This window comes from Diabrotica virgifera, chromosome 2 (genome assembly GCF_917563875.1).
Source record: "Diabrotica virgifera virgifera chromosome 2, PGI_DIABVI_V3a".
Lineage (NCBI taxonomy): Eukaryota > Metazoa > Arthropoda > Insecta > Coleoptera > Chrysomelidae > Diabrotica > Diabrotica virgifera.
This window is the reverse complement of record NC_065444.1, coordinates 101563764-102650740: the sequence shown is the minus strand read 5'-3', so window position 1 is coordinate 102650740 and position 1086977 is coordinate 101563764. Positions and strand designations below refer to the sequence as shown.

The 1086977-nt window shown below is 33.0% G+C and overlaps 7 protein-coding genes and 1 long non-coding RNA gene across 8 annotated transcripts; 7 read left to right on the top strand and 1 right to left on the bottom strand.

Annotated features, from left to right (window-relative positions):
• Positions 1 to 94959: 94959 nt before the first annotated feature.
• LOC126880153 (uncharacterized) lies at positions 94960 to 96410 on the top strand. Its single transcript, XM_050643907.1, has 2 exons — positions 94960 to 95425; positions 95753 to 96410. The coding sequence occupies exons 1-2, from the start codon at positions 95268 to 95270 to the stop codon at positions 96240 to 96242; spliced, it is 648 nt and encodes a 215-aa protein (XP_050499864.1). The 5' UTR covers positions 94960 to 95267; the 3' UTR covers positions 96243 to 96410.
• A 247490-nt stretch (positions 96411 to 343900) lies between these two features.
• LOC114333740 (uncharacterized) lies at positions 343901 to 344503 on the top strand. The gene has a single exon (XM_050644811.1). It carries the CDS (start codon positions 343901 to 343903, stop codon positions 344501 to 344503), a length of 603 nt encoding a protein of 200 aa, XP_050500768.1.
• A 186646-nt stretch (positions 344504 to 531149) lies between these two features.
• LOC114337127 (pseudouridylate synthase RPUSD2-like) lies at positions 531150 to 929173 on the top strand. The gene is made up of 10 exons (XM_050643903.1): positions 531150 to 531168; positions 540019 to 540296; positions 719690 to 719777; positions 741374 to 741596; positions 775253 to 775340; positions 872605 to 872825; positions 872907 to 873097; positions 877747 to 877974; positions 915274 to 915593; positions 928830 to 929173. Exons 2-10 carry the CDS (start codon positions 540027 to 540029, stop codon positions 928905 to 928907), a joined length of 1707 nt encoding a protein of 568 aa, XP_050499860.1. The 5' UTR covers positions 531150 to 531168; positions 540019 to 540026; the 3' UTR covers positions 928908 to 929173.
• Positions 929174 to 963609: 34436 nt separating this feature from the next.
• On the top strand, positions 963610 to 975849 carry LOC126880759 (uncharacterized). Its single transcript, XM_050644810.1, has 3 exons — positions 963610 to 963872; positions 964619 to 966218; positions 975676 to 975849. Exons 1-3 carry the CDS (start codon positions 963610 to 963612, stop codon positions 975847 to 975849), a joined length of 2037 nt encoding a protein of 678 aa, XP_050500767.1.
• A 3247-nt stretch (positions 975850 to 979096) lies between these two features.
• LOC126880758 (uncharacterized) lies at positions 979097 to 980023 on the bottom strand. The gene has a single exon (XM_050644809.1). It carries the CDS (start codon positions 980021 to 980023, stop codon positions 979097 to 979099), a length of 927 nt encoding a protein of 308 aa, XP_050500766.1.
• Positions 980024 to 996158: 16135 nt separating this feature from the next.
• On the top strand, positions 996159 to 1031830 carry LOC126880151 (zinc finger protein 235-like). The gene is made up of 2 exons (XM_050643906.1): positions 996159 to 998793; positions 1031643 to 1031830. Exon 1 carries the CDS (start codon positions 996443 to 996445, stop codon positions 997277 to 997279), a length of 837 nt encoding a protein of 278 aa, XP_050499863.1. The 5' UTR covers positions 996159 to 996442; the 3' UTR covers positions 997280 to 998793; positions 1031643 to 1031830.
• On the top strand, positions 1008278 to 1031786 carry LOC126880149 (zinc finger protein 227-like). Its single transcript, XM_050643904.1, has 2 exons — positions 1008278 to 1009457; positions 1023569 to 1031786. The coding sequence occupies exons 1-2, from the start codon at positions 1009241 to 1009243 to the stop codon at positions 1024999 to 1025001; spliced, it is 1650 nt and encodes a 549-aa protein (XP_050499861.1). The 5' UTR covers positions 1008278 to 1009240; the 3' UTR covers positions 1025002 to 1031786.
• Positions 1031831 to 1070464: 38634 nt separating the features above from the next.
• On the top strand, positions 1070465 to 1072454 carry LOC126880152 (uncharacterized). The gene is made up of 2 exons (XR_007696455.1): positions 1070465 to 1071811; positions 1072103 to 1072454. It is a non-coding gene; the product is annotated as an uncharacterized LOC126880152 (long non-coding RNA).
• Positions 1072455 to 1086977: the final 14523 nt, after the last annotated feature.

The following is a 1086977-nucleotide window of genomic DNA, read 5'->3' as shown; positions in this document are numbered from 1 at the left end:
AGGAAATACGTATTTAGTTAAAATTTTTGGCAACAATTATTGTTCAGAAATCATTTCTTTGTGGCATTTTTCAATGTGTTTGTGTGTGTTTAATTCTTTCATTTTTTTATTCTTGGTATTGTTTTAATAAAAAATTTTGGAAAGAAGTAAGTATTAAAATTAGTTTTTTATTTAAATTTAATATAAATATACTGTTGAAAGTATATTTATTTCGTTGAAATCATATTATAGAAGTATAACTTCTTACGTGCGTACAAAGTACACATATTCTTTTTTTTTATTTCAAGCCATCTCGCAACAAAAAATCATACTGCCGCAGAACGTTGTTTCACTCCTCTTTTTAAGTAGTCGAGACCCAATTATTAGATCGATTTTATGGAAATTATTGTTCAAACGTACCAAATGAAAATTTTTAAACGGCCTTTTCCAAACAGTGGTGTGTGTAAATGTGAGATAGTAGAACTTTAGTTGTCTTTTCTACTATCTTTCCTTTTATGTTAATTGCTTTTAACTGTTGCCTGTATTGTTGATTTAAAAAAAGTCGCTATGAAGGACACTTTGTGTTCAAATCGTCCATATCCACAGGGCCTATTTTACAACTAGGTCCGTGAGGCACCTGCCTCGGGTCCGCATTTTATTGGGGCCCGAAAAGATCACAATAATTTTTTTTTTTGCAATAATAAAATAAAATTTCAAAATTTACATCAAAATTTACAGAAAAAGACAATGTCTCAATGTCAATAACTCTTTTCCCTAGCGAGATAGGGGATTGGCCAAAACATTTAAAGCTGGAATTTCAACAATATCTTATAAATAATCGACCGAATCAATATATTAATAAAATTAGTGAATGTGATACACAACTGGATAATAATAAAACCAGACATTTGCAAAACGCAAGTTTTTATAAAATAAAAACTAATGGCGAAACAATTTTTCGCGAGTGGTTGGTGTACAGTCTTAAATGTAGCCATGTTTATTGTTACGTTTGTAAACTTATTTCCACGAAAATGATTGTTCTTCTAACTTTAGACGGGTATATTGATTGTAAAAATATTAATAGGACAGTTATTCAACATGAGCGATTTCCTGAACATATTTCATTAATTGGTACGTTAGTCAAGAGAAGTAGTACAGTAAGACAAATTGTAACATTAATGAGAAAAAGTTGTTTAGAAGAAAAGGAACATTGGAGAAACGTTCTTCAACGAATAATAGCAACCATTAAATTTTTGTCCAAGAACGGTCTATCCTTTTATGGTTCAACAACCAAATTATTTACAAAAGAAAATAACATAAATACAGTGTGTCGCATTTAAAGGTACGATTCCGAACAAGACCGCAAACCGCAAACTGCAAACCGCAGACCGCAGACCGCAGCGACAGACCTACTGGTTCATATGGTTTCTTATGAGGTTGATGTCGAGTAGAGCGGCACTGTCGCCACCGCACGCAGAACGTCGCCACCGCAGACCGCAGGACTGCACCAGAACCAGTAGTGTCGCCGACCGCAGATCGACGACACGTATTTTTGCTGTTTCCAAATTGACTTAAATTGAAAAGAATTGAATTTCTTTTGAAAATGAGTATTTTAAATGAATAAGAAGGGCAATTAATTAATTGTTTAGCAAAATATTAAGTTATTTACGAGGCAAGCTTCCTTCAAATTGTTTACTTTTAAATAGGGACCTAGTTGATTTCCTTTTTTTTATAATGCAAAAGTAAAAGATAGTCGTCATCTTCTTCTTCCATCAAAAGATATAACATTAATTAATCGTTGTTCATTGCGTCTGACATCCTACTTATACGACTTTTAATATTATACTATTATAAATTCCCATCGTGCAATGCTGTTGTCGATATTATGTAGATGCAGTGCAGTTCTGCTCGGAATTGGTCTGACCGCAGACGACACTGTCGCTGCAGTCTGCGGTTTGCGGTCTGCAGTCTGCAGCCTCTTTCGGAATCGTACCTTAAGATGAAGACAGCCCTATATTTTGGCTATAAAATAAATACGGATTTGAAGTTTTGCGCAGTCATACAGGTTGAATGTTCACATTTTTTAAGATACTCAGCTAAAATTTAAATTTTAAAGGCAGCCTACTGAGACTCCACAAACAGAGTACATTTTCGATATTTTGCTTCCCGTTAGAGATATCTGAAAAAGTTATTTGAAAAAGATGTTCCAAATATTATTCTAACACCATATATCAAATTTCATAACAAAATTCGCACTTTTAGTTTTTTTCATTATTTGTAGTCAGATGCATCTCGGGACAGACCAATTTTAGGGTCCTGGATACAAATAGTGAAAAAACTAAAAGTGCGAATTTCGTCATGCAATTTGGAATGTGGGGTTAGAATAAGATTTGGAAGTAGTTTTTCAAATAACTTTTTCCGATATCTCTAACGCGAAGCAAAATATATAAAATTTACCCTATTTGTGGATTCGCAGTAGGTCGCGATAAAAATTTAAATTTTAGTTGAGTATAAAATGTGAACTTCAACCTTTATGACTGTGCCAAACTTCAAATCTGTCTATTTTGATAGCCGAAATATAGAGCTGTCTTCATCTTAAATGCGACACACTGTATTTAAACAATATTTTATTGTTTAAATATAAATGTTATTTATTGCTAACAAAAATTTAAATTTCTGGTGCAACTATATTTCTATTAAATAATTAATTCCTTTAAAAAACTTATTATTATTATTATTAAATCATATTTAGGGGCCCGAAAATTGTGTAGTGCCTCGGGCCTGATTTGAAGTAAAATGGTCTCTGCATATCCAATCATCTTTATACAGTCATCAACAGAGTTTTCAATGGGAAGATTCGGAAAATGTGTCTATGAACGAAATAGAAAATTGTCAAATATAAATTTAAAGGAAATATAAAAGTTAACTGTTTGTAAAACTTTGGTTACCACAGTTACTTTACGACTATTGCTAGTAAATGTACTTATTTGAAAATTAATGAATTCAAAATTCATTTAAATTTTTTGCATATAAAAAATCATTTTGTCGGACAATAAATGTTGAAGGCACCACGGGTATTATAGATAATAACGGTTTCGGTCAATGTATATTCCTCGGGCCAAAGGCCCTCGGTATATACACCATTGACCTCAAGCGTTATTATCCTTATAATATCCTTGGTACTTTAATAACTATAATATTATAGTGTTATATTGTATTGTACCATTATTACACTGTGCGTCAGAGAAAACGGACCACACACAAAATGGATCATTTTTGACGTATCGAATTTCCTAAACCTTTTGTCCTATTTTAGTGAATTTTTGAGTATGTTTTAGTTTTGTTCCTTAACAATATCGCTGTAATACTATTGTTGCTAGGCAAGTACATTGTCATTGTATACCGGGTGTACCAATCAAAGAGTGTTTTTTTCTCAAAGTTCACCACACCCTGTGGAATATTCCAGCATTTTTATAAAATACTGAAATTAAAACCCAACTATTGTATAGCCTTACGTTTTCTTAACATTCCGTTTTTTTATTCATTCGCTTATAGTCCTGTCGCCAGGGGGGGGTACAACGGCCTCCTGTATTCAGATGGACTTACCCAAGTTTTTTCTATGTATTTTGACCCGTAGAATACGAATTTTTTGGGTAACAGTTGATCCGAATGTCGATAAGATTGTTATAAACAAAGAAGTTGAGGAATTACATAACAGCGATTTTTCGCAAAACAAAACATGTTTTTGTATTTTTTGGGCCATTCTAACCAAAAAGTGTTCCTACAAATTTTTTCGTACGATGCATAGTTTTCGAGATAAACGCGGTGGAACTTTCAAAAAATCGAAAAATTGCAATTTTTGTACCCGAATAACTTTTGATTAAAAAATAAAATAGCAATTCTGCTTACCGCATTTGAAAGTTCAAGTCAAAGTATATCGGTTTTAGTTATTTGCATTGCTAAAAATTTATTATTTTATTGTTAAACAAAAGTATAAACACCTAGTGCTGGAGTGATGTTTTCAATGATTTCTCATTTAAAATCGAACGAGTAGGTAGAGTAGGTACAAGTGCAAGCGAGGCTATTTCTACGTAGCATGCATGTATTAGGCACGGGAAACACTATGTGTTTATAGCTTTTTTTAGCCATAAACACATAAATTTTTAGCAATGTATATATTCGAAACCGATAGAATTTGACTTGAACTTTCAAATTCGGTAAGCCGAATTGCTATTTTATTTTTTAATCAAAAGTTATTCGGGTTCAAAAATTGCAATTTTTCGATTTTTTGAAAGTTCAACCGCGTTTATCTCGAAAACTATGCATCCTACGAAAAAACTTGTAGGAACATTTTTTGGTTAGAATGGCCCAAAAAATACAAAAACAGGTTTTGTTTTGCGACAAATCACTGTTATGTAATTCCTCAACTTCTTTGTTTATAACAATCTTATCGACATCCCGATCAACTGTTACCCAAAAAATTCGTGTTCTACGGGCCAAAATACATAATAAAAACTTCGGTAAGTCCATCTGAATACAGGAGGCCGTTGTACCCCCCCTGGCGACAGGACTATTATGCTGGATAATAAAAAAATTAGGTACTTTAACAACTAGCCATGTTTCTAAATAAGTGCGACAAGCTTTAAGGGGTAATTCTGCATGAAAAAATAATGACCGTTTGTTTATAACCCCATGTCCGCATGTTTTCGAGATACGGGATGTTGAATTTTTTCTTACAAACTGACTAGTGCAGTCACTGAAGGTTTTCACCTCCGATTTTGACCCTCCATCGATTTTCGTGAAAATTGGTGAGTAATTAGAGGATACCTCAAGAAGCAAAGGTGACATGATATCAACTTGCGCTTTTACCCTGGGGGTGGATGCCACCCCTTTTCTGGGGTGAAAATAATTTTATTAAAAATAATACTATAAAACGATAGAGGGACAAATTCTAAGCAAAATTTGTTATATTAAGTTATTAACATAAATCAATACTTTTTGAGTTATTAAAGATCAAAAATTTTATTTTTTCGTAAAAAAATGCATGTTTTAAAGCTGTTTTTCACGTATAACTAAAAAACTATTAGCTTCTACAAAAATGTTATTATTACCAAAATTAAGGACAATAAAAAATTGAATACACTGTTCACTCAAAGTACTAAACTAATGTTAATTCAAAGTAAGTTATGGGTAATTTAATGTATATTTTTTTCGATGAGTACTCAAATCCAAGTATTCAAGCTTAAATAACGGGAAAACGATGCATTTTATAAAATATACCTAATAAACACTTATTAAATTACTTCAGAATACCTAACAAATGAGCTCCAGAAGAAGTTAATAGCACAAAAATTAAGCAAGTTATGATGAAACTAAGAGGAGCTTTTCGAATCTTTTAGGAAAAAGTGAAAAATTAAACACACGCCACTTCCACAAAAATTAAAATTTATAGTAGTCCTTACAAACATTTCTTTTTATTATCATAAGTAATAATTTTGACAATTTTCACCGGTTTAGAATGCATATTTTTGAAAAAAAGATTTAATTTAAATAAATCAGAATTTTTAAAATTATCGTCATTTTCATTTTCTTTTGATAATAACTATAAAAATACTCAATATACGTATAAAATGGTGTATAACCAAATTTTAGCTTTTTCTATATCAAATATTATACCTTTTTACCATTTCTGTAGGGTGAAAAATAACCGAGATAGAAACTTTTAAAGCTTAAATTTTGCTGCGAGAACCATGTAACCGTGGCCATTTAATCTTTGATTTAAAAAAAATAAGGAGTCTAAAAGATTAAATTCAACGCGTTTTAATAAACTTTGGAAATACCTTTCAAACCGTTTTTAAGTGAACCTGATACCTTAAAAATTAACGAAGTTATTAAAAAAAAACAATAACATTTTTTGGAAAAATTTTTAAAGGAGATAGTTTGAGAAATTTTTGGAGCATAAATTTTAATGCTATTAATTTGTTCGCTATCTCATTTGATAGATATTTCTAAGTACTTTCACAAATATTTAATAAGTTTATGTTATAAAATGCATCATTTTCCCGTAATTTAAGCTTGAATACATAGATTTGGGTACTCGCCGAAAAAAATATGTATTCAAGTATCTATAACTCACTTTTAGTTAATATTAAAAGGTTTTTTAGTAAAGAAATTATTTAATTTTTTATTAGCTTTAATTTTGGTTAAAATAACTTATAGTTTTTGAGTTATCTATGAAAAATCGGTTAAAAACATGCATTTTTCTTACGAAAAATTAAAATTTTTGATCTTTAATAACTCAAAAAGTTTTGATTTATTTTAATAACTGGATATAACAAATTTTGCTTAGAATTTGTCCTTCTATCTAATAGGGAACTTGCATAAATTTTTAAACATAAGGTAACATGATCTTAAAACCGTTGCATGCGAAAAAAACAAATATTTTTAACCCGTACGCCAATTACGACGCTTTGAAAATGCTATAAAATTCAAATATCTTAGGAGGCTCTTGAACGTCCTTCTATTGGTCCGACGTCACGGGCCACGGTCAAGCAGTCGGAAACAACGCGATTAGGGTAGGTATCACGGGTATATTACATTTTAATTGTCTTTAATAGAAAATTCCTAGGTATTAGTTATGTTCATCTTATATATTGTAATAAGTAGTTCCCCAATCAGCTTAGTTTTAAACTGAAATTGATAAAGACGAGGGTAAGTCTGACAACTTACCTACCGTTGATGTCTTCATGGTGGCAACTTTTATAAAAACTAGTGAAAGCTATTCTGTTGGAGAAATGCGAGGTGTCAAGGCAAATAAGTAAGAGTTATTAATAAGCATGTTTAAACCGTTTATAACAATAGTTTGGTACCATTATATTATAGTATAAGGTTTACCCCGTGGGTTTGATCTACCTACCAATAATCGAAGGATTTCGTATATCCTGGAAAAGATTACTGTGTAATTTGCATTATAATAAAGATGATATTTTATTGTAATGTTTATTAGTACCTACTGGAGCCTTTCATTATTGTGTTTAAAGCCTTCTGAGAAAAGATTATGGTGATTAGCAGACGTACCGATAGAACGTGTACGTGTACATAGCCAACAAAATCCTTCTTTACAAAGTTAATAATACGCATAAATAAGAAGAATCATTATTGTAATTTTACAAGTTAATATCTTTATCATATCTCGGTAGACCGCAAGCTATAGTAGAAACCCGACTGTAGACCGCATACTATAGTAGCACCAATACTTTTTAGTTACTCTTACTTTTATTACTAGAAGTTTTGTCTATTTTTAAGTTACTTGTTTCTTCTTTGTTCTTCAACACAAGAAACAACAAAAGTAATTTCATAAAAAAGAACTTTTTGATACATGTCAACAGAGATAAAATTTTAATATTTTGCCTGTCACAGAAAAAATCATTTTTGCCACAGATTAAAACAAGATATTTCAACTATATTATTTATCTATGGGCAAACTGCATTAAATGCAATAGCCCACCGAACGGGCAAACGATACGAGTGGCCTATGACGTCAGACCCCTGCTCTCGCTTTTAAAGTTGTTTAAAACGGAAATTCTAGGCGCGGAACTTTGATCAGATGTTGTACGTACACTATTCATTGTTAAGACGTAATATTTTGAATATAACATTTTAAAACATAAATTAACAATTTTATGCAAAAATATTTTTTAGTGCAAGTTCCCTATTATGGGGTTATTTTTAATAAAATAATTTTCACCCGAGAAGGGGTGGCATCCACCCCCAGGGTAAAAGCGCAAGTTGGTACCATGTCACCTTTGTTTCTTGAGATATTCTCTAACCACTCACCAATTTTCATGCAAATCGATGGAGGTTGAACGAAATCGGAGGTATGGTATGTTAAACAGTAAATGGTTAAATTCAATTAGTTACCACTATAAACAGCCCGGAATAACCGATAATAGTATAAAAGTCCCGGTTTCAGGTAAAATTTATTTTAGGATTTATTATGGGAGTACCGTCTAGTCAGTGTTAATTGCAAAAGACCAACTCTGTCTACCTCGGTGGCTTATCGCTCCGGGTTGGACTTAACAATGGGCCAGGTAAGATAAATTTAATAATATTTACGACCGCACTAATTGAACTCAAACCATTTACTGTCGAACAAACCATAATAGCTCATATCCACCTTCAGTGACTCCACTAGACGATTTATTTATTTCTCTAAATTTGGTAGGTTTTAAGAGGCAGTTATTGCGCATTTTTTGACATACAATTAAGAATTTATTTTTGGATACCCATGCTCCCGTCTCCGTTAGTTGTTGACGATAGTGATGCTGAAATGAACCGACTTAAAAAGCTTTAACATCACTAACACAAGAGAAGATCAAAAAAATTGGTAAATTAATCCACAAAAATCGTCGTCTGCAGAGCTAAGATACTTAGAAGAGGTTTCAGAAATCCCAGGTGTTAACTGAGAAAAAGTTTAAGCAGATATTGCATAAATCATTCAACCTTCAGAAAGGTTGCTCAAGAATGGTGCAAAAATTTCAGACTTCAGAGTAAAAGGAATTGATATAGATCGCACCACCCTCCCTTTCACCGAAAGTTGCTCCATGTTACTTTGTTTTTCCCTAACGTAAAAACTGCGAATAGGGGAACAAAATTTCACAGTAGGTATCTAACTAGTGAAAACATATATGGGGGGTTCTTTTACGCCAGTCAATAAGAGCAAAAACAGGATATTACCCTCAGAATTCTATCCTATTGCCTGGATTTTAATGAAAATTTGGGAACACCCTCTAATTATCTCCTAATTCAAAGTCTACTTTACGCCAACGTGCGCTTTTACCTTGGGGGTGGTTCCCACCCATTCCCGACGGTGGAAAATTTGTTGGTCAAAATTACCACGGAAGTGACTAGAGAACCTAATTCTAAGCAAAAAATGTTCTATAATTTTATTCTTGAAAACTAGTACATTCTTTCACGGTTTTTGCTGTAAATTTTAAACAACCGCTTGGATTGATATGAAATTTGTTATACGCATAGCTAACATGTCAAAGAGAAAAGTGATATGATGCCGATATGTGCTTTTACCCTGGGGGTGAGTTTCACCCCATCTCGGGGTAAAAAAATATATGTCCAAGATAAGTCCCGAAATGGATAAACTGACTAATTTTAAGCAACTTTTGTTCTATAGAGTCTTTTCACCAAATCAATACTTTTCGAGTTATTTTCAAGTGAATATGTTAATTTTTCTACAAAATAACCACGTTTTTTGACCGTTTTTCGCAAATAACTCAAAACGTACGCATTTTGTCGAAAAAAAAATTCTTAGCAAAACACTATACCCTATAAAAAAGTGAAAAAACGGTGTATATATTTAGGTCTCTATGCATAGCAAAAGCAGAGTTATAGCTAATGAAAAATAGGTTCATATTCGAAAAATTCCAAATAGAATAATTCAAAATGAAGTATACAAATAATGAAGCATTCTTGGGGAAAACACATTACAACCTTTTTAACGTGTTTAAAAAAGCTTTATTTATGTTTTTATAAAAAAAATTCTAGCATCAAATGTAAGCAAGTTACGCTCAAAATAAAGTTGGTCCCTTTTGTTTTGGCAAAAAAAAAAATCAGGAAGATCACCCCCCAATTAGCAACTTAAATGAAATTAATCATTACCGCTTCACAAGGTACTTTACTTATGTTCTGTTTATATAATCTGTAAGTTTTATCGATTCAAAGTGCTTATTTTTGAAAAAATTTGGTTCTAAAGTAAAATTTTTAAAAATTTAAATTTTGAAAAAAATGTTTTTTTCAAAATAACTTAAAAATTGTTAGAGATACAAAAAATCTTAAACAATAAAAAAAGTCGGCTTTACTTTTCTGAATATTTGGTATTTTTTGTTTTTCTCTAAGACAAAAATTGGTTAAGATTCAGTGTTTCTAAATTTGCATACACTCGTGATAAGTGATTCGTTCAAGCCCTTTTAACTACAGCTCTTTCAATAATAAGTACTTTAAACCGATGAAACTTACAGATCATATGACCAATACATACGCAAGTAAAAAACTTGTGAAGTAGTAACAATTAAGTTCATTTGAAATGCTAATTAGGGGTAATTTTCCCGATTTCTTACCAAAAAAAAAGGGACCAACTTTATTTTGAGCGTAACTTGTTTACATTTGATGCTAAAAATTAAAAAAAGCAAAAATAAGCATTTTTTTAAACACTTTAAAAAAGTTAAAATGAGTTTTCCCCAAAAAAGTGCTTCGTTTTTTGGTTATGGCACGTTAAAATATTTGATTTGGAATTTGACGAATATGACCCTATTTTTCATTAGCTATTACTCTGCTTCTACTAGGTATAGTGACCCAATATATACACCATGTTTTTCACTTTTTTACGTGTTAATTTTTGATAAGAATTTTTTTCGACCAAATATTTACTTTTTGAGTTATTTGCGAAAGACCTTCTGAAAACCTGGTTATTTTGTAGAAAAATTAACATATTCACTCGCAAATAACTCGAAAAGTATTAACTTGGTGAAAAAACTATATAGAACAAAAGTTGCTTAGAATTAGTCCTTTTATCCATGTCCGGACTTATTTTGAACATATATTTTTCACCCCTAGGGCAAAAGCACACATTGGTACAATATCACTTTTTTTCTTTGACTTATTAGCTATGTGTATGCCAAATTTCATGTCAATCCAAGCGGTTCTTTAAAATTTAGAGGTTTTGCAATATTTTACCTTTAAAGAACGGACTAAACCATACTTTTTGAGTTATTCGTGGTTGAAAATTTGCCATTTTCACTGAAAAATATCACCTTTTCAGACGGTTTTTTGCAAATACCTTTAATCTAACTAAAAATACTGTACAGAGTGAGTCTGTAATTTGGAACAAATTCAATAGCTCAAATACCAATTGTTTTTTTTTTGAAAAATGCTTAGATCTGTCGATTAGTATTTCAAATGGAAATTTTTTCATACAATAATAATGTATACATGGTGTGACAATTTAGAGATATGACGTCATCGATGATTTTCTTAAATAGCAACACTGTCATTTTGATAGCTATTTTGATAGGGTGTGTAAAGTTGCACATAATATTATAAATATACATAAATATACATTGCAAAATATCAAATTTTTATTCCTTGTCATTTACAAGATAATATAAAATACCAAAGTTGTGTGTGTGTGTGTGTGTAGAGGAAAGGGATGGCCTTAGACGCAGTCTATTAGCCACAGAATTTATTTTTATTCATACGCATATTTATATTAGATGTATATAAGATTAAATATCGATATTAGATTCTTTAACGAAATTTATTATAGCATCGAAGACGAGTTTATTATTGCTAGATAACAGGGAACCGATGTTGAGAGGGAGAGGTGTGTTGTGTTCTATTAAGGAAATACCAAAGTTAGGTCTGTAATTTGGAATAAATTCATAATAATGCAATAATGGAATAATGCAATAGGATGGAATCGGAGACAAATACCTTCACTGACTGCACTATTGATAAGCTGCCAGAAGTAGACTTTCAGCATTGCTTTCAACAATGAACAATTACAAAAAAAAAAAAAAAAAAAAAAACATTCCAACACTTGACGTGCGTCAAGTGTTGGCCAAGAAAAATATAATACACATACACATATATTCTCCTTTTCATGAACATTTTTCAGTGCGTCACAAATTATAGAAAAAAAAAAGGTAAGTCCGTGATAATACACATTTATGACATTTATTCTAACGTGACATTTTAGTTAAATCTGACAGTTGTCAAATTTTATTTTCAATTTGGAATAAAACCAAATCAATTGTGTCTATTGCATTTATAAAATGGTATTTTCTTTTATTTGTATAGTCTTATAAATTGTACAGATTATATTGATAATAGTATTATTTTATTTAATAAATAATTCTTTTTTGATTATGGCGCCATCTATCGACAACTAGAATAATCACCAAACTAGAATAATTACCAAAGTATTCACAGACGTGCCTTTTTTTCTGTCACATACAATTTAATGCGTTAGAGAGAAATCGAAAAACTGTGACGCACTGAAAGATGATCATGAGAAAAAGAATACAATGTAAGCGTAATATTAATATAATATATAAATATAAATCATAATACCTACTATATACACATTTGTTAAATTTTTAGTTAAGTTTGTGTCTTTCTCCCGTGCCTCCGTCAGTGTTGACGATAATGACGCACCGGTCGCATCGTTATGCCCACAACATTAGGAGTGATTGATTATGAGAAACAACCAGAGCGTTTCATGTCTTGTTTTAGAAGAGCAATATCCCCAAATGGATATTTCGGGGATTTTCCAACTGGGCATAATGATCATTAAAATGTAGAAAATTGAAAATTTGATTTATTGCTCGGTTAATTTAAATCTAATTTGCATTTATTAAGAAGTTTTTCGGTTTCGCAGATGGGGGTTTAATTTACTAATATAAATTTAATGATATCTTTACCAAATTGTTACGTTGTATTTTCCATTTATAAAATTTTTAATTGAGATTCGACGAAAAATTGCCTGATAACTTTGGAAGTTTATTTTAGTTTTAGCTTTAGCTTGGACCCAAATCATGACTCCCAAATCATGATTTGGGAGTGCTCCTCGTGCTTGTTTATTTCTAATGCATCTTCATTTGATTTTAGTGTAGACTTTTGTGTCTCAGATTAGCGAATCGACATAATAGTACTTTTAAATTTCTCCTGATGTATTCTATTATAGCACTTCTTTCTATTGGTTGATTCCTTTTACGATTTTGGTTATTACTTCCATGGAATTTGTAAGTAGAGCAAGTGTGTTTGTTTTCTTGTCTATTTCTTCGGACAACTGATTTTCGTTTTCACTCCACTTTTAGTACCGCAAGAAAGTTTGCTGGAGTGTTTATAGTTGGTCGGTGATTTTAGTAACTATATTGTGTTCCGAAAAAAAAAGTAACGATTATAGTCGGTTCCCTAAACTCAGACACAACTGGCTAGTGATTTTCGTTGATATTTTTTTTGTTTTTGGCCAATTTTGCCAAAATTGGTAAATTTACTAACTATTTAGTAATTATTATTTTTTTTGCCAATTTCACCAAATTGGCAAAATTACTTACTAAAATCACTAGCCAGTTGTGTCTGAGTTTAGCGAACCGACTATATCAATAATTCTTCCTGGTGTGTTTTATTAGGGAGTTTTTTTTTCTATTGGTTGATCCATTTTGTCAATTTTTGTTATTACTCCCATGAAAGTTGTAAGTATAGCAGGTGTGTTTGTTTTTCTATCTCCTTCTTTGGAAGAAATAATTTTCGTTGTCTTTCCACTTTTACAGCAACCTTACATCAGAAACCATATTTTCTAAAACTAAAGATAGGGCATCAATGATGTATAATAGCAATGTTATATATCAGTTGTAGTATTTAGGTAGCCAGGGATGTTATTGGTCAGTGGATAAAACAGCATATCAGTCAACACAAAAGTGATTGCAAAAGAAGGAACAACACATGCGCTGTTGTTGAACACTTTATACAAACAGGCCACCAGTTTGATTATGATGTACTGCATAATACCTTCATATCAACGTCAAAATAAAATAAGTCAAACATCATAAAAGGTTACCTCCATGCGAACATTTCTTAAAATCTAAAGAAAGAAAATAATGGTTTTCGAAATTTATTATATAATGTGTTGGTTAACCATTTAACTCTGTAATTTCTTATTTGTTTGTATATAAGTATTTATTACCTATAGTATAGCACTAACGACCACTTATTTGTAATAAAGGACCTAATAGAGAAGTCTGCGGAATACAATAAGCCATTGGCACTGAGATTCGTGGACTACAAGAAAGCATTCGATACAATAAGCCAGCAGAAAATGTTAAAAGTATTGACAAATTGCCGAACAGACCATCACTACACTAACATGATTAAATATATCTACCAAAACGCAACGGCTCATATAAGACTATCTGAACAACAAACAAATAAATTCTGTATACAGCCAGGAGTACGGTAAGGAGACACCATTTCACCGAAGCTATTCACAACCCTTTTAGAACACACTTTTGAGAAGGCAGATCTAAACGAATATGATGTCAACATAAATGGAGAGAAGCTCAGTTATTTGAGATTCGCAGATGACATCGTCCCTATAGCCAATCGTATGGATGATGCAATAATAATGTTAAACAAATTATGCTTCAAGCTTCATTAGAGGTCAAACTAAAGACTAACATCAACCAGACGCAAATATTGACTAATCTGCTGCCAAATCGTAATATTGATGTCGTTGATGGAATGGATATTGAGCAGACTGCATCTTATAAGAACTTGGGACATGAAATTCGGTTGGGAAGAGGTAACCAGACGTTCGAGCTCCCACGTCGCGTGGGATTAGCCTGGACAGCGTTTGGTAAACTATGCTATGTATTTAAATCTAACTTACCCATATGCCTCAAAAGGAAAATCTTTGACCAGTGGGTGTTGCCTGTACTCACTTATGGAGCCGAAATATTAAACTCACAAAAAAGGTAATGAACAAGATTCGCGTAACTCAGAGGGCTATGGAGCGCCAGATGTTGGGTGTTTCCTTGAGAAAACGAATCCCAAATGAAGAAATACGCCGTAGAACAAAAACAACAGACGCTGTCGAAAAAATTGCGTCGCTAAAGTGGAATTGGGCAGGACATGTCGCCAAATTCTCAGACAACCGATGCGATGGACAAAACGTATTATCGAGTGGAGGCCACGAGAAGAAGCACTACGGAGCAGAGGGCGCCTACCAACCAAATGAACCGACGATCTGAAGCATTTTATCGGTCACTGGATGCAAGCCGCACAAAACAGAGACATATGGAAAGAGTTGAGGGAGACCTATATCCAGCAGTGGAGGCATACGGTTTGATGATAATTGAAGTATTTTTTTATTTATTGATTTCGCCAAATCTCGAAAAATGAATATATTCCATAATTTTGGTCCTCACTATATGTTATCCTAAAATTATATTTATAAAAAGCTTCCAAAAATAAATGTACTCCATAATTTTGCTCCTCTCTATTCGCTCCGTGCATGACTGACGCGACACCTAGCATAGTCGCCGAAAACTTTTGGCGAACACAATTTGACGTTAACATAATAAGTGCGTTCGCGGGTGCCTGTCGGCGACTAGTCGGCGACAAATTAGCTGCAAAACGCAGGCGCACTTTAAAATGATATAAATAATATCGTTAATAGATAAATATACAAGGTATATTTAACTATTATAATTTAATAATTAGTTATTAATATTAATTAAAAGTAAATATACCTTGTTTATTTATCCATTAACGATATTATTTATATTAAATGAGGTTAGAAATTGTCGGCGACAATTTGTCAACTGTACCCGCGAACGCACCTAATATATGATACACATATGACATATTTGACGATGATGTAATATTTTATTTACCATTTTTGATAAAATGCACTGCATTAAGTTCGAGTGTCAAATAAACGTCAAATTAAAAAGCGGACATTTGAAAGTTCTCTGTAAAAAATATGAGTTTTAAGGGTTTTTCTTCAAGTTTTAGTTATAGTTCAGATGACGGTGTTAACATTAATTAAGTGTACATTAAAAACCAATTAGGCAGAGTGAATTATTATTACCACATTTTAACATTAGCTGGGTCTATTGAACTAATAATTGTGTGAGTAATGGTGTAGGAAACAGAGGTTGAACCTTGCAAAATGGACACAAGTCTGGTTTTATTTTTTTTCTGTTATATCAAGGGGTACTTATTACAAGACTAACTTTTTCTGAAAAAACTTCGCCCCGGAACCCCTCTTTTCACTCCTTTAAAGGGGGCAATTTGTGGTTTTTGCGGAAGGTAGCCCTTCCTGTACCTTTTACAAAAATTTTTTTATCGAAATATGAAGAGGACTATATTTTCTATGATTTATTTCCAACAGCATGTCTATCATCCACCATCTATCATCCACATATTTCCATGTCTATCATCCACCGTTTAGCGGGGGTGGCGCCCCAAAATTGACAAGTTTTTAAAAAAGATGTTTTTAAAAAATATATATTTTTTCCTAACTGTAACGGAAATTAAGAAAAAATTGTACGGCAATTATTCACAAATAAGTGACTGATTTTTTGGTATAGGTTTTACTTAAGGGTAATTGCCCTATTTTTAATTACAGGGTGTTACATTTTAAAAAACCCCTTTTTATACCATCTGAACCGTTTATGCTAGAGTAAAAAGACTTTCAGCGATTACCCATGTACTGGTGTTATTTACAAATTTGTATAATGCACCCCCATTTTTCCCCGGAACCACCCCAACAAAAAAAGAAGAATTAATAAAGTGATTTTCTTGGAATATTTCACACACAATGTCCTTTATTAATATGCTTCATATATCATTTTGTGAACGTTATTATTACCCATGCATGGACACTAAAAACAATTTCCTAGTGCAACCCCTGTAGCCAAAAAAAAAATTAATAAAATGGGGGGTCAAATTTTTTTTTGTTTTTTGCTTTTTGATTCATATGGGCATATGCTTCATCAACAGTGCTTTTCAAAAATATATATGGTGATTGCAACATCCCTGCGGAAACCACCCCTATCCTTGAAAATATACTGCAGAAACTACCCCTATCGCTTGGCGAGAATGTTTTTACGATTTTCTCATTACCTATGGATTCTATTTAAACAAAACTTACATAAGGTTAAAGACCACTATTTACTCTGAAAATTAGGTCCTATTAATTTTTTTCGTATAAGCAACCGTTACGGCACAGTGGCGCCGTAAACCTTATATATGCTTTGGCGTGCTCCAGTTTTTGTTTTTTTTTTCGTCATCTGTTCGTTTTATTAATAAAGTACTTATGTAAAATAAAACAACACAGTGTAACCTACAAATTATGAGCTATGCACATTTTACATTCTTTGCTCCCCAAAGCCACAGTGGTGGCCCAAAATAAATTTCTACATATTTTCGCCACATACACGCATTTTATTGCATTAAAGCTACCTTAATAGCACAATATTCACCCCTAAGTGGTCGCTAAGCAGTGGCGGATCCAGGGAGGGGTGATGGGGGCGATCACCCCCACCCCTCTCAAACCAAGTGATATTATATTTAAAGATTATAAAAATATTCATTTATTTTTATAGAAATACCTATATTATATTAATATAAATTTTATAAGAATGACTTTTTATGCTTTAGCGACAGTGGCGGATCCAGCATCGTTAAGAGGGGGTGCCAATTGGCTAAATTTCTATAAAAATAAATGAATATTTTTATAATCTTTGAATATAATATCACTTGGTTTGAGAGGGGGGGGGAGGTGATCAGCCCCATCACCCCTCCCTGAATCCGCCACTGCATAGTGACCACCTAAGGGTAAATATTGTACTATTAAGGTAGCAGCAATGCAATGAAATGCGTGTAGGTGGCGAAAATATGCAAAAATTGATTTTGGGCCACCACTGTGGCTTTGGGGCGCAAAGATTGTAAAATGTGCAAAGTCATAATTTGTAGATTACAGTGTGTTGTTTTATTTTACATAAGTACTTTATCAATAAAACGAACAGATGATGAAAAAAAAAAACAAAAACTGGAGCCCTCCAAAGCATATATGGGGTTTACAGCGCCACTGTGCCGTAACGGTTGCTTATACGAAAAAAATGAATAGGAAATAATTTTTAGAGTAAATAGTGGTCTTTAACCTTGTATACGTTTTGTTTAAAAATAATTCATAGGTAATGAGAAAATCGTAAAAACATGCTCGCCAAGGGATATGGATAGTTTCTGCAGTATATTTTCAAGGATAGGGGTGGTTTCCGCAGGGATGTTACAATAACCATATATATTTTTGAAAAGCAATATTGATGAAGCATATGCCCATATGGATCAAAAAGCAAAAAACAAAAAAAAACTTTTCAACCCCCCATTTTATTTATTATTATTTTTTGGCTACAAGGGTTGCACTAGGAAATCGCTTTTGGTGTCCATGCATGGGTAATAATAACGTGTACAAAATTATATATGAAGCATATTAATAAAGGGCATTGTGTGTGAAGGATTACAAGAAAATCACTTTATTTATTAATTCTTCTTGTTTTATGGGTGGTTCCGGGGAAAAAATGGGGGTGCATTATACAAATTTGTAAATAGCACCAGCACATGGGTAATCGCTGAAAGTCTTTTTACTCTAGCATAAACGGTTCAGATGGTATAGAAAGGGGTTTTTTAAATGTAACACGCTGTAATTAAAAAAAGGGCAATTACCCTTAAGTGAAACCTATACCAAAAAATGAATCAATTATTTGTGAATAATTGCCGCAGAATTTCTTCTTAATTTCCGTTACAGTTAGGGAAAAATATATGTTTTTTAAAAACATCTTTTTTAAAAACTTGTGTCAACTTTGGGGCGCCACCCCCGCTAAACGGTGGATGATAGACAGATGCTATCGGGAAATAAATCGTAGAAAATACAGTCCTCTTCATATTTTTATAAAAGAAATTTTTTGTAAAAAGTACAGGAAAGGCTACGTTCCGCAAAAACCACAAATTACCCCATTTAAAGGGGTGAAAAGGGGGGTTCCGGGGCGAAATTTTTTCAGAAAAAGTTAGTCTTATAATAAGCACCCCTTGATATACCAGAAAAAAGTAAAACCGGACTTGTGTCAATTTTGCAAGGTTTAACCTTTGTTTCCTACACTAGTAACACAAAATGGAAATATATATTATGGCGATAGGAATATACCACCAGTTCGGGAAAGGAAAGAAAGTCAGTATGATAATATAAATAATATATGTTTATTTACTTTCAAAATAACACAATGGAAATACATTTATTAGTTCAATACATATAAAAAAATATAAATATAGATATAAGTATAAATAATATCAGTAAAATATAAATATATATGAATTTATCATGAGCATACTGTACAAGTTATAAGCAAATAAATAAAAAAAAGAAATTCCCTGAAGAACCAAAGGTTGTGCACAGAGATTATTCACATTTATTTAGCTCAAATTATGTGTTGACAATACTTTATAATATAGACCAATCAACAAAATAAAAATAAAAACCCAGAAAAAGTTTTGCTTGATTTGAATAATCATAACAATTTTTAAAAATATTGCATTCAGATTTTCAGTTTCCTCATACTTAAGAAATCTGCTAAAAATTGTTTTGACCAAACTAAATGAATTTATTTTTCTGATATAGGTTTTATACCTGTCTGGATAAAATAATAAAAATCAAAACGGCAATAATAACGTAAGCGAAATATCTAATGAAAAAAATTATTATTCAATAATTATTCGCCAAAGCTGTCATATTTCGCCGATACGAGCGCTGGCATAGTTTCGTGTATCCCCACCATGGCCACGCACGGAGCGAATATGTTGTCGTGAAAATATAGTTCTTAAAAAAAGCTTCTAGTTCCTTCATATTTGCTCATATTTAATTTATGTTGCGCCGTAATATTCAGTATATAATTTAGAGTGAGCCCTAAACAATTTTAATCTTAGCCTTTACTTTAACAAAGCTATTTTGTGTAAACAGGGTTTAAAAGATAATTACCTAATGGATTAAAACTGTAAAATTCTAGGAGTTTTAATTTTCATATGGATCTTAAGTTAATTGCTCATCTGAGCTGTTTTTAATTTTTTGTAAGAACGTTTTCATCATAAAATGGTGCTCTACTCAATTTTGATTTTACAGTTTATCCTAAGTGTAATATTGATATTATGTAAATTGAAATTTAGCTTATAAAATAAAACAGGAAAAGAAGTTAGGAAAAGTGGCAATAATTTCATGGTACAGTCCGTTTCTCCCTTTTTGGCCGAGTTGATATTGAAAACCACTGAAGATAAAAATTAATGAGAATGTACATTAAAATTAATGAATCTCAATTTATGACCAACAGTGCAAAGGATGGGAGGGGTACATTAGTGACTTTGTTGACGATGTTTATCGAGAAAATGCTCCACATACTACGTACAACAAAGAGTTAGACAGAGGTCTCAGTATACTAAAATCGGAAGCCAGAAAAGTAAAACAACAAATCAAAACAATAAAGAACCTGGAGTAGATAATCCCTGCTGACCTACTTAATCATATGGACGAGGAACTTAATCATATGGACGAGGAAAGCATTACCTACTTAACCATTTTATATTTAACCAAAAGTACAACAAAGGAATGATGAACCAGGTGATTGGTTGAAGTCATTGTTTTTAACATTACCAAAGAAAAGCAGGCCTTCCAGATGCAGCGATTTTTTATTAATCAGTTTGATAAGTCACTCAATTACAAACAGTCAAGTAACCTCTATCCAAATTGGAGATAGTCGTATTGACAAACTACACATCAAAATTGACGTACTACAGGGTTTTGTTTTGTCACCCAGTCTTTTTCATTTGTACTGTCATTGATTATAAATATTCCTCTAGATAGCTCACCTCTTGGTAACCGAAAGACGTAACAACTAGATGGCGCTACTCGAAAACCGTATCGAGATTTCTCATTCCCTCTCCGACTTGCGAGGAGGTAGGAGTAGTGTCAGGGCCGAACTTACCCTATAGGTGTATTATCTGTGACAAGTGTTGTGACAAGTTATAGCAAAATTAAAAAAAAGGACTCACATTTTAGATAAAATGGCCTCTGTAACGCATAAGTGTGTTTACGCGGGATGTTTTGAAAGAAACGATGGAACAAATAATAATATATCTTTCTTTAAATTTCCCCTGAAAACGTATAGTCCATTCTTTCACGGTTTTTGGTCTAAATTTTAAAGAACCGCTTGGATTGACATCAAATTTGGCATACGTATAGCTTACATGTCAAAGAGAAAAAGTGATATTGTGCCGATGTGTGCTTTTTCCCTGGGGGTGACTGTCACCCCCTCTTTTGGGTGAAAAAATATATGTCCAAAATAAGTCCGGAAATGGGTAAACTGACTAATTTTAAGTAACTTTTGTTCTATAGAGCTTTATTATTCTATTAGTTCTATTAGAGAATTATGACAGGTGATAAATAGCAGTCTGATTTTTGCATGAGAGTTTAATCTCTGTTCGGAGAGTTTAAGTCTGTTCTGTCGGACAAAATAAATGTGCCGTTTTCGTGGTCTGACCGTTCCAAATTTTTAAGCTGTTCCACAATTAAAACTGCCCCTGTTCCAGTGTTCCCATATATCAAAGTTTGTCCGACTCGACACCCTTAAGCTATTAACAAATTTTCAGCTTGCTATTAATCAACTTTTTTTCATACGCGGGATCCAGACCTATAAGTATTTTGTCGAAAAAAACGTTCTTAGCAAAAATATAGCCTATAAAAAAGTAAAAAAAATGTTGTACGCGTTAGGTCTCTGGATCTCGTAGAACCAGAGTTATAGCCAATGAAAAATAGATTCATATTCACCAAATTTCAAATAGAATATTTCGACGAGAAATATCCAAAAAATTAAGCACTTTTTGGGGAAAACCCATTATAACTTTTTTAAAGTATTTAAAAAAGCTTTATTTTTGTTTTTACAAAAAGTTTCTAACATTAAATTTAAGCAAGTTACGATCAAAATAAAGTTGGTCCCTTGGGTTTTTGCAAAAAAAAATCGGGAGGACCACCCCCTAATTAGCAACTTAAATGAAATTAATCGTCACCGCTCCAAAAATTATTTTACTTATGTTGTGTTTATATGATCTGTAAAGTAAAATTTTTAAAAATTTAAATTTTGAAAAATATGCTTTTTTTCAAAATAACTTACAAAATTGTTAGAGATACCAAAAATCTCGAAAAACAAAAATAGTCTTGATTAAGATTTGGTGTTTCTAAATTTGCATACATTCGTGATCAGTGACTCGTTCAACCCCTTTTAACTACAGCCCTTTCAATAATAAAGACTTTGAACCGATGAAACTTACAGATCATATAAACAATATATACACAAGTCAAGAAACTTGTGAAGTCGTAACGATTAAGTTCATTTAAGATGCTAATTAGGGGGTGATTTTCTCGATTTTTTTACCAAAACCAAAAGGGACTAACTTTATTTTGAGCGGAACTTGTTTAATTTTAATGCTAGAATTTTTTTTATAAAACAAAAATGAAGATTTTTAAACACTTTAAATAAGTTGTAGAGAAATGTGCTTCATTTTTGGTTATTTCACGTTAAAATATTCCATTTGGAATTTGACGAATATGAACCTATTTTTCATTAGCTATAACTCTGCTTCTACTAGGTGTAGAGACGTGATATATACACCACTTTTTTAAATTTTTTACAGGCTATATTTTTGCTAAGAATGTTTTTTCGACAAAATACTTACTATTTGAGTTATTTGCGAAAAACCGTCTAAAAGCGTGGTTATTTTGTTGAAAAAATGAACATAGTCACTGCTAAATAACTCGAAAAGTATTGACTTAGTGAAAAAACTCTATAGAACAAAAGTTACTTAAAATTAGCCAGTTTATCCATTTCCTGACTTTCTTTGGACGAATATTTTTTCACCCATAAGAGGGGGTGAAAACCACCCCCAGGGCAAAAGCACATATCGGCACAATATCATTTTTTTTCTTTGACTTGTTAGCTATGTGTATGCCAAATTTCACGTCAATCCAAGCGGTTCTTTAAAATTTAGAGGTTTTGCAATATTTTACCGTTAAAGAACGGACTAGTAGAGCGCACAAAAATTTGGCAAAAAAACTGCGGAAATATTGATATTATATTGATGGATATCAGTGACCTGAAACAGAGGGTAATTTGCCAGCATCATTATGCAGTGGAACATATTTACCAAAGTGGCCAAACAAAGTTATTAAGGAAAAATGCTGTTCCTCTAAAATTTGCACAGTTAGCAACTGATTTAGGTGAGTACTCAACTTTGGAAATATTTTTATGTTTGCCTAATGCGCTTTGTCAATGAGAATAATACTATTAAAATATATTTTATATAAAATCAGTTGATATTGAGTGATTTATATATTTTTTATACAATTAAATCAAACGATATATTTTTTAATATGAATGCGTTGTTAGTATCGCTCCAAAAATAACGGAGATGCTTGTTTTGCTTTAATTAAAATTATTACACATACATTTCAATGATTACCTATTTTAGGTGATACCCCACCAGTATTATGCTCTACATACGTTTATTGCGGTACGAAACGTAAAAAATCTACAAGTGGCGATTGTATGGTTAGGTCAACTCCATCGTCTAAGAGATCAAGTAGTAGTCTCAGTGATATTTCCAGTTTTGATATTAATTTGCCCACAAAACTTGAAACTGAATTGACGGAGAAGGTAAAAAAATTGAAGTATCAAGTAAATGCTTTAAAGAAGAAGTGCCGTCAGAAGAACAGTCAGCGTTGTAGAAGAACAACAAAAAACAGAAAATCGGCAACCAAATTCATGATAGAGGTACTGTTAGAAAATAAAATCATATACGTGCACACTTTTGTTAATATGCAGTTTTCACACAAAACTCGTTCACAATGGAGTCACAATGAAAAGGATTTAGCTCTGGCCATTTATTATAAGTCTCCTAGTTGTTAAAAATTTTTAATTAGATCTCTTAACTTTATCTTACCTTCACTAAAAACAATTCAAACTTGGTTGCGTGTCATAAAATTAATAACTGGTTTAAACATTTCCTTAATTGACAAGTTGAAGAAAAAAGTAGAGACAATGGATGAGTGGAAAAAAATTTGTGTGTTAATGTTTGATGAAATTTCTTTGAAAAAACAATTGGAGTACAATAAATTAGATGACATTGTAGAAGGGTTTCAAGATTTAGGTGCTTTAGGAAGAACAGAACAAACAAACTTGCCAACACAGGTCTGGTTTTCATGATGCGCAGCTTGCTACATAAGGCTACGCGGCTTGCTACAGGTGGTCCAATACATAGCGACAACTTAAAAAACATTGTAGTTCAAGTTGTTTCAAAATTACAAAATATTGGGTAGATACCAAAAGTGTTGTGTGATCAAGCATCTAATAATAGAGCTTTATTTAAGCTGTTAGGCGCATGTAAGGATCAGCCTGCAATAGAAATAGGAAATCAGAGGATTTTCACTGTGTTCGATACACCCCACTTATTAAAAAGTCTAAGAAATAATTTTCGTAACAAAAAGTTGACGTTTTTTGCCGATTCTAAACAAATATCGTAGCAAGATATTGAATACACTGTGACGAATTTCTAACTGAGGCCGGCCCTGCCCCTAGTAGTCAACAAACAACAGCGACACGTCATCGACGAGTAATGTCTCCGCTAATCCAGAAGTTTCCCCGATGATAGGCGTGGACCCGCCTCAGGCCTTCCAAATGTTCTCGAAGCAGAGCCGTATCTATATAAGCGGATGATTTTTAAGCAGCAGGCAGTCAGTTAATATATTCGACGCGATATATTGTTTTATTGTTTGATCGGGTTGCTGAAATGTATGTATTTTTAAAGTAGATAAGTCGTATTTGTAAATAAATTAAATGTTAGAAAGTGTAAAATAAATTAGATATTGTTGTTAAATAAGTGTTAATTGTAAGTGTTATAAATAAACAATTTCAAGTAAGTCTTTTATTTATTTAATAATAATTAAAAGTCAATTCGCGTAATATTTCCTAAAAAAACGTAACAAAATGGTGCAGAAGTGAGGATACTTGAAATAAATATCAACGTAAATTTTCGGTTTAAATACAGTGTGGAACCTTTAAAAATAAATTAATATAAATCGTAATAAATAAAGTGTGTGATCATGTCTACCTTGTGTAAGCTAAAAATTGCAGACCTGAGACTTGAATTGGAAGAAAGGGATCTGAGTTCTACTGGTAAAAAGGCTGATCTGGTCGAACGTCTAAAGAACGCTCTTCAGGAAGAGGGTCAAGATCCAGAAACCTATTTGTTTGAAGACAAGCATGCTGCTGTGATCTCGTCGATTTCGAAAGTTTCCTCCGATGTTTCTAAAGTTTCGACAGACATTACATCGTTAGAGAACAAAGTTTCTAGTGAAATCTCCCAAGTATCAACAGACATTACATCGTTAGAGAACAAAGTATCGACAGACATTACATCGTTAGAGAACAAAGTTTCTAGTGAAATCTCCCAAGTTTCCTCGGATGTTTTGAAAGTTTCGACAGACATTGCATCGTTAGAGAAGAAAGTTTCGGGTGATATTTCATCCCTTGAAAGCAAAATGACTAACGAGATCTCTGCTAACATCTCTAAGGTCACTTCGGATTTCGACGACAAGATATCGTCCATAAAATCTACTTTTGAAGAAAAGATCAAGGAAATAGAAAAGAAACTGGAGGAAACTGAAAAAGTGGACAAAGTGGTGGAACCCATCTTAACAGATATTAAAGATGATGAAACCAAATACAAATTGGAGCCACGGTCGATAGTTGAAGGGAGTGTAGGTCATGCCCGTGTTAAGGTGCCAAATTTCGACGGAAAGTCATCATGGAACAACTACATGAAACAGTTCGAATCGGCGGCCAGAGCGAACGGATGGTCCGAAAAAGAAAAAGCTGTAAACCTCACTATTGCTCTTCGAGGCGACGCTTTGGATGTCCTCCAGACCATAGCCGTAGAGGAGACAGATGACTTCGAGCAGCTTAAAAAGAGACTGAATATGCGATATGGGCACGAACATTTAGAGCATGTCTATCAGTCGCAGTTTAAAAATCGAAGACAAAAGAAAGATGAAGCTCTTCAAGAATACGAGGTCGATATTGCCAGGTTGGTACGATATGCATATCCAACAGCTCCCGAAGACATGATGGAAAAGTTGGCTGTTCAAACATTTATTGATGGCCTTCGTGATCATGAAATGCAAAGAACACTGCGATTAGCTCGTCACAAGACGCTGGTCGATGTCTTGTCTGCCGCCCTCGAATACGAATCAGCTACCCAGGCCTCTGGTGGGTACAGTAAAGTGAGGACTGTGAAAGAGGAACAGGATGAGGACAAACTTGACCAGCTTGTTAATATGATGAAAGACATTGCATCCAAGAAAACGAAGACCATAAGGTGCTGGAACTGTGGGGAAATGGGACACGTACGGAGTTCATGTAAGTACCCTAGGTACAATAACAATCAAGAGACTCACCAGCAGGAAAACTAGAACGGGTCGGCCTTAGGGGGGCAGCTTCGACCCGCAACTTTTCCAAAGACCCTCTCATACTAATAGCTTCTTTGAAATGTCGTGAAGATAGTGTATATGTGGATGGAGAAATAAATGGTAAAAAGTATACATTGTTGGTGGATACCGGAGCGACCAGGACCATTATACGACCGTCAGTTTTAAACAGCCGTAAGAAACTCTTACCAACGAGGTTGCGACTGCGGACTGCCACAGGTGAAAACGCCATCACCCATGGAGAAATCCAGATACAATTAGGGATTGGAGCAGAACAGTTCGTCCATACTGTCATAGTTGCAGACATCGAAGAAGATGTTATATTAGGAATGGACGTAATGAATTTGCATGGATTTCAATTGGATTTTAAGAATAGGGTAATTAAAGTTGGCAACGAGGAGGTATTTCTTCATCCACATGATGACAGCACTGTGCTAGCAGCCATTAAAGAAGAGACAGTTGTGCCTGCGAGGAGTGAAACGATCATCGTAGCGCAGCTACAGGGAATTGTAGAAGAAGGAACACCTGTTATGATGGAGCCATGAAACCACGACGAGGAGGTTGGCCGAGGAATCATAATTGGAAAGGAATTGGTTACTTCTGCTAAAGAAATTCCCGTGAGATTGATTAATGTCAATGACTACCCGGTGACCATCAAGAAGGAGACAAAAGTAGGAACTTGTGTACCCGTGACGTCCATAATCCGTCAGACAACAACATCAGATAATTCCAACGACAAGTTCGACCAAATGGTTGCAGTTGCAGGCCAATCTCTAAATCAAGTGGAGAAAAGGAAATTAAGGGAATTTCTTCGGCAATATCGTGATATATTCGTACCGAAAGGAGGAAAGACAGGAAGAACGACAGTTGTCAAACATAAAATTGACACTGGTACCGCTAGGCCAATTCGTCAATCAGCTCGACGATTACCACAGGCGAAGAGAGAGGAAGCTGAAAGGATTGTTCAAGAAATGAAGAAAGACGGGGTGATAGAAAGTTCTACGAGCCCATGGGTCTCTCCGGTGGTCCTGGTCAAGAAGAAAGATGGAACTACGAGGTTCTGTGTGGACTACCGTTTGTTGAACAATGTTACCAAGAAAGATAGTTATCCTCTGCCTCGGATCGACGACACGTTGGACACATTGGCTGGAAGTAAATTGTTTTCTACGTTGGACTTGAAGTCTGGATATTGGCAGGTAGAAATGGATCCAGTGGACAAAGAGAAGACGGCCTTTACGACAGGATCTGGATTATGGAAATTCAACGTTATGCCATTTGGACTCTGTAACGCTCCTGCGACATTTGAGAGGCTGATGGAAAATGTGTTGAGAGGGTTATCTTGGAAGACGTGCCTGGTGTATTTAGACGACATAATCGTTTTGGGGGAGACGTTTGAAGACCACCTGAAGAATTTAGAAGACGTTTTTAATCGACTTAAAGCTGCCCAGTTAATGTTAAACCCCAAGAAATGCCAGCTATTTCAAAGTAAAGTCAATTATCTAGGCCATATAGTCAGCAAAGAAGGAGTGGCCGTGGACAAAGGAAAAATCGATTCCATTAAGGAATGGCCGGAACCAACTGATAAACATCAAGTGAGAAGTTTTCTGGGACTATGTACTTACTACCGGAGATTCATTAAGATGTTTGCAGATATCGCTAAGCCATTAACGCGACTTACAGAGGAAGCAAGGGATTATTGCTGGGATGGAGACTGCCAAACGGCCTTTGAAACTTTGAAGAGGCATTTAATTACAGCGCCAATATTAGGGTATCCACTGCCAGAAGGAGAGTTCATCTTAGATACGGATGCAAGTAATGTGGGAATTGGAGGAGTGCTGTCGCAGATCCAAGGAGGACAGGAACGAGTCCTTGGATATTTTAGTAAAGTGCTTTCAAAACCTGAACGAGATTATTGCGTCACGAGAAGAGAACTTCTAGCAGTAGTAAAATCAGTGGAACACTTCTATCAATACCTCTACGGAAGGAAGTTTCTAATCCGAACCGACCATGCCGCCCTTAAATGGTTAATGCAGTTTAAGAATCCAGAGGGTCAGATAGCCAGATGGATTGAACGACTTCAAGAATATGATTTTAAGATCGAGCATCGAGCCGGAGTTAGCCACAGGAACGCTGATTCTCTATCTAGAAGACCGTGTCCAGCAGAATGTTCCCATTGCAACAAAACAGAGTCAAAGGAAGCAGCAGTACTAAGAACAACAGTGGTCAACGACGAGTGGACGCCTACCAAGATCAAGGAAGAACAAGAAAAAGATCCAGTTTTACAGAAGATTCAAAAATGGAAAGAAGAAAATCGTCGACCATCTTGGCAAGAAATATCAAGCCTAGGCTCAGTAGTTAAGACGTATTGGGCCCAGTGGGACTCATTTATCTTGGAAGACAGTTTGCTTAAACGAGTAATAGAAAATGATGATGGTTCAGTGAGGAGAACACAGTTGGTGATTCCAAAGAGCAGAGTAGCCGAAGTACTTCGTCAGTTACACGAGAGTCCATCAGGAGGGCATTTTGGTGTAAAGAAGACCCTTCAGAGAATTCGGGAATGATTTTATTGGATGAATAGTTCCGACGATGTGAAGGACTGGTGTAAGAAATGTACTACCTGTGCTACAAGTAACGGACCCTACCGGAAAAGAAAGGCTCCTATGAGACAATACAATGTTGGAAGTCCGTTTGAAAGAATAGCTTTGGATATTGCCGGGCCATTTCCAGAAAGTGACAATGGATGCAAATACATGTTGGTGGTAATGGATTACTTCACGAAGTGGGTGGAGATCTACGCAATTCAAGACCAGAAGGCCGCCACTATTGCAGATGTGTTAATCAAAGACTGCATCAGCCGATTTGGAGTACCTCTGGAGATCCATAGTGACCAAGGAAGGAACTTTGAGAGCGATCTATTTCAAGGAATCTGTGATAAACTAGGCATGAAGAAGACGAGAACCACGGCCTATCACCCGCAATCGGATGGAATGGTGGAGCGTATGAATAGGACAGTCGGCAAGTATTTGACAAAGATGGTGTCCAATCATCAACGAGACTGGGACCAGTACCTTCCGTTCTTCGCAATGGCCTATAGATCTGTTGTTAATGAATCAACTGAGCAAACACCAACAAAAGTTCTATTTGGACGTGAGATGCGTCTACCCTGTGATCTAGAGTTTGGATGTCGACCTGGAGAAGATGTTGCTGGTGAGGATTACGTGAATGAATTACGAAGAAGAATGGACGATATACATGAGTTGGTCCGTTCTAATCTTCAGATCGCTAGCGACCGAATGAAGAAACGATACGATACCCAAGCCGAGAGGGGATGTTTCAAGGAGAACGATAAAGTCTGGCTTTATAATCCAAAGAAGCGAACAGGTTGTTCTCCCAAGTTGCAGCAGTTCTGGGAAGGTCCGTACCTCATTTTCAAGAAAATCAATGACGTTATCTACCGAATAAGCAAGATTCCTAGGGGAAAGCCGATGATAGTCCACCATAACCGGTTGGCGCCGTACGAGGGAGACCACGACGTAGATGAAGAAGTGGAAGTCAACCAAATTCGAGGAATACCTGACCTTACCTTTGAAGAGTTCATGGGTGCCTACGGAGGTACCGGTAAAGCAAGACATGGTGTTACCACTGAAGAAAAGCGAGATCTTCTCGCACTTCCCGATGACTATTCGCTGGCCCATACCATCCCGGCCAGTATCAAAAACGCACGAGGGTTGGCATCCGCCTTCCGAAGGAAGTTTGGTCGAGTTTCAGAACTTCAATGCCAACTGCCAGCTCCTGGCAAAGCATTGAAACTCCAAGATGCATCACGTTACCTATTCTATCTGGTAACAAAAGACACTGTCCGTGACCAACCTACCTACCAAGATGTATGGGATGCATTAATTCAATTGAGAGAGCACGTGTTGGAGTCCGACGTGCAAAAGTTAGCCATACCAAAGTTAGAATGCAGCCAATTAGACTGGAGAGTTATCCGAAATATGGTAGAAGAAATTTTCCAAGACACCGAGGTCCAGGTGTTAGTCTGTTGCAATCCGCATAGTTACTGGTGCGTAAAGAAGACCGTCCCCTGTCACTTTTATACAACTGGGAGTTGTAAAAGAGGGTCCAGTTGCCGATACCAGCATCCAGTTCCAGTCCTGACAAGGTTCCAGGAGGAACCATCTTTTAAGGAGGGGGCAATGTGACGAATTTCTAACTGAGGCCGGCCCTGCCCCTAGTAGTCAACAAACAACAGCGACACGTCATCGACGAGTAATGTCTCCGCTAATCCAGAAGTTTCCCCGATGATAGGCGTGGACCCGCCTCAGGCCTTCCAAATGTTCTCGAAGCAGAGCCGTATCTATATAAGCGGATGATTTTTAAGCAGCAGGCAGTCAGTTAATATATTCGACGCGATATATTGTTTTATTGTTTGATCGGGTTGCTGAAATGTATGTATTTTTAAAGTAGATAAGTCGTATTTGTAAATAAATTAAATGTTAGAAAGTGTAAAATAAATTAGATATTGTTGTTAAATAAGTGTTAATTGTAAGTGTTATAAATAAACAATTGCAAGTAAGTCTTTTATTTATTTAATAATAATTAAAAGTCAATTCGCGTAATATTTCCTAAAAAAACGTAACAACACATACAACATCGATAGAACCAGTGTGAGAGCACGATGCATGGTGAAAATGACAAACGTTCATATAAACCCTAATAATTTTCAAAAAATGCGTGTAAAATTAGCAGCACAAATTTTTTCCAACTCAATTGCCTCAGCAATATCAACAGCAATGTCTGTATGGCAGTTACACACCAAAACGGCTTCTCTTACTGCCGAATTTTTGAAAATTATAAATAATATTTTTGATGGTCTTAACAGCAAATATTGTAGTGATAGTAATCCAAACAGAAAGCCAATGTCAACTTTAAGCAAGTCAACTGAAAACTTAAAAGCAGGTTTAGAATATTTTAAAAAAATTAAAGTTTTTGAAAATCAAAAAGAGAGAAATAATATTCACTGTCTACACGGCTTTCAGTGGACCATTTTCTCAGTTTTATGTTTGTGGGAGGAACTTCAAAAATAATATAATGTGTCATATCTTTTAACATCTTTTCTGAACCAAAATCCTCTAGAAAATTTTTTCTCTATTGTGCGCAATAGAGTTAGTCTAGTGCGTTCATAAAAAACATGTGTTTTTACTTAATAACAGGCGGTAGCTGGTTTGTCTTTAGTTTCATGCGTGGAAGAGAATGATGCTAGATCAAAAGTATGTGTTTTATCTCGTCAGGTATTAATGACGCACGGGTAAATAATCGTGGACTCAACTGAATGTTAAACTACACTATTAGCTTTAGTTTATATATATAGTAGATATTAACAAGTATTTTATAATATCAGGAAAACAATATCAGTATGTCTTAAAACATTGGAATCATATGGAAACTTTTTTATTCAGTTTAGGGAAAAATGTATTATTGATAAAAACTTGCACGTCCTAAAACTCAAAATGAAAGAATCAGATGTCAAATATTATGAGTCGTATACCAAGTTTGTTAAAAAATATTAATTCTTCTCAAGAGTAATATACCTTCATTTTTAAAGTACCTTCATATAAACATGAACGTGGTTTTTAATTGTTCTCGACTTTTAATAATAAAATGTTTCGATATTGTCAATAATGAAAGTACTTCTTGAGAACAAGAAATAATAAATATCTTTTTTTCCTAAAATTTTAATTTTACTATCTTAGTTTGAAAAGAATTAACATTCAAATATACTTATTTACTTTGTTTTGAAATATGATCTAATTAGTGATGTTTTAAACTTTCTAATCCTGTCCGTTTATCAGCTTTTACCTATTGTTCCTAGGCAGATGGCCCTCAACTATTTATATGTTGGAAATTCCCTGTCATTTTATCAGTATATATGTATACCAAATTTCATGCCAATCCAATGGATTCTTTAAAATTCGGAGGTTTTGCAATATTTTACCTGGGGTGAATGGGTTAGATCTGGAAAGAAATTCTGTATATCAACTTCAAATAGTTTATTTCGCATTAGTTCTGAAAATATCATTCTTTTACAAATTGCAAAAAATAATTTACATGTGAATTATCACTGCTAATTTTATTATGTATTTTCTATTTTGTTGTTTTTTTGTAGTGTATTAATAATTAAATAATTTTTAAGAAACGTCTTCACTATTTTTATTAATCAATTTTTAGCGTTTTATCTGAAGTAAAATCGGAATTCCAAAATAGAGATTACAATCGCGTTAAAATTATTTGTTAAAATGCTGAATACTACCCTTATATCGTTGTCTATTACGCCAGCCAAGCGACTCAAATTTATTTTTCAATCTTGGCAAAAATTTCAATAAATGTCGCCACCGTCCAGCCAGTTAGTACTTAGACTTGAGGGGCAAAGAGGTGTAAGTGGGCGGAGTTTAACACTGAATTCGGTTTTACCTAAAGATGAGCTATCTATGTACTTATTAATCAATGTACTTATTAATCAATGGTACTGTAAATAAATCTTTAGGGAGGCTTTGGACGACCGGCAAGAGAGAGTGAGATTAAGCATTCTTGCATAAAATTTACAAGATCTCCAGACATTAGCAAATCTAGTCAGTGAAGCAAATTATCGGAGAGGCCTTAGTACCAACATTTTAAAGAACGAAGTGGGTGGCAGTTAGAAAGATTAATACAGATCAAAGTCCGCTTTCTCTTAATCGAGGGGAGAGAGAACGGTCAAGCCATTTCAAATACCTAGGCAGCTGGTTAAATATAAATTGTGACTCTGATGTAAAGATAATAACCAGGATCGAAATATTATGTAAGGCTTTTATGTACTGGAATCCAGTTATATGTAACAGGAACCTGTCGATAAATAATGGCAAGAAGGTTCTGAAAGGTTATGGGTGGTCCATCCAGTTGTATGGTCGTGAGACATGGACGTTAAATATCACAATACTTAATAAATTAAAAACATTCGAACTGTGGTGCTATCGACGAATCCTAAAGATATCGTTGGTTTCGCACACTTCCAATGAAAATGTTGTTCAAACGAAGAATTCAGAACGTCTGCTCATAAACATTGTAAAGAGGAGAAAAACAGAATACTTCCACCAAAATATTAATAATAAGAGCACAATACAAGAAAAAGTGGAGAGAAAGAGATGGACTGATCGAAAGAAACTGGTTGCATAATATTAGACAATAATGTCCTTACATAGTAGAAGAACTGTAAACATGATGACGGCCAACTTCTGAATATGGACACGACCTAAAAAAGAAAAATTGAATTATAAATACCTACGTACACATATAGATCTTTATACGCCAAAAATGAAAGACAAAAAAATAGTTGAAAGTCAAAGTTTTCAACCTAATAGAAATATTAAAAATATTCCTAAAAGATATTTAATTGAAAACTTATTGGACCATTTTCCTGGTAACACCTCCATGGCTTCCAAAAATTGCAAGCCAGATGGTGCTGAAGCGAAGAATACAAGAGGGAATTCAAAAACTTACAATTCAAAACTTCATCTGTTCAGCTGGTAAATTCTAACAGAAAATGAACCTAGTTACTCAAAGAAGTAAAACTAATATAAAATAAATTAAAAAATATATACCATTTTTATTCAGTTGCAATGCGAAGGCAAAACTGTCTTATTTTTCACTTAGAACAGAGAGCGCAAGCCAGCACTCTAAATCGACGATTTTCGACTCTAGTTGAAGTCATCAGCAGAGAGGCGTAGAGAGGTGTCACTTGGGGCAGAGAGCAGCAAGCCTACGCCTCTCTGATGATGACTCCAACTCGAGTCGAAAATCGTCGATTTATAGTGCTGACTTGCGCTCTCTGTTCTCGGTGAAAAATAAGACAGTTTTGCCTTCGCATTGAAACTGAATAAAAATGGTATATATTTTTATTAAAAAAAAAGTCCTGGTCCTGATAGATTTTTACAAAATGTTGGTCAAAATTGTGGAGAGCCTTTTTAGTTAATATTTGTTTAAACACTTAATTATGTTTGTTTGTTAAACTTTAGGAAAATATATTTTGATGCTGAAGGATAAAACAAATAAGTATCCTCATTTGCTAACGATAAACATTTCTAAACTGGTGTACTGTACTAAAATATTTACTAAAAAATTTAATCATATTTTTTAAATATTGATCAATGCCCTGACAGTGTCATACATATAACTCGGCATTTATGAATTGTGTATAATCGGATTTAAACAAAAATCAGGCATCGGAAAAATTGTCCAGCATTACCAATATAATTTGTGGGCGCTACAAAACTCTCCGCTGAAAGGCCGATATTTTAAAATTCGACACAAATTTTAAATAGTCCGGGAGGCAGTCACCAAACATTCACAATGGATTTGATTATTATTTTTATGTTCTTACAAAAACAAAATTTTTAGTTTTTTGCTAACATTTTCAAAAGTTTTGAATTTAAAACAGCTTTTTTAAAATATTTGGATAAGTGTACTATTATTTTTGTATGCATGAAAAATATTCTTAGGGGGAAAGAAGTTTATGACTTAGGTCAGTAAGTTTATGACAATATTTTGTCTGTTTGTTAACTCGTTAAAGGAAAATATTCGTTTGCACGATATATTATATAAAGTGTGGTCCAAAGGAAACAGTCCACCTCGATATTTGGCAGTGGTTATTAAAATTTAAAGAAATAAAGAAACGGTCGATTTTGATCTAAGTGGGACACATTTTTAGGGTACCTACTGTTATGCTCTGTTATGAAATTGATCAGAAAATTCTTATTTTGATAAATTACTTAATTATTTTAATTATTACTTATGTAAAACAAAACCAAAATTAAATTCAATTCTCTAATAAATTTTATTCTCAGGGCTATTTTAATTTTAATGCATCACCTTAGGTTTGTGGCTTCTAGTATCTCTAGTTGCTTACTTCATCCAGGGACAAAACAGGGAAATTAAACACACTCGATGCCATATAAATGTTATAAATATTTTTTATTTTTCCAATATACCATAAATTAAAGATTTAAAAATTATACTAAAATTCAATTCTGTTGCAACTATTTTTCATCTAATAAATTAAGCGTTAATTCTGATATCTCCTTTGTTTTTAACAAAAATTTTATTTAAATAATTTGCTAGACTATTCTTACAAAAAATTATAAAATTTACTTTTCTCCTTTTTAATTGATTACTTATTTCTTCTTTAAATTTTGGAATGACTAAATTATGCTATAGAACTGTTCAATACAAAAATTAAGCAAATATGGTGTGGATATGAAACAACTCTCTCCGTTTCACAAATAATTTGACTAACCTTTTTGTTTCTTCTTTATTTCTTCTCCCGGATTGCGTAGTCCTCGATTCTCCCACACGTGCTCCTAGGATGTTAAAAAAGGTGCTTCTCGTCCAAACTGCTTCCCAAACAAACAAACAAACACGACTCGCTCGAATTCTCTACTCAGTTTTCTCTTGTGCAAGTTGATACCAATCGGCTACTCGTTCTAGACAGAAACAGGAATCTCCTCGTACACAAGGAAAATTAACTTCTCAACTCGGTCAACGATTTCGTTTCAACACGATTCTGCTCGCAAAGGCCAACTTCACCACTTTACACCGCCTTCTCACTTTCCAAAAACTGGACTGTTCTCTCCAGATATTAATTACACAGTGATCAATTTTTCTCTCCTTAAACTCAGACTCAACACTCCCATCTCTTCCATCCATCTTTCTCCGCCAATCACAATCATCCTCTCTACCTACTACATCCATATTTTCATTTCTTAAGAACCAATTTATTTTGTATACAACTTTTCCGTTTTGTTAAATTCTAGGAGATACCAAGTTACTTTCGTTGTTTCAAAATGCTAAACAAAAAGCCTTATATTCTAAACTTGATAAATTTGTTTACTGTCGCTCCTTCTCCGAATCATTTACAAATGTCCTATTGTCGATTCCAAAGCGAAATAAAATGTAATTTCTAATCTTATCGCACCATTGTATAAGTCCGTTCAGAGAACCATTAACAAACCACCTTAACGATTTCACTTTCCGCGAAAACAGCGTTTACTAACTAAATTATAATATTTACAATTTTTGGTCATATACAGGGCGATGAAAATCTATGATCTCGTGGTCTCTGATATAAATTTATTTTCTAAATTTTTTCCATAAAAATTATACAACAATACATCTGTCATTTGTCAACCTCCTCCCTTCCACTTTCCCCGCCTCTTATTTTTAATAGGGAATATGGGTCGTGCCCTAGCTCATTTGAAAAGCTATTCAATTCTCATTCAAGAATCATTCTCATTCTATTCGGTAATATTAACATATTGACTATTGACATAATTATTTATACAGGGTGTCCAAGAAAAATTATTTTGAATTAAATTAATTGACAAAAAAAGAAGAATGTATGTAATTTATTTAACTCAAAATACATTCTAGTACTGACAGAAAACAGAAAAAAATGTTTATTTCATAAATAAACATTGTTTGTTGCTTAAATTCAATATTCAACCTAACAAGAGACAGATGGGTGGCGGCTTGAGCACTGAAATCAAGCGAAAAGCAATGTTTATTTATCAAAAAACATTTGTTTCTATTTTGTGACAGCAGTAGATTATATTTTGAATTAAATAAATTACATAAAATTTTCTTATTGTGTCAATTAATTTAATTAAAAATTTTTATTTTTGGACACCCTGTATAAACAATTAGGTTAATATTTACAATACTGAATATAGAATTGAATAACCTTTCAAATGAGCTAGCACACTACCCCTATTTCCTATTTAAAAATAAGGGTGGGGAAGTGGAAGGGAGGGGGTTGACACATGACAGATGTATGTACCGTAACAATGTGTCCCCCACAAACCATACATACTCATAGACGTTTCACGTAAATTGTCAAGGTCAAGACAGCAAATTAGTTACCATTTCAATCCAGAGATGTCGCTGTCAGTCAATTCTCTTGTCATATTTAACAACTGACAGTTGACAATTAAATTAATTTGTTATTTACTTTTTATTTTACAGTTTGTGGCTTAATTATTTTATTATAGTGGTGTTACGTTTTTAATTAGATTTAATCACAATTTTAATAAGTGTATTAACCTCCTCTCCATTTTTATGAGTAGAATTTTTAGTTTACATTGATCATCCCGTGTTGTGTTTCTCCACATTAAAAAAAAACTGAAACAGTTTATTCCAATAGACAAGTGTGTGTGTCATCAACATTTCGGACCTATATATTTTTGGAAGTTTGTAAAAGATTATAAGGTAATATTTATCTAAACAATCATCCTATGTACAAGATTCTTTCAAAAATTTTCATTCAACTCTATACACATCAGTGCTTTCACGTGACACATAATAGTGTTTTTAGCATTTTGAAAACAAATTGGAATATTTGAAGTTTTCACTAAAATATGGAATAAAATATTAAATTGTCTTTCTGTTGTTTTAATTTCCTGCGAAATTTCATCAAAAATCCCGCAAAATTTATAATTTTAAATTCTCACGTAACTAAAATTTGTCAATTTAGTTCCCATTCCAATCAAGAGATGGCGTTAATTCGATCCGAAAGATTAACATGGCCGTGAAACGTCTATAAGTATGTATGGTTTGTGGTGTCCCCCTTAAATCAAAAATCGACCTGTTTCGGCTTTTCCTTAAAATCTAATAACTACTGCCAAATATCGAGGTGGACTGTTTTCTTTGGCCCACACTGTATTTACATGTATACGTATATTGTTAATTAAAATTTATTATTTCTTTTCAGGTAAGCTGGGGTCCTAATTTTTGGGTAAGAAATTGCTACGCTATTCACTTCTGATAATCTGAGCTTCTTAATTTATTAAATTATACTTATAATAAAGTTTTATAAACGTGGTATTTAAAACTAAATTTCGGCGTATCCTACAAGTTTTATAGAAAGGGTTTTTTGTTTATTTACTATTTACTCTCAAATTTCATATATCCTATGGTAATTTTTTAGAAGAAATCTTAGCCAACTTTGTGAAAATATAAATGAAGAATACTGACAAAAATAGAAAAAGATGGAAAGTACAGCTAAGAACATTTTATTATTAAATACAATGAGATAGCATATGAATCTTATCTCATTTTTTGTACCACGTTCTAATGAATTCCAAGAATAAAATTTTAAGCAGCTATTCTAAGTCCATAATTTTTAATTATAAGTATAATATTTTTTAAAAAAGTCAAAATATAAAAGAATCCTTTTCAAAGTCAATCCCACTTTGGACTAAGCTGTTTTTCTATGGATGCTATACAATGTGCAACTTCTCTCATTACTTAAATACATTCAGTCGGCCACTGCAGTGAGAAAAAAATTTTCTCACGGGTTTTCCGCTGGTTTTGAATACATATGATCGCGGTTTCCATGGTAACATGCACAATACAAACACAATTATTTTTGTCAAACAAAATGTGTTGAAGCAAAATTTACCAGGAATTACCGTTCAAAACTTTTCAAATATAACTGTTAATTATTATAATTTTAAATAAATAAAGTATGTAATTATTAAGAATATTAAATACCTATAATAAATTTACAATCAAGATGCAGTAGAAATAAACAAACCCAGACACGTTAAATGCTACTAGGATCACTCCTGAATCATAATTTACAATGTATATATATTGTAAATCCCAAATCATGATTTCCAAAGTTTATACATTGTAAATTATGATTCGGGAGTGCTCCTAGTACTATTTAACGTGTCTTGGTTTGTTTATTTCTACTGCATCTTGATTGTAAATTTAGTGTACATATGTGTATATATGTATTTTATTTCAATTTAGGCATATAATCTAACTAAAAGCACCTAAATTATTTAATTTTGAAATTTGAACTCTTGACAAAAACGCATTCATAGAAAAAGTACAGTGTACAACACGTGATAAAATGACATATTTCTCCCTCGCTTGATTTGCGGCACTCGCACGTCTCGTGCCAACAAACTTCTACGCTCGTGAGAAATATGTCTTTTTCTCTCTTGTTGTACAATATACTATTTTTTAAACGAATAATTGTTTTTTTTTTATTTACTAAACACCAATAAGATGCTTAAGAGCATTACAATCTGATCAAATAATGTGATCAATGAGCAACTTATCTCTAACCTAAATTACTACTAAAAAACTTAATTAATGTGATCAATGAGCAACTTATCTCTAACCTAAATTACTACTAAAAAATTACTAAAGACTAAGGACAAACTCGATAGTAGGTACTCCTTAGGTTCTGTTAATATATTGCACAAATGTTAACTTGTACCATCACTTGCACCGTGCACTATTTTTCACTTAACTAACTCGAAGGGTTTCTTCCTCTTGAGTCTTCTAGCTAGATCCGTGTTGTCAAGGAGCTGGATGGCCTAAACATTGACGTGTTGAAGAATTCGTTGTTCGTGACTCTTGGCAAATTTTTCTATGGTCTTGTTAACAGTATCCATGTCTAAGTCCCTATGGAGGTCACTGTTCCTATAGTACCATGGAGCGTTAACAATGCTCCTTAGCACTTTGTTTTGGAATCGTTGAATGATAATTAAATTTGTATTGCTAGCGCAACCCCGTAGCTGGATGCCATATGTCCATATAGGTTTTAAAATCTGTTTATACAAAAGTATTTTACTGTATATCGAGAGAGTGGATTGTCTTCCCAATAGCCAATACATTTTTTTATAATTCATGTTAAGCTGTTATCGTTTCTTTTTAACATGGGCCCTCCAGCGTAGCCTCCATATGGTATCTGAGTATTATTTACGTTAACAGGAACGTATTGATTTTTCTTGTTTGTAAAATTTATATGCACTGACTTCATTTCATTTAATTTAATTCGCCAGCGTTTAGTCCACTTGTTAAGTCTGTTAACAGATATTTGTAGATTTCTTGCTGCTTCTTCATGGTTTTCACCTACGGCTAAGACGGCAGTGTCATCAGCAAAGGTAGCTATTGTGTTATGATCTACTTCAGGGATATTACTAGTGTATAATAGGTATGGGACCGGTCCTATCACACTACCTTGTGGTACTCCTGCATTGATTTCCTTTAGTTCCGAGTAGGCTTCTTCTTGCTTAACCCTAAAAACTCTCTCTGATATATAAGATTCCAATAATTCTGTGTATTGTCTTGGCAAAATCCTGCTTAATTTGTACTTAAGTCCTTCGTGCCATACCTTATCAAAAAGCTTGCGCCACGTCGAGGAAGACAGCGGAGCAAACTTTCTTTCCTTGAATGAAAAATGAATGTAGGTTTCATTTGTAAAGTGTGTTTCAGAAATGAGACAAATGTCAATTTTTTCAATGTCTAGGACAGTCTGTAGTTCTTGTTGATGCTGCAGTAGTCCATTTACATTCCATTCCATTATCCTCAGACTATCTGACATTAAAATTCTTAGGAATAGCTCCTTTGGTGCTATATTCTAATCTAGTAATGCGCTCATCCATTTCGGTCAATGTTTCCAGTATTTGTTGGAGAGTGCTCTCAATGTTAGAGCTGTGTTTTGGGTTAGCACTTTCAATTTCTATATTACCTCTAGCAGCTTGGCTGTAGGTTTTTTTGTTTTCGTTGGTTTTGTATATCGGATTCTGCTGCTGCACCCTTTGTGGTTGTTTAGGTATTGTAGTCCTCTTATTTCGATTGTCTTTTAACTTTTGCATTTCTTTTGTTACTATGCATCCTCTGTAGTTTGCAGGATGACTTTCTTCACAGTGGACACATTTTGGTTGGGCATTTTTAGGTTTATCACAATCGATATTCAGGTGCTTTCCGGTACATCTAACACATCGTGGTTGCTTTGAGCAATATTTTTGCGTATGACCAAAAGCTTGGCATTTTTTGCATTGAGGCACGAGTCTGGATTTTCTTAACGGCAAAATCTGAACTCTAACTTGTAATATGTCAGAAATTCCGAATATTTTATCGATATTTTCATCGTGTCTAAATGATAACATGAACATATTAAGAGATTGTTTAGTATTATACTTTAGCTTGGGTGTAGCTTCGATTAGCTTGTAGTCACGTCTCCTCATACGAATAATTGTGTATCTCAAAATAATCTCCAGAGATTATATTCTTTTTTCACTTTTGCGTCATATCCCGAGTCAGTCAGTCAACATAGACCAGTAAATATATTTATCTACGACTGATACATAATATATGTATTATACTTGTGGTGTTTGCGATATAGAGCCATATAATAATCCCTTAGGGATTAATAATGCGGAATTAATAGCTATTAATCCCTCTGGCACAACAATCACAAAATTCACCACGTAAACAAAATAATCAACCTCAAAAAGTGTCACTGTCAAACGAATAGTATATTTGACAGTTTTTGTTGAGATCGACGAAAATGAAGAATCTTTTAAGAAATTATGAAGTATTATATTTTAGAATAAAATATGGCAAAAAATATAACTTTCATATAAAATTAAATTCCGGAATATATTTTTTAATTTGTTAAGAATATTACATATTTTATAAATTAAGAAAATACACAGTCTTTTTCTTCGCATATTTTTTTTACATTATACATATAATTATTAATTTTGTTCTTTATATTATTTTTTTAAGTTTACAAAATTTAACAGTTTTAGATAACATTTTGTTCCATTTCTTTCATGACATAAATATTTCATTATTTATCTTACTGTAATAAACACATAATCCCTTTAATGTATTAGTACGTCTTTCTACTTCTTTTCTACTGTTTATTAGTAACGTTCTATTACTTCAACGCATACCGTGTAAATCCAAATTTTTCAATTTAATACTTTAATACTTTCAATTTAATACTGCAGGTTTTCACCTCCGATTTCGTTGATCCTTCATCGATTTTCATGGAAATTGGTGAGTAGTTAGAAGATACTTCAAGGAACAAAGGTGATATGATACCAACTTACGCTTTTACCCTGGGGGTGGATGCCACCCCTTCTCGGGGAAGAAATTTTTTTAATAAAAAAAATACCAGAAATCTATAGAGGGGCAACTTCTAAGCACAATTTGTTATATAAAGTTATTAACATAAATCAATACTTTTTGAGTATTAAATATCAAAAATATTATTTTTTCTTAAAAAAATGCATGTTTTAAAGCTGTTTTTCACGTATTACTCAAAAACTATAAGCTTTTTTAAAAAAACTATTATTTCCAAAATTAAAGATAATAAAAAATTTAATACATTCCCACTTAAAGAACTAAACTAATGTTATTTCAAACTGAGTTATGGGTAATTGAATGTATATTTTTTTCGACGAGTACTCAAATCTAAGTATTCAAGCTTACATAACGGGAAAACGATGCATTTTATACAATACACTTGTTAAACACTTGTCAAAGTACTTTGGAGTACCTATCAAATGAGCTCCAGTAGAAGTTAATAGCACCAAAATTAAGCAAGTTATGATGAAAATAAGAAAACCCTTTCGATTTTTTTAGGAAAAAGTGAAAAATAAAACCTACGCCATTTTCACAAAAATTAAAATTTGTAGTAATCCTCACAAGAATTTCTTTAGGTTAATATAGTTAATGATTTCAACAATTTTCACCGGTTTAGATTGCATATTTTTGAAAAAAAGGTACAATTTAAAAAATCAGAATTTTTAAAATTATCGTACTTTTCATTTTCTTTTGATAATAACTCCAAAAATACTCGATATACGTAAAAAATTATATATAACTAAATTTTAGTTTTTTCTGTTCCAAATAGTTTACCTGTTTTAGTATTTCCGTAGAGTAAAAAATAACCGAGATAGAAACGTTTAAAATTTCAATTTTGCTGCGAGAACCATGTAATCGGGGCCATTTAACCTTTTATTGTTAAAAAAGTGAGAGGTTTAAAAGACTAATTTTGACATTTTTTAATAGCCCCTGAAATCAAATTTAATTAGTTTTTAGGTAAACTTAATATCTTAAAAATTAACGGAGTTATTTACAAAAAAAAAACAATAACATTTTTTGGATAAATTATTAAAAGATACATTTTGAAACATTTTTGGTGCATAAATTTTAATGCGATCAACTTGTTCGAGGGCTTATTTGATAGATATTTCTATGAACTTTGACAAATGTTTAATAAGTTTATGTTATAAAATGTATCATTTTGCCGGTATTTAAGCTTCAATACTTAGATTTGGGTACTCGACGAAAGAAATATACATTCAATTACCTATAACTTACTTTTAGTTAACATAGAAAGGTTTTTCTAGTAAGTAGTTTATTTGATATTTTATTAGCCTCAATTTTGTTAATAATAACTTTTTTGTAAAAACTTATAGTTTTCAAGTTATTTATGAAAAATCGGTTAAAAACATGCATTTTTCTCAAGAAAAATTAAAATCTTTGATCTTTAATAACTCAAAAAGTTTTGATTTATTTTAATAACTTTATATAACAAATTTTGCTTGAAATTTGTCCATCTATCGAATTATGGGGTTATTTTTCATAAAATAATTTTCACCCCCGAAAAGGGGTGGCATCCACCCCCAGAGTAAAAGCGCAAGTTGGCACCATGTCACCTTTGTTCCTTGAGATATCCTCTAACCACTCACCAATTTTCATGCAAATCGATGGAGGTTCAACGAAATCGGAGGTAATAGCTCACATCCACCTTCAGTGACTGCACAAACTCTATTCTCAAGGTCAAGTAATACAGTGCACTGGAATAAGTGATACACCACCTTATTAACTTATTCATTTTTACCACATAATCAAAAAGCTTGAACTGGTCGATTTTTAAAATAATCCTAGTATATTATAGCATCAATGTTTCGAAGTTTACGCGATCCCTCTTCAGGTGACAGGCATAACTTTGATTTTTTTAAATCGGAAAATATATCATATGATACCTCATTTAAAAGCTTTTGAAATAGCTACTGATTACAAAAATGTATATTACTGTAATCCTTTTTGAGAGCGTAGGCGCAAAATTTCGGTCGAATTATTTTTAAATGCATTCATTTTTTTCGAATCCTAAGAATATTTTTGTAAAATTTAAGCGCAGAATGAAATATAACAGTGTTATCGATGGTGGAAATTCCCTGAGAACTTCTATAATGTTTATTTCACATGGGGCTGAAAACGGTTTAAGTCACAGGACTGAAAAAGAAGAGAAAATTTAGTCTGATTGTTAATTTCAAATATATCATTAAAAATAAACTGTTTGTTTATTCTAATGGACTTTCTACTTTCGGTAATAATGTAATCTTTCCTTCTGCCTTTAAATTTTTCAAAAATACTTATTAGTTTTCTCAGAATTCGAAAAAAATAAAAAGAATTCAACCGAAATTCTGTGCTTACGAACTCAAATAAGATTAAAGTATTATACATTTTTGTAATCTGCATTTCAAAAGCTTTTAAATGATGTATCACGTGATGTACTTTCCTATATAAAAAAATCAAAGTTATGCCTGTCACCTGAAGAGGGATCGCGTAAAGTTCGAAACATTTATGCTATAATATACTATGATTATTTTAAAAATCGACTTGTCTGCGCGTTGTGCTTAGGTCCTAAAAATAAATAAGTTAATAAGGGGGGGGGTAACACTTATTCTAACGCACTGTATGTAATTATTGTTTTCAATTCTTTTATTCAATGTTCTTTTATCTATTAGGCTTCCCTGTTCATTTTAAAAATAGGATGGTGCAAAATCTTTCATTCTCTTTCCATTTCCTCCGCTTATTTCAATTGAGATTTTTCCCTCCTCTGAAGACACCTCTATCATTCTGAAGCCCCTACCCTAGCATCTTGATTTTGTGTAACAGCGTTTCGATTTATAAGAGCTACATCATCCTCAATCAGGCACATTTATCTACCGCCCAACAAACTAAATTTGGTAACCTACAAACTAATGAAGTTTTAGTCAACTTTCGATATAGCCGAAAGTGGCAGGAGTCTCTAAATATCGTAAAAAAACAGAAGGTCAATGAATGAACATTGACAATTCGAGAGAATAACAACTCTTACAAACAACTAATAAAAAAGTAATCAAAAACTTAAAAAGTATTGTATCAACACAGTGTTACTTGAATCATGTAAATCGGAAGACTCTTGTTGAGTGACTGATCAATAACTGATACTCCGCACAGTAGTTTGCTATTCGGCCGTCCTAAGAAAGAAGGCAGTATCTCCGCAAATGTAAGTTTCGAGATAATGCAGATTTTAATAAACAAAGCTGAGCCACCATGAAAATATTTATGGATTCTGGAATTGTTTAACTGCGTTCTTTCTTTCTAGTTCTTTTTCATATCTTTCATATCATTGAGTAAGTTTATTTTTTTATAAGATATTTTTATAAATTTTAATGAAAATGGCGGTTACTGCTTTTACGCAAGGTATGTTATTACAACCTTGCTTAAAAGCAGACAAGCAATTGCTAGATTAAAAAGCAGTATCTCCATTTTTTTCTGTAGGAGATACTGCCTTGTAGGCTGGTGTAAGAGACTTACTGCCTTTTAACTAAGTAATGCTTAACGGCAAGTTGAGTTACTGCAATTTTAATAGTCTACCAGACCCAGGAATAAAGGCTTACTGCTTTCTAACTTTGTTAGGTATATTAATTGTATAAGAACCCATATAAAAGAGCAAACTCGAAAATTTTAAAAATTGGAGATACTGCCTTCTTCCTTAGGACGGCAGTATTAATCCAAGGTAGTAAATGTATCATAAATAAAGATATTTGCTACCATTAATATAAGAGGTGATATTTAAATGTAGGTTTACACGATTAAGGTATATTTTATGCTTTTAAGTACTTACACCTACCGCATAAAAATGATGCTCAATATTACAAAACTGATAAATGGTTTGTCAGAAATTTTTGCCTAAAATTTAATGGTTTTTACACATCGGTAGAGGCCGTCTCTCTGACTATAAAGAATAATAAATCAACATTGCGTCATTTCACACTTGATATATTGTCGATTAGCGGTAGACATCAGGTGGTATTTTAATCAGGAGCATATACATGTATTGTGTACGGGACACAAAGCAAAATTTTCAATATACATATATTGGCTCTATGGGATTCCGATATACATTTGCATACAAAACAAAAGATAAATCGATAGTTAATGACATGGATGAACAATTAAGGTAGTTTGTCTGTTACGTGGTTATTTACAATTTTCGGATGAAAAATAGAAATTAGGATGGAGATTGTTTGCCTTGTATGTACCGGGTGTCCCAATAAGAAGGGCTCTCGGTCATATCTCAGGAACCGTTTATAGTACAGCTTTGAGAAAAAAATATTTATAACAAAAGTTACCTCGGGAAAAGCCTGGAAATTATTTTCATAATTGTAGGTCCACGCTAGAGGGCGTAATTGAATATCAAAAATTAAAAAATCAAAATTTTACAAAATTTACCTAATGAAAGGGCACTGGAAATCCAATCATCGTATTCTACATAAAATTCTGCGCATACTTGATTTGACAAGTTTAATTCTACCTTTGCAAATAAGAGGTGGGGTGAGTGGGAACCTTCTTATGAAAAAATGGCTGTAAGTCCGGTTCTGCTAAATCAAATTTTGCATACCTGGCCTTATTGAAAACAGATCTTTTTCGTCAGTGTAAGAGTCTTATTTTCGAAATAGCCTAATAAGTAATATGCCAGCTAGTAGGCGTTATTTAATTATTTTCGGAAATCTAGCTTTCTTTGGAGAATATTAAATACTAGTATGCATTTTTAATCCTACATTACAAAATTAGACCAAATTTGCAACATAATACCGAAAACATCATGTCGATACCTTTTTTCTATCTCGAGATATCTTAAGAAACGTGTAAATTTTAAACAACTGTTAATGTCACCGGTAAACGAAGTTAAGGAAAAGTAGTGTGCTATGGAAAAAACAAAGAAACATTTTCCAGATGTAAACGTGTATAATTAATTAAAACAACAATAAGAAAAACAACACTATAAAATATAACAAATAAATAAAAGCAACTACTTACTTAGTGACGACCTAAATGTTCAAATTGTTGCCCATCATTTTCGATGCAAGAATTTACTCTATCAAGAGTAGATTGAACACTAGTCTCAATTTCGGATTTCGCAATGCTTTGAATGGCGTTTCGTATTCTCTAGATTCTAGATCATGTTTTCTCGAGTAGTGGGCCTAGCGGCAAAAACAAGATGTTTATCCGTCCCCATAAATAAAAGTCTAAAACAGTTAAATCTGTTGCTATTCAATCTAATGCTGGCATCGAAAATGATGGGCAACAATTTGAACGTTTAGGCAGTAACTAATACTAAGTAAAGTAGTTGCTTTTATTTCTTTGTTATATTTTATAGTGTCATATTATTGTTGTTTTAATTATTTATATACGTTTACATCTGGAAAATGTGTATTTGTTTTTTCCATAGCGCACTACTTTTCCTTAACCTCGTTTACTAGATAGAAAAAGATATCTCTAGATAGAAAAAAGGTATCGACATGCGGTTTTCGGTATTAGGCTGCTAATTTGGTCTAATTTTGTAATACAGGACTAAAAAAGCCTACTTATATTTAATATTTTCCAAAGAAAACTAGATTTCTGAAAATAATTAAATAACGCCTACTAGCTTGCATATTACTTGTTGGGCTATTTCTAAAATAAGACACTTACATTGACGAAAAAAAGCTGTTTTCAACAAGACCAAGTATACAAAATTCGATTTAGCAGAACCGCACTTACAGCCATTTTTTCATAAGGAGGATTCCATTCACCCCCACCTCTTATTTGCAAAGGTAGACTTAAACTTGTAAAATCAAATATGCGCAGAATTTTATGAAGAATACGACGATTGGATTTCCAGTGCTCCTTCATTAGGTAAATTTTGTAAAATTTAGATTTTTAAATTTTTGATATTCAATTACGCCCTCTAACGGTGGACCTACAATTATGAAAATAATTTCTAGGATTTTCCCGAGGCAACTTTTGTTATAAATATTTTTTTCTCAAAGCTCTACTATAAACGATTCCTGAGATATAGCCGAGAGCCATTCTTATTGGGACACCCGGTACATTCAATCATATTGGAGCTTTAATTTTATAAACTTAAGTCCTTTGACAGGGTCAGTATCACAAACGTATTAGTTTAAGAATATGAACGTTCACCAACCAGGAAGGTCAAAAATAAACGCAATACACATAGTAGAATAAATAATACAGAAATACCGGAAATATAGTAAGTACCTACATATAGCTTTTATTGACTTCAGAAGCGCCTTTGACTCCATAAAGAGAACCAAAAGGGAAGGGCATTAAAAAAGATAGGAATCTCAAACAAACTGATAAAACTACAGCAAATGTGCGTGCAGAACTCCAAAGCAAAAATCAAATTTCAGGGAACCATATCAGACGAAGTTAATATCATTAGATGCGTGAAGCAAGGAGACCCAATCTCTCCCACACTCTTTAGTCTTGGAGCATGTCTTCATCAAGAAAAACGGAAGAAATTACAATACTGAATGGAACACAAACTATCGCGTATGTGAATGATTTAACAGTGGTAGCAAAGAAAATAGAAGACCTAATAAAAGCTATAAACAAGCTGGATATAAAAGCAAAAAAGGTGGGATTAGTAATTAATGAAAACAAAACCAGTTGGTCGTTAATCTCTCATTTGAGCAATACGTGCAATTTTCGAGCAAGGTGTACATGTACATCCACATGGTATTCAAATAATCTTAATACATAGATTTAACCCGAGAGCAGTCGCGCCGTGAGAAAAAATCTCACATTTTTATCCTTTTCCGTAATAACTTGATGAAAAATTTTTCAACATTGCTTTCCACTCGTAAGTTCCTCGAGAAAAATCGTAGTAATGCGTAGAAATTTTTTTTTATTTTTTTATTTTTTTTTTGTGGAATTTATGGCTTTCGTGAGAACTAATTAGCTTTAAAATTGTTAGAAATAGATATTTTTAACATAACAAGTATATAATATAAAAATATTATAAAATAAAAATTTGATTTAAATTCTTAAAAAAAATTCTTAAAATTAAAAAAAAATTAAGAAGAACAATAATATTTTTTCTTTTATATATATATATATATATATATATATATATATATATATATATATATATATATATATATATATTGATACATGTATCCATGTGACTTCCAAAGTAGATTCTCGTAATACGTTGTTACTTCATATATACCGTTATGACTTCCGATTTCGGAAGTCACAACGTTTTGCCTATATTTTTACGAATTTGGCTACTAGATGGTATCAGAAGGCTTATATTAAAAATTTCGCTGGAAGTCATATCGTATCTAACATACTCATAAGATCAGATTTTAGTTCGACGGTATATCACCAGCGCTAGTGTCGCTCCCGTGCTACTATACAGGCTATGTACACAACGCGTAGCGTCTTCCGTATACCACACCGCTCGGTGTGACTTCCGTTTTTTGGCAACCCTGTGTAACGGTTTCCAGACATTTATCTGTTGTAGATTCGCGGTCCTAATCGTACTTAGTGTTTTGTGTGCCTTTTATTTTTAAACATGAATAATAGCAGATCTGCTTTACTTTTAAAGTTAGCCTTAAATGAAGGTACAATAAGTGATTATATATCTCTATAATTATATATTTTCTGTACTTATTTTAATCTATAATATTTACTTACCTATTTACTTATATAAATTCATTTTTCTCGTGTTTTTGTTTACTTCCTTTTTTACAATGAACTTCTAATTTAATCTACACTCACCGGCACGAAAAACGGGCACCCCAAAAAAATGGGTAATTTTTGATGTCTCGTACCTCCCAAACCTGTTGTCCGATTTAAGTAATTTTTTTTAATATGTTATAGCCTTATTCTTTAACAAAATAGCTATGATAATATTGTTGATAGACAGGTAAATTTTCATTGTATACCGGGTGTACCAATCAAACTGGGTTTTTTTTCTCAATTTTCACAACACCCTGTGGAATATTCTAGCCTTTATAAAATATTTAAATAAAAGCCTAACTATAGCTCCAGGTTTTATTAACATTCTGTTTTTTTATTCATTCGCTTACGTTGGATAATAAAAAGTTAAGGACTTTAACAAATAGCCATGTTCTTTATCGATACAGGTGTTTCTAACTATAAGTGCGACAAACTTTAAGGGGTAATTTCTGCATGAAAAAATAATGATCGTTTGGCAAAAGAATTTTATATTTGCAAGCATTTGCGGACATAGCTTTATCAAGTAAACGATCATTATTTTTTCATGCAGAATTACCCCTTAAAGTTTGTCGCACTTATTTAGAAACACCATGTATTGATAAAGAACATCTTTAGTTGTTAAAGTCCCTAACTTTTTTATTATCCAACATAAGCGAATGAATAACAAACAGAACGTTAAGAAAACCTGGGGCTATAGTTGGGTTTTAATTTCAATATTGTATAAAGGCTAGAATATTCCACAGGGTGTTGTGAAAATTGAAAAAAAAACCAGTTTGATTGGTACGCCCAGTATACAATGATAATTTACCTGTCTAGAAACAATGTTATTACAGCGATATAGTTAAAGAATAAGGCTATAGCACAGGGGTGGGCAAAAGCCGGCCCGCGGGCCGGGTCCGGCCCTTTCGCTTACTTTGTCCGGCCCGTTGAAAAACCCCGCAAGTACCTAATCTTTTTAATCCCTTTTATGTGATTTTGTTGAAATCAACAGTAATAGTTTGCATAGTGTTCACATAAATTATTAAATATATAAATAATAGAGAGTATTATAATTACGAACAGCCTTAGCTAACTATATTTTTAAAAACTGTTTAATTGTAACTATTTACTTTAAATTTCTTTTAAAATATAGGGAAATCCCCGGAGATTCATAATTGTTTATTCGGTATTAATAATCGTATTTAACTCTCAAGGTCTCAAGACAAGCACTCGGTGTTTGGGTATCTATTTCAACCATATCACTGACAGTTTATGATCTAAATACCTCAGCACTTTGGTCCCAATAATATGATTCTTTATTTATTAAATCTGAATTAAGTATGGTTGTTTGGAATACCTACTTCAGCATAAAATTCATTGTTACCGATTTTTGTCGAAGTTTTACAACTACTTCGAAAGACGCGTATAAGTTTATTTTGATTTAGCACTGGTCGTATTTCCTATTACTCCTCATATTTCTTTTGATACAGTGTGTGTTATTTTGCAAATATATAATAAATTGAAAAAGTGGAGGACATTTTGTAAGTAAAATTTGAAAACATTGTTTTTATTTTATTGTATTAAAATATTTATTTGTAAGCATTTGCAAAATGATACAATCTAAAAAAAGAAAAGTTGATTTGGAATGCAGAAATTTTAATGAAGCATGGACAGAAAAATACCTTTTTACGAACATTGGTAAGAAAGCAATTTGTTTAGTTTGCCATTAAACCATTGCTGTTTTCAAGGAATATAATTTAAAGAGGCATTTTACATCAAAACATCCAAAATATGCATCGTTTTCTTTAGAAGAACTTAAAAATGCTGCAGACAACTTAGCAAAAAACTTAAATAAACAACAAAATATTTTTAGCAAACAAAGTAACATCGAGAAATCTACCACACAAGCAAGTTATGTTATTGCACACAAAATTGCTAAGTTATGTAAACCTTTTTCTGAAGCAGAATTTGTTAAACACTACATAATAAAAATGTCGGAGATATGTTATCCTGAAAAAAAACATATTTTTGAAAATTTAAGCCTGTCAAGGAGAACAATAGTACGACGGATCGAAAATATTTCAGGAAATTTACTCGACCAGCTAAAAACAATAATTGCTGATTTTACATATTGTTCTCTGGCGTTGGATGAGTCCTGCGATATTACTGACACAAGTAAATTATTAATATTTATTCGGGGCATTAACAAAAAATGTGAAATTCGCGAGGAACTTCTTAGTGTGCATCCAATGAAAGATACAACTACCGGTGAAGACTTCTTTAACGCTGTTGAAGAGTGTTTAGTTAAAGTAAATTTACCTTGGAACAAAATAGTAAGCATCACTACGGATGGCTGTCCTAGTTTAACAGGGAAAAATGTGGGCTTACTAAAACGAATCAGCGACAAAGTAAAACAGTTGCAGCCAGAACAAGACATATTATTTTTACACTGCATTATTCATCAAGAAGTGTTATGTAGAAAAGTTTTAAAATTGAATCACGTCGTTACTGTTGTGACAAAAGTTGTAAATTTTATCCGGGAACGTGCCTTAAATCATCGACAGTTTGTTGAATTTTTGAAAGAAATTGAAAGTGACTTTTACGAAATTCCTTACTACACTGAGGTGAGATGGCTTAGCATCGGTAAAGTTTTGGACAGATTTCAATATTTGCTTGATGAAATAGTATCCTTCTTGTCGATAAAAGAAAAACTACATGATTTTCCTGAATTGCAAAATGAGGCATGGCTAAACGATTTGTCGTTTTCTGTAGATATTGTAAAATATTTAAATGAACTTAATGTAAATTTACAAGGGAAAAACCAGTTCGCTTTCAATATGCACTCAAATGTCAAAGCATTTATGATAAAACTAAACTTATTTGCTGAGAACTTTAATAAAAAAATATTAAACCACTTCCCATCATTACAAACACGACGAGAATTATTGAAAAATTCTGATTTTCTTAAATATAGTTCAGTAACACAAGACCTGCATACTGAATTCCAAAGAAGATTTCAAGATTTCAAAGCTATTGAAAAACCTTTGTAATTAATTAGTCAACCTTTCAATTTCGATGTGCAAGAAGCTCCTGTTGAAATTCAGCTAGAATTAATTGACTTACAGGCAAATAATTTATTAAAAGAAAATGTTCAATCAAACGAATTGAGTGCTTTCTACGGTGCTTTGAATACAGAACATTTTAAACATTTTTTAAACTATGTTCCAAAATACCTAGTTTTATTTGGTTCGACATATATTTGTGAAAGAACTTTTTCGTTGATGGTTTCCACGAAAAATAAATATCGATCACAAATTACTGACGAAAATCTACACTCGGTATTAAGGATTGCTACAAGTGATTTGGATCCCAATTTTGAAGAAATAATATCACATGAACATTCGCGATTTCACGTTTCGCATTAACTATTATAGAAGTTATACTTATAATGAGTATTCTATTAATTTTAACGTTTAATGTTTGTCTTTTTTTTATAATTTTATTTAATATTAGGTATATTTACAAAATATGTATCAATATAAATTAATTTGTATCGTTAAAATATAAATAAATAAGGAAATAAAATCTTTCAGTAACTGATTTATTTAATTACCATTAATTTATTATTATTCTTCTAACGCCGACTCCACTAATGAAGGTTGGCTAAAACACCATTGCAAATTCGTCTCTATTTTCTGCTTTTCTTGAAAGAGTTTGTGTGTTTAACCCGGTCCAGTCTCAAATGTTTTCAGTCAGAATATTTGTCGTCTACCAGGACCCCTTGTTCCTTCGAACAAATCGTACATATCATTTCTGAGCATGTGCCGTAAATATGCTGTCTGTCTCCTTTTAATGGAGGTCAAAAGTTCTCTGTCTCTTTCCATTTCGTGCAACATCATTTTGTTCGTATATGATCGGTCCATGGTATTTTCTAAATTCTCCCAAAAAGCCACATCTCAAAAGCTTCCGGCTTTCTCATTAAGTCAGCATTAACAATCCAAGCTTCGGCACCATAAAAAAGAATAGAGTGGATATACAACATTTTATCAACTAATATCAGATTTGCAGATTGAGTCTTTGGTGACTCAGAAATGTCCTCATCTTCAAAAAGTCTACCCTCAATTGCTCTATTCTTGATCGAATTTATGATTTCGAATTTAAATCTTCCGTAATCCAGACTCCTAAGTAAGTATTTCATTTTGTCCACTTGCTCAATATCTTCATTTTTTATCTGGTTCTTTTTCTGGATCTTCTTATGATTTAATATAATGACCATTTTTTTTTTTCAATTACGTGACATATTTTACTGGGCACAAGCTTTTCGCATGTATTCCCAAGTAGGACAATTTATTATTACCATTTTCTAATTATTAACAATCAAATTTCTTTGTCCAAATGCTTTAAAATAATACTTATAGTATTTATTTCTTGGGCAGGGACTAAGCTACACCAAAAAAATTCGCGTGGGCATATCCCACGCTACATATCCGGTATAGTCCTCCGGCCCGAGACACATTTTGAAACTTTCATTTTGGCCCGCGCTTAAAAGTAATTGCCCACCCCTGATCTAAGCGGTTTTTTAAAATTTATGGGTTTTGCAATATTTTACCGTCAGCGAACGGACTAATAGTAGAGGATCCGATATAAGGCCGATCTGCATCGATCTATTTAATGGATAACGTGTGCGTGAAGTAACAATGTATTTTAAACGGGATTTGCTTTTTCGCACTGTTTTTGACACACTTTCATATAATCAAATATCCTTAACTTTCGCGTTGTCATGGTGATGACATAATGAGCAATAAATTACAAAAAAAAATTTGACAGTTTTGTGGTTTGAAAGAAATTAGAATGTTTAAATAAGTTCTAAAAATTGTAGAATAGGAATGAATTCCAGTGATGAAGAGTTACAGTTTTTTTATTTGTTTATCGTAGATAAAATATTGTATGAAACTGTGCGTGAAGTACTTTTTGCGAATTTAAGCGATGTATAGCACTCGCTCCGTTGTCGCTTGTGCTCTAAACATCACGTGCATTCGTAAAAAGCATACTTCACGAACTGTTTCATAAATAACTATTTTCATATATTAAAAAAAATGTTTCGACCCTGGTAGATATTATTCCAGATTTTCAGATTTCAGCACAGTGTTAGATGGTTGCGGCATATATGGAGAGCAGGTAGCGTAACAACTATAAACTCAATTTTACAATGGAAACCCGGAGTTAGAAGGAGACGCGGAGGAACTAGAATAAATGGTTACAGGAAGTAAAGGAAAATTTATATAGGGCAGGAATTAGAGACTAGCAGAAAAAGACAGAGGATAGAAAGAACTGGAGAAGCACAGTCAATAGTATCGAGTAGCAGACTGGGACTAATCTGCTCTAAAAAGATGGATCTAATTTAATTTAATTTTCTTATTACACATTATTATTGGTACATCAAAAATTAAAAGGACGGTGCCTGTAATAAAATCTAAAATTCAAAATTTAATCAAGAAAAATAATAAATATTAAAATTTCCTATAAGTTCAAATTTATTTATTAAAATTTTTGATATAATTTTCATAAATAAATTACTTACTAATAACACTTTTTTAATTAATTCCAAAAAATCCATTTTGCAGCAATAATAAAATATTAGTATTTGTAAAATAAATATCAATCATATCATAAATAATACAGGTTTACAAAAAAAAACTAAATTTCGGACTATTTGACGAAACCATGTTACAAGGGGGTTTTTGGGGTGGCTGATCACGAATCCGGGGTCCGCTCACCTCTTTCACGCCAGGTAAAGGTCATTTCAAGGTCAAATCAAGATAAATCGACAGTCGCTCTGAGAATGTATATTAGGGCGTTTTTGGTGTCGCTGATGACGAATCATTAGTCCGCTGACCTCTATCACGTCTAGTTCAAGGTCAAATCAACATAAATCGACACAATCGCTCTGAAAATATAGGGGTTTTGGAGTCACTGATCATGAAAACTGCGGTCCGTTGAGCTCTACCACGTAAGGTAATGGTCATTTCAAGGCCAAATCAGGACAAGTCCACAAAACTGATTTGATCTTGAAATGACCTTTACCTGTCGCGGTTGAGCTCAACGGACCCCAGTTTTGTGATCAGCGACCCCAAAAACCCCCTAATATACTTTTTCAGAGTGATCGTGTCCATTTATCTTGATTTGACCTCGAAATGACCTTGAGCTAGACGTGATAGAGGTCAGCGGACACAAATTCGTCATCAGCGACCACAAAACCCCCTAATATACTTTTTCAGAGCGACTGTCGGTTTATCTTGATTTGACCTTGAGATTACCATTACCTGACGTGATAGAGGTCAGCGGACCCCGGATTCGTGACCAGCGACCCCAAAAACCCCCTAGTCATATGGTTTCGTCAAATATTCCGAAATGTATTTTTTTTGTAAACCTGTTTAATCAAAAGAATATCAATCTTTTAATTTAAATAGACAACTTTAAAACATAGAACTGCATTCACAACTGTATTCACAGTAAAAGTTTCAAAAGATCACACATTACGCTTAAAGTAAGAGGTAAATCAGCAGACGAGTCGTTGTGACTTCCAAAATATGACAACACCGCTGGAAGTGACAACGCACCTTGAACTACCCTATATATGGAAGCCATAACGTATGCTGTACGCTTCGGTATATACGTATATATATACAAAATTTATTTTGGTAAATCCTTTCCCCTCAATAGGTAGACCCATTTTATAAGCCCCCCTTTTACCAAATACACAATTTTTAAAAAATAATTCCTAGTAGAAAAGGTGGAAGTCGGACAGCCTCTTCTGTATACCGGAAGTCACAACTTAACGTGCATCAATATATATATATATATATATATATATATATATATATATATACCTTTTCAGTAATGTTGGTTCACCTATGTACATAATCTATCGTCGAGTGTTCCTGTTCTTCGATTATTAATTTCAATTTATTTAAAAGTACCTAGTTTCTAAAACATGTTCTACTATTTCATTCATAGAGATTCTGACCAATATAAACCTACAAAATAAAAATTTCAGCGATAATTTTTGATAATTTCCAGTCGTCAAGTATTTTAAGTCAGATACCTTTCGTTGCAACGCAAAAATACATTCAGTGAAATTCATGACAATTAATGTGTTACCACTTGTCACAGAGAACAACAAAAAAGAGATTTAGGAAATATTCAGGCGAAGATATCAATAAAATATTAGTACAAATGATTTAAAAAGACAGTTTTATTCATGAAATATTCTTACCGAATTACTCTCGAACTCGAATTATCGATTTGTTTTTCCCTCTTGACACTTTGACATAATTCCAAAGTATCATAAATTATAACTATCAAAGTATCACTCGGGATACAAATCGATAATTTTAGCGCTCTCGTGTAATTACTACTAATAATACCTCTAACGGAAAGACCAGCTTATATGATGATTTGATGATGTTTCGTTTTGAAGGTTTTCCTAGTTTGTGTATTAATATTATTTCTACCATTTCTCCAACACCGAATTTATGATTTTTTAATTACTGATAAAACGCAAAAACATATTTTTCGTTAATGTTTAAACTTTTTGGTAAAAACTATTTAGTGTAGGAAACAGTGGTTGAACCTCGCAAAATGGACACAAGTCCGGTTTTATTTTTTTTTTCTGGTATATCAAGGGGTGCTTATTATGAGAATAACTTTTTCATTAAAAGTTTCGCCTCGGAACCCCCTATTTTCATCCCTTTAAAGGGGCTAATTTGTGGTTTTTGCGAAATGTAGCCCTTCCTGTACGTTTTGCAAAAAATTTATTTAATAGTAAAATGAAGAGGACTGTATTTCCTACTATTTATTTCCCGACAGCATATGTTTATCACTCACCGTTTAGCGGGAGTGGCGCCCCAAAGTTGACAAATTTTTAAAAAAGATGTTTTAAAAAAAATCTATTTTTTCCTAACTCTAACGAAAATTTAGAAGAAACCCTGCGACAATTAATCACAAGTAAGTGGCTGATTTTTTGGTGTAGGTTTCATCTAAGGGCAATTGCAAATTTTTTAATTACAGGGTGTTACATTTTAAAAAAACCACTTTTTATACCATCTGAACCGCCTATGCTCGAGTAAAAAAAACTTTCAGCTATTATCCATGTATTGTCCTTTTCATGAGCATTTTTCAGTGCGTAACAAATGGTAGGAAAAAGGGAAAATCCGTGATAATACACATTTATGACATTTATTCTAACATGACATTTTAGTTAAATCTGACAGTTGTCACATTTTATTTTCAATTTGGAATAAAAACAAATCAAATGTGTTTCTTGCATATATAAAATGGTATTTTCTTTTATTTGTATAGTCTTAAAAATTATACAGATTAAATTTGTAATATTATTATCTAATTAAAAAGAAAATTATTTTTTTATTATGGCGCCATCTATCGACAACTAGAATAACTAGAATAAATGTTGTAAATGTCTGTAATCACGGACGTGCCTTTTTTTCTGTCACATACAATTTAATGCGTTAGAAAGAAATCAAAAAACTGTGACGCACTGAAAGGTGATCATGAGAAAAAGAATACTGGTGTTATTTACAAATTTGTATAATACACCCCCATATGTTCCCTGGAACTACTCCAAAAAGAGGAGAATTAACAAAGAAAATAATCAAAAATTGACTTTGGGCCACCACTGTGGCTTTAGGGTGCAAAGAAAATAAAATATGCATGGGTCTTAATGTGTAGCAGACAGTATGTTCTTTTTTTTTTTGTCATAAGTACGTTATCAATCAAATTAATAGGTGACGAAAAAAAAATAAAAACTGGAACCCGCCAAAGCATTTCTGAGGTTTACGGCGCCACTGTGCCGTAACGGTTGCTTATACGAAAAAAATGCATAGGACCTTATTTGTATAGAAAATAGTGGTCTTTATTTCTGTATAAGTTGTGTTTTAAAAAAATGCATAAGTAATGAGAAAATCGTAAAAACATGCTCTCCAAGGGATAGGAGTAGTTTCTGCAGTTTATTTTCAAGGATAGGGGTAGTTTCCACAGGGATGTTGCGTTAATCATATATATTTATGAAAAATTCAATTGATGGAGCATATGTCCATATGGGTCAAAAAGCAAAAATAAATTTATTTTTCAACCCCCCCTTTATTTATTTATTTTTGGCTACAGGGGTTGCACCAAGAAATCGCTTTTGGTGTCCATGCATGGATAATAAACACGTGCACAAAATGATATATGAGGCATTTTAATAAAGTGCATGGTGTGTGAAGGATTCCAAGAAAATCACTTTCTTTATTAATTCTCCCTTTTTTTGGAGTGGTTCCGAAAAAAAAATGAAGGTGCATTATAGAAATTTGTAAATGACACCAGTACGTGGATAATCGCTGAAAGGTTTTTTACTCTAGCATAGGCGGTTTAGATTGTATATAAAGGGGTTTTTTAAAATGTAACTCCTTGTAATTAAAAAATTTGCAATTGCCCTTAAATGAAACCTATACCAAAAAGTCAGCCACTTATTTAAGATTAATTTCCGCAGGGTTTCTTCTTATTTTTCATTACAGTTAGGGAAAAATATTTTTTTAAAACACCTTTTTTAAAAATTTGTCAAATTTGTGGCGCAATGTGTCAAATTTAAACGGTGGGTGATAGACATATGCTGTCGGGAAATAAATAGTAGGAAATATAGTCCTCTTCATTACATGCACTATTAAATAATTTTTTTGCAAAACGTACAGAGAGGACTACGTTTCGCAAAAACCACAAATTACCCCCTTTAAAGGGATGAAAATGGGAGTTCCGGGGCGAAATTTTTTAAGAAAGAGTTAGTCCCGTAATAAGCACCCCTTTATATAACAGAAAAAAAATAAAACCGGACTTGTGTCCATTTTGCGAGGTTCAACCTGTGTTTCCTACACTAGTTGAGAAAAACAGAAGTTTCTGAATGCCAAGACCATTTCAGTAGGTATGTGGCCAAATAAACAGTATTTAAATAGATATTAAAATATTTGTGATTATTTATATATTTAGTATACACATTATAGCCTTGCAAACATTATTTATGACGACGTTCCCGATAAAATAGATGTTAAAGATGCCCTCTGGCACGAAAAATATCTTTAATGCTATTCCACAATTCCGGAATGTCAGACGGTGGATCGGTCTGCCTCTTTCCATATATCTCATAAGTACGCATCAGGTGGCTTTAAGCCTGGTGAGTGGCAATTTCCCAAAATGCTCTCACAGTATTCGAAGAGACTCCCTGGCCATGTGACAGGTTGCCCCGTCCTGTTAAAACCATTGTTGATTTTAATCTTGGACCGTTTTCGCGACCTTTTTCGTATGAACAAAAATAGTACTCCACGATAAACTTTTTTCTGCAAAACTGAGAACCTGTAACAAAAAAGAATTATTCTGTTGGAGTGAAAGTAAAGAGAATGATAAAGTCCAACAGAAGTAAGAAAAAGAAAGAAGTACTGGGTAGCAAAATGAAGAAGCTTCTACGTTAAGAAGACGATGTAATAAAATATTACTTTTTAGTAGTATTAGTAGAGGAAGATGCAAAGATGAAGAAGAAAGTGGGATGGACCGATTATAGAAGTATGGATAGACAGAGGCAAACTGAATATAGTGGGCTAGCAAGAGATGTAAGAGAACAACGACTTGACACTCAAGGATGAATACGGCCAATTTGAAAGCCTGTCGAAGACGGTAGCTCAAAGTAGATAGTGATGATAACTAAGAAGGGAAATATTAAGATAAGAATAATGTACTGAAAGGAATAAAGATGAATAATTACCAGAATAATAAATTAAATAAAACTAAACAAATCATGGGCGCCAGGAAATGATCTTCGATCTTCTCCCAGGTATCTTACACTGCTGTCAAATATTAAATATATTAAATCAGTGAATATAAGTAAATATAGGAAAATAATAATAAATGATATACAAAATAAGTAAATATTTGTTAAAAATAACTACTAGATATTTGAAAAACTCTGAGTTAAACAATGCATATGTTACAGTTCAAGTTGATTATCCAGTTGGAGTTGACTCCAACTAGTTGGAGTCGACTCTAACGGCTGGTTTCAGTAAAAGTTGATTATAAATATAAAATGAAGATTTATGTTCAACATTTACTAGTAAAAGTAGACTCCAACTAGGAAAAGTATACTCTTCCCAATGCCATTTAGTAAAAGTTCATTCTGATTCACACAAACAGCCTATTCTAGAAATTAAATTAATGTTACTGAATATGTTTAAATTAGTCTAGGCTGTATCGTCGTCCCCGTTAGTGAAATTACTCCGATTCGAATTTTTGGCACAAACTTACTCAAAAAGAGGTCCTTATAACAAATCTACTGGGTGCCAGGCAGTACCTTGATCGATAAATTGTTTAAACAATTTTTTTTAGACAAATTCACAAAAATAATTTTTTCACTTCGAACAATTTTTTTTAGATCATTTGAGTTATTCTGAGCAAAAAAGGTATTTTGTGATTTTTCTCTAAAATTGATTGTTGTCGAGTTATACGCGATTTAAAATTTGAAAAATGCAAAAATAGCCATTTTCAAGGCTTAATAACTCGGTTAGAATCCATTATTATGAAAGTCAGAAAGTGACCAAATCAAAGTTTATAGCCCCCTGTACAAGATCCAGCAGAAATTTTTGTCACTATTTTATTACTAAGCTTTTTCTTTAAATATTAACAATGAGCGCTAAGTGCGTATTAGGCGGCCGTCAATGGTGAGTGCTAAAGAGATGCACCATTTGGGCCATCCAATGGTGAATCTCACTCGCACTCACATTGACGGCCGCCTCAATACGCGCTTAGCGCTCATTGTTGATAATTAGAAATAATATCTTATTAATGAAATAATGACAAAAATTTCTTCAGGATCTTATAGAGGTAGCTTTAATCTTTGATTTTTTTTAGTTTCTGACTTTCATAATATACAGTGAGCACGTAAAGGTTGGAATAAATTCATTTTCTCGAGAGTGGACGATTTTAGAAAGAAATCCCGAAACAGGTCAATTTTTATTTTTAAATTACGACTTTTTGGCATATATTCCATTTTAGTGACGTCACCCATCTGGGCGTGATGACGTCATCGATGATTTTTTTAAATGGGGATAGGGGTCTTGTGATAGCTCATTTGAAAGGTAATTCAATTCTCTATTCAATAATATAACTAATAACATAATTTTTTATACAGGGTGCCCCAATTCTTTTATTTTTTTGATTAAATTTACTGACATAAAAAGAAGAATGCAAGTATGTAATTTATTTAATTCAAAATACATTTTACTGCTGTCATAAAACAGAATAAAATGTTTATTTGAAAAATAATCATTGCTTTTCGCTTAAATTAAATGTTCAAACTGTCAAGAGGAAGGTGGGTGGCTGCTTTAAAACTGAATTTAAGCAAAAAACAATATTTTTATTTGTCAAATACACATTATTTCCGGTTTTCTGATAGGAGTAAAATGTATTATGAGTTAAATAAATTACACACATTCTTCTTTTTGTCAATAAATTTAATATTTTTTGTTAAATGTATATGTCTGTATAAATAATAATGTTAATGTTTATATTACTGAATAGAAAATTGAATTACCTTTCAAATGAGCTATCACATGACCCCTATTCTCATTTAAAAAAAACGTAGATGACGTCATCATTCTAGAAATTAAATGGTACTGGAAATAATTATGTTCAAATTGTGATATTTATATTCTAGGCTGTATCGTCGCCTGCGATAGGTAAATTATTCCAGTTCGATTTTTTTGCAAAAACTTACTCAAAAAGAGGTCCTTATAACGAATCCACAGGGTGTCAGATGGTACTGTGGTCGAAAAATTGTTTAAACAACTTTTTTAAACAAACTCACAAAAAAAATTCATTTAGGACAATTTTCTTTACATCATTTGGGTCATTCGGAGCAAGGTCAAAAGAGGTCTTTTGTGATTTTTCTGTAAAATTTATTGTTCATACTTGTTTATTGTTATATTTATTTCAAAATACGAAAATGACCATTTTCAAGGCTTAATAACTCAGTTAAAAATTATATTAGTCACCGAAAGTGACGAGAAAGTCACCGAAAGTCACAATAAAGTCCGAAAGTCACCAAATAAAATTTTAACGACCCCCCTACAAGATACTGAAGAAATTTTTGTTAATATTTTATTACTAAGCGGTTATTTTTAATTATTAACAATGAGCGCTAGGAGCGTATTGACGCAGCTATCAATGTGAGTGCGAGTGAGATGCACCATTGCAGCATTTAGACATTTAAAGATTCAAACTTCTGTCAAACCACAAAAACACTTTTTTTGTAATTTATTGGTCACATGTCATCACCATGACAAGGCGAAAGTTCTTCTTCTTGTGGTGCTTTCTCCTTTAGTGGAGGTTAGCGACTACACTGGCAAATCTGTCTCTGTCCAATGCGGCTCTAAACAAAGATGTTGAATCAAGGCCGGTCCAGTCTCTGATATTTCTAAGCCATGAAATCTGGTGCCTACCGGGACCCCGTTTTCCTTCACTCTTACCCTGGATGATCAGTTGCGTAAGGCGGTACTTTTCGTTTCTCATTATGTGTCCCAGGTAGCTAACTTTCCTGACTTTAATGATTTTTAGCAGTTCCCTACCTGTACCTATTCTCCTCAGGACATATTCGTTGGTGGTGTGGGTTGTCCAAGGTATTTTCAAGTCACTTCTATAAAGCCAGAGTTCAAAGGCGTCCAACTTGTTCATCAGTATTGTGTTGTGTCCAGGCCTCCGTTCCATACAAAAGTATTGACCACACATAGTAATGCAGAAAACGACATCTAAGGCTGATATTAATGCTACTGTTACAAAATAAGCTTTTCATTTTGATAAACCCCTGTCGGGCTACCTGTATTTTCGCTCTTGACTTCTTGTTTATAATCAAGTTGATTGTTGAACCAGCAACCAAGATATTTGTACTGGCTTACGTATTCAAGCTGTTGGTGTTTCACATATTTATTGGAAGAGGTAAATTTTTGTTCCTTGATATTTTTATAACTTTGGTTTTCGCAGTATTGATCTTCATCCCCATTTTTTCACAACTCTCAGTATCCCTATCCAACAGTATCTGCAGACTATGGTCCGAATCAGTCATTAATACTGTGTCATCTGCATAGCGGATGTTATTTACTCTCTGACCGTTTATCCTGATTCCTTCTGAAGAGTGCGATAAAGAGTTCGCAAATATTACCTAAGAGTAGACGTTAAAAGTATAGGTGATAGCACACAACCCTGTCTAACACCTCGTTGTATTCCAATTGGCCTTGACGTATTACCATTGGTCTTTACGATTGCTGCCTGATTCCAATAAATAGCCTCTATAATTTTAGAATCTCTTTTGTCGACTCCGATGTTGTTCAATCTTTCTATCAAGGTCTTGTGCGTCACCCTATCGAACGCTTTTTCAAAATCTATGAAACAGATAAAAAGGTCTGCTTGCTTATTTTTGTGCCAGAGTTTGAAGACAGAATATTGCTTCTCGTGTCCCCATACCTTTCCTGAAGCCAAATTGTTCTTGACCGGTGACCTCATCACATTTTTTATAATACAGTAGAATCTCGGTTATCCGCCATAAACAGGCCGACGGAAGGGCGAATAAGCAAAAATGGCGGATAATAGGGAGCGTTAAATGAAACACAAGTTGAGCCCTTGATGATTTCCAGTCACCGATAGGAGTGGCATAAGAAGAAGAAGAAGAAGAGAATCAGTTTAATTTTGACTGACATTGGACATTGTAGATAGAATGATTTAGGATGAACGAAAAAAACTAGCGATTTTCATCTGCCTTGCTGATGTATCTCGTTTTGTTGTTGCCAATACTCGCCATCTTGTAGCATCATAATATCTAAAGCTCTTTCTTCTTGTTGCTCGGAATGCTCGGCTTATTTTATCTCATCTTAAAAAATTTTTACTCATTCTTTAATATTTTCAAAGTTATATAAATTTGAAAAAAAAATGAGCGGCGGATAAAACGGAACGGCGGATAAATGAAGGGCGGATAACCGAGACTCTACTGTATATTCTGTTCTGTATGATACGCAAGAAAAGCTTTAGAATGTTATTTAATAGACTTATAAGGCGGAAGTCCTGGCATAATTTGGCATTCTTCTTTTTAGGTAGTGGTATGAAGACTGATTCAAGCCATATTTTAGGGATAGTCCCTGTATTGTAAACATTATTAAATAGTCCAAGAAGAAGGTCTAAGTTTTCTCGTTGATTAATTCAACAGCTCAGCTGGTTTTTCATATTTTCCTACAGATTTGTTGTTTTTTAGTTGACGTAGAACATATTCCAGTTCGGACTTCAGTATTGGAAGACCTTCGTCGTTAGTCTTCCCACATGTTTATTTGTTCTTCAGGGCTTGAAATCAGTTTGCCTTCTACGTTGATTAGATTATTTAGTCTTGTGAATATGTCGTGCTTGTGAATTCCTGAGTTTCTTATACAGATGGAAGTCATCATGTTTTTTTTATATAAGTTTTCGATTTCTTCACATTGTTCTGTTATCCATTTTTCTTTTGCAATTTTTATTTTTTGTTTAATGGTTCTATTTAATGCTTTGTACATTGCTTTGTGCTGTTTGAATTTTCTTCTTTTATCCATTAAATCCAATATTTCCTCTGTCATCCATCTTTGCTTCCGTGGTCGCTGTTTTGTGAGCATTTCAGTTGCCGTTGCAAGGGCGAGTCTGATTTCCTCCCGAAGGCGAAAGTTAAGGATGTTTAATTATATGAAAGTGTGCTAAAAAACAGTACGAAAAATTAAAAGCCATTTAAAATACATTGTTACTTCAGACACACTTTAAGCCCTTCATGTACTGCTATCTATATTTACAATTTTCACACAATAAAACCTTTACTTACATAATTTAAGATAAAGTAGATAAAAATTATTTTTGTGAATTTAACAAAAATTGGTTAAACAATTTTTCGACCGCGGTACCGCGTGACACCCTGTGTATTTGTTATAAGGATGTATTTCTTTGAATAAGTTTGTGCAAAAAATCGAATCAGAATAATTAAACTAACGGGGACGACGTTATAGACTCTACTAATAAGTAGTTAAAACGGTCAAGACAAAGAAACGCACACTCATCAAAAATGCACTTGAGATTCTCGTATAATCAACATTTACTGAATCGATCCAGGAAGAGTCAACTCCAACTAGTACAAGTTGATTTAAATTTTTAAAATCAACTTTTACTGCTCGTTTCAGTTGGAGTTGACTCCAACTAGTTGGAGTCGACTCTAACTGAGAATCAACTTGAACTGTAACACATATACTGTGACTCTAACATGACAAAAGTTATCGTTAAACAAGTTCTATTCAAGATAATAACAATGATGTTACCTGCTACCAAAATTAAACTACTTCTTTCTTACATATAGGGTTACAACTCACATGAGATTTTTACCAAATGGTTATAGTACGGTTGCTACCTACAACTAAATTAAAACCCGACAAACAATAATAATAATATAATATATAAGCAGGCACAAGCCTGCCTAAGGGAAGCGAAGAAATATAATATACAAACGACTTAAATTGACCGAGCAAATGCAATGAAGTAAATTAACGACAAAATATTTGGGAAACAAGGAAATAATATTACAACCTAAATTTACATAATGAAGTGAAATTGACCAAAATTAAAAATAAAATATAAAAACCTAATTTTCTGGGCTTATTCCTTGTGCACAAGTAACGTACCGTAGATCGTAAATAAGTTTGGGAAACTAATACATTAATATACAAATATGTTATATAAAAAAAGTAAGCTAAATCTGAAAAAGTAATTAATAACATAGTACATTAACCAAGATGTCTGTGATATGAACTTCGTAGTTACTTCCAGTCACAAAAGTTAAATGTTCCCAAAATAATACATTCCTTGAACTACTCCCAAAAGGTTAGCTGCTGCGTCCCAGAAAATTAGCACCAGTGGGAGTGCCGAACCATACTCCCTGTAGGTACATGTATAGAAAAAAAATCAGGAGCTGGAAAGCTCAATAGCTCGTTCCCAAATGATATATTCCCATTGTGACTTGACTGTGGCTGTAATAGGGCTTCCCTAGGTGGTCAAAGTGGCTACGACTTCACATTATGGTTTCTTCCAAATGGCTAAAAACAGATCTCTAGTTTTATTTCCCATTATAAACATGTGAGCAAAAAGTAAAATGTAGAAATAAATGAGAAAATTTTTGTGAGGGTGAAGATATGAACAGATTTATAATGACTTTGAAATTTGAATATAGAATATGATTTATCTGAGAGAAAATTATATGAATGTAATAATAGCCATCTACATATTTATATATTATATATCTTAATGAAATGGTATGGAACCAGTCAAAGATAGTTACTTGAAAATTTATAGCTTTTGGATGTTCAATCAGTTTAAAACGTACAGAGAAATAATGATAATTATTTTCAATATTAATTTGAGGACTTCAAAAATATTTGGTTATGTAAAACCAAAAAACACATTAATAGACCTATAATTTCCCTTGAATGAATATTAAATAAATATCTAGATAATCTACATAAACTTACCCAATAGGTTGTCTAAGGAAATTTAACAATGAAACTAATATTTCACATTTTTAATAACAAAAAGGGACATCCCAAGGCTAACTAAAAAATTATTATAAAAATAATTTTCACCGGATGATTTTTATTCGGGTTCCATTAATGGTACTTCAATTCGTAGGTACTCCAGGAAACAAGTGGTGGTAACTTTTCACTTTAATATAAAACTTGATGTTGAATAAAATAATTTGGATGGAAATCATCGGCCATTTTATGGTACCAACCTCACTTACAGCCACGAGCCAAGTGCCGATAATTCCTCTCTCGTTCAAAGAGGAGAACGTCAAACAACCACGGAACACGAATTAAACGTCAAATAACGATTCAACAAGTATGTTCCGTAGACGCCGAAGTGTGACGTCGCGCAAATGATTATTTACGAGAAACGTAGAGAATTTTAAAGAGATTAACAAAAATAAATTATAAAAATAATTTAAGACTTCAAAAATACTCTCGTAACGTATCGAACCGTTACAAACCATCCTGAAGCATCTAACATTAACACGACAATCACATACCTACGTTATAACGACGTTTTGAATTTGACGTATTTGAAAGATTAGTTAATTATTTAAAGTTTTCTATTTTCTGCGACTTGTTGGTTTTTAAAATAGATTAAAGAAACTATTAAGCTGATTATTTGGAAATGTATGTGTCATAAAAACTCCTTTGGTTTTAGCAAAAAAAGTATCAAATATCGTTTATACCGAATATGTTGTTGCGAGATGACAGTTAGCTTCGTACCTATTCATTAAAACTTGCAGTGACCAATTAGTTCGAAATCCCGAACAACAAATCGACTATTACCTCCTACACAATTTGTCCTACAACTAACTATAGATTCGCCAGCTATAATTTTAGCATAAACTAGAAATTAATCATCACGGTTTGTGTATTGTAATACACACACAATACGAAATTTTCAACATAGTGCCTCAGCGGGACTTCGATCCACATTTGAATTCAAAAGAGTGAGTCAGTAATCAATATTGCATGACCGGTGTTGTTCCTATAATCCCAAGACTAAGTTTCTGCAGTGTTTTCACAGATAAATGAAATGGATCAACCAGAAAATAAGCTACGCTTGGGAATTTTATGGATGTGTTAGTCTCTGTTGAGTTAATATTGGTTCAAGTCGTTTTTTCACTCATTGTTATTTATAAACAAGTCATGTTGAATGTTGACTTAAGCTGAGTTTGTTTCATTTAAAAAGGACTCCGTAATAAATAAGTAAGCATAGCGTGACCATTTTATACCAAACACATTCTGACGTAATAGGGCGTTGTGAATTTACGATGGATTAATACAAAACTGTAATATTATGTACCTTAATTATGGCGATACTATAAAGCATACCATGTAAATAAACATTATAGACAAACCATAATATATAACATATATGCCAGTAAATGACCGTTTTTGACTATAACTTTACTCGCCAAGACCGCTTTGCTTGAAAATTTCTATCGACTATAATTTCAGTGATTTTTGAATATAGCCTAATAAAATAAAAAAAAAGTCAAAATGTAAATTATTCGTACAGGTTAAAACAAATTTTATATCAAAGTTTAGGTGGGTACAAAATATATTTTCAAGAAAGTATCCAAATCATACAAGGGGATCATTGTCGAAATAATTAAAAAGAGGCCATTTTTGCAAAAAAATACTGTTTTAACTACTGAGGTAATTCACTTATTAATGGAGATTTATGGGATTTTTTCTGTAAAGCTGAAGGGTAAATCTTTCACATAAGACTTAATAAATTAAATTTGACCCCTATTTATTTACATAATTTTATATAAAACTTTAAAAACAAATTTGTAAAAAATTATTTTTAGCGTTTAAATAGGCAGTATAAAATATCTTATTTTATAGACTAAGTTGCGCTGTTACCAGTATTATCAAAAAAAAAATTAATCGAAAAATATTTAATATTTTTTGAGATATTAAATTTGTTAATTAAATGCTACTATATTTTCAATTGCAAAAACGCGGTTGTTGCCAAATAAATATTCACCTGCTTAAGATCTCATTATTTTTATTTTTATGTTTGTTTTCGATAAATGTATTGATAAATTCAAATTTCAATTAAACTCCCTCCTAAAATGGCATTTGAAAATTATTCAAATTTGTTTATAAATTTTCTTTTTAATAACGTCGCGGTGATTAAGTACTTTGAAATGGCGTTTCGATAATTGATTTCCTGGGAATTTTTTACTAATTAACAAAATTTTTTTGTCGTTTTTTCTTCTCCTTTTTTTTTCTTGGAGTTATATTACTGCGGGCCCTTTTATGGTTAAATTTTATTAAGAATGTCGAATCTCTGAGTTGTAGATCCTAGACCTAAAAATATTAAGATTTAACTGAAATCTCGTTAATAAAATGTGGCTACTTACTGAGTTAAGTAAGGGGTGTTTTATTTAAAAATTTAAATTAAAAATTATTTTTACCAAGTACTTTAAAACTATTTGACGTATCCTTATCGTACTTGGCAGAAAGTGTTGGCTATAATATACCCTACTAAATTTTAATTAATAAACATTTCTAGCTAGTGCCAGAGGCGTACGATAGGGGATAGTGAATTATTGACCCTTCCCAAAGTCTACGCCACTGAGTGAATTACTATTTTAGCGAAATTTTTCGATTCTCCAATACTTGGTATGTAAATAACTTTATTAGTATCGATAAAGTCATCAGTTTGAGAGATATTGGAAGTTTAAAATTAATGAATGAATGAATCAAAATAACTATGCTGTTTCATTTTTAACGTCCAATATCTCGAAAACTAATGACTTAATCGTTACCAGTAAAGAGTATGTTATGGACACAGAAAGTGTTGCAGAATCAAAAATTTTGCTAAAATAGTAATTCCCTCAGTGGCGTAGAATTTGGGAAGGGTCAACTATTAACTATCCCCTGTCGTACGCCTCTGGTAGTAGCTAGAAACTTTTGTTTATCACCAATTTAGTAGACTGTATAGTACCCACACTTTCTGCCAAGTATGATAAGGATACGTCGAATAGTTTAAAAGTACTTGGTAAAAATAATTTTTAAATTTTTAAATAAAACACCCTGTAACTCAGTAAGTAGCCACAGTCTTAATATTTTTGGGTCTAGAATCTACAACTTAGAGATTCGACATTCTTAATGAAACTTAACTTTAAAAGGGCCCGTAGTATTAAAACTCCAAGAAAAAAAAAGAAGAGGAAAAAAGACAAAAAAAAATTGTTAATTAGTGAAAAATTCCCAGGAAACTAATTATCGAAACGGCATTTCAAAATATTTAATCCCCGCGATGTTATTAAAAAACAAATTATAAACAAATTTGAATAATTTTCAAATGCCCCTTTAGGGGGAAGTTTAAATGAAATTTGAATTTATCAATACATTTTTGTTGAAAGTATGTATAAAAATAAAGATAATAAGATTTAATACAGGTGAACATTTCTTTGGCAACAACCGCGTTTTTGCAATTGAAAATAGAGTAACATTTAATAAACAAATTCAATATCTCAAAAAATATTAAATATTTTTGGACCAATTTTTTTTTTATTAATACTAATCACATAGCCCAACTTCTCCTGTAAAATAAGATATTTTATAGTGCTTATTTAAAACGCTAAAAATATTTTTTGCAAATTTGTTTTTAAAGTTTTATGTATAATTATTTAAATAAATAGTGGGTCAAATTTAATTTAGTAAATCTTTTGTGAAATATTTACCCTTCAACTTTGCAGAGAACAATCCTATATACCTTCATTAGTAATTTAATGATCTCAGCAGTTAAAAAAGTAATCTTTTTGCAAAAATGACCCCTTTTTAATTATTTAAACAATGATCCCATTGTATGATTTGGATACTTTCTTGAAAATATCTTTTGTACCCACCTAAACTTTGATATAAAATTTGTTTCAACCTGTACGAATTTACATTTTGATTTACATGTAGTGTAATTTTATTTTACTAGACTAATAAGCTTGTGTGTATTTTCAGTAAAGCATTTCCTTTGATTACAATTAAGCCAAACCATTGCAAACACAGGGCTACCAAAGGTATCCGCATATCAGCCAAGAATATGCGTTCACTACTAACTGTACATCAAGAAATTTACTACTATCGTCTCTGTGACTGAATAAATCACCAAGTACAAGGCAACCTATTTAAAACTTATAAAATCAGCTAAAAAATTGTACTATCAAAATCGCCAAAAAGATTTAAAAATGTTGCAAAAGAAACTTGGTCCATAATAAACGATCTTCGAAATAAACTCACACAGCTCAAACATTTTCCCTTCCAGACCCTGAAAATCTAAATGAATACTTTGTTAATGTGAGAAAAATATAACATCAACTAAACTGCGCGTCATGGAAAACGGGCACCCTAAAAAATGGGTCATTTTTGATGACGCGTATCTCCTAAACCTGTTGTCCGATTTAAATGATTTTTTGAATGTGTTCTATTCTTTTCCAATATCGCTCTAATAATATTTTTGATAAACAGGTAAATTTTCATTGTATACCAGGTGTACGAATCAAACTGTGTTTTTTTCTCAACACCCTGTGGAATATTCTAGCATTTATAAAATACTGAAATTAAAAGCCAACTATAGCCTCAGGTTTTCTTAACATTCTTTTTTTTATTCATTCGCTTATGTTGGATAATACAAAAGTTATGTACTTTAACAACTAGCCATGTTCTTCATCAGTACAGGGTGTTATAAGTCTAGTGGGTTTTAGGGACTAAATAAGTTCGACAAACTTTAAGGGGTAATTCTGCATTAAAAATAATGACAGTTTGCTTTATAATCATATATACGCAAAAGCTTCGTTTCCGAGATACGGGATGTTAAATTTTTTCTTACAAACTGATGATTTATTTATGGCTTTAAAACCGGTTGTGATATGCAAATGAAATTTGGTAGATTTTAAGAGATGGTTATTGCGCATTTTTTGACATTCAACTAAGAATTTTATATTCACTATTGGAGCGCATACGGGTAATATGACCGATCATATTATTCGTATGCACGCCAATGGTGATTAAAAAATTCTTAATTGTATGTCAAAAAATGTTCCAAAATTATGTCTTAAAACCCACCAAATTTCATTTGCATATCTCAACCGGTTTTATGGCAATAAATAAATCGTCAGTTTGTAAGAAAAAATTCAACATCCTGTATGTCGGAAACAAACCATTTGCGGACATATGTTTATAAAGCAACCGGTCATTATATTTTCATGCAGAATTACCCCTTAAAGTTTGTCGTACTTTTTAGAAACACCCTCTACTGATAAAGAGCATGCCTAGTTGTTAAAGTAAATAACTTTTTTATCATCCAACATAAGCTAATGAATAAAAAAAGAGAATGTTAAGAAAACCGGAGGCTATAGTTGGGTTTTAATTTCAGTATTTTATCAATGCTCAGTGGTAAGAGCGCCTAACCTTTGGATCGAAAGTTCCGAATGGTAGTGGGTTCGAATGCACATGTGGGCCAAGCCAAGACAGGATATGAAACAATACATGGGGGATTAGGCTTTGGAACTAGAAATGAAGCTGGAGATGACATGCTAGAATTAGCAACAGCATTGGATATGGCGATTGTTAACACATTCTTTAAAAAGAGAGAAACTCAACTTATTACCTACAAAAGTTGACAACATCAATCCCAAATAGACTACTTCATGATAACGAAAGAAGACATACGTGAATGCAAGGACTGCAAGGTAATAGTTAGTGAGACAGTAAGCCAACAACATAAGCTGATTGTTCTGGACATCGAAGTAAAAAGCGAAACTAAACAAAAATATCGGAGAGGACCACAAAAAATCAAGTGGTGGATGCTAAAAGATGAGAAGGAAGGTTTATTCAGGGAAAGAATAGTAGAAAAAATATGTTGGAACATGAAAGGAAGCCCTAACACAATTTGGAGAAAAATGACCAATATTATTAGAGAGACGGCTATTGAAATACTTGGGAAAACGTCAGGAAAGAAGTTTGAGGATAAAGAGACTTGGTGGTGGTCAAATGAAGTACAAGGAAAAATAAAAGAGAAGAGAAAATTATATAAAAATGGCAAGAAACCAGATCGGACATAGATCTTCAAAACTATATGGTCGCCAAAAAGGAAGCGAAAGTAGCAGTAGCAAAAGCTAAAGCAGAAGCCTATTCAAACCTATACGATCAACTTGATACCAGGGAAGGCGAAATGAAGATATATAAAATAGCCAAACAGAGAGCAAAGAAAGCAAAAGATTTTAATCAGATTAGATGTATCCGAGATGAAAATAATAAAATACTAGTTAACGAAAGGGATGTCAAAAAGAGATGGAGAAACTACTTTGACAGCTTATTAAATGAAGAAATTGACAGACAGCCTGTAGAGTCAACGGAGACAGTAGCAGCAATGGTCACCAAAATAACCAACGAGGAAGTGGCTCAAGCGCTTCAAAAAATAAAGAAAGGAAAAGCGGTAGGACCAGATGATATTCCTGGGGAAGTATGGAGAGCATTGGGAGAGACAGGAACAAGGTGGCTAGCAGGTCTATTTAATAGAATTATGGAAGTTGGACAAATGCCAGACGAATGGAGAAGCAGTATACTGGTACGTGTTTACAAAAACAAGGGAGATATACAACAATGTACAAACTACAGGGCTATAAAACTGCTTAGCCACACCATGAAAATATGGGAAAGAGTAATTGATAGGCGGATACGTGAAGAGACCGAAATATCCGAGAATCAATTTGGCTTTATGCAGGGTAGATCAACAACAGATGCAATTTTCATTATAAGGCAGTTGATAGAAAAATACAGGAGTAAAGAAACAAACGCTCATATGGTATTCATTGATCTTGAGAAAGCATATGATAGAGTTCCTCGAGAGATTCTGTGGTGGGCACTCAATAAGAAAGGAGTCCCTGGTGAATATGTAAAGATTGTGAGGGATATGTATGAGGGAGTAACGACTAGTGTTAGGACAGGTGTGGGAGAGACTGATAAATTTCATGTGAAAGTAGGATTGCATCAAGGTTCTGTGCTTAGTCCGTATTTATTCTCATTAGTTTTGGACCAGATAACAGCGAAAATACAGGGTAACATTCCATGGTGCTTAATATATGTTGATGATGTCGTGTTAGTAGGAAATAGTGAAAGAGACTTAGAACAAAAACTGGAACAGTGGAGACAAGCTCTGGAGGAAAAAGGTTTAAAACTTAGTAGGACAAAAACAGAGTATTTGGAATGTTCATTTAAAGATGGAGCTACTACAAATAAAATGGTATCTTTGGATGGTGAAATGATTGTAAAAAGCAATAGTTTTAAGTACCTAGGATCGGTATTACAGAGTAATGGAGAAGATGGAGATGCATGCAGTAGAATTAGGGCTGGATGGATGAAGTGGAAAGAAGCGAGTGGTGTGTTGTGTGACAGAAAAATTCCAATGAAGCTGAAGGGAAAATTCTATAAAACAGCCATAAGACCAGCTATGACGTACGGAACTGAATGTTGGGCAGTGAAAAAGAAAGAGGAACAGCGAATGCATGTGGCGGAAATGAGAATGCTTTGATGGATGAGTGGAGTGACAAAGAAGGATAAAATTAGAAATGAGTATATTAGGGGAAGTCTAGGTGTGGCATCAATTGATGCCAAAATGAGAGAGCATAGGTTAAAATGGTTTGGTCATGTTCAACGTCGAGACGTTAATCATCCAATACGAAAAGTAGCTGAAGTGCAGATTCCTGGAAGGAGTAGGAGAGGAAGACCAAAGAAGACGTGGGGGAGACGATTAGGCAGGACATGTTGGTAAAGGGGATTAATATTGATATGACCCAGGATAGAATTGTGTGGAGAAATGCAATTAGGGAAGCCGACCCCGCATAGGGATAAGGCAAAGATAATGATGATGATGATCTATCTTATTTCCGAACTCATCTGCTATGACGCTATTTCTTAAGGGTTGATTTTATAACATTTTTTAAAAATAATAACCTTTATTTATTTACACTAAACGTAGATTTTTGCTAAGAGGGTAACAACAAATTTGCCAGAACGAAATTAAAAAATCTATAAAATACACAGATGGTGTGTTGAAGAAATATATATTTTAAGCAAGTATGTAATGTGTTTTCGGAAATTACGGAAATTAAAATCCTGACAACTTTACAGAAAACATCTGTTACAGTTCTGAATAATGCTCCAGTTAATTAATATAGTAATAGCACATTTTATGGGTCATAAAAAGTACACAATATTTAAAACACACTTAAAATATCTCAACTAGAACCGATGGCATCTATAAATTAATTACAACAAATGCATCAACAAATAAATTCCTTTTTCTTCTTCTTCTTCTTCTTTTAATAGGAGTATGTCCTGTTTCTTCTGTCACATATCTGCTGCGATCCGGAGCTCCAGCTCTTGTACCATCGTTTGTTGGGTTTTCCTATGGGTCGCTTGGTATTGGACTCCTGTGTCTTCGCCCATTTCACCATGGGTAAGACCTCGAAAACATAAAAAATTACCAAAATTGATTATTCACCTGAAAGTTTATTTTCGTGGTCGGTGTAACGTAATTTTAGGGGCTGCTGCCGCTCAACTATTATATGGCTGTCTTCATTCAATGCGTGGTGTTGTGTATGGAAACAGGCTTAAATTACTTATTTTAGTTTTTATCAGTGGAAAAGAGACGTAATATAGAAAATAATTCGTGAATAATGTCGTACTTGTGCAAATATACTGTGGAAGTAATATAAGTAACCTTCTTCGCCGATTAGGGTTGTGCAATTTCAAAAAAAAAAATATTTAAGCAAATCTAACCTTTTAGGCATACATATCAAATTTTTGTGCAATGCAGCCATTAGTTTATAGTTCTGGATCCCACGTACCAAAGAAAAGTTTATTAATATCATGCTAGAAATTTGTTCATAGCTTAACGGTGTTAAGTCGGACAAACTTTGATGTATGGGAACACTGGAACAGGGGAAGTTTAAATTGTGGAACATGATAAACCTGTCGTCCTGACAAGTTAATGATGGTGAAAAATAGCATGTTATTTTTAAGTTTATTCAATAGCCAATGTTATATAATACATGAAAAAATATTTGTCCGACACAAATATTGGGCATTTTAACGAGTCCGACACGTAGAACATGCCACGTTACGGGAATTATGTTGGTGATAAATAGCAGTCTGATTTTTGCATGAGAGTTTAACGAAAGTTAAAAATCAATTTAAAGTTCTGTCCTACAAAATTGATGGGAAGTTTTCGTAGTCCGAGGTTCTAAACCTGTAAGATATAGACAAAAATGCTGGTGATAAATAGCAAGCTAACTTTGATTTTTGAAGTGAAAACTTCTTTAGGGACGTTGTGCGATTTTTGGATAGGGGAAAAAGCATTGAATTCGCGACCGTCATCGCGACAGTCATCGCAACCGTCATTGCGACCGTCATCGCTTATGCTATTATGTGGATAAATTGTGTAGAGGTTTTTAAATTTAAAATAAATGTAAAACCTATTTTAGGATGGGGATAAAGGATTGATTTCGCGACCGTCATCGCTTCGGCGAAATAAATTTTGTACATAATATATAGGTATATTATGTGTATGTATATATAAATTGTATAGAAGTATTTACATTTAAAATAAATGTAAAACCTATTTTAGGATGGGGAAAAAATATTTATTTCGCGACCGTCATCGCGACCGTCATCTCTTTGGCGAAATAAATTTTGTACGTATATTTATTATGTGTATGTATATATAAATTGCGTAGAAGTATTTAAATTTAAAATAAATGTACAATATATTTTGTGATGGGGAAAAAGGATTGATTTCGCGACCGTCATGTCATCGCGACCGTCATGGCTTCGACGAAATAAATTGTGTACGTATATTATTATAATCTACGTATAATAATAGTAATATTATTGAAGTGAAAACTTCTTTAGGGACGTTGTGCCCTTTTTAGATGGGGAAAAGTATTGAATTAGCGATCGTCATCCCGACCGTCATTGCTTCGACGAAATAAATTTTTGAAGTGAAAATTTCTTTAGGGACGTTATGCCCTTTTTAGATGGGGAAAAAGTATTAAATTAGCAACGGTCATCGCGACCGTCATTGCTTCGACGAACTAATTTTTGAAGTGAAAACTGCTTTAGGGAGGTTTTGCACTTTTTCGATGGGGAAAAAGTACTAAATTAGCGACCGTCATTGCTTTAACGAAATAAATGTTTGAAGTGAAAACTTCTCTAGAGACGTCGTGCTCTTTTTGGATGGAGAAAAAATATTGAATTAGCGACCGTCATCGCGAACGTCATTGCTTCGACGAAATAAATTTTTGAAGTGAAAACTTTTTTAGGGACTTTGTGCACTTTTTAGATAGGGAAAAGTATTGTGTTTGCGACCGTCATCACTTTGCCGAACGTACGTATATATATTATGTATATGTATACATAAATAGCATAGACCGTACGCAACGTGTACATAAAATAGCTATAGCACATCTTTTTGGATGGGGAAAAAGAATTGAGCTCGTAATTTGGATACTATAATAAGTTTTCACTTCCGTCGGCACTCCCATGAGTGCTTTAAATTTTTTTTATTTACAAATTATATTTTGTAACGCAAAAAGTTATACGTCGGACAAAAGTTTTTAGAAAATCAAAGGAAATTAATAAAAAAATCATTTTTTACATAATAAAAACATTACTTTTCTTCCACCTAGTAAAAGTACAAAAAAAAGTTAGCCTTTGCACAACTGTGTAAATACTAAAGAAAATTATAAAATAATAAAAAAAAATTAGCGGAATCCGTTAATCCGTTCACGAAAAAATCAACTGTGAAAATGAGCATAATTTTCTATATCCCTAACTTTTGACGAGAAGTTTATTTTACACACTTCAAAAGTACGCTTCTCCCCCTGTCATTCAGTAGCTGTAATAATACAGTTATCCAAACTGTTGTTGCAATTAACATCTAGAGTATATTATTTCAATATTTCTGAATAATTACATTGCCAACATTTTGGGTCAGAATTTTTATTTTAGATATTAGACTTAATATTTTAGAATTTAATATTTTAAAACGTTATTTGGAAAGGGTATTTTAGTACCAAAGAAAATATTCGTGTAGAAATTATTTAAGAGACACAAAATACAAACAGCAGTTTTTAGTTTGTAGTAGTTGATCCTTTTATTTGCATATAAATATGTACTGTTATGGTCTGCTTTCTATTACTTTTATATTAATTATTATTTACTTGATCAATTATTTAATTAACGCAAATCATACATAAAAATTAAGAAAGAATCTCAGGGTGCCTTTTTATAATATAAAAAAATGTCTAAATTATCTTATGTTATACTTATCTTCTCTCGTGGTTTCAGTATCTCTTAGTTGATCCTTATCGGGATAAAATAGGAAAAGGAAATAAATAGAAAAATCATAAATAAAAACATACAATTACCTTTATTATCAAAAGCAATGTTCTGTAAATTTATCAATTTAATTCTCTGGGCATAACTGTCCAAAAGAAACTTTTACCATATAAATTAATCTAATTCAAACAAATATTTATCGCTTTGTTCTTGATACCATTAATAAACCCAGCTAAGCAAACAAATTTGGTATTCGCAAAATTACTTAGACTTCCTATTAAATTTTTGAAACGTTGGAATCTTAAATTCATATGCTTTTACGTAAAAAAATTAACTTCTGATTATAAAAAAAATCTATCACATAGTTTATTGACTGACCTTTTTGATTCACACACAATGATGTCTCCTCTTGACCCAAACAGCTCCTCCCTGTTGATTATGTTAGGCTACCAATCAAAGCCCTCTCCGTTCTCAGCAAACAATCCAGCAGGATACCAGCAACTATTTCTCCAAAACACAAGCCAGGCTTCTTTTGACCAGGACTCATTCAAACAAAACTGTCCCCATTCCAAATTACCAAGCCAATCAGAAACATTTCTCTCTCCCCATTCTTTCTTTCATTCGAAACACCCACTCATACTTTCAAAAATATTATTCCTACGGAATATTATAAAGGAATATTATAAATATTCCTACCATCACACTAATTACTTTCGGGAAATTCTACAAAAGGACATCGCACACATCTTATGGAAAATATAATGTCATTCAAATTCAATAAAATGTATACGATTAGATTCGTTTTAATATAACGATCAATTCTTATCATTGCGCCAACTCTTAATTATGATTAATTACGGCGCAAATTGCAATTAAAGTTTATCGAAATCACATTTTTGGAGTCCATAAAATGTTAGTTTACAATCATTATTGCTCTGAGTGCTATTCATAACAGCTTAAATCCCGCTGGGCCTAAGCGGATTAGTGAAACTAATCCGCTGATTTATGGAGTACCGAAAATCTGGGTATTTTAAAATATTTTTCTCTCTCTAACTTATGTACCTACCCATTTGATTTCAGATTTATTTATATCCATTTCTGCTCTTATTTTTGAAAATAGAGAGTTGGCGCAATGATAAGATTTGATCGTTAATTTAAAATGAATCTATTGGTATAAATTTTATTGAATTTGAGTGACATTATATTTTCCATAAGATGTGAGCGATGTCCTTTACTCGGGGTTAAACAAAAAGAGATTAAAATTCTAAACTTTCTTTACCTTAATTTTCTAAGAACTAATTACCTATGGCTTCTGCCTTTCCTGTAGTAATCAATCGGTTTAAAATAATAATCCTAAATAACTTTACCTTCACTTTTATTTACAAAAATGTTTTTAATATTCTTCATGGAAAAATTCATAAAGGAGAAACCACCTTGCGTGAAAGCTAGCTTCTAATAAATATTTACAAATCAGTATACAGGGTGTATCAAATTTATGTGCCCGCGTTATGTTAAAAAAAAAAAATTTCTATCTTTGATTGATAAATTGAAACTCCTCCATTTTATTTTGAATTTTCATTTCTTGTTGTTCTATCTCGTTTTTCATTGTTTGTCAAACATCCTTTTATTTCCTTTTCATACTTTTCTATGCGTTCCTCTATTTTCTTATTGTTCTCTTCTATTGCTTGTTTTGTTTCCTCCTGATTTTCTTTCATTACTCGTTTTGTTTTTTCCTGATTTTCTTGCATTTTATCCATTTTCTTTGATGTTTCATCCATTTTTTGTGACTGGAGTTGCATCAGTTGTAATAATTTATCTATTCCTGATAATTCCGGTTGTTCTGATGCCATGATTGTTGTTTCGAAAATGTCTTCTTGTTCTATATGTTCTTCTTGTTCCAAATCTTCTTCTTGTTTTTTGTTTTCTTTGCTTTTGATTCTGGTTGTTATCGACATGTAGTTAAAATTTATCCCCGCCTGATACGAAATTCGAAAATACCTTGTATGCTGTAGAGACGAAAATTTTTCTCTCCCCAAATATAATCAATTTATCACACAAATTTTCAAATTTATCAAAATTCAAATCAATCAAAAATAAAACAAATATATAAAATTGTACCTAGATAAAAAATTAACTCAAACAAAATATTTCATAAATTGTAAATATATCAACTTTTTCCGACGGGCAAATAAATTTTCCTTCACCTGTTTTTCCGTTTCCTATCCTTTCAAATTCACAACCAGAGATACTTTAATGCCTTACGTTGGTTCGCCATGTTGTTGTGATCTGCTTTCTATTACTTTTATATTAATTATTATTTACTTGATCAATTATTTAATTAACGCAAATCATACATAAAAATTAAGAAAGAATCTCAGGGTGCCTTTTTATAATGTAACAAAATGTCTAAATTATCTTATGTTATACTTATTTTCTCCCGTGGTTTCAATATCTCTTAGTTGATCCTTATCGGGATAAAATAGGAAAAGGAAATAAATAGAAAAATCATAAATAAAAACAAACAATTATCTTTATTATCAAAAGCAATGTTCTGTAAATTTATCAATTAAATTCTCTGGGCATAACTGTCCAAAAGAGACTGTTACCATATAAATTAATCTAATTCAAACAAATATTTATCGCTTTGTTCTTGATACCATTAATAAACCCAGCTAAACAAACAAATTTGGTATTCGCAAAATTACTTATACTTCCTATTAAATTTTTGAAATGTTGGAATCTTAAGTTCATATGCTTTTACGTAAAAAAATTAACTTATGATAATAAAAAAATCTATCACATGATGTCTCCTCTTGAACCAAACAGCTCCTCCTTGTTGATTATGTTAGACTACCAATCAAAGCCCTCTTCGTTCTCAGCAAACAATCCAGCAGGATACCAGCAACTACTTCTCCAAAACACAAGCCAGGCTGCCTTTGACCAGGACTCGTTCAATAAACTCCAAATCTCTCTCCTCTCTTTCTCTCAACAATAATCTCCTGAGACCCAAGTATCTTTTTTACTTGGTGTCACAAATAATTTTAATAACGATAATTCTTGTAACTTACTCTCTTGGACTTTACAGAATCAAAGAGGTATTTCTTCTCGATTTGATTTGTCTCTCGTTCCACTTTTCAGCTACTCTCACTTATCAAACACAACCACTAGTACTTGCTTCTGAACTACTCACGAAAACTTTTGACTGCTCGACACTATTTTCCACCGACAGTATGGTGCAAATGAAAGGAATAAATTCGTTATTTCGTAAACCGGCGACTTTAAGGAAAAATCCCGAAACAGGTCGATTTTTATTTTTAAGTTATGATATTGTGGCATATATGGTATACTAGTGACGTCATCCGTCTGGGCGTGATGACGTAATCATAGGAATCGCGTGGTAGCTCATTTGAAAGGTTCTTCAATTCTCTATTCAGTAATGTAAACATTTACATAATTATTTATACAGGGTGTCCTTCTACTTCTTTTTTTGTCAAATAATTTAATTTAATAAAATTTTTTTGGACACCCTGTATAAATAATTATGTAAATGTTTATATGACTGAATAGAGAATTGAAGAACCTTTCAAATGAGCTAGCACACGACCCCTATTCTTATTTAAAAAAATCATCGATTACGTCATCACGTCCAGATGGATGACGTCACTAGTATATCATATATACCACAATATCATAACTTAAAAATAAAAATCGACCTATTTCGGGATTTTTCCTTAAAGTCGCCGGTTTACGAAATAACGAATTTATTCCTTTCATTTGCACCATACTGTCGGTGGAAAATAGTGTCGCGCACGCTTGATTAGCGTGTTTCACTCAAAGGAGTTTTGAACATTGTATTGCAAAAAACTCTTAGGGATTTCATCAACAGATGTTTAAAGAATATCTACCTACCTTGGGAACATTCAAATTTTCAGTTTTTCACATAGTTTTTGAGGACTAAAAATGGCCGATTTCGCAATTTTTCAATTTTTATTCGCTTATATGTCAAAAACTATCATTTTTAGAGAAAAGTCACTAAAGACCTTTTCTGTTTGGAATGACCCAAAAAACCTAAAAAAACTTTTTTCCATGCAAAAAAAATAATTTTAGGAAAAAAACAAAAAAAAACGTTTAAAAAATTTTTTGACCACCTTTTGGTCCTGGCAACATGCAAATTTGTTAAAAGGAGTCCTTTTTGAGTAACATTTTGCAAAAAATACGAATTAGAATATTTTCCCTAGCGGATGCGCAGTGGCTTTCTGGACTAAAAGCAAAAATTGAAAAAAACACGATTTTCGGGCGCCATTTTGTTTATAAAAAAAGTAGCACACTATCTGCGGACTTTGAATACCTATATTATTAATACATACAATAATAAGATTCGATTCCAGCAATAAAATTGCTGTTAAATAACTTTTCTTTGTATTTTGCTAATTAGCCCAGAGTATATCTTAATCTGACGATTTCGAGTTTTTCTAAGGATAGATTTTTTTCGGCCCCCCTTAACGAACTCCCCTGCATTAAGAGCCAATATTAGTATAGTACATTTTTAGGGTACAAGGTTTCTCCCCACGTAATAATCTGACGCGCTCGAGTAATGCTGGGCCAGAGTAACGTTAACGTCTAACGTCCATTATCGTTTTAATTAACACACCAAAAATGATGGAATGATTTGCGCGTTAAAGTGACTGTCCACACTTATTTTAGCGAGCAGTCAGCAGAAGACGCGTTTTTTAATCCAGTAATTTCAAGATGGAAGTCGAAGCTGCTACTTTGTTATATTTTATGATTGCTAATTCTTATTATATGAATTTATTATTTTCTAAACGGATCAAGCAAAAACCAAGACCCAAAAGAAGATGGTGGATGATAAAAATGCAGCGTCATCATGAACACCACGATTTTTATGTGATTTTTGTCGGGGATCCCATAGACAAGGTTCTGTTTCAAACACTGTTAAAAATTCAGTTATTTTCTCATTACTTCACTCCATTTTCGTAGAATAGTATGTACCTAAATTTCACAAAACAAATTACTCTGCTGCGCTGCAAGCTAGAACTTGTTGAAACAGTGCAAGTGTAGCCACAACAACGCGATAAGTAACGAAGTAACTCCTTTGTAGTGTCGAAAGATGCCGACAACCGATCTATCGCTAACGTTTAACGGCATTAACAAATTAGCGCGCTAAGTCATGGCTACACCTAACGCGTTTGTCAAATAACGCGTTAATTGACGGCATTAGACGTTACTGTGGCCCCAGCATAACTGCAAAATCCCCGCTTGGGCTCCCCTACCATTATTAATTGCATTAAATTTATACAGTCCAACAAAATATTACTCGGTCAGGGTAAGGTAAAGCATGTTTCCTTCTTCTTCTTTCATTTATTTTGTTTTACGAATTTATTTAATATTGTTTTTTAGAATACATGGTTATAAGAGTAAATAATAGAACAAGTCATGGAGTTTAAATATTTAGGTATCACACGATCTAGCTACGGAAAGATCGAAACAGAACTGGAAGATCAAGTAAATAGAGCAAACAGAGCAGGATGGTCTGAATGACAACAACAACATTCACATAAAGATAGGACTGATGAAGCAGTTTGTCAAAGCTTCAAATAAAAAAGGTGACTGCATTAAATACCCGTGCGATTCCCACACTTTGTGAAGCTTAACTTTTAGAGAGTTTTTTAGGTCCTAAAAGGAAGTTTTTTAGAAAACTTAAAATCGGACAGATTGTTTCAGACTACAATGACTTCGATTGTCTTACGTAGATTATACTGCATTGTTTTTTTTTATAAACAACTCAATTTTACACAATTTCTATGAAATATAGTTTCAATAAATATTTTCTTCGGTATTCTTGACAATTTCTATGAAAAATTTTAAACACACTCGAGGATACTCCATTTACTACCTATAGTTTTTCATCGATTGTCATTTGTTTCGAACTTCTGTCATATGTTTTATAATCTGTGTATAATATTAATATACACGGATCATACATCTGTCAGAAGCTCAAAACCAATGACTGTGAATGAAAAGTACTTATATTATAAAATTTCGACGAAATCAATATACTGTAAACAGTTTATTTATATTTTAGTTAAATATTAAACTAATTTTAAAATTAAAATTAAAATATATGCGATAATTACCGGGGAATATCTGTCACAAGCACCATCAGCAGAGTTTACGGAAAAATTATCAAAAATAAAATAGAAGAAGAATACAAGGACTTAGAGGCTGAAGAGCAAGCCGGTTTCCGCGCTGGCAGATCCACCACTGACCACCTATATTGTGTAACACAGTTAATAGACAAACAAATAGCCTACAATCAAGAACTGCATTTAGTGTACATAGACTTAAAAAAAGCATACGATACTGTACCACAAAGTAAACTTTGGGAAGCCCTCGAAAAAACTAACATCAGTCTGAACCTCATTAAAGCTGTAAAAAATCTATACCAACATAATATAGCAAAAGTTAAGCTAGGCAAGGAAATCTCGTCAGGATTTGAAGTGAATAAGGGTCTTAAACAGGGCTGCTGTCTATCGCCGACACTATTTAAAATATATTTAGAGCAAGTTTTGAAATCCTGGAAAAGGAAATGTAAGAATATGGGTATACCGCTAAATGATGATAACATGCTATACACTCTATGTTTTGCGGATGATCAGATTCTTATGGCCCAGGATTATCACGATATTGAATATATGACCCGAAAAATCATAGAAGAGTACCGGAACTGGGGTTTAGAAGTGAATACCAAGAAAACGGAATATATGTGCGTTGGAGGTATACAGCAGGATCTAGCGTTGGAAAATGAAATAACTATTAATCACTGTCAGGAATATAAATACTTGGGTCTTACAATTACACAAGATGGAACGTTGGACAAGAATATCCAAGAAAGGTGCACACAAGGAAGGAAAGCTATCGCATTATTGAACAAAATCCTATGGGACCAAAGTATCTCCAAAGAAAATAAACGTAACATCTATAACAGCATTGTTAAGAGCATTATAACATACAGCAGCGAAGTTTGGCCACTTAAAGAAAAATCCGAAAATATGATCAGAACAACTGAAATGGACTTCTGGAGAAGATCTGCTGGTATATCAAGAATACAAAAAATCAGAAATACAAGAATATTGGAGATAATGGATGTAAAGCATACAATAATGGACGATATAAAAACAAAGCAACTAAGATGGTTTGGCCACGTACAACGTATGGAAGAAGACAGATTACCCAAGCAAGTGCTACGATGGGCACCAAAAGGACGGCGGAAGAGAGGAAGACCTAGGAAAAGCTGGATAGAAGGAATCCATAGGGAAATCGGAGAAAGAGGCTTGAACGAAGACATGTGCTACGATCGAGAGCAATGGCGATTGGGAATCGGAAGACGTCGTAGAACGTTATAAACCGATTATATATATATATATATTAAACTAATTTTAAGACTTACTACTTTCCAATTTCTTTCAAACAATACCAAAAATTATAAGAATAAAGCACACCAAACACATTGAAAAATGTCACGAAAAAAATAATTTCTGAAAAATTGTTGGCAAAAATTTTAACTGAATACCTATTTTCTGGAAAAAAATTGTTTTATTAAATATACTTACAATCATAAAATGTAGATAAAAAAAATAAAAATTTGCATTTGTGATCGAACCCGTGCATATTAGGGTCATTAGGTTGTGAATCAAGCACGTTAAAATCCAGCCTATTAGACACGCCAACTGAACGTTTTAAACTTTTTGACAGTTGGTCATATTTGCTTATTGTCTTAATTATACAAATTAGTTTTGTTTTTTTTTTTAATATTAAAATACATACAACAGTATATGGAGTAAGAAAACAATATATTAGATGAAGATTGGCAAAAATTTTGTTGGAAATCAAATTGTGTAGATCGAAGTATTACCTTCTACATTTTACATTTTCCAAATAGGTATGTAATTTTTTATTACAACACTAAAACATTTACAATTAAATACTTGTTGCTTTTAAAAACTATTTAAAAGGCACTACAATTATAAACTTAATTTTGTCTCTGTCCTCACAACAAATAAAAACTAAAACACAACATTTCTTTACCCATAGCCGCCATATCCAATAATTTTTGACAGGTCATTGTAACGCCCAATCAGAGCAAACGTAGAACGTTTACGTTTAAAGAAGTATAACTTCAAAAAAAGTGTGTGTTTTTGTTATTAATAATGAAAAGAGCAGGGGCAGACAATGTTATATATGTAGCATATTTAAAACGCACAAGGTACTAAAAATTAAAATAAAACCAAAAATGAATAACCATTTTCAATTTCGTTGCAAAACGAAAATACACTTGCACCATATTTTAGTCCAATCAGAGAGTGCAGCAAGTACCTCTACCGGTTTCGAAACTTATTAGTCTCTCATCAGGAGGCACATATTCTGCTCTCTCTGATCCAACCAAAACAAACCCCGGCGTGCAGTCATGGATTGCAACGAACAAAATGGCATAGATGCCCTAGCGGCAACTGCTAGCAAAAGACTAAGTTTTCAATCTAATGGCATATAAAAAAACATAATGTTATTCTACATCCCACCAGACAGAAAACAATAGGAAAAAATGGGAAAGCAATGGATTTCCCATTGTTTTCAGCCTGGTGGGATGTAGAATAACATTATGTTGTTTTATATGCCATTAGAGTGAAAACTTAGTCTTTTGCTAACAGTTGCCGCTAGGGCATCTATACCATTTCGTTCGTTGCAATCTGTGACTGCACGCCGGGGTTTGTTTTGGTTGGATCAGAGAGAGCAGCATATGTGCCTCCTGATGAGAGACTAATAAGTTTCGAACCCGGTAGAGGTGCTTGCTGCACTCTCTAATTGGACTAGAATATAATGCGGCTGTATTTTCGTTTTGCAACGAAATTGAAAATGGTTATTCATTTTAGATAACAGAAAATTCTGGAATCGTATAAAGGATTTAAGAGGGAAGAAATGTAGGGAACAGTATGGAATCAAAGATAAAAAAAACCAATTGAAAATAAAGACTACAGAAATAGTCCAAGTATGGAAACAATACTACGAAGATAAAATCAAACACGAAGAAGTAAAAAGAAATGAAGCAGGAAGAAATAGACCAGAACTGGAAGAACCAGAGAGTATAAGGAAGGAGGAACTAGAAGAAGCTATAAACAATATTAAACTTGGAAAAGCGGCAGGAGAGGATAAAATAGATCCAGAAATGATAAAATGGATGGGTGAAAAAGAAGAGGACTGGCTATTACAGATATGCAAGGAAGCATGGAGTACAGAGAAAATCCCAGATGACTGGAAGGAAATAATAATTCTACCAATATACAAAAAAGGTCAATATAATAAATGCGAGAATTATAGGGCAATATGCTTTTCATCGGTCGGCTTCAAGGTATACACGAGAATTATAGAGAAGCGTCTAAGATCAGTGATAGAGAAAGAATTGGAAGACGAACAGGCTGCATTCTGGTCAAACCGTCAATAAAACGATAACGTCTACATTATAAGGAATATAATAGAGAGACAATGCCGTAAAGGGGATGAACTATTTCTCATGTTCATTGATCTAAAGGCGGCATTTGATAAGATAGACAGAGAAATAATGTGGAAAATATTGGAAAGCTATAATATACCAAAAAGATGATAAAAGTCATAAAATCTATAAATGGAAGTAGAAGGCAAAGTACAAATAAATGGATAAAGATCAGGCACTTTTAAATGGGATAAGGGAATTAAACAAGGAGATGGACTAAGCCCCCTCTTATTTATAATAGTCATAGATACTTTAATCAAAAATACCAAAGATCAAACAAGAAACCTTCAATAGATAGTAGGATATAAAAACTTAAATGCAATAAAGATCAACTCCCTTCTATACGCTGATGATATAGTTTTAATCACAGACACAGTAGAGGAAATGCAGAAACTAATAAATATTTGGCAAAAAGAGATACAGATATTAAAAATGGAAATGAATCTCAACAAAACAAAACTTATGATAATAAATGAAGATGAGAAAAGAGAAAGGAATACTAATAGTAAGGGAACAACTAATAGAACACGTATCTAGTTTTGAATATTTGGGAAATATAATAACAGATGATGGGAAAATGGACTTGGCAATAAGTTATAAACTGAAGAAGGCAAGTAACGTGTATTACTCTTTAAATAATACAATTTTTGGAAAGTCAGAAATAAAAAGAAGGTACATGAAGCCAAAATGGGAAACAAAAGACAAAAGGGAAGGCCGAGGAAGACATGGATGGACCAGATCCACGCACAAGGTACTAAAAATTAAAATAAAACCAAAAATGAATAACCATTTTCAATTTCGTTTCAAAATGAAAATACACCCGCACCATATTCTAGTCCAATCAGAGACTGCTCTCTCTGATCCAACCAAAACAAACCCCGGCGTTATTATATTAATATTTTATTTAAATTATTAAAACTTTAATGATAATATATTTTTTATTATTAACAATATTTTTATCTGGAATTATTAGATTTATTTTAAATCGTAAACATTTATTATTAATGTTGTTAAGTTTAGAATCTATCGTAATTGCTTTATATATTCAAATTTTTTTTATTTAAGAAATTTAAATTATGAATATTTTTTTCTATAATTTTAACAATAAGAGTTTGTGAGGGTTCTTTAGGTTTAGCAATTTTAATTATAATAGTTTGTGTTTATGGTAATGATTATATTTTAACTTTTTCTCCTTTATGATAAGATTTTTATTTAGATTAATTTTTTTAATTCCTTTGTGTTTTAAAAAGAATTTTTGATTAATTCAATGATTAATATTTTTTTACATTTTTTTTTTAATTATGGTAGAGGGTTATATTATTTTTCTATTTCAAATATTTTAGGGATTGATTTTTGATCCTATAGTTTAATTTTATTAAGATTTTGAGTTTGTACTTTAATAATTTTAGCCAGAGGAAAATTATATAAGTATAGAATTTATTCAAATTTATTTTTATTAGTATTAATTTTTTTAATATTAAGTTTATATTTAGTATTTTCTTCATTAAATATTTTTATTTTTTACTTATTTTTTACTTATCTTCGGATTGCAACGAACGAAATGGCATAGATGCTCTAGCGCAGTGGTTCTCAACCTTTTTGTGGCGACGGAACACTTTTAATTACCGAAAAAAATTGCGGAACACCAAAGCAATAACATGCATATATTGATAAACAGATTAGGATTAGCACATAAATTCTGTAATAAACTTCGTTATACGTACTCAAATTTGTAAAATTTTACTTAAAATATGAAAACAAAAAACATTTTTAAAATTAACAAAAGAGTAATTCTCAAAATACATCATATGAGTAAATACTTCAAATTAGTGAGACACTTGTGCCTGGTGTCGTTTGCAAATTTGCTCAATATCAGGCCTGATGTGGGAAAGAGCTACTCTCATTTCTTGTTCTAAGTTTAGCAGCCTTTCCCATTTCTTATTTTTAATGTTTGTTAAAGATGAGAACCCAAATTCACATAAATAGGACGTTGAAAACTGTATTAAAATACTAATCGCTTTTTTGGCAAGAAGTGGATATTCCTCTTGGACCAAGATCCAAAATTCCTGAACATTCACTTCTGAAAACTTAATTTTCAGATTACGATCAGATGACAACGAAATAAATTCTTCTTCTTGGTTCAGAGAAAACTGGAAATTGGCTGTATTACCTGTGCTAAAAGGACTTCTTATCCAGTCATATTTTTCTACGTTCAGAGATGGAAAATACCTGGCAATTGTCTCCTCTAATAGTGATAAGTGTTCTGTAACTATATGCGTGATTTCTTGTTCTTTATCTTCATCACCTTCATTCTGAAGCAATGGAAACATATCCATTGTATTTGGCGCTTCTTCCAAAATGACAATTTTTTCTGGAAAGCTGACAGCTTGTCCGTGGATGTTAAAATATTTTCATTTTTGCCTTGTATACTTGAGTTAACGCCATTTAAATAATTAAAAATATCGGCCAAATATGCCACTTTAGTGCACCATGCATCATTTTCAAAATATGTGGTAAATGCACTACCTTCTTCTTGGAAAAAAGTTAACAGCTCCGTTCTAAGTTCATAAATTCGACATAATACTTTGCCCCTTGACAACCATCTAACTTCGGTGTGCAGCAACAAACATTCATACTTTGATTCCATTGAGATGCAGAGTTGCTTAAAAAGACGGGTTTTTAGTGGTCTTGATTTGATGTAATTCACGACATTAACCACTTGGTCTAATACAGATTTCAAAGGAGCTGGTAGCGTTTTTGAAATTAGAGATTCTCTATGCAAGAAACAGTGCGTAGATATGATATTTTCATTTCGCTTTTTTGCAAGGGTACAAAAACCTTTTATAGAGCCTACCATGGAAGGGACACCATCCGTACAAATTCCTACGCAAAAGTCCCATGATATATTTTTTTTCTCTAAATATGACGTTATGGAATCAAATACATCCTGACCTGTTGTACGTACAGTAAGTTCTCTGCAGCATAAAAACTGATTGACAATTTTACCTTCGTCGACAAATCGAATAAATCCTAATAAATGAGCTTTGCCACTAATATCAGTGGATTCGTCCACCTGCAACGCGAAGTTTTTTTTGTAAAGTTTATTTGTAACTTTGTCCTCAATATCTGCAGATAAATCAACAATCCTCCTTCTTATATTCTTATTGTATCATCCGACATAGGAATTTTCCGTATTTCGTTTTGTGCATCGTTGCCAAACATAATTTTGACCATCTCACAACATGCTGGTAATATAAGAGATTCTGCAACAGTGTGTGGTTTCTGTTTCAAAGCAATTAATTCGGCGACTTTATATGAAGCTATTTGTGCTTTGTCGGAAATTGTTAGCGACCTTTCAAATTGTTTCGCTTGTACACACCAAAAGTCGCTTGAAATAATCTTTATTTTTTGAAGCTACACTAGCGTGTTTGGTAGTAAAATGGCGTTTTAATTTAGCCGGAGCCATTGCGCTATTAGCGAGTGTCTGCCCACAAACAATACACTTGGGAATTGGACAGTCTTCTTCCCCAGTCCAAATGAAGCCATAATCCAAATATTCATCCAAATATGGCCGGTTCAACATTTTTTTGCTGCGCTTCGATTTGTCATCAACCCCACTTTCTAAAGTTCCAGTATCTCCGCTGGTGCTCGCTTCATCATCATTAATTATGAGTTGTTCCACAGTAGTTTTTCTTTTAAGTTTGAGGAACTTATCCATTTTAATTTATTCGTCTCTAAACAAAATAATGCGGATGAATGCTTCACATTTTGTATAAAATATGCAATTACTTACCTTTGATAGATAAGCCGTACGTACACGTTACCATACAAAAACTCACACAGCGATTTTCAACGTATTACGTTTGTGCGATGTAACAAATTCAACATTCAGTTGCAGACTGTTAGGTGATTCCACGATACACAAATACACGGTATGCTTATTGGGTTGCGCGCGTCTTTAGAGCCAAAACCATCGCGCATCGTTGAATGTTCAATAGGCATACGAGGCATACCGTCGTGGGTGATTCAGATTGGCTGTGGCCAGTGCGGAGCTCACTCGGCGCTCGGCGCTTATAAAATCCAACGTGTGCACTGTGCCGACGCGGTGTTGTCACGTTGGGCAAATGAACATTTACGCTGCAGAATTTTATTAAATTAAAATGTACGTAAGTGGCTATTTTAAAATTTGAAAATATTTATTTGAAAAGAGTAATTGAACAAAATGGTATGTAGGATTGCGAGTATTTCGCGGAACACTTGGAAGGAATTCGCGGAACACTAGTGTTCCGCGGAACACCGGTTGAGAACCACTGCTCTAGCGGCAACTGCTAGCAAAAGACAAAGTTTTCACTCTAATGGCATATATAGCAACATAATGTTATTCTACATCCCACCAGACTGAAAACAATGGGAACCTTCTCTGGTTACACCTCCGAGGCTTCTACAATTTGCAAGCCATATTTTTTTTAAATAAATATATAGACTTTTTTTAAAATAAAAATAAAATATAACTTTAAAGTTTCTTTAAACCACATGGTGGATTATACTTTTCATAATGAAAATGCAGCACTATTCCATGTCTAATTAGTCGTATTTAGTCTTTAAATGCAGACGTTAAAGCATTCAAAGAGAATCGTTGTAATGAATGAGAGGTTTTTGCAGCGGCCAGTTATAAAGAAACACATTTACGTTTATGCGAAACAAAATAAACAGAATACGATTAAAATAAATGTAACAGCGAGAACACAGTTGTATTTTCTGACCAAAAACGGAATTCAAACGTTTATTCACACTTCGCTACTTTTAAAGAAGATAAAATAAACGGTTCGCTTTAGCGCATACTTCTGGTTAAAGGGATTAGGTAAATCAACTCCACAAATTTTTTATTCTTCGTATTTAGAATAGTTCTTTATATTCCAATAAAAGGCATCAACTACTAAGGTTATTAAAAAGGTTCTGAAACTTCTTTCTTGTGGCATATCTAATTTAAATATTATATTTAAACGGGATTAAGCCACAATTGATTGCAATAATTATTTCATTCATAGAGATTCTCACTAATAGAAACCTACAAAATAAAAGATTTTTTATCACGTGTTTAATTCTGTCCAATCAGATTATTATTATACTGGAAATAATCTATACTTATATTTTTATATTTACTGTGAATAAATTTTAAGTATTTTGTTTCTGTTTAATTAAAAGGAGTTTTATAGTTTTGACAACAGTCACATTTAAGAAAATGAACCAAAATAAACTTTTAGTTCTACATCTAATGTCAAATTGTCACAAGGGCAATACAAATCGACAATTTTATGCACTCGAATGTAAATCGGTTAGACTATTATTTCATGAATAGGACTGTGTTTTATGTTTTGTTATACATTGAGGACGTTTGAGTTGGAATTAAATTTTCTCGAGAATGGGCGAATCTGGAGATAAATCCCGAAATAGAGCGATTTTTATTTTTAAATAATAATTTTTTGGCGTATTATCATACTAGTGACGTCATCCATTTGGGCGAGATGACGTAATCGATTATTTTTTTAAAATAAAATTATAAGTCGTGTGATAGCTCATTCGACAGGTTATCCAATTCTCTATTCACTAATATAAACATTAACACAATTATTTATACAGGGTGCCCAAAAAAAAATTTGAATTAAATTAATTGAGACAAAAAGAATGTATGTAATATCTCTCTCTCTTGTCGTTTCCCCATTACTGAGGATCGTGATTTCTTCCAATATCCCTAACAATATTTCTCCATTGGTCTCTATTTTCAGCTGCTCTAAGAGCTTCGCAGAATGAGTTTCAAGCTGAATACTTTATTTGGTCAGACCATCTAGTTGGTAATCGTCCTCTTGATCTTCTCACCGGAACATTTCCAGAAACAATTAATTTCTCCAAACTGTCGTGACCTCTGCCAACCTCGTGACCAAAGAATTGCAGAATTCGTTGCAGACATATTGTGGACAGCCTTTTTTTTAATATTGAGTTGGTTTAGAATGGAAAAGTTTGTCCTATGATCTGTCCAAGGTATGCGCAGCATTCTTCTCCAGCACCACATCTCAAAGGCATCAATTTTTGGCGCTCGCATGCGCAAAGAGTCCAAGTCTCTGCTCCGTATAGAAATATTGAGAACAAAATGGCATTCACTAGTCTCATCTTGATGTTTTGAGAGATAGATCTATTCCGATGGGTGAGTTGCGGAATTTAATTAAAAATGGATATAATAAAACAAACGGTAATTTTATTTTTGCAACGAAAATGTGTTCGTTTATGTCTCTCGGAGAGGGTCGCGTCGGTATGTGTGAATGGTTCGCATGCTGCGTAGTGACTAAAGAAAGCAACCACAAACGAAGATAATGTTTGTATTCCTTTTCCCCTGACCAGATGATCACATAAATCACTATCAAGTCTGGCGTCTACTTTTACGGTTTTAAGAAAAATAATTTCGAATGCATAGCTAGCTGTTGACACATTAACTGTCTGATAAAATACTTAATTAATGAGGGTGCAGTTTGTTGCCGCATAGACGAACAACAGATCGTCAGATTAGAATGACAGGGTTCCAACTAACAAAATCGCATATTTGGAGTTATTAGTGTGAAAAGGTTCCAACTGATCTTGTTTATCTTTTGATCTGACAACAGCGCTGTCTAACAACGTAATTCTGACTTATTACAATGCCAAGGTTCCATCTGTGAACATAAATAAAACAAAACTAGAATGAAATGGTTTCAGGTGACACATGAAACCTTGTCACTCAACCAATAATTAAGATTTGCATGTATTCGTTTGACAATGTTCCAACTGCAACAGCTGTTCATGTTCACTGTCTAGTATTGAGGTTATGTTTTCATTGTTGTTTATAACAATGACGGAACTAAATGAGTTGGGACGACTTATTACTGAGTTATTAAGTGAGGATGAAGAATTAGAGGACTCGGGTGATTCTTACTCCCCATCATCAGAAAGTTTAAGCGATGAAAATGAAGAAATTACTGACAGGTAAGCTAACCTCTATTTTTTATTGTTGAAACCTTTACTTCGTGGAATCTAGTCATTTTTATCAAATCAAAGTACAAATAACGTTAAAAATTCCATAATTTATTATTTAAATCCACATGTTTCAAAACATTAAAGTTTTATCGCTTTAGTTTAGTTTTTTTAAATAGCCTACTTTTCAAAAGTTCTATTGCACATAATCAATTTTTAAACTTCCATTTGGAGAGTAAATAGACTTATGGTATTTCAAATGATTCATTTGAGGTTTTTAAACTAGTATATAGTCATAGTCATACTATTTTAGCAGCTAATTCTAGTGGTATTTTGCAGGCGACCCAGAAATAAAGCCAAGAAGCGTGTTCCTGCAGATATTTCAACAACGGCAACCAAATCAAAACCAGCGTTGATGCCCATTGATCTCCCATCAACTTCAACCGCTGGCGCTCACCAAACTACTTCAAATGATGAGGTCCATTTGCCTATAAATCCGGTTGGGGAAGAAGTTATTATTGATCAGGTAACAAACACTAAACCTCCTCCTGTTAAGAGAAGAAAAAGGGATGTTTCTTCTTGGAAAAGCCAGAAACGTTATATCAGCCATCAAAAAGGGGAATCTTATGTGAGTCGTAGAGGAATTGTAGAGCCCGCTAAAGAAGTTAAAAGTTTGAAGGACTGTTTAAATGACTGTAAATTTAAATGTGGGGTATCTATTAGTGAAAATGAAAGACAAGCTTTGTTTAAGGCGTTTTATGGCATGAATCAAAATGGAAAACATCAATATCTTGGGTACAACCACAAAATATCAGTCAGAAAGACCTAAAGATAGGAACAGAGAATCATACGAAAAATTCACTTTTAGGTACTTCTTTGATGTTGGTAACCAAAAGGTACAAGTCTGCAAAAAATTTTGCTTAGGAACGCTAAGCATCTCACAAAAACCTGTCTATACGGTTCATAATAACAAAGATGAGGTCACCAATACACCCAAGCCGGACGGTAGGAGCAAAAGTGCCCAAAGTTCAAGACGCCTCAATGAAGAAATAAAAAAAACTGTGAGAAATCACATAAAATCTTTTCCCAATGTTGAGTCTCATTACTGTAGGACCACAACACAAAGAAAGTATCTGGATTCAAACCTCAATTTAGCTAAAATGTACAAACTTTACACAGATAAGTGTAGGGAGGAAAATGTTGTGCCTGTTAAGCTAAGTATGTATCGACGTATTTCATCCTCTAAAGTATTAAATTTTCAGTTGGTCCCATTCTTCCAAGTTTCAGTTTTAGAATTCACACAATCCCTGCATTTGATCTCATTCAAAACCTCTTTATTGGAAGAGAATGCAGTGACCGTATCTTGAGGTTTGTTGTATCGGCGTCCAAGAAAGGAAGAGTGACACAAAAAAGCACGCAAAGACAAGCCGAAGAAAACGCACCAATCTAGAAATTGATAAAACCCAAACACCTAGTGAACTCCAAGGCAACACTCTCGGCGAAAAAAATAAAGGATATCAAGTCAATGTTAAAGTTTATGCCCTTGCAAGACACAGCGTTCTACACCACATTATTAAAACTGTGAAAATGTTGACATAGGTCAAAAACACTTACTGTACCTTTCCTTAAAATAAAGTCATAGTAATTGAAATTTATACCAGTGTAATTATTTCAGAATCCTACTAACTATACCTATGGATCAGACTAAATAAATCATTTACTTTGGTATGAGAAGGTTCCACCTACCACATAGAACCTTGTCACACATAAAATGTCAAGTTTAAAAAGTGACAAGGTTCCAACTGTAAACAAAAAAAAAAATTGTAAATTTCTTACTAAGGAGCATTTTTTTCTTTTTTACCAGCCAAAACCTTGTTGTGTATATAACTAAGAAGTATGTACACAAAAATCAAACAATATATCAAAAACACTTGTGTGGTGTCAAGGTTAAACTTTGGGGACTGTTTTCTCAAAACTAGGTTGTGGTTAGTTGGAACCCTGTCATTCTAGCCTAACGAGATGTCACAGGGTAAGGCCATAACCTTCGTATTTGAATATGCAGTTTGAATGACTAACGTTGTTTTGTTTTTGAGAAAAAATATTAAAATTACAATTAGCAAAAATAGTAATTAAAGCGTATCGCTATACACCCCCTTCTGAGAGACTAAAACGATAGATAATATATAATATATACAAATTACATATAATGAAAATTGAAAATAGGAAAAAAAAATAATGCAAAGTTTATACAAGGAGAAAAAAAAATCACTTGATTCACTTTGAACTAACATTTTCTTGGTAAGTTCCAGTAAATCTTGCTTTCCTCTTCGGTCTGTTGTTGTTTGTTTTGCTGGTCATTTCTTTTGTTTCGTGATGGGTAGAGTCGTGAAGTTCGTAAGCAGGTTTCAATCTGTCTATGGAAATTTTTGATTCCTTCCCGTTTACCCGGACTACAAAAGTCTTGTCATCTCGCTTAACAACTGGAAAAGGACCGTGATATGGGTTTTCTAAGCTGCTTTTGATTGTATCACGGCGGATGAAAACGTGGGAGGTGGTTTTCATGTCTTTGAAAATGAAGGTACTTTTGGATCCATGATGCGACGGTTGCGTAGGACGGAGGTTTTCGAAATGGTTTCGAAGTGTTTTTAAATAAATGTGAGCATTGTCGTCGGTGTTTCTTTGTGACGAAAACAATAGTTCACCTGGCAAACACAATGGTTCTCCGTACACGAGTTCGGCGGCGGAAGTACCTAAATCTTCTCTCCACGCTGCTCGTATGCCCAGTAACACTGAAGGTAGGCTTTCGGTCCATCGGATGTTTTCATGACATCGAATTGCTGCTTTTAACTGTCGATGAAACCTTTCTACCATGCCATTTGCTTGCGGATGATAGGCGGTTGTCCTTAAATGGGAAGTTCCAGTTAATTTGCATAATGACTTGAAAAGATGCGATTCGAATTGTCGGCCTTGATCTGTTGTGATGCGCTTGGGAGTGCCGAAACGAGCTATCCAACCAGAAAAAAATGTTCTGGCTACTGTGTCTGCTTCTTGATTAGGCATCGGGAAAGATTCTGGCCAACGTGTGAAACGATCGACACATGTTAAACAGTATCTTCCTTCTGAAATCGGCATCACTATAATGTCTATGTGGACATGTTCGAATCGGCTGGAAGGTAGTAAATAACTTCCACTAGGTGAAACAATGTGGCGCGATATTTTCGCTTTTTGGCACTGTAGACACGCTCGAGTCCATTTCCTCACATCTGATTTAATGGATGGCCAAACATATCGCTGTGTGATCATCTTCACAGAACTGCTGATTCCGGGATGTGCTAGGTTATGCATGGTGCGAAAAATTGCCATTGGAAGTGGTTTCGGTATAAATGGTCTGGCTGTAGATGTTGATATGTCGCAGTACAAACTCACGTTTTGCTCGTAAAAACGTATTTTCTTCATTTGTAGTGATGTTTTCTCACTTAAAAAAGTTTGCAGTTCTGGATCAGTTTCTTGTGCGAGAGCTAAGTCAGTGATGTCGATATCTTTCTTGATGCTATCGACTCGAGATAGTGCGTCTGCCACAATATTTGTTAAACCAGAAATGTGCTGAATGTTAGTGCAAAACTGTCCTATATAGTCTAAATATCTAAACTGTCTAGGACTACATTTATCTAGCTTCTGAGTAAAGGCGAAGGTGATTGGTTTCTGGTCTGTGTATATCGTTATGTCCTTGCCTTCGATCATATGTCTGAAGTGTTTTATGGCTAGATATATAGCTAATAGTTCTCTGTCGCATGCACTATATTTCTTTTCGCTAGGTGAGAATTTCTTAGAAAAGAAAGCTAAAGGTTTCATACCTGTATTCGTTTTTTGTTGTAGTACAGCTCCCGCACAAAAATCAGAAGCGTCACAAGTGATGGAGATATCAACATCGTTTACAGGATGGCTCAGTAAAGCAGCGTTAGCTAAACTGTTTTTGCAGTCGTCAAAGGCTTGGATTCGCTGTGGTGTCCATTCGATTGGTGCTTTTCCTTTGACATTACCTTTTAGGGCATCATGTAGTGGTGCTTGTAGTTCAGCTGCATTGGGTATGAACCTTCGGTAGAAGTTTAACATACCTAGAAATCTGCGTAGGTCTTTCACTGTTTTTGGCTGAGTGAAATTCTGTACAGCTGCTACTTTTTCTTGTGGAGGTGTGAGTCCTCCGTCTGATACTGTGTATCCCAAAAAGGTAATCTCATTTTTGCCGAATTGACACTTCGCTGGTTTTATCACAACGCCAAACTGCTTGAGCCTTTTGAAAATCTCTTCTAAATGCGACATATGCTGCTCTTCGGATTCTGATGCAATGAGAATGTCATCGATGTAGGCGTAGGCGAAGTCTAGACCACGTAAAATCTCGTCTATGAAACGCTGGAATGTCTGTCCTGCGTTTCGTAAACCAAAAGGCATATATAAGTATTCGTACAGCCCAAATGGTGTGGTAACGGCGGTTTTTGGTATGTCATCGGTGGCTACTGGTATCTGGTTGTATGCTCTCACTAAATCTATTGTAGAGAAAATTGTCTTACCAGCTAGCGCCTGACCGAAATCTTCGATGTGCGGAATTGGATATCGATCTGGAACTGTTTTTTGGTTGAGACGTCGATAATCTCCGCAGGGTCTCCATTCCTCACCTTTCTTCGGGACCATGTGCAGTGGAGTAGACCAGTTACTCTTCGATGGTCTTATGATGCCTAGCCGTAGAAGATTTTCGAACTCTTTTTTAGCCCATTGCAGTTTGTCAGGTGCTAATCGTCGAGGCTTCGAAAAAACGGGTGGACCTGGTGTTGTATCGATGTGGTGCTTCGTTTGATGTTGAATGTCTTTCACGATACCGGCGGGTCGCGTGATTTCCGGAAATCGTAGCAGCAGTTCGTGGTAACGCGACGCTTCCGCGATAGTCTTTATGCTGCCGTCGAAACACTCTTTAACGAGTCCCTTTGTTCGAAGGGTTGTCGTACTGTCTACTAAGCACTGGTTAGCAATGTCCACTAGGAGCACGAAATGGGAAAGAAAATCGGCTCCGATAATGGGCTTTGAAATGTCCGCCACTACGAATCGCCACGTAAAATCACGCCGTAGTCCGATGTTTAATGTCAAGTTCACATAGCCGTATGTCGCGATTTTAGTGTCATTGGCCGCGTATAGTTCGTATGAAGTCTTTTCGCGTGCACCCCGTACATATTTCCGCGGGAAAACGCACAGGTCGGCACCGGTGTCGACTAAAAACTGTTTTTTGTATCATAGTCTGTTACGTAAAGGCGGCGAGACTTTGGGCTTCGATCGGATGCCGCATCTACCGACTGCCCGCGACGTTTCCCTGGTGCTTGCACGGAGGAGAGCACTTTTGAGCCTGGTCACCAAAACGGTAGTGGTACCAACAAATATCACTATTACGTTCCCTGCTGTAGCTCCTGTCTCTAGGATAAGGTCTGCCTCTTGAGTTGCTGCGGTTTCGACGGTATGTGTTAGCTTGTGCTCGAGCGCGCGACAAGCTAGCTAGCTGGATTTTCATGTCAGCTAATTCGGCTGTCAATTTCCCGATGGCCACTGCAATCCGATCTGAAACACTATTGTTGGCACTGGTCGTCATTTTCGATGTTCACTGTATATTATTAACCGGCAAAAATGTAATATTATTAACATTAACTCTTTTTTAAATTTTCGCGGCGGTTTAAAATACTCGCGAGGGTCACCAATATTCCGATGGGTGAGTTGCGGAATTTAATTAAAAATGGATATAATAAAACAAACAGTAATTTTATTTTTGCAACGAAAATGTGTTCGTTTATGTCTCTCGGAGAGGGTCGCGTCGGTATGTGTGAATGGTTCGCATGCTGCGTAGTGACTAAAGAAAGCAACCACAAACGAAGATAATGTTTGTATTCCTTTTCCCCTGACCAGATGATCACATAAATCACTATCAAGTCTGGCGTCTACTTTTACGGTTTTAAGAAAAATAATTTCGAATGCATAGCCTAGCTGTTGACACATTAACTGTCTGATAAAATACTTAATTAATGAGGGTGCAGTTTGTTGCCGCATAGACGAACAACAGATGTCACAGGGTAAGGCCATAACCTTCGTATTTGAATATGCAGTTTGAATGACTAACGTTGTTTTGTTTCTGAGAAAAAATATTAAAATTACAATTAGCAAAAATAGTAATTAAAGCGTATCGCTATAGATCTGTCTTTCCAAACTTTAGTTAGGCGACTCATCGCATTTTTTGCCATATCAATACGTCTCCGAACTTCTGCTTCACAGTTACCATCGTTAGTTATACTAGACCCGAGATAGACAAAGGTGCTTACTATCTGGTATTCGTGTAACATGTTAGTCAGTTGAATAGTGTCGAATCTGTCGACCACCATTATTTTTGTCTTAGCTTTATTGATTTTCAGACCAACTTTATAGCTTTCGTACTCAACTTTTCGCAGAAGATCAAACATTTCTTGCTCATTTGCTGTTATAAGTGTAGTATCAGCAAATCTTAAATTGGAAATTTTCCTACCAGCTACTGTTACTCCACCGGCCCATCCTTCTAAAGCATTCTCATGAGATGTTCACCATAAATGTTAAATAAGTCAGGTGACAACAAGCATCCTTGTCTAACACCTCTCTCGGTCTTGAATTGGTTTGAGAACTTCTGATCTAGTCGTACTGTCGCTATATTAGACTGGTACAGATTTTTAATAAGTGTCACCAGATGCATTGGTGCGCCCATTTCTATTAAAATTGACCACAGATTTATCCAGCTTACGCAATCAAATGCCTTTTGGTAGTCAGCGAAGCATATAATCATAGGTACTTGAAATTCTCTAGAATTTTCAATAAGTTGTCTCAGGTTCAGGATCTGTTCCCTTGTACCTTTACCCTTTACAAATCCCGCTTGTTCCTGAGGTATTTGGTAATGTATATAGAGATAGGTTTTTGATCTGTTTTTGATGATATGCAACAAGGTTTTACTAGCATGTGTTATTAGTGACAGTGTGCAGTAGTTTTCACATCTAATAGTAATGTATTTAATGCAAAATACATTTTAATGCTCTGAAAAAACCGAAAAAAATATATTTATTTGAAAAATAAACATTGCTTTTTGCTTAAATGTTCAAACGACTAAGAGGCAGATGGGTGGCAGCTTTAATATTGAATTTTAGCGAAAAACAATATTTATTAATAGACCAGGGCGCATCTGTAAAAATATTAGTTCATTTGGACGTTGAGAGGTGACTCAAATTTTTTTGCAGAAATTGCTTGAAAATAAATCAAATAATAATATTTAAGTTATCCCCCCTCTCAAAAAGGTCCGGAACATTTTTTTAAATAATCAAAATATCAAAAAATTAAGGAAAAATTCGATTTTTTTCTTCATTTTTTGATTATAACTTTAAAAGTATTCATTTACGAGAAAAGTTGTTTTGACATAAAAGTTGCGTAATTAAATTTCCTACAATATAGAATTGGTTAAAAATTTTAAAAAATAGTCACCCTTGTTGCAAAATAGCAATGATTGCGAAAAAACCATACAAAAACAAGTATTCGCATTTTACGTTTTTCAACATTTATGCTACACTTAGGACCTTCATATTTCACCCAGAAAAAAACTTTATCGTATAGTAAAACAATACTGTAAATTTCATTAAGATCGGCTTAATAGATTTTGCAAAATAAATTTTACAATCCAGCTTTCGCAAAAAATTCATTTTTTCAAAATGTTACAGGACTAAAATTAAAGCAGATAGTAAGTTGAAATTTTTTTTGCGCATAGAAATGTACTGTACCTTTCCTCTGCAATTTTGCAAAATTAAAATCGATTAACACCACGGCGTCAGGAATTTTTTTAAATAAACATTAATTATTGGTGCTACGCGCAGGACAGCAGATAGTTTGCTCTGATTGGTCATTCCAATGACCTTTGATAATGATTGATACATTTTAATTTTTATTACATTTCGATATGAATAAATAAATTTGTTAATTGCAAAATAAAAACACATACTCTATCCTTTAAAATAACACTTTTATTAGCAAAAACTTTCTTTGTTCATATATTTTAACTTAGAGAATAAAAGTTTATTGTTTTTAAATATACGCAATTGTTTAAACAATATTTCACAAACAATAATAAAATTAATTTGATTTTTGTGGAATTAAAATATTAAAATACAACAAAATATAGAGTAAGAAAATAATATATTAGATAAAGATTGGAAGAAATTTTGGTGGAAATAAACTTGTGTGAATCGAACACCGCTGTCCTGCGCGTAGCACCAAAAATTAATGTTTGTTTAAAAAATTTCCTGACGCCGTGATAATTAATCTATTTTAATCTGCTTTATTTTCAGTCCTGTAACATTTTGAAAAAATGAATTTTTTTTGCGAAAGCTGGATTGCAAAATTTATTCTGCAAAATCTATTGAACCGATGTTAATTAAATTTACAGTATTGTTTTACTGTATCATGAAGTTCTTCTGAGTAAAATATGAATGTCCTAAGTGTAGCATAAATGGTTGAAAAACGTAAAATGCTAATACTTGTTTTTGTATGTTTTGTTTCGCAATTATTGCTATTTTGCAGCTAGGGTGACTATTTTTTAAATTTTTAACCAATTCTATATTGTAAGAAATTTAATTATGCAACTTTTATGTCGGTACAACTTTTCTCGAAAATGAATACTTTTAAAGTTATAATCGAAAAACCAAGAAAAAAATCGAATTTTTCCTTCATTTTTTGACATTTTGATTATTTAAACAATGTTCCGGAACTTCTTGAGAGGGAGGATAACTCAAATATTATTATTTGATTTATTTTTAAGCAATTTCTGCAAAAAAATTTGAGTCACCTCTCAACGTCCATCTCAAAACAGATGCGCCCTGGACTATAATCAAACAAACATTTTTCCTGTTTTCGGACAACAGTAAAATTTGGTAAAATCGATGGTAAGACTCTATGGAACAGAGCTAGAAGTACAGATATACGACGGAGATGCAAGGTGGATAATTGCATTAATAACTGGGTAAGAAACACAAGAATAGAGTAGAATGACCATAAAAGCCGAATGACTTCTTCTTCTTCCTTTTTTTTATGGGTTTCGATTATGCAATACGCTACCATTTACCCAGTACATGTATGTAGGTTATGCGAGTCTTGCTCGAAGCAATGCACAACCTACGTTTTTATCCTTACAAATAATATATATAACTTTTCTTCAAATATCCATTATTCCATTTAACTAAGAACAAACACATTAGCAATCATGCTCGAAAATAATTATTCCTTAATAAAGCTAAATTGCCATAATTTTACTACAATAACTATAACAGACAACACTAAGCTACTTCACTTTCACGAATTATAACTAAAAATTAACTTTTCTTTAGGGATTATTTTGATAATTTCAAATTAATTTTTCATTCTACATAAAACATCCTTCGGCGGCCATTGCCGCCGAATCCCCCTCAAAATGACAATACACAGGGTAGTCAGGACAGCGAGAGACGGTTCCCCAATAGGAAGATGATCAGTGGGAAGACCACGAAAACGATGGAACGACAACTTACTAGAGGCACATTGAACAAACAGACAGTGATGTCTATACAAAAAGAAGAAGAAGAAGGTTTTACCATAATGATCTTGTGACAATACTTTCACAATCGATTACTTTTCTGTCAAATTATTTTTATTCGTATCATTGATTGGTTACCTATTTATAGTATTGTAATCGCCAACCATTTATACATCTTTAAGTATAAGTCGTTTTAATATGCAAATACCCATCAACGAATACATAATGTTCTAAGTACAATGTATAATAATCAAAGAGGTACGTTTTTTTCGGTCTCTTCCAACTATAATACGTTGTAGAGAATTAGATAATCTGTGACGCACTGAAAAAGGGTTTGGTATGCTGTATATGATTAAAATAAAAAAATGTAACAGCGAGAACACAGTTGTATTTTCTGACCAAAAACGGAATTCAAACGTTTACTCACACTTCGCTACTTTTAAGAAATCTAACAATAAAAAACTGAAAACGTTTGTTTTCTATACTTCCACAAAATTTATTATAACTATGTGACTACAGCTGTTTCGGCGGAGTGCCTTTCTCAAGTAATATAGTTTACAATGTGTTTGCCTTTTTAATCTTCAACTGAAGAGGTTGAGGAGTGGGGAGCTGTTTGTCTCGAGTTGGTCATTCAGAATTATATCTGTATTTTTCAGTTTATTAATTTCCATAGATTCTAAAAAAGATAGCTTAAGGCCTTTATTTTGAATATGTAGAATTTTAAACTCTTCATTGAAAGAATTATTATGATCTAGAAGGTGAAGTGCGTATGTAGAAGTGTCTGTTTTTCTATTGTTGAATGCCCTTTTGTGTTCTGCTATCCGTTTGTCAAAAGTTCTGCCAGTTTGACCGATGTACGTTTTCGGACAGTCACCACAAGTTAGTTTGTACACACCACTCTGTAGTTGCTTTCTCTTTCGGCTTTTATTGTTCTTAATATATTTGCTTAAGTTGTTGTTAGTTCTGAAAGCTGGTGTTATTCCTTTCTTTTTTATGTATCTGGCTATTGTTGTTGTTATCTTGCCAGTATATGTGAGAGAGCAGAAGGTACTGGGTTCTTTCTGTGCTGGTGGATACACTAATTTCAGGGCTTTCTTATGGAGTTTTTGGTTTAAAATTTTGTTAACTGTTTGTTCGTTATAGCCGTTGTTTACTGCTATTTGTTTAATGATGTTTAGTTCTATTTCGAAGTTATTTTTTGTCATGGGAATTTCTGTCAGTCTATGTATCATGCTATGGTAGGCTGCTAATTTGTGTTGTGTAGGATGGGATGATGAATTGTGTATAGTTGTGTCAGTATGGGTAGGTTTATGATATATGGAGAACTCATGTTTGTTGTGTAGTCTGGAAATCGTTACATCTAGAAAGTTTATAGAGTTATTCTGTTCTGTTTCTACTGTAAACTCAGTATTATTATGAAGTGAATTAATATATGATAGAAATTGGTCAAGTTGTCTGTTAGTTCCTGTAAAGCATACTAGTATATCATCCACGTATCTCCACCAATATAAGAACTGTTTAAATACGGGATGTTTAGAAATTGTTGTTTCAAGTTGGTTCATAAATATATCTGATAGCAATGGGCTTAGAGGATTACCCATAATAAGTCCTGCACTGTTGTTTGTGTATATTTGATTATTGAATTCAAAATAGTCTTGATTTATGCAAATTTCAAGAAGGTGTAAAATTTCAGATGCAATGATCGGATTTGTACTATTATGGTCTAAAAGATTCTTAACTAAAACAAAAGTTTCTGTAGGAGGAACACTAGGAAAAAGATTTTTTACGTCAAATGAAATTAGTCTGGAGTTTTTGGGCAATTGAAAATGTTGTATTTTATTAACTAGTTCTAGTGTATTTTTTACGGTGAATTTAGGTGAAAATTTAGTGTATTCTGTAATAATATCTGACAGTTTTTTTGAAATTTTATATGACGGAGCTGTATAAAAAGAAACTACAGGTCTTATTGGGTGGTCAGGTTTGTGTAGTTTAATAAAAGAGTATAATTTAGGAGGTTGTGGGTTCATAATATTAAGGTATTTCTGTTCTGTTGGATTTAGTATTGATTTTGAATTTTCAATGGCTAGTTTAATTTGTTTTCGGTATTTTTCTGTGGGGTCTTTGTTTAGTTTTATACTGTTTTGGTTAGTTAAAAATTCTATTGTTTTGTTATTATAGTCTCGTTTGTCGATAGCAATAGTAGTGTTACCTTTGTCTGCTTTTGTAAATATTATGTCATGTTTTATTGATTTATTTTTAATTGAAACGGCTATTTGGTTTTCTTTGAAACAGGAATTATTAGTTTCACTACATACATCAGTAATAGATTTTGCAATGATGCTTTTTTCTATGTTTTTGGCAGTTTTGTTTAACGCTACTTCACACTCTACACCTAAATACTCTAAATTTTTTTGATTATTATGTTGAGGCAAGTTGTGTTTGAATCCTTTCTCTAAAAGTTCTATTTCACTATTATTGAATTTAGTATCTGTTAAGTTTATAAATCTATTGAAAAAACTATGATTTGAAAAATTTGTTGTATGAGTATTGAGTTTTTTACTATTGCAAATTAGATTATTTAGTTTTTTACATTGTGTATTAAATTTTTTGTCTATTAAATTATCTACTTCAGTTCTTACTTTAGAATCTAGGATGTCAAATAGATGTCAAATGTTCAATAGATTTATAAACTTAACAGATACTAAATTCAATAATAGTGAAATAGAACTTTTAGAGAAAGGATTCAAACACAACTTGCCTCAACATAATAATCAAAAAAATTTAGAGTATTTAGGTGTAGAGTGTGAAGTAGCGTTAAACAAAACTGCCAAAAACATAGAAAAAAGCATCATTGCAAAATCTATTACTGATGTATGTAGTGAAACTAATAATTCCTGTTTCAAAGAAAACCAAATAGCCGTTTCAATTAAAAATAAATCAATAAAACATGACATAATATTTACAAAAGCAGACAAAGGTAACACTACTATTGCTATCGACAAACGAGACTATAATAACAAAACAATAGAATTTTTAACTAACCAAAACAGTATAAAACTAAACAAAGACCCCACAGAAAAATACGGAAAACAAATTAAACTAGCCATTGAAAATTCAAAATCAATACTAAATCCAACAGAACAGAAATACCTTAATATTATGAACCCACAACCTCCTAAATTATACTCCTTTATTAAACTACACAAACCTGACCACCCAATAAGACCTGTAGTTTCTTTTTATACAGCTCCGTCATATAAAATTTCAAAAAAACTGTCAGATATTATTACAGAATACACTAAATTTTCACCTAAATTCACCGTAAAAAATACACTAGAACTAGTTAATAAAATACAACATTTTCAATTGCCCAAAAACTCCAGACTAATTTCATTTGACGTAAAAAATCTTTTTCCTAGTGTTCCTCCTACAGAAACTTTTGTTTTAGTTAAGAATCTTTTAGACCATAATAGTACAAATCCGATCATTGCATCTGAAATTTTACACCTTCTTGAAATTTGCATAAATCAAGACTATTTTGAATTCAATAATCAAATATACACAAACAACAGTGCAGGACTTATTATGGGTAATCCTCTAAGCCCATTGCTATCAGATATATTTATGAACCAACTTGAAACAACAATTTCTAAACATCCCGTATTTAAACAGTTCTTATATTGGTGGAGATACGTGGATGATATACTAGTATGCTTTACAGGAACTAACAGACAACTTGACCAATTTCTATCATATATTAATTCACTTCATAATAATATTGAGTTTACAGTAGAAACAGAACAGAATAACTCTATAAACTTTCTAGATGTAACGATTTCCAGACTACACAACAAACATGAGTTCTCCATATATCATAAACCTACCCATACTGACACAACTATACATAATTCATCATCCCATCCTACACAACACAAATTAGCAGCCTACCATAGCATGATACATAGACTGACAGAAATTCCCATGACAAAAAATAACTTCGAAATAGAACTAAACATCATTAAACAAATAGCAGTAAACAACGGCTATAACGAACAAACAGTTAACAAAATTTTAAACCAAAAACTCCATAAGAAAGCCCTGAAATTAGTGTATCCACCACCACAGAAAGAACCCAGTACCTTCTGCTCTCTCACATATACTGGCAAGATAACAACAACAATAGCCAGATACATAAAAAAGAAAGGAATAACACCAGCTTTCAGAACTAACAACAACTTAATCAAATATATTAAGAACAATAAAAGCCGAAAGAGAAAGCAACTACAGAGTGGTGTGTACAAACTAACTTGTGGTGACTGTCCGAAAACGTACATCGGTCAAACTGGCAGAACTTTTGACAAACGGATAGCAGAACACAAAAGGGCATTCAACAATAGAAAAACAGACACTTCTACATACGCACTTCACCTTCTAGATCATAATAATTCTTTCAATGAAGAGTTTAAAATTCTACATATTCAAAATAAAGGCCTTAAGCTATCTTTTTTAGAATCTATGGAAATTAATAAACTGAAAAATACAGATATAATTCTGAATGACCAACTCGAGACAAACAGCTCCCCACTCCTCAACCTCTTCAGTTGAAGATTAAAAAGGCAAACACATTGTAAACTATATTACTTGAGAAAGGCACTCCGCCGAAACAGCTGTAGTCACTTAGATATAATAAATTTTGTGGAAGTATAGAAAACAAACGTTTTCAGTTTTTTATTGTTAGATAAAATGAACTTCCATCAAGTAACGGTCGAATCCATCAACTTTTAAGAAAATAAATAAACAGTTTGCTTTAGCGTGGCATATCTAATAAATATTACGTTTATATTTAAGGGGATGGGTACGTATTCTCAGCTGCAATGGTATTTAAATGGGGATTCATTTTTTTCGAATCCTGAGAAAACTAATAAGTATTTTTGAAAATTTTAAACGGAGAATGAAAGATTTCGTTCTTACCGAGGGCCGAAAGTCCCTGAAAATTTCTATAATGTTTATTTTAATAAGTTAGAGGGGTGAAAAACTAAGAGAAAATGTAGTGTGATGTTTAATTTCAAATATCTCAATCAAAAGAAACTTTTTATTGATTCTAAGGGACTTTCGGCCCTCGGTAATAAACTAATCTTTCATTCTACGTTTAAATTTTTCAAAAATATTTATTAGTTTTCTCAGGATTCGAAAAAAATGATTACATTTAAAATACATTGAAAACTTTGACAGGCGTCAAAATATTCCTTTCCTCTTAAGCCACAATTAATTGTAATGAAAATTACATTTTAACTAAAGTCCTTTTCATGGGCATTTTTCAGTACGTGTCTCAAATGATGATTTAAAAAAGATAAGTTCGTAATAGTAAGATTTATAACATTTATTCTAGCATGACATTTCAGTTAAATCTGACAGTTTTCACATTTTATTTGCAATTTGGCATAAAAACAAATCAATTGTGTTTATTGCATTTTAAAATGGTATTTTCTTTGATTTGTATAGCCTTATAAATTGTACAGATTATATTCGTAGATATATTATATAATTCGTAAATAATTTTTTTTTTCGATTATAGCGCCATATATCAACAACTAGAATAAATGTTATAAATGTCTGTAATCACGGACGTGTCTTTTTTTCTGTCACATACAATTTAATGCGTTAGAAAGAAATCGAAAAACTGTGACGCACTGAAAGATGAGAAAAAGAATAGTAATGTTTCACATTTCAATTTCCACTACAAAAGTCGTTTTCAAAAAAAATATTTTAAAAATTCTGAGAAAATTTATAATCATGTTGTTGTTAGTAGGTTATGTTTTTCAAAATTGATTGTTGACCTTGATCTTGTAGGCCACAGCATAATTATAGTTGACAAAATTTGAGGGTAGTGTTTTTACCCTCCGAATATCAAATTCCGTTTTGTGTGTTTTTTTCTCTGTATTATAGTTTTGTGTAATGCATACCTATCGTAGTTGTAGTTGCGTAACGTAGGATGTGTAACGTAGGTTATATATGTTTGTGTATTGTGTGTTGCATATGTATGGTTTATAAATTGTGAATGATATGTCTCCCACTTCCTATTGGTCCGCTGTTGTTGATATGAGCTTGCTATTGACTTCTTCTTTTAGATTTGGCTAGAAAACTCTACATTGTGCTGATGATTCATACATTCATGATTGTACTGATTTTTCATTTTTCATGTCTGTTTCTTTCAGGATTATTGAAGCATCTTTCTGTTTTACTCAATGCTCGTTGTTCCTCTACATCTTGGTGTATGTTTCATGCCCGATTGTTCTGATACTTAGTGTTCTTGTGATATTTTCCACATATGAATTGTTGCGTTCAAATGGTATTTTATAGACGCAGTTTTTGATCTATCTTGTGTCTTGTTGGTTTTGGTTTTGGACAGGATAGATCTCAGTGTGTTGGTTGTTTTAAATGTTATTGTGGTGCACCTTCTTTTCAATATTTCTGATAATCCCTCTACAAATGATTGTTATCATCTTTGAATAACTTCTTATGGGTGTTTCTGGGTTGATTGTGGTATTTTATTATTTCCATTCTTCTTTGATATTCCAAGGCGATCAGAAAACACCACCGTTAGATTTTTTCAACCATCAGCATGCTGTGACCTATAAAACCGAGGCCAAGTAAGTAAACCATCAATTTTGAAAATATAACCCACTAACAAGAACTTGTTGGTTATACATTTTCCCAGAATTTTTAAAATAATCTTTTTTGAAAACGATTTCGGGAAGCATTAGTAGTTAAAAAGTAATTTTCATTACAGTTATTAATTGTGAGATTTCATTACAGTTAAATAATATTTATATTAAGGTTATTAATACACTAAAAAGGTCATTATTTCTGTGCACTGTGTGTGTAAGTTGAGTAAATACCTTGTTACTAAATAATGTTGACTTCATTGTCCTCACAGTGGTAATTTTTCAGAAAAAATTTCACTGATATTTATATAGGTAAATTGTTGGAGCCAATTTATTATCTTCTTTATGCATTATACTTATTTAGACCACCCTCCACTTCGTCAGCACCGGGATAATCTTTACGTAGGTACCAATTTATATAGGTACTAGGTGAGTCTGGTGAGAAATTAGTCTGACGCGTTTTTAATTAATTCGGCAAAAATTTCCTTTGGGTTCTATGTAGGGTTACCATAATTTATTAAGGCCAAATCCGGGCAGGGGTAGTCCAAGGGGTTGTAGAAAATGTAAAATGTGAATGTTACTGTATTGCTACCTCTACATTGTACATATATGCGAAATGCATATGGCACAATTAAAAGTACAGCTGTTTCGCTACAATATGCAGCTAATATCGAAAATCTCTGCCAGCTAAAAATACATATACACCTATGTTTTAACATACTTTAGACCTATAAAATAATATTACAGAACGATATTAAAAAATATTTTTAAAATAGAAAAGGTAGTTACAATGTATAATGACGTTATGTGTAATACACTTTTATTTAATTAAAAACAAACAACTTATAAATATTCATGAAAAAGGAAAGGATAAACATTCAAATTTTGCTTAGTCTGTACTGGGCCCAGGGATAAAAAAATCCGGACATTTCTCATATTATCCGGATATGTCTTTCAAACCCGGACTGTCCGGATGAAATCCGGACGTATGGTAACTCTAGTTCTATTGCTCGTCCATTTTTAAATTGTTTCACCGCTTTCTTGTTTATATTATAGCTGATGTTCATTGTTTTGCTCTCAATTAATATTTCAATTGTTGTTCAAAACTATCTACCTGCGACAGGTTACTTGTCAGATACAGCAAATATTGCTGGACTAAATTTTGGCTTCAGGTGCATGTTAACCCTCCAGCGGATACACGAAATAAAGTTACACGAACACATGGATGAGGTTTGTAAGGACCATACTGAAAAATTTCTAAAAAAACAAAAATTAAATAATTTTTTTAATTATATAGAGATATCTATTGTATATTTCTATAATAGTAGCGTTTGCTGATTCAATATAATTGCGATATTCAAGATTGGTTACGAATAAACAAGCATATAAAAATTCTCAAAATTTTTCGTATTTTGCCTTTATATTTAGTTTAAAACGAAATAAGAAAAGCTATCCCAAAGTAAATATTCCATTTTAAAGAAAAAATAACATAATAATTACCAAACAAGAATGTTTAAAAGAAACCACTGCAAAAAATATTGGTAATCAAATTGGGTCAGCACACTCCTTGCAGCATGCCGTTATTTATATATAGAATACACAGCTAAAACTTACAGAATTTACAAAAAATTCTGTTTTTTTCTCGCAATGTTTGCAATAACCTATTTTGTTTAGAGCAAAAAAATTCATATACAATTCCAAAAGAATTCTATGTATATTTATGAATGTATAGAAACTATTTTAAATACTGTCTTCTCTTTTTTTCATACGATGCTTCGTTTACATGCAAAAAATAAAACATCCTAACGCTTACAAAGTATGTATTCGAAACAAGTTTCTACACATTCATAAAAAACTTCGTCGAATACTTTGTAAGCGTTACGATGTTTTATTTTTTGCATTTAAACGGAGCGTCGTATAAAAAAGTGAAGATAGATTTTGTGTCGCCCATTGAACGAGAAATTAAAATTTTTTTTTCTTTAAAAAGTTCAGACTATAACCCGTATGCTCGCCAATGTATGTCAAATATAGATATGTACCTATTCTTAATTGTATGTCAGAAAAGGCGCAATAACTACCCACCAAATGTCATTTGCACATCTCAACCAGTTTTAGAGCAATAAATAAATCATCAGTTTGTAAGAAAAATTTTAACACCCCGTATCTAGGAAACGAAGCATTTGCGAAGATTTTCGTTTATAGAGCAAACGTCATTATTTTTTCATGTAGGATTACTCCTTAAAGTTTGTCACACCTTTTAGAAACACCCTGTATATACAGTTGCCGGGAAACATGTCGATTATCAATCGTGGATAATAAAAGCAAAAAATATATAAATTACGATTAAATGTTGCATACTAAAAACAAATTCACCGCGTTATACATGAATGAAAATTATTTTTAGCTTGCGAGTTTTTTGTTCTATAAACATCATAAATCCGAACAAAGCAAATACATAGTATAAAAGTAAACATATCAGTATCAGTATTAATATATAGTTGCATATATACAACATTTTACGATTCACATCACTTTATGCCACTAGCGTATGCAGTTTAAAATTAAAACTTTTTGGGGTGTAATTAAAAAAAGGCAAATTAGATAGAAAAAAGTTTGAAAATTGAAATCATTGGCCCATAGAATTTTATTTGAAATAATAATAATAAAAATGTGCACCATTTGGTCTGGTTATAAAGAAAAGGATTTATAATTAACAAAAAATTAATTTTTGCTTTTAGATAACATTTTTGGTAAACTTTTTTATAAGCTTTATAGATAGGATAAGCAAACAAATAGTTCCGATGTAACTCCTCGTTTTCTTATGAATTTTTGGCTGCTAATTACGAATTTCGAGAGTGTATTTCGATCCGAGTGGTCAATAAATGGTTATAAACAATTTAATTGTTTAGAAAAAAGACTTAAGGTGTGCTCACTACGGAGATCAATGGATTGTATCCTCGCTCCGACCCTTGATCCGATCCGAGTGGTCAAAAAATGGTTATAAACAATTTAATTGTTTAGAAAAAAGACTTAAGGTGTGCTCACCACGGAGATCAATGGATTGTATCCTCGCTCCGACCCTTTATCCCTGGTATAGTCAATGCTTACACTATATTTCAACAGCATATCTAAGACATCTAACGTGGTTAGATGTATATAGATGATAATAAATAAAAGAAAAATTAAACAAAAACAAATGATGATGTAAATTTACTTTGTGGCCCTTTTGTATTGTAGTAGCAATTTTTAAATGTAGGTGATAATAAACTAAACGTTAAGTTTAGCGTTGAGAGGTAGAAGAATCCTGGACTAAGTAAATAAGTAGAATGTAATGGGTCTTAGAACTGTGTTAAATAATATATACAATAGAACAAAGTAACTTTTCAAAGTTAAGTAGAGATCGGTTAACTTAATTTACAACTCCCTTTACTGCTAAACTTCACCGCAACTAAACTTGCTTTGTGAATATATAACCAACACTGATATACTGACACTCCGATATGCATACATAACTTAGCAGCAAATATTCATAATTGATTGTGATAGTTGATAGCTATCCACTCTAATTGACACTAAACTGCCCTATCTCGATTTCCCGTCAAGTTTATGGCGCAGTAAAAAACTGAGTAAAGTCCAATTAATTCAAAATTGCAATTCTCGTGAAAAATGGCATCGTATTTTTACATGAAATGTTGCGGCGGCAATTGAAATACCAGTTGAATATTTATTTAAAATTCTCTTTGTAATTTGATGCTGTTTGTGACTTTACGAGTGAATTAAAATTGACATTGGTCCTATTGATGAAAAGGATATAATGTAGGTAAAATGACAAAATACAAAAAATAACTCAATAATGATTAGTATGTCTTTTAATTGGCGTTATCTAACTGCCCCACGAACTACCTGGGCCCAGTAATCCCAAATACCAGCTGCACCATCGCCGAGAAAGTTGGGGATTAAGTCTTAATGACCAAAAATTCCAAATTTGATTATAGTTGAAAGTAAGAATATAAATATTTTCAGTTATTCACTTCAGTTGCAAGTATTACGGTATAGTGTCCGGTTTTGTCCGTTAGCGTTTAACTTTTAAATGGCGAATCCAACGACTATGTTTAGACAAAGGGGAGAACTTTTATTAATAATTAATGAATATAAATATTCAAAGGCCCATGCCTCCAAAGATGGAAAAGTTAGATGGCGATTCATAAAAAAAGGGTGTCAACAAAAAGTATACACAAAGAAAGGTGAAGGAAATTACGTTATTCTTGAAAAAGCATCGGTGGAGCGTAATCATTAATCATGCTCCAGATATCCACGTTGACCGGCAAATTTTTAGTAATTCTCCAAAGAGGAAAGCTGTAGAAGATATATGTGAAAGACCTTTAAAGATTGTCCACAAGGAATTGAGGAAGGAAAATTTAAGCAATTTACCGCTGACGACGAAAGACATTTCTTGCGTTCGAAGAAATATCTATGCTGCAAGACGAAAATCCACACCATCATTGCCCAAGTCACAGGAAGAAGTTCTACAAGTATTAGTGAACTTAAATTTAAAAAACAAATACAGGTGAAAACTTTTTATTATCTACGAAAAATAATTGCGCAATTTTTAGTGGTTTCACAAATCTTTACTTTTTGCGTAATGTAGATTCTTTGTATGTAGATAGAACTTTTCAATACTGTTCTAAATATTTTTGTCAGATGTTTACTATACATGGCTACAAAAATGGTTTTTATGTTCCTCTAGTATTTTGTTTGTTACCAAATAAATCACAGCAATCGTATGAAAGTGCTTTTGATACATTAATAACAATATGATGGTATGTTAAACAGTAAATGGTTAAGTTCAATTAGTTACCACTATAAACAGCCCGGATTAACCGATAATAGTATAAAAGACCCGGTTTCAGGTAAAATTTATTTTAGGCTTTATTGTGGGAGTACCGTCTAGTCAGTGTTAATTGCAAAAGACCAACTCTGTCTACCTCGGTGGCTTATCGCTCCGGGTGGGTCTTAACAATGGGCCAGGTCAGATAAATTTAATAATATCTACGACCGCACTAATTTAATTCAAACCATTTACTGTTGAACAAACCATACAGAATTGAATTTAAATTTCAAACCGAAGCGAATAATTTCTGATTTTGAAATAGCAATTCAAAATGCAGCCAAGTTAGTGTGGCCCGACATTATTATTTTTTGTTGCACGTATTATTTAACACAAAATTGGTACCGAAAAATTAAAAATTTAGGTTTGTCCTCGGAATATACATAAAAATCAAACTGTAATTGGAAAATATTTAAAATTGTTTTTCGGCATTCCTTATTTAGATCCAAATGATGTTGGTGAATTTTTTTCTGATGAACTTTTTAATATTATGCCAGAAGATGACAAGGTTTTGCAATTTTGTGATTACCTAGTTGATAATTTATTTAACGGAAGATTCAATATTTCCACCTTACATGTGGGCTTTAAATTCATGATCTCTTATATTTACTACAAACGCATGTGAAATTTAACGAATGTTTTTATAAATCACATCCTGACATATTTAAATTTACAGACATTTTGTTAAGTTTTTAAACAGAAGTATATGTGAAAATTAGAACTGCACATATATTCGGAAAAAAACTTGATAAAACGGCAAAAAGAAAAGTTGATTTTATTGAAAATAGGCTAAATAAATATTACGGTAATCAAAACATTACTAAATTAGACTTCATTAAGTCAGTTTGCAATTACATATTATGCAGCTAACTTTTAAAATCTAAAATATAGTGTTCACTCTTTCTTATTTTAATCACTAATCAGACATTAGAATTACCTAAGCATTGTTATTGCTTAACTGTAGTTTTTGTTATTGTATATAAGTTAAAGTAGATTTATATATAAACTTTATTCAATTATATTGTTATAGTTTCATTATTTAATCATTCAAAATTTTCGCTCAATGCTTTGAGAATTGGGTTCCTTTTTGAATACAATAAAGTCAAATAAAAACTATATGTATAATATGTTCACAAAAATATTATCTAAGTACCTAGGTAGAGTGGGGCAGTTCGTAGTCACTTTTAATCCTATTATAAAACTGAACCCATTAAAATCTAGGTAGCGTGGGGGAGTTCGTAGTCACCCCTTTTAATCACGATTGGCCAGAAAATGGTTATTGAAGGACTGATATTGCTATAATATATCAACTGATAGAATGGAAAAAGAAAAGTATTTTTGAAGTCTGTGAAGTTTGCAGTTTCCTAGGTGAGCGCTTTCGACTTACAAAACCATCTTTAGAGCTATGATACAATAAATTATCTCTAATAAGGAACTAATTTTACATTTTACTAAGTTTAACTTACTTCCAAGGTTTAAAGTACCACTAAAAAGAAAGAGGGAGCCCATTTTGAGTTGAAAAATTCCTTATGCAGTTTTTGAAACTTTGTTCGGAGGTTGAAAATATTTTTATATATGTAAAAATTGTGAAATACTAAAAAACGTTCCGTACAGCACATGGGACTTTCACAAAAAACACATTAAAAAGTTTTTTGACCATGGTAAGGTTAAAAACCTAGCCTCTAAAGTGGACGCAACCGGCAGAATTAACTGACAGCAGACTGAAACAGGATGTGCTCTCCTGAATGTTCTTCTTTTTAATCTAAGTCTTTTATTGCACCGTCAATGTCTGCATCACACACCTCTTGCTCAATAGACAAGATAGCCAAATTAGTTAGTCTTACAGTACTCATTATCGATCTTAAATAATTTTTAATCAAACTCCATTTTGAAAAACTTCTCTCACAGCTGGCATTGCTGATAGCAACTCTGAATAATATTCGGAACATTAAAATATTGGACAGAGTATTTTCCAGCTTGGATTTAACAATATAATTCAATTGAGTCTGCATTACTGAATTTATTTTCGTTTCCTGTAGCAGCAACGAAAGTCCGCAGTCGAAGTCTTTCCAACTTGAAATCCTGCTCGTCAATTTCGTCAGATGCGTAGTCTAGATTACATTCAGTATTGTCTGGATCTAATAATATAGCCGGTGTTAGATAAGCTAACTTATCAGTTAAATTCTGTAGCTGTTGAAAATGCTCACGAATTTCTACAATAACTCTATGTAACGAAGAAAACAACTTTCGTCCCAACTCATTTTCACAAGACAAGTTAGCATCTCTAGTTCCTTCATCAAAAATATGCTTTTTTGTTATGCGCCTTCGAGGTTTTATGGAAATTTCAAGTTCTTCACACATATTTTTTGCATAACCTACAGCGTCATTTGCCCATTCATCTCTTTTCTCTGTCAATATCATCTGCAAAGCATTTACTTTCTGAGCGCACAATCTTATGTTAAGTACGTCAAGTCAAATATCGCTGATTATTAGTCATAAACGGGGAATTCCCACAAGTCAGTATAGACGTTGTAGCCAGTTGCTACAAAATATCATTCAAAAAAGAGGAATTCCCCTAATTCGTCACAAAATAAGTATCCATATTCCACGAACATACGCCTGTTTTGGATTACTTCGACAACGAATATTTTACTGTGCAAAATAAGAAGAACGAAAATAAATAACAAATTACATTGTTGTTTATTGGAATAATTATTAGCGCCATTTACTTTCGTACTTCTTATGTTGCACAGTAAAATATTCGTTGTCGAAATAATCCAAAACATGCGTATGTTCGTGGAATGGCCCAATGAAAAATTCCGTGCTCCTTTCAATCGGTCCGAATTTGTTGCGGTTGCGATAAAAATATAAAATGGTTCAAATATTTACAAAATATTTTTATTATTTATTGTTAAATTTGGTTGCCCCCGAAAAAGTGAACTGAGTGGAACATTTACCTATAATTAATTCTATAATATGTTTATAAAACCGTTCTATTCGAACGTGTTGCTAATTTGCTTAAAAGGGATTACTTAGTAGGTGAGGCTATGCTTTTAACATACTGTATTTTTTATCTATGTAATTCATTCTAAGTACACTTTACGTAGCTCGCATGTTCTTTGATCCTTAAATGAACCGATTTCCTGTTGCTCCGATAGCCGACCTTGCTACGAATCGCTACTTGAAACGGTGTCACACCCCAGCGCGGTTTGGTAAAGTTGCCCCGAACGTGGGATATATTAAGGCGGGGGTGTAAAATCTCATGAATTTGCATTTTTGCGTGTACGCTGCGGAGATATGATTCGTTCTATTTCCACGTTCGTTCTGGTATCCGGCAAAATTTTAATTGACTTCAGTTTTATGTGCCGAATCTTTGTCTTAATTTAACGCAACTTTCGTTGTTTGAATCGATTCCTTAAGTTCCTTTAAACAGTGACGTATATAGCCGTAACAGTCGTATGGGGTAGGAGTTTCTTTAAACTTAAATATAACTTTAGTTTAAAGAAACTCCGGTCCCATGTAGCATCATTTGCGATGTTATTTAACCAAAGTAAATTTAGATTGTGCTTTGTGGACTTTAGAAAAGCATTTGACAATGGCAGTCATGAACAATTAATAGATATTTTGCAGAAGACAGGTCGTGATAACAAGGATATTCGGATTGTGGCAAACCTGTACTTAATATTGCCCAAAATCGGTATTGGTCTTGTTCTTGCGTTTTTGCAAGACCAAGACCAAGGCCGCCTAATTTTAGCAAGACCAAGACCAAGACTTACCGTGCAAGACTTAAGCAAGAACAAGACTAAGCCTGCGAGACTCTTGTATCTTGCAGTTAGAACTGAGGGTCGTTTTAGGGAGTATACTAGTTCGGCTATATTCTTAGATGCTCTATGAGAAACAAAAAAATTTGTAACAAAAATATTGAACATTGGACTTATGCGCATTACGAGCAATACCATAAACATACATAGCGAATCAAAATATCCATTAAAAGAACACTTGAGACATTTGTCATCCTTACAATGTAAAAATAAAATATTTTGTACATGCTTGAGAATAGTCGCCTTCTAAACATAACATAACAGTCTTGCGTAGCGACGCCGATAGTAAATAATATCGAATATCGTATCCAAACTTTTTAAAAATATGTTACCTAATCTGATAAAAAATATACCTAATAAGTAATTAATTTTTTTCATTATTAGTTTTCTAGGAATGTAAACACCGCAAAGCTTATCGGTATATAGAATAGTAAGACAGTAAGACTATTATTATGTATTGTTTTTGTTGAATGTGCTATGAAATCACTCACACAAAATTTGCCGAAGCAGCGCGGCTAATATTTAAAAGTATGATAACGAGACAAAAGAAACAATAATTTCGGATACCATTTAATAAACTTCTCCAAAAAATTTACGCACCACCTTTAAAACGGGTCATTGTTAATGTCTCGAATGTCCTAAACCTGTTGTCCAATTTAAGTGATTTTTTTAAATATGTTGTCTTATTCTTTATAAATATTGCTGTAATAATATTGTTGCTAGACAGGTTAATTATTGTCATTGTATACCGGGTGTACCAATCAAACTGTGTTTTTTCTCAGAGCTAGGCATGTTTTTTAACTAGGCATGTTTTTATCATTACAGGCTATTTTTAAATAAGTACGGCAAACTTTAACGGGTAATTCTGCACGAAAAGTAATGACAGTCTAGTTTCAAACAGTGGGTTCAAACCTCACTGAGGGCATAAAAATAAACGGTGAGTTAACGAACAAGATAATATATGCCGATGACACGGTGATCCTTGTCAGTAGCATAGATGAATTACAACAGGCAATGGAAAGGGTTATTTCAGTTAGTGATGATTACGGCCTGAGCGTCAACTTCAAGAAGACAATATGGATGCTGATAAGCAAAACGCAACAACCTACTCAACAGTTACTGATAAACAACATACTAATTGACCATGTAGAATTTTATGTATACCATGGCACCAACGTAAATGCAATACGGGAACAGAGCACAGAAATTAAGGCGAGAATAGAACGATCTAGAGCAGCATTTAACAGTAATAAACAGCTCCCCATAAGCAAGGATTTGTCTCTTCCCCTATAACTACGCCTAGTTAAATGCTACATTTTTCCGATCTTCCTATACCAATGTGGAAGCCTGGACGCTTACAGAGACGCTCAAGAAAAAACTAGAAGCTTTCAAAATGTGGGTGTACCGACGCATTCTTTGTATATCCTGGACCGAACATGTCAAAAACCTAGAGGTAATTCACATCGGAAATGAGAAAGAAATCGTGAGCACAATTAAACAAAAAAACTTGAATATCTGGGCCACATATTAAGACATGATAAGTACCGTCTACTACAATTGATTATCCAGGTGAAAATAGACAGTAAGCGAGGGCCAAAGTGGTTTGGGATCACACCGGTCGAACTATTCAGAAGTGCCGTAAGTAAGGTCATAATTGCCATGTTAATAGCCATTGTTCGCAATGGACAGGGCACTTGAAGAAGAAGAAGAAATCTAGATAGGACAATGAAGCAAGAACACATAAATAAGCTACATAGTCGAGGAAATGAAGCTGGAAAAACGGCAAAACCTCGCAATTTTTTCGTCCAGCATCGATTTATACAAAAATTTAGGATTAGGCTCATTTCATCCTCTAGTTCATTTTCTATATTGATCCGTTGTACGCTTTTGGTTTGTTAAGGGTGAAACCACCCCTAATTGTAAAAAATTATAAAATAACATTTTAAACTTTAATATTGTCAACATTTGCTTCTTATTAGTTACATAATGATTGCTTTGTGCTTTAAGATATAATCTCATAATATTTCAACCCTTAAAACCACCCTTGTTGGAGCTATAATATATGAAAAGTTTACTTATCCTAAAAGAATAATTTCGGCTTGCATCAATTTACATAAAGATTTGGGGTTAGGATCATCTTACCCTGTACTTCATATTCTATATCATGCTCAAGGGCGTTGATTATTTTTAGGGGTGTAAATTACTCTTATTGTCAAAAATTATATAAAAATATTGTAAACTTTAATATAGGTAAAATTTGCTTTTGACTGGTTAAATAATGATTGTTTTATGCTTTAGGATATAATATCATAATTGGGACAGCTTGATAAGAAGAGGGGTTGACGATAAACTAGTTAAAATCATCAAAAGTCTTTATAAGAGAAATAGGAACTACATAATACATAAAAACATGAAATCAACAGAATTCGAAACAACTGAAGGACTAAGGCAAGGAGGTGTCATGAGCCCAACCCTCTTCAACATCTTTATGGACGAAATCATGATAGAGTGTACACCACAACTAAAGAAATTGCATGTAGGGTACAGGAATCTCCATAGCGTAACCATTTCGGAATGTGCATTCGCAGATGATGTAGTAGTTATCTCAGAAAAAGAAGAAGACCTGCAAAATAACCTGCAAGCATGGAATCACGCATTATGTAAACAGGGTATGAAGATAAATACACATAAGACGAAGACCATGGTAATATCGCAAGAACCAGTCGTAATAAATATGCAAATTAATGAGGAGGCAATAGAACAAGTAAACCATTTCCAATACTTGGGCGTTACAATCGAAAATAATGGAAGGCAGGACAAAGATGTTGAAGAGAGAATAAGTAAAACATCAAAACTATTTCATGCAATAAAAAATAGCTTCTTAAACAAAAAGGAAATCACAAAAAAAACCAAACTAACTGTATTCAACACCATATATAGACCAGTGCTCACATACGGCTGTGAATCATGGATACTAACTAGAAAACTAAAAAGTAAGATACAAGCCCTAGAAATGAAGTATTTACGAAGAGTTAGAGGAGTGACAATGAGAGACAGAATAAGAAGCACAGATATACGCACAGATCTTAAGACGAAATCTGTACTTGAGTATATTGAAGAAAAACAACTAAGTTGGTGGGGACACATGAAAAGAATGAAAGACAACATACCGGTGAAGAAAATATGGGAAGCCAGGATACAAAAGAAAAGAAGTAGAGGAAGACCTAGAGAAGATTGGGATACAGTAGTCGCTAAAATCATCCAAAGGAAGGGGAAAACAATAGCAGAAGCAAGCCGATTAGCATACAATAAGAAACAATGGTCAACATTTGTACACACGTGAAAGGATGTGCCAGTCCCGACACTGAAAAGTAAAAGGGACTCAAAAGACTATATATATATATATATATATATATATATTTCAACCCTTAAAACCACCCTTGTTGGAGCTATAATATATGAAAAGTTTACTTATCCTAAAAGAATAATTTCGGCTTGCATCAATTAACATAAAGATTTGGGGTTAGGATCATCTTACCCTGTACTTCATATTCTATATCATGCTCAAGGGCGTTGATTATTTTTAGGGGTGTAAATTACTCTTATTGTCAAAAATTATATAAAAATATTGTAAACTTTAATATAGGTAAAATTTGCTTTTGACTGGTTAAATAATGATTGTTTTATGCTTTAGGATATAATATCATAATATTTCAACCCTTAAAAACCACCCTTAATAACATTGCAATTTTTATAAGTAGACAATTTAATAGGTCTATACAGAAAAAAAAAGTAGAATTAAAGAATTACAAAAACATTTATTTACACAAAAATACGAATTTACAAATATATAAAAATACACATAAAATTTTTTAGTCATCCAGTATACGAAACGGCTCTGTTTTATTATATAGGTACATTGAAAATGCTCTATAAGGAGACAATTCGAATTTTTCGAAAAAAAATTAGTGTTATAAACATAGCTCCTTCATTTTTGGCGATAAAAAGTTTTTTCAATAATAGTTTTGTAGGATTTTTGAAGAGTAATAAGACTGTGTAAATTAAATTCCGTAAGATTCCTTAATTTTTAATTGAGGTGGGTTTAAAAGGCTCGAATAAGGGGATGTTTGCTCGTAAATAGATGTTTTAAAGAGCTACATCTCGTTAACTGTTCACTGTAATGAAAATCTATGCATAAGGAAATTTTAGTTATTAAAAATGCTACAATTTAGTAATCTATCATTTTTTTCGTATCTCCAGTATTTTCGGAGACATTTTGAAGAAAATTATAAAAAATGCCAAATTGCAAAAAATCAATTTTTCTTTAAACTCCAATTTTTCTAAAATTAGGCCTTTTAAATAGGTCAAACTTCTTGGGTGTATTGATAATATAAATATAAAAGGAATCACAGAAAGGCGAATACCAATTTTTAGTTACAAGGGTAGTTAGGGGGTCGTTTTCACTGTTTTTTTCGTAGAGAAAAACAGGTACCGACTTTTTTTTTATCATAAGTTGCTCAATTCTTATGCTAGAAACTTTTATTATTTTTTTTTGAAAGATCTTATTGTATGCTTGAGAAAACATCATGTAAGTTAACCTGGAAAGTGCAAAGTTTTCCCGTTATTTGGCTTTGATTATTTCAAATTATATGCATTTGACGAAAAAAGCTAACTTTAACATGCCGTATCTCGGTTTGTATTGGTCGTAAACATATTATAGAAAAACAGTTTGGTTTATGTTACTAAAAGGTATAATTTTTATATCTACAGTTTTTTTGACTAAATGCATATTTTTCGAGTTATTCTCAAAAAAACCCTCTAAAAAAGTCGATTTTTCCGTCGAAAAACTGTTACTTTCAATCACAAATAACTCGAAAAATATTAGTTTTACGAAGAAAATGTAAAAAACATTTTTTTCTTAAAATTGCTTTTTACATCGATTTACATGGTTAAAATGTAACAAAAAATTCCCACCCCCGAGATGGGGTGGCAACTACACCCAAGGTTTTATCGTACAGCAGCATGATATAGAAAATGATCCTTGGACTATTTCCTACCTTCTGTGAAAATTTCAAGTAAATCCATGCTGGACGAAAAAATTGCGAGCCAAAATGCTTCATTTCCTCGACTAACAGTCATTTGAAACATGATCTTACAGAAGGATGCTTAGAATAGCCTGGATACAGAAGAAAACGAACACGGAAGTATTGCGAGAAATATCCCTGACAATACAGGGAAAGATAAGAGGAGGAAGGTGTATAGGAAGAAGGAGAGCATCATGTTTGAAAAATTTAAGGGACTGGTCTAAATGCAGTTTCATAGAACTTTTCAGATAAAATGTAGGTAGAGTAAAAATAGTGATGACGACATTTAAAGAAGAAAAAGCTTTACTGGAGAGTTGTTTCTTAAAAAGCTTGAAACAGGAAGATAACATCACGCCAAGTCAAGTAACAGAAAAGGCACAACAAGATCTATACCTTACTAACAAAGAAAATTGACACTGCAGATATTTTTAGCACACTGATATAGGGCAATAACTGAAGAACTATAAGCCTCTTTAATCTACAGATCACAAGAATGACCTGAAACTTGTTGCAATGTAGAAAATATGAATAATTGCAAAGTTGAAAACAACTGCAAACTAAGAAAAAAAGAGAAAGCACCAGTAAAGGGAATAAAAGCGGAAGACAGGCAAGAATTCTCTTAAAAAATAGATATAACGAGTTCCACGGACAACTGCAAAGGCAGACATAGTTATTTATTAGAGCAAAAAACAAAAAAATTAAGCTAAAAAGCAATATACAAAATAGACGTGAGTACCTACCTACTTAACATACTTACGTCAGTGAATTTCAAAGATAACTAAGCGTTAAAGATAATGAAAACCTGAATAATCCAGGAGATAAAAAATTCAAATCTACGACTACTTCTGGATCCTAAGTATTGAGGCAGCTATAAAATTGCGATATAGTAATAGTATATTAAGTATGGAGAACGGTAAGGGTTTTATACCGATCGAAGACAATTGTTTGGAGGAGGAGCGGAGAGACGACTCCAATTATTTTCTGAGATCGGTTACCCTTAACGTTCGACATGCTTATAACGTTTTTTGCACGATTGATACCATTATAAATTATAAAATTAAACATTTTCGTCATATTGACTAGTTTCATTCATTTTATCAACATAGATACTTTGGTTGTTAGGTAGTAACTAGGGTGCATAACAACAATGGAGAATTGAGTTTTTATTTAGTTGTCAATAATTTTAAGTACAATTTTGATTATTATAAATTAAAATATGGGCGAAAGTGAATTTGAAAAAATTCAACGGGCTTGGGAAGAAGGGTGTTCCGCAATTATTCCCGAAAAATCCAAAATCCGTTATCAAAATACCTACCAAAGTTTTAAAAAATGGTGCGAAGGCAAGAATTTAAGAATCGAAGAAAATACTCTATTGGCATATTTCGTTCAAAGACATATGCAGTTGAAAGCTCCTGGAAGCCTCTGGGCAGAATATTCAATGATTAAATCCACCGTTTTTCTTTATGATGGCATTGATATTTCCAAGTTTTCAACTTTGATCGCGTATTTGAAGAGAAAAAATGTTGTGCAATACTAGTAATACTACTAATGTATGCGATTCTGCAGGAGTTTCTATTAGAAGTGAAACCACAGCCCAAACAAGTGGGATTTCATTAAATAATTTAACAAATTGTACCATAAGTTTTAATATTAATAAATAATTCGTTAGTTTTCTTTATTCTTTCAAAAAATAAATTAAAATTAAGAGATTTTTTAACTCGACGGTAAGTGAATTACTTACCGTCGAGTTGGAGTACTTACCGTCGAGTTGGGTTACTTACCGTCGAGTTGCTAGTAAATGTCACCTACTGACGTAAAATCTGTCACGGTAGACAGTCAAAAATGATCAATCGTGCAAAACAACTATTAAAGTTAGAAAACTACAGCATATAGGTCATAATATCAGAGCTAAAATCTATGAAATTACTGAGTGTGGTGATGCAAGAACAGATGAAGAGTACAAGAAAAATAAGTCGAAGAAGAATTTAGCGAACCTTTTCAGAATAGCTGCTAATACAGTATGCGGCAAAATAAACAGTACTGAAATTTGAATGCCTTAAATTTGTACTGAGTGGTTTTCAAACGTCGTTATAACGTATATGAAGGTCGTGATAATGTTAGGTGCTTCAGAATGGTTCTCAGTTTTGCAGAAAAAATTTTTGTGTTGGAGTACTATTTTCGGCCATACACGAAAACGGTTTATACTTAAAATCAACAATGGTTTCACCAGCACGGGACAACCTTTCATGCTGCCAGGGAGTTCGAATACTGCGCGATCATTTTGGGAGTTTCCACTCACCAGAAGTATTGCCCCCAGATGCGTACATATGGGGAATGCTGAAGGAGTCGACAGACCCACTGTCTGCCAGGTCGTATGCCGAAAGGTAGGCAGACCAGGGCTTCGGCTGGTCGGTGCACTCCTCGGAGGGAGCCGAACAGTCGCAGGCGCGAATCGATTCACTTCATGTCTGCCATTTTGGAATTGCGGACTAGAATTGAAGATTTTTTCGTGCGAGAGGCAGTGGTGGATCTATAAATTTTCCTTGGGAGGGAAACTTTGTCTTAGGGGGGAATTTCCAATGAAAAACCAACCAAAAGACATAAAAAATATAAACTTGGTTTCACCAGCACGGGACAACCTGCCACTCTGTCAGGGAGTTCGAATACTGCGCGATCATTTTGGGAGTTGCCACTCACCAGAACTACCGCCCCAGATGCGTACATATGGGGAATGCTGAAGGAGTCGACAGACCCACTGTCTGCCATTTTGGAATTTCGGTCTAGAATTGAAGATTTTTTTGTGCGAGAGGCAGTGGTGGATCTAGAAATTTGCCTTGGGTGGGAAAGTTGTCTTAGGGGGGAACTTCCAATGAAAAACCAACCGAAAGACATAAAAAAGATAAACTCAGATTACATAAAAGATATTAAGTTCCCTTAATTTTCCTAACTGGCGTGATTATTGGGTTGAATTTGTCTTTCAGTGTTCATGTAAGCTAATATATTTTTATGTTTAAACAATTTTTTTCTTTAATTTTGGATCGTGTGGGGGGGAATTTCCTCATTTTCCCTCCCCATAGATGCGCCACTGGCCACAGGGCATCTTTAATATCTGTTTGATAGGGAACGTGCGTCGTCGTAAATAATAGAGAGATTTTAGACCCTCTAATTTTTGACGTACGTTAAACGTAAAACGTTATACTTGTCATGCGCACTGAGTGACAAATAAGAGAACGTATTTGCTTAAAATAGTTTTTAAAACCCTTCAGAAAATATGTACACAGATTAACGTTAATTGACATTTGGCAAACGTAACCTACAAAATGGCAGTTGTGTGCTATAACTTATTTTATTGAGGTATTTGCCATAATGGAAGAAAATGTATTAAGACATTCACCAAAGACAATTTACTACTTTAGGAACACAAAACATCCATCCTAAGTTTAACAAGACAATTCAATCAAGTGTCAGATTTCTTAAGATATGGTGTAATTTAGAATTATTCTTCCAGGGTTGCCAAGCAGATTATATTCAATTATATAATATGTTTATTACCTGACAGTTTTTAAGAAAAACAAATTTTGATTACAATTTTATACATCGTTACCATATTTTTTATTCTAGTTGTCTTTGGTTCAGCTCATATGACCTTTTTTCGTTTTTTATGATTTAGATATATGACATTGGGCAATCTTACAAATATGTAATCCCTTAATTACGTGAAGATTAAGAAAGGTGATTCTCATGTTTGCAAAGATCGATAGAAAAATTCTCAAAAATTACATAGGAGTAAACCTGCCTAGCACTTTTCTGAGCCTCACCAGAAAAATCCTAACTATAGAGACCAAATTACAAGCATGAGGGAAGGGTAAAATGTGTACTTAGATACGTAAAAGATATTGAAAATCTGAGTAAAATATCTCAGAAATAAGCAAAGTTCAACAAAACAAAATATCATTGAAAAGAATGTTTCATTATTCCTGAAAATCAGCGTAAAAGCAAATACTTAACAATAATGTTTTTCAAAAATTTTTTGCATTAAGTTGTGTCTTCTGTCTTTATACATATATATTTACATATAGAAAAAGAACTATTGACATATACATACATAAGTTATTGGTACTTATTACATTGTGCTAAAACTACAGATATGGAATAACTAGAATATTATAGAATATAGAAAAATGGAGAAGAACCGAGAGGTACTAACCACCATCAAATCTCGACAGTTGGAATACTTTGGACACATTATACGAAATGAATCCAGGTTTGCCCTTCTACAAGCTATCCAGCAAGGAAAAATATTTGTAAAGCGAGGTCCAGGAAGAAGAGGAACATCCTGGTTAAAGAACCTCATAACCTGGTTCAACACAACATCTTTGCAGCTTTTCCACATTGCTGCAGATAAAAGATAGATTGCCATGATGATCGCCAACATTCGTCACGTATAGGCACATCAAGAAGAAGAAGAATATTATCTATCTAAATCAGGTTCAATACCAGTCACCGTTTGAAAACCTTTCATTTTTCAAAATACTTTATAGTGCGGCAGATTCGTGCAAATATTATAAGAATCGTGCATTTAATGATAGAAGCATATAATTTTGACGGGTATACCCAAAATCCCGACAGCCAAAATCCCGAGAGCCACAATCCCGACAGGCCAGGATCCCGACAGGTTTGATAAGTTTCTTTTTAACATATAATTATATTCATTTCTTGTTTTTTGTTTATGGCCATCTGTTTTTTATTTTTTGTTACCAAACAAAAGTATTTTGTATTAAAAGTATTAAAAAATGTCGGAATTTTTACTTATGCGAGGATTGTTGCATGTCAGGATTTTCGGCTGTTGGGATTCTGGCGTGTCGGTGTTTTGGCCGTCGGGATTTTGGCTGTCGGGATTTTGGCTGCAGGGATTTTGGGCGGCATCGAATTTGGACCACATATACTGCACATATAAAGGTTCAAAATGAGATAGGAGGCCATCTCAGATTTTGCTTTTTACAAAAATGGCGGGGATTCAAAATGGCGACTATACATATGTGACTAATAGCACGATAACTTTTGAACGAGACACCAGATTTCAACCAAATTTGGTATCTAGGTTCTTTTTTTGATGTATAAGATCGAGGTCTTAAACCGGAAGAATTGGTTTACCAGAAGTTGTGTATTTCCTGGTTTTTATGTAAAAATATGTAGTTTTGTTTTTCTTTTATTTCACCCTGTATGTATTAATTTTTCAAATAGCTAATACGGCCATTAAAAAGAGCGTAAACATATTTTTTAGGAGATATTTTTAACTTTTTAGGTATGTTAATTACCATTTATTAAGTGCAAAACGTATCTTCACATGTATCTATGTGCGGCAGATTCGTGCAAATATTATAAGAACTATTGTGCATTTAAGGATAGAAGCATATAATTTGGACCACATATACTACACATATACAGGTTCAAACTTAGATGCGAGGTCATCTCAGTTTTTGTTCCTTTTACAAAAATGGCGGGCATTCAAAATGGCAATTTTACATATGTTACTAATAACACGATAACTTTTGAACGAGATGTCAGATTTCAACCAAATTTGGTATATAGGTTCTTTTTTTGATGAATAATATCGAGGTATTGAACCGAAAGAATCGGTTAACAATAAATTGTGTTTTTACTGTTTTTTATGTAAAAATATTTTGTTTCTTTTTCAATTCTTTCATCCTGTATATATTAATTTTTCTAAAAGGTGATACCGGCATTGAAAAGAGCATAAAAATATTTTTTAGGAAATATTTTGAACTCTTTAGTTATATTAATTACCATTTAATACATGCATAACGTATCTTCTCATGTAGGTACCAATGTGCGGCAGATTCGTGCAACTAATAAAATATAAGAATTATTGTGCATTTAATGGTAGAAACATATAATTTGGACCACACATACTACACATACAAAGATTCAAATTTATATATGAGGCCATCTCAGATTTAGTATTTTACAAAAATGGCGGGCATTCAAAATTAATCTGCCGCCCATAGGTACATGTGAACATACGTTATGCATTTATTAAACGGTAATTAAAACAACTGAAAAGTTCAAAATATTTCCTAAAAAATATATTTACACTCTTTTTAATGGCGTTATTACCTTTTTGAAAAATTTATATATGCAGGGTGAAAGAATTGAAATAGAAACAACATATTATTTCAAACAAAAACAGTAAAAACAAAAATTCTGGTAAACAAATTCTTCCGGTTCAAGACCTCGACATTATTCATCAAAAAAAAGAACCTATATTCCAAATTTGGTTGAAATCTGACGTTTCGTTCAAAAGTTATCGTGCTATTAGTCACATATGTATAGTCGCCATTTTGAATGCCCGCCATTTTTGTAAAAGGAACAAAAACTGAGATGGCCTCGTATCTAAATTTGAACCTTTATATGTGTAGTATATGTGGTTCAAATTGTATGCTTCTACCATTAAATGCACAATAATTCTTATAATATTTGCACGAATCTGCCGCATATAGGTACATGTGAAGGTACGTTTTGCATTTATTAAATGGTAATTAAAATAACTAAAAAGTTAAAAATATTTCCTAAAAAATATGGTTACGCTATTTTCAATCGTGGTATTAACTTTTTGAAAAATTAATACATACAGGGTGAAAGAATTGAAAAAAAAAAAACAGCATATTTTTACATAAAAACCAGGAAAAACAAAACTTCTGGTAAACCGATTATTCCGGTTCAAGACCTCGATCTTATACATCAAAAAAGAACCTATATACCAAACTTGGTTGAAATCTGAAGTCTCGTTCAACAGTTATCGTGCTATTAGTCACAATGTATAGTCGCCATTTTGAACCCCCGCCATTTTTGTAAAAGGCAAAATATGAGATGGCCTCATATCTATGTAAATTTGAATCTTTATATGTGCAGTATATGTGGTCCAAATTATATACTTCTATCATTAAATGCACAATTGTTTCACATATCGGCTGCACTGTTATTTTTTTTCCACAATCTTGTTCTCATGTACATAAAACTCTACAGTCCGTACAATAATGATACCGTTGCACGTCATTATCTATGTCAGAGATGAAAGTTTACATTGTTGCCCAATTACAAATAATTCTTGAATTTATTTTAAATCAAATATATCACATAATTATTGCGAAGTTGATTATACAACAAATTCAATGTAAATAAATAAAAACATTAGAAATAGAAAACAAGGATTAAGTTATAATCTTACGTTATAGTAAATAATAAAAATAAATAATAAAAACAGTAAATATAATTAAACAAATACTTATAGTAAATAACAAAAAACAAATTTGAAGTGTCAATACCGCAACTGTCAAATAAATTTTACCAATTTATGCCAAAATGTCACCTTTGTTCGATCACAGTTAGAGTGTAATCCGAACAAGTGTGCTTTATAAAAACGCTTTATATTCCATTTATACAAATTAAATGAAACAAGTTAGGCTATGAATCTTTAAATTTACATTAATAGAAATCTTCCAATATTATTATTGGGCGTATATATTAAACTATGTCTAGTGGCTGTAATTCCAGTGTACTCAGTTAAACGATTCTAAAAAGGAACACACCTGCGACTTAAATATTTCGTGTTGGTATCATGTGACGTCACCTGCTATGACGCGGATGACTTGCAACGGTATCTATATTGTACGGACTGTAAAGCGCGTGATACACACGCAAACTTTAAGTACGCGGGTTTAAAGATCGCGGACTTACTCGGCTCGCCGTCGGTAATACACGGCAGACTTAAAGTACGCGGTTTTAAAGATCGCGGTTGCCGTCGCTGGTCTGTGCTATTTAGGAATTTTATCGTATTATATACTTGGTATCGTATCCTATCGTATTATATATTTTTAATACTAATAAAAAAGACGAAATCGAAAAGTGTGGGTAACAAACAAAATATCATAGATAAGAGGGTAATATTTTCATCAGGAGGATAAAACAGCCTATAAATAATTAGGTTTACTCAAAAACAACTAATCAAAAATAATTTAGTATAGCTTAAAATAGTGTATTAAGGTTTTCTCAAAACTTATAAAATGTAACTTGTCTTCTTTCAACAATAAACGATTGAATTATTTCTAGACAATTTGCTTAATTAGTGAAAATATAAGTAAAACGTTAAACGCAATAACATGATGGCTCGAGGCTCGAGGCTCGTGGCAGTGATACACGTACGGGTTACGAGTAAGATTTCAAACTTGTTGGATCGACGGCGTACTTACTCGGCGGACTTAAAGTACGCGTACTTGCTGTGATACACGCGCAAAAAAGGTCGTCGAGCCATAAGTTCGCGTACTTACTCGCGTGTGTATCACCCCTTTAGCAAATTTAAAAGTTCCCTTAACATTTCTATTACATTCATAATCCAGTAAAGAATTTTCGTGATTTTCCAGTTTAGTTAACGTTGTTGTAAATTGATAATTAGTGTGCTACCATTATAACTTGTTTGGTAGGTCTTTAAAATGTAACAATTATTTAGGTACTGGTATATAACTCAAGCCCTCATCATCCAGTTCTACTATTAAATCTGTAATTGCAGGAAAATGTTTTAATTAAAAAACAGCCCCTAGCCACGTTCCCATTCAAGTCAAAATGGCTTGACGAGGCAACGGTGTAACACGTAATTTGTTTTGTATGCTAAAAATAATATCACTATACAATTTTTTTTAATTTTTAACCCACTTTAATAACTTAATACTAACCATATGTTACAAAAATTATAAATTTTCTAGCAGGTACAGTTTACTTATAACCCAGAGTTTAATAATTACATATTTAACCAACTAAAATTTATTGAACTAACAAATGAACAACTAGGCTTAATAGGCCTGGATCACACGTACCAAAAAAAATTGATTAATAGCAAGCTGAAAATTTGTTAATAGCTTAACGGTGTCTAGTCGGACAAACTTTGATGTACGAGAACACTGGAACAGGGGAAGTTTTAATTGTGGAACAGGTTAAAAATTTGGAACGTCAGATTACGAAAACGTCCCATGTATTTTGTCGGACAGAACTTCCAATTGATTTGTTAGCATTGCATTAAACTCTCATGCAAAGATCAGACTGCTATTTACAACCAATACAATTCCTGTCATGTGACATATTCTTCGTGTTCCACTCATTAAAATTCCCAGTTGGTGATAAACACCAGTCTAATTTTTGCATTGTCTGTCCGATAAAATACATGGAACGTTTCGTAGTCTGACCTTCCAAATTTTTACCTGTTCTACAATTAAAACTTCCCTGTGCCAGTATTCCCGTACATCAAAGTTTGTCTGACTAGATACCGTTAAGCTATTAACAAATTTTCAGCTTGCTATTAATCAACTTTTTTTGGTACGCGAGATCCAGGTCTATTAGGTACAATGCATTTAATCCTTCCATCCAATCAAATGCAAATCTTCTCGTGTCTTCGGTCTTCTCAAACCCAAATTCAAATTCTCTAAATCTCATGTCAAATAATCCCCTATTAGAGACCCGACACTGGCCCTAACAACGACAAAATAAACTTTTCCCCGTTATTCCCAGTTAGAGTCCCTAGTTCCCTACATGTCGCGGGTTGTCGAAAAGTAAGGGCTAAGGGCTAAAGGCTCTACAGACCGAATTCGAGGCAATAAATCTCGAGACACCTTTAAAAATAGATTGGAGGAAATGCAATTTCTCTAAAATGTCTTCTTAGGAGTATTGGGAATGGAAATAAGTGGATTCTACTTATTTTTGCGCTTACTTTTCAAAGCATAATTTTAACTCAATTTTTGTCGACAAGGAGAAATGTATTGGATGAGTTACTAAAATGGTTTATATAGATACCTCGTATTCGATGAATATATACATTAAAATAAGGACAATATAATATACTTGTTACGCGTTAAATGCATATTTTTGTTTAAAGTAAAGTACGGGAATAATTTTTATCTCTATGCTACATTTGATCTTGCTATCTTGATTGCTATCTCTATGCTACATTTGACGTTTACGGAATAGTCGCAATTTTCATTGATGTTCGTACCAAAGTAGGTTTTTACTCTTTCTATTTGTTGGCTCTTCATACTGATTCGTCCAAATCGCTGTTCTTTCTTATAGAGATCATCATAAATTTTGTTTTCTTAGTGTTTAGCGAAAGTCCGAAAGAGAAAAATTACATTCGTAAATTTTTTTATTGCAACTTTTTATTTAGTACTAGCTGACCCGGCAGACTTCGTACTGCCTGAGAAGATAAAAAAGCTAATCTTTTGTATACAATAAATTTAAAATACACAAAAGAAATTCATAATTAATAAACAAAAAATGTTCGATATGAATGAAGTTTTATTATTATCAATTAATTTACACATGATGTTTGACGTAATATAATTTAGTTAGAAGTATCTAAATAAATTTTGTAGTGTAATCTTAAATTTGTTTTTAATATATTTGAAATTATTAAATATATATATTTTTTTGTTTAATTTAATTAAATAAAATTAATTAAAATGAATTAAAATTAAATAAAATTTTATAATTTGCTGCTTGTTCTTTTTGTGTGCTCAGAAAAGTTCCGTTTAGAGATATTTCTTGCAAATTTCGAAAAATTGAAAAATTCATATTTTGTCCAATTTAAGTATAAAAGTGAAAATGTTACACTTTTCTTTCATGAAATTTACCGCTAGTTTTACCGATGTGCTCATAATTTTTATAAGGCTTATGATTCGTGAGAAAAAATTCTGTTTGTAGATACCAACATTTTGGAAATTTCTCAAAATTAAAAATTCATATTTTGCCCAATTTTGTTCTGAAGCTATTTTCTTGTGGCATTTTTATTTCCCATTAAAAGTAATTGCCTAATTTTAGTCCCAAAGTTAAACTGTTACACTTCTCTACTATGAAATTTGCCGCTCGTTCTTCTCGTGTGCGTTTTTCTACGGATTACGGTTCATTATTTCGGAAACCGATTACCCTAGAGAAAAAAAATTTGTACGGTTCTGTTCAGAATAGCTGGGAGTATACTTGCTTAATTTCGTATTTTTCACGTCATTATTGTGAGAGTTACGGTGTCATGGGCAAACCACCTTATGACCTACGGGTATTTAAAACAGAAAGCAACCTGTTCTCAGTCCTGCCGAATACACATGGAAAATTTCATAAAAATCGGTCAAACCGTTTAGGAGAAATACAACTATCACTGTGAAAAGAGAATTGTATACATATAGACGTAAATATTTTGGTGGCTATTGAAATGACTATATAAGTCGGCTATAATGACTATATAAGGATATGGCGACTGTTAGCACATTCTTTAAAAAGAGAGAAACTCAACTTATTACCTACAAAAGTGGACAACATCAATCCCAAATAGACTACTTCATGATAAGGAAAGGTTTACGTGAATGCAAGGACTGCAAGGTAATAGTTAGTGAGACAGTAAGCCAACAACATGAGCTGCTTGTTCTGGACATCGAAGTAAAAAGCGAAACTAAACAAAAATATCGGAGAGGACCACAAAAAATCAAGTGGTGGCTGCTGAAAAATGAGACAGAAGGTATATTTAGGAGAAGAATAGTAGAAAAAATATGTTGGAACATGAAAAGAAGCATTAATACAATTTGGAGAAAAATGGCCAGTAGTATTAGAGAGACTGCTATTGAAATACTTGGGAAAACGTCAGGAAAAAAGTTTGAGAATAAAGAGACTTGGTGGTGGTCAAACGAAGTACAAGGAAAAATAAAAGAGAAGAGAAAATTATATAAAAGGGGCAAGAAACCAGATCCGACACAGAAAAGGAAGCGAAAGTAGCAGTAGCAAAAGCCAAAGCAGAAGCGTATTCAAACCTATACGATCAACTTGATACCAGGGAAGGCGAAGCGAAGATATATAAATAGCCAAACAGAGAGCAAAGAAAGCAAAAGATTTTAATCAGATTGGATGTATCCGACATGAAAATAATAAAATACTAGTACACGAAAGGGATGTCAAAAAGAGATGGAGAAAGTACTTTGACTGCTTATTAAATTAAGAATTTGACAGACAGCCTATAGAGTCCACGGAGACAGTAGCAGCAATGGTCACCAAAATAACCAACGAGGAAGTGGCTCAAACGCTTAAAAAAATAAAGAAAGGAAAAGCGGTAGGACCAAATGATATTCCTGGGGAAGTATGGAGAGCATTGGGAGAGATAGGAACAAGGTTGCTAGCAGGTCTATTTAATAGAATTATGGAAGTTGGACAAATGCCAGACGAATGGAGAAGCAGTATACTGGTACCTGTTTACAAACACAAGGGAGATATACAACAGTGTACAAACTACAGGGATATAAAACTGCTTAGCCACACCATGAAAATACGGGAAAGAGTAATTGATAGACGGATACGTGAAGAGACTGAAATATCCGAGAATCAATTTGGCTTATGCAGGGTAGATCAACAAGAGATGCAATTTTCATTATAAGGCAGTTAATGGAAAAATACAGGAGTAAAGAAACAAACGCTCATATGGTATTCATTGATCTTGAAAAAGCATATGATAGAGTTCCTCGAGAGATTCTGTGGTGGGCACTTAATAAGAAAGGAGTCCCTGGTGAATATGTAAAGATTGTGAATGATATGTATGAGGGAGTAACGACTAGTGTTAGGACAGGTGTAGGAGAGACTAATAAATTTCATGTGAAAGTAGGAGTGCACCAAGGCTCTGTGCTTAGTCCGTATTTATTCTCATTAATTTTGGACCAGATAACAGCGAAACTACAGGGTAACATTCCATGGTGCTTAATGTATGCTGATGATGTCGTGTTAGTAGGAAATAGTGAAAGAGTCTTGGAACAAAAACTGGAACAGTGGACACAAGCTCTAGAGGAAAAAGGTTTAAAACTTAGTAGGACAAAAACAGAGTATTTGGAATGTTCATTTAAAGACGGAGCTACTACAAATAAAATGGTAACTTTGGATGGTGAAATGATTGTGAAAAGCAATAGTTTTAAGTACCTAGGATCGGTATTACAGAGCAATGGAGAAATAGATGGAGATGCATGCAGTAGAATTAGGACTGGATGGATGAAGTGGAAAGAAGCGAGTGGTGTGTTGTGTGACAGAAAAATTGCAATGAAGCTGAAGGGAAAATTCTATAAAACAGCCATAAGACCGGCTATGATGTACGGAACTGAATGTTGGGCAGTGAAAAAGAAAGAAGAACAACGAATGCATGTGGCGGAACTGAGAATGCTTAGATGGATGAGTGGAGTGACAAAGAAGGATAAAATTAGAAATGAGTATATTAGGGGAAGTCGAAGTGTGGCACCAATTGATGCCAAAATGAGAGAGCAGAGGTTAAGATGGTTTGGTCATGTTCAACGTCGAGACGTTTATCACCCAATACGAAAAATAGCTGAAATGCAGATTCTTGGAAGGAGTAGGAGAGAAAGACCAAAGAAGACCTGGGGGGAGACGATAAGGCAGGACATGTTGGTAAAGGGGATTAACATTGATATGACCCAAGATAGAATTGTGTGGAGAAATGCAATTAGGGAAGCCGACACCGCATAGGGATAAGGCAAAGAGAATGATGATGATGATGATTGAAATGACTATATAAAACCGTATAAACCTTCCCTGAACTTTCGCAAATAATTCAACATCAAAATTAACCAAATCGGTCCAGCCATTTTTGAGTTTTAACGAACAGCAATATATTTTTATATAATATATGGTCGTTAACAACAAGTTTAAAAACATTTTCTTTTTTTAAATGGCAACTAAAGACGATTATTTATTATTTAGCTACAAACAAATCTCATATTTACTGTTCTAGTGCATTGAATACATAATATACTTTGTTTTATATTCCCTTTGAGACTGCACAATCGTTGTTTTTGTCTGCTATTTCTTCTAAAACCGATAAAAAGTACAAAACATTACTAAAATAAAATAAGAATATGTACAACCCCTTGACGAAACTGAAGGTATAAATAATAAAGCAAGTGTACGGAGCGAAGAGTTCCTAAAATAACAAAATACATTTTAAAATGGAAAAACGCCAAGGCCTATCAAAATCGATACCGACCTGATAAATAAAACGGGGCACTATCGTTCCTTATAACGATTCGGTATTTTGGCACTGATTCTTACGTGGAATCCAACTCTAGTCTATTTATTACTTCAACGATTTGGAGCTAATTGTAATCCCTAATAGATTTTAACCTTACGACAATGTTTTGTACAATAAACATACAAAAAATAAAAAAATATTTAATTTATTTAAGATCTTTTAATGCTTGAATTTTATTTTCTTGGAAAATCATTACCTACGTGATTTTTTTGCCGTGGAATCCACACTAACTTTTCAGGGTCGCAAATATTGGGATTGTTCACGTCTAGAAACAACTATAGTCTAAGTAAGATACGATAGAAGGTCGATTTGCACCGATCTGTTTAATGGATAAAAATTATTGTGTATGTAATTTAGCATGTTAACAATTACAAAAAACAAGGTTGCCCGATCTAACCTTGTTCTTACTATAATTAATTAGTAATTAAAAAATGACATTTTTTTATGAAATAAAAAAAAAAAATTTTTCGACCCGGGCAGATAATATTTCAAATTTTTTAGGTCATTCTAAACAAAAAAGGTCTTTTATAATTTTTCTCTAAAGTTGATCGTTTTCTAGCTATAAACAATTTAAAACTAGAAAAAGAACGAAAGATGACGATTTTCAAGGCTCAGTTGAAAGACGCTATAAAAACTTGAACTCTTTATCTGAAACAAGTGCTTGTCATTGCTAATTTTCTTTATATTGAATACAGGGTGAGTCAAAACGCAAGTACATTATTTTCTCAGTAAGTTTAAATGGAAAACCCTGTATTTTATATCACTACCGAAAAGTACTATTGCCGTACTTTAATTTTTATATAACATTCCCTATGTGTAAATTTAACAGTTTTTGATATATTTTCATTTTTTAGAGCAAATTAATAATTACGGGTCTAAATCTTTCCAAATTTTAAGTAAGCTGTGACTGAATTGTCTAAAACTGACAATTTACGATTACTGATTCTATACTGAAATAAAGAAAAAAATATAATTTATTAGTAATAAATTTTACAAAAAAAAACACAACCACAACATACAACATTTTTGAAACAATTAAAAAATACTTTTGTATGTAAGTGTAACAAATAAAGAAAGAAAAATAATTTATTAGTTATAAATTTTACAACAAAAAGACAAACACAAAATACAACATTTGGTGAAAACAATTAAAAACTACTTTTGTATGTAAGTTGTAAGAATATAACAAATAAAGAACGAAAAATAATTTATCAGTAAAAAATTTTACAAAAAAAATTAACACAAAATACATTTCTGAAAAAAATAAAAGCTACTTTTAATAAAATATTTTAAAAATTTAACTACACAAGTTGTTCAAAATGACCTCCTAACACATTTATGAATGCCGAAAACCGGTCATTTAATGATTTGCTTATACTACGAAGCATTTGTAAATTAACACTTCAAAATACACTTTGTATTCTATTTTCATCTCATCTCTTATTGTTGGAGGCATTTTATAACCTTCATTATTAAAGTAACCCCAAAAAATCGTAATAACCCCAATAAATTATTAAATTCTGGTAATCTGGGTGGCCACGTTACTGGTCCATGGAAAAATGAAAATATCTCGAAAACCAATAAATTTACAGATATGGAATGTTGTATACAAATTAAAGTACGGTAATGGTACTTTTCAATAGTAATATAAAATACAGGGTCTTCCATTTAAAATTACTGAGAAAATAATGATATCGCGTTTTAACTCACCCTGTGTTCAATATAAAGAAAATTAGCAATATCAATCATTTATTAAAATTTTGACAATGAATAAAAAAATATGGCATGAATAAACCATTGCCGTTGTAATCATTATTATTTATACAGGGAGTTGAACTTCTTACGATTTTCATATAAAATTGGTTATAACTTTGTAAATACCCTGTATAATATACAAATACAATGTACATTTTTGTAATGGGGAAGTTAAGAAGATTTCGAATATAAAATAAAATATAGGATGTTCCATTTAAACAAACATAAGTTTGTAATGTGAAGCTTAAAGTTGGCTACAATAATATTTACTCGATACCTCTAGAATACTTAATAGAAGGTTTTTTAATTCGGCGAGAACTGCGATTTCAGTAGCAGCTCTACGTCAAAGACTAGTTTGGGCTCTGAAACATAAAAATTGACAGAAAGAATGGTAATCTGTACTCTTTATATTTACTCGATATGGAAGGCAGTCTGATAGTTGCCGCTTACGTGATAGGACCAATCCTTTAGTGTCCAGAATTCGTCGACCTATCCACGAAATTCGTCCATTTCGAGGAGGTACTGTTACAGCGTGGGGTAGACTCAGTGGCGGCGCCTGGTGTAAAATATTGGGGGTGCACACATAATGTTAACATATAAAAAGACCTTGAGACCCCATTTCCGTAGGTAAAATTTTTTGAGTGTCTTCAAATTATAAAAATCAGAGGACCTTATTAAAAAGTACAATAAATAATGTATTTTATTGACTTAAAATTATAATTTAGTGTTTAAATGTTACAAGGAAGTTGTAACGAAAGTCAGTGGCCTGTTATTTTTTAGAAAAATTATTCACAAACAAACTCAGTAAAATTTGGAATTTCTTGAATCATTTTTTTAAATTGAAAACATTGCGAGTGCAGTTAATCGATTCTGGCCCATATCTATTCTAAGAAAAGTTTTGATACGTTTCAATGCAGAGAGACATCGTTCTGTTTCTGCAGTTGTCACTGGCATCGTAACAAGTACATAATTGGAGAATTCAAATTATTTCAGAAAAATCGTCTTGTAAATTATTTTCAATCAAAAATTTAGTTAAGTGGACTGCGCCGGATAGTTAAAATCGTATCTTCTATTTTATTCATTATGCTTCCTCTTCTCCAAATATGTGCTTCACAGCTACACAATTTGTAAGTTTTTACACAAATCTCCATTTTAAATAATCATTTATAATCCCGACGTTTGCACTTTGGTACATTCTTAATTAACAAATTAGACCAGTAAGGATCTGTTTTTAGGTGGATGTGAGAGGTGGCATTCAGATTTTTGCGGATAAAGTTAGGTGATAACTTCGTTAATAATAATTGATTTATGCTCCTTCTCAAATATGCCCGGAACATTAATAAAAAAAAAATAAAATATTTAAAAATTTCGTTTTTTTTCTACTTTTTTTTGCTTATAACTTAAAAATTATTCATTTTAAAACAAAGTCGTATAAGAATAATACAAAGATAATTAAATTTTCTATCAGATGCGATTGGTTAAAAATGTCTTAATTTATCACCCTTACTTCAAAATAGCAACTAATATAGAATAAGGGGGCAAAACAAGCCTGTCCTTATTCAATGATTTTCGATCACTTAGGTTACACTTGGAACTTCCTAATTCGCTTAGAAAATTTTTGTAATGTGCTAAAACCTTACACCAAATTTCATTAAAATTGACTTACTAGATTTTGCATAATAATTTTGCAATCTAAACTTTTTTTGAAATCTTGCACAAGAAAAACTAGAACATAAAAAGATTTGTCAATTTTTTCACATATAAAGAAGTACTCCACCTATCTAATGCACTTTAAAAAATTGAAATCGGATTATTTAAGCAGCCTCGGCAATGTTTTAAAATTATTAACAATTTTTTGGCTTATAAACAAATTAGTGCTATGGCCAGGAGGGGGTGCTACGGGCTCCTTTATTTAGATGGACTTACCCAAGTTTTTTTATGTATTTTGACCCGTAGAACACGAATTTTTTGGATAACAGTTGATCCGGATGTCGATAAGATTGTTATAAACAAAGAACTTGATGAATTACATAACATCGATTTTTCGCAAAATAAAACATTTTTTTTGTATTTCTTGGGTAATTCTAAGCAAACAATGTTCTTACAAGTTTTTTCGTAGGATGCATAGTTTTCGAGATAAACGCGGTGGAACTTTCAAAAAATCGAGAAATTGCAATTTTTGAACGCGAATAACGTTTGATTAAAAAATAAAAATAGCAATTCTGCTGACAGCATTTGAAAGTTTAAGTTAAATTAAACCGGTTTGAATTATTTGCATTGCTAAAAATTAATTTTTTTATTTTTAAACAAAGTTATTTGTTTATAAGCTAAAAAATTGTTTCTAAATTTAAAACATTGCTGAGGCCCCTTAAATAATCCGATTTTAATTCTATAAAGTGTATTAGATAGGTAGAGCACCTCTTTATATGTAAAAAAAGTAGCAGACTTCTAAATGGTCTACTTTTTGTTCAGAAAGATTTTAAAAAATTTGAACTTTTTTAAAAACATTTAGATTGCAAATTTATTATGCAAAATTTATTAGATCGATTTTAATGAAATTTGGTACACGATTTAAGGATGTTACAAAGAATTTCCTAAGCGAATTAACAAGGCTTTAAGTGCCACCAAAGTGGTTAAAAAATATTGAATAACAACAGACTTATTTTGCCCCCTTATTTTGTATTTATTGCTATATTACAGAAAAGGTAATACCTTAAGACATTTTTTACCAGTCGTATGTCATACAAAATTCAATTATCTTTATTTTATTTTTCTACGACTTTGTTCCAAAACGAATCGTTTTAAAGTTATAAGCAAAGAAGCAGAAAAAAATCGATGTTTTTCGAAATTTTTAAATATTTTAATTTTTTTATTAATGTTCCGGGCATATTTGAGAAGGAGCATAAGTCAATTATTATTACTGAAGGTGTCACCTAACTTTATCTGCAAAAATCCGAATGCCACCTCTCACATCCAAAAATATACGTTTTTTCGCAGATCCTTACTGGTCTAAATTTGGTTTCGGCATTTTAAATTTTTCTTCTAAATATAATGAAGAAAATTTAATTGATTTTAAATATTCCACGCTAACATTTACATCCACAAATCCTTATAGTTCCGAAATTCGAACTTCACGAAAGCAAAATTTAAACATACGTGTGCCGTGCACGTTGAAAACACCATAATATAAGATCATGCCATAAGATCACATCCGACTTGTGATCCTATGGCCATCTAAACTTGTGGGCTATAGCGGGTAGCGGGGCGGGTGGTGAGTTGTACTTTGCGGTATGAAAAGTCATTGGTATAGGAACCACCTTGAGAGCGGTGAACGCGGGGTTCTGTCTAAGGCCTCGCATCCGTGAAGTTTCTCCTTTGAAATAGAATAAAAATAATTAAATGTTACCTATTAGATACTTATAAACTCCTTGAATCTGTTATTTCGAATTTAAATTACTGTATAGTTAGATTAAAATGTTATTTATAGAATGATAAATATTACATATATGAATGTTGATGTGAAAATAATTTTGGGGGTTCACGTGCACATGTGCACTTATGGAGAGACCGCCACTGGGTAGACTTCCTTTTGATGGTCGAACAGACCTATTAGTTTTGAACAGAAATATAACCAGTGTGATTTATAGACATAAAGTCATCAACAATATTATTGCACATTTTCAAGCCGCTATTAGTCAAGACTTCCTTTTTCATCATGATAATGCAACTGCGCACCGGTCTGCCACTGTAGTTGAAGGTCGAGAAAATCAAGGTATTCCTTAAGGTATAGATCTCCTGATCTCAACTGCATTAAACATGCCTTGGATCATAGGCGTAACCAGGGAGTGGTTTTGGGGGTTATATCCCCCCTTTTGGATGTACTTTGAGCTGTATACGCTTAACACCATTATTATTCCATACTTCCCAGAGACCTTCAAGTAAATGTAACCCCCCCCCCTTAGGATAATCCTGGTTACACCTCAACCTTGGATCAACTCCAGACAGCATTAGATGAACACGAGCCACGCTCTGAAACTCTTCAGCAATTAAGAAAACTATTTAATAGTAATATTGCTTTTGTAGTAAAAATACTATAGACAGAAAGCAGTTGTTAATAATTCACGGTCGTCTTAGGTCAATAGGAAATTATAACAAACAAATACGCATTAGTTATCCTTACGAAAATGATAATAGTACATTATATACCGCGGGACTGAAGTAGTACATTTAATCCTGAAGGTAAAGTTTATGGCCCGACCGCAGGGAGGGCCATAATTTACCTGAATATACCGCGGGACTGAAGTAGTACATTTAATCCTGAAGGTAAAGTTTATGGCCCGACCGCAGGGAGGGCCATAATTTACCTGAAGGATTAAATGTACTTCAGTCGCAAGGTATATACGATACTTTTCGTACTTCCGGTATGATTTTATTAATTATTTCAATAATTTCAATCAGTTTTTTCTCTCTTCAACTCATTTAATAAACTGTCTTTAAAATAAGTTACCATAGTAACATTGCGTTGTGACAGTTATAATTTAGAAACATTGTCATTACTAGTGTCATTGTAAAGAAACATTGTTATTGATAATTATTGGTATCATGAGTGAAGAAGGTGTATCTGATATTGATAAAAGAGCAGCCGAAGTAGGTGAAGAATTGTTACCACCGAAATCTAGAAAACTATACGAGCAGCAGTACGATGCTTTTAAAAAGTGGTGCCGCTTAAAAAATGTGAGACAACCTACTGAAAATGCGCTGTTAGTCTACTTCGATGATAAATCAAAAGCGGTTTGTGCCTCAACTCTCTGGGCACATTACTCAATGCTGAAATCGGTTATTAACATTAGAGAAGATATTGATATAAGTAAATTTCCAAAATTATTAGCTTTTATTTTAATATAAATAAGTTTGTTTGTGATTTAATCGTTCCGGGAGTTTCGTCAATATTTAATCCCGGAGGGATTAAATGTGACACTTTAGTACCTGTCACAAGGGAGTGAAGTTGTCACTTTAGGCCCGGAAGTACGAAAAAGATATTATTCAGAAGCAGACTTCGGTAATGTTCAGACGAGGTAACTAACACCGGAAACCAACTGAGTACTAATGTTGTTCTGAAGCTATTTTTCGTGGCATTTTTATAATTAAGTAATTTCTATGGGAAATAAGCCACAATTTTACTAAAAAATGAATTTATTAACGTTTCTGAGTATTAGTTACTGTGGTTACTTAGTGAATAAATAAATATATACGAGTACTTAGTGTCTTCCAATAAATCAACCCCCTTGTAGGGGTTGCAACCCCGCTTGCCACCATAAGCTGTCATTTAAATCAGTTCGTCCAGATTTGTCTTAGCATATTTTTCAAATGCTAAAAAAGACGACAGGTCAAATAAAAACAATAATTTTGGCAAGAATTTTGAACCCCTCCTTTTAGGTTATTTCCACTAGTAAGATTTCGAAAAGAGATTTCGGGGATATAATTTCGCTATACCGTTTAAGATATGTTTCTCTTACTTAATATCGTTTAAAGAGAATGCCTACGGGAAATTCTTTCCGATACTGTATACATGTATGTATATCAGGCGTTACGCCCTTCCGGTCGGCATCTCTGGAGGAATACCATCAAGACGCAAGCCCTCATCTTTTACCGTACGAATTATCTAGAGATCTTCCTTACTAAATTTTTGTGTTACTACTGTTATATCATAATACTATGACAAGAAGATAAATCAACGCGCCTGATGGTCTTGCATCCCTATCGCTCATTGTGACGTAAACCAGAGACGACTTTCCTGGCGCCAAGTTGAATTCTTTATTTGTGTTCATGTTCATTCGTGTTAATAATCTCTCACGTGTTGCTTCAAAACGTATTCAATGAGATTTTTGTTTATTCGTTTATGTAGTAAAAACTTTTATATTATCTAGTTATATAAATTTTGTGGTGAAAACGTTCTAGACGGAGAGCTAGAGCCGAAAAATCATCGTCATAAGTAATATGGAGTTTTTCCTGTGAAATATGTCCATTGTATATTGACAATTATGACCCCTTTCAGGCTGACACCTGAAATTTTAAGTAAAATTTGTTATATCATGTTATTAAAATAAATCAATACTTTTTGAGTTATTAAAGATCAAAGATTTGTCTATTTAAGAGCACACAATAGCGAGCAACAGGTAGCAACAAACGCGGTCCAAGATTGCGAAAGTTCTGCTAACTTTCAAAAGTGAGGCAACAGTGCGTCGGTAATTCGACACTGACAGTGACGTTTATACTATCAAAAACAATAATTTTTATACACAATTAGGCGCGAAATGTTGCCAAGTCAGTGACGTTCGATTTCTTGTTATAAAAAAATCGATTTTTAGTAGTTCCAATATGACACAAAATCTAGGCACGGGATAAAAGAGTTTATTTGAAGAAAGTGTATTTTTTTTGTTATAAAGTAATTTCCACATACTAACATATTTCTGAAATTGGGCTCTGTATCGCCATTCTTTATTATATTACGAATATGTGTGCCAAATATCTCGACAAAATATTCACAATTACTGTTGATCGCTACTGTTTGCTCTTAAGAGCATATGCGTGAAGTTACGGATGATAAAAAGAACATATTAATTAATTGAATGTTAGTAAAATATTATTTTTATATTATTTCGATATTTAATTGAATTTTTTCTATCAATATAAACTGAATATGTCCAGAAACTGGGGTGTCTAATAATGGGTACATTTGACATATTCGAATACACTTTTTCTAAATTTATAATGTCGAAATAATATAAAAATAATATTTTAGTAACATACAATTAATTAATATGTTCTTTTTATCATCCGTAACTTCACGCATGTGCTCTTAAACACTCTTAACAGACAAATATTTGCTCTTTAATAACTCAAAAAGTATTGATTTATTTTAATAACATGATATAAAAAATTTTACTTATAATTTGTCCCTCTATCGATTTGTGGGGTTATTTTTAATAAAATAGTTTTCACCCACGAGAAGGGCTGGTATCCACCCCCAGGGTAAAAGTGCAAGTTGGCACCAAATCATTTTTATTTCTTGGGGTATGCTCTAACTAGTCACCAATTTTCATGCAAATCGATGGAGGTTTAACAAAATAGGAAGTGAAAACCTTTAAAGACTACACTAACTTTTCCCTTTCATCCCTTATTGCTACTTCCTGTATCCACTGAGGTGTCAGCCTGAAAGGGGTCATAATTGTCAATATACAATGGACACATTTTACAGGAAAAACTCCATATTACTTATGACGATGATTTTTCGGCTCTAGCTCTTAGATTATTCAGTTTACTGTGTTAATATCACCTAATTTTTTTATCGAACGCAAGTTGCCCTCGGCTATCTGTACCTACTTTATCTTCTTCTTCTTCATGTGCCATCTCCGCGACGGAGGTTGGCAATCATCATGGCTATTCTGATCTTAGATGCTGCTGCTCTGAATAGTTCGGTTGATGTACATCCGTACCATTCCCTCAAGTTACGCAACCACGAGATTCGTCTCCTTCCTACACTTCTCTTGCCCTGGATTTTCCCCTGTATAATCAACTGAAGTATGTTGTATCTCTCATTACGCATAACATGCCCCAGGTACTGCAGCTTTCGTGTCTTGATGGTTTCCAATATTTCCAGTCTTTTGTTGACTCTTCTCATGACTTCGTTGTTTGTTATATGCTCGGTCCATGATATCTTCAGGATTCTTCTACCGGGTGGTGAATTGGAAAGCGGGCCATAGGAAACTCAATGTAAAATTCTAAGCTGTTAAATTCCTGCTTCCCTAATTATTTTACATCAAAAGTCATCAGAAACTATTTGTAGAGAATTGAATTCTCTATTGAAAACAACTGTTAATATTGTTCTATGAACAATAATTATTCAAAATTTTGTAAAAATATAATACAATTTTCAGAGTAATACGCCAAAGCTAGGCCACACACAATACAATAATGTGTATAAGATTGCATTTGTTGACAATGAATTTATTATATTAACAATTAGAACTGTCAATTTTTTTAATTATTTTATCATTTTTTGTTTAAAACACAATAAAGTTGATAATATACCCTTAGTTAAGGAGAAAATATTAATAATAAAGATATTTTCTTCAGTCAATAATGTGCTCACTGTCAGTTAAATAGTAACGTGTGGCCTAACATACCCACACATACCTACTGCGGTAAATACATTATATTTTTCAAAATTTTGGAATGTGTTTAAATCGTAGAACAATTGTAACTTCTGTTTTTAATACAGATTTCAATCCTCTACAAATAACTTCTCATGACTTTTGATGTAACATAATTAGGGAAGCAGGAATTCAACAGTTTAGAATTTTACATTGAGTTTCCTATGGCCCGTTTTCCGATTCACCACCCGGTATACACCCACAGTTCAAATGCTTCCAACTTTTTAGTAGTCGATGCGTTTAGTGTCCATGCTTCTATCCCGTAAAGTAGAGTCGAGAAAATACAACATCTTGCCAGCCTAACTCTCAAGTCTAATTTCAGTTCTCTTGCACAAAGTACCTTTCTCATTTTATTGAAGTTTGTTCTTGCTTTCTCTATTCGAACTTTGATTTCTTTGGAGTAATCGTTTGTGTGATTAATTATTGTGCCAAGATAGTTGTAGTTTTTTACTTGTTCTAAAGTTTTACCTTTAATTGTCAGGCTTTCATCATTATTTTGGGTTTTTGATATCCTCATAAATATAGTTTTCTTGATGTTTATTGATAATCCATATTCTTCTCCATACTCAACTATCTTGTTCATTAGCTGTTGAAGGTCTTTAAGGGTGTCTGCTATTATGATAGTATCGTCCGCCTATCTAATGTTGTTAATTGGCGTTCCATTTACCTTTATTCCTGCTGTTTCTCCCTCAAGAGCTCTTTTCATAATTTCTCCAGAGTATGCACTGAATAGTATTGGTGATAATACACACCTCTGTCGCACTCCTCTTTTAATTTCGAACTCTTCTGATGTGTGTTCGTTAATGCGTATGTGTGCTTGCTGTTTATAATATAGATTTGTTATAATTCGAAGGTCATTGTATTGTAATTGTTTTGCTTTGAGGACGTCCATTAGCTGTTTGTGGCGGACTTTATCGAAAGCCTTGTTGTAATCTATGAAACAGACGTACATATCCTGGTTCACGTCCAAGCATCTCTGGATTAGTACGTTGAATGTAAAGAGAGCTTCACGGGTACCTATGCCTCTACGGAATCCAAATTGGGTTTCTTCAATATCCATATCAAGTGTTTGGTAAATGCGTTTATGAATGATCTTTAAAAACATTTTAAGTGTGTGAGACATCAGACTTATGTTGCGGTGGTCGGTGCATTCTCTAGCATTTTTCTTTTTTGGGAGACAAATAAATGTTGAGGTCAACACCTACTTTATAAAGAAGACTAACTTTTGTTTACCATGTATTGTGCAGTGGTGGGTTATTTAAACAATAACAATAAAAAAAGTAAAACTTTTTCGAAGTGTCGTTTTTTCGTGTTTCCTAGAGACAAACACATAGGTAAAGTGTGGGTTTCCAAGTGTTTTCAGCGAGACAAATTTAATGTAGATACCGCGAGAATATATTCAAAACATTTTACAGAAGCTGACTATTGTTTAAAAGAAAAACTATTGGGATTACCTGACAACAAGCGGAAGTTAAGAAATGATGCAATACCTTCTCTTCATTTTAATAAAGGCCCCAAGTGCTAAAACATCGATTGAAAATACACGCAAAAGAAGAATAGAGAAAGAAATGTATTAAAAAACACGTAAGTATTTTGATTTTATACACAGTTTAACGACAGACAAAATGTTTCTATAGATGATACTAATGGTCATTTTAATAGAACTCTGAATTCGAAATAACATTTTATTTTTGATAGCTCCATAAATAACTCATTTTGGATGTATTTTTACTACGAATATGGCAATGAAATGTGATATTTATATATTTAACTTTTATTACAGAGAAAACACAAATGAACTACAACCTGAAATGTCAAATGTGTTCAGATTGCAAAACAAGCAGTAGAAGAAACTTGCGACACAAAATTTAAAGATATCGCTACTCAAACTGTAATGTAAGAGAAAAAACCTCTTTTTAAAATCTACAAATTTACATAAGACATATTTGTTATAATCTACTTAAAAATTATTTAATTTTAGTGAAAACAACATAGTCAAAAAAGCCATGGAACAAATAAAGAATTTGCAAACTGAAAATAAAAAAATTGAAGGAACTTCTTAGTAGAGAGACGGAGGAAAAAAGTACAGTTGAAAGAATTTTTACTAAAGGGCAGTTAAAAAAATTAAAAACTAAAAAACAAATTAAGTGGTCAATTGAAGATATTGCTTCAGCAATTTCTTTGCACGCTGCAGGGGCAAGGCCCTATCGTTTATTAAGAAAAAGAGGCTACCCCGTTCCAGCTGTAGAAACGTTAAGGCGATGAGATTCCGGATGCTAACGATAAATCGTTTACTTGGGTAAACCACGTTTCTGAGGGTGGTTTACTAAAACCAACCCTGGCATTTGTAACTAAATGTAGTGAACTGGAACATATTTTTCGTACTTATAATCGCAGTACATTAAAAATTAGTAAAGATTATCTGAAAAACCTATTAGAAGCCGCAAAACAAGTAAATCTCAGTGACGACGTAAAATTACTTTTTTTTAGATGTAAAATGTATTTTAAAATAAGGTTGTTAAATAAAAATATTAAAGATAATTATAATATCCGCAAGAGAAAAATCATAAAAATTGTCAAATAATATCATAAATAAATAAATAATAATAAATAATATTCATAAAGTCTGACTGAAGTATGACACGCTTTTCGTTTATTTTTCAAATTATTTACGTTTTACCGGCTTTGATATAATATTTAATTTATGTCTTATAGCGTCTTATAGCTTTATTTATTTTGTTTGTAATCAAATCGTAGGTTCATATATTTCTATAATTAATTTTACAAATTAATTATGCATTTTCAAACCACGTATTCACATAAAGTAACTAGTTATGAATTCTTAGTGCAACATATGGCATCAAGGGCCAGTCACCGTTAACAGTTTAAGTTTCAAGTTATTCATTTAAAGGGGTGATACACACGCGAGTAAGTACGCGAACTTATGGCTCGCGACCTTTTTCGCGCGTGTATCACCGCAAGTACGCGTACTTTAAGTCCGCCGAGTAAGTACGCCGTCGATCCAACAAGTTTGAAATCTTACTCGTAACCCGTACGTGTATCACTGCCACGAGCCACGAGCCTCGAGCCATCATGTTATTGCGTTTAAAGTTACACTTATATTTTCACTAATTAAGCAAATTGCCTAGAAATAATTCAATCGTTTATTGTTGAAAGGAGACAAGTTAAATTTTATAAGTTTTGAGAAAACCGTAAAACACTATTTTAAGCTATACTAAATTATTTTGATTATTTGTTTTTGAGTAAACCTAATTATTTATAGGCTGTTTTATCCTCCTGATGAAAATATTACCATCTTATCTATGATATTTTGTTTGTTTATGCCTACCTTGTATTAAATTAAAATAGATCAAAAACAAGTGCTATACTTCACATCATGATTTTGACAGCTTACCACACTTATAAAAAATCAAATTATTCTTCTTTTTAACAAAACCTGATCAAAAAAATAATCAAACTCTACTAAAAAACATAAGATTTCAGCAAAATTAGGCACACAGAAAATAAAAAATTTAACCACGAGGACAGTTTCTAAATTTTTTGCTACCGACGGGGACCGCGATCTTTAAAACAGCGTACTTTAAGTCTGCCGTGTATCACCGACGGCGAGCCGAGTAAGTCCGCGATCTTTAAACCCGCGTACTTAAAGATTGCGTGTGTATCACGCGCTTTATAGTAATGAAACAGCGTTGTTATCTGATTCATCGTCAAAATAAGATACACACAAGTTCCCTGGTTTAGTCTCGAAGTGACGTCATGTGCCAGTCGATTGAATTTAGAATTGCAAGTGTGCATATCTTCCTGCCATAGTATCATGCTGTTATATTTATGGCAGGTATAAATCTGCCATTGTAGTACGGTATGACCGCCTGTTCTAAATTATCATTTTATTTTGTTTCAGGTAAGCTCCAAAGGTCTCTTGCTATATTTATACATCCCTATCTTCACGTAAGTAGCCATATCAGTAATAATTATAGAGCGGAATATATGCAAAATGCATATAGATGCATATATTGCATATTTTCAGACAACAAACACAACATTGCATATTTAAGCTAAACACGATTTATTTTGCATATTTTAAAAATAAATTATATAAAAGTTTAAAATTTTCCTCTCTTAGTTGGAATTTTATAACTTCGATATGAACGAGCTCGTTATTTATCTGTCTATCGCTCATCTGGACTTTCCCATTACTACCTGAATTTAACAATTATGAGTGTTCCCAGAAAAATATTATTTTATTAGCGTAGCAAGTCGTAGGTACCTACCTGCTTTTAAGGGTCTAATAATTATTTTGTCAGTTTCCGGCCAACATTTGTTTAAAGTAAACGTTGTATCGTATTTAGTGGTTTTGAAGTAATTGGTATAAATTAAATTTAATTATGTCTACCATTCAAAAAAGTGCTTGGATAAAGTGTTTTCCCTAGTTAAAGCTAAGTGGAGACAAAGTATTTTGCAAGGCCTGTTCCAAAATCGTAAGTTAGATTCATTTACACATTTTATTTTTTAAATGAGGAACTGACAAACAAAAGCATCATGTCCCACAAAAGAAATTTTTCTGGAAAGAGTGTTTTTATTTGACAAATTCGCTTTTACTTCTATAAAGACGGACATAGAGAGAAGCATCAAAATACAAAAATCCATCAAATTGTAGACAATTCCGGTTTTGTTCTTCAGCTTAAGTAACGTACTTTGTTCTTTAAGTAACGTACAAATTGCTAAAGAACTTATATTCATAAAAGTTAATTTTAGTTTTTTAACAGATCTAATAAAGTCATTAGAACAAAGGAATTTACAATTAAGTGATTCAGTTAATCTTGTTAACACTTTTTCTGCTCATTGTCAAAAAATTCCCGGAAATACAGGGATTACAATTAGAAATAAATTAAAAAATGTTTTAGAAAAAAATGAGGGCTTCGATTTTTTGAGGAAACTTGTACGTATTTTTGAAGGCAACTTTTCTGAAGATCTTACGACTTAATATATTGTTTTATTTTTCAGTATTTTTAATATGCATTTGCATATTTAGACAAATTTAGAAAAAATACCTGCATATTTGTAGTAAAAGTAAAACATATATATTGTTGTGATCTTATTTATTTATATGTGATGATATTCTTATATGTAATTTAATTTAATTAATGCATTCATGATAATCTAATTAATCAACCAGATCACATATCAATATGTTTTCAATCTCAGGGCGAATTATAAAATTACTTACTTACTTTCGTGACTTCTAAGTATTTCTCAGTGGTTCCTAATCGGGATAGGAAAAAATAAAATAATACACACATATGGATTACAATTATTAATCAAAATTTTGTTTATTTTATATAAATGGCAATTACTGCTTAATATTTGTTAGATCTTATATTTATTTAATACAAACATTTAAAAATGGGAATCTTATTTCCTTTTGGTTTCCAATTTAAAACTTTTATTAATAATGAAACTATTAGGATTTATTAGCAACAAATTGATTTAAGTTTGATGAAAATCTTCTGATATTAGCGATTATGTTCTTCAATTTTTAATGTGGTATTTAATACAAAAACCCATACATTCATGTCTTGACAAATGAGACTGACCTTTATCTGGTGAACTGCGAATGTCCTCACACAAAACCCGTTTCCTGCTACCCTTGGTTGCGATGAAAAACTCGTCCTGGCCTCCAGTAATGTTCTCCTTTGAAAACTACCTCGTACAGCTCTCGTTCCTGCTTTTCTCGTGATGCCGTGTTCTACCTTTTTCGAACCACTTCAATCAGCTACCGGGATACTCTTTGCTCAAGGAGATTCTTTTCTCTCGACTCGGCCTACTTCTCGTTCCCCTTGGGTACTCAACACTCACGGAACTACACCGGCTTTTTCACTCTTCGTACACTACCGTCTCCCACTGGACTTCACTTCTCGACCGCTCAAAACATTCTGATCTCTCATCCTCATTCAATCCCCTACTTTCTCAATATCCCTTCCAGATTCAAAAATCAACATTCCACCACAAATTTTAATTCGCCGTATTCCTCAATACCAACTTTTAATCTTTCTAAATATGTTTAATGGATTTCAAGAAAAAATAATCATTTCCCAATTTAAACTTACTTTCTACTTTTTACAAAACTTAATGACCTATTATCTATTTCACTGAGTCTTATTTAGCGTAGGCTAATGATCGAATCTTCCGCGAAACACTATAATGGTCCGCGTCACTCAACTTGTTTATCTTAGGCGCATTGTTACCGAGTTTCGTACACTTCTTCGAATCACTTTCTTAAAAACTAAATATAATAATTTGTTGTATACAGGTTGTTCTAAATTTACATGCGCGTGGCTGAGAAAATTGAAGATCTTTTATATTAATTTGAATTTTGCTTATAATTATAAATTTTAATTCTCCTATCAAATAGGAATATAACAAATCCCCGCCTTGTATTCGATAAAATTTATCTGCATTTTTAAATAAATTTTCTCGAGGCAAAACCAACTCCCTGTCTATTTCCTTACTTTAATCTACGTCTTATACCCTAACTTACTATCTACTTTATGTAATTCTGTCTTTATTCGTGATATTTGTATACATCGTGAATATTATAAATCCCTCGGATCTTTTCCGAGTTCCTATGCCTCAACTCATAACTATTTATCCCATTTTTATTATTCACGATGTACGGGCCTTCGAAAACAGGCATCAACTTTGCGCAAATGCCCCCAGGAAGATTTGATACTCGTAATGCCCTCACGAGTACTTTTTCACCCTTTTGCAAAGTAACTGGTCTTCTTTTTCTATTGTTTTCCTGTCTTTGAATATACTTTTCGTTGCTTCGCCGTAATCTTCTCTGTACTGTTTCAATCACCTGTTGATATTCCTTTGGCTCTGGGTCTTCCCATGGCCTTATCGGCAGTACACCCTTCATGATGTATTCTGGGGTCTCTTTTGTTACTGTGCTCGGAATTGTATTTAGATACACTTCTATTTCCGCCATTTTCCTGTCCCAGTGGCGATGTTGACCATCTGTTGCAATGCGAAGAAATTTCGTCACTTCCTGTATGAATCGTTCCGAAGGATTACTCTGTGGATGCCTGATGCTGACAAAATTTGTCTCTATTCCGCGTTCTCGAAGTTGTCCCTTGAAACGATCATTTCGGAAATACGTTGCGTTGTCCAGTAGAATCTTTTTTGGTGTTCCTACTGTGGCTATAAAATTGTCGATTTTTCTTAATATTTCTTCCCCCTTTGTGGTGCGGCAACTATATAATTTTACGTATTTTGAAAACACATCCACCATCACTAGAATATGTTTGTTCCTTTTAGTGGTCATAATTAGATCGCTTAACATATCTATTGCTACAATGTCTAGTTTGTTTCGGGCTTCAATATTTTTGGCAATATTTTCGTTTTTGAAATTTCTACTCTTATATTTTTGACATACATCGCACTTCTGGGTAATTTCCTTTGCAATGCGGTAATCCTGTCGGCTGATGTAATTTTTCCTAAAAACGAGCCAAACCTTTCTGCTACCAATATGCCCATTGTCCTCATGTAATTTCTTTATTATCTTTTCTGCCAATGTCTGTGTCACTAAATATAGTTCCTTTCCGTCTATTCTCTTAAAATATATGTTATTTTCTACCTCCGCTCTTCTTTTCTCTCTTTCCTCTAGGTCTTCCTGGTTTGTCCTTATCTCATTTAACGAATATATCCCTTCTTCTTGTATTAATCTGTTTAGTCCCACCTGTAGAGTAATTGTTTCCTTTTTTCCGGTGTCCTCATCCCGTGTTAGAGCGTCGGCTATTATGTTGTCTTTTCCTTTTATATATCGGAACTCAAAATCATACTCCTGTAATAATAGAATGCCTCTATGTATTTTATTATTTACTAATCTATTCTTCATGATATGTACTAAAGCTGCATGGTCTGTTTCGATTGTGAATTTTGCTCCCAATAAGTAAAACCTCAATTTGTTTACGCAATATAGTACACTGGCAAACTCCAATTCTGTAACACTATATTTTCTCTCATGTGTTTTAGTCACTCGAGATATAAAGCATATCGGCACTTCTTGGTCGTTTTGTATTTGAGACAGAACTCCTGCGAATTTTTGTATGGACGCATCAGTTCGGAGTATAAAAGGTAAATTGTAAATGGGGTGGTATATTTTCGTTCCTTTTGCGAATTCTCGTTTTAATGTTTTGAAAGCTTCCTCCTGTTCTTCTTTCCAATTCCATTTTATTCCCTTTTTTAGCAATTTTATCAGAGGAATTTCCTTTTGGCTCAAATCGGGAATCAGCTTCTTAAAATAATTAATCGTGCCAAGAAAACCTCTCAATGTTTTCAAATTCGTTGGTCTTGGGTATTCATCTATGAGCTCTCTGTCTTCGGCTAATCTGACTGTTTTGGTGTCCAATTGAAAACCCAAATAAATTACTTCTTTTTAAAAAAATTGACATTTTTCAATGTTTAATTTCAATCCCGCTGTGTCCAATTCTTCCAGAATTATTTTTATGTGTTCCAGATGACTCTGAGTATCTTGTGAAAAAATTAATAAATCATCGATATAATGAACTATGAAATCTTCATGGCGATTTAAAATGGTATGTAGAGCTCGGACGAGTGCAGCACAAGCACTCTGCAATCCAAATGGCACTACCTTAAACCGGCAGACAATACCATCAATTGAGAAAGCGGTGTAGTTTCTACACTTTTCAGCCAAAGGTATCAACCAAAAACTGTGTTTTAAGTCAATTTTAGAAAATATGTGTGATCCCGTAATTCTTTCAAAAATGGCCTCGATGTTTAGAGGTGATTCATATTGTGATACAGTGTGCTGGTTGATATTCCTGGCATCTAAACATAATCTCAATTCTCCATTGCTTTTCTTTACTATCACAATCGGGTTAACATACGGTGAATCACATCTTTCGATGATTTGATCTTCCAACATTTTATTAATTTCTTCTTTCACCTCTTGTCGATACTTGTATGGAATCGGGTAAGTCTTTGATCTAAAATTTCCCAAGTTTTTCACCTCAAATGAATGTTCGTACTTTTTCGCCACTCTGTTTTCCTCATTGATCAAATTTTCGTAGTTTCTTAACATCAACCGCAATTCTTTTTCTTTTCCTTCTCCACATATCAATTTTCTGTCTTTTTTCTCAGACTCTTCACATATGTTTACCGTGCATTCTGCATCCTCGTTTGCATATACCTCCTCTTCAAATACCACTGTTTCAATCATATTCTTTTCACTTTCATTTGTTAGCTTTATTTCTTCTTCTCCTGAGCTCTTCTCTTCTTTTGAGGAATCCCAGGTTTCTTTTGCTTTTGATACTCTCAATTTTTCTTCTTCTGGGCTCAACTCTTCTTTTGAGGAGCCACAGGTTTCATTTTCTTTATCTTTTTCTGACTTTTTCTCCTTTTTCTTTTTCGTCCTTGCTTCGTTGCCAAATTCATTTCCATTGTTTGTTCTTTCCCTGATTCGTCCGTATTTTGTTTCTCATGTTCCTTGTCCTGTTCTTCTTCTTTTTCTTCTGTTAGTTTCATCGTATTATTTTTAAAATCTATCACTACATGTTTTTCTGCCAATTCGTCAACTCCTACTATCATGTCATGTGACATGTTTGGCATTATTACACATTGTAGTGCATACATCTTCTTACCCAGTCGTACCCTTACTCGTATGCCTTCATTTATAGTTGCCAATGTCCGTTTGTTTGCGCCCACTAAATTTACCCTAGGTATTTTGTAAATTAAATTTGTTAAATTAACTTCTTCTATTAGTTTTCTGTTGACCAATGTTATTTCAGATCCAGTATCTATCATAATTTTAATTGGTTTCTCGTTGATAAATCCATCCACAAATTTTAAATTAACTCCATTCTTCTTTTCGTTTTTACCTGCCAATTTAATAAACTCCTTGGTGTGACAAAAGATTCCTGTTTGATTTTTTGTTTTTAGTGAGCGCCGTCGTGAAAAGACGCCGGTTGCTCCTCGTTGTTTATATTTTCGTCATAATTTCTCTCTCCGTCATATTCTTCTGTCTGGGTATTATTTACCTCTCTTCTATTTTCTCTTGGTCTGTCGGATCTGTTTCGGTTTTCTCGATATCGCTGTTCATTTTGTCTACCATTATTTCTGTTTTCTTGATTTGAGCGTGTGATGTTTCTACTCTGGTCTTCTCGATTTCTGTCCTCATTCCATTGCCTATTTCTTTGTTCATAATTTCCTCTTCCGTTGTCTCTATTTTCGTTTTCCCCTCTGGGATTAAAATCTCGTCTTGTATAGTCTCTCCTATTTTGATTTCTCTCTCTGTAATCCTGTGTCTCTCGGGGCCTGTAATCTTCTCGCGACCTTCTTGATTTTCTTTCTCTTAAACGTGATTCTCTTATTTGTAAGAATTGGCATAGACTATCTCTATGTCTTTGTAGTTTTGCAATGTAATGTGGTCTTCCAGCGTTTCTTCGAAATGTCTTGCAGTCAGTTCGACTAATTGTTCCGATGAGTAATTATATTGTAAATGTTTTGCATTATTGTAAATTTGTAAAGCATATGTCCTTTCTGATACCCCCATCCTATCATTGTATTTCCCATTTTGCAATTCCTTGTTAATTTCCAATTGTTGGACTTTTCCCCAGAAATAATTCAAAAATTTTTGTTCAAATTGTTGCCAATTGCCGAATTCTTCTTCTTTACTATCGAACCATAGGCTTGCTTCATATTTGAGATGGTTTCTGATAGTTTCTTTTGCTGTTTCGAAATTTCCGATGTGTTGTATTTTCTTTTTCAGGCTATTTATGAACGGCACTGGTTGTAATCTTCTTACGTCCCCGCCAAACCTTATCTTCACGTCATCTGTGCTATGTATAACCATTTCTCTTCTTTCTCCGACATTTTGTTGAGTATTGATTTCCGCAATCTTTCTTTCCACTTCTTCTATGTCTGCTTGAATAGCGTTTTGCAACTTGTTTTCCAAACTTTCCATTTTATTTTGAATTTTCATTTCTTGTTCTTTCATGTGGTCCTTCATTCTCATTTCTTGTTCTTGCATGTGATCTTTAATTTTCATTTCATACTTTTCTATGCGTTCCTCCATTTTCTTGTTGTTCTCTTCTATGGCTTGTTTTGTTTCCTGTTGGTTGTCTTGGATTCTATCCATTTTCTGTTGTGTTTCATCCGTTTTTTGATCCAATTTTTGTTGTGTTTCATCCATTTTTTGTTGTGTTTCATCCATTTTTTGATCCAATTTTTGTTGTGTTTCATCCATTTTCTTTGATGTTTCTTCCTGATTTTTATCCATTGTCCTTTTTGCTTCATCCATTTTTTTTCACTGGAGTTGCATAAGTTGTAATATCTTTTCTAATTCTGACAATTCTTTTTTTTTTTCTGTTTCCATGATTGTTGTGTCTAAAATATCTTCTTGGTCTGAATTATCCTCTTGATTTGAATGTTCTTTTTGTTTTTTGTTGTCTTTGCTTTGGCTTCTTGTCACAGACATTTGTTTTCAAGAAATACTATCCCCGCCAAATATGAAATTTTACTAGTATGTTACCAAAACGACTTTTTCTCGGCCAAATATTATAAATTGTTCATAAATATATCAAATGTAAATATCGTAAAAATAAAGTATTAAATCAGTTATGTAAAATTTGCACCTAAAAGATCTAAATTTTTATGTTATCAACTGTAAGTATCTCACTTTTTACCACAGGCATATAAATTTCCAACTACCGGCTTTTCTCTTTCTATCCTTCAAATTTGCCACTAGAAATACTTTTCAATGCTTACCACGTTGGACGACATTTTTGTTGTGATCTTATTTATTTATATGTGATGATATTCTTATATGTAATTTAATTTAATTAATGCATTAATGATAATCTAATTAATCAACCAGATCACATATCAATATGTTTTCAATCTCAGGGCGAATTATAAAATTACTTACTTACTTTCGTGACTTCTAAGTATTTCTCAGTGGTTCCTAATCGGGATAGGAAAAAATAAAATAATACACACATATGGATTACAATTATTAATCAAAATTTTGTTTATTTTATATAAATGGCAATTACTGCTTAATATTTGTTAGATCTTATATTTATTTAATACAAACATTTAAAAATGGGAATCTTATTTCCTTTTGGTTTCCAATTTAAAACTTTTATTAATAATGAAACTTTTAGGATTTATTAGCAACAAATTGATTTAAGTTTGATGAAAATCTTCTGATATTAGCGATTATGTTCTTCAATTTTTAATGTGGTATTTAATACAAAAACCCATACATTCATGTCTTGACAAATGAGACTGACCTTTATCTGGTGAACTGCGAATGTCCTCACACAAAACCCGTTTCCTGCTACCCTTGGTTGCGATGAAAAACTCGTCCTGGCCTCCAGTAATGTTCTCCTTTGAAAACTACCTCGTACAGCTCTCGTTCCTGCTTTTCTCGTGATGCCGTGTTCTACCTTTTTCGAACCACTTCAATCAGCTACCGGGATACTCTTTGCTCAAGGAGATTCTTTTCTCTCGACTCGGCCTACTTCTCGTTCCCCTTGGGTACTCAACACTCACGGAACTACACCGGCTTTTTCACTCTTCGTACACTACCGTCTCCCACTGGACTTCACTTCTCGACCGCTCAAAACATTCTGATCTCTCATCCTCATTCAATCCCCTACTTTCTCAATATCCCTTCCAGATTCAAAAATCAACATTCCACCACAAATTTTAATTCGCCGTATTCCTCAATACCAACTTTTAATCTTTCTAAATATGTTTAATGGATTTCAAGAAAAAATAATCATTTCCCAATTTAAACTTACTTTCTACTTTTTACAAAACTTAATGACCTATTATCTATTTCACTGAGTCTTATTTAGCGTAGGCTAATGATCGAATCTTCCGCGAAACACTATAATGGTCCGCGTCACTCAACTTGTTTATCTTAGGCGCATTGTTACCGAGTTTCGTACACTTCTTCGAATCACTTTCTTAAAAACTAAATATAATAATTTGTTGTATACGGGTTGTTCTAAATTTACATGCGCGTGGCTGAGAAAATTGAAGATCTTTTATATTAATTTGAATTTTGCTTATAATTATAAATTTTAATTCTCCTATCAAATAGGAATATAACAATATATGAGCATATTTTGGTAATATTGTGTTCCATATATTCCGCTCTCTAGTAATAATATTATCCAATTTATAAAACCCATTCGCTGCCTATCGAAGAAGATGGAACTCGGCTAGGGGCCATTCTGTTGAATGACAACTTTTTTTTATTATAGGATATTTACTACATGCAATCAATACATAAAAATTAAAAGCATGTTTGTTATTTGTTCAGAGGGGTGTATGTATAATTTTGGATTTGTTATCCAGTGATAACAAAGACTCCACTAGTCTCTTAAATGATTGAACTGTGCCCTGTAAGGGGAATGACAAGTGACTGAAGTAACCATACCACGCGCTGGCGCGTGATCAGCAGCGAATGAGTTAAGGGGGGATTTTTCCTTTTAATTTTTAAGTTATTAAGTTAATTTCTGAGTAAAGAGTTTATTAAAATATGGAAAAATATCACCTAAAAATGTAGTTTTTTCGAATTTAGAGTATATTTCTGTCTGAAAATGATCTTGCTATTAGTCAAAAAATAGTAAAAAATAGATGAAACATCGTTCTTCATTCACATGCAGTTGAGGTTATGTGCTAAAAACGTGGGTAAAAGTATCAAGCAAGAGGGTTTGTCGAATGTTTAGCATGTTCGGGTCTGAAAGTGACAAAACTAGATCGCGGTGATAAAATCAACAACTAAACATCAAAATTCGTTATTTATTGAAATGCAGTTAAGTTTATTTGCTGAAATCATAGGGAAAAAACAAAAACATGGGGTTTTCTAATGCTTTCCGTAAATAAAATGGCAAATATAACCCTGCCATTCTAAAGAACGGAAAAATATACAAAAAATAATATTATTGTTTGCCAAAAGTTACGTATACAACGTAAGATTTGGCAACGTAACAACGTATATTGTACAACGTAAGTTGGCTTATATGTACCGGGTGTCCCAATAAGAATGGCTCTCGGCTATATCTCAGGAACCGTTTATAGTAGAGCTTTGAAATAAAAAATTTTATAACAAAACCTGCCTCAGGAAAAGCCTGGAAATTATTTTCATAATTGTGGGACCACCGCTAGAGGGCGTAATTGAATATCAAAAATTAAAAAATCTAAATTTTACAAAATTTTCCTAATGAAGGGGCACTGGAAATCCGATCGTCGTATTCTTCATAAAATTCTACGCATACTTGATTTGACAAGTTTAGGTCTACCTTTGGAAATAAGAGGTGGGGGTGAGTGGGAACCTTGTTATGAAAAACTGGCTGTGAGTCCGATTCTGCTTAATCAAATTTTGCAAACTTGGTCTTGTTGAAGATAGATCTTTTTCATCAATGTAAAAGTTATGATTTCGAACCAACTTGCCGAGTAATATGCCAGCTAGAAGGCGTTATTTAATTTTTTTCAGAAATCTAGTGTTCCTTGGAAAATATTAAATACAAACATGCATTTTTAATACCATATTACAAAATTAGACAAAATTTGCAATAGAATAGCGAAAACCGCATGTTAATACCTTTTTTCTATCTCGAGATATCTTACAAAACGTGTAAATTTAAAAACATAACTGTTACTGTCACCGGTAAACGAAATAATTCATTAAAAGTAGTCTGCTATGGAAACAACAAAGAAACATTTTCCAGCTCTCAACGTATATTAGGTCTTTTCAACGCTTCTCATTTGTTTCGAGCCTCGTTCATATCTCGTATATTAATATTATACACGGATTATACGGCACATGACAGAGGCTCGAAACAAATGAGAAGCGTTGAAAAGCCCTATTACAAAGAAATAAAAACAACTATTTAGTGATGACATAAACGTTCAAATTTTTGCCCATCATTTTCGTTGCAAACATTTACTCTTTCAAGAGTAGATTGAACAGCAGTCTCAATTTCTGCTCTCGATATGTTTTGAATGGCGTTTAGTATTCTCTGGATAATGTATTCTAGAGTAGTGTATAATGGGCAACAATTTGAATATTTAGGTCGTTACTAAGGAGTTCTTTTTGTTCTGTGTTATATTTAATTTTAATAGTATTGCTTCTCTTTATATTGTTGTTTTAATTAATTATATTTTTATACGTTGACATCTGGAAAATGTTATTTTGTTTTTTCCACAGCACACTACTTTTCATTAACTTAGTTTACCGGTGATAGTAACAGTTATGTATAAAATTTACACGTTTATCGAGATATCTTGAGATAGAAAAAAGTTATCGACATGCGGTTTTCGCTATTCTATTTCTAATTTAATCTAATTTTATAAAGTATGATTAAAAATGCATACTTGTATTTAATATTTTCCAAAGAAATCTTGATTTCTGAAAAAAATTAAATAACGCCTCCCAGCTGGCTTATTACTTATTAGGATGGTTCAAAATTATCACGCTTACATTGAAGAAAAAGATCTGTCTTCAACAAGACCCAGTTTTCAAAATTTGATTTAGCAGAACCGGACTTACAGCCATTTTTTCATAACAAGGTTCCCACTCACTCCCACCTCTTATTTGCAAAGGTAGAGTTAAACTTGTTAAATCAAATATGCGCAGAATTTGATAAAGAATACAATAATCGGATTTCCAGTTCCCCTTTATTAGGAAAATTTTGTAAAATTTAGATTTTTTTATTTTTGATATTTAATTACGCCCTCTAGCGGTGGACCCACAATTATGAAAATAATTTCCAGGCTTTTCCTGAGGCAACTTTTGTTATAAAAATTTTTATTTCAAAGCCCTACTATAAACGGTTCCTGAGATATGGCCGAGAGCCATTCTTATTGGGACACCCGGTACTTTCCTGAGTTCCCAATCCAAAATAAGGAGATTTGACTACCTTATCCCGCTACCCAGTGGCGTAGCTAGGGTGGGGCAGAGGGGGCGGTCTGCCGCGGGTGTCACTCGTTCGGGGGTGACACGAGAGACCCGTCACAAAAGAATGAATCATTAATTTGTAACTTTGCTCACTTGATCATTTATTTAATTTATGTGGCCAGCACTCTTTTGCACAAAATACATCTTGCGTAATATTTTTCAGAACTCTAGAGGCAATTTTTAATTTTTATTCTGCTTGCACTAGCTGTGGGAAGTGCTTATTAAACACAGCAAAGCATGTGTTAACCGACTATCCACAACGCGTTTGAGTGCTCACTATGCTACTGTTAAATTAGTGGAGAACATTTTGATAGTGTTGTTGCTGCAATTGAAGAATTATGACATCAACAAGAAAATTTAGATACCAGAGGTGTTGCACATAACCTTATGCCCGCTGTGTGTAATTTCACATTTCTTTTTTATCTTTTCTTTTGGAATGATGTACAAAAGAAATCAATTTTTGTCAGATTAAATTGTAAAGTAAAGGCATAACCGTTGATAAATGAGCGACCAAAATAGGAGCACTTCGTCTTTATATTGAAGAAAAACGTTGTCATATTATAGATGAAGCAATATATTTTGCCACGAAAAGATATGAGGACGAAGACATTCCCACCGAAAAGCAAATTTGACGTAAAAAACGAATGGATGGTGAGATAGCTACCGATATAGGACTCACACTTCAAGTCGAACTTCAAAAGGATGTGGTGGAATGTTTTGACCTATCCACTATCCAATGTTGAACTCGAAACCAGATCAAAGTCCGTTCAAGGCGTGGCTTCATTGTTCGAGGTTGTGCAGACACATACTTTGCTTTTTACGAACAGTAAACAGTTGAAATTAGCTGTTTCAACATTTTGTTACTTTTACCATGAAAGAGTATTACAGCCAAGATTACAGTCTCTAAATGGTTAGCTGTAGAGTTTTTAAAATTCATTGTGGAATGGGATTTCATGGAATCCCTCCCATAATTAATGGTCGCATTAAAATTGTTTATGACCATTTGTGTATCAGTTGCTTCATGTGAGAGAAGTTTTATTAAGCTAAAATTAATCAAGAATTACTTGCAAGCAACAATAACGCAAACAAGGCTAAATAACCTCGGTGTAATTTCATTAACTATAATTCTTATTTTTTTTTCATTATTCAGAACCTACGTTTATCGGGATTTTGTTAATTTTCACAATCTTTATTTTTAGGATTTGGGGTGACAACGTCGATTACCGCCCCGGGTGTCACCTATGGCTACGCCACTGCCGCTATAGCCGTTGTTAGATCACCTTTTTCCATTGAATACATCAACAGCAAATCTGATTACAGACGAACCCGTTTATTGGAATAGCTTTCGTGCCAAGCACAAATATTCCTATAACCGGAATATTCTAATAACCGATCATTCATGGCTATTAGAAACTTTTTGGGTCCTCAAATTTCGATTCCTTAAACGGGGATATTCCTATAACCGGTATTCTAATAAGCTGGCTCGACTGTATTTGAAACAAACTATGACATAATAACTTGGTTCATTTTATCTAAAGATATTAACAACATATATATTTGTAATTACATATACATACTACAATATTAATTCCGTGAGTTAATTATTAGTGGTCAGGAATAATCTGATTCTGATATGTAAACTAACAGATTGAATTGAGTCCAGGAGATTGAATCGCCTAGTAAAGTTCCGATAATAAATTAATCGTTGATGTACATATTGATATCGTTATTAGTATAACTTGTACAAGCTATTTACGTATAGCTCGTGTGTATAGATATGCACTGAATACACAGTTCATCTTGTGGGTTTGTTTAATCTATAACTATCTATACTCCAGTTAATGAGAGCAAAACTAAGATATCTCCGATTTCTATCCAAATGAATTCTGGGAATGGCCTCTACTTACCTCCTAATTCAAAGTCTGTCATATACCGATATATGCTTAATATTTTTAAGGGTGAAAACTACCCGAAAAATTAAATTACTAAACTATTTGTTGCCAAAATTGAAGAAAACTACGCTTACTTGCACAAAATTTCGTCACTAAAAATGTTTGATTAAGTTTGACAACTTATAACTTCTTTATTATTTTTATTGTACTCCTATTTTCAAGATTTTTTCATCAGTTTGTAGGTACATATATTGGTATCGTTTGTTAGTATTCCAGTAACAAAAAAATTTTGCTTAGACGGCATTATACGGGGCTGAATGGAAGCGTTGTATTTTTTTCCTAATTTTAAAAATCTCTGTGAAAAAATTTAAGATCTGATTTTGTTTCATAGTCATTTCGTATTCAGGAGGCATCACTAAGATTTTGTTTTTGGAATTTACTCTGGGCTAATTAGCAAGATTCATGGAAAAGTTAAATAACTTTATTTACCAGAAAAGTTTATAAGATCCAGAAAAGTTTATAAGAATTATAAGATCCTATATATTAATAATATAGGTATGCAAAGGCCGCAGATAGTGTGCTACTTTTTTTGTAAACAAAATGGCGCCGACAAATCGTATTTTTTTTAATTATTGCTCTACAACTCCGAAGATTTTAACTTTACAACAAAAACACCCAAATAAAAATTCACCGCAATTAAATTCTGCATAGAGGTATGTTTTTCACGATTTGCTCCGACGAAAATTTTCCTCAGAAAATGCGGGTTTTCCTAACAAAAACTCTCATTTTCAAATAAAGTTTTAGGTAAGTAATTATTAATCAATAATTAAATAACTTAGTGACATCAAACCTTTCTTGGTATAGATTGTAATTCCAGAAGCCGGTGAAAATTAAACGAATATTTTAGCAACAATTCAATTGTTAATTAACAATTTACGATCGCAATAATAACCAAAATGATCATGATACATTGATCAAACTTATAAAGATTATAAAGGTGAGATGCTTATTTAATATTTTATCGACAAAATATAAATTTTTCTTTTTTTGCATAATCTTTAAATTTTGAAAAAAAAATAGTTATAATACGCTGGTCTAATTAGTAAAGTACAAAGAAAGGTTATTTACCAGCAATTTTATTGACGAAATCGAATTATAAGATCCTATATATTATTAATATAGGTATGCAAAGTCCGCAGATAGTGTGCGACTTTTTTATAAACAAAATATTTATTTAAAATTTTCAATTATTGCTCTATAACTGCGAAGATTTTAACTTTACACCAAAAACACTCAAATAAAAATTCACCCCAATTTAATTCTACGTAGAGACATGTTTTTCCCGATTTGCTCCGACGAAAATTTTCCTCGGAAAATGTGGGTTTTCCCAACAAAATCTCGAATTTTCAAATAGATTTTTTGGGCCAGTAATTATTTATCAATAATTATATAGCTTGGTGAAATAAAAGCTTTCTTGGTATAGATTATAAATTCAGAAGCCGGTGAAAATGAAACGAATATTTTAGCAACAATTCAATTATTAATTAACAATTTCCAGTCGCAATAACAACCAAAATAATCATGAGATATTGATCAAACTTAGAAAGATTATAAAGGTGTGATGCCTATTTAATATTTTGTCGACAAAATATAATTTTTTCATTTTTTTGCATAATCTTTAAATATTTAAAAAAAATTGTTATAAACAAATTAACATTTCTCAGAAATTGTTTATTATATTCTAATTTTAAAAAATACTTAAAATGCGTATCTCATAGGTCTTGAAAATGAATGCTTTAAAGAAATTGTCCAACCATTTGCAAAAAAAGTTATGAAACAGCAAAATAAATATACGATTTCTCCGTTGTTTATAATTTGATTTAATTTTTTCAAAGCTTAAAAGTGAGTCTATGGTACAATCTAATTACTCACAAAGAATGTCAAAAATTAGTGCAATGGTTATATTTTAATCAAAGATTAAAAATACTTTTTTTTGTAATTTTTAGCAAAAAAGTAGGCCTGATACAGAGTCGGAGCTAAAATGTTCACTCGAAGCGACTGACACGCAGCATACATTATGTATTAAAAGTGTAGGTCGCGCGGCCGATCGTCGCTCCGAGTGAAAATTTTAGCTACAGTACTGTATTAATTGACTTTCGCGCGTGTAAATTTCAAAAATATATATTTATAATCTTTAATTAAAATATAACCATTAAACTGATAATCGATATTTTTTTGTAAATAATTAGTTTGTACTTTAAACTTACTTCTACGCTTTGAAAGACTTAAAAAAATATATAAACACCGTAGTAATCGTATGTTTACTTTGCTGTTTCATAACTTTTTTGCAAATGGTTGCAAAAAAGTTTTAAAGCATTAATTTTCAAGATATTTGAAATGCGCATTTTAGCTATTTTTTAAAATTATAATATAATAAAACTTTCTGAGAAACGTTAATTTGTTTTTAACTATTTTTTTTTAACATTTAAAGATTATGCAAAAAAATAAAAAATTTATATTTTGTCGACAAAATATTAAATAGGCATCTCATCTTTATAATATTTCAAAGTTTGATCAGTGTATCGTAATTATTTTGGTTATTATTGCGACCGTAAATTATTAATTAACAATTGAATTGTTGCTAAAATATTCGTTTAATTTTCACCAGCTTCTGGAACTATAATCTAAACCAAGAAGGGTTTTAAGTCACCAAATTATTTAAGTATTGGTAGATAACTACTTATCTAAAACTTTATTTGAAAATTAAAGATTTTGTTCGGAAAACCCGCATTTTTCGGGGAAAATTTTCGTCGGAACAGATTGGGAAAAACACGTCTCTATGCATAATTTAATCGCGGTTAATTTTTATTTGGGTGTTTTTCTTGTAAAGTTAAAATGTTCGGAGTTATAGAGCAATAATTGAAAAAAACACTATTTTCGGGCGCCATTTTGTTTTTAAAAACAGTAGCACACTATCTGAGGACTTTGCATACCTATATTATTAATATATAGGATCTTATAATTCGATTCCAGCAATAAAATTGCTGCTAAATAACTTTTCCCAAAAATGGCCTATTCTCCGATGATCAGCCCAGACTAATTATCCAAATACCTATCTCTTTCCTTGTAAGAGCTGCTATTGTATATAATTTTTTGTATATAAAAACACCGATTGACTCATAAACATAAATATCTTTAATGGAGGTTGGATTGATAAGATTAGAATGGCCCACATGCAGCCCAAATCTCAATCATATCGAGCATCCATGGCATGAATTGAAAATAGCTATTCGTCATCATCATACGCCTCCAGAAAATTTGGTAAAATTATGGCCCTGGTAGAGGAATACCGGGCTATTCCCCAGGCAAGGATAATACATCTTATTTATTCGATGCCAAACAGATTGCGAGCGGTCGCTGCTGCGCGAGGTGGACATACCAGCTATTGAATTGTTTTGTTTTGTTGTTAATTCTGTTTTGTGTCGTTAATTTTAATGAAATGATAATGAAATCAACCTTCAAAGCAGTGTTTTTATTTACAACTTTTACAAGAAAAGACGCATTCGGATAATTCAAAAAACAAAATGTTAGGGATGTCTCCTAGATAATACGAAAGGAGTATGAAACAAAAACAGCCCTTCAATTTTTCCACAGAATTTTTTAAAGTTGGGAGAAAATACAACGCTCATATTAACCGCCGCATAATGACATCTACTCAAAAAAATTATGTTACCGGAATAATATCAGACGAAATCAATACATGTACCTACAAACTGATGCAAGAATCTTGAAAATCGAAGTGCAAATAATAAAGTTACAAATTATTAAACTTATTCAAACATTTTTAGTGGCGGAATTTTGTGCCGGTGAGTGTAGTTATGAATGAAAAGTATAGTCGGTTCGCTAAACTCAGACACAATTGACTAGTGATTTTAGCAAGTAATTTTGCCAATTTAGTAAAATTGGCAAAAAAATAATTGCTAAATAATTAATAATTACTAAATAATTAGTACCTAATTTTGCCAATTCAAAAAACAAAAAAATTACCTACTAAAATCACTAGCCAGTTGTGTTTGTGTTTAGCGAAATGACTATTCTTTGTTTACTTGGTTTAGTAGCGTTTTATGAAGATAAATAAAGGTGTTTTATACTTTAATACATTATTGTTGGTTGTCTGAATAATTAAATTCTTATAAACCACCCTCTTTGATAATAAAATGTGTAAAAAAGTGATTTACTAATATTTTTAATTAATTTAAGATCTAAAATTTAAACCTATGTTATGTCAGTGTTTTGGTCAATGCTATTTTTCGTGTTTTCTTTTTTCATTTTAAACCCTTACTTCTATTAAACATTACTTCTATTTATCTCTTAATTTATATGGCATGGATCCATTTTGTCATTATTTGGAATAAACATTATTTTTTTAATAAATAGTCATTAATACAATTTCGTTGTTTTGGTTTTGCAAATACATACCTAATAGAAATAGTCAAAGAGGCAGCGCTGAAAAATTTCTGTGAATTTACTAAAGATAGTTATTTCACAGTTGATTACCGTGATTGTGTAGAGAACATACTGCGGTCGGTCAAGCAAAACGTAGAACAGGTGGGACCGACATGACAGCTTGTCGAAGTTGCTCACCTGCGGAGGTAATTAAATCTATTTAATGAGGCTGAAAATCATTACACACATTCTAAATTGAATATAAATAAAGTTATTATAGTCGGTCAGCTGTGTGATGGGACAGAGCCGGTCGGTCGGCCCAAATTAATGTACAGGGTTATTCACTATATTTTGACCCCCCTCGAAACTGCTTTATTTACAGAATTAAAAAAAATGTAAAATACAAAACTTATTCAATTTTAAATTAAGATTTTTTGACATATACAGTGTGTCTGCGTAACTTGGAACTATATGGGAAACTTTTTTAATGTCAATTTCACGAAAAAAAGTTATTCTTTATAAAATGCTCTGCATAGTCTAAAACCTAAGATGCAATCATCAGATATAACATTTTGTCAATGGTATACGAGGTATGTAAAAAAATATGAATTTCGCTGAAGAGTAAAGTACCTTTATTTTTCACAATATTGAAATTTGTTATTATAAAAAGTTGTTCAGAATTAAAAACTATGTTTAAATATGCAATGGCATCCTTCTATTTGAAATATTGTGAACTATAAAGGTATTTTACTTAGCGAAGGTATAGCGAAATTCTTATTTTTGACATACCTCGTATAAAATTGAAAAACAATTAATATATTATGATTGCATCTTAGTTTTTTGACTATTCAGATATTTTTATAAAGAATAATTTTTTTCCCAAAATTAATAATAACGGAGTTATCTTAAATGAAAATGATGTTGGGTATCCGTAATTTGAGTAAAATTCTCAATTTTTTTTTCAATTAGAAGAGTGTAAATGCATATTATAACATAATTTTTAATTACAAACAACTTTTCTTAATAACAGTTTTCGATATTGTGCAATATAAAGGCGCTTTACTCTTGAGCTAAATTCATATTTTTGGGCATACCTCGTATATTATTGATAAAATTTTATACCTGATGATTGCATATTAGGTTTTTTTTAGACTATGCAGAGCACTTTATGAAGAATAACTTTTTTTCGTAAAATTGATATTAAAAAAGTTTCCCATATGGTTCCAAGTTACGCAGAGACACCCTGTATATATCGTACTAATGACGTCATACATCTAGGCGTGATGACGTAATCGACTATTTTTTTTAATTGAGAATAGGGGTCGTGTGCTAGCTCATTTGAAAGGTTATTCAATTCCCCATTCAGTAATATAAACATTAAGATGATAATTATACAGGGTGACCAAAAAAAATTTTTTAAATTAAATTAATTGTTTAGTTAATAATTCAAAAAAAAATTGAACACCCTGTATAAATAATGATCGTAATGTTTATATTACTGCATAGAGAATTAAATAACCTTTTAAACGAGCTAGCACACGACTCCTATTCTTATTTAAAAAATAGTCGATTACGTCATCACGGCCAGATGGATGACGTCACTAGTACAATATATAATATGTCAAAAAATCATAATTAAAAAATCGAATAACTTTTGTATTTTACATTTTTTTCTAATTCTGTAAATAAAGCAGTTTACAAGGGGGTCAAAATATAGTGAATAACCCTGTACATTTACATTCATTGGAGCCGGCCGACCGGCTCTGTCCCATCATACAGCTGACCGACTATAACTTTTATTTATATTCAATTTAGAATGTGTGTAGTGATTTTCAACCTTAGTAAATGGATTTAATGACCTCCGCAGGTAAGCAACTTTGATACCCTCTCAGTAAACCCTGTTCTACGTTTCGCTTGACCGACCGCAGTATGTTTCTCTACACAATCACGGTAAACAACTGTGAAAAAACTAACTTAAGTAAATTTAGAGAGATTTTGCGGCGTTGCCTCTCCGTCTAAAACCACGAATAGGTGTAACCAGAAACTTGGTACCATTAGGGCATCCGCACACAGAGCTACTACAAAGAAACCAGTTGGTAACTTAAGTTACCAATCAGTTACTTCCTAGTCACTGCCCATGTATTTTAATGAAAATCCGCACAAAGTTCTACCACGTACACAAGGTACACAGGGCGTTTATGCTCCTCTTTGAACAAACTGAAATATAAAATGCCTCTTAATTTCGTTTTACAACGAATTATTTTATTAGTTTTACTTCTAAGTATCGGAACCAAGTATTCGTTTGAATTTAGCCATGATGAATAAACTCAGGAAGTGAAGTGCAATTTTTAGATCTCCCCATGTCTTCTTTTATTCATTATTCCTTTTAGTTTGCAAATAATAGAAACTCCGAAAATAAAACTTCGAAATAATTATCTTTTGTCTATTTTATATCCCTTAAAACTACCCCTATGATTGAAAATATAAAACTCAAGAGAAAAATGATTTTTCAGAAAAAAACATTTTTACAAAAGCTGTATAGAAAAATATGTAACAAAAATTTTAGACATTTAAAGAAAAACGGTCATGTCATGTCACAAACTTATTCAAATCTACGTCACAGTCTTCACTGTCATTTGTTACTTGCTCATCTTTGTCAAAAATTGGAGCAACGTTTCGGCAAATAATACCTGCACATACCCAGGCAGTTGGATTTAGAGCTTTATCGGCTAAAATTTGAATTTGGTAATACATAAACGCTCTTAATATACTCGTCCAAAACATCTAACTTAGGTATCTTCTTTTTCTTTACATGCCATCTCCGCGACGAAGGTGGGCAATCATCATTGCTATTCTAACTTTTGACACTACAGCCCGAAAGAGTTCAGTTGAGCTTTATCCAAACCATTGAGATTTCTCAGCCAGGACATTTTTCTCCTACTTATGCTGCGCCTTCCTTAAATCTTTCCCTGCATAATTTATTTTAGGAGTTCATATCTGTCACCACGTGTAATATGACCTAAGTATTGAAGTTTTCTTATTTTGATGGAATCCAGTATCTCCCTGCTGTTTTGTATTGTTGTTAGGACTTCCTCATTGGTTATTCTGTCTGTACAGAAGATTCTCAGCATTCTTCGATATGTCCACATTTCAAATGCTTCCAATCTATTGAGACATGGAAGAGTCCATGTCTCCTCACCATACAAAAGAACAGAAAATACAAAGCATTTTAGTACTCGCTTTCTAAGATTTAGGTTGGTGTCTCTACTACATAATATTTGTTTCATATTAGTTCCAGCCTTTTCTATTCTAATTCTGATTTCTTACTTAGTGAACTTAAGTATGAGTAACGTCAATTTTAGCTCAAAATTACAGAATGACATGCAGAAAGAAATAATAAGAAAAATACGAACAGCAAAATCAGTTTAACCACTCTTCGTCGTCCCTCCTCAGCGCTGTGGCGAATAAAATGATGATAGCCAACGTTCAATAATGGACCTGGTCTTACTGGACATTACTAGTTACAATTGAACATATTTGGCTTGAATTGAGACAACTGTTAACGAAAACCATTTATTTTAAGGCATCTCGAGACTCAAAATATGTGTAACCTTATTCCGAAAACAACCTTGAGTATAATAAAAAATTTGTGTTGGAATAAAAGGCAGATATAGGTGCAGTTAATCAACCAACCTCATCAACCGACCTCATCAAAAGGTCGATATTATTTGTGTCCCAGACCTAGAGATAGCAAAACAAATGAAATCAACATGTTCCATTTTGTAAAAAATTTACATGCAGCAAACATTCCGATAAGAACGGTATTATGTGTCAAATATGAATAACAGTGAACTACTGCGAATATGTTTGCTTTTAATGTAATTTTTTTACAACTTTACTTTACTTTACAACAAACTTTTTACAACTACTGCTTACAATCCTTTTTAAACTGACTCACAGCAACAAATAATTAGAAAAACAAGGAAAAATAAAATAGTGATATAAAATGCTAAAAAAAATTGTGGTCCACTTGGATATTTTTCTTTAAAAATTCATTTGGTCTCAAGAAGTTCAATAATTATTACTAGGTACATCATCTTGAGCACATCATTACCTGGAATTAAGCTCAATATTATTGTATATGTGTGCCATTTTTAATCTGTTAAGTTTGTAGATAGGATAATAATATTTCTTTGAAGCAAGTATATAGTTTTCCGATAACTGGAAAACTAATTTCCTAATTCAATCCCATGATTCTTTAATTAATTAGGATAACAAATAAAATTTCTTCTAGGCATATTATTCTTAAATTAATTGCTTCATTACCTAAACTCATGTAATGACAGTGCTAATGAAAAAAACGTTTATGAAGCTTTAATCAATGTTTTATTTAGCATCAGTTTAAGCCAACAAACATTTTGATGAGCTGAAAATGAAACATGACAGCGGTAATGTGCTTTGCAATCGAAAATTTATGTTGTTAATATTTTTAATGAGCCATAAAACCACCATATTTTATAACACTCTTCACTGTGGGTGGGCTTAACAGTTCATTTTTTACTGACTACATAGTGTATACATATTTGTATTATGTATACAGTATTATCGAAAAATTGCAAGCAGTAAATAAACAACAGGAAACATATTTAAGATATTTTAGTGCAAAATTACTTTATTTAATTATAAATCAAAACATTTTAAAAATATGCTAGCTAAAACCTGACACTAGAACTTTGTGCAATTTTTATGCTATTTTTGAAGAGTGTTTATTAAATTAATGAAGACAGAGATACCTATAACACTGATTCACCCCAACCCTTACGAGTACACGGCGAATAATATGTAAACGTGGAAGAAGAACAAATACAACAAGCACTTAAATCCATGAAGAACAATAAAGCATACGGGCCGGAGAATATACCAGCAGAACTTCTGAAACATGGAACACCAAAACTAATAAGGTAACTTAAAGTGCTATTCATAAGACACTTAAATGGGAAGAAATCCCGAAGAGTTTAAAAGAAGCATGGATTACTCCAATTCACAAAAAAATTCCAAAAGATATTTGCGGAAACTACAGGTGTATCTCGGTCACTAGTACATTTAGCAGGCTGTTTGGTAAACTCTTTAAAAAAATGATTGAGCAACAATACGAACTTCATGAACAGCAAGTAGGTTTTAGAGATGAAATATCTTGCGTAGACCACGTATTTACCCTAGCGTAGACCACGTATTTACCCTAACACAAGCTAATGAAAAGAAAGTTGCAAGAAGCCAGGAAATACATCTTCTATTTATGGATCTAACAAAAGCGTATGGCACGATCCTGTGAGAAAATTGTGGCAGTCTCTTGAATGATCTTCGTTAAATAGCACGATCATCGCCGCATTCAAACAATTATACAATAAAGCAACAACACAAACAAAGTAAACAACACTTTCAGAAGAATTTCCAGTAACAAAATGATTGCTACAAGGATGCTGCCTCTCTCCAATACTATTTAAGAGCTATTTAAATGAAGCACAGAAACACTGGAGAAGATTTTGTTCAGGGATGGGGATTCAAATTTCAAACTTATGAAGAGTGGAGCCTTGCTGTAAATAGAAACAAAAGATAATACTTATGCATCGGTAATGAAGTAGAAGATCTAATAATTAACGAACATGAAACAATCAAGAACTTTGAAGAATATATTTATATGGGAACAACTATCAACAAGAGTGGGCGCACCGAAAAAGAGATAAAGCAAAGGATCGGGAAAGGAAAAAGGGTGATTGGATGCCTTTACCTGATGCTATGGTAAAAAGAACTATCTAATCAAAGAAAACATCCCATCTTTAACTCCATCTTTATAAGTATAGTGCTGTGTGGATGCGAAACATGGCAACTTATTAAATCCCTGGAAAGACGCCTACTTACATTGTAAATGGACTTCTGGAGAAGATCGACTAGAAAATCAAGGCTTGAAAGAATACAAAATGATCAAATTAGAAATATACTAGGAATCTAGTCCAACCATCATAGACGAAATTCAAAGGAGACAACTGATCTGGTATGGTTATGTGCAAAGAATGGATGACGACAGGCTGCCAAAACAAATTTTAAAATGGTCGCCAAGGGAAAGAAGGGAGGGAAGAAGCCCGAAATAATCATAACTAGGCGACATTCACAAGGCAATGTCGGAAAGGAATCTTCACCCTGGCGATTGGAACGACGCCGAAGCTGGAAACTGGGACCCTAAAGTCGAATAACGCTATAAATAACCGGAATAATAATATTAGTAATTATTAAAACAAGTTGGAGCTCATAAAAGAAATATATTCTAATTCGTCAAATTCTGAATCAAATATTTTAACGTGAAATAACCAAAAAATAAAGCACTTTTCGGGGAAAACACATTAAAACTATTTTAAATGTTTATTAAAACACCTTGGTTAGTTTATGTGTAAATAATTAACAGTATATTAGAAAATAAAAAATATTCATATTTAAACAGGTATAGGATCTTGCAATTTTAAACCAGATCATTCACTTTTATAGCGGGATAAGATGGTAAATTTTCCACTCGTCTGCATTCTTCTTTGGGATTGGGCACACGAAATATTTTTACTTTCGTCTTTAAAACACCTTTAGCCACATTTTTAACACCCTAGATGGTCCGCAGGGTCTCCTATCGCAAAAATATGCTTTTCGAAAAAAGATTTCCTGAGTGACACCTTGCTTTAAAATTCTGAAAGAATTCATAAAACTTACAACTTAATGCCCAAAAACACTCTGTTTTTTCTCATATTTTTTGGGATTAAAATTTTGAGGTAAGGACAAATATTTGAATTTTTCAAAAAAAATTATATTTTTTATTTTATTATATTGTATTGGTATAATTTTTGGCAAACTTCTAAATAATTATTTGTCATTATATTTTTTCCTTTCTTTGAATGGCGGGCTGGCTTAGGTTTCCCATGTTCTCTCCGGAACCTTCCCAAAATTCGAGAAAATTCATTTCTGTAATTCCCCTATATTTTTAGGCCATAAATAAATTTTAGGCCTGCATATCAATGAATAATGCTTTTTGATCATTTTTTTTTGTTTTTAATGTTTGTTCCAACACAACGAGAACCGTCCTGTAACGATCACGTTACTATAAAATAATGCGTTTCTTGCGTTCTGTGTCTGTATATCGTGCGTTCCATGGGTTCCATAGGAACGAAAATACGTTCCATGGTACTGCGCAGGACGGTGATCGTTACGTGGACGGTTTCTCGTTGTGTTGGAACAAACCTAATAGCGGATCAGGTTTGCCATTTTTAGACCAGGACAAGCTCAAAATACTAAAATTCCTTTTCCATATAAACATGGAAAAAACCCACTAGGAAAAATTTTCTGTAGCTTACTGTATACTATTAATTACAAGTAAAATTTAATAAAAAATTTTGGCTTGGTAAAAGGTAAATATATTAGTTTAAAAAGCACCTATATACTCCGGTCAACTTACGCATCCGAGGCTACAAAAATTACCATCAAGCTGAAAATTGGCAGGATTGTTAAAAATACTATCATAAATGAAATCTAAAAAATCCTCATAAATCCGACCCCTGCTAAAAATTTTACGCGGGGTCAAATGTCACCAAATATGGTTTTTAGCGATTTTCAGCGAAACGGTAAGTTTAATGGTAAAATTAGTGCTAACAAAAAATGTAGATTAGATAATTATCTATAAAAAATGTCTTATTACTTTTTTTCCTGGGAGCCACCGTTTTTGAGATATAACGATTCAAAAAGTGGTAATCGTCATAATATGCGCACACGTTTCCACGCCACCTTTGAGGTAGTGTACTTAGCACGTTTTTTTAACGTGGTTTCCCCAATAGGCCTATTCTACGGATCTGTTATGATTCTGTTTAATTTAAAGCTATTTAATAATTGATATTGGCAAGGGTTAAAAATGATTAAACTTTATATAAAGCGGTATAAATTAAAAAAAAGGGAAATTTATCAAACTGGTTCATAATTTTCTAATACTTCTGCTTCCCTTGTTCTTCTTCTCATTGTTCTTCTTCCTCTTCTTCATCTTCTAGTTTTTCTTCTTCTTCTTCTTGTTCTTCTTCTTCTTCTTCTTGTTCATCCTGGGTGCAAGTAAATTGTCCAATAATGACACATCGCATGGCTCCTGGATATAATCAAATGAATCCTCAATTGTTAGTGATTCAACATTGGAGCACGACGGGTTTTGACAATTAGTACATGCTACCGAACAAAACAGTCTAACTTTTTTGCAACCACATTTAGTGCTACATCCCATTTTACAGTTGCAAAAAATTGTGTTCAGGAGTTTTTCCGGCGCAGGGGGGAGTAAAGTTTGAATTGGTTTTAATGAACTGTCGACTAATTTCCATCCCCAGTCTTTTGGATCTAGCTGATAACCAAGTCACACTTGAACTTGGTAATATACCTGAAAAAGGTGTTGATGAGCAGCCGCTGAGGTTGAAGGAAGACAAGATAACTGCACTTGTTTTTTGTTTCGAGTACTTTTAAAAAAACATGCATATCGAAACTTATCTAAGCACGTAGTTTTCTTAGGCGCTCAATACATAGAGAGAAGAAAGCTAATTCCGTTGGAAATAACTTCTTGTGGAGTTGAATTAGTTTTTTTTAAAACTTCAGCACATTCAAGTAAATCTTGTTATTCAAACATTTTAAAAACAGTCGTTTTACCCCTCCTGAAAAATGCAGATGTCGTATCACAGCCAGTTATTGCGTGTAAAAATAGTACATATATGATTTTGACATTTTGCAAAAGTAGATAAACTTTTCGATGAATATATTTCCGATTGGTGTTGAGCTTTTCCAGGTTTTAAAAAAAAGATAGTTTTTTTCGATTGGAGTTCTACCAGTGAGTAATACGAGCAAGTCTACATCTTCACCTACAACAATAGTTGTATTTGTTGAATTGAATTGCTCTATAGCTGTTTCAATTATCATTACGTCAAATAATACGCGCAAATACGCGCAAATAAAACAATATTCTGACTTTTTTGTTATAACAATGAAAATAACACGAAATACACGATAAAAAAATATAGGTTTAACACGTATTTTCACTCCGGAGTAGTACTCAAGACTAATTAATACCTCAAGGGTGTCATCTACCTGAAGGATTTCGCCACCCAGAAAAATTACGGTGTAATTTGCATAAGTATTTATTAGTACTTAGCAATAAACATTTTGCCTAGAAAGTTGTCTTTCATTATTATGTTCAAACCCTTCGGAGAAGAGAATAGATAGGGTGATTAGATTAGCTGACGAACGTGTTTATTCCGACAAAACCCATCTTTGCAAATTGAACTAAGGCGCATAAATAAAAAGAATTATTATAAGTTAATACTTTGTCATTTGTTGTATTTTGTTGTGTATTTTTGTTGGGGCGAAGCAGTAAAATTCAAATAATTCTTATTATTTTCGCGTTACATTCACTTTGTAAAGATTTTTTTGTTGGAACTGTAATATAATACAGCTTATGGATTGCATCCCTCATTAGACCGCAAGCTGTATAGTAGAAACATTATCATATTTATAATCTTATATTATTATGTGTAATATAAGTTAAGTTGACCGTAGAATATTATGTTTACTTGTATTACAGCTTCAGTGATGTATATACCTGGTGTACTAATACATAATATGACGATTAGAAGTCTTTCAACTCTTTGAATCGTTGTATCTCAAAAACAGTGCCTCTTAGGAAAAAAACTATTAAGATATCTTTTATAGATGATTATCTAATCTACATTTTTTGTTAGAACTAATTTTACGATAAAACTTACCGTTTCGCTGAAAATCGCTAAAAACCATATTTGGTGACCTTTGACCCCGCGTAAATTTTTTAGCAGGGGTCGCATTTATGAGGACTTTTTAGATTTCATTTATGATGGTATTTTGAACAATCCTGCCAATTTTCAGCTTGATGGTAATTATTGTAGCCTCACTCCTATTTTTGAGTCTAACTAGACCGGTCTAATAGGGCTACAAACATGGAAACAAAATGTTTTCGCTCTGTAACAAGAGCATCATGGTGTCGGCCGGTATGCGCTCGACCGTTTTGCGCCCTTACCTGAACCTGAAATCGGCCGGTTTGCGCTCTAACATTTTCTTAATGGAGATGTATAGCTAATTATTTTCTTATATCGACCGTTTTGCGCTCTCTTGTAATCGACGTTTAATTTTATTCTACCATAACGATGAGGTAACGGTTAGGCTAGTAAAATTAGTTTTAAAAAATCATAAAACTATAAAAAAAATGGATAGAGTCTAGATGATGTGCACAGCAATTGGAAGGTGGAAACACAAAAAAATCTTATGTATGTCTTTGTACTCACTTTATAATGCTAAAAAAATCACGGCTTTTTGATTTCAATGCCTATTTTTTTTTATAATTCTCATTATAGAAACACATATAGAAACATGGATAATTTTGTTTTAATTACTTGCTTGTAGCCTGTAGATATAGTAAAAATTGCGATAAGCTTTTATTTTAACATTTAAATTTAATTTAATATCTCACTGAGGTATGTGGTTCTTGATAATATTACGAAAATTAATGTCTAAAGACGGAAATACCCGAAAGTTAAGTTAGGGCCGAAGGGTTGGGTCTTCCTCCTTCCCCACAGATTTTGAGTCAGGTAGGTTCACCAGACTATTATTGTAGAATGAAATTAAAATTATATTGCAAGAGAGCGCAAATCAGCCGATTAAGGAAACTATATATAGTAGTTAGATATTTCTATTATGAAAATTGCAAAGCGCAAACCGGTCGATTTCAGGTAAGGGCGTAAAACGGTCGAGCGCAAACCGGCCGTATTCGAGCATCATCAGTGTTACAAGAACATGGTGAGCCAACCAAAAAATACAAAGGTCAAAGCCTTTCAAAAAACAGACTAAAAGTGTTATACTACTTTACTTTTGTTAGTCTACTTAATTTGGAAACATATGGGAAACTTTTTTGTTATTCATTTTACGAAAAAAAGTTATTCTTTATAAAAAGTTCTGCATGCCCTTAAACGTAAGATTCAATCATCAGATATCAAATTTTGTCAATATTATACGAGGTATATCAAAAAATATGAACTTCGTTCATGAGTAAAGTACCTTTATTTCTCTCAATATCGAAAATTTTTATTATGAAAAGTTGTTTGGAAATAAAAACTAAGATCAAATATGCAATTACATGCTTCTAATTGAAAAAAAAATCAAAATTTTTCTCTTTATTGATACTTACTTCGTTTTTATTTATTGCACATACGATAACGCTTTTACTATTACTTTTACGAAAAAAAGGTATTGTTTATAAAAAGCTCTGTATGTTCTAAGACCAAAGATGCAACCATCAGATATCACACTTTATTAGTTTTATACGAGGTATGTCAAAAAATATGAATTTCACTCAAGTGTAAAGTACCTTTATTTTTCACAATATTGAAAATGGTTATTAAAAAAAGTTGTTTAGAATTAAAAACTATGTTTCAATATGCAATTTCATCCTTCTAATTGAAATATTGTGAAATATAATGGTACTATAATTTTTAGCGAATTTCATATTCTTTGACACACCTGGTATAAAATTATTAAAAGTTGATATATCATGGTTTTGTCTCAAATTTTAGACCATGCAGAGCTTTTTATGAAGAATGACGTTTTTTCGTAAAATGAATAATAAAAGAGTTATCATATTTGTAATAATTAAAAACGATGTTAGGTATCCATAAATTTGGGGAATTTTTTTTTTCAATTAGAAGCACGTAATAGCATATTTTATCTTAGTTTTTAATTCCAAACAACTTTTTATCATAAGAATTTTCGATATTGAGCGAAATAAAGGTACTTTACCCTTGACCGAAATTCATATTTTTCGACATACCTCGTATAATATTGAGAAAATTTGATATCTGCTGATTGAATCTTGGGTTTTGGGGCATGCAGAACTTTTTATAAAGAATAACTTTTTCTCGTAAAATTAATAATAAAAAAATTTCCCATATGTTTCCAACTTAAGTAGACACGCTGTATAGTTACCAACATGGCAAAATCCAAAGGATGGATAAAATTCCTATGGCTACGGCCCTAGGGCAACATATGACTCCCACACGTGGTAAGTGGGTCAAAAGGTAACACAATGACCTAATGTTACCTTTTGACCCACTTACCACGTGTGGGAGTCATATGTTGCCCTAGGGCCGTAGCCATAGGAATTTTATCCATCCTTTGGATTTTGCCATGTTGGTAACTATACAAGAATTATAGTCTGTTTTTGAAAGGCTTTGACCTTTGTATTTTTTTGTTGGCTCACCATCTTCTTGTAACACTGATGATGCTTTTGTTGCAGAGCGAAAACGTTTTGTTTCCATGTTTGTAGCCCTATAGGGGCTTTTTAAACTAATATACCTTTTACCAAGCCAAAATTTTTTATTAAATTTTAAATTGGAAAAACCCTTTTTAAAAATGGGGTTTTGTTTATTACAGTTATTAAATAATGCCAGTGATCTTCAATATTGTGAAACTCTTAGTCTTGTTCAAATTTATCCTCTAAACTAGTTGCAAGTCATTCATCAAGGTCACCTATGGAGTTGCATATATGAAAATTAACGGAGAAGTATTAGAGCACATAAAAATACTACGTGGAGTTAGACAGGGATATATCCTATCACCGTTGATATTTCATATGTACTCAGAGAGTTTTTAACGAGGCTCTATACGGAGTAGACGAAGGCATCCTTCTAAATGGAGAAAGAGTAAACAATATTAGATATGCCGACGACACCATGGTGATAGCAGGTAGTTTAGAGAGACTTCAGAGGCTAATGGACAGAATCAACGAGTACAGTCAACAGTACGGACTAAACATTAATACCCAAAAAACGAAACAAATTATTATCAGCAAGGAAATATAAACGGGGCTCATCTATACATTAAAGGAACGCAGATAGAGCGCGCAAAACGGTATGAGTACCTGGGAATTATTATAAATGAGCAGTGGAGCAATGTACAGGAAATTAAATGCGACATAGGAAAGGCAAGAACGATCTTTAACAAAATGAGCGCCATCTTCAAAAGCCACAACATATCCCTAGATACAAAGATGAGACATTTGAGATGTTAGGTTTTCTCTGTATTATTGTACGAAGCGGAGGCATGGACACTTACAGACACCACTATTAAAAAACTTTCAGATGTGGCTTTATAAAAGAATGCTGAGAATATCATGAACTTCAAGGAACACGAACAAGGAAGTTTTAGGAAGAATGAAGAAGGAACCGGATATTGTGTTTACCATAAACCCCTAAAATTGCAGTATCTGCGACACGTTATGAGAAATCAGCACCGTTACTCCCTGCTGCAGTTCATATTGCAAGGTAAAGTCAAAGGTAAGCGAAGACCCGGTAGAAGGAGAATATCATGTCTGCGGAATTTGAGAACATGGTTTAAGAAATCCTCAACGGAACTGTTTCTAGCCGCAGTGAGCAATCCGAAAGGGATAGGAACCAGAAGAAGAAGAAGGGAGTCGAGATCAAACCTTGGGTTTATGCTTCATAAGTTTCTCGAATCATAGTTTCTAATCACCGACTAATGATCAGAGGAGGCATCAGCTGCGGTATATGTTTTGACTATTTTTACCGAGTTTCGAGAACGCTCATTGACAGTGATGTAATTTAGCTGATATCTTGTGATTTTTTCTGAACCATTTGCTGAAGTAAATTTTGCGAAGTGTAACCCTTTTCGGTGTTTTAAAAAATGTATTAGAGCATTCTACAAATTGGTCCCCTCTATCGTTGGGTTTTCAATACCAAACTCTCCTAGAACATTCCTGTACATTAATTGGTGTCTTGCAAGTGTATTCCTCAATAAGTTTATCCAATCTGCCTACATCTTCTTTAGTTTTGTTGGAATAATGTACTATATACGAATTACTTCTTATACTAGGTCTCTTTTTCCTCGCAGAAACTAGTATCTCAAAATTAAGCCGTTTGTCCATAAAAGTCACAATAAGTTAAACAAGGATACACAATAGGTACGGCATGTCTTTGATATCTTGTTTACTTGAATGTTTATGATTTTAAGTGACAGTGACATTAGCGCATTTGTCGTGTTTATTGGTTTCTTTGCATTTATTGTTTATTTGGTTTTATAAATCAATAAAGTTCTATTTATTTAAAAATAAATATTATTTTGTTTTATATTAATAAAAAATAAATATAATATTTCAGTTAAATAAAGGAAGAGCTGCAATTCTGACTTTTGGGCCCCCAGACAAAGACACGTATTAGTAATATCATAGTATTGATAACTCAATTTGTGAAAAATTTGCACTTGTATCACTGTTTCCCCAAAGATGCGGTATATTAAAAGTTATAGTTTTTTTTATGTAATTCATTCGATAGTTTTGTAATCAATTATTTCCCATAGCCACAATTTTACCAAAAAAATGATTTTATTAACGTTTCGACGCCCAAGTCGCGTTTCGTTGTCAAAATACAAAATAATACTAAATTTAAAAAAATGTTGTTGATTAGTAAAAAAAATTCTTCTAATAATTTATTTATTCTGACTCATTTATATTATACGTTATATTTATATTAACATTTTTGTTTAATTTAATATTATTTTGTATTTTAACAACGACATCCGACTTGGGCGTCGAAACATGAATAAAATCATTTTTTTGGTAAAATTATGGCTTATTTTCCATTGAAAATAATTGATTATAAAAATGCCGCAAGGAAATAGCTTCAGAACAACGATAGTTTTGTATTTCTCAACCTTATGTAATATTAAATCTTCAACAAACTTTTTTGTGACTTTTTTGTAATTTATTTATTACGGTTCTATATTTATCTTTATAGGTACTAGTAATAGTCGGTATGATGTTCAAGCTGTTTAATGTTGAGTCGATCAATCTCCTCAATAGTGAAAAAAGATTACACAATTCAATAAAATAACTTTATAAAATACCTCCACCGGGATAATAGCCATTTATTAATTATTACATTGACAGTAGGTACGTGTCAATGATATTACAGATCGACGTACTTCTCGTAGTCCTGTCGCCAGTGGGGGTACAACGGCCTCCTTAATTCAGATGGACTTAACCAAATTTTTTTTATGTATTTTGACCCGTAGAACACGAATTTTTTGGGTAACAGTTGATCCGGGTGTCGACAAGATTGTTATAAACAAAGAACTATTTTTTGGGTGATTCTCAGCAAAAAATGTTCCTACAAGTTTTTTCGTAGGATGCATAATTTTCGAGATAAACGCGGCTGAACTTTCAAAAAATCGAAAAATTGCAATTTTTGAACCCGAATAACTTTTGACTCAAAAATAAAATAGCAATTCTGCTTACTGTATTTGAAAGTTCAAGTCAAATTCTATGGGCTTTGATTATTTCCATTGCTAAAAATTAAGTTTTTATTTGTTAAACAAAGCCATAAACACATAGTGTTTCCCGTGCAAAATGCATGCGTTTTAATGTACGTAGTCTACGTAAAAATTGTCTGTATGCGCGCCTACTCGTTCGATTTCAAATGAGAAATGCATTGAAAACATCATTCAATCACTATGTGTTTATAGCTTTGTTTAACAATAAAAAATTAATTTTTAACACAATTAACACAAAATGTCAGCTTTTCATTGTTACATACATAGACTATTAAACATCCCTTTGTCCAATGACAACTACAATAAAGAAGTTTCGATACTAAAACAGCTAGCAGTTAACAATGGTTATTCCCCTTCTTTAATAGACAACATTATTAAAAATAAATTACTTAAAATAAGAATAAACCAAGCCTTTAACTCAAGTGCAAACAATAATACAAACCACATTTACAGATCTATTTCTTATTTAGGACCAATTTCAGATAAAATATCAAATGTATTATCACACCAAGTTGATAACCTCAAAATGTCATTTAAGACCAAAAATACCATCAAATCATTATTCAGTAAAACCAAAGATAAAATCGATAAATTAAACAAAAGTGGCATTTACAAACTATCCTGTGGTGAATGTAGTACTACCTACGTAGGTAGAACGATGAGGACCCTTTCTCAGAGAATCAAGGAACATGTGAGAACTCCAGAAAAGTCAAATTTTGGCTATCACGTTAAAACTACCAATCATTCCTTCTCTCCTGCCAAAGATAGCCAAATTTTACATAACATTCCATCTAAAAACTATAGACTAATGAATCTGTTGGAAGACCTTGAGATCTCCAAAGAAATGAAATCTAATCCTGATTTTTGTGTTAACACTCAGATTAACTTGAATTGCAATTATAAACCTTTATTTAAATATCTGTGGGAAACAGTGGAGTAGTGGCCTCATACAATTTCTGTCACAAAAAAAAACTTTTTGTAACTTTTAAAAACATAGATAAGTTATTTATTAGACTATTAGACTTAAACTCAGGAAATCATGAGACTGGTGGCTTAGTCTGTATGTACATTGAAGCATTGACAGTTATTACCACATTTCACTTAACAACAAAATGTGTTTATTAAAAGTATATTTTGTGAAAAAACTTAATTTCCATCGAAATCTACCTTCTCATAAACACCAACTTTAGGACTAGTATGTTATAGACTAAATATACTTATTTCATCATTCAAATGATCTTGGTCATTAATTTTACCAAAACCTGCATAATTCTACATAATATGCAAAATATTATACTATTATAATATTCATACAACAGGACAATTTTATCTCGAAAACTTTTATGCTCAACTACAAAAGTTGTTAACAAGAAACAATTAAGATCTAGATCTAAATACTTCATATTAGGGATGAAAGAAAATTTTGAATAAACAATATCATTCAGAATTAACAAATTGAATTTTATTCATATCTTCTTTTTTATTATATACAAAATATCTTCTTCCTTTTGTCATGACACATTGTATATATTATGTATTGAGCCACCAGGCCCTCAGTTTGGTAGATTATTTTTAGACAATTAAATTATTATTATTGTATTGTACAGACATCTAAGGTACAATTTTTGTTCATCAATTTTTTCAATTATCCTTTTAAAACTAATTATTTAAAAATTTCATTCATTTGTAATGTCAGCTGTCAAATGTCAACACCGGACAGATGAAACATTTAAAATCCAACGTACAATCAACCACTGTCAGTCAGTCGCCAGCTCATATCACTTCAAAATGGTTGGGTAAAACCTGTACCATGAAAAAATTTTATATGTATGTATCGTCACAGTGGTTGTTCTTATTGTTTTACCATAGAAAAATTAAAAATTAAAACTAGCTTTCATCAGCCAGAGTTGTACAGTCGACCAGAATTACAAAATTTCTTAATGCGATGCAAGAAAATACAATCCTAAGTAGCCGGTACTTTTTATATATTGACGTAAGTTAAAAAACTTTGTACTTAAAACATCTTTTTACTTATTGTTTTAACTTTTTATTGTAGCATTAGCTCTGAAGATGAAGCGCTTAGCTAAGGAAATTAAAATACATTTACACACTTTAATATACTTCTTTCACTTCTTTCATTAATTAATTTTTAGCAATGAAAATAATCAAAACCGATAGAATTTGACTCGAACTTTCAAATGCGGTAAGCAGAATTGCTATTTTATTTTCCAATCAAAAGTTATTCGGGTTTAAAAATTGCAATTTTTCGATTTTTTGAAAGTTCAACCGCGTTTATGTCGAAAACTATGCAGCCTACGAAAAAACTTGTAAAAACATTTTTTGCTTAGAATGACCCAAAAAAATACAAGAAAATGTTTTTTTTTGCGAAAAATCGCTGTTATGTGAATCCTCAAGTTCTTTGTTTATAACAATCTTATCGACATCCGGATCGACTGTTACCCAAAAAATTCGTGTTCTACGGGTCAATATACATAACAAAAACTTGGGTAAGTCCATCTGAATTAAGGAGGCCGTTGTACCCCCACTGGCGACAGAACTATCGCTTAATGTATTGATTTAACTTGTTTGAAAATTATTCATGACGTCTGGGTAAAATGGAACAACTTCTATATGGTTTCTTCTTAGTATAATACCAATGTTTGACTAATAATAGTCACTTAATAACAAAATGACAGACTGTTTTTTTTGTGGACGTAGTAAACTAACATTACTTTTAATCGATTAAAAACTAACATATTTTAATCAACTTTTTATGGACCTTATTCGTATATTTTTTCCTTACTTACTCAATTTTTTATGTGATGTAAAAATTAATTGTAAAATTGTAAAAAACTTGAAAAAGTTTTTCAACTCGCTAAGAATTTGTAATCTTCGCAGCGTTTATTGTAAGAGTAACTAGGCCATTTTTTATCGGTCTTTTTTTAATAAAATCCACCAAAAGGTAGGATTCTAAATTAAACGTAACAGAATATCGGATTCGTGACGAAACTTAATTAGAGCCTTTTAATTAAAATTAGTAAAAACATTTTCGGAAATGCCATTATGAGCCGAAGTCTCGTAGCAAGAAAAAATGCAATATTTATCAAGGACGTGCCCTGCATCGGCTCGACTTCAACCGCTAACAGTCGAGACCTAGTTTCTAACTTGAAAATAAAAATAATTCTTTAAAAGAAATACGACGGAGTGTGGCGCGGCAGACTGAGTGAAATAGAAAAATGTAACAGAAAAAGATAAAACTTGACGACGGGATTCAACGCAACGTGAAATGGATTCAACCCAACGTGAAATAGCGAAATTTTTCTCAAAATTTGTTATTTATGATCCTCAAGCTAATACCAAACCCTAGTTTAGTACCTCTGTACCCTATTTTTATTGTACTGAAGAGCTTCGCTGTTTTACCATGGATTGTCGGTAAAATGACACGGTTCAAAGAAATTTAACATACAGGTGCTAAAGTTTTCCCCTTTCGACTGAGCTAGGGAGCTGATACCATCAGTGCCGTGGTAATTTTATTATGTAGTGGTCTAACTACGTTGTATTAGGATTGTTATTATTGTATGAACTAACCAACTAACCACCATACTGGCGGTGTAACTTCATATTCTTAAGAACATTATGGCCCGACTGATTTTATCATAAAAGTAAATATTTATTAATTTTACAGTACAGTGGGGTGCAATCTGTGGTCTCTTTCCTTTTTACTATTATTTATTTTCTATCTCTCTTTGCCGACGTTTAAATTGGTAAACTGGTGAAGCGCGGTTCAACATGCGCTTCAACTTCGTCGTTGGAATTGGACTTTATACAGGGTGTTTCATTAATAATTGTCCATATAGTAACTGGAGAAACCTTAGCACAAAATACGAAGATTTAACCTATATATATAACACCGGTTTATAGCGTCCTGCGCCTTCCGGTTCCTATTCTCCAGCCGCGTCGATCTGTCCAATCTCCTGGTCGGAGATCTCTCTCAGACATGGCTTTCTGGATTCCACTTATCCAGGTTGTTTTCGGTCTGCCCCTTTTCCTTCTTTCCGGGGGTTGCCATTCCATTATTAGCTTTGGGAGTCGATGTTCCTCCATTCTTTGTACATGGCCATACCAACCAAGATTTAACCTAAAACACTTAAATAAAATGTGGTTCCTTACTGAGTTACAGGGTGTTTTATCTAAAAATTTAAAAATTATTTTTACTCAGCATTTTAAAACTATTCGACGTATACTTTTCATACTTAGCAGAAAGTGCGACTACTATACACCCTACTAAATTATGATAAACGAACGTTTCTAGCTACTACCAGAGGCGTACGACAGGGTATAGTGAATGGTTGACCCTTCTCAAATTCTACGCCACTGGAGGAATTAATATTTTAGTGACATATTTAGATTCTACAATACTTTCTACGTAAATAATATACTCTTAATTGGTAATGATAAAGTCATTAGTTTTCGAGATATTTGAAGTTAAATATGAAACGGCACAGTTGTTTTGATTAATTTATGACATGATTCATAATATGATTAAAATTTAAAAATTATTTATACCTAGTACTTTAAAACTATTTGGCGTATCCTTATCATACTTGGCAGAAAGTGTAGGTACTGTACACTCTACTAAATTAAGATAAATTAACGTTTCTAGCTACTACCAGAGGCGTATGACAGGGGATAGTGACTGGTTGACCCTTCCCAAATTCTACGCCACTGACGAAATTTCTGTTAGTGTAATTTTTTGATTTTCCCATACTTTTTATGTAAATAATGTACTCTTTATTCGTAACGATAAAATGATTAGTTTTCGAGATATTTGAAATTAAAAATGAAGCGACACAATACAACACGTTTCTAGCTACTACCAGAGGCGTACGACAGGGGATAGTGAATGGTTGACCCTTCTCAAATTCTACGCCACTGGAGGAATTACTATTTTAGTGACATATTTAGATTCTACAATACTTTCTACGTAAATAATATACTCTTCATTGGTAATGATAAAGTCATTAGTTTTCGAGATATAATTCGAGGTATAAGTCATTTCGAGATATAAGTCATTAGTTTTCGAGATTTTATTTCAAGTTAAATATGAAACGGCACAGTTATTTTGATTAATTTATGATATGATTCATAATATGATTAAAATTTAAAAATTATTTGTACCTAGTAATTTAAAACTATTTGGCGTATCCTTATCATACTTGGCAGTCTACTAAATTAAGATAAATTAACGTTTCTAGCTACTACCAGAGGCGTATGACAGGGGATAGTGACTGGTTGACCCTTCCCAAATTCTACGCCACTGGCGAAATTGCTATTTAAGTGTAATTTTTTGATTTTCCCATACTTTTTATGTAAATAATGTACTCTTTATTCGTAACGATAAAATGATTAGTTTTCGAGATATTTGAAATTAAAAATGAAGCGACACAATACGTTAATCAAAATAACCGTGTCGTTTCATTTTTAACTTCAAAAATCTTGAAAACTAATGACTTTATCGTTACGAATGAAGAGTACATTATTTTCATAGAAAATATTGGAGAATTCAAAAATTGGACAAAAATAGCAATTCCACCAGAGGCGTAGAATTTGGAAAGGGCCAACCATCCACTTTTCCCCGTCGTACGCCTCTGGTAACAGCCAGATACATTTATTTAACATAATTTAGTAGTTTGTACAGTACCTATACTTCCTGCCAAGTATGAAAATGATATGTCGAATAGTTTTAAAATGCTGAGCAAAAATAATCTTTAAATTTTTAAATAAAACACCCTGTAACTCAGTAAGGAACCACATTTAATTTAAGTGTTTTAGGTTAAATCTTCGTATTTTGTGCCAAGTTTTCTCCATTTAGTATATGGACAATTATTAATAAAACACCCTGTATACACTAGGACTACAATCTTTAACTGATTAATTTTTTTATTTGGTGGAAAAATAAAATGGGACTGTAGTCTGCTTTTTATAGGAACTCCTTTCCATAGTGCCTATTGTATATCACAGTTGTTCTCGCTTCAAATCATCATCATATTATTATCATCAATCAGCCAATTGCGTCCACTGCTGGACATATGACTCCCTCAGTGCTTTTCGGTGTTCTCTACACTGCTGGGTCGCTTGTAGCCAGTTTCCCTCTGCAGATGTCGTCGGTCCATCCTGGGCATCCACTCCATGATTCGTATTGCTACTCTCAAGTTTAACTTTGACACCCTGTATTTCGGTTATTATCAACTTTCGTACTAAGGTAAATTAGCTTAAATCGACCTATTTTAAGCTCAGGAATCTAAGGTTAAGCTATGGCCCATCTTTACCAAACACCCTGTATAAGGTCTTGAATATACCTATACCTATATACATATAATTAACTAATATACAGGGTGTCCCGAAAAGATTGGTCATAAATTATACCACACATTCTAGGGTCAAAAATGAACATAACTTACTTTAGTACAAATGTGCTCATAAAAAAAGTTACAGCCCTTTGAAGTTACAAAATGAAAATCGATTTTTTTCAATATATCGAAAACTATTAGAGATTTTTTATTGAAAATGGACATGTATCATTTTTAGGAACATCTATAGGCAGGAACATCTTAAAACAAAATTATAGTGAAATTTGACCACCACATAAACATTTTATGGAGGTTTTGTTCCCTTAACCCCCCCCCCCCCCAAACTTTTGTGTACGTTCCAATTAATTCATTATTGTGGTACCATTAGTTAAATACAACGTTTTTAAACCTTTTTTTGCCTCTTAGTATTTTTTCGATAAGCCAGTTTTTATCGAGATGCGGCTTCTTTTTAATATATTTACATAAAAATGTTATGGGGATTTTGTTCTTTTAAACCCCACAAATGTTTGTGTACATTCCAATTAAACTATTATTGTGGTACCATTAATTAAACACAGTGTTTTAAAAACTTTTTGCCTCTTAGTCTTTTTTTGATAAGTCACCTTTTATCGAGATGCGGCTTCTTTTTCAAAATATGCTTAACCATATTCAAATATGTGGTGGATTCGATAAATATGCAAAATATCTCGATAAACACTGGCTTGTCTAAAAAGTACTAAGAGACAAAAAAGTTTTAAAAACATTGTGTTTAACTACGCATTATTATTGTGGCACACGGTGCCACAATAATAATTTAATTGGAACGTACACAGAAGTTTGGGGGGGGGGGGGGGTTGAAGGGTTGAAGAGAACAAAACCCCCACAAAATTTTTATGAGATGCACAAATTTCACTTTAATTTTTTCTAAGTTGTTGCTGCCGTAAGAATTCCACATGTCCATTTTCAATAAGAAACCTCAAGGCCGTCCGCACATGAGTCGATCGAAAACAGGTCTCGAGGTTCGCGCGTCTTGCTCGTCTTGTACGAACCCTACGGCACAAGCGATTGCTCTCCGCACACTAGTCGATTCAGTTTGCTCACATCTTTTTTATTTATCAACCCAAACGACTATTTAGATCTGTAAAAAGTACGGTATTGTTACATTTTTAGTATCATTTGTATACAATGAGCATTATACAATTGAGGGTTCTATTTCCCCAACGAATTTTACAATAAACACCTAGAAAAAAAAGTTCAATGTTTTCAGAATTTTATATTACAAACAATATATTTCCACAAAGTTAGTAGGTAGTACTACAATCAATGAACATAACATGCACCGATCTTTAAATAAAAGTAAAATTTCATTCAGCGCAAAAAACAACAAAAAACGAAGGAAACAAATAAAATAAACTACCTATTATGACTAAAAACGTGAATATCACTCGAACTTTCTCGTGCACTACGGATCGCAAGAGACGAGAGTCGTACAAGACGAGGAGATTTTGCAATCGTAAACGCCTCGTGTACGGAGCCCAATGCCACAACGAAGGAACTTGAGTGGCAGGGAGAAATCTACGCGATTTGAATCGAGCCGAGTGCTTCGAGCGTCGCTTCATGTGCGGACGGGCTTAGCCCGTCCCTGCCACTCAAGCCCTGCCACATTCTCATTTCTCATTTCTCCCTGCCACTCAAGTTCCTTCGCTGTGGCATTGGACTCCGTACACGAGGCGTTTACGATTGCAAAACCTCCTCGTCCTGTACGACTCTCGTCTCTTGCGATCCGTAGTGCACGAGAAAGTTCGAGTGATATTCACGTTTTTAGTCATAATAGGTAGTTTATTTTATTTGTTTCCTTCGTTTTTTGTTGTTTTTTGCGCTGAATGAAATTTTACTTTTATTTAAAGATCGGTGCATGTTATGTTCATTGATTGTAGTACTACCTACTAACTTTGTGGAAATATATTGTTTGTAATATAAAATTCTGAAAACATTGAACTTTGTTTCTAGGTGTTTATTATAAAATTCGTTGGGGAAATAGAACCCTCAATTGTATAATGCTCATTGTATACAAATGATACTAAAAATGTAACAATACCATACTTTTTACAGATCTAAATAGTCGTTTGGGTTGATAAATAAAAAAGATGTGATCAAACTGAATCGACTAGTGTGCGGAGAGCAATCGCTTGTGCCGCAGGGTTCGTACAAGACGAGTAAGACGCGCGAACCTCGAGACCTGTTTTCGATCGACTCATGTGCGGACGGCCTAAGAGTTTTCGATATATATGAAAAAAAATCGATTTTCATTTAGTAACTTCAAAGGGCTGTAACTTTTTTGTTTGCACTATTGTATATAGGTAAGTGAGGTTCAATCAATCTATTTTTGACCCCAGAATCTGTGGTATAATTTATGACCAATCTTTTCGGGACACCCTGTATAACTTATAACAAAAAAAACTTTAGAATTTCTACTCAAAACAAACATTAAAAATAAACACAAATCAGATAGAAATGCCAAACTGCTTTTTCTACTAATAACATTTTTAAAATTTTTAATTAAAACATTTTTACCTCTTTTGATTGCAAAATATGTATACAACACAAAAGCGTAAAAATCCACCTACATAAATTCATAAAACTTAAACGCTTTATGGTTACATATTTTAAAAGCTATTAAAAATACTCAATGTGTAGCATACTATAAATATGTACAGGATATGCGTTTATATATTTTCAAATAAGACTAACATAATAAAATTTTTACCACATTGACGGCATCATATTTTTTTAAATACATATTGACTTTTGATAAAGGGGGTCAGAAATACACATCTAGTTAATCAAGGGTTGAATCACAAGATTGAACAAATATAGAAACTTAAAATCCCTTAGTAACATTCTTTATTTATCTATGATGTGGCAAATAAGTTTTAAAAAATATTTTTAACAAACATCAAAGTATGTATTTTACGCAAATACAAAATACTCTTGAACTCCATGATAGTGCATAGAGTAGATTAGGAGTATGTACGTACAAGAAAGTGTCATCAGCCCATCAATACACAAGTCTTTTCTGATAGAACAACAAAAATACAAGATATCAGTTACAAGGTCTATGATAGCGGAGTATTCCTTGTAACTGATATCTTGTAGTTTTGTTTTTCTATCAAACCAAGGCTTCTGTATAGGTGTTCTGACTATGAGACACATTAATTTAGACAATCATATTTATCCTTATTAGATTACTCAAACAAATTAACATAAAATAACTGACAAACAGTCAGAATTTATTATTTCCAAAGTAATAATATCACCCTCAACCAATGTTTTCAGCCACACTCTTACTGTGGCCTACAAGACCTATGCCAAGTATGTTACTTTTTGAAAAGGCATACATTACCTAATAAAACTAGGTTATAAAATCTTCCCAGAATATTTAAAATAATATTTTTTAATAACGATAACGATTTCCGGAAATAGAAACGTCAAGCATTAGATAGCTAATGAGCAATTTAATTTTCATTACACCAATAATTGTGGCTCAATTCCATATCATAATAATGCTTATAGGCGAGGCAATGAAGCAGTAAAAAGCCCAAAACCTACCAAGTTTTTGCTGTTAGATGAATCTCAATGAAACTTTTGGCATTCAATTCGTAAGAGCCTTAGGAAACTTTGTGAATAAAAATGATGATGACGAAATGAAAATGGCATTATTGAACAAGAAAAATGCATTTACCAAAATGTATTTCAAAGTGATAAAAAATGATAAATTTGTAACTCGGAAATAACTGAAATAAGTTTAAGTTTGCTACCCAGGATTTTGGGGTCACTGAGAGCATCGCTGTTCAGCAACACCAAAAACCCTTCAATTATCGACTTTACAAATTGGATTTTGAATCTAATTTTCACAAAATTCCAGTAGACGATGTCCGTCTTGGTCACCAGGTGCATCGGAAACCATTGATGTCATGATATTTGTGTTCTCCAAACCCCAAAATGTTCGAGTAATAATATTGAACTCGTTAAAAAAAAATTTATAATTGTCAAAATCAAATTTTTTAAAATCGTTTAAAATAATTATATTTTTTCTATTTATATCTTATTTATACATATTTTTATACATTCAAAGGGGGTGTAATGCTAGTTCGCGTCCGCAGGTAATACTGCACGTGCACCCTGGGTAAACTAAAGAGCTAGCACAAGAGGCGCCAGACAATCTTTCCTAAAGATCTCGTGGCAGATATCACAGTTATTTTAGAATAATTATTAAAGATGACACAGTTATTGAATGGAGTTTCCAAAGAAGAATTTACAAAAGAAATTGGACCCAATGTAAGAGTTTGCCAATTAAATATAGAAGGTTTAAGTAGAGCCAAATGTCAAATTCTACACAAACTATTAAAAGATAACGATATCGATCTGGTCGCATTACAAGAAACGCATACAGAAAACGAATTTTAATTGAGTTCAAGAGGAAAAAATTAAAGATTTTTTTCATTTTGACGAAAGCTGATCTTGCCTTCTCGATCCTTATCTTAATTTCCGTCGATTGGTCCCACTCTTCATTTAAGTTTGCACCTAAATAACAAAAGTTGGTGATTTGTGTTATAGGTTGTTGGTTAACTAGTAATTGACCAGGTGGTATCCTATTTTTGCTTATACCATGTATTTGGTTTTTTTGATGTTAAAATCAAGCCCAAACCTGCTACTTACTTCTGCCACCCTGGAGACAAGTGTCTGCAGACCTTCAAGACTGTCTGCAAAAATGACAGTATCATCAGCGTATCTTATGTTGTTCAATCGTTCTCCGTTTATAAGTATTCCCTCGTCTATGTCCGTTAGCGCTAGGTTCATAATGTGCTCTGAATATGTATTGAACAATAATGGGAACAATATACATCCCTGTCACACACCTCTTTTTATCTTTATGTGGTCTGTTAACTGATCCCCTACTCTAACAGCTGCAGTTTGTTCGTAATAGATAATGTTTATTATACGCCGATCTCTGCTGTCTAGACCAATTGAATTTAATATTTTTATCAGTTCTTCATGTTTTATTCTATCGAACGCTTTCTGGTAATCAATAAAACACACATATATATCACAATTCACGTCTCTACATCTTTGGAAGAGAACTTGTATTGCAAAAAGTGCCTCTCGAGTACCCAATGCATCCCTGAAGCCGAATTGTGTGTTTGTCATGTGTTCTTCACACTTTTTATATATTTTTTTATGTATAATTTTTAAAAAAGTTTTCAGGAGATGGCTCATAAGGCTTATTATTCGATAATCTTCACATTTTTTGGCATTGGGTTTTTTAGGAATTGTTATAAAAGTTGATCTTAGCCACTGTTGGGGTATTTTTCCACTTTGGTATATATTGTTGAAGATCAAGGTAAGTCTTTTTACTTCGTCTTTATCCATAATTTTCAAAAATTCTGAGTAGAAATCGTCTGGTCCTGCGGCTTTTCCCTTCTTAATATTGTTTATAGTAGCTTCTACTTCCGCTTCGAGAATAGGTGGTCCGGTATCGTCATTTTTATTTTGTGTGATGGTGACATTCCTATCTTCTTCAGATGTTGTTGTCACATAGTTAATCACATATTGTTGCAAAATTCTCAATTTTAATATGGATCTAACCCTCTCTGTGGCTTAGTCGTAAGAGCGCCTACCTTTGGACCTTATTGGACCTAAAAGTCGTGAGTTCTAATCTCATCTGAGTGCAGAATTTTTTGTTTAATAAAAATTAATAAATGAAAATAGTTTATATCCTTGTGGGATCGGTACTCACGGGAGGGACGGCAGACGTTTGCATATAATTAGCGTCTCTTTGCAAAGACAATGACGTCGACTTTGCTAAGTAACAAGACACTTACTCAACACACACTACATATTACACTAGGTACCTGGTTAGAAAAATCCACTAAACCATGCAAATGGCCATTAGTTTTCAAGGCATTCAGTTAAATAAAAAATATGGATCTAATTTCCGACAAACAGGAAAATTTCATGATTTTTAATATACAGGGTGTTTCATTAATAATTGTCCATATAATAACTGGAGAGACCTTAGCAAAAAATACGAAGATTTAACCTAAAACACTTGAATAAAATGTGGATACTTACTTAGTTACAGGATGTTTTATCTAAAAATTTAAAAAATATTTTTGTTGAGCATTTTAAAAATATTCGACGTATCCTTTTCATACTTGGCAGGTAGTATAGGTACTGTACACACTACTAAATTATGTTAAACAAACGTTTCTGGCTATTACTAGAGGCGTACGACGGGGGAAAGTGAATGGTTGACCCATTCCAAATTCTACGCCACTGGCAAAATTACTATTTTAGTTTAATTTTTGGATTCTTCATCCTATGAAAATAATATACTTTTCACTCGCAACGATAAAGTCATTAGTTTTAGAGATCTTTGAAGTTAAAAATGAAACGACACGGTTATTTTGATTATTGTATTGTGTCGCTTCATTTTTAATTTCAAATATCTCGAAAACTAATCATTTTATCGTTACGAATGAACAGTATAATATTTACATAAAAAGTATTGCAAAATTAAAAAATTACACTAAAATAGCAATTTCGTCAGTGGCGTAGAATTTGGGAAGGGTCAACCAGCCACTATCACCTGTCGTACGACTCTGGTAGTAGCTAGAAACGTTAATTTATCTTAATTTAGTAGGGTGTACAGTACCTACACTTTCTGCCAAGTATGATAAGGATACGCCAAATAGTTTTAAAGTACTGGGTACAAATAATTTTTAAATTTTAATTATATGAATCATATCATAAATTAAGGAAAATAACTGTACCGTTTCATATTTAACTTCAAATATCTCGAAAACTAATGACTTCATCGTTACCAATAAAGAGCATATTATTTACGTAGAAAGTATTGGAGAATGTAAAAATGGCACTAAAATAGTAATTCGTCCAGTGGCGTAGAATTTGAGAAGGGTCGACCATTCACTATCCCCTGTCGTACGCCTCTGGTAGTAGCTAGAAACATTTGTTTATCATAATTTAGTAGGGTATCTATAGTCGCACTTTCTGCCAAGTATGAAAAGAATACGTCGAATAGTTTTAAAATGCTGAGCAAAAATAGTTTTTAAATTTTTATATAAAACACCCTGTAACTCAATAAGGAACCATATTTTGTTTAAGTGTTTTAGGTTAAATCTTCGTATTTTGTGCTAAATATTATCCAGTTACTATATGGACAATTATTAATGAAACACCCTGTATATAAGTTTTATATACATTTATATATTTTCTATTGTTAACATTGTATTTTACACGAATACTAGTTATGTACGTCTCAGAAATTACTTCCGTTGCGAGTTAAAGATGGAGGCAGTAAGTCATGGGCTTGACGTTATAATTATTCCTGATTAAGGTCGTATCCAGGAGCAATTTAATTTAACGATGTTCTGAAGATAACCAATCTGCGTTTATTATTTAGAAAAGCAAAAGCAAGGAAAGCACAGCTGATACGGCGGTTACGGCACGCATTCAAATGTCTGTCTCGCTGACGCCGCTTTGTTTAATACCCCTCTGATCTTGTTGGAGAGAAAAGCTCTCAAAATATGCATAATAATCTATTGTGTACGCATTCGATATCATACACGTCAAAGTAAGGATTGTGAGATTTAATTCCGGATGTGTGCCTAAAAACAAAATGTGTTGAGATACTTCCGCGTAAATAAGTTTGAAAAAAGTTTTAACGCCGAGTAAACACAATATGTCACACAAAACGATTTTAAAACAATTCGAAGGATATTATATCGTTCTTATTGTGAAGCAGCTTCCGTATGAACAAAATTCTGATTTGGTTAATTTACGGATTCCTGTTAAAAATGTTCCTTATAAACAAATAAATTACTAAAAAAAAGACTAACTTTTTAAAGTAATAGCATATAAAATAATACCAAAAATATTACTCTACATCCCACCAAATTGAAAACAATGGGAACCTTCTCTGGTTACACCTCCGAGGCTTCTAAAATTTGCAAGCCATAACGGATGCTGAGACTAAAGAAGATGAGGGAATTTTACAATTTATAATTCACGTCCCATCTGCTCAGCGCGGTCAAGTTCCAACGAGAATGGTTCCCTTTATACTCCAATCAGAGTAAACATGTAAATCAAAAATGAATATCCATTTTCAATTTCGTTGCAACCTCTACCGGTTTCGAAACTTATTAATCTCTCATCAGGAGGCACATATGCTGCTCTCTCTGACCCAACCAGGACAAACCCCGGCGTGCAGTTACGGATTGCAACGAACGAAATGGCAGGGATGCCCTAGAGGCAACTGCTAGCAAAAGACTAACTTTTCAATCTAATAGCACATAAAATAATACCAAAAATATTAGTTTCTATCCCACCAGATTGAAAACAATGCCTCCAACTACGTTATTAAAAAAACTATCCACTACTCCAATACATCCAACTAGGTTATTAAAAAAAACTATGTTAATAATAAAGTATAAAATTTTAATAAAATTCAACAATTTAAAACAACTTCCTAAAACAACTTCCCAAAAAAGGTATAATGAAATTATTCTGTATATTAAATGCAATCTTAAGACTTAATTATTGGCCTATATCACTAAAAATTGCCCAAGTAATTATGATACCGAAACCTGGTAAAGCTTTAACGGATGTTTCATCATACCGCCCAATAAGTCTACTGCCAATAGTGTCAAAACTTCTTGAAAAGCTGTTACTTAAAAGAATTATGAGCGACCTAGAATTCCAAAACTGGATCCCAGAACACCAATTTGGATTCCGGCAAGGTCATTCTACAGTGCAACAATGCCATCGCATTTGAAATGTAATTAATAGAGCTTTGGACAATAAACAGTATTGCACAGCAGCATTTCTGGACATCAGCCAAGCATTTGATAAGGTATGGCACCCAGGATTACTTTATAAAATCAAAAAATCCCTACCCAACAAATACTTTGACTTATTAAAATCATATCTAAATCATAGAGAATTTGAAACTAAAGTGGAGGATGAACTACCAAACCGTAACAAAATTCAATCAGGAGTCCCACAAGGTAGTATATTGGGTCCACTTCTTTATGTACTGTACACATCCGATTTACCAACCTCTCTACAAACCACCATTGGAACTTTCGCTGATGACACAGCAATATCGAAGAGGATCCAAGAGCTGCAGTATTAAAACTTCAGGAACACCTAGACCAAATTGGACAGTGGTTAAAGAAATGGAAGATAAAAGCTAATGAAACTTAGTCAACACATATAACTTTCACACTAAGGAAAGACCAATGCCCAAATATTAGCCTTAATCAAGTCAACATACCACAACAGAACATCGTCAAATACCTGGGGCTTCATTTTGATTCTAAATTAAACTGGAAACAACACATTTTAAAGAAGAAGAAACAAATTGAGTTGAGAGTGAAAGAAATTAATTGGCTTAGAGGTAGAAAATCTCGACTCCCAATTGAGAACAAACTGCTGATTTATAAAACAGTGGTCAAACCTATATGGACGTACGGTATAGAACTATGGAGTTGTGCCAGCAAATCAAATACAAAAATTATCCAAAGAACTCAATCAAAAATTCTACGCACCATCGCAAATGCCCCGTGGTACATTTCCAACCAAACCCTTCATACAAACCTAAACATCCCTTTAGTCAGCACAGTAATTCAAGAAAGAGCCAACAGACACCACGAGAAATTGGAAGGCCACCCCAACCAATTAATAGTACCATTACTGCAGCCACTAAACAACAGAAGATTGCGAAGATTATGGCCCATAGATCTTCGATGAAACTGAGGTGAAACCGCTGGGTGATGTACCTCATAACGCCATTTTAGTGTACAATACTACATTGATATAAGTTATTGTACTTGTTATCAAATTAACTTATAGAATATGTAATTCTGATTGTTAATAAATGCTTACAAAAAAAAAAGTATTTGTTGGAAATTTTTTGCATAAGTACGTATAGTATATAAGAAGTCAACAATAGACCAGATATTTGTTCTGCGACAGATCCTCGAAAAAAACAAGTGAATTAACATCGACACACATCATCTCTTCATAGACTTCGATAGCGCATATGACAATATAAACCGAGAATTCTTAATAAAAGCAATGAAAGAATTTAATATACCAACACAACTAATAGAACTGATAAAACAATCTCTAAAAGTAGAAAGTAAAATCCGGATACAAAACGAACTAACGGAAACAGTAGATGTGAGAAAGAGACTACGCCAGGGAGACGCTCTATCATGCATCTTGTTCAACATCGTACTCGAGAAAATAATGAGGGATACAACAGTCAATACTCGAGGAACAATCATTAATAAAAGCGTGCAAATACTAGCAGTTGAGATGATGTTGACATAATCGCAAGATCAAGAAGAGAAATGATAGAGGCATTCAATCAATCAGAACAAAACAAAACATATGCAGGTAAGTAAAACGCAGGAATAAGGCAGCCACAAAATATAACAATAGGAGAATACAACATTGAGGGGGTAAAAAACTTTACATACTTGGGATCCCTAGTCACGTCTGATAATAACGTTGCGGAGGAAGTGAAGAGGCGAATATTTATTGCCAATAAAAGTTACCGTGGCTTAATTCGGCAACTAAAATCAGATAACGTCGCAAGAAAAACAAAATGCCAAATATACAAAACCTTAATAAGACCTGTACTCACATACGGCTCAGAAACCTGGACACTCACTAACAGAGAGGAAACATTGCTAGCCACCTTTGAAAGAAAAATCTTGCGACACATATACATATAAGGGCACAAAAGAAAACGGAATTTGGCGAAGATGGTACAACCTTGAACTATACAAAATATACCAGGATCCGGATAACATTCATTAAAATAGGACGGCTGAGTTGGATGGGACAAGTAGAAAAAATGGAAGAAGGCGAAATACCAAACAAAATATTCAACCAGATGCCAGTAGGAAAAAGAACAAGAGGAAGACCGAAGCTGAGATATTTAGAACAAATAGAAAATTATATAATAACCTTAACAATAAAAAACTGGAGAAAAAAGCGCGAAACAGATCAGAATGGAGAAGAATTCTGGAACAGGCCAATACCCAGAAAGGGTTGTCGAGCCAGTGATGATGATGATGACGTATAGTATACAGGGTGAGGCAGATAAAGGGCCTATTAGAAATATCTCGAGAACTAAAGGTAAGAGAATCGTGAAAATTGGAATACGGGGGTTTTGAGGTATGAACTATTTAATGAAAATATTTTAGTCTCTTTGCTACTTCCGGTTATACCGGAAGTTGACTGTAACTTCGTTTTTTTAAATAGGACACCCTGTATATTTTTACATTTTTGGATTCTACTCGATGTCTTCTTTCTTAAAATATGAGGTTTTGTAATATTATACAGGGCAGTTTAAAAGATAATTACGGTTTTTTATAAATTTTGTAGCAAACTTTACACCCTGTAGAATTGTACTGATTTGATATCAAAAACTCCATTTATATTTATGTGATTTTTAATATAGTCTATTATTATAAAAAATTAATAATATAGCGAAATGTTTAATTTTAGTATACAGGGTTGGACGAAACTCGGAGTGAGTATTTTTTGAGTTTTCTTAAATGGAACACCCTGTATTTCAGTATTGTAATGAAATGATATTTTTAGTACACTTTTTTATTTCTTTTATTCCCTATACCTGACTGCTTTAATTTGTAAGTTATTCGTAGTTCTTTGAGCCAAACTTTAAGGCTGTTTTATCAGTTGAAGCACATTGCAATGTTAAGTGGGCGTATCACTTACTTTCGTAGACTGCTGACGTCAGACACACGTGACTCCCTATTTAAAATTGATTTGAAGTAGGGAGTGCGACCGACAATTCGATCTTTACTCAGTGGCGCCGGCGGACAAGTATTTTAATGACAACAAAATGCATTATTCTCCATTCAAATTAGTTTTGTCGGGAATACCTTTTTAGATTGATTTTATCGTAGGTAATATTTTAAAAAGAATTATCACATTTTTGTCACATAGTTTGGCCTAGGATAAACTAGTACGGCCTTCTTCTTCTTCTTCTTGTAGTGCCTATCCATTTCGGATGTTGGCGGCCATCATGGCAATCTCTACTTTTCACACTGCTGCTCATAAAAGATTTGTAGTGGTTGTGTTGAACCACGTACGTAGATTTTTCAGCCAGGAAATCCTTCGCCTAGTACGGCCTAGCCTACACTAATTTAGCCGAGTCGAAAGTAATTTGACGAACATGTAAGGACTTTTACATGCGGGGAATTCCCAAATTACGTCCTTTATAATCCAAGGATGGTACTAAAAGTGAGAAATTTGACCTAGGCTGTCTGTCCGTCGGTCCGTCCGACCGCGAATATAACTGCTCCGTCACTATACTAGGTGGAATGACAAATAAGGTGTCAAATGAAAGCTTATAATCCAATGATGGTACCAAAGGTGAGAAATTTGAACTAGGCTGTCTGTCCGTCGGTCCGTCCGACCGCGAAAATAACTGCTCCGTCACTATACCAGGTAGAATGAAAAATGAGGTGTCAAATAAATGCTTATAATCCAAAGATGTTATTAAAGGTGAGAAATCTTAGCGAGGCTGTCTGTCCGTCTTTCCGTCCGATCGCGAATGTAATTCTTCCGTCAATATACCAGATATAATGACAAATGAGGTGTCAAATGAAAGCTTATAATGCAAGCCTGGTACTAAAGGTGAGAAAGGACCCCGCAGAAACCTTATGGGAAATGGCTCTCTGTCAAATGCTCTGATACTTTGGATTCTGGTAGTCCTTGATATGCAGAACAAAAGACTTCATGGGCGCGTAGCTCCAAAAAATTATAGTTGTGAGATATAAGCCTCTGAAGTTATAGGTACAGTGAGGACGTTTGAGTTGAAATAAATTCATTTTCTCGAGAATGGGAGACTCTGGAGATAAATTACGAATCAGCTCGATTTTTATTTTTAAATAATAATTTTTTGGCGTATATATCATACTAGTGACGTCATCCATCTGGGCGTGATGACGCAATCGGTGATTTTTTTTAAATAGGAATAGGGGTCGTGTGATAGCTCATTTGAAAGGTAATTCAATTCTCTATTCACTAATGTAAACATTAACATAATTATTTATACAGGGTGGCCAAAAATTTTTTTTAATTAAATTAATTGAGACAAAAAGAAGAATGTATATAATTTATTTATTTCGAAATACATTTTACTGCTGTCAGAAAACAGAAAAAAAATGTTAATTTGAAAAATAAACATTGCCTTTCACTTAAATTAAATGTTCAAACTGCTAAGAGGTAGGTGGGTGGCAGCTTTAATATTGAATTTAAGCGAAAAACAATATTTATTTATCAAATACACATTTTTTTCTGTTTTCTGACAGCAGTAAAATGTATTTCGAATTAAATAAATTATATACATTCTTCTTTTTGTCTCAATTAATTTAATTTAAAAAATGGGACACCCTGTATAAATGATTATGTTGATGTTTATATTAGTGAATAGAGAATTAAATAGCCTTTCAAATGAGCTATCACACGACCACTATTCCTATTTAAAAATATCATCGATTGCGTCATCACGCCCAGATGGATGACGTCACTAGTATGATATATATGCCAAAGAATTATAATTTAAAAATAAAAATTGACCTGATTCCTAATTTATCTCCAGAGTTGCCCATTCTCGAGAAAATTTATTCCAACTCAAACGTCCTCACTATACCTATATCTTCAGAGGCTTATATCTTAGAACTATGATTTTTTGGAGCTACGCGTCCATGGAGTCTTTTGTTCTACACATCAAGAACTACCACAATCCTAAGTTTCAGAGCATTTGACAGAGAGCCATTTCCCATAAAGTTTCTGTGGGGTCATTTGTTCTAGGACTTCCGGTTCTAGACGCTCACTACAGGCCAAACTAGTTTGGGCTTTAGTAACATTCTTGGATTATAAGCTTTTATTTGACACCTCATTTTTCATTCTACCTGGTATAGTGACAGAGCAGTTATATTCGCGGTCGGACGGACCGACAGACAGACAGCCTAGGTGAATTTTGTCACTTTTAGTACCATCCTTGGATTATAAGCTTTCATTTAACACCTTGCTGAAAAATCTACGTACGTGGTTCAGCACAACCACTACAAGTCTTTTCAGAGCAGCAGTGAGAAAAGTAGAGATTGCCATGATGATCGCCAACATCTGAAACGGATAGGCACTACAAGAAGAATAAGAAGAAGGCCGTACTAGTTTATCCTGAAGTGTGAATCTTTATTATATCAGGATAAACTAGTTTGGCCTGAAGTGCGTCTTTATATCAGGATAAACTAGTTTGGCCTGAAGTGTGTTTATTTATATCAGGATAAACTAGTTTAGCCTACGCGTGATATGATAAACTAGTTTGACCTATGTCATACTAGTTTATCCTAGGCGGTTAGGACAAAGTAGTTTGGCCTAGGCCAAACTAGTTTGTCCTGAAATCGGGTTTGGCCGGTAATATACATTATTTTAATATATTTATAGGTTGCAGTTACATAAGAAAAGTATCCAATTGAATAAAACACAAATCGTGGATAATAGTATAATTTTCTGTCTTATTTTAAAACACCCTGGGACTCATTTCTTATCTTGTCAACTTATATCCCTAAACTAATGTAAATACTTAAAAATACGCGTAAACTAAAGAACTTGTAACTTATACCACTAAACTAATAATATATTAAGTACTTAAAAATACCCGTAAACTAAATAAGTTTAATGTTTTCAAAATAACTAAGAATACTGTAAACTGTAAACACTAAGCAAGTTGATGAAGAAAATACAAGAATGAATAACTGGAAATGGATTCTAATTCAAGCGAACTGACCGACTGACGCGTCATGACGGTACGTTCATGAGATTTGTCGTCACGAAGGCGATAACGATGAAACTAAGCGCCAATGCTGCGTACCACGTTTCATTATTAGATTTCAATATTTTTAGCAAATTTTCTTCAAAGTTGGAACACGCTTTTCTCGATTATTACTGGACACAGAAAGGTGAAAAAAAAATCAACGATTACAGAAAAAAAAACTCTTTCAAGTGATGGGAGTAAAAAGTTTGGTTATAATAGAACGTTAAACATTATAATCTAATTTTTCAACAGAATTTTCAAAAAAATAAAAAAAGTAAAACCATCATTTTAAAGGCAACATAATTTCGAATAACGTGTCCAAATTTCAAGACATTCTGTCGGTAAATAACCGAGAAAACATTGTCCCTAAGTTTTGGTGCACCGATAAAACAGCCTTAGACCCTTAATTTATTAATACTGGTTGATATATCAATATACCTACGTAGTTAAGATTGTTGGCGTGTTTAATATGTATTAATAAAAATAAATATTCTGTCTAGTTGGCTACGACTTTGACACTAAATATCCTTAAACATTAATTTGCTTTGCTTAAACATTCTACTATTTTTGAAATTCAAATTGCTTCGCTACCATTTCTAATATGAATTTTTCTAAGGAGGAACTAATTCAGATGTTTTTTTGTTCTAGGAGAGTATAACAAATAAAAATGTGCTACTAGCAATACGAATTCATCATCAGCAATTCCATGATAGATGACGATCAAAAAGAAGAACTTTTCAAAATTTACTAGATCGGTTTCAACGAACTGTACATTTAGATTACGAGAAATTTGATCGAACATCAACTATTGTAAATGATTAAAATGAATTAAATGTTAGTGTCACTGAGAATCTGCATATTAGTAATGAACGTTCTCGTAATCTAAGTGTCTAGTACGTCGAAACTATTCTAGTAAACTTTGAAAAGTTTCTCTTTTTGGTTGTCGTCTATCAGGGAGTTGCAGATGATAAATTCTTATTGCTAGTAGTACTTTTTTGTTATACTCTCCTAGACCAAAACTTTGCTAATCAGTTCCCCATTACAAAAATGTATATTAGTAATGGTAACAAAGCAACTGCAATTATAAAAATAATATAATTTCTAATGTTTAATAAAGTTTACTGTCAAAGCCATAGCCAACTAGGTAGAATATGGTTTTTTTTTTTTTTATTAGTATTTTATGCAACAACAATCTTAACAACGTAGTCATTTTGGTATCTCATCCAATATTAACAAATTAAGGAACATTCTAGATTAACATTAATTTATTTTCAAAAAATTATTATTTATGATTGAATATTTTCACGGCAAACCTAATAAAATTTCACGTAATTTTTGTTGCAATTAATGTTTGGCTTAAAAAACTACGAATAACTTACAAATTAAGGCAGTTAGGTATAGGGAATGCTTAAGAAATAAAAAAGTACTATAAAATATCATTTCATTACAATACTAAAATACGGGGTGTTCCATTTAAGAAAACTCATTCGCAGTTTTGACCAACCCTGTATACTAAAATTAAACATTTCGCTATATTGTTAATTTCTAATAATAACAGACTATATTAGAAATCACTTGAATATAAATGGAGTTTTTATATCAAATCAGTACAATTCTACAGGGTGTGAAGTTTGCTACAAAATTTATAAAAAACCGTAATTATCTTTTAAACTACCCTGTATAATATTACAAAACCTCATATTTTAAGAAAGAAGACATCGAGCAGAATCCAAAAATGTAAAAATATACAGGGTGTCCCATTAAAAAAAAACGAAGTTACAATCAACTTCCGATATAACCGGAAGTAGTAAAGAGACCAAAATATTTTTATTAAATAGTTCATACCTCAAACCACCTACATTCCAATTTTCATGATTCTCTTACCTTTAGTTCTCGAGATATTTCTAATAGGCCCTTTATCTGCCTCACCCTATATACGTATACACACAACCAAACTTATATGGAATCACCATGTATTTCAAAGCAATATATTTATTTCTTTTGAAAAAACTTGTTATTGTTGCGAAGAATAAAGGTTTTTATTGAAAATAAACAAATCGATAAGGCAATCAGATAGTAGAACTTACAACGGGGAAATATTATTTGTCTTGTGGAGCAAGTAATGGTCTCAGAGGGATATAGCTGAAGAGCTAGGCGTAACACAGGGCGTTCTGTCCAAAACCTATGCTAGGTAACAGGAACTAGGAAAGCTCAAAAATAAAGCAAGGGGAAGTCGCCAAAAAGTAATAACGGCTCGTCACGATTGTTTGATTGTCCAGTCAGCTGGAAGACACCTAACCATTTCTGACCTACAGCTCCAAAGGCAGCTTTTGGAAGCCACAGGTGTCACTGTTTCAGTTGAAACGGTAAGAAGAAGAGTTCGTGCCAAGAAGTATACAGCAGGAGACAGTTATGGGTTCCCGAGTTATCCAGACAGCACAAGATTGATCGCCTAAATTGGTGTCTTCACCACTAAAACTGGAACATTGGGAATTTTCAAAATGTGCTATTTTCAGCAAAAGTCAGGATTTGTGTAATCCACGAAAACAGTATACAGATACAGTTTCAGCTTCCGGTAATTTCATTAGTTATAGTTTTATCTACATTTCATAATTGTATACTCTTCTCTCTTTATATTCATTGGTATAGATTTAACCCCTTTAGGAAGCAATCTCGCTGGTACCTTAGGTATACAGGTAATTAATTACCTCAGCAAACCTGAGATTAAGTATAAAATCTCATACAGAATCTGAGATTAAGTAATAATTTGTTACATGTGTGGTCTTTATACCAGCCTCCCAACAATCACAATAACATGAATGCGGGGATGTTTGTGAATTGGATGAAAGAAACACTGTTTCTAAGTTTGCATAAAACATCTGTATAGTTTTGGATAATGCCCGATGCCATTCGGAAATATTTTAAATAAACAACCAACAAATTCCTGGACAGTACATAGAATAAAGGAATGATTAACGAATGAAAACATTTCAGTTCCTGAGGATTCTTTTAAATCGAATTACCTACTAGAGTTAGCCGAAAACAATAAAAAACCAAAAACATAATATATTATATAGTAGACGACATTATACATAGTTTTGGACATAAATACTATTGTGTATTCAATCCCATTGATAGAACATAATTGGGGAATATGCAAAACTTACTATGATAAATACAGGGTGAGTCATGAGGAACTGTACATACTCCTATCTCGTATAGAGGCTCCTATGGGGAATAACAAATGACCATTAAAAAGTGTCTGCCCCCATTGTTTAATAATATACAGGGCGAGTTTCGCATTTTGACAGAAATTTGTATTCGTCATAATTTTTGAATGGTCAGATCGATGTGTCTCTTATTTTGGTCAATAGTTACACTATTACCACCTAATCAACTGATTTATTCAAACTAAAAAAAATCAGGTCCGGCTTTAAAAAATTAGTTCGTATAAATCTTAGAAAAAATTTCACCCTGTATACGCTTTTTGAAAACTATAATATGAATTTTACAAATTAGACAAATAGGCAATTAAAATGGCATATTTATTTTTTTCCCCACACAATTACTTAATTTTTTATAAAAAAATCGAATTTGCCTATGAATTAAAAGTTTGATAAAGTGAACAATATATTTAAAAAAATTAACTTTTATTACAAAAATTAATTTTTTAAACAAATATTTAATTTATGTTACCATTCAATCAACTGATTTATGCAAACTAGAAAAAAATCAGGTCCCGCTTTAAAAAATTAGTTCGTTTGGGTCTTAGAAAAAATTTCACCCTGTATACGCTTTTTGAAAACTCTAATATCAATTTTACAAATTAGACGAATATGCAATTAAAATGGCATATTTATTTTTTCCCCACATGCTTAGTTAATTTTTTATTAAAAAATCAAATTTGTCAAAATCGGAATTTTAACCTAAAAATGAAAAAAAAAATGAAATCACGGTTTAACTCGCTACAACTCTGTTGCATTTTAATATTTTTTTTCTGAAAATTTTACAGCACATATCTCTTACCATTGTGAATACTATGAAAATTGTTGTAGACTTTCAGTCTTCTTCTCGTGAATTCGCATCACCTTTTATTTTTAAAAATTCATAACTTTTACGAGAAGAAGACTGAAAGTCTACAACAATTTTCATAGCCTTCACAATGGTAAGAGTTGTAGCGAGTTAAACCGTGATCTAATTTTTTTTTTTTTTCATTTTTAGGTTTAAATTCCGATTTTAACAAATTTGATTTTTTAATAAAAAAATAAGTAATCGTGTTGGGAAAAAGTAAATATGCAATTTTAATTGCCTATTTGTCTAATTTGTAAAATTCAAATTAGAGTTTTCAAAAAGCGTATACAGGGTGAAATTTTTTCTAAGACCAAAACGAACTAATTTTTTAAATCCGGTCCTGATTTTTTCTGGTTTAAATAAATCTGTTGATTTTGTGGTAACATAAAGTAAATAATTGTTCAAAAAAATTAATTTTTGTAATAAAAGTTAATTTTTTAAATCTATGGTTCACTTTACCAAACTTTTAATTCATAGTCAAATTTGATTTTTTTATAAAAAAATCAAGTAATCGTGTGGGGAAAAAATAAATATGCCATTTCAATTGCCTATTTGTCTAATTTGTGAAATTCATATTAGAGTTTTCAAAAAGCATATACAGGGTGAAATTTTTCCTAAGACCCAAACGAACTAATTTTTTAAAGCCGGACCTGATTTTTTTTAGTTTGAATAAATCAGTTAATTGGGTGGTAATATAAATTAAATATTTGTTTAAAAAAAATTAATTTTTGTAATAAAAGTTAATTTTTTTAAATCTATGGTTCACTTTACCAAACTTTTAATTCATAGTCAAATTTGATTTTTTTATAAAAAATTAACTAACCGTGTGGGGAAAAACAAAAAAGCTGTTTTAATTGCCTATTTGTCTAATTTGTAAAATTTAAATTAGAGTTTTCAAAAAGCGTATACAGGGTGAAATTTTTTCTAAGACCCAAACGAACTAATTTTTTAAAGCCGGACCTGATTTTTTCTTAGTTTGAATAAATCAGTTGATTAGGTGGTAATAGTGTAACTATTGACCACAATAAGAGACACATCGATATGACCGTTCAAAAATTATGACGAATACAAAGTTCTGTCAAAATGCGAAACTCGCCCTGTATATTATTAAAAAATGGGAGCAGACACTTTTTAATGGTCATTTGCTATTCCCCATAGGGGCCTCCATACGAGGTAGGAGTATGTACAATTCCTCATGACTCATCCTGTATATTGGGCGGAATAGTTATGAAGAATATATATTATTATAGAATGGTTAAAGTGACGCAGCAGTTTTGTAACCATGACAAGAAATATTGAATACTGCTACTCTTGCAATTTGGGAAAAAAAGTGTGGGAAATTTTAAAAAATAAATAAAGCATGTTGGATGCGTTAAAATCGCATAGATGCAATTAACCTAGTCATTATTTACACTCCAAGTAAAGATGCCGATGGCAGTGATTATGATTATGTATCTAGTTCTTGATTACGCTGTAATCATGTTTTAATTTTCTCATTAAGAAAAAATTTTGTTATTGTTATTATTTTATTGGTATATACTTACCACTACAAATTAGAAACAGTAGAATTTGTAATTTTCTTCTATTTTTGCACTAATTGTATATTTTTCTAAATGAGTGTAAATTGTATTATCATTCAATGTCTTATTTTGGCTTGTCTTCGACAATGCTTAAAGTATTAGCATAATTTGCTATTATATTCTCAGCACAGCGGACCGTTTAACCTTCCGTTGACCAACCTTTTTTGTTATACGGATTACCAACGGGGGTCAAAAATGACCCCCAGTCAAAAATGTCAATTGACAAAAAAATTAAGTTGTTTTAAGAAATTAAATAATGTATTCGTAATTTTAATGTTAGTATTGTATCAATAAATGATAAATAAACATTAATAAAACATATTTTAATTACAACTGAACAAAAACAGAAATCATATTCTGAACATAGAACTAATAGTATGGTATAACTAGACCCAAACCCAGACATCCAAAGTGAAAGTTATCCTTCAACACCAAATTGTTCTATATGGTCCACATATTGTTCAGTAACAAGTCACACCATTTTGAGCGTCGGATTTGGGGGAGAAGTGGGGGAGAAGTCGGTAAATTAAGAGCTTTTAAGTTTTTCGTCAATATTTCCAAAACTATGCGGTTTAGCGTGAACAATGTTCTATACAAAAAGGTTTTACATTCAATTTTAAACAAAAAAGGTTCCGTGCATAATTCTTCTAAAACGAACGATTCCAAAGTTACGGAGGTAGTATAGTATAATTGGCCAAAAATAGGCCTAACCCCGTCGTCCAAAATAAAAATGTTCCTCCAACACCAAATTGTTCTATATCGTCCACATATTGTTCAGTAAAAAGTTACACCATTTTGAGCGTCGGGTTTGGGGGGTGATGAAGGGGATAAGTCGGCAAATTATTAGTTTTTTAGGATTTTCCTCAATATTTCTAAACCTAAGCGGTTTATCATGAACAATATTCTATACAAAAATGTTCTACATTAAATTTTAAACGAAAATTTTATTATTGGGAAGATATTCATGCGATATTGTCCATAAAAAGTTCAGATTCGGTTTCTCCGTACCAGAGATTTATATGGCCTAGGGCTGTAGAAGACACTTGATGAGGTTGACATTTCTTCAAGGGCTTATCAGTAACATACCACCGGCCAATGAAATAGAAAATTATATTTAGAAACCAAAATCCTGTTAAAAAAGTTAGTTTCTTCCGTAATAATGTTATAATTTGTCCAAACAGTGTAAAAAATATGGACATCCTGCACTTTACACTCTCCGTAACTCCGGAACCGTTGATTTTAGAACAATTATGCATAAAATCTTTTTCGTTTCAAAAATGTAGAACATTTTTGTAAAGAATATTTTTCACGCTAAATTCACCAATTAGGTTTAGAAATATTGACGAAAAATCTAAAAAACTACTAATTTACCGACTTATCCCCTCCCCTCCACCCCAAACCCGATGCTCAAAATAATGTAACTTTTTACTGGACAATATGTGGACCATATAGGACAATTTGGTGTTAAAGGAAAACTTTAATTTGGAATGACGGGGTTAGGCCTTTTTTGGACCAATTATAATATACTACCTCCGTAACTTTGGAACCGTTCATTTTAGGAGGATTATGCATGGGACCTTTTTTATTCAAAATTAAATGAAATGTAGAACATTTTTGTATAGAACACTATTTACGCTAAACCGTATAGTTTTAGAAATATTGACGGAAAACTTAAAAAACTCCTAATTTACCGACTTCTTCCCCACCTACCCCCCAAACCCGACGCTCAAAATGATGTGACTTTTTACTGAACAGTATGTGGACCATATATAACAATTTGGTGTTAAAGGATAACTTTCACTTTGGATGTCTGGGTTGTGCCGTTTTTGGATCAACTGTACCATACTATAAAGAAATTTTAAAATATACCTACAATTTTAAAATTACGTCGCCATAGGTTTAACAAATATTTTTTTTAGAAAATATTTTTTTTTTTTTTCGTAAAATATGGGGTATTTTTCTTGTTACAAAATATGAAGGTATCTAGAATGATATTAAAGTTAAATAAAAAAATAATGGGTTTAAAAATGAAAGAATTTCTGAATTTATTAAATAAAAACGTACATTGGGGTCAAAATTTCCCCCCCCCCCCTTGGCCATCCGAAGGTTAAGGCAAAGTTTTTGTCCCTAATCCAAAATAGTCGCCAATTCGTGAAATGTACTATACATATAAAAGTCTAAATAATTAAATTATTTAGACTTTTTAGAATAAATACATTTTCTTTAAGAGGAAACAGTAGCGATCAACGGGTAGCAAAAACGCGTTCCAAAATTGCGGCTGTAATTTTGAATATTTTTTCGAGATATTTGGCACAAGTATTCGTAATATAATACAGAATGGCGGTACAGAGACCAATTTAAAAAATATTTTATTATGTGGAAATTACTCTGTAATTAAATACAATATTAAAAAAACGAGCCTGTACCGCCATTAAGAAGAACAAAAGAATACACTTTCTTCAAATTAACTTTTTTATCCGATGCCTAGATTTTGTGTCATTTTGGAACTACTAATGAAATAAAAAATTTTAGTAGTTCCAAAATGACACAAAATCTAGGCATTGGATAAAAAAGTTTATTTGAAGAAAATGTATTTCTTTGTTCTTCTTAATGGCGGTACAGGCTCGTTTTTTTAATATTGTATTTAATTACAGAGTAATTTCCACATAATAAAATATTTTTCAAATTAGGCTCTGTACCGCCATTCTTTATTATATTACGAATACGTGTGCCAAATATCTCGAAAAAATATTCAAAATTACAGCCGCAATCTTGGAGCGCGTTTTCGCTACCTGTTGATCGCTACTGTTTCCTCTTAATAATTATACCGAGTAGGTCAGCAGACTCTTAATATTTTATAAGTATATGTCATGTTACCAAAAATGTAATTAGAATAGAAGTGTACAACATTAGTTTAATTACCTAACTAGAATTATACAAACTTATTATGAGACTATAATGAAAGCTCTCAAAGTACAGTCCGTATAATATAGATACCGTTGCACGTCATCCGCGGCGTAGCACGTGACGTCACATGATATCAACACCAAATATTTTTTTTATTATAGGATATTTACTACATTCAATCAATACATAAAAATTATAAGTATGTTTATTGTTTGTTCAAAGGGGTGTGTGTATAAATTTGGATTTGTTATCCAGTAATAACAAAGGCTCCACTAGTCTCTTAAATTATTGAACTGTGCCCTGTAAGGGTAAGTACTTCACTGCACTGCACTACACTTCACTTCACTGCTGCTTAGAACCTATATGATAGCTCCAATGGTTTGTGCCTCTTCAGTCTCCGAGTCTGCTCACTATTATCTAGCCCAGCAGGTTCAGTGCAAGATTATTTGGGTGGTTTTCTAATTTTACCAAATAGCGGCTGCTGTATTAACTCACTATCTCCTTAACTGTGGCTACTTGGAGATCGTCTCGGATTTCTCTGTTTGGTATAAACCAAGGTGCTTTTGTTATGGTCCGTAGTACCTTCGACTGGAAGCGTACGAAATATTTAAGTCGTAGGTGTGTTCCTTTTTAGAATAGTTTAGCTGAGTACTCTGTAATTACAGCCACTAGGCATATTTTATTATATACGCGTAGAAATAATATTGGAAGATTTCTATTAATGTAAATTTAAAGAAACTTACCCTAACTTGTTTCATTTAATTTGTATAAGTGGAATATAAAGCGTTTTTATAAAGCACACTTGGTTGGATTACACTCTAACTGCGATCGAACAAAGGTGACATTTTGGCGTAAATTGGTAACATTTATTTGACAGTTGCGGTATTGACACTTCAGATTAGTTTTTATTTTTTACTATAAGTATTTGATTTATTATATTTATTGTTTTTATTATTTACTTTAACATTAAAACTTAATTCTTGTTTTCTATTTCTAATGTTTTTATTTATTTACATTGAATATCAATTGGTTTTGTTATATAATTCACTTCGCAATATGTATGTGAAATATTTAATTTAAAATCAATTCAAGAATTTTTTGTAATTGGGCAACAGTGTCAACTTAGATCTCTGACGTAGATAATGACGTGCAACGGTATCTATATTGTACGGACTGTATACAAATCACCATTACAGATATGGGCTTTTATAAAGCGGGCTTTAATTTACAGATTCTTGTGAATGTTTTCCTTTTTCTAATTCCGAGAAATGAACTTAAAATAAAAAAACAAACAATCTAGTGACAATGTGAAATTTTTGCTCATACTAAAAATCTACATTTTTCTTTTAGTCCGTTTTGGCTTTCAGAATCGGCCTTTTGCACATTATATGTAATTAGCATTAGCATGTAACCAAAGTTTATTTAAGGACGTTTGAGAGTTCGCAGTGCACCGCGAATCGCTTTAAAATAATCACATTATTCTTGTTTTAACTAACGGAATCGTATTTTTCTTGTTTTAAACAAAGAACCAGCAACGAATTAAACGTGCCCGGTGAAATTAAGAAAGTCAACCCTCCATCAAACCCAGTTCTCTTTGATAAGGTGGAAGGAGCGGTACAAAGAACCTTTAGAGGACCTTTTTGCGTTTTAGGCGCTTGTTTTGTTCTAGACCCGACTAGCGATACGTACAGAGCCGTATCTGTCGTCGAAATGTGTGGTCTGAATGTGGTTGAGACAGTTCCGATGATAGCCAGATCAAAGAACAATCTGACCAAAAAAAAAATATAGAGGAATGATAAAAATTTAGGAATACGTAATTGAAATTCTACATCCCCTTCATTTTACAAAAATTGGGAAATAACCCTTTCTCGGGTGTGAAAAAGTATACATTCAAAATAAGTCTGGAATTCGATAAAATCATTAATTCTAAGGAACTTTTGTTCTACCGGTTGGTGAATCGTAAAACGGGCCATATTAAACTGAATGTAAAATTCTAAACTGTTGAATTCATGCTTCTCTAATTATTTTACATCAAAAGTCTTGAGAGAATATTTGTAGAGGCTTGAAATCTGTATTAAAATCAAAAGGTAAAATTGTTCTACGATTTACGCATTCCAAAATTTTAAAAAATATAATACATTTGCCACAGTAGGTATGTGTGTAAACGTTAGGCCATACGTTCCTATTTAATTGACATTACTCACACCATTGACTGAATAAAAAATCTTTATTATTAATACTTTCTCCGCAACTGAGGGTATCTTATCAACTGTACTGTTTTTAAACAATAAATGATAAAATAAAAATAATAAATGATGGTTTTGCTTGTTTTCGATTCAAAGGGATGCACACCCGCTGGACAGGCTGTTTCTACCATTGCAGGCGTCATCAGCAGCGTTCGTTGGCGTGCACTCCTCTGAATCGAAAAATAGCTGGACCATCAATTTAAAGGGAATCTGAAAGATAATTCAAAATCCCCATTAGGACGCGATACAGCGACATCTCTTAACAAATTGAAGAGTCTCAGATGCAGAATCCACCAAAAATGGTAGATAGTTATTTAAATCTGAGACAATTCGTTTTGAAAGTTCTTTCTGGTACATCCTTAATCTGCGACTTTTTCAATTAATAAGACCGCAGACGACGAATATAGAAAACGAAAGGGAAACGATCACATTCCGCTTTCATTCGTCTAGGAAAAAAGGACAGAAGAGGAACTTTCAGTACTCAAATTCGAGTAAAGATAGAAAAATAATAAATGATGGTTTTGCTTGTTTTTGATTCAGAGGGATGCACACCCGCTGGACAGGCTGTTTCTACCATTGCAGGCGTCATCAGCAGCGTTCGTTGGCGTGCACTATTCTGAATCGAAAAATAGCTGGACCATCAATTTAAAGGGAATCTGAAAGATAATTCAAAATCCCCATTAGGACGTGATACAGCGACCTCTCTTAACAAATTGAAGAGTCTCAGATGCAGAATCCACAAAAATGGTAGATAGTTATTTAAATCTGGGACAATTCGTTTTGAAAGTTCTTTCTGGTACATCCTTAATCTGCGACTTTTTCAATTAATAAGACCACAGACGACGAATATAGAAAAGGAAAGGGAAACGATCACATTCCGCTTTCATTCGTCTAGGAAAAAAGGACAGAAGAGGAACTTTCAGTACTCAAATTCGAGTAAAGATAGAAAAATAATAAATGATGGTTTTGCTTGTTTTCGATTCAGAGGGATGCACACCCGCTGGACAGGCTGTTTCTACCATTGCAGGCGTCATCAGCAGCGTTCGTTGGCGTGCACTCCTCTGAATCGAAAAATAGCTGGACCATCAATTTAAAGGGAATCTGAAAGATAATTCAAAATCCCCATTAGGATGCGATACAGCCACATCTCTTAACAAATTGAAGAGTCTCAGATGCAGAATCCACCAAAAATGGTAGATAGTAATTTAAATCTGAGACAATTCGTTTTGAAAGTTCTTTCTGGTACATCCTTAATCTGCGACTTTTTCAATTAATAAGACCGCAGACGACGAATATAGAAAACGAAAGGGAAACGATCACATTCCAACGAACGCTGCTGATGACGCCTGCAATGGTAGAAACAGCCTGTCCAGCGGGTGTGCATCCCTTGGAATCGAAAACAAGCAAAACCATCATTTATTATTTTTCTATCTTTACTCGAATTTGAGTACTGAAAGTTCCTCTTCTGTCCTTTTTTCCTAGACGAATGAAAGCGGTAATTTCCGAAAAAGTAAATATTTTATCGAAAAAAATATTCTTGCAATGTAGCTTATAAAAAAAACAAGAAAAAATGGTGTATCCATGAAGTCTTTAGACCTAGTAGAAGCAGAGTTGTAGCTTATAAAAGTAGCTTTTTATTCGTCGAATTACAAATATATCAACGTGAAATAACCAAAAAATGAAGCATTTTCGGGGAAAACTAATCAAAACCTTTTTAAAGGCTTGCTTTATTTTTTTTTTTTCTTTGAAAAGTTTCTAGCATCAAAACTAAGCAAGTTCGCTAAAAATAAAATGAGTCCATTTTTTATTTGGTAAACGAAGTTGAATAAGGAGGTGAAAATCACCCCCTAATTAACATCCCAAATGAAATAAGTCATTACTGCTTTACAATTTACTTTACCTGCGTATTGTTTATATATCTGTAAGTTTCACTGGTACACAGTACTTAGTTTTGAAATTGTTGTAGTTGAAAGGGCTTGAACGAGTCACTAGTCACGAGTGTATGCAACATCTCAATCCAATGGCATATAAAACAAATATCTTGTGTGGTGTACACACAATTGCCGTAATGATGTTGCACGAAAACTTGATCCACTTTGAAATGGATATCACATATATCGCACCTCCGCTCAAATAGTGTCACAACTCAAAAAAATAAAAACGGTTTTATTGCACCAACAGTTTAATAAAACTACAAAATCTTATCTCAAAAAGTGTTACGTTAATAGTTCAAGTATTTGTCGTCAGATGACACTAGAGTCATTATATGATTAACCAAAATAAACGGTGCACCGAACAAAAACAGTGTCACATATCGACTTTTGCAAGGCATTTGTCCATCTAAGATGTTTATAAAGCGTCGTTTGTCGAGTTAAGACAATAATATGTAATTATTTTATTCAAAACAATCTGCGTATGTGCTCAAGAAAAGTGACACATTTATCACTTATTTATCTTTTGCAGTATTTTTTGTTTAATGTTGTTAATTGTTTTTAAAGGAACAGCGTTAACAAGTATAAGCCTGTTAACCAGATAATAATGATTCGGTACTGCAAGAGCCACTTTTGATAAATAATATTTCGCAAATTTTTCGTTATTTTATCTGTATAGTATCACAATTTAAAAAAATATTATTTTTTTAATATTTTTAGCAGAATTGATATCCACACTATTTTGTAGAGCTTCAAAAACCTTTATAACTGTCTAAAATAGTTATGTAGGGGAGGGAGTGCAATTAGAACGAGAAGATTCAATGTTTCGGAAAAAATCAAACAAGGTTATATTTTTCTAAAACTTTTTTTGTTAGTTTATAAATATGTTAAAGTAAAAAGTTCTACTCACAAATTTCGCCGCTAATTGTTTATTAATTGTTTAAACAATAACACTTGTTTTGTATAAATAATGTTAAGAATATGGGTGAATTCAACATTTTATTTTGATAAAAAATGTTTTTATTTTAGATTTGATTATGCTGAACCCGAATCTGACATTACAATTTGCAAATTCAAAATGGCGGATTCAAAATGGCGGATTTTTTCCTAAAATTCCTTAAAAAGCAGTTGTAAAATCCGATTTTTGTTTATAAAACGTGTTTGTTTACATATTTGTGGATATTTTTAAGAGGTTGCTGAACCTGAATCAAATTTTGATAATTTAAATTATAAAATGGCAGATTCAAAATGGCGGATAACTTAAAAAATAGTTATAAAATCATAATTTCTTTACAAAATGTATTTATTTCTACATATATTTATTTTTGAGAGCTTTGATAAACCCAACTTAAATGTTAACATTATAAACTATAAAATGGCGGATCCAAAATGCGGATTTTCTAAAAAGGACATAAAAAAGAACATTTTTCTAAAACATTTATTGTCTTTATTTTTAGCAGGTTGTTGAATCTGAATTAAAGATTAAAAATTTAAATTTCAAAATGGCGGATCCAAAATGGCGGATATTTAAATGAAAAACAAGTAGAATCCAATCAAACAAATATGGAATTTCATTCTTAAAAAAAAAGATAAACAAATAATTTTCACAAAAATATTAAAAATTAAAATGTATTAGAAAGAAAGAACCAATTATTCAAAATCTATCTCTTCAATATTCAAAAAATTGTTGCAATGGAATCATAAATAAAAAGTTATTCTTAGTAAAAAGCTCTGCATATTCTAAAACTTTAAATGCAATCATAAAATATAAATTTTTTTCAATTTTGTACAAGATATGTCAATAAATAAAAATTTCAGTTAGGAGTAAAATACCTATATTTTTCATAATACTGAAAATTGTTATTATGGAAAGTTGTTCAGAATTAAAAACGATGTGTCAATATGCAATTACACTTTTATGCAATTTTTTTTACATAATAGCTCGTATAATATTGATAAAACATAATATTTTATATTTGCATATTAAGTGTTAGACCATGCACAGCTATTTATGACGAATAACTTTCTTCATAAAATTAATAATAAATCAGTTATCATAAATAATAAGTGAAAATTTAATGATATTTGGTATAATTAATTTGAAACAATATTAAAAAAAAACAAATTTTCGATTAGAAGGATATAGTTACATATTGGAACATAGTTTTTAATTCCAAACAACTTTTCTTTATAAAAATTTTCGATATTGTGAAATATAAAGGTACTTTACTCTTGAGTGAAATTCATATTTTTTGACATACCTCGTACAAAATTAACAAAATTTGATATTTGATGGTTGCATCTTATGTTATATACGATGCAAAGTATTTTATAGAGAATAACTTTTTTTCGTAAAACTGATATTAAAAAAGTTATCAATAGGTTCCAAGTTACGCAGACATACTGTATAAGAGCTAAAAAAAATTTTTGTTGAACATTTATTATTTTTGAAGCTTATTATTAAATTAATTTTAGGTAAGTTTTACAGAAAAAAGTTTTGATCACTCTGTATATACATTTTTTCAGCTGGTAATTTTCGGTTTTGTATTACATTTTTGTTATCTTTCTTAGTTTTCTCAAAAAGAAATTGTTTATTTCATTTTTAATCTGACATAATTCAGTGTTTTTTGAAGATTACATCCTAGGTTTTAAAAAAATATTAAACAAATTGTATTAGATTTATTCAAATTTGAGTAATACCGTCTTAAAGTGGTGGGAATTCTGTAGAACTACGAAGTTTTCAAAAATTACATTTTTTGAGACAGCGTATTATTTGAATTAAATTTTTGAGATTTTTTTTGAATGAAACATCATTTAGTAAGATGATTGAGAGGTAAGTTTTGCAAATTTGAGAGCTTTGTAAGTAAAATTGTATTAGTTACACATTTTTAAATCATTTTTAAACAAAATTCATGTAAGTCTCAGTTTCCGCCCACACCGTACTTATGTCCATACATTTTATTTCTTTTTATTACAACCATAAGATAGCTTATTTTATTTTCTTTCATGTCCAATTTGTAAAATTTCTTTTGATCCATTAGTTAAAGAATTACATTAAAAAAACTCAACCGTGCACTTCTTCCAACGCTAGTTTACATTGCGCCAATGTGTGTGAGAAGGGTGACTTTAGCGTTATAAATAAAAAATTACAGAAGCTAGATATTTAATTTTAGAAAAATCTTTGTATAAGGTTTTTTTTGTAGAATTTTCTGAATTTTTCAATGGTCAAGTCAGTTTTTTTCTAAAAATTTTATTTTCGGAGTTATTTAAAAAAATCTAACTTCGCTGTTCATTTGTTTAATAAAAAATGAAGCACCCACTTCTCGAGTAGAACTTTTTGATATGTTGTTTATTAAACATTTCTTAATGAAATTACAAAAAGTTTTATCTTGTTTGATTTTTTCCGAAGTGAAAATCTAAATGCACTCCCCTAATGATACTAATTTTAACAGTTTTTGAATTAAATCCGAAAAAATTCTAGCACAAGTTTTAAACGTCGTTTTCTCGATACTTTGCTTTTTCGACTTATGACACTGTTTGACTGGAGGTGCGATATTATATAATGAGACTCTGAATCTCGAAAAAGTTTTATTTCTAATGACTCCAAGCACAGACTTCATAATACCTGTAAAGATTGGTCTATAAACTTATGTAAATATAACAAAGCTGTGATTTCCTGTGTGGTTCGATGTATGCATGAAATAGATGCATGTCATAGATGCATGAAAGAAAATGTTTGTAAAAATGTACAGAACCCCTTGTATAAATAATTATGTTTATATTACTGAATAGAGAATTGAGTAACCTTTCAAATGAGCTAGCACACGACCCCTATTCTCATTTAAAAACCATTGATAACGTCATCACGCCCAGATGAACCCGACGTCTCCAGTATGATAATTATACAGTATGGTGTAAATGAAAGGAATAAATTCGTTATTTAGTAAGTTAGCGACTTTAAAAAAATCGCAAAACAGTTCGATTTTTATTTTTAAATTATGATATTTTGGCATATACGTTATACTAGTGACATTATCCATCTGAGCGTGATGACGTAAGAGATGATTTTTTAAATGAGAATAGGGGTCGTGTGCAAGCTCATTTGAAAGTTTATTTAATTCTCTATTCAGTAATATGACCATTTACATAATTATTTATAAAGGGTGTCCAAAAAACTGTTTTTAATTAAATTATTTGACAAAAAAAAAGAAGAATGTATGTAATTTATTTAATTCAATATACATTTTATTGCTGTCAGAAATCGGAAAAAATGTTTATTTTACAAATAAACGTTGCTTTTCACGTAAATTAAATGTTTAAACTTCCAATAAGCAGGTGGCTGACTAGAGCTGGCTTGAACAGTGAATTTAGTCGAAAAGCAAAGGAATTTGCGAAATACACAGTTTTTTCTATTTTTGGGCAACAGTAAAATGGATTTTAAATTAAATAAATTACATATTATATTTCTCTTTTTTTTGTTAAATAATTTAATTAAAAAAAAATTTTGGACACCCTGTATAAAAAATTATGCAAATGTTTATATTGTTGAATAGAGAATTAAATAGCCTTTTAAACGAGCTAGCACACGATCCCTATTCCCATTTAAAAAATCATTAATGACGTCATCACGCCCAAATGGATGACGTCACTAGTTTGACATATATGCCAAAATATCATAATTTAAAAGTAAAAATCGACCTGTTTTGGGATTTTTCTTTATCGTCGCCGGTTTACGAAATTACGAATTTAGCCTATCCGTTTCAGATGTTGGCGGCCATCATGGCAATCTGTACTTTGCACACTGCTGCTCTAAAAAGATTTGTGGTTGTTGTGTTGAACCACATATGTAGATTTTTCAGCCAGGAAATCCTTCGCCTTCCTGGTCATCGCTTTCCTTCTACTTTTCCTTGCAAGATTAGTTGCAGCAGTCCATATCTTTCACTATTCGTCATGAGTCATGACGTGCCGAGGTAATCGATTTTGGCTGTTTTTATTGTGATTAACAGCTCTTTTCCTTTTTGCATTCTCAGCAAAACACCCTGTTTAGTAATCTGGTCGGTATAAGACATCTTCTGGATTCGACGATAAAGCCACATTTCAAAAGCCTCAATTTTCTTGCAGGTGGCGTCTGTGAGAGTCCACGACTCAACTCTGTACAACAGTATAGGAAAGATATAACATCATAGTAACCTGATTTTTATGGGTATTGGCAAATCATGACATTTGAAGAACTTAACCATTTTTTTTAATGCAGAACTTGCTCTGTCTATCCTACATTTGATTTCTATGGAATGGTCCCAATTTTCATTGTCGTTCGTACCAAGGTAGGTGTATGTTTTTACTCTTTCTATTTGTTGACCGCTCACACTGATTTGTCCAAATGGCTGTTCCTTCTTAAGGTACGATTCCGACATCGACGGCAGGCGGCAAACGGCAACTGCAGGCGGCAAACGGCAACTGCTGGCGGCAGTTAGAGTTGTCGCATTGACCACGTCATTACTTTGCACTACATATTAGTTTGTATAATTATTAGCAACTGCTGTCCGGCAAAACGTCAGTTACTAATAAATATACAAATTAATAGTGCAAAGTAATGACGTCGTCATGGTGGCAAACTGCCGCCTGCAGTTGCCGTTTGCCGCCTGCCGTCGATGTCGGAATCGTACCTTTACAGATCATCATACATTTTGTTTTCTTAGTGTTTAGTGCAAGTCGGTATCTTTGACTGACTTCTGCGATTCTGCTCATTAACTCCCGGAGGGCTTCAGAACTGTCAGCGAATACCACCATGTCGTCTGCGTATCTTATGTTATTGATACATTCTCAGTTAATTTGAATTCCGGCTTCAACATCGTCCACTGCTTCTTGAAAGATTTCCTCAGAGTAGATGTTAAATCGCAGTGGTGATAGTATACATCCCTGACGGACACGGAGTTCGCAAAATCAAACTGTGTACAAACAAGCTGTGTGTTGGACAAACTATGTTTTCTTAATTTTAAATGATATAAAACTCAAAAATACAAAACCGAAATTATCACCTATCACCAATCCCCAGATTTTGATAGCCATCCACATAAATATTTACCTCTTCTATATAAAGAAAAATCAATGTTTGTGTGTATGTCTTTTATAGAATGGCAAACTATGTATAGATAGGAGGAACGCACTGAAAACAGAAAGCACTAAACAGAAGCGAATGGAGGAAACTGGGGGAAGCCTATGTTCAAAATTGGACGAATTAAAGGGCAAAAGAAGAAGAAGAAGAAACTATGTATTTGAGCATGTTTTATATATCCAAGATCTTTAACAAAGTTGTTGTGCAAAGGTTTCTAATTTGGTACGACCAACGGAAGTAAAAAAGTGGGTTTTTTACCGACATGTTTTAAATGTTTTTGTGGAACAAAAAAATATATACAGGGTGAGTCATGAGGAACTCTACATACTCCTACCTCGTATAGAGGCTCCTATGGGGAATAACAAATGTCTATTAAAAAGTGTCTGCTTCCATTGTTTAATAATATACAGGGCGAGTTTCGCATTTTGACAGAAATTTGTATTCGTCATAGTTTTTGAACGGTAAGATCGATGTGTCTCTTATTTTGGTCAATCGTTACACTACTACCACCAAATCAACTGATATATTCAAACTAGAAAAAAATCAGGTCCGGCTTTAAAAAATTAGTTCGTTTGTTTCTTAGAAAAAATTTCACACTGTATACGCTTTTTGAAAACTCTAGTATGAATTTTACAAATTAGACAAATAGGCAATTAAAATGGCATATTCATTTTTTCCCCACATGATTACTTAATTTTTTATAAAAAAACAAAATTTGACTATGAATTAAAAGTTTGGTGAAGTAAACCATAAATTTAAAAAAATTAACTTTTATTACAAAAATTAATTTTTTCTAAACCAATATTTAATTTATGTTACCACCCAATCAACTGATTTATTCAAAATAGAAAAAAACAGGTCCGGCATTAAAAAATTTGTTGGTTTGGGTCTTAGAAAAAATTTCACCCTGCATACGCTTTCTGAAAACTCTAATGTAAGTATTACAAATTAGACAAATTGACAATTAAAATATTATTTTCCCCACACAATTACTTCATTTTTTATAAAAAGATCAAATTTGACTATGAATAATTATTAAAAGTTTGGTAAAGTGAACCATAGATTTGAAAAAATTAACTTTTATTACAAAAATTAATATTTTTTGAACAAACATTTAATTTATGTTACCACACAATTAACTGATTTATTAAAACTAAAAAAAATCGCCCGGATTTAAAAAATTCCTTCGTTTTGGTCTTAGAAAAAATTTCACCCTGTATACGCTTTTGGAAAACTAATATGAATTTTAAAAATTAGATCAATAGGCAATTAAAATGGTATACTTATTTTTTTCCCACACGATTACTTAATTTTTTATTAAAAAATCAAATTTGTCAAAATCGGAATTTTAACCTAAAAATGAAAAAAAAAATGAAATCACGGTATAACTCGTTACAACTCTGTTCAATTTTAATATTTTTTTCTGAAATTTTTACAGCACGAGATATCTCTTACCATTGTGAAGACTATGAAAATTGTTTTAGACTTTCAGTCTTCTTCTCGTAAAAGTTATGAATTTAAAAAAATAAAAGGTGCAGATTCGTAAATTGCAAAGTTAAATCACAAAAATTAAGTGAAAAAATTTAACATTTATCTATTTGATCACGTCTATGTTAAACTATAGAGTCCAAAGAGAAGTGTTATGGGGAGATTTAGATTTAGACGTGTTATAGAAAAAAAAATGGTGAAACTTTTAATTTTAACAAAAACGTTGTTAATTTTTTTTTTATTTTTATGGTAAAATTGCGATTTTGACAAATTTGATTTTATAATAAAAAATTAAGTAATCGTGTGGGGAAACAAATAAATATGCCATTTTAATTGCCTATTTGTCTAATTTGTAAAATTCATATTATAGTTTCCAAAAAGCATATACAGGGTGAAATTTTTTCTAAGACTCAAACGAACTAATTTTTTAAAGCCGGACCTGATTTTTTTCTAGTTTGAATAAATCAGTTGATTGGGTGGTAACATAAATTAAATATTTGTTTAAAAAAAAATTATTTTTGTAATAAAAGTTATTTTTTTTTTTAATCTTCACTTTACCAAACTTTTAATTCATAGTCAAATTTGATTTTTTTATAAAAAATTAAGTAATCGTGTGTGGAAAAAATAAATATGCCATTTTAATTACCTATTGTCTAATTTGTAAAATTTATATTAGCGTTTTCAAAAAGCGTATACAGGGTGAAATTTTTTCTAAGGCCCAAACGAACTAATTTTTTAAAACCGGGCCTGATTTTTTTCTAGTTTGAATAAATCCGTTGATTACGTGGTAATAGTGTAACGATTGACCAAAATAAGAGACACATCGATCTGACCGTTCAAAAATTATGACGAATACAAATTTCTGTCAAAATTCGAAACTCGCCCTGTATATTATTAAATAATGGGACCAGACACTTTTTAATGGTCATTTGTTATTCCCCGTAGGGGCCTGTATACGAAATAGGAGTATGTACAGTTCCTCATGACTCACCCTGTATATAACCCTAAATTTTCACATTTCCATCACCAACCCCCAGCTTTTGATGCCATCTAAATAGTTATGTCTTCTATGTAAATAAAAATGAATATTTGTGTAATTTTTTTCTTTCTGTCAAAAACCTATTAAATATTCACAATACAAATTTCAATGTGAGCATATTTTTCTATAGTTTATTAACAATATCAGGTGAAACATACATTATTGCAACTACAGACAAAATTAATATAAAAAAGTAAGAATAAAAGAAAACCCATAAGCAATATCTAAATGATTTTTTCTATGGATGCTATACAATGTGCAACCTCTCTCACTACTTACATACATTCAAAACGAACAATTTCTCAGGCTGTGAGAAAAGTCGGCCATTGCAGTGAGAAATATTTTTCTCACGGGTTCCATACGTAGAATCGCGGTTTCCATGGTAACATGCACAATACAAACACACATATTTTTGTCAAATAAAATGTGTCAAATCAAAACTTACCAGGAATTACTTTTCAGAACTGTTCAAATATAACATATAATGTAACTATAATTTTAAATAAATAAAAGTATATAAATATTAAGAGTATTAAATACCTACATATGTGTATAATATGTGTTTTATTTCAAATTTGGCATATAATCTACATAAAAGCACCTAAATGGTTTAATTTTGAAGATTAAACTCTTGACAAAAACGCATCCATAGAAAAAGTACAGTGTACAACACGTGAGAAAACGGCATATTTCTTCATCGCTTGATTTACGGCACTCGCCTAGTACCTCGACCCGTGGCAACAAACTTCCACGCTCGTGAGAAATATGTCTTTTTTCTCTCTTGTTATACAATATACTATTAATAGTTGCTCTACGTGGAAATATCTTTTATAAATTTAGCAGTTTTCATACATTACGCAGAAGAAGAAGAATCCAACACTTTAAATTAGAATTAGGGCAAAACGGGATTATCTTAAAAATTGCAAATACTTCTTTGCATTTTCAATATATTTTTTTAAATTGCTTACTGGATTTTTCCACAAATTTTAATTCGCTGCACGTTTCAGACATTGGTTGGAATCGACTAGACATCGGTTTAATTTAACGATTTTATAAGAAAACTATTTATTTGCTAAATCTTTAGATTTGTAATCTCGGAAATTGTAACCACTTTAATTGAAAAAATGAAATTTGTACTTATCGTTTCGATTTTTAAAGTAATTTTTTTAATTTATTTTATAGTAAGGAAGCCTTGGACGTTAAATTTGCAGTTAGTAAAGCATCATGGGGCCTGTGAAAATTAGGTCCTGTAACAAAAAAATTTTAATTTTTCATTTTAGTGAGGATTTTTTTATTTTTTAATTTAATTTTCCATTTCCAAAAATAGTTTTTCCAATTAAAGCGCAATCTATCCATAACTCAATATTAACTTTAAAGTACCCCCCCCCCCCCCCCGCCCATCCCAAACACTATTCTATTAACAAGTCTCAAAATTTTGTCTTGTTCTATTTTCAACATCGTATATAATCTGTAGACTCTAGACCTTCTACCCTGTTGGGTGTAGAGTAGGTATGATTTGTGCTCTGTTAACAGTGCACAAATCTCTTCCATTGCGTCCTGTCCTGTGTCATAGCCTTAGCTTCGTTCCATGATATTCCTTTTTTCTCATGAGTCCTTGCCATCACTTCGTTCCATGTCTCTCTCGGTCTTCCTCTACTTCTTTTCCCCTGCACCTTCGTTTCTCATATCTTCTTAACTGGTACTTCTTTCTGTAGTCTTTGTAAATGCCCCCACCAACTTAATTGTCTTTTTTCAACATACTCCATCATTATCTCGATTGTTAGTTCTTCTCGTATGTAGTTATTTCTTACCCTATCCCTTCTAGTGACTCCTTGAACTCTGCGAAAATACCTCATTTCTGCAGCCTGTATCTTACTTTTGTGTTGTCTATTTAGTACCCAATATTCACATCCGTATGTAAGTACTGGTCTGTATAAATATAGCCTTAAATACCTTTATTTTCGCATGTTTCGATACTTCCTTCTTGTTAATAATTGTTTTTCCTATTGCGTGGTACAGTCTAATCACTTTATCAATTATTTTATTGATCTCTGCCCCCTGTCTAACTGTTTCTTCAATGGTTTTTCCCAAGTACTCAAATGATTGCACCTGTCTAATCTCTGTATCATCTATCTGAACATGTACATCCTCTCTTTCTTTGGCTATTACCATTACCTTCCATTTTTATTTGTTTATAGTCATACCATATTTTTCTAAAACTGTGTTCCATGTTTTTACGCTTCTTTATTTTCAACATCATGTATGTTAAATGTTGTATTGTGAATGGCCACTCTACCTTTTACCAAAACCCATATTTTTCGATAGGCTTTAACTCCGGATGATAGGGAGGCAAGCGAAGTACTTTATGTCCATGTTGTTCAAGCTCATAACTAATATCGAATACATAAACCGATGGAAAACGTGGTTTATGGGCTTGTATAATTTTATATAATTCCGGTTTGGTTAGTTTTTCTTAGAACGGTATAATTTTTCGTGTAACCATTTTTTTCTATTATAACGTATGTCCTAAAAGTTTTGGCACAAAACATTTATCGAATTTTTTTGTTAATGAAGAAATTTATTTAAACACTAACTAGTTATCATGAATTACAGCTCAATGCAACTATCCTATATGCAACTAAACTATACTATCAAATTAGGTAAAGTGGCCCATTCTTCTCCACTAGACGCAAATTTCTTAGAATGTCTTTCATGAGGTTCTGGGCGGAATTCAGATCAATTTCTCTTAGCTGTTCGCAAAATCGCCGTCTTAATTGTTCTTCATCTTGGACTTCCAGCCTCCATGGTAAATTTTCCAAGACAGTAAAGCCCAAAAATCCTCTATTGGGCGAGTTTGCGGCAAGTTTGGTTCATATCGTCATGATAGTCGCCACTCTTAGATCCTGAAACCATAAATATATCATGAAATTATTGTACAAATTATTTTAGAGGATTTTTTGGCGAATTACAATAATCATTGTATATTATTATTTTTACTAAATGTTGCGTTTCAAAAACTTTTTGCCGAACGACCTTTCCCTCGTTATTAGATTCATAGACAGCATTTTGCGAAATTGTTCTCAACAATAGAAATTGATTTATTATGAAATGACCTGGATCCCACGTAACAAAAAAAAGTTGATTAATAGCAAGCTGAAAATTTGTTAATAACAATCAAAGTTTGTCCGACGAGACACCGCTAATATATTAACAAATTTTCAGCTTGCTTTTAATCAACTTTTTTTAGTACGCGGGATCGAGGCCTATAAAGTGGAAAATGAAATTGGACCAATTTAGAAAAAACATAATTTTGTTAAATTTCTGTTACAACTCTTAATTTTAACTTATTCTTATTATCGAAGTAGGTACATAATTTTAATCATGTAGCCTTGTTGCTTAGAATTCGTCACTCTACCGATTTATGAGGCTATTTTTAATAAAATAATGTTCGCTCCCGAGCACGGATGGTATTATGGTATACAGGGTGAGGCAGATAAAGGGCCTATTAGAAATATCTTAAGAACTAAAGGTAAGAAAATCATGAAAATTGTTATACAGGGGTTTTGAGGTGTGAACTATTTAATTAAAATATTTTGGTCTCTTTGCTACTTCCGGTTATACCGGAAGTTAATTGTAACTTCGTTTTTTTAAATAGGACACCCTGTATATTTTTACATTTTTATATTGTCCTCAATTTCTTCTTTCTTTAATATAAGGTTTTGTAATATTATACAGTGTAGGTTAAAAGATAGTTACGTTTTCTTATTAATTTCGTAGCAACATTCACACCCTGTAGGCTTGTAGTATTATGACATAATAAACTCTATTTATGTTCAAATGATTTTCAATATAGTCTACTATTGTTAGGAGTTATTGGTATGGTTAAATTTTTCGTTTTGGTATACAGGGTTGGTCGAAACTCGGAATGAGTATTCTCTGAGTTTTTTTTAATGGAACACCCTGTATTTTGGTATTATAATAAAATGTTGTTTTATGGTACATTTTAATGACTTAAGTACTCCCTATATCTAACTGCTTTAATTTGTGAGTTATTGGTGATTCAAGCAAAACATTAATTGCAACACAAAATATGAGAAATTGTATTAGGTTGGCCGTGAAAATATTCAATCACAAATAATTTTTTGGAAATAAATACATATTAATCTAGACTGATACTTAAAGTTGTCAATAATGGTTGAACTGTCAAAATACCATCGAAGTTAAGATTGTTGGTGCGATTAACAATTAAGCACAAATTAAAGCAGTTAGGTATAGGGAATGCTTAAGAAATAAAAAAGTACCATGAAATATCATTTCATTACAATACTAAAATATAGGGTGTTCCATTTAAGAAAACTCAGAAAATACTCATTCCGAGTTTAGACCCACCCTGTATACTAAAATTAAAAATTTAGCTATACTAATAATTGTTAACAATAGTAGACTATATTAAAAATCATTTGAACATAAATAGAGTTTATTATGTCAAACTACTACTATCCTACAGGGTGTGAATGTTGCTACGAAATTAATAAGAAAACGTAATTATCTTTTAACCTACCCTGTATAATGTTGCAAAACATTTTATTTTAAGAAAGAAGAAATCGAGGAGAAACCAAAAATGTCAAAATATATAGGGTGTCCCATTTAAAAAAACGAAGTTATAAGCAACTTCCGGTATAACCGGAAGTACCAAGTAGATGAAAATATTTTCATTAAATAGATCAGTCTTCAAAACCCAATTATTCCAATTTTCATAATTCAGCTACCTTTAGTTCTCGAGATATTTCTAATAGGGCCTTTATCTGCCTCACCCTATATAACCTCAATAGGCGAGCGGGAGATACCCCTAAAATGACCAGGTACTGACCACGGAGAGGGGAATGGCTAATTTTATTCATACTTTATATTTTTGAAGGTGCTGAAAACGAAAATGAGGTTTATATTGAATTTTATGTGGGGGAACATTGTCAAAATCGCAATTTTAACCTAAAAATAAAAAAAAGAAATCACGATTTTTTGCGTTTACCCCGCTACAACTCTGTTTAGTTTTAATTTTTTTTCTGAAATTTTTACAGTATATAGCTCTAACATTTCTAAAGACAACGGTACCTGCTTTAAGCTTCAACTCTTATTCTGATTATGGTTATGAATTTTTCAAAGGAAAAGGTGCGGATTTGTACATTACAAAGAAGTTTTAGATCAAAATGTTTTATACAAAAAAAATAGTGCAACTTGTATTATCGACATTAGAAATCCCCAATATAACGGTTATTTTTCAAAATACTGACCATGGGTGGTGAATGGCTAATTTTGGTCTTATATTATGTTTTTGACGGTGCTGAAAACGAAAATGAAAATTATTTTAAATTTTAGGTGGGGGAATATTGTCAAAATCGCAATTTTACCATAAAAATACAAAAAGTGAAATCACGTTTTTTGCGTTTAACTCGCTACAACTCTGGTCGATTTTAATATTTTTGTCTCAGGTTTGTACACTATATTATTATGTTGCTCACTTTTTTGAAGATAACGGTATTTGTTTTATGGTTTTAGTCTTATTCTTTTAAAAGTTATGAATTTTTTAAAGTACAAGGTGCAGATTCGTGAATTGCAAAGTTTAATCGCAAAAGTTAAGAGGCAAAATTTACAATTTATCGTATTAATCACGTTTATGTTAAAACATAGAGTACAAAGAAGTTCTCTGAAAAGTTTTAGTTACACATATTTACAATGGTAAAATTGCGATTTTGAAAATATTCCCCCACCTAAAATTTGAAATAAATTTCATTTTCATTTTCAGCACCGTCAAAAACATAATCTAAGACCAAAATTAGCCATTCACCACCCATGGTCAGTATCTCGAAAAATAACCGTTAAATTGGGGATTTCTAATGTCGATAATAAAAGTTGCACTATTTTTTTATATAAAACATTTTGATCTAAAATTTTCCAGAAAACTTCTTTGTACTCTCTACTTTAACATAAACGTGATTAAGAAGCTAAATTTTAAGCTTCGTCATACAACTTTTGCGGTTAAACTTTGCAATGCTAAATCCGCACCTTTTCCTTTGAAAAATTCATATAACAGTAAAAGCTTGAAGCAGGTAGCGTTGTCTTTAGAAATATTAGAGCTATATACTGTAAAAACTATTAAGTAACTACTGTAAAATTAGCCATTCACCCCTCCGTGGTCAGTATCTCGAAAACTAAGCGCTTCTTTGAGGATGTCCCGCTCGTGTACAAGGGAAAAGCACAAGTTGGCACCACGTCACTTTTATTTCTTGAGGTATCCTCTATCTACTCACCAATTTTTATGAAAATCGATGGAGGTTCAACGAAATCGGAGGTGAAAACCTTTAGTGAGTGCACTATCATGGAATTTAATGTTTCTTGTACTTTATCAAATGATTTTTCCACTAACATCATTTGTCTCAAGGTTAATAATATTTTAAGGCTTTTATTTTATATGATATGCAAACACATGATGCACTTGCACCTCCGGGCCGTAAGTTTAACACAAAGGCTAAGTCGGTATTTGTTTGTATCCTCACGAGCTACCGATGACCCTGTTTATAAGCAGAGTAAACAGCGAGGGTAGATACAACGTAAATTACATTTTTGTTTATTTAAACAAGGTAATCGAAGGTTGATTACTTAAGAGCGATATTTTACCCAAGATTAAATGATATTGTTCTGAACCTATTTTCATGTAAGATCTTATGCAATTTATCTACTATTTTCTTTGGAAATGGTTTGAAAAGTAGAAACAGTTTGAAAAGGAGTAGAAAATTTTAGTTTGAAATGAAGTTTATTTTACCTTTCGATTTCTGCTTCGGAAATCATTAGCAAAATACAAAACATTAATAAATTAAACAAATTTTGTTTTTGTTGCTTGGTAAAAAATTCCTCTAATTTAATTTATCTGACTCATTCATATTGACAATAATTCAGAAATCAGATATATTGTTATGCTCTATTATATCTATTTAATTAGATTGATTAGCAAATTCTTATTTTAGTTAATTATTCAATTATTTTATTTACTGCCTATGTAAAACAAAAACTAAATTCAAATTCAATTTTCCAATCAATTTTATTCTCAGGACTAATTTTGTATTGTAGACAATACCTGTGATCTGTGGCTTCTAATATTTCTCATTGCTTACTTCTTCCGGGGTGGAAACAAATAAGCCGTGTAGATGTGATTAAAAAAATATTAAATTTAAACTTTGTTGCAACAATCTCTTACTTAATCAATTAAACTCTAACTCTGATACCTCCTTGTTTTTTTTAAACAAAAAACTGGACTGCCTTCCACCGATGTTAATTACACAGTGACCTCTCGTCTCTCGCCAAATTCCTTTCATACCCATTTCTTCTGAACCAAATGTTTTTTCACAGAACTTTCCCATTTTGTCATATTTCAAGAGATATCATAATTAGTTCATTCCTACTTTCTACTTTAAAATCTAAACCTCATACAATTTATATAACACAATAAAAACCTTCCCGGAAAGGATCTTAAAGCCGTCTTTGTTTTCGTCAACGATGTCCACTTTCTAATCACCGAAATGTTTGTTCATGTCCCGTGCATTTCGTCGAATCACTTATTAGTCGTTTCACTTTTTCCCGAAACACTTGCTTAATAGCAAAATTAAATTCTAAACAATTTTGGTGATGAAAATACAGGGTGAAGAAAAACTATCATTTCATGGTCGTTGATATAAATTTAATTTTTTCTGAATTTCTTTAAAAAAAAACAATTCTACAACAATATATTCTTCTTCCTCTTCTTCTTCTTCTTCTTCCTTCTTATTTTTAGGCTTTAAAGCCTGTTTCTTCTTCAATATTAGCCTCCTAAATTATTTAAATTATCGCACCTTTTTTTTTTCTTGGTTGCCAATAGTTCTTCCAATACGTCCATTTGGTAACTTATCTCGTGCTATTCGTACTATCCTATCCTCTGCAATTCTACTAATGTGGTCATTCCACTCCTGTTTCCGTTTTATCTTCTTATGTTTTTGCTTTTCGCTCTATCCAACAGACTTTTCCCTGATATTCGTCGAAGTATTTTCATCTCTGTTGTTTCTAGTAGTCGTCTCGTTTTAGATGTGTCAGGTCTTGTCTCCGCTGTGTATGTCAATATAGGTCTAGATACGTCAGATATATATTATACATTTTAAAGTAGATAACTTTAAAATATTATTGTCAATATTTATGAGTTGTGTTCCTGGGACGACTTTATTGGAAGATAGTTCATTTGATTACATGAAATCAACTTTAGCTTAAGAATATCCGTCAGAAAAATTATGTGATTTATCTTTAAAAAGACAATCACATTCAATTTGACAGCAAAATTCTAGTGTTAGTGATTCAATAGTAAATTAGGAGGTGAAAACCAGAAAAAAACCTCGTGATACTATCCCGACATGGTAAGAATTTGGTTTTACATTTGGTTTACTCTCAAAATTAACACCAAACTCTGATTGTATATGTATGATATTTTAAAACAATATATAAATGATCAATTCTTGATATCTTGTTGACTTACTAATCGTGGTATTTTTTTTTCTATTCATTTCCTCTTTTAATATGGTTTACCACATCCTACTGCATTCCACCGAGGAATTTGCGACACAATCGGTTTCATTTAAGATAATTAGCGCAGCTTCTTCGATGTTCCTATTTTTACCATCTGCTTTTTGCAGGACTATACTTGAATTTTGCCACTGAAATCTATGTTCATTGTCCCATGAGTATCTACTATCACGCATGGGACAATGGATGTATATTTGAAACCTATCAAATTCTCCATGATTCATGTAAATAAAAATGTTTACATACATAATGTATTTTATAAATACAATTCTTTGTCCTTTCTTGTTCATTGTTAGGTTTAGTTTTAGATAAAATAGATCTCCATGTGTGTGTTGTTTTGAATGTTGTTACAATGTTTAATTTATTTCCTATTGTTTTAAGTTTTTCGGATGATCCGTTTATGTATGGTAATGATATTTTCCTCGTATATCTTGTAAATGTTATACGGTCCCATTCTAAGCTGTTCCAGATATATTCTTTAAACTAAATAAAATTTGAAGGCAATACAACATTAATTTGTTACGTAGGAATTTATTCATGGCTAATCTGTCCTGCAAGTTTTTGGGAAACGGAGCACAAAACTTCACAGAACGCTCCCATACATTATATTATCTACATTATCAATTGAAATAATACATATTGACAAAAATTATCAAAAGAAAAATTTAATTGAAAATTTCTTTTAAGACTTCTTCTTCTTCAAGTGCCATCTCCACAACGAAGGTCGGCAATCATCATATATATTCGGACTTTGGAGACGGTAGCTCTGGAAAGTTCATTTGATGTACATCCGTACTATTATCCTAGGTTATGCAGCCATGATATTCTACGTCTCCCTGTGCTTCTTTTTCCTAGTGGACATAGTCAACCAGCTGTGAAAAGTAGTTGAAAATCACTGTGTTAATACAACCTATATAAATATGTAACACTAAGTATGCCCTAAACGCGGTGGGTGACATTTTTGTTAACAGTCACACGAATGGACGTTATAATAAAAAAGAAAATATCATATTATATGTTTACTTATAAAAAAAATATAAAACTAAGAATGCCGGTTATTTGAAATATCTGTATTTACAGTCGGCGACTTTCATGCGTGATTACTTTATAAGGATAGAGATTGGTAAAGAAAATCTGGTAATTAAACATAATTCTTACTTTATTGAAACAAATAAAAATTCAGCAAGGTTGTTATCAAGAAAAAAATAAAATTTCATCAATTCGCGAGAAAACGTAAGAGTTCAACAATTAAAAATATCGCAAGTATCTTAATGTGTTCTTTATCCGTGGGTGATCCATAGTCCATCCATACGGCAGTTACGGTGTTAAACATTGTCCTGATGTCACGGCACATAATAACACTCATTTTTACAGACAAAGTACAGCTATTAATTGTGTTAGAGATGAAAATCTATTGTTCGTTTATTGTATGCAAACTTGGATACTATTATTATTATTGTTATTATTTAAACTTATTTAAAAAAACGAAGAACTTTACGACAAAAGAAAACCAATGGATGTGTTTAATCCATCACTAGGAACACAAAATACGGTCGAGAATTTACACTCTCCACGACCACAGCAGCCACTTAAGCCTACTTCGGCTCTGGAACAAAAACTCAAAAAAACTACTAAATACAAACAACTAATTTTTTCCATTGAACTATTTTCAACGGACACGCGCCAACTCGTAACTCTTAATGACAAACTTTTTTAAATCAAAATGTATACCGGCCAATTCGTAACTTTTCTACTACCTGAACAACTCGCAACTTTATACAGGTGAATTCGAAACCATTGTTTAATTCTAATACCCCACGTAGTTGTTAGGTTAAAAGGTAAGAAATAAATTTGAACAGTAACGGATTAAGCCAACACGGGGCATATAGCATATTATTATGTAAGCGAATGGTTCTTGGTTTGCTTAAAAACATGTTGTGTATTATATGTACTTATAAAAACAACATTGATATAACAAAAATTTAAATCTCTTTTGATTGAAACAATATTTATTATATGTATAGACCAGGGCGGATCTGTATAAAACGTCTATTTGTGGATGTGCGAGGTGGCATTCGGATTTTTGCAGATAAAGTTAGATGACAACTTCAATAATAATAATTGACTTATGCTCCTTCTCAAATATGCCCGGAACATTAATAAAAAAATTAAAATATTTAAAAATTTCGAAAAACATTAATTTTTTTCTACATTCTTTGCTTATAACTTTAAAACGATTCATTTTGGAACAAGGTCGTAGGGAATTAAAATAAAGATAATTGAATTTTTTTGGATATACGACTAGTTAAAAATGTCTTAAATTATTACCCTTTCTGCAAAATACCAATAAATACAAAATAAGGGGGCAAAATAAGCCTCTTTTTATTCAGTGTTTTTCAACAACTTTGGATGCACTTAGAACCTTCGTAATTCGCATAGAAAATCCTTATAACATACTTAAATCTTCCACCAAATTTCATTAAAATCGACCTGACAGATTTTGCATAATAATTTTGCAATCTAAATTTTTTTAAAAAAGTTCAAATTTTTTAAGAACTTTCTGAACAGAAAGTAGACCGTTTAGAAGTTTGCTAATTTTTTGACATATAAAGAGGCTCCCTACCGATCTAATACACTTTACAGAATTAAAATCAGATTATCTAAACGGCCTCAGCACTGTTTTTAAAGTTATAATAGTTATTTTCCTAGCAAGTGCAGAAAGTCATTCTTTTCCGCACGCGACTGCAGTTTGCCGAACGACGCGAAGCGGGAGTTCGGCAAGCAGTCGAGTTGAGGAAAAGAGACTTTCTGCAAGAGTTAGGAACAATATTTTTTCTAAGAGTCTTTAAAAAATTACCAAATCTTAATTAATTAATTTATTTAATATGAAAATACATACACAAATTAATTCTTTGACAAGGTTGTCAAAACCAAACTTTCAATATAATTAGTTAGCATGACGACGATCGTGGTTTCCATGAAGATGATTCAAAACTCTTATTGTGACTGCTATTGTCTACCGATTTGACTTTCGAATATTATGTCAAAATAATTTTATTTCATCGAATTGTCGCGGTGATACAGTAGCGATCAACAGGTAGCCAAAACGCGTTCCAAGATTGTGGATGTAATTTTGAATATTTTTTCGAGATATTTGGCACACGTATTCGTAATATAATAAAGAATGGCGGTACAGAGCCCAATTTGAAAAATATATTAATATGTGGAAATTGCTTTGTAATTTAATATAATATTAAAAAAACGAGCCTGTACCGCCATTAAGAAGAACAAAAAAATACACTTTCTTTGAATAAACTTTTTTATCCGATGCCTAGATTTTGTGTCATTTTGGAACTACTAATGAAATAAAAAATTTTAGTAGTTCCAAAATGACACAAAATCTAGGCATCGGATAAAAAAGTTTATTTGAAGAAAGTGTATTTTTTTGTTCTTCTTAATGGCGGTACAGGCTCGTTTTTGTAATATTGTATTTAATTAAAGAGTAATTTCCACACATTAATATATTTTTCAAAATTAGGCTCTGTACCGCCATTCTTTATTATATTACGAATGCGTGTGCCAAATATCTTGAAAAAATATTCAAAATTACAGCCGCAATCTTGGAACGCGTTTTCGCTACCTGTTGATCGCTACTGTTTCCTCTTAAAACAGGAACACAATAAGATATATTTGAAATAAATTAGTAAATAATATCTAAATATTAGTTTATTGCATGTATTATAATTACTTTAAGGCCATATTAACATATCTAAATTAACACGCGTGCGTAAAAGTAAAAACCGCGTGCGGAAAAGTAACACGCGTGCGGAAAAGTGAAACTTTCTAAACTAAAATGCGTGCGCGAAAGTAGACATTTTTGCACGCTCGTAGAAAAACAATTTTTTGGCTTATAAACAAATACAGTGAGGACGTTTGAGTTGGAATAAATTCATTTTCTCGAGAATGGGCGTCTCTGGAGATAAATCCCGAAATAGGTCGATTTTTATTTTTAAATTCTAATTTTTTGGTATACATATCATACTAGTGACGTCATCCATCTGGGCGTGATGACGCAATCGATGATTTTTTTTTAATGAGAATAGGGGCCGTATGATAGCAGGCTGTATGATTCCGTCGTTATAACAGGTTGCCTTGCAACCAGATGCAGAACAGTACCATAAATGTTTTCCACTTTTTAGCACTTTCTTTAATTGAAATTTAAAATTATTTACCACCAATAACTTACATCCACGTGCACTCATTACGAAATCTGTTATCTGTTACAAGAATTTCAGTAACTTTCACAAAATTTATTTGGATTTTCTCTAGTAACTCTTCCAAGAGACAATACATAAATGATGAATACCTTTTACACCACCTTCAAAGAGAGTAATTTTTACAAGTACATACCTGGAATACCGGTATTAAATTATCAACCTTACTTAAAAATGAAAGTTACTAATTCCCCGGTAGTTAGTGGGTTATCGAAGAATTACCTGCGCGCCAGAGTTACGAGTTGGCCTGTAATTAGGATGGGGGATTAAAATAGTTACGAATTCACCGAGACCCATTTTCAACAATTTTCTCCGTTGAACTATTTTCAACAATTTTCTCCGTCAGCAAGGCAAAAAGTCTGCTGACGGAAAGGCACCAGCTTCTTACTCTTGACTACAAGAACTGATCTCTCTTCTCGACTACTTAGAACTTCTTTAGAATCCAAAACTCATTCCATTTTCCCATCCTACTCAACCATGTCCAGTTTTACCAATAAAAAAATTCGCCAATTTCCACTCTTCATTTCAAAACTAATAGAAAAGATTTAAGCAAACTTCTACCACGACTTCAAAGGCAATAACTCTTTCTCTCGCAAATAGGATTTAATCAACGAAATTCTGATGATTTGTCTCAGCTAACTACTTTCTCACTTATTCCGCAACGTTGCAATACTGCACGTGTGGATTGCATAAACAACTGAGAACGACTTAATCTTTATAAGATAAATATAACAGCGACATCCTGGCATATTTCAGTCTCCAAAATCAATTAGCTCTTTGTCGGCGAGCTTCCGTAAAGCATCACTGAGACAATCAAAGACAATCACGTTATATTCTGCATAAAGACAGACCGTTTTTCTCAGTATAGTAAACCACTCGAGGTGCTTATCTACGCCGAATTCCTGAGAACATAAAATCAATCCAACATTGTGAGAAAACGAATCACGTAATACTCTGAAACACAATACATGATTAACGGACTGGGTATACAGGGTGGAGCAAAAATAATAATGACTTTCGGACCGTTACAAATACAGTCGAATTACTCTACGAAGACAATGAATATAGAATCAAAGTCGGAAAAAACTCCTCGGAACGGGTTAAGATCAATAAAGAACATCTACAAGGATGCTGACTAGCATCAACCTTATTTAAACTTTAGATAGATGAAACACTAAATAATGGAATAAGAAATGTTAGCAGACGGGAGTACAAATTGACGACAACTATATCCATAGAGTTTTGTTTGCAGATGATCAAATACTTTTAGCAGAAGACTAAGACGGCATCGTCTACATGATAAAAGAGTTGGAAGAAGAGTTTGAAAGCTGGGGTTTGGAAATAATTTACGATAAAACGCAATGCATGGTCATTGAAAACACCGGAGAAAACCTGGAGATAAATACGAACTCAATAAGACAACCAAACGAATATTGACACTTGGGTGTAACTTTAACAAATGCAGATGAACCGAAGACAATAAACAAAATCAAGAAAGGAAAGACAATAATATTCGATTATATGAAGTGACGACATTATAAGAAAAACTAAATACTGAATCTTGAAGACAATATTGGAAAGCCTCGAGACTGGAGGGACAAATAAAAGAATGGAAAACAGAATAAATGAAATGGAAATGGTGTTGCAAAACAAGCAGCAGATTAGAACTAATGGACAAAGTGACAAATAAACGAATTAGAGAACAAATAAATGTGAAGGAGACGCTAAATGACGAAATAGAAAAACGAATATTACTCTGGTATGGACGAGATAAGAATGCCGCTGAGAACTTGGAAAATAAATAGAATAAAACGAGGAAGATATCCTAGATTCCAGAGTGGAACGGAAAAATGAAAACTGCAATGGATAATAGAGACTTGACTGGAGAAGATATATTATTCTTCTTCTTCTTCCTTTTTGTATGTAGGCTTTAAAGTCTGTTTCTTATTCAATATTAGCCTCCTAAATTGTTTACATTATCGCACCATCTTTTTCTTGGTCTGCCAATACTTCTTCGTCCATTTGGTGACTTATCTCGTGCTATTCGTACTATTCTATCCTCTGTCATTCTACTAATGTGTTCGTTCCACTCCTGTTTCCGTTTTGTTACCCATCCATTTATGTCTTCTCCATTGCATGATCTTCTTATGTTTTCGTTTCTCTCCTTATCCAACAGACTTTTTTCTGATATTCGTCGGAGTATTTTTATCTCTGTTGTTTTTAGTAGTCGTTTCGTTTTAGATGTATCAGGTCTTGTCTCCGCCGTGTATGTCAATATAGGTCTAATTGTTGCTTTATAGATTCTTGCTTTTGTGTCTTGTCTTAGGTATTTGTTCTTCCAGATTGTGTCATTAAGAGATCCCGCCACTTTACTTGAAGCTTTGTGGTCGTACTTCCTCTTCAACATCTCCGTAACTGGTTATATCTATTCCCAGATATATAAACCTTGCTTCCTGCTTTATTATTTTCCCATCAATTTCGATTTTACATCGTGGTGGGTATTTACATGTTGTCATACATTTGGTTTTTTCTGCTGATATTATCATATTGTATTTCTTGGCTGTTGTATTGAAGATGTGTGTTATTCTTTGGAGATCGTCTTCTGTCTCGGTGATTAATGCGGCGTCGCGTCGTCTGCATAACATAATATTTGAATTTCTTTTTTCCTCATTCTGTATCCATAATCTTTACGTACTGCTTCTATTATTTCGTCCATTAATATATTAAAGAGTAGTGGGCTTAGTGAGTCACCTTGTCTGACTCCGCTTTGTACTGGTATAAACTGCGTTAGTTTTCCACTTATCTTTGCCTGTATTTGATTAAAAAAGTAGCTGTTTTCGATGGTTTATGTAATATTGATTGGTATGTTTCTTCTATACAGTAAATGTAAGACGTCTTCGACTTGGATGCGATCAAAAGCCTTTGTCAGGTCTACAAAACATAGGTTTGCTGGTTTATTGTAAACCTTTTCTGTGATTTGTCTCAGTACAAATACGGCGCAGGATCTTCCGGATCTGAATCCTTGTTTTTCATCTGATAAAGTTGTTAGTTTATTGATTTTGTTGGTTAGGACTTTTGTGGTTAGCTTAAGTGCGGTGTTCAGTAGATTTATACCTCTATAATTGTTGGGGTCTTCTTTGTCTCTTTTCTTGAACATTGGTATCATTATGCTGTTTCTATATGCGTCTGGTATCTTGCAGTGCAATATTAGTTTTTGTATAAGTTTTGTCATCTCTAGGGTTATATTTGCGCCTCCGTATTTTAGAAGTGTACGTTGGTTATTTCGTCTGGTGCTGGTGGTTTTCTATTTTTGAGTGAATTTATGGCTATCTCTACTTCCTGAAAACTGATTTCTATTTCGTTTCTTAATTCAGGAAGACATAATATATATGACAAGAAAAAAAGGTGGTAACTAATCATACTGAGACTGAGAACAGGAAAATGCTAACTAAGTAAGAGCATTAAGGAAATATATCAAAACCGAAATATTTGAAAAGAAGAACGTGAGAAATATAATGAATTTGTGAAGACCTATATCCAGTCAAGTAAGTTTACATTGATCAGATCACATTGATTGATGATCAGGTCACATTGATTGATAATGAGATCACATTGAAAATGATAATGAGGAATAAAAAACACACTGATTATCGTTTAAAGTAAATTATTTTTTCTTTTTATTATTAAAAAAAAAAAATAAGAAATACAAAAATGAAATATTAAAACTAAATAGAACGAATGGTTTGAAATATATTACGAATGGCGGCATGTACAATTAAATCGATATCTACTAAAACTAAACGCTAACATATTTTTCAAAGTGAATTTTTATATTAATATGTTCATTTACAATAACTTTCAAATCAAACACAACTTTGACATTGCTATAAAAAACAATATAAATAGAAGCAAATAAATATTTTAAAAAAATATTTATATTTTTATAAATACTTTGGCATCCGATGATTTTATTAAATTAAAATATAATCTACAAATATATTTACAAGAGATAACAATGATTGCAAATAATATGAAAGTTAATTAAAACTGTAAAATTTAAACTACTTTTTTTGACGTGGTAATACATAACTCGAAATTTATTTTGAAAACGATATATTATATAAACTCAAGCCGAAACGTCAAAAAAAATTGCAACATTACATTGATTTTAGTTTCCAGTATACTCAAAATCCATAACGAAAATATTAAAAATATACAAAATTTTAGTTGAAAAAATCAAAAATTATACAATATTAAAAAACGTGTATTTTTTAATACAAGAGTATAATTTCTTAACTTAATTGGAAAAGAAACTCCAATTTTCAGTCTTTTTGGCATGATAAACACTGACACCATTCGATTTGGTTAAACACAAATTAAGAAACTTTGTGTGATCGCCTATTCTATCAGTCGACTTATTTTCTTTCACAAACACAAGTTCATTGATTTTTTGTTTGTAAGCATCCAGCAAAATCCGCACTGTCTGTTGATTTGTATCCACTAGTTGTATCTGAGAAAAATTTCTAGATTCCTTATGATACACGGCTTCGATTTCTTTGTAGAGTTCATCTATGGTAACACGAAAGGAGTCACTTAACTGAGTTTCTATTTCTAATCGATCGTTGACACAATTCTCCACAACACAGAGAAGTTCATCTTCGACAGCTTTAAATACCATTTTTTGGACCATCAAAGTCGTATGATCACCGGTTTGTTCATACTGTTTCTTAAGTTGATGGTTTTTAACAAGAAGAGATTGAAAATAGTGAGGTAGGTTGTTGATGTTAAAATACGGTAGTTCTTTGCCACCCTTATACAATTTCATCAATTTTCTTCTTAGTCGACTAATTTTTGAGGATTCTACACCAGAAAATGATTCCTCCAAATCATTTTCAGCTAACTGACGATTACAATACTTTGGATCAGGCAATTGAAGAATTGATGTATAATCGTTTGCCTCTTTAGGTATAAGTAGTTGTTCAAAATGAATAGCTAAAGTTGTACTTACAGTTTCAGATGAGATACTGGCAAGAAGTTCATCTTTTTTAATCGAGTTACTTGGTAATCTGGCGAAAACACTAGGTTCATCACTTTTCACTAACTCTAATTCGATTAAATTGTTCGATATTTTCTCGTCCATATTTTCACAAAAGTTCACAAAGTTATTAACTGATCTAGGTAAAATATAGACTTGTTTTAGACCGTTGAGATAATCGTCCTCACTACGCTTAGAAGGTCTCACTTTTCAAGGTGTTTGAACTAGTCCAATTTGCATTGGATTTACAAGTTTATGAACAAAAGCACTATTTTAATACCGTTTTTGAAGGCTTTCTAATATTGCGTTTAATTGAAGAATCTCGCACTTGACTGACTGTCCAAGTTCTGTTTTCGCATGTTTCTACGATTTTTAAACCTACTTTGACATTTATGATTAATCTGTTCAGATGTAAGAATCTGAATACCTGATGGGCCGACAATATCGCGCAGGATAGGCTTATCCAGAATACGACCACTATTAGAATTTGCGGACATGTTTAATTGGTAAGTAATTATTTGAATCAAATCTTCAGTTTTTATAACAGGCAACTTACGTCTTTGATGAAATTGTTTGATATCTTTAATACCGGTAGATACAACTTGGATAGGTCGCATGTCCCCAGATGATTTTTGTTCAACTTTTGAAAAAGCAGACAGATGAATTGGTTTCTTCGGAAGCTCTTTCGTCAACTTATTTTTCATTGTCTCGGAATACGGAACTTGGCAATACACTAATTATTGTCTATTAACATAGGTAGGTGCCTTGGTGAAAAACGACGGACCTTTGTAATAATACGCTAGGTTTTTCGTAAAGGCTTTGTTCGGTTGAAACACTACGGGTATGGAACTAGATTTATGGATAAAAGACATACATAATGCACTCTTATCCACATTGCTTTTGTTTACACCAGCCATGTTAACAATCCTCACTAAACACTGTTTGTAAACACGTAAATTTAGCTGTCAACACTAATAAGTACTAATCGTCACACTTAATAATTTTAAACTGAATTTGGGAATTTTGTCAGAGAACTTTCTAATTGTTAATAGTGGGAGGAGCTGAAACCTATTATCACAGAGCACGTTCTATTCATTGGTTGTACTAATATCTAAATAATTACTGCATTTATCAACAGTACCGTTTAACCGCTTTCTAATTTTAATGAAACTTATTATTGTGATTTAATGAAAAGAAAACAATAAATATTTTTGCTAGAAAGGCAATTAAAAAACTAGAAATTTTTGCTAGAAACATAAAGTTTAAATACATATTTATATATTTGCTAGTGACATAAAAATACTTCAAATATCAGAGAGGTCATCTGCAAGCATATTTTTGTAAAACATATTTTTAGGCTATTGATTATGTACTATAGAAAGGAACTACAACGTTAACGGGGTTTTATTATTTCATATGGTCAATGAATCTCTATATATGAAAAAACCGCGGAGTGCTACCATTTAAAGGGGTGCGTTTGTGAGAAAAGTTCTAAGCACTTTTGGTACAAACACGTCTACTTAAAAATTATTCCTGGTTAAATTTCCTATCTAAATATAACTTTTTAATGTCAAAGATACTTTTTTTACAAAAATATATTCAAAAGAAAAAGCACAAAGGAACCCAAAAGAAAGAAATTTTGTTTTTTGTCCCATAACTTTTGTCCACGGGGATATAGGTATAGACATTGCTTCATAGAAAAAAAACTTACATATTTTGTCTTTAAAATAATGTTTGGTAGAGGTCATTAAGATTTAGAGTTTTCGAAATATGATTTTTCAAAATTCGCCACACATAGCAAGTTTGGACAATTTTCCTTGTTATTTCGCAAATATTGTTCTGTAACTTTTTTCTACGTAACTTTAGGCATATGCAATGGTACATGTAAGAGGAATAGAAATCAATTACCTTTACAATGTTCTACTGTATAATGTTGTACGACTTCTTTTAAACAGGTTATATTTTTCATGACTTTATAATTTTAACGAGTTTTTATATTTTTTACGATTATTTGTTAAATTTCCCATTATAACTTTTTTTCTTCTATATTTAGGTACATATTATATAATAAAAAAGAAAGCTTATTCTGTTTATTTTAAAATGGTGTATTATAAATTATTCTAGGATTGTTTTTGAATAAGATATGCTTTTTCAAATTGTAATAAGTACTTGCAATGATTTTTGATTTTTGGATTATTTTTTAAATTCCTCATTATAACATTTTTATGTGATTGTGTGTTATGATTGAATCTTATTTTTTATAGGTCATACTTTGGATCCCCTTGACTCGGCCGGGCAAACTTCAAAATATGGATTAATTCCAATATTTACTATCAAAGCTCCTGCACCACTAGTTTTGCTTGAAAAAATAGCATGCAAATGTACCAAAGGATGTACAAAAAACTGCGGTTGTAGGAAGATAGGAATTAGTCGTTCAATATTCTTCAAAGCGTGCATGTGCATGGGTACTAATTGTGGGACCTCTAAGATAACTGAGGTGTCAGAGGAAGATATTGAAGCTAATGCTAACGAAGAGATGGACTTTGATTTTGAAAAATTTTTAAATGTCAACGTTTAAATAATTTTAACTGAAGTGATGTTTTATAAGACTAATGTTTATGTAATTTTTGTAGAAGAAATAATTTTAAATAATACAGGTAAAAAATATCAAAGAATCACTTGGTTTCAATTACATATATTTAAATATAGATAATACACCATTTTAAAGAACAGAAAGTAAGCCCTCTTTATTAAGCAACATATAGTATATTCATGTACAAGAAAAAAAAGGTTATAATGAGAAATTTCAAAAATACTCGTAAAAATGTAAACAATATTTTTTTTTATTAGGTAAGTAATATTATAATATATAATACATAATATAATATTATATTATATATACTATATATAATGTAATATTCTATAATATATAATATATTATATATTAATATTATTTTACTTTTATATTATATTATAAAAATTGTTAAAAGTATAAAGACTTGAAAAACCATAATCTCTTTTTAAAAAGTCGTACAACGTTATACAGTAGACCATTTTAAAAGTAATTGATTTATATTCCTATTACGTGTACCATTGCATATACTTAAAGTTACGTAGAAAAAAATTACAGAACAATATTTGCGAAATAACAAGGAAAATTGCCCAAAATTGCTCTAAGTGGCGAACTTTGAAAAATCATATCTCGAAAACTATAAATCCTAATTACCTCTACTAAACAACATTTTAAAGAAGAAATATGTAGGCTTTTTTTCTGTAAAGCAATGTCTATACCTATATTCTCGTGGACAAAAGTTATGGGACAGAAAACAAAATTTCTATCTTTTGGGTTTCTTTGTGCTTTTTCTTTTGAATATATTTTTGTAAAAAAAAGTATCATTGTCTTTAAAAAGTGATATTTAGATAGGAAATTTAACCAGGAACAATTTTTATGTAGATATGTTTGTACCAAAAGTGCAAGGAAATCACCCCAATGTAACCTGTGCCCAGGGACTAATTCACCCATTTCTCAAAAACGCACCCCTTTAAATGGTAGCACTTCGCGGTTTTTTCATATATAGATGTTCGTTGACCATACGAAATAATAAAACCCCGTTAACGTTGTAGTTCCTTTTAGCTATCTTATTTTGAATATAATCAATAGCCTATTTTATAACATAATAAAATTAACAAAAATAAATTTATTCATGTAGTCATTTAATTTCAATTGAATTTGTACAGTTGCTTATACTGTACATTTTTGTGAGTAAAACAAAACGTCAAAAATAATAACGAATATTTGTTAACGTTTTTAACAGGAGAGGAAACAACTATATGGTTGTATACTACGGTGAATATTCTGCTAGTTTCAATTTTGTTTCTGCTATAAAATTCTTGTTTAGTTAGTGTATTGAAAATATTGTTTTTTATCATGAACCGACGTCATTAAACTTTGGATAAGATGAACAGGGCTGTAGGACTTCTTCAAGGTGACCTCCAGGAAACTAATGTAGCTGTGCGCAACATTAGTGTCTAGGAGTCTCACAAAGTGTTATAATTCGATTGTGGCGGCGTTTTTGTGACACTGTAGTCGGAGAGATAGAAGCGGATTTTGTGCGTGATAAGCAATATTGAAAAACTATACGGGGATATGTTGAATTAGTTGTGTACATGACTTTCACCAACGGCCGGAAACCAGAGTTGGGGCCGAGGGTAGTTATAAGGGCTCAAAATCGCGGATTTTATTATTTTTTTTATGACGCTCATGATCGAGATAGTGCACGAAAAATTTGGGAATAAGTAGGTCATGACGTAAGTAAGTAAAATATCTAGGGGCGGAACGCTGCGTGGCCGACAAAGGGGTGGGGGTAGGGGTGAATATAAAAAATATAAAGGGTTTTTTGCGACGTTCGTGATAGAGATAGTGGACCAAAATTTGGGAATAAGTAGATCATGACATTACTAAGTAAAATCCCCAGAGCCGTAAACCAGAGTTGGGGATGAGGGTAGTTATAAGGGGTCAAACTCGCCGTTTTTATTATTTTTTTTTGTGACGCTCATGATCGAGAGAGTGCACCAAAATTTGGAAATAAGTAGGTCATGACGTAACTAAGTAAAATCTCCAGTGGTGGCACTCTGCGTAGCCGACAAAGGGGTGGAGAGGGGTGAATACAAAAAATATAAGGGGTTTTTTGAGACGTTCGTGATTGACAGAGTGCACCAAAATTTGGGAATAAGTAGACCATGACATAACTAAGTAAAATCCTCAGAGCCGGAAACCAGAGTTGGGCATGAGGGTAGTTATAAGGGGTCAAAATCGCCGTTTTTATTTTTTTTTGTGACGCTCATGATCGAGATAGTGCACCAAAATTTGGGAATAAGTAGGTCATGAGGTAACTAAGTACAATCTCCAGGGATGGAACGCTGCGTGGCCGATAAAGGGGTGGGGGTAGGTGTGAATATAGAAAATATAAGGGGTTTTTTGCGACGTGCTAGATTGAGATAGTGCACCAAAATTTGGAAATAAGTAGACCATGACTTAGCTAAGTAAAATCCCCAGAGCCGGAAACCAGAGTTGAGAGTTGGGGATGAAGGTAGTTTTAAGGGGTCAAAGTCGCAATGTGTATTATTTTTTGTGACCCGGCACAACATTTGTCGCCCACGCAGCGTTCCGCCCCTGGAGATTTTACTTAGTAATGTCATGATCTACTTATTCCCAAATTTTGGTGCACTATCTCGATCACGAACGGCAAAAAAACCCCCATATATTTTTATACTCACCCCTGCCTACCACCCCTTTGTACCCAAAGCAGCGTTCCGCCCCTGAAGATTTTACTTAGTCACGTTAGAACCTACTTACTCCCAAATTTTGGTGCACTATCTCCATCATGAGCGTCACAAAAAAAATAATAAAAACCACGACTTTTACCCTTTATAACTACCCTCGTCCGCCACTCTGGTTTCCGCCTCTGGGGATATTACTTAGTTATGTCATGGTCTACTTATTTCCAAATTTTGGTGCACTATCTCAATCACGAACGTCGCAAAAACCCCTTATATTTTTTTTATATTCACCCCTGCCCCACCCCTTTGTCGACCACGCAGCGTTCCACTCCTGGAGATTTTACTTAGTTACGTCATGATCTACTTATTCCCAAATTTTGGCGCGCTATCTCGATCATGAGCGTCACAAAAAAAAATAATAAAAAACGTAACTTTGACCCCTTATAACTACCTTCCTTCCCCACTCTGGTTTCCGGCTCTGGGGATTATAATTACTTATGTCATGGTCTACTTATATCCAAAGGGCCTAGCCGGGTAAGATGGTGAAAAGTGCCCCCAGCTCGATTTAAATTCCATATAGGTCACTTTTTAGCACATATAGAGGAACTCACTTTCTGAAATTTTTAGCCCCCTAGGTGGTCACGTGACCCCCCTAGAGCCTAATTAAGCTTTTTATGTTTTTATTTTTTATCTCAGCCGCGTCAAGAGCTAGCCAAAAACTTTATTTAAAAAAGTTGTAAGTTTCTAAAAGATCTATGAAAAAAATTTTTTTTTTATTTTTTGGCGGGAAATTCGAATTTTTAGAACAATTTTAAACTTTAAATAACTCTGAAAAAAAAACTAAGACACTCGTTTTTACTAAAATCAATTATAACATGTAATTTTGCACAATATTTCACCCTGAATTTTTTCAGATTTTTAAAATTGGTGAAACGTACCTTTACAAATAAAAAACCGCATTTTTTCGGTTTTTTTTTCGTGTTTTGATTCAATTTTATACATGTTTTTCAAAAAAGGTAACACTGTCACTAGAATAGGTAAAAGACTGAAAAATAATTGGGGTTTGCTTAATAAAAATTTTTTGTAACGCCATCCATTTTCAAGATACAGGGCGTTGAAGAAAACAAAATTTTACACATTTTTTACGATTTTGCTGAAACTACTGGCAACATTGTAATAAAACTTGGCGGGATTTAAGAGGTGATTATTGTGCATGTTTTGACATATAACTAAGGATTTGATATTCATCATTGGCGCGTATAGGGGTAATGGTCTGAACTTTTTAAAGAATAAAAATAGTACGCCACTGGCATATTTCAAACTAACAATCGTTTTTGAATTCCTCGTTCAATTTGTGACAAAAAATGTATCTTCTTATTTTTTCATACGACGCGCCATTTTTATTCAAAAAATAAAAGATCTTAACTTTTACAAAGTATTCGAACCTCTAGTAGTTTCTACATCTACATAATAAATAAAACTCGTACATCCATTATCAAAATTAACTCGAATAGTTTGGAAGTTACTCCGTTAGAACGGAAGTCACGTTAGAACCTACTTACTCCCAAATTTTGGTGCACTATCTCCATCATGAGCGTCACAAAAAAAATAATAAAAACCGCGACTTTTACCCTTTATAACTACCCTCGTCCGCCACTCTGGTTTCCGCCTCTGGGGATATTACTTAGTTATGTCATGGTCTACTTATTTCCAAATTTTGGTGCACTATCTCAATCACGAACGTCGCAAAAAACCCCTTACATTTTTTTATATTCACCCCTGCCCCACCCCTTTGTCGACCACGCAGCGTTCCACTCCTGGAGATTTTACTTAGTTACGTCATGACCTACTTATTGCTAAATTTTGGCGCGCTATCTCGATCATGAGCGTCACAAAAAAAATAATAAAAAACGGAACTTTGACCCCTTATAACTACTTTCCTTCCCCACTCTGGTTTCCGGTTATAAGGATTTTAATTATTTATGTCATGGTCTACTTATACCCAAATTTTGGTGCACTATCTCAATCACGAACGTCGCAAAAAACCCGTTATATTTTTTATATTCACCCCTACCCCCACCCCTTTGTCGGCCACGCAGCGTTGAGCCCCTAAATATTTTACTTAGGTACGTCATGTCCTACTCATTCCCAAATTTTAGTGCACTATCTCGGTCATGAGCGTCATAAAAAAAATAATAAAATCCGCGACTTTGACCCCTTATAACTACCCTCGGCCCCAACTCTGGTTTCCGGCCGTTGGTGAAAGTCATGTACACAACTAATTCAACATATCCCCGTATAGTTTTTCCATATTACTTATCACGCACAAAATCCGCTCCCAGCTCTTAGACTACTTAGTAAATCTAGCCGAACGCCATCCACGATGTGAGCGCGCTACACCTGCAGTTCCAGATCGATTTTTACCGTTAATCACTAGAAGACAATCCACAACTATTACAGAACCTGAATTGATTAGTGACTTGCAGCAGGCACATCAGGTAATCATAGGCCGTGATACTGTAAGAAATCGTCTTGATGAAGCCAATGTCCACAGTCGAAGGCCATTGAGATGTCCACCTATCTTCAGAGGCAAAAGCGCTGCAATATTAGAGTGGTGTCAGGAATATCAAAACTGTGATGCAAATGATTGAGCGAGTTTTATTTTTAATAAATATACATTTAATTGCACTTAAATGCATTTTCGTTATTTTGGACATTTCAACAATTTTTTTTGTACACACACCGGCAAAATTAGCCGAACACCTTAAAAATGGGACATGTTTGATATCTCAAATTTCCTAAACTTGTCCGATTTGAGTGATCCTTTTAGTATAGTATAGCCTTATTATTTGAGAATATCGGTGTAATAATATTGTTGCTAGATAGGTAAATGTCACTTTATACCGGATGTAACAATCAAACTGTGTTTTTTTCTTAAAGTTCGGAACAACCTGTGGAACATTCTAGCATATATAAAATATTGAAATTAAAACTCAATTATAGCCTTAGGCTTTCTTAACAATTTCTATTTTAATTTATTTGTTTATGTTGGAAAATAAAAAGTTATGTTCTTTAATAACTAGCCATGTTTTCCATCAATAAATCGATAAATCCTCATAGTAGGGGAGAAAAGTATGCTAAATTTGCAGTTACTCGAGCGTAATGGGGACTTATTGGATTGCGAAGAGTGGGTGCTAAAACCAAAAAAAGTTAAGTTAAGTTTTCCATAAAGTGTGGGTCTCTCCATTTTTTAATTTAATTTTCCATTTCCACCAATCGTTTTTTTTTATTATAGTGCAATTGGGGGCTCCTATTTAAGATTTTAAAGTAACGCCCCACCCCACCCCACCTCCGTGGGGTGTCGTGTTTGGTGACATTCGATAGATTTTTGAAAAATATTGAATACGTGTATTTTGCAGATAAAATGCATTAGGGAGGGACCGAAAAAAAAATCGATTCTTAGAAAAACTCAAAACCGTCAGATTAAGATATGGTAAGTTAAGTACATGCAAAATAGTGTATATTTCAAAAATCTGAGGGTTTGAGCGGGGCGGGGTGGGAGAGGGGTGGGGGTAAATTAAAAATTTTAAATACGAACCCTGCGATATTTCGGGAAATAAAAATCAGATCGTAAAACTGCAAAATACACGTATCCAATATTTTTCAGAAATCTATCGAATGGCACCAAACACGACGCCACACGGAGCTGGGGTGGGGGGTTACTTTAAAATGTTAAATATGAGCCCCTAATTTTGATTGCAATTTTGGATTATTGACGTAAAAATAAGCAACTTTTATTCGCAACATTTTTTACAATTATGGATAAATAGCGCTATAATCGGAAAAAAACGATTGTCTCAAATGGAAAACTAAATTAAAAAATTAAAAGTCCCTCACTTTATGGAAAACTTTATTCGGGTTTTAGCACATACTCTTCACAATCCAATACTAAACTCGATATAAATCGAGTAACTGCAAATTTAGCATACTTTCCTCCCCTACTATGAGGATTTATTGATTAAAATCATGGAGTGTTGTTAACGAACATAAGTTTTTTATTGTCACCCATAAGTAAATCAATCAAAAAGGAGAATGTTGAGAACACCTAAGTCTATAATCGAGTTTTAATTTTAATATTTTACATAATGTTAGAATATTCCACACGGTGTTCCAGACTTTAAATAACCAAACTATCATTACATGCATATTCGCTGTGTACGATACGAGATACGATCGTGCATGAGTAGCGGAGAAATTTTGCAACTTTCTTTACATATTTCTTAAATAATTCATATTGTCAAATTGACATATATTTCTGTCATTGTTATGTAAAAATTATCTGTTGCTCCACTATATTGATATGATATGCAATTATTAAAGTTAAAAGCAATTAAATGTATTTTGCTTGTAGTACTGCATTTTACAATGTTTACTTTTTAATAAATAATCTCAATTTTACTTTTCCTTCTTATTCTTTTTTGGGTTATGGCCTTGACAGTTATCCAGTAACAGGACTAATATAATTGGCCAAAATAATTAAAAGTGCTAACAATGTTGCCGAGCTATGAAACCAGGTGTCGCTCTTCCGAACTATCACGGTCCCAAAAAAAAAATGATTGCAATAACTATGTAGATATGTATATTTTATTTACTAGCTTATTTGGGAATAAACCCACAATTTAAGTTTGAAACTAATTTACTTGACGTTTCAACTTCCACTTCGCAAATCGTTATTGGAAATCGTTATCAAAATACAAAACAGGACGGCAGTATCATCAGCAAAGACAGCTATTGTGTTATGATCTAATCCAAGGATATTATTAGTGTATAATAGGTATAGGATAACCGTTCCTATCACACTACCTTGTGGTACAACTGCATTAATTTCTTTTAGTTCCGATTAGGCTTCTTTTTGCTTAACTCTAAAGCTCTCTCTGATATATAAGATTCCAATAATCCTGTTTAATTTGTATTTAAACCCTTCGTGCCATACTTTATCAAAAGCTTGCGCCACGTCGAAGAAGACGAAAACTTTCGAGCCAAAAAGAGGCAAACTTTCTTTTCTTCTAGAAACCTCTCTATTATATCCGTTATTCTATGGACTCCAACACTAGTTGAATGACTTTCTCGAAACCCAAACTGGTGTGATGGAATTAGAGCCTTAGCGTATGTGAGAGGTTTCATCAAAAGCTTCTCTTACAGCTTCGAAATTACATGTAGTGATGAAATCGGCCTGTACGATGATACTGTGTTTGGTTGTTTTCTAGGTTTAAGGATCATTATGACATCAGCCGCTTTCCATATCTTGGGAATATATTTTAATCTGAACGACGCATTTACATAAAAGTTATGTCAGTTCTATGGCTTTTCTAGGAAGTTGTTTTAATATTTCCCCAGTAATTAGATCAAACCCAGGTGCTTTCCTGGGATTGATATTTGATATAATTTCGTCCACCATTTCTTTTGTAGTGACTAGTTTAATTTCACCTTCTTTCCATGTGACGTTTTTCCGTTGAAGTGTGTTATAACCTTTATTTGGCTGTACGGTTTCCTCGAGATATTCAGCAAAATTATTATATATTATACATTAGCCTTGTCTAAATTACTTTTTGTTCAGCTTCCATCTGTATTTCTAAGTGGAGCATTTTGCATTATTGGTCGTTTTAATTTCTTATTGGCTCTTTAATCATAGCACTAAGACGAAATTATTTTGTATAGTGCGAAAGGAAAAGAGTGTTCAAAGAAAAAAATCTGTGTAATGTACATCTCGCTGTTTACAGAGCCTCCACGTAGACACCAAATCCGTACTTATTCTCAAGGAAGTTCTAACCCAAAATATCAAAGAGCCTCCATTTAACAATATCGTCTCTCTTATGTTAGGCTGTGCATACCGTTTACCTGATTGACATAAAGGATAACTGTTTACAATATGTGCCTTTCTATTTTTAAAGTTCTGTTAACTGTTCTTTTTTATTGATAATTTAGTTTTGTGCCAGTTAAAACACATGTTAAAGAGTCAAACCACCGATTTTCTTTGTTTCTAAAGATATCAGGGATATTCAAAAAATAAAATGTTAATAAAACCTAAGACTGCAATACAATTTCGATGTATATCCACATTTGTACCTCGTCCTCTATACAGGGTGCCTCAAACTTAACATAAAAAACATTTTTTTCTTCCACCCGGTATAAGTAAAAAACAAAGTTTGAGTAAACCTTTGCACAACTGTGTAAATACTACAGAAAAATATAAAATAATAAAAAAAATAGTGAAATCCTTTAATCTGTTCAAGAAAAAATCAACTACTAAACTAAACATAATTTTCTACATCCCTAACTTATGTCTCGCAGTTTATACTATACACACATCGGAAAAGTCTAGGAATATTTTTAGAAAGAGACGTATTTTCTTCTTTAGTTGTTTTAAATAAATAATAATCGATTTTTAGTAATTAACAGTATTTAAATACACACACCGGCAAAATTAGCCTTAAAACCTTAAAAATGGGACATGTTTGATGTCTCAAATTTCCTAAACCAGTGGTCCGATTTGAGTGACTCTTTTAGTATGTTATAGCCTTATCATTTAAGAATATTGCTGTAATAATAGTGTTGCTAGACAGGTAGATATCATTTTATACCTGGTGTACCAATCATACTGTGTTTTTTTCTTAATAAAATTGTACAAAATTGGTTACACTACTATATTATTGACATAAAAAGACCTATACTAAATTTACACTCAAGATTCAGTAGAAATAAACCAACCAAGATACGTTAAATGCTACTAAGAACACTCCCGAATCATAATTTACAATATATAAACTTTGTAAATCATGATTTGGGATTTACAATGCACATTGTAAATTATGATTCGGGAGTGCTCCTAGTAGCATTTAACGTGTCTTGGTTTGTTTATTTCTACTGCATCTTGATTGTAAATTTAGTTTAAAGCCGTAATATACGATATGTACATATAGCCATATGTATATATAGCCATATATATAATGAAGCATACGTATGTTGTTCATACATATTACCTATTACTATTTATATTCAGTAAACTTATTTCTACTAGCCACCAATGATCAATTTATTAGAATATCCCGCTTATAGGAATATTTTTGCTTGACACGACGACTATTCCAATAAGCGGGTTTAACTGTATTGTTGTCTAATAAAAAAATTTGATGATTGTTTTTTAAAGATTCGGTGGGCTAACTCAAATTTTAGATGTAGTATGAAATCCTCAAAAATGTTATATTTCTTTTCAAGCAATAGTTTTTATGATACAAAATCCACCCCTGCATTTCTAGTTAATGTCAAACCAATTAATGTCCCTAATTGTCTTTTGCAGATAGGCGGCTGCGGTGGAATCGAAAGAGAGAAAGGTAAATTGGCGGGAAACGACAAACGAAAGGCGGATGACGGTGAACCGAACAAAGATATCAAAAAGGTGAGTTTTTATTGCTTTGTATGTTTTTGGTTTTGAAAGAAAAAGTCGAAAGGAGCGAAAGACTGATTGATTAAGACGTTCGGAACTTTCGGAGAACTCGGGAGTTTTTTGACAAATTAAAAGCAAGCATTCTTTTGTTGCAGTTTAACATAAGTTAATGAAAGTTTAGTAAATAACTCAATCACTTGTTCGGTGATCGTGATTAATATAATGTAAAAGTAGATAAACAAGTAAGTTTTAGTGTTTTATCTCAATAACTTATTTTATGTCTTCGTTTTAAAATGATTTTTATCTATTCTATGTCATATTATGTATAAGTTTTTAGTTTGTGAAAACTTTCATTATAGATAGCAGTGCCTGAAGTGTTTAAAGTGTGCGTGAAGTAACAATGTATTTTAAACGGGACTTACTTTTTCGCACTGTTTTTGACACACTTCCATATAATCAAATATCCTTAACTTTCGCGTTATCATGGTGATGACATAATAAGCAATAAATTACGACAAAAGTTTTGACAGTTTTGTGGTTTGAAAGGAGTTAGAATTTTTAAATGTCGAAGTTCTAAAAATTGTAGAATAGAAATGAATTCCAGTGACGAAGAGTTACAGTTTTTATTTGTTTATCGTAGATAAAATATTGTATGAAACTGTGCGTGAAGTACTTTTGCGAACTTACGCGATGTATAGCACTCGCTCCGTTGTCGCTTGTGCTCTAAACATCGCGTGCCTTCGCAAAAAGCATACTTCACGAACTGTTTCATAAATAATTATTTATATATTTTTTATTATATTAATAAAAATTTACCAAAGAAAACGAAATCTGTATCGTGCAGTGATTTCCGGATCATTAGTGAGCCATGTTTGAAAATTTCTAAAAATTATATATCAAAGGATATAATAGACTGTGCGAATAAAAACAGCTGTCCCCGTTTGGTTTTCGGAATGAAGTGGGTACGCGAGCAGCTTTCTTTAGTATGAAAGTGCGATTTCAACGATGTAGAGAAGTAAATTGTAAATTACGATATTTATTCATGCTTCATTAGTTACCATAAAGCGGTCGATACAGCAAAGTACGACAAGCTTATGGAGATATTACACCTGTGATCTAAGAGTTATTAGCAGTATTTACTGGAGTCAAACATCGTCTATCCGGACAGGAATGTATACAATCACCAGTGGCTGTTTAACATATATTCTGAGTATGATAATCTCTAAAAAAAGAACAGCAATCTTAGGCCAGGGTAATAAGACAAAAATATACCCTGTTCGTGACACTTCAGCAGCCAGGGTACTGAAGTGTTTTTTCGACAGGTAATACCTATACATAGGAACAAATTATAACTATTTCCTGCGTAGGATCTGGCGGCCATTTTTATTTATAAACAATTAACTGTCAAAAAATGGCATTTTCCCTTTTTTTTCAAATCAACGGAAAACAGTGAAATTTATGATTTTTTTAGTACAAATATCTTCGAGAATATGGAAAAAGCTTTAAAATGACGTATTACAAAGTTTAATATACTCATCTATTGTAAATATAATTGTAAAAAAAGTCGGAATTTAAAAAAAAATATATTTTCTCAATAACTGTTGTAAAAATTAGTATGCAACTTTGAAATTTTTGTCAAATGAGGATTCTTTGGTGCTTAATATGTAATAAAAATTTCAAAGCGATTCATTAAATTGTTTAAATTATATTCAAATTGTTTTTCCCAGAGAGCATTTTTTTGCAATAACATAAGTCAGAAAAAATGATCTTAGAACCATTCCACAGATGTCAAATGAAAGAGCATGAGCTACATTTTCAACATGGTTTAAAAAAGTGAATAAAGAATGCATTTGTTAGTAATAAATAATTATGCAACCGTATCGTCAATTTTTCTTTATAAACTTTTTGAATAACTTTTTCCAAAAAAAATAACTTTTTTACTCTGTTATAAGTGCACAACTACGAAGTAATGTTATCTATATCATAATTGATAAAAAATTGTAATAAATATGTATAATTTCTTATATAACAAAATAAAAAGTTTATAAGGAAAGATTTTACAGGAAAGATTTTATAAGAAAGGCGCTTTTACCATGGGGGTGGTTGCTACCCCTTTTCGGGGGTAGAAGTTTTTTATTATATTTTGACCACAAAAGCTGGTAAAACATTCATTCTAAGCAAAAAACGTTTTATACATTTTTTGATAAAATTAATAATTTTCGATTTATTCGCTATCGAAAGTGTTAGTTTTTTATCGAAAAAATCAATGTTTTTAATCAGTTTTCTGCTAATAACTCAAAAAGTTTTCGTTTTATCAAAGCAACTTTACTTAACAAAAATGTTGCTATTGAAAAAATAAACAAAACCATTTTTTTTATTTTCTTTAAGACCAATAGTAATCGAGCTATACTTTATTATATGTTAGTTCTTCTTCGTCAAATGCTAAATATTGTAATTTAAAAGTCAAAAGAACGGAAAACTATGCATTTTTGAGGATAACTTGTTCAAACAAATTAAGTACTTAAAAGTATCTATCTCCAGAAATAAACAAGTCTCTAGCTCAAAAATTAAGTGACGTATAATGAAAAGAATACCAGTCCCTATATTTTTCAGCAAAAAAGTGATCGTAAACAAGCCACCTAATTAAACACCACCCTAATTAAAATTATTCATTGACCTTATTTGGTCTTTTTTTATTTATGTATTATTAATAGGTTCTAGAACCGGCTTAGAATGATTAGTTTTTAAAAGAATGGAGTTAAAATCAAATATCGGATTTTTGTAGTTTTTTTTTCTTCAGAATAGAAAGATTAACATCAGAGATACGAAAAAATGTTTAAATATGGAATTGTAGCTTATTTAATTCCCAAGAAAATACTTTGCACAAAATTTTTCTACGGCAAAAATTAAGTGAGTTATTGACAATTAAAACTTGTAATAACATGCAAAAACTACCTTTACCAACCCTTTCAAAGTCACCTCTTTTTGCGACTGAGGATTTTAAAAGGACTTAATATTGAAGGCCTTACAGGTCGTTGGTTGTAAAACCCTACAAAATTATTTTTTAACAAACGTTCTAGGATAAAGAATAAAAAAGTTAGGGTTAAAAAATAAATATATTTTTTTGAAAAAAAAAAAGGAGAAATCCAATTGGAAGCATAATAATGTAAGTTAGCGATGTTTTTAATTATTGGCCTTATTCATTCTTCTTTATATATATATATATATATATATATATATATATAATCTAAACCTTTCTACCTAACGGTGTAAGGTGTTTAAAAATACATTTCATACATCTACATCATATACATATCGTCTCCAATCTTGCTTATTCTTGGCCCTTCGTTTCGCTTCAGTCCACGTTGTATTTTTCGTCCTCAGAATTTCTACCACTTCATCGTTCCAGGTTTTCTTTGGTCTCCCTCTTCCTCTCTTGTTTCGTACTTTTGCCTCCCATATGCGTTTTACCTGTCTATCATCGTTCATTCTACACAAATGTCCAAACCATTTAAGTTTATTCCTATCTAATATTTGTGTTATTGGTTCGACTTGTAGTTCTTCTCGCACACTGCTGTTTCTTATTCTATCACGTCTTGTAATTCCTTTTACTTTTCTTAGGTACTTCATGTCCATGGAGTTTATTCTGCTTTTCGATGATGGTGTTAGCACCCAGCTCTCACTACCATAGGTAAGGATTGGCCTGAAGATTGTTTTATATACCATCATCTTTGTCCTGCTGCTTACTTCTCTCTTTCCAATGAATGTTCTGTTTAAGCTGTGGTACATTCTGGACGCCATGGTTATCCTTTCGTTGACTTCTTCTTCTGATCTTCCTCCATTCTCTATTTTCACACCCAAGTATTTATATGTTGTTACTTGTTCTAGTTTCTTGTTATTTATCTCTATATTTACTTGTTTATCTTCATTCCCCATGACCATTATCTTTGTTTTCTCCATGTTTATTTTCATATTTCTCTCTTCCAGCTCCTCTTTCCACATTATTAGGTTCCTTTTGAGGTCATCTTCGCTGTGTGCTAGTAACATCAGGTCGTCTGCAAATGCACATACTGAAATTCCTATAGGTTCTAGTCTGTGGTAACCAATGTGTAATTTGCGTGTCTTTGCTTCCATTACTTTTATGATGTCATCCATGAGTACGATGAATAGTGTGGGGCTCAGTACTCCTCCCTGCTTCAGTCCATCATTTATCTCAAAAGTTTCACAATGGGTATTATCTTTCCTGATGTAGCATTTGTTACGTTTATATAAGCTTTGTATAGCCTGCCTCAGTTTGGGTTCAATATTTCTTCGTTCGAGACTTTCCCATACTTTGTATTGTGAAACTTTATCGAATGCTTTTTCTAAATCTATAAATGCTGCATATACTTCATTTTTAGTAGTTCTCGTTTTTTCTGTTACTTGTTTGATCGTAAAGATGTGGTCTTGGGTACTCCGGCCTTTCCTGAACCCACTTTGTGGTTCTGCTAGGTTGTGTTCAACTATTGAACTAAGTTTTTTGTTTAAAATATATTCGTACGATTTTGACACCACACTTAACAACGTAATACCTCTGTAGTTGCCGCAATTTCTTGTGTCCCCTTTCTTAAAAATGGGCAATATAATTCCTGTTTTCCAATCTTCTGGTACAGTACCCAAGTGCCATGCTTTGTTGAGAATTTCTGTTAACATCTCTACCCCTGACACCCCTAGATTTTTCAGCATCTCTGGTGTGATCTTATCATGGCCTGCTGATTTTCCTACTTTTAGATGCGAGATGGCTTCCAGTACTTCATTCTTATCGATATTTTCGTCTTCGTCGTCGTGTTCTACGTTGGGGGTGGTCGTTTGTTCAGGTGACTCATTACTGGTGGTTGTTCCATTTAGTAGATCTTGGAAATGCTCCTTCCATCTTTTCATAATTTCGTCTTCATCTGTCAGTAGTACATTATCTTTTGATTTGATTTGTCTTATGTTTGGTTGTTTGTCCTTTCGTAGGTTCTTCAAAACTCTGTAGAGTAACTTCTGATTTCCTTGGCTATTTTCTTCTAATTTTGTTCCAAATTCTTCCCAGGATCTCTGTTTGGCTCGGGTTACTAGTTCTTTGACATTAGTACGTTGTTCTTTATATAGCGTGTAATTATTGTCTGTTCTGTCTCCGAGGTATTGTTTCCATAAACTTTTCTTTTTTTTCACTTGATCTTTAATTTCTTCGTTCCACCACCTTGTCTGTTTTATATTTTTATTTACTACTATTGTACCACATGTTTGTTTTGCTGCCTTTAGGATGGTATCCTTAAATTCTAGCCAGAGTTCTTCTAGATTCAGACTTCGCCATATTTGTCTTCTGTTTTCGATGTGTGTTTCTGTAGTGTTTTTATATTGTTCAGCAATCTTTTTGTCTTGTAACTTATAGGATCTAATTGATTCGTTCCTATTCTTGTTCTGGCTTGTCATTTTTGTTATTTCTTGATGGTTATTATCCTCAAGTTTCCACTTAGCTACTAATAAGTAGTGGTCACTGTAGATTTCTGCGCCTCTATTAACTTTCACGTCAGTTATTTCTTTTCGGTTTTGTCTGTTGATTAGTACATAATATATTATTGATCTTTCATTTCTGCTTCTAACTTCTCTGGTATATTTGTGTATATCTTTGTGCATGTAAAACGTATTCGTTACTATCAAGTTGTTCTCCATGCAAAAATTGATCAATCTATTTCCATTGTTGTTTCTGGTCTCCTCTCCATGCATTCCAATTACATCTATTGTGTCATTTCCTTTTCCTACTCTACTGTTAAAATCTCCCATGATGATTAGTCTGCCATTTACGTTTTCCACTATATCTGTCAGCTCCTCCCAGAAGTCATCTTTTTTACTTGCAACTTCATCTTCACCTGGTCCATATACAATTATTATTGTTGTGTTACTAGTTTGATCTATATTCATTTCAATTTTTAATATTTTCTCAGATATAAATTCCCATCTTGTCATGTGCTTTATATGTTCTTTTGCTATAATGCAACCAACCCCTGCGGCCGCTCGTATCTCTGGTTTTACTCCACTGTATAACAGTAAATGTCCCCCTTCTTGTTCTATGGTTCCCTGTCCTTTCTTTTTTAATTCTGTTACTGCTAGGATGTCTAGTTTGTAACTTTCAAATTCCTGTATGAGTTCTCGTTCTTTATCGTTGATACTTCTGATGTTCCACGTTGCTATTTTCAGTATTTTCATTTTTGTGTTGCTCGTTGTTGTGTCTGTTAAGATCATATCCTTATTCATTTCCTTTTTCGTTGCCATTTGTCGGTCCATTTCTTCGTCTATTATCATCAGTTTTTTGACCCAAATTTTTGTTTGTCCGTAGATGAGTGTTTTCCTAATCTATTTTCATTTTCAATCCAATCGAATTGTATGTTATCAACCCATAATTTTTTATATCCAATTCTCACTCTTTTTCCTTTATCTCTTTCCTCTGATGCCCTCCTTTTTATTATAGATTGCGTTTCTAGTTCTTTTTTAGTGAGGTCGTGGTCAATATATATTCTCTTATGTGGATGGTTCTTCAGTTTCTTTTTGGCTTCCATTACTCTCAGTTTGTCTCCGAATGATTCTAATTCTATGATGCATTTGTTTTTCCCTATGCTATATACTTCTTTCAGGTCCACTTGCAGTTCTAGCAAATCTGTCATGATACTTTTGGCTTGTTCCTTTAGACGTTTATTACCGACGTTGTCTGTCTCTATACCAGTAATGACAATGTTTTTTCTCTTTTTGTCTCTTTCGTTCTTTTCTACTTTTGTTGCGAGCAGTTCTATGTCTTTTTTCATTCTGAAATTTTCTTCAGTTAAAACTCTGTTCATATCAATTAGTTCTGTTATCTGTTTAGAATTTTCCTGCTTTATTTCCCGAATTTCGGTTATGAGGTTTTCCAACATTTTCATCATTTTATTCAGTTTTTGTTCGCTGTCGTCTCCCATATTTAATTGTACACGATGTTTTATTCAATAATTTACTATTGCTGAATTGTGTGTTGCCTATGCTATCAGCGTTTATGTGTTGCCTACTCTATGGGCGTAATAGATGCAAATATGTAATATGTTCTGTGGTTACGTTTGTTTGTGCTGTGTACGTCAGGCGTAAGACACTTGACACACTTCAACCGTGCGGATGTCAGAATATCTATTCCGGCGTACTTTCAAGGTTATATCTATTTTTACTAATGATTACTGATTTTGACTTACTATCTTGTTTTAGCTTCTGATTTCACTCACATTCACTGCTTATTGTTCCAGTTTACCAATGGTCACAATTTCGCAATTTTCTGCTCGTAAGTTTTCGTTGTTTCGAAATTTTCTTACGGAGCGTATTTATCACGTGTTTACTATCACCAGTGGCGTACCCTTCCTTCATTCTTCTTTAATTATGTATTATTAATAGATTCTAGAAGTTTGAATGACTTAAAATGATTTGTTTTAAAAAAACTGGAGTTAAAAGCGAATAACGAATCTTTGTAGTTTGGTAAAAAATACCATTTTCTTCAGAATAGAAAGATTAGCATCAGAGATACGAAAAATGTTTAAAATTGTAGGTTATTTAAGTCCCATGAACTTGGTTTGAAAAATTTTTGGCTAGGGCAAAAATTGAGTGAATACTAAATGAGTATATCGAAAAACATTGATTTTTCTTAATCACTTCGAACACTTTCGGTAGCAAATAAATTGAAAACTATTAATTTTATAAAAAAAGTGGATAGAACATTTTTTACTTAGAATGAGCGTTTTATCAACTTTTGCGGTCAAAATCTAATAAAAAATTTCCACTCCCGTGATGGGGTAACAACCACTCCCCCTGGTAAAAGCGCCTTTCGGCATCATATAGGTTTTGATCCCTGAACTATCCACTACTTATGTCAAATTTTCAAGCAAATCGATCCATTCTATAAAAATTTCGAGGTGAAAAGCTTCGGTTTTTGGACTAAATGGACTTGAAAGTAAAATAAGTTATATTTTTTGACTGCTCTGTTTGGCAAGTGTCTATGAACATATTTATGTATATGTAAAATTAAAAGTAAAATATTGTAAACAGAAGTAATTATTATTGCAATGACACCAATATTTTATAAAAAAAAAATATAAACTAGTAACTAATAAAGAACATGACTGACTGATTCCTGAGGAATCGCCTGCCACTCTTCATTGACTGAATTTTTTAGCTCCGCTAATATCGCTGGTGCTGGATTATGGACCCAAACCCTGTGTTTGAGCTCATCTCATAGGTGCTCAATGGGATTCATATCCTGACTCAACGGAGGCTGGTCCATTGTTGTTATATTGGTGTTGGCAAGGACAGCGAGCGTTATCATGCATTAGCATGAAGCCGCCGCCAATGTAGCCGGCTTAAGGAACATGATGGTCCTCTGTCAAACCTATTTCGCGATTGCCACCGGACACGGACACAAGCTCTGATTTCTTTCTAAAGGATATTCCATCCCAAAACATACACGAACTACCTCCATAGTAAGCTGTTTCGACACTGCAGCATTGGACAAATCGTTCTCCGGGCCTCCGATAGACGCGTTGTCTTCTGTCATTGCTATACAAGTACATTCGCCTCTCATCATGCTCCATTTTCTGATTACAGTTTTTAACACTAAGTTGGATAATGTGGTTGATAAAGGACCTCCCTGTCTCAACCCTTTTGCAACCGTAAATATACCTGAAATGTGACAGTCGCAAGCAATTTGACAGGTAGAGTTATTTGGTGTCATTTTTACTAGCCTGGTCTTTTTTTTTGGTATACTTAAATCTTCTATTGCTCGATACATTTTGATTTTATCGACTCATATCATATGCTTGTCTAAAATCCACCAGCAAAACATGCAATAGAACTTTACCTTTATAACAAATTGTTTGTATCTCCTTTAAGGAGAATAGTTGGTGTATAGTAGATCTGTCCTTTCTAAAACCGGCCTGATATTCATGTAAGATTCTTTCCGTATTCGCTCCGTGTGTGACCATGTCACCATGGTGGGTATTCATGAAATTATGCCAGCGCCCGTATGAATTTTTTTCAATAGATATTTCGCTTACGGTATACTGCCGTTTTGATTTTTATTATTTCTATTTATATTTTCACACTGACTTTCTTTCCTTCCCCGATCTGGTAGTATATTCCTATCGTCATCTATTTCCATTTTGTGTTACACACAAACACACCACACAATTAATAGTTCAATAGATCCAGCTAATGTTAAAATCTGGTAATAATAATTCACACTGCTTAACTGCTTTCGATGTACACTTAATAGGGCTTTTCATTCACAGTCATTTATTTCGAGCTTCTGTCATATGTCGTCTAATATTAATATATCTACGTCATACGTTATTGGTATTGCCATTGATACAAACCAAAGACGTATGACGTAGATTTATTAATATTATGTGACACATGACAGAAGCTCGAAGCAAATGACAATCGATGAAAAGCCCTATTCATGTTAACACCGACAACCAAACTATAACGAAAAAGTGAAAAAAAAACCCTTAAATTTGATATTTTCTTCAGAGAACGTGCATATATCCGATTTTTAATTTGACGTTTATTTGACACTCAAACTTATTTAAATTTTATCAAAAATAGTAAATAAAATATTACATATTAACGTCAAATATGTCATATGTGTATCATATGTTTAACGTCAAATTGTGTTCGCCAAAAATTTCAGACGACTACGCTAGGTGTCGGGTCAGTCATGCACGGAACGAATAGCTGCTTAGTATATTTCTCAATATTCTTGCCAAATTTTGTATACAGTATCTAGTAAGGCTATACCTCTATAATTGCCACATTTCTGTTTATCTCCTTTTTTATGCAGCGGGCATACGCGTGCCTCATACCAATCCCTTGGCATTATTTTATTTTCCCATACTTGCACTATTACTTATACAGTGCAGTTAATTGCCGCAGAAAAAATATAATATGTAATTTATTTAACTCAAAATACATTTTGCTGCACTCAGAAAAGAGAAAACCAATGTTTATTTGACAAATAAACATTGCTTTTCGCTTAAATTAAATCTTTAAACTACCTTGAGGCAGGTGTGTGGCTGCTTGACATTTAATTTAATCGAAAAGCAATGTTTATTTATAAAATAAACATTTTGTTTATAGGTCTGGATCCCGCGTATGAAAAAAAAGTTGATTAATAGCAAGCTGAAAACTTGTTAATAGCTTAAGTGTGTCTAGTCGGATAAACTTTGATATATGGGAACACTGGAACAGGGGCAGTTTTAGTTGGGGAACAGGTTAAAAATTTGGAACGGTCACATCACGAAAACGGCACATTTATTTTGTCCGACAGAACAGACTTAAACTCTCCGAACAGAGATTAAACTCTCATGGAAAAATCATACTGCTATTTATCACCTGTCATAATTCCTGTCATTTGACATATTCTACATGTTCCACTCATTAAAACGCCCATTTGGTGATAAATAGCAGTCTGATTTTGGCATGAGAGTTTAATCTCTGTTGGAAGAGTTTAAGTCTGTTCTGTCGGACAAAATAAATGTGCTGTTTTCGTGGTTAGTCCTGTCGCCAGGGGGGGTACAACGGCCTTCTTAATTCAGATGGACTTACCCAAGTTTTTTTTATGTATTTTGGCCCGTAGAATACGAATTTTTTGGGTAACAGTTGATCCGGATGTCGATAAGATTGTTATCAACAAAGAAGTTGAGGAATTACATGACAGCGATTTCTCGCAAAACAAAACATTTTTTTGTATTTTTTGGGTCATTCTAACCAAAAAATGTTCCTACAAGTTTTTTCGTAGGATGCATAGTTTTCGAGATAAACGCGGCTGAACTTTCAAAAAATCGAAAAATTACAATTTTTGAACCCGAATAACCTTTGAATAAAAAATAAAATAGCAATTCTGCTTACCAGCTTTAAAAGTTTGAGTCAAATTATATCTGTTTTGAATATTTGCATTGCTACAAATTTATTTTTTGATTGTTAAAAAAAGCTATAAACACATAGTGTTTCCCGTGCCTAATACATGCGTTTTAATGCATGCTACGTAGAAATAGCCCCGCTTGCACTCTTATCTCCTCTACCTACTCGTTTGATTTTAAATGAGAAATCATTGAAAACATCACTCAAGCACTAGGTGTTTATAGCTTTGTTTTAACAATAAAATAATAAATTTTAAGCAATACAAATAATTAAAACCGATATAATTTGACTTGAACTTTCAAATGCGGTAAGCAGAATTGCTATTTTATTTTTTAATCAAAAGTTATTCGGGTTCAAAAATTGCAATTTTTCGATTTTTTGAAAGTTCAACCCCGTTTATCTCGAAAACTATGCATCCTACGAAAAAAAATTGTAGGAACATTTTTTGGTTAGAATGGCCCAAAAAATACAAAAAAATGTTTTGTTTTGCGAGAAATCGCTGTTATGTGATTCCTCAACTTCTTGGTTTATAACAATCTTATCGACATCCGGATCAACTGTTACCCAAAAAATTCGTGTTCTACAAGTCAAAATACATAAAAAGAAACTTGGGTAAGTCCATTTGAATACAGGAGACCGTTGTACCCCCCCTGGCGACAGGACTAGGTGTGACCGTTCCAAATTTTTAACCTGTTCCACAATTAAAGCTGCCCCTGTTCCAACGTTCCCATATATCAAAGTTTATCCGACTAGACACCCTTAAGCTATTAACAAATTTTCAGCTTGCTATTAATCAACTTTTTTTTCATACGCGGGATCCAGACCTATTATATTATGTGGTATCAGTAAAATGTATTTTAGTGCGGCAGATATGTGAAGCAATTGCACATTTAATGATACAAGCCTATAATTTGCACCACATATACTACACATATTCATAAAGGTTCAAATTTAGATATGAGGCCATCTCAGATTTTGTCTTTTACAAAAATGGCGGGCGTTCAAAATGGCGGCTATACTTATGTGTTTAATAGTACCATAACTTTTGAACGAAAAGTCCGATTTCAACCAAATTTGGTATATAGGTTTTCTTTTCGATTTACAAGAGGGATATGGTGAACCGGAAGAATCGGTTTACCAGAAGTTGTGTTTTTACTGGTTGTTTATGTAAAAATATGTTTTTTTTTTCAATTTTTTCCCTCTGTATATATTAATTTTTCAAGAAGGTAATACCGCAATTTAAAAGAGCGTAAAAATATTTTGTAGAAAATATTTTGAACTTTTTAGTTATGTTAATTATCATTTAATAAATGCACGTATCATCACAAGTACCTATGTGTGACAAATTCCTGCAAACATTATAAAAATTATTGTGCATTTAATGGTAGAAGCATATAATTTGGACCACATATACTACACATATCAAGGTTCAAACTTAGATATAAGGCCATCTCAGATTTTACCTTGTACAAAAATGGCGGGCATGCAAAATGGCGACTATATATATGTGACTTATAGCACGATAACTTTTGAACGAAAGGTCCGATTTCAACCAAATTTGTTACATAGATTCTTATTTTGATGTGTTAGATCAAAGTCTTGAACCGGAAGAATCGATTTACCAGAAGTTGTGATTTTCCTGATTTTTATGTAAAAACATGTTGTTTTTTTACCAATTCTTTCACCCTGTATATATTAATTTTTCAAAAAGTTAATACCGACGTTGAAAAGAACGTAAAAATATTTTCTAGGAAATATTTTGAACTCTTTAGTTATATTAATTACCAATTAATAAATGCATAACCTATCTTAACATGTACCTATGAACCTATATGCGGCGCATTCGTGCAAATAATATAAGAATTATTGTACATTTAATGGTAAAAGCATATAATTTGGACCACACACACTACACATACAAAGATTCAAATTTAGATATGAGGCCATTTCAGATTTCGTCTTTTACAAAAATGGCAGGCATTCAAAATGAATCTACCGCACACAGGTACATGTGAAGATACTTTATGCATTTATTAAATGGTAATTAACATAACTAAAAAGTTCAAAATCTTTCCTAAAAAATATTTTTACACTATTTTCAATGGCGGTATTACCTTTTTGAAAAATTAATATATACAGGGTGAAAGAATTGAAAAAAACAACAACATATCTTTACATAAAAAACAGTAAAAACACAACTTCTGGTAAACCGATTCTTCCGGTTCAAGACCTCGATCTTATTCATCAAAAAAAAAACTTGATACCAAATTTGGCTAAAATGGGACTTTTCGTTCAAAAGTTATCGTGCTATTAGTCACATATGTATAGCTGCCCTTTTGAATGCTCGCCATTTTTGTAAAAGGCAAAATCTGAGATGGCCTCATATCTAAATTTGAACTTTTGTATGTGTAGTATATGTTATCCAAATTATATGACTCTACCATTAAATGTACAATAATTCTTATAATATTTGCACGAATCTGCCACATATAGGTACATGTGAAGATACGTTATGCATTTATTAAATGGTAATTATAATTAACATAACTACAAAATTAAATACTAAATACTTAAAACTACAAAGTAAAATAAATTATTTACATAATATAAAATAGTTTTACACAAAAACCAGGAAAAACAAAACTTCTGGTAAAACTATTCTTCCAGTTTATGGCATCGATCTTGGAAATCACAAAACGAACCTACGTACCAAATTTGGTTGAAATCGGACTTTTCATTCAAAAGATATCGTGCTATTAGTCATATATGTATAGTCGCCCATTTTGAATGACTGCCATTTTTGTAAAAGGCAAAATCTGAGATGGCCTCATACCTAATTTTGAACCTTTATTTGTGCAGTATATCTGGACCAAATTATACGCTTGTATCATTAAATGTGCAATTCTTATAATATATTGCACGAATCTGCCGCACTATTTTGAGTTAAATAAATTACATACGTTCTTCTTATTGCGTCAATTATTTTAATTCAAAAATAATTTTTTGGCCAGTATTTGGCCTGTATAAATAATGATGTTAATGTTTATATTACTGAATAGAGAATTGAATCACCTTTCAAATGAGCTACCACAAGACCCCTATTCCTATTTAAAAAAATCATCGATGACGTCATCACGCTCAAATCGATGACGTCACTATTATGTACTATACGTCAAAAAATCATAATTTAAAAATAAAAATCGATTAGTCAGAGCTTTAACTCTAAAAATAATTAAGTCATGAGATAATAGACCGTTTTCACACTTTATGAATGCACTGTATATCCTTCTATGCAGTTGATCTCCACCAAACTTGATCTCTCCTATGCATATGTCATTTTCCCAGGACTTTCATTTCCAATTTATTGTATTGCTGTCGTCACCATCTCCTCCTCGGCTGCCTTTCAACTATATCGTCTTTCTTTAAAAAATATTTAATATTTTTTAAGATATTGAATTTGTTTATTAAATGTTACTCTATTTTCAATTGCAAAAACGCGGTTGTTGCCAAAGAAATATTCACCTGCATTATATCTTATTATTTTTATTTTTATGTATATTTTCGATAAATGTATTGGTAAATTCAAATTTCAATTAAACTTCCCCCTAAAATGGCATTTGAAAACTATTCAAATTTGTTTATAATTTGTTTTTTTAATAACGTCGCGGGGATTAAATATTTTGAAATGCCGATTCGATAATTGGATTTCTGGGAATTTTTCACTAATTAACAAATTTTTTTGTTTTTTTTTCCTCTTCTTTTTTTTTTCTTGGAGTTTTATTACTACGGGCCCTTTTAGGGTTAAGTTTCATTAATAATGTCGAATCTCTAAGTTGCAAATTCTAGACCTAAAAATATTAAGATTGCTCTAAAATCACTTAAATAAAATGTGGCTACTTACTGAGTTACAGGGTGTTTTATTTAAAAATTTAAAAATTATATTTACCAAGTACTTTCAAACTATTTGACGTATCCTTGTTATACTTGACAGAAAGTGTAGGTACTATACAGTCTACTAAATTGTGATAAATAAAAGTTTCTAGTTACTACCAGAGGCGTACGACAGGGGATAGTTAATGGTTGACCCTTCCCAAATTCTACTCCACTGAGGGAATTACTATTTTAGCGAAATTTTTCGAATCTCCAATACTTTCTATGTCAATAATATACTTCTTACTGGTAACGATTAAGTCATTAGTTTTCGAGATATTGGACGTTAAAAATGAAATGAAAATTATTTTGATTCATTCATTCATTCATTCATTTTAAACTTCCAATATCTCGCAAACTGATGACTTTATCGACACCAATAAAGTTATTTACATACAAAGTATTGGAGAATCGAAAAATTTCGCTAAAATAGTAATTCACTCAGTGGCGTAGAATTTGGGAAGGGTCAATCATTCACTATCCCCTGTCGTACGCCTCTGGCACTAGCTAGAAACGTTTCTAAATCACAATTTAGTAGGGTATATAATAGCCACACTTTCTGCCAAAGGATACGTTAAATAGTTTTAAAGTACTTGGTGACAATAATTTTTAAATTTTGAAATAAAACACCCTGTAACTCAGTAAGTAGCCACATTTTATTTAAGAGATTTTAGTTAAATCTTAATATTTTTAGGTCTAGAATCTACAACTCAGAGATTCGACATTCTTAATGAAATTTAATCCTAAAAGGACCCGTAGTAATTACCTCCAAGAAAAAAAAAAGAAGAAAAAACGACAAAAAAATTTTTTTAATTAGTAAAAAATTCCCAGGAACCCAATTTTCGAAACGGCATTTCAAAATATATAATCTCCGCGACGTTATTAAAAAAACAATTTATAAACAAATTTGAATAATTTTCTAATGACATTTTAGGGGGGAGTTTAACTGAAATTTGAATTTATCAATACATTTATCGAAAATATACATAAAAATAAAAATAATCTAATATAGATTTAATAATAAAGGTCTAATGCAGGTGAATATTTCTTTGGCAACAACCGCGTTTTTGCAATTGAAAATATAGTAATATTTAATAAACAAATTCAATATCTCAAAACATATTAAATATTTTTTGACCAATTTTTTTTTGCTTAATACTGGTAATGTAGCGCAACCTTTTCTGTAAAATAAGACACTTTATAGTGCTTATTCAAAACGCTAAAAATAATTTTTTGAAAATTTGTTTTTAAAGTTTTATATACAATTATTTAAATGAATAGTGGTCAAGTTTAATTTAGTAAGTCCTGTGTGAAAAATTTACACTTAAACTTTGCAGAAAAAAATCCCGTAGACCTTCATTAATAAGTGAATTATCTCAGCAGTTAAAAAAGTATTTTTTTGCAAAAATTACCCTTTTTAATTATTTAAACAATGATCCCCTTGTATGATTTGGATACTTTCTCGAAAATATCTTTTGTACCCACCTAAACTTTGATATAAAATTTGTTTCTACCTGTACGAATTTACATTTTGACTTTTATTTATTTTATTAGGCTAATATGGCATTGTGTGCTCCTAAGCTTATTATATCTTCTTTATATGCGTCACGCTTGAATTTAACCAAATTTGATCTTAAATATTTATGAACCTTAACTTTTTCCCTTAATTATATTTTCATCGTTAACAAGATTTACACATATCACGGCCTTGTATACAATTTGCTAATATTAATTATAAACAGATGTTTTGAACAAACAGCCACAGGCAGGTAACTAAGTATCTCTAAACATCCACGACAACAAACAGCAAACTTCAAGCGCGTAATATGAGAGATTACCGATTCTTACCAGCCGAATTTAACTTTCGCATGACAGATTTCCAGTCACAGCAGCGATTGTATTTTCATTGTGGAAAACCGACGGACTTACGGCCGCGGTGCGGGTGTTTTCTTTTTCTTATCATAAGCGCTCTGAAAGGGGAAGCTAGCGCTATTTGGGTTTTATTTACACCAGTAGCGCCGGTCGTGGAAAATAAAAATGATCCTGTGTGTTGTGTATGTAATCGTAATGCTTTATGAAAAATGCGGTGTATGTATTTACAAGAATAAAAAACCGCTAAACGCCGTAAAAATGAGTGGCGCATACAATATTCCAGCTACAAAAGATCTGATATGAATATCACGTGGCGCGAAAATGTATTTTTATTTTGATGCAAAACAAAATTCTGGTTTTATTTTAAAAGATTTTTGAAGTTATACTTCTTTACCGGCGATAGAGGGTGATTTTTTTATATGTTAAAACCTATCAGCCCGGCGCATGCGCATTATAACTTTGTTCTGATTGGATGTTCAAATGACATGTCAAAAATTATCCGATATGGCAGCTGTGGTTTGGAGGTAAAGGTAAAGGTAAACAAATGTATAATATATTAGTTTTATTGTTGTGAGGACAGAAACAAAAAAGTTTATAATATTGTAGTGACTTTTAAATAGTTTTTAAAAGCAACAGGTACGTAATAATTGTTAATGTATCATGGGTATAAACCTACCTATTTGATCTGCCAAAATACATAGTATGTAATACTTTTATTTATATAATTTGATTACCATCAAAATTTCTATCAATATTCACCTAATATATTGTTTTTTTACTCTATGTTTTGTTGTATTTTTTCAATTCTAAATCATTTCAATTCAAAATTAAAATAATTTGATCAATTTTCAAAATATCAAAATATCACAAGTTTAATCCGTTTAGTTAGTCGATCTTCGTAAATAATGACACATAGTGCCCGTGGCTAAGCGGAGAAGGCGAATGAATTCCAATACCAACCGCTCTTATCAGCGCTGGTTCGAGTCCCAATAGAAACTTTCTTTTTTGTTTTTTTTTAATACATTTTATGATTGTAAGTATAATTATTATATAATTGTATTTTCAGGAAATACGTATTCAGTTAAAAAAAATTTCGACAATTAATGTTCAGACATCATTTGTGGCTTGTTTAATGTGTTTGTGTGTGTTTTATTCTTTTATTATTTTAATTTTTGGCACTGTTCTAATAAAAATGTTTGAGAAGTAGTAAGCATAAATTAGTTTAATATTTAAACAAAATATAAATAAAAAGTATATTAATTTCGTTTAAATCATATAATAGAAGTATAACTTCTTACGTGCGTACAAAGTACACACACATTCTTTTTTTCATAATATTTGCCCAATTTGAAGTAAAACGCGCCACACAAGAGTAACTTTGATACAGTTTGAATTTTGAAACCCTTTTGTGGCGCGTTTACTTCAAATTTACCAAATATTATGAAAAAATCTTTTAAAATAAAACTAGAATTTTGTTTTGCATCAAAATGAGAATACATTTTCGCGCCACGTAATATTCATATCAGATCTTTTGTAGCTGGAATATTGTGTGCACGACTCATTTTTACGGCGTTTATCGGTTTTTATTCTTGTATCAGGAGTTTTTCAAAGTTATTTATAAATTAAATGTATAAAGTTGAATGCAATGTTTCTCGATTACACGTTAAGTTTTATAAATGGTCGCCTTTGTCGCATTATCTCCCAAATAATCTAGTGTCCATCGAATGTACACTTGATGTTTTTTTCTATTCGAAATAGATTGAAAAAAATTTTGGAATGGCCGGTAAATGAACTCGGATTTCCCGTTGCCAGATCAAATTAGCGTCGTAACCACTACAACTACATAAACCATTTAGGGAATAATCGTTAATTGGATTATACTTTTGTAGCTTAATAACTTCTAAACGGCTTAACCGATTTTGTTTACTAAACATGAGTCTGAAACCTATTGACAAGTAATATCTTATGCATCTAAGGTCAAATATGATAACTGAAGCTATTACAGGAATTATTGAGCTTGAAAAACCGTTTTCCCATAAGAAATAGATTTGATCATACTTATGAAGCCTATAACTTAAAAATTCGATTTTCCCGGAAATAAGGTATATACCGTTAGATTCGTCTAGGGTCCTTCTACAAACTCTCAGTTATTGGCGTAATTCGTAGGTTACCCCAGGCTGTGGGTGAAAAAACGTGATATAATTCAGGAATTTTTGAAACCTATCAGATGTTGTAAAGGACGATGCCGGAAATAACTTCTACTAAAATGTGACCAAAAATATTGTGAGCTTTTTTTTATTGCGATTTTCATTTGATAAACTTGCAATTTTTAAAGATTTTTAATTTTGCAGCTTAGGATATTGATTCTAGAGAAAAACTTTTTAATACAAAGTTGTAGTAAATTAAAAAACATACAATTTGAGCTATGGTAAGTTTCATTTCGTTTATTGGTTATTTCAAAACAGCCTGCGAAAAGTCCAAAATGGCCGTTTTATACAATTGCGGTATTTATTGTACAAATAATTTATTTTGTATTTTTTAAAGCTTTAAAATGAAGACCTTTCAATTCCAAACATAAAAAAAATTGTAAGGCCGGATTAACGAATTTGTTGCTTAGATATTATAAATTGTTTATGCCAAGAGGTCAAATGTCGAAGGCTATAACTTTTTGAAAAAAAAAATCGTAGAGAGTTTGTGAAACATCCAATCTCCTTCTAAAGAGTTATGTTTTCATATTCTGATGTAACTAAATGCGTAAAATATTTTTAAACCTCTAATTTTTGTGTTTGAAAATAAGGGGGCAAATTTTGTTATAAACATTTAGTGCTGAAGCGGCCCTGTACATCCTATGAGTTTCTAACTTACAGATTATTGTTGCTGAAGACGAAACGAAGATTCATAAAAAAATAAAAGTTTTCTACAACCAACTGAAGCCGAGATAATTGTTTCTTTTTTCTTAAATCGTAGTGCCTTTATTTATAACAATTAAGAAATTATTTTACAGTCATTGACTAAAGAAAGACTTATGTTATCTTAAAATAAAAATTATTTTAAAATATAGTTACATTTAATTATTAAAAATTATTTTTAAAATCGGTGCTTTTGCGAGCGGCCGAATTTTGCAAATCGCCCGGCTCGCTTCAAATCCGCGCGCTCGGAAAATTTTTACGTAACTTGTATTAAAATTTGACCGAAAACAATTTAATAATATTACCATTATAATATACAGTCTATTTACCACTCTATTTGTTTTTCTTGATAAACTTTTATATGTGAAATCTCATGTCTGAAGAAATAATATTACAAAAATGATACATAATATATATGAAATATATAACTATATTTTTAATTTTTTCATTGTTATATAAATATAGCAACTTATTATACAATATCTGATTTTCAAAATTAGACATGCGTTGGAAAGGTAATGATCAGTACTATTAGAAGCCGCAAAGGTCGGACTTAAATATTTGAAGTTATTGGGAGTTTTGGGGAGGAGAACGAAAAACAGACCCTAAATAGGAAGGGCAGTAAAATCCACACCCTTGGACCAAAATTCATGGTTGACATATGAATGGGTGAGTCTTTTCCTGAAATTTAAGATGGGACTTGGCCCATCTTTCAAATTAGTCAGATTTAGAAAATCGAAAATGTCGTGTATATATAGTGTCGCGTGTAGAAGTTGTAGGTGTGCGCCACTGGCGAGAACTGCCGTTCTCTGGTAAGTTCTTTATTTTACAAATTAAGAAAGTATACTTAACATAACTGACTATATCTAAAGTAGTTGTTCCCTGCATTGACACACGTCAAAGTCGAAGTCAAAGTGTCATGTCATAGAACGATCCACAATATACATACGTGACAAAGCAAAATGAAATAAATGCATTATTTCGTGAATGTGCTATTTTGGAAATAAATCCCGATTCGATTTTTTTATAAATTATGATTTTAATGACTAGTCACGTCATCCATCTGGGCGTGATGACGTAATCGACTATTTTTTTAAATGGGAATAGGGGTCGTGTGTTTGCTCATGTGAAAGGTAATTAAATTGTCTATTCAGTAATATAAATTAAACATTTTTTAAACGAAATTTTTTTTATTTAATTAATTGACACAAAAAGAAGAATATGCGTAATTTATTTAATTCAAAATACTTTTACTACTGTCATAAAAGAGAAATAAAATGTTTATAGTACAAATAAACATTACTTTTCTCTTCATCGGGGAGCCAATATATATTTTGACTTCGGAAAAAATCAAACAGTATAGAACTTTTGGTAATTTGATTAAAAAAATGTTTAATAAACAGCATATTAAAAAGTTCTACCCCAGTAGTAAGTGCTTCAGTGGTGTCATGGTGCGGGAACGCCGTTCCGGCACTGGTTAAGATAAAGTTTTGTAAATAAATCATACAATTTTTGAATTAAGCAAATACATACACATTTTAAAATATGCAGACGTAACTTGTATTAAAAAAATATAGAGTAATATTTTACTTGTAAAAAAGTTAAGGAAAGTGCGTTCCTGCACTGCTAATTTTGCCATGACACCACTGAAGTGCTTCATTTTTTATTAAACAAATTAATTGCGAAATTAAATGTTTTTTAAATAACTCTTAAATAGGAAGAAACTGACTCAACCCTTAAAAAATTCAGAAAATTTTACAAAAAAAAAACCTTATATAAAGATTTTTCTAAAATTAAATCTATAGCTTCTATAATTTTTTATTTATAACGCTAAAGTCACCCTTCTCACAAATATTGGCGTACTGTAAACTAGCGTTCGGCGAAGTGCACGGTTGAGTTATTTTAATATAATTCTTCAACTAATGGATCAAATGAAATTTTACAAATTGGACTTGAAAGAAGAACAGCTAGTTATCTTATGGTTATAATAAAAAGAAATAAAATTTATGGGCATAAGTACGGTGTGGGCGGAAAGTGAGACTTACATGAATTTTGTCTAAAACTGATTTAAAAATATGTAACTAAGACAATTTTACCTACAAAACCCTCAAATTTGCACATCTTACCTTTCAAACATCTTAATAAATGATTTTTCATAAAAAAACTCAAAAACTGAATTCAAATGATACGACGACGTCTCAAAAAATGTAATTTTTGAAAATTTCTTAGTTTTATAGAATTACTACCAATTTAAGACGCTATTACTCAAATTTGAACAGATCTATTACAATTTTATAGGTATTTTTTAAAGCTTAAGGTGTAGTCTTTAAAATGCACTGAATTATTTTACTTTAGAAATTAAACGTACACTTTATTTTTGAGAAAATTAAGAGAGATAAAAAAATGTAATACAAAAACCGAAAATTACCAGCTAAAAAAAATGTTTATACAAAGTGATCAAAGCTTTTTTCTGTAAATTTACCTAAAATACATATAATAATAAGCTTCAGCAATAATAAATGTTCAACAAAAAAATTTTTTGAGCTCTTATACAGTATGTCTGCGTAACTTGGAACCTATTGAAAGCTTTTTTATTATCAGTTTTACGAAATAAATTTATCCATTATAAAATACCCTGCATCGTATAGAATCTAAGATGCAATCAACAGATATCAAAGTTTATTAATTTTATATGAGTTATGTCAAAAAATATGAATTTCACTCATAAAATTTTTATTTAGAAAAGTTGTTTTCAATTACATTTGAAATATTATTTACTATTTGAAATACTGTGAATTGTTACTATTTGAAATATTGTGAACTATAAAGGCAGGCACTTAACTGTTAACCGAAAATCATATTTTTACATACCTCGTTTAAAATTGAAAATGTTTGATACCTGATCGTTGTATCTTAGACTATTGACTAAGTAGAGCATTTTATGAAGAATAACTTTTTTTTCGTAAAATTGATAAGATAGTTATCATAATTGTAATAAAATGATGATAGTTAGGTATCCGTAATTTGAGAAAAAATTGAAATTTTTCTTTAATGATAAGGACGTAATTGTACATTAAAACATAGTTTTTAATTCCAAGCAACTTTTCATGATAACAATTTTTGATATTCTGGAATATAAAGGTAATTTACTCTTTAACGAAATTTTTATTTTTGACATACCTCGTATAAAATTGATAAAATTTGATATCTGATGATTGAGTTTTAGATTTTAGACTATGCACAGCATTTTATGAAGAATAACTTTTTTTCGTAAAATTGATAATAAAAAAGTTTCCCATATGGTTCCTAGCTACGCAGTCATACTGTATAAGAGCTTATGTATAAGGATTTTCAAATTGTAATGCCATAGTCGGATTCAGCGTAGTCAAAAACAAAATAGAAACAATATTTCATCAAAAGTAAAATTATGAATTCAACGATATTTTTAATAGTTATTTATGATATAGGTGTTAAAAGTACACGTTTAAGGCACGCATGTGAAAGTTTGAAGAATGAGCGATAGCGAGTTCTGCAATTCACATGAGTGCCTTAAAAATGTACTTTTTAACACGCATATCATACAATATTTTTTCTACAAACGTAATTACAGGAAAATATCTACAAAAACTTTTACTTGAACTTGACTGACATTTCATTTTTATATTTTTGAAGATATTCTTCTTTAGCGGCGAATCGATTGAGGGTAAAATTTGATTGATCCCCGCGCATGCGCACACCGACAGTATGGTATTAGTGGTTATACGGGCTCTGATTGGGTGTTGAAATTTTGAAATGATCTGTCAATAATTGTTCAATATGGAGGTTATCGGTAAACAAAAATATTGTATAATATTAGTTTTTATTGATATGTGGACAGAAATAAAATCAAATTTATAATTATAGTGACTTTTTAAATAGTTTTGAAAAGCCGCAGGTACGTAATTCTAAATGTTTCAGTTGGAAATACCTAATACTTTCAATACATATCTATTTGGAAAATGTAAACAAAATAATGTAGTTACCTATTAGTAGGCAATGCTTTAATTTACATAATCTGATTACGAACAAACTTTCTACAAATCTTCATCTCATATATCGTTTTCTTACTCTATATTTTGTTGTATTTTATTTCGACAAAAATCAAACTAATAATTTTATTAAATTCATATAAAATTATGGTGTAAACGTTTAGTTTGTGTATATTCCCACATGACGTACACGCGAATGTGGTGCAGTTTGAAATGCCGTCAACTTTCGTACGGCGCGGTAGACGTGAAGTGGGTTCGAGCCCCAAGCAAGTTAGTATTTTTTATTTTTTTTATAGATTTTATGATTGTAAGTATATTATTACATAATTTTTGAAAATATTCTTCTTTTTTGAAAGTGGTAGATAAGAAAGTTAGTTTGATTTTTAAATAAAATAAGTACAAATATCCTTTTAAGTATATTTACTTCGTTTAAATTACCTATTATATAATAGAAGAATATCTTCTTACGTGCGTACAAAGTACACACACATTCTTTTTTTTTTGACATTACATCAAAATTGCTATACGGTTAATACGATCTGCAGTGCCTTAAAAATTTTTTAAAGCACTAGTGCCTTAAAGTAGCATTTTTAACGCTCGTATGGAGTGCTAAAAATTGCATTTTTAACACGGTTTTAGAAAAAATTATTTATACAAAAAATTGTTATTATTTAAACAATTAATAAAGAATTAGCCGCAAAATCTTTGAGTAGAACTTTTTACTTTGATATATGTTACGTTCAAACTCCGAATTCGGACAACGTCCGAAATTTTTACTCACTTGGCGATGTGGACAACGTGAATTGCCCACGTCGCGGAGTGAGCATTTTATTCGGACATTGGCCGAAGCAAAATACCCAGAACGCTTTGTTAGTAAACTCAATTGCCGAAATAAACACGTTCACCGGAGATTGAGCAGAACCATAATACCCAAAACCCGACGTGGGTAATCTATTTTACTCACGTCGGGTTGTGGGTATTTCTAGTTTGTGCAAACGCCGAAATCCATTTCTGACGGTTCAGACGTTCAGACGTTCAGACGTTATTAGAGCAAAATACTTTCGTACTTCTTATGTTGCACACTAAAATATTCGTTGTCGCGATAATCCAAAACAAACGTATATTCGTGGAATACACCATAATATATTTTTTGCTATTTTCAATAATTAGATATTCTTGTTGTATTTTACTGTTTAGTTTTTTTAATTAAAAATGGAATTTCAAGGAAAATTTCATTTTATCTTATTTGTTATTATCAAATTAGTGTAGGGTATGGTTGTATTTGGAGGCTTTTCGGGGTTTTGCGCAAATTACAAATACCCACAACCCGACGTGGGTAAAATAGATTACCCACGTCGGGTTATGGGCAATATGGTTTTGCTCAATCTCCGGTGAGCGTGTTTATTTCGGCAATTGAGTACTTTCGTTTACCCACAACGCGTTCTGGGTATTTCACTTCGGCCAATGTCCGAATAAATTGGTCACTCCGCGACGTGGGTAATTCACGTTGCCCACATCGTGAAGTGAGTAAAAATGTCAGACATTGCCCGAATTCGGAGTTTGAGTTAACATACATATCCACTAACAAAAAAAGTTTTAGAAAAATATAAGCTTGTTTGAATTATTCCGAAACAATGCATGTTTGCGTGCTATTTTGACTCCCTTATAAATTCAATGATCAAGCTGCCACCCATCTGCCTCTTAGCACCCCAAATGAAATTAATCATTAGCGCGTTACCATTTACTTTTTATATATGTATTGTTTATATGATGTGTAAGTGTAACCGATTCGAAGTGCTTAATTTAAAAAAAATGATTTTTATATTTTATATATGTGACTATACCTTAGTTGGCCTGTAGTGACTCGTTCAAGCGCTTTTAACTGCAACCCTTTCAAAAATAAGCACTTTGAACCGATGAAACTTACGTATCATATATAAACAATATATCTACACAGTAACCGAAAAGCGATAACGATTAATTTTATTTGGACTGACAAATAGGGGGAAATTTTAACCATTTTTGTTTAGCAAAAAAAGTGGGCCAACTTTTTATTGAGCGTAAATAGCTTAGTTTTAATTCTAGAAGCTTTCATAAAAATAAAAATGAAGCTTTTTTAATCAGTTTAAAAAAAGTTTTAATGAATTTTTCCCGAAAAGTGCTTAATTTTTTGGTTACTTCACGTTGAAATATTCGATTTGGAATTTAACAAATAAGTACATATTTTTCATGAGCTGCAACTTTGCTTTTAATGGATCTATAGACTTCCATGAATACACCATATGTTTCGTTGTGTTTAAAAGCTAAATTTTGGCTAAGAATATTTTTTTCGGTAAAATACTTTATTTAGTTATTTGCAAAAACCGTCTAAAACGTGGTTTTTTTGTTGAAAAATAAACATTATCTCTCAAAACTAACTCGAAAATTATTGACTTAGTTAAAATACTTCTTAGAATAAAAGTTGCTTAGAATTAGTCAATTTATCATTTTACGAACTTATTTCAAGCGTACATTTTTTCGCCCCGTCCCCAAAAACTTTCACCCCCCAAGTAAAAGCAAACGACGGCGCCGTCACAATTCGGTGGTGACACTAAAAATTACACAATATCGCCGTATTTCACTTTCATTTACTGGGCTACTATACAGTGCATTCATAAAGTGTGAAAAAGGTCTATTATCTCATGACTTAATTATTTTCAGAGTTAAAGCTCTGACAGGTCGATTTTTATTTTTAAATTATGATTTTTTGACGTATATCCCATAATAGTGATGTCATTTATTTGGGCGTGATGAGGTCATCGATGATTTTTTTAAATGAGAATAGGGGTCGTGTGGCAGCTCATTTGAAAGTTGATTCAATTCTTTGTTCAGTAATATAAACATTAACATCATTATTTATACAGGGTGGCCAAAAAATAATTTTTGAATTAAAATAATTGCTGCAAAAAAATATATGTAATTGATTTAACTCAAAATACATTTTACTGCTGTCAGAAAAGAAAAATGTTTATTTGACAAATAAACATTGCTTTTGCTTAAATTAAATGTTCGAACTGCCAAGCGGTAGGTTTGTGGCTGTTTGACATTTAATTTAAGCGAAAAGCAATGTTTGTTTATGAAATAAACATTTTTTTTATATTATGTGGCACCAGTAAAATGTATTTTGAGTTAAATAAATTACATATATTTTTTTGCAGCAATTATTTTAATTCAAAAATTATTTGTTGGCCACACTGTATAAATAATGATGTTAATGTTTATATTACTGAATAGATAATTGAATTATCTTTCAAATGAGCTACCACACGACTCCTATTCACATTTAAAAAATCATCGATGACGTCATCACGCCCAAATCTATGACGTCACTATTATTTACTATACGCCAAAAAATCATAATTTAAAAATAAAAATCGACCTCTCAGAACTTGAACTCTGAAAATAATTAAGTTATGAGATAATAGACCATGTCCACACTTTATGAATGCACTGTATATGTTACCGTAAAAACCCGATTTCAGTTAAAACCCGAATTTACTCTGAAAAACTAGTTTTAGTTATGAGCTTTAGACAATTCTAGTTTTAACTAGTGAAAACTATAACTATCAAATAATATCAGATAATTCTATTGAGAGTAAAGATATTTCAGTAAAAACTAGTTTTAGTCAATAGAAAGAAAATACCACAATTAGTAAGTCAATAGTCGAGTTAGTACATATTTTATATTTTAGTAATACTTATATATCCATATCCATGTATTATTGATATTATTTATAATTTAAACAAAATTATAGTAAAGTCAGAATTTGGTATTAATTTTGAGAGTAAATTAAATGTAAGACCAAATACTTACGATGTCGGGATAGTATCACGAGGTTTTTCCTGGTTTTCCCTCGTGATTTACTATGAGATCTCCAACGCGAGAATTTTAATGTCACCGTTGCATGTGGTTGTCTTTTTAAAGACAGATCACATGCTATGATTTTTTTGTGACGGATATTCTTGAGTTGGGGTTGATTTCAAGTAATCGAATGAACTATCTTTCAGTAAAGTCGTCCCAGGAACGCAACTCATAAATATTGGCAACATCATTTTAAAGTCTTCTACTTTAAAATGTATCATATGTATCTGAATTGCCGATATAAATGAGTCAAATTAAATAAATTATTAGAAGAATTTTTTTACTAAGCAACAACATTTTTGTTTGTTAGTAGTATTTTGTATTTTGACAACGGCACCCGATTTGGGCGTTGAAACGTTAATAAAAATCATTTTTTTTTTAAATAATATTGTGGCTTATTTCCCATTAAATAGTTAAAACTAGTTTTTGCTAAAATTTTCAGTAATTTCCAGATTCAACTAAAACTCGGTAAATAATTCCACTTTTTTTGCTTGCGTGTTCAAACTCTTGTATGCTTCCTTTCTAGATAACAAAATTTGATGTTCTACAATAAGACCAGATTCTCTTCGAGACAAGATTCTTTATTTTCCGAACTAAACTCCTGAACAACTATAATAAATTTGTACACATAGTTTCAAAAGTTATGCATCACCCCTCGTATTCACGATGTTTACGCTTTTATAAATCCGTATCTTTATCACATATTTAATGGGCATTTTTTATAAAAAATATACCTTTTTGGTTTTTTATTTTATTTGAATACCCATTTAATTGACCTGGTTTTGCCAAGGTGTAAAAGCATTTGAAAAATTTATTCTGGAGAAATTTTTGAAAACGTGATTAAAAATGAATCGTACTTTAATTTCTGAGTTGGACCGTATAAGAATTATCGATTTAGTTGAAGAAGGTCATTCACAGCGGTTCGTGGTGGAAAGAGTGGATGTTTCTCAGAGTGATGTTTCACGGATATGCAATAGGTTCCTGGAGACAAACTCGATACGAAATAGAGCTCGGTCTGGTAGACCCCGAGTTACCAATGGTCGACAGAATGGATATATTAGAATTTTCATCCGTAGAAATTGTTCTATGTCTGTACCAGCCCTCCAAAGAGAATTCAGGTATGCTACAGGAGTCAGAGTATAGTTGGCTACAATAAGAAGAAGAATTTTAAACTCAGGTTTCTAAGAGTTCCTCAGCTACAACCTAGACATGATTTGGACCGCCTCCAGTGGGCTTAAGAACACATACAGATCCCCCAACAGTTTTGGAATTTTGTGCTTTTTTCAGACGAAACCAAAATCTGTTTAAATAGTGATAACCGGCGAATTCGTGTGTGGCGAGAGTCAACAAAACCTGCACAACTAGCCACACACGAATTCGCCGGTTATCACTATTTAAACAGATTCTGGTCTCGTCTGAAAAAAGCACAAAATTACAAAACTGCTGGGGGAGCTGTATGTGTTTTTAAGCCCACTGGAGGCGGTCCAAACATGTCTAGGTTGTAGCTGAGGAACTCTTATTGGTCGACGACTCCTCAAACCTGACTTTAAAATTCTTCTTATTGTAGCCAACGATACTCTGACTCCTGTAGCATACCTGAATTCTCTTTGGAGGGCTGGTACAGACATAGAACAATTTCTACGGATGGAAATTCTGATATATCCATTCTGTCGATCATTGGTAACTCGGGGTCTACCAGATCGAGCTGTATTCCGTATCGAGTTTGTCTCCAGGAACCTATTGCATATCCGTGAGACATCACTCTGAGAAACACCCATTCTTTCCACCACGAACCGCTGTGAATGGCCTTCTTCAACTAAATCGATAATTGTTATACGATCCAACTCACAAATTAAAGTACGATTCATTTTTAATCACGTTTTCAAAAATTTCACCAGAATATATTTTTCAAATGTTTACACCTTGGCAAACCAGGTCAATTAAATGGGTATTCAAATAAAATAAAAAACCAAAAAAGGTATATTTTTTATAAAAAAGGCCCAATAAATATGTGATAAAGATACGGATTTATAAAAGAGTAAACATCGTGAATACGAGGGGTGATGCATAACTTTTGAAACTATGTGTAGCTGTGATCCTCTTGTGATTGCTCGATTTGCTCGATTTGCTCGATCAGGTAGATTTGATCGATCAAATCTACCTTACAGCGACTATTCATTTCTGAATGCAATATAGGTTTCGCTTTTATATTCGCTTACTCTTCTTATATTATCACTCCTCTTTCGTTGGCAAGTTTCACACATTTGTTCATTTGTATAAAAATATTGATCATATAAATTGTCATATTTACGTATTATCTATCGATTAAAAAAATCGATGCAGCACAATCAACAGTTGCACACATATAGTTTGTTACCGACCTACCACTTTCGTCATTAACACTACCCCGAACAAGCCAAATCATCATACCTATTTGTCTCTTCTCGCAACGATTTTATAGTCGGTTCGCTAAACTCAGACACAACTGGCTAGTGATTTTAGTAAGTAATTTTGCCAATTTGGTAAAACTGGCAAAAAAATAATTACTAAATAGTTAATAATTTCTAAATAGTTAGTAATTTTGCCAATTTTGGCAAAATTGGCCAAAAAACAAATAAATTATCGACTGAAATCGCTAGCTACTTGTGTCTGAGTTTAGCAAACCGACTATAACTGATATTCGCTAGTAATTCCAGTAAAACTAATTTAAACTATTATAAACTACTCTAAATTCAATTCGTTCGGGATTTCTACTTTTAACTGAATTTAGCAGTAAAATGTAGTTTTGACTAGTTAAAACTAGGATTGTCTCAAGCGCTTGGTTAAAACTAGTTCTTCCTAGTAAATTCGGGTTTTAACTGAAATCGGGTTTTAACGGTAACATATACAATATTACGTTATTGTATACATTTTATTTGTGAGAAAATAAGGAAAGTCTGGCGACCCTGAAATCTTGCTCTCTTAGCCCGACCGCACATCAAAGAAACATGAAACGTAAATCACATTTCATGGACATAAAACACTGCTAAAGAAATAGATGTCCGGCCATTTATGAAACTTTCCGAAAATAAAAATGAAAATAAAAAAAACGTAAAACATGAAACATAAAACGTGAAACACGTTTCATGAAAATAAAACAATGCTAAACAAATAGAAGTCCGCATACCAATGAAACGAGTGTGATTCACGCGTGTGAAACATTTTTATCTTCCGAAGGCGCACACCAAAGAAACATGAAACGTGAAACACGTTTCATGGAAATAAAACACTGCTAAACAAGTAGACGTCCGCATATCTATGAAACGAGTGTGATTCATGCCCATGAAACATTTTTATCTTCTTGAAACGTGTTTCATGAAATAGGACGTGTTCTATTTTTCGATATCAGTTTCATTGTTTTAACTAATTAATTACATGCGTAAAATGAAAGCGACCAAGAATTTATTATTGTGTTTAATTCTGTGGTGGAGCAGAACGAAGAGTTGTACAATAATTATAACCTGAAGTGGTACTCGAATATACAATAACAAGAAAATATCGCTTTTTAAACCAGGACCTACAATAAAACAATGTAAATGTTTGAATACTCATTCTACAAAATGATTGAAATTTAGCAAGATGATTATTTAAATCATTTGCAACCAAATATTATGTACTATGGTTATGACTTTGGACGGTAATAAAAGAGTTGCCACAACAGCAACGACCTCGTCATCATCACTTTCCATTATTTACTATACAAACTTTATTTTTGTTTCTTTGATTAGTATATTAGTGTAGGAAACAGAGATTAAACTTCGCAAACTCGACACAAGCCCGGTATTATTTTTTTTTCTGGTATATCAAGGGGTGCTTATTATGAGACTAACTTTTTTTAAAGATTTGCCCCGGAACACATATTTTCATTCCTTTAAAGGGGGTGGTGAAAAGTCCTACTCCATTAGTAGGGTTTTTTGTAAATATATTTATATATACATTTATATATTATGGTTATTGCAAAATCCCTGCGGAAACTATCCCTATCCCTGAAAATAAGTTTGGCGAGCATGTTTTTACGATTTTCTCATTACCTATATATTTTTTTGAAACAACGCTTATACAGAATTAAAGACCACTATTTGTTCTACAAATAAGTTCCTATGCATTTTTTTCGTATAAGCAACAGTTATGGCACAGTGGCGCCGCAAACCTCAGAAATACTTTGGCGGGCTCCAGTTTTTGTTTTTTTTTTTCGTCACCTATTCATTTTATTAATAATATACTTATGACAAATAAAAGAACACACTGTCTGCTACATATTATGACCTATGTATATTTAACTTTCTTTGCGCCTTAAAGCCACAGTGGTGGCCCAGATTCAATTTTTGCATATTTTCTTTATTCGTTTTCCTTTTTTTCGGTGGTTTCGGGGAAAATATGGGGGTGAATTATACAAATTTGTAAATAATACTTGTACATGGGTAATCGCTGAAAGTTTTTTTACGCTAGCATAAGCGTTTCAGATGGTATATATAAAAAGGGGCTTTTTAAAATTTAACACCCTGTAATTAAAAAATGGACAATTGGCGTTAAATGAAACCTATACCAAAAAATCAGACATTTATTTGTGATTAATTGCCGCTGGGTTGCTTCTTAATTCCCATTACGATTAGGGACAAATAATTTTTTTTTAAAAACATCTTTTTTTAAAACTTGCCAACTTTGGGACGCCATTTCCGCTAAACGGTGTGTGACAGATATATGCTGTCGCGGAATAAATTGTAGGAAATATAGTCCTCTTTACATTTCTATTGAGGAATTTTTTGCAATGACGTACAGGAAGGGCCACGTTTCGCAAAAACGACAAACTACCCCTTTTAAAGGGATGAAAATGGGTGTTCCGGGGCGAAATCTTTTAAGAAAAAGTTAGTCTCATTAAAAGCACCCCTTGATATAATGAAAAAAAAATATAACCGGACTTACTTGCGAAGGTGAACCTTTGTTTCCTACTCTATATAACATGAAACGGTTTTATCACAATTTATTTTTGTTTCATGTTTTACGTTTCTTTGATATTAAAAAGCAATTAAAGAGCGGCGCCGACAGCAACGACCACGTCACTATCCATTGCCGACTATACAAATTTTATTTTTGTTTTATCGATTAGCTTATTATATGAAACGGTTACTTTTTTTACAATCTATTTGTTTCATGTTTCACGTTTAATGTTTCACGTTTCATGTTTTTTGATGTGCGGCTCCTTACGAAAATTTTACATCTTTCATATTACCTTGCCCTAAATATTCTACTACATAGTAAGAATATTATTAGGGTGTTATATTTTACAGCTAAAATAAAGAACGTACACCGAAGATTTATCTAAAGTCTTTCTCCATCACACCTACGCCCTTGATAATATGACGGTGAGAACGTATCCTCCATTTTTTATTCTGTAGTCGAAAAATTCCTTATCACAACTTGCTTTGTTCCTTTATGGAAATGAGAGAGTTTTTCCACTGTCTATGAAATAAAAAACAAATGCCTTCGGCTTTTACTCACTCAGACTTGTTTGTTTTCTGTTGTTATACTACGAGGATTAGGACGTTGTTTTCTTTGGAACAAAATCGAAACAACGACGAACGACAAAAATATCATGCCTACGCAAATATCGCTGAGAAGGGATAAATGCCTTTTAGAAAGTTTAAAAATATAAGCGGAAAAAGTTCTGCTAACTAATGCTCGAATATTTAAAAAAGTATTATATAATATTTCTTCTTATTATGAACTTTCAAGGGTTCGAAAATGGGCCAGTACAATATTTTTCATTATAGACAGAGAGGCAGCGCCAAAAAATCTCTCCGAATTTACTAAAGCTAGTTTTTTTATAGTTCATTACCTTGATTGTGTAGAGAAACATACTGCGGTCGGTCAAGCGAAACGTAGAACAGGTGGTACTGAGAGCTTGTCAAAGTTGCTTACCTGCGGAGGTAATTAAATCCATTTACTAAGGCTGAAAATCAGTACACACATTCTAAATTGAATATAAATAAAAGTTATTATAGTCGGTCAGCTGTATGACGGGACAGAGCCAGTCGGTCGGCCCCAATGGATGTACAGGGTTATTCACTATATTTTGACCCCCTTGTAAACTGCTTTATTCACAGAATCAGAAAAAAATGTAAAATACAAAAGATATTCGATTTTTTAATTATGATTTTTTGACATATATACCGTACTAGTGACGTCATCCATCCGGACGTGATGACGTATTCGACTATTTCTTTATTGAGAATAGGAGTCGTGTGCTAGTTCATTTAAAAGGTTATTCAATTCTCTATGCAGTAATATAAACATTAAGATCATTATTTATACAGGGCGTCCTGTTAGCAAGAGATAAATTACCAAGTAATCGAAGCAGTAGCAGAGATAGACAAAACAATATCTGCATTTCAAAAAATGGCTAGGATATTCAAATGTCATGATTCATCAATACCCATCAAATCAGGTTACAACGATGTTGTATCTTTCCTATACTGTTGTACAGAGTTGAGTCGTGGACTCTCACAGACGCCACATGAGGCTTTATCGTCAAATCCTGAAGATATATCTTATACCGACGCCCTTACTAATCAGGGTGTTCTGTTGAGAATTCAAAAAGAAAAAAAATGTTGACCACAATAAAACAGCCAAAATCGAATATCTCGGTTACATCATGAGGAACAGCGAGAAAAATAGACTGCTGCAACTAATCTTTCAGGGAAAAGTAGAAGGAAAACGAGGACCAGGAAGGTAAGGATTTTCTAGCTGAAAAATCTACGAACGTGGTTCAACACAACCACAAATCTTTTCAGGGCAGCAGTGCGCCAAAATACAGATTGCCATGATGGTCGCCAACATTCTAAACGGATAGGCACTACAAGAAGAAGAGCCAGTACAGGTTGACCATGCAAAAGATAGAGTCAAAATCTTCCACAGAGCTGTTAGTCCGACAATGAACAAGCAAAATTCCTTATAGCGAGGAAGAACGGGAAGACGACTTGAGGTACTGTTCTTTTTAGTACTCTTAAGAATATTTTATTTAAAGTGTTTATACTAAAATCACAATAAAGATGCACTAGAAATAAACAAACCAAGATAAGTTGAATGCTACGAGGAGCACTTCCGAACCATGATTTAAAATGTATATAATATACATTGTAAATTATCATTTGGGAGTGCTCTTCGTAACATTCAAGTGTCTTGGTATGTTTATTTCTAGTTTGTTCATCTTTATTGTAATTTTAGTAAAGGCATCTGTAACTATTTCTTGTTAAATCTTAGCGTGGGCATTTCTTTTCTAAATTAAAATCGGTAAATTTTCTTTCTGAATCTATTTTTTATGATATTGTTCAATATAATTTTGGTACATCGTGTGTAAATCGTTTTTTTTTGTCTACAATATTCTGTTTTATTCTTGAGTTATGCATGCTCCAGAGGCTTATACTCTATACTATTAAGTTTTTAGATAATCTAAACCAAGTTTTATTATCCACATCATCAAATTCCATAAAAGGGTTTCTTCTCTACAAGAACAAGCGTTGTTTACCACCTCGCTGCTCATATCCATCTTCATCAGGCGATAATGATGGTGATAATAACACAGGTTTACAAAAAAAAATAAACTGTGGACTATTTGACAAAACCATATGACAAGGGGGTTTTTGGGGTCGCTGATCACGAATCCGGGATCCGCTGACCTCTATCACATCAGGTAAAGGTCATTTCAAGGTCAAATCAAGATAAATCGATAATTGCTCTGAAAAAGTATATTAGGGGTTTTTAGGTTCGCTGATCACGAATCCGGGGTCCGCTACCTTCTCTCACGTCTAGCTTAAGGTCATTTTAAAGTCAAATCAAGATAAATCGACACAATCGCTTTGAAAAAGTATATTAGGGGGTTTTTGGGGTCGCTGATCACAAAACTTGGGTCCTCTGAGCTCTACCGCGTCAGGTAAAGGTCATTTTAAGGTGAAATCAGTTTTGTGATCAGCGACCCCAAAAAACCCCTAATATACATTTTCAGAGCGATTGTGTCCATTCATCTTGATTAGACCGTGAAATGACCTTGAGCTAGACGTGAGAGAGATCAGCGGACCGCGGATTCATGATCAGCGACCCCAAAAACCCCCTAATATACTTTTTCAGAGCGACTGTCGATTTATCTTGATTTGACCTTGAAATGACCTTTACCTGATGTGATACAGATCAAAGGAGCCCGGATTCGTGATCAGCGACCCCAAAGACCCCCTTGTCATATGGTTTCGTCAAATAGTCCACAATTTATTTTTTTTGTATATATACAGCGTTCCTACTTGAGTTGGAAACATATGGGAAACTTTTTTATTATTAATTTTACGAAAAAAAGTTATTCTTTATAAAAAGTTCTGCATGCCCCAAAACCTAAGATTCCATCATCAGATATCAAATTTTCTCAATATTATACGAGGTATGTTAAATAATATGAATTTCGGTCAATGGTAAAGTACCTTTATTTCTTTCAATATCGAAAATTCTTATGATACAAAGTTGTTTGGAATTAAAAACTAAGATCAAATATGCAATTACATGCTTCTAATTGAAAAAAAAAATTTTTTTCTCAAATTTGTGGATATTCAACATCGTTTTTAATTATTACAATTATGATAAATCGTTTATTATTCATTTTACGAAAAAAAGTTATTCTTCATAAAATGCTTTGCATGGTCTAAAATCTAAGACACAACCATGATATATCAACTTTTCTTAATTTTATACGAGGTGTGTCAAAACATGAAATTCGCTCAAGATTATAGTATCTTTATATTTCACAATGTTTCAATTAGAAGGATGTAATTGCATATTGAAACATAGTTTTTAATTCTAAACAACTTTTTTAATAACCGTTTTCAATATTGTGAAAAATAAAGGTACTTTACTCTTGAGTGAAATTCATATTTTTTGACATACCTCGTATAAAATTAATAAAATGTAATATCTGATGGTTGCATCTTCGGTCTTAGGAGATACAGAGCTTTTTATAAAGAATACCTTTTTTTCTAAAAGTAATAATAAAAGAGTTATCGTATGTGTAATAAATAAAAACGAAGTTAGTATCAATAAATTTGAGAAAAATTTGGAAAATATTTTTGTTCAATTAGAAGCATGTAGTTGCATATTTAATCTTAGTTTTTATTTCCAAGCAACTTTTCATAATAAAAATTTTCGATATTGAGAGAAATAAAGGTACTTTACTCTTGAACAAAGTTCATATTTTTTGACATACCTCGTATAATATTGACAAAATTTGTTATCTGATGATTGAATCTTAGGTTTTAGAGCATGCAGAACTTTTTATAAAGAATAACTTTTTTTCGTAAAATGAATAACAAAAAAGTTTCCCATATGTTTCCAACTTAAGTAAACACGCTGTATATAACCGGTTCTATAGCGTTCTACGCCTTCCGGTACCCAATCGCCAAGCCTGTCGATCTAGCCAGTCATTTTCTTGAAGATTTCTTTCTGACATGGCTTTCGTAATTCCTTGTTTCCAGGAGGTCGGTGGCCTTCCTCTTTTCCGTTTTTCTGGCGGTATCCATCTCATTGTATTTCATTGTAAACCTGTGTAATCTAAACCAGCGGTTCTCAATATGTGGTACATGTACCACTGGCTGTACATATCATTATTTGAGGTGGAACACAAAACGCAAAAACAGCCAAAATCAGCACCACTATTATAGTTAATTAGATCACATAGCTAGATAGGTATTTTAGTGGTACCAAATAAATAAAAGTATTTGGTGGTACATGACTCAAAAAGATTGCGAACCGCTAATCTAAACTAAACATATAGTAGAGGTTCCGATATAAGGTCGATTTGCACCGATATGTTTAATGGATAAGAGTATAATTTAGCATGTTAATAATTACAAAAAAAAAAACAAGGTTCCCGATCTAGTGTGGTTCTAACTATAATTAATTAATAATTAGAAAATGACATTTTTTATTAATTAAAAAAAATCGACCCGGACAGATATTATATCAGATTTTTTGGATCATTCTAAACAAAAAAGATCTTTTGTAATTTTTCTCTAAAGTTAATCGTTTTCGAGTTATAAACAATTTTAAACTGAAACAAGAACGAAAGATGACAATAGGGCTTTTCATCGATTGTCATTTGTTTCGAGCTTCTGTCATGTGTCACATAAGATTAATATATCTACGTCATACGTTTTTGGTTTGTATCATTGGTATATACCAATAACGTACGACGTAGATATATTAATATTATGTGACACATGACAGAAGCTCGAAACAAATGACTGTGAATGAAAAGCCCTATTTTCAAGGCTCAAAAACACAAGTAAAAAATATCATTTTTGTAATCATCACGTACATAAAATCAAGCTCAAATCTTTTTTTATCAGGTCTCGATAAGAATTTTAGCCATGTTTTATTCTAAATAGCTATTTGTATAACAAGGGAGGAAAGTGCTACTTTTCCTCCCGAGAATGAAGTTTACTGCCCGACGCGTAGCGGAGGGCAGTAATCATTCAAAGGAGGAAAATGCACTTTACTCCCATGTTATACATATGGTTTTTCCACCTTCCTCAAATAAGCAGTCATTTTTTCATTTTTACTTAATTTATTTATGTAACTAACCAACAAAATTTATTAGAACTAAAACTAACAAGTAGGTACAATATAACTGTCAACTGTCAAATATAAGTCAAATTATTAATGTAAACATTGTTAAATCAGAATAACAATTCACTGTTTTTTTACCATTTTGCAAAATACTGAGTGTTTTTAAATAAACGTTAAAATGTATAGATACTTACGTAATAGAAAATAGGTATTGTACAGGGCGTCAATAAGTTATATTTCATGAATGAAATACCATGACGTCACTTTTACTTTTCCTCCCTAGGGAGGAAAAGTACAACTTTGCTCCCTACAATCAGGTCCGGAAAAGTATACTTTCGGTAGAGGTAGGTGGAAAACATATTTTTTTAATTGTTAATGAGAAAGGTTTCTTATGGGGAGACGGGCATATTAACAACTAAAAAACAATGTTTCAGAATGAAACAAGTCCAAAAGACTTATTAAGACCTGATAGAATAAGGGTTGAACTTGAATTTAGGTACTTCCTAATTTCAAAAATGATATTTTATACTTATTTTTTTGAGCCTTGAAAATCATCATTTTTCGTTCTTTTTTCAGTTTTAAATTGTTTATAACTAGAAAACGATCAACTTTAGAGAAAAATTACAAAAGATCTTTTTTGTTTAGAATGACCTAAAAAATCTGAAATAATATCTTCCCGGGTCGAAATTTTTTTTAGTTTATAAAAAAAATATGTCATTTTTAATTATTCATTAATTATAGTTAGAACAAGATTGCATCGGGCAACCCTTGTTTTTTGTAATTATTAACATGCTAAATTACATAGCCAATAATTTTTATCCATTAAACAGATCGGTGCAAATCGACCTTATATCGTATCCTTAGACTAATACATGTATACGAAATTCACATCGACTAATGTAGTCATGTTTATTTGCAACACAATTTTGAATATTTTAAGGTAAACTGGAAAATTTTCTTTATTGTAGGTATAGTATTTAGAGTGAGGTTAATTTGTCAATTTATTGGAAGAATCAATATTTATTTGACCGATAATGCACGAATAACTTGTTTTGAGTTTATTCATAGAATAAGAAGTCTTATTTGACGTTAGTGAAATGTAGATGTGTAAGTTTTATTGGTCTATTAACGTTCTCCATCGAATGGACTACTATTCGTCGTTGTTGAAACCGGCCATTAATGGTTTAAAGTCGATAAAACTTATATCTGTTATAGTCCAAGCTGTGGGTGAAAAATAGGTCGATTTCAGGATATAATTCAGGAATTTTTGAAACCTATCAGGTGTTGTAAATGACGATGCTAGGAATAACTTATACTAAAATGTAACCAAAAATTTTGTGCGGTTTTTTATTTATGACGATTTTCATTTGTTAAATTTGCAATTTTTAAAGATTTTTAATTTTGCAGCTTAGGATATTCATTTTACAGAAAAACTTTTAAATAGAAAATTGCAGTAAATTAAAAAACCTACAATTTGAGCTATGGTAAGTTTAATTTCGTTAATACGTTATTGCAAAACAGTCTGCGAAAGGTCGAAAATGGCTGTTTTTTGCAATGGCCTTATTTATAGTAAAAATAACTTTTATGTACTTTTTTAAGGCTTTAAAATGAAGATCTTTCAATACTAAAGATAAAAAAATTTGTAGTGCCCGATTGGTGAACTTGTGGCTTAGATATTATAATTTGTTTATCCCAAGCGGTCAAATGTCCAAGGCTATAACTTTTTGAAAAAAAAAATCATACAGAGTTAATCTAAGATTCACTCTCCTTCTAAAGACTTATGTTTTCATATTCTGATGTAAATAAATGCATATAACATTTTTCAACCTCTTATTTCGGGTTTGAAAATAAGGGGGCAAATTTCGTTATAAACATTTAGAATTGAAGTCGCCCCTGTACATCCTATGAGTTTCTAACTTGCAGGTTATCGTTCCTGAAGACAAAATAAACAATCAAAACTAAATAAAAATGTTCTACGACCAACTGAAGCCGAGCAAATTGTTTTTGATTTCTTAAATCGTAGTGACTTTCTTTATAACAATTAAGAAATTATTTCACAATCATTGACTAAAGACTTATAGAAAGACTAAAGAAAGACTTATATTATCTTAAAATAAAAATTATTTTAACCAAAGTTACATTTAATTATTAAAAATGATTTTTAAAATGTAGTGGAGATTTATTTTTCGTTACGACTGTGATTTATTGTGTCGGTTGCCCTTAGCAACGGCGAGCAACTTATAATACATTGAATCGCGGTTTTTGCTTTAAATTTTAAAGCACCGCTTGGATTGAATTTTTGTTAAAACTCTTTTTTTCAATAAAATACTTACTTTTTGAATTATTTGTCAAAAACCGCCTAAAACCGTGTTTTTTTTTGTTGAAAAATAAATGTATTTACTCGAAAATAACTCGAAAGGTATTACCTTGGTGAAAAAATGCTATAGAACAAAAGGTGCTTAGATTTAGACGTTTTATCCATTTGCGAACTTATTTTGAAGATATATTTTTTCACCCGTTATAAGGAGTGAAACTCACACCCAGGACAAAAGCACACAGAGGCCCAATATCATTTTTATTCTTTAACATGTTATCTATGTGTTTGCCAAATTTCATGTCAATCCAAGCGGTGCTTTAAAATTTAAAGCAAAAACCGTGATTCAATGTATTATAATGTGCTAGCCGTTGCTAAGGGCAACCGACACAATAAATCACAGTCATAACGAAAAATAAATCTCAACTGCACTTTAAAAGTCATTTTTAATTTAAAATAATATAATAGTCCAGAAAGCCACTGCGCATCCGCTAGGAAAAATATTCTAATTCGGATTTTTTGCACAATCTTACTCAAAAAGGACTTCTTTTATCAAATTCGCATGTTGCCAGGACCAAAAGGTGGTCAAAAATGTTTTAAACGTTTTTTTTTTGTTTTTTTCCTAAAATTATTTTTTTTGCATGGAAAAAAGTTTTTTTAGGTTTCTTGGATCATTCCAAACAGAAAAGGTCTTTAGTGACTTTTCTCTAAAAATGATAATTTTTGACATATAAGCGATTAAAAAATTGAAAAATTGCGAAATCGGCCATTTTTAACCCTCAAAAACTATGTGAAAAACTGAAAATTTCAATGTTTCCAAGGTAGGTGGATATTATTTAAACATCGATTGATGAAATCCTGAAGAGTTTTTTTCAATACAATATTCAAAACTCCTTTGTTTTTTAATTGCTAATCAAGCGTGCGCGACACGATTTTCTACCGACAGTATGGTGCAAATGAACGGAATAAATTCGTTATTTCATAAACCGGCGACTTTAAGGAAAAATCCCGAAACAAGTCGATTTTTATTTTTAAGTTATGATATTGTGGCATATATGGTATACTAGTGACGTCATCCATCTGGGCGTGATGACGTAATTGATGATTTTTTAAATGAGAATAGGGGTCGTGTGCTAGCTCATTTGAAAGGTTCTTCAATTCTCTATTCAGTAATGTAAACATTTACATAATTATTTGTACAGGGTGTCCAAACAATTTTTATTAAATTAAATTATTTGACAAAAAAAGAAGTAGAAGGACACCCTGTAGAAATAATTATGTAAATGTTTACATTACTGAATAAAGAATTGAAGAACCTTTCAAATGAGCTAGCACACGACCCCTATTCTCATTTAAAAAAATCATCAATTACGTCATCACGCCCAGATGGATGACGTCACTAGTATACCATATATGCCACAATATCATAACTTAAAAATAAAAATCGACCTGTTTCGGGATTTTTCCTTAAAGTCGCCCGTTTACGAAATAACGAATTTATTCCTTTGATTTGCACCATACTGTCGGTGGAAAATAGTGTCGCGCACGCTTGATTAGCAATTAAAAAACAAAGAAGTTTTGGATATTGTATTACAAAAAACTCTTCGGGATTTCATCAACCGATGTTTAAAGAATATCTACCTACCTTGGCAACATTAAAATTTTAAGTTTTTCACATAATGTTTGAGGGTTAAAAATGGCCGATTTCGCAGTTTTTTAATTTTTAATCGCTGATATGTCAAAAACTATCATTTTTAGAGAAAAGTAACTAAAGACCTTTTCTGTTTGGAATGATCCAAAAAAAACTTTTTTTCATGCAAAAAAAATAATTTTAGGAAAAAAACAAAAAAAAACGTTTAAAAAATTTTTGACCACCTTTTGGTCCTGGCAACATGCAAATTTGTTAAAAGGAGTCCTTTTTGAGTAAGATTGTGCAAAAAATCCGAATTAGAATATTTTTCCTAGCGGATGCGCAGTGGCTTTCTGGACTATAAGTCTTTCTTTAGTCAATGACTGTGAAATAATTTCTTAATTGTTATAAATAAAGTCATTACGATTTAAGAAAACAAAAACAATTATCTCGGCTTTAGTTGGTCGTAGAACATTTTTATTTAGTTTATAATATTTATTTTGTCTTTAGTAACAATAACCTGGAATTTAGAAACTCATAGGATGTACAGGAGCGGCTTCAGTTCTAAATTTTTATAACGAAATTTGCCCCCTTATTTTCAAACCTGAAATAAGAGGTTGAAAAATGTTATACAAATTTATTTACATCAGAAGATGAAAATATATGTCTTTAGAAGGAGGGTGGATCTTAGATTAACTCTGTATGATTTTGTTTTCAAAAAGTTATAGCCTTGGACATTTGACCTCTTGGGATAAACAAATTATAATATCTAAGCAACAAGTTCACCATTTGGGCGCTATAAATTTTTTTTATTTTAGTATTGAAAGTTCTTCATTTTAAAGCCTTAAAAAATACATAAAAATTATTTTTGCAATAAATAAGGCAATTGCAAAAAACGGCTATTTTGGACTTTCCGCAGGCTGTTTTTCAATAACGTATTAACGAAATTAAACTCGCTATAGCTCAAATTGTAGGTTTTTTAATTTACTATAATTTATTATTTAAAAGTTTTTTTCTAAAATGAATATCCTAAGCTGCAAAATTTAAAATTATTAAAAATTGTAAATTTAACAAATGAAAATCGTCATAAATAAAAAACCTCACAAAATTTTTGGTAACATTTTAGTATAAGTTATTTTGGGGATCGTTCTTTACAACACCTGATAGGTTTCAAAAATTCCTGAATTATATCACGTTTTTTCACCCACAGCCTGGGGTATTATCAAATGGTTTAACTGTCGACGAAATATCTGCAAAAACCCTATTTTGTCCAAAACAATACAGAAAGTTGACCCCAACTTGATCATATAATCCTATTACCGCAATATATTTCTCTTTAATAACATAAAAATCGTATTGGGTACTTGCAACCCCTCGTAATAGGTGTAGTATATTCAAAACGTAACGATCCATTTTTCTCAGTGTTAGCTTGATATAATGGGCCGTGGAACACTTGATGGGCTATTTTCTGTAGGCACTACTTCGCATAAAATATTCGAAGGGTTTTATACGTATCATTTCCGAAAAATTTGCATTTAAATTGCTTTATCGGGATACGTTTCGGCTAACATATTTTTCCTAAGTGTTCATAGATATTATTTTCAATTTGTATAGTGAAAGAGGCGACCGGCCGTTAAACACCAAAGTTAAAAAATGATAAGTATTCCTACATTTACTTAATAACAACATCCCCTTCACCTTGCTATAAGGAAAAGATATGGTAGGATATTATAATTTTTTTTATATTTCACTATACTTACTCAAAATTGTTCTGAGGTGATTTTCTTGAGGCATCTCAATCTACTATTTTTGGTGAGAATAAGCATCAATATTACTTTAAAAATAAGTTTATTTGACGTTTCTATTTCCACTTTGGAAATCGTTCTCAAAACACGGTGTTTTGAAAACTAGAAATTTTCTCCCATGCCGCATGCTTCTGTTTGGACTAAGCACTGCCTGTTTTTTGTTTTCAATGGTTTCTTTAAATTTCTTAAAAAGGATATCACCTTTTCCTTTTCTTCAATTATTTTTTAATCTTTCCTGTTTTCTATTTATTATTAGTAATCAAAAAAGATCAACCAATTAGATTGTAGGTTATGGATATGATAGGGTGATTGATTATTGGGATAAAGCTCAATAGATCCGCTCTAGTAATAGATAGCAATAAAAGTTAATAACAAAAATTTTAGTCACCTTTGAGCTGCACATTACAAAATTAGTTAGAATGTTACAGGGTGTTCGGTAACACAGTGGCAGACCAAACTTATGTTTAAGGTTAGTTATGTTGTATAGGGTATTTACAAAGTTATAACCAATTTTATATGAAAATCGTAACAAGTTCAACTCCCTGTATAAATAAAAATAAGCAAAACGGCAATGGTTTATTAATGCCATATTTTTTGCGTATTTTCAAATTTTTCAGGAATGATTGATATTGCTAATTTTCTTTATATCAAATACAGGGTGAGTCAAAACGCAAGTACATTATTTTCTCAGTAATTTTAAATGGAACACCCTATATTTTATATCACTATTGAAAAGTACCACTACCGTACTTTAATTTTTGGATAACATTCTCTATGTCTAAATTTATTAGTTTTCGAGATATTTTCATTTTTCAATGGACCAGTAGCGTAGCCACCCAAATCACCAGAATTTAATAAACTGGACTGATTTTTATTTGGGGTTACGTTAATAATGAAGTTTATAAAATACCTTTAACAATAAGGGAAGGGATAAGATGAAAAATAGAATACAAAGTGTATTTTGATGTGTTAATTTACAAATGCTTCGTATAGAGTAAGTAGCTCATTCAATGATCATTTTTAGGCGTGCATAAATGTGTTAGGAGGTAATTTTGAACACCTTATGTAAGTAAATATTAAAAATATTTTATTAAGAGCAAACAGTAGCGATCAACAGGTAGCAACAAACGCGTTTCAAGATTGCGGCTCAAATTTTGAATATTTTGTCGAGGTATTTGGCACACATATTCGTAATATAATAAAAAATGGCGGTACATAGCCCAATTTCAGAAATATGTTAGTATGTGGAAATTACTCTATAACTTAATAAAATATTGAAAAAAGGAGCCTGTACCGTTATTAAGAAAGACAAGAAAATACTCTTTCTTCAAATAAACTTTTTTATCCCGTACCTAGATTTTGTGTCACATTGGAACTACTAAAAATCGATTTTTGTATAACAAGAAATCGAACGTCACTGACTTGGCAACATTTCGCGCTTATGTGTATAAAAATTATTGTTTTTGATAGTTTAAACGTCACTGTCCGTGTCGAATTACCGACGCACTGTTGCCTCACTTTTGAAAGTTCGCAAAACTTTCGCAATCTTGGACCGCATTTGTTGCTACCTGTTGATCGCTACTGTGTGCTCTTAAAAGTAGCTTCCAATTTTTTCAAACATTTTTTTTGCAATATGTATTACTGATAAATTATTTTTCGTTCTTTATTTGTTACATTGTTACATTTACATACAAAAGTAGTGTTTAATTGTCTTCACAAAATGTTGTATTTTGTGTTTGTGTGTTTTTTTGTAAAATTTATTATTAATTTTCTTTCTTTATTTGTTACATTTACATAAAAAAAGTAGTTTTTAATTGTTTCAAAAATGTTGCATGTTGTGGTTGTGTTTCTTTTTGTAAAATGTATTACTAATAAATTATTTTTATTCTTTATTTGCTACATTGTTACATTGATTACCGGATTGATAATCAGTAATCGTCAATTGTCAATTCAGTCATGGCTTACTTAAAATTTAGATAAATTTAGACATCTAAATTAATTTGCTCTGAGAAATGAAAATATCTCGAAAACTAATAAATTTGGACATAAAAAATGTTATATAAAAATTAAAGTGCGGTAATGTTACTTTTCAAAAATGTTCCATTTAAGATTACGGACAAAATAATGTACTTGTATTTTGACTAACCCTGTATTTGATATAAAGAAAATTAGCAATGTTAATAATTCTTGAAAATTTTGTCAATAAATAAAAAATATGGCATTGATAAACCATTGCTCTTGTGCTTATTTTTAGTTATACAGGAGGTTGAACTTGTTACGATTTTCATACAAAATTGGTTATAACTTTGTGAATACCCTGTATAACATAAGAAACCTTTATATTTTTGTGATGGAGAAGTTAACATAACTTTGAATATAAAATAAAATATAGGGTGTTCCATTTATAAAAACATAAGTTTGGTCTGCCACTATGTTATCGAACACCCTGTAACATTCTAGCTAATTTTGTAATATGAAGCTCAAAGGTGGCTACAATTTTTGTTATTAACTTTTATTGCTATCTATTACTATAGCGGATCTATTGAGCTTTACCCCACTAATCAATCACCCTGTAAAGGCAATGCGCTTGCGTCAACGAGTAGAATTGGTGGAAAAATCATTACACTAGAACTTATTCTACGTATTGTGATAAAGAGTTATTGAAACACAATAAAATATAATGATTTAATTACCAATGATACCGTTTGTTAAATTGAAAAACGTCATATTTTAAATCAACTTCTTCTTAAAGTGTCATCTTCTCAATGGAGGCTACATTTATTGCAAACTCTCTTCTGTCTTCAGCTGTTCTTATTAGGTCATCAAAATTTAGTCCTGTCCATTCTGGGATGTTTCTTAGCCACCATAGTCTTTTTCCTCCTAGTCCTTTATTTCCGTCGATCTTTCCTTTCACTATTAGTTGAGCATGTTGGTACTTATTATTTCTCAGTATGTGGCCTAGGTATGATGTTTGTCTAACTTTCACTGTATTGAACAGTTCTCGTTCCTTGCCTATTATGTACAGCTAGCACTTCTTCGTTTGAGTATGCGATATCTATGAAATTTTGAGGATTCTCCTGTAGATCCATATTTCAAAGGCTTCCAATTTATTTAGGGTTACTGCTTTAAGAGGCCACGTCTCAATTATCTAGAGAGGAGTCGAGCAGACGTAGCATTTTGATCATTGTAGTCGAATTTTGAGTTTTATTTGAGAGCCACATAGCAGTTTTGATTCTGTCGAAAGATCTACTAGCCTGTTCTATTATTTTCTGATTTGTATCAATTAATAACCAAAAAGAAAGTATGTATACAATGTTAGATAAATATCTATATACTAACATGTCGGTAGCTGAGTCAAAGGCTTTTGGTTTGTGTTATTTTACTTTACCTTGTAGTGTAGGAAACAGAGGTTGAACCTTGCAAAATGGACACAAGTCCGGTTTTATTTTTTTTTTTGATGTTGTTCTGAAGCTATTTCCTTGTGGCATTTTTATAATAAACTATTTTGTATTTTGACAACGAAACCCGATTTGGGCTTCGAAACGTTAATAAAATCATTTTTTTGATAAAATTGTGGCTTATTTCCCATTAAAAATAGTTTATTTTTTTCTGGTATATCAAGGGGTGCTTATTATAAGACTAACATTTTCTTATAAAATGTCGCCCCAGAACCCCCTTTTCATCCCTTTAAAGGAAGTAATTTGTGGTTTTTGCGAAACGTAGCCCTTCTTGTATGTTTTACAAAAAATTTACTTAATAGCAAAATGAAGAGGACTATATTTCCTACTATTTATTTCCCAACAGCATATGCCTATCACCCACCGCTTAGCGGGGATGACGACCCAAATTTGACAAATTTTAAAAAAAGATATTTAAAAAAAAATTACTTTTCCCTAACTGTAATGAAAATTAAGAAGGAACACTGCGACAATAATCACAAATAAGTGTCTGATTTTTTGATATAGGTTTCATTTAACGGCAATTGCAAATTTTTTAATTACAGGGTGATACATTTTAAAAAACCCCTTTTTATACCATCTGAACCGCCTATGCTAGAGTAAAAAAACTTTTAGCGATTATCCATGTACTGGTGTTATTTACAAATTTGTATAATACATCTCCATATTTTCCTCGGAACCACCCAAAAAAAAGGAGAATTAATAAAGAAAATAAACAAAAATTGATTTTGGGCCACCACTTTGGCTTTAGAGTGCAAAGAAAATAAAATATGCGTAGGTCATAATATGTAGCAGACAGTGTGTTTTTTTATTTTCCATAAGTACGTTATCAATAAAATGAACAGGTGACGAAAAAAAAACAAAAACTGGTGCCCGCCAAAGCATTTCTGAGGTTTACGGCGCCACTGTGCCGTAACGGTTGCTTATACGAAAAAATGCTTCTTCTTCTTCTTTTTGTATAGACATGACTCTGTCTGTTTTTTCAATGTACCTCTAGTAAGTTGTCGTTCCATCGTTTTCGTGGTCTTCCCACTGATCGTCTTCCTACTGGCGAACCGTCTCTCGCTGTCCTGATTACGCTATTTGTCGTCATTCGGCTTATGTGGTCATTCCATTCTACTCTTCTATTTCTTACCCAGTTGTTAATGTTATCCACCTTGCATCTCCGTCGTATATCTGTACTTCTAGCTCTGTCCCATAGAGTCTTACCATCGATTTTTCGAAGGGTTTTCATCTCCGCTATTTGAGAAATCTTTTTGTCCTCACTGTGTCGGGTCGTGTTTCTGCCGCTTATGTCATTATTGGTCTGATGACTGTTTTGTAAATTCTGCCTTTCATTTCTTTTCCGATATTTTTATTTCTCCATATTGTGACATTCAGGCAACCTGCGGCTCTGTTTGCTCTATTCACTTGATCTTCCACTTCTCTTTCGAGTCTTCCGTAGCTATATAGTGTGATGCCTAGGTATTTAAACTCCACCACTTGTTCTATTATCTGACCTTCCAGCTCCAATTTACATCTTATTGGATCTGCTGTTATAACCATGCATTTTGTCTTTTTTGAGGAAATTAACATGTTAAATTTTCTGGCGATTATGTTGAATTGGTGCAGCATACGTTGTAAATCATCTCCACTTTGAGAGATTAGTATTGCATCGTCCGCATAGCAGATTATTTTAAGTTGTTTTTCTCGCATTTGGTATTCTTTTTTAGTTCTTACTTTTTTTATTATTTCATCCATGATCAGGTTGAACAATAAAGGACTAAAGAAATCCCCCTGTCTTATCCCATTGCCGGCTTTAATTGGGTCAGTTAATTCATCTTCCACTTTTACTTTTATTGTGTTGTTCTATTATTAAAGACCACTATTCTCTCTACAAATAAGGTCCTATGCATTTTTTTCGTGTGAACAACACGAAAAAAATGCAAAGGACCTTATTTGTAGAGAAAATAGTAGTCTTTAATTCTGTATAAGTTTTGTTTTAAAAAAATGCATAGGTAATGAGAAAATCGTAAAAACATGCTCTTCAAGGAATAGGGGTAGTTTCTGCAGTTTATTTTCAAGGATAGGGGTACTTTCCGCAGGGATGTTGCAATAATCATATATATTTATGATAAGCCCTATTGATGGAGCATATGTCCATATGGGCCAAAAAGCAAAAAAAAAAATTTTCAACCCCCCCTTATTATATTTTTTTGGTTACAGGGGTTGCATTAAGAAATCGCTTTTGCACAAAATAATATATGAAGAATTTTAATAAAGGGCATGGTGTGTGAAGGATACCAAGAAAATCACTTTCTTTACTAATTCTCCTTCTTTTGGGTGATTCCGAAAAAAAAAAATGGGGGTGAATTATAGAAATTTGTAAATAACACCAGTACATAAATAATCGCTGAAAGATTTTTTACTATAGCATAGGCGGTTCAGATGGTATAAAAAGGGGTTTTTTAAAATGTAACACCCTGTAATAAAAAAATTTGCAATTGCCCTTAAATGAAACCTATACCAAAAAATTAGCCACTTATTTGTGATTAACTGCAGCAGGGTTTATCCTTAATTTTCAGTAAAGTTAGGAAGAAATTTTTTTTAAACATCTTTTTTAAAATTTTGTTAACTTTGGGGCGCCACCCCCGCTAAACGGTGTGTGATTGACATATGCTGTCGGGAAATAAATAGTAGGAAATATAGTCCTCTTCATTTTACTATTAAATAATTTTTTTGTAAAGCGCACAGGAAGGGCTACGTTTCGCAGAAACCAGAAATTACCCCCTTTAAAGGGATGAAAAGGGGGGTTCTGGGGCGAAAGTTTTTAAGGAAATTTTAGTCTCATAATAAGCGTCCCTTGACATACCAGAAAAAAAATAAAACCAAAAATTTATGTCTTTAAGAAGTGGTGCTGGAGAAGAATGCTGCGCATACCTTGGACAGCTCATAGGAAAAAGGTTTCCATTATAAACCAACTCGAGATTAAAAAAAGGCTGTCCAGAATATGTCTGCAACGAATTCTGCAATTCTTCGGTCACGTCACGAGAGAGTCAACAGCCCTTGACGAAGTATATTCTTGGTGTTTTCATTTTAATTTATCTCTTGCTACCTGGTTACATTTTCTTCCCGCTTTACTTTTCACATTATCCAGCCAACTTTTTGGAGGTAGACCCAGACCTCTCTTTGTAATCTAAGTCTCCACTATACTATGCGTTTAGTCAACCTTGTATCATCTTGTGTGGCAACATCTCTGCTCCAAGACCAGTTCAGTAAAGTAGTCCGTTGTATTTCGTCCTCTACTTTTGTTCTGCTACGCATACTCAGTGACATTAGAAGTGTTACACTCAGAAGGAATCATTACTTGAACTTGATTTTTTGGCAGCACAATGACTGTATTTAAAGCATACTATGATAACAATATCAATGTTTTATCTTTTATAGTTTTTGTAAAAATAAAGTTTTATCTTTAAATTTTTTTGTGAAATTTTTTTATGAAAACCGGTTGGTACAGAAATTTTAAGTTAGTATTCCTCAGTCTAATTGTATTCAGTGCAAGAATAGGCCTCGAGTTCGAAGATACCAAAATTACCACCATTTTAGCGATTTTGACAGGGGTAGAATTATTGCCTATAGATATATGGGTTTGTCGTATTGCGAAATTGGCCGTCGTGTTAAATGTACGGCAATGACAGTTATGCGAGTGTATCGTGTGTGTACAAAGGAAGGCAGAGGAACACGAAGAAGACCAACTTGTCAAACGAGGCGTACCACAGAGCGTCAAGATATGCGCTGTAGACTCCTGGCTCTGCGAAGCCGTTTTGCTACTACGCGTCAAATTGCTGACCAATGAATTGGAATAGAAGGTATACTTGTTACTATACGTACCCTACACCGTAACATTCGAGCTTTTGGACTGGTTTCATTCCGCCCACGACGAGTGCTTCCTTTGACTGCGGACCACTGTCATCAACGATTGAATGGTGGAGAGAACGGCAGCATTGGGTGGCAGAATGGCATAATGCAGCATTTAGCGATGAATCGTGATTTTGTTTAGGTATACATGATGGTCGTAAGATGATAAGGCGCTGCCGTAGAGAGCGAAGAGGTATCGGGTTTGCTGTTAAGAGGCATCTACACACAACAGTTGGAGTAATGGTTTGAGGGGTTATTGTCTATGGTAGCCTATCACCACTTTTGTTTATTCGAGGCAGTATGACAAATGCGCGTTATGTTGGTGAAATCTCACAAACCACTTTACTGCCTTATCTAGACGGCCGTCGAAATGCCCTTTTTCAGGAAGTCAACGCGCGTCCCCATATTGCTCGTCGAACTATGGACTTTCTCCAAGAAGTTGGCGTTCATTTTTTGCCATAGCTACCCCGTTCCAGGGCCGCCGCTGAGATGTTGGCCGCCCGTGTGCAACTTAATAGTTGGCGCCCCCCTTCCAACATTTTAGAAATATGTACATACTAGTATTTAAAGAAATGTGCAGAAGATGAATAACAATAATAAGTTGTAAATAGATAAATACTTGAAAAAGAGTAATATTCATTATCCAACGCCCATTATATGTATGTTGTATATCCTAATTTAAACTTCCATTTAATTAAATTAAACCGTGAATAATATAACATAAACACATAAAGAAACTAAAAACAAACTTTTCTGGCTTCCGTTTCGGGAAAAATTTTGACAATGTCTTTGTTTTTAATACCCAATGTTGCACACACTTCATGTTAGATAGACTTGCTCGATAGATAACATTGCTAAAGCAGTAAGTCTATCTTGCTTCATTGAAAATCGCAAATAATTTTTAATAATTTTAAGTTTTAAAACGACTACTCACCCTTAGCTACAGTAAAGGGTAGAGTTAGGAATATACGTACGATTATAGTTAAGTTTGGAAATGTTGATATAATATTATTTCGTAAATGTATTCAAGAATATTACCAGGACGTTTTTCTGCGGTAACATATGGTTGAATAGCTTTAATTTCTTCATATAAATCGGTTGCACTAATGTCAGTCTCCGAGCTTATGTCTGTAAGCGCTTTATATACTTTCTCACAATTGAATATGTTTATCCATTGAATTTCCAAATTCATATCCCTTTTGTTATCATTTTGCAATTCTTCTAAAGCATCATATATTTTACTTATCTGGGTTTTTAATGATGCGATTACATCGATCAGACTCTCCCATCGCATGTCCAACAATGCTTTGAATGTCCACTTTCGAAGGTGCTTTAATAAAATTTTCCTTCAAATATTTGAAGAAGAAAAAAATACATATAGTTTCTGTACCTACAGTATTAAAAAATTCCACCCAAAACTTAATTTTACTGCATCATTCACTACCAGATTTAAACTATGTGCAGAAAAGGGAATAAAAAATGAACGAGGATATTTCTCTCGAGGATTTTCTGCAATCCAATGTGTCTACCACGCATATTGGCTCCATTATCGTAACTCTGTCCACGCGTATTATCCATAATATTTATATTTAATTCTTCAAGTTTATTCTCTATAAATTCAAAGAAACCTTGTCCAGTTACGTCAGTTTCAGGAGAAAAAATATCCGAACTGGCGTTGAAGTTGAAACACATCTTACTACAACAATTTATTGTTATTTATTTGTTCTACCTGCGTTATATCTGGCCTACAATCTAATATAATAGAGAAATATTTAGATTCGCGAAAAAAAGCACTATAAATGTTAAATGAAGCGCATTTTAGTATTATCAGGAAATAATAATAATAATAATTATTGTTTGGAATATTAGACTTTAGAATTAGAATTGTCTGAAACATTACCATTTAATTATTTGAACTTATATTTGAACTTATATTTGAACTTATATTATTTGCGTTTCAAAAAAGTAGTATCATCAGTGGCCTGATTTTGGCCGCCCCTATTGTTGGCCGCCTGTGTGCGATGCACACTTTGCACGCATGGTAGCGGCGGCCCTGCCCCGTTCACTGGGTTTAAATCCTATCGAACATGTGTAGGATATGACGGGGAGAAGACTGTTCACTTTGCACCATCCTCCACAGACTCTGGTACAGTTAACCCATGAAATTTAAGTTGCTTGGAACGAGTTGCCACAAGCAGACATCGATCATCTCATTTTGTCAATGCCTACACGTGTACAGGAGTGTAGTCAGCTAGGGGGTCGCCAAACAGATTATTCTTTTTTTTATTACATGTCAATAAAAAGTCTTGCCAATGTTATCGTTTCATTCTTGATGAAAATGTACCATGTTGCCAAAAAATTAATTTCCAGAAATGATTCCTTCTGGGTGTAACACTTCTAGCGTCAATCTTTCAAAGTTAATCCCAGCATAAGGGCGCGTTCATAGTGCACGTTGGTTTCCGAATCAGACAGCCAGCGCCGAGTCGGTGTGCGAATTATCATTCGTATTTAATTGTCAGCGCGCTTGTGCACTTTGGACAGGTCCATTTAAATACGAAGGATTTAGCTACACCGACTCGGCGTCAGCTTTCTGACTCGAAAACCAGCGTGCGCTTTGAACGCGCCGTAAGTCTTCCTGCACGCACTGTATTACTCTCATTTTGTTGGCTTCTTTAGTGGTACGTAATTGTTTCTAGATTGTATGCCATCACGTTAGAATGCAAGAAGTGTTTTTGCCTTAAGATTTATGGGAATATTATTTTTCTTGAGGACATCTTCAAGTTTCCCAACTTTTCCAGTCTTTCTATTATTGTTCAATCTACAGGAACTGGTAATTCTTCTTCTCTCTCTTTATAAGCAATTCTGCTTTTCCATTGGCGGATTGATGCCTCTATAAAGGTGTCACTCCATCTTTTGTGCGATCCTCCGATACCTCTCCTGTCGATTGGTGATTTATCTCTTGCAATTTTGAGTACACGGGTTATTCCATTTTTTTTTTCTATTTAGTGTCCATTCGTTTATACAATATACGTTATAGTCGATTCGCTAATCTGCCACACAACTGTCTACACTTCAATCACAATAAAAATGCACTCGAAATAAACAAGCACGAGGAGCACTCCCAAATCATGATTTGGGAGTGCTCCTCGAACATTCAACGTGTCTTGGTTTGTTTATTTCTATATAGTGCATTTTTATTGTGATTGTAGTGTAGACAGTTCTGTCTCAGATTAGCGAAACGAGTATACATTCTCTTCTAATGTAGAATTGTAAAAATCCATATTTCGGTCTCTGTACGCACATTTCCGGTAATTTTTATCAGTACTCTCATCTCTTTCGTTTCCAGTAGTCTTTGTGCTGTGGCTGTATGCTGTATCGGGTCTTGTTAAGGTGGAGTGAACACTGCAGACAAGATATGTGCTACCTACTCGGCCTCTAGCATAACAAACAAATAGAAGTGTCTAATATTCTACAGTCTGATAAATATTGGTGACAAATATTATATAAATTGGCCTGTCCAGCTGAGGCTTCTAAATATCGAATAGTTTCCCTGAAAAATAGAGCATTTAGCCTAATGAAATAGTATCTTATCTTCAGATCAACCCCCAGACATTTACCTTAAGATAAAATGCTTTCCTCAAGGTGACTTCTGGTCAAGAGGTTGAACTTACCGTAGAAGAACAAAATAGAAACCCTCTAAAGCGCGGTGTGTGCCGGCATTGTTTAATGGAGGAGAAAAGATCATCAGCTGCAAAGAAATGTTGCCGTTGTTAGTCATTTATATGCAAGAAACATTATGTTCTTGAGGTGGTTTGCAATTATTGTAAGAATGAGAATCTTGATTTTGACCAATAGTCAGATCCGTTTAAAATATTATATTTTTAAAGTTTTGTCTGATTTTTTTGTAGACAAAAATAAAAAATATTATAAAAGTTTAAAATATCGTAAAATATAATGTTTTTATATCATTGTAGGTATATAAAAACTTCCCAACTAGTCCATGTGGTGAGACCGCTCCCGTCTGAAAAACATTTCTAATTCGGTTTCTCTGCTGATTCATATTCAAAAATGTCCCCTTTAAACAAATCTGAAGGGTGCCGGGCGGAATTTTTGGGCAGAAATTGTTTAAACAATTTTTTTAAACAAATACATAAGATCACCTTTTATTGCTCCAAAAAATATATTTTTAGGTTTTTTGGGTCATTCTAAACAAGAAAGGTATCTTGTGATTTTTCTCAAAAATTGACAGTTTTCGAGTTATAGGCGTAAGAGTGATCGGGTCTAACTTTAATTTAGACCGTAGTTTTTTTACTGTTAATTATGCGTATCCATCCGGTTTTTTTGTCGGTGCGGCGCGCACTATTTTCAAAAAGCTCCTATTTTCCTCCAAAAAATATTTTTTCTAGATTCTTCGGGACATTCCAAATAAAATAAGTTTCTTGACATTTTTCTCAAAAGATTATAAGCAATTTAAAATCCGAAAAATGACAAAAAAACACATTTTTGCATTTTAAATCGCTTATAACTTTAAAACTAGTAACTTTTGAGAAAAATGCCAAGATACCTATTTTATTTAGAATGTCCCAAAGAATCTAGAAAAAATATTTTTCGGAGGAAAATAGGAGATTTTTGAAATAGAGCGCGCCGCACCGGCCAAAAAATCGGATGGACATGCATAATTAACAATTAAAAAAACTACGATCTAAATTGAAGTTAGACCCGGTCACTCTTCGAAATCTTGAAAAGGAATGTTTAAACTTTAATTAAAGTTATTGGTACCCTTAAAAGTACTAATTCAAATATGAGTTTTTAAGCCTCGAAAATGCGTATTTTCGCATTTTTTTAAATTTTAAATCGTCTATAACTCGAAAACTGTCAATTTTTGAGAAAAATCACAAGATACCTTTCTTGTTTATAATGACCCAAAAAATCTAAAAATATGTTTTTTGGAGCAATAAAAGGTGGTCTTATATATTTGTTTAAAAAAATTGTTTAAACAATTTCTGCCCAAAAATTCCGCCCGGCACCCTTAGGATTTGTTTAAAGGGAACATTTTTGAATATGAATCCGCAGAGAAACCGAATTAGAAATGTTCTTCAGACGGGAGCAGTCTCACCACATGACTAAACATTTATTTAAAGAAAACATTAGTTACAAGAAGACGTAAAATTTACGACACTCGCCCGCTCATGTTAAATTATTATGCGTGCCTGCTAGAAGGTTAAGTTAGTAGTTATTAGAAAGTAATTCTGTAAAGCTGTAATTCTGTTTAACTCGTAAAAATAAATTAAGTAAATATAAAACGTAGCATTAGAAGCATATTAAATTATTAATTAAATACAAGAAATAATTTACTACTAAATAAAAACCCTTTATTGCGATTTCAACGTTAAAATTCGTACATTTGATTATGAACACGACACCTCTTTTCGCTGCAATTATGCAAAGACCGTCAAAGAAGTAAAAATTCACTGAGGTGTAAGAACATAATACCGGAACAACATTATTAAAAATCGCCACAGAGGGTGCAGTAAGAGCAGCCAAAATTATGGGAACTATTATCGAATCTTCAGCCCAACTGATAGAGTATGCAGACGTTATTGAACTGGTTACTAGAAACTTAAAAACAATGCAAAATTAATACTAGATAAAGAAGGAAAGAAGGGGGTCTAGTAATAAACCAGAGCAAAAAAAATACCTCAAGTATTCAAGAGAGAGTACGAACATTGAGAAAGAAAATACGTAGGCGAATTTGGAATGTTAACCAATGAATAAATTAAAGAAGCCATGCGGGGTGAAGACATAATTAAGTTCGCGAAGGCGCAAAGGCTCAGGTGGCTGGAACACACAGAAAGAGCTAACCCAGATTTTACGCTAAAGCGAATAACCAGCTGAAGACCAACAAAAAAGAGACCAAATGGAAGACACAAAACAAGATGGAGAGATCAACTCTTAGGAGACATAAAGAAGTTAGGAATGTACAATTGGATGGAGCAGTGTAAGGACTGGAAAGAATGGAGGAAAATTGCAGACAGGGCCAACTCACACAATACGCTGCTGTAATAATAAAAGACAACAGCTGACTGATTCTCCGCAACAAATGAATCAGAGAGCCCAAAAGGGCGGCAAACACTCCGCCAGGAATGAATAAACCATGATGATGAATTGTCTCTAGATCGTATGTTATCGCTGGAAGGATACAAAAATTGAAAATGCCTTGTGATTTATGAGAATACTATTGTTCTTGAGAAAAATTCTAAATTGGCCAAGAGCCGCCAATATCATGCGGATTTTTCGGCCTATTTATACTCTCACATCCATCATTTTCTACACCAAAGTAACTGATAATATAGTTTAACCCTTAAAAATGAAGTAGATAAATATATAGCTTACCATTAGCAAAAATATTAAATTTTTACACAAATAAAAAACTCTTTATTACGATTTCAACGTTAAAATTCGTAGATTCGAATATGAACACGACACCTCTTTTCGCTGCAGTTATGCAAAGCCCGGCAAAGCAGTAAAAATTCACTGAGGTGTAAGAACATAATACCGGAAAATGCAAATACCGTTGCTTTTGCATGTGCAGTAGCACAAGAACTGTTTGGAAGTACTGAGCGCAATAACTGCGAATATGAAAAATATATATCGTTATAGTTGGAAAATCGTTTCCAGTGTTGCTGTGTTTTATTTTATTGTTCTCTGAACAGAGAAATATTGGATGGAGACCATAAAACTAAAGAGGCTGTTATTATAACTGTTTTGCTATTGTTAGTCAGTTAACTATACAGGCTGTCAGAAACTCACCTACAGGCTACCCAGAAACGCAGACAAAAGATTCCTCGTATAATTTTAAGACATTTTAACCCAATTCGTCTAGTCCGAAAATGGGAGCTAGAGCTCTTCGAAGATGGCATCTTGTAATTAGTTTTTCTTAAATACCTCCAGAACGCTTCTATATAGATAAATCGATTTCATCCATTGTGAATTTCTAGTACCGGTCATAGACGTCCGTTTTGGCTAGAGCAACGGTTATTTTATCGCATAACTTTTTTGTCTTTAACTTTTAAGCTTTTTTGTTACTGTATTATTATATTGTAAGATATTCTAGTACTAAAAGTTATAGTCGGTAAGATTTTTGGGTAAACTAAAAATTTTCAAATCGATTTTTCTAGAAAACGAAAAATTTTGTACCGACTTAAAGCAAGCGTAACTTTTACTACTAGCATACCTCATAATTTAATAATCCAGTGTCAAAAATGCTTAAAAGTTAAAGACAAAAGATATGCGATAAATTAAGCGTTGCCCTACCCAAAACGGACGCCTTTGACCGGTACTAGAAATTCACAATAAATGTAATCGATTTATCTCTAGAAGATAAATATGCGTACCAATTTTCATTTTTTAAATAAAAGCGTTCTGGAGTTATTTAAAAAAAACTAATTAAAAGACGCCATCTTCAAAGAACACTAGCTATCTTAAGCATTTTCGGACTAGAAGAATTTGGTTAAAATGTCTTAAATTTATTTGAGGAATGTCTTCGTTTGTCGGTAGAGTTTCTGGACACCCTGTATAAAATGAAAAGAAATTAAAATCGAACTATTTATGGTAAGGGAGCAAAAGCGGGGATTTTTTCAGTTACTCGAGCGCGTTAGATTATTACATGGAGAGAAACCTTGTATCCTGAAAATGTACATCTACCATATATTGTAGAAATCTATCCTTAGAAATTATCCTATCCTATTATTGTAATCTACCCTTAGAAAAACTCGAAATCGTCAGATAAAGATAAGGTTAGTTAAGTATGTATATGTATTCAAAACAGTGTATATTTCAAAAATATGACGATTTAAGGAAATGATTCCCAAAATTTCACAAGAAGAAAGCGAATATTTCTCGAAATGAATGACAGATCGAAAAACTAAAAAATACGTGCTTAATATTTTTTAAAAATCTATCGAATGATACCAAACACGACTTCCACGGAGATAGCCGGGGAGAGGGAGGGTAAATTTAAAATTTTTAATACGAATCCCGCGAAATGAACATCACATCGAAAAACTGAAAAATACACTTATTCAATATTTTTGAAAAATCTTTCGAATGGCACCAAACACGACCCTCCACAGAGGTGGTGGGTTACTTTAAAATCTTAAAAGGGATATCCCATTTTTTATTGCAGATTTGGATTCCTTACGTAAAAATAAGTAACTCTTATTCGAGACATTTTTTCGAATTATGGATAGATGGCGCTATAATCTAAAAAAACGATTGTTGGAAATTGAAAATTAAATTAAAAACGGAAAGTCCTCACTAAAATGGAAAACTTTACTTAACTCTGTTTGGTTTTAGGACCTACTCTTCACATCCCAATAGGTCTTCATAACGCTCGAGTGACTGCACATTTAGCATACTTTGCATTAACACATTAAACTGTATTATGAAGAGTCAGAAATAAGGAAAAATTGACACATAAAATGATTTTGATTTTCTAATTTCCTTTTTTAAAAATAGGAAGAATAAGTTTTAAGAAACAGATTACAAACACCTGTTAGCTTTTGCAAAAACACTTTATACTTTTTACTGAAATACCACCTAAATACTAAATTAAATTAAGGGGATGGGTACGAACTTTCGGCTTCAATGCTTTTTAAATAGCATTCATTTTTTTCGAATTTTTGTATTTTTGAAAAATTTAAACGCAGAATGAAAGATTACGTTATTACCGAGGGCAGAAATTCCCCGAAAACTTCTATAATGTTTATTTTAATTCGTTACAGGGGTGAAAATCTAAGAGAAAATTTAGTGTAATTTTTAATTTCAAATATGTCATTCAAAAAAAAAAACTATTTATTCATTCTAAGGGACTTTTGACCCTCGGTAATAATAGTCCTGTCGCCAGGGGGGGTACAACGGCCTCGTTAATTCAGATGGACTTACTCAAGTTTTTTTTATGTATTTTGACCCGTAGAACACGAATTTTTTGGGTAACAGTTGATCCGGATGTCGATAAGATTGTTATAGACCAAGAACTTGAGGAATCAAATAACAGCGATTTTTGGCAAAACAAAACACTATTTTGTATTTTTTGGGCCATTTTAAGTAAAAAATATTTCTACAAGTTTTTTCGTAGGATGCACAGTTTTCGAGATAAACGCGGTTGAACTTTAAAAAAATCGAAAAATTGCAATTTTTGAACCCGAATAACTTTTGATTAAAAAATAAAATAGCAAGTCTGCTTACCGCATTTAAAAGTTTAAGTCAAATTATATCGGTTTTGATTATTTCCATTGGTAAAAATTTATTTTTTTATTGTTTAACAAAGCTATAAACACGTAGGGTTTCCCGTGCTTTTACATGTGTTTTAACGCATGTAACGTAGAAATAGTCTTGATTGCACTAGTACCTATTCTACCTACTCGTTCGATTTTAAATGAGAAATCATAGAAACATCACTCACGCACTAGTTGTTTGTAGCTTTGTTTAACAATAACACAATAAATTTTTAGCAATGCAAATAATCAAAACCGACATAATTTGACTTGAACTTTCAAAGGCGCTAAGCAGAATTGCTATTTTATTTTTTAATCAAAAGTTATTCGGGTTTAAAAATTGCAGTTTTTCGATTTTTTGAAAGTTCAACCGCGTTTATCTCGAAAACTGTGCATCCTACTAAAAAACTTGTAGAAATATTTTTTGCTTAAAATGACCCAAAAAATACAAAATATTGTTTTGTTTTGCCAAAAATCGCTGTTATTTGATTCCTCAAGTTCTTGGTCTATAACAATCTTATCGACATCCGGATCAACTGTTACCCAAAAAATTCGTGTTCTACGGGTCAAAATACATAAAAAAAACTTGGGTAAGTCCATCTGAATTAACGAGGCCGTTGTACCCCCCCTGGCGACAGGACTATAAAGTAATCTTTCATTCTGCGTTTAAATTTTTCAAAAATACTTATTAGTTTTCTCAGGATTCGAAAAAAATTATTACATAGAATACATTGAAAATTTTGACAGGCGTCAAAACGTTCCTTTCCTCTTAAATATCACTGACTATGCAGCAACACATGCATTAATTGTTTGGGCAATATTAAACCGTCTTTTATTAAGGAAATCGAAAAATACCCTAGTATTCAACACAAAAAATCAGCATCAGTTTATGGTCCGAGACTCATTAGGATTTATATTTTTTGGCGAAGGAATAAGTGTCACCACCATGAAAGTTCTGTCTCAGTACGATACATACTTAACCCTTAACCACTGACATGCGGTATGCCGTGCCGCGCCGAAAAAATATTTTGTTGTAAAACGTGTTTTATAAAAGATTCCTAGAATACTATCTGTTTACCTTTAAGTGGTGTGTAATTGTACGTGCTCTTAAATGCTGCAGTTTTAGTATGGTTTAGTTTTTGAGCTACGTTGACGTAAAGTTTTCTTGCGGTATCACGTACTGCATGTCAGTGTTAACGTTATTATAGTTAAAAGCAGTCCATTGTGTTATTTAGCTATTAGTATGGCAGCAAGTTCATGCAAAAATTAAAAAAGCTTTTGTCTTTAACAAACTCTGCGTAATATAAAACATAAGATGCAACAACCAGATACCAAATTGTATCAATCTTATACGAGGTAGGTATGTCAAAAAATATCAATTTCGCTCAAGAGTAAAGTACCGTTATATTCCACAATATCGAAAATTGTTGTTATTGTAAAAAGCTATTTAGAATTAAAAATATGTTTTAATGTGCAGTTACATCCTTTTAATAAAAAAACTTTACTAATTTTTCCAAATTTTCTGATACTCTTTATCATTTTGATTTATTATAAAAAATATGATAACTTTTATGTTCCCATAAAAAAATAATAAGCAAATTTTCACAAAACAAAATGTGATAAATCGCATAAAAAATCTAATAAACATTGAGTTAATAACCTTTTTTCTATCGGAACGAAAGATCTTTCATATTTGTAATAAATAAAAATTATGTTCGGTATCGGTAATTTTCTCGGCAATTTTTTTTTTTTTTCAATTAGAAGGATGTAAGTAAATATACATATTTTGTATTGTTCTGAAGATATTTCTTTGTGGCATTTACGTAATTTATTATTCTAACTGGGAAATAAGCGACAATTCAACTTAAAAAATGATTTTATCTACTCTATGTCATATTATGTATAAGTTTTTGGTTTGTGGAAACTGTCATTATAGAGAGCAGTGCGTGAAGGGTTTAAAGTGTGCGTGAGGTAACAATGTATTTCAACTGGGATTTACTTTTTCGCACCCTTTCAATGGGTTTTTTGGCACACTTTCATATAATCAAATATCCTTAACTTTCGCGTTGTCATGGTGATGACAATATGAGCAATGACTTACAACAAATTTTTTGATAGTTTTGTGGTTTGAAAGTAGTTAAGATTTTTAAATGTCAAAGTTCTAAAAATTGTAGAATAGAAATGAATTCCAGTGACGAAGAGTTACAGTTTTTTTATTTGTTCATGGTAGAGTAGATAAAATATTGTATGAAACTGTGCGTGAAGTACTTTTTGCGACTCGCTCCGTTGTTGCTCGTGCTCTAAAATCGCGTGCGTTCGCAAAAAGCATACTTTATTATTAACGTTTCAACTTCCACCTCAGACGTCGTTATCAAAATACAAGATATGACTAAATTGAACAAAAATGTGGTTGCTTTGTAAAAAAAATTCTTCTAATAATTTAATAATTTAATCTGATTCATTCATATCGGCAATTCAGACAAATATTATATTATAATAAAGTTGAAGACTATAAAATTATATTTTCAATATTTATGAGTTACGTTCCTGGGACGACCATAATGAAAGATCATTCATTATATTAAGTAAAATCAGCTTTTACTCAAGAATATCCATCACAAAAAAATCATAGCATGTGACTTATCTTTAAAAAGACAACCTCCATAGTAAATGACGAGGAAAAACCAGGAAAAAACCTCACTATCCTTGAGTTAAAGTTGATTTCATGTAACCGAATGAACTGTCTTTCAATAAAGTCGTCCCAGGAATGTAACTTATAAATATTGGCAATATCATTTTAAAGTCTTCTACTTTAAAATTTATAATAGTGTAGGAAACAGAGGTTGAACCTTGCAAAATGGACACAAGTTCGGTTTTATTTTTTTTTTCTGGTATATCAAGGGGTTCTTATTATAAGACTAAGTTTTTCTGAAAAAATTTCGCCCCGGAACCCCCCTTTTCACCCCTTTAAATGGTGTAATTTGTGGTTTTTGCGGAACGTAGCCCTTCCTGTACCTTTAACAAAAAAATTTTTTATAGAAATATAAAGAGGACTATATTTTCTACGATTTATTTCCCGACAGCATATGGCTATCATCCATCGTTTGGCGGGGATGGCGCCCCAAACTTGACAAGTTTTTAAAAAAGATGTTTTTTAAAAAAATATATTTTATATTAACTGTAACGAAAATTAAGAAGAAGTCCTGCGGCAATTATTCACAAATAAGTGACTGATTTTTGGTATGGGTTTCACTTAAGGGTAATTGCCCTATTTTTAATTACAGGGTGTTACATTTTAAAAAACCCCTTTTTATACCATCTGAACCGTTTATGTTAGAGTAAAAAAACTTTAAGCGATTACCCACGTACTTGTGCTATTTACAAATTTGTATAATTCACCCCCACTTTTTCCCCGAAACCGCCCCAAAAAAAGAAGAATTAATAAATAAAGTGATTTTCTTGGAATCCTTCTTACTTAATGCCCTTTATGAATATGCTTCATATATCATTTTGTGCATGTTATTATTACTCATGCATGGACACCAAAAGCGATTTCCTAGTGCAACCCCTGTAGCTAAAAAAAATAAATAAAATGGGGGTTTGAAATTTTTTTTTGTTTTTTGCTTTCTGATCCATATGGGCATATGCCTAATTAATAGTGCTTTTCAAAAATATATATGGTTATTGCAACATCCCTGCGGAAACCACCCCTATCCTTGAAAATATACTGCAGAAACTACCACTATCCCTTGGCAAGCATGTTTTTACGATTTTCTCATTACCTATGCATTTTTTTTAAACAAAACTTATACAAGGTTAAAGACCACTATTTACTCTAAAAATTAGGTCTTATTCATTTTTTTCGTATAAGCAACCGTTACGGCACAGTGGCGCCGTAAACCTCATATATGCTTTGGCGGGCTCCAGTTTTTGTGTTTTTTTTTTTTCGTCATCTGTTCGTTTTATTGATAAAGTACTTATGTAAAATAAAACAACACAGTGTAACCTAAAAATCATGACCTATGCACATTTTACAATCTTTGCCCCCCAAAGCCACAGTGGTGGCCCAAAATCAATTTTTGCCTATTTTCGCCACCTTCTTCTTCAGGTGCCATCTCCGCTACGGAGGTTGGCAATCATCATAGCTATTTTAATTTTTGAGGCAGTAGCTCTAAATAGTTGTTTCGAGCTGCATCCAAACCACTCTCTCAGGTTCTTCAACCATGAAATTCGTCTTCTTCCGATGCTTCTTCTGCCATCTATCTTTCCCTGCATTATGAGTCGTAGGATGCCATACTTCTCGCCCCGCACCACATGTCCGAGATACTGTAGCTTCTTTTCTTTAATTGTAAGTTCAACTTCCTTTTCTTTACCTATTCTTCTCAGTACTTCATTGTTTGTAACTCTATCTACCCAGGAAACCCTCATAATTTTTCTATAGGTCCACATTTCAAAGGCGTTAAGTCGTCTCATTGTCTCTACATTTAACGTCCATGATTCCACTCCATAGTATAGAACACTGTAGACGTAACATTTTGTTAGGCGTACTTTAAGAGCTAATGTTAAATCTTTGCTACATAGGACCTTTTTCATTTTTATAAAATTAGAACGTGCTTTTTCGATTCTGACTTTTATTTCTGCAGTGTAGTCATTATTTTCTGTTATAAGTGTTCCTAGGTAAGTGTACTTTTTTACTCTTTCGATCTGCTGGCCCTCTACTATCAAGATTTCGTTAGTATTATGGTTGTTTTTACTAATTTTCATAAACTTCGTCTTTTTGATATTGAGAGAGAGTCCGTACTCCCTACTACACTTTACTATTTTACTCATGAGTCTTTGCAGGTCTTGTAAACTATCGGCTATTATTACTGTATCATCTGCATATCTGATGTTGTTAACTAAGACTCCATTTACTCTTATGCCGACTGTTTCGCCACCTACACGCATTTTATTGCATTAATGCTACCTTAATAGCACAATATTTACCCTTAAGTGGTCGCTAAGCAGTGGCGGATCCAGGGAGGGGTGATGGGGGTGATCAGCCCCCTCTAAAACCAAGTGATATTATATTTAAAGATTATAAAAATATTTATTTATTTTTATAGAAATACTTTTTATGCTTTAGCGACAGTGGCGGATCCAGTATCGTTAAGAGGGGGGTGCCAATTGGCTAAATTTATATAAAAATAAATGAATATTTTTATAATCTTTAAATATAATATCACTTGGTTTGAGAGGGGGGGGCGATGGCCCCTATCACCCCTTCCTGGACCCGCCACTGCTTAGCGACCACTTAAGGGTGGATATTGTGCTATTAAGGTAGCACTAATGCAATAAAATGCGTGTAGGTGGCGAAAATATGCAAAAATTGATTTTGGGCCACCACTGTAACTTTGGGGGCATAGATTGTAAAATGTGCAGAGGTCATAATTTTTAGGTTACACTGTGTTGTTTTATTTTACATAAGTACTTTATCAAAAAACGAACAGATGACGAAAAAAAAAACAAAAACTGGAGCCCCGGCAAAGCATATATGAGGTTAACGGCGCCACTGTGTCGTAACGGTTGCTTATACGAAAAAAATGAATAGGACCTAATTTTTAGAGTAGATAGTGGTCTTTAACCTTGTATAAGTTTTGTTTAAAAAGAATGCATAGGTAATGAGAAAATCGTAAAAACATGCTCGACAAGGGATAGGGTAGTTTCTGCAGTATATTTTCAAGGATAGGGGTGGTTTCCGCAGGGATGTTGCAATAACCATATATATTTTTGAAAAGCATTATTAATAAAGCATATGCCCATATAGATCAAAAAGCAAAAAACAAAAAAAAAATTTCAACCCTCCATTTTATTTATTTTTTTTTTTTGGCTACAGGTGTTGCACTAGGAAATCGCTTTTGGTGTCCATGCATGGGTAATAATAACGTGCACAAAATGATATATGAAGCATATTAATAAAGGGGATTGTGTGTGAAATATTCCAAGAAAATCACTTTATTTATTAATTCTTCTTTTTTTGGGGCGGTTTCGGGGAAAAAATGGGGGTGAATTATACAAATTTGTAAATAGCACAAGTACGTGGGTAATCGCTGAAAGTTTTTTTACTCTATCATAAACGGTTCAGATGGTATAAAAAGGGGTTTTTTAAAATGAAACACCCTGTAATTAAAAAATGGGCAATTACCCTTAAGTGAAACCTATACCAAAAAATCAATCAATTATTTGTAAATAATTGCCTAGGATTTCTTCTTAATTTCCGTTATAGTTAGGGAAAAATATATATTTTTTTAAAACATCTTTTTTAAAATCTTGTCAACTTTGGGGCGCCACCCCCGCTAAACGGTGGATGATAGACAGATGCTGTCGGGAAATAAATCGTAGAAAGTATAGTCCTCTTCATATTTCTATAAAAAAAATTTTTTGTAAAAGGTACAGGAAGGGCTACGTTCCGCAAAAACCACAAATTACCCCATTTAAAGGGGTGAAAAGGGTGGTTCCGGGGCGAAATTTTTTCAGAAAATGTTAGTCTTATAATAAGCAACCCTTGATATACCAGAATAAAAATAAAACCGGACTTGTGTCCATTTTGCAAGGTTCAACCTTTGTTTCCTACACTATAATCTGAATTGCCGATATGAATGAGGCAGATTAAATTAAATTATTAGAAGAAGTCTTTTTAGTAAATAACCATACTCTCGTTTCATTTAGTATCGCTAGTCTCGTTTAATTTTTTTTTTCTATTCTCACACTGTAATATATCAATTATGATGTCACTACCTCTGTCGTAATGAACTTCATTGTGATACAGATTTTCATTAAGATACAGATTTTTAACCAATAGGATCGCGATATGGCATTCGCGATAAAAATGGTACACGCGCAGTGACCAATGCCGAGTCAAATACATACTTCTTCTTCTTCTTCTTTAGTTTATTGGCCTCCACCTACTTGGTTATTTGGCCAGCTCATCGTCGCGGAATAAGGGAAAATCTCTTATTCACTTACAATTTGGAGTTAGTATATTGTAAAATTTTATTCTTCTTCTTCTTCTTCTTTAGTTAACTGACAATTTTGGTTGGTGTGGGAAAAACATGACAAGATAAAAAAAAATCACGCTAGGGGTAACTGTCTATCAATAAATAATCTTCTTTTTCTTCTTTGATTTAGTAGAAATTTTGAGTTGGCATGGGACAAATACAACAACTAAACTTTTTTCAACGACATTAAACTTTTTTCTCTCAGGGGCAACTGCCGACTACTACACAATCTTATTCTTCTACTTCTTCTTTAGTTTACTGGCAATTTTGAGTTGGCATGGGACAAATACAACAAAGACACAAACTTTTTGCTTTTAGGGGCAACTGCCGACCATTACACAATCTTATTCTTCTACTTTTTTTTGAGTTCACTGGCCATTTTGAGTTGGCATGGGACAAATACAACAAGACACAAACTTTTTGCTCTCAGGGGCAACTGCTGACCATTACAAAATCTTATTCTTCTACTTTTTTTGAGTTTACTGGCAATTTTGAGTTGGCATGGGACAAATACAACAAAGACACAAACTTTTTTCTATCAGGGGTAACTGCCGACCATAACACAATCTTATTCTTCTATGTCTTTTTTAGTTTTTTTTTTAGTTTATGTCAAATACATACTCTTTGACAGTTCTCAATATGTAAACAAACCGTCAAACTGACAAACTACTGAAATTATTTGTGTTACAAAATTAATAAATTTGAATATATTTTTTGTTGTGAATGATCATAGAAAAATTAGTGTATACAACTTGCATTTAATTATCATTATGACGCTCGTACTCTATAGGAAACTCGCCGCTTACGGCTCGTTTCGTAACCCTCATACTCGCTTCATAATGACCATCATTAATTGCTCGTTGCATAATATACTAATAACTTTAATTTTGGCTTATTTCCCAGTTAGAATAATAAATTACATAGTAAAGTAAAAGATGGTTTTTTACAAACTATTTATTTACTGATTAACTAGTTAGATTGTTAATATTTATTTACTTTACTATCTTTACTCAGATTAGTGTACTAAGAAGTTTCTTTCTGTCCTTTTCCTAGACGAATGAAAACGGAATGTGACTGCATATAGTAGAGTCCTTTTTGTTTTCTATATTCGTCGTCTGCTGTCTTGTAATTTGTAAAAGTCGCAGATTAAGGATGTACCAGAACTTTTTTTTATTGAAAAATTTACCGCATCCAACATGATGTGATTAGCGGGAATACAGTGTAGGAATACAGTTCCAATAACTTACAGTCTATAATAATATAATCCTATGAGTTTTAAATAATTAGCGATATTATTATAATTACAGTATGTATCTAAGTTTAGGAATACAGTGTAGGTATAAAATAGCAGTAACTTAGATTGTATAATATACATTTAATTATTATATTTATACTTAATATACATTTTAGATAGTTTGCTATATGGTCCTAGTAACAATCTGTGCTTAAAAGTTTGTTAATGTTGTTAGGAATATTGAATCTGATTCGTTCATTTGTAAAAAGTGGGCAGTCAATTAAAAAATGCTTTACATTATTTATTTTTTCACATATTTCACATTTAGAGAGTACGTGTATCTTGTGTGACCTATACGCAGACCCGTGATAACAGTTTGAAGTTTTCGGGTTCGTATTCTCAGTAGCCGCGGGTAAACATTATCTTTGATTGTTCTTAAAGATGTCTGTGAAAATTTCCATTCTTGGTTCCACTTACACATGATTAGATTTCTAAAGTACGATTTTATGTCACCCGCGAGATTTCGACACCCCGTTACCTCTGTTTCTACACTTTCCGACACTTTACGGGCGCACTGATCTGCTGCTTCGTTTCCATCAATACCAATATGAGATGGGATCCATATGAAGCATTACGTCTGGAATTTTTTTGAGCCTGTTCTAGTTCAGATTTTACCATTTTTCCAGGGGGCTTTTAGGATACACATGATTCAATGTTTGTAAAGCACTGAGTGAATCGCTTAGGATCAAGCATTTTGTTATTTTATTTTTGTTGACATGTTTAAGGGCTTTGAATATTGCATAAAGTTCAGCAGAAAAAATACTGAAATATTTGGGAAGTCTAAAATGATATTGATTTTTAGGGGTTACATATGCAGCACCTACTCCTATATTACATTTTGATGCATCTGTGTATATCTTGTAGCAATTATCTCCATGTTTGGCTATAATTGAGTTAAGGTTATTTTTAAAAACAGCTGGATTTGTTGAATGTTTACTAAATGCAGTAAGATTATAATTTATGTGGGGATATCAGTTTTCCAAGGAAGGGGATGGTCCAAATTTATTTGGATTGTACCAGAACTTCCAACAAGAAAAGTTTCATTAGATTTAAACAACTATTTACCATTTTAATTTTTAATTATTATTATAATGGTGAATTCTGCATCTGAGATTTTTCAACTTGTTACATAGTTTGTGTTTTCAAACAACTTTTTATAATAAAAATTTTCACATTGATATTGTGAAGTATAAAGGTACTTTACTCTTGAGTGAAAGTTATACTTTTAAACCTCTTATAAGGTTCATAAAATTTGGTATATCTGATGGTCGCATCTTAGGTCTAAAGTTCAGAGTTTTCCGTATGGTTCTAACTTACGCAGACAAAGTATATCACTATTATATATGACGTATCATTACAATTAATATTTTCAATTGTTCCGTTATGAATTTTGCACCAAAATGGTACAAAAAAATAAATATCCTATTCAAAAAAGTGAATAGCCTTTTGTTCGTTGCCCGATTGTAGTATATTATAATAGAATATTAATCGAGCTTAATGAATGACTAAAAGGCAGAATTGATAAGAAAAGCATGTGAACGGCCACGTGGCAACAAAAGATACGTTCTAACAATAACCGCGAAATAAAAATAGAGGTTTTAAACATTTATGGAGTAAAAACTGTCTAAAATATTTAGTTATAACATCTACAACATAGTTTTTAATGATTGCATGCAAAAATGGCATATCATTTTATCTTTTTAGGCATGTGTTAGTAATAGGTGAAAATTTCCTCAGGTTTAAACAGAAGAATTTAGCGTGATATGAATGGGAAGCAGAAAAAATTTGTTACTGTTAAAATTTTGATTATAAAAAATGGAATATTTTTACGTAACATTATACAACTAAAGAGTTTAAAGTAGCATAAAAGTATTTACAGTAAAAAGCAGAAACAAACCTGTTACGTAAGTTTTCTAGTTCGACAACAAATCATAAACAATTGAACAAACAAACTCTAACTAAAGATGCAAGATGTTGTTCTCCGACTTTATTTTTATAAATAACTTTCGGTCATTAAAAAACATACTGTTCTGTCCCTTATAAAATTAACATTATTGTGTTCTCCCCAAAATTGGGGTGGAGGTACAGCCTTTATTCACTACATTTGTATTCTCACATCCTGTTAGTACTTACTCATTTAACTACTACAGGGAAATAATCTAGAAATAGACCATTTTCGTGGCCCTCAAATATCCAGGTAGCTGACTATTTTTTAGTTATTGTAGACCTTTAGGACATATAGGATATTATTTATGTACAATAACTAAAAAAGTAGTCAGCTAGCTGGATCTTTGAGTGTCCTGAGAAAATCCTTATTTCTCTGGACTATACGAGTGTTTTACAAAAGAAATCTCAATTTAAATTTTTAAAAATGACATATATGGATCTAGTAAGTGTACTGACTTATTGAATCGATAGAGCAAAGACGTTACACTAAAAGGATATACAGTGAGGACGTTTGAGTTGGAATGAATTCATTTGCTCGAGAACGGGCGACTCTGGAGATAAATCCCGAAACAGATCGATTTTTATTTTTAAATTATAAATTTTTGGCATATACATCATACTAGTGACATCATCTACCAGGGCGTGATGACGTAATCGATGATTTTTTAAATGAGAATAGGGATCATGTGATAGCTCATTCGAAAGGTTATTCAATTCTCTATTCACTAATATAAACATTAATATAATTATTTGTACAGGGTCCCCAAAAAAAATCCTTTTATTAAATTAATTGAGACAAAAAGAAGAATATTATATGTAATTTATTAGACGAGATTTCCTCACTTCTTACCCTGTCCTGTAGTGCTTTTCCAGCAATCCTTCTTAAGATCTTCATTTCGTTCTTGAATCTTGATCAAGATCTCATTCAGATCTTGATTTCGTAGGTAAGTCATAACTGGTCTAATAACTGACTTATATATTCGGGCCTTTATTTCCACTCTTAGGTATTTGTTTTCCAAATTGTGTCGTTTGAAAAGTTAAAATAAGAAAACAATTATAATATGAAAAAAATAGACTACGGTTTCGAGGTAACTACACTCCTGGAACACTCAGTCAAGTAGATTTTTAATTAGTTAGGTCAACGTTTATTTTTTTTTTCTATCAGCAGTAAATAGTTATTTTCCTAACTAGTGCGGAAAGTAATACTTTCCCACACGAGACTGTCGTTGACCCGAACGACGCGACAGCGGTGTTCAGGCAGCCAGTCGAGTGCGGGGAAACACTCTCCGCATGAGTTAGGAACAATATTTTTTCTAGGGCCCTACGTTTGGAAAAAGCCACAAAAAATAGAGTCATATCAATTTTTCTTTAGAAGTGAAAATACAAAAATTAATTCTTTGACGAGGTTGTCAAAACCAAACTTTCAATATAATGGGTTACGGTTTCAATATAACGACGATATTGGTTTTCATGACGATGATTCAAAACCATTGTAATTGTCTACTGATTTGACATTTAAATATGTCAAAATAATTTTTTTTTTCATCGAATTATTGCGTTAATTTCATTAAAACATGAACACAATAAGATACATTTGAAATAAATTAGTAAATAATATCTAAATATTAGTTTATTGCATCTATTATAGTAAATGATAAGGCCATATTAGAAGGCATTCTAGTTTCTTGCACGCCGTGCGGGAACTGTTTCCCCGGAACCACCCAAAAAAAAGGAGAATTAATAAATAAAATAATTAAAAATTGATTTAGGGCCATCACTGTGGCTTTAGGAATAAAATAAAGTAAAATATGCATATAGGTAACAATGTATAGCAGACAGTGTGCAGACATTGACTTTTATTTTCCATAAGTACGTTATCAATAAGATACATAGGTGACGAAAAAAAAACAAAAACTGGAGCCCGCCAAAGCATTTCTGAGGTTTAGAGCGCTACTGTGCCGTAACTGATGCATATACGAAAAAATGCATAGGTTGGACCTTATTTGTAGAGAAAATAGTGTTCTTTAATGCCGTATAAGTTTTGTTTCAAAAAAATGCATAGGTAATGAGAAAATCGTAAAAACGTGCTTGCCAAGGGATAGGGGTAGTTTCTGCAGTTTATTTTCAAGGATAGGGGTAATTTTCTCAGGGATGTTGCAATAACCATATATATTTATAAAATACCCTATTGATGGAGCATATGCCCATATGGGTCAGAAAGCAAAAAAAAAGTTTTTTTTTCAACCCCAATTTTATTTTTTTTTTTTTTTTTGGCTACAGAGATTGCATCAAGAAATCGCTTTTGGTGTCTATGAATGGGTAATAAGAACGTGCACAAAATGATATATGAAGCATTTTAATAAAGGGCATGGTGTGTGAAGGATTCCAAGAAAATCACTTTCTTTATTAATTCTCCCTTTTTTGGGGTAGTTCCGGAGAAAAAAATGGAGGTGCATTATACAAATTTGTAAATAACACCAGTACATGGATAATTGTTGAAAGTTTTTTACTCTAGCATAACCGGTTCAGATGGTATAAAAGGGGAAATGTAACACCCTGTAATTAAAAAATGTGCAACTGCCCTTAAATGAAACCTATTCCAAAAAATCATACACTTATTTGTTATTAATTATCGCAGGGTTTCTTCTTGATTTCCATTACAGTTAGGGAAAAATATTTTTTTAAACATCTCTTTTAACAACTAAAAACTAGGAAATATATTTTCATTTTGCTATTTAGTAAATTTTTTGCAAATCGTACAGGAAGGGCTACGTTTCGCAAAAACTGCAAATTACCCCCTTCAAAGGGATGAAAAGGGGGGTTTTGGGGCGAAATTTTTTAAGAAAAAGTCTCATAATAAGCACTCACTGATACACCAGAAGGAAATAAAACCGGGCTTGTGTCCGTTTTGCGAGGTTCAAACTTTGTTTCCTACACTATAACCCCAAACTGTTAATCTATCAAACTGTTTTTGTTTTGTTGTTATTAACACATTACTGCACAAGTGGCCGTAAATTTAAATCTTTCATGAATTTTAGGACACCTTTTATACGCCAAAAGATCATAATTTAAAAATAAAATTGACATATAACTGGATTTGTCTCCAAAATCACCCATTCTGGAAAAAATTAATTTATTCCATCATTTTGCCACTCACTGTCTACAGTTGAAAATGTTGGATAGCACAAAGATATTTTAAATCTAGTGGACTTTAAAAGTCAGTATAATTCTAGAAACAAAGAAAAATACAATGGCATATAACATCAAACTGGATACTTAAATGATGCATCTTTATATCTTTGGTTATACTGTGTGAATTTTCAATTTGCGAATGTATCAGTCATGTGGTAAATGTCGTCCATTTAATTCTAAACTTGCGATTGCTTCTCCTCATACAAGTAGAGACCGTTTTACGATTTCTGAAAATGAAAAGAAACGAGGAAACTTCATACAAAGCAAGAACAATTGTGAGTAACTGCAAAAGTCAAGTGACTTTCATTCCTCTCGAGATGAAGCTCGAGCGGAGTGGCGACTCGAGTACAGTGCAAACAGAATTAGAGAAAAGAGTGCAGTTTGTTTAAGAATTTATTTTACGGTTATAGTGTAAAGACCGAAGCTCCACGGTTTAACGAACGAGTTATAAATACATTAAAGTGGAATAAAAGTTGAGTTTATCTTAAATGAAAGGCAAATGTGTGATTAATAGTCCAGCAGCAAATTCCTTGAAAAGCGTAAGTTTCGTTGAAACAAAAAACTTTTCTTGAAGTTTCGTTGAAGCAAAGAGAGGCTGGACTTACATAGTATGATAAAACTTTGCATCTGTTATTTGTATCTTGAGATAAGTAATAGCAGGAAAATAATATTTTAATAGGAACATTAATCAGAAACCGTTAACAAAAAGTTTAACTTAGAGCTGAGCTTTCATAAAAAAAATTCTACAATATATTTTTATGCTCTACCTAGTAGAGCAAGGGTACTCAGACCTGAAGTATTTGAGTTCTACCACAAAATATTCAAAAAACATTTGACGGATACGTAGATTTATGAGAATGCTTTTATTGTAAATGATTATCAATACAAAATATATTTAAGGCATCAAATCAATCAAGTATCACTAAAAGTTGTACTCTAATATACATATAGATAGTTTATTTTTCAATTTTTTTCCCATTTTTTGCGGTTTCGTATCTACATCTTTTCATCTGGCCATGCCACTTTTCTACTCTTCAAAATCTTTCCGGTTACTTGGTCCCATGTTTTTCTTGGTTTTCCCCCGGTTTTTTCCAATAATTTGGCTACCCAGATATCACTGGTATGGTATCTTTCATCCAGTGTAAATGATCTCATCTACTCAGCTGTCTCCATTCTATAAAGTCCAATGTGGATTGATTTTATTTTCAGTTCGTTCCTTATATCTATGTTTCTTATTACTCTGGGCTAATTAGCAAAATACAAGGAAAAGTTATTTACCAGCAATTTTATTGCTGGAATCGAACCTTATGATTGTATTCGCGGTGTGCAAGTACTTGGAAGGGAAACGAGAAACGACCGTGCGCGAGTCGCGGAGAAATATTGCAACTATCTTAAATAATTCATATTGTCAATTGAAATTGTCAAATTGACGTATATTTCATACCTTCTGTCATTGAAGCAGAAAAAATATATATTGCTCCACAATATCGATATGATATGCAATTATTATATAAAGGTAAAATTAATTAATTGTATTTTGCTTGCAGTACTGCATTTTAATAACTAATTTTATTTACTACATACAATTGTTTACGTTTGCATAACATAACCTGCATCTTATTTTTTCTTCTTATTATTTTTTTGGACTATGGCCTTGACAATTATCCAGTAACCAGGACTAATATAATTGGCCAATATAATTAAAAGTGCAAATAAAAGTACAGAGCGTAGAAATAGAGGTCGCTTTGCCGAACTTGCACGGTCCCAATATATTAATAATATAGGTATGCAAAGTCCGCAGAGAGTGTGCTACCTTCTTTATAAACAAAATGGTGCCTGAAAATCGTGTTATTTTCAATTTTTGCTCTATAACTCCAAAGATTTTAACTTTACACGAAAATACCCAAATAAAAATTCACTGTAATTTAATTCTGCATAGAGACATGTTTTCCCGATTTACTTAAATGAAAATTTTCCCCGGAAAACGCGGGTTTTTTCAACAAAATATTTAATTTTCAACTAAAATTTTAGATAAGTAATTGTTAATCAATAATTAAATAACTTGGTAATATAAAGCACTTTTCATATAGATTATAATTCCAGAAGCCGACGGAAATTGAATGAACAGTTAAGCAATAACTGAATTGTTAATTAAAAATTTTCGGTCACTATATCAACCACAATAATTATGATGCATAATAACTATGATTTTTGTATAAAAAGACACTGTACCTATCTAATGTACTTTACAGAATTGAAATTGGCCTCAAGAATATTTTAAAATTATAAACAATTTTTTGGTTTAAAAATAAATAGAATATCTCGGGAAATATTAAATTAAATTAAATAGAGAAAACGGTATTGGAAAAAAGCGACAGGACGCTTCTTTAAAAAAAAAACATTTAAATGTGATAAGTGGTTCCTGAGATATAAACGGTCAAAGTTGACCGGTATGTACGGCAAATATATAAACAATAGGATCATAATTTTCAAACCATCACCTTTATATTTTTGTCATCTTTTTCCACACCAATTTTCATATCTTTAAAATACTCATAACATATATTATTATAATAAAAACTATCGATATTACGAGTGAAAATTGTCAAAAATAGCAAAATTCCAATCAAAAATTAAGTTGGAGAAAATGTAATATCAAAGTTCAAAATCGGTATACGTTAAAAAAATGCATTTTCTCGGCTTCCCATGGAGCAATTTTCTTCATTCTTTTTTTGTTCCCAAGTAACTCGAGTAGAGCCATCGAACCAACGCATTATTAAATGTAAAAGTTGCTTTTGTTTTGGTATAATAGATTAATTTATTTATAAGAAAAGAAAACTATATATTTTTTCCAGCTGTAGACTTTTTTTACATAAACTTACTACAAGTGTACCTTTTAACATTAAAAACACAAATATTCTCATTTGAAAGCTGTATAATGGTTTAAATAATCCTTATTTAGACAAATTAAAAATTTTTGGTACAATAAAAAATAAATTTATTATAACAAAACAAAAACAATTTTGACATTAAATAATGCGTTAGTTAGATGGCTCTACTCGAGTTACTTGGGAACAAAAAAAGAATGAAGAAAATTCCTCCATGAGAAGCCGAGAAACTGCATTTTTTTAACGTACAACGATTTTGAACTTTGAGATTACATTTTCTCCAACCTAATTTTTGATTGGAATTTTGCTATTTTTGGCAATTTTCACTCGTAATATCGATAGTTTTTATTATAATAATATATGTTATGAGTATTTTAAAGATATGAAAATTGGGGTGGAAAAAGAGGATCGAAATAAAAAGGAGATGGTTCAAAAATTATGATACTATTGTTTATATCTTTGTCGTAAATAACGGTCAATTTTGACCGATTGTATCTCAGGAACCACTTATCACATTTACACTTTTTTCTTATAAAAGAAGCGTCCTGCCGCTTTTTTTCTAATACCGTTTTCTTGATTTAATTTAATTTAATATTTTCCTAGATATTCTATTTGTTTATAAGCCAAAAAATTGTTTATAATTTGAAAATATTCCTGAGGCCTCTAAAATAGTCCAATTTTAATTCCGTAAAGTACATTAGATATGTACAGTGTCTTTTTTTACGAAAATCATAGTTATTTTTATGTATCGTAATTATTGTGGTTATTATAGTGACCGTAAAGTTTTAATTTACAATTCAATTGTTGCTAAACTGTTTATTCAATTTCCGTCGGCTTCTGGAATTGTAATCTACACCAAAAGTGCTTTTATACTACCATGTTATTTAATTATTGATAAACAATTACTTATTTAAAATTTTAGTTGAAAATTAAAGATTTTGTTGGAAAAACCCCCACTTGCGGGGAAAATTTTCGTCGAAGTAAATCGATAAAAACAAGTCTTTATGCAGAATTGAATTACGGTGAATTTTTATTTGGGTGTTTTTGGTGTAAATTTAAAATCTTTGGAATTATAGAGCAGAAATTGAAAAAAAAACACGATTTTCGGGCTCCATTTTGTTTATAAAAAAAGTGGCACACTATCTGCGGATTTTGCATACCCATATTATTAATATATACAATCATAAGATTCGATTTAAGCAATAAAATTGCTGGTAAATAACTTTTCCCAAAAACGGCCTATTCTGCGATAATCCGGCCTGACTATATTCTATCCATTTTGGTAGCACCTTAAACTTTTCTTAAACATTTCATCTCTATAGATCTTGCTCTGTTGCCGTTCCGTTAGTACCCATCATTTGCTGCCAAAAGTAAGAATAGGTATATAAAATGCTTGTTAAACTTTCATTTTTGTATTCCGTGAAATTTCTTTTTGGCGTATCAACTTTGTTTATTGTATGATACAGTTGTAGCATTTTCTCTATTCTAGTATTGATTTCTACTTCTAAAGATCCTATTTTTTCTATGATTATTTATATATTTTGCAGATTTCTATACCCTACATCCATCTTTGAACTTCTTGTTTTGCATTTACTTTGTTATTTTCACTTTATATGTTTTTCATTGTTCTTAGTAACTTGTGCATTCCTTTTTCTCTTAGTATATGTCGTAGTTTTTATCTTGGTACTTTATCCAAGGCTTTTTTAGAAATGCTAAGTATATTTTTATTTTCTTTTGCAGAGCCTTTTGTGTTTTCTGTTTTGTAGTAAATATTTTATACGGTATACTCCTACCACTTCTAAATCTACTTTGTGCTTCGTCTATTGTGTGTTCTGTCATTATTATTAATGTATGTTTATTTATTTTTTCTGACTGTTCGTATAGGTACAAAACAGATTTAATAGTTATTACATTCTCTCCTTTTTATTTTTTTTGTATATGGTACCATTAATACCACTTTCCAATCCCCGAGATGTCTTCATTTTCCATATTTTATTCATTTTTTTTTTTATTAATATTTATTCTGCCTTTTCCATATTTTTTATAGGGTTTGCTGTTATTTTATCCACTGCAGGTGGTTTTCCGTACTTTCCAACGTTAATATTGCTTCTTCTTGTTTTTCATTGGTTGTTAGTTTTATGTGTTATCGTCCAATATATTATTGTGTTCTTCATTGGTCTTTTTGGTTTATATTCGTTAATAGTTCCATCTGTTAACTATTGGTTGTGTTTCTGTTTGCTATCTTCTTTATTTTATCTTCAAATTTTTCTTAATAATTATCCCTTTGCTGTTGTTACTAATATTTTTATCTTTTTTTTTCATTTTTATAATTATTGCCATTCTTTGAAAAGCTTTTAAATATTTAAATTGCTTTAAATATTTAAAAGCAAGAGGAACTTAAAACAATGAGTAAGTAACCTACTTTTAAAAGTAATATCAGTCTGATGAGCTATTATGTACAGAAAGTCTTTATTGATATTTTCCATCGCAGTATTTAAAAAATTAAATTTAATAACATTTTTATATTAATTTTAATAAAAAATTAAATTTACTAATAAAATCCTTTGACTTTCAGATTCTGTTTGATTTTATAGTACCTACATTAGAAATTATTAAATACACCCTCGTAACATATCTACAAGAAACACCAAATACCTTAGAAAACCAAGTAAATAAAAATTTGCTCTTAAAAAGATTTAGCAGGAAAATCAATTTTCAATTATTGTAAACACGTTAAAGAAATAGGAATCCATCTTGCCTTGTCTGTCTGAGAGTCTGAGTTTGTGTTCATTTCATTTTACGTTATTTTATTTCAGCCATTATCATTTTTCTTTAAATATTGACGGGAAAACAGATCATGTAAAAGATGAGGGTAATAAATGACGTTTGATGTTCGCTTATTTTACGTTCTTAAATAAGAGGTTGATGTTTCTGTTCGAAAATACAAAATACATATTTGGTTTTATGTAGCAACGTTTTAATAATAAAGCAACATTTAGGAAAAAAATTTTGATGTCTATGCTTCTATCTACATGTATTATTACTAATGTATTTGTTTTTATGTTTTATGTGTTAGGAATTAGACAGGGTGTAACAAAAATACAGGTCATAACATAAATTTAATCACATATTCTAGAACCAAAAATAGTTCGATTGAACCTAACTTACCTTAGTACAAATGTTCACATAAAAAGTTACAGCCCTTTGAAGTTACAAAATAAAAATCGATTTTTTCCAATATATCGAAAACTGTTTGAGATATTTTATTGAAAATGGACACGTGGCATTGTTCTGGCAGTAGTATCTTAAAAAAAAATTATAGTGAAATTTAGACACCCCATAAAAATTTTATGGGGGTTTTGTTCTTTAAACCCCTCAAACTCTTTTGTACGTCCCAATTTAATTATTATTGTAGTACCCTTAGTTAAACACAATGTTTTAAAAACTTTTTTGCCTCTTAGTACTTTTTCGAAAAGTCGAGTTTTAATCGAGATATTTTGAATATTTGTCAAATCCACCACATATTTGTATATGGTTAAGTACGATTATGGAGACTTAGTAATAATATGAAAATTTATTTATGATTTACATTTTTAGGTATATTTTGAACCATATTAAAAAAGAAGCCACATCTCGATAAAAGGTGCCTCATCGAAAAAATACAAAGAGGCAAAAAAGTTTTAAAAACACTGTGTTTAACTAATGGTATCGCAGTAATAGTTTAATTGGAACGTACACAAACATTTGGGGGATTTAAAGGAACAAAACCCCCATAAAAATGTTAAGTAAACATATTAAAAAAGAAGCCGCAACTCGATAAAAACTGCCATATCGAAAAAATACTAAGAGCCAAAAAAGTTTTAAAAATATTGAGTTTAACTAATGGTACCACAATAATAATTTAATTGGAACGTACATAAAAGTTTGGGGGGGTTTAAGGGAACAAAACCCCCATACAATTTTTATGGGGTGCACCAATTTCACTATAATTTTTCTTTAAGATATTCCTGCCATAAGAATGCTACATGTCCGTTTTCAATAAAAAATCTCGAATAGTTTTCGATATATTCGAAAAAATCGATTTTAATTTTGTAATTTCAAAGGGCTGTAACTTTTTTTATGTGCATATTAGTACAAAGGTAATTTAGGTTAATTAATTTTATTTTTGGTCCCAGAATATGTGATTTAATTTATGACCTGTATTTTTGTTACACCCTGTATATAATGATGGATTTAAATGCTATTACGTTAGATCCAATTTTAAGTAAAAAGAAACTATTCCACTAATAATTACTTCCTCTTCTACTAGCTTACGCTTACAGCATTTAGTCTATTATTTTCGTTGGTGCCTTTTGATGCTTTGAATATGGTCTCCACATGCTCTCTCTACGCCAATTTCGTATGTGTTGAAGCCGGGTCAACTTTTCATCTGGAATGTTTTGTGCCTTCTATTTTCTGCATCCAGATTTAGCCATACGGCTCACACTCCCTCTAAGGGGAAAATTGACTCCCACTATCCCAGATACCTACGGTATCAAAAGGATTGAGCTCTGGTGGGACTCTTTCCGTGTTATCGAGTCCTAGATGATTTGGTTTGCAGGTGTATCTCCGAAAAATTTTCGTACACATCTGGCCGTTGCGAGTAGAACAGCTTTCTGCATGCTCTTGTAAAGGTGTTCATTTAGACCCAACTTTTTTATGCTTTCGAGAAGGTTCCTCGGAATGACTCCAGTAGTAGACATAATAATAAGTATCGTCTGGGTACTTTGCATTCTCCATTGTCTTCGTATTTGAATTTCCAGATCTCTGTATGTTCTTGGCGATCTTTTCAGTAAATTTACTACGTAGATTATTGTTGTTAGGTATCGCCACATGGCCACATCAATTAGTGTTGTTTGTCTTTTTAATTTATTAACTAGTATGAGATCTGGTCTATTATGTGCCACTGTTTGGTCTGTGAGCACAGTGCGGTCCCAGTATAGCTTGTAGTTGCCATCCTTAAGCATAATCTCAGGGACGTATTGATAATATGGGAGATGGTACGTTTGGAGAAGTCCCAGTTTGATAGATATCTCTTGGTAAAGGATGCCCACTGGTTTTCCCACTGCGTCATGCCGTTCCTTGTATTCAGTTGCAGTAGATGCCTGGCAGCCCCCTGTAAGATGTTGGATGGTTTCTTGGGTTTGATATCCATATCGGAATTTGTCGTTTTGGACCTGAGGGTCTTTAATGATATTCAGGTAATTTTTTCTGCATTACTAATAATCTTATTATTAATGAGAATCTGGCCTAGATAGAAAGCTTACCTTATTTCATCGGATGGACAAATTCTCGCAAAATTTTTGCTCGACCTAGTACTTCTTATTTTCTGACATAATCTGTTCCTAGGATTAAAAGACGTATCTACGATGCATTGTGATTGTAGCGTATATACTATAAAGAGTCGTAACTTAAGACAAGTATCTTTAGGAGTCAGTTATTTGGTGAGTTTGAGGAATGAAGTTCTCGCTATTGATCGTGAAAAACAGCATGCTTCTGGCTATTTGTAGATTAGCTATTTCTTCGGATTTTGTATCTATAAAAGAGTTGCTTTCTAACCTTCCCAGTAGGTATTCGTTTGGGTTTTCCAAATTGCAAATTCATAATTTTGCATAAAACCAAACGTCTCAAGCTTTTCTAGTAGTAGTGGTGGTAGATGTATAGCATTACGCTGTAATTACTATTTTCTGCTGATTTTAGTTTTTATTTTTAATAACTTTTCGCAAAACGAAATACCTAATATGTGTCATATAAATTCACATGTAAATACAGAGCAGATGTTAAACGAAACGTTAAAGAGATTGTATAAGATTAATTTTTCTTTCAAAGAAACACTTCTTAATTGATTACGATGTTTTCAGCCTCGTTATGTCAAAATTCTTGAAATCCATAAAGTTTCTCAATTTATGGCTTTCTCTGGTTTATCTAAGAAACCGCAAATCAGTTGACATAACAGTGGGGTTTCGTTCGACCCAGTCAGTCTACTACCAGCGTCTGCACAACACACGCCCTTCGATTGTCGATATAGGTCAACAACACACCGCTTGTTCACACAAAATAAATAAACATATTACCGTTCGTTGTACACGTTATTTCTTTGTCGTTTTAATTAAATTCCGCCATACACCAACCGGAATATTGGTGACCCCCGCGAGTATTTAAACCGCCGCGAAAATTTAAAAAGTTAGTGTTAATAATATTATACTTTTGCCGGTTTTAAATACAGTTAACATCGAAAATGACGGACGCTAGCACCAGTGCCAATACCAGTGCTTTAGTTGATCGGATTTCAGTTAGAATCCCACCGTTCTGGCCCAACGATCCTGAAATATGGTTCCTGCAAGTAGAAAACCAATTTACACTGGCAAATATAACAAGTGACGCAACCAAATTCAACTATATAGTTGCCAATTTAGACACAGCCTACATATTAGAAGTTAGGGACATCATTGTTTCACCACCAGCTACAGAGAGGTATGCAAAATTAAAATCAGAATTAATTAAGAGACTTAGTGCATCACAGCAACAAAAAATTAAAAGACTACTTGAGCATGAAGAACTGGGCAATCGAAGACCTTCGCAGTTCTTACGACATTTACAGTCTTTAGCAGGCACAACGGTACCAGACAATATTTTAAGGCCTCTGTGGTTAGGTAGACTGCCCGCGTCTACACAGGCTATTCTAGCTACTCAAGCTAAAGCTAGTTTGGACGCAGTTGCCGAGCTAGCTTACACAATATCTGAAGCTATAGCTCCTAGGGCCCAAATTTCAGAAGCTTCCAACACTCTTGAAAGTACTATTGATAAATTGACAGCCGAATTAGCTGACATGCAAATCTAGCTAGCTTGACGCAGGCTCAAGCACAAACAAACACATACCGTCGCAACCGCAGCAACTCAAGACGAAGACCATATCCTAGAGACAGTAGCTACAGTAGGGAACATAATAGTGACATATTATGTTGGTATCACTACCGTTTTGGTGACCAGGCTCGAAAGTGCTCTCCTCCGTGCAAGCACCAGGGAAACATCACGGGCAGTCGGTAAATGCGGCATCCGATCGAAGCTCAAAGTCTCGCCGCCTTTTCGTAACAGACTATGATACAACAGTTTTTAATCGATACCGGAGCCGATCTGTGCGTTTTCCCGCGAAAATATATACGGGGTGCACGCGAAAAGACCTCATATGAACTATACGCGGCCAATGATACTAAAATCGCGACGTACGGCTATGTGAACTTGACATTAAACATCGGACTACGGCGTGATTTTACGTGGCGGTTCGTAGTGGCGGACATTTCAAAGCCCATTATCGGGGCCGATTTTCTTTCCCATTTCGCTCTCCTAGTGAACATTGCTAACCAGTGCTTAGTAGACAGTACGACAACCCTTCGAACAAAGGGACTCGTTAAAGAGTGTTTCGACGGCAGCGTAAAGACTATCGCGGAAGCGTCGCGTTACCACGAACTGCTGCTACGATTTCCGGAAATCACGTGACCCGCCGGTATAGTGAAAGACGTTCAACATCAAACCAAGCACCACATCGATACAACACCAGGTCCACCCGTTTTTTCGAAGCCTCGACGATTAGCACCTGACAAACTGCAATGGGCTAAAAATGAGTTCGAAAATCTTCTACGACTAGGCATCATAAGACCATCGAAAAGTAACTGGTCTACTCCACTGCACATGGTCCCGAAGAAAGGTGAGGAATGGAGACCCTGCGGAGATTATCGACGTCTAAACCAAAAAACAATTCCAGATTGATATCCAATTCCGCACATCGAAGATTTCGGTCAGGCGCTAGCTGGTAAGACAATTTTCTCTACAATAGATTTAGTGAGAGCATACAACCAGATACCAGTAGCCATCGAAGACATACCAAAAACCGCCGTTACCAAACCATTTGGGCTGTACAAATACTTATATATGCCTTTTGGTTTACGAAACGCAGACAGACATTCCAGCGTTTCATAGACGAGATTTTACGTGGTCTAGACTTCGCCTACGCCTACATCGATGACATTCTCATTGCATCAGAATCCGAAGAGCAGCATATATCGCATTTGGAAGAGATTTTCAAAAGGCTCAAGCAATTTGGCGTTGTGATAAATCCAGCGAAGTGTCAATTCGGCAAAAACGAGATTACCTTTTTGGGATACACAGTATTAGACGGAGGACTCACACCTCCACAAGAAAAAGTAGCAGCTGTACAAAATTTCACTCAGCCAAAAACAGTGAAAGACCTACGCAGATTTCTAGGTATGTTAAACTTCTACCGAAGGTTCATACCCAATGCAGCTGAGCTACAAGCACCACTACATGATGCCCTAAAAGGTAATGTCAAAGGAAAAGCACCAATCGAATGGACACCACAGCGAATCCAAGCCTTTGACGCCTGCAAAAACAGTTTAGCTAACGCTGCTTTACTGAGCCACCCTATAAACGATGTTGATATCTCCATCACTTGTGACGCTTCCGATTTTTGTGCGAGAGCTGTACTACAACAAAAAACGGATACAGGTATGAAACCTTTAGCTTTCTTTTCTAAGAAATTCTCACCTAGCGAAAAGAAATATAGTGCATACGACAGAGAACTATTAGCTATATATGTAGCCATAAAACACTTCAGACATATGATCGAAGGCAAGGACATAACGATATACACAGACCAGAAACCAATCAGCTTCGCCTGTACTCAGAAGCTAGATAAATGTAGTCCTAGACAGTTTAGATATTTAGACTATATAGGACAGTTTTGCACTAACATTCAGCACATTTCTGGATTAACAAATATTGTGGCAGACGCACTATCTCGAGTCGATAGCATCAAGAAAGAGTATAGCTTCCTTTACAGAAGGTTGCTTGTTTTTATAATATGTAATATAATTCTGTCTTTTAATCGGTAGTAGTTAGTTAGCTTCATTTAGAGGTTGTTCGCTTGTCATAATATAATTGTTTCTATTAATAACTAATCATAGATTAGCAGGAAACTTGTCGATTCTCGCATAATTCTTTCATTTTTAATCAGCAGTTTTCACTTCCCTGTCATATTATTTTTATCTGTTTTGAATTTGCGAATGTGAAACGTTCTAAATTGCTAGAATTGTAAAACGATTCCCGTAGTCATCACAAAGGAAGAAAAAAATGTAAAACGTATGTTTTACGTACGTATGTAAAATGTAAAACGTACGTATGTAAAATGGAGTAAAAGAAAATAGTGTAAGAATCAAGAACAAAATGTAAGACTGACTTCAAATATTATTAGTTGTATGTGATTGCGTATAAGTTACTATATACTGTTTCTAAACCAAGAGGAATAATTCAAATTTTCCACACCGTAAAGCTTGTTTGTAATTGGTCCAACCTCAGGCAAGTTTACTCCACTGTTATCAAATTTTGACACTAATGACATTTATAAAATTTTGACACTATTGCCATTTCATGCGTTAGTTAAGTTATATCAGCAATTTTTGTATTTTCTGCTTTATTCCTTTAATTTTTAGTTTTTTAGTCTGTTTTTATATAAAAAAAACCTTTGTTTTTAGAACTCTTTAGCGACGTATTAGTATAATATAATATTTATGGATTACCGTCAAAGGTCGATATGATCAACCAAAAAAGATATATTTGGTGATATTTCTAGTGACTTTCTTAGGTGTGAATATGTCTTTTTAGTTTACTCCTCTTGGTTTATAAACAAAGCTTAGTATGTATATAACAGGTATTTTTTAGGGGTAAATTAAATGGTTACCTACTTATATGTTATTTTTTATATCTTATTTTATTATTCCGGGCTGATGCAGGTAGTTCTTAGATATATCCCATATAGCTCCTAAGCCGCCAAAAAAGTGTAGAGGAATAGCTTATCACTTAAGTTTCCCTTATACTAGTCGACTGCTTTGATCTTATCTATTATTTATTCTACAACTCTCTCTATCGATTTATTGTTTATTTCAGTAGTTCGAATTTTTTAAATCTTGTTTGCTTACGTTCATCCATTTGCATTTATTTCTTTTAATTTCCGGACCATAATATTTGCTCATGTCGTTTATTTTGGATAATAAGATTGAAGGTTTTTTTATATTATCCGGCAATATCGTTGTATCTTCGGAGAAACTTGTGTCGTCGAGTTTGCTTGTTTAGAGCTTGTTCGAAAATGTTTAATGTAAAATATAGTAGATAGTTTACAGAGTTGGGATAAAGTATGTAACTAACTGAATATCTTTGAGACAAAAAAAAACAACATACATGAAACTTTACATGCAAGTATAATGATACATAACTCATCTTACCCCATATTTTTTGTTACTACTCTACTTCTCATTTCCAGGAAATACCTCAATTTATTAAATTTAAATAAAACACCGTGTATATTTTTTCATGTTTTAAAAGAATTTCTTATTCCTAATTCAGACATAATAAATTTGATAGAAAAAATTTATTAAAACGAGAAATGCATTCATAGAAACAGTTCTTAGTGCGGCAGATTGGTGCAAATATTATAAGAATTGCACATTTAATGATGTATGTATACACCGTTCTTAGGCGTCAACGCCCTTCGGTAGGGATCTATGGAGGAGTATCACCAAGCCGGAAGCCCTTATCGTAAATCCACTAAACTTGTCGATCGACTGAGCCCCAGCTAACTGGACCGTCAAGACCGACACATTTAATGATACATGCATATAATTTGGTCCACATATACCGCACATATAAAAGTTCAAATTTAGATATGAGGCCATCTCAGATTTTGCCTTTTACAAAAATGGCGGTCATTCAAAATGGGCGACTACACATATGTGACTAATAGCACGATATCTTTTGAATGAAAAGTCCGATTTCAACCGAACTTGGTACATAGGCTCTTTTTGTGATTTACAAGATCGATGTCGTGAACTGGAAGAATCAGTTTACCAGAAGGTCTGTTTTTCCTGGTTTTTTATGTAAAACTATTTTATATTATGTAAATAATTTATTTTCAATTTTTTTACCCTGTATATATTAATTTTTCAAAATGGTAATACCACCATTGAAAAGGGCGTAAGAATATGTTTTAGGAAATATTTTGAACTTTTTAGTTATGTTAATTACTATTTAATAAATACATAACCTATCTTCACATGTACCTACCTATGTGTGGCAGATTCTTGTAAATATTATAAGAATTATTGTGCATTTAATGGTAGAAGCATATAATTTGGACCACATATACTACACATACAAAAGTTCAAATTTAGATATGAGGCCGTCTCAGATTTTGCCTTTTACAAAAATAGCGAGCATTCAAAATGGCTACTATACATATGTGACTAATAACACGATAACTTTTGAACGAAAAGTCCGATTTCAGCCAAATTTGCCATTAAGGCTCTTTTTTAATGAATAAAGTCGAGGTCTTGAACCGGAAGGGTCGGTTTACCAGAAGTTGTGGTTTTACTGTTTTTTATGTAAAAATATGTTGTTTTTTTTCAACTCTTTCACCCTGTATATATTAATTTTTCAAAAAAAAAGTAATACCGTCATTGAAAAGAGTGTAAAAATATATTTTAGGAAAGATTTTGAACTTTTCAGTTATATTAATTACCATTTAATAAATGCATAACGTATCTTCACATGTACCTATGTGCGGCAGATTCATTTTGAATGCCCGTTATTTTTGTAAAAGACAAAATCTGAGATGGCCTCATATCTAAGTTTGAACCTTTATATGTGTAGTATATGTGGTCCAAATTATATGCTTGTATCGTTAAATGTGCAATTGTTTCAAATATCGGCCGCACTATCTCCAATCTAAATAGATTAGAAGTGCTAGGAAACAATTAATTTAACAATATTGCCAATTTTACAAATTCACCAATAATCAAATGCGTAGTAAAATTCAACGTGATTGCTAGTAAAATTCTGAAATTATCAGCAAGTGATCTACAAAACAAAGTGGCTTTTCTAGGAATTGCTCCTCTCCCATTCTAAATCCAAAGTTGTTAGACTAAAGACTAAACTTGGTCTTTTGCTAGTAGTTGCCGCTAGGGCATCTATGCCATTTCGTTCGTTGCAATCCGTGACTACACGCCGGGGTTTGTTTTGGTTGGATCAGAGAGAGCAGCATATGTGCCTCCTGATGAGAGACTAATAAGTTTCGAAGAAGAGGTAGAGGTGCTTGCTGCACTCTCTGATTGGACTAGAATATGACGCAGCTGTATTTTCATTTTGCAACGAAATTGAAAACTTCTTTATCTCTTCCTTAAATTTTAGAGCTGATATTTAATTCAAGTTTAACCTAGAAACAACGCATTCATGCAACTAAAAGAGTTTGCCTAAAAAGGTTAAATTAATATAATTCAGACTTTCTATTATCATTGAGGCGCGGAAGAAACTACGTTACTAAAAGTTTACATATCACTAATTCGTTCAAAGCTCCACTATGGATGTTTCATGTATACGTCTGCATCTAAATCAACCCGAAATTCACTAAATGTATTACACAACACCGCTATATGCGTATGTCTTGGAGTATTCCGTTTGATTCCGGCAGAAAGTCTTTTATTGCGTAGCTAATGGACCTTCCCTATGGCTTAGGCGGGAATACCTTCTCCTATCCTATGCTACTGCAATTTCTTTCAACCCCTCCAAACCAGTATATCCATTAATTACATCTTTACACCAATCCCATAAAAACCCTCCATATAACATAATTATACGTGTTTTCCATCCCTTATTAAAATTCTCATCCCCATTATTCTCCATCCCTTATTAAAAGATATAAATTTGTTGTCTGAAACCAGAACTCTATTACTCTCCAATAATCTCTATTGGATCAACATACTCCCACATCATGATATTTCCCTCAGCAAAATTAATAAGAAGATACCATTGTTATCATTGTTGCCATTAAGAATTTTCCTTTCTAAAGCTTTTTTCCTTTCTAGAGTTGACAAACAAAACAATATAAAATTGTTTTTTTACACTGATACGTAAAAGACTGGACACTAAAAAAGTTAAAAATCAAAAACATTGAGGCATTCGAGATGTGGTGCTACAGGAGAATGTAGAAAATACCATGAAGAGAGAGTAACAAATCAAGATGTTTTGATGGAAGGAATGCAAAGTCATAAAAACCATACAAACGAGAAAACTGGAATATCTAGGCCACATAATGAGAGGGAAAAAGTACTTCCTGCTAAGGCTCATAATCCAAGGAAAAATCTCGGGAAAGAGAAATGTGGGACGTAGAAGGATTTTCTGGTTGCGAAATTTAAGGGAGTCCTACGGGTGCAGTTCAATACAAAAATGTTCAGAGCTGCAGCCAACAAAGTTAGTATTGCTGTGATGGTAGCCAACCTCCGATAGGGGACGGAACTGGAAGAAGAAGAAGAAGTCAAAGACTGCAAGTGGAGTTGGATGTTCCGTAGCAATAGATTGTTCTTCACACTGGTCATTTTTACTTTTATTTGTATTTTAGTTAGTTTTTTATTAACTGTGTGTGTGTTCACAAAGAGGGGATGGCATTAGATAAACTTTTTGCCACAGATATTTGAAAGTTGAAGATTGAAGATGTCATATTAATTTTTTATTTTAGAATCTTTAAGAAATTGTATGATAATATCATTAATAGTTTTGGTATTGAAACTTAGTAGATGTGAAATATTCAGCGGTAAACTTACATTCCGCTCCTGAAGTCTAGCAATTAGTGCTTTCGTATGGTTTTTATTAAGTTCACAATTAAAGATTATATTATTTAAATCTGCAGTAGAGTAGTTATCACATGAACAGAGAGAGTTGATACGCATTCCTATTTTAGCTAAATGCGCAGGAAAATTGCCATGGTTTAATCTTAAGCGACTTAGGGATGTGGAATAAAATCGAGTAACGTGATAATCAAATATAGGTGGGATATTTTGCGGAAGTTGTGGGTGTATGTAAGTGTATGGATTCCTCGAAATTTGTACAAACTTAAGCCAAATAGTTTCCCATTTCTTTCTTAATTTTTTATGCAATTCTGGAATGTAATCGCTGAAGATTGTTAAATCTACTATTTCATTTAAAGTTGCTGAATTCTTTGCCATTTTATCCACTATCTCATTTTCTTTGATTCCGGCATGTCCTTTTACCCAGATAAAGACCAAGTCACTGCTATTATTTTTAAATCGAGCGGTTGTCTTTCTAATATGGCATAACAACTCATTGTTGTGTTTTTTGGTTATTGGTTATAATATTGCCTCAAGAGCAGATAAAGAATCTGATAGTATATCCGTGTCTCCAAAGTTCTGTTTAACCGCGTAAGTTAGGGCTCTTTCAATAGCATAAAGTTCAGCAGTGAAGATAGATATACATTTAGGTAGTCTAAAAGAATTACCACTTTTATATTAGAAACATAATGAGCGCTACCTACACTATTACATGTTTTTGAACCATCTGTATAGATGTATTTATAATTAGAAAATTCAGATAAGATTAATTTTATAATTTTATTGTTTTGGCATGGTAAGTTTCTGTATGTAGGTTTTATGATCTTTGGAAAGATTGCGATTTCCTCAATAGAAAGGTTATATATGGGTAATATTTGTTTAGTGTTAATGCTAAAGTTGTTAGTTTCTAGATAAGCATCTGTAAGAGGGGGAGAAGTTTTAATTCTCCAATAAGAATTTGTTAAGTTATATTCAGTGGGACTGTTAATTTTACTTAATAATTTATGTGAGTCTAAAGTCCTGGTCTTTAATAGAAACTTATTAGACAAGAATTCTCTTCTAAGGTTTAGAGGAGGTTCCTGCGCTTCTGCTAGAATTGCAGCACATGGCGTTGACTTAAACGCACTAATACATATACGTATTGCCTTATACTGAATATGATCGATTTTTGATAAATTAGATTTTGACGATGAACCATATAAAAAGCATCCATAATCAATGTTTGACCGAATATACGATTTATAGAACATTAATGCTATCTTTGGGTCGGCACTCCATCTAGCTTTACATATGCAACGAAGCATGTTTAAACCTTTTTCGCATTTGTTGATAATGTTGTGATTCACATGGAGTGTCCAGGTTAGTTTTTTGTCCAAAACCACGCCCAGACACTTATGGTGAGAGGATGCATTAATATCAACATTACTTAAATTTATACTGGTAGGAGAACTTAACCTATGTCTAGTGAAAAAGGTGATGCTAGATTTCTCAGGGGATAACGTGAAATTAAAAGCCATAGACCATCTTTTTACACATTGCATTATCAGTTCCAAATCGCATAAACACTCATTATATGATTTACGGCTGCTGTATATACAGAAATCATCTGCATACTGAATGATTTTAATTGTATTATTTGTTTCATTTAACATGTCATGCAATTCTGCAGTATAGATATTAAAAAGTACTGGACTTAGGACTGAACCTTGCGGAATTCCGACTGATAATAATCGAGGGTCGTAAATGTGATTTTCTGAATCTGTAATGAAAACTTCTCTGTCCTTATACAAATCTGTGATTTTTATTAACTAGTTATATTATTTTTCACTGTTTTGGCTTTATATAACCACTAGTTTAATTAAGTATATGTAATTCTAAAATCTTCATTCTATCTGTAAACTTTATACGTAGTGCGTGATCGGGAACTAATATACTTCACTTGATAAAAGCTTGGTATTTACAGCGTCTTCTCCCGTTTCAGTAATTTCTCGTGTCGTCACAGGGGTTATTTTTACGACTCTTTTCAAAAGTTGGTTGTCATATTAGGTAATGAACGTCTGTCGGACGATCTCCGTCCTAGTCGTTAGTCGCGAACGTGTTCCTCCGATTTCATCGACTCATGAATATTTGATAAGCGCCGATTAAGAATGTTCCAGTTCACTTTGAATGTCTTTTTCTTTTCTTTCCGGCAATTTTCCGTTACGTACGTTTTACTCAAGAGAGAATTATGATAAGCTTTAATTTGTTTCTTTGGAATTATCATATTATGTTAGATACAGGTAGGTATATAATATACAGGGTGAGTCATGAGGAACTGTACATACTCCTACCTCGTATAGAGGCTCCTATGGGAAATAACAACTGACCATTAAAAAGTGTCTGCTCCCCTTGTTTAATAATATACAGGGCGAGTTTCGCATTTTGACAGAAATTTATATTCGTCATATTTTTGAACGGTCAGATCGATGTGTCTCTTATTTTTGTCAATCGTTACACTATTACCACCTAATCAACTGATTTATTCAAACCAGAAAAAAATCAGGTCCGGCTTTAAAAAATTAGTTCGTTTAGGTCTTAGAAACAATTTCACCCTGTATACGCTTTTTAAAAACTCTAATATGAATTTTATAAATTAGACAAATAGGCATTACAAATGGCATATTTATTTATTTTTTTCCCACACGATTACTTAATTTTTTATAAAAAAATCAAATTTGACTATGAATTAAAAGTTTTGTAAAGTAAACCATAGTTTTAAAAAAATTAACTTTTATTACAAAAATTAATTTTTTTATTTGATTTAGGTTACCACCCAATTAACTGATCTATTCAAACTAGAACAAAATCGGGTCCGGCTTTAAAAAATTAGTTCGTTCGGGTCTTAGAAAAAATTTCACCCTGTATACGCTTTTTGAAAACTCTAATATGAATTTTACAAATTAGACAAATAGGCAATTAAAATGGTATATTTATTTTTTCCCCACACTTAATTACTTAATTTTTATTAAAAAATAAAATTTGTCAAAATCGGAATTTTAACCTAAAAATGAAAAAAAAAAGATGAAATCACGGTTTAACTCGCTACAACGTTCCATTTAAAAAATTTTTTTCTATTTTTACAGCACATATCTCTTATCATTGTGAAAACTATGACAATAATTGTTGTAGACTTTCAGTCTTCTTCTCGTAGAAGTTATGAATTTTTAAAAATAAAAGGTGCAGCTTCGTGAATTGCAAAGTTAAATCGCAAAAATTAAGTGAAAAAATTTAAAATTTATCTATTTGAACACGTCTATGTTAAACTATAGAGTCCAGAGAGAAGTGTTACGGGGAGTTTTAGATCTAGACGTGTTATAGAAAAAAAAATGGTGAAACTTTAAGTTAAAAAAAAAACGTTGTTTAATTTTTTTTATTTTTATGGTAAAATTGCGATTTTGACAAATTTGATTTTTTAATAAAAAATTAAGTAATCGTGTGGGGAAAATAAATATGCCATTTTAATTGCCTATTTGTCTAATTTGTAAAATTCATATTAGAGTTTTCAAAAAGCGTATACACGGTGAAATTTTTTCTAAGACCCAAACGAACTGATTTTTTAAAGCCGGACCTGATTTTTTTCTAGTTTGAATAAATCAGTTGATTGGGTGGTAACCTAAATCAAATATTTGTTTAAAATAATTAATTTTTGTAATAAAAGTTAATTTTTTTTAATCTATGGTTCACTTTATTAAATTTTTAATTCATAGTCAAATTTGATTTTTTTATAAAAAAATTAAGTAATCGTGTGGGGAAAAAAATAAATATGTCATTTTAATTGCCTATGTATCTAATTTGTAAAATTAATATTAGAGTTTTCAAAAAGCTTATACAGGGTGAAATTTTTTCTAAGACCCAAACGAACTATTTTTTTTGAAAGCCGGACCTGATTTTTTTTCTAGTTTGAATAAATTATTTGATTAGGTGGTAATAGTGTAACGATTGACCAAAATAAGAGACACATCGATCTGACCGTTCAAAAATTATGATGAATATAAATTTCTGTCAAAATGCGAAACTCGCCCTGTATATTATTAAACAATGGGAGCAGACACTTTTTAATGGTTATTTGTTATTTTCCATAGGGGCCTCTGTACGAGGTAGGAGTATGTACAGTTCCTCGTGACTCACCTATACAAAGTATTAAACACATGTGTTCTGTAAAGCTTTTTATAAAATATCTCAACGTGGTTATAGTTTTTATTATAACTGCAATCTGATCTGTAAAGATCAATAATCAGTTTTGGTTTAACTTAAATTATTAACAATAAAACTTAAACTAAAGACCTAGATACTTACACACTAATCACACAACTTAATTACACACATTTTGACGTGTATAAGTGCCACACTGTACTCTGCTTTACGCTGTCACTTTTGACTAATTCAAAAGGTTTCTTCTTCTTGAGTCTTCTGAGCATATTCACATGGTCGAGGAGCTGGATGACTTCGGGCTTACTGTGAGGGAGAAGTTGTTTTTGGTAACCTCTGGTCTGATTAAAAATGTGTAACTCCAAGTCATTAAGAATTTGATTTTACAGAAAAATTGTATTACAAATTGACATGGAGGAATGTCTTCCCAATAACCGATACATTTTCTTATACCTTATTCCAGCTCCTCTTGTTAAAATGGGCTTTCAGCGTAGCGTTGCGTCTAGAGTGATACTCAAATATTTCAAATAATATTTGATACTCAAATATTATACAGGGTGTCCAGAAACTCTACCGACAAACGAAGACAGAAGATTCTTCAGATAATTTTAAGACAATTTAGCTCAATTCACCTAGTCCGAAAATGCTCCAGAACGCTTCAATTTAGAAAAAAAAACGAAAATCATTGCGTATATTAATCTTCCAGAGATAAATCGATTACATCCATTGCGAATTTCTAGTACCGACCATAGGCGTCCGCTTTGGGTAGGCAACAGTTATTTTATCACATACATTTTTGTCTTTAACTTTTAAGCATTTTTGACACTGGATTATTAAATTGTGAGGTAGTCTAGTACTAAAAGCTACTCTTGCTTTAACCCTTATCCGGGCAACACATTTTACTTACGTAACCGGGCAACTCGGGTCAGTTGGGCCTACCACTGTTCTTGAATATACTATTCATATGTACCCATATACTTCTAACATTCTTTTTTGATTTTTTATTAAACTTAAATTTAAATTGTCTACATTAAAAAAAAAGGTGCTACTGTAGTATGCGGTCTACCTCGAGGGTGCGATGGTGCGCAAAAACTTTTGTAGAAAAAATATTTGTTCACCAGTAATAAACATTTGGAGCCAAATAAAGACTTAATTAATAAATAAATAAAAACTTTTGTAAATCTAACAGGCCATTTTATTTGAAAAGAGGTGTTGATGTTTTCGCATACCCTGGAAAAAGATTACGGTGTTGTTGCCTTTTATTATTGTGTGAAAACCCATCTGAGAAAAGAATATGGTAATTAGCAGCTCATGTATAAAGTACCGACAAAACCAATCTTTACAAAATGAATAAAACGCATAAGTCAGGAGAATATTATTATTTTACTTTTACAAATTAATACTTTGTCATATCAAATAAAAATGTATACCATTGTCATATCAATTTACTATTTTAGTTGGGACTAAGCCACAAGATTAGCTTATTCCCAACTAGAATAGCAAATTAATATGACAAATTAAATTATTATTAAGTATTAGGTTAAAAAATACAATAAAAATAAAAAAACCATAGCTTAGTAATTTATTTTTCTTTTATTTATTTGTCATTTATTAATTTTTAGGAGCTTAGTTGTCGACATTAACATCGATATCGAACGACTGATAGCAGATGCATTATTTATTTCAAAATATTTATAGGTCCTACCTAACAATATTATTGCATTCTAATAATGATTATCAGTTAAAATTCATTTAGAATAGATATAACACCTATTGTAAGCGTCTCTTTGATGTGGACATCAAAGAGATGTTTACATTTTTTCTTACACCTTTAGACTCTATTATTGGATTTCGGAATCATAAAAGTCATTTAGATAATCCACAAAAACATTAACTGGCTGCCAGATTAACTTCTGTAACAAAGATTTAGACTTTAGGTATAAATAGAAATAGGGTCCGACGGGCCCGTGTTGCCCCTTTACGTGACAAAATTCTTTCGACGCAATAATTTCAAAAATCATAATGAATATTTTAAATTGCTCATGTCTATATTGAAGGAAACATATTTCTAAACAAATTCAGTGATGCATAAAATTCAATAAAAATTTTTTGATCAGTTTATGATAAAAGAATTGGCATCTCGGGCCCGTTGGACCCACCTTGCCCGGATAAGGGTTAAAGGGTTAAGTCAGTAGGACACACGGTTTTCTAAAAAAATCGATTTGAAAATTTTTCGTTTTTGAATTTGAAAAAAAATTTAAAAATTTTTTCAAAATAAAAACGGTGTATTTTACCAACTTAAGTCAAAAATGCTTAAAAATTAAAGACACAAATAATGTTATGCGATAAAATAACCGTTGACCTACCCAAATAATATGACCCGTACTAGAAATTCGCAATTAATGAAATCGATTCTTCTCTGAAAGATAAATAAACGTACCTACCAATTTTCGGATTTCTAAATAGTTTTTTTTTTAAATTTTTCTGGAAATTTAAAAAAAGAAAAATTTTCAAATCCTTTTTTCTAGAAAACGGTGTATCCTATCGACTTAAAACAAGAGTACCTTTTAATTGTATAATACGTCACAATTTAATAATCCAGAGTCAGAAATGCTTAAAAATTAAAGATAAAAAAATTATGCGATAAGAAACTGTTGCCCTACCCAAAACGGACGCCTATGACCGGTACTAGAAATTCACAATGCATGAAATCGATTTATCTCTGGAAAATAAATATGCGTACAATTTTCGTTTTTCTCAAGAGAAGCGTTCTGGAGTTATTTAAGAAAATCTAATTACGAGACGCCATATTCAAAGAGCTCTAGCTCCTTTAGGCTACGGCTCCACGGGCGAATAATTTACGCTAGCAGTAGCCGTAAGACGAACTTAAGGTTCCGCGGAACGGAATAGGAATAGCCGAACTGAACCGACTACAGGACTTGTGCGTAGTCGGTTCAGTTCGGCTATTCCTATTCCGTTCCGCGGAACCTTACGTTAGTTTTACAGCTACTGCTAGCGCAAATTTGTCGCCCGTGGAGCCGTAGCCTTAGGAAGCATTTTCAGACTAGATGAAACAGGTTAAATTGTCTTAAAATTATCTGAGGAATCTCCTGTCTTCGTTTGTCGGTAGAGTTTTTGGACATCCTGTATACAGTCCGTCTATACTGTTATGATCTGCTTTCTATTACTTTTATTTTAATTAATATTTATTTAATTAATTACTGAACTGACGCAAATCATACATAAACATTTAATAAAAAATCTCAGGGTGCCTTTTTGTCATAAAAAAATTAACTAAATTGTCTTAGGTTATACTTGTCCTTTCTCGTGGCTTCAGTATCTCTTAGTTGATCCTTATCGGGATAAAATAGGAAAAGGAAATATGTACATAGAAAAATCATAAATAAGCACATACAAATACCTTTATTATCAAAAGCAATGCTCTGAAAATTTATCAAATAAATCCTGTGGGCATAATTGTCCAAATGAAACTTTTACCATATAATTAATCTAATTCAAACAAATATTTATCGCTTTGTTCCTAATACCATTAATAAAATAAGCTAAACAAACCAATTTAGGTATTTGTAAAAACTACTTATACTTCCTATTAAATTATTGAAATGTTGGAAACTTAGTTCATATGCTTTTACGCAAATATTTTAACTTCTGATTATAAAGAACATCTATCACATAAGTTATTGACTGACCTTTTTGATTCACACACAATGATGTCTCCTCTTGACCCAAACAGCTCTTCCTTGTTGATTATGTTAGGCTACCAATTAAAGCCCTCTTCGTTCTCAGCATCAATCCAGCAGCATACCAGCAACTATTTCTCCAAAACACAAGCCAGGCCGCTTTTGATCAGTACTCGTTCAGTAAACTCCAAAACTCTCTCCTCTCTTTCTCTCAATAATAATCTCCTGAGACCCAAGTATCTTTTTAACTTGGTGTCACAAATAATTTTAATAACGATAATTCTTGTAACTTACTCTCTTGGACTTTACAGAATCAAAGAGGTATTTCTTCTCGATTTGATTTGTCTCTCGTTCCACTTTTCAGCTACTCTCCACTAACAAACAACCACTAGTACTTGCTTCTGAACTATCCGCGAAAACTTTCGACTACCATTCTAGGATGCCCGCCACACAATAATTTTTCTTTTCCAAACTGTCTCAACATTCAAACTTCCCTTTCCCCATTCCAAATTGCCAAGCCAATCAGAAACATTTCTCTTTCCACATTCCTCTTTTTCATTCGAAAAACCAGGCATTCTTTCAAACAATACTTCTACTCATCCTAATCACTTCCCGGAAATTATACAAATACTCTTGTGCTTAAAACAAACAGACTTAAAATTCCAAATCTCTCTACCTTTATTTTTCTTAAAACTAATAATTACAACTACCTGTGGATTTTACCTTCCCGTAACAAACAATCTTTTTAAATTATAATCCGAAATAAATTGTCATTTCACTTCACTGTATTTACAAATGTCTTTAAGTCTTCAGGGAAAACTCATTAAGGAGAAACCCACTGCGTAAAAGCTACCTTCTACTAAATAGTTACAAATCAATATACAGGGTGTATCAAATTTATGTGCCCGCGTTATAATTAAAAATTTAAATTTTTACTCTATCTTTGATTGATAAAGTGATACATAATAATACTTACATGTCATTATTTACGCCAGAGATCTAAGTTGACATTGTTGCCCAACTACAAAAAAATCTTGAATTCGTTTGAAACCAAATATATCACATAATTATTGCAAAGTGGATTATACAACAAAACAAATTAATATTCAATGTAAATAAATAAAAACTTTAGAAATAGAAAACAAGAGGTAAATTATAATCTGATGTAAATGTAAAAATAATAACAACAGTAAATATAACAAAACACAAATACTTATAGTAAAGAATAAAAACAAATATGAAATGTCATCAACGCAGCTATCAAATGTTGTCAATGTATGCCAAAATATCACCTTAGTTCGATTACAGTTACAGTATGTTCCGAACAAATGTGCTTCATAAAAACGCTTTAAAATCCATTTATACAAATTAAACGAAACATTTTATTGTGTATTTCTTTAGGTTAACATTAATAGAAATGATAAAAGGCATTATATTTAATTTCGATTCAGAGATCATTACCATCTTTCTATGGACCATTTCGAACTCTTTTGTTCTTGTCAGGAAAGCATATGCAATGATGCATATGGGGATAAAAGGATGGGGAATAGGTATAAGAGAGAATCTGCTTCCGAACCAAGAAATCCAAAGATTTTATTATTTTTAAACATTTATTTGTTTAAAGATGGAGTCTTTTGGGTTTCGACAGTTTATTAATAGAAATCTTCAAATATTATTTCTACGCGTATATAATAAAATATGTCTAGTGGCTGTAATTCCAGTGTACTCGCCAAAATGATTCTAAAGAACACACCTACCGCCTAAATATTTGTGTTGGTATGATGTGACGTCACGGGCTATGATGCGGATGACGTGCAACGGTAAGTATATTAGACGGAGTTATATTTGTCTCTATAAGGTATCTGGGTAATATTTATGCTAACCGGAATGTGTCTTTTATTTTTATTTGTAAAATAATATAAACGGACTTATTTTCATCCAACTTAATTCGCCAGAGTTTAGTCCAGACGCTGATTTTTACCCTTGTATTCTCTTCTGTGTACTATAAGTACTGTCGACTGTGTAATATACTGTTACCATTCAGTGGTATAGTCATAGTCTGTAGTCATAGTTGTATATACCTCGTCCAATTTACTTACCGTTGCACGTCATCCGCGCCATAGCCTGTGACACGATACCAACACGAAATATTTAGGCGGTGGGTGTGTTCTTTTTTAGAATCAAAATGATTCTAAAAAAGAACACACCTACCGCCTAGATATTTCGTGTTGGTATCGTGTCACAGGCTATGGCGCTGATGACGTGCAACGGTAAGTAAATTGGACGAGGTATACTATTATCTGTAGTATACTCTCGACCATCCATCGTTTTTTCTTTTAATTTTTGGTCACCGGTATTGGTTTAATGTTTAATATTTATCTCCCAATACTTCCTGAGTTGTTTCTGACAAAAACACCCGAAGCAAATTGTAGTGAGAGTGAGATGCTTCGAATCCTGTAAGTAGTAACACAAAAGTACTCTTTGATTAGTAAGATAAGATTTTGATTAATATGTGTGCATATAAAATGAAAACTTGTAATAACCCAAAAATAATATGCACTATAAATAAAATTTTGAAAGCGTAAAACATTGTTTATAGAACAGGGCTGATCTGTTTTGAGGTGGATGTGAGAGAGTTTTGAGAGGTGGCATTCGGATTTTTGCAGATAAAGTTGGTGACAACTTCAATAATTATAATTGACTTATGCTCCTTCTCAAATATGCCCGGAACATTAATAAAAAAATTTAAATATTTAAAAATTTCGAAAAATATCATTTCTTTCCTACTTTCATTGCTTACAACTTTAAAACGATTTATTTTGCAACAAAGTCGTAGGGAAAGAAAATAAAAATATTTGAATTTTGTATAATATACCACTGGTGTAAAAATGTCTAAAATGATTACCCTGTCTGCAAAATAGCAATAAATAATAAATAAGGGGGGAAAAGACTGTTTTTATTCAATGTTTTCAACCACTTTGGTTGCACTTAAAACCTTCATAATCTGCTTAGAAAATTCACACAACATACTTAAACCGTCCACCAAATTTCATTAAAATCGACCTAATAGATTTTGCATAATAATTTTGCAATCTAATTTTTTTTAAAGTTCAAATTGTTTAAAAACTTTCTGAACAAAAAGTAGACCATTTAGAAGTTTGGTAATTTTTTACATATAAAGTAATTCTCTACCTATCTAATACGCTTTACAGAATTCAAATTACTTAAGCCGCCTCAGCACTGTTTTACAAGTTATAAAGAATGTTTTGGCTTATAAACAAATGCACTGAGGACGTTTGAGTTGGAATAAATTCATTTTCTTGAGAATGGACAGATAAATCCCGAAACAGATCGATTTTTATTTTTAACTTATTATTTTTTGGCATAAATATCATACTAGTGACGTCATTCATCTGGGTGTGATGACGTAATCTAAATATTGGATTTAATTTAATTCAAAAATTTTTTTTAATTCAAACCCTGTATAAATAATTATGTCAATGTTTATATTAGTGAATACAAAATTGAATAGACTTTCGATTGAGCTGTCACATGGCACCTATTCCCATTTAAAAAAATCATCGATTACGTCATCACGCCCAGATGGATGACGCCACTAGTATGATATATATATATTTACCAAAAAATTAGTATTTAAAAATAAAAATCGACGTGTTTCGAGATTTATCTCCAGAGACGCCTATTCTCGAGAAAATGGATTTATGCCAACTCAAACGTCCTCACTGTATTTGTTTGTAAGCCAAAAAATTGTTTATAAATTTAAAACAGTGCTGAGACCGCTTAAATAATCCGATTTTAATTCTGTAAAGTGTATTAGATAGGTAAATAGAGAACTTCTTTATATGTAAAAAAATTAGCAAATTTCTAAATGGTCCACTTTTCGTCAGAAAGTTTGAATTTTTTTAAAAAAACCTTTGAACTTTTTTAAAAAAAGTTTGATTGCAAAATTATGCTAAAAAATCTATCTGGTCGATTTTAATGAAATTTGGTAAACGATTTAAGTATGTTGTAAGAATTTTCTAAGCGAATTACGAAAGTTCTAAGTATAACGAAAGTGGTTGAAAAACATTTAATAAAAACAAGCTTATTTTGCCCCCTTATTTTGTATTTATTGCTATTTTGCAGAAAGGATAATAATTTAAGACATTTTTAACCAGTCGTTTATCATACAAAATTCAATTATCTTTATTTTATTTTGTTACGACTTTGTTCCAAAATGAATCGTTTTAAAGTTATAAGCAAAGAAATTAAAAAAAAAAATGATGTTTTCGAAATTTTTAAATATTTTAATTTTTTTATCATTGTTCCGGGCATATTTGAGAAGGAGCATAAGTCAATTATTATGGATGAATTTGTCACCTAACTTTATTTGCAAAAATCCGAATGCCACCTCGTACATCCAAAAATAGATACTTTTTCACAGATCCGCCCTGGTCTATTACTATTTATCAACAAAAAGTGTTTAAAAATAAATACATAATATTGTTCTTGGCGTTTAAAATACGTCTAGTAAAAACACTCAATCACCTAAAATAACGTATGTAGCTTTTTGTCAATTTTGTCCTTCGTACGAATAAAACTACGATAAATCACATAGTTGCATGTCTTTTGCTACCGAAGGAAGAAATCTTTGATAATGGACAAAAAGTATGCATAAGGAAATTCTTTCCGTTTTAGAATTCACTTGAGTTCACGTAACACGCTCTTGAAAATGTATTTATCATCGTCATTTCGGAAGTTCCTTATGCAAGAGTTATTTAATGCTTGTGATTTTGTTCGCCTCAAATCGAGTTCCAATATATTTTGTCTTTTAAACATGATTACACAGTTCAACCTTTATAAAAAGCATTTAAATATAATGTGTTATATTTATATAATAAATATATAATATAATAAATATTAATTAAAAAGAAGAGCTTGTACTATTGAGTTTTAACAAGCATGCGGGGAAGTATGGAGCATGTTTTAAGAACCTATGGAGCAGAATCATGGACTTAAATCGAAATGCAATAAATCGACTTAACATGTTTTAAAAGTGAACACTTAGAAGAGTGTTAAGCATTTAATGGGTAGATGGTGCCACAAATATTGGCATTTGCAGATGATGTTGATATCATAGCTAAAAGCAAAATAGAAATGATAGAAGCACTTAATACGATACAAAGAGCGGCACAAAATAGTGGCCTAAATATTAATGAAATAAAAACCAAATACATGAAGGCCAGCCAATCGACAGGCCAAAGAAACCTACAGAATCTGACAATAGGAGACTATAACATCGAAAGCATAACAATTTTTACATATCTGGGTTCACTAGTTACCGCAGATAACAATGTCAGCGAAGAAGTTAAGAGAAGAATACATATTGCTAATACAACATATAATGGTGAATATAATTGTGAAGACCATCTTGAATAATCCATCCAATAGAAGGGACCAAGTAATAATTAACCGACTAAGAATTGGACACGCTGCACTGACCTATAAATTCTTAATCAACAAAGAATTTTCTCCAACCTGCATAAACGGTTCTCTCCCATTGACGGTGAAGCATATTCTGATTGACTGTCAGTACCACGAAGAAACAAGAAGAAAATATGGAATCTCAGCAGAGGCGTAGCTGACAGGCCCGCAGGGCCCGCAAGGCGGGGGGCCCCAACGTTAGGAGGGGCCCCTTAAAGCCTTCAAGCTTAATACTTCTACTTTTTTTTAAAGGAGATCAAAGTATATTTTCTAATTAGCATCAAAATAGGGAATTTGGAAGGAAGTAATGAAGCAGGTAATTGACGTAACTCTTACTCTTATATATATGCACCGTTTTTAGGCGTCAACGCCCTTCCGGTAGGGATCTATGGAGGAGTGTCACCGAGCCGCAAGCCCTTATTCCTTGCCGTACCGCTCCTCCATAGGCCGATCAGACACCAGCTTATTCCAGACCAAATCGTAGATTCTTTTTAGAATTTTAGACTACGACGTCAGGCTTTTTATTTTTCTATTCACCGGGCTGGGGCTCGAACCTCGATCGCCTCGACCTCATATCCACTAGATTTGTCAATCGTGCGCCTCAGTCCACTTGGCTAATCTGATCGACTCTTACTCTTTCTGGGTGCAATTTCTGGTGGGTAGTTTAGATGAAAGTGAATCCCAAAAAGGTAATTTTTTTGTCGGTGGTTCTTTTACTAGCTAAATATCTGTTTTAGCTAAATTAATCGATAAAAACAATAACTTAAAACAAATTTTTTGCTGTGATGTTTATTTCGCGAAATATCGCGTGGTTCTTATTTAAAATTTAAAATTTACCCCCCCCCCCACCCCTTTGCGTCTCGGGTCGAGTTTGGAATCATTCGATAGATTTTTAAAAAATATTGAAAACGAATTTTTTAGTTTTTTGATCTGACGTTCACTTCTCGAGATATTCGCTTTTTTCTTGTGAAACTTTGTGGCTCACCCATTTCCTTACGCCTCGATCAAACCGTCAGATTTTTGAAATGTACACTGTTCTGCATGTACTTAATTTACCTTATCTTAATCTGACGATTTAGAGTTTTTCTAAGGATATAATTTTTTTTCGGGCCCCTCTTAACGAACACCCCTCTATTAAGATCTAATATATGGAAGTGGTACATTTACAGGGAACAAAGTTTCTCCCCATGTCATATTCTGACGCGCTCGAGTAACTGCAAAAATTCCCGCTTGGGCTCCCCTACCATAAGCTGATCATGTTTTGAAATATCTTGAGTGGTATCAAGTTTGAGTGGTATCAGTTTCTTGAGCCAGCAAATTTAGAACTTCGTTTTGTATTTGGGGGCTCAAGTAATTTGTTTTAAGTTATTGTTTTTATCGATTAATTTAGCTAAAACAGGATCATATTTAGCTAGTAAAAGAACCACCGACAAAAAAATTACCTTTTTGGGATTCACTTTCATCTAAACTACCAATATGTCCACTAAACGCTAAATTGCACCCAGAAAGAGTAAGAGTCGATCAGATTAGTCAAGCGGACTGAGGCGCACGATTGACAAATCTAGTGGATATGAGGTCGAGGCGATCGAGGTTCGAGCCCCAGCCCGGTGAATAGAAAAATAAAAAGCCTGACGTCGTAGTCTAAAATTCTAAAAAGAATCTACGATTTGGTCTGGAATAAGCTGGTGTCTGATCGGCCTATGGAGGAGCAGTACGGCAAGGAATAAGGGCTTGCGGCTCGGTGACACTCCTCCATAGGAGGAGATGCGCTCTATAATTTGATTTTATATTGTTCAAAAACCATTCATTTTAAACCCGTCCAACTTTTTGAGCATAGAAATAATACTACAATAAAAAGTATTGTAGAAGGAAAACGATGTATTTAAATTCTGACGGATGAGGGATTAAATATACTCCTCATTTTTTCTTAAGTTGGTCACCAATTTTTTGCAGCATATCTCGCTCAGTTTGAATGTAATTGACATTTAATGTTGCTCATTTTAAAAGTCTTTTCAAGCACTACAAAAGGTATTAGTACCATGATACACGTAAAATCTACCGTTTCTCTGTTATTTCAGGTTAAATACACCGATTTGAGCATGCACCAAAAAAACAAACTCTTCTTACCTACCATATCATTTTTTGTATTATAACTATAAGATTTATGAAGGAACGAGTCTCTTTGCTTTTTTATAAGCTACAAAAATATTATATATAATTTTTTCGTTAGATGTATAGTTTTTAGGGTATTCGCAAAAAACCGTCCGCAAAGGTGTCATTTTTCAATGAAAATGCTCAATTTTCAACCACGCATAACTCAAAAATTATTGAGTTCTCAAAAAAAATATAGAACATTTTTTGCTTAGAATTAGGTTCTCTAGCCATTTCCGTGGCTATTTTAAACAAAAAAATGTCCACCCCTGAGAAGGGGTGGGAGCCACCCTCACGATAAAAGATTTTTTTAGATTGATAAAAGATCACTGATTTTTTCTCGATCTCATTCCTACTTACTGTGAAAATATCAAGTAAATCGATGTAGTAGGATGGAATTCGAAGCCAAATACCCTCATTGCTTGTCCTAAAAGCAAAACAGCAAAAAATATTTTGATATAAAAAAGGTAATTAATAATCACGAATCACTCCCATGAACATGTTTTCAAATCCGTTGAACTTTTTGTGTATTAAGAAACTCTTTGACGTGAAAAGCATGTTTTTTTCAGAAAATTATTTGATTTTATTCGATAGCCTCCTTTTGTCTTAATACAATGATTCACCCGTGTTGAGCTGGCCCCCCCCACTTGCAAAAATTAAAAAACAAATAGCCCTGATTTATGAGCTATTTATGAGCTCTCATATTCCGCAAACTAAAAATTTTGAGCTCGTTCCACTGAGCAGGAATTTAATACCCTAGTGGGGGGGGCTGAGTCAGCCCCCCCCACTACTTAAAAATAGGAATATTGAATCGGTTTTTGCGGCAGAATTACGAGCTATTTATGAGCTCTTGAAATTATATAGTTTCGATTTTTGAGCTCATCCCCTTCACCCCCAAACAACCCTTTAATTGATTTAACTTGAGAGAAAGATGCTGAGAAAACTTAAAATATATTTTATTGCGAATATAATTCCTATAGCTTATATACTCTAAGAATAAACTATTAAATCTAGAGCATTTCGATTATTGAGCTACAACCCCTTCGCCAGAAAACCACCCTATCTTCCCGGCTTAAGAGAAAGTTGTATTAAAAATGCGTTAAACTAATTATTTGGCGACTACATATCATTTAATAATTTATAAGCTTCCAAATTACGCGCATTTAGATCAGTAAATTGCAATTGATTTTGTATAGTACAGTCACTGAAGGTAAAAATCAATGATTACCTTCAATTTCGGTGAACCTTCATCGATTTTCACGAAAATTGGTCAGTAGTTAGAGGATACGTCAAGAAACAAAGGTGACATGGTACCACCTTACGCCTTTACCCTGAGGGTGGATACCGCCCCTTCTCGGGGGTGAAAATTATTTTATAAAAAATAAATGCACAAATCAATAAAAGAACAAATTAACAGCAAAATTTATTATATAAAGTTAATAAAATAAGTCAATACTTTTTAAGTTATTAAAGATCAAAGATTTTAATTATTTGTGAAAAAAATGCATCTTTTGAAAAGGTTTTTTGTAAATCACTGAAAAATTTTCAGTTTTTACAAAAAAGTTAATAGTAGTTTAATTCGTATAGCTTATATTCTAAGAATAAACTCTTAAATCACGCGTCTTTCGATTATAGAGCTACAACCCCTTCGCAAGAAAACGACCCCATATTCCCGGCTTAAGAGAGAGTTGTTCTTAAAATAATTTAAATTAATTATTTGGCGACTACATATCGTTTAATAATTTATGAGCTTGCAAAATATACGCATCTCAATTATTGAATTGCCATTTTCTTTCTATAGTGCAGTCACTGAAGGTAAAAATCAACTAGTACCTTCGATTTCGGTAAATCTCCATTCATTTTCACGAAAATTGGTGAGCGGATTTTGATACTATCAACTTTTTCTGCATCTTATTTTTCATAGTTATTTCTAAGTACTTTGACAAGTATTTAGTACCTAAGTGTTATAAAATGCATCTCTTTCCCGTTATTTAAGCTTGAACCCTTAGATTTTAACAGTCGCGGAAAAAATATACATTTAATTACCAATAACTTACTTTAAATTAACATTAAAGGGTTTTTCAAATAAGCAATTTATTATATTTGTTATTAGCTTCAATTTTAGTGATGAAAACTTTTTTGTAAAAACTTACAGTTTTTGAGTAATTTATGAAAAATCGCTCTAAAGCATGCATTTTCTTTCCAAAAATTAAAATATTTGATCTTTAATAACTCAAAAAGTATTGATTTATTTTAATCACATTATATAACAAATTTTGCTTACAATTTGTCCCACTCTCGATTTGTGGGGTTATTTTTAATAAAGTAATTTTCACTCCCGAGAAGGGGTGACATATACCCCAGGCTAAAACCCCAAGTTGTTATTGTCAATTCGTGAAAATAAATGGAGATTTACCGAAATCGAAGGTACTAGTTGATTTTTACCTTCAGTGACTGCACTATAGAAAGAAAATGGCAATTCAATAATTGAGATGCGTATATTTTGCAAGCTCATAAATTATTAAACGATATGTAGTCGCCAAATAATTAATTTAAATTATTTTAAGAACAACTCGCTCTTAAGCCGGGAATATGGGGTCGTTTTCTTGCGAAGGGGTTGTAGCTCTATAATCGAAAGACGCGTGATTTAAGAGTTTATTCTTAGAATATAAGCTATACGAATTAAACTACTATTAACTTTTTTGTAAAAACTGAAAGTTTTTCAGTGATTTACAAAAAACCTTTTCAAAAGATGCATTTTTTTCACAAATAATTAAAATCTTTGATCTTTAATAACTTAAAAAGTATTGACTTATTTTATTAACTTTATATAATAAATTTTGCTGTTAATTTGTTCTTTTATTGATTTGTGCATTTATTTTTTATAAAATAATTTTCACCCCCGAGAAGGGGCGGTATCCACCCTCGGGGTAAAGGCGCAAGGTGGTACCATGTCACCTTTGTTTCTTGACGTATCCTCTAACTACTGACCAATTTTCGTGAAAATCGATGAAGGTTCACCGAAATTGAAGGTAATCGTTGATTTTTACCTTCAGTGACTGCACTATACAAAATAAATTGCAATTTACTGATCTAAATGCGCTTAATTTGGAAGCTTATAAATTATTAAATGATATGTAGTCGCCAAATAATTAGTTTAATGTATTTTAAGTACAACTTTCTCTTAAGCCGAGAAGATAGGGTGGTTTTCTTGCGAAGGGGTTGTAGCTCAATAATCGAAATGCTCTTGATTTAATAGTTTATTCTTAGAGTATATAAGCTATATGAATTATATCCGCAATACGATATATTTTAAGTTTTCCCAGCATCTTTCTCTTAAGTTAAATCAATTAAAGGGTTGTTTGGGGGTGAAGGGGATGAGCTCAAAAATCGAAACTATATAATTTCAAGAGCTCATAAATAGCTCGTAATTCTGCCGCAAAAACCGATTCAATATTCCTATTTTTAAGTAGTGGGGGGGGCTGACTCAGCCCCCCCCACTAGGGTATTAAATTCCTGCTCAGTGGAACGAGCTCAAAATTTTTAGTTTGCGGAATATGAGAGCTCATAAATAGCTCATAAATCAGGGCTATTTGTTTTTTAATTTTTGCAAGTGGGGGGGGCCAGCTCAACACGGGTCAATGATTCCAGTGTTTTTGCAGCTTCTTTATGCCCGAATAATACTACATTTAGAGCACTTTCGCACAGTATGTTACTGGTTTGTCTTTACAATTTTCTCCTGGACATTGCCTCTGCTCTTCACGTTTCTCTATGAATTGTGTTTTCTGATCTAATTTTATATTTGTAAATACTTTAGATATTGATATTTTCATACATTTGATTGAAATATAGAGTAAGAAATGGAAGATGTCACAAAAACTACCAAATATTATAATACATAATAAGAACATTCCTAAAAATGATACTGTAAAAGGTCTTGGAGTACACTTTGATAAGAGGCTAATATGGAGGACACACATCTGGCTGAAAATGAAGAAATTATGAATGACATTTAAAAAAGACTATTGGTCACTTGGGCGTAAATTCACCTTATCTTTATGTACCAAAATATTAGTGTACAAAGCAATCATCCGGCCCATCTGGACATACGGGTTTAAACTGTGGGGAACTGCAGCAGAAAACAACATAGCAATACTAGAGTGATTTCAATGTAATATGTAAGGTTTTTCGTACCATCACTATAGGCGTAACCAGGGGGTGGTTTTGGGAGTTATAACCCCCCCTTTTGGATGTACTTTGTGCTCTTAACACCATTATTATTCCATACCCTCCAGAGACCTTCAAGTAAATGTAACCTTCCCCCTTAGATCACCCTGGTTACACCTTTGACCATCACTGATGCGCAGTAGTTCATTTCAAATGCAGGCTTTTACACTGACTTGAAGATCGAAACAGTGAAGCCAATGATAGAATCAAACTACTGGAAAAGTACCCCAACGAGTTAGCAGTGAATTTATTATATAACTCCACACAACTAAATAGAACATTAAAACTCCTCTTGACTCAGCATTTATGTAATAAGTATCTGAACTTAGTTTTAGTTTTTAGTAGAGCTTGGGAAATATGCACTTAAAAAACCCTAAAATATGCATGTATATATACATGCACAAAAACAGTTAAAATATGCTTAAAATATGCTTTTATGCATTTAAAGTATATAAATAAAAAGCGCAATTATCCTATCCTTGCGCTTCAACATTGAAGGTATTCCTTTATTTATGCTAAATCACAAAAATTATTTATTGAAATTTCTTTTACCTACATCATTATATTATTTTATTCTTTATATTTATCATCATCATCATTCTTTATTGTATCTTTATTACAGTTAAAACTATATTTTAATAAATTTTTTATAAATTTTCTAGAGAAGAACGGTCTATCTACGTCTATCCGATAATAATTGTTTATACGCGGAAAAATTCTTTCTACTTCACATAAAGTTCACAGGATTCGAAAAAAATGAATACATTTAAAACACATTGAAAACTTTTACAGGCGAAACTTAGCGCCTATGCCCTTAAACAAAACTTTACTTAACCAAATAAGGACAGGACAATTTGTGTTTTGCTAATACAAATTCTGGTAATTTGTTATTTTTTGTTGAGGGGATCGTGGATCGAATTTTGACGCATGTCAAAATTTTCAGTGTGTTTTAAATGTATTAATTTTTTTCGAATTATGAGAAAACTAATAAATATTTTTGAAAAATTTATAAACGCAGAATAAACGATTACACTATTACCGAGGGCCGAAAGTCCTTAAAAACTTCTCTAATGTTCATTTTAATAAGTTACAGGGGTGAAAATAAATGAGAAAATTTAGTGTAATTTTTAATTGCAAATATTTCATTCAAAAGAAACTTTTTATTTATTCTAAGGGGCTTTCGGCAATCGGGAATAAAGTGGTCTTTCATTCTGAGTTTAAATTTTTCAAAAATACTTATTAGTTTTCTCAGGATTCAAAAAAATCAGTACATTTAAAACACATTGAAAATTTTGACAATTTTGTTACGGTCCCCTTAAGCTTTCGGAAAAAACAATAGTGATTTACGATTTTGTTTAATCCTGCCGGCAATCGGCTTAGAGCATTACGGTCGATTAGGGCATATTGTCATTATTATGCTAATACCAACTTTACAAATTGCATTACTAGTGTCCTCAGATGTTTGTCCACATTGTGATATATCTGAAAATATGCACTTTTAATAAATGCATATGCACTTATACAATTTATCCAAAATATGCAAATATGCGCTTAATATGCATTTTACATATTTCCCGAGCTCCAGTTATTACTTAGTAATAAACTCATTCGGAGTTGATAGTTATTCTACTAAAAGTCTTGCTTACATAATAATATGGTCGCTCAACAAAAATGCGTGGTGTTAATTGGTATGTAGCATATTATTATTCAAAACAGATAAAAAATTTTTACAAGAACTTCATTGTATGTATGTAAAACTTTCAAGTTAAATAATACATACAATTTTTTTACATAAATTCAAAATATATTCCCGGTCATCGTTTACAATTGCCGCATCATTTTATTTCCCGCAATATTACTAACGCAACAAATCACGAATTTCCATTAAATTCTCACTTTTGGGATTTCGTAATAGGAATCACATGAATTGTGAATTGTGGTGTCGTTTATACCTATACATACAGACAAGTTTCGAGGCATTTATCATTTTGCGTTTGAACAAAAAGAGAAACGTACAGCTATATTTGGAAAATGTACGAGCTGTTCCATAAATAGCTTCATTAAACCGATACAGAAGGTAGGCACGTGAGCAAATAGATCGTTTATCGAAAATTAGTGATTGCATGAGTTGCTTTAAGTTCAAGATATGTGAGATAAAAGCCATTAATAAAGCCTAAAACAAAAATATAGCAAATTTATCGGAACGGCTGTTATTTAATCGTGACTGATTATTTTTTAATGATTTTAATTTCCAATCATATAGTAATTTTTTCATCACGTGTTCAATTCTGTCCAATCAGATTATTATTGTACTGAGAATAATCTACTTACATTATTATACTGACCATTTCATTATTAGGACATTCTGACCAGGGACGCGCCGTCCATATGGGCAATGTCGTGCGGCGCACGACGGCGCCAAGGCGTTAAAGGCGCCCTTTGACTAGGCCAAGTTAAATAAACATCCAATTCAAAACTAAATATTTTATGAAGCAAAATTATCCTAAAAAGCCACATCTCAAAAGCTTCCAGCTTGCTCATTATGTCAACAATAACACTCCAGTTTCAACATAAAGAATAATTAAGTGGATATAACATTTTATCATTTTACCATATCGGATTTGCAGATTGAATCTTTGGTTACTCAGAAATTTTCTAATCTTCAAAAAGGCTGCTATTGATTGCTTTTTTCTTGATCGTATTTCTGATTTCGAATTTAGACCTTCCGTAATCCAAACTCCTAAGTATTTCATTTTGTCCACTTCAGTTTTTGTCTTCATTTTTTATGCGGATGCTTGCAATCGCTTTGCCCCTCTTACTGATAACCATGGTTTTGTTTTCTTTATGTTTATTGTTAATCCAAACTGTTCCCCAGTAGACACTGGAGTGTCACTAGGAGTCAAAACCAAACCATCAAAAAATAGGTAGACGACATAAAAGGACAGACATAGTGTGGAAGAGAAAGTATGAGTTTGTTGTTATATGCATAATTCGTCCTTTTTAGGTCTGGATCCCGCGTACAAAAAAAAGTTGATTAACAGCAAGCTGAAAATTTGTTAATAGCTTAAGGGTGTCTAGTTGGACAAACTTTGATATATGGGAACACTGGAACAGGGGAAGTTTTCATTGTGAAACAGGTTAAAAATTTGGAACGTCAGACTACGAAATCGTCAGATGTATTTTGTAGGACAGAACTTCCAATTGATTTGTTACCCTTTCATTAAACTCTCATGCAACAATCAGATTGCTATGACTAGCCAACATGATTCCTGTCATTTGACATGTTCTTCATGTTCCACTTATTAAAATGCCCAGTTGGTGATAAACACCAGTCTGATTTTTGCATGGGAGTTTATTGAAAGGTAACAAATCAATTGGATGTTCTGTCCGACAAAATACATCTGACGTTTTCGTAGTCAGACGTTTCAAATTTTTAACCTGTTCCACCGTTAAAACTTCCCCTGTTCCAGTGTTCCCATATATCGAAGTTTTTCCGACTAGACACCGTTAAGCTATTAACAAATTTTCAACTTGCTATTAATCAACTTTTTTTCTTATGCGGGATCCAGACCTATTTGTGACGATATATTTGGAGATCGAGAAGGAATGCGAAGTCATAAAAACCATACAAACGAGAAAACTGGAATATCTAGGCCACATAATGAGAGGGGAAAACTACTTCCTGCTAGGGCTCATAATCCAAGGGAAAAATCTCGGGAAAGAGAAATGTGGGACGTAGGAGGATTTTATGGTTGCGAATTCTAAGAGAGTGTACGGGTGCAGTTCAATACAGTTGATCAGAGCTGCAGTCAACAAATTAAGATGGCTGTAATGGTAGCCAACCTCTGATAGGAGACGGTACTGCATGAAACAGAAGAAGTGTGGAGAGAATTTACATTTTGTCTTCTTGTCTTTGCTGTAAACATAATATAGTCTTTTTTTCGTTACCCTCAGTCCAACATTATTTTTTCGGTATTTCTTCAAGATAATGTTAATGAGATATTAGTTAAGAATAGTGTATTAAGCCTTCTACAATATTTTATTTTCAATGTGTTTTAGAATTTAAATTGATTGTAGGTCTTTTTCCCATTTTATCTTTTAAACACTTATTTAATACTCAGAAGGTCTGGATCATTAGTATTTTAATACGATTTTATCATACAATCTTTATTTTATTTTTAAATGGATCCCTGTTTCCATTGTTATACACTTGCTTACGTGATTGGTGCCAATAAGCCTTTCTTTTCCTTTTTAACTTTCTTTACGATTGCTTTACCTACCAATTCTAATTTGTTCTTGAAACGCATCTAGGGAAAAGTTAAGTGTTTTATCATTATTACGACTATGGCCAATAAAACGAGTTAACGAACGTTTTCTATTATTTTGTATATAAAAAAAGTAATACCGTACATAGTCACTAACACTTAACGTCATGTTTCTCTTAAAACATTTGCGTGTGAATGGGGCTCTTAAGAGATCTCTCCGGCTGATTTGTATTCCAGAAAATGTTATGTTGGTTTGACACAATTCAACTTTTCAACAAGAACCAAACAAAAGTACCTATAATAAGAAAGAATAACTATAATCGTGTTACACAGACGACGCAATATTGATAGCCCAAGATGAAGATAGTCTGCGAAGACTAGTCCACAGATTTATCATAAGAGCAAAAGAATTTACTATGACAATTTTATCTCAGAAAACTAAAATAGCAGTTAATAGTACCAATCAGATGTAAAATAGAATCAATGTTGAATTAGTGATGGAAATAAAATACCTTGAAATGGCACTGTCCAGCTATGAAGACCTGGAAAATTAAGTGAGAGATCAAGTATAAAATTCAAATGGAGTGCATAATGCCTTAATTACGGTATATGGCGAAACCAACATATTAACACTGAGATGAAGTCAAGAGTTTATAAAGCCACTGTAAACACAATAATGACATATTCGTCAAAAACAAGACTCGACACAGCCACACCATAAAGACTACTATATCAGGATTATCAGCATCCAAAAATAAGAGCAACACATAGTCATTTAATTTTTAAATGTCCTAGTCAAACAAACAACACGTTTGTTTTTAATTAAGTAGGTGACACAGATTTCTCAACACAAGTACACTAATCGGCAATAACGCTTGGTCAGCTAGTCAATATTATTGTAATTCACAGCCACGCTGTATCAGCATTCAAAACAACAACACCTTACACTTTACTTATACATCCAGCAGAAGAAGCGTGATTCATTCTAATTCGATCTGTTATCAATTATCATTCGTTCAGATGGTTACACCGTAAGCACACCAACTCTTTACTGTTATACTTAGAGTTGGTAAATAAATACGTATACAGCGAGTAGTGTTTACTTCATCAACCCCTACCTAGGGGGTAATTACCCCCAACCAACATGGGACGTTCCTGAGGGTGGAGTACCACCATATGGCGATCTAAAAACCAGGGAGAGAACACAGGAACTGGCAAACGGGATGAGTATGGAAAGAAAAACATCTATGGATGAGGTTTCTTGCACCTCGACTACCCTAGAAAACAGTGTGGTATATAGAAAAAGGATGGAGACATCAGGCCTGACACGGAGCTGAAGATGGAATGTTATGGAAATGGAACATCGTAGGAAAATGGTATGGAAAAGGGACATGAATCATGGCCTTTTTGGTGACATCGATATAGACGTTTAAAGGGTCCATATTATTTATTCTTATGGTATTTCCACGATATATTCCTAATTCTTATAACCATATAATATAATTATAATAATAATATAACCGTAATGTAAGATACACATAATCTAATTTTTACCTATTTTTATCTACTTAATCTGTTTTTAATTACTTATCTATTATCTAGAATCTATTATCGAGAATTTTTTTTCATGTATTATGGCTATCTATAGGACGTATTGATATACATTTTTACATGATTTTTATATATTTACTAGCATATATTTTTACCTTTACCGAGTTTTTATCCAATTATTATTTTTACCGATTTCTACCAAACCAATTTTTATGGTGATTTATAATGCAATTTAATTTTTTATTGCAATTTAATATTTTTGACATACTATTTTATTTGACAATTTTAATACATCTCGTAAGACTATCGAATTTATGCGTTCGTTACGAAGTAAAGGAATAAAGGAGAGATAAGTATTATGAATAAATTAAGTAGCAACAAGGTTTATTAGGAAGGCTTCGTCAAAATAATTGAGGAGATTACACAAGAAGTTACAACGCAAAGCAAAAAAGTTTTGAAGAAGAAATTACCTAAATCTAAGGAAGTACAAGAAGAGGTAACGACACAATTAAATCATATAACAAATTCACACACTTGACAAAGAAAAATTGAAAAGCATTAACAGACAAACAAAGAGAGACGTGCAGCAAATATTTTGGGAAAATCAGAGATAAAGTTATACGCCCACTTCAAGCAGTAAATTTAAGAACAGTAGTCCCAAGTTCAATACATCAGCCAATTGACAAGAAAATAGAAGAAAAACAAAGCGACGAGGAAATAGAAGAGGGGAAAAGTGACGAGGAAATAGAAGAGGAACAAAGCGATATAAAGCGAGATAAAAACATGGCTCTGACGATCAACAAATTTTTTAATATCGCAAGCAAAGTACTGCCCAACGAGTTCGATGGAAGCGCAGGTAAACTACAACCATTTTTAGACGCATTAGAACTACTTGGAAAAATAGCAGAAGGACATGAAGAAACAGCGATAACATTAATAAAGATAAGATTGACCAATAAGGCTAGAAACCTGATAACTACAGAAGATACGATCCCACCTATAGCCGCGGCACTGGAGAAGGAATTAAGAGGCGACGCAACAATCCGAAAACTGTGATAGCCAAGTTAGCAAAGAAAAGGCAAGGGCATAAAGATGCTGCAGTGTACGCATCTGAAATAGAAGAACTAGCAGAACAGTTAAAGGTGACATACATCGCGGAAGGAATACCATTGCAATTAGCGAAAAAATACACAAATGAAACAGTTGTAGCAACAACGAAATAAAACGTTAATACGGATAAGGCTAAGTTAATATTGGAGGCAGGTAATTTCACAACACCGCAGAAAGTAGTATACAAACTTTTATCGATTGATACGATAGAAGAGAACACACAGGGAAGAGTGTTAAATTATAGTACGAATTACGAGAATAGGAGAGGACAGCAGCAATACAGAAGAGGATACCATAACGAATACGATAGAGGGAGAAGAAATACCTTCGGACAACGGAACGAAGCAGAGGCAACGGAAAACCAACGGAACTATTCGAAAAAACAGCAGAGATGACAGTACTGAGAAGAATTACGGGAAATACGCTGAGAGATCGAAAGAGGAGTTAAGACATTAGAAGAAAATGTAACGTACAGTGTATAAACGAACGAATGTACACTAAATAGAAAAAGGAATGGAATAACCACCTAAGCAAAATGAGATTACCCGTATGATCAAAACGGCAAGAGAGAAATCGCCAATCGGTAGAACTATCGGAAGACTGCAAAAATGGTGGAGGGACAAACTTCTGTAGAGATACCAATCTGCTAGTGAACAAGTGAACAAGTGAACAATTGCTTATAAAGAGGACGAAAAAGAAGAAAACATCGAGCCTTCTGCAACAGTTTATTTTTAATTTTTTTTTAGAATTTTAAATTGATTGTAGATCGTTTTCCTATTTTATCTTTTAAACATTTGTTTAGCGCAAATATACAAGAGTTTAAGCGCAAAATTTCGGGCCAATACTTTTTAAATGTATTCATTTTTGCCGAATACTGAAAAAATTGATATATATTCTTGAAAAATTTAAACGCAGAATAAAAGACTACATTATTACCGAGGGCAGAAAGTCCCTTAGAATAAGAATAAACACAAAATGTTATTTTGAATGAGATATTTGAAATTAAAAATCGCACTAAATTTCCTCTTCTTTTTCACCCCTGTAACTTTTAAAATAAACATAGAAGTTTCCAAGGACTTTCAGCCCTTGGTGATAATGTAGTCTTTCATTCTGGGTTTAAATTTTTCAAAAATAGGTACTTATTAGTTTTCTCAGGATTCGAAAAAAAATGCATTTAAAAATCATTGGCCTGAAATTTTGCGTATACGCAAGTCATTTTCGTAGGTTTTAAATATTTTAATACGATTTTTATCATACAATCTTAATTTTATTTTTAAATGGATCTCTTTTCCCCTGTTATACACTTGCTTACGTGCTTGGTGCCAATCAGCTTTTCTTTTCTTTTTAACTTTCTTAATACGATTGCTTTACCTACAAATTCTAATTTGTTCTTGAAACGCATCTATGGAAAAGTTAAGTGTATATTATTATTACGACTATGGCCAATAAAACGAGTTAACGAACGTTTTCTATTATTTTGTATATAAAAAAAGTAATACCGTACATCGTCACTAACACTTAACGTCATGTTTCTCTTGAAACATTTGCGTGTGAATGGGGCTCTTAAGAGATCTCTCCGGCTGATTTATATTCCAGAAAATGTTAAATTAGTTTGACACAATTCCACTTTTCAACAAGAACCAAACAAAAGTACTTATAATAAGAAAGAATGACTATGGAAAAGTTTTTTCATTCCGAGGTGCTATTGTAAATATGCACGAAAACGTCGTGTAGGCAGGGTTGTCTCTCCATTAGTAATTTGACAGGTTAATATCCGCCAGGGAAATGATTTTTACTTGAAGGGTAAACTAGTAGCTTTTTACGGGGCTGGTACGAGGTGGTGGCGAATTGAGTTTATGTAAGTCTATACTTCTTTTAAAATTTACCCTTGTAGTGCGGCAGATTCGTGCAAATATTATAAAAATTGTGCATTTAATGATAGAAGCATATAATTTGGACCACATATACTACACATATTAAACTAATTTATACTTACTACTTCTCAAACATTTTTATTAAAACAGTGCCAAAAATTAAAATAATAAAAGAATAAAACACACACAAACACATTAAAAATGCCACAAATGATTTTTGAACATTAATTGTCGGAAAATTTTTTAACTAAATACGTATTTTCTGAAAATAAAATGATATAATAAATATACTTACAATCATAAAATGTATAAAAAAAATAAGAAAATAAAAGTTTCTATTGGGATTTGAACCAACTTACCAGCGCGGCTGGTATTGGCGTTGTATTGGGGTTCACTCGCATTAAACGCTTCGCCACGGAGACAGTGTGTCATTATGTGCGAAGATCGACTAACTAAACGGATTAAACTTTTGACATTTTTGAATTATGTAAATCAAATTATTTTGATTTTGAATTGAAATGATTTAGAATTGAAAAAATGCAACAAAACATAGAGTAAGAAAACAATATATTAGGTGAATATTGATAGAAATTTTGATGGTAATCAAATTATGTAAATAAAATATTACATACTATGTATTTTGGTAGGTTCAAATAGGCTATGATACATTTACAATTATTACGTACCTGTTGCTTTAAAAACTATTTAAAACGCTGGACGGAAGGGCCGCCCGAGAACTTTATCGTACCGATCTATTATCGTTATGGTACTAGATACTGGAATTCTATAAAAATAACAAAGTTACTCGTTATTTTGATATTTTAGAAACACCTACTGTACTTAAAAGTATTTTATGGTTTTACGCATCATTAATTCCTGCATCTGAGAAAATGTTCGATGCCATATTTCGGGGACACACTATAGATGTGTAGATTATTGCATAAATCAATAGAATATTATAGTCATACTTTCATTTTAAATTAGTTCATTTTTCTGAGAAATTAATAGTTTACAATATTTGCATTTCATTCTATTTCGATTACGCCAGTCAATGCGCGAGATTAAGAACAAGATATTATCTCCAAATTCTATCCTACTGCATGGATTTTAATGAAATTTTGGGAGTAGCCCAATCTCCTAATTCAAAGTCTATCCTATATACTATGGCGCTTTTATCATGGGGGAAGTTCCCACCACTTCTCAGGGGTGAAATATTTTTATTTTCGAATTACATGGAGAAAAAGGAAGATTTTTAAGAAAATTTAAAAATTCATTCTATAATTTGATCACATTTTTTACAAAAACCATTCATTTTAAACCCGTTCAGCTTTTTGAAAGTAGAAATAACACTATATATATTAAAAGGTATTGTAGAAGGAAAACAATGCATTTAAATTATGGTGGATGGGGAGTTAAATGTATATACTTTTCATTTTTCCTTAAAGTACATTAGTCATATATTTTTTTGCACCATATCTCGCTTAGTTTGTAAGTAACCGACATTTAACGGTGCTCGTTTTAAAGGCCTTTTCAAACACTACAAAAGGTGTTGGTAGCATTATACACCTAAAACCTACCGTTCCTCTGTTATTTCAAGTTCAATACACCAATTTGAGCATGCACCAAAAACAAACTATTTTCACCTACCATATCTCTTTTTGTATTATAAATAGAACATTTACGAAGGAACGAATCTCTTTATTATTTATAATCTAAAAAATGTTTTATATAGTGTTTTTAGTTCGATGCATAGTTTTTAAGGTATTCACAAAAAATCCGTCCGAAAAGGTGTCATTTTTCAATGAAAATGGCCAATTTTCAACTACGCATAACTCAAAAAGTAATGAGTTCTCAAAAAAAAGTATAGACCAGTTTTTGCTTAGAAATAGGTTCTTTAGCCACTTCCGTGCTTATTTTGACCAACAAATTTTCCACCCACTTGAAGAAGTGGGAACCGCCCCAAGATAAAAGCGCCATAGTATATAGAGTAGATTTTGTTTCTTGAGCTATTCCCTACTTACTGTGAAAATATCAAGTACATCAATTTAGTAGGATGGAATTCGGAGCCAAATACCCTCATTGACTGCCCTACAATAATGCTCTGCTATGAACGCGTGAGAGAGGACACACATAAGATTATAGCAAAATTTCTATTTACCGTAACTTTTCGACTTTTTGAGTTACAGCAATGAGTTTTATGTCATTGGAAAGGTAATTTTGCATTCTTTCAAAATATGTTAAAATATATAGGGTATATCTAAAAAAATTAAGATTTTTTATTCATTTCCGGTTCAACCGGAAGCCATATTTTTGGTAAAATTTATTGTGATACTAGATAATAAAGTACCATATACGTCTGCAAAATTTCAAATTTTAGTTTCTATTAAGAAGGAAGTTACGGGCACTCGAATATTTTTTTATAAAAAATTCATAACTCCCCACCTATGGGGAGTTAAGATATATGACTAATGTCATTCAATTTATTGATAGGATATCAAAAATATATCAAAAAATAAAAAATTCCTTGTAGCCATTTTTGAGCAAATCTAGTTCAAATTTATGTCAAAATTTGACCTCTTAAATATAGGCAACAAGTAACTTTTTCTGAAAAACGATAACATCCTTCTTATAGCCCCATATTTAGGCTATATAACGACTTTTTCAAATTAAACTTATCTTAAACAAGTTTTTAGATAGATAGGGAAATGTGTCGGGTGGGCGGTCGGCCATGTTGGCCGCCATTTTAAATTTGGAAATGTCAAATTCCGTATTTTTATTTACCTATCGATGAGCTTACTTTGAGTTGAATTTCATTCATTTCGGTCAAAATTTGCAAAAATGGGCCCTAAATAACCCCCCTATTTCGGCCCCCCTTTGAGAGGTTTTTTTTAAAAGCTTAGTTTCTCGACAAAATTCTCTTAAACTTACTCATACCGAATTTCATCAAAGTCGGTCCAGTAGTTTTTGCTGGGCGGTGGCGACATACGTACGTACGTACATACTTCCGACATGTTTTTTTATTTGCTTTTTAGACTCAGGGGGACTCAAAACGTCGAAAAAAAGTGAAATCTGAAAAAATTTTTTTGGCACGATCCTATAACTTTATCTATTATACTATACGACGTATATAGTACGATAAAGTAAAAATCACTACAATTATAAACTTTTTTGTTTCTGTCCTCACAACAATAAAACTAATATATTATACATTTGTTTACCTTCATATTGAACAATTATTTATTATTGACAGATCATTTCAACACCCAATCAGAGCCCGTATAACGATTAATAAATTTCTCAATCACTTGCATCGTGCAAAGTGGCTATGTTCAAATATCATAACATTTGATCAACTATTTTTAAAACACTTACCAGTGTAAGATTCTTTAGCTTTGAATAAGCGAGATCGTAGATCCTCCCGGTTGATTGCTGTTATCCACAGTTCTCTACGGCTTTGAGCTAATAGGTTTTTTATCAGTAATTTTGAGGCACTCATACTAGTCACAGTTTGATGGGCTTTCACATTGGCATGCAACAATCATCTCTTCTATGTTAATAAGTCCAAAAATATAATATGAAAACTATTTAAAAAGGCAGTATAACCATTAACTAACTTTTTGTTTGTTGTTTCTCTTCCTACAAATTTTAAAACGCAACAACCATACAACCAATCAGAACAAGGTTGTAATGCGACTGCGCCGGGATCAAAGGTTTTAATCCTATTAAAATTCACCCTCATATCGCGCGTAAAGAAGTATAACTTCAAAAAAAGGAAATATGTTGAAGAAGGAAGACTTAGATGACATTGTGTATCTACTTTTCGTCAAAAGATTACATTTTTTTATTTGACTATTCGCTTTAAATTATTCAAAATAATTTTCACTATAGCGTTATGATCTCTTTATAATAATCAATACATAATTTTATTTAACAGCCGTTTTGCCCCACATGAAAAGAATTCGAAATTAAGCGAACTTTTGATAGCTTACTAATTTTAGCTCAAGAATAGGCCATTACTAGTTTAAAATGGCCCATTCGCTGGATTTAACATGTACAAAAAGCGAATCAAACACAAAAGTTTACTCATTAAGTTATAAAGTGGTAGTGATTCGGCAGTTTATATTTCATCGAAGTTTTTGTGGCTATTAATGGCTGCAGATGTTGGAATAAAACGCGAGTGTTGGGCGGAAGATAGTATGGAACGGAATATCAAGTTCGTGCGTATGAAATGCAATTTTTTAGGGTAATATTTTAGATTCTACTGTTATCTTTACGTAATAAATAGCGTATTGTTTTAACTTTTTTAAAATCCACAACAGTTTAGAGAAATAAGGAAAAAAATATACTGTTGGTGACACAATCCCCTCCAGGCCGAAACCAAATTTTTTGAGTAGTATGGACATCTATAATAATAACCTATATGTTTCCTGCAGCCGATTTTGATGATATACATAGTTATAAACAAATCAAGATCAAAAAACGGTAAATTTTCGATTTTTTCGTCTATTACCAAAAAGTTAAGCATTATAAACAAATTTGAGAGTAAGAAACTCATAAATCGTAGGTATAAAAAAACTTCAATATGGCGTTCGCTCAATATGTCTATCCTTATTGGTTGCTTAGAAAATTGCAAAATAAATCATAAATTTTGAGTTTTTATAAATATTCATAACGTGTGTAAAAATTAACTTAGAACCTTCTTGTTACACGGAATGCTGAGACTTCTTATGCTTAAATAATGCCCTAAATTTTAAAGCAATGGTCAAATAGTTTAAAAGTTATTTAATATGTTTATCCCAAATTAATTTTTTTGCAACACTATAAGTCAGAAAATGATGAAGTTACAGTAACACTTTGGATAGTTTGTGAAAGAAGAATATTTACACTATTAATTTAATTAAAAAAAATGACAAAAAATAATTCTAAATATTGCAAAATTATTTTGCAAGGACATGTGAATTAAAAAAAAGGGGGGGAGCTAACTTCGTGCCTAATTGTTCTAGGACAATTGTTTTCTTTTTTCTAAATGTATATAAAAATACAGTCTTTCTAAATATGAAATAGCTATTTGTATAACAAGGGAGGAAAGTGCTACTTTTCCTCCCGAGAATGAAGTTTATTGCCCGACGCGTAGCGGAGGGCAGTAATCATTCAAGGGAGGAAAAGGCACTTTACTACCATGTTATACATATGGTTTTTCCACCTTCCTCAAATAACAAGTCATTTTTTCATTTTTACTTAATTTATTTATGTAACTAACCAACAAAATTTATTAGAACTAAAACTAACAAGTAGGTACAATATAACTGTCAACTGTCAAATATAAGTCAAATTATTAATGTAAACATTGTTAAATCAGAATAACAATTTACTGTTTTTTACCATTCTGCAAAATAGAGAGTGTTTTTAAATAAACGTTAAGTGTATAGATACTTACGTAATAGAAAATAGATATTGTACAGGGTGTCAATAAGTTATATTTCATGAATGAAATACTATGACGTCACTTTTACTTTTCCTCCCTAGGGAGGAAAAATATTTTCCTCCCTAGGGAGGAAAAGTACAACTTTGCTCCCTACAATCAAGTCCGGAAAAGTATACTTTCGGTAGAGGTAGGTGGAAAAATAATTTTTCTACGAGTAACGGTTAAAAAGTTATTCTAATTGTAAGCAAAAAATCGACATGTTATTGCAAGATAATTTGACACTGTTTAAAATTACTTTTTGTCATTTTTTTTAATTAAGTTAATAGTATAAATGTTCTTCTTTCATAAACTGTCCGAAGTATTACTATAACCTCATTAATTTTTTGACTTATAGTGTTGCAAAAAAAATGAATTTGGGATAAACAAATGAAATAACTTTTAAACTATTTGACCAATTGCTTTGAAATTTAATTTAATTTAATTTAATAATATAATTTAAGCACAAGAAGTTTCAGCATTCCGTGTAATAACAAGGCTCTAACTTAATTTTTACATAAGTTATGAATAATATATAAATTCTCACAATTTATGATTTATTTTACAATTTTCTATGATTTATGAGTTTCCTATTCTCAAAGTTTAGAATGCATCACTGTTTAGTAATAGACGAAAAAAGCGAAAATTTATCGTTTTTTGATCTTCATTTGTTTATAACTATATATATCATCAAAATCGGCTGCAGGAAACATATAGGTTATTATTATAGATGTCCATACTACTCAAAAAATTTGGTTTCGGCCTAAAGGGGGATGTGTCACGAGAAACATTTTACTTCTCTGGACTACAAGGAAATTAAATTTCTGTAGCTGGTTGTTCTGGAGAAAAGGGCACCTCAAAAAATGGATCATTTTATGTCTCGTATTTCCTAAACCTGTTGCCCGATTTAAGTGATTTCTTAATATGTTATAGCCTTATTCTTAACAATATTGCTGTGATCATATTGTTTCTAAACACGTAAAATTTCATGGTATACCGGGTGTACGAAGAAAACTTTGTTTTTTTTTTTTCTCAAAGTTCGCAACACCCTGTGGAATATTCGAGCATTTATAAAATACTGAATTTAAAACCCAACTATAGCCTCAGGTTTCCTTAACATTCTGTTATTTGATCCATTCGCTTATCTTGGATAATACAAAAGTTAGGTACTTTAACAACTTGCCATGTTCTTCATCAGTACAAGGTGTTTCTAAATAAGTGCGACAAACTTTAAGGGCTAAATTTGCATGAAAAAATAATAACCATTTGCTTTATAAACATACGTCCGCAAATGCTTCGTTTCCGAGATACGGGATGTTGAATTTTTTCTTACAAACTGTCGATTTATTTATTGCTTTAAAACCGGTTAAGATATGCAAATGAAATTTGGTATGCGCCTTTTTTGACATGCAATTAAGAATTATGTATTCACCATTGGCGCGCATACGGGTAATATGACCGATCATATTACCCGTATGCACGCCAATGGTGAATATAAAATTATTAACTGTATGTCAAAAAATGTGCAATAACTACGTCTTAAAACCCACCAAATTTCATTTGCAGATCTCAACAGGTTTTAAAGCAATAAATAAATCGTCAGTGTGTAAGAAAAAATTCAACATCCCGTATCTCGAAAACGAAGCATCTACGGGCATACGATTATAAAGCAAGCTGTCATTATTTTTTAATGCAGAATTACCCCTTAAAGATTGTCGCACTTATTTAGAAACACCCTGTACTGATGAAGAACATGGCTAGTTGTTAAAGTACCTAACTTTTATATTATCCAACATAAGAGAATGAATCAAAAAACAGAATGTTAAACCTGAGGCTATATTTGGGTTTTAATTTTAGTACTTTATAACTTTATAACTTTGAGAAAAAACACAGTTTGATTAGTCCATCCGATGTACAATGAAAATTTACATGTTTCGAAACAATATCATTACAGCGATATTGTTAAAAAATAACTCTATAACATATTAAAAAAATTACTTAAATCGGACAACAGGTTAGGAGATACGAGACATCAAAAATGACCCATTTTTTGGGATACCCGTTTTCTCTGACGCGCAGTGTATTAATAACAAAATTACTAAAATCAGTGATAAAAGGTATATTTTATTTGAAATCCCTCAAAGGGCTACATCACAAAACGTTTTCGATCTAAAAAGAACGTTTTCATCATTATTGCTTTTTACCTAAAATAGGTATAACCGTTTTAATGAAAGCAAACGTGAGGTTAAATTTTGACTAGGGTTGAAAAATTACAAGGTGGTTATCATCATTATCCAGCCTTCTACATCCAAAGTTGAACATGAGCCTTCCATAATTTCTTCCAGTTCTGTCAGCCTTGGGCTTCCTGCAACCAGCAACCCTTTTGACGTGACGTCGTCTGTCCATCGTGTAGGTGGTCTACCTCTACTTCTTCTGACTACTCGTGGTCTTCACACCATTTTTTGGGTCCACCTCCCGTCCTTCATTCTGGCTACATGACCCGTTCAATGCCACTTCAGCCGTGCTACTCGCTCTATCACATCTGTGACGACTGTCCTTCTTATGATTTCCTCGTTTCTACCTCGTCTCTGGCCAAGTATGTCAGTCTAAGTAGTGACCGTTCCATTCTTCTGGGAGCCACTCACAAGTTTGGTTGCTGTGGCCTGGGTTATCTATAGTTTTTCGGCGTCGTGAGTCATGACTGGAAGCACACATTGGTCGAACGTCTCCTTTTTCAGATAATTTGGTATATTGCGCTTGAAGATGTCTAATAGAGCTCCATATGCGGCCCATGCTAAGGTAATTTTTCTTTGTAGTTCGGCAGTTTGATTGTCCCTGGCAATATGTATTTCATACCCTAAGTATTTATATTTATGGACCAATGCTATTTTTCTGAAGTGACTTTTGGATGAAGGTGAATGTTAAAGGTGGTTATACTTACATGTTAATGACATGCTTGAGAAACCAAGATATATGGGTGAAAACCATTTAAAACCAATACAGTTATGGAATGTTTACATTATTAAGTCAAAATGAAAGTGATGTTTAAAATATTTCTGGATATAATATCAGGCACCACAGGACTCCCCACGACACGTGGGTTGCTTTTGTCCGGGGGATGGATCCTCACATTCACAAACAGTAACTAGCAACTGAATTGAATGGCATTTTGAAGGATGTCAGAACTAAACCGGCAATGCACCAGGAAGTATGTACATGTATGTACTGTTACTCTTCTTCTTCCTTCTTGTATGTAGGCTTTAAGCCTGTTTGTTCTTGGTCTGCCAATACTTCTTCGTCCATTTGGTGACTTATCTCGTGCTATTCGTACTATCCTATCCTCTGCCATTCTACTAATGTGTTCGTTCCGCTCCTGTTTCCGTTTTGTCACCCATCCATTTATGACTTCTATATTGCATGATTTTCTTATGTTTTCGCTTCTCTCCCTATCCAACAGACTTCGCCCTGACATTCGTCGGAATATTTTCATCTCTGTTGTTTCTAGTAGTCGTCTCGTTGTAGATGTGTCAGGTCTTGTCGCCGCCGTGTATGTTAATATAGGTCTAATTGCTGCTGTATAGATTCTTGCTTTTGTGTCTTGTCTTAGGTGTTTGTTCTTCCAGATTGTGTCATTAAGAGATCCCGCCGCTTTACTTGCTTTTAAGCTTTGTTGTCGTACTTCCTCCTCAACATCTCCGTAACTGGTTATATCTATTTCCAGATATCTAAACCTTGCTTCCTGCTTTATTATTTTCCCATAAATTTCGATTTGACATCGTAGTAGGTATTTAGATGTTGTCATACATTTGGTTTTTTTTTGCTGATATTATCATATTGTATTTCTTGGCTGTTGTATTGAAGATGTGTGTTAATCTTTGGAGATAGTCTTCTGTCTCGGCGATTAATGCGGCGTCGTCTGCATAACATAATACTTGGATTTCTTTGTTCCCCATTCTGTAACCATGACCTTTACGTACGACTTCTGTTATTTCGTCCATTATTATATTAAAGAGCAGTGGGCTTAATGAGTTACCTTGTCTGTCTCCGCTTTGTACTGGTATAAACTGCGTTAGTTTTCCATTTATCTTTGCCTGTATTCGATTATGAAAGTAAATGTTTTCGATGGTTTGTATAATATTATAATATTGATTGGTATGTTTCTTCTATACAGTAAATGTAAGACGTCTTCGACTTGGATGCGATCGAAAGCCTTTGTCAGGTCTACAAAACATAGATATGCTGTTTTCTTGTACTCAATGGCGTTTTCTGTGATGTCTCAGTACAAATACGGCATCTACGCAGGATCTTTCAGATCTGAATCCTTGTTGTTCATCTGATAAAGTTGTTAGTTTATTGATTTTGTTGGTTAGGACTTTTGTGGTTAGCTTAATGCGGTGTTCAGTAGATTTATACCTTTATAATTGTTGGGGTCTTCTGTATTCTCTATGTAATGTTACTCGAGCCAACAAATTGAAAAAAAACTAACCTGTTAATAATTTCTTTCAAAAATTTTCTACGTTGGTCTCTAACTTCAGCTGCTCTAATGGTTTCTGAGAATGGGTGGCCCGCTGAATTTTTAATTTGGTTGGACCATTTAGTTGGCGACCGTCCTCTTGTTCTTCTCCCCAGAACATTTCCAGAGACAATTAATCTCTCTACCTACATGATTGTCACCTCTGCAAACCACGTGACCAAAGAACTATAGAATCCGCTGCAGACATGCTGTATACAGTCTTTGTTTATTGTAAAGTTGGTTAAGAATAGAAACGTTTGTCCGATGAGTGGTCCAAAATATGCGCAGCATTCTTCTCTAACGCTACATCTCAAAGTCATCAATTTTTGGCATTCTTGTGAGCTAAGAAAACCAGTTTCTACTCTGTATAGAAATATTGAGAACAAAAAGTGCATTCACCAATACTTTGACGTGATCTTGCATACAGATATATTTATCTTCTTCATCTACAGATGAATTTCTCAAACATTATTTAAACGACTCATTGCATTTTTTGGGTCCCCGAAATTCTACTTCGCAGTTGGCATCATTAATTATATTAGATCTGAGATACTCGAAGCTATCTATTATTTGGTATTTCTGCAAGTGGTTACTCAGCTGAATAGTATTAAATCTGTTGATCACCATTATTTTTGTCTTGTCTTTATTCACTTTAAGACGATCTTTAATATTTTCTAATTCAAATGTTCGAAGGAGATCTAGCATTTCTTGTTTATTTGCTAAGTGTAGTGTCATCAGCAAACCTTAAATTATAAAAATTTTCACCAGGCACCAGGCAAACAAACAATTGCACTTCGTAAGTCTTAGGTTTCAACCAAGAAGGCCGTAAGTAGAACAGGAAGTCAATGTTTGATTCGTTCTTGTCTTGCTAAGAGGCTAAGATGCGTCGAATAATATATCGCTTTTCTATTTCAGCGACTTTAATAGTTCATGTGGTGAGACCGCCCCCTTCTGAAAAACATTTATAATTCGGTTTCTCTGCGGATTCAGATTCAAAAACGTCCCCTTTAAACAAATCTGAAGGGTGCCGGACGGAATTTTTGGGCAGAAATTGTTTAAACAATTTTTTTAAACAAATACATAAGATAACCTTTTATTGCTCTAAAAAATATATTTTTAGGTTTTTTGGGTCATTCTAAACAAGAACATTCTTGTGATTTTTCTCAAAAATTGACAGTTTTCGAGTTATAGGCGATTTGAAATCTAAAAAAAATGCGAAAATACGCATTTCGAGGCTTAAAAACTCATATTCAAATTAGTATTTTTAAGGATGCCAATAACTTGAATTAAAGTTTAAACATTCCTTTTTAAGATTCCGAAGAGTGATCGGGTCTAACTTCAACTTGTAGTATGGTATAGTTAGACCCAAACCCAGACATCCAAAGTGAAAGTTATCCTCCAACACCAAATTGTTCTATATGGTCCACATAATGTTCAGAAAAAAGTCACACTATTTTGAGCGCCGGGTTTGGGGGGCAGAGGGGGGAGAAATTTGCAAATTCGTAGTTTTTTAGGTTTTTCGTCAATATTTCTAAAACTAAGCGGCTTAGCATGAACAACGTTCCACACAAAATTGTTCTAAATTAAATTTGAAATAAAAAAGGCCCTATGCATAACCCTTCTAAAATGAACGGTTCCAAAGTTACGGAGGTAGTATAGTATAATTGGTCCAAAAAAAGGCCTAACCCAGACATCCAAAATAAAAGTTTTCCTTCAACACCAAATTGTTCTATATTGTCCACATATTGTTCAGTAAAAAGTTACACCATTTTGAGCGACCGGTTTGGGGGGGAGATGGGGGAGAAATCGGTAAATTAGTAGTTTTTTTACGTTTTTCGTCAAAATTTCTAAAACTATGCTTTAGCGTAAGGAATGTTCTATAGAAAAATGTTCTACATAAAATTTAAAATAAAAAAGGTCCTATACATAATTGTTATAAAATCAACGGTTTCAGAGTTACGGAGGGTGAAAAGTGGAGGTTTTCGATACTTTTTATATTCACCGATTTCTCCCCCCTCTCCCCCCCAAACCCGAACACAAAATGGTGTGACTTTTTTCTGAACATTATGTGGACTATATAGAACAATTTGGTGTTAGAGAATAACTTTCACTTTGGATTTCTGGGTTTTTGGTATAGTTATAACATAAATATTGGCCAAAAAATATAAAAAGTATCGAAAGCCTCGACTTTTCACCCTCCGTAATTCTGGAACCGTTAATTTTATAACAATTATGTATAGAACATTTTTTGTTTTAAATTTCATGTAGAACATTTTTGTATATAACATTGTTATTGTTTACGTTAAAGCATAGTTTTAGAAATATTGACGAAAAACTTAAAAAAACTACTAATTTACCGGCTTCTCTCCCATCTCCCTCCCAAACCGGACGCTCAAAATGGTGTAACTTTTTACTGAACAATATGTGGACCATATAGAACATTTTGGTGTTGAAGGAAAACTTTTACTTTGGATGTTTGGGTTAGGCTTTTTTTTTGGACCAGTTATACTATACTACCTCCGTAACTTTGGAACCATTCCTTTTAGAAAGATTATGCATAGGGCCTTTTTTATTTCAAATTTAATGTAGAACAATTTTGTATACAGGTTTGTTCATGCTAAACCGCATAGTTTTAGAAATATTGGCGAAAAACTTAAAAAACTACGAATTTACCGATTTCTCCCCCCTCTCCCCCCCCCCCCAAACCCGACGCTCAAAATGGTGTGACTTTTTTCTGGGCATTGTGTGGACCATATAGAACAATTTGGTGTTGAAGGATAACTTTCACTTTGGATGTCTGGGTTATGCCAACTTTTGCATCAACTATACTATACTATTGACCGTAGTTTTTTAATTGTTAATTATGCGTGTCCATCCGGTTTTTTTGCCGGTTCGGAGCGCACTATGTATTTTCAAAAATCTCCTATTTTTCTCCAAAAAATATGTTTTCTAGATTCTTTGGGACATTTCAAATAAAATAAGTTTCTTGATATTTTTCTCAAAGTTCTCACCTTTAATAACATGTTTGACATATTATAAGCTCTCATTCTTCATCTCATTTTATATTCTATCTGTTTTAATAATAACTGAGGAGTTGTGTTTACGAGCGGACAGGCAGACATGGATAATTCGAGATTTTTTCATTTTAGTATTGTAAAATGGGTAAAAACAAAACAATAAAACTGAAGCTATTTACTGTTCAATTCAACAAAAAAATTTATAATTCTGTTTCTTTGTGAATTCCTATTCAAAAATGTCCCCTTTAAACAAATCTGAAGGGTGCCGTGCGGAATTTTTGGGCAGAAATTGTTTAAACAATTTTTTTAAACAAATACAGAAGATCACGTTTTTTGCTATGAAATATATATTTTTAGGTTTTTGGGCATTTTAAACAAGAAAGGTATTTTGTAAGTTTTCTCAAAAATTGATAGTTTTTGAGTTATTGGCGATTTAAAGTCTGAAAAAGGCGAAAATACGCATTTTCGAGGCTTAAAAACTCATATTTAAATTAGGATTTTTGAGATTGCCAGATACTTAATTTGAAGGTTAAATATTCAGCTTCAAGATTCTGAAGAGTGATCGTATCTAACTTTAATTTATACCGTTGTTTTTTAATTGTTAAATATGCATGTTTATCCGATTTTTTTGTCGGTGAGACGCGCTTTATTTAAAAAATCTCCTATTTTCCCCCGAAAAATATGTTTTCTAGATTACTTGGGATATTCTAAATAAAATAAGTTTCTTGACATTTTTCTCAAAAGTTAATAGTTTTAGGCGATTTAAACTCCGAAAAATGACAAAAAACGCATTTTCTGATTTTAAATCGCTTATAACTTTAAAACTGTCAACTTTTCAGAAAAATCTCGAGAAACTTATTTTATTTAGAATGTCCCAAAGAATCTACAAAAAATATTTATCGGGTGCAAATAGGAGATTTTTTAAATAGAGCGCGCCGCGCCGGCAAAAAAATCGGATGGACATACATATTTAACAATTAAAAAACAACGATTTAAATTAAGGTTAGACGCGATCACTCTTCAGAATCTTGAAGCTGAATGTTTAGACTTCAATTTAACTATCTGGCAACCACAAAAATACTAATTTAAATATGAGTTTTAAGCCTCGAAAATGCGTATTTTCGCATTTTTCATATTTTAAATCACCTACCTATACCTCGAAAACTATCAATTTTTGAGAAAATTTACAAGATGCCTTTCTTGTTTAGAATGACCTACGAAACTTAAAAATATATGTTCCAGAACAAAAAAACGTGATCATTTGCATTTAAAAAAAAATGTTTAATCAATTTCTGCCCAAAAATTTCGCCCGGCACCCTTCAGATTTGTTTAAAGGGGACATATTTGAATAGGAATCCAAAAATAAACCGAATCAGAAATTTTTCCAGACGGGAGCGGTCTCACCACATGGACTATTTAAACAAGCTTCCTAACATAGATAATTACCTGCAGTTTGTTATATGCTTGACATATTTTATTGACCGAATATTAACCTTTCTGTTTTTTGTTACAGGTAAGAAGAAAAAATCTGGGTTATCAATTTTTTTTAAGGTAAGTTTACTTAAATGAAAGAGAAATTTTAATGAAAGTTATTTTGAAAACGGTTAAGGAAATGCATAGAATTTTCTACAAGCTATTTAAACTAACGTAATCTGCTTTTGACACGTTTCTTTAAAGAATGTAGCTTCAAATTTGTGCAAAGGTTTAATTTCACCGTATTTACTACGTGTACTTTTACAAAATAGGTACGTAAATCTACTAAACAATTTAAAGTTCTTGTAGTTACGACTATGCCGAACTCCTAAATCATATCAAGCCCCTTCTTCTATTTGCTTAAAATTTTCATAAATTGCTCCTAGACACGCGAACTATCATAATGCAGTATAATTGATAACATGACGACGTCGGTCGGCTAGAAAATGCTCCAAATTTAGGGACTTAAACACCGAAAACGGTAATTTGGGGAATTTTATTATGAGGCAATGGGCAATGTAGATGATTATCTGCAAAGTAGAAATTAAGATATTTTTAATGTTGTTCTGAAGCTATTTCCTTATGGCATTTTTATAATCAACTATTTAGATGGAAATTAAATAAAAAAATAATTTTATTAACGTTTCGATGCCCAAATCGGGTGTCGTTGTCAAAATACAAAATACTACTAAATTAAACAAAAATGTTGCTGCTTAGTAAAAAATTCTTCTAATAATTTATTTAATCTGACTCATTTATATCGGCAATTATCATTATTATTATTGTTATACATTCTAAAGTAGAAGACTTTAAAATGTTATTGCCAATATTTATGAGTTACGTTCCTGGGATGACTTTACTGAAAGATAGTTCATTCGATTACATGAAATCAAGCCCAACTCAAGAATATCCGCCACAAAAAAATCATAGCATGTGATCTGCCTTTAAGAAGACAACCAAATGCAACGGTGACAGTAAAATTCTCGAGTTAGAGATTCCATAGTAAATCAGGAGAGAAAACCAGGACATGACCTCGTGATATTATCCCGACATCGTAAGTATTTGGTCTTACATTTAGTTTACTCTCAAAACTAATACCAAATTCTGACTGTAATATATATAATATATATATATATATATATATAATATATATATATATATATATATATATATATATATATATATATATATATTTATTTATTTTTAGCATCTTATGACGTCCCCCCATGTTAAACCGTAGTCTCTCGTGGCTTCCAGGTCTTCGTGAACTCCGATATACGGTTGCCACGAGGACTTTCCCTAAAATGTATCGCAAATGAAAGGTACCACTTCCTACAATGCTTACACAAAATGTTGGCCGGACGTCCTCAGTCACGTTATCTGTATAATAATATACACATTACTTGGAGCAATTGCCGTCAGGCGCGCCATGTTCGCTTGCTGTATATCTAAAATCACTTTAACGGTTTTGATGGCATCTAAATATATATTTATTCAGTTTGCGGTTGTGGTGGTCTGCGTATATTTGAGTTTATGTCCTCATGGCTTCCACTGCACTGTTGTCACCTCAAATGTTGGAATTTAGACTTCGGATATTTTTATAATTGATTATTGTAGTATGTTGAAAAAAATATTGTTGTGATATATTAATGATATTTTTTTGTATAATTAACAATGTATTTTTTTTCACTGCAAAAATAAAAAATTAAAAAGTATGTTCATTAAAATTGATGAATTTATCATAACCAGTTGCCGAATCTGCTGGTCTAATTGCTCTAATTCCGGTTTCGTCAGTTATAAATTCTACTGGGAGAAAATTTGTAAGTGTCCATAAGATGTTTTAAAAGATCAAAAAACTTTTTGACATTTTCTTTATTAAATGCAGATGCTCGGGCTGCAGATGTTGCCTCCGGTGTTCGAAGAGATAAGTTATGGTGTCTTTGCATAAATTTGGAAACCCAGTCTCTTCCTGCTAGTTGTTTTTCTTGAGAAAAAGTGTGCGGAATATTATTTATTTCGGCATATTTATAGGCAAGGTGCCTAAAATTCTGAATCGTTAAACCAAACAAATGTCGTTCCATGTCAAGTTCATGCTCATTTAATTCATTTTCCTGTTCTGGCGTAAATACTGTTCTAAATCTACCCAGCCCTTTCTTTGCTGCCAAGTCAGATGTTCTATTTAATTTCAGTCTTCGGAATAACGTTGCTGGTGGCACATTAAACTGTGTAGCAGCTGCTTTATATTTTAATGTTCCCTCCCGAACAGCATCAACAGCATTTTTCATCGATTCCTCTGACCAAGACTGTTGATTGCTTTTACGAACATACGTTCTATCCATTTTACCTTAAAGAGAAAATTATCAACATTAAAAGTGTACTCACTCCAGCAAACAACTAATTTATAATATATCTATAGTAGTCTTTTTATCCGGTTTAATTTTAGGCGATACAAGGATTAGTAAATTAATCTCGGACAATTATTAAACCGAGATTTACAAATCCCGACTAAATATAGTTTCTAACCTCCAACCTTCAATAAATACATTCTACAAATCTACCTACTACAAAACAATAGTGGGGGCAAAGTGAACCTAGGATCACTTTGCCCCTTGTGAAAAACTTCACTTTACCCCACACTGGTACTTTTTTGACATTTGACATGTAATGTGAAACTGTCATTACATATCATCTTCGTTTTCTTGCAAAAGTATCTCTAATTAGATGCCTAACATAATAGATTAACAACGTTTGAATGTAATAATAACTAGTTGAGTTATACATTAGATTACACACTTACCAGATTTACCACGATAAAATAAAAATTTCATCCACAACTTAGCAGCTTTCGTCAAACGTGTTCTCGTCGTAAGCATACTGTTACCAACTTAAATATATTCAATTTACGTTTGAAACTGTATAACTGGCGCGAATAATTTACAATTTAAAAAGATAGTTCACTTTGCCCCAACGGTTCACTTTGCCCCGACTTCCCCTACTAATTCGATATGTTATTGACTTGTTATTGATCTTATAAATACGCAGGCTATACAAAAAGTACGTTACGTTTTGGAATAGAAAATCAAAACAAGAACAAGAAAACGATTTTATTATTTAGTACATAATCTCTTAACAAATTCAGGCAGGTTCATAGCGGTGAACTAGCTTTGAAATACCATTTTCATAAAATTCTACCGCCTGTGACTTCAACCAGGTGTTCAACACCGTGCCGTATCTCCGCATCGTCATCAAAGAGCTGCGTTGCAAGCCATGTCTTTATTGCTCGAAATATTATGTGGTAGTCGCTAGGCGCAAGATTCGGACTATACAGCGGATGAGGAAACACCTCCCACTTGAATAGGAGAGACAAATTCATCAGTCACAATGCTTTGTAGTCCGTCAACTTCGTTCTTCATCGTTCACATTGGTTCGGCCATTTTTGAAGGTATAGCACCATTGACGCACTCCGCCTTCAGTGATCACGTTGTTCCCATAAACAGGACAAATTTCGTGATAAATTTCAATTGGTTTGTTTTTGTTTAGCCAACAGAAACTGTATTATTGCACCTCACAACTAGCGGTGATTTTCGATCGCGGCGCGCAATTTAAACAGCTGTTGTAAAATAACGAGAAGAGACAGTGATTCGCGCTAGCACGGCTGGACAGTTACTGAACACTGAACGGACGACGGAAGAACACCACGATGCTAAGATGGCCGCGCTCAGTGTTGCCACAGGTCTTGGACAAAATTTCGGGAGACTGCTCCTATTTTTCGGTAGAAATCGTCAAAGTAGATTTCATTTTTGCTTCTTTTGCTATCACATTGCAAAAAAAATAATACTTTAGGTACGAGTATTCAAAAATAAACTACATTCATCATCATATAATGATCAATAGTCACCATTCATCATAAAAATCATTCAAAGTTCAAAATCGGTACCTATATCTTAAAAAATGTATTTTTTCTACAAACGTGTTAAAAATGCAATTTTTAGCAGTCCATAGGAGCGTTAAAAATGTTACTTTAAAGCACTAGTGCTTTAAAAATTTTAAGGCACTGCAGTTAAAATTGAAATGTCCAATTTTGAAAACAAACGTCAAAATATTTTTTATATTTCATTTATTAACATTAATATTAACAGTACAACTTGCGCAATTTGAAAACGGTTTTTAGAAGGTTTTTTAAAATTTAATTTAAACTGTATTATTGCCTTTTTAGCACGTTTGCAGAAAAAAAACTATTAAAATTTGTTAGAATATACAACAATAAAAATAGATGTTATTCTATAGTTGTTATGATTTACGTATTGACAGTATAGGCAGTTTTGATGTAATGTCAAGAAAAAATATAAAAATGGAATGTCAGTCAAGTTCAAGTAATAAAAGTTTTTGTAGGTATATTGCCCTGTAATTGAGAATGAATAAATTATAATTGTTGATATATAAGACGTTTGTAGAAAAAATATTGTATGATATACGTTTTAAAATTACATTTTTAAGGTACTCATGTGAATTGCAGAATTCGCTTCGGTAATTCTGCAAACCTTCCCATGCGTGCCTTAAAATTGTAGTTTTAACACGTATATCACAAATAACTATTTTCGGCTGTCTAGGTACCTATTATAGAGGAATTTTCTTTATTTTTTTTTAATCCAAAGTAACTCAAGTAGAGCCGTCTAACTAATGCAATACTAAATATAAAGGATGCTTTAGTTTTGTTATAAGGAATTAATTTATTTATAATAAAATAGAACTGCATATTTTTTCCTGTTGTAGACTTTTTAAAAAAACTTACCACACGTGTACCTACTAACGTTCAAAATACAAATATTCTTATTTGAGAACTGTATAATTTTTAAATAAGTTAAAAAATATTTGTTATAATAAAATAATAGTTAGGTTATAGAAATTACTGCAAAAATAAGGGTTTTTTGCAATTATCTCCAATTGTTTATGTGTTTCACATTAGAAACTATTAAGATCTAGAATATTTATTTGAAACATTTTTCTCTAAAATCTACAAGGAATGTTTTATAGGCAAAAACATGATTTTTTACACTTTATAATCGTTTAAAAACAAAACAATGTCGGATATTGAAGCAATTGACAACGAGAAAAATTTTTAATGTTCTTTAGTTATGTCCAAATACATACTGTAAGTTAAAAAGATGCAAAATAAATTTCTCCTGTTTTAAGATTTTAATATAAATACTATTTTTAGTTTGGAATTATTTTCTATATCAAAATAAGCCACAATCCTTCAGTATTCACTATTTAGATTCGGGTAGATACATTTTACTCCCAAAATCATAATAAAAAAGGACAAAGGACTGGTCATAAAATTGATATCGGTAAATCCGTATCTGCTGGTTCGCACATTGTGCCACAAGCTAGTAAAAGCAATTCAAAATTCTTGAAAATTGACAAACTCTGTTGCCAAATCTATCCGCTAAAAAAAATTTTCTAATAATTTTGATTTTTCTGTAGAAAAGAAATCGGCAGATTAATTTGAAAATTCAGAATTTTGATTTTTCGGCAGAAAAAAAGGAGAATTAGGGATATCGGTAGATTTGACAGGTATTCGGTAGATGTACCGAAAAATCGGTAGGTATGGCATTACTGGTCGTGCTACCCCCGCCTCTAGCGACTACAGATCAAAACGTAACGAAATTTCTGGAGAGCCCTCGTACATAGTTACCATTTTTTTCGAATTGACAAATTTCTAACTTTTTGTCAACTGGCGTCAACCTTGTACTGGTTTCATCACCGCCGACCACGGTGATTGGGCAGTTCAATTAAGCAACAAAAACCTCATCAACGCTAAAAAAGGCCTGAATAATAAACTAAAAGGGAGGACGATGCTGAATAAGTGAGATGCCGTTTACTTTGTTGTAAGTGGGTAAGTGAGCAGAAAATAGTAGGTAATTGTTTGCAAGTTCCAAAAAAACAACAACGGCGAGACAAAAGTGAAATTACTTTTCCCGAGAAGAAAAAAGGACAAAGAAATAAAAATCATTCGGCGAATTGAGTAGGTAGAATGAGATAATAAGAAAACTGTCTGGTATTTTAACAAGAACATAATAATACGGGACCGCAATTTTCTAAAAGAAATCATGTAATTTGAGTTAACCCTCGGAGATCGTTTGATGTATTTTTTTAAATTGAAGTTAATTTTGTGCTTTACGGAAATTCGAATTTCCAAAAAGAATTATAAAATTGTCGGTTGATATCTCACGGTACACAGTATTATAATCAGAGCCGTATAAAATCTTTATTAGCAAAAATATTTAGTCAAGTTCTGAGTTTCTAATAAAAAAATGTTGTTCTTCTAAATGGGAAATATCTCATAAATATTGGCAATATCATTTTAAAGTCTTCTACTTTAAAATGTATAATATGATATGTCTGAATTGCCGATATAAATGAGTTAGATTAAATTAAATTATTAGAAGAATTTTTTACTGAGCAACAAAATAATTGTTTAATTTATTAATATTTTGTATTTTGACAATTACATCCGATGTGGACGTCGAAACGTTAATAAAATTATTTTATCGCCAACCGTCACTAAAGTCACTCAATATTGTACTCATTTGACGCCATTTGCGGCAGTAAAGTAACACTTTATTGTACTGAAAGAAGAATTTTACTTTACCTGCCGCGATTAATCAAATTAACTGAGATTTAATGTAAGCGGTCGATGGCAGTAATCGATTATTTATTTGAGTGAACTTAAAATTTATTTACTTTAATTATTAAAAATATTGTGCAAAATTTACGTTATTATTAATTAAATTTATGTCAGAAAGTGAAATTCCGTAGTATTTCCCAATTATTTTCATAAAATATAAATCGAAACTTTACAGATTTAGTAATTAGGTACTTATTCAATATTGATTACCTGAACAACTATCGATTAAACATCGAAATCGGCCATCATGCAAAAGCACTGTCCGACCAATCGACCATTCTGTTATCGTCATTACTGTCATACGAAATTTTTATTTCGTCTACAATTAATAAAATTCTTAAATCTTTTAAATTTTGTCTTAAGGCTATGGGTACATAATTCGCAAATATTTTACGTGTATCCCTACTTTTTCTGTCTTTACACGGCAAATGACGTGTAGTAAAATTCACACTGGTATGGATATGTAAACATTACTAGAATGTCATTCTACTTGAAAATGTCATCATTAATTTAAAGAGATGGCTTTTGAATGTTCTTGAATAACTGTTATTTTTATAATTGCAAATTATTAATTCAGTTAATAAATGTGATAATTTTTTCACTAACTATGTATTCAGTGATTGTAATAATTTATTTGTAAAACAAAAACTAATACTCAATCGAGAAAAGAGGAAAAGTGTTAAAGTGATTTTTTAATAATATATTGTTATGGAACGCTTACAATTTTGAACATCTTTAACAACAAAATACTTGGATCACAGAATATATTATCCTGATGTATTCTCTGCTTGGATCTTCCATAAATAATACACAATAAATAACTTTTTATTAAGTTCCCGTCTTAAATCAATTATTTATCAAATACACTATATATCAATAATATTTAATCAATACCTCAAAATATTCCCGATGCAATGTCAAATATTTAAAATTGTCACTGATTGTCAGTGTCTGACTGACAATATATGCTGACAATATTATATTCGGCTGAGTGCGTTGTAAGACAAAGATAGATTTGGAAAATATTACCACGGCATTGTGTTCATTTTTTTTTAATCCTGAAAAAACCAATAAATATTTTTGAAAAATTTAAACGCAGACTGAAAGATTAAATTATTACCGAGGGCCGAAAGTCCCTTAGAATAAATAAAAAGTTTATTTTGAATGAGATATTTGAAATTAAAAATCACACTAAATTTTCTCTTAGTTTTTCACCCCTGTAACTTATTTAAATAAACATTATAGAAGTTCTCAGGGACTTTCGGCCCTCGCTAATAACGTAATCTTTCATTCTGCGTTTAAATTTTTCAAAAATACTTATTAGTTTTCTCAGGATTCGAAAAAAATGAATCCCCATTTGAATAGCATTGCAGCCGAAAATACGTACCGATCCTCTTAATGCAAATATATTGTGAAATTGTGTTTTTGTTAATTCGATTATATAAAATATAGGACGGTGACAGATTTTAATGATTATTTCATTCATAGGAGATTCTGACCAATAGAAAGCTACAGAAATCTGAATTAAATCGATAATTTTTGATAATCTCCCGTCGCCCGTCGTTAAGTATATTACGTCAGATGCCCTTCGTTGCTACGAAAAAATACATTCAGTGACATTAATGACAATTAATGTTTTAAAAATTATAAAAGTGATGACTTTCAATCGCCCAAATATTCATAAATACTGTGTGTTTAATGGTACTTACATAAATAAATTACAATAAAATTTTGGTTTTGAACAGTTTTATTCATGAAATAATCGCAACAAATTGCACTCGACCTCTGAAATTAATATAGAATTTTTGCTCTCGTGACACTTTGACATAATTTCACTCGCCTTCGGCTCGTGAAATTAAAACTGTCAAAGTGTCACTCGGGAAAAATTCAATAATTTCAGAGCTCTTGTGCAATTACTACTGATAATTTGTTAGCAAATATATTTATTTAGATTTTCTACTATTCATCAAGGGAACAGCAACTGCCCTACGGAAGACTACACTTCATAAACCATAACGTAACTATTAACGGTATTTTTATTTTTCGGTATTTTATTTTAAGTGTTAAAATTGGTTTAATATTTAACTAAAAATACGATTAAACTGTTTAAAATATATTTATTTCGTTGAAATTATAATAATAGAAATATAACGTCTTACGTGCGTAATAAGTACACACACTCTTTTTTCATTAGGATGTAATTAAGCAAGTGTTAACGTTTTTTATGATTGGCGATAAAATTTTGTATGCACCACGTCAGTAAAGACTCTTTCAGTTTTTAACACACTTTCATATAATCAAATATTCTTAACTTTCGCGTTGTCATGGTGATGACATAATGAGCAATAAATTACGACAAAAGTTTTGACAGTTTTGTGGTTTGAAAGAAGTTAGAATTTTTTAATGTCCAAGTTCTAAAAATTGTAAAATAGAAATGAATTCCAGTGACGAAGAGTTACAGTTTTTTTATTTGTTTATGGTAGAGTAGATAAAATATTGTGTGAAACTGTGCGTGAAGTACTTTTTGCAAACTTACGCGATGTATAGCACTCGCTCCGCTGTCGCTCGTGCTCTAAATATCGCGTGCGTTCGCAAAAAGCATACTTCACGAACTGTTTCATAAATAACTATTTTAGTTAAATTGTGGCTTATTCCCCATTTAGAATAGTTGAGTGTAACAAAAAAAGTTATCTTATTCTGTCTAAAATAAACTTATTACCACTACTGAATCTTGATCTTTGAATTGACATTAGTCGAGTTTCATTAGTTTGATAGATATCAAATACACGCATGGGACAATGAACATAGAGTTTAGTTTAGTGGAAAGATTCAAGTATAGTCCTGAAATAAACAGATAGAAAAAAGAGAAAAATCAACTCTAATTATGCTAAATGTAACCAAACTAAAATAGGAAATCGATAGAAAGAAAATACTACGATTAATAGGTCAATAATATATCGAGGTTAGTACATAATTTATATTTTAGTATTATTTACACCTATAGGTATATCTATGTATTATGAATATTATTTAAAACTTAAAATAACATACATATAAAATCGGAATTTGGTGTTAGTTTTGGGAGTAAACTGAATGTAAGACCAAATACTTACAATGTCGGGATAGTATCATGAGGTTTTTTCCTGGTTTTTCCTCGTGATTTACTATTAGCACAGTCGGGATAGCATTTGACCTTGCATTAGGAGCTGCCCCAAATTTTATTTTTCTAATTTTTAGGGAGGGTCAATATTAGTATACATTTAAAATCTCGACTGAATTCCGCCGTTTCGTTAGCCGCCATCTTGATTTTAAACGAGAACCGTTTTTGCTCAATATCTCCGCCATTTTCAATTTTTTGACAAAAAGTGTAGAAACTGAAATTGTTGAAAATGCGATTTTCTATAGTTTTATTTATTATAATTTTTTTCGTGTGGTCGATATTTTCCGAGCTATGAGGGGAAAATAGTGACAGTTGTAGCATAATTATTGAGTTATTGAATTATCTCGTTTATTATTAGTTTTACAACAAATATATACCTATACAAAAATGAAGAGAATTAAATTTTGTATAATTTTGATGCCGTACATTTTTTTGATTAAATCAATATTTAAGGTAGTACGTATGTGGTAAAGGTGCGAGCGTAAGACCTGATTGATTTTGTAGCAATTGTTTTTGTTCAATATCTCCGCCATTTTCAACTTTTCGACAAAAAGTGTAAGAACTGAAATTGTTGCAATTACGATTTAATACAATTTTTCGAGAGAACCAGTGGCGGGTCTACAAGGGGGGGAAATGGGAAAATTCCCCCCAACAGGGACCAACATTTTAAAAAAATTGTTGAAACATCACGATATATTAGCTGACATAAAACTTATAATATCGACAGACAAATTCAACCAATCAAACCCGCTAGTTAATAAAATTAAGTGAACTTAATGCATATAATGTCTTTTTATGTCTTTTATATACTTAGTTTGGTTGATGTTTCATTGGAAATTTCAAAAATTGTATAAAATATAATTCTCTTTATTGTTGTTTATGTACAATTATGTCGTAAAATTAATAATAAAAGAGACAATTCAATAATTATGCTTCCCCTCCGCTTCCATTATTTTCCCACTTAACTCGGAGAATATTGATCGTATAAAAAAATTGTGCCAAAGAAATTGTAGGAAATTGCATTTCCAACAATTTTCTTTCCCACCATTTAGGTTGAAAAGTTAAAAATGGCGGAGATATTAAGTAACAACAGTTCTCATTTAAAATCAATATGGCGGCTAGTGCAACCGCGGAATTCAGTCGAGATTTTAAATTTACACTACTATTGATCTCTGCTAAAGGATAGAATTATAAAATTTGGGGCAGCTCGGAAACAAAATTCAATTCAATAATTATGCTTCCCCCACCACTTTTTACTATTTTTCCATATAACTCGGAAAATATCAACCGCATGAAAAAAATTGCTAAAAAGAAATTGTAGGAAATTTTATTTTGAACAATTTTAGTTGAAAATGGCGTAGATATTGAACAAAAACAATTGCTATAAAATCAATCCGGTCTTACGCTCGCGCCATTACCGCATACGTACTACCTTAAATATTAATTTTAGCAAAAAAATGAAAAAAATCAAAATTGTGTAGAATTTAATTCTCTTCATTTTTGTATAGGTACATGTTTGTTGTAAACTAATAATAAACGAGATAATTCAATCATTCAATAATTATGCTCCAACTCTCACTATTTTCCCCTCATAACTCTGAAAATATCGACCACACAAAAAAAATTATAATTAATGAAATTATATAAAATCGCATTTTCAACAATTTCAGTTTCTACACTTTTTGTCAAAAAATTGAAAATGGCGGAGATATTGAGCAAAAACCGTTCTCGTTTAAAATCAAGATTGCGGCTAACGCAACGGTGGAATTCAGTCGAGATTTTAAATTTATACTAATATTGACCCTACCTAAAGATTAGAAAAATAAAATTTGGGGCAGCTCCTAATGCAAGGTTAGGCCCGTTATTCGTCTAACCCGACTGGACTATATAGAATCACTAACACGAGAATTTCACTGTGACCATTGCATGTGGTTGTCTTTTTAAAGACAGATCACATGCTATATTTTTTTGACGGATATTCTTTTTGTTTTTTTAAGCTCCATTTAATTTAAAATCTGTTATCACTCGTAACAATAAGTAAATTTTATGACAATTATTAGAAGAACAAATGACATGTAGGAATTCAATCCAGTGAGAGGCTTCCTTTAACATATAATTAACAAACAAAGTTAATAATGTAGTGGTAAATGTTAATTAATTTTATTTAAATCTGTTTAATAAGTCTGTAAGCTTAAAACGCTTTAGTCGACGCACTTCATCGTTGACATTAAACAGTTCGCGCACTAAGTGATTAGAGTGAGCACTAGTTTTGTTTTTGTATTTTTCACTGTACTTTGTGATTTCATCTTTTATGGATTGAACTTGGAGGTCTTTTTCTATTATATTGTTCGAAACATACCACGGAGCATTGGTTATAATTTGAAGAACTTTGTTCTGGAATCTTTGTAGGATTTCTAGGTTTGAATTGCTAGAAAAACCCCATAATTGAATTCCATACGTCCATATTGGCTTCAGTACGGCTTTATACAGAGTGGCCCAAAAGTCTGGAAACGGCCAATTATCTCGTAAATTGCTAGTCATAATTGTACAAAATTTGAGGTACACCTATTTTCGGATATGGAGATTCCATATTTGATATTTGCAATGTTGCCAGATTTGCCGTTTCTCTTATATTATTAGTAACTTTGGTTTTTCAAATTCATCACCCTGTATATTCAGTCATTATTGGAATCTCCTATTCAATACGAGTTCAACCATATGTAACACTTATGATTTTATGTAGTCTGGACGGTCTTAAATTTTAATAAATTTAAATATTTAAATGTAGAATGCTGTGATTTTGACATTTGTTCACCATTTACATTATTGACTAAAACTGACAGTAGTTATGTTTTGAAAAGTTCTGCAAGATAAATTGCTTCTCTAAAATGGCTCTTAACGAAAAATAACGAATTACTATTCTAATGATGAGAGGGTGTGGTGACAGAAAAAGATCTTATTGTGAAGTAGCCAACTTGTTTAATGATACTTTCCCAAACCGTTCTCCTTTTCATAAGGCGACGGTACAAAAAACTGTAAAGCGATTTGAGGAATCTGGAAAAGTAAAAGATAGATACCGATCAGGTAGACCGAAAAGAGTTATGAATGACAACAAAACTTGAGACATAATGCAAAGTTTTGTTGAAGATCCACATACATCCTCACGCAGGGTTGCACAAGTACATGATGTAGGTCGTTCTTCAGTCTTACGTGTATTACGTAAGAATAAATTTAAACCATACAAAATTAACTTATTGCAAGAATTAAGTGAAGATAACTTCGATCGTAGATTACGGTTTACTGAGGTAATGATGGATAAAATTGAAAATGATGAAAATTTCGTTAACAGAATATGTTTTTCCGATGAAGCAAACTTTACACTGTGTGGAAGTGTAAATCTACACAATTTAAGGTATTAGAACGACGTAAATCCACATTGGATGCGTGAAAACCACTCAAGACCACAAAAATTAACTGTCTGGTCAGGTATAGTAGGTAGTCAGTTAATTGGGCCATTCTTTATCGAAGGAAATTTAACGTCAGATAGTTACGAAATGTTACTTAGAAATGAAATTGTACCTACACTGAGAAACTTGTTTGGGGCCAATTTTAATCATATATGGTTTCAGCAAGATGGAGCTCCAGCTCATTTTGGTTTAAATGTTCGGCGTTATTTAGATGAGATATTTCCCGGACGATGGATTGGTAGACGAGGTAGAATTGAATGGCCTCCACGTTCACCTGATTTTAATCCTAAAGATTATTTTTATTGGGGATACTTGAAAAATTCAGTTTATAAAACTAAACCAGCAAGTCTTGCAGAGCTAAGGCAACGAATTATCGATGAATCTCGAATAATTTCTAGACAATCATGGAGAAATGTGGTAGACGCATTCTACCATCGACTAGGGTGCTGTCAACTCACAAATGGAGCACATTTTGAACACTTGATAAAGTAACCATTATGTTAAAAAATGTTGTAATCTATCAATTGTTACGTTTTAATGTAGTTGAAAATAGTTAGTACTAAAAAATTTATTGAGACAATTAGGCGTTGCCAGACTTCTGTTTTATGTATTTAAGACCTTCCAGACTACATAAAATCATAAGTGTTACATATGGTTGAACTCATATTGAATAGGAGATTCCAATAATGACTGAATATACAGGGTGATGAATTTGAAAAACCAAAGTTACTACTAATATAAGAAAAACGGCAAATCTGGCAACATTGCAAATATCAAATATGGAATCTCCGTATCCCAAAATAGGTGCATCTCAAATTTTGTACAATTATGCCAAGCAATTTACGAGATAATTGGCCGTTTCCAGACTTTTGGGCCACTCTGTATATTAAGAGCTTATTTGTGAGATTTAATTGTGATTTTCTGCCAATAAGCCAGTAAAGTTGTCTTAGTTTGAGACCCAATTGTTTTCGTTTTGTAAATATATGTGTTCTCCATGTTAATCTTCTGTCAAGATGTAAACCTAAATATTGGACTTCATTTCTCTGAGTAATTATTTGATTATTTAATAACACTGCTGGACATATACCTCTTCTTAGTGTAAAGGTAACATGGATTGATTTGGTCTCATTAACTCGAATTTTCTATTTTTTTTTAACCATGCTTGGATATTATTAAGGCTGGCTTGTAAGTTTCTTGAGGCAGTTACTGGATCATGATGTGAGGCGAGTATTGCAGTGTCATCTGCGAAGGTTGCTGTTATTGTAGTTCTTGAAGTTGGTAGATCTGCAGTAAAAAGCTGGTACAGCATTGGTCCTAACACGCTGCCTTGCGGTACTCCTGATTTTATTTGGTATAATTCTGAATATTCTGAATGGTATTTAACTGAAAAGAATCTGTCAGATAAGTAAGACTTTAGAAGTTCATAATACGGATGAGGCAATAGGTTTTTTAGTTTATAGAGTAGACCTTTGTGCCAGACTTTATCGAACGCTTGGCTTATGTCAAGAAACGCTGCTGAGCAATATCGCTTATTTTCAAAGTCGTTGCTGATATGTTTTACTAATCTATGGACTTGCTCTATGGTTCCATGTTCTTGTCTAAACCCAAACTGATGTTCTGGTATGAGATTTTTGCTGTCTAGTATTGGCTTGATGCTTTTCATTATTAATTTTTCCAGCACCTTGGAAAGCACAGGCAGTAAACTTATTGGCCTAAATTATGTTAATTCCTCTAGTTTTTTTCCTGGTTTTGGGATCATAATTACAACTGCCATTTTCAGTTGTTGCGGAAAATAATTTAATCTTATTATTGCATTAAAAATTTGTAATATTGCCGCTATTCCTTTCTTTGTTAATTTTTGTAGTATCCTACCCGTTATCAGATCATAACCAGGAGCTTTTTTAGGATTAATTTCTTTCATTATTACATCCTTAACTTCATTGTACTTAAATTTCGGTATGGGCAGCTCCATTTGGTAAGGTTCATTTAGTACTCTATTTATTTCCTCCAATTCTTCAGGTGTTGATTCCAAGCTGTTTGGTTGAAAGACTTGTGAGAGATAGCCACCAAAGGCATCTGCCTTCTCCATGTTAGTTCTTGCCCATTTGCCATTGTTTTTTCTTATTGGTGGTATTGGTGTCTGAGGACTTTTTAGTTTCCTTGTGGCTTTCCATAGTGAGTAGTCGGTGGCTTCTGTTGGTGTAAGCTCTTCTAAGTATCTTTGTATAGAATCATTTTTTAATTCAAGTAATATGTTTTTAGTTCCCTTGCTGCTTTATTAAATTTATTTTTATTGCTCACTGTTCTGGTTTTGTTGCCAATTTATTCTTAGCCTTCTTTTCTCTGAAATTTTTTCTTTTATAGTTGGAGGGCAGGATTCTTTTCTTGTTGACTGTTTGTAGTTTGAAGTTGCTGCCCATGTAGCTTTCTGTATGTTTTTTATGAGGTTAGTTATCGCCCATTCAATATATGCAGGTGTTTTTAATGGTACTTTTAAATTTATTGCTTCATCTAATACTTCTTGAAAAGTATCCCAATTGGTCGTTTTATTGCACAGAGCGGGTGGATTTGGATTCTGAGTTATATTGGAGTACATGTTCATAAGGTGTGATCCGAAGACATGTCTAAGCTGGATGTTGCTGTGACTAGATGGATATTCTTGAGTTAAAGTTGATTTCTTGTAATCTAATGAACTATCTTTCAATAAAGTCGTCCCAGGAACAAAAATCATAAATATTGGCAATAGCATTTTAAAGTGTTCTACTTTAACATGTATATAATATATGTCTGAATTGACAATTTGCATGAGTCAGATTAAATTAAATTATTAGAAGAATTTTTAACTGAGCAACAACATTTTCGTTTATTTATTAATATTTTGTATTTTGACAACGACGTCCGAAGTGGAAGTCGAAACGTTAACAAAATAATAAGTTAAATTGTGGCTTATTTCCTAATTAGAATAATAAAACCGCATACAACTAATGTAAAATAATCAGAAATGAAACGAGCGAATACTTAAGTCAGACAAATAAAAAGGGAACACTGAGAAAGAAGTCTTCTTAAGACATATATAATACGACTTCCAGGAAAACAAATAGATATACGGATAATAATCAGAGGACAAAGAGAAGAGATGCAGACACATTCAGAATGAAACACGGTCAGACTGCTTTCAATCCATATTTGCAAAATATGACGGTGGGAACCACCAATAGCAGAAGTGACGACAAAGGAAGAAATAAACATTAAGGAGGAAGATGTAAAGGAATAACTAAGGAAATTAAAACAACAAAAAATCATCAACAGAGGACAGAATATTGAACGAACTCCTAAAGTGCCGAGGAGAAGAGCTGACCAAAAAATTATTGAAACTAATTCAAAAAATAATACAACCAAACACAATACAAGAATGGAGATCAAACATCCTAAAACCTCTCTTCAAAAAGGGAGACAAATCGAGCCCGGAGAAAAACAGAGGAATTAATTTATTAAACACAACACCAAAATTAACAAAGTCATAACAAATAAAATGAATGAATCAAAAATGAATAATCATTTTCAATTTCGTTGCAAAACGAAAATACAGCCGCATCATATTCTAGTCCAATCAGAGAATCCAGCAAGCACCTGTACCGGCTTCGAAACTTATTAGTCTCTCATCAGGAGGCACATATGCTGCTCTCTCTGATCCAACCAAAACAAACCCCGGCGTGCAGTCACGGATTGCAACGAACGAAATGGCATAGATGCCCTAGCGGCAACTGCTAGCAAAAGACTAAGTTTTCAATCCAATGGCATATAAAACAACATAATGTTATTCTACATCCCACCCGACTGAAATCAATGGGAACCTTCTCTGGTTACACCTCCGAGGCTTCTATAATTTGCAAATCCTTAACGGATGCTGAAACTAAGGAAGATGAGGGAATTTTACAATTTAAAATTCACGTCACATCTGCTCAGCGCGGTAAAGTTCCAACGAGAATGGTTCCCTTCGTACTCCAATCAGAGTAAACATGTAAATCAAAAATGAATAACCATTTTCAATTTCGTTGCAAAACGAAAATACAGTCGCATCATATTCTAGTCCAATCAGAGAGTGCAGCAAACACCTCTACCGGTTTCGGAACTTATTAGTCTCTCATCAGGAGGCACATAAGAATGAAATTTAACACTAGCAAAATTAAAAACAATCAAAATGAATGAAATTTAACACTAGCAGAAGAACAAGTTTTTAGGTCGGGAAGATCATGCACCGACCCTATATTTATAATGAGATTAGTTCAAGAAAAATCAATTAGAATACCATAAATATATGGTTTAGAATATTTATGTTTCATGGATCTCATGAAGGCATTTGAGAGGGTCCAGTTAATGAATGTTATCCACTTATTGTCCGCAAGAGAGATAACTCTAGGAATAATTAAAACTATGAAAATATCTACCAGATCAACACAATTAAAGTAAAAGTAGAAGAAGAACTAACTGACTCAATTGAAACTGGAAATTGGGTAAGGTAGGGTTTTGTCTAAGCTCTCTATTGTTAAATCTGATCAAGGATGAAATAATTAAAAAAGTAATAACGAAGAAAGGATGCCAAGGGGAGACAAATAACATAAAATAATCTGCTATGACGACATATGATCTGCTATCGACAGAAAATTCGACGTAAAAATTCCTGGCTAAAACAATATGGAGAAATAAAAATATTGAGAAAGAAATCAAAGGCAGTATTTATAAAAACGTAGGTAAAGCGGAGAACAGACCCAATCAAGGACTGGGTAATAAAGAAAAGGGAAGCATGGAACGATAATATAAGCCGAATAACAAGGAATAGTGTAGTAAAAACGGCGAGAGATGATTTTCCAATAGAAAGACGATAAATCAGTGGGAAGACCACGAAAACGATGGAACGACAGTAATACAACGTACTTTTATGTATGTTGTTTCCAGTCGTCTTTGGGTTGATCTCTAGTTTCTATGTATGTAAGCTTTGTGGTGACACTGACATTGGTAATGTGTCATTACAATTATAAATGAATTTGCTTTAATATAATGTAATTTTTAAAAGTTTAAAAGACAGTTCAAGTTCTTATAATAAGAAATGTAAAGCATGAACATTTAATTGTGGATTCTTTGTTTTTAGGTTAGTATTTCATTAGTTAATATTAGTTATGTAAAAATTAAATAAACTTTGTTTTTAGACGAGAATCACATTGTGTTATACTTTGAAAAAAAAAATCCAATCTTAAAAATCGACAATTCATATACCTACATGTGGAAAAATTAAAATTGTATACCAACATAATGGAGAAATTACGATTTGAATTTATTGTAAAAGCTTAACTAGTTGATAAAAAGACAAATATTTATGCCATAACTTCCATTGCCGATACACAAAACCAAACTTTTATTGTGCCTATAGAGTATCAATCAGTTCATTTACATAAAGAAATATTAAAGCATGAAATGTTTGACAAAATAAAAAAATCCCTGCAGAGAAGACACGACGCAGAGAAGAGACAAGTTTGGATGACATTAACCAAGGAAATGAAATCAACATATTTAGATAATGACAATGTACAATTTGATGGGTTTTTACTTGAAAAGTTAGAAGAAAGTCATGAGTTGTTATCGACAAAACCAATATTGACAAAAAATCCAGAAAATAAGATCAGATTAGCAGCAGAATTTTCAAACAATGGTTATAAAATTTTGAAAGTGAATGTACACGTTTAAAAATAGATAAAGATATACAAAAAATAGAAATTCTTAAACTACTATTAGACGATACTTATGTAGATTGGTACACTTCAATGATTATCAAACATACTATAGATTCTGATTGGTCTGTATGGAAAGAAAGTTTAAGTGAAACATTTGCTGATAAAGGCTGGTCACAAATAAGGTACGCTATGAATTTTAAGTATATACAAGGATCAATGTTAGAATATGCTCTAAAAAGAGAGAGACTGTTACTAGAAATAAACAGATCAATAGATATACCGACCTTGATTTATTTGATTGCCACTGGTCTACCAAACTACATAACGGATAGAATAGACATAGAAAGTCTTAAAGATGCAAACGACTTATTTAACTGCATAAGAGGACTCGAAAGTTTGACGAGAAAAAACGGCACAAAGAAAAACTTAAGCACTGGAAATAAATACAATAGCCAATAAATAAAACAAACTGAAAAAAAGTCGTGCAGGATTTGTGAGAAGAAAGGAAAATTAAATAGATTTCATTCAGAGAATGTTTGCTGGTATAACCATGAAAAAAAAATGACAGATGATAAAGACCTAAATTCTAATTCAATATTAAGAGTTGAACTGAGGGACGCGCGCCAACTCGTAACTTTTAATGACAAAAATTTTCAAATCAAAATGTACACCGGCCAATTCGTAACTTTCTTCAGGTTAATTCGAAACCATTGATTAAATCTTATACCTTAAATCTAAACCGAATGTTTCTTGGTTTGATTAAAAACATTATATTTGTATTATATTATGTACCTACCTATAAAAAATAGCAAAAATTGAAATATCTTATAAAATAATTGAAACAATATTATAGTGTTTCATTAACACGTGTTATAAATATTATTTCCATCAAGTATAGCTCTACGCGAGCTTGGTTTTTATCAAGTAATTGTAAATTCAATATTTAGATATTTAGCAATGAATTACTACAAACAGATTAGGAACTTAACTACTTCTATTATTAGACGTGAAAAAAAGATTTATTTAAACAATAAACTTCAAAACTGCAACGTAAAAGAAAAGTGGAATGAGCTTAGGAAGATTAATGTACTTAACAGAAAACAAAATCATATTCCAAATAATCTTAAAGACGTTAATAAACTTAATCAACATTTTACAGCGGCTTGTTCAATTAATCAACAACCCAGTAATGAACTTCTAAGTTTTTACAGAAATCATTCTATGCCAGTTCAAGAACCATTTCGTTTTAATACACTGTCTATGGAGGACGTTGCCGATATTATCTTGAGTGTAAAATCAAAAGCCTTTGGACAGGATGATCTTAATATAACTCTAATTCAACTTTGTTGCCCCTTTATCGTGCCTTTTATTACGCATATTGTTAATAGCTGTATCATTGAGTTTTACTTTCCCGCATCTTGGAAAAGAGCAAAAGTTATTCCTTTACCTAAAGTAAAGAATCCAACTGAATTTAATCACCTGCGATGTATATCTGTCCTACCCGCGTTCTCGAAAATAATCGAAAAAATTATGGAAAAGCAAATGAGCAATTTTTTGGAAAAAATAATATTATTCCTGCTAAGCAATCAGGATTTAGGACAGGTTATAGTTGTGAGACAGCGATTTCCGATATAATTGACAATATAGTATCCGCAGATGATAGAAAGTATGCAACAGTTTTAATTCTCTTGGACTATTCGAAAGCCTTTGATATGATCAATCATGAAATTTTAATATCAATTTTAAAACATATAGGCTTCGATGAAGCTTCATTGAATTTAGTAACATCGTATTTAACTCTTCGTACTCAAACTGTGGTAAATGACGAAAAGCGATCAAATATATGTAATATTCTGTCAGGGGTTCCTCAGGGAAGTATCTTAGGACCTTTGCTCTTTAAAATTTATACTTTTAATATTATAAAGTCCTTAAAACATTGTGACTATCATCAATACTGCGATGATACACAACTAAAATATTCCTTCTCTCCTCATGAGGCGCAGTTAGCCAATGCAAGAATTAATTCTGACCTTCAGGAAATTTTAACTAGCTCTAAAAAACATCTACTTAAAATAAATCCCTCTAAATCGGTAGCCATGTTGTTCTGTTCTGAAAATCAACGTGAGCATCTGTCAACGAATATTGTACCTTGTATAGATAACAACACTATTATTTTTCAAGCATCTGCCAAAAATTTAGGACTTACTATGGATGCTAAATTAAATTTTAACAATCACATTAATTTGTGTTTAAAAAAGGCTTACTCCATGTTAAAGGCTTTATACCCCCACAGGCATTTTCTTAATATTAAAACAAAGGCAATGTTTTGTGAATCGTTGATTCTTTCTCATTTTAATCACTATGATCATATATATGGACCATTTTTAAGTGTTGTTAATACAAAAAGGGTACAAAAAGTACAAAATTCTTGTCTTAGATATATTTTTGGAATACGCAGACGTCAGAGGGTTTCTCACAAACTTCTTGATCTTGGCTGGTTAAACATGTTCAACAGGCGAACTTTGCACTCGCTAAACTTTACATAAAAGATCATTAAAACAAAAACACCCAATAGTCCAGAAAGCCACTGCGCATCCGCTAGGAAAAATATTCTAATTCGGATTTTTTGCACAATCTTACTCAAAAAGGACTCCTATTAACAAATTTGCATGTTGCCAGCACCAAAAGGTGGTCAAAAATTTTTTAAACGTTTTTTTTTTGTTTTTTTCCTAAAATAATTTTTTTGCATGGAAAAAAGCTTTTTTTAGGTTTTTTGGATCATTCCAAACAGAAAAGGTCTTTAGTGACTTTTCTCTAAAAATGATAGTTTTTGACATATAAGCGATTAAAAATAGAAAAATTGCGGAATCGGCCATTTTTAACCCTCAAAAACTATGTGAAAAACTGAAAATGTGAATGTTGCCAAGGTAGGTGGATATTCTTTAAACATCGATTGATGAAATCCCGAAGAGTTTTTTGCAATTAAATTTTCAAAACTCCTTTGATTTTTAATTGCTAATCAAGCGTGCGCGACACTATTTTCCACCAACAGTATGGTGCAAATGAAAGGAATAAATTTGTTATTTCGTAAACCGGCGACTCTAAGGAAAAATCCCGAAACAGGTCGATTTTTATTTTTAAGTTATGATATTGTGGCATATATGGTATACTAGTGACGTCATCCGCCTGGGCGTGATGACGTAATCGATGATTTTTTTAAATGAGAATAGGGGTCGTGTGATAGCTCATTTGAAATATTCTTCAATTCTCTATTCAGTAATGTAAACATTTACATAATTATTTATACAGAGTGTCCTTCTAATAAACGTCTTATTATTATTATTATTATAAATTATTTAAATCCCTGTGATAATTTAAAAGCAAAAAGATTTTCCATATACTCGTATGTTTATTTCAAGTCTAAAAGATTATACCTTTATTTAGTTACGAATTCACCGGTAGTTGATTGGTTACCGAAAAATTACCTGAGGGCCAGAGTTACCAATTGGCCTGTAATTAGGATGGGGGATTAAAATAGTTACGAATTCACCGGGACCGGAACTGAGTAACGAAGATACAAAAAACTAAAATTTCCTCCACTAATTGAGATTTCAGTGATGTTAAATGATAAATTAGAAGCCAAGGCGCTGTATGATCCTGGTTCACGAATAACATTAATAAATTCAAAGTTGGTTCAGGTGACGAGTATTTGTAATTATTGTTATGACACAATAAAAACAATAAGTGGAGGAGGTAAAAGACTTATTACATGTAAAGAAGAAAATAAATGCATTTATCTTTAAAAATGAAAACTTTGAGTAGGATCTAATACTAGGATTAGATTCAATACAAAAATTTGAGTTGAACATGATGAGAATTTAAATATCCAAATACAAATAATTTCAAAATAAGTAGTAAAAATATGTTTGAAGATTGAGATTGAAGATTTAATGAAGGTATAGGTACCAACAAATTTAATATAGATATAGAACACTTAAACACTGATCAAAGAAATCAGATAAACACATTATTGCGGTGGCGGCTCGTATCACTTTAAGTAGGTAGTGTCAGAATTCGGGCAGCTGCCTAAATTTTTAGTGACGGGTTCACGATATTGTCGAAAAAGGTATAAAATAGAAATTTAAAAATATAGGTACGGATACTTTTACATTATGTATGTATATACCACTTCTGGGGTGTCAAGAAATTTAAACATTTAAAATGCATTCAGTGATTGATTTGACATCATGCCCGTCCAGCAAGTAAAATCTCCAAAATCTCTCAACTTATCGCCCTTAACACAAATATCGGAAAACTATAACTAACTGAAATTCACCAGCGACGTCTGTCGTTTCATCGACAATCACTGCAACACAAAGATAATTTTCAATTTATTTCCTTATTTTCTCGCGATAAACATCTAACATGCACTGAAGGAGTTCATTTTGGGTTGTTTTGAGATAGGTACCTACCTTTAAAAGATTTGGAACTTTGAATATGAACCTAACTCGTTGTCTAATTCAGCTAAAATTGAATAGTTCCTTAAAGATGCCTCTATTTTTTGAATTTTCCTTTTCGTCGTGATTTCTCAAAACTGACTTGAAAGCTCCACAAAACCATATGGATACAATTTATAATTTGATTCGAAACATATCTATTCTTATTCACTTGTTCATTGTGTTTAATTATACTATCACGATAAGCTGAATTTACCTTGGCTTTTATTAAAAATTAAAAATTTTTCAATTATTTAAAAATATAATAATTTATAGTGTGCTCGGATTACAGAACGATTGCCTTGATGAGTCATATGCTTAAAGTTTTTCTAAAAATCATTCATAATAGAATTTTCCGCAAACTTGAAGAAGATATAAGTGAAACACAAATGGGCTTCAGGAACGGCCTTAGTACGAGGGAAGCGCTCTTTGGTGTGGGCGTACTATTTCAGCGGTGTTTGGATATCAATCAGGATGTATACGTCTGCTTTATAGATTTTGAGAAGGGCTTCGATAGAGTCCGACACGACCGACTGAGACAACTTCTAATCGAAAAGAACATTGATGAAAAAGATATTAGAATAATAACTAATTTGTATTGGAATCAAACAGCACAAGTCAAGGTCGATGATGAAATGACTGAGGAGATCAAAATATGTACAGGAGTAAGACAAGGGTGTATTCTGTCTTCTCTTTTGTTTAAGTTTTATAGCGTCATAAGCGTATAGCGTATTAAGTCATATTTAAAGAAGCTCTGTCGGAGGTTAGTTGTGGTGTAATGATCAACGGAAATACAATAAATAATGTGAGATACGCTGACGACACAGTGATATTAGCAGACAATCTTGCAGATCTGCAACGAGTGATGGAACGCATTAACCACTACTGCAACAGCTACGGACTTACATTAAACCTCAGAAAAACTAAATGGATGGTAATAACAAAAAATCCACATGCCAGGAATGATTTGGTTGTCAATAACACCGTTATAGAAAGGGTATTCTCCTATAAATACCTTGGAGCTTGCCTGGATCATACAGGCGATCAAACAAAAGAAGTAAGAGCAAGAATAGAAATAGCTAGATCAGCATTTAACAAGATGAAAATATTTCTCTGTAGTCGTGACATAAATCTTGATCTGAAAGCTTGAATAGAAGAAAGCTTGAATACTTTGGCCATGTTATGAGAGGCAACAAATACTCGCTGCTGAGACTAATCATCCAGGGTAAAATCAGGGGTAAGGGAAGTATCGGTAGGCGCAGAATATCTTGGTTAAGAAATCTGAGGGAATGGTTCGGCTGCAGTTCCATCGACCTATTTAGGGCGGCCGCCAGTAAAATAAGAATAGCTGTGATGATTTCCAACCTTCGATAAGAGACGGACTTTAAAAAGAAGATAATAATTTATAATAAAAAGTTTAATAATTAAAAATGTAATAATTATAAATACAAAAACGAGCGAGCGAGCGCGTAAAGAAACTCGAAAATATAATGTACTACACTGTACGACAATATTTTTGGATCTACGATCCACTATCCACTATGATCATAGTAAAAAATATTAGTCGAACCAGGCACGAATAGTCTCATTTAAACGTATATTAAAAGTGCAATATAGCTCTATCTCTGTCACTTACATAGAATGCCCGTAAAATCTTTCTTTTTTAAGACGAACCACATAAGCATTTAGCACGATCATTTCGTCTGCTGTGAGTGGCGAGGGTTGTATTACACTACACAGTTGCCAGATTTTATATAATTTATAAAGAAGAAAGAAATACACACAAAAAAATTAACAGGCATTAAAATGGTTTAAAGATAAAAAGAATATGTTTCTGCATATAAATAAGGTAGTGTCATGGCTCCATGGCACTACCTCACCGGCCGCCACTGCATTATTGGATAGTTGGATAGTAGTAGACACTGGGAACAGACACGGGAAAGAAACACCTAACCAAATCTACAAAGAAACATAAGGTGTGGATGACACCAGACATACTAGAACTAATGGATGAAAGACGCAAATTGAAGAATAATTCAGAAAAATACAGAGAGGTTGATAAGAACACAAAGCAAATAATAAAGAAGGCCAAAGAATCATGGATTAAAGAACAATGTGTAGAAATGGAAGACTATGAAAGAAAGTATGACACATTCAATATACATAAAAAAGTAAAAGAACTTACAGGAACCCAAAGAAGACATCAAATAAGTTTGCGCAAGGACAAAGACGGAAATGTTATTATAGACTTAACAGAAAAAATTAATAGATGGAGTGAATACATAAGAGAATTGTTAAGGACAACAGAAATAACATTGACAAGGTAAATGGTGAAACGGGACATGAAATCCTAAAATGTGAAGTAGAAATGGCACTTAAAAAGTCCAAAACTGGAAAGGCAAATGGACCCGATGAGGTTCCTACTGAATTACTAAAGCTCTTGAATGATGAATCAATAGGTATAATATTGCACTTATTTAACACAGTATACAATACTGGTATTATACCTCAAGAGTGGCTGCTGTCTACATTCGTTACACTGCCAAAGAAATCCAATGCAAAAGAATGTTCAGAACATCGAACAATATCTTTAATGAGCCATCTACTAAAGATATTTCTAAAAATCATCCACAACCGAGTTTATCAAAAGTTAGAGTCAGATATTAGTAATACACAGATGGGGTTCAGAAAAGGACTAGGTACTCGAGAAGCTCTCTTCGGTTTGAATGTTCTTACACAAAGATGTCTAGACGTTAATCAAGAAGTTCATGCATGTTTTATCGATTTTGAAAAAGCGTTTGACAGAGTACGCCACGATAGGCTAAGAGACATTCTTGAAAGAAAAGACATAGATAATAAAGATCTGCGAATAATTCTCAACTTATATTGGAATCAGAAAGCTAACATCAAAATAGAAAATGAGATATCAAAAGCAATAGAAATACGTAGAGGAGTAAGACAGGGATGCATCTTGTCACCACTGCTATTGAATGTATATAGTGAAAGCATCTGTCAGGAAGCCCTTTTGCAAGCAAATGAAGGAATCATAATCAATGGAGAGGTTGTAAATAATATTCGATACGCAGACGACACTGTACTAGTTGCAAGAACAGTAGAAGAATTACAACGATTACTTACAAACATAAATATTGCTTGCAACAATTATGGCATAAACATTAATATCAAAAAAACCAAGTATATGGTCTTCAGTAAAATCATGACACAACCAGCACATATTAGTATAAACGGCATTCAAATTGAAAAAGTATCAAGTTACAAATACTTGGGAACTTTAATAAACGAAACTGGAGACCAAAACAATGAAATAAAAAGACGTATCGAAATTGCCAGGGCCACATAAGGCCATTGCTTCATAAAGATGAGAAAATTCTTCTGCAACAGAGATATAAGCATCCCTCTACGATTAAGAATGCTAAAAGGCTACGTATTTAACACGCTATTATACGGTGTAGAGGCCTGGACTCTCAAACAGACCAACATAAAAATATTGAAAGTTTCGAGATGTGGTGTTACCGTCGAATGCTGAAGATAAGATGGGTTGAAAGAATCACAAATCTTGAAGTAATACGAAGGATAGGAATAGACCTAGAAATTTTGTTACCGATAAAACGAAGAAAACTCGAGTATTTGGGTCACCTGATGAGAGGTCATAAATACGCATTATTTCAAAATATAATGCAAGGAAAAATAGAAGGAAAACGGAATCCACGCCGTAGAAGAATGTCATGGATTCGGAATTTGAGAGAGTGGTTTGGCTGCACCACTAATGAACCTTTTAGGTCAGCTGTAAACAAAGTCAGGGTAGCCTTGATGATTTTCAATCTCCGATAGAAGTGGCACAAAAAGAAGAAGTTAGCACTGAAATTTTTGCTAAAAATAAATATGACACTGGCCAAGTGAAGAAATATGAAATGAAATATATTATATTTCCATGAAATGTCTAATAGCTGTCTTAAAGATTCTTGAGAGGTCTTCCTAATGATTTTAGTTTACCATATTGTATCGTTTACATGTCCTGCAATTTATACTGTTATTATTTTTTTCTCATACCTACTTCCTACTCAATCGCGCCAAAAGTTGACATTTCGATGCCTAAATATTTGATTTTAATTTCTTGCTTGATTATTACTCCAATATAAGAGGGAATATTACATGAATAAATAATACATTATAGATATTATGCCCCAAAATAGCTAAAATTAAAAATAAGGATAGATAGATGGTATTGCACAGACTTATATAGGTACTCTCAACATATTTAGCTTTTTAATGTCAGTTAAATCTATTAAATTAGCTAAATCGTTTCAGTTATTCCGAAAATGTTGTTCTGAAGCTATTTTCTTGTGGCATTTTTATAATTAAGTATTTTCTATGGGAAATAAGCCACAATTTTACTAAAAAATGAATTTATTAACGTTTCGAAGGCCAAATCGGGTTTCGTTGTCAAAATACAAAATACTATTAAAATAAACAAAAATGTTGTTGCTAAGTAAAAAAATTCTTTTAATAATTTATTTAATCTGACTCATTTATATTGGCAATTCAGACGTATGTTATATGTACATTTTAAAGTAGAAGACTTTAAAATGATATCGCCAATATTTATGAGTTGCGTTCCTGGGACGACTTTACTAAAAGATAGTTCATTCGATTACATGAAATCAATCCCAACTCAAGAATATCCGTCGCAAAAAAATCATAGCATATGATCTGTCTTTAAAAAGACAACCAAATGCAACGATGACAGTAAAATTCTCGCGTTAGAGATTCCATAGTAAATCACGAGGGAAAACCAGGAAAAAACCTCGTGATACTATCCCGACATCGTAAGTATTTGGTCTTACATTTAATTTACCTTCAAAAAACTAATACCAAATTCTGACTTTAATGTGTTTAAATTATAAATAATTAATAATACATAGATATTAATAATACATAGATATACAATAAGTAATACTAATATATAAAATTTGTACTAACTCGATATGTTATTGACTTACTAATCGTGGTATTTTCTTTCTATTGACTTCCTCTTTCAGTATGGGTAACCACATCCTACTGCATTCTACCGAGGAATTTGCGACACAATTGGTTTCATTTAGCATAATTAGAGCCGCTTCTCTGATTTTTCTCTTTTTACTATCTGATTCTTTCATTTTTTATCTTCGAAACGTTAATAAATTCATTTTTTAGTAAAATTGTGGCTTATTTCCCATAGAAAATACTTAATTATAAAAAAAAAATAAAATGACGTTTATTAAACGTCATTTAATGTTTACATATCGACAAATGTCCCTCACAGACTGCGTGACTTGTCGCATTAGACTTTTATAAGATATTTTTTCTATTATGGTATCAAAACACAATACAACACAACACAAGTATTGGGGCGTAACTAACAATACTTTTCGATTAATCCCATAACGTTCTTTCGCGACCGCCAATAAATAAAAACAGTGGATTCACCTCAGATTTTTAATCCGACATAGTAATTCAAATGGAACAGCAAAGTAAAGCTATTTTTCTTAAAAGACAGCTACAGAAAAGATCGTTCTAGATATTAATTGCGTTGTCAAGTTGGGAAAAGGAACATTTGCTTTCAAAAAAAGAAAATGAATCGTTTCGAATCATTTCGATTCCAATTCTATTACTTGATGAAACAATTTCTTTGCGGATGACTTCCGTCAGGAAAAATAATCTGATCGTGTGGTTTTTGGGCTTCTTTCAAAAGATGATAAATTTTATTTGGCTTTTATTACATTCATCAATTTATTATACTAATTATTATTTTATTAAAACAAAATATCACACATATTGTACTCTTAATTTTTGTTTTATTCAACATAGAAATTACTACATATTTATACAGATTATAAATTACAGTGTTAAATAAATTAATGTGAACACACGTATGAATTTGAAATTAACAAAATGTATTAGTTATATAAAAGGACAAATTAATATAAAAACAGAATACAATTTTAATTGTTTAAATAGAGAATATCTTGGCTTTAGGATATTCGTATGTTGGGCAAGATGTCAAAAATAGCCAAACACCAAAAGAGAGGAAGAACACCATCTTTCCGAACAAATAACAAATTAAGCAGGACAACAAGAGGCAAAAAAAATCACTTAAACACTGGTTTGTACAAAGTTACATGTGGTGACTTCTCAAAAACTTACATCGGTCAAACTGGTAGAACTTTTAGCAAACGTCTAAAACAGACCACAAAAGGACTTTCAATAACAGATAAACAGATTCTACGTAGGCAAAGTTTATAAAACAAAAATATGATCAGTTGTCACTTATGGATCGTTAACATGGGCAATATCGACTGGAGATGAAGAGTTACTACGAATCTTTGAAAGAAAAGTCCATATACAGGGTGAGTCATGAGGAACTATACATAATCCTATCTCGTATAGAGGCCCCTATGGGGAATAACAAATGACCATTAAAAAGTGTCTGCTCCCATTGTTTAATAATATACAGGGCGAGTTTCGCATTTTGACAGAAATTTTTATTCGTCATAATTGTTGAACGGTCAGATCGATGTGTCTCTTATTTTGGTCAATCGTTACACTATTGCCACCCAATCAACTGATTTATTCAAACTAGAAAAAAATCAGGTCCGGCTTTAAAAAAATTAGTTCGTTTGGGTCTTAGAAAAAACTTCACCCTGTATAAGCTTTTTGAAAACTCTAATATGAATTTTACAAATTAGACAAATAGACAATTAAAATAACATATTTATTTTTCTCCGCACACGATTGCTTAATTTTTTATAAACAAATCAAATTTGATTATGAAATAAAAGTTTGGTAAAGTGAACCATAGATTTAACAAAATTAACTTTTATTACCAAAATTAATTTTTTTTTAACAAATATTTAATATTTGTTGCCACCAATCAACTGATTTATTCAAACAAGAAAAAAATCACGCCCGGATTTAAAAAATAAGTTCGTTTTGGTCTTAAAAAAAATTTCACCCTGTATACGCTTTTTGAAAACAATATGATTTTTACAAATTAGATAGATAGGCAATTAAAATGGCATATTTATTTTTTCCCCACATGATTACTTAATTTTTTATAAAAAAAAATCAAATTTGACTATGAATAATTAAAAGTTTGGTAAAGAGAACCATAGATTTAAAAAAATAACTTTTATTACAAAAATGATTTTTTTTAACAAATATTTAATTTTGTTATCACCCAATCAACTGATTTATTCAAACTAGAAAAAAATCAGGCCCGGATTTAAATAATTAGTTTGTTTGGGTCTTAGAAAAAATTTCACCTTGTATACGTTTTTTCAAAACTCTAATATTAATTTTACAAATAAGACAAATAGGCAATTAAAATGGCGTATTTATTTTTTCCCCACACGATTACTTATTTTTTTATTAAAAAATCAAATTTGACTATGCATAAAAAGTTTGGCAAAGTTTTTGCATAGATTTAAAAAAATTAACTTTTTTTACAAAAATTAATTTACAAAACAACGTTTTTCTTAAAATTAAAAGTTTTACCATTTTTTTTTTTTTTTCTATAACACGTCTAGATCTAAATCTTCCCATAACACTTCTTTTGGACTCTATAGTTTAACATAGACGTGATCAAATTGATAAATTTTAAATTTTTCCACCTAATTTTTGCGATTTACAAGTTTGCAACTTTTACAAGAAGAAGACTGAAAGTCTACAACAATTTTCATAGTCTTCACAATGGTAAGAGGTATGTGCTGTAAAAATTCCAGAAAAAAAATATTAAAATGGAACAGAGTTGTAGCGAGTTAAACCGTGAGTTCATTTTTTTTTTCATTTTTAGGTTAAAATTCCGATTTTGACAAATTTGATTTTTTAATAAAAAATTAACTAATCGTGTGGGGAAAAAATAAATATGCCATTTTAATTGACTATTTGTCTTATTTGTAAAATTCATATTAGAGTTTTTAAAAAGTGTATATATATATATATATATATATATATATATATATATATATATATATATATATATATATATATATATATATATATATATATATATAGTGACTGTGCACCCCGATATGGGGCTAAGTCGCGTAAGCTTTCTAGATCCTATTTCTTAGGAGGATCAGTCCCTTTTGCTTATGTTATCTTCGTAACGATTTCTCTCCATTTTTTCCTATCTCTAGTTTTTCCCCGCCATTCTCTGACTCCTGCGTTTTTTAAGTCTTCTTCAACTTCTTGCAACCACTTTGATCTTGGTCTTCCTCTTTTCTTTCTTCCTCCTGGATTCCATTCTATCATAGCATATGTCACTGCTTCATCGCCTGCCCGCCAGATGTGACCTAACCATCTAACTCTGCATTGCTTAATTTTGGTCACGATATCTTCTTTTAGTACTTTCTTAATCTCTGCATTTGTTCGGCTTCGATATTCATTTTGCTCTGTTCTGATTGGTCCCAGTATGGTTCTCATGATCTTTCTCTCCACTATAATAAGTATATTCAAATGGGAAATAAGCCACAATTTTACCTAAAAATGATTTTATTAACGTTTCGACGCCCAAGTCGGGTGTCGTTGTCAAAATACAAAATAATACTAAATAAATAAAATGTTGTTGCTTAGTAAAAAATTCTTCTAATAATTCATTTAATCTGACTCATTTATATCGGCAATTCAGACACGTATTATACATTTTAAAGTAGACGACTTTAAAATGATATTGCCAATATTGATGAGTTGCGTTCCTGGGACGACTTTACTAAAAGATAGTTCATTCGATTACATGAAATCAATCCCAACTCAAGAATATCCGCCACAAAAAATCATAGCATGTGATCTGTCTTTAAAAAGACAACCAAATGCAATGGTGGCACTGAAATTCTCGCTTTAGAGATTCCATAGTAAATCACGAGGGAAAACCAGGAAAAACCTCGTGATACTATCCCGACATCGTAAGTATTTGGGTTTACATTTAGTTTACTCTCAAAACTAATACCAAATTCTGACTTGATATTTTAAATTTTAAATATTACTAAAATACTAAATATGTACTAATTCGATATGTTACTGATTTACTAATTGTGGTATTTTCTTTCTATTGACTTCCTCCTTTAATATGGGTAACCACATCCTACTGCATTCTACCGAGGAATTTGCGACACTGTTATATAATGTATCAGCTATAATGGAGTTATTGACATTATGTACTAATAATACCTATTTTCAACTAAATAATTACTTCTATAAACAAAATTTTGGTCTCGCAATGGGCTCTTCTTTATCTCCATTATTGGCTAATATATTTATGGAGGATTTCGAAACTAATATCATTTCTAAACAAAATTTAAAACCCACAGTATGGTGGAGATATGTAGATGATGTGTTTTCCATATGGCCTCATAGATGGGAATTGTTGGATACGTTCCTGAATATTATAAACGATCAAGAAGAGACAATAAAGTTTACAATGGAAAAGAAATACAATAACACCCTACCTTTCCTAGATGTTTTGGTCTCAAAGAAGGATACTGGATATGAGACTCAAGTGTATAGAAAACCAACACACACCAACAGATATCTCAATTACAAATCAAATCATAACATCAACGTTAAAAAGGGAATCATTAAATCCTTATATGATAGAGCCAAAATTACTTGTTCTAACGAAAATTCATTTTTAGAAGAAAAACAATTGTTAACATCTGTTTTATTAAAAAATGATTATCCCATATCGTTTATAAATAAGGAATTGTCAAGATTGGATCGAATGGAATAGAACAACTTAGAACGGGATCCTACAACATTCACAAGAAATAATACGAGGAAAATATCAATACCATATGTAAAAGGACTATCCGAGAAACTTAAAACAATAGGAAATAAATTCAACATATCAACAACATTCAAAACAACAAACACATTGAGATCTATTCTATCTAAAACTAAACCTAACAGTGAACAAGAAAGAACAAAGAATTGTATTTATAAAATACCTTGTGAATGCGAACAATTTTATATAGGTGAAACGTCAAGACCATTAGACGTTAGAGTAAATGAACATCAGTCTTATATAAAAAATAGAGAATTTGATAGATCTCAAATATGTCAACACGCATGGGATAATGAACATAGAGTTCAGTGGAGAGATTCAAGTATAGTCCTAAAAGAAGCAGATAGCAAAAAGAGAAAAATAAAAGAAGCGGCTCTAATTATGCTAAATGAAACCAATTGTGTCGCAAATTCCTCGGTAGAATGCAGTAGGATGTGGTTACCCATATTAAAGGAGGAAGTCAATAGAAAGAAAATACCACAATTAGTAAATCAGTAACATATCGAATTAGTACATATTTAGTATTTTAGTATTATTTAAAATTTAAAATATCAAGTCAGAATTTGGTATTAGTTTTGAGAGTAAACTAAATGTAAACCCAAATACTTACGATGTCGGGATAGTATCACGAGGTTTTTCCTGGTTTTCCCTCGTGATTTACTATGGAATCTCTAAAGCGAGAATTTCAGTGCCACCGTTGCATTTGGTTGTCTTTTTAAAGACAGATCACATGCTATGATTTTTTGTGGCGGATATTCTTGAGTTGGGATTGATTTCATGTAATCGAATGAACTATCTTTTAGTAAAGTCGTCCCAGGAACGCAACTCATCAATATTGGCAATATCATTTTAAAGTCGTCTACTTTAAAATGTATAATACGTGTCTGAATTGCCGATATAAATGAGTCGGATTAAATGAATTATTAGAAGAATTTTTTACTAAACAACAACATTTTATTTATTTAGTATTATTTTGTATTTTGACAACGACACCCGACTTGGGCGTCGAAACGTTAATAAAATCATTTTTAGGTAAAATTGTGGCTTATTTCCCATTTGAATATACTTATTATAAAAATGCCACAAGAAAATAGCTTCAGAACAACATTCTCTCCACTATTCTTAAATTTTCTTCATCTTTTTTAGTCATCGTCATTGTTTCTGCTGCGTATAATAATATTGGTCTAATTATGGTGTTATACATTCTCATCTTGGTTTTAATAGACAGTATTTTGCTTTTAAGTAGTGTTTTATTTGCAAAATAAGCTTTATTCACTGCCAATATTTTTTCTTTTATTTGTGGTATTCTTTCACCCGTTTTGCTTATTCACTCCTAGGTATTTGAAATGTTCTACATCTTCAAACTCTGAATTTCCTATTTTGGTTTTTCCTTTTATTGCTAGTTTCCCTAGTCTTAATATTTTCGTCTTTTCTTCATTTAATCTGAGTCCCATTGTCTCCCCTTTTTCTTTTATTTCTTTTAGCATTTCTTTCATTATGTTTCTATTTTTTGCAATAATAACAATGTCGTCTGCATATGCGATTATTTGTCCACCTCTTGTTCTTAGGTTTCCTTTGTTTATATTTCGTAGTACATATTCTAAAGCTAGATTAAACAGTGTTGTGGATAAGGCATCCCCTTGTTTCACTCCTTTATTTATAATGAATTCATCTGTCTCGCCTCTTTGCGTCTTTATGCTAATTTTGGTAGTTCTCATTGTCATATTTATTAATTTTCTGAGTTTATGTGGGATTTTTAATTTTTCCAGGGCAATCATTAATTGTTTTCTCTTAATCTAATCAAATGCCTGTTTGAAATCGATGAATAGCATTTCTAATTGCAGTTTGTATTCATTTGCTTTTTCCTTTATTTGTTTTATTGTGTGTATAGCATCTATTGTTGATCTTCCTTCTGTGAATCCACATTGGTACTGTCCCACTCTCTTCTTCGTTAAAAAGCGTATACAGGGTGAAATTTTTTCTAAGAACAAAACGAACTAATTTTTTAAATCCGGACCTGATTTTTCTCTAGTTTGAATAAATCAGTTGATTGGATGGTAACATAAATTACTTATTTGTTAATTTTTGTAATAAAAGTTATTTTTTTTAAATCTATGGTTCACTTTACCAAACTTTTAATTCATAGTGAAATTTGATTTTTTTATAAAATATTAAGTAATCGTGTGCGGAAAAAAATAAATATGCCATTTTAATCGCCTATTTGTCTAATTTGTAAAATTCATATTAGAATTTTCAAAAAGCATATACAGGGTGAAATTTTTTCTAAGACCCAAACGAACCAATTTTTTTAAAGCCGGACCTGATTTTTTTCTAGTTTGAATAAATTAGTTGATTAGGTGGTAATAGTGTAATGATTGGCCAAAATAAGAGACACATCGATCTGACCGTTCAAAAATTATGACGAATACAAATTTCTGTCAAAATGCGAAACTCGCCCTGTATATTATTAAACAATGGGAGCAGACACTTTTTAATGGTCAATTGTTATTCCCCATAGGAGCCTCTATACGAGGTAGGAGTATGTACAGTTCCTCATGACTCACCCTGTATAGCGGAGTTAACGAAATATTTAATGTTAATTTCGAACGTTAGACATTTTGGCAAAGCAGATATCGTGAAAACCATCACAATAGAGTGCCTGAGATGGGTGACCACGTTATGCGGATGGATGAAAGTGATTTTGTTAAAATAACTATGCTAAATAGACCGGTCGGAAGAAGAAGGTGGCCTAAACTTAATAACTGAACGATGTGCAAGAAGATTTAAGGGAGATGGAGTACGGGGATATACCTACTGAAATCGGAAGCCAGAAAAGCAATATATCAAGCCAAAAACAGTAAAGCACCTGGACCAGATCGAATCCCTGCTCAGCTACTTAAACTTTTGGATGAGGAAAATATTACCTACTTAACCACATTCTTTAATAAAATTTACAACGAAGGAAAAATATTAGATGATTGGTTGGAGCCACTGTTTATAACATTACCAAAGAAAAGCAGGTCCACCAAATGCAGCGATTTTAGACCAATCAGTTTGATGAGTCACGCACTTAAGCTACTTCTACAAATTATACAAAACCGAGGATTCCTTCTGTGCGAAAGTAGAATGGATAATAAGCAATTTGTGTTTAGAGATGGTCTAGAAACTAGAGAAGCGCTATATTGTATGCGCGTTCTCTTGAAAGAGAGTTGTGAGTTCCGAAAGAACGTTTATATTTGTTTCATACACTTCGTGGAGGCATTCGACCGAGTACAACACGATACACTTTTCGATTGACTGCCTGCAGTAGAGATTGACCAATACTGCTAAAATGCTTATGTTACAATCAAGTAGCATCTATCCATATTGGAGATAGTCGTACTGAAAACTAACCGTCAAACGTGTACGATAGCGTTGCGTTTTGTTACCCAGTCATTTTTAATTTGTACCCTGAAGTCATCTTTAGAGAGGCATCGGACAACAGACAAAAGGGAGTAAGACTGAGTGAAGAAGTAGTCAACAATATCAGAAATGCTGACGATACAGCCATTCTTGCAGAAAATGTACATCTTCAGACATTAGCAAATCCAGTCAGTGAATGAAGTTATCGGAGAGGCATAAAAATCAATATTTCAAATTCAAATTGGATGGCGCTTGGAAAGATTAATGTAAATTAAGGTGTGCTTTCTCTTCATAGAGAGGAAATAGAACGGGTAAACCATTTGAAATCTCTTGGCAGTTGGTTAAATGTACATTGCAACTGTGATAAAGAGATAATATCCATAGGGGAGTGCAGTTAGAACGAAAACATGCATTGTTTCGGAAAAATTCAAACAAGCTTATATTTTTCTAAAACTTGTTTGTTAGATTATATACATGTTAAAGTAAAAAGTTCTACTCGCAGATTGGGCCGCTAATTGTTTATACAATAACAATTGTTTTGTATAAGTAATTTTTAAAAATATCGTTGAATCCATCATTTGACTTTGACCAAATATGTTTCTGTTTTGTATAATGGATTTCTACGGCTGTCGCCACCTCTCCATACCCAGCTTCCAATTTTTTCTATCGTAGCACATATTATCTTCATCTAATTGCCTCGAATCCAATGCCTCCTGAATATTGTCCCTCCAGCTTCTCCGTGGTCGTCCTCTTTTTCTTCTCTCCGGTGGGACCAACTTTAATATTTTTCTCGGCCAGCGTGTCTCATTCGTTCTTTTAACGTGACAGAACCATGTCAGCTGTCTCTTTTCAATATCGTCTATTATAGTTTTTTCCACCTCCGTATGTTCTCTAAGGCAGGCCGCACATCAAAGAAACATGAAACGTAAATTACGTTTCATGGAAATAAACCACTGCTAAACAAATATATATCCGGCCATTTATGAAACTCTCCGAAAACAAAAATGTGTCATGAGCATGAATCACACTCGTTTCATTGGTAGGCGGACTTTGAGATTTGTTTAGCAGTGTTTTCTTTTCATGAAACATGTTTTTCGTTTCATGTTTCATGTTTTTCGTTTCATGTTTCTTTGGTGTGCGGCTTGGCTAATTGTTTCATTTCTTACATGTTCTAATCTCGAAACCTGACAACTTCTCCTCAAAAAGTCCATTTCTGTACTAAGTAACTTCTTTTTATTTCTTGCACTTATATCCCAAACTTCTGCACCGTAGATTGTAGCGCTCTTCATTATACTTTCATAATATATTCTTCTCTTTGTTTCCTTCCTGATATCTTTGTCCCATAAAATTAAATTGAGGGATCTAGTGATGCTTCTACCTTTACTGATCCTATGTTGTATTTCATCTTCACTATTTCCTCGTTTGTTAAATATAGCTCCCAAATATTTGCATTGTTTCACACCAACAATATGTCCTTGTTCCAATGGTAGGTTTTCAATGTCTTCGTTTCCCACTATGATATTTATATCGATAACTTTATTGTTGCTTTTTAGAAATCTTAATAAATAGACCACTTTCTTCCTTCAATCTCCGAGAGAGTCACTTGTTTTGTTATTATAGATTTAACGAAAGAATTTCTGTTAAATACTGTTTTTGTTTAACACATCTGTGTTTATTCGATTTTTTTATATTGACCTTATTTTTTATCAAACGACGCCGCTGTTTAACACGTGGTTAGCGAATTGATGTCACACATGTTTTAGCCTCAATAGTTATTTAATACGTTTATATCGGCAATGATAAATGTTTCCACGGATAGTGGCCAAAGCTATTAATCATAATTTCTTCATTTATTAAAAGACCCATTCGTTAACCGTCAATTTTTACAAAAAATATTTTTTTATGTTTCGAATATCGGACATTATTTCGTCTAAAAAGCCCGATTATTTATTTTATGTGGTATTAATTTGACTAGAACATAAAAATTTCGCTTTTATTTTGCTTTCAGTTCGTTACTTTCAACCAGAATAGATTGTTTATGTTTTTGGGAATACTTGATAATTGTTATTATACAGTATACAGGATCATAAGTAGCGGGACAGTCGAATATTTCCCGAAATGAACATCGGATCGAAAAACTGAAACATACGTGTTCAATAGTTTTCAAAAATCTATCGAATGACACCAAACACGGCTCCACACTCCGTCCACTGGGGGTGGGGTGTGGGGTAACTTAAAAATCTAAAATAGGAACCTCTATTTTTTATTGCAGATTTGTATAATTTCGATTTACCCTACATAAATTACAAAAACGGTCTAATATCTCGAGAAATACTCTTCTAAATGAAAAATCAAAAAACGTGTGTTTAATATTTTTTAAAAATCTATGGAATGGCACCAAACACAACCCCGCACTCCCACCCTTTGCGAGTCGGGCGGGGGGCAACTTTAAATCTTAAAAAATGGAGAATCACATGTTTCAATAGAGATTAGGACTCTACTAGAAAAAGTAAAGAAGTTTTATCTGAATTGTTTTAAGAATATTTTGTAGAATAAAAATCTGCAATTAAAGATGGTCGATCCTATTAAATATTTCAAAGTTATAACAACATCGCCCAATAATTCTAAAAAAATGTCTCGAATAAAAGTAAGCCATATTTTTGCAAATCTGCAGTAAAAAATTACCCCCACCCCACGTCCTGTGGGAGTGTGGAGTCGTGTTTAGGGTCATTCGATAGATTTTTGAAAAATAATTATCTATATTAAAAATCATTTGAACATAAACAAAGTTTATTATGTCAAATTACTACAATTCTACAGGGTGTGAATTTTGCTACGAAATTAATAAAAAAACGTAATTATCTTTTAACCTACCCTGTATAATATTACAAGAACTTATATTTTAAGAAAGAAGAAATCAAGGAGAATCCAAAAATGTAAAAATACACAGGGTATCCCATTTAAAAAAACGAAGTTACAACCAACTTCCGGTATAAGCGGAAGTAGCAAAGAGCCCAAAATATTTTCATTAAATAGTTCACATCTCAAAACCCCTGTATTCCGATTTTCGTAATTTTCTTACTTTGAGTTCTCGAGATATTTCTAATAGGCCCTTTATCTGCCTCACCCTGTATATATTGGTCTTATTCCATAACTTCCCTTTTTTGTGGATCTAATTTTACTTTTCAATGATATCTAAAAACTCATTTTAAATTGCCAAATGTTGTTGATGCATGTTCTTCTTTTGATTTTTTCTACTTGTGTTGGTTCATCTCGGTTGATTTCATGACCTAATATACGCATTTTGGTACTATATTTAACAAAATGCGTACAATATATTTATGTTGCCCTCTCCAAGTTACTAACCATTTCCTCCAGTATTAGTCCAGAGAAATAAGATTTTTCTCGTGACACATCCCCCTCCAGGCCGAAGCCAAATTTTTTGAGTAGTATGGACATCTATATTAATAACCTTTACGTTTCCTGCCGCCGATTTTGATGATATACATAGTTATAAACAAATGAAGATCAAAAAACGGTAAATTTTCGATTTTTTCGTCTATAACCAAAAAGTTAAGCATTTTAAACAAATTTGAGAGTAAGAAACTCATAAATCGTCTAAAAGATTTCAATATGGCGTTCGCTGAATATGTCTATCATTATTGGTTGCTTAGAAAATTGCAAAATAAATCATAAATTTTGAGTTTTTATAAATATTCATAACTTCTGTAAAGATTACCTTAGAACGTTCTTATTACACGGACTGCTGAGACTTCTGGTACTTAAATTATATTTTAAATTTCAAAGCAATTGGTCAAATAGTTTAAAAGGTATTTAATTTGTTTATCCCAAATTCATTTTTTTGCAATACTAAGTCAGAAGATTATAAGGTTACAGTAAGATTTCTGACAGTTTATGGAAGAAAAACAATTATACTATTGACTTAATTAAAAAAAATGACAAAAAGTAATTTTGAACAGTGTAAAACTATATTGCAAAACACGTTGAATTTTTTATTTACTTATAAACAATTAGAATAACTTTTTAACCGTTACTCGTAGAAAATTTTTAGAAAGGAAAACAATTGTCCTAACACAATTAGTGACGAATTTAGCCCCCCCTTTTTTAATTTACATGTTTTTGCAAAATAATTTTACAGTATTTAGAATTATTTTTTATCATTTTTTTTAAATTAAATTAATGGTATAAATCTTCTTCTTTCATAAACTATCCAAAGTATTAGTGTAACTTCATCATTTTCTGACTTTATAGCGTTGCAAAAAAAATAATTTGGGATAAACAAATTTAATACCTTTTAAACTATTTGACCAATTGCTTTGAAATTTAAAATATAATTTAAGCACCAGAAGTCTCAGCAGTCCGTGTAATAAGAACGTTCTAAAGTAATTTTTACAGAAGTTATGAATATTTATAAAAACTCATAATTTATGATTTATTTTGCAATTTCCTAAGCAACCAATAAGGATAGACATATTCAGCAAACGCCATGTTGAAGTTTTTTATACGATTTATGAGTTTCTTACTCTTAAATTTGTTTAAAATACTTAACTTTTTGGTTATGGACGAAAAAAGCGAAAATTTACCGTTTTTTGGTTTTCATTTGTTTATAACTATGTATATCATCAAAATCGGCTGCAGGAAACATATAGGTTATTAATATATGTAGATGTCCATACTACTCAAAAAATTTGGTTTCGGCCTGGAGGGGGTTGTGTCACCAATATGATATTTTTTTTCCTTATTTCTCTGAACTATATATTTATATTGTTTGATAGCAACGTTATCTACAAACATTAGCTTTAATACATAGCTCCTATTTGTATGTATTCCTTTATTTTTTCAGTTTAAAGCTTTGAACTCGTTTTAAAAGTTGTGGATATTTATCATTATGTATATCGTTTTTGATTTGGTGTTCGTTAAGTCTAGAGGATATATTCTATTTGAAAATACTCTGGTAAAAATTGTACTTAATCTTTTTTTGCAGCAATTCTCGATATTTTCGATATAGGCCTCTCTCATTGCCCTCCTCCAGTTTTCTCTATTCTGGGCTAGCTGATACCAATTTAGTCCCTTTCTTCTTTTTAAGTTGTGGTACCCTCTTTGTTCAGGTGTTCCTACGCTTCTACTTTCTCCACATGGTCTCCATCTAGCCACATTTCCACTCCAGTTTTATTTACTTCTACCCACATGTCCATCCCAGTTCCATTTTGAGGATCATACTATTTGCATTATGTCTTATGTCTTCGACTATGGCAGTTGCATAATCCATGTGTTATTTTTTCTGTCTCTTAAAGTTATTCCTGGCAGCTTTTTTTTCTGTGGTTCTCTGTACGTGTTGTTTAGTTGCATTATTTTTCAATGCCCATGGTTTAGAGCCATATTATGTGTTAGCTGGAAGGATACATTCTTTATAGACCTTTGTTTTTAACTGTAAAGGAATTCCCCTTGTTAAATATGTATTTTAATTAAAGTACCATATACCTATGCTACCCAGCTCAACTTCATTCTTCTACTAATTTCATGCTCTTAGTTTGTTTTTTTTTGTAAGCATTTATTAACAATCAGAATTACATATTCTATAAGCTAATTTGATAACAAGTACAATAACATATATCAATGTATTATTGTACACTAAAATGGCGCTATGAGGTACATCACCCAGCGGTTTCACCTCAGTTTCAGCGAAGATCTATGGGCCATAATCTTCGCAATCTTCTGTTGTTTAGTGGCTGCAGTAATGGTAATATTAATTGGTTGGGGTGGTCTTCCAATTTCTCGTGATGTCTGTTGGCTCTTTCTTGAATTACTGTGCTGACTAAAGGGATGTTTAGGTCTGTATGAAGGGTTTGGTTGGAAATGTACCACGGGGCATTTGCGATGGTGCGTAGAATTTTTGATTGAGTTCTTTGGATAATTTTTGTGTTTGATTTGCTGGCACAACTCCATAGTTCTATACCGTACGTCCATATAGGTTTGATGACTGTTTTATAAATCAGCAGTTTGTTCTCAATTGAGAGTCGAGATTTTCTACCTATAAGCCAATTAATTTCTTTCACCCTCAACTCAATTTGTTTCTTCTTCTTTAAAATATGTTGTTTCCAGTTTAATTTAGAATCAAGATGAAGCCCCAGGTATTTGACGATGTTCTGTTGTGGTATGTTGACTTGATTAAGGCTAATATTTTGGCATTGGTCTTTCCTTAGTGTGAAAGTTATATGTGTTGACTTAGTTTCATTAGCTTTTATCTTCCATTTCTTTAACCACTGTCCAATTTGGTCTAGGTGTTCTTGAAGTTTTAATACTGCAGCTCTTGGATCCTCTTCAGTTGCAAATATTGCTGTGTCATCAGCGAAAGTTCCAATGGTGGTTTGTGGAGAGGTTGGTAAATCGGATGTGTACAGTACATAAAGAAGTGGACCCAATATACTACCTTGTGGGACTCCTGATTGAATTTTGTTACGGTTTGATAGTTCATCCTCCACTTTAGTTTCAAATTCTCTGTGATTGAGATATGATTTTAATAAATCAAAGTATTTGTTTGGTAGGGATTTTTTGATTTTATAAAGTAATCCTGGGTGCCATACCTTATCAAATGCTTGGCTGATGTCCAGAAAGGCTGCTGTGCAATACTGTTTATTGTCCAAAGCTCTATTAATTACATTTGATATGCGATGGCATTGTTGCACTGTAGAATGACCTTGCCGGAATCCAAATTGGTGTTCTGGGATCCAGTTTTGGAATTCTAGGTCGCTCATAATTCTTTTAAGTAACAGCTTTTCAAGAAGTTTTGACATTATTGGCAGTAGACTTATTGGGCGGTATGATGAAACATCCGTTAAAGCTTTACCAGGTTTCGGTATCATAATTACTTAGGCAATTTTTAGTGATATAGGCTAATAATTAAGTCTTAAGATTGCATTTAATATGTACAATAACTTCATTATACCTTTTTTAGGAAGTTGTTTTAGCATTGTTGCTGTTATGAGACCAGTGCCTGGTGCCTTCTTTTCATTCAAATGATTAATTTCATCTTTGATCTCCTTCGGTGTAATTAAAGTTAGTCGCTCTCGTTGATTAATTGGTAAGGCTAGTTCCTGCTCTACTTCTTGTACTTGGTCATTGTCGTGTGGCTTGAAGACTTCAGTTAGATGTTCAGCAAATAAATCAGCTTTTTCTTTGTTGCTTCTTGCCCATGGTCCTAGCGGTAATGAGTTTTTCCGAATTGGAGGTGAAGTATTTATTGGTTTATTTGTTTTTGATTGGTTTCCAGATAGAGTTATCTTGACGCGAAAGGTTTGATACATAGTTTTCAAATGAGTTGTTTCTCATCTGTTCTAGAGCTGTTTTTAAGTTTCTTGTTTTGTTATTATAAATTGTCCTGTCGTCTGGTCTGTGAGTTATTTGCCAAATTGATCTGGCTTTTCGTTTTTCTGCTACTAGTCTTTTTATTTCAAGAGGAATGTTGGTTGAAATTTTTTTTTGTCCAGGTTGAGGGGTAGACTGTTTGGCAGCATTTTGAAGTAAGTTGATTAGATTATTAGTTTCTGTTTCTATTTGTTCGGGAGTTTGCAATCTCACTAGTAGATTTATTTCCTGTTCTATGATTAGCCGGTATGTGTCCCAGTTTGTTTTGAAGTTATGCAGTCGAGGTGTTGTTTTTTTGATTATCACCGTTGTGCTAATTGTGGCAATTATGGGACTATGATCTGATGATAAATCAAAACTTGGTACTACATCTGTATAAGATTGAGATATTCCGTTTGTAATAAAGAAATCCAATAGGTCTGGTGTTTTATTTGGATCGGTTGGCCAATATGTCGGTGATCCCGTCGATAGGAATGAGTAGCTTTTATCCTGGATAACTTTTGCTAGCTCTCTGCCTTTGGTGGTTGTTAGGCGTGAACCCCATAGCGTATGTTTACAGTTGTAATCTCCACCTGCTATAAATTTTGGCCCTAGAGTTTCGAAAAAGGGTAGAAGATCTTCTTTTGTAAGTCTATGCCTGGGCGGACAATAAATTGCTGTAACAGTTATATCATATGGAAGAGTTTGTATTTTTATCGATGTTGCTTGAATGTGATTTGTTTCGTATTTTAGCATTTCATAATGTTTTATAGTTTCTCTTATCAATATGGCTAAACGTCCGTGGGCTGTACCGTCTGGGTGATTTGTGTAATATAATTTATACTTAGGTATCTTGAAGTAGGTTCTGTCTGTAAAATGGGTTTCACTTACTAGTAGTATGTCAATGAAATTTTGTTCCAGAAATAGTTTTATATCTTCTTTATGATTAGGAAGACCTTTGGCATTCCATTGGGCAATTCTTATGAACTTAGACATTGTTAGTTTACTTTATTTACTAGCATGGAAATCATGTTGAGCACCATACTGTTTTGTTGCATTAGCTGGTTAAATAAATTTTTAAACTCTTCTAGAAATCTGGTAAGTATACTCGCTGTATCTTCTTTATTGTTCTGATTATTTGCTGCAGCCTGAGCGTAACTTTCATACTGATTCTGAATCCTGGGTTGTGTATATATTCTGGGTTGTGTATGTATTTGATTTATTGCTGGATTTAATACGTTTCCTCTGTTATGATACCTGTTATTAATATTAGAAATTTTTTGGTAATGTTCACATCCTTTATAATTTTCGGGGTGATCCCCACCACATAATGCACATTTTGCTGGAGTTTCTCTAGTCTTCTTACAAGTTGTGGTATTGTGGGCTCCTCCGCATTTGACGCATACAAATGGTTTATTGCAATATGACTTAGAGTGACCGTACGATTGACATCTCATGCATTGTGTTATGTGATTTTTGGTTGTTCGGGGAGGTTCAATTTTACTAACTCTATTCTGTAGCCCCCTTAAGTTATAAATATCCTTGTTATTTGCTGCCGGTTCGAGATCCACGAAGAACAAATTAAGTGGCTCTTTAGTAATTCTGTGTTGTGCATTTATTTTATTTCGAACTTTATGACCCAGTTTTAGGAGTTCGTTTTTTATGTCCTCGGTGTTAGTAGAGTGGTGAAGGTATTTTATTACAACTCTATAGGCTCGATCCTGTTTTAACTGATATGTATGGTGATAAATGTTATGTTCATTAAAATATCTAACCATTTTTCTATATGTATCTGGCGTGCCACAACTTAATTTTACGACATTGTTAGTTAAACTTTTTGTATGATATTCTTCCCTTTCTGCTACATCCTTAATTTTTTGTACCATTTTTTGATAGTCTTGTACACCGTGTATGAAAATTGGTGGAGGGTTTGCTGTGTTGTTCTCCTTGGGAGGGATTACTTCATTTTCTAGCGCTTCAAATCTATTTTCAGTTACAATAATATTTGTACTTTTTGAATTGTCTGTTGTTTTTCTGATTTTTCTTTTTTTTGAGCTTCTAATTTCTTGCCAATCGTTGCTGCTAGCTGGTTCCTTGTTTTCTTCCTCTTCTTCACTGGTGGATGGCAATCGTTTTAATTGATAATTTGAAGCAGAACTATGATATGTGATCGGCACTAATGGAATTTGTGTCTGTGGTAGTGGAGGGTACAAGTTAGGTGGCATTGGTTTAGTTGGTGCTGGTTGCGACATCGATATTAGATATGGCGTGGTTTGTACATTCATGGCTTGTTGCCCTTGTGTGTTGACTTGTTGATACATTTGTGGGTTGGTTATTGAATTAGTACTAAACTCTGTATTTATCCCGGATGGAAACATATTTTTTTAAAAATATATTTATCATCATTTGCGTACCTGTGTATTAGTTTTCCTGAACTGGGCTTGTCACAGTCCCGAACAGGGTGTTTTTTTGCTGTACTAAATTACTTCGATATGTCGATACAAGAATGGACTGAACAAATTTTATCTACATTAAATAATCTGTGGTTAAATCACAAAATTCGAAAAGAAACTTTGAATTATGTATTTAAACTTTGACAGTTATTTTGACAACTGTTTTTTTTTGTATTTGATTCATTGTCTCATGCTGGTCAGCATGGTGAGGGTAGCATTCATTGTCTCATATAGGTATAAAAAAAAATTAAATAATTTTGACACACAGTGACAAGAAAGAAACTCTCTCGAAAGTTTCGATGAAATTTTGATATTAAGATATTTTTAATACAAAAAATGTTACAATACCAGAAACTTCATTAAACATTTTAAAATTTCTAACCTCAAATCATTTATTTCTTCCATATTTTGCAAATACCAAGAATTTGATTAGCACCTCCAGTAAGCTTAGACTCTAGGAAAGAATACTTATTTTCAAAATTAAAACATATTTAAGAACAACTATGTCACAGACAAATAAAAAATTTTGAAAAAAAAAATGTTACAATGGAAACCGATTGGAAGACGAACAAAAAGAAATGCACAGAATTAGATGGTTGAATGACATGGAACACGACCTGAAAACCATAAATATAAAACAATGGACGAGGACACAAAAAAGGTCTGACTAAAAGGCAGACAGGTAAAGGCCCATCCAGGGTTATAAATCCAAAAGAAGAAGAATAAGAATGACACAGGCAATACTTGATAGTTATACATTTCAGTAGAAAATAATGTTATAAATTAGATATTAATAATCTTATTGATTATTTTATTCATAGGAGATTCTCACCAATAGAAACCTACAGAAATAAAAATGAAAGTGATAATTTTTGATAATATCCCGTCGTCAAGCATTACGTCAGATGCCCTTCGTTACTACGCTAAAATGAAGATTCAGTGACATTAATGACAATTAATGTTTTACAACTTGTGAACAACACATTGAAAAAACAGACAGAGTAATGTCTATACAAAAAGAAGAAGAAGAAGAACTTGTCACAGAGAACACCAAGGAATACGTTAAGCAAATATTCAGGTGAAGATATTTATAAAATATTAGTTAAAATTATTTAAAAAGACAGTTTTATTCATGAAGTAATCTCAGCGAATTACGCTCGATGTCTAAAATTATTATTGACTTGTTGCCCTCGTGAAACTTCGGACATAATTTCACTCCCCTTCGGGTCGTGAAATTAAAACCGTCAAAGTGTCACTCGGAAAACAAATCGATAATTTTAGAGCTCTCGTGCAATTACTACTGATCATTTCATTCATAGGAGATTCTGACCAATAGAAAGCTACAGAAATAAAAATTAAACTCATTATTTTTTGATGATTTTAACTTCCAATTGTATAGTAACATATTTGATCACGTGTTTAATTCTGTCAAATCAGATTAAAATTATACTGAGAATTATCTACTGTAGAAAATTACCGATAGAATTTTTTTAAGTAGATTGTTTTTGTTTAATGGCAACCAGTTTCCTAGTTTTGACAACTGTCACATTTAAGAAAATATCCATAATATACGTATTAAAAAATAATCTTACGAATATCACACGGCAGTAAGAATAAATAAGAAAATAATGAGACTAAGTTTTCACTCTAATGGCATATAAAACAACGTAATGCTATTCTACACCCCACCAGAATGAATACAATGGGAACCTTCTCTGGTTACACCTCCGAGGCTTCTACAATATGCAAGCCATACGGATGCTGAGACTAAGGAAGATGAGGGAATTCTACAATTTACAATTCACGTCCCATCTGCTCAGCGCGGTAAAGTTCCAACGAGAATGGTTCCCTTCGTACTCCAATCAGAGTAAATGTAAATCAAAAATGAATAACCATTTTCAATTTCGTTGCAAAACGAAAATACAGCCGAACCATATTCTAGTCCAATCAGAGAGTGCATCAAGCACCTCTACCGGTTTCGAAACTTATTAGTCTCTCATCAGGAGGCACATATGCTGCTCTCCCTGATTCAACCAAAACAAAACCCCAGCGTGCAGTCCCGGATTGCAACGAACGAAATGGCATAGATGCCCTAGCGGCAACTGCTACAACAAGACTAAGTTTTCACTCTAATGGCATATAAAACAACATAATGCTATTCTACACCCCACCAGAATGAAAACAATGGGAACCTTCTCTGGTTACACCTCCGAGGCTTCTACAATATGCAAACCATACGGATGCTGAGACTAAGGAATATGAGGGAATTCTACAATTTACAATTCACGTCCCATCTGCTTAGCGCGGTAAAGTTCCAACGAGAATGGTTCCCTTCGTACTCCAATCAGAGTAAATGTAAATCAAAAATGAATAACCATTTTCAATTTCGTTGCAAAACGAAAATACAGCCTAACCATATTCTAGTCCAATCAGAATGCATATTGTAGAAGCCTCGGAGGTGTAACCAGAGAAGGTTCCCATTGTATTCATTCTGGTGGGGTGTAGAATAGCATTATGTTGTTTTATATGCCATTAGAGTGAAAACTTAGTCTTGTTGTAGCAGTTGCCGCTAGGGCATCTATGCCATTTCGTTCGTTGCAATCCGGGACTGCACGCTGGGGTTTTGTTTTGGTTGAATCAGGGAGAGCAGCATATGTGGCTCCTGATGAGAGACTAATAAGTTTCGAAACCGGTAGAGGTGCTTGATGCACTCTCTGATTGGACTAGAATATGGTTCGGCTATATTTTCGTTTTGCAACGAAATTGAAAATGGTTATTCATTTTTGATTTACATTTACTCTGATTGGAGTACGAAGGGAACCATTCTCGTTGGAACTTTACCGCGCTGAGCAGATGGGACGTGAATTGTAAATTGTAGAATTTCCTTATCTTCCTTAGTCTCAGCATCCGTATGGTTTGCATATTGTAGAAGCCTCGGAGGTGTAACCAGAGAAGGTTCCCATTGTTTTCATTCTGGTGGGGTGTAGAATAAGAAAATAATGCTTTATTTTTACTCAAATTTGTTGTCATTGGGCAATAGCCACTCGAGCCCTGCGGGCTCTCGTGTCTATTGCCAAACAACGAATTTTCGAAAAACTGTTGCATTATTTTCAATTTATTCTCACTCTCTTGTGATATTATACTCGATTATTTCATTCATAGGAGATTCTGACCAATAGAAAGCTACAGAAATCTGAATTAAATCGATAATTTTTGATAATCTCCCGTCGTTAAGTATATTACATCAGATGCCCTTCGTTGCTACGAAAAAATACATTCAGTGACATTAATGACAATTAATGTTTTAAAAATTATAAAAGTGATAACTTTCAATCGTCAAATATTTATAAAAACTGTGTGTTTAATGGTACTTACATAAATAAATTACAATAAAATTTTGGTTTTGAACAGTTTTATTCATGAAATAATCGCAACAAATTGCACTCGACCTCTGAAATTAATATAGAATTTTATGCTCTCGTGACACTTTGACATAATTTCACTCGCCTTCGGCTCGTGAAATTAAAACTGTCAAAGTCTCACTCGGGAAAAATTCAATAATTTCAGAGCTCTTGTGCAATTACTACTGATAATTTTTGGTAATATCCCGTCGTCAAGTATATTACGTCAGATGCCCTTCGTTGCTACGAAAAAATACATTCAGTGACATTAATGACAATTAATGATTTAAAAATTATAAAAGTGATGACTTTCAACCGTCACATATATTTATAACAACTGTGTATTTAATTGTACGAATTTGTACTAACATAAATAAATTAGAATAAAATTTTGGTTTTGAACAGTTTTATTCATGAAATGATCGCAACAAATTGTACTCGATCTCTAAAATTATTATCGAATTTTTGCCCTCGTGACACTTTAACATAATTTCACTCCCCTTCGGGTCGTGAAATTAAAACTGTCAAAGTGTCACTCGGGAAAAATTCGATAATTTTAGAGCTCTTGTGCAATTACTACTGATAATTTTGTAAAAATAAAACAAGAAGAATAAAATGCATTAGATCTATTTACATAGTGTTTTACTAAATTTTGTACAATTGGCAAAAGATAAAATAATTAAATGAATTTTAATGGCGCCTATACAGGGTGTCCCGGAAAATAGTGCGTTCCTTTAAGGTATGGATAGAATACACAATTTAGAACAAAAAAGTCCAATACCATTTTTTTCTAAAGTTAACCGTCTCCAAAAAAAAGATTACATTGGTTTTCATATACCTGAATTTTAGTCTTCAGAAAATTAAATAATCTGGCAACATGTTACGCACTGGTGAATAAGAACTCGTTTGTGTCTTACAATAATATTTAAAATAATCCAACCTAATAGGTACTTACTATTTTTGTTTACTATATTTTTTTTAATGTATTTGAAATATGGCATAATTTTAAACGAATTATACTTACATATTTTAAGATGAAAACACATAGGTATTTTAACTGAACCACCACATTTGCGAACACATGAATTCATAGAGTAACATACACTTCACTCATACAACGAGAAATTCCAGCAAAACATTTTGAAAGAATTTTAGTAGGTATTATGCCTCTCCATTTTTTGATCTGCCATAAATAAACAACATAATATAATATTACTCATGAACACACGATTCAAAAACATTTTCGGCGTTGACACTAAACAGTATTCTTCCAAATTATCTGTTTACTAAACATGGGACTATTTACGTTTAGATTTTTGTACTTCACAGAGTTGCCAGATTTGAATTTTCATTCCAAAATGTTTTATAGTTTTTTGGTCAAACGGTTGAATTTAGAAAAAAATGTTATAAGAGTTTTTTGTTCTACATGGTGCCTTCTACCTATACATTTAAGGAACGCACTATTTTCCGGGACACCCTGTATATCAGTTTTGCAAGCAGTCACCTTATAATCTAGCACCGGGGGTATTGAGATGGATGAGTAAAGAGATGAAATTAATAACAACTGTTATATTACGGATGAAAGAGTCATATCTTTGATATGTGTATGTGTAGTGTAGTGATAAGTATAGTCTGGACACAAGGCAAGATTGAAGGTAGAAAAGGTTTGGGCAGAAAGAAAACATCCTGACTGAGAAACTCAAGAGGATGGTTCCAAATACCAGTAGCTGCAACTGTAATACATTCGTATTTTTGATCGTAATATAACAAAACTCGTTCTCAATATGATATGAATACTAACTTCAATTAAAAAAGCTTCAGAATGAGTTTCTTGGTTTATTTTTCAATTACAATAATTAAATTAACCGAAGATTGTTTTTACTTTCACTTTGCAGACGACTTACGACACAAACAGACAAAGTGACAAAACCTTCTTTGTGAAATACACTCTGACTGGTTAATTGTTTTCGGCTTACTTTACGGTATTGTTGAGAGAACGTCGCCCGTAATTCTCTTCTCGGGCATCAGATGTCTCTAATACAGCGTTAAAATATATATCCAATTTCTTCCGCTGTCTCTTAAGAAAATTCCATTTGCAACGCACTTCACCTATTCTCGAATTACGTTAAGAACAGGAGGTATCTTACAGGATAAAAGGACACTTCAGTATTACTGCGTTTATCTACAGCGACTTTATTAATATCGTTTTCGTAGCTTGGATAACGTTCGTTATATTATTGAATTGACGTATAAAAAAGGGTGCGCGTTAAAGTTTGCTAGCTTTTGTTCAGTTCCATTTATGTTTTGGTATAATCAGACTAGCACGGCACGTCAAGCGAAAACACAGCTTGTCCAGGACGATAACTCGATATGTAAACATTAAAAAATGACGTTTAATAGACATAGTTTTATTTTTTTTATATTATCTTTATAACATCTCCAGAATGACTGAACTCCAGATTTGGCTAATAGTCCAGAGAAATAAGATTTTTCTCGTGACACATCCCCCTCCAGGCCGAAACCATATTTTTTGAGTAGTATGGACATCTATATTATTAACCTATATGTTTCCTGCAGCCGATTTTAATGATATACATAGTTATAAACAAATGAAGATCAAAAAACGGTAAATTATCGCTTTTTTCGTCTATTACCAAAAAGTTAAGCACTTTAAACAAATTTGAGAGTAAGAAACTCATAAATCGTATAAAAAACTTCAATATGGCGTTCGCTGAATATATCCATCCTTATTGGTTACTTAGAAAATTGCAAAATAAATCATAAATTTTGAGTTTTTATAAATATTCATAACGTAGGTAAAAATTAACTGGGAATCTTCTTATTACACGGAATGCCGAGACTCCTTGTACTTAAATTATATTTTAAATTTCAAAGGAATTGGTCAAATAGTTTAAAATTTATTTAATTTGTTTATCCCAAATTCATTTTTTTTGCAACACCATAAGTCAGAAAATTATGAGGTTACAATAATACTTCGAACAGATGAAAGAAGAACATTTATACTATTACCTTAATTAAAAATAAATGACAAAAAATAATTTTAAACAGTGTAAAATTATTTTGCAAAAACATGTCGATTTTTTGCTTACTTATAAACAGTTAGAATAACTTTTTAACCGTCACCCGTAGAAAAATTATCTTTTCATATTTAGAAAGACTGAATTTTTATACAGATTTAGAAAGAAAAACAACTGTCCTAGGACAATTAGGGGCAAAGTTAGCCCCCCCCCCCAATTTTTTATTTCACATGTTTTTACAAAATTATTTTGCAATATTTATAATTACTTTTTGTCATTTTTTTAATTAAGTCAATAGTATAAATGTTCTTCGTCCATAAACTGTCAGAAGTCTTACTGTAACCTCATAATTTCCTGACTTATAGGGTTGCAAAAAAATGAATTTGGGAAAAACAAATTAAATAACTTTTAAACTATTTGACCAATTGCTTTAAAATTTAGGGTATGATTTAAGCACCACAAGTCTCAGCATTCCGTGTAATAAGAAGGTTCTAAGTTAATTTTTACATAAGTTATGAATATTTATAGAAACTCAAAATTTATGATTTATTTTGCAATTTTCTAAGCAACCAATAAGGATAGACATATTCAGCGGATGCCATATTCAAGTTTTTTATACGGTTTATGAGTTTATTTCTCTCAAATTTGTTTAAAATGCCCCATTTTTTAGTAATAGACGAAAAAAGCGAAAATTTACCGTTTTTTGATCTTTATTTGTTTATAACTATGTATATCATCAAAATCGGCTGCAGGAAACATATAGGTTATTATTATAGATGACAATACTACTCGAAAAATTTGGTTTCGGCCTGGAGGGGGTTGTGTCACCAACAGGATATTTTTTTTCCTTATTTCTCTGAACTATAACTTTTAAACATTTATAGGTGTCCAAGAAAACATGTAAAAACGACAATGTTATTTTCAGATACAGATATATTATATTGCTTTAGATTAACGTTTACGATTACTAAAACTGTGTCTATCTTCACGTCTATCTGCTTTTTTCGTGCTTCCCGCAAATTACCAGATTTCGAGTCGCTGCCAGTGAGTATTTTTTTGTTTTTGTTTTAATCCTAAATAATTCTATCTAACTATCTATAAGCGAGGTTCCTACAGCCTCTGCCGCTTCTCGCATTTCGACCGCCATCGTTTTCTGTCCATCCATTCGTCTTCTTTGATGGCTCTATCTTTCATGATGTGCCGTAAATCTTCTCCCCAGAAGGTCTTCCCCTTCTTCTTCTTTGGTGTGGTACGTAATTCAAAGTTTTCTTTGGCCATCTATCTTCATTAATTCGTTTCACGTGACCATACCACACTAGTTGTCTAGTCTAGTTTCAATTCTATCTACACTGGAATATACAGTATGTGTCCTCCTTCTAATATCTTCATTCCTGGTGCGATCTTTTTCAGATACTTATACTACACGCTCTTCTTAGATAAGCCATTTCTACTACTTTTATTCTTATATATTAACAACCTAGGTCTGTTGGTCTGTGTCCATTGAACTGGCAAGAACCACGAGTTCTTAACGAGCAGGGAACCATGTTGCCCTTTGAGCACTCCTAATACAATTCATCTTGTAACATCGACTTGGAGTCGCTACAAATACCACTTAATTATTATGTAAACCATAAATATCGATGTAACCTTTTTCAAAAAGTTGCTAGTTTCTTTTACGAAGCAGAACGCACTGAGGATGATCTGATTCAGATTGAAAACGTTTTGCAAATCCTTTTGGAGGACTTTTATGTGTTTTAATAAAACTTTTTATACCAATATACAAAAGAAGTTTTTACTTCTGTATGGTTTTTTAACTATGGTATACAGCCAGCTACGGGGACTTTCCCATTGATTTTAGAAAAAATAACATTTTTAAGGACTTAATTAGAGTGATTCGGGAAAAATAGGGAGAGTCAGGAAAAACTAGAGGGAATAAGAAAAATTAGACGAAGTCAGAAAAATTTGAGCGAGTCAGAAAGAAATTAAGGAAGTCAGAGAAAATTGAAGAGAGATACGATAAAATAGGAGAGAAAGTCAGAAAAAATTGAGTGAACTGATTGTCGAGGGCAATTGATTGTATCCTCCGTCGCATGGCGGATGTGGTTTTATGGTCGCATGGCGACGGATAAAATCACTAGTAATTTAATAATAAACATGTTGTGTTGTTAAGCACACACAAAAACAGATAACTCATTGGATACAAATTTATTCCAGGAACTGAAGTTTTTCATGTCGAAATTTTAACGGAATGGATCGATTTGCTTGAAAATTTGAGAATAAGTAGTAGATAGTCCAAGGATGAAAATCTATATAATGCCAAAAGGCGCTTTTACCATGGGGGTGATTGCCACCCCATCTCGGGGATGGAAATTTTTTATTATATTTTGACCACAAAAGTTGATAAAAACGTTCATTCTAAACAAAAAACGTTCTACACATTTTTTTTATAAAATTAATAGTTTTCGATTTATCAGCTCTCGAAAGTGTTAGTGTTATATCTAAAAAATCAATGTTTTTCGATAGTATACTGATTTAAGATTCACTCAATTTTTGCCGTAGAAAAAATTTTTTCAAACTAAGTTCTTCGGAATTAAATAACCTACAATTTCATATTTAAACATTTTTTCATATCTCTGATGCTAATCTTTCTATTCTGAAGAGAATGGCATTTTTTACCAAATTAAAAAAATTCGTTATTCGCTTTAAACTCCAGTTTTTTAAAAATTAATCATTCTAAGCCAGTCAAACTTCTAGAATCTATTAATAATACATAAATAAAGAAGAATGAGTAAGACCAATGACTGAAAACACCGCTAACTTGCATTATTATGCTACCAATTGGATTTCTCCTTTTTTTTTCAAAAAAATATATTGATTTTATAACCATAAATTTTTTATTTTTTATCTTAGAAAATTTGGTAAAAAGGAATTTTGTAGGTTTTTACAAGATCTATAAGGCTGATATTATCAAATCCTTTGAAAATCCAGAGTCACAAAAAGAGGTGACTTTGAAAGGGTTAGTAAAGGGGGTTTTTGCATGTTATTACAAGTTTTATTTGTCAATATCTCACTAAATTTTTGCCGTAGAAAAATTTTTTTCAAACCAAATTCTTGGGAAATAAATAAGTTACAATTTCATATTTAAATATTATTTTGTATCTCTGATGCTAATCTTTCTATTCTGAAGAAGTCATTTTTTACCAAACTACAAAAACTCGTTATTTGCTTTTAACTTCATTTTTTTTTAAACTAATCATTCTAAGCCGACAAAAATTTCTACAACCTATTAATAATACATAAATAAAGAAGACCAAATCAGGCCCATAACTAATTTTAATTAGGGTGGTGATTAGGGGGTTGTTTCCGATCACTTTTTGCCGAAAAAAATAGGGACTGATATTCTTTTCATTATAAGTCACTTAATTTTTGAGCTAGAGACTTTTGGTTTATTTCTAGAGATAGATATTTTTAAATACTTTAAATTAGTTCGAACAAGTTGTCCTCGAAAAATGCACAGTTTTCCCGTCTTTTGACTTTGAAACTACAATATTTAGCATTTGACGAAGAAGAGCTAACATAATAAAGTATAGCTTGATTACTATTGGTCTTAAAAAAAATTAAAAAACAGTTTTGTTTATTTTTCAAACGTACATTTTTGTTAAGTAAAGTTATTTTGATAAAACGAAAACTTTTTGAGTTATTAGCAGAAAACTGATTAAAAACATTGATTTTTTTCGTTATACAACTTTCGATATATAACTTTAACACTTTCGATAGCGAATAAATCGAAAACCATTAATTTTATCAAAAAAACGTATGGAACGTTTTTTGCTTATAATGAACAGTTTTATTAACTTTTGTGGTCAAAATGTAATAGAAAATTTCCACCCCCGAGATGGGGTGGCAACCATCCCCATGGTCTAATCGCCATCATATAGATTTTGATCCTTGGACTATATACTAGGTACTTATTCTCAAATTTTCAAGCAAATCAATCCATTCTGTAAAAATTGCGAAGTTTTGTCCTGTTTTAAGCTTCATTACTTGGACTAATTACAATTTTTTAAATAGGAACCTAAAAACAATTAAAGCTCCCCAATACCAAACCATGAAACGGTCAGTAATTGAGAGAAACATGTAATAGTCGTTTATTTTCCAACAGTATTAAATAGATGCTTATGCTTTGAATGTGAGGGTATAAACGCTGAAAGCTATGACCCGAAGTTTGTGTAAGTCGCCCGTGAATGGAGATAAATTGCTGCGATGCATAATTTTGCTTCCTCAATCCTCAATCACTTTATAAATAGACATCTTCGTTATCGATGACCACAAAACGTGGACGTTTATATAGGTATTTTGTCGCTTTATCTGTTAAAATTTTAAAAGCTCGTGTCGTCAAAAGCTATCGCCTGCAATTATAATGTATAAACGTTTCAATTTACACGCAATTATAAACAGTCTCTTTTCTCAGAAAACCGACATACTGTAATTAGTACAACTATGTTCCATTTATTGAAAACCACATTTTCTACAATTAATAATGCTTCTTCTTCTTCTTTTTGTGTAGACATGACTCTGTTTGTTTTTTCAATGTGCCTACAGTAAGTTGTCGTTCCATCGTTTTCGTAATTTTCCCACTGATCATTTTTCTATTTATATAGAGACGGGAACCGTCTCTCGCCGTCCTTACTACTCTATTTGTTGTCATTTAATGTGCAGGGCCGTAACTACCATTGGGGCAACCTGGGCAGTGCCCCGGGGCCCCCGGCTAAGGTGGGCCCCGCTGGGGCCCTCGTTTGGTTGGCCGTGCATAGATTTTAACGAGGAAAATAAAAATATGTATGTTAAAAGCCGACTCCAACGAAATATTTTCAAATGACAAAATTTTAAAAAGACCTTAAACCGGGTCCAGACTATGTAACAAAACATGTTAATAACAAAGTTGTACAACAAATTTGTTGTACAAAGTTCTTCTGTAACTTGTTATAATATAGCATGAGCATTCAGACTATATAACAAAAAATAAAACAACAAAGTGTGCATTACTTTTGCAGCATCTTAATTGGATAGTCTTAATTAAATAAAAAAATTAAATTATTACTTAGGAAATTAGTTATTTCGGCGTAATAAAACCTAAAATGTCATTGGAAGAGGAGGTTTGGGCTAAACTGAGACCCCCGAGACCTTTCGTAAAAATATAAATTGTTACTGAGAAAATTAGTCCTTTTGGTGAAATAAAAACTAAAATGCAACCGGAATAGGGGCCCCCGGTCCCAGCTACTTTCTCTTAACCAATTTACCCCAGACTACATCTTGGTACGTGAAAGGAGCCACATTGTAGTCGAACAATGTAATTAAAATTATAGTATATTTTTTATGAAAACAGAAAAGATGTTATATTGGTGGTACTTGCAAAATTATTTAGCTTAAAATAAAATGTTTTCAAAATTTTTTGTGTAGGTCAACTAAAATAGCAATATGTAGGTACAAGAAACTTCAGTCATGGAATGCATTAAAATGAGTTTGCAAGGGGTTAAATATCAAACATTTTTCCGGACCCCCCATTTCGCTGTGGGGTAAATCCCAAACTCCCCGGTAGAGCTCCTGGTAGATCACGTTTGCCCCGGGGCCCTCAACATCGTAGTTACGGCCCTGCTAATGTGGTCATTCCATTCCACTCTTTTGTTTCTTACCTCGTTATTAATGTTCTCCACCTTGCATATCCGTCCTATATCTGTACTCCTAGTTCTCTCCTATAGTGTCTTACCATTGATTGTTCTGGTAACAGGGCACTGTAGGCTGATTAGGTAGTTGAAGCTGATGGGATTGGCAAACGATGACTTAAGGTGATGTACTAACCTAAGAGGAAGAAACAGCAGAGCACGTTTTATGTCAGTGTGATATCCTGGCAAATGTGCGGGGCTATTCCTTTTCTCGGAAGAAAATCCACCGGCAAAGGGCTACATGGGAGGTTCTGTCTTGAAGTTATTAGCCCTTTTAAGAAAGTTCATGCTGGAGAATGTAATCTAGGACTAGAGAGGCGCAATAGATCTCAAAACTGAAATGAGCTAGAAGCTACATCAAGGGATCTATGTATCATGATTAGAATCACTCTGCCTTGTAACCTGGATTTTATGATTTTCTTCTAGTCTATGTAGATAGCATTCTTTTATTTTATTAACACTTTTTCCATGACTTTACATATTACATTAGTGAGTGAGATAGTGTAACGGTCCACCCGTTATAATATCATTTTAGCACTTTAATTATTTTTATAATTATTTTCTTTTGATCACTTAACTAATTTCTTTAATTTTCTCGTAAAGGACTCCTTACGTGACGTTACACTTCGGCGTGCGGAACATAGTTGTTGAACCGTTCCTTGTCGTTTAATTCGTGTTCCGTGAGAGTTTGACGATTTCCTCGCTGAATGAGAGAGGAATGTTCGTTACTTGGCTGTTGGCTGTCTCGACGAAATGGCGGGTTGATAATTTCAACTAAATTATTTATATTTAACATCTCCAGTTTGAGTGAAAAGTAGTTATTACCAATTGTTGTTTTGGAGAAAGGTGAGAAGTGTAAAACACAAATGGAATCTGGATAAGAATCACTCGGTAAAATATTTATTTTTCATAATAATTTTTATATATAGCCTGGTTTTTTTGTGATGGAACATTTGATATATTAGGTTCATTGTTAAATTTCTTAGTCAACTCATTATTTGGATATTATGTAGATTATTTCGATTATTGAATATTCATTCAAGGAAAATTATATATTAATATATTTTTGGTTAGACATAACCAAACATATGCAATTCTCAATTAATATTGGAAATACTTATCATTTCTCTGTAGGTTTTAAATTTATTGAACATCCAATATTTTTATAAATTCAATATATTTTTACAAATATATTCCCTCAGATAAATCATATTCAAATTTCAAGTTCAATGTCATTATTTGTTCATATCTTCACACCCAAAATAGTTCAAGGTTACCTGAGTTTAGTTTTTGCTCCATTTAATGTTTGCTTTTTCTGTATTACATATTTTTTCTAAAAAGGTTTTTCTCATCTACTTATTTCTTCTTCTCTTTACTTTTTGCTCACCGGTTTATATGAGAAATAAAACGAAGGATATGTTTTTAGCCATTTGGAAGAAATATACCAAGTCATAGCCCTTAAAACATCTTGAGAAGCCCTGAGACAGCCACAGCCAAGTCACCATTGGGAGTATGTCTATTTGGGAGCAAGCTATGGTAGCGTTCCAGCTCAATTTTTTATCTTTCTACCTGCGCCTACAGGAAACATGGTTTAGCACCTCCTCTGGTGCTAATTTTATGGATTGTAGCATCAGATTTTACCTTGAAGTCTTTCGATGAAGGGATTGGTTTGGGAACATTTAGTGTTGTGCTTTGAGTAACTATTGGTTTTATATTTCAGACATTACTTTTTCAGATTTAGATTACCTTTGTTTTTTATATAACATATTTGTATACTATTGTATTAGGTTCCCAAACTTATTTACGATCTACGGTAAGTTACTTGTGTGCACAAGGTAATCAGGCCTAGAAAATTATGTTTTTATACTTTATTATTGGTTTGATATTTATTTTGTAATATTACTTGCTTGTTTCCCAAATATTTTATTGTTCATTCGCTTTATTCCATTTGTTCGGTTAATTTAGGTCATCGTTTCAGTATTTATCTTGGCTTCATTTTTATAACTTTTATTAATTCATTTTGCTTAATTCATCATTGTATTTTCTCTTCGTCAGGCTTGTGCCTATTTATTTATATTACTTTTAATATTTTTCGGTTTTAATTTAGTTGTACGTAGCAAGCGTACTATAACCATTAGGTAAAGAGGACTCATGTGAGTTGTACCCTATATGTAAGTAAGAGGTACTTACACCTATAATTTTGTAACAGGTAACATGATTGTTGTTATCTTAGATAGATATAACTTTTGCATAACTTTTGTCATGTTAGAGTCACATTATATGCATTGTTTAACTCAGAGATTGTCAAAGATCTAGTAGTTATCTTTGATAAATGTTTATTTATTTTGCATATCATTTCTTATTATTCCTTTATATTTACATTTATTCATATATTTAATATATTTAATATTTGACAGCAGTGTAAGATACCTGGGAGAGTGATCCAAGATCATTTTCTTGGCGCCCATGATTTGTTAGTTATTTTTTTTGGTCGTCTTTAGCAATTATTCTCCTTCATTCATTTTCAGTGCATTATTCTTATCTTAGTATATACCTCTTCTAGTCATCATTATCTACTTTGAGCTACTGTTTTTCGATAGGCATGCAAACGAGCTGTACCCATCCTTGAGTGTCAATTTGTTCTCTTGCGTCTCTTGCTAGCCAATTCTATCAGTTTGCCTCCTTCTCTTCACTTCTACATCCTTCCACTTTCCTCCACTAATACTACTGGAAAGTAGTATTTTTTCCTACTGCGGCTTCTCAACGTAGAAGCCACTTCACTCTCTTCCTTACACCCCATCTATTTTCATTTTTGTCCCACTAGTTACTTCCTTTTTCCTTACTTCTGTTGGGGTACATCACTCTCTTTACATTCACTCCAACAGAAGTTTTCTTTTTTTTGTTTCATTGGCGCCCAACGTGGGGCCAACCGTTTATGGTTCTAAGACAGTAGTTCTTTTAGTTCATTTTTCTTTTTATCTGAATTTTCTGTATTATTACCTTTTTGATATCTTTGTATACATGTTATTTCTAATTTCTTTTTGTCTTTAAGTTTTATTAATACTAAACAGGTAGACTTATACTGCTTTTATTTTTGGTTCTTTTATTCTCGATACCTCATTTTTAGTTTTAGTGGTACAGCTCATATTTTAGTTTAAATTTTGTATTTTTATTGGAAACTTATTTATGTATTTAAACTGAGTATAAATAACTGACATATGTTCTATTATTATAAATTTTTAATCCTTCTACCAATGGTAGTATGTTTGATCGTACAATTAATCGTTGATTATATGCATACATTTTTTTTCTAGTTTCGTTATATTTTACACCTAACTAGAAATTATTTTCAGTATTTAGGTACTTTATTTACTTTATTGATTTGATTATTTATATATTTTGCTGGCATTTTTAATTTGTTGGTGTGTCGCTAATATTGTCTCCATAATATATTTGTCGTACAAACTTTAGATTATATTTTATATTTTTATTTTTGATATTTGGGTTGTTTGGTAAGACAGGCACACACTACAAAGCAATATTAGTCCAGAAATTAGCTTTGACACATGATACGTTGAATTCGCATGGTTCGGATGATTAAAGATGGCCATCCAAATTATTTTTTTTTTAATTGGTGGTGTTAACATAATCATCATTGTATAGTAAAGTAGTTCCATTATCCATCTCAGCTTTTAGTTTTGTTAATGTTGATAATAATATTATATGTATGTTTGAGCAAATTTAGATTCTGCAATATTAGGTTTGACCATAAGTATAGCAATTGAGTTGTCCCATGAAGACAAAACAACATTATTTGACCATACTAGATTAACAGTTTTTTAAAGAGTACATTTGGTATTATCTTGCATTATTTTTTAAGAATACTAAAGTAATATAATATTCAGGAGCAGATTTTAAATAAGTTGGTTGAGTGTGCATCAAACTGACGTATTCGGCGATATACCCTACACATATCGACAATTCTTCCATGCTCTTCAAACCACTGATTTACGATGGCTCGACTCTATTTAATTTGTTAGAACCTCTTTTAGAACCAGAATGTCTTAGAACCAGAATGTCTTAGAACCAGAAGTCTTGATCGGCGATCTTGTCGCTCTTATGTCCCTTTATGGCATCCAGAACTGCTCGCTAGGTGTCCTCGGCCTTCCTGAGTCAACTGTAACTCAGTATAATGCTGTTGTATACTGCAAAAGGATCTGTTGGTCATCTTAGAAACTTCTCTGGTCAATAAACCGGCTTCACGTACCCAGGGCAGGATTTACCACTAGGCCGACTAAGCACTGGCCTAGAGCCTAGCACTGGCCTAGAGCGCCAAATTTGTTAGTGCGCGGTGCATCACAAAACCGGCAACCAACTTACACATCATCAAAGCAGCACTATCCATCAGATAAAAAAGACAGTTATTTAACTGATAAGCTAATTTCTCGTAAACTTGAAAATGGAGAAATAATAAATAGAAATTGGATATCATTTTCTTAGAGAAAATGGTCTGTATTTTGTGTACCATGCGTATTGTTCAGTTGCTCTGCTAACGCAAATACATTTACAACCGGTTTTATTGATTGGAAAAATGTTTCACAAAGAGTGGTAGACCACGAAAAAATTTTTCTTGCCATAAGTCACACCAGAAAACATTAAAATTGAGAGATCAAATAAAAGGATATGTTAGTTCAAGTCTTGCTGATAAGTTAAATAAGCAAACTAAAAACTGGAGGAATGTTCTTAAGCGTGTTGTTGCCGCTGTAAAATTTCTGTCCACAAAAGGATTAGCTTTTCGCTGATAAGTTAAATAAGCAAACTAAAAACTGGAGGAATGTTCTTAAGCGTGTTGTTGCCGCTGTAAAATTTCTGTCCACACAAGGATTAGCTTTTCGTGATAGCCATGAATATTTAGGACTGTTTGATCAAGGCATTTTTTTAGGTTTAATATAATTTTTATTCGAATTTGACTCCTTTCTTGCAAAGCAATTGAAAGTATATGGCGATGGAGGTTCAGGTACAACTTCATACATTTCCTAGTCAACATGTGAAGAAGTTATACTTCTTATGGTTGAAAATGTTCGAAGACAAATATTAAATGAAGCTAAGGAAGCAAAATATTTTGGGATTATGATAGACTCCACTCCAAACATATCTCATATTGACCAATTAACGTTGGTACTAAGGATAGAGATGGCATACCCGTAGAACGCTTTTTGTATTTTTGGCCTAACGTCGGACAAAAAGGCTGAAGAGATTGTAAATGCTATTATCGATGTTTGTGATAAATTCGATTTAGATATCACAAAATGCCGTGGTTAGTCATATAACAATGCCAGTAATATGGCAGGGACTCAGGTGTTCAAACCAGAATAAAAAAATTTTGTCTTCAGGCTGAGTACGTCCCACGTACCGCTCATTCCTTAAATCTGGTAGGATCTGTGGCCGTTAGTTCATGTGTGGTTGCTGCTCCTTTTTTTGGTCTACTTCAAGAACTGTACAATTTTTTCACAAGTTCAACACATCGATGGGAGCTTTATTTGAACCAAAATGCTATGTTGTACTTTAAAGCCTATCTAAAACACCTTGGTTAGCGAGAAACGATGCTCGTCGAACTCTGAAAGAAAATTGGCCGGCAATTACAGAATCTTTGAAACTAACAGAGAATGCCAGGAACGAAAAACCTTCATGCCGCAGTGATGCATCTGCTCTAAGATTAAACCTTGAATCACTAGAGACAGTATTTTTGTCCATATTTTGGAGTACCGTTTTAGATCGATTACAAAAGTCAGTACTAAGCTTCAGTATGAAACTACAACTCTAAGTAAAGTAAAAGGATATTACCAGTCGTTGGCTGGTTTTTTGGTAGAGCTTGGTAAAGCCAAAAGCCGTAGGGCGCCAGAAATATTAACGCTTATTAGGGTTCAACATATAAATCCTGCCCTGCACGTACCCCATCCCATAATACAAGCCCTCTCAAAGTCACTTGGCTGGGACACCCAGCAAATTCTACGTACTCTAGGGATTTTGAGCAATCAAAATGGGATTCTTAACCAGCTACTTGAAATTTAAAATTCAACTGATACCTACTAACTGAATTGTTCTTTATTATCAAACAAATCACGCGGTCACCACAAAAACTTAACAGATAAACCTGAAAATGGTATCACTTGTTGTTGTTCGTGATGTCGATATGTAGCAAATCAAGTAAACATATACGTTTATTTGAATATATTAGTAGGTGTTTGTTTTGCCACTCAGTGTAGTAAACCGCAGAAAAAAAATGATTCTAAAAAGATTTATTTTTTAAAAGACGAAGTTTTCAATCTAATAGCACATTAAACAACATCAACAAATGTTACTCTACATCCTACCAGATTGAAAACAATAGGAACCTTCTCTGGTAACACCTCCGAGGCTTCTACAATTTACAAGTCGTAACGGATACCGAGACTAAGGAAGATGAGGGAATTTTACAATTTATAATTCACGTCCCATCTGCTCAGCGCGGTAAAGTTCCAACGAAAATGGTTCCCTTCGTACTTGAAAATGGTTATTCTTTTTTGATTTATTTTTTAATTATCCTGTACAGGCAGCGGTAAAAAGTATCTAGAATTAGTATTGAACCATCGTTTGCGAAAACCGTGAATAGTCGGATTATTTCTAACAGTTAAAACGCTCGAAATCCGCAAATGTCTCCTATAAATGGGATTGATTTGCGATAAAACAGCCTCGTAGTAATTGTTTGTTGCGGCTTTTGAAGAATCCAGAATAGCGAAAGCATTCGTTAAAATGTTACACATCTATTTTAAGCGGCCTTAAAATATATTGCAACGATTTATTCCAATAGAAAATGTCGAAGGTTCGAAGCACTACCTAGACAGCCGGCTTGCTCTACTAAAAGCCGTGAAATGGTCTCGTAGAAAATTTTACATTTGAAAAATTGGAGTTTTACATCCTGGAGTTAAATCTTAAATTGTGCCTTCTCCGAAAAACATAAATCCTTAAGAATAACGTAAAGTAGGGCGAAATATATATATAAAAAATGTCCTTTGAATAATACATTAGGGGTAGCTAAAGTTTTTATTAACTTTTGTAAGTTGTACGAGTTTCCTATTGGGCAATAAGTATTTGGTGTTGTGAAATAAATCCTGTACACTTACCAGTTTGCTTTCAGTTCGTATTTCTACTGTTTTTGGTGATATATCCGTATTTTGAAAAAATAGTATCTAATTAATTCCAAATCGCAATAGTTCACAACCAATATGTCAAATTTACATTTATATTGATATTTTGTCATACAAATTAAGCTTTTTAAAAAAGCAATAACGATAGTTTTTGTAGGTGTCAGTGACGTGCCTTGTAACCCAGTAAATGAACGGGAAATACGGCGATACCGTGTAATTTTAAGGGGCAACTCCGAATTGCATGAAAATTTTGATTTAGGTTCTACTTACCCTCCACTTCAAAGTTGAAATTGTGCCGTTGGTTGCTTTTTCTTGGGGGTGACAGTCACCCCTTCTCGGGGGTGAAAAACATATGTTCTAGATAAGACCGGAAATGGATAAATTGGATGGTTTTAAGCAACTTTTAATCGATATATTTTTTTATGTAAGTCAATAATTTTCGAGTTATATGAAAATGTTTATTTTTCCACAAAAAAACTACGTTTTCAGACAGTTTTTCGCAAATAACTCAAAAAGTAAATATTTGATCGAAAAAATATTTCTAGCAAAAATGTAGCTTATAATAAACCAAAACAAATGGTATATCAGTAAAGTATATCAATCGAGTAAAAACAAAGTTGTAGCTCATGGAAAACACCTTCTTATTCGTCTAATTTCAAATCGAATATTTCAAGGTGAAATCACCGAAAAAATAAGCACTTTTCGAGAAAAACCCATTCAAACTTTAAGTGTTTATAAAAAGCTTTATTTTAATTGTTTATACAAGTTTCCAGCATTAGAAATAAGCGAGTTACGCTCAAAATAAAGTTGGCTCTCTTTTTTTTGGTGAAAAAATTATGAAAATCTTCCTGTGTTTAGCTCCCCAAATGAAATTAATCGCTACCGCTTTACAAACAATATACTTATCTATTTTTTATATGATCTGTCGATCTCACCGGTTTAAAGTGCTTATTTTGAAAAGGGTTGTAGTTGAAAAAACTTGAATGGGTCACTAATCACGAGTGTATGCAAATTTTGAACAGCCATATCTTAACCAACTTTTGTCTTACGGAAGAACAAAATGAAACAAATTTTTTTACTCGCTAAGGTTTTTCATATCACTAATATTTTTTAAGTTATTTTGAAAAAAGGAAATTTGTCAAAAATTTTTAGAAATTTTTTTTTACTATAAAACCATTTTTTTTCAAAAATAAGCACTTCAAACCAATAAAACTTACAGATCATATAAACAATCCACATAGATTTAAAATAAATGGTAAAGCGGTAACGATTAATTTTATTTAGGGTAAAGGTTAAGGTTTTTCATATCACTAATACTTTTTAAGTTATTTTGAAAAAAGGAAATTTTTCAAAAATTTTTAGAAATTTTTTTTACTATAAAACTAATTTTTTTCAAAAATAAGCACTTCAAACCAATAAAACTTACAGATCATATAAACAATCCACATAGAGTTAAAATAAATGGTAAAGCGGTAACGATTAATTTTATTTAGGGTGCTAAATAGAAGCAGGTTTTCACGATTTTTTTTACCAAAAAATGGGCCAACTTTTTTTCAGTGTAACTCGTTTATTTTGGAAGCTAGAAACTTTTGTAAAAAACAAATATAAAGCTTTTTTAGATACTTTAAAAATGTTAATAAGCTTTTCCCGAAAAGTCCTTGATTTTTCGGTGATTTCGCGTTGAATTATTCGATTTGGAATTAGACGAATAAGAACGAATTTTTCATGAGCTACAACTTTGCTTATACTCAATGTATAGACTTTACTGATGCACCATTTTTTTCGATTTTTTATAAGCTACACTTTTGTTGGGAATATTTTTTTCGATAAAATATTTACTTTTTGAGTTATTTGCGAAAAATAGTCTGAAAACGTAGTTTTTTTGTCGAAAAATCAACATTTTCAATCGCGAATAACTCAAAAAGTATTGGCTTACGTAAAAACTTTATAAAACGAAAGTTGCTTATAATCTGTCAATTTATTCATTTCCGGGCTTATTTTAAACAAGCATTTTTCACCCCCCGAGTAGGGGTGACTATCACCCCCAAAATAAAAGCAATTTCAACTTTGAAGTGGAGGGTAAATAGAACCTAAATCCAAATTTTCATGCAATTCGGAGTTGCCCCTGAAAATTACACTCCAAAACGGTCATTTATTGGGCTATTGTTATAATTGGTATCACTAATTTAATCATAAGCATCCTTAGCGGTCTAGTTTAAGGTAATAGTTTGATAAGTGGAACAAGAATAGTTGTTGTGCTTTACTTATCCTTGGAAAATTATATTGCCTAGTGGCTACAGTACACATTGGACCAACTAGTTTGTCATTGAGTTGTGCCAATAAGTTGGGCCAAGTAAAACAGTGATTACAAGTCGCGTCGGCCGAGTTGCTCGTTCTGCCTTAGCCTATCATAGTGAGTGTACTCTGATTATGGATGTAGAAACTGTAGCGTCTATATAAAATATTTAAAGAGTACGTGAGAAAACACGTAATTCAAGGACCAACGTCTGAATCACCAAACGTGACCAACTGCTGTTTGGCAGATCGCGCAAAAATCCTTTGATATGTGCACGAAAAACCGATAACATTCGGTTTGTAGAGCAACACTGACCGCCAATCTCAAATTTGCGCTAAGTGGTCCTGTAATACACGTTGGCCCAACTAGTTGGCCCAACGTGTACTGGGGTGCAGAAAAATTTAAAATATGAACATAAATTTATTGATTCGTGGTGAAACAACGAGAGATTAAAATTATATCTGAAGTAGAGTGCAAACGGTAATATCTATTTTTTTTTATTCTACTTATAATTGTCATAGAAAATGTGGAATTCTTGAGCTGCTGCGTCATAAAAGTTTCGTAAAACATTTCAACAACGGTAAAAATGTAACTTTAACATAGATGCTGCATCCGACTTCGAAATCACTAGATCCAAAACATGCAGCGAAAAAAGGCCAAGTAAATATGGATTGTTTTAGTGCTGAGCACAACCTCTCTTTAATATCGCTTCATTTAACAAAATTAGTAGCGCAATATGTCCATATTTAAAAATTGCAGAGAAGCTTAATGTTATAAGGCTGATAAATAGACCCCACTTATATGAAATTATTCCAATCTCAGGTTGTATAGTTGGCACAACTATCTATAGTGCTGGTTCGCTGAGAAAGGTAATTAGAGGTCTGGATCCCGCGTATGAAAAAAAGTTGATTAATAGCAAGCTTAAAATTTGTTAATAGCTTAAGGGTGTCTAGTCGGACAAACTCTGATATATGGGAACATTGGAACAGGGGAAGTTTTAATTGTGGAACAGGTTAAAAATTTGCAACGGTCAGACCACGAAAACGGCACATTTATTTTGTCCGACAGAATAGACTTAAACTCTCCTAACAGAGATTAAACTCTCATGCAAAAATCAGACTGCTATTTATCATGAAATGGGCGTTTCAATGAGTGATACATGTAGAATATGTCAAATGCCAGGAATTATAACAGGTGATAAATAGCAGTCTGATTTTTGCATGAGAGTTTAATCTCTGTTCGGAGAGTTTAAGTCTGTTCTGTCGGACAAAATAAATGTGCCGTTTTCGTGGTCTGACCGTTCCAAATTTTTAACCTGTTCCACAATTAAAACTGTCCCTGTTCCAGTGTTCCTATATATAAAAGTTTATCCGACTAGACACCCTTAAGCTATTAACAAATTTTCGGCTTGCTATTAATAATCTTTTTTTTTTCATACGCGGGATCCAGACCTATTAGCTGATACTACTTAATGTACCAGCGGGACTGCTCTGCTCCTAAAGAGATAAATTTAAACCAATGAATATGATGAGATAAGAATTTAACACATTTATTCTAAATTAACCTAATAAAATGATAAACAAAAATATATACGTATATAAATAATTCTTCCTCTATATGAAAAGAAAAAGAAGATATATATGTAGGATTCGTTAAAGACAATTGGAATAAAAGTCCGTGTGATGTTTAACAGTTTTAATTAATAAAATAGATAACTAAATTATAGATAATATTAAATTGACGAAATGTAAAAGTATTTGTGTAATTGCGACTAAAATTTTACGAGTTCTCACAAAAGAAAATGTCTTTGAAATAATCGCGTTTATCTACTTAATATATGACCGGCTTTTCAATAATATAAGTACCTACGTCTTAAACTGCGCGTCCTTTCGATTATTGCCAAATACAACGTCTTTCCTCAGAATCTCAAAATCGACTGACTCTCGCACTCCTACGCTAAAACAAATTCTCTTACATCTAATCTCGCTTTTCCGTTTTCCCCTGAGAACTATTAAAATTGGATCAAAGTATGTACCAACTTTTTACAATAAACGAAAAATATTAAAATTAGTCAAGGCGGCTACTTATGTTTATCTTGCGTCTCAGATAACCCCGATTCCAAATCCCCAAGCCGATCGGCACATGTGTTCTTATGCGTGAGACTCTTATTTCGTTTTCGTAATAATAATTAAGAAAAATTATATACAGGAGTCTTAAAAATTAATGTAAAATATTTACAATTCTACATTCGGCCATCCTGCTCGGAATCCGACTCGGATTCCATGTAGTTATCTATCCACGGCTTCATGTACTCTGCACACTTTGAAGTGCTCTGAGGTCCATCATGGTATCCAGATTTGTTTATCTCGTATCTGTCATTTGGATTCACTTGTACTACCAAGTACGGTCCTAAATATTTCTTCTGCAGTTTGAGTCCTCCACCAAACTGTGTTCTCTTGATTGCCACTAAGTCTTCTTTTTTATACATCCTCAGCCTTTTTCTTCGTAGATCATATCTGCGTCTATTTTCCTCTTGAATTTTGACTAACTAATGTCGACTCTCGTTTCTCAGCATCTCTCTATCTTCATCAAATTGTTTAATTATCTCCTGTTCTATGATCTCCTTCGTCCTCAGATCTTCTTTATTCTTCATCTTCGTTCTGAAAACTACATCGAACGGCGTCGGATTTATGCTTCTTTGATAAGTTGCATTAAAGAACTGTTGCGACTTATGAATGTGTTTATACCACTTCGTCGCTTCCTCTAGACTGAGTTTAGTTAATACTGGGATGACAGATCTCGTGTAATTAAAATCCTCTATGGGTATATGAAAAAATCTGTTTTTGAGGTCGATTGTACTAAAGTACCTTTCACCCTTTAATCGATTTGATAGGTCTGCTATTACAGGTCTGCTATTACAGGTATTGCAGGTCTTCCATTACATTACAAATAAGTTTTTGATAATTACCGCAAATTCTCATCTGTCCGTCTTTCTCTTTGACAAGCACGATTGGACTTGCAAAAGCAGATGTACTATGTCTAATTATTTCTTTCTCCGTCGATTCCTCAATTTGCTTGCCTACTTCCTGCTTTTCCGGTATTGATAACCCTTTTGGGCGCAGATGTATCTGTTCTTCACTACTTGAAATAATTTTCATCTTCATATCCGTCGTCTTTGCCTTGTCAGGTTCGTAACTTTCGACTACTTCCTCTTTATCCGTCTTTATTTTTTTATCTTCTGTATGGTTCAGCTGAAAATCATTATTGACTGTCGTCTCGCTAATTATTGTAATTCTCCTAAAAGTATCTACTCTTTTGCATAAAATTATTCCGTCTTCGGTTATTGTAACCTCCGCTTGTCTCAGTATATTGTTTTTGATAATAAGTTCAACGTCTAGTGCTGCTCTTGGAATAACATGAAACAAGATATTAAAATCCTCTCCTTGAATTTCTACCATTTTATTAAATGAACCTAAAGTTTTAACTCTCGTACCTCCTAATCCGCTTAAATCTAATACGTTTTGTAAAATAATCACGTCATCAAAATATTTTTCGAAAATATCCTCTCTTACTGAACTGATGTCACTTCCTGTATCCAATAATGCACGTAGTGATAATTTTCCAATCTTCAATGTTACCGAGTTTTTATACCCCAATTTAATAACATTTACATGTCCAGAAGTTGATGGTTCCTCTTCTCTGTCGTTGCATCTAGAAGAGATACGTCCAAACTGATGGCATTGAAAACATTTCACTCCCTTATGTTTGTCAGGACAATCTTTCGATCTGTGTCCCTGACTTCCACAATTGAAACATTTTCCTTCCTTTTTATTCCTATTTTGAGGCGCTTTTCTTTCATCTCGTCTTACTTCCTCGTTCGTCCACGTCTTTTTATGCGTCTCTATTTTAACTGATTTTTGCGTCGTCTGTTTTTTAATTAACTCGTACAGTTTAATCTTCTCTTTAAAATCACCGAAATTTTTGGCACCATAAAGTATTACTTTATTAGCAGGGTCGTCCATAATTCCCTCAATTATATACTGCATTATGACTTCGATGATTTGATTTTCGATGTTTCCTCTGCTACCGATTTCTCTCATTTTTAGTACATACTCCTGTTAACTTTCACCTTGTTTCTTCTTTCTATTCATCAGCATTTTGTGTATTTCGGCACTACTTATTATGTTCTCAAACTCGGCTGTCAGTTTTTTCTTCAGGAGCTTCCAGCTATTAACTCCTTTCTCTGACTGTATATACAGTTTAGATATTTCTTTTAGAGATCGTTTAGCAAAAATTAGCATTTGCAAATCATTCCATCCCATCAGATTGGAAATTTCTTCAAAACCAGCGATCCATTTTCCTATGGGATCGTCTTTTCCGTCGAAAATTCTTATACTGTCTTCTACGTCTCTAAAAGTTACTCGTATATAAATCCGTCGTCCTTTCATCTTCCATATCGTCATCATTATTATCGTCGTCAGTAACGTCTTTACCTTCTTCCACGTGATAAGCGTATTTATCATTATTTGCGTCGTTATCCTCATTATAGCCATCGTCTTCGGTAACGTCTTTACCGTTTTCCTTGTGATAAACGTCTTTATCACCGTCATCGTCGCTAGCGTCTTCATCTTCATCGTCATTCTCCTCTTCAAAATTGAAGTCGTTCAAAAATGAACAAATACGTTCAATCACTTCGTCCTCTGAACCAGCGTAGTTCAGATCCAAAACATTGCAAACTGCTACTAAGTCCGTCATACTTAGCTTATTTTTCACGTCGTCTATTTTTGTAGAATATTCCTCGGATTCTTTATCCCACGAAAAATTTTTAAAATTCCGCAAGTTCTTCCTTGTTTGTCGCTGCAACCCTTAATCACCGTATGCAACAACATGCAAGTCCTTAACAGCACTTAATGCCGAATTTCTAAGATTTAAACTAATTTTTGGAAAATCGTTAAGAGTTTGTTTAGACTGCATTTTTAAAAAGGTATAAAGTTAGGTTAAAGGTAAAAAGTTAGATTATTTTTCCTGTATGCAAATTGTATTAATGTGAACTGTAGAATTGTAGGGGCTTTTACTTCAAAATTATTAATATTTACTACAAATAGCAACAAAGTTATGATTTATTAAAATAAATAAACAAAAAAACAATGAAAAAGCAAAAAAAGTTAATCGGTGAATGATGCATGATAGTTCTTTCTCAACATTCACTGTTTATTGTCAAAGTTCCCAGTTCACAGTTCCTCGAAAAAATAATCTTTGGTCAGATTTCTACTTTGCAGACACCAGAACAAAGTGTCTTGACTACTTTTAAAATATTGGAACAAACACACCTGATTTCTCCTTGGTAATACTGCTTGCTATGATTGCGTCTCGTCGTCGTCGTCGTCACTGCCCAATCAGCCGTCGTATTTGCCTTAACAGCGTCGTCTACACTGTGCTAGCCGGCTACTCCACCAACACAACAATTCACTAACAGTTTCCAAAGTACTAGGTCTGGATCCCGCGTATGAAAAAAAAGTTGATTAATAGCAAACTGAAAATTTGTTAATAGCTTAAGGGTGACTAGTCGGATAAACTTTGATATATGGGAACACTGTAACAGGGGCAATTTTAATTGTGGAACAGGTTAAAAATTTGGAACGGTCAGACCACGAAAACGGCACATTTATTTTGTCCGACAGAACAGACTTAAACTCTCCGAACAGAGATTAAACTCTCTTGCAAGAATCAGACTGCTATTTATCACCTGTCACAATTCCTGTCATTTGACATATTCTACATGTTCCACTCATTAAAACGCCCATTTAGTGATAAATAGTAGTCTGATTTTTGCATGAGAGTTTAATCTCTGTTCGGAGAGTTTAAGTCTGTTCTGTCGGACAAAATACATGTGCCGTTTTCGTGGTCTAACCATTCCAAATTTTTAACCTGTTCCACAATTAAAACTTCCCCTGTTCCAGTGTTCCCATATATCAAAGTTTGTCCGACTAGACACCCTTAAGCTATTAACAAATTTTCAGCTTGCTATTAATCAACTTTTTTTTCATACGCGGGATCCAGACCTATACGAAAGTCACCTATAAAGAATGTCAAATGTGACAACAGTCATAAGCAGTTTCCAAAAATTACGTCACGTCACTTCAGCTGATTTTTTAAATTACACGTCACTTTACGGTATTTCGCGAACTTTATAACGAAATTGTCTTTCTTAGATCCGCGATTGCCAAATTATGTAGGATTCGTTAAAGACAATCGTAATAAAAGTCCGTGTGATGTTTAACAGCTTTAATTAATAAAATAGATAACTAAATTACAGATACTATTAAATTGACGAAATGTAAAAGTGTTTGTGTAATTGCGACTAAAATTTTACGAGTTCTCACAAAAGAAAATGTCTTTGAAATAATAGCGTTTATCTACTTAATATATGACCGGCTTGTCAATAATATAAGTACGTCTTAAACTGCGCGTCATTTCGATTATTGCCAAATACAACGTCTTTCCTCAGAATCTCAAAATCGACTGACTCTCGCACTCCTACGCTAAAACAAATTCTCTTGCATGTAATCTCGCTTTTCCGTTTTCCCCTGAGAACCAACCTATTAAAATTGGATCAAAGTATGTACCGACTTTTTCCAATAAACGAAAACTATTTAACTTAGTCAAGGCGGCTACTTACGTTTATGTTGCGTCTCAGATAACTCTGATTCCAAATCCCCAAGCCGATCCGCACATGTTTTCTTATGCGTGAGACCCTTATTTAGTTTTCGTAATGATAATTAAGAAAAATTATATACAGGAGTCTTAAAATTAAGGTCAAATATTTACAATTCTACATATACATATATATAAAATAATATTTAAATATAACTAATAAAGAACAGTAAAAAATGACAGATTTTAAAAGCCTTAAACTAATGAAAATGATCGAATGAAAACTATGATTAGGGCAGTCAATGAGGGCAAGAACAGGTTATTACCTCCGAATTCTATCCTACTACATGGATTTTAATGAAATTTTAGGAATAGCCTGAAAATATCTCCTTATTCAAAGTCTACCCTATGCCGATGTGTGCTTTTGTCTTGGGGGCGGTTCCCACCCCTTCTCGGGGCTGGAAAAATTTTTGGTTAAACAACTACGGAAGTTGCTAGAGAACCCAATTCTAAGCAAAAACTGTTCTATAATTTTTTTTCGAAAACTCAATACTTTTTGAGTTATTCGTGGTTGAAAATTGGCCATTTTCATTGAAATATAACACCTTTTCAAACGATTCTTTGCGAATACCTTAAAAACAATGCATCTAACTAAAAAAAATTATAAAAAACATTTTTGTAGCTCATAAAAAAACAAAGAGATTCGTTCCTTCTTCAATCTTCTAGTTATAACACAAAAAGAGATATGGTAGGTAAAAAGAGTTTGTTTTTTTTTGTGCATGCTCATAGCATTGTATTCAACTTGAAATAACAGAGAAACGGTCAATTTTATGTATATAATGCTACCAATACCTTTTATTGTGCTTTAAAAGTCCTTTCAAATAAGCAATATTAAATGTCGATTACATTCAAACTAAGCGAGATATGCTGCAAAAAATTGATGACTAACGAATTTTAAGAAAAAAATTGAGAAGTATATTTAACCCCTCACCCACAAAAATTTAAATGCATCGTTTTCCTTTTACAATACATTTTACTACAGTGTCATTTCTATGTTCAAAAAGTTGAGCGGGTTTAAAATGAATGGTTTTTGAAAAAAATAAGATCAAATTATAGAGCGCATATTTAAATTTTCTTAAAAATCTTCTTTTTCCCCATGTAACTTGAAAATGATAAGAGATACTGTTATAAAAAATAAAATCAAAATGTTTATCTAGAAGAAACCTTCATTTTTGTATGGCATCTTTTTTTTTGGCATCTCTTATCATTTTCGAGTTACATGGAGAAAAAGAAGATTTTTAAGAAAATTTAAAAATGCGCTCAATAATTTGATCTTATTTTTTTCAAAAATCATTCATTTTAAGCCAGCCCAACTTTTTGAAGATAAAAGAACACTATAGTAAAATGTATTGTAGAAGGAAAACGATGCATTTAAATTCTTGTGGATGAGGGGTTACATAAACTTCTCATTTTTTCTTAAAATACGTTAGTCATCAAATTTTTTACAGTTTATCTTGCATAGTTTAAATGTAATCGACCTTTAATATTGCTTATTTTAAAGGTCTTTTCAAGCACAACAAAAGTTATTGGTAGCATTATACACCTAAAATCGACCGTTTCTCTGTTATTTCAATTTAAATACACTGATTTGAGGATGCACCAAGAAAACACGTTTTTTCACTTACCATATCTCTTTTTGTGTTATAACTAGAAGATTCGTAAAGGAAAGAATCTCTTTGTTATTTTATAGGCTATAAAAATGTTTTATATAGTTTTTTTAGTTAGATGCATAGTTTTTAAGGTATTCGCAAAAAACCGTTTGAAAAGGTGTTGTTTCAATGAAAATGGCCAATTTTCAACCAGGAATAACTCAAAAAGTATTGAGATTTCGAAAAAAAAAATTATAGAACAGGTTTTGCTTAGTATTAGGTTCTCTAGCAACTTGCTTAGTTATTTAAGCAAAAAATTTTCCATCCCCCAGAAAGGGGTGGAAACCGCCCCCAAGACAAAAGCACACATCGGCATAGAGTAGACTTTGTTTCTTGGGCGATTCCCTACTTACTGTGAAAATATCACGTAAATCATAGTAGGATAGAATTCGGAGCCACATACCCTCATTTACTGCCCTAGATAAAAAATCTACGATATTGTATCTGAACGTTCCGCTCACTAAAATAGTCCGTTGACCGTTATGATTTTATATTATGAGCTCATAAATATACCTAATGTTCTTACCTCCAACTAAATACCACTTGCCTATATATAACGAGAACTTTCACTCCAATTTTGATACGAATCCAGATGAATAGAATTTACGATAACTAAATAAATACGAGAGACACTCTAGGTATTTGTGTCTTCAGATATAACTATCCACAGATATATTTTACGGGAAGTGAGACACAAATGCTTGTCTTTTTGGGGATATTATTATAAGTCTTTCTTCAACGAGGTAATTTTCTGTCTACTTCTGACGGGAGATGAATTTAATTCTACTATTTTCACTTTGACGTTTTGAGTTTCTACGTGAAAGAATCATATTCGTGACGTCACCAGAGATGGGAATTGCCGCACTTGTACAATAAAATAAATAAAAGAACGTACTTCTCTGAATTTTATGAATATTTTGTGAGAGTTTCGAACACTAAATATAACAGGAGAAACAGCGAAGGAAACCGTAGTAGAGAAGCTACAAAATAAAAAAAGAGTGTAGGTAATTCGTATGCACGTAAGAAGTTATACTTCTATTTTTATTATTTCAACGAAACAAATATATTGTAAACATTTAAATTGTATTTTTATTTAAATATTAAACTAATCTTGATACTTAAAATAATACCAAAAATAGTATCTTAAAATACTAGCTTTCGAATTTCTGCTGTATTTTCATCAAATTTTAAAATCATTAAAAATGGTAAATTCTCGATAAATTATGTTAATCCGTTATTTTTTGATGAACTGGAGCGTCCCAGCAATTGGTTTTTCCTTGAGGAATCCTAGAAACTCCAAAATACATCAGGTTTTCTACACAATTTTAATAGAAGAATAACTTCTAACATGCTTACAAAGTACACACACATCTTTTTTTTTCTATATTAATAAATCCAAAAAATATATAAAAACTCACGGTTATTAGACTTTATTACGGTTGTCTGGACCGACGATGGTGGGAAGACTTATATTTTTGACTTTACGTCACAAGAATACACAATCCCATATTTTTAAATGATTTTCGATCATTGAATGTGTGTTATTGTGTATACATGTGTATTATTAGTGTTATTATTAAATAATAAGACAAATAATACACATTTTATCTTATACCGGGTGGTGAATCGTACAACGGGCCATAGGAAACTCAATGTAAAACTCTAAATTGTTGAATTCCTGCTTCTCTAATTATTTTACATCAAAAGTCTTGAGAGAATATTTGTAGAGGATTGAAATCTGTATTAAAATCAAAAGTTAAAATTGTTCTACGATTTACGCATTCCAAAATTTTGAAAAATATGGTACATTTGCCACAGTAGGTATGCGTGTAAAAGTTAGGCCACATGTTACTATTTAACTGACAGTGGTCACACCATTGACTGAATAAAAAATCTTTATTATTAATACTTTCTCCGCAACTGAGTGTATCTTATCAGCTGTATTGTTTTTAAACAATAAATGATAAAATAAAAATACTATTGACAGTTCAAAAATGTGAAGATTATTGCATTGTGTGTGGCCTAATTTTGGGCTGAAAAACTGAAATGTATTACATTTTTACAAAATTTTGGAATATGTTTAATTCGTAGACCAATTTTAACAGTTGTTTTCAATACAGATTTCAATGCTCTACAAATAGTTTCTAATGTCTTTTGATGTAAAATAATTAGGGAAGCTGGAATTCAACAGTTTAGAATTTTACATTTAATTAATGCAAAATTTTGACTCATGTCAAAATTCTCAATGTGTTTTAATTGTATTAATTTTTTTCGAATCCTGAGAAAACTAATAAATATTTTTGAAAAATTTAAACTCAGAATGAAAGACTACATTATTACCGAGGGTCGAAAGTTCCTGAAAACTTCGATAATGTTTTTTTTAATAAGTTACAGGGCTAAAAATAAAAGAGAAGTGTGATATTTAATTTCAAATATTTCATTCAAAAAAAAATGCTTGTTTATTCTAAGGGGCTTTTCGCCCTCGGTAATAATGTAATCTTTCATTCTGCGTTTAAATGTTTCTAAAATACTTATTAGTTTTCTCAGGATTCGAAAAAAATCATATTACGATTCAAATGACAGTAGACTCGTGACGTAATCGCACCCTTAATGTTCATTGGTTAGTCGATCTGGGCAACCGTAGTAATGTCTAAGAACCGTGCTAAAAACTGTTTAAAAAGTCAGTACAATTATAAACTCACTTTTGTCCCTGTTCTCACAACTTTTAAAACAAAACAACCATAATAATAAAAATGACATCACATTCTTTAAGCACAGCCGCCAGATTGGATAATTTTTGACATGTCGTTGAAATACCCAATCAGAGCTAACGTATGTATCTTCGCCTGGTACCAATAATTTTGATGAATTCGCGCACATTTACAATCACTCCCAATCGCGCATAAAGAATTATAACTTCAATAATTTTTCAATAAGGGTTGACGAAAGTACAGATAAATCTACTATCAAATATTTGGTACTCTTCGTTAAGACTGTAAACTCAGATTTTCCTATTAATTAATACATCATTGAATATTTTGACAAGAAAGACATATAGCCCGAGAGGTAGTGTCAAATTTAACCGGAGCATTTTAGCATGGCTGTTTTCTTTTTATTTAGTTAGGTGTTCCAAAGCTTATTAACAAATGATGTGTCAGCTGGCCCAAAACCAGGGATTTTAGCCAAGAAAAAGTAAAATGTGAAACTTGATGGAAAAACGCTACAACTTATATGTCAAATATTTATCTCCGTGACTTATGTGTATAATAGCCAAGAGTACCTAGCTACTGGCTTTCACCCAGACGACTCGGGTTCAAATCCTGGCCCTGAAAATCTTTTTTGTTTTTAAAATTGACATTTTGATTTGAAAGATTATTTCATTCATAGGAGATTCTGACCAATAGAAAGCTACAGACATGCAAATTAAGGTGAAAATTCCACACCTGTAATTTTGAACCAATCAAAATACGTTATTTTGACAGATCACCATGGCAACGGAGGTATTTTATCGGAAATTTTTTGCTCGTGGGGTACCCAACAGCGAATTATAGTGGAAATTTTTTGACGTTTACAATAACAGAACATTTTTGACAGACTGGTTTTTATTTGTTTACATAATTTAGTTTTGATTCATTTTCTATCACTTGTAGTTACTCAAAACTTATGTAAAATTGAAGAATATCTTCTATCTTGAAATGGTATTCCCATGCAACTACAATGAGTAGAAATTACGAATTTGAAAGCCTAAATAATTGCTGACAAAGCTATGGCGCGCTATTAATCTGTTCATGCAGCTTTGGATTTTCAAATGCAAATTTAGTGTGGAATTTTCTTACCGAATACCACGCGAAGTCAAATTAATATCCGGAAATTTTTTTTGATCATGAATATTTTTAGAAAATTTCCCTCGTCTGCGACTCGGGAAATTTTCAAAATATTCATGATCTCAAAAAAATTTCCGGAAATAATTTGACCTCTAGTGGTATTACTAGTGATAATTTTTGATAATCTCCCGTCGTTAAGCATATTACGTCAGATGCCCTTCGTTGCTACGAAAAAATACATTCAGTGACATTAATGACAAATGTTTTAAAAATTATAAAAGTGATGACTTTCAACCGTCAAATACATATTTATAACAACTGTGTGTTTAATTTCACTAATTGGTACTTACATATATAAATTACAATAAAATTTTGGTTTTGAACAGTTTTATTCATGAAATAATCGCAACAAATTGCACTCGAACTCTAAAATTAATATAGAATTTTTGCCCTCGTGACACTTTGACATAATTTCACTCGCCTTCGGCTCGTGAAATTAAAACTGCCAAAGTGACACTCGGGAAAAATTCAATAATTTTAGAGCTCTTGTGCAATTACTACTGATAATTATTTTTTGATAATACCACGTTTTTATTATTTATACGATACAATATAAAAAAGTCTGTATGTCTTTTATAGAATCGTAAACTATGCATTGATCATAATATGATAATATCATAATATTATTACGATTTACCTCCTTAATAAACAAAGTTGTTGTACATAATCCCCTAAAGTTTTCTTAGTTAGTACAACCAATCGAATACGACCCCAAGTTAAAAAGGGGGTTGCCCCCCACCCCCCTTATTTACGCAGACACCACAAAAACAATATTGTTTATTAGGAAAAAGTATACGCAATATTTTTGAGTATTTTTTGGCTCTCTGGTAATTTTTAGGTATTTAACTTTTAAACATTATTTTTTAGTTCTATACGGTACGAAGTTTGCCGGGTCAGCTAGTTAATAACAAAAAAATATTCTTAAACTATGTAGTTTGGCAAAAATTAAAAAGTATAAATCATTAATTAATGAATTTTAGATTGTATGAAAAAAGCGTCAGCTGAATATATATGATCAAATGCAAAGTTTACGATTCTATAAAAGACATACAGACTGTTTTATATTGTGTCGTATAAATCATAAAAACGTGGTATTATCAAAAAATAATTATTTTTCAAATCAAAATGTCAATTTTAAAAACAAAAAAGATTTTCAGGGCCAGGATTTGAACCCGAGTCGTCTGGGTGAAAGCCAGTAGGTATTCTTGGCTATTAAACACGTAAGTCAGGGAGATAAATATTTGACATATAAGTTGTAGCGTTTTTCCATCAAGTTTCACATTTTACCTTTTCTTGGCTAAAATCCCCGGTTTTGGGCCAGCTGACACATCATTTGTTAATAAGCTTTGGAACACCTTACCTAATACCTTACAAATCTAACAGGATTTGCATCTGATGATGGCCGACGTTATGTTCAGAGGCAAGCTTTTGTTGGTTACACTAACTTGAAAAGTGACATAACACACCTGTTTACAATAAAGTGCATATATGTCATTATTTCAAAATATGCTCATCATATGCTTGCCAAAAATTGCCGTAGAGCTGTAAAAGAGCTGTAGAAGATTTCTGCAGAAAAGTATAAACCCTTAAACGCCCAACGTTTTTTAGGTTCCATGTACGCCCAAGGGTGGGTAAAAAATGTTCACCTCGAAAATAGCTAATATATTTATTGAGAGTTGTTGGAAATGGATTAAACTTAAGAAACTTATCTTATCTAGGGTTGTTTTATAATACAAAATTTACAAAACGTGTTATTGATTACAAGACATTTCAAGTTTGACGCAAAGACGCTATAAAAACTACTTCATGCTTGCTAAACAATATGGCGCCATTGAGGTGGTCGCCAGGGCCATGGAAGGATTACCTCCCTCAAAAATTATTTTGTCAAGCTCACTTTCTGATGTAGCCATCCTCAACAAATCCCTAGAACCAACGACATCATTGCATTTAAAACTTTTTAAGTTTGAGCCTAATATGTTTCGAAACCGGTAGAGGTGGTTGCTGCACTCTCTGATTGAACTAGAATATGGTTTCGTGTTGCAACGAAATTGAAAATGGTTATTCATTTTTGATTTTTAAGTTTGCTTTATCTATCTCTACAGAGCTTAACACACTATATTTACTGTATTAAATTAATTCAGATGAAAGCTTTAACCGTAGGAAGTCATGTACCTACTTATTATATTCCCATAACAGTAAGGCAAAATTTAGATAATTACGAAATTCACAGCACGACAAAAGTACGTATAGATTACGATGGACTTGATGTAATTCTAATTAACGGAATTCTAGTGTAAAATATTTTAATCACAAAAAAGGAAATAACGACGTCGCTGGAATTGTGGAATTTACCAACAGTTGCCAGTTTTAAAAGCGGTTCTTAAATGAATCATCCTCCCCATTTTCTTGTTATAGTATAGCTTAGATACTACAGTATTTGACAAAAATATTTTTATATAAAGTTTTATAAATTGGATGAATGCAATTGATCAAACGTCAATTATATAATTGATCAGTAAAGTTAATATATTTTTTAAATAGACGATCCTAAAGTTTTAGACAAGATCAAACTCTTGTTGAACGTTCTATTTGAGTTTGTAAAGATTTCATCGAACAACTACAAACTTTTTCTGAATTGTAAGCATATATTTTCAGTTGGGGCTCGAGCAGATAAAAACCGTCAAGATAGAGCTGATATTCTTGCAGCACGGGTGCCGAAAAAGGTTAAACAGATATTTAAATTTGTTTAGCACCTTGCGTGATTTATACTTGATGGATCCTTTTTTAAACACGCAATGGAATACTTTTTGGTTTTGAAAAGTGTTATACTGTAATGAGTGCTTTACTTTATGATATTTTTTAACACTTATTTTAATTAAAAGCACTTAATTTATTAGTCTTTATTTTTAACTTATTTACACATACACACACTTATTTAATTTCTTACAGTTACTATTTACAATAATTTATAACAAATATCAATATATATATATATATATATATATATATATATATATATATATATATATATATAAATGGGGTTGAGGTTTATTGGGTATACAGCTGAATAAAACCAAGTGGTACTCTGTTTAACAAATCGTTATATTTCGCTGATTTTCATCAGCATCATCAGACGAAAGCTACAATATTTAAAAAATGGTACAATGTTATAATATGATCTTTTTTTTTTTTTATTAACAATTTTTATCTTACCTAATTGAGGTTACCGGTATTACGATATTAAGATGACATCGAGATACTGCAATTTTGATATAAAATGGATAAAATTTTGTTAATAGTGATGTATTAGGATTGATTTAAATTATTTTTATATTGACAAGAAGGAAAATTTTTTGATTTGAAGTTGATTGAATGTCAATAAGGTGAAGTACTAGATATACTAAATATTGAATGTTATTGAGTGTTTTATGTGAGAAATAAGTTAGGTATAAATCGTTAATATCACAAAAGCTTATTTTGTCATGTGAGCAATTCGGTCATGTGAAATAAAATTCTGTTTGTTATTTCACAATATTTCGTCACACTTTTGTGACTTCTTCAGGAGAAAATCGTAAATTTATTAAGATTAGAAATTAACAAAAGCTAAATATTTAGTTACTTACAACTATAAGAGTATTAATTTAGATTTTTTTGAACATATCGTAAGGGACATTGACTTAATTTTGATTTTGACATTTATTATTTCGGAGTTATGGTAACTGCAATAAATTTTATTTTCATAGAATATTGTCTGATATTTAAAATTCTTTTTTTAATAATGAATAGGTCAAAGTAAACCAAAGAAAATATTAACGGAATTTTAAGGTGGAAAAGTATGATTAATAGTAGAAAAATTTTAGAAAGGGACTAGAGTATATTAAATTGATCTATAAAATGTAAGTGATGGTACATAGTGAGTTAGTATAAGGCTGATATTTTTAGAAATTAAATAAAAATTAAGATAGATTAATGATTAGATGAATAATTGAGTAATTTGTTTGAATTTTTACACTTTTTGAAAATATTTTAAAGGTTATTTATTATTTAGAATGTTACAGTAGATATTACTCAAATGGTTAGTATCAGTCTTATAATTAATAGATTCTGGAGTTTTGATAATATGTACCATCTTAAGGAAGAGTCGTTTTTTATAATTGTCAACTTGTTCCAAGATTTTTACATTGTTAAAGTCAAATTTATGTCCCGTCTTTAAATGGTGTTCTACCAAGGCACAACAGTTTTTTCTGATATTACAGTCACTTTTATGTTGAGTGACACGTTGCTTAAGCCACTGTTTACTTTGACCTATATAACAACCTTGACATTCAATGCAATTAATTTTGTAAATTATGTTGCTCATTAATTAGTTTGGAGTATTAGCTTTAGTTTTCGAGAACAACTTTGAATTTAGAAGTGGATTGTACTTAACTAATTTGATGTTTGGAAATGGTTTAAATAGTGGGACAATTTGGTCTGTTAAATTTTTTACGTAAGGTATTTTTTTGTAAATAACTGGTTGAGGATTATTTATCAAAGCTCTATCACAGGAGTTAGTGTTGTAAATAAGCTTTTTTAAAATGTGTTTTGGGTAGCCATTGTTTAAAAACATCTCAAAAAGTTTATTCAGATTGACATCTAAGAATCTTCGATCACAAATTGTCGTCACTCGATTTTTCATGGATATAATTGTGTTAAATTTTTGATTTCTAGGATGATTTGAATAATAATTTATAAATCTGCCTGATGCAGTATCTTTTTGATACCAATCTAATATAATTTTGTTATCATTTGTTCTTATAACTTTGGTATCTAAAAAAGGTATACTATTTTCATTTTCATTTTCGACAGTGAATTGAATATTTAGATTAAGTGAATTAAATATTGCTTGTACTGTCTGGATGTGGTTAAAAGGTACACTGCATATTATATCATCAACAAATTTATAAATAAATGGTAGTGAAAACGGCAATTTTGAGATTCCAATGTCTATTAAATGGTCTAGAATAATTGTGGCTAGGATTGGGCTTATAGGACTGCCCATTGGAGTTCCAAATATTTGTTTATAAAATTTGTCATAAAAACAAAAATATGTATTATCAAATAGAAATGTTATCAATGAGAGGAAGTCTTTTCTGGATAAAGATGTAAATTGTTCTATTTTAGTCCATTTTTCTTGTATGATTTCAATGATCAACTTAACAGGGATGTTAGTAAACAATGACACTACATCTAATGAGATCAGAACATAATTATCTGGTAGCTGAAGTCCATTTATAGAATTTACAAAAGAAAATGTATCTTTTGTATTAAAACTTGGCTCATGTTCAAATGTTTGTTTAAGTATGTCTCCCAAGAATTTGGACAGGTTGTAAGTTGTGGAGTTTAAAGTACTGACAATTGGACGTAATGGTATATTCGCTTTATGTATCTTTGGTAGGCCATACAGTTTAGGTATATCAGAATTGTAAATTGTTAGTTCTTTGGCTTGTTGTTCTGTAAGTTTGTTTTGATTTTTTAAAGTTTTTATTAATTTATTATGTGCAGTCTGGATAGAGGTGGTTGGATCATTGTTGATTTGAATGTACGTTGTATGATCTTGAAGAAGAGTATCTGTTTTTTGAATATAGTCTAATTTGTCCATTGCGACAGTACATCCTCCTTTATCTGCCGGTAGAATGTATAAATCAGGGTGATTTTTAAGAAATGTTTTTGTTTTATAAAATGTTGTTTTAAGATGAGACAACTCTACTGTATTGGGATTTTGAATAAAATTTGTTGTTATATTGGTTACTTTAGCTCTTAGTAAATCTTTAGATGTGATGGGTATATCTTCGATGATGTTCTCTATGTCTGCTAGAAAATTATGTATATTTATGTCCTGATTATTGCATGTGACACTAAATTTCGGTCCAAGTGATAAGAAGTCTGAGATATCTTTTGGTATGTCAACTGTCGAAACGTTTTTAAACCATTTTGAGTTGTTTAAGAAAAGTACATTTGTTTCTAAATTGTTAGCTAAAGCATTGAATTTGTCAATGTTTGTTTGTTTAATTTTTTTAAAAGTATAATCAAAACTTGATTTTAATCGATGTGAATATTCACTAAAAATTGTAATGGGAATATTATTTTTTAGTTCAATTTTTATGTTAGTTATATTATGATTTACAGATGAAATTTTATTGCATGTTACCTTAATCTCCAAAGATAAAATTTTACGATCTGTTGTTAACATAAAATTTTCAATTTTGTTGTTTAGAAATCGGTTTGTATTAGTAGTTAGAAGATTTTTACTGTTCCTTTTGCTATCTTGGATGTGTTTAGGTGATATGTTCTTTTTTCTGCATCGTAATAGAAATATTCTTATGTTAGTGTATTTGGCAAGCTGTTGGTTTAATGTTGCCCATTTCTTCATAAAATTTACAGTGTGGATTCCATAGGTGTTACGAATATTCTGATAAAAGCCCATCGTTTTATTATTTGTACAAATATTTTCGACCGTACTGTGTTATAGTGGTTTGAAGTTTCAGCAATTCGGTCATGTGAAATAAAATTCTATTTGTTATTTCTCAATATTTCGTCACACTTTTGTGACTTCTTCAGGAGAAAACTGTAAATTTATTAAGATTAGAAATTAACAAAAGCTAAATATTTAGTTACTTACAACTATAAGAGTATTAATTTAGATTTTTTTGAACATATCGTAAGGGACATTGACTTAATTTTGATTTTGACATTTATTATTTCGGAGTTATGGTAACTGCAATAAATTTTATTTTCATAGAATATTGTCTGATATTTAAAATTCTTTTTTTAATAATGAATAGGTCAAAGTAAACCAAAGAAAATATTAACGGAATTTTAAGGTGGAAAAGTATTATTTCACATGACCGAATTGCTGAAACTTCAAACCACTATAATACAGTACGGTCGAAAATATTTGTACAAATATATATATATATATATATATATATATATATATATATATATATATATATATATATATATACATATATATATATATATATATATATATATATATATATATATATATATATATATATATATATATAGTAATCCTTTTACAAGTTAACAAACAACTTTTTTAACTTGCTACACTATACTGACGAAGCCCAAATAGGCCGAAACACCGGTGTATATAGTTGCACAGAAATGTATGGAATGATGACCCTTCATCATTTTATATATTTCCAACTAAATTCACATTCACTTTACGAGTATTAGCCAATGATTTTGCTTATTTATTTTTATATTTGTACTCGATTATCCAACATCATTTTATATATATATATATATATATATATATATATATATATATATATATATATATATATATATATTTATATATATATATATATATATATATACAATTACAATTTACGTTTGATGTCTATAATATGCGACATTCAGATAACGACTGAGAACGGTTCATAAAAGTTATTTTATTTATACGCTACGGTCCTGAATCGAGAACTCCATCGAATGCCATGGAAGGACAGTTGAAGACCTAAGTGGAATAAGGAGGTATGTTACAAAGCCTACCTTTTGAGATACGGGCAGTTAAAGTTTTTATTCGTCTACTTTTATCAAGAAAATGTTGTTTGTGTTATTTGGTTTTATTTATATTGCTATAAGCATTCCTTTACATATAATGTTGATTATTTCATTCATAGGAGATTCTGACCAATAGAAAGCTACAGAAATCTGAATTAAATCGATAATTTTTGATAATTGCCCGTCGTTAAGTATATTACGTCAGATGCCCTTCGTTGCTACGAAAAAATACATTCAGTGACATTAATGACAATTAATGTTTTAAAAATTATAAAAGTGATGACTTTCAATCGTCAAATATTTATAAAAACTTTGTGTTTAATTGTACTAATTTGTACTTACATAAATAAATTACATAAAATTTGGGTTTTGAACAGTTTTATTCATGAAATAATCGCAACAAATTGCACTCGAACTCTAAAATTAATATAGAATTTTAGAGCTCTTGTGCAATTACTACCGATAATTTGTTTTTATTTTTAGTATTTTTCCTACAAATAAATAAAAACTGTACATACCGCCTTCTTCCATTATTTTTGGTATTGGGAAGGGGGTATGTGGCATGAAATAATACTCTATAATCAGTTTTACAGAAATTTATGTAATTGAACACAAAATAATCTTATTCTTCATGTGCCGTGCTCGCTTATTGAACGTTGGCTATCAAATTAACTACATATAGTTATTTTTTTTATGGCAGCTCGGCAATGGGATGCAGAGGATCTGTTAAACCATTCTCACAGGTGTCTAAGTCGTGACGGTCTTCTTCGGCCTGGCCTTTTTTCTTTGACCTGGCCTTTCTTCTTCGACCTGACCTTTCTTCTTCGACCTGGCCTTTCGTCTTCCGTCTAGCTTGCCTTGTATTATTAAATGGAGTATATTATACAGAGTGAGTTTTATGTATGGAAAGTCTCAATTATCTCGGAAACGGCTTGCACGATTTTTTATAAATTTTGGTGACAAAGGGTTTTCTAATGCGGCCGATATAATAGTGGCAATTACATTGTTGTCAGAATTTCCGTTTTTCTGGAAATCTAACGAATTTTCTTATTTCAAATGGAACACCTTGTATATTTTTGCGTTTTGAAGTCCTTAAGAAATGCTGATTATTTTTCGTGTTATATTCCCCATACCTAAATGCCATAATTTCGAAGTTATTTATGTTTCATGAGCGTCTTGTTTTTTAGGGGTGTTGTTTGCCAGATTGCTTCCTGTATAATTACGTTAAAGTTTTGTATGGCTTCATCTATTTCATAGTTTGTTTTTAAAGGTATGTTTAGGTTTAGGTTGTCCTCAATCACCCGCCGAAATCTTTCCCAATCCGTATATTTGTTGTCCAGTTTCGGTGGTAGCTGTACCTCAACAAATTCAGTACTTATCGTGATCAATACAGGCGAGTAATCCGAGGAAAGGTCAAAGCAAAATTCAATTATTTGCGATCTTTTTGGAATTCCTTTTGTTACGCAGAAGTCAAGTAGATCGGGAATTTTGTTCATGTCGCTTGGCCAATAAGTAGGTTCACCACTGGAAATATACGAGTAGTTGCTACTATTCATAGCCGCAAGAAGCTGTCGTCCTTTTGGGGTGATTAATCTTGATCCCCAATGTGTATGTTTAATGTGAGTTGTAATCTCCAGCCAGGAATCTGTTACCCAATGTTTTAAAAAATTCTTCAAATTGTTCTTTTTTTATCTTGTGTGTTGGTGGGCAATATACTGCAGAGATTGTTAGTGAGCCATGCCAATCTTCAAAAACTATGTTAGTAGCCTGCAAGTAGTCTTTTTTAAAGTCACTATAGTTTCATAGTGTTTAATATTGTTTTTGATTATAATAGCAGTTCCACCATGGGCTGTACCATCTGGGTGCCTAGTATTGTAAGTTGTGTAGTTAGGTATTTTAAAGTAGCTTATACACTAAAGTGTATAAAAAAGTTGATTTGAAGAAAGTGTATTTTTTTGTTCTGCTTAATAGCGGTACAGGCTCATTTTTTTAACATTGTATTTAATTATAGAGTAATTTTCACATACTAACATATATCTCAAATTCCTTACTATATTACGAATATGTGTGCCAAATATCTCGACAAAATATTCAAAATAAAGCCGCAATCTTGGAACGCGTTTTCCGTTTTGATGACGTGCTACTGTAGCCTGTTAAAAGTTTTTGAAAATATATATCTCTATTCTGTATATGTATTGTTTCTACGAGAAAGTACAGTGATACAATTGATTTTACGTCCATGAATACAAAATTATTAAAATAGACAACATTCTGTTCAAAATGTGGGTTTTCAAAACCACTTTATTTTCTTTTCCATTTAGTCGCTCTAATCTCAAAATTACTCGTGGCATCTGCAGTAGATTGGCTCTTATTACGGGACACGATTTTCTTCTGGACTTTATCCAAACAAGCATTTCCCTGCTATATTCGGCGTAGGTCGGCCACACACACCGCCGGAGCGCTTTCAATTTTAAAGTTCCCGAACTAGAATTACACGACCTGTTTCCCACATTAGACAGTTTGCTCCATGTAATCTAATGCATTCCGTTACCGAACTCCAGAACCAGATACGGATAGGTAAAACCTTAAAAATAAAATAGACCTCTGGCAATAATTGTCTACGCTATACACGAAATTTCCTCCTCAGCTAGGTACAGGGACGGATTTCACAATTATTTTTCATTGTTATAACATAAAGGATATATGTACAATGTACATGTACTTCTTCTTCCACTTTTCCGTAGCTTGACAGTTTTACTCCCAAGTATTCGGTTTCCATCACTTGTTCTATTATTTTGTTATTTACGACCAATTTACAGCGTCTCGGTTCCGCTGATATTACTATCGATTTAGTTTTTTCTGTTGAGATCACCATGTTGTATATGAGAGCCATGTCTTCGAATTCTTTAATTATTCTTTGTAGGTCATCTTCATTTTTGGCTGTTATGGCGTCGCGTCGTCGGCGTAGCAGATTATCTCTATTTCCTTTTCTCCCACTCTATATCCTTTTCTTTTTTTATCTTTCTTTATGATTTCGTCCATTATCAGATTAAATATTGAATATTAAGAGGAAGTACAAAAACAAGTGAACATGACGAACAGAGCAGCAGGATGTCTCAACAACACAATCTGGAGAAACAAGTACCTCACAATGGAAACGAAAACCAGGATATATAAATCAACAATAAGACCGATTTGACCGATAATGACGTACACAGCGAAAACAAGATCACATACGGCGAAAACACAAAGACTGCTGGAAACAGGAGAAATGAAAGTCTTACGAAAAATAACAAACCAAACTCTAAGAGACAGAGTAAGAAGTGAGGAAATACGAGCGAGATGTGGTATAGAAGAAATAAACATGTGGACCAAAAGAAGAAAGATAGAATGGAATCAACACATAGAAAGAATGACAGAAAATAGAATAGTACGAATAGCAAGAGACAAATCGCCAAATGGAAGAAGGTCATTGGGACGACCGAGGAAAAATGGTCAGACAATGTTAATTGAGGCTAAAAACCGAAGTAAAACAGGCCTTGAGCCAATTTACAAAGTAGTAAGAAGAAGAAGAAAAAAAAGATATACATATAGTATCCCAGAAAACGGTAGTTCTCGCCAGTGGCCCACCCCCTACATGCGACACTATATTATATGCGTGAAGTTTTCGATTCTGTCAACGCGACTGAATTGGAAAATAGGCCTAATCCCGTCTTGAAGTCTAGAAAAAGACTCGCCAATATGTTAACCATCCATTTTGGTCCAAGAGTGTATATTTTACGGCCCTTCCTCTTTGAGATCTGTTTTTCGTTCTCGTCCCCAGAACTCCCAAAAAATTCAAAAATTTAAGTCCTACCTCTGCATCTTCTGATACTACTGATCATTACCTTTCCAAGGCATGTCTAATTTTGAAAATCGGTTGTAACATTCAAGAGTTATCGAGCTCAGAAATTGGAGTTAATTTCTATTTAAAAAGGGGGGGGGTTTGTTTGTGTGTATGTATTGTTATGCTCTACTTTATCTCTTTATTTAGATTGATTAGCAAGTTCTTAATTTAATTAATTAATCAATTACTTTAATCACTGCCTATGTAAAACAACACTGAATTCAAATTAAATATTCCAATAAATCTTATTCTCAGGGCCAATTTTTTATTTGATGCAATACCTATGATTTGTGGCTTCTAGTATTTCTAGTTGCTTACTTCTTCCAGGATGGAACAGGGAAATTAAAAACATTCAATATCTTATAAATGTAATATATTATTCATTTACCAAATAAGCCGTGTACATATAATTTAAAAAAATTCTAAATTTTACTTTGTTGCAACAATTTCTTACTTAATAAATCAAACTTTAATGCTGATATTTCTTTGTTTTAACAAAAAAATTATTTAAATAAATTATTATTTTCTCATACTAAATTTAATAAAATTTACCTTTATTCATTTGAATTGAATTCCTAAATTTGAAATGACTAACTGCGTTATAGTAATGATCAATAAACAAATAAGCAAATATGGTTTTGATATAAACAAATTCTCTCCATTCCGACAAATGATTTGACTAACCTTTTTGTTTCTTCACTTCCTCTTTTTCTGGATTGCGGGGTTCTCGATTCTCCAAACGTACTCTCTGGATGTTGCGAAAAGGTCCCTCTCGTCCAAACAGCTTCCAAAACAACACACAGGAACTTGCTCGAATTCTCTCACTCAATTTTCTCCTTGCTCGATATCTTGTGCAAATAGACATCAATCAGCTACTCGTTCTAGACAAAACAAAGGAATCTCCCTCGGACCAGGAATATTAACTTTTCAACCGGTCCGACGATTTGGTTTCAACTTGATTCTACTCGCAAAGGCCGATCACACCACTTTACACTGATTTCTCACTTTTGAAAACTCGACTGCTCTCTTCAGATATCCATTATACAGTGACCCTCTTTTCTCTCGCAAATTCTGACTCCAACTTCTTATCCCTTCTACCGATCTTTTCCACCCAATCAAAAACTCGCTTCTCTCAAAACTTTTCATACCCATTTCTTAAGAACCAAATAATTTTGTATGAATCATACTTAGTTTTTTCCTATATACTACTTTTACTTCTAAAAACTAAAACAAAGTGTGTACCATCATTAAACCTTCCCGGAAACATTTTAAAAACATTGTTCTCGCCAAAGATATGTCCACTTTCTAATCCCGAATTGTTTGTTAGTGTACCCATTCACTTCGTCGAATCATTATCACTAATCGTTTTCACTTTCCCGAAACACTGTTTAATAGCTAAATTAGATTGGGATGAGAATCTATTATCTAATGGTCTTTGATATAAATTTAATTTTCTTTTTAAATGATGAACTATAATTTTTTTTAATTAAAAAAAAAACAATTCTACAACAGTATGTATGTGGAAAAGTTACACCGATCTAAATTTTTTTTCTGTGTTTCAAGAGGGGGTCGGGATTGATTCAGAACCGGTAAAGTTTGTGACTTTTGACCATCCGTAAGCGTAAGCCAGTTATATACCTGGGTAGGTACAACAGGCATATTTTTTGGGTAAATGTATCTCAGGTTCAAAGAGAGATAGGAAAACCACAAATACACCAAATAAATAGACTTTGAGTTCAGCTTTCATTTGGTGTCTAAGTGGTCAGAATCGGACATACACAGGGCTCAGTAGAGTCGAAAAACTGAAAAATTAAACTTAAATTTTGGTTTTTCGACAATTACTCAAAATTTCCACCTACGAATTGCGCGAATAAGTGAGCGTTTGTATGAGGACTCCAGACGCGTCTAACAGTGTATACTTAATATCTGGGAAAATTCGAATTTTTAAGTTACAGGCCTCATAAATATGATCAAATCAATTTTCTATTGGAAAACGGTTTTTCAAGCTCACTAAATTATATAAAAGCTTCAGATAACATAATTGACCTTAGATACGTCAGACCCTACTTGTCAGACCAATACCTTTTAAACTCACGTTTAGTGATTAAAATCGGTTAAACCGTTTAGAAGTTATCGAGCTCCAAAAGTATAATCCATTCATTTAACCATGATCGTCGAAATCGTCTAGTGGTTACGACGATAAACTTGATCGGGAAATCTGAGTTCATTTGCCAGCCATCCCAATTTTTTCAATCTATTCCGAATAGAAAAAAAATATAGTGTACATTTGATGAACACAAAGAATTATATTAAACAAAATTTTGGGATGGCTGGGATATGAACTCGGACTGCCCTATCCATAGGCGTAACCAGGGGGGTTTTGGGGGTTGTAAACCCCCCGTCCCATTTGGTTGCACCTTGAGCTCTATACGCTTAAAACCAATACTATTCTATATCCCCAGAGACCATCCAGTAGTTGTAACCCCCCCCCCCCCTTAGGATCCTCCTGGTTACACCTCTGGCCGTATCACAAGTTTAGTGTCGTAACCGCTAGACCATTTGGGCGAGAATGCAACAAATACGACCATTTATAACGCTTAACGTGTTATCGAGAAACATTAATTCAAGTTCATACCTGATACAAGAATAAAAAACTTCTAAACACGGCAAAAATTAGTGGCGCACATAATATTCAAGCTACAAACGAACTGATATGAATACTACGTGGCGCAAACATGTATTTTCACTCTGATAGAAAATAAAATGATTGTTTTATTTTGAAATATTTTCCATAGTATTTGCTAAATTTGAAGTAAAACGCGCTACAAAATAGTATATCCTTTGATAAAGTATAAAGTTTGAGGCTGTTTTGTGGGTCGATTTACTTCACATTTAGTAGATACTATGGAAAAATCTTTAAAAATATGCCTATAATTTTATTTTCCATCAAAATGAAAATAAACTTTTGCGCCACGTAATATTCGTATCAGCCTTTTTGTAGGTGGAATATTGTGTGCGCCACTCATTTTTACCGCGTTCAGAGGTTTTTTATATATTATTTATAAATCATAAATTACGAAAATACTAAAATATTTTTTTTGTTACAGGTAAGCCGTAACCTTCAATAACAACATTACCGTAAGTTTCTATACACTTCGTATATATAATATATATACGTATACAGTGCGTCCATAAAGTAACGCATAAATTCGTTATTTCGTAAACAGACGACCTTAAGCAAAATCCCGAAACAGGTCGATTTTTATTTTTAAATTATGATTTTTTGGAATATATATCATACTAGTGACGTCATCCGTCTAGGCGTGATGACGTAATCGATGATTTTTTTAAATGAGAATAGGGGTCATATGATAGCTCATTTGAAAGAGTATTGAATTCTCTATTCACTAATGTAAATATTAACATAATTATTTATACAGGGTGTTCAAAACAATATTTTTTTATTATAATAATTGAGACGAAAAGAAGAATGTATGTAATTTATTTAATTCAAAATGCGTTTTAATACTGTCAGAAAACATAAAAAAATTTATTTGACAAATTAACATCGATTTTCGCTTAAACGAAATGTTCAAACTGGCAAGAGACAGGTGGGTGACAGCTTTAACATTGAATTTAAGCGAAAAACAATATTTATTTGTCAAATAAACATTTTTTTCCTGTTTTCTGACAACATTAAAACGTATTTTGAATTAGATAAATTACATACATTCTTCTTTGTGTCTCAATTATTTTAATTAAAAAAATGTTTTTTGAACACCTTGTATAAATAATTATGTTAATGTTTATATTATGGAATAGAGAATTCAATACCCTTTCAAATGAGCTATCACATGACCCTATTCTCATTAAAAAAATCATCGATTACGTCATCACGCCCAGATGGATGGCGTCACTAGTATGATATATATGCCAAAAAATCGAAAATTAAAAATTAAAATCGACCTGTGTCGGGATTTTTCCTTAAAGTCGCCGGTTTACGAAATAATGAATTTATGCGTTACTTTATGGACGCACTGTATAGTAATCTTACACAGATTAACAAATTCTTGTTTGGTTATAAAATGATGTAGGTATGTTTAAATTATAAAATGAAACAGTAATTATTACAGGAAAAGTCACGGAAACAATTCACAATAATTCCCGAGAATTCATGATTAATACGTGATTCCGGCTACTTTGGAACAGTTACGACGTTAGTTTTTGAATAGGAGTAGAGATGGATGAGACGGGATTGAGACGAGACTTTCATGAGTATCGTATCAGTCTCGAAAAAAAAAAATAGAATTAGCAAAATCGTCTCGGTCTCAGTCTCGTTTCGTCTCGATCTCGTCTCAGTCTCGGTGCGAGACCAAATATTTGTCTCGTTTCGGTGTCGGTGTAATAATAAACTAAAATAAGCGCTATAATATTATAATCAAGATTACTTCAAAAACTATGATACACTTTGAAAACTGCGCCAGCGATCAACGGCGGATCCAGGACCGATTTTCGGGAGGGGATATAAACTTTTTTGGGGATGAGAACCAGAAGTACGGGGGTAATTTTTAAAAATTAGGGTTACAATGGTGAGTTTTAAGTCACTTTTCACACACTTTGAGAAGTAAATGAAAGAAGCACTTTGAGAAGTGCCTTGAAACTAACCATTGCTGCCATAGTACCGATTCCTACACATTTCTTCGGATCCAAGTGCAGTTCTTTTAACAAGTTTAATACTATTTTTTCCAATGCTTCTCCCGCCAGGCCTTGTTCTTTCCCTCTTTCTTGATTTTCACTAATTATTTTTAGGTTCTCATAAGCGTCAATGAATTTGACAAAGTCTTCACGAATGTTGTTATTGTGTATGTATTCCAAATTTAAAAAAAGCTGTTCCACGTGGGATACGTCAGTCGTTTCGTCAAATATTATTTGTTCAATTATTTCTTCACCACAACATGTTATTAATTGATTTTGACTGATGCTACTAATGCATGTTGCTCAGGAAGATGCTGTGGATAGGTGTTATTTAAAAGTCTTATCTCCTGATGCGATTTTAAACCTTAACACTGTGGTGCTAAGGCAAAACCCGATATGTCAAAAAACGTGATTTTACAGCAAATGAGTTTAAAAGTTCGCGGTGTTGTTGTAATAGTGGACATATCGGAAACAATTTTATTATCTACTGGTTACATGGATGCGTTTAGCCATGTAGGGTTTTGTCATCACATTCTTCAACGCTCAATGTACATATTGGCATTAAAAACGAAAAATCGATAATTTTTGACATATCGGGTTTTGCCTTAGTACCACAGCAATTCCCCTCATTCTTAGGTCCAGCATCTTCGTCCAGAAACATAAGGCCATCATCACGATGGTCTCTTAGAGGAATATTTTGTCGACCTAAGAACACTATAGACCCTACTATTGGTCGTAGCCTTTCTTTATTTTTTGTTTCTGTTTAGACCTCTTAAGAGTATATGTGGTTAATGACTGACTTTTGAGGGTTGCTATAACTTTTTAGAAAATCCAGCTCAACCTGAACGCACTCCTTGTGGTATGATGTTTTTTCATGGGTTTATATGACTCCATCTTTGCTCATGAGTTTGGCGAAAGATGTTAAAGGTTTCGTGACAAGGCTTTGGGCTGTCATTCCGTTAATGTGACCATATTTTTCATTAGAAAAATGAAACGCAATATTTGTAAAACAATTCCTTTTGACTGTGCGAAAATACCAACCAACCCCTTTGTTCTAAGTGCTAGTGACCCAAGTAACGCTTCACTTCTTTTTTATTCTTTGTGTGTATAGAATATGTAAATTTATACGATTTTGGTGGCTGTCAAGATCGTTCTAACAATTGGCACTCTGTAAAATTATCAACATTTTGATTTATAAAAAACCCAAAAGTCATTCTTGAAGCTTCTCCGTTACTTGTTTTTTTTTCAATTCTAGTCCAGAAAACGTATTTATCCCCTGTTTTGTACATATATATGTGTTTGAGATAAAAAACATTTGAACGGCAAATATTTAAATTTATATTATTCTAAATTCTCGGATCCGCCCTTGCCAGCGATTTTACTTATTGTTATATTATGTAGTTACTGTAGTTATATTATTTATGAATACTTTTTTAGTCTGTTGTAAAAATTATTGTTATAATGACAATAGTATTAGAAATAAATAATCAGATACTTATTAAAATTAAAACAAGTAAGAATTTATGATATTCACGTAAATTTATAACATACAAATGCCAGATGACGGCACATTGCAATTACTACCAAAAAAAGGAGAAGATGAAAAAAGGAAGATAAAGGTCTGATCGATTTTGATTGTTTGTATGCCAAAAGCACTAATTTTGAAACGTGGTAAGAAGAAATAGACTGGTAGAGTAACTATTTTAAAGCTGGTAGAGTAACGATGAATGATGTTCCTGATATTCTCATTTGGTGGAAAACCATGAAGAAATATATTTATCTACTCTTATCTCATATTCTGTATAAGTATTTAGTTTGTAAAAATTGTCATTATAGATAGCAGTACGTGAAGGGTTCAAAGTGTGCGTGAAGTAGCAATGTATTTTAAATGGGATTTTTTTTCGCACTGTTTTTTGGCATACTTTCATATAATCAAATATCCTTCACTTTGGCGTTGTCATGGTGATGACATGTGAGCAATAAATTACAACAAATTTTTTCACAGTTTTTAGTGGTTTGAAAGAAGTTTGAATTTTTAAATGTCAAAGTTCTAAAATTGTAGAATAGAAATGTATTCCAGTGACGAAGAGTTGCAGTTTTTTTTATTTGTTTATCGTAGATAAAATATTGTATAAAGCCGTGCGTGAAGTACTTTTCGCTGATTTACGCGATGTATAGCACTCACGCCGCTCGTGCTCTAAACATCACGAGCGGCGCGAGTGCTATACATCGCCAGCGTGCGCAAAAAGCATTCTTCACCAACTGTTTCATAAATAACTATTATGTTTAAGTAAAATGGGGTGAGAGCACGCCAAATAGAATTCTATTTTGCTAACGTCACAAAATCGAATTTTACAATGGGAGAATCGACGGTTGCTAGGCAACGTGACGTCACTAAAATATTGCGGGCTCCCGTGCTATTGCGTGCTATTTTGCGTGCTCCCACTAATGGCCCGAGATGTTCTCGCTACTCCTGCTACATCGGTCCCATTGGAGCGTTTATTCTCTGATGCTTCTCTTATTTATTCAAAAAAACGAAACAATTTAAATGATCGCTCTATACTAAATTTAATTAGTAAAATATCTTGAATGAAATCGGGCTTGAAGAATAAAATGTGTAGGTACACTTTTATAATGTTATATTTTTTACTTCATTGAATTTTCTACAAGAAAATACATTTTTTTTTGGATTTATACGAATATTTGCTTTGATCTAATTTATTCATATTTATTTAAATTTTACTGGAAACAAACTTCAAATTTAATAATTAAAATTTCGAGATTTCGAGACTCTCGAATGCAGCGTTTCGATCTCGGTCCTACTTCAAAAGTGCTAGAATTGTCTCGGTGCCGTCTTGAAATCGGAACGAGATCGAGACGATTTAGAGACTTCTCGTTTCTCGTCCATCTCTAGATAGGAGTGTTGATTGTTTTTTGGTTTATTATATTTAAGGATTTGAATTATAGTTGCCTGCAACCATAGATTGGAAATAATAGGGTAGGAAAGTCGTGGAGAATAAAAATAGTGTATATCACTTAATATTACTTTTACATTTCAACGAAGGTTTAGCAAAAAAAGAGGGTAAATGTCATCAGGTCCTGGAGTCGAATTGTATTAAATAGTGTGTTGTTACTGCCTTCTGGTTCTAATTAATTAAAAAGACTAAACACGTCTTACTATACATTATATTTTATTCACTGGTATCCAATATCTAAACAATAACATTAATGATTCATAGCGCCTCGCCTTACTACATACTAACTTCTAATAATTATTTGTATATCTATATCCATACTGATTGCTCAGCGTGTTTTTATACCTATCTGAACCATAACAAATATAGTTCAAGTTCACTCGTAATAAACATGTGATACAAACTATAAGCTATTGTTTTTATGTATGTTCAATACCCTAAAGGTTAATAACATCATATTTAAATTATGATTTATACAGAGGGTTCATAATATACCACAGAATTATTTTTTTTTCATTTAAACAAAATTCTATAAAAACATATTATGTTTTGTTTGATTTGTTTCTGATGCAATATCGCTCAAGTTTTCTCTGTGGAAATTATGTTCTGCTCTTTTTATTATAAGGTTTGTATTTGGTAACAATTTCCCGTTTATTCGCGCTTCTTAAATATAATATATCTTAATAAAAATATTCTATATAAAAAATAATGAAAGGTTTTTTGGGCTAGTCCTACTCGGTTTAGTGCAAGTTGTATTACGAAATCTACCAGTACGTGCCCCAGTTTTATATTAGTTTTCCATTTACTTTTTCAAGTGTTTTTATTCCACTGATATTATACAGGCTAAAACTTTTCGCGGGTGGTAATATATATTTTGCGGTTGTTCGACGTAGATACTGAAGAAACACTGATGGAGTTCAAAAAAATTAATATCCCAAACATTGTACCATCTGGGTAGCAAATTATAATACATTTTATCAAAATATCATTTTTTATTAATACCAGTGATTGTAATACCAGTGTAGGGCCAAGTACTAATTTTGAATATTAAACTTTTTTATGTTAACAAAATCTAGAATTACATCTCAAAGACAGGTTCTTAAGTTGTTTTATTGCGGCATACTTAGGTTAAATACGGTTTTACACGGGATTAAACTTAAACAACAATAATTGATTCTAATGAGATTTTTAATCCACAAATCTAAATTATTTTATCTAACTTGAGAATGTTTATGGTCAAATGTCTTCCGTTCCATGGCTATTGGGATGTTGCTCTCAAAGATGTCTCTTAGTGAACCATACGCGGCCCAAGCAAGTGTTATTCGTCGATGAAATTCGCAGGTCTGATTGTCCTTGCCTATTCTGATTTCATGACCGAGATATATGTACTTTTCTGTCAATTCTACCACTTGATTTTGGATGGTTAGGTGTTCGCTGGGAACTAAATTGATCATAAATTTGATCTTACTGATTTTCATTTTTAGACCTATTGTTGAAGATACGTTTTCTAATTCTTGTGTAGCATTTGTTGTGCTTCACCCAGATCTTCGGTAATCAGTACTGTATCGTCGGCAAAACGCAGATGATTGAGCATTTCTCCATCTATTTTTATTCCTCTATTTTTCCACTTTAGCACTTTAAAGGCGTATTCGAGGACCGTTATAAACGGAAGACATTTGACCAATGAGTTCTTCCTATTACGAGATATGGAGCATAAACTCTCACGCTCACAAAAACAACAGCACTAAAAATGCGAGTGGCACAAAGGCGCATGGAAAGATCGATTCTCGGCGTGACAAAAAAAGACAAAATAAGGAACCAAGACCTAAGGAAAAGAACAGGTACCACTGATGTCGAACGTATAGCCAAGCTGAAATGGAATTGGGCAGGTCAGATAGCGAGACTGAAAAGCTTAAGATGGACCAGAAAACTAATTGACTGGCGCCCAAGTGAAGACAAACCCAGCAGAGGACGACCACCAACACGCTGGATGGACGACATTAAACGGATATCCAAGAAATGGTAACAAGACGCACAGAACCGTGGAGAGTGGCGAAAAATGGGAGAGACATATGTCCAGCAATGGACAGAAGAGGTTGCATGATGATGATGATGATGATGATGATGATGATGATGAGAATGTTTATAAATTAGCGCTAGGTGGTAATACCCATGTGACGGTAGGCTTAGTTGTCCTAGATCTTGTAGACAGATATCTTCCTACTCTTTTGAGTGAAATTCTGGCAGGTGTTGTTTTGTGCGCTCAGATTGATATCACATTCTTATCTTGAATTTATAATTATGTAGTTAATTAGTAATTATGTATCTCTGACTTTTTTTAACTCATTGATGTTAGTATATTCTTATTGCTCACTTCTTTTTCAGTATTGGTAATTAGTCCAGGGTAATAAGGTTTTTTCCATGACACTTCAACAGCCAGGGTACTGAAACGTTTTTTCGACAGGTAATACCCATAAGAACAAATTGTAACTATTTCTTGCGTAGGATCTGGCGGCCATTTTTATTTATAAACAATTTAGTGTCAAAAAACGGCCTTTTCTTTTTTTTTCAAATTAATGGAAAACAGTAAGACATGGTTTTCTTAGTACAAACATCTTCGAGAGAATGGAAAAGCTTTAAAATGGCGTATTATAAAGTTTAATATACTCATTTATTGTTTATATAATTGCAAAAAAAGTCGCAATTTCAAAAAAAATAATTTCGCAATAACTATTTTAAAAATAAGTGTACAGATATGAAATTTGTGTCAAATGAGGGTTCTTTGGTGCTTAATATGTGACAAAAATTTCAAAGCGATTCATTCAACTGTTTAAATTTTATTCAAATTGTTTATCCCCAAGAGCTTTTTTTTGCAATAACATAAGTCAGAAAAAAATAATGTTAGAACCATTCTACAGGTATCAAATGAAATAGCATGAGCCAAATTTTTAAATTGGTTTAAAAAAAGTGGATAAAAAATGCATTTATTATTAATAAATAATTATGCAAAAGTATGGTCAATTTTTCCTTATAAACTTGACGTATATCCCATAATAGTGACATCATCGATTTGAGCGTGACGACGTCATCGATGATTTTTAAATGGGAATAGGAGTCGTGTGGTAGCTCAATTTAAAGGTTATTTAATTCTCTATTCAGTTATATAAACATTAACATCATTATTTATACAGGGTGGCCAAAAAAATATTTATTGAATTAATTAATTGCAGCAAAAAGAAGAATATTATGTAATTTATTTAACTCAAAATACATTTAACTTCTATCATAAAAGTGACAAAAAATATTTATTTCACAAATAAACATTGTTTTTCGCTTAAATTAAATATTTAATCTGCTAAGAGGCAGGTGGATGTTTGACATTTAATTTAAGCGAAAACCAATGTTTATTTATTAAATAAACATTTTTTTTTATATTTTCTGGCACCAGTAAAATGTATTTTGAGGTCAATAAATTACCTACATACATTCTTCTTTGGGCGTCAATTAATTTAATTCAAAAATGATTTTTTGGCCACCCTGTATAAGTAATGATGTTAGTGTTTATATTACTGAATATAAAATTAAATCGCCTTTCAAATGAGCTACCACACGACCCCTATTCCCATTTAAAAAAATCGTCGATGACGTCATCACGCCCAAATCGATGATGTCACTATTATGGGATATACATCAAAAAATCAAAATTAAAAAGAATCGACCCGTCGGAGCTTTAACTCTGAAAATAATTAAGACATGAGATAATAGACCGTTTCCACACTTTATGAATGCATTGTATATTTATTACAATTATTTTTCATCAAATATCATTAATTTACTTGGTAGTTGTGCACCTAAAACACGTTAAAAAATAGATTTTTTTGAAAAAATTTAAACAATTGAATGAATCGCTTTGAAAGTTTTATCACGTATTAAGCACCAAAGAGCCCCCATTTGACAAAAATTTCAAAGCTGTACACTTATTTTTATAATAGTTATTGCGAAATTAATTTTTTTGCTATTTCGACCTTTTTTCAATTATATTATCAATAAATGAGTATATCAAACTTTGTAATACGCCATTTTAAAGCTTTTTCCATTCTCTCGAAGATGTTTAAACTAAGAAAACCATATGTCTTAATGTTTTCCATTGATTTAAAAAAAAAAAGAAAAAATGCCGTTTTTTGACACTAAATTGTTTATAAATAAAAAGGGCATCCAGATACTACGCAGGAAATAGTTACAATTTGTTCTTAAAGGTATTACCTGTCGAAAAAATGCTTCAGTACCCTGGCTGCTGAAGTGTCACGAACAGGGTATATTTTTGTCTTATTACCCTGGCCTAAATTAGAGCCTGCTACATTCTATTGATGAGTTTGATTCACATTTTCCTGTATTTGCTAAGATGCTACTTCTTTGATTTTTCTCTTTTTGCAGTCTTTGATTCTTTCATGATTATTGATACATCATTTCATTATAAATCTCAGTGTATTGGTTATGTTAAATGTTGTTGTGGTGTATTTATTTCCTATCCGTCTTTTTTCACATAAGCCTTTCACATATGTATTGTTATTATCTTCAAAACCCTTCTTATGAGAGTTTTTGAATAAAGATTTTTTTGTGAATTTTAAAATATTGCATTAATAATGCATTTTAAAATGCATTTTCATTGGAGCAGGTATTGTGGGATGCTCATATAGTGACCATTTGATAATTTCCTGTTGATATTTGTATTGTGATTGAGGTATCTACGCAATTCTATACCAAAAGGTAGCCACTATTGTCGATGGCTTTATCATGTCGGCTTCTTTAAAGAGTATATCAGCCGATTTGGGGTTTCCTTGAAGATCCATAGTGACCAGGAAGAAACTTCGAGAGCGATATATTCCAGGTAATCTGGGATAGACTAAGTTACAGCAGTTGTGGGAAGGTTCGTACCTTATTAGGGAAAAGATAAACGATGTCGTCTACCGAGAAAGTAAGATTCCAAGGGAAAATCGATGATAGTACACCATAACCTGCTGGCGCCATTCGAAGAAGACAACGACGTAAACGAACTGGAAGTAAGACTAAGTCGAAAAGGTACCTGACCTCACGTTTAAGGAAATCATATGGAGGTACCACTAAAGCAAGACATGGTTTTACCACTGAAAAAAAAGCAAAATATACTTAAGAAAAAGAGGCTACCCCCTTCCAGCTGTAGGAAGGTTAAGACGATGGGATTCCGGATGCTAACGATAAATCGTTTACTTGGGTAAACCACGTTTCTGAGGGTGGTTTACTAAAACTAACCCTGGAATTTGTAACTAAATATAGTGAACAGTACATTAAAAATTAGTAAACATTATCTTAAAACCTATTAGAAGCCGCAAAACAAGTAAATCTCAGTGCCGACGTACTTGTAGATTTCTTTTTTTTTTAGATCTAAAATGTATTTTAAAATAAGGATGCTAAATAAAAATATTAAAGATAATTATAATATCCCCAAGATAAAAATCATAAAAATTGTCAAATAATATCATAAATAAACATAGGCGTAACCAGGGGGGGTTTTGGGGGTTATAACCCCGCTCCATTGGAATGTACTTTGAGCTCTATACGCTTAACACCATAGCCCTCAGAGACCTTCCAGTAGCTGTAACCCCCCTCCCCTTTCAGGTAGTTGTAACTCCCCCCTTAGGATCATCCTAGTTACGCCTATGTAAATAAATAAATAATAATAAATAATATTCATAAAGTCTGAAGTATGACACGCTTTTCGTTTATTTTTCAAATTATTTACGTCTTACCGGCTTTGTATAATATTTAATTTATGTCTTATAGCTTTATTTATTTTGTTTGTAATGTACACAATCAAATCGTAGATTCATATATTTATATAAATAATTTTACAAATTAATTATGCATTTTCAAACCACGTATTCACATAAAGTAACTAGTTATGAATTCTTAGTGCAACATATGGCATCAAGGTCTACTCACCGTTAACAGTTCAAGTTTCAAGTTATTCATTTATAGTAATGAAACAGCGTTGCCATAGATTCATCGTCAAAATAAGATACACACAAGTTCCCTGGTTTAGTCTCGCAGTGACGTCATGCGCCAGTCGATTGAATTTAGAATTGCAAGTGTGCATATCTTCTTGTAATAGTATCATGATCAAACATTAGGTCAGTGTTTGATGACCTGCGACTGTTTAGAAGAGTGGTGCTCAGACTTAAACTGCGTGGGATCTACCACATAAACTGCAAGCGTTCAGCGATCGACTGCTAGTAAAAAAAAAAAACAATTTAGAAAATAAAAAAATCCCTTTTTTATTTGATAAAAAGTTGTAAAGTTGCGCATGCCGTGAGTCAGCGCAATCCCCGTCCTTTCCATTTGTATATTTTCCGTGAATCGCGATCGACTTCAAAAACTTTGGCGATCGACCGGTCGATCGCGATCGACTCTTTGAGCACCGCTGGTCTAGAAAATACATACTTCATCATTGCAGGTGTGGGTCTATCCGGTTCTATATTTCAAGTATTTACTGGCGTTACGAGGTGTCTAGAACGAGTAAAGGTAAATTCTAGAACAATAGGGCAGATATGTAGGAAAGCTAGTCGATAGTATAAATTTGTATCGTTAAGAAACTTTACGTTATAAATTATTTGTGTTTTTAGTGTTAGTGTTAAAAGACTATAAATAAATAAACGTCACTCCTCCACACCTTAAGGTACAAGAGGTCGGCTTAAATAAGTAAGTAAATAAATAAAATAAACATCACAGTATGTTGAATCAAAATAAAGACATTATTAGTTACTTATTCTTGACTTCCACTAGCTGTATATTATATAGGGTGAGGCAGATAAAGGGCCTATTAGAAATATCTGGAGAACTAAGTGCAACTGAATTATGAAAATTGGAATAAAGGGGTTTTGAAGACTGATCTATTTAATGAAAATATTTTCATCTATTTGGTACTTCCGGTTATACCGGAAGTTGCCTATAACTTCGTTTTTTAAATGGGACACCCTGTATGTTTTTACATTTTTGGATTCTCCTTGCTTTCCTCTTTCTTAAAATGTTAGGTTTTGTAATATTATATAGGGTAGTTTAAAAGATAATTACGTTTCTTTATTCATTTCGTAGCAAATTTCATGCCCTGTAGAATTGTAGTAGTTTTACAACAAAACCTCTGTTTATGTTCAAATTATTTTTGATATAGTCTACTATTGTTAACAATTATTAGTATAGCTAGATTTTTAATTTTAGTATACAGGGTGGGTCGAAACTCGGAATGAGGATTTTCTGAGTTTTCTTAAATGGAACACCCTATATGTTAGTATTGTAGTAAAATGATATTTTATGGTACTTTTTATTCCTTAAGCATTCCCTATACCTAACTGCTTTGTTTTGTGCTTAATTGTTAATCGCGCCAACAATGTTAACTACGTAAGTATTTTGACAGCTCAACCATTATTGACAATTTTAAGTACCAGTCTAGATTAATATGAATTGATTTCCGAAAAATTATTTGTGATTGAATATTTTCACGGCCAACCTAATAAAATTTCACGTATTTTGTGTTTTAATTAATGTTTGGTTGAATCACCAATAACTAGCAAATAAAAGCAGTTAGGTATAGGGAATGCTTAAGAAATTAAAAAGTACCATAAAATAATATTTCATTTTAATACTAAAATACAGGGTGTTCTATTTAAGAAAACTCAGAAAATACTCATTCCGAGTTTCGACCAACCGTGTATACTAAAATGAAAAATTTAATTATACCAATAATTTTTAACAATAGTAGAATATACTTATTAAAAATCAGTTGCACATTAATAAAGTTTATTAAGTCGAACTGCAACAATTCTACAGGGTGTGAATGTTGCTACGAAATTAATAAGAAAACGTAATTCTCTTTTAACCTACCCTGTATAATATAGCAAAACCTTATATTTTAAGAAAGAAGAAATCAAGTTGAATCTAAAATTGCAAAAATATGCAGGGTGTCCCATTTAAAAAACTAAGTTACAATCAACTTCCGGTATAACCGGAAATATCAAAGAGACAAAAATATTTTCATTAAATAGTTCACACCTGAAAACCCCTGTATTCCAATTTTCATGATTTTCTTACCTTTAGTTCTTGAGATATTTCTAATAGGCCCTTTATCTGCCTCACCCTGTATACGCCAGTCAATGGGAGGAAGAATGGGATATTACCTCCGAATTCTATCCTACTGCATGGATTTTAATGAAATTTTGGGCTTAGCCTCTACTTATCTATTAATTCAATGTATACCCTATGCCGATGTGTGTTTTTATCTTGGGGGTGGTTACCACCCCTCCTCAGAGGTGGAAAATTTTTTGGCTAAAATTATCACGGAATTCGCTAGAGAACCTAATAGTCCAGGAACCCAAGCTTTTCACCTCGCAATTTTTACAGAATAGTCCAAGTCCGCTATAAGTAGTGAATAGTCCAAGGATCAAAATCAATGGGGGTGGTTATCACCCCATCTCGGGGGTGAAATTTTTTTATTATATTTTGACCACAAAAGTTGATAGAAACATTCATTCTAAGCAAAAAATGTTCTATACATTTTTTTGATAAAATTAATAGTTATCGACTTATTCGCTATTGAAAGTGATAGTTTTATGTCGAAAAAATCATTGTTTTTCGATATACTCATTATTACGATTCGCTCAATGTTCACCGTAGAAAAAATTTTTTCAAACCAAGTTTTTCTGAATTAAATAACCTACAATTTCATATTTAAACATTTTTTCGTATCTCTGATGCTAATCTTTCTCTTCTGAAGAAAATGCCATTTTTTACCAAACTACAAAAATTCGTTATTTGCTTCTAATTCCAGTTTTTTTTAAACTACTCATTTTAAGCCAGTCAAACTTCTAGAATATATTAAAAATACATACAGTGCAGTGGAATAAGTGTTGCCCCCCCCTGCTAACTTGTTTATTTAAAGAATATAAGCAAAACGCTCGAACAGGTCGATTTTTAAACTAACCATAGTATTATAGCATCAACGTTTCGAACTTTACGCGATCCCTCTTCAGTTGACAGGCATAACTTTGATTTTTTTTTAAATGATAAAGTACATCATGTGACACCACATTTAAAAGCTCTTAAAATACTGATTTCAAAAATGTATAACACTTTCATCCTTTTTGAGATCGTAGGCGCAAAATTTCGGTCGAACTCTTTTTAAACGCATTTATTTTTTTCGAATTCTGAGAAAACTAATAAGTATTTTTGAAAAATTTAAACGCAGAATGAAACATTAGATTATTACCAATGGCTGACAGTCCCTTAGAATACAGAAAAAGTTTCTTTTGAATGATATATTTGAAATTAAAAATCACACTAAATTTTCTCTGTTTTCATCACTGTGACTTACTAAAATAAACATTATAGGAGTTCTCAGGGATTTTGGACCATCGAGAATACTGGAATATTTCATTCTGCGTTTAAGTTTTTCTAAAAAAATATTTATTAGTTTTGTCAGGATTCGAAAAAAATTTTGCGCTTACGCTCTCAAACAGGATTAAAGTATTATACATTTTTGAAATCAGTATTTTAAGAGCTTTTAAATGAGGTGTCACATGATGTACTTTCCCATTTAAAAAAATCAAACTTATGGCTGTCACCTGAAGAGGGATCGCGTAAAGTTCGAAACGTTGATGCTATAATATACTATGGTTAGTTTAAAAATTAACCCGTCCGAGCGTTTTGCTTATATTCTTAAAATAAATAAGTTAACAGAGGGGGGGCAACACTTATTCCACCGCACTGTAAATAAGGAAGAATGGATAAAGCCAATTTCTCCTCTTTTTTTTTTTCAAAAAAATATATTGATTTTTTAACCGTAACTTTTTTATTTTTTAACTTAAGAAAGTTTGTTAAAAAAGAATATTGTAGTTTTGTACAAGACCTATAAGCCTATTAATATTAAATATTTTTAACATCCTCAGTCGCAAAAATAAATGATCTTGAAATGGTTGGTAAAAGTGGTTTTTGCATGTTATTACAAGTTTTAATTGTCAATAGCTCTCTCAATTTTTGACGTAGAAAAAATTTTTGCAAACCAATTCATTGGGAATTAAATAAGCTACAATTTCATATTTGAACATTTTTTCGTATCTCTGATGCTAATCTATCTATTCTGAAGAAAAGGCCATTTTTTCCAAACTACAAAAATTCTTTATTCGATTTTAACTGAATTGTTTTAATAATTAATCATTCTAATCCGGTCAAACTTCTAAAACCTATTAATAATACATAAATAAAGAAGACCAAATTAGGTCAGTGACTAATTTTAATTAGGGTGGTGATTATTAGGTTGCTTCCGATCACTGTTTCGCTGAAAAAAAAATAGGGACTGAGATTATTTCATTATAAGTCACTTAATTTTTGAGCTAGAGACTTTTTTTTATTTCTGGAGATAGATAATTTTAAATACTTTAAATTAGTTTCAACAAGTGATCCTCGAAAAATGCATAGTTTCCCGCCTTTTGACTTTGAAACTACAATATTTAGTATTTGACGAAGAAGAGCTAACATAGAAAGTTTGTTAAAAAAGAATGTTAAAAAAGAATATAATAAATAAATTATAGCTCGATTACTATTGGTCTTAAAGAAAATTAAAAGAAACGGTTTTGTTTATTTTTTCAAAAGGAACATTTTTGTTAAGTAAAGTTGTTTTGATAAAACGAAAACTTTTTGAGTTATTAGTAGAAAACTTATTAAAAACATTGATTTTTTCGATATAAAACTAACAATTTCCATAGCGAATAAATCGAAAAGTATTAATTTTATCAAATAAATTTACAGTACGTTTTTTTCTTAGAATGACTGTTTTTACCAAATTTTGCGGTCAAAATATAATAAAAATTTCCACCTCCGAGATGGGGTGGCAACCACTCCCATGGTAAAAGCGCCTATCGGCATCATATAGATTTTGATCCTTGGACTATCTACTACTTATTCTCAAATTTTCAAGCAAATCGATCCATTCTCTAAAAATTGCGAGGTTTTGTCCTATTTTAAGCTTCATTACTTGGACTATAATTCTGAGAAAAAACTTCTATAATTTTTTTTTGAAAACTCAATACTTTTTAGTTACTCGTGATTGAAAATTGGCCATTTTCATTGAAACATTGAAACCTTTTCGAGAGGTTTTTTGCGAATATCTTAAAAACTATGCATCCGATTTAAAAAACTATACTATCATTTTTGTAAGTTATAAAAAACAAAGAGACACTTGCCCCCATAATTCTTCTAGTTATAATACAAAAAGAAATATGGTAGGTGAAAATAGTTTGTTTTTTGGTACATTCTCAAATTGCTGTATTCAACTTGAAATAACAGAGAAACTATCGATTTTAGGTGTATAACGCTACCAATACTTTTTTTAGTGCTCGTAAAAGATCTTTAAAATGAGCTATATTAAAGGTCCATTACATTAAAACTAAGCGAGATATGCTGCAAACAAAATTGATAACTAATGTGTTTTAAGAAAAAATTAGAAGTAATTTTAACCCCCGTCCACCAAAATGTAAATGCATCGTTTTCCTTCTACAATACCTTTTACTATAGTGTCATTTCTATGTTTAGAAAGCTGGACGGGTTTAAAATGAATGGCTTTTGAAAAAAAATATTAAATTATGGAGAGCATTTTTAAATTTTTTTAAAAATATTCCTTTTTCTCCATGTAACTTGAAAATGATAAGAGATACAGGAATGAAAAATAAAAAGAAAATTTTTATCTGAGAAAACCCTACATTTTTGTGTGGTATCTTTTTTTCGCATATCTTATCATTTTCGAGTTACATGGAGAAAAAGGAAGATTTTTAAAAAAATTTAAAAATGCGCTCTATAATTTTTGATCTTATTTTTGTTAAAACATTCATTTTAAACCAGTCCAACTGTTTGAACATATAACACACTATAACAAAAAGTATTGTAGAAGGAAAACGATGTATTTAAATTCTGATGGATGAGGGGTTAAACACACTTCTGAGTTAAACATCGGGGTTAAACATTCTTCTTAAAATACATTAGTCATCAAATTTTTTGCAGAATATCTCGCTTAGTTTGAACGTAATCAACATTTAGTGGTGCTCATTTTAAAGGTTTGTTTAAGTACTATAAAAGTTGTAAGTATCATTATACACCTAAAATCGACCGTTTCTCTGTTATTTCAAGTTGAATACACCGATTTGAGCATGCAGCAAAAAAACACCTACCATATCCCTCTTTCTATTTTAACTAGAAGATTTATGAAGGAACTACCTAATCTCTTTGTTTTTTTATAACCTACAGAAATATTTTATATAGTTTTTTTTTGTTAGATTCATAATTTTTAAGGTATTCACAAAAATCCGTCCGAAAAGCTGTCATTTTTCAATGAAAATAGCCAATTTTCAACCACGAATAACTCAAAAAGTATAAAGTTATCAAAAAATAATTATAGAACAGTTTTTGCTTAAAATTAGGTTCTCTAGCCTCTTTCGTGGCTATTTTAACCAAAGCATTTTTCACTCCTGGGAAGGAGTGGGAACCACCCCCAAGATAAAAGCGCACATCGGCATAGGGTAGACTTTGTTTCATGAACTATTCCCTACTTACTGTGAAAATATCAGGTACATCGATGTAGTAGGATGGAATTCGGAGCCAAATACCCCTATTGACTGCTCTAATATACTTTATATATTTCTTAAGATTTTTACTTTATTTATATTACCTTAAAATAGTACGTATACATAAAATATTATTCTCACTTGGAAACTCACCTAACTTCTGACAGAACACAGAACACAGAAATTACAAAATATATTACACAAGCAGTAGCTTCTGATCTTTGCTTTTCGTATCAGATCCCAGACACGTACGAACATAACATATAACGGTTTGCGGACTGCAACTTCTCGGATAGAACTGATGGTAGACAAGAATTGACTTTTATACTTAAAAGAAACAGAGAATAATGTTATGTATTAAAGAACATCGTTGTATCTAAGGAAACATAATGGAAACCATAAGCAACCGTTAACTAAAATACAGACTGAATTTGGAGAAACAATTGGTTTGTCTAAATAAAATTTAATGTTTTAGCAACAGCTAAAAACATCATTTTCTTAAGAATCCATATGTTTCCCAACCAATTGCGTAGCTAGACATTTGCCTTGAGGGGAAGGGAGTAACTTGCCTAGAAGGGAACTTTCAATGCAACACCAACAAAAATACATAAGAAAGATAAACTCAAACTACATAAAAGACATCAATAACCGATAATGTCTTATGATCAAATGAGTATTCTGTCTAAAGTTCCTTAACGTTTTCCAAGCCTCCATTGCATCTGGATGAAAACCACTCTGTTGTCTATAATTAATGGAAATTTTTGTTTCCATTTTATGTATAGAGCTGAAGTAGGCCATTTTCCATTCCTTTTCCATCAAATAAGCGTTAGTTAAATATTTGTTTTAATTCCTTTATTAAAGCCGATTTGGAGTGTTTTATCAGTTCTGCAGGTATGTCTCTAGAGATAGTTCTCTGTTATTTTTCATCCTTTTTAGCGAATTTATTTCGTTTTCAGCTATACTTGCAGCTTGCAACTTGTGTTTGTCTCTCTTATATCATATCAGAAATGGGACTACTGATGAGGGGAAAAAGACCTCCGAAACCGGTATAGACTCTTCATGCACTCTCCAATTTAACCAGAGCATTATGCAGCTGCTGTATTTTTGTGTTGCAAAGAAATTGAAAATGTTTATACATTTTTAATTCATTTACTCTTTTGTAGGAGTATTAAGGAATCTTTCTTGTTGGAACTTTTACCACGCTGAGCAGATGAGTTGTGAATTATTTAAAATTCTCGCATCTTAATTTCCTGGGCATCCTGTATGATTTATATACTTTGAAAATCTCAGGAGGTGTAACCAAAGAAAGTATTACACCTGTTGTCAATCTGGTGGTATGGAAACGATATTTATTGTCGTTTTCTGTGCTACTTCGATTGATAACTTACTTTGTTTTTCGGTAGATGGCTCTAGTTCATCCGTGACATTTCTTTCTTTGCTATTCGGAAAGGCCCAAAGTGTGATGCCTGGGGAAATCAGAGAGAAGAGGATATGGGAATACTGATGAGGGGGAAAAGACCTCCGAAACCGGTATAGATTCTTCATGCACTCTCCAGTTTAACCAGAGCATTATGCAGCTGCTGTATTTTCGTGTTGCAAAGAAATTGAAAATGTTTATACATTTTTAGTTCATTTACTCTTTTGTTGGAGTACTAAGGAATCTTTCTTGTTGGAACTTTTACCACGCTGAGCAGATGAGTTGTGAATTATTTAAAATTCTCGCATCTTAATTTCCTGGGCATCCTGTATGATTTATATACTTTGAAAATCTCAGGAGGTGCAACCAAAGAAAGTATTCCACCTGTTGTCAATCTGGTGGTATGGAAACGATATTTATTGTCGTTTTCTGTGCTACTTCGATTGATAACTTACTTTGTTTTTCGGTAGATGGCTCTAGTTCATCCGTGACATTTCTTTCTTTGCTATTCGGAAAAGCCCAAAGTGTGATGCCCAGGGAAATCGGAGAGAACAGGATATGGGATTACTGATGAGGGGGAAAAGACCTCCGAAACCGGTATAGACTCTTCAGAGCATTATGCAGCTGCTGCATTTTCGTGTTGCAAAGAAATTGAAATTGTTTATACATTTTTAATTCATTTATTCTTTTGTAGGAGTATTAAGGAATCTTTCTTGTTGGAACTTTTACCACGCTGAGCAGATGAGTTGTGAATTATTTAAAATTCTGTCATCTTAATTTCCTCGACATCCTGTATAATTTATAAATTTTGAAAATCTCAGGAGGTGTAACCAAAAAAGGATTCCACCTGTTGTCAATCTGGTGGTATGGAGACGATATTTATTGTCGTTTTCTGTGCTATTTCGATTGATAACTTACTTTGTTAAAAGAAATAAAGTCCAGAAGACTAATTCGCAATACCTAAGAAAATATTCTGATCAAAGAGCAGTAAGGCTGGTACCGGAAGAAGTCTCAACTGGAAGAAGATCACATGGACGCCCTCGACTCCGGTGGCGAGATAATATAGCAGGAGAGTTCAAATCTATGGGCGTGGAGAACTGGATGGAGATTCCTCAAGGCAGAAAAGAGTGGAGGCATGTTGTCGAGTCGGCTAACGACACCAAGAGTTGTAATAACACGGAGGAAGTAAGTAAGGGGAGCTAACCCGACAAGCTAACCCTCCTTTCTCAACCGGGACTGGGACCGTCTACTACCCCCAGTTAATAACAAGTTAACAATATAATAATATAAAAATGTATACCATTTTTATCCAGTTGCAATGCGAAGGCAAAACAATCTTACTTTTCAATCAGAATACGGAGTGCAGTCCAGTCCCTTGAATCGCGATTTTCGGCTCTTATTGGAGCCTCATCGGAAAGAACGTAGGCACTGTTCTCCATATTTTAACTGATTCGCATCGAGAGCCTTTTCCACCCATCGCAACCAAAGTGATGATAGTAGGTGGCTAGAGCCATCTGGCATTGAAAGACGAAGTAGTTTTCAATCCTAATAGTAAATTATTAATATTGAAAAGATTTTTAAATTGAAAAATTGAAAACTTATTGGTACACTTTCCTGGTGACACCTCCAAGACTTCTACAATTTGCAAGTCAAATGGATGCTGCAGTGAAGACGAGAGGGAAGGAATTCTACACTATGCAATTCACATCCCCCGTCTGCAGCTGGTAAAGTTCCAACGGAAAAATGCACCTAGTTACTCTAAGGAGTAATACGACTATAAAATAAAAATGTATACCATTTTTATTCAGTTGCAATGCGAAGGCAAAACAATCTTACTTTTCAATCAGAATACGGAGTGCAGTCCAGTCCCTTGAATCGCGATTTTCGGCTCTTATTGGAGCCTCATCGGAAAGAACGTAGGCACTGTTCTCCATATTTTAACTGATTCGCATCGAGAGCCTTTTCCACCCATCGCAACCAAAGTGATGATAGTAGGTGGCTAGAGCCATCTGGCATTGAAAGACGAAGTAGTTTTCAATCCTAATAGTAAATTATTAATATTGAAAAGATTTTTAAATTGAAAAATTGAAAACTTATTGGTACACTTTCCTGGTGACACCTCCAAGACTTCTACAATTTGCAAGTCAAATGGATGCTGCAGTGAAGACGAGAGGGAAGGAATTCTACACTATGCAATTCACATCCCCCGTCTGCAGCTGGTAAAGTTCCAACGGAAAAATGCACCTAGTTACTCTAAGGAGTAATACGACTATAAAATAAAAATGTATACCATTTTTATTCAGTTGCAATGCGAAGGCAAAACAATCTTACTTTTCAATCAGAATACGGAGTGCAGTCCAGTCCCTTGAATCGCGATTTTCGGCTCTTATTGGAGCCTCATCGGAAAGAACGTAGGCACTGTTCTCCATATTTTAACTGATTCGCATCGAGAGCCTTTTCCACCCATCGCAACCAAAGTGATGATAGTAGGTGGCTAGAGCCATCTGGCATTGAAAGACGAAGTAGTTTTCAATCCTAATAGTAAATTATTAATATTGAAAAGATTTTTAAATTGAAAAATTGAAAACTTATTGGTACACTTTCCTGGTGACACCTCCAAGACTTCTACAATTTGCAAGTCAAATGGATGCTGCAGTGAAGACGAGAGGGAAGGAATTCTACACTATGCAATTCACATCCCCCGTCTGCAGCTGGTAAAGTTCCAACGGAAAAATGCACCTAGTTACTCTAAGGAGTAATACGACTATAAAATAAAAATGTATACCATTTTTATTCAGTTGCAATGCGAAGGCAAAACAATCTTACTTTTCAATCAGAATACGGAGTGCAGTCCAGTCCCTTGAATCGCGATTTTCGGCTCTTATTGGAGCCTCATCGGAAAGAACGTAGGCACTGTTCTCCATATTTTAACTGATTCGCATCGAGAGCCTTTTCCACCCATCGCAACCAAAGTGATGATAGTAGGTGGCTAGAGCCATCTGGCATTGAAAGACGAAGTAGTTTTCAATCCTAATAGTAAATTATTAATATTGAAAAGATTTTTAAATTGAAAAATTGAAAACTTATTGGTACACTTTCCTGGTGACACCTCCAAGACTTCTACAATTTGCAAGTCAAATGGATGCTGCAGTGAAGACGAGAGGGAAGGAATTCTACACTATGCAATTCACATCCCCCGTCTGCAGCTGGTAAAGTTCCAACGGAAAAATGCACCTAGTTACTCTACGGAGTAATATGACTATAAAATAAAAATGTATACCATTTTTATTCAGTTGCAATGCGAAGGCAAAACAATCTTACTTTTCAATCAGAATACGGAGTGCAGTCCAGTCCCTTGAATCGCGATTTTCGGCTCTTATTGGAGCCTCATCGGAAAGAACATAGGCACTGTTCTCCATATTTTAACTGATTCGCATCGAGAGCCTTTCCCACCCATTGCAAACGAAGTGATGATAGTAGGTGGCTAGCGCCATCTGGCATTGAAAGACGAAGTAGTTTTCAATCCTAATAGTAAATTAGTAATATTGAAAATATTAAAAATATTACTAAAAGATTTTTAAATTGAAAAATTATTGGTACACTTTCCTGGTGACACCTCCAAGACTTCTACAATTTGCAAGTCAAATGGATGCTGCAGTGAGGACGAGAGGGAAGGAATTCTACACTATGCAATTCACATCCCCCGTCTGCAGCTGGTAAAGTTCCAACGGAAAAATGCACCTAGTTACTCTACGGAGTAATACGACTATAAAATAAAAATGTATACCATTTTTATTCAGTTGCAATGCGAAGGCAAAACAATCTTACTTTTCAATCAGAATACGGAGTGCAGTCCATTGCCTTGAATCGCGATTTTCGGCTCTTATTGAAGCCTCATCGGAAAGAACGTAGGCACTGTTCTCCATATTTTAACTGATTCGCATCGAGAGCCTTTCCCACACATTGCCACCGAAGTGATGATAGTAGGTGGCTAGCGCCATCTGGCATTGAAAGACGAAGTAGTTTTGAATCCTAATAGTAAATTATTAATATTGAAAATATTAAAAATATTACTAAAAGATTTTTAAATTGAAAAATTGAAAACTTATTGGTACACTTTCCTGGTGACACCTCCAAGACTTCTACAATTTGCAAGTCAAATGGATGCTGCAGTGAAGACGAGAGGGAAGGAATTCTACACTATGCAATTCACATCCCCCGTCTGCAGCTGGTAAAGTTCCAACGGAAAAATGCACCTAGTTACTCTAAGGAGTAATACGACTATAAAATAAAAATGTATACCATTTTTATTCAGTTGCAATGCGAAGGCAAAACAATCTTACTTTTCAATCAGAATACGGAGTGCAGTCCAGTCCCTTGAATCGCGATTTTCGGCTCTTATTGGAGCCTCATCGGAAAGAACGTAGGCACTGTTCTCCATATTTTAACTGATTCGCATCGAGAGCCTTTCCCACCCATTGCAACCGAAGTGATGATAGTAGGTGGCTAGCGCCATCTGGCATTGAAAGACTGAAAGGCATATAATAATACTTAATAATATTAGAATATAAAAAGAATAGCGAACATTTTGTTAGCTTACAGTGCAATACTTGTAGAATTGGAAAAACTCAAGAAATACCTACATAATATTTGGATACTACTGCCGTAATAATTTATACTTCTATCTTGAATTTTTTATACATCGTATATCTTTATTACCAACCCTTATAAAGAATAACGCCAGTAGCAGATCCCGTGAACTTTCCACAAGTCTCAATTTCTTTTGGGGTAATTGACCCTTAGACCTCGTCATCGTTACCGCTTTGATGTAGGTACTTTGATGAACAATTTCTCTGGCCTAAAAAAGTATGACTTGCGGATATTGCTTTTCAAGAAAATTGCTTTTTTAGATTTCATCACTGAAAAATTCAACGAGTCGTGAAAAGTATTAAATAAGGAAATTGAGAGTCTGTCTGTGGTTTCGATAGAACTTGGCGGGATTTATTTTTAGACGCTTAAATGTATTTATGAATTGCGCTAATCTCTAAGAGATAAATGACTAGCAGCTTTTTTAAAATGCCTTGAATATATCATTTCTTATTTTAATTAAAATGTGAGCTAAGTGAATTCGTTAAAAATAGCTTTTTAGAAAATTTCATTACTTTAGGAGATTTTCTCAAATTTTAGTATAAATAGAGGTCATGAATATTACACTAATTAACAAAAAACTTATTAGCCCAGTAAATGAACGGGATATACGGCGATACCGTGTAATTTTCAGGGTCAACTCCGAATTGCATGAAAGTTTGGATTTAGGTTCTCCGTACCCTCAACTTTGTTGAGGGTACTTTAATGTTGAACTTGTGCCGTTGGTTGCTTCTACTCGGGGGGCAGTCACCCCTTCTCAGGGGTGAAAAACGCGTGTTTAAAATAAGTCCGGAAATGGATAAACTGACTAATTCTAAGCTACTTTCGTTATATAGTGTTTTTTAAAAAGTCAATACTTTTCGAGTTATTTGTGTTTGAAAATGTTTATATTTCGACAAAAAAATCACATTTTCAGGCCAACAACTCAAAAAGTAGATAAGTATTGTACCGAAAAAAATATTCTTAGTAAAAATATAGCACATCGTACATAGAACAACAAAGGAAATTTTATATGAATGAAGTCTATAAACCCAGCAAAAGTAAAGTTGTAGCTCATAAAAAATACGTTCTTATTCGTCAAATTCCAAATCGAATATTTCAACATGAAATCACCACAAAATGAAGCACTTTTCTGGAAAAACCCATTAAAACTTTTTTAAAGTGTTTAAAAAAATCTTTATTTTTGTTATTTACAAAAATTTCTAACACGAAAACAAAGCGAGTTACGCTTAAAATAACTTGGCTCTTCTTTTTTTAGTAAAAAAAATCGTAGGAATCTCCCCCTATTTAGCACCCCAAATGAAATTAATGGTTACTGCTTTACAAACAATTTACTTTTTGTTTATTTATTTCCGAACTTATCTTGAACGTATGTTTTTTCGCCCCGAGAAGGGCTGACTTTCACCTCCCAAATAAAAGCAACCACCGGCACAAGTTCAACTTTGAACTGTTGGATAAGTAGAACCTAAAACCAAATTTTCATAATTTTCATGCCATTTGGAGTTGACCCTGAAAATTACACTCCAAAATGGTCATTTACTGGGTTGTGTCAATAGATTAACAACAAAAATAAAAAGTAATGGAACTAATGAGTAATATAGGATAAAAAGTTGATTTGTGTTAGTAAAAGTTTATTTATGTAATGTTATGTTAGTATGTTTAATAGTCTAGTTGGGATGTCAAATGTTTTATTTTGTTATTCTAACCTTTGGGGTAACCAAGAGTAGTGTAAATTTAAAATCACGACTGAATCCCACCACCGCTTTAGCCGCCATCTTGAATTTAGAGAAGCACTGTTTTTTCTCAATTTCTCCGCCATTTTCATCACAAAAATGGTTGGAACTGTGAAATTGTTGCACATGCGATTTCCTACAATTTTTTTTCTAATTTTTTGTGCGGTCGATTTGTTCAGAGTTAAGGGGGAAATATTGACAAAGCGTAACTTGACATGAACGTACATAAACAAAAAAATGACAGAAATTTTATTTTATACAATTTTGAACTTTTTTGATTTTTTTTTGTTAAAATCAATATTAAGGTCGTAGATTCGTTTCTGATTATGGTCTGCTGCTGATAATGTTGACGTCATATGCGTAGGACCTTAAATTTTGATTGTAACACAAAAAAATCAAAGAAATCAAAATTGTATAAAATATAATTCTCTCCATTTTTATTTACGTGCATTTATGTCCTAAAGTTAATAATAAAATAAGATAATTCAATAGTTATACTCAGTCACTATGTTCCCGTTCCCCCTAAACCGGGAAAATAAACCGCACAAAACAAATCGCAAAGAAGAATATAGAGACCTGGTAATAATAATTATTAGATATGAAAATAATATTATATATTTCCACCTACCTCTACCGAAAGTATACTTTTCCGGACCTGATTGTAGGGAGCAAAGTTGTACTTTTCCTCCCTAGGGAGGAAAATATTTTTCCTCCCTAGGGAGGAAAAGTAAAAGTGACGTCATGGTATTTCGTTCATGAAATGTAACTTATTGACGCCCTGTACAATATCTATTTTCTATTACGTAAGTTTCTATACATTTTAACGTTTATTTATAAAACACTCTGTATTTTGCAGAATGGTAAAAAACAGTAAATTTTTATTTTGATTTAACAATGTTTACATTATTAATTTGACTTATATTTGACAGTTGACAGTTATATTGTACGTACTTGTTAGTTTTAGTTCTAATAAATTTTGTTGGTTAGTTACATAAATAAATTAAGTAAAAATGAAAAAATGACTTGTTAGTTGAGGAAGGTGGAAAAACCATATGTATAACATGGGAGTAAAGTGCCTTTTCCTCCCTTGTTATACAAATAGCTATTCCTACTTAATTAACCATTCACAAATATGTAGTGGATTTTACAGCTGTTTAAAATATCTCGTTAACAACTGGCTTATCGAAAAAGTACTTAGAGGCAAAATCGTTTTAAAAACATTGTGTTTAACTAATGGTACCACAATAATAATTTAATTAAAACGTACACAAAAATTTGGGGGGTTTTAGGAAGCAAAGTCCCCATAAAATTTTTGATGGGATGCACAAATTTCACTGTTAGTTTTTTTTTTAATGTTCCTCTCCTTTTGTAAACCAGACGAAGATATCAACAAAATATATGGGATAACGGACATCCTAGGAACAAAAGTTGAAATTCAGCCTTTTAAAAATTCCAAACTAATACCGCAATGCAAACGATGTCAAGCATATGGTCACACATGGAAGTTCTATGCTAGAGGACCAAGGTGTGTTAAATGCACAAAAAAACATCTTACTAAAAATTGCGACAAACCTGAAAATATTAAACCAAAATGTGTTCATTGTGGCGAAAACAATCCTGCCAACTACCGAGGATGTATCGTCGCAAAGGAAATGCAGAAAATAAAAAACAGAGGTCTGAAAAAGACGAATTTGCCACACCCTCCAGACAGAAGGTCAACTGAAACCAAGTCAAATGCTGGTGAAAGAAAACAAGCACAGAGAGTTACTAGTAATAAGACATACAGTGCGGTAACAAAAGGTCGCAATGAAAATTATCAGAATGATAAATACCAAAAAACAACAGAGATTGAAAAAGAAACAGAACAAACCCTACAAATGATATTACAGGAGTTGAAAGAATTAAATGAAAGGGTTACTTCCCTGGAATATAGAGCTCAAGGTGCTATTCCAAAGGTAAGAAATGGCTAATGATCTTAGAATTGTCGCATGGAATGCCAACGGGTTGCTTGATCATCAACAAGAACTACAAGCAATCCTTGTTGTCTCTGAAACGCATTTCACAAATCAATCCTACTTACATCAAATTTAAAGCATATAAGGTATATCATACAATACACCCTGACAATGCGGCCAAAGGAGGCAGTGCAATTATCATAAAGGATAATATATGTCATCATGAAGAGTTGGAATATAAAACTGAACATATTCAAGCCACTACAGTACACATAAAAACTAAAACTATTGAAATAAATGCAAGTTCAATATACTGCCCACCTAAACATTCCATTAAAAAAGAGCAGTATAATGAATATTTGAAAAGCTTAGGGGAAATGTTCATTATTAAAGGTGACTTCAATGCAAAGAACACACACTGGGGCTCTAGAATCACTACTACTAAGGGAAAGGAGCTTTTGTTAGCCATTAAAGAACAGAGGTGTGAAGCACTATTAACTGGTAGACCAACCTACTGGCGATAGAAACAAGACCCCTGATTTAATAGACTTATTTTATTATTAAGAATATTTCAACTAATTTCATAGACATTGATGACTGTTGGGACTTAAATTCTGATCATTCCCCTATAGTACTAACCATGAGTGACAGGATTATTAAAAAACAAAGTAACCCCACATTAACAAATAAATGCACGGATTGGGTAAGTTTGAAGCTGAGCCTTGAAGAGAGAATAAATCTAAGTGTACCAATACAAAACGCAGAGCAATTAGATAAAGAAGCAGAATTGTTGGTGAGCAATATCCAACAAGCAGCATGGGAAAACACTCCTACACTGAAACCTAGGCTAAAAGGAAACAATTATCCAAAGGAAATAAGGAACATGATAATTGAAAAAAGAAAACCGAAAAGAATTTGGCAACAAACAAGGTCTCCTCAGGATAAGACTAAACTAAATCGTGCAAGTCAACAACTCAAAAGAACTATCCTACAATTAAAGAATGACTCGATTAATTCTTACTTACAGGAGCTAACAGATGACGGTAGTACAGATTATTCCTTATGGAAAGCTACTAAAAGACTGAAAAGACCTATTATGCACTCTCCTCCTATTAAACTAGAAAATGGTAACTGGACCAGAAGTAGTGCACAAAAAGCAGAGCTATTTGCCATACATCTTGAAAATACATTCAAACCAAATGAACCTTAAGGGGATGAAGAAAGATGGGAGGAACCTGTTCAATTAGAGGAAGAAATTCGGCTAACTACACCAAAAGAAGTGCTTGAAGAAATAAGGGAAAATATTAATCCGAAGAAAGCTCCGGGCTATGATCTAATTACGGGTGAGCTGTTGAAAAATCTTCCCCGAAGAACTATCGTAAAATTTACAAACCTCTTTAACGGTGCATTCAGATTAAAATATGTACCAATGATATGGAAGATGGCGGAAGTCATTATGATTCCTAAACCAGGAAAACCAGCACATAAGGTTTCGTCATACAGACCGATATCTCTGCTTCCTGTAATATCGAAGCTGTTTGAGAAACTGCTCCTCAAGCGAATAAAACCAATTATTGAAGCAAGGAATTTGGTACCGACACATCAATTCGGATTTAGAAATAAGCATTCAACAATTGACCAGGTGCACAGAATCACAAATATTATCGAAAGATCCCTAGAAGAAAAGAAAGTCTGTTCAACTGTATTCCTTGATGCTGCACAGGCTTTTGATAAAGTCTGGCATGAAGGTTTAACATACAAACTAAAATGTTTTTTACCTATACAGTACTCAAAACTTTTACAATCATACATAAAAGAACGACATTTTAGAATTAAGCAAGAATACTGTTTTTCAGACTTAAAAGAAATTAGAGCAGGTGTTCCACAAGGCAGTGTGTTGGGTCCGGTCCTATACCTACTATACGCGTGTGATATACCTGTACTGGAAGACAACACAGTTGCCACCTTTGCTGATGATACAGCTGTTCAAGCAGTAGGGACGACAAGTGAAGAGGCGACCAACAAGATCCAAATAGCAGTTAACCAATTCCATAAATGGACACAAAAATGGAGAATCAGGCTAAATGAAGCTAAATATGTCCATGTTAATTTCATCAACAAAAAAATACAATACATACCAGTTATAATCAACAATATCTAAGTACCATATGCAGATACTGCAAAGTATTTGGGTATAACATTAGATGCAAAACTACGCTGGAAGGTGCACGTTAAGAAAAAAAGGGAAGAACTAAATATAAGATATAAAAAAATGTATTTGCTAATTGGAAGAAACTCCACATTGTCGATGCATAATAATTTACTAATTTACAAACAAATATTGAAACCTGTATGGACTTATGGATTCCCACTATGGGGGTGTACTAGACCAAGTAATATAACAGTAATACAAAGATTCCAGAACAAAATACTAAGAAATATTGTAGATGCTCCTTGGTATGTTACAAACAGTGATCTCCATAAGGACCTAGGAATGGAAACTGTGGATATAACCATCAAGAAGATGGCAGGAAGTCACGAGCAACGACTTCATATGCACGAGAATATTGAGGCAATCCAGCTCCTCGATACCATTGGGCAAGTTAGAAGACTGAAGAGGACAAAGCCTTATGAACTAGTTTAAGTGATAGGTGATAGTGAAAAGCAGAGCATAGTGCTTGTGCGCGTTAGTGTGTATGCTAGAATAGTGCACTATCTTGTTAGGTTAGAAAAAAGACCCTATTCGCAAAATTAAATTCCAACACAGGGCGCTCAAAATTTCAAAGATGGACGACAACTCTAGGAAAACAATTCATTTTGTCATTTAAATTCACAGTTCTAAAACGTTAAATTAAAATCATTTACAGGAGTGTTTTGTCAAAGTAACCACTAAGTTTTGCAACTAAGATATCTTATAAGTCAAAAATGACTCAAAATTATGTTTAATCTGTATGCATTCATTAAAACTTGATGATAACTACTGATTTGTTTTACCTTTTTTTAATAAAAAAATCTGGCCCCCCGATAATCACACAGCGTTCAAAAAATTTTTAATCTATCTTAGGATTTCTAATTTTGCTTTTAATTTAATTGACAGGTGCACTACAATTTATTTTACACCAACAGATAACAATTTTTAATTAAATAAAAACTGGAAACTTGGAAACTAAGTAGGTGAATTTATTTTATAATAATTGTGTTCTGGAAATTACGAAGTGGTCGGGATATTTTGCATAACAATGTACATTCTATGTACAGAATATATACTACATTTTATTTATTTATTTAATTTTGCAGTCGCTTAAACATTAAAAAATACTACGTTTAATACAAACGTTAATTTAACAAAATATGTGATTTGGCATTGGTTAATTTAGGTCATTACGTAGAGTATAATAGGAATAAATACTGAGGAATACTGCAATAGTTTTTTTAAGTCGAAATTATTGTTAATTACAACATAAACTGACCGCAAATATGTACACAAATTAATGGCAAGTCAATGTTTTCCTTGAGTTGATGCTTTTCAAATTCACCACCAGGCGTCGCCCACTTTGCGGTTCCTCGCCAATGGGGTAAGCTCTTAATTTTAAGGAACAGTAATAATCTAGGTTAGATTAAAATTGCTCATTGGTCATGTATGACCAGATTGTAATTGTAATAATCATCATCGTAGTGATGATTATGGGAAAAAAAATTGTGCGGTCGATTTGTTCAGAGTTAAGGGGGAAATATTGACAAAGCGTAACTTGACATGAACGTACATAAACAAAAAAATGACAGAAATTATATTTTATACAATTTTGAACTTTTTTGATTTTTTTTTTTGTTAAAATCAATATTAAGGTCGTAGATTCGTTTCTGATTATGGTCTGCTGCTGATAATGTTGACGTCATATGCGTAGGACCTTAAATTTTGATTGTAACACAAAAAAATCAAAGAAATCAAAATTGTATAAAACATAATTCTCTCCATTTTTATTTACGTACATTTATGTCCTAAAGTTAATAATTAAAAAGATAATTCAATAGTTATACTTAGTCACTATGTTCCCGTTTCCCCTAAACCGGGAAAATAAACCGCACGAAACAAATTGCAAAGAAGGATATAGGGACCTGGTAATAACAATATTAGATATGAAAATAATATTCTATATTCCTACTTAATTAACCATTCACAAATAGGTAGTGGATTTTACAGCTGTTCAAAATATCTCGTTAAGAACTGGCTTATCGAAAAAGTACTTAGAGGCAAAACCGTTTTAAAAACATTTTGTTTAACTAATGGTACCACAATAATAATTTAATTGAAACGTACACAAAAATTTGGGGGGTTTAAGGAAGCAAAGCCCCCATAAAATTTTTGATGGGATGCACAAATTTCACTGTTAGTTTTTTTTAATGTTCCTCTCATAAAAATGCCACAAGTCAACTTCCAATAGAAAATCTCTAATAGTTTTCAACAAATTGGAAAAAATCGATTTTCACTTTATAACCTCAAAGAGCAGTAACTTTTATATGTGCACATTTGTACTAAGGTGTAAGTTGGTTCAGTTGAACTATTTTTGTCCCAGATTGTGTGACTTAATGTATGACCTGCCTTTTTGTTACACACTGTATATGGGTAAGTGGTAAGTCGGCATGAGCAAAAAATTCATTTTCAGGTTCAATGTTATGTAAGTAAATGCTGTTATTGTAGGTTAGGGGTTAGGTGAACGAGACTCAAAAAAATGTTACGATTAACAAGCAATAAAATGTTGATTAATTGTGTTAGAATTAAATCTCAATTTATTTCTATTTCTATTCTCGTTCGCACATTTTTGATGTATCAACATCAATTAACCCAGCTAGCAAGATAACGTTACATTAACGTTAAATTTAGGTTTTTTTGTATTGTTACGTAACATCTATCAAAAAATGACGTTACTGATACGAAATTTTAATACGTATATTATACGTATGAATTTATTCGTTTCTGAAACGTGGCTCTTTGGTAGGTTTTAATGCGTATGAATTTATTCGTCTCTAACACGTGGCTTTTGGTAGGTATAGACACGTATAAGATCTCGTTTGAGATTGCAGCGCCATCGCGTATTTATTTCGAACCTTTCATTAATACCTAACCTTACATTTCCGTGAATAAAGTCGTGTTTGTTTTTATGGAGTATGGAGTTATGTCAAAAAAATCGATTATTGTTGTGTGCCGTGCCTCAATGTGATTCTTGGATAAAGCGTAATACCTAATAGTAATTTATCGTTTCATTCTTTCCCTAAATAGGATAAACAAAATAGAATTCTATTCAATGACAGTTTAGTTAAAAAACGAAATGTATGGAAATATCTTCTAAAAATGGGGAAGCAGCCTAGTCCTTATATGAAAGTGTGCAGTTTACGAATGAAGATTACTTCAAGCACAGAATTTATTTTGTGCTTCAAGGGTATGTTTATGTATTGTAATATAAAAGTAGCTATTAATATTTTTGTCTCTTTCTCTCACATAAAAGTCAAATATATAATAAATGTTTATTTCAAATATTTAATAAATGTGTCAGCATCATGCATGTGGTTTTATTTACACAATAATTTTAAGTCCTATTTATAAATATCATTTATACCGAAAATTCTCCAAAAAGTGAAGTTTTTGTGACGTTAAAAGGTTACGTAGAAATAACGTAAATTTGTTACGTAACATCGCTGTGACTTTTATACGTATATTTTAGGTAAAACTTGATGTAACTTTTGTCGTAACTTCTCCCAAAATGTTGACGTTTGTTTGACGTTATATATACGAACACTGTTAGCTGGGAAAAATCAGCTCGTTAGTGCTTCATTGTTTATCAGTGAAAAAAACGATATAGAAAAAAAACAATATATGTATGCCAATAATAAAACAATATATATTATAAGTATGCCAATAATAAAAATTAAATTAATAAAAATAAATCACTAGTCCAAGAACTGATGGCGAAAATGCGCCAATCAACGAATTCGTAGAAGTCAGCGAAAGTGAAACGATTATACCATAAATAAACAAACATTCAAATCGTCGGTCTAATCATCAAATTGCCTAAGTCCATTTTTTGCGAAAATTGTTTTTTTGGTGTCATCTAGTAGTACACGGTAAAAGCTACCGCCTGAAAATTCCCACAACTCACAAGCGCCATTATTATTTTATTTCGCGCAAATTTCGCTAAACGAATTTTGCTGAAGTCCAATGTTTTTTTCACATTCATACGAATATTGCCTGTGTCCATTGGTTGATCAGGTGTTCGCTTGTACTTAACAGTGTTTCTGAAGTTGTTTTGATTGAAAACGTTTGTAAGTAAAACGTTTGTAAGTAAAATGTAAGTAAAGCAACATATTTTGATTATTATTATTAATATGGATACAGTATAGTAAGTAGAAAGTTTGTGTAAATATTTTGTTTAATTAATTTTGGCCAATTAAGTATGTATTGCATGTAATTAGGCAATTTTCTCTTTTATTACTTTTGTTGTCTTTTGGACATAGGCAAGTTCCAAAGTTTTTTGTGTCTCCTGTAAAATTTTCAATTTGTGACTTATTCAATTTGCTTATTAGACCGACGAAATGGACTGCTGCCCATGATGCAGCCATTTCAAATAATGTTACAAACGACCGAAAATATGGCGCAACCTAGCATGATACAAACAGGACAGTATGTACCTCAACTAATGTAATTTATGTAGGTATAGCCAAAGATTCTTATCTAACAACAACAGATATAAGATAATATATCAAACTTTTCCTCTATACCGACACTATAAAACTATTAATTAAACCAACAACCCTAAAACCTCAATCACAATACATAATATGAGACATGAAGCATGGAAAGCAGTTGCATACAGAAAAAGGAACATAAATAGTCCTGATAACAGAACTGTGAAGCAAACGAAAATAAATGATTATTGATTAAATTCACCAACCACTACTTATAACAAATTGCAAATGATTTAGAGAGCGAAAATGATGAAAAATATAAAATTGGCAAATAACCTCCAATATCTCTTAGTGGAGTTAAGAATGATGTTCTTTAAATATAGTTGCTAGATGAAATCGCCAAAGATAGCTACGAAGTAATGGTTGCCAGCTTAGACTGAGTCAAAGTCCAACCAGAAGCACCGAATTTACAATTTCATACAACATAAATATAAGCTGACAGAAGAACGTAGCTTACCAGTAGTACTGAAATATACAATATGCACCACTTAGTCAACGTAAACAACACAAAAGAAGGTATGGAAGAATATGGGCACTGTTTAGAGAACGTTTGGAATATGAAATACTATAGAACTAAAAATCAACTACCCATCTTTTTATTGATATTAAACCAGCACCAAATAACAAAATTATATGATCTAGAACTTTTACTGCAACCAAAGATAAAACTTCAAACACCGTAACAAAAAAGGTACATACCAAAATGCACTAGGTGCCGAAGATATGGACATGTACCGGAGACCACACGCAACCGAGAAATGCTCAAGAAAAGGAAGATCGACTAATGTGAAATGCATACTATATTAAAGCAATCATCTAGCCAACTATATGGGCTGTTCAATATACAAAGAATTTTAAGGAAGTCCAAAGCATGTTAACTCTAACAATAATAAATCTGAACAATATATGATATAGTCAGGTAACATCAAACAAACTTAGGAATTCAACTCTTATTCATTATCTTATCTGCAGCAGCGCGGAACATCTGCAAAAATGTTGTGTTGAAATAGGTCATGAAGTTCTTTAACAAGGATCTCCTTCTTCCTGGACCTCGATTTCCAAATAGTTTTCCTTGCAGGATGACATATCTGGAATAATTTCGCTTAATATGTCCGAAGAACTGTAGCTTTTGCGATTTGGTGGTTATCACTACCTCTCGATTCTTCTTCATTCTTCTGAGGTCCTCGTCATTTGTGGCTTAGCCAGTCTACGGAATCTTAAGAGTTCTCCCTCCGAGATAACCGCATCTCAAATGCTTCCAATGCTCTGCACATATCTTCGTTCAAGATCCTCGGTTCAACACCATAAAAAAGGACAGAGAAGACGTAACTTCGCAGGGTTCTTACTTTTATACAAAGAGAGTTGCCGTGGTTCTTGAATAATCCGGTTGAATGTGGATCTAGCTTTTCCGATGCGCGCTCTTATCTCCTGGTTGTTGGTTCATTCTTCATTTATTATGGTGCCGAGGTGAGGTAGTTGTAGTAAGTTACTCTTTCTAGTTCTACAGGGGTTTATTTGGCGTAGAATTGGTGGGTCAACTTTACATAACTCCAAGCTGATCTTTCGTATAGTGATAGATTTTCGACTAATTACATCATTATTATCTTAATTACAAATTCATTGGAAGTTAATTTTAGCTTTTAAATGTGTATATAATCATTACCACGTTTTTAAAATCCATAAAAATAACTAATTTCACGCAATCGAATAACTAACTATATTTCAGTAAAGTCGTCCTAGGAACGCAACTCATAAATATTGGCAATATCATTTTAAAGTCTTCTACGTTAAACTGTATAATATGTCTAGATTGCCGATATGAATGAGTCAGATTAAATTAAATTATTAGAAGAATTTTTTTACTAAGCAAAAACATTTTTGTTTAATTAGTAGGTAATATTTTGTATTTTGATAATGAAGTCCGATGTGGACATCGAGTCAATAAAATCATTTTTGAAATTATACTTCTTTACGCGCGATATGAGGGTGAATTTTTATATGTTAAAACCTACGATCCCGGCGCATGCGCATTATAAATTTGTTCTGATTGGATGTTCAAATGACATGTCAAAAATTATTCAATATGTCGGCTGTGGCAAAGCTATGGTTTGATTATTTATGGTTGTTGCGTTTTGAAATTTGTGTGAAAAGAAACAACAAACAAAAGTTAGTTAATAGTTATACTGTCTTTTTAAATAGTTTTCATATATATTTTTGGACTTCTGGACTATTTTGGACAAGGACTCATTCTAATTTGGTAAGTAGTTTTTATGATAATCATATTGTAATTATACATTTGGATTAGGTTGGAATAAATTTATTTTCTCAAGAATGGGGATTTTAGAGAAAAATCCGAAATTGGGTCCGATTTTTATTTTTAAATTATGATTTTTTGGCGTAGATTTATTTATCTAGTAGATATGTAATGCTTTGATTTACTTACATGCTTAATTTGATTACCAACAAAAGTTCTATCAATCTTCATCTAATATATTGTTTTCTTACTGTTTTGTTATATTTTAATATTTTCTTCCACAAAAATCAAACTACATAATTTGATTTAAATTCGGAATAACTGTCAAACAGTAAAACGTTCAGTTGACCTATTTTTCCACATGACAAATAATGAGGAATTGGACGAGTGAGTCTAGGCTTCGATTACGAATCAAAGCGTCCCCAAATTCGCGGGTTGGAATCCCAATGCAAGTTTTTATTTTTTTATTTTTGTATGCATTTTATGATTGTAAGTATATTTATTATATAATTTTTTTTTCAGAAAATGCGTATTTAAAATTTTTGCCAACAATTATTATCGTTCAGAAATCATTTTTTCTTTGTGGCATTTTTCAATGTGTTTGTGTGCGTTTTATTCTTTTATTTTTTTTAAATTTTTGGTATTGTCTTAATAAAAATTTTTGGAAAGTAATAAGTATTAAAATTAGTTTAATATTTAAATAAAATATAAATAAACTGTTTAAAGTACATTATATCAATTTCGTTAAAATCACATAATATGTAATAGAAGTATAACTTCTTACGTGCGTACAAAGTACACACACATTCTTTTTTTTCTATGGTTGCTATACAATGTGCCACTTCTCTCACTACTTACATACATTCAAAACGAATAATTTATCACGCATTGAGAAAAGTCGGCTATTGCAGTGAGAAATATTTTTTCTCACGGGATCTCCTACGGTTTTCCATAAATGATCGTCGTTCCCATCGTAACATCCACAATACAAACAAAATTAATGTTGTCAAACAAAATGTGTTGAATCAAAACATACCATGAATTACTTTTCAAAACTGTTCAAAAATAACTGTTAATTAGAATTTTAAATAAATAACGTATATAAATTTTAAGAATATTAAATACCTACATGTAAGTATATGTATTATTTCAATTTATGCGTATAATATACCTAAAGCACCTAAATTATTTAATTTTGAAGTGTGAACTCTTGACAAAACCGCATCCATAGAAAAAGTACAGTATACAACACATGAGAAAATGACATATTTCTCCCTCGATTGATTGTCAAACAAACTCCTGCGCTCGTGAGAAATATGTCTTTTTTCTCACTTGTACAATATACTATTTTAGTTAAATTGTGGCTTATTTCCCATTTAGAATAATAAATTGCATAAATGCCACAAAGAAATAGCTTCAGAACCAGTGGCGTACTGATAGATCAGCGGGCCCTGGTTCCAGTTGGAACGCAGGCCCGCTCGCCCAATAAACACACACATTGTATATCAAAGTTTTTAATAAACATTAAATATACATCAGCATATATCATAAAATATAATATAATATACATAAAACTCAAGCTAATTTATAGTCCATTTACTCAGAACTTTTGCTGTAATTAAAAAAAACCCTTGGATTGGCATGAAATTTGGCGTACATATGCCTAACATATCAAAGAAAAAAGTGTTGCGGAATAAACTGACTAATAATTCTAAGCAACTTTAGTTCTATAGTGTTTTTTCACTATAAGTCAATACTTTTTGAGTTATTTGCGGGTGAATATGGTTATTTTTCAACAAACAAACACGTTTTTAGGCTGTTTTTTTTTAAATAACTCAAAAAGTAAGTATTTTATCGAAAAAAAATTTCCTAGTAGAAATATAGCTTACAAAAAAGAAAAAATGGTGTATATACGAAGTCTAAAGACCCAGGAAGAACAGAGTTGTAGGTAATTAAAAGTAGGTTCTTATTCGTCAAATTTTAAATCGAATATTTTAACTTGAAATAACCAAAAAATGAAGCACTTTTAGGGAAAAACTCGCAAATTTCTTAAAGTGTTTAAAAAAAGCTTTATTTTTGTTTTTGTTATGAAAGTTTCTAGCAGCAAAAGTATGTAGCGCTCAAAATAAATTTGGTCTCTTGTAAATTATTGGTGATACCAAAAATCTCAAGTAGTAAAAAAATAATATTTTTTAAATAATTATATTATAGGTTTTGCTATTGTATTTTGGACTTTTTATTTTCCTGAAGACAAAAATTGGTTAAGATATGACTGTTCAAAATTTGCATACATTCGTGATTAGTGACTCGTTTAGCCCATATAACTGCAGCCTTTTCAAGAATAAGCACTTTGAACCAATGAATCTTACAGATGTTATAAACAATATAAAGTAAAGTAATTTGTGAAGCGGTAACGATTAATTTAATTTTGGACGCTAATTGGTAGTGATTTTCACGATTTTTTTTACCAATAAAAAAATAGACTAACATTCTTTTAATCGTAACTTACTTACTTTTGATGTTAGAAACTTTTTTAAAAAACAAAAAGCTTTTTTCAAATACTTTAAAGCATTTGAGTTTTCCCTGAAAAGTGCTTGATTTTTTGGTTATTTCACGTTGAAATATTCGATTTGGAATTTGACTACTAAGAACTCGCTTTTTATTAGCTACAACTGTGCTTCTACTGGGTCTACAGACCTTATACCTAAACAATTTTTTTCACTTTTTATAAGCTATATTTTTGCTAATAATATTTTTTTGATAAAATACTTACTTTTTAGTTATTTGCGAAAAACCGCCTGCAACGTGGTTTTTTGTTGAAAAATATACATTTTCACTCGCAAATAACACGAAAAGTATTGACTTCGTGAAAAAACGGTACAGAAAAAAAGTTGTTTAGAATTAGTTATTTCATCCAATTCCGGACTTATCTAGTCCCTGTGTTTCTTAATAAATATTGTTTTTAAATTTTTTGATTTTGATATTGGTAGGTATTCTTCGTTTTTATTTATAAGTACCTACACAAAAATTAAAATTTATTAAGCAGTTAGATTTCCTAGTGTGTACTGTGTAGGGGAACATGGGTAACAATGAGGCACTTTTTTTTGGAGCTTAGTATTTTAAAAACTAAGCTAAATAATATTTATTTTTTGAGTTTTACACGATGGTATAAGTATTTCCAAATAATTTTGAATAGAATATAATGCAAAAAATGATAAATAATGTAAATACAGAAAATATGCTATCAAAATGTCATTTGTCTGATTGTTACCCATAGCGGAGGTACAATGAGACACTATTTGAAAAGTGCAAATTTTTATGCAAATCATTAGAAAAATAATGAAAAAAATATGTCAAATGTTTAATTATTTATTATAAAACACCAGCATGAGCTAAAACTAATAATAATATAAGAAAAACATAGATAAACATTCATTTTACTGAATATTAGAACTGAACAAAACGTGATCCAATAATAATAAAATTAAAAAAAAACAAAAACATTAATTTTTCTGCCTTTCAGAAATAAACAAAATAAACCTTATTGTAATATAAGAAAAACATAAACATTAATTTTACTGAATATTTAAATTGAACTTAATTTCAAATGAATAAAAAGTGTTTTGTCGTTTTGTTATGCCATAGTTAACAGGACATGGCAAAATCATTTTTATGTCTTTTTGGCAGCGTTCTAAGCCAAACTAAATGGCTTAAAGACTTTTAAATCCAGAGGTTGCAACTTGTTCGTTGAATGCGGAGGAAAAGTTATAATAGTAACTCAATTCTCTTGCCAATGTCTAAAACTTCTAAGTTATTTTCCTTAGCTACTCTTTTGATGCTGGATCCAGCATCTACAGATGTACGCAATTGTTCCTTTGTCGAATTTCCTAGGAGGATTTCGCGGCATTTAAAAAAAAAAGACCAAAAAAATTAATTTAAAATTAAGATATAAAATAATCTACATTATGGGGTACAATGCGACATGTCTCATTGTTACCCAACAAGCAATGTCTCATTGTTACCCAAACGACCTTTACAACAACAAAAATTAATTTCAACCTAACCTTTAATCGATTCAATGAAAACTATCTCTAATCATCAAAGAATAAAGCCCTGCATATTATCCATTCGCCAAAAAATGAAAGAAAACAGGTTTTTCGTTAAAAATTCAAAAATACCTATCTTTAACAAAAAAAAGAATTGGTCAAATATTAACACTCACTGCCGGTCGGAACGAAACTAAACCCGTGGGATGCCTACAAACAGAAACCTTGCGGTCCTTACATAAAAGCTAAAGCGCGCATGCCAAAATTTTGACGAAAAAGTCGCATAGGTAGCCAGAAATACAGGTGTCCCATTGTTCCCCGTGTCTCATCGTTACCCATGTTCCCCTACTTTGTGTGGTTCAAAATGACCATATCAAGTTAGAAACAAAAGAAGCAAAAAGAGCGCTAGAGCGGGCCCCTGTGGGGCCCGGGCCCTGGTTCTACGGAACCCGCGGAACCATGCTCAGTACGCCACTGTTCAGAACAATATTAAAAATAACTGATTGAAATTAATATTCTCTCACTATATACATTTCTTTCTACGCCTATGTATATTAACGCATCAATTTTGAAAACAATTTAACAATCCCTACATTGTCACAGTTTTTCGTTTATACCTAAAACGCCTAAATTCAGTGGTGTCATGGCAAAATTAGCAGTGTGGGAACGCAGTGCCGGAACGCACTGCTAATTTTTGTTTACAAAACCTAAATTCTCTATTATTTTTTTTCTTGTCTTAACCAGTGCGGGAACGGCGTTCCCACGCGTTCCCACACCATGACACCACTGCCTAAATTACAACTTGAAAGAGCATACTAGGTTAAATACAAAAAGTTTATTTTGTCAAAAAACAGAATATTACAATATACAACAGAAAATACATAACGTGTTTAGACAAAAAATGATCTTCTCACGATTATAAAACCGTATAAAACGTAAATATTATACAGTTCTTGGTTGTTGCTGTTGCAACGGAGCAGTGTTTTCTATGCTCTAAAATGAGCAATTAAACCAAAAATATTTAAAGTATTGGTAAAGAATACACACACAATGTATAAATCGCCTTTTTCATATACTACCTCTAGTTTTCACCTAAAATTTTCACAATGATCTATTTTTACGTCAACACCATGAACACCATCAACTCAATAAGCAGAGCAAAATTTATAAAACTTCTTAAAACTCATATTAAACAAATTTTACAAAAAATTAATATTTTAATATAATTTTTAAATTATATTTCTAAAGCAATAAAACAAAATAGGCAATAAAATAATCATATATAATCTCTCAACGTTGAAAACTACAGGAAACTATATGGCATGTGGCAACGTCGCGGTATATCCACATGTTTTGATTTTGACGCAACGCAGTCGAGGTTAACGAATGTTTATGTTCCAAAAAGTTTAATAAAGAATATTTTAACGTATTTTAAATAATTATCGTTAAATGCGATTAAAGTTTATAGTACACCGGTTAAATTATTGTGTATCGACGTTGTTGCAGTGGTCTTACAGTGTTTCGCGAGTGAAAACTAATCGTTACCGCGTTTCTCTTATCTGCATTGAAAGGCCTATTCTAAAACGAATATCTGAGTGGTACACAAATGAAATAGGTCAAGGGGATTTATCGGCGTTTCTTCTTTGTTTAGGTGAATTGAAAACAGCTTTTTAAAATCGCTATATTGCAAAAATCCTATGCTGAAAACTGTAGGCATTAATAAGTGAGGTTAGGTTCGCTGCCAGTAGGTTAGGATTTAATTCGAAACAGTGGCGTAACTATTTAGATTTTATTCAAATTTTGAATAAAGTATATAGAAAACATGAATTATTTATTTTAGAGCAGTTTCTGTGCAGTCACACCTTTATATGAACATAATGATTATAACCCAAATTTTGACTTCCTTTAAAGGTCTACTGTTCTACAGGTAAGGGTTGATGCCAAACAAATAAGTACTGTGGACCAAAAAATATTTACCTTTTTCAAAAAAATTTCTAAAAGTAAAACAATTTCTTCTGGTCAATAGCCTTTTGATTTTGCTATTTGGATTTATATCTTTAAGGGGTTAAGTCAATAAGTATTTAGTCTGAGGCTTTTTTTATATATTATGATAAATTTGGTCTAAAGTCTTCCCACACTTGTATTCTTTTAAAGTGGAAATATTTTAATGTTGATTGGAATAGGTAGGTATATTAGTTGTCATCTTAGGTCATATATCTAGATATTCTTCATGAGCTATTATTTCTCTTACAGGTTTTTTTACCAATTTATGGTAAGTTTCTATTACCAATAGTTTCTTCTTCCTCTTGATAAGCAATTATGCTTGTCCATTAGCAGGTTGATACCTCTATGGGGTCACCACCAAAATCACATCTATCAACAATGCGCCTAACTTCATGCGCAACTTTGGTACATCATTCATTCAATTTCTATATTATTCTATCTACACTCAGGTGCAAAAAAATCGACTCACTTAAAAATTTGGTCATTTTTGATGTCTCGAATGTCCTAAACCTGTTGTCCGATTTAAGTGATTTTTCTACCATGCTATAGCCATTCACTAACAATATCGCTGTAATAATATTGTTGCTAGACAGGTAAACTGTCATTGTATACCGGGTATAGCAATCAAACTGTGTTTTTTTCTCAAAGTTCGCATCTCCCTGTGGACTATTCTAGCATTTATAAAATACTGAAACTTAATCCCAACCATAGCCTCAAGTTTTCTTAACATTCTGTTTGTAGACTCATTCGCTTATATTGGATAATAAAAAAGTTACATACTTTAACAACTGACCATGTTTGTCATCAGTACAGGGTGTTTCTAAATAAATGCGACAAACTTTAATGGGTAATTTTACATGAGAAAATAATGACAGTTTCCGAGATACGGGATATTCAATTTTTTTTTACAAACTGACGATTTATTTATTACTTTAAAACCGGTTGAGATATGCAAATCTAATTTGGTGGGTTTTAAGATGTAGTTATTGCACTTTTTTTGACATACAATTAAGAATTTCATATTCACCATTGGCATGCAAACAGGTATTATGACCGTTCATATTACCTGTATCGTATGCATGCCAATGGTGAATATAAAATTCTTAATTGTATGTTAAAAACTGTTCAATAACTACGTCTTAGAACCGACCAAATTTGAGGAATATAGAGTTAAAATTTGTCAGACTATTTCACTCATCTTAAAATTTTCACATAATCTGACCAATCACAAACCAAAGACAGCTTGTGTTATCGCGAAAACACCAACTGTCTTTCAATTCTGATTGGTCTATCAGCTTCGTGTTTTCAACGACGTAACCATGGATACCGATCGCAAAGCAAAGTTTGACGTTTGCCAAAAAAATTATTGTAGCTGTATACGTCAAAATGAGTCGTTTCGGTGGTATAATAATATTTCATGATTATGACTAATTGTGAATTATTCAAAAAATGGGTAGATTTGGGATACCTAGATCAAATGTATTATTATTAAATTCCTTCCTCTCATTCTACTGAATTTTTGACCTATCACTTTGTTCGTGAAATAGTCTAATAAAATACTCCTCGTGATTTAATTTATCTTATAAGTCTGTCTTTTATTTCTAAACTCAACTGAGTTGCTTAAAGAAAACACCACTCGTCCTACGGACTCGTGGAGTTTTCAAGCAACTCAGTTTCGTTTAGAAGTAAATCGACAGACTTATCGCGAAAGTTGAATCACTAGTGGTATTACTATTGATAACTTATTCTATTAAACGTCAAAAAATGGCTATTTGTTTGTGTATTTTATTATTTATCTGTCATAATATATATATAATATAATGTCAGACCAATCATACACTGCTCAAAATGATCAAATCTTACTAAGAGTCGTATCAGTTTTTTTAGGAACCAGCTGTACCTAACTTTAAGGGTATATTTGTGTTTTAATTTCAGTATATTTTATAAATGCTAGAATAGTCCACAGTGTGATGCTAACTTTGAAAAAAAACACAGTGATTCGTACACCCAGTATATAATGCCAGTTTACATGTCTAGCAACAATATTATTACAGCGATATTGTTAGTGGATGGCTATAACATGGTAAAAGTCACTTAAATTGGACACAGGTTTAGGAAATTCGAGACATCAAAAATGACCAAATTTTTAAGTGGATCGATTTTTTTGAACTGAGTGTATTTATGTTTCTTAATAATATGTATGTGAGTTGCTGTGAATATGATAGGGTCATATCCAACTTGGTGCCTATGCATTTTGGATATATCAAAGTTGCGTGTGAAGTTAGGTGTGAAGATGACAGTTGATCTTTTGGACCACACCCACCTCTGTAGAAGGTTGTCACACCATCTTTCACAAGGATGTCTTATACTTCTGCTGATAGGTGATTTATTTCTTGCAGCCACCACCTTTTCACCACACAGGTCTCCCCCATTCTGCCTATGTGGTTATTCCATTCTTTTTTTTATTTAGTATCCATTTGTTTATAAACTGTACGTTACATTGTCTTCTATCTTCAGTCTTCTTTTGATCTCTCAGAATATTTTCTGTAATTTTCACTACTCTTATCTCTGCGGTTTCCAGTTGTGTTTGTGTTGTGGCTGTATTGTGTCTTGTTTCTGTTGCATGTATTATTGGTATTCACAGGCTTGACTATCAAATTCAAATCACTATCAATTCATAAATTCTTGACTTCATCTCAGTATTAATGTCATTTTTTCATATACTGTTATTAAGGGATCCTGCCAGTCTAATTGCTTTTTATACTTGAACTCTCACTTCTTTTTCTCCATTGTAGCTAGATGGTGTAAATCGAAGATACAGTCGGAAAAATGAAAGAATACCCATGAACGATCACATCAATCACTTATTTTGTATTTGCTGTCTTTTTCTATAACAAACATTTGTTATTTGTAGAAAAAGACAGCAAATACAAAATAAGTGATAAAAATTCGCGGGCGCCAGTAGTGACAAGTCTGTAAGCTTTTACTGGAAATTTGACATAAATGTCAAAGTGATTAATTTAAAACATTGAAATTAAAAACATTAATAGGAAATAATATTAGTTGGTCAAAGCTGTGGTGTATATTTATACCTTAAATATACTTACGTTTTAAATACTGAATTTAAGTTTTTTTAATACTTCGTAATATGTGATTATAAATTAATCTAAGCGCCATCTAAGAAATTAATATTTCATTAATAGAACGTTAAAATGATTAGCAAAATCTTTAAAAAATCGATTACAATTTAATTACTTTTTTGCGTTGTAAATATTAAGCAATAACAATTAAATAATAAATTTAAAAATTACTGGTAAAAGTTGTATTAGTAATCCGCTAGGAGCGACACCAGCGAAGCTCAGAGCGTATAGGGCTTTTCATCGATTGTCATTTGTTTCGAGCTTCTGTCATATGTTGTATAATCCGTGTATAATATTAATATACACGGATTATACGAAGTATGACAGAGGCTCGAAACAAATGACTGTGAATGAAAAGCCCTATTCTTTCATATTTCTAACTGTATTTTATTTCCATTACTTGTTGACTACTGATGACATCAATTTCTATTTTATAACTGATTGCTTCTTTTCTATATTACTACTGCTTTAGATTTCTGTTGTCAGTTCTATTGTTTTAGACTTTCTTTGACTAGTCTTTCTTGTCAATATTGGGCTGTCAATATTCAGTTGTGTGTGTAACAGAGTATTTTTACTTTTTTGTTTCCCATTCATCATCCTCTTCCTTTGTTGATTTTGATGATTTCATCCATGATTAAATTAAATAGCATAGGGCTCAAAGAGTCCCCCTGTCTTATTCCACTGCCTATGTCTAGAGATACTGTAAGTTGTCCATCTGCTCTGACTTAATTTTGTTGTTTTGATAGATGTTTCTAATAGTTTTTATGCTATTTTACTCCAGGCTGTGGGTGAAAAATAGGTCGATATCAGGATATAATTCAGGAATTTTTGAAACCTATCAGGTGTTGTAAAGGACGATGCCAGGAATAACTTATACTAAAATGTGACCAAAAATATTGTGAGCTTTTTTTTATTGCGATTTTCATTTGCTAAATTTGCAATTTTTAAAGATTTTTAATTTTGCAGCTTAGAATATTGATTCTAGAGAAAAACTTTTTAATAGAAAGTTGTAGTAAATTAAAAAACCTACAATTTGAGCTATGGTAAGTTTAATTTCGTTTATTGGTTATTGCAAAACAGCCTGCGAAAGGTCCAAAATGGACGTTTTTTATAATTGCGTTATTTATTGTATAAATAATTTTTTTATTTTTTAAAGCTTTAAAATGAAGATCTTTCAATTCCAAACATAAAAAAAAATTGTAAGGCCGGATTAACGAATTTGTTGCTTAGATATTATAAATTGTTTATCCCAAGAGGTCAAATGTCGAAGGCTATAACTTTTGAAAAAAAAAATCGTAGGGAGTTGGTGAAACATCCAATCTCCTTCTAAAGAGTTATATTTTCATACTCTGAGTTAAATAAATGCGTAAAACATTTTTATACCTCTAATCTTTGGGTTTGAAAATAAGGGGGCAAATTTCGTTATAAACATTTAGAGCTGAAGTGGCCTTGTACATCCTATGAGTTTCTAACTTACAGATTATTGTTGCTGAAGACGAAACGAAGATTTATAAAAAAGCAAAAATTTTCTACCACCAACTGAAGCCGAGATAATTGTTTCTTTTTTCTTAAATCGTAGTGCCTTTATTTATAACAATTAAGAAATTATTGTACAGTCATTGACTAAAGAAAGACTTATATTATCTTAAAATAAAAATTATTAGAAAATATAGGTACATTTAATTATTAAAAATTATTTTTAAAATCGGTGCTTTTGCGAGCGGCCGAATTTTGCAAATCGCCCGGCTCGCTTCAAATCCGCGCGCTCGGAAAATTTTTACGTAACGTATTAAATTTTGACCGAAGACAGTTTAATAATATTACCATTATAATATAGTCTATTTACCACTGTATTTTTTTTCTTGATAAACTTTTATATGTGAAATCTCATTTCTGAAGAAATAATATTACAAAAATGATACAATTATATGAAATATATATCTATATTTTTAATCTTTTCATTGTTATGTAAATATAATAATAATAATGTTACTTCTTATTATACAATATAAAACTTTTTCTTCTTGAAGTGACTATCCGTTTTGGATGTTGGCGACCATAATGGCAATCTGTACTTGCACACTAAATCGGTACTGCTGCTCTAAAAAGATTTGTAGTTGTTGTGTTGAATGACGTACGTAAATTTTCTAGCAAGGTAATCCTTCGCCTTTCTGGTTCTCAGTTTCCAAATGGGGTTTGCCAAATTGCCATGATGGTCGCCAACATCCAAAACGGATAGTCACTACAAGAAGAAAAAGTTTTGTATTGTATAATAAGAAGTAACATTATTATTATATTTATATAACAATGAAAAAATTAAAAATATAGTTATATATTTCATATATATGTACTTATAATTTTTGTAATATTATTTCTTCAGAAATGAGATTTCACATATAAAAGTTTATCAAGAAAAACAAATACAGTGGTAAATAGACTGTATATTATAATGGTAATATTATTAAATTGTTTTCGGTCAAAATTTAATACAAGTTACGTAAAAATTTTCCGAGCGCGCGGATTTGAAGCGAGCCGGGCGATTTGCAAAATTCGGCCGCTCGCAAAAGCACCGATTTTAAAAATAATTTTTAATAATTAAATGTAACTATATTTTATAACAATTTTTATTTTAAGATAATATAAGTCTTTCTTTAGTCAATGACTAAAATAATTTCTTAATTATTATAAATAAAGGCACTACGATTTAAGAAAAAAGAAACAATTATCTCGGCTTCAGTTGGTTGTAGAAAATTTTTATTTTTTTATAAATCTTCGTTTCGTCTTCAGCAACAATAATCTGCAAGTTAAAAACTCATAGGATGTACAGAGCCGCTTCAGCTCTAAATGTTTATAACGAAATTTGCCCCCTTATTTTCAAACCCAACATTTAGCTCGGCTTCAGTTGGTCGTAGAAATTTTTTATTTTTTATAAATATTCGTTTCGTCTTCAGCAACAATAATCTGTAAGTTAAAAACTCATAGGATGTACAGGGCCGCTTCAGCTCTAAATGTTTATAACGAAATTTGATCCCTTATTTTCAAACCCAAAAATTAGAGGTTTAAAAATGTTTTACGCATTTATTTACATCAGAGTTTGAAAATATAACTCTTTAGAAGGAGATTGGATGTTTCACCAACTCTCTACGATTTTTTTTTTTCAAAAAGTTATAGCCTTCGACATTTGACCTCTTGGGATAAACAATTTATAATATCTAAGCAACAAATTCGTTAATATGGCCTTACAATTTTTTTTATGTTTGGAATTGAAAGATCTTCATTTTAAAGCTTTAAAAAATAAAAAAAATTATTTGTACAATAAATACCGCAATTGTAAAAAACGGCCATTTTGGACCTTTCGTAGGCTGTTTTGCAATAACCAATAAACGAAATTAAACTTACCATAGCCCAAATTGTAGGTTTTTTAATTTACTACAACTTTCTATTAAAAAGTTTTTCTCTAGAATCAATATCCTAAACTGCAAAATTAAAAATCTTTAACAGTTGCAAATTTAACAAATGAAAATCGCAATAAAAAAAAGGTCACAATATTTTTGGTCACATTTTAGTAGAAGTTATTCCTGGCATCGTCTTTTACAACACCTGATAGGTTTCAAAAATTCCTGAATTATATCACGTTTTTTCACCCACAGCCTGGGGTATTTAGGGAAAATTCTGTATTATACAGAAGATCGATTACATCTTTGAGTCTTATAGCGTCAAATGCTTTCTTTAAGTCAATCAGACACAGAAATGCTAGTCTATTATACACTACTGATTGTTCAGTAATTTGCTTTATACGAATATTGCGTCTGTACATGATCTTCCAGTACAATCACCCTGTTGTTTGTCTGCTACACTTACCATCTGATTCATTAGTTCTTGCAGAATTTTAATTGGAAGTTTCAGGGTAAACTTTGAAAAAGTTTATACTGTTGTAGTTTTGTGGCTGTATTTTATCTCCTTTTTTTAATAGTTCGCTAATTAGTTCACTTGTCCTCCATTCTTCTGGTATTTTATTGTGTTTTATTATAATTTTCTTAATTAATGTTGTTAATTGCTTCTGTCATTGCTGCTCCACAATATTTCAGTAATTCATTTGGTATTCCGTCTTTACCTGCAGCTTCTGTTCTTCAACTTTTTAGAGTATTTTTTAAACTGTCTGCACATTTATATTCAGCCGTGTGATGGATGACCGAAGTTATCGTTAACGTAAAGTTATCCTGTAGTTATGTTATAATCCTCGAATTGGTGTGATGTATCATACTTAACTGAACTACTTGCGTTATTTCTTGACAGTTCTTGAGTTATCTGGTATATCAACTGTCACTTTATAACGCGACGTTATACCTCAAGTTATGAGATAACTCTGTAGTTATGTAAGGATATGTAAGGTTAGTTCATCTTTTGACTTGTTTTTAGATAGAAATCAAGTGAATATTCAACGAAGAACGCTGCTTCATATTGTCCTAGGATTTTGTGCGGCATGTTATCAATTTATTATCAAATATAAAGCAGTGCAAAATTAAAAATATCAAAAAAATAGACTTTAAATAACAATTAAAAGCCCGTAGGTAATAATACGATTAAAATAATAATTAACAATAAAAAGTAAAGCTAATAATTTAAGAATAGAAAGGTAATACAATTTTAAAAATCATACAAAAATCAACTCAAGATATAATTGTTGAATATAAGTTGAAATTTATGAACATATGGGTATCGTCCCATCTTGTCAAGCCTGAGGAATGTTCCGATCAATCTCTCGCGCTCACTCCAACTTGTACTATTTCTACATAAGGTTCTCTTTGTTACTTCACACTTTGTTAGTCAAATGTTATTTCTCTTTTTTAACGTTGAAGAAATGACTATCTCATAGCGGCGACAGATACATCACACCAAATTTACGTAAATAGTTATGGGGCACGTTATCCCTGAAAGTTATCTTAACTTTAACTCAAACGTTAAAGATAACTTCGGTCATCCATCACACGGCTGATTATTTTCTCCGTTTGTGATTATTTCTGGTGTTTTCAGTTCTAGCGTCATTTGTTCTCCTTCTGCATAGAGGCTCATAGAGCTGTTTTAGATAGTCACCCCATGTATCATTTTATATGTATTTTGGTTCTATCATTCTTTGGCCTCTTATAAAGCGCCATATTTCATTTAAAATACGTTGCCAATGATCATTTTTTATTATTCTTTTGTGTTTTGTTTCTTATTGTCTTGATTAGTCTATGCCTTTTATGTTTTGGTTGAAATGTATTTCAGATAAGCTTTTTTTTTTATACATTTTTCCTTCGTTTCTGTAAAAACCTTGGAGTTCTTCGCCTTGGAAATAATTTATTTTTATTTATACTTCTTTCACCAATAACTTCCTTGGTTGAGGCTAACTTGTTTGTTAGATTAGTTTTTGCCAATAGTTTGTATTATATTATTTATTTTTGAACTATTCAGATACCACTATGAGTAAAAGAAAAATAGAGGACACTACCAATCCTCCAGAAACAAATCTAGAAACAAAATCGGTTAAATTATCAGAGGATGTAGTAGACAGTAGTGGTAAAGAAGTACATAATTTGGACAACTCAGAGATTTGTGATTCAAAAATAGTTAGTTTAACTGACTGTATAGAAAGTGATAATACAAAATCTACCAACACTGCTGCTGATGAAGAGTTGCAAAGACACCTTAGGGAAAGATTGGAGAATAGTAGTGAGGAGTCAAAACCTAAGGTTAGTATTAAAATGTCTACAATGTAGAGAAAACTTTGCAACAATACATTTACTTTATGTGTACATAATTTTATATTTACTTTGTTTTACCTTCTATACCATTTTTCTTTATTATTCTTCTAAGTGTCTGTGTTTTTTCAAATAAAATCTGTTTGTTGTCTTTGCTAATACTGATTGTTCTTTTTTACAAAGAGGTTTTTATTATCATAGTAATGATGAACCAAAGTCTAATGTTATGTAAATATTATCAAAAAATTATTAAAATTAAATAATATTATTATTAAATTATTATCAAAACATATTTTTATAACATAAAGAATAAATCATTCTACTTACTCTATGTAGTACGTTATTTCACGGTTTTTGCTGTAAATTTTAAAGAACCGCTTGGATTGACATGAAATTTGGCATATGCATAGCTAATATGTCATAGAAAAAAAGTGATATCGTGCCGATGTGTGCTTTTGCCCCCGAGAGGGGGCGAAAATCACCCCCTTCGGGGGGTGAAAAAATATATGTCGAAAATAAGTCCGGAAATGGATAAACTGACTAATTTTAAGCAACTTTTGTTCTATAGAGATTTTTAGCCAAGTCAATACTTTTCGAGTTATCTGCGAGTAAATATGTTCATTTTTCAATAAAATAACCACGTTTTTAGACGGGTTTTCGCAAATAATTCAAAAAGTAAATATTTTATCGGAAAAAATGTTCTTAGAAAAGATATAGCCTCTAAAATTAAAAAAAAAATGTTGTATGCATAAGGTCTGTAGACCTAGCAGAACGAGAGTTATAGCTAATGAAAAATAGGGCTATATTCGCCAAATTCCGAATAGAATGTTTCATCGTGAAATATCCAAAAAATGAAGCACTTTTTGGGGAAAACTCATTATAACTTTTTTAAAGTATTTAAAAAAAGCTTTTTCTGTTTTTAAAAAAAGTTTCTAGTATAAATTTAACCAAGTTACACTAAAAATAAAGTTGGTACCTTTTGTTTTGGCAAAATAAAATCGGGAAGATCATCCCTTAATTAGCAACTTCAATGAAATTAATCGTTACCGCTTCACAAGTTACTTTACTTATGTTATATTTATATGATCTGTAAGTTTCATGGATTTAAAGTGCTTATTTTTGAAAAAATTCAGTTTTAAAGTAAAATTTTTAATTTTGAAAAAAATATTTTTTTCAAAATAACTTAAAAATTGTTAGAGATGCCAAAAGTCTCAAACAATAAAAAAATTGTGCTTTGCTTTTCTGAATATTTTGTTTTTTTGTTTTTCTGTAAGACAAAAATTGGTTAAGATTTGGTGTTTCTGAATTTGCTTACACTCGTGATTAGTGACTCGTTCAAGCCTTTTTAACTGCAGCCCTTTCAAAAATAAGGAGTTTAAACCGACGCAACTTACGGATCATATAAAAACAATATAAACACGAGTAAAAAACTTGTGAAGTGGTAACGATTAAGTTCATTTGAGATGCCAATTAGGGGCTGGTTTTCCCGATTTTTTTACCGAAGTAAAGGGACCAATTTTATTTTAAGCGTAACTCGTTTACTTTTGATGCTAGAATTTTTTTTTATAAAACCAAAATAAAGATTTTTTTAAACACTTTAGAAAAGTTATGATTAGTTTTCCCCAAAAAGTGCTTAATTTTTTGGTTATTTCAGGTTAAAATATTCGATTTGGAATTTGACGAATATGAACCTATTTTTTATTAGCTATAACTCTGTTTTTACTAGGTATAGAGACCTAATATATATACCTACCACTTTTTTCAATTTTTTACAGGCTATATTTTTGCTAAAAATGTTTTTTTCAACCAAATACCTACTTTTTGAGTTATTTACGAAAAACCATCTAAAAACGTGGTTATTTTGTTGGAAAATGAACATATTCACTCGCAAATAACTCGAAAACTATTATTGACTTGGTGAAAAAACTCTATAGAACGAAAGTTGCTTAGAATTAGTCAGTTTACCAAGTTCTGGACTTATTTTGGAAATATATATTTTCACCCCCGGGAGGGGGCGAAACTCACCCCCAGGGCAAAAACACACATCGGCACAATATCACTTTTTTCCTTTGACTGATTAGCTATGTTTCCTCAGCTATGTTAGTACTGTTTCCTCATCTTACCTTGATCTATCCACTAATTAGGCCATCTAATTTTAATTTCAAATTGCTTTTCAGGTAAGTTTCTAATATTCTCAGGTAGAACATTAAAACATTTTATTGCCCACTAATCTGGTCCATTTTGACACCTTTTCAAACACCAATATGCTGGTATCATATTCTGCTTGGGCCTAGTATCGTAGCTGTTCATGACTTCCATAGAGATTGATATTCCTCTTCATGAATCGAAGATGTTCTGAAATGTACTGTGCTGATACAGTAAGAATTCCCAATCTTTCATAAGCCTGACGACAGGTCTCTCTAAATCTCTAACCAGTAAATCTCTAATTTTGGATCCAAAAGAACTCCTAAAAATCCATTATTGCCAACTTCTTCATTCATGTCATCCACATCTCATATTGTGAAAATCACTTGTCTAGTTTTATTGTTGTTCAGAACCAGCCTATTTGCAGCAAACTCAGTCCTGTGTCTTGCCACCATAAAATCCTCCAGCATATCCTCAATATTATCAGCTGTGTAGGCTACCATAGTGTCATCTGCAAAGAGTGTATATTCAGCGTTATGTTTCATGTTTGGAAGATCGTTAATATAAATAAAAAATAAAATATTAGTATAATAAAAGTGAAAGAAATGTATATTTGTTATAAAAATATTTTATCGCCAACTGTCACTAAAGTCATTCATTATTGTACTCATTTGCCCTCATTTGCGGCAGTAAGGTAACACTTTATTGTACTGAAAGAAGAATTTTACTTTACCTGCCGCGATTAATCGGAATTGAATGTAAGTGGTCGATGGCAGTAATCGATTATTTATTTGAGTTAACTTACAATTTATTTACTTTAATTATTAAAAATATTGTACAAAATTTACGACATTGTTAATTAAATTAATGTCGAAAAGTGAAATTCTGTAGTATTTTGTAGTTATATTCATATAAAATAAATCAACACTTTACCGATTTAGAATTATTCAATATTGATAACTATCGATTAAAAATCGAAAGCGGCCATGATGCAGAAGTCACCTGTCATCACTGTCATAAAATTTTTATTACGTCTAAAATTTTAAAAAAATTCTTAAATTTTAAATAATTGTAAGTAAGTACTAAAACCAATATCAAATTGCTGGCGATAAAATTTTGTATGCACTACGTCAATAAAGACTCTTTATCGAACTCGTATGTTATTCGCCTCGCTCGCTAGGCTCGCTCGGCTCATATTATCAGACTCGTTCCATAAAGAGTAACTTTACTGACTTGGTACATTAAAAATAACTATTACATTCATGTAAAACATGTATTTCTGTCCTTTTGATTTTACTATTATCTCTTTTTTTTGGGCCTCACCTATCCGTTGTTCAATATTCCAGGTACTTCTAGGTACTAGGTACTACTTTTTCATGTCCAGAAAACTGTAGTTTCTGAGCCCAGTATTGGGCTGTGTCCAATGTTAGTTAATTAGCTGGTGTTGGTTTTGATGTTCAGTGCTACGCCAGTTCATAAGTGCTTCAGCATGCACCATGTCAACTTGAAATCTGCTTTGTCGTCTAACAAGGTACCAAGGACCCGCTTTCTTGATTTTAATCTGCCAGGATATGGTTCATGCCCAAAATGGGCGTGGAGGTTGTCAAAGGTTTGTGGGCCGTTTTGCGGAATATGAGGGTTCTGAACTATAGAGTTTATGCAGAGAGGTTGGCCTCATGCTGGCGTTTACTTTCTTGGCGTGCGCATAGGAGGCCTATCATTGTTTGGGTGAGTTGATTGTTCTTAACAGTTAGAAAATGATTTAAGTGAAGGAATACTTTTATTTTTTATCTCATAAACATTAAAATGAGTACTTATTTTTTTTTACTTGTAGCATTAAAATTCGATTTTGGCTTATCTTTTGATTAGTACCATTGTTTTAAAATACCCTATATAAACAATGTTAGTACCATTGATTTTTCCCACTCAGCATTTGAACATAATACTAAACTTTGATCTGCTAGATGTACAAAATTTGCAAATTTTTATCTCAGAAATGGTATAGGTACTTTCCTTCGGATTTCCGATTCTTTTACTTGTACTCTTTGAATTTTCATTCCTTTTAGTCCATACGACAGCTTTGATCAATGTTTACTAGAGTATAGAGGTATCTTTCGATCTTTTATGTTACACATGTACAAAGAAACTTATATGGAATCATCTGATATTTTTTATTATTTTAAGCGAATTAAAGATAAATTTAATTTTCTTTTATTGCACCTCTCCGGAGCCTAACTACAGGATATAGTACCAAATCAACATACCTATGAGCTATTAAAGTTAGTTGGATGAAAATTAAAGGACTTTTTGTACAGATCATAATTCCTGCCCAAAACATGACCCTTCCTCGCCCTCTAAGTAGGTACATCGTTAATCACCTGATTTTATATAACCTACTTTCGTTTGAAAATAGCACACTTTTCCAATTTCCAATGTTACAGTCTTGGTGTTGAAGACACCAATTTACGTGATCAATCTCGTGCTGCCTGATTAACTCGGGATTCCGTAACTTTCTCCTGCTATATATTCCTTGGGCACAGCAACTCTTCTTCTTATCGGTTCAACTAAAATACTTACACATACTGTATATACTTCGTCTAATTTACTAACCGTTGCACGTCATCTGCGTCATAGCCTGTGACGTCACATGGTACCAACACGAAATATTTAGGCGGTAGGTGTGTTCTTTTTAGAATCATTTTGCCTAGTACACTGGAATTAGAGCCACTAGACATATGTTATTATATACGCGTATAAATAATATTTGACGATTTCTATTAATGTTAACCTAAAGAAATACACAATATGTTTCATTGAATTTGTATAAATGGATTTTAACGCGTTTTTATGAAGCAGATTTGTTCGGAACACACTGTAACTGTAATCGAACGAAGGTGACATTTTAGAATAAATTGGTAACATTTATTCGACAGTTGCGGTGATGACACTTCATATTTGTTTATATACTTTACTATAATAGACCAGGGCATTTAGCACTAAAAACACCCGAATAAATAAATTTTTAAATACAGCACCTAGAGACTTGCAGTTTTTTGCATTATGTTCAGGATGACGTCAGGAAAAAAGTCTACTATTAAAAAATGGATGGAAATGCATAATTGCACTGTAAAGTGCATAAAATGCATCCAAAATTGCATAATTATAAAAATAAAGTCAAAATCAGTACATATATTAAGAAACAAAATTTATTATTTGGGGGGTTTTTGGGGTCGCTGAATACGATTACGCCATCAGAACTGATCCCCGGATCACCTGGTGCCCAAGGTCACGACAAGAGAAGTCATCTTCTGGAGTTTCGATGGTTTTCGGCATTAAATCGATGCAAACGGATTACTCACGGGTTTTAGGGGTCGCTAAATACGAATATGATATCACAATTGACCTCCGGAGTACCTGGTGCCCAGGTTCGCTACTAAGGCACGTCATCTTCTGGAGTTTCGAGGGATTTCGGCACTAAATTGATGTAACTGGACTACTCGGGGGGTTTTTGAGGTGGTTAAACACGAATATGCCATCAGGATAGACCTTAGGATCACCTCGTGCCCAAGGCCACTGTAAGGGACGTCATCTTCTGGAGTTTCGAGGGCTTTCAGTAACAAATTGATGCAAACGGATTACTCACGGGTTTTTGAAGTCGCTAAACACGAATATGCCATCAACACCGACTCCCTGTGCACCTGAAGCCCAGCTCACTGCAAGGGACGTCATCTTCTGGAGTTTCGAGGTCTTTCGGTAATAAATTGATGCAAACGGATTACTTACGTGTTTTTGGAGTTGCTGAACACGAATATGATATCAGAATTGAACTCCAAAGAATCTGGTGCGCAGGATAGCTTCTAGGGCACGTCATCTTCTGGAGTTTCGAGGGTTTTCGGCATAAAATGGATGCAAATGGATTACTCGGGGGGTTGTTGAGGTCGCTAAACACGAATTTGCCATTAGAACAGACCCATGGAGCACCTGGTGCACAGGGTCACTGCAAGGGACGTCATCTTCTGGAGTTTCGAGAAATTTCGTCATTAAATTGATGCAAATGGATTACTGAGGGGTTCTTGAGGTCGCTAAATACGAATATGCCATCAGAACCGAATCCCGGAGACCTGGTGCCCAAGGTTATTGCTAGGGGCGTCATCTTCTGGAGCTTCCAGATTCTTCGGTACTAAATTGATGCAAACGGATTACTCATAGATTTTTGGGGTTGCTGAACGCGAATACGCCATCAGATCTTATACTCGGAGCACCTGGTGCCTAAGGCAGGTCATCTTCTGAAGTTCCGAGTGTTTTTGGCATTCAATTGATGCAAACGGATTACTTACTAGTCGGATTTTGGAGCTGTTGAACACGATTGCGTCATCAGAACAGACACCAGTGCACCTGGTACCTAGGGCACGTCATCTTCTGGAGTTTCGAGGGTTTTCGATACTTAATTGATGCAAATGGATTACTCATGGGTTTTTGCGATTTCTGAACATAAATACGCCATCGGAACATACACCGGAGCACTTGGTGCCTAAGGCACGTTATCTTCTGTAGTTTTCGATACTAGATTAGTGCAAACCGATTACTCTTGAGTTTGTGGGGTTGCTGAACATGAATATGCCATCAAACCCAACCCACGCAGCATCTGGTGTCTAAAGCAGGCCATCTTCTGGATTTTCGAGTGTTTTCGGTACTAAATTGATGAAAACGGACTACTCATCGGTTTCTGTGGTACCTGAACAAGAAAACGCCATCAAAAAAGACACCGAAGCACCTGGTGCCTAAAGCACGCTATCTTTTGGAGTTTCGAGAGTTTTCGGTACTAAATTGATGAAAAATGGATTACTTTTTGACAACGTGCAATGAAGTAGACACTTCTGTTGTATGTAGGCATATGAATTTATTAAAATTATTAAAATTTATCCACCAGGTAGTTGAAGTACAAAACGTTTTCGGTCAAACTGACCATCATCAGTGTAGACCTGCAAATAAGTGAACCACTAAGATTAAAAAGCAAAAGGGTTAAATTTTGACAGTTGAAAAAAATTAGAAAATGTGGTTACTTATGTCCAGTGTACAAGTAATTGTAACTAGCCACTTCAATAGGTGCAAAAACCTCTAAATTATATTATTGTTACATTCTACATTAAAAAGTAGTCGACATTAAGTCGATGTCTTAAGATTTTAAAGATCACTAGTCGGTGATCTGTGGTCGGTAGTCGACCACATGTTAGTGTTTACCGACCTCAAAAACCCCCGAGTAATTTATTTTCATCAATTTAGTGCCGAAATTCCTTAAAACTTCAGATGATGACGTCCCTTGTAATGACCTTGGGCACCAGGTGCACAGGGGGCCGGTTGTGATAGCATATTCGTGTTTAGCGTCCTCAAAAACCCTCCAGTAATCCAGTTGCATCAATTAAATGCCGAAAGCCCTCGAAACCCCAGAAGATCATGTGTCCTAATAGCGACCCTGCGCACCAGGTATTCCGAAGTTCAATTATGATGGCATATTCATGTTTAGCGACCCCAAAAACCCGTAAGTGATCCGTTTGCATCAATTTAATGCTGAAAACACTCGAAACTCCAGAAGATTACGTGCCTTAGTAGCGATCCTGGGCACCAGGTACTCCGGAATGAATTCAATTCGTGTTTGACGACCTCAAAAACCCCCGAGTAATCCGTTTGCACCAATTTAATACCGAAAACCCTCGAGAGTCCAGAAGATGACGTCCCTTGCAGTGACCTTGGGCACCAGGTGATCCAGAGATCTCTCTGATGGCATATTCGTGTTTAACCACCTCAAAAATCCCCCGAATAGTCCAGTTGCATCAATTTAGTGCCGAAATCCCTCGATACTCCAGAAGATGACGTGCCTTAGTAGCGACCCTGGGCACCAGGTACTCCGGAGGTCAATTCTGATGGCATATTAGTACTTAGTGATCCCTAAAACACGTGAGTAATCCGTTTGCATCGATTTAACGCCGAAAACCATCGAAACTCCAGAAGATGACGTTTCTTGCACTGCCCTTGGGCACCAGGTGATCCGGGAGTCAGTTCTGATTGCCTAATCGTATTCAGTGACCACAAAAACCCCCCAAATAATAAATTTTGTTCCTTAGTATACTGATTTTGACTTTATTTTTATATTTATGCAATTTTGGATGCATTTTATGCACTTTACAGTGCAATTATGTATTTCCACATATTTTTGAATAGTAGACTTTTTTCCTGACGTCATCCTAAACATAATGCAAAAAACTGCAAGTCTCTAGGTGCTATATTTAAAAATTTATTTATTTTGTGCTAAATGCCCTCGTCTATAAGTATCTGTTTTATTATATGTACTGTTTTTATTATTTACTTTACTATAAAAAGATCCTCTACTATAAAAATATAAATTACACCTAATTTTATCACGACTTGGAATAATCGAGGTATCTGACAACTTTTTTAGTTGTTATTGTAGACATATACAAAGAAACCTACCGGCTTCATGCTAAGAATTCGGGGCCGTTTTTAATTATTAACAATGCAGTGCAAAAACGCTTGCACTGCAAATCTTAAAAGATTGTAACTTAATTTTTGTTCTCTATTTCTTAAGTTTTTACTTACAGTAGAACCCCGCAAATCCGAACCCCGCAAATCCGAACTTTCGGCAAATCCGAACCAACGGAAAGGGAAAAAAATTTTAGAAATTCAAAATAAAAATTTAAAAACATGTTTATTATGTGACTTATGTGAGAAAATAATTACGTAAGATGCTAGCTACAGTGTTAAACACTGGAACACTAATGGGTGAATAAAAGCGTGGAGTTAGACTAAACACAATCAATAAAGGAATGTGCATAATACACATTTTCCATGGTATACTATGAACGAAAACATTGAAAAAGATAAGAAACATGAGAAACATAGTGTAATCAATATCCAGATTACAAATTAAATGAATCATTTACATGGCCGAATTCCCATGTCCCGTGACGAAACAAAACTACTGGCGTTAGCGATTTAATATTTCAGTGATCTAAATATTTTTCAGCTTTAGAATATTGGAGGCATAAACGTGCGGATAGAGTTTCATAAAGGGATCGGTGGCAGTCCAAATCTTTTAAAAATCATCTTCGTTAGCTTCTTAGGCTAACTTTCGGATAATCCGAACTTTTCGGAATCCGAACAGGCTGTCCCCCCAACTAGTTCGGATTTGCGGGGTTCTACTGTATTTACATTGAATATTAATTTTTTTTGTAGTATAATCCACGTTTACAATAATTATGTGATATATTTGATTTAAAATGGATTCAGGATTTTTTTAGACTTTGGCAACTATGTCAACTTAGATCTCTGGCGTAGATAATGACGTGCAACGGTAAGTAATAGTATATTATTCAACGAGCATGTAATGATGGCTATTACTCACGATGATGAAGTTTGCGACACGAGCCGTAGGCGAGTGTCGTAATTCATCAGAGTGAGTAATAGCCATTACATGCGAGTAGAATACTATACTTTTTCTACGACCTTTTTTTAAATTTAATTAGTAAAAAATGTAATTATGAACTACTCGAGATTTAAATTATAATAATTTACAAAAATACCTAAATGCTATTTACCCCTATTACGTGGCTGAATAATTGGTTGCCTACTATTACCAAATTCTTATTTATTGTAAAAATATAACTAGAAATAGTCAATATAAGTTCTATTCGTTTCCGAAAAATTATAAGCTTAAATTTGTACCTACTGTCAGTGAATCTAATAAATAGGAAATGGCTGTTGTCGGTGGACATATTTCATATAAAATATAGTTATATTGTATATTTACATTTAACTATAATATATACCTAATATAATAATATAACTATACTAATATGTTATAACATATTTAACACAATATAACTTGAAAAATAAATATAAATAAACGTAAAAAATATACTGACATTGTTACAGTTAAAATTACTTTAAAAATTTTTCGAAGTTAATTATTGATATAAATTACAATAATTATTGTATTAAATAAACAAGTTTAAGTAATTTTATTTGCAGTTTATATACGATTATTAATATTAAAAGTGGCATGCGCCCTTGTATCTAACTTCAGCCCGTGAGTAATGACCCGTGAGTAACTTCAGCCCGTGAGTAATGAATTATTACTCACGGGTACAGTAATGGGTGCTATTATCTATGAAAAAATAGCGAATAATGAGCATATTATTAAACCGTCGTAGAAAAATTAGATTTACTGTAGCTTCCAAAAGCTGCAGGTTTCAAATACATAGTGTTTCCATATTATAAGTTTGGTTGAGTGTAATTTAAGATACACTTTTAAGTGTTTTGTGGTTTTTGCGCTACGTAGTTTTATAGTTACTGCTAAACAACATATTAAAATATATTCAGGAGGAGAATTAGAAAATAAATGTTTAGATTATGCTTTATTTTATATACACTAGGTACCTGTTAAAGTATTTACTTGTCTTGCAGAGTCAATATAATCAAGCAACTGCAGGACAAGTTCCTTGGGTCTATTTTATTCAGGTTTGTACATATGCATGGAAGTTTTTATCTTATAAAAATACCTTTATTTAAAATACTGTTAATATTAGACGCTCTCTTCTGGAAGCGAATAATTGCTTTAATATTGGTCTAGCTAGAATCATGATAACCCGAAACGTTATTATGTTGAAGACTTTTCTAATAACAGAGTTGAAATGATTATGGTTAACCAAAAAATTATACTCCCCTACTCACTACTTGCTCCTTAATAAAAAATACCTCTAAGAACAAACTTACAAAATTTTCTAACTTCTACTACTTATACATACAGTCGGAAAAATGAAAGATTAGATAGGTATGTCAAAAAGTTTGAATTTCACTTAAGAGTATAAAGTAGCTTTATTTTTAACAATATTGAAAATTGCTATTATGAAAAGTTGTTTGTAATTAAAAACTATGTTCTAGTATGCAATTACATCCTTCTAATTGATTTTTTTTAATTATGGATAACAACATTATTTGCAGTTATTTCAATTCAGATAACTCTTTTATTGTTAATTTTACGAAAAAAAGTGATTCTTAATAAAAAGTTCTGCATGGTCTAAAACCTAAAATACAACCATCGTATGTCAAATTTTATCAATTTTATACGAGGTATGTCAAAAATATGAATTTCGCTCAAGAGTAAAATACGTTTATTTTTCACAATATCGAAAATTGTTATTATGAAAAGTTATTTAGAATTAAAAACTATGTTTCAGTATGTAATTACATCCTTCTAATTGAAATATTCTGAACTATAAATAGACAATAATAATGTAAGGCATAATTACATTCGTGAGACATCCCAGAATAAGGTTCAAGAATTCGCCCACGTGAAAAGTGGGCCAAATTTTTTTAAACAATTTTTTTAATCAAATTGCAAAAATCAATATTTTGTTGCCCGGACAATTTTTTTGTAGGTTTTTTGGACCATTCTGGATAAAAAAAGGTATCTTATAATTTTTTTCTAAAGTTGATCGTTTTCGAGTTATAAGCAATTTATAATTTAAAAAAAAAAACGAAAAATGGCGATTTTCAAGGCTTATTAACTCGGTTAAAAGTTATTATTATGAAAGTCAGAAAGTGACTAAATCAAAGTTTAATGCCCTCCCTACAAGATCCCGAAGAAATTGTTGTCATTATTTTATTACTAAGCTTTTATTTTTAAGTAATAATATTGAGCGCCATGCACGTGGTAGGCGGCCGTAAATGTGAGTGCAAGTAAAATGCACAATTGGGCTGCCGGAGTGGCATCTCTCTCGCACTCAGCATTTACGGCCGGCTACCACTTGCATGGCGCTCAATATTATTACTTAAAAATAACAGCTTAGTAATAAAATAATGACAAAAATTTCTTCGGGATCTTGTAGGGGGGGGGGCATTAAGTCACTTTCTGACTTTCATAATAATAACTTTTAACCGAGTTATTAAGCCTTGAAAATCGCCATTTTTCGTTTTTTTTTTTCAATTTTAACCCGGGAGTAGTCGCGCTCACTTCTGTAACGTAGATAGTCGCGTGTGAGATTCTATCTCAAAATACGAATTTAAAACAAATTTTTATTTTGTACTATTTTTATCTGCTTTTTATATTGAAAATATGTATTTCTAACAATTTTATTAAAAAAACCTGTGTTAACGGCCACCTGCCAACATCGGCCACCTGTCCTAACGGCCAGTTTAAAAATTTCCCAAACCAATTATATGTAGACTACAAAAACTGGCAATACCGTCCACCTTTCTATATCGGCCAATAGTTCTTTCATTTTTAGTGGCCGTTACTGACAAATTTTACTGTACGTATTACGAAAAAGGATGAAATGTGAGATTCTATCTAACGGCGCGACTACTCGCGGGTTAAAGCTAATTGGCTCTCCCCAAAGCCATAAATTCCACAAAAAGAAGAAGAAGAAAAAAAATTCCTACGCATTACTACACCCTTCCTCGAGGCACTTAACGAAATTTTATCAAAATTGCAAAATTTTTCATCAAGACTACTCGCGGGTTAAATTGCTTATAACTCGAAAACGATCAAATATAGAGAAAAATTATAAGACACCTTTTTTATCCAGAATGGTCCAAAAAACCTACAAAAAAATGTCCCGGCCAAAAATATTGATTTTTGCAATTTGATTAAAAAAAATTGGTAAAATAAATTTGGCCCACTTTTCACGTGGGCGACTTCTTGAACCTTATTCTGGGATGTCTCACGAATGTAATAATTATGCAAAAAAATCTCATGGGAATATTTTTTCCAACGAACCCGCCGTTTTCGCCTTGTCTAAAAGGTACTTTACTTTTGATCTAAATTTATCTTTTTTGACATACCTCGTATAAAATTAATAAAATTTGATATAAGATGGTTGTATTTTAGGTTATAGACCATCCAGAACTTTTTATTAAGAATAACTTTTTTTCGTAAAATTAATAATAAACGAGTTATCAGAATTGAAATAACTGAAAATAATGTTAATTAACAATAATTTTTCAAAAAAAAAATGTTTTCAATTGGAAGGATATAATTGCATATTAGAATATAGTTTTTAATTCCAAACAAGTTTTCATAATAGCAATTTTCAATGTGAAAAATAAAGCTACTTTACTCTTGAGTAAAATTCAAACTTTTTGACATACATATGTACCTCGTATAACATCTATAAAATTTGATATCTGATGGTTGAATCTTTGGTTTTGGACCATGCAGAACTTTTTATAAAGAATAACTTTTTTTCGTAAAATTAACAATAAAAAAGTTTTCCATATGGATACAACTTACAGGGATATACTGTATATCCAATGCTCTTATAATTACCGATTCTCTCGGTTCCATCAATACCATTAGCCTACTTTACACAACACATGATGTGCTGGTGTGATAAAAATGAAAAAAAAAATCTAGTCATCAAACAAAACGTTAACCATGCTGTAAATTGATATGGGTTCCTTCACACATCGACATTCAAGGATCGCATAGCCCAACAAACAAGAACCAGTCAAACCTCGCGAAGTAGAAAATGTAGTGCTAAATGATTTAAAATTATTTATTAAAGTAAAGAATGTCAAAAATTTGTGGCAAAACCAGTGGGCCAATTCAACTTCAAAACATCGCGAAATGAAAACATCTGTAAAATTGCAGAAGAAACCTGGAGAAAATTGTAAAGAACATTTGGTAAAATTCATCAAATGCATCAATATTTCAAACGAAATATACATTTAGAAATGAATTTTAGAATTTTAAAATTTAGATCATAAATTGAAACAGCATTTTTACGCAGATGCAGGCGTTTCTTGATTACAGCTTGTATGGAAGTAAAACAAGAAAAAATGAGCTTGCACATCCAGTCTTGGGCAAGATACCCACTAATGTTAAAATTGCCCCGAATTTGTAATCCTCAAGACTTACAAACGATGTAAAAGATCGATGACGAATTGAGGAAACTTGAATAGTACAGTTGAGTCCCTGAATCTTTACCTGTGCGTCATCATTTAAAGCATACGAAATAAGTCGATGATAAGTCGGAAATTGAAATTTACTAAACGCAACAGCAAGTCACTTACTATCACTTGCTATGGTATATACGCTCAACTTGGCAGACGATCAAGTAATAATGTCTCAAGATTATGACGACTTAAACTATATGGCACGAAAATTAATTGAACAGTATGATATATGGGGTCTAGAAGTACTTAACCCTTATCCGGGCAACACATTTTACTTACGTAACCGGGCAACTCGGGTCCGTTGGGCCCACCACTGTTCTTGAATGTACTATTTATATTTACCCATATATTTCTAATATTATTTTTTTGATTTTTTATTAAAGTTAAATTTAAATTGTCTAGATTAAGTATGCTACTATAAATGCAAGAAAACTTTTGTAGAAAAAATATTTATTCACAAGTAATAAACATTTGGAAGGTTATGTTTTTTCCTGATAAATAGTACTTCTAAAAGTTTTGGTTGACTTGATTCCACACATCGCGTATTAAGTATATCTACATTATGGATGTTGGCACTCAGGTGTCCTGCAGTTAGTAGTAGTCCAATAAAGCTCTGTAGAGTCGCAATATTTCCAGTTCTCTATCCCCAGGACTTTTTCGTCTTCTTTATTTGTACACTTTACTATTTCATTCACAATTTTTTCGTCCACAAACAAACAAAAGGAATCAACAGGATCATCTACACTTTGACCAGGGGCTAACCTTACTTTGTGCACATTGATTTTTATTATGTCTCAGTATCGCATACGTCCTGTCGGTTGTGGTTGACTCTTCCAGTTAATTCAATCCTTAGTTTCAAAAAATACATACTCTAAAATCTGGGAACTTGTAGCTACATATTCTTCTTCATTATCACTCAATACTACTTGCTAATCATCCTCTTCACTTGCTTCCGAAAGATGATCTTCAATTTCAGAGTCACTTTCAATGCCACCTGCTTCAGGAGATCCTTCATCATCGGAATCCCATACATTATTAGCAATATCTTGCAGTTCTGCAGCTGATAATGGTTTTTGGGACATTTTATTCGCACTGTCTACTTTCACTGTAATTCAATATAATTTTAGGAGCTTAGTTCTCGACACTAATATCGATATCATGCGACTGATATCAGATTATAGCATTATTTATTTCAAAATATGTATAGGTACCTACCTAACAATATTATTGCATTCTAACAATGATTATCAGTTTTTAAAATTCATTTAGAATAGATATAACACCTATTGTAAGCATCTCTTTGATGTTCACATCAAAGAGATTTTACATTGTTTGTGACACGTTTAGACTTTATTATTGGATTTCCGGAATCATAAATGTCGTTTATATGATCCACAAAAACATTACCTAACTGCCAGATTAACTTCTGTAATATAGATTAAGACTTTAGGTATAAACACAAATAGGGTCCGACAGCCCGTGTGGCCCCTTTACGTAACAAAATTCTTTCAACGTAATAATTTCAAAAATTATAATGAATATTTTGAATAGCTCATGACTATGTTTAGTCCAGAAAGCCACTGCGCATCCGCTAGGAAAAATATTCTAATTCGGATTTTTTGTACAATCTTACTCAAAAAGGACTCCTTTTAACAAATTTGCATGTTGCCAGGACCAAAAGGTGGTCAAAAATTTTTTAAACGTTTTTTTTTTGTTTTTTTCCTAAAATTATTTTTTGTGCATTGAAAAAGGGTTTTTAGGGTTTTTTCGATCATTCCAAACAGAAAAGGTCTTTAGTGACTTTTCTCTAAAAATGATAGTTTTTGACATATAAGCGATTAAAAATTGAAAAATTGCGAAATCGGCCATTTTTAACCTTCAAAAACTATGTGAAAAACTGAAAATTTGAATGTTGCCAATGTAGATAGATATTCTTTAAACATCGATTGATGAAATCCCGAAGAGTTTTTTGCAAAACAATATTCAAAACTTCTTTTTTTTTTCATTGCTATTCAAGCGTGCGCGACACAATTTTCCACCGACAGTATGGTGCAAATGAAAGGAATAAATTAGTTTTATTTCTTAAACCGGCGACTTTAAGGAAAAATCCCGAAACAGGTCGATATTTGTTTTTAAGTTTTGATATTGCGGCATATACGGTATACTAGTGACGTCATCCGTCTGGGCGTGATGACGTAATCGATGATTTTTTTAAATATGAATAGGGGTCGTGTGGTAGCTCATTTGAAAGGTTTTTCAATTCTCTATTCAGTAATGTAAACATTTACATAATTATTTATACAGGGTGTCCTTCTACTGCTTTTTTGTCAAATAATTTAATTTAATAAAAATTTTTTGGACACCCTGTACAAATAATTATGTAAATGTTTATATTACTGAATAGAGAATTGAAGAACCTTTCAAATGAACTAGCACACGACCCCTATTCTCATTTAAAAAAATCATCGATTACGTCATCACGTCCAGATGGATGACGTCACTAGTATTCCATATATGCCACAATATCATAACTTAAAAATAAAAATCGACCTGTTTCGGGATTTTACCTTAAAGTCGCCGGTTTACGAAATAACGAATTTATTACTTTCATTTGCACCATACTGTCCAGGGGTGGGCAAATACTTTTAAGCGCGGGCCAAAATGGAATTTTCAAAATGTCTCCCGGGCCGCAGACCTATACCATACCCAGTATTTACGCTGCGCACACGCTAATGTTTTTGGTGGATGTTTTTCTCTGCCCAAGAAATTTTTTTGACAACAATACTATAAGTATCATTTTAAAGAATTTGGAGAAAGACATTTGACTGTTAATAATAGATAATACTAATAATAAATTGTCATAGTTGGATGTGGGTGTACATGCGAACCATTTGTTCCCAGTAAAATTACGAAATGTTTAATGCAGTCCATTATATTAAGCCATAACAAGGATCCAGATAAAAATGAAATTCGGAAATTCAAGAGCAGCCTTATTATGAAAATAAGGAAATTTCTGAGTAACCAAAGATTCAGTCTGCAAATTTGATATCAAATGGTAAAACGTTATGTCAAGTCAACCATCATCGACGAAATTCAAAGGAGACAACTGATCTGGTATGGTCATGTAAAAGGAATGGACGACGACAGGCTGCCAAAACAACTTTTAAAATTGACGCCAAGGGAAAGAAGAGAGGAGGGCCGAAAGAATCCTATTTCTGTGGCATTCAAAAGGTAATGTCAAAAAGGAACCTTCACCCTGGCGAACGCAACGACGGACGAACGAAGCTGGAAACTGGGAACCGAAAGGCAGAGAACCTTATAAAAAATCGGGATAATAATAAAAATGGTATATCCACTCTTTTCTTGTTTATTGGATTGTTAATGCTGACTTAATGAGAAAGCTGGAAGCTTTTGAGATGTGGCTTTTTAGGAGAATTTTGAAAATACCATGGACCGATCGTACTACGAACGAAATGGTGAGAAATCGTTAAAAGGAGAAAGACAGCAAGGAGAAAAGGCACATACTTAGAAATGATAAGTACGTTGTTGTAAGTTGTTGCAGCAGCTGATTATGAAGGGTAAAATCGAAAGAAAAGGGTCCTGGTAGACGACAAAAACACACTGAACGAGAAATATTCGCGCCTGGACCGGGTTAAACATAGATGCTTTTAAGAAAAACAGAAGATAGAGATTCATTTCATTGAACGCTACGAACACTAATACTGTTGATTTTAACAAAATCGCATAACAGAGATGAAGAGCGTAGGCGCAAAATTTCGGACCAATGCTTTCTAAATGCATTCCTTTTTTTTTCAAATCCTGAGAAAACTAAACATTTTTGAAAAATTTAAACGCAGAATGAAAGATTACATTATTACCGAGGGCCGAAAATCCCTTAGAATAAACAAGCAGTTTCTTTTGAATGAGATATTTGAAATTAAAAAAACACATTGAATTTCCTCTTTTTTTTACCCCTGTGATTTATTAAAATAAACATGGAAGTTTTCAGGGACTTTCGGCCTTCGGCAATAATGTAATATTTCATTCAGCGTTTAAATTTTTCAAAAATACTTATTAATTTTCTCAGGATTCGAAAAAATGAATGCATTTAAAAAGCTTTGCGCCTATGCTCTTAAAAAATTGTTTGCGGGATTTCTCAACGGGCCGGATAAAGTAAGTAAAAGGGCCGGATCCGGCCCGCGGGCCTGCTTTTGCCCACCCCTGATACTGTCGGTGGAAAATAGGGTCGCGCACGCTTGATTAGCAATTAAAAAGCAAAGGAGTTTTGAATATTGTATTGCAAAAAAGTCTTAGGGATTTCATCAATCGATGTTTAAAGAATATCTACCTATCTTGGTAACATTCAAATGTTCAGTTTTTCACATAGTTTTTTAGGGTTAAAAATGGCCGATTTCGCAATTTTTCAATTTTTAATCGCTTATATGTCGAAAACTATCATTTTTAGAGAAAAGTTACTAAAGACCTTTTCTATTTGGAATGATCCAAAAAACCTAAAAAAAACTTTTTTTTTCATGCAAAAAAATTAATTTTACGAAAAAAACAAAAAAAAACGTTTAAAAAATTTTTGACCACCTTTTGGTCCTGGCAACATGCAAATTTGTTAAAAGGAGTCCTTTTTGAGTAAGGTTGTGCAAAAAATCCGAATTAGAATATTTTTCCTAGCGGATGCGCAGTGGCTTTCTGGACTAGTTGAAGGAAGCATACTTCTAAACAAATTCAGTGATGCATAAAATTCAATAAAAATTTTCTTATCAGTTTGTGATAAAAGAATGGCGTCTCGGGCCCGTTGGGCCCACCTTGCCCGGATAAGGGTTAAATAAAAAGAAAACCGAATATTTGTGCATTGGAGGAGAAAAAAAGATCGTCATTTTAGACGATAACACCACAATAAAGCACTGCTGTGATTACAAGTATCTAGGTATCACTATTTCGCACGATGGAACATTAGACAAAGCCATAAGAGAGAGAAATACGTCCGAGAGAAAAGCCATCACAATGCTAAACAGCATTTTATGGGACCAATCTATCAGCAATGAAAATAAAAATAGGATATACATGAGACTGTAGTAAAACGTATCACTCTATACAGCTGTGAGGTATGGCCACTGAAAGAAAGAACAGTGGCAACGATGAGAGTAATGGATATTGATATTTGGAGAAGAGCAGCGGGAAGATCTAGAAGAGAAAGGATTACCAACGAACGCATTAGAGAAATAATGGGAATCAAACGAGCAATCACGAATGACCTAACAACAAAACATCGTATCTGGTTCGGACATATACAAATAATGGATGAACATCGAATACGAAAGGAAATACTAAAATTGCAACCAGAAGGAAGGAGAAAACGAGGTAGACCAAGAAAAAGTTGGAGCGAAGGAATAAATAAAGAGCTGAGAAATTCAAAATTTTACCAGAAAAATCATTATGCCGAAAATTCAAAGTATACCAATAAATTTTGTTTTTCATTCCCTTTTCAAATGCAAAATCCATTTAAAAAAAATTAATGTACTGTGTGTTGTTGTTTGGATCCGAACATTTTTTCAATATTTTTTAATTTGGACCTGGATTTTTTACAATAATTGTAAATAAATTAATTCAGACAAGGCGAAAACGGCGGGTTCGAAGGGAAAAATATTCCCATGAGATTTTTTTGCATAATCACATTCGTGAGATATCCCAGAATAAGGTTCAAGAAGTCGCCCAAGTGAAAAGTCGGCCAATTTTTTTTTAACAATTTTTTTTTTAATCAAATTGCAAGAATCAATATTTTTGGCCCGAACAATTTTTTCTTTAATTTTTTGGACCATTCTGGACAAAAAAGATCTCTTATAATTTTTCTCTAAAGTTGATCGTTTTCTACTTAAAAGCAATTTAAAATTGAAAAGAACGAAAAATGGCGATTTTCAAGGCTTAATAACTTGGTTAAAAGTTATTATTATGAAAGTCGATATATGACTAAATCAAAGTTTGAAGCCCCCCCTACAAGATCCTGAAGAAATTTTTGTCATTATTTTATTACTAAGCTGTTATTTTTAAGTAATAATAATAAGCGCCATGCACGTGTGCGGGGCTGTAAATGCTGAGTGCGAGAGAGAAGCTATTCCAGCAGTCCAATTGTGCATCTTACTCGCACTCACATTTACAGCAGCGTCAATAAGATACAACCACTCATTGTTATTAATTAAAAATAACAGCTTAGTAGTAAATTAATGACACAGATTTCTTCAGGATCATGTAACGGCGACTTTAAACTTTGATTTAGTCACTTTGTGACTTTCAAAATAATAATTTTTGACCGAGTTATTAAGCCTTAAAAATGGCCATTTTCGCGTTTTTCAAATTTTAACTTGCTTATAACTCGAAAAAGATCAACTTTAGAGAAAAATTATAGGAGACCTTTTTTGTCCAGAATGGTCCAAAAAACCTAAAAAAAAATTAGTCCGGGCCAAAATATTGATTTTGGCAATTTGATTAAAAAAAATTGTTAAAAAAAAATTTGCCCACTTTTCTCGTGGGCGACTTCTTGAACCTTATTTTGGGATGTCTCACGAATGTGATTATGCAAAAATATCTCATGGGAATATTTTTCCCAACGAACCCGCCGTTTCCGCCTTGTCTAATTTATTGTACACCTTAAAGGATATTTGCGTGCCAAATATAAAATGAATATATGGTGTGGTTAAAAAGTTATGAACCAAATAAGAAAATGGCAAAATAGATAAAAGACCCAGTATCTTTGTTATTAATGAAGTAAGATCCATTAAGTATGGTATTTTCGAGACGGCCCAAGTGTCATCTTTCTACAGTTAACGTATGTTACTTTCCCAATGAAACACCCTGTGTTAGTACAATAAATATTCACATAAATCCAGGAAGCGAATTTTTTGACTAGTTTCTGCCAGTTTAAGTAATTACATAGCACAAGGAGCAATCTTCCGTGTAATTAAACTATCCATGTACACGAGCGTAGTTAAAATGAATGTTAGAAAATCGTTTGGAAATACGAAGATCTGGAAGAGGTGGAGTTACCTGAAGGATCGATCAGCCATTGTGATTGTAAGGGGCGAATCTGTAACAACATAATTGCAACATTAATTATTGTCCTTTGCCGAGACTTCCCTTTGATATATACCGTTACCTACATTGATTAAGGTAAATAGATATAATTCAAGTAACTGTGGAATATCCGAAGCAAAGGACTAAGTATTAAGATCTCACGAAGAACAAAAGATTCTAATGAATGTACATAATGAGGAAAATTAATAATTGTGTTCTTAATTGGTGAGAAAGATAGCCGATTTGTAATAGGGTCGCAGTTGCGTACGTAACTTTATTAAATTGGGTTAAATCAATTTATATACCTAATATTATTTAACGTTTTGTGATATTTTCAATTGTTGAGTTCAATATTTATTGCTATGGTTAATATTTACTAATTATTTATTTAATTTATAACAATCACACCAGTAGTTACATACGCAGCCGAGACAATGCGCCTCATAGATAAAAATGAAGAAAAATGAAGAATATTTGAAACGAAAATCCTGAAACGAGTAGGGCGATAGACTACCCCATCTAGTTGAAATAATATTCGAAAATATTACTCCAATCAGTCACTCAGGGTGTGCGTTCGTCTCGTCCTAATCTTAGATATGAACTATGAAAATTTAGAATGAAAGCAAACAAAACAGTATTTTTAACTAATAATTAATGCAGGGCAGTTCGTTAAGGGGGGGGGTCGAAAAAAAATTTATCCTTAGAAAAACTCGAAATCGTCAGATTAAGATAAGGTAAGTTAAGTACATGCAAAACAGTGTATATTTCAAAAATCTGACGATTTAAGTAAGGAAATAGGTGAGTCCCAAAGTTTCACAAGAAAAAAGCGAATATTTTGCGAAATTAATGACAGAACGAAAAACTAAAAAATACGTGCTCAATATTTTTTAAAAATCTATCGCATGATACCAAACACGACTTTCCACGGAGAGGGGTGGGGGGTAAATTTAATATTTTAAATACGAATCCCGCGAAATGAACATCATATCGAAAAACTGCAAAATACATTTATTCAATATTTTTAAAAATCTATCGAATGGCCTCAAACACAAAATGGGTTACTTTAAAATCTTAAATGGGAGCCCTCATTTTTTATTGCAGATTTGGATTCCTTACGTAAAAATAAGTAACTTTTATTCGAAACATTTTTTCGAATTATAGATAGATGGCGCTATAATCTAAAAAAACGATTGTTGGAAATGGAAAATTAAATTAAAAATAGAAAGTCCCCACTAAAATGGAAAACTTCACTTAACTTTTTTTGGTTTTAGGACCTAATAATTACAACCCAATATGTCCCCATAACGCTCGAGTGACTGCACATTTAGCATACTTTGCTCCCCTACCATTATTGATGTGTATTTTCATGCTCTAACATATTCAACTTTATCCCTTCTAAGTCCAAACTCTAAAAATGGCCTCTACATACTCTTTTATCGTGATGTATGGAAATTAGGATAAAATATTTGCATATTAACTCTGTTTATTTAATCCGCTTACATCCTATACACATTATCAGGATGTACACCCTTCCTTCCTTTGTTACCGCGTCATTAACCATTACATCGCGCATTTTTTTTCCGAATGAAAATTCAACTCGTGTGTAGGCGATTTTTCTAAAGCCGCTTTAAACGTTTAAAAGAAAAAGGAAAATCCGGGAAGGGCTTATATCGTCAAAATCCGGTGATACTAGTTGCTTTATACTTGTCAAATGTAGAATGCTAAGGTAATCTGGCAGTGACTGCAAGTCGACGGGCCATAAAATGGGGAAGATAAATTACAATTTGATCCTTAAAAGTTTATCTTTTTTCAGAGGGAAATAAGACTGCGCTCGCTGCTGTTGCAAACTTTGAAACGGTTCAGATTTGTCATAAATATCAAGAGAAAGTGGGTCGACAAGTTACACAGCCTAATCCCTGGGGACGCAGACAAGGGGGAGGAGTAGAATGTTGCGGAAAAATCTACGTGCCGTAGGGCTAATACGGGAGAATTTAGGTATAATTACTTCTAATACATCAAGTCGAAAATAAGGATAAAATAAGAAGCTAAAAAATCTGTTTATATTTCGGGGTCTTTAGGGAAAAATGCGTAAAGTGTATTAATAAAAAACAAACCTCATGAAGTAATATAACCAAAACAATTATTGAAAACTTAAGGGGATTGATTAAAAGTGAAAAAATAAAAATTTCTAAATAAATACAATATGTATATCTAAAAATCTGCACTTTGATTTAAAAGTTTCATATAAGTAATATACTATGTAGGGGAGTGCATATAGATTTTCACTTCGGAAAAAATCAAACAAGATAGAACTTTTTGTAAATTGATTAAGAAATGTATGAAAACAACATATCAAAAAGTTCTACTCGAGAAGTGGGTGCTTCATTTTTTATTAAACAAATGAACTGCGAAATTAGATATTTTTTTTAAATAACTCCGAAAATATAAATTTTAGAAAAAAACTGACTTGACCGTTGAAAAATTCAGAACATTTTACAAAAAAAACCTTCTATAAAGATTTTTCTAAAATTAAATCTATAGCTTCTATAATTTTTTATTTATGACGCTAAAGTCACCCTTCTCACAAACATTGGCGCACTGTAAACTAGCGTACGGCGAAGTGCACGGTTGAGTTATTTTAATGTAATTCTTTAACTGATCGATCAAATAAAATTTTGTAAATTGGTCATGATAGAAGAATAATTTAGCTATCTTATGGTTGTAATAAAAAGAAATAAAATGTATGGGCTTAAGTATGGTGTGGGCGGAAATTGAGACTTACATGAATTTGGTTTAAAAATGATTTAAAAATGTGTAACTAATACAATTGTTCTTATAAAACTCTCAATTTTGCACAGCTTACCTTTCAGACATCTTACTAAACGATGTTTCTCTCAAAAAAAATCTCAAAAATTTAATTCAAATGATACGACGTCTCCAAAAATGTAATTTTTTAAAACTTCGTAGTTTTACAGAATTACCACCATTTTAAGACGGTATTACTCAAGTTTGAACATATTTATTAGTTTTATAGGTGCTTTCTTAAAGCTTAGGATGTAATGTTTAAAATGCACTAAATTATTTTACTATAGAAATGAAATAAACTATTTCTTTTTGATAAAATTAAGAAAGATAACAAAAATGTAATACAAAAACCGAAAATTACCAGTTAAAAAAATGTTTATACAAAGTGATCAAAACTTTTTTCTACAAAACTTACCTAAAATACATTTAATAATAAGCTTCAACAATAATAAATGTTCAGCAACAAAATTTTTTTAGCTCTTATACAGTATGTCTGCGTAACTTGAAACCTATTGATAACTTTTTTATTATGTTTTACGAAAAAAAGTTATTCTTTATAAAATACTCTGCATCGTACATAATCTACGATGCAACCATCTAATGTCAAATTTTATTAACTTTGTACGAGGTATGTCAAAAAATATGAATTTCACTCAAGAGTAAAGCACCTTTTCAGAATATCGAAAATTGTTATTAAGAAAAGTTGTTTGGAATTTAAAAATATGTTTCAGTGTTCAATTACATCCTTCTAATTAAAATATTGTGAATAATAAAAGCACTTAACTCTTAAGTAAAATTCATATTTTTTACATACCTCGTATAAAATTGCAAAAGATTGATATCTGTTAGTTGTATCTTAGATTTTAGACCGGATAGAGCATTTTATGAAGAATAACTTTTTTTCGTAAAATTGATAATATACTAGTGATCAAAATTGTAATAAAATGATGATGGGTATCCGTAATTTGAGAAAAAATTTAAAAAATTTTTTTCGATTAGAATGATGTAATCGTATATTAAAACATAGTTTTTAATTTCAAACAACTTTTCATAATAGCATTTTTTGATATTCTGGAATATGAATGTATAGTATTTTTACTACAAAAACGTTATTACGTAGGTCAAAATTTTTGACGTAAGAGAACTGTCAAAACATTAGAATGTGACTTTTCATTATTGCCATGTTTTTATAAAAGTCACATTCTAATGTTTTGACAGTTCTCTTACGTCAAAAATTTTGACCTACGTAATAACGTTTTTGTAGTAAAAATACTATACTCTTTAACGAAATTTATATTTTTGACATAACTCGTATAAAATTGATAAAAATTGATATATGACGGTTGAGTTTTAAAAGTTTTACTATCCAGAGCATTTTATGAAGAATACCTTTTTTTCGTAAAATTGATAATAAAAAAGTTTTGCATGTGGTTCCTAGCTACGCAGACATACTGTATAAGAGCTTCTGTATAAGAATTTTTAAATTGTAATGCCATATTCGGATTCAGCCTAATCAAAAACAAAATAAAAACGTATTTGATCAAAGTAAAATAATGAATTCAACGATATTTTTACATTATTTATACAAAACAATTGTTATTGTTTAAACAATTAATAAACAATTACCAGCCAAATCTGCGAGTAGAACTTTTTACTTTAACATGTATATAAACTGAAACGGGCTGTTCTTTTTTAATTTCTTGGGGTTGAGAGCGGACTGTATTTCTAATCGGTTGGAACAGCCACGGTGAGCAGACCTAGAATCACTATTCGGTGTAGGTATCTGCTCGTTTGGGGTAGAATTAAAAGGATGGCTAAATATTATGCCGTTTTAATCAAGCGAAGAAAATTATGACCATCAAATCAATTTACACCGCGTCGGCCAAGGTTTTTGTTTGTATTGAGCGTTGCTATGGGACTAAAGCCGCGTTCGCTCAGCATGTAGGGACAACGCATTAACCATACCGCCGCCCTTGAAATAATCTTGGATTATTTAAATACATTAAGTTATTAAAATAATAGATGGGACAAAGTCTTGGCTGAGGCTATGCATATCAACTATAAAATAAATAGAACAAATTGGTTATAAGCATAAAAAACAAGGAACGTTAACAAAGGAAACAAAAATGAATAAAATGAATAAAAAAGTTCGTTTGATATAATTTAGTTATTAGAGAGTGTCAGTGTCCATTTCGATGGGTAGAGGACAAACTTTAGTTACACTGCGTTTAACTATTCCATTTAAAGTTAATACACTAACAACGCGCACAACACCGTCCTTGCCAGTATGAAGTTCACAAATACGGCCTCGAGTCCATTGATATACAGGAGAATGTTCGTCTTTTAGAAGAACCATGTTGCCTAGCAGATTGGGTGTGTCTTTCTCAAAGCGCCATTTGTAGCGTTGCTGTAGTGTATGTAGGTATTCTGTTTTCCATCTAGACCAGAAGTGCTGGAGCATAAGCTGCAAGTGCTGGTAGCGGGATAATCGGTTTATGGATCCTTCTAACTTTAGATCAGAGACCATGTTTATAGGATGCCCAATTAAAAAATGTCCGGGCGTCAAGGCTTCCATATCGTTAGGATCATTGCTCAGAGGAAACAGAGGCCGGGAGTTCAGTACTCCTTCAATTTGCACCAACAAGGTATACAATTCCTCGTAAGACAATGGATTAGTATCAGTTAGGATTCTACGTAAATGAGTTTTTATTGACTTTACAGCACTTTCCCATATACCGCCAAAATGAGGAGATTTTGGGGGAATGAAGTGCCAATTAATTTTGCTTTCTTGGGAGAAGTTTTTAATATTGGAATTTGTTAAAATATCATGAATCTTTAGTAGCTCGTTGTTGGCTCCAACAAAATTACTACCGTTATCAGAATAAATATCGGTGCACAACCCGCGTCTAGAAGTAAAACGCCTTAGAACGCTAATGAAACATTCAGAGGTTAATTCGCTAGCTAGCTCGATGTGCACCGCTTTTGTAGCCATGCACACGAACACACAAATATATGCTTTACTTAAGCGACGATTACGAAACTTTGATTCTCTCAAGAGAAAGGGTCCAGCATAGTCTACGCCAGAGCGCGTGAAGGGATGAGACATAGTGATGCGAGAAGGGGGTAAATCTCCCATTAGGTTTTTGATGGTCTTAGGGCTGGATTTAAAACAAGGAATGCATTTATGTAAAACCTTTCGAACAGCATTTCTTCCATTCAGGGTCCAAAAGTTTTGACGAACAAATGATAGAGTTGCTTGAGCTCCTGCATGAAGATTTCGTTGATGCTCGTGGGAAATAATGAGTTCAGTAAAATGGGTTTTGTCAGGAAGTAAAATAGGGTGTTTGGAATAGTATTGTAGATCGGCATTTCGCAATCTACCACCAACTCTTATAATATCATTTTTGTCTATAAAAACATGCAAGGAGCTAAGTTTACTGGAAGGCATCACTTGACCTTGCTTTTTTAGGATTTGAATATCTTCAAGAAAATTGCGAGATTGAATGTGCTTTATAAGAAGTATTTTTCCCTTTTCGATTTCATGCTCGGTCAGATCACCAAACATTCTAGACTCTTTGGCAACCTTGAGGTTTGATATAAATCTTAGACAATATGCGGTTACATTGATAAGTCTAGAATAGCTGGAGATTCTTTCGATAAGCAGGGAAACTATATCAGATTTGATTTCCTGGGTGGACAATATAATAGATTTTGGATTTATTTCTGGTAAATCCTGATCTAAATTTTTTGTAAAGTTAGAAATGTGATTAATTGTGGACCAGGTCTCATTTGGTTGAGATAAGAACGTGGGACCATGCCACCATAATTCAGAATTATGTAGATCAGTAGGGGTGGATCCTCTGGATAAGATATCAGCGGGATTAGAATCGGAGCGTATATGATACCAATTGACAATGCTTGATAATTGTTGTATCTCTGATACACGGTTACAGACAAAGGTTTTTAAAATACGAGGTTCAAGAGATAACCAATTTAAAACAATTGTGGAGTCGGTATAAAGGTAAGTTCTTTGAATATTGAAATCCAAAGGATCAGTTATCTTTTTAGCAAGACGAGCAAGAACAAGAGCGCCACAAAGCTCAAGTCGAGGTAATGAAATCGCCTTTAAAGGAGCTACGCGTGATTTAGCGCAGAGTAAATTGCTGAGTATATAGCCTTGTGGACTAACGGATCTTATGTAGATGCAAGCGCCATATGCGTTAATCGAACTATCTGAAAACCCATGAAGCTCAAAGTTTGAGGAATTTTTTGAAACAACTTGTCTTGGAATATTATATGCATTTACAAGTGAAAGATTATCGATCAAATGTTTCCAAGTCTTATAAATCTCTGAGGGAACCGGATCGTCCCATGCAATTTTAAGGATCCATAATTTTTGCATTAAAACTTTTACTTGGATAATCATGGGTCCAAGGAACCCCAGAGGATCAAAAATTGATGAAATGGTTGATAAAATCGTTCTTTTTGTTACTAGAGTTGAGGGAGGTTTTATTTTAGATTTAAAATTAAACGAATCGGCTTGAGAGTTCCAAGATATGCCAAGAGCCTTATTATTGGGTGAGTCTGATATAATATATTCAGCGTTAGAGTTTTCTAACTTTAGATTGGGCAATATAGCGTCACTATTGGAGACAAATTTCCGTAAAACGAAACCAAATGAACCTAAAATGGAGGTTAGATTTTTACGAATTAAGATTAATTCCTCCTCGGTGGAGGCACCAGTCACTACATCGTCAACATAAGTATCGAGTTCTAATATGTTACTTTCAATTGGAAAATCGTCTTTTACCAAAATTGATATTTCTTTGAGACACCTTGTTGCTAGGTAGGATGAACATGCCATGCCGTAAGTTACGGTATTTAGCTGATAAGTGGAAAGTGTTTCCGTAGGAGTATTTCGCCATATTATGCGTTGAAGATTACGTTGTTCAGGATCAATCAGTATTTGGCGATACATTTTCTCAATATCGCTTGTTAAAACAAAATTATGTTGTCTAAAACGCAGTATTATAGAAAATAGATCGCTTTGTACAGTAGGTCCTATCTTGAGTACATTGTTCAAAGATAACCCTGTTGAGGTGGGAGATGATGCGTCAAACACGATACGGGTTTTGGTAGTTATACTTTCTTGCTTCTCGACAGCATGATGTGGTAAATAATAAGATATTATCGAACTCGATTTGTCCGTCTGTAGACCAATGGGACACATATGTCCCAAAGTGATGTATTCTGACATAAAATCGTTATATGCTTTATTTAGCAAAGGGTTTATTTGAAGTTTCCCTTCGATTGCCAAAAATCGTTTTACAGCGGAATTATAAGATTCACCAAGATGAGTAATTTGAGGTTTAGTGGGCAGGCGCACTTGAAAACGACCCGTGTTGTCACGTATTGTGGTAGATTTGAAGTAATTTTCACACTCTTCCTCTTCCTGAGTATACTTAGAAGAAGAAGACAAGTTATAGTTTTCTTCTATTTTCCAGAAGTTTTCAATGCTAGATTGGAGCTGGTCATTAGAAGATGTTAATAAGCAAGAGTCAATAGTTGTGTTCAAAGAATAAGCACTCGGAGGGACGGGACCGCTAACAATCCATCCCAATTTGGTTTGTTGCAAAATTGGTTGATTTTTATTACCCCTGATTTGACCTGAGCTTAAGATATTAAAAAACAATCCTGCTCCTATGAGAATATGTACTTCAGAGGGGTCATAAAAATTGGGATCAGCAAGAACAATATTGTCAGGTATATTTAAATGAGTAGTGTTGATATAATGTTGAGGCGTTAAATCGGTAATACGATCGATAACAAGAGCAGGCATTTTAAATGTATAATCACCGTTTAAGGATTTTACTTCTAAATTTACTCTTTTGGTTGAGGAAGTAGTTGATAAATTAATTCCCGCGATTGGCAAGTCAACATGTTCGAAAGTAAGATTTAATTTTTCAAAAAGTTCCTGCTTTATAAAGTTGGATTGACTACCACTATCTAGAACTGCTCTGGTTAGTATAGATTGACGATTTTTGTTAAGTGTTTTCACAACGGCGGTTGATAACAATATAAACGAATTAGGGCTTTGATTGGTTGAGTGCAAGTTACAAGATGATTGGGAAGATGTGGAATTATTTGGTTGGAGAATTGCATTTTGCGAGGTGGATGCAGAACCATTAAAGTTGTGGGTTGGCGAGGTTTCACTCGTGCTACTGATGACTTTATTTCTATGCAATAGGCTGTGATGTTTACCCTGGCAGGTTTTACAAAGGTGGGTAGATTTGCATTCACTAGATTTATGAGAAGATCGTAAACAGTTGGTACATAAAAAAGCCTTTTTGGCCTCAGAAAATCGATCAGGTACAGACATGCTATGAAACTTGGTGCAAGAATAAATGAAATGGTTGTCGGCACATAAAGGACATTTATTTTGGTTTTGAGCTAAAAGTGAATGGCTATTCGATTTAAATGACTGTTTAGGAATTTGATCATATCTTTTATCATTTCCCCTTGAGTTTAGCTTACATTCAATAGACTCCAAAAATTTACATCTATCATTTAAAAATTCAGTGAATTGACTAATAGTAGGTGATTGAATATTTTTGGTAACCTTTTCCCATTCTTTACGAGAGGTTAAATCTAGCTTTGAGGTTAAAAGGTAAATCAAAATAGCATTCCATTCGGAGACTTTTTCTCCTAGGTTCTCTAATGATTTGTAGTGATTTATAAACGTGTCTGCAAATTTTCTTAGAGCGTGGGATGATTCATTCTTAACAAGGTTTAATTCAACAATGGCCTTGATATGAGCATGAGTAATGGCTTTCTTGTTCTCGTAGCGCTCAGTTAGTAATTTCCAAGCGACATCGTAGTTTTCTGCAGTAGCAGAAAGGGACTTTATGATTTGAGCTGCTTCGCCTTTTAAACTACCTTTGAGATAATAGAATTTTTCAATATTCTGAATATTAGAATTTTTATCGATTAATGCTTCAAAGGTTTGTTTATAGGTTACCCAAGTTTCATAGCTTCCTTGAAATTCAGGTAAAGGAATTGGGGGTAAATAGGTATTTACATGATGATTAGGAGGAGTGATTGAAGAAGGCTGTGCTAATGGTGGAGCTGGGGGCTCAAGAATGAATTTTGCTTTGGCCATAGAGGCATAATATCTGGTTTCGAATTCATTTCTTTCATCTTCTTGAAGATTAATTTCAGGAAGATCACTTGTTAAACAAAGCTGTTCAATATCACCTTGTATTTTTTCAAATTCTAGAGGAAGGTTTTTTAGAGTATCCAAACGAATTTGTAAGTCAATACGACTGGTGCATGATAACGGAGTAACGCATTTTTTTACAAAGTTATCAAATCTGGTTAAGGAGGCTTTAATTATACCACGACGAGCTACTAAATATTTAAGCTTATCTTTAACGTCTTCTTCTGCCATGGTTTGACTAATTTAAAAACGTTAAACAGTAAGCGTTAAGTCGTAATATATAACTTGATGACCCTGTTTATACAAATCAGGTACGCCAATGGCAATCAAATGTTAATTTAATATTACAGTTTTTATTAGAATGGTTTGGAATTAAAATTAAAATATTTTTACTAACCTTGGGAAAGTTTGGTTGCGCCTATGGCGAGGCAAAATGAATTAAAATACTTTAATAAATTTTAAAGGAGGTTGGTTGCGCCTATGGTGAGGCAAAATAAAATTTAAATATTTTAATTAGCTTTAAAAGCGTTTGGGTGCGCCTATGGTGAGGCAAACTAAATTTAAAATATTTTAATTAATTTAAAATAATTTGGTTGCGCCTATGGTGAGGCAAAATAAAATTAAATATTTTAATTAGCTTTAAAAGCGTTTGGGTGCGCCTATGGTGAGGCAAACTAAATGTAAAATATTTTAATTAACTTTAAAATAATTTAGTTGCGCCTATGGTGAGGCAAAATAAAATTAAAATATTTTAATTAGCTTTAAAAGCGTTTGGCTGCGCCTATGGGAAGGCAAAATAATATTTAAAATATTTTAATTAGTTTTAAATGAAATTGGTCGCGCCTATGGTAAGGCAAAATTAGATATTTTAATTATTTTTAAAGAATTTGGTTGCGCCTATGGTGAGGCAAATGAATGTTTAAACGAGTTGTAACTTTAAAATTATGTTATCCACGCCAATGGTAGGCTTGAAAAGCTTAAGTATAAGCTCAGAATGGGTAAAAAAGGCTTTATTGAAATTTGACGATTATTTTTCAGTTAAAATGTATGTAAGGAACTCTGTCATCCATTGACTTTAAAAAATGTGTATTTCACGCTAATGCAAATTAAAGTTATACAATGTGAGGAACTGACCTGTATTCTTCGCTCTGAGTTTACCTGACGTGGTGATAACTGGGTATCCCCTTCGTAGTCTAATGGACTGGGAATTCGGTTCGAAGATGATCATGAAACGGGCTGTTCTTTTTTAATTTCTTGGGGTTGAGAGCGGACTGTATTTCTAATCGGTTGGAACAGCCACGGTGAGCAGACCTAGAATCACTATTCGGTGTAGGTATCTGCTCGTTTGGGGTAGAATTAAAAGGATGGCTAAATATTATGCCGTTTTAATCAAGCGAAGAAAATTATGACCATCAAATCAATTTACACCGCGTCGGCCAAGGTTTTTGTTTGTATTGAGCGTTGCTATGGGACTAAAGCCGCGTTCGCTCAGCATGTAGGGACAACGCATTAACCATAAACTAACAAAAAAAGTATTAGAAAAATATAAGCTTGTTTGAATTTTTCCGAAACAATGCATGTTTTCGTTCTAATTGCACTCCCCTAATGTCCTACTATATGTAATATTAATTTTAATTTTTGGTAGGAAAAATGTGAGGTTCAATTCATGATATTTCTACATGTTACCACCTCTATTATCATTTAGTTTTTTCCCTTCTTTTATTTCTGGCCTTGGTTTAGAACCTTACACCACGTAATTAGTTAATATGTAGTGTCTGTGTGTGTTAAGTAAATGTCTTGTTACTCAGTAAAATCGATCGCATTGTCTTTAGCTATACTTTTAATCATATTTTATTAATATTACGATTAAATCTTAAACTGTTTATCCTTATCTTAGTCCTACTCACATTTTAAGTACCTACTGGAAACCAAAAAAATCGTTGGATTTTGAGCTAGATAAGTAGACTGGTCGTGGAATGCAATTGTTGATTCCCCCAGGTCTATTATTTATCGGTCCTTTTGCCTTGCAAGTTGTAGAAGGCTCGGATTTTAGTTAGACTGTATGGTTGTTACCAGAAATTTTGCTTTCCGACGTAAGAGATCTGTAGTGCTTCTGTACTTTAGATTTCTCGATGTTATTTAATTATTATATTAGTCAAATTTTAGTTATAGTAGGGAAGGAAAGTATGCTAAAAACAGTAGGTCCAAAAACCAAAAAAAGTTAAGTTTTCCATAAAGTGGGGTACTTTCCATTTTTTAATTTAATTTTCCATTTCTAACAATCGTTTTTTTCAGATTATAGCGCCATTTATCCATAATACGAAAAAAGTCTCAAATAAAAGTTGCTTTTTATTTACGTAAATAATCCAAATCTGCAACAAAAATTGGGTGCTCCTATTTGGCTCCGTGGTGGGTCGTGTTTGATGCCATTCGATAGATTTTTCAAAAATGTTGAATACGTGTATTTTGCAGTTTTTCGATCTGATGTTCATTTAGCGAAATATCGCGAGGTTCGTATTTAAAATTTACTCCCCACCCCTCTCTGTGGGGCGTTGTATTTGGTATCATTCGATAAATTTTTTGAACACGTATTTTTTAGGTTTTCGATCTGACGTTCATTTTGCGAAATATTCGCTATTTTTTGTGAAACTTTCTGACTCACCCATTTCCTTACCCGGTCAAATCGTCAGATTTGTGAAATATACTCTTTTGGATGCACTTAACTTACCTTATCTTAATCTGATGATTTCGAGTTTTTCTATGGATAGATTTTTTTTTCGGGTCCCCCTTGACGAACTCCGCTGTATTAAGAGCCAATACTTACTTACTTTCCGTGTCCGGAACACCAACAACTTTAAATTCTGTATTTCCAATGGTTGGCCACATAGATGGCCCTGTCATTTGCTATAATTAAGTCTTGTTCTGTGCAGGTCTCTCTCATCTCTGTGCATGATAAAAGATGCCGGCTAGTCTGAACCGCGCCACAGTCGCAGGTATCGTCCTCCTGGTATCCCCATTTTTTCAGGTTACTAGCACAACGTGAAACGCCGGTTCTTAGTCTGTTTAGCGCTTTCCAAGTCGGATACGGTAAATTGTGTCCAGCAGCCATTTCCTCCGAGGGAGGAAAATGTGTCGCGGTAGTTGACGCTTGCCATAGGTGTATTCGGCGCGTCTCTGGCGCTTCGGGGATGGATCTTGATGTTTTCAGGAAGCTTTTCCGAGATCTTAGTCTGCTTGGCTGAGTTTGGTGGTCATATAAGGGGTGTCTTCGGTCCGTCTCCTGCTTTTTCCGTTCTACCTCTGACGTGACCTTCCTCCTGATTGGTGGTGGAGCAATTCCAGCAATGGGGTATACCTCTTCGATAGGTGTCGGTTTCAGGCAACCCGATATTATACGGACCGTTTCATTTAGAGCCACGTCGACGTTCTTTGCGTGAGCAGAGTTTGCCCATACTGGTGCTCCAAACTCCGCGGCCGAAAAACATAATGCCAAGGCAGAAGTGCGGAGAGTGTGTGGTTGTGCTCCCCATTTTGTATTAGTTAGCTTGCGGATGATATTATTTCTGGCACTTACTTTCTTCTTGACATCTTGACAGTGGTATCGGTAAGACAGAGTTCTATCCAGACGGACGCCAAGGTATTTTGGCGTCTTGTTGTGTTCCAGCATCTGACCACGCCATTCCACCTCCAGCAACCTTCGGGCATGCTTGTTTCTCAGGTGGAAAGCACATACCTGGGTTTTTGTGGGATTGGGTTTCAGATGGTTTTTATCATAGTATAGAGCTAAGTCTCCCAGGGCATCTGTCAGTTTCACTTCGACTTCATTGAAGGTTCTTCCCTGAGCTGCCACCGCTGTATCATCAGCGTAAATAAATTGCCTTGTTTGTTGGTGTATGGGTTGGTCGTTGGTGTATATGTTGTATAGAAACGGCGCGAGGACACTTCCCTGTGGTAGCCCATTTTTTTGGTCCCTCCACCGACTGTTCTTGGACTGGAGCGTTACGTAGAAGCGTCTATTCTGGAGGAGACATTTCACTAACCTTGTTAGTCGGAAATCCTTTGTAGTTTCGTAGAGTTTTGCGAGTAGCCGTTGATGGTTAACTGTATCATAGGCGGCAGTTAGGTCTATGAACGCTACTCTTGTTATTTCCTTCCGTTCAAAACCATCTTCAATATGTTGGGTGAGATTAAGAATTTGACTGCAGCAGCACTTTCCGGGCCTGAATCCTGCTTGTTCTGGAATAATTTTAGTCTCCACATATTCTGCGATCCGGTTCAGTATCATTCTTTCAAAGGCCTTGAAAAGGTGGCACAAGAGAGATACAGGTCTAAAACTCTTTGTATCCGCCGGATCCTTCCCTGGTTTTAAGAGGGCTACCACTCTAGCTTTTCTCCAGATTTTGGGGATTTTTAATGTACGGATGCAGCAATTCATCATTTTTACGAGCCACTCTACGGTTTTTAGTCCAAAGTTCTTTATTTGCTCTGTTCGTATGTCGTCCAGGCCAGCCGCTTTTTTATCTTTCATTTGATGGATCGCGCCTCTCATCTCCTCTAGACAAAAAGAGGTACCTAGAACATCTCTTTCTTCGTCGATATTCCGTTGAGCTCTCACCTTGTTCTTTCTTGATGTCGTCTTACCGTTCATTAGAAGATGATGGGCTATCTGATCGGGTGTGACTTCTGTCATGTTGACTGCCGGAGCAGCGGGATCGTTGCCAAGATTCCGAATCAGCTTCCAGGCACGTCTGCTGTTTTGTTTCATGTCCAGACTCGTGACCAGCTTGCACCACCTTTCCGTTCTGTTGGCGGATATCGCATGTAACATTTCCTCCCCAGCCTGTATTGTCGCTTCCGAGAAAGGGTCTTCTTCATATAGCTGTTCGTATCTTTTAAGTAGGGGTTTAGATTCTTCATTGAGCCCCGCTATGTACTCAGTTCGACAACCTCTAGGGATAAATTTCCGTGATACTTGCTTTACGATTTCTACAAATTTATCGTATGAATCAGGGCAAGGTTCTAGCTGGGAAACTTCTTGATCCAATGTTTCAGAGAATTTTTCCCATTTTGCTTTAGTAAAGTTGAACCTTCTCTTGAAAGGAACAATTTCGTATCTGATTGCCGCGTTGGAAAGACAAATTATTGGTCTGTGCTGTGTCTTTGGGAGGGCGCTTCCAACGATTTTTGTCACCTGGTCTCCAATTCTGTCGCTGACAAATATATTGTCTGGGTTGTAACCTCTGCGCCATCTTCCGCTGTTGAACGACGCAGGCTGCTTTGGATCGTGAATAAGTTTTAGGTTCATGCTTTCAGCCCATTTTTCTAGTTCTTCGCCATTGGAATCTGCTTCGTTGTAACCCCACGCGACACTGTGACAGTTGAAGTCACCCAGTACGAATTTGATTTGCTGTGATTGAAAGTTATTCGGTTCCTCAAAAGCAAAGTCAGCGTTTGGTGGTTTGTAGATTGACGTTACTGTACAGGAGTTTATCTCCACTGTGAGGATCTCGATGTCATTTTGATCTGTTAGAGATGTGGATGCTACGTCGATATCTGGTCTGACGAAGACTGCGCTACCATATTGGTCGTGTGGTCTCTCCAGTATGAGCTTCATACCCCGAATCCTTGGTCTGCGGCTTGCAGTACCTCTATGAGTTTCTTGAACCAGTAGAACATCGACACCATGTTCTCTGCACATATTAGACAATAGGTCTTCTTTATCTGCTGATAGTCCTTCAATATTAATTGAGGTCGTCATCAAAAATGACCTTGATAAAGACCGTTTTGATTTTGATTGCATCTGTGTTGTTGGTGCACCGGTGTTGAAAGGATTAGCCGACATTACTCGTTTCCAGGGGACGCCCGATTGTATTCACAAGTGATCACAATCTACGTGGAGGCTCCTTTAATGTCCCCCAAGAGCCAATAGTAGAGGTACATTTACAGGGTACAAAGTTTCTCCCCATGTGATAATCACGCGCTCGAGTAACTGCAAAAATCCCCGCTTGGGCTTCCGTACCATTATCTAATCGTCCACTCGAATCACCTGCGAAATGTTTTTATGCAGTTACCTGGTTTTAGATTTCTATTTTCTCTAATTGTTTCAGATAGTCATGGATACTATATCTATTATAGGATTATATATTTTTACAAGAATAAAAAACCGCTAATCGCCGTAAAAATGAGTGGCGCATACAATATTCCAGCTATAAAAGATCTGATATGAATATTACGTGGCGCGAAAATGTATTTTCATTTTGATGCAAAATAAAATTTTAGTTTTATTTTAAAAGATTGTTCCATAATATTTGCTAAATTTGAAGTAAACGCGCTACAAAAGAGTAACTTTGATACAGTTTAAACTTTGAAACTCTTTTGTGGCGCGTTTACTTCAAACTTGGCAAATATTATTTAAACATATTTTAAAATAAAACTAAAAATTTTATTTTGCATCAAAATGAAAATACATTTTTGCGCCACGTAATATTCATATCAGATCTTTTGTAGCTGGAATATTGTATGCGCCACTCATTTTTACGGCGTTTAGCGGTTTTTTATTCTTGTATCAGGAGTTTGTCAAAGTTTTTTTTGTAAATTAAATTTATGAAGTTGAATGCAATTTTTCTCGATTACACGTTAAGCTTTATAAATGGTTGTCTTTGTCGCATTATCTCCCAAATGATCTGGTGTCCATCGAATATACACTAGATTTTTTCTATTCGAAATAGATTGAAAAAAATTATTGGGATGGCCGGTTAATGAATTCGGATTGCCCGTTTCCAGATCAAATTTAGCGTCGTAACCACTACAACTACATAAACCATTTCGGGAATAATCGTTAATTTTATTATACTTTTGTAGCTTAATAACTACTAAACGGCTTAACCGATTTTGATCACTAAACATGAGTTTGAAACGTATTGACAAGTAGTATCTGATGCATATACGGTCAAGTATAACTGAAGCTATTGCAGGAATTATTGAGGTTGAAAAACCGTTTTTCCCATAGGAAATTTCCCCTCTTTTAAATAAAAATTGAGTCATATTTCTGAGCTCGGCAACTTTTGAATGGTATGACCGATTTTCAAAATGAGACATGCGTTGGAAAGTAATGATCAGTACTATTAGAAGCCGCAAAGGTCTGACTTAAATGTTCGAAGTTTTTGGGAGTTTTGGGGACGAGAACGAAAAACAGGCCCTAAATACGAAGGGCCGTAAAATTCACACCCTTGAACCAAAATGGATGGTTGATATATGAATGGGTGAGTCTTTTCCTGAACTTTAAGATGGGAGTTGGTACAATTTTCAATTCCGTCAGATTTATAAAATCGAAAATTTCGTGTATATATAGTGTCGAGTGTAGGGGGTGTGGGTGTGCGCCACTGGCGAGAACTGCCGTTCTCCGGTAATATATGGATTGTATATCATGGATAGCCACATCAATAAATACAATATATACTCAGAATATCACAAGCTAGTGAGAATAAATTGAAAATAATTTCAATGTTTCCTGGCAATAGACACTCGACCCCTACGGGCACTTGTGTCTATTGCCGAATGGCAACAAGTTTGAGAAACAAACTGGAGCATTATTTTCTTATTTATATTTACTATCGTGTGGTATTCAAAAGATTATTTTTTAATACTCTCATACAAAATTAAAGTCGTTATTTATTTTATTATTTTAATAAAAATGCGTGATGGCTTTTAATTAATTTTAAACTCGACGAGAGAACTAAGCACGAATGACTACACGATTGAAAGTTACAATCATTAAAAAATAATCAGTAGTAATTACACGAAGGCAAATGAAACTGTTTTTTGAATCATTTTAACTAATATTTTATTGATATCTCCGCCTGAATATTTGCTAAACCTGTTCCTGGTGTTCTCTTTGACAAGTTGTAAAACATGAATTGTCATTAATGTTACTGAATTTTCATTTTTCGTAGCAAGGAAGGGCATCTGACGTAAATTATCAAAAAATTATCGCTATAATTTTTATTTCTGTAGTATTGTCAGAATATATATTTTATTTCTGTATTGGTCAGAATCTCATAGGAACAAATAGTATAGATATATCAGTATAATAATGTATGTAGATTTTTCCCATCATAATATAATTGTCTGATTTAACAGCATTAAATTACTTCATAAAGAATCCAATATAATTGAAAAAATTCATCGATTGTCAATACAAGATTTAATGAATAAATACTGGCAAAAAAGAAATCACCTTGTATTGCAGAATGCTATAGACAATTGGCTAAGTACAAGGAAAATATTCACACTACATCAATAAACCTAAGCTATACCTATAAATTCGAAAAAACGATGAAAATAGATATAAATTTCCTTCGAGATTATTCGAAATATCCAAATCAAATAAGAAATCTAATGTTTGAAACAGATATAAAAGAATTAATACCAAATTCATATCAAATTTACACCGACGCATCAAAAAACAAGGAGGGAACAGCCTGTGCAATATATGATCCACAAGTTAAGTATAAAAAAATGGTAAAATTAAATATAAACACAAAAATATATTCGGCGGAGTTAATAGGTATACTAGAAGCCTTGAAGTATTGTCAACATATCATCACAAATTCAGAAATTGTTATAATAAGTGACAGTAAAAGCGCTTTTTTCAAAAATAAAGCACCTGAAGATAACTTCCAAAGCAAATTATATTATTTTGGAAATAATCAAAAATATTAACAAATTAAATACAGATTTAAAAAAATACTGTTATTGTGGGTCAAAGGACACAGCGGAATTATGGGTAATGAACTCGTGGATTCCTTAGCTAAGCAGGCTCTAAAAGAAGGGACATATATTGACTACAAATGTACACCTGAAGAAATGAAAAATATTAGCACTAATATATATATAAAATACTCTGGAGCAAAGAATTTGAGGAAATTAAAAAAGGTATGTACTATAAAGAAATTCAATGTACAATACCATCAAGACCATGGTTTGCAATGACAACTACTCTTCCAAAATACGCAGTGAGACAAATATGCCGTTTAAGATTTAACCATGCATTGATTCCAACATATCTACATAAAATAAAATTCATTTAAGAGACAATCCATATTGTCAATGTGGAGAAATAGGTGATCCTGAACATATGATTTTAAATTGCCCTCTAATACAAATAAATATAAATATGTTTATAAGTAAATTATACAGTTGTAAAAATATAACACATCCAATAAATTTAACATATATATTATCACAAATTAATAATACAGAATTAATGCAATTATTTATAGAACATATTAAAAATATAAAAATCAAATTATAAACTAACTAACGTAAAGACCGAAATTAAAATCTATTATAATAATATAATATATAAGTAAACCTGTGTTTTTGCCTGATGTGGTATTCCCACTGACCAGTGGTCATTCTTTATAAAGTATGTAGAATAAGTAGGATAGAAAATGTTAAGTAGATAGGTATAGGAAAATATATTGTAAAATAAATGAGCAAAATTGGTGAATCGGCGAATGAGCCTTGAAGGGCCCGTAGTCATACAACTCCAAAGAAAAAAAAACAGCATTAAACACGCGATGAAAAATCTTACTACACGATTGGAAATTAAAATCATTAAAAAATAATCAAACAAAAGCTGAAGTTAAAATCGGCAACATCGCCTGTCCTAAACTCACCCTCTTCTCCTGTTATACCTGTTGCAAAAAAGGAACTCCCAAGTACATTTACCAGCACTTACTCGAACCATTTCAATTCAGGAATATTTGAATAAATTTTAAGCTTGTGGCAACAGTAGTTTATATTGCCAAGGAGTCGGATAAAAAGACCGAAACTCTTAACATAATATACTACCATGCAACTTCTCGGTTTAATGCGAAATACTGCTTTTAAATGATGCTTACTTTTATAACTTAAGTTTGCTTGAGTTGAAACCAGTCATAGTAAAATTGCGGCTAGGAAACTTACAAGATTTTTAGTTTAGTTAGAAACGTTATGGAAATTCTAAGACGAATATTTAGTTTATAGTGCTTCTGTCTGACGCAAATTTAATGCCAGGTTCACAAATTTTTATATGACTGAAATGCTTAACTTTTATATCTAGGTCTTACAGAGCTGGATCCCGCGTAAGAAAAAAAAGTTACCCGTGTTGAGCTGCCCCCCCCCCCCCCACTTGCAAAAATCAAAAAACAAATAGCCCTGATTTATGAGCTATTTATGAGCTCTCATATTCCGCAAACTAAAAATTTTGAGCTCGTTCCACTGAGCAGGAATTTGATACCTTAATGGGGGGGGCTGACTCAGCCCCCCCACTACTTAAAAATAGGAATATTGACCCTTTAATTGATTTAACTTAAGAGAAAAATGCTGAGAAAACATAAAATATATCGTATTGCGGATATAATTCCTATAGCTTATATACTCTAAGAATAAACTATTAAATCACGTGCATTTCGATTATTGAGCTACAACCCCTTCGCAAGAAAACCACCCTATCTTCCCGGCTTAAGAGAAAGTTGTATTTAAAATGCATTAAACTAATTATTTGGCGACTACATATCATTTAATAATTTATAAGCTTCCAAATTACGCGCATTTAGATCAGTAAATTGCAATTTATTTTGTATAGTGCAGTCACTGGAGGTAAAAATCAACGATTACCTTCAATTTCGGTGAACCTTCATCGATTTTCACGAAAATTGGTCAGTGGTTAGAGGATACGTCAAGAAACAAAGGTGACATGGTACCACCTTGCGCCTTTACCCTGAGGGTGGATACCGCCCCTTCTCGGGGGTGAAAATTATTTTATTAAAAATAACTGCACAAATCAATAAAAGAACAAATTAAAAGCAAAATTTATTATATAAAGTTAATAAAATAAGTCAATACTTTTTAAGTTATTAAAGATCAAAGATTTTAATTATTCGTGAAAAAAATGCATGTTATGAAGCGGTTTTTCGTAAATCACTGAAAAACTGTATGTTTTTACAAAAAAGTTAATAGTAGTTTAATTCGTATAGCTTATATTCTAAGAATAAACTTTTAAATCACGCGCCTTTCGATTATTATAATATAGAGCTACAACCCCTTCGTAAGGAAACCATCCCATATTCCCGGCTTAAGAGAGAGTTGTACTTAAAATAATTTAAATTAATTATTTGGCGACTACATATCGTTTAATAATTTATGAGCTTGCAAAATATACGCATCTCAATTATTGAATTGCCATTTTCTTTCTATAGTGCAGTCACCGAAGGTAAAAGTCAACTATGACCTTCGATTTCGGTAAATCTCCATTCATTTTCAAGAATTAACAATAACAACTTGGGGTTTTAACATGGGGTACATGTCACCCCTTCTCGGGGGTGAAAATTACTTTATTAAAAATAACCCCACAAATCGAGAGAGCGACAAATTGTAAGCAAAATTTGTTATATAATGTGATTAAAATAAATCAATACTTTTTGAGTTATTAAAGATCAAATATTTTAATTTTTGTGAAAGAAAATGCATGCTTTAAAGCGATTTTTCATAAATAACTCAAAAACTGTAAGTTTTTACAAAAAAGTGTTAATTGCTAAAATTGAAGCTAATAAAAAATATAATAAATTGCTTACTTGAAAAACCCTTTAATGTTAATTTAAAGTAAGTTATTGGTAATTAAATGTATATTTTTTCTGCGACTATTCAAATCTAAGGATTCAAGCTTAAATAACGGGAAAGAGATGCGTTTTATAACACTTAGGTACTAAATACTTGTCAAAGTACTTAGAAATACCTATCAAAAATGAGCTCCGGAAATAGTTGATAGCATCAAAATCCGCTCACCAATTTTCGTGAAAATGAATGGAGATTTACCGAAATCGAAGGTCATAGTTGATTTTTACCTTCAGTGACTGCACTGTAGAAAGAAAATGGCAATTCAATAATGGAGATGCGTATATTTTGCGAGCTCATAAATTATTAAACGATATCTAGTCGCCAAATAATTTATTTAAATTATTTTAAGTACAACTCTCTCTTAAGCCGGAAATATGGGATGGTTTTCTTGCGAAGGGGTTGTAGCTCAATAATCGAAAGGCGCGTGATTTAAGAGTTTATTCTTAGAATATAAACTATACGAATAAAAGTACTATTAACTTTTTTGTAAAAACTTACAGTTTTTCAGTGATTTACGGAAAACCGCTTCAAAACATGCATTTTTTTCACGAATAATTAAAATTTTTGATCTTTAATAACTTAAAAAGTATTGACTTATTTTAATAACTTTATATAATAAATTTTGCTAATAATTTGTTCTGTTATAGATTTGTGCAGTTATTTTTTATAAAATAGGTAATTTCCACCCCCGAGAAGGGGCGGTATCCACCCTCAGGGTAAAGGCGCAAGGTGGTACCACGTCACCTTTGTTTCTTGACGTATCCTCTAACCACTGACCAATTTTCGTGAAAATCGATGTAGGTTCACCGAAATTGAAGGTAATCGTTAATTTTTACTTTCAGTGACTGCACTATACAAAATAAATTGCAATTTACTGATTTAAATGCGCGTAATTTGGAACCTTATAAATTATTAAATGATATGTAGTCGCCAAATAATTAATTTAATGCATTTTAAGTACAACTTTCTCTTAAGCCGGGAAGATAGGGTGGTTTTCTTGCGAAGGGGTTGTAGCTCAATAATCGAAATGCACGTGATTTAATAGTTTATTCTTAGAGTATATACGCTATAGGAATTATATCCGCAAAACGATATATTTTAAGTTTTCTCAGCATTTTTCTCTTAAGTTAAATCAATTAAAGGGTTGTTTGGGGGTGGGTGAAGGGGATGAGCTCAAAAATCGAAACTATATAATTTCAAGAGCTCATAAATAGCTCGTAATTCTGCCACAAAAACCGATTCAATATTCCTATTTTTAAGTAGTGGGGGGGGGGGGCTGACTCAGCCCCCCCCCCACTGAAGTATTAAATTCCTGCTCAGTGGAACGAGCTCAAAATTTTTAGTTTGCGGAATATGAAAGCTCATAAATAGCTCATAAATCAGGGCTATTTGTTTTTTAATTTTTGCAAGTGGGGGGGGGGGGGGCAGCTCAACACGGGTGATTAATAGTAAGCTGAAAATTTGTTAATAGCTTAACGGTGTCTAGTCGGATAAACTTTGATGCACGGGAACACTGGAACAGGGGAAGTTTTAATTGTGGAGCATGATAAACGTGTCGTCCTGACAAGTTTATGATTGTGAAAAATAGCAAGTTGTTTTTAAGTTTATTCAATAGCCAACATTATACAAGGTGTCCCGAAAAGACTGGTCATAAATTATACCACACATTCTGGGGTCAAAAATAGTTCGGTTGAACCTAACTTACCTTAGTACAAATGTGCTCATAAAAAAAGTTACAGCCCTTTGAAGTTACAAAATGAAAATCGATTTTTTTCAATATATCGAAAACTATTAGAGATTTTTTATTGAAAATGCACATGTATCATTCTTACGGCAGGAGCATCTTAAAACAAAATTATTGTAAAATTTGTCCACCCCATAAAATTTTATGGAGGTTTTGTTCCCTTAAACCCCCCCCCCAAACTTTTGTGAACCTTCAAATTAATTCTTTATTGTGGTGCCATTAGTTAAACACAACGTTTTTAAAACTTTTTTTACCTCTTAGTATTTTTTCGATAAGCCAGTTTTTATCGAGATTCTTTTTTTTTATATTTACGTAAAAATTTTATGGGGATTTTGTTCCTTTAAACTCCCTAAATATTTGTGTACGTTCCAATTAAACTATTATTGTGCTACCATTAGTTAAAGACAGTGTTTTTAAAACTTTTTTGCCTCTTAGTCTTTTTAGGATAGGTCACCTTTTATCGAGATGTGGCTTCTTTTTCAAAATATACCTAAAAATGTAAGTTATAAATAAATTTTCAGATTATTAACATGTTTCTATAATCATACTTAACCATATACATACAAATATGTGGTGGATTCGACAAATATTCAAAATATCTCGATAAACACTGGCTTATCAAAAAAGTACTAAGAGGCAAAAAGGTTTTAAAAATATTGTGTTCAACTAATGGTGCCACAATAATAATTTAATTGCAACGTACCCAAAAGTTTGGGGGGGTGTAAGGGAACAAAACCCCCATAAAATTATTTTTAAGGGGTGCACAAATTTCACTTTAATTTTTTTTGAGATGTTGCTGCCATAAAAATTCCACATGTCCATTTTCAATAAAAAATCTCTAGGAGTTTTTGATATATGAAAAAAAATCGATTTTCATTTTGTAACTTCAAAGAGCTGTAACTTTTTTTGTATGCACTATTGTATACCGGGTGGTGAATTGGAAAGCGGGCCATAGGAAACTCAATGTAAAATTCTAAGCTGTTAAATTCCTGCTTCCCTAATTATTTTACATCAAAAGTCATCAGAAACTATTTGTAGAGAATTGAAATCTTTATTGAAAACAACTGTTAATATTGTTCTATGAACAATAATTATTCAAAATTTTGTAAAAATATAATACAATTTTCAGAGTAATACGCCAAAGCTAGGCCACACACAATACAATAATGTGTATACGATTGCATTTGTTGACAATGAATTTATTATATTAACAATTAGAACTGTCAATTTTTTTAATTATTTTATCATTTTTTGTTTAAAACACAATAAAGTTGATAAGATACCCTTAGTTAAGGAGAAAGTATTAATAATAAAGATATTTTCTTCAGTCAATAATGTGCTCAATGTCAGTTAAATAGTAACGTGTGGCCCAACATACCCACACATACCTACTGCGGTAAATACATTATATTTTTCAAAATTTTGGAATGTGTTTAAATCGTAGAACAATTGTAACTTCTGTTTTTAATACAGATTTCAATCCTCTACAAATAACTTCTCATGACTTTTGATGTAACATAATTAGGGAAGCAGGAATTCAACAGTTTAGAATTTTACATTGAGTTTCCTATGGCCCGTTTTCCGATTCACCACCCGGTATAGGTAAGTGAGGTTCCATCAACCTATTTTTGACCCCAGAATCTATGGTATAATTTATGACCAATATTTTCGGGACACCCTGTATAATATATGAAAAACTGTTTGTCCGACAAAAATGGGCATTTTAACGAGTCCGACACGTAGAACATGTCACATCACAGGAATTATTTTGGTGATAAATAGCAGTCCGATTTTTGCATGGTAGTTTAATGAAAGGTTAAAAAATCAATTGTAAGTTCTGTCCGACAAAATTAATGGAAGTTTTCGTAGTCCGACATTCTAAACATGTAAGATATAGACAAAAATGCTGGTGATAAAAAGCTCTCCGACAAAAACGAAATTTATTAAAGTAAATTATTCCTTACAAAGAATGACTGTTGTCGGAAAAAAATAAGGGATAGATTTTGTAGTCGGACAATTTAAAAAAATAATTTTTGAAATTTCAATAAGGGGTGAATATTATGTCAAAAGTACCTACAATCAATTACAATCGATATGTTTTGATTTATCTCAACATCATTTAGGTACCTTATTGCAATACAATCTAACTAGTAGATTAGGCAAAGTATGGGCCACTCTGTGAATCGAGGTGTAACGCCAATATTATGCCATCTTTGTCTGTTACTTGCGCGGGATCGCTTGGTTAACTTGGTTAAAAGAGATAGATAGACCACCGATCGACTGTTTGCTCTGTATTCTCTTTCTACCCTTAATAATATGTCTATGAATACATTGGCATTTAAGAATATTATAATATAGTCCAAGCTATAGAGACTAAAAACTGTCAGTTTTGACAATAATTCATAATAAATTGCAATCGTAACTTAAAATTTAAACTAATCGATTTATTTTGGCATCAAATTATTTCTAGCCATGTGACATATAGACCTGGATCCCGCGTAAGAAAAAAAAGTTGATTAATAGCAAGCTGAAAATTTGTTAATAGCTTAACGGTGTTTAGTCGGACAAACATTGATGCACGGGAACACTGAAACAGGGGAAGTTTTAACGGTGGAGCATGATAAACGTGTCGCCCTGACAAGTTTATGATGGTGAAAAATAGCAAGTTGTTTTTAAGTTTATTCAATAGCCAACGTTATATAATATATGAAAAAATGTTTGTCCGACAAAAAGGTTGAACATTTTAACGAGTCCGACACGTAGAACATGTCACATCACAGGAACTATGTTGGTGATGAATAGCAGTCTGATTTTTGCATGAGAGTTTAATGAAAGGTTAAAAAAGCAATTGGAAGTTCTGTCGGACAAAATGAATGGGAAATTTTCCTAGTCGGACATTCTAAACATGTAAGATATAGACAAAAATGTTGGTGATAAATAGCAAGCTAATTTTGATTTGTTTATGTACAAATTATATTTTGTAACGCAAAAAGTTATATGTCGGACAAAAAGTTTGGGCAAATCGAAGGAAATAAATAAAAAACATTTTTTCAGAATTACTTAATCACATATTGATAAAGCTATTTTAGTTGTATATTATTATTTATATTCACATATTTGCATGTGCATATATATATATATATATATATATATATATATATATATATATATATATATATATATATATATATATATGTATATGTATATATATATATATGTACATGCACACTCCAAAAACAGTGAGGTAAGTATCAATGCATGTATATATTGCAAAACAATTATTTTTTTTGGGTGGAGTTTGTTCTAGATATTCTCAAAATGACAATAAAAAATGTCAAAGAACATGTGAAAGCAATCTCTTAGGGTTTTCTAATTAGGCGCTTCAGAAAGTACGGAAAATTTCCTACAAAAAACGTTGTATACATTTTTTTCCATACTCAAATTTTAACCCTGTAAACGACATTGAAAAATGTGAAGAGTCTAAAACTTCAGTGCTTATAAGAATAGATGTAAATATGACACATTATGCTTAGAAGTATGTATTAGAAGGCTGCATTTGTCAGTGTGACACTTTGTGCTATACAAAGTAGTATTTGAAAGTACATGGTCTCTGAGTTTCTGTTTGCCACGTGTGTTGGAATTTAAAATTTATATTAACTATGGAGTGTTTTTGTGTCTATTTTTGAGTGTCAACAGTTTAAATTTTAAATCGCCAAATCAAAAGTGAAACCATTCAACGGGACATTTTGAGTAACTTTCGAACATTTTACAAAGTTAGTAAAATACTTGGTCATCAATTCAATGAGGTTCAGTTGCCAGATAATTGTGAAAGTTCTATTGAATATCATTCTTCGTGCTATAATGCTTTGCTTGATTGAAAAAGGGTACCTAAATAAATTATTACTAAAATTGTATAACGTAATTTTTCTCAACTTTCTACAAATGAAATAATAATGTAATTAATATGTCACATGGCAAGAAACAATTTGCTGCCAAAATAAATCGATTAGTTTAAATTTGAAGTTTCGAATGCAATTTATTATGAATTATTGTCAAAAGTGACAGTTTTTCTTAAATGGAAATGTATTCATAGACATAAGGGTAGACAGGGAATACAGTGCAAAAAGTCGATAGGTGGTCTATCTATCTCTTTTAACCAAGCGATCCCGCGCATGTGGCAGACAAAGATAGCTAGACCACTCAATCCATAATATAATTTGCCTGATCTACTATAAATGTATTACAGTGAGGTATCTAAATAATGTTGACATAAATCGAAATATATCGATTGTAACTGATTGCAGGTACTTTTGACATAGAATAATCACCCCTTATTGAAATTTCAAAAATTATTTTTTTAAATTGTCCGACTACAAAATCTACCCCTTATTTTTTTCCGACAACAGTCATTCTTGGTAAGGAATAATTTACTTAATTAAATTTCGTCTTTGTCGGAAAGCTATTTATCACCAGCATTTTTGTCTATATCTTACCTGTTTAGAATGTCCGACTACGAAAACTTCCCGTTAATTTTGTCGGACAGAACTTCCAATTGCTTTTTTAACCTTTCATTAAACTCTCATGCAAAAATCAGACTGCTATTCATCACCAACATAATTCCTGTGAAGTGACATGTTCTACGTGTCGGACTCGTTAAAATGACCAACATTTTTGTCGGACAAACATTTTCGCATATATTACATAACGTTGGCTATCGAATAAACTTAAAAACAACTTGCTATTTTTCACAATCATAAACTTGTCAGGACGACACGTTTATCATGCTCCACAGTTAAAACTTCCCCTGTTCCAGTGTTCTCGTGCATCAAAGTTTGTCCGACTAGTCACCGTTAAGCTATTAACAAATTTTCAGCTTGCTATTAATCAACTTTTCTTTCTTACGCGGGATCCAGGTCTAATATATTTCATTTGTAGAAATTTGAGAAAAAGTACGATATAGGTACAATTTTAATAAATAATTTATTTAGGTACCCTTCTTCATTGAAGCCCGTTTTAAGTCAAAAAGCATTAAAGCACGAAGAATGATATCCAATAGAATTTTGTAAATACGAACTTTGTAAAATGTTCGACAACTTTTTCATTTGGTGGCTTAAAATTTAAACTGTTCACACTCAAAAATAAACACAAAAACACTCCACAGTTAATATAGATTTTAATTTCCAACACACGAGGCAAACAGAAAGTCAGAGACCATGTGCTTTCAAATAATACAGAGCACAAAATGTCAGACAGACAAATGCAGCCTTCTACATACACATATGTACTTACGTTTATGCTTATAAGCACCGAATTTTTACACTCTTCACATTTTTCAACGTCGTTTTACAGGGTTAAGATTTGGTTATGGAAAAAAATGTATACAACGTTTTTTGTAGGAAATTTTCCATACTTTCTGATGCGCCTAATTAGAAAACCGTAAGTGGTTACTGTCACATGTTCTATGACATTTTTTTATTATCATTGTGAGAATATCTTGAACAAATTCCACAATAATATTTTTACAATATGTATGTATATACATACATGCATTGATACTTACCTCACTGTTTTTGGAGTGTGCATGTATGTATATACATCTGCAAGTATGTGAATATAAATAATAATATACAACTAAAATAGCTTTATCAATATGCGACTAAGTCATTCTGAAAAAATTATTTTTTATTTATTTGTCCGACATATAACTTTTTGCGTTAGAAAATATAATTTGTACATAAAAAAATCAAAATTAGCTTGCTATTTATCACCAACATTTTTGTCTATATCTTACATGTTAACGTCGGACTACGAAAACTTCCCAATTCCCATTAATTTTGTCGGGCAGAACTTTCAATTGATTTTTTAACCTTTCATTAAACACTCATGCAAAAGACTGCTATTTATCACCAACATAATTCCTGTGATGTGACATGTTCTATGTGTCGGACTCGTTAAACTGCCCAACATTTTTGTCGGACAAACAGTTTTTCATATATTATATAATGTTGGCTATTGAATAAACTTAAAAACAACTTGCTATTTTTCACAATCATAAACATGTCAGGACAACACGTTTATCATGCTCCACAATTAAAACTTCCCCTGTTCCAGTGTTCCCGTGCATCAAAGATTGTCCGACTAGACACCGTTAAGCTATTAACAAATTTTCAGCGTGCTCTTAATAAACTTTTCTTTCTTACGCGTGATCCAGGTCTATTAAGTTTTTACTAAAAATCTTTATTCTTCATAAAAAATTCTGCTTGGTCTAAAACCCAAGATTCAACCATCAGATATCAAATTTTATCAATCTACGAGGTATGTCAAAAAATATGAATATCGCTCAAGAGGAAAGCTTGTTCCTTTTCGTAAGACATTTTGAAGAATAAAAAATGTTGATTTACATAAATATATGCATATAGATACATTCAAAGTATAGGGCCCCGATAGCTCAGGCGGTAGTATATCTGACTTCCGCGCATGTAGGCCGGGGTTCGAAATCCAGCGCCGGCGAGAACATCTAGACATGTTTAAAATGTCTATAGGCCCTAGGTCGACTCAGCCTGAATAAAAATGAGTACCTTAGGTAAAACCAATAATAAAGTAATAGGCGGTTGAAGCGTAGTACTGGCCCTGTTACCTTGTTTGTCTTTGTATACCGTAGACCCTAGATATAGCAGATTATCCTGCTATAATCCCAAAGCCGCGTCAGCGGTATAAAACGGGAGACTATTATTTTACATTCAAAGTAATATCTATAATAACGTAGATCGTGTAGTTGGTGTTCCGTATTTGTAATGGAACACCAACAACTTTAAATTCCATACTTCCAGTGGTTGGCCACATAGATGGCCCTGTCATTTGCTAAAGTTAGGTCTTCTTCTGAGCAGGTCTCTCTCATCTCTGTGCATGATAGTACATGGTGACTATTCTGAACCGCGCCACAGTCGCAGGTATCACCATTTTTGCAGGTTACTAGCACAACGCGAAACGGTGGTTCTTAGTCAGATACGGTAAATTTTGTCCCAACAGCAATTTCCTCTGAGGGGGCAAAATGTGTTGTGATAGCTGACACTTGTCATAGATGTATTGTACCCTCTTTAACAAGAGAGTGGAGGGCTACACATTGAACGGCACTGGGCTCGGGCTTCAGTCGGTTAGAGGTGTCTTGTTCGGGGTTCTAGGGCTCAAATATAAAAGATAAGAAGGTAGGGTACGAAAGAGAAGAGGAGAAGAGAAGATAAGAGAAGTGAATTCTGGGCGCCACCTATCGCTGGATAGGAATTATAGGGAATAGAGCAAGTTAAACGGTACCAAAACGACGAGAAAAGATAATACATATGAGGCGAAGGAGATAAGATATGAATACTACGAGGTTTACGAGGCAAAATAGATTTACAGAGAATAGCGGATATTTATGTCGCGCGGTAATCACTAGATATCAAAACACATGTACAGGGTTATTCACTATATTTTGACCCCCCTGTAAACTGCTTTATTTACAGAATTAGAAAAAAATGGTGAATACAAAGTTATTCGATTTTAAAAATATGATCTTTTGACATATATAACATACTAGTGACGTCATCCATCTGGGCGTGATGACGTAATCGACTATTTTTTTTAAATTAGGATAGGGGTCGTGTGCTAGCTCATTTGAAAGGTAATTCAATTCTCTATTCAGTAATATAAACATTAAGATAATTATTTATACAGACTGTCAAAAAAAAATTTTAATTAAATTAATTGACACAAAAAGAAGAATGTATGTAATTTATTTAATTTAAAATACATTTTACTGCTGTTAGAAAACAGAAATAAAAGTTTTTTGCACAAATAAACATTGATTTTTGCTTAAATTTAATGTTCTAACTCCCAAGAGGCAGATGGGAGGCAGCTTGAACATTGAATTTAAGTGAAAAGTAATGTTTATTTGTTCAATAAATATTTATTTCTGTTTTCTGATAGCAGTATAATGTATTTTGAATTAAATAAATTACATGCATTCTTCTTTTTGTGTCAATTAATTTAATTTAAAAAATTATTTTTGGACACCCTGTATACTTAATCATGTTAATGTTTATATTACTGAATAGGGAATTGAATAACCTTTCAAACGAGCTAGCACTCGACCCCTATTCCCATTTAAAAAAATAGTCGATTACGTCATCACGCCCAGATGGATGACGTCACTAGTATGATATATATGTCAAAAAATCATAATTTAAAAATCGAATACCTTTTGTATTTTACATTTTCTTCTAATTCTGTAAATAAAGCAGTTTACAGGGGGGGTCACAATATAGTGAATGTACATGCATAAAAAAACAAAAAACAATACAATACCTGAAAGAGAAACACAAATATACATGCAGTAAAATAGCAAAATAAATAATAAAAGAGAGGTGATGAAATAAAAATAGGTGAATATTTTATTGAAAAAGTTAAATTAATAAGACAAAGATGCGTAGCAACAAAAAATTTAAATTTTTAGTAAAAGATAATCTCAAAAAAATTAAATCGTAGTGGTATATTCTCAAGTACGGATAAAAGGAGAAGTTATGCAAGTTATGGCAAAATGAAGATTGCAAACATATTTTGGCTCGTAGTTATGACATTTACCAATTAATTAATGAACCTCGAGAACACATGTAAAGAACTAATGATCATTATTCTTTTATAAAGAAACTTTACTATATTATGTACTTAGTTATAATACACAAAAAATAGGATAATAATAATTCGTATCGCACCATAAATTATTTTTTCTACAACCGTGTTAAAAATGCAATTTTTAGCACTCCATAGGAGCGTTAAAAATGCTACTTTAAGGCACTAGTGCTTTATTAAAAGTGAATTATTGTCCAATTATTGTGAAACGTCAAAACTTTTATATTTCATTTATTAACATTAATATTAGAGGCCGTTCAAGTATTACGTGACGCAGGTTGGGGGAGGGGGGGGGGGGTCAAAAATTTTCAAAAACAAGTTTATGTAACGGTATAATATTTTCGCTAAGATTTTTAGACATTCCCCTCGAGTGTAGACAACCAGTTCTACCTTTTACGGGTCATAGGTTATATGGTTTCAGCAATTAACAAAAATATTGTATTTTATAAATTTATAACGTTTGTAGAAAAAATATTGTATGATATACGTGTTAAAAAGTACATTTTTAAGGCACTCATGTGAATTGCAGAATTCGCTTCGCTCATTCTGCAAACTTTCACATCCGTGCCTTTACTGCACGCTTTTACGCTTACTGCGTAACATTGTACTTTTAACACTTATATAATAAATAGCTATTAAATGGCTCCTCAAGATGGGAGTAATAACCTACCGTAAACTACTTGACTGCAATTGATTTGAATAGTCTTTTATGACTACGGGGCATTCACGCTCTGATTTGTAGTACCACTAGTGGTACGACAAGAGCATGGGCTGCGAACTCAATGGAAAAAATTGGTTCCATATATATAGTGAGCTTCCGGAATTAGAGATGGCGACACATAATGTAGATCGCTAATATATGTGGTACAAGGCTAATTGAAAAGAAGAAGAATATTTGACAATTGAATTTTGAGTTGGACAGTGGTGTTTATTTTGTAACAGCGTTGCCACATTCAGCAGATTTCTACTTTTTGGATAGATTTTTGATATATTTTTTTTTAATTCTAGTAAGCAATATTTTTTAGTAGGTTTTTGGTATACAGTGATGAGCACGCTAATAACCGGCAAAAAAGCTCAAAAGATGGAAAACATAATACATTGCGAAACAAAAAGAGATGAAACTAGTGGAGGTGGAAATTATCGTTATAAACGTATTAATTAACATTACATTATATAGTTTTCCACCTGTAGACGTCTGTGACAGGAGTATTTTATAAAATTCTACTCTCACAGTGACAGTTGTCATACCTCTGATACGTCTAAAGGTGAGAAACTATGTAATGTAATGGTATTTTAGACGTTTATAAAGGCCGCGTCTCACCATCAAATAATTTGATCAAACAGTTTGAGCAAACCTGACGTACTTGAAGAAGTACGTCAAAGTGACGTCACAATTGCAGTTTTTTTGAAATTCTAAAAATCTGTGCTCTCACTATCAGTCTAGTTTGATCAAATTTTTTGTATTGAGTTGTCTAACTTGTTTGTACTTTATTTAAAATTAAAATTTTTCATTATTATCCACAATGAACACTCAGGATGTGACGTCACTAACTGTCACTTTCAGTTTGCTCAAACCAGTTTGATCAAATTATTTGATCGTGGGACGCGGCCTTAACGATAATTTCCACCTCCACTAGTTTCATCTCTTTTTGTTTCGCAATGTATTATGTTTTCCATCTTTTGAGCTATTTTGCCGGTTATTAGCGCGCTCATCACTGTATATCAACATTTTCTGTGCTATATGCATTATGACTAAAATGAAATTAACTCTTTAATAGTATTTACATTTTTCACATCTTGTTACAATTTCCTAATGTCATTACTGAAAATAAGATTCAGGACGTAGGTATGAATACAGAGATTAGAGAAATGAAACTGGAGTCTGATACCAAACTTTCTTGTTTCAAGCAGCAGTGCAGTAGTGTTTCGGATAATATTTATATAACGAAGAGTTTTGACATTCGGTTCGGTGAGGCTATTAAAATTAAGCTAACCACGGAAAACTAAAATATGTATGTAAAATGTAACTTTGCAAAAATAATGTGTTTACCCGTTTCTATTAACGTAAAATGAGAAAGATTTTTTTCCGGTTTTAATCGTATTACAACTGATGATCGCAATAAACTTTTGAATAAATAGTTATTTATGATATAAGTGTTAAAAGTACACGTTTAAAGCACGCATGTGAGTACACAGTTTGCAGAATGAGCGAAGCGAGTTCTGCAAATTCACATGAGTGCCTTAAACATGTACTTTTTAACACGCATATCACACAATATTTTTTCTACAAACGTAATTACAGGACAATATCTACAAAAACTTTTACTTGAACTTGACTGACATTCCATTTTTATATTTTTTTGACATTACATCAAATTGCCGTATTGCGGTCAATACGAACTGCAGTGCCTTAAAATTTTTAAAGCACTAGTTCCTTGAAGTAACATTTTTAACGCTCGTATGGAGTGCTAAAAATTGCATTTTTCTACAACCACTATTCAAAGTGCACTTTTCTGCACGGTTTTATGTTAGCAAACTTGATATTTTCTCACAGTATAAGATATTTGACATTAGTGTGCAGAAAAGTGACGTTTCTGTGCCGCAAAGTGACGTTTCTGTGCCGCAAAGTTCTTTTCTGCACAGTTGACTACCTCATTCTGAGTAACGTTATATTCTGTTTACATCCGTGGACTACCGCATTCTGAGTAACGTTATATTCTGTTTACATCCGTGGTTAAACTTTAGACAAATATATAACCTATAAGACAATTATTATATTTAACTATAGCATAGAAACTAAATTATGGATGTTACAACTGTTTTATTTTACAATTTTATTCTTATTAAACATTTTATAATTATCAAATAACCAATAAGGATTTAGCAACCTGTGCAAGAGACGTCGAATGAAGTAGGTTTTGTGTAAATCCGTGACTGCATAAATATAATGTCAATAATGTGTAATAATTGTTTAAATTTAAACAAATTAAGGCAGTGCATTAATTTTTTAACTGATTTCTGTGCAATTTATTTAGGTATAAGGAATTTAAATTGATTAGTAGGTATTAATTAAATACAGTTTAAAATTTATCACATAGGTACCTATTATAATTAATCGTCGTTTGGAAATTGTGATTTTTATTTTTAGGAAAAATTGTGCTTGTAGAAAAAGTATAGTGTGAAACACGTGCAGAAAGGTAATTTCTCACTCGTTTGAATTGCGGCACTCGCTTGCGCTCGTACCGCAACTTTTCAAACTCGTGAGAAATTAGTACCTTTCTGCACTTGTTGCACAATATACTATTTTAACACGGTTGTAGAAAAAAATGTATTTTCATGATTATTTGTCAAAGAAGGTATGAATGACGTTGGGAATTGTACCAAATTTGATCCAGACATGCATATGTTAAAATCAATGGATGACAAAATATTATATAAAAATATTAAATATAAAACTGATAAAAATTAATTAAGTACCTAGGTCATTTTGTTTCCCTGTTAAAATATAAAAAAAGTTTGGTTTTTTTACATTCACGTTATACTTATTTATTTCTAGTTAAGTTAGCTGCTGTTTTTATTATAAAAAAACCTAAATTATATTCAAATAAGTTAATAAAGTTTTAATTCTTGATTTAGTAGATTTTAGCCAAGCATGCAATATATTTCCTAAATAAAATACGGCAACGTTGTCTTGTATTGAATTGAGTGCGTCATTTTGTAATTGTTGTGTTGTGTATGCGTTTTATATCAATTTTATACAATATTTGTGTATTAAGTTTTTATCCCGTACCCAAGTGATTAGTGAAGTGAATGTTTCATATTTTAGTTATTAATAGACATTTTTACAGTGTATAAATTATTTTTCTTCCCTCAACTGTGCCTAGTTGTTTCCAGGTAATGTTAATAATTCCTAAGGTAGAAAGACAATTATTTTACATTATGTTATGAAAACAATGAATTCATGTCAAAATTTATATAAATAATAATTATTACTGTCATTTGTTGGTTTCATTATTGTTCTTACATACATACTTATCATTTTTTAAATATAATCGCTGCTCATGCTAAATTCTATGTTTGTGTATGTTATTAATTTTTTGTTTTTGCAATAATTATTTTTATTTTTATGGTTTCTGTAATAAAAATATTTTTATTGCAAAAACTAAAAATTAATAATGCACATTATAGAATTTGGTATGAATAGCGAAGCTTCCAAAACGGTACAGATATCTTCCCAAAATGTTACAGAGATCTTCCAAATCGTTACAGAAATCTTCCAACTGTAAAGGCTTAGTTGGCTTCCAAAAATATCGACGGCGTTGGAATATGGGACCAATTTGGCCTATAGAGTTCCCTATCTACTAGAGACCGACCGAATGTGACTTTTTTGGCCGAAGCCGAAGCCGATGCCGAAGTTCGGCCTAAAGGATACCTTCGGCCGAAGCCGAAGCCTAAGCCGAAGGTGACTAAATATTTGCATTTATAGTAGAGACAGTCGATGGTCGATGTTTTGCCATTAATATTTAGGTAGTCAAAACACCAGTAATCTTGAGTTTTAACAAATACAATAAAATTATTATAATCCATAAGGAAAAATTTCCCGTAACTGGCTGTATACCATTAATTACAAAAATTGAAGAAAGACTTCTGTATAAAAGGTCTATTTATTAAAACCCCAATAAAGGGCTACATTAAAAGACAGAACGTTTTCGCTCTAAAGAGAGCATCATCAGTGTTCTAAGCAAGCTCTACATGCTAAGCCACCAAAAATACATAGGTTAAAACCCTTAAAACGCCAACCAAAAGTCTTACATTGGCGTGTATTATGTTAAACCCTGGCGATGGGTGAAAATGAAAAAGATATACCTCACAGCATTATATGACTCTACCACGTGTATGTGGGTGGTTGAGTTGATTTCTCTGTCTTCACAAAGAGAAAGGTGAAAGCCAACTTGCTGTGAGGTATATCTTTTTCATTTTCACCCATCGCCAGGAATTAACATAATACACGCCAATGTAAGACTTTTGGTTGGCGTTTTAAGGGTTTTAACCTATGTATTTTTGGTGGCTTAGCATGTAGAGCTTGCTTAGAACACTGATGATGCTCTCTTTAGAGCGAAAACGTTCTGTCTTTTAATGTAGCCCTTTATTGGGGTTTTAATAAATATACCTTTTACACAGAAGTCTTTCTTCAATTTTTAAAATTATTATAGTTTCTCAGAATTTTACTACGTAAGAAATATTCAAATGAAGATCTTTTTGACCTCTTGGCCTATTGTTAAGCTTTATATCCTACCTACTACCTGAAAGTTTGTAAAACGTTTTGGTTTATTAGGGTATAAAATAGGGTGTAAATATTATTCAAAGTATCAAAGGCTCGCCATAGCATATTGTTTAGAGATTATTTATATAGTGTAGTATACTCGGAGCATTTTATTATTCTACCTTCGGCGAAACCTTCGGCTTCGTTTTGGCCGAAGCCGAATTTTGGCCGAAGGTTTAAATATTGGCCGAAGGTGGCCGAAGCCGATGCCGAAGCCGATTAATCGGTCGGTCTATACTATCTACCTCACCCCCTAATCTATGGACAAGAGAGAGAGAGTGATACTACTTTGTGGTCCCTCTAGTCATACTACAACACCATTCACCATTCAAAATTTTATCTTTCTAGCCGCCAAAAAAGGTCTTACCTTTCAGCCATCTGTTTTCACGGTGGTGTACACTAAAAAATGTATCCAGTAAAGTCTGTGCAAAATATAATTCGGAGGATTTGGGTACATAAGTTGAGGTTTCATAATTATTAAGCATGCCATAAGTTTCGTTTCTCTATCATTTGTCTAGGGCTGATATGAACTAATTAATTTTTACGACTCTTGTAATTTTTACGACTTTTTAAGACGTAGGGTAGTTATATTCTATTTTAGTAAACTAAACTGGAGCTGGGATTTGCATTTAAAAGTGAATAGTAAATTTGCATAAGATGCCAAAAGAAAATAGTTTTAGATTAATAAGAAACTGGTCTTTATTTACAGAAAGGAAAATGATTGGTCCCAACAAAAAGTAGATAATAAATAATCGTGTATTTTAATAAGGGTAATTTTTGTGACAGTTTATTTCCTATTAAATATTTGCAAAATAGGAATGTTTGCGTAAAGAAACTTGTAGACATCCCATACGTAATATACTGCGAGGCATAAGTTAGGGATATAGAAAATTTATGCTCATTTTCATAGTTGATTTTTTCGTGATTTAATTAACGGATCGCTCTAATTTTTTTTACTATTTTAGATATTTCTTTAGTATTGTTTCGCTATAACTTTTCCCATGCGTCACGATTCATTTTAAAACAAATTAAGTCAAAACGTAAAGTGAAACGTACGCCGATGTGTGTAGTATAATATACATAGTATACAGTATACAAAATGTATTATTGTGTTTTCAATTTATCAATCAAAAGCAAAATGAAAATTAAATTAAATTTTTTTTTAAATAACGCGGGCACATAAATTTGATACACCCTGTATATTGAGCTGTAGATATTTCTTAGAATGTAGTTTGGATGTAAGTGGATTTCTCTTTTAATGAGCTTTCCGATGAACCATTAAAGACTTTTGTGAATAATTAAAGTGAAAATAACGATGTATTTAGATTTAAAATGGAAAAAGATTGTTTAGTTTAGAGGTAATTATCAATTCCTAGAAAAGTGGTTTTATGGAGAAAGTTTGGAATTTTAGTATCTTTGTTTCAACACGAGTAAATATTGTATAGTTCTCAGAAAGTAATTAGGATTGTCGGAATAATTTTGAAAATGACTGTTTTGTTTGTCGAATGGAAAAGTCAATGGTTTCTGATGCTTGGCAAGGTGGAAGGGGAAAAGTAGTGAGAATGATTGAGAGAGGTTGAAAAGGAAGGCATTATGTTTTTGGCATCGCTAAGGAGCGGTTCGACGTGTTAAGTGGATAGATAGTTAGCAGATACCAGTGGCTGTTTGATAGTGGAGAATAGTGTTGAAAAGTGGAACGAGAGACAGATCAAATTGAGACGAAATACCTCTTTGATTCTGTATTATTGTGAGAAGGAGAGCAGAGAATTTTTGGAGGTTTGTTTGAATCGAGTACGTGTCAAAAGAGACCCGGCTTGTTGGAGAATTGGTGCTGGTATGCTGATAGTTTTGAAGCTGGACAACGGAGAGAGGCTTTGATGAGTAGCCTTTAACATAGTCAACGAGGGAGAGCTGTTTGGGGTCACGAGAAGACATCCGAGTGAGTGAAGCAAAAGGTCAGTCAATTTATGTGAAAGAGATTTTTATGTTCGGGAACTAAATTTTTGAGGAAAAAGCATATGAATTAAAATTCCAATATTTCAAAATATAAATAGGTAATATAGGTAATCTTGCGAAGACATAAATATGTTTGGTTTAGTTTGTTTTACCAAAGTCATCGGGAACAAACCGATAAATTGTTTTTTTTTTACTATAATAAATTTAAGTGGTATAAAATTCATTCGGACATCTGTGTCCACAGGTTTTTTTTGATTCGATAGATTTCAGAGTATTAATTTGATAAATAAAAGACAATTCTGTATTTTTATTTTAATATTTTGCTTTATTTCTTTTCCCTATTTTATCCCGATTAGGATCAACTCAGAGATACTGAACCCACGAGAGAAGATAAGTATAACGTGAGATAATTTGGATTTTTTTTAATAGTATAAAAAAGGCACCCTGAGATTTTTATTCAATTTTTATGTATGATTTGCGACAATTAAATAATTAATCAAATAAATAAGAATTAATATAAAATTAATAAGAAGCAGATCATAACAGTATATACACATCGACGTTATGTTTTGACTTAATTTGTTTGAAAAAGAATCGTGACGCATGGGAAAAGTTATAGCGGACGAACAATATTATCACAATTGTGCAAAGATTTACTCAAACTTCTTTTTTGTACTTATACTGTGTGGAGGAAAAGAAATGTTTTTCTTATGTTAAGTTTGAAACACCCTGTAGAGAGGACGAGGTACAATAATGCATCGGAATCGTATTATATATAGTCTTATGTTTGGTGAAATTTTTTTTAATGTGCCTGATATCTTTAGAAACAAAGAAAATAGACGGTTTTGTATTTTAACTTGTGTTTTAACCGAAACTAAAGTTTGAGACACCGTTTAGGGAGGAAGAGGTAAAATGGTGGTTATGCATCGATACTATGTTGTAGTCTGATCTTTTGTGAATCATTTATTTTTAAAATTTTTCTGATATCTTTAATAACAAAGAAACTAGACCGTTTTACTATTTAATATGTGTTTTAACTGACGACTGCGATACGTGAGGAGGTCACGTCTTATCATACCACTAAGACATTATTTCCTATATATAGTGCGAAAGAAAAAGGGTGTTCAAAGAAAATGAATATGTGTAATGTAACTCTCGATATTTAAAGAGCCTCCAGGTAGACACGGAATCCGTATTACTTTCAGGGAAATTCCACCCCAAAACATCATAGAGCCTCTATTAAACAATCTCGTCTCTCTTAAGTTGTGCTGTGCATACCACTTACCTGATCGACAATCGTTTACGTTATGTGCCTTTCTGTTTTTAAAGTTTTGTTAACTGTTATTTGTTAGTGTTAATGTAGTTTTGTTTCAGTAAAAATACATGGTAGGGAGTAAAACCACCTATTTTCTTTGTTATTTTCTTTATCTTTAGAAAGCTAAAGATATCAGGGAGATTCAAAAAACAAAATGTTCACAAAACATAAGACTACAATACGATTCCGATCTATACACAGATTTGTACCTCGTTCTCTCTACCGGGTGTTTCAAACTTAACATAAGAAAAACATTACTTTTCTTCCACCCGGTATAAGTACAAAAAAGAAGTTTAATTAAATTTTTGCACAACTGTATAAATACTAAAGAAATATCTAAGATAATAAAAACAAAAATTAGCGAAATCCGTTAATCTGTTCACGAAAAAATAAACTATAAAAATGAGCATACATTTTCTATATCCTTAACTTATGACTCTCAGTGTAGTGGAAATTTTTAATCGAACATCCAACATCGGCATTCACGCTCCAACTTTCTTTGTAATACCGCTAGTAGTACCACTAGTGGTACTACTAGTAGTACTACAACCCATTCACTGTCTGATTTTAGATCCAACATATCACTTTAGGTCCGTGAACTTAGCCCGAAAAAGTCGGGAAAAAAAATGCGATTGATACCATTCGTTTGTCCATTGATTGTCCACGTTTGTCCACCATTTTATTTCGTTAGTCCACCCATCAATTCTTTTTTATAAACAAAAATTTTTTTTCGGGCTAACTTCACAAATCCACAAATTTTCGAAAATTTAAAAAAACTCTTGCTATATTGTTTGTCCATCGTTTGTCCATGTTTGTCCACCACATAATTTTTTTTGTCCACCCTCTGAAACAACCCCCTGTTAATTGTAATTATTTTTTTATTTCTTAATTCGGGCTAACTTCACGTTCTCTTATATGGGCATTTAAACGTTAATTCGGGTGCAGAATCACAACTACCCGTTTGTCCACCCCTTCGCAGCGTTTGTCCAACCCCTTAAAGTGCGAAACAACCCCCCTGTTAATTGTAATTATTTTTTTATTTCTTTATTCGGGCTAACTTCACATTCTCTTAAATGGGTATTTAAACGTTAATTCGGGTGCAGAATCACAACTACCCGTTTATCCACCCCTTCGCAGCGTTTGTCCAACCCCTTAAACTGCGAAACAACCCCCCTGTTAATTGTAATAATTTTTTTATTTCTTAATTCGGGCTAACTTCACGTTCTCTTAAATGGGTATTTAAACGTTAATTCGGGGGCAAAATCTCAACTACACGTTTGTCCACACCTTCAGAGCGTTTGTCCAACCCCTTAAAGTGTGAAACGAACCCCATGGAGATTGTAAATATTTTTTTATTTCTTTATTCGGGCTAACTTCATGTTCTCTTAAATGGGCATTTAAACGGTAATTCGGGTGCAGAATCACAACTACCCGTTTGTCCACCCCTTCGCAGCGTTTGTCCAAACCCTTAAAGTGTGAAACAACCCCCCTGTTAATTGTAATTCTTTTTTTATTTCTTAATTCGGGCTAACTTCACGTTCTCTTAAATGGGTATTTAAACGTTAATTCGGGTGCAGAATCACAACTACCCGTTTGTCCACCCCTTCGCAGCGTTTGTCCAACCCCTTAAACTGCGAAACAACCCCCCTGTTAATTGTAATTATTTTTTTATTTCTTAATTCGGGCTAACTTCACGTTCTCTTAAATGGGTATTTAAACGTTAATTCGGGGGCAAAATCTCAACTACACGTTTGTCCACACCTTCAGAGCGTTTGTCCAACCCCTTAAAGTGCGAAACAACCCCCTCGTCAATTGTAATTATTTTTTTATTTCTTAATTCGGGCTAACTTCACGTTCTCTTAAATGGGTATTTAAACGTTAATTCGGGTTCAGAATCACAACTACCCGTTTGTCCACCCCTTCGCAGCGTTTGTCCAACCACATAAACTGCGAAACAACCCCCCTGTTAATTGTAATTATTTTTTTACTTCTTAATTCGGGCTAACTTCACGTTCTCTTAAATGGGTATTTAAACGTTAATTCGGGGGCAAAATCTCAACTACACGTTTGTCCACACCTTCAGAGCGTTTGTCCAACCCCTTAAAGTGTGAAACGACCCCCATGGAGATTGTAAATATTTTTTTATTTCTTTATTCGGGCTAACTTCGCGTTCTCTTAAATGGGCATTTAAACAATAATTCGGGTGCAGAATCACAACTACCCGTTTGTCCACCCCTTCGCAGCGTTTGTCCAACCCCTTAAAGTGTGAAACAACCCCACTGTTAATTGTAATTCTTTTTTTATTTCTTAATTCGGGCTAACTTCACGTTCTCTTAAATGGGTATTTAAACGATAATTCGGGGCCAAAAACTCAACTACACGTTTGTACACACCTTCAGAGCGTTTGTCCAACCCCTTAAAGTGTGAAACGACCCCCATGGAGATTGTAAATATTTTTTTATTTCTTTATTCGGGCTAACTTCGCGTTCTCTTAAATGGGCATTTAAACAATAATTCGGGTGCAGAATCACAACTACCCGTTTGTCCACCCCTTCGCAGCGTTTGTCCAACCCCTTAAAGTGTGAAACAACCCCACTGTTAATTGTAATTATTTTTTTATTTCTTAATTCGGGCTAACTTCACGTTCTCTTAAATGGGTATTTAAACGTTAATTCGGATGCAGAATCACAACTACCCGTTTGTCCACCCCTTCGCAGTGTTTGTCCAACCCCTTAAACTGCGAAACAACCCCCCTGTTAATTGTAATTATTTTTTTATTTCTTAATTCGGGCTAACTTCACGTTCTCTTAAATGGGTATTTAAACGATAATTCGGGGCCAAAAACTCAACTACACGTTTGTACACACCTTCAGAGCGTTTGTCCAACCCCTTAAACTGCGGAACAACCCCCCTGTTAATTGTAATTCTTGTTTTATTTCTTAATTCGGGCTAACTTCACGTTCTCTTAAATGGGTATTTAAACGTTAATTCGGATGCAGAATCACAACTACCCGTTTGTCCACCCCTTCGCAGCGTTTGTCCAGCCCCTTAAACTGCGAAACAACCCCCCTGTTAATTGTAATTATTTTTTTATTTCTTAATTCGGGCTAACTTCACGTTCTCTTAAATGGGTATTTAAACGTTAATTCGGGGGCAAAATCTCAACTACTCGTTTGTCCACACCTTCAGAGCGTTTGTCCAACCCCTTAAAGTGCGAAACAACCCCCTCGTCAATTGTAATTATTTTTTTATTTCTTTATTCGGGCTAATTTCACGTTGTCTTAAATGGGCATTTAAACGTTAATTCGGGTGCAGAATCACAACTACCCGTTTGTCCACCCCTTCGCAGCGTTTGTCTAACCCCTTAAAGTGCGAAACAACCCCCCTGTTAATTGTAATTATTTTTTTATTTCTTTATTCGGGCTAACTTCACATTCTCTTAAATGGGTATTTAAACGTTAATTCGGGTGCAGAATTACAACTACCCGTTTGTCCACCCCTTCGCAGCGTTTGTCCAACCCCTTAAAGTGCGAAACAACCCCCCTGTTAATTGTAATTATTTTTTTATTTCTTAATTCGGGCTAACGTCACGTTCTCGTATATGGGCATTTAAACGTTAATTCGGGTGCAGAATCACAACTAAGCGTTTGTCCACCCCTTTGCAGCATTTGTCCAACCCCTTAAAGTGCGAAACAACCCCCCTGTTAATTGTAATTATTTTTTTATTTCTTAATTCAGGCTAACTTCACGTCCGTTTAAACGTGTATTTTAAAGTTAAATCGGGTGAAGAATCACAACTACCCGTTTGTCCACCCCTTCGCAGCGTTTGTCCTGCCCCTTAAAGTGCGAAACAACCCCCTCGTTAACTGTAATTATTTTTTTATTTCTTTATTCGGGCTAACTTCACGTTGTCTTAAATGGGCATTTAAACGTTAATTCGGGTGCAGAATCACAACTACCCGTTTGTCCACCCCTTCGCAGCGTTTGTCCAACCCCTTAAACTGCGAAACAACCCCCCTGTTAATTGTAATTATTTTTTTATTTCTTAATTCGGGCTAACTTCACGTTCTCTTAAATGGGTATTTAAACGTTAATTCGGGGGCAAAATCTCAACTACACGTTTGTCCACACCTTCAGAGCGTTTGTCCAACCCCTTAAAGTGCGAAACAACCCCCTCCTCAATTGTAAATATTTTTTTATTTCTTAATTCGGGCTAACTTCACGTTCTCTTAAATGGGTATTTAAACGTTAATTCGGGTTCAGAATCACAACTACCCGTTTGTCCACCCCTTCGCAGCGTTTGTCCAACCCCTTAAACTGCGAAACAACCCCCCTGTTAATTGTAATTCTTGTTTTATTTCTTAATTCGGGCTAACTTCACGTTCTCTTAAATGGGTATTTAAACGTTAATTCGGATGCAGAATCACAACTACCCGTTTGTCCACCCCTTCGTAGCGTTTGTCCAGCCCCTTAAACTGCGAAACAACCCCCCTGTTAATTGTAATTATTTTTTTATTTCTTAATTCGGGCTAACTTCACGTTCTCTTAAATGGGTATTTAAACGTTAATTCGGGGGCAGAATCACAACTACCCGTTTGTCCACCCCTTCGCAGCGTTTGTCCAACCCCTTAAACTGCGAAACAACCCCCCTGTTAATTGTAATTCTTGTTTTATTTCTTAATTCGGGCTAACTTCACGTTCTCTTAAATGGGTATTTAAACGTTAATTCGGATGCAGAATCACAACTACCCGTTTGTCCACCCCTTCGTAGCGTTTGTCCAGCCCCTTAAACTGCGAAACAACCCCCCTGTTAATTGTAATTATTTTTTTATTTCTTAATTCGGGCTAACTTCACGTTCTCTTAAATGGGTATTTAAACGTTAATTCGGGGGCAAAATCTCAACTACTCGTTTGTCCACACCTTCAGAGCGTTTGTCCAACCCCTTAAAGTGCGAAACAACCCCCTCGTCAATTGTAATTATTTTTTTATTTCTTTATTCGGGCTAATTTCACGTTGTCTTAAATGGGCATTTAAACGTTAATTCGGGTGCAGAATCACAACTACCCGTTTGTCCACCCCTTCGCAGCGTTTGTCTAACCCCTTAAAGTGCGAAACAACCCCCCTGTTAATTGTAATTATTTTTTTATTTCTTTATTCGGGCTAACTTCACATTCTCTTAAATGGGTATTTAAACGTTAATTCGGGTGCAGAATTACAACTACCCGTTTGTCCACCCCTTCGCAGCGTTTGTCCAACCCCTTAAAGTGCGAAACAACCCCCCTGTTAATTGTAATTATTTTTTTATTTCTTAATTCGGGCTAACGTCACGTTCTCGTATATGGGCATTTAAACGTTAATTCGGGTGCAGAATCACAACTAAGCGTTTGTCCACCCCTTTGCAGCATTTGTCCAACCCCTTAAAGTGCGAAACAACCCCCCTGTTAATTGTAATTATTTTTTTATTTCTTAATTCAGGCTAACTTCACGTCCGTTTAAACGTGTATTTTAAAGTTAAATCGGGTGAAGAATCACAACTACCCGTTTGTCCACCCCTTCGCAGCGTTTGTCCTGCCCCTTAAAGTGCGAAACAACCCCCTCGTTAACTGTAATTATTTTTTTATTTCTTTATTCGGGCTAACTTCACGTTGTCTTAAATGGGCATTTAAACGTTAATTCGGGTGCAGAATCACAACTACCCGTTTGTCCACCCCTTCGCAGCGTTTGTCCAACCCCTTAAACTGCGAAACAACCCCCCTGTTAATTGTAATTCTTGTTTTATTTCTTAATTCGGGCTAACTTCACGTTCTCTTAAATGGGTATTTAAACGTTAATTCGGATGCAGAATCACAACTACCCGTTTGTCCACCCCTTCGTAGCGTTTGTCCAGCCCCTTAAACTGCGAAACAACCCCCCTGTTAATTGTAATTATTTTTTTATTTCTTAATTCGGGCTAACTTCACGTTCTCTTAAATGGGTATTTAAACGTTAATTCGGGGGCAGAATCACAACTACCCGTTTGTCCACCCCTTCGCAGCGTTTGTCCAACCCCTTAAACTGCGAAACAACCCCCCTGTTAATTGTAATTATTTTTTTATTTCTTAATTCGGGCTAACTTCACGTTCTCTTAAATGGGTATTTAAACGTTAATTCGGGGGCAAAATCTCAACTACACGTTTGTCCACACCTTCAGAGCGTTTGTCCAACCCCTTAAAGTGTGAAACGACCCCCATGGAGATTGTAAATATTTTTTTATTTCTTTATTCGGGCTAACTTCACGTTCTCTTAAATGGGCATTTAAACGTTAATTCGGGTGCAGAATCACAACTACCCGTTTGTCCACCCCTTCGCAGCGTTTGTCCAACCCCTTAAACTGCGAAACAACCCCCCTGTTAATTGTAATTATTTTTTTATTTCTTAATTCGGGCTAACTTCACGTTCTCTTAAATGGGTATTTAAACGTTAATTCGGGTGCAGAATCACAACTACCCGTTTGTCCACCCCTTCGCAGCGTTTGTCCAACCCCTTAAACTGCGAAACAACCCCCCTGTTAATTGTAATTATTTTTTTATTTCTTAATTCGGGCTAACTTCACGTTCTCTTAAATGGGTATTTAAACGTTAATTCGGGGGCAAAATCTCAACTACACGTTTGTCCACACCTTCAGAGCGTTTGTCCAAACCCTTAAAGTGTGAAACGACCCCCATGGAGATTGTAAATATTTTTTTATTTCTTTATTCGGGCTAACTTCACATTCTCTTAAATGGGCATTTAAACGTTAATTCGGGTGCAGAATCACACCTACCCGTTTGTCCACCCCTTCGCAGCGTTTGTCCAACCCCTTAAAGTGCGAAACAACCCCCCTGTTAATTGTAATTTTTTTTTTCTTAATTCGGGCTAACTTCACGTTCTCTTAAATGGGTATTTAAACTTTAATTCGGGGGCAGAATCACAACTACCCGTTTGGCCAGCACTTCACAGCGTTTGTCTAACCCCTTACGGCCGGTTTCACAAATTAAAGTTAAGAGATAACCAGAGGTCACCCCAATATATTGTAATGGCGGACCTCTGGTTATCTGTTAGTCACAAGTTAACTTTACTTTGTGAAACCGGCCGTTAAAGTGCGAAATCTTTTTTTTTGCTTATAAAACGTGTATTATACATTTTAAGGAAAAATAGTTCAAATAATAATATTGTTGATTATAAAAACTTCTTTACTTTTTAAGGGATTTTAGAATTGATTGAGATTATTTCATTCATAGGAGATTCTGAGCAATAGAAAGCTACAGAAATCTAAATTAAATTGATAATTTTTGATAATTGCCCGTCGTCAAGTATATTACGTCAAATGGCTTCGTTGCTACGAATGGCTTCGTTGCTACGAAAAAATACATTTAGTGACATTAATGACAATATTAATGTTTTAAAAATTATAAAAGTGATGACTTTCAACCGTCAAATACATATTTATAACAACTGTGTGTTTAATTGTACTAATTTGTACTTATATAAATAAATCACAATAAAATTTTGGTTTTGAACAGTTTTATTCATGAAATAATCGCAAAAAATTGCACTCGATCTCTAAAATTAATATGTATAGAATTTTAGAGCTCTTTTGCAATTACTACTGATAATTATCTGCCACAGACCATTATTTTTGCATTAATTATTTATAAATGTTAATAACTTTGTTTTTTTCATGTGGAATAACCACCCAAAATTATGGCAGTTAATCAATTAAAAAAAGTGTGCTAGATTTCAAACAGATCGACTAAATATTTTATTTATAAGTAATTAAATTTGTTTGTCCCAGAGAGTCTTTAATTAAATAACCGTACTTGCCCAAATAGTAATTCTAGAGGAATTTTGTAAATTACAATCTGTTCCTCGAGCGGGTATTTTTAAGGTATGCATATTAAAACAAGCTTCCAACTTGTTGTTTAAATTTATTATTAAAAACAGTTTAAAATAGGGCTAACCTTTTAGCTTGCAAACATTTATCTATTTTTTTTTTATTTCACACGCTTGTAAGTAGACTCGACGAAAAGCTGGTGAAAGAAAAAATTTTCCAAAAAAAAAACGGAATCCTCGATTACCAATAGCTAGTAACAAGCCGAAATGTTGCAGCCGACAGTTCTCGCTTCCACGTTTCGTGGCCTTATTTACAAGTAGGTACAGTAGAGTCCCGCTAATCCGAACTTCGGTAATCTGAAAATCCGCTCAATCCGAAACAGAATTTGGCAATAGATTTAGAGACCAACCAACTTTTTGTCTTAAAAAACTGTCTTTGCTCGTACGTCTCACATGAATGGGTTGTTCTATTAAAGGGTTCATTACTTTCTTCTTATTATATTATCATAGGCTCTTTATTATTGTGTTTAAAACGAAAGTAGATACTGTACTTAATCATGATAGGCATATTCACGTTATTTTGTATTAAAAGGGTGTCTTAAGAAAATATTTTTAATCCGAAAAATTCGGTAATCCGAAATGGGTTCGGTCCTAATTATTTCGGATTACCGGGACTCTACTGTAGCATCACTGTAAACTGGTTATAACTTTTTTCTCCTTATAGTGCAGTCAGTGAGTGTGAAAATCAACTATGACCTTCGATTACGGGAACCTTCATTTTCACGAAAATTGGTCAGTGGATAGAAGATACCCCCCAAGAAACCAAAGAAACAAAAGTGGCATGGTGCCATCTTGCGCTTGGGGTAGATGTCACGAGGGTGTAAATTACTTTATTAAAAATAACCCCACAAATCGATAGAGGGATAAATTCTAAGCAAAATTCTTTACTATATCGTTTACTATTTTATGAGGTCGCAATATACGCGCATTTAGATTATTATCGATACAACCTCTTCGCAAGAAAACCTCCCCATTCTCGACTACTTATCTTTTACATGCATTATTTTTGGTCCCAATAGACCACTGTGGTGTCGTGTGATTTTGTTATTATGTCATCGATAAGAGTCTTAAAACCTGGTGTCTTCACCAAACGCCCACAAAATAACGGTTCAGGAGTCCCTTTGAAGTACCGACAATCGACGGAACAAACTGTGCCAAACCATTTGCAAACGTTTGCAATTGCATGGTAGCGTTCTGAAATCTGTCTACATAAACCAAATAAATCAGTTGAAATCATTTGCAAAGGTTTGCAAACGTTTGCAAAAATTTTGCGGTACTTTTTGGAGATCCGATATGTGGAGATCCTACCCATTACTTACATGTATTTCGGCTACACTTAAGTCATTGAAATTGTTTGCGGCCTTTATTTTATCAAATATCATAAAGCCGCGCCGCGTCAAATGACGCGGTGTCGTTATTAATGCCTTTTGATCTGTTCCTATATAAGAAAGATTTCCATAGTTTTGGTAGTCAGTAGTCAATCTATAGATGTCGTTTAGTTTTTTCCTTGTTTCGGTAGTCAGTTTGCTATCCACAAAACCAAAAAGTACCAAAAACAGTGATTCAAAAACGGGAAGTTTGGTCCAAAGATCAGTATCATTAGTCCAAGGTAAGTACATACATTAACTAATGCTCAAAAACATTAACCAATAAAAAATTTGTTATTACGAGATTGGATATATTAATACAAAGAATTAGTTGTTTACCAATTATGTATAGGGGTGTAAAAGTTTTTGGTCCATTACCAAGGGCAGCAATATTTGTTACGTTAACATATTCAATTTTTTAACTTTACTAATTTTGTTTAAATGATGTTCGAATTATTTAAGCATGCTGTTTTCCTCAAATATATATGTATATCTATACTTATTTTTTATTCTATCTATAAATCTATTTTTTCTTTTTCCACTTTTCTATTACATTACTTATATATTTGAAGGGAAATTCTGTGCCTTAATATATAAAAATTTGAAAAAAAAGCTTGGACTATCTTAAAGATATTTTTATAAAACATATTATTTAGTACTTGCAAACTTTAATAACATTTATTGAAATACGTAAAACGATTAATGGCTTTTATGAAATTGTTTTATTTTCTTTCGGTTATTTTCTTTCGGGATGAAATTTTGTGGTAATTATTCTAATTGCAGCTTCTCAAATGTAAGTATTGTCTCAAATAAAATCTTGGGTACTCCTTCCTTTTCTGAAGCCGTGCTGAGATTCTTCTAATTTTATTTCTAGTTTTCCCCTCAGCCTTGTTTGAATCATTCTATTAAATATATATTGGCAGGAACGCCTGTCAATGTAATACCCCTATGGCTATAAAGTCTCCTTTCTTGAATAGTGGTAAACAGTTTTATTATTATATCAAATCTGTTTTCCAATCCGATGGTATTTATTTTGTGATTATGTATATCATTTAGCAACTCTCGGAATTTTCTTTTGAATTTTCACTCATGTACGTTGTGATTTCATCTTGGCCTAGAGATTTTCCAAATTTTAATTTGTCAATGGCTTCCGTAATTTCCTCTTTTGTTATCTGTTGCATTTCCTCTCTATGTATTTTCGATCATATCTTCCTCTATTTCTTGTTGATATTGTTTCCATTCTGTTACCTTTCAAAGTACTGCTTCCATATTTGCATTATTTCTCTTTCTGTAGTTAACCTTCTTCTTCTTCAAATGCCATCTCCGAGACGGAGGTCGGCAATCATCATAGCTATTCGGACTTTGGAGACGGCTGCTCTGAAAAGTTCATTTGATGTACTTCCGTACCATGGTACCATTCTCTCAGGATGCACAGCCACGATATTCTGCGGCTTCCTATGCTTCTCTTTCCTTGAATCTTTCCGTGCATAATCAATTGGAGCAAGTTGTATTTCTCTCCACGTGTAATATATCCGAGATATTCCAATTTTTTGGTCTTTATTCTATTTGTTTATTCATCTTTCTCGGAACCTCTTTGTTTGTGACGTGTTCTGTCCATGATATTTTCAGAATTCTTATATATACATACCCACAACTCAAATGAGTCCAGTTTTTTCATTGATGCCGCATTCAATATGTAGTAAATATATTTTATTTTTTATCTCTTATATTATTTCTTCATCTTTCTTTTATCTTAGCTGTTTCAATGTACCATAGAACCATTTCTGTTTATTAAAATAGTTTTCATTGATTTTGTGTCCAAAATCTTCCTATGACGTCTTTTTTGCCGTTTTTATTTCTTTTTAACGTCATTTATGGCCATTTTGTATTTTTCGTAATCGTCCTCGGATTTGGTTGTTAGATACTTTTCCAAACCTTTTTCTTTACTTTGCGCTTTATTTCTGCTGTCCGCCTCCTCCACTTTTTTCGAATATGTATGTTTGTGATTTTAGTTGTTCCGCATATTGCTTTTGTTGCTGTCAATATGATTTCTTTAAATTGCTTCCATTCAGTTTCTATTCCTGTGTTAATTGCCTTCATTTTCTCGAACTGTTTTGTTAACTTCTTCTGGTATTCCTCTTTACTATCTATTTCTCTTAATTTGTAGCTTTTTATGTTTTCTTTATTTATCTTCTTTCTTTTTTCTGTTGTGTATGTGTGTGTATCCTTAGTTCCATTATAAACAAGTAATGATCAATTTTTATTTCAGCCTCTCTTTTTATTAGGAAATAGTCTATTATGTATTTTTCTTTTCTCGACAGGTTTGTGTATGTCGTTTGTGCATAAATTTCGAATCCGTTGTAACCAGATCATTTGCTATACATAGGTCTATAAATAATTCTGTTTCCGTTATCATTTTTCATATTTTCTCCATGTTGCCCCAGGTATCGTTCAATCCCTTTATTTCTCCAGTCTCCCATTAATATGTTTTCTCCTTCGTTATCCATCTCTGCTTGTAATATTTCGAAAAATTCATCTTTTCTTCTTTTTTTGCATTATCATTTGGCCCATATGCTACGATTATGCTGGTTATATTTGTATTTTCTATTTTTACGTCCACTACTAATAATCTTTTGTTTATATATCTTTCACCTATTATGTTTTTTGTCTTTTCTGTACTTACTATTAGGCCTACACCTCCTGCACCCCATTCGTTTGAGTCCACTCCTGACCAATATAAGCGGTAATTATCATTTAGACCTACTATTCCTTTACTCTTCTTTGTTATTTCAGTTACTCCCAGGTAGTGTATATTTTGTAATTTCATCTCTTCAAATATTTTTTCTTCCTTACCGTTTATGACTCGCACGTTCGATGTAGTCATTTTTATGATTTCCTTATCGTCTTTATATTCCATATTTATATTATATATTATCGCTTTTGTTCCTTATTCTCTTTGTAAATTCATATATACATATTTTTATATATTTTTATGCGTGTCCATTTTTTTCCAGGTTCGTTGTGTTCGCTTTCATGTCGCCCTCAACATCTGCTATTCGTTTTTTGGATTTATTATTTCTAGTTTTCTCATAGTCTTATTCCATTTCCATACCTCACCATTCCGTTATTTTATTGTACCCAATTTTTACTTTATTTCCTTTTAATTCTTCTTCTTTGCCATTTTTCTTATTTGCTTGTTCTTCTCCCGCTTATTTGTTGTCATGTCATGATTTATGTAAACCTTTTCCTGCTGCAGTCCTTTTTTATTGCCCCACTTGTACTTGTTTTTCATAATTTATTCTTTTTCGTCTGCATTATCTATTTCGATTAAGCACACTTTTGTTCCTAATTTATGCGCTGTTTTTATGTTGATGTTTATCTGTACAGTATTATTTATCACGTTCTCCACGACTTGCTTAAGTTCTGCTTTATATCTTTCTCAATTTCAATTCCTGACATCACTATAGGTATTATTCTCCCTTTTCTCTCTCTCTCTAGCTATTTAAGTCTATCATTTATATCCTCTAGCTTCCCTTCAATATATTTATTTTCATCATCAAAATCAGCGCTATTTGTTTTTAAATTTTTGCAAGGGGGGGCAGCTTCACAGGGGTTGTGAAAATTTGAATTACAGTACAAATAATTATTGTATTTATGTAGCCGCAAGATAATTTTTTAGAACAATAACTTGTCTTCAGTTATTGCTCTTAGTTGATTTATGTTTATTTTTTTAAGGTTGTGTTGCGGACACAGATTCGATGAAATTGTTTGATAACCTTTTAAGATAAAAGAACTTAAGGTTTGTCGATGGTTATAAAGCTTATTCTCCACAGTGGAATCTTTTAATTTCTGCTTGCAGTTTTTACATGAAACAAGAAGGACATAGTTTTACATAAATTTACATAAAACTGTATAGAAAATACCATTTACCAGATAACCATTTTCCCAGCGTCATTAGGTAGGTGCTTAAATTTTTTATTTGTATGTCAGTCAATGAGAGAAAAAATAGGATATTACCTCCGGATTCTATCCTACCGCATGGATTTTAATGAAATTTTGGGAATAGCCTCTACTTACCTTCTAATTCAAGGTCTACCCTATGCCGATTGCCGATTTGCGCTTACTAGTTTTTAGGGGTGAAAACTACCCCTTATTGCCAAAATTGAATAAAACTAGTTGTATCGTATATCAACGTACTTTTTAGGCTTTAATACCGTTTGATGAAGTTCAATAAAGGTGTTTTTATACTTCAAGACATTATTTTTAGTTAGCTAAATAATTTATAAACCACCCACCACCAAAAAATTGGTAATAAAAGGTGTAAAAAAAGTGATTTATTAATATTTTTAATTCATTTAACCCTCGGTTAGGCGCGCCACCTTTGTAACGTCCTTAGTCGCGCTTGGGACTACCAGTCCCATAACAATAAATTGGATCGATCGTTATTTTTTGAATGGTTGTTTAATACATTTTTGTAGTAATTTATAATATTATCAACAAAGCTCTGATTTACAAACAAATTTAATCGAATTGATTTATACTTTTGAAAAAAAGTATAATACTACTCTTACACCATTAGTAGTATTATAATAGATGTTATTTTGCCTCCATATTTCTATCACCCATCCATTGAAGTGCCGCCGCCGGTATGAATGTTTATTATAAAAATGTTTAAGAAATTCGATAGCCGCCTTATAGATAAAGAATTGCCGGTATGTTAACACCTCGTAAATTAGTCATTATAGAACTTAATGTATACAGTTGCATATTAGTACAGTTAAAATAATTAGACGATATTTGTGAATCAAAAGAAATAATTTTTTTTTCTACTTTTAAGGACAAAAAAGCAAGTTCATTAGTGAAACCGAATTCTAAATTATTCTGAACATTATAATTTGAAGCATTATTTGGTTAAAACATCTCATTTTTGATGGTAAAAAATATATTAATTGGTCTGGACTAAAGGTGATATCTGTTTGAATTAAGGACAGACGGTAGATCTAATATTTCTTTCTTTGCTTACATGGCATTGATACTTTTACAATAAAAATATCTTTTAAAATCCCTTAAAACTTCTCATGGTGAAAATATATTATCTCATATTATGGTCTAAAATTGAAACAAAGAGTTGCTTTGTTCTTTTACAATGAGTTCGTTCATTTTAAAGTTAGGTACCGTATCTATTTAAAAACCATTTGATAGGACATTTCAAGGACTATAAAACCACAGATTTCATATTATTATCTATTTAAAATCCTTAGTTTTTTAAAGGTAAAAGTTAAAAAGCGTAATAAAGGTGATACTTGTGCTACCAATCTAACTTAAAGTTGTGATATCTCAGACGATTTTTATGGTACAGTAATAAAAAAAAACAAAATTAAACCCTTTTTCTTCTCGTATTTCCTTCTCCTATCGGAGGTTGGCTATCATCACAGCTATCCGTACCTTATTTGCGGCTGCTCTGAAAAGATCTACTGAGCTGAAACTATACCACTCTCTTAACTTTCTCAGCCAGGAAATTATTCTTCTACCTATGGATCTTTTTCCCTTAATTTTACCCTGCATTATGAGCCTTAATATCTCATATTTCGCACCTCTAGTAATGTGGCCCAAATATTCCAGCTTTCTTGTTTTGATGTTCTTTATCACCTCGCAATCCTATTGTAGCCTTCTTAACACTTCTGCATTCGTAACTCGTTGGATCCATGGCATTTTCAAAATCCTTCTATAGCACCATATCTCAAATGCTTCCAACTTCTTTATGTTGTCTACTTTCAGTGTTCAGCTTTCCATTTCATACAACAGAATCGAGAACACCTAGGATCTTAAGGCTCTTATTCTCAACTCCAGAGAATCTCAATTAACAAACATTTTTTTCATTTTTATAAATGCTTTTCTTGCAATTTCGATGCGTGTTCCGATTTCTTTCTCTTGGTCGTTGTTTTCTGTTACATACGTTCCCAGATATTTGTAGTTATTCACTCTTTCTACTTGTTTTCCCTCGATATCTAGCCTTCTTACTGTTAGGTCTGGATCCCACGTATGAAAAAAAAGTTGATTAATAGCAAGCTGAAAATTTGTTAATAGCTTAAGGGTGTCTAGTAGGTCAAACTTTGATATATGGGAACACTGGAACAGGGGAAGTTTTAATTGTGGAACAGGTTAAAAATTTGCAACGGTCAGACCACGAAAACGGCACATTTATTTTGTCCGACAGAATAGACTTAAACTCTCCGAACAGAGATTAAACTCTCATGCAAAAGTCAGACTGCTATTTATCACCTGTCATAATTCCTGTCATTTGACATATTCTACATGTTCCACTCATTAAAACGCCCATTTGGTGATAAATAGCAGTCTGATTTTTGCATGAGAGTTTAATCTCTGTTCGGAGAGTTTAAGTCTGTTCTGTCGGACAAAATACATGTGCCGTTTTCGTGGTCTGACCGTTCCAAATTTTTAACCTGTTCCACAATTAAAACTTCCCCTGTTCCAGTGTTCCCATATATCAAAGTTTGACCTACTAGACACCCTTAAGCTATTAACAAATTTTCAGCTTGCTATTAATCAACTTTTTTTTCATACGCGGGATCCAGATCCAGACCTATGTGTGTTGCTTAGAAAAAATCATGAACTTGGTTTTCTTAACGTTCATTTGTATTTCATACTTTATACTGACTGATGTAATCTATTTACTAATCGTTTTACTAAACGTGCGTCTAGACTGTCTGCACAGTAGCGGTGTCTTCTGCGAATCTTATGTTGTTCAAGATTTTTCCGTTTATTGATATAACCTCTTCTTCCTCTGTATTGCTTCCTTACATAGCTTCGCTGTACAGATTGAATAACAATGGAGACAACACTCAACCCTGTCTAATACCTCTTTTGATCTCTATGTTTTCCGTTTGGACATTTTCAATTTTACCCTTTGCTTTTTGGTTCCAGTACAGATTGACAATAAAAGACTTTTGATAATTATAAAGCAGATATAGAGATCCTGGTTCATATCTAGTCGTCTTTGTGCGAGAACGTTAAAAGCGAACAGAGCTTCTCTCGTTCCTAGTCTTCCTCTGAATCCAAACTGGGTGTTTTTTTGTATTTTTTTGTACAGTCTTTCGTGTACCATTTTGAGGAATAAACTGCTCGTCAAAAGTTAGGGATACAGAAAATTCTGCTGAATTTTTATAGTAGATTTTTTCGTGAACAGATTAACGGATTCCGCTAATTTTTTTTTATTATTTTAGACTTTTCTTTAGTATTTACACAGCTATGCAAAGGTTTACTCAAATTTTTTTTTGTACTTATACCGGGTGGAAGAAAAGAAATGTTTTTCTTATGTTAAGTTTGAGACGCCCTGTAGGGAGGACGAGGTACAAATGGGAGTATATATCGAAATCGTATTGTAGTCTTATGTTTTGTGAACATTTAGTTTTTTGAATGTCCCTGATATCTTTAGAAATAAAAAATTAGACGGTTTTGTAATTTAACATGTATTTTAACCGAAACAAAAGTTTGAGACACCTTGTAGGGAGAAAAAGGCACAAAGGTGAGTATACCTCGATATTTTGTTGTAGTCTCATATTTTGTGAATATTTCATTTTTTTAATTTCTCTGGTATCTTTAATAACAAAGAAACTAGATGATATTGCTCTTTAATATGTGTTTTAACTGACGACATGCATCACATCACACATGTGAAACATAGAAAAACATATTAAAGAGTAATACCGTCTAGTTTCCTTGTTATTAAAGGTATCAGAGAAATTAAAAAAATAAAATATTCAAAAAATACGAGACTACAACATAATATCGGGGTATACTCATCTTTGTGCACTTTTCTCGCTACAAGGTGTCTCAAACTTTTGTTTCATTTAAAACACATGTTAAATTACAACACCGTCTATTTTTTTTGTTTCTAAAGATATCAGGGACATTCAAACAGCAGCATGTTCACAAAATATAAGACTACAATATTATTCTGATGTATACTCACATTTGTACCTCTTTCTCCCTACAGGGTGTATCAAACTTAACACAAGAAAAAGATATTTTTTCTTCCACCCGGTATAAGTACAAAAAATAAGTTTGAGTAAAACTTTGCACAATTGTGTAAATACTAAAGAAAAGGCTAAAATAAAAAAAAAGCGGAATCCCGTCTATTCGCGAAAAAATCAACTATGAAATTCAGCATAATTTTCTATATCCCTAACTTTTGACGAGCAGTTTATCTTGTGTGGCTTATTAAGGAAATTGTTCTATACTGAGAGCATTCTGTCGCATGTACTGTAGTGTTACAAACGTGGACAGCAACCAATCATGGGGTTATTACACCTGTTGTGTATACCTTGTTGAATAGATCTAAAAGTGTCTCTTCGTCAATGCATTTAATTAGCTCAGTGGGTATCTGCTCTGGGCCTACTACTTTGCGGTATTTGCATTCCTAATTGCTTTCGTCTAATTCGCACATTATTATTTTCGACCCTGTTTGTTCCTGTGGTTCTTCTTGTATCATTCTATCATCGTCGAATAGCTTCATTCTGTGCTCTGTGCGTAAAGCGAGTTAAGTCCAAAAATGGTCGAAATTAGAAAATATCTTTATGTTAGAATTTGATATCTACATGTGTGTATAATTTGTCAAGTCCAATTCCATTTCTAAACTGAGATATTAATAAAAAAAAAATAGTGTAAAGCGTGTTAAGTCCTGAACTTAGACGCATGATTATTTAAGAAACAGGAAGACTCAGTGTGTTAAGTCTTACAATTTTGGGACTTAACACACTGTACACTAATGAGTTAAGTGCGCCACGGGACGTTGCAAACTTTAAATGCGTTAATCTCAAAACGGTGTTTTTGGACTAATAGCCCAGTAAATGAACGGGAAATTCGGCGATACTGTGTAATTTTCAGGGTCAACTCCGAATTGCATGAAAATTTGGATTTAGGTTCTACTTACCCTCCACTTCAAAGTTGAAATTGTGCCGTTTTACTTGGGGGTGACAGTCACTCCTTCTCGGGGGTGAAAAAACATACGTTCAAGATAAGACCGGAAATAGATAAATTGACTGATTTTAACCAACTTTTGTTCTATAGAGTTTTTTACGTAAGTCAATACTTTCTGACTTATTTGGCATTGAAAATGTTGATTTTTCGACAAAAAAACTACGTTTTCAGACAGTTTTTCGTAAATAACTCAAAAAGTAAATATTTTATCGAAAAAAATATTCTTAGCAAAAGTGTAGCTTATAAAAAACCCAAAAAAATGGTGTATCAGTAAAGTCTATCGATTAAATAAAAACAAAGTTATAGCTCATGAAAAATACGTTCTTGTGCGTCTAATTCCAAATCGAATAATTCAAGGTGAAATCACCGAAAAATTAAGCACTTTTCCAGAAAAACCCATTTAAACTTTTTTAAAGTGTTTATAAAAAGCTTTGTTTTAATTGTTAACAAAAGTTTTATCATTAAAAATAAGCGAGTTACGCTCAAAATAAAGTTGGCCCTCTTTTTTTTGTAAAAAATCATGAAAATCTCGCCGTGTTTAGCTCCCCAAATGAAATTAATCGCTACCGGTCTTACCGGTTTAATGTGTTTATTTTTGAAAGGGTTATAATTGAGAAATCTTGAATGGGTCACTAATCACGAGTGTATGCAAATTTTGAACAGTCATATCTTAACCAATTTTTGTCTTACGGAGAAACAAAATGAAACTAGCATATTTATAATAGCAAAACCTACATTTTTTTACTCTTTAAGATTTTTCTTATCACTAATACTTTTTAGTTATTTTGAAAAAATGAAATTTTTCAAAAATTTTCAGAAAATTTTTTTTACTATAAAACCAAATGTTTTCAAAAATAAGCACTTCAAACCAATTAAACTTACAGATCATATAAACAATACACATATAGTTAAAATAGATGGTAAAGCCAAACGATTAATTTCATTTAGGGTGCTAAATAGAGGGAGGTTTTCACGATTTTTTTTACCAAAAAAAGGGACCACGTTTTTTTTTCAGTGTAACTCGTTTATTTTTGATGCTGTAAACTTTTGTAAAAAACAAATAATAAGATTTTTTTCGATACTTTAAAAATGTTAATAAGGTTTTCCCGAAAAACACTTCTTTCTTCGGTGATTTCGCGTTAAATTATTCGATTTGGAATTAGACGAATAAGAACGTATTTTTCATGAGCTACAACTTTGCTTCTACTCAATTTATAGACTTTACTGGTACAACATTTTGTTCGTTTCTTTATAGGCTACGCTTTTGCTAAAAATATTTTTTTCGATAAAATATTTACTTTTTGAGTTATTTGGGGAAAACGGTCTGAAAACGTAGTTTTTTTGTCGAAAAATCAACATTTTAAATCGCGAATAACTCGAAAAGTATTGACTTACGTAAAAAACTTTATAAAACAAAAGGTGCTTAAAATAAGTCAATTTATCCATTTTCGGCCTTATTTTAAACACGCGATTTTCACCCCCGAGAAGGGGTAAATGTCACCCCCAAGTAAAAGCAACCAACGGCACAAATTCAACTTTGAAGTGGAGGGTAAGTAGAATCTAAATCCAAAGTTTCGTCGTGCAATTCGGAGTTGCCCCTGGAAATTACACTCCAAAACGGTCATTTGTTGGGCTATAAACTCTCTTTACGCACAGAGCACAGCATTATGTACTTCTTGCTAAAGCCTTAGTGCCTTTTATATCTTTGATGTCTGCTATGAGTTTACCATTATCATCTTTAAGAAAACCCTAGATTCTTGTATTTGATCAGTTTTTGCGTATCTGATATCATTTTCGAGTTACATGGAGAAAAAGGCAAATTTATAAGAAATTTTAAAAATGCGCTCTATTATTTGATCTTATTTTTTTCAAAAACCATGCACTTTAAACCAGTCCAAATTTTTGAATATAGAAATAAATAATACTATAGTAAACTTTAGTAAAAGATATTGTAGAAGGAAAACGCTGATTTAAATTCAGGTGGATGATGAGTTAATCATCTTTTTTTTTTAAAATACATTAGTCATAATTTTTTTTGCACCACATCTCACTTAGTTTGAATGTAATCGACATTTAACAGTGCTTATTTTGTCTCAATGAAAATATCAAGTCAATTGATACAATAGGATGAAATTCGGAGACAAATACCCTCATTGACTGCACTATTTTTATTTTTTGCATCTCATGCATGCTCTAAATTTTACTTATATTTTGGCAGGGTTTTTTATACAACACCTGAGATCGATTCCGGAAGATTATTTGTAAACGATCAGTACGATATTTTAAACAAGTAGGTAACATGTATAAGTCGTAGTTTGTAAGTTATAAATTAATATTTGTCATAGTTAGGATAATTGTACAGTTTTATAATTATTGATTAGCAATACAATCACCATGCCTCCCACTCCTCGCTGTGACATGGCAACCGCGTCTCAAGCATTAAAGCTAGGAGAATGTGTTTTCCAAAAAGATGGGCTCATTATTTCTCGTAATCACGAATTGTGGAAAAGAGCTGCATTAGCAACTAAGACAGCAATTACTGGAGATGCTTTGTGTTATTACGTAAGGACGAAACCACAGCTTCGATCGGATTTGCGAGAGCATTTCGGAGTACCCGCTCCTAGAATAGAGGATTTTTCAGTTGCATCTGCGAATACTACGACAGCTACGGATGATGTTACATTTACACTTCACACAAAAAATAACTACCTTCCACTTTCGCAACTCCCTAAAATTTACGATGCAGTTGCTTTAGAGCCTAAAGAATGGAATATAGTACAACCAGTTTTACATTTCCGTAAAAATCCACCGGCATCAACGAATCTGAAATTGAAACCTGGTTGGACTGATATTTTTGCTGATAAAATTTATGACAAATTCAAAATACCCTGTGCATGGTCCTTTAAAAGAGGTACAGTTTCAACATCTGATGGCAAGCCCTATTTAACAATAACAGGTATATGCAAGGAATGCAAAGAGTCAATGACAGGGCATTGTATGAGCGAACCAGCACCTGATGCAGGTATTACAATAGACTTGGTAATGACGGATACTCGAGGAATTACTCATAAAGAAAAAAGGTTTCTCAAAGGCGATCGTCGCGAAATAGTAGGAAAAGAACTGTTGAATAAAAAACCAGCTGTGTGGTTAAATGAGGCTGCGAGACAAATGGATTTCGGAGCTGCAGTTCCCTCCACAATTCCTAAACCATCGACTTTAAGAAAGTGCAAAGAGCAAGCCATATCAAAAGATCTAAATATTGAGAAAGGGAGTGAACTCCTTGCGTCCGTTAGACGAATGAAAAATAATTCGGAATACGCCGCAAGCATGAAACAAATAGGAGCAGACAACTTCAGCGTGATGTATTGGTCGCCACTTCAAATTTATAATTACAAAAACCCGCGGAGACATCGCAAAGTAGCAATTGACGCCACAGGATCTGTAACTAAACCAATAAGAACTGAAAATAGTGACTCCAATGTAAGCTTTTTGTATCAAATTGTCCAAGGAGGAGAATCAGGAATTTCACCCGTGGCACAAATGGTCGCAGAAAAACACGATACAAATTTAATCAATTATTGGTTAGCAGAATTTTTGAAAGATGCTCCAACACCAAATGAAGCTGTATCCGATTTTTCGCTCGCCCTCTTGAACGCCATGTCCTTAGCTTTCAATAAAAGAACCCTCAAAGCCTACATTAGTGATTGCTTCAGAGTTGTAAATAACGAAGAATTGCAACACCATTTGACAACGTATATACGAGTCGATATAGCGCACCTCATGAATTTGCTTTGCAAAAAAAAATTATTCTACAAGAAGCTGCCATCTGTTAAAGATTTCTATGCACGCTGCTTAGGAATTTTGTCTATTTGCAAAACCTTGAAACCATTTGAAAAACTCTTACAATCTGTGTTTATTGTTGCAATGAGCGAATGTGATGGACAAAATAATAAAGGAGAAGACCTGGAGAGTGAAATAAAGAAAAAGCATTTGTTCAGTAAGATCGAAAAATTCGCTGTGGCCGAAGATGACATCATTGATCGCGATATTTTAGAAGAAATCGATGATTTCGATGAAATTGAAGAAATATCCGAATTTATTCAAAATGTTCAAGAAAGTGCCACGCAAATAGCGGAAACCTGCAAAGGATATCTCAGGCCAAATCCTTATTATTTACCAGAAATAGTCGACGTTCTAGTAAAATTAGGAAAACAGTTTCCCCTGTGGACAAATGTTATGATATCATATTTTCCAAATTCACATGACGTTGCCTCTTCTGCGCATGTTGAAAGTTATTTCAAAGATCTCAAAGCGTTCTTAGGGGGTCCACCATTAAGGGCCGACAAATTCATCACGAAGCATATTCGGTGGATCGAAAATTCATCTAAATTTGAGCGAGCTGCTGTCATCAATAAATATAAAAGGAAAAATGACAACAAAGAGAATCCTGCTGCAAAGAGACATCGTATCCCACATAAATCATCTGATAATGAGTACTTGGAACATTATGAGCAATGGAAAGGTAAAAATCCTTTAACCCAGCCTTTAGATAATGGCGATTCTCAGATTGAATACGATACTGCAAACGCCGAAATTGTGCACTCAACATGCATAGATAGTTTTCAAAATTCATGTGAATTAATTCAGAACATTACTCAGCTTGCACAAAATCAGGGTATACAACGGGCGCTTATAAATACGGACGTTGAAGTGAAAGAAGATGGCCTTTGTGCCAGATCGGAGCCTTTATGCGCTATACAAAATTGCAAACTGTTACCCTCCAAAACCACGGAACGCGGCGGAAAATATCCCAACCTTCAAAATTTGCAGGAAGACGACAAAGAAAATCATCCAGAATCACCGGTAGCTGAACATGAAAAACCGAGTGTAGATGTAACCAAACAAAGAGGCAAATATTTGCGGCCATGTCCGAACGTTCAGCAGTTACATGGTCAACTAATAAAAAGACACGCAAATGCTTTTTTGCGTAATGGGAATAAATGCGGGTTAGTGAAAGTTGGAACACAAGTTCTACAACTTACAAACACCTGCCCATTTGATTCACTGTCAGAGATCATCAGCCATGCATATGTTGAAAATGAATTCTACAGGAAAAAATTTGATGAATTCATTGATAGTTCGGAATTCCATCGCTTCATTAAAACCTACGTTTTTCACGGTACTTCCACTGCATTATACCAGTTGAGAGCTGAGGTTTTGCTAAACCTGTATGAAAGAAAAACTGATACGCTGCCGTGTCAGGATAATGTAGGATCCATGACTAGGCGCATGTTTGAAAAAATGCGACCATTCGTACTATCACTACAAGAAGGACAGTGTACCACATGCGGGACGAAATTCGACGACAGCCCAGTTTTGGAAATGACAGGAGATCGAATTTGGTCATCAAACTTTGAAGATGGATTTCAAGACTGCTTGAATGACCATTTTGCAGATGACTCTGTTATTTGCAAAAAATGCAGAACCAAAGGAAGAGCAAAAAAAATTCCAGGGGCTCATGTGATATTAGATACAGAAGCAACTTTTAATACGACAATACAGAAATACAATTACCCCAATGCAAAAAATACCCTCCAAATCGCTGAAATCCCAACAGAACTGTCTATACATAACGTCAAATATATCATAAATGGCGTAATCGGCTATGATTACAATGGGAACTCGCTTGGACACTACCGTGCATACTGCCGCCGCTTGAATGGAACGTGGATGGAGTACAATGATCTGGTCAAGAAGGTTCACACTGTGAAAAATACTCAAACGAGAAAAGTTTGTCCTTCAATTGTGATGTACACCAAATATGCCGAGTGATTGCATTGCTAATTTATAAGATCTGTTGCGAAATTACAGTATAAACATTGTAAAATATACATAAATTTTGGAACTATAGTTTCTATGTGAAAATAGGTTATAATAATTATAATTAAAGTATATTTATATTTTATATAAATATTTTATATTTTTTTTATTTACATAAAGCCGCATCAACCATGACTGATATTGATGTATTATAATTATTACATTTTATAAAATAAATTTATATCCGTAAGATAGTTAATTGTATTAGATAAATTACAGTTTAAGATATTTTTAAGCTGACCTGGTTTTTCAGAAATGTTGTTGATGCTTCGATAAGGCAATTTTTTTAATATGATCAGTCCATGTCAGGTGACTGTCGAATCGCAATTCCAGAAAATCTGTTGAATTTAAGACTTCTACATATTATCATGCAGTCATCGTTTCCAGAAAGTAGCGTTTAGTTTCCGAAAAATATTGATTTTATTGGTTTGAAATATGAACAATTCATACCGTCCGGAACGTATCGTATCAGACACCTCTTTGTAAAATCAGGTTTTTCGGAGACTACGCTACGTTCCGGAAACGATGAGTGCATGATAATATGTAAAAACCTTTACTTGTTTTATGTCAGGATTTTTAAGGAAATGGAAATAATTTTTAACATTCAAGTTATTAGACTTAAGGTGTGTTTCCTGTAAACATATTATAAGAGGGGATAAATAATTGATAAGTAAATTAATGGATTCTAAATTATTATAATAACCGTTTAGATTTCACTGTAACAAGAATGTACTATCCACTTTAATTTGCATGGAAAAGACAGTTATCGTTTTCTACCTCAGAGGATGAATCAGTAACTGAGTTGTATATTTTTTCTGAGTCTTGTTAATTTGTTTGTTATGATACGGTCTGACATATGATCAACAGCAAATAGTAAACTTTCTTTAACAGAATTTATATCAGTTGTATTAATTTTCCACTGTAAAGGTAGAATAATTTGACTTTAATAAATTTTGATAATTGGTAGGATAATGTTTCACTGTTATAATATTTACTATGTATTTATTTAAAACATTTCTTACAAAATTTTGTATAAATTGCCGAGTAACCTGACGTTGACAGTTATTTGGACAGGCGATCAATATTTTATATTTATAATTAAAGTATAGTTATTATACAGTGCACAGGAATAAATGTTACCCTCCCCCCCCCCATTGACTTATTTATTTTAGCACATAAGCAAAATGCTCAGACAGGCCGATTTTTAAAATAATCATAGTATGTATATTATATAGAATCAATGTTTCGAACTTCACTCAAACCCTCTTCAGGTGACAGGCATAAGTTTGATTTTTTAAATAGGAAAGTACATCATGCGACACCTCATTTAAAAGCTTTTGAAATATTAATTACAAAAATGTATAATACTTTAATCCTTTTTGAGAGTGTAGGTGCAAAATTTCGGTCAAATTATGTTGAAATGCATTCATTTTTTTCGAATCCTGAGAAAACTATAATTATTGAAAAATATACACGCAGAATAAAATAATACAGTATTATCAAGGGTGAAGAAAAAGAAGATTTAGTCTGATTTTTAAATTCAAATATATCATTCAAAAAAACTTTTTGTTGATTTTAAGTGACTTTCAGCCCTCGGTAATAATCTTTCATTCTGCGTTTAAATTTTTCAAAAATACTTATTAGTTTTCTCAGAATTCGAAAAAAATGAATGCTTGATGGATTCGTGTGTTTTATTGTGTGAAAAAATGAATGCGTTTAAAAATAATTCGACCGAAATTTTGCGCCTACGCTCTCAAGAAGGATTAAAGTATTATACATTTTTGTAATCAGTATTTCAAACACATTTAAATGAGGTGTCACATGAAGTAATTTTCCATTAAAAAAATCTAAGATATGCCTGTCACCTGAAGAGGTATCGCGTAAAGTTCGAAACATTGATGCTATAATATACTATGATTATATTTTAAAAATCGACCTGTCCGAGCGTCTTGCTTATGTGCTATAAATAAATTAAGTTAATTAGGGGGGTGACACTTATTCCAGCGCACATAATTATAATAAGTATAGGTATAATAATTTATTATAGCATAAAGTTTGTAAATCATTTTGAAAAGACTAATTGTATTTGTGGAAATGTTATGAAATTGTACTATTGTACATGATTCTATGTAATATAAATAAAATAAATATAAGTACTGTATGTGTTTGTGTTATTTGTGTCAAAATTACAATAAACCCAATCCCAATAATCGAATATTGCGAGCAATCTATTAGGGTGTACACTAAAGAGTTCGAAACACACTAAGAATTTTGAACGTACGATGGTTGAAATCTACATAGTGGCTCGAGCAATCATATGGAATATTTTCTCCCTTCAGGTGATACAGTAGCGATCAACAGGTAGCAACAAACGCGTTCCAAGATTGCGGCTGTAATTTTGAATATTTTTTCGAGATATTTGGCACACGTATTCGTAATATGTATAATAAAGAATGGCGGTACAGAGCCCAATTTGAAAAATATATTAATATGTGGAAATTACTCTGTAATTAAACACAATATTAAAAAAACGAGCCTATACCGCCATTAAGAAGAACAAAAAAATACACTTTCTTCAAATAAACTTTTTTATCCGATGCCTAGATTTTGTGTCATTTTGGAACTACTAAAATGTTTTATTTCATTAGTAGTTCCAAAATGACACAAAATCTAGGCATCGGATAAAAAAGTTTATTTGAAGAAAGTGTATTTTTTTGTTCTTCTTAATGGCGGTACAGGCTCGTTTTTTTAATATTGTATTTAATTACAGAGTAATTTCCACATATTAATATATTTTTCAAATTGGGCTCTGTCCCGCCATTCTTTATTATATTACGAATACGTGTGCCAAATATCTCGAAAAAATATTCAAAATTACAGCCGCAATCTTGGAACGCGTTTTCGCTACCTGTTGATCGCTACTGTTTCCTCTTCAACGAACGTTTCAATCGGTGAAGGGAGAAAGATTCCATATGATTGCTCGAGTCACTATGTAGATTTCAACCATGCATCGCACGGTCGAAATTCTTAGCCTACGGCTCCACGGGCGAGAAATTGACGCTAGCAGTAGCAGCAAAATGAACTTAGGTACCGCGGAACGGAATGGGAACAGTCGAACTGAACCGACTACGCACAAGTCCTGTAGTCGGTACAGTTCGGCCATTCCCATTCCGTTCCGCGGAACCTCAAGTTCACTTCACTGCTACTGCCAGCGTCAATTTCTCGCCCGTGGAGCCGTTCGCTTGTGTGCGAAACAAGCGCAACGTTTTTAAGAGGAACGGAACAAAATGCAAAATTTTGCCGTATGTCAAAATTTCCAATTTGTTTTAAATATGTTCATTTTTTTTGTTCCTGATAAAGCTAATAAGTATTTTTGAAAAATGAAACGCAGAATGAAAGATTACGTTCTTACCAAGGGGCGAAAGTCCCTGAAAACTTCCCTAATGTTTCATTTAATAAGTTGCAGGGGTGAAACTAAAAGAGAAAATTTGGTGTGATTTTTAATTTCAAATATTTCATTCAAAAGAAACTTATTATTTATTCTAAGAGACTTTCGGCCCTCGGTAATAAAGTAGTTATTCATTCTGCGTTTAGATTTTAAAAAAATACTTATCAGTTTTCTCAAGATTCGAAAAAAATGAATACATTTAAAACACATTGAAAATTCTGACATGCGTCAAAATTTTGCATTTCGCACTGTTCCCCGTAAGGGGACCGTCGGCCGCGTTGAGAACTAAAAAAAAATTAAAGTCTTTAAGGGGGTGGGTTTGTACTTTAAGGGGTTGAACAAACGCAGCGAGAGGATAAACAAACGGGTAGTTGACATTCAGCCACCCGACTTAACCCGAAGTTAAATTAGCCCGAATTGAGAAACAAAAAAATTAAAATCTCTAGGGGGTTCGTTTCGCACTTTAAGGGGTTGAACACATGCTGCGAATGGGTGGACAAACGGGTAGTTGGGATTCTGTCTACGAATTAACGTTTAAATACGCATTTAAGCGGATGAGAACTTAGCCCGAATTAAGAAATAAAAAAATAGTTACAATTAACAGGGGGGTTGTTTCGCAGTTTAAGGGGTTGGACTAACGCTGCGAAGGGGTGGACAAACGGGTAGTTGTGATTCTGCACCCGAATTAACGTTTAAATACCCATTTAATAAAACGAGAAGTTAGCCCGAATAAAGAAATAAAAAAATATTTATAATTAACAGGGGAGTTGTTTCGCACTTTAAGGGGTTGGACTAACGCTGCGAAGGAGTGGACAAACGGGTAGTTGTGATTCTGCACCCGAATTAACGTTTAAATGCCCATTTAAGAAAACGTGAAGTTAGCCCGAGTAAAGAAATAAAAAAATATTTACAATTAACAGGGGGGTTGTTTCGCACTTTAAGGGGTTGGACAAACGCTGCGAACGGGTGGACAAACGGGTAGTTGTGATTCTGCACCCGAATTAACGTTTAAATGCCCATTTAAGAGAACGTGAAGCTAGCCCGAATTAAGAAATAAAAAAATAATTACAATTGACGAGGGGGTTGTTTCGCACTTTAAGGGGTTGGACAAACGCTGCGAAGGGGTGGATAAACGGGTAGTTGTGATTCTGAACCCGAATTAACGTTTAAATACCCATTTAAGAGAACGTGAAGTTAGCCCGAATTAAGAAATAAAAAAATAATTACAATTGACGAGGGGGTTGTTTCGCACTTTAAGGGTTTGGACAAACGCTCTGAAGGTGTGGACAAACGTGTAGTTGAGATTTTGCCCCAGAATTAACGTTTAAATACCCATTTAAGAGAACGTGAAGTTAGCCCGGATTAAGAAATAAAAAAATAATTACAATTAACAGGGGGGTTGTTTCGCAGTTTAAGGGGTTGGACAAACGCTGCGAAGGGGTGGACAAACGGGTAGTTGTGATTCTGCACCCGAATTAACGTTTAAATACCCATTTAAGAGAACGTGAAGTTAGCCCGAATTAAGAAATAAAAAAAGAATTACAATTAACAGGGGGGTTGTTTCGCACTTTAAGGGGTTGGACAAACGCTCTGAAGGTGTGGACAAACGTGTAGTTGAGATTTTGCCCCCGAATTAACGTTTAAATACCCATTTAAGAGAACGTGAAGTTAGCCCGAATTAAGAAATAAAAAAATATTTACAATTAACAGGGGGGTTGTCTCGCACTTTAAGGGGTTGGACAAACGCTGCGAAGGGGTGGACAAACGGGTAGTTGTGATTCTGCACCCGAATTAACGTTAAATGCCCATTTAAGAGAACGTGAAGTTAGCCCGAATAAAGAAATAAAAAAATATTTACAATTAACAGGGGGGTTGTTTCGCACTTTAAGGGGTTGGACAAACGCTGCGAAGGGGTGGACAAACGGATAGTTGTGATTCTGTACCCGAATTAACGTTTAAATGCCCATTTAAGAGAACGTGAAGTTAGCCCGAATAAAGAAATAAAAAAATATTTACAATTAACAGGGGGGTTGTTTCGCAGTTTAAGGGGTTGGACAAACGCTGCGAAGGGGTGGACAAACGGGTAGTTGTGATTCTGCACCCGAATTAACGTTTAAATGCCCATTTAAGAGAACGTGAAGTTAGCCCGAATAAAGAAATAAAAAAATATTTACAATTAACAGGGGGGTTGTTTCGCAGTTTAAGGGGTTGGACAAACGCTGCGAAGGGGTGGACAAACGGGTAGTTGTGATTCTGCACCCGAATTAACGTTTAAATGCCCATTTAAGAGAACGTGAAGTTAGCCCGAATAAAGAAATAAAAAAATATTTACAATTAACAGGGGGGTTGTTTCGCAGTTTAAGGGGTTGGACAAACGCTGCGAAGGGGTGGACAAACGGGTAGTTGTGATTCTGCACCCGAATTAACGTTTAAATACCCATTTAAGAGAACGTGAAGTTAGCCCGAATTAAGAAATAAAAAAAGAATTACAATTAACAGGGGGGTTGTTTCGCACTTTAAGGGGTTGGACAAACGCTCTGAAGGTGTGGACAAACGTGTAGTTGAGATTTTGCCCCCGAATTAACGTTTAAATACCCATTTAAGAGAACGTGAAGTTAGCCCGAATTAAGAAATAAAAAAATATTTACAATTAACAGGGGGGTTGTCTCGCACTTTAAGGGGTTGGACAAACGCTGCGAAGGGGTGGACAAACGGGTAGTTGTGATTCTGCACCCGAATTAACGTTAAATGCCCATTTAAGAGAACGTGAAGTTAGCCCGAATAAAGAAATAAAAAAATATTTACAATTAACAGGGGGGTTGTTTCGCACTTTAAGGGGTTGGACAAACGCTGCGAAGGGGTGGACAAACGGATAGTTGTGATTCTGCACCCGAATTAACGTTTAAATGCCCATTTAAGAGAACGTGAAGTTAGCCCGAATAAAGAAATAAAAAAATATTTACAATTAACAGGGGGGTTGTTTCGCAGTTTAAGGGGTTGGACAAACGCTGCGAAGGGGTGGACAAACGGGTAGTTGTGATTCTGCACCCGAATTAACGTTTAAATGCCCATTTAAGAGAACGTGAAGTTAGCCCGAATAAAGAAATAAAAAAATATTTACAATTAACAGGGGGGTTGTTTCGCAGTTTAAGGGGTTGGACAAACGCTGCGAAGGGGTGGACAAACGGGTAGTTGTGATTCTGCACCCGAATTAACGTTTAAATACCCATTTAAGAGAACGTTAAGTTAGCCCGAATTAAGAAATAAAAAAATAATTACAATTGACGAGGGGGTTGTTTCGCACTTTAAGGGTTTGGACAAACGCTCTGAAGGTGTGGACAAACGTGTAGTTGTGATTTTGCCCCAGAATTAACGTTTAAATACCCATTTAAGAGAACGTGACGTTAGCCCGGATTAAGAAATAAAAACATAATTACAATTAACAGGGGGGTTGTTTCGCAGTTTAAGGGGTTGGACAAACGCTGCGAAGGGGTGGACAAACGGGTAGTTGTGATTCTGCACCCGAATTACCGTTTAAATGCCCATTTAAGAGAACGTGAAGTTAGCCCGAATAAAGAAATAAAAAAATATTTACAATCTCCATGGGGGTCGTTTCACACTTTAAGGGGTTGGACAAACGCTCTGAAGGTGTGGACAAACGTGTAGCTGAGATTTTGCCCCCGAATTAACGTTTAAATACCCATTTAAGAGAACGTGAAGTTAGCCCGAATTAAGAAATAAAAAAATAATTACAATTAACAGGGGGGTTGTTTCGCAGTTTAAGGGGTTGGACAAACGCTGCGAAGGGGTGGACAAACGGGTAGTTGTGATTCTGCACCCGAATTAACGTTTAAATACCCATTTAAGAGAACGTGAAGTTAGCCCGAATTAAGAAATAAAAAAAGAATTACAATTAACAGGGGGGTTGTTTCGCACTTTAAGGGGTTGGACAAACGCTCTGAAGGTGTGGACAAACGTGTAGTTGAGATTTTGCCCCCGAATTAACGTTTAAATCCCCATTTAAGAGAACGTGAAGTTAGCCCGAATTAAGAAATAAAAAAATAATTACAATTAACAGGGGGGTTGTTTCGCAGTTTAAGGGGTTGGACAAACGCTGCGAAGGGGTGGACAAACGGGTAGTTGTGATTCTGCACCCGAATTAACGTTTAAATACCCATTTAAGAGAACGTGAAGTTAGCCCGAATTAAGAAATAAAAAATTAATTACAATTAACAGGGGGGTTGTTTCGCAGTTTAAGGGGTTGGACAAACGCTGCGAAGGGGTGGACAAACGGGTAGTTGTGATTCTGAACCCGAATTAAGGTTTAAATACCCATTTAAGAGAACGTGAAGTTAGCCCGAATTAAGAAATAAAAAAATAATTACAATTGACGAGGGGGTTGTTTCGCACTTTAAGGGGTTGGACAAACGCTCTGAAGGTGTGGACAAACGTGTAGTTGAGATTTTGCCCCCGAATTAACGTTTAAATAACCATTTAAGAGAACGTGAAGTTAGCCCGAATAAAGAAATAAAAAAATATTTACAATCTCCATGGGGGTCGTTTCACACTTTAAGGGGTTGGACAAACGCTCTGAAGGTGTGGACAAACGTGTAGCTGAGATTTTGCCCCCGAATTAACGTTTAAATACCCATTTAAGAGAACGTGAAGTTAGCCCGAATTAAGAAATAAAAAAATAATTACAATTAACAGGGGGGTTGTTTCGCAGTTTAAGGGGTTGGACAAACGCTGCGAAGGGGTGGACAAACGGGTAGTTGTGATTCTGCACCCGAATTAACGTTTAAATACCCATTTAAGAGAACGTGAAGTTAGCCCGAATTAAGAAATAAAAAAAGAATTACAATTAACAGGGGGGTTGTTTCGCACTTTAAGGGGTTGGACAAACGCTCTGAAGGTGTGGACAAACGTGTAGTTGAGATTTTGCCCCCGAATTAACGTTTAAATCCCCATTTAAGAGAACGTGAAGTTAGCCCGAATTAAGAAATAAAAAAATAATTACAATTAACAGGGGGGTTGTTTCGCAGTTTAAGGGGTTGGACAAACGCTGCGAAGGGGTGGACAAACGGGTAGTTGTGATTCTGCACCCGAATTAACGTTTAAATACCCATTTAAGAGAACGTGAAGTTAGCCCGAATTAAGAAATAAAAAATTAATTACAATTAACAGGGGGGTTGTTTCGCAGTTTAAGGGGTTGGACAAACGCTGCGAAGGGGTGGACAAACGGGTAGTTGTGATTCTGAACCCGAATTAAGGTTTAAATACCCATTTAAGAGAACGTGAAGTTAGCCCGAATTAAGAAATAAAAAAATAATTACAATTGACGAGGGGGTTGTTTCGCACTTTAAGGGGTTGGACAAACGCTCTGAAGGTGTGGACAAACGTGTAGTTGAGATTTTGCCCCCGAATTAACGTTTAAATAACCATTTAAGAGAACGTGAAGTTAGCCCGAATAAAGAAATAAAAAAATATTTACAATCTCCATGGGGGTCGTTTCACACTTTAAGGGGTTGGACAAACGCTCTGAAGGTGTGGACAAACGTGTAGTTGAGATTTTGTCCCCGAATTAACGTTTAAATACCCATTTAAGAGAACGTGAAGTTAGCCCGAATTAAGAAATAAAAAAATATTTACAATCTCCATGGGGGTCGTTTCACACTTTAAGGGGTTGGACAAACGCTCTGAAGGTGTGGACAAACGTGTAGCTGAGATTTTGCCCCCGAATTAACGTTTAAATACCCATTTAAGAGAACGTGAAGTTAGCCCGAATTAAGAAATAAAAAAATAATTACAATTAACAGGGGGGTTGTTTCGCAGTTTAAGGGTTTGGACAAACGCTCTGAAGGTGTGGACAAACGTGTAGTTGAGATTTTGGCCCCGAATTAACGTTTAAATACCCATTTAAGAGAACGTGAAGTTAGCCCGAATTAAGAAATAAAAAAATAATTACAATTAACAGGGGGGTTGTTTCGCAGTTTAAGGGGTTGGACAAACACTGCGAAGGGGTGGACAAACGGGTAGTTGTGATTCTGCATCCGAATTAACGTTTAAATACACATTTAAGAGAACGTGAAGTTAGCCCGAATAAAGAAATAAAAAAATATTTACAATTAACAGGGGGGTTGTTTCGCAGTTTAAGGGGTTGGACAAACGCTGCGAAGGGGTGGACAAACGGGTAGTTGTGATTCTGCACCCGAATTAACGTTTAAATACCCATTTAAGAGAACGTGAAGTTAGCCCGAATAAAGAAATAAAAAAATATTTACAATTAACAGGGGGGTTGTTTCGCAGTTTAAGGGGTTGGACAAACGCTGCGAAGGGGTGGACAAACGGGTAGTTGTGATTCTGCACCCGAATTAACGTTTAAATACCCATTTAAGAGAACGTGAAGTTAGCCCGAATTAAGAAATAAAAAAAGAATTACAATTAACAGGGGGGTTGTTTCGCACTTTAAGGGGTTGGACAAACGCTCTGAAGGTGTGGACAAACGTGTAGTTGAGATTTTGCCCCCGAATTAACGTTTAAATACCCATTTAAGAGAACGTGAAGTTAGCCCGAATTAAGAAATAAAAAAATATTTACAATTAACAGGGGGGTTGTCTCGCACTTTAAGGGGTTGGACAAACGCTGCGAAGGGGTGGACAAACGGGTAGTTGTGATTCTGCACCCGAATTAACGTTAAATGCCCATTTAAGAGAACGTGAAGTTAGCCCGAATAAAGAAATAAAAAAATATTTACAATTAACAGGGGGGTTGTTTCGCACTTTAAGGGGTTGGACAAACGCTGCGAAGGGGTGGACAAACGGATAGTTGTGATTCTGCACCCGAATTAACGTTTAAATGCCCATTTAAGAGAACGTGAAGTTAGCCCGAATAAAGAAATAAAAAAATATTTACAATTAACAGGGGGGTTGTTTCGCAGTTTAAGGGGTTGGACAAACGCTGCGAAGGGGTGGACAAACGGGTAGTTGTGATTCTGCACCCGAATTAACGTTTAAATGCCCATTTAAGAGAACGTGAAGTTAGCCCGAATAAAGAAATAAAAAAATATTTACAATTAACAGGGGGGTTGTTTCGCAGTTTAAGGGGTTGGACAAACGCTGCGAAGGGGTGGACAAACGGGTAGTTGTGATTCTGCACCCGAATTAACGTTTAAATACCCATTTAAGAGAACGTTAAGTTAGCCCGAATTAAGAAATAAAAAAATAATTACAATTGACGAGGGGGTTGTTTCGCACTTTAAGGGTTTGGACAAACGCTCTGAAGGTGTGGACAAACGTGTAGTTGTGATTTTGCCCCAGAATTAACGTTTAAATACCCATTTAAGAGAACGTGACGTTAGCCCGGATTAAGAAATAAAAACATAATTACAATTAACAGGGGGGTTGTTTCGCAGTTTAAGGGGTTGGACAAACGCTGCGAAGGGGTGGACAAACGGGTAGTTGTGATTCTGCACCCGAATTACCGTTTAAATGCCCATTTAAGAGAACGTGAAGTTAGCCCGAATAAAGAAATAAAAAAATATTTACAATCTCCATGGGGGTCGTTTCACACTTTAAGGGGTTGGACAAACGCTCTGAAGGTGTGGACAAACGTGTAGCTGAGATTTTGCCCCCGAATTAACGTTTAAATACCCATTTAAGAGAACGTGAAGTTAGCCCGAATTAAGAAATAAAAAAATAATTACAATTAACAGGGGGGTTGTTTCGCAGTTTAAGGGGTTGGACAAACGCTGCGAAGGGGTGGACAAACGGGTAGTTGTGATTCTGCACCCGAATTAACGTTTAAATACCCATTTAAGAGAACGTGAAGTTAGCCCGAATTAAGAAATAAAAAAAGAATTACAATTAACAGGGGGGTTGTTTCGCACTTTAAGGGGTTGGACAAACGCTCTGAAGGTGTGGACAAACGTGTAGTTGAGATTTTGCCCCCGAATTAACGTTTAAATCCCCATTTAAGAGAACGTGAAGTTAGCCCGAATTAAGAAATAAAAAAATAATTACAATTAACAGGGGGGTTGTTTCGCAGTTTAAGGGGTTGGACAAACGCTGCGAAGGGGTGGACAAACGGGTAGTTGTGATTCTGCACCCGAATTAACGTTTAAATACCCATTTAAGAGAACGTGAAGTTAGCCCGAATTAAGAAATAAAAAATTAATTACAATTAACAGGGGGGTTGTTTCGCAGTTTAAGGGGTTGGACAAACGCTGCGAAGGGGTGGACAAACGGGTAGTTGTGATTCTGAACCCGAATTAAGGTTTAAATACCCATTTAAGAGAACGTGAAGTTAGCCCGAATTAAGAAATAAAAAAATAATTACAATTGACGAGGGGGTTGTTTCGCACTTTAAGGGGTTGGACAAACGCTCTGAAGGTGTGGACAAACGTGTAGTTGAGATTTTGCCCCCGAATTAACGTTTAAATAACCATTTAAGAGAACGTGAAGTTAGCCCGAATAAAGAAATAAAAAAATATTTACAATCTCCATGGGGGTCGTTTCACACTTTAAGGGGTTGGACAAACGCTCTGAAGGTGTGGACAAACGTGTAGCTGAGATTTTGCCCCCGAATTAACGTTTAAATACCCATTTAAGAGAACGTGAAGTTAGCCCGAATTAAGAAATAAAAAAATAATTACAATTAACAGGGGGGTTGTTTCGCAGTTTAAGGGGTTGGACAAACGCTGCGAAGGGGTGGACAAACGGGTAGTTGTGATTCTGCACCCGAATTAACGTTTAAATACCCATTTAAGAGAACGTGAAGTTAGCCCGAATTAAGAAATAAAAAAAGAATTACAATTAACAGGGGGGTTGTTTCGCACTTTAAGGGGTTGGACAAACGCTCTGAAGGTGTGGACAAACGTGTAGTTGAGATTTTGCCCCCGAATTAACGTTTAAATCCCCATTTAAGAGAACGTGAAGTTAGCCCGAATTAAGAAATAAAAAAATAATTACAATTAACAGGGGGGTTGTTTCGCAGTTTAAGGGGTTGGACAAACGCTGCGAAGGGGTGGACAAACGGGTAGTTGTGATTCTGCACCCGAATTAACGTTTAAATACCCATTTAAGAGAACGTGAAGTTAGCCCGAATTAAGAAATAAAAAATTAATTACAATTAACAGGGGGGTTGTTTCGCAGTTTAAGGGGTTGGACAAACGCTGCGAAGGGGTGGACAAACGGGTAGTTGTGATTCTGAACCCGAATTAAGGTTTAAATACCCATTTAAGAGAACGTGAAGTTAGCCCGAATTAAGAAATAAAAAAATAATTACAATTGACGAGGGGGTTGTTTCGCACTTTAAGGGGTTGGACAAACGCTCTGAAGGTGTGGACAAACGTGTAGTTGAGATTTTGCCCCCGAATTAACGTTTAAATAACCATTTAAGAGAACGTGAAGTTAGCCCGAATAAAGAAATAAAAAAATATTTACAATCTCCATGGGGGTCGTTTCACACTTTAAGGGGTTGGACAAACGCTCTGAAGGTGTGGACAAACGTGTAGTTGAGATTTTGTCCCCGAATTAACGTTTAAATACCCATTTAAGAGAACGTGAAGTTAGCCCGAATTAAGAAATAAAAAAATATTTACAATCTCCATGGGGGTCGTTTCACACTTTAAGGGGTTGGACAAACGCTCTGAAGGTGTGGACAAACGTGTAGCTGAGATTTTGCCCCCGAATTAACGTTTAAATACCCATTTAAGAGAACGTGAAGTTAGCCCGAATTAAGAAATAAAAAAATAATTACAATTAACAGGGGGGTTGTTTCGCAGTTTAAGGGTTTGGACAAACGCTCTGAAGGTGTGGACAAACGTGTAGTTGAGATTTTGGCCCCGAATTAACGTTTAAATACCCATTTAAGAGAACGTGAAGTTAGCCCGAATTAAGAAATAAAAAAATAATTACAATTAACAGGGGGGTTGTTTCGCAGTTTAAGGGGTTGGACAAACACTGCGAAGGGGTGGACAAACGGGTAGTTGTGATTCTGCATCCGAATTAACGTTTAAATACACATTTAAGAGAACGTGAAGTTAGCCCGAATTAAGAAATAAAAAAAGACAATTAACAGGGGGGTTGTTTCACACTTTAAGGGGTTGGACAAACGCTGCGAAGGGGTGGACAAACGGGTAGTTGTGATTCTGCACCCGAATTACCGTTTAAATGCCCATTTAAGAGAACGTGAAGTTAGCCCGAATAAAGAAATAAAAAAATATTTACAATCTCCATGGGGGTCGTTTCACACTTTAAGGGGTTGGACAAACGCGCTGAAGGTGTGGACAAACGTGTAGTTGAGATTTTGCCCCCGAATTAACGTTTAAATACCCATTTAAGAGAACGTGAAGTTAACCCGAATTAAGAAGTAAAAAAATAATTACAATTAACAGGGGGGTTGTTTCGCAGTTTAAGGGGTTGGACAAACGCTGCGAAGGGGTGGACAAACGGGTAGTTGTGATTCTGAACCCGAATTAACGTTTAAATACCCATTTAAGAGAACGTGAAGTTAGCCCGAATTAAGAAATAAAAAAATAATTACAATTGACGAGGGGGTTGTTTCGCACTTTAAGGGGTTGGACAAACGCTCTGAAGGTGTGGACAAACGTGTAGTTGAGATTTTGCCCCCGAATTAACGTTTAAATGCCCATTTAAGAGAACGTGAAGTTAGCCCGAATTAAGAAATAAAAAAATAATTACAATTAACAGGGGGGTTGTTTCGCAGTTTAAGGGGTTGGACAAACGCTCTGAAGGTGTGGACAAACGTGTAGTTGAGATTTTGCCCCCGAATTAACGTTTAAATCCCCATTTAAGAGAACGTGAAGTTAGCCCGAATTAAGAAATAAAAAAATAATTACAATTAACAGGGGGGTTGTTTCGCAGTTTAAGGGGTTGGACAAACGCTGCGAAGGGGTGGACAAACGGGTAGTTGTGATTCTGCACCCGAATTAACGTTTAAATACCCATTTAAGAGAACGTGAAGTTAGCCCGAATTAAGAAATAAAAAAATAATTACAATTAACAGGGGGGTTGTTTCGCAGTTTAAGGGGTTGGACAAACGCTGCGAAGGGGTGGACAAACGGGTAGTTGTGATTCTGAACCCGAATTAAGGTTTAAATACCCATTTAAGAGAACGTGAAGTTAGCCCGAATTAAGAAATAAAAAAATAATTACAATTAACAGGGGGGTTGTTTCGCAGTTTAAGGGGTTGGACAAACACTGCGAAGGGGTGGACAAACGGGTAGTTGTGATTCTGCATCCGAATTAACGTTTAAATACACATTTAAGAGAACGTGAAATTAGCCCGAATTAAGAAATAAAAAAAGACAATTAACAGGGGGGTTGTTTCACACTTTAAGGGGTTGGACAAACGCTGCGAAGGGGTGGACAAACGGGTAGTTGTGATTCTGCACCCGAATTACCGTTTAAATGCCCATTTAAGAGAACGTGAAGTTAGCCCGAATAAAGAAATAAAAAAATATTTACAATATCCATGGGGGTTGTTTCACACTTTAAGGGGTTGGACAAACGCGCTGAAGGTGTGGACAAACGTGTAGTTGAGATTTTGCCCCCGAATTAACGTTTAAATACCCATTTAAGAGAACGTGAAGTTAACCCGAATTAAGAAGTAAAAAAATAATTACAATTAACAGGGGGGTTGTTTCGCAGTTTAAGGGGTTGGACAAACGCTGCGAAGGGGTGGACAAACGGGTAGTTGTGATTCTGAACCCGAATTAACGTTTAAATACCCATTTAAGAGAACGTGAAGTTAGCCCGAATTAAGAAATAAAAAAATAATTACAATTGACGAGGGGGTTGTTTCGCACTTTAAGGGGTTGGACAAACGCTCTGAAGGTGTGGACAAACGTGTAGTTGAGATTTTGCCCCCGAATTAACGTTTAAATGCCCATTTAAGAGAACGTGAAGTTAGCCCGAATTAGGAAATAAAAAAATAATTACAATTAACAGGGGGGTTGTTTCGCAGTTTAAGGGGTTGGACAAACGCTGCGAAGGGGTGGACAAACGGGTAGTTGTGATTCTGCACCCGAATTAACGTTTAAATACCAATTTAAGAGAACGTGAAGTTAGCCCGAATTAAGAAATAAAAAAAGAATTACAATTAACAGGGGGGTTGTTTCACACTTTAAGGGTTTGGACAAACGCTGCGAAGGGGTGGACAAACGGGTAGTTGTGATTCTGCACCCGAATTACCGTTTAAATGCCCATTTAAGAGAACATGAAGTTAGCCCGAATAAAGAAATAAAAAAATATTTACAATCTCCATGGGGGTCGTTTCACACTTTAAGGGGTTGGACAAACGCTCTGAAGGTGTGGACAAACGTGTAGTTGAGATTTTGCCCCCGAATTAACGTTTAAATACCCATTTAAGAGAACGTGAAGTTAGCCCGAATTAAGAAATAAAAAAATAATTACAATTAACAGGGGGGTTGTTTCGCAGTTTAAGGGGTTGGACAAACGCTGCGAAGGGGTGGACAAACGGGTAGTTGTGATTCTGCACCCGAATTAACGTTTAAATACCCATTTAAGAGAATGTGAAGTTAGCCCGAATAAAGAAATAAAAAAATAATTACAATTAACAGGGGGGTTGTTTCGCACTTTAAGGGGTTGGACAAACGCTGCGAAGGGGTGGACAAACGGGTAGTTGTGATTCTGCACCCGAATTAACGTTTAAATGCCCATTTAAGACAACGTGAAGTTAGCCCGGATAAAGAAATAAAAAAATAATTACAGTTAACGAGGGGGTTGTTTCGCACTTTAAGGGGCAGGACAAACGCTGCGAAGGGGTGGACAAACGGGTAGTTGTGATTCTTCACCCGATTTAACTTTAAAATACACGTTTAAACGGACGTGAAGTTAGCCCGAATTAAGAAATAAAAAAATAATTACAATTAACAGGGGGGTTGTTTCGCACTTTAAGGGGTTGGACAAATGCTGCAAAGGGGTGGACAAACGCTTAGTTGTGATTCTGCACCCGAATTAACGTTTAAATGCCCATATAAGAGAACGTGAAGTTAGCCCGAATTAAGAAATAAAAAAATAATTACAATTAACAGGGGGTTGTTTCAGAGGGTGGACAAAAAAAATTATGTGGTGGACAAACATGGACAAACGATGGACAAACAATATAGCAAGAGTTTTTTTAAATTTTCGAAAATTTGTGGATTTGTGAAGTTAGCCCGAAAAAAAATTTTTGTTTATAAAAAAGAATTGATGGGTGGACTAACGAAATAAAATGGTGGACAAACGTGGACAATCAATGGACAAACGAATGGTATCAATCGCATTTTTTTTCCCGACTTTTTCGGGCTAAGTTCACGGACCTTATCACTTTCTCTCTCTTGTTGTACCACAGTAATACTACAAATCAGATCATGAATGAGGCCCTTATGACCAACACTGCTGTCTTTGTGGTTGAAGTAAATAACGGCACTAAAATGGTTACTTACAATATCGGCTCTTGTCAAACCAGGTAGATCGGCTTTATTGCCAAACAAATCGCAGCTCAGGCACTTGTCGGCATAACAAGTGGATTAGAATGATTCCAGTGATGATTACGGTACCAGGTGAAGAGATCACGAAATAATCGTACAGCACTCAGCAGTGAACGATACAGCAACAGTTACACAAACAGCAAGGACATAGGTACAGGCATCAGTCGAACAACGAATCAGAAAACAGTAGGACGGAAGCCAGGATTAAGTAGCAAACAAAATTGACAGGGTCTGTAAAGACAGAAAAGAATGTCTTTTAGAATATACTCCAATAGTTAGAGATCAGAGAGGAATCAAGAAATGCAATAAATTAATTATTGTACTCACCGCTACTTTCTGGACGCACTTCTCTCACACGACGCCACAAGGAAAATGGATTCGTACTTGAATTTGAGGGCCAGATTCACTTTTTAGGGATGAACACGAAAGAAGGGGTATTAGGCAAATATAGCCCTTAATGACATCTGGAAGAAGGGGCATTTAGGAATCTAACAACTTTCTCTTGCTAAGCGGACATCCTTGTACCAAATAACGGCTCCTTAATAGTTCGTTGAAATTTAGTTTCGAGAGGACAAAAGAAGAAAAATTCATTGTTAGAAGAAAAGTACTACTCGACTACAAAGCTATGGAATTGACCCCTACGGATTTTATGGAAGTATTTCTGCGGAAGGGACAAGCCACCTAGAGATTTCGAAATTAGATCATATGAATAAAAAAATTTTGAGTGGACTGATAAAGGGGATTTCACACATGCTACAGTATTTGGCGAGTCTCTGGCGCTTCGGGGATGGGTCTTTATTCTTTCACAAAGCTTTTCCAAGATCTTAGTCTACTTGGATGAGTCTGGTGATTATACAAGTGGTGTCTTCGATCCGTCTCCTGCTTCTTTTCTTCTATTTCTGACGTGACCTGCCTCCTGATAGGTGGTGGAGCGATTCCAACTATGGGGTAGACCTTTTTAATAGGTACCGGTTTCAGGCAACCTGATATTATGCGAACCGTTTCATTTAGAACCACGTCGATGTTTTTAGTGGGAGCAGAGTTATAAAGTAGGTGAATAATAGAGTATTATAAATTGCAAAATTGTACCTACATACCTTTGTTTTAGCGAGAAAATTTCATCGTATGATCATTCGCGGTGGACAGAAAAATAGTGCTCCTACGTTCGTAACGCTTTCACCTTTATTGAATCCTGAAACACCTACTTGACTTATTCCAAAAACGGGCAGTGTCTATCTCGGCCCAAGAAACAGGTAGGTCTTTTAAAAATGTCCCAAGTCGGCGCAAAGATTAAAACTGCCCGAAATAAAATATACCAGCTCGGCTCATGGGATATTAATTGTTACTATCAAATAATTTTTTATCTCAATGAAAAAAAAATACATTTATAGAATAACTTTATTAAATAGATATATTGTACAATAACATATTCAAATTATTGTATTTTAACATATTCAAACTTGTCTTTCTAATAGGTTTTTTGATCCTGGATCATGATCATGATTATTGTTTATACTAGTTGCAATTCGATTCTTATTTTTTCCAATTGTTTTGATGAAATCTTTGCAATTATCGTTTACACATCTCCACTTTGTTTCACCTGAAGCTAATTTTCGTATTTGTTCTTTAAATTTATAATGTTCACACCAAAATTAATGACAATTTTCCTCTTTGACTAAACATTTCACTTATACTGGGCTTTAAAGATGTCATTATACTCTATTTTGTCTGGATACTAACCTAGTAGTTAATTGAAAGATTAATTGATTCCACTACGAGGTGTCGAGCGAGTAACTCGGTCTGTATTTGGTCGTGCTTTGTAAAACATAGTGCAAAACCAGTGACATTAGTTTACCTTCAACTAGAAATAATTGTTTTTGACTACATGAGCAGTGGCGTAGCAGATACCCAAACAGTCAATAATATGTCTTAAACATCTAATCAGGCTTTATTTATCTTACGTATCAGTAGCGAAATCGATTCCACGGCCAACATTTCCAACCAAGAGAAACTTTCTTAAATTAGCAAAGAACCCAAAATTTCTGTACAATATTGAAGGAAGATGTATTCAGGGTAGAATGTTTTTCTGTTAATAGAAAAATTTCCCTAATCTATAATTCCAAGATGAAATTATTATTATACCTACTAATACCTACTTGTTAATCTTCGAGCCGACCTGGGGGTTTTTAAAATGTACCTGGGGTATCATAAAGGACTGAAGGATTATAGTGGGCCGAGATGGGAATACCCCCCAAAAACTGTTTCGCTCAACTGCCACCATGCTTCATTACAATGGAGAACCCCGATTGTAGAGATAATGCATTTCAAAGAAGATTTTTTTTATTTATTTTAATGTCTCGACAACTAAGCCATTGGCATGGTGCAGTTGATTTCGCAATCAGATTATAGTGTAATGCGAAGTGGGGGTGTTGAGTAAATGTGTTAGTGCCTAGACCGTACGAATGAACATTCATATAGTTTGAAGTTTGGCATTCAGGTAATTTTTCTTATACAATTTTTTTAATATATCCTATCTAGAAATAGATTATGAATTGACTCAGGAGCATGACTTTTTTTAACTTTTTTTTTAATTAAAAAAAGTTAACTTCATATTTTAACGTTGTTAGAGAATCAAAAGTTATTTTTAATAATTAGATGGTAACTGATTAGATATCTCCTTAACTTTATCTAAGCAACCAAGCGTTTTTCCACAAAGAATCCTTCAAACACGCATTTTTTACTATATTACATATTAGTGTATGGTGTATGTGCCAGGAAAATTGAACTCACCTTGTAGTACAGTAAAAAAACAACTCTATATTATGATAAATTTAAAATATTGTGTTATCTTTCGTCAGAATTTCGTAATCTGGCAACGCAGGAAGACCAGCCAATCGTTTTATTAATTCATTTTATTTGATGTTTCCGTGCTAAAACTTTCCGTAATCTGGAAATTATATTTAGGTGCTCTTTTGAAGAGGAGTTGCTACATTAGTGGAAATGTTCGACATGTTTGTTTGTTTATCTGAATCAGCAGCTTTGTTATGTATTTACGATAATTATATATTTTGGAGTACAGTTTACAACAACTTTAAAATCGTAGGCTATGTTTAAAACATTAATGGCTTGAATATATCGTATTTACGATAATTATATATTTTGGAGTACAGTTTACAACAACTTTAAAATCGTAGGCTATGTTTAAAACATTAATGGCTTGAATATATCGCTGGTACCTATGATTAATGTGATTCCTAATACATTTTCAGTGAAATTAATAATAGTCCAGAGAAATAAGATTTTTCTCGTGACACATCCCCCTCCAGGCCGAAAGCAAATTTTTTGGATAGTATGAACGTATATAATAATAACCTTTATGTTTCCTGCAGTCGATATTGATGATGTACATAGTTATAAACAAATGAAAATCAAAAAACGGTAGATTTTCGTTTTTTTTTTTCGTCTATTACCAAAAAGTGAAGCATTTTAAACAAATTTGAAAGTAAGAAACTCATAAATCATATTATAAAATACTTCAATATGGCGTTCCTGAATATATCTATCCTTATTTTTTGCTTAGAAAATTGCAAAATAAGTCATAAATTTTGATTTTTTATAAAAGCTCATAACCTATTTAAAAATTAATTTAGAACCTTCTTATTACATGAAATGCTGAGACTTCTGGTGCTTAAATTATACTCTAAATTTCAAAGCAATTGGTGAACTAGTTTAAAAGTTATTTAATTTGTTTATCTCAAATTAATTTTTTTTGCAACAATATAAGTCAGAAAATGATGAAGTTACAGTAATACTACGAACAGTTTATGAAAGAAGAAGATTTATACTATTAACGTTATTAAAAAAAATGACAATAAATAATTTTAAGTAATTGCAAAATTATTTTGGAAGAACGGGTCGATTTTTTGCTTATGAACAATTAACTTTTTAACCATTACCCGTAGAAAAATGATTTTTTCGTATTTAGAAAGACCGAATATTTTTACAAATTTAGAAAAAAAATTGTCCTAGGGCAATAATTAGGGGCGAAGTTGACCCCCCTTTTTAATTCACAGCAGCTTTGTTTATAACAATTAAGAAATAAAATTACCGTATTTGAAAGAACATTCTTCAGAGTTTTAATGTACCGAATATAAAAAAGATTTCCTTCCAAGGAAATCGTCCACAAAACTTCAAAATGTGGCCCTTAAAATCGGCCGGCCTTGAAATTTGGGAGAGCGATGAGAATGGGAAGGATTAATATATAATTAATATATATTAATCCTATTCAATTATTCCTAAAACTAAAATTGGTTTATAATATGGCATTGAAAATAAAAAATATCAAATAAACTAGGTTTTATTTCTTGATAAACATGCTACTAGATGAATGAAAATGTAACAAAATTAGAGGGCAAATTAGAGAGAGTACAAAAAGAACAAAGTTATTTGCAGAACCTTTTTCAACATACTGTTTTTTCTATTGTTTAAATTTTTGTAAATTTATTAAAGAATAATATAGTATAAGGAAATATAATGTGTTATATAATTATTTTTAATAAATTTTATTCACATAATTTACAAAAATTACTTAATTACTAGTTAATCGATATTTATTTTACTACTCGTTAAAACCTACTTTATGTTATGTATAAAAAAAATCTTATTATCGGACTATATGTATGTATGTACCATTATTATTATAGTGTTGCAGAAAATAAATTCAAAAAATCATAACTTTTAAAGATTTTGAAATAAATATGTTTCCAAATTTTCTACAATATTGTAACTGTATCTTACAACATTGAAAGTTATAATTTTAAGATTGTAAAAAAACAAAAATTAAGATATTTCATACATTTTGGTATGATAACACGACTATTAAAATAAAATAAATCAAAAACAAAGGTGATTTATCTAGGATTACTTGTATTTTTATGAAAAACGTAACAATTATCAGTTATTTATTATAAGTTATTGTAAATTCAAGTGTATATGATCCACTCCTATGATTGCCAACAAAGTTATCCTAAAAATATCGTAAAAAAAATTCCAAAAATTGTTTACACAATTTACATAGTTAATTAAATAATCACTGTATTAACAAAAAACTTATTCGTAACGTACGCAAAGAGTACATACAGATTAAAAAAGAGACATCAAAATAGATAATAGAGAAAGATAGAGGTTTTGGTTATCAAAGTCAATAAAATATTTATATCTATGTAACTAACAGGTACTCGGTGCAACCAGTTTTTCAGGAGCAGGTAGTAGCTTATTTTAATAAAATATCTGGTAAATATAAAGATCTGTTGATCGAATCAGTACTAATTGTTCTTAGCTGAATTTCCAACCCCAATCAATTACGTTTACCTCTTGTTTGGTGGTTCTGTAACTTCAGTTTTTCATTCATCTAATAGCATGTTCAGAAAAAAAACATGGATAATTTGAGATTTTTTGATTTCCATAGACCAATACTATTTTTAGAAACAATTGAATGGGATAATCTGTCTTTTCATACAATCTATTAAAAATAAATTATTTACTAAGTTTAATGAAGAACTATGTATTATTATATTATTCATAAATATTCATGTTTTGTGATTAAAATTACTTCAAATATTATTAAAAAAGATTGAAAAAAAGTGTACGCAAAAAGTACATATAAATTAAAAAAAGAAACGTTAAAATCCATAAACGAGAACCAGAGATACAGCTAACAGCTCCTTCCTCCTTCTCGATGTCCCAAGTTTCAAGGCCGGCCGATTTTAAGGGCCACATTTTGAAGCTTTGTTGACGATTTCCTTGAAAGGAGATCTTTTTTATATTCGGTACCTACTTTAAAACTTTGAAGTATGTTCTTTCAGATGGGGCTAATTTTATTTCTTAATTGCTGTAAACAAAGCTGCTGTGGATGAACAAAAGGGGGGGCAACTTCGTCCCTAATGGTCCTAGGACAATTTTTTCTATTTCTTAATTTGTATAAAAATTCAGTCTTTCTAAATATGAAAAAATAATTTTTCTACGGGTAATGGTTAAAAAGTTATTCTAATTGTTTATTTTATCTACGCAGCGTACACGCTACTTGTAAAGCTTTGCAAGTGATTAAAAGGATCCTTGTATTGTAGTTAGTATATGCTCGAAGTACCACACGAATATTTTTGCTAGTACCTTGCCACTTTTTATTCAGTAACACGATTTTCTGCTTTTCTATTAGATGAATCCGTGATATATTAGGCTGTGGGATTGGTATTTTGTTCGTTTACTAAATTTTACCAAATTCATCTTCTTCAAGTGCCACCCCTCCTGCGACGGAGGTCGGCAATCATCATAGCTATTTGGACTTTAGAAACGGCTGATCTGAAAAGTTCATTTGATGTATATCCGTATCGTTCTCTCAAGGTTACGCAGCCACGATATTCTGTGTCTCCCTATGCCTCTTTTTCTTTGAATCTTTCCCTGCATAATCAAATGGAGCAAATTGTATCTGTCTGCACGTGTAATGTCCGAGATATTCTACCAAATTAGGAACCTTATAATTATGTGAGCATTACTGTCGTAAATGTTTTCCTACATCCCTTTATAACTGTGTGTTACTGTGCATTAGTTTTGGTTATAATGAGATATCAAAAATAATATACAGAATGTGCTTAAGCTATATGTATCCAGTCAACTGGTAATATCTCGTATGCATACCAGTCGTCAACATCTTTTTGTTTCGAGTTGCTTAACCATTCAAAACAGATAAAATGCATAACGTAATCTTCTATAATGCGAAAGCAAATCCCGGATAATTTTATGCCTGCACGGGCCTGAAAAAAGTTTTCATGGAATTCTAAACATCTACAACACATACGACGAAACGGCTGGCGTTTGTGTAGAGGAAAAGCCCTCGTCGCTTTCCATTTTTCCGTATATATTTCCGACTCGGTGAACGCACAGCTACTGGGAAGGGTATCGGACAGGAAAGATAAGTTTATCTACTCAAAGAAAATATTGAGGGAGAGTCCTTAGCCCTCGCTTTATAAATAGAGAGGTATCCAGTTTGAATATATACTTATACAGGTATATATTGAAACGGTTGCTTTTTATGAATGATCCCACTTAAATTTGCTCGTCCAACGTAGTTGGTACTGGTTTTTTATATCCTTTTGTTCGTTTTCAGTGCTTGCTAGTATATAATGTAAATTATACAGGGTGTTTCATTAATAATTGTCCATATAGTAACTGGAGAAACCTTAGCACAAAATACGAAGATTTAACTTAAAACACTTAAATAAATTGTGGTTCCTTACTGAGTTACAGGGTGTTTCATCTAAAAATTTAAAAATTATTTTTGCTCAGCATTTTAAAACTATTCGACGTATCCTTTTCATACGTGGCAGGAAGTATAGGTACTGTACAAAATACTAAATTATGTTAAACAAACGTTTCTGGCTATTATCAGAGGCGTACGACGGGGTAAAGTGAATGGTTGACCCTTTCCAAATTCTACGCCACTGGCGAAATTGCTATTTTAGTTCAATTTTTGGATTTTCCAATACTTACTATGAAAATAATATACTCTTCATTCGTAACGATAAAGTCATTAGTTTTCGAGATCTTTGAAGTTAAAAATGAAACGACACAGTTATTTTGATTAATGTATTGTGTCACTTAATTTTTTTAATTTCTAATATCTCGAAAACTAGTCATTTTATCGTTACGAATGAAGAGTATATTATTTACATAAAAAGTATTGGAAAATCAAAAAATTACACTAAAATAGCAATTTCGTCAGTGGCGTAGAATTTGGGAAGGGTCAACCAGCCACTATCCCCTGTCGTACGCCTCTGGTAGTAGCTAGAAACGTTTATTTGTCTTAATTTAGTAGGGTGTACAGTACCTACACTTTCTGCCAAGTATGATAAGGATACGCCAGATATTTTTAAAGTACTGGGTACAAATAATTTTTAAATTTTAATCATATGAATCACATAAATAAATTAATCAAAATAACTGTGCCGTTTCATATTTAACTTCAAATATCTCGAAAACTACTAACTTTATCGTTACCAATAGAGAGTATATTATTTACGTAGAAAGTATTGCTAAATCGAAAAATGACACTAAAATAGTAATTTCTCCAGTGGCGTAGAATTTGACAAGGGTCAACCATTCACCATCCCCTGTCGTACGCCTCTGATACTAGCTAGAAACGTTTGTTTATCATAATTTCAATAAATGTACAGTACCCACACTTTCTGCCAAGTATGAAAAGGAGACGTCGAATAGTTTTAAAATGCTGAGCAAAAATCATTTTAAAATTTTTAGATAAAACACCCTGTAACTCAGTAAGGAACCACATTGTATTTAAGTGTTTTAGGTTAAATCTTCGTATTTTGTGCTAAGGTTTCTCCAGTTACTATATGTACAATTATTAATGAAACACCCTGTATACTACAGACTTCTTAGGGCCGGTTTTTCAGTGCTGGGTTAACCCATTTATTTTTCGGTCACCGAAATATTTATGGCTAATCAGTTTTTCAGTACTAGCTTAGAGTTTAAACCCGTTTAAGTTGACCAAGATTTTAACCGATACCCATTAGGTGGTTTAACCAGAGAACAACGACCAGAGCGGTCGTTGTTCTCTGGTTTAACTTCGAATTTTTGGTTACGCTTCAGAGTCGAATTTGTTTAGACAGAAGAGGTTAGTTAGGTCACAGAATAAATAACCATGTGGTTGTTTATTCTGTGGTTAGGTTATGTTATTTTGTTTTTATCGCGGGAGATATTTTATTTTGTTTACCCCGTTATTACAAGGAAACTATTACATATTATAGTCTAAGAGCTAGTGAACCCTCCGACTAACGGTCGTCCTGTAAGGCTAGAAATTTTTCTAGTGATAATTCATAGCACAACAAGGCTAAAAACGATAACCTGGCAGGCATCAGCCGTGCACGTGTATCTACCAGGTGAATCGAAAAGTGCAAATTTAGGGGTTAAAATAAACTTTCTCCTGTAAAGTTTAAATTTAAGTATGTGTTTGAGTAAGTCATTTAGAAGAAATGTGTACAATGACAGGCGATTCTGAAGAGCATAAGACCTTGCCAGGCGAGGGGAAAGATTATGGGTTTTTCCTAAAATTATTTTTTTACATCGATCAAAGTTTTTTTAGGGTTTTTGAATTATTCCAAACAGAAAAGGTCTTTGGTGATTTTTCTCTTAAGTTAATAGTTTTTTTTATATAAGCGATTAAAAATTTTTAAAATTGCGAAATCGGCCATTTTTAATCCTAAATCGGACATTTAACTAAAAATTTCAATGTTGCCAAGGTAGGTAGATATTCTTTAAACATTGATTGATGAAATCCCGAAGAGTTTTTTGCAGTACAATATCGAAAACCCCTTTGTTTTTTAATTGCTAATCAAGCGGGCGCGACACTGTAGTATAAGTGAGGACGTTTGAGTTTGCATAAATTCATTATCTCGAGAAAGGGCAAATTTAAAGAGAAATCCTCAGACAGGTCGATTTTTATTCTTAAATTAAGACTTTTTGGCATATATATAATACTAGTGACCTCATCCGTCTGGGCGTGATGACGTAATCGATAATTTTTTTAAATGAGAGTAGGGGTTGTGTGATAGCTCATTTGACAGGTTATTTAATTTTCTATTCAGTAATATAGACATTAACATAATTATGTATACAGGGTGTACAAAAAAAATTATTTAATTAATTTAGACAAAAAGAAGAAAAGAATTGTTTGTACACCCTGTATAAATAATTATGTTAAGGTTTATATTACTGAATATAGAATTAAATAACCTTTCAAATGAGCAATCACACAACCCCTACTCTCATTTAAAAAAATCATCGATTACGTCATCACGCCCAGATGGATGACGTCACTAGTATTATATATATATGCCAAAAAGTCATAATTTAAAAATAAAAATCGACCTGTCTGAGGATTTCTCTTCAAATTTGCCCATTCTCGAGATAATGAATTTATGCAAACTCAAACGTCCTCATTTATACTACAGTGTGGCGCCCGCTTGATTAGCAATTAAGAAACAAAGGGGTTTTCGATATTGTATTGCAAAAAACTCGTCGGGATTTCATCAATCAATGTTTAAAGAATATCTACCTACCTTGGCAACATTGAAATCTTTAGTTAAATGTCCGATTTAGGGTTAAAAATGGCCGATTTCGCAATTTTCAAAATTTTTAATCGCTTATATAACAAAAACTATTAACTTAAGAGAAAAATCACCAAAGACCTTTTCTGTTTGGAATGATTCAAAAAACCTAAAAAAACTTTGATCGATGCAAAAAAAATAATTTTAGGAAAAACCCATAATCTTTCCCCTCGCCTGGCAAGGTCTTATGCTCTTCAGAATCGCCTGTCATTGTACACATTTCTTTTAAATGACTTACTCAAACACATACTTAAATTTAAACTTTACAGGAGAAAGTTTATTTTACTCCCTAAATTTGCACTTTTCGATTCACCTGGTAGATACATGTGCACGGCTGATGCCTGCCAGGTCATGGTTTTTAACCTTGGTGTGCTATGAATTATTACTGGATAAATTTCTAGCCTTACAGGACGACCATACTTCGGACGACTTACTTCGGCCATATAATTAGAGGACCTAAATACCATCTGTTTCGCCTTATAATACAAGAAAAAGTGGAGGGAAAGAGATGGATTGGTCGAAAGAAACTTTCATGGCTGCGTAATATTAGACAATGGTGTGGCTGCACATCATTGCAGCAGAATTATTTCGCGCAGCAGCCGATAGAGATTTCAAGAAATTGTAAACATGATGAATACCATCTGTTTCGCCTTATAATACAAGAAAAAGTGGAGGGAAAGAGATGGATTGGTCGAAAGAAACTTTCATGGCTGCGTAATATTAGACAATGGTGTGGCTGCACATCATTGCAGCAGAATTATTTCGCGCAGCAGCCGATAGAGATTTCAAGAAATTGTAAACATGATGACGGCCAACGTCTGAATACAGATACGGCACCTAAAGAAGAAGAAGAAGACAGGACGACCGTTAGTCGAAGGGTTCACTAGCTCTTAGACTATTATTATCGAAGTTATAAGTTAAAGATATTATGTATCGTTGTTATATAGGAAGGAATTATAAGGAAATATATTATTTAAATATATCATAACTGTAACAGGTATGTTTACACATATATACTGTAACTGGATTTAATGCATGATTCCTAGTAATATTTTAAAAAGATACATTATTTGTCTATACAGCAAAATAATTATTTACCAAACAGTTAAACTTCTTATTTTCTGGTCAATATGTTCCAATAGCGATACCACCGTGGTCTTTGACAAACGAAATCGGCAAAAAAGGCTTTATCGTACCAGTAATTGTAAATAGTCTCGTCTGTTATAAAACCAAGGTAGATATTATGAGCTATTAGTAGCTAAATAATGAAGAATGAAAAAAAATGATGAGGAAGATATGGACTACATGCTTAGAAAACTAAAGAAAGAATGTGAAAAATGGGGCCTCAATATGAATATGTCAAAGACAGAGTATCTTAAAATAGGGGATGATGAAGAAGCTCCAGATTTAGAACATAGAACCAAAAAAACATGTAAACAATATAAATATCTCGGATCTGTAATATCTAAAGAAGGCACTACCAAAAGAGACATCGAAAACAGAACGCAGCAGGGCAAAAAGCGGTAAACATTCTAAACTCTCTACTATGGTCTAAAGATATAAGACAAAAAACGAAATTGACAATCTATCGTACCAAATCTGCGAGTAGAACTTTTTACTTTAACATGTATATAAACTAATAAAAAAGTTTTAAAAAAATATAAGCTTGTTTCAATTTTTCCGAAACAATGCATGTTTTCGTTCTAATTGCACTCCCCTATATGTCAATTACAGTGGAACCCCGATAAGTCGGCCCCCGATAACTCGCAAGTCCGGCTAAGCAGGACCGATTTTCATCAGACAAACATTTTAACAAATAAACAATTTAACAATTTTATCAAATAAAAATGTATGTAGGCAAAATAATAATTGAGAGATAATGTGTATTTGTGTAATTTGAACTACATATTATACGATAGTAAAAATGATTCATGGCACACGGCGGCAGAGCGACCGTCTCGGCTTATCGGAAAGAACAGGCACCTGTCTGTATTCCTTTTCCTTTATTTATGTCAAACTGTCTTAGCATTGTTTAAAATAGACTAAAAGACTATTTAAAAAATTCTTTTTTAAAACAATGGTCTTAGTATGTTCTTAAATAACAACATTTTTCCTTGTGACCGTATTGCGTGTAGTACAGTCGTATTGTTCACTTCCGTTCTGTAATCGTGCTTCAGATTGTGTTTGCGTGTTTTTTGTGTACGTAATGGCAACAAAACGTAAAAATGTTGTAGTGACAATGGAAAAGAAACTAGAAGCATTAGGTAGGATTGATAAAGGCGAATCTTTAAAATCAATTTATTGCAGCATCATATGGTGTCGGTACATAATCTACAGTATGACTGAGTTTTTTACCAAGAAATGAACAAAACTCTACACTCTATACAACTATACGTAATTTAGATGTGTACTGTGCATATGTGTTTCATGTTTTTGTAACTATAATGGAGGTTATCTGTAAGTACACCGTATTTTATTAATTTTTACCATATTCTCCGGCATACCCGGATTTTCGATAACCCGGATCGCCCGCGGTCCCGATTAATCCGAGTTATCGAGGTTCCACTGTACTTTGTGAAAGATGTTGTATGTACGCGCTAAAATAAAACTGAAAAAATGTATCTTTTTATTATTGAAATGATCGATTTCATTAAGAACATTGCAAAGCACCCCTTGAACAAATTTTAATTTCAGTTAAGTGTGATAAATGAAGAGTAGAAAAAATATTTTAATTAATTTTGTCACTCTGTATCAATAACTGGTAAGTTTACCAAGTTGGAATATTTCTACTTGTTATTATATTTACACCTAACAACGTAGTTAATATTGTAAATAGTAGTGTGTATCGCTCTTCTAAAGTTTCTTGTTTTGAGATATTCATATGACAAAAAGACAATAATATCAAACAGTATAATAGCTTCTAGTATTGAGTAGATAATTGCTATCTCCTGAATACGTGAATAATACCTAAAAGTTTTGATTATTATTGGAAAAGTTTTCCAGGTAGAATAAATTAAGTTGTAATTACAGCACAGATAAATATGGCTAATTCGTTTATTCTTCTTCTTAAAGTGCCTATCCGTTCCGGATGTTGGCGATCATCATGGCTATCTTGACTTTGTTTACCGCAGCGCCGAACAGTTCAGTGGTAGTCGTGTTATACCACTTACGTAAATTTTGAAGCCAGGAAATGCGTCTTCTTCCCGGTCCGCTTTTACCATTTACATTCCCTTGGAGAATCAGTTGGAGAAGGCCGTAACGTTCTTGATTTTTTTTGTTTTGATGGTTATGAGAATTTCACACTCTTTCCCCATTCTACGCAGGACTTTCACTTTAGTAATTCGGTCAACCCAGGATATACGTAAGATGCGCCTATAACACCACATTTCGAAAGCTTCGAGCCGATTCATAGATTCAACAGTTAGTGTCTACGCTTCCATTCCGTAGAGCAGAACTGTGAATATGTAGTATTTTAACAGACGGTATTTTGTTTTTAATGATATGTCTCGACTGTTGAAAATGGTTCTTTCTTTCGCTTTCGCTTTTATTATTCTCTATTTAATTTCTGTTGAGTGGTCCCATTGGCTATTTAAATTCGTGCCCAGATATGTATATTGCTCACTCTTTCGATATTCTGTTGGTTGATTGTAAGTTGAGCGTTTAGTATTGGTTTTTTACTAATTGTCATAAATTTGGTCCTCTTTATGTTAAGAGCTAGTCCGTATCTGTTGCTGACTTCTGTTATACGATTTGTTGATATCTGTAAATCATTCAGATTATCGGCAAAAACTATGGTGTTCGTTTATAGGGCTTTTCATCGATTGTCATTTGTTTCGAGCTTCTGTCATGTGTCACATAATATTAATATATCTGCGTCATACGTCTTTGGTTTGTATCATGGGCATATACCAATAACGTACGACGTAGATATATTAAAATTATGTGACACATGACAGAAGCTCGAAACAAATGACTGTGAATGAAAAGCCCTATTAGGTAAGTATTAGATTATAAAGTAAGTTGGATGCAAATAAAATTAGAATGTACCGATGGATAAATATTTTAAATAGTTCAGACTGTATGGTCATCTGCCAAATCCATTTTCACATTAAATCGAAAGGAGAGGATTAGTATGTCCATGCCTTTCGGCAATACTTTTTGTGGCGTATAATTTCAGTAAGTTATTTTTTTGTATAAAAATCTTCGAAATACACTCTCCGGCAAAATTAACCGCCCATCTTAAAAATGGGTCATTTTTGATGTCTCGAATTTCCTAAACTTATTGTCTGATTTAAGTGTTTTTTTAGTATGCCATAGCCTTATTGTTGTTAAACAGGCAAATTTTCATTGGATATCGGGTGTACCAATCAAACTGTTTTTTAAGTTCGCATCAACTTTTGGAGTATTCTAGTTCTAGCATTTATAAAATACTGAAATTAAAACCCAACTAAGCCTTATATGACACAACATATATTAACCCAACTATAATGAAAGAAGAGACATAAAATTTGTAAGAAATGTCAAAATAAACAAGCAGAATTAAGAATAATATACTAATCAAATAAGTAGCTAATCATTGAATTGTGTTTAAGAATTAAAGTTGTAAATTTTTTTTCTCTAAAGTAACGTAAATTATAAATAACTTATTTTTAAATGTAGATAATGAATTCAGGTTAAATTTTCGCGGAAAATGGAAGTGTTTGAATTAAGGATAGACAATATCTTACAATAGTGTTAGTAGATAGTAAGCAAAGGGACACAAAAAGTGAAGTTCTTAGAGAGATTAAATCTTTATTATAGGTACAAGAGAGTTATTAGAAGTTTTTTAGAGACACATTAGAAGTTTTTTAGAGAGATTACATTTTTATTATAGGTACATTATTTTAAAGTTAGTAAGACATATATAAATAAATCAAAAGAAGACTGAAATAGGAATTGTTAATAGAGTAAAGGATACATTTTTTTTACTTATTCGAGTAATATTAGCTTAGCTTAGGACTTTTAGTTAGATACGAGATTTTTAGTTAGGTAGATTAGATTATTCCCCTGCTTATAGGAGATGCATATAGGCACTAAAAGACTATATTAAAAATCCCGATAGGTTTAGTCACTGTTTTTATGTGGACACTGTTTTGTGAATGGAGAAAAGACTAAAAAGCAAGACGGAACAGAAGGTGAATTAGTGATAATAATAAACAATTTTTAGGATTAAAAAAAAACTCTGAAACGTACCATGTTACAGTTAGTTAGGATAGTTAGGAAATTTAATTTTTGAAAATAGTATTAGGTAACCATAAACATTTTTGTAAAAGGGAAAGAGGAGCATCACATTTTAAAAATATGTAATTTTAACAAAACGGGGAGGTATGGTATTATAATATCACCCTGTACAAAAGATGTTTAAAACTCATTCAAAGTCATTAATCCATGTAGTATCTGTTCTTGGATTCAATAACCGCAAGTAACATTGAATTGTCATGTTCTGTTATTATTTAAATGTGTATATAAACATTAACTCGGTCGAGAAAGATTATTATAATTATTGATGTAGTTGGAAGGTATTCACGTATAGGATAGGTCAAGTTAATATTGTAAACAACTTATGTAGTGAATCATCGACTTCGAATTAAATATAATGTTATCGGAAAATCTGAGTTTTAATTAATTGGGACCAGAAGGCAGTAACCACACACTTATTTATTACATTTTTTCTCAACATTCTGTTTTTTGATAAATTCACTTATGTTGGACCATAAAAAAGTTAGGGACTTTAACAACTAGCCATGTTTTTCATCAATACAGGGTGTTTTAAATGAGTACGGCAAACTTTAAGGGGAAATTCTGCATGAAAACATAATGATAGTCTGCTTTATAAACGTATGTCCGCAAATGCTTCGTTTCCGAGATAGGGTGTGTTGAAAATTTTCTTTCAAACTGACAATTTGTTTATTGCTGTAAAACCGGTTGAGATGTGCAACTGAAATTTGCTGGGTTTTAAGACGTAGTTATTGCACATTTTTTGACATACAATTAAGAATTTAATATTCACCATTGGTGCGCATACGGGTAATTTTGAATAAATAGGATGGAGTATTGTAGATGGCTTGGCAGTAGATTGGATCCCCGTCGCATGGCGACGGATAAAATTATTAGTAGTTTTATAAACATCTATACTCGTACATCATAAAACTTTGTGGTCACATCGCTTCTTGCGATGATAGGGTTCATTTTAAACCATTTTGTACATAGTTGAAAGTGGAGTTGTTAAATCGGAAGTTACTTGGAGCAACAGTTTTTCATCGAAGCCGACTTTCATTATGTAGTTTTCTGTAGGTACATATTGAAACATAAACACATTGCTGTGTTTCAGCATTTAAATGCATTCGAATCTTCTCTACGGTTACTTTTTTTTAAGGAATTACATTCTTATCGGCAATGGCACTGACACTTTCTACGAAATCAGTGTTTTAATCGGACGCAATATTTTCAACTACATTGTCTCACGGACTCGACAACACTCTACACTCTACTAGCGAACTGCTTCCCAACTAAAACGCTTTCTTAAACCGGCATCGGTATACTAAACGGTTGTCCAGGGATCAAATGTCGCTGCATTTAAAGTGTTTTATTTGGTTACTGCGATTTAGTTATTTTGAAGTAAGTCTGATACACAACACTGAAATTGTGTCGTTACATTATCTATCAATATCCAAATCCAAAAGGTAGAAATACAGTGATGAGCGCGCTAATAACCGGCAAAATAGCGCAAAAGATGGAAAACATAATACATTGCGAAACAAAAAGAGATGAAACTAGTGGAGGTTGAAAGTATCGGTATAAACGTATAAATTAACATTGCATTACATAGTTTACCACCTTTAGACGTCCATGACAGGAGTATTTTATAAAATTCTACTGTCACAGTAACAGTTGTCATACTCCTGATACGTCTAAAGGTGGGAAACTATGTAATGTAATGTTAATTCATACGTTTGTAACGTTAATTTCCACGTCCTCTAGTTTCATCTCTTTTTGTTTCGCAATGTATTATGTTTTCCATCTTTTGCGTTATTTTGCCGGTTATTAGCGCGCTCATCACTGTATGTGTGCTTGTTTGACGATTGCCGTTCCAATATATTTTTTTCAATTGTCTGTTTTTAGTATGTGAACTTTTCATGCTTACGACTTCAGAAACTTCAATTGGTTTACATGAAATCAATACTTTCACAAATTTGTCATTTTTATGACTACTGTCACCAATAAATTTTTGGCCCGATGAACATGAAACATTTGTGTGCTTTTTACCTTTTTTGTGTGCCACCTTACTACGACTTTACTACCATATTTCTTCCGTGGTTTTGTTCAATATGCTATTGTAAATGCTCCTATAAATACATTTCAGGATTTTATTGAGTTTTGTTGTTATATTTTAAATTCCTTCTTCGGGGCAGACCAAACATCCAACAGCTTTGTTGATACAATGAACCAAAAAAAGTATATTATAAATAATAAACAAACGTTGATTCAAAAACGGGAGTTTTGTTATTATATTTTAAATTCCTTCTTCGGGGCAGACCAAACATCCAACAGCTTTGTTGATACACTGAACCAAAAAAGTATATAAATAATAAACAAACGTTGATTCAAAAACGGGAGTATTCATTTCCTTCCAAAGATTTTCCATCCATTTTCTTTCACTACTTTGATGACATAAGGCCGAGAATTGTCGTGCAAAAGAATGACACCACGTGAGAGCTTGTCTAGACGTTTTCGTCATATTTCTTCATGAAACTTGTTCAAAGCTTCATTATACAGGTTCTCATTGTACTGCACTCTAGCTTCCGTAAATCTATGAACAAGGGTCGTTCATGGTTGAAAAAATGTTAACTTGACCTTGCTTGCAGAATGTTGAACTTTATGTGTGTTTGGGAAAGTATGCAACGTATTTTAGTATTTTAGTTTATTAGTTTTTTATAGTTAAGCATATGACTACTTAATTTTGTAATAGCAAATACCCTCTTAGTTTTCTTATAATAAATATATACATAGTTTAACTCCATTTTATATAATAGATTTCATAGTTAAATCCTTCTTTGCTACACCACTGGCTGTTCATAAATATTTTCTTGTTGAAAGAGAGAACGCTGACACACTTTGACAAAAGTTTGCTTGGCACATGTATCAGGCTAGAAAGTGTTTCAAGGAACCCCATGTGTCGGCCTTTTATGACTTCCAAGTTTTCTTTATCCCGAAAGGGCGGTACCTGAACCTTGCCAAGGAAAAGGAAGACAAAACTCAATTCAGTACGAAATTCTACGTCGAACGAGACACATTTGCCTAGTTCACCACCCGGGTGGCCGTTCCGTCATGGAGATGCTGCCCAATCCTGGAGATACCGGCCAATTACACCCATTTTAAAGGTAGGTGCGATATTTTCTCTAACATTGATACAATTTATGAACATATAGCCAGGTCAACTTTTTCACATTTGCGTACAAACACACACATTTATTCATTTTTGCTATACTAAATGCCCATATATATCTTATCTCTACAAATCTAAACAGTCCATTGTCTCTACTACCTAACTAATTAAACCCAGCGACCATTACTCATCAATCAGAAGACATTAGACGCTTCAATGTGACCGCACGTTGATTCTATTTGGACGGATTTATTAACAACAAACGCCATTTTTAACAGCAGAGATCAAAAGACGAGTTAGACTGGCATGGGCGGCATTTGGCAAACTAAGCTACATCCTTAAAAACAAAAGATATCCACAACATCTTAAGACCAAGGTATACAATTAATGCGTACTCAGTGTTCTTACTTATGGTTCCCAAACGTGGACGTTTACAAAAGCAAACATGGACAAAATCATAAAAACTCAAAGAGCAATGGAAAGGCAAATGTTGCACATAAGACTAATGGATAAAAAGAGAAACGAGTGGATAAGAGATACAACCAAAGTTAGGGATGTTAGACAAGAAGTTGCAAAATTGAAATGGAGATTTGCCGGACACACTATAAGACAAAAAGAAGATGGATGGAACAAAATTCTTATAAATTGGAGACTGTGGGAATATAAACTAAGCAGAGGAACGCCCCAAATGAGATGGGCAGATGATATCAAGAAGCACGTGGGCTCTAGGTGGTTAATTGTGGCGACAGACAGAGAAGAATGGAAAAGGATTGGGAAGGTCTATGTCCAAAGATGGACCGCAGAAGGCTAATTAGATAGATAGATAGATAGCCATTTTTAAGTCAGAATACCTAAAACCTCATTCAAATACAAATGATAGGGACTGATCATTGAGACTTTTAAAAACATAACTAACACTTCGGAACGTCATTTGAGTGATTACAATTATTGTTTCCAAGGATAAGGGTAAGAACAGAACAAGTGGGTCGCGGTGGAGGTGGAGGTCGCGGTCGATGTCGATATCCATGTAAAACAAACACATTGTAGTGAATGGAAGAGAGCAGAGCAGGTAAGTCGCGGTGGAGGTTTAGCGCGATGTCATCTAGGAGGTTTACATCGATGCTTTTGAAAATAAAATGAGTTTGTTTTACATGGATGTCTACTGCGCGGCCTACAAGGATGTTTCCCTGTAATTGGTCCGTTCGAAGCCAAGTTGTCAATAACTGCGCTATCTAAGTTGATACTTTTTATAATATAGTCCCTTTTTTGTATTCAGTTTATTTTTGAATTTCTAAAGTAATTAAATTCAGTAAATTTTTGAAATATGAAGGAGGATCTGATTATTTACAGCTGACATTTCATCACTATCATCACTTGACTGACACAACATCGCAAAAGCACAGTCTTTTTGTCATTCAAATTTCATTAAACTACTTCACTTGATAGTGGTTCTAGCTCGACTGACAGCGCAGGTGACCTCCTTGCTATGTGCTGTCGACATCGACCGTGATTTAACTAGTAGCATCCACCGCGACCTACACCTCCACCTCGATCCACTTGTTCTGTTCTTACCCTAACCTGACCAAAGATGTGTCTCAATTGAACAAACTTATATTTACCCTATAGCAGTGGTTAAAGTAAAAACCTAAAACATTTAAATTTTAGACCTATTCTCGACACATTTGAATATTCATAACTTGGTGTCTTAATATTTTTAAGAATGGTCATCGCAACCTCTTCTCTGACTCGATAGAGTTTTTCAGGGAAGTCTGATTGGATCGATCTTCTTCTTCTTCTTATACTTGTTGTAGATCTGTCGATCTGTTAATTCCGACGTTGAAGTATTTCTTGAGAGGTAGACTGCCAGCTATCTCTCCATCTTTTTGCTGGTCTCCCCGGTCGACGCTTGCCTGCTGGTTTTCCTTCTAGCGCAATTCTTGGTAGTCTGTGTTCCTCCATTCTTTTTACATGACTGAACCATTCTCTTCGTATTTACCTGCCCCATCTGACTACATCTTGCACGCCACATTGTTCCCTGATGATGTTGTTTCGTATTCTATCTCTTCCTGTCTTTCCTGCTATTGCTCTTAGTGTCTTCAGTTCGGCTGTTCGTAGCATGCTTTTCGTTTTATTGCTGTCTTCTCTTGATTCAATGCCATAGGTCATGACAGGTCTGATGCAAGTTTTATAAATTCTAACTGTACTATCCATTCTAATATATGGATTATTCCAGACCACATCTCTCAAACATCAGAACAAGACAGCGGCCTTGTTAATTTGTCCTCTTAGGTCTCTGGCTGGGTCATGATAACTTGATAACTCTACACCTAGATATTTGAACTGATTTAGCTGTTTTATGGATTTCCCCTCTACCACGAGCTTGCATCTAATTGGGTCTTTCGCAATGGTAATGCATTTTGTTTTCCACGTGGATATGTTCATGTTGAGTCGTCGACATGCTTGATAGAATCGATAAAGTTGTCTTTGTAGGTCATCCTTGTCCTCTGCAATCAGGGCTGCACCATCCGCATAGCACACTATACTGATTCTATTGTGGCCGAGTCTGTATCCTAGTTGAAGCGATTCCACATCTTATATTATTTCATCCATTAGCATATTGAATAGAAATGGATTGAGGCTGTCTCCCTGCCTGAGTCCTCTTGGTGTTGGTATGTTGGCCGTAGTGGTGCCGTTTGTTTTAATTTTTGTCGTGTTGTTATTGTTCATTTGTTTTATGACGTCAACAATGTTTGCCGGTATCCTTTTTTGCTTAATTTTCTTTATTATATCGCTAAGTCTGACTCTGTCAAATGCTTTCGTTGGGTCTACGAAGCAAATATATGCAGGTTTGTTATATTCTAGCGACTTCTCTTTCACTTGTTTCATGACAAATATTGCGTCCGTCCTCGACCTGTCTTTTCTGAATCCTTGCTGTTCTTCTCTGTTCTTTATCTGTGATTCCAATCTTTATCTTTGATTGGATAGATCTCGTAACTAAATTATAAAATCGTCTAAAGTTTAATTAGGTTTAACTGACTACATCGATTATAAATTCTTTGACGTTGTAGGTCGTGTATTTCAATTATATTTTATATTACGTATGAAGCTGGATTAACCTCTTGCTAATGGGACACTTTTTGAATACGAGACAAACCTAACTGATTTCAAGCAGCCTCAAATTTAACGCGTTTTACCTCACTATTATCGAAGAACGTGACTTTGACCCCAAAATCATCGAACCGAAACGATCGCTCCTGAGTCCTGGAACATGACACTATCAATGGATGCAATCAGCGTCATACCACATCGGCTGATCGTCTACACTCGAAAAAAGTTTATTAATATTTAATATAAAGGGAGTATTGCTCCTATTACTGTATATAAGATTTAAAAGTTTAACATCAAGTAACCATTTATTTATGTTTACCCAAAGATTGTGATCTATGTCTTTGTTTCTGGTGTACGTGTTTATGTATGCTTTTTTTTTCAGTTTTTATTTACTTTTCTCCTGTTCTTTTAACTTGCACTATTCAATTTTCCTCTGACTTTCGTATAACTAAATAGTATCTTTTTGTCACTGATATGTATAACATTTATTATGTACTGTCACAATCAAATACAGCCTTCTTCTTTTTGGGTGCCATGCTAGGTCCCCCTAACGTTGTAGATTACATTGGCAAGTTGTTCACGGTCTTCAGCTAATCGGAATAGTAGCTGCGTAGCCCTCTCACTTTCTTCACACTGCCTAAATGACACCTTTACACTTGAAAATCGCCGAGCTGACAAGGTCAATAATATCGCTAGAAATCAAACTGATTATATTTTAATAAAATACAGATTCCGAAACGCAATCCAATCGGTAAAAGTGCACACAGGTGCGGACGTGACGTCAGACCATAATCCTCTTGTAGAAAAATTCCAACTTCATTTAAAAAAGATACAAAAAAGCCACGCAGTGATAAACTAAACATTCAAAAATTAAAATCAGAGAAGGTCAAAGAAAAACTGAAACAACAAATTAATGCAAACCTAGAAACCACACAGGAATCAAATGATGGTGATGTAGAGCAACAGTGGCAATTCTTTATAAATGCAATTATCGAACCAATTAGCAGAGAACTCGCAACAACCAGCTGCATGAAAGAAGATTGGATAACAGAAGAAATCTTAAAAATAATGGAGGACAGAAGAAGGAAATAGAATATCAACATAACTCAGTATCAACAGCTGCATAATCAAATGAGAAGGAAAATAAGAGAAGCTTTACTTTGCTGGAAAATGCGAAGAAAAAGAAGACTTACAAAACAAATACGATAAATTCAATCTCCATAAGAAAGTTAAAGAATTAGCTAGGGTAGCAAAACAAAATACCTTAAGCATACTATTGGACAAACAAAGAAATATTTTAGTGCAGACGGAGCAAAAATTACAAAGATGGAAAGAATATATATATATATATATATATATATATATATATATATATATATATATATACAGGGTGGTTCATCTTATTCGCCTCGGTCTCTGTACGGAAAACCACTTGATATTTAAAAAAAATTTCTTTACAAAAATATACAGGGCCTTTAATACGACAATCTAAAAATAATGTGAATTATACAGGGTGCTCCAAAAAAGAGTGGTATATCAAAGTTATATTTTTTCTTATGGATTGCCCTATATCTGATGACATTATTGAATTGACATTAAAAAATAAGCTATACTATTATAAGGGTTCCCTATACCTAAATACAGGGTGTTTTGATTTATTTCGATTTTTGTAAAAATGTAAGGTTTTAGAAAAAAATAAATATCTACGAATTTAAGAAGCAGTAACAAATTCTTTCTTGGATCTTAATAACAGACTATTTAGCGTACTTAAACAGATGCTTATCGCAACAAAATTTCTTAAAGGGTGGTCAAAATATGAGATTGTTCTATTAACAAACTCAAGCTGTAATAACTCACTTATTTTAAATAGAACACCCTGTATCTTACTAGTCTATCGCGTAGAAAATTTTATTATCTTTCAATTTGTATTAGGGTTTCCTACACCTATCTTTTTACAGGGTGGTCAAAATATTGGATTGTTCTATTAACAAATTCAAGCTGTAATAACTTACTTATTTTAAATGGAACACCCTGCATCTTATTAATCTATCGCGTATAAAATTTACTTAGCTTTCAATTCTTATTAGGGTTTCCTATACCTATCTCCCTTCATTTATTAAATATTTAAAGATTTCCTAATTTTTAAGCTTTAAAAATTAGAATTAAGTACCTATGTCGTGGTTATGTACAACACATCACCAACACCGGCAATATACTTAAATATCTTAGTCAAGATAGTTTCATTAACAAAATTCACATTTTTATCATTTAATCACACAGAGTGTTCTTATTTTAAATGACATACTCGATATTCTCTTCTTTATAATGGAAAATATTTAAAATCTCTTCAATTCCATGTTAACATTCTCAATACACATGTTATTCTGTATAGTCGGTTCGCTAAACTCAGACACAACTCGCTAGTGATTTTAGTAAGTAATTTTGCCAATTTGGTAAAATTGGCAAAAAAATAATTACTAAATAGTTAATAATTACTAAGTAGTTAGTTATTTTGCCAATTTTGGCAAAATTGACAAAAAACAAAAAAATTACAGACTAAAATCACCAGCCACTTGTGTCTGAGTTTAGCGAACCGACTATAAATATAAATTCCCATGTTATTCTGTAAATACCCATTTTTACATATTTTTGTACAATAGGCTCGTTTTCGTCAAAGTAGCCATTGCATTTAATTGTTTGTAATTGCGATCTAAAGATTCAAACAAAAAGTGGCGTTCTTAAATTTACTTAATAACCGTTGGGTTAAGATATGGAAAATACTTATACGGAATGAAATATAATTTAAAAATCTTCCAGAATACGGCATCTAATATAGGGTATGCAGTTTAAAATAAACATATTCAATTTCACATGTAGGCCAAAATCAACTAAAATAATACAACACTCTGTGTGATTACATGAAAACAATGAAAATTTTATTAATGACAGTATCTTGTCTAAGTATATTGCTGATGTTGGTGATGTGTTATACATAAACACGACATAGGTACTTATGTAATTCTAATTTTTAAAGCTTACAAATTAGGAAATATTTAAAAAATGAAGGGAGATAGGTATAGGAAGCCCTAATAAGAATTGAAAGCTAAGTAAATTTTCTACTCGATAGACTAGTAAGATACAGGGTGTTCCATTTAAAATAAGTAAGTTATTACAGCTTGAATTTGTTAATAGAACAATCTCATATTTTGACCACCCTGTAAGAAATTTTGTTGCAATAAGCATCTGTTTAAGTATGCTAAATAGTCTATTATTAAGATCCAAGAAAGAATTTGTTACTGCTTCTTAGATTCGTAGATACCTATTTATTTTTTTCTAAAACCTTACATTTTTATAAAAATCGAAATAAATCGAAACACCCTGTATTTAGGTATAGGAAACCCTTATAAAAGTATAGCTTATTTTTTAAGGTCAATTCAATAATGTCATCAGATATAGGGCATTCCATAAGAAAAAATATAACTTTGATATACCACTCTTTTTTGGAACACCCTGTATAATTCACATTATTTTTAGGTTGTAGTATTAAAGGCCCTGTATATTTCTGTGAAGAAATTTTTTTAAAATATCAAGTGGTTTTCCGTACAGAGACTGAGGCGAATAAGATGAACCACCCTGTATATATATATATATATATATATATATATATATATATATATATATATATATATATATATATATCTATATATATAAAATTCTAATTCGCAGGCTTTGTTACCGTACTCCTCCGAAACCGCTTGACCGATTTTCATGAAATTTGGCAGGTGGACTCGACCGGACAGGGAGTAGGTTGTTATCTATATTTCATAGCCGTACGTCATAAGGGGGCTTTGCATCCCATAATAATTTTTTTTATTTTTCGACAAACCGATTTTTCTTAATTCTATATGATTCAGAAGCAAAAGATACATACAATCCTAAATTTTCACTTTTCTATCTTTAACCGTTATTTTTTTAAAAAAATTTCGTGGTTTAACATCTATATATATAAAATTCTAATTCGCAGGCTTTGTTACCGTACTCCTCCGAAACCGCTTGTCCGATTTTCATGAAATTTGGCAGGTGGACTCGACCGGACAGGGAGTAGGTTGTTATCTATATTTCATAGCCGTACGTCATAAGGGGGCTTTGCATCCCATAATAATTTTTTTTATTTTTCGACAAACCGATTTTTCTTAATTCTATATGATTCAGAAGCAAAAGATACATACAATCCTAAATTTTCACTTTTCTATCTTTAACCGTTATTTTTTTAAAAAAATTTCGTGGTTTAACATCTATATATATAAAATTCTAATTCGCAGGCTTTGTTACCGTACTCCTCCGAAACCGCTTGACCGATTTTCATGAAATTTGGCAGGTTGACTCGACCGGACAGGGAGTAGGTTGTTATCTATATTTCATAGCCGTACGTTATAAGGGGGCTTTGCCCCCCTAATAATTTTTTTTTATTTTTCGACAAACCGATTTTTCTTAATTGTATATGATTCACAAGCAAAAGATACATATAATCCTAAATTTTCACTGTTCTATCTTTAACCGTTATTTTTTTAAAAAAATTTCGTGGTTTAACATCTATATATATAAAATTCTAATTCGCAGGCTTTGTTACCGTACTCCTCCGAAACCGCTTGACCGATTTTCATGAAATTTGGCAGGTGGACTCCTTGCTGCAAAAAAACGGTGTATAAATCGTCTCTCTAGCTCAATTAGTTTCCGAGATAGCAAAACTAGGCCCTAGGACAATACGAGAGCACGAGAGACGACACTAAGCACACGAAAAGAACAAGCGAAAATTGTACTAAAATCAGTGAAAATATGAAGTTTTAACTTTACGATTACTATTTTTAATGTACCAAAAAATATTTCAAAATTTTGCCGAAGGACCATATCTCTGGTATAATCATCAAAATTTTGGCGGAGGCGCATATCTGGCATATCTGGTCAATGACCAACAACACCAACAGATAAATAGAGTATTTACGTCTGATTCATTCCTGCGTTTAGCATTCAAGTATGAGCCAAATATTGAATATTATACTCATTCAAAAGTGACAATTGGTGCTATGGATAAAGAATGCCCTCATTGCCCTCAAATTTGAAAATGAGCCAGCCGGAATGTGTTGCGTGTCAGGAAAGGTGAAACTTCCTGAAATTGAAACACCTCCTGAACCATTAAACGGTATACCAGCTGGTACAGATCCGGTTTCTAATCTGTTCCTGAAGACAATTCCAACATTTAATTCATGTTTCCAAATGTCATCAACGCCATGGAGTTGGATATAATTCTTTTTTGTGGTTCTAGCGACATCTATTGACTTTTTTGAACTTTTTGAAGTTATACTTCTTTAGGCGCGATTTGGAGTGAATTTTTATTTTACTGGGCGAATGCGCACACCGACAGTATGGTATTAGTCGTTATACAGGCTCTGATTGGGTGTTGAAATGATCTGTCAATAATTGTTCAATATGGAGGTTATCGGTAAACAAAAATGTTGTATATTATAATAGTTTTTATTGTCGTGAGGACAGAAATAAAATCAAATTTACAATTGTAGTGACTTTCTAAATAGTTTTGAAAAGCCACAGATACGTAATTCTAAATGTTTCAGTTGTATTGCAATAAAAACTTATCTTCATACCTATTTGGAAAATCTAAAAAAAAAAAAATAATGTACTTACCTATTAGTAGGCAATGCTTTAATTTACATAATCTGATTACGAACAAACTTTCTACAAATCTTCATCTAATATATCGTTTTCTCACTCTATATTTTGTTGTATTTTAATATTTTAATTCGACAAAAATCAAACTAATAATTTGATTAAATTCATATAAATAAACACAATGTCAAAAAGTTTATGATGTAAACGTTCAGTTGGTGTATATTTCCACATGACATATACTTTGTCGCTTTGACTTTCGAGCGGCGGGATCGACGGGAAGCGGGTTCGAGCCCCAATGCAAGTTATTATTTTTTTTATTGTTTTATACATTTTATGATTGTAAGTATATTATTATATAATTTCTCCAGGAAATACGTATTTAATTAAAATTTTTGGCAACAATTATTGTTCGGAAATCATTTCTTTGTGACATTTTTCAATGTGTTTGTGTGTGTTTTATTCTTTTATTTTTTTAATTTTTGGAAAGTAGTAAGTATTAAAATTAGTTTAATATTTAAATTAAATCTTCTTCTTCATGTACCATCTCCTCTAAGAAGGTTGGCAACCATCACGGCAATTCGCACTTTCGATACCGCTGCTCTAAAGAGATCAGCAGAAGTGCAATTAAACCAAGCTCTCAAATTGTTTAACCAGGAGATGCGTCTTATTCCGCGACTCCTTCTACCCTGTATTCTTCCTTGCATTATTAATTGTAACAAGTTATAACGCTCGCCCCTCATAACATGTCCCAGATATTGTAGTTTTCTGACTTTAACTGTATTTAAAACCTCTTTATCTTTTCCCATTCTTCTCAACACCTCGATGTTCGTGACTCTATCCACCCAACTTATTCTTAATATTCTTCTGTAGGCCCATAACTCGAAAGCTTCTAATCTGTCCGAAACATCCTTCTTTAATGTCCAAGCCTCCAACCCATAGAATAATACGGAGAACACGTAGCATCTCAGAAGTCTTATCTTTAAAGAAATTGTAATGTCCCTGCTAAATTAAATTAAATATAAATAAACTATTTAAAGTATATTGATTTCGTTACAATCATATAATAAAAGTATAACTTCTTACGTGCGTCAAAAGTACACTCTTTCTTTTTTTACCTTGCTATGCATACGTACCATAAATATTAATCAGATGGCGCAAAAAATCTCATTTTTGCTTATTCTGGGACTTAGGCACTTTTCATATGAGGCCGAAAATATTGTCATCGAGACAGCTCAGTTGCCACAATTATGTATTTACGTATCTAAATATATATTATATTGTATGTTCCCTATGTCCAGCTGAACGATTTACGTACTGTGTACGTGGAATATCATATAATTTGTCATATTAAATGTATCTTTATTATGTACCTACAAACTTTGCATTATTATGAATGAATATTTGGACATATAATTTTCTTTTTTATTCGAGCAATTTGTATTTCAATCAATTTTTATGTCGAACAATTCATTTTCGAGTGGTTGATTTTGAGTAATTGATCTCTAGCAATTGCGTTCAAGCAATTGATCTAGAATCAAAATATGACACATTATCTAATTCTGACACACTATCTAAGGTGCAACGAAGTTCACCGGGTCATCTAGTATATATATATATATATATATATATATATATATATATATATATATATATATATATATATATATATATATATATATATATAAAAAGAATAATTTTGGGGAATGCAGTCAATGTGTTTTGGGCTGATTAGAAGTGAAACACTTTGAACTTTTGTCGAGCTTTCGGACAATTTATTTCCTTTATCAAGACAATCTAAAAATACAAATGTTTAAATTTAGATGAAAACTAGAAAAATAAAAACTTACTGCTCGTGGTTTACAAAATAACTAACATAATTATAAAAAACATAAAAATTCTTTCTAAAAAATATAAATTGTAAACGTAAATTAATTTTGAAATATGTCAAAAAGACATTAATCAAATGTAGTTAGACTACTTTAATAACTCGATAGATTGGGAAAGAAGTTAGTTAACAGTGTATAAAATAATGATATAAAGATGTAAGTAAATTTGAAGTTATAATTATTAGTAAAAAAAAAACTGATAGTAATGTAAAACAAGTTGATTTAGAATGTTATAAATATTTTTCTTTTGATACTATTTAGTGAAATTTTAAAAATTAATAAGACCAAATTGTTTATAAAATGCATAAATTAGTAATATCAGATCTCAAAATTAAAGTCAAAGTTAGTAAAAATTACAGTCAAAGTTAGTTAGTCAAAGCCAAAATGTTATTATAAATAATGCTTAGATTATTGATATCAGATCTCTTATTAATACAATTTGATTTTTTTATCCAAACCATTTCTTTAAATTCTCTTTTACGTAAATTTACTTCTCTTTCCAAAATTGTTGCTTCTTGAAAAATGAAAACATGATCCTCATTAATAACATGCTCTGCCAATGCACAAGAAGGGATATTTCTCTTGATATCACTTTTATGAGACGTTAGTCTAAGAGATAGGTTACGTGAAGTCTGTCCGATGTAACAGACTTCACGTAACCTATCTCTTAGACTAACGTCTCATAAAAGTGATATCAAGAGAAATATCCCTTCTTGTGCATTGGCAGAGCCTGTTATTAATGAGGATCATGTTTTCATTTTTCAAGAAGCAACAATTTTGGAAAGAGAAGTAAATTTACGTAAAAGAGAATTTAAAGAAATGGTTTGGATAAAAAAATCAAATTGTATTAATAAGAGATCTGATATCAATAATCTAAGCATTATTTATAATAACATTTTGATTTGACTAACTAACTTTGACTGTAATTTTTACTAACTTTGACTTTAATTTTGAGATCTGATATTACTAATTTATGCATTTTATAAACAATTTGGTCTTATTAATTTTTAAAATTTCACTAAATAGTATCAAAAGAAAAATATTTATAACATTCTAAATCAACTTGTTTTACATTACTATCAGTTTTTTTTTTTTACTAATAATTATAACTTCAAATTTACTTACATCTTTATATCATTATTTTATACACTGTTAACTAACTTCTTTCCCAATCTATCGAGTTATTAAAGTAGTCTAACTACATTTGATTAATGTCTTTTTGACATATTTCAAAATTAATTTACGTTTACAATTTATATTTTTTAGAAAGAATTTTTATGTTTTTTATAATTATGTTAGTTATTTTGTAAACCACGAGCAGTAAGTTTTTATTTTTCTAGTTTTCATCTAAATTTAAACATTTGTATTTTTAGATTGTCTTGATAAAGGAAATAAATTGTCCGAAAGCTCGACAAAAGTTCAAAGTGTTTCACTTCTAATCAGCCCAAAACACATTGACTGCATTCCCCAAAATTATTCTTTTTGTATTATTAACAGTCACTACATATTAATAATTATATATATATATATATATATATATATATATATATATATATATATATATATATATATATATATATATATATATATATATATATATATATATATATATGTTTGTAAAACGTAAAGTTTGGGGACATTGTACAAATCGAAATTTTGTTGTATACATTCGTATACATTTATATTGTCATCACAAAAAAATACGAATTTTTGAAAAATACAGTATTTTAAAGAAATGGTCATATACTGTAAAGTTTGAGTACATTTGTTTTTGTAAAGTGTCAACTATGAGGACTATTTTTTTAACAGTATTTTTTTGTATATTTGGATATACATTTAGTTTTATCATATCTGGTGTTTTATTGTAAACACTAAAGATCACTTTACTACAAAAATCAAGTTGTTCTTCCGTCCCAATAAAACAGCAAGGATGATTTTATCCAACAAATATTTTTTTATATCACGGCCCTTTGTATTGAAAATTGCTATTTAAATAGCACTTAATATATATGCAAACTTTTAACAATCTTAACCAGATTGCAATAACATTGCAGCAATCCAAAAATATAATATATTATTGCACAAGATTCTAACAATATTGCATCAACATCATGAAAATAGATGAAATTTATAGATTTTTTATCTTACGGCAGTAAAATACCATCAATTTTATTGCGCGAGATTGTCGCAATATTGCAGCAAAGCAAAGAAATAATTGTTTGAATTAATTTTGCAGCTGTCAAATACCATAATATATTATTGCCCAAGATTGTAGCAAGATCATGAAAATCCCCGATTTTTTTATCTTGCAACAATCTTGCGGTACTCAAATACCGTATCTAATATATTCTTGCGCAGACTTGTAGCAATATTGCGGCAAGATTATGTAAATATATAAAAATCACCAATTTATTAAGTCTGGCTGCAATCTTACAACACTCAAAGACCATAATATGTTATCCTGCAAGATTTTAGCAATATAGCTGCAATATCATAAAAATAAATAAAAATCATTCGTTTTTTAGTTTTGCTGCAACCTTGCAGCATTCAAATATAATATATTGTTGCGCAAGGTTGTAGCAATATTGCAGCAAAATCACGAAAATATATAAAAATGATCAATTTTTGTAATCTTTCCGCTATCTTGAAACAGCCATCAGACATAATATATTGTTTAAGTTTTTAGCAATAATGCTGCAGGATCATAAAAATAGCAATCAAACAACATATGTCTGGATTCCGCGTATAAAAAAAGTTAATTAATAGCAAGCTGAAAATTTGTTAATAGTTTAAGGGTGTCTAGTCGGATAAACTTTGATATATGGGAACACTGGAACAGGGGAAGTTTTAATTGTGGAACAGGTTAAAAATTTGGAACGTCAGACCACGAAAACGTCACATGTATTTTGTCCGACAGAACTTCCAATTGATTTGTTACCCTTTCATTAAACTCTCATGCAAAAATCAGACTGCTATTGATCACCAAATAAGCATTTTAATGAGTGGAACACGTAGAACATGTCCATTTACAGGAATTATGACAGGTGATAAATAGCAGTCTGATTTTTGCATGAGAGTTTAATGAAAGGGTAACAAATCAATTGGAAGTTCTGTCGGACAAAATACATGTGACGTTTTCGTGGTCTGACGTTCCAAATTTTTAACCTATTTCACAATTAAAACTTCTCCTGTTCCAGTGTTTCCATATATCAAAGTTTGTCCGACTAGACACCCTTAAGCTATTAACAAATTTTCAGCTTGTAATTAATCAACTTTTTTTTCATACGCGGAATCCAGACCTATTATTGCGCAAAACTATAACATTAGATAAAAATAATGGGAACGGGTCCTATTTGTTCATCTCAAAAGGTTGCCAATAGATGGCAGCACTTTTTTACTTTAATTGAATTGCTATGGTACAGACTTCAAAACGATGGGAATATATATAATCTGTTCTATTTACGATTCTTAATATCAGAATATTTTTGTTAAAAAAGGGACAGATATCGAGCTATAATATTGCAACAAATGCTTGAAGTCTGTTTGTTGATAACCTAATCCACTCTCTTGAATATGAGCAGGTATTTCTGTCTGGGAGATGCGGATGGAATAGTTGTCCTTATCTCAGGCAGGTTTCTTGAACAGTGCTTGAGGTAATGAAAAACCCTGTCGCGCTGACAGAGGATTGGTACCGTAACCAGAACATAAAAGTAAATCCCAAAAATGACTATCCTCATTCATTTTACGAAACAGCAAAAATTGGCGAAGGCTAAAATGCCCCAGCTTGTCCTAAAGTTTGAAGAGCAGGTGAAGTACCTAGGGGTGACCCTTGCTAGTAAACTCACCTGGAACTCACATATTGAGAACGGATAGTAGGAAAAAATTGGTAACTCAAACCCTCACTGCACTGGATACATCTTAAGATGATAAGTGATAAGACCCAACACTACCTTCATAGCGCCTGTATGGTGGACAAAAACCTTTCAAGCACGGGTGAAAACCCAGCTCGGTACAGATATTGGCCTGTCTGTATGCTTTGAGGGCAATGCCCACCGCTCCTATTGCAGCCATGGAGGCGATGCTTAATCTGCCTCTTATTGAGATGATAGTTAAAAGAGAGACGAGAATGGCAGCTTCGCGGCTGCGTATTTCAGAGGCCCGTGATAACTACCCAGGTACATTTGGTCATACAAGTATTGATTATTATTGGTTATTATGTTGAGAAATGAACATGTTTACGCGCAAATAACTCGAAAAGTATTGACTTGATGAAAAAACTCTATAAAACAAAAGTTGCTTAGAATTAGTCAGTTTATCGATTTCCGGACTTATTTTGGAATATATTTTTTGACCCCCGAGAGGGGGTGAAAGTCACCCCCAGGGCAAAAGCACACGTCGTCAAAATATCACTTTTTTTCTTTGACTTGTTAGCTGCAAAATAATACACAACTGCACAACGCTATGAAATATCAAATATTATTATGTCGGAAGTTGAACTCGAAATACTACAAGTCGTACACAAATACTGACCTGAACGACAACTAAATATCAACGAATCAAACGTAGGTTAGAAATAGACCGCTTATCTATGTTATGCTGCAAAAGTTTCATATTTAATCAAGAACTACCGCTTTTTCCGTCATATCCAACTTAATGGGTTAGAAAGAAATCGAAAAACTATGACGCACTGAAAGAAGCCTCTGAGAAACCCTTCACTTATTTTTTGTGTAATAAAATGTCTTATTCTTCTTCTTCCTCTTTATAAGCAATTCTGCTTGTTCATTGGCGGATTGATACCTCTATGGAAGGTTATCACTCCATCTTTTGCGCGGTCGGCCGATACTTCTTCTGCCGATTGGTGATTTATCTCGTGCTATTTTGACCACACGTGTCTCCCCCATTCTGGTTATGTGGTTGTTCCATTCTTTTTTTCTATTTAGTGTCCATTCGTTTATACACTGTACGTTACATTGTCTTCTAATATCTTCGCTCCTCTTTCGATCTCTTAGTGTATTTCCTGTAATTCTTCTCAGTACTCTCATCTCTACCGTTTCCAATAGTCTTTGTGTTGTGGCTGTATCGGGTTTTGTTTCTGATGTATATGTCATTATTGGTCTTACACTGGCTTTATAAATTCTTGACTTCATCTCAGTGTTAATATGTCCGTTTCGCCATATAGTGTTATTAAGGCATTCTACCAATCTATTTGCTTTTTGTACTTCATTTCTCACTTCTTTGTCTAGGTCTCCGTAACTTGACAATGTAGTTCCAAGGTATTTTACTTCCATTACTTGTTCAATACTGATACCATCAATTTCTATTTTGCATCTGATTGGTTCTTTACTGATTACTATTGTTTTGGTTTTCTGAGATGAAATTGTCATATTGAATTCTTTTGCTCTTATGTTAAATCTGTGGACTAATCTTTGCAGACTATCTTCATCTTGGGCTATCAATATTGCGTCGTCTGCGTAGCAGAGTATTTTTACTTCTTTGTTTCGCATTCTATAACCTCTTCCTTTGTTGACGTTTTTAACGATTTCATCCATGATTAAATTGAAAAGCATAGGACTCAATGAGTCTTCCTGTCTTATTCCGCTGCCTATATCTATAGGTTCTGTAAGTTGTCCATCTATTCTGACTTCCATTTTGTTATTTTGGTAGATGTTCTCAATAGTTTTTATAATATCTAGAGGGACTTCTCTATTATACAGAAGATGAATTACATCTTTGAGTCTTACTCTGTCAAATGCTTCCTTTAAGTCAATCAGACATAGAAATGCTGGTCTATTATACTCTAGTGATTTCTCAGTAATTTGCTTTATGACCAATATTGCATCTGTGCACGATCTTCCAGTACGAAAACCCTGTTGTTCATCTGCTAAACTTATCCTCTGATTCATTACGTCTTGTAAGATTTTAGTTGTAAGTTTTAGGGTAGTATTTAACAAGTTGATACCTCTGTAGTTTTCTGGCTGCTTTTTATCTCCTTTTTTGAATAGTAGAATTAGTTCTCTCGTTCTCCACTCTTCCGGTATTTTATTGTATTTTATGATTTTGTTAATTAATGTTGTTAATTGTTCTGTCATTGCTGCTCTACAATATTTCAGTAATTCGTGTGGTATTCCATCCTTACCTGCAGCTTTTCTGTTCTTCAGTTTTTCGAGTGTTTTTCGTACTTCCTGTGCACTTATATTAACATCTTCATTTGTGGTAATTTCTGGTGTTTCCGGTTCTAGCATCATTTGTTCTTCCTCTGCATAGAGCTTTTTTAGGTAGTCAATCCATGTATCCTTTTCTATGTGTTTTGGTTCTATTAGTTCCTTTACCTCCGTTCTTTGACCTCTTATAAAGCGCCATATTTCCTTTTGGAGACCATAAAAATCATGTTCCATTTCTTTCGAAAAACGTTCCCAGTGATCATTTTTTATTATTCTTACTAATGAATGTGTTTCGTTTCTGATAGTCTTATAATAATCCTATGCCTCTTGTGTTTTAGTTGACATGTATTTTAGGTAAGCTTTTTTCTTCTCTTTACATTTTTCCTTCACTTCTGTACAAAACCATGGAGTTCTTCGTCTTGGAAGCGATTTATTTTTATTAATGTTTCTTTCACCAAGAACTTCCTTGGCTGAGGCTAAGATATTAGACTTAATTTTTGCCCAGCTTTCTTCGACTCCGTCACTTTCTGTGATATACGTGTTGCTGCTTTTTTTCCGTTAGTCTTTTTTGGAATAGGTATCTTCTGGTGGTGTATTCTGCTGTTTTATTATCACATATATGTGTTTTCATTCTGATTTTGCACAATACCAATTTATGATCGCTTCCTATTTCTGCTGATGTTAGTGCTCTTACATCCAAGATTAGAGACGGGTGTAACACTCTATTCGACAGAACATAGTCTATCATAGATCTTTGTCCTCTAGTGTTTTCAAATGTGTATTTGTATTGTTCTTTGTGAGGGAAAAATGTATTATTAATTCGTATTTCATTTAGTGTAATGTAATAAAATGTGTATGTATAAATTCATATTATAAAGGTTGGTGCCACGTTAATATTTTTTTGTTAATTTCACAATATGGATTTTTCCCATAGTTCTACGACTGTTAGTTTCTGAGATATTGCCGGTCGCCACGCTTAATGAATCACCCGGTATATTTTTATTAGTTTTATATCTCTACTTAAAATTCACATTTTTCATTTTAGTACCAAATACAATTAGTCAAAGGTCCATACATTTATATCTCACAATACTGAAACTCGTAACCAAATTTTTAAAATTTAAAATTAACGGAAAGTCCAAAATTTTTAAGCATGTAACAATACAATAATTAAGCTCCGGATCAGTATATTCTTTTCAATTCACATAGTATTGTAAATTTCCGAAGAGATGCAAAAAGGAAAAAGGGGATTATTCGTCTTTGAGATAACTGCAATAAAGTCAGTCAGTAACAGGTAACAGAATGGGGTATAACAGGGCCGTGCCGTGCTATGATGCGGCGAGGCAGTCATAGCATGGCGGCATTACAAAGTGGGGCGGCATAATCAGTATGTAAATCAAAAATTAAAGTGTCAGATTGTGTAAAAATGTTGTCAGAAACTATAGAAAAACTGAAAAGTTAGAGACAATATGGCTAATGAGCAAATGAAAATTTAATAAAATTGCAGAAAATCTTGATATAAGTTCCGAATTTCCAGCTGAAAAAGAAAATTCGAGCCAGGAGGAAAAGCGTTTATTTGATTACGAAAAATCTTTGGACGGTCTTAACAGGTGGAGCTAAATTTAAAATGAATTTGTTCATCTATATTTTAATCCGGTCACTCACGGTACTGCGGTGTTGTTCGACAAAATCGTCGATGATATCAATTCTGCAGTACTGCACTATCGAAACCAGTTTTTCTGTGGTAAAATTGTGACGATTTTGTTGGATGCACGGTCACACACGATCAAAATGTTTGCCGATTAGGTGGAATTCGACAAAATTGAACGACGCCGCAGTATCGTTAGTGGCCGGCTTTATGACAGTGCCGTTAAGTGGGTAGGCGCAAAATTTGCTTGTAATGCTTTTTAAATGCATTTATTTTTTTCGAATCTTGAAAAAACTAATTAGTATTTTTGAAAAATTTAAACGCAGAATAAAAGATTACATTATTACCGAGGGCCGAAAGTCCATGAAAACCTCTATAATGTTTATTTGAACAAGTTACAGGGGTGAAAAAAAGAAAGAGAAAATTGAGTCTACTTTTTAATTTCAAATATCTTATTCAAAAGAAACATTTGTTTATTCTAAGGGACTTTCGGCCCTCGGTTTCTTTCTTTCAGTCATTCAATCTGCGTTTAAATTTTTCAAAAATATCTAATAGATTTTTCAGAATCCGAAAAAAATAAATGCATTTAAAAAGCATTGCAAGCAAATTTGCGCCTATGTTCTTAATTTTTTTATTAATCGATTTTTGCTTCTAGAAACTCATAACTTTGTAAGCGTTAAGATATTTTTTGCATAAAAACGGAGCATCGTCGTATGAAAATAAGAGAAGATATATTTTTGTTACAAATTAAACAAGGGATTGAGAATTATTTTTAATTTGAAATATCTCAGTGGCGTACTATTTTTTTCTATAAAGAATTCAGGCCATTACCAATATGCACGCCAATGGTGCGTATAAAATTATTAATTGTATGTCAAAAAATGCACAATAACTACCTCTTATAACCCACCAAATTTAATTTGCATGTCTCAACCGGTTTTAGATCAATAAATAAATCATCAGCTTGTAATCACAATTTTCAGCAGCTCTTATCTCGGAAACTAAGCATTTGCGTACATATTATGTTTATCGAGCAAACTGTCATTATTTTTTTCACGTACTTTACTGCCCGTTAACGTTTGTCATACTTATTTAAAAACACCCTGTATAAGGGGCGGCATTTCAAAGACTTCCATCATACAGAAGTAACGCATAAATTTATTATTTCGTAAACAGGTAACTTTGGGAGGAAATCCTGAAAGAGGTCGATTTTTATTTTTAAACTAATATTTTTTGGCATATATCATACTAGGCGATTTACATCGATTACATCATCCATCTGGGCGTGATGATGTAATCGATGATTTTTTTAAAGAGAGTAGGGGTCATGTGATAGCTGATTTAAAAAGGTATTCAATTGTCTATTCAATAACATAAACGTTAACATAATTAGCTATACAGGGTGTTCAAAATAATATCTTTTAATTAAATTAATTGAGAAAAAAGAAAAATGTATGTAATTTATTTAATTCAAAATACGTTTTACTGTTGTCACGTAACAGGAACAAAAATGGTAATTTAACAAATAAATACTGTTTTTGGCTTAAATTCAATGTTAAAGCTCCCACCCACTAGCCTCTTAGCAGTTTAACCATTTCGTTTAAGCGAAAATCAATGTTTATTTTTCAAATAATTTTTTTTTTCTGTTTTCTGAGCAATAAAATGCATTTAGGATTAAATAAATTAAATACATTCATCTTTTTATGTCAATTAATTTAATTTATAAAACATTTTTTTGGACACCAGGTACAAATAATTATATTAATGTTTATATTAGTGAATAGAGAATTGAATACCCTTTCAAATGAGCTATCACATGACCCCTATTCTCATTAAAAAAATCATCGATTGCGTCATCACGCCCAGATGGATGACGCCACTACTAATGCCAAAAAATCCTAATTTAAAAATAAAAATCTACCTGTTTCAGGATTTTTCCTTAAAATGGCAGGTTTACGAAATAATAAATGCACTGTATTTAAAATATTATGTACCGTACGGCTCTGGGTATAACAGAACAGAACAGGGTGGAACAGGTATAAACTGTATAAACAGAAGGGGCGTGTCTGTCTGTCAAAATATTTTCTGAAGCCATAATTTATATTCGTCATAACTTTGTGGGGATTACCCACAAACCAATTTTTATAAATATCGTGTAATACAAATAAGTAGTTTTCGATATATATGTATATAGATAATGTAAACTATTTATATTAATTTTAGTTGATTTCCAACAATGTTGTTGGATTCCTCATCGAGTTTCTAAAACCTACAAAGGCGAAAAAGTCCACGCCGATGGTCGTCCAGCATGTTGAATATGTATATTTTGATTTTCACAAGTAGAAATCTTTGTTTTTATAAGGATTTGATCAAAAATCCGCCGCTCTATTTTGCGTTTATTACCAAACTCATAATTTTTTTAATAATTTTAACAATTTTGAAATGAATTTTTTATACTTCTGCTCTGCTAACTAATTTTAACTCAAAAATAAATCTAACCATTTTAACTCGAATATAGACACAAATGTACCTAAATTTAAGGTGAGAATTTATGTTACAGTATTTTTACAATAGTCTACCTATTATACAGGTTGAGGCTTCGAAAACGAAACAGGGACCGTCAAGATACATGTGCTGAGAAAAAAATTTAAAAACAGGTCAATTATTATTCCTATCTTTCTATCTATCAACATTCTATCATAACCTCAACTATCATACCTTTCTCCCCGCCTCTCGGTGACAGGTGACTGTCAGTCATACAATTTAAATAGGGAAAATACTAAGTGTGACACCTCGTTGAAAAGGTAACTTTATAAGTAATTCAGTCATGTGAATACTGGATACGTAACTTTATTTTGGCGGTATATTATTTATAACTCTTGCGGTAAAAACAACTGTTGTAAAAAAGGGGTTTTAAAGAGTGAGCTGTTTATAACTTTATTTTTGTAAATATAAGTGTAATATTGGTGCAACTTTATGATGATAATTAGAGAGGACACCAATATATCCTTTCGAGTGGCGTACCTAGTTGTCCCTGTATATGTATATATAAAAAAATCCAATATGGAGGCCGAATTTTACAACATCAACCAAATTTGGTACTATACGGGGTTTTTTGGGATTGCTGATCATTAACACGAGATCACATTTACAACATTCAAAATCGCGGATCCAATATTGGAATCTATTTTGTGAACATCAACCGATTAGCACCAAATTTTGGTACCTATATAGAGGTGTTTGGAATCGCTGATACTAAATTCGGTTACTGAGTTTCAGCTATGTTGGGTCCACCATCTTGATTTTTGTAAATTTGAATACGGATTCGTAATCAGCGACGCCAAAAACCCCCCGATGTCGACTTTGGTGCACATCAAATATGGCGGTCAAAAATCCAATATGGGGGATCTTTCTGGGGATATATGGGGGAGTCTTTGAAACTCAACCAAGTTGTTCCCGATTTTGTATACACAATCACGAATCTGAAATCAAATTTACAAAATTCAAGGGTGGACTCATATAGCAGAAACAGAGTAACCGAATCCCTTATATTGGGTGCAAATATGACCTCTGATTCGTGATCACCGATTTCAAATACCTCCGTGTGCCAAATTTTGAACACAATGGTTAATTTTCAAAAAATATGTTCGCCATATTGGATCTGCCAAATAAAAAAAAATCAAAATAATCTGAGAGAAGCGGTTTCAAAGAAAATGATAAACCAAGGCTTCGAACTACTACCGGAGATCTGAACTCGTAAGCAAAAACGCAGTATCTACACAAGATAACAGAGAAAATTAGGTTAACTTTGAAAAGCTGTCCTGAGTTTGAGAGTTACCCATCTGTCAAGGTTTTTTTTATTAGCAAGTTTGAATTTATAGAAAATTTGGTTTTTAATTAATATACAAAATATTTCATATTTATCAATAAAAAAGACAGATACTGTGTTAGTGCTAACAATTTGAGACTTTACCTTGTGTGGTTTGCTTAGAAAAGATGCGGCGAGATATATAAAAAATGGTTACTGCATTCTCGCTAAGTAACTATGTCTAGAATAATTTAAATTTTTTTAGGAAAAATACAGTAGGAGTTTAGGAGAACTAATAATAATACTAATGATAGTTTGAACAAACATTTATTTAAGTTAGTTTTAAAGAGTAAATACTTAAACAGATACGAAAATATTGTAAATACACAACTATTTTTTTAACAGCAAAATAGTTTCAACAAACATACATTTTAAACAAATTGTTTTTGATATTATACAATACCGGCGCTAGGGTATAAGGGGTCTGCAAAAACTAGCATAAGGCGCCCTTCGGTTTTTTATAAATAGTATATAATAATATAAATAGTATTTTGTAAAACACCAATAAAAAAGCTCATTCTGGCGCCCCCCAAACAGGGGCGCCCTCCTGCAGTGCATCCCTTGCAGGCCTGTTATCGCCGGCCCTGATATTATACAGTATGTCCCTGTAAGTTGTATCCATATGGAAAACTTTCTTATTATTAATTTTACGAAAAAAAGTTATTCATCATAAAAAGCTTTGCATGATCCAAAACGTAACATTCAACCATCAGATATCAAATTTTTTGAATATTATACGAGGTATGTCAAAAAGTTTGAATTTCACTCAAGAGTAAAGTAGCTTTATTTTTCACAATATTGAAAATTGCTTTTATGAAAATTTGTTTGAAATTAAAAATTATATTCTAGTATGCAATTACATCCTTCCTTCATTATGGATGCCTGTTCAGTTATTTCAATTCAGATAACTCTTCTATTATTAATTTTACGAAAAAAGTGATTCTTAATAAAAAGTTCTGCATAGTCTAAAACCTAAAATACAACCATCTTATGTCAAATTTTATCAATTTTATACGAGGTATGTAAAAAGTATGAATTTCGCTTAAGAATAAAATACGTTTATTTTTCACAATATCGAAAATTGTTATTATGAAAAGTTATTTAGAATTAAAAACTATGTTTCAGTATGCAATTGCGTCCTTTTAATTGAAATATTCTGAACTATAAAGGTACTTTACATTAGATCTAAATTTATCTTTTTTGACATACCTCCTATAACATTGATAAAATTTGATATAAGATGGTTGTATTTTAGGTTTTAGACCATCCAGAACTTTTTCTTAAAAATTACTTTTTTTCGTAAAATTAATAATAAAAGGGTTATCAGAATTGAAATAACTGAAAATAATGTTAGTTATCCATAATTAAAAAAAATCAATTAGAAGGATGTAATTGCATATTAGAATATAGTTTTTAATTCCAAACAACTTTGCATAATATCAATTTTCAATGTTGTGAAAAATAAAGCTAGTTTACTCTTGAATTAAATTCAAACTTTTTGACATACCTACCTCGTATAACATTCATAAAATTTCATATAATGTGGTTGAATCTTGGGTTTTGGACCATGCAGAACTTTTTATAAAGAATAACTTTTTTCGTAAAATTAATAATAAAAAAGTTTTCCATATGGATAGATACAACTTATAGGGACATACTGTATATTCTTTAACTTTCGTTTCTCACTCATCACGCACAGGCAAATTAATCCAAAAGTTTTTTCTGTTTTCAGGCATAACTGTATTAAGTTGCTTCAATAAGTTGTCACGTTTATTTTTTGAAATCCCATTGGTTTAGATAGTGATGGAGGGATTTCCACGTTTTTACATCAACTTTTGTTGTAAATCTGATATCGGATTAATGAGTTGTAATCGAAAAAATCACTACATATATACCAAATTTGATTGATGTTTATAAATTCAACTTCCACAGTAGATTTTTTATATACAGTGAGGACGTTTAGGTTTCCATAAATTCGATTATACATAAATGGGGCCGTAGTTAAAAAACGCTCACACAGGTCGATTGTTATTTTTAGTTGTGCATTTTTTCCAATAAAAACTTTTCATACAGAGCGTGTCGTGTAGCAGTGGCAAACACCAACTTTATTATTTTAAATACAATACCCTGTATATTATACTATTTTTGTAATTATCAGAATATTCTTATTTTAGATACATCTCATGTTCAATCTACTATTTCTATCTTTAACCAAATTTTGAATAATCGAGGTTTGAAAAGTGAAATTTCTGGTACTTAAATTGCTTACAAAATCTAAACCGTTTGACCTAAAATGAAATTGTTTTCACATTAGTATCATGTCCGTAAACCTGTATTGCCCCAGTTCCCCGTATATATTTTTTCACAGTTAGTGCTACGTTTGTTCTAGTTTGTTCTGTAATTTGGAAGTTTGTTCTAAAAAATAAAAGAATTATTGAAAAAAATATGTGGCATTTTAACTTTACATAAACTTGTACGGCCCACTCGAAAACAAAAACTTTCTGGAATATTCTAACAGATAGCCACTTAGTGCTAGGTTTGTTCTAACACCAGGCGAAAGAGAGTCATTAGTTTGCCATAAACAAAAAAGATATTCAACATACAATGTGGCGCTCCAATTTTACGTAAAGCTGTACTGCCTTATAAAGAATCCAAACGATTAGAGAAAATCTGAATAAACCACAAGTTAATGCTAGGTTTGTTCTGCATTTTTGCCAAAGCGTGTAATTTGTTCTGCATAAACAAAAAAAGATATAGAAGTTATAATGTGGCGCTCCAAGTTTACGTAAAGCTGTACTGCCCCATATAGAATCCAAACGATTAGAGAAAATCTGAATAAACCACAAGTTAGTGCTGAGTTTGTTTCAAAACGCGTAATTTGTTCTGCATAAACAAAAAAAGATATAGAAGTTATAATTTGGCGCTCCAAGTTTACGTAAAGCTGTACTGCCCCATATAGAATCCAAACGATTAGAGAAAATCTGAATAAACCACAAGTTAGTTCTAGGTTTGTTCTGCATTTTTGCCAAAGGGTGTAATCTGTTCTGCATAAACAAAAAAGATATACAAGATATAATGTTGCGCTCCAATTTTACGTAAGGCTGTACTGCCCCATATATAATCCAAACCATTGAATAAAATCTGAATATAGGTAATTCCACGAATATATGACTGTTTAAGATTATCGAGTCAACGGATATTTTAGTGTGCAACATAAAAAGTACGAAATTTATACCTGGTTGCACCAACGGATCTAAAGCTCCAGCTTAGCTAAGCTCTACTTATACATAGGGCCTCCTTGAGTATCACTTACGTTGCACCATAATTTTAGATTCTTACGTTATTATCAATTATATCTATTATTATATTATGGTATTCTTATTGTAATATACAGTAGAGCGTCGATAATCCGAACCCTGGTAATCCGAACGATCGCTAATCCGAACGCAAAAAAATTGTAAAATTAAAAAATATGATCACGGATTTTTGTTTTGTTTATGCAGAAATACATACAATATAAGTATTTGTTTATTATGCAGGTGTTTTATTCCTTGTAACTAAAACGTATGTACATAATATGTACTATGTTTATGAGCATTGTATGTATTTTTAACATATGTTCGATAATCCGAACAAATTGATAATCCGAACTACCCCTGTACCACTTAGTTCGGATTATCGACGCTCTACTGTATTATAATTATATTATATTAATTCTAATGATATTCTCGACTTAAGCTTAAAATCTGTTGGTGCAACCGGGCATAAATGGCTCCAATAATTATTTCACTAAGCAACAATGTAATATGCAATTTAGTTTCGTTCTTCATATTTTGCACAGTGAAGTATTCGTTGTTGAGATAATCCAAAACAGTCGTATATTCGTGGAATAGGGTATAAACCACCAAGTTAGTGCTAGATTTGTTCTGCATTTTTGCCAAAGCGTGTAATTTGTTGTGCGTACACAAAAAAGTTATTCCAGATACAGTATAGCGCTCTGCCATCTATTATAGGATCCGAACGATTGGAGGAAATCTAAATAGACCATAAGTTAGTGCTGTGTTTGTTTTGAATTTCTGCCAAAGCGTGAAATTTGTTAAAAAAAAAAGTTAAACAATATATTATGCGTTGCTTCAATTCTACCTAAAAATGTACTGCCCCATATAAAATCCAAAGAAAAATTTGAATAGACAACAACTAGTAAGTGATAACTTTAATAATTTAATAAGTGCCTAATAATTATAAGAATTTACTTTGCAGAATTTAAGAGTACCCCGCTGATAAAGTCGAAACGATAAATAAAGGGACCTCTGCCACGTCAGGTAATAAGTGGGGAAAAGGGCCGGCTTAAGAAATTTTATATTTCATTTGGTATTTACATAGGTACTTAGCATTACATATTTATTTTAAATAAATATCTAGATAATTAAGGGAAAAATATAGAAACTGATGGAGTATTATGATTAATCAATTATTATATTTTTGGTAAATGGTATACATTTTTATATTATATTTTTCTGTGTCGATTCTTTATATCCAAATTTTGAAAGTTATTAACAATTTTTGTTGTTAAATAAATTGCAGGTGAAATAATAAAATAGTGATTAACTATTTAGATGGGAAATAAGCCACAATTAAATTGAAAAAAATAATTTTATTAACGTTTCGACGTCCAAATCGCGTGCCGTTGTCAAAAACAAAATACTACTAAATTAAACAAAAATGCTGTTGCTAAGTAAAAAATTCTTCTAATAATTTATTTAATCTGACTTATTTATATTGACAATTCAGACATACCTTTTAAAGTAGAAGACTTTAAAATGATATTGCCAATATTTATAAGTTGCGTTCCTGGGACGACTTTACTGAAAGATAGTTCATTCGATTACATAAAATCAACCCCAACTCAATAATATCCGACACAAAAAAAAATCATAGCATGTGATCTGTCTTTAAAAAGACAACCAAATGCAACGATGGCAGTAAAATTCTCGCGTTAGAGATTCCATAGTAAATCACGAGGGAAAACCAGGAAAAAACCTCGTGATACTATCCCGACGTGGCAAGTATTTGGTCTTACATTTAATTTACTTTTAAAAAATAATACCAAATTCTGACTTTAATGTGTTTAAATTATAAATTATTATAGTTTATATTTTATGTAAGGGAAGAAAGTGAATATTACAATAATTTTATAATCAAAAATACGACAATAACCAATTATTGACGAAAAGTAGTTTGTGACAAGAGTGTTCATTTTATTTCATAGAAAAATATTATACAGGGTGGTTTATTGTATTCGCCTCGGTCTCTGTACGGAAAACAACTTGATATTTTTAAAAAAATTCTTCATAGAAATATACAGGACCGTTAACACTACAGTCTAAAAATAATGTGAATTATGCAGGGTGCTCCAAAAGATAGTATATCAAAGTTATATTTTTTCTTATGGAACACCCTATATCAGGTAACATTTTTGAATTTCCCTTAAAAAATAAGTTATACTTTTATAAGGGCATAAGGGTTCTCCATTGGAACCGTGCAAATTCGGCAAAGCGACACCTGGTTTCTACGCTCTGCAACTTTATTCGCACTTTTAATTATATTGGCCAATTATATTAGTTCTGGTTACTAGACAATTGTCAACGCCATAGTCCAAAAAAATAATAAGGAGAAAAAATAATAAGAAGAAAAAATAAGATTCAGGTTATGTTATTAAAACGTAAACAATTGTATGTAGTAAATAAAACTAGTTATTAAAACGCAGTACTGCAAGCAAAATACAGTTAATTAAATTTACCTTTATATAATAATTGCATATAATATCAATACTGTGGAGCAATATATAATTTTTCTTATTCAACGAGAGTAGGTATGAAATGTACGTCAATTTGACAATTTCAATTGACGATATGAATTATTTAAGAAAGTTGCAATATTTCTCCGCTATTCGCGCACGATCGTTTCGCGTATCCGTTCCAAGTACTTGCACACCGCGAATACCTAAGTTCAGGGTGTTTTGATTTACTTCGATTTTTATAGAAATGTAACGTTTTAGAAAAAAGTAAATATCTATGAATCTAAGAATCAGTGACAAATCTTTTCTTGGATCTTAATAATAGCCTACTCAGCGTTTTAAATAGATATTTATTGTAGCAAAATTTTGTATAGGGTCGTCAAAATATTAGATTGTTCTATTAACAAAATTCAAGGTGTAATAAGGTACTTATGTTAAATGAAACGTCCTGTCTTTTATTAGTTTATCGTATGTAAAATTTACTTAGCTTCCAATCTTTTTTAGGGTTTCCTATGCCTTTGTACATGGTGGTCAAAATATTAGATTGTTCTATTAACAAATTGAAGCTGTAATAACCTACTTATTTTAAATGAAACACCCTAGGTATTTAGAGATTTTTCGTATATCTCAAAATTTAAGACCTTTATGACATCTCAAATAAAGTTTTCTTAAAATAAACCCAAAATTCACCCCGTTAAATATTTCACTTTACTTTTGAAACGTTGTGTATGTAAATATTACCTTTTATTTTTTTATTTATTTATTATTAAGTTGTCGATCAACAACATACCAGATTTTTGTGCTAAGGCAAATACTGGAAAAAACCAATGAATTGTCCTAAGAAATAAATTGTATGAAGTCATGGATAATGTCCACATCCTTGCTGGCGAGGTGTACTGGCCAGATGTGCTGGGGTGTTTAACATAGCTCTGGAAAAGGGGCGATTAGACATGCCCGAATAGACAACAGAGGAAATATTTTTAATAAGTCATCCCAAATTTTGGCATATGCAAATGACGTGGACCTAGTTACTCGCACAACACGCAAGCTAGAAGAAATGTATACCACCTTCTTAAACTCCTCAAAAAATATGGTCCTGCAAGTAAACGAGGAGAAAACTAAGATGATGGCATCAACACCCAACAATAGAGCCAGAAACATCGGTCACCAATTCACGGTTGATAACTCTACTTTTAAGTGGTGGACAAATTCACATACTTAGGCTCCCTGATCACAAAGGAGAACGTCATGACGGAAGAAATCAAGCGAAGGATAATCCTCGCAAACAAATGCTATTTTGGACTAAGTAGACATATGAAAAGCAAAAACTTAGGCCAAAAAACAAAAATAACCATATACAAAACCCTTATACAACCATTGTTGACATATGGATGAGAGACATGGACCATCTCCAAGGAAGACGAAAACCTTATGCTTATATTTTAACGAAGGATCCTCGGAGGAATATTCGGTGGCATCTGTGAAAATGGCATTTGGAGGATGAGGTACAACTACGAGGTATACCACAGATATAAACAAAAATTTGGTGGTAAAGACGTAGTATCTCTTATAAGAATAGAAAAATTAAGATGGGCAGGACATCTAGCACGATCACAGCAGAACAACCCTTCTAGAAGAGCTCTTATGTCACAACCTGTGGGAAGTAGAAATAGGGGTAGGCCAAAACTCAAATGAAAGGATGGTGTAGATGAGGATGGGAGAAAAATAGTCGCAGCAAACTGGCAACGGTTGGCAATGGGTAGGACTGACTGGCGTAATAGACTTGTGAAGGTCGAGGCTCTTTCATACGGCTGTAGCACCATTGATGATGATGATAATTTATTATATTTATTAATAAGCTACCGCTTTTATTTATTTTATTACCCTGTATCTAAAAATTTAAAACGTTTTAGACATACGTTCATATAAAATAAACCAAAGAATCCGCTTTAATAGTATACCTTACTTTTGAAACACCCTGCATATTGACTAACATCTGTTTAAGTGTATCTAAATTTGTAAGTTTTATTGCTAAAAAGTACGCTAAAGATGCGCCTGATCGATCTTTCCAAATTCAAATTGTTTCTCCCGTTTTTTGCACAATTTCCACAGCCGGTCCAGTCAGTTTGACTAAATATAAATAGTCTATAATTTTGGGCTCATTTTCTTTGTTGAGACTTAAACTAATGAGAGTCTTTTGAAATTACGCTTGAATGATAATACATATTATTTGATCTGATGTTATGTACCTACAGTTGACTTGGCAATAAGCCGGTCTTGGTAGCTTGGGTAACTCTGATGATTATACAACAATAGAGTTTTTACAAGGGATTATTCAGCTATTCAGCTTTACAGCTGTTATTAAAATAACTTTTATATTGAAACACTAAATTTCTGGATACAGATACATTTTTCCAGATGCGTTATATCTATAACAAAATAAAAACTGAAATAATGAGAAATTTCAAATTCAGCAGCAAAACTTGCATTTTTTAGGATCAATAAAAATTCAGTTTATCTGTGACACACAGTATTTGTCAAGGAAGGGAATCAAGAATTAGCAAAATGCAATAAATGTAACCATATCTATGTGTTCCGTTTGTGGAAGAGACTTTAATTGTTGCCACGTTTTTAAGCAATTTTTTTGCTCCCATCCAGGTTTTTGTCTGGAAAATTGTACATTGGTCGAGTTAACCGACATTCCAAAAACAGTTACCTTAAAAAACAAAACATACCAAATTAAAGGCATTGTATTTAGTGCTATACGAGCCCCGAATCATATTGTTTCCGTAAACGTTTGGACTTTATACGGGCACTACAGTTTTAGATAAAATTGAAGCGCCACATTATATCTTGTATAACTTTTTTGTTTATGCAGAACAAATTACACGCTTTGGCAACACTACAGAACAAACCTAGCACTAACTTGTGGTTTGCTCATATTTTCTCTAATCGTTTGGATTTTATATGAGGCAGTACAGCTTTACGTAAACTTGGAGCGCTCCATTTTATCTTGTATATCTTTTTTGTTTATGCAGAACAAATTACACACAATTCTCTAATCATTTGGATTATATATGGAGCAGTACAGCTTTACGTAAAATTGGAGCGCCACATTTTATCTTTTACATCTTCTTTGTTAATGCAGAATAAATTACACGTTTTGGCAAAAATGCAGAACAAACCTAGCACTAACTTGTGGTTTATTCAGATTTTCTCTAATCGTTTATATTATATATGGGGCAGTACAGCTTTACGTAAAATTGGAGCGCCACATTGTATGTTGAATAACTTTTTTGTTTATGGGAAACTAATTACTCGCTTCCGCCGGGAGGTAGAACAAACCTAGCACTAAGTGGCTATCATCTGTTTGAATATTCTGGAAAGTATTTGTTTTCGAGTGGGCCATACAAGTTTATGTCAAGTTAAAAAGCCACATATTTTTTTCAATAATTCTTTTATTTTTTAGAACAAACTTCAAAGTTACAGAACAAACTAGAACAAACCTAGTACTAACTGCTACAGTTGTGAAAAAATATATTGGGAACTGGGTCAATACAGGTTTACAGACATATTAGTATCTTAATTTTTGATAAGGTATCTTATAGCTTTAAAACCCAGACATGACTGAATTCGATTCAAAATGACAACTTTTGAAATTTGGCGCGGCCACGACAATTTTCGTTCCTTATTTGTATTACAACACCACTAGGTAGCTTATTAACAACTAAGATTGTAATGTAAAACCAATTTTGCAAATAAATTTAGTGCTCTATTATATATTGGTTGGACATAGTAAAATTAATAACATATAAATAATGTTTCCATATAAATAAATAAAATTCACAAAATTTATGACCTAACAACTTTTAAATTAGTAATACAAACGTTTACCATACTTTGAAAAAGTCTGATAAAGTTCCAGACTAAACGTCAGCCAATTACAATTTTTACTTATAAGCCCAAAAAACCACACCCATCCTGAACTTTCCAGCCGTGAGAGCTTACATAATCTAAAAACATTACTGTTGTCAGATATGTCCTCAAAATCACCAATAGTCAATAGGCACAACAGTTTGGGGACATGTCCTCAAACTAACCGTTTCCCAAAACAAAAGTTTGAGGACGGTCCCCAAACTTGACTAATGTCCTCAAACTCACCATTAAGTAACCGATACTGTCCCCAAACTTTACGAGTTACATATATATATATATATATATATATATATATATATATATATATATATATATATATATATATATAAAAATGGTACACACATTTTTATTTTATTTTCTTATTACTCAGTAGAGTAACTATGGTGCATCTTTCAGTTCCTAGCCAGCTGCAGACGGGGGATTTGAATTGCAAAGTTTAGAATTCCTTCCCTTTCGTCTTTACTGCAGCATCCATATGACTTGCAAATTGTAGAAGTCTTGGAGGCGTATACATGGGGATGTACCAGTAAGTTTTCAATTTAAAAATCTTTTAGTAATTTTTGATATTTTTCAATATTAATTATTTGCTATTAGGATTGAAAACTTGCTTCGTATTTTTACGGCCAGATGGCGCTAGCCACCCATTACCATCATTTTGGCTGCAATATTTGGGAAAACATTTCGATGCGATTTGATTGGATTAAGGAGAACAGTGCCTACGTTCCTTCTGATGACGCTCCAATAAGAGCAGAAAACTGCAGTTAAAGGGACTGGCTGCACTCCTTATTCTAATTAAAAAGTAAGATTGTTTTTCCTTCGTATTGCAGCCGAATATATAAAAATGGTACACACATTTTTATTTTATTTTCTTATTACTCAGTAGAGTAACTATGGTGCATCTTTCAGTTCCTAGCCAGCTGCAGACGGGGATTGCAAATTGCCAAAACTGGTTAATGAAAAAAATAGATCTTTTAGTCCAACTATTTAACACAATCTATTCCACAGGAATCATTCCGCGTGACATTCCCGACAGCTTTCTTATGCCCAAAGTTTGCAGGATAAGTCCCATGCGATCTTTGAGATGTCTATTGTCTCAGCTATCTCGCGCAGCTTCAGTTGACGGTCTGCCAATACCAGATCGTGGATGTTTTTCACGGTATCCTCGGTGGTAGCCGTTTTCGGGGCATCTGACCGTGACTTAACAAAAACCGGCTTGTGACCGACCATGTTGAAACTCGTTAAATCAATTTTGACGGTCGCCATCGAAGGAGAAGAGTCACCATACACAGCATCCAAGCGTTCTTTGATTTCGCTGCGTGATTGCTCTTCCAAAAACAAGAATCGAATCACTGACTCTTTATCGAATCACTCTTTTTTGATTTTTCTAAAATCTGTGATGTGATTAAAACATTTTGTATTACTCACTTCTAAAATAAGAATAGAAATTTAATTTTTTCTTAGTGTACACTGGTCACATTCTCCTTTAGTTCAGTATATCGAATAGGAGGATCAGATGGGAGAATTCTCCGCAGGGATCTCTACCACCCTAACACGCCCATCCCAAAGGGTTAAACATTATAAATCGGTAATCGGGGCTTTGATCACTAGCTCATAAACAAACTGTAACTTGGGGATAGGACTCGAAACGTCGCATTATCGCGTGCCGACGCGTTTTATTGCGGTAGCCAGATAATTCCGACTGGCAACATTCGATCTATGTAATTATATACAGTGTACGCTGATAGAAGAGGTTTACGTACCCTTTCCCTTTGTCGAAAAGGTTATTTTGAGTTGGAGTGTATGCGGTTAGAAATTAGTCAAGTATTCAAGAACTTGTTGGAGTAGACATGCGGCAACTTCTTGTGATTCACGAAGTTTATCGTCGAGGTGTTCTACTCAGACACAAAGGCATACGTTTTGTAATTACATTCGGAGTCGTATTTGTTCAAATTGATTTAATACATAATAATGTTATATACAACTGAATATCAAGAATTAATTTCTCTTTTAGGAATTCTGGATATATGATGAGATTTCGAGTATATTACCGGGATCTATATAAAGTTGATCAACGCCTGGAACTTGTTCACCAAATTCCCGAAGACATTTAAGAACCTATACTAAATTTACAATCAAGATGCAGTAGAAATAAACAAACCAAGACACGTTAAATGCTGCTAGGAGCACTCCCGAATCATAATTTACAATGTGTTCATTGTAGATCCCAAATCATGACTTCCAAAGTTTATACATTGTAAATTATGATTCGAGGGTGCTTCTAGTAGCATTTAACGTGTCTTGGTTTGTTTATTTTTACTGCATCTTGATTGTAAATTTAGTATAATATACTTGAGAATGAAATAAGACTGGCGATCAGTAAACAAGTATAACAAAGCATCAGGTCCATATATCATAACAGCGGAAATGCTCAAAGCCACGGAAGAAACCAGAATAAAATTGCCGCATTTGCTCTGTAACAAAATATGGCATTCCAAGCAATGGCCTGACGACTGGACAAAATCTACAAGAAATACACAGTAATTACAATACATACAGTGAGGACGTTTGAGTTGGAATAAATTCATTATCTCAAGAAAGTGTGAATTTGGAGAGAAATCCTGAGACATGTCAATTTTTATTTTTAAATTATGTCTTTTTGGTATACATATCATACTAGTGACGTCATCCATCTAGGCGTGATGACGTAATCGATGTTTTTTTAATGATAGTAGGGGTTGTGTGGTAGCTCATTTGAAAGGTTATTTAATTCTCTATTCAGTAATATAAACGTTAACATAATTTTTTATACAGGGTATCAAAAAAAATAATTTTCAATTAAATTAATTGAGACAAAAAGAAGAGTCTATGTAATTCATTTAATTCAAAATATATTTTAGTGCTGCCAAAAAACAGAAAGAAATGTTTATTTGGCAAATAAATATTGTTTTCGCTTAAATTCAATGTTAAAGCTGCCACCCACCTGTCTCTTAGCAGTTTTAACATTGAATTTAAGCGAAAAGCTACATGTTAATTTGTGAAATTAACATTTTTACCTGCTATGTGACAGCAGTAAAATGTATTTTATATTAAATAAATAGCTCACATTCTTCTTTTTGTGTCAATTAATTTAACTAAAAAAATATTTTTTGGCCACCCTCTATAAATAATTAGTTTATTGTTTATATCATTGAATAGAGAATTGAATAATCTTTCAAATGAGCTGTCACACAACCCCTACTGTTATTTAAAAAATCATCGATTACGTCATCACGCTCAGATGGATGACGTCACTAGTATGATATATATGCAAAAAAGTCACAATTTGTGACTTTTTTGCCAGCTGTCATAATAATTGCGACAACTATATAGGGTGAGGCAGATAGAGGGCCTATTAGAAATATCTCGAGAACTAAAGGAAACTGAATTACGAAAATTGGAATAAGGGGGTTTTGAAGACTGATCTATTTCATGAAAATATTTTTATCTATTTGGTAGTTCCGGTTATACCGGAAGTTGCTTATAGGTTCGTTTTTTTTAAATGGGATACCCTGTATATTTTTACATTTTTGGATTCTCCTCGATTTCTTCTTTCTTAAAATATGAGGTTTGTAACATTATACATGGTAGGTTAAAGGATAATTACGTTTTCTTATTAATTTCGTAGAAATATTCACACCCTGTAGGATTGTAGGAGTTTGACATAATAAACTCTATTTATGTTCAAATGATTTTTAATATACTCTACTATTGTTAATAGGGCTTCCAATCCCGCAATACCGAGATCTCGGTATTGCGGGATTCCGCGTCATTTTCCAATCCCGCGGGATGCGGGATTACAGGTGCGGGATCCGCGGGATTTGCGGGACTGAAAAAAGCGTACATTACTGCTGTAGTTACGCTCAAAATGATCAAAAAACTGTGTTTGCGCCGTATTTTACAACGACGTAGAAATGTGACTGCACTACTGATTTATCTCCAAAAGCCTCTTAGTTACCAAGTGTCGTGTGACGATGAAACTGTTCATCTCCCACCGAAAAGTTTACTTCGGAAAGAAATTAATGATTTTGTAACGGGAATGAATTCAGCCCTTTAAATTCATCTGAGAGCAATGATGACGAAGAGGCTGATCAAGTAAGAAACACGTGAGAAACAATGTAGAGGTTCCTTCATCGGGTTCCCATCTTGATCTTACATTGCAACACGAGTTAGAGTTAACTATATCGTCAGCATGTACATAATGTATTTACTTTGCCCGTCGCCATCTCGAGCTAATACACTTGAGTCCATTATTAAAATAGAAATGACTCTATTAATCTGGTGAGCCAATGGGAAAATATATTACATTAACATATAAAGCCTAAAAAGGAATACCGTCGACATATGGAAGCCGAATTGGCATTTTCTGCTGCTGGCTGTATTGTGTCTAAAATACGCAGGATTTTGCCAGATGACAGTTTAGATTTAGATATTGGCTCGTATGAATAAAAATAAAAATGTAGTATATACTCCAAATTTTGGAGTACATACTCCACGCGGTAGTATCTACTGTTATGTACGGTGAGTAGAAACTCATCACATCAACATACCTTTATTCATATGAAATGTAGTATAAACTTATACTTTATGCTCATACTCATGAGAACGTACTTGGAGTTTATACTCCGTTATTATTCATACCATCCAATATGTTGTGTTTCTTTTGCAAACATTTTCAATTGAAAGCTTTAGCTAAGCTTAATAATAGTAACTTATAGCTAAGTAATATGTGTAGCAACTAAATTAGTAAACTATATTAATTTTCAGTTAAAAATGGTTTTTTGGTTGTTTTTTTAAATTTTGTTGGTGTATTTTTTGAAGATAGATTTTTTGTTTTTCCTGTATTTGTTACTGTTTTTTTGTGAAGAAAGAACAGTTTTGATCTTATACTAATAGTAATACTTAAATAAATGTGGAGTTAGTTGATTAATTTATTGTTTTATTTGCCTTATATTAATATGACTATTTTCAATATGCGGGATCCCGCAAATACCGAGATCCCGCGGGATTGAAAATTCTTAGTCCCGAAAATACCGAGATTGAACTCAGGCTGCGGGATTGGAAGCCCTAATTGTTAACAATTATTAGTATAGCTCAATTTTTAATTTTAGTATACAGGGTGGGTCGAAACTCGAAATGAGTATTTTCTGAGTTTTCTTAAATAGAACACCCTATATTTTAGTATTGTAATGAAATGATATTTCATGGTACTTTCTTACTTCTTAAGCATTCCCTATACCTAACTGCTTTAATCTGTGTTTAATTGTTAATCGCACCAACAATCTTAACTTCGATGGTATTTTGATAGATCAACCATTATTGGCAATTTTAAGTATTAGTCTAGATTAATATGGATTTATTTCCAAAAAATTATTTGTGATTGAATATTTTCACGGCCAACCTAATACAATTTCACGAACTTTGTGTTGCAATTAATGTTTGGCTTGAATCACCACTAACTCACAAATTAAAGCAGAATGCTTAAGAAGGGAATCAGTATAGGGAATGCTTAAGAAATTAAAAAGTACCATAAAATAGCATTTCATTACAATACTAAAATACAGGGTGTTCCATTTAAGAAAATTCAGAAAATACTCATTCCGAGTTTCGACCAACTCTGTATACTAAAATGAAAAATTTAACTATATTAATAATTCTTAACAATAGTAGACTATACTAAAAATCATTTGAATATAAATAGAGTTTATTATGTCAAACTACTACAATCCTACAGGGTGTGAATGTTTCTACGAAATTAATAAGAAAACGTAATTATATTTTAACCTACCCTGTATGATATTAAAAAACCTTATATTTTAAGAAAGAAGAAATCGAGGTGAATCCAAAAATGTAAAAATATACAGGGTGTCCCTTTAGAAAGAACGAAGTTACAATGAACTTCCGGTATAACCGGAAGTAGCAAAGAGACCAAACTATTTTCATTAAATAGTTCACACCTCAAAACCCCTGTATTCCAATTTTCATGATTTTCTTTCCTATAGTTCTCGAGATATTTCTTAGGCCCTTTATCTGCCTCACCCTGTAGAACCATCTCCCTTATCTCACATGTCAGTAAAATAATTGTACACATAATCGATGAGCGACTGAAAACTTTCTTACAAACTCCACGTTGGGCGCCAAAGTGTAGCTATAAACTACCACCGATAATTAAAATACTTATGTAAAATTATATTTCAATCAACTATAATAGTTATCGTTCATGCCAGCCTAGTTCAATCTCTCAAGTTGTGAGTACACCTAGTCTTAATCAAAAATATGAACGTTGAAAATCGAGATGGGGCAAATAAAACTAAAAATAAAACTAAAATAAAAAATAAAATTTTAACTACTCATGTTTATGTTTCATTAACGACATAATAAAGTAATGTATCGTCAAATCAAAGATATACAAGATCTTGCCGAAAACTAACCGCTCAGATTAATCTTATGATGGCCCTTGGTATCTGTCTGTAGATTCTTGGTGTCTTAGCTGTTGGTTCTGCAACTGTAAGCTGGTTCAGGGCATGCCAACAAGCCTTACTTTTCATTATAGTTAATTGCTGTAATAAATTGAATGATTTTGTATATAATAAGCTCTCAATAAGTATAATTTTATCAATGTGTGAAGTGATGAAAGCTAAAATTCGTCTTTTATCAAAAAAAGTGCAGACATTCTAATGCTTTTCATTTAATCAATATGTCTGGTATCTCACCCTTTTTAATAACGGTAAAGTTCTCCTCGTTTGTGCGTATAAATCAAATACGGAAAGTTTCGTTATCAAACGCACTATTACGCACATAATTTGGATGAAAAATGTTTGGAATATTTTTTTGAGCCAGAATCCGTCTCGCCTAAAAATCAATTTCACGAGCACAACAAAGAGACCTTTTTTCGCATATAAAAAGTCATTTCGCATTTTTTAACATCAAAATGTGAGAGTGCAGAAATGAAAATCGTCTCTTCGGAATACGTTTTTCTTTAAAATCCATCGGAATCAGATAAATCCTAACGATGGAAAATCGGCTTATTTTTAGCGTTAGGGATTTTTTGTGTATTTCTATTTATAAAGGAAAATCTGCATTTTCTTATCTTCAATATTTTAACAATCACAATAAATACAATTCAAAGAAAATCTAGAAGGAAGTTTCGAACTTCTGGTGTAATTGATTTAGGGCCGGTTGTTCGAACGCTAATCAACAATGATCACTATCAAATATTTAATTACTGTCACAACTGTCAATGTCAACTTTGGTTGGGTTGCTGAAAACATAATTGATTATAATTATGAGATTAGTTAATCAATTATATAACAAATATTAACATAGGGTCGGTTGTTCGAACGCTAATCAACAATGATCATTATCAAATATTTAATTACTGTCACCAACTGTCAATGTCAACTTTGATTGGGTTGCTGAAATCATAATTATTGATTACAATTATGAAATTACTTAATCAATTATGTTAATAATTGTTATGTTAATTGATTAACTAATCTCATAATTATAATCAATTATGTTTTCAGCAACCCAAGAAAAGTTGACATTGACAGATGGTGACAGTAATTAAATATTTGATAGTGATCATTGTTGATTAGCGTTCGAACAACCGGCCCATAATTGATAAACTAATTTCATAATTGTAATCAATAATTATGTTTTCAGCAACCCAATCACAGTTGTCATTGACAGTTGTGACAGTAATTAAATATTTGATAATGATCATTTTTGATTAGCGTTGGAACAACCGGCCCTTAATATTAAATTAATAATATAAAAAATATCCATAAGGATTCAAAGATTTTTCAGTAATATTTGCAAGATATCACTTACAAAATGGTTTAAGAACCTTTAGTTTACATAATATAAAATATTGTTTGAATTTAATATTAAATGACATAATGTCGAAGATTATGGATTTTAACTAAAAGGAAACATACTGAATGGCGAAAATGGTGATCACGTATAGGTCAAGCCAAAGTTCCCAGTCAACTAAGTTGGTTACCATAGTTGGGTGGGTGATGAAAAACGATGTAATATTCTATAAAATCTGTTTAAATGGTTGTATATTACTAAATCAGCAAATGCAAACGTCCAATTGATTATTGAAGATACTGTAATTGAGAGTGTGGATACGTACAAACACTTTTAGTCCAGGGCGGATCTGTTTTGAGATGGACGTTGAGAGGTGACTCAAATTTTTTTGCAGAAATTGCTTGAAAATAAATCAAATAATAATATTTGAGTTATCCTCCCTCTCAAAAAGGTCCGGAACATTGTTTAAATAATCAAAATGTCAAAAATTGAAGGAAAAATTCGATTTTTTTCTTTGTCTTTTGATTATAACTTTAAAAGTATTCATTTCCGAGAAAAGTTGTACTGACATAAAAGTTGCGTAATTCAATTTACTACAATATAGAATTGATTAAAAATTTAAAAAATAGTAACCCTAGTTGCAAAATAGCAATAATTGCGAAAAAACCATACAAAAACAAGTATTCGCATTTTACGTTTTTCAACCATTTATGCTACACTTAGGAGCTTCATATTTCTCCCTGAAAAACTTTATGATACAGTAAAACGATACTGTAAATTTCATTAAGATCGGTTTAATAGATTTTGCAAAATAAATTTTGCAATACAGCTTTCGCAAAAAAAATTCATTTTTTCAAAATGTTACAGGACTGAAAGTAAAGCAGATAGCAAGTTGAATTTTTTTGTGCTTATAGAAATGTACTCTACCTTTCATTTGCAATTTTCAAAATTAAAATCGATTAATTACCACGGCGTCAGAAAATTTTTAAAATAAACAATAATTTTTGGTGCTACGCGCAGGACAGCTGTGTTCGATTCACACAGGTTGATTTCCACCAAAATTTCTTCTAATCTTTATCTAATATATTACTTTCTTACTCTATATTTTGTTGTATTTTAATATTTTAATTCCACAAAAATCAAACTAATTTTATTATTGTTTGTGAAATATTGTTTAAACAATTGAATATGTTTAAAAATAATAAACTTTTATTATTTAAGTTAAAATATATGAACAAAGAAAGTTTTTGCTAATAAAAGTGTTATTTCAAAGGATAGAGTATGTGTTTTTATTTTGCAATAAACAAATTTATTTATTTATATCAAAATGTCATAAAAATTAAAATGTATCAATCATTATAAAAGGTCACTGAAATGCCCAATCAGAGCAACCTATCCGCTGTCCTGCGCGTAGCACCAATAATTAATGCTTATTTAAAAAAATTCCTGACGCCGTGGTGTTAAGCGATTTTAATTTTGCAAAATTGCAAATGAATGGTACAGTACACTTCTATGTGCAAACAAATTTTCAACTTGCTATCTGCTTTATTTTCAGTCCTGTAACATTTTGAAAAAATGAATTTTTTTTACGAAAGCTGGATTGCAAAATTTAATTTGCAAAATCTATTGAACCGATCTTAATGAAATTTACAGTATTGTTTTACTGTATCATAAAATTTTTCAAGGTGAAATATGAAGGTCCTAAGTGTAGCATAAATGGTTGAAAAACGTAAAATGCGAATACTTGTTTTTGTATGTTTTTTTCAAAATTATTGCTATTTTGCAACAATTGTGAGTATTTCTTAAATTTTTAACTAATTCTATATTATAGGAAATTTAATTACGCAACTTTTATGTCAGTACAACTTTTCTCGGAAATGAATACTTTTAAAGTTATAATCAAAAAACCAAGAAAAAAACGAATTTTTCCTTAATTTTTTGACATTTTGTTTATTTAAACAATGTTCCGGACCTTTTTGAGAGGGAGGATAACTCAAATATTATTATTTGATTTATTTTCAAGCAATTTCTGTAAAAAAATTTGAGTCACCTCTCAACGTCCAAATGTACTAATATTTTTACAGATCCGCCCTGGTCTATTTAGAACATCTTCTTCTTCATGTACCATCTCCTCTAAGAAGGTTGGCAATCATCACGGCAATTCGCACTTTCGATACCGCTGCTCTAAAGAGATCAGCAGAAGTGCAATTAAACCAAGCTCTCAAATTGTTTAACCAGGAGATGCGTCTTCTTCCGCGACTCCTTCTACCCTGTATTCTTCCTTGCATTATTAATTGTAACAAGTTATAACGCTCGCCCCTCATAACATGTCCCAGATATTGTAGTTTTCTGACTTGAACTGTATTTAAAACCTCTTTATCTTTTCCCATACTTCTCAACACCTCGATGTTCGTGACTCTATCCACCCAACTTATTCTTAATATTCTTCTGTAGGCCCATAACTCGAAAGCTTCTAATCTGTCCGAAACATCCTTCTTTAATGTCCAAGCCTCCAACCCATAGAATAATACGGAGAACACGTAGCATCTCAGATGTCTTATCTTTAAAGAAATTGTAATGTCCCTGCTACAGAGTACTTTTTTCAGTTTGTTGAAAGCATTTCTTGCCTGTCCTATTCTTGCTTTAATCTCTTCTGTGTACTCATTAGTTTCATTAATTATTGTACCCAAATATTTATATTTTTCAACCTTTTTAATTTGTTCTCCATGTATTGTTATGCTTTCTTGGCGCTGCTGAGCTTTTGTGATTACCATAAATTGTGTCTTTTTTGTGTTTAGGGACAATCCGTTTTCCTTGGCTGACTTCTACCACTCTGTCAACCATTTGTTGTAAATCTTCAAGACATTCGGCTAATAAAATAGTAATAAAATATTGATTGGTCGGCCATTTACTTTTATTCCCGTGGTTAGGTCTTCTAGTGCTTCCTGGCTTATTTCCTCTGAATACAAATTGAACAAAGTAGGAGACAGGACACAGCCCTGTCTGACGCCCCTCTCAATCTGTATTTCATTTGAAAAGGCGTTGTTCTCTTTTACCACAGCGATCTGATTATAATAGATAGCACTAATGATCCTGATGTCCCCTCGGATGTCCCTCATATCTAAGTTTTTCTTTTCAAGTAATTCGATAAGGCGGTTATGTCTGACCTTATCGAAGGCTTTGTTGTAATCCAAGAAACACATATATACTGGCTGATTAACATCCATGCACCTTTGCACAATTACATTTACAGCGAACAGGGCTTCCCTCGTTCCCATTGCATTTCTAAATCCAAATTGCGTGTCGCTTATGTCCTGCTCAAGTTTGTTATGTATTCTCCGGTGTATAATTTTTAAAAATATTTTGAGTGTATGACTCATTAAACTTATTATCCGGTGGTCTTGGCATTCTTTTGCGTTTGGTTTTTTTGGCAGTGTTATGAACGTTGACAGCAGCCAATCTCTGGGAATGATTCCTGTACTGTATATTGTATTAAATAAGTCGACCAATATTCCAATTTGCTGTTCTTCTATTAACCGTATTATGTCTACAGGTATTTGGTCAGGACCTGTTGCCTTGTTGTTCTTTGTTCGCTTTATCGCCTCTAATACCTCATCTTCTGTTATGTCTGGGCCGTTGTCGAACTTTTCCTGCTCTAGTACTATCTCAGTCCGTTCGTCTTTAAATAGCTCTTGAATATATTCCTGCCATCATTTAAGCCTTTCACCGACGTCTATAATTATTTTGCCGTTTTTATCCAGCAGTATGTTTGATTTTTTCTTAATATTTGTGCCTGTTATTTCCCTAATTTTCTTATGAAGGTTTAAGTTATCATGTTTCTCTACCAACTGTTCAATCTCTGCGCATCTGTCACTATACCATCTTTCCTTTGCCTCTCTGATCTTTCTCCTTATTTCTGTGTATATAATATTATACTTTATTAATACTTTATATACTAATATACTAATACTTTATATACTAATATATGTATAATAATATTAATACTTTAGAACATAGATAACATCAATTATTGCAGACCAAATCACAGAAATTAAGACACTTACTTAGTAGCATAGGAAGACGAAGCATAGGAAGGCAGCAAAAAGATGGATCGACGACATTAAAGAAATGGAAACAAGAAACTGGCACCAGAGAGCGAGCTCAAGACAAACAAATATGGAAAACACAAGGGGCGGCCTATGTCCAGGACTAGACCAGAAGAGGCTGATAAAGAAGAATATTGGAATAGTACGTTCATTATTCAGTAAACAAAAAGTTTCTTTATTGGCGGGATTTAAGGTTAAAAGTACGACCAGGGATGCTTCGGTATCTGCTTCTCGTTGCTTTTGTGTTCTCTACTCTTCTTTATGGCTTGGAAACGTAGGCACCAAACCAAATGCATCTGAAAAATTGGCCCCCTGTGAATTTTTGTACTACAAAAGAATCTCACCAATATCATTGATTCAAAGAATGTCAAACGTCGAAATAACGAGAGGGATAGAAAATGAAGCGAAAATAATATTAATTATCTAAAGATTAAGACTTGAGTACTTGTGACATGTGATGACAGGGCAAAAATACTCATTCTTACAACTTATTAGGAAGTGCAAAATTCGAAGAAAGCGAAATGTGGTAAGCAATGATACTTAAGTCATTATACAGTGCAGTGGTGACCTTACCGAAGCCATAAGTAGGACTAGTATATCTGACATATATTTGTACTTCCACAATACTGACATAATGGCTGCAATTAACATTTGTAACAATATCCAAAAATTGAGTGCCACAACCTGTTCAGATCATAGAAAAATAGCTTTAAGACGGCTTTAACGGCAGAATTATTAAATCTTGTGAATATGGAATTATTGACATTCAATGTGGGGTTAGAAACGGTATGACCACAAAGAAGCTTTGGTAGGTTTGAATGTGCTGGCCGTTTGAATCAGGATATGAATTTATGTTTTGTAAACTTTGAAAATCATTGTTGAAAAAGTATTTGCTAAGGTTCAACGTAAAAAGCTAACGTAAGAACAGAACAAATGGGTCGCGGTGGAGGTGGAGGTCGCGGTCGATGTCGATATCCATGTAAAACAAACACATTGTAGATAATGGAAGAGAACAGACCAGGTAAGTCGCGGTAGAGGTTTAGCGCGATGCCATCCAGGAGGTTTACATCGATGAGTTTGTTTTACATGGATGTCTACTGCGCGGCCTACAGGGATGCTTCCCTGTGATTGGTCCGTTCGAAGCCAAGTTGTCATTCTGCGCTATCTGAGTTGATACTTTTTATATAATCCTTTTTTTTTATTCAGTTTATTTTTGAATTTCTAAAGTAATTAAATTCAGTAAATTTTTGAATTATGAAGGACGATCTGATTATTTACAGCTGACATTTCATCACTATCATCACTTGACTGACACAACATCGCAACAGCAGTCTTTTTGTCATTCAAATTTCATTAAACTGCTTCATTTGATAGTGGTTCTAGCTCGACTGACATCGCAGGTGACCTCTTGTTATGTGCTGTCGACATCGACCGCGACTTAACTAGTAGCATCCACCGCGACCTACACCTCCACCGCGACCCAGTTGTTCTGTCAGAACAAGTGGGTCGCGCTGGAGATATCCATGTAAAACAAACACATTGTAGTGAATGGAAGAGAACAGAGCAGGTAAGTCACGGTGGAGGTTTAGCGCGATGCCATCCAGGAGGTTTACATCGATGCTATATATATGTATCGGTTTTAGAACGTCTTTCGACTTTGTCCGATGCCCAACTTCCACGTCCTTCTATCATCCCATTGGCCCTCTCTAAGATCCCTTGCACTCATTGCTTTGGTTACCCCTTCTTTCCATGTCTTTTTGGGTCTTCCTCGTTTTTTGCGGTTTGGTGGTACCCACTGCATGATCTTTTTGGGCAATCTTGTGTCTTCCATTCTTTGAACATGACCATACCAAATCAACTGTTTCCTCTCAATGTCTGTTGTTAAGTAGCCATCTATTCCAATTCGTCGTCTTACTTCCTCATTTCGAACTCTTTCCCTACGGGATATACCTAACGATCTTCTTAACACATCCATTTCTACAGCTTCTAATTTTTTTCTGTTGTTCTCGGTTATTCTCCAAGTTTTTGCTCCGTAAAGTAGGCTGCTTTTAATAAGTGTTTCATAGATATTGTATTTTCGCTGTATTCCTATTTCGGAGCTCCAAAGTATTCCATTTAGGCAGCCAATTGTTCTTCTAGCTTGTGTTACCCTTTTCTTTATTTCCTTATCGTCTTTTCCCGTTCTGTCGAATATTACTCCCAGGTACGTGTATTCACTACAGGATGTGATTTGTTCATTATCCTCTAGTTCGATATTGGATAACTCGGCTCCTATGGGTAGGTATTTAGTTTTTTCCACATTAATTTCCAAGCCCCACTGTTCATATTCCTCCTTTAGTTTTCTTGCCATATACTGTAGGTCGTCTTTATCATTAGCTATGATCACTTGGTCATCAGCAAATTGTAAGGTATATAAACAAACCTCTCCGAGGTCTATACCCATACCGTGGCATTTACGTTTCCACTGGTTTAGTGCTTTTGCAACATATATCTTGAACAAAGTTGGTGAAATACAGCAGCCCTGGCGCAGACCCTTGTTAACTATGAACTTTTTAGATAGTGTGTTGCCAATTTTTACTTGTGATGTAGAATTTTCATATAGATTTTTTAAGGCGTTGACTGGAGTGTAGCTGATGTTAGTTTCTTGTAGTGATTTCCACAATTTAGACACAGGAACGCTGTCGTATGCTTTAAGGAGGTCAACAAACATGAGATGGGTCTCTTGATTGGTTGCTGATTTTTTTTCAATTAATTGTTTTACGCAGAAGACATTATCTGTGCAAGTCCTTCCAGCGCGGAAACCAGCCTGTTCTTCTTCTTCTTGTTCCCTATACTCCATCTCAATGAGATTTCTAAGAATGCGCCCGTACACCCGGCTTACTGTACTAGTTACCGATATTCCTCTGTAATTTGAGCAATCCAACTTATTTCCTTTTTTATGAATGGAAGAAATATAAGCTACTTTCCATAAACTGGGTGGTGTGACACCGTTTATATATTTGTTCATACACCAAGTAAGTGCTTGAAAAAGTTTATCTGTGCCACATTTTATTAATTCGGCAGGAATATTTTTTAGTTCATTTACAGCTTTCTTCACCATATCAACTCCCACTACTATCTCTTCGCCTTCAACGAATACTTCTGTTGGTGATTGGGTGGTATATTCGGCTCTACTTTCTGTTAGCAAACTCTCATAGTATTCTTTCCATTTTTCTGTTGATATTAACTGAATAGAAGTAGTATTTCTTTCTGTGTTCTTTATTTTGTTTAAAAATGTCCATGTCTCTGCCTGGAACACTTCCTTCCGCCTATATAAGTGTTGATCTCTTGGCATTTCCTATCCCACATTTATTTTTTTGCTGCTGTTACTGCTTTTCTTGTTGTTCTTCGTAGGTCCAAATATTTGTCTTTGTCTACTTGATGTTTAGTACTTAGCCACCGTGCGTACGCTTTCTTTTTCTCTATTATTAGCTTTTGTATGTCTTCGGTCCACCATAGCTTTTTACTGTGGCGTTCGGAAATAAAATGAGTTTGTTTTACATGGATGTCTACTGCGCGGCCTACAAGAATGCTTCCCTGTGATTGGTCCGTTCGAAGCCAAGTTGTCATTACCTGCTCTATCTGAGTTGATACTTTTTATATAATCCCTTTTTTGTATTCAGTTTATTTTTGAGTTTCTAAAGTAATTAAATTCAGTAAATTTTTGAAATATGAAGGACGATCTGATTATTTACAGCTGACATTTCATCACTATCATCACTTGACTGACACAACATCGCAAAAGCACAGTCTTTTTGTCATTCAAATTTCATTAAACTACTTCACTTGATAGTGGTTCTAGTTTGACTGACAGCGCAGGTGACCTCCTTGCTATGTGCTGTCGACATCGACCGCGACTTAACTAGTAGCATCCACCGCGACCTACACCTCCACCTCGACCCACTTGTTCTGTTCTTACCCTTAGGTGTGTTCATTCATTTCTGTTTGTTGCTTTCTGCATCCATGCGTGACCAGCTATTCGCTTGATGTCATCAGCTCAACTGATATGAGGTCGGACTCTACTTTTCCTATTTGTTCTTAGTCTCCATTCAACAATTCGCTTCATCCAACGGTTGTCTTCCATTCTTCCGATGTATCCTGCTCAGTTCCATTCTAACATGGCGATTTTTTGGATTACATTTTTGTTATCTTTGATTGTCTTCTTTTTTGTTCATTGGATTTGCGATCGCAGAGCTTAATGTTGAGCTTAATCCATAACTCTCCGAGTTACTTGGAGTTTGTGAATTATGTGGTTAAAAGCACATGTTTCAGTTATATAAGATATTTCAGAATGGATAATATGTACCAATCGAAAGTTTTTGCCTTTAAAATGTTTGGTATGTTTGATTTAAATACTGTTATTCAGGGTGTAACAAAAATACAGGTCATAAATTTAATCACATATTCTGGGACCAAAAATAGTTCGATTGAACTTAACTTACCTTTGTACAAATGTGCACATTAAAAAAGTTACAGCCCTTTGAAGTTACAAAACAAAAATCGATTTTTCCAATATATCGAAATCTGTTGGAGATATTTTATTTAAAATGGACATGTGACATGCTTATGGCAGGAGCATCTTATAGAAAAATTATAGTGAAATTTGTTCACCCCATAAAAATTTTATGGGGGCTTTGTTCCCTTAAACCCCCCCAAACTTTTGTGTACGTTCCAATTAAATTATTATTGTGGTACCATTAGTTAAATTCAATATTTTTAAAACTTTTTGGCTCTTAGTATTTTTTCAATAAGGCAGTTTTTATCGAGTTGCGGCTTCTTTTTTAATATGTTTACATAAAAATTTTATGGGGGTTTTGTTCCTTTAAACCCCCCAAATGTTTGTGTACGTTCCAATTAAACTATTACTGCGATACCATTAGTTAAAAACAGTGTTTTAAAAACTTTTTTGCCTCTTTGTATTTTTTTGATAAGGCACCTTTTATCGAGATGTGGCTTATTTTTAATATGGTTCAAAATATCCCTAAAAATGTAAATCATAAATAAATTTTCATAAATATCTTGATAAGACTCGACTTTTCGAAAAAGTACTAAGAGACAAAAATGTTTTTAAAACATTGTGTTTAACTAATGGCAATACAATAATAATTAAATTGGAACGTAGACAAAAGTTTGGGGGGGGGGGGTTTAAAGGAACAAAACCCCCATAAAATTTTTATGGGGTGTCTAAATGTCACTGTAATTTGATGTTTCAGATACTACTGCCATAAGAATGCCACATGTCCATTTTCAATAAAATATCTCTAACAGATTTCGATATATTGGAAAAATCGATTTTTATTTTGTAACTTAAAAGGGCTGTAACTTTTTTTATGTGCACATTTGTACAAAGGTAAGTTAAGTTCAATCGAACTATTTTTGGTGCCACAATATGTCATTAAATTTATGACCTGTATTTTTGTTACACCCTGTATATCACCATCTTGGGGATGGTGTATTGGTGGATGGAAAGTCTGATACATCAGAGACCGTATGCGTATCGAGCAGGAATGTGGAGAAAGCATCTCCCCTCGGGAAGATTACTCCTAATATTATCCAACCAAGAGTAGGCAGTAGTATCTGAAACATCAAATTACAGTGAAATTTAGACACCCCATAAAAATTTTATGGGAGTTTTGTTCCTTTAAACCCCCCCAAACTTTTGTCTACGTTCCAATTTAATTATTATTGTATTGCCATTAGTTAAACACAATGTTTTAAAAACATTTTTGTCTCTTAGTGCTTTTTCGAAAAGTCCAGTTTTATCAAGATATTTATGAAAATTTATTTATGAGTTAAACATTTTTAGGCATATTTTGAACCATATTAAAAAATAAGCCACATCTCGATAAAAGGTGCCTTATCAAAAAAATACAAAGAGGCAAAAAAGTTTTTAAAACACTGTGTTTAACTAATGGTATCGCAGTAATAGTTTAATTGGAACGTACACAAACATTTGGGGGGTTTAAAGGAACAAAACCCCCATAAAATTTTTAGGTAAACATATTAAAAAAGAAGCCGCAACTCGATAAAAACTGCCTTATTGAAAAAATACTAAGAGCCAAAAAAGTTTTAAAAATATTGAATTTAACTAATGGTACCACAATAATAATTTAATTGGAACGTACACAAAAGTTTGGGGGGGTTTAAGGGAACAAAGCCCCCATAAAATTTTTATGGGGTGAACAAATTTCACTATAATTTTTCTGTAAGATGCTCCTGCCATAAGAATGTCACATGTCCATTTTAAATAAAATATCTCCAACAGATTTCGATATATTGGAAAAAATCGATTTTTATTTTGTAACTTCAGGGCTGTAACTTTTTTTATGTGCACATTTGTACTAAGGTAAGTTAGGTTCAAACGAACTATTTTTGGTGCCACAATATGTGATTAAATTTATGACCTGTATTTTTGTTACACCCTGTATATCACCATTTACCATATTGGGGATGGTGTATTGGTGGATGGAAAGTCTGACACATCAGAGACCGTATGCGTATCGAGCAGGAATCTGAAGAAAGGATCTCGCCTTGGGAAGATTACTCCTAATATTATCCAACCAAGAGTAAATTGACATCTATGTACCGGGTGTCCCAATAAGAATGGGTCTCGGCCATATCTCAAGAACCGTTTATAGTAGAGCTTTGAAATAAAAAATGTTATAACAAAAGTTGCCTCAGGAAAAGCCTGGAAATTATTTTCATAATTGTGGGACCACCGCTAGAGGGCGTAATTGAATATCAAAAATTAAAAAATCTAAATTTTACAAAATTTTCCTAATGAAGGGGCACTGGAAATCCGATCGTCGTATTCTTCATAAAATTCCACGCATATTTGATTTGACAAGTTTAGGTCTACCTTTGGAAATAAGAGGTGGGGGTGAGTGGGAACCTTGTTATGAAAAACTGGCTGTGAGTCCGGTTCTGCTTAATTAAATTTTGCAAACTTGGTCTTGTTGAAGACAGATCTTTTTCGTCAATGTAAAAGTTATGATTTCGAACCAACTTACTGAGTAATATGCCAGCTAGAATGCGTTATTTAATTTTTTTCAGAAATCTAGTGTTCCTTGGAAAATATTAAATACAAACATGCATTTTTAATAACATATTACAAAATTAGATAAAATTAACAACAGAATAGCGAAAACCGCATGTTAATACCTTTTTTCTATCTCGAGATATCTTACAAAACGTGTAAATTTAAAAACATAACTGTTACTGTCACCGGTAAACGAAATAATTCATTAAAAGTAGTGTGCTATGGAAACAACAAAGAAACATTTTCCAGCTGTCAACGTATATTAGGTCTTTTCAACGCTTCTCATTTGTTTCGAGCCTCGTTCATATCTCGTATATTAATATTATACACGGATTATACGGCATATGACAGAGGCTCGAAACAAATGAGAAGCGTTGAAAAGCCCTATTACAAAGAAATAAAAACAACTATTTAGTGATGACATAAACGTTCAAATTTTTGCCCATCATTTTCGTTGCAAACATTTACTCTTTCAAGAGTAGATTGAACAACAGTGTTAATTTCTGCTCTCGATATGCTTTGAATGGCGTTTAGTATTCTCTGGATAATGTATTCTAGAGTAGTGTATGGTGGGCAACAATTTGAATATTTAGGTCGTCACTAAGTAGTTCTTTTTGTTCTGTGTTAGATTTAATTTTAATAATATTGTTTCTGTTTATATTTTTGTTTTAATTAATTATATTTTTATACGTTGACATCTGGAAAATGTCATTTTGTTTTTTTCCACAGCACACTACTTTTCATTAACTTAGTTTACCGGTGATAGTAACAGTTATGTATAAAATTTACACGTTTCTCGAGATATCTTGAGATAGACAAAAGGTATCGACATGCGGTTTTCGCTACTCTATTGCTAATTTAATCTAATTTTATAAAGTATGATTAAAAATGCATACTTGTATTTAATATTTTCCAAAGAAAACTAGATTTCTGAAAAAAATTAAATAACGCCTCCCAGCTGGCTTATTACTTATTAGGATGGTTCAAAATTATCACGCTTACATTGAAGAAAAATATCTGTCTTCAACAAGATCCAGTTTTCAAAATTTGATTTAGCAGAACCGGACTTACAGCCATTTTTTCATAACAAGGTTCCCACTCACCCCCACCTCGTATTTGCAAAGGTAGAGTTAAACTTGTTAAATCAAATATGCGCAGAATTTGATGAAGAATACAATAATCGGATTTCCAGTGCCCCTTCATTAGGAAAATTTTGTAAAATTTAGATTTTTTTATTTTTGATATTCAATTACGCCCTCTAGCGGTGGACCCACAATTATGAAAATAATTTCCAGGCTTTTCCCGAGGCAACTTTTGTTATAAATTTTTTTATTTCAAAGCTCTACTATAAACCGTTTCTGAGATATGGCCGAGAGCCATTCTTATTGGGACACCCGGTACATACTTATATTAAAATGCAATTTAAGCTTTTATTTAATAAGCTTTTTTTCGCATGTGGTAGATACGTGCTCAACTATTATATTTTCTAAATATAAATTTTTAATTCGCCCCTCAGGTATTTAAGTTTGTAATAAATCAAACGTAATTACACCCCTAAAGTTCAATATGTAACAAAAATTACTTTCTAATATTATCCTAGAAGTTATTCTAAATGCAAGACGGCTATTACGAAGAACGAAATAAAAATTACAATGTACTAAAAATTTATTTTAAGGCTGTTTATAGCTCCTCTCCGTCCAATATTATTTATGTGCCATCAATAACATTCTATTTTATTTCCAGTTTCTACTTTTAACGTTTTACCATCAAATGCGAATAGATAAATTTTTCCGAGTATCTTTTGTGCTTTAGTATCGGCAATAATACACAGCAACAGCAACAACAAAATTGTGTTTATTCGAGTCGGACGACAACGTGAACAGAAATTTCTATTTTATGAACAAAATCACTAGTGATTAATAAACCTTTAATATGAAAAATAAATAAAAATTTTTCAATGTGTACAGAAAGCCTTATATTGAGTTACAAACTCAAAATAAGATTCAAATTTAAAATTGGAAATACCTAAGATTTTCTAAAAATTTCTTTTCTATGCTACAAAATCGGCAAGATCAATCAAATACAAAATCTTATAAACTTATAACACTTTGCCGGTTCTGGACAGAAGTTCTCTGTATCTGCAGCTGTAGGGTAGGGAGGGCGAGTCAATATTGTGCATCCTCTCAGGGGGTTGTCTTCCTTAGCTCGTTGTCCAACCTGCCATTTCCAGAAAGGTTGACAAATCGCCAGTGGACATAAAACGAAAAAAGGCGATGGACTACCCCAGCTAATTGAAATAATATTCGAAAATATTACCTCAATCATCCAAGATAGCCATCGCTACACCCTTAGCTTAGCTCAGTCACTCAGGTGTGTGTTCGTATTGTCCTAATCTTAGATATGAACTATGAAAATTTAGAATGAAAGCAAACAAAACAGTATTTTTAACTAATCATGTTTATTGTTCAAAAAGATGTAATAAAAATGTGACTTATTAAGTGCATTAACAAATATATTAAAATTCTTGCCAAAAACTAACAATTTGTAGATTATACTTATGCATGGCTTGTGGTGTTGGTTCGATGGTAACTTTTTGATGTCGAATGGTACTGCTGTTTCTGCAACTGGCGCTGTGGTTCTAAATGCTGTATTCCACCAGGCCTACGGATGTTGGTCGTTGCAGTCTTGGTGATGTGGTTGCAGTTCAGATGACATGGTCCTCGTTGTTGTATCGCCGGCGATTTGAGGATGCTTGAAGCTCCCGGAGGGAGAAAAGTGGTTTATTTCCAAAAACTATAAGATAAAGACACATATCAATCATCAAGAAGAAAAACCAAAATTTGCCATGTCTGCCATTCTTTTAAGAAATAATCAAAAATAGTACCAGATGACAAGAATAAATTAAATGGAATTAAGATTGAATATTACTAGTTAAAATTTGATTACTAAAAGCATATCAATAGATAAAATGAAATACAGAAACCAAACACATGGTTGAACATTTGAAGGTTAGGTATAAAAAAATATTAGAAAGACTGTTATAAGAAACTAGGTATGCATGGAATAGAATGAGGAATATAATGATTGTAATAATTAGAATTCTTAGTATTCTTATCCCAAGAGAAAGATCGTCTAGAAATAAAATAATGTTTTAATTTTAAAGCTTTTTTGCCTTTTATGACATTACCACCACTATTTTGAGAATTGAAATGACAGCGTGAACTGTAGGAAGTTAGGCATGTTCCGTATTAGTAGCCGAAAAAATCGTTCAGGACAGACTGAACCGAGCCATAACCCAGTTGAACTGATTGACGACGCACAAGCTGGCTTCAGGAAACACAGGAACACCATGGACCATGTAGTCGAGTTTGCTCAAAAAGTCAAGGATGCTTTCCACCGTAAAATGTCAACAGTTGCAGTGCTAGTAGACCTCAAAGCTGCATACGACACAGTATGGAGAGGTTTGCTGTTACACAAGATAGCGAAGTCTGGAATTGACGGTAAACTGTTCAATTGGATAAAATCTTTTCTCGGGGAAAGGTATCAGAGAGTAAAATTTCACAACCATTGTTCCAAATTCAGACTACAAAGACAAGGGCTGCCACAAGGAGCTGTCATCAGCTGTCAATTGTTCAACCTAATGATAAACGATGTGCTCGCAATGATTAGAAATACACCTGGTGTTGAAGCCCTCCTGTATGCCGATGACCTCCTAATATGGGCATCAAGTAGCAGTCTGAAAGCGCTCGAGGCAGTAATGAACCAGGCTCTCAAAAATCTAGAAAAATGGGCGGATAAAAACTGTCTAACTGTCAGTACAACCAAAACCGTATATCAAGTACTTACCCTTTCAACAAAGCAGACTGCTGTCAAGCTGACATACAAAGGAGTCGACCTGGAAAGAGAGGATGTAACAAAATACCTGGGGGTGTACATAGATAAGAAAATGACTTGGAAACCTCAAATCGACGACATTGCAGAGAAAGCCACAAAGAGATGTCGACTGCTCAAACGTCTCACAGCAACAAAATGGGGCGCCACGCAAGATGTCTTAGTAGCAACATACAAAACCTATGTCCGGCCGATACTAGAATATGGGAGTGAAGCTACAATAACTGCGAGTACAAACACCACCTCCAAGCTTGAAGTCGCCCAGAACACTGCCCTTCGCGTCATCACCGGTGCTCCAAAAACAAAACCGATTACATCAATGGAAGCCCAGACCGGTATTAAACCAATACAGTGCCGCAGAGAGCAACACGCGTTAACCTTCTGGGAAAGGCAAAGACGAATACTTCCACAAAAATGGGACGAATATAGACAAGCAGCCTCACGTCTTAAAACACAAACCACTCCGCTTACAGTAGCAAATCAAATCATGGAAAAATACCACATTGACCTGTCGAAAGCCGCCCCCTTACCACCGCAAACTACACTCGCCCGCTGTCTACCAAACACAGAATTGCGTCTTGAAAACCATAACGACCCGAAGCACTTATCGTCAGACATTGTCCTAAGGAAAGCCGCCCTAGAGACGATACACACCAATTACCCAGCGCATGAGTGGCTCCACATCTACTGCGATGGCTCCTCGATGCCGGACTCGGGAAGAACAGGAGCAGGATATGTCTCAACGTTCTCCAAAGGCTCCATAGCTGTGGGTGCCCCTCTCACCAACTATGGCGAAATTGCTGCTATACACGAAGCCGCTAAAAGTCTCGAGAATCTCCAACACCCCCAAAAAGTTGCCTTCTTCATCGACTGCCAAGCCGCAATCCTCGCCCTGTCGACAAATCGATATACCGACTGTGCCCAAACAATATCTTGCCGCGTCCAACTATCGAACTTGCTGGAAAAAGGGTGGCTGACTACTTTACAATGGATCCCTAGTCATTTCGGTGTTGAAGGGAATGAAGCGGCGGATGAACTTGCAAAAGAAGGCACTACTCTTCCACAGCCCCCTAGCTTCCAATCGTACACATCAGCAAAGTCCACCATTAAAAGAGGAATCAAAGCGAAGATAAAAGACCAGCAAATACAAGCCGGTGCTGGAAAATCTTGGGCCCACCTAATAGAGTCACCAATCCCTCACAACCTGCCGAGACCCATCAGTGTAGCCGCGTTCAGAACAACTACGGGGCATGACTACCTGGCCTCCCATCTACATCGCATCGGCGTCCGTGAAAATGACAACTGTCCACTATGTAATCAGCCCCAGATGGATGCTGCTCACCTCCCAGAGTGCCCAGCCCTGATAACAGACCCACCCGAGGAGGATGAAGATCGTCTACGAGAAACGGCTCGTCTATACTGGTCAGCGCGCCGCCAAATGGCTAACATGCCAAGGGTGGGCGTTGGCTAGTAAGTAAGTAAGTATGTTCCGTATTAAAACAGATACTCACAGAGTAATAATATACGGGCTACGTTCAGTATGATGATTTAGATTTTAGATGAAAATAGATATATTAAATAGAAGATAATAAAAGAGGATAATAAAAGAGGGCGCCAACGAGTTTTTAACGAAGAAAACTGGTAAAACAAAAAGAAGAAAATTATTGTTAATTAAATATTAAAGAAAATAAAGTAAAATAATTATTTAAAAATAAAATACCAAAGATGTGACGTTTGTAACGTTACAGACATTTCATCTATGTCGGCAGGTGTAGGCCAAGGCTTACCGAACGTATACTCTCGTATTGACGATAACTGCGGACATTCACATAGGACATGCTCGGCAGTTTCGTCATCTCGTTCATACTTCCTGCATAGAGGTGTGTCTACTAGCCCCAGTGTGTGGAGGTGTTTTCTTAGTTGACAATGGCCAGTTAACAAACCAACTGTCAAGCGTAGGTTTTTCCTGGTCATTCTCAAGTACTTTTCTGATGCTGACTTCCCAAGGTTCCTTAGTGTTACCTTGGCAAGTCTACATCGTGGCCCTTCTGCCCACCTTCTCACGGTTTGCGTGTGGGAGTGACAATTGACAATTTCCGTGATTGCTGCAGTTGACCAGCCAAAAAGATCACCATTGGACAAAAGTTTATTCGCATTAAATCAAGTTGGTGTTTTATAATTACTTTGTCTATCTTCGTCTTAATGCTACGTATCCTTTCGAAGGTTAGCGATCCAAAAATAGCAATTATAGCTGTGGAAACGACTGCACAAAAGATTTCTGGGGATGAGCGGTCAAACCAAATGAGTTTTGGGCGTCTTTCTGCTGATCTTTTCCCCTCTACTTTTCAATTTGATTCGGAGTAATTCATAATTCATGTCTTTCACCTCTTAACACATGACCCAAATATTGTATTTTACTCAATTTGATGGAATACTCATGGAATTCCGTGCCGTCGGTATTATTAGTGTACTTGATGATGAAGTTGAAGTTAAGTTTAGTAATCTTTCCAAAGGTAGATATTTTCTTTACACTTCTCTAGCCACTTTAAGGTGTGTCATTTCTGTTTGACGACTGGCTAGATAAGGCCGTCGAAATGTCCAGAAAGTGCGCCTTTCTTGATGCAGCTTGGAGAGGATGCTTTGGTAAGATAATCGCATGAAGGGTAGCTGTGGCTATCACTGCAGTTTGTAATAAGTTGACTCTTATGATGTATTGTTTCTTTAATTTTCGTTCGTTTAACACTTTTCTATTTTGTTTCAGGCTAAATTGGAAACAAAAGCTCTGAAGGCTAAACGTCCTGGTTTCACAGATGATCGGTATAATGAAACATCATACTACATTGAAAATGGTAAGTGGTTTATATAATACGTAAATATGGAATATCTATCTCTTCTTTCACATTGGATCATCCATGGCCTTTCTTGTGGCCCTTGTGTTCTTTAAGGTTGTTACTATTAATTTTTTGCATATTTGAGAGAGAGAGAGAGAGAGAGAGAGAGAGAGAGAGAGAGAGAGAGAGAGAGAGAGAGAGAGAACTCACCGTCCCCAATGTGAAGACATAATATTGTCTATTAAGCAACCCACATGCCTCGTGGGAGTCATATAATGTCCAAGAGCCCTAATCCTTAGAGATTGTATCCATCCATTGGATTTTTCATTTGTTATGTCAATTAAGGACTTTTAGTCAATAATTAAAAGTAACGTGTGATCCAAAATTATTGTCACCGTAGGTGGCTCTGAACGACAGAGATAGCTATACAGTGCATGTCTAATATTAATTCAGATATACTTTCCAGTTTACGTCAACTTTGACAGATACTTGTCAGTGTACGTACGTCAACTTAAAAACACTATAATTGAACATAAAAGTAGCAGAGGAAGCAAAATTTTAACTTTATACGAATTAAAAGGTCTTGAGATTAGGTATCTTTTCAATGTGTTTTTAATCTTTATTCGTTGTTTGAAAAAGTGATCATAACAACACTGAGTATAGCCGCAGTTGACCGTGACGTCACACTCCGACATACGTAATTTTTTGCACGGATAGTTTTGATCCCAATAATTGTGGATCGCTCGTTATTTAAGCTATGTATTTTTGGTGGGTCAGCATGTCATACCTGCAACAGCACTGATGATGCTCTACTTAGAGCGAAAGGTTTTTTTTTTAATAAATATACCTTATATAAAGGAATTTTTTGTTAAATTTATTTGTCTAACAATAAAACACTGAAAACGTTTGTTTTCTATACTTCCACAAAATTTATTATAACTATGTGACTACACCTGTTTCGGCAGAGTGCCTTTCTCAAGTGATTTAGTTTACTATTTGTTTGCCTTTTTAAAGTCTTTAACTGAAGAGGTTGAGGAGTGGGGAGCTGTTTGTCTCGAGTTGGTCATTCAGAATTATATCTGTATTTTTTAATTTATGAATTTCCATAGATTCTAATAAAGATAGCTTGAGGCCTTTATTTTGAATATGCAGAACTTGAAACTCTTCATTAAAAGAATGATTATGATCTAGAAGGTGAAGTGCGTATACAGAAGTGTCTGTTTTTCTATTGTTAAAAGCCCTTTTGTGTTCCGCTATCCGTTTGTCAAACGTCCTGCCAGTTTGACCAATGTAAGTTTTCGGACAGTCGCCACAAGTTAGTTTGTAGACACCACTCTGTAGTTGTTGCTCTTTCGGCTCGTATTGTTCTTAATATATTTGCTTAAGTTGTTGTTAGTTCTACAAGCTGGTGTTAGTCCTTTCTTTTTATGTATCTGGCTACTTTTGTTGTTATCTTGCCAGTATTATGTGATAGAGCAGAAGGTACTGGGTTCTTTCTGTGGTGGTGGATAGACTAATTTCAGGGCTTTCTTATGGAGTTTTTGGTTTAAAATTTTATTAACTGTTTGTTCGTTGTAGCCATTGTTTACAGCTATTTGTTTAATGATGTTCAGTTCTATTTCGAAGTAATTTTTTGACATGAGAATTTCTGTCAGTCTGGGTATCATGCTATGGTAGGCTGCTAATTTGTGTTGTGTAAGATGGGATGAGACCAAAAAGAATGGAAAAGGCCAGTCAAAATTAGGCGAATATATACTAATCTACAGTGGAGTAGCAAAAGAAAACAGGACCAAAGAGGGTGTAGCCTTACTAATACACCAAAGATACCAAAATAACATCAAAGAGTGTCAATATGTATCAGAAAGGATTGTCGCAGCAAAAATTAGAATGGAGAAGGAAGACCTGAACATCATCGGAGTATACGGCCCAGAAAATAGTAAGCCCCAAACAACAAGGGAAATATTCTATGATCAATTGCAACAAGTAGTAGATCAAGTTAGAGGAAAGTTGATAATACTGGGAGATTTTAACGCTCGAATAGGCAACCAAGTAATACCTGGAATTAAACAAAAACATAATGAGAATGTCAAAAACGAAAATGGAGAACTGATGATAAACTTAATAACGAACTTTGAATAAACAACACCTTTTTTGACCACAAAGACCAACACAAATATACATTCAATAATATCCGTGGACAAAGATCTATGATAGATTATGTTGTAACTAACAGAGATATACATCCATCAAAAATAATTGACGTAAGATGCCTCAACTCAGCAGATCTAGGTAGTGACCACAGCCTAGTATTATGTAAAATTAGAATCAACATGAAATGCTTCACACCTAAGAGAGTGGCACACCAACACAAACAAAAATCAAAGTCGAAGGACTAAGTACGGAATCCACGGAGTACTTATATAGAAACAGAATATCAGAGAAGATTGCTGATAATGAAATACTAGAAAACGATAACATCGAGGAAAGCTGGGAAAAACTCAAAAGTAACATAATTAACGCAGCACCAGAATCACTTGGAGAGAGGAAAGTAACGAATACCAATATATCAAAAAAGAAAACCCCATGGTTTCGAGAGGAAGTGAAGATAAAATGCGAAGAAAAGAAGAAAGCCTTTTTACAATACAGAACACAACAAACACAACAGGCATACAACCACTATAAAAGAATTAGAAACGAAACAAACACTTAGTCAGACAAATAAAAAGAGAACACTGGGAGAGTTTCTCAAAACAGATGGAACACGACTTCTACGGAACACAAAAGGAAATATGGAGAATGATCAGAGGACAAAGAAAAGAAATGAACGAACTAATAAAAACGAAACACATTAAGAAGGAAACTTGGGCAGACTATTTTCGATCTCTGTTTGCTAAAGATAACGATAACGAACCACCAACACCTGAAGTGACAACAAACGAAGAAATAAATATTGAAGAAGCAGAGGTAACGGAAGCATTAAGGAAATTAAAAAATAGAAAATCACCAGGAGAGGACAGAATATCGAATGAACTCCTAAAGTATGGAGGACAAGACCTGACCAAACAATTATTAAAACTAATCCAAAAAATAATAGAACAAAACAGAATACCACAAGAATGGAGATCAAGCATCCTAATACCTCTCTTCAAAAAGGGAGAAAAATCGGACCCGGAGAATTACAGAGGAATTAATTTATTAAACACGACACTAAAATTAACGACCAAAGTGATAACAAACAAACTGAATAAAATTATAACATTAGCAGAAGAACAACAAGGTTTTAGGTCGGGAAGATCATGCACCGACGCTATATTTATAATGAGGCAGATTCAAGAAAAATCGTTAGAATACAACAAACCGGCATACTTATGTTTCGTGGACCTTAAGAAGGCATTTGACAGAACAACACAATAAAAGTAAAAGTAGATGAGGAACTAACTGGCCCAATTGAAGCTGGCAGTGGGATAAGACAGGGAGATTCCCTGAGTCCTCTGTTATTCAACCTGATCATGGACGAAATAATAAAAAAAGTAAGAACAAAAAAAGGATACCAAATGGGAGAAAAACAACTTAAAATAATCTGCTATGCAGACGACGCAATACTAATCTCTCAAAGTGAAGATGATTTACAACGTATGCTGCACGAATTTAATATAACCGCTAGAAAATTTAACACGTTAATTTCCCCAAAAAAGACTAAATGCATGGTTATAACAGCAGATCTAATAAGGTGTAAATTAGAGCTGGAGGGTCAAATAATAGAACGAGTTTAAATATCTAGGCATCACACTATGCAGCTACGGAAAGCTCGAAACAGAAGTGGAAGATCAGGTGAATAAAGCAAACAGAGCGGCAGGTTGCCTGAATGAAACAATATGGAGAAATAAAAACATCGGAAAAGAAGTGAAAGGCAGAATTTACAAAACAGTCATCAGACCAATAATGACATACGCGGCAGAAACACGACCTAATACAGAAAGGACAAAAAGAATGCTAGAAACAGCAGAAATGAAAACATTGCGAAAAGTCGATGGTAAGACGCTGTGGGATAGAGCTAGAAGTGCAGATATACGAAGGAGATGCAAGGTGGACAACATTAATAACTGGGTGAAAAGCAGAAGAGTAGAATGGAGCGACCACATAAGCCGAATGACAACAAATAGAGTAGTAAGAACGGCGAGAGACGGTTCCCCAATAGGAAGACGATCAGTGGGAAGGCCACGAAAAAGATGGAATGACAACTTACTGGAGGCACATTGAAAACAGACAGAGTAATGTCTATATAAAAAGAAGAAGAGAGAAGAAGATGGGATGATGAATTGTGTATAGTTGTGTCAGTATGGGTAGGTTTATGATATACGGAGAACTCCTGTTTGTTGTGTAGTCTGGTAATTGTTACATCTAGAAAGTTTATGGACTATTCTGTTCTGTTTCTATTGTAAAATCAATATTACTATGAAGTGAATTAATATATGACAGAAATTGGTCAAGTTGCCTGTTAGTTCCTGTAAAGCATACTAGTTCATCCACGTAAGCAGAAGAGTAGAATGGAACGACCACATAAGCCGAATGACAACAAATAGAGTAGTAAGAACGGCGAGAGACGGTTCCCCAATAGGAAGACGATCAGTGGAAAGGCCACGAAAAAGATGGAATGACAACTTACTGGAGGCACATTGAAAAACAGACTGAGTAATGTCTATATAAAAAGAAGAAGAGAGAAGAAGATGGGATGATGAATTGTGTATAGTTGTGTCAGTGTGGGTAGGTTTATGATATACGGAGAACTCCTGTTTGTTGTGTAGTCTCGTAATTGTTACATCTAGAAAGTTTATGGACTATTCTGTTCTGTTTCTATTGTAAAATCAATATTACTATGAAGTGAATTAATATATGACAGAAATTGGTCAAGTTGCCTGTTAGTTCCTGTAAAGCATACTAGTTCATCTATGTACTAACGAACTAACAGGCAACTTGACCAATTTCTATCATACATTAATTCACTTCATAGTAATATTGAGTTTACAATAGGAACAGAACAGAATAAGTCCATAAACTTTCTAGATGTAACAATTACCAGACTACATAACAAACATGACTTCTCCGTATATCATAAACCTACCCATACTGACACAACTATACACAATTCATCATCCCATCCTACACAACACAAATTAGCAGCCTACCATAGCATGTTACATAGACTGACAGAAATTTCCATGTCAAAAAATAACTTCGAAATAGAACTGAACATAATTAAACAAATAGCAGTAAACAATGGCTATAACGAACAAACAATTCATAAAATTTTAAACCAAAAACTCCATAAGAAAGCCTTGAAATTAGTCTATCCACCACCACAGAAAGAACCCAGTACCGTCTGCTCTATCACATATACTGGCAATATAACAACAAAAAAAGGCCAGATAAATAAAAAAGAAAGGATTAACACCAGCTTTCAGAACTAACAACAACTTAAGCAAATATATTAAGAACAATAAGAGACGAAAGAGAAAACAACTACAGAGTGGTGTCTACAAACTAACTTGTGGTGACTGTCCGAAAACTTAAATCGGTCAAACTGGCAGAACCTTTGACAAACTAATAGCAGAACACAAAAGGGCTTTCAACAATAGAAAAACAGACAATTCTACATACTCACTTCACCTTCTAGATCATAATCATTCTTTTAATGAAGAATTTCAAATTCTGCATATTCAAAATAAAGGCCTTAAGCTATCTTTATTAGAATCTATGGAAATTAATAAATTAAAAAATACAGATATAATTCTGAATGACCAACTCGAGAAAAACAGCTCCCCACTCCTCAACCTCTTCAGTTAAAGACTTTAAAAAGGCAAACACATAGTAAAATAAATCACTTGGGAAAGGCACTCTGCCGAAACAGCTGTAGTCACATAGTTATAATAAATTTTGTGGAAGTATAGAAAACAAACGCTTTCAGTGTTTTATTGTTAGATAAAATGAACTTCCATCAAGTAACGGTCGAATCCATCAAATTTATTTGTGATTAATGGTATACAGCCAGCTATAGGAAATTCTTCTTTGTGGATTTCCTAGACTGCGTGTATCCATCCTTTATGTATTGTTTCGGTTTCTTTCATGATATCCATCACAAAGTTGAAGTTGAAGTTGGAAGTTAGACACGCTTTCCTCATTCTATTGCATTATCGAGAAAACCTAGTACACCAAATCCTCAAATGTTTAAGTCTAATGAGTTCAGTTTTGCTAGAGCCATTAACCCATTTAATAGTCGAAATAACGACTTTATGTAAATCATGTAGCACACAGTTCTTAATCCAATATTCATTATTTCGCGCTTTGAGAAAACTCCTTCGCAATTTACTCACACTCAAGAGAGTATAAATTTTCCAAAGTTGCACAAAGTATGCATCAATTGCATGCCGGAGGTTCTACAAGGTGAAATATATTTATCGCGAAGTTTATGTTTTGTTTGTGGAGTAAATTGCAAGATAATCATGTTCCTTTTTGGGCTATATACTTATTGTCTTAAGTGGAAGAAAGTAATGTACATAATAATAATTAATACAATGATGAGTGCGCTAATAACCGGAAAAATGGCGTAAAAGACGGAAAACATAATACGTTGTGGGATAAAAAGAGATGCAACTGGTAGAGGTGGGAAATGTAGCGATAGAAACCTATAAATTTACAAAATATAAAGGAAAAGATTCCTCTCATTGGCTGTATACCATAATAAAAACTTACTAATGAAGTAAAAACCTCACATGTAGGTAGGTGGTATATAATTTATTAAAAAATTTTTTCTAAAAATGATCCAAGATGGATAAAATCACAAACGTTTTCGGACCAATCAGTCCATCATCAGGTGGTAGAAACTTCAGATCCAAAGTAGTTGGAACTAGCTACATATTTAGGTCAAAAGACCTTAATGTAATAATAATTATGCCATTTAGGCTACAAAAATGTCGACAATAAGTCGATGTCACAAGAAATTAAATTGCAACGGTATTACAAAGTGGTCTTCATCTTGGCCTCAAACTGACAGACTAAAATATGACATTGTCATATTTTAGTCTGTCAGTTTGAGGCCAAGATGAAGACCACTTTGTAATACCGTTGCAATTTAATTTCTTGTGACATCGACTTATTGTCGACATTTTTGTAGCCTAAATGGCATAATTATTATTACATTAAGGTCTTTTGACCTAAATATGTAGCTAGTTCCAACTACTTTGGATCTGAAGTTTCTACCACCTGATGATGGACTGATTGGTCCGAAAACGTTTGTGATTTTATCCATCTTGGATCATTTTTAGAAAAAAATTTTTAATAAATTATATACCACCTACCTACATGTGAGGTTTTTACTTCATTAGTAAGCTATAAATTTACATTTTATTGATTGTTTCCCACCTTTAGGTCGAACGAGTTTGGCAACTATCACTGTGACACAACGTTTAACTATGACTTACTATTTAGTAATTAATAACTATTTAGTAATTTTTTTTTTGCTAATTTTATCAAATTGGCCAAATTACTTACTAATATCACTAGTCAGTTGTGTCTGAGTTTATCGAACCGACTATATCTAATTTTTTTTAGTTAAATTAAGCGTTATTTTATGAACTGAACATAAACATGCAGAGTATTTAAAATTCTAAGCAAGGACGCTTGGATCCCTTTAAAGTAAGGATATTTTAAAGGATCCAAGCATCTTCGTGAAATACCTCCCTGTAAGCTACTTATTGATTCCGTTGTTGTATCATTTCCCCTCGATTTGACTCCATAATGATTTGCTAATATGCAAATGAGTGTACGGAAGCCGTTCAATGTAAGACAAACATGCGTTTTCTTACTCGATTACCAAGTAAACGGAACTGCTATCACATTAAGGGTTCCTTTTGATATTTATTTATTGATCGACGTTGTGTAAATGATACATTCAGGAACATACAGTGCGTCTTTAAAGCACGTCTTTAGTGAACAAACATTGTGTTTGTTCACTAAAAATATTAATATAAAATGGATACCAATGTTCTGAAACTACTTTCTTATGGTGTGTCTAATTTAAATATTATGTTAATATGGCATTAAGCCACAATTATTGCTGTAATGAAAATTACATTTTTAAATATTTACTTAAATTTTTTCTAATTGACTAATGTTAATTAGAAACATAATTTTTAAATAACTAATGTTTGACGTTTCGATTTTCACTCCAGAAATCGTTCTCAAAAAATATTGTTGTTCTGAAGCTATTTCCTTGTGGCATTTTTATAATTACGTATTTTTTATGGGAAATAAGCCACAATTTTACTAAAAAATGAATTTAGCGGTTACCCATACTGAAAGAGGAAGTCAATAGAAAGAAAATACCACGATTAGTAAGTCAATAACATATCGAGTTAGTACAAATTTTATATTTTAGTATTACTTATTGTATATCTATGTAATATTAATATTATTTATAATTTAAACATATTAAATTCAGAATTTGGTATTAGTTTTTGAAGGTAGATTAAATGTAAGACCAAATACTTACGATGTCGGGATAGTATCACGAGGTTTTTTCCTGGTTTTCCCTCGTGATTTACTATGGAATCTCTAACGCGAGAATTTTACTGTCATCGTTGCATTTGGTTGTCTTTTTAAAGATAGATCACATGCTATGATTTTTTTGCGACGGATATTCTTGAGTTGGGATTGATTTCATGTAATCGAATGAACTATCTTTTAGTAAAGTCGTCCCAGGAACGCAACTCATAAATATTGGCGATATCATTTTAAAGTCTTCTACTTTAAAATGTATAATATACGTCTGAATTGCCAATATAAATGAGTCAGATTAAATAAATTATTACAAGAATTTTTTTACTTAGCAACAACATGTTTGTTTTATTTTAATAGTATTTTGTATTTTGACAACGAAACCCGATTTGGGCTTCGAAACGTTAATAAATTCATTTTTTAGTAAAATTGTGGCTTATTTCCCATAAAAAATACGTAATTACAAAAAATATTATTATGAAAAATTCTGGGAAGATATATAACCAAGTTATTGTTAGGTTATGTTTTTTTCAAAATTGACATTTTTGGTCTTGATCTGGTAGGCCACAGCATGCGTATGGTCGAAAAAATCTGAGGGTGGTGTTTTACCCTAAGAATATCAAATTCTGACTGTTTTGTGTGTTATTTTGTGTTATACAGGGTGTCCCCGAAAATAGTGCGTTGCTTTAAGGTATGGATATAATACACAATTTAGAAGAAAAAAGTCCTATAACAGTTTTTTCTAAAGTTAACCGTTTCCAAGAAAAAAAACATTATTCTCCATATAAGTGAATTTTTATTTTCATAAATTTGAATGACATGGCAACGTAGCAAAGAAGAACTTGCAGTGACTGTGGAAATTTAACCTAATAAACCCTTGTTTATTTACTCTGAGGTGTGATTTTTGGGGTTGTTGACATCGTAGGTACCTACCCGCAAAATAATGGATATGGGTTTGATTGATATTTACATTATTTTACCGACCAGATGCAACTGACCTACAAACCTACTTTTTTAATCTTAAGATTTTTGAGTTGCGTGTTGTTGCCAGACTTCAATTTGCATATCAAAATGTATTTTCGTTTTTTGGTCAAACGGATCAATTTAGAAAAAAAAGTTTTAAGACTTTTTTGCTGTACATTGTGCCTTCTACCTATACCTTTAAGGAACGCACTATTTTCGGGGACACCCTGTATATTTGTGCAATTTGTGTATAAAATTGTAGGTGATTTTTCACCAACCTCCTATTATCCGCTGTTGTTGATATGTTCTTGTTATTTATTTCGTATTTTAGTATTAGCAACCAAACCCTGGTACATTCTGCTGATGGGTTAGCTAGACATTTTTCTTCATTAAGCAGGATGAGAGCTGCTTCTTTGACTTTTCTCTTTTTCGTGTATATTTCTTTCATGATCATTAATGCATCTTTCCATTGTACTCTATGCTTATTATCCTCTGTTCTTGATGTTTGTTTCATGCTCGTTTATCCTGCTAAATTATGCTATAACACGCCCTAAACTAGACATAATAAGTGCAGTTGAAAAGCTCGGTCAAATACTATCAACACGTGAAAAGGAAGAATATACAGTACATACTATGAAAAACGGAACTGAAAGATTGTTAGAGCAGGGTTGATCTAATTTGAGGTGGATGTGAGAAGTGGCATTCAGATTTTTGCAGATAAGGTTAGGTGACAACTTCAATAATTATAACTGACTTATGCTCCTTCTCAAATATGCTCGGAACATTAATAAAAAAATTTAAATATTTAAAAATCTCGAAAAATTTCGATTTTTTTCCACTTTCAGTGCTTATAACTTTAAAACGATTCATTTTGAAACAAAGTCGTAAGGAAAGAAAATAAAGATAATTGAATTTTGTATAATATACGACTGGTTTAAAATGTCTTAAATTATTAGACTTTCTGCAAAATAGCAATAAATAGAAAATAAGGGGGCAAAAAGACTGTTTTTATTCAATGTTTTTCGACCACTTTGTTTGCACTTAGAACCTTCATAGTTGGCTTAGAAAATTCTTACAACATACTTAAACCGTCCCCCAAATTTCATTAAAATCGACCTAATAGATTTTGCATAATAATTTTGCAATCTAAATTTTTTTTAAAAAGTACAAATTTTTTAAAAACTTTCTGAAGAAAAAGTATACCATTTAGAAGTTTGCTAATTTTGTTTACATATAAAGAGGTTCTCTACCTATCTAATACATTTTACAGAATTAAAATCGGATTATTTAAGTGGTCTCGGCACTGTTTTAAAATTTAAAAAATCCACAAGGAAAAAGTTTTCCTGTAGTTGGCTGTATACCATGTAGTACAAAAAACAGTAAAATCCTGTATAAAAGGTATATTTAAAAAACCCTCAAAAGGGCCACATCAAATTCACATAACTAGTTTTCGACTGGTTTACCAGTCATCATCAGTGCTTACGTGCAATGTACATGCTAACCACCAAGATAGTATTATACAAAAATATGTGGGTCAAAGCCCAGTAAAAGTAGTCCGTCAAGGAAACATTGGTTTAAAATGCTACCTTAAGCCTGGATGTTTAAAATATTTTCTAATTTGCCCTAGGTAACATCTGAGATGTAGATATGACTTGTTCACATGATGGAAGTGAGACGGCAAGTCACTTGCCGTCTCACAAATTAGAAAATATTTTAAACATCCAGGCTTAAGGTAGCATTTTAAACCAATGTTTCCTTGACGGACTACTTTTACTGGGCTTTGACCCACATATTTTTGTATAATACTATCTTGGTGGTTAGCATGTACAATGCACGTAAGCACTGATGATGACTGGTAAACCAGTCGAAAACTAGTTATGTGAATTTGATGTGGCCCTTTTGAGGGTTTTTTAAATATACCTTTTATACAGGATTTTACTGTTTTTTTTTGCTGTACTATTGGGATTTTCCCATTGATTTTTTACTGTTTTTTCTTTTAAAATTATAAACAATGTTTTGGCTTATAAACAAATTATACAGTGAGAACGTTTGAGTTGGAATAAATTCATTTTCTTGAGAATGGGTGACTCTGAGAAAAAATCCGGAAACAGATCGATTTTTATTTTTAAATTATAATTTTTTGGCATAAATATCATACTAGTGACGTCATCCAACTGGTGTGATGACGTAATCTAAATATTGGAATTAATTTAATTCAAAATGTTTTTTTTTTTAATTTAAACCCTGTATAAATAATTATGTTAATATTTATATTAGTGAATACAAAATTGAATAGCCTTTCGATTGAGCTATCACACGGCACCTATTCTCATTAAATTACGTCATCACGCCCAGATGGATGACGTCACTAGTATGATATACATACCAAAAAATTAGAATTCAAAAATAAAAATCTACCTGTTTCGGGATTTATCTCCAGAGACGCCTATTCTCGAGAAAATGAATTTATGCCAACTCAAACGTCCTCACTGTATTTGTTTATAAACCAGAGAATTGTTTATAACTTTAAAACAGTGCTGAGGCCGCTTAAATAATTCGATTTTAATTCTGTAAAGTGTATTAGATAGGCAGAGAACCTCTTTATGTAAAATTAGTAAACTTCTAAATGGTCTACTTTTTCTTCAGAAAGCTTTTAAAAAATTTGAACTTTTTTAAAAAAAAATTAGATTGCAAAATTATTCTGCAAAATCTATCAAGTCGATTTTAATGAAATTTGGTGAACGAGTGAAGTATGTTGTAAGAATTTTCTAAGCGAATTACGAATGTTCTAAGTGCAACCAAAGTGGTTGAAAAACATTGAATAAAAACAAGCTTATTTTGCCCCCTTATTTTGTATATATTGCTATTTTGCAGAATGGGTAATAATTTAAGACATTTTTAAGCAGTCGTTTATCATTATTTCCCTACGACTTTGTTCCAAAATTAATCGTTTTAAAGTTATAAGCAAAGGAGTAGAAAAAATCGAGGTTTTTCGAAATATTTAAATATTTTAATTTTTTTATTAATGTTCCGGGCATATTTAAGAAGGAGCATAAGTCAATTATTATTGTTGAAGTTGTCAACTTTATCTGCAAAAATCCGAATGCCACCTCGCACATCCAAAAATAGACGTTTTTTCACAGATCCACCTTGGTCTATGTGTAAATTGTGTTTTTTTGTTCTTTATTAAAACAAATTCCGGCCCAGTTGTAAAAATAAAAAAATACATCTGAACTTTGACAAATATATAGAATCGTAAAAAAAAATAAACATATACGGTTGCGTTTCGATGCAATTCGAGTCTCTTACCATCCTCTTCTACGTGTTTCTAGGTCTACGCGTCATTAGAGAGGCTCGTAAGAAGACTGAACTGAATCAAAACGCACCAACTGCGACTGGTTGGTAAATATGTAATATTTTATATTGAAATATTATACTGATTATACCAACGCATGTCTTAGCGACCTCTAACGAGGAATAAAAAAGGTTTGGGGCACTAGAAATGAAAAAAAAAAAAGAAAAATAAAAATATGTACCATTTTTATTAAGTTGCAAAAGGCAAAACTGTTTTATTTTTCACTTAGTACAGAGAGCGCAAACGAGCACTCAAAATCGACGATTTTCGCCTCTAATTGGAGTCATCATCAGAGAGGCGTAGCTTTGCTGTTCTCTGCCCCAAGTGACAAAACACCGAGAGTTAATCCTCGCACTGCAACTGACGTTATGGAGTAGGTGCCTAGCGACATCTGTTAAATGAAAGTCAAAATTTTTCAACCTAATAAAAATATTTAAAAATATTTTTAATAGTTATTTATGATATAAGTGTTAAAAGTACACGTTTAAGGCACGCATGTGAAACTCGCTATCGCTCATTCTGCAATTCACATGAGTGCCTTAAAAATGTACTTTTTAACACGCATATCATACAATATTTTTTCTACAAACGTAATTACAGGACAATATCTACAAAAACTTTTACTTGAACTTGACTGACATTCCATTTTTATATTTTTTTGACATTACATCAAAATTGTCTATACGGTCAATACGAACTGCAGTGCCTTAAAAATATTTTAAAGTAAAGTGCCTTAAAGTAGCATTTTTAGCGCTCGTATGGAGTGCTAAAAATTGCATTTTAACACGGTTGTAGAAAAAAGATATTTAATAAAAAAACTTATTGGACCATTTTTCTGGTGACACCTCCAGTTTCCTAGGAAAATGGCCCAATAAGTTTTTCAGTTAAATATCCTTTAAAAATATTTTTAGATATTTTTATTAGGTTGAAAAACTTTGACTTTGAAAAAAAAAGAATTAGTCGGTTTATACTGGGCTTATGGAGGTAAATTGTTCACCTATACATTAATAATATTGTGACTTAATCCAACATAAACATAATAATATGTAAAAGATAAAAAAGATCAAGGCAGGTTTTGTTTATATTTGATTCAGAGTTGGACCACCATCTCCATATAGCTATGTCAGCATCCTTATGCCTCATCAGTGAAGCTTAGAAATTATGTAGTGGCATAATAATATGTATTTAAATATAAGGGAGATAATGATATAACACAGTCAAGAGTAATATGACATACTTACAACGTATATTTTAGCGAGCTGAGGACATACTGATGGTGACCAATTAGCTGAATGTCTCAAATTCTCGATTGTAATGGGAGCAGCTATATTCTATAGCTGTAGTGGCATACAATTTCATTCTCAGGAATATTAATACGATAAGCGCCAATTTATGTTACATTCCATATAACCAGTGCTTTGATTTTTCGTAGAAATTATTGTAATTACGCATATACTTTATGTACTATGAAATCTAAAATTCAAATGGATGATAACACAGGCCAACAAAAAAATATTTTTATAAAACTTTTCTTACAAACTTATGTGAATTCTATGTATTTTTTGGCGCTAAAAAAGAATCTGAAATTACATTTTACGTATCACTAGGGCTTACAATACCGGGATTCCGGGATCCCGAATACCGGGATCCCGGACGATATTTTCCGGTATTCGATACCGGTATTTATAATAAAAATACCGGTATTTCGGTATTAGCTTAATTTATAAAAATGGAATTGATGCACAATAAACTTTCTTCTAAGATATTTTTTGCTATTACAAGAAATTATTTTTGAAGATAAACTACCAATATCAAATATCATTGTAAAAAATATTTATTAAACACATTCATTAGGTACACATACAAGTCAAGTATATCGCTTTCTAAAAGCGTGAATGTCGTTAATTTAAGGCGAACGGTGATACATATCAGCTCCTACAACCAAATTATTAAGTCTCGTGTATACAAATATATAAAATGAGTTCTTAAAATTGAGTTCAAAAATTCTTAAATATTTAAAATTAGACTACTTTATTTTATAAATAAGCCGAAAATTTATTAATCAGAATTGTTTTTACATTTTTCAGATCTATTTTTCATTTTTTTGTGTATTGTGGTGTATAAATTAGGCTCACTTATTTTCTGAATTATTAATAATAATTGAAAATATATAGCGGTCTAAATACAGAGTAATCCATATAAAATATTTGTCACAGTAAGTTAATCTTTGTATTAATATATTTTAAAGTTAAATTAATTTACAAATAGCAAATTTCATGAGTAAAAGTATTATCCTGTTATATGCAAAATTTATCCTAGGACCAAATATATAGTTTTTCTATTTGCACATTTTTTGTATCTATCTATTCCTACTCTCTAGGAATGTTATAAACAACATCTACTCATTTCAAAACAAAATTTAATAGGTTTCATATATTATTTAATAACTATTTAATAATTATTTATAAAGTCGATATAACAACTGAGGATAGTATAAATATAATGCGTATATTTTTTATTCATAATACCGGTTTTAATACCGGAATCCCGGTATTTGAAATTTTAAATACCAAATACCGGTATTGAGATTTTGGCCCGGTATTGTAAGTCCTACGTATCACCCACAGTTTTCCCACAATATGACACTGGTTTATTACACATTATAATAATTTGAAAAAGACAAAATACTGAAATACATTTAAATTATACATTATTAGAATAAAATCTTTTATCTAATTCTTATTTTGTAATAGTATAGGTCTGTGCAATCATTTCAGGAGTCAATGTTTTGTATTTTCTTTCTCTTTTTTATTTAAAACTTCTGAAGTAGCATTTTTTCCTATGCGAGGCACTCTGTTGTTCCCGATGAAGTGACCAACAGTAATTACCCATCACATTATTATTCCAACGTCCCTGGTATCGTTTCTCCATCACCTTGATATCCTAGGGGAATCGTTCGTCTTGTTCTTCACTAACATCACCCAGATTTTCAGGGAAAAAATCAAGATGGTAGTGCAAAAGGTGGATTTTGAGGCTCATTTGACATCCCAAATTTTAAATCTTATCTAATATTTTAAAAAACTTATCTAATAAATTGGCTAATGTAAGGTCGTAGTTAGGGTCTTTCACATTACCTAAAATCTTGGTTACAACTTGTTTGAATGCAATACAAGCTTCTTTTTCCTTAGTAGTCATCTTGGTTGCAAAGGTAATTATCCAATTTTAAATGTTAAATTGTGAAAGAATGGTGGGTGCTACAGCATTTTTAATGCGCTTTTCGGACTCTAAAATACATAAGATAGAGGTAATCTTATCAAAAAAGTTTTTTCATCGTTGGCCTGTGTAATTGTTGGAAATTGTTCAGAACGAACGTTTTCGATCCTATGAGACGATCTTCAGTGAACTTTGAAGTACGTGCTAGATAACCTCATCACCAAGCGTTTCAATTTCAGAATTAAAATGTTGCATAATGTTGATAGTTAAATATTTAACTTTCTGGGAACAGTATGTCCCTACTCAAAACTACACCCACATAAGTGTTAGTTTGAAAAAGTTGTTTATTACTCCATATTTAACTCCCCTTAAGATAGGCAAAATGCTCTCACTCCCAGAATTCAATTTTTTTACCTTGTTACTCTGTGATTTAAAAAATAAGACCCAGCTCAATTTGAACCCTCCGCCCCCGTTCCACTTCAACCAAACAAAATGTTCAACAATTCATACGCATAGTTAAGGCTTTCACAAAACATGTCTATTTTTATAGACCACTAGGTTGAGTTTACATAACCTCAAAAAGCATTTTTGTTTTTTTTTTTTTTGTTGGAAAACCGTATTAGTGCAGCCGATATGTGAAACAATTGTGCATTTAATGATAGAAGTATATAATTTGGACCACATATACCACACATATAAAGGTTCAAATTTAGATATGAGGCCATCTCAGATTTTGCCTTTTACATAAATGGCGAGCATTCAAAATGGCGACTATACATATGTGACTAATAGCACTATAACTTTTGAATGAGACGTCAGATTTCAACCAAATTTGGTATATGGGTTCTTTTTTTGATGTATAAGATCGAGGTCTTAAACCGAAAGAATCGGTCCAGAAGTTGTGTTTTTCCTGTGTTTTATGTAAAAATATGTTGTTTTTTTTTTCAATTCTTTCACCCTGTATGTATTAATTTTTCAAAAAGTTAATTCACCGTGATTGAATAGAGCGTAAAAATATTTTTTAGGAAATATTTTGAACTTTTTAGTTATGTCAATTACCATTTAATAAATGCATAACCTGTCTTCACATGAACCTATGTGCGGCAGATTCGTGCAAATATTATAAGAATTATTGTGCATTTAATGGTAGAAGCATATAATTTGGACCACATATACTGCACATATAAAGGTTCAAATTTAGATATGAGGCCATCTCAGTTTTTGTTCCTTTAACAAAAATGGCGGGCATTCAAAATGGCGACTATACATATGTGACTAATAGCACGATAACTTTTGAACGAGACGACAGTTCAACCAAATTTGGTACATAGATTCTTTTTTAGATGAGTAAGATCGAGGTCCTGAACCGGAAGAATAGGTTTACCAGAAGTTAAGTTTTTACTGTTTTTTTTATGTAAAAATATGTTGTTCCTTTTTCAATACTTTCACCCTGTATATATAAATTTTTTAAAAAAGTATGCCATTGAAAACAGTGTAAAAATATTTTTTAGGAAATATTTTGAACTTTTTAGTTATGTTAATTTCCATTTAATAAATGCATAATGTATGTTCACATGTACCTATGGGCGGCAGATTCGTGCAAATATTATAAGAATTATTGTGCATTTAATGGTAGAAGCATATAATTTGGACCACATATACTACACATATAAAGGTTCAAATTTAGATATGAGGCCATCTCAGTTTTTGTTCCTTTAACAAAAATGGCGGGCATTCAAAATGGCGACTATACATATGTGACTAATAGCACGATAACTTTTGAACGAGACGACAGTTCAACCAAATTTGGTACATAGATTCTTTTTTAGATGAGTAAGATCGAGGTCCTGAACCGGAAGAATAGGTTTACCAGAAGTTTAGTTTTTACTGTTTTTTTTTTATGTAAAAATATGTTGTTCCTTTTTCAATACTTTCACCCTGTATATATAAATTTTTTAAAAAAGTATTACCGCCATTGAAAACAGTGTAAAAATATTTTTTAGGAAATATTTTGAACTTTTTAGTTATGTTAATTTCCATTTAATAAATGCATAATGTATGTTCACATGTACCTATGGGCGGCAGATTCATTTTGAATGCCCGCCATTTTTGTAAAAGACAAAATCTGAGATGGCCTCATATCTAAATTTGAATCTTTGTATGTGTAGTATGTGTGGTCCAAATTATATGCTTCTACCATTAAATGCACAATAATTCTTATATTATTATTTGCACGAATCTGCCGCACAGAGGTACCTACATGTGAAGATACGTTATGCATTTATTTAATGATAAATTAATATAACTAAAGAGTTCAAAACATTTCCTAAAAAATAATTGTACGCTCTTTTCAACGCCGGTATTACCTTTTTGAAAAATTAATATATACAGGGTGAAAGAACTGAAAAAATAAACAACACATTTTTACAAAAAATACAGGGAAAAACACAACTTCTGGTAAACCGATTCTTCCGGTTTGAGAGTTCGATCTTATACATCAAAAAAAGAACCTACATACCAAGTTTGGTTGAAATCGGACTCTGCGTTCAAAAGTTATCGTGCTATTAGTCACTTATGTATAGTCGCCATTTTGAATGACGTCTTTTTTGTTAAAGGCAAAATCTGAGATGGCCTCATATCTAAATTTGAACCTTTGAATGTGTTCCAGTCTATGTGGTCCAAATTATATGCTTCTACTATTAAATGCAGAATAATTCTTATAATATTTGCAAGAATCTGCCGCACATAGGTAAATGTGAAGATAAGTTATACATTTATTACATGGTAATTAACATAACTAAAAAGTTCAAAATATTTCCTAAAAAATATTTTTTCGCTCTTTTCAATGAAGATATCACCTTTTTGAAAAATTAGTATATACAGGGCGAAAGAATTGAAAAAAAAAACAACATATTTTTACATAAAAAATCAGGAAAAACACAACTTCTGGTAAACCGATTCTTCCGGTTCAGGAACTCGATCTTATACATCAGAAAAAGAACCCATATACCAAATTTGGTTGAAGTCGGACTTTTCGCTCAAAAGTTATCGTGCTATTAGTCACATATGTATAATCGCCATTTTGAATGACCGCCATTTTTGTAAAAGCCAAAATCAGAGATGGCCTCATATCTAAATTTGAACCTTTTTATGTGTAGTATATGTGGTCCAAATTTTATGCTTCTATCATTAAATGCACAATTCTTATAATATTTGCACGAATCTGCCGCACTTTTTTTTTAGAGATGTCTGTGGCGCTAATTTTTTGCGTATTTTATCAAAAGCTTTTTGAAGATAGAAAAATAGAAACTTATAAAAAAGTTTCTATTTTTTTCAGATTTTTCCGTAATATGTGCCACCTTCAAAAATCCAAAAAACTGATTTTTAGGGTTTTTTTTGAAGATTTTTCAATTATTAGTGTCAAATTTGACTCCGGTCACTACCTCCCGGTCGCGTATTTACAGATGCTAGCGTGTGTAGACACCAGGGTGTTGAAATCAGTTAGAGTTTGGAAAAACAGTACATTTACAGATGCTAGCGTGTGTAGACACCAGGGTGTTGAAATCAGTTAGGGTTTGGACAAACAGTACATGCATAAATACTAACAGATTTGGACACCAGAGTGTTGAAACCAGCTAGCTTTTTTAGTGGCTATACAGTATACATGCATAGATGCTAACGGCTATTGACATTGATTTTATACAGTATGGTGCAAATGTCTGGAATAAATTCATTATTTCGGAATCCAGCGACTTTAAAGGAAAAATCCTGATACAGGTCGATTTTTAATTTTAAATTATGACTTTTTGACATATATATCATACTAGTGACGTTATCCATCTAGGAGTGATGACGCAATCGATAATTTTTTTTAAATGAGAAGAGGGGTCGTGTTCTAGCTCATTTGAAAGGTTAATCAATTCTCTATTCAGTAATATAAACATTGACATAATCATTTATACAGGGTGTCCTAGAAAAATGATTTTGAATTAAATTAATAGACACAAAAAAAGAATATAATATGTAATTTATTTAATTCAAAATACATTCTATAGCTGTCAGAAAACAGAAAAAAATGTTTATTTCATAAATAAACATTGCTTTTCGCTTAAATACAATGTTCAAACTGCCAATAGGTAGATTGGTGGCAGCTTGAACACTGAAATTAAGCGAAAAGCAATGTCTATTTATCGAAAAACTTTTTTTCTGTTTTCTCACAGCAGTAGAGTGTATTTTGAATTAAATAAACTACATGCATTCTTCTTTTTGTATCAATTAATTTAATTCAAAACAATTTTTCTTGGACCCCCTGTATAAATAATTATGTTAATATTTATATTACTGAATAGAGAACTGAATAACCTTTCAAATGGGCTAGCACGCGACCCCTTTTCTTGTTTAAAAAAATGATCGATTACGTCATCACTCCCAGATGGATGACATCACTAGTAAGATATATAAATATGTCAAAAGATCATAATTTAAAATTAAAAATCGACCTGCTTCAGGATTTTTTCAAGTCGCTTGCTTCCGAAATAATGAGATTTATTCCAGACATTTGCACTATACTGTATAAAATCAATGTCAATAGCCGTTAGCATCTATGCATGTATAGCCACTAAAAAAGCTCTAGCTGGTTTCAACATTCTGGTGTCCAAATCTGTTAGTATTTATACATGTACTGTTTGTCCAAACCCTAACTGATTTCAACACCCTGGTGTCAGTGTCAACGCACGCTAGCATCTGTAAATGTACTGTTTTTCCAAACCTTAACTGATTTCAACACCCTGGTGTCTACACACGTTATTGTTTATTTTTAAACCAAGAGGACTAAACTAAAAAGACAGATTCACGCCTAAGAAAGTCACTAGGAAAATCATCAAATACATCTTCTTTTTTGGTTGATCATATCGGCCTTCAATGGTAATCCATAAATATTATATTATACTAATACGTCGCTAAAGAGTTCTAAAAACAACTGTTTTTTATATAAAAGTAGACTAAAAATCTAAAAATTAAAGGAATTACGCAGAAAACACAAAAAATCGCCGATATAACTTAAATAACCTATGAAGTGCCAGGAATGTCAAAATTTCATTAATGTCATTAGTGTCAAAATTTTATAACAGTAAACTTGTCTGAGGTTGGACCAATTACAAACAAGCATTACGGCGCGTTAAATTTGAATTACTCCTCTGGGTTTAAAAACAGACCATAGCATCTCTAAATGTACTGTTTTTCCAAACCCTAACTGATTTCAACACCCTGGTGTCTACACACGCTAGCATCTGTAAATATGCCTGCCGGGCTATTATTGTTAATCATATACAACGTAAAAAATGAAAAAATTGAATTCTGGGAGATATCTTAACGAGGAGTAACTCTTTAACAATAATTCTCGATTAAGATTTAAATTGTCCAATTTCATTTGAGGTTTATATTCTCTTATTTATTATTTGTAGGTAATAGCTTTTGCGATTGCAAATCCGCTTTTAAGCACAAAACGTTTCATATTTTTTTTTTATTTCAGGTTTGCGAAAAGTATACCCCTATTACTTCACGTTCACAACGTTCACCAAAGGCCGTTGGGTGGGCGAAAAAATTCTGGACATATTCGCCAGAGAGTTCAGGGCACATCCAGCGGAAGAGTATGAGCGATGTATCCAGGCGGGGACGCTGACCGTTAATTACGAAAAAGTTCCGACGGATTATAAATTAAAGCATAATGACCTCCTGGCCAATGTTGTACATAGGTAATTATTTTTTTTTCTTCCGCCCTCTTTTACATACTTTTAACTAGATTTGACTAATCAGTTAAATAAAAGGATATTTTTTCTCTATGCACATTTTCTGTTTTTGTCGGGATGCACTAAAATGTTTTCAAATCTATTATGGAAAAGATTGCTTGTTGGCTTCAGCTTACAGATCTGTACTAAAATTATTCTAATACATAAGTACGTGACTGTTTCTTGATTGCTTTGTTAATCGCTAATTACTAAAAACTATATACCTTATGGAAAAATTAAACATATAGTTCAAAAGAATTTATGATTTAGAATTAAATTGCCTTAAACCTGTGCACAACAAGAAACATAAATATTTTACCTAACATTTTTGGTACCATACTTAACAAGAGACATAAATGTTTTACCATCATCATCAGTGGTGTTAAAACTCTTCGTGTGTTTGCCGGGTTTACTATTGCCTTCCATGCTTGTCAGTCTTGTGCCACTGTTTCCCATTGTCTTACTCCCATATTAGAATTAAATTGCCGAAAACTCTGTACTAACAAGAGACATAATTTTTGACCTAAAATAATGCATTCAACTTTAAAATATCAAGTGATGAGTGCGCTAAAAACCGGCAAAATAACGCAAAAGATGGAAGATATAATACGTTGTGAAATAAAAGAGATGAAACTAGTAGAGGTGTGAAATTATCGTTAGAAACCAATAAATTTGCATTATATTGATAGTTTCCCATCTTTGGACGTATCGGAGTCAAACTGTCATAGTGGCAGTTGCCAAACTCCTCCGATAAGTCTAAAGGTAGACGAGGAAATAAAACGTAAAAGAAATAAAATTTTTAAAAGTAAGACGGATCGTTATGAAAGCTTTTGCATTCGATTCGAGAAAGCTTCAGGAAAATTCTTGAACACTTGGCATGAGGGACAAATGAAAATTGCATTGTTGTAGGCGGAAAATTGAATTTCCCAAGTGCATCTCAAAGTGTTCAAAAAATAAAAAATCACAACTCGGAAAGTAATCATGGAAATGACTTCAATTTTCATATTCGGGAGGTTTTGAGATCGATGAACAGGGTTATCGGCTCGGCGAAGCTTTGAGAGGTACCGGGTGCCCGGTATCCCAGAATGCACGTCGCCTCCTGGAGTTTTATGGAAATTCGTTATGAATATCGTTGAAACTTGTTACCCGGAGGTTTTTAAGGTCGCTGAAGACGACTATTGCATGGAAGATGCTGTACGAGGTACCTGGTGCCCGGCATCTTCATCGTCTCTTGGAGTTTTATGAAAATTTGGAGATGTCAGAATCTTAAATAAGTAGCCTTAAAAACTCCGGAATAACAAGTTTGAACAAATTTTATTACGAATTTCCATAAAATTTTCGGAGGCGACGTAGATACAGGGCACCAGGTACCTGGTACAGCATCTTCGTTGCAATATTCATGTTCAGCGACCCCAAATACCCCGAGATAATAAATATGAACTATTTTTATAACGAATATTCATAAAACACCAGGAGATGACGTAGATACCGGGCACCAGGTATCTCGTACAGCATCGCCGAAGCAATATTGGTGTTCAGCGACCTTAAAAACCTCGGGATAACAATGTTCAACGAGTTTCATAATTAATTTCCATAAAACTCCAAGAGATGACGTGTATACCGGGATTTCTGGCACCAGGTACCTCTTACACCTTCACCGACCCAATATTCCTGTTCAGCGACCTCAAAATCCCCCGAGTTTGATTATTTTCTGAGTGGTGAATTTTTATTTTTTGAACTTTTTGAGATACACTTTTGGAAATGCATTTTCCGTCTACAACAATGCAATTTTTATTTGGCCCTTACGCCAAGTGGTCAACAATTTTTTCTAAAGCTCTCCCTATTCGAATGCAAAAGGCTTCATAACGATCCCTCTTATTTTAAAAAAGTTGAGGTCTAGGCTATTTTAGTGCTTTATTTCTTCACCTAAGGTGGGAAACTATCAATATAATGTAAATGTTATAGATTTCTATTGATAATTTTCTATCTCTACTAGTTTCATCTCTTTTTATTTCACAATTGTTTGGTGTATTCACAGCATATTTTTCGTGTTTTGCGTTATTTTGCCGGTTCTTGGTATACTCATCACCATCACTATATATTTGACGATGTACAACTTATACATTACACGTCATCATCATCAATAGTGTTAAAAAAACTCTTCGTAAGTCTTTGCCGCGTTTACTAGTACCTTCCATGTTTGGCGGTCCTGATTTTTTTCTCCAGATTCTCTCTCACTGCATCTGTCTACATTTTTCTAAGCCTTTCTACAGACCTTCGCCAATCTGGTTTTTTCCAAAACACACCAGACTCTAACTTGCTGTTGTCTGTGCCTCCATTCGTTTGCCACACTATCTCTGCAAGGGTTATATTATAGTACTTGAAGAATTTTACCTTCCCATACCACAAAGTTGTTTATTTTTTTTTCGTTAACGTCCATGTTTCGATTTCATACGTGATTGCTGGCTGTATTATAGTTTTGTATGTCTAGATTTTTTCACCTCGTGAGAGAAATTTTAGTCTCGTTAGCTATTGCATTGAAAAGAAAGATCTGTTTCTTGTCAGTATTCGTTTCGTTGTTATTGGTGATTGTTGCGCTTAGATACCTCTTTATCCATTTTATGCATAGTTTTATATAAGTATATAACTTATCTTTAAGTTATGATCGTTTATAGTAACATTTTACCTTATTCGCCGTCGTTGTTGTTTTGAAACCACCACGTATTTTGTTATATCTTTATTTACTGTTAGACCGATATTTAATACAGGTTCTTCAAAGCTCGAGAAAATATCCTTAAATTCTAATGTTGACAGCATACACTTCATCAGCAAAGGCGAGAACGTTTTTTTAATAGTACCATGAGCGAGAAGTAAATTCAACATTACTAATTAAATTAAGATTAGCCATTATTCCTAAAGATTTTAAAAATTTTAGTGCATCCTGAAATAGCCAAGCCATACCTAGTGCAACAATGTTAAGTTAACACTAATGTTCTATAGAAAATAATTGAGACTACCACACATTTGCTGTATAACTAATTTTCATTAAGTTCTGGTGATATAGCACAATATGCTTCGTGTTTTAGGGACGACGCTTGCCTGTTATAAAATGACATTTGATAAATGGAGAATTATGGGTAAAAGGATGATTAACTATCTTTTGGCATGTGTTTCATAAAGACAAATATACTGGGTGTAACAAAAATACAGGTCATAAATTTAATCGCGTATTCTGGGATCAAAAATAGTTCGATTGAACCTAACTTACCTTAGTACAAATGTGCACGAAAAAAAAAAAGTTACAGCCCTTTGGAGTTACAAAATGAAAATTGATTTTTTCCAATATATCGAAAACTATTAGAGATTTTTTATTAAAAATGGACATGTGGTATTGTTATGACAGTAGTATTTAAAAAAAATAAAACTTAAAACCCAAACTTTTGTGTACGTTTCAATTTAATTATTATTGTAGCGCCATTAGTTAAACACAAGTTTTTAAAAACTTTTTTGTCTCTTAGTACTTTTTTCAAAAATCAGTTTTTATCGAGATATTTGATTATTTGTCAAATCCACCACATATTTGTATATGGTAAAGTACGATTATGGAGACTTGGTAATAATATGAAAATTTATTTATGATTTACATTTTTAAGTATATTTTGAACCATATTAAAAAAGAAGCCACATCTCGATAAAAGATGCTTTATCAAAAAAATACAAAGAGGCAAAGAAGTTTTAAAAACACTGTGTTTAACTAATGGTACCGCAGTAATAGTTTATTTGGAACGTACACACACTTTTAAGGGGTTTAAAGGAACAAAACCCTCATAAAATTTTTATGTAAGGGCCATTCCATTTCAAATCACTCAATTTTGGAGCAAAAAAAATTTTGGACCTCCGATTTGTCTGAAAATTGGTATATAGCTTCTACGGGACGTAAAAATAAGATATTTAAGGTCAAAAAATTTTCTTCTTCTTTTTTCTCAAAATGTTATTTTATGCGATTTTACAGTGATTTGGTGTTTATTTATACAAATTTGCATTTTCTATCGTAAAGTATCAATGGAAAACATAATACTTTAATAGAAGGGACTCAAAAATGTCATTATATGGCATTATAACAAGTTACTTTGATTCAAAACAAGCTTTTGATCAAATTTTATAGTGTAGTAAACGTTAAAATACCGTTTTTTACATTTTTCTCCATTCCCAAAAAAACATCATAATCGATTTGGCTGAAAATTTGCCCACAGATAGACAAAACGTAGGACTTTAAGTGGTGAGAAGGATTTGAATCATATTACAATACCAAAAAAGTTACATGCAATATTATAGTTAAAAATATAGGCGTCTACTGTAAGTACAATTAACTCGAAAATATCGACCTCACGACAAAAATTGTTAATTAGAAATTGTAATAATTGTAAATACGATTTATTTGGAACAATTTCAGTTCCTACCGTTTTTGTCGAAAATTTAAAAATGGCGGAGATATTGAGCAAAACAGGTTCTCCTTTAAAATCAAGATGGCTGCTAACGTAACGGAGGAATTCATTCGTGATTTTAAATTTAGGCTACTATTGACTCCCCTAAAGATCAGAAAAATAAAATTTTGGGCAGCTCGGTATTCAAGGTCAAATGCTATCCCGACTGGACTAATATATACTTTTGAGTCTGATATTACTGCTTGTAACTTTTTTGGTATTGTAATATAATTCAAATCCTTCTAACCACTTAAAGTCCTATCTTTTGGCTATCTGTGGGCAAATTTTCAGCCAAATCGATGATAATGTATTTTGGGAATGGAGGAAATGCAATGTATTTTAACGTTTTTTACACTATAAAATTTGATCAAAAACTTGTTTTGATTCAAAATAACTTGTTATAATGCCATATAATGACATTTTTGAGTCCTTTCTATTAAAATATTATGTTTTTCATCGATACTTTACGACAGAAAATGCAAATTTGTTTAAATAAACACCCAATCACTGTAAAATCGCATAAAATAACATTTTGAGAAAAAAAGAAGAAGAAGAATTTTTGACCTTAAATATCTTATTTTTACGTCCCGCAGAAGCTATATACCAATTTTCAGACAAATCGGAGATCCAAAATTTTTTGCCTGAGTGATTTGACATGGAATGTACCGTAAACATATTAAAAAAGAAGCCGCAACTCGATAAAAACTGCCTTATCGAAAAAAATAATAAGAGGAAAAAAAGTTTTAAAAATATTTAATGTAACTAATGGCACCAGAATAATAATTTATTTGAAACGGACACAAAAGTTTGGGGGGTTTAAGGGAACAAAACCCCCATAAAATTTTTATGGGGTGCACAAATTTCACTATAATTTTTCTTTAAGATGTTCTTGCCATAAGAATGCCACATGTCCATTTTCAACAAAAAATCTCTAATAGTTTTCGATATATTCGAAAAAATCGATTTTCATTTTGTAACTTCAAAGGGCTGTAACTTTTTTTGTGTGCATATTTGTATGAAGGTAAGTTAGGTTCATTCGAACTATTTTTGGTCCCAGAATATGTGGTTTAATTTATTATCTGTATTTTCGTTACACCCTGTATTTTTGGATTATCTAAGACCATTATCAATAAAGTACTTTTTGCAAAGTTTAGCTAACTCGGTGTACCATATTTAAGGCAATTTATTTTTATTTTTGGAAATATGGAGACATTGAAGTGTAAATAAAGAGATTCGATAATGAGTAATTTAATAATATAACGATCGAGGGTAGAAAAGTCATAAAGGCAAAAAAGGAGATCAGGACGATAATTATCCTGACGTGGACCAAGGCCTGACTTCATCATCTAGCCGTTATCGTCAGCTGCTAACATATGCCTCCCCTAAGTTTCATTTAAGTTTCTCTAAGGGGGGCGGTGTAGGTATAGAGCTAATAGAGAAATAACAGAAGTAACAAATAGAACACATTTAGCTGATAGTTTGATACAAAGAAAACATGAAATGCTGAATTCTAGGAACTGCAGCAGAATCATACGTCGCCAGTAAATCTTAACCAATAGATTGCAGAAATTAACAGACGTATATATCCAACAAATAGAGCATACTATGGATCATAGAAACTTTTAACGTCAAACAGTCACAAAAAAAAAACAAAAATATTGATATACGGAACTCTTATCAAGCCCGTCCTCACTTACGTGTTAGAAACGTGGACGATAACAAAAAGTGATGAAAAACGGTTAGACTGTTTTGAAGGTAAAGTCTTCAGACATATTTATAAAGGCAATAAAACCCAGGAACGCAACTCATAAATATTGGCAATATCATTTTAAAGTCTTCTACTTTAAAATGTATCATATGTATCTGAATTGCCGATATAAATGAGTCAAATTAAATAAATTATTAGAAGAATTTTTTTTACTAAGCAACAACATTTTTGTTTATGTTAGTAGTATTTTGTATTTTGACAACGGCACCCGATTTGGGCGTCGAAACGTTAATAAAAATCATTTTTTAATAATATTGTGGCTTATTTCCCACTATAAATAGTTAAAATTGTAAAAATGCCACAAGAAAATAGCTTCAGAACAACATTTATAAAGGCGTACAGGAAAACGGATTATGGCGTAGACGCAATGATTTTGAGCTTTACTGCCTTTTAAGTGAGCCTAGTATTCTCAGGTTTATCAAAATAAACAGGCTAAGGTGGCTAGGTCACTTAGACAGAACGAATGAGATGAAGCCGTCGAACCACATTTATAACCAAAGACCGGATGGAGTAAGGAGAAGAGGCAGTCCCAGAGCACTATTTAAGGACCCGGTGGACAACGGCTTACGGGTATTAAGAGTACGAAAGTGGAAAACCAAGGATAGGAAGGAATGGAGCTGATTCTGGAATAGGCCAAGACCAATACTCTAATATTAAAAGAAAACATATCTAAAGATTAAATCAGCAATACTGCTAAAATTGACATGTTTAATATGTATGTCGTAAAAATAGTTTTCATCTTCAATAAAATGAAAGCATAATTAGTCCTGTCGCAAGGGGTGTACAACGGCCTCCTTTATTCATATGGACTTACTCAAGTTTTTTTTATGTATTTTGACCCGTAGAACACGAATTTTAGGTAACAGTTGATCCGGATGTCGATAAGATTGTTATAAACAAAGAACTTGAGGAATTACATAACAGCGATTTCTCGCAAAACAAAACATTTTTTTGAATTTTTTTGGGTCATTATAAGCAAAAAATGTTCTTACAAGTTTTTTCGTAGGATGTATAATGTATAGTTTTCGAGATAAACGTGGTTGAACTTTAAAAAAATCGAAAAATTGCAAGTTTTGAACCCGAATATCTTTTGATTAAAAAAGAAAATAGCAATTCTGCTTAACGTATTTGAAAGTTCAAGTCAAATTATATCGGTTTTGATTATTTGCATTGCTAAAAAGTTATTTTTTATTGTTAAACAAAGCTATAAACACATAGTGTTTCCCGTGGACAATACATGCGTTTTAACACATGCTACGTTGAAATTGCCTCGCTTGCACTTGTACCTACTCTACCTACTCGTTCGATTTTAAATGGGAGACCATTGAAAATATCACTTAAACACTATGTGTTTATAGCTTTGTTTAACAATAAAAAAATAAATTTTTAGCAATACAAATAATTAAAACCGATATAGTTTGACTTGAACTTTCAAATGCGGTAAGCAGAATTGCTATTTTCTTTTTTAATCAAAAGTTATTAGGATTAAAAAATTGCAATTTTTCGATTTTTTTAAAGTTCCACCGCGTTTATCTCGAAAACTATGCATCCAACGAAAAAACTTGTCACAACATTTTTTGCTTAGAATGGCCCAAAAAATACAAAAAAATGTTTTGTTTTGTGGGAAATCGCTGTTATGTAATTCCTAAAGTTCTTTGTTTATAACAATCTTATCGACATCCGGATCAACTGTTACCCAAAAAATTCGTGTTCTACGGTCAAAATACATACAAAAAACTTGGGTACGTCCATCTGAATAAAGGAGCCCGTTGTAAACCCCCATCCCCCCCCCCCCGCTGGCGACAGGACTACATTGTATGCTTTAAATGACATACATGTATTTATTAAAATACTCAAAAAATATTAACACATAGATACTACATAGAAAAATCTTATAATTAAATGGATTACGCCCCTTAATAAACTCAACATAAATGATTATTTAAAATTAAACTCATAAAAAATAATTAAATGAAAACTTTGGGCCACAGTCCTTTGAAACCGATAAAATTATTTTTGTTTCAATAAGACTAATATAATAGTCCAGTCGGGTTAGACGAATAACATGCCTAACCTTGCATTAGGAGCTGCCCCAAATTTTATTTCTTTAATCTTTAGGGAGGGTCAATAGTAGTGTAAATTTAAAATCTTGACTGAATTCCGCCATTGCGTTAGCCGCCATCTTGATTTTAAACGAGAACAGTTTTTGCTCAATATCTCCGCCATTTTCAACTTTTCGACAAAAAGTATAACAACCAAAATTGTTGAAAATGTAATTTTCTATCATTTCTATTTATACAATTTTTTCGTGCCATGGATATTTTCCGAGTTATAGCGGAAAATAGTGACAGTTATGCAGTATGTCCCTGTAAGTTGTATCCATATGCAAAACTTTTTTATTATTAATTTTACGAAAAAAAGTCATTCTTTATAAAAAGCTCTGCATGGTCCAAAACCTAAGATTCAACCATCAGATATCAAATTTTATGAATATTATACGAGGTATGTCAAAAATATTGAATTTCACTCAAGAGTAAAGTAGCTTTATTTTTCACAATATTGAAAATTGCTATTATAAAAAGTTGTTTGGAATTAAAAACTATATTCTAATATGCAATTACATCCTTCTAAGTGAATTTTTTTTTTGAAAAATTATGGATAACTAACATTATTTTCAGTTATTTCAATTCTGATAACTCTTTTATTATTAATTTTACGAAAAAAAGAGATTCTTAATAAAAAGTTCTGCATGGTCTGAAACCTAAAATACAACCATCTTATGTCAAATTTTATCAATTTTTACAAGGTATGTCAAAAAATATGAATCTGGCTCAAGAGTAAAAATACCTTTATTTTTCACAATATCGAAAATTGTTATTATGAAAAATTATTAAGAATTAAAACCATGTTTCAGTATGTATCCTTCTTATTAAAATATTTTGAACTATAACGGTACTTTACTTTTGATCTAAATTAATTTTTTTTTACACACCTCGTATAAAATTGAAATAAGTATTTTAGGTTTTAGAGCATTTTAGACCATGCAAAACTTTTTATTTCGTATAACTTTTTTCGTAAAATTAATAATAAAAGTGTTATTAGAATTAAAATTACTGAAAATAATGTTAGTTATCCATAATTTTTCAAAAAAAAATTTTTCAGTTAGAAGGATGTAATTGCATATTAGAATTTAGTTTTTAATTCCAAACAACTTTTCATAATAGCAATTTTCAATATTGTGAAAAATAAAGCTACTTTACTCTTGAGTGAAATTCAAACTTTTTGACATACGTCGTATAATATTCATAAAATTTGATATCTGATGGTTGAATCTTAGGTTTTGGACCATGCAGAGCTTTTTATGAAGAATAACTTTTTTTCGTAAAATTAATAATAAAAAAGTTTTCTATATGGATACAACTTACAGGGACATACTGTATATAAATAGAGCATAATTATTGAATTATCTTGTTCATTGTTAGTTTTACGACAAAAATGTTCCTATACAAAAATAGACAGAATTGAATTATACACAATTTTAGTTTCTTTCATTTTTTTGCTAAAGTTAATATTTAAGGTAGTATGTATACGATAATAGCGCGAGCGTAAGACCTGATTGATTTTGTAGCAATTCTTTTTGTTCAATATCTACGCCATTTTCAACTTAAATTGTTCCAAATATGATTTCCTACATTAACAATTTTTTTCATGCTGTTGATATTTTCCGAGTTAAGTGGGAAAATAGTAAAAAGTGGTGGGGGGAGCATAATTACTGAATTGAATCTTTTTTCCGAGCTGCCCCAAATTTTATAATTCTATCCTTTAGGGGAGATCAATAGTAGTGTAAATTTAAAATCTCGACTGAATTCCGCGGTTGCATTAGCCGCCATATTGATTTTAAAGGAGAACCGTTGTTGCTTAATATCTCCGCCATTTTCAACTTTTCGACAAAAACGGTAGAAACTAAAATTGTTGGAAACGCAATTTCCTACAATTTCTTTTTCACAGTTTTTTTATGCGATCAATATTCTCCGAGTTAAGGAGGAAAATAGTGGAAGCGGAGGGGAAGCATAATTATTGAATTGTCTCATTTATTATTAACTTTACGACATAATTGTACATAAACAAAAATAAAGAGAATTATATTTTATACAATTTTTGAAACTTCCAATGAAACACGAAACACCAACCAAACTAAGTACATAAAAGACATAAATAATAACTTATATGCATTAAGTTCACTTAATTTTATTAACTAGAGGATTTTATTGGTTGAATTTGTCTGCCGATAATTAAGTTTCATGTCAGCTAACATATTTTAATATTTCAACAATTTTTTTTAAATTTTGGACCCCGTTGGGGGGAATTTTCCCATTCCCCCCTCTTAGACCCGCCACTGGTTCTCTCGAAAAATTGTAGTAAATCGTAATTGCAACAATTTCAGTCCTTACACTTTTTGTCGAAAAGTTGAAAATGGGGAAGATATTGAACAAAAACAATTGCTTTAAAATCATTCGGGTCTTACGCTCGCGCCTTTACCGCATACGTACTACCTTAAATATTGATTTGATAAAAAAAATGAAAGAGATCAAAATTGTACAAAAATTAATTCTCTTCATTTTTGTATGAGTTAAAATTTGTTGTAAAAGTAATAATAAACGAGATAATTCAATAAATCAATAATTATGCTTTAACTGTCACTGTTTTTCCCCATAACTCGAAAAATATGGACCGCACGAAAAAAATTATAATAAACTAAATTATAGAAAATCGCATTTTCAACAATTTCATTTTGTATATTTTTTGTCGAAAAGTTGAAAATGGCGGAGATATTGAGCAAAAACGGTTCTCGTTTAAAATCAAGATGGTGGCTAACGCAACGGTCAAATTCAGTCGAGATTTTAAATTTATACTACTATTGATCCCCCCTAAAGATTAGAAAAATAAAATTTGGGGCAGCTCCTAATGCAGGGTCAAATGGTATCCCGACTGGGCTATAACTCGTACTCATAAATATGTCTGTGGATTAATCGCAGAAAATAAAGTATTTTAAACATAAAACTGCACAAGAAAATAGCAATTTAATATTCTTTGAAAAATAAAATATCTTTGTTAGATCACGTCTTCAACGGATAATTCTGGTAAGATATTTTTAGTATTTAATTTTTATAAGCCATGAAATCTGAATAGACTATTTTTTTAATAAATCATTTTAAATACGGCAAGAGACAATACAAGCTAGTAAATTTGTAATCATCAACTGGATTTATCAAATGTACTAAAATCTCTTTTCGAGAAATATGTATCAGAATATTATGACAGGCAAGCTTCGTATTTTTTATTATTCATATATTCATATTATATTTCTCTATGGCAATACTTAACTTTTCGAGTGAAAAGCAAGGGACATTTGATTTTCTTCAGCTGCACGACGATTTTTCTAACCCATTCAAATATTTTATAGCACTTTCATGTAATTTTTAACATTTAAGAGGTTTTGGGTAAAATGGTTTTAAAATAATCGTTAATATTAATGGACTATTCCATTTATGGCTACAATACTTCAGGGAAATAAGCTAAATATAACCTTGTTCGAGACTTCACAATAGCCAGGTATGGAACGAGTCCGTTAATATATATCTAAAGTAAAAAAACGTACGTCTTCTTTAGAAGTTTCGGCTTTATTGTTTAATTATTTACAATTTAGTGTAAAAATGAGATATTTTAGAATTTTTGCTTAACATTAAAAATGTATGTATTTATAGGTAAATAAACATTATTTCCTCTAAGAGATAGAAAAACCTTTAAAATGGCATATTCTAATTTTTTTTTAAATTGATTTGTTGCTTCAAAACCAGCAAAATAAGGCAAACTCATTAAATGTTTATAACTTTTTAGTCCTGTCGTCTGTATCTGATCTCTAAAAACGAGATGAATATTGCTGAAAATATTAATTTTGGGACCATAAATGGAGCCGCTCCTACTTCTGGGATTCTCCATAAATCTCCTCCCCGCCCCAGTGGCAAACATATTGCAATGTTTATTTATTTAACAGCTTTATAGAAACTCACTTTATTTGCGGCAAACTGCAAAAATTGCATACGAAAGCTACATGCTTCAACTTCAAAACGCATTTTGATTTTTGTCGATAGGACACTGTGATCCAAACATATCGAATTTTTGCCGTCGAGTTGATACAGATTTTATTTAAAAATTGATTTCGTGCGCGTAACCGATATTCAATAACCGTTCTCTCAAACTCTTTATTTCTGAAAGGACAGTCTAGACAAAAAGGGCTAATACACATTTTTGTTCAAAATTACCCAGCTACATATATGTATATTGCTTGAAACATTTTTTTCTACGGTTTACAGATTTTTGGTAAATCGATGTTTTCGCTTTCATATGGGAAAGGGGACAAACTATTTGCATCTTTTTGGGGTCTCAAAAATTAACATTTGAAGCAAAATTCAGCTCGTTCTTATGATTCTTAGAGGTTCAATGGCATTTGTGTGCCTGACGACTGGACTAAGTACCTACTCTTTCAGACTATGACACTGGTGTCCACCACCGGCAGCAAAGTATTGTTTTAAATGAACGACTACAGACGAGCCACTTTGAGTGTCTGGCTGATTTTAGTGGCTCACCAATGCTTTGCTGCAATTGAACTGAAAGAGTACTTATAGGTGTATATTATCGGAAAAACTGAAGTCAAATACCTGGCTGTTGCGAAGTTCTGATAAAAAGTTATTTCCCAGAACTATAATGGTCATACTTTTGATGAAATCTGAAGTTAAAAATGTTAAAACACTGACTGATTTATATTTAAAATTGGCAAACATGGGTCATTCTCTCTGGGTCATTTCATATCAACTCAACACACCTAATTTCCATCCCCTTTTCAGATTTGGTTATAATTTGGAACACTCATAGTGGCTAATAAGGAAAACAAAAATACAGAATTTTAAATTTATATCTCAAGCTGTTTCCGAAATATGGTTATGTAAAGTTTTGCAAAAAAATCCAAAGCACCGCGACCATCCTTTATTGGAATGGTTGTAGAAGCTGTCCTAATTGAGTTAAAATGCTAGCAGAGGTGTCATTTTGTAGCATTCTAAAGCTCTTTACAGTGATATATACAGTATGATGATATGATAAACAAGTTTTTCTCAAACAAAAAAAATATATATATTTTGATGTTTGATATATGTTTTGAAGTTTTTTTCCAAAAAGTACATAATTCAAAATTTTCATAATATTCCTACAAATATCTACATAATACTGTTATTAATAACATATAAAAATTTTATCATGTGATGGAGATGGGTTCAACATAAAAATAATAAATTTTTCACATACAGTATGGTGCAAATGAAACGAATAAATTCGTAATGTCGCAAGCTGGCGACTTTAAGGAAAAATCCCGAAATAGGTCGATTTTTATTTTTAAATTGTAATTTTTTGGCATAAATATGATACTATTGACGTCATCCATCTGGGCGTGATTACGTAATCGATGATTTTGACTATAGGTCGTGTGTTAGCTCATTTGAAAGTTTATTTCATTCTCTGTTCAGTAATATAAACAAAACATACATATTTATACAGAGTGGCAAAAAAGTTTTTTTTATTAAATTAATTGACAAAAAAGAAGAATGTACGTAATTTATATGTTTCTGGCAACAGTAAAATCTATTTTAAATTAAATAAATTACATCCCATCTTCTTTTTTTGTCAATTAATTTAATTAACAAAAAAAAATTTGCCACCCTGTATAAATAATTATATTATTGTTTATTAATTACTGAATAGAGATCTGAATAACCTTTCAAATGAGCTAGCACACGACACCTAGTCTCATTTAAAAAAAATCATCCATTACGTCATCACTCCCAGGTGGATGACGTCACTAGTATGATATATATGCCAAAAAAATACAATTTAAAAATAAAATCGACCTGTTTCGGGATTTTTCCATAAAGTCGCCAGCTTGCGACAGTACTAACGTATTCCTTTCATTTTCACCATACTGTATGTGTAAAATTGATTTTTTTTTATGTTGAACCCATCACCATCCTATGATAAAATTTTTATATGTTGTTAACAACAGTACTATGTATTTGTAGGAATATTATGAAAATTTTAAATTATGTACTTTTTGGAAAAAACCTAATCAAAATATATTTTTTTTTGTTTGAGAAAAATTTGTTTATCATAACGTCATGCTGTATACATCACTGTAAAGAGCTTTAAAATGCTGAAAAATGACACCTTGACAGAGACAAAATGACAGATTCTTCAACCATTTCAATAAAGTATGGTCGCGGTGTTTTGGATTTTTTTGGAAATTTTACATAACCATATTTCAGAAACGGCTTGAGATAAAAATTTAAAATTTTGTATTTTTCTTCACCTAATCATCCACTATGAGTACTCTATATTTTAACAAAATATATGTAAATATAGGTAAAAAAAAATTTATTCAAAGTGTGTTGATTTTGTGGAATGGCTCCTCTGGCAAATTAATTCTGGTATGTACAAGGATTGTATTTGGAGCGTCAAGATTTATTGATAAGTCAGTGAAAATACAGTATTAATAATTATTGTCCATACGTTACCCTTCCATACAATAATTTAGGTTACAGCCAAAAGTTCTTGAGAAAATATTTCCACTATCCATTTGTACTAATTTTAAAATAACTTTCTTTGACAGATTGTTTTTAAGTGTCATTATTGTAAATGACAGCTGCAAAGAAAACAGTTAACACAAAAGCTAAATTATGTCTTTTTGTACCAAATCATATATTTAACCCAAAAGATCCTACTCTTTAATAACATTCTTTTCGAATTTATTCTTCATTGTTAGTAGGTTTAGTATTGTGTTTGATATCACCGTAATATTGTATGTATCAAAATAACTGTACCAATTATATATTAACATTTTACCCCAGTCTAGAAAAATATTACAGGTAAGAGATTAGGCGAACAAAATATTATAGGTATCTGATTGATTTAGTTAATGAAAAATACGTATCAGGTACTGTCGGATTGGCCTATTTTTTTAGCCAATAGCCAAAGTCCGAAAATGTTGTTTTTTACCTGTAGCATTTTTTGTTGGTACAGTGTGTTTCTTTGGGAAAGTAACATACGTTAATAATTGTAAAAAGTGGTCACTTAGGCGGTCTCAAAAATCTCATGGTTCTTACTTCATGTGTCTTCTTCTTCTTGATGGGTCTTACTTCATCAATAACGAAGATACTGGTTGTTTTATCTATTTTGCTAACTTCTAATTTGGATCATAACTTTTCTTAATATATAATTATAAAAAGTCCAGGTCTAGATTTAAAAGTATTGGAAAAATGTTCCAACCCCAACAACCTGTACATTATTTTTTTAAATGGATTCTGCACTTGAAAAGAGGATGAGCAGATGTGAGATCGGACACATGCTAGTCAGGCCCAAAATAAAGATGAAATTAGTCAGAGACTGGAACGTAAATAGAAGAAGATAATGTCGAAGCTCTTAAACAAGAAAAAACAAGAATGAAAATAATGAACATCAGCGTTCCAAATTGAGAAAACACTGTGTAACACGCAGCAGAAATTTGTTAGATCAAATTCCAATCCTGTGTGCAGAAAAGAATTAAAGCTATCAAATACCTGTAATGTTTTTTCCGTGAGATCAATCATCATCTCATTTCTAGACTGGGTTATTCCTGGCGTAACACAAAATACAAAGAGTCAGCCAAAAATACTTAAAATTTTTAAAGTCAAAGTTTTCAACCTAATAGAAATATTAAAAATATTGAAAAATATTAAAAATACATATTCCTAAGAGATATTTAATTGAAAACTTATTGGACCATTTTCCTGATAACACCTCCATGGCTTCTAAAAGTTGCAAGCCGGATAGATGCTGAAGCGAAGAAGACAAGAGGGAATTCACGACCGCATCTGTTTAGCTGGTAAATTCCAACGGAAAATGGACCTATGTTCAAATGAGTAAAACTAATATAAAATAAAAATTTATACCATTTTTATTCAGTTGCAATGCGAAGGCAAAACTGTCTTATTTTTCACTTAGTACAGAGAGCGCAAACCAGCACTCTAAATCGACTATTTTCTACTCTAATTGGAGTCATCATCAGAGAGGCGTAGGTTTGCTGCTCTCTGCCCCAAGTGAAGAAACTCCGAGAGCTTATCCCCGCATTGCAACTGACGTTTATGGAGTAGGTGTCTAGCGACATCTGGCAACTGAAAGTCAAAGTTTTCAACCTAACAGAAATATTAAAAATATTGAAAAATATTAAAAATATTCCTAAAAGATATTTAATTGAAAACTTATTGGACCATTTTCCTGGTAACACTTCCATGGCTTCTAAAAATTGCAAGCCAGATGGATGCTGAAGATGCGGGGATAAGCTCTCGGAGTTTCTTCACTTCTTCGCTTCAGCATCCATCTGGCTTGCAACTTTTAAAAGCCATGGAGGTGTTACCAGGAAAATGGTCCAATAAGTTTTCAATTAAATATCTTTTACGAATATTTTTAATATTTCTATTAGGTTTAAAACTTTGACTTTCAGTTGCCATATGTCGCTAGACACCTACTCCATAAACGTCAGTTGCAATGCGGGGATAAGCTCTCAGAGTTTCTTCACTTGGGGCAGAGAGCAGCAAACCTACGCCTCTCTGATGATGACTCCAATTAGAGTCGAAAATCGTCGATTTAGAGTGCTGGTTTGCTCTCTCCGTACTAAGTGACAAATAAGACAGTTTTGCCTTCGCATTGCAACTGAATAGAAATGGTATACATTTTTATTTTACTTAAAATTTTGTTTTATAATTTGTAGCTTGATCATATTTATGAAAATTCTTACATTTATTAATCATATTTTGTACAATACTGCGATAATCCTGCAGTAAGTATTTAAGTTTTTATAGTTATTTATGACCATTGAAAATTTGAAAATCTTATCTGCTGGGTTTATGGATATCACTTGTCTAGATATATGCCGCAGCTTTGAAACTCGAGCTTACAGCTTCCACTAGTTTCGCGAGAAACCACTTGCATTTCAAACGTACAATTAACGAGTAACGACTGTTATTGGTACAAGTTCACCGATATTTCGTTCAAACTTTCTAAGTCTAGGTACTTGAAAGACACTAACAAAGGCACGACATTATGAGTAACCAACTTCTTCAACCAATATTTATGGACTGTGTTTTCTGAGAGGTAAGACACTACGACAGCTTAGGTCTTCTACGAAGACCATTTTTCTATTGTTTTTCCGATGTTTTGTTTTTACGTAACTTGGAGAAAGAGAAATAGGGCTGCTGCCTGATGTCAGCAGATTGATGTTAGATTCTCCGTTGTATTATACCGATACCATTTAAACCATTCACAATAAAATAGGTCGGTATACTTCTCAGAATCTCCACATCCCCGATAAACTGATAAGATTGGTTAAAGCTACAATGCGTAAAGTTGTTTGCAAAGTCAAAATACAGGGCGAACAAACACAGGCGTTTGAAACGCTTGTTGGGCTGCGACAGCCCAAAAATGTATACCGTCTTCTCAAATGGCTCAAAAAATATAGGCCTGCAAGTAAACAAGGAGAAAACTAAGATGATGGCATCAACACCCAACAATGGAACCAGAAACATCGGTCACCAATTCACGGTTGATAACTCTACCTTTGAAGTGGTGGACAAATTCATATACTTAGGCTCCTGGATCAGCAAGGAGAACGTCACGACGGAAGAAATCAAACGAAGGATAATCCTAGCAAACAAATTCTATTTTGGACTGAGTAGACATATGAGAAGCAGAAACAAGCCAAAAAACAAAAATTATCATATATACAAAACCCTTATACAACCAGTGTTGCCATATGGATCAGAGACATGGACCATCTCCAAGGCAGATGAAAACCTTCTGCTTATATATTATAAAGGAAGAATCCTGTGAGGAATATTCGGTGGCATCTTTGAAAATGGTGTTTGGAGGAAAGGTACAACTACGAGTTATACCACAGATATAAACATATATTTGGGGGTAAAGACGTAGTATCTCTTATAAGAATAGGAATACTAAGATGGACAGGACATCTAGCAAGATCACAGTAGAACAACCCTCCTAGAAGAATCCTTATCTCACAAGTTGTATGAAGTAGAAATAGGGGTAGGCCAAAACTCACATGTAAGGATGGTGTAGATTAGGATAAGAGAAAAATAGGCGCAGCAAACTGGCAACGGTTGGCAATGGATAGGACTGACTGGCGTAATAGACTTGGGAAGGTCGAAGCTCTTTCATGTAGCACCATTGATGATGATGATAGTTCTCAGAAATTAGCGGCTGGGTGTACTCCAGGTTAAGCATGAGGATAGAAATAATCTTTTGAATAGATAAATATTTTTGGTGAAAATGTCAAACAGCGGTTTTACGATTAAAGACGCCAGATAAGGCGGTAGAAACCAACCAAAATCTTATTTCTGCGGTAAATGTTTGGGACTGGCATAAATGCATCGACTGTTGGTTTGTTCAAATGCGAAAGTGTATTTATATTAAAGGCGAATAGTTTCAAAAACAATAAAGCTTATTTTTTGCAAAAGTATATTTTCCTTCTATAATTTTTGCAAAACTTTTAGCGTGCGCCTCATAATATGCATAAAAAATATCGCCTTTGGTCGTTTTCATGAACTAAAAGGTAACCCTCATAATAATATTTGGCTTGTTGTATACGAGTCCATTACTGTCATTTTTTATTTAAAAAATAATATCCATCTTCTTTGACGTTGAGTAAATCAACATTACTACAAAAAATGTTATTCTTTAGATGAAGATTACGAGATTTTCCACTTTCTCCCCCAATTCTATACTTAAATCGTCCACCATGTGTCTTTTAATGGAAAAACGTTTTATAAGATCAAAACGTTAGACGTCAAAACTAGGCTTTTATTCGATGTGTCAATTTAGGACAATTTATACCAACTTTGAAAGTCATGGGCGGAGAAAAAAATCTTCGCATTAATTTAGTTTTGATAAACAAAAATTAAAAACGTATACAATAATCGTAGAAAATATTTTACAATAATTTTCAGTAGCTAACTAGAAAATAAAGGAAACATACTGAAATAATATCCGAACACCGCTTTTAAGGTCTATGTTTCGTGTTTGCTAGTTATTAATTTTGACGGTCGCTCTTTGATTCTTCTTCTTTCAGTACCCTGTCCGATTATCGAACGTTGGCGATATCGTTTTTGTTATTTATGTGCTCTTTTTAATTCGATGTAAAACTATTTCATTTCTCATTCGATCAGCCAAACTTATCCGTAAAACTCGTCGATAGATCCACATCTCAAAAGCCTCCAATTTTTGCATTAGTGTCTCTGTAAGAATTCAGCTCTCCATGCCATACAGCAGCGTATCAATCTGATTTGAAGGTTTAACGCGCAGAAGTTCCCAACCAGTGTGCCGCGGCACACTGGTGTGCCCTGAAATCCCTATAGGTCTTCTTCTTCTTCTTTTTATATAGACACTACTCTGTCTGTTTTTCAATGTGCCTCCAGTAAGTTGTCATTCCATCTTTTTCGTGGTCTTCCCACTGATCGTCTTCCTATTGGGGAACCCTCTCTCGCCGTCCTTACTACTCTATTTGCTGTCATTCGGCTTATGTGGTCGTTCCATTCTACTCTTCTGCTTTTCACCCAGTTATTAATGTTGTTCACCTTGCATCTCCTTCGTATATCTGCACTTCTAGCTCTATCCCACAGCGTCTTACCATCGATTTTTCGCAATGTTTTCATCTCTGCTGTTTCTAGCATTCTTTTTGTCCTTTCTATATCAGGTCGTGTTTCTGCCGCGTATGTCATAATTGGTCTGATGACTGTTTTGTAAATTCTGCCTTTCACTTCTTTTCCGATGTTTTTATTTCTCCATATTGTTTCATTCGCCTAGATATTTCATAGTATGACGCCTAGATATTTAAACTCCATGACTTGTTCTATTATTTGACCCTCCAGCTCTAATTTACACCTTATTAGATCTGCTGTTATAACCATGCATTTAGTATTTTTTGGGGAAATTAACATGTTAAATTGTTATATTAAATTCGTGCAGCATACGTTGTAAATCATCTTCACTTTGAGAGATTAGTATTGCGTCGTCTGCATAGCAGATTATTTTAAGTTGTTTTTCTCCCATTTGGTATCCTTTTTTTGTTCTTACTTTTTTTGATTATTTCGTCCATGATCAGGTTGAACAACAGAGGACTCAGGGAATCTCCCTGTCTTATCCCATTGCCAGCTTCAATTGGGTTAGTTAGTTCTTCATCTACTTTTACTTTTATTGTGTTGTTCTGGTAGATATTTTCGATCGTTTTAATTATTCCTAGAGGTACCTCTCTTGCGTACAATAAATGGATAACGTCCTTTAATTTGACCCTGTTAAATGCCCTTTTAAAGTCCACGAAACATAAGTATGCCGGTTTGTTGTATTCTAACGATTTTTCTTGAATCTGCCTCATTATAAATATAGCGTCGGTGTATGATCTTCCCGACCTAAAACCTTGTTGTTCTTCTGCTAATGTTATAATTTTATTCAGTTTGTTTGTTATCACTTTGGTCGTTAATTTTAGTGTTGTGTTTAATAAATTAATTCCTCTGTAATTCTCCGGGTCCGATTTTTCTCCCTTTTTGAAGAGAGGTGATGCTTGATCTCCATTCTTGTGGTATTCTGTTTTGTTCTATTATTTTTTGGATTAGTTTTAATAATTGTTTGGTCAGGTCTTGTCCTCCATACTTTAGGAGTTCGTTCGATATTCTGTCCTCTCCTGGTGATTTTCTATTTTTTAATTTCCTTAATGCTTCCGTTACCTCTGCTTCTTCAATATTTATTTCTTCGTTTGTTGTCACTTCAGGTGTTGGTGGTTCGTTATCGTTATCTTTAGCAAACAGAGATCGAAAATAGTATGCCCAAGTTTCCTTCTGAATATGTTTCGTTTTTATTAGTTCGTTCATCTCTTCTCTTTGTCCTCTGATCATTCTCCATATTTCCTTTTGTGTTCCGTAGAAGTCGTGTTCCATCTGTTTTGAGAAACTCTCCCAGTGTTCTCTTTTTATTTGTCTGACTAAAGTGTTTGTTTCGTTTCTAATTCTTTTATAGTGGTTGTATGCCTGTTGTGTTTGTTGTGTTCTGTATTGTAAAAAGGCTTTCTTTTTTTCTTCACATTTTATCTTCACTTCCTCTCGAAACCATGGGTTTTCTTTTTTGATATATTGGTATTCGTTACTTTCCTCTCTCCAAGTGATTCTGTTGCTGCGTTAATTATGTTACTTTTGAGTTTTTCCCAGCTTTCCTCGATGTTGTCGTTTTCTAGTATTTCATTATCAGCAATCTTCTCTGATATTCTTTTTCTATATAAGTACTCCGTGGATTCCGTACTTAGTCCTTCGACTTTGATTTTTGTTTGTGTTGGTGCCACTCTCTTAGGTGTGAAGCGTTTCATGGTGATTCTAATTTTACATAATACTAGGCTGTGGTCACTACCTACATCTGCTGAGTTGAGGCATCTTACGTCAATTATTTTTGATGGATGTATATCTCTGTTAGTTACAACATAATCTATCATAGATCTTGTCCACGGGTATTATTGAATGTATATTTGTGTTGGTCTTTGTGGTCAAAAAAGGTGTTGTTTATTCGAAGTTCGTTATTCGTGCAGAAGTTTATCATCAGTCCCTATAGGTGTGCCGCGAAATTTGATTATACTCACTATCATTATAGAGATTATTGTTTACCCAAGTGTGCCGTGGCTGAACTAGTTTTTAAGTTAGTGTGCCTCAAGCTAAAAAAGGTTGGAAACCGCTGGTTTAACGTAACATTTTCGTTTAACATAATAAAATTTTCTTTAGTTTATAGAAGGCGGCTCTGGCTTTTTCAATCCGTATTCTTATTTTTTTATTTATAGCCCAGTTATCGTTAACGTTGGCGCCAAAATACTTGGTAATCATTATCATCATCTTGGTGCTGCAGCCCTTAGAGGGCCTCGACCTTCTCAAGCTTTCTACGCCATTCTGTTCTGTCCCTTGCTTGCATTTTCCAATTGCTGACTCCGATCTTCTCGGCATCTTGTGTTACTTATGCTTAGGTATTCATGCCTATTCTGTAACTCATTTCGATGATAGAAGTCAGTAAAATCGAATAGAAGTGGCCAAGTCGAATAGAAATAGTCCAAATCCGTATTCCATAACTACTTCGGAATCTCTACAATCGTAATGTGAATAGAAATCACTTCGACAGCATTTACCCTGTCGAGATGAGATTTCGATTATCGGAATTGTGGTTGACGCAAGCGCATTTTGTTTTGTTTTGACGTTTATATTTTATATATTAAAATAATTGATTACTACTTATTTATAATTATTTATAGTATTTGTACCTTGTTTTAGCTGCTTAATTTTTAGTCTGTGCTGTTATTTGTTTAAAGAATTATATATTTCATTTAGCCATGTGCGAGTATGAATTGGACCTAACCTTATTTATTTGCTACTTGGCGTCTGAATGTTTCCCATTCACAATGTTGCCATATTTTGTTCTCTTATTTCTTGTACAATTTCAATCAATGGTATAATGCACAAGAATAGCATACGATATACTTCTTATGCGTTAATTGATAAATACATATATTATACCAGTATACTTGTATATTTATCAGATCGATTTTAAATAATTTATTAATAATAATGAATTAATAACATCAATTTAAATATGTTTGATTTAAAAGCATTTATACTTCTTATCTTCACTTATCTTTTTTATTTATCAGTTTATCTTCTTTTTTATATCAATTTTAATTAACTTTAATTTAAAACCATTTATCCGCTTTTGAGCTTTTTGCATCCAGTATTTACACAAATATTTTGTTTACTTTTCAATACTTGAGGATTGTATGAAGAAAGTATGAAAACATTGAGGATATGGCAACGGTGTCATATTTCAAAGTTAGATCCAGAACAAACAGGTTACAGAACACTAATTTCGCTGGTTAAGGCAGGGTTGCCAGCACCTCAGAAACGCGTGAAATAGAAGTCAGAGATTTCGATTTAAACTGATTACGATATGAGTTACAGAATACCAATCCAAACACAAAAATGACGCGATAGATATCAAACATTCCGATTTCGGGTAATTACGATTCGACTTGGTCATTTCTATTCGATTTGTTAAAAGTTACAGAATAGGGCTGAATATTGTGGATTCTTTCTAAACTTGATTCCATTCGCTCTGATGCTCATTGGTTAGAAATCCGTTTTGCTGACAACCACAAGTTTTGTCTTAGAAGTATTAAGTTTTAGCCCTTATTCATCACATTCTTCGGTTACCCTGTTTATAAGTATTTGTAAGTCTTCTTCATTGGAGGCAATAAGTACCGTGTCGTCTGCGTATCTGAGATTGTTGACATTAATTCCGTTGATTTTAATATCTGCATCTTCATCTATGGCCTCTTTTAAAATAAATTAGGAGTGGCGATAGAATAGAGGCGATAAAATACATCCCTGCCTCACTTTACGTCGCATTTCAACAGCTTCCGTCGCGTTCTGACCAACTCATTGCACATTGATGCCAACACAAGTTTTTGATAATACGGAGGTCTCGGTCATCAATTTCCACCTGTTGCAAGACACCTGTAAGTTCAGCATAATTGACACGGTCATAGGTCTTTCCAATGTCGATAAAACACATATATACCGGTTGTTCTATATCCCTACATCTTTGAACAATGACCTGCAAACTCAACAGTGCTTCTCTGGTTGCAAGGTTGTTTCTGAAACCAAACTGTTTCGCTTAGTTGTATTTCTATTTTGTTGTAAATTAATTTTAACCTAGGCTCCTTCATTTCAGCATCAATTAGTGTCACCCCTAGACTTCTCCTAATATATCTCCAAGCCGCTTTCACATTTCCCATCAACACCACATCATTAGCATACATTAAGCACCAGAGAATGTTACTCTGTAGTTTCGCTGTTATCTGATCTAGAACTAATGAGAATAAATCAGGACTAAGAAGTTTATCAGTCTCTCCACACTTGTCCTAACACTGGTTGTTGCTCCCTAATTCCTGTTATTCCTAACATGCATTTTTTATTCCTCTTTCTTTTTAACCGCTTAACATTTAGTTCCGTACATCATAGCCAGTCTTATGACTATTTTATAGAACTTTCCCTTCAGCTTCATTTCAATTTTTCTGTCACACAACACACCACTCGCTTCTTTCCATTTCACCCATTCAACCCTAATTCTATTGTATGCTTCTCCATCTATATTCCCATTACTCGGTATTACCGATCTTAGGTATTTAAAGCTCTCACTTTTCACAATCATTTCACCTTCCAAAGTTATCATTTTATTTGTTATAACTCCATCTTTAGACGAACATTCCAAATACTCTGTGGTCTTTGTCCAACTAAGTTTTAAAATGATGAACAAGTTGCTGATATGAGCAAATTGTGTAAATGTTAGGATATATAAAGTCTAATGCTCACAATCTTATTGAAGGTTTGTGAGTTTCTTGTACTGATGTAGCAACTGCGCCTCTCTAGCGGTTTTCAAATGATGAACAATTTGCTGATATGAACACATTGTGTAAATGTTAGGATATAGAAAGTCTAATGCTCACAATATTATTGAAGGTTTGTGAGTTTCTTGTACTGATGTAGCAACTGCGAAACTCACAAACCTTCAATAAGAGTGTGAGCATTAGACTTTCTATATCCTAATATTTTATAAGTTTTAAAACTTTTTTCCCTAAAAGCTTGTCTCCACTGTTTCAGTTTTTGTTCCAAGTCGCTTTCACATCTCCCATCAACACCACATCAGCAGCATACATTAAGCACCAGGGAATGTTACTCTGTAGTTTGGCTGTTATCTGATCTAGAACTAATGAGAATAAATCAGGACTAAGCACCGAGCCTTAGTGCAATCGTACTTTCACATGAAATTTATCAGTCTCTCCACACTTGTCCTAACACTAGTTGTTGCTCCCTCGTACATATCTCTCACAATCTTTACATATTCACAGGGATTTCTTTCTTATTGAGTGCCCACCACAGAATCTCTGTATTTTTCCACCAACTACCTTATAATGAAAATTGTATAATGTTGTTGATTTGCCCTACATAATGTTAAATTGATTATCGGATATTTCGGCTTCTTCGCGTATCCTTCTATCAATTACCCTCTCCCATATTTTCATAAAGGAAAATAAGAGATGGAATTTTCAGGAAGATAAAAGATGGAATGCTGAAATACAAAACTGGAGACCGTGGACAAGAAGAAGAGGAAGAGGAAGACCTCAGATGCGTGGAAGGACGATATTGTAAAAGCTGCAGGAACTCACTGGAAAAGCGCATCCAAGGACATACAGTTATGGAAAGATTTAGGGAAGGCCTATATCCAAAGTTGGATAGAAATGGGCTAAAGAAGAAGAATATTTTCATGATGTGACTAATAGGTCTGGATCCCGCGTATGAAAAAAAAGTTGATTAATAGCAAGCTGAAAATTTGTTAATAGCTTAAGGGTGTCTAGTCGGATAAACTTTGATATATGGGAACACTGGAACAGGGGCAGTTTTAATTGTGGAACAGGTTAAAAATTTGGAACGGTCACACCACGAAAACGGCACATTTATTTTGTCCGACAGCACAGACTTAAACTCTCCTAACAGAGATTAAACTCTCATGCAAAAATCAGACCGCTATTTATCACCAAATGGGCGTTTTAATGAGTGGAACATGTAGAATATGTCAAATGACAGGAATTATGACAGGTGATAAATAGCAGTCTGATTTTTGCATGAGAGTTTAATCTCTGTTCGGAGAGTTTAAGTCTGTTCTGTCGGACAAAATAAATGTGCCGTTTTCGTGGTGTGACCGTTCCAAATTTTTAACCTGTTCCACAATTAAAACTGCCCCTGTTCCAGTGTTCCCATATATCAAAGTTTATCCGACTAGACACCCTTAAGCTATTAACAAATTTTCAGCTTGCTATTAATCAACTTTTTTTTCATACGCGGGATCCAGACCTATAAGTAGTTTTATGGGCCTGTAGTTTGTGCATTGTAAAAAAATTGGTATTTAACCTATATTTCTATAAAAATTGCGCATCCATAAAATCCAAAACACTTGAAAAATTCCAAAATAAATATTTTCCCTTCAAAAATAGGTTTTTATTCAGTTGCGCCTCTGAAAATAGCTAAGCTAAAGAAGGAAAAAGGCAGGATAAAGGCATTGACCTAATTCCTTCAGCGGGGGCCAGACAAAACTTGTTAGCGTCCAAACAGGAAACGAAAAGGGAATTCTGTAAAAGATATATTCAATTTTTGGCGAAGCGCCGTAGGTTCAACAGTTGTGTACTTTTTTAAAAGAAAATTTTAATGGAGTGGTCTTTCTTCTTCTTTTTTTACGTTTTAAGGGCCTGTCTCTAGAGATGGTTGCGCTTAAAGTTTACTCCATTTTCAAACTTTTTATTTAAATTGCGAGTTGATGTCAATTTTGTTTATTTTATGATGGTAGATATTGTAGGTTTGGATTATATCATTCTTATGTTCTTTTGGATAGCGTTTTAATCACTTAAGATAACCCTTTAATAGGCGTACTTTTTCCAGTAAAATGTGGGAGGAAGGTATTTCTCTTAATATTCCGGGCACAATGTTCCTGCAAACAATTTCTACTGGACAAAAGCCAATAAAATATGGTACCTCGAGACCAGAAGTTAGAAGGCACAGTACTATATTTTTATTTTGATTTTCTGCATTGGTTTCACATTATGCCTGGTGAAGATTACGACTTTGGATTTTTCAGCGGAGATTTGTAGTCCTAAATCATTTATGGATCTTAAAGAGTTCTACATATATAGAAATATAGATATACTAAAGGATACTCATGATATGATATTAATTAGTTAAAAGCTTGAAAGCTAGAAAGGAATAAAATAGCTAAGAAGGAAGTAACACTCTCGATAGCTATGGTAGATTACGAAAAGGCATTTAACTCAATAGATATTTTGTCTCCTTAAGGCCTTAAGCAACAATAGAATTGACCGATATACAAAAACCATTAATTTATATGACAACGCAACATCGCAAATAAAAACAGAAGGAAAATAGAAAAAAATAATATCTCACCCAAACTATTTACTTTAGCTCTAGAAGATATGTTTCGAACTTTGGAATGGGTAAGTAAAGGAGTGACGATAGACGGCGAAAACCTAAACCATCTGAGTTTTCCTGATGGTGTTACGCTAATAGCAAAAGACATAGAAGAACTACAGGAAATGCGGACTGGACAATAACAATATGGAAAAGGTTGAGTCATATATACACTTTCGACAAAAAATCGAACTGTCAAAGGTTAACCTAAAGGCTGAACGTACTTATTACCGGTTCTGACATATGTAACTGAAACACGGGCTTTTAACAGCAGCATAGTCCACAAACTTCAAGTGACTCACAGAGCTATGGAACGGAGAATGCTCATATGCTCAACATTTAGCTTATAGCCCAGTAAATGAACGGGAAATTCGGCGATACCGTGTAATTTTCAAGGGCAACTCCGAATTGCATGAACATTTGGATTTAGGTTCTACTTACCCTCCACTTCAAAGTTGAAATTGTGCCGTTGGTTGCTTTTACTTGGGGGGTGACAGTCACCCCTTCTCGGGGGTGAAAAAACATACATTCAAGATAAGACCTGATATGGATAAATTGACTGATTTTAAGCAACTTTTGTTCTATAGAGTTTTTTACGTAAGTCAATACTTTTCGAGTTATTTGCCATTGAAAATGTTGATTTTTCGACAAAAAAACTACATTTTCAGACGGTTCTTCACAAATAACTCAATTCTTATTCGTCTAATTCCAAATCGAATATTTCAAGGTGAAATCACCGAAAAATTAAGCACTTTTCGGGAAAAACCCATTTAAACTTTTTTAAAGTGTTTATAAAAAGCTTCGTTTTAATTGTTAACAAAAGTTTTAGCGTTAAAAGAAAGCGTGTTATGCTCAAAATAAAGTTGGTCCTCTTTTTTTTTTGTAAAAAATCATGAAAATCTCGCCGTGTTTAGCTCCCCAAATGAAATTAATCGCTACCGCTTTACAAACAATTTACTTACCTATCTATTTTTATATGATCTGTCAGTCTCACCGGTTTAAAGTGTTTATTTTTGAAAGGGTTATAATTGAGAAAGCTTGAATAGATCACTAATCACGAGTGTATGCAAATTTTGAACAGCCATATCTTAACCAATTTTTGTCTTACGGAGAAACAAAATGAAACTAGCATATTTATAATAGCAAAACCTACATTTTTTTACTCTTTAAGATTTTTCTTATCACTAATACTTTTTAAGTTATTTTGAAAAAATTAAATTTTTGTTTCAAAACAAACAGTCTCTGTGAAGAATATGGACTAAAAATGAATATAAAAAGCCCAAATACATGATAATAACTAAGAAAACAAGCATACAAACAAGCATATACATATTTGGGAAATTTGCCGATAGAAAGGGTTGATAAATTCAAATACCTAGGAACCTGTATTTCAGAGAAAAATGGTCAAATAAAAGGAGTAAGGACCAGGGTAGAAATACCAAGAAACGTGTTTGTAAAAATGAAAATAATTCTCTGCAACAAAGACCTTAGATTAGAACTGAGAGTAAGAACTTTGAGATACTACGTGTTCTCTATACTGCAATATGGACTTCAAAGCTGGACATTGAAGCAAGAACACAACAATAAGCTACAGTCATTTGAAATGTGGTGTTACACAAGGATGCTAAGCATTGCAGGGACATAGAACAAAACGAACACGGAAGTATAGCGAGAAATGGGCAAAGAATGCGAAATAAGACACAATAAAAATAAAAAAGTTACAATATCTGGGACACATAATGAGGGGAAAGCGATCTGAAATGCTAAAACTGACAATACAGGGAAAGATAAGAGACGGAAGGAGTATAGGAAGGAGGAGAGTGGTTAGAAATTTAAGGGACTGGTTTAAATGCAGTTCTATCGAACTCTTCAGAGCAGCGGTAGATAAAGATAGTGATAATGATATTCAACCTCCAATTGGGAGACGGCACTTAAAGAAGAAGAAATACAAAATGTAATATAGGCGCCGTATCTCAGACTCGCATATTTACGGTTTAAACTATTGTCAATTTTCTTAAACGGTTAATGGTTTGATTTATATCTTCATCTTAACACCCACATATTAAAATCAAAGCGAAATATCCGAGTTAGCCGACCACGACCAAGAAATCTACCGTAACGTAACGACTTGGCAACTACAAAATCATCAAAATTAAGAGCTGGCTACCCACAAACAATTCCATTACACGTTTCCGCCATTCAATACGATTTAACTTCTTGAAATGCTGTGATGTTTCATTGTTTCGACAGGCATTGTCTGTATAAATATCTATAGCCCAAGGAACAACCAAACATGAGATTTTAACTAATTATTGTCTAATTATTCCGCAGCAGGGGAATCCTTTTACATAATTTGTACGTTATAAAAGGTGTATCAGCTCACAACTGCTGACCCAAATTTTAGTCAGCGGCCTGGAAAATTAAGGATGATATTTCGGAGAAATTTCTACAATTAATTAATTTATTTAAGATGATCAGATTATAATGAACACGTTGAGAATGGAAGGTAAATTATTTCCTAAATTAGCGGGCTCTAAATATACCTACGGAGCAGATAAATGTAACTTATAATGGTTTTGTTTAGAACAGAAGGAATAAAACCTTAGAATATACGAAAAAAATTAATAAAAACAAAAGCAAAAATGAAATATATATTTATATATATATATATATATATATATATATATATATATATATATATATATATATATATATATATATATATATCGCTGATAGTCTAGTCGTCAGAGCAGAAAATGCCGCTAAACATCTAAAAATTATACAATCAAGCTGAATTTTGTTGAGAATATCAACTTTAGGACCCCAAAAAAGATAATAAAAATAACTTAGGGTACGAACATGCCGAAGATACATGGATGTGCGCGGTGTAGGTCGCGATCGCGGTCGCTACATCGATGTCAAAACCAACCTTCATTTTCTTATGACATCGTACATACCAAGGATGTGTCACCCGTTCACCCTCGCGACCTATCAACGCGGTTTACAGCGATGTCGATGCCAAAACAAAACATTTTGTTTTACATCGCGATCGAGCTGCTGATCGCGTGGTTAATTAAAGTTTATTGGTGGTTTCTAAACCACGTAACATTCGCCGGAGATACGGCTGGTATATTTATTCATTTCTTGTTGTAATCAGGTTGTGACAAGTTTTGGTTATATGGTAACCGCAAAGAACACTGAAAGGAAGGTATCTTCGGTATGTTCTCCTCGTCAACGATGTAAACCTCGACCGCGATAGCGACCTACACCGCGCTCATCCATGTATCTTCGGCATGTTCGTACCCTTAGGGTTTGCTCAGTACGGAGAGCAATGGATTGTATCCTCGCTCCGACCTTTGCTCCCTGGTATTTATATTCGTGAATTCTCGCATTTAAAATAAATATATTATTTTAAATGCGAGAATTCACGAATATAACGAATATAAATACCAGGGAGCAAGGGTCGGAGCGAGGATACAATCCATTGCTCTCCGTACTGAGCACATTAGAGTTCTACTCTCGGCTCCTCTGTTCATGACTTATTAATATTTCTGTAGATTTTTGCACTGATTGTTCTACTAGTCGCATAAGTGGTTGTATTTTCTTATTTAATTAATATTAATATAAATAATATTCAAATTTTTGTTGACCATTGTTGCCTGGTTTATGGTGGTTGGGTATTTTTCGTTGTCGGATTTTCTGTGAGTCCTGTTTAGGTGACTTTGTCGCTTCTTCAGGATATTTATGTTTTTGATTTTGAATGGTGGCACAGATCATGTCGTTGGTCACTGGTGATACTCAATGAATGTCCTGCGAAGGAGGTCGTCTTCAGAGGGTAGTCAGAAGAGAAAGGGCTTGGGTACTAGAACGGTTCTTTTCAGAAATATTTTTTGTTTAATTCTGTGTCAGTTGAATGTGAATGAGATTTTATGTCATTGATTATTTATGGAATGTCGACTTTATTCCGCCTCAATGACAGCTGTGGCTGTATCCTCCATATGGGCAGGTACGCGAATAGGATCGGGAAATAACAGAAAACCTTCCCCCCTTTCCGTGTGGACAGCTCAAAGGGAGCTATTTATCTAAGTGTATGGTAAAAAGAGGTGTTGCCTCCAGGGTATTGATGGATTCATCAGAAAGTTCGTTGCTGGTAGAGATCAGCAGTTTTATAGGTTAGAATGGGATGTTTCTCTTGGGATCTGTGATGAATACATTGGCTAAAAATGAACAGGTAGTTTTGAGTACGTTGCTGAAATTTCGTCCCATGACGGTTTGTAGTGTATAACACTTTTAGGGCGTTCGCCGCTAGCTAATATAAGTTTTTAAATTGCAATAGAAACTTATAATTAGTTAATTGTGATTCATTAATTGTTCACTATAGTATAACCCTAACCAAATAACGTATAAGAGATTTACTTACCATAACTTACTTTTTAATAGAATAATTGTGAATACTTTTACTGTAGAACCTCAGTGTTCGATCATCTAAAGGCAATAATATCGCAATACGAAAATGTATAAAGCAATTTTATAAATTGCTTTAAAAATTTTATATTTTACTTCTAGTATAATTTTTGGCTGGCTCTTACACAATATTATTTATACATAATATAATATTGTTACCCTCCTTGTTTCATCCTACTAAATCTGCATTTATTTATGGTACATTCCATGTCAAATCACTCAGAAAAAAACTTGAGGATGTCCAATTTTTCTGAAACTTGGTATATATATATATATATATATATATATATATATAATAGCTTCTGCCAAACATAAAAGTAAGACATTTAAGCCCGAACATTGGTTTTCTCCCTTGAATGTTTTAAATATATAAGTTTTAGCGATTTACAATGATTTGGTATTTATTTTAATAAATTTTAGTGTAGAGAACATTAAAATGTCATCATTTTTTACATTTTCCTCAATTCCCAAAATGCATCTTCGATTTGGCTGAAAATTTGCCCACAGATAGCCAAAATACAGGACTTTAAGTGGTTAAAAGGATTTTTATATTTTTACAATAAAAAAAGTTACTTACATGCAATAATATCAGAGTCAAAAATATAGTCGTCTACTGTAAGTGCAGTTAACTCGGAAAATATCGGCCTCACGAAAAAAAAATGGTAAATAGAAATTATAATAATTGTAAATGAGATTTATTTGGAACAATAATTTCAGTTCCTACAATTTTTTTCAAAAAGTTGAAAATGGCGGAGATATTGAACAAAAACAACTATTGTAAAACCAATCAGGTCTTACCGCATACGTTCTATCTACCTTTGATTTTAGCAAAAAATTGAAAGATCAAAATTGTATAAAATTTAATTCTCTTCATTTTTGTATATTTACATTTTTGTCGTAAAACTAATAATAAACGAGATAATTCAATAATTATGCTCCAACAGTGTCACTATTTTCCCAAACTCGGAAAATATCGACCGCACAAAAAAAAATTGTAATAAAAGAATTATAGGAAATCGCATTTTCAACAATTTCAATCCATACACTTTTTGTCGAAAAGCTGAAAATGGCGAAGATATTGAGCAAACCTGGTTCTCCTTTAAAATGAAAATGGCGGCTAACGCAACAGCGAAATTCATTCGCGGTTTTAAATTTACACTTCTATTGACCTCCCTAAAGATAGAAAAATAAAATTTTGGGCAGCTCGACATGCAAGGTCAAATGCCCGATTTGACTATATATTTTTGACTCTTATGCTATTATTGCATGTAACTTTTTTATTGTAAAAATATAAAATTCCTTTTCACCAAGTCCTGTATTTTGGCTCTCTGTGGGCAAATATCCAGCCATATCGATGATATGTATTTTGCAAATCGAAGAAAATGTGTTTTAAATTTGATCGCAAACATTAAAATAACTATGTAGTTATAATGCCGTATAATGACTTTTTGAGTCCCTTCAGTTGAAACATTATTTTTTCCATTGATACCTACCTCATATATGATAAAATACATTAATTTATTTAAATCAATAATAAATCACTAAAAATAATATTCAAAACATTCAAGAAAAATAAAGATGTTCAGGCTTAAATGTCTTATTTTTTAGATAAAACATTGAGTTATTTGAAATGGAATCACCCTATACGTAGTACCCAACCCTGTTTTTCCACGTACTGTTGGACGTACATGTATGTTACAGACACGAAGTACCCGTCACTAGCCAACCGATCACCATTGTGCACATGGACGAAGACATTGTCGTGGTCAACAAACCCGCCTCCATTCCTGTAAGTGGCTTTTAAGACTGCCAACTAGGGATATTTCCCGCAATGTTTGAGTAAGACTAAAACTGGAATTGTTTTCTGTTATACATGTTTAATCGAAAATGTATATAATTGCATATTTAGTCATCTAGAGTTTGTCCATCGTTGACATATTAATGAATAAAAACATATAGCTTTGATGATACTTTTTTGCTATTACCAATACATTTTAAAATTCAAGGTTTGAATATATTGATGTATGTATTACCTTTAAGGTCATCGGTACATAATTCGCAAATTTTTTACGGCTATCCTTACTTTTTCTGTCTTTGCACGGCAAATTACGTGTAGTAAAATTCTCACTGGTATGTATATGTAAACATTACTACTTGACAATGTCATCATTAACTTTAAAGATATGGCTTTTGAATGTTCTTGGATAACTGTTACTTGTGTAATTGCAAACTATTAATTCAGTTAATAAATATGATAATTTTTTCACTAAATATTATATATTCAGTGATTGTAATAATTTATCTATATACTGTACAACAAAAACTAATACTCAATCGAGAAAAGAGGAAAAGTTTAAAGTGATTTTTAATATTATATTGTTACTGTGGAACTCTTACAATTTTGAACATCTTTAACAACAAAATACTTGGATCACAGAATATATCCTGATGTATTCTCTGCTTGGATCGTCCATAAATAACAAACAATTAACTTTTTATTAAGTTCACGTCTTAAATCAATTATTTATCAAATACACTATCAATATTATTTTTAATCAACAACTCAAAACATTCCCGATACCATGTCAAATTCAAAATTGTCACTGTCTTATCATCATAATTCTATTTGACTCAGTGCGTTGTATGACAAAGATAGCGAATGTTCGATTTGGAAAATATCACCACGGACATGGTGTCCATTTTTTTCAAATCCTGAAAAAACTGATAAATATTTTTAAAAATTTTAAACGCAGGATGAAAGACTAAATTATTATCGGGGCCGAAAGTCCCTTAGAATTAATAAAAAGTTTCTTTTGAACGAGATATTTGAAATTAAATATAACACTACCTCTTCTCTTACTTTTTCACCCCTGTAACTTATTAAAATAAACATTACAGAAGTTTTCCGGGACTTTCGGACTTTTAATTTATTTAATTTTCCTCATAACTGTATAACTATAATAGTCGGTTCGCTAAACTCAGACACAACTGGCCAGTTATTTTAGTCTGCCATTTTTTTGTTTTTTGCCAATTTTGCCAAAATTGGCAAAATTACTAACTATTTAGTAATTATTAACTATTTAAAAATCCACAGGGTAGAATTTCCTATAGCTGGCTGTAGACCATTAATTACAAGTAAACTTTAATAAAAAATTTTTGTCTTGGTAAAAGGTATATTAGTTCAAAAAGCCCCTTCTTCTTCTTCTTGTGCCACTCCTATCGGAGATTGGAAATCATGATACCTTGACCTTGTTTACAGCTGACCTAAAAAGTTCATTAGTAGTGCAGCCAAACCACTCTCTCAAATTCCGCAACCATGACATTCTTCTACGGCCTGGATTCCCCTATAGGGCTACAAACATAGAAACAATGCGTTTTCGCTCTGTAACAAGAGCATCATCAGTGTTACAAGAACAAAACAAAAACAAACTCTGTTACAGTGTTTGTTCTTGTAACACTGATGATGTTCTTGTTACAGAGCGAAAACGTTTTGTTTCTATGTTTGTAGCCCTATAGGGGCTTTTTAAACTAACATAACTTTTACCAAATTGGCAAAATTACTTACTAAAATCACTAGCCAGTTGTGTCTGAGTTTAGAGAACCAACTATATCTCTGTATTGGGCATGTCTCTTCTATTTTTACTAGATGCGTTTTAGGTAAGTTAAACACGAGACAGAAGAAGAGAACTGATACCAAAAGAAAAAGGAAAACAAAACAGCACCCTTCTTTGACCTGTCGATAACTGCTCCTATGTTTACGCAACCTTCATCGCAAGCTTCGGTATAGAAGATGTAGCCGTTCTGTTTACTCTCTCTTATGATTTATTAAACAAGCAACAGAGTTTTCCCTACTAATAAAAAAGGCAAAAAAAACACAAGAAACAACACTTGATTTCATTTGAACTTGGAATAACCCCTCCACTCTTTTATGTTGGAAGAGTTTTACTTAAAGACCAATCGCTTACTATCAAACCCAATAATAAAATAATGTATATAAGATTAATCTTCATCTATTAATAAAATAGTACTATCCAAATTTGGATAGTGAGAGAGAGAGAGAGATCGAGCCGTCGAAGAAAACGAATGGAGGGACAGAAAATCATGGCGCTCTAAATGCTACTTCAGATGTTGTCACTATAGATTGCAATTCCTGGATCCAGCAATCCAGCTGCATCCAGCGCTTTTTTTCACATGCTGGATCCAGCAAGTCATGATGGATCCAGCAGCGCGGATCCACAAACGAATCAAATTCGAAATAAGTTACTTAATGTCTTCATTAGCTTTTTTATTCAAAGCCGTGAACTTGCCATTCTATCGCGCTGGCAGTAGCTCAGTATGTTGGAAAGTTTCTATAGCTTAAAAGTTTGCATCGATAAAGCGCTGATATACATTGATTCGGCGATAAAATTCTCTGCAGGCGAATGGTCAATAATGAATAAGTTAATCGCCACTTTTATCCGGCTGTAGAAGCTCTTTACAGAATAGAGTCCACTTTTATAACGGCCGACACAACCATGAAATTTGTCTTCGACAAACTAAATAGCCAGGACTTTAGCCTTAATGCCGATTTATCGGAAGCACTACGCAAAAGAATCACGGAACGGCGTCTCTTATGAGATTACAGGTACATTAGTGTACATATTTACAATATCAAACAAAAGTATGACGAAGGATTAAACAATCCTGGTTACTTCCCCTTGCCGAAAAAGAATGCAATGCGACAAGAGATGAAAAATTTGTTGATTCGTATAAATAAACAACTAACTGTGGTACCAGTGCAAGAGATAATGGAAGAAGATGGGCCAACTAATCCGGAGCCTGTGAGTTTTACTTTGGAACAAGAACTTGAGATTGAATTGAAACGATAAAAGATTTTGGAAAAGGATATGGCGGTTTATGAGTCCGAACGACTGAAAGGCCATCGTTTGTCAATGATCTATGACTATTTGATGACCTTAAAACCGACCAGCACAGAGGCCGGAAGGGCTTTCTCCGCAATCGGCTATATGTGCAGTCTGTGCGAAGTAGGTAAGGCCTATGTTTTTAAGGTACCCATAAAACTAAATAATTAATGTTGTTGTTTAGAAATTTAGCATACAGACAAAAAAAAAACATTAAAATCGTGTTTTTATTTTGATTCCACATTTTGCTGGATCCGCGCTGGATCCAGCTGAATTCAGGCCAATCTTGCAAAAATCCAAAGAACGTTCCGTTCAGTTGCCATCTTCACAGATAGTCAGGCAGCGCTTAAGGCACTCAATTCTGTAGAGGTCAAATCTAAGCTAGTATAGGATTGTGTGGAATGGTGGAGGAATTCACCAGGTCAAAGACAGGCGAAACAGTTCATTACAGAACATTCACCAAAATTTACGGCAGACCTAATAAGCAAAGACAGGAAAACAGTCAAAGCCATAGTAGGTCTGCTAACAGGGCACTGTAAGCTGAATAGGCACTTAAAGCTGATGGGATTGGCAGATGATGAAATGTGCAGATTCTGTCACCTCGAAGAAGAAACAGCAGAGCACATTTTATGTCATTGTGACAATCTGGCAAATGTGCGGTTATTTGCATTAGGAGAACAAAATCCAACGGCAAATAGCTACATGGAAGGTTCAGTCTCGAAGCAATTAGACTTTTTAAAAAGGGTCAGGCTAGAGAACGTTATCTAGGACTAGAGGGCCACAATAGATCTGAAAAGGTCGCAGTGGAATAGGCCAGAAAGCCACCTCTCTAAATCTAAATCTAATGAGCCCGAACGACTGAATGGCCATCGTTTGTCAATGATCTATGACTATTTGATGACCTTAAAACCGACCAGCACAGAGGCCGGAAGGGCTTTCTCCGCAATCGGCTATATGTGCAGTCTGTGCGAAGTAGGTAAGGCCTATGTTTTTAAGGTACCCATAAAACTAAATAATTCATGTTGTTGTTGTTTAGAAATTTAGCATACAGACAAAAAAAAACATTAAAATCGTGTTTTTATTTTGATTCCACATTTTGCTGGATCCAGCTGAATTCAGGCCAATCTTGCAAAAATCCAGCTGGATTGCAATCCCTAGTTGTCACAGGTAGTATGTGAACATTTTCTCGAGGAGAAGCATCATCAAAAAGGTCACTGATGTACCTCTCCCATTATTTGTACCGTTATTCGTGATCACAATTTTTTCCGTCTGCGTTTTTAAGTAAGTACGTGAGCATTTTTTTCATTTTTCTGTTTTCTAATAATTATGGAGGTATATTTAAATTTCTTGTAGAGGTTCAACCTGGCATGGTTTTTTTTGAGGTCTTCTATTTCTTTGCATAAATTCTCGAGCCAGTACTCTAACATTTTTGTTTAAAATTTCGTTTTTTAATGTTTGTTGATTTCACGGTGTTTGATAATATTTCTATTTTTGTATTTTCGTCGAACTTCCATCAGATCTAGAGTTTCTTATGTCGTGCACTCATTTTTCTCTAATATTGGAGGTTTTTTCAAAAGACTCCCTTGCGTCCTCTAAAATCGAGTTTTGTATATCGTACCAACATTCGTTCATCAACATTCATTAAGTACCTAAGTTATAATAAACATTCATGTGCACGCCACTGTTACGAAGCCATCTTGTATCGGTATATAGACCACGTAGTTTTTTATTTATTCCAAAATAAGGAGGGTGAAAACCCCTGTTTTCGAAGGAAAAGATCATCAAAAGCGAAACATTTTTTAAATTCAATTAAAAAATTTTTAGCAATTTGTAGAATTAGCGACGGCTTGATCCGATCGAAACTCCCACGAAGAGACGGCAATTTTATTCTAAATCAAATTACAAGGATTTGCATTTTAGCCGCCGTGCTGCATCATTGTTTCCAGTTAATTTGAAACTGTTACCTTGGACTGAATAGGATGCCGGTCGTGTTTCTTGTACATGAATATTTGTAGATGATCTGATTAAAAGGAAACTGCAATGAAACCAAAGCTCTGCGATGTTACGTGTCATCGATACTACAATATAGTTGGACACTGAAGCAAGAACAAGAACACGTAAATAAGCTACAGGCATTTGGCATGATGTGTTATACAAGGAGACAGTGGCGGCTGGTCAGGGTTGGCCGTGCCGACCCACACATTTATGGACACATTATAGATTTTTTTAAATATTTAATTTAATCAGAGTTGATGATATTCGTTTCTATGAAATAAAAAAATACCTGTGAGATAATACAGACTAAATTTTATTCATTGTTTTTAAAAGAATTCGATCGATCCTATACGTTAATTGATCCCTGTGCGCTATGCGTAAGAGACTTTTCAAATTAATGATCCTATAGCCATGCACCCGATTGCGATAGGCCCGCTTCGGCAAGCCGTCCCCAGATTGTCGATTTGGTTGTAATAAGAAGCTATGGAATATTAGCCGATAGGCAACCAATTATACATCCCCCGTATTAATTTGAATGGCAAGTCCGGCAGAAACCAATCTGCCGATCGGTGATCTGGCAAACGGCAGCAAGGCACGTACCTAGCCACGTACTGCGCCCGGGATGAAACTATGAAATAAGTAGTTTTACGTCGTTTAATTGTTGATATTGTAGTTTTTTTAAGTTGTCAGGAATTACCATTTAGGGGACAGAATGAATCGGAATATTCGTTAAATCAAGTTAATTATAGAGAACAAATAAAATTGTTTAACAGATACGATCTGGAATTTTCTAATTTACTTTCTGTCTCGAAGAGATTTAGCGGCGTACCTAAAACAGCAGAATGAAAGAATCAATTAGTATGTAGTTACATTTTGATCCTTTCCGGTAGAAGTAGACGAAACTACTGATAGAGGTAACATGTCATTCACAATTATCAATTGTTCTTCGATATGCGTTACGTCTAATATTTATGAGAGGTTTTTAGGTTTTCAGACGTGAGTAGAAGCCATAAGACAGAATATATTTTTGGTGTTTTAAAGGACAGATTAAAATTTTTTGATATCAAAAATAATTTGGTAAGGCAAACTTACGACAGCGCTGCCTTGATGTCCGGTGAGTTGTATGGTCTCCAGGCAAAAGTTAAAACTATTGCACCCCCGCTTTATTTACTCACTGTCATAAGTCATTTACCTCTTTGACGATTCAAAATTTAAAAGTTACGCCAAAGAATTTTCAAAATATATATTAGACAAGTTCATTAAAAATTATCCATCATTCTTTAATCAAATAATATAAGAAAATGAAATTTTATATTATGATCCAAATATTTTCTGAAGGTGGGATAAGTTACAAAATATGTATAATTTTATATACTGCAATTCATTATGTACAACAAACTGTTCCCGAAATGAATAAATTATTGTTCTCAAATGTGGGCAAATTCTGCCTCAAATGAACGGGATTTCTCTTGTCTCAAAAGAGTCAAAGCGTATTGCCGAAACACCATGAAACAAGAGAGAATGTCAAGCTTGTCTCAAATGTCAATAGAAAAAAACTTTTAGAATCTCTCCAAAACAATAATAAATTTTAGAATGACGTTATAACCCATTTTGCTACTTCGAAACAACATAGACTAGAGTTAATTTATAAACAGGTTTAGGTTCTAAATTTATAGAAAAAAAAAAACAAACAAAAATAAACAAAATAAAAATAAACAAAAACCAAAAATCTCCTATGAAATTGAAGCCTTTTAATTATATGGCATACCTATCTGAGGAGACAATACCTTGCCGACCCTGTCCCTAAAGTCACGAGCCGCGACTGCAAGGAGGCTTAGAACAGCATGGACACAGAACAAAACGGACACGGAAGTATTACGAGAAATGGGCAAAGAACACGAAATGTTAAACACAATAAAAATAAGAATGTTACAGTTTCTGGGACACGTAATGAGAGGACAGCGATATGAAATGCTAAGATTGATAATACAGGAAAAGTTAAGTGGAGGAAGGGGTGTGAGAAGAATGAGTGTGTCATGGTTAAAAATTTAAGGGGTTGGTTTAAATGCAGTTCAATAGAACTCTTCAGAGCAGCGGTAGATAGACTAAAGATAGTGATGATTAACCTACGATTGAGAGAAAGCACTTAAAGAAGAAGGAATTAAACCAAGACGGTATTAAAAAAAAGTATCGAAAAATTCTTTTAGAAAATACTACATAGTAAGACGATAATATACTCTTATCGTCTAGAGTGCGCCTATGGCCTATATATTCAACAAAACATGTTCTTATACCGTCTGGCAGTATGAAAGGCCGAACAAAAATCCACTAGGGGTCAATCTGGGTGTGTTGAACGGAGAATAACCGTTCGGAACGGGTCTGCTGAACGCGTTCCGAAGTCCGTCCATTTGGTGAGATGAACGAAATCGATAAATCCCCATCGTACCCAACGACTACGTGTGTTGAACGTGGTTATCATTCTTTTTTTACCGTTCAATGTGTCAATGTCATCTAACCATCTGATCTGTGGTTTTCCTCTTGGTTGTGTACCTTTGTAATGTCTTCAATGTTGTATTGCGTTTTTGTGTGGCAGTGTGGCTTGCTAAGCTCCATTTGAGTTTGTCAACTGTATTTGTGATATCCTCGATTTTTTTAACTTGCCCAGTCGTTTCTCTTTGTGTCTGACCGTCGTATACCTAACATTAGCCTTTACGCTGTCTTTTCTGTTGTGACTAGTTTGTTCATATTTGCCTTGGTTAGGATCCCGGTTTGACATTTACATGTCTTAATACAAAGGATGTACTGGGTGAACACTGGTGCCGACCGGTGCTGTGGTCGAATTTTTTTTTAAACAAATTCACAAAAATAACTTGTTCATTGCGAACGATTTTTTTTAGATAATTTGGGTTATTCTGAGCAAAAAACGGTCTCTAGTGATTTTTCTCTAAAATTGATTGTTGTCGAGTTTATGGCCATTTTCGCATTTTTCAAATTTTAAATCGCGTATAACTAGACAACAATCAATTTTAGAGAAAAATCACAAGAGACCTTTTTTGCTCAGAATGTCCCAAATTATCAAAAAAAAATTGTTCGAAATAAAAAATTATTTTTGTGAATTTGTTTAAAAATAATTGTTTAAATAATTTTTCGACCACGGCACCACTCGGCATCCTGTGGATGTGTTATAAGGACCTCTTTTTGAGTAAGTTTGTGCAAAAAAATCGAATCGGAATAATTTTGCTAGCGGGGCGACGGTCTAACTAGTCATAGTTAAATTTGCCCTATGGCCCACATCTCGATACTTAGTCCAGGGCCCATCTGTTTTGAGATGGACGTTGAGAGGTGACTCAAATTTTTTTGCAGAAATTGCTTGAAAATAACTCAAATAATAATATTTGAGTTATCCTCCCTCTCAAAAAGATCCGGAACATTGTTTAAATAATTAAAATGTCAAAAAATGAAGGAAAAATTCGATTTTTTTCTTCGTTTTTTGATTATAACTTTAAAAGTATTCATTTCCGAGAAAAGATGTACTGACATAAAAGTTGTGTAATTAAATTTGCTACAATAAGCAATTAGCTGAAAATTTAAAAAATAGTCGCCCTTGTTGCAAAATAGCAATAATTGCGAAAAAACTATACAAAAACAAGTATTCGCATTTTACGTTTTTCAACCATTTATGCTACACTTAGGAAATTCATATTTCACCCAGAAAAACTTTATGATGCAGTAAAATAATACTGTAAATTTCATTAAGATCGGTTTAACAGATTTTGCAAAATAAATTTTGAAATCCAGCTTTCGCAAAAAAAATTCATTTTTTCAAACTGTTACAGGAATGAAAATAAAGTAGATAGCAAGTTAAATTTTTTTTTGCATATAGAAGTGTACTGTACCTTCCATTTGCAATTTGTAAAATTAAAATTGATTAACTACCACGGCGTCAGGAATTTTTTTAAATTAACATTAATTATTGGTGCTATGCGCAGGACAGCGGTGTTCGATTCACATAAGTTGATTTCCACCAAAATTTCTTCCAATCTTTATCTAATATATTATTTTCTTGCTCTATATTTTGTTGTATTTTAATATTTTAATTCCACAAAAATCAAACTAATTTTATTATTGTTTGTGAAATATTGTTTAAACAATTGCATATGTATAAAAATTAATAAACTTTTATTCTCTAAGTTAAAATATATGAACAAAGAAAGTTTTTGCTAAAAAAAGTGTTATTTCAAAGGATAGAGTATGTGTTTTTATTTTGCAATAAACAAATTTATTTATTTATATCGAAATGTAATAAAAATTAAAATGTATCAATCATTATCAAAGGTCATTGGAATGCCCAATCAGAGCAAATTATCCGCTGTCCTGCGCACAGCACCAATAATTAATGTTTATTTAAAAAAAATCCTGACGCCGTGGTAGTTAATTGATTTTAATTTTGCTAATTGCAAATGAAAGATACAGTACAGTTCTATACGCAAAAAAAATTTCAACTTGCTATCTGCTTTATTTTTAGTCCTGTAATATTTTGAAGAAATGAATTTTTTTGCGAAAGCTGGATTGCAAAATCTACTGAACCGATCTTAATGAAATTTACACTATTATGTTACTGTATTATAAAGTTTTTCTGGGTGAAATATGAAGGTCCTGAGTGTAGCACAAATGGTTGAAAAACGTAAAATGCGAATACTTGTTTTTGTATGTTTTTTGGCAATTATTGCTATTTTGCAACATGGGTGACTATTTTTTTAAATATTTCACCAATTTTATATTATAGGAAATTTAATTACGCAACTTTTATGTAAATACAACTTTTCTCGGAAATGAATACTTTTAAAGTTATAATCAAAAAACGAAGAAAAAAATCGAATTTTTCCTTAATTTTTTGACATTTTGATTACTTAAACAATGTTCCGGACCTTTTTGAGAGGGAGGATAACTCAAATATTATTACTTGAGTTATTTTCAAGCAATTTCTGCAAAAAAATTTGAGTCACCTCTCAACGTCCAAATGTACTAATATTTTTACAGATGCGCCCTTGTCTAACTATCAAATTATGCCTTTTAATAGTCTACATGGAAAGAATACGGATAGTTGGAATTTATTTGCCTTCTTTATCAATGTTCATATTGTCAGCAGATGGTCTGTTGATGTACTATATAATATAACCAATCCTTTGCGGAAACCAGCCTGTTCTACCGGTTGGTAATTATTAATTTTGTAAGTGAACCGTTTAATAATGCTCATAACATAAAAAGTTTGTACACTTTACTGATCAACGGCTTGACTGTTGTTTTCTATAACTTGTTCTCTTAAGTTCTTGTTCTAATTTTAATGTCACATTTTAGTTCTTTTCTAATTGTTTTATTTAGTTCTACGTATTAACGTTTGTTTTCCGCTAGTAGTTTACCTTTTTCCTTCATAGATCTCTCGTAATAACTCCACAATTTCTTTCTACTTGTATTTCTCTTATTTTTGTAGATTGCTTCGTTTTGCATCTTCCTTCTCTACAAAATGTGGTTATTATTCCTATGAGGTTTCTTGTTGTAGATATTTCGGTGATTGTCCTGAATATTTCGTAGTTCGGTTGTGTCCTTAGTTTTCTTTTGAATTTTGTCATGAGTTATCTCAATATTTGTTAAGTTCGTCCCTCTAGGTACGTAAGTCTGCTATCATCTTTCGTTCTTTTTTTTTGTTTTTCTTTTCATCTCTCGATGTTCTCTATATTGTTATATTTTTTCTTGTTTTAGGCTAAAGTAATTTTAATATTTCTGTTCTGTTTTTTTTTTTAATTTTTGAATTAGACGTTATTTCACATATTGTTCCGTTATATTGTTGTATACTACATTCTTTGGCGGTTTTTGCTGTAAATTTTAAAGAACCGTTTTGGATTGATATAATTTGGCATACGCATAGGTAACATGTCAAAGCAAAAAACTGATATTGTGCCGAGTGGGTTTTTACCCGGGGGGTGATTGTCACCCCTTCTCGGGGGTGAAACACATACGTTCAAAATAATTCCGGTCCGGAATTCGATAAACTGACTAATTCCAAGCCACTTTTATTCTATACAGTTTTTTTTTTACATTCAAGTCAATACTTTTCGAGTTATTTGCGAGTGAATATTTGTTTTTTTTTTCAACAAAAGGCAGTTTTTCGCAAATAATTCGAAAAGTAAGTATGTTATCGAAACAAATATTCGTAGCAAAAATATAGCCTGTAAAAAAGTAAAAAAAATGGTGTATGCATGAAGCAGAATGTAGCAGAAGTAGACAAATTCCAAATAGAATATTTCAACGTGAAATAACCAAAACATGAAGCACTTTTTGGAGAAAATTCATTATAACTTTTCTTAAAGAGGTTAAAAAGCTTTATTTCTGTTTTTCTAAAAAAAGATTCTAGCATCAAATGTAAGCAAGTTACGCTCAAAATACAGCTGGTCCCTTTTGTTTTGGAAAAAAAAAATCGGGAAAATCGCGCCCTAATTAGCAACTTAAATGAAATTAATCGGTACCGCTTCACAAGTTGCTTTATTTATGTTGTGTGTATATACTCATACCGAAAGGTAGACGAGTTCTGGTTTAAGTAAGTAGGTTAAGTTATACAGTGAGCACGTAAAGGTTGGAATAAATTCATTTTCTCGTGAATGGGTGATTTTGGAAAGAAATCCCGAAACAGGTCGACTTTTATTTTTAAATTATGACTTTTTGGCATTTATATCATACTAGTGACGTCTTCCATCTGAGCGTGATGACGTAATCGATGATTTTTTACATGAGTATAGGGGTCGTGTGATAGCTCATTTGAAGGTTATTTAATTCTTTATTCGTTTATATAAACATTAACATAATTAAAAAGATTAAGTTTTCACTCTAATGGCATATAAAACAACATAATGCTATTCTACATCCCACCAGAATGAAAACAATGGGAACCTTCTCTGGTTACACCTCCGAGGCTTCTACAATTTGCAAGCCATACGGATGCTGAGACTAAGGAAGATGAGGGAATTCTACAATTTACAATTCACGTCCTATCTGCTCAGCGCGGTAAAGTTCCAACGAGAATGGTTCCCTTCATACTCCACACAGAGTAAATGTAAATCAAAAATGAATAACCATTTTTAATTTCGTTGCAAAACGAAAATACAGCCGAACCATATTCTAGTCCAATCAGAGAGTGCTGCAAGCACCTCTACCGGTTTCGAAACTTATTAGTCTCTCATCAGGAGGCACATATGCTGCTCTCTCCGATCCAACCAAAAAAAAACCCCAGCGTGCAGTCCCGGATTGCAACGAACGAAATGGCATAGATGCCTTAGCGGCAACTGCTAGCAAAAAGATTAAGTTTTCACTCTAATGGCATATAAAACAACATAATGCTATTCTACATCCCACCAGAATGAAAACAATGGGAGCCTTCTCTGGTTACACCTCCGAGGCTTCTACAATTTGCAAGCCATACGGATGCTGAGACTAAGGAGACCGCGCTGAGCAGATGGGACGTGAATTGTAAATTGTAGAATTCCCTCATCTTCCTTAGTCTCAGCATCCGTATGGCTTGCAAATTGTAGAAGCCTCGGAGGTGTAACCAGAGAAGGTTCCCATTGTTTTCATTCTGGTGGGATGTAGAATAGCATTATGTTGTTTTATATGCCATTAGAGTGAAAACTTAATCTTTTTACTAGCAGTTGCCGCTAGGGCATCTATGCCCTTTCGTTCGTTGCAATCCGGGACTGCACGCTGGGGTTTTTTTTTGGTTGGATCGGAGAGAGCAGCATATGTGCCTCCTGATGAGAGACTAATAAGTTTCGAAACCGGTAGAGGTGCTTGCAGCACTCTCTGATTGGACTAGAATATGGTTCGGCTGTATTTTCGTTTTGCAACGAAATTGAAAATGGTTATTCATTTTTGATAAACATAATTATTTATACAGGGTGTCCAAAAAATGTTTTTTTGTTTAATTAAATTAATTGACACAAAAAGAAGAATGTATGTAATTTATTTAGTTAAAAATACATTTTACTGCTGTCAGAAAATAAAAAAATTATTTTAAAAATAATTATTGGTTTTCGCTTAAATTAAATAATCGAACTGTCAAGAGGCAGCTGGGTGGCAGCTTTAACATTGAATTTAAGCGAAAAATAATATTTCATTGTCAAAATAAGCATTTCTGCCTAATTTCTGATAGCAATAAAATGTATTTTGAATTAAATAAATTGCATACATTCTTCTTATTGTGTCAAATGATTTAATTAAAAAACATTTTTTAGACACCCTGTATAAATAAGTGTGTTAATGTTTACATTACTAAATAGATAATTAAATAACTTTTCAAACGATCTATCACACGACCCCTATTCTCATTTAAAAAAATCATCGATTACGTCATCAGGTCGGATAGATGACGTTACTAATTTGATATATATGCTAAAAAGTCATAATTTAAAAATAAAAATCGATGATGATGATGATTTTTTTCAAAATGTCTAAAAATTATTAGTAGTGCCGAAAATCTCAAACAATAAAAAAGTCGGCTTTGCTTTTCTCAATATCTTGTATTGTTTTGTTTTTCTGTAAGACAAAGATTGATTAAGATTTGGTGTTTCTAAATTTGCATACACTCGTGATTGGTGACTCGTTCAGCCCTTTCAACTACAGACCTTTCACAAATAAGAACTTTGAACCGATGAAACTTACAGATCATATTATGTACATTACATAACATTGTACCGCCCTATAAACTATAAACAATACATACACCAGTAAAGAAACTTATGAAATGGTAACGAATAACTTCATGTGAGATGCTAATTAAGGAGTGATTTTTCCGATTTTTTGTCAAAAAAACGGAATCAACTTTATTTGAGCGTAACTTGTTTACTTTTAATGCTGGAAATTTTTTTATAAAACAAAAATAAAGCTTTTTTTAAACACTTTAAAAAAGTTGGAACGAGTTTTCCCCAAAAAGTGCTTAATTTTTTTGTTATTTCACATTAAAATATTCGATTTGGTATTTGACGAATATGAACCTATTTTTCATTAGCTATAACTGTGCTTCTACTCGGTCTAAATATCTAATGCATACACCATTTTTTTACAGGCTATATTTTTGCTAAAAATATTTTTTTCGGCAAAATATTTTTTTTTGATTTATTTGCAAAAGACTGTCTAAAAACGTGGTTATTTTGATGAACAATGAACATATTCACTCGAAATAACTCAAAAAGTATTGACTTGGTGAAAAACAATATAGAACAAAAGTTGCTTAGAATTAGTCAGTTTATCGAATTCCGGACTTATTTCGGACGTGTATTTTTTCACCCCCGAGAAGGGGTGAAACTCGCCCCCAGGGCAAAAGCACAGTATCACTTTTTTTTCTTTGGCTTGTTAGCTATGTGTATGCCAAATTTCATGTCTAATCCAAGTGGTTCTTTACAATTTAGAGGTTTTGAAAAAGAACGTACCGGGTGTCCCAATAAGAATGACCCAATTATTTTCATAATTGTAAGTCCACCGCTAGAGGGCGTAATTGAATATCAAAAATTAAAAAATCGAAATTTTACAAAATTTGCCTAATGAAAGGGCACTGGAAATCCAATCATCGTATTCTTCATACAATGCTGTGCATATTTTATTTCACAAGTTTAAGTCTACCTGTGCAACTAAGAGGTGGGGGTGAGTGGGAACCTTGTTATGAAAAAATCGCTGTAAGTCCGGTTCTGCTTAATAGATTTTTACAAACTTGGTCTTGATGAAAACAGCTCTTTTTTGTTAATGTAATAGTTATAATTTGGAAAGAGCCTATTACGTAATATGCCGGCTAGAAGGCGCTATTTATTTTCTTTTAGAAATCTAGTTTTCTTTGGAAAATGTTAAATACAAGTATGTATTTTTTTCCTGTATTACAAAATTAGACCAAATTAGCAACAGAATACCGAAAACCGCATGTCGATACCTTTTTTCTCTCTCGAGATATCTTTAGAAACGTGTAAATTTTAAACATAACTGTTGCTATCATATAAGTGGAAATATATAGAAGCACGTCACAAAAAACAAAGGAACATTGTCCAGATGTCACCGTATATAATGAATCAAAACAACAATAAGACAAATAACACTATAAATATACCAAAAAAGAGTGTGTGTACTTTGTACGCGAGTAAGAAGTTATACTCCTATTATTATGATTTTAACGAAATAAATATATTTTAAACAGTTTAATTTTATTTTTATTTAAATAATACACTAATTTTAATACTTAAAATAATACCAAAAAAATTGCGTTAATATGTAAATTTTTATGAATTGTTGCCTCCGCGCATTTGCTTTTCTCTCGATGAATCGTAGAAAATGTAAAAACGTCAGATTTTCTACACAAATTTTTAATTTTTATTTCATTAAATTTTAATATCAATTATCCTATTCGCAACTAAGATAAATACATAACTGTTATTGTCACCGGTAAACTAAGTTAAGGAAGTCAAAGTTGAAACAAGTAGTGTGCTATGGAAAAAAATAGAACAGTTAGAAGTATTAACTTCAAGAAGTTATTATGTATCAAATTATGTGTCAAATCAGTAAAACATAAAATTTGTTTATTGATGGTTTGTTGCGGTTTGTTTCTATTAAATTTTATATAAAATTTATACAGAGTGAAATTCAAGATGATTCTTACAAACTAAGAAGCATTTGACATGATAGCCACATTCTTTGAATGCATAAGAAATGCAACTGTTGCGGCTAGTATATATGCAATGAAATATCCCCAAAGACGTCACCCCAGTAGTAGAGTTTTTCATATTTTGTTTTGATTTATTATATACGGTGACATCTGGAAAATGTTTCTTTGTTTTTTTCCATAGCACACTACTTGCTTCTATATATTTCCACTTATATGACAGCAACAGTTATGTTTAAAATTTACACGTTTCTTAAGATATCTCGAGATAGAAAAAAGGTATAGACATGCGGTTTTCGGTATGCTGTTGCTAATTTGGTCTAATTTTGTAATACAGGAAAAAAATACATACTTGTATTTAATAATTTCTAACGAATAAGTTATAAATTATAACTATTACATTGACGAAAAAGAGCTGTTTTCAACAAGACCAAGTTTGCAAAAATCGATTAAGCAGAACCGGACTTACAGCGATTTTTTCATAACAAGGTTCCGACTCACCCCCACCTCTTATTTGCACAGGTAGACTTAAACTTGTGAAATAAAATATGCGCAGAATTTTCTGAAGAATACGATAATCGGATTTCCAGTGCCGATTTTTTAATTTTTGATATTCAATTACGCCCGCTAGCGGTGGACTTACAATTATGAAAATAATTTCCAGGCTTTTCTCGAGGCAACTTTTCTAATAAAATTTTTTTCCCAATGCTGTACTATAGACGGTTCCTGAGATATGGCCGAGCGCCATTCTTATTGGGACACCCGGTACTAGTAATGAAATTGATATTTTCATTACAAAAAATACCTTCTATTATACCTGTAAGATTAATTTTTTGTTTGTAGATAAAATATACAACGAAAAAATGTTTTTTGTTTTTTATTATTCTTTATGTGCATTCTAGCTATAATAATTGTCGTCAACACGATTAATAAAGTCAGTGTGAAAGATTTACCACTCATCCAATCTATTTAAAATAAAATATGCTCCAACAATAAAATTATTTTTAAATAATGTAAGTCTGGTGTTCTGTCACTTCTACTAATTCTATGGTCTTGACAAAAAACTGACGATGATTAACTGCTGCCTCCATTCCAAAATAGCTTTCAACACGTGTATATTTACAACGGAAGCCTTCTACCGGCTCGTCTATTTGTGTATATTCTAAAATGTCAGTAGTTATTATGCCAAACACATTTTTATTGTTAGGGAAAGCCTGTTTTTATTTGACAAATTTATTTATTGTTATGTATTAGAACAACGCCAAAAATTTCACTGAATCTGGAGGTTTTCTTTTACAAAGAAATTTGTGCGATGTTTTATTACAGTGGAACCCCGATAAGTCGGCCCCGATAACCCGGAACGATTTTTATCAGACAAACATTTCAACAATAAAAATGTATGTAATATAATATTTGAAAGATAATGGGTATTTGTGTAATTTGAACTACACATACCATAGTAAAAATGACTCATGGCACTCCACATTCATTGTCGTGTTATCGAAAACAACAGGCACCTGTAGTATCCTTTATTTATTTGAAACTGTTTTAGCATTGTCTAGAAAAGACTAAAAAACTATTAAAATTCTTTTTTTAACAATGGTCTTAGTCATCACTGTTATTAAATAACATAACATCAGAGACGGTATTGTGTGTAGTAAAGTCGTATTGTTCGCTTCCGTTCTGTAATCGTTCGTAAATCTATTCAGACTTTGTGTTAGCGTGTTTTTTTGTCTACGCAAGGGCAACAAAACGTAAAAATGTTGTAGTGACAATGGAAAAGAAACTAGAAGCATTAAGTAGAATTGATAAAGGCGAATCTTGCAGCATCATAATATGATTACACCATATTATGGTATCGGTACATCTACAGTATCGAATTGGAAGAAAAATAGAACTAAAATCGAAGAATTTTGTTTCAAAATGATAACAAAAGACAGTTTGGACAATCGGTGCAAAGGTAATAAAGCTAAAAATGAGACTCTCGACGAACCTTTGTATGTGTGGTTTTGTGCAGAACGCGAACGTGGTTTACCAGTGTCTGTGTGACAATTATAACGGAGTTTATCTGTAAGCATACCATATTTTATTAATTTTTACCCATTTCTCCGGCTAACCCGGATTTTCGATAACCCGGATCGGCCGCGGTCCCGATTAATCCGAGTTAACGGGGTTCCACTGTATATTGGAAATTTTTACGTTTGGTTCTTCCTTATCTGCAGTTTTTTTTATTTATTTATGCCCAAAACTCAAAGGTTCATTGGCATAGTAAATGTTATTATGGATTACAAGTAAGCTGACAATTTTTGTATATTAGATCAGTCACTTAATATTTCTTGTAACGTATCCTCGAATAATTGAAATCAGGAGAGGTCTTAGGCAGTACTGTATTATGTCTCCATTACTATTTAATGTATATTATGAAGCCATTTTTGAAGAAGCATTACTGTCTCAAAGTGAAGGAATAATAATTAACGGAAGATGTATTAACAACATAAGAGATGCTGATAACACCGTGATTATGGCAATCTCTGATGAACAGCTCCAATTACTTCTAAACAAAACAAGCAATTTGTGTAAGGAATATGGACTGAAAATTAATATAAAAAAGACAAAATACATGACTATTCTTCTTCTTAGGGTGCCTGTCCATTCCGAACGTTGGCGATCATTCTGGCTATGATGATTTTGTTAATTTCTTTACGGAATAGGTGTGCTGAGGTCTTTCTATACCATGTTCTCAGGTTAGCAAGCCAGGATATTCTTCTTCGTCCTGGGGCCCTTTTTCCTTCAATTTTACCTTGAAAAATGCATTGGAGTAGCTCGTATCTGCCTTGATTTCTCATTATATGTCCCAAGTAATGCAGCTTACGGCCCTTCACGATGTTGACCAAATCTGCGGTTGTGTTCATCCTCCGTAGCACTTCTTCATTGGTGACTTTGTCTGTCCAGGTTATCTTCAGGATCCTTCTATACAACCATAGCTCAAACGTCTGAAGTTTTGATAGAGTTTAAATAAAAAAGTTTAAATACCTACTTATTTAAACTGGGGAAGGAGAGTTTATTACACCTGATGGTTCAGAAAATGCGGCCATGTGTGCAAAAATCTGTACAAAAACAGAAGTCAATATAATACAATGATCAGCCTTATACAGTGTGTCAATTTAAAAACTTACAATGGCTATATCTCACGAACAAAAGCTGATATCAAAAAATGCTTGAAACCGTTTCTAGGATAGTAAGGGGGAACTAAAATGACATGAAAGAGAACTCACCCCCATCAACCCCCTAGGCCCCACCCATCACAACCAAAAAAGTTTAAATTGCAAACCCCTACTTATGATACATCATTGAAAAGGCTATAAAAAATGCTATCCAATGGTATAAATAATAATTATACAGGGTGAAGCAATAATTGTGAAACTTTGGCTTAAATGAAAAATTTACTAAGGTTTTGTTGAATTACAAATTGATTAAAAATATCAATTAAGTAAATATTTAATGTGAATTCCGTTGTTTGGTAAACAATAATACAGCCTATTTTCAAATTCTGCACGAAATTTGGCAAATGTTCTAGTAATAGGGCGGCATGCTTGAGTAATTCTTTCTCGCAATTCCCCAAGTGATGCAAGTTGAGTTTTATAAACAACTGATTTAAGGTAACCCCATAGAAAAAAGTAATATAGTATTCTACTATAAAAAGTACCATCCAGTGGTATAAATAAATTATAATTATACAGGGTGTTAATATCAGCTGGCTTACTATGACTTTTGTATTTGTAATGCTATCTCCCTGACTATTATTTTAATGGTAAATGTCCGCTCGAACTTTTTTTTTGTTGAATTAAAACTTAATTTGCTATTTTTGCCTTAAATCAGTTGTTTATAAAACTTAACTTGCGTCACTTGGGAAATTGCGAGAAATAATTACTCAAGCATGTCGCCCTATTACTAGAAAAACATGCCAAATTTCGTGCAGAATTTGAAAATAGACTGTATTATTGTTTACAAAATAACGGAACCCACTTTGCACATTTACGTAATTGACATTTTTATCAAATTTGCAATTCAACAAAACCTCTTTAATTTTTCATTTAAGTTTCACAATTATGGCTTCACCCTGTATAATTATTGTTTATACCATTGGATAGCATTTTTTATAGCCTTTTCAATGATGTATCACAAGTAGGGGTTTGCAATTTAAACTTTTTTGGTTGTGGCGGGTGGGGCCTAGGGGGTTGACGGGGGTGAGTTCTCTTTCATGTCATTTTAGTTCCTCGTTACTATCCTAGAAACGGTTTCAAGCATTTTTCGTTTTCAGCTTTTGTTCGTGAGATATAGCCATTGTAAGTTTTAAAATTGACACACTGTATATTTCAGAATGTTTAAACATGGTAAAGAAGGGACCATTACCAAAAATTGAAAATTGTTGATTTTTGATGAAAACGGAGAATGATGTTTTATGGTCACCTAGAACGTATGAATCCTTAAAGACTTACCCATCGCATTCACTATTCAAATTGGGCAAGACTGCACCGTTATTAAAACCAATGGACTCTAATAAAGAGTCATATGTTACCGAAGTAGGAGAGGAAATGGGCATTAAAATAATCTCAAACAAAACCAACTTTTTAGTTTTTAGTCGTGACCCACATCCAGATGGAGAACTTCAATTAAATGGAGTTCAAGTTGAGAGATTTCAAAAAATGACATACTTATTTGGAAACTGTGATAACGGACCAACTATATCCAGGCATAGAAATAAAATTCAAAATAGCAATGCCTAAAACTACTTCTATGAAAATGAAGTCATTTCTTTGTAATAATCATCTCAGTTTAGAACTAAGACAAAGAATGGTTAAGTACTATGTTTGGTCCGTACTGTTTTATGGTACAGAAGTGTGGACGCTAAAAGTATCGACCATGAACAGAATTGAAGCATTGGAAATGTGGATTCATTGACAGATGGTGAAGATACCTTGGATAGCAAGGAAAATTAATGAAGAAGTACTAAGGAGAGTCAACAAAGATAGAGAACTGCTAAAGACTTTTAAACACCGGAAAATGTCTTATCTGGGACATACAGGGTGATTCATTAAGAATGTCCAATCTTTGAGATGTAGATTCTACACCTCAAAATATTAAGATTTAACCCAAATCATTTAAATAAAATGTGGCTCGTTACTGAGTTACAGGGTGTTTTATTTAAAAATTTAATAACTATTTTTACCCAGGGCTTTAAAACTATTTGACATATTCTTGTTATACTTGGCAGAAAATATAGGTACTGTACATCTTACTAAATTATGATAAATAAACTTTTCTGGCTACTACCAGAGGCGTACGACAGGTGAAAGTGAATGGTTGACTCTTCCCAAATTCTACGCCACTGGCGAAATTGCCATTTTAGTACAATATTTCGATTTTCCAATACTTTCTATGTAAGTTATATACTCGTCATTTGTAACGTTAAAGTCATTAGTTTTCGAGATATTTGCAGTTGAAAATGAAACGGCATAGCTATTTTGATTAATGTATTGTGCTCCTTCATTTTTTTCCTCCTTCATTGTGCTTCACGGATGAAGAGTATATTATTTGCATAGAAAGTATTGGAGAATCGAAAAATTGCAATGAACTAGTAATTCCGCCAGTGGCGTAGACTGTGGGAAGGGTCGACCATTCCCTTTCCCCTGTCGTACGCCTCTGGTACTAGCCAGAAAGTTTTATTTAACATACTTTAGTAGGTTGTACAGAATCTACACTATCTGCTAAGTATGATAAGGATATGTCAATTACTTTTAAAATACTGGATACAAATAGTTAATATTTATGTAATAGGGATGTTTGATTTAAAAATTTAAAAATTATTTGTAATCAGTATTTTAACAGTATTTGAAATTGCCGTATTATTAGTGTGACCAACTAGCCCGAAAAATCCGAGACATGGCCCGAATTACGAAGTCGTGCCCCGGCGTCCCGGACAAGACTTCCGGGCCATCCAAATTTTCAAAGTTTTGGTAAAATTATATTTTGAAATTTTGAATACGTTATTCTTCTAAGAGTTCACATCAAATTGAATTCGTGGGACGAAAAAAAGTCGACAATTTCTAGAGTGTAATACTAACACCACGTCCAAAACCCATGCATTTTATATCATGGTAGTTCTACGGACTATAGGATATCCTATAGAACTCCTATAGTTCTATATAGGACTGATCGGGTCACAAATGAGGAGGTCCTTAGAAGAATGGGGAAGAACCGAGAAGTACTAACCACCATCAGATCTCGAAAGTTGGAATACTTTGGACACATTATGCGAACTGAATCCAGATATGCCCTCCTACAAGCCATTCTGCAAGGAAAAATATTTGGAAAGCGAGGTCCATGAAGAAGAAGAACATCCTGGTTAAAGAACCTCAAAACCTGGTTCAACACAACATATGTGCAGCTTATCCGCGTTGCTGCAGATAAAGTGAAGATTGCCATGATGATCGCCACCATTCGTCACGGATAGGCACGTCAAGAAGAAGAAGATAGTTCTATAAAAACTAAAATGGTGGATTTTTTCGTTTCTGTATTTTAATTGTCGTGTTCTTAAAAAATGGCCCGATTTTTATTGAAAAGTCCCGGATTTCAGGTATTTTTTTCAGCCTTGTCCCGGATTCGAGTGACTTGGAGTTGGTCACACTACGTATTATACTTGCCAAAAAGTGTAGGTTTTGCACACCTTACTAATTTATGTTAAATAAACGTTTCTGGCTATTACCAGAGGCGTACAGGGGAAAATGAATGGTTGAACCTTCCCAAATTCTACGCCACTGATGGAATTGCCATTTCAGCATAATTTTTAGATTCTCCAATACTTTCTATGCAAATAATATACTCTTCATTCATATCGATAAAATCATTAGTTGTCGAGATATTTGAAGTTAAAAATGAAGGAGCACAATACATTAATCAAAATAACTGTAAAGTTTCATTTTCAACTTCAAATATCTCGAAAACTAATGACATTAACGTTACGAATGAAGAGTATATTATTTACATAGAAAGTGTTGGAAAATCGAAATATTGTGCTAAAATAGCAATTTCGCCAATGGCGTAGAATTTGGGAAGGGTAAACCATGCACTGTTCCCTGTCGTACGCCTCTGGTAGTAGCCAGGAACGTTTGTTTATCATAATTTAGTAGGGTGTACGGCAACTATACTTTCTGCAAAGTATGACAAGAATATGTCAAATAGTTTGAAAGTACTGGGTAAAAATGGTTATTAAATTTTTAAATAGAACACCCTGTAACTCAGTAACGAGGCACATTTTATATAAGTGATTTGGGTTAAATCTTAATATTTTGAGGTCTAGAATCTACAACTCAGAGATTGGACATTCTTAATGAATCACCCTGTATAGTGAGAGAAAATTGATATCAAATATTACAACTGATCCTTAAAGGCAAAATAGAGGGCCGTAGAGGTGTAGGAAGACAAGTTGATCTTACTATAGTGGTTAAAAATCGCCTGTTTTAAAATTTTGAGTTGGAAAGTGTTCTTAAGGTTGATTGGAACATTTCCTGAAGTTTTGACTTTGCAAAATTTAGGAAAAACACTGTTGTTTATACATTGGGAGATGAACCATGTATCTAGTTTGAGAGCGCATCTTTTCAATTCAGTTGTTACCCACCGTCCATGATGTAAGTACTTCAAACAAGCAGCCCACGTGCCTTGTGGGGAGTCATACGATGCTAAAGGCCATATCCATAAGAATTTTATCCATCATTTGGATTTATTAATAATAATGTTACTATAACATATTTTTAAACCGTTTAAAGGGTTTTTACCCACGTATTTTTGATGGTTCAGCATGTGACTATGATGATGATGATCTATGAAGATCCAAAACGTTCTATAAATTAGATGTAGTTGTTTAAGGGTTTTTTTTTATAAATATATACAAAAATCAATGGGAAAATCCCAATAGTTGGCTGTATACTGTATACCATAGTTTAAAAAAAACCAATACAGAAGTAAAAACTTCGAGATGTATTCTAGTATAAAATCGTTTATTTAAAACTATAAAATGTCATGGATTGCAAAACGTTTTCGTTCTATACAGAACATCTTCAGTGCCTAGAATGAAGTATTTCCACGTTAGTTTAAAGCAAAAGGTTAAAATTGTGACTGTTAAAATGAAAAATGTGGGAATACTTACATCCTGCCGAGTAGTTTGAAACTAGCACACTGTAAATAGTGTTAACCTCATCGTATATGGTTTACATAATATAATATATTAAAATTTTATGACTACAAGTCGATGTTGATAGATAAAGTGGAACACATGCTAAAAGGGTGCCATGGTTCCCTGCTCGAAGATGCTAGGTACTTGCCAATTCAATGGGCACAGACCAACTGAGAAATTAGGAAGTGGATATACAATTTGACATGACATGACAAGATAAAGCCAATTTTTGGTTAAAGTTTCATTTGATTTTGGATTTTTTAATAAAATGCAAAGGTTTGTCTGCAAAAATAATTTAAATTATTTGAATAATAAAATCTACTGTAAAGTTTAAATTAGCAACTCTCTATTCCAAAATAACTTATAGATTCATTAAATTTAATGCAGATATATTTCATGGTTTAAGTTGTGACGTCATCGAATGTGAAATGACGAGATGACAGTTGAGTTTTGTTGAAACAAGGAAATACACTACATAATAAAAGATAATTAAACTTGCGTGGAAAAACAAAGCTAAACAAACAAAAAACCAGAATTTAAGAGTATTTTTATGTGATGTACTGTTGGTTGCCTAACAAGGCAAGCAGGCAACAGGTTGAAGGTAAACGGTAGAATATTGCGAGAAAACAGTATATATACAAAAGGTGGCTATTTATTGTGTTAAATTTATTAGTATACTATTGCAATGAATAATTATGTCTGTTAAAAGTTGGAAAATAATTGTTGACAAAATTAAATAAATAAAGATTACTGTTAGTGAGGTAGATATATGTGTGAAGGATATGATTGTATATAATATTGTGGAATGAATAAAAGTATGTAATAATATAATAAAATTAAACTATGTGACATAAAGTCTAATTCATCTTTATGTAGTTTTGGAAGGACTGAATGAATTGGAAGTAATGTATCTTGATAGGCTACCAACGTAGATTAGTGAATAAAATAATTAGAATGAGAGCTACCAATATAGGTCAAATTGTGGGTTGGTGTCAGTATTTAAAGAAGAATCTAAATTGAATAAGTATATGAAATAGAGAAGTATGAGATTGATTTCCATTGGTGATAGTGGAGTGAACAGACTGAACTAAATGAAATATATGTAAGTGCAGAACTTTATGAACGTATGTGATTGCAACTGAAATCAAACAAATGTAAAATGTGAAAAAATTATTTTAAATTGGGATAAATGGATATTGGAAGTTGCCTGATATGAATGGAAATGAAAAGATAGATGAAAAAAACGAATAGTGAATGCATTAAAACTTAAATGTTATAGTCTGAAAGAAGTTTGACTGAATGGGTCATAATGGATGTAGGTGTGCAGTATCCTATTGTTAAGTAAAGTCTAAGAATCTAAAAAGAAAGGAGTGACAGAATGTTACTAACATTCTGTCACTTCTTTCTTTTTAGATTCTTAGACTTTACTTAACAATAGGATACTGCATACCTACATCCATTATGACCCATTCAGTCAAACTTCTTTCAGACTATAACATTTAAGTTTTAATGCATTCACTATTCTTTTTTTTTTCATCTATCTTTTCATTTCCATTCATATCAGGCAACTTCCAATATCCATTTATCCCAATTTAAAATATTTTTTTCACATTTTACATTTGTTTGATTTCAGTTGCAATCACATACGTTCATAAAGTTCTGCACTTACATATATTTCATTTAGTTCAGTCTGTTCACTCCACTATCACCAATGGAAATCAATCTCATACTTCTCTATTTCATATACTTATTCAATTTAGATTCTTCTTTACATACTGACACCAACCCACAATTTGACCTATATTGGTAGCTCTCATTCTAATTATTTTATTCACTAATCTACGTTGGTAGCCTATCAAGATACATTACTTCCAATTCATTCAGTCCTTCCAAAACTACATAAAGATGAATTAGACTTTATGTCACATAGTTTAATTTTATTATATTATTACATACTTTTATTCATTCCACAATATTATATACAATCATATCCTTCACACATATATCTACCTCACTAACAGTAATCTTTAGTTATTTAATTTTGTCAACAATTATTTTCCAACTTTTAACAGACATAATTATTCATTGCAATAGTATACTAATAAATTTAACACAATAAATAGCCACCTTTTGTATATATACTGTTTTCTCGCAATATTCTACCGTTTACCTTCAACCTGTTGCCTGCTTGCCTTGTTAGGCAACCAACAGTACATCACATAAAAATACTCTTAAATTCTGGTTTTTTTGTTTGTTTAGCTTTGTTTTTCCACGCAAGTCTAATTATCTTTTATTATGTAGTGTATTTCCTTGTTTCAACAAAACTCAACTGTCATCTCGTCATTTCACATTCGATGACGTCACAACTTAAACCATGAAATATATCTGCATTAAATTTAATGAATCTATAAGTTATTCTGGAATAGAGAGTTGCTAATTTAAACTTTACAGTAGATTTTATTATTCAAATAATTTAAATTATTTTTGCAGACAAACCTTTGCATTTTATTAAAAAATACAAAATCAAATGAAACTTTAACCAAAAATTGGCTTTATCTTGTCATGTCATGTCAAATTGTATATCCACTTCCTAATTTCTCAGTTGGTCTGTGCCCATTGAATTGGCAAGTACCTAACATCTTCGAGCAGGGAACCATGGCACCCTTTTAGCATGTGTTCCACTTTATCTATCAACATCGGCTTGTAGTCATAAAATTTTAATATATTATATTATGTAAACCATATACGATGAGGTTAACACTATTTACAGTGTGCTAGTTTCAAACTACTCGGCAGGATGTAAGTATTCCCACATTTTTCATTTTAACAGTCACAATTTTAACCTTTTGCTTTAAACTAACGTGGAAATACTTCATTCTAGGCACTGAAGATGTTCTGTATAGAACGAAAACGTTTTGCAATCCATGACATTTTATAGTTTTAAATAAACGATTTTATACCAGAATACACCTCGAAGTTTTTACTTCTGTATTGGCTTTTTTATAAATATATACCTTTTATAAAGGATTTTTTAATAATTTTTTGCAATTTATTTAATGATAGGAAGCTTTTGAGATGTGGCTTTTTAGGAGAATTTTCAAAATACCATGGACCAATCATATTACGAACGAAATGGTGTTGCACAGAATGGGAAAAGGCAGAGAACTTTTGGCCACCAATAAAAGAAGAAAAACAGCATATTTGTAAAAGTAAAATCGAATGAAAAAGGGTCCTGGTAGACGACAAATATCCTGGTTGAAAAATATTCGCGACTGGACCGGATTAAACACACAGACGCTTTTAAGAAAAGCAGAAAATACGAAACGAATTTGCAATGGTCATAGCTAACCTTCATTAGTGAAGTCTGCATTAGTCAAGTCAAGTCAAATTTATTGATTACATGGGACATTATACAAAGTACATGTATGAGACAGAGACAAATCAAAGTTACAGACATACATCTTAAAAGTATATAAATTAATAAGTACGATAAAACATACTTAAAAGTTATTTTTAGAATATGGCTCTAGCTCACAAATGTATTGATGTACACACCTCCGAAAGTTTGGCTGATGTAAATTCATTCGTATATCTATTGGTAATTTGTTAAAGAAACTTATGGCTGCATAATGTGTGCTACCTTCTAACAAATTACAAAACAGAACGATGTTGTGGAAGCATAAAGTGATTGTCTCTGAATCTTGTTGAATAAACATAATTAAATTGAAATTTATTAAATTCATAAATTTTGCAATGTAAATACATTATACACGAAAATATATCCAGAGCAGAAATTGTAAGAATATTGTTTTGTCTGAAGATGCCTCTACAAGAATCTCTAAATTTCATTTTATACATTATCCTAATAGCTCTTTTCTGAAGTACGAATATCTGCTCTAATTCAGAGGTACAACCCCAGAGTTCAATGCCATATTTGGCTATTGAGTAAAAATGGTCAAAGTATACTGTTTTTAATATTGATGTATTAAAGAGACGTGAAAGAATTCTCAATGCGTAACATGCGCTACTTAATCTGGATTTCAAATTAGAAATGTGGTTTGACCATTTACAATTACTGTCTAAAAGGACCCCCAGCAACTTCGTGCAGTCTGTTTTTACTATTGCTGCTTGTAGAGTGGCTTGATGGTTTAATAAATTATTTGACGTGAAAATCATATACTTTGATTTCTCTTCATTCAAAATTAGTTTGTTGGATAATAAATAACTGTTGATGGTGGATAGTATCTGTGTAGTTTTATTTTGCAAATTTTGATCAGATGTTCCTGTGACTAGAATGTTGGTATCATTCGCATAACTGATGATGTTAACCCCAATCAGTGAATTAGAAGAAGAATAATTTATTTAAGCTGTTTTCAAAATTAAAATCAGTTTTTTATATCATTTTTTTTTTTAAAAGCATTTGTATAACTAACTCCGACCTAGGGCAGAAACATTAAATACAGTACTTTACATTTTACAATAATTGCTCCTAATTTATATTTCATATTTTATCAAATACATTCAGTGTTATATATCCACATAAAATTATTAAATCTTTTGGGACTATGTTTGCTATTTATTTATCTAAAAATCCGACTTAATTTTCTATATGCAACGCGCAATCATATATTATAATTTCCATTATTCGTTTTGGAAATTCGAACTAATCAATTTAGGTACTTTAATTTTGAATTTATTATACTACTGGGCATTAGGAGTCTAATATTATTGTTAAACATAAATGCCAAATAGAACTCTGTGTTTATTGTAAATACCGTTAATAATATTTTGATATTCCTGTAAGTGGATTGTGTATTTATTTTTAAATTATAATTATTTATCATATCGTGAGTTCGGTGCAAAACATCATTAAGGGGGTAGGCGGAAAATATTGGTCCATTGCTATTTAAATGCGTTCATTTTTTTTTCGAGTCCTGAGAAAACTAATAAATATTTAAAAAAAATTTAAACGCAGAAGGAAGGATTACATTATTACCGAGGGCCGAAAATCCCTTAGAATAACCAAAAAGTTTCTTTTGGATAAAATATTTGAAATTAATAATTACACAAAATTTTCTCTTGTAACTGTAACTTATTAAAATAAACAGTATAGAAGTTTTCAGGGACTGTCGACCCTCGGTAATAATCTAATGATTCATTCTGCGTTAAATTTTTGAAAAATACTTATTAATTTTCTCAGGATTCGAAAAAAAAAGTGAATGTATTTAAATAGCATTGGACCAAGATTTTGCGCCTATCACCTTAAATGAAATTAAAAAATTAGAAAGAAATTAGAAAAATTTAAATTCCACATTTTTTTATTAACACAAATTAACATTTTTTATGTTAATACAATAACATAAAAATAACAACCCATAAAATAAGAAAAAAAACAAGTTCCAAAATATTAATTAATTTAAGAACAAATAAAAATTTACATTTTTTTATTCCAGGGAAGATATTTTTTAAACCGAAATCATAACATAATTCTAAAATATGGATATTAATATCCAGTGTTTTCTCCATGAACTCGAATAACAGCTCTCATCTTTCTGGCATAGACTGGATCAAAGCAGGAATTTCGTTTTGCGGCATTTGTTCCTACTTATGTATCAGAGCCTGTTCTATGGATTGCAATCCAGCAGCCTTTTCAGTCCAGCTGGATTTTTGCAAGATTGGCTTGAATCCAACTGGATCCAGAAAAATGTGGAATCAAATTTAAAACACGATTCTTATGTTTTTTTTTTGATCATTTATTACTTAAGCTTTTTAGTACAAACTAATAAAATAAAAAATTAAAATAAAAATTATCTTGGTATATACAGTGCTAGTCAAAAGTCCGTACCCCCCCCCCTCGTATCTTTTGAACGGTTATACTTATAATAGTGAAATTTGGAGGGAGGAAATGAACGGATGTAGGCTTCTTAACTAGTCATGACAGGTGACGTAATAGTGACAGATGACTTTACAGCGCCACTGTGACAGAAAATTTTAAATGGGATCTTATGGCAAGTAATACCTCGTTTGAGAGATATTCAAAATACCTATTCAGTCATACTAATTTTTTTGGATATAAATTGATTTTGATTTTGGTGAATAAATGAAATAAATATAAAATTGTAGTTTCGATTTAATTAATAAAAATTCAAATGTCCGCCTATGTTTTTTTTTGTCAAAAAAGTTCACGTTTTTCAGTTCTCTAATAGTTTTTACGTCAACGTCAACCCTTTTGACAAGTAATCATAGGCGGAGGTTTGAATTTTTATTAATTAAATGCGAAAATACAATTTTATATTATTTCATTTATTCATCAAAATTAGCTTAAACTCAAACAAAATTAGTATGACTCAATAGGTATTTTCAATACCTTTCAAACGCGGTATCACTTGCTATTTAAAAGGTCCCATTTAAAATTATCTGTCATAGTGGCGCTGCAACTTCATCTGTCACTATTACGTCACCTGTCATGACTAGTTAAGACGCCTAAGTCCGTTTATTTCCTCCCTCCAAATTTCACTATTATAAGTATAACCGTTCAAAAGATAAGAGAGGGGGTACGGACTTTTGACTAGCACTGTATAATCAAATAAGGACATAATATAATCAGTCGCAATTCGCAATCAATCTTACGTCTCTTTAACTTAAAATGGATACAGCAAATTCTACAAATATCATGATATTCCAAAAACAAACTCGTCCTCAGTAATTCATGGAAGTGAAGCATAGGGCTTTGCTTGTGTCGGCTGAGAATTGTCACGAATGAAATTTTATCAAAATGATAAAAATTAGTCTGTATTCTAAATTTCTAAACAACAGAAACATGAATTATTTAGTTTTTTGGAAGTGAGACCTTAAAACATATTTTATCTATTGTCTTATCGCCAAACCTACTTCGCACAGAACTGCACATATAGCCGGTTGTGGAGAAAGCCCTTTCTGCCTCTATGCTGGTTGGTTTTATAATCAAATTGTCATAAACCATGAACAAATGATCGTCTTTCACTCCTTCGGTGTCATAAACGGTCATTTCCTTTTTCAAAATCTTTTCGTAATCTTTTTGAGAATCAGTTTTTTTTTTGGGTTATAAAAGTTTTCATTCTCTCGTTTCAGTTCAATTTCAGGCTCTTGTTCTAAAGTAAAATTCACGGGCTCCGGATTAGCTGGTCTATCTTCTACTTCCATGATGTCCTCTTGCACTGGTTCCACAATCGCTTGTTTATGTATATGACTGAACAAATTTTTCATTTCTTGTTACATTGCATTCTTTTTCGGCATGGAGAAAGAACCAGGAAATGGCAAGTTGCCGACTCACGGCTTTGAATAAAGAGTATAATGAAGACATGAAATAACTTATTTCGAATTTGACACGTTTGCGAATCCGCGCTGCTGGATGCTGGGTCCAGCAATTGCAATCTCTAGCATGTTCTAACGCATTTTCAAAATCGTCATGATTTTGCCTAACTACTCTTCCCAAGTTGTCCCACAGATGCTCAATGGGGTTAAGAGCTGGACTTCTACAAAATGACTTCCAGACATTCCCTAATATACCAATGATCATTAAGGTCACCTCCACCTAACATAATAGGATTTGTGAGCCGGCACTTCCAAAGAAGTGCCGCCTCATACCATTATACCTCCACCACCAAACTGTACTCTAGGAGAGAAGTAACATTGAGCATAACGTTGTCCAGGCCTTCTCCACATTCTTTGTTTGTGTGTACAATTTAAAAAAAAATGATAGAGTAATAAAATATTAGAACTAGTTTGAGTACTTCACTTGATTGTGGAATATTAACAAAATTAAAATTTTATTAAACTTCATTTATAGAATGGAGAAGAATATGTTTATTCATATACTGTAAAAACTATGAAAATGTTTTATTTGATGAACGTGTAATAATTAAAGAAATAATGAAATAATGTGTTATATTATTAATAATTCCAGTTTTATGTCTTCATTGTGGGTATCCTTTATAGTATTATTGTATATTTATTGCATGAGCACATTTTATTCTTGTTGTATTGTAAATATGTTTAAACATAGGTGAAAAATCATGTCATATGCTTAAAATACTAACCATTTTCGCTTTAACCCTTTCAATACTGATTTTTTTCTATAGAAAACTACAAGGCGATTTATTTTTACTATTTATATTGAAATATTTACAGTGCATCTGTTAACGCTAAATCGCTTACATTTAACTGCGTCCAGCTTTCTATTACATTCCTGGAGTCACATTCAGGACTTACAGTGAACGTGGACAATGTGTTCACTCTTGAGTTTATAACATCGCAGTAAATGTACGTATGAATTTGGGAAAGATATTTTTTAAAAAGTCAATAGCAGAGAGTATATAAATTGTACAGGATAATAATACATACAGTCGGGAAAATGAAAGAATACCCATGAACGAATATATAAAACACGCTGTATTTTCCTGTCACCGTGTCACAAAGAAAATTGCCCAGGGCAAGTACATGTAATAATAATTATCACATGTACTTGCGCTGGCCAATTTTTTGTATGACACGGTGACAGGCAAATACAGCGTGCTTTATAATATGTTCGTTCATGGGTATTCTTTCATTTTTCCTACGTAATCATCGAAAAATCAAAATACGCCAGTCAATGAGAGGAAAAACAAGATATTACCTTCGACTTCTATCCTACTCTATGGATTTTAATGAAATTTTGGGAATGGCCTCTACTTATCTCCTAATTCAAAGTATACCTTATGCCGATGTGCGCTTTTATCTAGGGGGTGGTTCCACCCCTCCTCGGGGTGGAAAATAATTTTTTGATCAAAATAACCACGAAAGTGGCTAGAAAACCTTATTCTAAGCAAAAAACTAAAACTGCATTTTCTCGGCTTCACATGGGAAGCCGAGAAAATGTATTTTTTTGATTGGAATTTTGGTATTTTTGGTATTTTTCACTCGTAATACCGATAGTTTTTATTATTATAATATATGTTATGAGCCTTTTAAAGATTTGAAAACTTGTGTGGAGAAAGAGGACCGAAATAAAAAGGTGAGGGTTGAAAAATTACCATCCTATTAATTGATATCTTCGCCGTACATGCCGTTCAACTTTGATCGTTTTTATCTCAGGAACCACTCATCGCAATTAAACGTATTTTCTTTTAAGAAAAGCTTCCTTTCGCGTTCTTTCCAATACAGTTTTCATAATTTAATTTAATAGTTGCCGCGATATTCTATTTGTTTATAAGCCAAAAAATTGTTTATAATTTTAAAATATTCCTGAGCGCGCATAAATAGTCCAATTTCAATTCTGTAAAGTCCATTAGATAGGTATATTATTATAGTATGGTATAGTTAGACCCAAACCCAGACATCCAAAGTGAAAGTTATCCTCCAACACCAAATTGTTCTATATGGTCCACATAATGTTCAGAAAAAAGTCACACCATTTTGAGCGTCGGGTTTGGGGGGGAGAGGGGGGAGAAATCTGCAAATTCGTAGTTTTTTACGTTTTTCGTCAATATTTCAAAAATTAAGCGGTTTAGCATGAACAACCCTCTACACAAAGTTGTTCTACATTAAATTTGAAATAAAAAAGGCTCTATGCATAACCCTTCTAAAATGAACGGTTCCAAACTTACGGAGGTAGTATAGTATAATTGGTCCAAAAAAAGGCCTAACCCAGACATCCAAAGTAAAAGTTTTCCTTCAACACCAAATTGTTCTATATGGTCCACATATTGTTCAGTAAAAAGTTACACCATTTTGAGCGTCCGGTTTGGAGGGGAGATGGGGGAGAAGTCGGTAAATTAGTAGTTTTTTTTATGTTTTTCGTCAATATTTCTAAAACTATGCTTTAGCGTAAGGAATGTTCTATAGAAAAATGTTCTACATAAAATTTAAAACAAAAAAGGTTGTATACATAATTGTTATAAAATCAACGGTTCCAGAGTTACGGAGGGTGAAAAGTGGAGGTTTTCGATACTTTTTATATTTACCGATTTCTCCCCCCTCTCCTCCCCCAAACCCGACGCTCAAAATGGTGTGACTTTTTCTGAACATTATGTGGACCATATAGAACAATTTGGTGTTGGAGGATAACTTTCACTTTGGATGTCTGGGTTTTTGGTATAGTTATATCATAAATATTGCCCAAAAAATATAAAAAGTATCGAAAACCTCGACTTTTCACCCTCCGTAACTCTGGAACTGTTGATTTTATAACAATTATGTATAGAACATTTTTTGTTTTAAATTCCATGTAGAATATTTTTGTATATAACATTGTTTACGCTAAAGCATATTTTTAGAAATATTGACGAACAACGTAAAAAAACTACTAATTTACCGGCTTCTCTCCCATCTCCCTCCCAAACCGGACGCTCAAAATGGTGTAACTTTTTACTCAACAATATGTGGACCATATAGAACATTTTGGTGTTGAAGGAAAACTTTTACTTTGGATGTTTGGGTTAGGCCTTGTTTTGGACCAGTTATACTATACTACCTCCGTAACTTTGGAACCATTCATTTTAGAAAGATTATGCATAGGACCTTTTTTATTTCAAATTTAATGTAGAAAAATTTTGTATAGAGGGTTGTTCATGCTAAACCGCGTAGTTTTAGAAATACTGGCGAAAAACTTAAAAAACTATGAATTTACCGATTTCGCCCCCCTCTCCCCCCAAGCCCGACGCTCAAAATGGTGTGACTTTTTTCTGGACATTGTGTGGACCATATAGAACAATTTGGTGTTGAAGGATAACTTTCACTTTGGATGTCTGGGTTATGCCATCTTTTGGATCAACTATACTATACTAATAGTGCCTTTTTATACAAAAATCGTAGTTGTTCTTATGTATCATAATTATTATGGTTATTATAGCAACTGTAAATTGCTAATTAACAATTTAATTGTTGCTAAACTGTTTATTCAATTTCCATCAGCTTTTGGAAATATAATCTATACTAAAAGGGCTTTTATGTCACCAAGTTATTTAATTATTAATAAATAATTACTTACCTAAAATTTTGGTTGAAAATTATAAATTTTGTTGGAAAACTCCGCATTTCCGAGGAAAATTTTCATCGAAGTAAATCGGGATAAACATGTCTATATGCAAAATTTAATTACGGTGAATTTTTATTTGAATGTTTTTGGCGTAAAGGTAAAATCTTTGGAGTTATAGAGCAATAATTGAAAAAAACACGATTTGGGGGTGCCATTTTGTTTCTAAAAAAAGTAGAACACTATCTGCGAACTTTGCATACCTATATTATTAATATACAGTATGATGCAAATGAAAGGAATAGATTCATTATTTCGTAAACCGGCGACTTTAAGGAAAAATCCCGAAACAGGTCGATTTTTATTTTTAAATTATGATATTGGCATATATGGCATACTAGTGACGTCATACATCTGGGCGTGATGACGTAATCGATGATTTTTTTAAATGAGAATAGGGGGCGTGTGCTAGCTCATTTGAAAGGTTATTTAATTCTTTATTCAGTAATATAAACATTTACCTACATAATTATTTATACAGCGTGTCAAAAAAATGTTTTTAAATTAAATTATTTGACAAAAAGAGGAAGAATGTATGTAATTTATTTAATTCAAAGTACATTTTACTGCTGTCACAAATCAGAAAAAAATGTTTATTTCACAAATAAACATTGCTTTTCGCTTAAACTAAATGTTCAAACCTCCAAGAGGCAAGTGGCTGGCGGGAGCTGGCTTGAACATTGAATTTAATAGAAAAGCAATGTATATTTGTGAAATAAATATTTTCTGTTTTCGGCTAACAGTAAAATGTATTTTGAACTAAATTAATTACATACATTCTTCTTTTTTTTGTCAAATAATTTAAATAAAAATTTTTTTGGACACCCTGTGTAAATAATTATATAAATAGTTATAATATTACTGAATAGAGAATTGAATAACATTTCAAATGAGCTAGCACACGACCCCCTAGTCCCATTTAAAAAAATCATCGATTACATCATCACGACCAGATGGATAACGTCACTAGTATAAAGTATATGCCAAAATATCATAATTTTAAAATAAAAATCGACTTGTTTTAAGATTTTTCCTTAAAATCGCCGGTTTACGAAATAAAGAATTTATTCCTTTCATTTGCACCATACTGTATAGAATCATAGTCTGGGCTGATTATCGGAGAATAGGCCATTTTTGGGAAAAGTTATTTACCAGCAATTTTATTGCTGGAATCGAATTATAAGATCCTATATATTAATAATATAGGTATGCAAAGTCCTCAGATAGTGTGCTATTTTTTTTATAAACAAAATGGCGCACGAAAATCGTGTTTTTTTTTCAATTATTGCTCTATAACTCCGAAGATTTTAACTTTACAACAAAAACACCCAAATAAAAATTCACCGTGATTAAATTCTGCATAGAGACGCGTTTTTCCCGATCTACTCCGACGAAAATTTTCCTCGGAAAATGCGGGTTTTCCCAACAAAATCTTTAATTTTCAAATAAAGTTTTAGATAAGTAATTATCTACCAATAATTAAATAATTTGGTGACTTAAAAACCTTTTTCGTTTAGATTATAGTTCCAGAAGCTGATGAGAATTAAACGAATATTTTAGCAACAATAATTATGATACACTGTTCAAGCTTTGAAATCTTATAAAGATGAGATGCCTATTTAACATTTTGTCGACAAAATATAAATTTTTTTTTGCATAATCTTTAAATGTTTTAAAAAAAATAGTTATAAACAAATTAACGTTTCTCAGAAAGTTTTTATTATATTATAATTTTAAAAAATAGCTAAAATGCGCATTTCAGATATCTTAAAAATGAATGCTTTAAAACTTTTTTGCAACCATTTGTAAAAAAGTTATGAAACAGCAAAATAAACATACGATTACTACTGTGTTTATAATTTTTTTTAATTCTTTCAAAGCGTAGAAGTGAGTTTAAAGTACAAGCCAATTATTTACAAAAAAATATCGATTATCAGTTTTATGGTTATATTTTAATTAAAGATTATAAATTTTTTTTTGTAATTTACACGCACGAAAGTAGAGTAACACAGTACTGTAGCTAAAATCTTCACTCGGAGCGACCACCGGCCGCGTGATGTACACTTTTAATAAAAAATAATGTATACTGCGTGTCAGTCGCTCCGAGTGAACATTTTAGCTCCGACTCTGTATCAGGCCTACGTTTGCGCTAAAAATTGCAAAAAAAAGTATTTTTAATATTTGATTAAAATATAACCATTGCACTAATTTTTGACATTCTTTGTGAGTAATTAGGTTGTACCATAGACTCACTTTTAAGCTTTGAAACAATTAAAACAAATTATAAACAACGGAGAATTCGTATATTTACTTTGCTGTTTCATAACTTTTGCAAATGGTTGGAAAAATTTTTTAAAGCATTCATTTTCAAGACCTATGAAATACGCATTTTAAGTATTTTTTAAAATTAGAATATAATAAACAATTTCTGAGAAATGTTAATTTGTTTATAACAATTTTTTTAAACATTTAAGGATTATGCAAAAAAATGAAAAACTTATCGTGATTTTGTCGACAAAATATTAAATAGGCATCACACCTTTATAATCTTTCTAAGTTTGATCAATGTCTCATGATTATTTTGGTTGTTATTGCGACTGTAAATTGTTAATTAACAATTGAATTGTTGCTAAAATATTCGTTTCATTTTCACCGGCTTCTGAATTTATAATCTATAACAAGAAAGCTTTTATTTCACCAAGCTATATAATTATTGATAAATAATTACTGGCCCAAAAAATTTATTTGAAAATTCGAGATTTTGTTGGGAATACCCACATTTTCCGAGGAAAGTTTTCGTCGGAGCAAATCGGGAAAAACATGCCTCTATGCAGAATTAAATTGGGGTGAATTTTTATTTGAGTGTTTTTGGTGTAAAGTTAAAATTTTCGGAGTTATAGAGCAATAATTGAAAAAAATACGATTTGTCGGCGCCATTTTGTGTATAAAAAAAGTAGCACACTATATGCGGACTCTGCATACCTATATTAATAATATATAGGATCTTATAATTCGATTCCAGCAATAAAATTGCTGGTAAATAACCTTTCTTTGTACTTTACTAAATAGACCAGCGTATTATACCTATTTTTTTTTTCAAAATTTAAAGATTATGCAAAAAAAAGAAAAATTTATATTTTGTCGATAAAATATTAAATAACCATCTCATCTTTATAATCTTTATAAGTTTGATCAACGTATCATGATTATTTTGGTTATTATTGCGATCGTACTTTGTTAATTAACAATTGAATTGTTGCTAAAATATTCGTTTAATTTTCACCGGCTTCTGGAATTACAATATATACCAAGAAAGCTTTGATGTCACTAAGTTATTTAATTATTGATTAATAATTACTTACCTAAAACTTTATTTGAAAATTAGAGTTTTTGTTAGGAAAACCCGCATTTTCCGAGGAAAATTTTCGTCGGAGCAAATCGTGAAAAACATATCTCTATGCAGAATTTAATTGCGGTGAATTTTTATTAAGGTGTTTTTGTTGTAAAGTTAAAATCTTCGGAGTTACTAAGCAATAATTGAAAAAAATACGATTTGTCGGCGCCATTTTGTTTATAAAAAAAGTAGCACACTATCTGCGGACTTTGCATACCTATATTATTAATATATAGGATCTTATAATTCGATTCCAGCAATAAAATTGCTGGTAAATAACTTTTCCATGAATTTTGCTAATTAGCCCAGAGTATTATAAGATTTAATCCCAGCAATAAAATTGCTGGTAAATAACTTTTCCCAAAAATGGCCTATTTTCCGATAAAATCTGCCCAGACTATTAATAGTTGTGTCAAATACTCGTAAGTTAACTTACAAACAAAACAAAGTAACAAATTGCTATTTAAGAGCAAACAGTAGCGATCAACAGGTAACAACAAACGCGTTCCAAGATTGCGGCTCTAATTTTGAATATTTTGTCGAGATATTTGGCACACATATTCGTAATATAATAAAGAATGGCGGTACAGAGCCCAATTTCAGAAATATGTTAGTATGTGGAAATTACTCTATAACTAAATAAAATATTGAAAAAAGGAGCCTGTACCGCCATTAAGAAAGACAAAAAAATACACTTTCTTCAAATAAACTTTTTTATCCCGTGCCTAGATTTTGTGTCACTATGGAACTACTAAAAATCATTTTTTTATAACAAGAAATCGAACGTCACTGACTTAGCAACATTTCGCGCCTATGTGTATAAAAAATATGTGTCGAATTACCGACGCACTGTTTCCCCACTTTTGAAAGTTCGCAGAACTTTCGCAATCTTGGACCGCGTTTGTTGCTTATATAGCATACCTGTTGATCGCTACTGTGTGCTCTTAAGTAATTCTCATTATATTCATTAAATTATACAGTTCGATTAAAAATATTGTTTTGTTTTCCTTCGTTTTACGTCTAATTCTTATAAAAAAACTGTATTAAACATAATATATTAAAACAAAACTTGATATTTGCTAAAGATTATGTTGCATATTAAGGGAACTTTCTTTTCATCATTTCTTGAGATCATTCCCGGTTCCGTAATACTTTTTCTTTTTGAATACACTACGTATGTAAAAGGAACTCAATTCACTAATGGAAAGTAACCCCTTTATGAAAACCGAGCTCTCCAGATAAGGAACTACATATTCTCCTATATACACGTGTTTCAGTTTAGACATTGTTAAAAATATACAAGTCATACTAACGGCATGTTCAACTGCCGAAAAGCTTTCAGACTATGAGGGCCTTCTAATTTTCCTATTTTATATTCTGTAAAATAATATGAAAAGTCCGTATCTGCACCTCAAAGGGCAAAAGAAAACCATTAGAAAATTACACTCATGTTATTTGAGTGCGCATTGGTGTTAAGACAGATTGTTAATGGAGCAGAACGAAAATGAAATAAATAAGTACATCTTAAGAGTACCTACATAAAGAATGAATGACAACAAATAGTTAAATAAACAAACATTTCCAATTTTCACCAAAATTCTAGTTTAACATCATGTAAATTATGAACCTACATATCGTTGTCAAATTATAATCTCAAATATCTCTACTGTAAGTCAAAGAAATACATACAGGGTGTTTGGTAAAGAATGGGCCATAGCTTAACCTTAGATTCCTGAGGTTAAAATAGGTCGATTTAAACTAACTTACCTTAGTACAAAATTTGATAATAACCGAAATACAGGGTGCCAAAGTTAAACTTTTATTTTATTTATTTTTTGAATATTTCCTGACAGGCATGGGACAACAACACGAAATTTGGTAAGTGGTGCTGGTACTGTACACCCTACTAAATTATGTTGAACAAACGTTTCTGGCTACTACCAGAGGCGTAGGACGGGAGAACGTGAATGGTTGACCCTTCCCAAATTCTACGCCACTGGCGGAATTTCTATTTTAGTGCAATTTTTTTATTCTCCAATACTTTCTATGTAAATAACATACTCTTCATTCGTAACGATAAAGCCATTAGTTTTCGAGATATTTGAAACTAAAAACGAAGGAGCATAATACATTAATCAAAATAAGTGTGCCTTTTCATTTTTAACTTCAAATATCTCGAAAACTAATGACTTTATCGTTACGAATGAAGAGTATATTATTTGCATAGAAAGTATTGGAGAATCTAAAAATTATGCTAAAATAGCAGTTTCATTAGTTGCGTAAAATTTGGGAAGGGTCTACCATTCACTTTCCCCTGTCGTACGCCTCTGGTATTAATCAAAAACGATTATTTAACATAATTTAGTAGGGTGTACAGTACCTAACCTTCTGCCTAACTTTCTGCCAACCTAAGTACCTAACTTTCTGCCAAGTATCATAAGGATATATCAAATAGTTTTATAGTACCGGGCATACATGGTTTTTAAAGTTTTAAATAAAGAATAGATTATTAAAAAAAAAAGAGTACTTTGACATATCCGTGTCATACTTGGCAGAAAGTGTAGGCACTGTACACCCTACTATATTATGTTAAATAATCGTTTCTGGCTACTACCAGAGGCGTACGAAAGGGGAAAGTGAATGGTTGACCTTTCCCAAATTCTACGCCACTGATGGAACTGCTATTTTATCATAATTTTTAGGTTCTCCAATACTTTCTATGCAAATAATATACTCTTCATTCGTAAAGATAAAGTCATTCGTTTTCGAGATATTTGAAGTTAAAAATGAAAAGTCACACTTATTTTGATTAATGTATTATGCTCCTTCGTTTTTAGCTTCAAATATCTCGAAAACTAATGGCTTTATCGTTACGAATGGAGAGTATGTTATTGACATAGAAAGTATTGTAGAATCAAAAAATTGTACTAAAATAGCAATTCCGCCAGTGGCGTAGAATTTGGGAAGGGTCAACTATTGTTTAACATAATTTAGTAGGATGTACAGTACCAGCATCACTTACCAAATTTCGTGTTGTTGTCCCATGTCTGTCAGGAAATATTCAAAAATAAATAAAATAAAAGTTTAACTTTGACACCTTGTATTTCGGTTATTATTAACTTTTGTACTAAGGTAAGTTAGCTTAAATCGACCTATTTTTACCTCAGGAATCTAAGGTTAAGCTATGGCCCATTCTTTACCAAACACCCTGTATGTATACAAGAGAACTCGAAATGAGAAATACATAATTGACTATTTTATACTAGTTAGGGTGTAACTAAAATTCGAGAAGAAATAAATAAAAAGGAAACCCAAGTACAGAAAAAGACAAACCAATTAAAAAAGAGACGATAAAAACGTATAATCTAAGAAATAAAAAAATGGCAAACATATTTGAGAGAAAAGTAAATTAAAAACTTATAAAAGAAGGAAATAATGATATAAACAACGTATGAAACAACTATAAGGATCCACTACTGGATGGAGCTAGGGAACAAGTAAAAAAGACTCAACAAAGAAACAGACAGCGTGGTGATGCGAAGAAATAAAACAGCAAGTAAAGAAAAAAGCATGGAAACAATAGATGAAAGATAAAAACAAGAATTACAATAACTATAAAAATGACTAATATACTAGTAGTAACAAGAGCTCAAAGAATTAGATGTCTGGGTCACGTCCAGAGAATGAGTTCAGCGAGAGTCCCAAAAATGATAATAGTCTAGTGCGTTGGCAGGAAAAAGGAGAAGGGGAAGACCGAAGTCAAGATGGAGCAATGAGGTCAAAGAAGACATGACAAACCAACATAACCAACTGGAAAAGGAAAGCTAACGATAAGCGAGAATGGAAGAGAATAGTATATCATGCCATGGCCTGCTAGGTCTATTGTTTGAATTTAATCAACCATCTGATCTTGGCAACAACGCCCATACCTCTTTCCCCTCGTAGCGCCACTATCTTGACCTGTTTTGGCCCACGGTTATTAGACTTTATTACGGTTGCCTTGTCCGACGGTGGTGGGGAGACTTATATTTTATAAATCAAACCTTTTTGAGTTAGTAATATCAAAATTTTTATTTTTTCTTGAAAAAAATGCATGTTTTAAAGTTGTTTTTCATGTATTACTCAAAAACTATAAGCTTTTGTAAAAAAGTTATTATTACTAAAATTAAAGATAATAAAAAATTTAGTACACTTCCCACTTAAAGAGCTAAACTAATGTTATTTCAAAGTGAGTTATGGGTAATTGAATGTATATTTTTTTCGACGAGTACTCAAATCTAAGTATTCAAGCTTACATAACGGGAAAACGATGCATTTTATAGAATATACTTGTTAAGCACTTCTCAAAGTACTTCGGAATACCTATCAAATGAGCTTCAGTAAAAGTTAATAGCATCAAAATTAAGCAAGTTATGATGAAAATAAGAGAACCCTTTCGATTTTTTTAGAAAAAAGTGAAAAAGAAAACATACGCCATTTCCACAAAAATTAAAATTTGTAGTAATCCTCACAAGAATTTCTTTAGGTTAACATATTTAATGATTTCAACAATTTTGGCCAGTTTAGAATGCATATTTTTGAGAAAAAAAAGATATAATTTAAAAAATTAGAATTTTTAAAATTATCGTACTTTTCATTTTCTTTTGATAATAACTTCAAAAATACTCAATATACGTAAAAAATAATATATAACTAAATTTTAGTTTTTTCTGTTCCAAATAATTTATCCATTTTACTATTTCCATAGAGTAAAAAATAACCGAGATAGAAACGTTTAAAATTTCAATTTTCCATGAGAACCATGTAACCGGGGCCATTTAACCTTTTATTTTTAAAAAGTATGAGATTTGAAAGACTAAATTTGACGTTTTTTAATAGCTCTTGGAATCAACTTTTAATTAGTTTTTAGGTGAACCTGATATCTTAAAAATTAACGGAGTTTAAAAAAAAAACAATAACAATTTTTGGAAAAATTTTTCAAAGATAAATTTTGCAACATTTTTGGTGCATAAATTTTAATGGCATCAACTTGTTCGAGGGCTTATTTGATAGATATTTCTAAGAACTTTGACAAATGTTTAATAAGTTTATGTTATAAAATGCATAATTTTCCCGGTATTTAAGCTTGAATACTTAGATTTGGGTACTCGATGAAAGAAATATACATTAAATTACCTATAACTCACTTTTACTTAACACTGAAAGGTTTTTCTTGTAAGGAGTTTATTTGATTTTTTATTAGCCTCAATTTTGATAATATTAACTTTTTTGTAAAAACTTATAGTTTTTGAGTTATTTACGAAAAATCGGTTAAAAATATGCATTTTTCTCACGAAAAATTAAAATCTTTGATCTTAAATAATTCAAACAGTTTTTATTTATTTTAATAACTTTATATAACAAATTTTGCTTATAATTTTGCACCAATTTTCATGCAAATCGATGGAGGTTCAACGAAATCGGAGGTAATAGCTCATATCCACCTTCAGTGACTGCACTATTAGTAATTTTCTAATTCAGTCTGTAGTAAATGTGGTTGAGGATAATATACCCTTAATGTACACAAATTTTTAAAACGTAATACAATCTCACAAAAAATGGCCTAAATATGGCGCCGGTTTCAATGTTTATGCTTGTAATAATCACAAAATGCTGCAGAAAAATAACAGGCGAGTGCAATAAATAAAATCCGTTTATTTTGCACCAATGCAATAAAGAAATAGTTTTTCACTAAATATGGTTTTGTTTTTTGCATGCGCGCCAAAATAACGCATAATTTTATCATTATAATTTTAGTCATAATGAAAAAATTGTTGTTTGTTCTTTAAGGTTGTTTTTATATCATCTAAAATAAAAAACTTTTCAATGTTTTACGAAAAATGTACCTCACATACAGGGTGGGGCATTAGTGTGACAAAGTCCAATTACTGGTTTGTCGTAAGAGATATGAAAAAAAGTTATTCACATAAAAGTTGGGGAACGGATAGGACCATAATTTAAAAATATTTTCAGATATACAGGGTCACCCGTATTGACAGGGTGATACAAACTTATGTTTTTTTAAATGGAACGCCCTGCATATTTTTACAGTTTTGGATTCTCCTCGACGTCTTCTTTCTCAAAATATAGGATTTTGTAATATTATACGAGGTAGTTTAAAAGATAATTACGTTTTATTGTTAATTTCGTAGCAATATTCACACCCTGTAGAATTGTGCTGATTTGACATCAAAGTTTCTGTTTATGGTCAAAAGATTTTTAATCTAGTCTACTGTTGTTAAACACTTATAATATAGCGGAAAGATTAATATTAATATACAGGGTTGGTCAAAACTCGGAATGAGTATTTTCTGAGTTTTCTGAAATGGAACACCCTGTATTTTAGTATTCTAATGAAATGATATTTCATGGTACTTTTTTATTTCTTAAGCATTCCCTATACCTAAGTGCTTTAATTTTTGAGTTATTCGTAATTCTTTAATGCAAACAATAATTGCAACAAAAATTACGTGAAATTTTATTAGGTGGCTGTGCAGATATCCAATCGAAAATAATTTTTCGAAAAAAAGTAATTAATTAACCTAGACTGATCCTCAATTTTTTAATTTTGAATGAGATATCCAAATACCTACGTAGTTAAGATTGTTGGTGCGTAAAATATAAATAAAATGATACAAGATATCTAGCTGGCTATGACAATAAATTTGCTAAAACATTTGACATTATACTATATTTATAGTTCCAGCTGCTTTGTTACCATTACTAATATGAATTTTTCTAATGAGTAATTGATCAAAATAATTTTTGTACTAGGAGAGTATAACAAAAATGTGTTACTAGCAATAAGAATTTTTCATCAGCAATTCCCTGATAGACGAAAACCAAGAAGAGAAACTTTTGAAAGTACACTAAAACGATTTCAACAGTGTAGGTCTAGATAGTTAGAATATAAGAACGTTCTTCCTAATATGCAGATCCTCAGTTACACTATGGATTGCATTTAATTCCTTTTATTCATTTACAATCGTTTTTATTCGATCAGGTTTCTGGTAATTTAAATATCCAGTCCGTTGAAACCGTTTTAGTAATATTTCAAAAGATTCTCTGCTTGGGTTTCGTATATCAGGGAATTGTTGATGAAAAATTCTTATTGCTAGTAGCACATTTTTGGTATACTCTCCTAGCACAAAAATCATTTTAATCAATTACTCATCAGTTAATTATTAAAAAAATTAATATTAGTAATGATAACGAAGCAACTGGAACTATAAAAATAGTATAATGTCTAATGTTTTAGCAAATTTATTGTCATAGCCAACTAGGTAGAATCTTGTATGTTTTTATTCATATTTTACGCACCAACAATTTTAACTACGTAGGTATTTGGATATCTCATCCAATATTAATAAATTAAGGATCAGTCTAGATTAATAACTACTTTTTTTTGAAAAATTATTTTTGATTGAATATTTGCACAGCCACCTAATAAAATTTCACGTAATTTTTTTTGCAATTAATGTTTGGCTTAAAGAATCACGAATAACTCAAAAATTAAAGCACTTAGGTATAGAGAATGTTTAAGAAATAAGAAAGTACCATGAAATATCATTTCATTAGAATACTAAAATATAGGGTGTTCCATTTAAGAAAACTCAGAAAATACTCATTCCGAGTTTTGACCAACCCTGTATATTAATATTATACTTTTCGCTCTATTATTAATGTTTAACAATAGTAGACTATATTAAAAATCGTTTGACCATAAATAGAAACTTTGATGTGAAATCACTACAATTCTACAGGGTGTGAATATTGCTCCGAAATTAACAATAACACGTAATTATCTTTTAAACTACCTCGTATAATATTACAAAACTCTATATTTTGAGAAAGGAGACATCGAGGAGAATCCAAAAATGTAAAAATATACAGGGTGTTCCATTTAAAAAAACATAAGTTTGTATCACCCTGTCAATACGGGTGACCCTGTATATCTGAAAATATTTTTAAATTATGGTCCTATCCGTTCCCCAACTTTTATGTAAATAACTTTTTTTTGTATCTCTTACGACAAGCGAGTAATTGGACTTTGTCACACTAATGCCCCACCCTGTAGATAAATGACGGAATTCAAAAATTTTTAAGTCCAAGAAAATTAAAACTAGTAGCGACTATTGCCTCCTCTGGAATTTATTACTGCTTGACGGTGATCTCTCATGCTGAGGATTGGCGTTCTTATATCAATCTTGGTCAATTTGATCCCAAATTTCAACTAGTCGCAAAAACAGTTGATCTAATGTGTTTGGTGCATTAGGTAGCTGTCGTAGTCATCTCCCTACGATATCCCAAACATGTTCTATTGGGTTGAGGTCGTGACTTCTCGCAGGTCAAACCATGGCAGTAATATCAATCTCCTGACGATGTTGTTGCACAATTCTTGCAATGTGTGGCCTGGCATTATCTTGCAGAAGCATGAAATTATCCACAATAAATGTTGCAAATAGCACGGCATGCAATTCTAAAATTTCTGTAATGTACCTGTGAGATGTAAGCCGCCCGTGATCTATTCTAACTAACTCCGTATGAACCTCTAAATTAGTCCCACCCCACACTATTACCGAGCCGCCACCACACTGTACTGTATACTGTACAGTCCCTGAAGCGTTTTACAGGTCTGCTCTGATGGGGACAGGGATAAGACTAACTACTTAGATACTGGGGTGTCGAAATGGGCTAAAGTAGAAGGAGCAGGCACATAAAGCTTCTTTGCGAACGGCGCAACAGTTTGTTGTTCGGAGAGCTGAGTCGTAGATTCGTTAGGGAGGATGGGAAGGTTTAAAGAAGACTAAGGCCGCACCTACATTGGATCCGATTTTCTCCGATCAGATGAGATCCGACGTCGGCCGACGTCGGAATAGAAAATAAACCCATAGTATTAAATGGGGGTGCCTACATTGGATCCGTTTTTCTCCGATCCGATCAGATCAGATCAGATCCGACGTCGGCCGACGTCGGAATAAAAAATAAACCCATAGTATTAAATGGGAGTGCCTACATTGGATCCGTTTTTCTCCGATCCGATCAGATCAGATCAGATCCGATATCGGCCGACGTCGGGAGTAGCTTCTCCTATTCTCATCGAGAAGTGTTTGGTTTCATTCCGATTGGTTGCAAGTTGAGTTGCAATTTTAGTTGCAAGTTGGTTACAAGTTGGTTGCAAATTAGTTGCAAATTGGTTGCAAGTTGGTTGCAAAATGGTTGCAAACTGGTTGCAAACTGGTTTCAAACTGGTTTCAAATTGGTTGCAAGTTGGGGTTGCAAGCTAACATGTTTAAATATATTAAATTCATCATCTCCTTAACACATCTTCATCGGAACTCATTGTCGGTGGTCGGTGGTCGGAAGATTACTGAACCAATGTAGGCACCGTCGCCGGAAAACCGGTCTGATCGGATCTGATCTGATCGGAGAAAGACGGATCCAATGTAGGCACCGCCTGTCGGATCGGATCGGATCTGATCTGATCTGATCTGATCGGAGAAAATCGGATCCAATGTAGGTGTGCACTAACTACCATAACCAAATAAGCAAAGAATACTTAGTGCACACCTACATTGGATCCGATTTTCTCCGATCAGATCAGATCAGATCAGATCCGATCCGATCCGACAGGCGGTGCCTACATTGGATCCGTCTTTCTCCGATCAGATCAGATCCGATCAGACCGGTTTTCCGGCGAGGGTGCCTACATTGGTTCAGTAATCTTCCGACCACCGACCACCGACAATGAGTTCCGATGAAGATGTGTTAAGGAGATGATGAATTTAATATATTTAAACATGTTAGCTTGCAACCCCCAACCTGCAACCAGTTTGAAACCAGTTTGAAACCAGTTTGTAACCAGTTTGCAACCTGTTTGCAACCTGTTTGCAACCATTTTGCAACCAACTTGCAACCAATTTGCAACTAATTTGCAACCAACTTGCAACCAACTTGCAACTAAAATTGCAACTCAACTTGCAACCAATCGGAATGAAACCAAACACTTCTCGATGAGAATAGGAGAAGCTACTCCCGACGTCGGCCGATATCGGATCTGATCTGATCTGATCGGATCGGAGAAAAACGGATCCAATGTAGGCACTCCCATTTAATACTATGGGTTTATTTTTTATTCCGACGTCGGCCGACGTCGGATCTGATCTGATCTGATCGGATCGGAGAAAAACGGATCCAATGTAGGCACCCCCATTTAATACTATGGGTTTATTTTCTATTCCGACGTCGGCCGACGTCGGATCTGATCTGATCGGAGAAAATCGGATCCAATGTAGGTGCGGCCTTACACAGACTGGAGGACTTTCCTACTATTTAACATATGACGCCGTTTGGAATAAACTATCCTCCGATACACATATTGGGTACTTACTGGACACACTATGGTACTTACGAATACTCTTCAATGGTCACGGAACAAACTACAAACTCTTCACTTTGTTTCACATGGCGATAATATCTTATTGATGCCGGCAAAGTGGTGGCTTCTCTATGAGCTCCACCGCTGGTCGATGTAACACCAGCAAAGATTCGTGTGGAACTAAACTACCTTCTCCAATCGATATTGGGTGAGGCCACAGATCAAGAAAAATCGCGCCATTACTGGGCGACTTTGATCCTTAGTGACATAAGATCTGCAAAACTTATTTGTTTAGGACTTTTTTAACGCATTATTTATTGGGGTCTAGGTATTTTTCATTCTACGCGGTATTCTTTATACAATATTGTGAAACAAAATGTAATATCCAGAAGCATGGGCGGTTCAGAATATTTATGGTAATTACTTCATAAAATGAATTGGAAAAATACTTATTTAGGCGGGTTCTTAAAACAAAACATGGTAGCGAAATTTGTAATGCCACAATAGCGTCCGTGGAAGAGAGGAAACTGGATTATTTATTCAGTTTTCGATAACTACAAAAAAATCTAACATTGACATCTTGGGTGTGACAGAACAACAATACCAAAATATTTAGATAATGGCTAGTGGGGATTAAATTAAACAAAAAAATCGTTAGGGATTGGGCTAGCGTGCCATCAATCGCCAGACTCTTTAAAGTCGAGTAGACTAAAATGTTTAATGACTCTACTAAGAACTGTAGGTGAGAAGAGTTTCTGTGCCTTAGGAAAGAAACTAACCTTGTGCCCTGTGTGGACCTCGCTGACATCCACAGCAGTAACACAAGCGACATACTGGAGCAGGCACATAAAGCTTCTTTGCGAACGGCGCACCAGTTTGTTGTTCGGAGAGCTGAACAATCGAGATTATTTCAAACATGTTCACGAGCAAAATACAATATTTGCCTTCTATGATCTCTGGTCTCTGGTCAATAATGGGCCAGGTCGTTTACTGAAAACCTTCTCCTTATCGCATTTTCGCTGATTGTAAAATTATAATGATCAAAAACTTAATTTTGTAGAAAATTACTGTAACAAACCTGTGTCTTAGTGTACGAAGTGTAAGAAATCGATGTTGATTAGGAGTAGGAGTTGTAACCCTTCTACGGCGCTAACCAGGTCTTCTCGAGTTACTTCCAGTAACAAGAAAACGTGTTAAGACTCTTGAAATGGTTGAGTGAGTGACATTAAACCTCTCAGCGATTTCAACTTGACGGTATCCTTCTTCGCGAAGGGTAACGATTCTAATACAGCCACTTTGTGACCAATTTCTTGCTGCTGGTTGTTCATTTCAAAGGGCAAAACACTTAATAAACTTGAAAAACGCCTTTGAATATTCAGCACAATATATTCCAACCCAACTAAATTCGTATTAAAATGAAGCACAACTAACATGTTTTTAATTTGCTTACGAAAAATGATAAAAACATTAGCGTCTTTTACCATTCTTTCTTTCATTAAATTTTTAACAGAACAGTTTTTGGTCTACATGTTCGAATGCCATTCGTTGAACTGATTGGTTACTACACTGTAAAACCTTTTTCTATCACTTTCGCGTTGCCCATTATCATTAAAACAGTAATTCGCTATTTTTCACTAAAAACCTGCTTTATTGTAGAGTTTTTAAAAACACGTAAACCAACTGTCACCTTAAGTTATTAATAATTTACAAAACTTTTCAATAATTGTAAAGCTATTTTATGAATTAAGGTCAAAATCACAGCATTCTATATCTACTGAATTACTTCAAAATTATTTGACACTGAGAAATTTTATTTATTTAAGACCGAAGTGACTAGATACAATACCAAATGTTACATATTATGAATTAACTCGTATTAAAGTGATTATTTCATTCATAGGAGATTCTGACCAATAGAAAGCTACAGAAATAAAAATTACAGCGATTATTTCATTCATAGGAGATTCTGACCAATAGAAAGCTACAGAAATCAAAATTAAACTAATAATTTTTGATAATTTCCCGTCGTCAAGTATATTACGTCAGATGCCCTTCGTGGGTATGAAAAAATACACTCAGTGACATTAATGACAATTAATGTTTTAAAAATTATAAAAGTGATGACTTTCAACCGCCAAATATTTATAACAACTGTTTGATTAATTGTACTAATTTGTACTTACATAAATAAATTACAATAAAATTTTGGTTTTGAACAGTTTTATTCATGAAATAATCGCAATAAATTGCACTCGATCTAAAATTAATATATAATTTTAGAGCTCTTGTGCAATTACTACTGATAATTTTTGATAATATCCCGTCGTAAAGCATTATGTCAGATGCCCTTCGTTACTACACAAAAATTAACATTCAGTGACATTAATGACAATTAATGTTTTACAACTTGTCACAGAGAACACCAAGAAACAGGTTTAGCAAATATCCAGGTGAAAATATCAATAAAATATTAGTTAAAATTATTTAAAAAGACAGTTTTATTCATGAAATTATAAAATTATTATCGACTTATTGCCCACGTGACACTTTGGACATAATTTCACTCCCCTTCGGGTCGTGAAATTAAAACTGTCAAAGTGTCACTCGGGAAACAAATCGATAATATTAGAGCTCTCGTGCAATTACTACTGAGAATTCCAATAATAATACAATATACAGAATGTTGTATTTAAAGAACCACAGGGACTAATGATATAAGAATATTGGTAAATCTGACAATATTGCAAGGATCAAATTTGAAGTTTCCATATTATCGAATAGGCGTATCCCAGTTTTTGTACAATTCAGACTATCCATTACTATACATAACTGTCTCTATTAGTAAAGTTCATACTATTAAACATCATACAACCACCACGTATTACAGGTACCAAGTTCGAGCATATTCGAATATTCGTATCGATTTAAAGTAAAATTTTAGTCTCAAAGTTTGGCTTTCTAAACTTTGAGACTAACAACAAAAATAGCTGTCGAACAACTAAGAGTACTTTCATCTTTAAATTTACACTTTCAAAACAATTCACAACACATTATTTATTCATGTGACTTTCTGTCAGTGTATTTAAAAGAATGTTACGGATGAGACAAAAAGTGCGTAAATTTATGCTAACAGACAGAATCGATATCTAATGTATAACTAATGATATTCTAACCCTACGTTGATGTGGGCTAAGCGGTAGAGTGGTTAAATTTTGATGTCGAAAGTAGCTTTTCAAGTTCGATAACGCCATCTCCGGTTTTTTGTACTCTAATGTAGGAATTTGGTTTCTTGTTTCGACCGTGTGGGTGTTTTGACAATATGACAATGGGGGCATGTCCCTGCTAGTTTCACATTTTGCGATACGATTGTGACATAAAAAATGCCAGTTAGCATGAAAGTATAATAAACTATAAATGAAATTTTTGTAGGGTCATGCAAAAAACAAAACCATATTTAGTGAAAAATTAGTTATTTATTGCATTGGTGCAATAAACGGTTTATATTTATTGCACTCACCTGTTATCGTGCAGCAGCGTTTTGTGATTATTACAAACATAGGCCATTTAGGCCATTTTTTTGTGAGATTGTATTAGGTTTTAAACAGTCGTGTATTATCCTCAACCATATTTATTAGAGACTAAATTAGAAAACTCTAACATCGAAGTAAAACAACTTCTAAGTAGTAGGTATAATTTAATAAAATAAAATCCTAAAAAATCCCAGTGGTTTGCATAAAAAATGTTCAGAACGAACGTGTTTCGGACCTATCAGTCCATCATCAGTCTGATAGGACTGAAGGTCCGAAAACTTTCGTTCTGAACATTTTTTGTGCAATCCATTGGAATTCTTTAGGATTTTACTAAATTATACCTACTACTTAGAAGTTGTTGTTTTACTTCGATGTTAGAGTTTATTTAACTATATGCTATACAGCGAACCTAGGGAACTATCCCTTTTTAGTTTGAACTAGAAAATGTATCTTTTTTAATATTAGGTACATTAATTACGATGATTGGAAATTATGAACGATGATGTATATTTATATGACTCAAATATACCCCCTATATCATTGTTTATATAGGGAGATAGTTGGTCAGCCCAATAGGAAAATTTGTTTGATTCAAATTGAGACAGTCACCAGATGTCCCCACAATTTCTGTCAGGGTCGCAACGTCAAAATGCATAGACACCAAGTTGGACACGATCCTATTCATAACACCGCAACTCGCATACATATTAAGAAAAATAAATATATAATATGGAAGAATATATTTAGAAATTGAATTATGATGTCATGCTACTATACATTATATATAGATAAGGCGAAATCGGCGGGTTCGTTGGGAAAAATATTCCCATGAGATTTTTTTGCATAATTACATTCGTGAGACATCCCAGAATAAGGTTCAAGAAGTCGAACTCAAAGTTGGCCATTGAAATCCAATATGTGAGGTTTTCTCCAAAAAAAGTTCCAACCACGTGGGGAGAGTCCTGTGTTGCCCTGGGTAACATCCAGGTTTATCTTTAACATCAGGTGATTTTTATATAAATATGTAAAATAACTTTATCATTTACATTTAAAGGGTTTTTACCCAATACATTTTGGTGGCTCAGGCATGCAAATTTTGGTTTTTAAACACTGATGATGGATTCCTTAATCCGAAAACGTTTTGTATTGTGACCCTTATTTAGGGTATTTTAATATATACCTTTTACAAGAAACTTGGTATTTTTGTGATTTATGGTATACAGCCAGCTACAGGAAGTTTATTTTCCTCGTGGATTTTAATTTTAAATAATTCCTAAGCCAACCTTGAATAATAGTTTCTAGTACCTAGTTTCATCCCTACCCAATAGGGGAATTCCTCAGACGTTTGCTGAGATATTTGTGAAGAAAAAACGAACATTCGACCTCTCTTGTGTTGGCCGCCGAAGGGTACAGACCTCTTTTGATTGTTGGCCGTCGAAAGCAATACATCACTCAATAACAACCACTAGTTACTGCGTGGTAAAAAAATACCGCGATTTTCTCTCTTCACTATTAACCAGCAGAGGCAACATACGTGCAAATTATATCTCTCTTTGCGTCCACCGCTTGAAGGCAATAGAAACGTGGTAAAGTACCGCAGTTGTCTCTCTTCGCTAGTTAACACGCGAAAATACCGCGAACTTTTCTCTGGTTTTAACTATCGCTGAATATTTTTTTTCTTTTTGTGTAGTAATGAAAAACGCTAATCCGTTATACAGGGTATTTCATTAATAATTGTCCATATAGTAACTGGAGAAACCTTAGCACAAAATACGAAGATTTAACCTAAAACACTTAAATAAAATGTGGTTCCTTACTGAGTTACAGGGTGTTTTATCTAAAAATTTAAAAGTTATTGTTGCTTAGCATTTTGAAACTATTTGACTTATCCTTTTCATACTTGGCAGGAAGTATAGGTACTGTACAAACGACTAAATTATGTTAAACAAACGTTTCTGTCTATTACCAGAGGCGTACGACGGGGGAAAGTGAATGGTTTACCCTTTCCAAATTCTACGCCACTGGTGGAATTGCTATTTTATTTCAATTTTTGGATTCTCCAATACTTTCTATGAAAATAATATACTCTTCATTCGTAACGAGAAAGTCATTAGTTTTTGAGTTCTTTGAAGTTAAAAATGAAACGACACGGTTATTTTGATTAATGTAATGTGTCGCTTCATTTTTAATTTCAAATATCTCGAAAACCAATTATTTTATCGTTACGAATGAAGAGTATATTATATACATAAAAAGTATTGAAAAATAAAAAAATTACACTAAAATAGCAATTTCGTCAATGGCGTAGAATTTGGGAAGGGTCAACCAGCCACTATCCCCTGTCGTACGCCTCTGGAAGTAGCCAGACACGTTTATTTATCTTAATTTAGTGGGGTGTATTACAATAACTACACTTTCTGCTAAGTATGATAAGGATACGCCAAATAGTTTTAAAGTACTGGGTACTAAGAATTTTTAAATTTCAATTATATGAATCATATCATAAATTAATCAAAATAACTACCGTTTCATATTTAACTTCAAATATCTCTAAAACCAATGACTTTATCGTTACCAATGAGGAGTATATTATTTACGTAGACAGTATTGGAGAATCTAAAAATTGCACTAAAATAGTACTTCCTCCAGTGGAGTAGAATTTGAGAAGGGTCAACCATTCACTATCCCCCATCGTACGCCTCTGGTAGTAGCTACAAACGTTTGTTTATCATAATAAAGTAGGGTGTATAGTAGTCGCACTTTTTGATAAGTATGAAAAGGATACGTCGATTAGTTTTAAAATGCTGAGCAAAAATAGTTTTTAAATTTTTAGATAAAACACCCTGTAACTCAGTAAGTTTTCTCCAGTTACTATATGGACAATTATTAATGAAACACCATGTATACAAACCGCTAATATGCTATAGTTATTAAGGTATCAAGGGTATTATAAGGATAATAGCACTGGAGGTCAATGGTGTGTATACCCGAGGTGTGTATACATTGACCGAAAACGTTATTATCCATAATACCCGTGGTGCCTTCAACGGTTAATGTTCGACTAAATATTCTTTATATGCAAAAAAATTTGAATGAATTTTAAATTGATTAGTTTTCAAATAAGTATATTTACCAGCAATAGTCGTAACGTAATTGTGGTATACCCTATTCCACGAACATACGCCTGTTTTGGATTACTTCGACAACGAATATTTTACTGTGCAAAATAAGAAGAACGAAAGTAAATTGCAAATTACATTGTTGTTTATTGGAATAATTATTAGCGCCATTTACTTTCGTACTTCTTATGTTGCACAGTAATATATTCTTTGCCGAAGTAATCCAAAACAGGCGTATGTTCGTGGAATGGCCCATAACCATAGTTTTACTTAGGTTGTTATTTGTCAACTTGACAGTATTTAACTAGTTGTTTAAATTTAATACCCTATGATGTTATTTAAAAAAAAAGCATTAGAAGATGAAGTAGGAGGCATAAAAATAAATGGCCTACCCATATGTGAAATTAGATACGCCGATGACACAATACTAATAGCAGAAACTATTACAGATCTACAAAGAATTTTAGATAAGGTTGTTGCAACGAGTGAAGAATTTGGTCTGTCACTAAACATAAAGAAAACAAAATTCATGGTTAAGTATATCAAAGAAAAATATTAGAAACATCAATCTACATGTAAATAATAAGACAATAGAACGAGTTCAGAATTATAACTACATATTTAGGGACAAACATTAGTGAAACAAACGATTATACCAAAGAAATCCGAATTAGAATAGAAAAGGCTAGAAGTGCATTCACTAATATGAAACAAATATTATGTAGTAGACCTCAGCATAAATCTTAGAAAGCGAGTACTAAAATGTTATGTATTTTCTGGTCTTTTGTATGGTGTGGAGACATGGACTCTCAATAAACAATGCCTTAATAGATTGGAAGGATTTGAGATGTGGACGTATCGAAGAATGCTGAGAATCTCCTGGACAGACAGAATAACCAATGAGGAAGTATTAAGGAGAATACAGAACAGCAGGGAGATACTGGATTCCATCAAAATAAGAAAACTTCAATACTTGGGTCATATAACACGTGGTGACAGATATGAACTCCTAAAATTAATTATGCAGGGAAAGATTCAAGGAAGGCGCAGCATAGGTAGGAGAAAAATGTCCTGGCTGAGAAATCTCAGAGAATGGTTTGAATACAGCTCAACTGAACTCTTTCGGGCTGTAGTGTCAAAAGTGAGAATAGCAATGATGATTACCAACCTTCGTCGCGGAGATGGCACGTAAAGAAGAAGGTGTTATTTTGAAAAATAATGCCCTAGGGAAACATATCATATTTAACTGACTTTGACATCATGTCATTATTTGTCAAATAATATACCAGTCGGACATTAAAAACGATTAAACCGCATGTGAAACCGGCATATGTGAAGTTGATCAATATGCGAGTGAACAGTGACTTGGGTAAGATTTTTTATAAACTCAATTAGATATTGTCTGTATATCATAATCGCCCTCTCCAATCTCCATTGAACCAAAACCTAAAAACATACAGTCCACATAACTCTGAAATTATATTAATAATTTCATACCTTATGTACATGTACATGCCTCTATTCTACAGTCAGAATTTGCTAGTTCTAACTTGAAATATTTGTTAAAAAATGAAGCTGATTTATGAAAGCTTTCTGTCTTTATTTTATTATGTCTGTCTCGATATTCTTTCTGTAAGAAGTTTTCAGAAAGATTTCCCCATTCACCTGTTTTTCAACGGACTCCGTCCAATTATTAAGCTCTAAATCTACCCTCATAGACTTTTTACGCTCTAACAAAAAGGTAATTTGTCTCAACTGGCCCACTCTTTAAACATCTGTGCGCTATTGATCAGCAAGTGCGTTTGTTAAGGGACGGCCAGTTTAATAGCTTATAATTTACTGTCATCTTACGAACCAAACAACCTCTATTAATCATTCGTAAAACGACGGTAGTATGCTTTCTCCAGATTTGTTTGAAGTGGATAAAATCCTGTCGTAAGATCCGGGCCGACCAGGACTTGTTTTGTGTCTGAAAGCGATCCATCTAATCCTTTTAATCCCCAAATAGGAAGTGACTTAATGTACGGGATGACTCGGTAAATGTTTAAAAAAATTAAAGACGTTTTGTAAGACATATTGACTTGTTTGTTGCGAGGTTATTGATGATGGTCACCGAAGCTTTTTCTCTATTTTGCTCCGGAATATTTGTACAGCAAACAATTTACCTCAAGAAAATTTTTATTAAACCATAAAATAAAGTCTTTTCGGTCTATTGTTATCTGTCTTTAAAAGAATTGACAGTTATTTGATATACTTTGTCTTATTTAAATGGTAACACAATGAGACTGGAGTACAGTTCCAAAGACCAGGATAACAATTGCCACCACCTCACAACGCAACACACAATTCGTTGGAGGTGAGAGCACAGGTGTTGTGGGCTAGCTTTTATACAGTGGAGATGAAGTGGATTCCCAATTTTACTATTTTGTTGTTAAAAGGGGCGCCAGACAAATTCATGCCCCAAACACCAATCTAGTGTACTGTTACGTTTTTAGGAAATATTACGCGAATTGACTTTTAATTATTATTAAATAAATAAAAGACTTACTTGAAATTGTTTATTTATAACACTTACAATTAACACTTATTTAACAACAATATCTAATTTATTTTACACTTTCTAACATTTAATTTATTTACAAATACGACTTATCTACTTTAAAAATACATACATTTCAGCAACCCGATCAAACAATAAAACAATATATCGCGTCGAATATATTAACTGACTCCTGCTGCTTAAAAATCATCCGCTTATATAGATACGGCTCTGCTTCGAGAACAGTCAGGAAGGCCTGAGGCGGGTCCACGCCTATCATCGGGGAAACTTCTGGATTAGCGGAGACAATACTCGTCGATGACGTGTCGCTGTTGTTTGTTGACTACTAGGGGCAGGGCCGGCCTCAGTTAGAAATTCGTCACATTGCCCCCTCCTTAAAAGATGGTTCCTCATGGAACCTTGTCAGGACTGGAACTGGATGCTGGTATCGGCAACTGGACCCTCTTTTACAACTCCCAGTGTTATAAAAGTGACAGGGGACGGTCTTCTTTCCGCACCAGTAACTATGCGGATTGCAACAGACTAACACCTGGACCTCGGTGTCTTGGAAAATTTCTTCTACCATATTTCGGATAACTCTCCAGTCTAATTGGCTGCATTCTAACTTTGGTATGGCTAACTTTTGCACGTCGGACTCCAACACGTGCTCTCTCAATTGAATTAATGCATCCCATACATCTTGGTAGGTAGGTTGGTCACGGACAGTGTCTTTTGTTACCAGATAGAATAGGTAACGTGATGCATCTTGGAGTTTCAATGCTTTGCCAGGAGCTGGCAGTTGGCATTGAAGTTCTGCAACTCGTCCAAACTTCCTTCGGAAGGCGGATGCCAACCCTCGTGCGTCTTTGATACTGGCCGGGATGGTATGGGCCAGCGAATAGTCATCGGGAAGTGCTAGAAGATCTCGCTTTTCTTCAGTGGTAACACCATGTCTTGCTTTACCGGTACCTCCGTAGGCACCCATGAACTCTTCAAAGGTAAGGTCAGGTATTTCTCGAACTTGGTTGACTTCCGCTTCTTCATCTACGTCGTGGTCTCCCTCGTACGGCGCCAACCGGTTATGGTGGACTATCATCGGCTTTCCCCTAGGAATCTTGCTTATTCGGTAGATAACGTCATTGATTTTCTTGACAATGAGGTACGGACCTTCCCAGAACTGCTGCAACTTGGGAGAACAACCTGTTCGCTTCTTTGGATTATAAAGCCAGACTTTGTCGTTCTCCTTGAAACATCCCTTCTCAGCTTGGGTATCGTATCGTTTCTTCATTCGGTCGCTAGCGATCTGAAGATTAGAACGGACCAACTCATGTATATCGTCCATTCTTCTTCGTAATTCATTCACGTAATCCTCACCAGCAACATCTTCTCCAGGTCGACATCCAAACTCTAGATCACAGGGTAGACGCATCTCACGTCCAAATAGGACTTTTGCTGGTGTTTGGCCAGTTGATTCATTAACAGCAGATCTATAGGCCATTGCGAAGAACGGAAGGTACTGGTCCCAGTCTCGTTGATGATTGGACACCATCTTTGTCAAATACTTGCCGACTGTCCTATTCATACGCTCCACCATTCCATCCGATTGCGGGTGATAGGCCGTGGTTCTTGTCTTCTTCATGCCTAGTTTATCACAGATTCCTTGAAATAGATCGCTCTCAAAGTTCCTTCCTTGGTCACTATGGATCTCCAGAGGTACTCCAAATCGGCTGATGCAGTCTTTGATTAACACATCTGCAATAGTGGCGGCCTTCTGGTCTGGAATTGCGTAAATCTCCACCCACTTCGTGAAGTAATCCATTACCACCAACATGTATTTGCATCCATTGTCACTTTCTGGAAATGGCCCGGCAATATCCAAAGCTATTCTTTCAAACGGACTTCCAACATTGTACTGTCTCATAGGAGCCTTTCTTTTCCGGTAGGGTCCGTTACTTGTAGCACAGGTAGTACATTTCTTACACCAGTCCTTCACATCGTCGGAACTATTCATCCAATAAAATCGTTCCCGAATTCTCTGAAGGGTCTTCTTTACACCAAAATGCCCTCCTGATGGACTGTCGTGTAACTGACTAAGTACTTCGGCTACTCTGCTCTTTGGAATCACCAACTGTGTTCTTCTCACTGAACCATCATCATTTTCTATTACTCGTTTAAGCAAGCTGTCTTCCAAGATAAATGAGTCCCACTGGGCCCAATACGTCTTAACTACTGAGCCTAGGCTTGATATTTCTTGCCAAGATGGTCGACGATTTTCTTCTTTCCATTTTCGAATCTTCTGTAAAACTGGATCTTTTTCTTGTTCTTCCTTGATCTTTGTAGGCGTCCACTCGTCGTTGACCACTGTTGTTCTTAGTACTGCTGCTTCCTTCGACTCTGTTTTGTTGCAATGGGAACATTCTGCTGGACACGGTCTTCTAGATAGAGAATCAGCGTTTCTGTGGCTAACTCCGGCCCGATGCTCGATCTTGAAATCATATTCTTGAAGTCGTTCAATCCATCTGGCTATCTGACCCTCTGGATTCTTAAACTGCATTAACCATTTAAGGGCGGCATGGTCGGTTCGGATTAGAAACTTCCTTCCGTAGAGGTATTGATAGAAGTGTTCCACTGATTTTACTACTGCTAGAAGTTCTCTTCTCGTGACGCAATAATTTCGTTCAGGTTTTGAAAGCACTTTACTAAAATATCCAAGGACTCGTTCCTGTCCTCCTTGGATCTGCGACAGCACTCCTCCAATTCCCACAATACTTGCATCCGTATCTAAGATGAACTCTCCTTCTGGCAGTGGATACCCTAATATTGGCGCTGTAATTAAATGCCTCTTCAAAGTTTCAAAGGCCGTTTGGCAGTCTCCATCCCAGCAATAATCCCTTGCTTCCTCTGTAAGTCGCGTTAATGGCTTAGCGATATCTGCAAACTTCTTAATGAATCTCCGGTAGTAAGTACATAGTCCCAGAAAACTTCTCACTTGATGTTTATCAGTTGGTTCCGGCCATTCCTTAATGGAATCGATTTTTCCTTTGTCCACGGCCACTCCTTCTTTGCTGACTATATGGCCTAGATAATTGACTTTACTTTGAAATAGCTGGCATTTCTTGGGATTTAACATTAACTGGGCAGCTTTAAGTCGATTAAAAACGTCTTCTAAATTCTTCAGGTGGTCTTCAAACGTCTCCCCCAAAACGATTATGTCGTCTAAATACACCAGGCACGTCTTCCAAGATAACCCTCTCAACACATTTTCCATAAGCCTCTCAAATGTCGCAGGAGCATTACAGAGTCCGAACGGCATAACGTTGAATTCCCATAATCCAGATCCTGTCGTAAAGGCCGTCTTCTCCTTGTCCATTGGATCCATTTCTACCTGCCAATATCCAGACTTCAAGTCCAACGTAGAAAACAATTTACTTCCAGCCAATGTGTCCAACGTGTCGTCGATCCGAGGCAGAGGATAACTATCTTTCTTGGTAACATTGTTCAACAAACGGTAGTCCACACAGAACCTCGTAGTTCCATCTTTCTTCTTGACCAGGACCACCGGAGAGACCCATGGGCTCGTAGAAGTTTCTATCACCCCGTCTTTCTTCATTTCTTGAACAATCCTTTCAGCTTCCTCTCTCTTCGCCTGTGGTAATCGTCGAGCTGATTGACGAATTGGCCTAGCGGTACCAGTGTCAATTTTATGTTTGACAACTGTCGTTCTTCCTGTCTTTCCTCCTTTCGGTACGAATATGTCACGATATTGCCTAAGAAATTCCCTTAATTTCCTTTTTTCCATTTGATTTAGAGATTGGCCTGCAACTGCAACCATTTGGTCGAACTTGTCGTTGGAATTATCTGATGTTGTCGTCTGACGGATTATGGACGTCACGGGTACACAAGTTCCTACTTTTGTCTCCTTCTTGATGGTCACCGGGTAGTCATTGACATTAATCAATCTCACGGGAATTTCTTTAGCAGAAGTAACCAATTCCTTTCCAATTATGATTCCTCGGCCAACCTCCTCGTCGTGGTTCCATGGCTCCATCATAACAGGCGTTCCTTCTTCTACAGTTCCCTGTAGCCGCGCTACGATGATCGTTTCACTCCTCGCAGGCACAACTGTATCTTCTCTAATAGCTGCTAGCATAGTGCTGTCATCATGTGGATGAAGAAATACCTCCTCGTTGCCAACTTTGATTACCCTGTTCTTAAAATCCAATTGAAATCCACGCAAATTCATTACGTCCATTCCTAATATAACATCTTCTTCGATGTCTGCAACTATGACAGTATGGACGAACTTTTCTGCTCCAATCCCCAATTGTATCTGGATTTCTCCGTGGATGTTGGCATTTTCACCTGTGGCAGTCCGCAGTCGCAACCTCGTTGGTAAGAGTTTCTTACGACTGTTGATAACTGACGGTCGTATAATGGTCCTGGTCGCTCCGGTATCCACCAACAATGTATAATTTTTACCATTTATTTCTCCATCTACATATACATTATCTTCACGACATTTCAAAGAAGCTATTAGTATTAGATGGTCTTTAGAGGAGTTCTGAGTCGAGGCTGCCCCCCTAGGGTCTGTGCGTTCTCTTATTTCCTGCTGGTGAGTTTCTTGATTTGCGTTCTTCCTTAAACTCCGTGCGTACCCCTTTTCACCACAATTGCAGCAATTCATGGTCTTCGTTTTCTTCGATGTAAAGCCTTTCACCATATTTACCAGCTGGTCAAGTTTGTCTTCATCCTCTTCCTCTTTCACGGTCCTAACTTTACTGTACCCGCCAGAGGCCTGGGTAGCTGATTCGTATTCGAGGGCGGCAGACAAGACATCGACCAGCGTCTTGTGACGAGCTAATCGCAGTGTTCTTTGCATTTCATGATCACGAAGGCCATCAATAAATGTTTGAACAGCCAACTTTTCCATCATGTCTTCGGGAGCTGTTGGATATGCATATCGTACCAACCTGGCAATATCGACCTCGTATTCTTGAAGAGCTTCATCTTTCTTTTGTCTTCGATTTTTAAACTGCGACTGATAGACATGCTCTAAATGTTCGTGCCCGTATCGCATATTCAGTCTCTTTTTAAGCTGCTCGAAGTCATCTGTCTCCTCTACGGCTATGGTCTGGAGGACATCCAAAGCGTCGCCTCGAAGAGCAATAGTGAGGTTTACAGCTTTTTCTTTTTCGGACCATCCGTTCGCTCTGGCCGCAGATTCGAACTGTTTCATGTAGTTGTTCCATGATGACTTTCCGTCGAAATTTGGCACCTTAACACGAGCATGACCTACACTCCCTTCAACTATCGACCGTGGCTCCAATTTGTATTTGGTTTCATCATCTTTAATGTCTGTTAAGATGGGTTCCATCCCTTTGTCTGCTTTTTCCGTTTCCTCCATTTTCTTTTCTAATTCCTTGATCTTTTCCTCAAAAGTAGATTTTATGGACGATATCTTGTCGTCAAAATCCAAAGTGACTTTAGAGATCTTGTCAGTCATCTTGCTTTCAAGGGATGAAATATCACCCGAAACTTTCAAAATATCATTAGAAACTCTATGTTCTAACGATGTAATGTCTGTCGAGACTTTGTTCTCTAGCGATGTAATGTCTGTCGATACTTTCAAAACATCCGAGGAAACTTGGGAGATTTCACTAGAAACTTTGTTCTCTAACGATGTAATGTCTGTCGAAACTTTAGAAACATCGGAGGAAACTTGGGAGATTTCACTAGAAACTTTGCTCTCTAACGATGTAATGTCTGTCGAAACCTTCGAAATCGACGAGATCACAGCAGCATGCTTGTCTTCAAACAAATAGGTTTCTGGATCTTTACCCTCTTCCTGAAGAGCGTTCTTTAGACGTTCGACTAGATCAGCCTTTTTCCCAGTAGTGTCCATGTCTCTCTCTTCTAACTGGTTGCGGAGCTCCTTAACGATCAATTCAGTGATTTTCTTATGTTGTGAAGACATTGTCACACACTTTATTTATTACGATTTATATTTTATTTATTTTTAAAAGTTCCACACTCTATTTAAACCGAAAATTTACGTTAAATTTATGTATTTCAAGTATCCTCACTTCTGCACCATTTTGTTACGTTTTTAGGAAATATTACGCGAATTGACTTTTAATTATTATTAAATAAATAAAAGACACACACTTGTAACACTTACAATTAACACTTATTTAACAACAATATCTAATTTATTTTACACTTTCTAACATTTAATTTATTTACAAATACGACTTATCTACTTTAAAAATACATACATTTCAGCAACCCGATCAAACAATAAAACAATATATCGCGTCGAATATATTAACTGACTCCTGCTGCTTAAAAATCATCCGCTTATATAGATACGGCTCTGCTTCGAGAACAGTCAGGAAGGCCTGAGGCGGGTCCACGCCTATCATCGGGGAAACTTCTGGATTAGCGGAGACAATACTCGTCGATGACGTGTCGCTGTTGTTTGTTGACTACTAGGGGCAGGGCCGGCCTCAGTTAGAAATTCGTCACAGTACCTAAATTCCCGAATTTGCCAAAAGAATCGGAATAATACTACACCTTTGACACTTTAATTGAACACATAATATATTGAACACTTTTTAAATTACACTAAACTAACTACTAAAACTAACCAAACTGAACCAAACAACGACCCCTGATCACTGGGTAAATTACCTAAATATGGGTAGCAACAAAAAAGAATATACACGTATATAAAAAAAAATGAAACGCAATTTATAAACCTCGAGACGCAATCGTAGAGCTCTGCGAATGGTAAGGTCGAGTACGCGTAGCGGAAAATAAACAATTGATTATCCGATCAAGAGCCGTGTACATAAGAAATTATAAAAGGAAATATTAATAAATTTAAAAAAACAACCTAATGTAGATACCTGAATTCAACGAATAAATAAGTTACTTCGAAAATTCTTATATCTATAAAAAAACTATACAAATAAATTACCGCAACCTAAATTATCAAATTCTACAGATTTAAAAAAAAATGAAGATCAGCAAATTAAATGGTTACAAGTCAGAATCATTAAAGTAAAGTTTAAAACTCATCTAAGATCCAGTTCTTCACTAACTTACGAAGACTCTTAGACCCACCGGCGACGAAAAACTTCCTAAACAAAATGCAGCGTCTCACAGGAATTTTACAATCACAAAAAATGAAGCCTTAAATAAAAACCTCTTGGAAAAACCCTAAAATAAAACAAGCATTAGCCCACTATTAAAATTCACAAGCACCCCTTAAACCCCCCGAGGTGGGATGTAATATAGCATAACTTACCCAAAATCGATGGGGTCTTCCAGCTTTCAGAGGATCACGTGTCTTCAGTACAACTTTGATAAAAAAACCCGTTTTCTGGCCTCAAACCAAACATTCATTCGTTTTTAGAACAATTATTTAATCATTGTCACACATAATCGATCACCCAATATGCAAGTATCACTTACCAAATCGAAAAAATGGCACCACAGCCGTAAGGTCGGAATTGCAAAAAAAATTAATTTCGCAATATCTATCGTAAAAATTAGTGTACAGCTTTGAAATTTTTTTCATATAAGGGTTCTTTGGTGCTAAATATGTGATAAAAATTTCAAAGCGATTCATTGAATTGTTTAAATTTTATTTAAATTGTTTATCCCAGAGAGCATTTTTTTTGCAATAACATAAGTCAGAAAAAAATGACGTTAGAACCATTCCACAGGTGTCAAATGAAAGAGCATGAGCTATATTTTCAACTGGGTTTAAAAAAGTGAATAAAAATGCATTTATTAGTAATACATAATTATGCAAAAGTATCGTAAATCTTTCCTTATAAACTTTTTATTTTGTTATATAAGAAATTATATATATTTATTACAATTTTTTATCAATTATGATATAAATAACATTACTTGGTAGTTGTGCACTTAAAACAGGGTAAAAAAGTTAATTTTTTTGAAAAAAGTTATCCAAAAACTTTATAAGGAAAGATTTAAGATACTTTTGCATAATTATTTATTACTAATAAATGCATTTTTTATTCGTTTTTTTTAAACCAAGTTGAAAACATAGCTCATGCTCTTCCATTTGACACCTGTGGAATGGTTCTAACGTCATTTTTTTCTGACATATGTTATTGCAAAAAAAATTCTCTGAAATAAACAATTCGAATAAAATTTAAACAATTGAATGAATCGCTTTGAAATTTTTATCACATATTTAGCACCAAAGAACCCTCATTTGACAAAAATTTCAAACCCGTACACTAATTTTTACAACAGTTATTGCGAAATTTTTTTTTGCAATCCCGACCTTTTTTCGCCATTATATTAACAATAAATGAGTATATCAAACTTTGTAATATGTAATTTTAAAGTTTTTTCCATAATCTCAAAGATATTTGTACTAAAAAAATCATGTTTCACTGTGTTCCATTGATTTGAAAAAAAAAGGAAAAAATGCCATTTTTTGACAGTTAATTGTTTATAAATAAAAATGGCCGCCAGATCCTACGCAGGAAATAGTTACAATTTGTTCCTATAGGTATTACTTGTCGAAAAAACGCTTCAGTACCCTGGCTGCTGAAGTGTCACAAACAGAGTATATTTTTGTCTTATTAACCTGGCCTATATTGAATACTCTATAAAAATAAATTATAATAAATTACGGAAATTACGGAATAAATTACGGAATTAATTATAATAAATAAATTAAAAATAAATGGTACGGTAAACAATCCTCATTTCTTAATATGTTATTTCTTACAAAAAAACCTTTAATTTAAGCATACATAATTAAAAATCGAAAATTTGGGTCAAAAGTTATTAACTTTTTAAGAATTCCCATAAGAGCCATGTTAAAACTTAACTTTGACCCTTCATAGTAATTAAACGGCACGGTAAAACAATTTTTAAAAAATCAAGTCTTAGTTTTTTGAAGTAAACTATAACATACTAAAATTTCATGCAAATCCTTAATTCTTTGCCGAAGGTGTAGAACGTCATTAATCAAATTGATGAAATTGTTTTTTATTACAACGAATGTTCTAGCTTATAAATACTTTAATCATGTACCTGAGATGATTTAAAGTTAATTAGTAATTTTGACCGTAACACAATATTTCCTTTTTTGTGTGCCGTGCTTGTTTTGAAGCATTGTTTTCCAGGACAGTTGTTTTCTTCCAACCCAGCGTTTTTCTTCGATTTTGCCCTGAATTATAAACCGGAGTAAGCGATATTTAGGTTCTCTCATTATATGACCGAAATATTAAATCTTTCTCATTTTTACGATTTTGATCAATTCTCGCTCTTTGTGAATGGTCTCCAGCACACGTTTGTTGGATATGTGTGCTGTCCACGTGATCCTGTGCATGCGACGGTAACACCACAACTCGAACTCCCTTAGAATAAATAAAAAGTTTCTTTTGAATGAAATATTTGCAGTTAAAAATCACACTTATTAAAAATAAACATTATGGAAGTTTTCAGGGACTTTCTGCCCTCGGTAATAATGTAATTTTTCATTCTGCGTTTAAATTTTTCAAAAATATTTATTAGTTTTCTCAGGATTAGAAAATTTCTCAAATTAATACATTTAAAACGCATTGAAAATTTTGACATGCGTCAAAATTTTGCATTTTGCTCCGTTACCCTTAATGAAAATTGCATCTGTTGTTGATCTGCTCTGCATAAAGCGAAACTGATTATCGGATATTTCGATTTTTTCATGTATCAATTACGCTCTCCCATATTTTCATGGTGTGGCTAAGTAGTTTTATAGCCCTGTAGTTTGTACATTTTTGTTTATTTCCCTTGTTTTTGTAAACAGGTATTAATTTTGCAAAGTGTCTAACTCCAATGTTCAAAAGGGAGATTTATCGATATTAATCAAATTTTGTATTAGATATATTCGACTATACTCGTTTAAGCAACGTGTCGTGTCTAATTGCCTCGTTGTTTATTGACAAGCGACGAGCTAATGAAGATTTTATACATTTTTCAAATAATATTCACGCTTTTGCTCTCCGTATCATGGCGTTTCATAAATTACACAATCAAACGTGGGACTAAACGAGGATGATGGTTTTATTAGAACAGAAATGCTTGTTCGAAATGAAAACCGTCTGTTAGTCTAGTTTTTTCATAAGCTGACCGTGCGCCACCTGTCCGAATTATTTTTGGAGGTCTGGAGATTGTGTCTCGCTGCTTTTGGCTGCACTATATTGTTCGCTATGAGCGGATAGTAAATTGCACATATGTCGACATATGAATGATGTATTATACAGCTGCGAATAAAAAGTGTGCAATTTGATGGAAATTTAAACATGTCGACAAAAATAAAATAGGGTTTAATAAACTTGAAAAAAAAATTAAAATATAGACTAAAATTTTAAACGATGCGCGATGTTTTGAAACGATTACTACAATTCCTCAGTATAAACTACTCTAAAGAATGTATTACATAACAAGAAGTGTTGGTATTGGATAAAATGATTCTTTGACCATTTTCTTTACATATATTTCACATAGCTTTAAAATTGTTTGACTGGCACATACGTAATTAAAATCGTGATGGTAGATCACTGGGTGTGTTCCGTCTGGGTCTGGGTTTACATCTAGCTGATTGTCTCAGGTTTCGAGGCTTTTCGCTAATACGTTGGGATGTCCTGTCTAATAATATTATTTGTATTACCATGGGGCATTTGTGATAATTAGAAGTACTTTTGACTGGAACCTCCCATGTTTGATGCAGTATTCCAAAGTTGAATACCGTAACTCCATATTAGCTTCAGGATTGCTTTGTAGACAAGCATTTTATTATGTATTGAAAGTGATTTTGAGACCAAGTTGTTTAGGTTTCATAAAAATGATGTTTCCAGTTTAATTTTTGGTGGAGGTGCTTTCCAAGGTATTTGACTGTTGCTTTTAGTTGGTGGTTGTTGATATATACAGGTGGATAGTGATCTTGGCAGTTTGTAAAGGTAATATGAACCGACTTTGTTTCATTTGTTTGAAAACGCCACCGTTTTAGCCAAGTTTGCATGTTGTTGAAGCTACTTTGTAGAAGTTGAGAAGCTGTCCGTGGGTCCTGATATACTAACTAACATCACTGCTGTGTCATCTGCATATGTGGCTCTCGTGGTTTGAAAGTTTGTTGGTAAGTCCGCTATGTAGAATAGGTAAAACAGTGACTCCAAGACACTACCCTGTGGGACTCCGGATCCAACTGGAAATAGTGACGTGTGCACAACTCTCTGTTGTACAAAAAAATAGATAGGATTTTAGAATTAGGAAATGAGTGAGAGGAATCATTTTTTTTATGTGTATAGAAGGCCTATGTGCCAAACTTTATCCAATTCTTGCGAGATGTCTAGAAAAGCAGTACAGTATGTTTTGTCTTGCAATGCTCGATTCACAGTCACATTCTGCATATCCGGTGAACCTGTTTTATGGTGGACAGGAATTAGTTCTAGATATGATAGGAGTGGTTGAATTCTTGAGACATCACTTTCTTTAACATCTTCAACATTATCTGTAGCAAACTTATGGGTCGATATGATTTGACATCTTACAGAGGCTTACCTGGTTTGGGAATTAGTATAATTACCGTTCTTAGTACTGCATTGAATGATTGGGTCAGATACAGGCACGTAGCCAAGGGAGGGGTCCATGGGGTCCGGACCCCTCCCAAAACTTCCTCAGCTTTTGTACCAAGACAGCAAGTTTGTCCATAAGTTATTATTAACATTTTTGAAAAAGTGAACGTAATTATTAGATATTATTTTTTACTATAACTATTTCGGTTTTTGTTCAGTGTACGGATCAACTTACATCCAATTTAAAAATCAGATTTAGCTAAAACGAAAATATTCTATCAGCATTTCAAATTCTTTTACCTGAATTTGCCTCTACAGAAAAAGCAAAATTGCTAGAAAGTTTGGCTGCCTATTACTCCCGAGACACTTCCCTTGCAGCAATAAAAGCTGAATACGTATATGTTATAGTGTAACTGTAATACAATATCATCTTTGGAACCAAATACCGAAGTTCCACGTAATGAAACATTGTAATAAAGATTTGTTCTCTAAACATTTACAAATTGCTTACAATATTGGCAACTATACATGTCACAACGGCCAGTGTAGAACCTTTGTTCTCAACAATGAAACGAGTAAAAACTTTACCCAGAAACAAGATGGGAAACGAAAGACTCAGTTGATTGGCTCTTTGTTCCGTTCATTAGAACGTCGAAAGCCAGATATATAGATATCAAATCATCATCACAGATGCCATAGAGCGAATAGCATAGCTGAGGTGAAATTGGACGGGTCATGTAGCCAGAATGGAGAACGGTGGTGGACCCAAAAAATGCAGTGTGGAGACCACGAACGGACAGAAGAAGTAGAGGTAGACCACCTACACGATGGACAGGCAACGTCAAAAAGGTTGCTGGGAATTGGTTGCTGGAAACCCAAGATCGACAGAACTGGAAGAAATTAGGGGAGGCCTATGTTCAACTTTGCATGCAGAAGGCTGGATAATGATATATCAAATAACCCAAAATTATTGAGTAGATAGCTGAGTAGAAGACGAGGTGTTTTTTCTACGGAATACTATATTTCGTTAGTAGTCACTAACATCACCAGGGAAGCTAAAATGATATTAAAGATACAATGGTGAAATTAGCTATTAAAAACAACTTACTTTACTACGGTGAGATTGTCGTCATATAGATGCTATATCTTAGTAAAGTAGTAAAAACTTGTTATTGCAATTTTTAAAATATTAAAATAGCTTTTTCAAATTTTACATATGCATCTAAAATTTATTCTGAATATTTTTGTCAATACCTTGCCGTCTAACCTCACAAAAAATTTGAGTTGTATTTGGACCCCCCTCAAGAACATTTCCTGGCTACGTGCCTGGTCAGATACACAATTACTTACCTGGATAGTTTTTTAGTAATTTTGCGTATAATATGGAATCCTGGGGAGTTTTTCGTAAGCTGACCGTGCGCCACATGTCCGAATTATTTTTGAAGGTCTGGAGATTGTGCCTCGCTGGTTTTGGATGCACTGTGAGCGCATAGTAAATTGCTCATGAGCATAGTTCGCTGTGAGCGCATAGTAAATTGCACGACATATGAATGATGTGTTTATAGCTGCGAATCAGTATTTGGCTCCGAATTCCGCATTGATTTTAATGAAGTTTTGGAAATAGTCTCTACTTATCTCCTAATTAAAAGTCTACCCTATGCCGATGTGCACTTTTATCTTGGGGGGGGGGTGGAAATTTTTTGGTCAAAATAACCACGGAAGTGGCTAGAGAACCGAATTCTAAGCAAAAACTACTTCATAATTTTTTTTTGAAAACAAGACTTTTTGAATTATTCGTGGTTAAAAATTTGCTATTTTCATTGAAAAATGTCACCTTTTCGGACGGTTTTGGCGAATACCTTAAAAATTATGCATTTAACGAAAAAAGCTATATAAGACGTTTTTGTAGCTTATGAAAGCGAGATATGGTGCAAAAAATTGATGACTAATTAATTTATTAAGATAAGATACGAAAAATATTTAACCCCTCATCCATCAGAATTGACAAAATTACAAAAGACATTGTTTGTTTAGAATGATCCAATAAATGTAAGATAATATCTGCCTGAGTCGATTTTTTTTTAATTTATAAAAAAAGTCATTTTTTAATTAATAAAATTAACAGTTTTGTTCAAACCACTTCCTCATGTCTACATGATATTATCGTGTTTTCTTACCTAACGGTACTCTTATTCCTGTCAACCTTTATCATAGGCTGGAGGAACATTTGTTACTGTTTTATCTTGCAATTACTTTGCCAACTGTATATCCGGCCCTAACACAAGTATCGTCAAAATAATAAATTTTTCTTTTTGCGTCACGATATTCCCAAATTATGTGTAGATAATTTCGGCATCGTGTATATCAAAAGTAACGGTCATGTCATGTTTTTCAATAGTAATTGCACAAGAGCTCTAAAATTATTGAATTTTTCAGTGTGACACTTTGACAATTTTAATTTCACGAGCCGAAGGCGAGAGAAATTATGTCAAAAGTGTCACGAGGGCAAAAATTCTATATTAATATTAGAGATCGAGTGCAATTTGTTGCGATTATTTCATGAATAAAACTGTTCAAAACCAAAATTTTATTGTAATTTATTTATCCAAGTACAAATTAGTACAATTAAATACACAGTTGTTATAAATATTTTACGGTTGAAAGTCATCACTTTTATAATTTTTAAAACATTAATTGTCATTAATGTCACTTAATCCACGAAGCCAACGAAGGGCATCTGACGTAATATACTTGACGACGGGAAATTATCAAAAATTATCAATTTAATTTAGATTTCTGTAGCTTTCTATTGGTCAGAATCTCCTATGAATGAAATATTCGCAATAATACACGGCTCATTTTAGGAAAATTATCGATTTTGCATACTTTAGTTAAGAGTCCTATTGTAAAGTAAAAATGAACACGACTTATTTTTCAGTGATATGTTAGGATTAAGGGGGGAGGTATGGTATGGTGTGAATTTTGTTTGAAACTAAGGTAGAATTATTTTATCTTTAAATTAAGGCTGTCGAGTTTTTTATTTTTAATGATTTTTGAGTTGGTGTTAGTCAAAAAAACAAAATTTATGAAAAAAAGTGTGAAAATCAATATGTTTGTTATTGTTAAACATAAAAAAAGCATACAACAAAAAATATCTCGACAGCGTAACCTCACGAAATGTCTAAAGGCAATCTATGCAAGATCTCAGATGGATTGGTCAATTGGTTTTATAACATGTATTTTCAATACTCATTCATCTTATTTTTTGTCTGTCAAATCGTAAAGTGATGCACACCAGAAGATGTCCTTGTATCGCGGAGTAATCTACAAAAGATAAGGGGAACAGCTGTTGAACGTTTCTCACTACGCTTAAGTGTGGTAGGAATATTCAACATGCTGTATGGCCGGTAACTTTGTTCCAATTAATCTAAAATTTCCAGCGAGTATTCTGCAAGGTATGTCATTTTATCAAAAATAATATCAAATCGAAAATTTCATAATTTTCAGACCATACGCCCCCCCCCCCCCACTTTAAGTAATTAATTAATTCAGGGAAATCAGTCTTCGTAGGTAGTCACATACCTATACCTTACGTACCACGTACGTAAGAAATTCAAAAAATGACCTACAAAAATACCTATAGACACATCGCGATGAAATTAATAAAATAATTCAACTAAAAGACATTTATTAAAAAAAAAATAACGACACCACAGTTGGCGGTCGTCTTACCTATGAGTCACCCTCTTAAATTAATTGTTGAACTATAGTTTGGTCTAGACATGCAGTTTTTAGATGTTACAAATAGATTGACACTTTTAATTGGATTGGATTGCACTGAGAGCAAATTGTGCTTTAGGGCTGTCTTATGAACTTGGTTTATCATCATTGGATTTCATCATTTAACCATTACTAGATACGAGGCCGAATAAGTAATAAACACAAGTTGGATCATATGGATCAGCTAATAGAAAAACCAAGATGTTTCTTTATTTTTACTAGCTGACCCGGTGAACTTCGTTGCACCTTAGTGTGTCATAATTAAATAATCTGTCATAATTGTGATTCTAGATCAGTTCTTGAACGCAATTGCTAGAAATCAATTACTCAAAATCAACTGCTCGAAAATTAATTGCTCGGTTAAAAAAAAATTATATGTCCAAATATTTTTTCACAATATTGCAAAATTTGTTGGTATGGTCGAATGAAATTCGATAGTTTTAAGGCATTCCAGAAGCCGCTACAGATAAAATGTTTCAACAGCTCATTAATCATTCAGAATTAGTCGACGGTTATTAAAAGTTAAAATAATTAAGACGATAACTGGACGATAACGATTTAATGAGGAAATTTAAATTTTTTTCTACGTTAATGACAAAAAAGCAAACTCATTAGCAGAACCCAATTAAAAATTATTTTGCACATCATATTTGAAAAAGTATTTGGTTGAAAAATCTCATTTTTGCTGGAAAAAAATATATTAATTTGTCTGGACTAAATTACAGTTCTGTTCATCTTAAAAGGGATATGTTACTATCAACATTCATACAGTGTTGCCAAACTGGATTTTGTTATTTTGAGTGTAAATTTTCCCAGCGATCTCCGAGGGTACAATACATAAAAACGATACATAATATGACAAATTATATGATATTCCACGTATACAGTACGTAAATCGTTCAGCTGGACATAGGGAACATACAATATATAGATTTAGATAGATACATAAATACATACATTGTATTATATTGAGATAATTGAGGCAACTGAGCTTTCTCGATGACAATATGGTTGTTAGCATTAAGGGGCATTAACCTCAAAATTGACAAATCATTTTGACTGACAAAAATAAACGTCAAAATATGAGAATGTAGTAGGTAGCTAAATATTTTTGGCCTAAGAAAATGGAAAAACTGTTTAGTTTTTAAAGTAAAATAAATTTTATTATTTTAATTCATACCTTAACCTTTAACTACACGCGCTGGCGTATTTTTGTACGCCACATATAAGAATTCTATTACAAATGTGTTTAAAAATTTAATTTTTGTCTTTGTTTATTTATCTAACCTATCACTGGAATGTGCTTTACACTGGATTTAGTTTCGTTATAATCGGCGTTCTAGGAAGATCGTAATTTATAGTTTATTATTTGTTGTTTCTTGTGGTGGATAACATACGCCACAATTATAGTAATACAATTAGTAATATAAGTACATATTTCGAATGTTTTTTAGTCATAATGGCACAAAATATGTTTTTCTTTATAAACAATACTTTTTTACAAGTAAAAAATATTTCAAAAAATTTTTTATTAGCAATTTTATTTATCATGGAATCAGATTCCAGTTATATATCCCAATTTGCTTACTGAGAAGGAACTCCAAGTATTCGCTGACGCCGAGTAAGGTTTATAACAAACAAATAAGTGTAATTTTTCAAAAAAAAATAAACAAATCCGCTGTTTTTAAGTGTATTTTCTTGTGGTGTATAAAGTACGCCACGCGTGTAGTTATGTTATATTTTGATGCGCGGGTAGTTAAAGCTTAAAATTATAAATATTAGTCGAGGAAATGAAGCATTTTGGCTCGCAATTTTTTCGTCCAGCATGGATTTACTTGAAATTTTCACAGAAGGTGGGGAATAGTCCAAGGATCATTTTCTATATCATGCTGCTGTATGCTAAAACCTTGGGGGTGGTTGCCACCCCATCTCGGGGGCAGGATTTTTTTATTAAATTTTAACCATGTAAACCGATGTAAAAATTAATTCTAAGAAAAAAATGTTTTTTACATTTTCTTCGTAAAACTAATATTTTTCGAGTTATTCGCGGTTGAAAGTAACAGTTTTTCGACGAAAAAATCGACTTTTTTAGAGGGTTTTTCGAGAATACCTCGAAAAATATGCATTTAATCAAAAAAACTGTAGATATCAAAATTGTATCATTTAGTAACACAAACCAAATTCTTTTTCTGTAATATCTTTAAGACCAATAAAAACCGAGATACGGCATGTGAAAAGTTAGCTTTTTTCGTCAAATGCATAATTTGAAATATTCAAAGCGAAATAACAGAAAAACTTCGCATTTTTCGAGGAAAACTTATATAATATTTTTCAAGTATACAGTTAGATCTTTCAAAACATAATAATAAAAAGTTTATAGCCTGAAAATTAAGCGACTTATGATCAAAAAAAGGTCGGTACCTGCTTTTCTCTATGAAAAAATCAGTGAAAACAACCCCCTAAGCCGCATCTCGATAAAAACTTGCTTATCGAAAAAATACTAGGAGGCAAAAAAGTTTTAAAAACGATGTGTTTAACTAATGGTACCACAATAATGAATTAATTGGAACGTACACCAAAGTTTGGGGAGGTTTAAGGGAACAAAATCCCCATAAATTTTTTATGGGGTTGACAAATTTCACTATAATTTTGTTTTAAGATGTTCCTGCCATACGAATGATACATGTCAATTTTCAATAAAAAATCTCTAATAGTTTTCGATATATTGAAAAAAATCGATTTTCATTTTGTAACTTCAAAGGGCTGTAACTTTTTTAATGAGCACATTAAATGTGCTCATAAATGTGCTGTACAAATTTTGTACTAAAGCGTCGTTTAAACACAACGATAAGTCACAGCAACTAGTTGTGATAACAAGTTGAAACGCTGTTTAGACGCTGCGATTCAATGCGATACCACCTTCAACCCAACTCCAACTTTGATAAGTTGTGCGATGCACCGTTTACACACAATGATAAGTTGCAACAACTCGATTGACCTTGATAAGTTGTTTGATTTATCGCTGTGTTTAAACGACCCTTAAGGTAAGTTAGGCTCAATCGAACTATTTTTGACTCCAGAATGTGTGGTATAATTTATGACCAATCTTTTCGGGGCACCCTGTATATTGTAAAAGCCGGGGATACGGGATGCAGCCAGAAAGCAGTTTCTTAACAAAAAGTCTTAGATTTAAAATATTGTTTATTATTTTTATTTCAATTATTTTAATTATTGTTTATTTATAGTGAACTTTGTATCTGGGACTTTTTCGTCTTCCTCCTTTTACGAGAGATGTCGCTGATTTGCGTCTCAAGTGGAATTATTGCATTCGCGGTAATTTCACTTAAATAAGGCAGTCTGTTAGTATTTGGTTCAGAGTTGTGAATACACAGCTCCATTGATAACGCCTGAGAGGCAGAAATAGCTATCTGGAGATGGTAGTCCAACTCTGAATCAAATAAAAACAAAAACTCTCTTTTCCCTCCCCAGTTTTAATTAAATTAATAGTAATTCATTTTTAAAAAACAAATTTCGTTAATGACATGGATGCATGCTTTTTATATCAAATTACAGCTATTTTTTTCAAATACGATCACACAAGGTTTCCTGCGAAACAATGGCTCTAACAGTAGGGTTGCGAGCTGTTAAAAACGCGAGGTATCAGAGATAAAGCGAAATATAGCTATTAGCGCTCAATGCCATTGCTTTGACAAGGTTTTGTCAAATGGCGAATACAAGTTGTTAATGCAGTCATCTTGTCAAACCAGTTGCGTTGCACGCTAGCTCTCTTTCATTTTATCTCTGATACCTCGCTTAACAGCTGATAACCCTAATTGGCGGCCATCTTTTCCCAATTAACTTTATATCATCGTATTAGGATAAAAAATTAACTTTAATTTAACGTAATAATTCTGCAGTGGGATCTCGTTCTATGATAACTTGCTCCTGAAATTTTATGGAGCGTTTAGGTAGCACGTTTACGGATAAACGCACCCACCATTTGATTGTACATATTTTACACTAGGTATGTTCATTGTTAAGGCTTGTAGATAACTGACTTTAAAAAATATGGAGAACAGAACACATTAAGACATTGTCTGTTAGTCCTGCCTACATACCAAAATGGCGTAGTCACTGACCTAACCTAAGTTTTATGTTTTTTAACGGTTCGTTGCAGACACGAGACCCCTGTGTTATCGAACTCGATCAAGCTAATTCATGTTGATGAAGATTTAGTTGTTTTGGATAAACCTTGTTCGATTCCGGTGAGTACCCGTGTGATCCGGTGTCTATTTGTACCTTGACGTCATCTGGATTTTTCCCTATGTGACACCCTGTCTTTTCCTGTTTTACCACAGGAAACGAAGCTGAAACAGCACGTGAAAAATCGAAATATTACTGGCCGCTATTTTTCAACTGGAATATCTGGGGAAGTCTATAGAAAAGCCGTACCCTCTCGTGGGTATTCAAATTTTTACTACATTATGGATTTTTATTAACATTTAAGCAAGATGGTGTTTTATTATTTTCAATATTGTGAAATAACTACGCATTGTAGATGAAAAGGTTCAACAGACATTGTTCAGAATGGGAGTTTTTATATAGTTACTATGTAATAGTCTCGGCGCCAAATAAAGGCCACTGTGTCCTTTTCAATTCTGATGGACAAACTCAACGGTTTCTTATGGATTTTTGGCTGCTCATTACGAATTTCGAGGGTGGATTTCGATCCGAATGGTAAAAAAAATGTATAAACAATTTAATTGTTTATAAGGCTCTGGCTCATAGACTAAAAAAAAATTAAAGAAAATGTTTCAAATAAACTTTGTTCCTTAGTAAAAAACGAAGAAAAAAGCGTTTACTAAACTTAAATGCAAATTGCAAAATAAGTATTTTTCGAAGCTTTATCGATCGTAACTCGGCTTCTACGAATGCAAATGAGCCTTAGAAGGTCTCATTTTAAAGCTTAATTAATAGGCTTCCAAACAAAGTTTATTAGAGTATTTTAGCTTCATTTGTTTTAACGTTATACCCGTTTGAAGTTATAATTTTCTTAAAAAAATTGTACAATAATTTGTTTATAAGGATTTCAAGCAAATTTGAGCTATAAACATTTATACTTTAATTAACAATAATGATAGAAGATCTCAAAAGGAATATTTTGAGCTTACGAAAATGTTCGTAAGTTTATTTTTGACCACGATATCGATATTTTAATAGCGCGCTCTGAAGCGCAAGATCGGCTCACAGCGTAAAGGTTCACGCGCTAACTTCTAGATGCAAATTATAATTTCTATGTTATCTTCATTTTTCATTTTTGAAGATCCTAATTAAATTTTATCATATAATTCGTATAATTAAATCATCATACTACACCTCGTATCACCTTTCATTCTATTTAATTTGTCTTCTACTTTTTGTACTAAATGAGAAAAAAAGACATTAAAAACTAATATTTCAGAAGTATAACTAAAAAGTAAGATGATATCATTTGTTAATACTATTTTTACAAACATTTTCTTTCATGCATCTGCATCGAGATATAGGTACATTGAATCTCAGCTTTTTTACATCTATACATAGCTTTTTAGAGCAATTTTTACAGTTTCATGGTGGTACTAAGTCTGTTTTTGGAGGTATTAAAATTACTTAAATTAAAACACAATTTTCCTTTTGAGTTTTTCTGCCATTACTGTTCATTAAAGTATAAATGTTTGCTAAAAACCCTTATTAAACAAATTAATGTACAAATTTTTTAAGAAAATTGTAACTTCAAACGAGTATAATTTTAAAACAAATGAAGATAAAGTAATTTGACAAACTTTGTTTGGAAGTTTATTAATTAATCTTTAAAATGAAACCTTGAAACGCTCATGTGCATGCGTAGAAGCCGAGTTACGATTGATAAATCTTCGAAAAATAGCTATTTTGCAAATTGCAATTTGCATTGTGCACTAATTTTACAATATCTTAAGTTCTAATTGTTGGATGTGAGTTTAGCTTTTTTCTTTGTTTTTTTATTAAGGAACAAATTTTACTTGAAACATTCTTTTTTATCTCTTTAAGTTTATGAGCCAGAGCTTATAAACAATTAAATTGTTTATAACAATTTTTTTTACCACTCGGATCGAAATCCACCCTCTAAATTCGTAATCAGCAGCCAAAAATCCATAAGAAACCGTTGAGTTTGTCCATCAGGATTGAAAAGGACACGGTGACCCCTCTGGCGCATAGATTATAAGCAAAGTTGGCCCGATCGGTCGAGTAGTTTGTAGTTTTTAAACATTTATATTTATTTATCCAATTTGAGAAAAAAAGGTCGTTTTCAAATGGCTGTACACACAGGTGCTTTGTCAATATTTAGAAATATGTTTTTGGATCTTATTCTCGTAAGGTCTCAAATGTTATGTTTTTAAAAAGGTATCTTCAGTTTTAATTGTTTTCTATCAAATTATTGATGCAGAATGAAACACAGTCGGAAAAATGAAATAATACCCATGAACGATCACATCAATCACTTATTTTGTATTTGCTGTCTTTTTCTATAAATAGTAACAAACGTTATAGAAAGAGACAGCAAATACAAAATAAGTGATTGATGTGATCGTTCATGGGTATTCTTTCATTTTTCGCCTTCTAAATAATTAAATTATCTGCGCCGTTTTAACCTTTACAAAAACACAAAATACACCATCTAAAAGGTTATTTATCATTTTTAAAAAAACTTTGTAGGACCTACAGAACCGTAGATTTTTGTTTTTGATTTTTTAATCACAGCTCAATGGTTTATAACAATTAAGAACTGAAATCTGGACAGTTTATCACTGCAATTTCATTTTTCATTTAAAATATAATTATCTTTAATATTACGCATAAGTAACATTGTAAACACTCGTTAAACCAAAAGTTAGTAAACCAAAAGAAACTGAACAATTTTTAAACAAATTATAAAAAAAATTCCTTCTTCGATTAGAGAATTATTTAATAACTTGTATTATTTAACGAACCGTTAAATTAATATTATTATTTAACGTTATTATTATAGCCGGAAGTCATTCTTATGATTTTTTCGTAAAATGCTTACTTTAGATGAGAAATTCAAATAAATAATTATTAAAAGTGCCGAAAAACGGTAATATTAGATTTAATAGGTTAGACGTCGAATTAAAAAAAAACTAACTACTTACTTTAAGATTTCATCTCAATTTTTTTTTTATTTTCGTAAATTCGATATTCAGCTTATTGAAAAATGACCTCAAAGCACCAAAATAGTCTTTTTTCCTAATTTTTAATTGTTTATTTGTATTTTACGCTTAACGTAAACATATTATCAAACAAAAAAAAATTCAGCTTGTGGGCATGAAATTGCCCTTTTTTGCAAAAGCCCGCCTAAAACAATATTTGCGCTGTGAATTAAAAAAATATCTTGGATTCTATGAGACGGACAAACTTTTTTTTCTTAAAATATGTGTTTTTTTCCTAACCTTTCAGATGGTGTATGTATTTTGTTTTTTTTTTTTGTAAAAGTGGAAACGGCGCAGAAAATTTAATTGTTTATAAAGAAAAGGGACTTCATACTGCCTCGATTATTTGCCATTAAACAATTAAAAATAAATATATTTTTTTAAAATAATAAAAATTTGAGGTCTTACGAAGAGAATTAAGAGTAGAGCAAAAACTCTTCCAAATTTACAAACCCTTCTAAATTTACAAATGGGATAAACAGAATTGTTTAAAAACTAAATAAAAAAATAAAAACACAAATTGTAACATGTGTTTTAAATATTTATATTGTTTATTTTAATAATAATTATAAACAATTGAAAATAATGCTTACTTTTGAGTTTAATTTGCAATATTTTTTGTTTATAATCATTTTTGAATTTAGAAAATCTCATTTTAAAGACAAAGTATTTTCGAGAAAGTTGTCTGTTGAACATTTTTATCTAGAGTGCGTAGTTTTTCAGTTTTTTCAGTAGTTTTTTCACAGTATTTAAATGAATAAAAATATTCGCTTTTTTGCTAAAAAAATTTCTACATCCACGTGATGGTACGCCTTTTCTATTGACTTCCCCCATTCACCCAGACATTCCAGTTGTAAAATACTGGCTAGTCATTTTTCGATTGTTAAATCCTTCGTTTCCTGGAGTATTTTGTTTTTTGTCTATAACAGTCTTTGCGACGGACTATCCCCAGTGATGTTTTAAAATTTTCCTGTAAAATAGTAATGTACGTTTTTTAACTATTGGATTAATAATTACGTAGGTATAAAAGTGAAATATCAATCTCAGGTTTTATTTCAAAACTTTATAACCCAATTATAATTTATTTTCAGCTTTGTAATTAGATGTTGTGGCTTGCTTTGATAGTATAACAATGTGAAACCAGAAGAAAATAGCATAAAACACAGTCGGTTGAATTTTCCAGAATATAATCCACTGGATATGTTATCAGAATTAGTTTAAAATTATCGTTATTGTGAGAAAGCTGACGTTCCAATGAAACATTATATTATGTGAACAATATTCTATGAAAATTAAACAGTGTTGTGTTCTATCTTTGGTATCTATGGTATTGTGGTGATTGTATTATAGAATATGATATAAAACGACCAATTTCATAGATGTTATACATAGATTATAGTCTATAGACGAAAATGTAAAATTACGATGTGGAATCACAATTCATTTATATTGGATAATAAAATAAAACTGGTTTTTAAACTTCATCACACTTCAGCGCAGAACGTCATAAACTTGACTTATTTAGCCGTAACATCAGTTTCCTCAAAGGAGAAATTTTTAAGCTATTTTAGCTTGTTTTACATTAGTGTGCAAAAATATTTATAGTAATACCTAAAATAGCTACACTGTACACCTGTACGTACACCTGTAACCTATTACAGTTACACTGTATAATAATATTAAAATACTTGTATACTAAAATTGATTATGCAGCGAAAGATGAGAATGGTTTGGATGCAGCTCAACTGAACTCTTTCGGGCTGTAGTGTCAAAAGTGAGAATAGCAATGATGATTACCAACCTTTGTCGCGGAGATGGCACGTAAAGAAGAAGAATACTAAAATAATTAGATAGCGTCCCAATCACCTGCTCCAATGAAAAAGCATTTCAGAAAGAAAAAAAACCTGCTAACGAAGAAAGAAAACAACAACACCACAAGCAATTCAGCAACACCCACAATAAGGGTGAATTCTATCTATCTATCTACTAGCCTTGCGACATCCAATATTGGACATAGGCCTCCCCTTCGCTCCTTCATCTTTCTCTATCCTGAGTCATGTGCATCCATTTTGAGCCTGCTTGGTGTTTTAGGTCATCTACCCATCTCATATGTGGTCTCCCTCTCTTTCCTTTATATGTCCATGGTCTCCACTCTGTAATAATTTTATTCCATCTTTCATCTTTTTGTCCAATCGTCTGACCGGCGAATTTCCATTTTAGTTTAGCTGTTTGACGAGTAGCATCTTTAACTTTTGTGATATTTCTTACCCAGGAATTCCTTTTTCTATCTGACAGTCTTACGTTGATCATTTGTCTTTCCATTGCTCTTGTGTTTTCGCAATTCTGTCGCCATATTCGCTTTTGTGAACGTCCATGTTTGACATCCATATGTAAGGACCGGAAGAATACATTGGTCGTAGATTTTCGTTTTTAGATATTGAGGGTATTTTTTATTCTTCAATATAACGCTGAGCTTACCAAACGAGGCCCACGCTACCTTCGTTCGTCTCTTTATTTCTGCTGTTTGGTTGTCTCTATTCAATTTTATTATTTGTCCCAAGTATATGTATTCATTCACTTCCTCTATTTGGTTTTGTTTAACTACGATTCTTAACTCATCCTCTTGATTTGTTATCACTTGTTTTGCTGTAATTCATATTTAATCCAACTTTACTGGCTTCGTGGTCTAGTTATTGTATCATTATTTGTAGTTGTTCCTTGTCTGTAGCGATAATGACGATATCGTCAGCGTATCTTAGGTGATTTAAGTATTGGCCGTTAATGATGATTCCATATTCTTCCCATTGTAATCTCTTGAAAATGTCTTAGAGAGCTTGGTTGAAGAGCTTCGGCGAAATCGTATCTCCCTGTCTAACGCCCCTTTTGATAGGTATGGGGTGTGTATTCTGTTCAAGTTGGATCGTAGTTGTGGCCTTACTGTATATATTAGAGATTAGTTCTGTATACCTGTAATCTACCCTGCTATTGTGTAGTGATTGTTTCACTGCCCAGTGTTCTATGGAGTCGAATACCTTTTCAAAATATATGAATGCCATATATATGGGTATTTGGTATTCATTTATTTTCTCAATAAGTAACTTCATTGTCAGTAGGTGATCACATGTATTGTAGCCTTTTCTGAATCCTGCCTGTTCTTTGGTGTGATAATTGTCGAATTTAGGAGTTAGTCTGTTGGTTAATATTTTAGTTAACAATTTATACATAACATTAAGCAAGGTAATCGGTCTATAATTTTTCAGATCTTTTTTGTCTCCTGGGTGAATTACATCGACAATTATGAAGTTGGCTATTATATTGGAAGAAATACCAACAGAATGATTGAAGTTGAGTTTATTCGACTTCCAAGAAAACCAGGAGCCCAAAAATTGAGAAGAATACCGTATGAGGAGTCTCGTGTTTGCTCGAAACTCAAAAAGGCCTTTTACTTAATGAGTAACGATCAACATCAGATATGCATCAGACGCCATAGTATTTACAGATAATCTAGAAGACCCACAAGTCCTATGAACAAAATCACGTATAACAGTGAACAACATGTATTCAGTGAAAACGTAAAGAAGACAAAGCTCATGAGAATTAAGTAGAAAAATATAATAGGCGGTCAACTCTACGTCAATCACACTTGAGTAGAAAGGATGACGCTTTACAACTACCTCGGCAGTATAATAAAAGAAAAATATACCAACAACCAGGAGATAAGATCGGAAAGCTAGATCAACCTTCAACCGGATGGGGGGCCTTTTTCAAGAGCCACAACCTCTCTCTTAGTATAAAAGTAAGAATGCTGCAATCCTACGGCTTCTCTGTCCTTTTTTATGGTGTTTAATCATGGACCTTGAACGAAGATATGTGCAGAAGATTGGAAGCATTGGTAGCTATATCGGAGAATGATCCCGTGAACTTACCGAGTCACAAATGACGAGGTCTTAGCCTAAATAGAAAAAAATAATGGAATAACCACATAGCAGAATCGGGAGACACGTGTGGTCAAAATAGCAAGAGATAAATCACCAATCGGTAGAAGTATCGGTCGACCGCGCAAAAGATGGAGTGACAACCTTCCGCAAGTAGGTATCAATCCGCAAATGAACAAGTAGTCCATTAAAATGTTACATTTTTTAGGCCGTACCTTGCATTTCTTAGAGGAGTCAATTTTATTTATTTAATGTGTAGTGGGGATCAGTAGAAGCTTAAGTTCAAGTTTTTGGGGTCGCCATCCTTGTCCCCCGGTCTCCATCTTGGAAATGGGGTGCAAAGGGGTTTCGCGCTATATCTCGTAAACTACCAACCCTACGGAAAATCTAATTAAACATAAAATGTAGCAAATTAAAGTTTCCACAATTTTGTTTCTATTACTTTTTATCGTCAAGTGACCAACAAAAAAGATATAACCAAAAATATAAATTTTTTTTAACAAGTTTCCTTTTGGATGTTATAACTTTTTTTCAGTTCATTTTAAAATAAAATAACATTATAGCAATTTTGTAGAGGGTTTTTCAGCGAACAATTTCCACTATAAAGTTGTTTAATTCTATTTATTTATATAGGTTTTACAGCGCTCCAAACTTGACCAGATTTTCGAATGCTCATAGGGATACAATAAAAACAAAAGTTAGGCTTACTTTTCTATCTATATATATTTTTTATTCATACAATTTATTATGATTTTAACATTCCTATGCTATTATTAATCTGTTTTTGACCTTTCTTCCCACTATAAAACTTATAACTCTAAGCATATACAGGGTGTCCCAGACTAATTTAGCTACGCTATATCTCTTAAACGAATAGAAATTTTCGAATGGGACAAAAAGTGATATATTCTACTTGTAATACACTTTAATATGGCGTACAAAAAATCATCCCCTAAATATTCATCCCGTAGTTACAACCCCTAACTTTAATTTTTTTTAATAGCACCCTGTATATTTTTTTATAGTTTTGGATGTGGTCTTTTATCGTCTATTCAACACATTTTTTGAAAATAAAATCGGTTCGTAAATAAACAAGAAACTATCAGTTTATTTTTGTTAATTGTGTGTCCCAGACTAATTTATCCAGGCTATATTTCTTAAACGAATAGAGATTTTCGAATGGGACAAAAACTGATCTATTCCATTTGTAATACACTTTCATATGGCGTAGAAAAAATTCATCCCCTAAATATTCATCCCTAACTTACAGGGTGCTATTAAAAAAAATAAAGTTAGGGGTTGTAACTAAGGGATGAATATTTAGGGGATAATTTTTTTTTCTACGCCATATTAAAGTGTATTACAAATGTAATAGATTAGTTTTTGTCCCATTCGAAAATCTCTATTCGTTTAAGAAATATAGCCTGGATAAATTAGTCTGGGACACATAATTAACAAAACTAAACTGATATTTTCTTGGTTATTTACGAACCGATTTTATTTTCAAAAAATGTGTTGAATAGACGATAGAAGACCACATCCAAAACTATAAAAAAATATACAGGGTGCTATTAAAAAAATTAAACTTAGAGGTTGTAACTAAGGGATGAATATTTAGGGGATGATTTTTTTCTACGCCATATTAAAGTGTATTACAAGTAGAACAGACCACTGTTTGTACCATTCAAAAATCTCTATTCGTTTAAGAGATATAGCGTGGCTAAATTAGTCTGGGACACCCTGTATAGAAAAGGCCCAAGAAGTTGTTTGAGGACAAATTCGCCGCTTCAGAAGAAGAATGACGCAACCGCAAAATGCAAAATTCTTGAGCAAAAAACGATCTTTGATATCAAAATCATAAAGTATGATAAAAATTAGCCATTCACCACACCGTGGTCAGGATCTCGAGATATACGCGTTTTTTGGGGTGTGCCGCTTGTATATGAAGTAACATAACTTTTTTCCTATTATATATTTTGACTTAAAATTTTCCAAAAACTTCTTTGTGAACTATATTTTATTGTTGTGTTGGTTAAAATTATAAACTAAAAAGTTTGTCACTCAACTTTTTTAAGTAAACATGAAACTAACTAAATATGTTGACAAAATGTTAATAAATTAACAACTCCTTTTTTAATGTGTTTAAACATTTTGGACAAATTTCATTGTTATCTACATACTTCAAAGATGACACAGTAAAGTGTTTAAAAGGAAATATTTACAGCGACCAAAGATACAGCGAGGTAGAAAAATCATCAAAATTGATTTTTGGCATTTTTGTATAAAATTTATTTTTTTAAACATGTTCCACCAACTCTAGATAAAAATTAACTTCATATTCGGATTCAGCGACCTCGAAAACATAAAAATAGACCAAAATTGATCATTCACCTTAAATTCAATTTTCGTGGTTGGCATAGCGGTTAATGCCGCTCGTCTAGTATATAGATAGAAAAGCATTATTTTTCTACGAGAATTCGAGAATCTGGTCAAGTTTGGAGCGCTGTAAAACCTAGATAATAAATAAAATTAAACAACTTTATAGTGAAAATTGTTTATTGAAAAATCCACTACAAAATCGCTATGTTATTTTATTGTGAAATGAACGTAAAAAAAGTTATAACCTCCAAAAGGAAATTTCTTACAAAATGTTCTCTTATTTTTGTTTATAACTTTTTTGTTGGTCACTTTACGATAAAAAGTAATAGTTATAAAATTGTAGAATATTTAATTTGCTTCATTTTATGTGAAATTAAATTTTCTGTAGGGTAGCTAGTTGACGAGATACAGCGCGAAAGCCCTTTGCACCTCTTTTTCCAAGATGGCGGCCGGGGGACAAGGGCCTTAACCCCAAAAACTTGAACTTAAGCTTGTACTGAACCCCCCTACACATTAAAAAAATAAAATTGACTCCTCTAAGAAATGCACACTAAATGTAACATTTCAATGGACTAAAGCGTACTTGCTTAACCTTTAACTACACGCGCTGGCGTATTTTGTACGCCAGATATAAGAATTCTACTGCAAATATATTTAAGAATTTAATTTTTGACCTTGTTTATGTCTCTAACCTATCACTGGAATGTGCTTTACAATTTGGTTTTAGTTTCGTTATAATCGGTGTTCTGGGAAGATCGTAATTTACAGTTTACTATTTGTTGTTTCCGGTATTGGACAATATACGCCACGATTATATTAATAAAGTAGTAATATAAGTACATATTTCAATTGTTTGTTAGTCATTATGGCACAAAATATATTTTTCTTTATAAAAAATACTTTTTGCCCGTAAAAAATCACATTTCAAAAAATTTCTTATTAGCAATTTTATTTATCGTGGAATCCAGTTCTTCCATAATTTCAGTTATAAAACCCAATTGGCTTACTGAGAAGGAACTCCCAAGTATTCACTGATGTCGAGTAAGGTTTATAACAAACAACTAAGTGTATTTTTTCAAAAAAAAAAATAAACAAATCCGCTGTTATTGTGTATTTTCTTGTGGCGTATAAAGTACGCCACGCGTGTAGTTATGTCATAACTTGATGCGCGGGTAGTTAAAGGTTAAAAAGAGGCAGAACAAGAAGAAAAAAATAAAAGCAGACACAAGAACAATTTATAAAATTTGGAATGAAGAAAAATATTTAGTATTTTTAATACATTTTAGTCGTTCAGTTACATGTCAGAAGTAAAGTATAAAAATTAAATGATCTGCTGAAATTTAAAAATTTTATATGCTTTCAGTAGAAGTTTTATTAAAAATGTCGAGCCATTTTAAAAGTTGAACACTTAACTTTTCACTTTAAAATATTTACCAGACATTTTCCACAGAGACTAATAAATGAAGGTTTTTTTCAATTTCCTTCTACAAATATAATTATCCGAAAGTTACATCCGGAAACTGTCTTGTAAGTGATTCGCACAATTTATTCTCCTGTTTTCGTTTAAGTTTTTTGCTTTTAATAATGTCGGCGATGAGTGATGACTTGAAACTAAAGAGAGAACTAGCATTCTACAAGACATCTCTTAGAGATTATTGAAATCGATTTAAAAAATCAGCACTAAAAACTGCTAGAGAAACCTTAGATAGGTAATGCAAAATGATGCGGTTACTTATGGGTTTAAAGAAGTACAGAAAACTTAAATATTAGTGTGTGGATATAGCGTCCAACACATTTAAAGTAATTCCTACATCTAATAGATAACCATAACGTAAAGCAACGCAGAGCAAAGGGGTAGATAAACTAAGCAAAAATAGTGACAGGACAGCATGGCCCCTCAATTTGAGTTCTCAGCCTCACTCATGGTTCAATTTCCTGTCCGGGGTGAGTAGAGGAACGAGAACCCACACTAATCTGTCGGAATGGGCTCACCTGGTTCACAGATGGGTCCAGAATGGACGAGCGAGCAGGTGCTGGAGTGTATGGTGATGGAGTCGGATTTGAGTCTAGGCAAGTTCTCGGCTCTCATACATCAGTATTTTAGGCCGAGATCTTTGCGATCTTTGGTATGTGCTCAAGAGATAATAGACAGGTCTTGCTCAGGCAAGAGCCTTTCTATCTGCTATGACAGCCAGGCAGCGCTAAGGGCTGTGGAAGCGCCCAAGGTGAGCTCTAAGCTTCAGTCAGCTTGAGTGCAAGAGACCAATGGATGATGTTGCTCTAACCAACAGGATTGGCTTAGTATGGGTATCCGGTCACACAGGTGTAGAATGAAACGAACCTGTGATTGGGGTGACTTTCAGTACTGGTCGGGGTAATCTCAAGGAGCTTCTTCTCCGGAGGTTCCAGGACTTCTGGCCTAGTTGTGAATGTTTGAGATAGGCTAGACTCCACATAGTGGGGCCATTCAAAAATATCACAGCCCAACTTCTAGACCTTAGAAGATGCTCCATGTTGGTCAGTATGCTCATCGGCCACTGTCGACTTCGGCGGCACCTTCATCTACTTGGATTGGCGGGCAAAGCTAAAGACGTGTGGTAGTACTTCATCACCCCTCATCAGCTCTGTATCACACCAACTCTATTACTACGATTTGCTGCGTTTATCAGCCGATTCTCTCTCCTTTTATCTCTCTTTCTCTTCTCTTTCATTAGTCCTAAAATTTTAACATTCTAGAGGTTTCCAGCATTTCATCTATGGAATATCAACTCAATCAGGACCACCACTTTGATTCTCTTGCTTAAGCGCACCTTACACCCTCACCTTTCTCTCATCCATACCAGGTACGCTTCGCATACGTCTGGCATACAGAGTATGCTTCGCAGTATCCTTGGTAATATAAAACCATTTTTCATTCTTGCTAATTTCGTTTAGGTAGGAACCGAAAATCGTATCTCGTGAACACTTAAATTAGATGATTGACGAGGCTTTTACTTTTCCAGACCGAGTCATGTCTTGTAAGAAGGCACCGAAACTATTCAGCATTCGACCTTACTTCAGTCCATCTCCTTCTATCTCCATCTCCATCTACTCCTGTCATTTATCCATCTGTCTTTATGACCCCAATGCACGATTTCGATCCCATTCTATTTTCTTTCGCCTCCAATTATGAGTATGTTTATCAGCCTTACAGTATATCGTATACAGTATATCGTACAGCCAAAACTCCAACCGTATCCGTTACCGCGGTACAGTATTTTTCTCGGCTTGTGTTCTTGTAGGAGCAAATGCAATTTTCATCATGTTTCATAAGATCGGTTGATAACATCCTTGGAGAACACCAACACTCGTGGTAAAATCTCTCTATCGGCAATCAGCAAAAATTGCTTATATCAGTCATGAGCTAAAATTGCTTCTATCGACTCTACAATCTTTTTTAATCTCATGATTTACACACTTGAATGGAATGCCTAAAACACCACAAATCACGTCAAATGAATCAACGTAATAAGTAACAAGTAATGAACTAAAAAAACTATACCAAAACTGAAAAGTTAAAAGACTCTGGGAAAGATGCAAACGAACTTATAGAAAATAGGGATCACATCTGACACAACAGTTAACAATTATTATTATTAGAAAACGAGCATTATGATCCCCTTTTTAATAAAGGCAAAAAGATTATCCGAATAATTACAAAGAAATAAACCTACCTGTTGAGAATCAAGCCGAACCAAAAGTACCTAATAACAAGATGATCTGACAAAAATGCGTAACACACCCTGTATAATTACTTTAATTTTATAAAATCCTTGCAGCTTTCTCTATATCGATTAAATTTATATGCTTGTGTTCTGTTCTCGTGTGTGAAACTCGTTCGAAACAGTAAAGTTTTTTTGTGAAATTTTAGTTTTATATTGTAAAAGAATAAAAGAATTTATTAATCGAAAAATGTATTTATGGGAATAAATAGAATTACTAGAACTATAAGTCTTTCATGTTTCTTTCTGAATTTTTTCCTTTTATTTCATGTATCAAGAAATATGCCATAAAAGAATAAAAGCATTTATCGGTATACTCATTATAGAGGGTGTTTCATTAAATATTTGAATGGTGAATAGAGGTCATTGAGGTGGTCGTATACTACATTTATTGCCCCATAACCGAGTTACAGGGTGTTTTATCGATTTTGCCCATTTCCTTCTGGATCCATAACTGTAGAACCACATTGTATATTTTTTTGAAATTTGGGACACATATATCTCAGGTCAAGTTTAACAAAAAATATATGTCATTGTGACCTTGAAACAACACTCTGTATATTGAAATTTTCGAAATCCGTTTGCATATTTAAAAAAGCACAAAAAAAAAACAAGTTTAATGGTTCCCTCCAATTTTTTGCGCTGTCAATTTAATGGCGTTAATTTTGAAATTATATTGAAATTTTTAAGAACTCTGAAATTGAAATACAGGTATTAACTTTTAATAATAAATTATTAAAGTTAATGAATAAATACTCATTTTAAAAATAATCAATACTTATTTACTACATTGAAACTACCCAGTTAGTAATCACAAGAAAAATCCAGGTCCGGATTAACAAAAAAATATGAAGTAATTGTGACTTTGAAACAACATTGACCTGTATATTGAAATTTTCAAAATTTGTTTACACATTTGAAAGGAGCACCACAAAAATTGAGTTTATAGTTTCTCTTCAATTTTTTGCATAGAAAATTTAAGGATTTTATTTTGAAATTAAGTAGATACATATACAGTATTTCACTGTAAGTTGGAACCTAATAAAAAACTTTTTTTATAATTAATTTTACGAAAACAAGTTATTCTTTATATAAAGCTCTGCATGGTCTAAAACCGAAGATTCAACCATCATAATATATCAAATTTTATGAATATTATACGAGGTATGTCAAAAAATATTAATTTCGCTCAAGAGTAAAGTAGCTTTATTTTTCACATTATTGAAAATTGTTATTATGAAAAGTTGTTTGGAATTAAGAACTATATTCTAATATGCAATTACATCCCTCTAATTGAAAAAAAAACTTTGAAAATTTTTCTCAAATTATGAATAAGCAACATTATTTTCAGTTAGTTCAATTATGATAACTGTTTTATTATTAATTTTACGAAAAAAAAAAGGTATTCTTTATAAAATGTTCTGTATGGTCTCAAACCTAATATACAACCATCTTATATCAAATTTATTCAATTTTAAACGAGGTATGTCAAAACCTATGAATTTCACTCAAGAGTAAATAAAATACCTTTAGGGCCGGTTGTTCGAACGCTAATCAACAATGATTATTATCAAATATTTAATTACTGTCACCAACTGTCAATGTCAACTTTGTTTGGGTTGCTGAAAATATAATTGATTACAATTATGAGACTAGTTAATCAATTAACATAACAAGTATTAACATAATCGATTAATAAATCTCATAATTATTGTAATCAATTATGTTTTCAGCAACCCAAACAAAGTTGACGTTGACAGTTGGTGACAGTAATTAAATATTTGATAATGATCATTGTTGATTAGCGTTCGAACAACCGGCCCTTATTGTTTACAATATCGAAAATTGTGATTATAAAAAGTTGTTTAGAATTAAAGACTATGTTCCAATATATAATTTCATCCTTCTAATTGAAATTTTCTGAACTACAAAGGTACTTTCCTCTTGAAATTCATATTTTTTACATACCTCGTATAAAATTGATAAAATTTGATGTGTATACATTAGGTTTTAGACCATACAGAACATTTTATAAGGAATCAATTTTTCTCTTAAAATTAATAATAAAAGAGTTATCATAATTGAAATAACTGAAAATAATGTTGGTTATCCATAATTTGAGAAAAAATGTTCAAATTTTTTTGTTCAATTAGAAGGATGTAATTGGATATTATAGTTCATAATTCCAAACAACTTTTCATAATAACAATTTTCAATACATATTATGAAAAATAAATCTAATTTACTCTTGAGCGAAATTCATATTTTTTTACATACCTCGTATAATATTCATAAAATTTGATATCTGATGGTTGAATCTTAGGTTTTAGACCATGCAGAACTTTTTATGAAGAATAACTTTTTTTCGTAAAATTATTAATAAAAAAGTTTTCCATATGTGGTTCCAACTTACAGGGACATACTGCATATTATATTGAAATTTTTAAAGAACTCTGAATAAATTAAAAATAATCAATAATTAATAATAGTCTCCCGTTTTATACCGCTAACGCGGCTTTGGGATTATAGCAGGGTAGTCTGCTATTTCTAGGGCCTAGGGTATACAAAGAAGGTAACAGGGACCCAGTGCTACGCTTCGACCGCCTATTATTACCCCTGGTTTTACCCAAACTACTCATTTTATTCAGGCTGAGTCGACCTGGGGCCCAGTGCCGGTTTAACCTAACTTCGGGCCCTGGGCGCTGAATATTTAGGGGCCCCCTTAATTGCTATTGGTAGTCAGATTTTTTTACAAGAACACACATCCATGTATTTATACCCGTAAAATCCATACACAATTTTTAGCAAACAAGAAGAATAGCAAACGTAAAAAATATTCCAAAAAATACATTTAAAAATGTTTAAAAAACAGAAAATTACACAAAACAACACATGACAAACAAAAAAATATATTATAAAAAATACATATGACAAAAATTATATCACTTTTTTGCTTGACTAGGCATTAGCAATCTGTCAGATAATACTATCACAATTCAGTTGCTCCAGGTCTTCAATTTCGATAATACAATAGTGATATGCGTCTACATTTTCTTGACCCAAATCTGGCGTTAAATATACTTTTATTCTTTTTAAAGCCGAAAAAGGCCACTCGCCTGATGCATTAGAAGTTGGTATCGTGAAATAAGCTTGCAGTAAAGGTAAAATATTGGGAAATGTTGCCTTTACAATCTTTACATCCATGATGACACCAAATTTTATAAATGTTTATTCAACTTTTGGCATAATGTTATAGAATGGGTAATTTCGGTATGCAAGTTCTCTTTGGTTTCATCAACATATTTTTTATATTTCACATATAGAGTATTAATTGACGTCTTGATTGCTTCTTTATCTAGCGTAGAAAATCATCTAACAGCTGATGTAACATCTTTGTAGCATATATCCCCGTCTTCGCAAAAAAATATTTTTGGCTTCTAGTTCAATTTCGCTTATATATTTCTTACGTCTCGAAACAAATCTCAAAATAGATGTCATTATTTCTACTCCAATTGACACGTTTAAGTCCACAGTTTCTTCACTTCACGTATTGCTTTTTGCATTAACTCATTCCAAAGTTTTTGACCATATCAGTGTCAATAGAGCTGTCTCAAAGATTTTATTCAGCAGTGTCTTGGCTTCATTTTTAATTGTTAATTTTTCGTCTATGTTATTGCTTAACTGAAAAAAAAGTTAGGTTTGATGGATCCCTAGTTCTTTACTAAAGCATCTACAGCGTCAAAAGTTTCTACAAGCTTTGATATCATTACTTCCAAGAATTTATTGCAAAATTTGGTGAGACAGATAGCTAACTTAACCTTTTTTTTTTTTTTTTTCCTTATTGGCTTTGGATTACTTGATCCATTCAGCCACGATAGATAATAAATTACTGTTTGCTACAATATTCCAAATATAATACATTGCATTACATAATACATTAGGTACATGTGCGCACATATAATACTTATGCACGCACATACATACATACATATGTAGAAGTGGAAACATTTAATTGACCAGTAGGTATACTCCTCATTCATGGCCCTAACCAACTTAAATTAATTTACAAATAATTAAATCGACAAAAAAAACTACATGCTAATACTAAATACTAATACTAAATGCTAATAAATATATGTTTTTTTTTACACAGCGATAAGGCTTCAACCCGGATCAACCCCGCGGAGGTTTACACCCTCTTTGTGTTTTTAATTTTTTTTTTTTCTCTTTTTTATTTTTTTTATAATTTATTATACTTTTTTTTATTTATTTATTTTTTTTTTTTTTTTTTTTTATTTTTATTAAGATTAATTTTTTTTATACATTTTTTTTTGTATACATATTTTTTTGTATAATTTTTTTTTTTTTTTTTTTTAATTTTTTCAATATAAACTTTTATACATTTCTATTCTTATTACCTCCCTGCAAAATCTACTTAATGAACTTTCACAGGGAGACAATATTACATAATAAGGATAAACATAAAAAAACAATAATTATTGCTAAACACATTCAACCGGACTCATTCAGTGCAAGTTAAATTTTCCTCTTAGTCCTTTTTAAAAACTCCCAGATGATTTGTTTAATTTTAGAATTTCTACGAGACAAATATAAAAGAGAAGCATTATTTATTCGCATTTCGCTGTAAATGCTCAGCTAAGAAGTAGTCAAAAGCTTAGTACCTATACAAGGCAACTTAAGTAATTTCCTTTATGATGACTCGTTAAATCCTCATTGCATCAACGGAAAACTAGTCCTTGAGAAGCAAGTTATTTAGTAGTGACAACAATTCTTCTTATGACGTTTATCCAATAGTCAGCTTCGCATTTTACTTGCTCTTTCAAGGCAGTTTTTACAACTCCAATCAATGATGATCTTGTTATTAATGTAACCATAGAGTTCAGATGAAATTTACTTTCTTCGTGAGATTTGAGCAAAATATTCAAATGTTTCCAATGGGTCCATCAAAACTCAGTTAAACTATTTTTTCAAATAAAAATAATTTGCAAGGGTAACAATAAACAGCTTTAACACTTGCGTCATATATTAGCCAATCTCTCTTTTCTTTGCCTCCATTGGGTTTTCCTCTATAAAAGTTGCTTTTATTTAATCTACTATAATAAGTTTTTTCTCCATCTTCAAACGTTTTTTTACAATGTTCTAAGCAATCACTTTTTTGTTTAAAAGTTCACAGTTTTTATAAAGTCATCAGTCTTAAAATCAGACCAGTTCGAAATCGCAGGTATTTCGTCGTCTTCTTTTTTCTATTATGGAAAATACGTAGATTATTTAGAGGACTTTACTTTTTTATTAGTAAAAGGAACGAGCCTTACGGGCCCCTCCGGGGCCCGGGCCCCTGGGCGCCCGCCCCAAGCGCCCAGTGCATAAACCGGCACTGGGGGCCTATGGCTATAATAGACATTTAAAAATGTCCAGATGTTCTCGCCGACGCTGGGTTTTGAACCCCGGCCTACCTGCGTGGAAGTCAGACACACTACCGCCTGAGCTATCCGGGCCCAAAAATAATTAATACTTGGAAACTATTTACTACATTGGAAATACCCACCTACTAAACACAAAAAAGATCCAGGTCCGGATTAACAAAAAAATACAACGTCGAGAATTATGTCGAAATTTTTAAGAACTCTGAGACCTCTAACAAACATTTCGGTATAATTTCAAAATGATCCTGATTAAATTGTCTTCGCAAAAAATTGAATCGAACTAATAAACCTAGTTTTTGGTGCTATTTTCAAATATGTAAACGGATTTTGAAAATTTCAGTACACGGATTGTTGTTTCAAGGTCACAATCACTTTATATTTTTTGTTAATCTGGACCTGGATTTTCCTTGTGATTAGTAGTTGGGTGGTTTGCTTTCTAAATGAGACGTATGTGAATTAAATATCAACAAAATACACAAAGTGGTTATAAAGTTATGAATCCAGAAAGAAATAAGACAAAATCGATAAAACATCCTGTGACTCGGTTTCGGTTGTAATAATGGGTATAGATGTAGTATTTTTAGAACCACCTCGGTGACCCCTATTCCCATTCAAGTATTTCCGTTTCCTATTGAAACACTCTGTATATAATTTATATATATCATGTCCTGGTGGCAGATATCTGAATAGAATCCTGAGAAGAAAAAACGGAAAATATAGAGAATTAGAGAGTGGTTTAATTGCAACTCCTATCAACTATTTTGTGCAGTTATCTCCAAGCTTCAAAAACTATGGTGTTTGCCGAATATTGTAACGAAATAGAATATTTGTTTATCGGTTTCGCTTGAACAGATATTTCAACAGATAAAATAACGTTAAAATTTTATAATTGATATAATTTATCTTCTACCAATACAATTTGATATTAAGTTTGCATATTTGAATATTATTTTTTTGTTTGAATGCATATTGTAGCTTTTGCCTTTTTGTTGTTTATTACGATTCTGTTATCCAGTAAATAAAAATCGCCTATTTGCAGGTGCACCCATGCGGCAGATACCGCCACAATACCGTAGTCTTCATACTAGCAAAGGAATACAACTTGAAAAATCTTCGGACCATTCACAGACTGGACCGATTGACCAGTGGCCTTCTTCTCTTCGGTAGAACCCCGAAGAAAGCTAGACAAATGGAGCACCAGATTAGAAACCGACTAGTGTCCAAGGAGTACGTTTGTAGAGTTGAGGGAGACTTTCCCGAGTAAGTAATACGTTTCAAATCAATATAAGAACCTTATCCTTATATTATCTGTTTTCTTTATTTCGCATTTCCTTTTTTTAGTGAAGTAATCGAGTGCAATCAGCCCATAGAAGTAGTAAGTTACAAAATAGGTGTATGCAAAGTGTCACCTAAAGGCAAAGATTGTATAACTGTATTCCAAAAATTAGGATATAATGGAACCACCAGTGTCATTCTGTGCAAGCCGAAAACCGGTAGAATGCATCAAATCAGGGTACATCTTCAGTATTTAGGTAAGTCATCATTTTGAATTAAACCTTTTTTACTTTTATTAATGATATTTTTTTAAATTTGCATACTTCCATTAAAATTATCGTCTTAAAAATCTGATTAGAAAAAGAAACACACGTGCCAATTGTTACTGTCTTTCGACTTCCTCTCTGATGTCATCTTCAGGGCTTCCAGGGTCTTAGCCTCCTGAACCCCCAGATACTACACTCTTCACTACTCGCTGCTCTACAGTAGTGTCATTGATTTTATGAATTTTCTGCACTGCACTTAGCGCGTCTTTATTTATTTGAATTTAAATTTCGCAACTTATTACCGAAAATGATTTTTGCGTGATTAATTTACATTATGATAGAATATGCCCCACGCCCACGGAACGCTTACCGCTTATATTTCTGTAAGCACACATCACCAAAGTTTTTATGTTTATCACGCAGTTCGCATAACTTTGGGTGTCACAAATAGTATCGGTACTCTAATAGTGCAGTCACTGAAGGTGGATATGAGCTATTACCTCCGATTTCGTTGAACCTCCATCGATTTGCATGAAAATTGGTGAGTGGTTAGAGGATATCTCAAGGAACAAAGGTGACATGGTGCCAACTTGCGCTTTTACCCTGGGGGTGGATGCCACCCCTTCTCGGGGGTGAAAATTATTTTATTAAAATTAACCCCACAATTGGATAGAGGGATTAATTATAAGCAAAATTTGTTATATAAAGTTATTAAAATAAATCAAAACTTTTTGAGTTATTAAAGATCAAAAAATTTAATTTTTCGTGAGAAAAATTCATGTTTTTAACCGATTTTTCATAAATAACTCAAAAACTGTAAGTTTTTACAAAAAAGTTATTATTATCAAAATTGAGGAAAATAAAAAATCAAATAAACTCTTTACTAGAAAAACCTTTCTATGTTAACTAAAAGTAAGTTACAGGTAATTGAATGTATATTTCTTTCGCCGAGTACCCAAATCTAAGTATTCAAGCTTAAATACCGGCAAAATGATCCATTTTATAAAATAAACTTAATAAACATTTGTCAAAGTTCATAGAAATATCTGTCAAATAAGCCCTGGAACAAGTTGATAACATTAAAATTTATGCACCAAAAATGTTTCCAAATGTATCTTTTAAAAATTTTTCCAAAATATGTTATTGTTTTTTTGTAAATAACTCCGTTAATTTTTAAGATATCAGGTTCACCTAAAAATGAGCTAAAAGTTGATTCCAAGAGCTATTAAAAAATGTCAAAATTAGTCTTTTAAACCTCTCACTTTTTTAACAATAGAAGGTTAAATGGTTCTCGCAGCAAAATTGAAATTTTAAACGTTTCTATCTCGGTTATTTTTTGCTCTACGGAAATAGTAAAATGGGTAAATTATTTGGAAAAGAAAAAACTAAAATTTAGTTAAATATCATTTTTACGTATATTGAGTATTTTTGGAGTTATTATCAAAAGAAAATGAAAAGTACGATAATTTTAAAAATTCTGATTTTTTTAAATTGTCTCTTTTTTTCAAAAATATGCATTCTAAACCGGTGAAAATTGTTGAAATCATTAACTATGTTAATCTAAAGAAATTCTTTTGAGGATTACTACAAATTTTAATTTTTGTGGAAATGGCGTATGTTTTATTTTTCACTTTTTCCTAAAAAAATCGAAAGGGTTCTCTTATTTTCATCATAACTTGCTTAATTTTGATGCTCTTAACTTCTACTGGAGCTCATTTGATAGGTAATCCGAAGTACTTCGACAAGTGCTTAACAAGTATATTCTATAAAATGCATCGTTTTCCCGTTATGTAAGCTTGAATACTTAGATTTGAGTACTCGTCGAAAAAAATATACATTAAATTACCCATAACTCACTTTGAAATAACATTAGTTTAGTTCTTTAAGTGGGGAGTATTTTAAATTTTTTATTATCTTTAATTTTGGTAATAATAGTTTTTTTACAAAAGCTTATAGTTTTTGAGTAATACGTCAAAAACAGCTTTAAAACATGTATTTTTTTTTAAGAAATAATAAAATTTTTGATATTTACTAACTCAAAAAGTATTGATTTATGTTAATAACTTTATATAACAAATTTTGCTTAGAAGTTGCCCGTCTATCGATTTCTGGTATTTTTTTTTTTTTTAATTTCACCCCCGAGAAGGGGTGGCATCCGCCCCCAGAGTAAAAGCGCAAGTTGGCATCATGTCACCTTTGTTCGTTGAAGTATCTTCTAACTACTCACCAATTTCCATGAAAATCTATGAAGGTTCAACGAAATCGGAGGTGAAAACCTTCAGTGACTCCACTATAAAGAGAAAAACATTTTTCGAACCATCAAACAGTAAAATAATTTGTACAGACTCTCTAGCTTCAATTTTATGCATTCAGGAATTATTTACCGATCATCCTCTTGTCCAAAATATCCATCATTGTTACTACCACCTTTCTACCTTAAACACTAAGATTACATTTATATGGATTCCGTCTCACATTGGTATACCTGGCAATGAACTTGCAGATCAGCATGCTAAAACGGCTTCAACAGATACCACGTCAACAACCCACATCCAAATTTGTAAAGATTTGAAAACAGAAGCGTACAGATTCACATGGAGATTATGGCAAACCCACTGGAGTTCCTTAAATACATCTTTACGTGCAATCCAGCCCTCAGTATATAAGCCACTTTACACTGGCCCCACAGGACTCTCTAGACAAGACCTTAGAAATATAAGAAGAATCCGTATAGGCCACACCAAACTTACTCACGGCTTCCTGATGTCATCAGATATCCGGCCTATCTGTTTAACATGCCAGTGCCAACTTACCGTGAACCATATTATTACCGAATGTCATCAGTTCAGTGTAGTAAGACAACAGCTCAAACTAAAACCGCAGCTATGTGACATTCTAAGTGATACCAACCAGTTAGACAGAGTTCTTCAGTTTTTAAAAAAAATATCAATGTATCATAAACTTTAATTTTTTTTTTATGACATAACTTGTTAATGCTCTTTAATTATACCTCTTGTAATCTTGTTTGTAATCGTCCCGTGCGAGTGGCCATAGTTGCCGAGCACGTTAATGTAAATAAAAAAAAAACAGTAAAATATGTTAATGTAACAGGGGTCACAAGGACCCTTGCAAAAAATACGACTTGAAGATTCCTATTTTTTAAAGGGTGCAGGGAGGCTCTTGTGATGTAGAGACTTACATACATACTTACTTACATACATACTTGAAACGCAAATAAGTCGTTGCTTAAGACAAATGTAAAGAATTTTAACAACTATTACAGCTTTGATACCTATATTGGAGAAAAGCTAATACAAAAAAAATAATTTTCACGTGAAATAACTAAATAACAAATTACAAAGAGGTTGGGACACCCCGAAATACGGCAACTCAAAATAAAATATTCAATTCGAACTAAAAACTCAAGCTTTCAGAATATTAAGGAACTAAGTTACCAACACTTAGCCTTGAGTTTCCAATAGAAGATCCTCTTCTTCTTCTTGTAGTTCCTTCTCCTATCGGAGGTTGGCTATCATCACAGTTATCCGTACCTTATTGGCGGTTACTCTAAAAATATCTACTGAGCTGCAACTATACCACTCTTTTAGGTTTCTCAGCTAGAAAATTCTTCGTTTTCTTTCTGGAAATGATATTGTCTTGGAAAACATCTTCCACGTATCTTTAAGTATTCACACTACCCCAGGCTGTGGATGAAAAAACGTGATATAAGTCAGGAATGTTTGAAACCTATCAGGTTGACCAAAAATATTGTGAGCTTTTTTTATTGCGATTTTCATTTGTTAAATTTCCAATTTGCAAAATTTGGATGTATGTATTAAGAATTTCGTTTCTTTATTTATCCTTCCCAAAACCTCTTTGTTTGTGACGTGTTCTGTCCACGATATTTCCAGAATTCTTCGATGCACCCACAACTCGAATGATTCTATTCAATAAAACAAAGTCGAGAAAACCTAGCGTCTCGGCCACCTAACTCTAGCTCCCATTTAAAACTCATATGCAGAGCACTTTTCTCATTTTGTTGAAATTTGCTCTATCCTTTTCTATTCCGATTTTGATTTCCTAGAAGTAATCAGTTATGGAGTTAATTCATTGTTCCAAGATATTTGTCCACTCGTTCGATATTGGTTCCGTTTATTAGAAGATTCTCATTATTTCTTTGAGTTTTCGATATTCTCATAAATGTTATTTTCTTGACGTTCGTTTTTAGACCGTATTCTTTACATACTCAGTTATTCTGGTCACTAGTCCCTAAAGATCTTCAATATTTTCGAGTAAGATTATAGTGCCATACACATATCTAATGTTGTTAATGGGAACTCCATTTGCTTTGATTCCAGCTGTTTCACCCTCAAAAAAGCTTTTTTCAGGATCTCTTCCGAGCAGGCATTAAAAAGAATTTGCGACAATATGCATCCCTGTCTCGCCCCACCTTAAAATATGTATGTTTACTCAATTTAATTTAAACCAAAATTGAACTGACAATTTATTCTTTATTACAGATAGTACAGATAATGTGCTAAGTGCTTGTATGTCTGTTCGCTAAACTCAGATTACTTAAAAAATATTCTTTATAGTAGACTTTAATCAAGTAGACTATCGAAGTTTTTCAAATGTTTCAGGTCATCCTGTAGTGAACGATCCGTTGTACAATCACGAGGTGTTCGGTCCGTTGAAGGGAAAGGGCGGCGACCTCGGTGGTAAAACCGACGAGGAACTTGTCCGAGATCTTATCCACATACACAACGCCGAAAATTGGTTGGGAATGGACGGCGATAGCGAATTGTCGATGTTCAATAGTAGAAAATCAGATTTAGATGAATCTTTAGTTGGACCAATTGTGCCTAAAGGTAACTGGAAAATTTCTATCTCTCTTTTCTACTTAACCGGATTACTTTGATGTTCCTTTCTTCTATAACTGAATTAAAATAAAACAATCAGTCGTAAACGTAATGTGAACAGATTAAATACAAACATTGCTCATTGTAACGCTAGTACATTATATTGACAAAGGTACAGTAGGTTCATATTAGTTTACTATTGATAAATTTATTGGAAAGTCAAATCTATTTAAATGATTTCTTTACTTAATTTACTAGTCTTTATTTTTAAACTCAACAGTTAATTTAATAGTCTTTATTGTCTAATTTAGTTACACATACTTAACTACAAAATATAATTATTTATCAAAAATGAATAACCATTGTAAATTTCGTTACAACACGAAACTACAGCCGCATCATTATTCCAGTTCAATCAGAGAGTGCAGCAAGCACCTCTACCGGTTTCGAAACTTATTAGTCTCTCATCAGGAGGCACATATGCTGCTCTCTGTCTCAACTATGACAAACCCCGGCGTGCAGTCACGGATTACAACGAACGAAATGACAGGGTTGCCCTAACGGCAACTGCTAGCAAGAAACTAAGTTTTCAATCTAATAGCACATAAAACAACATCCAAAAATGTTATTCTACATCCTACCAGACTGAAAACAATGGGAACCTTCTCTGGTAACACCTCTGACGCTTCTACAATTTGCAAGCCATAACGGATGCTGAGACTAAGGAAGATGAGGGAATTTTACAATTTATAATTCTCCTTCGTACCCGTATAAGAATGGTTCCCTTCGTACTCAAACATGTAAATCAAAAATGAATAACCATTTTCATTTCCGTTATGGCTTGCAAATTGTAGAAGCGTCAGAGGTGTTACCAGAGAAGGTTCCCATTGTTTTCAGTCTGGTAGGATGTAGAATAATATTTTTGGATGTTGTTTTATGTGTTATTAGATTAAAAACTTAGTTTTTTTAGAATTATTTATTTTACAATTTTCCCCGACAAAATCGAACGAACCATTCTCTTAAAAAACTCGAAAAAGGAGTGCCCCCTGCTGTTAGCACAGTGTATTTAGAATATGATTGTTTCCTTCTTGAACTGTAGTATAGGTTTGCTAATTTTAAATTTCGTGAACTAACATACAAATTGATAAGAAAATAATGATGATGAACCGGTAAATACACAACTGATGAAAAATATGGTACTCATTGTTTTTTGTTGTCGTCTCCGAATCTGGGGCCCCAGTCATCTCTACACTTTTCCATGCACCAAATCAGCAACTTTAACGATTTTTGTACCACGCCTATTATTGATTTATTTGAAACTTTTGCTATTCGCGGACGGTACGATGTATATTCTTCGCCATTTTTCGAATTGCTGGTACTGTCCTAATGGTAACGCATATGCGCAATAACGGTTCTTCTGTACCTTGCGTAGAAATTTCAGCTGTGTGTTTTTGAAGTTTAAATTTAAATATTTAGCGGCAAAAGTGATTTGCGCTGTCACCGGCTCCAGCGTTTCAAATCATCGTCTTATATATGCTACAGTTTTGTATTATCTAACGCATGGGAAAGAGACAGCCGTTGTTCGAACGCATTTTCGGTTGGTAGAAAATTTTACACGAAATTCTGACGCACGCATCGCATTTTCTCGATGATTTTATCTTGGCCGTGAACAATGGCACTGGTTTTAGGCAGTAGAGGCGAGGGGCGTAACATTGCCTCCTCCTTAAGAGATGATTCTTCTTGGAATCTTGTCGGGACTGGAAGTGGATGCTGGTATCGGCAACTGGAATATTGGGAATGGATGGCCATAGCGAAAGGTTGATGTTCAATAGTAGAAAATCAGATTTAGATAAATCTTTAGTTGGACCAATTGTGCCTAAAGGTAATTGGAAAATTTTCTATCTCTCTTTTCTACTTAACCGAATTACTTTGATGTTCCTTTGTTCTATAACTGAATTAAAACAAAACAATCAGTCGGAAAACGTAATGTGAGCAGATTAAATACAAACATTACTTGTTGTATTGCTAATACAATGTATTGACAAAGGTACAGTACATTTATATTAGTTTATTATTGATAAATTTATTGGAAAGTCAAATCTATTGTAATGATTTCTTTACTAATCTATTAGCCTTTATTTTGAAATTAAAAGCTTAATTTATTAGTTTTTATTGTCTAATTTATTTATACACACTTCACTACAAAATATAATTTATAAATATTTCTTTGACAATTTTCCCCGACAAAATAGAACGGACCGTTCACTTAAAAAACTCGAAAACGGAATGCCCCAGCGTTTCAAATCATCGTCTGATTATATGCTATGGTCCCGTGTTCTCTAACACCTTGGAAGAAGACAGCCGTAATCCGAACGCATTGTGGGCTGGTAGAAAATTCTACAGACATTCTGACGCGCTCATCGTATTTTCGCGATGATTTATCGTGAACAATGGCACTTTTAGGCGGTAGGGGCGAGCGGCGTAACATTTCCCCCTTCTTAAGAGATGGTTCCTCCTGGAACCATCTTGTCGTAACTGGAACTGGATGCAGATGGTAACTGGAATATTTGGAATGGACGGCTATAGCGAATTGTCGATGTTCAATAGTAGAAAATCAGATTTAGATGATTCTTTAGTTGGACCAATTGTGCGTAAAGGTAATTGGAAAATTTCTCTCTTTTCTACTTAACCGAATTACTTTAATGTTCTTTTGTTATATAACTGAATTAAAACAAAACAGTGAGTCATAAACGTAATGTGAACAGATTAAATACAAACATTACTCGTAACGCTAGTACAGTGTATTGAGCAAGATACAGTACGTTTATATTATAGCACGACCGGTTTCACTTTGTATTTGAGATTTGGATGCAAACTGGTATTAACGCTCGCTTTTTCCAAATTTTTTAAATTTTATTTTGGTAACGTCTCGCCAAGTAAACTACCTGCACGGTACCAAAATAAAATTCAGAAAATGTGAAAAACCGAACTTCAACAACAGTGTGCATCCAAATCTCAAATACGAAGTGAAACCGGTCTTGCTGTAGTTTACTATTGATAAATTTATTGGAAATTTAAATCAATTGAAATGATTTCTTTGCTAATCTATTAGATTTTATTTTTGAATTAAAAGCTAAATTTATTAGTTTTTATTGGCTAATTTATTTATACACACTTTACTACAAAATATAATTTATTTTAAATATTTATTTGACAATTTTCCCCGACAAAATCTTAGGAACCGTTCTCTTGAAAAACTCGAATAAGGAATGCCCCCCGCGTTTCAAATAATCGTTTTATATCTCCTACGGTCCTGTATTCTCTAACGCCTTGGAAGGAGATAGCCGTCGTTCGCACGTATTGTCGGCTGGTAGAAAATTCTACAAACATTCTGACGAGCTCATCGTATTTTCTCGGTGATTTTATCCTGTCCGTGAACAATGGCACTGGTTTTAGGCGGTAGAGGCGAGCGGCGTAACATTGCCCCCTCCTTAGGACATGGTTTCTCCTGATCTTGTCGGAACTGGAACTGGATGCTGGTATTGGCAACTGGAATATTGGGAATGGACAGCGATAGCGAGTTGTCGATGTTCAATAGTAGCAAATCAGATTTAGATGCATCTTTAGTTGGACCAATTGTGCCTTAAGAAACATTTATATCTCTCTTTTCTACTTAACCGAATTACCTCTTTGACGTTCCCTTGTTCTGTAACTGAATTAAGACAAAAGAATCGCAAGTAAGAAAAAATTTGATATCTGATGGTTGCATCTTAGATTTTAGACCAGCATTTTATGAAGAATAATTGTTTTCGTAAAATTGATAATAAAATAGTTATCATGATTGAAATAAAATGATGTTGGGTATCCATAATTTGAGAAAAATTTGCAATTTTTTTCAATTAGAAGGATGTAGTTGCATATTAAAACATAGTTTTTAATTCCAAACAACTTTTCATAATAACAATTTTCGATATTCTGAAATATAAAAGTACTTTATTCTTGAACGAACTTCATATTTTTGACATACCTGTATAAATTTGATAAAATCATGCAGAGCATTTTATGAGGAATAACTTTTTTCGCAAAATTGATAATAAAAAAGTTTACCATATTATTACTTACTAGTTAGACAGACATACTGTATAAGAGCTCAAAAAAAATATTTTTTTTTAATTTTCAAATTGCAATGTCAGATTTGGATTCAGTATAATCAAAAACAAAATAGAAACATTTTTGATCAAAGTAAAATGATGAATTCAACAATATTTTTAAAATTAATTATACAAATCAATTGTTATTGTTTAAACAATTAATAAACAATTGGTGGCTAAATCTGTCAGTAGAACTGTTTACTTTAACATATATACAGGGTGCTCATCTTATTCGCCTCGGTCTCTGTACGGAAAACCACTTTGTATTTAAAAAAAATGTCTTCACAGAAATATACAGGGCCTTTAATACTACAATCTAAAAATAATGTGATTTATACAGGGTGCTCCAAAAAAGAGTGGTATATCAAAGTTATATTTTTTCTTATGGAATGCCCTATATCTGATGACATTACTGAATTAGCCCTAAAAAATAAGCTATACTTTCATAAGGGTTCCCTATACCTAAATACAGGGTGTTTTGATTTATTTCGATTTTTATGAAAATGTAAGGTTTTAGAAAAAAATAAATATCTACGAATTTAAGAATCAGTAACAAATTCTTTCTTGGATCTTAATAATAGACTATTTAGTTTACTTAAACAAATGCTTACTGCACCAAAAATTTTTACAGGGTGGTCAAAATATGAGATTGTTCTATTAACAAATTCAGGCTGTAATAACTTACTTATTTTAAATGGAACACCCTGTATCTTACTAGTCTATCGCGTAGAAAATTTACTTAGCTTTAAATTTATATTAGGATTTCCTATGCCTATTTTTTTACAGGGTGGTCAAAATATTAAATTGTTCTATTAACAAATTCAAGCTGTAATAACTTACTTATTTTAAATGGAATACCCTGTATCTTACTAGTCTATCGCGTAGAAAATTTACTTAGCTTTTAATTCTTTTTAGGGTTTCCTATACTTATCTCCCTTCATTTTTCAAATATTTAAAGATTTCCTAATTTGTAAGCTTTAAAAATTAGAATTAAGTACCTATGTCGTGGTTATGTACAACACATCACCAACACCGGCAACATACTTAAATATCTTAGTCAAGATACTTTCGTTAATAAAATTCACATTTTTATCATTTAATCACACAGAATGTTCTTATTTTAAATGACATACTCGATATTCTATTCTTTATACAGGAAGATATTTAAAATCTCTTCAATTCCATGTAAACATTCTCAATAGACATGTTATTCTGTAAATATAAATTCCCATGTTATTCTGTAAATACCCATTTTTACATATTCTTGTACAATAGGCTCGTTTTCGTCATAGTAGCCATTGCATTTAATTTTGTAATTGCGATTCAAAGATTCAAACAAAAAGTGGTGTTGTTAAATTTACTTAATAACCGTTGTTCTAAGATATGCGGAATGAAATATAATTTAAATATCTTCCAGAATACCGCATCTAATATAGGGTATGCAGTTTATTCTTCTTCTTCTTAAGGTGCCGAGACCGCTTGTCGATCGTTGGCTCTCATGTTGTGCAGCATATTAACAATCATTGTCTTATTTACAGCCGCACGAAATAGTTCAGTGCTAGTTTTCCCAAACCATTGGCGTAGGTTTTTAAGCCAAGAAGTTGTACGGCGGCCCACACTTCTTTTTCCCATTATTTTACCTTGCATGACAAGGTGAAGTATGTCATATTTTTCTGGGTGACGCATTATATGACCAAAGTATTCCAATTTGCGCCTTTTAACCGTGTTCACTACTTCGCAACTTTTATTCAAACGTTGCAAAACCCTTTCGTTTGTGACTCTTTCTACCCAACTGATCTTCAGAATACTGCGGTAGACCCACATTTCAAATGCTTCTAGGTTTTTTAAAAGCGATTCTGTCAGTGTCCATGCTTCAACCCCGTAAAGTAGTACTGGGAATATATAACATCGGACCATTCTTATGCGAAGTTCCAAATTTAGATCATGACTGCACAGGATTTTCTTAAATTTCATAAAACTTGTTCTTGCTTTGGCAATTCTACTTTTTATTTCTGTACTAGGGTTCCAGCTTTCATTAATATGAGTACCCAGATATACAAGATTACTTACTCGTTCAATTGAGTCATTACCGATTGTTACGTTATAGTTATTATTATTTACGGCTGCCTGTTTACTAATAACCATAAACTTTGTTTTTCTTGCGTTGAGTTTGAGTCCATATATCGCGCAGAATGCCACCATTCGATTCAATAACGCTTGAAGATGTTCAATTGATCCAGTCAGCAACAAGGTGTCATCTGCGTATCTGATATTGTTCATAAGCATACCATTAATGAGTATTCCCTCTTTTGCGTTTTCCAAGACTTCATTTAAGATTGTTTCAGCGTAAAGATTAAACAACATTGGTGACAATATACAGCCTTGTCGAACTCCGCGCTTGATTTTTACTTCTTCAGAGCACTGATTCGCAACCCTAATACATGCAGCCTGGCCCCAATACAAATTTGCGATTATTCTAATGTCCCTACCGTCCAGACCGGTAGTTTTGAGAATATGTAGCATTTTTTCATGGCGAACTTTATCAAAGGCCTTTTCAAAATCAATCGCGCACATGAAAACGTCATGATTTACATCTCTGCATCTCTGAATTAAAACTTGGGTTGCGAATAGTGCATCACGCGTTCCAAGGCCACAGCGAAAACCGAATTGAGTACTTGAGATTCTTTCCTCAATTTTTCTATATGTTCTTTGATGAATGATTCTAAGAAACGTTTTCAATACATGACTCATTAGGCTGATGGTGCGGTAGTCGCTGCATTTTGTGGCTCTGTGTTTTTTTGGTAGTACAACAAATGAGGATTTAAGCCAATCTTTAGGAATTTTTCCGCTTTCATAGATTAAGTTGAACAATTTCGTAAGTATCTTAATGCCCTCGACACCTAAAAGCTTTAGTGTTTCTACGTAAATCCCATCTGGTCCGATCGCCTTCCCGTTTTTTGCGTTCTTTATAGCGTATTGCACTTCTTCCTTAGATATTGGAGGACCGCTTATGTCATTTAGCGTTTCTAGTTCGCTTCTTTCATCATCGAATAATTCCTTTATATATTCTGTCCATCGTATTAGTTGACCTTCGATATCGATTATAATTTTTCCGTTTTTATCTTCGATTAGTGGAGGATTACATTTTTTATTCAGTCCTGCAACTTCTTTCAGTTTTTTGTGCATATTGAATGCGTCATAGATACGCTCGTAGTTCTCAATTTCTTTACATTGTTGTTTATGCCACTCTGATTTAGCTGATCTTATTTTTCTTCGAATCATACTGTTTAGCTTTTTGTATTCTGTCAGATTAGCATTCTTATATTTTCTTCTTGCATCCATTTTATGCAGTTTATTATAAACATATTATTCAATGTCACCTGTAGATCAGTGTAGGTAGGCCAAGACCGAATAAAATAATACAACACTCTGTGTGATTAGGGACCGTTTAAATATTACGTAACGCAGGTGGGGGGGGGGGTTCAAAAATCTTCAAAAATTGCGTTACGTAATAGTTAAACGCCCATTACAGTGCGTTGCGTAGTGGGGCAGGGGGATCAAAAATCTTCAAAAATCGCGTTACATAATACTTGAACACTCCCTTACATGATAACAATGAAAATTTTATTAATGACAGTATCTTGTCTAAGTATATTGCCGGTGTTGGTGATGTGTTGTACATAACCACGACATAGGTACTTAATTCTAATTTTTAAAGTTTACAAATTAGGAAATCTTTATATATTTAAAAAATGAAGGGAGTTAGCTATAGGAAACCCTAATAAGAATTGAAAGCTAAATAAATTTTCTACGCGATAGACTAGTAAGATACAGGGTGTTCCATTTAAAATAAGTAAGTTATTACGGCTTGAATTTGTTAATAGAACAATCTAATATTTTGACCATCCTGTAAAAATATAGGTATAGGAAACCCTAATACAAATTGAAAGCTAAGTAAATTTTCTACGCGATAGACTAGTAAGATACAGGGTGTTCCATTTAAAATAAGTAAGTTATTACAGCTTGAATTGGTTACTAGAACAATCTCATATTTTAACCACCCTGTAAGAAACTTTGTTGCAGTAAGCATCAGTTTAAGTATGCTAAATAGTCTATTATTAGGATCCAAGAAATAATTTGTTACTGATTCTTAGATTCGTAGCTATTTATTTTTTTCTAAAACCTTACATTTTTATAAAAATCGAAATAAATAAAAACACCCTGTATTTAGGTATAGGGAACCCTTATGAAAGTATAGCTTATTTTTTAAGGTCAATTGAATAATGTCATCAGATATAGGGCATTCCATAAGAAAAAATATAACTTTGATATACCACTCTTTTTTGGAGCACCCTGTATAATTAACATTATTTTTAGATTGTAGTATTAATAGCCCTGTATATTTCTGTGAAGAAATTTTTTTAAAATATCAAGTGGTTTTACGTACAGACACCGAGGCGAATAAGATGAACCACCCTGTATAAAGTAACAAAAAAAGTTTTTAGAAAAATATAATCTTGTTTGAATTTTTCCGAAACACGTTTTCATTCTATATTCACTCCCCAGCTGTTTGAATTCCATAAACAGTATTTCCAATTCTAATTTGTATTCATTTGCCTTTTGGATTATCTGTTTCATTGTGTGTGAAGGAATTGTGGTTTAAGAAATGTAAAAAAAGAAATTGTTTTCCATTTAATCTCCGTAAACATTTTTTGTTTATTTATCGTCCTTATAAAAGTACACGTTCAAAAGAGGACGTTTTTATTTAATGTAGATTTATCTGGGAGGATTTGGATTCAACTCAATCCCTTAGACATTTCCTAAAATACCCAACGCAAGCAACTTATTTCGTACGTGAGTTGACTTGGTTCGCTACATTTGTAATTATGATGAAGCATAGTGCAGACCTTTCTCTAATGTTAAATATTAGTCCTAAAGTTATGAAAGGTACAGATTTGTGCTAGAAATGACGTGAGAATTACCAAATTTCATAATTACGTTCGGAGAATTTTCTAATGTTTGAATGTTTTAAAATAATATATAAGTTTTGTCAATTACTATGGGTATTCAGTTGAAAGAGCGTACATCAATATTAAGTTTATACAGAACATTACCTCTTTTATACAGGGAGGGGCAAAATTATGGAATAAATTCATTTTTTCGAGAATGGGAGATTTTGGAGAGAATTCCCGATACAGGTCCATTTTTGTTTTTGAATTATGATTTTTTGGTATATGGATCATACTAGTGACGTCATGCATCTGGGCGTGATGACGTAATCGATATTTTTTTAATGAGAATAGGGGTCGTGTGATAGCTCATTTGAAATGATATTTGATTCTCTTTTCAGTAGTATAAAAACTACCATAAACATTTATACAGGGTGGCCAAAAAAATTATTTTCAAATTAAATTAATTCACACAAAAAATGTATGTAATTTAATTAATTCATAATACATTTTACTGATGCCTGTAAACAGAAAAGAATATTTATATGACAAATAAACATTAATAATTTTCGCTTAAGTTCAAAAGCTGCCACCTGCCTGTTGTCAAGTCAAGTCAAGTCAAATTTATTCATCACATGCGACATTATACAAAGTTGTACATGTATGAGACAAGTCAAAGTTACAGACATATATAATGTACATATTAAAAGTATATAAATTAATAAATACGACAAAACATACTTAAAAGTTATTTGTAGAATATGGCTCTAGCTCACAAATGTATTGATGTACACACCTCCGAAAGTTTGGCTGATGTAAATTTATTCGTATATCTATTGGCAATTTGTTAAAGAAACCTATGGCTGCATAATGTGTGCTACCTTCCAACAAAACAGAACGATGCTGTGGAAGCATAAAGTGATTGTCTCTGAATCTTGTTGAATAAATATGGTTAAATTGAAATTTATTGAATTCATAAATTTTGCAATGTAAATACATTATACACGAAAATATATACAGACCAGGAATTGTAAGAATATTATTTTGTCTAAAGATACATCTACAAGAATCTCTAAATTTCATTTTATATATTATCCTAATAGCTCTTTTCTGAAGTACGAATATCTGCTCTAATTCAGAGGTACAACCCCAGACTTCAATGCCATATTTGGCTATTGAGTAAAAATGGGCAAAGTATACTGTTTTTAATATTGATGTATTAAAGAGACGTGAAAGAATTCTCAATGCATAACATGCGCTACTCAATCTGGATTTCAAATTAGAAATGTGGTTTGACCATTTAAAATTACTGTCTAACAGGACCCCCAGCAACTTCGTGCAGTCTGTTTTATCTATTGCTGCTTGTATAGTGGCTTGATGGTTTAATAAATTATTTGACGTGAAAATCATATACTTTGATTTCTCTTCATTTAAAACTAGTTTGTTGGATAAAAAATAACTGTTGATGGTGGATAGTATCTGTGTAGTTTTATTTTGCAAATTTTGATTGGATGTTGCTGTGACTAGAATTTTGGTATCATCCGCATAACTGATGAGGTTAACTCCACTCAGTGAATTAGTTATCAAAGCTATATCATTAATATATACTATAAAAAGTAAAGGACCCAATACACTACCCTGAGGGACACCATAATGGATATCCAACGTGTTTGATTCGTATTTAAGTCCATTAGATGTTATCTTTACTTTTTGTCTTCTATTTTCTAGGTAGGAAGTAAACCATTTTAGAACTACACCACGAATACCAATCCCCTCAAGTTTTATTAGCAACAAATTATGATCCAAAGTATCAAAAGCCTTGGACAAATCGAGAAATAAACCACATGCCTTCTCTCGTCTGTCCAAAGCATCCAACACTAAGCTGACGAAATTTGCAAGAGCTGTAGTTGTAGACTTAGAAGATGTAAAACCATGTTGAAAATTATGCAAGACACTATGCTTTTTTAGGAATGCGTTTATTCTAGTATAAACCAGAGTTTCAATTATCTTTGAAAACACAGATAAGAGACTTATGGGACGGTAGTTGTTAAGGTCATCTTTATCACCACTTTTGAATAAAGGGATTACAATAGATAGTTTAAACATACTAGGAAATATTCCTTGTTGAAAAGAGGCATTACAAATATCCGTCAGTGGATCTGCGAAAGCGTGAATGCATTGTTTTAATAACTTAGGGGAAATCTGATCAAAACCACAACTGTGTTTGGATTTAACGACTACACTAGTTATTTCCTGTGGGTTAGTTGGATATTTAAACATCTAAATGTTGGCAGTTTAAACATCTAATTTAAGCGAAAAGCAAAGTCTATTTATCATATAAATATTTTTTTCTGTTTTCTGACAGTAGTAAAATGTATTCTGAAATAAATAAATTACATACATTCTTCTTTTTCGTATGAGTTAATTTAATTTAAAAATTATTTTTTGGCCACCCTGTGTAATTAATTATGGTATTGTGTATATTACTGAAAAGAGAATTGAATAACCTTTTAAATGAACTATCACACAACCCCTATTCTCATTTAAAAAAATTATCGATTGTGTCATCAGGCCCAGATTTATGACGTTACTAGTATGATATATATGCCAAAAAATCATAATTTAAAAATAAAAAATCGACCTGTTTCGGGATTTCTCTCCAAAATCTTACATTATAGAAAAAATGAATTTATTCCATAATTTTGCCCCTCAATCTCACTATATATTCAGGCCTATTCTGTAACTACAAATCGAATAGAAATAAGATACTTAAATCAAATAGAGGTCAGCAATTCGGATCGGAATTCTTAGGAATTGGTATTCTGTAAATTATCTTGACCTCTACTATCGGAACGTTGGGTAGAAATTGATTTCAACAAGACACTCTGTCGAGATCACATTTCGACATCGTAATAATTGGTCTTGACGCTTGCGCATTGGCATTATTATTGTATTGACGTTTATTTATTAAATTAGATAGCGATTGTTATTTATTTAGATAATAATTGTGTATTTAATTTTATACACCAATAATTATTCAGCATATTCAAATCATTAAACATTTTAAGAATTGCCACTCTAATTAATTTACTGGTAGAATGTGTAGATTTGAACGTATCTAGTGTGTTTCAAACGAAAAACCAAAATTTTTCTTAGGGAAGACAACTTACTTTTACTGTGCAATAATATTTTATATTCAGAGATAAAGTCTACTACTTATGTAATTTAAATGCTTAGCAGATATTTTTTCTTTGGTGTTCCTGCTCTCAATCGGTGTTCTACTTGCCATTTTTTATTCGAGTGTTGAATTTGTCAAACTTAACCAAAACAAACCAAATGTTTTTCTTTTTTGATGAATTCTTCGCACAGAACACATATTTTACTTTGCAGTGCGGTGATACCACCTTCTCCTGAGCGAGTCAAATAGAAGTTGGCGTTTTAGATTTACACTGATTACGATGTGAGTTACGGAATCCCAATCCAAGTACGAAAACAACGCGATAGATATCAAACATTCCCATTTTGGCTAATTACGATTCGACGTGGTCATTTCTATTCGATTCGTTAAAAGTTACAGAATAGCGCTGATTCTTTAATCATATACCTAGATTTTACACAAAGAAATTGTATCTTTAGTTGTGTTTATACGCTTATAGGTTCTTGTAACCAAATTAATTTTAAATCAAAGACTAAGTTTTTCAACCTAATAAAAATATTTGTAAATTAAATATTTTTAATTGAAAAACTTATTGGCCCATTTTCCTGGTGACACCTCCAAGGCTTCTACAATATGCAAGCCAAATGGATGCTGCAGTGAAGACAAAAGGGAAGGAATTCTACACTATGCAATTCACAACACCCGTCTGCAGCGTGGTAAAGTTCCAACGGAAAATGGACCTAGTTACTCTATAGGAGTAATACTAATATAAAAATAAAGATGTATACCATTTTTATCCAGTTGCAATGCGAAGCCAAGACTGTCTTATTTACTTAGATCAGAGAGTGCAGCCAGCACTCTTATCGACGATTTCACCTCTTGTTAAAGGTTCATCAGAGACTGCATAGGCTGCTTTCTCTGGCCCAGGTAAAAATTTTCGACACATTAATCCCCCCATTGCTACTGACGAGAAGGTAGTAGGTGCGTAGCGGCATCTGCTAAATAAAAGACTAAGTTTTTCAACCTAATAAAAATATTTGTAAATTAAATATTTTTAAAATATTTTTAATTGAAAAACTTATTGGCCCATTTTCCTGGTGACACCTCCAAGGCTTCTACAATATGCAAGCCAAATGGATGCTGCAGTGAAGACAAAAGGGAAGGAATTCTACACTATGCAATTCACAACCCCTGTCTGCAGCGTGGTAAAGTTCCAACGGAAAATGGACCTAGTTACTCTATAGGAGTAATACTAATATAAAAATAAAAATGTATACCATTTTTATTCAGTTGCAATGCGAAGCCAAAACTGTCTTAATTTTTACTTAGATCAGAGAGTGCAGCCAGCACTCTTATCGACGATTTCACCTCTTGTTAGAGGTTCATCAGAGACTGCATAGGCTACTTTCTCTGGCCCAGGTAAAAATTTTCGACACATTAATCCCCCCATTGCAACTGACGAGAAGGTAGTAGGTGCGTAGCGGCATCTGCTAAATAAAAGACTAAGTTTTTCAACCTAATAAAAATATTTGTAAATTAAATATTTTGAAAAGATTTTTAATTGAACAACTTATTGGCCCATTTTCCCGGTGACACCTCCAAGGCTTCTACAATATGCAAACTAAATGGATGCTGCAGTGAAGACAAAAGGAAAGTAATTCTACACTATGCAATTCACAACCCCCGTCTGCAGCGTGGTAATTTTATTTAGCAGATTATTTTATTTAGCAGATGCCGCTACGCACCTACTACCTTCTCGCCAGCTGCAATGGGGGGATTAATGTGTCGAAAATTTTTACCTGTGCCAGAGAAAGCAGCCTATGCAGTCTCTTATGAACCTCTAACAAGAGGTGAAATCGTCGATAAGAGTGCTGCCTGCACTCTCTGATCTAAGTAAAAATTAAGACAGTTTTGGCTTCGCATTGCAACTGAATAAAAATGGTATACATTTTTATTTTAATTTTAAATCGTTTGGGAGTCACAAGGTGATAAATCAGGACATACTGTGATCATTTTGTTTCTTTAGGGGTAGGTCTTCTCTAGGGATTTCCACTCTTAGCTCATTTGTAATCTTCTTCTTTAAGTGCCATCTCAGCGGCGGAGGTCGGCAATCATCATAGCTAGTCGAACTTTGGAGACGGCTGCTCTGAAAAGTTCATTTGATGTACATCCGTACCATTCTCTCAGGTTGCGCAGCCACGATATTCTGCGTCTTCCTATGCTTCTCTTTCCTTGAATATTTCCCTGCATAATGAGCTGGAGCAAGCTGTATCTCTCTACACGTGTAATATGTCCGAGATATTCCAATTTTCTGGTTTTGATTGTATTTAAGACTTCCATTTCTTTATTCATCTTTCTCAGAACGTCTTTGTTTATTACGTGTTCTGTCCATGATATTTTCAGAATTCTTCTATACACCCACAACTCGAATGATTCCAGGTTTTCATTGATGCCGCATTCAAGGCCCAAGATTTCATTCGAAAACAAAGTCGAGAAAACGTAATGTTTTACGTACATGTGTAATAATTGGTGCCAATTTTTATTCACTCATACTTTAATATCATCCAGTCAATGTTTCAGTGTTATTACTCTACGAAGTTTATATTATTGTACTCTCCAATAAACAAACAATGTTTCTGACTGCGTGAGTAAGATTGAATCGAAGGAACTTGTATCGTAAGAGGAATAAAAAAATTATCACTGTGAACGATTTTCGCAAGAAATGGACCATGTTTTTTATGGTCTGGAAAAGGAAATATGGCGCTTTATAAGAGGTCAAAGAACGGAGGAAAAGGAACTACCTAATAGGATCAACAAACATGGAAAATGATACATGGATTGACTATGTAAAAAAGGCTATGCAGAGGAAGAACAAGTGATACTAGAATCAGAAACACGAGAAATTACCACAAATGAAAAAGTTTATATAAATACACAGGAAGTTCGAAAAACACTGGAAAAGCTGCAAATAAAGACGGAATACCTCCCAGTGTTACATTTTGGATAATGTGTTTTAGGCAAATAATATTGCTATGTCGTTTCTATGCTATGTTTCTCTCCATTTGTCCTAACACTTTAAGTGCAATTTTGAAAATTTCGGTTGTCACGTTTATAAATCTCTAATTTTTGAAACGGCAGAGGCACTTGTTTTTTGAACAACCATTTATGTAATCTTTGCAACAGACATTTGTTCAAGTTGATAAATAACCATTTAGTTTTACACTCTATATACTGTGCGGTAGTATTTGTCTGACCTGTACCGGGTGGTGAATCATCAAACGAGCCATAGGAAAATCAATGGGAAATTCTAAATTGTTGAATTCCTGCTTCCGTAATTACACTACAAAAGCTTAAAAATTAAAGCACCATCTTAAAAATGGGACATTTTTGATGTCGCGTATTTCCTAAACCTGTTTAGTGATTTTTTCAACATATTATAGCTTTATTTTTCAAAAATATAGGTGTAATAATATTGTTGCTAAACAGATAAGTGTCATTGTATACCGGGTGTAACAATGACAGTGAGTTTTCTCCTCAGTTTGGAACACCCTGTGGGATATTCTAGCGTATATAAAATATTGAAATTAAAACTCAACTATAGCCTTACGATTTCTTAACATTTTGCTTTTAGATTCATTCGCTTACGTTGAATAATAAAAATGTTAGGTACTTTAACAACTAGCAACGTTCTTCGTCAATAGAGGGTGTTATTCAATAAGTGCGACAAACTTTAAGGGGTAATTCTGCATGAAAAAATAATGATCGTTTGTTTTATAAACATATGTCCGCAAATGCTTCGTTGCCGAGATACGGGATGTTGATTTTTTTCTTACAAACTGTTGATTTATTTATTGCTCTAAAACCGGTTGAGATATGCAAATGAAATCAATCGGCTTTAGAGCAATAAATAAATCGTCAGTTTGTAAAAAAATTCAACATCCCGTATCTAGGAAACAAAGCATTTGCTGACATATGTTTATAAAGCAAACGATCATTATTTTTTCATGCAGAATTACCCCTTAAAGTTTGTCGCACTCATTTAGAAACACCCTCTATTGATGAAGAACGTTGCTAGTTGTTAAAGTACCTAACATTTTTATTATTCAACGTAAGCGAATGAATCTAAAAGCAAAATGTTAAGAAATCCTAAGGCTATAGTTGAGTTTTAATTTCAATATTTTATATACGCTAGAATATCCCACAGGGTGTTCCAAACTGAGGAAAAAACACACTATCATTGTTACACCCGGTATACAATGACACTTATCTGTTTAGCAACAATATTATTACACCTATATTTTTGAAAAATAAAGCTATAACTATAACATATTGAGAAAATCACTAAAATCGCGTGGTGCGTTAATTTTGATGCTTAGTGTATTTTACATCAAAAGTCATGAGACACTATTTGTAGAAAACTGAAATTTCTATTAAAAACAAATGTTACAATTTGTTCTACGAATTAAATACATTTAAAAAGTTTGCATAAATATAATACATTTGGCAGAGTATTATTAGTCCAATCTTTAAAGATTTGGCTTCTAAAAATCATACAAACAAGCTGAATTTGACTGAGAATATCAATTTTGGGACCCCAAATAAATGCAAAAAAGTTTGCCACTCCTCCCCCGGGCTGTCCCCTCAAAGCTCTCATAAGAATCGTACAAAATGGCAAAACTCGCGCAATTTTTATTTATTTTGCAGCTGTGTAGAAACTGACTTCATTTGCGACTAAATTTAATAATTGAATATGCATTTTTACGATTTTTATGGGGGTTTTAGGCGGAAGCCCGTGGGTAGGTGTGGCAAAATTTTTTGCATCTTTTTGAGGTACCAAAATTGATATTCTTAGCAAAATTCAGCTTGTTCGTAGGATTTTTAGAGGTCAAATCTGTCAAGATTGGACTAATAATACTATGTCAAATGTATTTTGGAATGTGTTTAGTTTTTAGAACAAATTGTAACATTTGGTTTTAATAGCAATTTCAGTTTTCTACAAATAGTTTCTCATGACTTTTGATGTAAAATAATTAGGGAAGCAGGAATTCAATCATTTAGAATTTTCCATTAAGTTTCCTATGGCCCGTTTGACAATTCACTACCCGGTATAGTCTGTAAAGTAATTAAAGTAGCATATTGTATGCGCAGTCCAATTTTATGTTTCCTAGTAGCCTACAATTTAATATACCAAGTCAATTTGTGTGGCAAACTTCATCCCCCTATTTTAGGGTATCATTTGTTTGCATTTTTTATTTTGCCATAAAAGATATTGAATATATCCAATAAACTAAACAAGGTAACGTTTTTAACGCTATCTGGAATTTATGACCCGTAAAAATTTACATGCGCTGCGTTGAAGAGGGCGCATTATATAAAAAAAAATAAAAAGTAACAGAATGAGCGTATCTGTAAAGATAAGTAAAATATAGGTTAGTAAACGGTGATAATGAGAAAAAGAATATTAAATTAAGATGCTACTTCAACGCGTCATCAAAACGGAAAGCGCGTTCCAAGATTGAATCTTTAATTTTGAATATTTTGTTAAGATATTTGACACACATATTCGTAATATAGTAAAGAATGGAGGTACAGAGCCCAATTTGATGTTAGTATGTGGAAATTACTGTATAATTAAATAAAATATTACAAAAACGAGCCGGTGCCGCCATTAAGAAAAACAAAAAAATAAACTTTATTTTTTTGTTTGACCTAATGACTTCAGATCAGGAGATCGTGCTGGCCATTATATAGATCCCCGCGTCCGTATCCACCGATTTGGAAATATTCGGTTGAGACACTGCCGATAATTGATTTGGTAATGGACTTGTGCTCCATCTTGCGAACAATATATCATATTTACTGGAACTTCTGGGTTTTCTGGATTAGGATGTACGTTTGTCATAGTTTTTTCTTTTTTTTTTTTTGTTTTATGGCATAGACTTGGGTGTCAATTAGCCAGTCACAACTTTTTTTTTTGTCAAAGTTGGTATGACAATATTTTGGAAAAGTCCTAAATAAATTACCGTCAATGAAAATGGAACCTATGAAATTATCTCCAACAATTCCTGCTCTTACATTAATCTTTTCAAAACATTGTGTATATTCTTTTTAATCTAGTTAGTATTTTTCCTGAAAAGGAAAATCTTTGACCAGTGTGTGTTGCCTGTACTCACTTATGTAGCGGAAACATTAACACTCACTCACACAAAAGATAGTGAACAAGATTCGCGTAACTCTAGAAGGTTATGGAGCGCCAGATGTAGGGTGGCTCCCTGAGAGACCGAATTACAAACGAAGAAATACGTTGTAGAACAAAAACAATAGAAGCTGTCGACAAAATATCTTCTCTAAAGTGGAATTGGGCAAGACACGTCGCCAGTTTGTCAGACAACCGATGGACAAAACGTATTGTCGAGTGGAGGTCACGAGAAGAAGCACTACGGAGCAGATGACGCCCACCAGCCAGATCGACCGACTGTAACAAAACTGAGGTTTTGTTGTGGCAGAATAGATATAGCTTAAAAGGGTAGTTACTTATTTATGGAAGTTTCTTCAAACTAGGCTAGCTGGAAATTGAAGAGACTAAACAGTAGGGCTCAGGGGAGGATCAGGCCGTATTTGCACGCCCTAGTAAGACGGTACCTACTGAAATACTTGAATGATAAAGAAAATAAATTAATATAAGGAGTAATGAAAAGAAAAGAACTATTGACCAAGAAGATATTCAGAAGTAGTGTTGAGCGCCAGGGAAGAATTGAATATTTTCTTCTCCACGTGACCTATATTGCTGTACCTAACTAATACTATTAAAATGGTAGGATAATAAAACATATATGTACAACCAACAAATTTAATGAAAAAAAATACCTATAACCCCTATATACAATTTTATACAAATTAGCTAACCACCTGACGTACTAGGCTAGTACGCTCCTGTCTATTACACAGATATTACAGTAGAGAAAAGCAAATATATTGAATTTATTATACCAAGACAGTTAATGGATCTAAATATGTGTGTACAAAAACTTATTATTAAGGAATATTACAATATTGGTTGACAATCCCACATCTGATCGGAATGACACACCGGACAATACTGATATATTGTGATAATAACCCGAGATAGTGTGCACAGTATCTTACTAGATAGGTTATGGTCTCCGGACTATTTTAAATAAAATAAAATGCAAATACAATAATGAAAATGACATATAAAAGTTGTGGAAAAGAAAATATTGATTATGATTACGTTAATTGATTTTAGAAAAATTAATTTATATGATTATTAAGATTATATATGTTATTAAAAATGTTAAAGTTGAAATATGTTATGAAAAAGAATTGAAAATGTAAATTTTAATAATAAAACCTGTCGTTTCTACAAACAGTAGGCCTGTGGCTTCTCCAAACTCCGGTTAAGTTGATGCGGGAGAGCCAAGTAAGGTATATTCCAGGTTTCCTCTACCTTAGGGGGAGTACTTCTCACCAACCAGAAGGTACGACGATCTGGTGCGACAAGGAGGTACTTCCTAGCACCGGGAAAACTGTCTATCTCCAAAAAAAACAAAAAATAAAATCCATCCAATGCCAGAAGAACTCAAAATGATCCTCTATTTATTCCATATCCCAAAAAAAAAGGATTGACTTAATCTTGATCTCCACCAGTGGCTAAAAAAACAAACCTTGATCAGCTGATTGCCTTGACCACAAAAGAAACAGGGCCTCTGCAAAAAGGTGTATCACCTTATCAGAACTTGACAGAGAAAAAATCTAAGTGAAAATTGAGTTTGACGTCTATGCTTGAAGTCAATGACCTTGATTATCCTTGACTGGAAAGAGCCTTTTTAAACGAATATAAGGAAGTATTTGAACAAGTAAATATGAATCTGGTAATTAAGATTACTTTATGGAGTTATATAAAGGAGAGAAGGAGAATGGTCATTAATTCCAAACTGATTTTGAACTGGAAGTATATAGTTAGAAGAAAGAATTCTTTTCTCTGTAGAAAAAAAATAAGTGCGATGGTATTGAAGTATTGCAAATCTGATGATTGAAGAATAACAATTCATTTAAAGATAATATATGTAAGATATTTGAAATGAATAACAGGGTTATTTTTTATTTAAGGAAAAAAACATCATTTTTTTAATACATACCCATTACTCTTCAAAAAGGTGTTGGAAAACAAAAAAAAACCTCTTCTTTTCAAAACCACTTAACAACCAAGAACAAAACAACTTCTTCCCACGTAAACGTATATTCTATTCCTAAAATTTTATATTCTCTGTAATGGCCACTGGCGTGATGGCTGATGGGTCTGCTTTCAACAACAGCCGAGATTGAAGTGACGAATAGCCCCTTCTTCAATGACAATCACGTCAGCCGGAAGCCGTATCGATACACAAACCAACTTCTAGGTTCTGAATTCCCCAAAAGTTACCAATTTTGTAGTCGATCAACTGCAACTTTCAATACAATTGTCTGTAAAGTTGGTTGCATACCTAGTTACTATTGGAATAAATATTTTAGTAACGATGGTAATAACTAATCGTTACATTCCTCCGTTACTCGGAGAAAAAAAATTGATCTAATGAACAATTTTTTTTTATACATATATAAATACTCAATACAAGTATCCATAAAAAAAAATCACACGCTGTGGGATCCAACACAGGCGTGAATAACCAAATATCTAAAATATACTACGAATCTAAGAATACTACTCTACTCTAAAATAACCTATATTGGTGACACAGAACTCGTAGGACAAGTTCTCGGTGGCATACATCATAAAGACCAATTTGTGTTCAAGTTGATTCAGTAAATTTTTATAAAACCCCAAATTATAGTCAACAAGAACACCATAATAACCATATTCATAACTGCAAAACAAAACATAACCTATACAACGACTAACTTATACACACTTACATTTGACTCGATCGATTATACCTAACCGCAAATTATGAGTCCTGTAAATGGAGTTGTCCTAATGGCCAATATATCACATATGGTACCAACATACATATTTAAGGTTTATTATAACCCTTTTCTAAATTACATAATTCAGATAAATCCTAATCAAAAAAGAATGTCGAATGGGACGAGTAATACAAAATCGTTCTATCGATGGACAACAGATTTAAATAGAGCATATCCAAAGTGAACAATTAGTAGATCTCGTAGCCAATTCGCAATCAGCCAACATAGACCATATTATATCAAAATAAATATAAGAGTTATTGACAAGAAAGGAAATTATTGTAGCAAGCCTTTTATCCTAAATTGATCCGACATTGGACAACAGATTTATATTGAAGCATATCCAAGGTGGAACAATCAGGCATATTTAATTGAGCAACGCTACACCTAGTACTAAATGTACTAATGATGATTACATATTTTTTTACCATGACCCTAACTCAACCGATCATCAGATTTGTATCAGATTCAATGGGAGATCTATCTAAGGGTAACTAATCGAATAGTTGACCTAACAGAAGTTAGCTTACTCTGGGATTCTCTAACTATAGCTATAGCTACAACAGATTGATAAGAATGGCCAGAAGAAGCTAACCAATATTTCGAAGTCATCTCTCATGAAAGAATTCAAGAAGTCACATATTAATAACTCTTATAAATAAATCCAATTATGGAAATACTAGAGAACAAGTAAATCAATTTCTAAAGAAACTGCAGATTAAGAAAATGTTCCCTAGTTACTCACAGAGAACAGGATATTGATCCTGACCCTAAGGTACATATATGAACCAAAAAAGATGAGTTTCTTGGAAAGATGATGCTCAAACACAATAATCCCTTGGTGCATCCAAAAGCTATATATTTCCATAGGACTGATATCCAAGAAGTCACATTATTATCAGAACAATCAAATAGCAAAACTAAGAATAATAAGTGTACAATAGACAGACAAGTTTAAGACTAAGTCTCTATAGAATGATCATACACTGAAAATCGAATAAGAATGCCTAGTGCATGATTAAATGATGATTAAACATTCTTTCATAAATATTCAGCATCTGAACTGATTAGGGTATGACCTAGGGCTAGGCAACGGTGACCCATGAAATCTGCTTCCTATCATGTGCACAGTTGATAAGTAATACAAGTTTCGAACCCACGTATTTGCATAGCCAAGCTAGGCAAACCATTTTCCTAAGAAATGTTCAATACGATAAATAACAACATGGTTTCATAATCTTTATCATAAATTTTATCTCAACTACTTAATTAAATTTTTGACCAATGAAGTATTACTTTGGAATCACACTGTATACTCAAATTGCATTTACCACAACAAATATCAGGATGACTTCTTTAGACCCAAAATAAGCTAATGTACCAAGGAATCATACCAAGCATTGGAATAACTTTCCAGTAGAACCTACAAAATTAAACACAACACCAGATAAACATAAACTAAACCTATTATGTAGATACACTAATCTACAAGTGATGCCATATATAAGCATAATCACATACAAGGTGTTCCAGTTCCATACCAGTTCAATAACAAGCCAAATTAAGCCAAATCTCAATGCTAAAACTAATGACATCTAAGATACATAGAATATGGAAAGCTAAAAATATTATTATAATGGATAAAACATAGTGGCCCTATCCGGTGACTAAAATCAAAATCCAATCATTTACCTATTCATTAACCAATCGAGTATTCCTGAAATTTAGAAAGAGGAATTAACTTAATCAATAATGTTAAGTTAATCTTCTTCTTCTGATGATGAAGATTCTAAGTCGTTGACAGTATTATCTGGTAGTAAGTCCTTTATATGAAATCGACCAAGTTTCCTGTTGGACGAACTATCTTTCAATTCATATATTAGAGGAGAGATTACTTTACTGACAACACATGGGACGTACTTCTGACAAAATTTGGCAGAAATAGCATCACCTTTACTAGACTTAACAAAATTGCGTTTCAATACCCGATCACCAACAAAGAATCGCAAATCTCTTTTCCTCAAATTATATTGACTCTGTGACTTAAGGTAAGAAGATTTTAACTTCTTTCTGATGTCTGCAAATATTGGAGGCAAAGTCTGAAGATCATCTAAACGATGAAGCTTCTCAGAGATCGGAGGGAGATTTGTGGAATTGTCTGAAATTAAACCAAAATAATCACCAGACAAAGCAATATTTCTACCAAAATTCAAATAAGCTGGAGAACATTGAGTAACTTCATGGACCGAAGTTCTTATGGCTTGAGCTATTGAGTGAATATACTGGTCCCAAGCTCTGTGGTCTGAATAAGTGTATGATCTAAGGGCTGTTACAATACTGCGATTCACTCGCTCACTATGATTAGCTTGTGGATGGTATGCAGCATTATAAAAGATCTTCTGAACTTTGTATTTAGTTAGAAGGTCTTTAAAAGCCTTAGACACAAATTGAGGACCATTGTCACAAGAAACAATTTGGGGAACACCAAACAACAAAAAGACTTGTTCCTCCAAATATTTCACAATGGCAGGGACAGTAGCATTCCGAAGAGGAAAAACTAGTGGAAATTTTGTAAAGTAGTCCACAACCACCAAACAATAGGTATAGCCATTGTAGCTACGAGGATATGGTCCAATCAGATCCATGGATATCATCTGCCATGGGAAGTCAATGTTCCTAAAAGTACCCATTAATCCAGCTTGTGGCATAGTACTTGGCTTGCAAGTAGCACAAACTTTGCATCTAGATATATATTTCTTAATATAGTTGCGCATGCCAGGCCAATAATATAATTCTGCTATCCTACTAAATGTTTTATAGGAACCGAAATGACCTGATGTCACATTATCATGAAAACTACGAAGGATTTCATCCCTGTTTGCTGTTGGGACGACAATTTTCCAATCAGACATATTAGACAAAGCTTCCACTGAACTAACGACATGCTTATAAAGGATATTATTTTCTACTTTAAAATCAGGATACTGATCAGGTTCTTGGGCAACCTTTTCCACCATTTTCTGATACCATGCATCCGGAACTAAAGTGGATAAGTCAAGAAGATTGACATCAAATGTTCGAGACAAAGCATCAGCTACTACAACGCCATTTGCTTTACGATGGACGATATTATAATCAAAGGCTGACAACTTACAAATCCATCGAGACAAACGTTGGGAGGGGTTACGCATAGAATGCATCCACAATAATGAACTGTGGTCAGTAATAAGGGTGCACTTACGACCTTCTAAATAGTAACGGAAAGCCTCCAAGCCATGAATAATAGCAAGGAGTTCACGCTCTGTAGTGGAGTAATTTTTCTGAGCCTTATTAAGCTTCTTACTAGTATAGGCTATGGGGTGTTCAGAACCATCTTTCATCTGAAAGAGTACACCACCTGAAGCGGTATTTGAACAATCTGTCATGAGATAGAAGTGTTCACTGAAATCAGGTGAAGTCATGACAGGAGCACTGGTAAGAGCTTCTTTAATGCGATGAAAAGCATCATCGGCTTCAGGAGTCCAGGTGATAGTCTGGCCCTTTTTCCTATTCTTAAGGAGGTCAGTAAGGGGTGATAATAAAGTAGAATAAGAAGGCACAAATCGACGATAGTAACCACACATGCCCAAGATCCTACGTAATTGTGTAGTAGTTTTAGGAATGGGGAAGTCCTTAATAGCGGTTAATTTATCAGGGTCTGTTCTCAAACCTTGATGATCAACAACATATCCTAGAAATTTCAAATTAGGACGACAAAAATTACATTTCTCTAAATTAACAGTGAGATTAGCCTCTTTAAGGCGTGAAAATAATTTCTCCAATATTTCAATATGTGACGAAAAATCAGGAGTAACAACTATGATGTTATCTAAATAATAGAATACGAATGGTTCGAGTTGGGGACCAATAACCAAGTCCATTAAACGACACATTGTTTGCGGAGCTGAAACTAGACCGAAAGGCATTGTGACAAATTGAAATAACCCTTTACCACTGACAGCGAAAGCAGTATACTTCTTACTCTCTTCGCTTAACGGAATTTGTAAGAAGGCTTTGGATAAATCGATCGAAGAGATATATTTGGCATTCTGAAGTTTGCTCAGAATTATATCTATCCGAGGGATGGGATAAGCATCTCGATTAGTAGTGATACTATTAAGTTTGCGACCATCGAAGCATACTCGGAATGATCCATCCTTCTTCTTCGTCATCCATAACGGCGAACAATACGAAGAATTTGACTGTTCGATAATGTTTAGAGAGAGCATCGAATCAATTTCTTTACCTAAATCTGCTTGCCATGCCTGAGGTATGGGATATTGATATTGTCTAAACGGAGTTGAAGTGTTCACTTCGATAGTATGAGATATTAAATGTGTACGGCCTAATTTATCTTTGGAAGAGATAGAAGAAAATTTAGAGATAATATTCTCTAACTGGGTTTGTTCTAAGCTAGACAAACTAGAGAACTCACGAATGGCACTTACAGTTGCGACATTAAAGGAAGATATAAATAACGAAAAATCTGAACAGTTTAATGTACTATTAAATGCATTTAAGAAATCCATGCCAAGAATTATAGAATTTTTAACTGAAGGGATAACATAAAATGTAATCATTTTCCGAATATTGGCAACTACGATTTCTGTGTCAAATTTACCTGTAATTGACTGGATTGCACCATCCGCAGTAGAGACTTGCAGAGAAGAAATAGGCATAACATTAATATCCGTATTTTCTAACAATTTCAGCGAATACGAACCTATTAAAGAAATGTTAGAGCCACTATCTAATAGAGCTAAACAAGATTGTCCTAAAATTTCAATTTCAAGATAAGGTCGGTTATCATTATGTTTCCTAACTAATAACGAATTTATATCAAAATCCAAAATATCTGATTTATGTTCAAAATTATCTGGTATTAACATAGACATATTATTATTATTTACAAACGTACAACCTGGTATAGAATTTGGAACTGTTTCCTTGTCTCGATTATGCTTATTACTAAAATTCCAGTTTAAGACTGGAGGGGATAATCTACGATCAAGCGAACCGTACGAGTCAACTGAAGTGTTACTAACAATTACTTTTTCCCGGATTTCGGTTTGCGTGCTGGTCTCCGGTTGGAAGTGTTTCTTCCTTCCTGAGAGGTGTTCGAGCTGCTGGCGGGTATTGGACCTGAAGCTTCGTCTACAGCTGCGGTCATGTTCCCTGATGGTGCTGCTGTTTGAGGAACGCTCAGGGTACGAGCCTCTACATGCTCGTTTCCCGAACACTTAAAACAGTTACGTTTTAATGTGTTGTCTCTACCACAACCGTGGCAAAAAATCCGCGTTTGGGGTCTGGTACAATCACGAAATGCGTGATTAGCTTCCCGACAATTCCAGCATGAAAAAGAAGAAGTAGTCACAGACACATTCGGTGTATGGGGTCTAGATTGCCAAGAACGATTTCTTGAGGGTTGAGAATTAAAACCAACAGGACCAGAATTGAATTGCGAAGTGGTAGGGGAATTAAGAGACCAAGATAGAGTTTCCTCTAAGCGTTTACATTTTTCTGTGAGGTCTTCTATACTGGCTATATCAACCAGTGCTAATTGGGCATGGTAAAAAGGTAGCAAACATTTTAGAATTATTTTGATTTTCGAACTATCCGTTAAAGGAGTGTCTAATCGACTACACATGCCTAACATAGTATTGATAAACATGGTCACTGATTCTCCAGGTTTCTGCTTGTGGTTCTTGATCTCGTCTAAGAGATCAGTCTGGAAAGAATACGGCAGAAAGTCAGATTTCAGTTTCTGAGCCAAATCAGTCCAAGTGGTAAAGCTACCACGGTTGTTCATAAACCACGTAAAAGCATGGCCAGTAAATAATTCTGCAGAAGCTGAAAAAAGATCCTCTTCACTCACGCCTCTTGAAACACGGAGACATTCTACCCTATCCAAAAATGAAATAACTTTGTCATAGTGGCCTTCACCAGAAAACGAAACTCCCCACTTATGTACCTGCACAGGCTTGGGATGTAACAAGGAATTAGAGGCTTGAACCGAAGAAACAGGAGTGGAGGTGGCTAAAGGATTTACGCGAGAATCAAGTTCACCTTCTAAACTGAGAATCCTAATGGACATAGAGCAGCGATTCTCAATCTGTGGTACATGTACCACTGGTGGTACATTTGATTACTTGCGGTGGTACACAAAACTCAATAAAAATTAAATATAGTACTAATAATAGTAATTCTTCATAATACACTATAAAAATACAGGGTGTAACAAAAATACAGGTCATAAATTAAATCACGTATTCTGGGACCAAAAATAGTTCGATTGAACCTAACTTACCTTAGTACAAATGGGCACATAAAAAAAGTTACAAAATAAAAATGGATTTTTTCCAATATATCGAAAACTATTTGAGTTTTCTTATTGAAAACGGACATGTGCAAATCTTAAAAAAAATATAGTGAAATTTGTGCATCCGATAAAATTTTTATGGGGGTTTTGTTCCTTTAACCCCCCCCCCCCCCCCAAATAGTCCTGTCGCCAGGGGGGGTACAACGGCCTCCTTAATTCAGATGGACTTACCCAAGTTTTTTTCGTGTATTTTGACCCGTAGAATACGAATTTTTTGGGTAACAGTTGATCCGGATGTCGATAAGATTGTTATTGACCAAGAACTTGAGGAATTACATAACCGCGATCTCTCGCAAAACAAAACATTTTTTGGTATTTTTTGGGTCATTCTAAGCAAAACATGTTTCTACAATTTTTTTCGTAGGATGGCTAGTTTTCGAGATAACCGCGGTTGAACTTTCAAAAAATCGAAAAATGGCAATTTTTGAACCCGAATAACTTTTGATTAAAGAATAAAATAGCCAGTCTGCTTACCGCATTTGAAAGTTTAAGTCAAATTATATCGGTTTTAATTATTTGCATTGCTAAAAATTTATTTTTTTATTGTTTAACAAAGCTATAAACACATAGAGTTTCCCGTGCCTTTACATGCATTTTAACGCATGCTACGTAGAAATAGCCTCGATTGCACTAGTACCTATTCTACCTACTCGTTAGATTTTAAATGAGAAATCATAGAAAACATCACTCACGCACTAGGTGTTTGTAGCTTTGTTTAACAATAACACAATAAATTTTTAGCAATGCAAATAATCAAAACCGATATAATTTGACTTGAACTTTCAAAAGCGCTAAGCAGAATTGCTATTTTATTTTTTAATCAAAAGTTATTCGGGTTTAAAAATTGCAGTTTTTCGATTTTTTGAAAGTTCAACCGCGTTTATCTCGAAAACTGAGCATCACGGGAAAACTTGTTAGAACATTTTTTACTTAGAATGACCCAAAAGATACAAAAAATGTTTTGTTTTGTGAGAAACCTCTGTTATGTAATTCCTCAAGTTCTTGGTCAATAACTTTCTTATCGACATCCGGATCAACTGTTACCCAAAAAATTCGTATTCTACGGGTCAAAATACATGAAAAAAACTTGGGTAAGTCCATCTGAATAAAGGAGGCCGTTGTACCCCCCCTGGCGACAGGACTAAAACTTTTGTGTACTTTTCAATTAAATTATCATTGTGGCACCATTAGTTACACACAATGTTTTTAAAACTTTTTTGCCTCTTAGTAATTTTTCGAAAAGCTAGTTTTTATCGAGATATTTTGAATATTTGTCAAATCCACCACATATTTGTATACTGTTAAGTACGATTATTATATTATAGAGACCCGATAATAACATGAAAATTTATTTATAAATTTCAGATTGAGGTATAGTTTTAACCATATTAAAAAAGAAGTCACATCTAGATAAAAGTGCCTTATCGGAAAAATACTAAGAGGCAAAAAAGTTTTAAAAATACTGTGTTCAACTAATGGTACCGCAATAATAGTTTAATTGGAACGTACACAAACATTTGGGGGGTTTAAAGGCACAAAACCTCCATAAAATTGTTAGTAAACATATTAAAAAACAAGCCGCATCTCGTTTAAAACTGGTTTATCGAAAAAATACTAAGAGGCAAAAAAGTTTCAAAAACATTGTGTTTAACTAATGGTACCACAACAATAATTTAATTGGAACATACATAAAAGTTTGGGGGGGTTTAAGGGAACAAAACCCCAATAAAATTTTTATGGGTGCACAAATTTCACTATAATATCCTGCCATAGTAATGCCACATGTCAATTTTCATTAAAAAATCTCCAATAGTTTTTGATGTATCGGAAAAAATTGATTTTCATTTTGTAACTTCAGAGGGCTGTAACTTTTTTTCTGTGCATATTTGTACTAGGGTAAGTTAGGTTCAATCGAACTATTTTTGGTTCCAGAATATGTGATTTAATTTATGACCTGTATTTTTGTTACACCCTGTATATGTGGTACCAAAAATAATAAAAAGAACTATAGGTGGTACATGTCTCAAAAAGTTTGAGAACCGCTGACATAGAGCGTTTGTAAAGTTGTTGCTCCTCATCTGAGCAACATAATAAGTGGACACGACCAGAGATATGAGCAAGACGTGAAATGTTTCTAGAATACATGCTATCATGGACAGTCCCTCTAAAATTATTTATCTTTTGCGTAAGATCCTCTAGTGTCTCATTTATTCCCTGTTGTTGTTCCAGGAAAGGAATAGCTGCAGCTGAAATCTGACGGAAACTCCTATTTCCTTGCTCCTGTTTAAGAGCACCACGCAATAGACTGCGTTTTCTATCACATTTAGCGGCTTCTTCAACCTATATTTCCCTTATCCTCAGCTCATAATCTAACTCCCTAACTAACAAATGTTCTGGCTGAAAGGTACACATGGTGATAGGGAAAGAATTAGTAACAATAAACCCAACCCAACAACGACAAACCGAACCCACCCCAACAAACTAACGACCCAATTAACCGACAATCTACTAAGCGAGCTGCTCAACCGACGAGCTGCTAAACTAACGACCTAACAAACCGACAAACCAAATATAACCGAGATATATATTTGGGGTAGATATTTAAAATAATTTAAGTAAATGTTTAAACGAAAATGTATATAAAAAAATGAAAACTTTATAAATTATATATAGGTATGGTAAGCAAAAATTTAGCTAACTGTAGTATATTGTGGCTGCACCTAAATCAAAAGTAGTAATGTACCTAGATATCAAAAAAATAAATAATTCAAAATTTTTCAAAAATAAATATCCAGGTATCACCAAACCGACCAGACCGAAATGTCAACCAATATACCTATTCAAATATTATCCTACTCAAGATTTACAATTATAATTTTAAATAAATTAAAATAGTACCAATACAGCAATATAAGTGCACTAGTGTATTTTCCAAATAACATACAAAAGGAATCAAAATGTATCTATATAATTACAAAATATACAACAATGAACCAGAAAGATACTTACTAGAAAAATTTACAATAAGCAACAAAATAAAGAAAGGTACTGTCTTACTGAAAATCGGGCTCCACGTTGGGCGCCAATTGTAACAAAACTGAGGTTTTGTTGTGGCAGAATAGATATAGCTTAAAAGGGTAGTTACTTATTTATGGAAGTTTCTTCAAACTAGGCTAGCTGGAAATTGAAGAGACTAAACAGTAGGGCTCAGGGGAGGATCAGGCCGTATTTGCACGCCCTAGTAAGACGGTACCTACTGAAATACTTGAATGATAAAGAAAATAAATTAATATAAGGAGTAATGAAAAGAAAAGAACTATTGACCAAGAAGATATTCAGAAGTAGTGTTGAGCGCCAGGGAAGAATTGAATATTTTCTTCTCCACGTGACCTATATTGCTGTACCTAACTAATACTATTAAAATGGTAGGATAATAAAACATATATGTACAACCAACAAATTTAATGAAAAAAAATACCTATAACCCCTATATACAATTTTATACAAATTAGCTAACCACCTGACGTACTAGGCTAGTACGCTCCTGTCTATTACACAGATATTACAGTAGAGAAAAGCAAATATATTGAATTTATTATACCAAGACAGTTAATGGATCTAAATATGTGTGTACAAAAACTTATTATTAAGGAGGATTACAATATTGGTTGACAATCCCACATCTGATCGGAATGACACACCGGACAATACTGATATATTATGATAATAACCCGAGATAGTGTGCACAGTATCTTACTAGATATGTTATGGTCTCCGGACTATTTTAAATAAAATAAAATGCAAATACAATAATGAAAATGACATATAAAAGTTGTGGAAAAGAAAATATTGATTATGATTACGTTAATTGATTTTAGAAAAATGAATTTATATGATTAATAAGATTATATATGTTATTAAAAATGTTAAAGTTGAAATATGTTATGAAAAAGAATTGAAAATGTAAATTTTAATAATAAAACCTGTCGTTTCTACAAACAGTAGGCCTGTGGCTTCTCCAAACTCCGGTTAAGTTGATGCGGGAGAGCCAAGTAAGGTATATTCCAGGTTTCCTCTACCTTAGGGGGAGTACTTCTCACCAACCAGAAGGTACGACGATCTGGTGCGACAAGGAGGTACTTCCTAGCACCGGGAAAACTGTCTATCTCCAAAAAAAACAAAAAATAAAATCCATCCAATGCCAAAAGAACTCAAAATGATCCTCTATTTATTCCATATCCCAAAAAAAAAAAGGATTGACTTAATCTTGATCTCCACCAGTGGCTAAAAAAACAAACCTTGATCAGCTGATTGCCTTGACCACAAAAGAAACAGGGCCTCTGCAAAAAGTGTATCACCTTATCAGAACTTGACAGAGAAAAAATCTAAGTGAAAATTGAGTTTGACGTCCATGCTTGAAGTCATTGACCTTGATTATCCTTGACTGGAAAGAGCCTTTTTAAACGAATATAAGGAAGTATTTGAACAAGTAAATATGAATCTGGTAATTAAGATTACTTTATGGAGTTATACAGGGTGTCCCGGAAAATAGTGCGTTCCTTAAAGGTGTGGGTAGAATGCACCATTTAAAAGAAAACTTTCTTATAAATTTTTTTTCTAAAGTCATCTGTTGCCCCAAAAAATTAAAATAATGTATTTTACTAAAATTTACATTTGGCAACACGGCAGTTTTATTTATTTTGACACAGCTTAGATAAAAATATACAAATTGTAAACACAAACAGTCATATCATAATCACCTGTAACCCCAGAATAGGTACATCCTATTGTTGTGATATTGTCATGATTTCGATAGCGAGTATCATGATATTATGTTAATTACGTTTAGTGCAAGATTTACAGCAAGGCTATGTACCTATTTACCTCCAAGTAAAATAAGATCTTCAGAGAACCCGAATTTCTGTGTAAAGTGTTATGTGCAGATAAAGTTTATTTTTACGAATGGTGTGTTTAACTTTCGTGGTTGACAAAAGTATGAATTTGTGGGCTGGGAATATTTTTTATAATCATCTAATTGAACCATTCGAACTTCCCAGAAGATTGAATGGAGAAATGCAGGTACTCAAATGTTTGCAACATGTTCTATCGATGCTTCTTGAAGACGTAGCTTTATTGTAATAAAAATTTTTTATGTAAGTTAAAACACTATACAAACCTTATTTATTAGATATTTAATAAACACAAATATTATGCTGTTTTTCTATTACTGTTATCAGTATTTTATCAATGTATATTATGCCTATGATCGATGATTCATGATAGTTGAGTTACAGTAAAATTATTTTAGCACAGAAGGAACGCAGCGCTGCCGGCTGTATTTGCTTTTCTGTGGACATTAATCAAATGCATTAAAATTAATAAATTATTTTTTTGAAAACGGTTGACTTAACAAAAAAAATTTATTAGACTTTTTTGCTCTAAATGGTGCACTTAGCCCATACCTTGAAGGAACGCACTATTTTCCGGGACACCCTGTATAAAGGAGAGAAGGAGAATGGTCATTAATTCCAAACTGATTTTGAACTGGAAGTATATAGTTAGAAAGAATTCTTTTCTCTGTAGAAAAAAAATAAGTGCGATGGTATTGAAGTATTGCAAATCTGATGATTGAAGAATAACAATTCATTTAAAGATAATATATGTAAGATATTTGAAATGAATAACAGGGTTATTTTTTATTTAAGGAAAAAAACATCATTTTTTTAATACATACCCATTACTCTTCAAAAAGGTGTTGGAAAACAAAAAAAAACCTCTTCTTTTCAAAACCACTTAACAACCAAGAACAAAACAACTTCTTCCCACGTAAACGTATATTCTATTCAAACATTTCAACTAAAATTTTATATTCTCTGTAATGGCCACTGGCGTGATGGCTGATGGGTCTGCTTTCAACAACAGCCGAGATTGAAGTGACGAATAGCCCCTTCTTCAATGACAATCACGTCAGCCGGAAGCCGTATCGATACACAAACCAACTTCTAGGTTCTGAATTCCCCAAAAGTTACCAATTTTGTAGTCGATCAACTGCAACTTTCAATACAATTGTCTGTAAAGTTGGTTGCATACCTAGTTACTATTGGAATAAATATTTTAGTAACGATGGTAATAACTAATCGTTACACGACGATCTGGATGTTACCGACATCCGACGATCGACCGAGCGTGTTATCAGTAACTGGATGCAAGCCGCACAAAACAGATATATGGAAAGAGCTGAGGGAGACCTATGTCCAGCAGTGTCCAGCGTACAGGTTTAGATGATGAGTACTTTTCCTAAACCAATAGATCACATTGTTAACTAACATTGTCATAATTTTTTACAAAAGGTCTCATTTTGATAGAGATGCCTGTTATTTTGTTTTAATGTTCCATTAATCAATGAATGGCTAACATCAAACATTCGGGTTGTGTTTTTTTATTAGAAGTAGTTCTCCTAAAACGCAAGCATAACGTCCAAGTAGCCTTTCATGTCCAAGTTTGCCAAAACGCGTTTCTATTTTACTAATTGTCCCTTGTGATATAGGCGGCAACTGATGGACAAAACGTATTGTCGAGTGGAGGCCAAGAGAATAAGCACTACAGAGCAGAGACCGCCCACCTACCAGATGGACTGAGGACCTGAAGCGGTAACTGTGATGCAAGCGGCACACGATAGATACAGATGATAAAAGATCTCCAGCAGTCGACGCGTACAGGTTAATGATGATGGTTTAGGATGCTTTGCAGTTTGTCATAGAAATTTTTCTTTCCTTTGGTTTACAGTTTTTTTACATACCTACTATTTTGTAAATTCATGTAGGTACATACAAACTATTTACAACTGTTTCGTTACTGCATTGCCTTTAATAATATCTTACCGCATTGCTATTAATAATGTCTGCCACATCCGTCTTCGATACGTTACGTGAGTATATATCCTGCATATGTCTTCATTTATTTCTCCCAGATATTTTTACAATAAAATATCTGACAAGCAAAGATGCGGCCAAGCGTTGTTTCATCCGTCTTATTTATGTTCTCATGTTTTCAGCTGCCTGTTTTATTTTAGCTGATAACGCTGTCTATATTTATCGCGTAACCAGACATATCATAACGCGACAGTTCGTAACCACACAAATGGTAACGGACAACTCGTACGGCGACAGTTCGTAACTATACACATTCGTAACGGTACAATTCGTAACGTGAATTATTCTGTTTATTTTGTTAACGTGGAAACTAATAGTCCCAAGAGCTGGAAGTGAATTTTGCTCGTGATAAGTAATATGGACAAACTATACGGGGATATGATGAATTAGTTGTGTACATCACTTTCCCGCACGGGCGGAAAGTAGAGCGGGGGACAAGGGTAGTTATAAGGGGTCAAAGTCGCGGTTTTTATTATTTTTTTTTTGTGGCGCGAATGATGAAATAGTGCACCAAAATTTGGAAATAAGTAGGCCAAGACGTAACTAAGTAAAATATTCAGGGGTGGAACACTGTGTGGGGGATGAAGGTCAAATAAGGGTCAGATTCGCTGTTTTTATTATTTATTTTGTGACGCTCATGATCGAGATAGTGCACCAAAATTTGGGAATAAGTAGAACATGACATAACTAAGTAAAATCTCCAGGGGCGGAAACCAGAGCGGGGGACGAGGGAAGTATTAAGGGGTCAAAGTCGCGGTTTTTATTATTTTTTTGTGACGCTCATGATCGAGATAGTGTACCAAAATTTGGAAATAATTATGTCATGACAACTAAGTAAAATCTCCAGGGGCGGAATGCTGCGTTGGGGACAAAGAGGTGGGGACAGGGGTGAAGATAATAATTATAAGGGGTTTTTTGTGACGTTCGTGATCGAGATAGTGCATCAAAACTTGGGAATAAGTAGATCGTGATATGACTAAGTATAATCTTCAGGGGTGAAACGCTGTGTGGGGGACGACGGTAGTTATAAGGGGTCAAATCCGCGGTGTTTATTATTTTTTTTTGTGATGTTCGTGATCGAGATAGTGCACCAAAATTTGGGAATAAGTAGACCATGACATAACTACGTAAAATATCCAGGGGCGGAAACCAGAGCGGGGGACGAGGGTAGTATAAGGGGTGAAAGTTTTATTATTTATTTTGTGACGCTCATGATCGAGTGCACAAAAATTTGGGAATAAGTAGGTCATGACGTAATTAAGCAAAATCTCCAGGGGCGAACGAGTGGCGGTCAGGGATCCGTTTTTTTGTCTCCCACGCAGCGTTCAGCCTCTGGAGATTTTGCTTAGCTACGTCATGATCCACTTATTCTCCAATTTTGTTGCACTATCTCGATCACGAACGTCACAAAAAACCCCCTTATAATTTTTATATTCACCCCTACTCGTTTGTCCCCCTCTCAGCGTTCCGTCCCTGGAGATTTTGCTTAGTTACGTCATGGCCTACTATTCACAAATTTTGGTGCACTATCCCGATCATGAGCGTCACAAAAAATAATAAAAACCATGACTTTGGCCCCTTATAACTACCCTCGTCCCCCGCTCAGGTTTGCGCCCGTGTGGGAAAGTCATGTACACGATTAATTCAACAAATCCCCGTGTAGGTTGTCTATATTACTTATCACGATCAAAATCCGCTTCTATCTCTCCGACTATAACTTTAATTACAATAGTTACAATTAAAATTACGTTTATCAATTTAACGAACCAGTATTATGCCGGATTTATACTCAGCTATTGCCACTGCTGCTGCCGCTGACGGAAATATTGCCCGAAATACGATATCGATGCGAGTGAGGTGTTTACATCAGTTCCTCGCCAATATCTTCACAACTCATTATCGAATGACTCACAAGAAAGGAATGTGATGACAGCATCTTCTTGCTCCCTTACTCACTTGCCGCTTTGCCGGCGGCAAGTGAGAGAGAGAGTAGTTGAATGTGAATACCCACTCGTCCTCGCGCTGCCTCCCTTTGACTTCCGCCACAGAAAACCGACTCTTTGGGTATGTAGGTGCAATGGCAATAGCATGACGAGCAGCAGCGCGAGTGAGGTATTTACACATTCACGCTGCTCACTTCCCTGTCCAATTCCCTGTCGAACAGTGCTGAGTATAAATCCGGTATTAGATAAATTTTTGAAACTTTAAGATAAGTATAATCTAGTAATCTAAAGTATATTAATTATTATAGTAAATACATTATTATCAAACTGTTTTTATTTGTTTTATTATTTTTCACTTGGTTTTACTGCTTTAAAGTGATAATTCAAAATAAGAAATTGTAAAAAATTCTTTAGTTGTAATATTAACAAGAATATATACAAAAACATGTATGACATGTATTTAAAAAGGAGTGGCCTTAAAAAAAACCACTACTTTTGGTATAGGAATGTATACAAATTGCAGTTTTGTATAAAATCCGTAATACTAAATTTGCTAAAAAAATTGAATATTGGCGTTACTAATTATCCGTTACGAATATTTATAGTTACGAACCGTCGTTGTTACGAAGTATCGCCGTTACGAACTGTGGTCGTTACGAATTGTCCGTTACCAATTGTCGGGTTACGAACGGTCGCGTTACGAGATTTCATGTAAGCATTTATCGTCAACATAGCATATCTAATCATAATTATTTTAATTTGTTTTTTTTTAGGACGTGTCCTAGGGGATGACGAGACAGACTCTGTATCTCGGGAAGCATCTCCGTGTGAAGAAACCTGCGACAATGCGTCAACAGCTTCGCAGGATTCTTCATCAAGAATGGCCATGGACTCGAATAGTGGTAATAGTAGTGGTATAAGTAAAGTTGAGGTTAAAGTGACAGTTGCAACACAGACTGGCCAAGAAGCGCCAGATTTGGCCTTTAATCCAGAGAAAATGACAGTCGACACACACTGCTACGAATGTAAAGTGCGCTACAGGGACCCGAAACCACAAGATTTGGTTATGTACTTACACGCGTGGAAATATAAGGTAAGACAATAAATATTTGTATAAAACTGTACATTTCTGTTTCTTACTGTGTACTTTTACACCACATATATGTGTATTCTTCCATTTTATTAAAAAATATTTATTCATACATATTCATTGTACGTTATCAAGGTCCAGCTGAAAGATTTTTAATAGTTTTTAATGGACGGTTTATTCGATTCTCAAAAACAATTCTAAAAAAGAATATTATGTGTGAATCATGCTACAAAACCTTGTGTTTGTAATGGTAGATATTGAATGATATTTGATAAATATGTATATCTTTACTCTACGTTCCTGTTGTTTTAAACAGAATGAATCCTACAATCCGCTATTATTACATGCAACATTTGGTAACCACGAAACTGATGTAAGAGGTTCTTTATATTGGAAATACTCATGTAAGATAAAGAAGATGATATTTGATAAATATGTATATCTTTACTCTACATTCCAGTTGTTTTAAACAGAATGAATCGAGCAATCCACTATTATTAAATGCAACATTTGGTAACAACAAAACTTATGTTTGAGGTTCTTTGTAGTGGAAATACTCATGTAAGATAAAGACGATTACCCTGGCAATACTGTAGAAGTGATTTGCTTATGCACACAGGGTGTACCTACGTATAACAACACAAATTGTTTCACATCTACCTACCAGCTCAATTCCATGGCTTTCTAACACAGAAACTAGTTGCTGTACTGTGTATGTTTATAGTTAAATTTTTTCAACAGTTTGGTTGTTGAAATAATATGATAATATGAACAATATGTTTCTGTCAGATTTTGAATTAAACTAATTTTAAATATAATCAGCGTATAATAAGATTCCATAGAAGACGGAAATGATACAGTAACTCAATTACTCAATAATTACCTCAAGTAACTCAATATTAAATTTAACGAACTGGGGAGAGCCATGAATCCCTCCTGACCGTTCGATTTTATATCTGCTTACATTTTCAGAAAGGGATGTAGTTCATACCAAACCCTTCTTTCAGTGTGTCATAGATTATCGAATTCTCTTTAACGCATAAGTTAGAAGTGATAGAAAAATCGTATTTCCGTGATTATTATATATAGAACTTATAAAATTATGTATTCGTTGACGGGTCTTTGCATATTAAAGCGACTTAGATGTATGTATAACTGGTTGGCGATTACAATGCTCTAAATAGATAATCAATCAATGATGTGAATAAAGATAATTTGACACAGAAGTAATCGATCGTGACAGTACTTTCACAATGTCAACGGGGAAAATTACAATTATTGTAATTTTAGGTTAGTATTTTTCAACGACTTAATATAAATATTTTATATCGTTGGTATATTCGGACATTGTATAGTGAAATTTTATTTTATATTTATTTATTTTTTCGTTAAAACATTTTAAATAATAATATTCTGACAACTGTCAGATTTAACTAAAATGTCAAGCAATCATTCACGACATTCTTAAAATCCATAATGACGTCAAAATTAATAACGCACTGAAAGATGGGTTTGGTATGAACTCTAACTAATCAGTATTACAATTTTAAAATACAAAGTCAATCAAAAGTCTGGAAACGTCAAGCTATCTCTTATACAGATAGTACAAATTATATACATGAAGGAATACAACTATTCTGCAAGATAAAGATTTGAAGTTTGATATTTTTGTAACGTTGTCATATTTTCTATCCTCATTAGTCACTTTTGATTTTTTAAATACAAAACCCTGTATATTGTACCTGTATTAATATATCCACTTCAATATCAGTTCAATCGTATACAATACTTTTGATATTGTGTACTCAGGAACATCTTAAAAAGATAAAACAAAAGTCTAGACACGCCCAATCGTTTCAATAAATTGTACAACTTGTACAATTGTACCTAATCAAGTGTTCAAAATATCCTCCTGTTGTTAATGGCAGCTAATCTGGAAAGCTCAACGTAGGTGGCGCGCGTGTAGTTGGAGGTCACCTCAACTTACGTCAACACTTCAAATCAATCTATTTCTAAGTAAATATTGCATATTTGTTTGGCTGTGTGAATTAAACTTAAGCATAAAATCCCTCAATGTTGTGCTGTGCATTTGTGCTCATCGAGAACATCAAGACACAGGATTTTCAAAAATATTCTGATGAGAAAAAAGTGGATTGTAGTAATAAGAATGGATAAATATGTACTGACAATAAATGCACGTATCTGCAAAAAAAAATTGTTGAAACAGATTACGTATTGCCCCTAGATTCGATTGTAAAAATAGAATACTTCACTATAAAATTCAGATCAAAATTTATTATAAACGCACGGATTAAGATATGCAATTTTATATATTCACACTGTTGCCACATCTACAATCGCTTTTTATGAAGTGAAAATATAAAAAAAATTATATTTAAAATAATAATATAGAAAAATGTGAAATAATAATTTGAAATAATTCTCAAGTTCTCAATATTTTTTAGTGACTAAAACATAACCTGACCAAACCTAACTTAGCGTCATCGAAAATAATATAAACAAGTTAATACCTGAAAATTTAAGTGACATGTTACCTTTAAAATATGCTTTAAAATGACTAAAACATTACCTGATCAAACCTAACCTAATCAAAAATAATATAAACAAGTTAATAACTGAAAATTAAAGTGACCTAGTACCATTCAAATATTCTTTAATGACTAAAACATAACCAAATCAAACCTAACCCTATTTTTTTCTAATTTCACCTTAAATTTAATATCGCCTTTCACCTAGACAAACACCCAAATAATTATACTTAATTAAATTAACACATTCTATATTTCTATAAGAAATTATTATTATTTTTTAAATAAGGCAACATTGCAGAATCAACTGCGCTCAACCCATGATTAAACCAAATTTACCCCAAATGCGCAACTGTCATGGCGACCATATTTTGAAAATATCACATTTTTAAATGAGATAAACACAAAAATTAATGCTGAGGGTACTTATTTGGGAATTTTAAATTGATAAAAAAGTAAAGCAGATATCATATACACACTAGACTCGTGGGGGGAGTGAGTCAATACCAAATAAATACCCTCAAATCTATACCTTCTGAGCTATAGAAATAAAACATTGAGACGATGATTAATATAGTTTATCATTCGATAAGGGCTTCCTTTTTTCCAGTAACTCTCGCATTCCTTCTCAATTCGTTTTTCAACGCACAAACAGCCCAAGATCCGTATTTTTCGGCCATAATTTATTATTTTTTAAAATCGTAATCAAAAACACCATATACAAACTTCACGAATTGTCAAAACGTTGACCTCCAACTACACTAGCGCCGCCAAGCGAGATCAAATGCGTACATAGCCGCCATTTAACAGTATTCTAAATGATGGTAGAATGCGTCTATTACATTTCTTCGTGTTTCTCTAGAAATTAATATGAATTCGTCGACAATTCTTTGCCTCTGGAACACTTGCTGGTTTTGTTTTATATAGTCTACTTTTCAAGTATCCCCAATAAAAATAATCTTTACGATTGAAATTGGGTGAACGAGGAGGGCCTTCAAGACTACCCACTCTACCACTCCATCGTCCGGAAAATGTCTGATCTAAATGACCCCGAACATTTACACCAAACAGAGCTGGAGCTCCGTCTTGCTGAAACCAGAAATTATTAAAATTGGCTTCAAACTTGTTTTTCAGGGCAGGTACAATTTTATTGCTTAGTACTATTTCATAAGTATAGCTTGTTGAATTCCCTTCTATAATAACCGGTCCAATGAATTGTGTACCCACTATACCCGGCCGTATATTTAGGTTTTGTGGCCTTTGAGTATGGTTTTCACCATAAAGGGACGATTCCGAACAAGACCGCAAACTGCAAACCGCAGACCGCAGCGACAGACCTACTGGTTCATATGGTTTCTTATGAGCTGTATGTCGAGTAGAGCGGCACTGTCGCCGTCGCACGCAGAACGTCGCCACCGCGGACCTCAGTACTGCACCAGAACCAGTAGTGTCGCCGATCGCAGAGCGAAAACACGTATTTTTGCTGTTTCCAAATTGACTGAAAAGTGAAAAGAATTGAATTTCTTTTGAAAATGAGTATTTTAAATAAAGAAGAAGAGCAATTAATTAATTTTGTAGCAAAATATTCAGTTATTTACGACGCAAGCTTCCTTCAAATTGGCTATTTTTAAATAGAGACCTAGTTGACTTCCTTTTTCTTTTATAATGCAAAAGTAAAAGATCGTCGTCATCTTCTTCTTCCATCAAAAGATATAACATTAATTCATCGTTGTTCATTGCGTCTGACATCCTACTTATACGACTTTTAATATTATACTATTATAAATAAATTCCCATCGTGCAATGCTGTTGTCGCTATTGCTATTATGTAGATGCAGTGCAGTTCTGCTCGGAATTGGTCTGACCGCAGACGACACTGTCGCTGCAGTTTACAGTCTGCAGCCACTTTCGGAATCGTACCTCTAGGTGTGAATTTACCTCATTCTAATACCTTAACTTGTGGCGCGATTTACATTTCCACACAGTGTAACATTATTTTGGCAGTTACAATTTTATTAATCAGTACCTCACTTAAATGTAATCTATGGTGGTTTAAATTCTTATGTAATACACACAAGACTGAAGAATGACCTGCATGATGTGTTTTTGCGGCTCTGCGTGAGGATGTATGTGTATCTTCAACGAAACTCTGCATTAAATATATATTTTTATTGTAATAATATCAAGTCTACCTGTTTGAATGGTATCTTTTACTCGTCCAGTTTCATCAAAACGCTTTACAAGTTTTTTATACCGTCGCCTTCTGGATACGAGAGTGGTTTGGTAAAGTATCGTTGAACAAGTTACAAGGCTACTTCACTATGGGCCGGTTGTTCGAACGTTAATCAAAAAGTTGATTATAATCAAGTCCCCAACAACCATCAAATAACAAAATCCGTTGTTCGTACGCCAATCCGTTGATTGTAATCGATTTTCTTAATGGGAATTAAATCGCGATATCAAATACACGTAAAACACTAATCATTCATTGTGATGTGTTGCATAAACGTCAATCAAGTTGACGTTTATGCAACAAATAATCAATCAATAACTAATATAATATAATATAATCAAATAATAACTAATCCAATAGTGACAATTCAGCAACCCAATCAAAGTTGATAGTAATTAAATATTTGATAATGATCAGCTGATTCCATTTTTGATTAGCGTTTGAACAGCCGGCCCTATAAGATCTTGTTTTGCTATCGCCGTAACCCCTCATTATTAAAACAGTAATTCAGTCTTTTTCATATTAAAAGCCATCTATCTTGTAGAGATTTTAAAAACACATAAAACAATTGCCAGCTTTAGTTATTAGGTAATACAATTTATTTTAAAAAATTTTAATCAACGTCAAGTTATTGTTAGTTTTATGAATTAATGTCAAAATCATAGCATTCTATATTTACTGAATTATTTCAAAACTATTTGGCACTGAAAAAATTTATTTAAGACCTTCGTCTTCGTCAGTAATAATACAATATACAGAGTATTGTATTTAAAAAAGCAAGTGACTTATGCCCGATTTCACCAACGATACCTAAACAGTTGCCTTGTTAAGTAATTCTTATCGATAGGAACTTCCTAAGTCAATACTTAAAAACAATAGCGTTTCATAACTAAAAGAACTGCTTATCTAGGAAATTCTTTCCTACGTATTAATTCAGGTACGTTTGAACTATTTTTGATAAATATTATTTGTCATTACTGTTTGTTTGCCAATTTGGTTTTATTCAGTTTTGTACTGTTATAGTTATTTTATTTAGTATTGAGTTATTTGTGAATTAAGTTCGTATATAATAAATATAGTTTTGTATGTTATTTGTATATGTACAGTGAAATGGAGGAAGAGAAAAGAGTTGTAAATTTCACATATGACGAAAAATTAAAGTTAGTTGAATTGTCATTAATAAAATAATTTTAAAATAAATAATACGTTGAAAATTGCTTTTTATTATTAATTTTTAATGACACACTTTTAGTGATATCATGAATGGGTTTTTGAAACACAACACTAGTTTGTTAGGTAGTAGGTAGACTACATAATTTTGTCAATAGACCTGTAAAAAACTCCAAATGATTTTCTATATTTTCCAACACATATTATACTCGTATTATTAGTATATTTATAAGATAACACCAAATTACAACTACTGAAATTACAGAATAACAGAAATATTAAGGTAAGAAGGAAATTATTGACAAACGTCACAAGTACATTAGTCAAAATTGTAAAAATACAACGTGCCTGTCAACGATAAGTAATACCTAAAGTTTAGGGAGATCGAAAACCGTATCCTAACGTAAGGTAATGCTTAATCGGTTTAGGCAATTCTTATCGTATAGTGAAATTAGTTTTAGAGTTAGGAAGTACCTAAACCCACTTAGGTAATTCTTAAATATTTAGGTATCATTGGTGAAATCGGGCATAATAATATCAGAAAAATGGTACATATAACCGGCTACATTGCAAGCATCAAATTTGAAGTCTCCATATTGTAGAATAAGCGTATCTCGATTTTTGTTACATTGCAAGCATCAAATTTGAAGTCTCCATATTGTAGAATAAGCGTATCTCGATTTTTGTACAATTCGGATCATTCGCTTAAGTCTTAATCCATTCACTTCCTATCGAAGAGGATGGAACACGGCTAGGAGCCATTCTGTTAAACGACACCTGACTGAAGTAACTAGGCGCGTGAACGGCAACTGAATGAAGTAACCATATTACTCACCGGTGCGTGAACGGCATGTGAGTGCCGTTGTTGGCACTCAGGTGCCAACATATTGTTCATACACAAATTTCCTACAAATTTAAACATAAAACTGAAAAATTACAATATTTACTTCAGCCTTCATAGTCCTGTCGCCAGGGGGGGTACAACGGCCTCGTTAATTCAGATGGACTTACTCAAGTTTTTTTTATGTATTTTGACCCGTAGAACACGAATTTTTTGGGTAACAGTTGATCCGGATGTCGATAAGATTGTTATAGACCAAGAACTTGAGGAATCAAATAACAGCGATTTTTGGCAAAACAAAACACTATTTTGTATTTTTTGGGCCATTTTAAGTAAAAAATATTTCTACAAGTTTTTTCGTAGGATGCACAGTTTTCGAGATAAACGCGGTTGAACTTTAAAAAAATCGAAAAATTGCAATTTTTGAACCCGAATAACTTTTGATTAAAAAATAAAATAGCAAGTCTGCTTACCGCATTTAAAAGTTTAAGTCAAATTATATCGGTTTTGATTATTTCCATTGGTAAAAATTTATTTTTTTATTGTTTAACAAAGCTATAAACACGTAGGGTTTCCCGTGCTTTTACATGTGTTTTAACGCATGTAACGTAGAAATAGTCTTGATTGCACTAGTACCTATTCTACCTACTCGTTCGATTTTAAATGAGAAATCATAGAAACATCACTCACGCACTAGTTGTTTGTAGCTTTGTTTAACAATAACACAATAAATTTTTAGCAATGCAAATAATCAAAACCGACATAATTTGACTTGAACTTTCAAAGGCGCTAAGCAGAATTGCTATTTTATTTTTTAATCAAAAGTTATTCGGGTTTAAAAATTGCAGTTTTTCGATTTTTTGAAAGTTCAACCGCGTTTATCTCGAAAACTGTGCATCCTACTAAAAAACTTGTAGAAATATTTTTTGCTTAAAATGACCCAAAAAATACAAAATATTGTTTTGTTTTGCCAAAAATCGCTGTTATTTGATTCCTCAAGTTCTTGGTCTATAACAATCTTATCGACATCCGGATCAACTGTTACCCAAAAAATTCGTGTTCTACGGGTCAAAATACATAAAAAAAACTTGGGTAAGTCCATCTGAATTAACGAGGCCGTTGTACCCCCCCTGGCGACAGGACTATCAGCGAAAAATATTTAAAGCTAAATCTTCAGTCAAAATTATGTATAAATCTCTAGCTTTTGTAAATTATTAACGACCCAACATAGTAGCCATAAATAAAATAAAATGTCTTTGTATGTCGAGACTAATGAAGAGGACATTATAACAGGCATGACAAAAGAGCGTTGCAAATGTTTTTAATGATAGTAGGTAAAACTTGCGAGAGGGTAATTTGTTACAACTTGGTTTTTATCACAGAAGCTTAATTTCTAGAGTGAGTGCAAATTTCGTGCATGTTGCATTGATGGAAATAATGAAATGAGTCTTTTTGTTCCCCTTGTTCTCGTAGTTTTGCGGAAATTGTACTCATTTATGTGAGTCGTTGTCATATATCATAGTTTATCTTTTTCATATCTACTTTATTTCTAAAGTAATTATATTCTTGAAAAGGGATATATCAACTTACCGAATAGGCTTACACAGTTGATTTCCATGAATTATGGTGTAGTCTTATTAGACTAGTTCAGTAGTCTTATTATTTAAAGTGTATGAAGGTGTTGTATAATTTGTCAGAATCGCCATGTATAGATAGGTGATTTGTCAGGATCACCATGTAAAAACACTGGTTTACCAGCGTAATAATGCTGGAGCTGCTGTATTAGTTGAGAGAGTAGTTAAGACATAATTGCGACACATCTTCTTGAATTAAAAACAGTGGCGGCTGGTGAGGGAGGAGAGAGGGCTACGGGGCACCGCCCTCCTTAGACAAAAATGATGTGCAAACAATTAATTATATTTCATATTTTCATATTGTATATTCACACTTTGATGTTGAAACTTCATTCAGCTTTCTATTGCAACTTTTTATTTGCAATGTTTATTATTATTTATATTTTTATTAGTATACATTATAATATAGCCTTGCAAGCATTATTGACAACGACGTTCCCGATAAAACAGATGTTAATATGCCCTCTATTCAGTTTTAAGCCTTTTTCTTAGCGTTCACCAAGGTTTTCAATCATCTCTGTGAACTGATGCTGTTGAACGACACGAAAAAATCTTTAATTTTAGTCCGCAATTCCGTAATGTCAGACGGTGGATAGGTACGAAAAACAGTCTCCTTCAGCATTCCCCATAATATGGACGCATCAGGTGGCGTTAGGTCTGGTGAGTGCGATGTGCGACGGGTATGGAAAATCACTACCACGCGAAATAAGGCGATCCCCAAAAAGATTGCGCAGCATTCGAAGAGATTCTCTGGTCGTATGGCAGGTTGTCCCGTCCTGCTGAATCCATTGTTGATTTTGAATTTTTGTAAATGCATGTTTCCTTTCTGTATTTCGTTTTGTTAAATTTTTTATAGTCAGTCTGTTCATAAACTTTATCGAAGAAACATTACTTTTGTACAGTATGCGGCAAAATAAACAGTACTAAAATGAATATTGAAACGTTTATATTGAAATATTGAAACGTTTACAGGGTGTCCAGAAACTCTACCGACAAACGAAGACAGGAGACTCCTCAGATAATTTTAAGACAATTTAAGCCAATTCACCTAGTCCGAAAATGCTTCTTAAGGGAGCTAGAGCTCTTTGAAGATGGCGTCATGAAATTAGTTTTTCTTAAATATCTCCAGAACGCTTCTATTAAGAAAAACGAAAATTGGTATGCATATTTACTTTTCAGAGATGAATCGATTCTATCCATTGCAAATTTCTAGTACCGGTCATAGGCGTGCGTTTTGGGTAGAGCAACGGGTATTTTATCGCATAACTTTTTTGTCCTTAACTTTTATGCATTTTTGACACCGGATTATTAAATTGTGAGGTGTTCTAGTACTAAAAGGTACTCTTGATTTAAGTCGGTAAGACACACCGTTTTCTAGAAAGATCGATTTGAAAGTTTTTCGTTTTTGGTATTTGAAAAAAATTTAAAAGAACTTTGCAACAAAAAATGAAGTATTTTACCAACATAAAGTAAGAGTAACTTTTAGTACTCGAATACCTCATAATTTAATAATCTAGTGTCAAAAATGCTTAAAAATTCAAGACAAAAAAGTTATGCTATAAAATAACTGTTGACCTACCCAAAACGGACGCCTATGACCAGTACTAGAAATTCGAAATTAATGAAATCGATTTATCTCTGGAAAATAAATAAATGTACCAGTTTTCGTCTTTCTAAACAGTTTTTTTTTTAATTTTTTTTTTTAATTCAAAAAGCGAAAAGTTTTTAAATCGATTTTTCTAGAAAACGGCGTGTCCTACAGATTTAAAACAAGAGTACCTTTTAGTACTAAAATACTTCCCAATTTAATAATCCAGTATCAGAAATGCATAAAAGTTAAAAATAAAAAAGTTATGCGATAAAATAACCGTTGCCCTACCCAAAACTGACGCCTATGATCGGTACTAGAAATTTGCAATGGATGGATTAGATTTATATCTTGAAGATAAATACGAGTACCAATTTTTGTTTTTCTAAATAGAAGCGTTCTGGAGGTATTTAAGAAAAACTAATTACAAGACGCCATCTTCAAAGAGCTCTAGCTCCCTTATGAAGCATTTTCGGACTAAGTGAATTGGGTTAAATTATCTTAAAATTATCTGAAGAATCTCCTGTCTTCGTTTGTCGGTAGAGTTTCTGGACACCCATAGTACCTACTATACATGCTATTAGAGCCTTGCAAATATTATTCACGACGACGCACGTTCCTGATAAAAGAGATGTTAAAGATGCCCTCTGGCCAATAGCGGATCTACGAGGAGGGAAAATAAAGAAATTTCCCCCTAACAAGGTCCAAAATTAAAGAAAAAGAATTTTCAAACAAAAATACACTAAGCACCAAAATTAACGCACCACCTTAAAAATGGGACATTTTTGATTTATTGTATTTCCTAAACCTGTTGTCCGATTTTAGTGATTTTTTTAATATGTTATAGCTTTATTCTTCAAGAATATCGATGTAATAATATTGTTGCTAAACAGATAAGTGTCATTGTATACCGGGTGTAACAATGATAGTGTGTTTTTTCCTCAAAGTTTGGAACACCCTGTGGAATATTCTGGCGTATATAAAATATTGAAATTAAAACTCAACTGTAGCCTTATGCTTTCTTACCATTATGCTTTTTGATTCATTAGCTTATGTTGGATAATAAAAAAGTTAGGTACTTTAACAACTAGCCATGTTCTTTATCAATACAGGGTGTTTCTAAATAAGTGCGACAAACTATAAGGGGTAATTCTGCATAAAAAAATAATGACCATTTGCCTTATAAACATGTCCGCAAATGCTTCGTTTCCGAGATACGGGATGTTGAATTATTTCTTACAAACTGACGATTTATTTATTGATCTAAAACCGGATGAGGTATGCAAATGAAATTTGGTAAGTTTTAAGAGGTAGTTAGTGCGCATTTTTTTGGCATACAACTAAGAATTTTATATTCACCATTGGCGTACATACGGGTCATATTACCCGGTCATATTACCCATATACACGCCAATGGTGAATATAAAATTCTTAATTGTATGCCAAAAAAATGTGCAATAACTACGTCTTAAAACCTATAAAATTTCATTTGCATATCGCAACCGGTTTTAGAGCAATAAATAAATCGTCAGTTTGTAAGAAAAAATTCAACATCCCATATCTAGGAAACGAAGCATTTTCGGACACATTTTTATAAAGCAAACGGTCATTATTTTTTCATTCAGAATTACTCCTTAAAGTTTGTCGCACTTATTTAGAAACACCCTGTATTGATGAAGAACGTTGCTAGTTGTTAAAGTACCTAACTTTTTTATTATCCAACATAAGCTAATGAATCAAAAAGCATAATGTTAAGAAAGCATAAGGCTACAGTTGAGTTTTAATTTCAATATTTTATATGCGCCAGAATATTCCACAGGGTGTTCCAAACTTTGAGGAAAAAACACACTATCATTGTTACACCCGGTATACAATGACACTTATCTGTTTAGCAACAATATTATTACATCGATATTCTTGAAGATTGAAGCTATAAAATATTAAAAAAATCACTAAAATCGGACCACAAGTTTAGGAAATACAAGACATCAATAATGTCACATTTTTAAGGTGGTGCGTTAATTTTGGTGCTTAGTGTATATTATGGTTAATTTTTTAACCAAGAGGAGTAAGCCAAAAAGACAGATTCACACCCAAGAAAGTCACTAGAAAAGTCACCAAAATACATCTTCTTTTTTGGTTGATCATGTCGGCCCTCAACGGTAATCCATCAATATTATATTATATTACTACGTCGCTAAAAAGTTTTAAAAACAATTGCTTTTTATATAAAAGCAGACTAAAAATCTAAAAATTAAAGGAATAACACAGAAAACACAAAAAATCGCCGATATAACTATTTAACCTATGAAATGCCAAAAGTGTCAAAATTTGATAAATGTCATTAGTGTCAAAATTTTATAACAGTGGAGTAAACTTGCCTGCGGTTGGACCAATTACAAACAAGTATTACAACGCGGTAAATTTGAATCACTCCTCTTGGTTTAAAAACAAACTATAGCTGACAGGAAACCGAAACCACAGAAAAACAAATTCAACCCAATAAACACGCTAGTTAGGTTAAGGGAACTTAATGCCTATAAGTTATTATTTATGTCTTTTATGTAATCTGAGTTTATCTTTTTATGTTTTTTGATGGTTTTTCATTGGTTCCCCCTAATGCAAATTTCCCATCCCAAGGCAAATTTCTAGATCCGCCACTGCCTCTGGCACGAAAAAATCTTTAATTCTAATCCGCAATTCCGAAATGGCAGATGGTGAATATGTCTGACTCTTTCAGCATTCCACATATAATACGGGATCCGAATATAGGTCGATCTGTACCCATCTGCTTGCCGGACGAAACATTTTTTTTATTAAATTTTATACATAGACAAATATTTCTAGCATGAGTTGCCTATCAAATTCGTGTCATAGCTATCCTTAAGGGGGGGCGTATTCATTATATTTTGAGGTGTCTTCAAAAATTTGCCTATTTGGTTTATTTTTTAATATTTTTCCTTGAGTTTTTTCTTGAATAATCTATGAGTTATACTGAATATGCCTATTTAATTTAAAAATAAAATAATTCTAAATGTAGGCGCCCAATTAAAACCTTATACAAGATGGAATTTGAAATACGTGAATTAAAACGTTTTTTGGATCGTTACAACAACGTGGAACCTTCTTCGTTATGTACACATCTCCATTTACAGCATTTTTGAAAAAAAATTGTATATAATTAGTGTTTTATTTGTTTATCTAATTTATATTTTATTTTTTAGGGCCCTGGTTGGGAATACGTAACTGAATTGCCCGATTGGGCGCAAGTCGACTGGAGAGAACCCGACGCACCACAGTGATGATTCCTCACTAAGCTCTACATTCTACCCTAAAGTAATTTTCGTAACTTTATCTATACAGGCTGTAACAAAAATTAGAAAAAGAGGTGTCCAAAAAAAGTGGCAGGGTCCAATTCACCGCTAAGGATCGGTCGGTTAAGGAAAAATTATTTGCTGTAGACGTTTCGAATAATTTTCGGTATTTCAGTGCTTCATGGAAAAACACAAAAATATATAAAATATGTAACTTTTTCAAATGTTTAAAATATACAGGATGCTACTTCTTATATGTTTTAGTTATTTTTTTCTTTATTTAATGTTTAAATATGAAACAACAGGCAGAGCATAGTCAGTTGTTCTCTTATTAGAGAAACTCAGATCTAGTGATATAGACAATGTGAGTCTGTTGAAAAATGAATAAAACACATTGGTTTAGTTTAGTTAATGATCAATTGAAGAAGGAAAATGGTTTTCTAGTTCCAAAAGTATTATTAGAATTTACGTTCACGGAAAAAATCTTATGACTTCAGAATAAATAGTTCTTTAAACTGCAGATAGTACTACTAACGCAAGGTAAAGGCAACATCATGGCTATTGATTGGATTGGTGTTATGGATAAAAATGGGATTGCAAGATAATAGCAATACATTAAGTTTTCATATAATACAATCATCATCATCAATAAGCGCTAATTTGTTCATTGTTGAACATAGGCCCCTCCTCTGCTATCCAATTGGTCGCAATTCTTTTGAGGTCGTCGGTCCGTCGCATTAAGGGTCTTCCCCGACTTAGCTTGTCTGGCTGTGGTCTCCATTCAACCAATTTCTTTGTCCACCTGTCTTTCATTCTTAAAACATGTCCCACCCATCTCCATTTTGCCTTGTAGTACGTTCGTTAATGTCTTCCACTCATGTTCGTCTACAAGCCTCCTCGTTTCCTGGTCTATTTCTGAAGCTTATTGCAATCTATGATTTCTCCATTTTACATTGTGTCTTTCAATTTTTCCGCTGATGTTCTGTAAGTTAAGGTTTCTGCTCCGTATGTGCGGACAGGTAGAAAACACTGGTTGGCAGCTTTCCTTTTTAAATGGATTGGAAATTTGTTTTAAACACGTCTCTCATTTTTTCGAATACATTTTTCACAAAGTTAGTCCTTTGAGTAGCCTAACATGTCTGGTTAATTCGCGTTAATTTTTTTTTTCGTTCAGTTAATTTTTAAACCTTCTCTGTGTGTTACTTGCTCTAGTTGTTGACGCACAATTCTGGCTGTTCCTAGGTTAAGGGTTTGGTTTCTGTTCATCAATGTTTAGCCAATACCCTTTGAGTCACACTCTTAACCGTTTAAATGACTGTTATAAATAGTTTTGGCGACACATTATGTCCCCGCTGCACCCATTTGCCAATTTTAATCTTCTCACCCATGTAATAAAGCTTCATAGTTGTTGCATTTTCGCAACATTATATATTTCACTGTGTCAAGTGCGTTATGGAAGTCAACAAAAATAAAATCAGGCGTCTATTATATTCGATAGACTTCTCGATTAGAGTTTTTAAGGCACTACAGATGGTCATTTGTTCCGTGGACTGATCGAAACCATTCTTGTTCTGACTGGTAGAAATAAAGTTTTACTTCAAATCTATTTGCCAGTATTCCCCAAATAAATCTGAGCTCATAGGCATGTAATCATTGGATATAATACTGTTATATCGTCGGCCTAATGTGAAAAATGCATAAGCCCAAAATACCTGATTTTACAAGAGAGGCAAAAAACTAACTGTGCATAACTCCACTTGTATACAACTAAATATAATGTGAAAATTGCACAAGTTCCTAAACAATTATCCAGTGCTTAATTATATATAAATTCGGGTTCAAAACGTCCTCCGACGTTGTCCGATGCCTTGTTGCTAATACCTTCTATCATTGCAGTTTTCATCTTCTAATCCTCGTACACTCATTGATCGTTTTACTCCTTGTATCCATGTCGTTCTTGGCCTTCCTCTTTTCCTGTTTTCTGTAGGTATCCATTTCATAATTTTCTTTGGCAGTCTCTCCTCCCCCATTCTCTGAACATGTCCGTACCACGTTAATTGTTTCTTCTCAATGCATTCTACAACCGTTTCCTGTAAATTCATTCTTCGCTTTACTTCCTCATTTCTAACCCGGTACAATCTCGATGTTCTACTTGCTCTTCTTAGGGCGTCGATCTCAGTAGCTTCTATTTTACGTTTTTGGTGTTCCTTTATTCTCCATGTTTCGGATCCGTATACCATTGTGCTCTTAATCATGGTGTTGTATATTCTCATTTTTCTTTGTTTCCCTATCTCGGTACTCCACAAAACTCCGTTCAATGATTTAATTATCGTTCTTGCTTTATTTATTCTGCTCTTAATTTCTGCATCGTCAGTACCTTCCTTGTTGAAATTAATGCCCAAATACTTATATTTATCACAGCTAGTTATTTTCTGATTATTGTCCAATATCATATCAGTTGAATCCTCACCTAGGCATAAATATTGTGTTTTTTCTACATTGATCTGCAGTCCCCATTTTTCGTATTCTTCCTTCAATTTGCGAGTCATATATTCCAAATCTTCCTTATTGTTTGCACATATTATCTGATCGTCTGCAAACTGAAGGGTGTACAGGCAGATGTTGTCGTCGATTTGGATGCCCATTCCACTGCATTTTCTTTTCCATGTTGTAAGGGCTTTGGCGACATAAATCTTATACAGACTAGGTGATATGCAACATCCTTGTCGTAGACCTTTGTTGACTGTAAACAAATCTGTTATTTTGTTTCCTAATTTTACTGCAGATTTCATGTCACTGTATAAATTTTGAACAGCTTTTATGAGAGTAAAGTTAATGTTGGAGTTTTGCAGTATTTCCCATAGTTTCGGTATCGGTATATTGTCATATTTATGCTTTTTGCAAATCTATAAAAACTAGGTGTATTGGCCTATTCCGTTCTAATTTTTTTGTCGATGATTTGTTTTGGAGCGTTCAAGTATTACGTAACGCGATTTTTGAAGATTTTTGACCCCCCCCCCCCACACGTAACGCACTCTAATGGGCGTTTAACTATTGCGTAACGCAATTTTTGAAGACTTTTGACCCCCCCCCCCAACCTGCTTTACGTAATACTTGAACGGCCCCTTATTGTATTTGTTACTGATATTCCGCGATAATTGCTATTTTAGTTTATTGCCCTTTTTATGAATCGATGATATATAAGCTATTTTCCAGTCACTGGGTACATTTTCGCCATTTATGTACTTTGTAAATACATATGCCAGAGATTTGAAAAGTTTTTCAGTTCCATTTTTCAGTAGTTCGGCATTGATCCCACTTGGACCCGGAGATCTTCCATTTTTACAACACACACACACTACACATGACACTAGGTACCTAACTGCTAAAATTTACCGTACCTACCATGCCAATGGCCATTAGTTGTCGAGGCATTAGCTAAATAAAAAAAAATTGTATTTCCGTCTCTGTTGGTTGTGAGTATTCGGGCCTATGTTCAGTTAATAAGTCCTTATAATGTTGGACCCATTTATCTGTTAGTATTAATTGTAGTTTGTCGTTGCGTGTTTCGTTATTCTTGATCTTGTTCAGAAATGTCCATGATTCACTGCATTTTCGTCCTCCTATGTGTGCTTCGATTTCTTGGCATTTTCGATCCCAGGTCTCTCTCTTACTTTGAATGATTGTATGTCTTGATTCTCTTTTCTTTTCTCTATATCTGTTGTACTCTTCTTCATTTTTTGTGTTAAGCCATTTTTGGTATAGTATCTTTTTTCCTTGGCTATAATATCTTATTTTCCTTGATTAAATGCTTAAGTACCAAACAATATGTTGTGTCATTTTAACCTATACCCTGTAGGTACTCACCCATTTACAATGAAAAGACTTTTTATTGTATAAACATCAGGAAAGCACAAATATGTACTTTTGTACGGTTTGGCCACTAACAAGGGCGGACTTATGCAGATTTCATTTTCACAATTTTAGCAAAATCTAGTAAACTAAATTAGAAGAAAACAGAGCCGTACAAAACAAAACTAAAATTGAATATTTTGGACTTGTGCATTTTTCATATTAGGGCGACGATACGGACTGTTTTTTTTTAATATAATTTCATACAAAAATGGATGAAGCGGAGTTGGTTGTCGCGAAAATATAAATGAAACTTGAAAGACAAGTTCTATAATATCGGCGATGATATATTCAAGAAGAAGCATAGTACTACACATATTAAAAAGAAAGATGAAATTCGAGAACTGCTTCTAAAATTGCTTCGATAAAATACGTCAAAATATTTGAAACTCACATCTGCATCATTCAGTGCAACTTATTTTAAAACTATCTTGGGGACTAAAATTATAGAGTAGTTCAATTGTTACGGTAAGTATTATTTTTAAATTATTTTAAAAAATTGCGAGGAAGTCTTTTAAAACTAAAATAAAGGGTAATCAACCATTTTTACGTTGACTAAGTCTGATGTTATCGGAGTGGGAACAAATTGTTTTGTGGTTATAGATTCAAATCATGTCAATGGACACCATATAACCTTTAGAAATGTGCAAAGTATTTAATACAAGAGGTCAACATCCTTATCACTTTATTTCTAGTCCTTAGTGATCTTAATTTGGTTAAATCATTATGAATGGGACACACAATATTCGTAATAAATAAAATACTTTTGAGTGATAGAAACGAATAAAAGATATCATCCTGTATATTTTTTAATTCACTTTTTCGCACAAGTCAATAACTTTACAATATATATCACAAAATACTTCTCCTTTTCGCAAAAGTAAATATAAAATAAAATTTGTATTTTTATAAAGAAACCAATAAAGGTCATATCAAAGAAGTAAATAATGCAGAATAATTTTGAATTTTCTTGAAACGAGTACTGAAATACAATCGTGCCTTGATTATGTGAAGTGATATTATTTTGCAGATTATCCCTATTTCTACAAAAAGTATTATATCGATTTGAAATTCATATCAACTTTCAAAGGACCCTAGCTTATATTTGTGTAATTTTAAGTTACATGGCAAGATATTTTAACGGAGGTTCTCAAAAGAAGAATGACCTTGAAAATATAACAATAAAATCTGAATGTAGAATAATTACAGTTAAATTAACATATTCCTAATATTTAACTACATTCTTAAATAAAGCCGTTCCGGTTATAACCCTAATTACCTTATACTATTCAAAAATTTGTCAAAAAATAAAAAATGCCGTCATAGGAACAAGTAAATCAACAGGCCGCACATTATCCTTCCTAATCTTCCGGGAAATAACGTAACTGATTCATTTTTCACCTTCCGTGCGTATCTGTATTTCGCAAAATAAACATAACCTTGTTCCCCATCCTACAGATCTCTTATCTGGTCTTTTCCAGATTTGTTTATAAAGCGATTGTCGTTATTGTCCAAGAGGCAGCGCTGAAAAATCTATTTGAATTTACTAAAGCTAAATTTTTCACAGTTGATTACTGTGATTGTGTAGAGAAACATACTGCAGTCGGTCAAGCGAAACGTAGAACAGGGGTTACTGAGAGGGTATCAAAGTTGCTTTCCTACGAAGGTAATTAAATCCATTTACTAAGGCTGAAAATCAGTACACACATTCTAAGTTAAATATAAATAAAAGTTATTATAGTCGGTCAGCTGTATGACGGGACAGAGCCGGTCGGTCGGTCCCAGTGAATGTACAGGGTTATTCACTATATTTTGACCCCCTTGTAAACTGCTTTATTTACAGAATTAGAAAAAAATGTAAAATACAAAAGTTATTCGATTTGTAAATTATGACCTTTTGACATATATATCGTACTAGTGACGTCATCCATTTGAGCGTGATGACGTAATCGACTATTTTTTTAAATGGGAATAGGGATCGAGTGCTAGCTCATTTGAAAGGTTATTTAATTCCCTATTCAGGAATATAAACATTAACATGATTAATTATACAGGGTGTCCAAAAAAATTTTTTTTAATTAAATTAATTGTTTAATTAATAATTCAAAAAATTTTCTTGGACACCCTGTATAAATAATGATCTTAATGTTTATAGTACTGTATATAGATTTGAATAATCTTTCAAATGAGCTAGCACACGACCTCTATTCTCATTTAAAAAAAATAGTCGATTACGTCATCACGCCCAAATGGATGACGTCACTAGTCCGATATATATGTCAAAAAATCATAATTTATAAATCGAATAACTTTTGTATTTTACATTTTTTTCTAATTCTGTAAATAAAGCAGTTTACAGGGGGTCAAAATATAGTGAATAACCCTGTACATTCATTGGGGCCGACCGACCGGCTCTGTCCCGTCATACAGCTGACCGACTATAATAACTTTTATTTATATTTAACTTAGAATGTGTGTACTGATTTTCAGCCTTAGTAAATGGATTTAATTACCTTTGATAACATCTCAGTAACCCCTGTTCTACGTTTCGCTTGACCGACTGCAGTATGTTTCTCTACACAATCACAGTAATCAACTGTGAAAAATTTAGCTTTAGTAAATTCAAAGAGATGTTTCAGCGCTGCCTCTCCGTTTATTACTGCGTGTCACATGTCCTGCCTATTGGCCTTTATATATCTCATTGAATTTTCCTTTCCGAAGGAAGACTCTGACTCGTTGTTGTGTCTGCGCCTCCATTCGTTTGTGGACGCCTCACCACGCTGAGCAGATGAGTTGTGAATTATTTAAAATTCTCTCATCTTAATTTCCTCGGCATCCTGTTTGATTTATAAATTTTGAAAATCTCAGGAGGTGTAACCAAAGAAAGTATTCCACCTGTTGTCAATCTGGTGGTATGGAGACGATATTTATATTCGTTTTCTGTGCTACTGCGATTGATAACTTACTTTGTCAAAATTAAAAGGTTTGCGAGCAGGATGTACAGGGTGTCCCGAAAAGATTGGTCATAAATTATACCATAGATTCTGGGGTCAAAAATAGGTTGATTGAACCTCACTTACCTATATACAATAGTACACACAAAAATAGTTACAGCCTTTGAAGTTACAAAATGAAAATCAATTTTTTTTCATATATCGAAATCTCTTAGAGATTTTTTTATTGAAAACAGACATGTGGCATTCTTATGGCAGCAACATCTTAAAAAAAAATTAAGTAAAATTTGTGCAACCCATAACAATTTTATGGGGGTTTTGTTCCCTTAAACCTCCCCAAACTTTTGTGTACGTTCTATTTAAATTATTATTGTGGCACCATTAGTTAAACACGATGTTTTTAAAACTTTTTTGCCTCCTAGTAGTGTTTATTGAGATATTTTGAATATTGGTCGAATCCACCACATATTTGTATATGGTACACGTATGATTATTTAAGAGAACTGGTAATAATCTGAAAATTTATTTATAATTTACATTTTTAGGTATATTTTGAAAAAGAATCCACATCTCAATAAAAGGTGACTTATCAAAAAAAGACTAAGAGGCAAAAAAGTTTTAAAAACACTGTGTTTAACTAATGGTACCACACCACAATAATAGTTTAATTGGAACGTACACAAACATTTGGGGGGTTTAAAGGAACAAAGCCCCCATAAATTTTTTATGTAAATATATTAAAAAAGAAGTCGCATCTCGGTAAAAACTCGCTTATCGAAAAAATACCAAGAGGCAAAAAAGTTTTAAAAACATTGTGTTTAACTAATGGTACCACAACAATGAATTAATTGGAACGTACACAAAAGTTTGGGGGGGGGGGGGTTTAAGGCAACAGAACCCCCATAAAATTTTTATGGGGTGGACAAATCTCACTATAATTTTGTTTTTAAGATGTTCTTGCCATAAGAATGATACATGTCCATTTTCAATAAAAAATCTCTTAGGGACACCCTGTATATTGGTGGTGTACATATTATATATCTGTGGTCAATTTTTTTTTGGAGGGATGGACTGGAATCTTTCTTCTTTTTGTGTTAACTTGTATAGTTCGTCTAGTGAAATTCTGTTTAATTTTAGAGGTTGATCATTAGGTGTTCCTTTGGAAGAGTGATAGTCTAGATATTTTTTTTTGTTTTGACTCCCGTTTTCATTTATACTAAACTTAAAAAATAAATAAATAATTATTGACCAACGTAGATTTTCAAGGTAATTCTTTGAGGCTGTCCCATTGGCTTTTACATTAACCTCTACGATTGGAAAAAGTGAGCGAAAAGAAAGAAAACATCGTTAGTTAAGAAATAGAAGTAGCTTAGACACTGACACGGATTGTTAAATTATATTCAAAAAGGATTGTGAGCATAGGTTAAGGTATACTTGTATTGGTTGTAGTTCCACATTGTTTTCAGTATTGTCATGTTCATACACTTTAAATGTGGCCATTTGCTTTTAAGACTTAAAAGTTACAAACCTATTCCAGCAAGTATCTAGTCATAAGGAAATAATATTATGAACATTTTATAAAGATGTAGGGTGGTTTTCCCTTGTGATGGGTTTTTTTTATTTTATTTTATTTGTGGCTTTAGCACTTAGCTATTTAGCCAGATACAATCATGTTGATAATAATAATTAATACTAATACAAAAAACAAACTATTAAAGCTAATACAAATTATTAAAATACATATTATTCTAATTTACTTAATACTAAATAAAAAAGTGTCTATCTATACCTACTATTAATTGCTATTGCCAACAGTCCATTAGAGTCAAAGAAAAGAAAAAAAACCTCTTAAGAACTCATAAAACGATATCGATCAGATACCTACCAAGGTTGTGTTTAAGAAATTACTATAAATAGGGAAAACGAGGGTAAATAAAACAATTGGGTCAAAACAAAGGTTAATGAGATTATATTTGCAGCGTTTGCAAGTTGTTTAAAAGAGTTCCTGAATGCTGAATATATTTGGAACACTTGAAAAAGATATGATTAAGATCTCCTTGTTCTTGACATGTTAATCTCCTTGTTCTTGACATGGGGTTAACTAATCACGAACACCATATTTCCCATTAAATACTTTATTGTTTTTCTAAGTACATTTATTAATGTTTGCTAGTACCCAGTTGACAGAGAAATATACGTATTCTGTTCGAGGTAACGCTCTCTAAAAATAACCCAAAATTATGCTGCTCCAAATATCTCTGTGTATAAATATTTGTTGATTACGTATGATTTGTATAGTTTTCATATATGTATGTCATATGTAGTGTTGCCAGGTCCGATTTGTTTTTAATCGGTACATAACCAAAAACAAATCGGGATTTAGGGTTGTAGATCGGGACAAATAAACAACAATAGCCCAGTAGCAAATAAAAGTCTTTAGCATTAAAACTAAGCGAGGTACACTCAAAATAAAGTTGGCTCCTTTTTTTGGAAAAAAAAAAAAGAAAATCGTGAAAATCTCCCCCTATTTAGCACCGTAAATAAAATTAATCGTTACAGCTTTACCTTTTACTTTATATGTGTATTGTTTATACGATCTGTAAGGTTTACCGGTTGGGAGTGCTTAATTGTGAAAAAAATTGGTTTTACAGTAAAAAAAAAATCCTAAAATATTTGAAAATGCCCTTTTTCCAAAATAACTTAAAAAGTATTAGGGATACTAAAAATCTCAAGGAGTAAAGAGTAGGTAGGTTTTGCTTTTATAAATATGATAGATTCATTTTGTTTTTCTGTTAGACAAAAATTGGTTCAAATATGGCTGTTCATATTTTGCATACACCCGTGATTAGTGACTCGTTCAGGCCAGTTCAATCATGTAAAAAATACATAAGTAAAATAAATAGGGGGACATGATTTAAAAGGAGTCAACTTGATTTTGAGCATAACTCGCTTAGTTTTGATGCTGAAACTTTTTTAAAACAAAAAAATAAAGCTTTATTAAAAAAGTTTTAATTGGTTTTTCCCGAAAAGTGCTTCATTTCTTGGTTATTTCACGTTGAAATATTTGATTTGGAATTTGACGAATAAAAACGTATTTTTCATGAGCTACAACTTTGCTTTTGCTGGGTCTATAGAGTTAACGAGTTCACAATTTTTTGCATTTTTTTATATTATGCTACATTTTTGCTAAGAATATTTTTTTTGATCAAATATTTACTTTTTGAGTTATTTGCAAAAATCGCCTGAAAACGTGATTTTTTTGTCGAAGAATAAACATTTTTATCCGAAAATAATAAAATAACTCTATAGAACTCTTCTCTTCTATAGAACTAAAATTGCTTAGAATTAGTCAATTTATCCATCTCCGGATTTATTTTAAACGCGCGGGTTTTCACCCCCAACACCTGTCACCCCCGAGTAAAAGCAACCAACAGCACAAGCCGTCCAAATTTTGATGTAATTCGGAGTTGATCCTGAAAATTACACTGTATCGCCGTATTTCCCGTTTATTTACTGGACTGCAAGGTGTTTCTATAATCTGTATTTAATCCTACCTAATAATAATAATCAGACGAAATTACAAAAAAAAAATCGTAGATTAAATAAATTTATTTTTTATTAAAATTATATTTTTCATTCGATTTTGCCACTTTTAGGAGCGCCTTGTTTTTATAACATAGATATAAAATTCACTGCAAGTCATCCTGAAATTAGTTTTCGTGGGTGAAAATCGGGACATTTAGTGTCCCGATCAGGTACAAATCGGTACGCGTCCACAGACCCCTGAAAATCGGGACGTCCCGCGCAAATCGGGACACCTGGTAACGCTAGTCATATGTCAAGTTTAATAAGTGAATAATATACTACATAAATACAAGCTTGCGCTACTACATGCGTGAGTTTTGTTTACAAGAGCTTCATGGTCTACTTACAACATTCGGCTTGCTTAATTGTTTACTAATTGAATTCGGCTTAGTTCAATTAACTGTATGAAATTAGAAATTATCTAAAATATTGTTAAAATATTGTACAATTTGATTAAATCTAACTATTAGTATATATTACCTTACTTCATCATCATCATGCAACCTCTTCCGTCCACTGCTGGACATAGGGCTCTCTCATTTTTCGCCACTCTCCACGGTTCTGTGCGTCTTGTTGCAATGTCTTGGACATTCGTTTAATGTCGTCCTTCCAGCGTGTTGGTGGTCGTCCTCTGTTGCGGTTGTCTTCACTTGGGCGCCAGTTAATTAGTTTTCTGGTCCATCTTGAGTCTTTTAGTCTCACTACGTGACCTGCCCAACTTCATTTCAGCTTGGCTCTACGTTCGACATCAGTGATACCTGTTCTTTTCCTTAGGTCTTGGTTCCTTTTTTTGTCACGCCGAGAATCGATCTTTCCACGCGCCTTTATGCCACTCGCATTTTTAGTGCTGTTGCTTTTGTGAGCGTGAGAGTTTCTACTCCGTATGTCATAATAGGAAGAACGCATTTGTCAAATGTCTTCCGTTTCAAGGCTGTCGGGATGTTGCTCTTAAATATTTCTCTTAGTGAACCGTACACCGCCCAAGCAAGTGTCATAACGAAGGGCTTTTCATTCACAGTCATTTGTTTCGAGCTTCTGTCATATGTTGTATAATTCGTGTATATTATTATACACAGATTATACGAAATTTGACAGAAGCTCGAAACAAATGACAATCGATGAAAAGCCCTATTCACAAGTCTGATTATCCTTACTTATTCTGGTTTCATGACCGAGATATAGGGCTTTTCATCGATTGTCATTTGTTTCGGGCTTCTGTCATGTGTTATTCCTCTATTTTCCCACTTTAGCACTTTAAAGGTGTATTCGTTACAGTAAAGGCGTTACCTTATTTAAACGGCAAGAAAAATATAAAATCTGAAATTACAACTCAACAAAAATATCTGAATCGCCAAGGTCACACCGATCGAAAATTTTGGTTACGCGACGTTGTCAGATTAATCGGGTTTCAAAGGTTCTTCGGTTTTTATTTGTTACATGTTTCTCAATAAAAGTTCCTGCGTGAATTTTAAAACATGGTGAAAAATTTCACGCACTTGTAATATTCATGTTTGTTAAAAAATATTAAATGTATTTTAAATAAACCATTATTCGACGATTTTTATCTGGAAATAGCATAAAACTACTAATTTCTGTATAATTATAAAGAATTGCAATATATTTTAACTAAAGTTGCTCGATTTATGTCTTTTGTTAATCATCCGTCTATGCTTCCAATTGCAAAAAATACACTTTAACGGCATAAAAAAGTTATACTCAGTTCTTGTATGGTTGTCATTTTTTAAGCCAAGATTGGGCCTTTAACACGCAAATAATAAATATTAACTTTAATTTTAAAAGAAAAATGGCCACATTATCCCTAGTGACATTTCATGAAACTTGTGATATTTTCATTGAACCTTTGTTTTTATTTATAATTCATTCCTTTTTAAATCTTGGGATTGTTGCAAAACGTTGAAAGTTTTAGTAGGTTAAGTATTAGATTTTAGGAAGTCAGTGCTAAGATAAATGTATAGAATATGTGCTTTTTACAGAATGGTACTTGTTATTTAACTGTTTTTCACTCTTTTAATACTGATTTAACATGTTCTGTATACACTTTAGTGGTATTGGTGATGATAACAAAAAAGAACACAAGTTTGTAGACATTGTATGTGCAACCTAATCAAATGTGTTTTTATTAATGCTCTCTCCATATATTTTTTCTGTTGAGTATTTAACTCGACACAAAGTGAAGAAAACTATTAAAAAAGAAGAATTTATAAGTGCATAATCTTGTCTTACATTAAAACTGTAATGGATTTTCTATGTTGCGGGGCTTTACTGTTGTAATGTTGGTAACTAGTTTATTAGGATGTTTGGATCAGCGTAAGGGTAGAAATTACTTTTTACCGTTTTCTCAGAAGACAAAACTTTACTTTACTGTCCGATGCCCAGTCTTCAATCGTTCCCAGGTTTGCTCACTTTTTCAATGGACTTGGTATTTAGTGTTATGGTGGAGGTTTCAAGTGTATCCAAGTTTCTGGAGATGATCATGAATTTGGTCTTTTTGGTATTGATCTCTAATCCCATTCCCTTACTGTAATCTCCGATTATAGTGACAAGTTGTTGAAAATCGACTATGTTGTGACAAATTAAGACACCATCATCAGTATGTTGTATGTTGTTGATCAATACTCCATTCAGTTTGATTCCCATCTCTGCACTTCCGAAGACTCTTGAGATATGGTTTCCGAATAAATCTTAAATAAAAGAGAGGAAAGCTCACATCCCTGTCGAAAACTCCTTATATGTATGGATTTGGATATAGATGTAGTCAGGTTCTTGCATGTATGTTTTCCTAAAGTTTGATTATGTACGCTGTGTGTTTTGGTCGTAAGTGGATTAACAAACAATTATTTTCACAATAGACTTTTGTAAGATTCCTTGTTCCCGAAAAGGTAGAGGCGCGGGCATACTTTACAGTGTGACCTTATGTTTTACCCAAAAATGTATCAGTTGCAGATCCAGCAGAAGCGGTAAAACCATTTTATTTCTTGCTACGTAGATTATCTGATATTTACGTTATTATAATATTTTGAAATCTGCCAGCATAAGATATGATAGCGTGGAAAAATCCTTTCGCCTAATATGTTTCTGGTAATCTGTTTTAAATTAGTATAGATTAGTTATACGTGATGTTCAGGTATGCTGTAACCTAGTCGTCGAAGTAGAATTTTTATCTCTTACGTTTTCTCTTAGTCAATATCCATGCCTAGTTGGGTTTTTAATTGTGGATCTCAGTACATTATCCTCGGGGATCCCTGAAGTTAACTGGAAAATCTCAGTGTCCTATTATAATTGCCTACATTACACGATCTATTTGCATCCAAATTTGACTATGTAACTATAAGTTTCTGTTAAGCGGCCCCTAGGCGGTCAATCTTAACGTCAATATATTCTACAATATAATTGTACAATAATAGTAAATAAGGTTCTAGTAAATAATAAAATCAGAAAACATATAAAAAATTTTATTCCATATTCAGAACGCTGCATGTTGATCCAGATAAGTGCGCACCCTCTAGACATAAATATAATTCAGGTTTATGCTCCCACATCTGAGAGTACTGATGAAGAAATTGAAGAGTTTTACGAACAATTAGACGAAATCATAAAAAACCTAAAGAAACAAGACATAACCATGGTAATGGGAGATTTTAACTCCAAAATAGGAAAAGGCGAAGTCAGTGATGTAGTTGGCAAGTATGGGTTGGGAACAAGAAATGAACGAGGTGATCGACTAATACAGTTTTGCCAGGAGAAAAACTTAATTATCACTAATACTTGGTTTAAGTTACCATTAAGAAGATTGTACACTTGGAGGTCACCACAGGACAAGTCTGGGTACATCGTTAGAAATCAGATAGACTTTATAACAATCAACAAACGATTCCGTAACGCAATAATATCAGCCAAAACATATCCTGGAGCTGATATAAACTCTGACCATAATCCTCTTGTAGCCCAATTACGAATCAGACTAAAAACCTTAATCCAGAAACAGAATAACAAAAGATTAGATATGGATCAACTTAGAAATCCCGAGATAAAAGTCAAGCTTACAAATAGCATTAACAGTAATGTTGCTTTAACAACAAATACGGATGATATTGAAAGAGACTGGATCAACTTAAGGGACGCTATATGCAACGGTGCGAAAGAAGTAATTGGTGACTACGAGCGGAAGAAGAAGAACGAATGGATGACAGATGAAATATTACACCTCATGGATAGAAGGAGGGAAAATAAGAATAATCCCGAACAATATAAAGAACTGGATAGAACTGTCAGCAGAAAGATAAAAGAATCCAAAGAGAAATGGTTACAAGAAAAATGTCAAGAGATAGAAGAGCTAGAACGAAGACACGATAGTTTTAACATGCATAAAAAAATTAAGGAGTTTTCTTATACTTACAAGAAAAAACAGTTTGGTAAGTTAATAGACGAGAACAACAAACTTATTGTAGATAAAGAAGAACAGTTACAGACTTGGGAAATTTACATAAAAGATTTGTTTACGGATTATCGTCATATTTCTACGAACTCTCTTGATCTGAATGGACCAAAAATATTGAAAAGTGAGGTGATAAAAGCTATAGATCAAACGAAAGATGGGAAAGCAACAGGATGCGATGAAATACCAGTCGAATTTTTAAAAGTTTTTAACGAGAACAACATGAATGTAGTATTGAAACTGTTCAATAAGATATACGATACTGGTCAAATTCCATCGGACTGGCTGAAATCTACATTTGTGCCCCTTCCCAAGAAATCCAATTCTAAGACGTGTAGCGAATATCGCCTTATAAGTTTAATGAGTCATACCCTTAAAGTATTCTTGCGTATTATCCATTCCAGAATACGAGCAAAATTAGAACACAGCATAAGTAAAACACAGTTCGGTTTTAGATGCGGTTTTGGAACTCGAGAGCCCCTATTTGCAATACAAGTCTTGATTCAAAAATGCCTGGATCAACAGAAAGATGTTTACGCCTGTTTTATCGACTATGAGAAAGCATTTGATACTATCAAACATGGCAAACTCATAGAACTATTACATCTTTCAGGACTTGACACTAAGGACATCCAGATTATAAAAAATCTATATTGGAATCAAACAGCCCACATAAAGAATGGACATATGGTGAGTGAAAACATAACCATTTCTAGAGGGGTTAGACAGGGCTGTATTCTTTCGCCACTGCTTTTCAACGTGTACACGGAACAAATATTTCTAGAGGCACTAGAAGAGTACAATGAGGGCATCAAGATTAATGGCGTACCAATAAGTAATTTTCGATATGCAGATGATACTGTTATACTAGCCGATAACATCGAAGATTTACAGATGATGCTAAATAGAGTAAATACAACTGGCAACCAATTTGGACTGAAGATCAATAGAAAGAAAACTAAATTTATGGTGATCAGTAAAAAGAACATTCAACATATCGACCTGAATATTGAAGCCGAACGTATTGAAAGAGTACACCGATTTAAATATCTGGGATATACAGTAAATGATAAGTGGGACCCAGACGTAGAGATTAGGATCCGAATTGAAATAGCAAGATCCAAATTCATAAAAATGAGAAAGCTCTTAAGCAACCGCAACCTAAGCGTTAACCTCCGATGGCGCGCCACAAAATGCTATGTACTCTCTACGCTACTTTACGGAGTAGAAGGGTGGACGTTAACAGCAGCAACTATAAAGAAGTTAGCGGCTCTAGAAATGTGGCTGTATCGACGCATACTGAGAATTCCTTGGACAGACAGAGTGACCAACACAGAGGTATTGAGACGAATGGGTAAAGAGTTGGAATTGTTAACAACTGTTAAAAGGAGGAAAGCGTCATACCTGGGCCATGTGTTCCGTAATGATAAGTACAGTCTGCTACAGCTTATCGTCGAAGGCAAGATTGAAGGTAGAAGAGGTTTGGGCAGGAAGAAGAAATCCTGGCTGAGAAACTTGAGAGAATGGTTTCAAATACCAGAAGCTGCGAACATAATACATGCGGCACAAAACAGAGAAACCTATCGTTTGATGGTCGCCAACCTTCGGTAGAAGACGGCACATAAAGAAGAATATTTGTAGGTCAACCCACACGATGCAAGATTATTGCACAATAAATTAGTTCCCGACTGAGACTGGTGCTGTCAACATACAGCGAGCTGTGTGGCTATTGCGGTAGTTGTATCTATAAAAAGGACGAAGGAGAATAAACGCAGGTGGATAAAGTAATAATTTAAAAACAAGAAATAAGTACACTCATGAAAATTTATTAAAGGATTTAAGACTTACTGAACCAAGTGATTAACCGCTCCACAGATGTTCACAGCACGACTGAACCAATATTGCGCAATATAGGCTACAGACACTTCAATATTAGTATATTGCAAATAATACATATAATAAAAATGAAAGTCCTGTTGATTGGCGCAATATATTGCGCAATCGTTCAATGTGATCTACAGACGATCAGTATATTGTGCAATATATTGACAATAATTTGAGCAACTAGGTGCCACTTTAGATACAAATGACACTGCCAATATAACCAGATAATCAGTTGACAAAAATATTTTTGGTATAGTGTAAATTATAAGAACATTCCAAGACAGATCATACATCAGTATTATCATGAGTTGAATAAATGGAAAAAATTAGGTATTTTGTAATAGTTTTTACTGGATTTCTTGTTATTATTAGAAACATAACTTGATGGAGAACATGGCCCATACGATATTTATTTTAATAATGTTTAAGATTCATAATTCCGCAGTCGAGTTGTATTGAAACTAAAAATCTTTTGCACATTTAGTAGGTATATAGATAGCGAGACGTATTCGTTACTCGAAAAATCTTGGATCCGACCAGTAAACGGGTCCATATTTATGTAGGTATTTTGAAAATAGTTCGACTACAGTATTATTATGAATCATAATATAAATGATACGTTAGGAATTTTTTAAAATTATTTTATAAAAACAATTGCTTCTTAGTAGCACTTTCATACGTTACACTTCACCAAAAAAAGGTTTACTTTTTTTGCAAGAAGATTCGTCAGAAATTAATGAAGATACTACGGTACTTCTACGCACACCAAATGAAAGTTTAAGAGCTAAGCTATCAATATACACTAAGAATCAAAATTAACGCACCACCTTCAAATGGGACATTTTTGATGTCTCGTATTTCCTAAACCTCTTGTCCGATTTGAGTAATTTTTTTAGTATATTATAGCTTAGTTCTTTAAGAATATCGATGTAATAATATTATTGCTAAACAATAACTGTGTCATTGTATACCGGGTGTAACAATATTAGTGTGTTTTTTCCTCCAAAAAAGTTTTTTTGACACCCTGTATAAATAATCATGTTAATGTTTATACTACTGAATAGAGAATTGAATTACCTTTCAAATGAGCTATCACACGACCCCTATTCTCATTTAAAAAAATCATCGATGACGTCATCACGCCCAGATGGGTGACGCCACTAGTATGATATATATGCCAAAAAGTCGTAATTTAAAAATAAAAATTGACCTGTTTTTTTCCAAAATTGTCCATTCTCGAGAAAATGAATTTATTCCAACCTTTACGTGCTCACTGTGTATAAAACGAATATTTGATCATGGTAAGGTCAAAAAAACCTTACCATTTGAATACTGCGGTGTCAGATAGCAGAATGGTCGCCTCGCATGGAGGATTTTTAAACCTCGATGTGCTCGTTCTTGATGTTTAACTTTTCTGGATACAAAAATAACCAACAGCAAATTGAACAATTTTTTAAACAGACAGACAAGGTTTTTTCCAACCAATAAAAAACTGCATAAGAAACAGAAGTATTTCATATCATAAATGGAACCCATCTCTCTTCATAGTGGTATGGTGGTAGCTGGATATTTACTATACTGGAATGGGGTTTGTTTAACAGGAAGGCACTATGTACTCATACTACTTTATTTGATTGAAGTAATACCATATAAATGTATTCAGTTGATAGGATAGAACATTATTCTGCTCTAACGGCAGCAACCTCTCAAACGTAACTAACTAGTTCGACTGACCCACTAATCGCTCAAATCTGATCGTGTTCCCATATTTATCAAATACTTCGTTTTGTAAATATGTTTGTATATATTCTCGTTAGTGTGTCAAAATGAATAATCACAACCTTGTTGAGTAAGCAGAACGTGCAATTCAGCTAAGGTGTTCTACTTTGCAATTATTATAACAAATATGCGTAATGTTTATTGTTTTATAAATAAATATCTAACGAATACTTTAGTTAATTTAAGGATTTCTAAAATATCTAAATAATGAGATAAATCCCATTATATCATCCCCCTTAGAAAAGAAAATTTTCTGAGCCATGTACCGTGGTTCCTTTTTCCTCCCCGAAGAGAAGAAAATTTTCTTATTATCGTTGTTCTGAAGCTATTTCCTTGTGGCATTTTTATAATTACGTATTTTTTATGGGAAATAAGCCACAATTTTATCATTAAATATTCTTATTATCATCATCAACTGACTACGTTATATGTATAGATTTATACAAATTTTTACAAAAAAAAAAATATAAACAAAATTTACAAATATATACAATTTATTTCACTAATTATCAAACATCGTCTATTCTTAGTTAATTCTTTTCTTGTGACTCGCGAAAATCTATACTTAGAAATTGTATTTTATACTTTACTTTAATTTCAGAGGTTTAAAAAAAAAATTACAACTCCTTCATTTGAACTTACTTGTTAATTCTACTTCTTTACTAGACCCTTAAGACAAATCTTTTGATGTTCTCCAATTTTTAATATTCTTCTATTAGAAATTATCTCTTTTTCTTATTCTTCTTCTTGTCTGGTACTTCACAATAACTACATATTTCTTCATTTTCTTTATACCTAGTACTTTCTTCATCGTGTACTATTAAACAAAAATCTTCTTCTTCTTCATATTTCTTCATTATTTCTTTATCATTTACTTTATAAATTCTTCATTTTCTAGCCCTTACCCACTCGATGGGTAGTTTTTCGCAACTTTATACCCTTGAATTTGCTTCCGGTCCTTTTGCACGTCCTTAGTCGTGAGAAGGTTTGTTCCAAAAAGACAAAATAGATAGTTGTGCGCTTGAAAAATCTTCTACATCCTGCATCCTTAAATTTCTGTCTGATCTGATATACTCAGTCTAGGTGAGATCCAGTTAGGTTCAAAACACGAAATGGGTATGCTAATATCTTCTAATTTTCATTTTGTACCTTTTCCTTGACAAGAGTTGGTTTTTATTGTCTAAATTGTCTTTAATTGTACTTTATTATAAAATATTTATACTAAAATTCGACCGATATTAAAAAATTTAAATAAAATAGTCGGTATCAAAAAAAAATTTTAGCATTCAATTATGAAGAAAATCGAAAGAAAGTGTTAATAAAAATAGACCATATTCTGTTAAAAAATATATCATGAAAATCTCCTACTAATGAAAATCTCCTGAAATATCATGAAAATCTCCTATACATAAAGAAAATTTCAGCTTGCAATTGCTGAGTAATTAATATTAAGTCTGGAGATTTTTTCCTGGCAGGATCGCCATATGGTGGTAGCTGGATATTTACTATACTGGAATGGGGTTTGTTTAACAGGAAGGCACTATGTACTCATACTACTTTATTTGATTGAAGTAATACCATATAAATGTATTCAGTTGATAGGATAGAACATTATTCTGCTCTAACGGCAGCAACCTCTCAAACGTAACTAACTAGTTCGACTGACCCACTAATCGCTCAAATCTGATCGTGTTCCCATATTTATCAAATACTTCGTTTTGTAAATATGTTTGTATATATTCTCGTTAGTGTGTCAAAATGAATAATCACAACCTTGTTGAGTAAGCAGAACGTGCAATTCAGCTAAGGTGTTCTACTTTGCAATTATTATAACAAATATGCGTAATGTTTATTGTTTTATAAATAAATATCTAACGAATACTTTAGTTAATTTAAGGATTTCTAAAATATCTAAATAATGAGATAAATCCCATTATAGTGGTATTTTGACCTTTTTGACCATAGCTCCGAAGATGGCTTTATAAGCCGAAAGCGCTCAGCTAAGAATTATTAATTTTACACACTTCAAAAGTACACTTTTCCCCCTTTTACCTGCCAATAAATAAATCGTCAGTTTGTAAGGAAAAATTCAACATCCCGTATCTCGGAAACGAAGCATTTGTGGACATATGTTTATAAAGCAAACGGTCATTATTTTTTCATGCAGAATTACCCGTTAAAGTTTGTCGCACTTATTTAGAAACACCCTGTATTGATGAAGAACGTTACTAGTTGTTAAAGTACCTAACTTTTTATTATCACACATAAGCGAATGAATCAAAAAGCAAAATGTTAAGAAAGCCTAAGGCTATAGTTGTGTTTTAATTTCAATATTTTATATACGCTAGAATATTCCACAGGGTGTTCCAAACTTTGAGGAAAAAACACACTATTATTGTTACACCCGGTAGCCAGTGACACTTATCTGTTTAGCAGTAATATTATTACATCGATCTTCTTGAAGCATAAACCTGTAATATACTAAAAAAAATCACTCAAATCGGACAATAGGTTTAGGAAATACGAGACATAAAAAATGTCCTATTTTTAAGGTGGTGCGTTAATTTTGATGCTTAGTGTATATGACTCAAGTCGCGTCCGCGGCTCTCTAATGAGTTTCAGCCTTTAAACTTCATTTGATATGCGTACAATTACCGTATCTTCATTATTTTTTGGCTAATGTTATCGCAAAAATTTATCTCTGGAGTAAACAAATAATTAAATAATTTGAAACTAAATAGTGGATCGATCTGATATTTTGAGACTTTGTTGAGGACCACAATACCCAATTTTGGACGCAATAAAAATATCTAATTTGATTTTTTACAATAGTTATAAACAATTAATGTTTTGGCCTTATTTTGCAATTTCTGAAACAACCAATTAATTTTAAAACTTTTAGCAATCGTCATTTTAAAGGTTGTTGTATGTGTTATTAGATAAAGGTGTGTAATTTCACATCAATTATTAAGCTTTTTAATGGTAAGTAAAAATCAAAAAATGACATTTTATTCACTAAGTTGTTTATAATTAAAAAATGAGGCCGAAATCTCTGAAGAGAAGTTTGCTATATGCCTATAAAAAAATTCATATACCTGGATTTCTCACAGTATCGAACAGGGTCTTTTTTGTTCATTTTCCTGTACTATATAGTCATCATTGGAGTAGTAATGTATTATTAAGTATCAATATTTGTGATTTGTGGGCTATGTTTTTCACAAATATTATTATATTCGATATGCCTATTACCTAATCGAAAATTTCTATATATTTAATATTTGTGATTGTTAAAGACAATTATAGGGACCTAAGTATATTCTATAATAGGTTGTAAGTATCAAAGAGTACATTGGAACTATTCTTCTCTTTTTGTTAGTTTGATATTTAGTTTTCTTTTGCTTAGACCTGTGTACTATATAAATCAGGACAGCACCTGCAAATCTGACACTAACGGCTTTCTTGTATTTCTTACTTTACATGAAGGGATCATACATCAAAAAATATTTAGTGCGACGTGCTGGGAGAAATCTGCCAACACTGTCTTGCACATCAACTCTCCATCTCTCTCTCGTCCCACCACTTTCGACTCGCTGCATTGCTCAGTGTCAGCCTAGTAGCCTTCGAATATGGAGATCGCAGTCGCCGTTGTGAATATTGTGAATGTGAAGATCGTGCTGTAATATTTTTTTTAAATGTAACATGGATTTCACTTATTGACATTCATCGTCACTTAATCGAAGTTTATGGGTAAAGTTGAATATATGTTCAACATGTTCGCAAGGAGCGGTGATGAAAATGGGAACAGAATGCCTTCAGATTCATCGTGAATTTCCGTGTTCGGCCCCTACTGAATTCTCTACACTCTACACCATTTGTTGACATTACCGACTATCTGAATGTACCCTTCCAAATGAATCTGCCTTATAACAAGTTCATTATTAGAGAAGTCAAACAAACAATTATGAAAGAAATTAACATAAAAAGCTCCGGGTTTCGATTTGGTATCTGGAAAAATTCTTCAAGAACTATCCGAAAAGTACTACTTAAGTATTATAAAAGTACTACTAAATGATTTCTCTAGCATCTGGAAAGTTGTCCGGATCGTTATGATACCCAAGCCCGGGAAGAAAACAGAAGAGTTGTCTTTATACAGGCCGATAAGTCTACTGCCAATTGTTTCCAAGGTTTTTGAGAAGCTATATGTTAAAAGGCTAAAAACTATAATAGACGAAAAGAAGATAATTCCAGATCACCAATTCGGATTCCGCAATAAACACGGAACAATAGAGCAAGTTCATAGAGTGGTAAATCAAATCAATAAGGACCTGAATAGTAAAATATGTTGTTCAGCAGCTTTATTCGATATATCTCAGGCTTTCGACAAGGTGTGGCATGAAAGATTACAAGTTAAACTAGAGAGGCTACTGCCCCATCCCCACTTTCAACTTCTAAAATCTTACCCGACAGATAGGCACTTCCAGATAAAACATGGAAGTGAATATACAGAGTTGCATCCAATAAATTCAGGAGTTCACAAGGTAGCGGGCTTGGACCGATTCTGTACTAATTGTATACTGCAGACGTGCCATCAACACGACTTACCACTATTGCTACATTTGCTGATGTTACAGCCATTTTGACGTCCCACACTGATCCAACATTAGCCTCTAGGAACCTACAAACTACTCTAAACAAGGTCCAACACTGGCTAAAAAGATGGCGTATTAAAGCAAATGGATTGAAATCAACACACGTGGCGTTTACGCTCCGCAGAGAAACGTGCCCATGTGTTCAATTTATTAATTGTCAACGTCCACAATCTCATAGCGCCAAATACCTCGGCATGCGCCTGATATCACATATGGGCTTAGTGAATATGTGGTACCACATAACTCACTAAGCCCAAACAACTTGGTCTAAAATTAAGAAACGTGTATTGGCTCATCGGTCGCAGATCAAAACTCTCAATAAACAATAAAGCATTATACAAAACAATATTAAAACCTGTGTGGACCTACGGCATCCAGCTGTGGGGAACTGCTAGCAACTCAAACGTATCCATCTTGGAGAGGTTCCAAAATAAAGTACTGCGAACTATTGTTGATGCTCCCTACTACGTCAGTAACGAAATCATTCAGCATGATATTCCTTTAGAATCCATCAAAGATGTCATACATCGTTTTATTGTCGACTATAGTGACAATAAGAGTGTCAGTGCACCCAAATCGGTTAGCCGCCCAACTAAACGTGCGCGATGCCAATGAAATATGTAGGCTAAAACGTCTACTGCAATCCGACCTATCTATATCACTCGGACTTTAGTTTAGTTTTTAAGGCAAATGTTTATAAATTCGTACCAACAATGTTTAACTTAGACTTAGATATATTTAAAAGAGGTGATTCATTAGAATAATACTCTACATGTCATCAGCTTCATTGTCAGAAAAAACGTTTGTTGTCTAATAGGCAAATTGCAGATCTCTCTAGGAGTTAATAAAAAAAAAATTGCGCACATGTTGAATAGATGGGCACTTTTACCCATAAACTTCGATCAACTGACGATGAATGTGGTTACCCAATAGGTGAAATCCACTTTACAATTAAAAACGTACCACAGCATAAATTTCACATTGGCGGTATCAACGATCATGACCTCCATCTTCAAAGCCTGCTAGGCCGACACTGAGCAATACAGCGAGGCGAAAGTGGTGGGGTGAGAGAGAGAGAGGGAGACTTGATTTGTAAGACAATGTTGCCAGATTTCTCCCAGCACGTCGCACTCTTTCTCAGCGGCATAGGGAACTTTATTTTACGAATGACCCTAGTAGCTACAAATTTTTTGAAAGTTCTAATTGATTGAATCTATACTTAGTAGTGGCTACTGTTTTGATATTTTTTGACGTAGGATCCAAAAGACAATTACCAAAAAAATGTAATATATAAAAAAACGTTGATATTGTATAACATTTTCGAGATGCATATCTTTTAGCTAGCGAAAATGGAATAAAAGATATTCTAAAAATGTAAACAATCGACATGAGCTTACAAAAAAAAGAAATGTATTGATCTTTTATAAATTTTTAAAAGAAGTAAAATAAATAGTAAAGAAATGAACTATACCCTAAATTTCAGCTTAGAGCTTCCATTGAATAGTAGATTAGCTCCCATTTTAGCTAAATAAAAATCATCTAAAATTATTTTAATAATCTTTAAGAATCAATCGTTGTATAGTGTTTGTACTTTTTGGTTTAGATTTTTAGGACAAAGAGTCGTCACTATATTCATGCATTTTGTCGAAAAATCTACCTACAAGTACTATAAATGTTAGAATTATTTTTTATATCTTATAAGCTACTAATATGATCAATCAAATTTGTGGCTTTGATGCTTATTTTCCTCTCACTTAAATCCTTTATTTGAACATCTTCTCTTTTTCTTATCTTTTTTTTTCTAGCCCGTCTGGTCCATAACATCTCCATTATCACTGAATCTGAAGCTTATTGTCTTTAATACCTGTTGCTGTTTCCTACTCCCAGAATTTTTGTAATCTTTAAAAGTTTGTGCAGCTCTTTTGCTTCCATCTATCTAATTGGCCTTCTTTGGTCCATCTTTGGACATATGCCTCTTTTTTCCATTCTTCTTTGTCTGTTGCTACAGTCATCCACCTAGAGCCCACGTGCTTGTTGATATCATCTGCTCATCTCATTTGAGGTCTCCCTCTGCTACGTTTATGTTCCTAAGGTCTCCAATTTAAAAGAATTTTGTTCCGCCGGTCTTCTTTTTGTCTTATATTGTGTCCGGCAAATCTCCATTTCAATTTTGCAACTTCTTGTCTAACATCCCTAACTTTTGTGTTCTCTCTTATTAAATCGTTTTTTTTTATCCATTAGTCTTATATGCAATATTTGTCTTTCCATTGCTGTTTGCGTTTTTATGATTTTGTCCATATTTGTTTTTGTAAACGTTCAAGTTTAGGAACCATAAGTAAAAACAGAGAGTACGCATTGATTGTATACCTTGATATTTAGATGTTGTGGATATCTTTTGTTTTTAAGGACGTAGGTTAGTTTGCCAAATGCCGCCCGTGCCAGTCTAACTCGTATTTTGATCTCTGTTGTTTGGATTTCCTTATTAAGTTTTATCATTAGACCCAGATATATATATTATATAATCGTGAACTTGTTCTATTTCATCTTGTCCGATCCTCATTGTCATGTCCTCATCTGTATGTGTTATGATTTTTGTCTCGCTATAATTCATATTAAGGCTATCTTTCCAGCCTCTATGTCCAGTTCTTTCATCGTTTCAAACAATTCTTTTTTATTGATTAATTATCAATACAATGTCATCAGCGTAACTTAGATGGTCCAAACGTTGTCCACAAGTTTTTATACCTTTTTGTTCCCATTCTAATCTTTTAAAAATGTCTTCCAAAGCCTTATTAAAAAGTTTGGGTGATATTGTGTCACCCTATCTCACGCCTATATTTTGCTCTTTTGCTTGGTGGTAACTTATCGCAGAGTCTGTCTCCATTGTAAATGCCCATATTATTCATAAAACGTCTTACTGGTGCATATCCAGTTAACGTTCCTGTTACTGTTTTAAGTTTTTGCCTATCAATATGGAGCAGGCACTCTGTTATTTTTGTATATGGTCCACCAATGAAAATTTTCCTATGTGTTGGGAAACTCTCCTGAGAAACTAATTTGGGATTCTCTCCCAATATCGCTCATGACCTTCGCGGAGCGAGTCCTCTACAGCCCTACGTATTGTAGCCTGTGGTACTCCTAAAGTCACAGTCGGTCCGTTTGATGCGCTCGATCCTCTTTTAGCAAGTTGATCTGTTTTTTCGTTGCCTTCAATGCCCTGCGGTCTTTGTACCTAGACAAGCTTAACTTTGTTACGTGCCTGCAGTACCCGCTTAACTGTCAGACGATATGTGGATCTGCTCTTTTTCAAGCGTTTTCTGATTATTTTCTTTTTGCATATTGCAATGTCGCATAAATTCCGCTAGAAAAACGGTGAAGTTCCTCTCTAAGGAAAAGCTTTCGCTAATTCTTGGATTATTGGAGTATTGTCCTGCCCCAAACCCTCTTTAGTCTTGGTTCCGTCTGTATACCAAATCTTACCCTGTTGATTGCGGTACTCCTTGTTTCTCCATACATTAGATACCCTAATAGTCTGGAATACATACCCCGTATGAGCTTTTAAAATTGTATCTTTTTCTCATGAGGTCTGGTTCCTCATTAAAGGTGTCCAACGGCACAATCATTGTGATACTTATATGCCCTGTCCCTTCATTGCAAGTTTCAGTGATTGTTTTACTCTGGAGGCTCCTAATATTGCCTTTCCTTGTAGACAAGGGAGACAGGCTTAGTAGAGTCTCCATAGCTGCTGTTGGAGTAGTACATAATATGGCACCAGTTATCCCATAAACGCAAGTCTTTGTCAAGTCAGCACCTGGCTGAGTTTGAATTTTGCAGCTGTTTGAAGTAGCTTAGTCGCTTAGTCCTACACATCACCGCTGCGTAGGTAATTGAGGGTTTGCTAATCATAATGTACACCTAATGCACCATGTCCGATTTTAGTCCCCATTTCTTTCCATACATGCATCTGAACCTTATTAGAGTTGTCACTGGACGTGCTATTTTTTATAATTGCCGGTTCCAGGTAAGTTTTGAGTCTAATCTAACCCCGACATAGTTTAACTCTCCCTTTCTTCTTCTTCATATGCGAATGCACTAATGGATGTTATCGATCACATTTTCCATTAACTCTCTGATTCTTGCAATATGTATCAGGAATTTTATGTCGTTGATCCCTGTCCATTGCCTTATGTTGCGGAGCCAGGACATTTTCTTGCGTCCCATTCCGCTCTTGCCTTCAATTTTACCCTTGATTATAAGTACCCAGGAGGAACTGGTATTTTTCAGTTCGAATGATGTGACCCAAAAGTTGGTGTTCTTGGTTTATTCTTTTAAGGACATCTATATTTATGACTTTCGCCGTCCATGGTATCTTTAGGATACGGCGATAAAGCCACGTTTCGAAAGCTTCTAATCTGTTTATATCCATATAGCAGCCATATAGCAGCACCGATCATACTTAGCACTTAGTAAACCTTAGTCTCAGTTGAAGATCGAACTCTGAACACGGCAGTACCTTCTGAATTTTACGAAAGCTTGTCGAGCTTGCTCAATGTGACATTTTACTTCCCTGTCCGATGCCCAGTCTTCAAAAAGCCACGTTCCCAGGTATTTAACCAGTATCTCTCTCTTTAGCTGAACTTTTGTCCCTGTATCTTTAGAGAACCTAACTTAAGCGACTATGGTGAATTTGTGTTTACGTATATTTAGGCCCTCAAAATACGCCTATTGCCTCACTAGTTCAAGGGCCTCGTTCATACATCTCTGATTACCATATTATCACCCGAATATCCAATTGTTTTGTGACCATTTGCCTGTAAATTCCCTATTAGTCTGTCCATCGCCAAATTCTACAGCAGTGGGGACAAAATATCATCCTGCGGGTATCCTCTGTTGACCCGGGTCAACACAGACAACACTCCATGGATGGTAGTATTTTCAACTCTATTCCTGAGCATAAAGTTCAAACAAATATCATCGACTCCTTTAGGTCTCAAGGCATTGGTTATTGATATTATCAAAGTGTTGTGGAATATCCTCTTTATATCTAAAAAGGCTTAATCACCTCTTATTTTCAATTATGTTCTTCACTTTTTTTACGAGTCTGTGGAGTGATGTCTCTGTTGAATTCACTGCTCTATAGGCATGTTCTTGATTTATTGGAAGTCAAAACATTCATCCACGTATTAGAAAATAGCATGCAGGTTCTCTATTTCAATCTTCTCTTCCATAATTCTAGCCAAAGTATGACAGATATTCGAATATAAGGTTCATATGCACATAATCTGAAGCTGCAACTAAACCAATCATGTATTATTCGCACTAGTGATGTATTTCTTTGAACTAAGTGTTTCTACGGTGTTACATTTTAAAGGGTTCACGCCTTTGTACAATATAATACATAATACACATAATACATAATGCACATAATACAAAATATCAAGACAATGTATATTAGTTTTTCCCCATACAGCTTTTCCTGTTCTTATTTCAGTTGCGTTCGCGGGTACCTGAAATTGTCATAAAATTGGATAAATTGTCAAAAATCGCATGCGCACTTTAAAATAATATAAATAATATCGTTAATAGATAAATATACAAGGTATATTTACCCAGTATAATTTAATAATTAGTTATTAATATTAATTAAAAGTAAATATAGCTTGTATATTTATCTATTACGATATTATTTATATTAGGTGAAGGTGAGGCTGTCTTAGGTTGTCCAGGGTATCCGCAAACACACTTATTGTCGGTAGCTCTTTTTTCTGCCTCCTTAAAATTGGTTCGTATATTATGTTCCCAAATAACTCTTCAATATATTTGCTCCACTTTGCTCCTATGTTCTCTGAGTCTGCTACCTGCTACCTTTCGTTATTTTCGTCTATACATGTTGATTTGATATAGGTTAATCAGTCAATCAAAAAAATATGTACTTAGATTCAAACAATGTGTTTATCTAGGAGTACCTAACTCATGAGGGCTGTGTTATTATCAAAGCACCCTGTCAAAAATGAGCAAATTTAGAATATTTGTAGGTAGATATTCAGCATACCATGTTTCTGTTAGTCACGAATTTAAAATTGTAGTTTTATTTTAAATGTACTCACTCCAATTTTGTTGAAGACAGTATTGTGTTAGCGCCACTTGACACATCCAGAAATAGTTTAGAATATTTTGTTGAAATGTTTGACATTAAAAGTTTTACCAAATATACAATTTGTTTGAATTTGTTTAGCCTTATTTTATTCTGCTGAAAATTTAGCAACTATACTGATTATTGGTGAAACCAATAGACAAACGAAGGTGCCACAGTTGGAGGTGCCCACAACCTTATTCATATGGGTAAGTTTGAATGCAACAGGTTTACCAAAAATACACAGAAACTATACAGTTTTTGCTACACACCTTCAGTTTGAACTGCAGAGTTTTCAGTTTTGCCTACACACATAGGTTTTAACTGAACAGTTCGACTGTTCAGTTGAAACTGTGCAGTTAAAACTGAAGGTGTGTAGCGGCCTTTGAAGATTTGAATAAAACGCAACGTATTTTCGCGAAACAAATTATTAACGAGACTCTTACAGCGGCTGAATTGGGTAGTTTAACACCATCACATACTTTTACGGCCCCTCTTTCAAATTCGCCCTTTCAAAAAGTTTACCAAATCACTCATACTCATCTACATCCGGTCGCTCTATTCAAAATACTTTACCATACTTAAACCAAACCAACACAGTCCTCTAATTCAATCGCCAATATATGAACAACATTTGCGCAATCACTCACAGACTTCACCAGTTGTGCTAGTATCTGACGATCCGGAGATATCAATATATTGTGCAAAACACTATAATACATTGCTTCACACGTTTCTGGTATGATCCTGAAAAGTGGCTGGAGTGATAATACTGTTGAAAATTTGAAGTCTTCGTAGCTTCTTCCTGTTGCTAAAAATCTAAAAGGGTTTGCTCACCACGGAAAGCACCACTCATACTCATCTACATCCGGTCGCTCTATTCAAAATACTTTACCATACTTAAACCAAACCAACACAGTCCTCTAATTCAATCGCCAATATATGAACAACATTTGCGCAATCACTCACAGACTTCACCAGTTGTGCTAGTATCTGACGATCCGGAGATATCAATATATTGTGCAAAACACTATAATACATTGCTTCACACGTTTCTGGTATGATCCTGAAAAGTGGCTGGAGTGATAATACTGTTGAAAATTTGAAGTCTTCGTAGCTTCTTCCTGTTGCTAAAAATCTAAAAGGGTTTGCTCACCACGGAAAGCAAAGGGTAGTATCGCTAGTATCCTACTCTTAATTTTGGTGAACGCGCGCATTTAAAATAATGCATCTAGCGATCGATAATATGGTACGAGCAGTACGAGGGATACCAGGGAGCGAGGGTCGGCACCTCGTCATGAGCACAACTTAAGTGTTGCTGTGGTATGGGACTTCTCATAACTTTATTTTGTTTGATAATTATAGGTGTGACTAAATCAAGCAGATGCAAATATGTTTTTTCATCCATTCTTAAATAGGTATTATAGGTAGTCTTCTGGAACTATGAGCTCTTTCAGTAAATTATAATGCGAATATTGTTTTCTTTTTAATAACCAATGTTTACACCACACTTTTTTTTTTGTTTTCTCTTTCCCAAAATGCATAATCGACCAATAATTGGTACAGCATCATCCGATGAAACCATGGTGACTGCTGGTAACGTGTGGTGTGACTTCAACCCCAAAAATGATTTCAACTCATAAAACTGAATGTGTGTAGGTAGACCATATGGATACCAGTTTTAACTGAACAGTTCGACTGTTCAGTTAAAACTGAAGGTGTGTATAGCGGCCTTAAGTTTGAATGCAACAGCTTTACCAAAAATACACAGCACAATGACAGCACTACACAGTTTTTGCTACACACCTTCAGTTTGAACTGCACAGTTTTAACTGAACAGTTTTATCTGATGAAATTTCAATTCATTTGTCAGTTGAACCACCGGTTGAACTGTACAGTTTTCAGTTTTGCCTACACACATATTATGTTTTAACTGAACAGTTCGACTGTTCAGTTGACAATGTGCAGTTAAAGCTGAAGGTGTGTAGCGGCATTTGCATTTACTATTTTGTAGTTTGTAGATGTGTGTGTGTGACTTAGTGACTGTGTGATCTCATCAGACAATGTATTTGCCACAAAACATGTAAATTCTTCTTAATAATTTTAAATGTTTTCATGTTATATCGTTTATTAGAACATGTTAGAATTTGCTATTAGACACTTGAGTATTTAAACTCAATAATAATTATTATTATTCTTCGAAATGGGAGCATTTCGAAATACTGGTTGCATACAGAGTGTCATTCAGAGCGAAGTGACGACACCATCTTTTTTATTTGGATTAGTGCTGTTTCACTCTTACGCATAGTAAAGCTGCTACAGTTGTCCTCCTCTTCCGTGCCTATATTCACACTTAATGTCATCATAGATTTTCGATACAATGTGTTAGAAAGAGATGCAGCAAACCAGTCCATGAGGTCTTAGGTTTGTTCCAACATGAACTTTTGGACGGTCCAGAAACCGTCACGAAACTACTTGTACCGTTTGTTGTGCGCATGTTCGTAATTGTATCGCCCAGTTATCGTCCCATGACGGTAATCATATATTTGTCATTTTTGTTGGTGACAGCTTGTGTGCTTTTAGTCGATCAAAGGCTCAAAAACTTTAAAGAATTAAATCCTAGTGCGCAAGTCAGTCCAACCAGCACATTATGAATTTGCCCGATTACTGAAATGAGGTTTGTTCCAACACGACCGAGAACCGTCACGAAACGGTAACGCTTCTGCGCAGTAAACAAAATCCGTTCCAACAAAAATATGATCGTCATCGGATCGTCCTTCCCACTGTTCCAACAAGAATTGTGATCTTTCGGTGACGGTTTCGTGATGATCATTTCAGTAATCGGGCAAATGCATAATGTGCTGGTTGGACTGACTTGCGCACTAGGATTTAATTCTTTAAAGTTTTTGAGCCTTTGATCGACTAAAAGCACACAAGCTGTCACCAACAAAAATGACAAATATATGATTACCGTCATGGGACGATAACTGGGCGATACAATTACGAACATGCGCACAACAAACGGTACAAGTAGTTTCGTGACGGTTTCTGGACCGTCCAAAAGTTCATGTTGGAACAAACCTCATCATCACGAAACCGTCACCGAAAGATCACAATTCTTGTTGGAACAGTGGGAAGGACGATCCGATGACGATCATATTTTTGTTGGAACGGATTTTGTTTACTGCGCAGAAGTGTTACCGTTTCGTGACGGTTCTCGGTCGTGTTGGAACAAACCTCTTGTCGTCAGGAAGCGCGGAAGGTAGGCTCCCTCTATGTTAATATATACCTCTATGGTCGCTATGTGTCTCGTGTCATTGTCATTAGTGTCACCTGTCACGTCACCAATCACGTCACGTGGGTGCGTTCGGACCAAGGTTCATAAATAGACAGGTTACATGGTAACTTTCCACCAATCAACGTCGAGAATCTAATGGCGGGAGTGACGTCACCCAGAATGCTGCATTCAAATTCATTCACTTCACTCATTGAAATGAACTAGGAAAGTAGGAATGTATTGAAAATGTGTATATTTAAAAAAAATACATTTGGATTTTTAATGACTATTTATTTCATATATTCTTTAAAAAATGTGGTAGATACCTGTAGAGTTACAAAAATCATAGAATATAATTGCAATTAAATATATGCAGTAAAATAGCATTACTACTTAATTAAAGCAGAAGGAGATTCTTTCTTGTGTATATATGGGACGAAATCATTCAAATATCGTAGGTACCTATATTAATAATGGGTTGAATACACAATTTACTTTTTTAAATGATTTTGAGTAGGTATATAATAATTTTGAATTGGGGATAATGCATGTAGTACATTATTATAAATTCCTCCTAACATGTAAACCATGGTGAAAAAGAGATTCAACTAAAGATTTATGTTTCAAAATTAGTAGTTTTTTCTTAGTTTAACATAAGAGCATCTGATTACGTTAGGTACTGGTTTATAATATATAAAACTATTAAAACATTATGATTCCATTCAATAGGTACCTGTGAAGTTTTACATTAACAGTAAATTATAAAAAAATACAATTTCAGTGCAATAAAGGGAATTTTCCCCATTTTATATATTCATTTAGTTTATAATTGTTTATTCAAACCATCTTCAGATGGCTGCAATATTGGTTATAATTTTATATGAAACAATTACATATAATAGATCTATTATCTATAGACTTAATTATAGTATTTTTACTACAAAAACGTTATTACGTAGGTCAAAATTTTTGACGTAAGAGAACTGTCAAAACATTAGAATGTGACTTTTCATTATTGCCATGATTATTATAAACATGGCAATAATGAAAAGTCACATTCTAATGTTTTGACAGTTCTCTTACGTCAAAAATTTTGACCTACGTAATAACGTTTTTGTAGTAAAAATACTATAGATATATTGTTCAATAAGTCTAAGCAGATTGTAACCTACACAGATGATGTAAACTTGATGTGAGGAACCACAAGAGACATTATGGAACTGTAATGTCTCTATACAAGAATGTCCTTTACTATACAATACAGCAGAAAGAAAATACAGTAAGTAAGTAGGTACTTAATACAACCACATTAAAATGTATCTTAACACTTGTAAAAGAGTTTTGGGTTTAAGTTATTATACTAAAAACACTTAATGATATCTATAGATACATTATATCTCAAGATATAAACACAAAATTAAAACACTAACGATATTTAATAACAAAATATAGCCTCCAAACCACGTATCCTATTCGCCCCGAGCGTTAACAAAATGTCAAAGCAAAATCGACCGACCTGCTCATGGTGGCGGTTTTTTGAAATTTTATAAGGACGCTTTGTGTATGTTTAAATGAGACATTTAAAAAAAATGCCGTGTCACGCTAGTGATATTATGTATTAATATAAACAGAAAATAAAAACGCACTTAATCTGATATAAATTCTTCACTTTCCAATATTGATTATCAGTTCGATTTTGTATACATAACCTCACTATCGCAGTTTATGTCAATAAATCTTTATTAACGCAAAAGAAAATATTTTTGTTGCACTATAAATTACAGTATAAATTAATAACTAATGAATTCTAACAATTTTTTTCGGTTATTATCACTACAAAATAAAATATTCAAGTTTAACAAAATAATCCCATAAGACTCAATGTTAAAACGTCCTTACAAAATCTGACAGCGTGTCACGTGACTGTAAGTAGAGGGGAGACGCACGGAGCCAATTATGTTTACAAACAATTCGTAAAATTGATCGTCTGGGTGACGTCACGATGACAATATTTCATTTGTCAATGTCAAAGTTACCATACAATTTTTTGGGATTCAAAACATGGCGCCTCAGAAGAACGGTCGTGTTTACGACTCGGAAGTTAAGTGTTGTAAAAAGTGTTATAAAGTTGCACAAAGTGGTCTATTATGTGCGAATTGTGGAACGTTATCCCATAGTGGCTGCCTGAAGCAACTAAAATCGATCAAATATATCGATGATGAGACAGTTATATGCTGTGAGGAGAGTGTGAGGTTAAGTGATCCACCAAACAAAACCTTGGATAGTGAGGCTGACGATGAGGATCCGAGACAAACTGAAATAAGGTACTTAAAGAAAATTATTAATCAGAATGAAACAATAATATCAAATCAACAAATTACGATAAATTTATTGAAGGAACAACTAGATTTATTTAAATATATGCAAATAGCTGATCAGTCGCCATCTACAAAACAAAATACGAATTCAATCAACCATTCAAACAGAGACCCCAATTTTGAACGACCGAAACAGTCTAGCAGTAAAATATATCCAAAAAACGAAAACACTACACCCGCAAAAAATGTTGCTGTAAATGAAAGTCTAGTTGTTGATAAAGAAAGGAGTTCCCTAACAAAAACTCTATTTAAAAATAGTTCCAATAAAAATAAACAAGTTGTTTCCTTAATCGAAAATAATAAACAATTATCAGCTGATATTTCAAGAATACAAACGGAGGCAAAATGTTCAGATATCATTAATTTAACAAACGATGACAATTTGATAAATACTGAGAGTAAAAATTCGGTTCCAGTTCCAAATAATAATGGGCAAGAATGGAAAACTGTTAGGTATAAAAGAAGGAATGGACCTATTGTTATTGGCAATAATGAAAACTCTGAAATCAGTGGTGTCCCAAAATTTAGTCATCTTCATGTTACTAGGGTAAACCAGCATACAACGGCAGATAATCTTAAGAAGATGTTAGAAAAACACTTTCCAGAAGTGATATGTACGTCCTTAACGGCTAAGCATCCCAACATATATTCATCCTTTAAAGTCTCAATTTTTGAACAACATTTTGGTTTAGCGATGGACCCAAAACTATGGCCCGTAGGCTCTTATGTAAGCAGGTTTTTTATGAAGCGTCCAACACATACTCAAATAAAATGAAGGATGAAGAAACGACCGTTAACCCTCCATCAAATTTTCAAAATAACCTAATTCAACAAGGCACGGTAAGCATGTTTCATGTCAATTTACAGTGTATATCAAATAAAGTCGATATGATCAATGCTTTTCTTGCGGATAAAAAGTTCTATGACGTCATATGTTTTTCAGAGCACTGGCAAACTGAAGAAAATCTAAAATTAATTAACATCTCCGGCTTTTCACTAGCTAACTTTTTCTGTAGGGTTGAAAAGAAGCAAGGTGGCGTTGCAATTTATGTAAAAGAAAATCTTATGTATTCTTCTCTTAATCTAAATGAATATAACGTAGAGCAAACTTCAGAGTTTTGTGCAATTTATATACCTTCAATGAGAACCAATGTTTTAACTGTATACAGATCAGGTAATGGTGACTGTGACTTGTTCTTGGTGAATTTTGAGAATGTTATAGCATTCTTACTTAACAAAGCAGACAAACTGATTATACTTGGGGATTTTAATATAAATTTTAAAATTAAATCTGACTCTTCTTATGATATTCAAAATCTGTTAATGTCTTTTGGTCTAGAAATAACGATAAACGATTATACTAGAATCACATCTCAATCCAGTAGTTGCATCGATAACATTATGACTAACTTTTCTGAAAATATCTACAGGGTGGGCGTATTTGAACCTTGTTTCTCTGACCATCGAGCACAATTTATATCTATTGATTCTGATCTTAAAGTTGTTGACACTAATCAATCACTTCAACGGTCTATTACTTCTTCTGGTTTGCAGAAGCTTAAATATGCACTAGCTAGTACAAAGATGGACTTTTTCTATGACACCAATAACGATCCCGATGTCTTGATGTTCTTTTTAACTGAAACTTATAACAACTTAATATTAAAGTTTTTTCCATTAAAAAAAGTACGACAAACTGCTAAAATAACACCCGTGCAATGGTTTAATGACGAATTAAGGTCTTACAGATCTAATCTTTCTCTCATTAAACACATTGCAGATGTCACTAAGGATCCCGATATTTTCAAACTATATAAACAACAAAAATATGAATATAATCGGCAGTTACAAAATGCTAAAAAGTCGGCTTACTCTGGTTTTATTACTAACTCCAATAATAAACCTAGAGACTGCTGGAAAATATTAAACTTCGAAAGAGGCAATACAAGATCCAGTTCGGTACAACCAGATCTATCTCCAGACGAAATAAATCAATTTTTTATTACAATCGCAGAGAATATAATTACATCCCTTCCCACTATTAATAACGATATCCTCTTCAGTTACAGAAACTATCCTTCCCCGAGTAAGTCCTTTTGTTTCCGACCCGTTGTGGAAGATGAGATCTCTCAAATAATTAAATCTCTTAATAATTCCAATTGTAAGGACGTTCACGAAATTAATAGCAAAATTTTAAAAGAAACTTACCAAATAGTTTTAACACCTTTCACTCATCTTATTAACTTAATTTTATCAACTGGAGTATTTCCAGAAGCACTAAAGTACTCAAAGGTACTACCTATCTATAAAAAAGGTGATTCCTCGAAAGCTGACAATTACAGACCCATAAGCATTGTTTCTACATTCGGGAAAGTGATTGAAAAGGTGATCAAACAACAATTATATTCTTATTTTGAGTCTAAAAGTTATTTTAGCAACTCGCAATATGGATTCAGAAGTGCTCGTTCTACTACAAACGCGGTATATAATATTGTGAGCGAGGTGATTGAGGGGCTTGAACGTGGCAATCGCATAGCAATTTCTCTCTGCGATTTGTCGAAGGCTTTTGACTGCGTTTCACATGACATTTTGCTCCACAAATTAAACTATTATGGAGTCAGAGGTATCCCTCTTAAGCTTATCTCTTCGTACCTATGTGGTAGACACCAGGCTGTAGTGTCTAAAGGTTATCTCTCCGATTTTCGACCCGTAAAGCATGGAGTCCCACAAGGTTCGGTCTTGGGACCTCTTTTATTCATTATATATGTCAACGATTTGCCTTATTTCATATCTCCGTACAAATCAGTACAATTTGCGGATGATACGACATACATAATATCAGGTAATAAAAATGAGGATTTAAAAATGGCTTACGAGGAAGTCTCTGATAAATCTAGCACATGGTTTGCTGCGAACAAACTAAAACTCAATACTGAAAAAACGCAGGACTTGATTATATCTGCAAGTGGTTTACATGGCGATCCAGATGACAAAGACACTGCTAAACTATTAGGAATAACCATAGACAATCGATTGAACTGGTCGGCTCATATTTCACAAGTAAAGGCGAAGCTGTCTAGTTCATTGTTTCTTATTCGTCAACTAGCAAGGGTTGTCAACTTTGAAACATTGAAGGTGACATATTTTTCTTTATTTCACTCACACCTAAGCTATGGATTACTCTTATGGGGCAATTCAACAAATGCTCTTCAAATTTTCAGGATGCAAAAGAAAGCTATCCGGATTTTAGCAGGGGTTAGTTATCTGGAACATTGCCGACCTCTCTTCATCAAATTAAAAATTATGCCGCTACCTACTCTGTTGATATATCAAGTTCTGACTGAAATTCACAGAAAAAGGTCCCATTTAACAAAGCAGTCTGATGTTCACGTTCACAATACCCGATACTCTCACTATTTACGAACAAATCGCTCTAGGTTGCGTCTTTCAGATAAAAATTGTCTTAATTATAACTACTACAATATTTTACCAAAAGATATTAAACAGCTAAGCTGTAACAGTTTCAAAAAAGTAATAAAAAGGTATCTGTTGAAACATTGCTTTTATTGCTCGGAAGAATATATGACTCATTGCAGAACATCTACTGAAATGCTTACCGTGACACAAAATATTTTTTGTTAATCTATATTCTTGTTTGTGATACATATTATTTATAAGTTGTGTTTTATATTTCTGTTTTATATACCTTGTGATTTTATATACCTTGTAATTTTTATATTCCTTATTTTGACTTTGTAATTTTGACTTGCTACAAACAATTTTTTTTTGTAAAGTAGTTAAATAAATCTATCTATCTATCTATCTATCTACAACCTATGGTATAGGGACCTTGCGTTCGGACGACCACAGCGGCTGGACAGCTGAGCCAGCAGTAGCTGTCAGACGTCACCGCTGGAAGCCAGCCGATGAGAGATTTACCATAGAGGTATATATTAACATAGAGGGAGCCTACCTTCCGCGCTTCCTGACGACAAGATCTCATGGACTGGTTTGCTGCATCCCTTTCTAACACATTGTATCGTATCGTATCGAAAATCTATGCTGACATCCAGTGTGAATATAGGCACGGAAGAGGAGGACAACTGTAGCAGCTTTACTATGCGTAAGAGTGAAACAGCACTAATCCAAATAAAAAAGATGGTGTCGTCACTTCGCTCTGAATGACACTCTCTCTATGCTAATATATAACTCTATGAGATTTACTTTAGCTTTCCCTATCACGGCTGGATACAACCACTCAGCCAATTTCTGCTGACCGCCAGCCACCCGCCAGCCGCTATGGTCGTCCGAACGCACCCAGGTGTTTTTTGTTTTTGTCTTGTCTTTGTCTGTAAAAAAAGGCTCAAAATGCTGAAACTGGCTGAAACCAATAGTATTCTTTGCTGAAACTCTAAAAGGCTTTAAAAGGTAAATAACAACTGTAAATAATTCTAAATTTATTATTGGGATACACAAAGACAAAATCAAGTGTAATAAAATGGAGATAAAACAAGAAATTAGTGAAGAAACTTGTAAAATAAAAATAGAGTGTAATGACTTAGATTGTGTTCTTTTGGATAGATTTAAATCTGAAATTCAGGAGGAATGCAATAGGCAAAGTACACATGGCACAGATAATTATTTAGACTTACTGTCTAAATATAAACTGAATAATAAAATAAAACTGATAATAAAATAAAATAAAACTGAAATATAACAACATGGGAATAAACTTAACTTCGAAGAAAATCAAAAAGGTTAGTAATAAGGTATCTATTAAGTCCTCCATATTAATTTAGAACTATAAAAGGAATAACTTTTTTACCAGCTAATATAATTTTGATCCTAAGAGCATAGGCGCAAATATTTTACCAAAGAATAATATACTAACATCTGTATTCTTTGATTTTCCAGTTATCCCTACTTTTCTTTCTTTACACCACAAATTACCTGTAGTATAATTCTCACTGGTATGGAGATTAGTTGACAATGACTTTGTCATCAATAACTTACCTTACGAGATGGCTTTTGAATGTTCTTAGATAACGGTTACTTGTTTAATGGCTTAAATTATTAATTCAGTTAATTAATATAATTATTTTTTCACTATGTATTCAGTGGTTATAATAATTTATACAGATACATTCAGAAAATTTCGGATCATACAAAATACATGTATTTGTGATCAACTCTGTTCTAAAGTCCTTTTACCCTATGTCTGCCGATATGTAATTCAGATATGATCAGTGGGCCTCAAACAGTGGGGCATTTATATTTAATTCTGATCGCTTGAAAAGTAAAAATATTTAATTTCCTGTATTTTATGTTCAGTAATAATATTGGATTTTACTGTATCAAAAGCAAATAAAATGATTATAATATGTATATACAAATATACAGGGCGTGTTAAAAGAAGTGGGACGGAATATTTCGATTACTCAAAATTATTTGTCGACATCAAATGTTCGTCAAGGTCTCTATAAGTCTCTATTTTGTGTAGAGTGAAAATTATACGAATGGTTTTGCATGCAGTAAAATTGGAAAATACTTGCCAAGTTGCTGGTATGTTCAAATTTGAATAAAATACATCCAAGACGACATCCAAGTTTCTGCAGACACTGTATTAAATATAACCTTTAAACAAATTGACACTAAATCACTTCCGAGTTTTCAACAAAACAAAAGGTTTAAACCCGTGTAGTCCATAACTCGCTCGGTTTGGAAAGACTGAACGATTATGACTTCCGTATGTCTAATACAATTTTGCCTGTGGTGACAAAAGGGGTGAATCGAGTAGCTCAGGAGTCACCACTGCCGGTCCTAAGGACAGATAAAGGAGGAAGGTTAGGCAGTGGGCTGACAACCCACTCCCGGAAAAAACACACTGTTACGAAACCTGAACATTTGCCTCGGAATACAGGACGGAACTTTCGGAAACGACTCAAGCTACGAAACATGGACTATGCATTTGGAAACTGGAGTTTGAGGACGCTAAATAGACCAGGAGCTCAAACCGCACTTCTGCAAGAACTAAAAAGATATAAGCTCATGATTACTGCTCTTCAGGAGACAAGATGGCTGGAAAAAGGTGTCAGGGACACTAATGCCCGATTTCACCAACGATACCTAAATATTTAAGAATTACCTAAGTGGGTTTAAGTACTTCCTAACTCTAAAACCGATTTCACCATACGATAAGAATTGCCTAAACCGCTTAAGCATTACCTTACGTTAGGATACAGTTTTCGATCTCCCTAAATTTTAGGTATTACTTATCGTTGACAGTCAGGTTATGTTTTTACAATTTTGACTAATGTACTTGTGACGTTTGTCAATAATTTGATTCCTACCTTAATTTTTCTGTTATTCTGTAATATTAGGTATATTAGTAGTTGTAATTTTGTATTATCTTTTATATTAATAATATAATATGTGTTGGAAAATATAAAAAATCATTTGGAGTTTTCTACAGGTCTATTGACAAAAATATGGATGATAGTCTACCTACTACCTAACAAACTGTGTTGTGTTTCAAATCCCATTCATGATATCACTAAAAGTGTGTCATTAAAAATTAATAATAAAAGAAGCAATTTTCAACATATTTATTTTAAAATTATATCATTAACGACAATTCAACTAACTTTAATTTTTCGTCATAATACTTATGTGGAATTGACAACTCTTTTATTTTCCTCCATTTCACTGTACATATTATACAAATAACATACAAAACTTAAACAAACTTAATTCACAAATAACTAGCTGCTAAATAAAATAACTATAACAGTACAAAACTGAATAAAACCAACTTGGCAAACAAATAGTCCTGTCGCCAGGGGGGGTACAACGGCCTTCTTAATTCAGATGGACTTACCCAAGTTTTTTTTATGTATTTTGGCCCGTAGGACACGAATTTTTTGGGTAACAGTTGATCCGGATGTCGATAAGATTGTTATAAACAAAGAAGTTGAGGAATTACATAACAGCGATTTCTCGCAAAACAAAACAATATTTTGTATTTTTTGAGTCATTCTAACCAAAAAATGTTCCTTCAAGTTTTTTCGTAGGATGCATAGTTTTCGAGATAAACGCGGTTGAACTTTCAAAAAATCGAAAAATTGCAATTTTTGAACCCGAATAACCTTTGAATAAAAAATAAAATAGCAATTCTGCTTACCGCCTTTAAAAGTTTAAGTCAAATTTTATCTGTTTTGAATATTTGCATTGCTAAAAATTTATTTTTTGATTGGTAAAAAAAGCTATAAACACATAGTGTTTCCCGTGCCTAATACATGCGTTTTAATGCATGCTACGTAGAAATAGCCCCGCTTACACTTTTACCTCTTCTACCTACTCATTCGATTTTAAATGAGAAATCATTGAAAACATCACTCAAGCACTAGGTGTTTATAGCTATGTTTTAACAATAAAATAATAAATTTTTAGCAATACAAATAATTAAAACCGATATAATTTGACTTGAACTTTCAAATGCGGTAAGCAGAATTGCTATTTTATTTTTTAATCAAAAGTTATTCGGGTTCAAAAATTGCAATTTTTCGATTTTTTGAAAGTTCAACCGCGTTTATCTCGAAAACTATGCATCCTACGAAAAAATTTGTAGGAACATTTTTTGGTTAGAATGGCCCAAAAAATACAAAAAAATGTTTTCTTTTGCAAGAAATCGCTGTTATGTGATTCCTCAACTTCTTGGTTTATAACAATCTTATCGACATCCGGATTAACTGTTACCCAAAAAATTCGTGTTCTACAGGTCAAAATACATAAAAAAAACTTGGGTAAGTCCATCTGAATACAGGAGGCCGTTGTACCCCCCCTGGCGACAGGACTAAAACAATAATGACAAATAATTGAAAAAGTAAGGTAATGTCATCTTATTCTTCTTTTTATTTATCAAAAATAGTTCAAACGTACCCAAGGTAATACCTAGGAAAGCATTTCCTAGATAAGCATTGCTTTTAGTTGTGAAACGCGATTGTTTCTAAGTATTGACTTAGGCAGTTCCTATCGATAAGAATTACTTAATAAAGCAACTATTTAGGTATCGTTGGTGAAATCGGGTGTAAGACGCACACAATTCTATATAGTGGGAAGGAACAAGGAAGCAAAGAATGTGGAGGCACATTTGTGGTGGATAATGATTTTAAGTCAAAAATCATCGACTTCCAGGCAGTCAGTGAAAAGATATGTAAGTTGAGAATTCGCACCCACTTCTTCAACCTAACAATGATAAACATTCACTGTCCAACAGAAGATCAAGAGCAACATACAAAGGAAAGCTTTTACCAACAGCTGGAGATAGTATATGATAATGCGCCAAAAAATGACATCAAGATTATAATGGGTGATATGAATGCTAAAATAGGCAAGGAACCACAGTTCTATGGCACAATAGGAAAACACTCTCTGCACAATGAAACAAGCGAGAATGGGGAGTTTTTGATAAATTTTGCCACCAGTAAAAACATGGTTATAAGTTCCACATGCTTCCCACATAAAGGCATACACAAGATGACATGGATGTCACCAGATGGAACCACAACCAATCAAATTGACCATGTGCTGATAGACAAAAGGGCTGCCAGTAGTATCTCCGATGTGAGAACACGACGAGGAGCATGCTGTGGATCAGACCATCTTTTAGTACAAACCAAATTTAGATGCAGAGTTAACAGGAAAAGAAACGAAAGACAACAAAGAACAAACAAACTGGATCTGGAACAACTGAAGATTCAGGAATGTAAAGGGAAGTTCGAACAAGAAGTCGCAAATGAGTTAAGGACGCTAGAACTGCACTCCATAGAAGGCAAATGGACTAATATCAAAACAGCAGTACTGACAGTAGCAGCGTCCACCCTGGGAAACAAGAAAAGGGAGAGAAGAGCAGCATGGTTTGATGACGAGTGCAGACAAGCAATAGAGGAAAGAAATGAAGCACCCAAAATGTACATAACAAGAAGAACACGGGAAACACGAACATTATTTGAAGTCACAAGACGGAAAGCGGACAAGACATGTAGAAATAAAAAGAGAGCCTATGAAAATGGACAAATTTATTTATTTTTTATTTATTTATTTATATATATTTACGAGCAAAGCTCATTGCAATAAAACATTACAGAAGATATGAAGAACTAACAAAATATTACAAATATACGTAAAATACAATAAGATACAATAACACTACGACAATAAAGCAAGTCAAAAAGTAAAAATAACAGGTAAAGATATATAATCACAAGTTTAAAATATTCAAGAACATAAAACTAGAGGGTGCAATCCTTTAGCGCCCTTAAAAATCGCGAACTATCCGCAAAGAAATCCACACAATTGGAGCCTGTCTAGAAACCCTCGAGACGAAAGAATTTGCAGTGAAGTTAGTTCTGCTGATGGGAGTATGAAACGTAGATCTTGAACGTGTGATTCTGGAGGGAATATGTAAACCTACTTCCTCCAGGAGCTCAGGGCAGTCGTGAATTGAATTTATAATATTATACAACATGTACATGTCCTTCTTTTTCCGTCTGCTTGATAAGGTGTCAATGTTAAGTTCTAGTTCAAGATCCATATAATTCCAGTCTCTACGGTTTGTTTTGAATGCGACGAACCTAAGGAATAGGTGCTGGATCCTTTCAATCTTACAGTTGTATGTCTCATAGGCGGGTGACCAGACGCAAGATGCATACTCCACGATTGGCCTCACCATTGCACAGTACAACAGTTTAAACGATCTCAACTGCTCAAAGTCTTGGGAGCATCTTTTAATAAAACCTAACAGTTGAAGCGATTTTGAGATGATATTGCTTATATGAATATTGAAAGATAGTGAGTCAAGTGTAACTCCAAGATCTTTTATGGATGTGACTGTTGTGATATTTATATCACCTATTTTGTATGTGAAAGAGATAGGACTTTTCGAACGCGTGAATAAAATGTGAAAACATTTGCAGGAGTTGAGAACCATGTCATTGTTGCTGCACCATTCATTCAACCGATTCAAATCGGACTGAAGTCTTAAACAGTCGAGTGGATTCCTAATGTGGCAGTAAAACTTAACATCGTCAGCAAATAAAAGAAATTTCGCATATTGGAAACAGTCTTTTATATCGTTAATAAAAACATTAAACAACAAAGGTCCAAGATGAGATCCCTGTGGTACGCCCGAAGGGACAACTATTTCAAGGAAAAATAGCTGTAGAGCTTGACGATTTGTTTTCTGTCCAGAAGATATTCCCTAAGCCACAGCAGAAGTGAACCATGTATCCCTAATCGCTGCAATTTTTCTAATAGAATATTGTGATTAACTCTGTCGAAAGCCTTAGAGAAGTCGGTGTACAGGGCGTCCACCTGTAGTCCTTCGTCCAAGGCGTTCAGTAAGAAGTTAGTATATGTCAGCAAATTGAGTTCAGTTGACTTATGGCGCCTGAAACCAAACTGCTGTTCCAATAGAACACCGTTCAAGGAGGGTGTAAGGAAATCGCAGACAAGTGATTCGAATAGTTTAGGAATAGAGTTTAGGATACTAATAGGTCTATAGTTGGACACAAGACTTTTGTCACCTGTTTTGTGTAAGGGCAATAGGAAACTGGTCTTCCAAACATTTGGAAAGCTTCCACTAGCTAAAGACTTGTTAAAGATGAGAAATAATGGCCGAGCTAAATTAAATGCACAGTACTTGAGCAAGCTTGATGGGATGCCATCAGGTCCCGGGCCTTTAGAAGGATTGAGGTTACACAATTTAGAGTAAATGTCAGAGATGGATAGTTTACATGATGATAGGTTTAAGGGTGAAGAAGTGATGTCTTCGGGGAAATCAACAACAACAGAGGAGTAAACTGATGAAAAGAAATCAGCAAATAAATTCGCAATATCTTTACCAGATGAACTAGTTTTACCGTTGTGAGATAACTCAGAAGGAATTCCATTTGATTTTCTTTTGTTATTGATAAAAGACCAAAACTTATTCAGACCGCCGGGAAGAGAGTTTTCAGTAGACAATGTAAAGTTTAAATAGTCACGCTTGGCAAGTATCTGGGACTGAGATCGGAGCTCTGAGAACTGTTTGTAAAGGTAACTGGTTTTTGGCAGCTTGGACTCTTTAAGTCTCCTGTGTGCTGTCTTCTTTCTAATAATACACGATTTTAGTTCCGAAGAGTACCAGATAGGAAATTTTCTAGAAGAGAATTTTTTAACAGGAACATAGATGTCAATAGCTGAGTACAGAATATCATATAAAATGTTAACCATTTCATCGACTGAACATCCAATCATTAAAGTATCCCAGTTGACACAATCGAGATAGCCTTTAATTAGAGAAAAGTTTGCTGATTTAAAGTCATGATAGTAACCCTCCGGTAAAAGTCCCTCATTATATCTGGTAGTTATGGGTAGTTCAAACACCAGTGGGGGATGATATTGGTCAGGAGGGATTAAAATGTCTGTAGGTTCAACAACGGCGATATCTTTATTTTGGACCAGTATCAAATCTAATAAAGAATTAGAGGTATTTGGGCAAACGTTAATCTGGTATAGATTATGCAGACAGGATAGATTTGAGATAATCTCAATGGATGTTCTTTCGTTAGGAGTAGCAAGGTGATTAAATGTGGCTGATGAACTGAAATTGTCATGGGACCACAATGCATTAGGCAGATTAAAGTCACCCAAAAGGCATAGTTGGGATGGATTGAAATTGTTGACTGTGTTATCAACATTGTCATTGAAGATGGAAAATTTCTCAGAGTCACTTTTTGGGGGAAAATATGCAGTGCCGAGAATAATGGTTTCGTTACCATTGATAATGGCTACAAACAGTTGCTCGATATCAAGTGAAGATGGCAAATGCTTACTATTCAATTGCTTGGATACGGCAATAAGAACGCCTCCTCCTCTAGAATAGGCACTGGTTGAAGATGACCTATCACGTCTGTAGACATTAAAGTCCGCTAGGTTCAGCTCGGCGTCGGTAATTCCCTCAGTTAGCCAGGTCTCCGTAAACACCAAAACATTATAAAAGCATCCTTGAGTATTTTCCAATAACTTGCCAAGCTTTGTCCGAAGGCCACGTACATTTTGGTAATAGACACTGATTTTGTGGTCATTGGGAGGAACAGTATTGAGTTTTAGATTTTTCAGTTTTTTGAAGCTATAGACGGCACTCCATTCAAGTATTTGATCCTTAGATCAGTTTCGCCATTATCGATTCTGGTCTTCAGCTCGTTCTTAATTTTGAGTTCGTGTTCCCTTTGTAGTTTAGTTAAATCGCTCGATATGAAGATCTTACTACCTTTTAATTTGGATCTACCCTTAAGTGCCATTTGAACATCATAGCTGCTTGGAACCGTGATTTTTAAAGCCCTACAGCCAAATTTATTCCTTTTGCCAAATCTGGTGGCGGAGCGAATAGGTTCATGGTGAAGTTTTTTGAGAATTTCTGTGGCAGCCTCCATGTCATTGTTGGATTCGGTAACATTAAAAAGTAGGATATTGGTTGATCGCCTGGATCGTTCTTGGAGTTCAGAAACCAATGAATCCTCGGAAACTTTGCTGTTACTACTTGAGGCAGGAACATCAGTATTCAGTCCATTTACGGTCAGATCCTCTATTGCACTCTTTAAGTTGATAATATCCTTCTTAAGGGCATCGATGTCTGAAGTAATCACGTTATTTCTAACAGCAGTTTCGGCGCTATCATTATGGCATATTTCCAATTTTAAAATACGTTGTTCTAGTTTCAAGAATTGATCTTTGTTGTCTCTCTGATTTTTTTGAATCTCCAGTTCCAAATTACTCATTCTCTTTATCAAATCTGTTAAATTGACAATGTTTATAGCACAGTCAGGGCAATAAAACGGCACAATTCTATTTACCATTATCACTGCTCGGATTTCAGTAGCTGATATAGATGAACAATTTTTACAAATTACTCGCTTACAGATGTCACATGGATACCCAAATAGGTCATTCCTTGATTCCTTAAAGATGCATGATGTCTTGCATTTATAACAGGATCCACCTGCCATACTTGAAAACAATAATGAAAGTTCCGAAATTGTTAAAATTTCACTGGACTATTAACAAAACGATTGTTGGAGCTAATTAATTTACCATTAGCTTTATCGGCCACAGTTCTAGATGTTAATTGCTTTCTGATAATAAAAAACAGAACCTGATAACAAAAACAGAACCTCTTATGTAGAATCCAAAATAATTGCGCTGATTTCTCGAAATACAATTGCACTGCCTTCAGAAAATCACTTACAACTGAAACTGTAGGTTTTTAGCCACATGTAGGTATGAAATACAGCTAATAATTCACTGTTATTACTACTTAATTTCAACAAAAAGCAGGACAATATTATAGTTACTCTTCACATCGTTAAATATCAATCAATATAATAAATAGAAAAAATGGAAGAAAATTTCAAAAACAACGAAATTAGAGGGGCTTACGAATACCTAAAAAAGATAAAAAGTGGGTATAAACCTCAAACAAGTCTATGTAAAGATGAAAGTGGGCAAATAATCAGTGACCAACAGAAAGTCACAGAAACCTGGAAGCATTATTTTCAGACACTACTTGGAACTCAAGTAGACATGGAAGATGAAATGGGTACGATCTACGTAGAAGAGAATGGAGTAGAAGCTCCAACCATAGAGGAAGTTTTCGAAGCCATTAAGGCCTAGAAAAACAATAAAGCTCCGGGAGTTGATGAAATACGAGCAGAACTATATAAGGTAGGTGGCGACCACCTAGCAAGTCACATCCACGCGCTCATCAAAGACGTATGACAAGAAGAGAAAATACCCGACGACTGGAAGAAAAGTATAGTATGCCTGATCTATAAAAAAGGAGACAAACTCCAGTGCAAAAACTACCGTGGAATCTCTCTACTATGTACAGCATATAAAGTCCTCACGTATATTATAAACCAGCGGCTCCAACCACCAGCAGAAAATATTATTGGAGAGTATCAGACAGGCTTCCGATGGGGAAGATCGACACTGGATCAAATATTCACAGTGAAACAGATCTTGAGCAAAGCATGGGAACACGATGTTGATGTTCACAACGTGTTTGTAGACTTCAAACAGGCATACGACTCAGTCAAAAGGAACAAACTATACTATATATTGGCTGAATTGGCAATACCACACAAGTTAATAAGACTCATTAAAGCCACAATGGATGAAACTCAGGCATGTGTACGAATACAAAACTACCGGACAGACTTTTTTAACATTTCGCAGGGACTAAAACAGGGATATGGGCTGGCCCCAACATTGTTTAACCTGGCACTGGAGTATGCGGTTAGGCAAATGCAAACTGGACGAGGAAATCTACTGACCAACTGAACGGTTCAACTGGCCGCTTATGCTGATGATATTAATATTATGAGTAGAACATCAACAGGAGCACAGGAAACATATGCAGAGTTAAAAACACAAACAAAAATACTAGGTCTGGAAATCAACACAGAAAAAACAAAAATAATGACTCAGACGAGAAGAAATATAGTCCCAGAAAACATTATACATGAAGATGACATTGAAACGGTTGAAAAGTTTACATACCTGGGAGTAGAAATATATGCCGACGGATCAGAAGATGGAGAAATACGGAAGAGAATAACGCAGGCAAACAGAGCTTATTTTGCCCTCTCCCATATATTTCGGTCTAAAAGTGTCCACCGAAATACAAAGATAAGAATCTATAAAACCTTAATTCGACCAATAACATGCTGTGGCAGTGAAGCCTGGGTGCTGAAAGAAACATCCAAAAACAAACTCGACACATTCGAAAGGAAAGTACTTAGGAGAATACTAGGACCTGTGAGGGAAAACGGAATCTTCAGAAGTCGATACAACAACGAGCTTTATCAACTTTATAAGGAAACGCCCCTGTCAAACTTCATTAGATTACAAAGATTGCAATGGGCCGGACATGTGATAAGAATGGGAGAGGATAGGCTACCAAAACGAGCACTGAATGCTAGAATGCAAGGAAAGAGACCGGTTGGGAAGCCACGAAAGCGCTGGGAAGACACAGTAAACAGCGACGCACAAGCCCTTTTAGGAGTCCGTGTATGGAGAAGAGCAGCCACAGACAGGCAAGGGTGGAGGCAAAAAACAAAGGAGGCCAAGACTCAATTTGGGCTGTAGTGCCGTAGAAGAAGAAGAATACAATTTTGCCATTGTACTGCTTTTATTTGTTCTAGCGATTCTTTCCATAAACTAAGAACGCTAGCGTCATCTGTTGTTTTGGATGCATGTTTATCATAAAAATTTTTGGCTATATCCCAAACTAACTCAATTGCATTATAGTGGCAATGGTAGGGCGGAAGTCGAAGAACTTCATCTCCATATTTAAGAGCCATTTGGTTAGTAACAAATTTCTTTTGAATTTTGTGCTCTCCACACCTTTGAAGTAAATCAACTTTTAAAAATATGTCACTGTGATAAATTTTCTTTTCTGTCAACCACAACTGTATTTCTTCTTTGGTCCAGCTGCTTGAAGGAAATCTCTTTTCTACTCTGGAGTGGTAGGATGCATTATCCAACCCTATTATGGATGGTTGCTCCAATTTTTTCAACAAATTTTCTTCAAACCATTCTTCAAAAATATTTGCATCCATATTTCCATGGTAATCACCTGTATTCTTTGTGGACGAAAAACTTAAACTAGCGTCCGGAATAAAACCCTCATCATTTCCATCATGAAGTATAATGTAGCGTTTACCATTACCGGAACGATTAGAAGAATAACATTTCTTGGTGTCATCTTGCCAGGATGATTTTGACATATTTCCTTTAGCGAGAATCCAAGTTTCATCTAAAAATACAACTTGCCTCGGACTATCAGACATATACATATATTTTCTTAAAAAATGCCACCGTTTTGAAACAACATTAGAGAGTTCACACAATAATTGTCTATTATTTGTCTTTTTATATCGAAAACCTAAATGTTTCAGCACTCTCCACAAACTTGTTAAACTAATATCACACAGTTCCTTGTCTTTAATTTTTTGTAGCACAGCACTAATTGTTACATGTTCCTTGGCTTTATACATATTGTATGTAATATTTTTAATTTCAAGTTTTATTGACTGGTACAAATCTAAAGTTTATGGATGTCGACGATTTCTCTTGCTTACTTTATTTATTTCATCCTCATCATCATCATCGGTGACCGCTGACAGCCCATGAAGGGCCATGGTCGCCCGTTGGGGTTTCTAGTCTCTTAAGTTTTACATGGTGTGGATGCCAGCCACATGCATATCTCCTCAAAAGTTCTAAACGATATTTATCTAAAATATTACTTTCTTGTTTCTTTTTTTTTGAGGAGGTCTTTTCGGCGTTATGTGTGTTTTGCTTGTTTGACTATAGCTGCCCATGTTTTTCTTTCCTTTGCTTGTTTTTCCCATTCTCGTATTCCTAGGTCTTTCAGATCCTGGTTAATACCATCAATCGATCTCTTTCTAGACCTACCTCTCGGTCTCTTCCCATTTAATTCTTTTCTAAGTACTTTTTTGTATTTCTCTTATCATCCATCCTTTCTACGTGTCCTAACCAACTCAGTCATTTACTTCGTATTTCTTTTATTATAGTCGGTCTGTTAAACACTCTATTTATTTCGTGGTTCATTCTTATACGCCATTCTCCATTCTCCTGTATAGGTCCATATATTTTCCTTAAGATTTTTCTTTCCCATCTAAGAAGTTGTTCCTCTTGTTCACTAGTCAAGGTCCATGTTTCTGATGCATACATTACTGCAGGTCTCATTACTGTTGTGTATATTTTTACTTTTGAATTAATAGATACTGATTTTGACTTTATGATATTTTGTAGGCTGTAGAAGCATTTGTTTCCAAGCGAAATTCTTGCTGTTACCTCATCACTGTTTTTATTTCCTTCTGTTATTGTTGATCCTAAATATTTGAAACGGTCCACTCTTTCAAATATTTGCCCGCTCAGAGATATGTTGTCTTTCGTTTGTACATTTTCCCGAGTTGTTATCATGTACTTTGTCTTTGAGACATTAACTTCTAGACCCATAGTCTGTGCGGCTTCTATAAAATATGTATAAGTTTTTTCTAGGTCGTTTAATGTCCAGCTGATTATGTCTATATCATCTGCATAGGCAACGACCTGATTGAGCTTTGTAAATATTGTACCATCCCTATCTATAGGAGTTTTCCTGATTACTTGTTCCAACGCAAGGTTAAAAAGTGTTGTTGACAGTGCATCCCCTTGTGTTAGACATTCATTAATGTTAAATTCATCGGACAGTTGATTTTGGATCCTTACTTTTGCTTTGGTGTTGGTTAGACATAGTTTTACTAATCTGATTAGTTGTTTTGGTACATTTAACTCTTGCATTGCGCTATATAATTCCTTTCTAATTATTGAGTCATACGCTTGCTTGAAATCTACAAATAGATGATGTAGTTCGGTATTCCGCTAGTAGAATTTTTCCAGCGTTTGCCTTACTGTAAATATTTGGTCTATAGTTGACCTGCCTTTCCTGAAACCTCCTTGTTTATCCCCTGTTGTTTGTTCCATTATATTATTTAGTCTTCCTTCCAATATTTTGCTAAATATTTTGTATCCAACGTTTAGTAGTGATATTCCCTGGTGATTATTGCAATCTAACTTATCTCCCTTCTTATGTATAGGGCATATCACTGCAATTTTCCATTGTTCCGGCATTATTTCTGTGGTCCATATTTTTAGTATTAACTTTGATATTTCACTCTGTATTCTATGTCCTCCATATTTTAACATTTCTACAGTTATTGTATCGCATCCTGGGGCCTTGTTATTTTTCATTTTTTTATTACCTCTTTTATTTCTGCTTCTGTTGGAGCATATTGGTCTACTTCAGCCTCTCCTACTAATCTTAGCTCTTCTATTTCGTAACGTTGATTTTGTTTATTCAACAGTTCATTAAAATGTTCTCTCCACCGTTTTAACACTCCTTTTTCGTCTGCTATTAAGTCCCCATTTTTGTCTTTGCATAATTTTGTTCTTGGTTGGAAACCTTTTTTTTTCAAGATTTATTTCCTTATAAAATAGTTTTATTTCATGTTTTTATTCATGTTCTTCTAGCCTTTCAATCTTATCTTTATTGTGTTTCCTCTTTTTAAAACTTAGATGTTTTTTTAATTGTCGTCTTCTTGTAGTATATTCCTCTTCGGTTTCTTCCGTACTGTTATTCAGCATTTTAAGCCTAGCTTGGTTTTTTTGTTCCATTAGTCTCTGACAGTCTTTGTCATATCATCTTTTTTGGCTAGGTTCTTTGCGTTCCCCCACTACTTCTTTTGCAGCTGTTATCACTGCTTCTTTTAAGACCCTCCATTTATCTTCGATATTTCTGACCTGATTTTCATTTACTTGATTATATTGTTCAAATTATGCTTTCTATTTTCGTTTCATATCTTGCTCTCTTTTCCTCATTAGAGGCCAATATATCTGAAGCGTATTTGATCTTTTTTCACCTTTCTCTGTTTCTTTGGCGGTAATTTTTTGTTTATATTTAATTAGCACAAGGTGGTGATCGGAGCTGCTGTTTGCCCTCTATGATTTCTCACATCTGAAATGTCTGAAGCATGTCTTGCTTCTATTAAGACGTGGTCGATCTGGTTTCTTGTTTTCATATCGGGAGAAACCCATGTTTCTTTGTGGATATTTTTATGTGGAAATTTTGTACTGCTTATCACCATTTTTTTGTCTGTTGCAAAATCTATGATTCTTTGCCCATTGTCATTACTTATTTCGTGCAGGCTATGTGCACCTATTGTTCCCTGGTATAATTCCTCTCTTCCTATTTTTGCTCTTATTCTCCTAAAAATATTTTAATGCTATAATTGTTTATATTTGACACTTCTTGGTCTAATCTGGCATAACATTTTTTTTTCTTCTGCTTCTTTGTCCTCTGTAGGTGCGTGCACATTAATGAAATTAATATCAAAAAACTTGCCTTTCATTTTCAGAATAGCTATCCTTTCATTTATGTTAGTAAAGCTTTTTACCGCATGCTTGTATCTTTCACTTATTATGAAGCCCATCCCACCTTCTCCACCTCTTGAATTACCATGACATATTAGATATTTTCCATATTCCCAGATATCTTCGTTCTTCCATCTCATTTCCTGCAACGCTAAAATATCTATTTTGTAGATTTTTATTTGTTCAATAAGGTTTTGTAGTTCTCCTATTTCTCCTAATGTTCTTATATTCCAAGTTCCAATTAAAATTTTTCCACTTTTCTTATTTTTCTTTTTCCTGTTGTACTTATTCACCTTTTTGTTTGTTTTATCCTGTTTTCTAGTTGGGAAAATCCCCCGATGTGCCTTCAGCGGTCAACCGATGACGACGGTCCTGTCCAATACTCCTTGTCCTATTATTGCCCTGACGTTCCCTAACATTACAAGTATGAGGAGTTATGTCTTGGTTTATTATTGCAGTTTGCTCGTTTTTCTGACCTACCTTTACAATTATGTTATCTTTACCCCTGTTCTTAAAAATAAAGTCTACATCACTATTAAAAACAAAATCAAAATTATCAAATGTTCTCATAAAAAAATCATCATTTCTCTTATTGTACCTATAACTATCACTATTTTCACCCTCAATGCGGACGCCGTCGCCATAATAATTAATCACCTTATCATTACATTCTTTTAAATACATTACTGTTACTATTAAGTACGCTGCAGGCGTTCGCACCGACAGTGAGTATTTCTTTCGGTTTTCGGTAGTGTCTTCTTCCATTGCTGTTTTCGTTTTATTTTCTTTTTTCTTTGTCTCCGTCTAACTTGCTTTAGTTACTTGTTTTTTGAGTACGCTGTTTTCGTTATTTTCGTTGATCTTTTTGTAGTAGAGCTCATTGATAACTCTTCCTCCGAGAGAGATCTATCACCATATTTTCTAGCTCTATTCTTCTTCTGTTCTTCTATTACTGTAGCTTCATTTTCTGTTGATAAGGTTTGCAATTGACTCAAAGTGAATAATTCGCCATTTAGAAGCAATTTGTTATAACGAATACCTGCATTTTGACCTTTCTCTCTTGCTTCTTTTTGATATTTGCGAAGTTCAATTCTTTTGAATTTGTATGTGTTTTGGATAGTCTTCATTTATAAATATGTCTGTACCTTTTAATTTCTTTGTTTCTTTAAGGACCTCGTTTTTTACTCCAGTTTTTGAATTATATGAGGATCGGTCTTTTCTTATTAACATTTTTGATACCAAGTCTTCGTATCTCTATAATATCCTGATCTGTATTTAGTTCTACTTGCAATTTTCTTGATATTTCTGAAATCTTATGCTTGATTTGCGTTTCGTCTTCATTTTCGATCTCTTCTATTCCTTGGATGATCAGATTCTTTTTTCTTACTTCTCTTTCTAATACTTATACCCTTCTTTCTTGAATTTGCAATATTGTTTGAAGTTCTTGATTTTTTTCTTTTAACTCTCTGTTTTCTTCTGTTAGTTCTGCCAGTTCTTTAGTGATTGCGTCGATTTTGTCTTCCATTCTCATGTTTTGTTTTTCCAGTAAGTCTAACTTTAATAGTTTTTCAAGGATCGCATCGATTTTCTGTTCCATATCTTTACTACGGTGGATTTTAGTGTATGGTCACCTTTATTATAGCAGACCGTAATTACTGTTTTGAACAAAAACGTTACTTATAATGCAAAAAGTTAATGTATTAAAATTGGTTATACTAAAAACTTTTACTTTAATTTTAAGGAATAATTTACTAATTTTGAACTTTTCCTCTTATTAGAAAAATATAATGATATTTTTGAAATCTTTCTTCTCAAACTCTTCTTTGCATCTATTGGTATATGGTTGGCAGTTCTTCAGTTTAAACATAAAGTGTACATACCCAAATTCACAATTTTTCTGAGAGAGCACTTTCAAAATCGACTTGATTGTAACAGGCGGCCACACACCATTTCATCCTCACTCATGTTATTAATTCTTCGGAATGTTCCTCTCTGAGATACCGCAAGCATCGCATGTGCGTTTCTGAACTGCCATAACAGATGTCAATGGACCCATATTATTTTTTTCCAAATTGAAATAACTTTGGACTTTTAGAACTGTTGTAATTAGTAATAAGATTTTTACTTTATTTCCGCGGCTATAATTCCGCTGTAGTTTTAATACAAACTTGTTACAGAAGTTCAGATATAGTACTTAAAAAATAGGTCAATTTTTATAGCCGCTAGCAAGCGAGAGATTCAATCATGCACAATCAATCGACTCAAACAGTACGCACATTCAAAATTCAACTCAACACTCACACCGACAACGCAACGAACGCTCTCAGATTTTGTCACTCCGCTGTAATGTCAGTTAAGTTTATCTAGTGCTATATTTTTGTGTAGTTTTTAATAATAAAGTTCACCCTAGTACCAAAACCAGTGTTTTTAAGTAAAGTAAAGTGTGGTCGTCCTCTCTTTATTACCAAACTTCGTCTGCTCCGATGGGGAAAGGGCGTGCCTAGAAATATCGAAGGAAAAATTACAACAGCCGAACACCAGCTTCATTTAAAGCACCCTACCCCCCATTCTTGTGGTCCTTCGTCGTCGAATTTTTGGTATTAGGGCCTCAGCTTTAGATTCTTCACCCCGGAAGAAAGGTAAAATATAGCATAGCATACCCGCTGCCCCCGCCGCATCCCGTTCCAGGCTTCAGTCCCACGCACCACGCAATTTCGTATTTTGTTGGAACGAAGTCGTTGCGCGCGAATAGCAAAAACAGACAACGTTGCCAGTTGTCGAAATCTCATCACGTCGTTGCAAGAACAGCAACAACACAGCGCAGCTGCTCTCATCTTGTCATCTCGCTCTGATACCCCCCACTAGCCGTCTCCGTCCTGTACCAGCTCTTACACGATCGTCGTCGTTTGCATCCCAACAGAACAGGTTTGAAAAAACTATATCGCAACACCGCAAGGTCAGTTATGTTTTAATTTTAAAAAGCTCTTTGTGAACGAGAAAGATATTAATTTTAATAGTCTCAGTATTACGTAATAGCGTTAATTGAATTCCCGAAAATAGTTTCAATTAGTCACGACCAATATTAAATCAATTAACACATCGTACACACTTTCAGTTCAAGATCGTAAAATCTCTGTTCTCGTTTTTATTAGTTTGTTTTAATTTGTAACCTATATACTCGTTGTTATATTTCGTTTTTATATTTTCAACAAAATGTCTTTAGAATTGATGAAATCTAATCGTGCAACTGCAAAGGTCAAATTACTAAGATTTCAAATTGGATTGCAGATAATCAGAACATTGAACTTGACGTACATGTATTTCACTCTCGTTTAGATTCTTTAAATCAGAATTTTGATAAATATGTACAAAATCATTATGGTATCTTAGAACTAATTAGTACAGGTGAATTACCGCCAACGTGTGACAGTGAAGATGATTCGTTAGTAGAAAATAAATTCCACAAGACTCGTGCTACATTAATTAAATGTATAGATAAGCTTACCCCTCAACTCACTACAAACAAACAAAATTTAGCTGTAACCCCTAGCCCAGTTGAATCAAATTCAGGTGTCAAGTTACCTGATATACAAATTCAAACATATAGCGGAAACCCACAGGAGTTCGCAGGATTTTATGATTTATATGATAGTTTAATTGTAAAGAACTTAAGAGTAAAATCAGATGTTGAGTGTTATTATTTGAAAACTCTATTGCGAGGTGAAGCGCTAAAAGTCACCAATGAAAATTTCAAAATCGCTCTATACCTTTTAAAAAAGAGATTTGGTCAATCTACAGCTCTAGTAAACTCTCATTTTCACACGTTGCTAAATATACAATCTATGAATAAATGTAACTCACAAAATCTAAGAGACTTCGTTTCTATGTGCAAACAACAATTCTTATCTCTGCAAAATTTAGGTTATTCATCTGAGGCACTGTTTGAATGTCTTTTAGTTTATATGCTTGAGCAGAAAATAGATTTCGTTTCAAGAGGAGGTTTTGAGGAAAAAATTGATCCAGATAAATTGCCCTCAACAAATAATGTTTTTGAATATTTAGATAGACGTTGTAATCTCTTAGAAAATTTATCGAATATGGATTCAAACTCGAGTAAGAAATCTCCTAAACCCAATAGAAAAGTAAATTTGCATTCAAATGTACAACAGCGTCCTCTCCCCACGATAAGACCTGGCTCATGTATTTACTGCAACGATGTTACTCATAAGATTTATAATTGCCCGCAGTTTCGCTCACTCCCTCACTCAAATAAAATTGACTTTATTAAAAATAAAAAGTTATGCTTTAATTGTTTGGATACTCAACATACGGTTGAAAACTGTCCCTCCTCACGCACATGCTCTTGTGGTAGAAAGCACCACAGTCTGATTCATCAAAATCATACAGGGGACAGAAATTCTCAGTATAATACTCCCTTTTTGTCGAGATCTAATGTAAATAGTTCGCCCCATGTATTTGGTGGTTCTCCCTCTGCTCCTCACTCACAAAGAAGTGTAAACCTTCTTCCAGCTTCTCAGATCTCGCCTAGAGAAGTTCATTCCTCCAGCAGTGCTTTATCATCTCAACCAACTGGTAACTCGGTGAGTTGTCACTCCCAGACTCGACAAGCTCACGTACTACTGGCCACAGCAAAAGTCGCTGTATATACCAGATATGGCGAAAGATTATTGGTAAAAGTCCTCCTTGACAATGGTAGTCAAAATTCGTTCATCACCCGTTCCCTATGTAAACGTTTAGGATATGCAACATACCCTCAATAGTTGTATATCTATGGAATTTCAGATAATGACACTACCCTCTCTAATGAAATGTTGGATATAGAATTTCTCTCTATACACAATGACAATATCAGATTTTCTCTTTCATGTGCGGTTATAGATAAGATAACTAAAAAATTGCCACAATTTAAAATAAATTCAACCTCTCTAAATATTCCTCCTCATTTTCTCACATCTTTGGCAGACCCAGATTTTGACACACCCTCAGATATCGATATTTTAGTAGGAGGTGATCTCTATTATGATTTGTTGGACAATGAACCGAACGTTAGGTTAGGTCATGGTCTTCTTATACTCTTAAGCTCGTATTTGGGATCGGTTATTGCTGGCGTAATACCTCATCATGCTCTTTCTACTAAGAAGCAGTGCTCTCTCTCATTTCATGTGGTTTCCAACCCCCCAGATGAAGTAGAAACTCCTCTAGAAAAGCTCTTAGTAAAGTTCTTTGAAACTGAAAAACTTCCCTGTGACACTCCTCTTAAGCCCGAAGAAAGTCTGGCTGAAGAGATATTTGTTTCCACTACCCAAATTCTTACAGATGGTAGATATCAAGTGGAAATCCCTTTTAAATCCCCGAAAGAATATACAAAGTTAGGCGACTCATATTATTCTGCAGAAAAACGGTTCTTAGCCCTAGAACGAAAGCTCCATAGTAACCCCTCGCTCTTCTCAGAATATCAGAAAGTTATAGATGAATATCTCAAAAGCCAAAGTAATCCCTCTCACCACTCTTAATGCGTTTAATGAAAGAAAATATTTTACTCCCCACCTATGTGTTGTGCGTGAGCAGAGCTCCTCCACTAAACTACGTGTTGTGTTTGATTTTAGCGTTAAAACCACTTCCGGTATTTCTCTCAACGACACAGCTCTCAAAGGTTACCAAGTACAACTAGACCTGTACGATATTCTAATTAGGTTCAGAATGTTTAAGTTTGTGTTAACCACCGATATTGAGCGTATGTTTAGACAAATAATAATAGCCCCTCAACATAGATTTTTGCAAAATCTCTTGTGGAGAGCAAGTCCCTCTGACCCTCTTCAATGTATTGAACTTAAACGTGTTTGTTTTGGTGAAAACTTCGCTCCATTTATCAGTACACGAGTACTGAAAGATATTGCTCTCAGAAACAAAGAATTCCCTCGAGCCTCGGGCTCATTACTAGAACAGACGTATGTTGACGACATTTTGTCCGGATCGGATTCCCTAGAAGATCTGATAGCTCTCTATAATGAACTGAACTCTCTCCTAGGAAAATTCGGATTTTCCTTGCACAAATGGTGCTCAAACTCGCAGGAATTTTTAAATAATATTTCGCAAAATAGTACTGTCGAATACGACATGAATTTAGAATAATCGCCCTGTAAATTGTTAGGTTTGAAGTGGAAACCAAATCTAGACATTTTGCAAATTTCAGTTTCCCTCAATTTAGAATTCCCCTGTATTACAAAACGTAATATTCTCTCTGCTATAGCTCAGTGTTTCGATCCCATGGGTTTGGTGAACCCCGTTATCGTTCAGGGGAAAGTTATAATGCAGAAATTATGGTTAAAAGAAATAGATTGGGACACCCCTATTACAGAGTATTATATTATTTCTGATTGGAATAAATTTATATTAAGCATCCGTCAATTGCAAAATTTTTCAATTCCCAGATTCAGAAATATGCTTTATTGTCATGAAAAATTGTACAATTTTATCGACAAAGCTTATAAAAAGTCAAGAAAACAAAACAATAACAATCCAATTTACTAAAATTACATAACTCGTCAATATATTTACAATAATAACAATAATAATGAGGTTAAACAGAAGTAATCAATTGCAAAATTTAAGTAAATTGCAAATGCATAGTCTACCTAGTAATTAATAAGTTTAAAAGTTAAGCTGCTGCATATGACACCCAAATATAGACAAAAAAATGATAATAAAAATACTACTTGTACAAAGGGTACTGTAATTTCTTAGTTATTGATTAAGAAAATTTTCTACTGAATAATATGGTCTTTCAGATAGGTAGACTTTTGTTAGTTTACGGAATTTGGGGAAAGATGCTGCAGATTTAAGTTGTAGAGGGAGATGGTTGTAAAGTTTTTTTGCGGAATATAATATAAGATTTCTTTACTAACTCAGAGGACGGGGTCGGCATATAGACGTCAAACGTAGAATTTCTCGTGAAGTAGTCATGATTAGGTCTTGGTGGAAAGACATGTAGATGTTTACGAATTAAGCAAACAGTTTTTAAAATATACAAAGATGGAAAGGTTAAAATTCTGTGATCTTTGAAGTAACTTCTGCAATGTGTTGTTCTTCTGAGGCCAAACAGATATCTAATTGCTCTTTTTTGTAATTTGAAAATAACATCGAATTGGGCAGCTGTACCAGAACCCCAAAAAGGAAGACCATAACGAAGATGTGACTCGAACAAAGAAAAATATGTTATTTTGGAAGATGCTAAATTGAGTTCATTCGAAACAGATCTTATAGCATATCAAGCTGAGGATAGTTTCTTCCTTAACAAATGGATATGGTGGGACCATTTAAGGTTGCTGTCTAAAAAAATACCAAGAAATTTTACAGAATCAACGGTACTGATCTGGGTGTTATTAAGAGGTAAGGGTTGAAGGAAACGAGAGTAAATTAGAGTCAGACCAGGTTTTTATTGTAAGTAGATCAGAAGTTATAGTAGCATGAAGAGTTGCAATATTTGAGTTGCTCCAAGTGATACTGGTATCATCAGCAAAAAGAAAGACTTTTCCATCGATTTTTAAACTAGTGATGTCATTAATAAAGATAAGGAAAAGTAGAGGACCCAATACTGAACCTTGAGGTACCCCACATACAATGTTTTTGAGACTAGAGTCTGTATCATTTGCTCTGACCAGTTGTTTCGTATCATCCAAGTAAGATTGGAACCAATCTAAAGAAATACCTCGAATTCCGTAGAAATTTAGTTTTCTTATCAAAATGTTATGATTTACACAATCAAAAGTTTGGCGTAGTCACAAAAAACGGTGGCAGTGTGAAGATTATTGTTCAGTGCTTGATAAACCTCATGTAGTACAGAAAAGATGGCAACAGTGGTGCAATTATTATTTAAAAAGCCAAACTGATTTTGTGATAAAATGTTGTTTTCAACTAGAAAGGACATAAGTCGGTCTTTTATGAGTCTCTCAATAATTTTGGAGAGTACCGGTAGTAGTGCAATAGGTCTATAATTGCAGGTATTAGATATTTCACCACCTTTATGAAGAGGAATATTGATGGCTGTCTTCAGGCACTCTGGAAATTTACCTTTCTCAAAGGAATCATTAATTAGTGAGATGAGGACTTCTAACACATTTTCTGGGAGATTAGAAAATTTTTTTATAGATAGACCATGAGTACTACAGGAGGATTTGCTTTTGATACTATTGATTGTTTGGATCAGTTCAGATTTATCGACTGGTTTTATAAAGAATGAATTCGAGACCTTTCTTGAATTAGGGAGATAAGCAATGGGATCTTGTTGTGGCAAAATAGTCGATGTAATATTTTTACTCACATTAACAAAGTATTCATTTAGATTTTCAGGGTCTGGAAGGGAAATTGTCTTAGCAGTGTGGGTTTTATTTCTAAGATCGTTTATTATGGACGAAGTTTCTTTTGCAACACTTTTTGAGCTTCCCAAACGGTTATGGTAGTAGTTTTTTTTAGCTGATTTTATAAGTTTAAGATAGGTTGCCCTGTACTTGGTGATATATTCAGTGATAGAGACGTTGGTAGTAAATTTCCTGATATAGAGAAGAGAACGCATATTCTTGGAAGATATTCGGATACCTTTAGTAGTCCAGGGTTTGCGATGTTTTGGCTTAATTGCAATTAAAGGAAATGCTTTATTGAAGATACAGACAAGCTTATCCAAAAAAGCACTGAAATTATTATCCACGTCCATAGCAGGAAAGCGCCACTCAGAGGTTAAGCATAAATTTTATAAATTACGAAAGTTCCGGGTGGAAAAAATCCTGCCTAAACGTCGGGTTTTCGAGGAGGGTTTGCTCAAGATATTAAACTTCGTATAAACTGCTTCATGATCAGATAGTCCAGCATTAATAATTGTAGAGTGGACATCAAGGGGTGAAAAAGCTGAGACAGTATAATCAACGTGCATTGGTAGACCATACGATTGAATACTATTCCTTTTCCAAAATAATACTGTCACTCGGCTAGAGCTACATGGCTTCTCAGATGCTTCGCTCCTTTGCTATGGAGCAATAATTTATTTGCGCGCCCTGTATAGTGATAATTACATTTCTTGTAGTCTCATCACCTCAAAATCTCGCGTAGCATCTATACGAAAACCCCCTATCCATCCCGAAATTGGAATTAAACGGTATGTTAATACTGTCTCAGCTTACTCAAAGAAAATTAAAAGTATTCGAAAATAAATTAACAATTTTCACGGTAAATTTATGGACAGATTCAAAACAGAGTAACTCATATCCAACAGCTGACAAAAAAACAAAAAACTTGTGTGTTCAGAAAGTTTATAAAACCAGTAAAAGCAAAGTTGTAGCTCATCAAAAATACGTTCTTATTCGTCAAATTCCAAATTGAATATTTCAACGTGAAATAACCGAAAAGTGAAGCAATTTTCGGGAAGCACTTGAAATTATTTAAAGTGCTTTAAAAAATCTTTATTTTTTTGTATTTATAAAAGTCTCTAGCATTAAAACCAAGCAAGTTACGCTCAAAATAAAGTTGACCCTTTTTTTTGTAAAAAGAATCGTGAAAATCTCTCCCTATTTAGCACGCTACATAAAATAACCGCTCTACCATTTACTTTATATGTGTATAGTTTATACGAGAAAATGCTCTTTTTTCAAAATATCTTAAAAAGTATTAGTGATACGAAAAATCTCAAGGAGTAAAAAAATGTAAATTTTGCTTTTATAAATACGATAGTTTCATTTTGTTTTTCTGTAAGACAAAAATTGGTTAAGATACCTGTTCATATTTTGCATACACTCCTGATTAGTGACTCTATCGGGCCCTTTCAACTGTGGCCCTTTCAAAAAGAAGCCCTTGAAACCGGTAAAACTTATAGATCATATAAAAAATACATAAGATAAGTAAATTGTAACGATTAATTTTATTTGGGGTGCTAAATAGGAGGAGATTTTCACGATTTTTTTTACCAAAAAAAAAAACTTGATTTTGAGCCTAACTCGCTTAGTTTTGATGCTAGAAACTTTTTTAGAACATAAAAATAATGCTTTATTAAACACTTTAAAAAAGTTTTAATGGGTTTTTCCCGAAAAGTGCTTCATTTTTTGGATATTTCACGTTGAAATATTTGATTCAGAATTTGACGAATAAGAACGTATTTTTCATTAGCTACAACTTTGCTTTTGCTGGGTCTATAAACTTTGCGAATTCACATTTTGTTTTTCATTTTTTTATATGCTACATTTTTGCTAAAAATATTTTTTGGATCAAATACTTACTTTTTGAGTTATTTGCGAAAAACCGCCTAAAAACGTGATTTTTTTGTCGAAAAATAAACATTTTCAATCGCAAATAACTCGAAAAGTATTAACTAAGTTACACTTATTTTAAACGAGCGGTTTTTCACCCCGGACTAGGGGTGACCGTCATCTCCCGAGTAAAAGCAACCAACGGCAGAAGTTGAAATTTGAGGGATGGTAAGTAGAACCTAAGTCCAAATTTTCATGCAATTTGAAGTTGATCCTGAAAATTACACAATGTCGCCGTATTTCCCGTTCATTTACTGGACTACAAGGTGTTTTTATAATGTGTATTTAATCCTACATAATAATAATAATCAGACGAAATTACAAAATAAAATTGTAGATTAAGTAAATTATATTATTTTTCATTCGATATTGTCGCCTTTAGGAGTGCCTTGGTTTTTATAACATAGTTATACATATAAAATTCACTGCAAGCCATGCTGAAATTGGTGTTCGTGGGTGAAATTTATCGGGACATTTGGTGTCCCGATCAGGTACAAATCGGTACGTGTCCTCAGACCCCTGAAAATCGGGACGTCCCGCGCAAATCGGGACACCTGGCAACGCTATATGTGCTCCTGTTGCCAGTCACTGGGTGGTGGTTGCTAGGGGGCCACTAGCTATGTCCTCAAGAAATTGGCCTACCAAGGAGAGAAAATACAACTGTCAGTAGGGACTATTATAGTATTATATACGAGACAGTAGAAATACGAGGGTGAATTGAGATACACAGCATCTCAGTAAACATCATATTAAAAATAAACCTTTTAATAATTAAATGCCCGTGGTAATGTTTGTTTTTAATAAATACGATTAACCTAGTTTTTGCATCGATGCATGCTAGTATTTGATACAAGGTCGAGTTGCAATAATATTCAGTGGGTGTTTATTAACAGTCAGCACTTTTGAATCACGTTCACCTTGGCTTACCAAAACAGTAAATAAACAATAATCGACTTTAATTATATTTTTACGAGAACAGATAAATTAATTAGCAGTTGAGATTCCAGGGGGTAACATCGATTTCAAGTAAATACTATACCACCAGTTACTTTCTGTGATATATTTAACGTGTAAATAAATGTATTAACAACGAACGATATTTACTACATCAACCCTCATAGTCGGGGTAACCACCCCTAAGTATCCAGGGTGGCTCAGAAGACAGGAGCCACCATAAGGGGCTATACGCCTAATAATAGCTTTAAAGATATTTACCTTTGGTACGGCGTCTTTCCTCAATTGCCGACAATGGTGAGAAAGCGTGTCCCAAGCTGAGGTTATGTCACATTAACCAAACAAAACTTTTTATCTGCTCACAAATATAACGTCGCCTCACAAATCTGTCATTAGCACATGCCTTTCGACGATGGTTTTTCGTAAAAGCTAGCGATTTTATGGCGAATAAAAATGGGATATTGTAAAATTCGTAACACTAAAGGCGGCTGCACAATTGACCGGGAACGGGAACGAGAACGGAAACGGGAACGAGAACGGAAACTGAAAGCATCAGCAGATTCACAATTAAATGGTAAATAGCTGTTTTGTGTCACTGTCACTTGTGCTATTAATTATTTTTCTTCTCAAAATAAATTTTGTGGAACGATCTTTTTCTAATTTTATTAAAAGAACATGTCTGTTAACTCTAAAAAATATGGATTTATTTGATGAGGAGCTTTTATAATATTTTCGTTTTTTATAATCTTGGAACTAATTTACACAATATGTGTGCAATCGCAAAGGTTTGTCAGCATAAAGATAAAAAGCATATCATTCAAATATTTATATTATTATTGTATCTAATTACCATATAAGTACGTACTATGATCTATATCAGTCATACGGATGAGGACATTTTTCCAATAAAGAAATCAATCGTTCGTCATTTATTTTAATGCAAAATGTATAAAAATTGTCACTAAAACTTGATCACACACTTCTAATAACAAATTTTTATTGGGCATTTGAAAGTATTTTTAATACTGCCTTCTGATTGGTTCCGGGAATACAACGGGAACGAGAAAGTTAAAACATGGTCAACTTTCCCGTTCCCGTTACCGGACAGCTTCTCGTTCTCGGTTATTGTGCATCTACAACAGTAATTTACATAGAGGTTAACTTTTTTCCCGTTCCCGGGCAATTGTGCAGCCGCCTTTACAATGGCCCAGCACTGTCAAGACAAGAACCAAATTGACAGACCGGATGTCATCCGTCTTGCCTCAATGTCATTCGATTCCCAAAACGAACATCGAGCACGGAACCACGGTTGATTCAGTTACGTGACAAGAACCTATGCACAGAGTGTGAACGAGAGAAAGACAGCACATTTCTACAATCTCAAACCATTCCTAAACAAATTAACAGAACAGAACCTTTCTTGATTTTCTACAATGTAGGATTTTTGCCACATCGTATCGATATGACATGCCAACTATTTTTATGGGACCTAGCATAGGCATAACCAGGGGTTTTAAAGTGTTTAAATATTTTTATGTTTAATATATATAAATGAATTGTGAAGATTGCATAAAAAACCGTAACATCATTCCATTACCAATCAAAGTAACAATTTGAACAGATCTGTCAAATTTCTCAGCCATAGTTTTAAATTTAAAAATTGCACAAGTTTACTCTTCGAACAACTGTACACTAGTGAAAGATTTTTGGAAAACAGAATATTCCAAGAAAAATAAGGTACAAACAACACGTGCATTATCAGAAGTCGTAAAACTGATATCAATTCTGCAAACTTATTACCCTTAATGGACCTGTCAGTGCTTTAAAGACGCTAAAAGTGTTTCTGAATTGTGGGAATTTAGTTTCAGTAGAATACATTGTATAAACATGACGCGCAGTATATATTAATTATAGTTTGTATTTTAGGTAATCTCCAAGATGAACACAAAATGGAAATTACGGAGACACTAACTGAAGATACATCTTACGAAGGAAATTTTATGAGTGAACACTCATATGCTATGAACGAAGGAAAAACATTAAATAGATACATGACACTTGCGACTCGACAAAAACCTTACAATTGTAAAATATGTTTTAAACAATTTAGTGATTCACGTAATAACACATTTAAGAGTGCACACTGGAGAAAAACCTCACAAGTGTGAAATTTGTTTAAAAGAGTTTGTTCAAGCAAGTGATTTGAAACTACATATGAGAACGCATACAGGAGAAAAACCTTATAAGTGTGAAATTTGTTTTAAGCGGTTTTCTCAGGCAGGTTCTTTGAGAACACATTTGAGAGTGCACACTGGAGAAAAACCATACAAGTGTGAGATTTGTTTAAAGCAGTTTAGTGACGCAAGTGATTTGAAAAAACATATGAGAACACATACAGGAGAAAAACCTTACAAGTGTGAAATTTGTTTTAAGCAGTTTACTATAACAGGTAATTTGAAATCACATTTGAGAGTGCACACTGGAGAAAAATCGTATGAGTGTGAGATTTGTTTAAAGCAGTTTAGTGAAGCAAGTAATTTAAAAAGGCATTTGAGAGTGCACACTGGAGAAAAATCTTACAAGTGTGAAATTTGTTTTAAGCAATTTAGTGAAGCAGGAAATTTGAACATGCACGTACGAACACACACTGGAGAAAAATCTTACAAGTGTGAAATTTGTTTTAAGCAATTTAATCAAGCAAGTAATTTGAAAACACATTTGAGAGTGCACACTGGAAAAAAACCTTACCAGTGTGAAATTTGTTTTAAGCAGTTTAGTGATTCACGTAAATTGAAAACACATTTGAGAGTGCACACTCGAGAAAAAGTTCACAAGTGTGAAATTTGTTTTAAACAATTTATTACTACAAGTGGTTTGAAAAATCATTTGATTATGCATACAGGAGAAAGACCTTATCAGTGTGATATTTGTTTTAAGCAGTTTAATCGAGCAAGTAATTTGAAAGTACATTTGAGAACGCACACTGGAGAAAAATCTCCATCATCATCATCCAATCTTCTGCATCCAAAGTTAAACATAGGTCTCCCCTAATTTCTTCCAGTTCTGTGGATCTTGGACTTCCTGCAACCAATTCCCAGCAACCCTTTTGACGTCGTCTGTCCATCGTGTAGGTGGACTACATCAACTACTTCAGTCTGTTCGTGGTCTCCACACTGTAATTTTTTGGGTCCACCTCCCATCCTTCATTCCCATGGCCCATGGGAATCCATGCTTCCATGCAATCAATTCACATCAACCATTTTGACGTCGTCTGTCCATCGTGTAGGTGGTCTACCTCTACTTTTTCTGTCTGCTCATGGTCTCCACACTGTAATTTTTTGGGTCCACCTGCCGTTCTTCATTCACCATGACCCGCCCATTTCCACTTCAACCATGCTAATATTCGCTCTATGACCTCTGTGACGCCTGTTCTGATTTCCTCGTTTCTAAACCTGCCTCTGAGAGTCGGTAGTGACCGTTCCATTTGTTTGGGCAACTCTAAGTTTGTGGCCTGGGTTAACGATAGTGTTTCGTGTTTCGGCGCCGTAAGTCATGACTGGAAGCACACACTGGTCGAACGTCTACTTTTTCAGATAGTTCAGCATGTTGCTCTAGAATATGTCATATGTCTGATAGAGCTCCATATGCGGCCCCATGCTAAGGTGATTCTTCTTTGGAATTCGGCAGTTTGATTGTCCCTGGCAATTTAAATTTCATGCCCTAAGTATTTATATTTATGGATCAATGCTATTTCGTTGAAGCCGACTTTTGGATTTTCGCTTGGTACCAGGTTTTTCACGTATTGGGTCTTTCCAAAATTTATGTTTAAAACCAACTTTCTTACAATCGGCATCAAACTCAGTAAGCATAATTCTAATCTATTTTAGGTTGTCTGTTATACGAACTATGTCGTCTGCGAATCATAAGTGGGAACGCCTTTTGTCGTCAACATTGATTCCTTTACCTTTGGTGCCCCATTCCAATTGTTTGAAAGCATGTTCAAGTATTGCCGTAAAGAGTTTGGGAGACAACGTGTCTCCCTGTCTAATTCCTCTTTTGATATGTATAGATTTGGTATCTTTGTGTAGTCGGACGGTCATGGTTGCATTATTGAATATTATGTTCGTTATCAGTTTGGAGTACCGATAATATATACAACTTTCCTCCAACGTTCTCATTACGCTGTCAATTTCTATCGTATCAAAATGCTTTGCGAAAGTCTAAGAAAGCCAGGACCAATGGCCAGTTGTATTCGGTGGATTGTTCTATAATCCCTTTCATGCAATGGATGTGGTCGTTAGTGCCAAAGTTTTTCCTAAAACCTGCCCGTTCTCTAAGTTGGTAAAAATTTGGTAAGCTCAAAAAGTTGCTAATTTTGTTTCCAGTCTATTTATAATTCTTGTGAATAACTTGTAGAGGTGGTTTAATAGGCTTATGGGTCGCTAATTCTCGAGCTCTGTTGGATGGCCTTTTGTGTAATAAGATGGTAAGTGCACTGTGCCATCTTGTAGGTGTTTCAGTCTGATGCAAACATAAGTTGAACAGTAAGAAAATAAAGTACGTAGGTAATTATTGTCAAAGTTGTGGATACACTGTCGCATGGAAACTTAATCCAAGGAAACGATAGAGTTTTTACTGAAAATACCTACCTGTTTAAAAATGTTTTGTAAAATAATTGTATGCAAAATTCATTAAATAAATAATCCAAAATTGAAATGAGTTGTCACGAATGAATGAATCAGTGATCTGAAGTAATTTTTATTTTCCACGTTTTTTTTTCATTCTTCCATATGCTGATCTGCGTTTCACACATGCTACATTCAAAGTACAACGAACTTTTACTTCTGTGTGTGGGTTTACTAGTGAATGTGTGCGAATGGGTTTACTTCCGTGAGTATATGTGTGAAAGGGTTTACTCTCGTGAATGTGTTTGAGAGGATTTCTCTCATGAATGGGTTTGTTCCCGCATTATTATTAAATAAAAGTAAGGAAGAATTAGAGAGAGACACGATTAGTGACGTAAGAAGAGAATATTCTCGGCGAGAATTTTCTACACTTACAAAAACCGAAATAAGAACTAGATATGGGTCAAATTATTATAATTTAAAAAATATGTATTGTTTTTGCCAATTCACCTAGTATATTTTTTGATGAATCAGTCACGTTAAATCTAACGTAAAGTTATCCTGTAGTTAAGTTATAATCCTCGAATCGGTGTGATGTATCATATGTAACTTAACTACTTGCGTTATTTCTTGACAGTTCTTGAGTTATCTGATATATAAACTGTCACTTTATAACGCGACGTTAAACCTCAAGTTATCAGATAACTTTATAGTTGTGTAAGGATATGTAAGGTTAGGTTCATAGAAATCTTCTTCGTGCGACTTGGATTACTCCTATTTGTCTGCTTCTTATTTATGTTTCAGTTGTTGTTGACTGTATATTGTCTTTCCACCTTTTCGGCGGCCTTCCAACAGGTCTTCTGCTATACGGCTTGTTATTTTTACAGATATTCGCTAATCTATCTGGTTCCAGTTTTCTTTCTCGTTTTTATCCACCTGTTAATATTTTGAATTTTGCATCGTTCTCGTATACTTCTGTTGCTTTGTCTGTCTGTTAATGATATGCTCGCTATTTATCTTAATACTTTCATTTCGATATTGTTGTTTCGTCTTTCTTGTATCGGTCCTTATCTCCGCTGCATATGTTAGGATAGGTCTTACTGTTGTCCTGTATACTTTGATTTTGCTTTCCGTGGTCAAATATTTGTTTCTCCATATGGTTTCTCGAAAGTAATCACTTACTCTTGCTGCTTTTGTTGCTTGTGTTGTGGTCTCTGTTCTTATATTTCTGTTAAAATATAGAAATCAAGTGAATATTCAACGAAGAACGCTGCTTCGGGTTGTCGTAGGATTTTGTGCGGCATGTTATTAATTTAATATCAAATATAAAGCAGTACAAAATTAAAAATATCAAAAAATAGACCTTAAATAACAATTAAAAGCACGTAGGTAATAATAAGAATATCAGGGTAATACAAATCGAGATATAATTGTTGAATATAAGTTGAAATTTATAAACATAGAACCATACCTACTTATATACAGTGTTGTCAGAGAAATTTTTGTAAATTCACTGGAATGGATACATTTAGGTTTTTACTTTAGGATACTTTTAGTATCAAAAGTTTGGTTGTTAATTGCATCAAATTGGTACAATTATATCAACTCTGGCAACGCTGCTTTTATGGTTATCTTCTCATCCTGTGCCATGTTCCGATCAATCTCTCGCACTCACTCTTAACTTGTACTATTTCTACATAAGGTTCTCTTTGTTACTTCAAACTTTGTTACTCAAATGTTACTTCTCTTTTAACGTTTAAGAAATAACGCATATCATAACGGTGACGGATACGTCACACGAAATTTACGTAAATAGTTATTGAGATAGTTATCCGTCATAGTTATCTTAACTTTAACGCAAACGTTAAAGATAATTTGAGTCATCCATCACAGTGCTGAATATCTCTCAGATAATAACATATTTAGTTGAGTTTTATGCTTAAAATGTAGCACTGACGGTATAACCGATAAAACTCAACTTTATCACGCTTAGGTACTTCGCATTCCACACTTCAAAACAACAGAAATGAGGCATAGTATCTTTTTAAATCGATTTTTCCAGCGAAAATGTTAAATCAATCCTTGTACAAAACAAAATTACAAATAAACGCAACTCATATGATCTAAAATCTAAAACACATTAGAACTAAAGCTAGTAACGCACGGGGAGCTAAACTATAATATTTAGATTTATTTGCGCTGCATGCCCCGAACGTATCCTGAACTTACCCAGGATTATGAACTTACCCAAGCAAGTATCCTGACCTTACTCAAGCTTTTGTCACGCACGGGGAGCTAAACTATATGGATTTATTCGCGCAGCATGCCCGGAACGTATCCTGCGTAAGTTCCAGCTGAGCTGGGCCACTTAGCAGGCATTCGTGGCCCAAGATGGTTGGTTAAAGTTTCCGTAAAGGGTTTCATCATGTTCACACGGAGGTAATCCACTAACATCGGCGTTAAGCCATTTCAATTTTACTTCTTTAGATTGTAGATTGAATTATAATAAATTATAACCAATCGTCTTCGTAGCTTCTTCCTGTTGCTAAAAATCTAAGTGTTGCTGTTAATCTTTGATGTGGTGGTATAGGACTTCTCTAACTTTATTTTGTTTGACAATTATAGGTGTGACTAAATCAAGCAGATGCAAATATGTTTTTTCATCCATTCTTAAATAGTTATTATAGGTAGTCTTTTGAAACTATGAGCTCTTTCAGTAAATTATAATGCGAATATTGTTTTCTTTTTAATATCTACCTAACCAATGTTTACACCACTTTCTTTCCTTTTGTTTTCTCTTTCCCAAAATGCATAATAATAGACCAATAATTGTTACAGCATCATCCGATGAAACTATGGTGACTCTGCTGGTAATGTGTGACTTCAACCCCAAAAATTATTTTAACTGATAAAACCGAATGTGTGTAGGTAGACCATATGGATGCCAGTTTTAACTGAACAGTTCGACTGTTCAGTTGAAACTGCGCAGTTAATACTGAAGGTGTGTAGCGGCCTTAAGTTTGAATGCAACAGCTTTACCAAAAATACACAGCAACTACACAGTTTTTACTACACACCTTCAGTTTTAACTGAACAGTTTTATCTAATGTAATTTCAATTCATTTGTCAGTTGAACTGTACAGTTTTCAGTTTTGCCTACACACATATGTTTTAACTGAACAGTTCGACTGTTGAGTTGAAAATGTGCAGTTAAAGCTGAAGGTGTGTAGCGGCATTTACTGTTTTGTAGTTTGTAGATGTGTGTGTGTGTGTGTGTGTGTGTGTGTGTGTGTGTGTGTGTGTGTGTGTGTGTGTGTGTGTGTGTGTGTGTGTGTGTGTGTGTGTGTGTGTGTGTGTGTGTGTGTGTGTGTGTGTGTGTGTGTGTGTGTGTGTGTGTGTGTGTGTGTGTGTGTGTGTGTGTGTGTGTGTGTGTGTGTGTGTGTGTGTGTGTGTGTGTGTGTGTGTGTGTGTGTGTGTGTGTGTGTGTGTGTGTGTGTGTGTGTGTGTGTGTGTGTGTGTGTGTGTGTGTGTGTGTGTGTGTGTGTGTGTGTGTGTGTGTGTGTGTGTGTGTGTGTGTGTGTGTGTGTGTGTGTGTGTGTGTGTGTGTGTGTGTGTGTGTGTGTGTGTGTGTGTGTGTGTGTGTGTGTGTGTGTGTGTGTGTGTGTGTGTGTGTGTGTGTGTGTGTGTGTGTGTGTGTGTGTGTGTGTGTGTGTGTGTGTGTGTGTGTGTGTGTGTGTGTGTGTGTGTGTGTGTGTGTGTGTGTGTGTGTGTGTGTGTGTGTGTGTGTGTGTGTGTGTGTGTGTGTGTGTGTGTGTGTGTGTGTGTGTGTGTGACTGTGACTGTGTGATCACATCAGAAAATCTATTTGCCACAAAACATGTAAATTCTTCTTAATAATTTTAAATGTTTTCATGTTATACCGTCTTTTAGAACATGTTAAAATTTACTATTAGGCACATCAAAGAAACATGAAACGTAAAACGTGAATCACGTTTCATGAAAATAAAACAATGCTAAACAAATAGAAGTCCGCATACCAATGAAACGAGTGTGATTCATGCGTGTGAAACATTTTTATCTTCCGAAGGCGCACACCAAAGAAACATGAAACGTGAAATACGTTTCATGAAAATAAAACACTGCTAAACAAATAGACGTCCGCATATGCTTTTTCTCATGAGGAGCTTTCAGTGCGTCACAGTTTTTCGATTTCTTTCTAACGCATTAAATTGTATGTGACAGAAAAAAACGCACGTCGGTGATTACATTTCGTCGGCGACATTTATAACATTTATTCTAGTTGTCAATAGATGGCGCTATTTTTGGTTGTATGCATTTTTTTCGTATAAGCAACCGTTACGGCACAGTGGCGCCGTAAACCTCAGAAATACTTTGGCGGGTTCCAGTTTTTGTTTGTTTTTCGTCACCTATTCATTTTATTAGTAACATACTACATACTTATGACAAATAAAAGAGCACACTGTCTGCTACATATTATGACCTATACCTACATATTTTACTTTCTTTGCACCCTAAATCCACAGTAGTGGCCCAGCGTCAATTTTTGCATATTTTCTTTAACCATTTTCCTTTTTTTTAGGGGTGGTTTCGGGGAAAATATGGGGGTGAATTATACAAATTTGTAAATAACACTTGTACGTGGGTAATCTCTGAAAGTTTTTTTACGCTAGCATAAGCGGTTCAGATGGTATAAAAAGGGACTTTTTAAAATTTAACACCGTGTAATCAAAAAATGAACAATTGCCCTTAAATGAAACCTATACCAAAAAATCAGACATTTATTTGTGATTAATTGCCGTTGGGTTGCTTCTTGATTCCCATTATGGTTAGGGAAAAATAATTTTTTTTCTAAAACATCTTTTTTAAAAACTTGTCAACTTTGGGGCGCCAATCCCGCTAAACGGTGGGTGATAGACATATGCTATCGCGGAATAAATTGTAGGAAATACGGTCCTCTTCATATTTCTATTAAGGAATTTTTTGCAATAACTTACAGGAAGGGATACGTTTCGCAAAAACCACAAACTACCTCTTTTAAAGGGAAGAAAATGGGCGTTCAGGGGCGAAATCTTTAAAGAAAAAGTTAGTCTCATCAAAAGCACCCCTTGATATACTAGAAAAAAAAAAATAAAACCGGACTTGTGTCGAGTTTGCGGGGTTCAACCTCTGTTTCCTACACTATATATAACATGAAACGGTTTCATTCTTCACAATTTATTTGTTTCATGTTTCACGTTTTATGTTTCACATTTGTTTAATCAGTGACGGTTTAAGGCATCATGGGGCCCTAGGCGGCCATAAGAAGTAGGCCCCTTTATAGCGACCATTTACTTAAAACAAATTTACAGATATGTATGTTGTTTTGGAAAGTAGTTACTCCAAAAATAAATTACAACAATGCAAAAAAATCATTTTCCTTTTCTTTTACATTTCGCAACAACTTCTCATTAATAGTCCATAGCTAATATACCAAAGAAAAAAAGCGATATTATGTCGATATGTGATTTTGCCCTGGGTATGAGTGCCACCCCTTCTGGGGTGAAAAAGTATACATTCAAAATAAGTCAAGAATTGGATAAAAGGACTAATCCTAAGCAACTTTTGTTCTAAAGAGTTTTTTCACTAAATCAATACTTTTTGAGTTATTTGCGAGTGGATATGTTCATTTTTCAACAAAAAAAAAAACACGTTTTTAGACGGTTTTTCGCAAATAACTTCAAAATTAAGTATTTTATCGAAAAAATATTCTTAGAAAAAATATAGCTTATACAAAATTTAAAAAAATGGTGCATGTATGAAGTATGTAGACCCAGTATAAGCAGAACTGGAGCTAATGAAAAGTAGATTTTTATTCGACAAATTCCAAATCAAATATTTCAACGTAAATAACTAAAAAATGAAGCACTCTTCGGTGAAAAATCATCACAACTTTTTTAAAGTGTTTATTTATATTAAAAAGTTTTATTTTTGTTTTTTTTAAACAAGTTTCAAGTATCAAAATTAAACAAGTGAAGCTTAAAATAATGCTGATTCCTTTTTTTTGGCAAAAAAATCTTGAAAATTTATGAAAATCTTGAAAAAACTTATAAGTATCTATATTATTTATATGATCTGTAAGTTTCATCGGTTCACAGTGCTTATATTTCAAAACATTGGGTTTTAAAGTAAAACAAATTTTTTGAAATTTTGAAAAAAAAATGTTTTTTTCAAAATAACTTAAAAATTATTAGTTGTACCAAAAATCTTAAAGAGTAGAAAAATGTAGGTTTTGCTTTTCCGATTATTTCAGATTTTTGCTTTTTTGGAAGATAAAAATTGGTTAACATATGACTGTTCAAAATTTGCATATCCTGGGTAGAGAATTTTTTATTTATTAAACTTTTTTAAAGTGTTAAAAAAGTTTTATTTTTGTTTTTTTTAAACAAGTTTCAAGTATCAAAATTAAGCAAGTAAAGCTTAAAATAATGTTGATTCTTTTTATTGGCAACAAAATCTTGAAAATTTATGAAAATCTTGAAAAAACTTGTAAGTACCTACCTATATTATTTATATGATCTGTAAGTTTCATCGGTTCACAGTGCTTATATTTCAAAACATTGGGATTTAAAGTAAAACAAATTTTTTGAAATTTTGAAAAAAAATGTCTTTTTTTCAAAATAACTTAAAAATTATTAGTTGTACCAAAAATCTTAAAGAGTAAAAAAATGTAGGTTTTGATTTTCTGAATATTTCAGATTTTTGCTTTTTTGGGAGATAAAAATTGGTTAAGATATGAATGGTTCAAAATTTGCATACCCTGGGTAGAGAATTTTTCATTTATTAAAAATTAATAAATGAAAATAGTTTCTATCCTTGTGGGATCGTGACTCACCGGAGTACGACTTAGCTAACTAACAAGACATTTACTCAACACACACACACACACTACCCATTACACTAGGTACCTGATTGGAAAAATCCACTGAACCATGCCAATGGCCATTAGTTGTTGTCGAGGCATTAAGCCAAATAAAAAAATTGCATACACTCGTGATTAGTGACTTGTTCAAGCCCTTTCTACTACAGCCCTTTTATTAATAAGCACTTTATACCGATAAAACTCACAGAGCATATAAACAATACATAAGTAAAGTAGCTTGAGAAGCGGTAAGGATTAATTTCATTTGGTATGCTAATTAGGGGGTATTTTCACCAGTTTTTTTTTACCCAAAAATGGGATCAACTTTATTCTGAGCGTATCTTGCTTACTTTTTATGCTAGAAATTTTTTTAAAAAAGAATAATGCTTTTTTAAACATTTAAACAAGTTATGATGAGTTTTCCATGAAAAGTGCTTCATTTTTTTATTATTTCACGTTGAAATATTCGATTTGGAATTTGACGAATAAGAACCTACTATTGATTAGCTACAACTCTGCTTCTACTTGGTCTACAGACTGCATACATACACCATTTTTTCAATATTTTGAAAGCTATATTTTTTCGATAAAATACTTTTTGAGTTATTTGCGAAAAACCGTCTAAAAACGTGTTATTTTCTGTTAAAAAATGATGATATTCACTTGCAAATAACACGAAATGTATTGACTTGATGAAAAAACTCTAATGAACAAAAGTTGCTTAGAATTAGTCAGTTTATCCACTTCCGGACGTATTTTGACGGTATATTTTTTCACCCCCGAGAAGGGGTGGACTCAACCGTAGAGCAAAAACACACACTGACACAATATCACTTTTTTCTTTGACATGTTAGCTATGCTTATACCAAATTTCATGTCAAATGGCTCCTGTTTCAAATCCAAAGGTTCTTTAAAATCCGGAGGTTTTGCAATATTTTACCGTGAGTGAATGGATTATAAGGCCCATCGGTGGGTAGAAATTACCATACCAAACAGCTTCTAAGCAAAATTTGCTTGCAAAATTGATTACCAAATTGAGGGAATGATTAGAGCATGGGATATAAAAATGCCTTTGAAGATAACTGCTTAATTTGTCTTGAAGTCGGTTATATTTTCCTGATATTTGACAGAAGACAAAGCAAAAATCTGAGTTTGATTGGAAATCATAAATTAACCATTCTCTTTTTTTTGTCTCAGTTAGCCCTATTTGATTTTTTTAACATTTTAATTTTTTTTAGATTATTGCTTAAATAATGCAACATTAATTAATGCATTTGTGTGGGATGCGGGCCCCATCAAGTGCCCGGGCCCTAGGCGGCCGCCTAATGGTTAATCGGGTTAATCCGGCACTGTGTTTAATATTAAAAAGCAATTAAAGAGCGGAGTCGACAGCAACGACCACGTCACTATCCATTGCCGAGTATACAAATTTTATTTTTGTTTCATCGATTAACTTATCACATGAAACGGTAACTTTTTTTTACAATTTATTTGTTTCATGTTTCACTTTTAATGTTTCATGTTTCTTTGATGGGCCCTAGACAATTGAGTATTTAAACTCCATAATAATAATTAAGTTGGATTTATAGTTTGACGTAGCGTAGACGTAGACGCAACGTAGACGTAAGAAACGGACTGGAGACGGAAGAAAATATTAGGGAGTTTTTGTTGCTACGTAACGTACGCATCTCCGTATACGTAAAGCAACTAACGTGTCGTAGAGGATGAATGTTAAAATAGGTAGTTTTTGTAACTGCCTTAACGTAACGTAAAGCAAATCGTAAAGTCATTTTTAAATTCCGTTGACATTAAAAAAATAAAACAATGTTCACACAATATACAATTAATATACAAATGTAAAAAAAAATAAATGAATGATGAAATTGTATGGTTTTAATTGCTTCTATTTAAATATAAAAATATTATCTTTCCTTAGGTTAAAATTTTTTATTTTTGTTTATACCTACTTTTTAGTTGTAAATTATTGTATACCTACATCAGAATTCCAGTAGGTATAATGTAAATAGTGTGGTAATATTTATTTGAAAATTTTACTGAAACTAGGTCATTTGTTTATCTAGTTATTAATTGTGGTGATCACTGTATTTCTTAAATTAATACAAGATTTGTTTGTTTTGCTTTATTAATAGAAAACTTAAAAACAATAAAATTTTAAATCTATTATGAAGTTCCAATTTCCAATTACAAACACAGAATAATTTTACTCAAATAGACTAAACCAATAACCAATATAACCTTAAATTTAGAAACGAGTAGTACGCTGATGAAATGTTCATTTGGTAGGTAATCGGGCAAGATCCTGTGTGCATTCGGTGACTTTCGGCTCGATAGGGATGCGTATGAACCTAACGTACCAGCCCGTAACCTTAGGTAATACGTAGCGCGATACGGGAGTTCAACCATTAATGCGCAAGCGTATATGTCAAAAAGATGCGTTACGTTTACGTATTTGTGTGCACAAAAACTCCCCCCAAAATTATGTCAATTTATAGATCGACGTAACGGAATTTTTGCGCATGAGTAGAAAGAGTAAACAATGACTTAATTCTAATTCAACAACATAGCCTATAAATTATACGAACAGTAAACAAACTTTGTGTTTATTTATTTATACTTATACTATTATTTATTATAATATTTATCTGTTTTGTGTGTTACATGGATTAGGAAATAAACGAAAGTATGCTCTTGGTGCCGCCTGCCGTGGGATTTCCAACTATTTTGTTTCATTTCCTGGTCTTTAAATGTTTATTGGATTTACCTATCGTATAATATGTGTGGATAACCACGAATTAGGCTAATAAACAACTCATATTTATCTGAAATATTGAAATGACTCTATGATATATTTTTATTAAATTAATAACTTAACATCCATTGTATTAACAAATAATTAACAAAATTCGAATATGTTGACAATCAACTTTTTACAAAACACAAGGAATGAGGGGGCGGGGCGGGTCCACTTTGAGTGACAGAACAAAATTCTGCCTTATGATTGGCCAGACGGAAGAAACGCACTGTAAAAGATGAAAGTTGGTCATCTCTTATGTTACGTTACGTTTCTCTTACGTTCCGTCAGGCGCTTGCGTTCATCTATAAACACGAGTACACAAAATTCGGTGTTGATCTTTTCCAGTGCGTCTCCGTTGGGTCTACGTCTACGCTACGTCAAACTATAAATCCAACTTTATTCTTATTCGTCGAAATACTGGTTGCATACATTAAGTGTAGGGATTCTGTAAGATTCTGTAGTAGTCATGTGTCAGCGTCACCTGTCACCTCGCACCCAATGTTTTTTGTTTTTGTCTGTAAAAGGCTCAAATGCTCAAACCATAGATTTAGATGGCTCAAACCAACTCAAATTATAAAAGGTAAAAAAAAACAACTGTACATAATTGTAAATTTATTATTGGGATACGCAAAGACAAAATCAAGTGTAATCATATGGAAATAAAACAAGAAATTAGTGAAGAAACTTATAAAATAAAAATAGAGTGTAATGACTTAGATTATGTTCTTTTGGATGGATTTAAATCTGAAATTCAGGAGGAATGCGATAGGCAAAGTACACATGGCACAGAGGATTATTTAGACTTGCCCATAAAAACTGAAATAGAACAACATGGAAATAAACTTAACCCATTCCAAGAAAATCAAAAAGGTTAGTAATAAGGTATATACTCTGTATTCTTTGATTTTCCAGTTATCCCTACTTTTCTTTCTTTACACCGCAAATTACCTGTACTATAATTTATTCTCACTGGTATGGAGATTAGTCGACAATGACATTGTCATCGTTAACTGGAGGTGTTATGCATAACTCGACCAAGCGCCATTTCTTTAATATCGAGATAACAGCGGATTCTGGTGACACATAGCTTAAACTATCTTGGAAAAAATCCCTGTTATTGTCAAGTTAACGGTTACTAAGAAAAACAAAATTAAACCAAGCGACATTAATCCACTACCATTAAGCGACCATTAAGCAACCAAGAAACGAAAAACTTTGAAGCCATTTATCTCAAAACTATCTTTTGGCGCTTGGTCGAGTTATGCATAACGCTGTCCAACTTACCTTACAAGGTGGCTTTTGAATGTTCTTCGATAACGGTTACTTGTTTAATCGCTTAAATTATTAATTCAGTTAATTTACATAATTCTTTTTTCATTATGTATTCAGTGGTTACAATAAATTTATATAATATAAAATAAAAATTAATAGGTACTCGAGAAAAAGTGATAAAGTGATTTTTTTTCAGATTCAGATTCGTTTATTCATGTCAATAACACAAGTGTTTAACACATGTCAAATAAAATTACACAAAGATTTGGACACAATACAGATTAAAAAGATGCACAATACGACTAAGAGTATTAATAACATTAAATACTAACATTAAAATCACATTAAATTTGATTACATTAACAATGGACATTGCTTAAAGTCATAAAATCCTAAAATTTAAATGCAAAAAATTTCTCATTACTATAAAAAATATTTTCCAACAAAATATCTTTAATTGTACTCTTAAACTGATTTAATGGAAGACACTTTAAACTATCTGGAAGTTTGTTGAAAAATTTAATAGCCCAGTATCCTGGCCCAGTTTGACACCTCCTCAATCTCCAGTAGGCTGGCACGAGATGGTGTTTATATCGGGTGTCATGTTGGTGTATGTTCTCATGGGTTTCAAAGTGCGCCCCTCCCCTCTTGATAAACATTAGGTTCTCAAGTATATATAGAGATGGAACAGTGAGAATTCTTAGGGACCTATATGCTTGCCTACAATCATCCCTATACCAAAGACCAGCAAGAACTCTAACTGCCTTACGCTGCCAACCAAAGACTGTCAACATTTCTGCTGAATGACCCCAGACTAAAATGGCATAGGCTAGATGAGACTGAAAAATTGCATGGTACGCTGTTATTAAGACTTTATGTGAAACATTAGATGCCAGATTCCTAAGTACAAACAGATTTTTTGCTTGCTTTTTACTTAGACTGTTGATATGTTCACCCCATTGAAGCTTGGGATCTAATAATACACCCAGAAATCTGACACTGCTCATACCATCATTTACATTCTGTGTGTCTCTGAGAGAATAAACAACTCTGTTGGTTTTTGCTGCATTGAGCAGTAATCGGTTTACGCAAAACCATTCATTGGTCACTGACTGTGCAGACATAGAACCCTCAAGCGACTCCCCAAGTGTATCAGTTGTAAAAGACACTGTGGTGTCATTGGCGAAGAGTGTGTACTTTGCATTTGTGTTAATGCTCGTAAGGTCATTAATATAAATTAGAAAGAGAATGGGTCCCAGAACAGAGCCCTGGGGAACCCCAATATTAACAACACTCTTTCCTGATAACACCCCAGAGACCCTCACAACCTGTGTTCTGTTTTCTAAGTAAGATTGAACTAGTTTTACACTGTAAGGACAGAAGTTGTATTTTTTGAGTTTTTGCAAGAGCATTCCATGATCTACACAATCAAATGCCTTGCTCAAGTCACAAAACAGAACAGTATTAAACTGCAACCTATGAAAGGAGTCTACAATATGTGAGACCAAGTCCAGTATGCCAAGTACTGTGGATTTGTCCTTTCTAAAACCGAACTGAGAGTCTGAGAAATAGTTATTATTTTCAAAAAATGTGGTTATTTGTACTGCCATAGCTTTTTCAACAATTTTAGAGATTATTGGAAGCAGCGAAACAGGTCTATAGTTTTCTGGATTCTTAACGTCCCCTTTTTTATAAATTGGTGTAACAATTGCTTTTTTAAGGACTGATGGAAATTTATTTTCTTTAAAGCATAGATTTATTAGTTTAGTGAGTGGGCTTATAATAATATTTTTGATCATTTTAATAAGGTTAACATTAAATCCATATATATCATGGCTATTTTTATTCTTTAAGCTGTTTATTATATCCCTCGTTTGATTAAAGGTAATTTCAAGAAATGAAAAGGTGTTTGTATGATTGACATAATTAATTTTATTAATAAAGTCAATATTTAATTTTGGAATGTCTTTAACTATATTAGTGGCAATTTGGGAAAAATAATCATTGAACTGGTTTGGCGTGATCTTGTGATCTTCTAATGAAGACCCTGATTTTCCTCGATATTTGTTTATCATGTTCCACATGGTTTTCTGTGGATTTTTTGAATTTAATATTATTTGGTCATTTGACCTCACTTTGGCTTTCTTAATTTCATTTTTATATTGATTTCTGAATTGTTTAAGTATATGATGGTTATTATCATTTTTATGTTGCCTATAAAATTCTTCTACAAATTTTAGATGTTCCCGCATTGCCTGTAGGTCATTTGTAAACCATGTGATTTTTTCAGATTGGTCTGATCTTACTCTATATTTTTTTTGTGAAAAAGATTCTAAAAAACAACTTTCAAGAATATTCATAAAGTGACAGAATTTTAATTCAACATCAGTGTTATCTTCATAGATAAAATCCCAGTTTACTTCCGATACTTTGTTGAAAAATATGTTCTTACCTTTTTCAGTTATAGGCCTAATAAGCATAGTTGTCTCAGTAAAACCTGTAACCTTTTTTTGAATCTCAAATTTGACAATCTGGCCTTTGTGATCTGAAAAACCAGTTTCAAAAACCTCAGCAGAGTACAGGGGCAATCCAGGATCCATGAAAATGTTATCAAGACACTTATTACCCCTTGTCGATTCATTTATAGTCTTGACTAGGTGAAAACCTTCAAGAACGCCTTGAAGTTTACGGGCACTTGCATTGTCAACAAGAAAGTCCACATTGAAGTCCCCAGCAACAAGGACTTGTTTATTTGGGCTTAATGTGCCTAGAACTCCTTCAAGAGAGTCCAAAAAGATGTCAAACGGGCCAGAGGGGCTATGGTATACTGCTAAAACTAACAAGTTAAAATCTTTTAGACATATACAACAATATTCTATACAAAAATCAATTATAAAAGTGTCATTATTAACAACATTAAAACATATAGTATTTCTGACGAAGATCGCAGAACCCCCTCCTCTATTTTGTGACCTTGCCGTGTAGTTGGCCAATCTGTAGCCCTCAATATGGACTGTTTGGATTTCCTCGTCTGCCAGCCAGTGTTCTGTAAGGCATAGAATGTCAACATTCTTGTCCTTGATGCATGCCTCCAAGAGACCAATCTTATTTCTCAGTGACTGCATATTGAGATGAAAAACACTAAGAGGTATTGGAGATTCACTTGAGTTTATATCTTCTTCATCTTTTGTCCCTGGTGGCTCTGGATATTCATAAAATGGTTGACTGAGATCCCAATTGGCCAAAGGGACGTATCAACAATTTCATTTGCCTGATCTGTGGGAACTCCTAGCTTGAATGAACTTCTTTGATCATCCTTTTTAGTGTACATTTTCTGGCAAATAAACCCTGCTTTCATTCCATTCTCCATTAAATGAGCCTTAACGGCTGCCGAGTCCACTGAGGGGTGGAAGCCGGTTACAAAGAACCAAGTTTTGGGGGATGGTGATTCAGCTACCTTGAGTGTTGTGACACTTGCAGCTGTGCTTCTGATTGGTGCCGGTCTACGATTTTTAGGGGCTGCTCTCTTTCTGTTTTGGACAATGGTCCAACCTTCAGTAGTTTCACTCTCATTGGTATTTGTTAACTGATGTTTATGAAGTTGAGATATTTTGGACTCAGAATTATTGATTTCCGAATACGAAATCTGTTTTGTTTTTGTTTTATTTGTCATGTCGTTGACATTGACATTATTGACTTTGACTTTTGGCGAATCCATTGCTACCAACTGTTGTTCGTTGCGTTCGATTTTCGTTTCCATCTGCTCCGTTTGATCCGGTTTCAATGCGCCGGCGCCTGAGACGTCATCGTCAGCGTGAGAGGATATGATGAAGGCAGGCGAAAGGTGCGGGGAAGAGGACGAAGGATGTTTACCTTTCTTTGAGCGTGAAGTCTCCGGTTTTTTTATGGCATTCTCATACTTTTCCTTCCACAGATTGGCATTTTCCTGTAGAATCTTGTTTTTGTCAGTTAATTCATCCACTAACCTCAAATCTTTTATGTTCTCTGGTGTTACATTTTGGCTATCTTTGTCTTCTTTAACCTCGGTCTTCTGAGCTTCCGCATCACAACAGTAAATACGACTTTTGTCGACGAAAACTACTTTTCCGGCCCAATCTCTGTTCACACAGGAATTGTGGAAAAGGCTACCGCACTTAACACAGATTACCACAGTAGAACTTTTCGTTTTGCAGCATTTAAATGCCGTTTTATCGGGAGCGTCGTCTTTCGCATGTTTCACAGCTGACGCCATCTTTTTCCACTAGTAACAATAATATATTGTTACTATGAGTATGAAACTCTTAGATAAATTTTGAACATTTTTAACAACAAAATACTTGGATCACAGAATATATCCTGTGTATTCTTTGCTTGGATCATGCATAAATAATAAACCATAAATAACTTTTTATTAATTTTCAATTTTAATAGTAGATTACATAAATGCCACAAAGAAATAGCTTCAGAACAATATTAATTTCATGTTTTAAATCAATTATTTATCAAATACTGACACTATCAATATTATTTTTTAAGAGCAAACAGTAGCGATCAACAGGTACCAACAAACGCGTTCCAAGATTGCGGCTCTAATTTGGAATATTTTGTCCAGATATTTGGCACACATATTCGTAATATAATAAAGAATGGCGGTACAGAGCCCAATTTCTGAAATATGTTAGTATGTGGAAATTACTCTATAACTAAATAAAATATTTAAAAAAGGAGCCTGTACCGCCATTAAGAAAGACAAAAGATACACTTTCTTCAAATAAACTTTTTTATCCCGTGCCTAGATTTTGTGTCACATTGAAACTACTAAAAATCGATTTTTTACTCGAACAAAAAATCCAACGTCACTGACTTGGCAACATTTCACGCCTATGTATATAAGAATTATTATTTTTGATAGTATAAACGTCACTGTTAGTGTCGAATTACTGACGCACTGTTGCCTAACTTTTGAAAGTTCGCAGAACTTTCGCAATCTTGGATTGCGTTTGTTGCTACCTGTTGATCGCTACTGTGTGCTCTTAATAAACAACTTAAAATATTTCTGAAGCCTTATCAAATATATAGTAACCTTGTTTGTCACTGTCTTGTCACACATAATAATAATAATATAATAATGATGTTTATTTAGGAATAACAATAAAGATTTACAAAAAAAAATAACATAATGAGTACTACCTAAATAAACATAAATAACTCACTGAAGTTGAGCTACCCTGTACATATATTACTAATATACATACAAAAGTAGCACCCCTTGTGCGTGAGACTTAAAAATATAATATACTAATTTACAAATATAAACAAACACAAAAAATATTTAACAAATGTATAAATGTATAGTTTTCGAAAATTTATAAAAATACTAAAAACTCTAACATTAATCAAGAAAAAATAAAAATATAATATGTAATTTTAATATAATTTGTGATATAAATGTGGCCATAAATAATTCAAGAAATGTCACAGTTGATAATAAAAATCTATTTAGATACAATTTTTATTTTCGATATAATTTTTTATTTCTTATTTAAGTTTATTTATTACAATTATTGTCCATTAATAAGTTCTTCGCAGAATTTTGTTGATTTGTTCCCAATCCATTGTTTAATTTCATATTTATATCTGTTTTTTATAATTTTTAAATTGTTTTAAATTATCCGGTAGCAAATTGTACAATTTGGGCCCTATGTAACCAACATATCTTTGAAGGATGGATTTATTACATTTTGGTAGAATTGTATTATGTTTTATATATCTAGTTTGGTGGGCATGACTGTTAAAATTTAATATTATCTTTTTTTCATGTATATGTATAAGGGCTTTATAACAGAATAATTTACGTACATTTAAAAATTTACTTTCGTTATATAACAGCTCACTAAAATATCTTAAATTTTTCCCGTATATAATTCTAATTAGCCATTTCTGAATAATATTTATAGAATATAAGTAATTATTGCGTATTCCACCCCATCCTAAAAGGCCATATGTGAGTTGAGATTGTATAAGTGCATAATAAAGAATTCGCAAATGAGTTATTCCTAAAAATTGTTTTAAAAATTTAAATCTTGATAAGAGTCCTCTTAATTTATTTACTATATTATTTGCTTGGGTGTTCCATCGTAAATGTTTATCAATTATTATACCTAGGTATTTAATCTCGTATGTATGTGGAATTTCATTTTTTGCATCAATTACGTCATGACCTACTTATTCCCAAATTTTGGCGCGCTATGTCAATCATGAGCGTCACAAAAAAAATATTAAAAACGGAACTTTGACCCCTTATAACTACCTTCCTTCCTCACTCTGGTTTCCGGCTCTGGCGATTTTAATTATTTATGTCATGGTCTACTTATATTCAAATTTTGGTGCACTATCTCAATCACGAACGCCGCAAAAAACCCCTTATATTTTTTATATTCACCCCTACCCCCACCCCTTTGTCGGCCACGCAGCGTTGAGCCCCTAGAGATTTTACTTAGGTACGTCATGACCTACTTATTCCCAAATTTTGTTGCACTATCTCGATCATGAGCGTCATAAAAAAAAATAATAAAATCTGCGACTTTGACCCCTTCTAACTACCCTCGGCCCCAACTCTGGTTTCCGGCCGTTGGTGAAAGTCATGTACACAACTAATTCAACATATAGATTTTCCATATTACTTATCACGCACAAAGTCCGCTCCAGCTCTTAGACTAAAAAATCATAGGCCATTATAACAAGTTTAATATGGGATTAAAATATAATAAATATTAACCATTTGTCACGTTTATTGATATTTCGCAAGATATCTTTAGTACCTATCTAAAAATTATTCACGTAAAAAACAACACATTTGTCTAACTAATTATATATCTGAATATAAAGGAATGCACAAAGTTGTTACAAATTTATTTAAGTAGGAAATAGTAACTACATGTGTAGAAGTTTGTTTAAATATTAATCAAAGTTGCATTTTAGAAATCGGAAAACACTTTCTGTGGTTTTCAACTACTTGTAACATACTGTACTTGCTTTTTTCATTTCAGACATTTCATTGACCGCCACAAAAGCAAATGAAAAATGCAAGCAAAGTGTGTTACAAGTACAGTCGGAAAAATGAAAGATTACCCATGAACGATCACATCAATCACTTATTTTGTATGTGCTGTCTTTTTCTATAAATAACAAACGTTTGTTATAGAATATAGAAAAATAGAGCAAATATAAAATAAGTGATTGATGTGATCGTTCATGGGTAATCTTTCATTTTTCCGACTGTATGTAGTTGAAAATCACAGAAAGTGTTTTACCGATTTCAGATAGGCAACTTTTATTAACCTTTAAACATACTTTTACTGATGTAGTTTCTATTCTCCATTTATATTAATTATTTGTAAATTTGTAACAGTTTTGTATATTCCTTTATATTTAGATGTATTAGAATATTATATGTTTGTTTTAACGAGAATAATTTTAATAGTTAGGTACTCAAAATATCTTGAGAAAGACCAATAAACGTGAAAAATTGGAAATAGGTATTTAATATATTTTAATCCCCATATTAAACTTGTTAAAATGGCCTATGGTTTTTTATGCACTTATAGATATGTAAAATAAAATTTAAAACTGAATTTACTTGTTCGTTTTCTTACAAAAAGTTATAGATTAAAATTAATTTAAAATCTTTGAAAAATCAAACAAAAAATTTTTGGGGGGCTTTAGACGAGAAGGGTGAACATTTTGGGCTGAAATTTGAAATTGAGGCTATACTTGAGCCTGGATATTTATAGGCTACCCATTATATGGGCTACCTACTTTATTCTTAAAAAAATGCTCCTTTATTCTTTCAAGACTTTTGTACCACATTTTCAAGCTCTCCCTCCAAACTGGAATCTTCCCTGACTACTGGAAAGAGAGCTTTCTAAAGCCCATCTTTATATCCGCTGACAAAACCTGTGTAACAAACTATCGTCCCATCAGTATATTCAGTGCAATCGCAAGGTATTTGAAAGTCTGGTATGTGACATTCTAACCCCACTATTTGAACCTCTACTAGTCCAACAACAGTTTGGGTTTAGACCACGAAAATATACAGAATTAAATCTTCTTAGCCAGTTGGACTTTTTGCTGGATGCCTTGGAGAAGGGGTATCAAGTGGATACAATATACACTGACTTCTCCAAGTCATTCGACAGGGTGACACACAATATTTTGTTGCATAAGTTAAAACTGATTGGAATTGATGAGCCTTTATTGTCGTGGTTCCAAAGCTACTTATCTGATCGTAGACTAATTGTTAAAATTGGCACTTTCTTTTCTAAAATTATCCAAGTTCCATCAGGAGTGCCTCAAGGCTCTCACCTTGAGCCACTCTTGTTTAATATTTTCATAAACGATATAAATGAATGCTTCGCGATCAGTTTATTTTTGTTCTTTGCTGATGATCTAAAATTAAGCTGTGTGATTAAATCCCCAGAGAATTGTGAAAAACTACAGTACGATTTAAATAACTTGCTAAAGTGGTGTAAAAGAAATGGCATGGAACTTAATCTAACTAAATGTAAAACTATGACCTTTTCCCGTTTCAGAAATGCTGTTTTTGACTACAATATTGGTCACTATACTCTCGAACGAACTTCCCTTTTTAAAGACTAGGGTGTCACCCTTAATACAAACTTACAGTTTTCTTATCATCTAGAGAATGTTGTTAATAGGGCTTTCCAGATGCTTGGTTTTATTAGAAGATGCACCCAGGACTTCACAAATATTACAGCTTTAAAAACCCTCTAGTGTGCATTGGTCCGTCCCCATCTTGAGAATGCCTCCTGTGTATGGTTATGGAGTACATACTAATGCTCTTCAGTTGTTGAACATCAATTTTTGAAGCAAATTGCATATAGACTTAATATCTTGGACAACTACAATGATGCAGATATTCTCATCAGATAGATCTCATCACTTTCTACAACATCCTAGATGGAAAAACTGGAACTCCAGAGCTTCTTCAAAAAATTAATATTCATGTCCCACTAAGAACAACTATATACGGAGATGAAAACATAGTACGCTACATTAAATCAAACAGAATACGATGGGCGGGTCACATACTAAGATCAAGTGACGAAAGACTTCTAAACGCCACATTCTGGGAAAGGCCCGATGGAAAAAGGTCAGTTGGTCGCCCAAGAAAGAGATGGAAGGACGCAGTAGCCAGCGATCTACGCAAAATGGGAGTACAGCAATGGGAAATAGCTGCTCAGGACCGACAACAATGGAGGGAAATAGTAAACGCGGCCAAGACTCACATAGAGTTGTAGAGCCAAATGATGATGATGATGATGACTAAGAACAACTAGGGCTACAGTTAGTTTCCATTATCCAATCCACCATACTAACTATGGTCTTAACAACTTCTTCACTAGAACTGCCAGACTAGCAAACCAGCACCTTAACATTGACCTTTTCCAAATTTATAGCAAATTCCTGAGTCATCTTTCAGTAAACTCTAACTAAGTAAGAGTTATTATTCTGTATTTTAAGCTTAACATAAATTGTAATTGAGCTTTGCCCGTTTATAAATAAAATAAATAAATATTATTGTTGTCTGATATAACGAGATCTGCTTGTAACGAGATAATTAGTCTGCCATTTCAGTTCTCGTTATAGAGGGAGTCTACTGTAGTAACTAATCTGATTATTTCATTCATTCTACTTTCCCGTATACTCAAATATCTACATTACATACGTATACTGTACTGTATATTATAGTATTTATAGTATCACCTTGATGTTGTTATGTAATGTTATATAGGTAGGTATGCCAGTTCATATTTAATAGTTGTCAAAATATAATTATCGAAATGTTCGAATTATTTCATCTGAAGATACAATAAATTGGCGACGGGGTAAATCATTGAATAACCATACTTTTTAACAATTGTGCCAAATTTCCAAAGTTTCTGGTTACCTTGGTAATACCGTACTTTTACTCCCTCCCCTACATTTAACTGTCTTGCAACATTGGTTTTGATTTTCTGATCTGGTAAGTTTTGGTGGACGTAGTGCATCGAGTTTGATTCTGTTTGACATCTGTTCAGGTACATTTCAGCTGGTGATTTTCCACAGGAAGGTGGTGTCCCTCTATATTTTAAAAGAATTTCTTGTACTTTCTTACTCATGGGTATACGATCAGTAGACATAGCTTTTAGTCTCATTTTTAGGGTTTGAACATTTCGTTCAGCTAAGCCATTTGTAGCAGGATGACCAGGAGCAATAAACTTTTGAAAAATACCATGTATTTTTAAAATTTTTTTAAATTGATCACTTACAAAAATTGTAGCGTTGTCTGATAACATAACTTGAGGATATGCGTGAGCAGAACATATCTCTAACAGAAGATCAATAGTTTTTTCTGATGTTGGCGCATCCCTAAGAACTTTGATTTCAGCCCATCGTGATTTAGCGTCAACCACAACAAAAAAATTAAAACCTTGGAATGGACCCGCATAATCAATATGGATGCGGTCCCAATTTTCTGTTGGACTATCCAGGGCCGCGCCATCCACGTGTGCAATGTGTGCGGCACACACAGGCGCCAGCAATTAAGGGGCGCCACTAGAGTTGTTACAAAAATTTTACGCCGGCAAAATCAACACTTGTCCATTTACCGACCTTGCCACCCTGTATAACTGAACTTCAAAGGTAAGCACATTACGTATTGATTTATACAATCTGCATAAACAAAAAAATCTTGTACAGACATGCAGCCACCAAGCCACCAGTCCAGCAAAATTTATGCTTTAAAGCCAACGTACAAAAATTTGGCAGAAGTTTATGATGCTTTATGTGATGTAACACATTCAGGTAAATCTGATCTTGATTCAAAATATCAAGCTAGATGTTTAGGAGATAAAATATCCACATTTACATTCATTTGCTCAGTCCACATATGATATGGTATGAAGTTCTGATGAAAGTTACCTTCGTTAGCAAAACTTTACAATCAAAAACAATGAATATGCAGCCTGCGTTAAATGCTTTACAACAGTTAAAACATTGCTTTTGTTGTTTTCGACAAAGCATTGATTTCAGTCAATGAAAGGTTTTCCATATTGGAAAATCATGTTGATTGTTTCAAATGTTTATATAATTTGAATATTACAGAAAACCCACATATAAAACTTTTTTCTAGAAATTTGTAAAAAATATAAGATTTATTAATTATCTAAATATAGCGGCGAGACGATTTGTCTGAAGAAATTGTACATCTTCGGTCTTTGTTAAAATAATTAAATAATGATGTTTGTAAAATTTCAAAATTTATATTTTTAAACGAATATTTACTACAGTTTACCCAAATTTAACAATAGTTCTTTACATTCTGCTCACTCTGCCGATATCTGATGCCATTGCTGAACGATTTTTTTCTAAATTGAAATTTATAAAAAAAAAAAGAATGTGTGTGTACTTTGTACGCACGTAAGAAGTTATACTTCTATTATATGATTTCACCGAAATAAATATACGTTCCAACAGTTTATTTATATTTTATTTAAAAGATACTACTAATTTTTACTTAGTACTTTCCAAAAATTTTTATTAAAACAATACCAAAAATTTAAAAAAAATGGAAAACACCCGGATTTGAACCGAGGACCTCTTGATCTCCAGTCGAACGCTCTACCACTGAGCTATACTCCTTTTGTTTGTGCGGGTGCGCACTACAAGATTTCTAAGACACACTGTCAAATAGACCAAGTGAAGTATAAAAATACTTTAAATATTACTTATTATATTATTCCCGAGGTAGACAAATCCAAAGATATCAAAATTATAAATGTATTTACTAAAGAACACTAATATGTATATTCTTTCCACACCTTTTTTGAACTATACATACATAACATAAAACATTTAGCAAGGAACTCCATACTGTCTGTGTGCGCATGCGCGCAGAATAATAAAAATTCACTTCCAATCGCGCCTAAAGAAGTTCAACTTCAAAAATTTATAAAAGTTTTTATATATTTTTTATATTTTTATATTTATTTAATTTCTATCAAAATTTTATAAATTTGTATAAAAAATTTATCTATTATCTCTATAGAGTCGTCACTATGTATTAAATGAAAATTAATATTCACCATATTATAAAAAGATTTCCCGAACTGAAGGCTCGACAAGTTAATTTTTTATAAAATGCTATTTCGTGTTTACCTATATCTTTAGTTTTTATGTTGTTACGCCAAAGATTTATTTTTATTTATTTATTTTAACTTACTTTATTTTCCTGTTGAATGTGTGAGCATTTTTAGTTATTTTTGTTTGGTTACGATCAGTAACGCACCTAGTATTTTCTTCTAGGGGGTGTTGGCTTGGCACCGAAATTTTTTTGTATTGCTTGTGAAAGACAAGTTACATTTTCTTACTATTCTTTATACATTTTTCATATGCTCTGGAGGGGACTTTAACCCTCAAACCCCCCTGGGTGCGCCACTGGTTAAAATAAATAATTGTTAATTTTGGGCGCCATTAAGTGTTTTGCACACAGGCGCTACCACGTGCTAGCGCGGCACTGGGACTATCCCAGGGGTGTAGTGGAGCTTTTGAAGTAGATTTTCGAATTTCAGCGCAAGGTTGACATGACTTAACCATAATTTCAATGTCTTTGTCCAAAACGTCACATTGACCAAATTCTTAAAACTACGGTACCTAAAAATAATGTAATCTTTGTATACGAACCAAAAGTAATTATTTATCAGCCACAACATCAAGAACCCCCCCCCTGCATCTTCTGCCGTCTATCCAACGTTATGTTCCTCCAGTTCATTTACATCAAAACCCTATCATCAACGAAAATGTAGATCCAATGATAGAACCTGATTATCCTGATAATGAAATGGTACCCATTAATGAACCTCCTGCGGTACACATTAATGAACCTGCTGCTGAAGAACGTAATGCTCTTCCGCAATTAAGATCTGAACGAATTCGACTTCTCAATTCAAGATTTTAGATTTAGGTTTCTAATTCTTTTGTATTTTTAAGTTCAAAATAGCGTGGGAGACTATTCGCTCTGAGCGTTAACAAAGTGTCAAAGCAAAATCGACCGACCTGCTCATGGTGGCGGTTTTTTGAAATTTTATCAGGACGCTTTGTGTATGTTTAAATGAGACATTTTAAAAAAATGTCGTGTCACGCTAGTGATATTATGTATTAATATAAACAGAAAATAAAAACGCACTTAATCTGATATAAATTTTTCTATTTCCAATATTGATTATCAGTTTGATTTTGTATACATAACCTCACTATCGCAGTTTATGTCAATAAATCTATATTAACGAAAAAGAAAATATTTTTGTTGCCGTATAAATTACAGTATAAATTAATAACGAATGAATTCTAACAATTGTATTCGGTTATTATCACTACAAAATAAAATATTCAAGTTTAACAAAATAATCCCATAAAACTCAATGTTAAAACGTCCTGACAAAATCTGACAGCGTGTCACGTGACTGTAAGTAGAGGGGAGACGCACGGAGCCAATAATATCCTCCTCTATTTATAGTATCACCTTTATATTGTTTTGTAATGTTATATAAGTAGTTATGTCAGTTCATATTTAATAGTTGTCAAAATATAATTATCGAAATGTTCGAATTATTTCATCTGAAGATACAATAAGTTGGTTTGTATTTTAGGTAATCTCCAAGAGGGACACAAAATGGAAATTACGGAGACATTAATTGAAGATTCATCTTACGAAGGAAATGATATGAGTAAACACACTGAAGGAAAAACATTAAATAAATACATGGCAGTTGCGACTGGACAAAGACCTTACAATTGTGAAATATGTTTTAAACAATTTAGTGATTCGCTTAATTTGAAAACACATTTAAGAGTGCACACTCGAGAAAAACCTCATAAGTGTGAAATTTGTTTTAAGCAATTTAGTCAAGCAGGTAATTTGGAAAAGCATATGAGAACGCATACAGGAGAAAAACCATATAAGTGTGAAATTTGTTTTAAGCAATTCAATCAAGCAGGTAATTTAAAAACACATTTGAGAGTGCACACTCGAGTAAAACCTCACAAGTGTGAAATTTGTTTTCAGCAATTTAGTCACGGAGCTAGTTTGAAAACACATTTGAGACTGCACACTGGAGAAAAACCATATAAGTGTGAAATTTGTTTTAAACAATTTAGTGATTCAGGTAATTTGAAATCACATTTGAGAGTGCACACTCAAGAGAAACATCACAAGTGTGAAATTTGTTTTCAGCAATTTGGTCAATCAAGTGATTTGAACACACATTTGAGAGTGCACACTGGAGAAAAACCATACAAGTGTGAAATTTGTTTTAAACAATTTAGTAATTTACGTAATTTGAAAACACATCTAAGAGTGCACACTGGAGAAAAACCATACAAGTGTGAAATTTGTTTTAAGCAATTTAGTCAAGCAGGTAGTTTGAAAACACATTTGAGAGTGCACGCTGGAGAAAGTCCATATAAGTGTGAAGTTTGTTTTAAACAGTTTAGCCAAAAATGTACTTTGGAAACACATCTGAAAGTGCACACTGGAGAAAAATCTTACGAGTGTGAAATTTGTTTTAAGAAATTTAGTCAAGCAGGTAATTTGAAAACACATTTAAAAGTGCATACTGGAGAAAAGCCTTACAAGTGTGAAATTTGTTTTAAGCAATTTAGTGAAGCAGGAAAATTGAAAAGTCATATGAGAATACACACTGGAGAGAAGCCTTACAAGTGTGAAATTTGTTTTAAGCAATTTAGTGAAGCATGTAATTTGAAAACACATTTGAGAGTGCACACTGGAGAAAAAGCTTACAAGTGTAAAATTTGTTATAAGCAGCTTAGTGATACACGTAAATTGAAAACACATTTAAGAGGGCACACTCGAAAAAAATCTCACAAGTGTGAAATTTGTTTTAAACAGTTTATTGCTACAAATGTTTTGAAAAATCATTTGAGAACACATACAGGAGAAAAACCTTATCAGTGTGATATTTGTTTAAGGCAGTTTAATCAAGCATCTAATTTGAAAACACATTTGAGAGTGCATACTGGAGAAAAATCTTCATCATCCAGCATTTTAAATCCAAAGTTATAGGCCTTCCCTAATAATTTCTTCCAGTTCTGTCGATCTTGGACTTCCTGCAACCAATAGGGAACTTGCATAAATTTTTAAATATTAAAATAATATTAAAAAACATAAGGTAACATGATCTTAAAACGCTTGCATGCAAAAAAAACCAAATATTTAAACCCATACGGTTATTACGACGCTTTGAAAATGCTATGAAATTCAAATTTCTTAGGAGGCGCTTGAACGTCCTTCTATTGGTCTGACGTCAAAGACCACGGTCAACCGGGCTAGGAGTCGAAAACAACACGATTAGAGTATTACGGAAATTGTGTATTATTCTCCTTTTCATGACCATTTTTCAGTGCGTCACAAATTATAGAAAAAAAGGTAAGTCCGTGATAATACACATTTATGACATTTATTCTAACATGACATTTTAGTTAAATCTGACAGTTGTCACATTTTATTTTCAATTTGGAATAAAGCAAATTAATTGTGTCTATTGCATTTATAAAATGGTATTTTCTTTGATTTGTATAGTCTTATAAATTGTACAGATTATATAGATAATATTATTATTTTATTTAATAAATAATTCTTTTTTGATTATGGCGCCGTCTATCGACAACTAGAATAACTAGAATAAATGTTATAAATGTCTGTAATCAGCGACGTGCGTTTTTTTCTGTCAGATACAATTTAATGTGTTAGAGAGAAATCGAAAAACTGTTACGCACTGAAAAATGGTCATGAAAAGGACTATACATTTTAATCGTATTTAATTGGAAATTACCAGGTAGTATTTGTATTCTTATATAGTTCTACAATCAGTTTATTTAGTTTCAAAATAAAATTTATAAATCTTTAGAAATTGCTACTTTCTAAAGGGTTTAAAACGCATAAGTACTGTTAGTCATGAGGGTTTTTCAAAACAAAGCGATTAGGTTATTCTGGGGATTGTAAGGGTAAGTTTAATTTAATTGAACTGGAGATTAAAAATACAAGATCTTAAATACATATTTACTAATTAATGGAACAGATTTTGCAAATATTCTCGAAGCATTTCTTTCGCTTATGGCGAAATCATCTCCAAGAGAGACATAAATGTGTGTCCTGTTATCTTTTTTAGAGTTAAAAATAGATGCATTGTTTGCGTTTTACAATATTTTTCCATTAACTAAAACGTATAAAACGAAACGTATACAATCTAGGTCTGTATTGAAACTTCATCGCTGTACAATTCAGAGACAAACTTTTAAATTGTTTTGCTTCCTCTTCTTTCGCATCTTCACAAGATACAGAAACACTTTCATTGTACCAATAGTCATCACTACCACTATATATTCAGTATTATCTTCAAATACAGAACTTCCTGGTTCAATTTTTGCATCTTCAAATATTGTTTCAAGTCTTACAGGTGAAGTTCCTGCATCCTTATTATGTATTTGCAATGGTTGCAACCCGACTGTATTAACACGCCTTTGAAATATACACTGAATACCTTTATTGAGATACCGTTTTTGAGGTAAAGCTGGTTGGTTTAATTCAGGTCCTGATTGAACTAAGTTTGTGAAATTAGGATCACACTGTCTCTTATCATCATTGTCCTCTAGAACAGACTTAGATGTAGAAGCGACATCTTCAAGAAGCTATCGTTTAACCCTTTTAAGGGCTGCTTCCCTCACAGGCTGAAAAAAGCTCGTTTTCTGTCTGGTTGACAATCAAATATGTGCGGGACAATACCTGACTTAATTTTGTGACCACTCATAATCTTGAATTATATATAGTTATCCATGTCTTGTTCCAACTGCAACCAATAAAGAAGTTTAAGCAGGCACATTTCATGAAACGACAACTAATATTTTTTCTTGAAATAGAAAATGTCTTATTAGATACCTAATTAGATAAATATTCACTTCGAAATAATCCTCACAGACATAAAGACCTTTGCTACTGTGTGAAATATCCTTTTTATCTCGCAAGCATGCCTTTAGCCACTTTAATCGACGTTTTGATTCTACTAGTAGAGTAAAAAATTGTTTGTTGGATGTGGCGACAGTTGTGCTTTGGCATTCCGGTACTATATAGTACTTATATAACGCTGCGCAGATTTGTTTTCAACTTTGATAAAGTATATTATACACTAAATACAATAATATTGTTACAATACAATACAATAATAACACAGTTATTCGACAAGCATAACTAAGAATGGCAGAATGCATTAAATGCAATAGCTCACCGAACGGGCGAACGAGAACGCAGTGGTTGGTGACGTCAGACCCCAGCTCGCGCTTTTGAATTTGTTTGAAACGGAAATTTTGCGCGCGGAACTTTGATCACTTGTTGTACGTACACCATTCATTGTTAAGACGTAATATTTTGAATATAACATTTTTAAACATAAATTAACAATTTTATGCAAAAATATTTTTATGTGCAAGTTCCCTATTCCCAGCAATCCTCTTGACGTCGTCTGTCCATCGTGTAAGTGGTCTACCTCTACTTCTTTTGTCTGCGCGTGGTCTCCACACTGTTATTTTTTAGGTCCACCTCCCGTCCTTCATTCCCATGGCCCATGGGATGCATGGAGAATCCCTTCGTCTGTCCATCGCTTAGGTGGTCTACCTCTACTTCTTCTATTTGCTCGTAGTCTCCACACTGTAATTTTTTGGGTCCACCTCCTGTCCTTCATTTACCATGACCCGCCCAATGACACTTCAGCCATGCTATTCTCTCTATGACATCTGTGACGCCTGTCCTGATTTCCTCGTTTCTAACCCTGTCTCTGAGAGTCAGTAGTGAATGTTCCATTTTTGTTTGGGCAATTCTTAAGTTTGGTTGATGTGGCCTGGCTTAACGATAGTGTTTCGTGTTTCGGCGCCGTAAGTCATGACTGGAAGCATGATACTATAAATAACGAGATAGTATCTTCCCGTAGCTCAGATACGTTCGAGTTCGCGCATGATGACGTAACTGGAGACCGGAAGTTGAATTTGAATTCTTGTTAAAATTAAATGGGATTTGTATGCATTCTGTGATGAAATTATTCAATTAGCAACATAACATTAAATTTCAATGAATTTGAAAAAAAATTAGTGTCGAGATTCCTGTCAAAATAACTGACATTAATAAAATATAAAATACACTTATCTTACAACCGCGAACAATTCAAACTAATCGGACATTACGAATTATTACAAACCACTACGAACTTACCGGTCTCCAGTTACGTCACGACTTCAGGATGTGCAATATATTATCTTGTTATTTATAGTATCATGACTGGAAGCACACATTGGTCGAACGTCTATTTTTTCAGATAGTTTGGCATGTTGCTCTAGAACATGTCTGATAGAGCTCCATATGCGGCCCATGCTAAGGTGATCCACTCTGTAATTCGGCAGTTTGATTGTCCCTGGTAATTTGGATCTTATAAGTATTTTATTTATGGATCAATGCTATTTCGTTGAAGCCGACTTTTGGATTGTGGCTTTCCAAAATTTATAGTAGGGGAGGAAAGTATGCTAAATGTGCAGTCACTCGAGCGCTTTGGGGACCTATTGGGTTGTGAAGAGTTGGTTCTAAAACCAAAAAAAGTTAAGTAAAGTTTTCCATTTTAGTGGGGACTTTCCATTTTTAATTTAATTTTCCATTTCCAACAATCGTTTTTTCCGATTATAGCGCCATTTATCCATAATTCGAAAAAATGTTTCAAATAAAAGTTACTTATTTTTACGTAAGGAATCCGAATCTGCAATAAAAAATGGGGGCTCATATTTAAAATTTTAAAGCAATCCCCCACCCCACCTTCATGAGGGGTCGTGTTTGGTATCATTCGATAGATTTTTCAAGCATATTGAATAAGTGTATTTTTCAGTTTTCATAAATAATAAGCATGCATTTTTAGTTTTTAGATCTATTGTTCATTTCGCGAAATATTCGCTTTTTTCTGGTGATTTTTTGTGACTCACCCATTTCCTTACGCCCCCGCCCAAATCGTGAGATTTTTGAAATATACACTGTTTTGCATGTACTTAACTTACCTTATCTTAATCTGACGATTTCGAGTTTTTCTAAGGATAGATTTTTGATTTTTTTTTCGGCCCCTCCCCCTTAACGAACGCCCCTGTGTTTAGAGCCAATATATGGTAGAGGTACATCTACAGGGTACCAGGTTTCTCCCCATATGATAATCTGACGCGCTCGAGTTACTGCAAAAATCCCCGCTTGGGCTCCGCTACCATTATGTTTAAACCAACTTTCTTACAATCTGCATCAAACTCAGTAAGCATAGTTCTAATCTCTTTTAAGTTGTCTGTTATAAGAACTATGTCGTCTGCGAATGGTAGGTGGGAGAGCCTTTTGTCGTCAACATTTATTCCTTTGGTGTCCCATTCCAATTGTTTGAAAGCATGTTCAAGTATTGCCGTAAAGAGTTTGGAAGATAACGTGTCTTCCTGTCTAATTCCTCTTTTGATATGTATAGATTTGATATCGTTTGTGTAGTCGGACGGTCATGGTTGCATTATTGTATATGTTCGCTATCAGTTTGGAGTACCGATAATCTATACGACTTTCCTCCAACGCTCTCATTATGCTGTCAATTTCTATCGTATCAAATGTTTTGTGAAAGTCTACGAAAGAAAGGACCAATGGCCGGTTGTATTCGATGGATTTTTCTATAATCCCTTTCATGCAATGGATGTGGTCGTTAGTGCCAAAGTTTTTCATAACACCCGCCTGTTCTCTAAGTTAGTAAAAATCTAATTTTGCTTCCAGTTTATTTGTGATTATTATTGTGAATAAATTGTTAGAGGTGGTTTAATAGGCTTATGGGTCGCTAATTCTCGAGCTCTGTTGGATGGCCCTTTTTGTCTAATAAGATGGTATGTGCACTGTGCCATCTTGTAGGTGTTTCACTCTGATGCAAACATAAGTTAAACAGTAACTGTTCAACTTATGTTTGCATATAAGAAGTTATAGGAACTGTTCCTTTATGTTCTTTAAACGTCTGTCTCTTTACGGCCTCTATAACGATATTTTCTTATCCCGGAGCTATTTCCCTATTTCTTTTCATTTTGGTTGGTTGACTAATCTTTTTACTGAATCTTCTAGTGGCTCATCATGGTTGTGTTGGCTGTTGTATAGTTCTGCATCTCTGTTGGTGATGATATTTCCATCTCTATCCTTTAATTTCGTTATGTCTTTTTTGTCATTTGTTAATTTTCTCCTTAGAACTTTTGAGGCTTTTGTTATCTTAATTATTTGTTGAATTTGTTCATTTTTATATTTTCGGTTGTCCGTACTAATAGTTTTTGTATTCTTTTACTTATATCTCTAAGGTCCGCTTGCCAGAGGTGTAACCAGGATTATCGTAAGGGGAGGGTTACAACTACTTGATCGCTTCTGGGGGGTATGGAATAGTAATGGTGTTAGGCGTATAGAGCTCAAAGTACATCCAAATGAGGGGATTATAACCCCCAAACCCCCCCTGATTACGCCTATGCCGCTTGCCACTATGTTAAATTTAGTACTGAAATTAGTACTAAAAATAGGGTACCTACAAATTAGTTGCGCGCGCCGATTCAGTACTAAACATGTTCTAATTTCTTGTACTAAAAATGATGAATGTTAACTAAGGGCCGGTTGTTCGAACGCTAATCAAAAATGGAATCAACTGATCATTATCAAATATTTAATTACTATCAAATTAATTTATACTTGCTTTATTACCTACTTAGAAAATTGATTACAATCAACTGATTGGCGTACCAACAACGGATTTTGTTATTTGATGGTTTTTAAGGGGACTTGATTATAATCAACTCTTGATTAGCGTTCGAACTACCGGCCCTACAAGTGAGGTTATGTTACTTATGTTTATACTGTTTTCAAATATGTGGAGTCATAATCAAATACTTAGAAAGTTTAATCGAGCTTCATAAAGCAAATCTGCACATAATTTTAGTTTCTTTTTCAACATCATTATTTACCTCTTTGTGTGTTTACTCTAATTAAAACATTAGTTTATCATTACAAAATTGGCAGAGCGCATGCCTCTCTGCGAATTCGAATTAGATAAGTTGCAAACGCAAACTGACATTTTTCATACTAAATCGACTCGTGCAACTAATCAATATTTTTAGTAGGTACTGAAATCAGTACTGAAATTAGCATAATGGCAAACGGGTTTCTCACAAGTTCATGGTGTTCTTTACTTCTATTACTTTGCATTTTTCTCCTCTCATCCATTAATGCTTGTGTTTGGGAGTTTGGGGACTTATTCTTTTGTTATGTGATGTCTTTTGGCAGTGTATCTTTCGGTTAGAAAAGTCTAACAAGTGTGAAATTTGTTTGAAGCAGTTTTCTCATTCAGGTTCTTTGAAAACGCATATTTGAAAGAGCACAGTGAAGAAAAATCAGAGAAGTGAAATTTGTTTTAAGCAGTTTTATCTCAAAAATATTTTGGAAATACATTTAAAAGAGCACAGTGCCGAAAAACAAATGTGACATTTGTAAGAAAGTATCTAATCTAATGAAAGGCCAAGATGACACGTCAAGCGGAAACGTAGTTTGTCCGGAATGATAACTCCAAGCGCCACCAAAAAGAAATCTGAACTACCAACATCTGACATCAAGAGTGAAAATAAAGTCAAACGTAGGTAATTGTCAAAGTTGTGGATACACTGTCGCATGGAAAATTAATCCAAGGAAACGATAGAGTTTTTACTAAAAATACCTATAGTGTTTAAAAATGTTTTGTAAAATTGTACTCAAAATTAATTAAATAAATATATAATCCGAAATTGGAATGAGTTGTCACGATGAATAAATCAATGATTTGAAGTAATTTTTATCTTCCATGTTTTTTTTTCATTCTTGCATATTATGCTGATCTGCATTTCACACATGCTACATTCAAAGTACAACGAACTTACTTCTGTGTGTGGGTTTACTACCGTGAATGTGTGCGAATGGGTTTACTCCCGTGAATATATGTGAAAGGGTTTACTCTCGTGAATATGTTTGAGAGGGTTTACTCTCGTGAATGGGTTTGTTCCCGCAATATTATTAAATAAGAGTAAGGAAGAATTAGAGACAGACACGATTAGTGATGTAAGAAGAGAGTATTCTCGGCGAGGATTTTCTACATTTACAAAAACCGAAATAAAAACTAGATATGGATCAAATTATTATAATTTAAAAAATATGTAGGTATTGTTTTTGCCAATTCGCCTAGTATATTTTTTGCATCCCAAACATTATTATTCTTGAAGCCCAAACACCTACTTGCCGCTCCGCTCATGAAATGCTTTTTCGCTTTGGCCGGCCGGGGAATCGATTTTAGATAAAATCCCCAAATAATCAGCCCTGTGATGAATCAGTCACGTTAAATATAACGTTAAGTTATCCTGTAGTTAAGGGCACCCAAAGTCCCATTTAACGACAATTGTTAACGTTATGTCACATAGCTCTGTAACCAAAGCACTTAGAGACCTAATTTTTGTTTTATTTTGAAACTACATGTATTGTTTAGTTCCGCGTAGATTTTTGTAAAGTTAGAGTAAAAGAAACGTTTCTTTTAAAAATTTTTAAAATACTCTTACAAAAAAAACCCAAAAAAGTTTAGATTTTATTTTTTATTTTACTTGTTTTTGTACATTTTTCAATATAACTTTACGCGGAACTTGATATTATCTATCTACAACTACTGTAAAAATTTGAACCGTCTATCATCTAAGGATCCAGAAATATTTGACATCAAAAGTTAAAAACGTAGTATTCGGGAAATCTCAAAAACATAAAATACTCTAATACGCTATAAAGATACCGGTACACGGTAAGTTGAGTGCAGACATTCAGAAAACAAATAATTTTGTAACCGTGGATATTTTATACTATAATGTGTTATATTTATATCGTTGGAAAGAGAAGATTTCAGAGAATAATTTTCAATCGTAACCCAAAAAAAACTTAAAAAATTCAATTTTCGGACTTGGGGTGCCCTTAAGTTATAATCCTAGAATTGATGTGATATATCATATTTAACTTAACTACTTGCGTTATTTTTTGACAGTTCTTAAGTTATCTGATATATCAACTGTCACTTTATAACGCGACGTTAAACCTAAGTTATGAGATAACTTTGTAGTTGTGTAAGGATGTGTAAGGTTAGGTTCATCTTTTAACTTGTTTTTAGATAGAAATCTTCGTGCGACTTGGATTACTCCTATTTGCCTCTTATTCATGTTTCAGTTGTTGTTGACTTTACATTGTCTTTCCACCTTTTCGGCGGCCTTTCAACAGTTCCAACGGGTCTTCTGTTATACGGCTTGTTGTTTTTACAGATATTTGCTAATCTATCTGGTTCCGTTCGGTTTACATGTGAAGAGTACAGGGGAAAAACAAGGAATGTCTCTTTTTCATGAATTTTGGCTTTTCGCGCCATGTGGTAGCAAAAAATGAGTGCTATCGACTAGCCTATCGATTCCGAACAATATCCATAAAGATCAGTCTATATAAATTTTCTAAAAATTTGTACCCAGGCGAAGAACCAGGATTGTCCGCACGCCACTGAACAAAAATGAGGAATGTTAGCAGCTTTTTGGTGAATTTTTAAATTAATAAGTTAATATAGATTAATATTATATTCAGATTATAGATAATACATATACAATTACTAGAATTCTGCTAAGAATCTCCCAAGTAGTTTTTAGATATGATAAGAATTAAACCTTTATTGGTGTTTATCTCAATATGTATAAAATGTGACACTCCTTGTTTTTCCCCTGTACCTACTCTTCATGTTCGTTCCAGTTTTTCTTTCTTGTTTTTATCCACCTGTTAATATTTTGAATTTTGCATCGTTCTCGTATACTTCTGTTGCTTTCTATGTCTCAATGATATGCCCGCTATAGGGCTTTTCATCGATTGTCATTTGTTTCGAGCTTCTGTCATGTGTCACATAATATTAATATATCTAAGACATACGTCTTTGATTTGTATTATTGGTATTACCAATAACGTATGACGTAGATATATTAATATTATGTGACACATGACAGAAGCTCGAAACAAATGACTGTGAATGAAAAGCCCTATTGATCTTAATACTTTCATTTCGATATTGTTGATTTGTTGTTTCGTCTTTCTTGTATCGGTCCTTGTCTCCCCTGCCTATGTTAGGATAGGTCTTACTGTTGTCTTGTATACTTTTATTTTGCTTTCCGTGGTCAGATATTTGTTTCTCCATATGGTTTCTGTTGTTATATTCCTGTCAAAAAATAGAAATCAAGTGAATATTCAACGAAGAACGCTGTTTCAGGTTGTCCTAGGATTTTGTACGGCATGTTATTAATTTAATTTTAAGTATAAAGCAGTACAAAATTAAAAATATCAATAAAATAGACCTCAAATAACAATTAAAGCACGTAGGTAATAATAAGATTACATCAATAATTAAAAATGAAAAATAAAACGCTAATAGTTTAATAGATGGGTAATACAATTTTAAAAATCGGAGTCTTATCATACCAGCCGACGAGTAAAGACGTTAAATTCTAATTAATATTAGCTTACAGTTTTTGCAAAAGTTAAAAACGCGTTTTGTGAATGTGTTATTTTAACGATAAACATTGGTAAGGTGACTTTATTTAAATACATATTATAGACGACTTCAAAAATAGGCCATGGCCCCAAATAATTGATATTTTGGCATACAAAATATCAATTTCTACATCATGGCATCCTCATCTACGTTAACTAAACCTACTTCTACACCAGACCAACAATCTCTAGAACCTAAAAGCTACTCTTCCGTAACCAGACAACCAACCACTAATGTTTTTCCATCAAGAAACCAAGCAATTGTGTTCGACGCAATTGACAACACCAAAATTGAAGATTACCTCCACAGTTTAAGCCAAATTATTCGACCAATAAATATTATTTTCTGTTCAAAGCTATCCAACAACAGAATGTGCATTTACTTAGCAAATGAAAAATTAGTGGACGACTTTATTACCAACCACGGAAAAATCAAAGTTAATCAACAACACTTACAAGCAAGACGACTAATCACACCCAGCCAACGACTAGTACTCTCAGGCGTATGTCCATCTATTCCACACTCAATCTTAGAATCAGAATTGCAAGCACTTGGTGTCAACCTTTTGTCACCCTTATCATTTCTCCGTATAGGGACTTCCAGTCCTGAGTTCCAGCATATATTAAGCTTTAGGCGACAAACCTATATATCCCCTTTAACCAACCATACCTTACCCGATTCTTTTATTATAACCCACGAGGAGACATCATATAGAATATGGATATCTGACAACCAGACTTGTCATATATGCAAAAACACCAAGCATTCAGCAAAAGACTGTCCAACAAAGGCATCTGTATCAGGTGACACCACTTCAATTCCTCAAAACACAGAATCAGGTGAGAACGCTATTGAAAATAATTACAATCAGGCGACTAAAGAACTAACGAGTGGCATCCCACAAAATAAAACCGAACTTAACGATCAAGTTGTACAAAATGAAACACTAAGCACAGAACTCCAAACTAACCAAATAGAAACAGATCCAATATCACAAAAACGCACAGTTTCTGAGCGTTCTCCAACTCCTTCATCAGAACACGCTTTTGAAGTACCAAAAAACAAAGAGAAAAAGACTAAATTAAACCAAGGCAATAAACCAAAAAAGACGTTAGAGGAAATGCTCAAACCTACAGAAGAATTATTTAGAGACCAAAATTCCAGTTATCCCTTAAACTATGATCAACTAATAGATTTCTTCGAAAATTGTACAGGCTCTTCCGACCCAATAAGCATTACAAAAATGTATACCAATGAAATTTCTGAAGTTACAGACCTACTGACAAAAATTTATCCTAAACTAATTGACCGAAAAATTAAAAGTACATGCACCCGAATAAGAAATAAAATTTTACGACAGATTGATCCGGACTTCCATACCGAACCAGAAAGCGACACCTCTACGGAAACATATTAAAATATCAATATCATTCACTAGTTTAATTCAATGGAATCTGAATGGGTATTACACCCATTTAGAAATGTTGCAAATACTAATCTCAAAATACAGACCAATGATTCTATGTTTACAAGAAACTAATTTTAAAAACAACACTGCACATAAACTAAAAAACTTTAATTGTTTCTTTAAAAATCGACAACATGCTAAAATCGCCAGTGGAGGAGTAGCCATATACATAAAGGACGACATTAATAGCACAGCAATACCACTAGAAACAAACATTGAGGCAATTGCAGTCAGAATCAAAGACGTAACTAGTTTTTCCCTATGTAACATATACATCCCCCCAATCAAGAACTTAACCATAACGAAATACCGGATCTTTTAGAACAAATACCTACTCCACGATTAATTGTCGGGGACTTCAACGCACATAATCCTTTATGGGGTTCAAAAAAATTAACACATCTTGGTAGAAAAGTAGAAGTACTTCTGGAAAAACTCAACCTAAATTTACTTAATGATGGACAAGATACCCGTTTCGACATAAGAACGGGCAACCATCAATAACGCATACACTTTCATGGGATGTATTACCAGAGCCATACGACAGCGACCATTATCCTATTTTAATCCATAACGAAGATGCATCTACAGCTATACCAGAAGCAAAATGGAACTTAAAAAATGCGGATTGGACGAAATTTCAAAATCATATCGAACGCAACTTGCATGCCATACATGAAAATAGTAATGTGAACGAAGAGGTAGATTTCATTACAAAACTAATAATAGATTCAGCAGATAAAAATATTGGAAAAATTAACTTCAATAGTAAATTCCATCCAGTTCCTTGGTGGAATCATGAATGTCGACAAGTAATACAACAATCCAAAAAAGCGTTTAATAAATTCAAACGACAGAAAAATGAACAAAACTCTTTAGAATTTAAACGATTAAGAGCTATAGCCAGATTTACTATCAAAAAAGCTAAGCGCGAATCTTGGAAAACATACGTTTCAACAATTGACAGTTCTACTCCAATGACAACTGTATGGAAAAAAATAAAAAGAATATCTGGTGCAAAATCACACAAGTCAATAAATCTGTTAGAGCAAAATAATATAATATATAAATCCCAAAAGGAAATATCAAATATACTGGCATTAGTTTATGAAAAAAATTCAAGCGACGCAAACTATTCACCAAATTTCTTAAGGAACAAAAGAAATGAAGAAAGATATACCATAGATTATGAAGATCAAAATAATAGTGAAATAAACTTTCCAATATCGATGGATGAATTAGAAGCGGTAATAAAAAACTGTAAGAACTCGTGCCCTGGACCAGATAATATACCCACTATTTTTCTAAAAAACCTCACCTACCCATGTAAAGAACACTTACTCAGCATTTTCAACTTAATCTTCTCGAAAAGTTTATTTCCAAAATCGTGGAGAAATTCAATAATAATTCCTATTCCTAAGCAAAGTAAATCAAAATCAGATCCCGAAACATATAGGCCAATATCTCTTACTTGTAGTATGGGCAAAATGCTAGAGAAAATAATAAATAACAGCAGGGCCCCCGTAAGAACTACTGGCGCCTGTGTGCAAAAAAGGATTTTGGCGCCACTTGTCATTTTATAGGCATAGGTATTTTGATGTTTTTTTATTTATTTTTTTGGGGTCCGGACAAATAATCCCCGGACCAATAATCCCGGACAAAAAATCCCGACAAATTATCCCTGGACAAAAATTCCCCGGACAAAAAATTCCCACAAAAAAATCCCCACGAATTATTTGTTGCCGGATAATTCTCTAAAAGTTTTCCCTAAATTTTACTAAATTTCGAATTCCAATTCCATGCCAAAATCTTGAAATTTTACATTAATCGTCGCAACACTACATGGAATACAATTTTTACGTACACCCAGCTCGATCAAAATGGCCGAGTTGGGCGTACAGAAGAAACTAACTGCGGTAACGCAAATGCATCTAAGTAACTCCTTTGTACAAGTTAGAATAGTGGGAAAAATATCAAACGGTTTCTGCGTGTAAATTTTGGACTGAGACAGGGAGATCCGTTGTCAGCATTGTTGTTTAATCTGGCCTTAGAATATGTCATGCCAAAAATTTATCCAAAAATCAAACCAGACATAGCTACTCGGGGAGAGGCCAGATGGGAGAAGGTCTGTAGGACGGCCTAGAAAAAGGTGGAAAGGTGCAGTCAGAGGAGATTTAGAGAAAATGGGAAATAGTGGCACAGGACCGACAAACATGGAAGGCAATAATAAACGCGGCAAAGACTCTCGAAGAGTTATAACGACATTAATGATGCTGATGAATAAATATTTTTGACGCTAAATGTACAAAAAGGAACAGGTTTTTTGGATTACAATCAAGATTATCGTTGTCAAGACCAGCAGTTATCACCACGAATACGGAATGTACTGGCCATACTTATTCAAAACAGAGTGAGCAAAAGATTTAAGCCAATAATTACAACATGATTCCCACAGCCTTAGCTCATTCCCCATATCATTCTCTCCCACGATTTTTGAAAAAACTCACACTTTTTGTCACGTAAAATATAAAGTTTTCGACATGGAATTGGAATTCGAAATTTGGTACTTAATCGAAATTACAATTCATGCTTAATATTAATTGCTAATCATTGTTTTCGTACCAAAAAGCGGTTTCATGGCGATTGCTATCTACCTATACCGATTGCATTCACGGGAAAACTTTTAGAGAACTATTCGGCAGCAAATATTTCTTGGGGATATTTTGTCCGGGATTTTTTGTGGGGATATTTTGTCCAAAAATATTTGTAGGGATTATTTGTCCAGGATTTTTTGTCCGGGAATTATTTGTCCGGGGATTTTTTTGTCTGGGGATTTTTTGTCCAGGGACAATTTTTGGGGATTTTTTTCCGGGATTATTTGTCCTAGCTTCAATCCACAGGGTGCCAGGCGGTGTCGTGGTTGAAAAATTATTTAAACATTTTTTTAAACAAATTCACAAAAAAAAATTATTTTGAACAAATTTGTTTTAGATAACTTGGGTCATTCTGAGTAAAAAAGGTCCCTTGTCATTTTTCTCTAAAATGGATTGTTGTCGAGTTCTACGCGATTTAAGATTTGAAAAATGCGAAAATGGCCATATAACTCGACAACAATCAATTCTAGAGAAAAATCACAAGATACTTTTTGTGTTCAAAATGATCCAAATTATCTAAATAAAATTGTTCGAAGTATAAAAATTATTTTTGTGAATTTGTTAAAAAAAATTGTTTAAACAATTTTTCGACCAAAGTACCGCCTGGAACCCTGTGGATTTGTTATAGGACCTTTTTTGAGTAAGTTTTTGCAAAGAAATCTAATCGAAATAATTTTGCTAACGTGGGCAACGATACAGTCTGGACTATAGCGCTAATTGGTAATAATTAAAAACAACAGCTTTGTAATAAAATAATGACAAAAATTTTTTCATAATGTTGAAGAAGGGGTTTTAAACTTTGATTTGGTCGCTTTTCGCATTTTTTAAATTTTAAATTGCATATAACTCGACAACAATCAATTTGAGTGAAAAATGACAAGAGGCCTTTTTTACTCAGAATGACCCAACTAAAAAAATTGTTCGAAATGAAAAAATTATTTTGTGAATTTGTTTTAAAAAAAATGTTTTACCAATTTTTCGTCCACGGCACCGCTTTACACCCTGTGAATTTGTTATAAGGACCTTTTTTGAGTTAGTTTGTGCAAAAAAATCGAATCGGAATAATATCGCAAAGGGGGCAACAATACAGTCCGGTCTAATATTAGTTATTTGATAGGTATGCGATTCTCAAATATGTATTGTCGATTCATCATTTGACCGCCGCAGAATCGTTCACTTATCGATGAGATAGAATTACCGCCCACATACTATTGCTCAACCAATGTGTTTGGAATTTTTCCACGAAATCAGCGCATAGTTAGGTATTTCTTATCTACAGTTGGGTGTTATTTTTATAGTGGGATTTTTTATTTTATGTTTATAGAAAGACTAAAAATGTTATCCAAGGTCCAAACAAAATAAAACTGAACTATTTTATTTCTCAACTTTTATTTTAAAATTAATTTTTGCTTTTTTATTTATTTTTTTTTTGTAAATATTTTTACACTTTTTGACCCTCGGTTGTGGCGCCCCTAAAGGATGGCGCCCGTGTGCATTTCACACTTTGCACATATGGTAGCGGGGGCCCTGAATAACAGACTAATGTGGTATCTGGAATCAAAAAAATTAATTGTACCAGAACAGAGTGGCTTCAGAAAACATCGTTCTACTGTAGACAATCTTATTGACGTAGAATCGGAAATACATGAGGCTTTTGCAATTAAACAACATTGTATCGAAATATTTTTCGACATTCGTAAAGCCTACGATACAGTGTGGAAATTATCAATATTAAAAACTCTTAGCGAATGGAAAATTAGAGGTAATATACTCAAATATATATCAAACTTATTAGAAAATCGACAGTTTCAAGTCAGAGTAGATGGCGTATATTCCTCAACAAGAAATCAAGAAAATGGTATACCACAGGGCTCGAACCTTAGCACAACTTTGTTTCTTATAGCTATGAACTCTATTACCGCAAAAATTCAACATCCTGTAAAAGCTAGGCTATATGCAGATGATTTGGTTATACTTTGTAGAGGAAAGAACCCAACAACCATCCATAACCATGTCCAAAAAGCCATAAATCATATTGAAGAATGGTCATCCACAAGTGGACTTCAGTTTAATACCCTTAAAACCAAAGCAGTGTGTTTTACGAAAAGCCACCAAATACAACTGAAGAACTTATACTTAAATGAAGCACAGGTTAAATATGTAGACGAAGTTAGATTTCTCGGTATGATATTTGATCAAAAACTAACTTGGAAAATACATTTAGAATATTTAAAAAAGACATGTCGGCCTGGAATAAATTTGTTACGATCACTTGCAAACAAAAAATGGGGCGCCGACTCGTCTACATTACTACATATCTACAAGGCCCTAGTACGTTCCAAACTTGACTACGGCTCAATCGTTTACAACTCATCAAAAAAGACTTACTTAAAAACAATAGATGTGATTCAAAATACAGGTCTTCGAATTTCCTTAGGAGCACACCACACAAGTCCAATACAAACTCTATACTGGGAGACTGGAGAGATCCCACTCACGTTTAGAAGACAATATCTAAGTCTTTCTTATGCCGCTGCAGTATCCTCTAATCAATATAACCCAGTTATACACAACGTATTTGCTGACCGCTTTAAAAGTTGTTTCCAAAATTCAAATAGAACTGATCACCCTTTTTATTACCGCATACAAACTTACTTATCAAAAATAGGTATTCATTTTCCAGACACCTACGATATTTCCGCAATCCAAACCCCTCCTCCTTGGACAATTCGCCTTCCCTCTACTGATACCAGCTTATTGCGACTAAACAAATCAGAAACGCCTGCAAGTCAAATCAATCAAGAATTTCTTAAAATATTAAGCAAATATGATAGCTGCTTCAAAGTTTACACCGATGCCTCCAAAAACGAAGACGGAACTGGCGCAGCAATCTACTCATCAGATTACACAGCAGCTTATAAGTTACCTTCATATACAACAACGTTCTCCGCTGAACTGTTTGCTATTCTAAAAGCATTGGCTCTGATAGTTAACAAAAATAATAAGAGAAACATCATTATCACAGACTCTCTCAGCTCAATATTGGCATTAAAACAACTCTATTCTGATCATCCACTACTACTTTTCATTAAAAAGGAACTGAAATATGCAGAAAATATGAATATTAAAGTTAATTTTATTTGGGTACCATCTCATACTGGAATCGAAGGTAACGAGGTTGTGGACAAAATAGCAAAGAATGCACCTAATAACCCAAACGCAGAAGAGAACATGAAAACCCTACACACCGACCTGAAAGCATATTTCAAAGTAAATACTTTTAAAATATGGCAGGATACATGGAGGGACTCATCAACCAAGCTATACGAAGTTGACATTAACCACAATCAAATTCCACAATTCAAAAACAAGAGAGCAAGTAATCTTCACTCGTCTCCGGATTGGCCATACTCGATTAACCCATGACTACATACTCCAACGTGCCGATCAACCTGTGTGTGATTTGTGTAGAAGTGTCCTTACCGTAAAGCATTGTTTATTGCAGTGTCCGAAGTATAAAGTGCAACGAAAAAAGTGCAACATACCACCAACATTAAATAGTGCACTCGGAAAAGACAGTGACACAAAAAGCATCTTCACATTCCTCAAAGACTGCAACCTCTTACCAAAAATATAGTATTTTACTTTACTTTGTATAGATTTAGAGCTTTTTATAATTTCTTATTGTTATGTTTAAAATCTATTTTTAAGTTATAATTTTGTAACACAATCCATACACGCTAATAACCCTGCGTGGTTGATGCGTAATGTAAGGGAAAAAAAAATTTTAAAAATCATACAAAAATCAAATCGAGATAATATAATTGTTGAATATAAGTTGAAATTTGTAAACATATCGCACTAATAATACAATAGTGTCGTAACTCAAAAAAGATGATTTTTCAGAATCAACGAAAAACTCATTACTCATTTCCTATTGCAGGTAAACAAAAAATTAATGCATAATGTGTTTCTAATTAATATTAAAGGAAGTTTCTTTGTATTCTTAGTTAAATAAAAATGCTGCCAGTGAAGTTATTTAAGAATTTTGAGTTAAAACGGTATTGTTCTAAGCAAAATGTTCGAAATGAAATATTATTTTTAGTTATGACATTATTTATGAAATATTTTACTACAATTTGATTTAAAAATTTTTTTTGCCGTTTACGTCAGTTTTTGGGAAATTTTGCGGACTCTTTGTCGCTCATTGTAAAATTAAAACAGTTAATTCTACTTTTATAAAAAATTAATGAAACTTGACCTCTTGGTACTGGCAGCACAGCTTGCAAGTCATATACGGCGAATATTGTTGAATCTATGTTAGCATTTTTGTCTTTTTCTTTCTCCTTTCTGGACAGTTCTTTTTCTTCCAAGTGGTTTTCGTACGTCACAACAATACTGTTTTTCCATCCTCATCAGCATTTTTGAAATTTTCACAAAGATCACATTGATCTCTTTTGGTGTATGGAAGGAGATGTTAAAATCTTTAGTAAAAATGCGGTTAAAAGTAGTTGCAGACGCAAATGATTTGAAGTTTTTTTCTGTACATTTATCTTTGTAGTATCGATATAAATCAGCTAAAGACTTGTCACACTGGATATATTCCCGTGACGTCTGAGATCTAAGGTAATGTAATTCGACGCGTGGTATAGCGTTTATAAAATTTTTGACACCTTCATTGATCTCCGGCTCCACAGTATGTTGTTTGCCATGTTTCCCGCGTAATTTGCCATGTTTTCTGCGTTTTCCAAGAGCTACTATTAAAAGAGCTACTCGATGAAGAGCTTCTTGAAGAAGAGCTTCTTGGGGAAGAGCTACTTGATGGTTTTACTGTTCGACCTCGAAAAAAACTATAGGTTTTCCTTTGCACAACAGGAACGAAATGCGGATCTCGGTCGGAATCATCGGAATCAAAGTCGCTCTGGTCTGAGTTCACCGGTGAAATGTGATATTGCCTTTGGTTGGATTCTGTAATAGGTTTAACATTACTGATCTTACTAAAGGTCACTGTTTACGTCAATTTCTTCAAGTATTTTGATGAATCGTAAATGGTGAAGGTATAGGTGCCGGTTGTACTTTCGTAACGTCACTGTTCTCTATCTGGGCACCAGGTTCACTATTTGTACTCACCAGTGGGAATAACGACGGTGAAGAGTTTTCCTGCTCCCCATCCTCAACATTTGTTGCCATAGCAATAAGTAATCGCCCACGATCACTTGTTGCTATGAATCGCCCCCTTAAAAATGAATTAAGTAATCATTAACATAGGTAATTGACGAAATAAACAAGAAAATCACGAAGAGTGTGGTAACTCTAAATTTATAAAATAGTTAGTATTTAGTAAGTTTTTTTAATAACACTGCTGCACATTTTAAATGAGTTATTCCTATACGTTGATTAACAAATAGATAATGATTAATAAATGTTTTACAAACACAAAAAAAAATGGTTTAAAGTTATGATTCAACAATAGTGTAGCATGTCAAAAATAATGAACTGAACCAATAATAGTGTCGTTAGTAAAAATATTATTTTAAAACGTACATGTGTAAATCAGTAATAGTGTAATAACTAGAAAAACAACAATGTTATGGTTAGGTTCAAATCAACAAGAATGCAATAACTCAAAATATAGATATGCAAATTGGATACCTGATTCAGCAATAAGGTGGAAACTCAAAATGATGAGCAAAGCAACACGTACGTTCCCGATCACTGTTGGCTGCAGCTAAAAATGGCGCAATATTGTGAGGGCGATAACGACAGTCGGTCAGTCATGAATAACGTCTTATGGCGCTATCTCTTACTCATTTTTTGCACTATCATAACGACGGTTTTTTTGACTTGTAGGGAATTGAATTTTACGTCTAAATATGTCAAATTCGAAACATTTTGAGTTACGACACTATTCTATTATTAGTGCGATATACAAGTACCATATACATATACATATACATTGTACCTACTTATATCCAGTGTTGTCAGAGAAATTTTTGTAAATGCACTGCAATGGATACTTTTAGGTTTTTACTTTAGAATACTTCTAGTGTCAAAAGTTTGGTTGTTAATTGTATCAAATTGGTACAATTGGAGTTGGTATGAGAGGGCGTGTAATTTACAAATAGAAAATGGCGAGACTGAGATTTTCTGGAGAACAGATGGGACAGTTTATTGATTTTTACCGATTATTTGTATGTTTGTGGAATGTAAACTCGAGGGATATCGCGATATCAACAAAATAAATAATGCATATGAAGCTATTGCAGATATAATGAATATTTCCACATATAAAGTGAAGAAAAAGTAAAAGAATCACCCGTATTTAATGTAAACGATCGCAGTTCTACTCGTAACTCGGATCCGAGTACTCGTAAATGTAACTTCGGCTTAACGCGGAGCAGTTCGGGTAGGTGGTCTATTTATCTCTCTTTATCGGCGCTTAGCTTTCTCTCTCTAGCATGTGATATCCGCTGCCTCTGTATACGCTCTGAGCTTCGCTGGTGTGGCTCCTAGCGGATTACTAATTCAACTTTCACCGGTAATTTTTAAATTTATTATTTAATTGTTATCGCTTAATACACTAAGCGCCAAAATTAACGCACCACCTTAAAAATGGGACATTTTTAATGTCTCATATTTCCTAAACCTGTTGTCCGATTTTAGTGATTTTTTTAATATGTTTTAGCTTTATTCTTCAAGAATATCGATGTAATAATATTGTTGCTAAACAGATAAGTGTCGTTGTATACCGGGTGTAACAATGATAGTGTGTTTTTTCCTCAAAGTTTGGAACACCCTGTGGAAAATTCTAGCGTATATAAAATATTAAAATTACAACTCGACTGTAACCTTAGGCTATTTTAACATTTTGCTTTTTGATTCATTCGCTTATGTTGGATAATAAAAAAGTTAGGTACTTTAATAACTAGCAACGTTCTTCATCAATACAGGGTGTTTCTAAATAAGTGCGACAAACTTTAAGGGGTAATTCTGCATGAAAAAATAATGACCGTTTGCTTTATAAACATATGTCCGCAAATGCTTCGTTTCCGAGATACGGGATGTTGAATTTTTTCTTACAAACTGACGATTTATTTATTGCTCTAAAACCGGTTGAGATATGCAAATGAAATTTAGTAGGTTTTAAGAGGTAGTTATTACGCGTTTTTTGACGTACAATTAAGAATTTTATATTCACCATTGGCGTGCATACGGGTAATATTCGTGCATACGGGTAATATTACCCAATATTACCCGTATGCACGCCAATGGTGAATATAAAATTCTTAATTGTACGTCAAAAAACGCGTAATAACTACCTCTTAAAACCTACTAAATTTCATTTGCATATCTCAACCGGTTTTAGAGCAATAAATAAATCGTCAGTTTGTAAGAAAAAATTCAACATCCCGTATCTCGGAAACGAAGCATTTGCGGACATATGTTTATAAAGCAAACGGTCATTATTTTTTAATGCAGAATTACCCCTTAAAGTTTGTCGCACTTATTTAGAAACACCCTGTATTGATGAAGAAAGTTGCTAGTTGTTAAAGTTCCTAACTTTGTTATTATCCAACATAAGCGAATGAATCAAATAGCAAAATGTTAAGATAGCCTAAGGTTACAGTTAAGTTATAATTTCAATATTTTATATTCGCTAGAATATTCCACAGGGTGTTCCAAACTTTGAGGAAAAAACACTATCATTGTTACACCCGGTATACAATGACACTTATCTGTTTAGCAACAATATTACATCGATATTCTTGAAGAATAAATCTATAATATATTAAAAAAATCACTAAAATCGGACAACAGGTTTAGGAAATATGAGACATTAAAAATGTCCCATTTTTAAGGTGGTGCGTTAATTTTGGCGCTTAGTGTATTTACAACGCTAAAAAGTAATTAAATTGTAATAGATTTTTTTAAGATTTTGTTAATCATTTTGACGTTCTATTGATGAAATATGAATTTCTTACTTCGGATACTTTCACAATTATCGTGTAGATGGCGCTAAGATTAATAGATTAATTTATAATTACATATTACGGAACATTAAAAAAACGTAAATTCAGTATTTAAAACGTATGTATATTTAAGGTAAAAATATATACCACAGCTTTGACCAACTAATATTTTTTATAATTAATGTTTTTAATTTTAATTTTAAATTAATCACTTTGACATTTATGTCAAATTTCCGGTAAACGTTTACATACTTGTCACTACTGGCGCTCGCGAATTTATAAATATCCCCTCTACGTACAAGCTCACAGCGTATTGGCTCGCCGTGCGTCTCCTACTACAGTTTACTTACAGTCACGTGACACGCTGTCAAATTTTGTAAGGACGTTTTAACATTGAGTCTTGTGGGATTATTTTGTTAAACTTGAATATTTTATTTTGTAGTGATAATAACGGAATACAATTGTTAGAATTCTTATTAGTTATTAATTTATACTGTAATTTATAGTGCAACAAAATATTTTCTTTTTCGTTAATAAATATTTATTGACATAAACTGCGATAGTGAGATTATGTATACAAAATTAAACTGATAATCAATATTGGAAAGTGAAGAATTTATATCAGATTAAGTGCGTTTTTATTTTCTGTTTATATTAATACATAATATCACTAGCGTGACACGGCATTTTTTTTAAATGTCTCATTTAAACATACACAAAGCGTCCTGATAAAATTTCAAAAAACCGCCACCATGAGCAGGTCGGTCGATTTTGCTTTGACACTTTGTTAACGCTCGGAGCGAATAGGGTTACCATACGTCCGGATTTCCATAGAAAAAAGTGTTGTGTGATTGGGTAGAATGCGATCTTACCCTTCAAAACATATGTCACGTATTTCATCACGGAAGGATACTACAAATCTGGCCTCCACATAAGTGGTCTGTAGCTTCGACATGATAGGTGTGAAATTTTAAACGTTCTTGTTGTTGATTGGATAGGAAGGGTAGCGTAATCTAGCCTCCATGCTAGGTACATCATAGCCTCCATACGGTACTTCCAATATTTAATATTTTATTCAAGTGGACAATAAAGGTAAAACACAAACAACTTTTGTTTCTTAATTATTTATTTATACAATTCGCGAACTCAAGCGAGGGTGCTGCCGCTTATTTTGAACTAGAGGAATTGGGATGAAGATTTAAACAAAACATCCGTAAAGCGCGCCACTCACGGCGAGCTAAGCTATTCGCGGTGTGCAAGTACTTGGAAGGGATACGTGAAACGATCGTGCGCGAATAGCGGAGAAATATTGCAACGTTCTTAAATATTTCATATTGTCAATTGAAATTGTCAAATTGACGTACATTTCATATCTACTGTCATTGAAGGAGAAAAATTATATGTTGCTCCACAATATTGATATGATATGCAATTATTATATAAATGTAAATGTAATTAATTGTATTTTGCTTGCAGTACTGCATTTTAATAACTAATTTTATTTACTACATACAGTTGTTTACGTTTTCATCACATAACCTGAATCTTATTTTTTCTTCTTATTATTTTTTTGGGCTATGGCCTTGACAATTATCCAGCAACCAGAACTAACGTAATTGGTCAATACAATTAAAAGTGCGAATAAAAGTGCAGAGCGTAGAAATAGGTGTCGCTTTGCGCAACTTGCACGGTCCCAATGGCTGCATTCAGCAGAAAACTGTGATGACTAATCGATTACTTAGCGATGTGTAATCGCTAACGATTCTTCTTAATGGTATACTTTCATGTACATACGAAATAGGTTATGACAACTGTCACATTTTTCAAAATGATTTGCAAATACGTGAAAGACACCCCAAGAACAGAAATGAAAATGATTATGAAATGTTAATTTATAAATAACCCCATTTAATTCATACATAGTTTCAAATTCTTGAATTTCTTGCGACATAGGTAAACCTATAGGTGCATAGGAATAATCCAACAAAGCAGCTCAGATATTTATCAGCGTGATTTATATGCCTTCCAGCCTTCCTTGCCTTCAATTCTTGTTTTTTAAGATACATAACTTAAAATATACGTGTTAGACACACGTCATACGTCAATCTTATTTTGATTTGGTTTTAAAGGTTTGTTCCAACATGAACTTTTTGACGGTCCAGAAACCGCCACGAAACTACTTGTGCCGTTTCTTGTGCGCATGTTCGTAATTGTATCGCCCAGTTATCGTCTTATGACGGTAATTTGGAAACCGATGTTGGAACGGTTATCTAACTGATAACTGATTTTTCTATCATTATCATATATTTGTCTCAAAAAATTTAAAGAATTAAATCCTAGTGCGCAAGTTAGTCCAACCAGCACATTAGGCATTTGCCCGATTACTGAAATGATCATCACGAAACCGTCACCGAAAGATCACAATTCTTGTTGGAACAGTGGGAAGGACGATCCGATGACGATCATATTTTTGTTGGAACAGATTTTGTTTACTGCGCAGGAGCGTTACCATTTCGTGACGGTTCTCGGTCGTGTTGGAACAAACCTTAAGTAATCATATTTCAAAACCGAAGTTTAAAATTGCGACCGATAAGTCATCGAATGACCATCCAAAAGTTTATGATGCCGAAAGACGCTTTTACCATGGGGTGGTTGCCACCCCATCTCGGGGGTGGAAATTTTTTATTATATTTTGACCGTAAATGTTCGTAAAAACATTAATTGGAAGCAAAACATGTTTTATACATTTTTTTGATAAAATTAATAATTTTCGATTTATTGGTTATCGAAAGTGTTAGGTTTATATCGAAAAAATCAATGTTATTAATCAGTTTTCGGCTAATAACTCAAAAAGTTTTTGTTTTATCAAAACAACTTTACTTAACGAATACTCTTAAGAATTCAACCACTCCTATCAGATCGAGAACTAATCCCTGCACACCAGTTTGGATTCAGATCCCAACACGCAACCATAGAACAGGTTCATCGGATATGCAGAACTGTTAATCGAGCATTGGAAGACCAAATGTACTGCACTGCCGCCTTTCTAGACATCTCGCAAGCATTCGATAAAGTCTGGCACACAGGCCTTCTATACCAATTAAAAAATATGCTTCCTCTCACTCACTTCCTAATTTTAAAATCCTACCTCCATAACCGTTACTTTTTTGTACAACATAGAGATGAGCGCACGTCGCTATGTCCAGTTGGATCCGGAGTTCCACAGGGCAGTGTTTTGGGGCCAGTGTTATACCTATTGTACACAGCGGACTTACCAACAGACTTTCAAACCACCACAGCTACTTATGCAGGTGACACAGCAGTGATGTCAGTACATCAGGACCCACGGATAGCTTCTCATCTTCTGTAAACCAGCCTCAACAAAATGCAAACTTGGCTAAAACGGTGGCGTTTTCAAACAAATGAAACAAAGTCGGTTCATATTACCTTCACAAATCGTAAAAGTCACTGCCCGCCTGTATATATCAACAACCACCAACTAAAACAGCAAGCAACAGTCAAATACCTTGGAATGCATCTAGTCCAAAGATTAAACTGGAGAACGCACATTTTTATGAAGCGTAAACAACTTGGTCTCAAATTACACAATCTTTACTAGCTGATTAGTCACAAATCATCACTTTCGATGAAAAATAAATGATGATGACTGGTAAACCAGTCGAAAACTAGTTATGTGATTGTGATGTAGCCCTTTTTAGGGATTTTAAATATATACCTTTTATAAAGGATTTATTATTTTTTGTATTACATGGTATACAGCCAACTAAAGGAAAACTTTTTCCTTGTGGAAAAATAAAGTACTTGTCTACAAAGCAATTTTGAAGCCAATATGGAGTTACGGGATCCAACTTTGGGGTACTGCATCAAACTCCAATATCGAAATCTTGGAGAGGTTCCAGTCGAAGGTTCTTCGAATAATCACAAATGCCCCATGGTATGTTGCAAATAATATTATTAGACACGATCTAGAAATTGCAACAGTAAAAGAAGAAATTACTAACTTCGCACAGAAATACGGAGACAGACTGACACAACATCCAAATGTACTAGCCAGAAACCTGATGAGAGAACCAGTCAGACGAAGAATTAGACGAAATACACTTAGTGATTTACCATTGCGATTTTAATTATATATACCGTAATTCCCAGAGACAAACAATTTTATATCTATGTAAAATATTTGTACAGAAAATGATTAATAAATCATTTTCTCCAAGTCACCTACACTAGTGGTCACAACATTTCCTCGTTGTAACTTGTTTTACAGATTGTAAATAAATTGGGAGGTTAAATAAAAAAAACTTAACGAATATATACCTTTTAAAAAAGAAACAAAGTGTTTTTTTTAATTTTTCTTTAAGACCAATAGTAATCGAGCTGTACTTTATTATATGTTAGCTTTTCTTAGTCAAATACTAAATATTATAGTTTTAAAGTCAAAAGACGGAAAAACTATGCATTTTTCGAGGGTAACTTATAGAAACTAATTTTACATGTTTAAAAAGATCTATCTTCAAAAATAAAAAATAAAGTCTGTAGCATAAAAATTAAGTGACTTATAATGAAAAGAATGTCAGTCCCTATTTTTTCAGTCAAAAAGTTATCGGAAACAACCCCCTAATTACCACCCTAATTAAAATTAGTCATCGACCTTATTCCGTATTTTTTATTTATGTATTTTTAATAGATCACAGAAATTTGACCGGCTTAAAACAATTATGTTTAAAAAAACAGGAGTTAAAAGTGAATAACGAATTTTTGTAGTTTTGTAAAACATGCCCTTGTCTTCAGAATAGAAAGATTAGCATCAGAGATGCGAAATAGCTATTTGTATAACAAGGGAGGAAAGTGCTACTTTTCCTCCCGAGAATGAAGGAAGGAAAAGACACTTTACTCCCATGTTATACTTATGGTTTTTCCACCTTCCTCAAATTAAAAACAAGTCACTTTTCATTTTTACTTAATTTATTTATGTAACTAACCAACAAAATCTATTAAAACTAAAACTAACAAGTAGGTACAATATAACTGTCAACTGTCAAATATAAGTCAAATTATTAACGTAAACATTGTTAAATCAAAATAACAATTTACTGTTTTTTACCATTCTGCAAAATACAGGGTGTTTTATACGTTAAAATGTATAGATACTTACGTAATAGAAAATAGATATTGTACAGGGCGTCAATAAGTTATATTTCATGAATAAAATACCATGACGTCACTTTTACTTTTCCTCCCTAGGGAGGAAACATATTTTCCTCCCTAGGGAGGAAAAGTACAACTTTGCTCCCTACAATCAGGTCCGGGACTATAACAAGGGAGGAAAGTGCTACTTTTCCTCCCGAGAATGAAGTTTACTGCCTGACGCGTAGCGGAGGGCAGTAATCATTCAAGGGAGGAAAAGGCACTTTACTCCCATGTTATACATATGGTTTTTCCACCTTCCTCAAATAACAAGTCATTTTTTCATTTTTACTTAATTTATTTATGTAACTAACCAACAAAATTTATTAGAACTAAAACTAACAAGTAAGTACAATATAACTGTCAACTGTCAAATATAAGTCAAATTATTAATGTAAACATTGTTAAATCAAAATAACAATTTACTGTTTTTTACCATTCTGCAAAATACAGGGTGTTTTATAAATAAATTTTATAAATAAATGTTAAAATGTATAGATACTTACGTAATAGAAAATAGAGATTGTACAGGGCGTCAATAAGTTATATTTCATGAATGAAATACCATGACGTCACTTTTACTTTTCCTCCCTAGGGAGGAAAAATATTTTCCTCCCTAGGGAGGAAAAGTACAACTTTGCTCCCTACAATCAGGTCCGGAAAAGTATACTTTCGGTAGAGGTAGGTGGAAAAAATGTTTACATATAGAAATGTAGCTTGTTTAATTCTTAAGAACTTGGTTTACGAAAATTTTTTCTACGACAAAAATTGAGTGAGCTACAGATAATTAGAGCTTGTAATAACACGCAAAAACCACCTTTACCAACCCTTTCAAAGTCACCTCTTTTTGTGACTGAGGATTTTAAAAGGATTTTTTAAAAGGTGGGGGTGGGGGTGTGGGTGTGGGTGTGGGTGTGGGTGTGGGTGTGGGTGTGGGTGTGGGTGTGGGTGTGGGTGTGGGTGTGGGTGTGGGTTTGGGTGTGGGTTTGGGTGTGGGTGTGGGTGTGGGTGTGGGTGTGGGTGTGGGTGTGTGGGTGTAGGTGTGGGTGTGGGTGTGGGTGTGGGTGTGGGTGTGGGTGTGTGTGTGTGTGTGTGTGTGGGTGTGTGTGTGCGCGTGTGTGTCCAATTGGAAGAATAAGAATGTAAGTTAGAAGTGTTTTTTTGTATGGTGGACGTTAAAAACTTATTACCAGAGAACGGCAGTTCTCGCCAGTGGCGCATAATATCCCTACATGCGACACTATTTTTTATAAAGCTTAACGTGTATTCGATAAACATTGCATTCAACTTCATACATTTAATTTATAAATAACTTTGAAAAACTCCTGATACAAGTGTAAAAAACCGCTATACGCCGTAAAAATGAGTGGCGCACACAATATTCCAGTTACAAAAAAGCTGATATGAATATATTACGTGGCGCGATAATGTATTTTCATTTTGGTGGAAAATAAAATTCTAGTTTTATTTTAAAAGATTTTTCCATAATATTTGCTAAATTTGAAGTAAAACGCGCCACAAAAGAGTTTTAAATTTAAATTGTGTCAAAGTTATCCTTTTGTGGTGCGTTTGACTTAAAATTTATGGAAATTTGAAATTTATAGCAAATATTATGGAAAAATCTTTTAAAATAAAACTAGAATTTTATTTTCCATCAAAATGAAAATACATTATCGCTTATCGCGCCACGTAATATTCATATCAGCTTTTTTGTAACTGGAATATTGTGTGCGCCACTCATTTTTACGGCGTATAGCGGTTTTTTATTCTTGTTGTTTATAAGCAAAAAATGACTCGACGTTAGTAAAATGTTTTCAGAATGATAAAAATGACTTTTTATTGATTTTTTAAATACGTTGAAAATATAAGTATTCTTCTTTCATGTGATTTCCACAGAATTGCTGTATCATTATTATTTTCTGAAAATAACATTGCAAAAAAGCTCTTTGGGATAAACAAATTGAATAAAATTTAAACCAATTGCCGAATCTTCTTGAAATTTTTTGTGCATTATATGTATTGTTTGACTCAACTTTTCGTGCAATATCAAAGTCTAACTTCATTTTCGCGAAAGGTATAGAAAATTTTTATTTTCGAAATTTTAGTCTCATTTTGCAATTTCCGAAGCAACAAATGATCGGACCAAAATTCAAAAACTGCCTTAATAAACCCCATCTACTAAAAGATGAATACTCTAAATAAGATATTTCATTACCCTATTTTTGCCTGTTAGTCCATTCATTAACGGTAGAATATTGCAAAACCTTTAAATTTTAAAGAACCGCTTGGATTGACATGAAATTTGGCATACACACAGCTAACAAGTCAAAGAAAAAAAGTGATATTGTGCCGATATGTGCTTTTGCCCTGGGGGTGGTTGTCACCCCCTCTTGGGGGTTAAAAAATATTCGTCCAAACAAAGTCAGGAAATGGGTAAACTGGCTAATTTAAAGTAACTTTTGTTCTATAGAGTTTTTTCACTAAGTCAATACTTTTCGAGTTATTTGGCAGTGAATATGTTCATTTTTTCAACAAAATAACCACGCTTTTAGACGGTTTTTCGCAAATAACTCAAATTGTAAGTATTTTGTCGATAAAGCATTCTTAGCAAAAATATAGCCTATAAAAAATTTAACAAAATAGTGAATATATCACGTTTTTTTATTTAGTAGAAGCAGAGTTATAGCTAATGAAATATAGGTTCATATTCGTCAAATTACAAGTGGAATACTTTAACGTGAAATAACCAAAAATGAAGAACATTTCGGGGAAAACTCATTTAAACTTATTTAAAGTGTTTAAAAAAAGCTTCATTTTTGTTTTATAAAAAAAATTTCTAGCATCAAAATTAAACAAGTTACGCTAAAAATAAAGTTAGTCCCTTTTGGTTTTGGTAAAAAAATCGAGAAAATCACCCCCTAATTAACGACTTCACAAGTTTCTTGACTCGTGTATATATTGTTGATATGATCTGTAAGTTTTATTGGTTCAAAGTCCTTATTATTGAAACGGCTGTAGTTAAAAGGGGTTGAACGAGTCACTGATCACGAATGTATGCAAATTTAGAAACACCAAATCTTGATCAATTTTTGTCTAACAGAAAAACAAAAAAATACATGATATTCAGAAAAGCAAATCTGACTTTTTTTGTATTTCGAGACTTTTGGTATCTCTAACAATTTTTAAGTTATTTTGAAAAAAGCATATTTTTCTAAATTTAAATTCTTAAAAATTTTACTTTGAAACCAAATTTTTTCAAAAATAAACACTTTGAATCGATGAAACTTACAGATCATATAAACACAATATAAGTAAAATAATTTATGGAGCGGCAACGATTAATTTCATTTAAGTTGCTAATTAGGGGGTGGTCTTCCCGATTTTTTTTTGCAAAAACAAAAGGGACCAACTTTATTTTGAGCGTAACTTGCTTAAATTTAATGCTAGAAACTTTTTGTAAAAACAGAAATAAAGCTTTTTTAAACACTTTAAAAAAGTTAAAATGGGTTTTCCCCAAAAAGTGCTAAATTTTTTGGATATTTGACGTCGAAATATTCTATTTGAAATTTGGTGAATATGAATCTATATTTCATTGGCTATAACTCTGGTTCTACGAGATCCAGAGACCTAACGCGTACACCATTTTTTTTACTTTTTTATAGGCTATATTTTTGCTAAGAACGGTTTTTTCGACAAAATACTTACTTTTTGAGTTATTTGAGAAAAACCGTCTAAAAATGTGGTTATTTTGTTGAAAAATGAACATATTCACTCGCAAATAACTCGAAAAGTGTTGACTTGGCGAAAAAGCTCTATAGAACAAAAGTTACTTAAAATTAGTCAGTTTACCCATTTCCGGAGTTGTTTTGGAAATATATTTTTTCACCCCCAAGAGGGGGTGAAAGTCACCCCCAGGGCAAAAGCACACGTCGGCACAATATCACTTTTTTTCTTTGATATGTAAGCTATGCGTATGCCAAATTTCATGTCAATCCAAGCGGTTCTTTAAAATTTAGAGCAAAAACCGTGAAAGAATGGACTATGTAGCGATTTAAACGAAAAAACAGTCATTTTTGACACTTATGGTTAATAACTAAAATTCTCGTCCGAACTGCGACGGGCATTTTTGTATTTTTAATGTATTAGGTACAGTCGGAAAAATGAAAGAATACCCATGCGTCTTCGATGATACATTGTATACGAATCAAATTAAAAAATTCTATTGTTTGTTTTTTTAACCAAGAGGAGTGATTCTTCAAATTTACCGCGCCGTAATGCTTGTTTCTAATTGGTCCAACCGCAGGCAAGTTGACTCCACTGTTATTAAATTTTGACACTAATGTCATTTATGAAATTTTGGCACTTCTGTCATTTTATAGGTTAATTGAGTATATCGGCGATTTTTTGTCTTTTCTGCATTATTCCTTTAATTTTTAGATTTTTAGTCTAGTTTTATATAAAAACAGTTGTTTTTAGAACTCTTTAGCGATGTGTTAGTATAATATAATATGTATGGATTATCATCGAAAGCTGGTATGATCAACGAAAAAAGAAGATGAATTTGGTGACTTTTCTACTAACTTTCTTGGGTGTGAATCTGTCTTTTTAGTGTACTCCTCTTGGTTAAAAAATCAACTATAGTCAAAACAACGTCTAAACTCACGGGTCTTGTAAAAAATCGGATGTGACTACTAGCCCACCGTACGATTTTTTGCTACGTAAATGTGTCAAAAAATTTTTGTGGTGTTATTCTTTTTCTGATAATACCTATATAATTATTGGTAATAAATAAATGTTACTTTTACTACCGTAATTAATTATTTGATATAGATGAATAATACAAAAATAATGAGTAAGCAAATATAGTATTATGAATTTCTCCATAAAGTTACCGGACGTACCTAAATAGTAACAGGAATTTAAAAAATGTCGTTTATGTCAGCTGCATTAAATGATTTAAATGAAAGTAAACTTAATGAATTCAGATAATTTTGTATCGAGATCATTTTCCAGACATTATCTGAAAATAAATGTACATTCGTAAAAATATACTAATCTGTAATTTTATACACTAGATATGATTGAAAAGTCAGAGTAATATGTACACGTTTGGCAAACTCATAGACATAAGTTAACCATATTGACAGATGATTACTTACAAATTTTATTGACTTATTTTAATTAAATAAATACCTACCAAAAATACAATATAATATCAAACTAGCTTTTAAAAGAACTGAGTTTATTCAAGTAAATACGACTGATTATTAAAATTTATAAACTCTACCGAACCTCACGGTTATTAGACTTTATAACGGTTGTCTTGACCGACGGTGGTGGGGAGACTTATATTTTTGACTTTACGTCACAAGAGTACACAATCCCATATTTTTAAATGATTTTCGATCATTGAATGTGTGTTATTGTGTATATATCTGTATTATTTGTGTTATTATTAAATAATAAGACAAATAATACACATTTTATCTTATACCGGGTGGTGAATCGTAAAACGGGCCATAGGAAACTCAATGTAAAATTCTAAATTGTTGAATTCCTGCTTCCCTAATTATTTTACATCAAAAGTTATGAGAGAATGCTTTTAGAGAATTGAAATCTATATTAAAATCAAAAGTTAAAATTGTTCTACGATTTAAATGCATTCCAAAATTTTGAAAAATATGATACATTTGCCACAGTAGGTATGTGTATAAAAGTTAGGCCACACGTTACTATTTAACTGACAGTGCTCACACCACTGACTGAATAAAATTTTTTTATTATTAATAGATACTTTCCACGCAACTGAGGGTATCTTATCAATTGTATTGTTTTTAAACAATAAATTATAAAATAAAAATATTGACTGTTCAAAAATGTGAACATAATAACTTCATTGTGACATTTGCATGTGATTATTGCACTGTGGGTGGTCTAATTTTGGGCTGAAAAACTGAAATGTATTACATTTTTACAAAATTTTGGAATATGTTTAATTCGTAGACCAATTTTAACAGTTGTTTTCAATACAAATTTCAATTCTCTACAGATAGTTTCTAATGTCTTTTGATGTAAAATAATTAGGGAAGCTGGAATTCAACAGTTTAGAATTTTACATTGAGTTTCCTATGGCCCGTTTTCCAATTCACAACCCGGTACCTATTCCTAGTTTACTTTATATTTTTGTATTTGTAATTTTCGTGTTGTTTCCCGTAAAAACTTATTTTGAATTATTCATGAAAGTTGTAGATCGTACCTATTGTATGAGTTTAAAAAAGAATATATATTTATAAGGTAGGTTAAAACGTTAAAAGTTCATTAAGTATTAACATAATAATAATGTTGATGACATTTTTGAATGCCAGGTACAGGCTGTAGTGTGGCCAAATTTATTAGGTAGGTAACTATTATTTAAATTCTTACAATAAATTATACAAGTAATTCTAATTCACGTAATCCTAGCTGACCTCTAAGGATAGTATGTATTCAATAGTTAATCCAGTATTAATGGAAAATCATCGACAAATTTTCAGTGTAGAATGGAGATTGAAGTCCTAGATTTCCGTAAATATTGCATGGATAAAAATATCAACAGTTTTCCATAATTAGGTATTATAATCCACTAAACATATTTATTTCTTAACTATCTTGACTATTTTCCATACATCAAAGACATAATAATATCGATTAAGAGGTATCGATACCAAAATGCAAAATTTTGACTCAAGTCAAAATGTGTTTTAATTGTATTCATTTTTCAAATCCTGAGAAAACTAATAAATATTTTTGAAAAATTTAAAACTCAGAATGAAAGACTACATTATTACCGAGAGCAGAAAGTCGCTGAAAACTTCTATAATGTTTATTTTAATAAGTTACAGGGCTGAAAGTAAAAGAGAAGTGTGATATTTAATTTCAAATATTTCATTCAAAAGAAACTGCTTGCTTATTCTAAGGGTCTTTCCGCACTCGGTAATAACGTAATCTTTCATTCTGCGTTAAAATTTTTCTAAAATACTTAATTGTTTTTTTTAGGATTCGAAAAAAATCATATTACGATTCAAATGACAGTACTCTCGTGACGTAATCGCATCCTTAATGTTCATTGGTTAGTCGATCTGGGCAAATGTAGTAATGTCTAAGAACCGTGACCGAACCTGATCCAGTTTCACTGTCAAAGTGACAGAAATTGAATCTGTCAGATTATAGTTGACCAGCACGATTACTCGAATAGTAGTTTATGCAATTATTATCTCTACTGATGTTGAATGTTTTTCTAAGAATGACATTAGAAGTACAGAAATAGTCAAGTGTGAGTTTAAATTTTCTACTAAATTAATATAACTACGTTGAACAATTGTACCGCCGTCTCACTCTGTCAATTACACAGGCCAACGATGAAAAAACTTTTTTGATAAAATTACCTCTATCTTATGTATTTTGGTGTGCTGAGTCCGAAAATCATATTAAAAATGCTGTATCACCCATCATTCTTTCACAATTTAACATTAAAAATTGCATAATTACCTTTAAAACCAAGATTACTACTAAGGAAAAAGAAGCTTGGATTGGATTCAAAAAAGTTGTAACCAAGTTTTTAGGTAATGTGAAAGACCCTAACTACGAGCTTATAGTAGCTAATTTATTAGATAAGTTTTTTAAGATTTTAGATAAGATTTAAGATTTGGGATGTCAAATGAGCCTCAAAATCCACCTTTTGCATAACCATCTTGATCATTTCCCTGAAAATCTGGGTGCAGTAAGTGAAGAACGAGGCGAACGCTTCCACCAGAATATCAAGGTGATGGAGCAACCATATCAGGGATGTTGGAACACCAACATGATGAGTGATTACTGTTAATCACTTCATCGGGAACAACAGAGTGCCTCGCATAGGAGAAAAAGCTACTTGAGAAGTTTTACAAAAAAAAAAGAGAAAGAAAATACAAAATCATTGACTCCTGAAATGCTTGTACAGACCTATACTATGAGAAGATAAAAATTAGATAAAAGGTATTATTCTAATTATTCTAATAATGTATCATTTTAATGTATTCCGGTATTTTGTATTTTTTCAATTATTATATTGTAGAATAAACCAGTGCCATATTGTGGGAAAACTGTGGGTGATACGTAAAATCTAATTTCAGATTCGTTTTTAGCGCCAAAAAATACATAGGATTCACATAAATTTATAAGAAAAGTTTCTTAAATCGTTTTTTTCGTTGGCCTGTGTTATAAATATGTAACTGCGTATGTCTTGGATAACGTTTTTGCTTAGTATACAACACTTAGGGCCGGTTGTTCGAACGCTAATCAACAATGATCATTATCAAATATTTAATTACTGTTGTTTGGGTTGCTGAAAACATAATTGATTACAATTATGAAATTACTAAATCAATTATGTTAATAATTGTTATGTTAATTTATTAACTAATCTCATAATTATAAGCAATTATGTTTTCAGCAATCCAATAAAAGTTGACTTTGACAGTTTTGGTGACAGTAATTAAATATTTGATAGTGATCATTGTTGATTAGCGTTCGAACAACCGGCCCTTAATAATCTATCTCTCTCGTTTTTTATTTATAAAAAAAGGCAGCAAATCCAAAATATGTGCTTGATATGATCGTTCATGGGTATTCTTTCATTTTTCCGACTGTATATATTATGTAGTACCCAAAAAATCCATTTGCAACTTGGCTGGTCAAGTCTCCCGACAAAAACTTTATTTCTCTGGATTACTAGGCCACCAAGTTGTTTAACCCTCGTAAGGCGGTGCGGGGTGAAGCTGCACCCCAGACCTCGTTTTTCTCACCTCTTTTTTAATAAATTTTTTTGGATTTTCGTCCATTATTTTATTCGTATTAAATTTAATTCTAAACGTATTACACCCATTACAGCATTTAAAACTGTTTGCGTTTACGTGCTTTTTGAAAAAATGACTTTTGAGCGCAAATCATGAAAATTTCGTATCCTGAATTGGACGTTTCTGGTGTTCCACTTGGAGCTAACAGAGCTACGGGACAAGGTCGGTGTTACTTATGTCAGAGAAAAAATACCAAAATTCCCGGCATAACTGTATTGTGTGTAAAAACTTTGTGTGGCTCATTCTGTGAAAAATTTCATGTATTTGTCTTGCAACGATAATAATTTTTTTTAAGAAGAAATGATTATTTTTTTGTAAAATTATGTTTCGTACTATAATAAATAAGTCCTAATTATCTTTCAGATTAATTTCCCCGACGTCCATATATAAAAAAATGGATATACAGATGGGGTGCAAATGCACCCCGCACCGTTATTTACGTAAGAATCTAAGCACCGCCTTACGGGGGTTAAAACATGAAAGTGATATATATTAAATGAATTGAGAGATACAGCACGTTCGGTAAGATCTGAATATTAATTTACAAAAGAAAAATATATGTAATAAAAATGTATACCATTTTTATTCAGTTGCAATGCAAAGCCAAAACTGTTTTAATTTTTACTTAGGTTATAGAGCGCAACCAGCACTCTTATCGACGATTTCACCTCTTGTTAGAGGCTCTTCAGAGAATGTATAGGCTGCTATGTCTACTCCAGGTAAAATTTTTTAGACATTTATTAGTCCCCCATTGCAACTGACGTGAAGGTAGTAGGTGCGTTGCGGCATCTGCTAAATGAAAGTCTAAGTTTTTCAACCTAATAAAAATATTTGTAAAATAAAATACTTTTAAAACATTTTTAATTGAAAAACTTGTTGGACCATTTTCCTGGTGACAAACTCCAAGGCTTCTAAAAATTGCAAGCCAGATGGATACTGCAGTGAAGACAAGAGGGAATTCTAAAAAGTTGCAATTCACAACAACGTCTAGAGCTTGGTAAAGTTCCAACGCAAAATGGACCTAGTTATTCTATAGGAGTAATACTAATATAAAAAAAAATGTATACCATTTTTATTCAGTTGCAATGCGAAGCCAAAACTGTCTTAATTTTTACTTAGGTTAGAGAGCGCAACCAGCACTCTTATCGACGATTTCGCCTCTCGTTAGAGGCCCTTCAGAGAATGCATAGGCTGCTATCTCTACTTCAGGTAAAAATTTTCGACATTTATTAGTCCCCCATTGCAACTGACGTGAAGGTAGTAGGTGCGTAGCGGCATCTTCTTCTTCTTCTTCTTCTTCTACGGAACTACAGCCCAAATTGAGCCTTGGCCTCCTTTATTTTTTTTGCCTCCACTCTTGCTTACTTAGGAGTCCATACACGGACTCCTAAAAGGGCTTGTGCGTCGCTGTTTACTGTGTCTTCCCAGCGTTTTCTTGGCTTTCCAACCGATCTCTTTCCCTGCATTGTAACATTCAGTGGTCTTTTTGGTAGCCTATCCTCTCCCATTCTTATCACATGTTCGGCCCATTGCAATCTTTGTATTCTAATGAAGTCTGACAGGGGTGTTTCCTTATAAAGTTTATATAAAGTTCGTTGTTGTATCGACTTCTGAAGATTCCGTTTTCCCTCACAGGTCCTAGTATTCTCCTCAGTACTTTCCTTTCGAATGTGTCGAGTTTGTTTTTGGATGTTTCTTTCAGGTCCCAGGCTTCACTGACATAGCATGTTATTGGTCAAATTAAGGTTTTATAGGTTCTCATCTTTGTATTTCGGTGAACACTTTTAGACCGAAATATATGGGAGAGGGCAAAATAAGCTCTGTTTGCCTGCGTTATTCTCTTCCATATTACTCCGTCTTCTGATCCATCGGCATATATTTCTACTCCCAGGTATGTAAACTTTCCAACCGTTTCAATGTCATCTTCATGTATAATGTTTTGTGGGACTATATTTCTTCTCGTCTGAGTCATTATTTTTGTTTTTTCTGTGTTAATTTCCAGACCTAGTATTTTTGTTTGTGTTTTTAATTCTGTATATGTTTCCTGTGCTCCTATTGATGTTCTACTCATAATATTAATATCATCGGCATAAGCGGCTAGTTGAACCGTGCTGTTGGTCAGTAGGTTTCCTCGGCCAGTCTGCATTTGCCTAACCGCATACTCCAGTGCCAGGTTAAACAATGTTGTGGCCAGCCCATCTCCCTGCTTTAGTCTATGCGAAATTTTGAAAAAGTCTGTCCGGTGGTTTTGTATTCGTACACATGCCTGAGTTTCATCCATTGTGGCTTTAATGAGTCTTATTAGCTTGTGTGGTATTGCCAATTCAGCCAATATATAGTATACAGTCGAACCTGCTTATTGGAATAGCCTTCGTGCCAATCAAAAGTATTCCTATAACCAGTATATTCTAATAACCGATCATTGGCCGCTAGTAGAAACGTTCCGGGACCTCAAATTTCTATTCCTTAAACCGGGATATTTCTTTAAGAGGTATTCTAATAAATGGGTTTGACTGTAGTTTGTTCCTTTTGACTTAGTCGTATGCCTGTTTGAAGTCTATAAACACGTTGTGAACATCAATATAGTGTTCCCATGATTTGCTCAAGATTTGTTTGACTGTAAATATTTGATCCAGTGTCGATCTTCCCCGTCGGAAGCCCGTGTGATACTCTTCAATAATATTTTCTGCTAGTGGTTGGAGCCGCTGGTTTAAAATATACGTGAGGACTTTATATGCTGTACATAGTAGAGAGATTCCACGGTAGTTTTTGCACTGGAGTTTGTCTCCTTTTTTATAGATCGGGCATACTATACGTTTCTTCCAGTCGTCGGGTATTTTCTCTTCTTGCCATATGTCTTTGATGAGCGCGTGGATGTGACTTGCTAGGTGGTCGCCACCTACTTTATACAGTTCTGCTGATATTTCGTCAACTCCCGGAACTTTATTGTTTTTCTGGGCCTTAATACCTTCGAAAACTTCCTCTATAGTTGGAGCTTCTACTCCATTACCTACTTCATTCTCTTCTTCGTAGTTCATACCCATTTCACCTTCCATGTCTACTAGTGTTCCAAGTAGGCATAGGCGTAACCAGGGGGGTTTTGGGGGTTATAACCTTTCCCGATTGGGATTTACTTTGAGCTTTATACGCTTAACACCATAATCCTCAGAGACCTTCCAGTAGTTGTAACACCCCCCCTTTCCAGTAGTTGTAACCACCCTTAGGATCATCCTGGTTACGCCTATGCAATTTATATTTGCCCACTTTCATCTTTACATAGACTTGTTTGAGGTTTATACCCACTTCTTATGTTTTTTAGGTATTCGTAAGCCCCTCTAATTTCGTTGTTTTTGAAATTTTCTTCCATTTTTTCTATTTGTATATTTTCATAGGCTCTCTTTTTCTTTCTACATATCTTGTCTGATTTCCGTCTTGCGACTTCAAATAATGTTCGTCTTTCCCGTGTTCTTCTTGTTATGTACATTTTGTGTGCTTCATTTCTTTCCTCTATTGCTTGTCTGCACTCGTCATCAAACCATGCTCCTCTTCTCTCCTTAGAGGCCGTTCAGAGAATGCATAGGCTGCTATCTCTACTTCGGGTAAAAATTTTCGACATTTATTAAGCCCCCATTGCAACTGACGTGAAGGTAGTAGGTGCGTAGCGGCATCTGCTAAATGAAAGTTTTTCAACCTAATAAAAATATTTGTAAAATACTTTTAAAACATTTTTAATTGAAAAACTTATTGAACCATTTCACTTAGCAGATGCCGCTACGCACCTACTACCTTTACGTCAGTTGCAATGGGGGACTAATAAATGTCGAAAATTTTTACCTGGAGTAGAGATAGCAGCCTATGCATTCTCTGAAAAGCCTCTAACAAGAGGTGAAATCGTCGATAAGAGTGCTGGTTGCGCTCTCTAACCTAAACAAACATGGCTGTATCCCAGGCAACCAAGTGACGTCATATAACGTTGAGGAAACGTCAGTTTTTGGTTGAATATAACACGTGTTTGAACATTACGTCATATAGACGTCTTTTGTAGGTGATTTTAAATACGTAAGATTAATGACGTTAAAATTACGTTTAAAAAACGTTTTAATTTCAGACAGCCTAAGTCTGACGTCACAAAATTGGGAGGAGCTTGTTTGTTTGTATTGACTCCAAACAATTTCGTTTGGGTATGGTATAGATAACGTTAAATGTTCATAAGAAATTTCTCATTTATTGTTTACGTGGTTTGTGCCTTGTGTGATAAAATAAGACTTTTCATTTAGATATTTAGTTGAAGAAACATGTAAATTAAGCGATTTTTATGTGTTTTTGCTCAGTGAGTTAGTTTAATGCAGTAATTCTTCTTGACAACTATTTGAGGTTATGTTTATTTGTTTTTAATTAAGCGTTAAATGAAGATATTAAGACAGCGTTAAATTAAGGTATTAGTATGCTGGATAACTTGTTAATAAATTATTTATTATTTTCATATATATTCATTTCATATATATTCAGTTTTGACACAGTAAGTAGGTATATATAACTAGTGAAAATTCTAAAATGTGAGGGCTCGTACAATCATGCAGAATTAATGATGCTCCTAGCCTAGCGCACAAGCGATCTTATAAACAAGTGGTAGTACTTATATCTTCGACACATGGGACGTAGGCCTATAGGTTTCATGTTATGTACCTATTTTTTATACTATTTTGAAACATCTGAAAGAGGTCACTTCTTGAAAGTATTAAAGACGTTATTTTACCGACGTGAAAAAAACGTAGATACGATTACGTTTTAAAATAGTCACAATTATGACGTCAAATCGATGAGACAAATAGGTACACGTGATTTTCAACGTCAGTACTACGTCATAGAAACACGTCAATTGGTCATTTTTATGACGTGTTATCTACGTTATAAAAACGTCGTTTGGTTGCCTGGGAGGAAAGCAAGTCATACAGCCATGATGTGAACTAGTCAAATTGGGCTCAATGGTACCTAGAGCGTAAAACATTGGATATTTTAAACATCCATGTTTAAATCCACATAATTTTTATATGTTCCTATGACGGATCGATTTTAAAGGGTTTATACCCAAATATTTTTTAGTTTGGTGGTTAGCATGTTAGATTCTGAGAAAGCACTGATGATGATCGGTCAACCGATTGAAAACTAGTTCTGTTCTGTGATGTAGCCCTGTATAGGGATTTTAACAAATATACCTTTTATAAAGGATTTTATGGTTTTTTGTAATAAATGGTATACAGCCAACTACAGGAAAATTTTTTCCTCGTGAACATAATATAATAATATATTTCTATTGGTAAAAATATAGGTAAATGGAATTATTTATCGTCATAAAATATTTATTTGTAAGGTTTTTAACTGTTACCATTGGTAACGGTGGTTACATAGACGCTTCGCCAGTGCTGAAAACTGGTAATATTTATTAGGCTATAGATTTGGTTTTCAAAGCTATAAAAATGTAAATGACATATCCAAGTTTTTCTAGTAGGGTCATTATTGAATAATTGAATATCTTTGACATCTACCCATATCCCATATTCAGTTTATTTATTAGTCGAGGAAATGAAGCTGGAAAAATGGCAAAACCTCGCAGTTTTTTCGTCCAGCATCGATTTGCACAAAAATTTGGGATTAGGCTCATTTCACCCTCTAGTTCCTTTTCTATATTGAGCCGTTGTACGCTTTTGGTTTTTTAAGGGTGAAAACCACCCCTAATTGTAAAAAATTATAAAATAACATTTTAAACTTAATTATGGTCAAAATTTGCTTCTTATTAGTTACATAATCATTGTTTTGTGTTTTAAGATATAATATCACAATATTTCAACCCTTAAAACCACCCTTGTTGGAGCTATATAAGAAAAGTTTACTTATCCCAAAAGAATAATTTCGACTTGCATCAATTTACATAAAAATTTGGGGTTAGGATCATATTACCCTGTACTTCATATTCTATATCACGCTCAAGGGCGTTGATTATTTTTAGGGGTGTAAACTACCCTTATTTTCAAAAATTATATAAAAACATTATAAACTTTAATGTAGGTAAAATTTGATTTTGACTGGTTAAATAATAATTGTTTTATGCTTTAGGATATAATATCATAATATATCAACCCTTAAAAATCACCCTTAAAATCCAAGAATTTCAAAAAAAAACATTTATTTACACAAAAATACATACATACAAATAGTTTTTTAGTCATCCAGTATACGAACCGGCTCTGTGGTATTATTTAGGTACATTGAAAATGCCCTTATAAGGGGACTATTCGAATTTTTCGAAAAAAAAAAAATTGGTTTTATAAACATAGCTCCTTCATTTGTGACGATAAAAAGTTTTTTCAATAATAGTTTGGTAGGATTTTTGAAAAGTAATAAGACTGTGTAAATTAAATTCCGTAAGATCCCTTAATTTTTAATTGAGGTGGGTTTAAAGGGCTCGAATAAGGGGATGTTTGCTCGTAAATAGATGTTTTAAACAGCTCTATCTCGCGAACTGTTTACTGTAATGAAAATCTATGCATAAGGAAATTTTAGATATTAAAAAAGCTACAATTTAGTAGTTTATCATTTTTTTCGTATCTCCAGTATTTTCGGAGATATTTTGAAGAAAATGATAAAAATGCAAAATTACAAAAAATCAATTTTTCTTTAAACTCCAATTTTTCTAAAATTAGGCCTTTTAAATAGGTCAAACTTCTTGGGTGTATTGATAATATAAATATAAAAGGAATTACAGAAAGGCGAAGACCAATTTTTAGTTACAAGGGTAGTTAGGGGGTTGTTTTCACTGTTTTTTTTTTCGTAGAAAAAAACAGGTACAGACTTTTTTTGATCATAAGTTACTCAATTTTTATGCTAGAAACTTTTTATTATCTTTTTTTGGAAGATCTTATTGTATGCTTGAAAAAATATTATGTAAGTTTTCCTGGAAAAATGCAAAGTTTTCCCGTTATTTGGCTTTTATTATTTCAAATTATGCATTTGACGAAAAAAGCTAACCTTTAACTTGCCGTATCTCGATTTTTGTTGGTCGTAAAAATGTTATAGAAAAACAGTTTCGTTTGTGTTACTAAAAAATACAAATTTTGATATCTAGAGTTTTTTTTTGATTAAATGCACATTTTTCGAGTTATTCTCAAAAAACCCTCTAAAAAAGTCGATTTTTCCGTCGAAAAACTGTTACTTTCAACCACAAATAACTCGAAAAATATTAGTTTTACGAAGAAAATGTAAAAAACATTTTTTTCTTAAAATCACTTTTTACATCGATTTACATGGTTAAAATGTAATAAAAAATTCCCACCCCCGAGATGGGGTGGAAACTACCCACAAGATTTTAGCGTACAGCGGCATGATATAGAAAATGATCCTTGGACTATTCCTTACCTTCTGTGAAAATTTCAAGTAAATCCATGCTGGACGAAAAAATTGCGAGCCAAAATGCTTCATTTCCTCGACTATATAGTTATAGCTACATGTTCATAAATACGTATTTTATCAAAATTTTTCAGTTTTTTCTGGTTTAACCAATTAACAATTCAGATTTTTAAAATTATACTTCTTTAGGCGCGATTGGGAGTGAATGTAAATGTGCGCAAATTCACCAAAATTGTTGGTGCTACGAGCTGATCAGTTATACGTTTGCTCTGATTGGATATTTAAATGACATGTCAAAAATTATCCAGCAGTGGTTAAAGAATGTGTTGTATTTTTATTATTATGGTTATGTTTGTTAAGTTGTGTTTTAAAACTTGTGAGAACAGAGACAAAAGTGAGTTTATAGTTGTACCTACTGAATTTTTAAATATATTTTTTATATATAGGTATATATATATATATATATATATATATATATATATATATATATATATATATTTGGACTTATATTTTGGATTAATATAGAAAAAAAAAGAATGTGTGTGTACTTTGTACGCACGTTAGAATTTATACTTACTTATATTAAAATGGTGTAGAAAGTCTGACGTTTTTTAAATTTTCTACGATTCCTCAAGGGAAATTGCTGGGACGTTCCACTTTGTCAAAAAATGACGGATTAACATTATTTATCGAGAATTTACCATTATTAATGATTTTAAAATGTGACGAAAATACAGCTGAAACTCGAAAGGCTATTATTATTTTTTATATTCCATGAAAAAATTATAGTATAAATTTTTTGTCGAAAAACGACGTTTTTTAGAGTTTATGCGATTCCTCACGAGAAAAGAAATTGTGGAGACGACGCTTCAGTTCATAAAAAAATGACGTATTAACGTTATTTTTAATTTTTGTAATTATTTTAAGTATTAAATTTAGTTTAATATTTAAACAAAAATACAATTAAAATGTTTAAGATATATTTGTTTTGTTGAAATTATAAAAATAAAAGTATAACTTCTTTTGTGCGTACAGAGTACACACACTCTTTTTTTATAGTTATAGCTACAGATAACAGGGACCCGGACCGAAATGAAATAAAAGGTTCCGGTCCGGTTCCTGTTCTAGTAAAATTCAAAATTTTAGGTCCGGTCCGGTTCCGGTTTTGTAAAAATATTTTGATTCGGTTCTGACCAATGTTTTCGGTCCAAACGGTTTTTTTCGGTTATTTCGGTTCATACAAATTCTTCAATTTCCCAGTCTGATAAAAAAGTAAATTTATGGTGTAATTTTTTTATGTAAAATTTTTTTATGTAAGATATATATATATATATATATATATATATATATATATATATATATATATATATATATATATATATATATATATATATACAGGGTGAGGCAGATAAAGGGCCTATTAGAAATATCTCGAGAACTAAAGGCAACAGACTCATGAAAATTGGCATGAAGGGGTTTTGAAGAGTGATCTATTTAATGAAAATATTTTCATCTATTTTCTACTTCCGGTTATACCGGAAGTTGCTTATAACTTCATTTTTTTAAATGGAACACCCTGTATATTTTTACATTTTTGGATTCTACTCGAAGTCTTCTTTGTTAAAAAATCAGGTTTTGTATTGTTATACAGGGTAGTTTAAAAGATAATTCTTTATTAATTTCGTAGCAACTTTCACACCCTGTAGAATTAGAGTAGTTTGACATCAAAAACTTTATTTATGTTCAAATGATTTTTAATATAGTCTACTATTGTCAGAAAATATTAGTATAGCTAATTGTTGAATTTTAGTATACAGGGTTGGTCGAAACTCGGAATGAGTATTTTCTGAGTTTTATTAAATGGAGCACCCTGTATTTTAGTATTGTAGTGAAATGATATTTATGGTACTTTTTTATTTCTTAAGCATTCCCTATACCTAACTGCTTTAATTTGTGCTTAATTATTAATCGCACCAACAATATTAACTACGTAAGTATTTTGATAGCTCAACCATTAGTGGGAATTTTAACAATCAGTCTAGATTAATATGTATTTATTTCCGAAAAATTATTTGTGACTGAATATTTTCAAGGCCAACCTAATCAAATTTCACGTATTTTTTGTTGCAATTAATGTTTGGCTTGAATCACCAATAACTCACAAATTAAAGCAGATAGGTATAGGGAATGCTTATAAAATAAAAAAGTACTATAAAATATCATTTCATTACAATACTAAAATACAGGGTGTGCCATTTAAGAAAACTCAGAAAATATCCATTCCGTGTTTTGACCAACCCCGTATACTAAAATTCAGTATATAGCTATATTAATAATAGTTAACAATAGTAGAGTATATTAGAAATCATCTGAACGTTAATAGAGTTTTTGATGTCAAAGCACTGATATTCTAGTTACGGAAGCTCGTGCGATTGGCGCATGACGTCAGCAACAGAGTAAAGCATAATCCCGTCCATGCGTTCGTAATACGAACGCGAATGAAATTTGAGAATAGTAAAAATGAATGAATTATGTTTAGAAGAAACTAAGTGATTTTTATAGTTTAGAGGAAAATAATTAAACTATTTCCTTTCATTTAAATAGATTTTCAGTTATTTGTTTCCCAGTCTCGATTATGTTGGGATCCGGAAAATAAAAATTTTCATAAAATCGATATCTAATAAAATTATTATATTTAGTTAGTTGGCAAAAATTGATTATTGGTCTACACATTAGAAAATATAATCTTTACCAAGGGGAAGAGAAACCCCAAAAATTGAAACCATAAATTTAATGGATTGTTAAAATAACAAAATGTTTACTTTTTAAATAGGTAATGTAATAGGTAATCAGATTTAAGTGACAGGCTCGGAAAAGACAAAAATAAGTTTTACAGTTTTCATGCCATGCACTTTATTCAAATTTTGTGATTGTGAAATAGACGTACATACAGCAACTATGTAGCAGTTTTTAAAATTTTGCTTTTACGCAATGTCAGGTTGTTAAGAGACTTGTTTAATTCTTTAATTCGAAAGTACATCCGAGACCTAAAAAATAACTTCTTCGCTTTATTAGAACAGTCTACAGTTACACTTTTGGACATAAGGTTTTCTAAATAATTTTTAGTTACCAAAATGGAATCACCATTTGTGGAACAAAAAATTGTCCCCAGTTACTCAATATATGACAAGAAATTGCCTGATGGTGTTGTAACGTTACAAACGTCACATCTTTGATATTTTATTTTTAAATAATTATTTTACCATATTTCCTTTAATATTTCATTAATAATTATCTTCTTCTATTTGGTTTACCCATTTCCCCCTTTAAAAATCGGTTGGCGCTCATTTATTATCCTCTTTTATTATCCTCTGTTATTTCTATTTAATATATCTCTTTCATTTAAATCATCATACTGAACATACCTCGTATATTCATACTCTCCAAATATCTGTATTTTCAATACGGAACATGCCGCTACTTCATAGTACTTGGTTGTCATTTTAAATGTCGTTTTCAATGACAGTGTCACTTCATCGACTTGACCCCCTACTCCCTGACATACACTGGAAGGGAAAAATTAATCCTTAAAAAGGCATGTAATTCGAAAAATAAATCATTTCTATTTCATCAAATCATCTCTTGGGGTAAGGATAACATTATATTGTGATTATATTTCTCCGTCTAACAGTTTTTCTAATTGTTTTTTATCTAACCTAACTTCCAATGTCAGACCATGTGTTCTGATATTTTAGTTTCAAATATAATTATCTTTTAATTTACATGTATGCACGTTTAGTAATCAGAATTTTAACTATTCTCATCTAAATTTCATTTGATTTATTCTTGTCATCTGCTACTCTTTCTGACGATTAGAACGGCAGATGGCACACGTTGGTTTTTCTTCTTGATTATTGATATGTGTCTCTATTTTATAGTTTTTTGGAAAGAAACCACTTTTCTCCCTCCGGGAGTTTCAACAACCCTCAAATCGCCGGCGATACAACAACGAGGACCATGTCATCAGGGCTGCAACCACATAACCAAGACTGCAACGACCAACATCCGTAGGCCTGGTGGAATACAACATCTACAACCCCAGAGCCCGTTGCAGAACCAGCAGCAGTACCATACGACATCAAGAAGATACCATCAGCTACCAAAAGCCATAAGTATAATCCAGAATTGTTAGTTTTTGGCAAGAATTTGAATACATTTGTTAATGCAATTTACTAAGTCATTTTATTTATTATATCTTTATGAACAATAAACATGATTAGTTAAAAACTATGTTTTGTTTGCTTCCATTCCAATTTTCATAGTTCATATCTGAGGTTAGGACAAGACGAACACACACCTGAGTGACTGAGCTAAGCTAAGGGTGTAACGATGGCTATCTTGGTTAGTTGAGGTAATATTTTCGAATATTGTTTCAATTAGCTGGGGTAGTCCATCGCTTTTTCGTTACAGTGTACATAAACCTCCCTCACTCAAATGAACAACCCACGTGTACGTTGAAAAATCTTCGGATTGAATACTGGAGTCCTTCAATTTATGGCAGATATAGCCAGCCAAATTATCGAAACCATCATACTTGAGGTCACTAATGTTTTTTTCATTCTGACTCTCATTGAAAACTTGAACATCCACAACTGCTTCGTTCTTAGAATCTAGCCTTTGGATCAATTGTCCAGAAATTGGTAAATATGGAGTTTCGTCTGTTTCCACGTTAGAAAATTCGTTCCTTTGTCTTTCCTACCCGTATATAACTTTTATAAAACATAAAAATAAAGATTTTTGTAAACATTTTAAAAAATTTTTAATCGGTTTTCCCCTGAAAGGGCTTCATTTTTTGGTAATATCACGTTGAAATATTTGATTTGAAATTTGAAAGATAAGAGCGTCTTTTTCATGAGCTACAAATTGGCTTTTACTAGTTCTATAGACTAAGAATATACCATTTTTTCGTTTTTTTTATATGCTACATTTTTTCTAAGAATAATTTTTCGATAAAATACTTTTTGAGTATTTGCGAAGAACCGCCTGAAAATGTGTTTTTTTTTTGTTGAAAAGTAAACATTTTTAGTCGCAAATGCCTCTAGTACTTCCGAATTAACCTAGTACCTAAGTTAAAAAACTCTATAGAACAAAAGTTGCTTAAAGTTAGTCAGTTTATCTGTTTCTGGACTTATTTTAAAGGTATATTTTCTTCACCCCCGAGAAGGAGTGACTTTCACCCCCCAAGTAAAAGTAACCAACGGCACAAGTTCAACTTTGACGTGGAGGATGAGTAGCACCTAAATCCAAATTTTCATGCAATTAGGAGTTGACCCTGAAAATTATACGGTATCGCCTTATTTCACGTTCATTTATTGGAGCATTAAATTTTAAATTAAATTATTAAATTTTAAAGCTGTTTCTTTTTATCCTTTAAATCATTTTGCTTAAAACCATTTTTTAATTATAAAATAATTACATAATGAGTTAATTACATAATGAGTTATTTTATTCTTTAAATTTTAATAATTATTATCAAAATTTGTACTTTTTGTAATGTATTTTTCAAACAAGCAATTATTTAAATAATTTTGTAACAATTTGTATTATTTAAGAATATAATAATTACATTTTTGTTTTGTAGTAAGTGTTTCTTAAGAATATTAATGTTTACTCTTAAAATATTGTATTGCAAATTACCATTATTAAATGGTTATTATTTGTGAAGTAGTATTCTTTTTCTTTTTTCACGCCCTTATGTATGTAACAAAACTAAGGGGCTTTCTGAAACGTAAATCTACATAGTTATAGTTAAAGAGGGGGGCGGCTTAATTGAAATTGAACGCGGGCGGCCAAACTGTTAGCGGCGGCTCTGGTCAGATCCACATCCAAAAACGGCACAACGTATGTTTAACGAAAATAACCACGTTATAAATAAATATCACAACCTTATACAATATACAATAAATTCAAAATATTTAAAGAAAACCACGGTAGAAGTTGAAGACACAAAAGAATATACATAAAGTTACATAAAGAATTCGAGATAACTCTGTTGCTGTCGTCATTGACTCCGCCCACTATGCGCATTATCTTATCTTCTGTGTCTTTATATCGTGATGTCAAAGTACTATAATTCTAGAGGGTGTGAAAGTTGCTATGAAATTAATAAAAACACGTAATTATCTTTTAAACTACGCTGTATAATAATATAAAACGTCATATATTAAGAAAGGAGACATCGAGGAAAATCCAAAAATCTAAAAATATACAGGGTGTCCCATTTAAAAAATCGAAGTTATAAGCAACTTCCGGTATAACCTGAAGTAGAAAATAGATGAAAATATTTTCATTCAATAGATCACTCTTCAAAACCCCTTCATTCCAATTTTCATGATTCTGTTGCCTTTAGTTCTCAAGATATTTCTAATAGGCCCTTTATCTGCCTCACCCTATATAGTAGGGGAGGAAAGTCTGCTAAATTTGCAGTAACTCGAGCGTTATAGGGACCTATTGGGTTGTGAAGATTAGGTCCTAAAACCAAAAAAAGTTAAGTAAAGATTTCCATTTTAGTAGGGACTTTCTATTTTTAATTTAATTTTCCATTTCCAACAACCTTTTTTGCTGATTATATCGTCATCTATCCATAATTCGAAAACATATCTCGAATAAAAGTTACTTATTTTTACGTAAGAAATCCAAATCTGCAATAAAAATGGGGGGCTTCTATTTAAGATTTTAAAGATTTTAAAGTGTTTGGTGTCATTCGATAGATTTTTCAAAAATAATGAATACGTGTATTTTGCACTTTTTTGATCTAATGTTGATTTCGCAAAATATCGCGGGGTTCCTATTTAAAATTTACCCCCACTCTGTTCCTGTTCTATATGTACTTAACTTACCTTATCTTATCTGAGAATTTCGAGTTTTTCTAAATTTTTTTTGGACCCCTCTCAACGAACTCCTCTGTATTAAGATCCAATATATGATAGGAGTACATTTACAGAGTAAAAGGTTTCTCCCATGTGATTTTCTGACGCGCTCGAGTAACTGCAAAAGTCCCCGCTTATGACTCAATCCTCCCCTACCACAATGGCTCAATTTATTTATATCTCTGTATCTCATTACATAATCTACTAATTTTTAATTTTTGACATTATTAAAATTAGATTTTCCCATCACAGCCAACTCCAAAGATTTATCACCGATTAAATATAATTAGTGACCACTGATTAGGTGCAAAAGTTAACAATGGATATATTAATTATATTATTTTATCATTTGCTAAAACGGCATCAATTTAGTTAAATCAAATATTTGACAATATTCTGAAATACAAAAAATTTTATTTTCCTCAACAACTTCAGAAACATTTGTTGACCAGAATTAAAAGAAGAAATTATTATAACATAATTTTTTATGGTTTTTGAGTCTATTTATAATAATAAAACATCTTGAAATTTATTTTTTATTTATTAACAAAATAGAAAACACTGCAAAATTGTTTGCATTGACTTACAACAAAAACAAAAATAACAAAACGAAAAAAACCGATAAAACCGTTTGAAAAATTAAGTGTTACGGTTTTGTTCCAAAACTTATATGTAATATCAAATTAAGGGTTCAGTTTTAGTTCTGGTCCACTAAAAAATATCGGTTTCGGTTCGGTTTTCTGTTTTTAGCGGTACGGTCCGGGTCCCGGACAGATAATACTCACTTTTATACCGTGAAAGTAAAATCCATACAAATAAGATACAACAACCGCATCTTATTCGCGTGGTATTAATTAATACAGGAAGTAGTAGAAGATGTCTTCATTAAGTGTGGTCGTGAACCACCTACCTACAATATAAACCTGCCGCATTACTGTAATTCTTAATGAATCTTCCCACTCCAAGAAGGCGCAATATGCATTAATACCGATGTTGACACCTTATTACTTATTCATCCTGTGGTAATTCGCAACTCCATAATACAATAAAAGGATTAAAATTATTTTTCATAAAATGTCGTCCTTGGTACTCTGTCAGCGATAAAAATATTTTATCAATTATTCTATAACACCTATGGTGTTATCCAGTTGCTTTCAATTTTTGTATTAAACCGGTCTCATTTTCTTCTTTGTTTATATCATATCATTATCCAATATCTATGTTTTTATATTTCAAAGCCAATATTTAGTGTAATAAAGCTAGCCCGAATCCCCACTTAAGAGTTTGCGTCTCTCCGTCAGTTTTAATTGGTTCCTCTTGAGCTAAGACTTTCTTGTTAATATCTTCAGTAACTTCTCTCTTCAAATTCTTACTCCCTTTCCACACAATACCTAGACTATTGGGCTACAAATTGGCCCAGGTTAGTTTAAAATAAGGCATTAATTATTTGGGAATGTACGGCAAACACAATCATTTCAAATATAGTACTTATACAGCGAGGCATAAGTTAGGGATATAGAAAATTATGCTCATTTTCATACTTGATTTTTTTGTGAACAGATTAACGGATTCCGCTATTTTTTATTATTTTAGATTTTTCTTTAGTGTTTACACAGTTGTGCAAAAGTTTATTCAAATTTCTGTTTTGTACTTATACCGGGTGGAAGAAAAGAAGTGTTTTTCTGATGTTAAGTTTGAGACACCCTGTAGGGAGGACGAGGTACAAATGTGAGTATATATCGGAATCTTAATGTAGTCTTATGTTTTGTGAACATTTTGTTTTTTGAATGTCACTGATATCTTTAGAAACAAAGAAAATAGGTGGTTTTACTCTTTAATATGTGTTTTAACTGAAACTAAACTAAATTAACAAAAAAACTATCAGTTAAGGAAACTCTAAAAACAGAAAGGCACATAAGACATGGACTCCTCACGTATCGCATCGTAAAACCGTCTAATTTCTTTGTTATTAAAGATATCAGAGAAATTAAAAAAATAAAATATTTACAAAATATAAGACTTCAACATAATATCGATGTGTACCCACCTATGTATCTTTTCCTCCCTACAGGATGTCTCAAATTTTTGTTTCGATTAAAACACATGTTCAAGAATAAAACCATCTATTTTCTTTGTTTCTAAAGATATCAGGGAAATTTAAGAAACAAAATGTTCACAAAACGTAAAACTACAATACAATTTGATGTAAATTCACATTTTTACCTGGTTCTCCCTACATGGTGTCTGAAACTTAACATCAGAAAAACACTTCTTTTCTTTCACCAGTGGTGTGAGTTTTTATTGAATCTCACCCCACCGTGGCAAAAGGGGTTTAATTTTACCTTTTGCCTAATTGGACATACGTAAATATTTTTGGACCATACGCATGTCCCCAAAGTAATGTAATTGTCCTTCGATTGTACAAAACAGTGAACTATTCTGGTTCGAATATTTAATTTGGTTTGGTTTTAAAGTTACTAATTAACACTACAGTAAGGGTTGTGTTTTAGCGAGAAATACAGGTATTCAGCGAACAAAACATTTATTAACAAAAAAACAACGAGTTTAACAAATAAGCGGCTTAACGCTAAATTATAGTCTTAATAGCGAACGAGAGAACGTAAGAGTCTTTTTAATCTATTAATTATTGCGGAGAGAGTATTTTTACGGCGAAAAGAGACGCACAAGCGAACAAAGTGTTCACCTCTGAGAGCAGAAAGAGACTACTGAAATTCTATTCAAATCTCTGCATTATTATCTTTGATAGTTTTCCACTATTCGCCCTGAAAAGGGCCACACACATGTTACACTTCTTTGGCAAAATGACCTGCTTACCCCGAAACGATAAAAATGCAGCAATATGTCTATTTTATGAAACACACAACGCTACACTCAAGTTTTTCAGAGAATTAAATATTTTAAACACAATACAGATTGTCCCAACAGATTTACAGAGAGATATTTTTATAAAAGCAAATTAATGTAAATAGCTGTTGTTTTTACAACAACCAGGTTTAAGTACAAAAAAGATATTTGAGTACACACTGGCACAACTGTGTAAACACTAAAACAAATCTAAAATAATAAAAATAATAAGCGGACTCAGTTAATCTGTTCACGAAAAAATCAACTATGAAAATGAGTATAATTTTTCTGTATCCCTAACTTATAACTCGCAGTGTATAGTCCAGGGTAATAAGGTTTTTTCCATGACACTCGAGCAGCCAGGGTACTGAAGCGTCTTTTCGACAGGTAATACCTATAAGAGCAAGTTGTAACTATTTCCTGCGTAGGACCTGGCGGCCATTTTTATTTATAAACAATTAAGTGTCAAAAAATGGCATTTTTCCCTTTTTTTTCAAATCAATGAAAAACAGTGAAACTTATGGTTTTTTAGTACAAATATCTTTGAAATTATGGAAAAAGCTTTAAAATGGCGTATTACAAAGTTTGATATACTGTTAATATAATTGCGAACAAAGGTCGGAATTGCAAAAAATTAATTTCGCAATAACTATTGTAAAAATTAGTGTATAGCTTTGAAATTTTTGTTGAATAAGGGTTCTTTGGTGCTTAATATGTGAAAAAAATTTCAAAGTGATGCATTCAATTGTTTAAATTTTATTCAAATTGTTTATCCCAGAGAGCATTTTTTTTGCAATAACAATAAGTCAGAAAAAAATGACGTTAGAACCATTCCAGGGGTGTCAAATGAAAGAGCATGAGCTATCTGTGATAGAGATATGAGACATCTGTGGAATGGTTTTAACGTCATTTTTTTCTGATTTACGTTATTGCAAAAAAATGCTCTCTGAGATAAACAATTCAAATAAGTTTTTATCACATATTAAACACCAAAGAACCCTCATTCGACAAAAATTTCAAACCTGTACAACACATAATTTTTACAACAGTTATTGCGAAAATCATTTTTTTTTGCAATTCCGACCTTTTTTCGCAATTCTATTAACAATAAATGAGGTATATCAAACTTTGTAATATGTCATTTTAAAGCTTTTTCCATAATCTCAAATATATTTGTACTAAAAAAACATAAGTTGTACTGTTTTCTATTGATTTGAAAAAAAAAGGAAAAATGCCATTTTTTGACACTTAATTGTTTATAAATAAAAATGGCCGCCAGAACCTACGCAGGAAATAGTTACAATTTGTTCCTATAGGTATTACTTGTCGAAAAAACGCTTCAGTACCCTGGCTGCTGAAGTGTCACGAACAGGGTATATTTTTGTCTTATTACCCTGGCCTAGTAATAATACAAAGGAAAATATAAAAAAAGAAACAGAATTCAGAAAATAATGCAAGAAATTGGAACATGGAACGCGAGGATGCTGCTGGAAGCAGGGAAATGGAAGAACTAGCGACACATTTAAACCAATACAAGGTAGATATTGCAGGAATTCAGGAAATCATATGGGGGAGGGGCATGGAAAATCGAAAAAGAAAAGTATACAGTATGGTATGCAGGCGAAGAAAAATGTAGGAATGAATTTTATGGTGATAGGAAAAATGAGACCTAAAGTTATGGAATTTAAACCCATAAATCAAAGGAGATCATACATAGGAGTAAGCAGCAAACCGAACAAGTTGTCCATAATAAATGTTTATATACCCATCGAAAACTGTGATGCCTTGGCAAAACAACATTTGTATGAAACACTAGAAGAAAAGCCGAGAAAATCCCCCTAGAAGTTATACTAATAATTATAGGCGACTTTAGGTAATTATTAAGGCGATTATAGGTAAATGCGGAGGTGCAGTTCAAGGGAGGAAAATGGAGGAATAATGGAAAAAATCAAACACGGAACAAACAAAGCAGCAGAGAAAATGGTTGGCAAAATGCACAAAGAAAGCAGAAATAATTATTGTTTTTACGAAGAGTTCGAACTAGCAGTGGCCGCAAAGAATAGGAACAAAAAAAATACAAAGATCAAAGGAAAATGACAAGACATTGTATTAATTGAAGAAAAAGAGAAATAGAAGGAATTGAACGAGATAGAAACAAAAAATAAAAGACACAATTCAACACCATTGTACCAATACTTAATACTAGGTAACCGAAAACGTAGAGCTAATGTAGTTAAAGAAGCAGAAAAATTCCAGAAGTATTAATAAGAAATATATCAACAAACGGATAGAGAAGAAGAAAGAGAAACAATAATGAACACGGAAGAAGATGATGAAGAATTGACCTAAACAGAAGTGAAAGATAAAATGAGCAAACTAAAAACAGGAAACCAGCGGGAGACGACGGAATGTGTGCAGAACTTACAAAATACGGAGGAGAGGCATTATACAGGAAGATGTACGAAATAATACAGGATATACGGAGTAAAGAAATGCTTGAGCCAGCAACTGTAAAATCAAATCCAGAATGGGATGACCCCCCCCCCACACAAAACGGACAGCTTTAAGTGAAAACAGCTTCAGCTTCAGCTAGTTCAAGTGTTTAACTTATTTTAGATTAATTTTAACACCAAGTAAGAGAAAAAAATTTACTAATAACTAAATAATGAATAACTATAGATATTTCAGAAACATAAGCAGATAAATCTGGGATTTTTTACTTAATGTTCTTGTTTTAATATAAAAAATAATTGCTACCTTTACTGAATTTGAATGAATATTTTTTGAAAATGAGTAACCATTTTCAATTTCGTTGCAAAACGAAAATACAGCCGAACCATATTCTAGTCCAATCAGAGAGTGCAGCAAGCACCTCTACCGGTTTCGAAACTTATTAGTCTCTCATCAGGAGGCACATATGCTGCTCTCTCTGATCCAACCAAAACAAACCCCAGCGTGCAGTCCCGGCCCGCAACGAATGAAAAGGCATATATGCCCTAGCGGCAACTGCTAGCAAAAAGACTAAGTTTTCACTCTAATGGCATATAAAATCATTTTAATGCTATTCTACACCCCACCAGACTGAAAACAATGGGAACCTTCTCTGGTTACACCTCCGAGGCTTCTACAATTCGCAAGCCATACGGATGCTGAGACTAAGGAAGATGAGGGAATTCTACAATTTAAAATTCACGTCCCATCTGCTCAGCGCGGTAAAGTTCCAACGAGAATGGTTCCCTTCGTACTCCAATCAGAGTAAATGTAAATCAAAAATGAATAACCATTTTCAATTTCGTTGCAAAACGAAAATACAACCGAACCATATTCTAGTCCAATCAGAGAGTGCAGCAAGCACCTCTACCGGTTTCGAAACTTATTAGTCTTTCATCAGGAGGCACATATGCTGCTCTCTCTGATCCAACCAAAACAAACCCCTGCGTGCAGTCCCGACCCGCAACGAATGAAAAGGCATAGATGCCCTAGCGGCAACTGCTAGCAAAAAGACTAAGTTTTCACTCTAATGGCATATAAAACAACATAATGCTATTCTACACCCCACCAGAATGAAAACAATGGGAACCTTCTCTGGTTACACCTCCGAGGCTTCTACAATTTGCAAGCCATACGGATGCTGAGACTAAGGAAGATAAGGGAATTCTACAATTTACAATTCACGTCCCATCTGCTCAGCGCGGTAAAGTTCCAACGAGAATGGTTCCCTTCGTACTCCAATCAGAGTAAACGTAAATCAAAAATGAATAACCATTTTCAATTTCGTTGCAAAACGAAAATACAGCCGAACCATATTCTAGTCCAATCAGAGAGTGCAGCAAGCACCTCTACCTCTACCGGTTTCGAAACTTATTAGTCTCTCATCAGGAGGCACATATGCTGCTCTCTTTGATCCAACCAAAACAAACCCCAGCGTGCAGTCCCGGCCCGCAACGAATGAAAAGGCATAGATGCCCTAGCGGCAACTGCTAGCAAAAAGACTAAGTTTTTACTCTAATGGCATATAAAACAACATAATGCTATTCTACACCCCACCAGAATGAAAACAATGGGAACCTTCTCTGGTTACACCTCCGAGACTTCTACAATTTGCAAGTCATAAGGATGCTGAGACTAAGGAAGATGAGGGAATTCTACAATTTACAATTCACGTCCCATCTGCTCAGCGCGGTAAAGTTCCAACGAGAATGGTTCCCTTCGTACTCCAATCAGAGTAAATGTAAATCAAAAATTAATAACCATTTTCAATTTCGTTGCAAGGGAACCATTCTCGTTGAAACTTTACCGCGCTGAGCAGATGGGACGTGAATTGTAAATTGTAGAATTCCCTCATCTTCCTTAGTCTTAGCATCCGTATGGTTTGCAAATTGTAGAAGCCTCGGAGGTGTAACCGGAGAAGGTTCCCATTGTTTTCATTCTGGTGGGGTGTAGAATAACATTATGTTGTTTTATATGTCATTAGGGTGAATATTTTTTGCTTTTGTTTATTTTGAAATAAAGTGGAAAAACGCCAAATAATAGTTCAAAGTAAGTAAAAATAACAATTCCGATTACCATCATTATACCAATTATTCAATATATTTATTCGAAACATCGAAGGCAGCGCGTGTGACAACGTAACTTGGCCGCGTTCGATAAAACATACTGTTACCTTGATGTCAAGATTAAACGTATTTAAAAACATAATTTGTGATGTATTTAAGTACCGGTATTATTTTAAAATGGTGTGATTACATCAGTCTATGTAATTTTTTTCAAAAATAGTTACTTGATATATTTTTGATATAAACTTATCAACGCAGGTATTAAACTTTCATAATACGACATTGATTTTGGAAAGATTTCAACTAAAGATAATATGTGGGACATCTGGGTCGTAAATTTATTGTAAATTTATGTCTAACATTGCAAAAAAATAAATTACAAAGTAGTTAGTCTATATGTAGAAAATTTTCTTAGCCACTTGCGAATGTATAGATTATTACGAATTTTGACTGTGCGATGGTTGAAATCTACATAGTGGCTCGAGAAATCAAATGAAATCTTTCTCCCTTTACCGGTTGAAATGTTTGGTGAAGGGAGAAAGATTCCATATGATTGCTCGAGCCACTATGTATGTAGATTTCAACCATCGTACGTTCAAAATTCTTAGTGTGTGTTTCGAGCGTAAGGCTGGTCATCCATTGAAAGCGTAGTCGCGCGACTCGCAGGTAGCGCGTATACGTCCGTATATGTGCCATCATGAGACTGGACGACTGGTATCATCCACCAAACTTTATGTAATTCTTATTGCCCCTAATTCGTATTAGCCTACATGACACAGTTACTGGATATCTGAAAAGTTCCCGAAATATTGTGACTTAGACGTTTCAATTGTCCATGAGGGTCCACTTATTTTGCTAGTCCAACGCGAGGGTGTCGGTGTTGTGTAGAGAGTGGAGGTATGCGAGGATGAGTTGTGTCTTCTTCATCAATAAGAACTTTCTGAAGTTTATGTCTTGCATTCAATTTGCGGTGTACTGGAACTTTTTTTAGGTATGGATGGAGGCTAATCAAAAACTGGTAGTGGCAGTCTCCTTTGTTTACAGCATGTTCGGTAAATAACTGTAACTTCCGATTTCTAGAAATTTACCATCAACCGTGATCTCTGCTGGTTTATTTTTTTACGATTAGGATTGCTAGCTGTATGTATTAGAGGACCAACAGTTAACACAATACCTGCACAGATAAACGCAAACCAGTGTAACATCACATACGATTACAAGCGACTAATCCCAATCAAGGGGATTGGTCGCCAGTCGCTTGTAGTCGGCCGAGCTCGGTCGCTTAAGATCGTTTGCAGTGGACGTTGTTTAGTTACATTTCATTTATTTGGATTAGTTGCTTTTATACAGGCGTATACGCGCTACCTTCGAGTCGCGTGACTACGCTTCCGATGAACGACCAGCCTCAGAAAGTGTCCCTAATTCAGAACTGGCTTGAAGCGCCACAAGTTATCCTTACTTTTATAAGTTTGATGATATATGTTTAGCTGGTTAATCAGAATTAAGTAAAAGTACCTACGTATTTTTTATAAATCATAACTTCTTACTTGTCAACCATTTTCCATCCACTTCTAAATGTAGGTCTCCCCCAATTGCTTTCATTTTTCGATATCGTGTCCAACCTCTCTCAAAGTGAAGGAATATTAATTAACGAAAAATCTATTAACAACGTAAAGATATGCAGATGACACCGTGATTACGGCAAGCTCTGCTGAACGACCCCAATTACTACTAAAGAAAACAAACAGTTTTTGTGAAGAATATGGACTAAAAATGAATATAAAAAAGACCGTATACATGATAATAACTAAGAAAACTAATGTACAAATAAGCATACATTTTTGGGAAATGTACCGATATAATGCAAAAGAATGCCAAGACCACCGGATAATAAGTTTAATGAGTCATACACTCAAAATATTTTTAAAAATTATACACCGGAGAATACATATCAAACTTGAGCGGGACATAAGCGACACGCAATTTGGATTTAGAAATGCAATGGGAACGAGGGAAGCCCTGTTCGCTGTAAATGTACTTGTGCAAAGGTACATGGATGTTAATCAGCCAGTATATATGTGTTTCTTGGATTACAACAAAGCTTTCGATAAGGTCAGACATAACCGCCTTATCGAATTACTTGAAAAGAAAAACTTAGATATGAGGGACATCAGAATCATTAGTGCTATCTATTATAATCAGATCGCTGTGGTAAAAGAGAACAACTCCTTTTCAAATGAAATACAGATTGAGAGGGGCGTCAGACAGGGCTGTGTCCTGTCTCCTACTTTGTTCAATTTGTATTCAGAGGAAATAATCCAGGAAGCACTAGAAGACCTAACCACGGGAATAAAAGTAAATGGCCGACCAATCAATAATATACGGTTTGCCGACGACACTATTTTATTAGCCGAATGTCTTGAGGATTTACAACAAATGGTTGACAGAGTGGTAGAGGTCAGCCAAGAACACGGACTGTTCCTAAACACAAAAAAGACACAATTTATGGTAATCACAAAAGCTCAACAGCGCCAAGAAAGCATAACAATGTATGGAGAAGGTTGAAAAACATAAATATTTGGGTACAATAATTAATGAAATTAATGAGTACACAGAAGAGATTAAAGCAAGAATAGAACAGGCAAGAAATGCTTTCAACAAACTGAAAAAAGTACTCTGTAGCAGGGACATTACAATTTCTTTAAAGATAAGACTTCTGAGGTGCTACGTGTTCTCCGTATTATTCTATGGGTTGGAGGCTTGGACATTAAAGAAGGATGTTTCGGACAGATTAGAAGCCTTCGAGTTATGGGCCTACAGAAGAATATTAAGAATAAGTTGGGTGGATAGAGTCACGAATATCGAGGTGTTGAGAAGAATGGGAAAAGGTAAAGAGGTCTTAAATACAATTAAAGTCAGAAAACTGCAATATCTGGGACATGTTATGAGGGGCAAGCGTTATAACTTGTTACAATTAATAATACAAGGAAGAATACAGGTTAGAAGGAGTCGCGGAAGAAGACGCATCTCCTGGTTAAACAATTTGAGAGCTTGGTTTAATTGCACTTCTGCTGATATCTTTAGAGCAGCGGTATCGAAAGTGCGAATTGCCGTGATGGTTTGCCAACCTTCTTAGAGGAGATGGCACACGAAGAAGAAGAAGACCGATATAAAGGGTTGATAAATACTAATACCTAGGAACCTGTAAATAGCAAGAATACGTTTGTAAAAATGAAAACAGTTCTCTGCAGCAAAGATCTTAGATTAGAATTAAATATGTGTTTTCGATACTACAACATAGACTTGAAAGCTGGAAGTTGAAGCAAGAACATATAGATAAGCTAGTCACTTAAAATGTGGTGTTACAGAAGGATGCTTAGAATAGCAGGAACGTAGACGAAACCGAACACGGAAGTATTGCAAGAAATGGGCACAGAATACCAAATAGTAAACACAATAAAAATTAGAAAGTTAGAATATATCTGGGACACGTAATCAGGGGACAGCGATATGGAATGCTAAGACGGATAATACAGGGCAAGATAAGAGGGGGAAAGAGCAGAGGCAGTTCTAGACCAAAAAAAACTGGGAGGGGCAAGTCACAATAGATTTTGAGTGACCGGTGGTTTCATTTGGTTCTTAAAAACCCCAATCATTTAGAGGGGATGTAAACATTCAAAAAAATAATTCTACAAAAGATAGATAGTTACCCAAGTAGTACAATAAAAACATTTTAGTTTTATTTAAGGTTTATAAAGGTTTTATTGTGGTAAATAAGAAGATAATGGTTTTAAAGTTACCTTATAGATATACTGCCAGAACTTTAAAACTGTTAAGCATTTGTCACTAGTTTTAAAGTATCTGATAATAGTATCAAATAAGACTAATTAATCTTAATAGATAATTTGTCTTATTGTAGTTTTAAAATGGTTTATTCTCAGTTCACTTTAAAACTAATCAGTTTTATGAAGAACTTCCGGACCATTTGGTTTTATTAGATTCTAGTTTGTGACCTTTTAGTTTTATTGCAGTTTTAAAGATTCTCCTAATGTGACAAATAAAACCTATTATTAAAACTACTTGATCTCAAGACTATTATGTCAGTAAATCATATGCCTTAAAACTATTTGTTTAGTTTTCTTTAAAGTTGCTCACTTAAAAGCGATTATTAGGCTATATTAAAACCAAACGCTCTTCACTGAATCAATTTGGTTATCGTAAAGACTAAACTATATGCTTCTTGTTAGAAACAATAAAACTAAACTCATCCCCTCTTCTCTCATGTCCAAAATGGGCGGCCATTTGTTTTAGAGCGAAACAGTGGTGTAGTGTGTTGTAAAAAGTGGAAGTAAAGTTAGTATGGAAAAAATAAATCCTCAAAAGTACTTAAAATATAAACGAACTGGTCATTACGGCTTATTTTTCAAAGAATACAACACACACAGCACTACGACGCCTCGATT

Excerpts from the sequence above, each read along its gene's own strand:
- LOC126880153 (XM_050643907.1), top strand. The coding sequence starts at position 95,268 with ATGTTTTCATTGTTGTTTATAACAATGACGGAACTAAATGAGTTGGGA. Across the intron at positions 95,426-95,752 it reads AATGAAGAAATTACTGACAG|GCGACCCAGAAATAAAGCCA; the intron begins GTAAGCTAACCT and ends GGTATTTTGCAG.
- LOC114333740 (XM_050644811.1), top strand. The coding sequence starts at position 343,901 with ATGACGGACGCTAGCACCAGTGCCAATACCAGTGCTTTAGTTGATCGG.
- LOC114337127 (XM_050643903.1), top strand. The coding sequence starts at position 540,027 with ATGAGTAAAAGAAAAATAGAGGACACTACCAATCCTCCAGAAACAAAT. Across the intron at positions 719,778-741,373 it reads ATCATACTACATTGAAAATG|GTTTGCGAAAAGTATACCCC; the intron begins GTAAGTGGTTTA and ends TTTTTATTTCAG. Across the intron at positions 775,341-872,604 it reads ACAAACCCGCCTCCATTCCT|GTGCACCCATGCGGCAGATA; the intron begins GTAAGTGGCTTT and ends GCCTATTTGCAG.
- LOC126880759 (XM_050644810.1), top strand. The coding sequence starts at position 963,610 with ATGGCGCCTCAGAAGAACGGTCGTGTTTACGACTCGGAAGTTAAGTGT. Across the intron at positions 963,873-964,618 it reads CCGAGACAAACTGAAATAAG|CGATGGACCCAAAACTATGG; the intron begins GTACTTAAAGAA and ends ATTTTGGTTTAG. Across the intron at positions 966,219-975,675 it reads AAGCACTAAAGTACTCAAAG|ATGGAAAATTTCTCAGAGTC; the intron begins GTACTACCTATC and ends TTGTCATTGAAG.
- LOC126880758 (XM_050644809.1), bottom strand. The coding sequence starts at position 980,023 with ATGTATAAAGCCAAGGAACATGTAACAATTAGTGCTGTGCTACAAAAA.
- LOC126880151 (XM_050643906.1), top strand. The coding sequence starts at position 996,443 with ATGAGAACGCATACAGGAGAAAAACCTTATAAGTGTGAAATTTGTTTT.
- LOC126880149 (XM_050643904.1), top strand. The coding sequence starts at position 1,009,241 with ATGGAAATAAAACAAGAAATTAGTGAAGAAACTTATAAAATAAAAATA. Across the intron at positions 1,009,458-1,023,568 it reads ATTCCAAGAAAATCAAAAAG|GTAATCTCCAAGAGGGACAC; the intron begins GTTAGTAATAAG and ends TTTGTATTTTAG.